The sequence below is a fragment of the Zeugodacus cucurbitae genome, chromosome 6, assembly GCF_028554725.1.
Source record: "Zeugodacus cucurbitae isolate PBARC_wt_2022May chromosome 6, idZeuCucr1.2, whole genome shotgun sequence".
Classification (NCBI taxonomy): domain Eukaryota; kingdom Metazoa; phylum Arthropoda; class Insecta; order Diptera; family Tephritidae; genus Zeugodacus; species Zeugodacus cucurbitae.
Genome location: NC_071671.1, coordinates 10423437 through 11576869, shown reverse-complemented (window position 1 = coordinate 11576869; position 1153433 = coordinate 10423437). Strand labels below are relative to the sequence as shown.

General features: G+C 35.6%; 29 protein-coding genes, 2 long non-coding RNA genes and 31 other non-coding genes across 84 annotated transcripts in view; 35 read left to right on the top strand and 27 right to left on the bottom strand.

Moving 5' to 3' along the window:
* Nucleotides 1-49073, bottom strand: part of LOC105210996 (basic-leucine zipper transcription factor A) — a 118958-nt gene extending 69885 nt beyond the window's left edge. The window contains exon 1 of the mRNA XM_029039461.2: nucleotides 43434-49073. Within this exon, the coding sequence (XP_028895294.1) occupies nucleotides 43434-45300 (1867 nt within the window). The 5' untranslated portion in view covers nucleotides 45301-49073. The remainder of the gene's footprint in view (nucleotides 1-43433) is intronic.
* Nucleotides 49074-125576: 76503 nt separating this feature from the next.
* LOC128922803 (uncharacterized) lies at nucleotides 125577-126557 on the bottom strand. Its single transcript, XR_008471988.1, has 3 exons — nucleotides 126216-126557; nucleotides 125962-126147; nucleotides 125577-125890 (listed from the first exon to the last, which is right to left on the bottom strand). It is a non-coding gene; the product is annotated as an uncharacterized LOC128922803 (long non-coding RNA).
* Nucleotides 126558-153592: 27035 nt separating this feature from the next.
* On the top strand, nucleotides 153593-157735 carry LOC105210906 (SET and MYND domain-containing protein 4). The gene is made up of 3 exons (XM_011182104.3): nucleotides 153593-154450; nucleotides 154504-155627; nucleotides 155696-157735. The coding sequence occupies exons 1-3, from the start codon at nucleotides 154187-154189 to the stop codon at nucleotides 156030-156032; spliced, it is 1725 nt and encodes a 574-aa protein (XP_011180406.1). The 5' UTR covers nucleotides 153593-154186; the 3' UTR covers nucleotides 156033-157735.
* Nucleotides 157736-157770: 35 nt separating this feature from the next.
* On the bottom strand, nucleotides 157771-175478 carry LOC105210905 (uncharacterized). Of its 2 annotated transcripts, none has more exons than XM_011182103.3 (2): nucleotides 175392-175478; nucleotides 157771-158843 (listed from the first exon to the last, which is right to left on the bottom strand). In XM_011182103.3, the coding sequence occupies exons 1-2, from the start codon at nucleotides 175474-175476 to the stop codon at nucleotides 157852-157854; spliced, it is 1077 nt and encodes a 358-aa protein (XP_011180405.2). In that variant the 5' UTR covers nucleotides 175477-175478; the 3' UTR covers nucleotides 157771-157851. The 2 variants fall into 2 exon arrangements, with proteins under 2 accessions (XP_011180405.2, XP_011180404.2); XM_011182102.3 differs by lacking the exon at nucleotides 175392-175478 and adding an exon at nucleotides 174474-175107.
* Nucleotides 175479-178087: 2609 nt separating this feature from the next.
* Nucleotides 178088-178959, top strand: LOC105210907 (proteasome subunit beta type-6). Its single transcript, XM_011182105.3, has one exon. The coding sequence runs from the start codon at nucleotides 178196-178198 to the stop codon at nucleotides 178853-178855; it is 660 nt and encodes a 219-aa protein (XP_011180407.1). The 5' UTR covers nucleotides 178088-178195; the 3' UTR covers nucleotides 178856-178959.
* Nucleotides 178955-180419, bottom strand: LOC105210908 (enoyl-[acyl-carrier-protein] reductase, mitochondrial). The gene is made up of 2 exons (XM_011182106.3): nucleotides 180079-180419; nucleotides 178955-180012 (listed from the first exon to the last, which is right to left on the bottom strand). The coding sequence occupies exons 1-2, from the start codon at nucleotides 180314-180316 to the stop codon at nucleotides 179153-179155; spliced, it is 1098 nt and encodes a 365-aa protein (XP_011180408.1). The 5' UTR covers nucleotides 180317-180419; the 3' UTR covers nucleotides 178955-179152.
* Nucleotides 180420-180530: 111 nt separating this feature from the next.
* On the top strand, nucleotides 180531-183583 carry LOC105210909 (rac GTPase-activating protein 1). The gene is made up of 5 exons (XM_011182109.3): nucleotides 180531-180784; nucleotides 180897-180999; nucleotides 181067-182024; nucleotides 182096-182907; nucleotides 182975-183583. Exons 2-5 carry the CDS (start codon nucleotides 180912-180914, stop codon nucleotides 183043-183045), a joined length of 1929 nt encoding a protein of 642 aa, XP_011180411.1. The 5' UTR covers nucleotides 180531-180784; nucleotides 180897-180911; the 3' UTR covers nucleotides 183046-183583.
* Nucleotides 183584-183924: 341 nt separating this feature from the next.
* Nucleotides 183925-186121, top strand: LOC105210910 (probable enoyl-CoA hydratase, mitochondrial). Its single transcript, XM_011182110.3, has 4 exons — nucleotides 183925-184082; nucleotides 184166-184301; nucleotides 185007-185725; nucleotides 185813-186121. Exons 1-4 carry the CDS (start codon nucleotides 184011-184013, stop codon nucleotides 185876-185878), a joined length of 993 nt encoding a protein of 330 aa, XP_011180412.1. The 5' UTR covers nucleotides 183925-184010; the 3' UTR covers nucleotides 185879-186121.
* A 4161-nt stretch (nucleotides 186122-190282) lies between these two features.
* Nucleotides 190283-223052, top strand: LOC105210911 (synaptogyrin). 5 transcript variants are annotated; one of them, XM_011182113.3, is made up of 6 exons: nucleotides 190283-190441; nucleotides 191350-191590; nucleotides 208747-208981; nucleotides 209093-209232; nucleotides 214362-214542; nucleotides 214625-223052. In XM_011182113.3, exons 2-6 carry the CDS (start codon nucleotides 191462-191464, stop codon nucleotides 214666-214668), a joined length of 729 nt encoding a protein of 242 aa, XP_011180415.1. In that variant the 5' UTR covers nucleotides 190283-190441; nucleotides 191350-191461; the 3' UTR covers nucleotides 214669-223052. The 5 variants fall into 5 exon arrangements, with proteins under 5 accessions (XP_011180415.1, XP_011180414.1, XP_011180413.1 ...); XM_011182112.3 differs by having other exon boundaries at nucleotides 190304-190524; XM_011182111.3 differs by having other exon boundaries at nucleotides 190304-190559.
* A 4097-nt stretch (nucleotides 223053-227149) lies between these two features.
* On the top strand, nucleotides 227150-229217 carry LOC105210912 (phenoloxidase-activating factor 3). 2 transcript variants are annotated; one of them, XM_054233720.1, is made up of 7 exons: nucleotides 227150-227309; nucleotides 227372-227502; nucleotides 227565-227887; nucleotides 228336-228520; nucleotides 228615-228725; nucleotides 228791-228873; nucleotides 228932-229217. In XM_054233720.1, the coding sequence occupies exons 1-7, from the start codon at nucleotides 227237-227239 to the stop codon at nucleotides 228974-228976; spliced, it is 951 nt and encodes a 316-aa protein (XP_054089695.1). In that variant the 5' UTR covers nucleotides 227150-227236; the 3' UTR covers nucleotides 228977-229217. The 2 variants fall into 2 exon arrangements, with proteins under 2 accessions (XP_054089695.1, XP_011180416.1); XM_011182114.3 differs by having other exon boundaries at nucleotides 228791-229217.
* A 1432-nt stretch (nucleotides 229218-230649) lies between these two features.
* Nucleotides 230650-231234, bottom strand: LOC105210913 (protein CTLA-2-alpha). The gene is made up of 2 exons (XM_011182116.3): nucleotides 231050-231234; nucleotides 230650-230983 (listed from the first exon to the last, which is right to left on the bottom strand). Exons 1-2 carry the CDS (start codon nucleotides 231176-231178, stop codon nucleotides 230759-230761), a joined length of 354 nt encoding a protein of 117 aa, XP_011180418.1. The 5' UTR covers nucleotides 231179-231234; the 3' UTR covers nucleotides 230650-230758.
* A 3560-nt stretch (nucleotides 231235-234794) lies between these two features.
* Nucleotides 234795-242808, bottom strand: Cp1 (procathepsin L). The gene is made up of 3 exons (XM_011182117.3): nucleotides 242547-242808; nucleotides 237337-237696; nucleotides 234795-235702 (listed from the first exon to the last, which is right to left on the bottom strand). Exons 2-3 carry the CDS (start codon nucleotides 237672-237674, stop codon nucleotides 234991-234993), a joined length of 1050 nt encoding a protein of 349 aa, XP_011180419.1. The 5' UTR covers nucleotides 237675-237696; nucleotides 242547-242808; the 3' UTR covers nucleotides 234795-234990.
* A 9312-nt stretch (nucleotides 242809-252120) lies between these two features.
* LOC105210915 (uncharacterized) lies at nucleotides 252121-255244 on the top strand. The gene is made up of 2 exons (XM_011182118.2): nucleotides 252121-252332; nucleotides 254250-255244. Exons 1-2 carry the CDS (start codon nucleotides 252216-252218, stop codon nucleotides 255156-255158), a joined length of 1026 nt encoding a protein of 341 aa, XP_011180420.1. The 5' UTR covers nucleotides 252121-252215; the 3' UTR covers nucleotides 255159-255244.
* A 12818-nt stretch (nucleotides 255245-268062) lies between these two features.
* On the bottom strand, nucleotides 268063-285439 carry Qvr_3 (Protein quiver). 4 transcript variants are annotated; one of them, XM_054234315.1, is made up of 6 exons: nucleotides 285180-285439; nucleotides 275565-276131; nucleotides 269219-269389; nucleotides 268836-269154; nucleotides 268231-268703; nucleotides 268063-268164 (listed from the first exon to the last, which is right to left on the bottom strand). In XM_054234315.1, exons 2-4 carry the CDS (start codon nucleotides 275620-275622, stop codon nucleotides 268877-268879), a joined length of 507 nt encoding a protein of 168 aa, XP_054090290.1. In that variant the 5' UTR covers nucleotides 275623-276131; nucleotides 285180-285439; the 3' UTR covers nucleotides 268063-268164; nucleotides 268231-268703; nucleotides 268836-268876. The 4 variants fall into 4 exon arrangements, with proteins under 4 accessions (XP_054090290.1, XP_011180421.2, XP_054090293.1 ...); XM_011182119.3 differs by having other exon boundaries at nucleotides 268231-268721; nucleotides 285180-285438; XM_054234318.1 differs by lacking the exon at nucleotides 285180-285439 and adding an exon at nucleotides 284369-284430 and having other exon boundaries at nucleotides 268231-268721.
* A 1955-nt stretch (nucleotides 285440-287394) lies between these two features.
* On the top strand, nucleotides 287395-304712 carry LOC105210917 (cathepsin L). Of its 2 annotated transcripts, none has more exons than XM_011182124.3 (5): nucleotides 287395-287695; nucleotides 290068-290173; nucleotides 303251-303465; nucleotides 303534-303643; nucleotides 303708-304712. In XM_011182124.3, the coding sequence occupies exons 2-5, from the start codon at nucleotides 290081-290083 to the stop codon at nucleotides 304304-304306; spliced, it is 1017 nt and encodes a 338-aa protein (XP_011180426.1). In that variant the 5' UTR covers nucleotides 287395-287695; nucleotides 290068-290080; the 3' UTR covers nucleotides 304307-304712. The 2 variants fall into 2 exon arrangements, with proteins under 2 accessions (XP_011180426.1, XP_054091076.1); XM_054235101.1 differs by having other exon boundaries at nucleotides 303531-303643.
* LOC105210918 (GPI mannosyltransferase 2) lies at nucleotides 304493-308621 on the bottom strand. 4 transcript variants are annotated; one of them, XM_011182126.3, is made up of 4 exons: nucleotides 308330-308621; nucleotides 308120-308196; nucleotides 306574-308062; nucleotides 304493-306505 (listed from the first exon to the last, which is right to left on the bottom strand). In XM_011182126.3, exon 3 carries the CDS (start codon nucleotides 308047-308049, stop codon nucleotides 306667-306669), a length of 1383 nt encoding a protein of 460 aa, XP_011180428.2. In that variant the 5' UTR covers nucleotides 308050-308062; nucleotides 308120-308196; nucleotides 308330-308621; the 3' UTR covers nucleotides 304493-306505; nucleotides 306574-306666. The 4 variants fall into 4 exon arrangements, with proteins under 4 accessions (XP_011180428.2, XP_028895274.2, XP_028895275.2 ...); XM_029039441.2 differs by having other exon boundaries at nucleotides 308120-308193; XM_029039442.2 differs by having other exon boundaries at nucleotides 308365-308621.
* Nucleotides 308622-308764: 143 nt separating this feature from the next.
* LOC105210919 (probable phenylalanine--tRNA ligase, mitochondrial) lies at nucleotides 308765-310572 on the bottom strand. Its single transcript, XM_011182127.3, has 2 exons — nucleotides 309045-310572; nucleotides 308765-308982 (listed from the first exon to the last, which is right to left on the bottom strand). The coding sequence occupies exons 1-2, from the start codon at nucleotides 310293-310295 to the stop codon at nucleotides 308815-308817; spliced, it is 1419 nt and encodes a 472-aa protein (XP_011180429.2). The 5' UTR covers nucleotides 310296-310572; the 3' UTR covers nucleotides 308765-308814.
* A 3515-nt stretch (nucleotides 310573-314087) lies between these two features.
* On the top strand, nucleotides 314088-315706 carry LOC128922855 (serine protease grass-like). Its single transcript, XM_054235102.1, has 4 exons — nucleotides 314088-314448; nucleotides 314819-315006; nucleotides 315099-315209; nucleotides 315275-315706. The coding sequence occupies exons 1-4, from the start codon at nucleotides 314132-314134 to the stop codon at nucleotides 315604-315606; spliced, it is 948 nt and encodes a 315-aa protein (XP_054091077.1). The 5' UTR covers nucleotides 314088-314131; the 3' UTR covers nucleotides 315607-315706.
* Nucleotides 315707-319268: 3562 nt separating this feature from the next.
* Nucleotides 319269-321351, top strand: LOC105210921 (serine protease grass). The gene is made up of 6 exons (XM_011182128.3): nucleotides 319269-319424; nucleotides 319512-319642; nucleotides 319705-320099; nucleotides 320482-320669; nucleotides 320771-320875; nucleotides 320940-321351. The coding sequence occupies exons 1-6, from the start codon at nucleotides 319352-319354 to the stop codon at nucleotides 321269-321271; spliced, it is 1224 nt and encodes a 407-aa protein (XP_011180430.2). The 5' UTR covers nucleotides 319269-319351; the 3' UTR covers nucleotides 321272-321351.
* Nucleotides 319796-325242, bottom strand: LOC105210922 (zinc finger protein 3). Its single transcript, XM_011182129.3, has 2 exons — nucleotides 324644-325242; nucleotides 319796-324568 (listed from the first exon to the last, which is right to left on the bottom strand). The coding sequence occupies exons 1-2, from the start codon at nucleotides 325053-325055 to the stop codon at nucleotides 323685-323687; spliced, it is 1296 nt and encodes a 431-aa protein (XP_011180431.2). The 5' UTR covers nucleotides 325056-325242; the 3' UTR covers nucleotides 319796-323684.
* Nucleotides 325243-351210: 25968 nt separating this feature from the next.
* On the top strand, nucleotides 351211-415375 carry LOC105210924 (patched domain-containing protein 3). 2 transcript variants are annotated; one of them, XM_054233602.1, is made up of 10 exons: nucleotides 351211-352014; nucleotides 397857-397990; nucleotides 398064-398209; nucleotides 407513-407727; nucleotides 407813-407994; nucleotides 408064-408243; nucleotides 408547-408710; nucleotides 408824-409162; nucleotides 412565-412878; nucleotides 412948-415375. In XM_054233602.1, exons 2-10 carry the CDS (start codon nucleotides 397857-397859, stop codon nucleotides 414862-414864), a joined length of 3591 nt encoding a protein of 1196 aa, XP_054089577.1. In that variant the 5' UTR covers nucleotides 351211-352014; the 3' UTR covers nucleotides 414865-415375. The 2 variants fall into 2 exon arrangements, with proteins under 2 accessions (XP_054089577.1, XP_011180432.2); XM_011182130.3 differs by lacking the exon at nucleotides 351211-352014 and adding an exon at nucleotides 358667-360151.
* Nucleotides 377503-377576, bottom strand: Trnan-guu (transfer RNA asparagine (anticodon GUU)). The gene has a single exon. It is a non-coding gene; the product is annotated as a tRNA-Asn (tRNA).
* Trnae-uuc (transfer RNA glutamic acid (anticodon UUC)) lies at nucleotides 399006-399077 on the bottom strand. Its single transcript has one exon. It is a non-coding gene; the product is annotated as a tRNA-Glu (tRNA).
* A 5386-nt stretch (nucleotides 415376-420761) lies between the features above and the next one.
* On the bottom strand, nucleotides 420762-421584 carry LOC105210925 (perlucin). The gene is made up of 3 exons (XM_011182131.3): nucleotides 421337-421584; nucleotides 421149-421257; nucleotides 420762-421082 (listed from the first exon to the last, which is right to left on the bottom strand). Exons 1-3 carry the CDS (start codon nucleotides 421529-421531, stop codon nucleotides 420814-420816), a joined length of 573 nt encoding a protein of 190 aa, XP_011180433.2. The 5' UTR covers nucleotides 421532-421584; the 3' UTR covers nucleotides 420762-420813.
* Nucleotides 421585-431101: 9517 nt separating this feature from the next.
* Nucleotides 431102-431174, top strand: Trnak-cuu (transfer RNA lysine (anticodon CUU)). Its single transcript has one exon. It is a non-coding gene; the product is annotated as a tRNA-Lys (tRNA).
* A 9439-nt stretch (nucleotides 431175-440613) lies between these two features.
* Trnar-acg (transfer RNA arginine (anticodon ACG)) lies at nucleotides 440614-440686 on the bottom strand. Its single transcript has one exon. It is a non-coding gene; the product is annotated as a tRNA-Arg (tRNA).
* A 3365-nt stretch (nucleotides 440687-444051) lies between these two features.
* Trnan-guu (transfer RNA asparagine (anticodon GUU)) lies at nucleotides 444052-444125 on the top strand. Its single transcript has one exon. It is a non-coding gene; the product is annotated as a tRNA-Asn (tRNA).
* A 189-nt stretch (nucleotides 444126-444314) lies between these two features.
* On the bottom strand, nucleotides 444315-444387 carry Trnar-acg (transfer RNA arginine (anticodon ACG)). The gene has a single exon. It is a non-coding gene; the product is annotated as a tRNA-Arg (tRNA).
* A 1748-nt stretch (nucleotides 444388-446135) lies between these two features.
* Trnad-guc (transfer RNA aspartic acid (anticodon GUC)) lies at nucleotides 446136-446207 on the top strand. The gene has a single exon. It is a non-coding gene; the product is annotated as a tRNA-Asp (tRNA).
* Nucleotides 446208-447497: 1290 nt separating this feature from the next.
* Trnad-guc (transfer RNA aspartic acid (anticodon GUC)) lies at nucleotides 447498-447569 on the top strand. The gene has a single exon. It is a non-coding gene; the product is annotated as a tRNA-Asp (tRNA).
* Nucleotides 447570-448309: 740 nt separating this feature from the next.
* Trnan-guu (transfer RNA asparagine (anticodon GUU)) lies at nucleotides 448310-448383 on the top strand. Its single transcript has one exon. It is a non-coding gene; the product is annotated as a tRNA-Asn (tRNA).
* Nucleotides 448384-448647: 264 nt separating this feature from the next.
* Nucleotides 448648-448721, bottom strand: Trnan-guu (transfer RNA asparagine (anticodon GUU)). Its single transcript has one exon. It is a non-coding gene; the product is annotated as a tRNA-Asn (tRNA).
* Nucleotides 448722-451555: 2834 nt separating this feature from the next.
* Nucleotides 451556-777692, top strand: LOC105210926 (ecdysone receptor). Of its 5 annotated transcripts, XM_054234169.1 has the most exons (10): nucleotides 451556-452372; nucleotides 456639-456791; nucleotides 484607-485277; nucleotides 496414-496450; nucleotides 536808-538274; nucleotides 538404-538585; nucleotides 774903-775393; nucleotides 775463-775606; nucleotides 775766-775918; nucleotides 775993-777692. In XM_054234169.1, the coding sequence occupies exons 5-10, from the start codon at nucleotides 537169-537171 to the stop codon at nucleotides 776887-776889; spliced, it is 2973 nt and encodes a 990-aa protein (XP_054090144.1). In that variant the 5' UTR covers nucleotides 451556-452372; nucleotides 456639-456791; nucleotides 484607-485277; nucleotides 496414-496450; nucleotides 536808-537168; the 3' UTR covers nucleotides 776890-777692. The 5 variants fall into 5 exon arrangements, with proteins under 5 accessions (XP_054090144.1, XP_054090146.1, XP_054090143.1 ...); XM_054234171.1 differs by lacking the exon at nucleotides 456639-456791; XM_054234168.1 differs by lacking the exon at nucleotides 451556-452372 and having other exon boundaries at nucleotides 455878-456791.
* On the bottom strand, nucleotides 485931-486004 carry Trnai-aau (transfer RNA isoleucine (anticodon AAU)). Its single transcript has one exon. It is a non-coding gene; the product is annotated as a tRNA-Ile (tRNA).
* Nucleotides 486215-486287, top strand: Trnak-cuu (transfer RNA lysine (anticodon CUU)). Its single transcript has one exon. It is a non-coding gene; the product is annotated as a tRNA-Lys (tRNA).
* Trnak-cuu (transfer RNA lysine (anticodon CUU)) lies at nucleotides 487928-488000 on the top strand. The gene has a single exon. It is a non-coding gene; the product is annotated as a tRNA-Lys (tRNA).
* On the top strand, nucleotides 488853-488925 carry Trnak-cuu (transfer RNA lysine (anticodon CUU)). Its single transcript has one exon. It is a non-coding gene; the product is annotated as a tRNA-Lys (tRNA).
* Trnai-aau (transfer RNA isoleucine (anticodon AAU)) lies at nucleotides 489400-489473 on the top strand. Its single transcript has one exon. It is a non-coding gene; the product is annotated as a tRNA-Ile (tRNA).
* Trnar-acg (transfer RNA arginine (anticodon ACG)) lies at nucleotides 493257-493329 on the top strand. The gene has a single exon. It is a non-coding gene; the product is annotated as a tRNA-Arg (tRNA).
* Nucleotides 495295-495368, top strand: Trnan-guu (transfer RNA asparagine (anticodon GUU)). Its single transcript has one exon. It is a non-coding gene; the product is annotated as a tRNA-Asn (tRNA).
* Nucleotides 519452-522379, bottom strand: LOC128922705 (uncharacterized). Its single transcript, XR_008471882.1, has 3 exons — nucleotides 520819-522379; nucleotides 520244-520624; nucleotides 519452-520137 (listed from the first exon to the last, which is right to left on the bottom strand). It is a non-coding gene; the product is annotated as an uncharacterized LOC128922705 (long non-coding RNA).
* On the top strand, nucleotides 527138-527210 carry Trnaa-agc (transfer RNA alanine (anticodon AGC)). Its single transcript has one exon. It is a non-coding gene; the product is annotated as a tRNA-Ala (tRNA).
* Trnan-guu (transfer RNA asparagine (anticodon GUU)) lies at nucleotides 527402-527475 on the bottom strand. The gene has a single exon. It is a non-coding gene; the product is annotated as a tRNA-Asn (tRNA).
* Nucleotides 540925-540996, bottom strand: Trnad-guc (transfer RNA aspartic acid (anticodon GUC)). The gene has a single exon. It is a non-coding gene; the product is annotated as a tRNA-Asp (tRNA).
* On the bottom strand, nucleotides 541315-541386 carry Trnad-guc (transfer RNA aspartic acid (anticodon GUC)). Its single transcript has one exon. It is a non-coding gene; the product is annotated as a tRNA-Asp (tRNA).
* Nucleotides 543337-543408, bottom strand: Trnad-guc (transfer RNA aspartic acid (anticodon GUC)). The gene has a single exon. It is a non-coding gene; the product is annotated as a tRNA-Asp (tRNA).
* Nucleotides 554042-554115, bottom strand: Trnan-guu (transfer RNA asparagine (anticodon GUU)). Its single transcript has one exon. It is a non-coding gene; the product is annotated as a tRNA-Asn (tRNA).
* Nucleotides 568833-568906, top strand: Trnai-aau (transfer RNA isoleucine (anticodon AAU)). Its single transcript has one exon. It is a non-coding gene; the product is annotated as a tRNA-Ile (tRNA).
* On the top strand, nucleotides 569664-569737 carry Trnai-aau (transfer RNA isoleucine (anticodon AAU)). The gene has a single exon. It is a non-coding gene; the product is annotated as a tRNA-Ile (tRNA).
* Nucleotides 569945-570018, top strand: Trnai-aau (transfer RNA isoleucine (anticodon AAU)). Its single transcript has one exon. It is a non-coding gene; the product is annotated as a tRNA-Ile (tRNA).
* On the top strand, nucleotides 570621-570694 carry Trnai-aau (transfer RNA isoleucine (anticodon AAU)). Its single transcript has one exon. It is a non-coding gene; the product is annotated as a tRNA-Ile (tRNA).
* On the top strand, nucleotides 572847-572919 carry Trnak-cuu (transfer RNA lysine (anticodon CUU)). Its single transcript has one exon. It is a non-coding gene; the product is annotated as a tRNA-Lys (tRNA).
* On the top strand, nucleotides 573130-573203 carry Trnai-aau (transfer RNA isoleucine (anticodon AAU)). The gene has a single exon. It is a non-coding gene; the product is annotated as a tRNA-Ile (tRNA).
* On the bottom strand, nucleotides 574120-574192 carry Trnak-cuu (transfer RNA lysine (anticodon CUU)). Its single transcript has one exon. It is a non-coding gene; the product is annotated as a tRNA-Lys (tRNA).
* On the top strand, nucleotides 635988-724277 carry LOC128922704 (ecdysone receptor-like). Of its 3 annotated transcripts, none has more exons than XM_054234172.1 (3): nucleotides 635988-640628; nucleotides 679547-680467; nucleotides 723324-724277. In XM_054234172.1, the coding sequence occupies exons 2-3, from the start codon at nucleotides 679864-679866 to the stop codon at nucleotides 723443-723445; spliced, it is 726 nt and encodes a 241-aa protein (XP_054090147.1). In that variant the 5' UTR covers nucleotides 635988-640628; nucleotides 679547-679863; the 3' UTR covers nucleotides 723446-724277. The 3 variants fall into 3 exon arrangements, with proteins under 3 accessions (XP_054090147.1, XP_054090148.1, XP_054090149.1); XM_054234173.1 differs by lacking the exon at nucleotides 723324-724277 and adding an exon at nucleotides 682462-689309 and having other exon boundaries at nucleotides 635992-640628; XM_054234174.1 differs by lacking the exon at nucleotides 723324-724277 and adding an exon at nucleotides 696212-700471 and having other exon boundaries at nucleotides 635994-640628.
* Nucleotides 641329-679511, top strand: LOC114803800 (putative uncharacterized protein DDB_G0286901). The gene is made up of 2 exons (XM_029039421.2): nucleotides 641329-643227; nucleotides 679367-679511. Exons 1-2 carry the CDS (start codon nucleotides 642906-642908, stop codon nucleotides 679384-679386), a joined length of 342 nt encoding a protein of 113 aa, XP_028895254.1. The 5' UTR covers nucleotides 641329-642905; the 3' UTR covers nucleotides 679387-679511.
* Nucleotides 777693-797188: 19496 nt separating the features above from the next.
* On the top strand, nucleotides 797189-800682 carry LOC105210930 (uncharacterized). The gene is made up of 8 exons (XM_011182137.3): nucleotides 797189-797601; nucleotides 797687-797874; nucleotides 797939-798250; nucleotides 798319-799032; nucleotides 799094-799269; nucleotides 799346-799514; nucleotides 799575-799928; nucleotides 800011-800682. The coding sequence occupies exons 1-8, from the start codon at nucleotides 797472-797474 to the stop codon at nucleotides 800200-800202; spliced, it is 2235 nt and encodes a 744-aa protein (XP_011180439.1). The 5' UTR covers nucleotides 797189-797471; the 3' UTR covers nucleotides 800203-800682.
* On the bottom strand, nucleotides 800583-803742 carry LOC105210929 (D-aspartate oxidase-like). The gene is made up of 5 exons (XM_011182136.3): nucleotides 803475-803742; nucleotides 802203-802412; nucleotides 801311-801607; nucleotides 800916-801109; nucleotides 800583-800843 (listed from the first exon to the last, which is right to left on the bottom strand). The coding sequence occupies exons 1-5, from the start codon at nucleotides 803669-803671 to the stop codon at nucleotides 800710-800712; spliced, it is 1032 nt and encodes a 343-aa protein (XP_011180438.2). The 5' UTR covers nucleotides 803672-803742; the 3' UTR covers nucleotides 800583-800709.
* A 1942-nt stretch (nucleotides 803743-805684) lies between these two features.
* LOC105210928 (D-aspartate oxidase) lies at nucleotides 805685-809835 on the bottom strand. Its single transcript, XM_029039445.2, has 5 exons — nucleotides 809552-809835; nucleotides 807206-807418; nucleotides 806293-806589; nucleotides 806000-806193; nucleotides 805685-805924 (listed from the first exon to the last, which is right to left on the bottom strand). The coding sequence occupies exons 1-5, from the start codon at nucleotides 809746-809748 to the stop codon at nucleotides 805791-805793; spliced, it is 1035 nt and encodes a 344-aa protein (XP_028895278.2). The 5' UTR covers nucleotides 809749-809835; the 3' UTR covers nucleotides 805685-805790.
* Nucleotides 809836-818472: 8637 nt separating this feature from the next.
* LOC105210927 (protein jim lovell) lies at nucleotides 818473-847649 on the bottom strand. 2 transcript variants are annotated; one of them, XM_054234364.1, is made up of 5 exons: nucleotides 847495-847649; nucleotides 842975-843239; nucleotides 834967-837684; nucleotides 827603-827740; nucleotides 818473-819311 (listed from the first exon to the last, which is right to left on the bottom strand). In XM_054234364.1, the coding sequence occupies exons 3-5, from the start codon at nucleotides 837353-837355 to the stop codon at nucleotides 818473-818475; spliced, it is 3366 nt and encodes a 1121-aa protein (XP_054090339.1). In that variant the 5' UTR covers nucleotides 837356-837684; nucleotides 842975-843239; nucleotides 847495-847649. The 2 variants fall into 2 exon arrangements, with proteins under 2 accessions (XP_054090339.1, XP_011180436.1); XM_011182134.3 differs by lacking the exon at nucleotides 847495-847649 and having other exon boundaries at nucleotides 842975-843329.
* Nucleotides 847650-968372: 120723 nt separating this feature from the next.
* LOC114803804 (U2 spliceosomal RNA) lies at nucleotides 968373-968539 on the top strand. Its single transcript, XR_003752210.1, has one exon. It is a non-coding gene; the product is annotated as a U2 spliceosomal RNA (small nuclear RNA).
* Nucleotides 968540-1095988: 127449 nt separating this feature from the next.
* Nucleotides 1095989-1104232, top strand: LOC105210931 (uncharacterized). Of its 2 annotated transcripts, none has more exons than XM_029039464.2 (4): nucleotides 1095989-1096884; nucleotides 1101176-1101367; nucleotides 1101424-1101694; nucleotides 1101758-1104232. In XM_029039464.2, the coding sequence occupies exons 1-4, from the start codon at nucleotides 1096698-1096700 to the stop codon at nucleotides 1101948-1101950; spliced, it is 843 nt and encodes a 280-aa protein (XP_028895297.1). In that variant the 5' UTR covers nucleotides 1095989-1096697; the 3' UTR covers nucleotides 1101951-1104232. The 2 variants fall into 2 exon arrangements, with proteins under 2 accessions (XP_028895297.1, XP_011180440.1); XM_011182138.2 differs by having other exon boundaries at nucleotides 1095995-1096785; nucleotides 1101164-1101367; nucleotides 1101758-1104231.
* Nucleotides 1104233-1153433: the final 49201 nt, after the last annotated feature.

The following is a 1153433-nucleotide window of genomic DNA, read 5'->3' as shown; positions in this document are numbered from 1 at the left end:
ATTACTATTTTGTCAAGTAGTTATTTTAAACCCTGGCCGGATTTTTCTCTAATTTCATTATAGCCTTTTCACAGAGCCAAATTTATTGATCAATTAAAATTTTGATTGAGAAATAACTTTTTGCCCTTCACACTGGCAGCTACTTGATAATCGATCTGTTATAGGTGCTATACATTTCTTTTTGCTTTTCATAAGAAGTTGGAAAGTTTCGTCAACTGATTGCTATTTTATTATTTATTCAGCAGCGACATCTACCGTTGTGTAGCCTGAACAACAATTCGCAGACAAAAATCGTATAAATAATTACAAATATGGTCTTTGTCGCAGAGTTGCATTTCATTTTCCAATCGATTAAAATTCAATTAAAAATGAATGCAGATTTTTATTTTGTTTGGTAAATCGTTCTTAAACAGCGTTTCAATCGAGCAGAGGCCGTTTAATTGATCAATTAGCTCCTGTGTGAAAAGGCTATAAATCAGCGTTTTAATCGAGCAGCGGTCGGTTAAGTGATCAATTACCTCCTGTGCGAAAAAGCTATTAGTAAAATTCTGAAGGCCTCAATCTACTCCACTCTACCTATTTTATTTTTGGGTACAAGAAAATCAGCTAAAATTCGATGTCTTGTGTTTTTGATGCCTTGAGAAGATTTATTTTAGTGTACCGGATATGTTGCTACGAACAATGCAATTAGTACCCTAGACATCATTAAGAGTAATCTAACCAAGGAAATAAATTTACTTTATACTTCCCAACACGGTGGATTAACAAGTATTACAGGGTTTATCTTAAGCATGAGGGTTCTCTTTAAAATTGTCACAAACCGGTGTTGAAATGCTACAGAGAATTTGATTAATCTGAACCATGTTATAACTCTGCCAGATCCTTTGAATTTGATTTAAGTACTCGCAACTCAAGGATCTCCTATTGCAGACGGAATAGTTTCTTACAAAATCTTCAAATGTTTAAATTTACAATCGTTTTACAAGCGTTTCACAAGTTCATTGAGCGCAATTAACTGTATAAACAAAGTGTTTCACAAGTTCAATTATACGAAATGCTGCAATATTTCTACATTAATATATTTCTTCATTTGTCAGTGGAAAATTATTATAAAATCTGCTTTCAATTTTACATTATTAAAATAAGAATTTTGCAATGAAGAAAAGGTAAGCAAATGAAAAAATCTTGTAAGTAAAAATAGCAAGGCGGTAAATCGGTTTATGGCAGCGGAATAAACGTAATTTTATTATTTGTAAGACTGTGACGTTGTATCTGATAGGCAGACAGACGACGGGTTTATATATAAAAGTTGCAGCAACATATAGTGCACATTTAAATATGTGAATGTAAGTATGTCGCACGAAGCAGCACAGCGCAACAAAATCACGAATAATCACCAAAGCTGATAGAATAATCTCACTTGAAGCCATTTCCTGCTTTCAATGCACAACGCACACAACTGAGCCAAGCCAAGAGGCGGTGAGTCAATGACGTTGCAGTTGAAAAATCAGAGAACACAATATATGCTGCAAGTGCAAATGCGAAAGCGTAAACCGTAAGGTAATTGAAAATCATAAATTCGTACAAATTTAAGTGATGGCACCACGCTTAAGTGGCAAAACCGAGTAAGGTAAGGACTTCATAGCGACTGCATCAAAGTGCACAGCTTTCACTATTCACTATTCACTTTTGCATTTTTGCATTTTTTTGTTAAATTCAATATTATTCGTATGATTCTTTGTCACTTAAAATATACTCACTCAGTTAATATTGCCACGCTGAGTTCTTATTTTTTATTTACGCTATTAAGCTTTGCACTTACCTGCAAATAGAAGAAAAATAGAGAGAGAGAGAGAACGATTATTTTTAGTATGACTTTTAAAGTTATCAATTTGCTAGTTTGTGTATATAAATAAAATTCAAATTAAAATACTCTATTTAGACAAGCATCTGTGCTTGAGTGAATTGAATTGAAGAGTTGCTGGCATTTTGCAAACGTTTCACAAGTTCAGTGGGCATAAATGACAGCTGAAGCAAGTAGTGTTCCACAAGTTCAATTAAATGAAAAGCCTAGACATTGCTAATGTTAATATATTTTAGAAATTGAATTTAAATGAAATAAATTAAATCAGCAATAATACATATATAATTTAAGCTTATTTAAAATTAATTTGTAAATTATTATCTAACATTTTAGTATCAAATATCTCCCTTCCGCCTACAGAGCTCGTATCTGGCAATATTATACATCTTTGAAATGTCTGGACATAACCTACAAAACGACGCCATGCATGATTAGTTTGGATATTGCGTTCAACGGTTATAGACGTGTAAACATGGAGTTCACTAGCGCCGAAAATCGCGCTATTTTAAAGTTTTCCTTCGTTAAAGGCAAATCCGCTAGAGAAAAGTTCCGTGAGATTAATGGTGTTTTGGGGGATGGTACTCTATCACTTCGAACTGCGAAGGAATGGTTTCGACGACTCAGAGCGGGTGAAACCGACACCATGGATAAGGCAGCTGGCGGAAGACCTGTGACGACGAATACGAGGGCTGCTATATATATTTCTGGCCTAGGCAACGCTAAGTGTTGCCAGGTGAAATCTGACATTTCCATTGGAAAGTTTGACATTTTTTAGCATAAAATCACTCAGAACGTTTTGTCATTTAATCGTGAATTGTTTTATTTACAGAGAATTTCACAACTTTCGTCGTGGATTGTCGCGACAAGAGTACATCGATGAACTAAAATCTTTGTATGGCTATGAAGCACCATCCTATAGCACTGTGAAAAACTGGTACAACGAATTCAATCGTGACCGACGCTCGCTCAAAGACGAATTCCGCGAAGGTCGTCCAAAAACAGCCGTTGTGCCAGAAAACATCTTCAGATAGAGGCATGCCTATGCATTTCTCCCACCAGCATACATTCGATATTGCATGAACACCTGGCCGTAAAAAAAGTTTGTTCTCGTTGGATCCCGCACAATTTGACAATCGCTCAAAAAAAATCTCAAAATAAGTGCTTCGAAAATTGGTTTGAGCGCATGCAAAAGTGTATAAAACTTGATGGAGAATATTTTGCAAAACAATAAAACCATTTTTGTTGATAAATATTCCTATTTTCATTATTAGGCCAGAAATATATATAGCAGCCCTCGTACCAATCAAATCATGGAAATCATCGAATTAGATCGGCATTTGGCATCTCGTGACATAGCCCTGGAGATGGGAGTTAGTCACCAAACCATTTTAAACCATCTGCAGAAGGCTGGGTACACAAAAAAGCTTGATGTTTGGCCGTTTTTGAAGCAGATGGTGACTGGCGATGAAAAATTGATCACATACGACAATATCAAGCTAAGCGGTCCTGGTCGAAGGCCGGTGAATGGTCCCAAAAAGTGCCTAAACCGGGATTGACGGCCAGGAAGGATTTGCTGTGTGTTTGGTGGGATTGGAAGGGAATCATCCACTATGAGTTGCTCCCATATGGATAGACCCTTAATTCTACCATCTACTACTAACAACTGGACCACTTGAATGAGGCGATCGACCAGAAGCGTCCAGCATTGGCCAACAGGAAGTGTGTAGTGTTCCACCAAGACAACGCCAGACCACACACTTCGTTGATGACTTGTCAGAAGCTGCGGAAGCTCGAATGCGAGGTTTTATCGCATCCACCATATAGCCCGGACATAGCGCCAAGTGATTACCACTTGTTCGTGTCCATGGCGAACGCGCTTGGTGGTGTAAATTTGAACTCAAAAGAGACATGTGAAAAGTGGCTGGCCGAGTTATTCGCAAATAAGGGCTTCTACGAAGAGGGTATTATGAGGTTGTCGTCTAGATGGAAACAGATTAGTGAACGAAACGACGCATATTTTAACTAAATCCGATTACTGTAACACTTTTTATAAAGTATTGAATGAAGAGCAAAAAAGCTGAAGGATCAATATATTTATTTTATTTATTAAAAATTTTTTGGGGAAAATCCTTAACCATTTTAGATAATATGAACTTATTTCGCCTTTTTTTAAGTTTAATATTCCTCAATAAAATAGCGCCGACTGAGAATTAGACATACTTGTAAGGCGAGCATAGGTTGTATTCTATAATATTTGGTTGTCTAGAGGCCAGGTACAAAGATACGATATTTTGCAATATACGATATTATTTCAAAAACATCAAGCGGACAGTGAAAACCTTTTAATAATAACTTACTGTAAAACTTTGACTTGTCAAGTGTTCAAATCTGTATAATTTCCAAGTTGGCATGTTAAAAGTAGCCAAATACTAAAGTTTTGCATATGTTCCACAAGTTCAGTAACATACAAATAAATATGTTCCACAAGTTCAGTAACTTACAAATCATAACTTAAACTCATACGACATTTAACCATATATACTGATTATATCACTAGTGTTTCATAAGTTCAATTGGTTTATTTGTTTTAAAAGTAGACAAACTTTAACATTTAAGAAGTGTTTCACAAGTTCAATAACTTACAGAACAAAATAATGAACATATTTTTCACAAACATTTCCGTATTTTAAGTTTTACAACATTTCCTCACATATTCAGCAGTGTTTCACAAGTTCAGCTAATTTGTTTACATGCCTATTTCATCAAATTTCGCAAACAGAATACAATTTTTGGGAAACAATTATATTGGCAAAACAAGAACTTGAAAAGATGAAAGCACACCCGTAAGCGCCATAAAATATACACTAGCAAGAAATAAACAACAAAGCATTTACACTCGAGCAGCAATTATAATTCAATTTCTGACAATTTCCTTAAGTCAACACATAAAAGAAAATAGTTGCAAGTAAAATGTCATATTAATTATATTATTTCTGACAAACTCTGGCGGGAAATGCAATAAATCAAGCTACACAAAAAGTTTCGACCGAGGCAAGCAGACAATAATCAAATAAAATTAACTGGTATTTACATACAAGTGAATAATTGCAGAGGCCATAAAACGAATGAGAGAGAGAGAACGAGTGAGTGAGTGAGTAAACGCGGGGAGAGTGAAGCAACAACGTCACCGAATATTTCACATGCAAGCGAGTGACATTTGACATTTACAAAAATTACGAAAATTACGCAGTAAAGCTGGAAGCCGCCAGAGTTGCCAACACCAGCGGCGAAGAGTGACAACAAGGACATGACACACACACGCACAACGGTGCTTAAATTATATGGAAGTGAAAATAATTAAAATAAATAAGTAAATGGCAGACAACAAAAATTGTAGAGAAAGAGAGTGAGCGCTGTTATTGTTGTTGTTGGTTAGTGCGAATTGAAGTTGTTGCTTGCGAGTGTGTGCGTCGAGCATTTCAGTTGTATGAAGGCAAATATATGCAAATATGCGCTTGTATTAGTCAAAGTTAACCATATATATATGCATGTAAACGAGCAAAGGTACGCACAAAAGTAATTAAGAATGTCAACCAAATGACCTTACAACAACAGCAAGAAACACATGCAACTACTGCATATGCGTATGTGTAATATAGATAAGCACACGAGCAAATGAGCGCTCAAATAAATGAATATATGAATGAAATTAACACTGAATAGCAAACAGAGAGCAATTGGAGTTGTTTTTTTTTTTTGTTTGTTTTTTTTTTGTTTGTTTTTTTTTGTTTTTGGTCAAAAGCACACAAGGGATAGTTGTAGCCTTATCTGATTGTACGCTTGATTGCTTGGCTTTGTATTCATGCATATGTCTGCTTGTTATACTTATTTTTATTGCTTGCTTTCTTGCTACACTTTTTTTCGCACTACGTATGACGTGCTCGGTTACGTGGAATGTGAAATTCCTAGAAATTTTATGTTGCATTTAACTCGCTTGTAATCGCACCCAAAAGACTGAAGGCCACATGCATGCATGTATTATATATATATATATGTATATATATATATATATATGTATATGTAAATAATATGAGTAAACTTGTATGCGTTGTGTGGGCAAATTCGCAATTAACAATTAACGCCACACCCATTTAAATAGTAGTGCACGTCAGCGTAGGCATACAGCCGGTGCTGGTGTGACATGTCGTATACGTAACCCGCTGGAAATACTCTAGGTTGCACAATTCCATTGAAAAACAGCAGGCAGTATTGCAGTAAAATAATGGAAGAAAATTTAAATTTTTTAAATATATGCGAAAAAATATAGAAATGCAAAATTAAGGCAAAGCATAACAAAGCGCTCAAGGTGTGGGGTATGCTTATGGAACATGTCACTTGCTGTTTAAATATTTTCTTCTAATTTAATTTGAGCATTCTATACAGCTCACATCTTCGCACTTTTCTTAAATATTATTTAATTTTTTGTGTGCGCGTATGTGTTTAAGCGGTTAGGGGTAGTCAGGATTTTCAAAAAATCATTTTTTTTTGCATATTCGTTAAGTGTAATATTTTTAAAATATACTCTGAAAATTTGAAAATTTATCCGATAATTGCTTTTCGAGTTATTTGACAAATAACAACGAGCGCTCGGGCACTCCAACATGCTAGTGTGAAACTTTAAATGCTTTTTTGTCAAAACTATGTTTTTTGAACTGGTGACAACTGTAACTCGAAAACCGCTCGATAGATTTTAATGAAATTTCTACAGCTTTTAGAATGCATAATAAACTCAGGCCTAAACCAAAAATGGTTTTTTCAAAAATTTCAAATTTTTAGGACCAACTAACTGTTGATTTTTTCCCGAAAATCTAGAAAACCGCCATTTGGTTATTTTTTAAAAATGTTTGGTTCAGGCCCAGTATTTTCTTTTTATAAAATAAGAATAATAATAATTTTTTTTATCCGATTGATTTTAGATGAATCTCCAAGGACTTATGATTGTCACCGCAAGGACCTTTTTTTGCAACTGGGTCAACACAGACAGCTATAAGTTTAAAAATTATATTTTTTTCCAATTTTCGTGACTTTAAATCAAAACATTGTATAATAATGCAATATTATTACTTTTGTAAAATAACATCATTTAATAGCAAAAAAAAAAAATTACTGAAAATTCTCATTTTTTTGTGTCTCTGACTACCCCTAACCGCTTAAGTTCGCTTTTCATGCTTCTTCACCTGTTGAGCGTTTGACAATTATCGATTTATGTATATATGTGAGTATACATATCCACCATCGAGATATGAATTTCACTTGCTTTTTTCACTATAAAATTTATTTATTTTATATATTGCTGTGTAAATATGTTTTAGCAATCAACTAGGTTTTCACTTTTCAGTAATTTTTTTTTTTTTCACAATTTTATCACTCACTGTCACACGCGCTAGCGAGTCACCGAAGCATACATTTACGCGCATACAGATATTGTGCAGACATATATTCGTCTCTATATATTTAGCGGCCGATGGCTGCTTGATTGCACGCTGTTGATGTAGCAGACCGTATGTAACGGGTGATTTTTTTGAGGTTAGGATTTTCATGCATTAGTATTTGACAGATCACGTGGGATTTCAGACATGGTGTCAAAGAGAAAGATGCTCAGTATGCTTTGACATTTCATCATGAATAGACTTACTAACGAGCAACGCTTGCAAATCATTGAATTTTATTACCAAAATCAGTGTTCGGTTCGAAATGTGTTTATCGACAAATTTTGTTCAGCGATGAGGCTCATTTCTGGTTGAATGGCTACGTAAATAAGCAAAATTGCCGCATTTGGGGTGAAGAGCAACCAGAAGCCGTTCAAGAACTGCCCATGCATCCCGAAAAATGCACTGTTTGGTGTGGTTTGTACGCTGGTGGAATCATTGGACCGTATTTTTTCAAAGATGCTGTTGGACGCAACGTTACGGTGAATGGCGATCGCTATCGTTCGATGCTAACAAACTTTTTGTTGCCAAAAATGGAAGAACTGAACTTGGTTGACATGTGGTTTCAACAAGATGGCGCTACATGCCACACAGCTCGCGATTCTATGGCCATTTTGAGGGAAAACTTCGGAGAACAATTCATCTCAAGAAATGGACCCGTAAGTTGGCCACCAAGATCATGCGATTTAACGCCTTTAGACTATTTTTTGTGGGGCTACGTCAAGTCTAAAGTCTACAGAAATAAGCCAGCAACTATTCCAGCTTTGGAAGACAACATTTCCGAAGAAATTCGGGCTATTCCGGCCGAAATGCTCGAAAAAGTTGCCCAAAATTGGACTTTCCGAATGGACCACCTAAGACGCAGCCGCGGTCAACATTTAAATGAAATTATCTTCAAAAAGTAAATGTCATGAACCAATCTAACGTTTCAAATAAAGAACCGATGAGATTTTGCAAATTTTTTTTTTTTAAAAAGTTATCAAGCTCTTAAAAAATCACCCTTTAGTTAGGTAAATTTCCACATTTTCAGTCAAACCGAAAGCGTGAGGATATATGTACGGCTAGCAACCTGTTGCCAACAGCTAAAAGGTGAAATACATAAACCGACAGACGTCAATACAAAAACTCATGGTCGTACATATTTATGTAGCGCGTGATATGTTTGTATATTGTTTGTGTATGCTCTTCATATGCCTTGCACGTTCAGTTTGATTTATTGCTATATGTATATGTATAAAATTGTACTGTTAAAATGAGCTGCTGTCAGTTCAACATACCATCAAATTAGCCGACAAATAATATTAATAATTTATTAAATAAATTTAAGTGCATACAGTTCATTGGACTGGCTTAAAGTCACATCGCTGGCGAGAACTGAGTTGTATTCACTTGCTCAAGTGCAAAATATAAACGAAGATATTTCGAATGTACAAATTTTCTAGCGATAAATAATTGCGAAACCGAAATTTTTGAGCGAAAAAATATTATTATTCTAAACAAACAATTGTCTGTACAGCAAACCACAGAATCTACAGCTAACTTCAAGTGCTTCACAAGTACAGAATCTACAGCTTACTTCAAGTGATTCACAAGTACATAAATATGCTGCATAGTATACCTTTTGGCGCATATGTATATTCGCTACATTTGTCTTTTCAAATCACTGTTTAGAACTATTTTTCCAGATATTCTAGCGGCGTGAAAGCAATCTATATCCATTGATCATATATCTATATACATATTTATGCTCAGGTAAGTATACATTTACCTCTAATAGCGTGACATATTTGTATAAGCGATTACTTGTAGAAGCAGTATAAAGGTTGCTTGTTTGACAACTTTCCACAAATTCATTTCTACATAATTTTATCAATTATTTAGTATACTCGCAAGTAAACATAGCTACTACGCTAACTGTCTACATATACACCGTGCATATATGAGGTGATTGTCAATATTAATGCGAGAATTTATTATTTCTCTATTTAGTATACTATAAATGTCAGCATAAATTTTGTAAGTCACAAGCGAGCTAGGAAATGTGTAAACAGCCATAGCTATATAGACATTTCTCTGTACATACATATTTATGGATATGACTTCACTTGTATATAGTAAATATTTGTAAATGTCATAGATAAAACACAAAAAGTATTTGTTATTGGTACAAAAGAAAATACAATGTGACAGTTTGTTTGCTATTAAATTGGATTTATGCCTAGAAGGTGTACAAAACGTCAAATATTTATTACCATTTTTTGTGAACTCATTTGTTGCGCAGTAAAACTATGTACGCATACAAATAATTTTAACGCTAAAGTGAATCATGGAAATATACATATGCGGCGTTACTTATTTTTTGGATATTTATTATGAATATTACAGCCTAACCTTCATATATTTAGAAATAGTTAGGAATTTATGAGTGTACTTCTTTTTTTGGTATTGGATATATTCTTAGTAATATTTGCTTGAGTTTGAAATTCTTGGTTTTCAATTTAAAGCAATAATTTTTCTATAAGATTTTTTTTATTGATTCAGTATCTGCTTCAGTAAGGACTCTTAACTGTCTAACAAGCATTATTATTTTACAAGAAATTAGGTAAAGAAAATTATACTGAACTTGTGGAACACCTTGAATAACTACTCAATATATGATATATTACTGTAAACTGAATAATATTATATATGCACTGAACTTGTGGAACGTTTTCGGTATATTTTCCTATATATTAGGTTGTCAAATACCGATTTTTGCTATTTATTCAATGCTTTATAAAAGATGTCACAGTAATCGGATTTAGTTGAAATAGTCGCCGTTTCGTTCGATAAACTGTTTCTATCTAGACGGCAATTTTATAATACCCCCCTCGTAGAAGTCCCCCTCCTTATTTGCGAAGAACTCGGACAGGCACTTTTCACAAGCCTCTTTTGAGTTCAACTTTACACCACCAAAGGCGTTCGCCATGAGCAGGAACAGGTGGTAATTACTTGGTGATATATCCGGGCTATATGGTGGATGCGATAAAACCTCCCATCCGAGCTCCCGTAGATTCTGACGAGTCATCACCGAAGTGTGTGGTCTGGCGTTGTCCGGGTGGAACACTACACCATTTCTGTTGGCCAATTCTGGACGTTTCTGGTCGATCGCCTGCTTCAAACCAAGTTCAGTTGTTTGCAGTAGATGGTAGAATCAAGCTTTTGGCCATATGGGAGCAGCTCATAATGGATGATTCCCTTTCAATCCCACCAAACACACAGCAAATCCTTCCTGGCCGTCAATCCCGGTTTAGGCACTTTTTGGGACGATTCACTGGCCTTCGATCACGACCGTTTTCGCTTGATATTGTCGTATGTGATCCAGTTTTCGTCGCCAGTCCCCATCCGCTTCAAAAATGGGTCGAGTTCATTCGGTTTCAGCAGAAGGTTTTATTGCGTCAAATCATGCGGCACCCAAACATCAAGCTTTATTGTGTATCCAGCCTTCTGCAGATGGTTTAAAATGGTTTGGTGACTAACTCCCATCTCCTCGGCGATGTCACGAGATACCACATGCCGGTATAACTCGATGTTTTCCATGATTTGATCGGTATTCGTCGTCACATTTTCAACCGTTCTGAATCGTCGAAACCATTCCTCCGCAGTTCGAAGTGATAGAGTACCATCCCCAAAACACCATTAATCTCGTGGAACGTTTCTCTAGCGTATTTGCCTTTAACGAAGGAAATCTTTAAAATAAAGCTAATATCGGAGTTAGTGAACTCCATGATTACAGGTTTATAACTGTTGAACGTCTATAACTGTATACTAATCATGCATAGCGTCGTTTTGTCAAGATCTTTCAAAGATGTATAGCATTGTCAGATACAAGCTCAGTTGCGCTTTATGCATAGCCTCGAAATTCAAAAGACAAAAAGGCGGAAGGGAGACATTTTACAACCCTATAAATATACCTAAGTAAAACACTCCAAAATCCTTTACCATATACCAAGTAATAACAAGTTAATTATTGCTTTGCAGTTATAATAATATATCAAATGACTAACGCTGGCCTTGACTGATATATTTATATAATTTAAGGCAGTAACAGTGACTGCAATAACCACAAAACAACTCCAACTCTAAACATATTTACATACATATATTTCGTAATTACAATATTTGCCGTTGGTAAAGCGCGTAAAATTAATGACCTTGAACCTCACAATGTCAAGCGGCAAGTATCATTATGATTCTACGCATTGTTGTGTGACTAGAAATGTGAGTTCGCTTTGAATTAGCAGCTTTAATGTAGAGCTTTAAAAGCATTTGGGGCTGAGAGAAATCAGCGAAAAAAGGAAATAATGCGTGAAATATTTTTGCTGTAACAAGTAAACACATTCATACTCAACGCATATGCGCACTTCTACAAATATGTATAGTGCCAAGCAACATATATTTATTACAAAGTAGATATGTATGCCAGCAACGTTGCGCTTGGCATATTGCTATGCATAAGTGCGTAAAATCAAAGCAAAAATCACAATGATTTGCGCACAAGCACCGATTTGTTGTGCTTATTTGAAGTGATTCGCCATATGAGGCGATTTTCTGGCGGAAATACAAATACCCCACACATATGCCTATTCAATAATTAAGCCGAAAATAAACGAAAATGGCGCACACTCAGCACAATTAATTCATATTATTAATTAGTATTCATAATTACATTGATTTAGTGCAAAACGTTTCAAGTATTAGGCGAGTGTATTTGTGCTTGCACTGAAGCTTATTGCCGATTACCGATTACTGGCAATGATTCTGACACTGGCGCTCTAACCAATGCTGCAATACATGTTATCACAAAATTTCAGTTAATTATTTCTGTAATTTATTATTGATAATCATTACTGCAATTATGCTGATACTGAAGTGGTTGCTGGTAGAGATATGCTTGTTATGATTAATAGTATTAATTGCTTAATACCAATGCTGAAATGAGTGCTGATGTTGGTTGGTTGAAAAGGGAGGCGAAGAGAGCTTGACCACAAGCGTCCGTACTTAGGCCATTTATTAGGTCCATTGTGCTCCCGGAAGGTACCCTGATAAGCATGACCTGAACAACTCGGTCGATTTAACGAAGCTTCTGAGATTTTTCCATCCCAGCTGCTCAATTTCTCTTAAATAGATTAGAGTAATGGGAGCCATGGAAGGTATCTATTCTTAACCGACAAAAGGCTGGGCATTCGCAGAGATAATGCTCTAGTGTCTCGTCATCTTCCGCGCACGCCCTGCATTCTGCCGATTCTACTATACCAAGCCTCTGCAGATGGCCTCTTGAGGTAGGTGCCCCGTGATAACCCCTATGATACAGCTTAGTTCTCTTTTACTCAAAATTAGAAGTGTTTTGGTCTGTCCAGTGTCAACACTACCCCATAGTGGTTTTGTGGTACGACCCTTGTTGCACATGTTCCAGGACCTGAGATGTTCCCCTAGCATCCATTGCTTTAAGCAGCGCTTGAGGGAACTGAAAGGTCTGGGCAGTTTAAGGGAACTGCATTCCCAGCGCAGCGGATAGCCTTAATTGCGGTTTGACTATCCACAAAAAAGTTGATGGACCTGTTTGTTTGGTCGCAAGAACACCTAGCGCCTTCCCTTAGTCCGACAATCTCAGCTTGAAATACCGAGTTGTAGTCGTTTAGTTTTAAGCTACTTTATGTATATGGGTTTTTACAGAATAAGCCTGCTCCCGTTCTTGTTTCACCTTTGAATATATAGATTTCATAATTGATACTATCTATGATTATATCGTTGGTCCATTATTATCTGCTGGGGAAGGAGAACGTTGTCTTAATTTCCACAGCAGTATCGGTTTCCCGGTCACAGGGCCAATCCAAGCCGAGTTCAGTGCCAAGATTTAGTGTGATCCCATGTCCTCATTGGTGCAATGTTTGGTATGTGCTGGTGTTAATGATGATATTTTCTGATTATTATACTGATTATGTAATGTAGAATTGCTGTAATTACTACCAATGTAAGCAGGCGTACATATACTTATATTTGTATTGTTTCACAGCACTAATTTGTGCCCTTCTTTAAAAATTGGGGTAAAACTAAAACTAAAGAATCATAGTTGGTAATTCTAGTAATGATTACAAGTAATTGATGTTGGTAATGAATACAAGTAATGATTATTTAAAATTATTACTTATATTAGTACTGCAACTGGCTGCGTTAATATTAATTCACTGTCTTTACCAATATCATTAAATGTAATGAATACTGGTAATCGCTACTATCATTCTGTTAGACTCACAAAGTTTTATTTTTTTATCGTAATTTAAACACAATTTCTGCAAAATTTAAACAAACCTCGAAACATGGTTGCTGAATGTCATTACCGTTGGTCATAATGAATACAAGTAATGATTACTTCAAAAAATTATACAAAATTCAGAATAAAATTGGTTTTAAAAATTATGCTTAAATTATGACATTACCGATAATAATAATGATTACATGTTATGATTACATGTAATGATTATTGGTAATGATTACTCATGCAGATTTTGCATATTTGTGCCTCAACTAGTATTTCTAATTATATTAAAATATATGTGGAAAAATATCAGCATTGGTAACGATAATGATAACTGATGGGTAATCATTACTCATATACTCATACAAATATTTTTTTTTATTGTTTATCTTTTTATAAAACAGTTTTTATCACAAATTATTTAAATAAAATCAAAAATAGTTTACAAATTAAAGTAATACAAATATCTCAAATAATCCAGTGTATGGTACAATTCATTACGCTACATAAAACTTGAATGCAAAAAAATCTGAGTTTCTATGCACTTTCTGCTGAATGAACGGTATATGGTATACACTCTTCCATGTCTTCGCATCCTACCATTTACTAGGTTCCTGTGTTGAATACAATTTTTGTTTACCATAACATTAGGCGCATATTAATACTCAACTATGCAAACCACATGAACTGCGTAACACTTGCCTCCACACAAAGCACAAATTGCACCAGCACCAAAGCACAAAATGTTGCCAAAATATAGAGCCACTAAAGTGATTATTGCTACACTTACACTCCACGTTGCATGCATAAAATATCAGCTCAACTCCATGCGAAGATATAGAAATGTAAGCATTTATGCATGCGAAGTAAGAAATATATGTAAATATAACGGCACTTGTGCTATTTTATATATATAGAGCTTATGCGCCTGTAAGTATGCAACTTTTGGCATGTGCGAAAGCAAGCTACCGCAACGCACTTTGTATGTGCTGCTGTGCAGAGTTGAGTCGTTGCTGCAACTATGCAGAATTATGCAATTTTCACATGTGCAACGTATATCTATATTTATGTTGTTGTAAGCAAGTAGAGCGCAACCTAAATTATGCAATGCAAATGCAGGTGTGCAATTATGAATAAAATATTAACATAATAATGCACACAAAATTTGCTCTGTAGCGCTTTTTATGGCAATTATGGGTTATTATTAATATATGCGCGCTGAAAAGTATGCAAAACGTATTTGTGTGCTAATTTTAGAAGTGAGTTTTAAAGGTTGTGTTATGCAGTGCATTGAAAATTTGTTTGCACTGTTTTCAAGTACAAAATATTAGTTAATAATATCGAGAAATATTGCAGAGTTGCCAGCTTTATATAATTTAAAAAAATTTACAAAAATTAGTGAGATGTTGCATTACCAATTTTTATTAAAACATTTTTGGCAGCTACTGAGTTATTAATTACTAAAAAAAAATTAATATTATTATAACTACTTAAATTTTCGCTTCAAATGATTTTAGCGAAACAATTTTAATTAACTTATGAGAAAGCACATACTCTAACCACGCATAGCCTCCCCAATTTACAGCTCAATCAATAACGCTCCTAATCCCATAGCGACAGATTTAACCTTCCACACCAGAACTTTTCTAATAATAATGCGAACACGCATATATAATACGAAACATCTTTGCATATATTTAGGCGCACGCATAAGGTCGAAATCCCATGGCGTATCTTCGACTATACAAAATTCGTAGTGATACGCGTGGGTCGAGACGTTGTTGTCTACACTGCCTTCTCAGCGTGTTAACGCAATTTCGCGTTATTTTCGTTAAAGCGCCTAAAAATATGCCTGACATGACAACCAAATGCGTTTCATTAATCATCGTCAAGTAAAAAAAAAAACAAAAAAAAACAAAAAGATAAAAGAAAGTAAAACATTTGTTTTGCCGAAGTTTTTACTTAACACGCCGCAACGAAAATGCCAAATAAAGAAAATGAAGAACGCATTAAATGACACTGTTAGTGTGTTTCTTTAGTTGGGGAAAAACTTTGCAAACAAACTATGCATGCCTGCGGTGCGGTGCACACCGGAAGAACTAACAAATTTCAGCTGACAATCTGCTATCAATCATAATTTCGTGCTTTATTGATTGGTCACTTAAGACCTTGAGATGCAAAGCAGATAAAGTGACAACGCAGTTACAATGACAAAGTCGTTTTAGGGGATTTTCGGCTGCGCACACAGTGCGCTTACGTAAAACTTGTAAAGCCATGCACACGTTGAGCGACTCACCTTTCGAATCAAAATTAATGATTACCGATGTGTCAAACCACATATCCATCACAGCGTTTCGGCAACTTCACATGTTGTACGATGCTAAATTTAAAACGCTTGTGGCTAAATTTAAACGGACACAATATATAGTTTATATATATAGCAAACACATCAATAGTTTCGTCATTAAAGCGCTATTAAGTGGAGTGCTCATTAATGCGTGCTTGCGCCTAAAATCATGCCAACTAATCTCATATGCAGCTAAATATAATGTAGAAGAGTTAGAAATTGTATTTTTTTTCGAAATTAACCTTGTTGACTGACCTTCGATTAGTCATTAAATGGATTAAACGTAATTTATTTGAAATAAATTGTTAAAAAATTTGGCGCACAAAAGTATGCTTATGTAAAATTTTAGATCTAACTTTATTTGATTAATTGCCATGATAAATTGGAACAAATTTTTAATGAAATACATTAAATTTATTAAAAATTTAGTGTTTAAAAATCCCGAAGAGGTTATCTATACTAATATTATAAAGAGAAAAGATTTGTATGTATGTTTGTAATAAATAAAATCAAAAACTATTGTACCGATTTCAAAAATCTTTCGCCATTGGAAAGCTACATAACATAGGCTATGTTATTTGCAAGACTCTCAACTTTCTGAAAATAGTTTCCGGGTGAGGGTATCATAAAAACACCGTAATGGAGAATTTTAATCTGAAACTGAAAATCGTCTTGCAAGTCATTCTCTTCGCATTGCAATCGCGTGCCAGAGAGTCGAGTAAGGAGCGCTCGCAGCTGCTTGCTGAATAAATTTTCAAAAGCTCCCAAGTACGCGCTTGATAGTCAAGTACGGAGCGTGTGCAGCGGCTTGAAGAACAAAATATTAGAAATATACAAGCTCGCACTAGTGCGTCGAACTCTGTGCGTTCCCAACGCCTTCACAATCAAAGAGAAAGACATCGGACACCAAAGACAAGACGTCGTAATCAAGTTTTAGCTCATTGCAAATAGGATATAATTTTATGTTCAAATTTTCCTCATTTTTCTTTTTTAAAATGAAACCACGCAAGAAACGGGAAAAAACATACATCTCTATGGGATAGTGTGTAGAAACTTATAACTTTTGAAATGTTTGTTTAGACCCGTGCGAAGCCGGAGCGGTCTGCTAGTGCAAAGTAATATCGAAAAAATAACAAATTTGCGCGCCTAAAAGTATGCTATAACAAATGTTAAATACCATTTTTATACTCTCGCAACAAAGTTGCTAAGAGAGTATTATAGTTTTGTTCACATAACGGTTGTTTGTAACACCCAAAACTAAATGAGTTAGATATAGGGTTATATATACCAAAGTGATCAGGGTGAAGGTGGAGTTCAAATCCGAATGTCTGTCTGTCCGTCCGTCCGTCCGTCCGCCTGTGCAAGCTGTAACTTGAGTAAAAATTAAGATATCTTAATGGAACTTGGAACACTTATTTCTTGGCACCATAGGAAGGTTGCTTTCGAAAATGAGCAAAATCGGACCACTGCCACGCCCACAAAATGGCGAAAACCGAAAACACATAAAGTGCCATAACTAAGCCATAAATAAAGCTATGGAAATAAAATTTGGTATGAAGGATCACACTATGATGGGGCATATTTGGATGCAATTTTTTTGGGGAGGTGGGCGTGGCCCTGACCCCAAATAGGTTTTTTGTACATATCTCGGAAACCAATAGAGCTATATAAACCAGTCTTTTTTTTAGTCAATTCTTAATACAGTCCAAAAATGAAAGAAATCGGATCATAACCACGCCCACCTCCCATACAAAGGTTCGGTTGAAAAGTACTAAAAGTGGGTTAACTCACCAACGAATAACGTCAGAAACACTAAATTTCACATAAGAATTGGCAGATGGAAGCTTCACTCAGATTTTTTTACAAAATGGAAAATGGGCGTGGCGTCGCCCACTTATGAGTCAAAAATCATACCTCAGGATCTACTCGACCGATTTCAATGAAACTTGGTTTGTGATAGTTTCCTTACATCCCAATGATATGTTGTGAAAATAGCCCAAATCGCTTCACAACCACGCCTACTTCCTATATACCAGAACTTTGCAGACGATCTGAATCGTTTACTTTACAATATATAAAGTAAGCACTAGTGAAGATATCGGCGCACAACTTTGCACAAATACTATGTTTATAGTGTGGCAGCCCCATTATAAAAATCGCCGAAATCGGACCATAGGGTTTTAAGGCCCATATATCGAACACGAGGACCAGAGAACTGCAAAACTCACTTTTTCCTTGAATCAGCTCATACGCAAAAAATTCTATTCAATTCCAATCACTGAGCGAAGCACAGCGTTGAGTAAAAATCAGCTCATGTTGCCGAACCGCTCATTCGCGTACAATGTGAGCCTTCGGTCCGAAATGCTTTGCTCACGTTTGCTCACTTCACGAAATTTTTAGCTCACTTTCGCTTAGTGATTGGAAGTGAATAGAAACTTTTGCGTATGAGCTGATTCAAGGAAAAAGTGAGTTTTGCAGTTCTTTGGTATACATATCCAATTATATATGTACGTATATATATGTATATATGCATGTGTGTGTGCCAACGGATTTTACAAAACCAGTAGCGCTGCTGGTTGCGCATTTATTCAAGCACAGTGAGTTTATTCATATGTGTTGAGTTTGCTCATACCCGTTGAGTTTGCTCATAGACGTTAAGTTTGCTCTTTTGTGTGCTTGTTTTCATTCAACACGATCATTGTTGAGCCGAATGAGCGAATGCCTGGGTAGAGCTGTTTCTACACGAGCGTGAATAAACTCAGCAAGCAAACGAATTTACCGCAAATGAGCTGAATTTAGCTCAGTAGCGAATATATTCACGAATGCCATTTTGAGCGCTTGAGCCGAATGGGCTGATAGTTCGGGTATTGTTTGTGTATGAACATTTTTGCGCTCAACGGAAGCCGTTCTCTGACGAGGACCTCGGTGCTTCTAACCTAATATTATGGTTTCCAACTTTCAATGGACTTTATACAATATATATGACGAATATTAATTATATACTCATAATATAAATAAAGTTAAATAAATAGATTTCGAGAGTATAAAATGTTCGGTTACACCCGAACTTAGCCCTTCCTTACTTGTTATTTTCTAAAATATTTTTTTTTTCCAAAAATAAAACTGATTTTCCTTATTCATATTGAGTTCCTCAAACAAAAGCCACATAAAGCTTTTACAAATATGTTTCTAAAAATATGAAATGAAATCTATTTTTAAAAACTGCTTTCAGAAAAATTAAAAAAGTTAGCGCTTATAAATGCCACAAACTGACAGTAACATATTCGGATATTTGATCATGAACTCTGTAGTTGCTATAATTTGCTTCAATTAGTCACTGACAGCGCTTTATTTGCGTTCAAAAATTGTGACAAGCAACAAAAAGTATACCACATCCTATATACAGCAGCTAAAAATATGCTACAAAATCGAAAGTAGACTTTTCAATACAATTTACACAAAGCGCAGCGAATTGAAACTTTTACAAATGTATAAATTTAGACATTTAACTGTCAATTAATAAGAGTATACATATAAGCATTTTTTTTGCGTACTCTCTCTCACTTTGTCAGCGCTCATATAGATTTCAGCAAACTGGGTCACATTTCATGTGCACTGCAACGCTTGAGCAATACCATTGCAGTCTTCTAGGCGCAAACACAACCATATATGAAACTTATAGCATTTTGCAGCACTTGCGTAACCTTTACGCATCAAATGTAAGTTATATAAATTTCTGTAGAAATGTAGAGATAGAATGAGATTTGTTGTGGAGAAAAAGTGCGTGGCGGCAGCTGAGAGTAGGTTACATGACTACATTATACAAGTATGTCTGTATATGTGTGCCTGAAAACTAAAGCCAACAACACTTTGCTATTGAAAAAAAAAACAGTAAGTTTGGTGATAATTATAAACCGCATTCCGTAAATAGCACAAGCAATTTTTTTAATTTTAAAACTCATTGAAAAGTTGAGGCCTATGTTTAGGCGCACGCCCACGGAATATGACTTTTTGTCGCTTATAAAGTTCTCATTAACTATTATAGGCTTTCGTGTGGTTTGCACTCAATTTTAACACATAAATCTATATTTTTATACATATATATGTATATCATACATGTATATATATATATGTATGTATGTTTATATTCTCATATTGTAACGCGAGAATACTGAGAAAATTATTATGGCTGGCTCTCCTTATTATTTTACTAGACAGTAATAAATAAAATATTAAAAATCGCACACATACGCACACTCGTATGTAAATACATATATGTATATACCTGTTCTGCCATTCACTCTTGCCCTCGCAATTTCGTCACAGTTTTATTATATTTTGTTATTTTCATTTTTCATATACTTCCGCTTGGGGAATCAATAAACAATGACATCATCGCGCGCGCCAACGCCATGAAAGTACAATAACAATAACAACAATAGCATGCACTTGGCAGCATCACAAAAACAACGCTGCACCAGCCAACCAACCAGCCATTGTGGCCACCGTTGAGCAAAGCAGACGCCTGCGAAAAGCTAAATAAAAATCTTGCCACCATTCATTCGCTATATGCATTAGATCATCATCAGCAGCCCTAAAAGTTACGCTAACAACAAGAATTATAACAATAGCGCGTTGGCAAAGTGTTAATGCAATAACAACAATGAGTGTAAAGCCGCCTTTACCGCACTAAAAATAAGCTACTAAGTTAGTAACAGCAGATTTTAACCCACACAAATACATAAATATACATACAAGTAGGATGTGTGTGGCATGAGCGGCTGTGTGCGGTTTTTCGTTGCCTTATTTAAGTGTGCTACAGTTTCGTCAGCGACGAGACAGCGCGTCTGCCAGTCAATCTACTATATATAGCATTGTTACAAGTGAGATGGAGGTTGGCGGGCGGCAGGAGCGTGAGAAAAAATCCATTCATGGCAGGAAAACCGCGCCAGTGGTATCAGACATTGTTCAAATTGTATAGTAGAAAACTGATTTCGAAGTGATTATGAACTAGTTAGATACTAGTGTATTTTGGGACAGTATGAGATTTCTTCTTTTTAAATTACCGCCGATAAAAATGCATTTTTTAAATATATTTATGGCAGGAACCCGCATACATATAAAAGGAAGTGTTTCCGAACTGGTTAGCTACTAGTACATTTGGGGCCAGTATAACATTTTTTTCTATGCTAAATGAGCATCTCGAAAAATATATTATTTCTCATATTTATTTAAACTGTGAAAAATTATATAAAATAGATCAATTATAAGGATATACAATATATTCAAATTTTACTAAATTTCACTAATCTCTCATAGTTCACACAAATCCAACTTGCTCACCAAATCGAATATATTCTTCAGCATATATGCAAACCGAATTCCTCATAATACTCACATACACCTTCACATATGCCTCCAAAACCTCACACATACTTGCCTTTGCGCTTAGCCTACACAGCACTCAATGACGACAGCACATCCACGAAAGCCGCCGTTTTTCCCATTCAAAACTTTTCTGTTGCTTCCACTGCCACACACACACACACATATTAACTACATACATACATAGATGTAAATCCATGAATTTTGCTATGAATCTAGCTCATTGTATGTGCGCGTTCCTTGTGGCAAAGCCAACAATACTACCGACGTCACCAGCAGCACTAACACAGCGCTGCTAGCCACTTAAGTCGGACGCAGCGCCATATTTCACAGTCTGCCTGCCACATACAGCATGCTGAAGCTGCCTGGATCACATCTAGTTAAACTCATGCTCTAATATCAGCAAACATACAACGCTGGTTGATAAGACATTAGTGGTGGCTAAGCGGAAGTCTTTTTGTAGTCTTGGTAAGTCAGTCATTCAGCCTCTAGCTTACACTAAGCTGATTGCTAGCTCATTGTTGCTGGGATTGTGAATGGAATGGATTTCTTGGATTTATTATTTTAGTTTTATATAACAGCTAAATATAGTTTTCAATTACAATATTTTTCATAATTTTTTCTGTGTCTGAAGTATATATTTTCTAGAACCTTCAACTTTCATAGAAATTTCGAATTCAACTTATTGAATTAATACTTTCAGCTTTGATTAATTTTAGAACATCTTTTTAGTTATTCTTTTCCATGCTTTAAAGATTTCGTCGTTCATCATTTTCTATTCTAGCATCCCTTCATACCATTTTCTTCAACTTTTTCAAATTTACTTATACTTAAACTATGTTTGCTTAGGAAAATCTGGGTCATTGTCTTCCTCTTCCATTATTTCTTACTGTTTAAGAATAAAGAATTAAGAATTAAAATGTCACTAATCTCAGGCAGCTTTCTTAGTAATAACTTGTTGTTTATCGATATATTTGCTTTTGCTTTTCAGCCCGGTTCTACTTCGACTTGGTCAGTGGAAAAATATTCAGTTATTTATTATGAAAAAAAATAATTTAATTTTTTATTTTGTACGAAAAATAGTGCTATGAGGATATCAAGGCAAAATCGTACAAAAAAAATAGTTCTTCATTAATTTTTTATCAGAAAAAACCCTCCACTTGATAGTTTATAAGAATGCTCTATTTCAACACTACGTCATGAACGAAATGCTGAGAATAATCAAGATGGAAAATCTCAAATTTTCATTCATATTTATTGTCAACATTTCCATTGCTATATTTATGACGGCACAGCACAAATATTTAACTGTCATACGCACGCCAAATAAGTAAAGAGCGAAACTGAGAAAGTCTCTTTTGCTATTAATACTGACTATTAATATTTTTGGCGCTCACTTTGACTCTCTCTTTCTATCTCTCGTTCTATCTCTATCTTTATCTCTATCTCTATTTCTATCTCTATCTCTATCTCTATCTCTATCTCTATCTCTATATCTATCTTTATCTCTATCTCCATCTCTATCTCTATCTCTATCTCTATCTCCATCTCTATCTCTATCTCTATCTCTCTCTCACTCTCTCTCTCTCTCTCTCTCTCTCTCTCTCTCTCTCTCTCTCTCTCTCTCTCTCTCTCTCTCTCTCTCTCTCTAATACCGAACATTTTCCTAACCTACTATTATATACTTCAACCTGCATATTTTTTATCTAGAACTGTTAAAGGAATTTCATAGATGATTCCAATCATTCCGAAAATGTCTAAGATTCTCAAGTTCTTTAAAATATCATCGAAATATTTCACTACCCTGAGCACCCTCACTATCTTGAATATTCGCTTAGTCACAGCTCTTCAATATAGATACAACTAGGCCTATCGTAGACAGACTTTTGTAATTATTGATATGACCACTTTATACTTAAGAGTATCTTATATGTAGTTCTATATGAACTTATATAGATATCTACATATGTATGTATATATTCATATATCTTCTATACATTACACCTACAAAGTCGCGCTGAATGAAATGTCCACCCTTTGGTGCACCCGCTTTGATCTGCCATGGAGCTTGGAAAAGTTCATTCATTGATTATGAAATCACGGCAAATATGAAACCAGCTTTACATATATACACAAATACACACACTATAACACAATATTGCCGATATAAAAAATTATTTTTTTCCTTCTCTCCCTGTTTTTTTGCATCTCATATTTGCGTTTATGAATTCGAGCGCCACATTGACTAATATAATGAATAAAGTATGACAAGTTGTGGTTGTTGTTTATTCTACACACACATATGCAAACAATATAATATATATTATAGACATATATGAGATATACTAATGTGTATTGGTGCGCTCAGTCGCAGAGGCCACTGTATGTAAGCTTAGTCAATGAAGCGACTCATTGAAGGCCACTCGAGGCGACGCCACAGCGCAGAGTTAAAACAACAAAAAAATATATATTTTACATACATACTTATAAAAGTTTGTGATGCTTGTGTGACTAATACAAGCCTGTTGTACTAACACACATGCATCTATAAACTGGCGCTGCTGTCATAGCTGATTCAATTAAAAATTACGAAGAGTTCTTTTCTAGGAAGTACGCCTTCACGACAGGCATAATACCCAGGCGGCGTGTATGCTGAGTAGAAGTGTGACTCAATGGCTAATATGAAAGACAACAACAAAATACTGTTGTAGATTCTTAGAAAGAAAATTATTTTTATGAATGAAACGATTTGTGTAGTATACATTTAGGCGACATTTGTGAATTTTGCTTATCGAAGACTTGCAATGATTTTATGAATGAAAATATTTGGATTAAATGTGAAAAATGCAAAAAACAACAACTCATTTGAATAGTGAAGTGTGCATTAAGGATATTAAATACTAAATATTAATAATATATTATATGTATAAATAATAATATTACTAAATCTACCATTATAAGCGCTCATCATGCATATTTACTATTTAATAAACCATATTTTATTATGTTCTTTTTTATTATTTGAAGCAATATAAAATTTCAATTTCGATTTTTTTTTTTTCATTTTAGACTTTTCCACAATTTTCTGCCATCACCAAATTAAGCTAATCGCGTAAATGCGCCTAAAAGCTCGCTTGACGCACATGTGTCAAATAACCGCTGACGTCAACAGCAAACATTTCGCCAGGAGAATTATTATTTCTTCTATTATTTTTCCACATTTTCTTAGTTCAGACTGTCTTCTATTTATTTTATTTTATGTTTGCCATATTCGACGTGTTACACGACTTCAGTTCTTCTGGCTATACGATGTTATAGTACTAAACTTAACATACCACCTCACATCACTACGATCGCTGGTGAATAAATTTTGGTTGAGGCTGCTTTCATATTTAATACACATATCTCTACTTAGACGAAAGACATTAAGGCTTAGGTTTATTATCTTTGGTATAATTGAGAAATTTGTTTGTTCTCTTTTCACTTAAATGATCTGTTAGGCTATGTTATTGTTAAATAATTCAATGAATCCATTAAAAATTAATTTTAGTAAAGAAATTTAAAAATGTTGGTACAAGAGTTTGCAGTGAAATGTTTATTAAAGCAAATTTGTACATAGAATATATTGTGTTATATAAAAATAGTCGAAATTCGATTGTACAGTTCAGGCGCCTGAGTATATGCTTTGATAGTATATATATTTTCCCGTAGTGCCTGGGTGGAACATAGGGCCACAAGTTAGATAGTAATAATAGATTTTTTTCGCTTGAAAAAGTATCATGAAAGTTTTATTGCCGTTTCAATACCAATAATACATCTAATTTTAGTATTTCGTGGAAATTAAATCATGCAAATTTGGGACTCTATTACATATGTATGTATAATAATGAGTATCATAGCGTTTTTACAAAGCCAAATTAATTGATCAATTAAAATTTTGATTGAGAAACCAATTTTTGCCCTTTATACTGCCGGCTACTCGATAAACGATCAGCTGTTAGACATTTTTGTTTTTGCTTTTCATACGAAGTTGGTAAGTTTAATCAGCTGATTAATATTTTTAGCAGCGACATTTACCGTAGATTTTTTATAAAAAAATACAGCCAATCGCAGACAAAGAACGTGTATATAATTACAAATATGGTATTTGTCACTCTGTGGCATTTCATTTTCAAGTCGATTAAAAATCAATTAGAAATGAATGTATGGTAAATCGATCTTAATCAGCGTTTTAATCGAGCACAGGCCGGTTAATTGATCAATTAGCTGCTGTGTAAAAAGGCTATAAGATGGAAAAGAAAAGTCTGATCAATCTTTTTTTTTTCCAAATTATACAAAATATATAAATTCTCCTCGTATTGAATGAGAGAAATTGATATTCATGAGCAATATGAAGGCTTTATGAAAAACAAAGGCATACTCTTGAAGATTAGAAACATTCAGGAGTTTGTCCAAACTATTGAAACTATTTCTGTGTGCTTCAAATATCTATTTCTATGCTTCTCTCTTTTGGTTATTGTATCAAATCGTTGCTGATATTTTTTTTCATTTTAAACTTGTAGCAACGCTTAAAAAAACTATATCTTATTGTTTATAGTACTTTTATATCAAGATTTGTTATTTTATTTTTGAAAGAGTGGCAACGCTTTTCAGTGTTTCTTTTATATACAAGCCCTTTTAAAAATTACAGTTTGATATTTTTATTTCATTAATTTGATTAACATATCAATACATGAAATAAAAAATATAACCAGATGGCAACTCTTCTTTCTATTGTAACAATTCTTTCATGATATTTTTTTCATTTTAAACTTATGACATGCTTTTCATAAAATACAATAAAATATAGAATTTCTTAAAACCCTAGAGTTTATAGTTTTTTTAATTTTTTTTCGAAAGTGTGGCAACAATTTTCAGTTTTTTTTTTATTTACAAGTCTTCTAAAAACTATTTAGTTTGATACTTTTTTTTCAAAAATACGTTTATCATAACAATTATATGAAATTAAAAATTATAAACAGGTGGCAACCCTTGTCAAGCAATATTTGCAATTGAAAAAAAAATCAAAAACATTTATTGCAATCATGGATTCGTTACTTAAAATTCAGAAATTTAAATTCTAAAGTGCGGCAACAGTTTAATTTATAAAATGTGTTAAATTATAACAAATATAATATAACATTTTACATAATTGAACTAACCTTATAATAATCTATTAAATTACTTTTCTATTTAGCATTATTTAAACCCAGCCATAATTCACATGATAAATTTGCCCAAACACTAAATAGCATATTTACGAAATTAAAGTGTAGCACCAACAAATTAAATATAACCTCGAATGACTCTATATCATGCCAAAATGGCATTAATGAATGCCCAACTAAACGCCTAATTAAATTGAAGAATGATTTTCAACTTTTTCATGCATATTAATTAAACAATAAAAAGCCCACCAAAAAATGAAAAAGTGCGGTTATGTTCAAAGAGAATGCGCGGCGCGTTTAATGGAAATTCGCGGAACTCATTAGAGTTATTATGGAAATCAGTCGGAGCGCATATGACTGAGTGCTAAATGCAAAGCGATGACAGGCAGGAATTGCGTAACATTTGTTCAAAGCAATTATTACAAAACGAGAAAAAACAAAAACAAAAATACTTATGTGTATATGTATGTTGGTGGTCAGTGGTCAGTGAATGGCAAGCAGGACAACACACAAATGTAAATTTAACCGCAGAATATATTCTCGTATGAGAGAGTTGATATATACATATATGTCATGGGTTTGTATGTATGGCTGCCAGCATGTCGCACTGATGGTACATGTGTTATCCATCACTCAACGCCTTCGACACGCCTGCCGCTCAGTGGCGAAAGGACACTGCGGTGGCACAATGAAAAGAATGCGAGTAAAAAAAGGTTGGCTGGAAAATGAGTTTGTACGGACATGTGTAAACTGGGGTATATATATATATGTAAAACTATATCAACATATATGCCACACACAACAGTTGTTGCCACACTGCGGCCGCTTCTTCACCGTGTGCACTCATTTTTCACTGTTGCTCCTTATTTATTTTTACGTTTTCCGAATTTTAATTTTTGCTTGTATTTCTTTAGCATTTTTTTAAGGTTTTCAAATTTGAATGTCCTTTCGTTGTTACACACACACCGCCCACACAGCAAGTGTTGCACAAAAATGTGAGTGAAACACATTGTTTTTCGTAGTACGGCTCCCTCGCATTTATTGTACGCTCGAGGTCGCTAATTGACATGGGTTCACTTTCAGCCATTTAAGGTGTCAAATGTGCGCTGAAAAATGCACAATTACAATGCTGTGGATGAGTGGAAGGATTATGTGGAATACATGAAAAAACAATAAATATTCTCAATTTGACAGCGGCAACGAGGGGATGAGAAAGAGAGAGAGAGAGAAGCGGACGTGTGTGCATATATAGTATACGAAGACAATGGATAAAACGGTTAGTGCGTCGTCATGGGTTTCAGGTTTGTTGTAAAGCAACAGTTTGTGGCGAACTCATACAAGAAATATATTTTTATTGTATTTATTATCGCAAATTTAAATATAAGTATTGCTTCTATTTTAACATGTATCTTACAAGAAAACTTTTTTAATATAATATAATTTGATTAAAAAGTTGATTTCAAAAAAAATCAAATTGCGAAATCACTAACCCACATATGTAAATGTGTGTCTCTGAAATCACACAAACAAATATAAATACCTGGCTTTTCCAATTGTGGAACTGAACTGGATCTAACAGATTATTATGAGTATAAATCTGAAACTCACTCTTATAAGTTGTATTAAATGAAAACTGATTATTTCAAAATAATGTCCTTACTATTTCAGTACCTTAAGCAATTTTGTAGTGAATTTTCTCGAATAAGTTAATGTCAGAAAATATGTATGCTATAAGAAATTGAGTGAATAAGATCTTCATGAGACACGAGATAAGACAAACATGTTCAAATAGCTCAATTAGTGAAAAAAAGAGAGGAGAGAGAGAGAAAGTGAGTGTGAGGGGAGAGAGGAAGATAGAGCGAGAAAGGGGAGAGAGGGAGAGATAGACAAATCGTTGAGCGGGAATAAATTAACTCAATTTATTTGTTTTCCAAGAGCACTCAATTTAACTTGAATAATTAGCAACTGACAGCTGCCAAAAAAGAGGTAACTGACAGCTGTCAAAAATGTGCTTTACATTGAAAACATCCGTATGAATAATAAAATAGCTAATAATACATTGAATACATTTTCAAAATATCGAATCACTCAAATTGACTAAAACAGTACAATTTTTATTACTGTATAATAATACATCAGAATTTAGAAACCCAAAACATTTACTTCTTACATGAAATAATTTATGTTTTCTGTAATTTAATTTCATGTAATTTCTTCAAATATACAACTCAATTTAATACCAATTGGTCAAATAATTAATTGCTCCATTGCATGACAAATTGAGTACAATTGAGTTGAGTACTGAAATTAATTATTCAATAAAAGAGCATATTTTTGCAAAATAACAGATTACGAAATAAGATTTTCCATGATGATTTTTCGGTAAAAATTTTTGTCTGAGTTCGATGCTACGTTTTACATCAGCTCAATTGACTGGTCTAAATGTTTCGATGATTGCGACCCATGAACCAATTCAAAAGTATGTTTAATAGCCTGTTCCCACACGAGCTAATTGATCAATTAAACGGTCTCTGCTCGATTAAAACGATGATTTAGATCGATTTACACACAAAATAAAAATCTACATTAATTTGTAATTGAATTTAAATCAACTTAGAAATGAAAAGCCACACTGCGACAAATACCATATTTGTAAATATAAAAACGTTACTTGTCTGTGAGTTGTTGTTCACGCTACACGACGATAGATGTCACTGCAAAAATAGCAATCTCCTGATGAAACTTACCAACTTCTTATGAAAAGCAAAAACAAAAATGTATAACAGCTGAACGATTATCGAATAGCCGGCAGTGTGAAGAGCAAACACTAGTTTGTCAATCAAAATTTTAATTTATCAATTAATTTGACTGTGTGAAAAGGCTATAACAGACTTACTTAATACTTGTGTTTAAAGCAGCATAACAGCAGTTAATATTTCTATTCAGTATTTCATGAAATATCCGGACAATAAAGAATTACTAAGGTCACCCTTTGCTTGAACTTACTTTAAAACAACTAAGTAACCATGTATGAGATAAGAAAACTAATGATGTTGGCAACTCAGTAAAAAAATAAATAATTGCTTCAATTTATGATTAATTAACTAATAGAATGATGCGGTAACTTTTATGTTTCACTAAACACACTCTTCAATTACCCAATAAGTCGCTTAATTAGAGTGATTAGCAGAATATATAGCTGTATATATGTATGTATATATGCAAAATCGCGCAAGTCATTTATATATCAATTATAAAATCTAATTTTCACAAACAAAAAAATAAAAGAAAATAAAAATAAAAACAAATTGCAATCAATTTCATAGCGCACATGAAAATCCCGAAGCACACAACTCAGTGAACTCACTCGCATGCGAGACCTTTTAACACGAATTTAATCAGACCAATTAAGGATTTCATTTTGTTGATTTCTACCGAAAAAAGGCATCATATCGCTTGCTTTTCTTCGTTTTGTTAACTTTAATATCATCATTTATTTTGTTACAACTCAACTCACATTCGGTGTGGAACGCAACAAATTGAGGCAATTACTTACGGGCGCTGAGCACCTTTCAATGTCCATAAACATACAAATTCATTAGAATATAAATATATATGTATGTATGAGTATCTCAGCGTACATTTGAAAAAACACATGCAGGCAAGTTACCGTTAACTAAATGCGATTTCATTTGCTGACTGGTGCCTTTCAAACTGTCACCACGCGCCTGCCAGTGAGCAGATGGCAGTGTGGGCAGCTTTTAATAAATATAATGCGTTTTCCTTTCGTTAAACTCAAATTAAAATCGGTGACATGTATGAGCGTTTCATCAATGTTGTGTATTAGGGTGGTAGTGATTTTTATATTTCAATTTCTATACATTTTTTTGTAATTTTTTGACAGAAATTGGAAGGAAGAGAAGATTCCATAAAATATCTGGAATTATCACGAAATAATGTAATTTTTTTCATATCTGTTCTTTCATACTATTTTTGGGTTCAGGTATGTATGGTATTATCCAGAGCTATATTTTTATGTCAAGCTGTTGGGCGATATACTCTGAGATTAAATTGTCACGAAATGATTACTAAAGAAACACTTCAGTTACAGTGATATCTTGCAAATTTTAGAAAACAATATTTTTTAACTCAAAAATATATATTTTATGTCATGCTACTTTTGAGTTACTGTCAGTGAGCATGACATAAAAAATATATTTTGAGTTAAAGCATATTGTTTTCTAAATTTTGAGTTACTGTTAGTGAGAACTCCGGTCCGTAATTCAAAAGTAGCATGACATAAAATATATATTTTGAGTTAAAACATATTGTTTTCTAAAATTTTGAGTTACTGTTAGTGAGAACTCCGGTCCGTTCATGACATAAAATATATATTTTGAGTTAAAAAATATTGTTTTCTAAAATTTTCAAGACATGAAATTAACATTTTTTTTAATATTTTTCACTTTCAAATCGCAAATATATGTGTTGTAAAGAGTTATAAATATTATATTATAAACCTATTCAAAAGTATGAAATATGAAGTTATAACAAGCTAAAGAAAGAACCACAGCCAACTTCACTTTTTCTGAGAATCTAATCAAATAAATGTTAACTAATTGTACAGTTGCAAGACAAGTTAATTTAATAAAATTTTAGTTAAAGAAATTTAAAATAAAAAACTACCAAATCAAAAATAGTGATTTTAGTATATTTTTATGGAAAAAAAGAACATCCCTAATGCATATTTCCCATACAAAAAAAAAACATATAAATCACAAACGCTGCTTTCAGCCAAAATTTATAAATGGATCTCTATATGAATACATATATATAACCGAATAAATATATGAACATATACATTTGTATATAGGTAACCTCGTGTATCACCGTATCCACGTATGTATGTATATTTCTATGGTATGTCATTTCATGTGTGTTCATTTCCACTTAAATATGCAGATACACATTTAGATAGCTCAATTTCGTCTTAATCGCACTCACAGTCAAATAAAATTGCCCAATTTATGCCATTGGCATTAATGTTAAAATGTAATTGCATTTTAATGCTAATCAAATTACACCGTAATTGAAAATGAAACACAAGAATTAGATAAAAATAAAGTGTTTTCAAATATACTCGCACATTTTTTCTGAAGAAGATGTTCGAGAGTACGAAGCAAAAATATCTCTTTGGCGAAAGCGAAAATTATTTTTGGTAAATGTGCTTATAAATAATGCGAGTGCTTAGTAGATGAAAAGGAAAGATGTTATACTATATACGAGAGTATATATGAGGTCTGTTCAAAAATCAAGGTGAATTTTCATTTTATTAGTTCTCCTGAGCTCTACCATTGGGACGATTGGACTTTGCTTTCGATGTCATAAGTATATATCCATGATTTGTCATCACTTATGACAATTTTAAACAAATCTGGAGAACAGTTGACGTCGTTCAACAATACCTGAGCGATGCTCATGCAATAGTTTTTTCTTAACTTAACGAGTGGCGGACAGTTGAGACATTTATTTCAGAAGTCAGAGTATATTCAAAGTTTTGGAAAACACGAGTTTTTAAATGCTGTTATAATTTCAAATATGATCTCTTTCAATGAAAATAATATATTATAAACATCATTTTGAACTCCGTTGAGTACTATAGTGTTAGAGAACACGATTCTGTTTGGTCTGGAACATAAAATATGGGCTTCGACAATGTGTAGCTTCATCAGCATATCCCTAATGATACAGTGTATATGTTATAGTCCAACTATTGAGCGCCAACTCAAGCGGTCTCAGCAATCTGTATTACCGAACTTGTAGTCGCAAAATTTAACCCACCAAACTTTTGTGTGGATTATGGTCTGTTAATATGCGAACAATCCACGAAATATTTAGCGAGTTTGTGAGATAAATAAAGTTTTATCGAGATCTTGGTCAGCTGAAGTAGTCAACTGAATCGAATTCCATAGTATTTCGATGAGACCAATATTATACCGATTTTTTTATTTATTTTTACTACTTTTGATTATTTTAAACAAACAGATGCTTAGCACGAATATCCAAACCATTAAATTTTAGCTAGAAGGTCTTGGATTTTGACAACTGAAATAACCACAATAATACAAAAAGTGGTCCGGAAAAATATATTTGAAGGTATGGATATTTTTGTATTTTTCAAAAATTTCTTACGAATATTACTCAATCATAAAGATATGGTTTTTCAGAAATAATATATACCAAGCAACTAGTTATTAAAGAAAAACAACTTGAAAGAGAACTCAATAATGATCGCTGCATAATGTGTGTTAAATGAGCGCATTAGGTGTTTACGGTACATGCCCCACTTATGTGATTGCATGACTATTGGAGCTACATATATACATATGTATATAGGTATGTGTATGTGCTCCGGCACTGTATCTACACTTTCACATGATCACGCCCGCACCTTAGCTCGTCAGCACATTCGCCTTTCTAATGACGGCACTTGACTCGTATTACAAGCAAAAAATACGCACACAGCCACACACATATATACATGTACGTGTGTACAAGACACTTTCAAGCATACAAACACATATATATGTATATATCCTCGGACACATTCACCAGCATTAGAACTAAAGTAGCAATAACAACAGTGTCAAGTGCGTATTAGTTAAAATGTATAACCAAAGAGCAATAGCCATTAAATGAATTACAAGAACAACTACAATAAAAAAATTATTAATAATACCGAAAGTGTTGAGTGAAGTGTGTAAATTGAAACCATCAAACAAATGTTGAATGCGTCAGTTATCTCCAGCGTCAGCAAGGAAAAGTTTGAGAATGCCACACGAACACACACACATACAAACAAACAAACACATATATACATTTATATTAATCATGGCGCTGTATGCGGGTGGAGCTGCCGTGACTATGTGGCATGTTTGTAATCAAATATCTTTAAGGTGTTACTTCGTCAGTGTGTATATCAGTTGAGGTTGTCATTCATTTATTTTACGCTGAACTATGAGAAAAAAAAATCAAAACATAAATTTTTTTCAAAAAAAGTATTTTCAAATTTGTTTTTCTTCATATAATAATTTATTTATCATTATTATTTAATTAATTTAATATGTTAAGAAACCTGTGTACAACAACAACAACAGTCTACAAACTACTAAGTAGTCCTCAAATGAGTAGCATGCAACACTTTCACAAAGCAACCGCCGTTTTCTGAGGCATACAACCAAGCAAGCTGACGCGCGTGAAAGGACATTTCTATTTCGCGCTACTAATTTGTTCAAACTTCAAAGGAAATCCGCATTCATGGGTAATAGTGAACAGTACTTTATGCAAAATCGCCTGGCTGCCGAAAAATTCCGATACAAAACGGCAAGGCTTCAAAGGAAAATTCCCACAATTCGACACATTGACATTTGCCTTTAACTCACAGTCATACACTCACACAGGCAGACACAGAGTTACAAATAAACTTATCTCACTGTCTGTCTGTTTGTTTGCTTGCCAATAACGACTTGAACCCGCTTACGCTTGTCTATTGCGTATCCTGTCGTAAGTGCTAAAAATATCTAACACTGCCAAAGTCAACTACCGAGCCCAGCGCGGCGCATTAATAGGCAACTCTGCGTGTGGGCGTGTTAAACGGATTCCCGGAAGGACGCCGCTGTCCGCACTTTATCGGCGGCACACAAACGTAATGAGTGGTCTCGAGTAGATATATATATGTATATGAGTATATATATGTGGCATATGTTTGCAATTAAAGTGACACGATTCCAGCAAGTGAAGGTGGACATAGCGCAGCAGCAGTATCTGCTCGTAATGCAGCGTTGAAAACAAATTATGAGGGTCAGTAAACCTTGCAAATTAATTAATAAAATATGATAGTTTGCCAATGGCATTTATGATTGGTTTCCATGGAAAAATAACTGTTGACATTCAATATCGGGCATGTTGACGCGTAATGTAATCGGACCATATTACCACAGAGTTTGTTGAAGGTCGAAGGAATTTAAGAAGTGTTTCATAATGATTAAATAAAGAAACACTATTGCATATTTATCACTAAATCAATAAAGAAATATTTTGTAAATTTTATTTGAACTGTCAATCGGTCTTTTAAGAGCTCTCTGACTATTAAATAAAATCTAAAATTGGGAATAATGAATAAATACTTTAATGTTTTTTTTTCATTTTTTTAATACTAATTAATGATTATACTTAAATTTGTTTCAATAATTCAAAAATAAAAGTTCCACTGTTTTAGTTTAGAGCTAGAAATGAGCCTCTCTAATTAACCCATTAGGCCACATTTTCTAACATAAACCTAATTTTAATGGTTTCTGGTTACATTATAGCCTTTTCGCACAGCCAAGTTAATGTAATACAATAAGATTATAAATGAAAATCCAGTTTTTACCGTTCGCACAGCCGGCTACTCGATTAAGGATCAGCTGTTACACTCTTTATTTTTGCTGTTCATAAAAAGTTGGAAAGTTTCATCAGCTAATTGCTATTTTATCAATAATCAGAATCAACTACAGCGAGAATAACTAGTATAGTTTCATTTCAGTTTCAACTCGATGTGTATTCGATTAAGAATTAATGTAGTATAAGATATTTATTTTGTATTGTAAATCCAACTCCAACCAGCACTTTAATCGAGCAAAGCCTGGTTAATTGATCAATTAACTCCTGTACGAAAAGGCTTTTAGGAGACGGTTACATAATTAAAATTCACTAAATATATGTTTATATTTTATTACTTCAATTCAAATAATCGATTTTCATTGAATTGAGGATTTTAAATATTTATTTCAGTTATCTACTCCATTAAGTTAACTAAATTTGTGATTCAATTTATGTAAATTTTTGCATTATATACAATTAATCTCATAATTAAATACTAATGCATCTAGAGAAACGCTTTTAGCCTCTCGTTGGCTAAAATCCTCGACTTCCAAAACATCCAGAGATTGCAAACCTATGAACTAATTAAATCCGAATAAAAGTCATAAATGATAACCGGATTATCTCTTAATGAAGCAAAGACACACATTATGTTGCTTCATTCAAATAATGAATTTGAGACTCGAATAGGTTATAATTAAGGAAATGTTACATATGATTGTTTCTTGGTTACATTAATTAAAAAAAGCGCTGGAAAGTTTGAAAAAAGTATAAATTTAATGAAATGAAAAATGAAATTATTTAAACCGATTAATTTAACGATTTTTGGTTTCAACTTTTCGGGATTTTTGCTACATTTCGATGTCAATATCTCGTTTGTATCTTCTTCCTTATTTTGTAAGTGGATCTTTACGATATTTTAATAGTTATTCTGCTATTCCGAACGGATACGAATTTCACATATCAGAAAAAATTGTTCGAAGCTAATCTACTTCAGAGATTATAAAGCGAAGTGTTGTCGCAGTTTATTATCTCTTCTAAGAGAACATATTCATTTGCACATTGATCTATAAATTATTGTTCTTACAGGAAATCACTTAAAGCTAATACAAAATTTGAACTTACTGATTTGCTGTATATTATAAGCTCTTTCTCGTTTGTCGACAGACGCCTCCTCGCCTACTATATAATGCTCTTCGAAGAGGTCATGGTTCGCCTGCTGAGGATGTGATTCAGACTGCGGCGGTTTTTGCGTGGTTTGTTGTTCTACCAAGTGTTGTTGTTGTTCGACTAAGTGTTGTTGTTGTTCTACCAAGTGTTGTTTTTGTTGTCTCTGTGGCGGTTGATGTAACTGTTGTTTCTGTTGCTTGCTTGGCATTTGTTTTTGTCCACTACTCAACTGTTGTTGTTGCTTCGTTGGCATTTGTTGTTGCACACTACCTAACTGTTGCTGTTGCTTCTTCAAATATTGCTCCAACATTTTCTGCAACCACAACTGTTGGCGTTGCTGTTGTTGTTGCTTCGTTTGACGCCACTTTTGCAAACGCAACAAATCTGCTTCCAATTGAAATGTCTCACTGAGCCCACCACCATAAGGTGTGTGCACATCTTGCAGATAATTCCAATCGTCCGCTTCAACTGCGTCGCCATCAGCGGTTAAATAGTCGTCGGACGCGGGCAGTAGGTCAACAAGCGTTGACAAATCGGCTACACGATGCCGGGTTTGCGCATGCGTTTGGGAATTATGTCCGCCCATCACACGAAAAGCGTGTAGATTGCCAGTGTGCAGGAGTAGCCACAGCAAGGTGATGCGAAGTTTAGCGGGTGTGTAGGGGAACATTTTTTTCTTTGTGGTTGTTGGGGGTGAACGTAAATTGATAGTGCGTAGTTTCTGTGACTCAGTGGTAGGTAATTTTGTAGACACTTGTTTTTTTAATTTAAAATTGTTTATTTTTTAAGATTTTTTATAACTCAAGATTGCTGAGCTTTAAATTATTTTGTACGGAGAGCGCTTGTCATATGTTATTTTTTTTTTTTATATATTTATTTTTGATTTTTTTTTTATTATAGTTATATATTTTTATTTTAGATGTATATTCTTTATATTTATATTTTTTAATTTTTAATATTTTTTCTCAATTTTATAAATTAATAATGTTTTGATTCGAATATTATTTTTTTAATATTTTTTGGTTATAAATTTAATTATTATTATTTTTTTGGAATTTTAATTAATAAACTTAATTTGAAATAAAAATTTTCACAAAAGAAAATATTTTAGCGTCCATTTTTATAATTAAAACAAAATAATTTATAATTTAAAATACTGCTTTGTTCATATATTCTTAGAACATTTCTGGTCAATGCATTTTTTTTTTTTAATTTATTAATTATTAAGCGCACAATAAATATAAACAAATCACAATTTGAAGCAACTTTGGAAGCAAAATATTCACATTTTTTGATTTTCAAAATATTTATTCACAAATATGTTATTTATTTTTGCAACAAAAAAGATTTTTTTTAATTTTTTTCTTTTAATATTTTTAACATTGTTTTTTAATTATTTTTGTTGTTTTATCTTCATTTTTATGTTTTTCCTTTTGTTTTGTGAATTTGAATAATTTTAATAAATTGATTGTTTTTATCCATTCACTATTTTTACATATTTCAAAAAAATGTTTTTTAACACTAAATATATTTTTATAAAAATTAAAAAATATTTTAATATTTTCTCAACAAAAAATTTTTGGCTTATTTTTTTTAATTTTAAAATTTTCTTTTGATATTTTTAATGTTTTTTTTTTGTTGTTTTAATTTAATTTAATTTTTTGTAAGTAATTTTTTTAACAAAAAATATGTATATTTTTATGAAAATGAAATTAATATTTTAATATTTTTTCAAAATTTCTTTTTAATTTTTTTATTTCTTTTCATTAACTTTTTTTCTTGTTTTAAATTAACTTTTGTTCGCTTCGTAAAATTTGTTAAATTTTATAAATTTTTTCAACACAAAATGTACATATATTTTCACGAAAACTTCACGAAATTTCCATACAATCTGACTAGCAACCGATAAAACACACGTACGTACAAGTCTCACATCTTTCCACGGCGCGCTGAAGACCCAGACTAATTGTCGCCAATGTTAACAAAGATGATGCAATTAGTGGCAGCGCTCATTATGCCAATAGCACAGACACTCGCTACAAACTAGCCAACTACTAAAGCAAATAAATACTCAAATGTATCTATATAGGGACGCATGCTTGCGACTAGTGCTGCAGTCGCACGAAAATAAATTATGTAAGAAAAAACAACCAGAAAAATTAAACAAACAATATGAAGTGTCTCACAGCCTCACTTCAAAGGCGCGCTTCCGTATGGCCGCCCACCGTGCGATTCCCGGAATCACAAGCCACACCACACCAACGACAGCGTGCAACGCAAGTAACGACAGCAAGTAGCTAATATACATGCGCGTATGTGTGCAAGTGTTGAATAAAGGATGAATGGATTAGTGCTAAGGCACAGCTAAGCATGTTAGCAAACATACACAGCGACAAACAACGTTGACACTTTAGCGAATGACATACTTTCACAAGGAGTCGCTCTCATTGTCATATCCTTAGACGTCTTCGCGCTCAACCAACGCTCAACGCCAGTGGCAACTCAATCGAAGTGTGTGACTGCAAGTAAAATGCTAATCGCCTGCTGTGGCATTAGATTAGTTGCTAGTACTTAGCAAGTGTGCAAGATACATGCGCTCAAACACTTACACACACACACAATCTCATACTCGCATACTCGCATGCATATCCTGCGGCGCACATACTAATTGTGCGCTTGTTAAAATCAAGTGTTTGCTGGCGAGAAAAGGAGTCAGCGCGCCGTTAGACAGCAGTATAAGCAGGCTGTGACTACAGGAGCGACTGAGAGTGAGATAGAATGCAAGGCGTCGTAAAGATATGCCGTTACAATGGTTAAGTAAGTGGTATGTTTGGAGTGTTGAAAGAGAATTAGCACTCAAATTTCTCCTGGGATTAAGTTGAGTTACGAAATGGAAATATGAAATCTGCTTTTAACATTTAAAATTTATTGTATTAAAGCGGAAAATTATAATTGGAACTCATTTATGTCGTTATAATTAAATGAAGGATGGAGGAGGCATTGTCAGTAAAAATATAAAATATTATTAGGCCTACAACTTTGCTTCCACCGTTTTTTTTTTGTAAATTAAAAATATTGGCCGTCGCTAGCTACTACTTTTGACCATCTTTCTGGAAGCATGCGTATTTTGTGCAAATGTCGAGAATTCGGCTCAAAAAGTGACATTTTTGACAGTTGAGAATAAGTTTGGGATGCAAACAGATCTTCACAAATATTTTGTTGGCTTAATGTTGACACAAATGTTCAAGACCCATATAAAACGATTTAATCGACCAGTGCTTGACCCTAGAGACATCTATTGGAAAACGGCGGATGCAAAGTTGTAGACCTAATACAAATGAAAAATCTATCTATCCTTGAATCTAACTTCGTAAAATTTGTGTTTAAGCGTTTAGACTAGTCTATGTTTTGCTGTAAAGAATAAAGTAAACTTTAGAGTCCTAGAAAGATTATTTCGTTGAAAGGATAGCAAAGAAATATATTCCTGTCTAATCCGTGGTCTTCTCGAATCATTTGGGCCAGTCAGCTTTGGCGCGTCATACTTAAAACGCTCGCAACAGCAGTATCGTATCGAACAAAATATACCAGATCTTAAAACAAACTTTTGAGGCATGCACACGTACATTTTTTCATATATATAATTATAATTTATTTAAAATATTAAGTTTTTCAACTTTTTCGATTTAATTTTTGGCAATGATTTGTCATTTGAACCATTCACAATGGTTGTAGTGGTATAAAATGTATAAAACAAAACTTGGTAGCTTTAAAGATAGAGTTTGTACCACTTTATTGAAGTATCCGAATGCTATCTTGTACGAATTCAGCTCGATTACTCTCATATTACTTTTACGTGTATATTTGTAGACAAGAGACTTACGCGCAAAGAGAGCGAGATAGCTAGCTATTATCCAGGAAACGATTTACAATTTTCTGCAAATTTTTCGTTCAATTAAACTTTTCTTATAATATAGTTTTCAGACAGGCGCTAATTGATCAATTAACCGGCCTTTGCTCCATAAAACGCTTAATAAGACGTACGATATACGTTCTTTGGCTGCGATTGGCGGAATTTTTTGATAAAAAATGCTACGGTAGATGTCGCTGCTAAAAAATGTTACTCAGCTGGGGAAACTTACCAACTTCTTATGAAAAGCAAAAACAAAAATGTATAACAGCTGATCGGTTATCGAGTGCCCGGCAGTGTGAAAGGCAAAAAAGCGTTTCTCAATCAAAATTTTGATTGATCAATTAATTTGTCTGTCCAAAAACTCTATAAGCCTCAACCCATACCGGATTAGTCAAGACACGTTTTTTCTTGTCTGATACAACAACATCCCATAACTTTATATGTCACAACCCACAACGAACAAGACGAGACAAAACGCATGTTCGCTTGGTTTGGGCTAGAGCAAAATACGTTTTTGTGTCTTATTAGTCAAAGACGTTTTAGGCTAATCCGATGTGGGTTGAGTCCGCCATTTAAATAATTACACGCCTCTTTTATTTCAGGGACACACTTGAAAGCTGTCATTTTGTATCAATATGTCAATTGAAATTTTTTTTATGTATTCAAATACCACAAAAATAATAAAAGAGAGAAATTCGATTTCTTTATGCTGATATAAAAAAAATTGTCAAAGTAAGGGATGTTTCGACTGACCTAACCTCTTAATTGCTCTCTGACTACTATAAATACTCGTAAACGGTAACTCTTCCGTATGACAATGACGAACCTCTGACAATGTTTCCTGTTCTATTTATCATTATTCTGAGTGTTGAGGAGAGTCCGCCGTCAATATTTTAAAAATATAAATGGTGAGTACTATCTCGAATGGCAAGCGTCACTATTTAGTCACCATGTATAGGTTATCGAAAATGACAGATAATCCTTCAATACGTTAAGCCAAAATAGAAACGGACTGTAAATTTTTTGACAAATCTCTCATTCTTGAAGTCTTGAACCTGTATTTGTATTTTTTATCGAACGCACTCCAATGAAAGTAACGGGTGATATTTATTCCGATCTGTATTTATATATAATTTTTTATATTCATCATTATAGTTTAGAAAACATTAAAAGCGCATAACTCAAATTTTATAAAAGAACTCAGAGTGTGTGCACTTAATTTGAAATGGAAATCAGGTGCATTCGTGGAACTTAAAAAAGACAACAATCGTCTAAACACATTCTGATACGAGTATATTAATATGAAATCAATAAATCACAGCAAATTCTGATTGAAATCGACTTACACACAGACAATCCACAATACATTCAAGTATACTTAAGTTCCTACCAAAGGCTTGGCTATTTAAGGACCTCAACTGCTGTTGCTTTTAAGTTCATAAGTTTAAAATTAATTAGAGAATTCATAAGTATGGGAATGTATGATTATATTATTGAATATATCATAAATAAGTATATTTGTAGTTATGTCATTGTCCTTTCAATTATTGCGTTGTTGCTTTTGAGTTAATTTTAGTTTCCGTTCAAGACTGATTGAGTATCAATAATGTAGTGTAGTGGTATATAATATATATAAAATTATGCCAAAAGCAATTTGATACATTCCCATTGTTATATATTAGGTGTATATATTATATATATAACATAAATGTGTATCTTTGTGAAAGTGGCAAAATGTCAAACGCAATCAACCCTAAAATTGGTGCTGAATGAAAATTAGCAATGCTCGGACAGCAAGTAGGGGAAAAGGAAAGCATATAAAGTAATAACTTTATATTGAATGCTATGCTTCCACATATTACTTTCTTTCTTTTTTCATATCTGCACTGCTATATTAATATACTTTTACTCTTGTTTTATTGTTCCGCAATATATTGCAGGTCTGATAGCACAACGCAATTGCTGTTGTCCCAATCAATAGCAACGGAAACGAAGCACGCACGACAACGCACCCCGCAAACTACAAAAGCAATCTGATTCAGTGCTGTGTAAAAAGGGTCAGATTTTGGTTGACGGTGGGTAAAATTGGAATTTAGAAATAAAAAGGACAAGTTCTATGAACTCTATGAATATTAAGTAAAAAAAAATTTGTTTAAAAAAGTGCGAGAGTTTTAAATGTTTATTTAATGACATGTGTAAGCTGGTGATTTATATTGTATATGTTTACTGATTACTCGGATAAAGCTGGGGGAAATATCAGACATTATCAATTAAAATATTTTCACTACGAATGATGTAAATAAATTCAAAAAATTAATTATTTTAATATATGACAGTTTCTTAAAGAAATGCTTTTCGGGAAATTAAAAACAAATGGTCGAAAAGACGTACCGAAATTATCAATGAAATTATTTTATAAAAAATCTATCTTATAAAAATTTAAAATCTATTTGGCCAAATAATTGAATCCGCAATTCGATTTCAATACGATAAAGATTTTCGATCGAAAATGTTCATGCTATCATTGATTCCGTCGATAAACTGCTTTACCACAAAGTGAGAACGTAAAACTGTTTTATCGACCACCATCGACAAATGCGACAAATTTGATAAAGTGTCTGTGCTTTTTGCTTTGTTCAAAAAAAATTAAAACTGACCTTTAACTATTGTGAAATTTCTTCAAAAAAATTGAATTCGCCTGAGGCTCTTTGGGAAAATTATTTCGCTATTTCGTCTGTTTTTGTCTCTTGATTTTCGATTTTGCGGATTCAATGATATCGAGTCGGTAAGTGAGTTCAATGTGACCGTAAATTTTATTTTCGATACGGTTTCAATGATTTCGACGTAAAATTTTTAAATCGAATTGAACCATTTTCGATCGAAACAGATTCAATGATGAGGCCCATTATCTAAAGAGATATCGGGAAGAGAAAAAGTGTGTTTCGATTTTCCTGCTGATAAGAAGCACTATCAATGAAATTGGTTCGGTTAAAACAATGTTCAGCTGAAAGGTTTATCATGAAGAGCCTAATAACAATCTGAAGAAGAAAACAACAACAATAGTTCGGAAAAAAAGAAAGCGATCGGAGGAAACATGCTATAAGAATGGTAGGGGTTCACGACTGACCAGCCTCTTGGCAATTCAAGAACTCAAAGCTAGATTTGTGGACCCATAAAGATCTGAGAATTTTAGAAAGTTATAAACCTTTTTCTGTCATTTCTTTTTCGTTCTTGGGTTCAGAGTCCTTCAATATGTTTGAAAATTCAAAATTATTGAATTTTCTAAAATTTCCTTCAACTCAATTTTCACTATAATATATATAAATAACAAATATCACTCACCTATTTGTGGCACGTCATACTGCCGCTGCCCTCGCGCCGTGCGCAACATCAGCTGGCTTGCGATGGATGAGTAGCCGTTGGTCGCCGCCGCAGCAGCCGCTGCAGACATACCATTGGTGGCACCGACACCACCACCAATGCTGCCCGAACGCTTATGGTTGGGATGCAAGAAGGACTCTTGCTTTTGTGACGGCGTCTGTTGTTTTTTGTGTTGTTGTTGCTGCTGCTGTGCTTTCAATTTGGCAGCAGCCTTTGATAAGCCCGATGGTGGACTAGCAACATCAGCAGTGTTGTCCTTGCCAACCTGCTGTTGTGTAGGCTCTTCTTGTTGCTGTTGTTGTTGCTGCATCAGCTCACTTTTCATAGCCGCATCGCCGCTAGACATTGCTGGCGCGGAGGAACTTTGTTGTTGCGTTGCCAATGCGTTCAAGGTGCTTGACAATTTGTTGTTGCTGTTGTTGTTGTTATTTAGGTTGTTAACACTACCATTTAATGGAATATGTTTAGTGGCGGTGGCTTCTGAATTGGCCAGCGAAAGTTTGCTATGACGCTGTGGCTGTGCGCCGAAATGATGCAACTGCTGTTGTTTCAGTTGCTGACCGAATATGTTGCGTTGCCATTGTTGTAATTGACGTTGCTGCTGTTGTTGTTGTGAACGCTTACGCTGCCACTTCTGCTGCATATTGTTGTTGTAGTCAACGGGATAGCCACCATTGCGATGCTTAACGCCGCCACTGAAGGAATATTGCTGCTGTGGCTGCGTTGGTTGACGATATTGTTGCTCGTACGGCTGCTGCTGTTGCTGTTGCTGCTTTTGTTGCTCGTGTGTCGGATGTGATGTATGCACACGGTGTGGTTTCACATCAGCTTTGTCGTGTGACTCCTTTTCGAATATTTCCTGCAAGGTGTGTGACGGACTGTTCTCGAGCTCTTCAAGCGTGCGATACGGATTCAACAGCAACGGGAAACCGTCGTTCAGATGATGAGGCCGACTGTTGCCACCGGCGATGGCATAACCTGCACCGTCATCACCCCATAAACTGCGATGCTCAGGTGGCAGCAGCTCATCCAAATATTGATAGCTCTCTAAATCGGAGATCACATCGTCCAACTCCGGTTCGGCTTCAATCAGCTCATCCAACTCATCCATGTGCTGCGGCTCGGCATACTCTTCATGCTCTGCCGGTTCCACTATGCGGCCATACTCATACTTTCTATGACCGCCACTATTCAAACGAGCTCTATCGTATTCACGCTCTTCGTCGACATACTCATCGTCCTCCACGACTGCGGGCTCCTTTACAACGCTGCCATACAAGGGACCACGTGATTGCGGCAACAACAGCGACGAGTAGTCATTGTCCACCTCATCAACGGGGCTCATCTGAATGCGTCCGGTGATAATAGGACGTCCATGATGACCGGTACCGCTGTTAGCCAGCGTTGTCTGCTTAGCCAGTCCGAGTAACATCAAACGCTCGCGTTCGAGTTGTGCTCTATCGGCTACCTCCTGTGACAAACGCTCGGCGTTACTCAATGGACTGACGGCGGATTTGCTCAAAGCACGCGAGAGACCGCCGCCACCGCCACCACCACTGCCGCTACCGCTGCCGCCGGCATGCAGATGTTGCGCATGCTGATTGGCCGAGAGTATGTTGAGCATTTGATTTGTATTCACGGCGGTATTGAGCTGTGCGGCGCCGCTACCGCCTAGGCTCGATGGCGCGTTCATCACACCGCCACCACCGCCGCCGCTACCCAAACTCGCGCCATTGCTGTTGCCGCCGGGCCCATTCAAATGCAGCCCATAAATGCCGGCCTGAATGAGCAGCACACAAACGATGGTCTGCACGAGCGAGTAGAACATTTTCTTCTTGTTGATGCGACGCAAACGCTCAAGTAGACGTGCTATTTTTGGGATTTTCGCGTAACTACTTGCCTGGGATTATGTAACTATTTAGGTGCCTTGCAATTGTCGACGAATTGGATTCGTGCTGGCAAAGGTTTTTTGCTTTTGATTTTTGTTTGGATTTTAGGTAGTTTAAATGCCTGTTTGCTTGTGTGTGTGTGTGTGGGAATCTCTAGCTCTAGTCGTCTAACTAACGCGTAAGACTGTTTGGCTTCGTTATACGTGGGTATTATTATGGAACCTGGGGCGCGTACGTTTAAGTCTAAGCGGCAATACGCTTGCACACAAAAGTCTTCATTCTCTAACAGTCTCTCGGTAAATTGGTTATGCTATACGTGTAGTGTTGCTGATGTCTTCGCAACTGTCGCACTCGTTAATTTCACTCTTCTCCTTTTTATTCTATGCTTTATGTTGCTTTGTGGTTGTCAACTGTGCCCAAGCGCTGCTGGTGCTCTGGTCGTTATGCCGCCAAAGAAGGTCGCTATATGCTTTACTTCGTTCCAACAAAGTAAAGCTTTCTTATCGCGCCGTGTATTTCTTGGCACTGTCGGCGCCTATTCACCAACTTTTTCCGTTGATTTCCGAAATTGTTGATTGCTGCCTTATGTTGCTCGTCTGGCTCGTTCTCGCGAAATCCCTGCTTTACAACAGGACGTGTTTTTGAACTCTTGCCAAAAGTACGTTTCCGCTACGGCTGTACTTTTTTCGCCGCTACTTCCTCTGACACGTTGCACGCTGCTCGTTGCGCCCGTTGACTTTCGTGATTTTTGTGCTTGTAACGGCTTTTATGTTCAACTGTTTCCGTTCGCTGATGTGCGATATGCCTGATTTCAGCCAGTTGCCACTTGTTTTCTTTGCCACCAGTTTTAACCAGTTTTGCTGTGCGCTTTGTTTTCGTCGCTCACTGGCTATTATTTGTTGGTTTCGCCTTTCAGCAGTGGCACAACTGCCAACGTTAAATATGCCGTTGAAATGGCAATTTCACAGACTTCAATTGTCGTACGCTTGCTGGCAGGCTGGCTCGCTAGACGCGCATGCAGCCGTTGTTACTGTAATCCAAACGATTACAATAATATTTGTGTTGTTTGTTCGGCTGTTTGTTTATGCCTCGGACCGTTGCGGCTTGTTTTTCGTTCGTCGTTCGTTCGTTCGCCCTTAGTTTGCTGCAGGTTTCATTACCAACACCCCGTATCGTTTGGGTTTTTGGCTCACTAGCATACGCCTGCTCACTTGGCTCGCGCAACTAGACTTCAGTTAGTGTCTTCCGTCTGTCTGTTGCGCTGTCTGTCTGCCAGTATTTTCGTGTTTCTTTTTGTTTGTTATTTTCTGTTATTTTCTTGCTCGTTTAGTCTATTTTATGTTCTTTTATTTTTTGTTTTTATTTGCAGGCTAGTTCGTCTTTTTCTAGCACGCAGCAATCTTGTTATGTGTCAGCGGAGACAAAATCGATAATCGACTTGTTGGCCGGTTCGCCGATACCGTTAGCAACTCCAATTTGTCTACGACGCAGCGAACGTTTTGTTTCGGCTCGTGCTGCGGAGTTTTTAGTTTACGAGGAACTATATACAGCAATTTGCCTGTAAAGACGCTTGCTTCACTTGTATTTTTTCTGCAGTAAGATTTTCCACGGCTTGTTAGGTAATCTTTACCTTTCGTGGTGTACTGTTATAATGTTTTGCTCTTGCTTTTGAGGAACTAATCAGCCTTATCAGCGCTTGTGAGCTTTTGTGTTACGTCTTGTTGTGCCCGATCGCTTAGCTTTGCTTTTGTTTTTGTAGCTATCGTTTTCAGTCGTGCCTAAATGTTTATTTTCTGCCTTTAAGCACTTTACCGTTCGTCGTTGTCTGCGTCTAACTTTAGCTTCTGCCTAATTGCCTTTTCGTGTTATATGCCAGTCGCGCTTGAGTTTCGTTGTCTTCGTGCCGTTGCTTCGTCGTCGTCGTCGTATTCGTGTGCGTGTTTGTGTCTACCGTTTTCGTTGTTGCACGACACGCACTTCTCACACGACCGACGTACAGATTTATTTTTAATCCGCTTACTTACTTTCACCACGTTTGCTGTTGTTGTTGTGTGGTACGAAAATCGAATTGCTGCTTCGCAAACTGTTGCTTTAACGGGCGCTGTAGGTTCGGCGCGTTGTGCGAAACTTCGTTAGCGATCCTTTGCACCAGTTGTTGGGTACTGTGTTATGTGCCCGGTTCGGAGCGTCAACTCGCTTAGCTGCTTATTGACGGCTTTTGACCTCAGTACCGTTGAGTTTGGTTCAACTGTCTTGCAGAAACTTTGCACTCAATCACACTGCTCCGCGGGGATAGCTTACGTTTTATTAGTTTTGACACAGCGTTCGCTTGCTATTTGCGGATTTTCTGTGTGCTTCGAACGCACAGTGTTCACTTTCGGTATTTCGTAATTTCTGCTCGTTTATTTGCAGTCACTTCACTTTACCGTTTCTTTTTGTTTTCTCTGCACACTATCTCACACTCACTTTTTAGCTATTTTCAGCTTTCTTTTTCGTTGGTTTTATTGTTCTTTCTTTATTTATTAATACACCAAAGCTACGCAGTAAAGTCTCGCGGCTTATATTGCTTTTCCGCCAATTTAGTTTCGGCTTTGTGTTTGGTTGCCACTAAAATTGCCGAACCACCGTCGCCGCGCCCACTTCTCGCACGCTTCGTGTGTGTTTGCGCTGGCTTACAGCGCTTTTGGGTCGACTGCCTGGCTGGCTGGTAGGCTATTTTTAGCTTTCTATATTTCATATGCTTTCACGTTTTCTTTTATTCTCTGTTTTGTTGGCGTTACGTGCCTTCGGTTCCTGGGCAGCCTGTGTGGTGGTGTATGCGCACGCGTTCTACGTGTGTGTGTGTGTGTCTGTGCGGCTAGTTAGGATCTTCTTTCACCTGTCGCTTGCTGCTTTCAGACAATTTTTTTTCTACACTCCCTTTAACGGTATTTGCTGCCTTACTTGCCTTGGCTTTCGTCCTTTCTTTGTGTGTTTGTGTGTGTTTATCTTGGTGTGCCGTTAGGCGTTGGAATGTCGTCGCTGTGGCACTGTGGACTGAGTTTGCAGTGGTAATTTGCCTGCTTTCGGCCGCACAATCACGTTCACTGTCTGTCAGTTCGTCTATACAGTGCTGTTCCTTGCCTTGCCTTGCCTTGCTGTCTGTCTGTCTGTTGGCTTGTCAAGTTGGTTGTGCGCTGCTTGAGACTTGACTGCCTAGTACCTGTGCTGGTTATCCTTACAATTCTCACTTCTGCTAGTTGTTGTTGTTGTAGTGAAGTGTCGAACTCACTTTTTCACTTAGCTTTCTTGTTTTGTTGCAATTTCTTTTTCTTCGTTTGCCTTCACTTTGTTTTAATCTTCTATTTTTGGTTCTTTGCACTTTGTTTTTGTTGCGCACTTATCAGCTGCAAAATGAGTTGTTCGCTAGCACTTCCTGCTTAGGATGACAACGCAGTATTGCAATTCTTTCGGTTTGTTTCTACGCTTTGTCGCAGTTTCATTGGAAAACTTTTGTGCCTGGAACTCCTTCGTTTTGATTTGAAAGTTAAAAGTGGAACTTGCTTGGAGCTTCAGTCACTTGTGTTTCTCATTTATTTATAGCACTTATCACTTTTATTTATAAACGCTATGTCCGTCGCACTTTCATAAGGACTTGCTGTTATCTGGAATTTCAGACTATTTTGAAAAAATTTACATTTCTGAAAGCACTTAAATGTGAAGATTTATATTATTTCATATTATAATATTCAGTTTTGGCAAGTAACAGTAAATTGAAATTTTCACGTAGTTTTACCGATGGCACAGTGACATTAGATAAATGTTTTATACACTTAATCGCTCGCAGCAGTTCACAGCAAAAAACTAACAAATTCGGACTAGTCTAAGGAACTAAATTAACTTAGGGTTTCCGAAGCAGATTCTATACAAACTGAAAATACTTAGAAGGTTTTACAGTATGATAATGTTAATACTATAAGATTGTTTTACTTTTCGTCTTAAATTTTCATGCTCTTTTCCCAAAATAGTATATTCTTTACTTATATGTTTCTGTATTTCAAGTTGGGTTAGGTTAGTTTGGTTTATTTAGGTTAAGTATTATGGCTAATCCTCGACACAGCTATGTTTACTAAATTCATTAAGTAAAAATTTAGCGAAAAATTTTAATTTTCACGAATCACACTTGGACAACTAAAGACAATTCATTTATGATGTCAAAAAAATTCTGAAATTTGTTATCTTATATCTACAAAGCTTCTTGATAAGCCTCACCATAAATCTGCTTCTTATCACAATAAAGATCGATACAGCTTGGAAAATGCAGCTCAAAATATTGTAAAGCAGTCTAAGTGGTACTAATTACCAGAAGCAAATTTTAAAAAACTCTTTGGAAGGTGATTTAAAGCGTTTCAAATAATTACAAATTTATTATGAGAAGAAAGTAATATGTTAATAAGTGATTTCATACTGCTTAGTAACTTCATTGATTCATATTTGAAGACCATATAGATTTTCACACCAACTAGTGAAGTCTCTATCAGTTTACCAAGTTGTAAACTTTGAGAGTGGCGAATCGGACAAAGTTGGCAGTATTCAACAAATAGTGAATTGAAATAGTACAATAGCAAGCAAAGCTGACTAGATTCACCCAATGCTTACAAATATTCTATATACGCAGATAAGTATAGTTTATAATTTTCACTCCCAAAGGGTTTAAAGTGTAAGGTAGGTCTATAACCAATCAGAGCAGTAATGAATCGAAGTCGACGACTAAAGACGTTTCAATTTACAATGACAAAACTATATAGGCTTATCTATGTATGTATTCAATATGTTTCACAAGTTTCATTTAAAAATTTGAAGATGAAGTGTTTTTCAAAGTGAAAATGTATTAAAACATGCATATACGAATCAAAGGGATATTATGAATAAAAAAATGATTCGAATGATCACCTATTAACCTTCAAGCGGTAACTTGTAACAAAAGCGGTCGCGCGTAACCGAAAAGACGTTTGAGATGAATAAATGAAATAAAGCACAAATTATTCAGTAATTATTTATTTATTTGTACTTAGATATATTATCATTATCCTTAAAGTCTATTTTGTCAAAAAAGTAATTAAAATTATTAAAAAAAAAAACAATTATTAAACTAATTAACATAACTCAAATATTCGATCGTAGTCGATTCGACTACGCGCGATCGCTTGAAGGTTAAGGGTTCAATCACTTAAGGGGTTACATGGCTTTTGTCGGGTAAAAAGGCCTATTTTCATTATTTTTTTTTTCTATGTAAAAAAATATGTATTTATTCAAAAATTTTATTTTCAGTCTTATAAATACATATTTAGAGAATAATTTCTGAATATTAAAAAAAAAAATTATAGCTCCGCCATTTTGACGTCATTTCCGGTGACCCCTCAGAAAAAATATGCGTTCATATTCATTCATCATGAAAAAAAAACAAAAATAAGTGTTTTAGGTAAGACCATAAACTATTGCTTGAACGAAGGAAAGACAAAAAAGTAAAAATTGGAATTTTGGCAGATATTTCTCCAAAAACATAAAAATGATGGTCAAATTCGCTTGGCATTTTGTTTTTTTTTTTTTTTTAATAGTTGTAATTAAAAAAAAATACTTCATTCAAGCACGAGTAAATTATATCTCGAACACCTGTGCAAAATTTCATCAAGATCCGTTGAGTAGTTTTCGAGAACATTTGACAACCGACTTTGAAAACACGGTTCCGAGAAACAGGCGTTTAAGGTTTTGCGTAACAATAAAATCTGACTTGGAGCGTACACCTTCCAAAGGCTGTATCTCCGAAACTATTATTCGGATCGACATGAAAATTTATGATCATATTCTTGAGACGTTAAAGCAACAAAAAAACGATTTTTTGAAACCACGAAAAGCTCTTAATGAACATTTTCAGAACATTACGATCTCTCAAAATAAAGAAATTCAAAGAATATTTAAAATTATTTTACTAAAAAAACTACACTTAATGACTCCGAAATCCACCAATAGAGTTATAGGATGTCCGTTAGGAAATATCGTATATCACTATAAAAAGTATTTAATTTTTTATATTTAATAAAAGTTTACATTCGGAAAGCATTTTCAAAAATATGCTTTTAAAGTCGAAACTTATTTTTAAACTAGAAAACCTAATCTATAGTAACGATTTAGAGAGATATTAATAAACGGTATTGTAATTAACATAGTTACATATATGTATATGATTGCTGAGTTTTGAATTGCCTAACATTTTTTAACCGCACTTTAAATCACTAAATTCCAATTGTTATATTTTTCGAAAACAGTTTATGTAAAATCTTCTAAGAAATTAATGCTCGTATATCGAATCAAAATTTCGACAATTTTGAATTTTTTAGTGAAAGTAACATTGACTGTTTTCGAAATTCATTGTTACTAATTTTGTATATTCCCTTATTGGTTTTGAGAATATAAGTACTAATTTATAATCAAATAGTTGACCCAAAATATCCAGTGTGTCCCCAGCTTTAATATATCCAACAACACGAATATTTTCAAACCACTAAATATTTGAAAATAATATTTTATTTTGTTTTTGCTGAGAACTGCTTTGTGGCGAAATATGCTTTTATTTCGAAAATTTTTAAATGCACAACATTTTTTTATGTTTCTTAGACACTTTTGCTTTATTTGTATTTTGTGTTTTACATATATACACTTATTTGAAACATTTTGCACTTAAATATTAAATATTCCATAATTCTTGTAGAAACTATACTCAATGCTTTAAAATTGTTTTCAAAACTTTCACAATTATTTCCAAATTTACACTTGGCTCACTAGACGCTTAATACGTGCTTGGAAAATTTCCAGTAAATGTATATTTTTCTTTTAATTTTAAATTTTCATTTTCACTAAAAAAATATTAATATTATTTCTTTTTTTATTTAAACTTCATGTGCATTACTTTGTGCATTTTTATTTAATTTAATTTAGCGCTCATTATTGTTTGTGGCATTTATTTTGCCGATTCCTTGCGCTTGCACTTTCAATCGCGTACTGACTGAATTCACTGCAGCACAAACACTTTTATATATCACACGACAGCAATGTAACTGTTATGCGTAACGCTGCATATTTTTGTTGTTATTGTATTGCCAACAATGATTTTTTTCGCGAAAATTTTTGAATTTTCAAAACATAACGTACACTTTTCACACGCTAATGATTTTGCACAAGCACAAAAACATTTTTTTTTTTTGTATTTTTAAATTTTATTCACACTATTTTGGCCAATTACCCTGCAACGGCTTGCAAACGCACTTGCAGCGTCACTTGTTTTCGTCACTGTGCGCTACGCAATGACTGCTCCGCCAAGTTTGCCAAATTCATTGAGGAAAAATTTATGCGAAAAATTTACAATTTTAACACTCACACACTAGATCTTAAATTCAGCACGTCGCAATGTTTTTGTACCGTATACTTTAAGTTTTTAACGTGCAACGGATGAAGAGTTTTCATTTACTTTTTCACTTAGAATTTCAGAAGTGAAAATTTCACTGCACTTTTGTAAAGGGCTCAGTAGTGAAATTTTGTCCTTCTTCACGTTAGCAGCGACAAGCGAGGACTTGTAGTGTGTTCTTAGCAGGAATCGCCTGTTTGTCTACTAAACGTTTAGCTGAACCGTTGGCTGCGCTAAGGTTGGCCCGTTGGCTGGCTGTTTGTGTATTAGCGGCGTCCGACATCCGCTTTGCCTTCTTGCCTTCTTTGCGCTGCGCTGCGCCGCTATAGCATTCGTTTCTTCGTCGTCGTTATTTTTCTCGTGCCATATACACTCTGTGCACCGTTAGTTGTGTTCCGTTCCGCACAACAATTGCTCTTGCTGCCGCGCGTCGCAATTGTTGGTTTTGTCAACGGTGTTGCGCGCTTCAAGCGCCTACTGTCCGTTCAGAGACTTACTGCTATTGTTCGTTGTGCAGTTGTTGTTGCCAACACTGGTGATTTGGCTCTTGTTTTCGTGTTTCGTTATCGTCGTGTTCCAGACTTTGGCGTCCCTAAACTTGCCACACTGCACTTCGCACTCTCGCCTTTCTGCAGCCACTGTTGCTGCTGGTGCTCGCCAGTGTCGTCAATAAGGCTCTTGTTGTTGGCTCTATTTAATGGTAACAACTCTCTTTTGCACTATGGCACCGCTGCGTACTTTATTCGTTTCGCCGTCCGCGCTACAACTCGCGTATGCCACACTCGAACGGTTCGTACACGTTTGTTCGCTGAACGCTCCGAACTCGCTCACCGAGCCCTACGTCAACCACTTGTTTTGCAAGCATTTGGCTTTCGCCCTCCCGGTTGTCCGGCTTTCGCATTTCTGTGGCGTCTACCTATCCTCTCCACATGTTTTCAATCTCCCGTTCAGTTTGGATAAGGCTTGTGTAGAGTTTCCTTTTTCCACCTTCCGCCCACCTGCCGCAGTCGCAGTTGTTTTTGCAGCGCCGCAAAACTTTGACTTCGGTACTAAACTTCGTCGGCATCAGTCAGTCATTCAGCTGGTTCATTCGTGCGCTCGTTTTGTGTTGCTTCGTATGCCGGTTGAAAGGCATAACAAGTGCGTGTGGAAGGCAATAACCACAGTAGCACACAACAACAACAACAACAACAACTCAAAGTGACAACAACATCAACATTTATTCCTGAACGCGCTCGTTACCCCATCACCTCAGTTGACCTGACCTCCTACAGCCGCGCGCATACTTTCAAGCGCCAACCGTGTGGGTGTATAGCGCGAGCGCTCAGTAAACAGTGACTCACAGAGAGTAAGCTCATTTGAAGAACTTAGATGTTCTCCAATTCGATTTCGCAGTGACATGTTGAGATTTTTTCATAGATGCTGTGCGCCAAAAAGAGTTTGTAACTCACAACAGCAGCGTCTGTTTGTCTGCGTTGGACACAAAGGCGTTTACAATTTTTCAGAGAGCAAACGAAGATATTTCATTCGAGAAACGTATGTCAATGAGCGTAAGGGAAGCTGGCTGAATTCATGAGAAAAACGTATGAAAGGATAGTCGAGATCATGGCAGCTGGGATGATGAAGAATACTTGGAAGTGCACTAGTATACCTCTCACTACATATACTGTAGAACATGTAACTCGTGTGTCAAACGAACACTCCTCTTATGTGAGTGATAATAGCCGATCGTACAAAATTTAAGTCAACTTCGACCATCTCATTTGTTAAAGAAATTTCTTCATATCGATTGCTGTGATCTTTACAATATTTGGCCGGCGCCACTTCATACATCGCATCAATCAATGAATTTATAGAGAGAACACTTCTGTGAGCAGATAATTTCACGTTTAGGGCCGGTCGATTGGACACCAAGATCGTGTGATATCACATCGTTAGACTTTTTCCTATGAAGATATGCAACTCTACAAGTAGCTCTCATTCAACAACTCATAAAATGGGCGTTGGATTTTTCAAGAGAAGGATTTTGCGGAAGGTTTCGAACATTGGCAACGGTGAATACCGTAGACGATGGAATAATGAGCTGTACGAGTGATTCGCCGAAATTAACATACTTCAGCGAACAAGAAGACAGCAGCTACGCTGGCTAGATCTTGTTGTTCAAATGGACGAAAGCACTCCAGCTTTGAAAGTGTTCTACGCAGTACCCGCTGGTGGAAGCAGAGGAAGAGGGAGACCTTCACTCCGTTGGAAAGATCTGTTGGAGAGCGACCTAGTTTCACTTAGTATTTTCAATTCGCGCCGAAATGCCAGAGAGCCCAATGGCGTCAGTTGAAAGACTACCGAAGGACTATAATATATTTGTATTCTATTCAAAGCCGACTTGATCGTATGTGGTTAGTGAAATGGTCAAAGTTAGTGATTTCGGCAGAATGTTTAATAACTGCCGTTCTTTAAAAAAAATATAATTAACATGAAAATAATTATTTAAATTCAACATACAGCAAATATATTTTTCAATTGAAATTTGGTTTTTCTAATTACAATTTTCTAGTTTCGAGCATCTTCAACTCAACCGACTTACAACCCTGTCACAAGCTTTCCAACAAATACCGGCTTGACGCAAATATTTGTTGCTCCACCGATTGCCACAAGTGTATGAAAGTCTCCAAAGCAAAAAGGCAACAGCTGATGCAAAAAAAGGACGACACTTGCTGTCGCAAAAAACCACACAAACAACAACGCGCAGAAATCGATGAAAAAATGCAACAACACTACGGAGTACGGAGGAGTGCGCTACGGTCGCTACATACGTTTTTAGGGCTGAATAAGCGCTGTCGCATGAATGGTGAAAGCGTCTGGCAATGGGTGGGAAGCAACGTTTGGTTGTTGGTAAACAAAAATTGCATAGTAAAATTACCTTCATTGACTCGCCGTCAGCAGACACCCTACCGCAAGCGAAATTTCGTTTTGGACCGCTGATAACAACAAGTACACAAGAGCCTGCGAGAGCGCATGCTGGGAGAGCGCAAAACCGTGATTTACATATTGTCAATTGACGACAGGAAGCGGATGAGTAACGGAATATATTATATAGCAGCGTTTAGTATAGAAAAGAGCGCCTGGCGAGCGGTTGTTTATGGAGCGCCTGCGCCAACTCTAAGGGCCCGCAACTCATACGCGGCTACAAACTGACTTCATATGTAGACTTTGCTCCCGGCCAAGCTAACTAGCATGAGCTGTCGTTCATTGAGCATTTGCGCTTTGTAGGGGAAGTTACTTGCAGCGCAACAACAACATGTTGCGCTACTCAGCTTAAATCTCCCGACTGAGTGCGCCTAATGGACTGCTGTGTTTAGCAGAACTCGGCTTTCGTTGGCTTATTTGCTCGTCGTACTCGATGTTTTGTTGTTTTTGTCAGTGCAGTGGGTGCGCCACTAGTATGACGCCTACGCGTATCTGTGACGTAAGCACTGAGGCAAATGGCGAGTATGAGCGATGGCAAGCCGTGAGATTGGTACACTGTTAGACTGTGGCAAGCAGTTATTGGGAGGCGAGCGCCAACAACGAAAAGCGCACTAACTTGTGACAGTGGCGTAGAACGTGCGAAACAACGGAAGTCAGCGCATATACGATAGGGAATGCTGCGAAAGGCAGAACAAAATAAACACAAATGCTGTATGTGAACAAATTGGCAAACGAGTCGAAATGGAATGTTTTGCACACTACTGCCCTGCTCGCCGCGCTGCCGCTCAGCTGCTCAAAGGCTCACGTAGCTCAGCTGCTATGTCTTGTTTAACGCTGCTGTTGTTTTCGCCATAAGCGCTGGTCGCTTTCTAGTCAGCCTATCGACGAGCTGACCCTGTGTCATGTTGCTGGAATCACAAACAGGATATTTGACGACAGTGTCGCCTTGGTAGGGCGCACAGGTATGACTCTCAATCGGTTTGACCAGCAAGTAAGATGTTGCAGCAGCTTACAAGGGAATGAAGTTTATGTAACTCTCCTAGCAGGCTCATATATTTTTATTGCAGAAGCTGACATTTTTTATTTTTTTTTTTGGATTTTTGGCTTACAACGAATGCTGCTTACATGTTCTTCTATCATTTGCATATCAACTGCTTTGCTACTCAGCTTTTAGAGTTTCCTTTTAAAGTATAGACATGTGCGCATCACTGTCGCCTCAATTTTGGATGTTGGCAAGCGCTTCACTGTGCTCTAAGCACCAATACAAGTGTATATAGAGCAACACATACAAAGAAAGCTTAATTTTTTCATTATCCATCTACAGACATCCCCACATATATATACACACACACATCCTTTTGCAACATTCACTTATGCATTCACTTCCGCCTTTAGCGCTGAAATGTGTCAAGTGCACGCACACATACTTACAAACCGCACACATACAACCTTGCATATGTACTCAAAACTTGATCGCCAGGCATACACTGCGGCTACACAGCAACCCATTCACTGAAATATTCCTACATGTATGTACATATGTGTGTATGTATGCGAGCGAGTGTATGGCACATGTAGGTCTCACCACAAAAGCTAATCCAATGAAGCATATGACAAAATTTTACACAACAAGTCAGACAAGTGTGTGTATTTTTGGCCTGATTGCAGCTGCACTGGCATAATATCGCATAACATAGCGTTACATTTATTATATATTCATATCAACTTAGACACGCATGTATACCGTTATGCGCTTTGTGCTAAGTTATGCGATTGTGATTTGCTGAGATTACACACTTTTATTATGGAGATCGGTGCGATGATTGAGTTGAGCGCACGCGAGATTTTAAGTAAGCCATCGGCAATAGCGGAGTCGGAGGCAGAGTTTTGTAATAAGTGAAAATTAGCAGTGTGGTGAAGTAACTGACTGAATATTACAGAGAACTTTAATCATAAAGAAAATATATTGAGACGAAAATCGAAAATCAATAGAAATAATTGCAAAATCGCCGGGATTGAGATTGGAAACGCTTACGAATTCACTATGTTCTCCACTCAGGACGGTTCTTAGGCCTCAAGAGCATACTCGCAGCAAAGAAATTTTTTCCGGCAATGAAGAAGTAATCGTCGAGACTGAACTTTGAAGCAAAAGGCGAATCGTACTACAAAATTTTATTAGATTCAGAAAGACCACTCCACTCACCCTAAGGGGTTATACATGTTGAGGTGCGGGAAAATGGGGAAAATGCCGTGGGTTGCCGTGACTACGATTCCAGTCTATCCGTTCAACTGAAAGCATAAAACCAGACAAATTTCGTCAGAATTCTTTATAGTAGGAGGAAGCATCGAAACCCGGAATGCGGATCTTTAATCCACTAAACCTAACCAACTCCCAACACAAGACTCTTCCACGGAACCACCGGATTAAATATTACTTCACATCGGACAATGCGGAGTAGTGTCATGACGGAAATAATACCGGTAGTTTCTAAAGCATCCGTGACAACTTAAGGGGTTATATACAGTTAGACGGCCGAAAAAAAAGTGAATTTTCCAGAATTTTTTCTGAGAAAACTTTCTAATTTATTGATCCAAAAATTTATACACATATTATGGTATCTTTTAACTGTATTTTAAGACTTAGTTTTAGTAAAAATATTTATTTGAAAAAGAGCTACAGCTGATCTCCAGGAGCTCCTCTCAAAAAAGACGTTTTGCGGTGACCACTATATCTTGGAACTGGATTATCCGAAATTAAAAAACCAAACAGATTTTGTTAAAATAATGTTAAATCTAGTAATTAATCGAAGGAATAAGCAAAATAAAATTTTTTGACAAAATTCTAACTGTATATAACCCCTTAATATTAGGGTCCGATGGAATTCCAGGTACCCATGCAGTCTATTTATCCACGAATGGATGTCGGGTATAACTCTGTGTGTCCACCATATTTTCGTTGAGGTTTCCCACCTTTGCTGCCACATTGTGATGCTCCTTTTTCTCTCTTCTAACTTTTTGGTGTTTAAGTGGAGCGCTGGTAATTCACTCATTCGCGCGAATTGATTCCCCTGGATGTCTATGGGTGGCATACTAGCTAGTACTTCAGCTGCTTCGCTGGATATTGTACGGAATGCACTTCTTACTTTTAATGGCTGAGAGTCTGTGCACTGCGTTTATCGACTTGACATATGCTATTACGTCTAGCGCCTGGATCCATATTGGAACCGCATAAAGGATTAGAGAGCTCGTCGCCACTCCGTCAATCTCACACTCCTTTCCTTCTTCAATTTTTCTGGTGCTTATGAGCAATACGTTAAAATATCTGAGAGATAAACCTATACTTTGGTAAAAAAATTATACTTAGGCACTGAGTTCTTCACGCTCGATATCCGAGGTGAAAGTTATAGTCCGATTTTGGCATTTTTTCCACAAGTGATGCCACAGCTCAAACACAGCCACTTTTTAAGAATGTTTCGAGATAAACTTAACACCAAGGAGGGAGTTCACCATTGACAGGAATAGATGGTAATCACTTGGCGCTATGTACGGGCTACATGGTGTATGCGATAAAACCTCCCATCCGAGCTCCCGTAGCTTCTGACGAGTCATCAACGAAGTGTGTGGTCTGGCGTTGTCCTGATGGAACACTACATCCTACCTGTTGGCCAATTCTGAACGCTTCTGGTCGATCGCCTCCTTCAAGTGGTCCAGTTGTTCACAGTAGATAGTACAATTAAGCGTCTGGCCATATGGGAGCAGCTCATAGTGGATGATTCCCTTACAATCCCACCAAACACACAGCAGAAACCTTCCTGGCCGTCAATCCCGGCTTGTCCACTGTTTGGGACGATTCACCGGCCTGATATTACTACTACTATACTACTACTTGATATTGTCGTATTTGATCAATTTTTCGTCGCCAGTCAGATGGTTTAAAATGGTTTGGTGACTAATTCCCATATCCTGGGCGATGCCACGAGATGCCACATGCCGGTATAACTCGATGTTTTCCATGATTTGATCGTTTTTCGTCGTCACAGGTCTTCCGCCGGCTGGCTTATCCATTAATCTTACGGAATGTTTCTCTAGCGGATTTGCCTTTAACGAAGGAAAACTTTAAAATAGCTCCAATTTCGTGAACTCTATAACTGTCTATAACTGTTGAAGGCAATATCCAAACTAACCATAGATAGCGTCGTTTTGTAGGTTATGTCAAGACCTTTGAAAGATGTTTAGTATTGCCAGTTACGAGCTCTGTAGCACTTTATACATAGCCGCGAAATTCAAAAGACAAAAAGTCGGAAGGGAGATATTTGTCAACCTAATATTATAAAGTCTACGAATCAGCTGGAGTTAAAAATTGCCATATTTGGGAAGTAGGCGTGGTTTTGATTTCGATTCCGATTTCGTCCATATTCCATACATTTCATCAGGGCGTCAAGATATTATATAAGTGGGCGAGAGCCACGCCCATTTTCCTTTTTTTAATCTGAGTGAAGCTACCTCCTGGCTTCGCTTGGAATAACCAATTGGCGCCAAACTGCCAGAAGGAGGGATACGTGGCGCGCTGTTTTGGACTCGGCTATAACCGCGTAAGCGGTGTCTACGCCAGTCAAGAAGAAGAAGCTACCTTCTGCCATTTCTTCCGTACAATTTTGTGTTTCTGGTGTTTTTCGTTAGTGAGTTAATGCACTGTTAGTAACTTTCAGTATAACCTTTGTATGGGAGGTGGGCGTGATTATTATCCGATTTCACCAATTTTTATGGTATGTGGTGGGGTACGTAAGGGAACCGACTGCAGAAAGTTTAGTTTATATAGCATTATTGGTTTGCGAGATATATACAAAAAACCGATTATTGGCGGGCCACCCCCTACTATTCAAAAAAATACATCCAAATATTCTCCTCCTTGGTGTGATGCTCTGTACCAAATACTACTTTCATAACTTTATTTATGGCTTAGTTATGATACTTTATCTTTTTTCGTTTATCGCCATTTTCTGGGCGTGGCAATGGTCCGATTTCGCTTATTTTCAATATCAACCCTCCCACAGTCTCAAGGAGCATGTGCGCCAAATTTCGTCAAGATACCTTAATTTTATAGTCAAGTTATCTGTTACACGGACGGACGGATGAACAGACAAACATCCAGATTTTAACTCGCCTCGTCTCATCCTGATAATTTTGATATACATAACCCTACATCTAACTTATTTAGTTTTATGACTTACAAATAACCGTTACGTTACTCTCTTGCGAGAGTAAAAAAAAACACTGTTAGAGATTACTCTACTTTAAGCTGCTGCAGAAACATTAAATTAGATGATTATCTGAATCAAATATTAACAGGATTATCAAAAAATATACTCGAATTTGAAAAGCAGGAATTGAACTGTAATCACATGGAAATTCTGCTGATGTTTTCCATATTCTCTCAATTAAGAAACCACAATCAAGTATTTTAAATATCTCAATTAAGAGACTCAAATATTTATACAAAATATTGTTTACTAAAACTCACGATTAAAATACAATTTTAAATCCAAAAGAAGCAAAAGTTTTTTAAAATGCTTAAGCTCTGCAATTTGGCAAATATTTTTGCTTTATTTTATTTCAAATTATTTTATTTTATTTTATTTCTACTGCTACATATTTAATTTTTTCGCATACTCTTCCCAGGCAAGCATTTACTATTTACCATTCATTTCGTATTCATAATATTTCATATTTTATATTTACCTGACTTTTAATATGTTCGGCTGCTTTGCATGCCATCATCACTATGGATATTGATACATTACTGTTGTTGTTGTTGCTAGCCTGTGGAAATTTATATTTTATATGTATTTGCATGCGTAGGTTGGCATCCGTAGGAAAAGCTCTGATTTAACCAGCATTTTTGTGCTGTGGAATTAAGTAAATATTTATGTTGATATGAAAGATGAGAGCACAGCTTCATATATACATATATATAGATGAGTGTATATGTGTGTATATATTTCTAGCTAAAAATTGTTGCTTTTATGCAAATTCAATTTATTTTTGTATCAGCTTAGTTGATGTGGATTTTGTGGGCCAACAACTTGCGCTCCACACACACACACTGACTCCTGCCTACTCGTTGTACTTTTCTAGCTACTGCCTCTTGCCATCACTTGCCGTTGCGCCCTAACTTTATTTCATTCATTATATGCGCGTACGTCCCACCATCCCCTACATCCTATATCGTCCTTGATGACGTATGCGTATGTATATATATATTTATATATGTATGTACCGTAGTCAGTCTGCCGTCATACGCTTAGACAGGCAGGCGCGAAAAATGTCCTCATGGAGTGCTGCTTGATGACGCGATTTGTTGAGATTTCATCCTTCAACAAATAGGATTCCCACTGTGTACTTAGTGGCTTTTAGCCGTTGCCGCACTCTACCGTGGAGCTCTTCACACACACACCAATATATATATACATATATATATATAATATATACCTTTCACTTCATCAATGTTATTTAATCCCCCTCAAGCCGCTCGTAACACTCAAGCTGGGCATTAACTGTCGTTTCATCTGGTTACAATGTTGCTCAAGTGTGCTTTCACTTCTGCTTTAGCGCTTCTTACCAAGTCTACTTAGCTGTTTTAGCATTCTTCCTTTAAACCCCTACCCCCGCCCACTTATTGCCAAACTTTCCGCTTTATTGCTGCTTTTTTCGTCCTTCGTCCTTGAGTCGTCATCACTGTCATCATCATCATCATCAACAGCGTGCTTATACTCCGCATCATCTGACCACAATTTCGTAGCAGCTTCAAAGACTCAACGTCTACTTTCAACCGCATCTTCAGTTTCCATATCGCGTTTTGTCATTGCCTGCGGTACTCTGCTTTAGCAGTCATTTTTTACCAGTCCAAATTTATACGCGCGCAAATTTGTGTATGTGTGTATGTGTGTATGTGTGCGTGGTCCATTCATTGCTGCTGTCGTAATTGTTTTCACTGCCAGCATTTATTGCCATATTTTCCTAGTTTTACACACATATTCTCCTTTACTCTAGCAAAATATTTTTATCCACTTAATGCGTCACAATTGTGTTCGCCATGCTCTCAACGCTGCTGGCGGTGTCAAAGGAATTTTGTCCTTTTTCACTTTTCACTAATTTCGCAATTTGCCATTGTACTATTTTCACTTTGCTCCATTTTCTGCGTGTTCTGCGTACTTTCTCCAGCTTTCTTCATCTTTTTCATTTTTTTTCACTTCTGTGCCTTTCCTCGCCATTTGTCTGCGCCTCCATCGATTTACATTTGCTTTTAATAGCGTTTATTTTGTTGGTTGTGTTTTGTGGGTTTTATATTATTTTTGTGTATTTTTACCCTAAATAATTTTGGTCTACCATCTTTATTGCTCTACAAATTATTTGGTCAGTTTTGGCCTTTATTATTTGTTTATTTTAATATTTTGTTGTTCGCTTGTTACAAGGCGATATTGAGTTTCAGAACTCATATTCTGTTGCTGAAGTGTCGGTTGCTGTTTATGTCATATAAAATCATTCAACAAAGTTTGCTGTTCGCGCTCCGGCCCATCTCTAGATTGAAGTTAGGCAAGTTAATTAGATAGATAGCATCATCTACAAAAAACGCAAATACCGGGTTTAAAGAGGTTTTAAGTATAAGTAAACAGTTATTATTAATATATCAATTCTTTATCGGATAGTAACTAGCATTTTGTTGTTGAAGATAACATTGGCAGAAATAAATAAAAAGGATAGCTAAAGCTCTACGATAGTAACTGCAAATAAATACTTTTCATCTGAAAATATAAATGACTAGCAGACGGGATTGCGATGCGAAGAGAATGACTTACAAGCGATTTTCAGTTTAAGATTAAGATTTTCCATCACGCAGTCTTTTTGATACCATCACCTGGGAACTATATCCAAATCTTTAAGATTCGAGCCTATGTTACTCAGGGTAAATACAGTAGTTTTTGAGTTTATTCAATACAAACATAAGTACAAATCTTTCCTCTTTATAGTAGTTTATAGTAGTAATATTAGTATAGATACGTGTCATCAGCAGTTTCCTCTCATTTTTTATTTAAATAATCGGTTAATTATAGTCATGAGTGTGCAACATTTTAAATACTTATTGCACCTTGATAGACTTCTATTTTTTCTTTTTTATACCCTGAATAGACAGGGTATATTAAGTTTGTCATGATGTTTTTAACACCCAAAAGGATGCGTTGGAGATCCTATAAAGTATATATATAAATGATCAGTATGTTGAGCAGAGTCGATTTAGCCATGTCCGTCTGTCTGTCAGTCTGTATATATACGAACTAGTCCTTCAGTTTTTAAGATATCGTTGAAATTTTGCAGATGTTATTTTCTCTTCAAGAAGCTGCTCATTTGTCGGAACTGCCGATTTCGGACCACTATATCATATAGCTGCCATACAAACTGAACGATCGGAATCAAGGGCTTGTATGGAAAACTTCCGCATTTTACAACATATCTTCACGAAATTTGGTGTGAGTTATTGTTCATAGAAATAATTTAATCTCCGAAAAAATTGTTCAGATCGGTTCACTATAGCATATAGCTGCTATACAAACCGAACGATCGGAATCAATGGCTTGTATGGAAAATTGTCGCATTTGACGTGACGTAATAATATAATCTCCGAAGAAATTGTTCAGATCGGTTAACTATATAACCTTAATGTTTCTAGCAAACAACCCTGTTAAAAAGATTTAGTAATATGTTTTCTTTTTTTACTTACTTTTTCTTACGTCTTTAGATTTGCTTAAACACATAGTTACTAAAAGAAATGCCCTTGTGAAGGGTATATAAGCTTTTTTTTAAGCGTTTTTTCTTGTTTTTGTATAATTTTATATGTAAATTCTTCGAAAAGCTCCAATTTTCGATCATATTAGACATCAATAGCTGGATATGAAAATTTCAAATAGCTTTAGGCTAATCACAACTGAGTCTCCGCAGATTATTCAAGTTGCTCCCTGGTATACGAGTATATTTTTATAAACATCAATTTGCAATTAATCTTGAAGAGTTAGATTTTACAACAAACACTTTTCTCTTATCAATCGTAACTTAAACTTCCATTCTTCGATAATACAATCACACAATCAAAAGATTGGTTCTGTCCTGGCGATCATACTACACGTATCTTATGTTTTTGAGGTCACTGCATCCGATCCCGAGATTCATTTAGCCCCATCCGATCAGGGTTTTGATATAACCCCTAAAAACACAACAGCGTTTTTATAAATTCATCGTATTCGCTTGAAACTTTTCACTACTCGGGGGGTTTTCGGGGCCATGGATTACGAATCCGGCGTTGAGTTTTCCATATTCAAAATGGCGGATCCAATATGGCGAGACCTTTTTGAGAGACCTTAATTCAGTATCAGCTTGATATTATTCACTAGTCCTTCTCTATACCATACTAACAAGTTCACTTGGCTGCATCTCTTTTATACTAATATCAAGCAAGACTTATTTTATGTATAACGCTTAGCCATTCAAGTCCCTCATAAAGTTCATCTACAGTAAAAATTCCTCATTCTAAAAGCGAGTATTGAAGATAAGTTCAATAATTGGAAGGAATATTATAAGCATGCATCAGTTCTTTGCAGAATATGGTAGACTGTGTTGAATTCAATAAAAGGGGAAATCCCACAATATGCGCCAATTACCGTGTGATAAATCACATATAAGTCCGGTCGAACGTATTGCATCAACGAACTAATTGGACCTTATTGTGGATTTAGACCTGGAAAATCTACCATGTATCAGATATTCACTTTATCAGTGTGGCTGTAGACATTGAAAATCCACCATGGATCAGGTATTCAACATGCACCAAATATTGAGAAAAAACACGAGATTGAAGAATCGATTCACACCACCCTTTAATCGATTTTAAATCAGCCTTCGACAGCACGAAAAGGATTTATCTCTATGCCGCTATGTCTCAATTTGGTATCCCCACAAAACTAATACGGCTGTATAAACGGACGTTGAGCAACACCAAACGCTCACGACAGGATCGGGAAGAACCTCTTCGAGCCGTTTGATACCAAACGATTTTTCAGACAGGGTAACTCACTAACGTGTGACTTCTTTAACCTGATGCTGAAGAAAATAATACGAGCCACATAGCTAAATATAGAAGGTACAATCTTCTATAAGAGTATACAGCTGCTGACGTACACCGATGATATTGATATCATTGGAAATAACAACCGTTAGTTCGGCTTTCTCCAGACTGGATAGGGAAGCGAAGCGTATGGGTCTTGTGGTGAATGAGGACAAGACGAAATATATCGTGTCATCAAACAAACAGTCAACGCATTCGCGTCTTGGCACCCACGTCACTGTTGACAGTCAACTTTGAAGTTGTGGATAATTTCGTCTATCTGGGAACCAGCATAAACAGCAATAACAATGTCAGCCTCGAAATCCAACGCAGAATCACTCTTGCCAACAGGTGCTGCTTTGGACTGAGGCAATTGAAAAGTAAAATCCTCTCTTGACGAACCAAAATCATACTCTACAAGACCCCCATCATTCCCTTCCTACTTTTTGGTGCAGAAGCGTGGACGGAGTTTTCGAGAGAAAGGTTTTGCGAAAGATTTATAGTCCCTTAAACATTGGCAATGGCGAATACCGACGTTATACGACGACATTGACATAGTTCAGCGAATAAAAAGACAGCGGCTACGCTGGCTAGGTCATGTTGTTCGAATGGACGAAAGTGCTCCAGCTCTGAAAGTGTTCGATGCAGTACCCGCTGGTGGAAGCCGAGGAAGAGGGAGGCCATCAGGTGGAGAAGGACCTATCTTCACTTGGTATTGCCAATTGGCGCCAAACTGCCAAAAGGAGAGATGCGTGGTGCGCTGTTGTGGACTCGGCTATAACCGCGTAAGCGGTATATATGACAGTCAAGAAGAAGGATCCGATAAGTGCTTCTATATCTGAAGAATTCCTCCTTTTGGTCAATTCAACCACACTTTTACTAAACAGTTGGGAGTAAAATTTAAAAATCGTATAGAAAGTATCTCTGCAATTATTTTCTTAAAATTAAGATTTTGCTACGCACAGGGGAGTAGTCATACTATGATTCGATATATTTGTATTAAACTAAAATTGTATCAATATGTGCAACTCCTGATCGAGCAGGCTAGCCTACACTTTTTCAAACCCAAACACAGTTGAAACAACATATCCAAGAGCAACCAGACACACATTTCAATTCGGCCATCAATTTCGATAGATATTTTCTTAGTGCGGCTGAAACAAAGGCACTTGTACCCATTCAATCGACAGCGTCGCGTCGCGTCTTTATGCAATTTTCTAAAATAGCTTCGTTTATTTAGGGTTTATTTGGGTAGCGCTTGATAAGTATCTTTGGGTAGCGAAATTAAGGCGAAAGCGAGAGCGATGTGTTGATTATCAATTTTCTAGGAAGCAGGCAAACACAGAAAGGGTAAAATAAAACTTACCAAGATGACCTTGAAATCGAACTAGCTATAAATAACAAACAAATTGGCAACGTTGCACATACTTATGTAAGTATGTATGTATATATGGAGAGTTATATATTTCACATGAGCACTCAAACACAGTGCAAGCATGAGACGGCAGTAAAGCTACGCACCAAGTGACACAGCAGCTGCCCAGCAGGAAAGTATGTGGTTGAAACGCCTAGAAGTATGCTTTTATTTGAGTTCATTTTGCTTTTTAAAAGTATTTTCTCTACAGTGCGCTCATTACAGTTCAGCTATTTATCGAGTATGTCACATATACAAACACATATGCACTTGTGTGTGCCTGTGTGCTGACACGCTCTATTTACATTTTGCTTACGATTTTTCAAATGACACACTATTTGTAATTGTATTTGCTTTTTTGTTGTTTTTTTTGTAATTTTCATCCTTTTACATGTGTCCCTACTTGATGTCGCACACACTTGCATACAAACATACACATATATAAACAGTTTATGCGTGTGATGCGCTAGCATTTTGTATCATTTTCATAGCCTCTGCTCGACTTTTGTTGCCATTGGCACGCACAAAATTACACGTACGCACATCTATATAATGCGCATTACACACGGCCGCACATATATGCATATACAGAGGCATTAAAACTCAGCTATTCGAGTTTCATGCTCTTTCATGCCGTATGTCACTGCTTGTTGTTGATATTTTCAGCTTGTTTATATACATATACATATAAAAATATATACAAATAACGGTATATATATGTATTTTTACATTTGTCTATATTTAGCTTGCGTTGTCAAAAATATTTAGAAGCTAATAAAATATATATTTTTCTGTGCTATTTTTAGCGCAGTTCACATGAAATCTCAGAAATTAAATATGCGTTACTTATACGCCATGGCAATGATGGAATTAGATTAGAAGCGCGCACACATGCAGTTCTAGAACTGATTTTTACATATGCGAGATAGTCAATATATATATATAAATACATACTTATAAGTCTATATACATATGTATATATTGTTGTTGATATACTTAAGGCTTCTTCTAGAAGGTGTAAAAGCAAAGCCGCTTTTGGTCTCTGGCATATGCTCACATACTCACGAGTATATACAAATTGTAAATATGTAATTACATCGGTTATACCGTCTCTTTTCATGGTTTTCACATGCTACTTAGTTGCCAAGGAAGCGCGTACATGTTGACGGTCAGTTGGGAGAGTTAGGTTAAGGCGTATGTAGATTTAATTTCATTAAATTTCAAGAGACAAATTAAAACATCAATAAAGAAATATATATGTATCTAAAATTTAAATACTATTGGTGTTGATCACAATCATTTCATGAGTTACGTCAGTGAAAGGGAGGTCCAAGAAATGGGATTGGGAACGAGAAAGGGGTGTCAGATGAGTTGGTTTAAAAATTTCACCAAAAATCAAAAAATATATTTCAAATATTCCTATAGCTCCCTTAGGAACCATCTGAGGCCTTGAAAAGTTATAGTCCGATTTTTACACCGGCGATGCCACACTCTAAATGTATTATTTCTCTCGGATGGACTTCAAAATAGTGGTGTAATTGTTGTATGCCGATTTCGCGAATTTTCAAAGTGTAGTATTAGGAAGCAAAAAAAAAAATATATGAACCGAATTTCGTTGGAATTGGTCGAGTAGTTCCTGACTTATAGTTTCTAACCCATAAGTGTGCGTCGCCATGTCCATTGTGCTTTTTTATGCCAAGTTTAATGCAGCTTTTCCATACCATATAATCTGATTTTCTCCATTTTCATGCTGTACAATCAAGTGCTTAAGAAGACCCCCATCCCATTCTCAATTTCAAATTTTTGACAATTTTCGATGGTCTGGTAAATGAACATAAACTATTTTTTAGGGTTATAACTATGCATACATTTATTTGAAGAGTTAAAAAAGAAGAAACAAATTTTACAACATTTTTTTGTTGTTGTTGTTTTTTGTGATCAAACAAAAGCCCTTCTTTTCGGCGTGTGAATGTGAAACAAAAATTCCAACGGGATTAGAAAGAGTACATGTTTGGCTCTGGTATGAAGTAGGATTAATAATTTCCCACAAAAATTAACAAAATGGCGGACCTTTGAACATTTTTTTTAAATCGCCTTTTTTCAGCTTCAAATCAAGTTGAAACGCAAAGAAGACCTCATGTCCCAGTTGTAAAAAAACTGTTTCGAGAAAAATGCGCTTAAAGTTTTGAGGCGCACCCGCCGTCGCCTGGCTATATCTTCAAGAGTTTTTGAAATTTACACTTGAAATTTTAAAGGAACATTCTTGTATAGTTATAGGTTCAAATTAAATTTGAAAAAAAAAATCATTTTTTTTAAACCAGAATGAGGGGGTCCCCTCAAAGGAGATGACTCAAGAAAATTTGGTTGCTTTAGCTTTTCCACTTTCCCAAAAAATTATCTGTTATTGTTATTGGAACATAAAATGTAAACCTTCCACTTAAAAATACATTTAAATCATTCAAATTCAAGAACGTTAATATTCGATAGACCAATTTGAATTTCCCCCTTAGTTGGGAAGTATTTGCTGCACTGCGAAAATGAATATGTCACGTCTTCGATTCTATTTTTAGAAAGTCCCGTTAGATTTCCACATAAAACTGTTTTACCATATAAAATTTTGGTCATTTTAGAGACAATTCGTTTACATTTTGTCAAAATATTTTACTGTGTATTTTTTGGGAGAAACCACTCTTTAGCGGTTCGATTTATCTGCGAACTCATTGCATCCAGGAGATAAGTTGTGAACGAGTCGTGTCAACTAGAACATTACCTGGGGTTAGAACGTCATTTACTGAAGGATAATCTAGGATGTTGTTGATTGTATCTCTATTAATAGCATGTAGTAGATAAATCTAATAGATCGGTAAGTTTGAAGAAATCTTTCTTTGTAAAAATGTGTTCTTTTAGACTCACAAAAATCTATCGGGTGTAACCGCACCTTTTATACTCTCGAAATTTGCAAAGACGTGATAACATTGTTTCCATAATAGAAGAAGATATATATAAAACTTCCGTCGATACTATTTTAAATATCCATATACCCAGTAAAACCAACAAGAGAATTTATATCTATATCAACAAACAAATTTGACGAAATGAGTAAGGTAAGAGATAAATATAACTGTCATAATTTTCACCATTTCATACATAAGAGTGTAAATGTGTCTTATGAGTTTTCATGTCAACTCACATAAGCTTCATACATTCATATACGAGTATATACATTTATACATACCTTTACGTATGTAAATCCTCAAATAATAATATTTATTTCCAAACTCTACACACGCAAGGTTGCTTCATTAATCATAATTTATTCGCGGTTCACAGCGCTTTTTTAGCTAATCCAGTTAGAGGCTTGAGCAAAGTAGCAGCCCTTAGGTAATAATACTAAATTATCTATTAGTTAATTATGCATGTGTGAATTTATTTCATAACTAATTAATTGTAATTATAAGTGACGCGATTGGAGCGGTAAAGTAATGCAAATGAATTAAGGTATTACAATTTAAAAATATGCATGCATGACGACAAATATACTCAAGATGTGCGATATATTCAAATTAGTTGATTTGCATTTATTTGTTCATACAGATTATTATTAATTCAAGTGAAATGTAATTCGCTTTAAAAGCGTCGATTACCATTAAAAGTCTCATTATTCGCTAATGTTATTTTATTGTTTGGAATCATCGTCTCCTATGTGTGAGCTGTGGTGCAGTGGCGTTGAAATGTACGTTTCTAACATTATTTTCTTCATATGACGTCATCTGGGTGTTACCGTTATTTGAATTTTGAAAAATTCAATTTTTTTCGCTCTAAAGTACATAATAATATAAAATACGATAATGAGAATTTAATAGACAGCTATATCCGTCGACTAATTTTTGGAATGTCTTTAAACGATTTTTGTGCCCCCACTAGGAGAATTCCGTTCAACCAAACCATAGAGAATTTGTTTATCCAAAATCATACTTTAACGGAGATAAGATAATTTCATTACAATTGTTCGTGCCGCTTCTTGAGAAAAACTATTAGCACTTACAACACCAATTGCGATCATTGGCTAATCTGTGAGCCTATACTCAGATAGTAGAGCGGCAATCCAGGTCATGTGCTCGCTGACTGTTCGCTCCAAACTAGTCAGGGAGTGCTTAGCCTCTCCATCAATGTCTTCTAGCTACTTTGATATAAGACTGGTTTGGGTCACAGGCCATAGCGGTACGCGGAACTGCAAGGCCGACAAGCTTGCGCGTAAGGACAGCCAAGCTGCAGATTGGGAACAAGCTGGTGCTCCACTATCCTCCTACCTCTCGGCGTTAGATCAGTGGTCATCGAATGAACCAGGTAGGCGTTAAACAACGACCAGTACCTGCAATATCATTCTGGCCTAAGGTGGATCGCAGAAGATCCATTGAACTATTTGCTCTTAGTAAGGTTCATCTCGTCGTAATAATAGCAGTCCTTACTGGATACTTCCTGATGAAGCTACATGTCGTGAAGCCAAATATCCTAAAGCATGCGAATAGCCAAAGTTTCATGAAAAAACGGGAGATTTTGAGACCGAGACACTTTCTCCTTCCTTGTGCAGCTTTCGCGAGACTGCGGCTGAAACACCTTGACAGTTTCGGATAAACTGAAGAAATTCGTAAAAGGTTCAAAGTGCATTGTTACCACTTGAGTGTCTCGAGCATCCATGTTGTGGAGTTTGCGGCATCACAAAGAACTGGCTTTAGCTATTCAAGTGGGATCTCCTGTGACACAGGATCAACTCTTTAACCTCACCTAACCTAACCTCACCAGTTAGAGAAAAAATTCAGCAAAATATTGTTTCAATTTATATAACTCGATCTATAAGCTCATTAGATCTATATGCTTTCGGTATATTCGTAGCTCCCAAAGTAAAATAGTTTATGCTTAACATTTGTCTCACGATCACAACAACAACATTTAATTGAGTATGGAATATACGGTCCATCACATAAGGTATGTCCTTTAACAGCAATTTACCGCAATGACCATGTATGTATGTGATTGGCGTTCAACCGTTTAGCCGGTTATAGTTGAATCGATGAGAGCGCGCCACTCCTCTCTTTCCTTCGCAGTTCGGCGCCAGTTGGAGATTCCAAGTGTAACCAGGTCGCTCTCCACCTAGTCCCTCCAACGGAGTGGAGGTCTTCCCCTTCCTCGGCTTCCTCCGGCGGGTACTGCATCGAACACTTTCAGAGCTGGACTACATGACCTAGCCAGCGTAGCCGCTGTCTTTTTATTCGCTGAACTATGTCAATGTCGTCGTATAACTCGTACAGCTCATCGTTCCATCGTCTGCGGTATTCGCCGTTGCCAATGTTCTGAGGTCCGTAAATCTTGCGCAAAATTTTCCTCTCGAAAACTCCTAGTGTCGTCTCTGATGTTGACATCGTCCAAGCTTCTGCACCAAAAAACAGGACGGGAATGATAAGCGACTTGTAGAGTTTGATTTTGGTTCGTCGAGAGAGGACTTTACTGTTCAATTGCCTACTCAGTCCAAAGTAGCACCTGTTGGCAAGAGTTATTCTGCGTTGGATTTCGAGGCTGACATTGTTGGTGTTGTTGATACTGGTTCCCAGGTATACGAAATTATCTACAACTTCGAAGTTATGACTGTCAACAGTGACGTGGGAGCCAAGACGCGAGTGCGCCGACTGTTTGCTTGATGACAGGAGATATTTCGTCTTGTCCTCATTCACCTCCAGACCCATTCGCTTCGTCTCCTTACCCATGCGGGAAAAAGCAGAACAAACTGCGTGGTTGTTGCTTCCGATGTTATCAATATTATCGGCGTACGCCAGCAGCTGTACACTCTTGTAGAAGATTGTACCTTCTCTATTTAGCTCTGCAGCTCGTATTATTTTATCCAACGTCAAGTTAAAGAAGTCGCACGATAGTGAGTCACCTTGTCTGAAACCTCGTTTGGTTTCGAACGGCTCGGAGAGGTCCTTCCCAACCATGACGGAACTTTTGGTGTTGCTCAACGTCAACTTACACAGCCGTATTAGTTTTGCGGGGATACCAAATTCAGACATCGCGGCATAAAGGCAGCTCCTTTTCGTGCTGTCGAAAGCAGCTTTGAAATCGACAAAAAGGTGGTTTGTGTCGATCCTCTTTTCACGGGTCTTCTCAAATATTTGGCGCATTGTGAATATCTGGTCCATGGTGGCGACAGGGACCGATAGATTACCGGCTGAGCTATTCAAATACGGCGGCGAAGAACTGATAAGGTGCATGCATCAGCTTCTTTGCAAAATATGGTCGGAAGAAAGCATGCCTAACGATTGGAATCTCAGTGTGCTCTGTCCAATCCATAAAAAGGGAGATCCCACAAACTGTGCCAATTACCGTGGGTTAAGCCTCCTAAATATCGCCTATAAGGTTCTATCGAGCGTACTGTGCAATGACCATACATTCATATATTAGCAATTAACGACTTAGCGTAAGCTTATATTGCAATTTGCTAGCTGTCATCGCTTAAATTTGTCAAAATTTGTTCGCACAAAATTCAATAGCGAGCGTTCCGGATACCTGTACCGCAATGAATGCGACCAAAGTGCAGGCAGGTATATAATTCCGAAACGGAATTAAGCAGTTGAGCTGTCATAAGTGTTGTCGTCACCACATCCATGGAAATTTATCTAATGGAATTGAACAGAAAGCGCGTGTTAGAGCAGCTGGAGGCTGCGGGGCAACAACTGCAATGACGTCATAAATACATTTGTAAATACTAGCGTTGGCTGCTTAACCATATTACGGTTGCTTGCGCGCAACTAAACTGAGTGGCTTAAACTGTGTGCTGCGCTAATGAGGCACCCCGCTTCCTGTGTGTACAGTGTTAAAATATGCAAATGAATATACACTTTAGCTATAGACAGTCACGCATACACAAGCGCTATGCTCAGAACACATACTCTACACGCTACACCGCCGCGGCTTGTTAATACGAATTTAATGAATGAGCATATATTATTGTCTGATTGTTTCGAATGGTTGCTGTGTCACGTAAAATATAGATGTCAACGCAAACACGCCCACACGGTGGTGCAACGGCAGAGCGCATGACAATGCTCGCATACCGAATGCAGTGAATTGGAAATACACGGTAATTAAGGATTAAACTTGACTTTTAGGTGATGAATTGTGGACTAAGTATCGTACTATATATTGTATTTGTGTATTTGTTGTTGTTAACAACCGTCGTAGCATAAGTTAATTATTGTTGCTTCGATGCTGCGCACACACGTCATCGCTGGGATTAATGACGTTTATTTAACTGTCAAGCGGAATTTTCGAAGATCTTCAGTTTCTAAATGTATATTCATAGCTATATAGATATGAATTACTGTTTTAGTTATGTCGTCATTGGTGTCGAACCGTTTTTTAGCCTAAAATATCCTCATCAGAACTCATAATTCCTCTCTATCTCTATCTCTGTAAAGAGCTATAGGTATATGAGGGCTAAGGTAATTTCTGAACAGATTCCACTAATTTTCACCACCAACGTACACTATATCCAAGAATATACGCTCACTTAATTTGACTAAGATATTTCACATTTTAACCGATTTATAGGGTATTAAGCCCATCGTATTTTTGAAGAACCTATAATTAGGTATATGAGAGCTTATTCAGAAAAAACGATTCCCTCTTAAATGAAAATATCTGAGAGATTTCCCAATATTTTTGGTGAAAAATTACCCTTAGTCACTCAGTTCTTCATGTTCGATATACGGTACCTTGAAACGTTATAACCCGATTTCGACAGTTTTTCCACAAGTGATGCAGGACATTGAGCAAACAACACTTTCTCCGGGGCTGAAGAGATGGATCATGAACTACCTGAGCGGTCGGCAATCCTCCGTATTATTTCGAGGTAAAACATCTAAAATCAGGAAAATTAAACAATGTGGTGTCCTCTCCCCGTTACTGTTTAATTCCTATATCTCTAAACTCCCTCAACCACCAGAGGGATTTTGAGTTACCTCTTACGCAGATGACTGCACGACAATGACGTCGAGCCCTGATATCGATGACATGTGTTCGAAAGTTAACGACTACCTCCTCGAACTTTCTTGCTTCTTCTCTGCGACGAGCCTGGCAATCGCACCCGCTAAATACACGGCGACCCTTTTTATCAACTGGACGAAGGAGTACAGACTAAATCTTAATATTCACGTTGATGGCACACCAATACCGACTGTGAATAATCCCAAGATTTTGGGTGTCACATTTGACAGTCTGCACTCCACACACAACCGTCATAATCACTAAAGTACAGAGTCGCAACAAAATCTGTCCACTTACGAGGCTATCGGCCGATCGGTCATAAATTACGCAATACCGGTATGATCATCTGGATGCAGCGGCATGCAGCAGAGGAAGATACAGACGTGTCAGGACAACGTACTCCGGACAGCTACAGGATTCCTCTAGATATCACCAGAAGCACATTTGCACAATGAGGCCACTATGCTGCCTATTAGGGAGTATAATGAACTGCTTACCAAGCAGTTTCTACTAGGGTGCTTTCGTAGAAATCACCTATGTGGCCACTTGCTGGAAGCAGAACCGCTCCCAAGTGCATCAAGAAGTCACTCCTACAATACGTCGACGATCTAGAACGCTCTAAACGCTATTCACAGTGGAGCTATTAACACCTTCCTTGACTCCCTTCTAGTGAATGGCGTCCTTGGAACCTTTAGCAGACGTAGAGCTCGAGTTGTCACGTGAAACCAGAGTGACCCTTGTGCAACTTCGTTCTGGATATTGTAGCAGGTTAAACTAGTGTTGCCTTATAATGGCAACAAGGGCTATTCCTCTTGCGCATGCAATTGACATGAAAGAAGCATACGAAAGTATATCACATATTCTAAATTCAATAAACTATAAACAAGTTTAAAGTTGCAAATTTGTGGTGACCTAAAAATCATAGGATTGTTACTAGGGCTTCAGGGAGGATTTCTAAATATTGCTTTTTTTTTGTGTCTTTGGGACAGTAGATCAATTTATTCCAGACCAGGCTAACGTGAAGAACATATCTACCTCTCATTAATCCCAAAATCCTCCTATTACCTCCATTACATATTAAGCTTAGATTGTTGAAAAATTTGGTTAAAGCATTAGATAAAGACTAGAAAGAGGAGCAAATGGTGCGGCAGTTCCTTAAAATCCACATTCTCGAAAACATAAGTATGGTTAGACAGAGCAAGGAGAAAGGTTCCTTCAGAACATCCTAACAATGGAGCAATTATACTAAGCTGATGGGATTCAGCAATAATGGGAGATTATTGTGGGTTCCTTATGAGAGAAAGCTATCATTAGCGAAAGTCAAAATTTGCGAAAAAATCCGTTGTAGTTATTTTTTAATACCTTTTTTATTTCTAACTAACAATATAACTTATACGGAAATTTAAGAAAAAAATATAAGTAGAAAATATTAAGTTTTTAGCCTGAGAGAATCCAATAGAAACTCAGTATGAATTTACAAGGGCATACAAAGAACTTCGCGCTGTCAAATAAAATAAAATATAACTAAAATACTTGAATACTCACTTCAATCAATATGTAAAATGACGCCGTCAGCTTGCTGAGGCTCTTGTCAATTTTCATATATCAAGCAAGTTATTAGCCGTACAAAAGTACTCAGCGAAATTCGCTATTAAATAATGTAACTCGAAGAAGCCAAGTGTCTAGGCGGCAGCATACAATTTTTTTTCGCCAAAGTGATGGTTACCCTACGCGATTGCTTTCAAGTGCCTGCGTTATTTTTGAGAAAAACAGCTCTTTCCACCTAAGTAGCAGCGATGCGAGGTACATACATACGCCTATGTAACATATGAGTATGGATGATGCTTCAGCTGGGATTGACACTTGAAAGTGGGTGTGTAACATTAGCCCTGTTCTGCTGACAGCTCTCTATGCCTGTCTAGACATTCAACTATTTGACTTATATTTATGCCAATTTTAATGCTTTTTCGGAATGCTTACATACATGTACATATATATATTTAATTCGCATAAGAGTTATAGAAACAGAAAAGTTGGCAAGGTAACAATATGTAAAGTATGGAACTTCAAGCAATTTTATATAGACTCACTTGGTTGACGAACATTTTGCATATTCAAGAGCTTCTTATTATTGAGACACGTGTAAGGCGGTACGAGGGCGATCTGATAAGTATTTAGACTTCTAAAGAAAATTGAACGTTTTAGATAAACAGGTAATTTCGTTAACAACATAGACACTTTTCAGCTCAAAGCTGAAAAGTTGGGATTATACCTTATTAATCTCCACAAAAAACCTTTCCAGCTTATGGAACAGTCTGGGTCTTCTTTGAAGCAGTTTCGGATTAAGTCCACTTTTTTTACTGTCTCTGACTTGGTCTTCGATGTACACCACTCGATCCATGTTTCGCCGACGTTCAGGAAAATAAATAAAACCTCTTCATTTTGCGCTTAAACAGCTTATCGGACCGCCCTCGTATTAATAAAAATTATAAAAATAAATGCGTTTGTACTTATGAGACCTCACACTAGACACAATTTGGATAGAAATATTTTTTATATAACGCTTTAAATTTTAACTTTTTTGCCGCACTGAGAGGAGAGAGAAAATTGGAGAGCATTGTATACCTTTACGCAAAAGTTTTAAGGCCAGTTAAGTTAAACAACAAATTTGATTTGTTTTACAAACAACCCTTTGTGTTATTGGAAACAAACTTTTCAACAACTTGCCGTAGGTTCTATTAAAAAATGTTACTGCGTAACAAAAGCAATTTTACTTTCTATGTATTCACTGCTTTCTCACACACCAATTTTGTCGCTTTAAAAGTAATGTGAATTTTATTTTGCAGATCGAAAGCCACACTGATGAGGTCCAATCCGTTTGTTGACGGTGTACTTTAGTCTTTCACACAGTACGCTCGATAGAACCTAATAGGCGGTATTTAGGAGGCTTATACCACGGTAATTGGCACAGATTGTGGGATCTCCCTTTTTATGGATTGGGCAGAGCACACTGAGATTCCAATCGTCAGGTATGCTTTCTTCCGACCAAATTCTGTAAAGAAGCTGATGCATGCATCTTATCAGTTCTTCGCCGCTGTATTTGAATGGCTCGGCCGGTAATCCATTGGCCTCGGGCAATTGCTATTCGAATTTCTTCATGGTATTGTATTTTCACTGCCGCTCAGCAGGTCGGAGAAGTGTTCCCTCCATAATCCCCGTATGCCCTGGACATCGGTTACCAGATTACCACCTTGGTCTCTACATGACGATGCTCCAGTCTTGAAACCTTCATTAAATCGCTTCATTTTTTCATAAAAATGTCGACTATTACCTCTGTCGGCCAGCTTCTCAAGCTCTTCATACTCACGCATTTCGGCCTCTTTCTTTTTTTGTCTGCAAATGCGTCTCGCTTCCCTCTTCACCTCTCGATATCTATCCCATCCCGCACGTTTTGTGGTCGTTTGCAATGATGCGACTTAGGCAGTCTGTTTTCTCTCCGCTGTGAGATGGGAATCCTCATCGTAACAGCTTTTTGTCGTTGCCGAAATCCAATTGTTTCGGCCGCAGCGGTACGCAGTGAGTTTGAGTTCCCTTATATCAAGATGCTGATGAGTGCTCTCAAAGATCAGGAGTGCAAGTCGAGCAGAAAATCGTTCGGTTGTATGTTGCAATTGCAGCTTTTCGAAGGAAGGTTCGACCTTGTGTTCGTTGGCGGACATTCTTTGCTGCACAGAGGCAAGTGCGTATCTTCGCTGCTACCAGATAGTGGACCGAGTCAATGTTTTGCCCTCAATGTTTCGATCAGGAGACAGCCACGTAGCTTGATGCATTTTCTTGTGCTGGAATATGGTACAACAGACAAACATAGCCATAACCCAGCGAAGTCGAGCAGCTACAGTCCATTTGGCGATGTTTCGTCATTGAAGCTGAATTGTTCGACTGTTTTTTCAACCAAATGACCACCACGGCTCCGTTTGCATTTCTCCACCCGTTTAAGCCAATTTTGGATGACCCGGTGTACAAGGAGAGTAGTAACTTCACGCCAAACATATAAGGATCACTGGTTTTGATCACTTTTATTCTTCAAAGTACAGGTTAAGTCCTTGAGATTTAGGAGGGTTTTTAGACCATCGACGTATTGTCAAAAGTTGTGGCCTCTAATGAGGCCAGAAAATATTTCTCAAATGATTTTTATCAAGCAAGAGCGAGCAAGTGACTAAATAATCTCGGTATTGATATATGGTTGATATAATTTTGAAACCTCAATTCAAAAAAAAAGAAATAATAACGGAAGTTCTAAATACCCACACAAGCTTATAGCTTATAAATCTTTTATACTCCTGAGTATATTTTCCTTTCTGCCTACATATCCACGCATTTGCCACGCACTCATATTTTAAAACAACTTCATGATTCATAGATACTCAATACATAAATTCTAATACACAAAGAGAGAAAAAAAATTTCATGCAGTATCCGTCCGTCCACGCATGTAAGCAAAAATTACTGGCATGGATATTTAAAGTGCGTTACTCATTTTCATGAATGTTACGTATACGCTCAGGCGGCTCAGCAGCAGCAGCAGCAAAGGAAATATTATCTTACAACAACCACACATATAAATATAGATTTGGTAAGAATTGATGAGCATTTAATGGTGCTAGTCTTTGAATTCGCCTACGTGCGTAGCAATAATTGGAGCTAAACGCACATTAACACACACAAACATTCACCCATGAATGTCATGAGTACCGAAATATGCGCTGTGTTGTTTTTTTTATGTGTGTGTGCGTGTAGCTTAGCTACAAGGAAGTCAGGCCACACTAATTCAAGTATATTTATCTGTTTGAGTTCGAACTTCGAACCTCTTTGTTACTTGACATTTGACCATTCGTCAATGAACGCCTGACATTTGACGCCCACATAAGCAGAAAATATTGTTAATGGGAATTATTAAGGGGACGAAATAAATAAAACAAGTCACAAATTCTTATAAATATATATATAAATAGTGAGTGTGTTATATGTATAGGCCGCCTTCAAAATACGCACTTTTCGCCATTGAGTTATAGTTGGAGAATGATGCGCAAACTATAGCGCGACAGCGTTGAGTGAAAGTGATTTAAGCGAGTTAAGTTCATGAATAAAAAACTTTTCTATTAACAACACAAATAGAAAAAAATAGAGTATTGAAGTTTAAGTTCGGTAGTCTCTGCTGACGTCATTACTTTCACTTCTCTATTATTTCGTCATACGCACTGTGTTTACATGGCCTAATACATTCTAGTTCCAAATTCATTTTTATAACCTTCATTTAGTTTGAGTGCACTGTATCATCATTTGTTTATATCAAAGTGAAACATCAAATGATTTTTATTGACATTTTCAGATATTGGTTGGCACGCATCATTAAATAAATGCAAATGACGACGTAATACAGTAATTTTTCTAATGTCTACATTTACAAAACAACACTCGCCAAACCAAAAATCATTGCCCTTTGGCGGTAATTACAAGGAAGTTAATGAGTTTTTGGAAGCAGAGTGAGCAATATCATTACTCAATATAGCTGCACAAAAGACTATCTTAATTGTATTTTGGTTAAAATTAACAGGCAGAAATACTTTTAAAACTACATTTCAAGTCTTATAACATAAGAACACTCACTGGTACTTAAGTTAGGTTAGGTTGAAAGGCTGTTTCCCAAAGGGAAACACACGTAAACTTCCTTTGTGAAGCCTGGATCCCCCTAGATCGGCAAGGCGCTCTGAACCTACACTGAATCTGCAGAGATTTTTTTCTTCTATATTCAGTATTTCGCCAACCTGCTCGAAAATGTGAGATCAAAAAATCTCTTTCTTGATCTCGCAAAGGCGGAACATTCCAGAAGAAAGTGATGAAATGATTCCAACTCATCCTCCTCCATGCAGCTTTTACAGCTAGCGTCCGGTAAGAGTTTTAACCTTACAGTATGGATTCCGATGGGACAATGGCCAATAAGAACTCCTACGACTAAGGAGAGGTAAGGTTTACTTTTCGGTAGACCTTCCGCGGTTTACCTTAGGCCAGAAGCAGCTTGCGACTGCGCATGTGTTAGTAACTGACCAGTTCAGCCGAGGCCCATCTATCCAATCAAATATAGGATAAGGATGCTTCTACGTGCTTCCATGCTTCTAATAGTGATTCCATCGTTCCTGACCTGACCAGCCTTACAATTCCCCGCGATTCACTGGTACTTACTAAACTCTTTTTAAGAGATAGAAAGATTTCCAGTGTATTACATCCACCTGACAAGTTCCACCTAGACTTAAACTGGATTCCCGACCACAGGAACATTTTCGGTAAAGAAAAAGCGTACGTTGACAAAGGCAGGAGTTTTTCTAGACGAATCCAAGGCTGAGTTGATACCGTGCCCGCAAGGATCAATAAAAAGAAAGCTCAATATACTATTTCAACAATTAGCCAATAAGAGATGGAAACGCACAACAAAATGCAAAATAACTAAACAGTTACGGCCAGAATAAGACAAGAAAAGAACTAGAATTATTATATAGGTCGAGGAAAATAATATTCAGACTCACTGCTACTACGAGTATAACAGGACATTGGCCATTTGGAGAGCATGCGATGACTTGTTTTATTCTGTAGTTCAAGTACCTTCAAAGACATCATTTTGGTGGCAATATATCACTGTCAGATATATCTTCTCTTGTTTCTCGTTATATAATACATCAGGACCGTCGAAAACTTAAAAAGCATTTTAAGCAATTAAACAGGGTCACTACTGCCTTGTAGCCTTGCCTACTGCCTTGTAGCAATTGATCAGTTCATTAGTTGACAAGATTTTTTTTCCCAATCTCAGAGAGATTCTTACTTGGGAATATAAAGGGTCAAGTTCGCTCAACCAACACTTGACTTGTCTTTCAAAAGCCATTCATACAATTTCATCTAAATGTTTGCAATATTAATAATGGTCTGCCTCTTCTAAACGTCACCGGAAGCTAACTCAGTACGCCATCCATCCCACACTACAGACAAAGTACTATTACAACACCCACTTTCAGCAGAATAATTTAAAGTTAAAGTCATTAACATTTTGTGCTTTTCCGCGAAAACTTTTTTCATGATTTAATCTACCCACGGCTAACACTATTACTACAAGCAACCTTCTAAAAAACAGGAAATGTAAAATATATGGCACACTGACCAAACGTTGATTAATATGACGCAAAACTATCGAACAAGCGCGGAACTGACCTAGTAAATGCTCCGAAAATGACCGACACAATTTCCAATGGTAAATTAATTATGTCGTTGAAGCCATGCCTCCAGCTGTTAATGGCCGCTAAAGAAATTGAAGTGTGTTACCCGGCGAATTTATGCTCGACTGGCATGAGCGTCTACGTCTACAGCTAACTCGTCAGACCTTTCCCCGTTAAGGTTAACAGGCGCCAGACACGCAGCAAAGCGGTCAGCACTAGTTTTCAAGTTATTCAACGCGGTGCGAGAATCCATGAAATGTTGGGGTTGAGCCATGGCACGCACAGCAGGTGGCAATTACTTGAGAAGAATGTTGTTGTTTTTTAAGCGGGTTGGTTTATTGCTGGTATAGACTCGTTTTACAGCAATTTGCCGCTTGATTTGTCACTGCGCGTGTCGCGCATAAATTTTATTAACTCGTTTATGTTTATGTATACGAAGGTAATAGATATTAATGGCGGTGAGAAGAAACTTGTAAAAAATGTATATAAATTATTTATTATATTTATGACGGATAACCGCGCTTAGTACTAGATTTAATGAGAGAATTTATATATAATATTTAGCACATCAAAAATCAATCTGCATGATGCTCATAAATAAAGTCCAAAGACCGAAAGTCTAAGACCGAATGTTCCCAATAATTGAAGGCGTTGGACAAATCCGCCAAAATCTCGGTGAAATTAAAGCACTACCTCTTCCATACACCTGCTATGACGATTAGAAAGAATGTAATCGCCAAGAAGCGGCCTTCTAAAGGAAGGACAACGTCAGGCACATCGATAGTGACACACCAGAAATTTCGGAAGCTTAGTTGTGAGGTTCTTAGAATTTACCAACCTAAATAATCTTGTAAACTCGTTTCTCTTGAAAACGCTGGAGATGCTCACGTATCTGTACATGGGATGCAAAATCCTTAAGAACAAGCTGATATAGACATTTCTCAACATAGAGTGGGCCTTCAACAATGTAAAATCGGAAGCGGTCATTAGTGCGCTCGAAGCGAACCTTAAGCATCTCATCTACCGTCCGCCCTGTCATAGAACTATTGTTGCGGAGGAAGTAGTACACGAGCACTTCGGATGGTAAATAGGGGAACTCCGCATGGTGGTATTCTCTTTTCTTTGCCCTGCACCCTGATGATAAACGACCCACTGAAAGAATTGAAAATCAAGGTTGTCCAGGGAAAGCATACGCTGACGATGTAGCACTTCTGGCAAAAGTGAAATTCCTAAATAACGTCTATGAAATGTCCCAAGGGTGCTTAAGCCAATTCTGTGCGCCCAGAATTCTTATTATTCGCAAGGAGATATAAAATTGCAAACACCAAAATCTCTCCCCTCACTGGAAAGCTCCACTCTGCAAAGCATGGACAGGTGAGCTACCTAAGAAGATCTCGTGGAAGCCAAACATTGAGAAGAGAGTAAGAAAGCTTTCGGTAGCCTTATACTACTGTAGAGGTTCTATTGACAAAAAGTGTGGTCTCTTACCAAGAGTAGTTTTATGGCTCTATGATACCATAATTAACCCCATTATGTTATATGGCGTTGTCGTCTAGTGAGGGGGCTCGGAAAAGTCGCAGTAGACAAGTAGCCAAGCGACCAAAGAGTGCTCTAATTGGCATCAGCGGCATGCTAAGGACTACATGAGCAATGGCACCAAATGACAAAGGTCGTTATCAAACTCAGAGACGATGGTTACATGATTCCCAAACGGGGGCACTATGAAATCGTCCGTCAGTTCGCTTGGATCCCTAATTACTTGGAACCGTCCCCAGCGGAACATACCTACGAGGGCTATGTGGGACGAGAGTAGCCCATGGAGAGTAGACGCACTGAGCTTTTTCACGTATGGATCGAAGCTCAGGGAGGATATTTATAATAATTTCCGAGAAATATAAGCGTCAATGATAGTTCGAATATCATTAAAGAGTCTTTGGAGTTTTTATATAGAAAATATCATTTGTGTGTCATAAATTTACACTTTCCTTTTCCATATTTTTATAGTACCTTCATAATTACCACTGACGCACATAAGACTCACCGCACTCATGCGATTTATAGTGAAAACGTGTTGCAAGTGTTGACAAGTGGCCACAGCCGATCCCACATATTCACACATAATATTCACACACAACGGCTGGACACACAGCGACACATATAACAAAAACAAACACACCCATACAAAGGGGCCTACAAATAAAATTACCAAGCAAACCCAGCCAAAGGCAAAAGCAAAGGATTGCCACTTGCGGCACTGTTGCGGTACAACTAGCGGTATTTTGTTTCGCATACAAATTTTACAGCATTTCCACTGTTTGCTGGCAACTTTAAGGCGCTGGGCTTAGCATATGTAAAACACAAGAAAAAGGCACGCGCCGAAGCTTACAAGCAAACATATATGTAACTATATATATAGATGTATATAACAGTTATTCGCATAAGCACATTTTGTTTGTGAAATATGATGACCGAACAACCAACCGACCGACCGAGCGAGTGGCCGAGCGATTAGGCGCGCAAGCCACCAACCACATGACATACCCCCCGCCTCCATTCGGAAGGCGTTTTGCGGCAAACACACCCACTGCTACGTAGGCACGTTGCCGAAAGGCGTGCACGCGGCCACACAGTCAGTTAGCTAACCTCGTCTGTCATTCAACTTAGAATTTATTATACGCTGCGCCGAAATGTATGCTTTATTAATATACCTTTCATCAACTTGACTCCACTCAATTCGCAGCGAATACATACATACTCATATATTGTATATATATGTTAAGGACGAGTGCGAGACATACGAAAGGTCCATAACCGTGTACGGTATTTGTGTGTGTGTACACATTGCTATACAAAATAGTTTGCATGCTTTTAGGCGCAAGTTTTGTGCTAAATATAGTCAACAGCGTGCGAATGCAACCCAAAGTGGCAAGTTTTCTTCGTGCTTCATTCTTGTTGTTGTATGTATTGTATTAAAAGGACGCAAATAAAATACATTTCTTAAAATAAACATGACCTGCTGCCGTTTGTGCGTGCCGCAAAGTATGCACACAAATATAAAGAGGCATACATATTGGCGCACATTTGTATATGTACATTTGCTTTCATTATATCGACACTTCTGCGGCTACGTACCTTTTAAATATTTGCAACTTTTGTGTTTTTGTTGTTTTGCGGTTCGCCATAAATGAACTAAGCAACAAGCTTGTGGGAGCGTTTAAGTTTGAAACATTTTTGTTTTTTTTGTTTGTGGTTTTCAAGATGGCTTCACATTGCCTAATTACTTACTTTATGGGTCTTTGTGAAAACTTAAAATTTCCAAAAGATTTTATTAATATTTCGGGTAATATCAGGTTGGCTTTTGGCTGCATCGAACTAACTTTAGCTTTATAGGTAATTTAGTGAGTTGGCCTTTGTACAATGAGATATAACGGTGTTGTTGTAAAGGTTGGTTTGTATATTTGCAAAATATGTACGCTTGTAAGCCCCAGCTATAATGAATACACCTTATATATTAGTAAGTGCCAACAGTCTAGCGGTGCTCAAATTAGGATACTAGTGTACAAGGACCGAATAGTGGAGGACTACCTTTGGGTGGGTAGGAGTCGTTGGAGGATAGGCATTTTTACATTTTTTAGTCTATCGGACCGACGGAAATTTTTATATAATGGCTTGGTAATAGTATAGGTCGATATCTTCTCCTCTCCTCTTGACAGCAATCACAGTAGTGTCAATAAAACAGTATCAATCAGTTTCCCTATGTTCATTATGTTCGGTATCTTAGGGAAAAAATTCTGTTTCTGCTATCTGTTGTATTCTGTATTCTGTTATCTTACTTATATACACCTTATATATTAGTTAGTGCCAACAGTATAACGGTGCTCAAATTAGGATACTAGTGTACAAGGACCGAATAGTGGAGGACTACCTTTGGGTGGGTAGGAGTCGTTGGAGGATAGGCGTGATGAGATTCTTTACGGATAGATCGAAGTTAGAATGTCGGGGAAGGAGTTTATTTAAAGGTTGCAGCGGATTTACTGCTGCATCCTTGTCGATCGACGCTTACAGTAGAGCGGCGATACTAGCCTTGAGCTCGCTGACTGTACGTTCCAGGCTGAAGAAGTAATGCCAGACCACACTATCAGTTGCATCGGAACACTTCACAATCATACTAGTTTGGATGCCTGACTACAGAGGAATCGCCAGAAATTGCAAGACGGATGAGCTTTCTAGCCTAGACACATTAGTCTCACCTACAGGGGATCTACAGATTTGTGATAGGTTCTAGGCGTTTTGTCGATTCTTAAAATAAAATCAGGATGTAAATTTTTTGACGTCACAAAGACTGTCCTCAATAATCTGTATGTAATCCGGTGGGAAACAGCCATTGAATTTAACATAACCAAGGTCGTTCGCCATGGATAGGAGCAGGTGGTAATCACTTGGCGCTATGTCCGGGCTATATGGTGAATGCTATAAAACCTCCTATCCAAGCTCCCGTATCTTCTGATGAGTCATCAACTAAGTGTGTGGTCTGGCGTTGTTCTGGTGGAACACTGCACCCTTCCTGTAGGCCAATTCTGGACGCTTCTGGTCGACCGCCTGCTTCAAGTGGTCCAGTTGTTCGCAGTAATCCCACGAAACACACATCAAATCCTTCCTGGACGTCAATCCCGGCTAGGCCACTGTTTGGGACGATTCACCGGTCTTCGACTACGACCGTTTTCGCTTGATATTGTCGTATGTCATCCATTTTTCGTCGCCAGTCACCATGCGCTTCAAAAATGCATCGAGTACGTTCTGTTTCAGCAGCATATCGCAGGCGTGGATTCGGTCCAGAAGGTATTTTTGCGTTTTGTGTTTTTTCACCCGCTCTGAATCGTTGAATCCATTCCTCCGCTGTTCGAAATGATGGAGTACCATCCCCCAAAATACCATTAATCTCACGGAACGTTTCTCTAGCGGATTTGCCTTTAACGAAGGAAAATTTTAAAATATCTCCAATTTCGGCGTTAGTGAACTCCATGTTTCCACGTCCATAACCGCGAAAGCCACGAAATTCTAAAGACAAAATGGAGATATTAGACAACTCAAATAACACTTATATATACAATATATTTAATTAATTTGCCATAGTAATTGAACACAGACCAAATATAAGTTTGTGAGTAAGTGGTAAGTGCTTAGGGCGCTCAAATATTTATTCAAAGACATGCGCTAAATACACTCATTCATCTTATGAATTCCATTTGTAATGAATGGTTTGTTGTTACTAGATCTTATTTAATTATTGTCATTTGAATTTTACATTTATTGTACTCGCACATCCGTTTCTCATACCATTTGGAACTCTCATCACGCCCTCACTCTTTCGCGTCACATACTTAATTCATTTTATTTCATTTCGATTCAATTTCGCTCCGCAATTCAATGGTTGGCTTTTCGAATATTCTGAATTCAATTGAGTGCAATTCAAAGCGACGCCCGCACAATGCGCCAACGAAGAGGTCAAAGTTTTCTTTTATCTATGGATATTTAGCTAACGTTCATTGTCTGCTTGTCGCCGAAGTCGTCTTTGAAATATTCGGTTGCTCGTGGGCGTCGATGGCAGCAATTGGTTCTTGTACTCCCGCGCAAATACGTTCGGGTCAATGATGTTTGTCGTTGTTGCATAGTAAGTAATTTACGAGTGCGTATGTTCAATAGCGGCCGTTTTTCACAAAGCAATGCGCTGCATTGCAAAAAAATTAAGAAGCTATAAAATACAATTAACTTGATAAATGGTATGCCAATATGCTTAGGGCTTAAAATGGCGACATAGGATTTAGTTTAAACAATTTATTTATTACAATTCAAAGAGCTTTTAAAAGCATTTATAAATGCAGTGGGATTTCAATAAAATGACTTATTGGATTTGAGTGGAGGAGCAAATATTATTTTTATTTGACTGATATACATAAATATATTTCCTTTAAAATTCTGAATTATATTAAATAATCGATATATCCATTCTCTCCTCACTTCTCATTACCAACACTACAAAAAGTTGATAAGTTGAAACTTCTATAGAACCCACTATATAACGAGCCCGAGCCCCTTCCAATTTTGCGTGTTATTCCTGAGAAAAAAACGGAGGACATAACTGATTTAAAATATTAGATTAGGTTAGGTTACGTTGAAAGACTCATCCTTCCATTTAAGTATGGAGCGGATACCATTGGAAATGTTGGTCGTTTGGGATGCCAACGCAAACACTCCTAGCTGTGAATGAAGACGTATCGGAAAAGCTCTTAGAGTCCTTCACAAATTTATTAAGTCGGCTATTATCAATGTCAGCCGCTACGCCGGGTTCGCCGAAGTTATGCTTACCGAGATGCATCGACCTCAGTCTAGCGAAAGCTAAACATTGGAGGAGAAAGTGTCTAGGTGATTCCTCCACGTCTTCTGCTTGTATTTACAAAATCTCAAGCTCGCCTATAATTGCTTGCTGAGATAGAGGAATTCGAAAGAACCTCTAGCGTTCCACTCCGGGACAGAAGGATTGTGCAGCGTTGACCGAACTCGAGGTTTGCATGTCCAACACATTTAACGATTTAAAACTATCTTTTAAACGTCTCTGGTTATAGATGTATCCAGGTGTCTACAATAAATAAATAATAAATAAGAATTATTAACATTCTTACACAATTCTACTGAGCTATATCACATAGTATATAATGCAAAGTCGATTGACTTGGAAGGAAGTACTTGGCGCGTTTTCGAGATAATTTCAAGCGACATCGCTTCGCTTTATGGGCTCTTGAAAAGTTCCAAGAAGGACCGACGTTTTCTTTCCAAATTCTGTTCAGCGTGGAGGTTCATTTCTGGCTCAATGATATGTAAACAAGCAAAATTGCCGCATTTACGATGAAGAACAACCTGAAGAGATTCAGAAAAAAACAACCCTTTGGTGTGGTTTGTGGGCCGGTGGTCCTCGGTCCTTATTTCTTCAAAAATGATGCCGTTGACAATCAATGGATTTATTGAGGGAACCCTTCAGTGAGCAGATAATTTCACGTTTTGAGCCGGTCGATTGGCCACCAAGATTGTATAATATCACACCGTTTGATTTTTTCCTTTGGGGATATGTAAAGTCAAGAGTCTATGCGGACAATCCCGCTTCGATTCAGGCTATGAAGCAAAACATCATGCGTGTCATTCGCCAGTTACCAGTCGAAATGCTCGAACGAATCATTGAAAACTGGACTCAACGGATGGAGCATCGGAGACGTAGCCGCGGCCAACATTTGATTGAGGTATTTTTTAAAAAATAAATGACAAAGAATGTTCATTCGAATGATAATAAATATTCCCCATTAATTTAGTTGCGACTTGTAGAGTTTGATTTTGGTTCGCGGAGAGAAGACTTTACTTTTCAATTGCCTACTCAGTCCAAAGTAGCACCTGTTGGCAAGAAAAGCACTAGTTAATACAATATTTAACTTAAGCTTTTTAGCTTAACTTTTGCTTCTTACTTTCACCATCAATTCTCTCTAACTCCATTCATTTATATAAATTTCATAAAGTTCTCTTCTTCTCATGCACCTGTGGAACAGTTCAAAGGATATCTAATCTAGATGCTAAATAATGTTTGGTTATTCTGGTAACCTATTAATTTAGCGTCTCATTATAATAAGATATATTGTATTATTTGTGAGAAAAGTGTATTTGTATGTGCATAAACTTCATTAATTAAAGACTTAAATAAAAATTTTAGAAATACCGTTATTATACTGTAAACATGCCTACCTTCTAAATTTGTAATAGAAATTCTGCAGAGGAAAACTTAAAGCCTCAGCGACGAGCTCAAATTTCACGGTAAATATTTCCATTCATTAAAATTGCTACGCAGTTCTCTTGCTACACAGAGCCTCGCCACAGGTGCTAGCCTTACACAGGCAGAGTACGAAGTGACGAAGAGGCGCTAGGTCCTTTAAGCGTACAATGGACGGCGTAGTGTAACCTAAGCCTTTCGCCACTTTTTTCTTGCCATCACAAGAGCACACTTGCTTGTCGCTTGTGCTATCAGCGCACAGCACATCCTTAGTATTCATGGCGGCGTCCAAGAAAATGGGACAGAGCGGAAGTTTGCTCATTATTTGCCGCTGAAATGTAGCAAATTTTATTTATGCCAATAAATATTCTTATAAAAGCGGATATTATTGGCGATCAAATGGCAGCAGGGTGGGCAGAGTGCGGGCGCTCAGTTTGTGTAGGTGCGCCAAAATGAGGACACAATGAAGCGGCCGAAGGCGTTTTGTTGGCTGGCTGACTGGTCGGTTGGTTGGTTGGTTGGTGGGCAGCCCACCGGAGTGGGTGAGTAAAGGATTGCGGAAGCGGTCAACCAAAATACATTCGCCATAATAAATTTGTACACTCGCACCAACGACAACGCCACCAAATACAGTGAGTCAAGTTAGTTTGTGTGCTGTGTGTGTTCAAGCCAACTGAAATAGTTTTGGTGTTGCACCAAGTTACACTAAGTTAACAATGAATGGGCAAATGACTGCGGCGTTGGTAGTGTAGTGGGGAAGATGTTATAGTAGCGACAGAGTTTAGCACAACAACGGTCCCACGCCAAGTAAGCAGTTACTGTAGTGCTGAGTAGTAGAATAAAGTAAGACTCGTAGAGGCATACGACCCACGCAGACGACAAGCAATGACTATCATGCAGCAACAGTGTTTTTAGTGCACTCAGAATATGTATAAAAAAGAAGAAAATGCTACCAAAATTTTTAGCATAGTTATTGAATAAAAGAGTTCTTGATTTGATACCTTGAACTTAAAATTTCAAAGGAATTGAGGTGACTGTAATTTCTCAAGTCTAAATTCCACCATATATGGTTTGTACACTAGTTTGTACTTCTTCAGATTCATCGATTCTCTCTTTCCATAGATTCGGATCCTGACAACTCTTTGACTGAATACCTAAGCCAACGTGGAAATATTGAAACTTATGAAAAGAATATATGTATATCTATCATATCTATCAGAATTATTTAAATTATAATGAACCATCTCTCAAAAACTTCAATGCGGCGGACTCAACTATCCCTTCTGGAACTCTTCAATAAGCTTGAAAACCAAAGTTGACTTAATTTTAATAACAGTGACGTTCTTCGGTTACCAAAAACCCATTCGATAGACCTAATTTCGAATCGACCACATCTTAATCCACACACAAACCGAAAGCTTCCCTTTATGGAACTGATCAAGCGAGATAAATGTCACTGGGTGCCTTAGGTTAGCTTAGGTTGTGTTAAAGGGACCACTTGGAAATTGAAAGTCCATTATGATGCCGCAAACTTCTAAATATGTATACAGATTTTCTAGAGTCGGCAAAGGATTTTAAGAATATTACTAAATTTTTGTCGGTAGCGGTTAATTTCTTCTTATGCAGACCAATTCATCTGGTTCGCCGCAACTAGTACCACCGATATGTTTCAGCTTTAGTTGAACAACTTTCATGCAACTTTGGCAGTTTTCATTCTGCAGGATGTTTAGCCTCATAGCTGGTAAGTTCATTGCATAGTGTTCAGTAAGAACTCCGACCATTACGACGATCTAAAGAGAGACTATTTCGGTGGAACCCCTACAATCCCCAATAGGCCAAAAGTATTCCGTAGTTACACTGGTGCTGGTCGTTTACCACCACTACTGAGCTCATGCGAAGTCCACAGATCCAGCGTCAGAACAGTGCGAGGAATACAGTGCGGCACCAGCTCGTTCCCAGTCTGATGAGAGTGCGGCTGGAGCGACCTTACGTGGAAGAAGAGCTCTCAGTAATTCCACCATTGACCTGGCACCCAAACAAGTATAATACTAAACTAGACTGATGCTCGTGCACTATAACGGGTAATATTTATCACATGAGTTCCTATTGGACATGAGTTCCTCTTGGCCATATGCTCAAGATCCTGTCGAGTTGGACCAAATCTTTTGAGTAGTGGAGACCAAACTAACTAAGCAAACTTTAAGCTCTCTGAAAAGCCTCGTCATCAGTTCTTCAGATATAGCCATTGGACTAGTAACAGAGGATTACATGCAACTAAGTTAGTATATAGTATCATTTGGTAATACCGAAATTAATAGTTCTTTGTTCAAAATACCCCAAATCAGCTGCCCATAGGTTAGAAAAAGGAGTATACCTACTCCTCTATTAGAACTATTGAATGGACAAGGGATTTTTATTTGGTACGACATAATGTTCTTCAAGCGTCTTCTGTGAACTCTGAACACTGCGAGAAATTAAAAAATCTCGCCATTTTTATTCAAACCGACACACTGTCGCCGAAACTATTTCCCACAGCTATGCGCTCATAAAACATTTTTATGATCGCCAGCACAGCATCGAAGAAGCGGCAAACGCCAACCCAAGCAGTTTCTATATTCGTATGTGAATCCCTTGTGTTCGTACGCCCTCGTTCCGTATCACGAGGCACGCATATATTAGAGGTATATGACAATATTTAGATGCGATTTTTCTATTATACAGCAGATATATTGTAATAAGAATCTCTGCATGTGTGTGTATGGTGGCTAGTGTTTATCGCTTATAATATTTGTGATATTTGTGGTGTCAGACGAACGGACAACGTTGCGACGGCACCCACGCGCGTTCGCATTACAAGTACTGATGAATCAGACAAGTGCCGCCGCAGCAGCGGCGAAGTCATGAATGGGAGTTTTCCGCGCCACTACGACTGCTTGACTCGCATGACGCGCTGACTCTTGGAAGTGAAGCGTGCTAACTACTAGCGCGCATAACACCCACACAAACGACATTTGTGGGTTTATGGCCGTTGTGTCTTGACTGTGTATGTGGCGACAATGTAGCGTCTTATACGATTGAGTGTAACGCAGATACTGAAGACACTACGTGATCTGTGATATGGAACAAAACTATTTAGAGCGGGTGGCGTAGCACACCAAAGTTGTTGTTGCTTATTATTGTTTTATTTTTTGTTTTGTTGTTGTTGGTTTTATAATGTGATTCCCACCGATTGCGTTGGTGTTGGAATTTCTTGGCATTGCAGATGGCTCTAAAGTTGTGTGACAATCCGAACTGTCTGATCTGGTTTCTTTTGATTTTGGTGGCAGTTCTTGCGAGCATTTCAAATTGTGTGCGTAGGCGTTTTATAGTTTCTTTAAAATTGCGTGGACAATGTGCTGAGCTACACATCCTTTCACAGTATCACAAGCGCTTGCCTGTTTACTACAATGCCACATTCAGTGCGCTTATTAAAAAATTTATTTGCTTATTTTTACAGCGCTTATGACGTTTTCGTTGCCGCTTTGCCGCTGCTGGGCCATTCGCTGCCAGCGCCGCGACCACTATTGCCAATACAATATATCTTTATTTCTTTCTAGCCACCTCCATCACTTTTATTGTTGTTTTATTGCGCGAAATACGTTTTCATTGACGGTATTGTGCGGCGCCTTTGCGATACTATGCTAGCGATAGCGCCTAGCAGTATGCTTGTGTGTTGCTTTAGAATAACAAAACACCGTTACAATTGTGTATATTGCTGTTCGCGTGCATTTGTGTGTGTATGTGTGTGTGCTTAGCTATTTGTTATTTGTCTGTTTATTGTTAGGTTGCTTGTCTGTTGACAATTGACGCTTATGGCTATTTTCATAGCTGCTCAATGCCTTACTTTTATTGTTGCGCCTCGCCACGTTCCCACACTGTTGCTTTGTTGCTTGTGGCGTTTATTTTCCTTTTCTCTTCGCTGCTTCGTTCTCATGAGGTCATCAATTAAATATATTGATGGCTGTACGTCGTTTTGCATTAGGGAAAATTTATGACAAGTCGAAGGCGTTGGTACTTGTTTTGCGGTTCAAAAGGATAATGCGTGAATTGTGGATTGGACGCTGGTTCACTTCTTGTTGGTCTTGATGGCAAAACAAAATATTTTTTATAAATAATTAAATCGTAAAAATGAAAATACAGTCAAACTTCCCTAACTCGAACAACCACAATCCATAAAAAAACTTCGAGTTACAGTTTCCAGACTTCCAAGTTACGGAAGATCATTTACATGAAATTTAACATTTATTGCCAATTCAAGTCTTCGAGTTATGGAGAACTTCGAGTTATAGAGGTTCGAGTTATGGAAGTTCACCTGTATCTCAACTGCTGTAGCAAATATATTTTTGAAGAAAATGTTCCGAATTAAATTTCTGGAACCGATTCAGCGCGCCTGCTTACTAGATTTTTTATGAAGGCAATATTAACAAAGGTTCGAGACGTCATCAGTCATCCTTGATATCCGTCCAATACACATACAAGTGAAATATGATGCAGCGGTCACAGGTTTAAATATCTAGGCGGTTTAGATTCACCGTTATAGTACTGGGTCTTGTCACAGAACTCGAGCCATATTGGATTTGGAACCGGGGCCGCTAAGGAGGCAAAGCAGTATGGATCAATGATACTATCATCGATAGCATCAATATGTCGGATTAAATTGTGAATCAGAAACAAGACAAGGCTTATTTTGTAACAACATACACACAGAAATTTGCTTCAAACTAAAAGATTAAAATTCGGTCTTTCAAGCCAAGTTTTTTTGGTGAACGGAAGTTACCAACCAAGCGGCAATCAAAGCAATGCTATGCGCTAACGCGAAGTCATACTACGTATGATTATGCAAAGAGACAACAATTAATAGACTAACAAAGAAAACACGTGACAAACTCGATTTCTCGACATCATCTGGTCCGACGAGTTAGCCACCTCGGGTTCCTCAAACGTTGTTTGAGTAGAGTGCGCATACCAAAAAAAGACTTAGTAAAGATGGAATTTTACAGTTTCGTAGGAGTTATGACTTGGCACCTACCTCCACGGCTCCCAATATTTAATTTTTCCTTCATTCGCCTAAAAAATTTCCAGCCCTCAGAAGAGTATGTTGAAAACTATTTAAAGTGTGAAAACTTGCCAAAGAAAATCAGAAGCCTTCCTGTAAATACGATACGAAAAGGCAGCATGTCAATCTTTATACAATTAGGCAATATGTGTAGCACCGCACAGCTTTAGGTCATCTCACGACACAGCATCTACCTGACCAATTTTAATTCCAACACCCAACACAAATTGTACTACAACCACCCCTACATTCCATGTAAATTTCCATTTTTGAATCTCATTAAACCTTCCACTTTACAATAATAAATGAAGCACCAATTGAGATATCGGAGTGTCTATAACCATTACTTTTCAGATGTGGTAACTCTCATCTTAAACTGGTCGAAATCTAACTTTTCAAGACCTCACTGCTCATTGCTGACTTTTTACCACATATATATAGTGAGTTTTGTTATTTTACTGGGCTTTATGGGGAATATATCGATGGATTTGTGAATTATCCTTATGAAATCGCAAGGAAACATATTCAAGAGCGAAGAGTGAATCCCGTCGCCCTAACATAGCACATATTCGAATATAATCGGTCTTATCCCTTGATACCTAATATAAAAATTTTCCATCTTTCGAATTTTGCAAGTTGAAAGAGTTTGGAAACCCCATCGTTATTTGTAAGGGACATCCTATGTGATGGGATCAAAACATCGATAATTTTTTTTTACATAAGTTGCTTTCTTAACATGTCTAGAATACATAGTTAAGTGATTTTTTAAACTTCTGAACACAGCGGTTAGGTTCGATACTATCTTTTTGAAGCTTTCCTCCATCGTATTTCAAAAACGATACTCAATATTATTTTAAAGATGAAAAACAACAAAGATATTGTTGTTTATTTTTATTCGGCATCATTTTGAGAAAATTTATTCCAACAAAATTATTATTATCGCATTATTATAAGTTATTTCTTTGCACTTGGCATTGACATTATCTTCCGCCCAGTGGGTTGCAGACATTTTTAATCAATTTGCTGCTTCCAATAGATTGCGATTTCCTTTGTCTGATAAATGAAATATTCATAAGTCGCGCTGCCGTTTGATCTGGACAGCCAGAACATACAATTATGTACATTGTATGTGTAGGTTTGTTTGCTTGTAATTACACTTGCCATGGGCTTCCTGTCTGTTCATGACCACAGTTACATGGAAAGTTCTTGTGGTCAGCTCATTGCCAATTCTATCCCTTTTGGTTTCATTGTAATAAAACATATTTCCGTTTCCTCTACAAAAGTGCCGATTTCAGATTTATTTATGTATATCTCTGTAGTGGAAAAAAAATTATATAAAGCATAAAAAACTGCATTAGTTACAGGGAGAAAAATGTGAGTCAAAATTTAGTAAGTTTTTCAGTAAACTCATCCCTAATTGAAGTTTCTATGATAATGAATCTTTTGAGATTTTAAAATGTGTCTTACACTACAAGGCCTTTTGTCTAAAATCTTAACCTAAACTTCATCCAATCATTATAATAATATAATTTATTGATCAATATTCGATGAAAATATTTTCAAGCGAATGCCAAAAAATACGGACTAAAAGCTTTCCGGCTGAATTTTATGTTTTCGGGAGCTTTGAACGACTTTCACCAGACAACAACCATTTGAAGATATTTCAGGCTTACTTCAAAACATTTTCTGGTCTTCTTATCAATCACTCAGATTGTTGTTGGGATGTGTAGCTCAAATAGCAGATTAAAATCAAAGTAAACATAAATGGAATCGGTCATCGGAATCGTTAATCGGGAACAGATAATCTCTGGGAGATCCATTCACGCTGTTGCATTATCTAAAAGTGCCTTGTGCTACCAACCAATGGGACAGGTCTCAAGTTTTGACTTCTCTTGACTTCACTTTGTGGAGTAATTTTAAGTAATTTCAAGTGATTTAAAGAATCGGTATCCCGCCCGAGATGTTCGAAGTAATGGAGATCGTACCAAACGAGATAAATGGGAAATGGGTCAAGATCTTAAGCTCATCAAAAATTTGCTAATTTGATTTCAAATAGTTTACCTAAGTCACATAAGGAAGGAGGACAAAGAAGCTAAATCTTTCAAAAACGAAACTGCCGAGAGTATAAGATAATTCAACGCTACCATCTTACAGATACCTACCGACGACATTATGGAAGAAGTACACTAGTTATACTAGAGATGTTGAAACTATTCTAAATATTAGGATAAAGGGAGAACCCTTCCGCGTTTTTGCTCTTTATTCAATGCTTTATAAAAAGGGTTACAGTGATCGGATTTAGTTCAATAATATGCGCCGTTTCGTTCGATAATCTGTTTCCATCTAGACGGAAACTTCATTATACCCCCTTCGTAGAAGTCCCCCTCCTTATTTGCGAAGAACTCGAACAGCCACTTTTCACAAGCCTCTTTTGAGTTCAACTTTACATAACCAAGGGCGTTCGCCATGAACAGGAACAGGATACGATAAAACCTCCCATCCAAGCTCCCATAGCTTCTGACGAATCATCAACGAAATGTGTGGTCTGGCGTTGTCCTGGTGGAACACTACACTCTTCCTGTTGGCCAATTCTGAACGCTTCTGGTCGATCGCCTACTTTAAGCGGTCCAGTTGTTCGCTGTAGATGGTAGAATTAAGCGTCTGGCCATATGGGAGCTGCTCATAGTGGATGATTCTCTTCCAATCTCACCAAACACACAGCAAACCTTTCCTGGCCATCAATCCCGGTTTGACCACTGTTTGGACGATTCACCGGTTCACGACCACGCCCTTGATATTGTCGTATGTGATTCATTTTTCGTCGCCAGTCACCAGGATTTGTAGGTTATGTATAGTATTGCCAGATATGAGTTCTGTAGCGCTTTATACATACCCGCGAAATTCAAATGACAAAAAGGCGGAAGGGAGATATTTACCAACCTAATATATACATATATTCTCGAGACAACATAGTCTGATTTGTAGTTAGACATTAAGTATTCCGAAGTTAGAGAATAAGTTAGAAATCGAAGAGATCCTAAGCTAGAGAGAGAGGCTTACTCGATAGTTTTGTTCGTCGGTTTCATTTGCTGTGACCAAGAGCAAATCGAGGTCATATAAAGTAAATCGCTGAAGGAACTAAAAGTCTCACCAAAGCAACTAAATATTCAATTAAGAACGCTCCCCACTAACAAACCATAATATTATACGCAAGAAATGATTTATAATTTATCATTTTTCACAGTGTAAGCATACGTCTTCGGAAAAAATTACCAATTTCGCATTGAACTTCAAATCGACAGCACTTCCTTCTAGCCGTAGCTTGATGAGTCTGTCGCCGCATAAAACTGACCGCTGACCGCTGACCACTGGCTACTGCTACAACTTTCGAGTCAACTGTGATTTTTGTGGCTTGCGTAATGTCATGCTGTTTATGCTTGGCTGGCAACAAGAAACGTCACTCGCCTGGGCATGTCTGCCCGCTTGTCTAAGGGACGCATCGTTCTATCTGTGAGTGCGCCGAGCACCCACCAGCTACGGCTGCCTGGCCATGCAGGCCGCTGTAATGCCACTTATGGACAAACGAAAACGTAGAAATGACAATTTTACAGCACAGCACAATTCGGTTGCCTACTTGCACAAAATTGCTTTGGCTCAACGCCAATTTACGACATCAATTACAACAAATTACAACAACGGCAAACAGTGGTTGAGTCATTGATCAGTAGGGCATGAATTGATGACAACGGTGGACAACGAGCAACTATTGTAGCGCAATTTTATTTTTGTTGTCACATACAGAGAGTCTCACACATGCAGCGTTTGGACAACTCGCCTGCGCACAGGAAGTGCTAAAGTACCGTTAAAGCAAAGTGCCGAGAAAGGGAATTAAAGCTGTGTGCAGGCAAGGCGGGAGACTGTGTATGTTTGTGTGTGTGTAAAGTAGATGCTGCGCATGCTAATATTTGTTGAAAAATTGCCAAAAAAATGTGTAAGCAATCGACCCACGTTTGAAAACTTTCTGGCTAAGTTTGCACTGTTGGTTGGCTTTTGCGTAATACCCAATTGTTGTTGCTTATTTATTTTTTAACCGTATTAAAGCAGAAAAACCAACAACTCAATTTAAGTTTAGATTTTATTGGAAATTGTGAAAGAAAAACAAAATCAACGCCGTTGACACCAAGTTGTACTCAAGCAAATAAGAAAATTCTCCACTTGCCTGTGGTTACTCATACGTCATGGACAACCCACTCTCTACATAAATACATAGTGTGTGTGTGTGTGTGTGTGTCAAAAGTATGAGTACAACTTTGTTAGCGTAAATTCGCTTCATAACAACTAACAAAAAGTAACAACAACCAATGTGATGGTAGGGTGCATGGCATGCGTGGCGTCATGCAGAACGCCCGCTGCAAATATACTTTTTGGAAATTTTCTGAATGAACGAGTCAGCAATCGAGCGATGAGTCGCCTAGCGTTTCTTTTTCCCATACTCACACATACAACAACAACACAACTAAAATAACACAAACAATTACATGGAAATACGGTAGTAATTGACTACAAGTCATGTCATATGAGGGTACTACTACGCCTCATATGAGCGCGCACTTGTGTGTGGTTGCGTCGTCGCCGCAAGGTGATGTCATGCGGCCGCATATTTTAATGAATGAATGCATGTGCTGTTGGTTAAAATCTTAATGAACAATAAATGTGGTTGGTGGGCAACACGGTAGTTAGTGGAAATTGTGAAATGCGCGCCAACTAGTGAACGTTTTCATCGGAAAGGTGTGTGTCGGCATGATTATGCACTTTGGCGCTCAGTCACTGGGCGTACTGCAGCGGTTGGCTGGCGTAATGAAGTGCCCACACTTAAACGTAAATAAATTGTGCCGGACAGCACTGTGCCGCACTGTGTGTGGGATTTACCTTGATGTGTTTGTTTACGGTGTTAAAATTAAATGCGTATTTGTGTGTAGCTGCAGCTGTGGGAAGCGCAAAAGATTTGAAAAGAAATTAACATGGTAAGCAATTAAAATCGTGTATTAATAAACTCGTGTTTAGTGTTTATGTTTGGTTAGGGTGAAACGAAATAATTATTCTTCAAATTCTTTAAATGAAATACAACAAGTAAGGCCTGGCTAAGTTTGGGTGGAACCGAACATTATATACTCTCGCAATTTATTGATGAAATTTTATGAAGATAACACAATTTGACCCATATATTCGTCATAAAGTCCACTAGAATAACGAAAATCATCATATATAGTATATGAGGGCTGAGTTAATTCCTGAACCGATTTCACTCAGTTTCACCATCTGAACTACATTAAAATATCTGAGAGATTTACAGATATCTTCGGTGAAATATTACACTTAGGCACTGAGTTCTTCATGTTCGATATCAGGGACCTTGAATATAGTCCTATCTCGGCAATTTCCCTACAAGTGGTGTCTCAGCTCAAATTCAGTATTTGTGTAACATTTTATTCCGCCATCTTCATTGTTTCCTAATGTATATATACATCCCCTTCCTCGTCTTCCTCCAGCGGGTACTGCATCGAACACTTTCAGAGCTGGATGACATGACCTAGCCAGCGTAGCCGCTGCCTTATCATTCGCTGAACTATGTCAATGTCGTCGTATAACTCGTACAGCTCATCGTTCCATCGTCTGTGGTATTCGGCGTTGCCAATGTTCTGAGGACCGTAAATCTTGCGCAAAATTTTCCTCTCGAAAACTCCCAGTGTCGTCTCATCTGATGTTGACATCGTCCAAGCTACTGCACCATAAAGCAGGACGGGAATGATAAGCGACTTGTAAAGTTTGATTTTGGTTCGCGAGAGAGGACTTTACTTCTCAATTGCCAACTCAGTCCAAAGTAGCACCTGTTGGCAAGAGTGATTCTGCGCTGGATTTCGAGGCTGACATTTTTGTTGTTGTTGATACTGGTTCCCAGGTATACGAAATTATCTACGACTTCGAAGTTATGACTGTCAACAGTGACGTAGGAGCCAAGATGCGAATGCGCCGACTGTTTGCTTGATGACAGGAGATATTTCGTCTTGTCCTCATTCACCTCCAGACCCATTCGTTTCGCCTCCTTATCCATGCGGGAAAAAGCAGAACTAACAGCGCTATTGTTGCTTCCGATGATATCAATATCATCGGCATACGCCAGCAGCTGTACACTATTATAAAAGATTGTACCTTCTCTATTAAGTTCTGCAGCTCGTACTATTTTTTTCAGCATCAAGTTAAAGAAGTCGCACGATAGTGAGTCACCTTGTCTGAAACCTCGTTTGGTATCGAACGGCTCGGAGAGGTCCTTCCCAATCATGACGGAGCTTTTGGTGATGCTCAGCGTCAACTTGCACAGCCGCGGGGATACCAAATTCAGACATCGCGGCGTAAAGGCAGCTCCTTTTCGTGATGTCGAAAGCAACTTTAAATTCTACAAAAAGGTGGTGTGTGTCGATCCTATTTTCACGGGTCTTTTCCAAGATTTAGCGCATGGTGAATATCTGGTCGGTTGTTGATTTTCCAGCTCTAAAGCCACACTGATAAGGTCCCATCAATTTGTTGACGGTAGGCTTAAGTCTTTCACACAGTACGCTCGATAGAACCTTATAGGCGATATTTAGGAGGCTTATCCCACGGTGATTGGCGCAGATTGTGGGATCTCCCTTTTTATGGATTGGGCAGAGCACACTGATATTCCAATCGTCAGGCATGCTTTCTTCCGACCATATTCTGCAAAGTAGCTGATGCATGCACCCTCTCAGTTCTTCGCCGCCTTATTTGAATAGCCATCTCCTGGTGTTGTACACTCACTGCCATTCAGCAGGTCGGAGAAGTGTTCCCTTTATAATCCCAGTATGCCCTGGACATCGGTTACCAGATTACCACCTTGGTCTCTACATGAGGATGCTCCGGACTTGAAACCTACATTAAGTCGCTTCATTTTTTCATAAAATGTTCGAGCATTTTCTTGGTACTCACGCATTTCGGCCTCTTTATTTTTTTGTCTGCAGATGCGTCTCGCTTCCCTCTTTAGCTCTCGGTATCTATCCCATTCAGCACGTGTTATGGTCGTTTGCAACGTTGCGAGGTAGGCAGTCTGTTTTCTCTCCGCTGCGATACGGCATTCCTCATCGTACCAGCTTGTTTTTTGTCGTTGCCGAAATCCAATTGTATGGGCTGCAGCGGTACGCCAAGTAGCTTGATGTATTTTCTTATGCTGGAATTTGGTACTACAGACTACCAGATTTCGGGCCCCAGCGAAGTCGATCAGCCTCAGGCCGTTTGGCGATGTTTCGTCATAGATGCTGAATTTTCCGACTGTTGTGCCAAAGACACCTTCTTTACCCACCCTAGCGTTGAAATCTCCAAGCACGATTTTGACATTGTGGCGGGGGCAGCGCTCATAGGTGCGTTCTAGGCGCTCATAGAAAGTATCTTTGGCCACATCGTCCTTCTCTTCCGTTGGGGTGTGGGCGCAAATAAGCGATATGTTGAAGAACCTCGGTTTTATGCGGATTGTAGCTAGACGTTCATCCACCGGGGTGAATGCCAGGACTCTGCGACGGAGTCTCTCTCCCACCACAAATCCAACACCAAATTTGCGCTCCTTTATATGGCCGCTGTAGTAGATGTCACAAGGACCCACCTTCTTCCGTCCTTGTCCCGTCCATCGCACTTCTTGGACGGCGGTGATATCAGCCTTTAGTCGTATGAGGACATCAACCAGCTGGGCAGAGGCACCTTCCCAATTAAGGGTCCGGACATTCCAGATGCTTGCCTTTAAATCATTATCCTTAAAACGTCTGCAAAAGGGGGGGTATCTCATCCGAGGCTTTTTTCTTCGATTGTTCATTGGTACTTCGTTTTACTTCGTTGGTCTAAAACCGGAAGTCGTGAACTGCTTGAATCATGTGGAGAAGAATCATTTCTGGCCACTCCAAAGTGAATGACAATCAAAAACTTTCCTCACTTAGTCTAGTCCGGATAAGTTGAAGTTTAACCTGCTACAGTATTCAAAATGAAGTTGCGCGAAGGTCACATTGGTTTCGCGAGGTAGTTGGTTGTTACAGTCCAAGGACATCATTCACTGGCAGAGAGTCTAGAAAGGGGTTAATAGTTCCGCTGCGAATGGCGTTTAACGCACGTCTAAAGCTGTCCGCGTCCGTAGTCTGGTCGGTGTATTGTACGATGTCGGCGACGTCCTATAGGAATGACTTTTTGATACATCTGGGAGGCGGTTCGGTTTCAAGCAGATGACCATGGAGGTGATTTCAACGAAAACAACCCAATAGAAACTGTTATGCTCCTTGACTGGGAATATAGTGCCCTCTTTGTGTGGATGTTCCTCAAAAGCTATCAGGAGACATTCAGTGATCCGACCATACCGGTGGGGAGTATTTGACCTAAGAATATATAACATCCATCTGTTTAATTGACATCATTCTATATTGTATAATATTCCAAGATGTATTCATAAATTTCGGCATTTATAGACATATTCCAGCGCTGTAAGTGTTCAATCCGACGTTTTCAGTAGTAATCCATAAAGAGGGAATCTCCCATGTGTTTGAATTTACTTTTATCTTTTGATATCACTCTCCTATAAGAATAAAATAATAAAGCTCCGTTATGTTTGATGTAACAAAGCTTAACTGAGGTGACCCACAGTCTACAATGAGTACCTACTAAATCCTTATCAAGACTTGACTGAAGACCTGAAAATAGAAATAATTTAGTGTTATACAAGTCGTCGTCTCGGACTGATACTACTCGGTCCACTTTGGCTGAATAAACCATCGTTTCATGTATACCCGACTAAAATATTTCCTCATTTCTTCCTTCAAGTCAATTAACATATGTATATATGTATTATGTTTCTTCTGATTACATTACAATATTACAGAGCCATTTTCTTCAGTTTCCATCTTATTGCAATAATGCAATAAGTGATGCATGCACACTTATTACTTACGAGCGTTCAATCATGCAATGCCGCTGCTGTGATTCACACAGCTGCAAGCGAACCGCACAGCCGCACAGTCAGTCATGTCAAGTTTTTCCTGGAACTGGCGCCTGCATCCTACATGCAGTTGTCAAAAGTAAGAGCATGCAATAAAATCTAAAAACAATAAATAATAATATATAACGGCAGTCACGAGTATCGAAATCGTCGGGAACAGATGAGTGACAACATGATCAGTCAGCCATTCAATCAGTCAATCAGGCGCGGCTACCATTATTGCCGCTGTGTTGCGACACATTTGTATTTTATCTGAGACACTATGTACATATGTGAATGTGAGTGTGGAAATGCAAAGGATGTGCATGCAGCTACTTGCTGGATGAGCAATAAAATCGGAAGACACAAAGCTAAAAATAAGCCAAACTCTTATTTGCTAGACCGCCTGTTGTTGGCCTCCTGTGCCATTGTCTGCAACCGCATAATGCCTCAAAGATTACATACCTACTCGCATACTATTTAGATGAATGTTAAATGCACAGATAATCGTATTTTGTTGCACATGCTATGCTATGTCATGTCATGCCATGCATAAATGTAATATGGGTTATAAATATAAATATATTATGGCGTCGTATACGAAACTTCTTATTTAATAGTGAATAAATAGTCATTGATAGTTGCATAAATCTAAGCAAAGTATCGCTATAAAATAGTGATCCAAAGAAATAAAGAGAGAGAAAAGTAAGTAGAAGAAGAAATTTATTAAATACCTTCAGATAAATTTTAGCAGCTTTGATTTGATTATAAAATAAGTAAGGAAAGGCTAACTTCGGGTGCAACCGTACATTTTATACTCTCGCAATTTATTGCTATATTTTTATAAAGATAACATATATTCGGCATAAAGTTTAATAGAATAACGAAAATCGTCACATATAGTATATGAGAGCTGACGTAATTCCTGAACCGATTTCACTTACTTTCACCGCCAAGGTATACTATATCCAAGATTATATGCTCATTTAATTTGGCTTAGATATATCACATATTAACACCATCGTATTTTTGAACACCCTATAATTAGGTATATGAGAGCTAGGGAATTTATGACCCGATTTTAACCATTTCTGGTACAGAGACACACTATTAGAAAAAAAAGATTTCCTCTGAATTAAATTAAGATATCTGAGAGATTTACTGATATTTTCGTTGAAAAAATACAATAAGGCACTGAGTTCTTCATATTCGATATCCGGGGCCTTGGAAAGTTATAGTCCGATTTCGAACATTTTTCCATAAGTGAAGCCACAGATTATATATATAGTATTTGTGTGAAGTTTTATTCCACTATCTTCAATGGTTCCTAATGTATATATTATAAACTGAACAAATCAGATGAAATTGAACTACATGGCAAGTAGGCGTGGTTTTGATCCGATTTCATGTTATGAGGGCGTTAAGAAAATATTATATATCGAATTTCATTGAAATCGGTCGAGTAGTTCCTGAGATATGGTTTCTGACCCATAAGTGGGCGACGCCATGCCCATTTCCCATTTTATAAAAAAATCTGAGTGCAGCTTTCATCTGCCATTTTTTATGTAAAACTTAGTGTTTCTGACGTTTTTCATTAGTGATTTGGATGGTTTATTTGTATATATCTTGCAAACCAAACTTTCTGCAGTCGTTTTTTTTTTTAGCCATTTCCTTATACAGTCGAAAAATTAAAGAAATCGGATTGTAACCACGCCTACCTCCCATACAAAGGTTATGTTGAAAACTACTAAAAATACTTCAATTCAGTAATGAAAAACACCAGAAACCCTAAACCCCTCATGTCAAAGATGGTATAGAAGGGCTGCACTTAAATTTCTATACCAAATTTATAATGGGTGTGGCTCCGCCAACTTATGAGTCATAAACCTTATATCTAGAACTACTCGACCACTTTCAACATAATTCGGTTCATGACATTTTCTGGGCAGTAGTATAGTTGGAAAATGGGGAATGTTAACATCCATGCATATTCTCCTTATAATACAGTTTAAAAGTCAATCTTTCTTCTTCTTCTAATATTGTATAACCCGTATAACAATCGCCGGAATCGGACTATAACTTTTCAAGGCCCCATGAGGACTTCAGAGCTAATCGCTAGTATTTAAGAAAACATATCGGGCATTCTCTGAGATATTCTAAAGAAATTCAGAGGATATGATTTTTTATAATAGTGTGTCTCTGTGCCTGAAATGGGTAAAATCGGGTCAGTACTTGGTCTAGCTCTCATATACCTCATAAAATGATTTTCAAATTTTCAGTGAACTACGTACAGTATATAGCGGTTAATATGTGGGATACTATAGCAAAATTAAGTGAACGTATAATATTGGATACGAGCTGCCGAGCTAAACAGAGAAGGTACAATCTTCTATAAGAGTGTACAGCTGCTGACGTACGCCGATGATATCGATATCATCGGAAGCAACAATAGCGCTGTTAGTTCTGTTTTTTCCCGCCTGGATAAGGAAGTGAAGCGAATGGGTCTGGAGGTGAACGAGGACAAGACGAAATATCTCCTGTCATCAAACAAACAGTCAGCGCATTCGCGTCTTGGCTCCCACGTCACTGTTGATAGTCATAACTTTGAAGTTGTAGATAATTTAATATACCTAGGCACCAGCATCAACACCGATAATATTGTCAGCCTTGAAATCCAACGCAGAATCACTCTTGCCAACAGGTGCTTCTTTGGACCAAGTAGGCAATTGAAAAGAAAAGTCCTCACTCGACGACCCAAAATCAAACTCTACAAGTCGCTTATCATTCGCGTCCTGATTTATCGTGTAGAAGCTTGGACGATGTCAACATCAGATGAGTCGACACTAGTAGTTTTCGAGAGGAAAATTTTGCGAAAGATTTATGGTCCTCAAAACAACGGCAAATACCGCAGACGATGGAACGGTGAGCTGTACGAGTTATACGACGACATTGACTTAGCTCAGCGAATAAAAAGATGCAGTACCCGCCGGAGGAAGCCGAGGAAGGGGAAGACCTCCACTCCGTTGGAGGGACCAGGTGGAAAGTGACCGGGTTACTGGCGCCGCGAGGGAAAGAGGGGAGTGGCGCGCTACCATCAATTCGGCTATAACTGGCTAAACACACACAATCACATACATACATACATCATCTTGGATATGAGGAAGTTTAGTGACGAAAATTAATGAAAACGGTCCAGGTTTTAGATCAAATTCTGTTTAGTCATACTAGAATTATGTACATAAATAAATTGCGAAAGTATAAAACGTTCGGTTACACCCGAATATAACCCTTCCTTTCTTGTCCTTTGTGAGTTTGTGGTCGAGCTATTTGCTCTTATTTGCTTTCGAGTAAATAAATTAGATAACTAGAAAAACGTCCGAAAATAGTCGTCTTACTGAGAGTTCCAGAGGGATGTACTTGTATACTTCCATGATATACGTATGTACATACTATTTATTAAGGAAATGCTAGAACTTATTATCTAAGAAATTATGAACTCATATTAAAAATTATTAAATATAGGACAAATTCTACTTCACTAGATCCTCTGGTTGAAGCCATATGTTCCGACTGTTCCTTGATCTCTGATTTGTAACACTGGATCTATATTTCTTCAGTGGTCACAATTAATATCCACACTCACGGAAAACATCCCGTCTTTAGCTTTCTGTTTCGTGTGTCGGATGTATCATTCAGGATATAATCTATGAAATATATCTCTAACAGTCAAACAATACAAGATCATGCACTTTTGTTATCTTTATCGAGACACCTGAATATAGCTGATCAATAGCCGACATGTGACCACGATACAAATCATCAAACCAATTTTTGACGGTCGCCACTGTATATAGCACCCAAGTGGCATTTGATTTTGGCGGTCCTTTTCAATGAGAAAGTCACAAAGATGCATACAAATCGATGTGGTGTGCAATGAGAGTTTCGAAGATAAGCAGAACCGATCAACTGTATACTGAAGTGTACTTAATACTATATCATGGCGCTTGCAATTATTGGTCGTGACAAAAATCTAGCAAAGTTAATATAAGAATGTGTTATATAATCTGAGTTTCTTGATGAGATGACTGAAATTGAATGCTACAAATCCCCACCATTGGCAAAGTCGTTCCCACTTACTCCACTATCGGTGGCGCCCCGAAGATGGTTCGCTTGTTCAATAGTGAAACCAGAGATAAGTGTCGAGACCTTGATACGAGATGTAGCAACTGTGAATACCGCATCGAGTACATATATATATATATATATATATACATTTGGGGCGGAACCGCTTTAAGCGATTAGGGCCGAATCCACCAGAGCGCGCCACTCGATTCTCCTTTTTGCTTTTTGGCGCCAACTGGAAAGACCAAGTGAAGACAGGTCACTTTCCACTTGATCCTTCCTTCGGAGTGGAGGTCGTCCTCTTCCGCGGCTTCCTCCAGCGGGTACTGCATCGAACACTTTCAGAGGTGGAGTGTTTTCATCCATCCGTACAACATGACCTAGCCAGCGTAGCCGCTGTCTTTTTATTCGCTGAACTATGTCAATGTCGTCGTATAAATCGTACAGCTCATCGTTCCATCGTCTGCGGTATTCGCCGTTGCCAATGTTAGGGACCATAAATCTTGCGCAAAACCTTTCTCTCGAAAACCCCAAGAGTCGTCTCATCGGATGTTGTCATCGTCCACGCTTCAGCGCCATACATCAGGACGCAAATAATGAGCGACTTGTAGAGTTTGATTTTGGTTCGTCGAGAGAGGACTTTACTTTTCAATTGCCTACTCAGTCCAAAGCAGCACCTGTTGGCAAATCTGATTCTGCGTTGGATTTCGAGGCTGACATTGTTGGTGTTGTTAATGCTGGTTCCCAGATAAACGAAATTATCTACAACAGAGGTATAAATCGGGCACTCTCTTACAGTGGCTTTCGTGTAATATTTATTTATAGAACTTATGATATACAGAATATATAATAATATTTCGCTCACGATTATTATCCATCCAATGGCTAACCTGCTACACCGTACATAACATTGAACCGCCAACGCACACAGCGCTTAATCCGATTGCGTTGCTCGTGTTGTTGCATTGCAAAATGGTGTAAACCTATTACATTGCCATTGCTTAAGCATAAATCGTAATGGCGACGCTGGTTATCGATGCATTCATTTGCCAGCACATATCGCAAGTACTCGTAGTCGCAGATATTCAGCATATGCGATGATGGAAATGGAGGAGGAGCAACAACACAAACAACAATTGTACAATTGCGAACGCGGCAAGCGACAAGCGAGCGAGAACAGCTGCTGTTGGCTTTTATTTATAGCACATGCCACAGCAAGCAATTGTTGCGACTACATGTAAGTGTTGTTGTATTTTACAGTTAGTTTGAAGGCAGTCGCTATGCCCTCACTGTATATACATACATATGTATGTGCAGATTATATGTGCGTGTGCGCCGTTTGGCTCCTTGGGAGCTGGTCATGTACGAGTATGAGCGATGCCATCTTGTTGCTACATAATTGCATATCAACACAATGCCACAAGAAACAGTTATATTCTGTTTATTATATGCATATATGTATGTATAAGTATATATGTGTGTGTGCATGTTGTAAGCGGCGGCAATGTTGCACGCTTCGATAATAAAAGCGAATCGCTTTATAGCAGCGCTATTATGAGTGCACATTTGAATTATGAAAGCAAATATTGGTAAAGCATTGCCATTGCTGAACACACACACACACACATTCAAATATATGTACATACTTCGTGCTTGCATCATGCAACACAGCATTAACTGACTTGCCTGCAATTTAATCGATTGTAAGTGCGCCTTTATGCTTTTTCTCGCAATTGAACTAGGCAAACTGCATAAGTGTAATTGCTTTATGCTTACAATGCTTCATTGCTTCCGTTATAGTATAGCTGTATAAATTGCAATTTATTGGGTCTCTGCGTCGCTGAACGTGCTCACTTGGCTGCCGCAGACCCACATATTGACTTTGTAGAGTAGCTAAGTTCATTTCATAAAAATTCCTTACTCGTATGAAACTCACGAATTTCCCTCAAAATGTTTTCTAAACATAGAACATGTTGAGTAATACAAATTTTTGAAATTTTGTTCAGAAAGCAGCTGCGAGCACTCGTTACTCGACTCTCTGCATGCGATTGCGATGCGAAGAGTATGACTTGCAAGTCGATTTTCAGTTTCAGATTAAGATTCTCCATCACGGAGTCTTTTTGATACCCTCACCTGGGAACTATTTCCAGAAATTTGAGGTTCTAGCAATAAATATAGTCTTTGTTACTCGGGGTGAATGTAGCTTTCCAACGGTGAAAGAATTTTTGGAATCGGCACAGTAGTTTTCGAGTGTATTCAATACAAACATATGTACATACAAATCTTTCCTTTTTATAATAGTAGTATAGATTAAGAAAGAAAGTACTTCGGGAGTAAGCCAACATTTTATAATCCCGATTTTAACCATTTTTGATACAGGGGCAAATTATTAAAAGAAAAAAAATTATCTCTGAAAATCTCCGAGGTATTCATGCTTGATATCTGGAGATGAAAGATATGACCCAAAAGTGGGCGACTGCATGCCTATTTTCCATTTTTATACCAATCTGGGTGCAGTCCTCCATTCATCCATTCAAATGAGGCGCTGTCTCTGCTGCTCTGTACATAATTTCACTTTTATAGCTTTATTTACGCTTTAGTTATAGCTTTTCGATTAACGCAGTTTTTTGGGCGTGAGAATGATCCGATTTCGCCCATCTGTAATAACAACTCTTTTATGAAATATTCATTAAAATATCCCTATTTTTATTCAAGTTAGATTCAAATTGGGCAAATTTCCGAGTATTTTTCTTTAGTCAAAGAGAGCGAAATTGACATTGTACCTTTAGGTTTTAGAAGTTATCGAAGAGCTCTTACCTTAAAGATCTAACATACTCAAGACTCAATAGCATGTGAACTTAAAATCAGTTCCACCTAAATACGTTAGACATATCAGGAAGTTGTCCGTCAGGCGAACTAAATTATCCATCAGTACCTGATAAGAACATATCCTTTCTTGACGGTGACCGCCAATAGCATAAAGTAGAAATTCGGTAGAGAGAGAGAGAGAGAGAGAGAGAGAGAGAAGCCCTCGTCAATAAACACTTAAATAGTATTTGAAGATTATAACCTCAAATCATGAGAACCATTCGATCAGCAACAGAGAGAGAAAACTCTAATTGCATAGCGCTCATTAGAAGAACAAGTTAACTACGCAGATCCACAAATGCGAGTAGGGAGTACATGGCCGCTTTGGTCTCAAACACAATTCTACAATTAATTAGAGTAACTGGACTATATGAGGCAATATAAAAAAGGAACAATACGAGAAGGCACAGTACACCAAATCTCTAGATCAATTGCCTACTACCGATATGAGAAAAGACTTATAATCTGTTTAGCTCATCGGAGGGTCTTTATTTGTAAAAATCCCGCTTAGTCCGAAATAAGTTTCGGTCCTAAGCATGAAAAAGAAAATGCTGTGATGATGCCTAGTGCTTTGAAAAAGCTGACAGTTAACCGTACCTTTTACTTCACTTATATACTGAATAACCGTACATCCAGAATGACTTCAATTCTACACTAATCTAGCTTCTGTGCGCAATTATAGTCTCCCACTGCTATTATATGATACATACTCTCAATTTATGCATACTAACCAGCTTAGTTAACCCCCATGTCATTCCAGCTCTCACTTACTTACTAATTCTCCCAACCTTCATGCATTCATCAGTAGGTCTCCAGCACCATTTAGTTAGTCACTTATAATTTGCTTTCGGTTTCTAAGAAAGCCAATTATTTACACTACTTGTATCTGGCTAATCCTTAAACACCCTTTTAATGTCGCTAAATGGATAATGGCATATAGACACCGCCTCCACTAGAGTCCTTTGATAATAATTAATGACTTGATGACTGTGTGCGGGTGCGAGTACACGGTACACGGAGCGGTAATGTGCCCACGAAGTGTAGACGATTAGGTATGAAATCAAGTGGAAGAAATAAATTATTTCAGATAAGCTGGGTACGTAGGAGTAATAAAAGCCAACAGATTTTCAAAATTGCCAATTATGGCAATTAACGCGAATTAAGACTGGGGTACAAATGTAAATGCAGGCAGTGAGTGTATAGTCACCCGTAGAATCTCTTGGTGGTATATCCCTGACTGGCTAAAAAATCTATTTTTATAGAGAAATGCCAGTAGCTCAAAGTTTGAACTGCTTCAAAATCTCTTATAAATTATTTATTCATATTTCTTATTTGTAAACACACAGCCAGATTTGGCAATTACAAAAACTCTGTAGCCTGTTACTCTGTGAGTTTAATCGGCTGCATTCAATTTTTTATCAATTTACTTTTCATTTGATATTTTCGGCTTTTTGCGCTTCTTGATTGGCGCTGCAATTGCTGAAAATATTCATTCTGTGTATCGCATTTCATTACTGTCTGGACGAGTACGAATATTATACGTATAGGTCGACATAAAGAATTCACAAATTATTGATCAAAATTTTTTTTTTTTATTTTAATATATTTAATCAAACTTTCCAGAATTGAAATGAGAGTTTCGTCACTGTACATAGCTTTTCGACAACCTCTTGAATTTGCAGTTCGATCTACTTCCCATAATGCGTTTCGAATGTTCCCTCATTATAACTGTAAACCCGCGTTTATCCGTCTGACTCATGTCCAATGTTCAACTGACTATTATTAAATTGAAATAAAGCTCTTCGGGAAAAAATTTCGAGGAGTTGAGAAAGTGAATAAAAACCAAATGGAATTTGAGCTCAATTCATTCCCGAGTTAATATCTAAATTTTAAATTTGTACTTTACAACCGTGTACTTATTTTATTAGAAATATTTATAGAACTACCCTATTATGGTATTACAATCCGCTGGAGTACCGGTCGAGGGCCGGTTACTTTTCATTAGACCCCCATACATAATGTCTGCGTACGAGTTTTCATATGTCACCTGCCGCTATGTGGACGCCCACATATGGATAAAAACGCAGACAGCTGTCAATGTCACTTCAATAACAATGACAGCGTTTCAACGCCTCTTCAAATATCAAATAAAATAAAATTATAAGGAACAATAGCAAAAGAAATACGAATATGATAAAGTAAATACGAAAAGGTGAGAACAAGGGAGACGAGTGAATATGCAACGTGCTGCCCTTTGCAGGACAAGAAATATGCGCAGAGAAACATGAAAATGAAAATAAAGTAGGACACATATATGTATATGCTCCTATATACTATTATACAGTTACACACCTTGAACATATACATATATTGCGGCAGCCATTTGCCAACCGATGCAGTGCGTAATATCTCAGGATTGATATATAATAGTGTCAAATAGTTTATAAGTCTAGAAATCTATATAAGCTATAGGTTATTGTAGAAAATAACTTTAACCTCAAGTCCAAAATGAAGATCCAACTATTCCTTATACTGATGCAAACGCCTTTTTAAATGATTCAACGTGGAGAACCCTGATCCAACTTCAGTAGTTTTTCAGGTATCACGAAGAAATTGTCTGTTCAACTGAGAAAATCAGTTGTAGAACCTAACCAATCTAACCTCAATTGTCCGACAATGAAAAAATATTTATTCTGGCTTAACAACATTCAAAGTTTTGCATTGACCATCAGTGAACTCTTGCTGGTTCTGTGTGGTGAATTGTCAATTGTAGTCAAGTCATTCCGGTTAGGTCAAGAGGTAGACCTACGCAACTGGTTCACTTAGACAGCTTCGATTGCCCTATGTGGCATCTAAATACTCCTAATGGATCACCAAGACCCTTATGATTCGATAAAGCGCTTGGACTCTATTACAAAGTTCTTAAGTCGGCTAATGTCGATTCCAGTCTCATCGCTGGTCTCGCTGAAAGTGTGTCTACCGAAGTGTTTTACCATAGTGTAGCGAATGCTGGACATTTAAGAAGGAAGTACTTGGATGATTCCTCTTCGCTTTCCTCCAAGCAGCTTTGAAGCACAACTAAGCGACAGCAGTTGGAAGGACCGTTTTCGGTCCAGGGCGGGCTAGAAAAATCTCGTTATTGCACAGGTGCTGGTTGTCCAGCGTGTGGCGAGCTCATTCGAAGTCAGTATGTTCAGCGCTCTTACCCACCCTCTTCCACTCCGACATCAATAATGCTAGAGTAACCTCTCTTGCTAGCTGTTCCTCGCTGCAGTATCCAGCGATACCGCGGACGGATTGAAAATGTGTTCGAAGCTACTGATAAGGATGCTAGATATTCCTTAAATAGCTTAGAGCGTACTGTCATCGAATCCAAAGCCAGTATGGCCGTTCTGCTGTCGAAGTGAATACACATCTCTCTGAAGGAGTCCGAGCTTCGGAGCAGTACATCTACTGCTACCATGATTGCAGCCACTACCAACTCTTTGAGCACTACCAACCTTCGACCAGTTGTATGGGATTGAAGGAAGTATGGTTTTTATGGTTTACTGGAATTAGAATACCATTATTATTCCTAAGAAGTGGATGTGTGAACCTCTAGGCACTACAAGATTGTGGTACTTACTATTACGTTAACACATTTACGAAGTAAAGTTTAACATTTTAAAGTCTATAAAGTTTGATAATAAGACTTATTTACTTTTACCAAGAAGAGTAGAGTATTGAGACCTCTCCGGGTATAGCATTTTAGAGTGTTCTCCACTCAAACTTACTCTCTCCTACTCTCTCTCTCTCTCAACGGTGTATATTTATAAATATGCTAATATGAATATCATCCAAAGCTTTGTAATTCTCAATTACACTTTCTCCCAGCTCCCCCAGCTCGCTACAAATATTGAAGAAATCACAAACTGCAAGTACAAAGTACTGTAGGAGACCGCATGCTGCTATTAACAAAGATGGTCCGCACCGGTTCACAAGCTCCGCCACTGCATCGACTGTTGGGACTGTCGTGATTCCTTTGTTCCTTTTGTTTTTTTTTTTTTGTCTGTTTTTTTTTACAGCGAGAAATCTCATTGCAATTGCTTCGTAAACGACATAATTGAAACGCAGCGGGAAGCGCTATTATCAGCGGCGTGTTGTGTTGCATATAGCACGACATGTGTGGCATGCAGCCGCGCAGCTGTGTGCCAATGCAAGTAGTGTGTGGTATTCACTTGCTTAACGTTTACGCAACACAGCCATTCCAACCGAAAATAAATAGATATGTGTGTTTATATGTATGTGCTATATGCATATTTATCGATGGCTCCCAATTACCGCACACTGACAGGCGCTGGTTAAATCGCACTAATCCTGCGTATCTAAATTTCGCATTTATTTATTTTTAGTTTTCCCCCGCTTTCCCCACTCATTCACTACTTTCTGTTGCTGTTGCTTAATATTTACATATTATTTGTTATTTTCCATTTGTACCCTCACACACACACACCCATGACTTTGCATTCGCTCATTCATTTTCCAGTCAAATGGTGATTACTTTCAATTAGTCTCATTCTAATTGTTTACATTCAATTACAACTCACCAACTTCACTATTGACTATTTATAAATGTATTGGCATTTTAATTTGTTTGTTCGCATTTTGTGATTTCGTTGTTGGCGCTCTTGACAATCGCTTGTTGTTGCTGCTGCTGTTGTTATCTGTTATTTGTTATTTTGGGATTTGTAATCCCATGAAGTCGATCGGGTTTAGAACAACCGTATAGTATGCATATGTATATGTGTGAGAGCTTTTAATAACCGACATTTGTGTGCAGTGAGTTGTGGTGGAATGGTGGATTTTGAATGACCACTTTGCATGGCTTAATTACACTGTGATTAATCAAATTGTATCAGTTATTGGTTGGCAAATAAATTTTTGAAAAGCCACTTAAAATGATTAAAAATTTTGAACTGCCAAAAACTCGTGATAAACAAGTAGGGAACATTATTTTTGAATGTGAGATAGTATGAATTACATAACTAAAATTTTGGTAATTAAAAAAAAAAACAAGAAAAAACGTTAACGAAGCTAATATACCCTTCACAGGTATATTTCTTTTAGCAACTATGTGTTTAAGCAAATCTAAAGACGTAAGAAAAAGTAAGTAGAAAAAAAAGACGGGTTGTTTGCTAGAAACATTAAGGTTATATCTATAGTTAACCGATCTGAACAATTTCTTCAGAGATTATATTATTACCTTAGGCAGTAATCCATGTCAAATTTCGTGAAGATACCACGTCAAATGCGAAAATTTTCCATACAAGCCATTGAATCCGATCGTTCGGTTTGTATGGCAGCTATATGCTATAGTGAACCGACATGAACAATTTTTTCGGAGATTAAATCATTTCTATGAGCAATAACTCACACCAAATTTCGTGAAGATATGTAGTAAAATGCGAAAATTTTCCATACAACCCATTGATTGCGATCGTTCAGTTTGTATGACAGCTATATGCTATAGTAAACCGATCTGAACAATTTTTTCGGAGATTAAATTATTTCTATGAACAATAACTCACACCAAATTTCGTGAAGATATGTAGTAAAATGCGGAAGTTTTCCATACAAGCCCTTGATTCCGATCGTTCAGTTTGTATGGCAGCTATATGATATAGTGGTCCGAAATCGGCAGTTCCGACAAATGAGCAGCTTTTTGAAGAGAAAATAACATCTGCAAAATTTCAACGATATCTTAAAAACTGAAGGACTTGTTCGTATATATACAGACAGACGGACGGACAGACAGACAGACAGAATGACATGGCTAAATCGACTCAATTCAACATACTGATCATTTATATATATACTTTATAGGGCCTCCGACGCTTCCTTCTGGGTGTTACAAACTTCGTGACTCTCAATTAAAGCGGAAGATGACTTCACGTTTTTTTTTTGGCCTGAGAGAGAGGGTTGTGGTAGTTGAGCTTAAAAGTACTTCAGTTGACTCATCGGTGAACATATAGATTGCTGTACCTTAACCTTTTTGGTCTTACGCAACGGAGAGTTTCATAACTCCTCGACCAGCGTTCTTTATCCTTCCAGTATTACTAGTTAACAATCCTTTACTTCGCCTGTGAACGAGTTGGAGTCTTCAAAGTTCATGCTTCTTCAGGCGGCGAAGCCACACCCACTTTCCCAAGAGATTTTCATATAAATATGGAGATCCCTAGGTGAACCTCTGTACCAAATTTTGCTTTCATAACTTTATTTATGGCTTTGTTATGGCACTTTATGGGTTTTCGGTTTTCTATAATACCAACCGTCTTATGCCATGTGTACCACAGAAACACGTGTACCAAGTTTCATTAAGATATCTCAATTTTTACTCAAGTTAAATACAACTCCCTGCTTAAAAACACTAGATTTTAATTATTATCTTCTTATATTATTCTTCAAACTTATCCCCATGCACAGCTGCAATCACTCACTTTAATTTTAAAGCCATGGCAGTATTTTCGCGCTCTCTGAAGCATGCAACAGTTGCTCTCAACACGCTTCGATAAAGATGTATAAAATCACAGATGGCATATTTCCTAACTAAATAAATAAGAGATGTACATAACTACGTATATACAAAGGTAATCCTCGAGTAGAAGCACAAGAGCAATTTAAACTTTAAGATGGATTTAAAAAACAAAAAACTCAGCACTTCGGCATATATATGGTTACTACTACAGCAAAAAAGGAGTTGCACAGAATTTTGTTTCGACTTGTTCTATTTCCTCATAATTCATGACCTTCTTAGATCTAATTGGTCATATGTCTCAAAGAAAACGAGCAGAGAAACGGCGAATCGAATACTAATATTATATCTAATATCAAACAAAAAAATAATAATAATATTGCAAAACAAACAAAAATAACTAACCGTAAGTAAATTTCCACCGGTTGACTCTCCTAAAAAGAACTTAGGCATCCTCATGATATCCATATGTATTTGACTCAGCTGGCAGTGTTTCTGTTGATATACTTACTAGCTATATAAAAATGTAAGAATGTACTTCCCTACCTTTTCAAGTATTTTTCCCAAAACTAAGTACAGTCTATAAACTTACGAACATTATTTTGGCACGAATATCCACCGAAATAAAGGAGTATTGTGTGGCTGGCAATTTGAGATTAAAGAAAAGTCCACAAACACATGTTTACTATATGTACCTCTCCAATTGGTTCGTTGACTTTTTCCAAGAAAACGTGGTTACAAAATGATAATATATAAGGTTGGCAAATATCTCCATTCCGCTTTTTTGACCTTTATTCAATGCTTTATAAAAAGTGTTGCACTGATCGGATTAGGTTCAAATATGCGCCGTTTCGTTCGATAATCTGTTTTCATCCAGACCGCAACTTCATAATACCACTCTCGTAGAAGCCCCCTTCCTTATTTGCGAAGAACTCGGACAGCCACTTTTCACAAGCCTCTTTTGAGTTCAACTGTCGGCGTTCGCCATGGACAGAAACAGGTGGTAATCACTTGTCGCTATGCCCGGACTATATGGTGGATGCGATAAAACCTGCCATCCGAGCTTCCGTAGCTTCTGACGAGTCATCAACGCAGTGTGTGGTCTGGCGTTGTTCTGGTGTAACACTACACCCTTCCTGTTGTCCAATTCTGGATGCTTTGGTCGATCGTCTACTTCAAGCGGTCCAGTTTTTCGCAGTAGATGGTAGAATCAAGCGTCTGGCCATATGGGAGCAGCTCATAGTGCATGATTCCCTTTCAATCCCACCAAACACACAGCAAAACCTTTTCATACATCAAGATTTTTTGTGTATCCAGCCTTCTACAGACGGTTTAAAATGGTTTGGTGACTAACTCCCATCTCCTGGGCGATGTCACGAGATGCCACATGTCGGTCTAACTCGAAGCTTTCCATGATAAGCCGGCTGGCTTATCCATGGTGTCAGTTTCACCCGCTCTGAATCGTCGAAACCATTCCTCCTCAGTTCAAAGTGGTCCCCAAAATACCATTAATCTCACGGAACGTTTCTCTAACGGATTTGCCTTTTACCAAAGGAAAACTTTAATATAGCGCGAATTTCGGCGTTAGTGAACTCCATGTTTACACGTCTATAACAGTCAATATCCAGACTAATCATGCATAGCGTCGTTTTGTAGGTTATGTCAAGACCTTTCAAAGATGTATATTATCGGCAGGCGACAGTTTCTCTTCCTTGTTCTGCTTGCATCGTGACGTCATAAACGTTGTGGTAGGTGTGCTTTGCATCCCATCTCATACGCCAAATTGAGAGAGAAGAAACCTCAGCTCCACGCTCCATTCGCTTTTTTATAATATTTTAATAAATTGAAAATGAAAAAATGAAAGATGCAGAGCTCCATGCATGATTTTCGCAAATATTATATTATAAAAAATCAGTAAGTATATATGCAAATATATCAAACAGTGTTAAGAACGAAAAATTATCGTATACTACACTATTAATACATAATACGAGAGCAGTTCAGAAATCAATCGAATTCAGTTACTGGTTTCCACCAAGGTTTGTCTCAGGATAATTTGTAGTGCAGATTATTTAAAATGGTTCTAAAAGAGAGCGCGTTAGTCACAGTATACCTTCATCTTTGTTAAAAAAAAAACACTTCCAATGAGCCTTTTGTCTGAGAACAGATATAAGTTCATGGATGCTGGATTCGGAAAATGTAATGGATGAGCATTATCTCCTTTGAAATTGTCTCATAATTGTAGCCCTAGTCTCTTCGTATGTGTAACCCTTCATCTTCGTTGAATTCCTTTCCAATGAACATTTTTACGGGTCTGAGAACAGATACGAGTACCTGACTGCTAGATCCGGAAAATACAATGGAAGTGGAAGCAATTTCAGAGACAATATATTATCTTCATAGAGGGCTATCGAAACTTTCACTTGGACAGTAAAGTCCAAAGGATAAGTACTTATCAAACTACCCTCTTACGTACGAATTTCGGAAGAACACCCTATACCAGCAATCACACAAAGACAACACGCAGACATAAATGCATAACAATCGGTTATGCCTAAGAACGAAGAACCCTCCTCAAATTTTCATTTCGTCACAACACAGGTGTCAATGGTTTCATTTAGGACCCTTCACACGTACTTTTAGTGCTAACGCATGTGTTTTTGCGACCTATATAGTGCATACACACACGCCAATATATTTAGAATTTCGTATTTATTAGAATTTATTTTTGTTGTTGACAATGTGTTTTCCACTTTCTGTTGCCTTTCCAACTGCCATACACACTTTGACATTTTCATAAATAATCTTCACTTGTCGAAAATTTGACTTTTCACACATACACATGCATGTAAGGATTTATACAAGCACCTGTGAATGTGTGTGCCTAAATGCGCATGCGAGTACACTAAAGAGCTACGCAAATCAGCATAATAAGAAAACAAGTGAATTGAAAACAAGTTGGAAAATATTTATGAATATTTTGCAGCAGGAAACGAGCACTCGTGGTATGACAGGAGTGGATAGCTGCAGTGAGATTTTGCATAGTTGATTTGCTGCTTGGCGTGTGGACGATTTGCATAAACAGGCGCAATTTGAAGTTATTACGTAATAACCGGTGACTATTTGGAGACGTCAATATGAAGAAAGGGAAAAATGCTCATTTTGGCCTTAATAACTCCAAGGCGTAACCAATAAACGCATATTTATGCTAAAGTGATCTTTAATTCTATCAAAGGTAGAACATTTGAATCCAGAACTCATAAAGTTTCATTAATTGTCCACAACCCCATCTAAAGTCAAGAGTCTGCCGCCCCTTTTCTTTATGGGAAGAATATTTTACATTTCAACTACCCACCAAGCCCAGGGTGGTAGATAATCAAAAAACATGTCCCCTCTCACCAAGCAAGTGGATGTAAGTTTTCTGGTTCTCTTGTAACTTGCCATCGGGAGACTTTTATTCTCTCCTCCGACATATAAAAGACAAGAAAAAGCTCCAGTTTGATATCAAATAAACTGTCTGGGTCTGACTAGAGTTCTTTCCCACCCTTGAATACCACCACAACAATATGGTTGTCATGCTTGGAATCCAACGAAGTCGTCAATAAGGACTAAGTTGGGTTATAAAGATAGTTCAGAAATAAAAATAGTACTTGACTAAAACAATAAACACGTTCTGTGATTCCAACTTTATTAGTCCAGAAACTTTGGAGAAGTAGCCATGCAGTTTCTATGGGAAATTTATGGACCTTTACAAATTTGAATGGATCAGAAATAGTTTAATATTTAATCATTTCATGTTAACCGCGAAATAGAAACTTTTTCTATATGGAAATGATCAAGTTCTTGGCGACTTGGCTCATTCTGGTTGTGTTTCCATTTGGTACCATGACTTGCCCTAATTTTTTCAAAAAACCAAACAGTCGATTAAAATTTAAAACGATTGACTGTCCATAAATGCAAGATACATAATCTTTCCGAATCAAAATATTATGTTTCTGTCGAAAAGTGGTGACATTAACCATCCTCCGATCATTGTCGAGCTCAGTGCAAAAAGGCAGAATGTAATAGGTAGGTAGGCAGGTAAAGTGGATGTTGTACGGCGCACTTAGTCCTTTAGCAGGCCCATTATGACTCCAACGGGACTACAATCGCCTCACACTAGGATGTTCTCCTTGAACCATAATGTGGTCTTGATAAAGTTGTTCAATTCAACCTGATTTATAAATACAACTTCGGAGACATCGTCAAGAAAGTGGTGACCGATCGTTGTCTTTCTTTAACTGTGCCTCGCCTTGCATCCACAAAGAAGATGTTCTATTGTCTCCTCCTCTTCTACTTTTTGGCAGCTTCTGCAATAATCAATGTATGGTGTCCCCAGTCTATTGGCATGCTTACTAATCATAACACTTCTGCTAGAGTGCTAAAGTCGTTTCTCTTAAATTTCAGTACATGTTTGTCTGCTTTTAGAGCAAGTCAGATATTGTTTCAACAGGGACTCAGTTATGTTATGTGGCCAGTGGCATTTATATTCCCTCTTTATTGGAATTTATTTATAAAGTACCACCGAGTCTGGCCAATTCATCCGCATCAAAGTTTTCTGGAATGTCACTGTGTCCTGGAACCCATTACAGGTTTATCATGAAATAGTCCCATTAATAGCTCAGAGCTCGATGAGTGTAATAAAATATCAATAAAAATAATTTAAATATTTTCAAATCTATCAAAACATGTTTATAACCAGTATTTTATAACGCAATCGACCATTATTCATATCTGATAAAACAATTTGAACATCAGCACTGAGAGGCAATGACAAAAAAAATTATATACATATCTACGGTAATGTCTCTTTTATTGAATCACTCACTGATTAAATTTACAGTCATTTGTGCTTCTTTTCAATTCTACTTTAAATTTTTTTTTCGCATTTCTCTGAGTGCACTGGCGCCTACACTTACCCATTCAACATTCGCAGAACTTCGTGTCAATATTTCCAACTTTTAATTCGCATTTACAAGTTATACTTTCAACTATTTCTTCTGTAGAAAATTTCCGAAATGTGAATGTGTCGCAGCATGTTGACAGCTCGCAAATATAGTTATTACAACTAATACAATATATTACACTACGTGAGTGTATGTACTCTGATACGCCGATGCGGATAAGTATGCGAGTAGAGTAAGCATGACACCTAAAAATAGGCGACGCAGGTGAAAAGTCAATTCAATAACAAAATAAAACATGTGTCTTGAATGTCGCACTCAAAGAGGCAAGCACAAATTTATATAAAACATAGTGCGAAATACGAGTTGACAAGTGTGGAGAAGCTGATTTCATCAGTAGTACTCCATTATATATTGCAACCCTTACAGTACTCTCTCTAGTAGTTTGATTTACTTACGAGTAAAAGAAGAAGTATTTTCACTTCAAACTTGCAATGGCTGAAACTATAGCTAACATATCACGAACAGGTCTTAGCCAGAACGTAGCGGCAAAGATCTGGCCCCATCCGTTTTTTATAATGATTCGACTCTCTCTCGATAACTGGACTCTCTTTGACACTCAGTAGTCAAAGGATTAATTTGTATTTGGATTATAACAATTTTCGGTATCCTTTGGACGTCAGTAACTAGAATTTCGATTTGAAATTAAAAATTATATTAAATGTTTTCCTAATTTTTATACATTCTCTTAACTATAAGTCTTGCTCCTCTCTACAACACAACTCTCTTAACCTCTAGGCCTAAAACCCATTTTTAAACATTCTATTGCTTACTCTTCTCTAATTGTCTCTTTAAAGAGAGCTATATGAAGTTTCTCATCTGCTTTGTGCCGATTGAGTAACTGAGTTAAACGAGCTCTGTTCCCAACGGATATGTCAAAATCTTCCATTCTAACCTCAACTTCTAGCTATTCAATTAAGAAAATAATTATCTATCCTCTTAAAAACCATTTTCTTACGATAGTTTCTCTTGTTGGCATAATCCTCTCTCCGAGAGATCTATTTGCCGTCATACTGGGAAATAAATTGAATGTGAAAAACTTGGCATTGGAAATGCTGTCAATGCTACCTTAATGCCAATAGCAAACAACAATCAATGGAAACAGGGACAATATAGAAATACAGATGCAGATAAGAAATATACACACACAGTACATATATACGCAGAAGAAAAACAACAAATAATAGCGGTAAATAGTCAAAGTGGAACAGTGTCATAAATAATATTCTAGAATGTAATATTGGGAGTGAGGGGTGTGAAGAGTATGGCTTAGAATAGTGTGTGTAAGAAAAAAACAAAGGTGGCAGAGAAATACGCATAAATATATATACTGGGCGGAGTGCTAGGCAGGTGCGAATGTGAATTAGATGGATATTTTCGCATTTTTAACCGTATTTTTTTGCGTGCGCACTTGACATATGTCGCTAAGTTGTAATACAACTATGAGTACATGCCAATGTGGGGGAATCTGTAGATGCTCATTTATATATTTTGGTCATTTTTTTACGCACAGACAATTTCAGCGTTATTTACATGTGCTACTTATCAATACCTTTAACAAAACGGCCGTTGGTAAATATTTACAAGTTATTGTTACATACCTACATATATGAACTCGTATATTTATATGAAGCTTCAACTATATCAAGTTGGAAGCTGAAAGATATTTAATAGCATTCATCACCTTTCCAAAGGTGACAAGAAGAATTCAAAGTCGAATTTCTTAATCGACACTATTTCTTTAATAGTTTATATAGTTCAACTTCTCGGTGTGCAATTATCAAGATCCCCATATTAGACCTCAAATACTTTAATCTTCCTAAAATTGAGAAATATATCCCAGAAACACAAATAATATTCCGGGCACTTCTATAATGTTGAGTCAATATTCTTAAATTGATTTCATTTCTTTGATCCAATCTCACTCTCTGCCATCCGTCCGTATATATTCGTCATGGATTTTAATACAATTTATATTCTCTCAGACAGAATATATTGATAATTAAGAACTCGATTTGTATTGCATGGCCACGCTTGCAGAAGTCCAGACGCTGCACCCAATTTTCGACGGTTTTCAAGCGTAAATCGGGCGATACTTCGATATTCGTACGATGTTCATCAAACGTCGCTGACTTAGACTATAAACTTGACGTAGCCCCACAGGAAATAGTCTAACTGTTAGACTCTAACAGTGTCAGTGTGACATTCTCTGTGTGGCTTGTGGCGCCGTCCTGTTCGAACCATATATTGGCCAAGTCCATATCAATAACGCATATTTTGCTTATTTACGAAGCCATAATTACAACTCGTGTTAGATCGTATATCTTTCCACGATAAAATGGTAAACCTTACTGAAGAAAAATGCCAAAAGAGCAGGAAAAAATATGGCGTCGTTTGCTGTCCCTATCGGTCTACTTTTGTAGTGTCCCTATTCAAAAACCCTTTCTATTCGGTTCGGATGAATATCAGAATAAAACTTTTGCTATGATCAAAAACTGGCTATTTTTATGAAAATGTATTTAACTTACTGGCCGATAATATCGTATAAGGTCCATTAAGGAAACCAAATGGTAAGTGAATCATTCTCAATCAATTCATTTTCCGCCTTTAAGTCGTCATATTTACTGTTTACCTTTTCCAATTGAAATGTGTACCAAAATTGGCCCTTGCGGACTATTACAACTACGCTTGCGGTTACTTTGCGAATGATTTACTGTTCTGACATTTGGGCAATACTTTAATATTTATGACCAGAACGTTTGCGTGGAAACCTTGTGGCGTGGGTGTGAAACATTTAGGTGGTCACAAATTTTGATTTTCGCTTGTGAAAGGTAAATAAGATACGGTTAATGGGCAGGATGACACACTAAATATGTATATGTATGTATGTACTTGGACTTCCACCCTCTCCACTCTGACCCTCTCTCCGACAAGTATATTGTACCTCCTTACCACTGTAATATTAGAAATTTTCGGAAGAAATTTTCTTATTTGTCTCAAAGCGACCACGTTACAGAGCGTTGTAGTTGAGATTCGGCCTTTATGACATTCACAATTTGGTCTCTATCAGATATTTCTCTAATTTAGAAATGGTTTACGCTAAAATAATTGACATACACCATCACTTTCCCTATTCAATTAATTACCTCAATTAATTAACTTCTCTTACACACTTTATTTACAGTTATAAATTTTGGAAAAAATTATTTATATTCTCTCGTGTCTTCAAACAAATTTTGTGCTCGTTGTCAAATTTCCAAATAAATTCACAAATGTTAGATGATTCCCAGAACTCTTTGTGTCTTTTGAAGTGTCTGCAACAGAAATGTAGCACCGGTCTGCCATATTTATTTGCGAAGAATACAATTTATTTACAGCGAAATAAAATTTATTTACCGCCAGCTGTTGTCGTGACGGAGACAGAATTTTCAGTTTGAATATCAAACGAATTATTTCTCAATATTGCAACAGAATATTTCAAATATAATTAAACTCTCGCAACATGTTTCACAAAGAGTAGTTTGTAGTTTTGTTCACCTAACGGTTTGTTCTAATATTCCCTTGACAAACGTATATAGCATCTTGAAAATTGATGAAGTCGGGCTATAACCACGCCCTTTTGACATTTGAATTTTAGTTTAGTAAGACCACTTTCAAGAGGTATCCGCGTAATCCCTTACATCGGGTTCAACTCTTTACCTCTGCAACTGTTTAAAAAACTATTTGGAAAACAGCGCGTGGGAAATCTCATCTCACCCACCTTATAGCCCAGACCTTGACTCTTCTGATTACCATTTGTTCCAGTCGATGCAGAACGTCCTCACTGGAATGCGGTTCACATCAGAACAGGGTATCGAAAATTAGTTTGGTGCGCAGTTCTTTTGTGATGGGATTGGGATTATTTAATATTATTAAGATAACACACAATTCGTCCCGTATATTAGGCATAAAGCCCTCTGGAATTGCGAAAATAATTATTTATAGTATCCGAAAGTTGGAGTAATTCCTGGAGCGATTTCAACAATTTTTGCCAATAACTGACATTAGATATATGAAAGATTTTTAAATTTTGGTAAGATATCTCTCATTTTAGTACAGCTCCTGGCGTACGCCGATGATATTGATATCATCGGAAACAACACCCGCGCCGTTAGTTCTGCTTTTTCCCGCCTGGATAAGGAAGCGAAGCGAATGGGTCTGGTGGTGAACGAGGACAAGACGAAATATCTCCTGTCATCAAACAAACAGTCAGCGCATTCGCGTCTTGGCTCCCACGTCACTGTTGACAGTCATAACTTTGAAGTTGTAGATAATTTCGTATACCTAGGAACCAACATTAACACCGATAATAATGTCAGCCTTGAAATCCAACGCAGAATCACTCTTGCCAACAGGTGCTACTATGGACTGAGTAGGCAATTGAAAAGTAAAGTCCTCTCTCGACGAACAAAAACTAAACTCTACAAGTCCCTCATCATTCCCGTCCTACTTTATGGTGCAGAAGCGTGGACGGTGTCAACATCCGATGAGACGGCACTAGGAGTTTTCGAGAGAAAGGTTTTGCGGAAGATTTACGGTCCCTTAAACATTGGCAACGGCGAATACCGCAGAAGATGGAATGATGAGCTGTATGTGTTGTTCGACGACATAGACATAGTCCAGCGAATAAAAAGACAGCGGCTACGCTGGCTGGGTCATGTTGTTCGAATGGATGAAAGTGCCCCAGCTCTGAAAGTTTTCGATGCAGTACCCGCTGGTGGAAGCCGAGGAAGAGGGAGACCTCCACTCCGTTGGAAGGACCAGGTGGAGAAGGACCTGTCTTCACTTGGTATTACCAATTGGCGCCAAACCGCCAAAAGGAGAGATGCGTGGCGCACTGTTGTGGACTCGGCTATAACCGCGTAAGCGGTTTCTACGCCAGTTAAGAAGAAGATCTCTCATTTTAACCGATATATAAAGTCCAAGATATATACCGTATAAAGTTTTTTTTAAACCTGTAATTAGCTATATGGAAGCTAGGCGAGGTTATGATCCGATTGTAACCATTTTTGGTACAGTGTCACACTATTAGAAAAAGTTCATCTGAATTACATTAAAATACCTGAGAGATTTACCGATATTTTCGGTACAAAAAATACCCTAATGCACTGAGTTCTTCATGTTCGATAACGGGGGTCTTGAAAAGTTATGGTCCGATTTTGGCAAGTAAGTAAGTTTTCCATCGGTAATATCAGGATATCGAGAAAATATGATGTATCGAATTTCATTGAAATCGGTCGAATAGTTCCTGAGATATGACTTTTGATCCATAAGTGGGAGACGCCGCGTTCATTTTCCTTTTTTTTAAATCTGAGTGTAGCTTTTTTGGGCCATTTCTTCTGTAAAATTTTGTGTTTCTGATGTTTTTCGTGAGTGAGTTAAGATTGTAGTAATTGTCAACATTACCTTTGTATGGTAGATGGGCGTGGTTATTATCCGATTTCGCCTATTTACATAGTGTGTGATGGGGTACTAAAAAGAAATGCGTGTAGTAAGTTTGGCTTGCACGAACAGATGGACAGACGGACAGACATCCGGAACTCAACTCTACTCGTGACCGAAGCTATCAGTGTATATAACCCTATATCTAACTCTTTTATTTCTGGGTGACACAAACAACCATTAGATGAACAAAACTATTATACTCTGTGCAAGAGTTGTTGCGAGAGTATAAAAAGTGTATTCCATATTCGGCCGGGTCCGAACTAAGCTCTCCCTTACTTGCTAATATTATTATTTTGATTATCGAGGAACTTATAAAGGATTTCCAATTGATAATTATATAAATAGAAGATTGAGGAAATTTCATATGCAGGCAACATTATTTACCATTAATGCACTTCGAAGTATACTTTTAATAGTTTTGTAGCTTATTTGGAGTTCGAAATTATTACGCTTTCAATTTAATATCTCATTTATTTGCACACTAACCAGAATACACAAAGTCAATACAATTATTTTTCCAAATTATTATGTCAATCCAACACGGAAGCACTGTTTGACCTTTCATCGTAACCTCTGTCACAGCAACAAAGGATTTCTTGATGACTTTTGGTTAATAAAAGCTAGCTTGCTTTTCTTCGGGGATTTTATGGAATTTCGTCTTGACTTTCTATTTCAATGCAAACGCATTCCAACTGTGAAAATAAATGTGCAGGCGAACTGAATAAATGCATTTCATTTCACAACAAATACAAATAATGCTAGACGCCTGCAGTTGACAAATATATGTGGGAGTGCGGCGCAGGTGTAGAAGGAAAGGAAAAGCAGAAAAACCAGCTAAGATTGGATGTTGAAACCTAATTTCTACGCTTCAAATGGCAAACTACATTAAAGTAAATAAATTTGTGAACTTTTAGCATTCCAAGAAATGCAACAGAAATATTAGTACTACAAAAAAAAAAAATTATACTTATGGAAAAAGCTCTTTATAAGTAAAATAAGTCTCCCATTTAAATATAGAGACAATTTGTGAAATTGTGTGACAAGAATAACCTAAAAATGTGGCGGTAAATTATCAGAATCAGGCTGAGTTGGCGACAAATTGGAAAGTATTTGAGGAGATTGAGTTACCTTACAGATTATTGTGGTTACATGTAATACGAGGGCGATGCGTTATGTACTTAGCTTAAAATGAAAAGGAAAATTCTAGTTCTAGCCCGATACACATAACCCAGCGATGCTCAAGTTCCTTTAAACCGTCCGAAAAATACGTTCTCTAGGTAAACTTCTCATTCGATTCAAATTTCTGACCAATACGGTGAATAGTGGAGCAGTTTGTAACATAATTCAATGAAAGGAGAGCGGAACTGTGATACGGTGTATTGTCACGATGGAAAAGTAAGTTTTTTTATTCCCAAATTGGTTGTGCTTCTTCTGCATGTTCATGTCGAATTAACAGTTTTTTTCAATGTACCTTCTCGATCCATATAGATTACAACTTTTGAATCCCAGCCGATTCGGGTTCGCCCGAGTAGTGGGCGATGTCAACTGTTTTGACTGATCTTTGATCTCTGGTGTGGACATGTGGCTCCATATTTCGTCAACGGTCATGACACGGCACGGAAACTTATTTGGATTGACACCAATCCAATCCTACTTTGAAATGGTCTTACAGTAAAAATTTCTGTCCGGAGTAAGCAAACGCGGCTGTCAGGATATGACACATGCGATCTTTTGAGGGATTCGGTCCCAATGGGATGCGTTTTTGACCTCCAGTGCGCACCAGTGGATCCATATTTTGCGGATTGCGTCAAACCCTACTGTGAAGCTGTCCGGGATAAGCAAAAGCGGTTGTGTGTATATGCTCTGACGGCCTCAGCATACTCCTTCAATCGGCGGTATGTGAATACGATGACGATTGTCATCGAAAAAAAAAAGTATCGCCGTATAGGGACCATTTTTCTTGGTTTTGTTACACGATTCAGAAATCGACCAATATTGTTGCTTTTCCATTTGACTTAAATCCACATACAAAGTAATTGTAAAATAATAAATATTCGGATCGGTTTAACTTATTTGTGACAAAGGATTATTCAAATTATTTAAATATTATTTATTATTTAATTTAAATGTTTCAAAACGACATCTAACGGCTAATGGATTCATTTATGGCAGAATTTATCTTCACAAAAATTTATTAATTTAAAATAAATGGAGTGAAGGTCCAACAGAGTTGTTGAGATCGCCAACTATCTAATTTTTTTTAACGAACGGAGCTGATTCCGCAAGCACACAATAGAGACCGCCCTTAAATCGAAGACAGAGTTAGTTTGAACACCTCTACTCCGGATCTGGGTCCACTTTACTTTATCCTAACCTCAGATCTCAAGAGTTTGGTCGCCGGATAGAGATTTGGAAACAGTAAAATGGCAATCGCAGAGACTTCGAAAAAAATATATGCATGATTAAGCGGCATCCTCTTTTCGTGGACTCTTTAGTAGAGCCTCAATGATTACTTTAAGCAAAAATTTATAAGCAAGAGACCAACGCTATCCCCGTTTAGTAATTTAAAACATCCCTACCTTGAATTAACTTTCGTAATATAACTCACTCAATAAATTGAGGAAATATGGCAACCATAAACTAAATAACAAATCTAACTCGAAATTAAATAGAAAATTTTAAAAATAATGGCATCTAATTATTTCTCTTCCCACTTGAAAAAGCGCTATGGCAAACAGCATGTCACTGTTGAGGCGGATGGGACTCTGACGTAATCAGCAGATAACAGAAAAAGGCTGAATATACAAAAATAGCACAAATGAAAAAATGAGATTTGATGAATTTAAATGCAGTTGAAGTCTAAGAACTAAGCGGAAACGGATGTGAATACGTGTTTTTGCATACATACATATTCATAATGAAAGCATAGCAAAGCCATGGCAACTCAAGCCTGTCAGCAAACAAGCAACGGTGTTTACAAGTGGCCACAGGAAACGCACACTTACGCACTGCACAGCGCAATTGCAAAGGCTTATGTGTGTGTGTGTGTGTGTGTGAGTACGTAGGTAACATGTAAACAAGCTTAAAATAACAATAAACATTAAAAATAAAGTAACACACACACACATACATGCAGACATTATCATATGGAAATAAAAGCTACGCCGCTTCCTCTACACTTGCCCTTGAGGTCAAATGTCAGCCAATGCACACACAATGCCATAGAAATCAGTAGCTGCCATGGCGCAATATGATTGTACACAAACAAAACTAATCAAATGAAACGCTCTGAGCACTTCCAGCGTCAATAGAGATAAAAAGTTAAGAGAAGCGCATGCAGAAGGACACAATAAGATTTTTTAAGTGACTAAATACGAGTTTGTGGGCGAGTGGCTGGCATGAAAGTCAAGCTTTGGACAGCTGGTTTGTTTATGAGAGACAGCTACCACGGACAGCAGCAGCCCAACAGCAACAAACATTTGTGTTTGCTCTAATTTCTTTTAATATACTATATTTAGTGTTCTCTTTATTGTTCTTCCTGTGATGCAAAACAGTCGCAGTCAAATGTCACAGTGGCCACTCAAGATGGTAATGGCGATAAGTTGTGCTGCAGAGCTTTTGTGCTTTTGATCTTGGTCATTTAATGAAAATGCTCGAATCTTTTAAAATATGCACTCACACGCCCACACTCCTACTCCTACTTACTGAAATGTTCAAGGTCAAGCCACAAATGCAAAGTGACTGGCAGTAAAAAGATAATAAAACCAAAATTAAAATTCAAGTAAGGGAGAGTTAAATTCGGGAGCTGCCGAAATTCATAGAAATTAAATGCGTGCAGATATTTATGAAATATAGACTAGGGTAGTTCAAGAACCGATTTCATTTACTTTCGCCGACAAACTTTTGTATGCAAAAATTTTTAAATATTGCTTTCATACAGACCGTCATATATTGTATAAAGTCAACCGGAAGTTCGAATATCGTTATATTAAGTAACTGGAGGATAAGGGAAACACGGAACCACTTTTATTCGTTTTTAACAACAGACCATCTATATATTACTTCTTCTTCTTCTTGACTGGCGTAGACACCGCGTACGCGGTTATAGCCGAGTCCACGCGCCACGCATCTCTCCTTTTGGCAGTTTGGCGCCAATTGGTAATACCAAGTGAAGACAGGTCCTTCTCCACCTGGTCCTTCCATCGGAGTGGAGGTCTCCCTCTTCCTCAGCTTCCACCAGCGGGTACTGCATCGAAAACTTTCAGAGCTGGGGCACTTTCGTCCATTCGATCAACTGGACTGAGTCTATGTCGTCGAACAACACATACGGCTCATCAATCCATCTTCTGCGGTATTCGCCTTTGCCAATGTTTAAGGGACCATAAATCTTCCGCAAAACCTTTCTCTCTAAACTCCTAGTGCCGTCTCATCGGATGTTGACACCGTCCACGCAGAAAGTAGGACGGGATGATGTGGGACTTGTAGAGTTTAGTATCTATATACTATCTGAATAATATATTCACCCCATTTCATTGACATGTCTCGGGAGTTGAACGATATTTTCGGTATAAAATCAGCCATAGGCAGGAAGGTTATCATATTTGATATCAGGGTGCTTGAACAATTATAGTCCAATTTCATTCATATTTATATTAGGGTAAATGGAATATCTCCTGTCATCAAACAAACAGTCGACACATTCGCGACTTGGCTCTTACATCACTGTTGACAGTCATAACATTGAAGTTGTAGATGATCGCATCTACCTTGGAACCAGATTTTACACCAATAACAATGTCACTCTTGAAATCCAACGCAGAATCACTCTTGTCAACAAGTGCTACTTTGGATGGAGTAGGCAATTGAAAAGTAAAGTCCTCTCTCGACGAACCAAAACCGAACTCTACAAGTCCCTCATCATTCCCTCCCTGTTTTATGGTTCTGAAACGTGGACTAGGTCAACATCCGTTGGAACGGACTAGGAGTTTTCGAGATAAGGGTTTTCCGCGAGATTTACGATCCTTTGAAGATTGGCAGCGATGAATACTCTAGACGATGGAACGATGAGCTTGAGTTATACGGTGGCTGGGTCATGTTGTCCGAATGGAAGGACTTCAGTTATGAAAGTGTTCGATGCAGTACCCGCCGGAAGCAGAGGAAGAGTCAGACCCCCACTGCGTTAGAAAGACCAGCTGAAGAAGGAACTGGCTGCACTTGGTATCACCAATTGGCGCCAAACAGCGATAAGGAAAAATTATTAGCGCTCTGTTGTTAACTCGGCTATAATCGCATAAACGGTGTCTATGCTGTTGTTTCCTTTTCATTGTGGAGTTTCTTTTGTGGTGGATCCCAAACCCTACGCACAATCGGCTTCGCCTTCTCACTTTAGTCCACCTCCAAACGAATGTCTGTTAGCTACCCAGAGGATACTTAGTCTAAAACCGGAAGACGTGAGTTGCTTAAGCCACATCCAAAAGAATCGTTCCTGGTCACTTAAAGTGAACGTCAGTCAAGAACTTTCCTCACTTACGTGAACTTCTTTCTACACATGATCCCATCCTCCACACCCACTGTGACTTATTTTGAGTATTTTATACTTTTTCGATCAACACCTTTTTGCGGGAGTGGAAACAAAATAATTATACTGTAATGATAACATGTTGCGAGAGCATTAAATTTCAAATCATATAAGTAAAATTCTGTTTTTACCACAGCCATTTAATACACGTGTAGAAGTTGTGTTTACCCGAGCTGACAGCTGAAAGCACATCATATGCATAAAGTATTGTGCTTTTAACATTTGAGGTTAGCTCCATATTTATTTAGTAAAGCATTTAATATTTATTTTTCGCAAAAGGTAATATTAAAATACTTAGAATTTTTAGAAGATTTCATTTTAAGAAAATTTGAGAGATTTCTAATTAATAGAGAGAATAGGATATGTATCAAGAGGGTTGAAAATCAACGAGAGATTTTTTAAACCAATTTTAATATATTGTTTGCTATGTTACGGGCCATGGCTAAACATTGGTATGAGAATTAAATATTAAACAAAAGCTTCACACAAATTCTAAATAAACTGGAAATTCATAATGAATTTTATTTTAAATCAAAAGTGTATGTATATTGGCTTTCTTACACTAGCTCTGTTGATTCAAGGCTACCATGCAAGAAAGCATTGATTTTGGCTCGAAGCCTATTATCAAATCACTTCTTATCATTCGTATCCTGACTCTTTCGGCGTTTTTAGATTGATCCTATATCTAATGATAACCTATTGGACTCTTGAACCAATACAAAAAATGACGGCTCTCCTTTAAATGGGAACGACGCAATAAATTTTCCATAGCAGCTAAACTAAGGAATCACTAATTAACACAGAATAGAATAATTTTAACGCACGTCATTAAAGTTTAAACAGTTGCCTATCCCGCCATTCCCAGATGTTGAATGTGCAAATAAAAAAAAACAACAATTTCCAATCAATCAACAAATACAAATGCAACACTGCACTAATTATCGAGAATTTCCGTTATTTCTAAGAATTTCACATATTTTCCTTCCATCACTTTAGAGAAACTATCGCACTTTGCTGCTGCAGTTTATTTAATTAAAATGGATATCTAATCCACTGACTGATTCGTGACCGCTAACTCGGCTAAATGGCAATGGTTCGCATGTCAGTCGGTTTAAGTTGCAACATGTGTCAGGTGACAATGTCAACTTTTGTTAGTCTCATTTCAATTGCATTACGTTATTCCGCATTTTTTGCTTTTATTTTCATTTTTCCATTACCCCCACACACTACATATGGACATATGGAGCCGCCTGACATACCGGCAAGTCCCTAATGTTGTGCTTTGCGTGTTATTCCCAACTCGAGTCGCCTTAATAGCTCAGCTCCACTGGCAGTTGGTTGAGTCGCTTTCGCTCGTCCATCTTTTTTCGCTTAGCGTGGGAAGACTTAAACACGGCAATAAATTGGACCATTAAATAAAGTGCAAAGATGCCAATTAAAATGGTTGAAACAGTTAGTGGCTGATGAAATTCCATGGAAGAAAAACTCAATTTTTTTCCACTGTGTGTATAGGTGGGTTATGGGTGCATTAAGTAAATAAGAATTCTATGTAGAAGATGTATGTTATGTATGTATGTGTTAACCGGGAGTTTTAAAATAGCAATAAAAGAATAAATATTAACGTTTTCAATACACTTACTTCCCCCTTCATTTGTAGGGATACGTATTTCTGCGTAAATTCTTCAAGACTAACATCTAGTATCTGACAGCTGGTAAAGATTAAGCGAGAACAAACGATTTATGTATAATTAAATTAAATTTAAATTTAAAATTAGAACAAAATAAATAAGTTCAGACAAGAATAAACACAGAATACAGAGACCCTGATTTGGACTAACCAAACAATATATCAGAATATTGAAATATTGGAAGTTAGTTGATGACGACCCGTCATAATTCCTATATATCGTAGAACAAAAACTATGAGTGCTATGAATAGTAGATTTGATGAAAAAACGGGAAAAATTCCTCCAATTGTCAACAAGGAATAACCGAAAATCGATGTTGATTTCTTCAAGCATTTGTTTCTTGGATCACAGATATCACTAATAACGGTCATAACACCAAAGATGTAAAAAACATAAAATTAAAGTGACAAAACTGTCTACAACTCGTTTCCGAAGAGATGCCATGAAATAGAGAGGCCTCCACTGCATTAGATTGAATTGTTGGAACTGAGGATCCTGATATTGAAGATCGCGACGTTGAAGATCTGCGAAAAACAGAATATGAATGTTCTGGTAACAATCTCGTTTCGGAATCATAGCTCTATAACAAAATTTTCCTTTTTGACAGATCTTTAGCGCTTCACTTTGAATAACATCACCATTCTTCAGTTACTGATTTTTTATCACATTTTCAATGGTGATATAACTTTGTATAACTTTGAATTGGACGAAAATCGGATTTTAATCACTCTTAAATAATGCCAATAACCTTAAGGGGCTATACCAGTGTGATATTTTCAAAAAATCGATTTTATTATTTTTTGCCTATAGATAGTTTATACTTTCAAAAAAATCCTGTGAAAGCAGAAGTAGGACAATGACCTACTTCTTTTTGATCGGTTCAAAATTGTCAATTTGGCATAAAAAAATACCTTTTTTACTTAAAAAACGATTTTTCAGAAGTACGCCAACTCAATTTTCGATATTTTAATAGCCTTTTTTGAATTCTTCAACTCATTCGGCCGGAATCATGTCAGCAGTTAAGGAACTTTTTTTTTGGCACCTCCGAAGACAGCATATAACTCCGTTATTTTTCAATATTTTTGTAAACAAAAAAAATTTTAATGTAGCTGAAAATATATCAATACTAGCAGACCGCTCCGGCTTCGCACGGGATTGCAATGCGAAGAGAATGACTTGAAAGCTATTTTCAGTTTCAGATTAAGATTCTCCATCACCCACACCTGGGAACTATTTCCAAAAAGTTAAGATTCGAACAATTAATATAGCCTATGTTACTCAGGGTGAACGTAGCTTTCCAATGGTGAAAGAATTTTTGAAATCGGCATAGTAAATACAATACAAACATATGTAAATACAAATCTTTCATCTTTATAATAGTAGTATAGATGTGTAAAAAATGTCACAAAAATCGCCTAATTTTTCATGGGTTATACTAGTATAGCCTCTTAACCCCACGAAGGAACAGTACAATAATTGGAAAATGCGTTACCCAAACCATTGCCTATTTTTGGGAGGAGTTTCATATTTTACAAATCACTACTACCCATTGTATCAGTTCCATTGTATCAGCTTTACTTTAAAGCCTTTTCGCGCAACCAAATAAATTTAATACATTAATATTTTAATTGTGAAACCAGTTTTTGGCTTACGCACAGCGGCTACCCGATTAACGATCAGCTGTCATACATTTTTGTTTTTGCTGTTCGTAAGAAGTTGATAAATTTCATCAACTGATTGCTATTTTATCAATAACCGCAACCGCAACAAATTTACGGCGTAGACAACAAGCCGGATAGTTCCATTCCAGTTTCAACTCGATTTGTATTCGATTAAAGATTAATTTGGTAAAAAAAGATTTTTCGATCTAAATTAGCGGCTAAATCCCCAAAGTCCGATTGATTGATAAATTAATCCGGTAGAAAAATTCTATTCAATCGCATCATATTACTTCAATCTCCCTTTATAATAGACAACTCAATGTGTGGTTGCATTATCAAGAAATGATTACGCTCTTTTAACTCATACAAATTGAAATCGTATCTCTTACTCGAAAACAGCCTTTCTTACTTGTTATTATTACTTTTCTATTAATTCAAGGAGTATATGTATACATACATATACACATACATGTAAGTACACACTCCTCTTCATATATAAATATGCCCGACGGCTTGTTTTCAACTCTTGTTCGCTGCTCTACCCACTTTTATCTTTGCTATTATTCCGTCTCCCACTACGCAGTTAACTGTTAGCTTATGTAAACACTTGCCAATTTGTTTGGCCTTTGGCGTAGCGCCTACAGGATAAGATACCAGGATACACAACCCACAACAACAACAATAGCAAATGGCAAAGGCAATAAAGTCAGTAACTCTTAATTTGTTGCATGGCATTGCTTCCGCTTCCTTTAGTATTCTTTTAGAATTCTCATTATTTCTTGATTCCATTTTACTCGACTTTAAATTGCTAACAAACCATTTTTCCATTTGTTGTGTTAATTCTGAGCTTTTTTAGAATTTTTTCCCGTTTGCTTTCAGCATTAATTGTCTCCTGGTATTTCCATAACTCCTACGACCCATTAAAGTGTCGCAATTGCCTTTGCTTTTGTTGCACTTTTTATTCGCATTGTTTGTGTTTTTTTATCTAAAGGCCTCGACAACCATTATTTTCTACTTTATTTTGTTGTGTTGTGTATTTACATTTTAATTACCGCCATTTATTTCAACTTTTATCGTTTCCATTGGCAGTCAACAACTCGTTTTTGCAAGTTCACACGCGCACACACATTGCCACATGGGAGCGCTCCACTCAATGATATATGTATGTATGTGTGTGTGTAAATATGTTTTTAAAAGTGTAGCGTATTCGACGTCCAATGGTCGGTGAGCGGATGTCACTGATAAATACAAACATATGTTCTATTTAAATACTTATTTTAATTTGACAATATTCACTTTGAAATGACCTGGTAGCAAATGGACAATTCGCTTTAATCGGAAAAGCATTTGTGGCCATAAATACTTCACCAGGGAATGCAATTAATTCTGCGTTACCACAGTTGATGGAATTGATTCAACTTCTGAATGATTTACTAAAGAACTGAAAAAATTCCTCGCTTGATAAACTAAGAATCAACATGGAAATCAGTTAAGTGGCGATCCATTACGAGGGCGGTGCTTAAACAGAATAAAAACGGAAAATTTTGGAAAATTCGCTTTATTTCCAGTTCTCCAGGTAGTCGATGAAGATCATATCTTGTGAATTGCAGAAATCGGTGTCCTTCACCTTTCCAGCTGAGAGCATAGTCTAAGCCTTCTTCGGAGCATAGCATAAATTGCACTTAAACAGCGTCAAACCGTGCTGTATAGTGGCAGTACGAGCTCGAGGACTTTTGCCTCGTTATTCACAAGAGGGAAATGTGTGTTGTGATTCACCTGAATCGGTCAAATAGAAATTGTACCATTATAGATGTCAGAATTATGTAAAAATAATTATTCAAAGTATGAAAAAAATTAATATTTCTTTCTTCTATATAAAGGGTTTTTTCAATAAGAGAAATACAAAAGGCATGGCCACCACGGCCACGCTTTCAGAAGTCCAGACGCTGAACCCAATTTTCGGCGGTCTTCAAGCATAAATAGGCCGATACTGCTGCAATTCGTACGAAATTCATCAATCGTCGCTGGCTTGTTGGCATACACCATAGACTTGACGTAGCCCCACAGGAAATAGTCTAACGGCGTCAAATCGCACGAACGAGGCGGTCAATTGACTGGGCCATTTCATAACACGTTCACAAAATAATAAATCGATTGTGACATTCGTTGTGTGGCTGTCCTCGTGTAGTACGTGTGGGTTGCTTGATATCGTATATCAATATCCATGTTGACATGGCAAACCTTACTGAAGAGAAATGTCAAGAGACCGGGAAAAATATGGCGACGTTTGTTGTCACTATCGGTCTGCTTTTGTAGCGTCCCTTTATATGAGAGCTATAGGGAATTAGGACCCGATTTTACCTATTTTTGGCACAGACACAAATTCGCTGTGTGGCTTGTGGCGCCGTCCTGTTGGAACCACATATTGCCCAACTCCATACCATCCAATCGGGACAAAAATATTCGGCTATTATTGAGCGGTTGCGATTGCCATTCACAGTAACGTGCCACGGAAGAAGAACGGCCCAGTGACGCCACTTGCCCATAAACCGCACCAAATCAAATTTTTTTTCGGAATGCAATGGTGACTCATGGAGTATGTGTGATTTGCTGCATGACCAATAAGGTATATTTTGCTTATTGACGAAGCCATTCAGCCAGAAAGGAGCCTCATCATAAATTGGACGTTGTGGTCTCAAAGTTGAGACCATTGATTTCGAATTTCGATAGTAAATTTTAATAATTTCGAAAGAGCGGAAAAAAATATGGCGTCGTTTGCTGTCCCTATCGGTCTCCCTTTGTAGCGACACCAATGGAATAACCCTTTATATGGGAGCTATTGAGATTTATGACCCGGTTTTACCCATTTTTGACACAGAGACAAAAAATTAGGCGAAAAAGATTCCCGCTGAAATACATTAAAACATTCGATAGTTTTACCGATATTTTCGGTTAGAAATTGGCAATGCGGTCAAGAAGTTCGATAACTGGGCCTTGTAAAATTATAGTCCGATTTCGACAATTTTAAAAGAGTGTTCCGGTATCTTCATTGGTTCTTGATTTATAAATTGCAAAGTGAACGAAACAGATTGAATTATATAGGAAGTAGGCGGGGTTGTTAACCGAATTCACCCATTTTCCATCGGTAATATCACGATGACAAGAAAATATTATATACCAAATTTTTATTGAAATCTGTCGAGTGGTTCTTGAGATATGGTTTTTGACCAAAAATTGGACGACGCCACGACCATTTCAAAATTTTTGTTAAAAATCGTTTTTCAATTAAATTTGATGAAAAATTGGTCACGGAGTCTCTAAATCCTCAAGGCCAACCACAAAAATTATAAAAAAAAAAATTGTTTTAAAAACTTTACAACTAATTTCACAACATAAAATGAAAATTAAAAGGACCTCCATTGTTTACTCTAAATAATAACATTTACCCTAAGGGCATTTAAAAAGAAAGAAAGTCACATCACCTGTTGCTTCATGTTTCGCTGAATTTCTCTTTTGTTGACATTTGCCTACACATGACCTAGTCTTCAACCAGTATAGTACTTAACAGTTATTAAGTTTTGCATTAAGCAGTAATTGCATTGTTTCCTGGCTGATTTGTTAGTATTCAACAATTTCCTTATTCCCGCGCACATTCTAAATGCACCATTTAGCTCATTTCCCTGTTGTGTTCACTCTTCTTAATGGACGGAATATTTATTTATTCTTTGTGCTTTTCACTTTCAGTTCGGTTTTTTTTTTTTCAAATTCTACTCTTTATTTATTTTCTCCGCAACGTGAAAAACGCGCTGTTAGCCTTATTTACATGCCACACATATCAAGTTGTATCAACGCTGTTCCTTAAGCTTGCGACGCCCACGCACGAGTATATACGAGTGCATATTCGTACATGCATATACTTTATATACTGTCTTACTCATGTATGTATGTGTATCCTTCACTGCATCTGCTACTGACATTTAACCTTTATAGCCCGTGCAGGTTCTAAACGTTTAAATCCCCTCAAGGAGATTCAGCTTCTCCCAAGCAGGATCGATGCATTGCGCTCTTAATAATGGATATTTACTACCTAACTTGCTGACTTACCAATACATATTCTACGCATGTTTTACAGCAATGTGTGCAGATGAATGTGCCACCAGTGCGGTTGCAAAAATTATTGTGAAGAGGGGACAGACTTAGGCAGTGGTAAACATAAGTCATTCAAAGTACGATTTGGAGTAGATAAGTAGAAATGGTGAGTATTACCACTATGTTAAACTAAAAAAATATTACTTAGTGGTTAAATACTTGGTTAGCTTGTCAGACTATAGAGACTTCTATATACATAAACAAAACATATTAAAATCTCAATTTGAAAATTGTAAACTGGTCTCGAATCTTGTCCAGTGCGTTCCAATTAAGCGATATTTAGCTGCTCATTTAATTTGAAAATCTCATCCAGTAGATATATGAGCACTCGCAATTCTGTGGACATTGTTTTGCCAAGCTTCCGAAGGTAAGATCTCAGTGATAAGTCCCCAATTATATTCGTTACCATATTACTCAATTTCCTCCTTCCTAAAAGTAGTTTATTTTGGGCTGTCCACTAGCCACACGACCTTATTAATATTATGATGCGCTCTATACTGGTGATCTCTGAGACCTGAGGGATTCCTCTAACATCCATTACTTCAAACAGCATTTATAACACGTTTCCAGTGCAGACTAACGGGCCTACTCGTCATATTTTCTTGTTCCCGTATATACCTATTTGTCTGGATACCCAAATGATTTATTTAGATGACCTTACGCAGTGATACTTCCTACGAAAGCAGAGTTAATAGAGTTTGATTTTGGTTCGTCGAGAGAGGACTTTACTTTTCAATTGTCTACTCAGTCCATAGTAGCATCTGTTAGCAAGAGGAATTCTGTGTTGTATTTTAAGGCTGACATTGTTCTTGTTGTTGGCTGGCTCAAATCAGTTTCTTAGCGATTGGCTTTAGTCTTTCAGACAGTACACTCGATAGAATCTTATATACGATATTGAGGAGTGGAAATTGGCGCAGATTGTGGATTGTCCAATCGTCGGGCATGATTTCGTCCTGCAGAAGCTGATGCTTGGACGTTATCAGTTCTTCGCCGTCGTATTTGAATAGCTCAGCCGGCAATCGGCCTCCAGCGCTCCGTTGTTCCTCAAGCGGGTAATTACTATTCGGACTTCTTTATGGTCGACCAATGGAACATCTGTTCCATCGTCATCGATTGTGGTACCGGGTTCGCCATCTCCTGGTGTTATGTTATCATTGCCATTCAGCAGGCTGGAGTAGTGTTCCCTCCACAAATTCAGTCTAATCTGGGCATCGACCGATAGATAACCTCTGGGGGTCCTACAAGCGTGTGCTCCGGTCTTCAAACCTTATGTTAGTCGTCGAATATTTTCGTAGATTTTTCTGTTTTATATCCAAAGCGGCACGACAATCCTCGTCGTACCAGCTGTTCTATCGACTAAGGTATCGTATTTGAAAATATCATAAAAAGAGAGATGATAGGGGGAAGTGAACGAAACTGCTGCTCTAGAACTGTCAGATTAAATTTCAAATTTAAGATCCGCATTTAATAGCTTCATGTAAGGAAGTTACTTGCCGATATTGCATTTTTTCTTAATTTTATAAATTCTATATAACTTTGCAGGAAACCCTCCTCTAATGCACACCCCTTTTTCTGGAACAACCACAACCATAGACTTTCGTTGTAGCTACACTATCTGCTAACTAACGAAGCATTTGATGAGTACGCGCAATGCGTTTAATATGCATGGCCCACCCTAAGCTACTTTTGAAGCTTTTGCATCGTTTAATATACGAGAAGCTGAGCAACGGAGCAGTGTGCGTTCAAATCCCTGCTTAGCCCCGGCAACCTTGCATAGGCACTCTGTGCCGGAACGAATATTTCGGTGCTGTCGGGTAGAATATGGCACATGGCATACTAGTACGAAAAACACTTGTACGAAAATTAAATGCGTATTCCAGTGTAATGTTTGTTCGAGTATCTACTATGTAGTTGTGGCAAATGAGTGCGAAATGTGCGAGTGTATTTGGTTGTGTCGTTATGTAACATTTGCGCCGAACAGCTGCTGTTTTGAAATTTGTAAATACATTATGCAACAGCTCTTTCGGTTGCTTACTAAAATATCAAATTGGTTGCAGTTAGAATTTTCATAGAGCCTTCTTCAAATGCCAGGCAAATCCGCGCATTAAAAGCTGACTTTGAAATTGCCAATATGAAACGCTGAAATTAATATTTATGTGGCTAAGTGCACTACAGCAATTTCACTTGTAATTCGTATAGAATAATTATAAACGAAAGTAGTACATTTATTTCGAATTTTGAATTTTACCATTTACCACTCAGGCGGAATAATTTGGATGGCTGGTATTTTCATTCGGATAAGCTTTTTACTCAGAGAGCTTTTTAGCAGAGAGTTAGGTTAGGTTAGGTTTGTAGGCAGATCTCTGCAAAAACAGAAGATCTCACTTAGACAGCCTTTCGCTGTCCTTTGTGGTACCATTAAAACTCCCTGTGGATCAAAGACCTTTAAGATTCAGCAAAACGCTTGGAATCCGTTGAAAATTTCTTAAGACGGCTGATATCGATTCTAGCCAATTCGCTAGGATCGCCGAAAAAATGCCTTCCGAGGTGTTTCCCATTCCAACGTCAATGTAGCTAGGGTGCCCTGCCTTGCAAGCTTGCCCGTTATACAACGATTCTGCGGTGAAGCTATTGATAAGGATCTAAGACACTCCTTAACTAGCCCAGAGCGTACTGCAATCGATTCCAATGCCAGTATTGCCGCCCTCCAATTAGCTTCGATCCATCCGTGAAAAAGCTGACTGCACTTCTCCTCCATTGACTCCTTCCTTTCCACATAAACCTCGTAGGTACGTGTGTAAATAAAAAGCCTCTAGGGGACGGTTCCGCGGATGCCCCTGCTTGGGACCGATCATGTACCCAGCGTCTCAGAGTCTGACAGCGACCTTTGCCGCAGTGCACCTACCGGCGATATCAACAAGTGCTACATGTAAGATGGCATTTAGAGCCATTGTTCTTAGCGCTTACCAGAAAGTGCTCAAAGCTAATATTTATAAGTGTTTGCGTGTGGATCCTGAATTTCGTACTCCTTACAGAAATCATAACCGAATATATTAATATAAATAATGTCCAACATATTTACTGAGACCCTCATGTCCAGTATCTGGAACAATTTTTTGATGAGTGATGTCACATCACCTTCTTCTCCTTGACTGGCATAGACATCGCTTACGCGGTAATAGCCGAGTCCACAACAGCGCGCCAATCATCCCTCCTTTTGTCAGTTGGGCGCCAATTGGTGGTACCAAGTGAACCCAGGTCCTTCTCCACCTCCCTCTTTCTCGGCTTCCACCAACGGGTACTGCAACGAACACTGTCAGAACTGGAGCAATTTCGTCCATTCGAACAACATGACCTAGCCAGCGTAGCCGCTGCCTTTTTATTCGCCGAACTATGTCAATGTCGTCGAATAACACATACAGCTCATCATTCCATCGTCTGCGGTATTCGCCGTTGCCAATGTTTAAGGGACCGTAAATCTAAAGCAAAACCTTTCTCTCAAAAACTCATAGTGCCGTCTCTTCGATCACAATAAGGGTCTTGTAGAGTTTGGTTTTGTCTTTGTTTGTTGTTTTGTTCCAATGTAGTATTATTGCAAAGTTTTATTCCGATATCTTCATTCTTGTTTCTTGTATTTAAATTCATGATTCAAACGAATCAGGTAAAATATCCCCATGTCAGCCAGTTTCAACATCTAGCATCAGGATATCAATAGAACATAATGGAGCCCTTCTGTATCATCTCGTACATTTTTGGACGTATTTATAACCCGATTTCGCCAATTTTTGCATGACGAGCTGATGAAGGGAAAAATCCTAATATGAGTGGGACCTCGCCTACTTTTCGTAATATTTTTAACCACAGATATCATTCCTTATAATGTTTCTACGTTCTAAAGTAAGTTTTTAAAGTTTTATTATGGGCGTTGTTGTGGCAATTTTCTTGGAACATCTCGGCAGCCATACTTTAGTGGTACCATGCAAATTTGCCAGATTAGGCATTAGCCGCATCATGAAATTTGTGATAGGCTTAAAGCGCTTCGGCGATACGTAAGAGTCGTCTTTACGATCCATACCTAGGAGTCTTCTAGGTCTTAGTCCTCAATGGTTTGGCACTTTTAGCTGTCCATGCGGAATCCATCGCGAAGCCTGTCGCGAAGGCCAGCTTTTTTAACGCAACCTAACTTAACCCATGGCAATTTATAGCTTTTCGGTTAACGGCTGTTTGTGGTGGTAGCAATGGTCCGATTGCGCCCATCTGTAATATGAACCCTCTCATGGGTACCAAGGAACATTTGTACCAAGTTTCATTAAGATATCCAACGGGTGTATTTTATTCATTCCGAAAATCATCATTCATAATGTAAACGAAATTTTCTAAAAATACATACATATGTATGTATATGCAGCATAAAGGCAATTTGCACTGATTTTGATTTACGCCTTGCATATTTCCGGTTAAATTAGCGTAAAAACTAAATGCGCATGCTGAAAGGCCTCGTTTCCACCATTGAGTGAAGAGGTGGGGAAATTATAAAAAAGTGCTAACCTATTTCCGTTTATGTTATGCATACGTCACACACACTACTTACCCACTCACATATGTAAGTACAGCAAAGCTTAGCTCATTTATTTGCCCCCTTTCTCCACTTCTCCGGAAAAAAAATCAAATCACTTGTTGAAACTTGTCGCCTATGCTAGCTTTTTTCATAATTTAGCACAGCACACGAGACATCAACTGAAGATTTGTCTTACCTTCAACCTGCTCCCGCTCACCTCCCGCTATACTTATGTACCGTACCTTTATGTGGAAATTTGAGTATTGTAAATTATTTGAAAATGGTTGTCATTAATTTCATGCCTACCAAGTAAAAAGAGCGAATATATGCTTGAATATAAATAAAAATATATAAATATGCGTGTGAATGTGTGTTTGGAATTTAATGCGTGCAAAGGCATTAAGCATCCCTGCGTCAAAATCACTTAAGTATACGCAAATTCCGCTTTACGCATCGCAATCATCGTTAGTGTATATATACATGAGTGGACTGTAGGAAAATTAGTGACAATCTAACGTACCCAAATTTTCATCAATAAATAACAAATATGTAGCATCACTTTCTTATCTCTTCTCATCTCCCTCATCTCATCTCATCTCATCTCATCTCAACTCATCTCGTCTCATCTCATCTCATCTCATCTCATCTCATCTTATCTCATCTTATCTCATCTCATCTCGTCTCGTCTTGTCTCATCTCATCTCATCTCATCTCATCTCATCTCATCTCATCTCATCTCATCTCGTCTCGTCTCATCTCATCTGATCTCATCTCATCTTATCTCATCTTATCTCATCTCATCTCATCTCATCTTATCTCATCTCATCTCATCTCATCTCGTCTCATCTCATCTGATCTCATCTCATCTCGTCTCATCTCATCTGATCTCATCTGATCTCATCTCATCTTATCTCATCTCATCTCGTCTTGTCTCATCTCATCTCATCTCATGTCATCTCATCTCTCTCATCTCATCTCATCTCATCTCATCTCATCTCATCTCATCTTTCGAATTCAAAAGATATGACAAATGTCTTCTTATAAGTTCTATGGATCAAGTCTTCACTTGTGGACTATAATTTAGAATATGTTTTAATAAGTCTATATCATATCGGAACTAACAAATAAATCACCTTGGCCTATATACGAGTATTTAAATTTGAAAAAAGCTATCGTTTTATTGTCCGTGTAAGGAACATTGTGACCTCCAGAGCCCTCAAACAGTATTTATTTGGAAAACACTCTAAATAATCCTTACTTCTCAATCAAATCTCAACTTTCCTACAGGCCATGTGTATCCTTTAATACACGACCGCACACGCTGCGCTTTTTATGTGGCTTTAGCGTAGCTTTCAATTTTTATATATTTTTAATGTTAGCTTTTTGACCTTAACACATCGTGTGCAGCCGTAAGGATGTACTATATGTTATAAAATGGCATTAGCAGAGTGTGACAAATGCAATGTAACACATTCGTTTAAAATCTTGATTTATGTTACGAATTTGGACATTTAAATTAAAAAAGATAGGAGGTATTACGTTTTGGCCTAATTTTTAGTGTTGTCTGTAAAAGAACGCCATATTTTCTTGAAAAAATAGTTACCATATTTCTAAATCAAATTCTCAAACAGCATAATGTTTATAATTATGATTCTTGATTGTGAAATCTGATTGTCTCATTACGAAATTGAGTAATTACCTTTTCGCACAGGAGTTAATTGATCAATTAACCGGCCTTTGCTAGATTAAAGCGCGGATTTAGATCGATTTACCATACAAAATACAATTCTAATTGTTCTACATTAATTTTTAATCGAATTTTTTTGAAAATTGTATGCAACTTATGGTAGCTGTCCAAGCAGGACAGCTGTTGTTATACATAAAATAGCAATAAGCTGATGAAACTGAAAAACTTTTTATGAACAGCAAAAAGAAAAATGTATAAAAACACATCGTTATTCGAGTAGCCTACTGCGCGAAGTACAAAAATTGGTTTCTCAATTATAATCTTGAAAGTATTTGGACGCAACATCCTATAACCTGTGCCCTGCTGACCTAACAATAATCGTTACTTAAAAGATCTTTTGACATTTATTACCCTACTTACATGTGTCAATAAATAATTACACATTTCCACATAAAAATCTAGAATTATGGCATATAAGAAGCTTCACTATTAATCACGTTCCATTACTTATACCCACATCAACATTTTGTTATATTTATAATAATTTTTCACAATAATTGCCCGAGCTTCCCCTCGTCTTGAATTAGTCAAATCCAACATCATAGAGGCGACTACTTTCGAAAATTGTACTTGATACCAAGGAATGCCGTGTGATTGTACGTTTCCTTAACCAATATACCACTTCTAAGGTCTAGGGCAGCTGGGAATTCAATTCCAACTCATCCGCCTTTTAGTTTCCTTCTATGCCTTTATGACCGGGTACCCAGATGATATTAATCGAGTTTAATCCTGTCTATTTATTGCGGTTTTGCATAATCTAACGCAGTGAGACTTCGTTTTAGAAGAGCAGATATCATCAATTATCGTTTGGTTATTGGATTTCGCCATTGGTACTATCGATATATTTAGTTCGAGTTCTGTGACAAACTGTAGTATGATACCATGTTCCAATACTTTTATCAGACTAGCTGTGGAAGCTGCATCATATTTCAATGGAATGTGTAATGACCGGATATCGATAACCTCTAGAGCCTTTGTTAAAGTAGTTTTCATAGCAAATCCTCACTTGGAGGTCCTTCTGCAGGAGTTGCATATTTGACCAAATCTATTAAAGAGATATACAATTAATCTGATGGAATTTAATATTGCCCTATATGAGAAATATGCCGCTTTTGTCAAACATGGTTTAAGAATTGAACGTGTAGTTGCTGATATAGGGGACTTCATCTAAATTTTTGAACCACAGATAACCACATCCTACCACTTCTAATGGCTTGAGCTTTCAAAGTTTTTGACTATTTTACCCAAATCCCTATCATACAGTTTTTTTATTTAAATTTAAGCTCGTCTTTAAACGAAAATAAAGTGTGAATGATACTGACTATACGAAATATATAAAACTTTTTTTGACTGAGCATTGCCTTTCCTAACTGAAGCTCTCTTAACATTTAAAATCATCAAGTTTCCTAAGAGGTTTTTATAAGAGAAGATATAAATATTTTATATATACATATACATACGTATATGTATAACTGGTTGAACCTAATACATGTACTTAATCGAAACTCCCAAACAGCAGACACTTTTTAAAGCTTTATAATATTTTATTGCTATTTTTATGGGAGTTTTATGAGCTTCACATGCGCGATATGTGGATGTTGCTCACAACGAATGTGAGGTTAAAAGCTGAAGTTGATGGCTTACTTAAAGACGAAATCAAACTCACACAAGTGAGGACTGGGCTGAGGTCGAGGGATAACTTTATGATTTTCCATCAAATTTAGAGCCACTTGCGCTACAATTTAAAGGTTTCCATAATTATTATGCCTTATCGAAGGTGATTGTTTCAAATTAGTGTACGATTTTGGTAAACATCCGATACATCAACTAATAGCCTTTTCACACAGCCAAATTAATTTAATACATAAAGATTTTAATTGTGACAGTTTTTGCTTTCTCACAGCCGGCTTCTCGATTAACGATGTTCATCAGCTGATTGCTATTTTATCAATAACCACAGCGAAATTTACAGCGTGGACAACAAGCCGCAGAGTTGAATTTCATTTTCAACTCGATTTGTTTGCGATTAAAAATTAATGTAGAAAATTTAAATTTTTATTTTGTATGGTAAATCGATATCAATCAGCGCTTTAATCGAGCCAGGGCCGGTTAATTGTTTAATTAACTCCCGTGCGACAAGGCTATAAGAACCGATATCATAAACCGTTTCATTCAAAAATGCATTTTTCCTGTTGTCGGAAGAAAATAAAAATGATTACATAAATATCCTCAGTTTCTTGACTGAACCAACTAACAGCTACAGAACTTTAATTTTACCTAACTCAATCCATATAATTTTCTATTCATATTAAAGCTAATTACAAAGAACAAACTTAAAACAACTTTTATCTCTCGTAAAACATGAGGTTACAATTCAAATGAAAAGAAATATTTTCGCGCAATTTACAGCAGGTAAGTAAAAAGTTTACTTCCATAAAGTCCAATGTGTTTAATAACATTAGCTGTAAAAGTTAAATTGTTAATTTTCTCAGGTTGCGTCCGGGAAAACAACCGGTGTATTCTTTTATGAATATTTTCTTAACTGTCATACTGTTACCTTCCATACTTTATACGCTGAACATATTTTAATAAAACTGTAACAACCCGGTTGTCTTCCCTTAATACTCTCTGAGTTGGAAGACTAAAATCAGAAAAAGAAAAGGAGGAAAAAGGAGGAAGTTATCAACAAAGATAAGCTACAGTATCCTGCTTTTTATGTACCTACACTGAAACTATGGAAAATATTAACCGGTTACGGGACCCAGGTTCTTATATTAGTATTTAGGTCCTTCAAATGTTGAAGGAGCCTGACCGTAAGCGACCGCACTTATGTCATCATTAAGCCTATCGTGCTCCCCAGAAGTACCCTAAAAAGCGTCACCTAAACACGGTCGATTTGACGATAATTCTATATTTTTTCGATCCCAGCTGCCCAATTTCTCTCCGCGATTCTACTATATCAAATCTCTGCAGATGGCCTCTTAGAGGTAGGTGCCCCGTGATTATCCTTGAAATCCTCTTTTACTCAAAATTAAAAGTTTTTTGGTCTGTCCACAGTCTTTCATGACCTGAGCTGTTCCTCTAGCAATCATTTCCTTAGGCAGAATTTGAGCGTAATGAAAGGTCTAGGGCAGCTTAAGGAGCTGCGTTCCCAACGAGGCCAACTCATAACTTAGTACTTACCAATCCTAACAGGGTTAGATAGTCGAAAGGGCAGCCCTTGAGCGGGTCAACGCCGGTAACGTAGAACCGGCTGTTGTGGCCAACTCATGTGCCTTTTCCTTCCTTCTATACCTATATGACCGGATAAACAAATAATATTAACCGAGTTTACCCCTGTCTATTGATCGACTCTTTACATAATCTAACGCAGAGAGGCTTCGTGTTGGAGAAGTGGATAGCGCCAATTACAGTTTGGCTATTGGTGGAAGCCTTCTTGGTGCATACTGTTCGTCCAACGGCATGAAATACCGAATGCATGAAATACGAAGCCTGCTCCAGTACATATTTCACCTTTCGATCCATCGGTGCATACACGCCATTGGTACTATCGATATAGTCCGTGTTCTGGGACAAAATGTAGACCATTTTAGCTGACTAGCTGTGAAAGCTACATCATATTTCACTTGAATGTGTAATGACTGCATATCTAGTATAACCTCTAGAGCCTTTGTTAAAGTATTATAGTTTTCATAGCGCTGGTTTTCCTAGGAAACAGACCCTTTCCTTTGGACTGAGCAGGCAATTAAAAAGTAAAGTCCTCTCTCGACGAACCAAAATCTAACTCTACAAGTTGCTTATCATTCCCGTCCTACTTTATGGTTCAGAAGCTTGAACGATGTCAATATCCAATGAGACGACACTAGGAGTTTTCGAGAGGAAAATCAGACGCAAGATTTATGGTCCTCAGAACATTGGCAACGGCGAATATCGCAGACGATGGAACGATGAGCTGTACGAGTGAGTTATACGACAACATTGATATATTATAGTCCAGCGAATGGACGAAAACACTCCAGCTTTGAAAGTGTTCGATGCGTTACCTGAAATCTGTAGTGTTTTTCAAGCACAGGTGCAGACACCAAAATAGCGGGTGATGAATTACTCCGAAGTGTAGCCTCCTTCATGAAGGTGAGTATCCACTCAAAGCTAATTAAGTAGTGTTTTGCGAGATCATTTTGGCCTAAAGTAGAACGTAAGAGATCGGCAGAACTACGTGCACTCTAAAGGGTTCACCTTGCCGCAATAGTGGGAGTACTCACTGGCTACTGCGGAATGCGCATTCTTGCGATGAAGCTTGGAATACTGCCGGAAGCAAACTGCCATAGCTATATTGAAGAAGCCGACGTAGGAACCCCAAGTCATTTCCTCTTACATTGTCCAGCGTTCGCAAGACTGAGGTTGGAACATCTCGGCAGCTATACTTTTGGCTACTAAGCGAACTTGCCGGAAGGGTCTTCTTTGTAATCCAGATTTAGGAGTCTTCTGGCATAACATGGACCGATACCTTCGGCAGTCAAAGTGGGATCCATCGTGACACCTGTCGCGTGGATCTGCCTTTGAGCCTAACCTAAGAACTTTTGAACCGTGATGTTTATTAATAATTTTACCAAAGAACTCAACAGTGCCCGTCCAAGAATACCAAATAATATATTCCAATCTAAGTTTTTAAAAATTATCCCTTTTATTTTTTGATAACTGTAAATTCACCTACTTTCCACTGAGATCCTCTGATCCAAAATTGAGTTTTTAAACTCAAGCTTAGGAGTTTAAAAATTTTCGGTTAACGGAATTTTTTAGGGCAACCTCCTCAGAGTACCAAAGAAAATGTGTACCGAGTTTCATCAGGATATCTCCGTTCTTACTCAAACTATAGCTTAAACAGACAGAAGGATTGACAGACTCGTTTCTGTAATTTAAATGATATCGTCATGCTGGTAATATTAATATATATATACATATTTAGAATTTACAAATAACCGTGAGGTGATAAATATTAGTCACTCCCTTAATATACCACTTCTTATATAATATTATATTCCGTCTGAATGCGCGGGCTTAATATTCTATTTCTTTCAGTTATAACTGCAGTTCGATTAGTTAAGACTGCTGGTTTTTCGCCATCTAGCGGTAAAAGTGTAAGCTGAAACAGGGTGAAAGGAAACTAAAATCTGAAGGCTGTCAGAACTTGACTAAATTAATTTTTTTTATTTCAATATTTTATTACAATTTAGGTTATAAATTTATTGGTTTTATAACTTGGTTCGCTATTTATAATTATCTTTCAAAATAGAGATTTTCTATAAGTTTTAGTGAAATTATATGTTCACCCAAGAAACCATTGTCAATTTGCCGGCAAACTAACCTAAAAACACAACACCGTTTCGAGACTCGTAAAATAACCGCACTGTTGCTTTTGTTGATGGAGCCAGCTGAAACTATTAATAATATATTTTTAAATTTTCTTTTAATGCACATGCCACTATTAACATTAACTTATTAGAAAAACAAAATGCAAATTAAAATATAATGAAAATTCTAACTCTTATGCGCTTTAAATATCAATAAAGATTTTAATTTAGCAAAAAATATATTCTTTATACGCTCATAAATATGGTAGCACTACGGCACATACCACGAGCAAACCACGAGAGCCGCACGCACACATTCTCGTTACGTATTGACATTTGTGACAGCTCGAGGAAAAGAAGATGAAATCTTCGAATATATTTTTGTGATACATTTAATAAAGTTTTTTTGGTTAAACTATTCATATTGTTTTTATGAAATTGATAAGTGCCGGCTTAAATTTCATACACAAGTGAAAACTAGTTGACCAACTTCAAGATTTCGCCAATAAAACGATATTGAAAAACAGGCGGTGCACGACGGCCCCTGAGTGCTGTGAGCTAAAAGAGAGTAGTGTATTGCATGCAGTGTGCCGACTTTGCATGCGGCTGCTGTGCCATAAGAGCCCCAACCACGAGCAGCTGTCAAACGGGAGCAGAAAATTCTCGCACAAATTGCTGGTGAAAGAACGGCATGCACTTGCGGCTACCTGCAGTACGGACGTATATAAGTATTGAAAGTTACATTTGGATTACGCGATTTAACGTTATACGGCTGCCGTACAATATTACTTTATAAAATATCGCTAATATATCAATAGTTTTATTGTTTGTTGCAAACGCTAACTAACCGTAACTACACCACCAACTGCCAGTCCAAGCTGACACCACAATTGTTGCAAACATGGATGTCTATGATGTTAGTGACGATCTTGTCAAGAAGCTGAATGATTGGAAGCTCATTAGCATTATATCGGGGAAATTTAATGAGCTGAAAGAAAACTATTCTAAAGTTAACTTTGTTGAACATGTACTGATCGATTTTAAATATATTGACAAAATAGTGTTAAATAACAAACTGCGCGAGGAGAAATGCGACAAAAAGAGTTCCGAATTTCGTATGCTGGGCAACGAGCAGTTTTCGCTGAAAAATCGCAAATATTTTCAAGTAAGAAATCATTATTTATATTTAGCTTAAATATTAATAAACCCATTTTTTAGGCGTTGGAGCTATACAATAAAAGTATTTGCTATTCTGAGCCGGGTTCAGAGAATCTCTCTATCGGATACGCTAATCGTTCTGCGGTGCTTTTTGAATGGAAACGTTTTCGTGAGTGTCTAGTTAATATTGAACTAGCACGTAAAGCTAATTATCCAGAACGTTTAATGCATAAACTCGATAAACGCGAAAATGACTGTCGCCAATTACTGGCAAAGCAAGCACCCGATGTTCAGCCCTACGAATTTCAGATGTCTTTTGAACCACACCGTAAAGTACCCATCATTGCGGATTGTCTCGAAATGCAATATACCGAAGATGAGGGACGTTTTATCACCACGAAACGTGATCTGGTCGTAGGTGACCTTGTCGCCACAGAAGAACCATTTTGTTCAACACTCTTGCCACCGATGCGGTACATACGTTGTGCCACCTGCAAAGTGGAAAACTACTTATCACTTATACCCTGTGAGAGCTGTTGCTCGGTCATGTTCTGTTCGGAGAAATGTCGCGATCGTGCTGTTGCAACTTTTCATAAATACGAATGCCCCATCATCGATCTACTACATAATATGTTCAACAAAATTCATTGCATCGCGTTGCGCGTGTGCTTGTCTGCAATTGAAATCTTTCCCACCATTGAAGAGTTGATGGCGTTCTGTGAGGATCCGGATAATCAAAATAAGTCTGCATTCGATTTGGACTTTACGAATTTCACACCACGTGAACACTATCGCGCCATACATGGACTAGTGACGAATCAACATTTACGTTCCGTATCGGATCTATTTCAGCGCTCAGTGGTGTGCGCTGTACTGAAGCATTTTGTTATCGACTATACGCCTTTAAAAGAATACCTAGGTGGTGAAGAGGGCGAAAACTTTTTCACTGAACTGCTATTCAGACATCTACAGACATCACCATCCAACATGCACGGTATCGACTTGGTAGAGCAAGTGAATGAGACAAAGGATGATACAACACATTCATCGGGTGCTTTTGCCTTCCTGTCTCTGCTTAATCATTCGTGTGCACCGAATACACTACGCGTGTACCAGGGCACAAAGGCATATCTATTTGTCTTCCGTCCAATACCTGCCGGCGGAGTGCTGTATGACACTTATGGGTGAGTATGCATTTAATTTTATTAAAACTATTTGTATTAAATATATTTTTTTGAACGCTTTTGTGTAGTGCACATTTTGCCGTTTCACCAAGAACGCAGCGTATACAAAGACTCTCCATGCAATATCGTTTCACCTGCAAATGCGAAGCCTGCGTAAACGACTACCCCAGCTATGGGAATCTGCAACCGAAAATGTTCGTGCCCTATGTGAATGACGAGACGGACAATGACAGTCTGATACGTTATGACTACGACTTCGCATTGGATAAATACCGTAAATATTGTGAATTCCTGACGAAACATGCGAACGATTATCCCTGCGCCCAAATCAGCTCTGCAGAGGAATGCTTAAAAATGGCATTGCATATACTCGTCGATGCAGTGCCGTTAAAGGCTAAAATGTAAACGGTCTCAAGCCACCAGTATCACACAAACACACATCTAGCCACAAGCACGCAACATGTGTACGCTTGCGAAAAAGTCAAATTTTGTTTTGTTTTTATTTTAATTTTAATTTTTTTTTTATTTTTCAATTGCATTATACATCTTCGAACATAACATCAACAATCACACATGCACACACACATAAGGATGCGTTTGCATATATTTAATATAAATCGACGTTTAAATGTTGCCATAAATGATGAAATCGTTGTGGTGATTATGATTTTCGGCTAAACAATCGGTTTTTGTAGTGTTATAGTTTTTTCGTACTAGTACGTGACGAGTATTAATGGAAAAACAAAGCAATTTATTTGGAGCTCAAAGTGTTGCACATTCAATGGCATTATTGCATAACAACAACCGACACTCTGGGAAGCATTAGTGTGGCAGCGGCGATTTTAACACCTTTTTGGTGTGGCCACACGGAAGTGCGCGCATAAAAACCATATCCAATTGCAAAGAAATAATTGTTACAACTTTTCACTTTCATACATTTGTGTATAAACAAAAACAAAAATATTTGTGTGCAGTGGTATGTAGGTATATGAAATTAAAAAAAAAAACTAAAACAAAACAAAAAGGAAAGTGTATTCGTTTTTGCGGCATTTTGCAATTTAACGCCAACAAACACAACAAATGTTTTATAATATTAACATACATATACATAAAACAAATTCATTTAGGCTTAATTACAAACGTGCATCTGCTGCTGAACTACAACTAACGAAAAAGCTTTTTGTGTATATTTTCCGTGCAGTGAAACAAGTGAAAGTGTAAGAAAAAAAATAATTTGCAATTATTAAAATAGAGACGTGTTTATTTGATTTAGTAACATTATTTTTTGCAATACGCGAGTGATTGTTGACCTACATATAAAGTATGTATACAAAAATTAAAAAAAAAATTGTTTATTTGATATAAAAAAAGAGATTTGAATGACTTTCGTAAACTATGTAAAAAGTATTTAATTGCAATATACGCGTTTTGCACGTAATATTTATACTTTTTGAATTGTAGAAAATGTGGAAATTTAACGGTTTTTCTTCTATGAACAATTTTATTAGCATAGTATTTAAGCCGAAAACTGATATTAACCTAGCTTACAAACTCAACAAGAATATTTTTGAATTATTTACGCGCGTTTGTAGGCAATAGACAATACAGGCAATTTTCTATACCGTATAAGTGTTACATATTTCTCACAACTCGAAACAAATTGTAATATTAATTTCATGCAAGTAATGGTAAAATGACTGAAAATACACACAAAAGGTTTCTTAACGATTTCTAAACAATTCGTGTATAAATGAAAACACTTTATTTTTAAATCTATATAATTTCTAGTTTTTATTATGCTTAAATATTTTCAATACATTTAGTGCACAACACATTGTGCTTTCTTCAATTTTGTTTTCATTTTTTTTAATTTTCTTTGTTTTTAACAAACCATGTAATTTCTAATTTATTCTAAAGCATTTTATTGTATGTTAAAGCAGTTAAAGAGTTATAAAAACAAAACAAAACAAACAAAAAAGAAAACAAAAACAAAACGAATATTAAGTAAAGAAAAGAGCAACAACACTAACTTCACAAAGCAAACCCAAAATGAAAACGAAAAATAAAATAAAATTTATTTTAATAGATGAAACTAACAGCGCATAATAGACGCTTGTTTTTGTTTTTACTCACACACAAACACACATACATGCATATGTATGTATGTATGTTTTTTTGTAAGTATTTGCTGAAACCATTGTTGCACTTGCCACACTTTGTTCACCTACAGTATTTGACTATATAAATCGAGCAAATCACGATTGAGTCCCAAAGCGCCGGCACGTCCACCGTCCGCATTGCGATTATACACCGCCGGCAATTGCACGAATTCGCCTTGCGCGCGTCGCTTTGGCGCCAACATCGATGAGGAATCGGGCAATATCTCACTGCTGCCAATAGCACCAACAAAATCACTATCACTTGCAAAGTCTTTCTCAACTGTATCCGGCGCGTGTTTGCGCTCAACGCCGCCGCTATTTGTGGTCGTCGCTTCATTCACGTCCAAATCGAAAAATAAAATATTGCATTGTTGCAAATTCTGTTCGAATTGTTTCTGAAAACTATGCGCATCAATAGGTTGCAGGTCTTCATTATCGTTTTGTGGCAAATTCAGCAGCTCCGCCAGCGGATCGACATTTTGTCTCGTCGTCTCTTTTCGCAGCGTTTCCGCATTCTCCACACTCTTCACATACACATTCTCACCGACGCTTTCGACGAACTCCTTGTAATAGCTTGCCTCTACGGCACGCACGAAAGTGCCATCTAAACTCTGGAAACCGAGGCGTATGAGTAATGATATTTTCGTATTGAAACACTGTAGCCATGCTTTGTTCGTTTGATAGACGCCCCATTGACCGTCATCACTTAGTACATTCCAGAAATCGAGCAGCACATTCTTGGTGAAGTCAACAAGCATAGTGCGTTGTGCATCGGGTCGCAGCCGACTGATCGCGTCCAAGTGTCTGAAAGTTATATCGAGTAGATCTTGTGGATTTTTCGAGATGTAAAGTTGCCATTTGTAGATCATTGTCATAAGATTCCATAATTTATCCATGGAGCTTTTGTCCAGACGCATGATTGATGAGGTCGCAATGTCATTCAGCATGTATTTACAATGATCTACGGTAAGTAACTGTGAATTGTTGTGCGTCGAACCAACTATGAGGGAATCGATGAACTTCGGCTCGAGTAAGACAACGGTAACATCGTGAATAACTGCAAAGAGGGTAGTGGAAATTAAATTTTGTAATTAATTATGATTACAATGATAGTTGATTCTATATATTCGAAAATATATCAATGTTTATTATATTTGAGAAGACCAATTGTAAAAGATTTTTCATTAAACCATAAAACCTTCATGTTGTTGTTGTAGTGGTTACTCAGACCTACCTGAAACGACAAGCCTAGCCTAATTGTCTTCGAAGTCATCTAACGGGAGGTCCAGGAAACGAGCTGTTTCGATAGGGTCGGACCAAAGGGAAAGTGGTGTTAGATGAGTAGGATGCAAAGAGGTGGTTAGTGTCATTTGGGGACTCTTTGCATGTAGGACATATGTTGAGTATGCCAGGGTCTAGCCTGGATAGGTAGGAGTTTAGTCTGCTACAGTATCCAGAACGAAGTTGCGCAAGGGTCTCACTTGTTTCGCGAGGCGAAGTGTTGTTTCTCCAAGTACGCCATTCACGGGGAGAGAGTCAATGAAGGTGTTATTAGCTCCTCTGTGAATGGTGTTCAGTGCTTGTCTATTGTTAATCGCATCCGAAGTCCTGTCGGTATAGTCTTTTAGGTCGTCGACGCATTTCAAGAAGGTACTCATGATAGCTCTGGGAGGCAGTTCGGCTTCCAGTAGGTAACTGCAGGGACGATTTCTGCGTTATCTTCCCCATCTGCGTCCTACTGCATCCAGGCGACCATATTGGGGCTGCGTAGTTTAGGACCAGCCGATTGCCTGGTAAGTTGCCAACAACCTTTCTTTGTATTTACCCCAGGTGATACCGGCTAGCGACGTGAGGATTTTGTTGCGGCTCTGTACCTTGGTTATAATCGCGGTCGTGTGGAGAGTAAAGGAGTACAGGCTATCCAATGTAACACCCAAAATTTTGGGGTTATTAACCGTCGGAATTCTAATACCATCGACTGAAATGTTTAGGTCTAGACTGTACTCCTTCGTCCAATTAATGAATAGGGTCGCTGTAGATTTGGTAGGGGGAGTCTTAGGCTCCTAGGAGTGAAGAACCGAGCTGATATAGAAACGAAGAGATATTGTTCGTTCTTTCTCAAATTGAGACTATAAGACCTTTTTATGATTTCTTCAGCAAATATTTTCGGATCCTATGAGATCGTCATCGTGTGAAATCATCGCCTTCATTTTGGTTCTCTGATGACCTCAAACCTATTTTATTTAGCCACGGAGTTCGGCTTCAGCTAAAATTCTCAAAAAAGTAGTTAAGGACTTCAGAACTCGGTACTAATAGCTCTATAACGTATAATTCCAGGTATTTTTGATACAATTGGAGCAATTAACAATGAGTATAAGAACATCTGTTAAAATATACAAACGTGGTTGTAAATACATATAAAATGCAGAGCAAAAACTAACGGTATATAATAATATAGCAATGAAATGCAATTATCCTTGCGGCAAATGCATTAAGCCGCTTGACCGCTCACTGCAAGGAGCTAAAATTGTTACAATACTACAAACTTGAATAAATACATAAGTATGCTATAAGGAAGTCCTGGCAGCGACACAAAGCCTTAGTGGTGAACAAATTGGCACGTTCGCGTGTTTGCCGTTATCGTAAAGAGTGTGGGCCGATGGAAATAAAAATCAGAGCAAATTAATTCGAAAATGAAAAAATAGACAAAATGCTAGTGGTACCGCAAGTAATACTTTCGCATAGTAAAGAAACTGAAACAGATTTAAAATATCCGAAATGGGTGGTACCAATGTTTTAGACACAATATTTTGAGGCGAAAATAGGTATTGTCGCCAAAACATCACAACTAATCAACTAAGGGAATTCCAACGACCTTAACAGCGATCTAGGACTGCCAAGGAAGATTTAAGAATAAAATTCCTACTAAAATCCAACACAAAATACTGAAATATATTAAATAAGTACCTGGCTATTGACTATACTATACTATAGTCATTGACTATGCTATACTATAGTATACTATAAATACTGGAGTATCTGCTCAGGAAGGTTCGGGTCGATTTCACTGTTGTTTTTCTTTTGTCAACGTTTTTGTACTCTCGCAACAAAAGTTGCTAAAGAGAGTATTATAGTTTTGTTCACATAACGGTTGTTTGTAACACCCAAAACTAAACGAGTTAGATATAGGGTTATATATACCAAAGTAATCAGGGTGAAGAGTGGTTTTCAAATCCGAATGTCTGTCTGTCCGTCCGTCTGTGCAAGCTGTAACTTGCAAACCAATAGAGCTATATAAACCAGTCGTTTTTTTTAGCCATTTCCTTATACAGTCCAAAAATGACATAAATCGGATAATAACCACGCCCTCTTCCCATACAAAGGTTAGGTTGAAAATTACTAAACTCACTAACCAAAAACGTCAGAAACACTAAATTTCACATAAGAAATGGCAGATGGAAGCTACACTCAGATTTTTTTACAAAATGGAAAATGGGCGTGGCGTCGCCCACTTATGGGTCAAAAACCATAACTCAGGAACTACTCGACCGATTTCAATGAAACTTGGTATGTGATAGTTTCCTTACATCCCAATGATATGTTGTCGCTTCACAACCACGCCTACTTCCTATATACCAAAACTTTGAAGACGATCTGAATCGTTTACTTTACAATATATAAAGTAAGTACTAGTGAAGATATCGGTGAGGAGCTTTGCAAAAATACTATGTTTATAGTGTGGCAGCCCCATTCTAAAAATCGCCGAAATCGGACCATAGGTTTTTAAGGCCCCATATATTGAACACGAGGGCCTCGGTGCTTCTAACCTAATATTATGGTTTCCAACTTTCAATGGACTTTATACAATATATATGACGAATATGTGGGTTAAATTGTATATTGTATAATATTAATAAAGTTAAATAAATAAATTGCGAGAGTATAAAATGTTCGGTTACACCCGAACTTAGCTCTTCCTTACTTGTTCATTCTTGTTTTCTTACGACCATCTTCGGACACTTAAGAGGCGCTAGCAGCACTTTCTCAGTATTTGCAATGAGAATGACGCATATGGTCAAAAGGACAAGCAGCTTGTGGACGACTGCATTTATAATCTGGTCATTAAATGCATACATATTTATATGTATGTGTGTGTGTGTGTGTGTGAGTAACTGCGCGTGTGTTTTACCATGGATAATAATATGGGTTAATATTTTGTGTCATATGCCCACAGTACAAACACACATAAATGGTTGTACTTGTTGTTTAATGTTGGCATAAATGACACCGCACAACCACAACAACAACCACAAACTAATAAAATTTGTTGCTATTGCAAATATTATTGCTTTTAATACATTTAGTATATATGTATGTTGTTATGCTTTGTTGTTGCTGTTGTTATGCGTGTTGTACTACAAATGTGAACATATGTAACGAAATTATATCGGCAAATATTTGTGCGACACTAACACTACTAGATACCGAACGAAAGGGAATCAGTGCCACTGCTAAATGGGCTGGTAAACAAAAGCCCTCCAAGTGAACTTGAAGTGCTGAATTATCGTTGGTCGGTTTAATTCGAAAACTAAACAAACCGAAAATGCCATTGCAATAAAATCAAAATCTAAAGTCACAACAACAACAACCGACCGACAGCGAATTGTGCGCAGCAGCGTGCAATTGAATTTCGAAATTGTAGCAACAAATAGTGAAACTTCACAGGTAGTCACAGGTAAATGCGTGCCTAAGTATATGCAAGCGCTGTTCTTATTTTATTAATGTACATATGTACATACACTGTTGAATGAAAGTATGAATACATAGAGTATGTTTGCAATGAACGCTTTTATTTTACAATATATCGCTTATAGACACTATATATCCTCACAAAGAGTGGTCTAACAAAGTCAATTCAAATGACCTATAAATGATTGTATAATAACCCTAATTCTCGCTATAATTCGGTCATTAACCCAATAAAGGTTGACTGTGATTTTACTTGGAAAAACTAAAGCTACAAATCACTCCTCTTTGTACCTTATAAAATAGAAAAGCCTCTTCGAAACACTGTAGAAAACTTATTATCTTCGAATCACCCAACAAAAAAAAAATAAAACAAGTAAGGAAGGGCTAAGTTCGGGCGTAACCGAACATTTTATACTCTCGCAATTTATTTATTTAACTTTATTTATATTATATAATACACAATTTGACCCACATATTCGTCATATATATTGTATAAAGTCCATTGAAAGTTGGAAACCATAATATTAGGTTAGAAGCACCGAGGCCCTCGTGTTCAATATATGGGGCCTTAAAAACCGATGGTCCGATTTCGGCGATTTTTAGAATGGTGCTGCCACACTATTAACATAGTATTTGAGCAAAGTTCTGCACCGATATCTTCACTAGTACTTACTTTATATATTGTAAAGTAAACGATTCAGATCGTCTTCAAAGTTCTGGTATATAGGAAGTAGGCGTGGTTGTGAAGCGACAACATATCATTGGGATGTAAGGAAACTATCACAAACCAAGTTTCATTGAAATCGGTCGAGTAGTTCCTGAGATATGGTTTTTGACCCATAAGTGGGCGACGCTACGCCCATTTTCCGTTTTGTAAACAAATCTGAGTATTTAGTGTTTCTAACGTTTTTCGTTAGTGAGTTAACCCACTTTTAGTAATTTTCAACCTAACTTTTGTATGGGAGGTGGGCGTAGTTATGATCCGATTTCTTTCATTTTTGGACTGTATTAAGAAGTGGCTAAAAAAACGACTGCAGAAAGTTTAGTTTATATAGCTCTATTGGTTTGCGAGATATATACAAAAAACTTAGTAGGGGGCGGAGCCACGCCCACTTCCCCAAAAAAATTACATCCAAATATGCCCCTTTCTAGTGCGATCCTTCATACCAAATTTTATTTCCATAGCTTTATTTATGGCTTTGTTATGACACTTTATGTGTTTTCGGTTTTCGCCATTTTGTGGGCGAGGCAGTGGTCCGATTTTGCTCGAAAGCAACCTTCTTATGGTGCCAAGAAATAAGTGTGCCAAGTTTCATCAAGATATCTTAATTTTTACTCAAGTTACAGCTTGCACAGACGGACGGACGGACGGACAGACAGACATTCGGATTTGAACTCCACTCTTCACCCTGATCACTTTGGTATATATAACCCTATATCTAACTCGTTTAGTTTTGGGTGTTACAAACAACCGTTATGTGAACAAAACTATAATACTCTCTTTAGCAACATTTGTTGCGAGAGTATAAAAAGATAATCTTTTAAGTGAGCTTAATGCAATACTTCTAAAATGCAAAAAATTCGAGACTTACAAAGTAAGAAATTCAACAAGGAAATAATTCAGAATATATAAATTTATTAAATGTGATAATGATAATAGGCTGGCAAATATCTCCCTTCCGCCTTTTTGTCTTTTGAATTTCGCGGCTGTATAGCTATAGAGCTCGTATCTGGCAAAACTATACATCTTTGAAAGATCTTGGCATAACCTACAAAACGACACTATGAATGATTAGTTCGGATATTGCGTTCAACAGTTATAGACGTGTGGACATGGAGTTCAGTAACGCCGAAATTCGCGTTGTTTTAAAGTTTTCCTTCGTTAAAGGCAAATCCACTAGAGAAGCGTTCTGTGAGATTAATGGTGTTTTGGGGGATGGTACTCTATCACTTCGAACTGCGGAGTAATGGTTTCGACGATTCAGAGCGGGTGAAAACGACACCATGGATAAGCCAGCCGGCGGAAGACCTGTGACGACGAATACTGATCAAATCATGGAAAATATCGAGTTAGACCGGAATGGGGCATCTCGTGACATCGCCCTGGAGATGAGAATTAGTCACCAAACCATTTTAAACCATCTGCAGAAGGTTAGATACACAAAAAAGCTTGATGTTTGGGGTGCCGCATGATTTGACGCAAAAAAATCTTCTGGACCGAATCAACGCCTGCGATATACTGTTGAAACGGAACGAACTCGACCCATTTTTTGAAGCGGATGATGACTGGCGTCGAAAAATGGATCACATACGACAATAACAAATGAAAACGGTCGTAGTCGAAGGCCCGTAAATTGTCCCAAACAATTGCCAAGCCGGTATTGAGGAACAGGCTGGTGGGATTAGAAGGGAATCATCCACTATGAGCTGCTTACATATGGCCAGACGCTTAATTCTACCATCTACTGCGAACAACTGGACCGCTTGAAGCAGACGATCGACCAGAAGCGTCCAGAATTGGCCAACAGGAAGGGTGTAATGTTCCACCAGTACAATGACAGACCACACACTTCGTTGATGACTCGTCAGAAGCACCAAGTGATTACCACCTGTTCCTGTCAATGGCGAACGCCCTTGGTGGTGTAAAGTTGAACTCAAAAGAGGTTTGTGAAAAGTGTCTGTCCGAGTTCTTCGCTTCTACCAGTGGAGTATTATGAAGTTGTCGTCTAGATGGAAACAGATTATCGAAACGGCGATTTGAACTAATTCCGATCACTGTAACACTTTTTATAAAGCATTGATTTAACAACAAAAAAGCGGAATTTAGACAATAAAATAAAGTATTGAAGAAATGCAAATTTGTTTTAAAAAAGCTAACGGCAAGCCTGTGGATAACATAAAATCAAAGTTGTTTCACTATTATTTATATATTTTTGTTTGATTATCTACCTGTATTACATTATTTAATTTTTCAATGAACAATTCTCGAGTTAAGAGAAATAGCCTAACAAAACCTAGAACTGGTAATACTCTTCCTATTCGAGTGCTTTACAGGGTCTTCGGTATAAGATAAAAATCGTTTTCCTTCAGAAATTTTGGGGTCTTAAAATACTTTTATTTATTTCTTATCTTGTTATAAGTTTTTTACATATGGGGTCTTCGGATCAAATTTGATTCAATGTGAACTGAATTTTAATTTTTTGATTTTCTCACCACCTGTAATTTCAATCTGTGTATCCCTAGGAGAAACAAGTCATTGGACAAAATTTTGGATTCTTTGTGTTGCGGTTACTAGTTATACCTGAAATACTTAACGGTATACGGGCAAAGATATAGGAACTATGGCCGAAAAACACCAAGGCATGTGTGTAATTCTTGATTCGACTGGATGGACTAAAGGTAACCATGTGATTACAGACAATTTTTCAAATTTTATCAAATTGGACAAAAACTACTGGAAAAGCACACGACTTTAGTTGGGAAAATTTGCAAAAATAAAGCCTTGAAGAGAGAAGTGCCAACTTGTTTTTTTTCTTCCAGATGAAATAGGTCTTTTAGGACTCCATACTGGTAATCTCTACGTCACTGATAATCGTTACTTCGATCTATCTTATAAATTTCTATATATATAATGTAACTATAGTTTTACAACACAGTATACCGCCATATGCATACGGTTTGGACTTAGTCAAGAAGCATCAGAAACAAAAACTTATAAAGCAAAGAAGAGAGAACCCACAATAATAATAAGAGATAATAATAAAAATCAGATACATGAAAGTGAATTGAACCAGCAACAATAAAGGCAATTAAAGGTAGGTGTATTTATACGGATGTACTACAGCCACACATTCATACTAGCATAAGTACCCAAGCATAAATGCAGATGCTTTGGGTGCCCACAGATCATACACTTAAGCATGTATGTATGGTATGTTGATGATATGGTTATTCTACCTGCAATATTTATCACATTTCTCAATACATAATACAAGTGACAACCAGTTTTCATTAACATAACCGAAATCACAATTCTACACAGTTGCACAACAAAAAGTACACGCAATCGTGCATATGAAGAAACACTTGGTATATATGTACCGCTCGCGCGCACTTACCACCATAACATAACACATACAACAACAAAAAAACATGGAAAAGGCAAAGCCTAAAAAACACCCTCACCCTAGAGAGTCCACGAACTATGGTAGTAAGCAGCGCACAAAAAGTCATAAACAGTCATTAAATCTTAATACGTCTTAAAGCCTTGCGTCAAAAAGGGCATAAAACGTTTGGGTCAGCTGGCGCATGTTTTGTTATTGTTGTGTGCCGTGCGGTGCGATGCAGGTTAATACAAACGGAAATTTCGTTTTTTATACGCCAATGTTTAATTTTGTGTTTAGTACTTGTGCGAGTACGTACAAATCTACCTAGCCGACTAAGTGCGAGTATGTGCGAGCCAATAAATGTGTATGGAAGTCAATGTGTACGTCATAATCACAACTGTACCACCGGAGGAGTGGGGATTTAATTGGCCGCCAAAGACATTTGAAGGTAAATACTGACCGTGTGCTTAGTGTAAGATTCGATGGCAAGAACATATATGTAAGTATGTACGAAGCGTGGACAATTGGTTTAATGCATGTAATAAATGACTTGAGTAATTTATGATTGTCAAATACTTGCATACTCATTATACTAAGTTCAAGGAAAATGTACAGATTGGACCAAAAGTCCATTGAAACTTCGGCTATACCATTTCTCCAGAGGCTTAATTAATCTTATGTCGGCAACTTCATCTTTTATGGAACCATAATACTAGATGTAGAATGTGAAAGCTTTATATTCCAAAATATTTATTTTTTTTGTCATTCCCAGATTTATTGGTTAGTTGGATACTATACTTGTCAGAAGGACCTACAATTTTTTATGAGAACCGTCAGCTATACTCTCGTCGGATTGTCAAAAACTGTCTTGAAGTGCTCCATTTGATATTGTCAGTTAAGGAACATCAAAAAGTTGAAATATTTGGTTCTGGAAACTCAAAACTATGTCTATTCAAATTGTACTATCAAATATCACATTATTAAAAGTCTAAAGAAACCCACAAAGCGTTTAAAAAAAGGCCATTTTATGAACCTTCAAAATCATATTGATGAGATATATATACTTGGCGTAGAAACCGCTTTAAACGATTATAGCCGAATCCACCAGAGCGCGCCACTCGTTCCTCCTTTTTGCTTTTTGCCACCAACTGGAAACACCAAGTGAAGCCAGTTCACTTTGCACTTGGTCTTTCCATCGGAGTGGAGGTCGTTCTCTTCCGCGGCTTCCTCCAGCGGGTACTGCATCGAACACTTTCAGAGCTGGAGTGTTTTCATCCATTCGTACAACGTGACACAGCCAGCGTAGCCGCTGTCTTTTTATTCGCTGAACTATGTCTATGTCGTCCAATAAGACATACAGCTCATCGTTCCATCGTCTGCGGTATTCGCCGTTGCCAATGTTTGAGGGACCATAAATCTTACGCAAAACCTTTCTCTCGAAAACCCCAAGAGTAGTCTCATCGGATGTTGTCATCGTCCATGCTTCGGCGCCATACAACAGGACGGGAATAATGAGCGACTTGTAGAGTTTGATTTTTGTTCGTCGAGAGAGGACTTTACTTTGCACACTCAGTCCAAAGTAGCACCTGTTGGCAAGAGTTATTCTGCGTTGGATTTCAAGGCTGACATTGTTGGTGTTGTTAACGCTGGTTCCCAAATAGACGAAACTATCTACTACTTCAAAGGTATGACTGTCAACAGTGACGTGGGAGCCAAGACGCGAGTGCGCTGACTATTTGTTGGAGATATTTCGTCTTATCCTCATTCACCACCAGACCCATACGCTTGTTGCTTCCGATGATATCAATATCAACGGCATACGCCAGGAGCTGAACACTCTTGTAGAAGATTGTACCTTCTTATTTCGTCTATATCATTCTCTTTTGGAAGTCCTAATGGGCTCTCTTGTTCCAGCAATTTGTTCATCAAAATGCCACTGACTAGGTTAGACTAACCAACATATTGAAATATAAATTCATTGGTAGCCCTTCATAGAACTGACTTTTGAACCTTTCCGTCTAATACTATTTACTTTCTACGAGAGTAATCACCGTCATTTTACTCAAAGGAATATAATTTGTTGACATAAAATTTCGATCTAACTATGTAGAAATTTGGTGAATGATCAAATAAATTATCGAGTAGTTTAGTCTCATCAACTAGACTGGAGTTTAAATAGCTATCGCAGTGATTAGGCTATATCCTTTACAGATAGTGTTTTTTACCCTCCACATTCAGTTTGTGTTTCTAGCTACTATCGTGACTCTCCTTGATAAACATAAATCATACATATTCGTAGACCACATACTTCCACTTCTTTATTTAATATTTGTTTCCCAAGTGATGTATGTATGACTAACTCACAAACATTAGAAATCGGACATTTGTATTAATGAAAACAAATCGCTTGTTGTTACATTTAAATGTGAACTCGAAAAAAGGGAAGCAAAAGAAAACTTTTAATGTAGATTAAAACACTAAACAAGCCATCGAGCCATGACCGCTGCACTTATGACCACACCCAGCACAAAACTCTACTCAAAGGATGGGTTGAAGGAACAGCTGCCCATCCTTAAATTCTTTCTTTTCTTATTAATTTCTGTTTTATGCCTAATTTGTACACGTAGGGGATGTTTGAAGTCGAAGATACATTGATTTATTATGGTAATATTCGAATGACTTATTTTGTATTTCTTAAGGAGGCGCGTAGAAGGTACGCGTAATAATTTTCCATTTTTATTGAGTGAAATGTAAGAGATAATATCACTAGTTTAATAAAATATAAAATAAAGGTGTGTGATTGAAATCTACAGTATGTCAAATATTAGTTCGAACGAATGATATTAAGACTATATCTAATGTACATGGATTATTAAAGTTATCGAAGATGAAATGTCTAGCTAATGAACCGGCCTCTCAGGAGATTCTAAGATAGCAGATTCTAAGAGTGATCTGTTTCTTAACAATCTTATAATTTTAACTTTATTTGTATATGTCTTAATCCTCTTTCACGTCATAACTTTCTAGTATACATCATCTGTTGTTTAGTAGATTTGTTTTAGGTGATTTTTTCCCATATTCGAAAATAATGTTTTTTGAAAAGCAATACTATTTTCTGCACATTTTTTACATTGTATAATTATTATGTATAGTCATGTTGTCAAATAATTTTCGTGGTTGTTATTCGTTCCCATTTTCTAACCTTAACTTGGAGATCGTTTGATTGGTTTCGAAAAAATATTTTGTCTTTGTCAAACACTCCCTAAAAGGGTTTTCTCGAAGAAATTTCTTCAATTTGGAAACAAATATTTATCACTGGGAGTAAGATCTAGAGCTATACGATAGATAAAATAGAATCTTGAATCCCACTGTATACAAAACAGCTTAACACTTACAAAAATGTATAACAATAATATTTTTTCTCTCCGTTGGCCGATCCTTATCACAAAACTATGTTTCCAAGATATACCAGGTTTTAAAGACGTTTTCCTAATTTATAAGGATCTTTTTGGATTCAATTGTTTGATACTTGATATGAAGCTTTTAAAACTCCTGTTTGTTTTGTACTTTTCAATATCCTTATAATGTCGGGAGACAATCATTAAAACAATTTAAATCTTACTACGAATACACCCGTATATTTTTAGCCAATGTGCTTAGTGAACTTTTGTTTAGAACCTAACTAAGATGCCCAGTTTTTCTAAACTGGTTGATACCATAAAAAAAAACAGAAGACTTAATAATCAAATATGTTCTGAAACTCGAACCGATCCTCAGAAGTGACGGCTTCATTTGGATAAAGAAAATACCTTACTATCCTATTTGAAAGCTGAAAGTACAAGACTTCGTATATTTTCACCTTTCGAAAGCCTTACTATCCTATTTGAAAGCTGAAAGTACAAGACCTCGTATATTTTCACCTTTCTAACCGAATTGGAATAAATAAAGATCTGAATTGAAAATGTGAATACGTAAAATTCGATGGAGTTCAACTGTACGAGGTAACTTAATTTTATATATTTAGATATAATAGCCTTATATATACCATATGTATTCGCTCACATTCATGCAATTTCTGTTAATTGATCTTGTTTATTAGCTCTACTTCACAATAATTTGCTTTCAATATTCTCCATAGGCGATCAATAAAAATCAATCAATTGATAAACAAATTAATTCATCCGCTCTGGTCATGAATTTTCATACATATGTATTCTTAGCATACCTATGTACTGCGTCTGGGCGAAGAGTGAATCCAACAACACTGCAGCATTTCGCTTAATTATTTGTTTACGAATGATGATTACCCTAATCAACAAGTGTACTGTTTTTTGCAGTATACTAAGTAGAGTGGTTTGTTGGAAGAGATCTATATAAATTTAGTCTTAATATCTATACAAAGTTTAGGTAGTTCTTCATTCTTGTTTCTGGAAGAATACGGGTTATTTAAAGTAAAATATACTGTCTGTGTTCCAAAAATTCAAGTATCCTACTAGTTTTAGATTACTTTGAAAGGTCGGTCGATCTATAAATATCCATTTAACTATCCATTTATAGAGAATTAAAACCAATAGTTTCAGATCTTCTGTAGTTCGGAACCACTTCAACAATTTCATTAAAAAACCGATCAAAACAGCGTTCAAATATAATTGACTATTTGTATTTGTTAACCAGTGTAGACAAGCAATTGCTTATTGCTTTCACCTCCCTACTCATGAGCACCAGCGAAGCACTAAATAGTTGGTTTCAAGTAACAATTCTTTGTCTGCTTAAACTCGACGAGTATTTGCAGCACATTCTTGAATGAATGCAATATTGCGATTTCAATGAATGAGCAATAAAAAAGTGCTCCAAATGGCAAGAGTGCCAATTGCTGTGGATTAACAAAAAAGGCGAGAGAAAAAGTAATCACAACGAGAAAATTGCACGGTTCTTGAAGAAACACTCGCATTCACCAAGCACCAGCGCAATAAATTCGGCAATCAGTAACGGCATTATGGGGGGAGCATAGCTTTCGAAGCGGCAATAAAGCGACCGAAGTTCATTGCTGATCATGAATTGGTTTGAATTAATATAAATTAAGGATTAATTTAGTCGGTGCCGTTGTGACAAAGCTGTTCACTATATATGGAAATACATAATGCAGGTTATGAATATGTCATGTGGTATGTAAAGTAGTAAAGAGTTGCTTTCAAGAAGTTTTGAGATCGTTTTATACTATATACATTTAATAACTCATTCATTATGACATGACTCATGTAAAAATCTGTTTTGTTATAGTTAAGTGTTACTTCAGATCTATTTTGTATAGGATTTTCAGAAATTATTTGTAACCTTTTGGTTTCCAACTAATAATTTAGCAAGACGTTACAATAAGCCCGTTCATGAAACCATTACAGCCAACATTTATTGGTATGGAGTTTTCATAACCGAATAACATGAAATGGTTCTATCATATAGTGATTGGATAATTTGAACTGACTGCTTTTTAAGAAGATATGTCAAGTTATTATCACTAGTGGGTCAATACTTGTCAACTAGCTACAACTGACCATTTGGAAGACAGCTATACCAGAATAATTGTAGGAGAGATCTTTCTAAGAAGCAGTTGGTGTGTCATTATGCTCCAAATTATATTCAAACACTAAATACCATACACATTTCTTAACTATTGTTGTATGATGTGAAAATTTTGGTAATATCATGGCTCATCTATGGGTCAAACCACATATCTCAGGCATATCTCGAAATTTGGTTCATAACATTTTGTTGGCATCCCAATGATATAGTTTAAAAATGGACGAAATTGATTGACAACCACGCCTACTTTTCTTATACCACAATTTTGAACTCCACTTAGCAATCTATAAATTGAACCATTGATGTTATCCGAACAGAACTTTGCACAAAAACTGAATTTATACTGTGACATCCCCTCGTCTTAAAATCACCGAAATCGGACTATTACATTTCAAAGCCCCATATATCGAACATTAGGACCTCAGTGCTTGTGGCTACTTTTTTAACGAAAATTAGTAAATTTCTCAGATATTCTATAGAAATTGAAAGGAGATGTGTTTGTTCTAATAATGTACCTCAGTGCCAATGATGGGAAAAAGCAAGTCAATACTTCCTCTATCTCCCATATACCTCATATAGGGATTTTCAATATGTGAAATATCTTAGCAAAAAAAATGGACGTAAGATCTTGAAGCTGCAGAGCTAAAAGATAAGGTACAATCTTCTATAAGAATGTACAGCTATTAGCGTACGCCGATGATATCGATATCATTGGAAACAACACCCGCGCCGTTAGTTCTGCTTTTTCCAGACTGGATAAGGAAGCGAAGCGTATGGGTCTGGTGGTGAATGAGGGCAAGACGAAATATCTCCTGTCGTCAAAAAAAACAGTCAGCGCATTCGCGTCTTGACACCCACGTCACTGTTGACAGTCATAACTTTGAGGTTGTAGATAGTTTCGTCTACCTGGGAACCAGCATTTACAGCAATAACAATGTCTGCCTCGATATCCAGAATCACTCTTGCCAACAGGTGCTACTTTGGACTGAATAGGAAATTGAAAAGTAAAGACCTCTCTCGACGAACAAAAACCAAACTCTACAAGTCTCTCATCATTCCCGTCCTACTTTACGGTGCAGAAGCGTGGACGATGTCAACATCCGATGAGACGACTCTTGGGGTTTTCGAGAGAAAGGTTTTGCGCAAGATTTATGGCCCCTTAAACATTGGCAACGGCGAATACCGCAGACGATGGAACGATAAGCTGTACGATTTATACGACGACATTGACATAGTTCAGCGAATAAAAAGACAGCGGCTACGCTGGATAGATCATGTTGTTCGAATGGACAAAAGTGCTCCAGCTCTGAAAGCCCGCTGGTGGAAGCAGAGGGAGAGGGAGACCTCCACTCCGATGGAAGGACCAGGTGGAGAAGAACCTGGTTTCGCTTGGTATAACCAATTGGCGCCAAACTGCCAGAAGGAGGGAGACGTGGCGCGCTGTTGTAGACTCGACTATAACCGCGTAAGCGGTGTCTACGCCAGTCAAGAAGAAGAAGAAGATCTTGGATATAATGTAGGTTGATGGCGAAAATAGTTGAAATCGATCCAGCTTCCAAATACTATATATAATGATTTTCCTTATTCTAGTGGACTTTATGTCGAATGTACGGTTCGAATTGTGTTATCTTAATAAAATTACATCAATATATTGCGAGAGTTTAAAATTTTAGGTTACTTCTTTCTTTATCTTTACATATATTTTATTGGTTGTTTTTTTTTACTTAATTTATTATTTTTATTTTTAATTATTTATTTTTTCAATTTGAATTTGTTTTTTTTTTTTTTAATTTCAATTTATATATATTTTTAATTATATCTATTATTCTTTACAAATATTTTAGTTGTTATAGCTTTGATTTATTTTTTATTATAAATTAGTTTTTCTTTAATTTATCCAATAATAATAATTGATTAATTTTTTTCTAATTTTGCATACCGCTACTTCGCACATATTCACGCATATTTGTCTTAAAATGTCCGCAAATTTATTGATTATTTTTAGTATAATAAATTTGATTGACCACCAACTGGCAAGTGGTCTCAAACGACTATGAATACAACACACCATATGAAAGCTCCCATAATTAAATGCTTAATAGTCGCGAATTTTAAATTGCTAATTTCACTACATACATTCACACACATACATTAGAAGCAGCTCGTCCGCATACTAATCAAACACCCACAACCCTTTCTTACTGCCTTTCGAAAGCAGTTGTTGTTGTTGCTTTCTTTGTTTTTGTTTATACCTTGAGTTGACTTTTCCTCACAAATTTGTTGCGCCTTCAGACGTTGATCAATCACATAGAGCATTTCGCAGCCCAAATTGACCATTAGAAAGACGTTGGCGCGCGGATTGCACTGTTGGCTCAAGGACGTCATGGTGTTGTTGTTATTGTTATTATTGTTAGTGTAAGTAAATGAAACACCCGCCGCGCGGGTAACACTAGCGAGTATCAGCTGTTTAACTCACGAATTATTTCCCAACAAAATACTGTTATTTGTTGTGTCTACAACAACGCGCGCGCTTCAGCAAATACAATTACAAACGCAAATTGCGGCAATAATAAACGCTCGCGACAATTTATTTATTTAGTTTCGCTTCAGTCGCTGTACTTATACAATTTTAACGGAGCGCCACGTCTAGCATGCTAGCGATCCAAATGAACACTAACTCAATCGGCACGAAGGCGCACACAGGAGTCAAACTGTTACACAAGCGCCCCCACACGCCGCCACCGCCACCGCACATGCACACTCACAGAACCCAGTCGCTCGAACGATAAGCGTGTGTCCGGCGGTTCGCTTTCTGGCGGTTGTCACTGCACACATTGTCGGTTGGCGCGCGCGTACCGCACCGCCTTCGGTGTGCCAGCAACGAAACGCTGTAAGCAACGAACCGCAGTTGTGAGGCGACCGCGACATCAGCGTTCGGTTCGCCTTCGCGTTGTCGCCACATTCCACATTGGAGCTTGCAGGACAATTAGTCAGCGCAGCATTGCTGGCGCGCAAACAAGTGAACAAGTCGTCGCCAGTCAGGCGATCGGCCCGTCAGTCACTCAGGTAGTAAGGCACTCACTGTTAAGCCAAAAAACACTACCTGCCACCTAGCCACTTTGGTATGTGGGAAAATATGAATTTCTTATTTATATGTACATCGTACTTACATTTAATACTATAGATTAACGGGGAATTTTTTATATTTTCGCTTTTCACCAAATTGTTGAGCCGCACGGCACGCGAGCGCTGCATTATAGTAGGTTAACACTAACACTCAGCGCTATTCACCGTGGCGTGCTTCGGTTTCTTCGGCCACTATATGGTTCGTAAATTCGTTATATTTGGTTACATGTACGCGGCGGTGCGGTGGAAAAGGGGTAAGCGCCAAGATGTAGACTAAACAATATAAATATGTGCTTACACTCATTCGTATGCATATATGTCGGAGTACATTTGTATAATTTGTTACGTATTTAAATGTGTTGTAAGTTGTGTGTTACGTGGCGCCAAAGTCAAAGTGCGGGAAAGCTTTCGAAATGATAGATGGAGCCAGTATAGGAACACCTAGGCTGGTGGGTAAGTTACTACTAATGCAGCCGTAGAGAACACAAGCCTCTATTTTAGTAGTGAAAGTTATTGATTCAGACATTTTTGTAACGGAATTTATGCAGCACGTCATCTATAACGGTCGTACATTTGTAATAACAGTGCCGTTAAGTTGTCATTAAATAATTATACATATGTATATACTTTTGTATAAATGTAAGAGTGTCGTAAAACCGAAATTAAAAACTTGAAAAGCTTAAATTTTCAAGACAAACAATTCACCAAATATGAAATATTAAGAAACACTTTAGATATACAGTTGAACTTCCCTAACTCGAATCACCATAATCCACTAAAAAACTTCGATTTAGACAGTCTTCCGAGTTACTGAATTTGTATGACTATTATTGTTAATTCAAGAGTTCGAGTTATGGAGTATTTCGAGTTATGGAAGTTCAACATTATTTTAGATATTTCAAGCCGGTGAAAACGAAAAATATATCTCTGCACTGAGACAAATAAAAAAAAAATGGAAAAACGGCTACTCAGAATATTTGTTCTGATATTTGTCGAAAATTTGGACTCATAATTTCCTAATCAATTTATTATGTATGTATGTCAATGTCGTAGGAACCGTTTATCCGACTATAGCCGAATCGATAATAGCGCACCATTCTTCTCTTTCCTTCACAATTTGGTGCCAGTTGGAAATCCCATGTGTAACCAGGTCGCTCTCCACCAGGTCTATCCAACGGAGTGAAGGCCTTCCTTTCTATTCGTTGTTTCCAATGTTCAGAGGACCATAAATCTTGCGCAAAACTTCTCTCTCGAAAACTCCTTGTGTCGTCTCATCGGATGTTGACATCGGCCACGCTTCTGCACCATAAAGCAGGACGGGAAAAATGAGCGACTTGTAGAGTTTAATTTTTGTTCGTCGAAAGAGGACTTTACTTTTCAATTGCCTACTCCATCCAAAGTAGCTCCTGTTGGCAAGAGTGATTCTGCGCTGGAAGTCGAGGCTGACATTATTGGTGTTGTTGATGCTGGTGCCTAGGTATATGAAATTATCTACAACTTCAAAGTTATGACTGTCAGCAGTGACGTGGGAGCCAAGGCGCGAATGCGCTGACTATTTCTTTGATGACAGGAGATATTTCGTCTTATCCTCGTTCACCACCCATACGCTTCGCTTCCTTATCCAGTCTGGAAAAAGCAGAACTAACGGCGCGGGTGTTGGTTCCAATGATATCAATCAATTTATTACCAGAAGACACCAAACTCATTCTGTCACTCGATAGAAGGGACTGCAAGAGTTTGGTGGGAATACTCACGGGTCACTGTCTGGTGGCGGCACATGCCTACAAAATGGGACTTACAGATCGAGATAACTGCAGGAAATGTCAAGAGCAAGGTGCAATAGAAACAATGAAGCATCTTCTGTGTACCTGCCCTGCATTGTCAAGGCAGAGACTTCGCTACTTGGGGGCCTCACAATATGAGAATCTGGAAGAGGTATCGAAAGTGAAGCCACAAATGCTTTTAAAATTCGCGTCAAGCGCAGGCATCCTAAGAGATGACTACTCCTCGTGGACAACGTGACGGCACTCCATCTGGTATCGCAAAGGACCTAAATAGGTCTATGTGTGGCGTAGTGGCCTACCAGTTTAACCTAACCTAACCTATATTTGATATGGAATATTTCTTTGTCTCAAAGATCAATTGGAGAGTTTGTAAAGGTCCCTTCTAACACCTTACCTAAGAATTGCAGAATGTCCTAATTAGTTTGTAAAATTTAGTATTTATGTTATGTTAAGAACGAGTTTATTGCTTGAGGGTCACTAGCTCAAATCTTTTAAACTCCACCAGACGTCTGGAGATGACGTCCTAAGTCAAGCGTTTATATAAGAATATCACAAGTTGAATTAAAAAATGTATACTCGGCTAAGGATGTGATGATCCTTTCAAATTCTGATGTTTTTAAAAAATTTTAAGGTCTTTTGTTTAAAATATACATTGGATTATGACATCATGAACGGCATTTTCATAATGCGCGGACTGTACATTAATTCTAATTACAACGTAAGCTGGACCACTTTTTTCATAACTTCGATATACAATATAAATCATATTTTCCTATTTTTTTATATATATATATAAGATATATTCACATTAAAAATTTGAAATAGATTATATAAAAATAAATAAATAACTTTGGAATTAACTCTCACTATCAATATGTGATTTCTACTTTAACTTTGTATAATTTTTAAGAGTAAACAGTAAATATGGCAACGTTTTAACTGTCACAAAGATGACTTAACAATTTGGCAGCTGCTGTCAATTTGAAATACAGACAGTCACCGGAGGAAAATCGCATTTTTGTTTGTGTCCAACATTTCACAGAATTTTAATAAAATAAATTAGCATGGACTTCTCTCAGGATTATGGTATCCACGACAATGCTGTCAGCACAGGCACCACCATTATGGCGGTCGAATTCGATGGCGGTGTAGTGATTGGAGCAGATTCACGTACCAGCACTGGCCTCTTTGTGGCCAATCGTGTCACAGATAAATTGACTCGCATTACCGATAAAATATATTGCTGCCGCAGTGGATCCGCCGCAGACACACAAGCAATTGCTGATATTGTTGCGTACTCCTTAAATTATCATGAAAATCAGACTGGTCATGAGCCATTAGTAGCTGAGGCGGCATCAGAATTCCGTAATTATTGTTACAACTATCGTGATAGTTTGCTGGCGGGCATTATCGTGGCTGGATGGGATAAACGTAATGGCGGACAAGTGTATTCTATACCTTTGGGAGGCATGTTGAAGCGCGAATCGGTAACAATCGGTGGTTCAGGTTCGAGCTATATCTACGGTTATGTGCGTGAGGCTTACCGCCCGCAAATGAATAAGGAAGATTGTGTTGCTTTTGTGGTCAAAGCTGTAAAACATGCAATTTACCATGATGGTAGTTCAGGTGGTGTGGTACGAGTTGGAATTATCACAGAAGATGGTATCGAAAGAAGAGTATTCTTTAACACAGAATCTGGAAACCCAGTTGAAATTGGCAACTGAATACCTTACATAAAAAAGGCTTATGAATTATAAGAAATGTTTATGGTTTTTTTTAATTAATATCGATAATTACAAATAAAATTTCTTAAAGGAAAAATGTGTAATTGAATTTTGTATTTATTATGTTTGATTTTAATATTTATGCTTTATAAGCATACATTTAATTTTGAAAACTATATATGGCATGCAATTTTACATTTTAAATGCTGGTATTTGGTTGTCTGATTACAATTTATAACAAAAATTAGCAAGCTTTGGAAGCTTTTTATAACAAATCTATAAATAAGTAAGGGTCTATTAGTTTTGCATATCTAATATAAATTTCTTTCCAGCGAATCCTTTGAAATCTAGAGCAGCAGCCATGGCATCCCGATACTTTTGCAGCGGTACCATCTCATGAACCGGTGCCACGAACTTGCCTTGCTCAATCAATTCACACAATTCTGTAAACATTTCTGTACGCTGGGGTGTATCAAAGTTTTCTTTTGTCCAGCGTGTCATCCAAAAGCCGCGAAATGAAATGTCCTTGAAAATTAGTGCAGCTGTACCGGCAATTACCGGTTCTCGTGACATTCCACCGTAAGTTACCATGACGCCTTTGTCGGCCAAATGACGTGACACTTCCGTAGCACTTTTGCCACCAACACAGTTCAGTGCTAAAAGTGGCTTTGGCAATTGCTTTTCTTTAAAGAGCTTGCTAGCACGTATTTCTTCTTCTGTTAACACTTCGGTAGCACCAAGTGATTTTAAATATTCTTTTAAAGAGGCTATATCTGGCCGATCACGCACAATACCAACGGATTTTATATTCCATGCCTTACATAATTGATGCACAGCTTGTCCTACAGCACTATTCGCACCGTTTTGTATAACGCAGTCTCCCGGTTTTAATGAAACAAAATCCTTTAACATACGATAGGCTGTGCAGGGATTAACAGTGAGAGTGGCCGCTTCAGCAAGTCCAATTTTTGACGAGACAGGCATTAGTTGTTCTTCGGCAAAAATTGCATGTGTTGTCCAAGTACCCAAACCGGTGGCAAAAGGTATAACATGTTGGCCAGTAGTTAGTTTCGAAACATTCTTACCAATGGCTATAATTTCTGCTACGCACTCATTGCCGCCAACCGCAGGAAATGTTGGTTTAACTGGATATTTACCTAAAATAGTGAATGTCTTCAAATTAATTACTAATAAATGTTAGTGACTTAGGGCCAATGAATTACCCTGTATCGTATTTATATCAGCCGGATTAATAGGTGCTGCTAGTACTTTAACCAATACTTCATTATCTTTTGGTTGCTGTAATTGACCTTCCACAATTTCCATTACCTCAGCCGGTTCGCCATGCTTGGAATATTTCAGTGACTTCACAAGTACACTCATATTACGTGTTAATTGTATTGTTTTTGGTACATTTGGAAATGCATAACGGGTGGATTGTATTAAACTTTTAATAAACATTTCGGTTATTATCACAATTTATTTGGAAAATAATTTTGCAATTTTTTTTTAATTTGTAATCACAAATCAGCTGTTTGTGCCTACAGGGTTGCATGTGTTTATAGATAACAGAAAATAATAAAAAAATCTTTGTTATTGCCTACTGACATCTACAGAATTTACATTTTTGTTAGTTTTTTGAAACTCTCTAAATTACACTTCATTTTTCATCATAATTTATCAGTTACCTTTGCATTGTAAAATCTAAATGTCAAGGAATTTTGAAATAACAAAATTTTTAGTTGAGAAATATTAAAAAAAAAAATTGCAAAACTATTTGGCAAAGCCGATATTCACTTTATTCAGATACATCTGGCAGCCTTTCCACTGAAGTGTAACATACGCCATTATATTTGACAGCAGCTGCGTTTTTGTTGTTTCAATTCAACGGTCAACTGTGTCAAAAAATTGTTCGAAAAATTAGTGAAGGTGCGCTGTTTTCAATTTTTCACGTTTTATTTATGTAATTAAGTCAGAAAAGTGTTATTTTATTGTATTTAAAAGTGATAAAGGTGTACTTAAAGTAATAATTGTTTTGTAGAAACAGAAGTTAAATATGTCGGCTGCCGCGTTGTCCACTTTGGCAACATTCGACGATATTCGTCGTTGTATACAGGTATTGACTGATGGCACCGCAGAAGAAGGTAAGCATCTTTAATACAGTTTAAGCTACAATAGAAGAATATTCAATTTACATTTTATCTACAATAGAATTTCTCAGAGTCTTGCGCTTACAAGAACAATTCCGGCAAGAATGTCAGGATACCGCGAAAGAAGCGCAACGTATACAGAAAGAACTTGACGCTTCACTTGAATCAATGGCAGATTTGGAAACCAAGTTGTACCACGCACGTCGACTTCTCGAAGTAGAAAGCAAATTACGACGTGAAGCCGAACATGAGCGCGATCAAATGGAGAAGAAAATAATTGCAGTAGCTGACCTAGTACAGAAAGATGCCAATTTAAATAACGAGACACGCGATAAGTTAGCTTTTCTAAACACATTGCCGCGCAAACGAAAATCAATGAATCGTGTGGTTGAAGAAAAATACGGCAATGATATCAATTCAACTGGCTCATTTCTATCTGATTTATCCATTACACAGTCTGAAGATGATTTTCTAGATGTGCGTCCATCTACTGGTTGGCAGAAGCATCGTCCTTCTTTGCCGAAAAACTCAATACCTTGCGTGGGCGGTAAACGTTCGCGTGTTAGTGGTGCAGGCATGCAAACAACACCTGTCGCCAACACACGGCGCTCAACCACACGACGCAGCGGTGTTGGTACACAACAGCAAAATATGATGGATGTAGCACCTGGTTCTGAACGCATATGTGCCACCACAAAGGTGACCATCCCACAGGATGGAAATGGTGCTATACGCGCGGAATCTACCATTGAGTCAATGCCGGCCATGCCAATTGTTGCTACAGTGGCTTTGGATAATGAGGGGAGCACAGAAGAAGCAGCGAGCACCACACCAACTGCTTCGCCCTACAAAGGCGCAACTGCACCACCAATAACCCCCATGACAGCAATTAAATGTGCACCAGCTGTGAATTTATGTTCACCACAAGTATCCAGTCTCCGTACACAAATGATGCGTCCACATAATTTCGCTTCGCGCACTTTCATACGCACTGATACTTGCACACATTGCCAGAAAAAGTAAATATTTATTTACACATTACTTTCAACAATAATTACATGTAAATAAATTAATAAATTTCAAATTACAGAATACGCTTTGGTACTGTAGGAGTTCGTTGTAGAGACTGTCCAGTACGTTGTCACGCCGATTGTCGAGTTGCGCTGACAGTAAGTTGCGTACCACAATCGGGTACACCCACAATCAAAGGAATGATGGGATTCATCAGTGATTACGCACCGAGCGTGTCACCGATGGTACCAGCACTTATTGTACATTGCGTTAACGAAATTGAATCACGCGGTCTCAATGAGGTTGGTATTTATCGTGTATCCGGCTCGGAACGTGAAGTGAAAGCGCTCAAGGAACGCTTTTTACGCGGTAAAAACACACCACATCTGGGCAATATCGATGTACATGTATTGTGTGGTTGCGTGAAAGACTTTTTGCGTTCGCTACGTGAACCAATCATACCTACCAATTTGTGGAAAGATTTCTGCAATGCAGTGCAACAGCCCTCAGAAGTTGAGATACAAAAGGACCTCTTCAAAGCGATTGATGCCTTGCCGCCAGCAAATCGCGATACTTTAGCTTACTTAATTCTGCATTTCCAACGTGTTGCTGAATGTCGCGAAGTGCTAATGCCGATTGATAATATTGCGCGTGTATTTGGCCCAACTATTGTTGGTTATTCATCGGCAGATCCGGATCGACACGCCATCTTCACAGAAGTATACATGCAGTTCACCACAATGAAGAATTTATTGAATATTCCTGGCGATTACTGGTCGCAATATGTTGCATTGGATGCCGATAAGGAGAATAATCAAACCAATGGCTCGACTAATACGCTCACACGCACGCCCAGTCACAATACTAAAGAATCGCTCTATTCCTTGTATGGTGAGTTATTTGTGTTTTGAATAACTCACTATTTTACTAATATATGTATTTTGTACACTCCATATAGCAACGCCACTCAAAGGTACACTAAAAAAGCGCAAGTTCCATGCTACACCGCCATATCCGTATAAAAAATAGTGTCGAATGTGTGAGAAGTGATTACAAAGCAAACGTGAAAGCATCCGTCTTAAACGCGCCCTCAAAAAGAAGTTGCGCACTTTATTTTCTACTTTAATACACATTTTGCTAAATAGCATTTATAATATTTTTGTTAGTCTGCCACAAATGGGCGCATATTTACATTTATTTATCAATTAAACTAATTTTGGTTAACATTTTCAATGTACCTCATTTGAACTTTAAGTACACATATGCGCTATTTTGAATTAACAAATTTTTTTGTTGTTATAATTTTGAATTATCTATGAGAATCTCAATAAGCAGCGATGCTTCATTTTTACATATGGTTTCAGAAAATAATCGGTTGTGGGCCCTTAACAAATGTACATATATGTATTTACTATGCGCATACTTAATATTAAATGAATTAAGATATTTTTACATTGTGCACATTTTTTACAATACCGCCTAGAATAAGGTATTTCTTTTATGAACACAAAAAACAAACACGCATTTTTTTAATAAAATTTCCAATGTTGAATATTTCTGAATTTAATTTCGTTTTTGTTTTTATTAAATTTTAACGGAAGAAGTGAACGGGAGTTTTAAAGTGATTTTTATACATACTTTCCACTGCAACACTGTGGAGCATACAAATAAATGTTCAGTAGGAAAATTTACTGCAGATGCTAATTTACTTATTTCTATTTTTATAAAATCACGAATTGTCGCTGAATTTCTCACAGATGAGTACAAATTATGTAGAACCAAGAATCGTGGGTAAAGCACGTGCCTAGAAGCACTTTTATCAGCGATTAGTTACTGCATTGTGCTATAATCTTTACTTCACCAACTCAAATTTTTCCTACAAGGCATGCATGTCAACCTTAATAACAACCGGCATATAAATAGAAAACTTGTTATCTCGTTTGCACGCGCGGTGCTTTATACGAAAACAAGATCGGCGCTGTCAGAATTTATATATGTATGTAAGTTCAGCTAGTTTCCGCGGCACAATCCCATTAATATTTTATTCCGTTTCCAGACCTTGCAGCGTAAGTAACGTGTTGTTGATAACGACACATCTAATAAGAAACCAATTTATTCAATATACTGTGTTGTTGTGTTTCCTTTGCAGGTGTGTGGTATACAGCAATTTCAATTAACTAGCGTAAAGATGGCGAACATTGCAAAACTTTTGGCTGGACGTGCCCAATATGTACTGCAAGTGGCAGCAAAGCAGCCACAGCTGACACCGCGTTTTTTTGCTTCGGGTAAGTGGAATATAAGGAATTGTAATTTCTGTGGAAGATTCCAACCCGGTTAGGTCTTGTGTCACCAACACATTTGGAGACTTGCAAACAAATAAGCGTACCCGCAAGAAAGTAAAAGATTGGACTTTGCACAGATTTCGACTTGTTTTTGTTTCTTTTTTTTTTGCCAAAATCAAGTATTTTGATTATAAAGATTTTACAAATGTGAACGTTTGCTGATTTCAAGTGCAAGGTGTATAATTAAAAAATGGAGGTGTGACCAAAACTAGCTGGCGTTTGTTTGTTTTTGTATAATTTCACGGTTATGTAATAGTGACAGTGGCGTGTTATTGTTCAGTTTCTTATTTGTTATTGTTTTCATAATTTTTTTTTTCAATAAGCATATTAAATGAGTTACATATATGCATGTATGTGTGTAAGTGGAAAATTTAGTATTGAGCATAAAGATGTGTGTTCGAATATGAATATGTATGTATGTGAACATAAATATATTTTCATGATTTGCTAAAATGTTATAGAGCTGAAAACAGATAATCAATACATTTTGTGATTAGATAACACGCAAATATATAGACAACGGGTATCGTTTGGTTTCAAACATCAATAACACTTTCACTTTAAATAGTGTATTGTGTGTCGAAAAGGATAATAGTTTAGTTATTTACCTTTTTCTTAATAATTAATGCAACGTATACTTCTTTATAGCCGCCAACTTGGAGTTCATCAAACACGAAGTGACTGGCGAAAAGAAGAATGTTGCTGTGATCACATTGAATCGTCCCAAAGCGCTTAATGCGCTGTGCAATGGTCTCATGAAGGAACTGAGTCAAACGCTCGATGCGTATGAGCGTGATGCTAATGTGGCCGCCATTGTTATCACCGGTAGTGAGAAAGCATTTGCCGCTGGCGCTGATATCAAAGAAATGCAACCGAACACCTATTCGCAGTGTATTATGGGCAATTTCTTGAATGACTGGACACGTGTCGCACGCTGTCAGAAGCCCATTATTGCCGCCGTGAATGGTTATGCTTTGGGTGGTGGCTGTGAACTGGCCATGATGTGCGACATCATTTATGCTGGTGAGAAGGCGAAATTCGGTCAACCAGAAATTGCTTTGGGCACTATTCCCGGTGCTGGTGGCACTCAACGTTTGACACGCGCTGTTGGCAAATCCAAGGCTATGGAAATTTGTCTGACTGGCAACATGATCTCGGCTGTGGAGGCGGAGAAAATGGGTTTGGTGAGCAAGGTATTGCCCGCCGATCAGCTGGTTAACGAAGCTGTCAAATTGGGTGAGAAGATCGGCACACACTCTGGCTTGATTGTGCAACTGTGCAAAGAGGCCGTGAATACAGCATACGAAACCACACTACAAGAAGGTCTGAAGTTCGAACGCAGAACCTTCCATGCCACATTCTCAACTGTGAGTACACGCTAAAATACTTATCTTATTTTTACACATAATTTGACTTTTTTCACCGCACTAACTCGCATATTATTAATTTTGCAGGAGGATCGTAAAGAAGGCATGACTGCTTTTGTTGAAAAGCGCCCAGCTAACTTCAGCAATAACTAGACTTTCAAGTTAAAAGTAAAGCATACGGATTAAATAAGTATCCTTATGTCTGGAACTCCATACCAGATTTGCATTTATATATATATTATTTTTTTATTCAAAAGTTAAAATATATATTTTGTTAAAGAACATACACGTATATATAGATAGAAGAATGTATGTATATGTATGTATATAGAAGAAATATAGAAGAATGTATGTATATGTATGTATGCATATATAGCAATGTCTATGTAAAGTAAATGACGTAGTACATAGTTACCTAATGAAAAAACTTTCGTTGTTGTCGCTGCAGAAAACATTTCTGAAATAATTTTGAGAATGCTTAAACAGTCCTCAGATATAAGTCCGGGTGCATTCCGGTTATACAGACCCTAGTGTTTTTGATATAATTTTATAAAGGGTGATTTTTTAAGAGCTTGATAACTTTTTAAAAAAAAAAAACGCATAAAATAAACAAAATCTCATCGGTTCTTTATTTGAAACGTTAGATTGGTTCATGACATTTACTTTTTGAAGATAATTTCATTTAAATGTTGACCGCGGCTGCGTCTTAGGTGGTCCATTCGGAAAGTCCAATTTTGGGCAACTTTTTCGAGCATTTCGGCCGGAATAGCCCGAATTTCTTCGGAAATGTTGTCTTCCAAAGCTGGAATAGTTGCTGGCTTATTTCTGTAGACTTTAGACTTGACGTAGCCCCACAAAAAATAGTCTAAAGGCGTTAAATCGCATGATCTTGGTGGCCAACTTACGGGTCCATTTCTTGAGATGAATTGTTCTCCGAAGTTTTCCCTCAAAATGGCCATAGAATCGCGAGCTGTGTGGCATGTAGCGCCATCTTGTTGAAACCACATGTCAACCAAGTTCAGTTCTTCCATTTTTGGCAACAAAAAGTTTGTTAGCATCGAACGATAGCGATCGCCATTCACCGTAACGTTGCGTCCAACAGCATCTTTGAAAAAATACGGTCCAATGATTCCACCAGCGTACAAACCACACCAAACAGTGCATTTTTCGGGATGCATGGGCAGTTCTTGAACGGCTTCTGGTTGCTCTTCACCCCAAATGCGGCAATTTTGCTTATTTACGTAGCCATTCAACCAGAAATGAGCCTCATCGCTGAACAAAATTTGTCGATAAAAAAGCGGATTTTCACATTTCGAACCGAACACTGATTTTGGTAATAAAATTCAATGATTTGCAAGCGTTGCTCGTTAGTAAGTCTATTCATGATGAAATGTCAAAGCATACTGAGCATCTTTCTCTTTGACACCATGTCTGAAATCCCACGTGATCTGTCAAATACTAATGCATGAAAATCCTAACCTCCAAAAAAATCACCCGTTACATTGGTGGTGTATTGACTCTTTCTGAACTTTAAAGACGTAATTTAGAATAAATTCTCCTCTTTACTCCTTAAGGGGCTATGCCAGTTTAACCCATGTAAAATTAGGTGATTTTCGTGAATTTTTTTTAAAGACAGTACTCGATCGAATGTTTCGAAGTTTTTTTGAACATAATAAGGTATATTTTCAGCTATATTTTAAGATTTTTTTTTTACAAAAATATTGAAAAATAACGGAGTTATGAGCTGTCTTGGGACGTGCCAAAAAAAAAAAAACAAGAAAAAACTTCGGCTGTACCGAAGCTAATATACCCTTCACAGGAGCATTTCTTTTAGCAACTATGTGTTTAAGCAAATCTAAAGACGTAAGAAACAGTAAGTAAAAAAAGAAAACATTTTACTAATTCTTTTTAGCCGGGTTGTTTGCTAGAAACATTAAGGTTATATAGTTAACCGAGCTGAACAATTTCTTCGGAGATTATATTATTACCTTAAGCAGTAATCCATGTTAAATTTCGTGAAGATACCACGTCAAATGCGGAAGTTTTCCATACAAGCCATTGATTCCGAACGTTCGGTTTGTATGGCAGCTATATGCTATAGTAAACCGATCTGAAAATTTTTTTCGGAGATTAAATTATTTCTATGAACAATAACTCACACCAAATTTCGTAAAGATATGTAGTAAAATGCGGAAGTTTTCCATACAAGCCCTTGATTCCGATCGTTCAGTTTGTATGGCAGCTATATGCTATAGTGAACCGATCTGAACAATTTTTTTGGAGATTAAATTATTTCTATGAGCAATAACTCACACCAAATTTCGTGAAGATATGTAGTAAAATGCGGAAGTTTTCCATACAAGCCCTTGATTCCGAACGTTCAGTTTGTATGGCAGCTATATGATATAGTGGTCCGATATCAGCAGTTCCAACAAATGAGCAGCTTCTTGAAGAGGAAATAACATCTGCAAAATTTCAAAACGATATCTTAAAAACTGAAGGACTAGTTCGTATATATACAGACAGACGGACGGACAGACAGACAGACGGACATGGCTAAATCGACTCAGTTCAAAACATACTGATGATTTATATATATACTTTATAGGGCCTCCGACGCTTCCTTCTGGGTGTTACAAACTTCGTGACCTTGTTACCCTGTTCAGGGTATAAAAAGTTCCCCAACTGCTGTCGTGATTCCAGCCGAATGAGTAGCTGCAATTAAAAAATTCAAAAAGGGTATACAAGTTAATGGTATTACCCATTGACATACGATTTTCGAAAAATATCAAAAATTAACAAAATGTTCTGAAAAAAGTGTCGTTTTTTTTGGTAAAAAATGGAAGTTTTTGACCTTGCCGATTTCACATAATAGTTTTGAAAGTATAAATAATCGAATAAGCAAAAAATAAAAAAGTCAATTTTTTGAAAATGACACACACTACTTAAGGTATGCAACAACTATTATGATATTCCTAGCCTTTACGAAGATCGTGCCTAGATAATGTGTAAGCTTTGCCGCCTGGAAACCACCCTCACTTCTTATATAAAAGAAGATTCGTATGAATAAAGTCTACATTTAAAATATATACGAATCTTCTTTTACAATTTTTTTATTGAAATTACTTTTTAATTTTTTTATTGTTTTTGATAGAAATATATTCTTATTTTATCATTTAATATTTGTATTTGGGAAGAAAATATAATTATTTAAAAAATTTTCAAGTGTTTCAAGCAAAACTATCGATAAACATAAACAAGTTTGTAACAATCGCATTATTCGTTGCATACTTCTAGGCCATTAGACGCAGTAATTTTTTATACTGATCAATAATTAAATTTATAATATATAGTATTCAAACTGTATTGTTTTTGTACAAAAATTAATATTTTTATTTTGTTTAAGGGGTTATATACAGTTAGACGGCCGAAAAAAAGTGAATTTTCCAGAATTTTTTCTGAGAAAACTTTTTAATTTATTGATCCAAAAATTTATGTGTGTCTTTTAACTGTGTTTTAAGACTTAGTACTAGTAAAAATATTTATTTGAAAAAGAGCTACAGCTGATCTCCAGGAGCTCCTCTCAAAAAAGACGTTTTGCGGTGACCACTATATCTCGGAACTGGATCATCCGAAATTAAAAAACCAAACAGATTTCGTTAAAATAATGTGAAATCTAGTAATTAATCGAAGGAATAAGCAAAATAAAAATTTTTGGCGGTTTCTCAAAAAAAAAAAAAAATCGATTCTTCACCGAAATTTCGCCCTTAAATTGTTTATAAACAAAAAAATATTTATCGGAGAGAAAAAATCTTTGATTAATTACTAAAAAATATATTTAAGAAGGTCGTGTTAAAATTTGAGACTAATCGGTCTAGCCGTTTTCGAGTAATGTTGGTCACCGACTTTGAAAACACCATTTTGAGAAAAAGGCGCTGCCGCTCGGACCTTGTACTTCCAAGCACTCTGAAACGCCTTTTCAAATTTGCTTGTAACTTTGAAAATATTCACCGGAACGTTATGAAATTTTCTGTGTGTATTCTTAAATATATGTACATTAAGAAAATGAAATAAAAAAAATCGATTTTTTGAAAATTCTAACTGTATATAACCCCTTAAAAAGTCTATAAACTAAAATTTCGCTCTCAACATATCAATTTATTTATCGATTAATAAATTTGCAATCATATGTAATAGAATTATCGATATACGTAAACGCTTAATTTACAGCGCATTTTTTCATTGCATACTTCTAGGCGAGTAAACTTACATAATTGTATGCTGTTGTTAAATAACAGTAATCTGAAAATATAGTGGACTTTTTTGGAAAAATTAATGAAATGCTGTCTAAAGCACATTCAATTTGAGCTGAATTTCTCATTTTTTAAGCTTATAATTGATTTTTGTTGCAAATATTTACATTTCTTATGTGTTTACACATTTTATCAGCGCCATGCAGTGATACCAACCACACTGCTAAATTGACACTTGGCTGTGCGCGGGGCACACTGCTGCACCGCAATGCAGACCCACCCTCACATGGCGGGCATACCTGTACCGTTCGCTTGCTCATGACAGCTTGTAGGAATAGGAAAACAGTTAGAAAAGCTCGCGCAACGATTTCAGTACGTTTTGTGTTTCCGTTATTTGTGGCACAATACTACATAGCACGGCTAGAGTAGCTGTGCTGCAACAAACATAGTATACACACAAAGTGTAAGGAATACTAGTGCGAGCGACGCTATTAACATACTATAAATACTACATACAGCGATTCGAAAGCTAAAGGGCGCATAAAAGTATACGAAATATAAATAAAATAATTAAAAAAGAAGTGAGCGATTACTTTTTAGTAGTAATTCGTTGTAAAAATATAAAAAAAAATACAAAAAAAAAATATTCGCAAAACCAACTCAATGCACATAGTACATACATAATTGTGATTATATTATAAATACATACACGAGTGAAAACGAAATATTTCAAGCGCAATTTTCAATTTGTAGCATTTGCGAATATTTTATGCACACATTGCTTGCTAAGTATTTATGCATATAAATATTCTAAGCAAATGGGCGCAAGTCTGCTAGTGTGTGTGTGTGTGTGAATATTTAAATGCTGTTGAAAGGTTAATTTCATTAACACTGTCATGAGAAAGCGTCAGTTAACGCTATAACGGTTGTGCGCGTTGGAATGCCGCCCTCCACCTGCTGTCCTCTCTAATTGTGTTTGTCTGTGTGCGTTCGTCCTCTAAACGGGTTTGAAAAACGCGTACGCGTAACTGTTTTGTAATCAAAAAACTGGAAAAAATTACAAATTGTGAATTTGTTGTCAAAGAAAATTAAAAAAAATATTTTCTAATAAAATAAAAAATAAAAATAAAAAAAAATAAAAAAAAATATTTTCAAAAAAAAAAATAAAAATATTTTCAAATAAAATAAAAAATAAAAATATTTTCAAAAAAAAAATATTATAAAAAAAATATTTTCAAATAAAAAAAAAATAAAACAATAAATAAAAATTTAAAATAAATTGCGATTTTGTTGCAATAATAATTTCCAATAATTTTATTTAATTTTTTTTTAATTTAAAAGTGTATGTATATTTATGTGATTTTTTTTCAGATTTGTGCAAATAAATTAATTTAAAAAATAATCGCATTAATTGTTGCGTACTAAAATCAACGTCCCATTCCACCCATAAAAACACACACACACACACAGCCATACTAATAGCATGGATATCTTAACTCAAATTCTGAATATGAACGCTGGTGGCGCGTATGGCGGTGGTAAGGCGGGTGGCGCCTTTGATCCCCTCACATTCGCCATGAAACCTCAAGTGGTGATACGCGCACTTTGTTGGGTAAGTTGACAGTTCTGCGCTCACACTCATGTATTTGCACATATACATATTTACACACTGTCAGTATTTTCATGTATTCCTGCCTAAAACATATTTGGATATACCATACATAAGTGGTCCTTCCTTCTATAGAGAAAGTTGTCTAATACATACAAGTATTTGAAAATTGAATGTATTATCTGAGTACGGTAAATTAAAACTAATCCTTTAATTGTCCTCGTCAATGAATTTAGAATTGTCTTCTATGCATGTATCTCAAAATTGATTTTAAATGAGTGACAATCGAAGGTATTCTCAAGGTATTCAACACTACTGTCAATATCTCAACTATCAAATGCTATGCTCCAATTATTTTCTTATGCAAGTTGTGATTTTGAAACTTTCTAGTATTCGTTCCTTCTGCTTTGAAATCGCATGTCAAGGGGCTATGCCAGTGTGACACTTTCAAAAAATCGATTTTTGCTTATTCGATAGCTTATACTTTCAAAACTATCCTGTGAAAGCGGTAAGGTCGTATCTTGAATAGTATTTGGATGGTAGCGTTCTGTTTCAATTGTCAATTTGGCATTAAAAAACTGAAATTTTGACCTAAAAAACGCCACTTTTTTTCAGAACAATCCATTTTGTTATTTTTTGATATTTTTCAAAAATCGTGTGTCATTGTATAGGAAATAACTTCAACTTTAATATCGTTTTGAATTTTTTGTTTCAACTATTCATTCGACCGGAATCATGTCAGCAGTTGGGGAACTTTTTTTTTGGCACCTCCGAAGACAGCACATATATAACTCCGTTATTTTTCAATATTTTTGTAAACAAAAATTTTAAATATACATAGCTTCAAATATATCCGATTATGTTCAAAAAACTTGGAAACATTCGATAGAGCACTTTCTTTTAAAAAATCATGAAAATCGCCTAGTATTTCATGGGTTACACTGGATAGTCCCTTAAGGGGTTATATACAGTTAGAATTTTCAAAAAATCGATTTTTTTTTATTTCATTTTCTTAATGTACATATATTTAAGAATACACACAGAATATATCGTTCCGGTGAATATTTTCAAAGTTACAAGCAAATGAAAAATTTGAAAAGGCGTTTCAGAGTGCTTGGATGTACAAGGTCCGCGTTTTTCTCAAAATGGTGTTTTCAAAGTCGGTGACTAACATTACTCGAAAACGACTAGACCGATTAGTCTCAAATTTTAACACGACCTTCTTAAATATATTTTTTAGTAATTAATCGAAGATTTTTTCTCTCCGATAAATATTTTTTTTTTATAAACAATTTAAGGCCGAAATTTCGGTGAAGAATCGATTTTTTTTTTTGAGAAACCGCCAAAAATTTTTATTTTGCTTATTCCTTCGATTAATTACTAGATTTCACATTATTTTAACGAAATCTGTTTGGTTTTTTAATTTCGGATGATCCAGTTCCGAGATATAGTGGTCACCGCAAAACGTCTTTTTTGAGAGGAGCTCCTGGAGATCAGCTGTAGCTCTTTTTCAAATAAATATTTTTACTAGTACTAAGTCTTAAAACACAGTTAAAAGACACACATATTAATGTGTATAAATTTTTGGATCAATAAATTAAAAAGTTTTCTCAGTAAAAATTCTGGAAAATTCACATTTTTTCGGCTGTCTAACTGTATATAACCCCTTAAAGAAACCCGCTGAATTCGGAATTAATTTACCGAATTACTTTATTTTTTTTTTTCATTTATGCTGTTTTAGAGATTATTCTTTCGTTGCTAGCTTACAAGATCACAGGATCGAACTATATGATTTTCTGCAATAACTTACGTAAATAAAATATTTTAAATATCGAAGCCAAAGAAAAAATAAAAGTGGCATGGCTCCGCCAACCACGCCTTCTTGCCATATAATGCAATTTTGAATTCCATCTGATTCGTTCACTTTATAATATATACCTCAAGAACCAATGAAGATATCGAAACAAAACTTTACACAAACACTGCGTTTGAGATGCGCCATTATTATTTTAAAACTGATCTAAAACGGACCATAAATTTTCAATGCTCCAGATATCGAACATGAAGGCCTCAGTGCCAATGAATAATTTTTTCTACCGGCTAAGAATATATATATATATATGTATTCGATTCTTTCTACTTCTTTTGAATCATTTATTTTTTAATTTATAGATTTCTTAAAAGACTATAATATGAATTCACCTTATAAAACACAGTTTATTTCATAGTTGTCTGAACCAATCATTCTTTACGATGATAATATTAAGTCTAGTATAAAGAACTTCATTATGTTTTTATTAAATTTTTTATTACTAGAATGATCCGATTTATTTCAAATATGTACAGTTGTGTTCAACAACTTGTTGAGATTTTGAAGATAAATTCCTAATGTGACTCTTATCGAAACTAGAGCTCTTGGTATTCGACTAATCTACTAATATTATATTAGGACATTATTCGAATAATAATATACGGTTTGCACTATTCGGATAGTCGTCAGTTATGCACTATTCGATTAACCGTTCACTTTCGACTAGTCGGTTAACCGTTCGTTGTCGACAGACCAGATATTCACCATGCGCCAAATCTTGGAGTAGACCCGTGAAAAGAGGATGGACACACACCAACTATTTGTCGACTTTAAAGCTGCTTTCGACAGCACGAAAAGGAGCTGCCTTTATGCCGCGATGTCTGAATTTGGTATCCCCGCAAAACGAATACGGCTGTGTAAGCTGACGTTGAGCAACACCAAAAGCTCCGTCAGGATCGGGAAGGACCTCTCCGAGCCGTTCGATACCAAACGAGGTTTCAGACAATGTGACAAGGCTATTATGTGACTTCTTTAACCTGATGCTGGAAAAAATAGTTCGAGCCGCAGAGCTAAACAGAGAAGCCTGGATAAGGAAGCAAAGCGAATGGGTCTGGAGGTGAATGAGGACAAGACGAAATATCTCCTGTCATCAAACAAACAGTCAGCGCATTTGCGTCTTGGCTCCCACGTCACTGTTGACAGTCATAACTTTGAAGTTGTAGATAATTTCGTCTACCTGGGAACCAGCATTAACAGCAATAACAATGTCAGCCTAGAAATCCAACGCAGAATCACTCTTGCCAACAGGTGCTACTATGGACTAAGTAGGCAATTGAAAAGTAAAGTGCTCTCTACACGAACAAAAACCAAACCCTAGTCTCTCATCATTCCCGTCCTACTTTATGGTGCAGAAGCGTGGACGATGTCAACATCCGATGAGACGGCACTAAGGTTTTGCGGAAGATTTATGGTCCCTTAAACATTGGCAACGGCGAATACCGCAGAAGATGGAATGATGAGCTGTATGTGTTGTTCGACGACATAGACATAGTCCAGCGAATAAAAAGACAGCGCCTACGCTGGCTAGGTCATGTTGTTCGAATGGACGAAAGTGCCCCAGCTCTGAAAGTTTTCAATGCAGTACCCGCTGGTGGAAGCCGAGGAAGAGAGAGACCTCCACTCCGATGGAAGGACCAGGTGTCTTCACTTGGTATTACCAATTGGCGCTAAACTGCCAAAAGAAGAGATGCCTGGCGCGCTGTTGTGGACTCGGCTATAACCGCGTAAGCGGTGTCTACACCAGTCAAGAAAAAGAAGTTCGTTGTCGACTATTCGAATAGTGCAAGTATGAATTTTCTTTCATTTTCATTCGAATATTCGTAACATTGCGACTAACCGGTTAATATTCGTACGAACGGTTACAAACCGGTTATTCAAATAATCGGTTTTCAGGTTAATCGAATAGTTTTAAGAGCCCTAATAGAAACCCTTGTTGCTATTTGCAAAAAACTGGAAGAGTATATTTTTATAATAATAAAATATTTAATTATTTTTTGTCTAAATTTTACTTAGCTCTGCTGTATTTTAATTGTATATCTTTTTCATATTTATATATTTTATATTTATTTACTTTCATTTTAATACATTTCATTAAAAATTCCTGTTATGTTCCAGTTGCATAGCAAAGTTTGTAGCCATATTTCCGTTTCCTTGCGTTCCATTTCAGTGTTTCCACTTTTATATTCATCACATTCAAAGAAATCGCACCTAAATGAACACCCGCAACGTAGGGGCTGGACGTATGTGACATTTCTGTGCTAACAACTTATCACACAAATCAGGCGCAAGTGCGTGTACTTCAGATTTTTTCGCTTTTGTGGTAATTAACACAAATCACAATAAAGTCACGCACACTCATTTACCGTTACGAGAGTTAGTGCGTTGATAATTACAGCTGCCTTCAACTCAACCATTCGCTACACGCTATATATGAGCTATACTCTCTTGTCAAAAGAGATTTTGTGACTTTGTTGTACTTGTGAAAGCAACAACAATGTTTTGTAGTTAAAATTAAATAATTAATTTTGATAAATTATTTTAAACACTTAATTGTAATATAACTTTTTCGAAATACCTACAGAATTAGCGGCAATTTCGTGTAAAATCCCAACAAATATAAATTTCACTTTTCACAAATTGTCACTTTTTCATGTACTCATATAAATATACTATATTCGTTACCTGATTGTTGACAGTGTGATGATTTGAGTTGAGTGGGACCTTTGACATTCACATTGCCAACGAGACCGCACTATTTATTTATTTGTACGCTCCCACGTACTAAATTCATATGTTTATATTATTTAATATATTTCATATTTATGTAAGCAAGTATAGTTGAAGTCCTCAGTGTATTGCTTGTCACTCAATTCTTGTGCTGACGTCTAAAGAGAGCGTATCCTTTCACAATATTTCTATATACGGACAACAGATTGCCAACAGATTCATAATACATACATACATGCATACTAATTTTACAGTGAGTCCTACATATGTTCCAAATTAGTTGCTTTTCATAAATAAATAAGTTAAATTTCCTAATAAAATAAATTCGAATAAAAGTACGATTTGGATTAATTACACAGCACACAAAAAATCATTTTGTTATGACCTGGTGCTCTTACTATGTGTGAAATATGTTTTAGGGGTCGCTGATCCATTTATTCACCTCAGATCAGTGTTTTGAGATAACGCCATAAAACCAGTACGGTGGACAGCAATTTTTAAAATTCATCGGATTCGCTTGAAACTCCCTACTCGGTGGTTTTCGTGGTTACATATTACGAATCCCGTGTCGGTTTTTCAAAATTCCAAATGAGGGGTCCTATATGGCCGACGCTTTTTTGAAAAACTCATCGGAATCGCTTGAATGTCGATACTCGAGGGTTCTCGGGGTCGCTGATTACGTTGAGGTTACTTTTTTTGAAACTCAAAATGGCGAACCAATACGGGGAACAATTGTAAAGATTCGACATATTAGATCCGCCATTTTAGATAATTGAAAAACCGACACCGGATTCGTGTTTAGGGACCCCGAAAACCCCAGAGTAGTGACTTTCAAGCGAATCCAATGAATTTTAAAAATCGCTGTCCGCCATATTGATTTTCTGTGGTTATTTCAAAACCCTGGGCTTCGAATTCGAATTCAACGACCCCATAAACTAGTACACAAAACACAGGCCCTAACAATTATTTTTTGTATGGCTGTGTAATTAATCCAAAATCTTTGTCTCCGTATTCAGCTGAAGTATCGTTCTTTCATTCGGTAAGGATTGGACCCAAATGCACTTGCTAGACAACGTACCTGGGGCTACAAAAAAATATTATTTGCGTCTTAGGAACTACGTCACTGTTGGTAGCTATCCATTTAAAGTTAAGGACTTTGTATATCTCGGAACCAGTGTAAATGCCATCAACAATCTAGGCCTGGAGATCAAGCGCAAAATAACACTTGCCCCCAAGTGCTACTTTGGGATAGAAGCGGATCTCTCTCTCTCAACGAACAAATTAGGCTTTATAGGTCTCTCATCATTCCTGTTATTATACGGTACAGAATTCTGGACGATGACAACCAGAGATGAGAAGGTACTTGGAACATTCCAAGTGAGCGAGTAGTAATGAAGAAGATGGTATCAAGAACAGTATGAGATCTACGACGGTACAGATTTCTGGACGATGACAACCAGAGATGAGAAGGTACTTGGAACATTCCAAGTGAGCGAGGAGTAATGAAGAAGATGGTATCAAGAACAGTATGAGATCTACGACGACATGGATACTGTTAAGCGTATAAAAATCCAATGTATACGCTCGTTATTTCATGTCGTACATATGGAAGACGTTACTCCAGTGAAACGTTCTTTCGATTCGGTACCCATGGGTGGACAACGGAAGCAATTCCGCCCATGCATCCAACTAAGAGCATAGGGACCTGTCTGCACTTGTACTGTACAACTGGCGTGACTTCACAAAGGATAGAAGCAACTGGTTAAATTTTGTGTTCTCGGACCACACCGATCCAAGACAAAGAAGAAGAAGAACGGTTCGGTACTTACATTCGGTCGTAGCATGGAATGACATGTACAATATTCTTCAAAACTATTTAAAAGTACTTTTAGAACAAAACACACTATTCATCAAACGACTTTTTTCGGAATTTTAATATTTTGTATATTAAGTCCATTAGAAAGTAGACTGTACGCCTGAAGGTTTGTTTGTATTCAATTTTTTTTTTAATTTTTTTTTTGGTTTATTTTTTTGACTCTGATAATTTTAAGTCTGTAAAAAATGGCGACTGTCTCCAAAAATTTCACTTTTTAATTTAATTTTTATAGCATCGCATTGGCGAAATATATGATTTGTGTAATGAACCTTTTATTGAAATCAAAATTGCATACCAATTATATAAAAGAGAGTTTTTGTGGTCTCTAATATGTACCTACACACATATATTCATGCATATACATATGTATTATATTTAGTATTATACATATACAGATATGAGGCCACATAAAAATCATTTGATGTCCTTCTGCAGCACGATGCTTCGTTGATTCGCCCGCGCAAGGCCATTCAAGGTCCATTTGCCTTTGTCATTAGTTTCGCAACATTCATGAATCATGATATATTTGAAAAAAATAAAAACTATATATGCATGGTATGTATATATGTATATGAAATTGTATCTATACTCTTCTCAAGCAAAGATTTCCCCGTATACTACCAAGAATGACACCCACTACAGTGTATGACAATGACTCGTAGGCGTCAGTTGTGCATTGCCTTGTAACCATTACTTTACAACTTTTCTCTTTTATTATAGTTGTTAGTGTTGTTGTTATTACATAAGTTTTATGTTGTCTAGTTTACTTATATCGATTTCATTGTTGTTGGCAAAATATTCTGTACGAATATGCGTTTGTATGTATTGTTGTTCTTTTTCATTCATTACATTTGCTTTTTGTATCTGTTAGCTGGAATTTTGTTGTTATTTGTGTGTTTTAGCTTGCTTTTATAATACTGCCACTGACTTTTATTACTTTAGTTTCTAATATTTATTAACAAAAATCCTCGCTTGCCTTAGCAATTTGCGCATTAACTTTTAATTGCACTCAAATACCGTCGGTCCGGCAGCCTTGACTCCGTTGCCACATAGCCTGTTGCCATCGGAAACCCCCGCTGCACGCTGTCAACTTCACTAACTGTTTAACTAGCTAACATGTCTTCGCAAACTTGGCCTTGACACCAGAAGGTGGCAGCAGGGAAAGTGCAAATGTTCATTCTTTGTTTTTCACTTCAAACTAGGTCAGAGACGTCACTTTCCTCATATTTGCTATTAAGTGTTGATTCATTGCGTTGGTTTATGGTGTTTGCTATACATACATTGGCGCCACAGTTGAAATTACTTACTTTTCTACAATATGCTGTGGGGGTGGTCATGCGCTTTTTTTCCCGCATTTGAACTCTGATCAAAGAAGTATTCACGAATCATTATTTCATATACTCATATGTTCACTGCACTGTAATTATAATTATTTTTCACTTCTCACTCATTTCATTGAGTGCCTGTAGAACTTGGGGATTTTTAATTATGAATATTCAACTACAAAACTAAATTCGCCCGACTCATGACGGGTAGCAAATCAGATTAATCAAAAGTGTTGGAATGGGAGTTCAAATTCTGTTAGTTAGGTTTGCAACTTCGTTGGATTAGGGGACGAAAGAGCTTTGATTAGAATATTGAACTTAGAATAAGAAAATGGAATATTCATTATCAAGACATAGATTGGAATTGACTTGGCTCTCAAAAGTAGAAGGTTTCAGGTGCGAAACTTTTGAACAGTCTATATTTTATCGATATCCATTTGATATTATAAACCTCAATAGATATTATAAGGTTAGTCGATATCTTTCCACTATCTGTCCACAGAATATTTTTAGCTTTTGAAGACAAATTTATGTATTCGGATTTTTGAGCGACAAAATTTGATATCTAACACGAAATCACGTCCTGAGAGATATGTTACTTACTTTTTCTAAGTTTCAAAAGCTTAAGCTTAATTACTTTAGGCCCATTTATAATGGGTATTAGTTCAATATTATTTTAGAGATATTTTGTCTTCATCTATTGATGACGTACATATATACATTGCATATATATTTACTTCTTGGTTTATATTTTTATACGTCTGCGTTGTTAAGGGGTTACATGGGTTTTGTTGTTGTTGTTGTTAAATAGTTGTAATTGAAACAAAATAAAACCCTTCATTCAAGCACGAGTAAACGCCTGTTCAAAATTTCATCAAGATCGGTTGAGTCGAGAAAATTTCACAACCGACATTAAAAACACGGTTCCGAGAAAAACGCGTTTAAAGTTTTGAGTAACAATAGTACTTGACTTGGAGCGCACACCTTCCAAAGGCTGTATATCCGAAACTATTATTCGGATCGACTTGAAATTTTAAGACAATATTCTTGACATGTTGTAGAAATTATAAGCCAAAAACCAAACAATCGATTTTTTGAATCCACGAAACCCATGTTTACCTTAACCCTTAATGTTTACGTAAGTGTAATCGATTAGACAATTCATTGTAGTGGCGACTGGTCTGGGAACAACAGCGCGTATCGGCAACATGAACAATGATAATGTAATTTTAATTGAAGTGATAAATGAAACAGAGCAAGGATATACATATGTATGTATGTGCCGGAGGGCTAAGTTGGGCATTTTTGTTCTCGATTACATAAGCATGTAGCATATGTGACGTGTGTACTCTCGTATCTTTCTATTCATCTAAATAACAATTTGTTATTTTTTATGATATAAACTGACTATTAGAATAAGTCTATTTTTGCCTTTTGTGACTTATTTTATTAATAACAAGTAAGGAAGTGCTAAGTTCGGGTGTAACCGAACATTTTATACTCTCGCAATTTATTTATTTAACTTAATTATTATTATATAATACACAATTTGACCCACATATTCGTCATATATATTGCATAAAGCCCATTTTCAATTTTTAGAAAAATCTGAGTGCAGCTTCCATCTGCCATTTCTTATGTGAAATTTAGTGTTTCGGACGTTTTTCGTTAGTGAGTTAACCCACTTTTAGTAATTTTCAACCTAACCTTTGTATGGGAAGTGGGCGTGGTTATTATCCGATTTCTTTCATTTTTGGACTGTATTAAGAGAAACGACTGCAGAAAGTTTGGTTTATATAGCTCTATTGGTTTGCGAGATATGTACAAAAAAACCTATTAGGGGGCGAGGCCACGCCCACTTCCCCAAAAAACTTACATCCAAATATGCCCCTTCATAGTGCGATCCTTCATACCAAATTTTATTTCCATAGCTTTATTTATGGCTTAGTTATAGCATTTTATGTGTTTTCGCCATTTTGTGGGCGTGGCAGTGGTCCGATTTTGTTCATTCCTATGGTGCCAAGAAATAAGTTTGTCAAGTTTCATCAAGATATCTTAATTTTTACTCAAGTTACAGCTTGCACAGACGGACGGACGGACAGACAGACATTCGGATTTGAACTCCACTCTTCACCCTGATCACTTTGGTATGTATAACCCTATATCTAACTCGTTTAGTTTCGGGTGTTAAAAACAACCGTTATGTGAACAAAACTATAGTAATCTCTTTAGCAACTTTGTTGCGAGAGTATAAAAACTGCTTATAAGTTAGGTTTACATATTTATCTAAAAAAATAGTATTTGTACATAAAAGCTAGGAACATCGAACAACATAATTTCTTCCGGAAACTGTCTTCTTCAGCCTGCGTTAAACTGAGTCTAAAGTATTTTGGATTACGTACCCTCAGTCAACTGAGGAATTGGCATTATTTGTATATAATTTTGATAGATTCAAATCGCTTCCTTAATACATTAGGGTCTCTTGTTCTATACCAAAGTGTTTCAAGTATCCAACGACGTCCAACATGGGAAATCCGCACCGAAATCCCTCCTAAATTAACTTAACCTAACCTATATTATTTTGATCACATCTATTAATGTCTTTAGCAAAATACTTAAGAAACAGGAAATTAGGTATTTGTAATGTATCGAGATCTTACAATCTAAGTGATTGAATTTACTCGAGGACTTGTTCGCCGCTGATTTCTTTTTTAATAGCTATCAGAGATATAAATACAGTTGAACTTCCATAACTGGAACTTCTATAACTGCAAATAATCCATAATTCGAAATCATGAATTGGTTCGATAGAAGCTAAATTTCATACGAATTTCCTTCTGTAACTCGGAAGTCTCCTATACTCGAAATTTTTTTCGTGGATTATAGTGATTCGATTTAGGGAAGTTCAACTGTAAATATAAACACAAGTCTTTAGATGAGTATAATTCGGGATCGCTACGATTACGTATGTAGAACGATGCCCAAATATTTTAATATAGATATTAGGTTTAGTGGTTGCCTGGCGACGCATCTAGGCCTTTGGGAGACTCATAGTGGATAAGATAGATATTACTTACTTATAATACTTGACTAAAAACTCGCTTGGTGTAAAAATTAATGTTTAAAATGAAAAATCGAAATCATTTTACAAATTTATGACAGATTAGGGGAAGCACTCATATACTACTATACTTTTATATACATTTACAAAGTTTAATATACTGATAACTGTTATGAATTTACTTGATTGAATAGGGAATAGGTTACATAAAATAACTAAAATATAGAAAAGTGGAAAAGTCCAATAAACAAACAGATAAGTGCATGCCTAACAAGTAAATAATATAGATAAAACGTATATATATATGTATGTATAACTGAAAGCAAGTACAGTTCTATTGCTACACTCTTATGTTGGCCTCTATTTCGGACATGTTTCCTGGTAGTACGAGTATTTCTCATTGTTCGCATTCACTTTTTATGCTAATGCATTTGTGTTTTTTATGGTTTTTTTCGCTTTTTTTCTTGCCAAACGCTTTCAAATATCCAATAATGGCATACCATGACTCGCCTTATAGCAATAATCGCCGCACGAGCACTTTCTGTATTCATTCTCCAGAATATGTATACATATATACTTGTAGATATAGTGGATTGTAAATGAATTTGCGAAAAATGAATGTGAATATGTCAAACTGTCGTTGTTGCAAGTATTCCGCTGTTTCTCAAACATATATCTGACTAGTTTCCTTTCCTTTGCCATGCTTTACTTTACTTCCTACTACTTAGTACACAGAACATGTCTAAATAGCAGCAACAATAAGTAGAGCAGAAGATGTTTTTGCGACATTCCTTCACATTATTGTTGTTGTCGCATTATTGTTGGCGCTAACAATGGGGGCGACATCGGCGGTTTTGCCGACAACAACAAACGGAAGAAAGAATAGCCATTGTGTGGGCATTGGATAAATGCGTAAAGCAAGACGAGTGGCGGTGAAAGGAAAAAGTGACTTAAGGCAGAAGGCTCTTAGTGGATCTTAAGGGATAGTATGGGTACACCACCTGACAGTTGGGTTAGTGGGCGTCGTTGTAGATATAGCAGTGCAGGGTAATAAATATAGTTATAAGTATATACATGTGTTTTGTTGCTAATAAAGGGTGCAATCTCAGAGATATATGATTATTACAAATACAAAAATACAGAAAAAATAATGCACTACGTAATTCTGCAACCCTTTTTCCGAATGAATGGCAGTGAAAGTACAACACCAGGAGATGGCGAACCCGATTCCCCAGTCGATGACGATGAAACAGATGTTCCATTACCCCACCATGAAAAAATTCGAATAGCAATTACTCGCCTGAAGAACACAAAGCGGCGGGGGCCGATAGATTACCGGCTGAGATATTCAAATACGGCGGCGAAGAACTGATAAGGTGATTGCATAAGTTTCTTTGCAAAATATGGTCGGAAGAAAGCATGCCCGACGATTGGAATCTCAGTTTGCTCTGCCCAATCCATAAAAATGGAGAACTCACAATCTATGTCAATTACATTGGGATAAGCCTCCTAAATTATGGAGGGAACACTTCTCCGACCTGCTGAATGGCAGTGAGAGTACAACACCAGGAGATGGCGAACCCGATCCCCCAATCGATGACGATGGAACAGATGTTCCATTACCCGACCATGAAGAAATTCGAATAGCAATTACCCGCTTGAAGAACAACAAAGCGGCGGGGGCCGATAGATTGCCGGCAGAACTATTCAAATACGGCGGCGAAGAACTGATAAGGTGCATGCATCAGCTTCTTTGCAGAATATGGTCGGAAGAAAGCATGCCTGACGATTGGAATCTCAGTGTGCTCTGCCCAATCCATAAAAAGGGAGATCCCACAATCTGCGCCAATTACCGTGGGATCAGCCTCCTAAATATCGCATACAAGGTTCTATCGAGCGTACTGTGTGAAAGACTAAAGCCCACCGTCAACGAACTGATTGGACCTTATCAGTGTGGCTTTAGACCTGGGAAATCGACAACTGACCAGATATTCACCATGCGCCAAATCTTGGAGAAGACCCGTGAAAAGAGGATCGACACACACCACCTTTTTGTCGATTTTAAAGCTGCTTTCGACAGCACGAAAAGGAGTTGCCTTTACGCCGCGATGTCTGAATTTGGTATCCCCGCAAAACTAATACGGCTGTGTAAATTGACGTTGAGCAACACCAAAAGCTCCGTCATGATTGGGAAGGACCTCTCCGAGCCGTTCGATACCAAACGAGGTTTCAGACAAGGTGACTCACTATCGTGCGACTTCTTTAACCTGATGCTGGAAAAAATTATAAGCGCTGCAGAGCTAAACCGAGAAGGTACAATCTTCTACAAGAGTGTACAGCTCCTGGCGTACGCCGATGATATTGATATCATCGGAAGCAACAACCGCGCCGTTTGTTCTGCTTTTTCCCGCATGGATAAGGAGGCGAAGAGAATGGGTCTGGAGGTGAATGAGGACAAGACGAAATATCTCCTGTCATCAAACAAACAGTCGGCGCATTCGCGTCTTGGCTCCCACGTCACTGTTGACAGTCATAACTTCGAGGTCGTAGATAATTTCGTATACCTGGGAACCAGCATCAACAACACGAACAATGTCAGCCTCGAAATCCAGCGCAGAATAACTCTTGCCAACAGGTGCTACTTTGGACTGAGTAGGCAATTGAACAGTAAAGTCCTCTCTCGACGAACCAAAATCAAGCTCTACAAGTCGCTTATCATTCCCGTCCTGCTTTACGGTGCAGAAGCTTGGACGATGTCAACATCAGATGAGACGACACTAGGAGTTTTCGAGAGGAAGATTTTGCGCAAGATTTATGGTCCTCAGAACATTGGCAACGGCGAATACCGCAGACGATGGAACGATGAGCTGTACGAGTTATACGACGACATTGACATAGTTCAGCGAATAAAAAGACAGCGGCTACGCTGGCTAGGTCATGTTGGCCGAATGGACGAAAACACTCCAGCCCTGAAAGTGTTCGATGCAGTACCCGCCGGAGGAAGCCGAGGAAGGGGAAGGCCTCCACTCCGTTGGAGGGACCAGGTGGAGAGCGACCTGGTTACACTTGGGATCTCCAACTGGCACCGAACTGCGAAGGAGAGAGAGAGGTGGCGCACTATCGTCGATTCGGCTATAACCGGCTAAACGGTTAAACGCCAATTACATACATACATACTGACCATAATTGTCAAACACTTGTTTACTTTGACAGTTGCTTTGACATTTATTTCTCTAAAAGGCTGAATGCAACTAATAAAACACACTATACATATATATTGTGAATGTAATTGTGTGAAAAGCGCAGAGCTGTTTGTATTTAGCGCTTATGCGCGCTTCGTGACTGTGCAAAGAAAACTCGCCAAAATGTTTGGTGTGCGTGAATTCATTATTCCGGATATTGATGTTTTGGTTGAAGTGGCACTCGTTAATGGTGGATAACATTGAGTATTCGTACAAGCCGTGTGCAAACATTCTCTTCCATCAACTTGCGACGGTGCAACATTCATTATTGCTTAGTTGTCTGCTGTTTAATTAAAAGTGGCGCCTTAAGGATACCACTATTTCCCGTTCTATTATTATTTCGATTACTATGTGCCGTATGGTGGTTGCACTGTTATATGGATGGAAAACGGACATGATTCCGAGCTCTAAATAATGTATTTTCGATTTTTAAAGGGTGATACATTTCGAGGTTAATTACTTTTTTAAAGAAAAAACAGAAAATTCAAATTTGATGGGGAATGTTTATTATCATTCGAAAGAACATTCTTTGGCATTTATTTTTTAAACATTATCTCTTTCAAATGTTGGTCGCGGTTACGTCTCAGATGATCTATCCGTTGAATCTAATTTTCGATTACTCGTTCGTGCATTTCGACTGGTAAATGGCGAATGACAGGCGTGATGATTTGCTCCAAAGCCTGAATTGAAGCGGTGTTGTTCGCATAGATTTTAGACTACACATATACCCACAGGAAAAGGTTTTACGGTGTGATATCATACGATCTTGGTGGCCAACTGACGGGCCGAAAACGTTAAATTATCTGCTCACCGAAGTTTACTCTCAATATATCCATTGTTTGATGCGATGTGTGGCAAGTGGCGCCGACTTGTTGAAACCAAATGTCGCCGAGATCTCGAGTTTAAATTTCAGGCCTCAAATAGTCGTATTTAATGGCGCGATAACGGTTGCCATTTACATAGGTTCTTGCCGGCATCATTTTTGAAGAAATAAGGGCCGATATCTTGAATCTCTTCAGGTTGCTCTTCGTCCCAAATGGGATAATTTTGCTCGTTTACATATCCATTGAGCCAGAAATGAGCCTAATCGCTCAACAGAATTTGGCTCGAAGCCGTCGGATCTTCTTGGAACTTTTTAAAAGTCCATAGAACGAAGCGATGTCACTTGAGAAAGTCGAGCGGCTTCAGTTCTTGCACAATCTGTATTTTTTACGCTTTCGATTTAAGAACTCGACGTAAAGCGCTCCAAGTCGTTCCATACGTCAGTTCGAGTCCCTGCGGACTGCACCGAATCGACTCTCCACGGTCTTCGTGTATACTCGCAGCTACGGCTGCTATATCTTCTTCACTGCTTGATGGACGTGGTCTATTCGGTCGAATATTATCCAATAACGAAAGTTGGGTATCAATATGGGTGATGGCGTTGCGAATAGTACGCCCAGTAGGCCAATTATGTTGGCCATATGTAAGTTGAGCGAAGCGCGCGAATTGTCGGAATAAAGTTGATGTTTTTTTCTCAATCACAGTTATGAGGACTTATATATCTCCAATAAGTTATTCGTAAAAATTCTTAAAAATTTAAATTCTTATTTTTTTATACTCTCGCAACAAATGTTGCTAAAGAGAGTATTATAGTTTTGTTCACATAACGGTTGTTTGTAACACCCAAAACTAAACGAGTTGGATATAGGGTTATATATACCAAAGTGATCAGGGTGAAGAGTGGAGTTCAAATCCGAATGTCTGTTTGTCCGTCCGTCCGTCCGTCCGTCTGTGCAAGCTGTAACTTGAGTAAAAATTAAGATATCTTGATGAAACTTGGCACACTTATTTCTTGGCACCATAGGAAGGTTGCTTTCGAAAATGAGCCAAATCGGACCACTGCCACGCCAACACAAAATGGCACGCCTACTTCCTATATACCAGAACTTTGAAGACGATTTGAATCGTTTACTTTACAATATATAAAGTAAGTACTAGTGAAGATATCGGTGCAGAACTTTGCACAAATACTATGTTAATACTGTGGCAGCCCCATTCTAAAAATCGCCGAAATCGGACCATAGGTTTTTAAGGCCCCATATATCGAACACGAGGGCCTCGGTGCTTCTAACCTAATATTATGGTTTCCAACTTTCAATGGACCTTATACAATATATATGACGAATATGTGGGTCAAATTGTGTATTATATAATATAAATAAAGTTAAATAAATAAATTGAGAGAGTATAAAATGTTCGGTTACACCCGAACTTAGCCCTTCCTTACTTGTTTTTAATTCTTTTGATATATAACATTTCACTCAATCAACCTTTCACTTTTGTAAAGTCACTAGTTCACTAACTCTATGCCATCAGCATTTTCGGAATCTTTGCGATTTTTTTTTTTTTTTTTTTCAATATTTGCGATTTGAACTGCGCACGTACAACTACTGTCATGAAATCTTATATTGCATTTGAGTATAATAACCATAAATTTCCATAGCTTAAATCGGATTCCATGAAATGCCAGTTGTCTGCATGATATTTGAAAGTGTTCGTGTTGTGTGCGGTTGCTTTGGAAATGGGTCAAAGTGCTACATGCCAGGAATAGTCAATATTCACTACTTATGTACACTAAGGACAACTGAACGAATGACATTGCCATGCCATTTTCGAAGGTTAAGTTGTCCGATGTTGTGCGGGAGGCTTTATGATATCGTTTACTAAAGATACATATATAAATTGGTGGACTTAATTTCTAACAAAACTGCTAATTAAGTATTTTCTTTTATAGAATATCGTTGTAATCATTTAAATTGCATACGTAAACCATAACCAGTGTCTCTCGAAAGTAATGAACTTAATTTTCAGGGTTAATTAATTTCGCAAAGTCACATTTCTTTTTCAATCTATTAACATTATGCTCACTTAATGAGAATTTTTAATTGAAAATCCATGCAGCCGCTTACATAATAATTATCACGTACCATCAAACGCTTTTCCATACACATACCCACAACTACTACACCCACAAGCCGCACAATTTCTCGATTCTCACTTTTCATTTTGCTTTCAGCTCTTTTCCATCGTTGTCTTTGGCTGCATTTCATCGGAGGGTTGGCGCACCGACGAGAATGGCAAGGAAGTGTGTCTGTACAATGGCGATGCCATGGCGTGTAAATATGGCAATACAATTGGTGTATTCGGTTTTCTGGCGTCGATGGCCTTCATCGCCGGTGAGTACCTGTTCGAGCGTATGTCGTCGGTGAAGAGCAGGAAACGTTATGTGATGGCAGACATGGGATTCTCAGGTGAGTTATAAATTGAGTTGACTGTTTTGTTTTGATAAGGACGTAAGCAGTGAGGATTGCCCTGGTATAAAGTAAACTCGAATTTAAATGTTCCACTACATTTTTTTTTAGCTTTCTGGGCCTTCATGTACTTCATTGCGTTCGTGTACTTGTGGTCGCAATGGTCATCCGCGCCTATGCCACCAGGCGGTGTGGGCTCTAGTAATATGGAAGCGGCAATCTTTTTCTCATTTTTCTCAATTTTTGTGTGGGTGAGTAAAATGGGAATTTTCTTTACAGCAAATAATTTTTAGTTTTTATATCTCAAGATTTAATATATATATATATATTTGGCGTAGGAACCGCTTTAAGCGATTATAGCCGAATCCACCAGAGCGCGCCACTCATTCCTCCTTTTTGCTTTTTGGCGCCAATTGGAAACACCAAGTGAAGCCAGGTCACTTTGCACTTGGTCTTTCCACCGGAGTGGAGGTCGTCCTCTTCCGCGGCTTCCTCCAGCGGGTACTGCATCGAATACTTTCAGAGCTGGAGTGTTTTCTTCCATCCGTACAACATGACCTAGCCAGCGTAGCCGCTGTCTTTTTATTCGCTGAACTATGTCAATGTCGTCGTATAAATCGTACAGCTCATCGTTCCATCGCCTGCGGTATTCGCCGTTGCCAATGTTTAGAGGACCAAAAATCTTGCGCAAAACCTTTCTCTCGAAAACCCCAAGAGTCGTCTCATCGGATGTTGTCATCGTCCACGCTTCAGCGCCATACATCAGGACGGGAATAATGAGCGACTTATAGAGTTTGATTTTGGTTCGTCGAGAGAGGACTTTACTTTTCAATTGCCTACTCAGTCCAAAGTAGCACCTGTTGGCAAGAGTGATTCTGCGTTGGATTTCAAGGCTGACATTGTTGGTGTTGTTAATGCTGGTTCCCAGATAAACGAAATTATCTACAACTTCAAAGTTATGACTGTCAACAGTGACGTGGGGGCCAAGACGCGAGTGCGCCGACTGTTTGTTTGATGACAGGAGATATTTCGTCTTGTCCTCATTCACCACCAGACCCATACGCTTCGCTTCTTTATCTAGTCTGGAAAACGCAGAACAAACGGCGCGGTTGTTGCTTCCGATGATATCAATATCATCGGCATACGCCAGGAGCTGTACACTCTTGTAGAAGATTGTACCCTCTCTATTTAGTTCTGCAGCTCGTATTATTTTTTCCAGCAATAGATTGAAGAAGTCGCACGATAGTGAGTCACCCTGTCTGAAGCCTCGTTTGGTATCGAACGGCTCGGAGAGGTCCTTCCCGATCCTGACGGAGCTTTTGGTGTTGCTCAACGTCAGCTTACATAGCCGTATTAGTTTTGCAGGGATACCAAATTCAGACATCGCGGCATAAAGGCAGCTCCTTTTCGTGCTATCGAAGGCAGCTTTAAAATCGATAAAAAGATGGTGAGTATCGATTCTTCTCTCTCGGGTCTTTTCCAAGATTTGGCGCATGGTGAATATCTGGTCCATTGTGGATTTTCCAGGTCTAAAGCCACACTGATAAGGTCCAATCAGTTCGTTGACGGTGGGCTTTAGTCTTTCACACAATACGCTCGACAAAACCTTATATGCGATATTGAGGAGACTTATACCACGGTAGTTGGCGCAGATTGTGGGGTCTCCCTTCTTATGGATTGGGCAGAGCACACTAAGATTCCAATCGTCAGGCATGCTTTCTTCCGACCATATTCTACAAAGAAGCTGATGCATGCACCTTATCAGTTCTTCGCCGCCGTATTTGAATAGCTCGGCCGGTAATCCATCGGCCCCCGCCGCTTTGTTGTTCTTCAAGCGGGTAATTGCTATTCGAATTTCTTCATGGTCGGGTAATGGAACATCTATTCCATCGTCATCGATTGGGGAATCGGGTTCGCCATCTCCTGGTGTTGTACTTTCACTGCCATTGAGCAGGTCGGAGAAGTGTTCCCTCCATAATCCCAGTGTGCTCTGGACATCCGCTACCAGATTACCTTCTCGGTCCCTACATGATAATGCTCCGGTCTTGAAACCTTCTGTTAATCGCCTCATCTTTTCATAAAATTTTCGAGCATTACCCATGTCGGCCAGCTTTTCAAGCTTTTCATACTCACGCATTTCGGCCTCTTTCTTTTTACGTCTGCAAATGCGTCTCGCTTCCCTCTTCAGTTCTCGATATCTATCCCACCCCGAACGTGTTGTGGTCGATCGCAACGTTGCGAGGTAGGCAGTCTGTTTTCTCTCCACTGCGGAACGACAATTCTCATCGTACCAACTGGTTTTTTGGCGTTGCCGTAGACCAATTGTTTCGGCTGCAGCGGTATGCAATGAGTTTGAGATGCCGTTCCACAGCTCCCTTATATCGAGATGCTGATGAGTGCTCTCAGAGAGCAGGAGTGCAAGTCGAGTAGAGTATTTCGTGGCTGTCTGTTGTGATTGCAGCTTTTCGACGGCGAACCTTCCTTGTGTTTGTTGACGGGCGTTCTTTGCTGCACAGAGGCGAGTGCGTATCTTTGCTGCTACTAGATAATGGTCCGAGTCAATGTTTGGTCCTCGGAGCGTACGCACGTCTAAAACACTGGAGACATGTCTTCCGTCTATCACAACGTGATCGATTTGGTTGCGCGTGTTTCGATCAGGGGACAGCCACGTTGCTTGATGAATTTTTTTATGCTGGAATCTGGTACTACAGACAACCATATTTCGGGCCCCAGCGAAGTCGATCAGCCTCAGGCCGTTTGGCGATGTTTCGTCATGGAGGCTGAATTTTCCGACTGTTGTGCCAAAGACACCTTCTTTACCCACCCTGGCGTTAAAATCGCCAAGCACGATTTTGACATCGTGGCGGGGGCAGCGCTCATAGGTGCGTTCTAGGCGCTCATAGAAAGCGTCTTTGGTCACATCGTCCTTCTCTTCCGTTGGGGCGTGGGCGCAAATCAGCGATATGTTGAAGAACCTCGCTTTTATGCGGATTGTGGCTAGACGTTCATCCACCGGGGTGAATGCCAGGACTCGGCGACGTAGTCTCTCTCCCACCACAAATCCAACACCAAATTTGCGCTCCTTTATATGGCCGCTGTAGTAGATGTCACAAGGACCCACCTTCTTCCGTCCTTGTCCCGTCCATCGCACTTCTTGGACGGCGGTGATGTCAGCCTTTAGTTGTATGAGGACATCAACCAGCTGGGCAGAGGCACCTTCCCAATTAAGAGTCCGGACATTCCAGGTGCATGCCCTCAAATCATGATCCTTAGTACGTTTGCAGGGGTCGTCATCAAAAGGGGGGTTTCTCATCCGAGGCTCGGTGTTTGTTTTCATTGGGGAGATTTTTTTATGTGGTGGGTCCCAAGCCCTACGCACAACCGCACAAGCGGGCTTCGCCTTCTCACTTTAGCTCGCCTCCAAACGGATGTCTGTTAGCTACCCAGGGGATACTTGGTCTAAAACCGGAAGTCGTGAGCTGCTTGAGTCATATGCAAAAGAATCGTTCCTGGCCACTCCCAAGTGAATGGCAATCAGAAACTTTCCTCACTTGCGTGAACTTCTACATATGACCCCATCCCCCAGAAACTTTCCTCACTTGCGTGAACTTCTACATATGACCCCATCCCCCAAGATTTAATAACTTATAGATTAATAATACCAGTAAATATGACATTTTCTGGTGGCTAAGCTTTTGAGGTTGCTTAATTACATACATATTCTTAGTCTCATCGGTAAATGTGTGATTGAAAGATAAAGAGTGCAGAACTAATACATGGAGGTCCTATTAAAGTAACCAATTATCTGGCTTCTGCTCTGATTTTATAGATCAGCTTGTAAGAGCGGGTACCCTTGCATCATTGACGTCGGTGTGGAAGCGGGTGGGTAGTCCATGGTCCACTTGCGTTAGAGCGCTGGACACACTGAGTTCAAGTGAGCTCGCCCCCGCAATAACCAGCACCTGTGCAGTACCAAGGTCTTTCTTGCCTGCGGTGGATCGAAAACGGTCCTTCCAGCTGCTGTTGCTTAGAAAGATTTATCTTGCCGCAATCACTGGTGTGCGGAGTACATCTAAAGCCAATATTTACGTGAGTACCTGAGTACCAAAAACACAGCGGATCAAATCAATGCGATGATCAGCGCCCCGAATATGCAAAGCATTACTCGGTACCAATTGGCGTGTGGAATGGACACACTAACCACCTTGGTGAAGTTCGAGGCCTATCTAAAACCTCTGCCGTACTTTGGGTCCGGCACCCGGTTGCCATGCAACTCCACATTGAGTGACAAGGATCACTCTCACCGCATTCGGGTGGTGTGCGGCGTGCAATAGGCTCTGATGCAGTGAGATTAGGGTTTGAAGAAAAGTGAAGAGAAATCATCCAAGCACTTCCTCCTTCAATGTTCAGCATTCGCAAGACTAAGGTTGAATCACCTCGGTACGTACAACTTCGGTGAACCCAGCAAAGTGGCTGGCATCGATGTTAGCCGACTTAAGAACATTATTATATAGTCCAAGTGCTTTGTCGAATCATAAAGGTCTTGGCAATCCGTCAGAAGTATTTGGGAGTCACAAAGGACAATCGAAGTGAAACTCTGCAGTTGCGGAGATCTACCCTTTGACCTGATCTAATATGTCTTAAACTCAAACATTCCCAACAGCTTCTTAGATTAGGACTTTGACGAGGTCTATGGAGGACAATACATATACATATATTCTATATGTAAATGTCTAAGGAACTCTTCAATAAGAATTGGGCTCGTCAAAAGTAGAAAGATGGATTAAGAAATTATGATCCTCAAATAAGTTTTTTGAGGAATTCTTTGCTTGCTTGGGTTAGTCGTAATGTTTCTGAGAGTGGGCCGAAATCCTCAAAAGAAAATGCTCGGACATGTTCTGAGACGAGATCCAAATACAATCATCTGGAACGTTATCGACTGGAAGCCCAAGGTAGCCGAAGACCCGCTCTAACCTGTACAAGAAATTTAGACAACGAAATATCTGAGATTCAAAAAAGTTGGAGTCAAATCAATAAGCTAGCACAAAATCGCAATAAATGGAGGAGGACGCTAAATATTTATTCTAAGTTTCTAAGGAGGATACTATTTACTCTATAAGTCTATTGTATGTGGACTTTTGAGTATTTCTATAATTACTTTATTGATTCATTTTAAATAATGGAATTTTGTTTGTTGTGATTAGAAATGAGATTAGAATGAAACTGTTTCATCAAATTTTTCTAAAAAGCTTTGGTACACCAACAAAAAACAAGGGTGTATGTAGACTTCGCTATCTAACCTTGTGAATTTGAATTTGAGTTCTTATTATTTATCTCGATATCTCATGATGATTATGTATTCGATATATTCTTTATTCAGGCACTTTGCGCTTTCCTCGCCTACAAACGTTTTCTGATCGGCGCCGGTGATGAATTCACATCCGCCTTTGAGACAGATCCAGCGAACGTAGTGCATCAGCAGGCATACACAAGCTACTCCATGGACAACGACAATGATCAATACAGCACGTCACCGTTTAGTGGCCAACAACAGCAGCAAGGTGAGACCGAAATATCTATATATAATACATATAGAAATATAGAAAATATTTTAATATATTTTGGCAAATTTCTGTCGAATAGGTATGGAACAGCAAGGCATGGAATACCAACAGCCCACCTATTAAAGACAGCAAGCTAATAACACGTGTATAACATTAGCATTATAATAGGCTAAGGGAATATGAGCCGCCGTGGCGTATGTAACGTTAGCGCCATTATGGCTCATGCAATTGGATATTTGTGTGTTAAGTATGCTTTATGCTGTACAGATTTAGCCGAACAAATAACAGTTAATTTTTAAACAAAAGAATATGAACCGTAAACACCGATAGCAGACATATACATACTTGAATACATACACATATGGAAATAGTAAAATTAAATTAAATAAAAAATAAAAAAATATATATATACATACAAAAATTTATAAAAACCTATACTAAACGAAAGACAAAAGTCGAACACTCACAAAAGCCACGAATAACAAATAAAACTGTAAAACTATGCTCATAACCAGAACTACGCACATTCAGAGTTGATTTTGGGCCGCAAGCGCCATTGGTACTTCAATAAAATGCAATCCTTGGAAAATGAGACGTGCTTTTTTGAGGTGAGGTTTTGGATTAACTCACTCAAAATTTTATTCAGTGTTGAAGTTCTAACGGATTTTTCGGTCATATAAACAAACTGAAATCGTTTGTGTATAATAAAAGAACGCTACAGTAACTACTCCGTTGTTTGAACGCAACTAATTTCAATATTTTTTTCTTTCCCTGGACTTTTAGTTTGTAATAAAGTTGAAAATATATAGAAAAATATAAAAATGAAATTTAAAATAGTTATGAGTTCAATGTAAAAAAGTTAATAATAAAATTATTTAAACTTTATTATGTACTTAATTTTGGTAACATTCGCTTAGGGGTTACATCTAGTTAGGAGCTCTAAAAATGAGGGTTTTCACAATATTTTCCTGAGAAAACTTCTAAATTTATTATTGTAGTATTTGTATGGTATTCTATGGCTTGTTTTAGCTGTCATACTGCTTCGTTCAGCTAGAAAATGTTGCGGAACTAGACTTAATGACGGACACCGAAGTTAGGGAATATTACGCTACCCAAAAAAGTCTTTAGTATACCCAGCAACGTGGATATGCGCGTTATGCTGCTGGAACCATGATATGTCTTAGCAAACGTGATAAGTTCACTGCCCCATCAATTCCATATATATTTTGCTTTCATACGTCTTGGAACAAGGCAAATGGGAGACTTCTCTTTGGCGTTAAGAGCGGCCCACATCATTAAAGATCCACCGCCATGTTTGCGCTTATAGTAAGTAGGGTGAGGGTGCTGTAGAACCCAACAATATTTCTGATCCATCTAAATTTAATATTTTCTCATCACTAAATATCAAATTTTGAAACTCTTCTTCTTAGAATTTTTTCTAACGAAAAAAGGATGTGTGTGTTTTTATGGTGATCTTATAAGATCGGGGTTTCTAAAAGATTTCGTTTGGTTTTTCGATGCCACATTACTTCAGCAGTATTTATATAATTTAAAAAAACATCTTTGTTCATATCTCAATCTTGATCTGTTCCTCAGATATAATTCGGTTTCAAGCGGCATTTTTAGCTCAAATGAAAGTTAGTTGTTGCTATTATATACATATAATTATTTTTCAATTATTGCTTACATCCTTGTTAGTTGTTTTTATAATTCCAATAGTCGAGATGTTGACACCGCGACAGCCAAAAAACAAATAAATCGTTTTGCACATATACCTATTTGCTATGAAGCGACCCGATTTGTATAGTGGACTTATACTAACGGTACTATGAGCAAAGTGTTGTCGTCGATTTTTTGTGCGGTAAACAGAAATAAAGCATTAATAAACATAACTACATACTCAGAGTTAAGCGATTGTCTTTTTCTTTTGAGAATTTCAAAAAAAATTTTACACAAATATCAATTTTTTGAGGTAGTTAGGAGCCCTAAAAGATAAGGTATTTCAAAACATTTTCCTAAATTTATTATTCTAAGTATTTGTACACATATTATGCTAACTTTGCAGAGTATTAAATAATTTTTGATTTGTAAAAATAACATTTTTCGAAGCTGTTCCTGCAGATTTCCAGAAATCCCTCGCAAAAAAGGCGTTTTGCGTTGACCACTATATCTCTGAAGTGAATCATTTAAAATGATAAAACCAAACGGATTTCGTAAAAGTAATGTAGGAGTATTTGAAGGAGTATCCAAACCAATTTTTTTACAAAATGGCGGTTTCTAAAAATAAACGATTTTTGCCATAATTTTGGCCATAAATTGTGTATAAAAACAAATTGTTATCGGTAATAAAACAGATTCGATGAAGAACTAGAAAATATAATTCCGAAACCTGTGTTTTTGAGATTAATCGATTCAGCCATTTCCGAGAAATTTTCATCATCGACTTTCGAAACACAGTTTTGTGAAAAACAATGTGTCCAAAGCATTCCGAGAAGTTTCGAACTGCAAAACTAACCATCGGATTGACTTTTGAGGGATTGACATTTTAAGAGTGTTTACTTGAATACATGTACATTACAAAATTTGAATAAAAAAATCGATTTTATGAAAATTCTGACTAGATGTAACCTCTTAAGAGCGCGCAGAAATCACCTAAAGTAGTTCGCATCAACGAGTGGCTACTGTATTTTGTACTAAACAAACCGTTTTGACCACGAATGTACGTAACATAAACAATACAAATAAACTAAAAAAATATAAAATAACGAAATACTTGTTAGTAATTATATAACTGTAATTACGTAAATTTTATAAGTGAATTTTGTGTCGCATTTAAATAATAAATAAATTTGCTGTGCATCGTTGTATGTTTGTAAATGTAGAACGCGGCTAAGAGAGTTCATGAGTTCATTGTATAAATATTTACTATATTTGCAAAAACAAAACAAAACAAAAACGTTGTAAAACGCTTGGCTTCAACTTTAGAAATGTGCGCGTAAGTGTATGCTTTGACTGGCACTACACTAAAACAAAAAAAAAAAATAAAAAATAAAAAAAATAAATTAAACAAAAAATCGTTTTAAAGAAAGTGAAAAAGAAAATATTTGTTAATAAAAAGTTATAAAAAATGTAGCATTAAAGTACACTTATTAAAACCAATCACAAACTCATACATACAAACACATATGTATTTTTGCAGCGACAAATTGTTAGCTAATCCCTAGCTGATTTTGAACGCTTTGCGTGTAAACAAAGTATTTATACTGATAAATTAACTACATACCTTTATGTATACAAAATCTAAGAACTAGTAGATAACGTGAGAAGAGGCGTAAACTCAAAATTGACATATTTACATACATACAAACCTTATTGCTGGTTAACAAGAAGAGTGGCATAACTCAAATATACAAAAAAAAAATCTTTTAAACAAGCTATTATGCTGGTTAACTGTACTAAGAAGATAACATAGCGGTTTATTTTATATAACTAACTTAAATTATATATTTTACAACAACACACTGCGTTGTAGAAAACCGTTACAATTTTGCATGTTGCCTCCATACGCTCACTTGTCTCACATTGAACTCGCTAACTTCGTTATTAGGTTAGGTTGTGTTAATCTGGTAGGCTAAAAAGTCGCACATAGACCAGTTTTGGTCCTTTGCGATACCCGATGGAATGCCGTTGCGCTTGTTGCGAATTTCAAAAGGCTTTGTGGCTTCACCAACGAAATCTTTTCCAGATTAATGTAATATGTAGCCCCCAAATGCTGAAGCCGTTGTCTTGATAATGCAGTACATTCACAGAAGAGGTGCTACATTGTTTCTCTGGTGCCTTGTACTTGACATTTCCTGCAGTCTTCGTGATCTATCAGCCCCATCTTGTAGGCGTGCGCCGCCACAAGACAGTGAACAGTAAGTATACCGACCATATTCCTACATTTTCTTCTATCGTGCGCTAATAGAAATCTCGTGTACTTCTTATCTACCGCCTTACACATAACTTTTGCGGTTTTGCATCCCGGTATATTTTTCCAGCGCGCTTTGAACTTTTTTACCAAGTTTCTGTCTAGATCTTCATATAGACATTGTATAGAATTGAAGTAGCCTATTTCTGCCGACATCATCCACTGCTGACCTACGACTCAAGACACTTTTGGCCGATATGCTGAAGGAGGATATTGCCTTGATTGCCGCCTGACTGCCTACGTATATATTTCCTTTAGAGTATCCTGTTGGTGCGCTTAAGGATAGCTCGGCGGCTTTTCCAATTGCAAAGACCTTGCCTTACACCTAACTCCGGACAGTATATCCACGCGCCTACTCCATTCTCCATTTTCAAGCCGTCCGTAAATATGTTTAAATTGCTGCGTGCAGGTGCTATGCCCTTACGCCAGCCATCACTTTCTAAGTTTACTTTGAACCTTCTTTCTCATTTGAAAAATGGGGTCAGGTAATCGATGTCCGCCAAACTGCCATTACTCACTGAGCTATGCCCGAAGGTTCTATACATAAATTCTCATGCTGCCATAAGGCGCCCCGCCGATTTTTCCGCGCTGTTTTCAGCAAAGAAATCTATAGGCGGCAGGTTTAGTATTATTTCAAGAGCCGCCGATGGGGTGGTTCTTAGTGCTCCCGTTATGCAAAAAGCCGCAAGCCGCTGATCTCTTTTTATTGGCTTTTGATACGTTGATTTCCGTGCGCCTGTCCACCACACTAGAGTACCGTAAAGCAGAATCGGTTTTACCACTGCTGTGTAGCACCAATGCATAAGAGAGAGAGAAAGCCCCCCCAGATAGTACCAAGCATCTTACTCTCTTCTCTACATTGTACTTCCACAGCAGTTTGCTGTCCAAGACTACCCCCAGGTACTTGGTGCCGTTCTTGAGAGGGAGTTCTGTCCCATTTAGCGAGGGGTGTCTCCATGTGGGAATTTTGTACTTTCTCGTAAAAACAAGCAAGTCAGTTTTCTCCGCATTCAACCCGCAGTCTCAACGCCTATTGACTCGATACTGTTCAGAATGGCTTCCGTTGACACGTTGTTAAAAGCTCCGGAGATGTTCAGGAAGGCTTTTTCGACGCTGAATACTAGTTGTTATTGCTTTCATATGTAATTTTTTTTAGAGTTGGCGATGAGAATAGTGGCGAATCGAGGATGCCCAGCATTTAAATTGTAAATGAATAAATAAATGTTTTAATATGTTTCTTAATTTTGAGTTATGACACTCTTCTGGTGCGCTAGCGTTATATAAATACATTTACAAAATAAGAATTGAAAATTCACAGCTAATATCATGAATACATACATATGTCGTATAGCTATACAAAAAAAACTTTAACTCATTATACACACATCCATATATATATATATACATAATATATATATATATATATATAATACATACATACATATATATTTATGTATATAAAAAATACAATAACTTGAAATGTAAATGAACTTGAAACTACCATATTTCATAAAAATAATATATCAATTCATTATACATATATGTATTAAATTATCTGATTTTGCATAAATTTGTTTTTAATAAAGAATTTTGTTGTTAAGCATGATTTATGTCGAGTATCAATACTTATTTGAACAAATTATATTTAAGCATTAAATTACATGTTATTGTCGTACATTATAGCAATACGGAGACTTACGAATGACGTAAACGTAGTGTAACTTACGTTGAATTCAAAAATTCCATTTCAATTTTAATTCAGGAAGTGAATGTAGGCTGTCAGTCCTATTTGATTGATATTCCAATATCGTAACCATTTCGATACAGTTTTGTTCTTAAGACATGCTATTCGCAATTTCATAAAGTAGCAGACCTTTAAAAGTATCGATTCGATTTTGTTTAATACTATATTATTTCTACATTATGTAATGTGATCTATTATTAAATAAAATATTTTAATTGTTTTTTTTTTTTTTAATTTTAACTTAATTATTTATGAAAACTTTGTTATTTAATTTTAAATAAAAAGTAAAAAATTTGAATTTTAAAATATATAAATAATTAAGCAATTATTAAAATTTTAGTTAATTTAAAAAAATATTATGAAAAATATTATTCTTGAAAGTATTTTTCAGTGCCATGACATAAATTGAAATTTATCAATTTCTTACATATTTTTATTTTATAACAGCTTAGGGACCTTATGGCGGTTAGAATAGAATGGAAATGATTCTCATTAATATCAAAACAAGTATTTTTCTTAAAGCAGTCGCACTTCGACAGGCTATCGTAACCCATCAGACGCAATTCTGCATTGAAAAACTGGCTATAAACAATTTCGTAAGCACTTTCGTTTGATTGATTCGGATAACTATAAATGGAAGGAGAAGCTCAGCTAACAAATTGGCAATATATTATTCCAAGAGCATTACTATTGATCTTTTGAAAGATCCCAAACTTTTTTCAAATGTTTACAACATACTTCTGTTTTTATACTCTCGCAACAAAGTTGATACAGAGAGTATTATAGTTTTGTTCACATAACGGTTGTTTGTGTCACCCAGAAATAAAAGAGTTAGATATGGAGTTATGTATATATAAATGATCAGGATGACGAGTGGAGTTGAAATCCGGATGTCTGCTCGTCCGTCCGTCTGTCCGTGCAAGCGATAACTTGAATAAAAGTTGAGATATCTTAATGAAACTTGGAATACATATTCCTTAGCACTCTGAGGAGGTATGGGCGAAATCGAACCATTGCCACGCCCACAAAATGGCGTAAACCGAAAACATATAAAGAGCTATTACTAAGCCATAAATTACTGAAGTAAAATTTATATATATCGAATATGAGGACTTCTAACAAATTCTTTTAACGAAATTATAGGTAAGTCTTTCAGATATATTGAAGAAATTCAGAGGAAATATTTTTCTTCTAATAATATGTCTCCGTGCCAAAATTAGTGAAATCGGGTCATAACTTCCCCTATCTCCCATATACTTAATATTAGGGTTTTCAAACTTTCAATAGACTTTATATCATATTGTTTGTTATAATAATAAAATTAAATAAATAAATTGCGGAAGTATAAAATGTTCGGTGACATCCGGGAGGGCTATGTTACTTGTTAGTATTTAATTTTTAGCAGTCCTGGTATTAAACTATACTCTTAAAATTCTTAAACTATCTTCTTGCTTGTTGTCGGAGAAAGTCGAAACAATTCGGAGAGTTCTCATTCACCGTTGAAATTTTCTTCTAATAATATATCTCTCTCTTCTAATAATATATATCGCTATGAACTTCTTATTAATAAATATTGCATAGCCAATGTTTCAAAACGTCTTCGCTCTCCATTGTTATAAACATTGTACCTATTCATACATACTATTATATATACCCATGTACATTTCTGTTACTTCATAAAGCTAAATAATGACAATTAGGCTAACTTTTAGTCCGAGAAATATTTTTTCCCCTACAGTTTATTACGTTATTGACAGCGCCGTATATTCTGGGAAATGCTTTGACAACTAGAGTTGATATACAGAGATAAATATGTACGATTTAAAGAACTTAAAGTAGGTGTTGTTGTTATAATACCTAAAAAAATTTACACAAACGCAAATATTATTAAAAACAAATTATTTAGCAACTCACGGAAGGTGTTCTTTTATCACTGAGTATTCGTATAATAAAACTTTTATCTTAATTTTTTTTTAAAGCATTTTAGACAAATGAGTTTGTATTGTCTTAATCATTTCCTAGAATATTGATAAGTACTTCGTTCAACATCTGTTTCTCATATAAGTTGTTTTCGGGATACATTTCCATATTCAGGTGTGTAAAATAAAAAGAATCAACATACCTACACAATATGCCTGCTTTTTTGAAGAGCAAGACACATTGAAAGCCTAAATTTGCAAGTGTCGGACTTTAACACGAATATTACTCGTTCGTTTTAAAAATTTTTGCGTGAAAGCTAAAAAGCTTTCAAAAAGCCGTGAAAGCTTAACGTTTTATACTTACAATCGCACGCACTATATTTGAGACATTTAGATATTTTTTAGAAAGTATTTGAAGGTTTGCGAGTGAAAGCTTTTACTAAAGGTTTTCAAAAAGCCGTGAAAGCTTAACGTTTTATGCTTACAATGGCACGCACTAAGAGCATATTTGAGACATTTAGATATTTTTTAGAAAGTATTTGAAGGTTTGCGCGTGAAAGCTTTCACTAAAGCTTGTCAAAAAGCCGTGAAAGCTTAACGTTTTTTTCTGCTAATGGCACACAAATAGAGCATAAATATAAAGATTCTCTAAACCAAAGAAATTTGCAGCGCTTAGTTTTCTTATTATTATTTCTTTCAAAACACATTTCAAACAATGTTTTCACACTAAACGTAGCTTAAATTATATATATACATACATATGTACATACTTACATAGCTAAGTGTGTATAATTACGAATGTAGTTTCATGTATTTACATACTTGTAGTAGATGTGCGTTCCAACATTAGATCAAATATACATATATACATACATACATATATTTATAAAAGAAAACTTAATGCGAGACCAGTACAGCCAAACCTAGAACAAGAACTAATACCAACTACGAAATTCCAAAAATGTGTAACTATTTAGAAACAATACTGATGAACATAATAGACAAATTACAAACAATAAAAAATACATATGTACATACATACTTATGTATTCTACAAAAACAAAAAAAATAATAAAAATAATAAATACAAAATAACTGGGAGTAAATACTATAGTAAATTATATGAAATTGTAAATTTTTCGCTGAATGACAAGTACTCACGCATACATTTATAAATACTTTAGTATTGTAAAATTATATTTGTTCGGTTGATATTATTATTGCATATATGAGAATAAAGAATATATAAAAAAATAAATAAATTGATGAAATTGAAAAGAAATAACAGTATTGTATGTTTATTTCCATTGCAAAAAATTAAGAAAAATATTTTTGTTTCGATGATAAAAATGAGGACGTGCGATTAATCCGAAAGGTGGGTCTTCCCTATATTTTGGATTTCTCATAGATTTCGTAATGATGAATATTTACTAAATATTTACTAGATGGATTTGTTTATTTAAGAATGCGATTGCGAGGGTAATGAGACTTGGGGTCAGTATCAGCAAAGTTTAAACCAAATGTAAAAAAAAATAATATTGAATTTTGAGAAATATAAATATAAGCTGCCGAAACAAATAATATCGAAATCGAAAAAATTCTAAAAACAGCAGTTGAGATTTTACTTAACATTTTTAGATTATATGGTAATTTCATGTATAGTAGAATTACGATTAACTGAACATGCGATTATCCGAACTCATTCGTTTCGGCTCTGTTTCCCATTTAATTCTTCAAATGAACCGAAGGACGATTTTAAACAAATAATAGAAGCTATGAAAATTCTTAGCATTGGTGTAGGATGCGGTGAAGAGAATATTAAGGGGTGGCTGAATTGCGTTAATGAAGTCCTTGAATTCCTAATATTAACTGATGATGAAATCATTGACGATTTGAACAGTAAAGAGAGAGAAATTGAGGATTTATGTCAAGTACCATCTCACGCAGAAGCTTTTGAAGATCTTTGACATATAGTACAAGTTGGATTTCATAGAGTTACGAGGGCTGCTCTATATATTTCTGGCCTAATAATGAAAATAGGAATATTTATCAACGAAAATGGTTTTATTGTTTTTCAAAATATTCTCCATCAAGATTTATACGCTTTTCGAAGCACTTTTTTTGAGCGATTGTCAAATTGTGCGGGATCCAACGAGAACAAACCTTTTTTACAGCCAGATGTTCATGCAATATCGAATGTATGCTGGTGGGAGAAATTCATAGGCATGCCTCTATCTGAAGGTATGTTACATGACGGTCTTGCATTATCAGTTCACGTACGGCATCGATGTTTTCTGGCACAACGGCTGTTTTTGGACGACCCTCACGGAATTCGTCTTTGAGCGAGCGTCGGCCACGATTGAATTCGTTGTACCAGTTTTTCACAGTGTTATTGGATGGTGCTTCATAGCCATACAAAGATTTTAGTTCATCGATGCACTCTTGTCGCGATAATCCACGTCGAAAGTTGTGAAAAATCAACGCACGAAAATGTTCACGAGTTAATTCCATTTTTTGGCCGAGATGAATTTTTTAATTCCCTGTAAATAAAACAATTCACGATTAAATGACAAAACGTTCTGAGTGATGTTATGCTAAAAAATGTCAAACTTTCCAATGGAAATGTCAGATTGCATCTGGCAACACTTAGTGTTTCCTAGGCCAGAAATATATATAGCAGCCCTCGTATTACAAAAAATATGAAACGCATCATGACCTTGGCCGCAATGCAAAGATGTGACTCATTACTTCAAAGATCATCACAAGTTATTTTCAATCTAAATTTATAGGTATTTATCAACGACGTCAAACCGAGTACACAATAAAAATGTATTAAAATGAAAATATTGTTTGATTTGCTTTGAAATCGATTATTCGAATTTTCGAATATCCGGAATATCCCTGTTTTTTTTTTTGATCCGGATAATCGGTATTCTACTGTAATTACAATTAATAATTGTCGGACATTCTATGTGTCTCATACGCTCAAACTCTTAACTCGGTTATGTAATCTCAACAATTGGATCGTCTGAAAGTAGCAATACCAAAGAAACGGTCAGCTTTGTTAAATACAACACATAATACTTTACGAGACGACTAAAAGAAAGCAGGAGACTTCTTCAGCGAAATGAACTATCGAATTTTCATAGAATTGCAAGCTATTATCTTTCTACATTACAAGTGAAATTTAAATATAGACATAATTTGTTGATTTGCATTAAATTTGCAAAAGTGTTCGGCCACAATCTCAGTGTTGGAGTGCTAATGGAGAGTGAAACAGTCGAAGACTCAAGTTACAATTGTTCGATGTTTTCTACTGAGAGAGTTTTCTATGCACTTAAGTCCACCGGATTGATAAGATCGCACAGAACAGGCTTGGTTAAGCCGCATACTTTTAATAGGAAAAAACGAATCAAAGACTTTGCGGTATTAAATGCAATTTGATTATGGCTCAATTTATGAGGAAATTTTTTTCGAACCGCATTCCTCATAATTTTTATACTCTCGCAACAAAAGTTGCTAAGAGAGTATTGTAGTTTTGTACACATAAAGCTTGTTTGTAAGTCAAAAGAGTTAGATATATCGTTATATATATCAAAATGACCAGGATGACGAAACGAGTTGAAATCCGGATGTCTGTCTGTCCGTGCAACGGATAACTTGAATAAAAATCGAGATATCTTAACGAAACTTGGAACACGTATTCCTTGGCACCCTGAGGAGGTTGGTACTGAAAATGGGCAAAATCGGACCATTGCCACGCCGACAAAATGAACACAAATAAAGTTATAAAAGTAAAATATGGAACAAAGGATCACACTAGCAAGGGGCATATTTGGATGTAACTTTTTTTGGGAATTGGGCGTGGCCCCGCCCCCAAATCGGTTATTTGTATATATCTCGCAAACCAATGAAGCTATATAAACCAAACTTTCTGCAGTCGGTTCCCTTACGTAATCCACCACACACCATAAAAATAGTTGCAATCGGATAATAACCACGCCCACCTCCCATACAAAGGTTAGGTTGAAAATTACTAAATGTGGTTTAACTCATTAAAGAAAAACGTCAGAAACACCAAATTTTACAGAGGAAATAGCAGAAGGAAGCTGCATTCAGACTTTTTTACAAAAAGGAAAATGGGCGTAGCATCGCCCACTTATGGGTCAAAAACCATATCTCAGGAACTACTCGACCGATTTCAATGAAATTCGATATATAATATTTTCTTGACACCCTGATAACACGGATAAAAATGTGCGAAATCGGTTCACAACCACGACTACTTTCCTTATAACTCAATTTTGAAATCCATCTTATTCCTTCACTTTATAATGTAAACATAAGGAACCAATGAAAATAACGGAATAAAAATTTACACAAATAGTGCATATAATCCCTGGCTTCACTTGTAAAAAAAAAATTCAAAATCGGACTACAACTTTTCAAGGCCCCAGATATCGAAAATATGGGTAAACCTCTCAGATAATTTAATGTAATTCAGAGGAAATTGTTTGTTCTAATAGTGTGTCTATGTTCCAAAAATTATTAAAATTGGATCATAACATCTCCTTGCTCCCCTATATCTAATTATAGGTTTTTCGAATACATATATGATGTACTTTATTCCGCATATATGTATTGGTTAATTCTGGGATATAGTGTACCTTGCCGGTGAAAATAAATGAAATCGGTTCAGGAATTACGTCAGCTCTCATATACTATATGTGACTATTTTCGTTATTCTATTAAACTTTATGCTGAATTTATGGGTAAATTTGTGTGTTATGTAAATAAAATTTCTTCAATAAATTGCGAGACTATAAAATGTTCGGTTGCACCCGAACTTAGCCTTTCCTTACTTATTTCAAAATGAATTCGACAAATTCCCGGAAATTACGGTTTCTTATCTCATTTACATATGCAACGAGCGCTTTAAATAGTTTACAATTATGGCTTATCTGCGCTGAGAAAAACTTGAGCATATTATAAAACTCAGGATTTGCAAAACCGGGGGCAGTTTTCCAAGAGTACTCAGCGTGTGCGGTTGTTGTTATAATGGCGGGTCTTAAACCGAGTTTATTTGCCTGCTTTCTACTTTGCTGTTGTTGTTGTAATGTATTCACAGTAGGTGAGTTGCAACTATTAGATTTATTACATTTCAATCTTAATCTTAATTGAAATATGTTCAAGCTTATCAACGTTATTGTCGAGAAAATGGTATTCATGGACAATGTGGATTGTATGAAAACTGTGAAACGCTGCGGGGAATTCCATTAACCGATGAAATGAGAAATAACACAGATTGCGCAAATTCCGGACTTGTAAGGATTTCCGTCATATTTTATTTTAACAATTTACACATATCCTATTTGATTTTGTATAGAGTGGTGACGTTGTCTGCTGTTTACGAAGAAGTAGTAGAAGAACAACCCGAACAACAACTAGAAGAATAGTCTATACAACAGCCACGACACCTGCATCATTACTGGAAAAGGAATACATAAATCCGCGTGGACTCGCTTTACTCAATCAAAACAAATGTGGGAGTTTAAATAATGATCGCGTAGCTAATGGCATTGATGCTAAACTGGGCGAATTCCCGTGGTCTGCTCTACTACTCTATGCGGAGAAGAAACCACTGTGTGGTGGTTCCGTTATTACCGATCGATTTGTTTTGACAGCTGCCCACTGCATTCGAGACGATTTGTAAGTACCCAATATTGTGCATGAAACCATATTTTAAACTCTTAATAGGAGTGTGAAAAACTTCTTGATAAAATTAATATACGAAAAGCTTCGAGTCCATGGCTGGCTTTATACTGAAAATATCAATCAATTTAAGGCGAGATATTATAATGACAACAAGTTAGCATCATTTCTTGATAATAATGTGGTCTGATGCTGAAAATTGATAAAATCGAAACAATATAATGACTTTCTCTAATTTGACTGACTTTGTACCAAATATATCTCTCAAAAAGTGAGCTATTTTTAAGACACTAAGTACTCATGACATATTCAACATAATGTGGTTTGCTGCTAAAAATCAGTATATACCAATGTTCGACTAATGCCAATATATCCTACATAAAGGTTTCACATGCAAAAATTTTACATCGGCAGTAATTTACTGTCTTTCCTTCTTTTTTTGCAGACAATTAGTGCGCTTGGGCGAACATGATCTGTCAACCGCAGTAGATTGCGCAAAAATTTGTCAAACATATGAAGAATTCGGTATAGATCCACAACAGAAACCATTTATACATCCCGACTACGATGACTCGACCAAATACAAAGATATTGCTTTGATAAAACTTGATAGAACTATAGATTTTCAAAGTAAGTAAACTGTTTAATTTCTTATTAATTAATAGAATATTAGATCTAAATCGTGATTGTCTTAATAATAATAATTTACTATTTTTTTCTTAAGCTTATAATCACATAAAACCAATTTGTTTACCAATAACACCAAGTGATTATAATTTGGTGCCAAGGGCTATCCTAGTGTTAGCTGGATGGGGACTAACAGAGAAAAATGAAAGTAAGTTATGCAATTGAGCGCATAAAATAATGAAATAAATAAAAAAATGTATTTTTCACATGTAGGACGCCAGGCTGAAATTCTTCAGAAAGGTCTTCTCAGATTCGAACCATTGGATGTTTGCAAAGAGTTATACCCATTATATACGGTAGATAATTCGAAGCTTTGTATTAAGTCTGGTAGTAACCATACGGTTTCTTGTCAAGGCGATTCTGGTAGCCCTATATTTTGGAAAACCAGATACTCTGTAGGCAGATTCTGGCGATGGCATTATACACAAATTGGTTTGGTATCTCTAGGTTTTGGTGGTAGATGTGGCGGTTTAACTGAAAGGCCATTTATGTACGAAAATGTCACAGATTCCTTGGCATGGTTAACGAATACCATTCTAAAATGAAGGCATCCGTAATAAAGTATTTAAAGCATAAAGGCCATTTTATGAAATTTCATGGCGAATTTCGATGTTTTAAGTAAATAAATGTGTGAATTGAACATATTGTGATTTATTTTTTCCTAGTGAATAGTAATTTTTTTTTTAGTGATTAGCAATTTACTCTCATAGACCGAATTTCCATCTGCGAATCGTTGCGGCATCGCTACAAGATCGAACTACGCCTTAAGTGGATTTTGACGGCGGTTTAGCTATATGTTTTGTGGGATTGGAAATATCTGCTATGACCTGCCGAACTGTCTCTCCGAACTTTTAATTCGATTTATGCTGTCAATAATTGTATCGTCTGAAGGAGACAATCGCCTAGTTTTGGCCACCTTTTACTAATAGCAGAGGAATTATGCTTCCTCAGGACAACGTCACTATCACACAAATGGATTGAAACTGAGCATAAGCTCCAGTAGATTGATTGGGATCCACCAGCCACAAAGGGACTAAGGTTTCTATGAGAGTGGTTCTATGAAATTATCTTCAAAATGGAAACAAGTTATGGAACAAAACGGTGCATTACATAAACCGATTGATACTAACTAAATATAACTAAAGCTAAATAAAAACTTCAGTTTATTGCAAAATAAAAATTATTTCTTTTTACTAAACCTTCTACTATGTTCCAGTTTCTGATTTGTCAGGTGGAACCCATGATCTAATGGTCGTTTTGGTGTACTCTGAGTTGTATATTTAATATCTTACTCATTTTTTTATAACCTTTTAGGTAATAAGTAACCTAATGTTATTCACGGAAACTTGCCGATAGGCTTTGGAGAGCAGGGTCTTAGAATGACTCTAGATTTATGGGATGAGAAAGTTTCGCTAGAAGTTTTTTCTTCTCTACTATCTTTATTGTAGACTATTTGGGGATCAGCTGAAGTTAATAGAGGAAAGTTCACAAAAGTTTCATATCTGAACGGAGAAGCGGGAATGTATAGTATACGTACGGTTGTGATGTAGCCTGGACAGTAAGCTCTATTAATGGGCTATAATCGCGTAAGCAGTTCCTACGCCAAATATATATATAAGCACTATTAACGACATTGGTGGTGTGCTCAAAACCATCTAAGCTTCGCTTCCCATTGAATCAAACTATATCTTAATAAGTCTCATATAGAATGTGAGCCATATTGTAAACACTGGAAATTATCAATCTTGCGTTGAAGGACAATCTTGTTACTAGATCAGAGCAGACATTTTTTCGGAACCACGTTGAAACAAAGGCAATTTTGAAATTTTTTTATGCTGACTGAGTTTCAAAAATTTGTCTGACCTCTATGTTAAATTTGACTGGAAAACGCCGAAGTAAGATAAGCTTGAAACTTATTTTGCTTGGTGCTCAATATTTTTATTGACTGCAAATTTGCGTGTTCTCCGTGATATGTTCCGACAAAAGCGGGAGTCATACGCTTTCCAAGCTTAGACAATACGATTGAAATTCAATTTAACCAAACAATAAATACTCACACGCACACGTACATATGTAATTATAAATAGTAAAAAGTTTATTCGTATGAACTCAATGCACTCTAGTATAAAAATAGATTAATTAGTATGTTTCTAGCTGGCACACAAACGCTGCAATACTGCTCTATAAACTTGATAATATACTGCCGTTATCTCTGCTGCCAGTATGCAGCCAGCGGAGAAATTCTTCATGACTCATGTCGGCAAACTGATTAATGCCCATCTCGAAAGTCACCTCACCCCGCTTATAACGCTCATTGTGCGCATCGATCATGCGTAAATTTTTGCAAAATATAATGCGGCGATGAGCTTCCTCGAGCTGCGAATTGTATTGCTTTTTGTATTCAACCTGTGGAGCGGGTAAAATAAAAATGTGATATATAAAAAAAAATTATTTCTCCATATCACAGCGTACCTTGTATAGATGCCATCTTTGACTGCTGCAATCGTCCTCTACACAGAATTTGCTGCAAGCCGCAACTATCATCAAAAGCAGAATCAGGAGTACGCTCTGGCGGTGTAGCGAGTTGAAGAAAGTGCTCATTTTGTTCTTGGACGCGAGTCTTGTACGGCAGTTTACGAAATGCTCGTTGTCTATCAACGGCGCTTTGATTTATACTACACCTCAAGCTGTGTTTAGTAGGTCCAAGGCGTGATTATGATGGCTCCGCATATAGACAATTCTTGGCATGGATGTGGGTGTGTGTACTGTGTGCCTGTGGGGTCCATGCACGCGTTTCCGATAACCGTTCAAACCTGGCAATTTTTTTACTAAATTTCTTTTAAATATGTAGAAAAATTGATAATGACTTTCAATAAATATATGTATTGCTGTTGATACAATGTACTCCTCATTAGCATCTTGCTATTGTTCTGGCGTTTGCGCTTAATCAGACTCTAATAAATTTGTAAAATATTTAAACGGCGATTAAACACAAATTCGCAAACTCGCATGGGATTCATATACATATATTCTATACAAAGATACTAAATATAACATGCTCCAGATATAATAGTTTGGATAATAATATCAATAAATGAGTGCTGAGCATATCTATCAACAGTTTCAAGCTACTTTAATATAAGACTCGTTTGGGTCCCAGGCCATAGCGGAATCGCTGATAACTGCCAAGCATGATAACTACAATCTCATCAGATTGCGAACAAGCTGGTGTCGCACTATCCGCTTGCCTGTCATCGTTGGATCAGTGGTCATCGAATGAACACAGTCGGCATTAGATAACGACTAGTACCTGTGTGACTGTGAGATAATTCTGACCTAAGGTGGATCGCAGGAGATCCTCTGAGCCGCGAGGCTAAATATACTGTCTTATGCAAATTGACACAGTTAAATGGAAGAACGGGAGATTCAAACATCGAGATACTTTCGATTTCATTGTCCAGCTTTCGCTAAACTGCGGCTGAAACATCTTGGGAGGTCGAACTTCGTAGAACCATATGACCTGTCTCTATTACAAATTAATAGCCTGTGCAAATTCGTAAAAGACTCATAGCGCTTTGTCGGCACTTGATTGACAAATGATTGGCTTTAGCTGTCCAAGTGGGATCTCTAACCTAATATCAACAAAAGAAAATATTGTATCCAAGACAAGCAGACTAGCGAATCAATCGGACAACTGTCATGAATAACTGAGACTGTAATCAAATAGAGAAAGAATAGAAAGAGATTCTACAACTTTATTGAGGAATTATTTGACAAGAGGTCAAAGCTTAAGCAAAGTAAAGGTAGAAATAAAAGTAAAGGTGGCGAATAGAACAAACAAATCGTTTAAATAAAGTTGGCTGACATAATCAAGTAAATATTAAACTCAACAGATTGAAAAAAAACGAACTAAGACCTCAACCTCTATGCTTGAAATTATAATATCATTTTCTCCATTCAGATGTTTTAATCAACTATTTAGATTATCGTCTAAAAATGCTTTAATTGAGTAAGAAAAACACTAGAAACCTTAAATTTCATGGTAAAGATGGTTTGTAAGAGTCACTTAAATTTCTATACAAAATTTTAAATGGCAGTGGCTCCGCCCACTCATGGGTCAAAAGCCATGGCTCAGAAACTACTCGAAAAATTCGGTTCGTATTATAACATTCCCTTGTCATCCCAGTAGCATAGTTCGAAAATGGTAGAAATTCGTTCAAAACCACGCCTACTTATTATCACAATTTTGAAGACCATCTGATTCGTTCACTTAGCAACATATGAATGAATCACCGAAATCGGACTATAACATTACACAGCCCTAGCCCAAATACCACATTTGAGGACCTCAGTGTTCGTGACGTTTTTTTTTACCGAAAATATACTTAAATCTATCAGTTATTATAAAAACTTCAAATGAGATCTGTTTTTTTTTACTGGTGTGTCTCTGTGCGTAAATCAGACAAAATAGTATCAATACTTCCTGTAGCCCCCTAATATACGGATTTTGAAAATTACGGTGGACTTTTACCGTATATATCGGTTTATATGTGTCATATCTTAGTAAAATTATGTGAATATATAATATTTGATATGATGTAGGTGGGTGATGATGAGTAAAAATGGTCTAGGAATTACCTTAGCCTACATAGTGGACTTTATGCTGAATATATAACTTAGTCCCTCCTTAATGGTTTATGATATAGATTTATTGATTATAAAGGTATATATTAAACAAGTAAGGAAGGGCTAAGTTCAGTTGTGACCGAACATTTTATACGCTCGCAATTTATTTGTTTAATTTTATTAATATTATATAATACACAATTTGAATTACATATTCGTCATATATATGGAATAAAGTCCGTTGGAAACCCTAATATTAAAAAAAAAACCTATGGTCCGATTTCGGCGATTTTTAGAAAAGTTCTGTTCCGATATCTACACTAGTACTAACTTTATATATTGTAAAGTAAACTATTCAGACCGACTTCAGAGTTCTGGTATATGGGAAGTAGGCGTGGTTGTGAACCGATTTCGACTTTTTCACAACATTTCATTGGGAAGCTAGGAAGATATTATGAACTGAATTTCATTGAAATTGGTCGAGTAGTTTCGGTGATATGGTTTTTAGCCCATAAGTGGGCGGAACCACGCCCATTTAAAATTTTGTATACCATTTTGAGTGCATCTCTTCTGCACCTTCTTTATAATAAAATTTAAGGTTTCTGTTGGTTTTCCTTACTGAATTAAAGTATTTTTAGTAGTTTTCAAGATAACCTTTGTATGGGAGGTGGGCCTGGTTATAATCAGATTTCCTCCATTTTTGGACTGTATAAGGTAGTATCTAAAAGAAACGATTCTAGAAAGTCTTCCTTGATATAGCTTTAGTAGTTTGCGAGATATGTACAAAAAACTTTGTAGGGGTGGGGCCACGCCCACTTCCCCAAAAAAATTACATCCACATATGCTCCTTCATAGTGCGATCTTCATACCAAATTTTACTTCCATAGCTTTATTTATAGCTTAGTTATGTCACTTTATGTGTTTTCGGTTTTCGACATTTTGTGGGCGTGGCAGTGGTCCGGATTTGAACTTTCCTCGTCACCCTGATCAGTTTGATATATATATAATATTTAGTTTTAGGACTTACAACCAACCGTTAAGTGGACAAAACTATAATACTCTCGTAGCAACTTTGTTGCGAGAGTATACAAATCTTGTTAAACAGAGGCTTTTACATCTATTGGACCTTACAAGTGTAAACTCATGTTAGGCTCAACAAAACAATAGTATACTCAAATCTGCAATGCAATTAATATAGCCCAATTTAATAATAATAAAGTTGATAAGCATAAAACAAATGGGAGATCAATAGCATGTGTCATGTGTGGGCCAAGAACCTTTTTATTGCTTTCGAAATGAATTTATTATCACTGAAAATTTGTTGTTGTCTCTTTGTATATTTCTTCTATTAGATGGAAAGGTTGCTAAGAAACAGAAGGAAGTCTACAAAATTCATAAATCTTGCATATGTATGCATGTATGGCAAACTCAAGAAACAGAGAAAGCAAGAATAATTTGCGAATAGCAATATATAGGTTAAAGAAATTAAAATTAATTATTAAATTATAGTATAGAGATTAGACACATGTCTTGAATTCCTTGGCCTTTGACTTCGTAGTACAATATCTCTTGTATAAAAATAAGGCAGCTGTTTAAAAATAATATAATAGTAATCTCATTTAATTTAGAATTAGAATAAATATCAATATAAACATAACAGTGTTTTGTTTTCACTAAACTTATATAAAAAATTTTGCTAGTAAACATTTGAATGCATTTAACAATATAATAATACTATCTTTAGTATAAATACATACTAACACCAATATTCGTTACTTTAACTACTTCTACAATATCGGATAACTACACTCGCTGGCAATGCCACAGAAGCTATTCGCATTCCGCAGTAAACGCATAAAACCAGCTTCACCCCAATTCTCCGAATACGAATTCTTAATAATCCAATAGTCGCGCCCGTTCTCGGTGCCATAACCGACCACCACAACCGAATGATTCACCTCCTCCTGATTGCATTCATTATCATCATATATGCCGCCCATGTATTGCTCAAACGATATGGGCGAACCGTTGATGGAGCATGCTAGCGGTCCCAGTGTTGCAATGACTTCTTTCATTTTCTCCTCGTCGCCGGGTTTAATGCGCGCATAGTCACGTATCTGTACACCCTTGCCCGTATCGTTGCGATGACACTGCGCATTCTCCATTTGTGTGTATGGATAATTATTCGCTATCGAGATGCCATGATCGCGTATATACTCGAAGCCATACTCCTGGAAGCCACCATCACAGCCCATATTACCATACTCCTCAGCACAATCGACGAGATTCTGTTGTGAGAGTGGCACCAGTATGCCGGTGCGTCGAAACAAATGTCCCTCAAGCGCCGCAGCCGTGGCGAAAGACCAACACGAACCACAGTCGAAGCCCTGAAAGCCGGGCGGTGTGACACCACCCTTTTCGCGCCAATCAAATGAGTCGGGGAGATTTTGTAGATTCGCCTTGGCAGTGACGAAATTTGTATGCTTAGAGGTGATTTCCCTGCAATTAAGTGTTGACACATTTCAAAGTTGATCTTATTTTTGGTACATAGTTTATATATAATTAATGCTAATTTATGTTAATCTAAATTGTGAAAACTTAAATGTTCAGCCTTGATTCAATAGCCAGTGAGTATTGAGTAGAGGTATGCGCGTAGAAAAGCAACCGCAAAACAAAAACTATTTATATACAGATGTATTATATATAAATACATAATCAGCGCTCGAATTCCGTAATCAGCGTATTACTCATCATACCGTTCTCTAAATGTCGTTAAACTCAAATACTAAATGGTATTTAATATGCGCAAGCATTAATTATAGCAATGAAATCTATTTCGATTTTGGACAATTTAATTGCATTATGGAAGGCTAATTTTAGACAAAGGCGAAAAGTATAATTATCACATTGTAGGAATGTAAACAATATGACGGATGTGAAGAGATCTACTCATACTTCCTTTCAACAATCATAGAAGTCCAAAGTTCGTCCAAAACCGAACATTGTAACCTTTTGAACTTTGAAAATCTTTCGGACTGCCTGAATCAACAATGAGTTGCTCTCATGATGAAGTGGTGAATAGGTCCAACTTGAATAGACGAGTTTATATTCCTAATAAGATCTTATTATTTTTCACTATTCGTAATTAAGGTTAATTATGACCTGGAAAAGTCTTTAGAAACTGGTGTGTCGATCGATTGTCTACTCCAAAGGCCTAAACCTCATTTTGAAGTGAAAATTCCTGATTAGAGTTCTAAGAGCTAATCGAAAGACAAATCAGCTTTGTAACTAACTGAAGGGTAAAACTGAAGTAGTTCCATTAACTAGGATATTTCCATATTTCCATAAAAGTCGCGCATTTTTAAACAAGATGGAGAAACTAGGTCTTACTCTAGACCAAGTCCCTAAATACTAAATGTCGAGGGGTTAAAGAAGGCATCTATTTACTTATGTTACTACAGAAAAGCAAATATGGACTTTCTGTCTGAAGGTATGCCTTCGTCTCTATTATATTTTAGCATATAATGTTGAGTGGGGTGTTTGTAAAAGTGATTACTATGAGACCCGGAGAAGCCAGATATGTAGCCGATAATATGTCTGTCTTTTTGCGATTTACTACTGAATGGGTGGGCTTCTCGTGATCTTGGCGATCTCTTGCTATGGTTAAAACTATCATCGGAGTTGTAACAAAAAAAGTGGAAGAGGTAGAAATTCCTAAACAGATCCTTTTGCATGTAACCTTGTGAGATCAAGGCTGAAGCACCTCGAAGCTTTAACTATAGAAATATACTGGAAGATATCTAATAAATTGCCTGCTTTGTTTTGTATATTTTGGTGCAAGGCGCCATTTCTATATATGAGTTTAGCATAAAGCATTTTCTGACTACGGAAAGGACTTTTCTACAGCTGTCCAAGTGTGATCACCACTACGGGATCAGTAATAGCAGCAATCTCAATATACAATTCCCTTTAGCTTTCGCTATATAATTTCCATTATCATTAAATATTTAATCTTTTTTAGCTTGGAGTATTTCTGTGGTTGGTTCACTAAAATGTCGTAATGCTATACCTCTTCACTTTTGAATTAAACCTTATATCTTCTTATATAATCTTCTTAAAATCATTTTACTTACTCTCCAATAAATGTAATCCTTGATGCCGTCAATCTCCCTACTTCACGACGCGTCAAATCCGCCAAAGGATTTATGTTCAAACGGAATGAACTCAACCCGGAAGCCGCATATTTATTCGTCAAATCGACGAGTGATTTTTTAGCAATAAATATTGATTCACGATATTGACGCTCTCGCTCGTCGTGATACACTTTTCCCGTCTGCGCCAGATAATCATCAAAATTTTGTACATCACAGAGTTTGATGAATGCTTGTTGAGCCGCTGTGGGCGCTAGCCGTATGACGAGGCAATAAAGTATTGCCGGTAATAGGTGAGGTAATAAACGTGTGGTGAACATTTTTTTCTATACTCAGGTATTTCTGTGAAAAGTTGAAGTATGTAAATTACAAATAAAAAAGAACAATATTTAAAGCTCGTAAAAATAGTGTGTCATAAAAGTAGACTTAAGTTAATATATTAACGCTGCTAATTTATTGCAAGCACACAGATTGAGTACTGGTTCATAAAGAGTCTGCGCAAATAAAGAATGATACTTGAAGCGCGGAATTGCTAAGCTTGCTAATACACAATATTCTAGATGAATGTACTAATAGTACTATAAGTTAGTAGTAAAATGTCTGGTAATAAGTAAAATAAACAAAGGTGAAGCAACAAGCAAAGAATTAATATTAACATTGTTGCGTATCTTTATGTCAGTAAAGAAATTCTATACAGTGGTGATCACATAATTAGAATCAATTTTTTTATTGTTGTAGATTTTAATATTTTTTTTTTAAATATGCTTCAAGTTTTTTTTTTAAATTTTTTATTCGAAATTTTCAGAAAAAATCAGGTTTGTAGTTTTTAACGAACTTTCCAAAAAAACGTTTCTAATTATCGCACCACAAGTGTATATATCTTGTTTACTAATATTCTACTTTTTTACATTTCTTCCGAAGTTTAGTCAGCATTACAAATCTTTGTATAATTAATCATTCTTTAAATTCTTCTGTTTTCTTTGCCCTTGGCATAGACTTTTCAATATAGTTTTTTTTAATAAGTTATTTTGACAAGGGCAAAGAAATTTTTACAGAAAGGCCATAATTATAAAAACAGGAAAGTGGACAAAAATTTCTTATATCCAGTCAGTGATAGTTTCGTAATACTATAGATGTTCTATCATGTAACGTAACTATCTAGAAAGCTTTATTATTCTTATATGAAATGAATAATTGGTGAATGAATTTGATTTCAGATTAAAATATGGTTAGATTAAAAATAATACGAGCTGCAGAGCTAAATAGAGAAGGTACAATATTCTAGAGTGTACAGCTACTGGCGTACGCCGATGATATTAATATCATCGGAAGCAACAACCTGTGAGTTCTGCTTTTTTTCCGGTTAAGAAAGCGAATGGGTCTGGAGGTGATTGAGGACAAGACGAAATATCTCCTGTCATCAAACAAACAGTCGGCGCATTCGCGTCAAAAGTCAAAACTTCGAAGTCGTAGATAATTTCGTATACCTGGGAACCAGCATCAACAACACCAACAATGTCAGCCTTGAAATGCAGCGCAGAATCACTCTAGCCAACAGGTGCTACTTTGGACTGAGTAGTCAATTGAGAAGTAATGTCCGCTCTTGACGAACCAAAATCAAACTCTACAAGTCAGTTATCATTCCCGTTCTACTTTATGGTGCAGAAGCTTGGACGATGTCAACATCAGATAAGACGACACTAGGAGTTTTCGAGACGAAAATTTTGCACAAGATTTATGGTCCTCAGAACATTGGCAACGGCGAATACCGCAGACGATGGAAAGATGAGCTGTACGAGTTATACGACGACATTGACATAGTTCAGCGAATAAAACGACAGCGGCTACGCTGGCTAGGTCTTGTTGTTCGAATGGATGAAAGTGCTCCAGCTCTGAAAGTGTTCGATGCAGTACCCGCTGGTGAAAGTCGAGGAAAGGGAAGGCCTCTACTCCGTTGGAGGGACCAGGTGGACCAGGTGGAGAGCGACCTGGTAACACTTGGTATTACCAACTGGCGCCAAACTGCCAAAAGGAGAGATGCGTTACCGCCGATTACAGCCGTTACCTTGAGGTGGCATTTTAACATTTTCAGAAAACGAAGTTCCCCGCTGATCGCTGCCTTGAGGCGTTACTCAGCTGATATAATTATTACACAACTTTCTTAATCAAGATGAAATATTGCTTACTTGTCAAGATTTTCTGTGAAACAGAGCTCGCACTGTCAAAACAAACCAAAATTAAAATCTACTACTTGGACCACCCGACATACGAAATCATTAAGTAATTGACACCTTTTTAACATATTTCAAATTGTTTTAATGACCGGCGTATAAATAAAAAAAAAAATCCACTTGAAGAACAAAAGCGAAGAAAAAGTACACGCGCAACTTCATTCCATTTTAAAGCACCCGAACGCCTTCAGTAGCAATTAAGCGTCACGCAAATTACGTTAAGAGTACTTTGAAAAGTGAAAGGAAATCACTAATACATACAGACTATATTATGTATATATGTATATACATATATTAAAACAAAACCAATCGTGTGATAATGCGAGAAAAAGGTAACATATTCAATCAACCACACTGCCTCCTACATACAAACAAACATCAGTTATTATTTGTGCCACTTGTGTCATTTCCTGAGTTGCAGCAGTCAAATTGCTACTCCTACGTTGTATTTTTTTCTACGATCACTAATTATAAAATCGTAGAAAGGTGAAATTTTCATGCATAATCATCTTGAGTGAACAAATAAAAGCAACAATAAAACTCATCATCTAAGCCATCAATAACAGAAGAGTAATGAACAAAACATAAATCAACGGGCCGGTTATGTGTTTTATACAGTTGTCGGTCAACTTCATAACTCCCCACAGCTAATACTTGTGTGATGGCGCGTATTGATGAGGAGTGCCGGGTGAAATGAAACAACTGGTTGGGGTTTTATGTAATTTTGGCTTGTAAAGTGATTTGTTAACGGTCAAAATAGCCGGCTGAACTTGTGCATAGCCTCAACAGTGGTTGCTAATGTTTTCGGGCCGAAAGAATAAAAAAAACAGCTTAACTCGATTTTAAGATATTCCCAATGGATTTAGAGTTTTGGTTTTAAAAAAATCATGTTGTTGGCTTTAAAAGTCTTACATAACACAAAACACTTGAAATGAAATCGACAAAAAATGCTTTTAGGGTACATTTTGTGGAAAGCTTGAGTCGGTAGAGACAGCCCGATTATGTCTTAAGGCGACTTTGACTATAACTTCTATGACCTTTGACAACTAATGTGTACACAATTCTCAGAATACCAAAAATAAATGAGTTTTTCCATACATCAAGAATTGAAAACTCCAAAGAGAACTAATCAAAGAATCATTCATATACTGTGGAACTTCTCTAACTCGAATCACCATAATCCACAAGAAAACTTCGAGTTAGAGAGACTTCCGAGTTACAGAAGGTAATTTGTATGAATTTCGACTTCTATTGCCAATTCAATAGTTCGAATTATGGAGAACTTCGAGTTATGGAAGTTCAACTGCATTTGGTTTCTTCATCAAACAGCTAAGATATTTTTATAGAACATCATTCGTAATTCAATAATCGATTTTTAATGAATTATTCTAGGAAAATCAAACTAATATAAAAAGTAAATTGCCAAACTTAAGGTTCAAAAACAATTAAATAGAATATTTCTCAACAATACCAAAGGTTTCTCAATACTCAAAGGAATTTTACATTTATTGAAAAAAATTTTGTAAAGATACCTACAGCTGGGTGATTCCTGAAATGCAATTTCATGTTAGATTTTAACTCATTGTTGAGAGTTCGTCTAAAAGGCCGAAAAGTGGTGAGATTCATCACTAATTTATTATAACTTTCTTTAATATTATAAAAAACTTAGTAAAGGATGAAACGAACTCTGTGAAATTGTTTAAAAATTTATTTTCTCAACAAATTAATAGGGTTTTCAATAGGGATGCTAAACAAGAAGACCAATAGGGACAGCAAACGAAGGCATATTTTTTCCCGCTCGTTTGATATTTCTCTTCAGTAAGGTTTGCCATTTCATCATGATCCAACAACGAGTCGAAATTATTAAAATTTACTACCGGAACTCGTAGTCAGTGGCCTCAACTTAAAGAGCATTATGTCCAATTTATGGATTGCTCATTACTGGCTAAATGGCTTCGTCAATGAGCGAAATATGCGTTATTGGTCAGGCAGCAATCCACACGTACTCCATGAGTCACCATTGCATCCCGAAAAAATATTGGTTTGGTGCGGCTTATGGGCCGGTGGCTTCATTGGGCCGTACATCTACCGTGATTATCAAGACCGGCACGTTACTGTGAATGGGAATCGTAATCGCTCAATGATAAAAGAATATTTATGGTCTGAATTGGATGCTATGGACTTGGACAATATATGGTTCCAACAGGACGGCGCCACAAGCCACACAGCGAATGTCACAATCGATTTATTGAAAACCAAGTTTAGTGAACGTTTTATCTCACGAAATTGTCCAGTCAATTGGCCGCCTCGGTCGTGCGATTTGACGCCATTAGACTATTTGCTGTGGGGCTACGTCAATTCTATGGCCTATGCCAACGAGCCAGCGACGATTGAAGAACATCGTACGAATATCGAATATTGCAGCAGTATCGGCCAATTTACGCTTGAAAACCGTAGAAAATTGGGTTCAGCGTTTGGAATTCTGCAAGCGAGGCCGTGGTGCCCGTTCAAAAGAAATCGCGTTCCAAACATATAATGGCATCGAATGTACTTTCACGGGAATAAATAATTTCATTGTAGCGCTCTTATTGAAAAACCCTATATTTTTGTTCTCTCACAGCAAGAAAAAAAGCTTGATGAAAAAGATTTTGGAGAAGGTGCTTTGAGAATTGTATGCTATGTATGAAAACTGTAGTGGTTTAAGAAAAATTTTGATTTGATTATTTTTGGAGATACTCAAATCACTTTTCAGTGATCAATATCAATATACTTGCTCAACTTTGAGGACGTTAGCATCCATAACATTTTCAATTATTTTTCAAACTATACTTTTCAACTTAAAATATTAATACTCTCAAAATTTCCACGAAGCAAATAAATATATTAATTTTTTTTTGAACTATTCACAAATGACACCAACACTTTTTTTATGAATAATTGATAGTTTTATAAATTTCGCACCTGCACAAACACCGCCAAAATTATTTAATTGATTTCACCTCACTTCCGGTAATGCAGTTAAAAAATGCGAACAGTAAGTGATATCCGGTTTCACGTTATAATAACCGAAAAGTCCCTCAACAGCGATTACTTAATTTCACAGTTATTCAACTTCGCGAATGCACCGATTTTTACTTGTTTTCAATAACTTCGCAGCGTTGCGCGCCAAACCGTTTTAGCGTCCGTCAGCATCTAGCGCTGAAGTCGAAATAAACCGATTTTAAAGTTTGAAAATATTTTTATAACGCCAAGCAGCAATGTTTGATTGAATCTTAGATTTGGTTGGTAAACCGCCGCGTGTTGGAATGCCCCGCACGAAAATGTGCACATTCATAGGCAGGTATTTGAGTATGAGTATCTCTGTAAATATACTCATGTTTATTGTATGTGCTTACGCATGTATGCAAGTAAAGGGTTTCCCAACGGATACGCCGCATCTCATGACTCAATCAAATACTAGTATGTTTCCTATGAAATTCAGTTATATAAGCACAAATATTGGTCCAAATATTCATAAGCTGTAGCATGGTGTAGGTGCTTTCAGTAATTCAAAGAATTAATAATAAAATTTCAAGTTATTCGATACGGTGAGAAAAATCACAAACTTGAGCTTCTTAATCATTCTTATACACCTAGTTTGTTGCGTTGTATAGATTTAATAACCGTCATAGACTCATATTTTTTGGTAAATTCATAGCAATTGATTCCTTGGATTTTTGATGACAATAAGTATACTAAGTGGCATTAACTAGCCACCTAAATCCCCAGATTTTACTGCCCTTGTATTATTTTTGTAGAGTTATTTGAAAAGCAAAATTTACGAACCATCATTGTATCCTTGAGGAGTTTGAAGCTAACACTTGTGTCAAAATACTATCAATATCAATAGATATTTTCGAAAGACACTCAATGGCGGTTATTTGATTAATATACTGTCTAAATGAATTTATAAGATTTCGAAGTTCTTATGAAATCTGTGAAAAATCCGATTATTTCTGTCACCTATACATTAGATCATAATTCAAATATTTTAATATATTTGTTATTATAAAATATTAATAACATAATCTACACTACTTCACTTGTTTGTCAAGTTTGAGCTCTTCTCTCATGCAAAAAAAAAAAATTAGTTAGAAGACAACAGGAAAGTTCTGTGGATGATTTTGGAAATTATGTGGCCACTCTATTTGATTATGACAGTATATTTGAAATATACTATTTATTTGATCGATACTCTGCACTCAACATTTGCCCAAGATCTGTTATGAAGAATTTGATTTATTATTTATTAAATATGAAATATACCCGTATTATATTTTTCAGATATCGTTACATAACCCATTCTAAGATATGCATATGCATAGTATGTATCCATTTTCAAATTGAAAACTTTTGCTGACTTTTGCTGCTCTAAATAATGATATTGGAACACCCTATTTATAAAAATCCGCATACAACAATGTATTTGAACCGCCCAGCATCATTAATGATCCACTTAAAAAACGCAACACGTGCAAATAATAATTATAATATTACAACGAAAGTAAATATTTAAGTATGTTCATTTGTGAACAAATAAATAACAAAATAACAAGTAAGGAAGGGCTAAGTTCGGGTGCCACCGAACATTTTATACTCTCGCAATTTATAGATGAAATTTTATTAAGAAAACACATTTTGATTCACATATTCGTCATATATATGGTATAAAGTCCATTGAAAGTTTGAAACCCCTAATATTAAGTATTAATTAAGCTAGGGGAAGTTATGACCCGATTGCACTCATTTTTGGCACGGAGACATATTAGAAGAAACATATTCCCTATGGATGTTTTCAAAATAACTGAGAGACTTATCTATATTTTCGGTAAAAAAAAATTTCAGCACTGAGGTCCTCATGTTCAATATATGGGGCCTTGAAAACTTTTGGTCCGATTTCGACGGTTTTTAGAATAGCGATGCCACACTATAAATGCAGTATTTATGCAAAGTTCTGTTCCGATATCTTCACTAGCGCTTAACTTATATATTGTAAAATAAATGATTCAGATTGACTTCACAGTTCTGGTATATAAAAAGTAGGCGTGGTTGTGAACCACGATTTGCCCTATTTTCACAACATATCATTTGAATTCCAGGAAAATATTGTGTACCGAATTTTATTGAAATTGCTCGAGTAGTTTCGGAGATATGGTTTTTGACCCATATGTAGGCGGAGCCACGTCCATTTCAATTTGTGTATAAAAATTTGAGTGCAGCTCTTCTGTAACATCTTTGCAATGAAATTTAAGGCTTCTGTTCGTTTTCCTTACTGAATTAAAACATTTTTAGTAGTTTTCAACGTGACCTTTGTATGGGAGGTGGGCGTGGTTATAATTCGATTTTCTCCATTTTTGGACTATATATGTATAAGGAAATGCCTGAAAGAAACGACTACTGAAAGTTTCGTTTATATAGATTTATCTATACCCTATATCTAACTCGTTTAGTTTTAGGACTTACAAACAACCGTTATGTGGACAAAACTATTATACTCTACTTTGTTGCGAGAGTATAAAAAATGTCACAGTACGAATGATTCAGTATTATTGGTTTTGCTTTTGATTTATTAGTTGTTCGAAACTTGTCTTTGTTAGTTTGTTAATAGATAGATGATACATTAGCGTTTAATTCATAGTTTTCCTTATGAGATCAGTACAATCGCGAGCTGAGAGCCCTAGTTATAGTGACATTTGACCTATATTGTTTGACAATCAAAAATTTGTTTACTTTTTTCACTTGAATGCCAATTTGGTACTAAAAGTGTTGATATACTTTGATAAAACATATAATTCATGAATTTGATAATGACTCTATGGTAAAAGTTGGCGTTTAAATTTGATATTTTTCTGCACTGCCTTAAAGTGACCAAATCCGTTGACAATATAATGACACTTATACTACAGTTATTTATAGCACAATTTGGAAATGTAATATTAAACAGATTATTCTAAGCGACAAATAGTTCAACTATTATTATAATTACTTAGTACTAATAATCATATTTTCATTGATTTATTAAAACTTGTTTATTATGGGTGTTGGCTAGAAACTCTGATGGAACCACTGGACTTAAATGATCTTCTATATTATATATACAATATACTTATATACTCTTCAGCCAATAATTGACAATATATAATTTTGGTTCTATAATTATATGCACATATATATACTTACATTAGCAAACTTAGTTTTGAAGATTCCAATTTTAGTTTTAATTGACATTTTCGACCTACGCTACTTTAATAAAGAATTTTCTGAAACATAAACTAGTTCAATATATTTGCCGCTGCAAGTTCTTTTGAAATTCATAAGTTTGAATCTATAAACTTCTTATAATTATTTTACATTCTTATTCTATGTAAACGAGTATAGTAAACTTAGACGGCTATTACATGAATCTCTGACTGATTATTATGCATAAACGCGACTACTCAGCGTTTCCAGCAAGGTTCATTGTATGATATAACAGTTATAAAACTTTCCGACATACTTACTGATCTTTTTAGAGTTACCCGACAATATGTATGCACACACATTTGTACATATATTTCTTATGCTAATTCATTGAATGGTCAAATTATTGAATGACCGGCGGCTAATGGTCAACAGCACCATCGGCTGCAGATATTTTACCATTGAATTAATCATATCAAAAAGGTTTCATTGAATTAAAAGTTGTTTATGTTTCTTTTAATGCGTGTTTCTTAATATTTGTGTCGTTGTATTTGCCTTCATTTTTAGTAGATATTTACATAAATTTGTTTTGGTCTCTTTTAGTGAGTAAAACGATGGAAGTGATAACTATTTGACAAAAAAAAAAAAAAAAAAAAAAAAAAAAACACGATTAGTAAATTTTATTGGATCGGAGAGCAATTAAAAAACTGTTTTGATATTGAAAGTGATGGTTTTCAATTTATGGTGTTAACTTCAACACCGCGAGTGGGAGTTCGTTTGCTTTACTATGTTGTATGCCGAAATCGGAAATGAGTTAATAAAATGTATTTAAATACGACTTAATTATAAGTCGAAACAAATTTTAATAAACATCTCTGGAACTGTTAGAATACTCAGAACACTATTTAAATTTATGATCTAAAGATGTAATAGAACGTTGTTTCGAAAATATGTAAATATTTATCACCATTGTGTTAGTTGGATGTTATGCTTAGGAATTTCAGCTATTTGCTATGTAAAAATTTTGTATTAGGCCAATATGTGACCTCAGATTAGTATATATGTACATACGTACAGTTCAACTTCAATAATTCGAACTCGAAGATCTCCATAACTCGAACTCTTGAATTGGCAATAGCATTTAGAAGAAAAATTTCATACAAATTTCCTTCCACAAATCGAACTTTTCAACTAGGGCTTAATACAAAATTTAGAATTTTACTCTCAATGCAAAGAGTCCCTCTATGTATATCGTATGGAGGCGTACAAAAAATATGATATTACACTTATAGATTTCATATGGATACAGATGTCAAGAGCTATACAATAGCATAATGCAACAAAAAAAAATTACAGAATACAGTGTGACATAAAAAAAAAATTGATTTTTTATATTTTTTGCTTATTCGATAGTTAAAATTTTCAAAAATATTCTCTGAACGCGGTAAGGACGTATCTTGAATAGTACTATAAGCTGCTATAGTCGAAACTTTAAACGCTTTTTTCCCGAAACAACATTTCTTAAATTTGCTGACATCATAACTCAACAAGAAATTTACCAATCGACTGCAAATTTAAACTGAGTATACTTGAATATATTTACTACGATCTTTCTGATTTGTTGAAAACTACTGAAGGAGAGGGAACATTTATATCCATAAAATAACATAGGGGTGATTGATTACATAACTTTTTATCGGAGAATTACAAAAAACACTGTGAGATCTACAGTTCAGGATATATTCCCAATTACCTTGTGGGATATAAGCAAAAGAAAAAAATGATATGTACCATGAAAACTATTTATTTAAAATCAGTTTTACACGGTTCTTATGCAACACAAATTTAAGACAACTGGAGTTCATTTAACTCCATTCCAAGGCAAGTTCTTGCAATAAAATTGTCTGCACATTCTTTCTTGAAACTGGCTGACATATCCATCTTCTTCTCGTATAACTTAACTTCTCTACTTGCAGACTTCTGTTATAAACTTTGACTTTTTGAGACAAAATCTCTGACCACAATCCTGTAAACTTCGGTATAGTCCTTCTTCTTGATAGTCTTGATACAGCGCTATTTTAACCATCGACTGTTTTAGATTTGTTTTAAATTGCACAAGACTGATATCCACGTAATAAAGCGAATAAATCATCGAACGAAACGGTTATCACGGTTTTTACAATGAAAATAAACCCAATCCAACAATTTACTTCAATTTATCCAATATAAAATTAAAATGTCAACAGGAAATTTTCGAAAAAACAAATCAAAATTAAAACGTATTGTCTACCCCTTGTATTGGTAAATAAATGCTACTATTTACAAATTTTTGAACAATTTTCTGGACAGATTTACAAAAAAACCTTATTGTTTTGCTTACGCAAAAAAGAGCGAGAAAGCTGTTTACTTATGGGAAATACCTTCAACTTTAACCTTTTTGAATTATTTTTATTTCAGCTACTCATTCGCCCGAAATCATATCAAGTGTTGGGGAACTTTTTTTTTTTTTTGGACACCTCCGAAGACAGCACATAACTACGTTATTTTTCAATATTTTTGTAAAAATAAAATCTTAAAATATAGCTAAAAATATACCTATATGTCCAAAAAACTTCGAAACATTCGATCGAGTACTTTCTTAAAAAAATGCACGAAAATCCCTTAATTTTTCATGGGTTACATTGGTATAGCCCATTAACGTATGCACTAGAGATTCGTTCATTAAACTTCCTAGAAGAGACATCTTTGAAAGCGTGAGCCAGCTGAGCATGTCGAACTCCATTGTATATGTTGAATCGGAAAAATAATTTTGATTAGCATTAAATTTTTATTTGAACGAACACATAAGACATCGTTTATTTATTTATTAAAATGAATGGGAAATACAAGAGTAGTTGTCCGTGCTTCGCGGAATGTACGCACAAAGAAACAAATAAATTCTCTAAAATTTCAAAATATTTCAGGCTTAACAATTAGGTTAGTAGGACTTGGTGAGAAATTGTGCCATAAATATGGTAGATATAGAATATTCCATATCATTTGTATTGTGTTATTATTGAATTTATTAACAAATCACGGTATAAACAGTTTATGTACAAGTACATATGTGCATATGTGTGTATGTATGTATCTAGATTCGTTGATGGATAAAAGCTGAACCAGAGTACATTTAAAGACCACTCAAATACATAAACAAATACAAAAGAAGAACGTCTGTGGGTGTGTCACGTTAATAACTGAATGTCAGTCTGCAGTGGCTTTCTTTGCACAGATCAAACGCATTAATTGACACTTCTGGAAATATTTAAATAGCATTTACACCTTTATGCTAGTATAATTGTAGAAATGTGTGCTTATGTATATGTTACGTGCTGTACTTACACATATCGTCGACTAGTGCGACGGACTATTGCACTTTCTAACATTTACCGTTAGTTTTATTGTAAACCAACGTCTATGTATATAGAATTATAACAGTGACGCGGTTTAATTGTCGTAAATGGGGGGGTGTTGAGTATATTTTCAATCCCTTTGACTCTACAAATGATTGTTTATGATTAACGTATTTCACACACGTTAAAATCTTCTTAATTCTCATTTAAAACTCCCAAAATAATAATTTTTTTTTATCAAATATTGAGTATTAATCCACTTTGTTAAGAAATTGTGTAGAGACTTACTCCGAAAGAATTTTTGAAAATCGTTAAAACGTATTTCGAAACTCATTTACAGCCGAATTTGTTTTAAATAAAATCATCTTCAGTGATAAAATACATTTTTAGACAGGTAAATTATAAGAAAGAAAGGTTTACCTTGTGACTGTCGATCGAAGCAAACCATGTAGCGGATGAAATTATAACTGTAGTCAATGTTTTATTCAGACGATCCCACTTCGGTTAATCTACAAAAAATCACCATTCAGACAGAGTGGTCTTCATAAGGCGAAATCACGTTACCCTGTCCTGATGAAAGGCAGAGTCAGTACCCCGGCAGCGGAATTTTATAGATATAAATGTCCATTTCGTAAAAAAAATAAATTGTTGATTAGAATGAAAAAGCATTGCAACTTTGCTTCCGCCGCTTTCCAATAGATGTCTCTAGGGTCAATCACTTGTCTATTAAATCGATTTTTTTTATCGATCTTGGACATTTGTGTCAACATTAACCCAACAAAATATTTGTAGAGATCTGTTTGCATCCCAAACTTATTCTCAACTGAAAATTAACTTTTTGAACCGAATTCTCGACATTTGTGGGTAATTTTGCTTTTCTTTTTTAATTCCAAGAAAAGTGCGGTTGAGGCTCATCGACATTTGTAACACTGACCTTTGTAAACGTTTTTATACAAAAAAAAACTTAAATTTACAAAAAAACGGTGGAAGCAAAGTTGTAGACCTAATATAATCTTCATAGATATTTTGGATGATCTCATTCAAAAAAATAAAATTAATCAAGTAAGGAAAGGTTAAGTTCGGGTGCAACAAAATATTTTATACTCTCGCAATTTATCGCTATATTTAATTTCTGAACCGATTTGACTAATTTTCACCACCAACATACATGATATCTAAGATTATATGCTCATTTAATTTGGCTAAGATATTTCATATATTACCCGATTTATGAGCTATTAAGCCCATCGTATTTTTGAAAATCGTATAATTAGCTATATGAGAGCTAGGGGAAGTTATGACCTGATTTTAACCATTTCTGATACAGAGACACACTATTAGAAGAAAAATATTTCCTTTGAATTTAATCGAGATATTTGAGAGATTTACCGAAATTTTCGGTGAAAAATTATCATGGGACACAGAATTCGTTATATTCGATATTTGGGGCTTTGAAAAGTTATAGTCCGATTTCGACAATTGATGTGATGCTACAGATCATATACAGTATTTGTGTAAAGTTTTATTTCGCTATCTTCATTGGTTCCTTATGTATATATTATAAAGTGAAGGAATCAGGTAGAATTCAAAAGTGAGTTATAAGGAAAGTAGTCGTGATTGTGAACCGATTTTGCTCATTTTCCATCCCAGTTAACAGGATGTCAAGAACGTATTATGTACAGATTTTCATTGAAATTGGTCGAGTAGATTCTGAGATATAATTTTTTACCCATAAGTGGGAGACGCCCCGCGCATTTTCCTTTTTGTAAAAAAATCTAAGTGCAGCTTCTTTCTGCTATCTGTTCTGTAAAGTTTAGTGTTTCTAACGCTTTTCGTTAGTGAGTTAACCCACATTTAGTAATTTTCAACCTAACCTTTGTATGGGAGGTGGGCGTGGTTTATATCAGATTTCAACTATTCTCATGGTGTATGGTGGGGTACGTAATGGAACCGACTGCAGGCAGTTTGGTTTATATCGTTTTATTGGTTTGCGAGATATATATAAAAAATTTATTTTGGGGCGGGGCCACGCTCACTTACCTAAAAAAAAAATTTCATTTCAATATGACCCTTACTAGGAAGATTCTTTGTACCAAATGTTACTTTCATAACTTTTTATAGCATAGTTTATGTATTTTCGGTTTTCGCCATTTTGTGGGCGTGGCAGTGGCCCGATTTTTCGAAAGCAACCCTCTCACGGTCCCAAGGAACATGTCTACTCAGACTAACTCTTCTCTCCACCCTGATCATTTTGAAATATATAACCCTATATCTAACTCGTTTCGTTTTAGGACTTACTACCAACCGTTAAGTGAACAAAACTATAATACTCTCTTAGCAACTTTTGTTGCGAGAGTATAAAAAATAATAATATTTTAAAACGAGCAAAGAATACAAACCAATTTTTGTGGCAGCACATACATATATATTTATCATCATCATCACATACCCTCTTTTAGGCACACGTGCATACGCCTTCATACATACATACACACACGCATATGGGCGGTTTTGTTGACATAAAAAGTTGTGTCAATGTCATAATTAACAATGCAAACTAACGCGAACTCCAATAAAATTTTACAACAGAAATGTTGTGATTTCAATGGCAAAATAGATTAGAACCACAGCGCCGAAAGTTCAATGTTTACCTTTGAAGAAGACACAAAATGCTACAAAACACAAACATACATACAGACGCGTATCCATACATACATGTATGTGTATGTGTGTTTATGCATTTATGCGCTCAGATTAGCACCGTTATCTACTTATTTTCACTTAGTAGTTCGCAAGTGTTTGTATGCACATACATACATACCGACAGACATTTCTTTCGTATGTATGTTAATCAAATATTGAGGTGTGTTAGAAATTTCACTCAGAATTCTTTTCTTCGCTATAAAAATGGTAGTTGAGGAGATTTTCTCCATTAGTCGTGTGCAGACATCTCCTATATTGGATGTCTGGTTTATTGCTTAATATTTAAATTTCGTTTCAAGTGAACTGTCCTTTAAGGATGTACGGTGCAAAGGAGCTATGTGCAGTGCTGCTGCTTACAACGATTTTAAGCTTCGAATCTGGTGATTCGATTAATGTGCCAACGACACATTCGAATGACTGGCTAAGTTATATTGTGAGTGAAGAAGTGTAATACGAAGCAATAAGAATCTTTAAGCGTTTAGAAAGTGCATAAAAAATAAAAATAAATATAGGACTAAATACGCAAGAGTTTGGTTGAAACGCATTCGATGAATCGAATACATCCGTCTTCATAAAATACTTACCAATACGTGTACTAACGAATATGAAGTGATCACGTTCAATAGAAAGAGATCAGCATATGAGAAACCCGGATTTTGCTATAAACCTTTTTCATCCCTTATATAACTTCAAATATATTGGTCTTTCTCACTTTATTAAAATACGAGTTAATCTTGCTCCATTTGAACAACTAAAATTGTGTAGAAAGCAAAAATCAAGATATTTTAATGAGACTCGGTCTCGGTCGGTCGATTCTTGGCACCCTGAGGAATTTGGTATGGATACAGATGGAAATTTTGTTACGGCTTGGAAATGGACGAAATCGCTTCACAATCATACCTACTTCTCTTATAACATATTTCAGTTATTTCTAAATCGTTTACATTACAATATAAAAATCAAGCATCAGTGAATATATTGGTATACAACTTCTTCAGCATTGGAGTTCTCATCTAATTGTACAAATCGGACAGTAAATTTTCAAGGTCCCAGACATCAAACATGAGGACCTTAGTGGCTATGGTTAATTGTTTCCCGAAATTATCTGGAAACCTCTCTGCTATTCTATAGAACTTCACAAGGTATATTTCCCTTATACTAATGTGATTCTGTATAAAATATGGATTAACTTGAGTCTGTACTTACCTTAGCTCCCTTGTACCTAATATTAGATTTTCAAGTTCCGGTAGGTTTTAAAACATGCATATGTATATATTAGTTTTTATGTAAGAAAAGTTAAGTGGGTATAGTCTTGGATATAATGTGGATTGGTGACGAAATTATATAAAGAGTTTTTCAGTATGTGCGCTTATAAAACGGCTTGGGATATCAATGAAATTCTTCTTTCGATACCATTATTTATGAAACTCGACGCTGAAACCAATTTTTGAAGCATAAATGGGCCGATACTGCTGCAATATCACGTTCGATATTCGTACGAAGTTCATCAATCGTCGCTGGCTCGTTGGCATAGACCATAGACTTGACGTAGCCACACAGGAAAAAGTCTAACAGTGTCAAATCACACCACCGAGGCGACCAATTGAATAGGCCAAGATTTGTGGGATAACACCTTCACGAAACTTGGTTTTCAATAAATCGATTGTGACATTCGCAGTGTGGCTTGCGGCGCCGTCCTGTTAGAACCACATATTGTCCAAGTCCATACCATCCAATTCGGGTGAAAAATATTCGATTATTATTGAGCGGTAGCGATTACCATTCACAGTAATGTGCCGGTATTGTTCTTCACGGAAGAAGTACGGTCCAATGACGCCACCGGCCCATAAACCGCACCAAACCGTAGTTTTTTCGGGATACAATGGTGACTCATGGAAATTGTGTGGATTGCTGCCAGACCAATAAGGCATATTTCGCTTATTAGCGAAGCTCTTCAACTAGAAATGAGCCGACCATAAATTAGACGTAGTGCTCCGAATTTCGCTAGTAAATTTTAATAATTTCGACTCGTTGTTAGATCGTATATCTTTTCACGATGAAATGGCAAACCTTACTGAAGCGAAATGTCAAAAGAGCGGGCAAAAATATGACGTCGTTTTCTTGTCCCTATCGGTCTACTTTAGAAGCGTCCTTATTGAAAACCCTTTAAAATGATTTTCGTTATTCCGACTGGACTTAATGTCGAATATACGGCACGAATTGTATGCTATCTTAATAAAATTAAATAAAACAAATTGCGAGAGTATAAACTATTTGGTTTCAACCAAACTTAGCACATCCTTACTTGATTATTATTATATTTTTTATTTTGTTATATTTATTATTCCAGTCGACTTTTCCTGGAAAAAAGGATGCTCCATATCCAAAATACTATTACAACTATAATACAAAATTGATAAATTCGCACAACTCGAAAGCGAATAGGGATCCACAACGATTCACTTACACATTAGGTGAAAATCAGTTCACCGACATGCGTTTGATACATTTCAGCGCTTTATTTCCGAAAACTACGCCACCACCAACGACGACCACAGCCACCGATCCGCCAGCAGTACAAACTGCCTCACCCACATTCGATTTTATAACAGATCTACAGTTGGACATACAAGTAGAAGATCAGGGTACTGTTTGTAATAGCGGCTGGGCTTATGCTACAGCCAAGGCCGTTGAAGTGTATGCCGCAAGTGAAACAATGTCGACTGCGCGTCTGTCAGCGCAGAATTTAATCGATTGCGCTGGTGCTGGCATCGGTTGTACGAGGCAAGTAGCGCAAACCGCTTTCGAATATCTTGTCAAATATCAACAACCATTGTATACAGAAACTGATTATGAAAATAAAAATTGGCTAACAACACAAGAGATGTGTATACCGCCAACAAATCCGGCAAGCACACCCGTCACTGTGGCCTCGTATTCGCAGATCAATAATCCAGATGATGATACTATAATGCAGTATGTGTCGGCACAATTCCCCGTAGTCATCGAATACGATCCGACTTCCTTTGATTTTATGCACTACAAGTCGGGCATTTTCCAACAACCACATACGAAAGGCGGTTCCCACTACATGACAGTTATGGGCTACGGTGCGGATGCAAAAACAGGTTTAAATTACTGGTTGGTACTTAACTCATTTGGCACTACTTGGGGTGAAGATGGCTATATTCGTATATTACGTGATTCGTCCAAGCCATTAACCAGGGTAGCTTTGTTCCCAACTGGATTTGCACCATAAGCGAGACGTTTCATATTAAACAACTGTAAAACTTTTATTAAATGTATTTATAATATTAATTCAATTAAATTATTTAACAAACTCTATATGAACTATATGTTTTTTTAAATTCATATTGAATGTTCCAAACTTGTTAAGATTTTAATCGGTCGTTAAATGGTATGTATGTATCTAATAAGACTATTTCTTAAGCCTAATCAAGGTCTTTATAGGTTTAATAAACAAATTTCACTAGCTCCAACTTAGTTGAAACCTCTTTTGTTACTAAAATGATCGGATTCCGACTAAAGCTTATCAAGACCGTAGTTACCTCATATGAGAAGTGAGAGTGTTCATATTATAATTGATAATAAAGTTTAATTTTTAGAATAAATATAATTTTAATCAAGTATCTGAATATTTTCTGATAATAAAAAGTAACAGGTTAGCCCTAAGTAAAAGGTTAGCCCTTCCCCCAGCCCCGATATGCCTAACAAAGGAAGATCCATTTCGAGGTTCCCTACTTTTTAAAGAAAAAAACCCATACAATTCAAATTTAATGGGGAATGTTTATTATCCCTCGAAAGAACATTCTTTGGCATTTATTTTTTTTATATTATCTCTTTCAAATGTTGGACGCGACTACGTCTCAGGTGGTCCATCAGTTGAGTCCAATTTTCGATGATTCGTTCGAGCATTGAGATCGGTAACTGGCAAATGAGACGCGTGTTGTTTTGCTCCAAGGCCTGAATCGAAGCGGGATTGTCTGCATAGACTTTAGACTTTACATATCCCCTCAGGAAAAATTCTAACGGTGTGGTATCACCGTTGGTGACCAGTCGACCGGACCGAAAAGAGAAATTATCTGCTGACCGTAGTGTTCTCCCAATAAATCCATTGATTGAGACGATGCGTCGGAAGTGGCGCCGTTTGAAAACAAATGTCGCCGAGATCTCGAGTTTCAATTTCATGCATCATATAGTTGGATATCATGGAGTGATAATGGTCGGCATTACGTTCTCACCGGCATCAGTTTTTCAGAAATGTGGACCGTTGATTCCACGGGCCCACAAACTACATCAAACCTTTTTTTCTGGTTGAAATGGCAGCTCTTGAATCTCTTTATTATGTTATTTATCCCAAATGCTGCAACTTTGATTGTTTACATATTCATTGAGCCAGAAATAGGCCTCAGCGCTAAACAGAATTTGGCTCGAAAACATTGGACCTTCTTGGAATTTCTCAAGCGTCCAAAGAGCGAATCGATGTCCTTTGGGAAGGTCGAGCGGCTTCAGTTCTTACGCAAGTTGTATTTTGTACGCTTTCAATTTAAGATCTCGTCGTAAAATGCCAAGTCGACTCTCCACGGTCTTCGTGTACGCATTCAGCTAGGGCTGATATACTTTCTTCACTTAATGATGGACGTGCTATATTCGGTCGAATATAATCTAATATAATGGGTCTCAAGATGGATGATGGTATTGCGCATAGTATTCTCAATGGACCGATTACGTTAACCATAAATTGACTCACGTCGTGTGATCTGTGATCTGTCAAAAAGTGCTATTGAAAAAAGTACCCCTACTTGGATCACCCTATACATAGTTATTCCGCAACGCCGAAAGTAATAATTCTTGAGTTGTATTATTTTTGGTTTTTTGTATTTAATTTATTTATTGATTTCTTCTACAAGCGGAGCTTTACAGACTTATTTACTAGAAAATAACAATTTCTTCAGAATTCAATAACAAAATATTGTTAAACTTATCAACAACATGATTTTCTCCATTATTTTCATTGAGTTCATTTCAACTACTATTTTCCAAATGACAATAATAGTTTTTTCAAAAGTTTTTTTTTTGGGTGTTCTGCATTATTTGTTATTATTTCATGGAGATAAACAATTATGCGCTCGTCACTTGTTCAACTTTCTATATTTTAGCAACATAAGTAATACTGTTGGAATTCAAAACAATTAGAAAAGAGTAAAATTGAATTCATAAATATAATGTAAGCTGGTTTTTAGTTTGTGGGAAAGTCGTTGTATGCATACATAAATATTGATTACTGAAAATTAGCAATATATGTAATTGGAAATGTTTGCGAAAACCAACGAAGTACATTAGAATAACAGTGGTAATTAATTTCATGTTAGCTTTTAAAAACACATACGTTCATTTAGAATTTTTGCATATTATTATTATTATTATTATTTAATTATTTAATTTTATTATAACTGTTTGTTTTTGGCAGCCTCTGTTGCTTGCTTTAATTAGACACATGCGCTGTTATGCTGTTCGCTGCTACGCGTTACATTTCGTTTAATGTTACGTCAGTTATTAACGTTATCATTAACGTAGCAAAATTTGTAAAAAAAAATAAAATTTTTGCTGAACTAAAAGGTGTCGAAGTTGATGAAGGAATGTCTTGAGCTGTTAGCAGAACTAGCTTCCTATTTTACGATCAATCTGCGATGGGTTCCAGAACACAGCGATATTCCAGGTAATTGTGAAGCAGATAAACTTGCCAGATTTGACACCACGTTACAATTAGAACCCGATAAGGAGGGAATATACATGCTTTTGGCGACATGTAAACACCTAATCGACAAATATGACCTATAATTGGCTGATACTTCGATTGTCGATTGTTGAAATTTAAAAGAAACGATATAAGAACTCTGATAGGAGTTCTAGTGGGACAAACATGGCATAGAGTTGGCTGAGACTTGCTCAACAAGCAGACAAACGAGACCTGAATGGAATATGAGCCGCAACTGCAGATTGTTGAAATTAAAAAGGAACAATATAAGAACTCTGGTAGGGACACTGTTTGATTGGTAGACATGTCTGCAGATTAGGGACCCCATGCAATGATTACTGCAGAAGCTGTCTAGAAATTGCAGAAGAAGAAACTGTAGAACATCTTCTTTGCGGATGCAAAGCTTTATATGTATAGAAAAAGAATGTCAACTATCGATCGCGGTGCCTTCGACGATATCTCGAAAGTTGCAAAGTTAAAACTTTTTTAATTAATTAATTTTATCAAGGTCACTTAGTCGTTCAAGGAGGACATTGTATTGTGAGAGGATTTCAGTACCTGTGGTTTCACAGTGGGACTCCTAAGGCCTAGGTGCGGCGATCGATATCCACAATACCTACATGCCTACTGAAATTGAGAATGCAACGCGCTTGACGAATGCTTTTAATTCGGCTATAAACCTGAGCTTATATGAAAGCGTTACTTAAGTCGAATTAAGAGCGAAATTAACTAATTATTATGAATTATTGAAAAATTGCTTAAAATTTCATATAAACCTGAACAGATCTCAAGGGGTTAGGTTTGTTTAGAGAGCGAAAACGATCCAACTTCGGCAATTTATTCTCGGGGTAATTTACAGCAATAATTTACAACAATTTTCTTTTTCAAGCTATAAAAAAAGGTATTTGAGCATAAAAAGAAATTTTAATATTGAAATATTGATACAAAATGGCGACCAATATTTGGAATCTCCAGTTTCAAGAAGTCCCAAATGGACCACAATTGTAATTTCTGGTGAATACATGTAATAGTTTCTGGGTATCATCGTCGTCTGATTTCAATAATTTTTTCGACAAAAACACGTTTAATGTTTTACTGTGTCCAGAGTTGGCTAACCCGAGATTGCTTCAAAACTATATTGTATTAAACGAGACCGTTTTTTTCACCATTTTACCAATCGTATAATACATTGCGGATTCTCAACGTACTTTACGTAAAAAAAAGTATTTTTTTTTATCCGAGATTGGCCTCTATCTAACCCCCTTAACACTACGCAATTTTTTTCCTCAAATGTTATATTTTTGATATATTCATTTGGTAATAGTCCAATCCATGCATTTAAGCTTACAAATTAAAACAACGCAACTTATTTTTGTTTCCGAAAAAACCAATCAGCCGGTTAGGTTAGGTTAGGTTAGGTTGCAAGGCTGTTTCCCTAATGGAAAAACACACGTAGACTTTAAAATATAGTCCTTTGTAAAGCCTGGATCAACCTTAGATTAACAAAATTAAGAGTCGACAAAGAGCCTGCTCCAAAAAGTGAGAGCCAAGAGATCTCTTTCTTGATCTCGCAAAGGCGGGACATTCCAGAATAAAGTGATGAGACGATTCCATCTCATCCTCCTCCATGCAGCTTCTACAGCTAGCATCCGGTAAGATCCGGAATCAGTCGGAATTGTGGAGGAAGTGCGAGACCATTTTTTTGAGGCGGGGATGTTCAGAACAATATTTTTAGGTTAAAATTTATATTTATATGGTCGAAATATATGTTAATAAATGATAATAAACTCAAGGCTCTGCCTATTTACTGGTCGTAGAAAAAAAATTCTAAAAACTCACTAAAAAACAGGCCGCCATATAGGAAGACCCTCTTAAGGAATTAAAATGTACTCACTTCTTGGATCTAGATACAATAATCGAATTACATCGAAATAAAACGAAAGTCTCTTAACGTTCCCTGAAACAAACACGAATGAAAAATGAGCCACACACGAATAAAGCGTACCGCGAACAGAGCACGACAGTCATCTATTCACGCACTTTTTGTTGAAATTTTGCATTGCATTACAGCATGCATGCGAATGACAGCGAATTTTAAGCTGCTAAGAGATCACAGAAAATGCGCAACTGTTAATTAACAGCGCATCAACAGGCGCTGCTGCAGTTATGTTACATATTAACATTGCGTCTTCGCGCTTTTTGAAGTCATTGCTGTCGCTGTCAACACAGGTGCAAGGCCGTTGCGCTGTTTCATGTAAAAGTTTACTGTTTTCAGGTCATTCATTTATTTTGTTTTTAATTTTTTATTAATTTATTTTATTTTTTATAATTTATTTAATTTTTTTATTTTATATTTTTTATAATTTATTTTTTTATTTAATTTTATTTTTTTATACTTTATATTATCTTTTTAATTTTATTTTTTTTATAATTTATTTTTTTTATTTAATTTTATATTTTTATTATTTTTTTACTTTTTTAATGTTTTATATTTTATAATTTATTTTATTATTTAATTTTTTATTTATAATATTTTATTTATAATTTTATATTATTAATGCATACTCGTTGTTGCTATGTGGGTGCTGTATTTTTTTGTTTTTGTGTTTTTTTTTTTAAATATTTTAATTCATATGGCAGAATACATTATATGATTGCCTAGTTAATGCCTAGAAATGGGTGTTAACTTAAAGAACGTGACGTTATGGTGTTTTTTTTTTTGTATTTAGATCATCATCATTGTGTTGTTGGCATTACGCACAACAACTGTGTGTGTGTGTGTGTGAAGTTTTTGCAATAGTTATTAATACGGTATATAATTCGCTTTCATTTACTAACGCAAACAGCACACTTTTGTAATTAAATAAATTTTCAATAATTTTTTTTATCTAAATGTAGTGAAGAATTTTAATATATGTATGTATTTTACCGTTTACACCATTAACGGTTTATCATAGTACTGCTTTCGCGCTAAACATTTTTGTTTTACATTTGTTTGCTTTTGCATTTGTTTTGTTTTCTTTTTTTATTGCTTAGCATCACTGCTGAGCTACGCTTTCCGGCTGCCTTCATGTCTACATACATAATTAGTTAATGATTTGTTTTTGTTTTTTACTATTTCATATTGAAATAATTATACTTTAGGCTTAATAACTTCTTGCTTTTATACTCATTACTTAATTAGATAATTCTTTTACAATTTTTGCTTAGTTTTCGTTTGTTTATTGTATTTTTTGGTTTTTTTTTTTTGTTTTTTGTTTTTGTCGGCTAGTGTTTGTTGTTTCTTGAAGTTTTTGGTTTTTAATTTTTTATTTTTATTTATTTATTTTTTCCTTTTGCTCTTTTGTTTTTTTATTATCATTTCGTTTATAGATTTATTTAAATTTATTTCAATTTTTTAAAATTAGTTAATATATCTACATAAATTTCAAGTTTATTAAATATATGTATTTTATTAATCTCTTCGTATTGTGTGTACTCAAATTCAATGTGTTTATTATATGTTTATGTGGCTGTGAGTGTGTGTGTGTGCTTACATTAATTTCAATTTCCTCTTTGGTATATTAAGTACTTTTAGTAAATAACTAATTATTAAATTAAAAATATTTATTTTTCATATATTTTTTATTTATTTTTTATTTTTGCTTTTGCTTTTGCTTTGTGTACACCCACAAATGTATGTATGTATATACATAATTAGCTTGCACGCATATATGTATGTCTATGTATAAAGTGTGTTAAACACATGTACTTAGCGTTATTGAATTCAACACATTGTTCTCTAATATGCTCAGTAATCGGCTGTAACATTGTTGTTGTTGTTGTTGTTTTGCAAAAATTCTTGCACTTTCAAATTCGACGACTTCAAAGCCGCGCCTTTTAATTAAACTTTTTGTTTTTGCATTTATTTATCATTTATTTAAGTAGATTTTATTAATTACTTGTTAATAATAGTTTTTTTTTTTGTTTTTTGCTTTTATGTATGACTGGCGTTGTTCTAAACGTTTTCAATGCAATGCAATTTGGTTGGGTGTGTTTAATATGCGCGTGGTGAGTGGTGTGTTTATGTGTAAAGGCGTGTTTAGTAGCTTACGAATTCGATAAAAATACTTCCGTTAGTAAGTTTGTATGTGTGTATACAAATGTGTGAGTATTTTCATTACAATAATTAACTATAAATTTAAATTATTTTCAACATACTACACACATTTTATTTTGGAGTATACCAAGTACATAGAGCTTAAACTATTACTCATTATAAAGACCTCATTATAAATTAGAATGCACGCATATATGTACCACTTTTGATGGCAAAATGAAGTTCTAATTAAATTTATTGAATATAATTGAAGTGAAATATATATATATATTAAGGCTAAAGATATGGGTCCTACATAGTCACACAAAAATTATTTTTATTCCTGATCTGGGATCTTAGTATGTGTCCATTATGTTTTAGGGATCGCTGAATCCGAATTCGAAATCCATTTAACCATATCAGCTCAGAATCCGAGGTCCATTTAACCCGATCAGTTCATGGTTTTGACATAACCACAAAAAACACAATATGGCGGACACATTTTAAAAATAAATAGATTATTGGTCCGCCATTTTGAATTTCCGAAAGGTAATGTCAAAATTGTAATCAGCGATCCCGAAAACCCACGAGTAGCGTGTTTCAAGCGCGCCCGAGGTATTTTTCAGAACGCTGTCCGCCATATAGTTTTTTTGTTGAATGGATCTCGGATTCGGATTTAGCGATCCCAAAAATATAAGATACACATTGTGAGGCACCTAGGTTAGAACTACCGCAGACTGTTTCGAATTAGTTTCTCGTATATGAAATTATAACGCTGAAATTTTCGTATTTTGTATATGTAACCACACAATTTACTGTGGCTGCCATAAGCGGATTCGTATAGTAGAACAGCGTTACTAGGCTTGAGCTCACTGACTATGCGCTATCAGTTGCATTGGAGCACTTCGCAAGCAGACTAGTTTGGGTGCCTGCCACAGCGGAATCAAAGGAAATTGCAAAGCTGATGAGCTTGCTTGGCTAGGCACATCGGTCTCACCTGCAGTGGTATGAGAAAAAGTAGGCTCACCACCACTATACTTTTGCAATTAACTTCTGGTTGAAGGGGTCTCAGCTGAACTGAGCAACTGCTGGACAGTCACTAGCACCTGTTCTGTCGCTAGATGCTTCTGACACAAAGTAAATCGCAAGTGGCAAATGGAACTCTTCGCACTCAGTATGACCAATCTTTCCTTAGTCATAGGGCTTCTAACTGGCCATTGTCTCATCGGATTCACGCGATCAAACTACAATTTTACCGGATGCTAGCTGCAGAAGCTGCTTGGAGGAGGATGTGGTAGAATATTACCGACATTTCTTTTTGGAATGCACCGCCTTTTTGAGACCTAAGCAAAAATACCTTGAATCTCACTTTTTTTGGGCATCCTCGCGATAGAGAAGTATAAAAAACTCCGCAGATTTGTGGTAGGTTCTAGGCGCTTTGTCGATTCTTAAACTTAAGTGAGGGCCTACATTTTTTGGCATTACAAAGAACGGTCCTCAATAGTCTAATAATGTTTTCTTTTGGTTTAACAGCCATCGAACTCAATACAGCTTGGTGAAATATTTTAGCACCAAAATTAATTGTAATTAGATAACTTTGCATCCGAGCGGTAGTTTACGTAACCATTAGTTAGGTTAAGTCTACTTGTCTCGAATTTTCGAATAACAAGTGAAACTCCTAATTGAACCCTTCTTCTTTTTTATAAGTAAACTAATTTTCCGACTACTGAGAATGAAATTCATTAAAAATTAATAAATACGAGACCTTCTGGTAACCTCACTTTCTTAAAAAAAAGTAACAGGCAGTTTCTGCAATCCGAGTGAAAGTAAGAATTAAAAAAAATGTGGCATTTGATAAGTAAAATCGAAATTCAGTACACTAAATATACCAAATAACGGATTGAAAGTGAATTTGCTTGAATTTCTCACGGAAGTGAATTACAGAACCTGCCTCTATATTATAATTTCACTAAGTCGAAGATATGGTCAGTGTAGTACCGTTATATTGCTTATTGAATTCAGTATATTATTGTTATTACAATTTAAAAAAGAAACTTTTAATTATAGAAGTTTAATATAAAAACTTAAAAATTTGGAAATAATTATATCACACAACAGTTTAGAAATCACTGAATAGCTTAAAGCACGTTAAAAAAGTATGCATTAATAAAAAGCATATTAAATATTAAATATTAAATTTGCAATTAATGGCGGAATACAAACATTTGCATAACACAGTGTGCATGAGTGGAAATTAAATTGAATATTATTTTAATTGTATATAATTTAGTTTATAAAAAAATACTGCAGTGAACTGATGATATGTAAATATATATATTTTTTTTTGGAATTTTTTTATGAATTTGTTTGAAATAAAAATACATTATACAAAAAACTTAAAAAAATTCATAAGCAACAGTATATTAAAATATCAACAACAATACAGTGTCCGACAAAAATTTGTATACCCTAGGAATGTAAACACCAAATTGATCTATTTTGCCTATGGGCAATTGCATTAAAAATTTATATTTATATATTGCACATTTGAACTATTTTTTTGCAAAACACGCGATCATCTGAAAAAGACAAATATTTAACAACGACAAAAGTGTGGATACCGCTATATAATAAAAGGTTAGCTTCTAAATAGAGCTTCAGTTTTTAGTGTTGCCACACTTTAGCGTTAATTACAGTCAAAAGACTTTGAGACATGATGTCTAACTTTTTCAGAAAAAGTCATTGTGGTATGTTTTCCCAGGAGTCCTTCAAACTATTTAAAATGTCTCATTTATTGGGACGACAAGAATATCGGATGAGCTTATTATTCAAATATTGTTATAAATACTTAATAGGATTTATGTCAGGCCACAGTAGGAGCTCTATCGATTTTTGATCGAAATATTCTTTCATAACTTTCTTTCCAACTCTCTAATTTTGTACTCAGTATCACTCCGTAGGACTCTCCAGTCATTTGCTTTCGATTAATACCAGATTTGATAGATCACTGTAGCTACAGCAACCCCAAACTAAAACATTTCCTCCTCCGAATTTAATGGTGCCTTGGATGTGCTTACTGTGGAGCCTCTCATGACTCTTTCGTCAAAACTTTTTGACTGCCTTTCGTATTTTTTAATTAAAGCTTGCTCCCATTACTCCAAATTAGTATCTTACCAAAAATTGGCGGGATTCGATAACACTTTTTGGCAAATTCAAATCAAGAAATATTCAAAAAATAGTAAAAAATGTGTTGAGGTATCCATAATTTTGTCGGATACTGTATATGTTTTCGGTTATGCAATCACGTAAATGAAATAATGAAATTGTTAATAAAATATTTGTTTTAACTTTAAAGTGTTCACATACATACAGCAGTTAGCCTCACTGTACATAAATTTATGAAATGATTTTGGCGAAAATTTGAAATTTTTTTAATGTTTGCAAATTAAATTTTTTTATAAACAAAATTTGAAATTTTTTTTTAAATTTGCAAAAATTTTTTTAACATTAATTTTAATTTTAATTTATTTTATTGCTCATGTATGTAGTTATTTCTCTAGTGTTTACAAGTGTGTTCGTGTTGTTTTTGTTGTTCGATGAGTATTATTATAAATACTAGTATTATGCACATTTCTCCGCTGCTCATTTTTTGTATTAAGCTTAATCTCATTACATACATACATATATTATATATATATAGTACATATATTTGTTCCTGCTACTCCTGCAAGGAGCTTAGGGTCACAATATGTATACATATATATACTGTTTATGAAAATTATTAAAGAATTGTGGGTACTTGCATTAAATTATATATGTTTTTAATTGCTTTATGACTGTTCATTTTTTATTATTTTTATTTTTATTTTTTATGGACAAAAATTGCGGTTTCCTGCATATATAATATATGTATATTGAGTATGTGTATGTATGTATGTATGTTCGTATCTTTTGTGTTTATATGTAAATAATTTTTTAGTTTTCTATATAACTTGGTTTGTGATTTTTTTTAAATTTGTTCACAACTGTATGTAAGTATGTATGTATGTATGCATGTGTGTGTGTTCATTTCCTTTGTATGTATGTATTTTCATAATTTGTTTTGTATGCGTTGTATTTGCGTTGAATACTAGTTTTGTTTAGTTTATATCCAGTTTAGCTGCTTTAATGCTTTACATTAATTCATTACATTTTTTAAATAATTTATTTATTTTATTTGCTAATTTTATTTTTTTACTTTACTATACTCTCTCCTGACCATAAGTACTGCCTTTAGCTGCGTCATACATACATACATACATATGTATGCATTAAGCGCCTAATTTTTTGTGAAATTCTCCAACAAAATATAACAGTATTTAAGCCGTTATGCCGTGTACCATAAATATTGGAAGTTATAGCTAAAAACTAAGGCGGTTGCGACACACATTCAACTATATGTTTATTATTGTTGTAACAATCAACTTTATAAGCAAACTTGTTTTTTTGTACAAAACAAAAATAAGGTTATGTAGCATATTAGAGAGACTAGCATTGCATTAAGAGAGTTACCTATTTAACATTTAAAATGCATATTTTGTAAATTTCCATTTCGTATGTAGTTATTTCTTAAGTATTTCTGCTACTTGCAACTGTTAAAGTAATATTTCAAAGGTAAGACTATACAACAGTGGTTGGCAGCTTAGTGTTTCCAACGTGGTGGCGTTGTATAGAAAATACTGTATTTTGTAACACACGCTATTTGTAGAGTATTTAAGAAATTTTTATACAGCTTGCTTTCAATTTACAACCACAGCGTGTTATTCAGCGCAAACACAATTTCAATAATTTTACAAATTGAAAAAAAAATTTTATAATTTAAATAAAAAAAACTTTAAATGTTTCTAAAAAAATATTTAAATTTTTTTAATTTAAAAATTTGAAATTTTTCTTATTTAAATTAAAAAAAAACTGTAAATGTTTCTAAAAAAATTTTAAATTTTTTTAATTTAAATAAAAATAAATTATTAATTTTTATAATTTAAATTAAAAAAAGTTTAAAATTTTTCTAATTTAAATAAAAATAAATTATTAATTTTTATAATTTCAATTAAAAAAAATAAAAATTTTCACGAATTGAAGAAACAAATTTGAAATTTTTATAATATAAATTTAAAAAAAATTTGGAATTTTTCAATTTTTATTTTAATTTAAATAAAATTTGAAAATTTTCTAATTTAAATTAAAAAAAGTTTAAATTTTTTCAAATTTAAATAAAAATAAATTATTAACTTTTATAAAAAAAAAATATAAAAATTTTCACGAATTGAAAAAACAAATTTGAAATTTTTATAATTTAAATTAAAAAAAATTCAATTTTCAATTCAATTTTTTTTTAATTTTTCTAATTTCAATTAAAAAAAAACTTCAAATTTTTATAATTTAAATTAAAAAAAATCAATTTTCAATTCAATTCAATTTTTTTTTAATTTTTCTAATTTAAATTAAAAAAAAACTTCAAATTTTTATAATTTAAATTTAAAAAAATAAATAAAAATTTTCACGAATTGAAAAAAAAATTCGAACATTTTGTAATTTAAATTAAAAAAAAATTTGAATTTTTCTAATTTAAATTTTAAAAAAAAATTTTGAAATTTTTATAATTTGAATAAAATAATTTAAATTTTTCTAATTTAAATAAAAAAAAAAAATTGAAATTTTTCTAATTTAAAAAAAAAAAAAATTGAATTTTTTCTAATTGATTTAATTTAAATTAAAAAAAACTTAAAATTTTTCTAATCTAAACTAAAAAAAAAATTAATTTTAAAAATTTAATTGAAATAAAACTTTAAACGTTTCTAATTTAATTTATTAAAATTAATTTTTTTTTAATTTAAATTAAAAAAATTTGAAATTTTTCTAATTTGAATAAAAAAATTAAAATTTTCACGAATTGAAAAAAAAATTTTCTATTTTCTAATGTAAATTTAAAAAATTTAACATTTTACAATTTAAATAAAAGAAATTCTATTTAAAGTTTTTTACAAAGCAACTACTACATAACACTTGCATACGGCGTTACATATGTGTGTCAGCGTGTGTTAGTTATGTTTAGCACTATAGTATACATACATACATATATACACTGTGAAACTATTATTAAAAATTTCGAATATTTACTTCTTCGCAAGACATGTGACGGCAGTTGTTTTTGTTTTCCTTGTATTTGATTTTTTTTCAATTTTTTTTGTTATTACTTTTTGTTTTTGTTTTTTATTATATCTTTCTAATGGCATATTGAATAAGTAAGTTAATTATGTATATACATATATATGTATGCGTATTGTTTAATTAAACAGCCACATACATACGCAGCAGTGCTGGCACGCACATTACAAGTTGAATGGTTTGCCTTAATTGTAACATAACCTAGAAAAAAATATTAAAAATATTTATTTAGAATTTCTTATTAGTTATTAATGGTTGCACTCATACCTGCTTTGCACAGCAACTTCCCCTGGCTTTGACAATTGCGTTGTGTTTCATTGAAAAATATTTACTAGCATACTTTTAGGGGCAACATATACAGTAAAGCAGCTTGCTTTCGGTTTTAGTTGAACAAATCGCTGCTTTTTCGTAGTAATTTCTATTAATTTAGTTTATTACTTGATTCTAGCTTGAATGGAGTTATGTAAATATGATTTCACTGGTCGCTCATGCAACATACGCCTAACCAGCTGGACTACGCCTTCATGCTTTAAACTGCTTAAACCACCAACAAACTTATAATTTCAAACGTTAATTGTTGCTTTTGCTGCTCCTTCTCTCCTCTTCTCTCCTCTCCTTTACTTTACTTTATTCCTTATTTAAAGTTTCTTTTAGCGGCAATTTGCTTACTCTCTTTCGCTTTAATGCAATGCATATTTGTGGGTGTGTGCATGTGTTTGTGGTTGTGTGTGTGTATGACACTGTAATGGCACGCCAAACTCAAAGTGTTTAAAACATTTCTTTCTTAATTTCTTTAATTTCCTTAAATACACATATACACAACTACCATATGTATGTATGTATGTATGCATGTATGTTTGTGGTATGCTTACTGTCTACTATATATGCGTGTAGGCTTTTGTATATCTCGCGTTTATGAATTTTGCACAGCACCAAACTCATTGATATTGAAATGACTCGAAAATGTGGCAAACCAAACAAAGAACGCTGCTAATGTATAGGGTAATGCCGTTAGGATGGGATGATTGTTGCTCTGATACAATGTGGAGGCAGCATGATTGCACAGCTCCGATGTGCACGCACAATAGATGGCCTGCACGTCGTGTGTACCGGAACGTTTCATGCATAGGCCATCATCGCTCTTGTCGGGTATGTAGCCACAGCCGCGCACCACACGCACTTTGCCATAAACTGAAAGGATATATGTGAGTAAGTTATTGACTAAGCCCTAACTCACAGCTCACTATACACTCACCCTTTTGTGTTGTCTTGCGGCAGAGCAATGGTTTGGTGTATTTATCCTTGAGATGCTCCTTAACCTCCTGCTGGGTGCAGTTCACCTTGCCCAAGGTGTAGGGCTCGAATGGATCACCGCAATTGGGATCGTAGGCGCTATTACAGTCGTAACACATCAGCGCAGTGGTTGCTGCAATGTGAAAATAAGGATAGATGTTATGAGATTGTTGAGGAGTAGTGTTATGCTTGTACTAAAATTAGTTGACTTGTTCTTAAATAATATAAAGAATACACTTCGTTGTCAATGAAATCACTTCCGGCACTGATTCAGAAAAACCATGAATAATTATGTAGTTAACATACCTAATATATTAATATTAGTACGGAATATTCCCACACCTAGAAGTGTAAAATAATTACCCAACAATATTTCTTCTGAGTAAAGACCAATAATACCAATCATTATCAATTAAATACCAAATCGAGCTTATGTATCATATTCTTCTAAATGGAGAGTGTAAAGATGTAAATAACACGATGTTACTCTAGAACTTCTATCATTAGCCTTTTCGCACAACCACATTAATTGAATACATTAAGTTTATAATTGAGAATCCTGTTTTGCCTTTCGCACAGCTAACTACTCGATTAACGATCAGCTGCTAAAAGTTTTTGTTGTCCATAAGAAGTTGGTAAGTTTCATCAGCTGGTTGCTATTTTATCAATAACCACAACCAATTTTACTACCCTTAGAATTGCATTCCTGTTCGACTCGTTTTGTATTTGATTAAAAATTAATGTAGAAATTTTGATTTTTCTTTTTATGGTAAAACGATCCAAATCAGTGTTTTCATCGAGCAAAGATCAGTTAATTGATCAATTAACTACTGTGCGAAAATGCTATAAAATTCTTATGGTTTTTACGAAGAATAAAGAATGATGAAAGAAATCGGAGGTAGTAACCAGTTGGGGTCTCTAGATATTCTTAATTGTTCCCTTAAGAAATAAAAGCAAGCGATTATGTCTCGTCTAGAGTTATAAACGAGCTTGAGTCTAGATACTAATCTGACTTTGGTATACGCTCTAGGCTTTAAGTTGCTTCCAAACAACTTATGTATTTTATTGAGATATTTAGCTCGACTCGATGAAATCGTTTCTTAGTGAAACAACTATAAACTATTTTGTATCCGGAGTATAAATATTATATTACAACTGTAATAAGTCATTTCGTCAGGTAAAGTTAGCCAAGTAATTGTGATTGGCATTTCTACTCTGTGAAAGTAATTTTTAATTATTTCTACTTTATAAAGAATGCGGTTCCGTTCCGGTTATGAAGACCCATTTGTCGGGAAGCAATATTAAATAAGATATAAAAATGTAATGAAATTTTTAATTTTATAATTTTTTTATAAATTTTTCCTTTTAATTTTGTCAATTAAGTCACATATTAAATTTGCCTATTAAATAATTAAATAAAATTATCTTGCGGTTAAATAATCTTACTCCATGAATGACACAAATATACGAGCATAAATACAGCAAGAAGAGTGCGAGTAAACCTAATAAAAGGCTCATTTTACACTAATTGATTGTGCAACAGAAGATTATTTCGTAGCAGCTATAGTATATTTAGTTAATTAGCACGCATCCAGTATTACTAATTGAAGATTTCATAAGAGCATATCACTTATCCATTCTATTCACAATAGCAGACGTACATATAATATAGATATTACGAGGGTTACTATATATATTTCTGGCCTAGGCAACACTAAGTGTTGCTAGGTGCAATCTGACATTTCCATTGGAAAGTTTGACATTTTTTAGCATAACATCACTCAGAACGTTTTGTCATTTAATCGTGAATTGTTTTATTTACAGGGTATTAAAAAATTCATCTCGCCCAAAAAATGGAATTAAGTCGTGAACATTTTCGTGCGATCATTTTTCACAACTTTCGACGTGGATTATCGCGACAAGAGTGCATCGATGAACTAAAATCTTTGTATGGCTATGAAGCACCATCCTATAGCACTGTGAAAAACTGGTACAACGAATTCAATCGTGGCCGACGCTCGCTCAAAGACGAATTACGTGAAGGTCGTCCAAAAACAGCCGTTGTGCCAGAAAACATCGATGCCGTACGTGAACTGATAATGCAAGACCGTCATGTAACATACCTTCAGATAGAGGCATGTCTATGCATTTCTCCCACCAGCATACATTCGATATTGCATGAACACCTGGCCGTAAAAAAAGTTTGTTCTCGTTGGATCCCGCAGAATTTGACAATCGCTCAAAAAAAGGCTCAAAAAAAGTGCTTCGAAAATTGGTTTGAGCGCATGCAAAAGTGTATAAATCTTGATGGAGAATATTTTTAAAAACAATAAAACCATTTTCGTTGAAAAATATTCCTATTTCCAGCATTAGGCCAGAAATATATATAGCAGCCCTCGTAATATTTGTACACTTGAAGAATAATTTATTATACATTGGGTTAAGTTAAGATAGGTTTGGACAGTTAAAGTCAGTCCTATGTGATGCCGTAAACTCCTCAAATTGGATGCCCAAGACACTCAAGTAAGGACAAAGCGCTTTGAGCTTTTCATGAAATTGTGCAGGGATACTTCAGTTGGTTGAAGATTGTCATGCCAAGAAACTTCCGCCGCAGTCTAGCGAAAGCTGGACAATGAAGGAGAAAGTGGTTCGTTGCCTCAATCCCTCCTTCTTCCATGCAACTTTGGTAATTTAGGATATTTAGCATCCGTTAGGATATTTAGCCTCAAGGCATGTAATCCCATCGGGGAGTGGCCAGTGATTACTCCTATCATCACGGCCAGCTGAACCTTACTGCAATCCACCTTAGTCCAGAATGATCCCGCAGTCGCACAAGTACGGATGTATGTCAAACGCCTACCGTGTTCATTCAACAATCATTGACCAATGCGGAGAGGCATGTGGATAGAGGACCATCATCATCACCATAACCCAAACGAGTATTATATTAAAGTAGCTGGAAGCTACTGATAGAGAGGCTAAGCAATCCTTGACTAATTCTCAATACCTATTAGATAATCGCTGTAAACTCGAAAGAATTTACTAAATTTATCTCTTGTTCAAGGATCACCCTGCGACAGGCAGTATGCCTTTACAAAACGTAAGTTAGTGTATAAATGTTATAAACATTTCCATACCAACTTTTTTGGTTATCTTCATTAAGTAACATAAATAATTATCGTTAGTCGAATTACAATATAAAATCTGTTATATTCCTGATTTTGAAAGTATTATATTACGCAAAGGTAACCATAAAATTTATACAAATGGCAAATCTTTCTTTTGGATATTTTTTAAAACTTTCCATTGGCGCTATTTGAAAAAAATACATTCGAAGAAAAATAGTTTAACCTCACTTTCAAATACATACAAATATTTTGAGCTTCATTATATACAAACATGCATATTTTAGATCAAATACGTATATCGAAATCGAATTTCACCAAGCTCTTTTAGCTGATATTAAAAAATAATAGTGCAAAAAATTATTTTGGTTTTTAATGCAAAATTTCTTAAACTACCACAGCTTTTTATTAAATATAATGCCTTTTCACTTTTACAGTCTGGCAGCACTGTCAAATCGTTAACATGTTTTGCAAGAATTCCCAACGCTATTTTCATTCTCGATAATTACACAACTTTGCGTTTTATTCGCAATTAAATGCATTTGTTAATTTGTTACACAGAAACGCATATATACGTATGTAAAAGGAAACATGATAATTTTTAAAATTGTACATGGAACTTGTATATTTGTATGATTGTATGAAAATGTGTATAAATATATCAAGCTAAGGTAGTTATTTTTATTTCTAATGAAAATATGATTTTCTACAAAGCTCTTAATATAGCCGATACGAGTATATAGAAGAAATATGACTGATGAATCGAATTGTTAAAATATTTGTGTGGTGAGGCAAAATAAAACGTTTCTCAATAATAACTTAATTAAAACAAGTAAGGAAGGGCTAAGTTCGGGTGTAGCCGAACATTTTATACTCTCGCAATTTATTTATTTAACTTTATTTATATTATAAAATACACGATTAGACCCACATATTCGACATATATATTGTATAAAGTCCATTGAAAGTTGGAAACCATAATATTAGGTTAAAAGCACCGATGTCCTCGTGTTCGATATATGGGACCTTAAAAACCTATGGTCCCATTTCGGCGATTTTTAGAATGGGGCTGCCACACTATAAACATAGTATTTGTGCAAAGTTCTGCATCGATAGCTTCAATAGTGCTTACTTTATATATTGTAAAGTAAACGATTCAGATAGTCTTCAAAGTTCTGGTATATAGGAAGTAGGCGTGGTTGTGAAGCGATTTGGCCTATTTTCATAACATATCATTGGGATGTAAGGAAACTATTACAAACCAAGTTTCATTGAAATCGGTCGAGTAGTTCCTGAGATATGTTTTTTGACCCATAGGTGGGCGACGCCACGCCCACTTATCATTTTGTAAAAAAGTCTGAGTGCAGCTTTCATCTGCCATTTCTTATGTGAAATTTAGTGTTTCTGACGTTTTTCGTTAGTGAGTTAACCCACTTTTAGTAATTTTCAACCTAACTTTTGTATGGGAGGTGGACGTGGTTATGATCTGATTTCATTCATTTTTGGACTGTATTAGGAAGTGGCTAAAAAAACGACTGCAGAAAGTTTGGTTTATATAGCTCTATTGGTTTGCGAGATATGTACAAAAAACTTAGTAGGGGGCGGGGCAACGCCCACTTCCCCAAAAAAAAATTACATCCAAATATGTCCCTTCATAGTGCGATCCTTCATACCAAATTTTATTTCCATAGCTTTATTTATGGCTTAGTTATGGCACTTTATGTGTTTTCGGTTTTCGCCATTTTATGGGCGTGGCAATGGTCCGATTTAGCTCATTTTCGAAAGCAACCTTCCTATTGTGCCGAGAAATAAGTGTGCCAAGTTTCATCAAGATATCTTAATTTTTACTCAAGTTACAGCTTGCACAGACGGACGGACGGACGGACAGACAGACATTCGGATTTGAACTCCACTCTTCACCCTGATCACTTTGGTATATATAATCCTATATCTAACTCGATTAGTTTTGGGTGTTACAAACAACCGTTGTTTTTACGACTGGCGCATGAGATTTCTCAAAACCTATTAATCCAATCTGTTCCAAATTTTCCAAATACGTTATTCTATACATATATAGCTATGGTATGAACAAGGATAAATCAAATCGGTGAAGATCTTCTTTACTTTTCAACTTGATTTGTGGCTGAAAAAAATGCGATTTTCAAAAAACAGTTTTCAAAGGTCCGCCATTTTGTTAATTTTTGTGCGAAATTAATAAACCAAACATGTACTCTTTCTAATCCCGTTGGAATTTTTTATTTCAATTTTCGACCAAAGATTCGAGTGAGCGGAAATCACATGCGACGCCGAAAAGAAGGGCTTTCGTTTGATCACAAAAAAAACAACAAAAAATATATTTTAAATTTTTTCATCTTTTTTAAGTCAAAAAAATTGAAAATCGTCAAAATTTGAAATCGAAAATGGGGGTCCCCTTAATGTACCATTCAGTCATTCCAACGAATGGTTCAAGTGCAACGAAAAAGATATATACTCGCACTCGATTGTAGATTAGTCAGTTAAATAAGACATTCAAAAGGAAAAAGTTTATGGTGAAGAGAACATATTAATATTTACTTCAACCAAAGAGCATATACAAATTTAGATTATAATCTTATTAGATAGCTGCTCGATAGTAGATAGATTAGGTTCAGTTTTGTTTAAGAACGATATATTTCCTTCTTATTCTCTGAATCGATCTCTAGCGCTAGAGCTTTAGCATGATACTATCAAGACAAGTATCAGCTGCTAAGTGATTTTTCTGTCTGACAATCTCTGTATAGCTCCATTATTACCACCACTAACAAAGACGTTCCTAATATATTACAACACTTTAGAACGAATAAAAATTGAACGGGAATATTTTTCGACCAGATACTTATAATAATCGCAGACCTATAATATATCCTCCCTTATAGACGACGTTTAGTTTCAATACTCTGGAAAAGAAATGAAGAATAGAAACAAATATAATTTTTCTCTTAATTCGTTGTTTCCCGGTAAATCTTGAAATCAAGTGAATATTCTAAACCTCTTAAGCAATTAAATGTAATATATTTTGCTTTTACGCCTCTAAATTTACTTCACTAAAATCTCCTTAATATCTAGTAAATATTTAATAAGTATTCTTCAACTGTAATATATGAAACAAATGAAATGCAGTTACAAATAGTATGACTGACTTACCCTGTAAACAGCATAGGATGCCCAAGAGCAGCAGTGTTCGTTCCATTAGTGGTGACATTTTTTGGTTTAATTCTTTTGATATTATACAATTATCGATTTATTCACAACAACAACGAGATTAACTGTTGAAAACTGTTGATGAGGATTAAAAAGACAGAACTATTGTTGTTGTTTCACGCGGTTTTAGTTTCGAATTTAGTACGCACTGAAATTTTTAGCCCGATTTGCAGGCTTCTATTTGACGATTTCGTTTTGGTTTTATCTTTGAATTTGATTCCTCCTTATTGCTCTTTACTAATTAGTTTTGCTTGGTGATTGCTATTATTTGTTTTTAACTGTTCGCTTAATTTGTGACACTTCAAAGTGAATTCACAAATCGGGGCACGTCTCATACACAGGTACAATTTTGGACTCTGCCACGCAGGCTTAACGGGCTTTTCTGCTGCAACTGACACACCGACTCACTGTCACACGCACTTTTCGCACTGTCTTACTGGCTGACTAACTCGCTGGCTGGCTGACTGATTGATTATTTGACGTTCTGTTATGCCGACATCTCGCACTGAACTGCAATGAATCGGAAGAAATGCAAGAGAATAATCGGTTAAATCATTTGGGTGAAATGCAATAAAACGAGAGAAAATGTGTATTTCAAAGAAACAGTGGCAAGCGGCAGAAATTCAAACGTCCGTAGCAGCGACTCTCGAAAGCGTATTTGCGTAGGCGAAAACGCAGACATACGGACGGGGGATGGCGGCGGCGGAGGGCGTCGAATATGCAGACTCGAGTACATATGAAAAATTCTCTACATATTATGACATCAAAAGTTCGTTTTGTAGTTGTTCGTTTTGTTGTTGTTGTTGTTGCCACAACACATTTAGCTTTAGAACTGCTTGCTTACGTCCGACCGAAAATTTTGTGGCACAAAGTAATTGGCCTAATCCACTTTATTGGTTGCTGCGGCTGCGGTTGCATCCAACTGCCAAGATTTACACGCTTGCACATGTTTAGCGTTTCCATTTTTCCTTGTTCACAATTTTTTTCTTTTTCATTTTTTTCACATTTAATTTTCAATTCGTGCATGATTTATATCGAACGAGTGGTGCTCTTGTTATTTTTAGTTGATTGCACTTTCCGACGACAGAAAGTTTGCGCACACACTCCTACTTATATATGTGTGTTTGTATGTACAGTTGTGTTTATAAAAATAGCAGTGCTCATTTAAGAATGAGAACAAACAAACCGATATCATAAATAAGTGCTTTGAGACTTAGACAACTCTTCAAATTGAAAAGTTCCACTTTACTTTCATCTATCCATAAATAATATAGGCGCCGGGATAACGGGGTCACGCCTGAAGCTGTCTTTATCCATGGGCTATTTCCCCAGCATCTTCCAAGCTAATGTCTATGCCATTACCAAGTGTGCAGAGGTAATATTGGACAGGGACTATCATAAGGAACGCATAGCCATTATCAGCGATAGCCAAGCAGCTTTTCAGGCACTATCATCCTTCGAGGTGGACTCGGGGCTGGTCATGGACTGCATAGATACTTTGAACAGGATTTGCAGAAATAACAGCATAACCCTAGCTTGGGTTCCAGGCCATAAAGGAATACAGGGAAACGAATTCGCGGACCAACTAGCAAGGAAGGGCCAGAGCTCTTTATTGCGGTTGGTCGGCATGTTCGTACAACCCGCCTGAAAGAGGAGGAGGCTGCAAGCAGGAATCGCTGTTGGTTGCACATGCAGGGACTTCGTCACTCCAAACTGTTCCTGGGAGGATACAATCTGAAAAGATTCAAGCAGTTAATGGCGCTGCCCAGGAACAAACTGAGACAATTAGTGGCACTATATACCGGCCACTGCACAAAGTAGGAATCCACTCGTCGGATCTTTGCCGATTTTGTGATTCTGAGGCGGAGACACCAGAGCACCTACTCCTTGACTGCCCGGCGATCGCGAAGGAAAGGGGACAGACAATTGGGGCTCTTTATCCCCAAAGAGGAAGTATCGCATGCATCAGCCCTGCAACACTGTTAAGATTTCTTAACGTGACCGGGTTGGAGGGGGTGCTGTGATAACTGGAGAGGGCACAATAGACCTTAGGTCGCGGTGCAATCCTCACAATATAATCTAATCTATTGCAAGATTACACGCAAAAATAGATCTGTATATAATCGGCGTAATCGGTTTACAATCACGCCTATTTCCCATATACCACAATTTTGAAGCCCATCTGATACGTTCACTTAGCAATCTATAAATAAAACATACGTGAAGATATCGGAACAAAACTTTGCACAAATCAAAAATTTCGGTAAATCTCACAGATATTCGAAAGCAATCTAGAGGATATGTTTTCTTTATAATAGTGACCTCCTGTGCCAAAATTTGACAAAATCGATATTCTAGTGGACTCTAAGCTGAATATATGGGTCGAATTGTGTGTTATTTTAATAAATAAATAACCTGCGAGAGTGTAAAATATTCAATTACGGGAACTTAGTCCTCCCTTACGAGTTTTTGTTCAGTATAGTTTGACAATTTATCGTGAAAGAACTGAAGGCGCTCAAGCTTACCAAGCGACATTGCTTCGCTTTATGGGCTCTTGAAAAGTTCCAAAAGGATCCGACTTTTTCAAGACAAATTGAAGCCCATTTCTAGCTCAATCGGTATGTAAACAAGCAAAATTTCAGCATTTGGGACGAAGAGCAACTTGATGAAGAGCTGCCATTGCATCCAGAAAAAAACAGCGGTTTGGTATGTGGGCCGGTGGAATCATCGGTTCATATTTCTTCAAAAATGATGCCGGTGATGACGTAACCGTCAATGGCGACCGTTATCGCGCCATGATATCCGATTATTTGATGCCTGAAATTGAAGCTGTGATCTAGGCGACAATTGGTTTCAAGGACTGCGCCAAAGTCCTTCTACTCCCCACTCATCGCATCAATCAATGGATTTATTGAGAGAACAATTCGGTGAGCAGATAATTTTACGTTTTGGGCCGGTCGATTGGCCTCCAAGATCGTGTGATATCACACCTTTAGACTTTTTCTGTGGGATATGTAAAGTCTAAAGTCTATGCGGACAATCACGCTTCGAATCAGGGCTTGGAGCAAAAAATCACGCGTGTCATTCGCTAGTTACCAATCGAAATGCTCGAACGAGTCATCGTATATTGGACTCAACGGATGGACCATTTGTGACGTAGTCGCGGCCAACATTTGGTAGAGATAATCTTAAATAAATGCTAAAGAATGTTAATAAATATTCATTTGAATTTTTTGAGATTTTTCTTTAGAAAAGTAGGAAAGGGAATGGATCACCTTTAACTATATTTTTTTGTCTTAAAAAATCTTATACTAATGTCTTAACAGTAATGATACACTTTAAGACCGATGTATATATTAATTCTCAGAAGAGGAGCAACACTGCTACGAATTGACACTCATATTTAATATTCTATACCGTTATATTAACCTCAAAACAAAATTTTAGAAATAGCTGTTGTAAATGGATGAGTGTTTTGCTTGAAATCACAGCACATCCTTACACTGCTATTTTATATGAATACCACTGTACGTATGCATGCACTCATTCTCACTTTTCCACAATCGCATATATGGGACACATTGCAATTTTCTTTTCATTATGTTTTTCGCAAATTTTTGAATGACACACATTCGCACACACACACACCCGAATACAATCAATTTTGACACACCACTCACACTCAATTGTGCATTCTCAATACGCTCTCATATCGCTGACTGCACTGACAGCACTTGCTCACGACTACTCGTCCACTCTTTGCAGAGCACTATGCAAGAATGGATGAAAACGAATACAATAATGACGTTGACGATGCGATGATGTGCTGTTGATAGCGCTCACGTTGCGCAGAAGGAACATTTTCCTGCAACTGCTGTGCTGGCAGTTTACATAATCGTCGGTGGCTAACACGGCGGCAAAGACAATGTACAGCTATGGATACATAAGTTCCAATAGCTTTATGTAAGTAGTGGTCGCGTGTTCGGCGTTAAGGGCTTTCGTATAGGAAATGGATTTGGCACTATTATTTGATGACTTAGTGGGCGTTTCGCGTACTCACGTTTTCGAATGGTATATACGGTAAAGCCTTGATTGTACAGAGTATATATCACTAACAAAGGTATATGCCGAAAATTTGCTAATGCCGAGAAATGGCTTTTTCAAAACCTTTTTCTATCTATGAAACCCCAAAATGCAATCTATTTGATTTAAATTTTTTTTTTTTTTTCAATCCGCCAGATGTTCTAAGATCAGTCAAATAAGATATAGCTTTTTTGGTTCTATATTTCCAAGAGAAAACAGTAGAAGATACCAATTTTTTTATTCATTATCTAAAAAAATATGGGCTCTGCTTTAGAAGCCGAAAAAAGTGTTTTTTTTAGCAATTTTTTTTGAAAGGGAAGGAAATGATTGCGGTAAACGGAATTTTAAGATGATAATGTACTATATTTAAGGCTTAAAAAACAATATTTATTATTAAAAAATATTGAAATTTTTTCAAAGTTTTAAGTATTTTTCTGGAGCGCCTGGAGTCTGCACCTGTAAATCGGTGCCGGTGATGGAGGTCGTGCGATGCATCTGAAACAGTCGAACAAATTTTTTTTTTTTAATTTTTATAAGCTTCTTTTCTTTATGAACTCAAAAAATACCGAAGAAGTTATAAAATTCCAAATTTTTTCTAAGTTTGAAAAAAAATAACTTTTTTACGAAAAAAAATTGACTTTAAGTTGCAAAACAAGTAGTTTAAATAATACTTTTGACCAACTTTTTTAGTTCAAATCGAAGGTAATTTAATACTGAAGCTAGATCACTTTTTTTTCGATCGGACATATATTCTTTTTGCTATCGCCGGCACCGTTTTCTAACACTTGTGAAAATGAAAACTCGAGAAAACGCGCTTTAAAGGTCTGCCTGAGCATTCGCACCTGCTCGACGCTCGGCCACTAAAACTGCTCTAGCTTCGAAAATATGTCGAATTGGCCTCTGGAATTTTAAAGACATATTCTTTTCGATTGAATTCTATATTCTATTCGATTGAAAAAATCGATCGAAGCAGACTAGTGCCTTAAAGCACTTTATATAGATTTTTGAATCGACATTACTCAAATTAATATTTTTTGTTCCTGTGTTTTATGTTACAAGCTCATTATATTGACGTTTCACTGTACTCTATATACCATTGTATCCGAATGCTCGTGTATACATAAGTATATACTTATAACAAGTAATATATTTACACTGCATTTTATGGAAGAAGAATGTTATACAACAAATAATGTTTGTAAGAACGATCCAATTAAAGTGGGATTGCAGGTAGAAAACACTACAAAATAATTGATTGATGAAATGATAACTTGTATTGTCAATGTATTGATTGTATGTATCAATATCGTGTAAAGTCAACAGCAGTAAACAATTTAAAGAATATTTTACTTTGGGGTTGGCATTTAAATACTTTGAAACATCTCTGGCATAGAGTTCCAAATATTTGACAAAACTCTCAAATCCTCAAAAGCGACTTGGAGTCATTTATTGGAGAAGTTGGAGATAATTACAACCAGTAGTTGAACATCGAAAAAAGGTAATATTTGCTATCTTCGATTCATTACTTATCTGCTCGCTTAGCTATCTTGTAACAAAGATAAAAACATGAAATATTCTAGATGAATTCAACAGAATATAGCTAGAAACACTATCGCAATTTGTACGATTAGAAGATTGCAATTAAAAAATATATTAAATACATAACTCTCTAGTACCACCGACCCATAGAACCAACTGTTTTCGGAACGGTAGTACGTTTGTAAAGATGCTTAAAAACACTCGGTCTCTAATGTGTTATATTTATGCTTGAACCACTTCGATCTAGTTTGCCAGTTCTGCTAATATCCGACTTTAGCCGACGTTTCTATTTTTGGAGTGGGTGAGGTTATGAATATCGACAAGTTATATATCGGGATGAAGTGTTAAAGTTCTTGTAACTGCTTATGCCACAAGTGTCTAGTAAGTGGAGATCTATTTAACTTTTTTAACGACCAAGGAATGCCAAATTTAAAGGTACTTAATAATAACCTACATGTAACTAAGACTATTCCACTCGATGGATCTCACTAAAATATGACACTGCACTTCCAACTAGCAACAATCTATTTGATAGGTCAATTAAATTATTATATAATAAATACTATATATAAATAGTATAATGAATGTCTTTTGCTGAAGGTATGATATGTCCAACTTATGAATATATTGTAATAAATTGTGATTTAAAAGAACTCCAGAACGATTAAAGGACGCGCAACAAAATATATAGGTCAAGTGGTTTAAAAGTGTACCTTATTAAGTGCTACAGTGTAATAACCTTTTCGCACAGCCAAATAAATTTAATACATTAAGATTATAATTGAGAAACCAGTTTTTGCCTTTCGCACAGCCGGATACTCGATTTACAATCAAATGTAGGAAAGTACCATCAGCTGTTTGCTATTTTATCAATAACCACAGCTAGTTTTACAGCGTGGTCAACAACCCGCAGAGTTGCATTCCAGTTTCAACTCAATTTGTATTCGATTAAAAGTTAAGGTAGTAAAATTTTTTTTGTATGGTAAATCGACTTAAATCAGTACGTTAATAGAGCAAAGATCGATTAATTCAGCAAATAACTCAAGTGCGAAAAGGCTATAATGTATAAGGCAATGAAGTTGTTCCGAACTAGTATTCGAACTATTACAATTACTTCATGGAGTAATGATTTAAGTAGTAATTAGAAGAGTGATTTTGTGGTAATACACTGTGGAGTACTCGCTTTTTTTTGCGGGGAACGAACGGAAGGAGGTGTATTTTTCATGAACTATGAATGTCAAATACACGCTTTTTATTGATATTCGTCGCGAGATTTGAAAAAAAAGTATTCTCATAGTAGTTGGAGAACAAATATTTGGAAGTAGTATTTCATACAGTTTTTTTCAGGTAATAAGGTGAGTTGAGTAATACTTTGTAAAGGTAGTTTTTTCATTTCCTTAATGCTCTTAAAATATCGAAAATAATTATTTGCGTGTATAAGTATAACGGCACAATTTTAGGTTAACGTCAAATGGGCTATAAATTGTGCCTAAGAAAGTGGTTGCTATGCTCGAAGTGGTTATGTAAGAAGATAGCGCCTGTAATAAGGGTTCAATGATATTTTGTTACAAATTGCTATTCAATGTCCAATTTCCATGAAAAATTCCATAACGCTTGTATAATATAATGAAGGAATAAATGTCTGATAGACAGCGACGCTTATGTAAGCTAGCAAAAGCGGCTTTGGCATAGTTAATTACGTACACAACGAATACTTTGCTATTTATAAATATGAATCAAGTAGTGAAATCAAACAGCAAAAGCTACTTAAGCAGTAGCAGCAATTACTTGCATACATATGTATATGAAAAAGGATATGTTACACATACATGCTTACAAAGGTAGTTTTATATACTAAAGATATAAAGGTATATGTATATATGAAAGTTACATATCTACCTGAGCGCGCTCGAACAAATGTTATGGTGTTTGAATTGTGAATCATTGAGTTAATAATAATAAAGTATATATGTATGTTTATATGTATATATTTACATAATATAAGTATGTATATGATTACATAGCCGCACATGCAACCAAACTGTTGAGTTGGGTTTTGAAGGCGAGCAAATTCATTTTGAGCTATATTTGACATGTCAGTGATTCGTACTTGTGTCATGCCTTTATGGGTGGAGAATTGATTTTATTAACAGCTATTAGTGGGTTGCCTAGCGCGTGTATGAGTGCACACCTTAGTATACACACACACACACACACACAAATACAAATACAAATACAAATATGAATACAACAACAAAGTATGCTTTAGCGGAATGAAAAAAGTAAAAAGGCATGAAAGTGTCAGATAATGACAAGCAGGAGTCGTGATCAATAGCCACAAATACAAGAGGATTGGCAACAAAAAATTTGATGATTGCATGGAATAGAATTTGCACTAGAATCTTTAGTTATGAATGATGGAGTGCCAATGGATTTAAAAAAATTAATATTTTTTTATTTTTTCAGTTAAAACACACACACACATACATACAATTTTTAGTATATTTTGCTGCGCTCATTTTTTTTTGATGCTTGGAAACCTTTGAATTGCAGTCACTTCCGCTTTGCTTTTACTGTTACCATCTCGCACATATTTTCCACATTTTTTTTTCGTTCATGCTGCACTCATTGCTTCGGCAAGCACTTCATGCAATCGTTACTATCTCTTTTTGTCGCTTAAAACGCGCTTGCTTTTATGGCGCTGTCTTATTGTTATGCATAGTGTTGGTCATACATGTGGTTGTTGTTGTTGTTGTTGTTGCCTGCGCATTGCAATTCGTTTGAAAATTCAATAACTGACCTAGTTAAGCCTCAAATACATAGATTTGTGTTGCGCCGAAAACCGAAAAACCGACAAACGACGCTCCGACACTCACACTGGACACGCTGACTAACGGATTCGCATACACACGAGCAGTCACACAGCAGCTAACACAATAATGTAGCAGGCGGAGACGAAGGAGTAGACCGAATAACGAAGAGACCCCAACTACAGAGACAACCGCATTTCAATTGCAATTGGAAAGATTTTTTTTTCGATAAACAAAATCTTAAAAAAAAATATTTAAAAATTCTGCTCAAATATTTTTTTAAATATTCTCTTTTCTTTTCAAAAGTTAGTTTACTTGCACTTGCAACAACTGCACTTTCCTATTCACAGCACGAAACTTATGTAACAGCGACCAATTAGTGTGGCATGGTGCTTAGTGGCAGTGCGTGCGTGTGTGGCCTGTTTGTGTTGTTGCAGTTGTTTATGTGTGTGTGTGTGTGTGTGTGTGGGATGGCATGGGGGCCCGCCAACCATAGCGATATCGATTGAATCGTTGGCTTATGACAACGAAAATGTCAAACAGAAAAGCCAAATTTGCGCAAGATTTTCGAAAAGTTTGCGAAAAATTCTCCAAATTGTATCAAACGCGTACTTTCAGTACTTTCAAACACTTTTTGCTTATGTTTTTGCTATTTTCAAAATGTACTACCGTTATGCTACAGTTCTTCCATTTTCGAATTATTCGAATTACGTATGCGCTGCAGCTGTACATTCATATACACAGTGTATAACTGTATTCATATAAATATCTTCGCGTTTTCAAATACATTTTTTTTTCAACGCACAGATTGCACAATTTTTCCATGCCCTCATTGTAACATTTCAATATACATATGTATGTATGTACTATATGCATTTGAAAACCGCCGCACCGCCGCCATCGCCTGCTTCCTTCAAGCTGCATTTGCCGAAAAACGAAAATTTGTCTAAAAATTGTGCAAAATTTTGTCATCGATTTTCTGCAAGTTTTTCAACTTTTCCAAAAGTCCTTTTCGCCGCTGTGCAACGATTACAACAAATATAACTACGCTTTCGTCAGCACAAACACTATTTTTTAATATTTTTTATTCATTTTTTTTTTGTTCAATAATTTTATGGATATTTACGTAAGAGACAATCTCCTATTTAGCTCGCACCCGGACAACGATGTGAAAACGTTTATTCGATATGACAACAGCACGGCTAAATCATCCAGCAAGGACGTTACGTGATTGGATACGAAAACACTGGCGGGCATACAGAAAGTGTACAAGCCAGCCGTACAGCAGGCAGTTGGGCCAAGCAGCGGCAGCAGCAATCGATATTTGTGCGCAGTGTTGCATTCGAATGGCATGTGTCATTGAGAATATATGCGACAGTTATTTGAAGTCTTCCGGGTCAGCAATGGTGTATGGCGGTGAATGCATGCTGGTAAATGCCTGAAAGTATGCTATGGTTTGGAACAATTCAATTAAAATATGATTAATTCGTTTATACAAAATTAAAAAAAATATAATAATAAATATAATTAAAACAATGAGTAATATTAAATTTGATATAACATCGCTTTTAGGAATATTATATATAAAAGTATTTTTCAAATCGAATTCTGATTGGTTAAAAATATAAAAATAGAAAATTTAACGAAATTAACAAGTTATCATGTAATGAAGCAATGAAACGAATCAAAAATAAATAAATAAGAGAAATAAGTTTTAAGAAAGTAAAGAGAGATTATTAAAAGGTTAGTAATCATATAATTAAACAGTATTCGTCTGCCAGAGTTGCCTTTGCGCTGGAATATATAAGGTTAGATTTTTAAAGCTTACCAAAGAGAGAAAACTGGACGATTTGCGACCAAACAAGTGCTTCTTTTTGACTAGCGATCCGTGATATTGTCGGATATCTCCACAAAAAGAAAAAAACATAACACAAGTCCTTATCCTTCAAATCCTTCAAAGAAACATAGTGTCTTCTGGGCCATTTTCTATAATTTTTTTTTTATAAAAAAATAATATAAATATTTCCAATTTGTTATTGTTTTAAAGACACACATTTAATAAGGAATTTCTGAAAATTTGAAAAAAATATTTTAAAATCAACCATTGTGACGTCTTTCCGATGAAGATGAAGGCGTGTCCTTATTGACAACATGACTCCAAGGTTCATTTTATGTACTCTGGTTTAACATCAGCGTGCCCGAAAATAGCAGATTTGAGCGATTTCAATATTAAGGGGTTACATTTTACAGAGTTTTCAAAAAATCGATCTTTATATGAAATTTTCGTAAATTTCGTGTATTCATGTGAAGTTGGTCTCGTCGCGGACCTGCCGCTTCTGTGACATGGAGGATGAAACTCTCCTACATATACTATTGGAATGTGTAGCGCTTCACAGGAGCAGGTGCAAAATTTTAGGATATACCATCCCAACAGAGGGGCGCATCGTCTCCCTTAATCCTAGTACCATCCTGGAATTTGTTAGGGTACTGTGACTAATGGAGTCGCTGTAGACTTGAGAGGGCACAATAGACTACTGGTCGTGGTGCTTTCCTCATCTCATTTATCTATCTATCTACAAGCGTCAGAACATTTGAAAGTAGTAGGCAGGTGTGGCGCCTTGATTTTCTCAAAACTATGAAATTCTTGAAAGTCGGTGGCCAAGATTTCTCGAAAATGGCTAAGCTGATTAGTCTCAAAATTTTACACAGGCTACTGAATTATATTTCTAGTACTTAATCGAAGCATTTTTATTATCGATAAAAATGATTATTGTTTTTATAAACAATTTAAGGCCAAAATTATAGCAAAACTTCGATTTTTTGAATTTTTTGAAGCCGCCAAACAAATAATTGATTTGCATATTCGTTCGATTAATTACAACATTATACATTATTTTAACGAACTCCGTTTGATTTTTTCATTTCAAATGATTCACTTCAGAGATATGGAGATCTGCTGTAGCAGCTTCAAAAACTGTTATATTTACAAATAAAAAAATAATCAATACTCTTTAAAGTTACCTCAATATGTGTACAAATTCTTAGAATATCGGTTGGTTAAAGAAAAACTTTTTATATTATAAAATTATTAATAAAACCGCGTTTTCAACATTTATCTTTAGCTGTGATATGGTAGTTATCAAATTCACCACGAAACTGTGGTGAACTGTAAGTTTGAACACTGTCACGCAGTGACATCTCTGTTCTTCCACAACAACAGATGACTTGACAAACAACAAAACAAAGAACGTACAGCAATAAAGTTAATTTAAGGTAGTGCAACAACAAATCGACGAAACTGTAAACAAAATGGATGTAGAAAACAGAAAAACGAACTGTGGACGAATGTAATAGCATATAATCCGCTGCAAACGGATCCGAGAAAATTATTTGCAATTTGCAAGCGATACAGACCAGTTGCTTTTTATAAAACTTTTAAAGTATTGAAACATTCTTTTATAATTTCGAGAAAGTGTTAAATATTGTAGTGGGATTGAATTGAACAAAGTAAATTTAATTGTAAAGTTGCGTAGTCGGCTTGACGAGGCATACGAAAGGCAGCAAACAATTGCCATAAATCCAGTAGTACTGTGCTCGCAACAATTGGCCAATTGGGAAAAAACAATCAGCAAGCGAAAAAAGGTAATTATTTAAATATATGATTTTTTATGTATACATATATAAATGCGGTTAATTATTTATGTAAATATACCACATAAAGTTAGAGTGTGGAGATGTAGTTGGTGTTAGTTAAAATTGCGTCATGTGACGAAGAGTACAGTATTTCAATATATCAATATTGCGTAGCTGAAACTGTCTTTGGACTAGTATGCTTAAAATGCAACAGATCTTGGCTGTCTCGACATAGGTACATTTGTATTATTTGTATTCAATTGCTTTGATGTCTTGTATGTTTAGTGCGACGCATAAAGTCACAATCAAACTGGTTTCTAGATAAATATTTGATAGAAATTTATTGCAGTGAAAACTGAAGAAGTAAATAACTGACAATAAATAAACAAATAACGGAAATAAACTTTCATATTTATGCATATAATGCTGATCTTAGCATCCAAAGCGAATTAAGAAAATATGAATTCGCCTTAACACAACTGAGCGCAGGCCATCATAATTTTTATTGTCAACAGTTCTTTAACGATCTCACTAAATTGAGATATTTGAATTTCATAACAATAATGGTAACATTTTTATTTACTAAGTACATACATTACTATACATATACATACATATTTATGTGTATATTTAAAAAATAAAAAATGTCACTATAAAGTTCTTGCTAAAATAAGGTCAAGAAACAGCGCATTATTTGTTTTAATCTCTACATTGTAGAAGTTTCAAATTCTCTTTTCCTTATCTGTGTTTAGATCGTATAGAAATCGAGTCTTTTGCCCTGCTGAGGCATATGTTTATATGTAATTTAACTCGGCAAGTGTTTATATTCATAAACGTATGTAGATAATGTTTTGCTTTAATAAACACAAAGAAAAATAACGCATCGGTAAGAGCAAAATAAATAAATAATCAAGTTGCTCTATATTTAATGACTAATTGGTTTTTTGTATAACTTTGTGCTTATCTTTTAACTTATTTTCTTTCTATATGCCGCAGCATAAATTTTATTGATTTTTTAGCACTATATTTGCGGCTTTTAATATTTGATGCTTTTTTTAGTTTGTATGAAAACTGGTTCCTTCTCTTACTCTCTTCTTTAAATATATATTTTTCTCTTCCACCTTTGTTATGGCACTTTTGCCATTGACGTGACAAAATTACCTGATAATCAGCTGTTGTGGCCGTAAAAAAAATATATATTTATGTATACAGGTAGAAAGATATGCACAGAATACAAATACATATATTAATTCATTCGATGACATTGACTTTGCGACATTTTGCGCTGTTTACCTTTTCTAAATACTAGTTATTTGTATTAAAATTGTACCAATAAATAAGCAAAACTATTGTGTGAGTATTATTATTATATTTCAAAAAAGTTTTTGAAGCGATATGTTTTTTAAAATTGATTTTTTTTATTAAATGTTGCAAAAAGTTAAAAATTCAAAGGCATATTTGCTTAGTAATATCATACGATTTTATAGTAATTAAATTGCAATTTTATTATTTGAGTTTCTACTGTTGCTAATTATACATTAGTACGTGCAATATAATATTCCAAGAATTAGTTGAAGTCATAGTTTACATGAATATCACTGTTTATTTGTAAATATGAGTTGCATGCTGCAAAGTGTGATCTGCAGATACTTTTGTTGCATTTTATAGAAAACTGATTAAAAATGTTAATGTAAAATTCCAACTATTATACATCAAACAAAGATAAGCTAATAATTAATGTAATACAGTGGAACTTCTCTAACACGAATCAACATAATCCACAAAAAAACTTCGACTTAGAGAGACTTCGATTTATAGAAATTTTCATTAAAACATAAAAGTTTTAAAAAAGCTAAAAATATAGATTTATCCACAGTTTTAGTTATTTACTTCGCAAAATTTTTTATTCAAATACATTACAACATGTATTCTGTAATTTTGTTTGTTGCACTTTGCTATTGTTTGGCTCTAGTGGTCAGTATCTCATGCCTTTGTTACACGATTTATGAAATCTAAATGTGTAATATCATATTTCTATTTGCCTCTATACTTATATTAGGGACTCCTTTAAAATTGTTCCTAGATAGTAAAATTTTAAATTATGAATTATGCCCTGGCCGAAAAGTTCGATTTATGGAAGGACATTTGTATGAAATTTGACTTCTATTGCCAGTACAAGAGTTCGAGTTATGGAGAACTTCGAGTTATGGAAGCAAATTTGTATGAAATTTGATTTCTAAACGCCGTTGCCAATTCAAAAGTTCGAGTTAGGGAGATCTTCAACTTTTAGAAGTTCGAGTTATGGAAGTTCCACTGTATTTATAAAGTCAAAATAGTTATTAACTTCTATATAACTTATTAATGAAATATTTGCTTTACAGATTTACCGCCAAAATGCGCGCAGTATTGATTTTTGTGGCGTTGTTCGCCTATGCTAGTGCGGTTTCGTTCAGCGATCTTGTGAAAGAAGAATGGTTTGCCTACAAAGTAAGTTTTTGTTTTTACAAAATAATTTTACTAACCCCTACATTAAAATTAATTCAAGTAATTTGTTTTTTTTTATTATTTTAAATTAAATACTTTAAGTAATGATTAAAAGTATACACTTATACTCTTTATATGCATTTTGTTCGTTGCAAAATATAAACTTTTATATGGTGGCATTTATTTTTTTACTCAATATATTTATTGTTATTGACTTTATATATGTATTGACACCTCATTTCCAATTACCAGTAATACGTTTTTATTACTTTACACTTAAAATTCTTTCACATACACTTTTTATGAATATGGTATTTTCAACACTTTTTTTGCAACAACTTTCTTTTGTTATTCATAAAGTGCGTTACCATATGGACGAATATTTCAGTAGTGGTAATAATTATTTCAAACTCAGCACAGCGTAACAGTGGCAGAAGTAATTGCGTGGAATGACTCATTTTTGGATACTATGTACTTGTTGCTGCTATTAATCACAATAATTGCACATTTTTTATGGCATGCATTGTCGCAAAGGTTTCAAAACTATATGCAATGCAACTGAATGCAATGCTGACATGTTGATATTTTAAATATTGTTAACTTATGGACAAATTGCATGCAATAGCATAAAAGGAAATGTCTATAATTGTTGTACTTTCTATATTTTTTTATTTCAAAATGTTGTATTCCAATGCAGAGCTACAGAGCCTCCAAAGAATTTATCCACTTTTAATATATAACTACATATGTACATGTTTGAATGTATGTACATTTCATCAAATCTTTACGAAAATGTTGACCACAACGCAGAAAGAATTAATGCGTTTTAAATGTGCTTCAAGAGATAATACAATTGTTTTAAGCACGTCTACGATTTTATGATTTATGACTATAACTTTTATACATACATATTTTCAACACTCTAACCATTGCTTTTGAATTCAACGTAGTTCTGTTAAAACAAACTGCAATAATCATCTTGCTGCGTAATTTCCAATGCAACAACACACGCGCCAAAAGCGTCACATGCTCCCACCAGACTGATAATGACAGCTTCGTCAATCTCAAATGCATTCATCCATGCAGCCCATTTTGTTTATTCTTTTTCACTCGGCAGATTAGCATTTTTCTTTGTAAATGCAACTGTGCCTTATCAATCAAAATGGCTGGGTTAAGTTTTAAAGACGTTAGTTTGACTTTTTATGTAAATAAATAAATAATAAATAATTTTAATTAAACGGACGTTGATTAACGTAATTGGAATTTATTATATATATGTACAATTTAGAAAATTATTTATTTATTTATACATATACGTGTATATTCGCACTTAATCTTTATATTTATGTATGTGCACATAATTTCATTTTGTTTTTATCAAAATATTGAAAAATGTACAGTGTTGTGTAGTATAATAAGAGCAGAAACATTGATTTCAAAACAATTTTATTCTTTAAGTTTATGTACATGCTTAAATACATACATACATATGTAACATCCAGCATTAAGTTCTACAGAGATAGAATTTGAATAATTGTGGCATTATACACAAGTCTCTGCCATTTTTGCAGTCCATTGAACGACGTGAACATAAATTGCTGTCACTTCTGCGACTGCAGAAAAGATACTTTTCAAATGCTTAGTACTAAATAATTAGTAAAATGTCACGGAGTCACAAATTTAAACAGTTTCAATCATAATCTTTTAATTCATTAGCGTACTAGGATTTGTAAAGAGATGAGGCCACAATAGACCACAAATGGCAATGCTTGTCTCTAGTCTAAACTAATTTTAATTCATATCAAATTTTCCTGTCCTGCATTTTTCGCTCTCTTCATCATATCAGATTTCGCCGCAGCATGTTTGGGAATTCCAAACGAATACAAGTATAAATGTGATTCCCCCTATTGTTTGAATGTACCACACACACACAAGTTCACAGTACAGTACTGTACTGATGTGAGCCCAAGTTTTGTTGAGCATTGTGCAGCGTCTACATGTTTGTGGTCTTCGTCACTTCAAAAGTTTATCTAACAAAAATCGCGCGTTTATTTGCTTGATTTTCTCTTTGTTTGCTCAGCCTGCAATTGCGTTATAACCGCAAGTTTTTCAAATGGGTCAGCTCCTAAGCAGCTAAGTGTAATATATAATATTTGTATAGCTTTAATCAATATGTATGTATGTATGTATATTAAAAGTCGTTACCATTTGATGTGTCAGCATTAAGCTTTGTTATCAGCAATTAATGCATAGCTTTGCAAATACGAATGATTAGAATTCTAAGTAAAACAAAAATATTATTTATAAACACTTTTAAATACAAACAAATGTATATAAATATGTTGTTGTATGTGAGTCTATGTATGTATGTAAGAAGCCTTTGTATATTTGATAAGAAAGTTTCTTTTCATCTTTTATGCAGCCTGAATGCTAGATAAAATAATAGTCGAGTAGCTTTGCGTCCGGCATATCTGCAGTATTCTCGTTTCTCATATGGTATTTAGGCTGACAAAATTATATTATCTACAATATTTGATTATATTCAAGCTGTACGAGTATTTTACATTCCAGAAAATAGTTGAAGAAGTCTGCATATCTCACTATTTTTCGCTTTACTCACCACACCACTTCCACACAACTCTTTTACAATTTTATAATGAGTATTTTCATGAAAGCATTGCATACTTTTAGGCTCTGTGAAAAAGCAGTTAAAAAGCGCTCAAAGCTACATATAAGTAACTTGTATTGCTTTTTTTTTACTGCTGAGTTAACTTCATACTCATACAGAGTGATCGCTGCTAATACTACTATAGTTTCCGGTATGAGTCGCAAAGTGCATTGAACCAAAATCTATGACGAAGTTGGTATATCGAATTTTGCTGGTAATGCTGCTTTGAATGCTCGCCGTGTACTTTCTGTCTTTTAGTATAGACAACAGTAGAGTATTATTAAAATTGTCAATACTTGCACTCAATTACTACTCCTATGATTACTAGTTCTATAGTTGCAATTATTTATTGACTGCATACAGTTGTGTGCCTCACATCGTGGTTTTCGGTATCTCCAAGAATGGTTTTACAATTTTTTTTTTTTTAATATTTACTCGCCTCTGTATCTGAATATATGCTTGTGTCTGTAGTAGTTAGAGCAATTACGGCTGCTGCAGCATGCAAGCAAGCAGCATTGTTAAACTACAAAAAAAAAATTAAATGAAAAACAACAACAACAACTTGATTTGTAACCTACAGATCACAATGTCCGAAAAGGAAGGAAAGTTAAATGTATGTGTACAAATAAAGCAAATGCCATTAAGCTGAGTTATTTCAAGTGTTTTCGTGCAATGAAAATGGGGCGTTCCACTTATCATTGGTAACCAAGGAATAATTCACGCTTCAAATGCAAGCATGTATGTATGTATGTACATATGTAGATATGTTTTGTAGCGTTGTGTACAAAGCTGATCTGTGAACTGGAAATACAATTGAAAATATTCAATGTGTGTTGTAGTTTTATTCTATACGATTGTTATTTTTTTTACTGTAATTTACTCAAAAAATAATTTGAAGGGATGCTGCCGAGTTGACTGTCTATAAAACAGTGTTCATCTCTGTAACCGAAATAGACGCGACTGTCGTGAGAACCGTGACGATTTCATTGTTTGGAATAAAAACTAGCATTGCTTTTGTTGAAGTGCCATTTCCAGTGTGCTCTCACTAAAGCAACAAAAGGCACATATCAAGTTTTGTTCCAGAGAGTGACTATGTGTCAGCTTTCATGTAGCTTTCATGCGAAAGAAGAATGCAGCGCTCATTTCAGTATTTAAAATAATATTTTTTCTTGGACCTTTTCCGTTCGTATAAATCCGAAACATATTAAGTTTGGTTGCAGAGAGTGACTATATGTCAGCTTTTATGAAGCTTTCATGTAGCTTTCATGTGAAAGATGAATGCAGCGCTCATTTCAGCATTTAAAATAATAATTTTTTTGGACCTTTTCCGTTCGAATAAATCCGAAACATATTAAGTTTTGTTCCAGAGAGTGACTATGTGCCAGCTTTCACGAAGTTTTCATACGCAAATTTTTAAAGTTGAATACAGCACTCATTTCAGTATTTAAAATAATCATTGTTTCGCAGCTTATCCGTTCGGATAAATGCATAAGCGCAAGGTTTATATTAAAATATTATTTATCGCATTCATATCAGTTTTATTAGGAATAAAAAAAAATGTTTTTGCGGTAAATAAAAAAATTATAAAATTTTATTCTCCGAAATCACGCGACAATTAAAAAAAACATACGTCCGCTTTGCTTGCCTGTCAACTTCAATATACATAAATATTTTATTTGAAATGTTATGCATGTTGGACGCGATTAGTTTGGTATACCCGGCTGCTTTCAGTAGCTGCTGTGCTAAACTTGTTCAACCGATATTATACAGCACACTGGAAATGCTTTTTTTTTTTTAAATTATGCTTAATACGTCAGAGGGTCAATATTGTGCCAAAATTCAGCTTACTAAAACAGCATGTTATTTAAATGAAAGTAAAAAGAACGAAGAGAGCACAGCAGTAAAATACAAATATGTGTATATATGTAAAGAATCTGATAATTTCGACTGTGCCCTCGTCAGCATTAAATTCAAGAGTCAAGGTGGAAGTACAACAAAAAGCATAATTTTATTAATAAAAGAGCCAAATAACCGTACACAACTATATAGCAATATTTATGGACACGCATACATACATACATATATGTATAATATATATGTAAATTAGTACGCACATACATGCATAGCCTAATACCACTGCTCATACGTAAATGTCATGCCGTGCAGCAACAACGCAGCTTGGACAAAGTGCCAGAACCAGAATCAGCACAAGTAGGAGGAAGTGAAGCAGCAGTCATACAAGTGGACAAACGCTACAGAGGCCATTCAACGGCATATATCAGCCGCCAAATGATTACACATATCGAGTACAACAAAAACAACAACGAATGATTGTTGCTGCCTCTATGCGATTAGTTTATCAGCTACTGTCGAACTAATTTCACTCACTACACTCACATACGATTAGAGCAGCGTATGCAGAGTGGCGTTCAGCGGCGGCAGACGGCAGCTTTATCGACTGCGTCGTTAAGAGCAACACTGGCGCAGTTCACCCAAGCGACATGCAGCCCAAGTTCGGTGTGTACGTCGCGAACAACAGTTGCAAGCGAATAGTGAATGTGTAATGTCCGACGCATGGAAGGCTCTACAAAATACAGAAATAAAATAAATTCTTAACGTTTTCGTTAATTCAACTAAGTATGAACGCGTTGATTTGACAGCAACGACGCCGACAAAAGACTGATTGTCAAGAGTACAAAAATAACAATAACACAAAAGAAAACAAGCAATAGAAAATACAAAAACACAAAGCAGCATCCGCCGTTTGGAGCGCACAAAAGTACAAAATATAATAAAATACATAAAATAAAATAAATAATTATATAAGGAAAAAGAAAACATAAAGCAGACAGGATGTCTGAAAGCGTTGCAGCCAATGACAACCAAACGATGCGGGACATTGTCATACCCTGCATATTCCTGCTGTTCATGCTGGTCGGTAATGCGCTACTATTCGCCTTTATTATGCACAAACGAAAACGTGTCGTATGGGAAGATCCTAGCACATATGAAGCGTGTTTGGATACGCAGCCAGCGGCGCCAGCGTCGAACCCGCAAGAAGGTGCTGTCATGCTGGAAATGGAACAACTCAAGCAGTAAAAATAGCATAAGCAAATAGCATCATTTTAAAATTAGTGTTCCAACATATGATTTAGAGAAATTAAATCACGCAGCTCAAGCAATAAATAGTTACTACACCGATAATACAAAGTTACTGCAATAAATGTAAAAAGAAAATCAATGGAAAAAAATATGAATTTTGCAGCGTTTTTAAGCGTAACTAACATGCATACAAGTCAAGTGTATGTAATTAAAAAATTTAATCAAATTTCAAACACTGCAATAGTCCTTAAAATTGAAGTCAAAAAATAAAAATATAAAAATAATATAAAAAAATACAAATATTAAATGAAGGCTGAAAACACTCAGATGGGCACCAAATGGCATTTATAACCTACATATGTGTGTTTTATTTTTTCTTTGTATGTGCGTAAAAAAATATAATACTTTTTTAAAGTGAATTTATATAATTTTTATGTACAGCAACTAAATTGTAATATTTATAAGCGTTAGTTTAATATACTATATAAATAAATAAACGAAATTATTTAGGCTAATTGTTATTAAAATTTAATAATATTTGTGTTTTTTTTTTTTGGTGTCTTCGTTGGTTTGGCGGAAAATCGATAATATAAATCACGCATTTGTGCGTATGTATGTTTCTGTGTGCATTTGTTGTTGTTTTTAGCTTAAACTGAGGGTTGCAGCTCGTCAGCACATGGTCGCGCTCATATTTCAGTTGTTTTCTTTAGCCGTGCAGATTTGTTGGAAATATGTGTCATTGGCAGCCATCAGCTGTGTGCTATACAACTACAATGCGCCTGCAAAGAAATGTCAAGCTACACGTGTAGCTGACTTGTGGCAGGGAAAGAGATTTCAAAATTTTTGGTTAGCAAAATTAATGCAATGATTTTATTAAATTTTTTTTTTAATTTTCTTATATTTTTATTTAAATTTTTTTTTTAATTGTTTTATATTTTTCTTTTTAATTTATTTTTATCTGTTTTTAATATTCTTTTATATTTTTATTTTTTTTCATATTTTTATTTTTTTATAATTTTATTTTTTTATAATTTTATTTTTTATATTTTTATTATTAATTAATTTTTTTTATATTTTTTAATATTTTTTTTTATATTTTAATTTATATTTTTATTTCTTTTTATTATCTTATATTTTTATTTTTTTTATATTTTTATTATTAATTAATTTTTATTTTATTTTACATAAATTTTTTTTATTATATTTTTTTAATTATTTTTTTTTTTATTATTTTTCTAATTCATTTTTTTATTATATTATTTTTAATAATTCTTTTTATTAAATTTTTTTAAATTAATTTTTTTATTATATTTTTTTAATTTTATTTTTATTTTTTTTAATTCATTTTTTGTTATATCATATTCATCGAGCACACAGTTTTTTACTTCACGCACCTCAAATGTTCGACAACTATTTTGGGAACTTCATAATACATGGCTTTCTGTATTTATGCTTGTTATTTTTAGTTAATAGCTATGCAGGAAATTCTATACAATTATTAAGTATACCCTGTCGGTAAAAGTTTCACGCAGTTTTAGTTGAAGACTGTCTCTTAAACAAATCTCTCTTTGAATTGTTATGATTTTTTGTGTGTAAATATTGCATATTAATTGGCACGGTGCTATAAACATAACGGTATTTAATTTCGATTGCCGATCTACAATATTTGTTATTTCATATTAAAATTTGTTTCCTGACAATCATAAGGGTACTCTGGAAGCATGTAGTAAACATTCCATCTTCATTTAGTAATCGAAGTGTGTACTTTTGTTTTTTCCCTAACCTCCATTTGTGAACTTTACCCATTACATATAAACTGTCATGTGAATTTTTATAGAAGACCCACTTCTTTTTCGTACATATATTTCCTTTTCATTAATCGGCACAATGTTATCATATCAGCAACTATTTAATGGCTAATAAATCTTGGTAATGAAATACAAGTCAAACAACTTACTTCATTGAAACCCATGCGAACTTATAGATTACATACATACATACATACGGATACCCAAGTCAATCTAATCTATTCACCACTCATATAAAGTCGTAGCATTTCATTATTTGATTTAAAATTTTAGACATTTTAATATAGCGGTAAATCCACATAAGCAATTCGCCTACTCAATCTAGATAATGGTGTGTGCACTCATCAATAATCACTGATAACAAGCGTTACGACATGCTGCACACTTCTGTGTGAATTTTTTTTTTTTTTTTGGCACCGAAGACAATCTTGGAATTGATTTTTAATACGATTTTAAAATAGATAACTTCATGATTTTTATTAAAGTGTACTCTAAAACGATAGCTGCCCTGTCTTCGAAATAAGCTTTTCTAAGTCAACCGATTCAATTTTAATAATGAAATCCCGAAAATCCACGGTATCGTAATAGTTGACATCACTCATTCAATAAATCCAAACTCAACAGGCGTCCGCTAAAAATATTGAATTAAATGTAATCAAATAATCAGTTAACTTTGTTCGTAATTGACTCGAGTGTAGAGCACTTTAATGAATTGCTGCTCTCAGCATTTCGGTTACTCATTGTTATTCGGTGGCGCCGATAAGCTCCCATAAATGAGCACTCGTGTTATCACTCAGCCGGTCTGCTTACGACAATGCTAGCGGTATTAGCAATCCTAATCACTGAAATATACTGGTTGATAAAACTTATAGGCTAATCGCCTATCAGGAGACACAACTACCCGAACATGCATATAACTTAGACAAAAGTGGACACTCATATGCACATACAATGACGCGTTATTATGACTTCGTCGCTGCGCATAATCAAGTTCTTCTTAATTGAATTAAGCGTGACAGGCTAATAAAGGCTAAACATTGTTTTTGTCTACAACTTACATGTGTGGGAGAGAGCAGTGAGGGGTATGATTTGTTTTATACTAATGTGATTTGTCACTTGAAACTTTGCCGTTCACAAGATCACTTGAAATAGTGCATTCACAGTATAAACATTATGATTGTTTTAGGGTTACGCAAGTCAGCAGACTGTTACTAATTAAAATGCGCTCGAACCATACGCTTTAGATAGACTTTTATACTTTTACACACCTTCATGATGATGCATGTGAATTCCCTTTAGGGAATGATATATTAATTCTAAATTATTAAGTTCAAATAAATTTGTTTAAATGTTAAGAGAGTCCTTAGACGTATAAAAGTCGGGTTCATTCCGTGTTACGAAGCTTCCACTGTTGTGCGTTAGTGTATTTTTTTATGGGAAATTATTTAAATGCTTCGGAATCGGCCCAAAATAATCATAAAATATCATATTTGCAAACTTTTCTTTTATAATTTAGACCAGACTACTCCCAACCTTAACCCACCATCTGAGCACCATCACAGCACGTAGCGTCATAACCACCCAGATAACTGATGACCTAAATCAAAAACCTCCCTGCAAGGCAACAATCCTAGTAGCGTTGGACTTGTCAAAAGCTTTTGACACAGTCAATCACACAACGCTACTGGAAGACATTGAACAATCTTCGTTCTCTGCAGAGTCGAAGAGGTGGACCATGAATGATCTGAGTCGTCAATCATGCGTAATGTTTCGAAGCCAAACATCTAAATAGAGAAGAAGCAAACAAGGGGTTCCTTAGGGTGGTGTCTTATCCCCCTCTACTATTCAAATTCTTTATTTTGAAACTCCCTCTGTCACCTCTTACGCAAATAATTGTACGATAATGACTTCGGTCAATGGAATAGATGACATGTGTTCGAAAGTGAACGGTTACCTCCTCGATCTTTCTCGCTTCTTCACTTCCAGGAGCTTAACACACTCCCCTACCAAATCCACACCCACCTTTTAGACGAAGGAGTACAGTCTAGACCTGAACATTTCTGTCGATGGCATCAAAAAATTGACTGTCAATAACACCAAAATTTTGGGTGTTACAGTGTATACCAAGGTACAGAGCCGCAACAAGATCCTCAAGTCGCTAGCGGACAGCACATGAGGTAAAGACAAAAAAATACTGTTGGCTACTTACCAGGCTATCGGTCGGCCAGTCATAAACTACGCAGCCCCTATTTGGTCCCTTGGATGCAGTTGGACACAGCTGGGGAAGCTTCAAACTTGTCAGAATCCTGTCTCCGGACAGTCACAGGTTTCCCCTTGATATCTCCGGTCGAGCACCTACATAATGTGGCCTGTATGCTATCTGTAAAGGAGCACATAACGTAATGCTCTCCAAACAGTTTCTGTTAGGATGCTTTCGTAGAAATCAACCTACTGGAAGCCAAGCCGCCTCCTAGAGCCATTAAGAGTAACTTCCTGAAATATGTCGACGACATACAGAACTATACCGACCGGACTTCAAATACAACAGACTTTCGACAAGCCATTAACACCTTCATCGACTCCCTCGTGAATGGCGCACTTGAAGATGAAACATCACCTATCGCAGGCACAGAGCTCGAGTTGCCTCGCGAAAATAGAGTGAGCTTTGCACAACTTCGTTCTGGATACTGTAGCAAGTTAAACTCTTACTTATCCAGACTGAACCCCGACATACTATACATATGTCCCGCATGCAAAGAGTCCCCTTAACCAGAGTCCCACCTTAACTCCACTTATCTAACACCCATTTGTCTTTAGTCCGACCCTGTCGAAAGAGCTTGTCAAACCTGCCTAGATGACTTCGATGACAATTAATTTAGGCTTACCGGCTTCCGCTATGTTTTATGAAATAACAACATTTTGTATGTGCTTTTTCAAAAATAACACTATAAAAACGTGCTTTTGAGTACAATAATTTTGCTACACAATTGCTATAGCATGACTTGATATGATACTTCACACTAAATACACATTTGCGCATAATTTTATATTTATTTACTCTTGTTCTATTCTGCAAAACATAAAACTTTTTCTCGTTCGAATTAATATAAAGTGGCAACAACGGCACAACGGTTTTTATTATTTTCATTATTTTGGAAGTTCAAATGTCAAACAGTTTGTTTATGTGTTGTGCCATTCTTATTTTTGTTGAGCGAATTAATTGCTTTGATAATTTTGTTTTTGAGCTGCGATCTATCACCTTTTACATAAAAAATACAATTTACAGATTGTGATAGTGGCAGGTTCTTTATAGCAAACAAGCAGAGTCCGTTCCGGCTACGCACATGTTTAAGCAAACATTTCAAAAGTTATATGTTTCTACACACACTACACACTCTCCCGTATATATATGTATGTTCTTAACGTTTCTTTCGTGGGGTCATTTAAAAAAAGTAAAAAGAGGAAAATTCGAACATTACATTTTTTTGCAATGAGCTAAAACTTGATTACGTCTTTGATGTCCGTTGTCTTTCTCACTGATTATGTAGGCGTTGGGAACGCTTCCGAGTTCGACTCTCTAGTGCGAGCTTGTATATTTGTAATATTTTGTTTTCAAGCCGTACTCGAATCTCTAGAGCGTACTTGGGCGGTTCTGAAAGTTTGTTAAGCAATTAGCTGCGATCGGTCGATAATCGATTCTCGTGCATGTGCTTGTAAATTATTTGCTTAATAGCTATAAAAATGTAATTGAAAAATTATAAGAAGTACTCGAGTCGCTACGCTGTTCGGATAGTTTAAAGTTACCATATATTATTTACCAAAAAAAAATTAAAATAAGATGGATTTAGTTCTGTAGTGACAGATCATTTTTCGCGACAGATCATTTCCATAAAATATTCAGAGTGGCAACATGTGCGAAAATCCCTTCGGATAATCCATGGGTTCGATGCGTTCGATGTTTTCATGTATTTTGGGTTAATTGTAATTTAGCGTTGTGAGATTCAAATCAAAAACTCTATAATAATATGTAGGTAGGCGAGTGTGAGCGGCGACCACGTAAATATCTTTCGAATGGATTAATTTGATATCCAGTTAAACTCATTGCTTTAGTCAACATAGTGTCAGACTCAATTTCAGAAGTTAAGAATATCTACTCTCATTGTGCTTCCATCATCCATGCAGTGTATTTAGTACACTTATATTCGCTAGGGGCCTCTATTCAACGTCCAAATGAGCAAACATCTTATTCATCAATTCTCTAGCATTGCTACGATTTGCTGCCTAAACGACGAAAACAAAAGAAATTGTACATTTATTGCACCTCATCGTTGTTGTGAAGTCCCCATGCCTTAATTGAAACATCTACAATAAATTACGCTACCGAATTGGTTGATTTACGACACTTTTTGGCAGCGTAAGATTGTGATAAACAGTCCAATGTGTTACTGATGTTGTTATACGTTAGATTGCAAATCTGCAGGTGGTCTTTAACTTAACTGTACTAGAAGATTGTATTGTTCGTCAGCATGTGTATATGTTTGTATGCGTGATCCAGTCGTAAATCACCACAACCTTGATTAGTTCATTGTTGTTGCCAGCGCGCATTGTAGCTAAGTAGCAACAAAGACTCTGTACAAATAAGAGAACTTTACTTGAAGCGAGCAGTTTGCTGACTATCCCTTTTATAATTTTTTCACTTAAATTTCTAAGTCTTTGGAGCAGACAATAATATCGCATGAGTCCAGGTTAACCTGGTAAAATATTTGCTAAACTCCAATGGTTATATTATGCATATTCGTATTTTTATATTCACGAGGGTGGTCCGATAAGTACATTACTGTACAGTCAGATATTCCCGCTAATGCAAGAGACCTTTGCAGATCGTCCTCCAAAAAAAGTTCCTATAAAGAGTATTCTCTTGAAATTGTAACCACTGAAAGATGTTCAGAATTTCAAGTAACAACAACAACAAAAAACTGACGAACAAAATCCCGAACAAGGCATATGAAATGTGCCGAAGAAGAAATGAGAAATTTTTGTTGTTGATTTCTTATGTGTTCTTATATGATTCATTGAAGCATTCCGCTGGTTAGGTTTCTGTTCTAATTTTCTTGAATACCTCTAAAAGTATGCTATTTTTTATTCGATTTAAAATAGTTTAATGTTTCCAAAGCTGAACGGAAACGTTTCAAATTCGGCTTTTAATTAATTTAATTTTTAATATTTTTTTTTTAATTAATTTATTTTTTTAACTAATTTTTTTTTAATAAATTAATTTTAATTATTTTTTTTTATTTCTTTATTTTTTCAATTAATTTTTTTTTTATTTCTTTATTTTTTTTCAAAGATTTTTTAAAAGTTGAAAAAACGGCAACATACTTATGTATTATATTTTATCTTTTTTTTAACTAATTTATTAATTTAATTATTTGATTATTATTTTTTAATACATAATATTTACAAATTTTATTAAATATTTTATTCTATTTATGTTATTTTCAGATGGAACACAAGAAGCGTTACTCCAATGAAGTAGAAGAACGTTTCCGTTTGAAAATTTTCAATGAGAACAAATTGAAGATTGCCAAACATAATCAGCTATTCGCTGCGGGCAAAGTTTCATTTAAAATGGGCCTTAACAAGTATACTGATATGTTACATACTGAATTCCGTGAAACAATGAATGGCTTCAACAACACACTAAGAAAGCAACTACGGTGAGTTTAGTTAAGCATTGTTGTCCCCAAGTTACATTTTAACAATTGAACCTCTTATTTTCAAGTAGCACCAACAGAAAGTTGACCGGCGCCACTTTCATTGCACCAGCACACGTTACTGTGCCAACCTCAGTGGACTGGCGTTCGCACGGTGCAGTTACCGATGTAAAGGATCAAGGTAATTTTATTATTATTTTTTTTTATAATTTGAAATATTATATCATTTACGAACTCTTTATTAGGTCACTGTGGTTCGTGCTGGGCTTTCTCCACTACGGGCGCACTTGAGGGACAGCATTTCCGCAAAACCAATGCACTAGTCTCGCTGTCCGAGCAAAATTTGGTCGATTGTTCGAGTAAATATGGCAACAATGGTTGCAACGGTGGTCTCATGGATAACGCATTCCGTTATATTAAGGATAACGGCGGTATTGATACAGAGAAATCGTATCCATATGAGGGTATTGATGATTCCTGCCATTACAATCCATCTACCATCGGTGCCACTGATCGCGGTTTTGTCGACATACCAGCCGGCGATGAGGAGAAAATGATGCAAGCTGTTGCCACAATCGGTCCAGTCGCCGTCGCTATCGATGCATCACACGAATCATTCCAATTTTATTCCGATGGTGTCTATGTTGAGCCACTTTGTGATGCAGAGCAATTGGATCATGGCGTGTTGGTTGTTGGTTATGGCACTGATCCCAGCGGACAAGACTACTGGCTGGTAAAGAACTCTTGGGGCACCACTTGGGGTGATAAGGGTTATATTAAGATGGCGCGCAACAAGCAAAATCAATGTGGTATTGCCTCGGCCTCCAGCTACCCACTTGTTTAGAGAGTGTAAGCTGCTTACCAAACACAACAGTCGTAAATATTGCAAGCAAATACATAGGATTTAAAATACGCAAATTAATATTTTTTATAAACTACAGTGAATTTCTTAACTTCGAAAAGAAGCGTATATGATTTTTGATTTTGTTTGTATTATTTGTATTTTATTCGTTATAAGTTCTATGTAGTATTGTTTATTTTAAAAATTTTCAGTTTATTATTATCGATGTGTGTGTAGAAAAACAGTTGTGAACAGTTGCAAAGAGTAATACCAAAGGTTACATTAACGTGTAACTTTTATGTAATAAAACATATACCACCTACTCATCGCCATCACTTTATCAAAGCATAATTAGCATACAAAAATGTAAAATTATTATATAAATAAATATAAAACTTAAAAAATTAAACTTTTTATTTAATTTCTTGCAAATTGGAGGAATTGTTTATTTCTTTTTAGAAAAAAAATCATAACAGCGCTGTTTTATGATTGAATTAGATTTTCGGCCACGCAATGAGCGGCTAAGCGGATGAGCGGCATGTGCCACTTCAACAGCATTTCATATGTTTTAATTATGGGACAGGCCTTACCCTTGTCTTGTTTAAGGAGGTCATCCCATGTGGCGGCCTGTTTTTAGTGATTTTTTAGAATTTTTTCTACGACCAGTATAAATAGATAGAGCCTTGAGTTTATTTTCATTTATTAACATCTTAGGGTGTAGTGCAGGTCGCCTCCGAGTGGTGCACCCTGTGTTACGACAATTGACCTGCGGCCTTCACGCCTTTATCAACCCCTCTTGATTGACGAACTTAGGCACAAATTCGGACAACAAGTAGGAACACCTAGTTTGAATTGGTTGAACCCTGGGCTGGTAGGTGCGGCATTCTGTCACCTGAGTATGATGTGGTAACACACTTATGAAATGGCTGACATCAGAAAACCAAAACCGTCACCATTCAGTTGGTGTGGTAGGTGTTGGTTGAGAAGACTCCCTCTTTACGCTGGTCGGCTCTGAATGCATAGCTTCATAAGGGAATGCATCAACCCTCGCCTTGTCCTCGTTTACGAGATAACCGTGGGCCAAATAAAGGCGACTACCTCTTGGGGGGTGGATAGCGGCTCTGAGTGGGGACCCATTTAACATGAATACTGAAATTAACAACAAAAACAATACAACAAACGAAAACAAAAACGACAGAAGTACAGTGGAAGGTGAAAGGAAGTCGGTACTGACACCTGGATCCATCCTGGTCTCGGGTGGGAACTTGACACCTGGGGTGACGAAATCGTCCCCTCCCAGGTCGTCCAACAGGAATAGTTTTTGGAATTTTTGATTAATAATATAGCGTTCCATGGGTTTACATATGCTGAGTATAACTAACAAAATTGAAATCATTCGGTCAAGTCGTTTTTGAGATACGATGGAGGAAAGTTTGAAAAACACAGTTTTGAGAAAAACGCGTTTAAGTTTTCAGCTGCCAACCGTCTTCTCTAACTGTTGTATCTTTAAAACGTCTTTGAATTTCTAAAAATCACTTTACTACCGTATTCTAAACATGTTATGAAAACAATTTATGTTTAAATTTTGAGTCCATCATATGGTTAAAAGAAACAACTTAATGTTCCTAGTATTTTTAGTACACTTTATTCATTTTAAAAATTTACAATATTAAAATGTTTTTAATTTGTATTAGTAGCTCATAATATCAGCTCATGTTAGGGGAGAGATATGTTGTAGAAATATTAAAAATTGTAAATCATTGCAAGCAAATTCAATAAGAAAATATGTTTATTAATAAATAACTGTACAAATTTTTGGTAAGCAAATGTTTTGTTATACGCTTTACACTACTCAAATAAATACTACTACTCATTCATATAAATGTTTAAAAGTTTTTGCTTTGAAAAAACAATTTATTCGGCATTTATATACACTTGTATGTAGTCTCTTACACTTATACTTTTTATTTATGCACAATTTCACTTCCTTACAATAAGGCCGCACATGAACTATGACTTTCGTAATATAATAAATTAATAAAAACAAACACTAAATAAATTAGTCAATTTTATTGGTAGGTAAATTTAGTTTAATTTGTTTTTTTTTTGGTTAATGAGCGCAGCGTTGTACGTGCAGACTTTTGAATTGATGCTGATGATGGCATGAGAATGTTGTGAGCATAAGCTTTGCATTAATTTCAGCTGAAATAAACATATAACAAACAATAAGCAAGCTTAACTAGCATTTATAAAATATATTCTCTACTTACAGCGTTCCCATTGTCAGCCAGCACACTTAAACGCCACGAATTTTTGCATTTCATGTATGTATGTATTTCGAAAGGTCATAATATGCCGTTAACTTACGTCCAAGGTAGGTTGTTGCAAAAGAGCGCTGTGCCAATTAAATAGTAACTTGTAAACCATACTAGTATCGAACCAGCTTTCGAGCGCAATTTGATTAGATCAAATGTCTTGGGCAGCTGATCGGCCGCAAACCAATAAAGACAGGGCGTCGCTGAGCACAATAAACGCGTTGATACTTGTATGTGCACGAAAAAAGTACAAAATAGTGTGAGCACAAATGCATGCAGTACAAATGGCAAGGATTTATACTCTTTCAATAGTTGCATGGTGGGATAATGCGGCAGCAGGATGCGCATGAAATGTCTGAAGTACGTGAAGCAGTGATAGAACAAAAACGCAAGCACTGGTAGCGCTAACATAAAGTTCGGCAACTGTTTCAGCTCGTAGTAACGCAGGAAACCGACATTCCAGTAATGTGATTGTATATATGAATAAGGAAATGGAAACGTATTGTCACACCATGGTGAATTTTGCGGCATACGATGACCAGCTAATATGTAATTTTTTTCGCGTGCATAGTTCAGCACAGCTGCTGTATGCGCTACTGTATGATTTGGTACACAATACTGCTTGAAAGCATAAAAGTAGAAGAATGTGAGCGGTGTTAGTGCGCCTAAAAGGCATAGTGTTAACTTCACAGCAGCAAAACAACGATGATATGACTTGAGTATGGTGTGCCTCAGCATAAAATATATGGGATAGCCGGCGTTGAGCAGACCATTTGAACGGCTCACAATTGAAAGCGCCAGTGTGACTGTTGTGCGCGCAAAACGAAACTCAGAAACACACTCCAACATCAGGTGCAGTGAGAGCCAACAGAATAGTGCTTCCGAGTAGGCTGCAGTGAAGAATATTGAAGCGGGGTTAAAGCAAAAAAGTAAAGCAGCATTCCAACTTTTATTGGGGTCCTTAAAAATGCGCTGTGTAAGCGCATAAAGTGCGTTGGCTGCTTTGCAGAAGCAAAATACATTGACCAACACTGCTATCACCAAGCACCAGCTGCGCAATGAAACTCCGATATTAAGCGCATATAGTGCATTCGCGCCCGCACGTACTACTAACGGAAAAAGTGGATAGAAGGCAAGCGTATTCTCGTAAGAATAAGAATATTCTGCAATGTGTAGGAAATATTCGCCATCCCAATGACGCAGTCCACCGAGACAAAATTGTATGGTGTGATCAAGCCATGTATTTTCGGTGGTATTACTGGTGTTAAATTCGTTGCTTTCGAATGTTTCTACATGCTGTTGAGTTTGTTGTGCAATTGGTGTACGGAATACATCTGGTTTGTGATCAGGCATCAGATGGTTTGCAAGTAGTTGCAATACCAATATAATCACTCGACTAGCTAGCGCTAATTTCGTTATTTTCTCAGTCATTTTTATGAGGTAACTAATGGAAAGATTATACGATTAATATGCGATAAGTTAATATTGATGACGTTAATACTTTGTGGTGGCACTACGTTGCTGTTCATTTAGGTTATGGTTGTTTCGTTGCACTGCGGCCCAAATTATTTGTATCTGCTGAATATGTAAACAATTTGTAAAAATTAAATAACATTGGAAGTACAAATGCCGGTTAGATTGTCAGGTGATTGTTCTTGGACACCAACGTGTTGGCTCTTTGCCATAATAACTGATATAGTTTCGTGCTTACCTTTATAAAGGCGAGGATGTTGTGAAACTTCGTACCTTTATAAGCAGTGGTTTACTTGGACGTCCTTCAGTATAATATTAATTATTTAGTATAGCAATTATTTTATTTAAAGTGCCACAACAAAAACTCAGCCGGTTCTACACAAATGACGTTTGCACCCATTTATTTTATTTAAATTTAGCGTTGCCACCTTACGAACAATTAAAATTATTCACATAACATTCAAAATATAAACTAGCATCAGGATTAGTTAACAGTAATATTTATAAATTAATAATATATTAACAGCCGAAGACCTTGTAGCTAGTGCTGTTATATCTTATAGGTAGTATAATTATTTATAATTGTATTTCCTTTAAATAAATAAATAAAATAATATATTTACTAGCATCAGGATTAATTAAGGGTAATAGATTTAAATTAACAAACAAGACGTTTAATTTTTTCAAAAAATATTTAATGTTTTGTTAACAAAATAATTTTTTTCATCGAATTTCAGCTTTAAAAGTTTCAGCACAAGCATCGGCTATGCTTTTGTGTATCTTATTGACCTCCGCTTGCGTCAAGGTGCGCTCCATATGCCTGTAGACTATTCGAAAGCATACACTGGATTTGTTTGTTTTACGATTCTTAAACTGATCCACTAAGCTAATCTATAGTGAGAAGAATTTGATCATTATATAATAGTTAAAAAAAATGTTTTTGTAAAACTTACCTGCTCTACAACATCGCCGGCCACCGAACGCACAAGATCATAAAAATCATTACAAGCAAAACCTGCATCTACATCTACGCCCAATGGCAACCAGAACGAAAGATCGTTGCTACACTGTGGGTAAACGGATATTGGTTTGTACTTGGGAAGTTTAAGCAAATTTTCTTCACTGAATTGTTTAAGAAAACCACTATCGTTCGACCAAAACAGTCTTATATCGGGAATATCAAAGAGCACCATTGCCAAACGCTCTAATCCCAAACCGAAAGCATAACCAATATTATTGTGAGCGCCAGATCTTTGTAGAATTTCGTGACGCATAATACCACAACCAAGCACCTCTAGCCATTTACCATTGTAAAGTACTTCCAACTCCCAGGAAGGTTGTGTGAAAGGAAAATATGTGTCCACCCAGCGATATTCTAATTCCGCACCAAATAGATCGCGCGCTAAGCCAACCAGTACCTCCTTCATTTCGTGCTCCATCAATTTGACTGCTTCAAGCGTATGACACATTTGTTTCGTTTGATCTAAGCACTTTGAAGATGTTTCGGGTTGCGAAGAATTCTTAACATTCAATTGCCAATCATTTTCAAAAATTTGCAAATCTTGATTACGCCCAAAAAGTGTGTCCTTGGTAACCAATCGCACTGCATCTAATTGGTGGAAGACAGGATAATGTGTGCAATCAATTTCATCACGGCGATACACTTCACCGGTTACCAGAAAATTATCTAAGCCGCAAGCGATTAGGTCTGCTTGATGTGCGGTGGTATGGGCACGCAATAATTGATTTTGATTAATGTAATAGCAATCTGCTTTAGCACGACTTACATGATCAGGCGGAAATAGTAAATTATCAAAATTCTGTTCCACAGTCACAATAGGACTTAGCTGGTCATATACCGAAAATAAGGGATTGCCGCGCGAGTTTCTAAAGCAGGCGTAAAAGTAATTAATAATGCGTTGTCGTATAATTGAAAGTGGATGATTTCGTTGCAAATGTTTATTCACACCCAAGTAGGAGAGTATTTTGGGCGTCACATTTGTCCAATCGTCCGTTGGATAAATTTGTCCATTAATCTCCAAACTGGCTTTAGTATCCGCGGCACCGACACTGGTAGCCATTTGCCGGTGTTGTCTGTATGGCTTCACTTTTGTGTATTGTTGTCCTGTTTGCACACATATCCGTTTCCCAAACGATAATGGAACACTGCCATTTAATTGACGCCATTGGCGTAAAACTAACATGTTGAACCCGTTGATATACGCGCTTTTAGTTTATGTTAATGATATAAATATGAAAATAAGAAATTGTTTGTTGTTTTTTTAATAGTTACATCACCTGTCAAACAGGTTTTGACATATCTGAACAGCTGATATGTTTCGCATGCATATTGTTCAAATGGAGGAATTCGTGAGATAATTGTTTTACATCTGGTATTATACGCGGTTTTGGTTCCGGTCTTTCGAATTTCAAATGATAAATGCATTTAAGTCAGGAAGCGCATTCTGTTTTAATAAATTTAAATGTAATATTGTTATTAGGACCGATTTGAATGCAATTTTGGGTGTGTCTTCATTTGTATTCGATCCAATTTAAATGGTGCCTTTGCTTAATTTAATATATATATTTTTTTTTTTGATGTTTTATATTATCCAAATATAGATGGCGCCTTTGTTACTGTATAGAAACCGCCTAAACGTATATACAATTGTTTTTGATTAGAAAATGTTTTTTAATTGAATGTCGCTACTGTCTCTGTACCAAATTTTCAATCCTATTCTATAAGAATGCCAGTTTGCCCCAACAGATGGTGCTGAGGTCAAATTTATTTTGTGTATTTCATTCAATATATTGCATATTCTCGTACGCTGTGTGTTTGATAAAAAATGTATCGCGATTTCGTAAATATTGTACGAATTATATTCAGATATAAGTTATGTTCGAGTTACAAAAATAATGCCACATATTCATTGACGAGGAGGAAATATTGGTCGACGACTCTGAAATCAAAATTAGTCCAGAACCGTCGGTTAAATAAATCGCCAGAAGATCGATTAAAGGACAATGAGAATTTTAACCAGTAAGGAAAGGCTAAGTTCGGGTGCTCGCAATTTATTGATGTAATTTTATTAAGATAACACACAATTTGACTCATATATTCGGCATAAAGTGCAATAGAATAACGAAAATCATCATATATGGTATATGAGGGCTGATGTAATTCCTAAACCTATTTCACTCAGTTTCCCCACCAAGTTACACTATATCCAAGACTATATGCTTTCTTAATTTCGCTTACATATCTCACATATTAACCGATATATGCGGAATAAAGCCCGTACATAGCATGGGAGCTGGGGGAAGTTCTGATCCGATTTTAATAATTTTTGGAATACAAACACACAATTAGAAGAAAAAAAACTCCTCCGAATTAAATTAAAATATCTGAAAGTTTTGCCAATATTTTCGGTGAAAAATTGCCATTAGGCACTGAGTTCTTCATGTAGATATCCGGGGCCTTGAAAAGTTATAGTCCGATTTCGAAAATTTTTCCATATATGAAGCCACAGATGATAAAAGAAAAAAATTTCCTCCGAATTAAATTAAAATATCTGAAAGTTTTGCCAATATTTTCGGTGAAAAATTACCATTTGGCACTAAGTTCTTCATGTAGATATCCGGGGCCTTGAAAAGTTATAGTCCGATTTCGAAAATTTTTCCATATATGAAGCCACTGATGATATACAGAATTTGTGTAAAGTTTTATTCCGCTATCTTCATCGGTTCCTTATGTACATATATCTTATAAAGTGAAGGAATAAGATGAAATTCAAAATTAAGTTATATGGGAAGTTGGCGTGCTTGTGAACCGATTTAGCCCATTTTCCAGGGTCAAGAAAATTTGATATACCGAATTTCATTGAACTCGGTCGAGTAGTTCCTGAGATATGGTTTTTGACCCATAAGTAGGCGACGACCCTTTTCCATTTTATAAAAAAATCTGAGTGCAGCATCCATCTGCCATTTCTTATGTAAAATTTAGTGTTTCTGACGTTTTTCGTTAGTTAGTTAACTCACTTTTAGTAATTTTCAACCTAACCTTTGTATGGGAGATGGGCGTGGTTATGATCCGATTTCTTTCATTTTTGGACTGTATTAAGAAGTGGCTAAAAGAAACGACTGCAGAAAGTTTGGTTTACACAGTTTTTTTAGTTTCCAAGGTATATACAAAAACCCTATTTGGGGGCGGGGCCATGCCCACTAAAAATAATTACATCCAAATGTGCCCCTCCCTAATGCGATCCTTTGTACCAATTTTACTTTCATAACTTTATTTATGGCTTAGTTATGACACTTTAACCATCTTCGAAAGTAACCTCCTCAGTGTGCCAAGGAATATGTGTTCCAAGTTTCATTAAGATATCTCAATCAGACGGACATACAGACGGACGGACAGACATTCGGGTTTCAACTTCACTCGTCATCCTGATCATTTATATATATAACCCCATATCTAACTCTTTTATTTCTGGGTGATACAAACAACCGTTATGTGAACAAAACTATAATACTCTCTTTAGCAAGAGTTTTGTTTCGAGAGTATAAAAAACAAGCTGTAATCATACGTGCTAACGAAAGTCAAGAGCAAAGCAACGAACGCCTTCGTGCTAACGCATTGAGATAAAGACTGTTCCGTCAACGAGTCACCAATACACATTCAGCACACGTGCACAACAGCGTTTGCAAGTGTATCGGGCATTGACGCGCGATGCATTTGAATATGAGTTGGAAATCGACTATGCGTCACATTCACAACTTTTAATCGGTGCTATGAACAAATAATGTCATGCACTAAAATAAAAATGTAATACAAAGCATATTTCCAGATTTATAAGCCAAGTATATTAAGCATGCGTAGCCTCGTGAACGAGCTATTTTACCTGCAAAAAAATATCGATATTGAAGCAATTAGCTTTACAATATAATATCGATTTCTCCCATTTTCAAACTATAAATTTGGATGCCAAGGAAATTGGAACCGAATTTCATCCGGCCGAAATTGGACGAGTAGTTTCTGAGATGCATAAGTGGCTGGAACCACGCCCATTTGCAGTCCTTCTGTGCCATTTTTACAACGAATTTAAGGTTTCTGGTTTTCGTTCCTCCTTTTTACTTTCTGGCGCCAACTGGAAACACCAAGTGAAGCTAGGCCACTTTCCACTTGATCCTTCCATCGGTGTGGAGGTCGTCCTTTTCCGCGGCTTCCTCCAGCGGGTACTGCATCGAACACTTTCAGAGCTGGAGCACTTTCATCCATTCGAATAACATGACCTATCCAGCGTATCCGCTGTCTTTTTATTCGCTGGACTATGTCTATGTCGTAATGTATATGTATAAATCATACAGCTCATCGTTCCATCGTCTGCGGTATTCACCGTTGCCAATGTTTAAAGGACCATAAATCTTCCACAAACCCCAAGAGTCGTCTCATCGGATGTTGTTATCGTCCACGCTTCCTGTTTTTTCCTTACTGAATTAAAGCATTTTTAGTAGTTTTCAACATAACCTTTGAATGGGAGATTGGTTGTGTGAACATCTTTCGGGTCGTTTCTCAACTTCCGGCCACAATCGTACTGTTACCTTTCAAATAGAGGCTGAAACGGTCAAAGACTTATCTAACGATTGTTGTATATATTCTTAGAACGTTTGCACGCTTATACCTTGCTCATGCTCTTATCGTTTATAAGATAGCAAAGAACTTAAATGTAAAAAAAACTCAAAAATTTGGCGGTATTCCATTCTTTTTAATATACAATTTAACATTACCTCCAGTTTCTTAATTTAAATTTTGAAATTAACTCCAGTTTATGCAGAACATATAGCAAACAGTTACAGATTTTTTTACAAAATTCCTGTGAATCATGATTATACATGTGATGCATGCAATGAGAGTAAAGCTCTCATTTACAAATATGTATGGCTTATCTTCTGAAAAACTTGCAAATTCTTACATAAAACTCAGGCTTGGCAGAACTGTGGGTAGTTTTTCCAAAGGTACTCAGCGCGTGCGGTTGTCAGAATGGCGGGTCTTAAACCGAGTGTATTTGCCTTATTTTTAATTTGCTGTTGTTGTTGTAATGTTTTCACAGTGGGTGCATTGAATACAACAACAATAGTGGAAAAGGAATACAGAAATCCGCGTGGACTCGCTTTACTCAATCAGCACGGATGTGGGTATATTGATGGTGATCGCGTGGCTAATGGCATTGATGCTAAACTGGGCGAATACCCGTGGACTGCTTTGCTACTCTATGCGGAAAAGAAACCACTGTGTGGTGGTTCCGTTATAACCGATCGATTTGTTTTGACAGCTGGCCACTGCATTCGAGACGATTTGTAAGTACCCAAAATTGTGCATGAAACTTCTTGATAAAATTAATATACGAAAAGCTTTGAGTCCATGGCTGGCTTTATACTGAAAATATCAATCAATTTAATGCGAGATATTATAAAGTCAACAAGTTAGCATCATTTCCTGATAATAATGTGGTCTGATGCTGAAAATTGATAACAACGAAACAATATAATGATTTTCTCTAATTTGATGGGCTTTGTGCCAAATATATCTCTCGAGGTGTGAGCTATTTTTAAGACAATAAGTGCTCATGACATATTCAACATAATTTCGTTTTCTGCTAAAAATCAGTGTATACCAACGTTCGAGTAATACCGAAATAATTTACTCTTTCCTTCTTTTTTTTTGCAGACAATTAGTGCGTTTGGGCGAACATGATCTGTCAACCGAAGTAGATTGCTCATCAGTGATTTGTCAAACATATGATGAATTTGGTATAGATCCACAACAGAAACCATTTAGACATCCCGACTACGATGTCTCGACCAAATACAAAGATATTGCTTTGATAAAACTTGATAGAACTATAGATTTTCAAGGTAAGTAAACAGTTTCATTTCTTATTAACTAATAGAACATGAGAACTAAATGGTGATTGTGCGGATAATAATTTAATATCTTTTTCTTGAAGCTTACAATAATATAAAACCAATTTGTTTGCCAATAACACCAAGTGATTATAATTTGGTGCCAATGGATATCCTAGTGTTAGCTGGTTGGGGACTTACAGAGAAAAATGAAAGTAAGTTATGCAATTGAGCGCATAAAATAATGAAATAAATAAAAAAATGCATTTTACACATCTAGATCGCCAGACTGAAATTCTTCAGAAGGGTCTTCTCAGATTCGAACCATTGGATGTTTGCCAAGACTTATACTCATTTCATAGGATTGACATTTCGAAGCTTTGTATTAAGTCTGGTAGAAACCATACTGCATCTTGTGAAGGCGATTCTGGTAGCCCTATATTTTGGAAAACCAAATACCCTGTACGCGGATTCTGGCGATGGCATTATACACAAATTGGTTTGGTATCTCTTGGTTTTGGTGGTAAATGTGGCGGTTTAACATCAGTGCCATTTATATACGAAAATGTCACAGATTCCCTGGCATGGATAACCAATACTATTCTAAAATGAAATTTTCCTTAATTAAGTATTTAAAGCATACAGGTCATATTTAAATAAATAATTTGTCTAAGCCACAAATAAAGCTATGAAAATAAAATTTGGAATAAAAATTAAATATATACAAAAAAGGATCGCACTATAAAGGGGCATTTGGATATAATATTTTTGCTGAAGTGGGCGTGTTCCCGCCTCCCTAATTTTGTTAAGGGTGCTAGAGTTAGAGAACGCTATATACATTTCCAGAGGCGGTATGTATTAAAAATAAAGGTATTTGTTATTACAATGATACTTACGGTCTTTTTTATTCATACTTTGAAGGAAGTAATATGTACAGACAGATGTATATGTAAAAAAATTCATTGTTTTAGTATTTATTATTATTAATTAATCAACCTCCTTCCACTTGGCTGCTGTGCGCGTTGGGCCTCTTAACACATTGACTGCCACTGTATTGTGATACATGAAAAGTCGTGGGGTGCCTTATCGCACGGAAACGTGAGACGCGGGTTGTCCGACATTAAAATTTGTCTGGCATTTTAATAAAATTATATAATTTTATAAAATAAAAAACAAATATGAAATAAAACAGAAGCCACATCGCACAAAAACACTAAAAGTATGAAAACCAAAATAAACCGCAAAAACTTTCAGGAACAGTATAAAATTAAATATATTCCCGATTTTAAGATTTTCGTCAAAACCGCTTGGCAGCCAATGTGTTCAGGCATTCAAGGTGTCTTCTAACTCTGACCATAATATTCAATATTTCAATATTTTATCAGTATGGATAATTGCTTTTAACTGCTTGAGAATGTCATTCATCAAATCTTAAAATAATCAATCAAATAATCTTAAAATAAAAGTATAAGGGAAAGGTAAAAATATAAAGGAAACTTTTTCGATTGACAGTAGTGACATCGAATTATAAAACATTCAAATCGTCTCAGCCGTTAAGAAAGAATTCAGTGACATACACACGTACAGAAGAATTTTATATATAGAGATATATTTATAGTATTCTTACATAATTATCCAGGTGCAAAATGCATGTTCGATATCTGAGGCCTTGAAGTGTTTTAATCCGATTTTGGGAATTTTTAGACGTAAATAGCACACACAATGCTATATTTGTGCAAACTCTTGTTCCGATATCTTCACTGGTTTTTATTATTTATGATTGAAAGGTGAACGAATCAGGTGGACTTCATAATTGTGTTATAGGGAAAGTAGGCGTGGTTGTGACCCAATTTCATTTTCAAACTATACCATTGGGATCCGACGACATTGACATAGTTCAGCGAATAAAAAGACAGCGGCTACGCTGGCTAGCTCATGTTGTACGAATGGACGAAAACATTCCAGCTCTGAAAGTGTTCGATACAGTATCCGCCGGAGGTAGCCGAGGGAGGGGAAGGCCTCCACTCCGTTGGAGGGACCAGGTGGAGAGCGACCTGGTTACACTTGGGATCTCCAACTGACGCCGAACTGCGAAGGAAAGAGAGAAGTGGCGCACTATCATCGATTCGGGTATAACCGGCTAAACGGTTGCAACGCAAATCACATACATACTTACCATTGGGATCCCAAGGAAATGTAACAGAACGAATTTCGTTGAAATTGGTCGAGTATTCTTTTTTGCCCATAAGTAGGCGGGGTCACACCTATTTCAAATTTTGTATACCTAGTTGAGTGCAGCCCTGCCCGTACTATCTTTACCTTGGACTTTACTGAATTAAAGCACATTTAGTAGTTTTCAAACAACCTTTGTATAGAAGATGGGCGTGGTTATAATTCGATTTCATCCATTTTCATTCTGCATAATGAAGAGCCTAAAGTAAATGCTTCCAGGAAGTTGGGTTTATGTAGCTTTAGTAGTTTATAAAATACTAGCAGACCGCTCCGGCTTCGCACGAGTTTTAACAAACATTACAAAAGTTATAAGTTTTTACACCCTTATACACACTCTCTGATACATATGTATGTAAATACTTTCCCGTTTCTTACGTGCGTTCATATAAAAAAAGTAAAATGAGGAAAATTCGAACATGAAATTACATATATTTTATTTGCAATGATCTAAAACTTATTACGACCTTTAGTCTTTGATGTAAGTTATCTTTCTCTCTGATTATGAAAGCGTTGGGAACACTCAGAGTTCGACTCCCTAGTACGAGCTGTATATTTCTTACATTTTGTTCTTCAAGCCGCTGCGCACGACCCTCAAGCGTGTACTTGGGCACACGATTTCGATGCGAAGAGAATGACTTGCAAGACGATTTTCAGTTTCAGATTAAGATTCTCAATCACTGAGTCTTTTTTATACCCTCACCTGGGAACAATTTACAGAAAGTTGAGATCCTAGCAATAAATATAGCCTATGTTACTCGGGATGAATGTAGCTGTCCAATGGTGAAAGAATTCCGAAATCGGCACAGTAGTTTTTGAATTTATTCATTACAAACATACATACAATATATATATATATATATATATATTTGGCGTAGAAACCGTTTAAGCGATTATAGCCGAATCCACCAGAGCGCGCCACTCGTTCCTCCTTTTTACTTTCTGGCACCAACTGGAAACACCAAGTGAACTTTGCACTTGGTCTTTCCACCGGTGTGGAGGTCGTCCTCTTCCGCGGCTTCCTCCATCGGGTACTGCATCGAACACCTTCAGAGCTGGAGTGTTGTCATCCATTCGTACAACATGACCTAGCCAGCGTAGCCGCTGTCTTTTTATTCGCTGAACTATGTCAATGTCGTCGTATAACTCGTATAGCTCATCGTTCCATCGTCTGCGGTATTCGCCGTTGCCAATGTTCAGAGAACCATAAATCTTCCACAAACTCCAAGAGTCGTCTCATCGGATGTTGTCATCATTCACGCTTCGGCGCCATATATCAGGACGGGAATGATAAGCGACTTATAGAGTTTGATTTTTGTTCGTCGGGAGAGGACTTTACTGTTCAATTGCCTACTCAGTCCAAAGTAACACCTGTTGGCAAGAGTGATTCTGCGTTGGATTTCAAGACTGACATTGTTGGTGTTGTTAACGCTGGTTCCCAAGTAGACGAAACTATTAACTACTTCAAAGGTATGACTGTCAACAGTGACGTGGGAGCCAAGACGCGAGTGCGCTGACTGTTTGTTTGATGACAGGAGATATTTCGTCTTATCCTCATTCACCACCAGCCCCATACGCTTCTTTATCTAGTCTGGAAAAAGCAGTACAAATGGCGCGGTTGTTGCTTCCGATGATATCAATATCATCGGCATACGCCAGCAGCTGTACACTCTTGTAGACATACAGTATAGATATACCAATAATCAATTTCACTTTCAATTCAAAAGTGCCAAATGCAGCAAATAAAAGCAAAACAAAAACCCACAAACAGTTGTTTAAGGTTACAGGGGAAAGTTAAAATTCAATTGGTAGTTATGGTTATGGTTATAGCAACTTTAACCTTAAGCAAAAGGTCTGAAATGAAAAAAATGAAGTATTTTGAAGAATTTAATGCTTTTGACATTTTTTTCGAACAACACTTCCCAGAATTTTCCCCAAAATAAATGTGGTCAAATTCCGGGAAATAATGATTTCTTATCGCTTTGGCTTGTGTACACAATGAGAGCTTTAAGCAATAATTTGCAAATATTGCTTATCTTCACTGAGAAAAACTTGATATACAATTCCGGATTTGCAAAACTGAGGGCAGTCTTTCTAGAGTACTTAGCGTGTGCGGTCGTTTATAATAATGGCGGACCTTAAATCGAGTTTATTTGCTTTCTTTCTAATTTGCTTTTGTTGTTGTAATGTATTCACAGTAGGTAAGTTGAATAAGCGCAACTATAAGAAAATTTGAAAAAAAAAATATGTTTTAATCTTAATATTAATCTTAATCGAACTCTTTCAAGCTTATCGTCATTATTGTAAAGAAAATCGCAGTTATGGACAATGTGAATTGTATGAAAACTGTGCAACGCTGCGGGGAATTCCATTAACCGATGAAATGAGAAATAACACAGATTGCGCAAAATCCGGACTTGTAAGGATTTCCACCATATTTTATTTTAACAATTTACACATAACCTATTTGATTTTGTATAGAGTGGTGACGTTGTCTGCTGTTTACGAAGAAATAGTATAAGAATTAGAACCACGACACCTGCAACAATCCGAACAACAACTAGAAGAATAGTTTACACAACACCCACGACACCAGCAACAACACGAACAACAACTAGAAGAGTCTATACAGCACCCACGACACCTGCATCAATACTGGAAAAGGAATACATAAATCCGCGTGGACTCGCTTTACTCAATCAAAACAAATGTGGGAGTTTAAATAATGATCGCGTGGCTAATGGCATTGATGCTAAACTGGGCGAATACCCGTGGACTGCTTTGCTACTCTATGCGGAAAAGAAACCACTGTGTGGTGGTTCCGTTATAACCGATCGATTTGTTTTGACAGCTGGCCACTGCATTCGAGACGATTTGTAAGTACCCAATATTGTGCATGAAACCATATTTTAAACTCTTAATAGGAGTGTGAAAAACTTCTTGATAAAATTAATATACGAAACGCGAGATATTATAAAGTCAACAAGTTAGCATCATTTCTTGATAATAATGTGGTCTGATGCTGAAAATTGATAACAACGAAACAATATAATGATTTTCTCTAATTTGACAGACTTTGTACCAAATATATCTCTCAAAAAGTGAGATATTTTTAATAACTAAGTGCTCATGACATTTTCAATATAATGTGGTTTGCTGTAAAAATCAGTATATACCAACGTTCGACTAATACCGGTATATTCAATATAATAATATTGTAATTTACTGTTTCCTTCTAATTTTTTTTTTTTTTTGCAGACAATTAGTGCGTTTAGGCGAACATGATTTGTCAACCGAATTAGATTGCTCAGCAGCGATTTGTCAAAGATGTGATGAATTTGGTATAGATCCACAACAGAAACCATTTATACATCCCGACTACGATGACTCGACCAAATACAAAGATCTTGCTTTGATAAAACTTGGTAGGGCTATAGATTTTCAAGGTAAGTAAACTGTTTCATTTCTTATTAATTAAGTAATAGAATATGAGAACTAAATCGTGATTGTTTTCAATAATAATAATTAACTTCTTTTACTTCTTAAGCTTACAATAATATAAAACCAATTTGTTTGTCAATAACACCAAGTGATTGTAATGTGTCACCAAGAGATATCCTAGTGTTAGCTGGATGGGGACTAACAAATGACGGTAAGTTATAAAATTGAACGCACCAAATAATGAAATAAATACTAAAATAATTTTACACATGTAGGAAGCCAGGCTCAAATTCTTCAGAAGGGTATTCTCAGACCTGAAACATTAGATGTTTGCCAAGGCTTTTACCCATATCATACGATTGACAGTTCAAAGCTTTGTATTAAGTCTGGTAGAAACCATACCGCATCTTGTCAAGGCGATTCTGGTAGTCCAATATTTTGGAAAACCAAATACCCTATAGGCAGATTCTGGGGATGGCATTATACACAAATTGGTTTGGTATCTCTTGGTTTTGGTGGTAGATGTGGCGGTTTAACATCAGTGCCATTTATATTCGAAAATGTCACAGATTCCTTGGCATGGATAACCAATACTATTCTAAAATGAAGGCATCCGTAATAAAGTATTTAAAGTATATAGGTCATACTAAAATAAATAATTTGTCTAATCTTGACGTAAATTATAAATTTTTATTGTATTATTGTTATTGAAAAGTGGAATTACAAAGGAATGTAACGTTGGCGCTAGTCTAATATGATTATTTGGTATTAAAGCTTGTGATGTTGTTCGTATGGACGAAAGCTCTGAAAGTTTTCGATGCAGTCCCCGCTGGTGGAAGCCGAGGAAGAGGGTGGCCTCCACTCCGATGGAAGGACCAAGTGGAGAAGGACCTGTCTTCACTTGGTATTACCAATGGGCGTTAAACTGCCAAAATGAGAGATGCGTGGCGCGCTGTTGTGGACTCGGCTATAACCGCGTAAGCGTTGTCTACACCAGTCAAGAAGAAGAATGTCTCTCTTTTCATTATTATTTGACCCCTCTGCAGTATCGACATCGCCGTAAATTTTGGCTTTTACAGTGTGTACAATTTAAAAGCGGAGCGGAGTACTCTTTTAAACTTTTTGTACGTTTTTAAAATTCTATCTACACTCATACTTCAGGAGTTAAACTCACCTGATATTCATGAGAACTCCCTAAGATATTTCCTCATATCAGGTACCTTACCTAATGATAACACCCATTCAGCTCAATATGTGAGTAGTAGTGTTTAGTGAGTTAACGTAAAAAATCTCAAGGACTGAATCGCAGGTCTAAACACTGTTAAATCGCTGAAAAGTGGTTCACTAACGACAATGTCAACCGACCCTGGCGACGCTGCACAAGCCAGGATTAGCGGTCAATAAGGGTTTGCTATTGATTTGATAGAATTGGGAAGGAATCATCTATTAACAGATGCTAACCTACGACCTAAAAACTTAATTTAGGTTGTACTGTCAATAATTCGGCCGTCTGAAGGAAACAGTTACCCAGATGCTGGCTTTCCATCAGACCTCACACCTCGATTGTGATTCACCATGAGCTCCGGTAGCTTTCAAGCGGGTTCCTATGTTTACACCTTTATAACAAGTAATAGTGAAATTAAATTTAAACAAGAAAGTAATGACTACGCTCGGTTGTAAAGTCCACTAGAATATCGAAAGTCTTTAAATACAGTATGTGAGGAGTAACTCCTGGACCCATCATATTAAATTCAAAATTGAGTTATATGGGAAGTAGGCGTGGTTATAAACCGATTTTCAATCCGTAACACAAGTTGTCAAGAAAATGTGCTAATGTGTAAATTTGTTCGAAATTGGTCGAGTAGTTTCTGAAATATGTTTAATAGGTTTTTGACCCAAAAGTGGACGACGCCACGCCCATAATCTGTACAACATGTGGCGAGAGTATAAAAAAAGTTTCATTAATATTTATTATAGTTACATGCTTGAGATATTTATACCAAAATCAGTCTTATAATCTATATACAATTCCCGTGACAAACTCCTCCGAAATGGCTGGACCGATTTTTATGAAATTTTATATACATATCCGATAGGTCTGAGGATCGAATCCCAATTACGAGTTTCAAGCTAGTCTGATAAATTTGTAACAAAAGATGTCCGCTATATTGGTTTTCGGATTCGGATTAATTGAACCCAAAAGCATAAGGTAGACATAGTAAAACCCCCATCTCAGAACCAAAATTTTATTTTAGTTAATTCTACCTACAATACAACATACGTAATTTTGTAATTAAAATCAATTCATTTAATACTTGAAAATAAACAATTCTCAAATGGTATAAAAATATGGTAAGTACAAAAACCGATTAGTAAGAAGAATAATAAGAATTGTATGATAACAATAATAATAGTAATAAAAATAATAACAAGTAAGAAAGTGCTAGGTTCGGATGTAACCGAACATTTTATACTCTCGCAGTTTACAAGTCCCAATCAAATGTTGGACAATATTATCAGTTTTTGGCTAACATTTCTATTTAAAAATGTGAACGGTTTACAATCATTCTACCGAGATTTTTATATCAAAATAAATCTAGCACCAAACTAGGGGAAATATTGACACCATTTTCACCCCTAATGCCAAGATCATATTAGAATTGCCACCTATAAGGCACTTTTTGTGAAAATGTGTATACTTGATGCTTGATTTGTATATTGAAAAGTGAAATCATCCAATGAAAATACAAATTATGTTAAATAGGACGCGTGGTAGGCTTCATTCCCAAATCGTAATATAAGATTATCGAGCTCATGTTATGCATCAAATTTAGTTGACGGACAACAGCCAGACACACATCCGTAATTCAACTCTCGACGTCAGGTCGGTCTATTCTTTTTGTTAAATCCCTATAACTATCTCGATTAGTTCTAGCTGTTTCCAAAAATCGTTAGTTCGAACAAAGCTAGTATACTTTGAGCTTTGAACTGCGAGAGTATAAAACTAATGGATTGTGAAACTATACTTCAGAATTCTCAGCAGTCACACTTCGACTGCGTGCCAAACTGCGTTCGAAGTCATGCTGTCGTGCCATGTGATTGTTCAGATTCCCCACACACTGATAGGATTTGCCGCAGGTGGGGCACGAGAATGGCTTCTCACCGCTATGCACCAGCAGATGCGAGCTGAGATGGCCGCGTGTAAAGAACGCCTTCTCGCATTGATCACATTTAAAGGGACGCTCTTGGGTCACGACGTGCGAGCGCATGTGGGTGCGCAAGACCGATTTGGTGGGCCAACGTTTGTCACACACCGGACACTGGAAGATGCGCGGTTTGGCTTCACCGGTGTGTATGCGCAGATGTGAGGAGAGTTGTGTGCGCAAAACGAAGCGGCGATCGCAGTGCGTGCATGCAAATGGACGCTCATCCGAGTGTACCGAACGTTGATGGTAGCTAAGACTGTGCCGCGAAGCGAACGTTTTGTAGCAATCTTTGCATTCGTATTGCAGGCCATCGCCCAACTTGTGCACGGAGATCATGTGTAATTTGAGTTGGAATTTGCGTGTGAATTTCTTCTCACATTCGGGGCAGGGATGTAACGATTTCGGCGTGCTCTCCTGAGAGCTGTCAGTGTTCGAGGCTGAACTATCGGTGTGTTGTGGACTAACTGGCGCTTGTGCATTTATATGCGGTTCAAAGTTTCCTACAGGTATTTGCATCTGCAATTCCCTTGTAGCCGCATTATTTAATAAACGCATATCCTTTACGGCTCTATGCATGAATCCCGTTAATGGTGGTGATTTCTCCGCCACTGACGTACACTGCTCACTCACCGTCAGCGTTCCGATGTTGTGCTCTTCCAATTGCAGGAGATCATCCAACATGGCAAGTTCATTGGGACCTAAGAAACGCGTGGTATTTCACTTTTTATCAGGTTTACGTTTTTTCAAGTAAAATACTTTCATATTTCGCTTACCCAAGTCGTCTGTTAATTGCAGACCAAGCGTATAACCCACACCTTCGGCGTCTTGTTGAGCCTTAGTATCCATTATATTGATGTGATGCAGTGCCTCTTCTATGGCACGTTCCGTATCCGCATAACGCCGTTGCAATTCACGTTCGCTTTCCTCACAAAGCCGTCGGAATGCCATGGCGTCGCGCAAGCGTACCAAACAATGATCACAAATCACATCGGGCAGTCCGTCGTCGTGCTCGATATGCAGATTCGGTGCACAGGTGAGTAAGGCGGCACGCAAACTATCACTACCGTCGAGGTCGAGGCAATTAGCATTGCTATTGCCATCATTCAACGTAATTTTGTCGAAAATACAATAGGAATACGCGGGATTCTCACGCAGACAACAACGGCAAATTTGAAAATTCATCATCGTTAGTACTATGAAAAAATTTAAGGGATACTGAAACGAGACGAGCTCCACACTTTTTCACTTTATTATTATAATTTCACAAGGTTTTCGAAACCATACATCCAGTTCGTCAAGGCATTCTAGCCTTAGTAACTCTCACCGCCGTTGTCGCCACTGCAATGCCAAATGAAAGCGACTGGCCAGCAGCCGGTACTCGAACAACGAAAGTCCCAGTATAATCTAAGGTCACGTAGCAGTGATAACACATACGGGGATGACGACGCTGCCAACTTGCTATTGTTGTTGTTATTTGTGCTGTTATTATTTTCGCTACAGCTCATTTGCATTAACAATGTTTAGCAAATGTTTGCGGGCGATAGCCCTTGACCTCTATTCCAGCCGCTGATGCTGCGAAAAATCAGCAATACCGTGAGATAAGCAACGAATCCATGGTTCGCCGTCAAAGATTCGTATACGACTGATAAGCAGCCGAGATACACAGTATAGACAGTGTTTTGATTATTGATAAACTCGTGTCGTTTTTATATGCCTATCTGGTCGAATTTATTTTCATTTAAAGTGTTAAGGGATTTTTCAAATTTTTCGAATTTTTTCGATTTATTATAAGAAGTATTTTCCTTGTTCCTTGGAAGCTAATCAAGCCCATCGCTCTGCTATCGTAGAAAATTTTCCTCTCGTTCTGCTTTACGTCGTTAATTAGCTGTCTTAAAGTTGATAACTCGTGTTTATATGTTGATGAAACTAGATTGTTTCTTGTTTACATTGGTGTTTACGCTAATTGATTATTTGTTTATGATTAATCACTAAGCGCTTAATAGTACGCGCTTGAAAAAAATAGATGATTATATTCATATGATGTGCTGTTTCGCATTGTGCTATACCCTATGAAACTTGATTAACCGTCGGCTCCTACTGCAATCGGATCGACGTCACCAAAACTATTTTTGAAATTGTTTCTGCTATCGTAAAATCAAGTGCAATATGGCATCGGTTGTTACTTATTCAACGGTGTGCTGTGTGAGATTCATGCTTTCCCTCCGATGTCAAAATATTTACCCAATATTGGTAGAATAAAAAGAGATAAGCTTAATATGCCTATCCACAAAAAAATTGATCTTAAAAACAGAAGTAGTATGAAATTTGAAATCAAAACTTCAGACGTAACATATGTATATGGGGTTCTATGTGAATGATCGTAGAACAAAATTAAAGCATTATAAGTTTCATAGTAATCATAATAGTACGAAAAGGTACTCTGGTGGGGCTCAAGATGCTAAAAGTACACATTTTATGGACTGTTTCAAATCGTTAATAATTTTTTCATCAGCGGCCGCACTTAGGCCATTATTAGGCCCATTGTGCTATACGAAGGTACCATGATAAGCGTCACCTGAACAACTCGGTCGATTTAACGAAGCTTCTGAGTTTTTTTCCAGCTCAACTGGCCAATTTCTCTCAGATTAGAATAATGGCAGCCATGGAAGGTATCCCTTCGTAACCGACAGAAGGTTTGAGACAGCTTAGTTCTCTTTTGCTTAAAGTAAGAAGTTTATTGGTCTGTCTAGTATAAACACTACCCCATAGTAGTTTTGTGGTACGACGCGTGTTACACATGTTCCAGGACCTGAGATGTTCCTCTAGCACCCATTGCTTTAGGCAGCGCTTGAGAAAACTGAATGATCTGGGGCAGCTGGGAACGCAGTTCCCTTAAGTTTTAGAGAGCTTAAGACCGGGCCAACTCCACCGACTTTTCGTTTCCTTCTATATCTATGTTTATGACCGGGTATTCAGATAATTTGAACAGAGTTTTTTTCCGCTAGTGTATTAATTGCCTCTTTGCAGCGGATAGCCTTAATTGCGGCTTGGCTATCCACAAAAAAATTTTTCATCAGTTAATATTAGGAATCTAGGGTGTTCATTAACGCAGCTTAGCCACTACTTAATATTTTCTTCATCGTACCCTTCACCAATGCTAAGCATTTTCATTGCTTCTGTTATTTCTTTAAAATCGTCTGTCGATTCAATTGAAGAATTAGATAGAGTTAATTTTAATAATTTACATAGGACATGGGTCCTGTGTGATGTTTGCGATTCCACAAAACTTATCGGAACATTTTTCGTTGCACCGTCAAAACATCTTTAAATTGGTAAATAGATCCGAGACGAATGAGTTAGGATAATGGGTTATTCGAATAATCGATGTTGGGATAATCGGGATTCTACTACATGTATGCTAATATTTTCCAATTGACAAGTCTCTTAATTGAAAACAAAAATATGCCGAACACCGCATGCAATGAGGGCAGTAGATCACTGAGTTTACATTTCCATTGAAATAAAATATCAAATTACTGGCTTTTTTCACATTAAACTCGTGTTTCATAACAACTTATAATTATAAATAGTTACACAACATGTTGCATAAGAGAGTAATAGCTTTGTTGACATAAAATATTTCAAATAGGCTCGATTGAAGCGCTGATTTAGATCGTTTTACCACACAAAATAAAATCTAGATATATTTCTTATTGAATTTTAAAGACTACGTTCTTTGTCTGCGATTTGCTGAATTTTTTAATAAAAAATGCTACCGTAAATGTCGCTGCTAAAAAATAGTAATCAGCTGATGAAACTTAGCAACTTCTTATGAAAAACAAAAATGTATAAGAGCTGATCGGTTATCGAGTAGCCGGCGGTATAAAAGGCAAAAAAGGGTTTCTTAATAAAAAGTTTAATTGATAAATTAATTGACTGTCTAAAAACGCAATTCTAGCCTTTTCGCACAGAAGTTAATTGATAAATTAACCAGCCTTTGCTCGATTAAAGCGCTGATTTAGACCGATTTACCATACAAAATAAAAATCTAATTGATCATTAACTTTATTTCTAAATCGAAATTTTTTTAATCAAATACAAATCGAATTGAAAATTCAATGCAACTCTGCGGATTGTTGCCCACGTCTTAAATTTTGCTTGGTGTTATTAATAAAATAGCTGTAATCCAATGTAATGCAAAATAGCAATCAGCTGATGAAGCTTACCAACTTTTTATGAACAATAAAAACAAAAATGTGTAACAGCTGATCGTTAATTGAGTAGCCGGTTGTGCGAAAGGCATAAACTGATTTCTCAATTATAATCTTAATGTATTAAATTAATTTGGCTGTGCGAAATGGCGACATTATTGATGCGAACTTCGCTTGATCGACTTTTCACTTTTCCCCCGCATATTCCTATCAACTTCTTTAAGGCTCCATTTCCTCGTATAATCGTTGCGTTGATTATTTTAATTCATCGTCCAAATATAAACGCATTACTATATTAACACTTAATTATGAGAGATTCCGATAATACTTAGAAACTGCGAAAAATTGTATGTAATGTGAGATTATTATTGAATAAATAAGAGACTAAACATACTAAAAATAAAAAATAAAAAAAAACAAGTAAGGAAGGGCTAAGTTCGGGTGTCACCGAACATTTTATACTCTCGCAATTTATTTATTTAATTTTATTAATATAACAAACAATTTGACTTACATATTCGGCATATACAAATAAAGTCAATTGAAAGTTTGAAAACCCTAATATTAAGTATATGGGAGATTGGGGAAGTTATGACCCGATTTCACTCATTTTTGGCACGGAGACATATTATTAGAATAAACATATTCCCCCTGAATTTCTTCAAAGAGACTTACCTATATTTTCGGTTAAAAAATTTTTAGAAGCACTGAGGTCCTCATATTCGATTAATAGGGTCTTGAAAACTTATGGACCGATTTCGACAATTTTTAGAAGCGCGATGCCACTTTTTAAATGCAGTATTTTTGAAAAGTTCTGTTCCGATATCTTCATTGGTGTTTACTTTATATATTGTAAAGTAAACGATTCAGATCGAATTCAAAGTTCTGGTATATGGGAAGTATGTAGGTGTGCTTGTGAACCGATTTGGACTATTTTCACAACATATCATTGGGAAGTTAGGAAGATATTATGAACTGAATTTCATTGATCGAGTAATTTCGGAGATATGGTTTTTGACTCTTAAGTGGGCGGAACCACGCCCATTTAAAATTTTGTATACCATTTTGAGTGCAGCTCTTCTTTATAATGAAATTTAAGGTATCTGGTGGTTTTCCTTAATGAATTAAAGTATTTTTAGTAGTTTTCAACAAAACCTTTGTAGGGTGAGCGTGGCTATAATTCGATTTCCTCCATTATTGGACTGTACAAGTTAGTACCTAAAAGAAACGACTCTAGAAAGTTTCCTTAATATAGCTTTAGTAGTTTACGAGATATGTACAAAAAACTTAGTAGGGGCGGGACCACTCCCACTTCCCCAAAAAATTACATTTACTTATGCCCCTTCATAGTGCGATTCTACATTCCAAATTTTACTTCAGTAGCTCAATTTATGGCTTAGTTATTGCTCTTTATATGCTTTCGGTTATTGACATTTTGTGGGCGTGGCAGTGGTCCGATTACGCACATCTTCGAACATAACCTTTTTATGGTGTCAAGAAATACGTTTTCGAAGTTTCATTAAAATATCTAAATTTTTACTCAAGTTGCAGCTTGCTCGGACGGACGGACAGACAGATATCCGGATTTGAACTTTGCTCGTCACCCTGATAATTTTGATATATATAACCCTAGGTTTAGGACTTACAACCAACCGTGAACCAAACTATTATACTCTCTTTAGCAACTTTGTTGCGAAGTATAAAAATATTTTCGATCATTAAAAGTGGAATGTATTTTTTTTGTAATTCAATCAACGAAGCTGGAATTGTATATTAATCTGTTTTTAATTGATAAGTACTCTTCATTCACTAATCACTCATTTACATAAGGCACGCGCATGTATACATATACTATATAATTTTAAATGAAATTCAGTTCAGATTAATAAAATTTATACACTATGCAGTTCAATGAACTCTTAATGAATTTCTGTAGAAAAATATTTGGAATCTGTAAAGCCTACAGACTAAGTCAGTTTGGCGAGTTTCATTTCCGAGATTATTGAGCAATTATTAAGTACGCAATGAAAATATTTTGCGAGAATTTTAAAAGTAATTTCTTTTAAGTGATTAGCGAAACAACTTTCAATATAAAAATATAAAATTATTTTTGTACAGGCAAAATATTAGAAATAATCTTTCACACGATCACACAACAAATAAGTCATTAGCTGTTTTATTAATCACACTTTTGCCACCCAAGTGTGGGGTGATAACAGCGGTCAAGGACATGACTATAATTTTGAAAATTAAAATATTAAATACATATGAATTATGAAAGCTAAACAATCAACTAATAGAAGCATGTATAAACCATGCAGACATATTAATCAAAATCAAATATTATTGTTTTTGGATTAGAACTTTGAACGATAGTTTTGACTGGCGTAGAACTGGTGGTGCTCACGTTGCGTCAAAACGCATTAATTATAAACGCAGACTGATAAGCGTCATAGAAATTAGTTAACGTGCCTATAAATTAATAAATATGAATGCATACAAACTAAAATTTGTATATTATACTGCTAATACTATGAAATAAAATCAGCGATTTATTTTATTAAATCAACTTTAGTTAAATTTAAAATTTCTCTTCTTTGTGACAAATATTTACTTGAAAAGCAAATTTTATAATCACGAAGTAGGTTATTGTAACAGATTAACAGGGTTATGGAGAAATATTTCATTCCAAAAACCAAGCAAGCATTAACTCCAGTAAGAATTACGATATTCTTAAATATGTGCCAAAACCGTATATATCCGTTAATAAACGAGAAATCTTAGTAAAATTAGGAATTATAATTTGTTCAAGGCTTTTCGATTTATTTACTATATATCCACCATATACCTAATGTAATAATTTCTAACACTATTGATAAAATTCTGGTATACTACATCGCTCATTTACTTGAATAGTGTCATAACTCAAAATACACAATTTTTTAGTTGAGTATGCAGAAATGTGCGCAATTTCATCGTCCATATTGTATAAAAATTTCATTCCGATGCGTAAAAAAATAAACCGTGAAATTAGCATGTGTCGTTATTAAACTCGTTATGTTGCATTAGTTTTTAACCACAATAACGACACTTCTCAGTTGTGCCAGAATTAGTTACAATTTTTTTTTACGAAATAACGACATATTTTATGTTCCAACACTTATTGTGAAAAGGTGAATTTGATTTTCTTTTCAGAGAGAACGACACATTTTGTATTACAACGATATTGCCGAAAAATTAATTAAATTTTTCACACATTTGACTTATGACGACGAAATTGATTTATATTTTTCACAAATAACGACATAATTCAAAGTGGGACTTGGGTTATGCCCAAGAAAATTATACACTTTATTTGGTCCATTTATGCTCAACATTGTATTTAATATATTACAGGCCACTAGATTTGTCAAAACTGACAAATAAGAGACAATTGAAAACTTTAAATCGCTCTCCTAAATAATCGACTTTTTTGAGTTGTGACACCATTCAAGTAAATGAGTTATAGATTGTAAAGTGAGCGAATGAGATGGACTTCAAAATTGTTATATAAGGGAAGTAGGCGTGGTTGTTAACCGATTTCGCCATTTTTAAACAATACTATTGGAATGCCAATAAAATGTCATGCACCCAAGTACGTTAAAATTGATCGAGTAGTTCCAAAGATATGGTTTTTGACCCATAATTAGCGACGCCCATTTTTTTTAACAATATGAGTGTAGCCCTTCTGTAGCATCTATACAATGAAATTTAAAGTTTCTGGTGTTTTTCTTTACTGAATTAAATAATTTTTAGTAGTAATTTAGTATGGGAGGTAAACGTGGTTATAACCAAATTTCCTCCATTTTTAGACTATATAAGAAAGTGGCTAAAGGAAATGACCCTAGAGTGTTTGGTTCATATAGCTTTAGTATTTTACGAGATATACACTAAAAACTTACTAAGGGCGAGGTCAGGCCAACTTTTCCAAAAAAAAAAAAAAAACAAAAATACATCAAAATATGCCTCTATTTATTAGTGATGAGCGATATTTCACTACCGGTGATTTTTTCACTGTGATTGAAAAATCACATATAGCAACTGTGATCAATTTTTGTAAATATCAGTGATTTACAATCGCAGTTCAGTAATTTGAGTTCGATCACAGTAGCTATAGAGAAGTTCAGTGTTTTTGTTCGATCACAGTACATATACGAGTTCAGTAATTCTAATTCGACCACTATAACAGTAGCAGTTCAGTGATTCTAATTCGATCACTGTACCAATAGCAGTTCGAAAAGTAACAATCACAGTTCAGTAGCAATATCAGTTCGAAAGCAGCAATCACTGTCCAGTGATCACATTAGAAATTTTAGTTGTGATTTTGATAATTTTGGGTACGGTTATTACAAAAGCAGTTAAATGTACCTAAAATTTATTAACTAATTAATTGTGATTACAAAAACAGGTAAATTTTGGATATTGTTAAAATTAATAAAACTGTAAATGTAAAAAATTAAAAAGAAATGTGGAATATAAATTCTCATAAATTCGTTTTTTTTGTTGTGATCGCAATAGCAATATAAAATCACAGTGATTAAAAAATAGCAATATCGCTCATCACTATTATTTATGACATATTTATAACACTTTATAGATTTTCGGTTATCTATATTTTGTGGGCGTGGCAATGGTTTCGCCCATCTACGAAAGCAACATTCTCATTGTGCCAAGGAATGCGTGTACAAAACTTAATTAAGGTATATCCATTTTTACTCAAGTTATCGCTTGATTGGACGGACGGATCGACAGACAACCGAATTTCAACACGTCTCGTCACCCTGATCACATTGGGATATATATTCTTTTATTTCTGGGTGACACAAACAACCGTTATGGTTATACTCTGTGCAATATGTTGCGAGTGTATAAAATAATATAATAATTGTACATGTATTTATACATATATATGTGTATTGACAAACACCAATGAGACTATAGTATATATTATAAATTGATAAGATTATGATGAGTATTTAAATTTAGCAATTTGTTCTTATTTCATGTCAAATTGTTAGTAGCGATAGTGGCAGCATAATCATTGATTGATTGAATTGAATTCAAAGGAGCGAGTTAGTTATGATATTTTTAGAGTGTTTTATTTATAATTATTATTATTTTACTATTGCACGCGTTTTTATATTAAAAAGGCTGTTGGTAATTTCGTAACGAGACAAGCATTTGATAACGAATCAAAATGACAAAATATGTCAGAATTCATATGAAAATTATTTTTAATCACTTCCGTAAAGCATGTGATACCGATCATACTCAGTGAGTGAGTAGAGAAACTCTTCGTATACTTTTTAATATTGCATCACTTATTAAACATTTATTGCATCCCAGTTATTCACCCTTCATTGAAGTACATTTGGGATATTTTTTAAATTGTACTTTAATTAGGTACATAAAAATAATTAAATAATATTGTTGATAACATAAAAAATATTCACAAAAAACGCTTCACATGTTTCCACATGGGACTCAAACCTCAATTTCCAAATCAATCCATTCACCCCACAGAGTTTATAAATATTTTATTTAAAGTATATATAAATGTTTGTATGTATTTATATGTATATTATTACCACAATCAGTATACTATATTTATATTGCAAGCGAAAAGTTAAGAAATTAAGGCATTTAAACTTCAGAGCTTTTGTGTGGTGATAAGCCTAGCAACTGCTGCCAATATGTCGTTTGAAATAACATAAGTCATAAAGCTAGCATATTATCAGCTATTTTCGTAAGAACATATGTATTTATCAAAACGACGTGAAACCGCAGAACATATGAGCCAGTTCGATCAAACTTATAAGTATGCCTTCCAAATGCAACCGTAACAATTCTCCATGAACTGGCTAGTGATTGCAACTTTATAAGCAATTTTGAAAATTTTTATCATTGAAAATTAAATTATAAGTCCAACTTGTCTAATTCAAATGCCTTCCTTTGTATTATCATTGTGTACTTACGATAGTTTCATATGAAAAATTTGCAAATTTAATCAAATCCACGCTAATTATGTTTTACTGCGCACACTTCATTGTTGCCGCCCACTTAAGAAATTCCAAATTTTACGATCCCACTTGTCGATGTACAAGTTCACCGTCAACTAAATTATCAGACATACTCTCGTATTTCACGCTCTTTCACAAAATACAAAAATTGTTGTACTTCCTGAAATTCCATGCTCATTGCTAATCATATTTCGTACTCGTACATATGTACATACATATGTATTTACCAAGTATATATGTACAATATATATGTATCTATGTATATTCGGGAATTTATATATTTATTTTAATGTGATTTGGATGGTCGACGGGAATTAGAGGAGAGTAAACTAAATGTTATTATCGATATTTTTAGTAGTAATATCGTAATAATATAGAACTCATATTTAAATGTATGAAACTGATCACACTTAGACAGCAGATCTAACCTTTGTGATACCAGAAACCTTCTCAAGATTAAACAAAATTATAATTCATCGATAAAGCGTTTTGATGCCGATACTAACCGGTTAAAGAGACTAATTTCGATTCCAGCTGATTCTACATAGACTTCATCCAGATAACATTCAATAGGCATGCAGTTAAAATTTAGTCCAGAATCCTACATTTGAAACATGTAACTTGCTGAGAACCGGCGATCACCTTTATATGGAATAAATTACATAATTTTAATGAATTTAAGACTGATTTGATAGAAGAATCGATCATGAAAACATCGACAGTTACGTGAAGCCAGTTCACTTGGTCTCTCCAACAGAGGGGAGGTCGTCATCTTCCGCGGCTTCCTCGATCGAACGCTTTCAGAGGCGGAGTGTTTTCATACATTCGAACAACATGACCTAGCCAGCGTCGCCGCTGTTTTTTATCCGCTCAACTATGTCAATGTCGTCGTATAACTCGTACAGCTCATCATTACATCGTCTGCGGTATTCGCCGTTGCCAATGTTCAGAGGACCATAAATCTTCCACAAACCCCAAGAGTCGTCTCATCGGATATTGTCATAGTCCACGCTTCGGCGCCATACATCAGGACGGGAATAATGAGCGACTTGTAGAGTTTGATTTTTGTTCGTCGAGAGACGACTTTACTTTTCAATTGCCTACTCAGTCCAAAGTAGCACCTGTTGGCAAGAGTGATTCTGCGTTGTATTTCGAGGCTGACATTGTTGGTGTTGTTAACGCTGGTTCCCAAGTAGTCGAAATTATCTACGACTTCAAAGTTATGACAGTCAACAGTGACGTGGGAGCCAAGAGCAATGGCTATATTTGTGATCTAAATGAATTGATGACGAAAACGTAGATAATTATGAGGTAAAATCATCGATAACAAAAAAAAATAATTATCAAGTGAAAAAATCGATATTAATGCCGATAATTACTAATTAAAACAATCGATTATTAAAATATGATAATTATTAAGTAAAAAATAGATTTTAAAATTAATAATTATTAAGTAAGATAATCGATTTTAAAATTATCGATAATTATGAGCTACCTAATAAAAAAAAATTTACTTAAAAATATACAACTTAAACACCCTAATCAGCAAGAGAAAGCACAAAATATGTACATATATAAAAAAGCAGCCGTAATTCGTGTTGCTGGGCAGATAGTTACAATGCTAGAAAAAAGAGCAAACATTTGAATTAATGTTGATAAGCTCATTGAGTTAATCGACCGGTTCAGTTTTGTTATACTCTCGCAACAAAAGTTGCTAAAGAGAGTATTATAGTTTTGTCCACATAACGGTTGTTTGTAAGTCCTAAAACTAAACGAGTTAGATATAGGGTTATATATACCAAAGTAATCAGGGTGACGAGTAAAGTTCAAATCCGTATGTCTGTCTGTCCGTCCGTCCGTCTGTCCGTCTGTCCGTCCGTGCAAGCTGTAACTTGAGTAAAAATTTAGATCTCTTAATGAAACTTGGAACACGTGTTCCTTGGCACCATAAGAAGGTTAAGTCCGAAGATGGGCGGAATCGGACAACTGCCACGCCCACAAAATGGCGATAACCAAAAAGACATAAAGAGCTATAACTAAGCCATAAATTAAGTTATGAAAAAAAATTTGGAACATAGGATCGCATTTGGGAGGGGCACATTTGAATGTAATTTTTTTGGAAAAGTGGGCGTGACCCCGCCCCCAAATAAGTTTTTTGTATATATCTTGCAAACCAATAAAGCTATATTACCCAAACTTTCTGCAGTCGTTTCTTTTAGTCTTTTCCTTATACAGTCCAAAAATGAAAGAAATCGGATATTAAACACGCCCACCTCCCATACAAAGGTTAGGTTGAAAATGACTAAAAGTGCGTTAACTCACTAACGAGAAACGTCAGAAGCGCAAAATTTCACAGAAATGATAGCAGAAGGAAGCTGCACTCAGATCTTTTTACAAAACGGAAAATTGTCGTGGCATCGCCCACTTATGGGTCAAAAACCATATCTCAGGACTACTCGACAGATTTCAATGAAATTCGGTATATAATATTTTATTGACACCCTGATGACATGTGTGGAAAATGGATGAAATCGGTTCACAACCACGACTACTTTCTTTATAACTCAATTTTGAATTCCATCTGAATCCTTCACTTTATAATATATACATTAGGAACCAATGATGATAGCGAAATAAAACTTTACACAAATACAGTATATGATCTGTGGCATCACTTGTGAAAATACGGACTATAACTTTTCAAGGCCCCAGATATCGAACATGTTGAACTCAGCGCCTAAGGTTAAATTTTAACCGAAAATATGGGTAAATCTCTCAGCTAATTTAATGTAATTCAGAGGAAATTGTTTTCTTCCAATAGTGTGTCTCTGTTCCAAAAATTATTAAAATCGGGTCACAACATCTCCTAGCTCCCATATACATAATTATAGGTTATGTATTGGTTAATATGTGATATATCTTAGCAAAATTGAGTGAATGAAATCGGTTCAGGAATTTCCTCAGCCCTCATACACTATATAGGACGATTTTCGTTATTCTATTAAACTTTGTGCCGAATTTATAGGTAAATTTGTGTATTATCTTAATAAAATTTCTTCAATAAATTGCGAGAGTATAAAATGTTCAGTTGCACCCGAACTTAGCCTTTCCTTACTTGTTTTATTTAAGTAACGTGGAAAATTCGCGGCCTGACCAGCCGGTTTCAATTACAAAAGTAAATATTAAATAAACAATAACAACAGCAAAAGCTATGGGAGCAACGATTTAGTAATGCATGTATCATTGTGAATAAATATTGAAAATAATCTAATGTAAAATATGAAGCAATTTGGAATATAAAAGGTGAAGCAATACAAATCAAAATGGAAAAGAGCAAGCGAAGATTTATTGGTATTTTCATAGACACATGACTTTTGTTGGAAAATAGTTTTCAAAATCAATCTACAAACGTCTATAATATCAAACTGTTTAACTGTTAAAAGTATTGAACTAATAAAGTTTTCTATCATTAGATTACTTGACGGATTATAGAATATATAATAAATATTGTAGTCGTATTCGAAGGACTATCGAAATTTATAAAGTGGGCACAGTTTTCGACTCGAACACTAAATATAAGACATAAGTTCTAACTAACGTCTGTCGATATACTGAGCTGATGTATCTGTAATCGATAAGACAATAAAAGTATTTCCTTTAGGCTTCTTATAATTCACGAATCGTATATTATTAATGAGTTTCCAAAAGGAACAAAATTCGTTTAGTAGAGCATAATTTTCAAAATTTCTCTAATTTTTTTTAGAATATATCTTGAAGTACAGGAATGGTTCTCACGTGAAAAAAATACTCGGAAAAGTTATTTATTAATCTATATAATACACATTTACTACTACTTATTTGATTTCGTAATTCTAGTGGACTTCATAGTAGTAGAAATGGTATTTTCTCATCAAACAAAATATATTTTAGTCCTCATTGATGATGTACCACAATGGACAGCGCCAAGGCTGTCTAAGTGAGATCTTCTGTTTTTACAGAGATCTGCCTACTAACCTAACCTCATTGATGATTGAGAAATGTTTAACGCAGTCACAAGAATCACTCATAGTAACAAATGGGTGCAATCGGTTCACAACTGCTTCTAATATACATTTAATAACTGTGATAGACTGATTTCCCTCGCACCATTCCTAATTACAAATTTCAATGTAACTGTTTATATTTCCCAAAATTAAGCGAGTTCCCACGGTTTTATTATAAATTGGAGGCTTTAAGGTTGTTTATGATCAACTTGAAGAAAACTACAGACAATAGCGAAATAAGTGCTAAAATTCACATCTGTTTGTCCGAGGTTGATGTAAATATTTGTTTGAGGTTATATGGTTTTGAGAACATATGTGACATCTAGGAACTATGGGGAAAAAATATATGTGCTTTAAATCTTTTTATGCTTCATAGAATATTTGAGAATTTCTAGTTTTCCATTTTAAACGCTTTGCAGCTTAACCCATTCCCTCCCATTGTACTCTATTGGGTACAGAAAAAAAACATGATTTTTAACCAAGTTAACCAATGGGTTTTCTGTAAGCAAGCGAGTATAATGGAAGGGAATGGGTTAAGCATGTGAAAAATGTAATAAATATCTTGCAAAAACGCCAAACACTTCATTTATAATCACATATAAATGTTTTCCGCTGCACTCTCCAACAACTGTTATATACTCAGTAAGAGTACGCGTAAGTGAAGTTTCAGTTTTTGCTGCACTGCTTAGTAGAAGGGCCACCAGCCCACTTGCGAGGTGTTAATTTAATAAAGTCTCTTTAGTAGGCGTTGGAATGGACAGTTGCAGTGACAACTAGACGACAACAAGCCAATAGAGATTGACACAGAACATAGTACTTACATATATCCATACATACTCCAATACTACGCTTGCACAGGGTAAAAGTAAACAAGCTTAGATTGTCTTCAACACAACTCCATTGAAGTTCAGCACAATGACTTTATGTAATTAAGCTTAATAGTTATGTTAAGTAAGCAGCTGTCTTAGCTGTTGCCTTATTTTAAGCTTAACTACATTTGATTTTGTTTGTATTCTCATAGCTAGTACTTTGTCGGTCATTTAACTGGGAGTTTTTTATATACGACTATACGTCGCTATACTTCTGTTCTTTAGTTAAGATTATCATCTTTATTACTTAACATTCACTTACTAATGACCTTTTTAAGCACTAACTTTCACGCAACGCTCAACTACTCACACTTACATACACACATAATTATGTATTCACACTACTGGAGGCAAGCAGAACACTTCTGTATGTCAAAGAGCATTAAACTTGAAGTCAAAAGCTGGATGTGGGTTTTAAAATGATTTAAAGTGTTAGTGGAGAATCATAATCTGATAAAAATTTGCCTTCTGTACCACGACATTTTTCAATATTTAAGATAGTTCTTATGCAGATTTAATAAACAAACTTCTAATAAAGGCTTTTGGAAATCGAGAAGAAGAAGAAGATTCCTCCATATTCATCAGATATGACTTCGTGTGACTCTTTCCTTTTTTCAGAAATAAAGAGAATCTTAAATGGTCGTCGTTTTACAAGCATACGAGAAATCGCTGAAAGAACCAAAGGCTATCCTAAAAATCGAGTTTGAGTAGTGTGTTGAAGATTGAATGAACCACTGGCTTAAGTTCATAATAGGCTTCTCGCACAGCCAAATTAATTTAATACATCAGATTATAATTGAGAAAGCAGTTTTTGCTTTTCGCACAGCCAGCTAGTCGATTAACGATCAACTGTTATACATTTTTGTTTTTGCTGTTCATAAGAAGTTGCTAAGTTACATCAGCTGATTGCTACTCTATCAATAACCACAACCAAATTTTCACTGTCGACAACTACTGCCGAGTTGTATTGCAATTTCAACTCGATTTGTATTCGATTAAAAATTATTAGAGCATAGACCGGTTAATTGCTGGAAACCCTAACCTTAAATATATTCATTATTAATAATTTTGTCTTTTAGAAAATAATAGAAATTTTAAATTAAAATTAAATTTAAAAATTCTGTAAAAAAAGTAATCTTTCAATATTTTTTTCCTACGTTCATTAACTAGATTTATCTTTGTTATATCGAAATATTTAAGGCGCTAGTTCGATAGTTTATACTTTCAAAAATATCCTGTGAAAGCGGTTAGATGGTATCTTGAATAGTTTTTGAATGGTAGCGTTCTAAAAAGCGACCGCTCGCTGGTATAAGCAGATATAGTCGAAACTTTAAACGCGTTTTTCTCGAAAAGGCATTTCTCAAAATTGCTCAGATCATAACTCAGCAAGAAATTGACCGATCGACTTCAAAACACTTTAAACTGAGTATTTTTGAATATATTTACCATACGATGACCTAGGAACTTTTTGATTTGTTGAAAATTGTCAATTTGGCATTAAAAAAACGAAACTTTTTTACCTAAAAAAACAAAATTTTTTCAGAACTACGCCATTTTGTTATTTTTCAAAAACCGTATGTCATTGCATAGGAAAAAATACCTTCAACTTTAATGCCCGTTTTGAATTTTTTTGTTTCAGCTACTCATTCGACTGGAATCATGTCAGCAGTTGAAGAAATTTTTTTTGGCACTTCCGAAGACAGCTTATAACTCCGTTACTTTTCAAAATTTTAGTAAAAACAAAAATTCTAAAATATAGCTAAAAATATGCCTTATTATGTGCGAAAAACTTCGAAACAATCAATCGAGTACATTCTTTTTAAAAAAAATCATGAAAATCGCCCCTGGTATAGCCCCTTAAGGTTTATTGATTTTGGATGAGTTACTAATGAGTTATGCTGTCCATGACAAGAGCTTTATTTTGGACGCGTCATGAAGGAATATGTACCGAGGGTTGAGTTTTCGGAATTTCTAAAAAAAATTTACAAAATACTATTTAATATCGTTTATCAGGATTTCTCGAGAATAACTGAACCAATTTGTAAGTTACAATTCACAAGAGCTTGGACGATTTGTTTTAATTACAACTATTTAAAAAAAATTGTTCGTAAATACTCTGCAAAAAAATCCTTTTTCATTGGTTTTCTTCATCCAAGCTCTGGTTTGAAGTATTATCCAAACACATACTTTTTTTTCTTTAACTTTAGATGATCCTGCTGGAGTTCTGTTATCAACGCTGACTTTTCTGAGTGCGCGCCGGAAATGACGGAGTTTCTAATATTTTTCTTCGAAAGTTTTGGAAATCCCTCATTAAATGTGTATCTTTAAGATAATAAAAAAGTTGAACTATATATTTAATTTTTAATATAAAAAAATATTGAAAATAATTCGGACGGACTCCATGTAACCCCTTAAAGAGAGTAAGACCTTATGACGATATCTACCAAGTTTATCAAATGAAACAACTATGTAGGCTGATAGAGCGTACTAACAATGTTAGCGCTAAGGTTGTGAATTGTTAAATACAAAGGGAACGGAGAAAAAGAGGGTTTTATAACTCCGATATTGTCATAATTATAGGCACCAAAATTTCGGTAGAAAAAAGTAATTGATCAATTAACTTCTGTGCGAAAAGGCTATACTATAGAATGGAGACTATTTTAAAAGCGACGACATTAATTTGTCAAAATGTGTTAAAATTTCTGATATTTTTATATTCATTATAGTAACACTTGCTTAAATGATAAATTTTAATGGTTATTGCAATAGATACCAAGAAGAAGAAGAGGAAGAAACGATTACACACCTTCTATGTAGATGTAAGGCTCTGTATAGGAAAAGAATCGCAACTATTGGACACGGTTTTCTCGATGATGTGGGCGAAGTTGCTCATATTGTGTGAACTATTTTACTTTATCAAGACCACAGGGTGGTTCAAAGATGACTCAATAGTGTGAGGGATCACAGTTCCAGTGGTGTCACAGTTCCAGTGGGGTCACAGTGGGCCTCCCAAAGACCTAGGTGCGTCGTTTGACAACCACTTAACCTACCTACACTTGCTTAAAGAGTGATATACATATAGTATATTTCTAACTTTATCGTAAAGAAGGCAGGTGTCAAAGATATTGAACCGCAAATGGAGGTCAACGAATTTGAATTTTTCTTATACGCAAATTGTTTAAAAAATATTTAAAAACTGAATGTTGAAGTTTCAAATTCAAATTTTTTTTATAGTAGGGTTAGACGAATTTCGATCACTAACTTTGACAGGAATACATAAAGATTGCCATAATAAAGAAATGCTAGTGAAAAGTTTCTATAGCTGGAAGATGTTGCGCAGTTTCCGTACATTTCAGAAATTTTTTCATGAAAACGTGTACCAAGCATGTGTCCGCGATTTTTAATGAGCTGAATTTATCAATGCACGAGCGCACGGTCCTCATACGTGCAGGAGCATTTATGTTCGTACATTTATTTTACGAAATTATCAGATAATTCAATTTAAAACAGTAAACAGCTATATTTATATGTACAAATGTATGTATTTGCAGGGTTTAATATGCATATGAATGAGCTACTAGTCCATGCTTATACATATGTACATACGAGTATATAGTCATGCCTCTGGCTTCATTCAGTAGATTGACGATCTCGGTCTCATTCAATTATATTTCGTTTATTTTTGTCGCTGTGAACGATGCTAATTTTGATTTGTGTATTATCTTTGCCGCGCAGCTGTCGCTTTTGTTGATTCTTTATCTACTTTGTTATTTTGTCAAGTGCGCATCAAAGTTCAAGACAGTACGAATTGGACGTTTTTACTCAAGATTTGCACAAATTTTGAGCCGATTAAAAAATTACAACTGTACCATACATAAAAATTTGCTTCTTAAAGCGCCAACACGTGTATGTGCATGTGTGTACGAGTACATTGTAATAATGGCGAAGCTTTTCGAATTTTGTTTTAAATTAGCTAATTTCTGTAAAGCAGAAGAATTGTACTTAGTCTCCAAATATATGAATTTCTATTTTTTTATGTGTGATTTTTATCGTTTCTTTGAAGAGTTTTTTTCTTATTTTCATAATCTAAAGTAACCTTTAAGCAACTAGTACTTTGATATTTCGATATTTTGATATACATATATAATTATGACAATATCGGAGCTATAAAAGCCTCTTTTCTTCCATTTCCTTTGTATTTAACACTTTAAAATCAGCCTCACGACTAGCTTTGCCAGTCCATTTTATCAACATAGATGTTAAATTTTTGCTGCAGTACCCGCTGGTGGAAGCCGAGGAAGAGGAAGGCCTTCACTCCGATGGAAGGACCAGGTGGAGAAGGACCTGTCTTCACTTAGTATTACCAATTGGCGCCAAACTGCCAAAAGGAGAGATGCGTGGCGAGCTGTTATGGACTCGGCTATAACCGCGAAAGCGGTGTCTGCGCTAGTCAAGATGAAGAAGTTGTTAAATTTTCTAAACTTTACTATCATAATCTATTCAAGGAGTTACATGGATTTCGTCCGTGTAAAAACGAAATTTTTATATTATATATGTATACTAGCTGATTCCGCAGTCGTTGCCCTGCGTGAAATTATTTGTTTTTAAAGTAATATTAAGTTGAATAGATATTGTATTGAAAAGCATTTATTTGCGATTTTTCTACATTTTTTCAATGTAACGCAGCTTGATAAACAACTTTTTAGTATTTTTTTCTACCGGTGCGTAAATGTGAAATGGTTTTGTAAACTCGTGAACACTACACGTAAAGCAGGCCGTGTGCAAAACATTACATTTCCAGATTTATACCACACACTTCCAGCGACTGTCTTTGTGACCAGTTGATTGTCATCGCAAATGCAAGTCTCACTGGAAACTGAATATGTTTGAACAGAAATGGCAAATCGTTGGAATTCAAAGGAATTCGTGGAATTAAGCATTCTGTCCCTTTCAATATTCTTGCAACAATTACATTATTCGATAGCTGCGTCACAATCAGTCGGATTCAATTACACTGTTTCGACGCATTATAATGACAGATCCAACTTTGAGACGCAAAGGATGCGGTGATTTGTCAGGCAAATTCAGAGAATTTAGAAATTCCACTGAATAATTCACGGCTTCGTCTTCATTTTAAACACTTCATTTTCGATCGATTTGTACGAACACAAATCTCCCGGAATTTGACTTGTATAATTTAAGTCATCCTTGAAGATCTTCTGCGGTGCTATCTTGTTGCAGGAACACTCGCATATTCATGGTCAATCGTATGGTTTTCACGAGTCGCCACAAATACGATGACTTGAGAGATGCGTTCAATTCGTCCGCGACTATTGATTTCGAAATAACAGGAAGTGTTTGTTAAAATTCACCTGATAACAGGAGCACTACGCCATCAAAGCGACAGTTATTATGCCACAGATCTTTCATAACTGATTGCTTCGAAATGACAAACAGGTTTTTCATTGATTTGCATGTTTAACGGAAGCTTCAGTACCGAATATTCCTTTTTTCCAACTTCTAGTAGCGTTGCAGCAATTCCAGTAGATGCGAGAGCCAACACAATTCCATTTTGAGATTTTATTTTTGCCAGTGCCGTCGAGCGCATCAAATAGTCCACTGTTTCCATCATTGACAGTCTTCATCAATTCATCATAGGCACTTTTTTGCTGCTCATTCAATAATGGAACATTTCTTGAAGTTGTTGTTCCAAAGTAATTCTGTCGTATGCACGCTCACATTCCAATGTACGATTCAGTACATTTCTGATTTGACGATTTGGTGCTAGAATATGAATTTCAGTCAAAAGTTTGCCACTCATAAGCAAACACAAATCTTCAATTAACACCAAAGTTTCATTGTAGATGTCATCGTTCATTTGCAATTCTGAATTCTCTGTTACCACTTTCCCGAGTTTTCCAATTTTTTTGGTTAGATAGATTAGAAAAAAAAAATAAAAAAAAAAAAATTATTGAAATTTTAGAAATTATTAGTTATCACAAAAACGGTACTCATGGACTTTTTTTTAGACCATTAAAAGAGAAATACTTCTTTCATACATAACTTTTGTGTATCTTGAACCGCTTTCGCAGCGCAAGGAACGGAAACCCTCAAAGATAAATAATTTCCCCCGTTTTTTACACATTTACCACTGTTTCTTCGCAGCGTGATGCTATATAGCCTATAGCCTTCCTCGATAAATGGACTATCCAACACAAAAAGAATTATTCAATTCGAACCAGTAGTTTCGGAGATTAGCGCGTTCAAACAAACAAACAAACTCTTCAGCTTTATAATATTAGTATAGATAAAGTAAGTATAAAGTCCATGTTTGTGCTGAGGGCTCTAAATTTGTACTCACCATGACTCCGTAGCACTCTCCCGTTATTTATCTTCGATTAATTGCAGATTTGATAGACCATTGTAGCTATAACAACCCCAAACTAAACTTTGTTCCTATTCAAATTGCACATATTTCCACGGTATACATACTTTTGTTATGTGTAAATCTTCAAAAAGTCTTCAATCTGCAAGTGAAACAAAAACAAACGGTAAATAGAATATCATACCATTATTATTTAGTAGCTTATAGTATCTACCAATAGTATATGCAATTTTTTTTTTTTTTTGTTGAACTCTTGGAAGAAATATTCAAATAATAGTAAAAATGTGGTGGGGTATCCATGATTTTGTACGAAATTTTCGAAGAAAAATATTAGAAACTCTGCCAAAATGACGACAGTTCCAGCGAGCACTCAGAAAAGTAAAATCTCCAGCAAGATCGTCTAAAGTTAAAGTAAGAAAGTATGTGTTTGGATAAGACTTTAAACCAGGAAACCAATGAAAACGGATCTTTTTGCAGTTTTTTAATTTTTTTTTTAAATAGTTATATAGAAAATAAAAATCGTTCAAGCGCTAGTGAGTTGTAACTCACAAATTTTATCAAGATTGGTTCATTTATTCTCGAGAAATCCTGACAAACGATTTTAAATAGTATTTTGTGATTTTTTTTTAGAAATTCCGAAAACTCAGCCGTCAGTACATCATCATCCAAAACAAAGCTCTTGCCGTGGACAGCATAACTCATTAGTGGCTCATCCACAATCAATAAACCTTAAGGGGCTATACCAGTGTAACCCATGAAAAAATAGGCGATTTTCGTGATTTTTTTTTTTCAAAATATTGAAAAAAAAATAACGAAGTTTCTTCGGAGGTGCCAGGCATGATTCCAGGCGAATAAGTAGCTGAAACAACAAAATTCAAAAAGGTATTCAACTTTACAATGACCTACGGTTTTTGAAAAATATCAAAACTATTCGAGATACGACCTTACCGCTTTCACAGGATATTTTTGAAAGTATATATCATACTATCGAATAAGTAAAAAATAAAAAAGTCGATTTTTTGAAAATGTCACAGTGGTATAGCCCGTTAAATATTTCGATAGTACATGGATAAATCTAGTTAATGAACGTCGAAAAAAATATTGAAATTTGACTTTTTTACTGAATTTTTAAATTTAATTCTAATTTCCAACTTCTACCATTTTCTAAAAGACAAAATTACTAATATTGAATATATTTAAGGTTAGGGTTTCCAGCTCTATTTCTGCCATGAAAATAAGTCGCATCAAATCCATTAGTTCGGACTTCGGCTTAAAACGTTTAGCGCTCTTGCTAAAATGGTAAAATTTTTTTTGGCTTTTCTCCAATAACAATTTGTTTGAATTTATTGAAACATTTGAAAATTAGCGCTAATAGCTTGTGTGAATCATCACTTAAATCTATGTATGTACTCAGATGAATTGCAACCGCAAACAGAACAGTGAAATGAAAGTAAATACTTTTCTTACGCTCCACTTGTCGACTTGGAAATCAATGCGAATTCCAAGAATAAAATCGTTTTCATGCACCCATTGTTTTGCATTGTTTACGTAGATGAGTATTTTTTTATTTACACAATACAAAAGCAGTACATCTTCACATATGCGAGCATTCATTAGCATACGCGGCGGTGATTAATCAAATCTTTATGCGTGAACACCAACAACGAGTCAATAGCACAAGCAATAAAACGTGCCCCCCAAGAAAGTCAAAGCCCAATGCACCCAATGTGTCCATTAGATGATCGGCAACGCAACCGCAACCGCTGATGATTAACCATCAGCCGCAAAAGGCGAAAGGGATCGGCGCTCGATAATGAGCTGTCTTACCATATGCCGTGTCGTCCGTCGCATTTCTCGATACTCAGCAAAGTCAATTGCGTTGATATTGTTTACGATCTTATTATGTGAATAATGTGCGAAAAACAATGCGAATGTCTCTAGCTTTATTGCCAGCTGAGTTCTTTATTATAATATTTGTTTTTGTCATTCTTAGGTATTTATCGAACTGTTTCTTTGTTCTCCGCTTTAGACGGGAAATGCGTGCTTAGTGAGTGTTAAACAATTTAACATCTCGTCAAGGAGCTCTTTAGCTGAGTAATATCATCGTGACACGTGACCACATTTTACGTGGGATAGCGGTATTTTGAGTATTCTCAAACTTATGGGGAATTGCTTATGCGGAAACGGAGAAAAAGGCAATCTGTAAACAAAACGTTGAATGAGAATCAGCTCTAAAGGTTTTGGAGGTGAGTTTTAGTGCATTTTTATATCTATCTATATATAGAGGTTTTTTATTAGTTGAGTTGAGAGAAAACAGTTTCTTAAGGCAGTACTTTGCTTTACAGGCTTCAAAAAATCTATTTTTTTGTTTTGTTTTAAATCTCTAGTGGCCGAGCGTCGAGCCGGTGCGAATACTTAGGCAGACTTTTAAGCGCGTTTTCTCGAGTTTTCATTTTCACAAGTGTTAGAAAACGGTGCAGGCGATAGCAAAAAGAATATATGTCCGATCGAAAAGTGATCTAGCTTCAGTATTAAATTATCTTCTATTTGAACTAAAAAAGTTGGACAAAAGTATTATTTAAACTACTTGTTTTGCAACTTAAAGTCAATTTCTCTTATACCTGAGACAAACATGTAGTATACATTGTAGTATGCTTCAGAAACCATATGTTTATCACCGGTTTTCCGAATTTTGTTTGAAAGCAAATGGTGTTCCGTACTACAATGGAGTTCTAGAAACCATTGAAATTTTGTGGTGTTGTGAAATGTACTACAATGGATTGAATTGAACACACCGAAAGCTTTAAGCTCTTCTGCCACAATCATATGTTTTCTGACATTTTGACACACAGAAAATAAATTAAATTCAAAATTAATAGAAATCAAAAAACAAAATTTAAAAAATGATGTGAAAAATATGTAATATGTATGTAATAATATGTAATATGTAATAATTCTATTGGACAATAATATTTTAAGATTGCTTGAAGTTATAACTACGTCAGGATCAATTTTCCTGCCTGTTATTCATAATTACATTTTGCTTGAATTTATTTGTATCAGCTGATGAATAGTTCATGGTTTCTAGAGCTTTTAATGTAGTACATATAATAATATGGAAACCATATGTCTGTCTTAGGTAATACGCTCCACTACAGTGAATTTTTATTCAAACTTCAAAAAAATTTGGAATTTTATAACTTCTTCGGTATTTTTTTAGTTCATAAAGAAAAGAAACTTATGAAAATAAAAAAAAAAAAATTGGTTCGACTGTTTCAGAAGCATCGCACGACCTCCATCACCGGCACCGGTTTACAAGTGCAGATTCCAGGCGCTCCAGAAAAATACTTACAACTTTGAAAAAATTTCAATATTTTTAATAATAAATATTCTTTTTAAGCCTTAAATATAATACACTATCGTCTTAAAATTCCGTTTACCGCAATCATTTCCTTCCCTTTAAAAAAAAATTGCTAAAAAACGCTTTTTTCGGCTTCTAAAGCAGACTACTGCCTTAAATCAAAGGCCAAAGTCAATAAAAGAAAAGATATATATTTACTATTTTATATAACTCAAATACGGAGCCATTTTAATGGTCAAGGACAGTCTTACAATAATTCTTTATTTCACTCTATTTCATTACTAGAAATTTCCAGTAAATATTTAAAATTACAATTCCATAAAATAAAAAACATTTAACTTTTTTTGTTTTTAATATAACAGACCGACACGAGAATTATATTAATAAAAAATGTTGCGAAACGAATTCGGGTCTAACGAAACGAATCCATCAATATTCTATTATGTTACACTTGAAGAAATTATAGCCATGTATAAGTCTTAACAGCATCACTAATGCAGAATCTACAATTAATTGATTTTGGCTATCGTCCACCTACTTGAAGGCAAGAAGAGTGGAGTATCGAAGGGATAGACGTTTGTATAAATACATATCTATATATCTCTACAAACATATATACATTACTTCGGGGATGTAAAGCGGATCGCCTCCTAGTGTTGCTTTCTGTAATACTAAATAATCTGCGGCCTTCCCGTCCTTTGAAGCTCCTCATGGACGTTTAATACTGGATTGACACGAAAAATGAATTGGTTTGTTTTGGATTTGGTGGAAACTTGGGCTGGTCTTCATGATATTCCGCCACCTCTATTCAGAAATGCCTGGTGAATTAATGTCAAGGCTTAAAACCCTGGCAGACCTCATAGTACGTTCGTCCCTGTTCATCATTAAGTTAGTCTCTGAACGCATTACTGATAAGGCGGGCGTCAACTCTGGCCTTGATTTCTTAACTGTGATAACCTTGGGACTATTAAAGGCGACTATCTTCCGAGATCGGTTAAGAATATAATGAGGTGATCTGTTGGAGAAGAGCAGTGATTTTGAAAGCATGGTGTGGTGTCAAAGTATATTTTCAAAAAATGATCAGCCTAAATTTACATTTTATATACACTTTTTATATTATTTGCTGTTAAGTTTCGAGGTCTCTACACTAATTAATATAACTATACTTATTGAAATCATCTGTCAATATGGTCCTACATATTTTGAGATATCACCGAATTACTGTCGAGGACGAATTTATACGAGGAAACTATTTTTAAATGGTTCCTCTACTGGAATTCGATTCATTCACCCTACGTGGCTTCAACAGTGGCTGACTAAATAAGTTGATATAAAGGGTTTTCAAGCATAAATCGGCCGATACTGCTGTAATTTTACCTTCGATATTTGTATGAAGTTCATCAATCGTCGCTGGCTTGTTGGCATAGACCATAAACTTGACGTAGCGCCACAGGAAATAGTCTAACGGCGTCAAATCGCACGACCTAGGCGGCCAATTGGCTAGGCCACTTGGTGAGTTAACACGTGCACCAAACTTGGTTTCAATAAATCGATTCCCTGTGTGGCTTGTGGCGCCGTCCTATTGGAACCACATATTGTCCAAGTCCATATCATCCAATTCGGTCCAAAAATATTCGGTTATCATTGAGCGGTAGTGATTCCCATTCACAGTAACGTGCCGTTCTTGATCATCACGGAAGAAGTACCAAAATGGCAAATATTGCTGAAGATAAATATCAAAAGGGCGTCGTTTACTGTCCCTATCGGTTTACTTTTATAGTGTTCCTATTGAAAAACCCTTTACTATACATATATCAAATAATACTATATATAAGAGATGTACATGTAGACACCACATAAAAGACCACGATTAATATAGTGCCACTGATAAAAATTACGATCATATCAAGCTTACTACGCACAAGCTCTCACGCAATTTACCAGCCAAAAATTCAACTCACTCTCACTGAACGTTGCGGACAAAGCGTGATTCAAAGCGCACGCTTACCATTAGACGATCTTTGAGTTTTTTTCACGTGCTCACGCGCTCACGTGCAGCGACCGACAGATTAACACAGCTGGTGCGTTAGAGCGCGTGCAATGCACATAGAATTTGATTGATTGTTTTCACGTTTCTGCAGGGTTTTCGGAAGTTTTCGACAGGTTTTTGAGCGCACCGACATTACGGCAAAAGTGAACTTGAGCGCGCACACTTACGCTCTTGCGCTCATTGCAGCGACACGGGCGCTCTTTGCTGGCGCGAGTAAATGGCAAAAATGTTTGTGATTAAAATATTTCTAACTACAGACAATAAGTGCAAAGCATTGTCCGAAATTTTAGGTAGTTTTTTTTTTAATTTTTCTTTGAGCGCTACTACTCTTATTACTGCTATTTGTGTAAACCAGCGTTTTTGAGCATGTCATGCGCTCATCACTCATTCCATGCACAGCGACCGACTGACCCAAAGCGCGCATACAACCAACCATTGCCATACGGTTTTAGTTTAGTTCAGTTCAGTTAGGCGGTCATTTAGTGCGAGTACGTATCACCGGCGCAGGTTTAGTTTAGTTCGTTGCGGTGCCGTTTGCATTTTCGACATTGGATTGTTCAGTACTATGCGATACTTACGTTGTGGTGGTGTGCTGCGCGTTTGAACGGTTTTTTGGATTTTTATTGTGTTTTTTCGTATTGAAAATTTTCATTAATTTTTCATTACGCGCATTTTCAAGTTTCGTACGCAACGCAACGTGCAAATGCCTACCTAGCTGGGTCCGACTGCACGACACTCGCGCCTACGGCTGCCGCAACATTCGTACCTGTTGTGACCTGCATGCAGCAAGTAAAAGTAGCGCTTTATTGAAATTTCCGCTGCGTCAAGTTGTCTGTCGCTGGTGTGTCAGCAGTTGCGCGCGATTCGTCGCTAATTTCGTTAGGCAGTGATTTAGTTCGTCGTTTGATCGGTCAGTCAGTCAGTGCTGGCGGCAGTGCGGTACGGTTTTGTAATATTTTATTAAAAAACGTGCGCGTTAAATCCGATTTGCAACAGCGGCATCGAATATATATCTTATATATATATATTTTATATATATCTACTGAAGTGTTTCTTTTATTGTGCCAAAGTGCTAAATATAATATCAAAGCAAGCGCTGCACTGCATGAAGGCATACATCCCGGCGACATTATAAATTGCTACAACTAAAAAAGTGTTATCATTGTGTGAGTATCCAGCAAGCTCAGTTTGAAAATTAAAAAAAAAAAAATTAAACGCTTATTTATCTACCGTTATATCTCTGTATACTACATATTAAATAAAGATATGTGAGTTTAAATATATAGATATAGTATATATATACTATAAATATATATAATATATGCTGTGATTCTTAAACTTATCATTTGTGTTGTTGCTTTCGCTTTTAATGCTACACGTATTGTACATATGTATGTATTGTTGGTGTTGTTGTTATTATTGTGCGCATTGCTGCTGCTGATGACGGTGATTATTCAATTGTACCGAAACCAGAAGAGTTTTCTGCACTAATTGAACAACAAGGTATAGATTATATACAAGCACACACACCCACACATACCTATGCATATCCATATATATGTTTGAATGTACATATATATTATTTATATGTATGTGTGTTTATATGTATGTCCACATGAAAGCATGTATGACTTGGGGTTGCTGAAATTGTCCCATCCAACCACCGGTCCGGCGCACGATCACTTGGCTGGCAGTTAGTTAATCTGCATATATTAGATATCATAGAGTCGCCGCGCGGCAGCTAATGCGTGTATAAATGCAACATTTAGTAAACATACATACATACATACATATATGTATATCACAGTATGCGATAAGTACAATAATCATCGCTACTTGTTCGTCGCATCAATTGATATGTTTTTGTGTTCTGAAAGTGCGAAGTTTCTAAGCACATATGGGGAGTAAAGTAGCTATAATAATACACGAAAAAGCACAATGGAAATAAATACATACATATACACATACTTATATGAAAGGAATGTGGTATCATTCACTCGTTAGTTGCAGGAAAGTGAAACTGTTTTTGTTGCTAGTAATAAATATATATTGAAATGATTGATAAGCTGTCGTGTAGGGTGTTATTTTGGAGGTATGAAATTAAAAAAAAAAAATTAAACAAATTTTAAATTTTGAATTTTGGGAATATCATTCTCGCAACTGAGTCTTATTAAAACTATTATATCGGATTAATTTCTCATTATTTATACTACAATTTTTATTTCATAAAAATAATATTTAAGTGTTTCTTAAGCAATTAGGTGGTCTTATTAAATAGTAGAATATGTTTAAAATATTTTCCAAAATTTTTAAATCGATGAAATAAAAAAAAAATAAAAATTGAAAATTTTGATTATAAAAATTGAAAATTTTGATTTTTTTAGAGTATCATTATCGCAACTGAGTCTTATTAAAACCATTCTATCGGATTATTTTCTCATTATTTATTTTACAATTTTTATTTTACAAAAAATAATACTTAAAGTGTCATAAGCGGTTAGTTGGTCTTATTAAATAGTATAATATGTTTAAAATATTATCCAATATTTTCAAATCAATGAAATTAAAAAAAATATAAAAAGGGAATATTTTGATTAAAAAATAAAATTGATAAAAAAATAAAAAAAAAAATTGAAAATTTTGATTATATGTTGATATTGAAAATTTGAAATTATTGATTTGAAAAAAAAAAAACAAGTAAGGAAAGTCTAAGTTCGGGTGTAACCGAACATTTTATAATCTCGCAATTTATTGATGTAATTTTATAAAGATAACACAAGTCGACCCATATATTTGGTATAAAGTTCAATAGAATAACGAAAATCATCATAAATAGTATATGGGGACTGAGGTAATTCCTAAACCGATTTCACTCGTTTTCACCACCAAGATACAATATATCGAAGACTATACGCTCACTTAATTTAATATTACTTATAATTAGGTATATGGGATCTGGGGGAAGTTATGACCCGATTTTTACCATTTCAGGTACAGAGAGAAACTGTGATAAGAAAAAAATTCAGAGGGAATGAATTACATTAAAATATCTGAGGGATTTATCTATATTTTCGGTGAAAAATTAACCTTAGGCACTGAGTTCTTCATGTTCGATATCAGGGGCCTTGAAAAGTCATGGTCCGATTTTGACAATTTTTCCACAAGTGATGTAACAGCTCAAATACAGTATTTGTGTAAAGTTTTATTCCACTATCTTCATATGTGAATAATGTATATATGTATTATAAAGTGATCGAATCAGATGGAATTCAAAATTGAGTTGTATGGGAAGTAGACGTAGTTGTGCCGATTTCGCCCATATTCCACCCGTGTCATTAGGGTGTCAAGAAAGTGTTATGTACCGAATTTCATTGAAATCGGTCGAATAGTTCTTGAGATATGGTTTTTGACCCATAAGTGATTTGGTGTTTCTGACGTTTTTCGTTAGGGAGTTAACCCACTTTTAGTAATTTTCAACAACACCTTTGTATGGGAGGTGGTCGTGGTTATTATCCGATTTCTTTCATTTTTGGACTGTATAAAGAAATGGCTAAAAGAAACGACAGCAGAAAGTTTGGTGTACACAGTTTTTTTGGTTTCCAAGATATATACAAAAACCCTATTTGGGGGCGAGGCCATGCCCACTAAAAAAAATTACATCCAAATGTGCCCCTCCCTAATGAGATCCTTTGTACCAATTTTACTTTCATAACTTTATTTGTGGCTTAGTTATGACACTTTATGTGTTTTCGGTTTTCGGCATTTTGTGGGCGTGGCAGTGGACCGATTTTGCCCATCTTCGAAAGTAAGCTCCTCAGTGTACCAAGGAATATGTGTTCCAAGTTTCATTAAGATATCTTATCTTTTACTCAAGTTATCGCTTGCACGGACAGACGGACAGACGGACGGACAGACATCCGGATTTCAAATCTACTCGTCATCCTGATCATTTATGTATATATAACCCCATATCTAACTCTTATATTTCTTGGTGACACAAACAACCGTTATGTGAACAAAACTATTATACTCTGTGCAACAGGTTGCGAGAGTATAAAAATTTGAATTGAAAATTTTGATTTTTGAAAAAAAAAATTTGAATTGAAAATTTTGATTTTTTTTTTTTGGAGTATCATTCTCGCAACCGAGTCTTATATAAAATATTCTATCGGTGTAATTTCTCATTATTTATTCTAAAATTATTATTTCACAAAAAATAATATTTAAAGTTTCTGAAACGATTAGGAAGTCTTGTTGAATAGTATAATATGACCCTCTGGAAGTTCAGCTAACAAGGCCACGTCAGTTTCAATTTAAAACTTTAAACGCACTTATCTCAAAGCTGAAAACGAAAATTTTACAAAAAAAATAGTTTTTTTTTACATAGTCTGTCTAAAATTATAATTTTAATATTTTACTTTTTCCTCAATGAACCTTATTATTGATATCGTTCAATAACGAGATTTATCCATGTACTATCGAAATATTTTGGTTTATTTATTATGCTATCTAATCTAATCTCCAATCTAATCCGGCAAGAGCTTTTTTAGATAATTCTTATTTAGACAAAACAATGCACGCCACTGTAATTTAATAATACTAAAAATTCCTCATAAATGACATCTGAAACCATGTTTTGCTTTTAGTCAATTATGTTTTATGAGTTATAGCGTTTTTAGACAGCCAAATTAATTGAGCAATTAAATTTTTTATTGAGCAAGCAGTATTTGCCTTTCGCACAGCCGGTTCAGCCAATCGTCTTTGTCGCAGAGCTGCGTTTGATTTTCAAGTCGATTAAAATTCAATTAAAAATAAATTTAGATTTTATTTTGTATGGTAAATCGATCTTATTAAGGGTTTAGTGGGAGTCAGAGACACGAAAAAATTAGAATTTTGAGTAATTTTTTTTTGATATTAAATTATGTTATTTTACAAAAGTAATAATATGGCATTATTATACAATGTTTTGACTTAAAGTCACGAAAAAAAAAATTATAATTTCCAAAGTTAAGCTGTGTTGACCCAGTTTCAAAAAAAGGTCCTTGCGGTGACAATCATAAGTCCTTGGAGATTCATCTAAAATCAATCGGATAAAAAAAATTAGTTTTATAAATAGATAATCTTGGGCCTGAACCAAACTTTTTTTTCAAAAATTAACAAAATGGCGGCCTCAGGAAATTTTGTCAAGATTTTCGGGAAAAAGTCAACAGTTAATTTGTCTTAAAAAATCGAAATTAAAAAAAATATCTTTGGTTCAGTCCTGAGTTTATTATGTATTCTAAAAGCTGTAGAAATTTCATTAAAATCTGCCGAGCGGTTTTCGAGTTACAGTTCTCACTAGTTCAAAAAACATAGTTTTGAGAAAAAAGCATTTAAAGTTTCGCACTAGTGCCCGAGCGCTCGTTGTTATTTGTCGAATAACTCTAAAAGCAATTATCGGTTAAACTTCAAATTTTCAGAGTATATTTTTAAGATATTACACTTAACGAAAATGCTAAAAAAACGGATTTTTTGAGAATCCAGACTACCCCTAATCCCTTAAGCGTTCCAATCGAGCAGAGGCCGGTTAATTATTCAATTAGCCCCTGTGTAAAAACGTTATAAGCTCTATTAGTAACTCATTCAATAAAATAATTAACAGGAAAGCTTTCGATTACAATTGGTATATTTAAAGTTATAATTCGATGAAAAATAAAAGAATATTTAAATATTTTATTTTTAATAATTATTACAAAAATGCTTCTTTTTTGCAATTTTTATTTAACAGTCCGACACGTGGTTCACAATAAAAAAAATTGCGAAACGAATTCCGCTCTACCAAAGCGAATCCATTAATATTCTCTTCGGTTACACTTGAAGAAATCATTGCCAAGCATAAGTATGAACTGCAACACTAACGGTGCAATTTAGAATGCTAATTATTGAAATATATATTTATATAATTAACAATGAAAATATTAAATTGTATTAATAATAATTTCTATGAAGAAAGGAAATCAAATTGAGGAAATCAAATTTTCAATGCTTTTAAATATACATATGTACGTATAACTATAAAATACTGCCGTAACCGGAACGGTTCTAGAAATATTTCTAAATGAAAATGTGATACGCAACAACTACAAAAAACAGCACTACAAAATCACGAGTTCCGCTAATCGAAATCGGTATTTTTCCTAATATTTACAAATATACTATTTAAATAATATATGTACATATATAGCATTAACCTACAATAGAATTCAAAAAATCACCTTTTTATTTGGTTAAAAATCATGCACTTACACAATTCTTTAAATATATCACTAAATTAAGTACATTCATATAGACCTATTTAATTAGTTATAAATTGAAGAATTGCCAAAATGGCAAAAATAGTACATACACTCAATTAGGTTAAATGCCAAGCGCCTATTTTCATACTAAAAAATCTTAAAAAATTTACAAAAAAAAAGTACCAACGTGACGCGCATGTGACCATGAAATGTCGAAAATGCCACATTTCCTAATCAAAATCAAAAGAAAAGCCGGTACACACATACCAATATACATACAAATAAGTGGGCGCTGAAAAAACTTGTAGCGAAGTCAAAAAAAACACAAATAAAAATCTGAAAGTAGTTTTCCGAAACAAAATAAATGCCGCAGAGAGGCTGTGGCAGAGCGCCAACGAGTTTCTGAGATGAGCTGAGCATGAATTTATAACTTGTCTGTAGCATAATTAAGCAACCGAGAGCGACAGGTGAGTGCGGCTGCGCATGAGAGTTGGTGAGATACGCTGCGTCACTGCATCAAATATGTATGTATGTCTTCGTTTGTGAATAGATATGTGCTGCTCGTTTAGGTTGAAGGTGGGTAAAACAATGCTGTGCTATGTTGGCAGTGAAACGGCGATGTGTTGTAATAAAAAAAAATTAACAGAAACTTAATTTAATTTAATTTAAATGTAAATTGAAAAACGTGGCGATATTATAAAAACTGAAGTCGAACTGATTTTTAGCTGAAGCGACCAAAATATTTTGATTTTAGACAATTGTATTCCAATAAATTGCAAAATAATTTAATAAAGGTAAGAAATATTTGTAATAGCCTTTTCGCACAACCAAATTAACTGAATACATTAATACTATAATTGAGAAACCATTTGGTACCTTTCGCACAACCAGCTACTCGATTAACGACCAGCTGTTATATAATACATTTTTGTTTTTACTATTCAGAAGAGTTGCAAAGTTTCATCAGCTGTTGGCTATTTTATCAATAACCACAGTCAAATTTATAGCTTAGACAACAACCCGCAGAGTTGCATTCCAGTTTCAACTCGATTTGTATTCGATTAAAAAATAATGTAGTAAAATAAGATTTTTCTTTTGGTAAATCCAACTAAATCGAGTAAAGACCGGTTAATTGATCAATTAACTACTGTGTGAAAAAGCTATTCGCTATTTGTTTATTGTCATAGTAGTTGGGAAACAAATTTTTATTTTCAGTTTTTATATTTTTTATTTAATTAAATTATTTTAATAAATTATTCAAATTCTATTAATGAAGTAAAAGGTAGATTGGCCAAGAAATTTTATTATGTGCTCAAAATATATATTTTTAATAATATTTCGATAAGTACGAATATTCGAAATTTACTTTCGAAACCTAGTAATTTTGAACTTGTAAATATTCAAAAGAATTCTACTGATTTTCCATATCGTTCCAAAAAAAAAAATGTTTTTGAATTTTTTTTTTTTGAAAATATTTAGTTTTTGAACAAGTTTTTAATTTCAACTAATAATTAAAATAATTTAAATTTTATTAACCTTTTCACACAATTCTAATCATTTCTGAATATAAATTACAAAATTCGTTATATTATTATTTATACATATTTCATTACACTGAGTTTGATTGCTATGTGTACCATCGTAGTGGTTGTTTAAATTATCAAGCAAAATAACTGTTTTTTTACTCATCAATCACACACTCATCAAAATCATTTGCGATCTTAAATATTTTGTTATTTGTTTCTTTACAATCATTTATTCCTGTCTTTCATGCCAAATGTGTCACGCTAAATTTGGTCGCTATTTGATAAAAAATTTGCATAAAATATGCCGCGCTTCTGTAAATTTAAATTGCCTAACAAAACAGCAACATCAATTGGCTGCAGCATGTGAAAAGCGCTTCAATTGTAACGCCATCAGCCCCACTCAAATTCAATTAAAGCTGCGCGCCCACCCAATCGGTAGGCGAAGAAACGCCTAGAAATCGCTCAACTCAACGTCGGCGTGGACCGACAATTTTCGCAAATCCAAATGAATGCCACTCAAATGGCAAATTCGCTAATTTCGCCAACAGGGACGCGTACGTCGACTGTGCTGCCGACTGCAGTTGGAGGCAAACAACGGCAGCGCTGCTGTAGTGATCCCCATTTGGTATGGCAGTTCGGTTTTGAGCCAACGCCAGATTCGTCGGTTGCGCGGTTGCTGCGCTGCGCTGCGATCGTCTGCCTGGCACGGCTCTGCACAGCCACACGTTCATGTGCATGTGTGTGTTGTGTTTTCTTGTGTGTCTGTTCGTCTGCTTCTCTTTTTGGCTGTGCGGCGCGTTGCCGCTGTTGGCCCGGCTTCAACGCTCTATGCTGAAGCCCCAATATGTGTGTGCACCAATTGGTGGTTGCTGGTTTGGTTGGTTTGTATTTTCTCGGCCGCAACGTCAACTCCAAATTCAGTGCAATTTTGTACGCTTTGACGATCAGTCGGTTAAGTCGGGAAAATAGCGAGTTAAATTGCTAGGCAAAATAGATTTTGCTTTTAGTTTTCAAAGTGAACGGGTGAACGAAACGAGCCAACAAGTGTGCCAAATCAACAACGGTCCGATCGAAGTGGCGCAAGCAAAGCAATAAAGAAATTTTTGGCATATATAATTTGCGTAATTAAAAAGATTTCCTTCACAATACGAACCAATACGAAAGTTAGCGCAAAGGTGAATAATTCAACGAAGTGTTTTTGTGCCGCTATTGACATGGAACAATGTTCTTGATACTGTTAACCTGACGCAAGTCCATAACTGCACTGTTCGGGAGTGTCAGTTGCAGTCGTAAGAGCATTTCGAAATAGAATTCTTATTTGGTGCGCTCAGTTTAACGGTGCATTCGCATTTGACGGAAGCGGGCAATTGTGCAAACGAAAATTCAATACTCGATCGAATTGTGTATTTATTCGGGAGTTTCAAATTATTTCAATTATTTATAAAATAACAGCGAGTTTAAAGGCTTCTTTTCACAACCAAATAACAACTAAAACTATCAAGGTGAGTTCGAAGGAAATCGTGGTTTAAAGTTGTAGTGGCAATGTAAAGATTATTTCATATCGGAAACAAAAAAAATATGAAAAATCAAAATGACTGTTACGCATTTTATTAAAGAATATATAAAAATATAATAATTATGAAACAATTAAGAAATCATAACAAAATAAAATAAAATAAAATAAATTAAATTAAATTAAATTAAATAAAAATAAAATAAAAATAAAATAAAATAAAATAAAATAAAATAAAATAAAATAAAATAAAATAAAATAAAATAAAATAAAATAAAATAAAATAAAATAAAAATAAAATAAAATAAAAATAAAATAAAAATAAAATAAAATAAAATAAAATAAAATAAAATAAAAATAAAAATAAAATAAAAATAAAATAAAATAAAAATAAAATAAAATAAAAATAAAATAAAAATAAAATAAAATAAAATAAAATAAAATAAAATAAAATAAATTAAATTAAATTAAATTAAATTAAATTAAATTAAATAAAATACAGATCAGATTTGAAAATTTATTTAATTTTCTTTAATGAAATTTGAAGACATTTTTTTTAATTGAAAAAAAAAAAATTATAAACAGTGTATTTAATAGTAAAGTAGTTTATTGAAATGTTTTTTTTTCATAGGCATATTTTGTTTTTGGTTATGTATATTGTGTAACTCTTTTTTTAATATTAATATTTTATTTAAAACATAACAAAAATGGCAAATCCGAGTACTACTTTTTTATTGATTTAATTTAATAAAACAAATACTTATTTCCTTAAAAAATCATTTAATTTCTATATGACAATAAACATATAAAATATAATAATATTTTTAATCAATTTTCTATCTACACTGGTTAATTTATACCATTTAAATAAAAAAATTAATTCGATATTTCCAAAAAATAACAAAAATATTTTTTTTTTTACATGAAAAATGACAGGAAAGCTTAAGATAAAACCTACAGGGAATCAAATAAAAAACAATAAATAATTTCTAAAACGCCTGTATGTTAAACCAATACCATTAAAATGCAATAAAAAAACAAAATCGATAAAAACTGGTTGAATACAAAGGCAAAAAGTACGCAGTCGTTTTACTAGATCTTCTTAGAAGAAATTCGAACTAAAGAAAAACTCACAAATGCATCCATAAAAAATCTAAAATCTTCGGCGCTTACCTGCAGTGCTCATGTCTTTGTGCTGTGATTTTCCGCTGGCCACCTGTTTACTGCGCACCTACGCAAGCGCAGTTGACTACTTGTTGGTCTGACAGCAATACAATTTCGCTTACAAAAACATCACATTCACAGCCACATTCGTCACAGCTTCCCTTCGGCTGCAGTAGAGTAAACAATGCTGCGCATTTATCGGACTCTGCACAGCAAGTGGTCTTCGTGTTGCTTTGTGTTGTTCCCTTGTTTGTGAAGATTTCCCTTAATGACATTATTTGCTTTATGGTTTTACTTGTCTGCTTAACGGCAGTGTGAAGTTGCCCGATTTGTGCATCTGCGCGCATTCCGAATTTGGTTGAACGCGCATTCTTAGTGGCTGGCTAACTACCTGCGCAGATAGTGAGAAGATTATATGTACCTGTATGAATGTATATACAATGTGTGTATTGCATGTAGTTTGAGTCCTTCACAAACGGCTGTGACTAATTGCGTGTTGCATCCATTGATTTTACTCGTAAATCCTACTTTACTTATTTGGTTTTCGAAGAAAAGCTGCTTTCGTTTGTGCCGTGAATTTTTATTCTTAAAGTATCAAATACCAAGTATCAAAACTCAGGAGTTCCTGTTGTTTTTTCTTCGCATATTATAAAAAATATATGAAAGTAGTGAATCACTCTATATTCACTCATCTATAATAATGTGTAATGATTCACATCTCTTAACTACTATTATTTAAATTCAAAATAACTGTAGCTAATTCATCTGACAATCAATACTAAGGGAAGTCTTCATAGTAGAGGAGTTTGTTGGGATGTTTACTCCAAAAAATTTTTCAAATATTTTTGCAGAATGTTCTATGTCGAAAAATAAATAGAAAAACAACAAAGAAAATAATAATATAAAATTAAATATTAATAATAATGATAAAAATAATAACAATAACAATAATCGCTGTGAGCTGCAAAGAGATTGTTATTTTTGTTATTTTTGCACTATTCGTTTCATTACACTAAAAATTGGGTTTTTCTGGGTATTGGTCCAAATTAATTTTTTCGTGAGCTTGAGACATAAGTGAAAAAAGTGCATTCTCCGATTTTCGAAATTAATCTCTAATTTGAAATATTTGGGTTCAAAGATCGAAAAAAATATTTTTTAAATAATTATTATTAATTCTTCGGCTGTACCGAATCTAATATACCCTTCACAGGTGCATTTCTTCGTTCGGTTTGTATGGCAGCTATATGCTATAGTGAACCGATCTGAACAATTTTCTCGGAGATTAAATTACTTCTATGAACAATAACTCACACCAAATTTCGTGAAGATATGTAGTAAAATGCGGAAGTTTTCCATACAAGCCCTTGATTCCGATCGTTCGGTTTGTATGGCAGCTATATGATATAGTGGCCCGATATCGGCAGTTCCGACAAATGTACAGCTTCTTGAAGAGAAAATAACATCTGCAAAATTTCAAAACGATATCTTAAAAACTGAAGGACTAGTTCGTATATATACAGACAGACGGACGGACAGACAGACAGACGGATATGGTTAAATCGACTCAGTTCAACATACTGATCATTTATATATATACTTTATAGGCCCTCCGACGCTTCCTCCTAGGTGTTACAGGGTATAAATATGGAAATACTCTACATTTTCGTCTTAATTAAAATATTTGACTAATGCTTGGCGGAAAAAATAGTTTGGTCCAATACCCAGCCGAGTGTTGTATAGTGTTATTAATCCCTTATAGCGTTTTAGACAGCAAAATTAATTAATCAATGGATTTTTATTGAGAAAGCCATTTTTGCCTTTCGCACACAAAAAATTCAGCCAAACGCAGACGAAGAACGTATATCGAACGTCTTTGTCGCAGAGTTGCATTTGATTTCAAGCTCGATTAAAAACCAATTAAAAATAAATGTAGATTTTATTTTGTATGGTAAATCGGTCTTAATAAGCGTTTTAATCGAGCAGATGCCGGTTAATTGATCAATTAGCTCCTGTCTAAAAACGCTATTATATTAGTTAGCAATTTAACAGCATTTCGCTGTCATTTTTCTAACTGTTATCTAAAGTGCTTATGCAAAAATCCTTTTAATGAAGTCAATTAATGAATGTCAATTAATTTATTTATTTGTGACATATTAGGCGACTATATTTTGAATTCAATAAATTCTGAATTCTGCCATTTGACCTTTAAATTGTTTACATTTAAACGATTTTAAAATGTTCGACACTTAAAAATCCATTTTGTTTTTGTTTTAACTATTTGTAGTTTATTTATTATTTTTATTTTGAAATTCAATATTTTGTGTTATTCGGCACATATTTGCGTGTATGTATGTATATGTAAAACCTTATTAATTCGAAATTCATTTATATATGCATATAAAACGGGGTTTTCCAATTGTATAGAAAATGACAACAACTACCGCAGTTGATAATATCACTAATATCGACAACAACAATGCCAAAAAGCAAAAAACAAAACTCAAATTTACTGACCCCGACATTGTCACACACGTAATATTCATGTAACTGAACACGTATTTATGTGGCTCGGTGTATATATTTAGCGCTCATTGCAGCTAACAGTAGGCGTTCTCGTATCCGTATGCAAGCAGGATTTAAATCATATTTACAATTGTACTTAAATATATATGTATATATAGTGTTGTAAATTTATTTTATGAAATATTATAATTTATCGCAAAAACTTTACATGCAACTAATTATCATGTACAGCACATGTACATTCTTAAATAGCACGAGATTCTATAAAGGCTTCATTTTACTTTTACATATATGTGTATATTTGATTTCGCAATAATTTTTCTTAACCAAAAAATAATAATTTTTATCTCGATTATCATGTTCTATGTAAGATGTGATTAGTTCGTTAGAAGAGAAATATTGAATTTTCGTTAGGTGGCAACCAGTCTTAAAAATATTATGATTTCTTTAATATGAGTTTTCTTAAAATTATTTTCGATACCCATTCTTTATGTTTCATTTTATTTTTTTAAATTAATTTATTTATTTTTTTTTAATTTTATGAAATCATTGGCAACCCTAATTAAAATTTTTTAATTCGTAAACATTATAAAACTACATTTGTTTAATAACAATTTCAAAATAATTATTTTAATATGTATTTTATAATTTTCTGTTTCACTTAGTTTAAAATTTTCAAAAAAATTCGTCTGACAACCCTATTTTCAAAAATGTTTACCGTTCTGGTTTTGATAATACTATTTATGATTTTTTATACTTTTTTGTATCCATATAAATTTTGAAACCCTTTTAAAACCGAAAAATCTTCATCTTTTCAATTTCATCCTAAACATCTCAAATATATGTACCTAAAGGTACGAACATATGATGTAATATAGTTTTTGTATGGCCTTGAGTAGAAATGTCGATGTTTACATAATTTCAAGTTTGAAGTCGAATTTAAAATGCATTTCGATTAACTCCACCCAATTCCACGAAACGAAAATGAGTCGTAAATATAAGCAATTTTACAAAATTACACAGTAAAAATTGGAGGACGATGGAAATATATAATTGAAATCTGCTAAATATGGGTGCAAACAAAACTTATATAGTGTAGATATAAAAAATAAAAATAAACGCAATTTTATGCAAGGGATTCCCCAGTGAAAGTAAATCGCAGTCAATACAATAAGGATGACGTAATTTTTCTTCTGCACTGTCAGCGGTATAAAAAGTGTATTGTAAGGAAAAACTTGTTCATTATGCCTTCATGAAATGCTTTTGTGAATTTAATTGGAAACATAACGGCAGCATACTTTTCAAGCAACAACAAACAACTTGCAACTGCAATGAACTCCTGCGCTGTTATCATGCGCCTGCGCACCTTCCCAACCTCCTACATATGTACATACATGCAGACATATATGCTGTAAGCTTATATTCGCTCGCACTAGCTTATGCCAAACTACTCTTAACTTTGTATACGTAATCAAAATTGCGTAGACGCTTATGCTGCTGCCATGCGGACTGCCATGAACCGCTTTCGACAAGTCAACACTGATTACATAAAATTAAAATTGAGCAAAGAAAAAATATAAAAATTTTAAATGCTCAAACGTTATTAGCAGCAGCAAACAAACAATCAAATATGCAGATCCAAAAAAAAAAATTAAAAAAAAAATAAAAAAATAAAAATAAAAAATAAAATGAAATTAATACAAATCAAAATGAAACCGAATTTTCGTGGCTGCACAGCGAAGTTGCCAAAGCGATTAGCGCTAAGCACCACACACACACGTACACGCATACAAAAAAATCAAAACAACAACACAGACGATCCGGTTAAACATAGAAATCGTAAAGTAAATGACACAAACCAAACTCAAACACAAACTCAGACTTAAATACAGTTGTGCACTTTTATACGAACAAATTACGTTATCTTTATGAAAATATGACAATACAGAAGTAGAGGAGTAGATGAGAAGACACGCGAAAACCCAATAGCAATCATTAACAGCAGCATTAACAGTGTGGGTAAATGCGCGCAATTTGCACGACGCAAGTTCGCTGCTTAAGTCTTTTGTTTGCCATTACATTGCTGCGCATCATCAGCTTTATGATGATTAATTTTTGCAGATTTTACTAGTTATTATGTATGACAAAACATTTCATATTTAATATATCATAAACAAATGACTTTTGAACGCTGTTGCAGCGCAAATTGATGAGCGTCAAGTGTGGTTGTCAATTTGGTATTACAAATATTTTAAAATTAAATTCAATAATATTGAAGTTAGAGCAAGGAAAATATAACAAAATACAATACATAAATTTTATAATTTCAAACTCAAAAAATGATTTTTGACTAATAAATGGTTAAATTTATATAATTTCTGCCAACATATTGAAGACAAAAATTTTCACAAACGATTTTATTTTGAAAGTAGCACGGAATATTATTGTTTGCTGTAATTCGTGTGAAAAGAAAAAAATATTTTTTAATTTTAAACCATAATTTTTTTTATATTTGCATATAAGTATTATTTGAGTGCTGAGGTGGATTTTAGAGGTTGGAAACTAGAATATTTTTACATTTTTTTTAAATATACACAAACATATTAGAGCTCTTGGTATTCGACTAATCGACTAACCGAATTAACCGAATAGGGCATTATTCGAATAATAATATTCGGTTTGCACTATTCGGATAGTCGTCAGTCATCGACTATTCGATTAACCGCTCATTTTCGACTATTCGGTTAACCGTTCGTTGTCGACTATTCGAATAGTGCAAGTTCATTAATTTTCTTATTTTTATTGAAAAAAGTGAAACATTAAAACTGACAAAAAACTCGCTATTTTTTTATGACTGTCATACCAATACAGTTGTTGTTTCACATGCAAAATTAAAATATGACTGATACAACACTGCGTGATATGTTTCTTGAATTCGCTATTCTATACCCCTACCCACTTGGTGCCGAATTTTTTCGGTTTTTTGCGGCATAAGCCTAGTACTGCAATAACCGATTACTTTTTGGAACCGGGTTTTTTGGGCAGTGTGGGCGGTCGGTAGGTGGGGCTTTGGGGCGTTTTGGGGCAAAACTTCGACGAGTGGGTAGTCGGTTTTCTGTGAAGAACCGGTTTTTTTGGGTCGGTCAGTGGTCGGTTTTGCTCGTGCCCTTCTGCCTCAACCGATTTATACCGCACATTGTATATATCTGGAAAATACGGACATATGTATATCTGGTTTTGGCCTTAGCAAAAATCGCTGTTTTTTTTCATTTATTCGAATAGTGACAGTATAACTATTCGAATAACCGCAGTGGAACGCCTATTCGAATAGTCGGAACATTGCGACTAACCGAATAGTGCTAACCGGTTAATATTCGTACGAATGGTTACAAACCGGATATTCGAATAATCGGTTTTCAGGTTAATCGAATAATTTTAAGAGCCCTAAAACATATATTCCATTTAAACAATTCACCATATCAAAGACACATATTTAAATAGTATATTGTGAAATTTTTATTTAAAAATTCCGAAAGTTCAACCGTTGTTACCGCATTTCCTTTGAAGTTCAAAAAAAATGCTCTTACCGTGGTTAGCATAACTCTTGATTGGTTCATCCAAAATCAATAAACCAAAAATGTTTCGATAGTAAATAGCTAAATCTAGCTAATGAACGAAGGGAAAAGAAAATATTGAAATTTGAATTTTTGACAGAACTCAATTTTCAAAATGTTCGCCATATATTGGATCAAAAAGAATAATTATAATAAAAATAAAAAAAACATCCTTCATTCATTAACTAGATAATGTTAAAATCGTGTCCACCGGCTTCAACAAATAGTTCTGTTTAAAGTTTTATATTCAAACTGACATAGCCTGATGGGCGGAACTTCCCAATTGTATAACCTCTTTTTACTCCGATCGATTTGATATATTTAGATAATATTTTAAACATAGTGTATTATTTAATATAACAAATAAATTGTTTTCAAATTTTGAAATTTTGAAAATTGTTGTCTTTCAAACTATATCGATAGCTTCTGTATACATATTTTTGTATTTTTTTTATAAAAGAAGCATTAAAGCAGGCTTCATATGTCCTAAAGAATTATTTTTATTATTTATTCTTAATTTTATTCACAAAAAGAGTAAAAAAGTCTCTGTACTTTGGCTTCTTCGCTATACTGTACTTCCTTGACGTAGATCATTAAAGGAGAAAATCAGTATTTCTTTTACCGAAAAGAAGTCTAGATACTTATAAAAACATATCACACTTATTACCAGTGTCGATTGACAGTAGATAATCTACTACTGAGCGATTATCGACTACCGATACTATTGTAAGTGTGGATCAGTCGCTGAACCATCGACGATGACAGCTATTTTTCCGTCGGTTAAAATTTTTGAATTATGTCGATCAAGTTTAACAATAGCAAATTGAAATATAATCGACTCAATCGACTGGAGTCTATTCTACTGCCAGTCGACACACGCAATAGGGGGTATATGAATACTCGTAACTTGAAGAAATAGCGTTAAAAATCGACTTAAAATACAAACGACCTAAAACTAAAACGCCAACAAATATTTGAACAATTTTTGAAATAAATCAAATTTAAGAACTAAACCAACACGTTAAGCTCTTATTGCTTGACGGATATACTATAAATATCTAAAATTGTGCAGTCTGAAAAAAAAATCATGATATTCTCATTATATAATATGAAAGCATAATATAAATGCTTTGAATTATATGAATTTTCCAATTATCAGGGCTTCACTTACGAGCCGAACAATACACCATAATTAGAAAAAATATAATTATTACTTAAAAGTGTAAAATTTTTAATTTTTCAGCCATTACAATTTATCTCATATGTTTTATGCGCGTGCCTTTCTAAGCGATTAATGAGGCGCTGCAAAAGAAATTCAACGCATTTCACCGCAAGTCGAGCCAATAGACGAAACAGGTGAAAATCTGCTGCATATATTTTCGGCAGATAAATGAGTTGGAAACATAGACGAATATAAAGAGATGAAATACAGACATAGAAACATAATTATACTTGAATACTCGCATGGATATATGTATAATGAATATGTAAAATGCAATTATTATATACATACATATAAATATGTATATACTTCTATGCATATATGTTTCTCCGTTGACTTACGGGCTAGTGGTGTACATATGTCTTCCGCCTGCGCGAGATCTAACAGCGAGTGAGTCTGCTAACTCTAAATTATATCTGCCACACTGCATACGAGTATATCACTTAATTGCTCTAATTTCAGCTTCACCATAAGTTCGCCATAAGTGTGTGTTATGTAAAACGAAAGTTTGCCCGTCAGCTGTTGAGTTGAATATTTATTTTATACATACATACGCTTAATGTGTGTTTTACATAATTTTCCCGCACTCAATTATAAACACTTTAGTGCGAGACAGACTCAATTAAAAGTCGACGCTTTTCATCATTTGGCGTTTGGTAGCAGAATAAATGGTAGCATAAACGTTTGCTGACCGTTGATGCTGCTGCGCGTGTGTGTGTATATTTGCGATTCGAGGCAATGAACTATAACACCTCATAAGTGCTTATGTGAATTGCATAAGAGCGTAAAAATATTAAAAAGAAAACTTGGACTTTTGCTGTGGAGCGCTGAACAACAAATGTTTGACGTAAATTAAAATTGAATTCGATGCTCAGATTAACAAGAAAGTGTGATAAATAAATATAAAATTAACAGAGAAATTAAAAATATTTTTTTTATTTTTATTTTCTTAATTTGCATTTACTGTTGTTTTACAACAAATGAAAGATTTTTTCTTTAAAAAAATTATTTCACTATTTAGAACTTTAGAAAATTATATAAAGAAATAATTTTTCAAAAAAATAAATTAAATCTAAGCACTTAAAAGTCAAAGTAATTGCTCTAGCACTACAATTTTCTATAGACAACAGCTACTATGTAATCATCGAGTTGATTTATTTATTACCCTGTTATTTGTATTATATCCAAGAAATATGGGTTATAAATTATATTTGCCTTAATTTTAGGTTGTAATAGTATAACTGGTATATATTTCTATATACTATTGCATATTACGTTTCCTATAGAAAATTCATATTTGACTGTATTATTCACTTATATTTATTTAATACAAAAAACTCTTGAAAATACCTAAATACTTGCTCTTCATACTTAAGGGAATCATTAATCGAATCTTCTACATTTTTTGATTGTCAAAATTGTGTTGAAAGTAAATTTCTAGAAGAAATAGCAAAATCTACTAAATGCAACGAAATTGTGTTACGCAACAAAATTCCGTCACACGAGATATATAAAGCGGTCATTATGATTTCTTGAATTGTTCAGTCTAATAGCCTTTTCGCACAAGCGAATTAATTTAATACATTAAAATTATAATTGAGAAACCAGTATTGGCCCTTCACACTGCCAGCTTCTCGATGAACCATCAGCTGCTATACATTTTTTTTCGCTTTGCATAAGAAGTTGGTAAGTTTCAACAGCTGATTGCTACTCTATCAATAACCACAATCACATTTCTGGCGTAGATAACAACCAGAACAAAGTTTCATTCAATTATCAACTCGATTTGTATTCGATTAAAAATTAATGTAGTAAAATAAGATTCTTTTGTATGGTAAATCGTTCTAAATCAACGCCTTAATCGAGCAAAAACCGTTTAATTGATCAATTAACGCATGTGCGAAAAGGATATAATACTAGATTTAAACAAAAAAGATAAATCCGTTATATCTGCACATTTCATTATTTTGACACAATTTCATTATTTTGACTACGCATATTTTCCCAACAACTCCTGTCACCTCAATCCATGGCGTCAATGTCACTTCAATAATTGCACACATTCGATTGCAAAGCCATCGTAGCAACAGTGATGACGAACCTGAACCAACAGCCGCACAGCATTGCACGGGCAACTTCATTAACCGCTAATATGTGATTACTCACATGAATAAACAGGCCGAGAGTAAAAGTGTAATGATTTCAGCTGTTTAATAAGAGAAGCTAAAAATAACCGATTAACTGGCAATGCGGCGCACACACAAACCAACAAACACATATTTGTGTAGACAACAAGTGTTTGCTGTTGTTGTTGCTGTGCTGCGGTTGCAATTGCGGCCTGCACGCGGCCATGCACTTGAATTCCCATTGCGGAGCCATGAAAAATGCCACAAAGTTTCACAGTCACTTTCATTATGTTTTCTCCAATTTTCTTTCCGCTTTTCGGCGTTCAATTGGAATTCGTGTTCGTTCATTCGTACGTTTCGAAACTGGTTCTAAACCGCATTTTTTTCAAATAAATCCAATAGTAGATTAATCTTTTTAAGCTCTTCTTTAATTTAGCCAGCCACACCTGCGAAGAGCTAACGTTTTTGGTTTTTGTTTTTGTTGTGCGTAGCGTAAAAAGCATGGATTTCTCATTGGCTATCAAACTGTTAGTAGTTAATAGAATTTGAATTATTAGCATTATCAATTTAAAATGTTTGTGTGGTTGTTGGTTGCATCTTTTATGCATTTCTCTTGTTAATTGTCGATTTAGCTCAATTTATTTATTTGTTTTCCATTTGAAGTCAATTTGTTTTCATTACTTTTGATTGCAAGCGTTGAGTTCGAAAATTTGTTGCCTCGCTGCACTTCAAATGAAAGTTAGTGCCCAATTTGAATTAGTTTAGCTGTAATTGTTGATTGATCTTTATGCAGTTGGATATCGAAAAGGGAAAATGTGATTTTTAATCAATATGCTGATAAACCAAATTTTATAAATTTTAATTTTAATTTTCATTTTCATTTTAATTTTTAATTTTAATTGTAATTTTAATTTTAATTTTAATTTTAATTTTAATTTTAATTTTAATTTTAATTTTAATTTTAATTTTAATATTAATTTTAATTTTAATTTTAATTTTAATTTTAATTTTATTTTATTTTATTTTATTTTATTATTTATTATTATTTTTTATTACTATCGCTTGAATTTATTGTTTGCTTTATTATCAATTGTGTTATCTAAACTACAGATATTATTAATATGAAATAAAATCCAAAAATTTGGGTCAACATTAACATATATACTATCTATTACAACCCATTATAGTATTTTTTCAAAGTCTATTTAGTTAATGAAAAGTCATTATCCGTTTATTATTCCCAATTCAAACAAAAGTTTCCTCAAAAAGTTTGCCGCAAAATGTGTCAAGCAACAGTAAACAATGTAAATAATGTAGGCACAAGCACAAAAGCCCCAAGCAAGGCCAATCATTCTGCGCATTGAAAGAAATGTAAAATATGTAAAAAATGCAGAAAGATAGAAAGTAAGTTTTCTGCCAATGTCACTCAACTCCACACTCAATGGAGCACAAATTTCAAGCGTTGCGCATGCGCACTCACATACATAGTTGAGTGGTGTGAACCACACGAGTTAACATTTGTTTGTATACCTGTGATATACATAATATTTACGATATATACACGCTGACACATAGACATTTTTGAAAGTGATTGCGCTGAGCTGTATAATATGTCAGGCACACACGTTGCTTAAATGTCGTAAAAACACTGCGTGTACGAATGAGTGGAAAACTAGTTGATTGCAATCAAATTATATTTGATGTTTGCAGTTTCAAGTTATGGTCTCAAGCGTTTATGGCGTAAATAATTAAATATCATTTATGTAATTTATAGTTCTCTTTCTGTTTATGATTGCTAAATATACCTTCTCAGATTTATTGTTAATTGTTCTTACATGCAATATGGAAGTAATTTCAATATCAAATACATGCTGCTTTTGTATTTCATTCATTTTATAAATAAAATATAAAATAAAATAAAATAAAATAAAATAAAATAAGATAAAATAAAATAAAATAAAACAAAATAACATTAAATAAAATAAAACAAAATAACATTAAATAAAATAAAATTAAATTAAATTAAATTAAAATAAAATAAAATAAAATAAAATAAAATAAAATAAAACAAAATAACATTAAATAAAATAAAATTAAATTAAATTAAAATAAAATAAAATAAAATAAAATAAAATTAAATTAAATTAAATTAAATTAAATTAAATTAAATTAAATTAAATTAAATTAAATTAAATTAAAATAAAATAAAATAAAATAAAATAAAATAAAATAAAATAAAATAAAATAAAATAAAATAAAATAAAATAAAATAAAATAAAATAAAATAAAATAAAATAAAATAAAATAAAATAAAATAAAACAAAATAACATTAAATAAAATAAAATAAAATTAAATTAAATTAAATTAAATTAAAATAAAATAAAATAAAATAAAAAAATGAAATAAAATAAAATAAAATAAAAAATTTTGCTTTTGTTTCATATTTCATCAGGTAAAATCTGTTAATAAAACTTGCTGTTTAGCAATAATTTGAGAATTTTTTTACATTTCATTTTCATCTCTCAAATTTAAAGAAATTTCATTTTGGTATCGTTTTCTTTTACCCTTAAAACACAGTTCACAACCTCACTTAGCACCTCAAGTTGAGTCGCTTCACTTGTGAAGCTGACCGTTATTGGCTTGTTCGTATAATGTTTTTATAAGCCATTAATTTGATGAATATTGTTGTTGATTTTTTTTAATTAATAATTTCAGTAGGCCTTCTCCACATTTTTTTTGATTTTCTCCCATTAACCTCGCTAAAACTTAAGGAGCAATTTAATTAAAATTGTATAACACTTTCTATAAAGATTTATTGAAAAATAATATGAGTATTTTTTTCACCTCATAAATTTAAATAAGACCTTTTGTCTTTGTGTTTTTGTTAAAGAAAGTACGGTTAACTTATGTAGTGTATGCGGAATATGTATGATTTATTATGAGATACCACAGCTTTACTGACAGCACCATTAAAATCTTTTTCAATAGATTTATGTGGAATGCAATTTTTAAATGGCTATGAGCATTGAATTTCAAACTATTTAGTAATTACAAAGTTTATAGTTTTTTTTCTTTATTGAGTAGGCTGTGATGAACGAAATAAACGTATTAGGTGCTTGCTTAAGCCTATTGCAAGTATACACCATACTTGGACCATATATGTATATTGAATCATACCTGCAGATTTATATACACATATATATATATTCACATATATTATTAAAAATTAAATAAAATAACTTACAACGCTAAACAACTCAAGCATTAACTGCACTAACAGTAACAACAACACTACTAAAGACAGCAATCTCAGTTGTTGAACTTTATTTTATTTTTTATTTTATCATTTTTTTCCCTCAAATTCCGCTTTGAAAAAAATATGATTACCAAATTCGATTGCGCATTTAATGTGATTAAGAGCAGCGCTTTGCTTTTCTCAATAGCAATGTAATACAACTTACAACACATACTATAAGTATTTTTACAATTTACAACAACAGCAACAACAATGCGAGCATCATTTTTATATCATTTTGTTGAGAGTTATGCTGCACTTTAGTTATGATACGGCGCTTTGTAACTAAGTACCACATAAGTAGTTTCGATTACGACGCTGTTTATTTTATCATTAGTGAAGTCTGTGGATATTTTACAACTCAACTGAAGTGTATATGAGTATGAGGTAATACTTACACCATTATGTCTAAAATTTACGATAAAAGTTCGGAAAAGGGCACACACGTGCGCGAAAGAGACAAAAAAAAATATTTTTAATATTTAAAACAATAAAAAAAAAAATTAATAAAAAAATTTAAATAATTTTACTAATCACTTTACTTAGTCAGTTTTAAAAAATGAATCATAAAACTAAAACTTGACCAATAATTGCACAACGCTAATGATGATGTTGTTGATTAACAACCGCAAAAGCAATAAGCCAGTTGCAAAATCAATGAAATAAGTATATCCAAATAAATAAAATTCATAAATAGTTTACGTTGAGCAAAAGAAATGTCAATCAGCTGTATGAACACTGGCGTTTGCACTCGTTTTCTTCGATTCCGTTACCCCCTTTATTTTGTAAATACATTTTTGTTATTTTTTTGCTGGCTTCATACCCATAAGTATTCCCTACATTAATGTCTCTTCCCCCACCATCACTTGCCTGCCTTTACTATCATCTTCACCACACCAACACCAGCACACAGCACTGCCATATCAGTTAGTGCTGACTGTGCGCGCTGCGCATGCGCATACAACTTTCACTTCTGCAAAAGTAAACACACGAACGTCAGGCAAGCTATTTTATAGAAATAAAAAATCAAATAAAAATAATTTTATTGTTGTTGTTGCTGCTGAAAAGTACTTGGTAAGCACAACGTCACAAATGAGCGCAAATATTTGCACGAATGATCAAGCTTTAGCGTTGACTGGCCTGGGACGAGACAGCGTTAAAGTAATAGCAATTCATTTATTATAAAATATATTTACAATTTATATGTATTTATGTTTACTCATGACAGTTGCAAAATGTGTTTGTTGTGCGTTGAAATACTGGCATAAAAAGTTGTGAGCATATAATTTGCTGGAAAATTAAGGAAGATGGCTAATGAGTTGTAAATGTGACGGGCGATTTGTTAAATAGAGACGCATTTACAGTGTGAACCTTTCGCACAACATTACTGGAGTTATTAGAAGCATTACAAAGGGAAAAATAAAAATTTTCACTCACTTCATTAAATGACAAATCATGATAGGGGTATATAAAAAGCTGACTCAAATGAATTTGTTATATAATTTTTTTGTGTAGAAAATAAATGAGGTCAAATAAAAAAAAACTTTATCGCTTAATTGTTTTTTCTTAAAAAAATTAAGTACTGATTAGTAATGGTGTTTATTCTCAACTTAAAACGAACTGGTGAATAGAAAAAGCAACATAAAGAGATGTAAACGCGATCTCTTTTATCGAATTGAACTCGTTAATAGCATTTTCGCACAGCCAACTTAATTTAATGCATTAAGAGTATAATTGATAAATAAATTTTTTCTCTTCGCACTGCCGGCTACTCGATTAACGATCAACTGTTCTACATTTTTGTTTTTGCTCTTCATACGAAATTGCTTAAGGCAGTAGTCTGCTTTAGAAGTCGAAAAAATCCGTTTTTTAGCAATTTTTTTTTTAAAGGGAAGGTAATGATTGCGGTAAACGGAATTTTAAGACGATAGTGTACTATATTTAAGGCTTAAAAAACAATATTTATTATTAAACAATATTGAAATTTTTTCAAAGTTGTAAGTATTTTTCTGGAGCGCCTGGAGTCTGCACTCGTTGCCGGTGATGGAGGTCGTGCGATGCATCTGAAACAGTCGAACCAATTTTTGTTTTTAATTTTCATACGTTTCTTTTCTTTATGAACTAATAAAATACCGAAGAAGTTATTAAATTCCAAATTTTTTCTAAGTTTGAAAAAAAAAACTTTTTTAAGAAAAAAAATTGACTTTAAGTTGCAAAACAAGTAGTTTAAATAATACTTTTCAACTTTTTTAGTTCAAATCGAAGATAATTTAATACTGAAGCTAGATCACTTTGGTTTTTTCGATCGGACATATATTCTTTTTGCTATCGCCGGCACCGTTTTCTAACACTTGTGAAAATGAAAACTCGGGAAAACGCGGCCACTAAAACTGCTCTGGAATTTTAAAGACATATTCTTGGATAGTTTTGGAAGAGATTTAAAACAAAAAAAAATAGATTTTTTGAAGCCTGTAAAGCAGACTACTGCCTTAATTTCATCAGTTGATTGCTATTTTATCAAGAAACACAACCAATTTTACAGCGTGGCCAAAAACCACACCAAAGTTGCATTCCATTTTCAACTCGATTTGTATTCGATTAAATATTAATGTAGTAAAATTAGATTTTTATTTTTTGTGGTTAATCGTTCTAAATTAGCGCTTTAATCGAGCAAATGTCGTTTAATCGAACAATTAACTCCTGCGCGAAAAGGCTAAAAGCTTGGTGTTGCTTTCAAAAATAATTTTGATAAGCAAGCAGAGTAGTAGCGAATCGAAGAGAATTTTTATACTCGCTATGATACCATCTATCCAATTAATATTTCATTAAATTCGAATTTCCAATAAAATGACTACTCTAGGGTTAATCACCTACTAACACAATTTCTTATTACAAAATCATCAAATACATAATCATTTCACTTTTCATGATTTTCACACCTAATTGCAACTCAATTATAGGTTTCCATTAAATTAGTGATTAGTAAAATGTTTGCTTTAACAGTTAAAAGTATTAATTATGCTGCAAATATAACAATGACATGTGAATTGAGCAAATGACAAATAAACAAATAATAATATTCGTCTTACACTAAAGAGTTACAAAAACAACTGCACGCTTTGGTTAGATCTAACACAACTAACAGCAAATTTATGTTGTTGTTATTTTGTGTACTCATACGGTAAAAATGAAAGTGGTGAAATATATATATTCTGGCTTATCAAGTGGGCGTAGCAAGTGTTTGCAACAACAATTCTTAACCTTCTACGGTTTCTGTTGTCATCTTTCAGTCTGTTTTGCTTTCTTTTTGCATTTTTTTCCGCTTTACCTTTACTTTTGCACTATTATTCTGTTTATAAAATTTGTTTTAATTTATTTGCAAAAAAATTTACGAGCGCCCCCGGGTGGACTCGAACCACCAACCTTTCGGTTAACAGCCGAACGCGCTAACCGATTGCGCCACGGAGGCTACATAAAAAGTTCGCAATGTAACAGTTCTGTAATTTGGAGGAATATTGTGAAATTGGGCGAATTCAAAATGTGAGATAAGGAAACATAACAGTTGGTATAACATTTTGTAGCCTTATCTCGAAGCACTTTATTAATAAAATTGTAATAAAGCCGGTGTAATCGCCTAATTCTTTCAATACTGCTGTTATAGCAGAGTATTTTAAAACATAGTATTTTATGAAATTTTATACTTATTTTATTTTATTTTTTTTTTTAATATATGTGGAAGAGAGTTGCCACCTATTTTTAAAATGTATATTTAAAAGAATCAATTTTTTTTATAGAAATATTGCGCTATTTTATGGGATTATTTAAAAGAAGGCTATTGAAAAAAAATTTGGTAAAGGGGTTGCCACTTGTTAAATTTTTTTTTAATAAATTGAAACTTAGAAACTGTCTCAATAAAGAGTTTGAAGAAATCGCACCAAAAATATTCTTTAAGAAGGTTGCCATTTATTTTAAGTGTTAAATACAACTAAATCCCGTTAAGTTATATAATGTTATAGTTGTTTATGGAATTAAAGTTATTAAAAATATATAATTTTTTAATCCAATTGGACTAAAAATTATAAGCAAAAGTACCGTTATATTATAAAACACACTATCATATACCTTGAAGGTTTAGTAGCGGTATTTCTTAACCTTTTATTTAGTTTTATAAAACCATACTGGCAATCCTATGCAAGAAATCTAAAACTGAAGCATTTATAATAAAACTATTTAAATAGTAAATTCATCAAACTGAAAATGTAATTTCCATTCGAAATGAATCAACAGCAATTAAAGTGTAGTATGCAATCGCTCACCTTGACGTTTGTGTCAACCGTGCAACGCATCATGGCACTGAACTCACTGCGCCGGCTCGGCTGGTGGTGACCGAAGAGCAAGTGTTTCAACTAAATATAAATACGCACAATTGTACTATGTACTCATACCATAAAACCATCCAATCAAGAAAACTCAGACGTGCAGCATTAAAAACCCCCCAAACAAATTGCTTTGCTAATTGAAGTAATCGTATAGACATACATACAAACAAATATGAATTGCAGCAGCTGCTCGCCAGTCATACAGCTGTTATGACTAGCTGCGTGCAAGGTAAATGCAAAAAAAGAATGCAAAAAAATCATCGCAGCGCATCATCTTCACCGCCGAACGTGCCAATTTGCCAAATTAAGTGAAATAAAAATTCAAACAACACTATTAAATCCAGTCAATTTCGGTCTAACAGTTTTTGTTGTCTGCTCTTCGCTCATTTTTTATTGGCTCTTATTTGCATTGCTTAATTTGCTTGAAAAAAATCGCTGCCAAAATAGCCACAAGCCGAAAAGTGGGTCAAATATTTGCATTTGCGGACATAAGTAAATAAATTCGATAAAAATTCTCGAAATAACTTAATCCAGCCGGTTCGCTTTGTTTGTTGCTTCTCTGCAATTCGCTAATGTATTGCGTTGAGGCGAAAAAGCGAAAGCGCCGCCATAATTTGTTGGTTAACACGGTTTTAATTAATAGTGAATTCGTAAATTTGTAACTTTTTCAAATTAAATTGATCAAACCTTTGAAAATGAGAAAAAGTATTTTTGAGAATTTGCAGGCAAATAAAAAAATATGAAATTTTAAAAAAAATTCTTAAATATAAAAATTGGAAAATTCTAATTAAAAAAAAAAAACAATTTTATATAAAATTTTTTTTATATAAAAATTATTTTTTAATTTATTTTTATAAAATATAATTGTTTCATTTTTTAACATGAATAAATATTTACAAATTTAATCATTTTTAAATTTTTTTTATAAAAATATTTTACTCTTTTTATATATAAATAATTTTTTAATTTATTTTTATAAAAAAGAATGTTTCATTTTCTAACAAGAATTAATATTTACAAATTTAATCTATTTCAATTTTTGTATTATAAAAATATTTTTTTTTTTTTAATTATTTGTTTCATTTTTTTAACAAGAATTAATAATTACAAATTTAATAATTTTTAACATTTTTTTATAAAAATATTTCTTTTATATAAAAATAATTTTTTAAATTTATTTTTATAAAAAATAATTGTTTCATTTTTTTAACAAGAATTAATAATTACAAATTTAATCATTTTTAAAATTTTTTTATAAAATTTTTTTTTTATATAAAAATAATTTTTGAATTTATTTTTTATAAACATTAATTGTTTAATTTTTTTTAACAAAAATTAATATTTACAAATTTAATCATTTTTAATATTTTTTTTATAGTCATATTTTGTATGCAAATAATTTTATTTCATTTCTTTAACAAAAATTAATATTAAAAATTTAATCATTTTTAACATTTTTTATAGAAATATTTTTTTAAGCAAATTATTTTTTTTTCATTTCTTTAACAAGAATCATTAAATACAAATTTAATCATTTTTAAATTTTTTTTATAAAAATATTAAAAAAACATTTATAAAAATTATTTGATACATTTTTTTAGCAAGAATTAATATTTACAAATTTAATACTTTTTTAATTTTTTTTATAAAAATATTTAAAAAAAATTTTTTTTTATAAAAATATTTTTTTATAAAAATTATTTGTCTAATTTTATAATAAGAATTAAAATTTACAAATTTTGAATATAAAATAATTCTATAAATATCGATGAGAATAATATGTGATATGATGTTCTGGGTTTCAAAATTTTTAATTAAAATAATAAATATATTTTAAATTATTTGTCCATTGAAATAAAAAATAAAAATATTTAAATTCATTATATGCATATTTTCTACAATCAGAAAAACCAAAAAAAAAAATATTTCACTTTCAGTATGAGACATATACATAATATTAATCTCTGCCGGCAGCTAAGAAAGCCATAAAAATAAATTTAAAAAAAAACCACAAATTTTTATAGTCTACCACTCACTTTTTCATGCTGATTTGCGACTTTTGCACACTAATAAACTGTATTATTAATGCATCCGCTAAATTTGCACTACATTTCCCAAAAACTGAAGTTCGTCGCTTAAGTCTTTCATTGCATACTTCATTTGGTTGCTGAGCGACTGTTTTGGTTTTGGCTTGTTTGTCGCACGCATGACCTTTGTGCCGCGCACTGGGCCATGACATTGTTGTTTATGAGTATATATGCGGTGAGCTGCGCCAGTTGTTATTAGTATTGAGAGTGCAAAAATTTAGACGTAGCTGCTGCAAGCTAAATTATCATAATAGCCAGTAATGACAGGTGCTATTTTAATTTATCTATATTTTTAACGACATAAAGACAATTATTTGCTTGCTACAATTTTTCTGTATAAATTTAGATTATTTTTTTTAATTTATTGTTAAAATCTAAATAATATTTTTTTATAAATTACGCTTATTGATTAAGGTCAATAAACTCTGAAATAGATCTGAAAAAATAAAGCTTTCAATTCTTCACTGTAAAATTTTAAATCAAAATGATCTTATTCAACTGTCTCACATCTCTGCATCATAATTTTATTTAATTTAAATAATGCTTTCTTTTCTTCTACTTATTTTACTCGCCTTCCCTTCATTTTTATTTTATTTACTTTAATGTTTCTCATTTCTCCCCTCTTTAGCATTTTTTCGTGTTAATTTGCATAACATTTTTTAAATATATTAAGTTGGTCATCTATTATTTAGTAACTATTTTGGTCTGTGACATATTTATGCTTGAGGAAAGTCCAGATATGCTAATGATGAAAGCTTTCTTTGAAGGGGAGAGTAAAATATTTATACATTGTAGAGTCCATTGACCGAATATTCAAGTGGCTTAAGCTTTGTTGTGGAATTTTTAGTGACTAAACTACAGAGAAATTGATATTTACTTGAACAATTTAATAAAATTCAAATTCAATTTAGTATTTATTTATTTTACTAATATCTAGACTACATAAATATTAAGTTTTTTTTTTAATTTTTGCTGTAACTTGAATATACGACGTATATATGTATACAAATGTATCTAAATACGTATATATATATATATATTCGCATCTACATTGTCTCCATTAAAATTGAAATTCTAGTCTTCATTCATATTTAAAACGTATTCTGAATTGGTTACAATGTTACGCGCGGGTTTTTTACGCAATTTGACCCTCAAGTACAGCAAAAAAACGAAATGCAAAACAGTTGACTGAATAATGCATCAAACAAAAATAAGTATAACGAATCAATAACAGTAAAAACTGTAAAATATAAAATGCGCGAATCGTTATCGATCAAAAGTCATTGACAAAATTTTTTTTTGGATTTACAAGAAGCCAAGTCAACAGTAGAGCGTGCAAAAACCGCAATAAACAATATATGGCCAAGTGACATAAATCTTGATGTATGAATAGTGGAAAATACATAGGTATACGAGTGTACATACCTACATATGTATATGAATGCATACAATATTTGATTCGCTAATTATGTATGTAGGCATATACATATATAGTACACGTGTGGGCGGGAGTTGTTGATTCATATGATCTGAGGAACGCTAATTTCAAGAAACAAATATAAATACAAAATTAAAATTAAAATTAAAATTAAAATTAAAATTAAAATTAAAATTAAAATTAAAATTAAAATTAAAATTAAAATTAAAATTAAAATTAAAATTAAAATTAAAATTAAAATTAAAATTAAAATTAAAATTAAAATTAAAATTAAAATTAAAATTAAAATTAAAATTAAAATTAAAATTAAAATTAAAATTAAAATTAAAATTAAAATTAAAATTAAAATTAAAATTAAAATTAAAATTAAAATTAAAATTAAAATTAAAATTAAAATTAAAATTAAAATTAAAATTAAAATTAAAATTAAAATTAAAATTAAAATTAAAATTAAAATTAAAATTAAAATTAAAATTAAAATTAAAATTAAAATTAAAATTAAAATTAAAACTGAAACTTAATTTTTAACTTGAACATAAAACTTAAACTTAAACTTAAACTTAAATTTAAATCTAAACTTAAACTTAAACTTAACCTTAAACTTAAACTTAAACCTAAACTTAAACTTAAATTTAAACTTAAACTTAAACTTAAACTTAAACTTAAACTTAAACTAAAACTAAAACTAAAACTAAAACTTAAACTTAAACTTAAACTTAAACTTAAACCTAAACTTAAACTTAAACTTAAACTTAAACTTAAACTTAAACCTAAACTTAAACTTAAACTAAAACTTAAACTTAAACTTAAACTTGAAATTAAACTTAAAACTTGACTTGAAGTTTAAGTCAAATATTACTTCGAAGTACTGTTTGATGTTTTTTAAAATATATTTTAATACTTTTGTTTTCAAATCAGAGTCCTTAACAGTTTCTTATAACTTTTTAACTACAATGTATTGTAGTATGAGTTTGATAGCTGACTCATAATGTTCAATAACTTAATTTTTTTCTAGGCAATTTTTTCATTTCAATTACATATTTTCCGAATATACGTACAGATACATTTCGTCATTTTACACAATCTTGCATATTAATTTACTCCATTAACAACAGATACGCACACGCATTGCCAATAATAAATAAGTTTTCAAAGAAATCTAAGAAATAAACTTATTACTAAAACAATAGCAAAGCCAGTTTCGAGGCTACTGCTGAGGCGAGCAAATAAAAAAAACTCAATTCAAATATAAAATAGAAATAGAAATTGAAAATGTGCAAAGTGTGACGGTTAAGACCGAACGCTGTACTGACAGTTAAGGTGCACTTATGTACAGTGCCTGCATGTAAATAGTTGAATATTTTTCAAATGAGCTAAACGCGCATAAACACATACTTATTTGGCATACTATGCGCTCATTTGCATATATACAAATGTGAATATAGACAGTGTGTGTGGCTGTGCGGCACGCATGCGTCAAACTACAAGTCAATAAATTAGCCGGCATTTGCTGTGAATGACCATCAGCAGCAGAAACGCAAATGATTTTTAATGCAAAAGCAATTTGTTGGCAGTTAACTGTTAACATACAAAAAATACAAAAAAAATATTTAATTAAAGAAATATATCAGTTGTCTGCATGTATGCATTCTATATGTATTAAAGTGAATTACACGCAAGAAAAAATCAATTTCTTGGCCATCGATTTAACTATTTTCCTTGTATTTGATTTTAATTTTTTTTTCCTTCAACATTTCTACTATTTTTTCAAACTGACACAGTTATCCACTTTCTACTGGCACACATGTGTACCTACAACTGATTGCATATCAACGCATGTAATTCTCCATATATGTATGTATGTGTATGTACATGTATGCGTCCGATTGCTCAGCACCTCAAGCATTTGCCTGCATACGCGTACTTGGCCAAACCAGCCGCCATGTCCGCCTAGCCACAACTAACAGCCGCTTGTGCTACCTGCTTGACCACTCGCCGTTGTGTATTTCTTGTTACCGCAAACATATAAAATGCGTATAAAAGCGTACAACAACAACAACAACAACAACAGCAAAATGTATATTTAAAATCGAACACTTCGATAAGTGTTGCGTTAAACGCATTAGACGCGTCAGCGTTCGTTACATGAAATTAGGTCAAAGTTTAAGAAATTAATACATATTTATTCATAAATTCATATATCTCTGTATGTGCGTGCTTGAGCTTGTTGTGATTACGCTGCTGTTGTATAGCATTCATGTTGTGGTTCTGTTGTTGTTATCATAACCTGCTAACACGCTTGCGCGTTGCCTGCATACGCGTACTTGGCCAAACCAGCCGCCATGTCCGCCTAGCCACAACTAACAGCCGCTTGTGCTACCTGCTTGACCACTCGCCGTTGTGTATTTCTTGTTACCGCAAACATATAAAATGCGTATAAAAGCGTACAACAACAACAACAACAACAACAGCAAAATGTATATTTAAAATCGAACACTTCGGTAAGTGTTGCGTTAAACGCATTAGACGCGTCAGCGTTCGTTACATGAAATTAGGTCAAAGTTTAAGAAATTAATACATATTTATTCATAAATTCATATATCTCTGTGTGTGTGCGTGCCTGAGCTTGTTGTGATTACGCTGCTGTTGTATAGCATTCATGTTGTGGTTCTGTTGTTGTTATCATAACCTGCTAACAAGCTTGCGCGTTGACGCCTTAAGTGCCGCTATTAACTGTTTATCGGAATCCATTCGCTACATATTAATATATGCAAACAGCTTTACTGTACAATAACTGATGTTGTTGGCAAATTCCGTTTACCGGTTGTTGTTGCTTCTTCTTCTTCTTTGCATTTTATGAATAATGAATGAAAATTGAAACTCCTGTAAAAAAGCAAAAAAACAAATAAAAAAAGTCTGATGAAAATCTGTCTGGTTGACCTACATTTGAAATTAGTCACTCACTAGCAAGCGTTGTGATTGTGTTTGGCAGCTGTCATGAGGTTATGCTTCCAAAGAGCGGCAGCAAAGCAAAGTCCGAAATCATAAAATTATATATATTTATTTAAATACTACGCTATCATAAGTTGTGTCAGCTCCAATATTTATTTTATTAGCATATAATGATGCAGGTGAATTAAATAAATAAAAAAAAATTTAAAAATTTTCAAAAAAAAAATATTAAAAAATTAAAAATAAAAAAAATTGTAATGAATAAAATATAAGTGTTGTATAAACTGTATATAAAGTGGAACTTCCATAACTCGAACATCTGTAACTCGAAATTCTTCATAACGAACTCTTCAATTGGTAATAGAAGACAAATGTCATACAAATTACCTTTCGTACCTCTGAAGTCTCTCTAACTCGAAGTTTTTCTGTGGATTATGGTGATACGAGTTAGGGAACCTTTAAGTGTTATTCATTTCTTCATTTCGAAGCTGAATATATGCATTTTTAAAAGTATTTAAGTGGTTAGTCAGAGACACGAACAAATGAGAATTTTCAGTAATTTTTATTTACTATTAAAACAAATTATTTTACAAAAGTAATAATATGGCATTATTATACAATATTTTGACTTAAAGTCACGAAAATAAAAAAAAAATTATAATTTCCAAAGTTATAGCTGTCCGTGTTGACCCAGTTTCAAAAAAAGGTCCTTGCGGTGACAATCATAAGTCCTTGGAGATTCATCTAAAATCAATAGGATAAAAAATTAGTTTTATAAATAGATAATCCTTGGCCTAATCCGAAGTTTTTTTTTTGCAAAAATTAACAAAATGGTGGCTTCAGGAAATTGTTTTTTAGATTTTCGGGAAAAAATCAACAGTTAATTGGTCTTAAATTGAAATTTTTGAAAAAAAATCCTTCGGAACAGGCCTGGGTTTATTATGTATTCTAACGCATTTAAAGTATGACGCTAGTATGTTGGAGTGCCTGAGCGTTCTTTGTTATTTGTCGAATAACTCGAAAAGTAATTATCGGATCAACTTCAAATTTTCAGAGAATATTTTTAAGATATTACACTTAACGACAATGCAAAAAAAAAAATGATTTTTTGAAAATCCAGACTACCTCTAACACCTTAATACTTTCTCCGCAGTAAAGACTTCATAAAATTTACTTATCAATTTCGGAATATATCCACTAGCCACTAATAACCTTTTCGCACAGCCAAATTAATTGTTTTTACCTTTCGCACAGCCAGTTACTCGATTAACGATCAACTGTTATACATATTTGATTTTTCTATTCATAAAAAGGTGATCAGTTCCATCAGCTGATTGCTATTTCATCAATAACCATAGCTAAATTTACAGCGTGGACAACAATCCGCACAGTTACATTCCAGTTTCAACCCGATTTGTATTCGATTAAAAACTAATGTAGTAAAATAAGATTTTTCTTTTGCATGGTAAATCCAACTAAATTTACTTTAATCGAGCAAATGCCCGTTAATTGCTCAATTAACTCCTGTGCGAAAAGGCTATAACAGTAATACGTTAAAGCAGTGGCGCTATATATTTCAAAACAGCTTCAAACAAGTTTCAAAACAATTTAAAACTATTTTGAAACACAAGTGTTAGGTTTATTTAATTTTGTTTTTTTTATGAATTATACTTAATTAAATTGAATTTTATTAAATGAAAAATATGCATTAAATTTATTTTAAAATTTTTTTCATTGCCATTTCGTGCAGGTTACAAATAAACTTTATATATTCGCTTATTTCATCAAAAGTCTTCTCGAAAACCATTTATTTTCTCAGCTATATTGGCTTTGATATAAAAAAACTGCTTATTCATCTTTCCTTTCAGTCTCTAAAGTGAATGATTTTATAAGCCACTTTCATTCCATATTTAAGTAGCATTTAACATTAAATGGTATGGATTTCTGATTATTTGAGACCTTGCATAATCAAGAAATTTAAATTCACTTAGTTTTCAAATCATCTCAAGTTAAAAAGTATAGAACTTTTTATTAATATATTTTATGGAAACTGGTTTTCGATGTAACTTATTAATTATTTTTTTTTTAATTTTGTAATATATGTAAATGTATAACAATTTTTAAAATTCTCAAAGAATTTAAAAAATATTATATTTCCAAAATTTTAGTTTCAACAACTATTTTTTTATTTTTTTTTTACTGAAGCACCATAATTACTCATACACTTGGTACTACAACTTAACCCCATTGCACCATATCATATCATTATTTTTGTTTTTATTTCACGGTTTTTGCTCGCATTTGTTAATTTGTCGCATTGTTTACAAAATATTTCGTTTACCGAAATTACACAACGGTTCATCGGTTCATGAGCGCTGAAAGTGCGTTAGTCAGTAGTGCATTACTTGAATATGTTTGTACATATGTGTATGTTCGCTTTGCCGCATTGTTTATTTTTGTTTGAAGTACTTAATGAAAACTTTAACGCACGATTAGCGTTTAGGATCAAGGTTATAGCAAGTGAAGGTTTATTTTTTAAATTAATTTATAGGGCGTCATTCATACATGAATTATTAGAGGCTGTGTAAAGCGGTGTAAAATATGTTTTTTTATTCGTTAGCTGCGTTGTTAAAGCGCTTAATTAGCATTTCTATTTATAGTATTTGATTATTTTCATTGCAATAAAAAATTAGCTTTCAAAAATTTTTTAAAGTTGGTTTTCGAAAAATTGCCTAAATAAGTATAATAAAAATGTGTGTTAGTTTAATTAAGGGTGGATCAAATACTCCTATTATTACAATTAGAGAGCTGATAAAAATATGAGAAAAAATATTATAATAAATTATTATATTTATTTTGATTTTTTTTCTTTATTAATTATTAAAATTATTTAATCAAAAGTTTTTTTTTTTCAAATGCTTTCTGCTATTTCGATATTTTGCTTAAAATTTTCAATTCAAAATCAGTTTCTATCTCTATAATGAATACACAGTCGTATGTAATATGCTTGCATAATTAACTAGACTTTAATTTACACTAACTTAATTTAATGAACGATTTTAAAATTTTCATCATGCAATAATTAGTTTGTAATTTTTTTTTTTTTTCAAAAAATTATCTTTATTATTATTAAAATTAAAAAAAAAAAAAATCAATTATCTCCATACAGACACTTCAAATGCAATGAAATGGATACCATTTAAAGCTAGCAAACAAAAGACTTAAGGCACGAACTCGCCAACATCACTGCCATGCAGTTGCACTCAAACTTTCGCAACTAATTTGTAAGCTTAAATCATGTTTTTTTCACATTTTCCTAACAGCCACGCTTCATTTGTGGACACTTAACACGTACAAAATATTACAGCAGAATGCCAAAACAACAACAACAAATACCATAAACGCATATACTCGTATTAGCAACAAGTAGCGATGGCAAGTGTCAGCTGCTAGGCAAGTAAATAAGCAACCGGTGAACAACCGATGTCGCGCGAGTTCATTAACTAATGTAAATTTTGAGAGAAAAAAATTATGAAAAAAAATGCAAAATTCAAAAGAAACCAGTAGTAGATGTTGAAAAAATGTACAATTAACAATTTGTAAAGAAAGCAATTATAAGCAGACATACAGACATACATATGTAATTTGTAAATATATACCAAAATCCATCCAAAATGACCTAAAAATAAACGTGTGATTTAAAGAGGTCAAACGCACGTGCATAATGCACGCAGATGTGCATACAAACAAACACAGAAACAAACATCCAATCATTCACAGATAAACGCTTATGAATGACAGCAGCGCATGCGTGAAATTCACGCACATGACTATGCATTTCGGTGGTGGCGTTGCAATGCTGTGAGGGCTCCGTATTCAATTTTTAATTTTTAGGTCAGAGTGTCAAAATTGTTAATAGGCAGTTTATTCACAGTTATTCATGGTGATAGAAACTGCCTGGCTACTGGACAAATGATAGCGTCAACTAATTGATCTAAGCTTACCTGGCAAATTCGCTCGATTTTCGCTTTGTTTGCCATGTTTATTTGCATTGCTTTTGCTGTTGTTACACATAGTTTTTGTCACTTTTTGCCGCATTTAACACACTGAAACGCCTAATATTAGGCTCAAATAATTGCCAACACTTATCCACGCCGTTGGAAATGTGCGCCAATATTTGTTTAGCTGGAGTTTTTGCTATTTATAAATTGCTGTTTTATTTAATTTTATTTTTTCCCTGTGGCTTATGTTGCGTTATTTTCGGCTGAAATTGTTTTTCGTAGAATTAAAATCAATTAAAATGTTTGCGTTTGCTCGCCATAAATATGTTGACTTTACTCAAAAAAAATTAAAAAAAAAAGAGTTGGAATATTGCGCAATGCAAATGAATCCATAGCAAATAGTAGGGTTCAAAGCGACAAATAAGAGGAAAAAATGCGAAAGCATAAATAAAAACCACATTTTGCTCAAAAAAAAAAAGAATTAAAAAAACGAAGTTGAAACAAGTTTTCGTTGTTAAAACGCATACTCAAAACTCATAAAAGTTATATGCAACTGCGCACATATTACCATTTGGTTGAGGCTTTGCATTTTACATGCCACTTTGCTCGTAAGTAAGTTGAAATTGTTGACACTTTTCACTTTCATTGACGATTTTTTAATGTGCTATTTGAAAGCTTTTAGACTAAAACTAAAAATTAGAGTAGTAAGTGCAAAGTAAAATACTTATCGAACCGGCCTCGTAATGAAATTACAGTTTAAAGGGCTATACCAAAGTGACATTTAAAAAAAATCGATTTTTTTTTTATTTTTTGCTTATTCGATAGTTTATACTTTCAAAAATATCTTATGAAAGCGGTAAGATCTTGTATCTTGAATAGTTTTTGAATGGCAGCGTTCTAAAGAGCGACCGCTCGCTGGTATATACATATATGTATATTAAAAAAAAAAAAAACATTTTTTTACCTAAAAAAAAACGAATTTTTTTTCAGAACTACGCCATTTTGTCAATTTTTGATATTTTTCATAAATCGTAGGTCACTGTATAGGAAATATATTTAACTTTAATACCCTTTTTGAATTTTTTTGTTTCAGCAACTCATTCGGCCGGATTCATGTCAGCAGTTAGGGAACTTTTTTTTGGCACCTCCGAAGGCAGCATATAACTTGGTTCTTTTTCAATATTTTTGTAAAAAAAAAAATTGAAATGTAGCTGAAAATTTACCTTATTATGTGCAAACAACTTCAAAACAATTGCTAGAGTACTTTCTTTCGCCTAATTTCTCATGGGCTACACTGGTATAGCCCCTTAAACTGTAATACTTCACCACAAGCTCAGCTTCTACTTTACTTGAATTTAAACTACTTAAACTGAATTTAAATACATGATTTGCTCTATAATTTTTTATAATAATAATTTTTATACAATTTTTATGAATATAATATACAAAAAATGTTTAAGAGTTATCGTTTATCGATTCCACTATCCTTTGATTTAAACACTTCCGACTAGAAATTAATAATATCAGACCTAAAACACAATTTTTTAGAATACTTATTTATTTTATAATATTATTATTTCTTACACTTAGGACTTATATACATATTTGGATTTAATGCTTCTTCTTCTTCTTAACTGGCGAAAACACTGTAATACTTATAGCCAAGTTTACAACAGCGCGGCACTCGTTCTTCTTTCTCGCTGTTTGTATAATAGCAAATTGGAAATCTCGGTACTTCAGTAATAGCTTTTCACGTTTTTTGAGATCTGCGCCATCTAGCGGAAGAATTAATTCAACCCCATACGTTTTTTTTTTAAATTTTTTTTCAACATCGAACGCTATCGGCAGTTAATTTTTATTTCTGTTATGAAAAGTGAACATAAAAAATAATATATCCCTACTATCTGGGAATAAGCAAAGTCGAGACATAAAAAATTTATTTCTGAATGTTACAATCATAGCGACAACTAGCGAGTTGTTTTGAAGCCTATAATATGTCTAATTGTATGTAAAATTATAGCAAATGTAATTGAAATCCATTTAAAGGTTTTTGCACCGATTTCAAGAAAGAGTTTTCTGTATATGAGTTACTTATTAAGTTTGCGATCCAAAGAGGAGAGTTATATTTCAATAGATGGGTCCTCATATTTAAAAAACAGATTTTTAAATTTGATTTGATGACAGATGCGCTACTGATGAGTTTACTGAATCCTTGTATATTTCGATATATAGAATTTTGAATTTTTTTCGAAGATCTTATTTTGTCGCTTCTTAGCATCTTGCTTATAAGTTTGACCGAAGAGTTGTATATACCATTAAATTATGAGGAAAGTGTAGATTATATGCATGTTTTGTAGTTTTTAGTAACTACATATATGTGACCTGGTCTACGAAAAGGGAGCTAACGTGCGAAAACTAGTTTTCTGGGAAACAGCTGTTAAAAATAAACAACTCTCATCTTCCATCCGAATCAACTAAAAAGTGAAAATTGATTTTTTGACACCTAAGACCAGGTCACATATGCTGAAATTAATAATAATTTTTTTCAAAAACATTTTTTTTCGAACTTCGAAGCCAAATATTCCAATGTTGAGGCTAACTTCGAAGGTCGGTGAATGCATGCTTTTTATTTATGACTCAATCTCCCGGAAAAATTAGTTTGGTCTTATACCCAGAAAAAAATAGATTTTATCGTGAAGTGTTAAAAAAGCTTAAAGCAAGAATCCATAGTTTATCCACAAACAAATTTCCTCAAATTATTGAAATATACTCAACAGTTCTGCAAAATGTCTATATAAAGTCTTAAAGCTAAGCTTTTTTTAATTTTATTTACAAAAGTTTAAAAAATATTATTTTTTAATCTTATGCAACAAACCTCTTTGCTAAGCCATTGTATACACACATCACGTACGCATTTAATATTTGTATACATCTCTAAAGGCCTATATGTAATATTGCTAAATGGCGAATATTTTGCAATCTCAATTTATCATCAAACCAAGTAGGATGTACCCAAAAAATTTCAAAAATTATGAGTTATGATAAATGAGTATGTGTATATGGAAGGGTGTAACTGAATTTTTAAAATTAAATGGTATAGGCCAATAAATAGAAATAGATATGAAATCATGAAAGAAAGCATGTAGATTATTTGTTGTAAATGAGTTGAAACCATAGTAATTGCAAACTTTAAAGGGGCCTACAATAACATTAAAAAATTTAAACGTTTAACTGCTAGTTATGTAATATTAGATTATTTTGATTTTATTTTAACGAACTGGTTTTCATGCGCCGACGAAAAATACATATAACAGACGGACACATTTAGGCTGAAACTTACTGCTCCCTGATTGACGCAATGTCTTTGCAAGCGCTCTTTGGTAACCTCATTAAAACCTTTTCGCACAGTAGTTAATTAAGCAATTAGCCGGCCTTTGCTCAATTAAAGCACTGATTTAGATCGATTTACCATAAAAAATAAAAATAAATAATAATAAATTAAAATAAAATAAAATAAAATAAATCTTTTTTTACTATAGTCATTTTTAATCGAATACAAATCGAGTTGAAAGTGGAATACAACTCTGGTTGGTTGTGGTTATTGATAAAATAGCAATCAGCTGATGAAACTTACCAACTTGTTATGAACACCAAAAGCAAAAATGTATAACAGTTGATAGTTAATCGAGTAGCCAGCTATGCGAAAGATTTCTCGATTATAATTTTAATGTATTAAATTAAATTGGCTGTGCGAAAAGGCTATGTGTTTCGAAGCTCAATCAAGCAAAATTTACACAAAAAAGCATGTTTATATATTCAGATTTTACTGATATGAAAAATACGCGTGCAATAAAAAATCAGCACACGCCGCCAAGGTCGTGCGAAATATTTGCTATTATATGAACATAAATAACCCAAAATAACTTGTAGATTCACATATGAATGTAGACTGATGATTTGATGCGCCAACTTAAATTAAATTATCAAATAATTGTACATAGAAAAATAAATACATATATAATAGTTATTCTCAATATATAAGAGCTTTTTCGCTCTGTTCCATAGCGCTTAGCCGACATTAAAGCAATTTGACAAAAGCAATTTTTTCATAAGTCACTTTTAGTTTTAGCTTAATTTCGGCTTCAATGCGCCGTCTCTTAGGAAGTAATAAATGTTTTGAAATTTTGATTTCTTGATAAATGCGGCTGAATTAATTTGCGCTGCAGTAATTTGGTCAGATTCAAGGTGATTGCTATAACACTTAGTTAATTTTGCTCGTACATATGTGTGTTTATAGATCGAGTATTAACTAGCAAGTTTAGTTGTAGTTTATATTACAAAAACAATGTACAACTATTTTTATAATTTTTTTTTGAGATTTTTGGTACAATTTCGGTTTAAATTAAGGTAAACAAAATAAAAAAAATTTAAAAAATAAAAAATATAAGTCTCGAAATGGTTGTCTTGAAACGTTGATAAAAAAGAATTAAATAAAATAAAAGAGTTGCATTTCTTGAACTTTGAACTAGCTGTATATACACAATAAAAAAACGATAATTTTGTAGAACTTCCGTTACCAGGCACCCCAAAACCCACGTGATCTCTGCTGAAATGTCAAAGAGCGTGCAAATACCTCTATTTAAGTATTTACATATATTCATAAATATCCATATAAACCAAAATTATCATTGTTACTAACCAAATATAAATTAGCAAAAAATTTACCGGGAATCGCCTTGCGTAGCTCATCAAGAATGGCTATTAAAAATTTGACGCCACTTTTTTCCACAAAATTAATGACGCAAAAACAGCAAAGTACAAACTACTGATGTGGAAATTCCTCAAGCATATGTGAAGATAAATGTAACTACATCGTCTAATTAAATTGACTGACATTTATTTCTTGCATACTGCTACAACGAGAGTAGGAAACTAACAACTCACTGAGCATTCATTTGCAGTAATTTGCTTGGCCGCGAAAAAAATTCAAAAAACATGGAAATGTGTGAACAACATTGTCGATTTATTAGTGCGATTAAAAATATTATTACGTTCACAAATGAAACATTTAAAATAAAGTGTTATATGTGTATTTAAGTGTGATTCTGTCTAAATGTTGGAGACGCTCATTTCCGTTTTGTGCATTTTGTAATTATTGTCACTCATATCAGCCAAAGGCGTTGAGACGGTTTATCTACCTTGAAATCAAATATTTTTTGCAAAAAATGCCAGCAATTAAAGCGACATGAAAATGTTGTAGTCTGTGCCATTTTATTTAATAAAGTACTTAGTGGGTAATTTTGATACGGATAAGTGTTTTTTTAGCATACTCTGTGTTCTAGGCGTTTAAATTAGATGTAAAGCATTAAAATGTTTCAAATTCATTTAAAATTTATTTCATTAAATTATTGTGGCTTCCGTAGTTAGATTATAGTCATATTTCTTCCGCTGAAAGGCTGAATGCAGATTCAACCTGCCTTGAAACATAATAAACAATTCATTCTACTTGGAGGTATTAGGCCTGTTAATGGTGACCAAGATACAAATTATCTTCTGATAAAGTACATGAATCCAGAAAAGCTATTTACAAAATTTATTCGAACTAGAAATTAGAAGCATTCCCAAAAAAAGAGTTGTGAAAGCTGAGCGCTTAAATCACCTTACCTGTCTGGTGACTGGTGACAGATGACAACCGCTATTTGACGTTTCACAACTGCATCACTAAAGCTCCAAAGAGCAAAGCTTGAGTTATTAGACCAGACAATGATAATAACACATCAGCTGACTGATTACTTCATTACTTCTTACCAAGAGAATAAATATTTTATGATAAAGAACATGAATCCTGAAAAACTATTTTAAACAGTTATTCGAATCGATGATTAAAAACATTCCCGTAACTTGTAGTGATAGCTGAGCGAGCGCTTAAATCACCTTATCTGACTGGTGACAGGTGAATCTTAAATCACCTTACTTGACTGGTGACTAGTGACAGGTGACAACCGCTGTTTGACGTTTCACAACTGCATGACTGAAACTCCAAATAGCAAAACTTCCACTACTGTTGGAATACTTTATATTTTCAACAAAACTTATGCTTAAAGCTTTAAGAAAAATAAAAATTCCTTACTGATTGACAATCTTTATGACAGCATGAATTTCAACATTAAATATTTTTAATACACTTAATAGTCCATAAAACTTTAAATGGCTTTCAATAATTGTACATGCGATATGCAATATTTGTTGTGACAAAGTGCTTCCTAGTGTACAATTTGAAATCATTGACAGATAGAGAAATCATGAACATTTGAAGATGTCAAATTTGGGGAAATAATTGAAATTATAATTGATATTATTAATTTACTGATATTTTGTTTTTATTATTTAACATACCACAACTGACGTATTTTCGAGCTTTCGTATACAATGCAATTTGTTAACCTTGATATGCCCATGCCATACAATCACTTGGCAATAAAATGCCAGTAGTTAACTGTAACATACTTAGCGTAATTTTAGTTTGATTTGAAAGTTTATGATTATACTTGAGTGTCGTTTTCATTGACTTTGAGTACGAACTATGCTGAGTGCGAACTTACCAGCGGGACACAAAAATAGAGTTTTTTAAACTCGTTAAACCGGAAGTTGGCAACCCTAACGGCAATTTTGTCGAATGAGAGAGTGAATATCGAATGAAAAAATTCGAAGAAACCTTTTTCACAGTCAACTGAAGAAGTTAGTGTTTAGAGTCTAAATCCCGACTTCGCTATAGTCCAAATGGCACCAAAGAGTGCACACAAGACTCCAAAAAAAATATTTGGCAATAAGAGTTGCCTCATTCGTGGAAAATAATTTTTTTTTAATATTTGGTAATAATAATAACATTTTTAATATAAAATCGTCTTTAAAAATCATATTTTAAAGTCTATTAATGTAGTACAAGTAAACAAAACGGTTAAAGTAGTCAGTCAACTTGTTACAAAATGACTTTGAAGCGCCCATTAGTTAGCAATTGCTTAAAAATCATAATTATGTCGTGTTGATAACCTCTGTATGTATACATGGCATCGCTATATATTAAAAAACATATGTGCAATACACACATTACATGCATACTTGCCTACAAATATATGTGCAATACACACATGACATGCATACTTGCCTAAAAAAATGTATTAAATAAAAAATGCAAAGTGCTCACACACACTTTTTGTAAGATAAATGCAAAGAAAATTGTTTGGCATGCTTGGCTGACCGATAAAATGAGCACCTTCATAACTTAAAAGGGTGTTCAAGTACGTAGGCATGTACTACAAAGTTAAAAGCACAATCGAAGCAGAGAAGTAAAGCTACCCAGTAGGGAAAACGACGCAGTAGGGGAACTGAAAGTTTATGATTCAAATAACGTAAGAAAGAGTTCGAGATTGAAGTACCTAAAGAGCAAATATCAGCTCATCGTTCATTGAAAGTTTTATGAGGTTATGTTAATGTTTATTACAAGTAGTATTAAACAAACATCCAATAAATTCATAGAAAGATCTTTTGGTATACTCCTCTTTTCATCTTAGTGAATTCTTATATAATATTTCACTTTCGGCATCAGCAACCAACTTCAAGCCATAATCAATTCACAAAGGCGCTGGATTTTAAGGAAGATTTAATACAGAAATATATTTACAAACGTTTTTAGCTATTATTTAAAGATTATCGTAATAATCTAGAGCTAGATTTTAGGCGAGTAAATATTAAAAAACGAAAAATGTCCTACAGGGTTTTCAAATATATATTTTATATGTATATAGACTGAGCTACATTGAAATATGGAGATGCATATAACTCTACTCCGTACATAAACACCACACTTAACTTCTATTATTTAATGACAATTAGTAGTTGAGTGAACTATTTTCTCCTCCATTCAATATAGTTACTATTAAGCTTCCATGTAAATTTATATATATGTATGAATTTACTTTTCAACGTCCTTGCGTTCATAAAAAAATCACAAATATAGCAATATCACGCACTTGAGTCACTAGATGATGCCGCTGATGACACATCTAACGTGAAGCTAGCCGATTCGTGCGCACGACTCTCTAAAGGGCGCGGTGCTCGAACTTGAAGTGCGTGCACTTAGCGCTAATAATTGACGACCTTTTCTATGAGCCGAAAGGCTGTTAATAGCACGCAATGTAATTAAACAGCTGAGTTCAATGCGGAATCAAGTCATTTCATGCGTATTATTCTTTTAATAAGATTTAGTTGAAAACGTGCTTCAAAATCAAATTATCAAAGTTACTCAATTTAATTAAAAATTACTGAGGTAAAAAAATTAAGTAATCTAAAATATAAGAATTTCTAATTTTAAATAAATATCCTTGTATATTATTAAGTCTACAACTTTGCCAAATATCTTATAATAAAGAACATGAATCCAGACAAACTATTTGAAAAAATTATTCAAATCGGGAATTAAAAGCATTCCCGTAAAGGGTGGTGATAGCTCAACGAGCGCTTAAATCGCCTTACCTGACTGGTGACAGCTGACAGGTGACAACCTCTATTAGACGTTTCACAACTGCATGAGTGAAGGTCCTAAGAGTAAAGCTTCCACTACTATAATAATACTTTATATTTTCTGCAAAACTGAAGCTTAAAGCTTTGAGAACAATCAAAATACTTTACTAATTGACAATCTTTATCATTAAATATTTTTTAATACACTTAAGAGTCCATTAATTGCCTTCAATCATTGTACATAATTATTTTTAATTAAATTATTAAAATATAATATTTTAATATTTATTTATATTTTATATTAATTTTATACATATTTATTATCAACTTTAACTTATAACCAATATCTCTTTCCTCTTTCTCTTCAAACAGATGCATTGTGCCTGTATATATTGGGTAGATAAAATGTTAAATAAATCCTTTTATCATTTGGGCGTTTTAATTGCGAAACATCCTGGGTATTTTATTATAATACCGGTGCTGTTGACTATGCTCTGCATGACGGGGTAAGTTCAATAAAAAATATAATGGCAAAGAAATAAAAATATAAAATATAATACTTCTTCTCTTTCCTTGCAGCTACCAACAGTTAAAATATCAAATCGATCCCGAATATTTATTTTCCCCTATCAATGGAGAGGGTAAGGCTGAACGCGCTGTCGTCGAGAACTATTTTAAAGTCAATTATACGCATAGATTTAATGTGGGACGCATAACTAGACCGGGTAAGTGAATTTATAAGATGAATGAATATATAGCTGGGTTGCAAGGCAATTGCCAAGAGTGGAACACATATTGACTATGAAATACAGCACTTTGTGTATATAGGAAAAAAATAAAAGAATTATAGTAATAATATATATGAGCGAAAAAATAAAGAAATCTGCTTTAATTACACCCACTTCATATTTAAAAGCGCTTCATATGTTTAATCGACTTGAAAATCAAATGCAACTCTGCGACAAAGACGTATAACATACGTTCTTTGTCTGCGATTGGTTTTTATGATAAAAAAGCTACGGTAGATGTCGCTGCTAAAAATATTAATCAACTGATGAAACTTGCTAACTTCTTATGAAAAACCAAAACAAAACATTTATCGGGAGTATAAAATGCAAAAAAGGGGTTTTTAATAAAAAATTTATTTGATCAATTAATTTGGCTGCCTAAAAACGGTATTAAATGTATGAAATCACGAACGTGTCGTACTCGGAGCAATAATCATAGTTAACTTCAATGCAGTAATCATAATGGGATTTACCAGTACGTCATAAAAAATAAATTCTATCAAAGTATGGTAAAAATAATTAAATTAATAGAATTTATTTTAATTAATATAAATTATTTTTATTAAAATATTAATATATTATAATTACATTTTTAAAGTAATTTGAATCGAAAATTAATTTATATATAAATAAATGTTTTTAAATTAAAAAATTTAATTATAATGTTATAATAGAAAATTAGAAATACTTAAAAAATTCATAGATGCTTATTTTCATATCATTAAAAAAAGTCTTCCCATACCGGGAATCGAACCCGGGCCTTCTGGGTGAAAGCCAGATATCCTAGCCACTAGACCATATGGGATAGGTGAATATATTCGTCCAAATTACAGTTTTGTTAACTAGCGCGAACACTATTTTTGAATATTTATAAATAAATAGTAAAACAAATACAATAGTTGCTAAATTTTAGGCGGCTAAATATAAATTATTCATTTAAATTCAATGAAGACTCTTAAGCAAAATTCAATTCTACATACATGTACATATATATGTGTATATATGTATGTGTTATTTTAACTTTACTTCTAGTTAATTATTTTTAATTTCATTTTATTATTAATTATTTGGAAATGCAATAATAATTTTAAATTTTTGTATAATTCTTGCTTCAAATAGCTTTCTTCTTCTTATTGAAAGAATATCTAAAAATAGTTCAGTGCACAGCACTAAGCAATCTAAGCCGGGCGACTAGTTCCTTTTCCCTAAATGTATCTCGCTGGAATAATGTTTAATTTAAATGAAGAAGTCAAGATGGGAATAAAAGTTCTTTTGAAGAACTGGAAGTTTCATACTCTCGAACAGCTATCGATATACTGAAGCACGGTACAACAAATGCTTTACTCTAGATGGAGATTATGTAGATTTACAGCCCTATTCTGTGCACTTTACAAATTCAACAAATTTCTAATTTGTAAAAATTTGAAATTTATCAAACATTTCGTATTCTGTGTCTGAAATAAAAAGCTTTTTTCTTGATAAATTGTTAAGAAGTAAAATGCTCTTGACAAATAAAATACATATCTCGTTGTAGATAGTTGTGAAAGTGAATTTGTTGTAAAGGACATATTTCACTTTTGTCGAAATTTTTATTCAAAGAGGAAAAATATGTTAATGGCTCTCGTTATTGAGCCGTTTTTATATTAAGAAGTTTATTTTTCCCTTTTTTGTATAAAAAAAATTAAGATAATGAGGGTAACTTTGACGAAATTATTTTCTATATATTGCATGCGATTACAGCTTAGCTTAGCAAATAATGAACAAAGTTTAGATTTCGTAGTCCCCATGGAACTTTTCTGAAGCTAAACATAACAACCAACTATCTAGGCTCTGGCGACCGTGTAAAGGCGGTAAAACCTTATCATCTATATAGAGTAAATGGGGTTGTAAAACCAAACCAAATAATTTTCAACAGGTCTGTGAGGCTTAAATCGATATCTCGACACCAGAATTGGATAGATAGGCTGATAACCGGTCAATCGTAAACTAAACTTATCAACGAAGTCGCAATGAAGAAGGCTCGGTTAAAACAAACACTCATCCAAATAACGACCATTTGCATGAAAAATAAGGCCAGATCCGGAGCATGGAATATTTACGCACTGTCAGAAGCTTCACATCTAGCCAAAGAGCAAAGGATTTATTCAGAAATTGAAGTTAAATTATTAACTATTTTGCAACAAATATTGAAATGAATGTGAAAATGTACGTTATAGAATAATTCAAATAAAATTTTCAATTCAATTCAATATAATTTGACAGAAATCAGCTATTTCGGTTTACATTATTTTATCAAAATTGTCACAGAATACCAAAAAATTTCTTACTTGATAAAAATATGAAAAAATTTAAAATTTTTTTTTTTATTTTGTGAAGTGCACAGAATAGGGCTGTTAGTCTACAAAATTTCCATAATTTCAATCAATTCATTGTTATGAATATATATGTATGTATATTCTAAAGTATTCTCTTAAACATATTTTCCAAATTAGACATTTATCAGGCTTAATTAGGTTTATACATTCCACAGTTTGGAGTCATGCGTCAACATTTTCAGTAAGATCAAGCTCTAGAAAGGACTTGACTTGTATGACCGAACTTTGTATTAAAAATCTCTAACTCGACAAAATAGTAGTTCAATCCTAGCAAACAATTTGGGTACTCTTAATGATTGTGTATGTGATTGGCGTTGCAACCGTTTAGCCGGTTATAACCGAATCGACGATAGTGCGCCACCTCTCTCTCTCCTTCGCAGTTCGGCGCCAGTTGGAGATCCCAAGTGTAACCAGGTCGCTCTCCACCTGGTCCCTCCAACGGAGTGGAGGCCTTCCCCTTCCTCGGCTTCCTCCGGCGGGTACTGCATCGAACACTTTCAGGGCTGGAGTGTTTTCGTCCATTCGGACAACATGACCTAGCCAGCGTAGCCGCTGTCTTTTTATTCGCTGAACTATGTCAATGTCGTCGTATAACTCGTACAGCTCATCGTTCCATCGTCTGCGGTATTCGCCGTTGCCAATGTTCTGAGGACCATAAATCTTGCGCAAAATTTTCCTCTCGAAAACTCCTGGTGTCGTCTCATCTGATGTTGACATCGTCCAAGCTTCTGCACCGTAAAGCAGGACGGGAATGATAAGCGACTTGTAGAGCTTGATTTTGGTTCGTCGAGAGAGGACTTTACTGTTCAATTGCCTACTCAGTCCAAAGTAGCACCTGTTGGCAAGAGTTATTCTGCGCTGGATTTCGAGGCTGACTCTTAATGATTACACTCGCATAATATATCAACATCAGATTCTATAATATATTAATTCTATTCGAATCACAAGTTAATCGCAGTATTCTACACCAACTAAATATTCGAGCTAAACAAAAAAAATATTTAAACTACTGAAACTTAATAAGCTGACTAGTTTCAAATGAAATATTTGATTAGAGACACGCTCACTTTTCATATAAATGTTTTTTTCTTGCCACATTATTAAATATTAAGCGCTTAAGTTGACATGTCGCACTTGTACGCCTGCTGCTGAGCAACAACCTTGCCAAAAAAAAAATAGAAGCTTACCTTGCTCTTTGTAAATCGCAGCTTTTTTTTTCTAGTTCGCAGCCAAAAATACTAAAAAATAAATATAAATATTTTTTTAAAGAGGTTAAGTGTCATCGATGAGTTGCAAAATTTTTTTTTTCAAGAATTCATAATTTCTACAACAAATGCTACGGAAAGCTCAAATCGTACCAAGTCTTTATGGATTTATACATATATTTATAGTATATATTCGTATATTATCCACATATCCACATATGTATGTAGTATTTATATAAGTAAATTTGTTGATTGCGAAAATGCGCTACTTGCAAAGCGCAATTTGTCTATCAAAACAATTCGCTTTATTTGGCAGACAAGCAGGTGCATATATATATAATATACATATGTATATATATAAGCAAATGTCATGCAATGCAATACATACATTTTCTATGTTATAAACGCGATAATAACAAGTGTAATCAGCAAAAACACAACAGCCAGCTATCTTAACAGCAATCTATCTGTCTAATAATTATTCAAAACCCAACAAACACACACAGAAAAGAGACCGAAATTTTAATAGCAAGCCTTGCTTGCGTGCAACAACTTCCTGCCCACATCGAGCGGTAACAACAACGCGTTGACCAACAATAACCAACCACCAATTGGAATGCCAAATAGTTTTTCTGTTTGTAAACATATGCAAATTAAAGAAAAGATCTGTTTTGGTTTTCTTTTTGTGTTTTTCTTTTGTGTTTTTTTTTTTCGTTTTGTGTGTGGTGTTGCAATTTTTGTGCAACTTGTTGCAATTATAATAAATATGCCATGTCATTTTTTATTTGCGCTTGAGACGGCCACAGCCGGTGACTAATGCCACAACGGCGACTTGAAAGATTTGCTGCACTACATAAGCTAAGTGCAGTGTTGTGATGTCAGCGCAGCGTTGCAATAGCGCATTCTGTGAATAGATTACAGGCAATTGAGCGTAAATCAACTAAATTTGCCTTAACCATTGCTTAAATGATGCAAGTTAAGGCAAACAATAGTAGAGAGTGCAAGCATTGTAGACACCAAAAAAAAAAGTTAAAGCAACATTCGCACGTCATGCAAGTGTGCAAAACACAAATGTCACTGTGATTGTCAGAACTGCGGCATGAAAATAATATTTAATTTTCTATTTACTAAATGACCGGCTATTGCCCCAAGCTAAAGTACGTGGTGATCTTTGAATTAGCATAGCTAAAGGTATGGCTTAATTCGGAACGAAATGAAGTCTATTACAAGGACCCCACAACGCAATTTTCACAAAAGAATACTCGCTTAAATAACAGAGGGATTTCGATTAAAAACTTGACAACTTGAAACGAAGCGTTCAAAAGCAAAAAAAAAATGTATCGATTGGGAATGATCTCTCAAAAAACACTGGATACATTTCGTGGCTAAACAAGCAAGCGCAGCCAACTTCACTGAAAATTCTTTGGAAGGCTTTTCACTTACAAAAATTACACCAATTGGTTCTCAGATTCGTTCCGCATATAGAGGAACAATTATATTCGAGCATCTAAGATCATAAATATACATAATAAAGCAACAGTTTTAACGGATCCTTTGAAAGGTTCACCTTCTCTCGTCTTCCAACCATTTCGTCGGATACGTTCTTTCAATTCATGCCACTGAAGTTCACTGAATGAGTTCGTTTTCAATCACTATCAACAAATCTCAGGACCCTTTGGAACTAAACATATGAACATATTTTGTGGCAAAAATAATCATATATTCTGTTCCATCTCAAACCCTTCAAAGAATATGTGACCCAGAAATATGGGTCAGAGCACATTTAGTATGGTCTGTAAGTATGTGATTGGCGTTCAACCGTTTAGCCGGTTATAGCCGAATCGATGAGAGCGCGCCACTCCTCTCTTTCCTTCGCAGTACGGCGCCAGTTGGAGATTCCAAGTGTAACCAGGTCGCTCTCCACCTGGTCCCTCCAACGGAGTGGAGGCCTTTCCCTTCCTCGGCTTCCTCCGGCGGGTACCGCATCGAACACTTTAAGAGCTGGAGTGTTTTCGTCCATTCAGACAACATGACCTAGCCAGCGTAGCCGCTGTCTTTTCATTCGCTGAACTATGTGAATATCGTCGTATAACTCGTACAGCTCATAGTCTGCGGTATTCGCCGTTGCCAATGTTCTGAGGTCCGTAAATCTTGCGCAAAATTTTCCTCACGAAAACTCCTAGTGTCGTCTCATCTGATGTTGACATCGTCCAAGCTTCTGCACCATAAAGCAGGACGAGAATGATAAGAGACTTGTAGAGTTTGATTTTGGTTCGTCGAGAGAGGACTTTACTGACTTATTGTCTATTGCAATAAAATATCAAAAAAGATCGATCGATAAAGATAAAATAAGTTCATCTAAAGATGAAAAAATTCTGAGGATTAAAGAATAAAATAAGTTCATCTAAAGTTGAAGAATTCTGAGGTTTAAAAAATTCTTGATCAGTTATTATAGACCAATATTTTATTTTAAGTATTAAAATTCCATACATATATCCTCGATATTAAGCGATCCAATCACCTTGAAGAAGCAAAAGTTCTGACATAAAATTAAAAAATAAAAACATTTTGGCAGAACCGTTGTGCCTGGGTATAAAAACTAATAATAAGTTCTCAGTTTCTGCGCGTTTCAAAGTCTTCTTCAATTCATATTTGATTTACGACATGGAAATGATTCATGCATCGCACTTTGAGTTTACTCAAAATCATCACAAATATACTTATCACTCAATATCCGTTAGGTTTTGCAACAACTCAACTCAACTCATCACATTTAAACACATTTTATTAGAACGCGCTTTGCTTGCAATCTGCTGCAACTGACATGTGAGTAATTATTATTATTAGTATTATAATGTAATCATTTCCCACTAAATTTCTTGATTCATCGCACATTGGTGTTATCGTGCCACTTTGCAACTTTCATTGGTGTAATGAATGTACTGTGTGGAGTAGAGTGCTGATTGAAAGCGCATTTTCTCCGCATACAAAGCTTGTATATCAATATGTGCGAATATTCTGTCATAAAGCCGGCTTTCTTCAGTAATAAAGTTATCATAAATGTAGAATTAATGGTGCTCTTCAGTGAATGGTCTTTTGTGTTTTGGCGTGGGAACGGTTTGGAGCCAGAGTTCACAGCACTGCTTTTATAATAAAAGTGGAATCAGATTGCTGTTGACTTGTTAATATTGCAAAAATATATATATATGAGTAAACAGTTATATGTTTTAGAAAAAGTTTGTGGGAGGACAAAGAGCACACCAAAATTATTTATGTGACAAATACATAAGCTTAAAGATTTTTCAAAGTTCAGCAATACTGTACAATTAAGAAAATCTATAATAACAAGCTTGGGTAATCTGTCCTTTGAGTAGACTCAAAGACTATGTCTACTAATCATAGCAAAGTGGCGCCATCTTGTTGAAACCGAATGTCGCCGAAGTCTCGAGCTTCAATTTCATCAAATAGTCGATTATCATGGCGTGATAACAGTTCGTTGTTGCTGCGAACGGCGCCGAATCAACTCTTCACGGTCTTCGTGTATACTCTCAGCTATGCCTGTTATATTTTCCTCACTGCGTGCTGGACGTGTTCTGTACGGTCGAATATTATCCAATAATGAATGCTGGGTCTCAAGATGGGTGATGGTGTACGCTGAGTAGTACGCTGATTATATTGACCATACCTTAAGCGAAAACATTCTTCACAGAATGTGAATTTTCGGAACAATTTTAAACGTTGTTCAGGCGTAAGTCTTTCCATGATGAAATTAATATGAAATAACAGGACAGCTTGACACGACTCAATAGTGATCCGTCGAAAAAGAGGCTATTGAAAAAAGATCTTTACTTGAATCACCCGATATATAAATGGTAATAATTTCTACAGTAAGAATGGCCACAAAGCCTGAATCAACTACACTATGGTACATAAACAAGCAATAATCTAGTAAAATAATACTAGGAAACCAAAGAATCTCTAGATGGTTTCTTATGATAATAGAATCTCAACATCGGTTTTCGGCATATATGCCTTGACAGTATAATCCTTTAAACATGTTTAACGCATATCATAGAGCTTAATCATGATCTGTTTTTCTTTTGTGCTCGATCGATATTTCTGCGAAGCCATTACCGAGATTCAAAACATTAAAGTTTATTTTCTAAATGGACCTAATTTTCGTACTTCGTCGTAATATATTGTGATATTTTGGACTTGTTTTATTATAAAAAAATCCTAAATATTATTCCCCGCCAGATGGTGCTGTAGTCGAACTATTTAAAAATATCTTATTTATGGTCCAAGTTTCTTCATTATCAGTATACGAATATCTTGCCAATACACAGATAGTAAAATAACCTTGCTTGATTTATGATTAAAATCTGACTGTGACTTCAGTATTGATTTAAAAAGAATGGCTGAGCGATTTTTAAGGAATTACTGGCATTTTTATAATTTTATTTATTTTTTCTTATTGCCTAATTTTAATAACCCTATAAACCGTAATTCCAATAGATATTAAATGAAGTATATATGAGTCACCATAACAGCTAATTTCATTGACAAATAAAGAGTCGCTGGGAGACTCATTCACCAAATCAAAAGTAAATTAATACTTATTTTTTTAATACATGTGTCTAAATGTCTTGAGACACGTAAGCCGCAAGGCAACTAAAAAAGGAAAAGTGGACTTTGTGACGTTACAAATTCTTTATATTATTTATAATATATATGAATTACTTTAGAGACAATATTAAATAAAAAATGAGAACAGTTTTTTTTTTAATTTAATTACACTTGAATAATTCGTAATCAGATGTTAGTGCGTTCATTAATCAAAGTAATCTACAGCCAAAGTGTAATGAGAACATATTTTTACAACAGTTCCCTTAGCTTCCATTCGCTCCTCGAACTTACTGACACACGCACTCGCAAATTTTAACGAGCTCCCTCTACTAACTATTCTTTCTCTTTCTCTAAAAAAAGAATTTGTGCGAGTATGTAATTGCTTTTGGCGTTCTGAGCGAGCGCAGCACCGTGTTAATGCAATTTGAAATTATTGTCACGTCGCAATTGCTGTTCGTGCTATTGTGTAGAGTTCAATTTGGTCGTTCAACGCAGCATAGAATTGTTTTCAATTTAAATTTATTTGTAGTCGTTATATTTGAAGCGCACAATTGTTAAATTTTTGGTTTGTTTTCAAAACGGTGCTAATAAAAATAAAAACAGCTGCGAATGTGTGTGCGATTTGATTTGGTTGTGGGTTGAAGGCGTTGTGTAGTGACCTTTCGCAAATAAGTTGGATTTCAAAATAATGGCTAAACTGATATATTAAGAGAAAGATAATACTTTATTAGAAAATTACTGTATTCAAATAATAAAATAAAGAAAAAAATCTATTCTATTATCATGAAAAATTGATGTTAACATGAAAAATTTTACATTGGGAACACTTTTATTTAAACTGTTCCCACTAAAAATTCCAAATTTTCGCTTGAATAGTGTAATGAAGTTGTCAAAACACATTTTACTCTCTCATTTATTTATGAGAACAGTTTCAAAAAACTGTTCCCAAAATTAGCAATTTAGCACTTAATTTATCTCAAAAATTATATTTGACATTACATTTTATATTAATTTTCATTTTTTTATTCTACCAGGTCGTTTTGGGCGTGTCATTGTCATACCCAAGGATGGCAACGACAACATGTTGCGTCGTGAGACCTTCAAAGAACTACGCCATCTGGATGAACTCATACAAAATGCAACCGTCGAATATGAGGGTGAATTATTCACTTACAAGGATGCATGTGCACGCTGGGAGAATGAATGTTTTCTGAATGATATATTGAATTTAGATTTCATAATGGATGATGTAAGTGACTTTGCAACTACAACAAAATAGTTCTCACATCTGAAAATAAACTTAATTTAAATCAAATACTATTTACGTATTTTAGATTGAATCCGGCGAACTGAATTTGACTTTTCCAATTATGTTCAATCCGGTTACTTGGGATGCGCACGCTTTTCCCGTCTTCTTTGGCGGCACAAAACTGACGGAGGATAATATTATTATTAGTGTGCCAGCGATACAATTGGTTTACTTTGTGACTGCGGACACTAAGCGGCAAGATGCAAAGTAGGTTATTCTTCTTGTTTTATTTAAGTTTATATGAAAAATTTAACATTTTTCATTTTAACTCTACAGAGGTGCCGAATGGGAGGAGACTTTCCTGAAGGTTGTGGGTAAAGCTGAAGATTCAGGTCTCTTCAAACACATTTCAGTCTCATATTTCGCCTCACGCACATTGGATCATGAATTGGAGAAGAATACGCGTACTGTTGTGCCATATTTTAGTTCAACATTTGCATTGATGGCGTTGTTTAGGTAATTAGATGTATAATAACTGAACATTTTTCAAAATAACAGTAATAATAATTTTTTTTAATTTTTGAACTTAAGATGAATGTAAAAAAAAAAGACAGAAGCATTTTATTAAGTGGTAACAGTTTCTTATTAACTGTTCCCAGTTTATAGAAACTGTTCCCGGTGCACATTTTCACTCATCTTCACTTATATATCATAGTCAGTTTTTTTCATCAAGGAAAAGGCATGAATTTAACTGTTCCCACTTACTTAAAATTTATATTTCATATTCATTCCCATACTATTTATTTATATTTATTACAGCGTTATCACGTGCATGATGGGCGACGCCGTCCGCTCCAAACCATGGCTTGGTTTGATGGGCAACATATCGGCAATCATGGCCACTTGCGCGGCCTTCGGTCTGGCCATGTACTGTGGCATTGAATTCATCGGTATCAATTTGGCAGCGCCCTTCTTGATGATAGGTGAGTACACGTAATTACGTATAATTTTTATGCCATACACATGTGGCTAACATACATACATATATACTTACATATACTCAAACATGACTTCTCTTCCCCCCGCTTTTCACAAGGTATTGGCATTGACGACACATTCGTGATGTTGGCCGGCTGGCGGCGCACACCCGCCAAAATGCCCGTAGCCGAACGTATGGGCCATATGATGTCTGAGGCCGCCGTCTCCATAACAATTACATCGCTCACCGATCTGTTCTCATTTTGGATCGGCATCATTAGTCCGTTCCGTTCGGTACAGATTTTCTGCACCTATTCCGTATTCGCTGTTGTCTTCACTTTCGTTTGGCATATCACTTTCTTCGCCGCCTGCATGGCGATATCGGGTTACAGGGAGCGACTTAACTTGCACGCGATCTTCGGCTGTAAAGTGCAGGCAATGTCTGTGGCCATAAAAGGTAAGTGGATTTTATGCTGTGAATTATTAAAACTTTGCATGCTTTGTTAGTCACTATTGTTCCGACTGCTACAAATTGTTGTTGTTGCCTCCTACAAGCGTGCATAAGCCACCAATTCGGCGGCGGTGGCACAAAACTTTCACAAATCACAAAATTTATTTCTTTTTGTTTATTTGTAATTGCGAGTAGGCATAGGTAATGCATGAAAATGGTTGTTGTTGTTTAAAATTGTAGTATGTACATATAGCACATTTTACAAGTACAACAAATATTTGTTTCCGTTCATTACCGCAGCACCAGCAAGAATTAAGTTGCCACATGTTTTCGCCATTTTCATGGCTCATTAAATTGTCGCTTCGGCCGGCAGTCATTTCGTCTGCAGACATCACTTTTATTTTTCTTTATGTCTCGCACTCTTTATTGCCTCATTTTGCTTTTTCTATTTTATTTATTTAAACAACTATTTTTGCTTTAATTTCTTTTATTTTGTTAACCTGCATTCGCTTGCTGGTACTTTTGACTTTGCGAGGCTTTGTCGGTTAACTGCATTCAAAGTCTATGGCTTGCCGTTTAAGTCTTTTGTTTTGTGGACTTTGCCTTTGTGTTTTTTTTTTTGCGTCTTTATGTTTTTTTATGCATTTGGTTTAACAATTTTATGCTGTCTTTTATAATTGTGTTGTCTGTCTTTACCTCACAGCCACTAATTGCCAAACATAATAGCAACTATACAAGTAGCAATCGGTTGACATTTGATGGAATGACTACTGTTGACTTTTGAGTGAAAAGAAATTGTGCTGGAAATAATAAATTATATTTTAGTAAAATTTAAATAAAACACAATAGTTGTCTTCGATTCTCCAACACTTCGAGAGTGTTGAATAGAACAAACAACTAGCGTAAATCAAATAAACTGAAATTTTAAAACAGAGATAATATTATAGATCTTTAGGAGGAACATTGTGACACTACCGGGACTAGTAACCCCTCCCACTACCATGTGCTCTCTGAACTATCTTGTGGTCTTGATACAGCAACATCGGAGAGATCGTCGAGAAAATCGTGTCCGATAGTTTTCTTTCTTTTACGGTGCAAAGCCTTTTTCTTCTTCTTGACTGGCGTAGACACAGCTTACGCGGTTATAGCCGAGTCCACAACAGCACGGCACGCATCTCTCCTTTTGGCAGTTTGGTGCCAATTGGTTATACCAAGTGAAGACAAATCCTTCTCCACCTGGTCCTTTCATCGAAGTGGAGGACTCCCTCTTCCTCGGCTTCCACCAGCGGGTACTGCATCAAACACTTTCAGAGCTGGAGCACTTTCGTCCATTCGAACAACATGATCTAGCCAGCGTAGCCGCTGTCTTTTTATTCACTGTACTATGTCATACAGCTCATAATTTCATCGTCTGCGGTATTCGCTGTTGACAATGTTTAAGGGACCATAAATCTACCGCAAAACCTTTCTCTCGAAAACTCCTAGCGCTGTCTCATCGGATGTTGACATCGTCCACGCTTCTGCACCATAAGGTAGCACGGGAATGATGAGGGACTTGTAGAGTTTAGTTTTTGTTCGTCTAAAGAGGACTTAATTTTTCAATTGCCTACTCAGTCCATAGTATCACCTGTTGTTTGATGACAGGAGATATTTCGTCAAAGCCTTGTATCCACATATAAAACGTTCTACGGTCTCCACCTCTTCTCTGAAATAGTCATTGTATGATGTCCCCAGTCCATCGGCATGCCTACCAATCACTGATACTAGAGTTTTAAACTGCATGTGCGGCTCTTATTCCATTCAGACTTCCGTTTGTCTGCTTGTTGAGCAAGTCAGAGATTCTTTCCACCAGGACTCGGCTATGTCTATGACATATTTGTCGATTAAATATCTACAAGTCGCCAGAGGCATACATATTTCCTCTTTATTGGTATTTATTTGTAAGCAAGTGCCTAGTCTGGCTAGTTCATTCGCTTCACTGTTGCCTGTCTCATTAATAGCGCAAGGCATTATTTCACTATCTTCGATGAGACCTTAAGAGACTTAAGTTATTTCAAGGCCACCTGGCTGTCTTTCTTGTTGTTAGCACTTTCTTTGTTAGAGAGTATAGGCCTTCTTCGATTGCAGTAATCTCTGCTTGGAAAACACTAAAGTGATGTCGAAAGACGGAAGGCGATTTTGATGTCTAATTTTTCTGAAAAGACACCACCTCCCACTCCAGTTACATAGGATACTTACGATAATAATTCTTTAGAGACTTTTTGGTTATAAAAAAGTCTCTAAGTTATTACCGATCTGTGTACAATTTCTGAATATTTTCTTGGTGGGGAATATGACCATCACTCTACATCTTCATTAGATCACATTTCACTTTTTTCTGCCAAACAACTCAATCACTTGGTTGAGCTTGTCTAGTTTTAATTAGAATTAAGATTTTATAACTTATTGTTAGGCTTCAAAGAGCATATTCAGTAAATAAAGAAATATTGAAAAAAAATTATATTTGAGCTAAGCAATTTCCATTAAATATTGTACAATCTCGAGTCTAGTACGTGCGAGTGCATATCTTCACCTCTAAATCACTTTCTCAGTAAGCTACTTTGTAGTAGGTGAGCTCAACTGATTATCCGATCAAATTTGTAATGGTGTACACCAATAAAACAACCCACTTCTTATTGCATACATTTCACTCCGACCTAGTAAATAGCTTCCAACTCTATTAAGCTCAACACAATGAACTAATTTACTATTTTATAAACACCAAAGCCTAGTAAACTTGAGAGTCGAAGATGTCGGCTAATAAAAGCAGCACGATCGAACTAAAATACCCGAGAGAAAAAGTAGGAGTAGTGCGAAATGCACCTGTGCACTTGAAAATACAACAAAAGCAAAAGCAATCAACCAATAACATTATTAGAGCAGCAATAATCGAACGTTGTCGAAGTAGATATTGCCGTGGAATACTAAATTCAACGCACTCAATGCAGCATAGACGCTTTTTCTGGGTCAATGTTAGCAATGCATTGCAATGGTAGGAAAGACAGCAGAAATATAACAGAAGTAAATACGTTTAGGAGAATTGCGGTAATTTACTATAAAGCATACAGTGGACACGAAGCTGAGCAACTTTTTATTCAACATTTTATAGTATAATATTAATTAATTTTTAGTTCAATATTACAAATGCTTTAGGAACTTTTTCACTTATAATTCAATCGAGATTCAAAACAAATTTTGAGTTCAATGCAACAACACCCTAAATGTAGGCAACGTTTTAGCAAACCTAGCTATGTAATAAAGCTTATTTGTTTATTTTTTATTTTACTTTTTATTTTCAATTAAAATTAAAAAATATATTTCACTAATATTGTATTTCAAACGATCTTTAATTTAATGTTTTTTTCACAGAAAAACGCAACTTCTTGTACAAAGCCATCATGGCTGGCGGCATCAATCGCGACGATCCCGACAATCCAATCGATAACAAAGATCACATGTTTATGGCCTTCTTCAAAGATCATCTGGCTGCTGTGATTAACAATAAATGGTGTAAATTACTGATCATAATGATATTCGCAACATATTTGGCTGGTGCTTGTTATGGACTCACACAAATCAAAGAGGGTTTGGAACGTCGTAAACTTTCAAAGGCCGACTCATACTCGGTGGAGTTCTTCGATCGTGAGGACGAATACTATCGCGAGTTTCCATATCGCATGCAGGTATGTTCACTAAACTCAATCACATAAATTCTTCTCTTCACTTAATACTGAAATCTTGTCCATCCACAGGTGATCATCACTGGAGATCTGAACTATTCTGATCCCATTGTGCAGGATCAAATCGAGGAGCTGACGCGCACACTTGAAAACACATCGTATGTCACCTCTTCGCTATATACCGAATCGTGGATACGTTCTTTCCGTTCGTTTGTCGATCGCAACAATGATTATCTCAATTTGACCATCGATGATGAGCAATCGTTTATTGACGCCGTGAAGGAGCATTGGCTTTTCCCCGGCAATCCATTTTCACTCGATGTCAAATTCAATGAAGATGAGACACGCATTATCGCTTCACGCTTTCTCATACAAGCTGTGAATATTACCGACACAAATCACGAGAAGGAAATGGTACGCGATTTGCGTAAGATCTGTAAGGACTCGCCGCTGAATGCGTCTATATTCCATCCGTATTTCGTGTTCTTCGATCAATTTGAACTTGTGCGTCCGACCTCTATACAGTCAATGATCGTTGGTGCGCTCATTATGATGATCATTTCATTCATATTTATACCGAATATACTGTGCTCACTGTGGGTCGCCTTCTCGATCATTTCGATTGAAATGGGCGTTGCTGGCTATATGGCTTTGTGGGATGTGAATCTCGATTCGATTTCTATGATCAATTTGATTATGTGCATTGGTTTCTCAGTAGACTTTACCGCGCACATTTGCTACACCTACATGTCATCGAAGAAACGCAGTCCAAAGGCCCGCGTACGCGAAGCGCTCCACTCACTTGGCTTACCGATCGTGCAAGGTTCCACCTCCACCATACTTGGCATTATCGCGCTACTGCTGGCGCAGAGCTACATCTTCCTTGTATTCTTCAAAATGGTATTCCTTGTGATATTCTTCGGCGCAATGCATGGACTCTTCTTGCTACCCGTACTGTTGTCACTTTTCGGACCTGGCTCTTGGCAAACGTGGTCTGGCACTGATGTGGGTGATGATAATGACGAAATTACCGACGTAGAGAGTCCCATGAAGATGTCTAGTATGGACAAATTGAGCTCGTACTACTTGCAACAGCACACACCTTTAGGTCTGCCTGTACCGTATAGTACCGGTAAAGGTTTCCTCGGTGCGCCATACAAAGCTTACGGTGACGAAAAGGATTTGGGTATTGGCACATCTGGTGAGGACTCTTCTGAGTCCAGTTCCAGTCGTTCGCAACGTCGGCAAGCACTCGAGGATGAACACACACGCCGTCGCTATGAAGAGGGTTGGCGCCGCTCATCCTACCACAATCTCTACACCAACTCACAATCACAATTCCAGCCAAACAACGACCTCTATGGCCAACAAGTAACCGCACAAGAGTGGCGCGCAAGGCTTGAAGAAGAACAGGAACGCAAGCGTAGCGTCGTCGGCTTGCGCGCATACGACAACTTTGCTGCAGACTTTATGCACATGCAACGGCGTCATCCCACACAAGGTGGTGAAGATATGCTCGATTCGCCCGTGTCTCGCCTAGAAGCTGGACACTACACGCCCACATCATCGCTAGACGAACGTTCGCGCCGCAAGTACCGCCCCGCCATAGCAGCTGCGGCAGCCGCACCACATAGCGCTGGCAGCGGCGATGACAGCAGTTATCATCAGCAAATGAGCGCCCCCACCGCCGCCACGACTACAACTGCGAAACGTTATCACCGTCGACGCTCCTCGGAGGACTCCACACGTCACTATCAACGTTGGCCGCCATCCAATATTGAAGAGCGTTGCGCACGTCGTTATGCCTCCAATGCACGCGAAGACAGCGCGGCCTATGTGCCGACGCATGCCAACTCCTCATCAGTCGCCGCCGCCAATGCTTACCGCCCACACCCGCCAATGCGCTCCTCATCGCATCACAACTTATACTATCCCAACAATGTACAACACCCACCAACATATCAATATGGCGGCTGCTACTACAAATGATCGTAGAGAGAGAGAGAGAGCGCGCGAGAGCATAATCGTGAAAATGAGAGTATATGTAGCTGTTAAAAGCGAAGGCGTGAACGTAATTAACGAAGCGAGGACTCAGCACCTCGAGAGCACGTTATTGAACTATGCACTAAGCCAGTATCGAAACTGGACATTTATTGTATGAAGAAAAGCTCATTGTGGTTTTTTATAAATCTAGTGTTGTGTTGGTTTTATTTTAAATTTTTAATTTGTATTATTTTTTTTTTGATATTTTATTCGTTTTTTTGTTTTGAAAAATAGCTATTCTAGTTTTATGCAAGTAAAACCAAGTAATGTTATAGTTAATTTTATACACAAACAAATCTAGTAAATATTTAAATACTAGACATATATATATTGTATACAAATAGTGTAAATTAATATGGAATTTAAATACTATTAGGTGCAAAGTTGTATTTATAAATACTAATTATTTAAAATATAATGAAGTGCAAAAGAAAATATCCCAAAAAATATGCACTTTTTTCTTTGTAAAAACATAATTTTTTTTAATTTTTTTTTAATTTTTTTTTAATTTTTTTTAATTTTTTTTTTAATTTGTTTTTCAACATTCTCAAAATTTTGTTTTAATTTTTTTTTTTAATTTTTTTTTTAATTTTTTTTAATTTGTTTTTCAACATTCTCAAATTCACTTTCAAAATTTAGATATCACTCTAAGCATTTTCGGCAAATTTCTAGTTGACTATTGTTTTCTGTATGTCCTTCTTTTTCACTTTTCCTACTTCGTTCTGAATATGAAATTGAAAAAATTGTACAAAATAATCTTAAAAATTTCATTTTTATTTAAATTCTATTTATTTTTTATTTTTTTTTTTAATTTACTATTTAACCTTTAACCCCTTCTACGCACTTCCGTTTTAATTTCAAAATAATTTAATTAAAATTAACAGTTTGTTAAGCAGAAATAAAAATAATATTTTATACATAAATTTTCTGACACTAAATGAAACTGTAAGTGCCTTCCGATAGTTGAAAACTTTGTGTTTTTGCTATTTCTGAGAAATACTCATTATCTGCATATATAAATATTTAAGCATCGCTCGCAATTATTTATAAAAGCGCTTTTAACATTCATTTGACAAATTTATTCGCACAACACTATAGTTTATAATTTTTTAATTGTACAATAACTTCTGATTTATGCTTATTATAATTTTCTTATTAGTATTTAGTTTAGAATATACAATTATTGTTCATATCTAGCCTAAGATGGATTTTTGAATAAATATTATTTTTATTTCAACAAATTTCTGGCATTTTTTTCTCTCTAAAGTTATATTATTGAATTGCTAATTACAGACAAATATTATTTGAAAAATTTCACCATTTTGTAGTATTTTTAATTTCATGCGTAGAACCCAATTTTCACTAGCTCCCATTCTAGCTGATACCATGTACCAGTCTCACCATGTTAAAAACTATACTTTCACATTGAACTATATGACTATGAAACGTTGAATTTCAAGCGCTTCGAAGACACCACATCTAACTACACAATATTTAATGTAAATACATATCTACATATTACATAACAAACATATAATACATAGATAAGTATAAAGCCGAATGCAACGCTATTGGCTGAAGCGTGAAATGCATTGAGACGCATTAGGGAGCGCACCCTAACTAATGGCTAACACAAAGGGATGAAGATTTATTCAAGGATAAAGTATAAGCAAGTAAAAAAATTTAATGCACACCAAATGACGACAAAGTTTCCATAAATTAATTAAAACGAGAAAGGATATTAGCTTGGACTGAAGGGAGATAAATTAATAGAATTGGTAGTGCTGGGGAGTTAGTTTTTAAAGGAGAAGCTAAAGGAAGGAAGGTATTATAATGATTGAATTATATATGAATGTTGACAAAATGCATTTCAAGCGAGAAAACGCTTCGAAAATACATACATATATATAGTATTTATTAGATTAGATCGGATAGTGTAAAACAAAATGAAATTTACTATCATTTCTATGTAACGGTAAAAATGTATGTAACTATTAAATGTTTTGAAATTCTGACTCATATAAATAAATGGTAAACAGCCGTAGCTGAGAGTGTACTCGAAGACCGTTCGGATCAACTCGGACTGACGTATGGAACGACTTGGTACATTTTAAGTCGAGATCTTAAATTGAAAGCGTATAAAATACAGCGTGTGCAAGAACTGAAGTCGCTCGACCGTACCAAGCGACGTCGGTTCGCACTATAGGCTCTCGAAAAGTTTCGAAAAATCCGACATTTTCAAACCAAATTCTGTTCAGCGATGATCCATATCTGGATCAAAGGATATGTAAACAAAATTGCCACATTTGGGACGAAGAGCAACCTGAAGAGATTCAAGAGCTGCCATTTCATCCAGAAAAAACAACGGTTTGGTTTGGTTAGCGGGCCGGTGGAATCATCGGTCCATATTTCTTTAAAAAAGTATGTGGTGGAAGCTAACCGTCAATGGCGATCGTTATCGCGTCATGATATCCGACTATTTGATGCCTGAAATTGAAGCTCGTGATCTCGACGACATTTGGTTTCAACAAGACAGCGACACTTCACACACATTGCATCAACCAATGGATTCATTGAGAGAACACTTCGATGTGCAGATAATTTCACGTTTTGGGCCGGTCGATTGGCCACCATGATTGTGAGATATCGCACCGTTAGACTTTTTCCTATCCAGACAATCCCTTCGATTCAGGCGAACATCACGCGTGTCATTCGCCAGTTACCAATCGAAATGCTTGAACAAGTCATCGAAAATTGGACTCAACGGGTGGACCATCTGAGACGTAGCTGCGATCAACATTTGAAAATAATCTTTAAAAATTAAATGCTAAATAATTTTCTTTGCAATTAATTAGCATTTTTGAATTTAGCATTAAATTTGAATTTTCTGTGTTTTTTTTTCTTAACGAAAATAGGGAAGCTCGTAATGGCTCACCCTTCACGTCACTATACGTTGGTAAAAAAGTAATGTAACTATTAATTGTTTTGAAATTCTGATTCTACTCAGTTCCATCATAAAATAATATATGTTTTTTTTTGTAAGCGTCGAGCAAAAGAACTATTAACTAAAAAAACTTATTAAAAACAAGTAAGGAAAGGCTAAGTTAGGGGGCAACCGAACATTTTATACTCTCGCAATTTATTTATTTAACTTTATTAATATCATGTAATACACAATTTGACCCACATATTCGTCATATATATTGTATAAAGTCCATTGAATGTTGGAAACCCTAATATTAGGTTAGAATCACCGAGGTCCTCAAGTTCGATATATGGGGCCTTGAAAACCTATGGTTATTGAAATCGGTCGAGTAGTTCCTGAAGTATGGTTTTTGACCCATAAGTGGGCGACGCCACGCCCATTTTCCATTTTGTAAAAAGATCTGAGTGCATCTTTCATCTGCCATTTCTTATGTGAAATTTAGTGTTTCTGACGTTTTTCGTTAGTGAGTGAACTCACTTTTAGTAATTTTCAACCTAACCTTTGTATGGGAGGTGGGCGTAGTTATTATCCGATTTCTTTCATTTTTGGACTGTATTAAGAAGTGGCTAAAAAACGACTGCAGAAAGTTTGGTTTATATAGCTCTATTGGTTTGCGAGATATGTACAAAAAAATGAAATTTATTTTTGATGACATATATTTTGAACCAACTAAGCGGGAAAACCAATTAACCGAGTCCAATTATCCGAGAAAATTTACGTGTGCTTTCATATGTTATATTTTTTGTCCGTTAACACCGTTCAATTATACGGGGAAACCAATTAACCATAGGGTCAAGTAAACGAAATGTACTGTATTTGGTGTGTTTTTAGGCTACAGTTTTGGCAACTTTTGTTTAAAATAAATGAATAGAATATTTCTTTTTCTCATTAAAATTATACGAAAGTTTCACTCTATCTTCATTCACACATCAAGCAAATCTTTCGAATAAGCCTAACTGTTCTTATTCTAAAATATTACAATATAAGATCCCTTATAAGATTCCTATGATTTGATAACGAAAACAATCCAAGAAGAATATTATAATACTTACTAAATTAAAAATTAACTTTACAGTTAGTTTCAATAAATATTTGAAGTATTTTAATTAAAATTATTCGCTCTAATTAACATTGTTTTCCTACTTATGAGAATCATGAAATGATTCAGTTGCTGTTCACGAAATTATTAAATAAGACAATGATAGAACAGGAAATATTGGAAATGAACTAATCATGTTAAGGGACAAATTTCGGTAGGTTACACCTTTAAAAATAGCATATTAAAATTTCAATCAATATCCCAAATAGTTGAAACAAATGATCCGATCACTATCGATTTTTTTTACATGTTCTATATATAGTTCTCCGTACAATGACCTATCGATTTTTGATCTGATCAAAAAATCAAATTTTGGAAGGCCAAAAACGACCAAAATTTTGGGTACAATTCGACTATTTTTTTTAAAACGCCGCCATATTGTCAATTTTTGATTTTTTTTTATCGTAGTTCACTGTACAGACAATATTATATAGTTTAACGGGATTTTTTTTTAGACTTCATCCACGGAGAAGGCCGGAATCACTGCAGCAGTGAAGGATATTCCATGACACTAGGTGTGCCCCTTAATAGTGTAGCAGATCACTTACTGGTTACCTCCAGTTCCAAAAATTCTTTTCAATTTAGATATTTTAAAGAGATATCCCATATTACAGTAGAACTCCAATTATCCGAACTCCGACTATCCGCATCGCCGATTATCCGAATCACAAAAAATTGTCCAAAAAAGTCTAAGTGCGCTATTATTCTTCCCCCCGCGAAGCCAGTGTTTGCGCGTCAAGTCTTGACTTGACTTGTCTTAACTTGCCGTTGTGCCTACACTGACTTCCCCCCGCGAAGTGGAAGAAGAACTTTCTGCTGATGTTGAAGTAGACGCTGGACCATCAGCTAGTGAAGCATTTGCCGGCCTCGAGACTGCTTTGAAGTGGATGGAGCGTCAGCCCGAGTGGGACCACTTGCAACTGCTCAAGCGAATGCGTGACCTGGCTGCCCGAAAACGGTTGAAGACCGCAAAACAGCTTACATTGACGGAGATGTTTAAAAACAATGATTTTTATTTCTAAACTTGTACATAAGTACATTTTATTTATATTTAAAACATGTGAAAATTTCATGTTTCTTTCATTTAATTCAATAAAAAAAAATAGTGTAATATCAAAACGTAGCTTTTATTCTCTCCAATGGCAATTTTTTTTTTTAAATCCGATTATCCCAATATTTGATTATCCGAATGGGTCCCCATTAATTCGGATAATTGGAGTTCTACTGTATCTAACGAAATCCACAAGAACAACATTTTTGGATACTTTTTTCTTTTTTAGTCCACTTGCAGATGATACCACATAATGACTATGACATTTGTTCAAGTTAACTGCGTACACTTATGAAATTGTTGTACACTTACGCTGAACATTTTCACTTAGTCTTGCTTAATTCTATTCGCTGTCCTTTGCTATACATTACTTAAGAGCATTGTGTACACAAAACAACGATTGTCACTTGACGGCCACTTAAAAGTAAGTGAAAACTTAACGCATACTTAACACTGCATTCAAAGGATTTTGGCAATGGGTATCTTAAAAATGGTATTCTTAAAGTTTTTGATGTAATGTCATGCTTACTGTATGAAGCATCTCAATTATGATTTAAGCTGTTTGAGGAAAACCGATAACATTAAACAATTTAAATAAGACCACAAAGACATTCCATATAACGGAGTTCTTTATAAGACCACAAAGACATTCCATATAACGGAGTTCTTTAAGTTTATTCAAAACAATATAAATTTATTCTGTATCAAACGACTTTACTACTTACTATATAGATAATTAAACAATTATTATATTATATATTACTTTTGTAAGAAAATCGGTGTGTCATAACTAGTCAAAGGACAGCGGGTCTCACAAATTACATATTTTTCAGCCTCGCAACGATCATTACTCCACTGACCATTCGCCAACAGAGCGAGACAATTTCTGTTACGGAGAACTTCGATCGGTTTACCGGCTGCCCATCTGTTATAGCTGATAGGGCGACCCAGATTAAACCAAACCCAACGACTGTTGTCTGCAAGTTTTGAACCGGAGAGCCAGAATTCCTCATTGTTTGAGGCGAGTCCTAAATGCAATAAAATAGAGATTTAGACACGAACTATTAACAGCTGAGGACTGCGAAGGTACTTACCACTATTTAACAAATATTTCTCCAGCAAATCGTTTTCTGATTTCGAATTTATGCTGCCCAACGACAGTCCTTGATAACCGCAAATCTCTTGAGCTTTAAACCAATTTGCCTGCAAATGTCGAAAATAAAATTGAGAAGTGAAGCACTACATCTCACGTCAGTACAAACGGGTATACGAAGCAACTCACCTTAATGTAAGCCACAACTACAAAGGTTTTGTCACGTAGAAGGCCTGGAAACGCGCGATAGTTGGACTTATCCAAAGCTTCAGTGGATAAATTTGGAAATACGAAACCACTATACGGATCTGCGGTGCTATTTTCTGCGACCAAATTTTGTGCAACAAAACAAAGGAAAAATAAAGCTAAAATGTATTTGAACATTTTGTAAATAAAAATTAAGTTTTTATCAACAATAATCTGAAGTAAACTGTCGATACTGGTGTTAAATGTGGAACTGTTGACTTTTATAGCTTTTTAATAACTTTAAAGGCGTTGAAAGACTGTTGAGTGGAGAATAACTGGAGGTAGCATTAGTCATTGTCATTACTGGCTTATCACCGATATTCTAAGAAAGCTGTCACAAGGCTCATTAGAGCACAATAGTAATTAGTGAAAATGTTTTAGCTTCATTTGATTTCAGGAACGAAAGTGTTTATGTTAAGTAAATATAATTTAGTCACGTGTGAAATAATCAGAAAAACGTGTCGAAAAAAATTTAAAAACTATTCGTTAATGTTGTTTCTTTCTGTTAATTGTTCTTATATTAATGTAGTACTTGGTAAATTTATAAAGGGTGAACCATTTCGAGGTTCCATACTTTGTTAAAGAAGAAAATACAGAAAATTCAAATTTATTGGGGAATATTTATTATCATTCGAAAGAACATTCTTTGAAATATATTTTTTTTAAGATTATCTCTTTCAAATGTGGGACGCGCTTACGTCTCAGATGGTCCATCCGTTGAGTCCAATTTTTGATGACTCGTTCGAGTATTTGGTAACTAGCGAATGACACGCGTGATGCTTTGCTTCAAGCTCTGAATCGAAGCGGGATTGTCCGCATAGACTTTAGACTTTACATATCCCTACAGGAAAATGTCTAAAGGTGTGACCGTCCCAAAATGTGAAATTATCTACTCACCGAAGTGTTCTCTCAATAAATCCACTAATTGGTGTGATGTGTGGGATGTAGCACCGTCTTGTTGAAACTAAATGTCACCGAGATAACGAGCTTCAATTTCAGACAGCAAAAAGTCGGTTATCATGGAGCGAAAGCGGTCGCCATTGACGGTTACGTTCTCATCGGCATAATTTTTGAAGAAATATGACCGCTGATTCCACCGAGCCGGCACAACCCAAACCGTTATTTTTTCTGAATGAAATGGCAGTTCTTGAAACTCTTCAGATTGCTGTTCGTCCCCAATGCGGCAATTTTGCTTGTTTACATATTCATTGAGCCAGAAATGGGCCTCATCGGGGAACAGAATTTGGCTCGAAAACGTCGGATCTTCTTTGAAATTTTCAATAGCCTATAAAACGAAGCGATGTCGCTTGGGATGGTCGAGCGGCTTCAGCCTTTCAATTCAACGCTTTCAATTTAAGATCTCGACGTAAAATGCACCAAGTCGTTCCATACGTCAGTCCGAGTTGCTGCGATCTAGAGCAGTTAGTTGCAGATAAGACTACTTGATCTTCTTCACTTTCTGTAAAATGTCCAAGTAATAGCAATTTCGACCTTCACACATTTCACAACACTTCCACCCATCAGCATTTAGTTGTCATACTCATTAAGCAAATAACGTCGATTAACGGTTAAACAAAGAACTAAAAAGAGACAACTAATAAAAGTAGCAGTTAATTACACTGAGCGAGAGTGTTCACGAGTGAGTAACAAAGTTCGCAAATGAGCTACAACTACACAGCATCACGAATGAGGGAGTGGATTTAAGCGAAGGTTGTATAAATTACGAACAAATTCCTGCTCGCTCTTAAATTTTATCACCAATTCCACGCTTGTGGCTGCAACTAATTCTGCTGCTGCCGCTGTTGCAGCTTTGACAGTTTTACTTTATGCTAAATGCAATTGCACGCGGTTTAATGAAACACATTTGCCGCAATGTGTTGCAGCATTTGCACTGGGATTTTTGCTATGATTTTCATTTCCATTGTCATTATGCAATGATTAACTTGGAATGTGCATTTAAGTCGTTCATCGTTTTTGCAATTAGTAGGAGTAACGGTATTTAAGTTTTATTGCTAAACCGTTTTAGCGTAGTGACAACTAAGGTTTCATTGGGGTTTCAAGTTGATTAAGAAAAGATTAAAATTAAGAATAGAGGAACTACTTTCGGTTTCTTGGGAAGTGAAAGCACGGAAATAAAGACGGAGAATATGAAGAGAGTAGGCTTAGATAGAAATGTGAATCATTTAGGCATTGAATTGCATTTTATATTATATTGTATTTATATAAGCTCTACATCAAAGTAATCTAATTTACATTTACAGAACAAAAAAAATCTGTAGCAGAAATGTGAATAACTATACTCATGACACTGATTTCTTATAGGAGATTTTTTGAATATCCTTCAAGAACTCATTCAGGAACAGATTCTTAAATTTTAGAGTTAGATCTTCCAAAAAAATACTCGACCCTTTATTTGTCATATACGCTTTACCGAAAAATTTCTTTTTCAATTCTGCCTCGAAAATAGAATTATAAATTTTTTATTATGCCCTGTTCGAAAAGTTCTATTTATGGAAGGAAGTTTCTATGAAATTTGCTTCTATTACCAATTCAAGAGTTCGAGTTAAGGATGTTTGAGTTATGGAACTTAAAATGTATATCCTTAAATTAATAATTATTAATTTAAAAAGCCTTTTTTCGAACTTCAAAACCAAATATATAGATTGTGGAGGCGATTTTACTTATGAGTCAATCTATCGGAAAAAATAGTTTGGTCCAATATCCACAAAAAAAAATCGATTCGTATTGGCCTGATTTTAACCATTTCTGATACAGAGACACACTATTAGGAAAAATATTTCCTCTGAATTAAATTAAGATATCTGAGAGATTTACCGATATTTTCGGTGAAAAATTACCCTAAGTAACTGAAGGACCTCTAAGACCCGTTCGATACCAAACGAGGTTTCAGACAAGGTGACTCGCTATCGTGTGACTTCTTTAAGCTGATGCTGGAAAAAATAGTTCGAGCCGCAGAGTTAAACAGAGAAGGTACAATTTTTTTATAAGAGTGTACAGCTACTGGCGTACGCCGATGATATCGATATCATTGGAAACAACACCCGCGCCGTTAGTTCTGTTTTTTCCCGCCATGATAAGGAAGCGAAGCGAATGGGTCTGGTGGTGAACGAGAACAAGACGAAATATCTCCTGTCATCAAACAAACAGTTAGCGCATTCGCGTCTTGGCTCCCATGTCAATGTTGACAGTCATAACTTTGAAGTTGTAGATAATTTCGTATACCTGGGAACCAGCATTAACAACACCAACAATGTCAGCCTTGAAATCCAACGCGGAATCACTCTTGCCAACAGGTGCTACTATGGACTGAGAAGGCAATTGAAAAGTAAAGTCCTCTCTCGACGATCAAAAACTAAACTCTATAAGTCCCTCATCATTCCCGTCCTACTTTATGGTGAACGGTGTTAACATCCGATGAGACGGCACTAGGGGTTTTCGAGAGAAAGATTTTGCGGAAGATATATGGTCCCTTAAACATAGACAACGGCGAATACCGCAGAAAATGGAATGATGAGCTGTATGTGTTGTTCGACGACATTGACATAGTCCACCGAATAAAAAGACAGCGGCTACGCTGGCTGGGTCATGTTGTTCGAATGGACGAAAGTTCCCCATCTCTGAAAGTTTTCGATGCAGTACCCGCTGGTGGAAGCCGAGGAAGAGGGAGACCTCCACAACGATGGAAGGACCAGGTGGAGAAGGACCTGTCTTCACTTGGTATTAACAATTGGCGCCAAACTGCCAAAAGCGTAAGCGGTGTCTACGCCAGTCAAGAAGAACAAGAACTGAGTTCTTCATATTCGATATCCGGAGCCTTGAAAAGTTATAGTCCGATTTCGACAATTTTTCCACAAGTGATGCCACAGATAATATACAGTATTTGCATAAAGTTTTACTCCGATATCTTCATCGGTTCCTTATACATTATAAAGTGAAGGAATAAGAAGGAATTCAATTGAGTTATATGGGAAGTTGTCGTGGTTGTGAACCGATTTCATTCACGTGTCATCAGGGTGTCAAGAAAGTGTTATATACCGAATTTCATTGAAATCGGTCGAGTAGTTCCTGAGGTATGGTTTTTGACCCATAAGTGGGCGATGCCACGCCCATTTTCCATTTTGTAAAAAAATCTGAGTGCAGCTTCTATCTGCCATTTCTTATGTGAAATTTAGTGTTTCTGACGTTTTTCGTTAACACACTTTTAGTAATTTTCAACGTAACCTTTGTATGGGAGATGGGCGTGGTTATTATGCAACTTCAACTATTTTCATTGTGTATGGTGGGGTACGCAAGGGAACCGACTGCAGAAATTTTGGTTTATAGAGCTTTATTGGTTTGCGAGGTATATACAAAAAAACCTATTTGGGAGCGGTACCATGCACACTTCCCCCAAAAAATTGCATCCAAATATGACCCTTACTAGGACGATTTATGGAATGAGTACAAAATGTCTTGTTGATAAAGGAAAGCTTAATTATTCTTATTTACCACTCCATAATTTTTTTCTGGACTAGGTATCACTTAGTAACTCAGCTAACCTATGCTAGCTTAAGTGCACAGCCAATAAGTTTGCTATTCCGAATAATAAATCAAGAAAAGTGATATACATATTTTACACGATCGCAGGGGTACAATTAACTCAATTTTGAATAAATTTTACGCTTTTGCAAAGTAATCTTCGAACTGAATATATACTTCATTGTCATTTACGCTAAAAACTTTAGTTGTAAAAATTAATTAGCGTAATTAATTTGGAGTTTCATTAAATTAAAACTGCAGCAAATGACAAAGGTAGCAATTTTGCGCAGTTCCTTTAGCTCTTTCGCTGCTATTCTCACGCTCTTTTTTCCACTAATCCACTGTTAGAGTAAGCAACGTTTCCCCTCCATTTCAGCAAATATAATACAAAAGACATTACCTTTTGTGCAAAGTTGAAATGCGCCATTCAAAGTAGTGTCATAACTTCCAACTGCTGCTGTCAATTTTCGCTTGCTCACACACACAAATCGCATATCGATGCCAAATTGAATGAAGCAGGGTGCATTCTCTCTTAAGCTCATTTTAGCATTCCTTAAAGTTGCGTATACGCCAAGTCACACTGTAACCAAACCAATTCTAATTTCGCATTTATGCACCGCCAGCGAATTGCACAGCAGCACAATGCTAATCTAGTGAAAGTTGATGAGCGTCAAGGTAATTCGCGTATTGAATGATGCTAAGATCTTGTATGCGTGCTTGTATTTTAGTGTGCCACAGCACGCATGTAATGCCATCGGAAATCCTTTAAGCACTGCAGTAGTTCACCTGTAACTTTATATATTTGCCAACTGAATGCCAATAAATGCTACCTGCCACATGCTACTTATCCAGTAAAGTTATTGGAAATCCCATTATATATGTATGTATGTAAAGACTTACACTCACTCTCTCTCAGTGACTACTAATACCCAGCAAACATTTGTATATGTATGTAATGAGAAAAATGTAAATCTTTCACAGAGGCTTGTCAAAAGCGCCATAACTAGAGAATTAGAGCTTTCAGTGCTTTATAAAAAGTGTTACAGTGATCGGATTTAGTTCAAATATGCGCCGTTTAGTTCAATAATCTATTTCCATCTAGACGGCAATTTCATAACCGCTCGTAGAAGCCCCGATCCTTATTTGCGAAGAACTCGGACAGCCACTTTTCACAAGCCTCTTTTGAATTCAACTTTACACCACCAAGGGCGTTCGCCATGGACAGGAACAGGTGGTAATCACTTTCGCTTGTCGTTGCGTTGTCCTGCGTTGTCCTGGTGGAACACTACACACTTTCTTTTAGCCAATTCTGGACGCTTCTGGTCGATCGCCTGCTTGAAACGTGTAGGTTGTTTACAGTAGATGGTAGAATTAAACGTCTGGCCATAATCCCTTCCAATCCCACCTTCCTGGCCATCTATCCCGGCTTGGCCACTGTTTGGGACGATTCACCGGCTTTCGACCACGAGCGATTTCGCTTGATATTGTCGTATGTGATCAATTTTTCTTCGCCAGTCACCAAATACTTTAAAAAATGGGTCGAGTTCGTTCCGTTTCAGCAGCATATCGCAGGCGTTGATTCGGTCCAGAAGGTCTTTATGCGTCAAATCATGGAGCACCCAAACATCAAGTTTTTTGTGTATCCAGCCTTCTGCAGATGGTTTAAGGGGTTATATACAGTTAAACGGCCGAAAAAAAGTGAATTTTCCAGAATTTTTTCTGAGAAAACTTTTTAATTTATTGATCCAAAAATTTATACACATATTATGGTATCTTTTAACTGTATTTTAAGACTTAGTACTAGTAAAAATATTTATTTGAAAAAGAGCTACAGCTGATCTCCAGCTCCTCTCAAAAAAGATGTTTTGCGGTGACCACTATATCTCGGAACTGGATCATCCGAAATTAAAAAACCAAACAGATTTCGTTAAAATAATGTTTAATCTAGTATATAACCGAAGGAATAAGCAAAATAAAATTTTTTGACAAAATGGCAGTTTCTCAAAAAAAAAATCGATTCTTCACCGAAATTTCGGCCTTAAATTGTTTATAAAAAAAAAAATATTTATCGGAGAGAAAAAATCTTCGATTAATTACTAAAAAATATATTTAAGAAGGTTGTGTTAAAATTTGAGACTAATCGGTCTAGCCGTTTTCGAGTAATGTTGGTCACCGACTTTGAAAACACCATTTTGAGAAAAACGCGTTAAAAGTTTGGACTTTGTACTTAAAAGCACTCTGAAACGCCTTTTCAAATTTTTTGCATTTGCGTGTAACTTTGAAAATATTCACCGGAACGATATGAAATTTTCTGTGTGTATTCTTAAATATATGTACATTAAGAAAATGAAATAAAAAATCGATTTTTTGAAAATTCTAACTGTATATAACCCCTTAAAATGGTTAACTGCCATCTCCTGGGCTATGTCACGAGATGCCACATGTTTTCCATGATTTGATCGGTATTCATCGTCACAGGTATTCCGCCTGCTGTCTTATCCATGGTGTCGTTTTCACCCGCTCAGAATCGTCGAAACTAATCAGGCATAGCGTAGTTTTTTTAGGCTATGTCAAGATCTTTCAATGATGTATAGAATCTGGCAATAATACGAGCTCTGTAGCGCTTTATACATAGCCGCTAAATTCAAAAGATAAAAGGGAGGAAGTAAGATATTTGCCAACCTAATATCTCATCGTTAATAAAAAACAAATATAGGAGGAAAATATTTGACTTATCTTTCCTTTTCTTTCGACAAGCTTGAACCAACGTAGCTCCGACTTCTTTAACTCATCTGAAAAAATACATTTTCTGGATTCTGTCATTTCATAATGAACAGACTTACTCCGGAACAACGTTTATAAATCGTTCAAATTTAAATTGAAATAATGGTTCGCGCGACAATTTTTTTTAGTAATGAAGCTCACTTCTGGTTGAATGGGTCGTACAAAATTGTCGCATTTGGAGTGATGTTAATCCACAACCCATTGTTGAGACGCCATTTCATCCTTAAAAAGTCACAGTTTGGCGGTCTCTATTGACCAACCAGTCAATGGCTTTAACACCATGATTATCCATCCTCGATTAGGTCTAATAATTCGGCATAGTAGAACCCCGAAATCAATGACAATTACCTTTCCGGCCAATAGTACGGTCTTCAGATTCTTTAAAACAGACTCGCCGAGTTTGAACTATTCCTTGAGCTATGTTGTGTTCCGGTGAATTCATTTCAGAAACTCCATGTCAAGCGGTTTCACAGTTACGCTTGTTGTCTTTAGTAAGTAATCGCAGCACTTTTCACCATTTATCTAACGATATTCACTGCGGGGATACACAAATTATAAAGATCTTTTTACAATTTAAAGTAGCCCTTATTAGCTAGCATCAGTGATTAGCTCTTTGCTAATGGTTTTGCAACAAACATTATATTTAAGCCTCAGAACAGTAAAAGATCGCCGAAGCCGAGATCTGCAGAACACAGTGAATGCGGACGCAATTCGAATCCAATTCATATAGTTTTTCCATCCGTTCGTTTTGTTTTTAACTTTAAAATTTTTTCGATATTTTGTCCGTCTGACTATAAAACATCTGGATTCACGTCCTCTCCTAGGAAGTCTACCGTGAATATTTTAGACAATAAGTAATGTTCACAGAGTTTGTGGGAGTATCTAATGACCTTTTCTGTCCGAACTTCTGAATTTTTTGTGAACTTACTTACTTACTTGGTAACTATACCTATTAAATTTCTTCTAAGAATCTTAGTATTCCAATTAGTAGTTGTTGGGTGCAAAACCATTTGTTGAACTTCTATTGTGAGTTCGACTGCAGTACACTGTCCTTCAGCGTGTTGGCTGTCACATTAGCAGACACACGTTGATTTTCTTCTTACTTTAGTATATTTTATTTTATCATTTCACCTTTTTTTCTGAACTGCATATGTTTCAGTGTAACTACTTTTGTTTGTATGTATTAATGTATAATGTTTGATATGTCATTGGTAAGTGGATTTGCCGCGCGAACAATGGACTGCATTTCAATCGAACACGCAGCATTTTAAAAAGCGAGGGCGTCAATAACGCAGCACTCAACCATAAAAAGGGAAGTTCTAATAATCATACATATATGTAGAGTAAGGAAAACTGCATTATACTCGCACGAAAAAAAAGTTCTAGCAAATTTGAAAATATTTACTCTCAAATGGCGGTAGGTGTGTCACGCATTGACGGAAAGCGCTGTATTTGCAGGTTCCGTTTGCATGCTTTGTGGTAGTTTTTCGTGCAACTGCGCCATATAACGGTTTTTGTTGATGTTTTATTTTGTTCGCGCTGGTAATAGCGCATATTCACTTTTCTGCATTTCAATTTAGAATGCCATGCATTTAGCACTCCTTCCTTTGCTGTTGTTGTTGTGGTCGTTGTTGCTCTTTTATACTTTTCAGTTTTATGATTGCTCGCTGCCATTTAACTTTTTCGCTTTTTGGTTTCATGCCACATCCCTTCGTGCAAACTGAAAAAGTTCTTGCTGAATGCAACAAGGTCAATTCAATGTCATTACCGTTGTTGCTACCAGAGGCGGGTGGAATGAAGACATGAACCAAAGACGAAATAAGTGAGAACTGTGTAAAGCAAAATAAGCTAAAGATACTATAGCCGGAAGTCAGAGCCAGAGTTAAAAGCTTCAAAACATAAAATACTCTCGGTGGATAATGATGTAAATATGAGTTCCTGATTTTCTTTCAAATATAAGAAATAATATTTTTGACAGAAGACTATCTTCTACGGTCAAACAATGAAACCAATCTTTTAAAATTTCGTTATATTAACGCTCAAAATTATTTAATTATGTTTATAATATTTAAGAGGCCACTTTTATTCATAGCCGAAAGCCTTGGATATGGGGCGAAGTTCGTAGATGATAAATCAAGGTAAATCTTAAGATATATTCTATTATCATTTTTATATATTTTTGTACTAAATATTAATATAGAATATGAAATATTGTGCTAAACAGTTTAATGCAAACAAAATGGGCTGTTGCTGAATACAGATTTAATACGATATTTTTATTATTAAACTAAATAAAAATATAAAGTCTAAAATATTATTAATTTGTATATAGTTTTACAAATAAAACAACTTCGTTCTCCGTTATGTGGCGCCATTTTCATAACAGCCCGGCTAGCTCAGTCGGTAGAGCATGAGACTCTTAATCTCAGGGTCGTGGGTTCGAGCCCCACGTTGGGCGACAGTATCTTTTTTGATACAGGTTTTTATAATAAAACTAATCTCGCAATATGTTCCACTGAGTGAATTGAATTATGCCGGATGAAGAGATGTTTCAGGTGAATCAAGGCATGTGTAATTATAGATACAACGCCCTTACGTTTGGTTGGCTGTAGTTGGGTTCTTCTGTCCAGCGTTCGTTCAGACGATATACGTATCACTTGAGTAAACACTTAAATCTCTTTATGAAACTTGGTGCTCTAGTGTATTTCACTAAGGTTTAACATAGAAAATTAGCGAAAACTGACAATTAGCAAGGTTATAAAAACGAACTAGTTAAAATACTTAAAATTTACCTAATTCAATTGTCAAATAATTTGTTACAAAATGGTTCAACACGAGGTCAACTGTTATAACTATTCACACGAAAGTTAATTATACGTAACTGAAATGGGCAGGGTTTCATTAACTCATGACAAGGTAGAATTTCAAACTTTTTGGAAAATGTTTTTGGTCCTTATCTGCATCCTTAATGCTAATTACAATTACACTTTGACTTGAGATACAAACAGTTTGTTAAGATTTTAGTACATAAAAGGACGATTTTTTCCGACCACAGAGTACAAAAAAGAACACAGACATAAAGTATACAAAGTATTTATTTTCTAGATAAATCTAGGGTCTTAAAAACATTATTAAATTTATAGAATAGTAAAACAAAAAATTCCCATATCTAATCAGTTGTAATTTTGAAGCGTTCGAGACAGCCTGACGTGTTTTTCTCGAAAATTCATTTTTCTCACTCATCTTAGCTGTCTAAGGCCTCGAAAAGTAATGGTCCGATTTCTTCCACTTTTATGTTACGAGTCCAGTACAATTTGACTAACTCCTCCGAAGTACGGCAACCTTCAGAGAGGTGTGTATTCACTCCGACAGCAGAGCGGCAATACGGGCTTTGGATTCGTTTACAGTACACTCTAAGCTAGTAAAGGGAGCATCTTACATCACGTAATCCACTTGCGCTAGAGCACTGGACACACTGACTCCGAGTGAACTCGCTATGCGCTGGACAACTACCAGCACCTGTGCAATGCGATGTCTTTCTGGCTCGCGATGGATCGAAAACGGTCCTTCCAGCTACTGGAATACTCATCTCGTCGCAATCATTGAGGTGCTTACTGGTAATTGTTCAATAGGCACACATTCGGTGAGATTAGGGATCAAGACGGACGCTAGTTGCCAAAACTGCTTGGAGGAAGGCGAAGGGGAATCATCCAAGCACTTCCTCCTTCAATGTCCAGCATTCGCCAGACTTAGGTTAAAAGAACTTGGTAGGCACCTCTTCTACGAACCCAGCCAAGGACCGGAATCGACATTAACCGACTTAAGAACTTTATAATAGAGTCCAAGCGCTTTGTCGAATCATAAAAAGGTTAGCGATCCGTCAGGAGCACAATGGATAGTCGACGCTGTCTCAGTGAGACTCTCTGCAGTTGCAGAGATCTACCCTTGACCTAACCTAACCTAACCAGTACCTTGAAGGCATTATTTGTGCAAAGTTTTATTCCGAAATCTTCATTGGTGATTGTTTTATATACTTAGAAGAGGATGTGGTATTTAAAAATTTGTAATATGGGAATTAGGATTGGTTGTAATCAGATTGTAACATCACGGGGCAACGCTTAGCTATATATATCCATCAAATCTTAAACCCCAACATGCATTACTCACTAGCAGTAAATCTCAATTTTCGCCCCAATGCATAAAAACCCAGATCTCCACACATTTCTCTCCCAAAGACCTCAACTACATGGAACATAATTCGCTTGTCCCTATTTTATGCTCAAATTATTTATGTGCGTCATTTTCTAATACCGTTATGCGTGATAGCGAAAAATCCATTTAAAAGCAAACGCTAAGAGTCGAAAATCGTTAGTGGCAATATCCAAACACTCTACTGTACTCCGCTTAAATAATAAAAAAAATATAAAGTTTCCTTTAAACGCTGGCGTGGCAATTTTCCGATTTGAAAAGTATAAAACTGAGGAATAATAAGAAAAAATCACGAAAAACTTTACCACACGCAATGTTGAATGATTTGAAGGGGAGATTTGTATTGGAAATTGGCTTTACCAAGACATCCAAGGCAGGGATATGCAATTGCTATTGAAATGTAAAGAAAGAGGGGAGTGTGTTGGCACATAAAATGGCTTACTTAAAACCGGACTGACAGCTCAATGTGCACTGAATTATGACAGGTCAAGGATTGCACCAAAAAATGAAGACATTCCACAATAGCCGCAGGAGGAGGGGTTGTGCGAGTCTTCAGTAAGCAGGCAAAGAGGATACACAAATGCAGGGATGTGCGTGAGTGCCAAAAGTGTTTGCGCGCTGATTTCAAAGACACTCTTTCACTCCAAGTGTTTATTAGAATGCTTTGCTTTGCATCTTTATGCCACTTGTGCGAGGATTTCTCAAACTGCCAAAGTGGACCCTAATCCAATGAACCGATGCGTTTGCTTAACATAAAAGTAAATGCATTCTTCACTGTGTGCGTGTGTGTGAGGGTGTGTGTGTGTGATCGAACCCCCGCTAAACTTCGTGCAAATAAACAAATATTACAAATGTTGCCAGTAACAAGTTGACTACACTTTCGTTAAGAATATGACAAGCTGATACTTTCGCATATCCTTGCGCCGCGTCACATTTACGCGTTTCGCCAAATGTGCAGCAGCTTTGCCACTTAACAGTTGAATACGCAAATAGTCGAAAAGATTTCCCCGAAGTGCACTTATTTTTGTGTTTTTTTTCAGTTTTTTCCTCTGTTTGTTGATAGTTTGATAGTTTGCGTTGGCAATTTTTCTCAGCAAAAGTTTCACATTTAGAAATGGAAATACTTTGGTCTTCATGTAAGTACATGATATGGCTCCCCTCATTTCTATTTCAAATGTTGAACATATATCATATCCGTGAGTGGAAAATATGAGAAATTGGAAAAAATTCAAGACAACATAAAAATCGTAGAAGATTTAATAAAATACTTCTAGACAAAGAAATTCCGAAGAAAGAAAATTTAATTATGTCCCTGCAATGGACGAGTATTAATGTTGAGTGCATTGTTTTTGTTATAACAGCAAAAAAAAAACATTTTCCACATAGTTTTAAGGAATATTGGAGGTTGACAATCCCTGGTCAAATATAAATCCGATGCAGTGTCAGATTTTTTAGGGGTTACATGGATGTGAAAGCCGCGAAGGCTTCCAATAATAGATATTTATTGTTTTCTTCAATTTTACAACATCTCAAGAATATCGTCATCAATCGAACCCCAATAATAGTTTTGGAGAAATAGTTCCGTCCAAGGTAACTTTTTTTCTGAAAACCAATTTTCATTTTTATGCTCTCCCAACAAAAGTTGCTAAGAGAGTATTATAGTTTTGTTCACATAACGGCTGTTTGTAAGTCATAAAACTAAACGAGTTAGATAAAGGGTTATACATACCAAAGTGTTCAGGGTGAAGAGACGAGTTGATGTTTGTCTGTCCGTGCAACGGATAACTTGAGTGAAAATTGAGATATCTTAACGTAACTTGGAACACGTATTCCTTGGCACCCTGAGGAGGTTGGTATTGTATGGGCGAAATCGGACCATTGCCACGCCCACAAAATGGCGAAAACCAAAAACACATAAACTGTCATAACTAAGCCATAAATGACGTTATAAAAGTAAAATTTGGAACAAAGGATCGTACTAGGAGGGGGCATATTAGGATGTAATTTTTTGTGGGAAGTGGGCGTGGCGCCACCCCTAAATCGCTTATTTGTATATAACTCGCAAACCACTGAATCTATATAAACCGAACTTTCTGCAGTCGGTTCTCTTACGTACCCCACCACACACCGTGAAAATAGTTGAAATTGGATAATAACCACGCTCACCTCCCATACAAAGATTAGGTTGAAAATTACTAAAAGTGGGTTAACTCACTAACGAAAAACATCAGAAACACTAAATTTTACAGAAGAAATGGCAGAAAGAAGTTGCACTCAGATTTTTTTACAAAATGGAAAATGGGCGTTTCGTCGCCAACGTTTCGTCAATGAAATTCTGTATATAATATTTTCTTGACACCCTGATAACAAATATCGAAAATGGACAAAATCGGCTCACAACCACGATTACTTCCCACATAAGTCAATTTTGAATTCCTTTTTATTCCTTCACTTTATAAAATAAACATAAGGAACCAATGAAGATAGCGGAAAAAAACTTTGCACAAATACTATATCTGAACTGTGGCACAACTTGTGAAAAAGTTGCCGAAATCAGACTATAACTTTTCAAGGCCCCGGATATCGAACATGAAGAACAGAGTGCAAAAGGGTAATTTTTCACCGAAAATATCGGTGATCAGATATTTTAATGTAATTCAGAGGACTTTTTTTCTTCTAAAACTAAATGTTGGTGGTAAAAATTAGTCAAATCGGTTCAGGAATTACCTAGGCCCTCATACTATATACTATATATAATGATTTTCGTTATTCTATTGGACTTTATTCCGAATATATGGGTCAAAGTGTGATATCTTAATACAACTATAGCAATTATTTGCGAGAGTATAAAATGTTCGGTTGCATCCGAACTTAGCCTTTCCTTACTTGTTTTTTTTTTACAATTCCTTCACCTAAGTTCTTGGTTAAAGTCTTAGCTTTTTGTCTTCAGATGATCCTTATTGAGTTTTCAAAATAGTCCGATTGTTTAATCGGCAGCACATTGAAGGCTTTATTTAGTACAGTTAAACTGATCCGATTTATCCGAAATTTTCATAATTTTGTTCAACAGTTTGTTGAGATTTTGAGATAATTTCATAAAGGCGCTCTTGTTGAACCCGTCGTTGCTAAACACTTTCTGCCTGGTCGACCAAAAGAACCTCCCAAAAAATCTTAAATGGAGTCAGTATCAATAAGTGTGGCCTGTCGTTGTTCTGATGGAACACAGCCCTACCCCTCATTGTCCCATTGTTGACAGTACAGGTTCTAATTAAGTTTGGCTGTAGGGGGTCGCTCAAACTAAAATATTCTCTGCTAAATCCACTAAACAAATCCTTGCTTCGACGTTTTTGTTGCTGAACTACTCTTCATTTAATTCGATCTTCATCATCAAAAACACTGATCACACTTATACAACGCCCTCCGATTGCAGGGCAACTATACTGACTTTGAGTTCATTGACCGTGCGCTCGAGATGAGTTTAGAAATGTTTAGCCACTGCATACCCCTAGTATGAGGTGACTAGCCACAGTGGAACTACAATGAATTATGAATCTGAGAAGCTTTCAAAGATTTAATATTTTCTCAATTATTTCTCAGCCGAGATGGAATAGTCGGAGTACGCAGTCTTTACTACAGAAGGGACTTTAGTTAATTTTGAAAGTCCAAACTTACCTACTCTTTTTGCAAAGTCTTTCGGTCCGAAAGTAAATCCTAAGAGGTCTAATTCATCGTCGTCATCAGTAAAGCCTGCCTTTCCCCAGTTGTAAGAGTTTCAAATGGCGAAAAATGTTACCAAATTCCAATCGTGAAGCCTATGGGAAGAAGGCGAGTTAAAATTATCTCAAAACATCCTCTCTTTCAATTGGCGAAATTATAATTTAAACTCCTCAATTATCACACTTTGGACTTTCAGATGGACTAGCTAGAATTGAAATACAGTAATCCCCGCTTAAGTGCTCCAACAACGATGCCGCAAAATATGGTCACTTAAGCGGGGGGCACTTAAGCGGGGATCACTGTAAATCGCTTATGCTGATTGGAGATGGGTTCTAGGCCGTTTGTATACTTGTGATCTCTAACTTCGGGGGTTCTGTCAATATGATAGAATGGAAGAGGGCATGTAGGGATCACAAAGTGGGATAACTAAATGAATGAAAACAGAAATTGATAAAAAAACGCTTCATATCTTCCTCCGGCTTCCATATACCCAGTATAATGATTAAAATCTGTGCATCTGACTTATCTCAGACATACTCAAACCTATTCTACCTTATTCTTTTTATTTTCTTACTTTTCAGAAAACAATTTTTCGCTTCAAAATCACTCAATTAACCTTCGACTAAAGGTTATAGAATAATGTTATAATTTAATTGCTTGTAATGCATTCACCGAAAAGGGGGAGCGAACGAAAACTGCATTATCGCAGGAAAATGAAAAAACAGGATAAATAAATTTAATAACTTCGAATGTAAAGTAGATATGCATTCCAAGATGGAAGGAAGGAAGCACTCATTCATAACTAATTCGACTGCGTTGCCATTAGAACGCAAAAGGGATGTTTACTCAATAACCTAACTTTCCCCTACGAACGCTATGCAGTCAAGCAAAAATCGCAAAGGAACAAGCGCAGCAATAGATAAAAACGAAAAGAGTATACTTAGTGAAGATAAATGAAAATATTCAAAAGGGAAAATTGCGCGTGAGATGTTTAATGACTTGTTTACTGCTGACATTACATTACCCAACGACCGCACGACCGTAAGACCGTAGCGCGTTACACACAGAAAAAAACACGTAATAAAGTTGTAAATAAGACCAGTTAGATATGCGCGGCGAGATAACGTGTCCCATTGTGGGCGTCATTGCACGCATCCATCACCTTAGACAAGCAATTTCGCCTTGATAGAGGTCCGCTGGTGGTAGAACTCACATTGCACTTTGGCGCCCCTCGCCAGAGTCCGTGGCAAAGCGTTGTTGCTTTCAGCAATTGTCATTCAAACTACAAATTACAACAATTTTATAACCAATACCCATATTTTATGCAGTCTCCTTCCTTGTTTCTTCCAATGAGCTTGCCACAACGTCAACGAGCTAACTGTATTTATTGGCCAAAGCGCTGGATATCTAGTCGGAATTAATTTGTTGACTTTAACTGCAACGACATGACGAATTGTCGTTGCGTTGTTGCAATTTAATTGTGATTTTTCAAACGTGCTGTATGTGAAGAGCGTGTGTGGTGCTGCTGCGATGTCCTTCAGTGCTGGAGACGTTAAGTTGGATGTGTCCTTTGATGTCAAGCTGATACTATATATCTACTATGAGCGGTAGAAAGCGGTAGAAAGCCAAGGCTGTGTGTCTCGCTGCTTTAAATGAGATGGTGTTGTCATTTCAGTTTAAGTTAAATAAGTTAAGCAACAGTTATTAAAATATTTAAAGGCGATAAATTTTTTTAGAAGCAATTCTATCTTATTATTCTTTTATTTGCTAAATGGTACTACATAAAAATAAAAGATTTTATTCTTAATATACCGTCACAACCTTATAAATATAAGCATGGATCTTATGGCTATAATACTGATACGAGTAAATGCCGGGATTCGAAAAAATGTATATCGTTCCACTATATTACGGATTCCAGATCCATGGAATCGAATCTAATGTACCAAATGATTAAAAGTAAATGGGATTTCTCAAAAAAAATCAATTTTTTAAAACTATACATGAAGGAATTTAGTCCAATGGTCAATATAAATATAATAATATCGATAATAAATAGTTTTTCAATAAGAACGCTACAGAAGTTACAAAACGGTTTGGGATATCAATGAAATTCTTTATTCCTGTGATAGTACATCCGATGCCATTATGTTTGGAACTCGATTTCTTTTGCAAACCTCCACGGGCACGCTTGCAGAAATTCAGACGCTGAAAGAAATTTTCGACGGTTTTCAAGAATAAATCGGCCGACACTGCTGCAATTTCACGTTCGATATTCGTACGAAGTTCATCAATCGTCGCTGGCTTGTTGGCATATACCAAAAACTCGACGTAGCCCCACAGGAACTAGTCTAACGGCGTCAAATAGCACCGCCAAGGCGGTCAATAAATAGCACGTAGCGCTCTTAAAGTTGGTGCTACTGACTTCGAATTTCGGTAGTATATTTTAATAATTTCGACTCGTTGTTGGATCGTTGATCGTTTCCATGAGGAAATGCCAAACCTTAACCCGTTTGCTCTCCCTATCATCCTACTTTTATAGCGTCTTTATTGAAAACCCCTTTAAATCAAGAGAGTCAGAAGAAGAAGACGGAACATGACTACCCGAATACCCGAAAATCGGAAAAACAATAATCACCTAAAAATGAAAAAAAAAACGAATAACTTATCTTTTAACGGAGGAAATGCTCAAATATACTTCCGTAAACTCTCTACATTGCTTCAATTGCATATTGTATGTAAGGCCCCTAATAAAACTCCCCCCCTAACGAACAAATAAATGATGACCCTGCGAATATAAAATACTTAAGTTTTTTTAATTTCGAAATATGTAGTACGCCATGATCCATGATTTCAATTACAAATGTATTCCTTGTTAATGTCCATATTTTGAGAGCATATGTAAGCAACTCAAAAATAATTGATTAAACTTCATTATCTGACATTTCCATTGAAAACTTGATTTGAGACTTCCTCACACCGTTGTTTTCTTTCTCTTTAAACAACGTGGTCAATAATGTTTGCCAAAAGACAAAAATAAATATAAAAGAATAAAATGTTTCAAAGATAGATGAGTATTCTTCACTTAAAATGACTATATCATCCATTTAGTATTGTAACTATTTAAGAATACACTAATATAGCTACTAGGGCTCTTAAATTATTCGATTAACCCGATTATTCGAATATCCGGTTTGTAACCGTTCGTACTAATATTAACCGGTTAGTACTATTCGATTAGTCGCAATGTTACGACTATTCGAATAATCGTTCTACTACGGTTGTTGTTCTGCTGCGACTATTCGAATAGTTGCTCCGCTGGGAGCATTTGATTTTTGTTTGTTTTTATTTGTGAAAATGTCAATTGTTCGCATTTTTCATGAGTTTCATATTTTTCAATACACATAGAAATTTAATGAACTGTCACTATTCGAATAGTCGACAACGAACGGTTAATCGAATAGTCGATGACTGATGATTATTCGAATAGTGCAAACCGAATATTATTATTCGAATAATGGCCTATTCGGTTAGTCGATTTTCGACCAAGAGCTCTAATAGCTACCCATATGACAACGTTTGTGGACATCTTAGAACACAGTGGATTATCTCACGTATCCGCTTGGAATGTTAATGAATACTTGCTGCGGTAAAGTGTCCACGCAAATGTTAGAACATAAAACGTGTGCTGTGGGCAATAAAAATGTTAACGGCTTCATTTGTATAACTCCCTATTTGTGGCAACAATAACAAAAAACTACCAGATTATATATGAATGTATGATAAATAGGAGAGTTAGAGAACATATCTTAATAATTAATATACACAACTTGAGTGCATTGAAGAATAAATTTTTAATTGGAAAATAATTATAAATATGAAGTATACTACAAATAAAATATAACAAAATTTATTAAGAAGTTCAAATATTAAAAAATTATAAAAATAAAAATTGAAAAAAAGAGAATTTGCGATCCTGCCAGGAGTCGAACCTGGAATCTTCTGATCCGTAGTCAGACGCGTTATCCATTGCGCCACAGGACCCACATCAATATTCTTGACAAAGTAGTTATTTATATTACTGTCAAATTCGATTGAAGTAAATGACAACAACAAGCAATGCATAACTAATTTTATTACAACCCCTAAAAGTATGCAAGGCAAGCATATTTTGAAATTGTTAACAGTATTGCCAAGTTGCTGAATATTCATTGACTTCATGCCGAATATTTAGGATAGAAAAATCTTAGAAGTGGCATATACATATATAACAAATAATATTAAATTATCTTATTAATATTAATTTATTTTAAAATAGTAGTTCTGCTAATAAAATTACTACCCGGCAAATACTGAAAAAAATGGGTACTATTTTTTTATAAAATAGTTATAATTCATACCAAATATAAGGGGCTCGTACATTTGATATATCTCTCAATTTGGAGAAGATTGACAAACCGTAAAGCTTATATAAGTCTGTATATGAGTAAACTACAAGTTTTTGTTATAGTGTGTTGATACAATTTTTTTTTTTATTAAGTGAAGAATGTTATATATTGGACAATTTGTAAGAGGATTATTTTCCGCCCATAGCACAGTGATTCGGTAGATCATAGTAGGGGGACAAAAGTCAATGTAAACAATCAAATAATTGACAGTACTCTCATTATAACAACCCTTGAAAAGTCACAATTTTAAGTAAGAATTGCGCAAACTATTCTAATACGGTTAACTACAACAAGTTTAATCGAAGTGATACGGTGTTATCATTTTTATATTTTTAATTTAAATAAAAAATACAATATAAATAGTGATTTAACAAGGTTTGGAGAGGAAAACACGACTTTTGATGAAATGGAATTGAATTTAGAAGATATGTATGTATATTTTATGCAATTTAATACTTGGTTTTCGTTTAGCTAATACTTTGTACGGGGTTTTGAAAACTCATATAAAAATGTTTGTGTTCTTTTTATTATCAAGTTTTTAACGTATGCAACTTTTTTTATCCACATATATCCATGCTAATGTTTGAATATTGTAACGGGTGATTTTTTTGAGGTTAGGATTTTCATGCATTAGTATTTGACAGATCACGTGGGATTTCAGACATGGTGTCAAAGAGAAAGATGCTCAGTATGCTTTGACATTTCATCATGAATAGACTTACTAACGAGCAACGCTTGCAAATCATTGAATTTTATTACCAAAATCAGTGTTCGGTTCGAAATGTGTTTATCGACAAATTTTGTTCAGCGATGAGGCTCATTTCTGGTTGAATGGCTACGTAAATAAGCAAAATTGCCGCATTTGGGGTGAAGAGCAACCAGAAGCCGTTCAAGAACTGCCCATGCATCCCGAAAAATGCACTGTTTGGTGTGGTTTGTACGCTGGTGGAATCATTGGACCGTATTTTTTCAAAGATGCTGTTGGACGCAACGTTACGGTGAATGGCGATCGCTATCGTTCGATGCTAACAAACTTTTTGTTGCCAAAAATGGAAGAACTGAACTTGGTTGACATGTGGTTTCAACAAGATGGCGCTACATGCCACACAGCTCGCGATTCTATGGCCATTTTGAGGGAAAACTTCGGAGAACAATTCATCTCAAGAAATGGACCCGTAAGTTGGCCACCAAGATCATGCGATTTAACGCCTTTAGACTATTTTTTGTGGGGCTACGTCAAGTCTAAAGTCTACAGAAATAAGCCAGCAACTATTCCAGCTTTGGAAGACAACATTTCCGAAGAAATTCGGGCTATTCCGGCCGAAATGCTCGAAAAAGTTGCCCAAAATTGGACTTTCCGAATGGACCACCTAAGACGCAGCCGCGGTCAACATTTAAATGAAATTATCTTCAAAAAGTAAATGTCATGAACCAATCTAACGTTTCAAATAAAGAACCGATGAGATTTTGCAAATTTTATGCGTTTTTTTTTTTTTAAAAGTTATCAAGCTCTTAAAAAATCACCCTTTATAACGGCAACCTTAAGCTATACAATGACGTTTGATCGAGTACCACATCTTTCCCCCATTATTTTTAATTATTTTTTTTTACAAATCGAGTTTGCTCTATTTCAAAAATGGAGTTTTTTGAAGAATGGCGAAAATGTAAAATAGAGCGAAATTCCCGGTTAGTTAATTATGTTTTGACAAAATTTAGTGCTACAGATGTAACTCCTGATACAAAGAAGGAGATAAAGTTAAAAATTTCGAGTGTTTCGTCAAAATTTTCCAAAAAATGGACTGAAGCAAATATGATGATTGAACGTTTTTTAAACAAAAATCGCAGTTGGTTAGAAGGAGCAGATTTACAATTTCACCTACAAATGGAACATCCCTGTCCTACCTCATCAACTGGAAGCAATCGACCTCAAGGTAGACCAAAAAAAAAAATTTGAAGAGTCGTCTTTTAAAACAAAAAAACGAAGGGTTGAAGACTTACTAGAATCGCGAAGTGCCATCGAGTTGACCCTAGCCCCTGAAGTAGCAAATCGCTTGGAGGGTAATATATATATAGCTACTTCGATTAAAGAAAGTTTGAAAAATCCCTTACTAATCATCGCGTTTTTTATTAGTTGAAATGTAATGGACTTATGTATTAGTACGTATTTTATACATTCAAGTAATTGTTATTATATGTTCTGAAATTTAAAAAAATAATTAAATATATTTTTCACACAATTTTTTGTTTTCTATTCGTAAATCCAAAATAAATATATTAATTTTTCAATGAAACTTAAAATTATTAATCAACACGACCAAAACAATTTAATTTCAATCTAAAATATTTTTGTCCCCCTAGCTTGTATTAAACGATACACTGTGCATAGTATTAATTCCGTTATTTTTTACAAAATAAACTATAGCAACGTTTACTGCAAGTTGTTCAAATCAAGATTAAACGTTGAATAAATTATTAAGCCATTATAAACCATATTACAGCAGAAAATTACTCTTCAGATGTAGTTATTATCTAACTAAAATAGTGAAGAATCCGTGAAAATAGCCCAAATGAATAAAGGGATAAACCAATACTCAACTATTATGATTTCTCTCGACTCTTTTATATTTAAAATTGGCAGTTTTTGGTTATATTCCTTTAGTAGCTAACTCTATATATTATAAGTCTTACAGTGAAATACCTCGTAGTTTAAAAAAAATGTCAAAATTCCAAAATGATCAAGTCAACTTAACTCCATGAACTCCGTGTCCGGTTAAATGAAATGTTTTTGTATGAAAATTTTAATGAAATTCTTGTGTTCTTGAAATTTGTCCGGTTATGAGAGCTGTCCGATTATGAGAACTTCCCGTATTGGTGAATTTCACTGTATAATACAGACTTCAACTTGAGCTGCTAAAATATGGCAACATATTAAATGCGTCAAGTGACAGAAATACGCCGCGAGCCTCCGTGGCGCAATTGGCTAGCGCGTTCGGCTGTTAACCGAAAGGTTGGTGGTTCGAGCCCACCCGGGGGCGCATTTATTTTTTGCATTTTCTTATTAGAATGACTTAAAACGAAAAAAAAGTTTTTCTACTTATTAAAATAATACTTTAAATTGATTGATCTAATTGAAATTAAAATATATGTCTAGTATATATGTATATTAATTATACCACAACATAAAAAATACTAACACCTTTTTACTATGAAAAAGGAATTTAAGACGATCCTGCCAGGAGTCGAACCTGGAATCTTCTGATCCGTAGTCAGACGCGTTATCCATTGCGCCACAGGACCCATATATTTGCTGACGCGGAGAATATTGCACAAAAGTTCTTTTAAAGATTTAAAAACATTGTAAGATATTATGTAAGTTGAAATTAAGTAAGAATACTATATAAAATAAGATTAGAATATTGACAAATGTAATTTATGCGTCAAAATTGAAAGCTGTCGTTCGTAATATTACAAAATGTTCAAATCTCTTCGATAAGTTGTAACATGCATGGAAGTAGATTAACCCAAATATATGGTTTATAATGAAGCTTGAACAATAATATAAATAAAATATATTTCTAGATACACCCATATACTATATATGTTGAGTCACGGAGCTCAGGCATAGTGCGTACTTCTCTTCTAATGACTAAGTCCACATATTCTTCTCGAACTAACTATTTTATATTTGCTGAAATGTGTGACCATATGTTCCTTTTAAGTGTTATAACAAGTCAAAAAACCGACAAAAAATTAATTTACTGGATTTTTCATAGAAAATTTTTTGAAGAAAGTAGAAAACTAAATTGTAGTTCAAATCCAAGTTGGGCTCAACAATGACAAATAAGGGTTTAATGGTCAGACAAGTCCGAATTTCTAGGCTTAAATCAAGTAATAAGCCTTACATATGAATGGTGATATGTAATTACAAATCAAGGTAAGTAACCGCTAACATTAAGCACGGAGTTGGCATATTCATAGTGTGAGATCTATTTCGGGTAATGTAATTGATATCATCGTAATAATGGAAATATATTAAAAATGTAATTTATGATTATTTATTATCATCATATTTTCATATGCTCATATATCTATGTCTTTTCTTGGATACATCAACACAGTAATTATTTTAAACATATTTTGTGAAATAGTGGTTAGAGAGAAATAAAGTCAAAATATTGTCATCTGGCCTCAATCCATTTGTTAGAATTCCAATAGCACTCAAACGTACAGTAATCTATTAAACTTTCCGAAAAGGTGATCAACTTATCGAATCCGTAGAAATACTTTAAAAATACTTTTTGAGTTTATGACCATTTGTGCAGCCAGCTAGACGTATTATTTGTAGTAATTCTTCGCATATGTCCTTGAACAAAATTTTTGTTTTAATGTTAACGTGGCAAGCTTAAAAAAATATTTTTGTCGACTTCTAACTTTTTTCCCCCCCTTGGGACTGAGGAGGTTATAATGTCAGTACTTGATGTAACAGTTTGATAATCACTACAGTGGCTCTAAAACTACAACTGTTTAACGAATAAATGAAATATGTTGGAATGAAGTTAAGGACTTAATAGGAAATATTATAGAAAAACATTAAAAATTATACTATTTTATGCAGAAAACTCAATTGGGTATTAATAAATTAAAAAAATAATTGGACATTTTTTTTTTTTTCACAATATATCCTTACCCATCATATAGGTTATTTTCCATTCTAATATAATGGTATTCAAAAATATCTGCAATATTTTTAAAACTACTAATTAAGTAAATCAAATTGTGCAATATGCATTGTACCACATAAAAATTTCGTTAATTAAATTTTGAAACACAAACAATTAACATTCTAACAAATGAATTAGAAAGCTTTGTAATTAATGTGGCAACTTTGTTTCAACACATTTTTCATATTACGTCAAAGGTGAAATAATATTGCTGTATGCTTTTCAAAGTGGTGAGTTAAAGCTATACGACAATATTTTAGAAGTCTAATTTTTAGTTCTACATCAATATGTTTAAATATTGATTTTGACAAATGAGCTTCAACATCCTCGATAGTATAGTGGTCAGTATCCCCGCCTGTCACGCGGGAGACCGGGGTTCAATTCCCCGTCGGGGAGACTTAAAGAGTCTTTTATTTCAACCGATTGAAATATTATTATTGTGTTATTTTTTTTGTAAACTGAATTATCGTTCTATTAAAAGGAATAGTCTACCTATTTTGCTACTTTCTTTAAATAGTTATTTAATTATTTTTTTAAGAATTTTGACTAAACAGCGTGTTTCTCTTCTTTCATCAGAGTTAGTTACTCATTTGACCAATGATATAATTTTAGGCCAATCTACGATGAACCAAAGTGTGAAATAATTGCAGGACCGGTTTCTTCTGTTGTAATCTGCACACGGAGCTGGCTTCCAATTTAACAACTGAATTTTAACCTTTCAGCCCGAGAATGTGGTAATACCAGACAGCACCAAATTTTCTTGTCGTTATCCTAGCGGTAATAAATACTATCTCTTGCAACACGAAGTCTCACTGTAACATCACTGTAGTCATCCCCACAGACAGAATATTATTATAATCTAACTGTCAAATTTATCTCTTTTGGGTAGTGTGGGTTTGACAGGAAAATTCTTAAGCCTCTTGGAAATGATCATCATCATTTGATCCTGATTGCGTCAAATCTTTATGTGTGTTGGTATCGTCGACTTTTGTTGGCTGTACGTACGCTACAACGACTTGTTTTTGGGGTCCTTAATAAATATCAAAATTTTTTAATATTTTTTTTGATAACCACTTATTTGATCGCCTCCACTTATGCTTAATAAAAATAGCTAATTTACCTTCTGACGTTCAATATGAAGTATGCAGTAATCGGAATTAGAAAAGTATGCAATACGAATTGCTTTTAGAAGTTTTTTTATGGATTGATCATTTTTTATACTCTCGCAACATGTTGCATAGACTATAATAGCTTTCTTCAAATAACTGTAACACCTAAACCTAAACCCTATATCTGTAACACATATATCTAAACTCTATGTCTAGGTTATATTGTATATATCTAATCAAGATGCGAGTTGAAATCCATCCGTCCGTATGCCTGTGCAATGGATAACTCACTAACACATTCACAATGCTTGATGACTTTATTTGGTCGTCTCCAAGAGCCTTTAGAAATTCGTTAAAATACACCGAATTCCTCCTATTATTACTTTTTAGTATGTTGCAATCGAGTAAATTAAATATTATTCTTTGTAATCACTGAATTAAGAAACTGAATTAAGAACATACGGTGATGAATTTATAAGAATATGTGGAATGCAAGCGGTAACAGAGAACATCATATATATTTTATAGTTTTGCGGAGAAATGCTTATATAATGCATTTGTCAGGTTTCCCTCGCAGTCCTCGATAGTATAGTGGTCAGTATCCCCGCCTGTCACGCGGGAGACCGGGGTTCAATTCCCCGTCGGGGAGTCTTATGTGGGTTGTTTTTTTTTTTATTTTTTACTCCTTGAAATTTATATTATATATACAGTTGAACTTCCATAACCCGAACTTCTACAAATCGAAGACCTCCATAACTCGAAGTTTTTTTGCGAATTATGGTGATTCGAGTTAGTGAGATTCAACTGTATTTTTATTGTGAATTTAACAGCTCATTTCGGCACTCGTTTAGCCATTCATTAGTGTAAGAATACAAGTTCACTTTATGGACGACAATTTGTTCGAAGTTTTGCAATATATGCTAGTAGATCTGCTGAGTTATCTAACCATAAAGCCTGTAAAGATTTGCATCGACAACTTTACTATTATAATTTATTCATGTAGGGCATCAACTTATTCGATCTGGTATTCTTCAGAGATCGTATATGTAGTATATCATTTCAAAATCATATTCTAGGCAATCTAGAAACTTATATGACCTTGATAGTTAACCAAAGGTCGAAAATTTAACACATCTTATATATTACTTCTACAAAATATTCGTTATATAAAATAAGTATATGGCTATTTTAGTATCAAAAAAAAATATTTGTTCCTTTAGGAAATTAGAATATGAAGTCCAGATAGTGGGTTTCTCCATAGAACGTAAAATAGGAGTGACATTTTCGCCATCGCTGTACATATTTACGCATTATACATACTTATGTTTTATGTTTCATATTTTATTTCCGCTGAGCTTTTAAAGAACACTGAGCAAAGTGGTGTTATGGGCCTCCGTGGCGCAATTGGCTAGCGCGTTCGGCTGTTAACCGAAAGGTTGGTGGTTCGAGCCCACCCGGGGGCGCATTTATTTTTTAAATTTAATTTCAGAGTAAAGAATTGTTCTGATAATATTAATGTTATATTTAAATATTTGTGCAAAAATAAAATAGAAAGCTTTGTAATAAACTTGTTGACCGAATTCTATTTCGAATAATTCTCATATACAAATCCACAAATTAATTTCGATGCTGTAATCTGCTCATTATTTAAATAATTTTCTGACATTGCTCCATTTTTATTACCTTTTTTTATTAGTTTACTATTTTTTTATTACAAAAAAGTTATGCGCCCCCGGGTGGGCTCGAACCACCAACCTTTCGGTTAACAGCCGAACGCGCTAGCCAATTGCGCCACGGAGGCTGTGCTTTGAAGCCAACACAAATAATAAGATCAGATTTTTTTCAAAATGTACTTAATTGTTTAATATTTATTAAATCTGAATTTTCTATTAAAAACTATTATATGTTAGATTTTAGAAAGTATATATAATAATCTGTCCGATATTAAAGTTATATTTAAAACTCAGTTCGTCCAGATATTTTCTACAATTTGGTTTTTTCGCACTTAGTTTTTTCCTGTGCTATAAACATTGTGACGACTTGTAAAATTTAATAAACATTTTGTGGAATCTTAGCCCTCATAGAAGCTGCATCATCGGATGTAGTCTTTAAGAGGATGAGACACTAAATTATTTTAGTTGAAGGAGAGTCTGAATTATTTATTATTATTGCCCACAGAATAGCACTTATTGATAGAAGTGATTCCATGCCTTGGTTTCTTTACTTTATTTTTACTGTAAACAGTGACGTATAAAAATCCTAACAGACACATTCTATTCGAAACTGTCATTCAAAATCATAAGCAGTTTGAGGTTCCTTCAAAACTTATTCCTCTTCAGTTCTCGAGTTCGATAATTTTCGCAATATGATATCAAAGAAATCACTCTAATATCGGAATTATAGTCTAAAAGTGTTTAGTATCATATGACCCGTTGAAGTTTAAACGATTCTGTTGTTGACACATTTAGACTGAAAGTGAAAACAGTTCTCGGTTGGAGGGTTCATGATATTTTGAGATACCAAATAGAACCATCAAACAAACAGTCAGCGCATTCGTGTCTTGGCTCCAATGTCACTGTTTATATTTATAACTTTGAAGTTGTAGATAATTTCGTTTAACCTAGGCACCAGCATCAACACCGATAATAATGTTGTAATCCAACGCAGAATCACTCTTACCAACAGGTGCTACTATGCACTGAGTAGGCAATTGAAAAGTAAAGTCCTCTCTCGACGAACAAAAACTATACTCAGCAAGTCCCTCATCATTCCCGTCCTACTTTATGGTGTAGAAGCGTGGACGATGTCAACATCCGATGAGACGGCACTAGGAGTTTGCGAGAGAAAGATTTTGCGGAAGATTTATGGTCCTTTAAACATTGGCAACGGCGAATACCGCAGACGATGGAATGATGAGCTGTATGTGTTATTCGACGACATATACATAGTCCAGCGAATAAAAAGACAGCGGCTACGCTGGCTAGGTCTTGTTGTTCGAATGGACGAAAGTGCTCCAGCTCTGATAGTGTTCGATGCAGTACCCGCTGGTGGAAGCCGACACTTAGAGGGAGGCCTCCACACCGATGGAAGGACCAGGTGGAGGAGGACCTGTCTTCACTGGGTATTACCGATTGGCGCCAAACTGCCAAAAGGGGAGACTCGGCTATAACCGCGTCTACGCCAGTCAAGAAGAAGAAGAAATAGAACCGGTTATGAAATATTAGCTGGATTGTAATTGAGGATGGTTCTTTCAAAAAACTATTTTTTACCCAGAAGTTAAATTGGGCAGTTTACCATCTTTCACCTCCGTATTCGTATAGCACCTGTGGTAATCCTTGGTCCAACAGAAAGTTTTATTGAGACATAGTATTTTATAAAGAAACTCGTGTGATCGGGTAATATAACAGCAATTTTATCATCTACAATGTGAGCTTCGGATTCATCATCTTCTTCGGTTGTCTCACTGCGGTCTTCTCTCAGCATTTTTGAAAGAACCAGCAATAGAGCCTCCATAACTGAAGTATGTTTTGAACTCTGGTCCACCGATGTTTGTTTGCTTTCTTACAACAATTTTTAATACTACTCTACAAATAATTTTTTGCATTTCCCACCGAGGCCAAATTTGTTTGTGTACCTCTTCATCGCTGCTTACTAAACCAATCGCTTGTAATGTTTTATTCTTTATTCTTGCATTTCGTATTTTTTTTTTTTTTTGTTTTCGCACTACTTCGTTTGATCAGCATCTTCGACATTCATCTTTTAGCGCATTGCCTATACTTTTGTTGAACAATCTAACAACAACAATAGCAATGTTTGTTTTCATTTGCTTTTGTTGTAGTTGCTGCTGTCGCCGGTTTTTTGTTTTGACTTCAACAGCACCGTCACCACTGTCGCAGCGTAATCGTTCTTATTGGTGTTGTTGTTGTTGTTGTCGCTGCATTTGTGTGCAGCTTCCGTTGCCGCCTATTCGTCGCCGTCGCCATTCGTAACAAGCCGGCCAGCATGCCGCCCACCACCCTCCACTCGCCATTCACTCAATTCGCTGCTCTTTACACCCGTTACACCATTGCTACATATTTACTTTTTACGCTTTACCAGCTCGTCTGCCGTTTCGTGCAAGATTTCTTCGCTTTTATTCATGCTTCCATTTTCGTTATACGTTGAATTTGTCGTCATTGAAAGAGTAAAACAAAACTACAAAAACAACAATAATATAGAATGATGTGTACGCTTGCAAGCACGCAAACAACAAAAATAACACTACAACAACAACAACACCAACAATCGACAGCCAACAAAGTGTCTGGTATTCATTCAACATTTGCAGCAACCAAGCACTGGACACGGCTCCCCTCCAACAGCAAGAACATGCTCTTATATGTAAGTGTGTGTGTGCACATATTACTCCATTGCATCCAACTTCGTTTCATTTCGCTACTTTGCTTTAATTCGCATTTTGTTGTAGCTGTTGTTATTGTTTTTGCTGTTGCTCTGCTGTTTAGCATGACATTCGTTTCGTTTTGTTTGTGGTTTTGCATGCATGCATGCAATTCAGTTTCATTTTTCAGTTTTCATTTTTGGCTTTCGGTTTGGTTTGCAGTTTGGCATTTTCAGTTTCGGTTTCAGTTGCGCCGATGCGTTCAGTCTCTTGCCGACTATGAGAGTGACAACAAGTTTACGGTGTTAATTCCACTTTGCAATACAGCGCTCCCACTGACGGTGTCTGCTAGTCAGTCTATAGTTGTTAGTTAGTGAATTGCTGAGTCAAACTTAAAAGCTGTGACTTCGCATGAAGAAGAAGAACAACAATTGTTGTGATTTGTGCGGTGCTTGCTCAAGCGTTGCGTGGCGCGTTGTGTAAAAGAATGAAGATAAACAAAAAATAAAATTACAAATAAAAAAGAAAATGAAAAAGTTGAAAGAAATAGTTAAATTAAAAGTGTGAAAATATAAAAATGATTATTCATAAAATAACAAAAAATAAATAAATATTAACTTCTCCTTCTAACAACAATAAGCTGAAGGCAGATGTTATTGAATTAAGTAAAAAATATATAAAATTGAGTACTGCTGAAAATATCTACATAATTACCGGTTAAATAATAATACTAAATATTAAAATCAAGACATTAAATACTAAAAACATGTGCAATTCTGATATTTTAAACAAAAAATAAGCAAAAAAAAAATATCAATTAAAATATTCTAAAAAGTAATGAAAATCATCAGTGCTTAAATTACAAAAAAAATAAACATTACTATGGCGCCAAAATAAAAATATCAATTAAAATATTCTAAAAAGTAATGAAAATCATCAGTCACATTCAGTAATTATGAATCACGTTCGGTGTCGAAAATAAAAAGTTGTAAACACGTGTAAAATTTAAAAAAAATTATTAAAAACTTTCTTAACACTTATTAGAATATATAAATCAATTTCCGTAAAAAAAAGGTATTTTAAATAATTTCTAGTATTGCATGCATTTATTTTATAAAAAACAATATAATAAAAATTAAAAAAAAAAACAAGTAAGGAAAGGCTAAGTTCGTGTGCAACCGAACATTTTATACTCACGCAATTTATTGATCTAGTTTTTTTCAGAAAACACATAATTTGACCCATATATCCGGTCCAATAGAATAACGAAAATCATCATATGTATATAGTATATGAGGGCTGAGGTAATTCCTCAACCGATTTCACTATTAATCCCATCGTATTTTTGAAAAACCTTAAATTAGGTATATACGAGCTAGGGGAAGTTATGAACCGATTTTAACCATTTTCGGTACAGAGACACGCTATTAGAAGAAATAGACTTTCTCTGAATTAAATTGAGATATCTGAGAGATTTACCGAATTTTTCATATTCGATATCCGAGCATCGAAAAGTTATAGTCCGATTTCGACAATTTTTTCTCAAATGATGCCACAGGTCATATACAGTATTTATGTAAAGTTTTATTTCGCTATCTTCATTGGTTCGATATGTATATATTATAAAGTGCAGGAATGAGATGGAATTCAAAATTGAGTTATATGGAAAGTAGTCGTGGTTGTGAACCGATTTCACCCATTTTCGAAAGCAACCCTCTCGCGGTCCCAAGGAATAATTGTGCCAAGTTTCACTTTTAGTTTTAGGTGTTACAAACAACCGTTATGTGAACAAAACTATAATACTCTCTTAGCAACTTTTGTTGCGAGAGTATAGAAATATTATAATATACTCTCCCCAATATTTTCGCACAAATCCTAGTAACTAAATTTTGGATTTAAATATGCGTTCTGTAATGAAATTTGATAAAATCATAATTAATAAATAAAATATTTATATTAATTATAAATATATTCTTAAATATAAATATAAATATTTTATTTATTAATTATGTATTAACAGTTATAACACTGTACAACACTTGGCTGGGTATTGGTCTAAACTGATTTTTTCCGGGAGATTGAGACATAATAAAAAACGTGTATTCACCGATTTTCGAAGTTGGATTCCAAAATTTTTAATATTTGGTTTCGAAGTTCGAAAAAAAGCTTTTAAAATAAAAATTATTAATATAAGGATATGGTTACTAAAAAATATTTAAAATTTCATAATACTCTTACCAACAGTTTAGCTATTGCCAAAATCTCAATACTCTGTATACCATTTAATTTGATTCGTAAATACAAATATTCAACTGCAATAATTTTTTGAATATCAGTATTAGAAAGAAGCCCTACTGTTATAAAACAAATTGCCATGGTTCTATAGATTTTAATGAGAAGAGGAAAAAGTATTATATTCCAGATATTTTAAAATTAAATGCATATTAAATATTAAATAAATTTATCGTTTATCATAAGCTAAGTAATAAAGGGAGGGCAACGAAAAATTGCGTCATCAGGATAGCGCCCCCTACGCTAACTTCATTTTTTCCGCTTATTTCATATGAAAAGTTAAACTTAACATTTTTCATTTATAATTCGAATATTTTTAACTGAAATTAGTAGTGGGCGGTGCCACCTTTGTTAACCCTATAGTTTTTTAATAAAATTTAGTGTAATGGTTGACTAAATGAGTTTTATGTCGTCGATTAGTTCGGTTTTGGTGGTATATTGCTTATCACTCTCATACATCTTCCAAACCAACCATCCCCAGACGTTATCTGTAATATTTAGGTCTGGGGAGTATGGCGGCAACTCCAGAACACCGACATTTTGGTTTATATTATTACGTATTTAATTTCGCAACTTATTAAAAAGTGAACTTTTCTTTGGTTTCTGTCTTTTTAAACGTTCAGCTTCCATAACCACCATTTTAGTAGTTGATTTGATCACTTTAACATTATTTTGTCTTCAGTTTTGACGGAGGAGTCGTGATAATTTGAAGCTTCTCAGAGTATACAACGCCCGTCTGCTACCGTAAATCGACGATTATTGCCACATTTGAAGCTCTTTTTATAAGTTTCTTTATTTCGAAAAAATTTAAAATTAGTTTTCGATGCCTTACAATTTTTTCTGCAATTTTATGCAAATCATTAGGTGCATATGGTTCCCAAATTATGCGAGATAATTAACATTGCATTTGGGGCGCTATCCTGATGACTCAATTTTCGTTTGCAAATTTTTGTACTGTTTTTGTTTTTAATTCATTAAAATTTGATAAAGAATCATATTGTGCCCTTCTATTAGGGCTCTTAAAATTATTCGATTAACCTGAAAACCGATTATTCGAATATCCGGTTTGTAACCGTTCGTACGAATATTAACCGGTTAGCACTATTCGGTTAGTCGCAATGTTCCGACTATTCGAATAGTCGTTCTATTGCGGTTATTCGAATAGTTATACTGTCACTATTCGAATAAATGAAAATTGTTTGAAGTCCAAAAAGTCTTTGATTTCTTTAAGTTTCCGCATTCCAGCCTCTTTATCAGAATCAGAGCGGACGTTCTCCATTGCTGGAAACATTGTGACACCACGTAGAAGCTGCTTGCAAGCAGCAAATGTTAACCTTTTAACATTATCATATCAAAATAGACATTTTATGTGAAATAGTGATTTAATAATTCGCCCAGTTGAAATGATTAAAAACAAGTTTGTCATTACTTAATGGTTGCCCTGAAATCATTGTTAGTTTTTGTATTTTAAAGCGAGTTATTTGTTAGTTTTAATGATTCTGTTTTTTCAATAATAATAAGATAATGAATGAACAGTTATATTCGAATAGTCGACGACGAACGGTTAACCGAATAGTCGATGACTGACGACTATCCGAATAGTGCAAACCGAATATTATTATTCGAATAATGCCCTATTCGGTTAATTCGATTAGTGGAATACCAAGAGCTCTACCTTCTGTAGCTTATTTTCAAGCAAATTATTTCAAGTATGTTAGAAAAAGTGTAGCTATAACCCAAATACTATGGAAAATATTTGGTATTAACCAAGCATGATTGGGGGGCGCTATCCTGATGACGCGCACTGTATCATATAAATGTATTTAAAATATTTTGCATATACTACCGATATTGAAATATTAAATTGAACCGTTTGAAAAAAAATTTAAAAAATATTAAAAATATCCACTTCGAAATTATTGACTATTTTTTTGGTACCCATATAACCTTATAATTTTTGAATTTATATACATTTTTTTAATATAATTTCAAATTTATTAAAGTGGTTTGAAACCTAAAAAAATATATTCCGTATTATTTCCGTTTTATTCCATAAATGACAAAATTTTAATGAATTTTATTGAATTGGAATTTTTGGAATAATGGCAACCCTTAAAAAAATATTTTCAACTAGAAACAATTTCAAAATTTTTCAGTTTGATGTCTATAATTGGGCAGTTTTTTAACAAATATACTTTTTCAATCAGGTAGAAATATTTTAACGGTGTTTAAAGCTTCCGTCTTTCAACTAGAGAACTTTACACCTTTAGTATAATAAGAGGTGTGGTTAATTTTCGTGTTTTGAAAATAATTTTTACATTGTCACCTTTAAAATAGTCCCCATTCTTCAAATCGTCAAAACACTTCTCAAATTTGATTTTTGGAATAGCCTTTGGTTCTTCCAGCGATTTCTCGTATGCTTGTAAAACAACGGTTCTCTAAGGTTCTTTTTATTTTTGGAAATGGGAAAAAGTCTCTCTCAACGAAGTATGAGTTTTTAAAAAACAAAAATCCCCAAGCTCAACAAAACACGTCTAACCTTAGCGGCTGCTACAGACAAATTAATCAATGGAAACAGTTGAAAATTTTGATCGTCCTTCGGTACATGTACATATATCAACGTAATACAAAGTTTTGACAACAACTATGGACTATACAAACCCATTCAACTGTATATTTGACAATTCGCATTATTTTTAAAACACCACATGTTGGCATCCATATAGTAGGCGTTCGTAAACTTTGAAATATAGTTGACTAAATTTTAAATTCCAAATAGATGGCAACCCTTCTATAAAAAATAAAAAAAAATATTTTTTTTTTTTTCGAAACTATGATCATTTCTCTTAAGCTTCTTAAGTTTTTAGGTTGGTTTAATGCCAACACAAGATACATTTTGATTAAGTTTTAAATATTTTGCTAAAATAATCTGGTATCTGGAACCTCCAGTACCCATCTTATTCTATTATTCTGCTTAAATAGACATGAATCTAACCAATAATTCTCCAAAGTAATTTATTCTGCTGAATAATAATAATATTTCTACAGTGTATAATTGATAAAGTTAAAAAATACTCTACAGTATGTGCAAAAATTAAGCATACCACAGAATAATTCACATAAAATCAAATTGAAAAAGTGAAGAAAAACAACAGATATACCGGAAGTACAACGTAGACGAAATAATTGGCAGAGTTAGAGGTATGTATGGCAGCAGCTGTCCACATTTCTATATACGTATATACATATTTTATAAATTTATATATACCCATGTGTGAGTTTATGCTACTAAATGACATACAAATTAAGAAAGAAGAGAGAAAATACATGAATGTGAAATTGAATTTTACAACATTGTAATGACGTTGTTGTTGTTGCATGTACATGTGTATGTATAGTTGTATATGCAGCCGAGGGCGCGTCTAGCAAAAAATACACGCTATGGCGTATAAGCAACCTAAAACCTTTCGTTTACTACATATACAAACTATTTATATTTATATACATACATATATGATCTGATACATACAACACATTACAACTAGTATGCGTGCGCCTATTTAGTGTTGCACACGGCTACATACTTTATTTATTTGACCTCATGAGCGCGCATAAATAACAAATATCGTCGTGTATCTACGATATGTGTGTATGTATATGGGTTGGCCTGAGGCTTTTACATACTTTTTGTCACTGCCTTGTGGCGCGTTCGTTGACAGCGGCAAGTGTTTGGCGATTTTTGTTATGAATAGCGCTGTGCAAAGGGAATGCCGAAAATTGTTACATTACAGCAGAATGAGAGCGGAGTGGAAATTATGGAAAATGCGCAATAATACTTACAGTTTTATACTTTTACTACTACGTGTAAGTGTGGAAGTAAACACGTGTGTGAGAAGGTACTTTTTATGAGGTGTGTAGTTTATAAAAAATACTGAAATAATTATAATTTTTTATACTCTCGCAACAAATGTTGCTAAAGAGAGTATTATAGTTTTGTTCACATAACGGTTGTTTGTAACACCCAAAACTAAACGAGTTAGATATAGGGTTATATATACCAAAGTAATCAGGGTGAAGAGTGGAGTTCAAATCCGAATGTCTGTCTGTCCGTCCGTCCGTCCGTCTGTGCAAGCTATAACTTGAGTAAAAATTAAGATATCTTAATGAAACTTGGCACCATAGGAAGGTTGCTTTCGAAAATGAGCAAAATCGGACCACTTCCACGCCCACAAAATGGCGAAAACCGAAAACACATAAAGTGCCATAAGTAAGCCATAAATAAAGCTATGGAAATAAAATTTGGTATGAAAGATCGCACTATGAAGGGGCATATTTGGATGTAATTTTTTTGGGGAAGTGGGCGTGGCCCGCCCCCTACTAAGATTTTGGTACATATCTCGCAAACCAATAGAGCTATATAAACCAAACTTTCTGCAGTCATTTTTTTTAGCCACTTCCTAATACAGTCCAAAAATGAAAGAAATCGGATCATAACCACGCCCACCTCCCATACAAAAGTTAGGTTGAAAATTACTAAAAGTGGGTTAACTCACTAACGAAAAACGTCAGAAACACTAAATTTCACATAAGAAATGGCAGATGAAAGCTGCACTCAGATTTTTTTACAAAATGGAAAATGGGCGTGGCGTCGCCCACTTATGGGTCAGAAAACATATCTCAGGAACTACTCGACCGATTTCAATGAAACTTGGCTTGTAATAGTTTCCTTACCTCCCAATAATATGTTGTGAAAATTGGCCAAATCGCTTCTCAACCACGCCTACTTCCTATATACCAGAACTTTGAAGACGATCTGAATCGTTTACTTTACAATATATAAAGTAAGTACTAGTGAAGATATCGGTGCAGAACTTTGCACAAATACTATGTTAATAGCGTGGCAGCCCCATTCTAAAAATCGCCGAAATAGGACCATAGGTTTTTAAGGCTCCATATATCGAACACGAGGACCTCGGTGCTTCTAACCTAATATTATGGTTTCCAACTTTCAATGGATTTTATACAATATATATGACGAATATGTGGGTCAAATTGTGTATTATATAATATAAATAAAGTTAAATAAATAAATTGCGAGAGTATAAAATGTTCGGTTACACCCGAACTTAGCCCTTCCTTACTTGTTTTAGATATTTTATATTTGATATCTAATTGAAGATTAGGATTTAATAGGATAAGAGAAATAATATTCGCGTAGAATGAAAAGGCTATAAGGTCGAATTTCAATAAATATTAAAAATTTAAACAAGACGAAATATAATAAGGTAATATAATATTAGGTTGGCAAATATCTCCCTTCCGCCTTTTGGGCTTTTGAGTTTCGCGGCTATGTATAAAGCTCTACAGAACTATCTGGTATCTGGTAATACTATACATCTTTGAACGGTCTTGACATAACCTACAATACGACGCTATGCATGATTAGTTTGGATATTGTGTTCAACAGTTATAGACGTGTAAACATGAAGTTCACTAACGCCGAAAATCGCGGTATTTTCAAGTTTTCCTTCATTAAAGGCAAATGTTCTGGACAAACGTTCCGTGAGATTAATGGTGTTTTGGGGGATGGTACTCTGTTACTGCGAACCGCGGAGAAGGAATGGTTTCGACGATTAAGAGCGGATGAAAACGAAACCATGGATAAGCCAGCCGGCGGAAGACCTGTGACGACGAATACCGATCAAATCATGAAAAACATTGAGTTAGACCGGCATGTGGCATCTCGTGATATCGGATATAGTCACCAAACCATTTTAAACCATCTGCAAAAGGCTGGATACACAAAAAAGTTTGATTTGACGTAAAAAAAACATTCTGGACCGAATCAACGTCTCCGATATGCTGCCGAAACGGAACGAACTCGATCCATTTTTGAAGCCGATGGTGACTAGCGACGAAAAATGGATCACATACGACAATATCAAGCGAAAACGGTCGTGGTCGAAGGCCGGTGAATCGTCCCAAACAGTGGCCTAGCCGGGATTGACGGCCAGGAAGGTTTTTCAGTGTCTTTGGTGGGATTGGAAGGGAATCATCCGCTATGAGCTGCTCCCAGACATTTTATTTTACCATCTACTATGAACAACTGGACCGCCTGAAGCAGGCGATCGATCAGAAGCGTCCAGGAAGGGTGTAGTGTTCCATCAGGACAACACCAGACCACAGACTTTGTTGATGACCTGTCAGGAGCTATGGGAGCTCGGATGGAAGGTTTTATCGAGTTTATCGCAAATAAGGATGGGGGCTTCTACGAGTGGGGTATTATCAAGTTGCCGTCTAGATGTAAAAAGATTATCAAACGAAACGGCGCATATTTGAACTAAATCCGATCACTGTAACATTTTTTTATTTGAATAAAGAGCAAAAAAGCAACCTAATATTATTGAGAAAATAAAAATACCTTACACTTTGATTCCATAAATCAGACTTTGAATATTATCAGAACTTAATTTATACACATTCAATGCATACACATATGGACATTTCTCGAAATTCGCTTTTGCGAAATGCAGAAAAAAAGAGCAAATTGAAGATCAAGGAATTTAACAAAATTACATAAATTAGAATTGAAAGCGCAGACCGGCAAATTGAAAATAAATTATCAGCAATAAATCAGCGATTCAAGAAGATTACAAACGTACAAGTACGAAGAAATTAAAGCAAAAGTGGAGAATGTAAGATAAAATACACGCAAATGCAAAAAATGAGATAACAAAAGCAAAAACAAAAAAACACAACAACAACAACAACAAAAATTCCACTGCATTAAAAAACAGCAATTGCAAGCGGCTCTAACATGAATGCTGTCGACGGAAAAGAGCGAAAGAAAGCAAGGCAGTCGGCAAAATGTTTGCTAAACACAAAATACGCCAAAGCAAAATTGCTTAGCCAGAGGCTACAAAAAACAACAACAAACACAACAAAAAAAGCCCAAAAAAAGGCAGAGCATTGATAAATACAGAGAAGCCAATACATTATAATAAAAATTCCAGCAAAAGTCGAAAATAAAACGGCAACAACAACAAAAAACACATAAGACTTAACTGAAATCTGCAACAGCGTCGAAGTTGCCGGCTTAATTGATAGCAGCTAAGCAAGGCAACAAGAAGGCATGCTTGTGTATGTACACCGAACGCAAAAAAATCTTAAGAGGGGTACACAAAATTTTATTATTAAGGTTAGGATCCGATCCGATCCAAAGAGGGCTACCGTTGACAATTTATTCTGGGAAAATGAATGAAATTTCAGGGATTTTCGTGTTTCGGGAAAGCCGTGCTTAATCTACAAAAGACTTAGAATAAGTAAAAAGTACTTTGTAACAGTATATCAATACCCTCAGAGTTATTAAGGCGTTACATGGATGTCGTCCGAGACATTACTGAAATTTTTGAAGAAAAATTAAAAAAAACTCTGCGATTGCGACGTCATTTCCGACGAGCACTCGGACTACATAGCTCCAGGCGGGACCATTTGAAGTGAAAACTTGGAAGAAGTAAAAAATGTGAAAAATATTTTTTTTTGGAAATTTTTGAGGAAACAAAATTTTTGTCTAAAATTTCGCTATTTTTTTTTCAAAAATTTATTGTGTAATCGTTTTAAGTTTTGAGTTACGAGAAGAGCACCCTGGAGCATTTCCATGGAGTATATGCAAAGCAATTATTCGGATCAGGCAATAAACACATTTTTTAAGCCGTGATTATTTAGTGTGAAACAAAGTCCCGCTTGGTCAGATTATGCATAGATAGACTCAACTATCTAACAACATTATATATATATATATATTTGGCGTAGGAACCGCTTTAAGCGATTATAGCCGAATCCACCAGAGCGCGCCACTAATTCCTCCTTTTTGCTTTTTGGCGCCAACTGGAAACACCAAGTGAAGCCAGGTCACTTTGCACTTGGTCTTTCCACCGGAGTGATGGTCGTCCTCTTCCGCGGCTTCCTCCAGCGGGTACTGCATCGAACACTTTCAGAGCTGGAGCGTTTCCATCCATTCGTACAACATGATCTAGCCATAGAAGCCGCTGTCTTTTTATACGCTGAACTATGTCAATGTCGTCGTATAAATCGTACAGCTCATCGTTCCATCGTCTGCGGTATTCGCCGTTGCCAATGTTCAGAGGACCATAAATCTAACGCAAAACCTTTCTCTCGAAAATCCCAAGAATCGTCTCACCTCAACAACATTATACGTACATCCAATCTGGGTGCCGAGACACAAAGGGATATCAGAGAACGAGCTTGCCGACGAATTAGCTCGAACGGCAGCTGTAAAAAAATTGCTAGACTTAGAACCTTTTTTGGCAATGGGTCCCCATACAGGGGAAATGTTCCGGACGGGATTACGCCAATTACAAAATTCAAGTGTATAATAAACCTCTTAAGAAGCAAACTAAGGGTACTGGTGGGACTATATACGGGCCATTATAAGCTCAGAAAACATCTACACAACCAGATCTTGGTCTTAACGCAAACCTACCTCTTCTGTGACATGGAGGTTGAAACTTCCCTACATCTAATATCAGAATATGTAGCACTTCACTGAATTAGGACTTCACTGGGACATACCATTCCAACTGCAGTGTGCATCGACTCTCTTAGTACCAACACCATTCTGGAATTCATCAGAGTGCTGGGACTAATGGTGCCGATATAGAAATTGACAGGGCACAAAAGACACAAGTCACAAGGTCGCATTCCATTCTAAACCGTGGAACCTGTTTAACCCCTTAAAAGAGTAATTGAAGTGATGTATTTCTTTACAGACATTTATAGTAAGATCTCTAATATTAACGTTAGTATCTTATATAGATATATAGCAAAAGAGAACTAGGCTGTATCACAGGGGTCATCACGGGGCACCTGCCTCTAAGAGGCCACCTACACGTGGAAGATAATGAGACACTAGAGCATTATCTCTGCGAATGCCCGGCCTTCTGTCGTTTAAGAAGAGATACCTTCCAAGGCTCCCATTACTCTAATCTAAGAGAAATTGGGCAGCAGGGATGGAATAAACTCAGAAACTTCGTTAAATTGACCGAGTTGTTCAGGTGACGCTTATCAGGGTACCTTCGGGGAGCACAATGGGCCTAATAATGACCTAAGTGCGGCCGCTTGTGGTCAGGCTCTCTTCGCCTCCCTTTTTAACCAACCAGCCATCTTATATAGTATTTCTCATAAAATATTACTTCTAAACTTGAATATAATTTTTAGATAGCCATCAAAAGGGGTTCTCAGCGCTCACCCCTCCTCGTTGATACGCTACTTTAAGCATAAATATGTACATGTAAGCGTAGTTATGCAAGTAGATATAGAACTAAGTCCGTGTATAAATTTATAAATACATACGTATAGTTAGATATGTACGCCTGTATTGACGTCTGTGCGAATAATTTAAGGCGGTGTGTTGCATTTGTCGCTGCATCAGCATTCCCGGGCTAGTCGGTCTGTAGGCCTTTCGGAAACTTGTTTGACTTGTTGTTGTGCTATCATTCGTCGCTCGTTTTTTATTGCTTTCCTGAGATTGCCTTAGCCGTACATGTTCACTTAGTTCTTTTCCTCACATTCGCGCATGTTGCCGCAGACTTTTGCAAAAATTATTTATTTTTCATTTTTATTTTTTAATCTATGCACCTCTGTGTATGTGTATGCTTGTGGCTTTGTATCTTAAGTATGTGCATGTATAATTTTTTTCTAAATTGTTAACTTGCTTTTTAGTGTTGTACACATGTTTTCTTTTCTCTACAGGGTGCACCGTCTTTAATGTGGATATAGAGTTATTTAATACCCTAATACTCAGAATGATAGAGATGGTTAAACATGTTTTGAAAGCCTAGTAATTATTCCAAATTTTTTCCCGACACTTTAGTGATGCTCTATGTTGAAAATGAGGTCCTGTGCTCCAGTGGGAGTTACAGACTATTCTAATAGTTTCTGCCACAAAATTTCCCTAAAATTGTAATGTCAAAAAGTGATGACTCTTAGTCGGTCACCCATACCTTCCGATTTAACCCCTCTGACTTATTTTTATAGATACTTATATAGTTGTGGATGATTTAGGCAAAAACCTGAAAATATATTCTAAATTAATTGTTAGTTGACAAATAATAATAGATCAAATATAACCGATTTTTTAATTATTTCTTTCCTAGCGGTTTTATTCCGTTTTGTTAAAGATAAATAAATATAAATTTTTCAAGTAAAATCTAAGTGTGCTCTGCCTAATCCATAAATAGGGAGTCCCCTCAATCTGCGCCAAGTATTTTGCGAAAGACTAAAGTCCACCGTCAACGAACTGATTGGATCTTATCAATGTGGCTTTAGACCTAGAAAATCCACTATGGATCAGGTATTCATCATGCGCCAAATCTTGGCAAAATAAACCCGAGAGCGAAAAATCGATACACTCCACCTTTTGATCGATTTTAAAGTCGCTTTTGACATCGCAAAAAGGAGCTGAGGAAGCGAAGCGTATGAGTCTGGTGGTGAATGAGGACAAGACGAAATATCTCCTGTCATCAAACAAACAGTCAGGGCACTCGCGTCTTGGCTCCAACTGCACTGTTGACAGTTATAACTTTGAATTTGTAGATAATTTCGTCTACCTGGGAACCAGGGTTCAAAATTCAACGTAGAATCACTCTTGTCAACACGTACTACTTTGGACTGAGTGGGCAATTGAAAGTAAAGTCCTCTCTCGACGAACCAAAATAAAACTCTACAAATCGCTTATTATACCCGTGCTGATGTATGGCGCTGAAGCGTGGACGATGTCAACATCCCATGAGACGACACTTGGAGTTTTCGAAAGTAAGGTTTTGTGGAAGATTTATGGATTTATATGGATGGAATGATGAGCTGTACAATTTATACGACGACATTGACATAGTTCAGCGAATAAAAAGACAGCGGCTACGCTGGGTAGGTCATGTTGTTCGAATGGACGAAAGTGCTCCAGCTCTGAAAGTGTTCGATGCAGTACCCGCTGGTGGAAGCCGAGGAAGAGGGAGACCGCCACTCCGTTTGAAGGACCAGGTGGAGAGGGACCTGGCTTCACTTGATAGACCCAATTGACGCCAAACTGCCAAAGCGAGGAATAAATGGTGCGCTGTTGTGGACTTGGCTATAACAGCGTAAGCGGTGTCTACGCCAACAAGAAGAAGAAGAACTATGGTACAAAGGCTGATCAGCTCTCGCTACATCTTGCCCCAAATTTTCATACCAGTTTCTAGACTTCTTTAAAGACCGCAGAAACCCATGCTCTTAAGAAACTGAGTAAAACAAAGTCTTTCAGTTCTCCTTTAATGACTGCCTTGCGAATTGCCCAACGGTAGTGAAAAGTAGAAAGGCAAACACCTCAAAAATGTTGATAGTAAACGTAATAGATGTTAGAATAAACTAATTTTGTTATGATAAAATAACAGTATTTTAAATTAATTTTAATTTTTTTTAGCATTCAGTGATTTATTTAATAACATTTTATTTAATTTTTCTTTAACACCTCATGATTTTTCTGCTCAGTTTCACTAATCAAATCGACTGAAAATATACTATTGACTCAGGTTTGTCCGCTTAAACGGCAGCTAACAAATTAAAAATGTACATACGAGAGTGAGCGAGTACGTGTATGTGTGCCAACTTGTAATATAAGCGCGCTCCAAGTTGCAGCAGGCAGTCAGCAATCGTCAACAGGCAACGGATAACTATGCAGTAACTACCATATAATGGGGCAAACATAACTACCCCAACCGCGCCAAAATTTAACCGCCTTACGCGCGCTCTCGCCAACTCTCCTTCACCTTCATTTCACTCGTTAGTTTTTGCATTTCCTATTTTCCACCACAATTGGTGACTCTAACGCCAACATACACATATACTATACATACATACATAGTAGATACTCAGTTGTACATATTTCCTCAAGTTCTCCTCGGAAGCACTCACAAAAATGAAAAGAAGACAAAATTATAACAACAAAAAACATTAAAACAAGTAAGGAAGGGCTAAATTCGGGTGTAACCGAACATTTTATACTCTCGCAATATATTTATTTAATTTTATTAATATAACAAGCAATTTGACCCACATATTCGGCATACATATATATGGTATAATTGATCCATTGAAAGTTGGAAACCCTAATATTAAGTATATTGGAGATTGGGGAAGTTATGACCCGATTTCATTCTTTTTGGGCACGGAGACATATTATTAAAAGAAAGATATTCCCTCCGAATTTCTTCAAAATATCTGAGAGACTTACACATATGTCGGTAAAAAATTTGTTAAAGCACTGAGGTCCTCATGTTCGATATATGGGGCCTTGAAAACTTATGAACCGTTTCGATGATTTTTAGAAGGGCCACACTATACATGTGGTATTTGTGCAAAATTTTGTTTCGATTTATTCACTAGTGCGTACTTTATATAGTGTAAAGTAAAACGTCTTCAAAGTTGTGGTATGTGGGAAGTAGACGTGATTGTGATCCGATTTGGACTATTTTCACAACATATTATTTTGAAGAAAGGAAAATATTACAAACCGTATTTCATTGAAATTGGTCGAGTAGTTTCGGAGATATGGTTTTTGACCCATACGTGGGCGGAACCACGCCCTTTTAAAATTTTGTATATCATTTTGAGTGCAGCTCTTCTGTACCATCTTTACCATGAAATTTAACGTTTCTAGTGTTTTCCTTAGTGAATAAAAGCATTTTTAATAGTTTTCAACATAACCTTTCTATGAAAGGTTATTATAATCCGATTTCCTCCATTTTTAGACCGTATAAGGTAGTACGTAAAAGAAACGACTCTAGAGAGTTTCGTTGATATGGCTTCAGTAGTTTACGAGATATGTACAAAAAACTTAGTAGGAGGCGGGGCCACGCCCACTTTCTCAAAATAAATACATCCAAATATGCCCCTTCCTACAACAATCCTTTTTACCAAATTTTACTTTTATAACTTTATTTATGGCTTAGTTATGACACTTTATGTGTTTTCGGTTATCGCCATTTTGTGGGCGTGGCAGTGGTCCGATACGAACTTAACCTTCTTATGGTGCCAAGGAACATGTATTCCAAGTTTCATTAAGATATCTCAATTTTTACTCAAGTTATCGCTTGCACGGACGGACAGACAGACATCCGGATTTCAACTCCACTCGCCATCCTGATCATTTATATACATACGTATAACCCCATATCTAACTCTTTTATTTCTGGGTGACACAAGCAACCGTTATGTGGATAAAACTATTATACTCTCTTTAGCAACTTTGTTGCGAGAGTATAAAAAAGTGTGTGGCATCATGAAGGCAAATAACGAATTTGTATTAATGAACTTTAGATGCGTCGCCGTCTCGCCACTTCGTCAGCAACAAAGCTCAAGCAAACGCCTATTTTTGTATGTATCTCTGTGTGAGTGTTCCCCTGCCTTCTCTGCGCTTGTGTATGTGAGTTTATGAGTCTATTTTTATGTGCGCCTGAACTTGTTGGTGCAACAGACGCCGCCATTGTGTGAGATGTCAGTGCGAAATTTTTTATTATTTTTTCTTCTTTTTTTTGATTTACTTGAATTTTCTTGTATTTTCTTCTTTGTTTTTGCTATGTACATATGTATATGCCGCGCTTCGTTGGAGTCGTTGCATAGACGCACTTTTGAGCTTCACGCAGCTTGCCTATTGCCTTATTGGCGTTTCTGTTTATTTTTCTACGGCACTCTCAACATTATTTTCATGTTCAAGAGTTATACAATAAAAGCCGCAGCATTGTCCAAAGTCAATTGCTTGTGTGTTGTTGTTGTTTTATTTATGCCTTATGTTTTACTTCTTTTTTACATATTGCTTATCGTTGCAGCGTCAACATACGTACATATGCGTGTGTGTGTGTGAGCTTGTTTGTTTATCGGTCTGCGATAAAGGTCCAAGTTCAATGGTGTTAATGCACAGCATATGCTTGTAGTTTATTTGAAGGAGAAGAGGAAAAAAAGTGTGTGCATGTTTTGTGTTGTTGTAAAAATTATTGCTTAGCTATAGCTAATTGCATGTGTCTGCCAGAGACTACAAATCTCTACTTGTATATTGAATTAATTATAATTTTTTTTGTAGTTTGGTATTTGGGTTGGCACGCGAGAACTTTAATCTAATGTGGTATAGCAGCACTGCATTTCTTACATAATAGAAATCTAATTTCAGACATACATACATACAAACATACATACATATGTACATATGTATACTATATAAGAGGTCTAATGGCTATATACATATGAAATAAATAAATAAATAAATGGCGTATATTATATCATTACGGAGAATCAAAATATAAGAAAAGAAATTATTGACAACACTTTCATTTCTCTAGCTAGGTCTTGAATAATATCTTCCTTCCTTTGCATATTCTTAAAGGTTTATCTATGTACATATACATTCATATGTATATGTATGTATGTATATACTATATTCTTTTAATTTAACTTGCTCTACAAACCCTGTTTTCCTTTTTCTGTGGTCAATTCGATTATGCCCGTTCACCCCTGAATTCCTATTGGTACACTTACTAGGAAAGTGTTCTACATTTAGGGTGTTATAAGCTCCTCTTTTCACATTGCAGCATAGAATTCATTCAACGTCATTGCGCGCCTAAAATCGACAATGAATTGATGGCAATGCTTGTACATAACTATAAACGCTTGAAAGAGAAGGCCGCATGGAGGGGTAAGAGGTTTATTATAGGGCGATGAAATCTGAGATTACTGAGATCACTCGTTTTTTAAGTGTATTAAGGGGTTACTGAGATCACACTTTTTTTAAGTGTATTAAGGGGTAAGGTGAGTTTCAGAAACTAAATAGAAGAGTGTATCAAAGATACATATTTAAACAATATTTATTTATTTTATTTACAAATTTCTAAAACTCAGCCGTTGGCACCATATCTCCCAAGATGTGTCCATAAAAAAACGTCTTGCAGTGGACATCATAACTCACTCCATTGGTTTATGTAAAATCAAATAAACTAAAAATATTTCGATAGTACATGGATAAATCTAGTTAATGAACTAAGGAAAATATGAAATATTGAAATTTGAGCAAAATCGCTTTATAACTTTTTGAGATATCGTATCAACCGACTTGAAAAATTTAGTTTTAAATTGAGAAAAACGCGTTGAAAGTTTTACATTTGTACTGACGTGGCCTGATGGACGAAAATTGCAAAGGGTATATGTCATAGAATATGACTCGGATTGATCTGATATTTTTTAATTCTATAAATAAGACAATATTTTTTTTTTCAAATTTTGAAATTTTGAAACCCACCTAACACCTTGAAACTGGATAATTTGTGGGACAAGTAAAAACAACCGGTTCATGACTTCGCGTAAAATAAAGGTTGGTAGTTGGACAACAAATTAATGAATAAATCTCATCTCAGACGAGAGTAATTCGCTTACAAGAGTCGGAACTACGTGAAAACAGTAAAACTATTATGGTTTGGGGAGCATTTTCCTGTCGTGGTGTTGGCCCAATTGAGCGTTTTCCAGGGATAATGGATCAACATCAATATAGAAGCATTCTGTATTGGAACAATATTCTTTTGAGAAAATGCCAGTGAACAATGCACCATTTCAAGATTAGTGAAGAGCTGGCTTTCGTGTAAAATATTGTTGTTTTAGACTGGCCTCCGAAAAGGCCTGGTTTGAATTGAATTGAGATCGAATTGAAAACTTATGAGCAATTGTGAAGCGAGATCTTAAGCATGAAACACGCGAGTTGTTTTTCGCTTTCTCTATTAATCCTATGCGTAAAAGTTAATTTTTAGCACAAATGTAGTAATGTTTTTTCATTTTCTAATTACTAGATCATTATCTAACAAAATTGTACATACAGCATATGCATATGTATAATGATTATCCCATTCTTACTTGGGACATCATAACACTATACGGCAAAATCGACTTTTTTTCTGGGTATTGCACCAAAAAGGTGTCCAGTATATTTTGATACTTAAAATTTTTTTTTCGAATGTCAAACTTTGACCCTTCATATTGTTGTGCAGTGTAGTGAGTGGTGTATAACTAGAATATCATGAAATGATTCTAGTTATATTTAATACTATTTTCTTTTGTACATATTTTACTTCTTCTCAATTACTGAGACATCAATCTTCACCATCATCACCTTATAGGAAAAAAATTATGCTAATATTAAATTCTAATAATAGCCTTTTTACACAGCCAAATTAATTGATCCATTAAAATTTTGATTGAGAAACCAGTTTTTGCCCTTCATAGTGCCGGCTACTCGATAACCGATCAGTTTCTATAGTCGATTAGTCTATTAAAAATAATTTAGGTTTTTATTTTATATGGTAAATCGATCTTAATTAGCGATTTTAATCGAGTATAGGCTGGATAATTGATCAATTAGCTCCAGTGTGAAAAGACTATTATTTCATACTTTGTGGTAATAAAAAAGGAAAATAGAGTAGAAAACGAATCTTAGAACAATACCAGCGAACCTTATAGGAACCATGAAAGATATGAGGAGTAAAGTGGAAGTACTACCATACGAAGTACAGGATGTTTCGGAGATCTCGAATTGTCTGTTATAATGTAGTTTTTTATTGCTTACTATAATTTAAAACTAAATTGCTAGTATTTCAGGCAGAAGAGACAATGATATAAAACAAATTAGTTTTTACTCAATTTTTTAAACAAAATAACATTTTTTTCCTTTGGAAAACGAACTTCTCGTTGTATGTTTTTATAAAAATAAATAAGAAAAAATTATAATACAGACTTAAATGAAAGTATGTTAAAAACATTAATATTAATACTCACAGTTATGTATGTATTAAATTGCTCCCAGACATTTTAAAAGTTCAATAACCGCCCTACAAATTAATCTCCAACTCCTCGCTACAAATACCCATTAAGCGAGTGACATTGTTTCACAAAAACGCACACATACCCTCGTAGTATAAGCATTTCTGATAATAATGACTTGTGCCATAATTGAATAAATAGACCTTCACAACTGCTAACCTACCGCAATACGGAATGATGTGTCCGCGTCGGTAACCATAGATTATTGTATGATTGGAGCGCGTATGAAATTTCAGGCATGTAAATATTTACATAACAATACGTGTATAGTAAATTATGTACACGAGTACACAATCTACGGAAATAAGAGAGGAAACAGTAGTTCCGGACCACAGATACCTTAGAACTGGTGTGAAACGGATGCAGTTTGGGACAGTTGAGGTTGATTACTGACTTGAGACCATATTTTTGTTTAATATTCAGGAATAATTTTAAAATTAATAATAAACAAGGGAATTAACAAGGAACAAGAATAGATAAAGTGGTAGATGCAAAGTATTTCGTTGAAGAATATAGATGCATTAGAAGGTAGTATATACTGCTTACTAGCTCCTAATGCATCAGTTCAGCGTTAATTTTGCACTTGTGCGATTTACTGCTGGGAAAATCGAATTGTCATAATTTTTGAAACAAAAGCAGGAAATAAATATTTGTTTCAATTAGCTAACCATCAATATTTTTGTGAATTAATAAGATAATTGGTACCAGATTAAAGTGTTGTCTTACAATCCATCAATGTCTACTCATTTGTGTGCGATATTTAGCCATAAATAACAATATAATAAATAATAATCAAATAAATAAGTTTAACAAAATGAAAATGCATCTTTGTCTATGGGAACTTCGCTTAAGTAAATAACTTCCAAAATCTGTTGCACACTTGACACATTTTGAAATCACTGCAGATAAGTCACCAAGTAAATAATAAGTCTAAATATTTGCTTCAAAATAGTCACTGAGAAATCGGTTTATTAAATGTGTGATGTATTTGGTGTGCTATGGTTAAATATTAGGTTGGCAAATATCTCCCTTCCGCCTTTTTGTCTTTTGAATTTCGCGGCTATGTATAAAGCGCTACAGAGCTCGTATCTGGCAATACTATACATCTTTGAAAGTTCTTGACATAACCTACAATACGACGCTATGCACGATTAGTTTGGATATTGCGTTAAACAGTTATAGACGTGTAGACATGGAGTTCACTTATACTTATACCGATCAAATCATGGAAAACATCGAGTTAGACCGGCCCAGGAGATGGGAGTTAGTCAACAAACCATTTTAAACCATCTGCAGAAGGCTAGATACACAAAAAGCTTGATGTGTGGGTGTGCATGACTTGCCGCAAAAAAACCTCCTGGACCGAATCAACTGCTGCTGAAATGGAAAGAACTCGACCCATTTTTGAAGCGGATGGGGACTGGTGACGAAAAATGGATGACATACGACAATATCAAGCGAAAACGGTCGAGGTCGAAGGTCGGTGAATCGTCCCAAACAGTGTACAAGCCGGGATTGACGGCCAGGAAGGTTTTGCAGTGTGTTTGGTGGGATTGGAAGGGAATCATCCACTATGAGCTGCTCCCATATGATCAGACGCTTAATTCTACCATCTACTGCGAACAACTGGACCGCTTGAAGCAGGCGATATACCAGATCGTCCAGAATTGGCTTACCGGAAGGGTGTAGTGTTCCACCAGGACAACGCCAGACCACATACTTCGTGGATGACTCGTCAGAAGCTATGGGAGCTCGAATGGGAGGTTTTATCGTATCCACCATATATTCCGGACATACTGCCAAGTGATTACCACCTCTTCCTGTCCATGTCGAACGCCCTTGGTGGTGTAAAGTTGAACTCAAAAGAGGCTTGTGAAAAGTGGCTGTTCGAGTTCCTCGCAAATAAGGAGTGGGGCTTCTACGTGTGGGTATTATGAAGTTACCGTCTACATGGAAATAGATCATCGAACGAAACGGCGCCTATTGGAACTAAATCCGATCCGGAAGGGATATTTGCCAACCTAATATTAGAAATTTATAAGAAAATCCGGTAGCACTGTCTCGGAGGCCAACCATTATCGAGGTATAAAGAGAGCCTCTGTATACATATGTAGATTTATTTTACCATTCCTTGTTACACATACTGATGGTAAGTCTTCTACCGCAGAATTCTTGATTCCAAGATTTGTGAAAGATTGCTGTGATCATTCTGCTGAGTGTCAGGGTATTGAGTAAACGAAAAAATTTGATAATTCAAGTATCTCTAAAGCATCACAACTTAAAACCCACTTCGAAAAAAACGATGACGGTAAGAGCGGCATAAGAAGATGTAAAACAGGGTATTTCATTATAAAGAAAGAACATATGCAAATCATTCAAATCTGCTACCGATCTGATTCGATCTGATATGAATCAATTTGACAGGTTTTCGAGATTTTATACAATTAACTCAAAATATAATATAAGTATTTTACCTGTACTATTAGGTCTCGTTTTTAGGTAGGCATGTGTTTACAGCTTTCGTTTGTGGTTTTTACAGTTATATCATTGCTAAGAACTTTCCTCAATTGATTATTTGGAATAGTACAAATGATTATTTTGATCGAAGTTTTCCTAGTCCATTTAATAATGGTAATGCTAGAGTTTGCTTTTAACAGAATAAAATGTACATGAAGTCTAAATATCATCATTTTACTTTTTTAATATTAAATCTTAATTTTCAAACTATGAAATGAGCTTTCACAACTTCCAATACAATCTCCGGCTGGAAAGAAGAATGTTGGAATTTATCTGTTCTTAATAAATCAGAACAATTTACGTGGTTTCATTTGCGTATAAATATTTCGAAAGTCAAAATCTTCAAGTTTATGAAGTCTACTTAGGTTAAAGGTGAGCTTTCACTAACTTCTTCTTTACAACTTAAAGTTCAAAACAATGATAGCTCGGAAGTTAGGTTAATTGTGAAAGTAATGCTACAACACATTTCTGCTGAAATCACACTGCTAATTCCATATTTGCACGAATATTATTCTAGAAAGCTTTCACGTAGTACCAGCTAAAGATTAGCGGAAATTTCACTGCATAACAGCAAACGGTGGAAAGCAAGCATATATGTATGAGTGTGAGTTTGTATGTGTGTGAGTATGAGATTATGCACATACTTACATATATTCACAGTTTTATTTTGTTTATGCTTGCGTGGTTGCCTATAAAAAGCTTCACTTCACTTTCCGTAACAAGTGAAAGAGCACAAGAATTAAAACCAAACAGAAATATCACTAGAATCGAGTACAGCAGAAATGAAAAGTTTGCAACATGCAATTAACATGCAACGTGTGGCAATTAAAACGAAGCGCAATGCGAAGGGAAGCAACAATAAATGTGTGTTTGTGCTACAATTAAATGCATGTGCGTATGTATGTGTGTATGTGTGTTTTTCTAGTGCGAAATGGGTATGCCGTAACTTTTGATATTCAACTGCACTTAAGCTAAAAATGCCGGGAAAGTGATTAATAAACTGTGTGGCAGCAATTGCATGCAGTTTGAGGCACATAAGTGTAAGTATACTGGCAATAATTACAACAACGGTCGCTAAACGCTGTATGCTATACACTGTGCGGGGTTCTGAAATACCTACCGGGACATTTTAAACGAGTTGTGCGTTCTATTGCAACTCGCTAACAGAAAAAAAAAAATAGTTTTATTAGACATTTATTAGACGTGAAATATTCCAAAACCAGTAACTGACACAACCATCATCCTATTTTGTGTTTCATGTTGCATGCCACATGCAACAATTAAGTGCATATGTTAACACGTAGTTCTTTTATCATATGATAAACTTAAAAAAAATTCAACTCATTGTTAGTTTTGTATATATTTTCCTATTCAACACATAGTTGGGAATTTTCAACGTTTTTACCTTTACAAATAATGAATTTATTGTTTAAGTGAATTGTTACAACCTCAATGAATGTAAGAGTAGCCAACAACAATAAAAGTTACCAACAAATAATCAAACAAATGAAAATACAAGAACCAGGCAACATGTTGCTATGTACTCAATTTTGAGCTTATATGAATGTACATACATATATGTCTGTAGATATACAAAAATACATACACCTGTTTGTAGAGAATCATAATCTTGACTTGACCGCCTTTACTTTTCACTTGTAACAATACTGCCATTTTACCCATCTCTACTGACAATTTACTCATCTCTGCTGACATAAAAGAGCCAAATAGGAAAAGCTTTCTATAACTTTTAAAATAAGCAACAATAATATAATAGATATTAAGAATTCAATGCTATCTTTATATAGAAATAGTTAAATTATCAGTCCTCTCTGTTATATCACATTACTATAGCTTTGAGGTGATCTTGCTCTATGATCTATATTTCTGCTTCGTATCTAAAACTTAATAGCGACAGTTTTAAAGTTCAATTAGCTATTTCCAAAACGTCCAAATATTTTAGGTAGATTCTCATTCACTTTTCTGTTTTTTCCATAATTTTTTGATTTTCTACAAATGTTGTATTAAGGGTTTAGGGGTAGACAAGATTTTCAAAAAATCAACTTTTTTTCGCATTTTCGTTAAGTGTAATATCTTAAAAATGTTCTCTGAAATTTTGAAGTTACTCGACAAATAACAAAGAGCGTTCGGGCACTCCAAACCGCTAGTGTGCATCTTTGCGGTTTTCTCAAAACTCAGTTTGATTTTCGCGATTTGGTTGAAAATGTGTACACATCTTTGAAATAACATTAATTAGTTAAAGGGTTAGGATAGTCAGGATTAAAAAAATCATATTTTTTTGATTTTTGTATTTTCGTCAAGTGTTATATTTTAAAAATATCCCCTGAAAATTTTAAGTTGATCCAATAATTACTTTTTGAGTTATTCGACAAATATATATTTTGAACTGGTGACAACTGTAACTCGATACCGCTCAGTAGATTTTAATGAAATTTACAGCTTTTAGAATACTCATGTGATCAATGGATTTTTTTCAAAACTTTAGTTTTTTTGAGACCAATTAACTGTTGATTTTTTGCCCGAAAATCTAGAAAAAAAAATTCTTGAGACCGCGATTTTGTTAATTTTTGAAAAAAAAACTAATTTTTCTTATCCGATTGATTTTAGATGAATTTTCAAGGACTTATGATAGTCACCTCAAGGCTCTTTTTTTGGAACTGGATCAACACAAATAGCTATAACCTTGAAAACACCCCCTAAACTCAGAGAAAAATATATGTTTGTTGATATGGGTTTGGAATGAGGTTATTGATCAAAAAAATCACATCAAATTATAAGCAATTACAAGATTTTTGTTGTTGTCGTATTCATATAATTCGAACTTTCTCTACATTTGTACAAGCAGTATCGCTGAAGCTCAGTGATTAATTGAGGATTACAGGGGACCTCACATTTCATGTTATATTTTCCTTGGTTTTTGAAAGAATTCTTCTAGTATTTTATCAACTGACAGATCAATATACCTATGAATATTGATTGATGCTAAACCAATAAGCCTATCTTGACCTGCCGTATTTCGTAAATAGGTTTTAATTCTCTTTAAACTTGAAAAACTTCTTTCCGGTGATGCTATTGAAACAGGCAATAACGCCAATATGCGTAAAATCTTGAAAACATTCCCAAAAAACGTTTTGTTCACTGCTTCTAAAGCTTCGAGAGCATTCCGTAAATGCTAGCCTGAAGTTCGCTGTTTCCACATTTTCACCTCCGCAAGAAAGTTTTGTTCTAATCAGTTGATCACCCTTTCATAAAAAGAAAATAGAGCTTTTTTAGCGTCAAATTCGTACTTTGGGAAAAATACAAAAAAAAAACGTGTCCTATAATAACTGAATTTTCGCGAGGAAACTGCTATATTAAAAATACGTTGAGTAATAAAACTTTTCGTAAAACCCCCCCAAACATTTTTTCTGGATCCGCCACTGATTAATACATACATATGGGTACAACTTAACTGCATTTATACCGCTTTTCTCTAACATTAATAGAATGCTCGCTGGAAAGTAATTCAGCCACAAATAAGAAATAATATCCGAAGATTAGGCTTATTTTGTAGTAAAAGGCCAATCGTGCTAAAAATATATAGAGCACCTAGATGATTGCAGATTACAACATATCATAATCGGAAGTTTAAGCCCCTTCAAACAAGCGTTTGTCTATTAGACCGCGTTGGTTGTTTGAAAAGGTAGGCAAAGTCTGACCGTAAGTAGTCGTACCTAAGCCATCATTAGGCCCATTATGCTTTCAAAAGATACCCAAATTAGCGTCATTACCCTAATTAAATGGTAAATCTGATGAAATTTCTTAGGTTTTTTCATCTCAGCTGCTAAAGTTCCCAGAAAGCCACATATAGACCAATTTTGGTCATTTGCGATACCTATTAGAGTGCTGTCACGTAGGCAATGAGAAGTAGGCATCCTAAAGAATGACGTTAATTTCAAAAGGTGATGTGGTTTCACTAGAGATATCTCTTCTAGATTATCTTACTGTGAAGCCCCAAGCGCTGAAGCCGTTGTCTTGACACTGCATGACGAGCACACAAGAGATGTTCCATTGTTTCTCTGATACCTTGCTCAGTAGGAACTCCGTGTATTTCTGATCTACCGCTTTGCACATAACTTCGGCGTAAGTGCCAGATGATTACCCCTACGATATTGCTAGTTTTTGGTTTTTTGGTCTGTCCACTGTCAACAGTACCAACAAGTAATTTCGTGATGCGACCTCTGGTGCAGGTGTTCTTCCATGAGCTGAGTTATTCATCTAACTACCATTTCGTTTTACAGAGTTGAGAGGTCTAATGCAGCTTAGCGGACCGGTCTGCCTGTTCATTTCCTTCTATACCTATATAACCGGGGACCTAGATAACCGGGGACCTAGATAACCGGGTAACAATTAGACCACATAGTAACTCGAATAATAGTTGAATTACAGTGCATCAAATATTTTGTAAAGAGAGAGAGACCGAGTTCGAAAAAGCTACCAATTAAATAATTTGTATACCAAAAATACTATTACTTCCCGTGATTATACCGAATATATGTATAATAGTTCACTTGCTTCAGTCTAACTACTCTTCACTGAAATCTACTGTTAAAGAGCGGCCTTCTCAACAAATCGGCTGCAATAGCACAACCACTTTTCAGTGTGCAGTTTTCAGTCTCAAGTGCTGTTGCAGCCGTCGCCGCCAAACTTGCCACAAACACACAATTGACTAAATATATTTATATATTTCTATATAGTAGCTATATATGTACATATATATATTGCTGTCAGCTAGCACAACTCCTCACCTTCGCCGCCTGTCTGCGCCGACAACTTCATGTTATTTCGAGCTATGTATTGTAGCTATTTTGCGATTTCTGCTTTCTCTTGGTATTCGCGAAAGATCTCACAACTTCCATTTGTTATCACCTAGTTGTTGCATACTACAGTACATACAACTTTCGCATCCATACATATATATGTATATATGTATGTGTAAATGCGTTTGGAACTATTTATTGCATTAGCACACATGTACTAAGTCTATAAGCATTTACTACGCAAGTGCATCATGTATACTCGTATACTAGGTATTTGATTGTTTCCTATCTGCCGCGCTTGCTTGTCGCTGCAGGCCTTTTTCCCATCCATTGTGGGCACTACAGCGCCGCTGCCTCCAACACTTCATTCGCCGTCATCCATGTTAATCTCGTTTATGCTCCATACTCGCTCCGCATTGTGAGAACGACAACAGCAACAATAACAAGAGTAACAACAATAGCAATCGCAACGATGCGCTTCGGCTGCGCTAACCTTCCACCAACTCTGGTCCCCCACCGCTGGCCGCATTTCTGTGTGCGCTTGCCACATTCGCAATTTCCTCTCGCTTTTACTCGCTATGGTACATACTCGTATGTGGCATGAGCATTCCGTGCACACAAACCAAGCAAGCACAAATGGGTTAAGGTTGCACGCGGCCTGGCTGTTTTGACTGACTTTGCTAGCTGTCGGACTGGCTGCTTGATTGCCGGTTTGGTGGCTCATTCGGTTTGCTGCTCTCGTTGTTCACTTGCTAGCTGCTTGTTGGTTGCTGCTTGTTAGTTGTTGGCTGCCCAGCTTGGCCGAGTGCCTCACTGACTGTGCCTGGCTAACACGAATCTACGCACACACACACAGTTGCATTCGTGCAATCGCTATGTATTCGCCTATGCGTTGCAATATTTCAGCCGACATTTGCCGTTTCCCTTGCCGCGCCTTTGCTATTTCTAGCGTGTCGGCTTCCACATCGGCTACGTTTGTTTACTTTAAGCTTTGACTTGCTTCGCCGACAAGTCGATCCAATGTTACATCGTCAATGCATTGTTGGCGTCTCGTTTCCTAGGACCAGTGACCTGCTCAGTTTTTTTGGCGCTGCATCAATTTATTATTTCAATGCGAATGCACACATATTCTTAGTTCTATTATAGTTTGCCTCCCCTTTTTGTTGGCGGAAATCTTGTTGGTCATTTGCGTAGCGTCGAAGCTGGAGCATTTGGGCGTTGTTGTAGGTGGTACACAGACAATTTTTGGGTCATCCTAGTGGCAATGAATAAACATTTATATGAATCATTGGAATTTCTATCGCATTAGAAGAGTTTTAGTTTAGAACTTTGTTGGCGAGAAGTTGTTTAAACTTTGGTACACCTACAGTGGGGCTCATCTTCAAATGCACTAGCTGGAAATATGTCTTGTTGAATTCTGACTGAATTTAATAATACATTTTAGAACATTTAATAGCTTCATCTGAATATATACACATATATGTAGTCCAAAAATATATAATATCTGCCTACTCTTAAAAATCTATATTATTATGTTTTCATCTCAAAACCGACCTAAGCAGAAACAACCACCAGATAATCTGTAACCACCTACGCGATTTTAACTAACTCAGCTATATCTTTCTCAATTTATTCATTGTGTGAACGGAGTCTAAGAAGTCTAGGATGAGAGGTTTTTAATTTTGTTAGGCTAGGTAGGTATGATCCACTCTACGATCATACAACGCACTTAGACGTTTGGGAGACTAATTGTGACTCCACCAGAGCTAGAATACCCTCATACTACTATTTGAACCATTCTGTGGTCTTGATAAAGTTGTTCAATTCAACAAGTTTTATAAATGCAACATCTGTGACTTCGTCCAGAAAATCGTCACCGATCTTTGTCTTTCATTTCCCTTCTCCCTAGATCTAACAAGAACTTGTTCATTGCCAGAATCCAGAGAAGTGGGGAGTGTCTCCTTGCACTGTTCCAGACAGATTTACTCATCGCTGAAGCTCCCAGTTTTGAAATTATGACCCTGCTCTTTCATTTTCAGATTCTGTGTATTGAGTAATAGGCGAGTTGGACATAACCCCAGTATCTAGTGGTTCGAGACAGACGTCAAGACATCAAATGAAGGAAGAAAGAATTAAATTTAAAAAAAATAACTGACTGAACTGAGAACCGTCTTTAGGAATAAATACATAAATTTAGTTTCTCCAGAAGATGTGGCCATAACACTCGTCCGAAAGCAGACTCTTAAGGCTTTCAAATACTATGTAGGATCAAAATGTAATAATGATAATATTCTTGCCTAATAAGTTGAGAACTTAACGGGTATTTGATGGTACTTGTGAAGCCCTAGTAGATTCCATGTCAAAAGGGTATTGGTGGTTCATATAGTCCAAGTGGAGAGCCAAGAACTTCATGCCTTAAAATCTATGCTCCGGTCGATATTCATCATCTCGAAATTCATCATATCAGCCCACTCGGCGAAGTCAGTCAGAGCCTGAGAGTTATGCACATAGTGTCCAATCTTACATATAATTCCATTTTTTGATCAGATTGCATTATTCGAAATTACTTATTCTTCTTCTTTGACACTACAACCTTGAATCGGTCTGGGCCGAGAATACAAAACTTCGAAAGTTGCCTCTATCCTTTGCGAAGTGAAGTCAGTTGTACATCCCAAGTGTAGACAGCTACCTATGCATTGGATGCGTGTGTAGCCTTACTCCCGGATCTTTTGACTGTAGCTTCGTCTTCCATACATACGGCAGGGTCTAACCAGTGCATTAGTTGGATTTTTATACGCTTCACAAAACTCATGTCGTCGTAGACCTACAGTACAGCTCCTGGTTCCATCTTCTTCGGTACTCCTGACTCATACGGACGGCTCCAAAATCCTGCGAAGAACAGTTCTCTCAAATGCTCCGAGTACCTTCTCATCTCGGGTTGTCATCGTCCATGTTTCTGTGCCATATAATAGGACGTGAGTGAGGAGAGATTTATAGACCGTAATTTTTGTTCGTCGAGAGAAGGATCTCCTACTGAATTGCCTACCATTCCCAAAGTAGCATCTGCTGGATAAACAAAGTCGTCCAAAGGTGTATGGAGTTCTCGAAACTACTAAGGGCGCCTATTTTTTACGGTGTTAACTTTTGGAATTATTGTTTTCGCTTGATTCCATTTTAAATTTATGTACGATATATATACATTTTCAGCATATATACATATCATATGTATATTTGTATACTAATAGGCAGTTCTCTCAATAAGTAAACAATATTCTATTTTCAGCAGTAATGCAACGATAACATGTTTAATATGAATATCTGTTTGTAAATACATTCCATATACCATGCAACTAGGTACATATTTTCAAAACACCAAGCTTTCCGCCTATCGTCTACACACTCTTCCTACAACAGCACTCAGCAATCTACGCTTCGATCTCTTTTATTGCCATTTTCACTTCCAACACAGCCTGCGGCAATAATTGCCCGTCTGTCTGCTTGTCTGTCTGTCTGTGTGGCAGTGTTGTCGCAGCATCTCCTTTCATTTTCATTTTCATTGCGTCTTTGCTCTTGACATCACATCGTCAGCACACTTATACATATTTACATATAGACATCATCACTGGTGCATCACTGACCCTCTCAAATGCTTCCCGCTTCCGCAAATTGCAATTGCAGCCAACTTCCCCCTGTCGTCGTACCGCCGCCACCATTGCACGCACACAAACAACAGTTGTCGTTGTCTCTGCTTTGGCCAACTCTCAGCAACCGTCCGTGCTCTCAATGCACTTAACAGCACGCTGCATATGTGCGCAAGCTCTCTCTGTCACGCGCTCCAACTCAGCGCTGTCATTTTTTATCGTTTTATTTAGGCGTTTTATGGCTTTTCTTGCATTGTTTTCTTCCGTGCGAATGCAATTCCGAAGCCCGCCAGCCAACTACCCTCCTCTGAGCGCAGCGCTCTTGCAAATGGCTTGCTTGCTCTCCGCGTCACTCAAACTTACAACGGCTGAGTGCATTCTCATGTTTCACATTTACACAGAGCTCACAGCTATTTGGCCGCTCAGTTGTTGCATTCACATGCTCACCGTCGTCGCCATGGTGGCATTGCACCTCGCTGGCTACATGCCCTACCCCACCGAAATTGCAAGTATGTCCGTCACTATCTGTGACGGTGGTCGTGCCTGACGGTGGCTGCGTGGTTGTTCAGCGCTGGGTCTGTGACGCAAAAGCCTCCCCATTGCAAGATCCCTAACCTACGCTACACGACTGCTGTTGCGACGGTCGTCGGCTGTGCAGCGCAACCGAGCGAGTGGCGTGCGAATGCAGTTGTATACGCCAGTACCAGTAGCCAGAGGCACAAAAAACACGAGAAAAAAGTGAAAAAGCAAAAGTGCATAAAAACTCGTAGGGTTGCAGGCAGTGAAATCAAGAGCATGCTAAGGCGTAGAGGAGAAGGCAACAAATCGCCTTGGAGTTATTGTGGTCTGGTTGTGTGCAATAAATGTGCAATTGCATTTATGTGTCTGCAATTTCGCAGTTGCCCTGTTCTTTTTCGTTTTTATTTTCTACGTTTTATTGCATCGTTGTTCCTCTCTGTTGTTTCTTTTATGTTTTATAATGTCTGCAGCCCTTTTGCATACTCGATGTGTATAAATATGTATAAATTTGAATTTTATTCCTTTTTTCATTCAATTTGGTTAACTTGAAATTAGCTTTTTGGTTCGCTGCTTCTAGCCATGAGTGGTTAATACATAGGCCGAAAACGTTTAATGGACTTGAGTTAAACTACGCTCCGAATTTTTTATTCTAATTGATTTTAGTGATATACTGCATGGTTCCAATAAAAATTTGATTTCTAATTAAAAAATGTTCTGTGCTCGACATACCGTTAAAAAATTCTCAATTAAATGCTAGCATTGGTAGATAAAGCTTCTTTATGGTTTCTGCTATAGAACTCGTTACACGAATTTTCCTCACCCAAATCAGGAGCTGAGCGATTTGTCGATATGTGATTAACCTTGAATACTTCCCAATCATGACCTTTTGAGACATATTGGTTTTAACTAATATTCCAGGTGGTTGAACATATCCCAAAACCGTAACCGGAAAGATGGATAGGTCACATATTATGAAAAGATGATGCAGGGATTCTGCGACAAACTCGGGATTGCAACCCCCAAGGAAGTCGAAAGAGGGACCTTTCTAATAAGATGAAATAATATGTTTTTGTAAACTTGCCTTTCAGCTGCATTCGAAAAGTTAGTCTTCATGACGACCTATTACGATCTCATCGATTAATAATTTTCCGACAAATGTTACTTATATAAAGTTCTGACTAGATATTTCAAAACATATTTTTATGACTTTAAGGGAACCATCTTTCTAATTTGTTTATCTAAATAAAGATCTGAATGTATGTATGTGATTGGCGTTGGAACCGTTTAGGCGGTTATAGCCAAATTGATGATAGCGCGCCACTCCTCTCTTTCCCTCGCAGATCGGCGCCAGTTGAGATCCCAAGTGTAACCAGGTCCACTTCCTCGGCTTCCTCCGGAGGGTACAGCATTAGTTCTGCAGCTCGATATGAATACTATTTAAAATCACCGATATTTGATATACATTCTTTAGTCACTTAAATAAATATGTTACTCGAGGTATCACCTTCTTAAAACATATTGAGCTAGGTTTCGGGTTATTAAGGGACGCGCTGCATCAATCATAGACACCATGAATGTTGAAACAACTTTAACTTTGATATCGCAAAATGTTCTATAATAGTGCTGACAGTTTCTTGAGTGCATCATCCAACAAGTTAACTGGTCTTGTTGTTGTCATGCACTTGAGAGGACTAAACGATCCTTTAATAATTTCCATCTCAACTTGACTTAAAACTTAATGTCAGACACTTTATCTTCGTTTTCACGTGTCTTTCCTAAAGTGGATGGGTAAATTATGAGATAGGAACCATGAAAAAGTACTTTCAGAGCCACACAAAAAAATTGGTTCTGACCTGGGAGTCCTACTGTATGTGCCATATGTTTTTAAGGCCGCCGAATCCGAATCCGATTTCCATTTATGCCTATCAGATCATTACTACAAAAAACCAATATGACGGATAGCTTTTATAAAAATTCATCGGACTCGCTACTCGGAGGTTTTCGGGGATCGCTGATTACGAATTTTAATTATTTGTCCGTCATTTTGGATTCTTGTTACGTCAATAATGAAAAACGACTGTATTATGATATAAGAAGTCATACTTGTATTGTATGATGATCTAACTATAAGAATGATCATCTTGAAGTCTTGGATTATGAATCCCTAGACACCAGCGATTGCGGGTAATATGTAGTATGAATATTCTGAAGTTCTCTGGGAAATTAAGCGATGCTATGACTATTTATTTCTTATATCTCTTTCTAGATCAGATCAGAGATTAGACTGGATAGTCTTTTAGATAGTCTCTACCTTTGCTTCGCTCCTATATTTCACTTTTCACAATATGTTTAATAGACTCAAGACGGAACCAACAATGCATATAGTGAGTGTTGCTTAATTTTTTTCTTTCTTTGCGACTCTCCACCACGCCTTTTACTTAGAGAAGGTGCCCACAAAAACGAATAAAGAGCGTTTGAAGATAGATAGATAAAATATTATAAATATTGAGCATGATATGGTAATCCATGAATGAAAATCACTTCCTTAAACAATTAATTACTTCTCTTTCCGTCTACAATTTATTGAGTTTATTCTTCTCTTCTCTTACAGCTCTAGTAGAGACAGCATTACAGCTACAGTTATACCGTAATACAAAGGGAATAGCTGCTGGCTCTTACACTCTCACAGTGAATTCTTGTTGCCGCTGGTTGTTTTGAAAATCTATGATAATTGCAATTTGCAAGTGCGAAATGTGTGAATTTGCAACCGCAGAGTCAAAAAGTTCGCAATAAAATTCCTTTGCAAAGGCAAGAAAGTGCTTATTTTGTGGCGGATGCAACTACATTTGCACCAAAGCCGACATGCAAGAGTGATCATTTTTTGGAGAACCCTGCCTGGCAATACAGGTTTTGTGTGTGAAAAATGTAAATAAGTTTGTGCAAAAATATACACAAAGCGCAAGAAAAAATAGTATTTAATCACAGTGTGCATGTGTTGAGCTCATATAAAAGTGCAAAATGAATATAATTAAAAAAGCAAAATGGCATACTTGACGTGAGAAGTTTGTAAAATAAAGAAACAAGCAAATAAACGCCAGCAACAAAAGTGTAATAAAGCAAAGCATTAAGCAAAGAACATCAATTTCCAAATCATAAATTTCTGAAATTGTGCAATAAAAATATATACGGATTTTCGCAGTGAAACATTAACGACCACAACAACTGCGTGTTTCAACCTATTTGTGGAGTAATTCGAAGATTCAAAGTTGGTCGCATAAGTAGGTAAGTGAAATATACATATACAATTTCAGAACTAGTTTCATGGCAACTAATGTCAATCTCGGCGTGCTAAGCATCAATCCCACCAAGAATCAATTTATATAATAAGTTTATCTATCATTACAACAATCAAATCTCAATTCATTAAAACAAGAATTAACATGATTTTTGGAGATATTTCGATACAATCACCATCGATCAGGTAGGTCATTCATCTGTTTCTTAGCTTATAATGTAAGGTCGAGCACTACGCGCCATCACAAGAAGAGCTGTTTTATAATTAACTCAATTAACACTACCCATCTTTCCCTTTGATCTGATCCTGCGAAACAGCTCGCTTGACAATTAATTTGTGCTTGCCGTTTCAGCACCTGCTTATCCATTCAAAGTTTGCTTGCCTTATAAGAAGGTCCTGTATTATTTTATGTGTTCTATCTCTCTGGTACTTTGGGCATTGTCATTACGCTATCTCCTCCAAAATTGATGTGAGTTTCTACTCATATTTCGCCGTCGGAACGGGGTCATAATTGTCATTATGTTATCGATAGTACTTGCCAAAGTTCTACTATATTTTTAAATTATATCTATAAATCTGAATTAAATTAAGCATATAAAATTATAAAAATAATATTTATAAAAAAAATCAAAATATTAATTGGCCCATGAGGGGATCGAACCCGCGACCTTCGCGTTATTAGCACGACGCTCTAACCAACTGAGCTAATGGGCCACATAATGAAAGTGTGACAAATGTCATATTTGAATTTATAGCCAATACTGTGCTGAACAATTTTTAGCTGTTGATTGTGTATATATAATTCTTAAGGCACTCAATAAGCTTTCAGTTTTTCGATAAGAATGAATACATTGAAGCAGAACAACTCATAAGCAATCACTGCTGCTGTAGAGAAATATGTTTTCTGACAATTTGTCGTCAACTGCCCGGCTAGCTCAGTCGGTAGAGCATGAGACTCTTAATCTCAGGGTCGTGGGTTCGAGCCCCACGTTGGGCGCATTTAGTTTTTTTTATTTTGTTTCATATTTATTATATTAAGGATCGACATCAAATATTTCCTTTTCGTTGCTCTTCCAATATTACACGTATAAAAGGATTCCATTTGACATTTGAAGTCAAGAGCACGTCGGAATGTCGTAAGTTACTGCGGAAACCAAAAGTGTTGCAGTAGGGAATGTACTTAAGAACTTTTCGTACTCATAATTCGTAAAGAGAAATTGGATGGATAAGCATGAAATTCTTTCCTTTGTGAATAGTCTGCTTGACATGCCTCCTTGCGGCATTGGAGATTACAGTGCCATACGATAATAGAGACAAACCGGGTGACCAGGTTTTTATTGTCAGATCGTCAAATAGACAATTATACTCTAAAACATAATAAAGTAATTTTCTTAGACAGTAATGTCATTTCAGAAACCGCTCATATTTCGTCCAAATTTGCTCTCAAGTCACTCGATCTTTGACGGACGCTTGCGAAATAGTATGCCACTAGATATACTCGTATTATACCGATCTCAATAGTTTATATAGCCACCTCAAGTAATTGTCAATTAATGCTCACTTTAAATATGTAATTTAAAATATTTACTGTAGTAATATAGATATAATTTTATAAATGTCAATGTCAATCGACGAATTCTGTCAACAATTGTTACGTCAAAAATGTGTGGCGCCACATTGCATAACCGAGAACAAGTGATTTGGAAACATGTAAACATGTATTGAAATACTACGAGACATTGACAATTTTCATTTTCTAATCAAACAAAGCGTTTGTACGCAAAGTCAAAGTGTCAGACAGTGCAGAAAACATTACATGGATATATCAATATGAATATGTGCTATTCGTGTTTAATCATTTACAACAATAAATATTCATGAAATTAGCAACCTTGAAAGAAATATACTTACAGTCAATATTTGATAAAAAATATATGTGTATGCATCTGCATCGTAATGATCTTGAAATAGTGAATACATAAGTATTTATAATAATAATAAATTGTTCGATGGAAGTTTAACTCTGTTGAATACACATACAACAGCAATACATGTTGGTTGTGACTAAAATAAAAAACAAATTCGTCTATACAAAGCTAAACTGACCATTTGACCCAAGTTATTTTCATTGGAATTCCAAATAAAACTTCAGAATGGATCAATTTAAAACTTCTGGAAACAAATTTTTAGTTAAACGAACCATTCTGCTCTGCCCTACACACTTGATTTGTCAGACATACTATTTAGCATTACAAATTCCACTCCGTATACTGCTACTTTAAATCTCTGTTATACTCAGCCCAATTTAGGCAATTTTTAGAAATTTGCTTAACTGCTCTTTGTCAGCATTGCAGTGGCCCGATTTAACCCATCTGCAATACTAACATTATTCATAATCTGATAGTGCCAATATATGTAATAAGTTTTATTAAGATGTCCAGATGTTTAATCAAATTATCGCTTGATCGAATAACCGACGGACAGTCGTACTCGTTAAAATAATAAAATTCATGTGAAGCAACAAAAAAATTCAAATTTACGAGATATTTTGGACAAACATATTTAAGAGAAATTATTTCAGGGCTCGTATTTGTTTAAAGAATTATTATTAGCAAATGTAAGAAAGTTATTTTATTAGCCCGGCTAGCTCAGTCGGTAGAGCATGAGACTCTTAATCTCAGGGTCGTGGGTTCGAGCCCCACGTTGGGCGCAATTCACTATTTTAAATCAGATATATACAATAAAAAAAGGACCAAACCAAACCGTAATAGTAATAAAATTAGAAATAATTATAGTATAGATAGATATATGTTAGATAAATCCATCGATTTCAAAATATCATCTGAGTATTGCATTAATGGGAAGTAAAATCTATTCAGGAATGTTAGATTAGATAGAGATACAAGATACATGGCAGAAACTTTAAGGCGTGAAGTTTGTATATCTATGTACATATATCTATCAATCTATATCTATGTATATATTTATATATTTCATTGATGACGTCGTAAACTAACGTTAAATTCTGTCATTCACGTTCTAATACAGGTAATGATATGACATTGTCGTCGTAATGGTTTAGTCCGCATTTTATTGGAGTAATGCGAATTTAGAAATTCTTAATACAATAATATAAATTTGACTTTCTTCGATTCTTTCTTTTGCCACTTTACAAATTGATTTTAATGGAAAACTTATACTGTCCTTCTCTACTAAGCCATGCCATAAAGTGCAGAACTATCTTTTCTTCTGCAACTTTTGGGTGAATTGTGTGGCCAAAAATTTCTCTGAACACATTTTTTCACTACTAATACAATCGCTATAATCGCTTGAAGCGGTTCCTACGCCAAATATATATATGTATATATATATAATACAAATATTCATATCTAATAGTACAAAGAATTAAAGAATTGAACCTGTTGTTATACTATTTTTCACTCATATTCTGTCGTGTAATGAGTTCTATTTTCGTTAAAATGACTCATATTGTCTAGATGATTACATACGGTTAATCATGTCTACCGTAACAACCGCTATCTTGGACGCCACTCCCACAACAGCCCGGCTAGCTCAGTCGGTAGAGCATGAGACTCTTAATCTCAGGGTCGTGGGTTCGAGCCCCACGTTGGGCGCAATTAAATATTTTGCAACTTTTCGAAGATATTGAGGTATAGTTCTAAGTCAGACTATGTATACAAAATTTTGCTATACTTTTACAGAGGAATAAGTAGTACAATCATACATGTCATCGTGACATAATATAAATACTGCTGAACTTCTAACTTGAATCACTAGAATCCACAACAAAACTTCGAATTAGAGAGACTTCGAGTTATGGAAGCTAATTTGTATGAAATTTGACTTCCATTGCCAATACAAGAGTTGGAGTTATGGTGAACTTCGAGTTCTAGAAGTTCGAGTTTTGGAAATTCAACTGTATGTTCTAGATGTAATTCATTATTAATTTAGACCTGAGATTACATCTATGATTACTGTAAGTATTTTACATAGTTCTTATAAACAAAATGTTATTTTTGTTTTATAAACTTTGCTAAAAACCTTGTTGCTCTCTTTCAAGTGACACAATTGTCTGCCATATTCACACTGGCCCATTAGCTCAGTTGGTTAGAGCGTCGTGCTAATAACGCGAAGGTCGCGGGTTCGATCCCCTCATGGTCCAACTAATATTTTGATTTTTTTTTTTTAGTACACAATTTAAATAGTTTTGTCATTTTCAAAAAAAAAAATCCTTTCGAAAATTATATCATATCAAAAATTAACATGTCCGATGCGATTTATATTCGATGATCTTCTTAGAGTAGTACCTAGTTTCATCATCCTGCTGTTAATGTCATTTTAATGGTTTACCTTCCATTATGCATTCTATAATATACACATAACTTTTTTCTTACTTCCTTTTTTGGAAATTTCCAAGTTTATTACGTATAAATAAAAATAAACAATTACAGTTATATAGACAGACTGTATTGAATTATTAATTTTGATGAATTGAATTCGTAATTGGTCCGGTGTGGTACAACAACCAAATGAATCAAATCTAAATATACATATTTCCATTGTATAGGAATCGAAAACGAATTATTCATTTATTTTATATTTTTCTGTTTTTATTGTCCAACATTTTCATTGTCAAGGGGAAACAATAAAATTTTGCAAAATTTGAATTGCTTATATATTTTACGCTGAATGCTTATAATGAGTGATTACATTTGTATTTGCATATGTATTTAGTTTAATTATTGCACCGCTTAGCGCATTTTCATACGAACAATCAATTCAAAAGCAAACTAAAGTGATTAAAAAATTATTTCATTTAGTTTGGCGCATTTTCTATTTGCTCTTTGTTTTTGAATATTTATTTGATTTGACTCAATTTGCATTAATAAGTTTTGCCTCGTCGTGTTTGTTGTTTTTATTGTTGATTATGCGAGGGGAATGACTGAACTTAACCTAGTGATATAATATACATATATATTGTATATACATATGTATGTATGTATGTATATAAATAAATTTCCATAATTTTAATACCAGCATATAGTATATACAAACATTCACACAGTCAGTTTGTATTTAATAATAGGTTGTTGGGTATAATAAATGAACCAACTGACCCTTTGTGCATTCTTCTCTAAACATATTTACATAACATACATACATACATATGTACATAATAATTAATTATATATTGCCTGGCAAACAATCATATTTTTTTATTAAAATTCAAATAATCAACTTCAATTCATTATTTTGCTTTGAAAATCACCAACTCATTATGACATTTTTTATTGAACTCGAACTTATTAAACTTGTTGCGCGACGGACGTCAAATTGATTTGGCGCGTCTGTCTGTCAGTTTAATCAACCGCGGTTCGCTGGGCGCATATACTCGTACATTTGTGCAAAAAATATATTTAGAATTGATTCACGTATGACACACTGAATTTCAAATAAATATTGAATAATTATATAGTACATATATTTTTGTATATTTCATATTGTGATTTTAATATTCGCTGGAACCTTATATTGGTTTGAATTCGAACTTTGGGTAGGCAAAAACAAACATAAAAGTCTATTCACATTACAGCATATATTACTTAATTTAGTATATAATATCTTAATTAATAAAGGGTTCTTAATCTTGTTTTGATGGAATTCCAATGATGTGATTTCAAGTCGTTAAACGAAGCGAACTGTCAAACGTAAAAAAAAATATGTACATATAATATTATTATTGTTATCAAAGCACATCCAACAAAAACATTTTAAAGCATACAAAATCTATGAAAATATTTCGTTGGCAAATATCTCCCTTCCGATTTTTTTGGTCTTTATTCGATGCTTTATAAATATAATAATATATAATACCCCCCTCGTAGAAGCCCCCTCCTTATTTGCGAAGAACTCGGACAGCCACTTTACACAACCCTCTTTTGAGTTCAACTTTACACCACCAAGGGCGTTCGCCATGGACAGGAACAGGTCGTAATTACTTGGCGCTATGTCCGGGCTATATGGTGGATGTGATAAAACCGCCCATCCGAGCTCCCTTCATCAACGAACTGTGTGGTCTGGCGTTGTTCTGGTGGAACACTACACCCTTCCTGTTGACCAATTCTGGATGCTTCTAGTCGATCGCCTGCTTCAAGCGGTCCAGTTGTTCGCAGTAGATGGTAGAATTAAGCGTCTGGCCATATGGGAGCAGCTCATAGTTGATGATTCCCTTCCAATGCCACCAAACACACTGCAAAATTTTCCTGACCTGTCTAACCCGGCTTGGCCACTGTTTTGGACGATTCACCGGTCTTCGACCACGACCGTTTTCGCTTGATATTCTTGTATGTGATCCATTTTTCGTCGCCAGTCACCATTCGCTTCAAAAATGGGTCGAGTGCGTTCCGTTTCAGCAACATATCGCATGCGTTGATTCGGTCCAGAAGGTTTTTTTGCGTCAAATCATGCGGCACCCAAACATCCCGCTTTTTTGTGTATCCAGCCTTCTGTAGATGGCTTAAAATGGTTTGGTGACTAACTCCCATCTCCTGCCGGTCTAACTCGATGTTTTCCATGATTTGATCGGTATTCGTCGTCACAGGTCTTCCACCGGCTGGCTTATCCATGGTGTCGTTTTCACCCGTTCTGAATCGTCGAAACCATTCCTCCGCAGTTCGAAATGACTCTATCATTTCCCAAAACACCATTAATCTCACGGAACGTTTATCTAACGGATTTGCCTTTAACGAAGGAAAACTTTAAAATAGCACGAATTGCGGCGTTAGTGAACTCCATGTGGTTAAGATGAGGTCAATGTGGAAGACGTTGATGAAATAGTTCAAGAAGCAGCAGCTAATCTTTCTAATAATGTGTTCAAGGAATTAACTGACCAAGAAGAAAATTAAAATATTGTTATAATATTTTCGAAGAAGAGCAAAGAACTTTTCGTTAAAAGGAGTTTGACAACTATAGCTTAAATTTTGAACCAATTTGTTGAAAATTATCCAAATTTGATAGGAGTTCAAAAGCAAGAAAAAGAATGTTATAGATCACCTCATCCACTTATCAAAAATATCTAGTAGAACACAAATGGAAGACGCAAACTTCAACTACTCTTGACAAAAAGTCCAAGAATTGGAAACACGAAATAGACTGAATGATCTGACTGACTTACAATTTCATTTGTTTTTTCATCTATTAAGAGAGATCTCATAGCCAATACGTACGTACGTACGAATTATTATTGCCGAATCACTTTTAAATTGATGTTAGTTAATACTTTAGGAATATATAGAGTGAATGTGAATTTATTTTTTTATTTTTTTACGCTTATCGGCAAATTCCAATTTAATCGTCGGAGTCTTATAAATGTATAAAAAATATATAAATGCTTTCAATTGTGCTTTTAAATATGTAATGACATACTGACTTGGAATTTTCTAGAGAATTTCTAAGCACATTCGGTTGGTATATTATATATACACATGTCTAGAGAGTAGATTGCATGCAATGTCATTAAAGCCAAATGATGAGTGATTAGCTTTCACTGATCTTTCGATTATTTCATTAAACACAATACACAAAAGCGCTTTAGAAGTCAGTGACTTTGATGGGCTGTTCATAAGATGATAAAAAAATAGTATTTGCTTACATTGCGAAATATTTACAAAGCTAAGCTAATTTTCGCAAATAATTCATTTGATTTCAAACAATTACTATAATTTATTGTAATTAACGGGTTTTGATAGCAACGAAGCGCGATACACAAGTATTTAGGTAAACTCTTTGTAAATTATTGAGTTTAATCGTTTGATTATTCTAGCACGAAGCACGTTATAATAATTGACTCCCTAATGTCTCACATTTTTCTGTGCTATATTTTAGATGTAAAGTTTCGTTCTTTTGTCCACTGTCAAGTGAGCACTTGGACAACCTTTAAATATCTGGCCCTGTGGCGCAATGGATAACGCGTCTGACTACGGATCAGAAGATTCCAGGTTCGACTCCTGGCAGGGTCGCGAACTACTTTTTTTCTTAATTATTTTTGATGATATTTTAATTGGAAAGTACTGCATAAAGCTCTTAGTCATTAGAAGCTTAATTTTAACTTACAATAAAAAGAAGAAAATTAACAAGCTCGTAATATTCGAATAGTCGACAACGGACGGTTAACCGGATAATCGATTAGTCGACGAGTTACCACTATCTTTATATACTGCAAATCGAAAATGGATGAAGTTTTACCTAATATAATGGAGCGGGCCAGAGTGCGTATTGCAAAGGCTGCGTAAATTTAAACGCAATTATCTCGAAAATATATTTTAAAAAATTTGTGGTCAGTTCATAAAATAGTTTTTTGGGGTCAAAAATAGCCCTCATGTTTCTCCTTTCAAAGGCTTATTTTATATGAGATTTTATATGTATGTATTTTTTTAGTATATAGGTTTATCGTTTCCATTATTATGTCATTAAAAACACACTTTTATTTTCTTGTTTCTTCTTGTCTCGAGTCGAAGCCAGCAACTTTTATATGGAAAAAAATTAAACAATACTTCTATTCCATAATCAGATAAGAAAACGATCTCTATAAATATGTTAAAGATTTCTATCACACCATTGAAAAGATATTAATTATGACTCTTTATTCATGAGGACCATGAAGATTTTGTATTAATTTTAAGAGTACTTAGTCATTAACTTCTTAAATGACATATTTTTTCTCAGATGCTACGGTAGGATAGGAAGTAACTTTCCAAGAGTTGTTCAATTTATATTCTGTTGACGGCATGACTTGTAAGCCTCATTGTGTTTCTTCAATGTACTCAATGATTTTTTCTAGTTGACTAGACGTATTCTTTTAGGCTCAACCCACTCCGGATTAGTCAAAAACGTCTTTGACTAATAAGACACAAAAACGAGTTTTGCTCTAACCCACATACACAATGCTACAAAGAAAACCATTTTGTTTTTTGTCTCTCTTGGTGTATATTCAAATAAAACAAAATTTAAAACATTAAATATTTAAGCAATATACAAATTAACAAGAAAAAATAATTCCTGTAGAAGATTAATTAAAACACTATGTATTTAATTAATTTATTTACAATTTATTTAAATTATGATTATTTTTATATCCTCCATCCAATATCCATTCTAAACTATACACGATAAAGCAAAAATAAAATGCAAGATTTTGTCTTAGTAAAATATCGGTGCAGCTATAGGTAACGACACGTGTTTTCTGTCTTGTCTTGTTTCATTCGGTGTGGGCTCAGCAAAAACGGTTTTAGACAAATTTGTCGCAATTGGTGTGCGTTTGCTGTATGAAAACACATGAATAGTTCGACAACACATCTTCAGACCAGAAAAGACAAAGACATGCATTTTATTTCGTCTCGTTCAGTGTGGGTTATTACATATGAACCTATGAGCTGTGGTCGTGTAAGACAAGAAAATACGGCTTGGCTTGTGCGGTATGGGTTCACGCTTAGTTTCAATCGAATTTTATGCAGGAATATGGTACCTGAAAACTTAGATCTGTAGTCAACTAACTTTAGAGTTCATTTCTTGGGCTAATACACTCCATAGGTTTCAAAAATAAATACCTTTGGGGTATAATTGGCGATGGGTTAGTTTGAAAACGATTAGTTTCTTTTAGTGACCTTTCGATACCGATAAAAAATATGATTTCCTAACAAAAAGCAGAACAAAATTTTAATAGCACAATCAAATATAAGAAGTTATTGTGAATGTTTTCAATAATTCGCTTCCATTTATAATAAATAATATTTACTTACTCTGATTAAGAATTGGTTTCAATTGTTGCAAATACATTTTTTCTTTACCATGTGCTGATTACGTCATTTATCCAGACCGTGGTTAAGGTGCTTTAGGTGGATGTATGTACATTTGTATATTCTAAAATTCTTTTCGTTCTATTCTACTCAGAGATAAAACACGCATTTGCCAAATGTTGGATATGAGCCTCCGTGGCGCAATTGGCTAGCGCGTTCGGCTGTTAACCGAAAGGTTGGTGGTTCGAGCCCACCCGGGGGCGCATATATTTTTTTGTTTCTTTTTTTGTTCAATATCATTTTTTTTTTTACTCTAATTGCATTCTTTTCTTGTTCTGTCGACGTAATATATCCACTTTTAAGACAAAATTCGTTCTACCAAAAGCATATTTTTATTCAAATTTTTTATTTTATTTTTATTTGTTTTCCGTTACGCTTATAGGTAGGTTATAAAGATTAAATCGCAAATAAATGCGTTTTCTGTGTTAATTTCGGAAAGTGCATTGAACTTGCTGCGTGCCGAGTGAGTGAGCGCGCAAATAATTTGTACATAATTAATCTATACGAAAATTATTACTTGCGACGCAATTCATCAAATGACAGCGACAAGCCGCCGTGCAGTCGCTTCAACAGATAGCCAACGAGTGAAAACGCGTCATTTTCGTGCATTTCGCGCCACAGTATACGACTATTCACATTGTTGTTGTTGTTGCTGTGAAATTCCAATGCACGCAAACATGAATAATTTAATTACCCACCGAAAAAAGTACATTTTTTCTTATTTTCGTTCTCGTGTCGCTGCGTCAGTCGCAACGCAACGCGACACTCCCACATGCGTCAGGCGTCAAGTCGCGCCTTCACCGTCTTCACTGCTGTTGGTTGGCTTTTTTGATTTTGTTGCTTATTGTATGTAGCGTGTGTTGTTGTTGTTTTTTGTACAACTCATTGTTCATTCGTTTAATTGAGAGACTAATTAAGTGTCAAGTCGTGTGATTGCGACGCGGGGTGTAAGCGCTAAGACGCAGTAGGTAACGTTTGGTCAATATGTTGTCGGTGCTTTTATTCATTGGTGGTTGCACTCATTCAATAAATCTTCAGCAGTCATAACTATAAGTGGTAAATACTCGTAAAGCATTTTAATGGACATTTAAGTGTCGCCATACATAGCTCATGTTAGCTCATCCGCACAGCACATTTAGTAATACAAATTTTATATATTATATATGGTATATATTTATACTTAATTAAACCACTAATTGAACTCTTTATAATAATATATAATTTAATAAATATTTTTATTTATTTCAGCGCATGGTGTTTTTCATCAGTGATTTTTAAGTATTAAGTAAGTATTCTTCAATATAATATTTTTTTTAAATATTGTTCAACATTTTTCAAAATCTTCTTTTCTTCTACATTTTTGTATTAATCTTTTAATGATGTATGTCTTCAAATAATGTATTAATATTAATACAGTGGAACTTCTCTAACTCGAATCACCATAATCCACAAAAAAACTTTGAGTTAGAGAGACTTCGAGTTATAGAAATGTTCATTAAAACATACATTTTTTAAAAAGCTGCAAAATATAGATTTACCCACAATTTTAGTTATTTACTTCGGAACAAGTTTGTTGCAGTTTGCTTTGTTTGGCTCTTGACGTCTATATCTCATGCCTTTGTTACACGATTTAGGAAATCTATAAGTATAAAACCATATTTTTTGTTTGCCCCCATACTATATAGAAAGGCTATTTTAAAATTGTTTTCTGATAGTAAAATTTTTAATTTTGTATAATGTCCTGGTCGAAAAGTTCGATTTATGGAAGGAAATTTGTATGAAATTTTACTTCTATTGCCACTTCAACAGTTCGAGTTATGGAGATCTTCGACTTATAGAAGTTCGAGTTATGGAAGTTCCACTGTATTTCGTTGTATGACCTGATTTTTGAAAACAGCTTCAAATCTGTGAGGTAAGCTGCCCACTATTTTCTGGAATCTACTCTCTGGAAAGGCATGCTATGCTTCCTTAATTTTAGTCCAAAATCATCAGAATTTTTTAAATTTGGTTGCCCGATCTTCACTTCTAAATCATTCCAGAGAATTTATATCAGTTTATAATGGTGATTTTGCGCTGGCCAGTCCAATACATCAATATTTTTGGGAGATAATCAATTCTTTACTGCACTAGCTGCATGTTTCGAATATTACGATCAACCAACGGGATCGCTTCATACTCCGACAGTGCAGCTCACACCATGACTTTCTGGGGTTTAAGCAATGGCTTTCAGGTTATACACAATCATTTTACTATTCGATATAATACGATTATTGTTCTTTCATATTGTTCCATAATTCTTTCTTCGAACATTTTAAATCCCTCCTTACATGAGTCTTAGTAAAATTAATCCGCGATTTCATTTTTTTGTTTGTGAGCATCATTCAGATGTCTTCTAATAACACCACTGGATACGTTTAATCCAAATTCTTAATAAATTTCTTAAGACTTAAATGGATCAGCCGAAAAAGTGTGAAAACGATGAAACTCTTTTTGTGACCTTTCGGATCAAAAAAGGAACAATGAATATCTCGAATAAAAGAGAACCTTCTTCTTCTGGACTGGCGTAGACACCGCTTAAGCGGTTATATACGCGTCCACAACAGCCCGCCTTTTATTCCTCGCTTTGGCAGTTTGGCGTCAATAGGTTATACCAAGTGAAGCCAGGTCCTTCTCCACCTGGTCCCTCCAACGGAGTGGAGGACTCCTTCTTCCTCGGTTTCCTCCAGCGGGTACTGAATCGAACACTTTGAGAGCGAACAATATAAGGTAGCCAGCGTAGTCGCTGTCTTTTTATTTGCTGAACTGCATATGTCTATGTCTTCGAATAACACATACAGATCATCATTCCATCGTCTGCGATATTCGCCGTTGCCAATGTGAATAGAGCCATAAATCTTCCGCATCGGTTCCATCGTCGTCGATTTTGGAATCGTGTTCACCATATCCTGGTGTTGTACTTTCACTGCCATTCAGCAGGCTGGAGAAGTGTCCCCTCCACAAACTCAGTATACTCAATCATCAACTACTAGATCACCTCTGGGGGCCCTACAGGAGTGTGGTCTTGAAACCTTCAGTTAGTCGCCGGATCTTTTCGTAGAATTTTCGAGCATTACCCCTGTCGGCATCATTAAGATGTCTTCTAATAACACCACTGGAAAGCCAAAAGTCTTAATTAATTTCTTAAGAATGAATCTGCCTTGCACTTTCCCTTAATTGCTCGATGAACATGGGAAGTGGTTTCCCGTGGAGGAGTCTTAAGCGATTTATTTTCTATTATTGTCTATGGACCATAAATGACTAAATTAATGACAATATCTACCATTTTCGGGGTATACTTCACCGTTTATACGATTTTATAAGATTTTTTTCCGTTTTCAAAAAGTCCGATTATAACGCATAATTTTTCTGGAAAACAATGCATTCCACACTTTTTTATTATTTATGCCAATTAAATTAGCCAACTAAAATCAATTACTTTCTTGTACAATTTTCGATTTTAAAATTAGAGTAAAGGACGCTGCATGAATTTAGCCTAATTTTGTCAATAATAATTTAAAGAAAATATACTAAATGACATGACTTACGATTACTTTGAGATGCCAATGATGTTAACTTACTCATTCAATTTCATTTTACTCACCCTAAACAATTTCACAATAATTTCTTAGAGCCTTTTGTAGACTTCTTGAACAGGATTGGTGCCGGTATAGGCCAATGAAATTCATTTGCGGTAATACTTAAAACGTTTTGCTTTGCATCAATAAAAATTTATTGGATGATTTTATTAGGATTTATATGTATATCGATAAAAAAATTCTGGACTTTAGACGCTAGATAGGAGATTTGATTTCATCAGCTTTTTTATATAATATAATAACAATTAATATCATTAAAAAAATAAAAATTTAATCAAGAGATCGGAATAATGAAATTTATATTAACAACTCTTTTTAAAATATTTAATTTTATCCATTTGATTTGGACCTACATACGGTCCTACTCCTTCTCATGAATTGTTCATCATACGCCCCAGTGGGCACAACTCTATGTGCTATACATACTTTCTCTATGCTTAGGCACATGTGCATTACCAATACTCCATACAAGTGCATATGCAAACGTAAGAATTAGTCATCGACTCCCAGGTAAACGCTGACACAGTTCGGCAGCTTTTGTGCCAATTTCGCTTAACTTTAGGCAAGGATATAGTCACGATTTTAGCGCCACTTCGTAAGGTAAAATCAATTGTCCTGCACAACCCACCGAATTTGATGGTTCAGCTCACATACAAAGTTCACATACATACATACATATATATTCCTTTGTATTTGTTTGTGCACAAAAGTAAACATAAATATTGTCTGCAAGGACAATGACATGTGAACACACACACACATACTTGCATTCAAACTCAAATAACGATTTTCAAGCGTGTCGTTTCGTGACAGGCGAGACGCGTCCTTGCCACTGTTAAATGAAAAGCCAAATAGGAGCAACACATACAACAACAAGAACAAAATCAGCTGTTGTTGTTATTATTAGTGTAGTAATTTATTCATAAACTCGAGTCATGGCGTCTGGCGTGGCTTTTTCGGGCCACAGCGATAGACACACACACTTTCGCACACAAATATTTACCACCAAATACCAGTTCATAACAAACATATATAGTTTAGGGTATAAGTACATACAGACATACTCGTACATATTTGTTTAGGTTCACATTCGTCTGGTTGTCAGTTAAACTGCGTTTATTTGTTCATATTTGTGTGCTTTTTTGCCCGTCTGCTAAGCCACCACCCTCGTGCCCTTGTCCTTACTGCCTTCGGTTTTGCTTTTATTTTTTGGCTGTCTGTAGTAATTTTGTAAAAGCACAAAACACAAAAAAACTATAAATATTCCTCGCACAGGTGGGCGACCTTTCATCGATCCAAGAGACGCATGAATACCAGCACAAAGGCGTAACAAATAACAGCTGAAAAGAAAGAAAAAAATAAGTAAAAACACCGCCAGACATTTTTGGCATTTTATTGTGTACTACATAATTTATACATCTTTATAACTTGTGGGCAATTCGCGCTGCTTTCTGGGTTAATAACATGTGCTTAATTTAGTATATTAGATATTCCGCTGTATTAGGTTTGGCTTTTGTTGTTGTGCCACTTTTATATACTCTTTCTTTGGTGCTGTTGAGAAATAAAGAAATAATTTAAGATTTTTGTATTACGTTCTCATTCTTTAAGAGACTCCTATGCCATGGTCTTAAAAGTAGTACAAACCCATAACAATTAAAACCATTTTTGTATACTGATCGAATCCGAATACTAACCTGGTATAGTTTCACTGGTTATTAGAGATCAAAATGCATATTGGTCACGATTGGTCAAAGAGGTTGGAACCTCTCGTTATTCCCGTCCTGATGTATGACACAGAAGCGTGGACGAAGACAACATCCGCTGAGACGACACTTCGGGTTTCCGAGAGAAAGGTTTTGCGTAAGATTTATGGTCCTTTGAACATTGGCAACGGCGAATACCGCAGACGATGGAACGATGAGCTGTACGATTTATACAACGACATTGACATAGTTCAGCGAATAAAAAGACAGCGGCTACGCTGGCTAGGTCATGTTGTTCAAATGGATGAAAACACTCCAGCTTTGTTAGTGTTCGATGCAGTACCCGCTGGAGAAAACCTCGGTAGACGATGACGAAAAGACCAAGTGGAAAGTGAACTGGCTTCACTTGGTGTTTCCAGTTGGCGCCAGAACGCAAGAAGGAGAAATAAATGGCGTGCTCTGGTGGTTTCGGCTATAATCGCGTAAGCGGTTCCTACGCCAAATATATATATATATATATATATATATATATATATATAGCTGAGAATGTACTCGAAGACCGTGGAGAGTCGATGCGTTATCCGTTATCGCGACCATTTGATGCTTGAAATGGAAGCTCGTGATCTCGGCGACATTTGGTTTTAACAAGACGGCACCACTTCCCACACATCGCATCAATCAGAGGATTTCTTGAGAGAACACTTTGGTGAGCAGATAATTTCACGTTTTGGGTCGGTCGATTGGGAACCAAGATCGTGTGATATCACACCGTTAGGGTAATTAAAGTCTTCGATTCAGGCCTTGAAGCAAAACAGCACGCGTGTCATTCGCCACTTACCAGTCGAAATGATCGAACATCAAAAATTGGACTCAACGGATGAACCAACTGAGACCAACATTTGAAAGAGATAATCTTTAAACAATAAATGCCAAAGAATGTTCTTTCAAATGATAATAAATATGCCCCATTCAATTTGAAATTTCTGTGTTTTTTTTCTTTAAAAAAGTAGGAAACTTCGGATAATCCTTTATATGCTATATACAAAGAAGGTCCGATAAATAATACCATCGCATTTGAACGAGCTTGCACTTCCGAAAACATGAATTGAATCATCGATGTTTTATCAATTATCTAAAATCGCAGAGACGCCTGCTTCTACTTACGATGAGCTATAATTCTGATTCTACAGCCTTCTAAGCTTTAGGTTCTAAGATAATGTACCAACTTTCATTTAAGGTTGGGGCGCTTCAATCGCTGAGATTAGTAACTTATCAGACCGCCCAGGTATAACTAATATTCACCATTCCACACCAGTTGTGGAACTTTGTACTTGAGATATCCATTTTTTAGGCTTCGACAAAGTCACTCAGCCTCAGGCCAGATATTGTTGTGGTGTTTTTATAACTTTAAAATGTGATAGCTTAGATAAGTCATTGACACCTCGGCTTGTGAACGAAGTTCTTTTTGTTGTTGTAGCGGAATAAACCATTTCCCAAATAATTTTGAGGAATGCTGCCATTTAAAAAACCGAGCCCATTCCAGATACGTGCTTCCGAATGTTGTCGGAACGGTATAGGTGTATTCGGTATGCGTGGTCTAAGTTGATGCTAATTTCGATTGTGTTAAAACGTTCTTGCAACGGGGGAATTCAGGCACCCAAGGACCCACTCCGTTATACTTTTAAAAGAGAGCTTTAGTTCATTCCCTAAATTAGGTCATTTGAGGATCTGGGGTATGCTTAGTTGCGGTTCCTGACTCAACGATACATTTATATCGACATTTTAACCGCTATTGAGGGACCTTACTGCATGACAATCGGATTGAAGCGGACTTTTTTGTATACGGACTCCACTGATTTCAATAGACCAATCATTCGAATCTCTTCTTTATCAAATGTGACCAAAGGCTTTACAGAATAGCGTTGGCGCCTATAGGCTTTCTATTTTAATAAATCAGGGAGTGCTTTTAAGTACCGTCCGTGCACTAAGGCTTAAGTAGTCCTAAACAACAAACAAAAAAAGACTTTGCTTCAAAGCAAGCTACATGAACATATGTGCTTATGAAAAAACAACGTCTCGCCTCGAACTACAAACTCGTATCGCACAACGCCGGTAAGTCAATTTCACATTGCAAAGAGATGATGAGCCATCCGCAGACACTCAAGTGCACATGTGTGAAAATCAACTGCTGCTGCTGTGTAGACAACCAAAAGCGAAACGCCAAAAGACGTTGAACAAATCAAAATTCACAACTAAACGCGAAGTAAATGTAAATGCAAAAGCAACGTGCGAATGGGAAAATAAACAGCAGAAACATAAAAATTGCATGCACGGCATAAACGCGAACATAGCAAAGCGAGAAATAACATTAATAAAATAACAACAACAACATACAAGTATAGTGCACAGTGGAAACGCTCGACAACAAACGTGGGACGTGTGAAGACAACGGACGACTTGACTGCAATGACGGTTGCGGCGGCAACCAACGACGGACAAGTTGAATGACATAAAACAACGATTGACCTTCAACTCTGCGACTGAACCCTTAGTGGGGGAAGACAACAGCAACAGCAACGGCAAGAGCAGCAAAAATGAAAAATTAAAAAAATAAAATAAAATTTGTTCGACTCAGCGCTTGCAGCTACACATTAACAGCAACAACAACAGCAGCGCGCACGAGAAGACAGCCAATTGCATACAAATGTGTGAGTATGTATGTGTGTATGTGTGCTAAGCAAAGCTGCAGTGATACAGCTCGAGAGGCAGGCGGTTGGTTGGAGGAGAGGGCGACAACGACATAAGAGGAAGACGAGCTGACGACGGCGCACAAAAGTGAAAAATGAATAAAATGAAAAGTGTATAATTTTGTTTTCTTAACGCTGCCGCGCAACATGCAATACGTTTATGCCCACTTAACAACAGCGACAACAACAACAACACAGGTGTATGTTCACCACAGCGCAGGCAGGGAGGAGTCGCTGTGACTTGAGGCAGACGAGCGAGCGCGCATAGGCAAACAGGTCGGCCGAGTGGCTGGCTGACTGGCTTGCCGGCTGACAAGATGTTTGGGGAGGAAGCTAAGCGCAACAAACATGCATACAGCTGCTTACTCTATACATATGTACTCTATGTGAATGTAGGTTTATTTATATACCCCTATGTGGTTATGCATGTTTGCTTGTCGCCTGCTTTTGCTTGCTGGCATACAAACATTATTTCAGCGAATTTGCATAGTCGCGTGAACGTTTTTTAGTGCAGCGTCTGCTTTTTTTAGTATTTAGATTTTCTATCTTATTTTTATTTCTTTATTTATTTAAGTTTCTTCTAGTACATATTCGTGCACTATGCATAGACGAAAAGCGTAGATTGAATTGCAGGGTTGCATTCGCATGCGAAATAATTGCATCAGCTTACGTACGAGGAGTCTACAAGTACATTTGTACCATAAATGTGCGAATATATTTATTTTCAATTATTAAAAAGCAGTTAATTCCCTTTTTGATGCACTTTTTACCTTAGTGACCATGTCCGGGAAGCTTCTTTGGCGTTAGTTCTGATCACATTGGGCTCGTGATCCGCATTCTTTAGTAAAGACTGAACTGCAGTTGGATTCCATGCGTAGATTTTTCTTATCGAGTGCGATCCGATAAGTACCTACTTACCTTTACTTCAATTTCTTTAACCCTCCTGAAAAATATGAGATCCGTAAAATATGCCTCCGATGGGCGATAACATCTTCATGCTCTTTTGCCCGACGGGTAGCTTTATCACGCTTGGAAACCAAAAATTTAGTACCAATCCAAAACTGAAGAAAACGATGGACTCCCAATTATACTAACTTGGCTGTGATGACGGCGTTGCTAGTTGTCGACTATCCAACAAAGCTGTCGGTCTTATGCAGAATATGATACAAGCGGTCTCTGGAGATGTCAACTGTCTCGGCCAACAGACGGTATACCAATATGAAATCGAGGACTTCATGTTTGTCGTGATTCGTCGAAAACCGACGTGGTATCATGTTGAAACCTTTTAATTAAACTTTTGACGGTCACCATGGAAGGAACATTCTTCATATGGGTATGTAAAAGAACATACTTCTTTATACAGAATCTGCTTTCCAAATCCACAGCTCAGTTTCCATTCCATATACAGAGTAACAGAACTACGAGTTCGATTCGGTTGAAATTGACAGTAGCCGTTTATTTAAGATTTTATCTTGATGTGGTTAGTTATGGACTTAAAAAATAAGCTTACTTATAACGTTATGAAAATGCTCTTCATAAAAATTTACGAGGAGCTTTCATGTATGAACATGCCTTAAGTTGCATATTCTACCAGAAGATTGTGCTTCGAATTTAATACAGTAATGTAGGTAATGAAAGTGTAAGGTAAGGAAAGTAGCCAATGTAAGAATCGTGGCAATTCTACAAATCAGAATATAAAATATTTTATAACAAGTAGGAAAACTTCCTTGATAGAATTTTCAACTTTAGGAGGTTGTCGTGAGAGACTTGCGTAGACACCGCTTACGCGGTTATAGATGAGTCCACAACAGCGCGCCACGCATTTCTCCTTTTGGCAGTTTGGCGCCAATTGGTACTACCAAGTGAGGGCAGGTCCTTCTCCTCCTGGTACTTCCATCGGAGTTGAGGCTTCCACCATCGGGTACTGAATCGAACAACAAGACCTAGGCAGCGTAGCCGCTGTCTTTTTATTCGCTGAACTATGTCAATGTCGTCGTATAAATCGTACTGCTCATCATCCCATCTTCTGCGGTATTCACCGTTGCCAACGTTTAAGGGACCATAAATCTTCCGCAAAACCTTTCTCTCAAAAACTCCTAGTGCCGTCTCATCGGATGTTGACATCGTCCACGCTTCTGCACCATAAAGTAGGACGGGAATGATGAGGGACTAGTAGGGTTTGGTTTTTGTTCGAGGACTTTACTTTTCAATTGCCTACTCAGTGCATAGTAGCACCTGTTGGCAAGAGTGATTCTGCGTTAGATATCAAGGCTGAAATTATTATCGCATTCGTTCTCAATATACCAGGCTCAAATATCTAATTACAAGTAGATACTCGGCGTTGTGAGCAAGGATTTGGTCAAATTTAATGCAACCAGTGCTGCAGCACTTCTTCTTTTGTCTGACCTATCCAACATTTCCAAGAAGCACTGTATTATCCCGCAAACGCTCAGTCTGAACCCAGCCCAATGAGAGCCGCTAATTGGCTCTTGTGTGTACGGTAATTATTTATGTATGTTTATTACGTACTTGAAAAAAAATATTGCGAAACTTTCCTTAGTATCAGACATTAACGTGGAAACCCGTATAGAGTATGCGCATGCAGTAAAATACTCACACATAAGTATGCTAAATGAATTTGCATGCATCACTCAAAGTGCAACCCTCAAATGCATTTGCACAGGGAAGTTGATAGGCACTTGATGGGACCTACCTCAATGCACCATAAATTAGGGTTTGTAAAATGCACGCATGTACTATACATATGTACATATGTATGTGTGTGTAAGTGTTTATGCATTATATATATGTTATGCATATACTTTACAACTTCATTAATGCATACACATTGCATTCTGCACATTCTTCGAAGAGATGCTAATCGGTTTCTTAAGGTTGAAGAGTTAAATTTAAAGATGAAGAGTTGCCATATTTTCTTTTTTTTCTTTTTTTTTTTAATTTTGTAATCACAGAAAAAATTATTTGATTCTATTGCCAATTTGGGAGTTAAATTTGACGATTACTTTAGGCTTTAGTCATCTAATGATTTGAGGTGTTAACTTAGGTTAAAGAAATATCTTATTAAAAAAACAAGTAAGGAAAGGCTAAGTTCGGGTACAACTGAACATTTTATACTCTCGCAATGTATTGATATAGTTTTATTAAGATAATATACAATTTGGCCCATATATTAGGTATAAAGTCCAATAGAATAACGAAAATCATCATATATAGTATATGAGGGCTGAGGTAATTCCTGAACCGATTTCAATTATTTTCACTACCAAGGTACACTATATCCAAGACTACACGCTCACTTAATTTTGCTAAGATATCTCACATATTATATCGGTATATATGCGGTATAAAGATCACCGGAAGGTTAATAATCCGAATAAAAGGTATATGGAAGCTAGGGGAAGTTATGACCCGATTTTAACTATTTTTTGGTACAGAGACACACTATTAGAAGAAAAAAATCCCTCTGAATTATATTGAAATGTCTGAGGTTTAACGATATTTTCGGTGGAAAATTATTCTTTGGCATTGAGTTTGATAATCCGAATAAAAAGTCTACTATTTTACTAGATTAAGTCCATATCCTCGAGAACCAACGTCGCCCAATTTGAAGAAATACCGTTTCAAGAAAAACTATTGAGTTCAACTTTATACCACCAAGGGCGTTCACCATGGACAGGAACAGGTGGTAATCACTTGGCAGTATATCCGGGATATATGGTGGATGCGATAAAACCTCCCATCCAAGCTCCCGTAGTTTTTGACGAGTCATCAACGAAGTGTGTGCTCTGGCGTTGTCCTGGTGGAACACTACACCCTTCCTGTTGGCCAATTATGGACGCTTCTGGTCCAATTGTTCGCCGTAGATGGTAGATTTAAGAGTCTGACCATATGGAAGCAGCTCATAGTGGACGATTCCTTTCCAATCCCACCAAACACTCAGCAAAACCTTCCTGGCCGTCAATCCCGGCTTGGCCACTGTTTGGGACGATTCACCGACCTTCGACCACGACCGTTTTCGCTTGATATTGTCATACATATGTGATACGTTTTTCGTCGCCAGTCACCATCCGCTTCAAAAAATAGGTGGAGTTTGTTCCGTTTCAGCAGCATATCGCAGGCGTTGATTCGGTTCAGAAGCTTTTCAAATCATGCGGCACCCAAACATCAAGCTTTTTTGCGTATCCAGCCTTCTGTAGATGGTTTAAAATGGTTTGAAGACTAACTCCCATCCCCTGAGCGATGTCACGAGATGCCACACGCCGGTCTAACTCGATGTTTTCCATGATTTGATCGGTATTCGTCGTCACAGGTCTTCCACCGGCTGGCTTCTCCATGGTGTCGTCTTCACCAGCTCTGAATCGTCGAAACCATTCCACCGCGGTTCGAAGTGATAGAGTACCATCCCCCAAAACACCATTAAACTCACGGAACGTTTCTCGAGCGAATTTGTCTTTAACGAAGGAAATCTTTAAAACAGCGCGAATTTCGGCGTTAGTGAACTCCATGTTTACACGTCTATAACTGTTGAACGCTATATCCAAACTAATGATGCATAGCGTCGTTTTGTAGGTTATGTCAAGACCTTTCAAAGACGTATAGTATTGTCAGATACGAGCTCTGTAGCGCTTTATACATAGTCACGAAATTCAAAAGACAAAAAGGCGGACAACCTAATATGTAGATTATCTTATCTTAGGTTAGGTTATAAGGCTATTTACCAGTGGGAACCAGACTATGAGAGACAGTCCGTCGTGAAGCCACGATCACGCCCCCTTTGGTTAGATATTAAGACTCGACAAAGCGTCCTGAACTTACTACAAATCTGCGGAGAATTTTTAATGCTATATATGCCAAGAGAGATCCAAGAAATCTTTAACTTGAACTCGCAATGGTGGGACATTCCAGAAGAAAGTAATGACGATAATTCCACCTCAGCGCCTTCGAGGCAACTTCTACTTAACCTTTCCAACCCTTTTCCAACTAAAATAAAATTGAAGATTCCCCAGTTTTAGTTACTATTATATATGCTTTCCAAATCGGATTGTTGTTATTGCGTAGTAGCGCTTCTCAGCATTCAAATCTTTCACATAATTACACAAAATACAAATACAACAAAAACTTCACTCACTTATACACCGGCTTCTTCTACACAACGCTGCTAATTCTCAAGATTTTATTCTTTTCTTTACAAACTTATTTTAATTTTTTCACTCGTTCAATGTAGTGTGCGTTTGTGTATGTGTGTCAGCATTCTTCCAGCACTGCTTTTTATCACATATTCCTCTATCGTTTATTTGTTTGTTTCGGCGCGTATTTCGCTCGCTGGCTGCGATCATAAAAATAGCCGGCACAAAAGCTCGGCTCCACACCAAAACTGGTTTTACTTCCCTTCTGTGTGTGCTTTGGCAGCTCTTTCACGGCCTTCTATTGTATTTATAATAACTCGTTCGATCTCTTCCTTGCACGCTGTAGTCGTATGTAGCTGCTGCGACTATGTACTTCGTACTCACATCTCTCGTGTGTGTGTCTGTATGTATGAGCTATGTCTTGTGTTTGTTTTGCGGTTTTAAGCTCTGTTTAATTTTCGTGTTGGCAACATATTGCCGTATATGCAGGCAAACATTGCAATTTGCTGTTGTTGTAGTTGGTAATATTGTGGTTTTGTTGTTTTTGTATTTGCTGTTGACTTTGTAACATAGTTTTTGTGCGCACCACTTGTTTAGCTGTTTAGCTGCCATTTCAACATTTTCAGCTACAACTTTTCATTTTGTTTGCTCCGCTTTGTTGCTGCAACTCGACTCAACTGCAACTGGTTTTAATGGATTTGGCTATTGCTATGCTTCTATGGGTCTAACTTACTTTCCGCATTGTGTCTTGGCAAATCAAATAAGATTCTAAACAAGATTTTGCTGCGAGTTGCTGATTCTGTGATAAGCTGACATAATTCGTTTGTGAGATAGGGGGTAAGGATAAGGGTAAGGTTGCAACGAAGTATGGATTGCAAAGATCGGTTTGGAAGGAGAACACCTGTCAATTATTTACCTGTTTTGTCAAGTAAACGCATATCCTTCTTCGAGAGAATAACTACAAGTCACATATCCAAATCCGACAATCCAAGACAATTCCCGGATTGGTCCAGACTTTAACGAAATACGGACTGCAGAGATCAGCTTGAAGGGAGGACACCTGTCAATTATTTACCAGTTTTGTCAAGTAAACGCACCTCTTTCTGCGAGAGAATAACTACAAGTCACATATCCAAATCCGACAATCCAAGACAATTCCCGGATTGGTCCAGACTTTAACGAAATACGGACTGCAGAGATCAGCTTGAATGGGGGACACCTGTCAATTATTTACCAGTTTTGTCAAGTAAACGCACCTCTTTCTGCGAGAGTGCAACGATAAGTCACATACCTCCAATCAGAACATCTGCTGTACAATTCCCGGATTGGTCCAGACTTTAACGAATGACGTACTGCCTAGATCGGCTTGCACGGAGAACACCTGTCAATTATTTACCAGTTTTGTCAAGTAAACGCACCTCTTTCTGCGAGAGTGCAACGATAAGTCACATACCTCCAATCAGAACATCTGCTGTACAATTCCCGGATTGGTCCAGACTTTAACGAATGACGGACTGCCTAGATCGGCTTGCACGGAGAACACCTGTCAATTATTTACCAGTTTTGTCAAGTAAACGCACCTCTTTCTGCGAGAGTGCAACGATAAGTCACATACCTCAAATCCGAACTTCTGGTTTTGAATTCCCGGATTGGTCCAGACTTAAATGAAAGACGGAATGCGAAGATCGGCTTGAATGAAAAACACATGTCAATCTTTTTCCTTTTTTGTAGTAAACTCATTCATTTCCTCGAGAGAATAACGATAAGTCACATACCTCCAATCATAACATCTGCTGTACAATTCCCGGATGGGTCCAGACTTTAACGAAGGACGGACTGTAAAGATGGGCGTGGATGGAGAACACCTGTTAACTATTTATCAGTTTTTTTAAGTAACCGCGTCACTTTATTCGAGAGAATAACGATAAATCTTATACCTCAAATCCGAACTTTAGGAGTCAAATCTCCCAAACATTCGAAATATTATTTTTCAGCGATATTAGGACAGTAGTGGTGAAATAGAACTTGACGAAATGCTTCGAGAATATCCGAGAGAACTGTCAAAGTTTCATAAAAATTGGGAACGATATATCTATTTTATGGGGTTCCTAACTGCTCTATCAATCGAACTAAAAAATATACTCCTGTTACTAAACTGTCGTATTATATATTTCAATATTTCTCATTTTACAGTCCAAATACATTCGGAAACAGATCGATTATTGTATCGATATAAAGTTCTTTTCTCATGTAACACAGACTAAGTTACCGCATGAGAGTTCAGAAAGTTAACCCATTTATTTTACAGTCAACTAAAGGTGTCAAAGGTCTTGTTATAGTACCTGAAAGCATTCCTCTTAAAATTAAACGGAGTGCTGTTGAGTTGACAGTCTTTATCCGAATAAAAGTCGGGGTCATTTTCGGTTATGGAGACCCAACTGTCGTGGGGAAGACTGACTGAAGTCTAAAATGACAAATTTCAAGAATTACGCCTGAACTGGACTATTGACTAATGGAAGTTTCAATATTTAACCGACTTTTCAGATTACTGAGTGAATAAATATCAGCGATTTGAATTCCCCAGTAACTGCTATAAATTGATCACTCACTCAAACCCGAACTCTTTAAAAAACAATTATTTTACACTGACTTCTCGTTGATTCCGCTTTGATCTAAGCAACTCAATGATTCGATAGAAGTTTGTTTTGAATACTTATAGAGCTTCTCTTAAAGCCATTGGCCATTTTGGTCACGATAATAACACCGTTATACTTCGCTAGTATAGTCAAATATTTCTTCGAGCGGAATTTTCATAGAAACAATTTTGTTCTCTAATAACTCTCTAGGAAGTATCAGTTCAGAAACTATATATCGATAATTCTTATTTTGTTTTGGATTCTTATAGAGCTTCCCTTAAAGCACTTCAGTAGTAGAGTCGAATATTTCTTCGATGGTAATTTTTATAAAAACAATTTTTTCTCTAATAACTCTCTAGAAAGTATCAGTTCAAATATATCTATATAACGATAATTCTTATTTTGTTTTGGATACTTATAGAACTTCTCTTAAAGCCATTGGAGACTTGGTCACGATAATAACTCCGTTATACTTCGGTAGTATGATCGAATATTTTTTCGAGCGGAATATTCATAGAAACAATTTTGTTCTCTAATAACTCTCTAGAAAGTATCACTTCAGAAACTATATATCGATAATTCTTATCAACCAAACAGTTTATGTTTCACTCCCTATTAAGTTCTCGCCTAAACTAAAACCCACAATTCACTGCTGGCAACGCTGTGCGAGACATATTGAATAGCGCTTGCGCTTTCAAGCACGTAAACAAAATAAATACAATAACAACCACATTGAATGACATACTTTCGAGAGAGCCACATAGCGAAAGAGAGAGCGCGCTCATATTGACAATGCAGCACTGTGTTGCAACAGTAGCGACAGCGACAACAACAGTGTGGGCAGTGAGCGAATGCGGCGAACAAAACGAAATGTCAGAAATAGACAAACGAGGCGAGCAAAGAAAAGCAGAGAATATACATTTGAAATAGCCAGCAATAGGCAGTTTGTAGTTATTGTTGGTTATTGTGCTGCGGCGAGCGATAGAAATGTGAGCGAATTTCGTGTCGTGTGTGTTTTGTTGTGCGACAAAGTGAAAAATTGTTAATAAACAAATAGAATTTGTGAAACAAACGAAAAACATAAATAAATGCAAAATCTGTACGAAAACGCGAAGTGTGTGGTGTGAAGAACGAAGGTAAATAAAGCAAGTGTGACGTGTGAAAAGCCAGTGAAAATTTGTGCCGTGGAAAAAGTGGAAATCGCTTTGCTTTTAGTGTACTGCTGTGCATACGTACATACATATATATATATATACATATGGGTATGTGTGTGTGTGTGTGTGTGTGTGTGTAGGTTTGTGTAATAATGTGTGGGAATAAACACACAGTGAGTTGTGCTCATTCGCGTCTGTGTGCAGGCTAATTGCTGAGCAGAAAATTCTTTTTGGGGTGTAGGAAAAATCTTTGTCTGCTGCCAATAGTAAGCGATGCAACCATGCGATGCATTCACCGTCATACATACATACATACATATATACAAGCGCATCCGTAGGGAAAAGTACATAATACGGCGAGAACGACGGTGGTGCGGAAGCTCGCGTCTACGGCGGCACAATAGCAACAACAACAGCTGTAAAAGCAAAGCAAAAGTCAGAGCAGCGACGCTGGCAGCGCCCGTCCATAATAATAGCAACAATGAAAGAAGTTACGAAAGACACGTTAAAAGGCAGAGCGAATTGGCTTTTGAAATGGAATGAGAGCATGAGAGCGATGTTGCGCTCTTGCGCTCTCCACAACTGTCAAATTGCCGCCGCGTGTGGAGGCGAATATAAACAAAACAAATTGATAACTGCAATTGCAGGAGAGCGTATGATGAAGAGAGCGCAAAACTACTGCCGAGAGCGGCTGCATACAATGCATTTTCCAACTCACACTCACACATACACAAGTGCACTGCCTAAACGGCCGAGTCGGCAAGTCTTGGCCCTAATAGCAATGTACGAGTATGAGCCCAATTGGTAGTGAACAACGGTCGGTCGTTTGAACGGACAGCGGAATATAAACGTGTACGCGTTGAGAAACGCTGAAGCAAAACAATAAAATCGATGGACGGACACAGTTGAATATTATAAGCGTGTGTGTGTGTATGCGGACTTAACTCTGCGCTGAGCTGCTGTTGCGGATTTTTTCCATCTCTAAACTAGCAATGCGAATTCGTACATATGCAACTACTAAAACACAAACACACACATACATGTGCATGAGTATGCATTTAGCTGTAGTTGGCCGTCTGTCTGCTGCTGCTGCTGACTGTCCGATAAACTAACTCGCTGGCTTCAACGTTTTAGTTAGTTAGTTATTTTCGTTGGTCTCCGTGTGAGAGTCGCGCAGCAAACGTTCTTGCTCGTATTAGTTGGCAATAACCATTTGGTGGCATGCAGGCTTCTTCTAATAGTTAAAAGTGTCTGCAAAATGCAATATTTTTACGGTCCGAACCTGGTGAGCAGGCCAGCTGAAGTGCATGCTAAAGTTTAAGTGTAAGAAAAGAGAAATTCTAGTAGAATTCGGTAGTGAATTCATTGAGAAAAGTTAGGAAAAACGCGTTGTACGCAAAGTGAAGTGCATTGAATAACAATTGTTGACGGCGAAAACAAATGGAAAGTAGTATTAAAATAAATTTGAAGGTGTATAGTGTTTCTATGAAAAAAGTGTGTGGTTTTTTTGGATTTGTAGAGAGCAATTATTGCATAAAAATACATATTTTTGTGGTATATTTTTTATAAATACGTGTTGCTGCAACATTATTGCACTAAAAATATTAATCTGTATGCATTTCCATGTAATTTGCTGCGTTTTTTAATAAAAGTGTCAATATAAATTCATAATTATAAATCAACGCTGAAATAAAACATACATAATAGCAGTTATAAAGTAAAAAAGAATTGTATTAGCCACATAACATAATAACCCATATTACAAATTAAACTACGAAACAGAATCCAACCTCTCCGAGAGTTAGAACATGTGGTATTTATATGGTACCTTCAAGTTTTTCATATACAAAGTTATTTGGAGTGTGTAGCCCGCATTTGTGGAATTTTCACGACCGTTGAGGGCATTCAAGACTCTCAAAGTTTTGGGGCATAAAACTAGTGAATCGATGGAAGTACGTCCACAGACAAGCAGGCAAGCCGTGGTTACCACAAGAGCAGCAAACCCACACTACATGTTTCCGAAACTCAAGAAGAAGTCTAGAAACACAATAAGAATTCACTCGTATAATCATATCCTTTATGAAAAAGAAAATTTTCGTTCACAAAGCGTTTTTATCAAAGCTGCATGAGTTCCCTCAATGCATCCTGCTATTCCTGGTATTCCAATTTTTGCACAAAGTAAAGTTTTGCTCCTCTGGAATCCACTTCTGACGTTTGAAGCTTAATCTACTTATGACACGAAATTTTAATCATTGGGGATAAAAATGTTGTCTACCAAGAGCAATATAGGTATCTTTTCCGTTTAAACGTCATACGAAATTTCAGTAAAAAACAAAAAGAGATCTTCGGCCAATATCATCAAATTGTGGACGTTTCTCTGACTAAAGATATGATTTTGTTGGGTATTTCCAAAAATCAATGCTTACTTAACCGATAGCTGCAAACAAACCTGATGCAAAAAGAAACCATATCAAGTCCACAAGTAGAAAGGTTTTAGCAAAACTCACTTGTAATCGAATGCAGACAGGAGATTAGAATGGATTAGATTGAAATCGCGGCGATTTTGAGAAACGCTGACAATTTAAATATATAAGTCTCCAAATTCAAAGAAATATATGAGACTTTCCATAGTAGTCCTTTTGATTCAAGTATAAATATGAGAAAATTTTACAAGAAACTTTGTTCAGTTCATTGTCTATCAAAAGGTGTAACAAAGTGTTCGAAATCGTATATTTATGTCCAGCTCTTGAATGGGTCTCTAGGATAATCAAGCTTCAAGATAATATAACGATATATTTGTATACAGTGGAACTTCTCTAACTCGAATCACCACAATCCACAAAAAAACTAGAGTTAGAGAGACTTCGAGTTATAGAATTTTCATTAAAACTTTCAATTTTTTAAAACGTGTAAAATATAGATTTATACACAGTTTTATATATTTACTTCGCAGAAAGTTTTAAGTATATAATCTTAAAGCATAAATTCTGTAATTTTGATTGTTGCACTTTACTATTGTTTGGCTCTTGACGTCTGTATCCCATGCCCTTGTTATATAATTTATACAATCCATAAGTTAAATATCATATTTTTTGTTCGCCTCCTTAGGATATAGAGAGGCTCATTTAAAATTCTGCCTCGCTAATAAAATTTTAAATTTTGTATTATGCTTTGGTCGAAATGTTCGATTTATAGAGAGAAAATTGTATGAAATTTGACTTACATATATTGCCCATTCAATAGTTCGAGTTATGGAAAGAATTTTGTATTAAATAGAAGTTATAGAAGTTCGAGTTATGAAAGTTCCACTGTATAATCTTCATTTATTTACACTCCTCAGTTCTTTCAGTTTCGTTTTCTCATCTTCCTAAAGCATTTCTAATAAGAAACATTTAACAAACCATCGACCTTTGTTAAATTTCGATAAACCCGACTAGTCGAGATAATCAATCTCTATGGCCTTTATGAAATTGAACAAGTTTGCTGTGTGCAACCTTCGAAATGTCGTCGAAAAACCGTGTCCGATTGTTGTGATTATTTTCCTGTACAATGCTTTGCAGTCACATGGAAAATATACAACAGTCTCTCCTTCTTCTACTTCTTTTCAACTCCTACAGTAGGCATAGTTTAGTATCCACAGTCTGTCGGCGAGTCTTTCTTCTTCTTCTTTTCAGACTATGATCTACTAGAGTTCTTATGTCATTATTTTTAAATTTCAATAGCCGGCAGGTACATACGTCCTTTATTCCAATCAGTCCACGTTTGACAGCTTGTTGAGCAAGTCATCTATTTTTTCCACCGGGACTTATCACAATCTATGGCCTGTTTATCAATTAAAAGTCTACAAGTGGACAATGGCATGCATATGTATGCATATCCCATATACTGGGAGCCAATTGCAAGATTGTGGCTAATCTGGCTAGTTCATTGGTTTCGCAGTCACCTGGAATATCACTGTGTCCTTGACCCCAGTGCAGGTTTATCATGTAGTAATAGCTCATGACATTTTTTTACTATCTTAGAGGAAATCCTTAGGGTCTTAAGGGATTTCAAAGCCGTTTGGCTGTCTGTAAAAATATACATATATGTTTCTCGTCGTAAACACCCTTTTCGAGGATGCTTTCTTTTATTGCAGTAATCTCTGTTGGAAAGACGCTTTATCTGGTTATGGAAATTATGGATATGAATATGGATTCTGGTTTCCTTCTGTATTTATGCTTATTTCTGTTTCCTTTACAATTATTAAAAATGGTTAAATAATAATAAGGATGTTTCTACATATCGAAGTGCTCAAAAAATAAATCATTGAAAAACCGGCAATATAAAAATTTGTAATAAAAAAATAAAAAAATAATTTAAAAATAATTAAAAAAAAACTAAAAATTTGTGACAACAAAAAATTGCAAAAACAAGTACTTGCAAGTCTCAGCAAAAAAAAAAAAAAATACAGTGAATTAAAATGTGAAATAAAATAAAAAAAGTTACTACAACAAACAGCTGAAAAATTAAGCAACAACGCGTTTGACCGATCAGCGCTGCAATTATTTTTGTTTTTGCATTTAATTTTCGGTATTTCTAGCGTACGCATGTTGAATTTCGTGTGCTAAGTGATTGTGAATTCACGGCGCGTTTTTTAATGCTTTCAGTACCCTCGTGCGTATGTGTGTGTGCGTAAGCATACAGGCGCAATTCAGAAAGTAACAACGAGCATACTTGTGTTCAAACATACAGAGCTATATACACTTAAATGTAATCGACTGCACCTACGCCCGTCACTCCCGTCTGCAGACGGCTTTCACAACATTGCAGTACTGTCTCGCACGCGCATCCCAACAACAAACAAACAGACAAGGCAACATCAATAAAATGCAGCTCAACATAAATGAACAGACGTTCTAGCCAACAACAACAAATAAAACACCTTTCAGCATACGCGACAAAAACAATAACATCGAATGTAAACTTGTATTAACATTTTAGTCGTCACAGGAGTCGGAGCCGGAGTCACTACTACCACCGCCGCCCTTCGCCCTCGCCGACAACGTCAAACCCCAAGCATACTTACGTGCATACATACATCTGCATGTGGTTGTGTATGCACTCCCTCACAAGCACTACTTTCATTTATCGCTTTACGTCGTCTTTCGCATGCTACATTCATATCTACTCTCAAACATACATACATCCATCCATACTTGACATTTGTATGCAAGCAATGCTATTGTGTTCTCATTCATTTTTTTCTCTGTGCATCCGTACATCCATTGCACATATCTACTACACTGTTCGTACATTTGTATTCATGTATGTATGTACGCTTGCATGGTGCTTAGTATGCAGTGGTTTTCGTTCATCGTTAAGTGTATCGTTTTCATATGTGCAGATCATTCCGAAATGTTCTACAATGCCGTCTCTCGTCCTAATACGACGACGACGACGCTACGAAATCAAATGTGTGTTCGGCATTACAACAACTATGTTGTTGTTGTTATTGTGTCGTCTCGTTTTTTATTAGTGCAATCATTATTATGTTTCTATTCCTTATTCTTCTCTGTGTAGGCAAAAAAAAAAAATACTAAAAAAACAAAAAGACAAAAGGAAAGTGACAAATGCAACGAAGCTGAAGAAGCTAATGTACAGTAAGAATGGAGAAGATATGAAAAAAATATATAAAAAGTGTGAATTGAAGATTCAGAAAAAGCATAAATAAATTTTATTGATTCCACATATTTCATTAAACAAATAAAAAAGAATCGCGTGAAAAATGTGGAGCGTGTTAAAAGTTGAGTGCTTGTGTTCAAAAATAAAATTCTAAAATAAATTGCAAACAACTAAAGTTATATGTATAAAGTTAAATATACATAAATATATGTATATCGTTATAAAATCGACAAATAAAACACATTAACTGGATTAACTGTAACTCTATTGAAACTATCTCAAATTCGGGATTAATGCAGTGCTCGGAAATCTATATCGAAAGTCAATAACAACGGCTGCTAGAAGATTGGAAGGTCTGTATAAAAGTTAATCAAAAGTACTCTAATATCTATACTTCTTACACAAATTAAAAAATAATAATGGGCCTAATCATTGATCCCGCAGCGAAGGCGATTTCGATACGATAAAGATTTTCGATCGAAAATATTAATGCAATCATTGATTTCGTCGATAAACTGCTTTACCACAAAGTGAGAATGTAAACTGCTTCATCGACCTTTATCGACAAATGCGAGACATTTTTTGGTTCAAAAAATTAAAACTGACCTTTAACTATTGTGAAATTTCTTCCAAAAAATATTTAATTCGCCTGAAATTCTTTGAGAAAATTCTTTCGCTATTTCGAGGGAGAACTTTGTATCGCTTTTAAACATCTTCAATTTATTTTTGTTAGTCTGTTTTTGTCTCTTGGCTCTAAAATAATCATTTAAAACATAATTTAGTCCGTCATTAGTAATTATTTACATAAAAACTTATAATTGATTTATTTCTTTTACATTTCTGCTACTCATTCACCAACGGTTAGATTTCGTCCAAAATTTTGGAATTTGCGGATTCAATGATTTCGTAATTAGCGACATCTATTAGCCACGTTCAAATTGATCGTAAATTTTATTTTCGATACAGTTTCAATGATTCCGAAGTAAAATTTTTGGATCGAAACAGATACAATGATTAGGCCCAATGTAAAGAGAAACCTTAGCTGACATTTTTTAGTTGTTAAAATCGCAGTATTTTAGAACAATAACCATTGTTTGAGTGGTGATCAAGTTCTAAGGAATTAAAGTCAGGATCAGGAATTTTTTAGGTAATTGGAACGATTCTATGTGTTGTCAATTAGGAGATATAATAAAAGATCACTTTAATGACAGTTTAATGTGACATTAAATATCAACAAAATAAAGTTTTCATACAATTCTCGGTTGACATTGATTTTACATGAATGCATTTTACTGAAATTGAAATGAGGTATATTCAGAGAGTTCTTGTTGCACTGTTCTATTGGTCGCTTTTAGTATTTTAGGAGATTGATATAGACGTATACAGTATTGGGCATAAAAAACCTATCGGTAGGAAAATGTAAATTATGAACTAAATTATTCTTTCAAGAAAAATAGTGAAAATGAAAGTTTGGATTTGTAATCTATATACTACTATTATAAAGAGAAAAGATTTGTATGTATGTTTGTAATGAATAAACTCAAAAACTACTGGGCCGATTTCAACAATTCTTTCACCATTGGAAAGCTACATTCACCCCGAGTGTCAACTTTCTGGAAATAGTTCCCAGGTGAGGGTATCAAAAAAAACTCCGAGAAGGAGAATCTTAATCTAAAACTGAAAATCGTCTTGCAAATCATTCTCTTCGTATCGTAATCGCGTGCCAGAGAGTCGAGTAAAGAGCTCTCGCAGCTGCTTGCTGAACAAAATTTCAAAACCTCCCAAGTACGCGCTTGAGAGTCGAGTACGGAGCATGTGCAGCGGCTTGATGAACAAAATATTAAAAATATCCAAGCTCGCACTAGGGCGTCGAACTCAGAGCGTTCCCAACGCCTTCATAATCAGATAGAAAGACATCGGACACAAAAGACTAGAGGTCTTAATCAAGTTTTAGCTCATTGCAAATAAAATATAATTTCATGTTCGAATTTTCCTCACTTTACTTTTTTAAAATGAATCCACGCAAGAAACGGGAAAGTACATACATATGACACTATCTACTGGGGAAATATTCAATCGATATTTTGTTCCGACTCCGCTTGCATTAATGACCACCATAATCCTTGTTAGCACTGACAACATAAGCGTTTGGGATAATCCCACCTCTATGTCATAATGCCACCTCTTCAAAAGTTCCAGTTCCTTTTGGTTCTGTTTTTCATAATTGCCCACAGTGTTTCGATCGGGTTTAATTCTGGCTGTTCCCAGACCATGCCAACTGTTTTGTTCCTATTTAAGTCATAAAATCGCGAAGTTGAAAAAAAACAAGGAAGAGGACCAAAATTGGTTATTAATAATATTGATAAAAGGTAGTATAATTAAAAAAAATACTTACGATGTTACCATCCATTATGAGATAAAAAACAGCCCCAGACCATCCTGCTTACTAGCTGACATACTATTATTTTTAGCCATTCTCCGCTGAACCGTTCGTCAAATTTGCTCCATACATGGCGGATACCATCTGATCCAAAGATATGAAACTTGTATTCATCCGAGAAAATTACGGCCTGCCACTAATCTATCAACCAATTCCCATGCTTTTCGCCCATACATACCGCAATTTCCTCATTCGTTGGCTCGAAAAATGTTTTTTGAACGATGTCGACCGTTAAATACATACCCTCTGTGTCTCCAGAGAATCGTTGATGCATCCACTATCACTCCTATCGTATCACTAAGGTCCTTTTAAATATCTGATGAGGACTTAAAGCGACTGAAACATAAAAAATTACTAAAATTGCATTCCGTAAATATTTTGAGTATATATTTTCGATGAAACCCATAATACACTGAAAGTATCGGTTTTCGCTAAGCTTTGAACTTTTTAAAGATATTGACATCCCCACATTAAGATTTGATAAACAAACTCTTATTGAAGAATTAGGAAACAATCCTTTTTAAACTTACATTCACATTTTCAGAGCTGAGTGCGCGCCCTTCTTTTGCTGCTAAAAATAATTTTTTTATTCTCATGTTCCGATTTGTAGTTGGTTTTGTTTGGCCACCAACAACAACAATAAACAAGCAATCAACTCGCCCACGCAATTACGTATTACGTTATATCCATTACATATCACCACAGTTGTAAGTACATATACTATATTACATATCGGCGAGTGCACGAGAGCGCTGTAGAGCGAGTGTGTGGCGCTCTCCACTGCATTGCGAATGCAATCGGCATTGCAGTGAGCAAATAGTAAACTGTGTTATTATAATCGATGTAATGGCGCTGTGTACTTTTGCGTTTGTATGTACTCGCTATGTAAACTATTTGATTACCATGCTAGCTGAGCCTAGCAAAGAGGGTGTGGCACATCGTTTTTGGTATATTTTTAATTTTTAATTTAAAGAGCAAATCTTGAATTTCTATTTTAACAGTTCAATACACTTAAATTTTTTTTAATGTCTAACTGAAATGGCTTATGAAAAAGCTAGTTTCAGATTATATTACCGTTAACTTGTTAGCGTCATTTATACGGACAATATTTGGCAATAAACACAGGTGAATTTCGTCTTACGAAATCAAGCCAACACGCTGAACAAAGCAGCAGCTCTTTGAAACAGCTTCCAAATTTAGTGTCGAGAGCAGGTTTACAGTATCTTTTTTTTTCATATAACTGCCATACACACACTTCCTTATTTAACACATATGTGTCTGTATGTACTCATATTTTTTTCGTTTCACTGGCGCGTTTTACATGCATATTCAGCTTATTTATTTTTTATTTATTATTTTTTTCACTCCTTTTTGCCACATATTCTTACTGGCGCAGCGCTTTTTGCGGTTTGACGTAGTGACACACAAAATGTTGTTTTTGCTGTTATTTTTGTTGTAGATTTTTTTGTGTCACTTTTTGTTGTTGTTGCTTGCGCGCTCATTTTGGCACCTATATTAACCAGCCAAAAGCCGAAATCGAAAATGTGTAATAAAAATAAGGTAAAAAGTCAACAACACATTTCGCTCGTCCACTCGACTGACCAGCGTCGGCTCCAACGCTGTCACCGCCATGCCCGAGCAGTCAGTGTGGCGGCTGCGAGAATTCAATCAAATATTCTTCGGCTACTTATGTGGCGTATGACCGCCACTCAGTCAGTGGGCCAAATAATATGTTGTCTACATGTGTGTGTCTCTTGTTGTCTGCATGTGTGTATGTGTAAAAGAGTGGTTTCGTGTGTGGCGGAATTCTTCTGTGTTAACTGTATGCACGTGATTCAGTTTTAGCGCTTCCGTGTCGCTATTCAAAACGGTTTTTTTGTCTCTTTCAATTTTAATTTTATTTTGCTCGCTTCTGCCTTTTCCATTTGAGCTTTATTTGTTTTGTTGTAGTTAGTAAATAGTTTCATATTGCTCTCGCGCACTGCGCTCGCCCTCTGCCGCTCGCGCTCACTCAACACCTTCACACTTGGTTTTCACGTTTTAGCTTCTATTTTTTCTGACCTATGTCAGCACCGGCTGCGCTGATAAAAGTTTAATGATCTGTCCGTTGTTATTGTTATTAAACAAATTTGCTATTGCTATTATTATTGTTATTATTGTTATTGTTATTTACAAATGTTTGTATGTGTGTGTGTTTAGCTATTCGTATTCACTTCTCATGAATTTAATATGCAAATTAGTGCAGCCGTCAGCGGAAAAGTGCTTTTTGCGCTGCGAAAGCGGATTTTTGATAACATAGCGCTGATTTCGCTAGAGGCGCTTATTTTGAAATATTTCAAAATCTGTCTACTCTAATAATTGCGAATTCATCAACCTAAAAAACTACGTTGTTGAACTCGTTGAACCTTTTTTTTTTTGCTTTATTAAGTGATTTCATCGTGTGTGTGAGTACAGTGGCACAGTATGACAAATTTACCGTTAGAATAGTTAGCATATCTTTCATATTGTCTAAAATTAACATTTATAACACATTATAATTAAGACACAGTTATGAAATACTTATAAAATCTAAAGACTGATTTTACTAAGAAACAACACGGAAAAGCTTGCTCCACTTAAATGCGTGAAAACGTATTCCAAACCCTGAAACACAAAACCTCAGCACACCCAGAGTAGTCATCACTCACTGAAATGCTACATTGAACTTCATAAAAGACCTTTCAAATAAAAAAAAATCTTAATAAAGGGTGATCCATTTCGAGGTTGCCCACCTTTTTAAAGAAAAAACAAAAAAAACAGACGTTTCCAATTTAACGGGGAATGTTTATTATCATTAGAAAAAACAAACTTTTGCATTTATTTTTTGAAGATTATCACTTTCAAATGTTTGGCCGCGGCTACGTCTCAGAGGGTCCATCCGTTGAGTCCAATTTTCGAAGACTCGAATCCGTTGAGTCCAATTTTCGATGACTCGATCGACCATTTTGACTGGTAACTAGCGAATGACACGCGTGAGGTTTTGCTCGACGGCCTGGGTAAAAACGGGATTGTGCGCATATACTTTCAACTTTACTATCCCCACCGACAAAAGTCAAACGGTATGATATCACGTGATCTTGGTGGCCAATCGACTGAGCCAAAATGTGAAATTATCTGCTCCCAGAAGTGTTCTCTCAATAAATCCACTAATTGATGCGATGGAAGTGGCGCCATCTTGTTGAAACCATATGTCGCCGAGATCACGAGCTTCAATTTCAGACATCAAATAGTCCGCGCGATAAAGGTGGCAACATTGACTGTTACTTTCTCACCGGCATGATTTTTAAAGATATATGGATCGATTATTCCACCTGTCCACAAACCACACCAAACTGTATTTTTTTTCGAGATGAATCTCTTCAGGTTGTTCTTTTTCCCAAATGCGACAATTTTGTTTGTTTACATACCTATTGAGACAGAAATGGGCTCTCCTAGCTCAACAGAATTTGGCTCGAAAACGTTGGATCTTCTTGGAACTTTTCAAGAGCGCATAGAGCGAAGCGATGTCGCTTGGGAAGTTTGGCAATTTAAGATCTCGACGTAAAATGCGCCAAGTCGTTCCATACGTCAGTCCGAGTTGCTGCGAACGACTCTCCACGGTCTTCGTGTACACGCTCAGCTACGGCTGCTATATTTTCTTTACTGCGTGCTGGACTTGGTTTATTCGGTCGAATATTATCCAATAATGAATGCTGAGTCTCAAGATGGTTGATAGTTTTGCGAATAGTACGTTCGGTAGGCCGATTATAGTTCAACAATTTGTAAACGTTGTTCAAGCGTAAGTCCTTCCATGATGAAACACCAAACAATGCAGAATAAAAATAACATGACGGCTTGCTACGACTCACGGGTGATCTGTCAAAAAAAGGCTATTGGAAAAAGTACCTCTACTTGGATCACCCTTTAAAAATGGTTTTTATTAAACTAAAATATTGCTGAAAGTATAATTCAAAGGACCAACCGACAAATTTTAGACCAAGCGAACCCAACAAAGCACATACATAAATTTCCCGCAAAGTCTGCCGCATTGGAAATTTCGCGCTCATCTGGTTGATACTTGTTTGCTCAAGGCGTTTGGGGATAGATGATGTGCTGGCGTTGGCGCATCGCTACTGCTGGCAAGTGGTGGCGGCTGGATGCCGTGTGATGAGGACGGTTAGAATAGAATGTTACATGCGAAGTGATGCGCAAAATGCGACGAGACGTGACGAAACGACAACCGAACACGAATGCGGCGACTACAGCATGGATGAAAATGAAATTAAATGCACACAAAAAAAGGTGAAATAAAACGAAATGCTGCAGTGCAACAAAGAGAATTGAACGGAACGGAAAATTGGGCTGACGTACTCGTACGTACGAATGAAAGCGACAATGCAGCTAGGCCGTTAGCGACGCTTGGAAAGGGCGGGCGTTCGAGTTCGAGAGTCATTCTGTGGCGGCTAACTAGCCTGGCGTATTCACACGCTCGTAGTGTTAACGCTGGGTGCTTTCAAATTAATTTAGTTTAATTTTTACTTTTCGTTTTTTTGTTCGTGCATTCGCTGACTGAGCGACTGCCTGTCTGGCTGACAGTTGGTAGCCAATTTTGTTGTGTATTTGCTGTTGCGGCATGTGCATTGCGCTGGCTGTCGCTGGTGGCGTTGTAATTGCTGCTGTAATTTCTGTTGCTTTTGTGTTTTCGTACCCCACTTCCGTTTGCAATTTCAATTTCAATTTACGTGTTTTTATTCGCTCTATTCTTAGCGTTTGATTTCCTTTTTTTACATTTTAATTCAATTGTCTGATACCGAAAACAAGCAACCGCGAACTGCACGAACCGCAAAAATTAAGTAACGAACATTATCAAAAAGAGAGTGGATAATTTTGTAATGGGAAAATAATAAAAAAGAAAACATTAGCCCGAACACGAAAATTGCACAATTGCACGAGATAAATATCTAAATGGACGTACAATACTCGTGTATGCAATAAAAGTAAGTGGCGATTAGCTGAACTGCGGGAAATTGAAAAAGTTTGTAAAAAACATTTAGTACAAGTGAACTTTTGAAACACTTTCGGCTCAATTATAAAAAGTTCATACTTACATACGTGTTAACGTTCAGGGTTCGTTGGGGTCTTCACCGAGTTTAATGAAAAAGCCGATGTACGGCAGTTAATCTGGTTATTACAAAAGTATATCGAGACTAAAATAAAAATTGCGACTTAAATTATATCCTTACCCGTTTTGCCATATACAACTATATTGATGTCTCAAATCTTTTTAACTTAAAGTTTGAGGTTTTTAACATCCAGTAAAAATTTGTCGAAATAAAGAGAACGCATTGTAAGACTTGTATAGTAATTGTAAAGAAAGACTTCTGCCGCAATCTCTATTTAAATCATTATTTGTCGGATCCACTCGGTTTAAAGTAGGCGACACCATTTTCGCATTCTGGTTAAAAAAAAAAACGTCCCGTTTCAAAATATTAGTTCTATTAACAGTAAATCCAGTATTTTGCACCAAATTGTTGGTTTTATTTAGCATACTAAGAATGACCCGATTTCGGTAAAACGATAACGTGTTGAGATTCGATAAAGCTATTCTCCATATTGGCAAAAAAGGGGACAGAATCGTTTTACAAGCTTCTCTTCAAGCGAATTTTTCACCAGCAAAATCATTCGCTATATACAGCAGGAGCAGCTAGTAATCACTGGTTGTCAGTTCCGAACTACGTAAGTCATTATCGACGTGTGTGACCCGGCGTTGTCCTGATGGAATACCACTCCTCTTCTATTGGCCCAAGTTGGCAGCTTCTACGCAATAGCTTTCTTCCGATGGTCTAATTGTTAACTCTTAGTTAAGAGTTTAACCGTAGGATAGCAGCTCATAATAAATGATTTCATCACAATCCTTCCAAACACATGGAAAACTTTCCTGTCAGTCAATCCTGGTTTAGTCATGGTTTGCCTCGGCTAACCGTATTTGTATTTGAATCGCTGATGGTACTTATGGATTTTTGCATTAACTCGTGTGACCCCTTAAGTCCAGCTTTCTTTCTACGCTGGCTAGGTCATGTTGTTTGAATGGACGAAAGTGCTCCAGCTCTAAAAGTGTTCGATGCAGTACCCGCAGGTGGAAACCGAGGAAGAGGGAGGCCTCCACTCCGATGGAAGGACCAGGTGAAGAAGGACCTGGAATCACTTGGTATCACCAATTGTCGCCAAACTGCCAAAAGGAGAGAAGCATTGCGCGCTGTTGTGGACTCGACTATAACCGCGTAAGCGGTCAAGAAGTAGAGAAGAAAGAATAGTGAAGATTTGATTAAAACGTTGAAATCATTCAAAACATTGATTTATTAGATCGATCTGAGTGATCCTCATTTGATCGAGTATCTATTTTCCTTAATATTCTAGATTTCTACACCTAATATTAGGACGAGTTAATCTTTCATTGTAGGTAAGAGTTGATATTATTACGAGTATTGGAAGTTTATTTTATGTCAAGTTTTCTTGGTTTTATTCACTAACTTGCCAATACGTTTCGTTTCTTGAACTTATTGTTGTCACTTTATTGTTGTTTCGTTATGCGAAATATTTAAAACAGGTTAATTTTTGGTAAGCCATCTCTCCTTGTATTATCAATTGTATACATGAATTTCAGGGTTTGCGCTTGTCTAATACTCTGAATATCGTTTTGCATAATAATGAGTGTTCAATTTTCGACATTAAACCCCTTAGATCACGTTCAAAGTGGTCAATATACTTACGTTTCACAATAACACATACTGCGCTAATCAAAATTCTATATTGGGCGATCGAATTATATATGGGGATGTAGCTCAGATGGTAGAGCGCTCGCTTAGCATGTGAGAGGTACGGGGATCGATGCCCCGCATCTCCAATGGTCGAATATATATACTTTTTTTTTGCTGTGGAATGACATTAATTTTAAAAATTCTCGTTTTCTAGTAAATATTAGCAAATTATAAAATCATAACATTTTTCGTATTCTCTTCAACTCCTAACCAAAATTATCTATATACATTTACAATTAAAACATATTTTGTTTAAAATTGTAAAAAATTTAAATTGCGCCCCCGGGTGGGCTCGAACCACCAACCTTTCGGTTAACAGCCGAACGCGCTAGCCAATTGCGCCACGGAGGCTGCATGTTAACTGTTCGCCAAAGGCACGCCAAAAAAGTAGCGATTAAAAACAACAATAACAATCGAGTCGTTAATAATGTGAGAATGCAATGGAATCATTCTAAAGTGGTGAGCAGCAGCATATTTGCGGCGAATTGGAGAAATAAGAGATGGAAAGTGAGCGTGAGAATTTGCGATTGTTGTTATGCGAGCGCGCAGATATTTGCGTGAGTATTAAGTGAATGAAATAATTACATTGTCGTAAAATATTGACAAAAACAAAGCAGACAAAAATAAGAATGAGCATGCTAAAAATAACTTTATTCATTCGTTCTTGTTTATTTTGATTTTTCTGTTTTGGCATCACACTTGAAACCTGAATATTTGTTGATGTGTACAGAGCATGTACATATTCAAATTTAAAATACTTATTTTCACCTGGAGATCGTGATATTATAACGATCAGTTCTCTTTAATTTGGTTTAATATGTTTACAAATTTCTGGGTTATACTAATATTTTAACTTTGGTTAGTTCAATTCGTCGTTAAGTAGCGAGTTATTAGAGACTGAGCTTAATCGGCATCGCCCAACATCAGAAAAAAAATCAATAACGGTTCAACAATCGGTCGGAGCCTATGAGCTATGTCCATATGTACTTACTGGTAAAACAACGAGTTCTAGGTCTGGTTTTAGGGATTCGAAGTAAATATTTTTAGTTCTACGGAATATACACCAGAGTTTTTTTCTTAACCTCTGCTCGATTTTATTCATTAATAAGAGAAAACTATTACGACTATCGATTTATACCTCGAGCTTTTCGCTTTAAAAAAGGGACATTGAAGCATGTTCAAAAAAGGGACATTAAAACCAGTCGGTCTTGTAAGCCAACCAAAATTAGAAGTTCTGCAGATGATACTACCCTGAAATGCTGTTCATACATTGTCGGTTATCGATTATGAGACACTCGTTAGGTCACAATTCGATAATCAATAATTATCAGAGACCGTTTGTTAAACTCTATGTCCATACATACAACACGAGGCTTTTTGTAACATCAGAAGCCATAATTCGATTGTCTCACGTAAATAGATAAAGATATATTAGGTCTACAACTTTGCTTACGCCGTTTTCTCTATAGTCAAGCACTGGTCGATTAATAAAATAATTAATTCAAAATATTTGTCGAGATCTGTTTGCATTCCAAACTTATTCTGAACTGAAAATGTCACTTTTTGAGACGAATTCTCGACATTTGCGGGAAATTTTGCTTTTCTTTTTTAATTCCAAGAAAAGTGCGACTGAGGCTCATCGAATGCTTTCGGAATGCCTCGGCGAGGCTGTCCTAAGTGAAAGAACATGTCGCGAATGGTTTCAACGTTTTAAGAATGGTAATTATGAAGTCGAAGACCGGCATGCTGGTTGAAGGGAGAAGATTTTCGAAGATGCTGAATTGAAAGCATTACTCGACCAAGATTCGTTTCAAGTCCAAGAGGAATTGGCCGAATCGTTGCAAGTGACACAGCAAGCAGCCTCAAAGACATGGGGATGATTCAGAAACAAGGAAACTGGGTTCCTTACGACTTGAAACCAAGAGATCTCGAACGGTGCTTCTTTGTATGTGAGCAGCTGCTTCAAAGGCATAACCGAAAGGGATTTTTACATCGCATTGTAACTGGCGACGAAAAATGGATCCACTACGATAATCCTAAGCGAAGAAAGTCATGGGGAAAGCCTGGACACGCCTCCTCGTCGACGGCAAAACCGAACATTCACGGCGCCAAAGTCATGCTCTGCATTTGGTGGGACCAGCTGGGGGTGATATATTATGAGCTGCTACAGCCAAGTGAAACCATCACAGGAGATCGATACAGAACGCAATTGATGCGTTTGAGCCGAGCTCTAAAAGAAAAACGCCCACAGTACGAGGAAAGACACGATAAAGTCATTCTCCAGCATGACAATGCTCGACCTCACGTCGCCAAGGTGGTCAAAAAATATTTCGAGACGCTGAAATGGGAGATCCACTTATTCCGATCGATGGCACACGGTCTAGCTAACGAGCACTTCAGTTCTTATGCAGAAGTTAAAAATTGGATTGATTCTTGAATCGACTCGAAAGATGAGGAGTTCCTTCGTCACGGAATATGCATGCCAGAAAGATGGTTAAAAGTAGTAGCTAGCGACGGCCAATATTTTGAATAACATTTTTGTAACCGTTTTTATACAATAAAGACTTAAATTTACAAAAAAACGGCGGTAGCAAAATTGTAGACCTAATATAAAGGGAGATCTTAGTGGTACTCGTTGTTCATAATATTTTATTTTTATTAAGAATATATTTTCTCAAGGTCGAAATTGCGAATAGTATGAGTCCATTTTACAAGCGCTTGACCGCTAAAGATCAACGGCTTTTGGTGTTTCATCAAAATTCCTTGTCCAAGCCACCGTTTACTGCTAAATTGCATAGTCCTTCATCTTCTCGATACTCTAAAACAGAAGTCGTTAGTCCGTTCGGGTTTATATGCAATACAACTCTACTTGGGTCCGATAATATTTCTCGAACTCTTTCCAATATTTCTCTGTCCCTTATGTACATATCCAATACTTTGAATTGTCCAAATGGTATTTAATATAAATTTTAAAAGCTTTAGCCGAGTTAGGATTCGATTTGAATTCGAAAGCAACCCTCGAAAATTGGGTCAATGCAGTGGCTTAAAGCATCACAACATAAGTGCAGACACAGGCAAACAATGTACAACAACACACAAAGTGTTGTATTTTGCGTAGGCGTGGGTGCCGTCACAGCGTGTGGCACGTACCACTAATGCAACAAAATAAAGCAATGCAAAACAAAATAAATACAAAACGAAATGCAGCAAAATTCAATATAAAACTAATGAAAAAATATAAATTTTGTATTTTTGTATAGAACAACAAACTGCAATAGACATTCTCTATTGACTTTTATTTGTGTACCGACCACAATATTTATGTGGTTATTTTTATTATTTTTATTACTATCGTATTTGTATGCGCTCACTGCGCTCGGCAGCGTTTCACGCCAAAAATTTACGACTCTCATTTATAGCGTGTTATTGTTATTGCTATCCTCATCGGTTTTTATTGCAGATATTGTATTTGCTCTTTGACTGTTCGCTATGTTGCCGTTGCAGGATAGTAGACACAAAATAATGAAGTGTTTATAGATATTGACTACATATCGCATCCTTTCATGGGTTCTGAGAATTATATCATTAAGGTTATAATTTCAGCAGTTCAAAATAATATAACAATAATTTAGCAGAGTTTCTGGTTTCTAAATAATGTCAGACAAATAAGATTTACGTGTTTAAGAATGTCTCTAAGATACCAAAGTCAAGATGCATGGATGCATGGATGCATTACACGAATATGTATAGGAACTCCAACTGGAAAACTGGAGGGAGACAGCAAAAGACAGAGTTACATGGAAGTGTAATGTTCAGCAGGACAAAGGTCACAAAGAGCTGTAGAGCTAAATGATGAAGATAAAGATGCTGTTTTTTTTTTTTGTAAGAGGTCTTATTGTAAAATCTCAGTTCTGTAGAAATTTTTTTTTAAATATTTTTTATTCGTCTTCGGCACTGGGGAAAGCCACTGAGCTATCCTTAAGCGCACCAACAGGATACTCTAAAGTCCACATAAACGTAGACAGTCAGGCGGCAATCAATGTAATATCCTCCTTCTGCATATCGGCCAAAAGTGTTCTATGGAAACAGGCGACTTTAATTCTACTGGGTGCCTGGCCACAAGGGTATATAGGGTAACGAGGTAGTGGACGAGATTGTCAAAAGAGGCGTAAAACTGTCAACTGAAAGCATGATCAACGTAGGTAAATTTATACACTGCCTCTTTGATAGAAACTTGGGGAAAAAAGTTCAAAGCGCGCTGTTAGAATCTACTGGGACTCAAAACCACAAAAGTTATGTGTAAAGCGGTATATCAGAAGTACACCAGATTTCTACTGACGTTCGATAAAAGGAAATTTTCTTTCTTTTTAATCGTTCTCAATGATTATTGTACAGGGTGGCTGATGAATTTTGCTACATTAAGAAACTCAAATAATTTTTTTTTTCAGTGTATGGAATTCAATTTTATTAAATATAGCTTAATTAGTTTTAAAAATAATGGAATGCTCAAGTAATGGTCTTCAGTAACTGTAACGGTGTGACCGTTTTCTTCGAAGAAGAAGGGCCCGACAATGCAGCGTGATGAAACTGCACACCACACTGTGACACGAAGTGGATGCAATTCCGTCTCATGGAGTATCTGAGGGTTGGAAGCACTCCATATTCGACAATTTTGTTTGTTTATGTTGCCGTTTAAATCGAAATGGGTCTCGTCAGACATGAAAAGACAGTTCAACATGTTCCCATCTTCTTCCACCATTTGAAGCATCTTCTGGCATAATTCCAAGCAAATCGGCAAGTCTGCAGCGTTCAGTTTGTTGGCCATTTGAATTTTATATGGGAATAAGTCCAAATCATTGTGCATAATTGACTGTAATGACTGTCTGCTTACACCCACACGTGGATTGTTTTGTATGGCAGCAGCTACAGCAGCGATTGTTTCCTCCGTTCGAACTGAAGGGTTTCGATGGTAAGGTCTTCTGTTGACTCTCCCATGCTCGGCAAAATTGTTTACAAGTCTCATTATGGTCCATCTGCTCGGAGGATTGCCGCCAAACGTGCTCTCTTTGAACCGAAACTACGGACTCCAGTGCGTGATAGCGTGGAAAAATTTAATTTCCTTATTACATATCTTTTTTGGGACGTGAAACGACTAAATGGAAATGTTAGAAACCAATACTCCCTTTCGAATGCTTACTCGAATAATTTTATTAATTTTTTCCCATAGATACACATGGACGTCGATAAATTTTCCAAGAGCTCTTTCTTTGTTGTTAGTCAAGTACTTGTGTTCTCCATAAACAGTACTCCCGAAATCACTTCTGCAACATTTCCAATAGGTCTATAACAGTAATTCCAATGCGAATTTTCGAGAAAATTACTTTTGAAAATAGCTCGAAACAAGTTTTATAAATTGACGTTAGGTGAACCATTATACTCTATCAGCTATTCGGAGTATAAAAAAATAGTGTTCCAGTGAGCTGACCAATTACAATAAACTCCTGTGCGAAAAGGCTACAATAATGGTCCTCCCTGGTAAATTATTGTTCGGCGTGTAACTTGTCCTTTACTCAATTAAAGCGCTGATTTAAATCGATTTACCATACAAAAGAAAAACTGGAATGCGAATTATGCTCATCGTTAATCGAGTAGCCGACTGTGCGAAAAACTATTATGTACCAAGTTTATAATTATATACATAGTCACATACTAGACTGCACAAGTGCGCGTGTATACGCCAAGGTTCTCATACCGCATCAGCTGTTTCATGCGGCACTACATACGATATGTTTGCATTGTAACTTATTTTCTTGCATTTTTCCACACACTTTTTCCTACTAATCCAATAAAACTTTTCGCGCACCAATTACGGTCTTTTCACCTTTCTCGAGGCTGTTGAACTTTCTGCACTAAAGCGGTTATTTTTATATACTGACGTATGTTATGCCCAGCGTTGTGTTTGGCCTTACATAGGCGAGGTACACTCTCACGGTTTCGGTGAGGCTTGTTAATTTGCTTGAGCATAGAATTCGAAGCATTTGTTGGGCTTAGGCATTAAATTCGCTTGCGTTGGCATTGAAACATAATATGCTTAAGTGCATAGTTTGAAAAAGTGGGCGTGCTTGTCACTTTGTGGTTTAGGTTAAAAGCTTACTAAAGGTCTTTGCGAGAATAAAAGGGTGTATGAGTATATATGTTAGTCTATGCTTTGCAGTGCTGATGTCGCTGGTATTAAGTACTTAGATATTCTATTTTATACTTAAAATTCCATATCAGCCGACGGGATCGGAAAGCTTGAAAATTCGAATTATCATAAACATTTTTAAGAGCCCCTGAACATAACCTCGTAAAATCTCATCGAATTATGGAATTTAGTGTCAAAGAGCTCGGACAGTTTGTTCCCATACTGGACTAAATTTATTATTTAGCGGAAATATTATCATAGGACAATTCTTGAACTCTCGTTGAAACCGGCTTCATGGGCAACAAATATATCCATTTTTTCTCGGGCTTACTGCACGGAATGTATATTCCTTACTAAAACGCTGACATACCAACTCTTTTATTATTTTTTAAGAAATCCTACTAAAGCTATAATCATTACTAGGCTTCAATCCTGACCATGGTAAGGCCCAAAATTATAAACGTTTCTCTGACAGCAAGCAACGACATTTCTAACCTGTTTCTGAGGTTAAACTGCTATAAAATCTCTCAAAGCTTTCTCATGGTGTTCATTCAATGTCCTTTATTGGTCGTTTAGGTTAGGTCAAGGTGTAGTAGATCTCCGCGACTGCAGAGAGTCTCACTTCGACTGTCCTTTGTGACATCCAAATACTCCTGACGGATTGCCAAGATCCATATGATTCGACAAAGCGATTGGACTCTATTATAAAGTTCTTAAGTCCTCCTCACTTTTCCCTCCTCCTATTTCACTTTTTCTCAAATACTCAAATACAACTCTGCAATATTTACACACTGCAGCTCCGCTGTCAAGGCACGTACGCACTATGTAGAATTAGTAATTTCACTTACTTAAGTGGTGCTTTGGTCACTTTCATGTTGGCAAACTCACGTTCGGGTCACTGGTATCATTGCGGAAAAGTTAAGTGAAATTTCAATGCCATTTCCGGGTGTCGAACTTCTGCCGCTCCCATATGTGCATACCCGAAGAGAGCAAGGCAATGCAGAATTATGTGAATACACATAAAGGGGGGAAAGGGGCATGGAAACTGCTTATTTGCAAGGCGTTGCCGAATTTCAATTGTAGGACTTCTAAAACTAGTCGAGTGATGACGAAAATAACGGCGACGCGATTGTATAAACGAGTAAAGGATAAACGAGTGCAATGTGGTAAGAGCAAGCTAAAAACTGTGGGAGGGAGGGAGCAATGAAATTGCAGTGTGAGAGCACACATGTGAGAGAAATGAGCTGAAGCAGGCGATAAAATAGAAATAGTGATGACATGACACGAACTAACTGTATACATGCATATGGTGGATATATGGCTGCAATGGCGAAAACAATCGAAAGCGAAGGCTAGACAAGCTGAGTGTGGCTTTAGGTGGCAATGCGAAATTATTGAATAAAAAAGCGATGAACTACTGAACGAGTGCATAATGCGCCGACTATAAAACGAAGGTTCACGAACACTACGAATGCCTATTCGGCGACTTGCCTTGCTCTAGTGCAGCAACGCCCCGACTACTGCTAATACACACTTGTGCTGCACATTTTCCGGCCTATGTAAACGACGAAAATTTGTTGACCTGGAATCCTTGAGGCTGCAGCAATGGCTACGTAAGCCGTTGACTTTTTTTTCTTCTTAATGTGGGTTGTTGACACAGGGAGACGGCCGAGTGTCGATGGTATGCAGTGAAAGGAATTAGAGAAGGCATGTGCAAAAGTGCATGCAAGAATAGGTGAAATGAAAACGGATAACAGTAAAATATATGACGCTGTAATATTTGGTCTGTGTGAGAGAGAGAGAAAGGAAGTGTGTGTGTGGTCGTGTGTTTTGTAAGGAGGTGCTGTATGGTCAAAAAAGGGCGAAATAAAAGTGTGTTCAGGAGTGAGTGGCGCTTTTGCATGGCGTGAAGGAGCTTTGTGAGGTAAATGGCTTATATATATATACAGTTGAATGTATATAGAAGCTGCGTATCTAACCGGATATTGCAACCCTGTGTCTGCTGGCTTTTGATAGATGAACGCAATGACCTAATTATTGTATATAACGGTTACAATTGTATTTACAAATAAATAGGGTAAATACTTGAGTTATTTTAATTAAGTGACCTTCCGACACGCTCATATACATTGTATATAATCAAATTATATATAAGTGGACGAAGAAATGTTCATAAATTTGTCATTGGTAGTGATTTATACGCGCGAATGTGGTAAATATCAGATTTCCTTGACATTAAATATGTTTTGATGAACACGAAAACTAAGAACACATAGCCTAGTATGAATTAAATTATTCTTCGAATATTATTAAGGTATTTCAAGTGTTTTCCCTGGTAAAGAGGCGTAAATATGTGATGATTTTGACATGAAAAAGCTTGAAAAACTCCAAAAACTGCTTATACCTATCTAAAAAGAGAATATAATGATACGGTGATTCGCAAGGATGTATGAGATTTCAAAGTTCAAAGGTCGAATACATATCCTACTGTTAACTATTCCCATCCAATTTTCGATGACTTGTTTGACCATTTCGACTAGTAACTGACGAATAAAACGCGTGATGTTTTGCTCCGGATTGTCCGCATAGACTTTGGACTTTACATATCCCCACAGAAAAGAGTCTAAGGGTGTGATATCACACGATCTTGTTGGCCAATCGACCGGCTCAAAACGTGAAATTATCTGCTCCCCGAAGTGTTCTATAAATATATTGATTGATGCGATGTTCGGGAAGTCTTGTTGAAACCAAATATCGCCGAGATCACGAGCTTCAATTTCAGACATCAAATTGTCGGTTATCGTGGCTCGATTATGGTCTCATCGGCATGCTTTTTAAAGAAATATGAACCGATCATTCCACCGGCCCATAAACCATACCAACCATTGGTTTTTCTGGGTGAATTGACAGCTTTTGAATCTCTTCAGGTTGCTCTTCGTCCCAAACGTGGCAATTTTGCATGTTTGCATACCCATTGACCCAGAAATGTGCTCAATCGTTGAACAGAATTTGGCTTGAAAACTTCGGATCTTCTTGGAACTTTTCAAAAGCCGAGTCGCTTGAGAATATAGAGTAGCTTCAGTTCTTGTACTAGCTATATTTTGTATGCTTTAATTTTAAGATCTCGAACGACTCCGAAACGACTCTCCACGGTCTCCGTGTACACGCTCAGCTACGGCTATTATGTTTTTTCACTGAGTTCTGGACGTGGTCTATTCCGTCGAATATTATCCAATAATGAATGCTGGGTTTCAAGATGGGTGAAGGTGTGGCGAATAGTACACTCAGTAAGCCGATTACGTTGACCATAAATGAAAATGTTCATGCGTAAGTCTTTCCATGATGAAAAGCCTAAAGAAAGGCTATTGAAAAACGTACCTGTACTTGGATCACTTGGGGTCTATTAACATTAATTAGTTTATAGACTTTATCTTATTTAATTTTTTTTAGTAAATAAAAATTATTCTCTACTAAAGAACACTTAAATTTCTCGTTTCAGCATACCGAATAAACACTTTAACGGTAAATCAGGTGCACTATGCATGTCAATTGCATACTGTAACCGGTGTCGCCACAAATTAACTGACGCTTTGCTTGCAATGAAAATGTAAATGAAGCAAGAATAGCAGGAAAATGTTGCGCGAAGTTCGTCTTTTGCCAACAAACTTGATTGCAATAACCGCAAAATGTGCAACAATCAAAAGGCAATTTGAAACCGAACGCCAGTGAATACCGCTTGCTGCCAGGCCGCAAGCAAATTAGGCGTCCTACAACAACAACAGCAACCGCAACAAATTTTTATCACGCGTCATCGAATATTTTCTTAGTCAAACACCAGTTGCTTGAGCCAGCAACCCAACATGTATCGTTTAAATGTGCAACAACAACAACAATCTCAGCAACAACCAACGTCGTCAGCGTCGACGTCCTCCACGTCGAATGCCAAAACATCGACGCAAACGTCGACTGCCGGCGCTGCCACCGCCGCCACCATCATACCCAGTCACATTTTATTGCAGCAACAATTGGCAGCAGCAGCCGCTGCCGCCGCGGCTGGCGTCAATCAGCCACCGGCTACAATTGCTGCAACGCATCTACTCAGCGTTGCTGCCATAGCCAGCGGTGATGTGGGTAATGCGCTTGACTTGAACGGTGGCCAGCACCAGCAGCAACGCGCAGCACTCATCCACCAGCCGCGTCAAGCACATGTGACACATCATCAGCGACTGCATGTCAACAACAACCACAATGCCACCGGCATCAGCCTTGGTGAGAAGCCCACAATCATAACGAACGTCTTGGCCGCTTCGGTGGAAGAGAAAATTAAAATCATTTCGACTGCCATTAAAAAAGAGCCGCTGCACGAAGTCATTGCGCTGACGAAGAACTCCGCAGCGACAGCAACGGCCGTTGCGGCACCGTCGTCAGCGTCTCTGACGACTGCCGTTAACAATAGTGCGCACAGCAACTATAGCAATACTAGCATTAATCGCAACAGCAATAATACTCTAAGCAACAGCAACAATAGCAATAACAATCACGGCAATACGGGCCACAATACGACACACAACAGCAACAATATAATAGCACTCACTGTCAACACACTGCCGTCAACGGCATCCTCAACCAGCGGTACTTCCATTTCCGTTGCTGCCAATAAGTCTTCTTCCACAGTGAGCGCTGGCGTGAGTCATGCCAATGCAACAACAATAGCTGTGAGTCCACTGAACAATGTGAACACCATAAATCTTGTGGTTGGTGGTGGTGGTGCTGCTGCTGCTGGTGGTGTTTCCGGCGCCGCTTCGACGAGCAGTGGCGTTGCGGGCGGCGGCACCTTGGTCATCACAACTGGTGGCAATCACAGCGCTACAGCGTCATCCTCTTCCGCGGCAGCTGCAGGTGGTAATGCCAGCGGTACTGCCAATGGACATCTTGTCTTTGTGCCCAAGCGCGCCCGTTTGGAATGGTGAGTGTAGTACTTTCTTGTTTTCCAGTGTTGACCTTGACACGCTTGTGCTCTATTGTCACGCTCTTAATCTTAGCACGCATCTATTGTTATTATTGCATATTGACACATATTGTTTTATTTTTGCAGTCCTCCAAGTAATGAGGAATGGATTTCAACCTCTAGTCCGGGTAGTGTGCCCAGTTCAGCGCCACCATTGAGCCCATCACCGGGTTCACAGAACCACAGCTACAGCGCGAATATGTCGAATGGCTACGCTTCACCGATGTCCGCCGGCAGCTACGATCCATACAGTCCCAATGGTAAACCAGGTGAGTTTGAGATATTCCACCAATTGTATGCCACTTATTACTTACGTCTAAGTAAGCTAATAGACTTGGACACCTTAACCAAGTTCTTGTTGGATCTTCTACTAGATATATTTTGTGATGGCACTTCCTCCTTCAATGTCCAGCATACGCCAGACTTAGGTTAAAGCACCTCGAACCCTGCGAAATGAATGAATGGAATCGTCATTAGCCGACTCAAGAACTTTATTATTGAGTCCAAGCGCTTCGTCGCAACATTCTTAGCGATGCGTTAGGAGTTTTTTCGGGTGTCACAATGGACAGTCGAGTCTGTCTCAGTGAGATTCCCTGCATTTACGGAGATCTACCCCTTAACCTAACCTAACCTATGTTTAATGATGAAGAGCTCGGTGTATTAGAAAAAACACTTGATCAATATATATTTTTACATTTTGTCCGGGTTATCGCGGTGTCTTGCTGAACCAGTCTCTTTATGGTTCCACTGTTCAGTTCAAATATGTCTAGTGACCTTAAGATAAACAGTGGTTAAGAGTTAAATTTCAATAACAAGGTACTCTGAGTAGGTTGAATCAAAATGAAACAGGTTAAATCAGTGGAACATCAAGAATTTGATTTTTGATTTGAAGTCTTAATATACTATTTGTAGCTCCGTTGTCGAACCGTTGAAAGAAATACTCAGTCTCTGTCCATATGCCCGCATTGCTTAGGCGACTAAAAGAATGGATTTTTTTCAGTGAGCTTAGGAATGAAATGAAAGTTAAAAGGAAAGACACCACTCACATCTTACAATTCGACAAAGGGTTGTTTAATACTAGACATTAAAGATCGGGTGTGGGTAAAAATAATGGTACCCGCATCGAAAATTTTCATACAGTTAAGCCTTACTGAAATAAGTTCCTCTCAAAGTGGTTTTTATTTCAAGCTCTGAGTGTCAGAGATATCGCTAAATCTTAATGTGGGTTTAACATTCGTATACTAGGAAGTTCTAGGTCTAGATCTAAGATGACTACAGAAAATCCATATTAAAAATAAAGCACCAAGTATTTTACAAGACAGAAGACGCCCCTAGCTACAATTAATGAATGAAGTAGGAAACAAGCTTTTGTTGCTAATATTTATTTTCGGCTCAGTACTCAGTTTCATTCTTTTAATTAAGTTAGGCGTCAAGTTGTTATGCTGACAATAATATGCTGCTTATGTGCGTAAATATGTACCTCAATAATTACATATCGTATGTGCTGCATTAAAAGGCACTTGTAACTGAGTCCATGTAGTAATAAAGTCAGTTTCCCAGGCATCAGGCTGTCAAGCCAACTTCTCTTTCCCACTTGTAACACACGGTAACGCCTTAATGCTGTCGATTTTATTAACGTACCAGTACATTATATACCTATTTAAATGTATATATGTATGTAAATAGGTATGTGCTCGTAACCATATTAGTTTACCGGCATGCGCGACGTGATATAGCGTCTCATGGTCTCACAATATGTTGGACAGACCGCATTCATCTCCCCGACTACTTTCAAGCTTATGCCATATATGCACTTACATATGCATGTAAGTAGATATGTATGCATTTAAGTGATAAAACGAGCGCATAACAACAGCTCCATGCATGCTGTTATCGTTTTTCTGCTTCTTTAATTTCTATGCTGCCTGCTCGACTTATCCTTGAGTGTTGGCATTACATTACACACGCATTGAAATTCATTAGCCGGTTATGTACGTACTAAGTACATACTTAGGTATATGTTCGCATATGTTATGCGGTTGTATGGTGGAAAGCACTTGTTTGTTGTAACGTTATTTGTCGGCTTAAGTGTATTTAATAGTACATATGTGCATCTCATATCAACTTGCAACACGTCGGCATCAAGTATTGTAATATACATTACAATCGGCGACATACTTAGTACATACGGAATTACGACTATGTACATTTGTAATTGTGCTTTCACACACTTTACTCCCAGACTAGGTCGCGTGCAACCATTTGTTTTGATAAGACTTCTATTCCGATTTGGACATTAAGTTCGCTTTCGATTGTTCGACTAATTAATTTCTAGTACTGAACATAATTTTGTTTACAAATTTCACTAACATTCAGAAAAACTACTCGAGAGAAATAGAAAAATGATGTACACATTTCATAAGAATTTATTGTTGATTCACTGTCTCTTAAGTCACTTATTTTTATACCTTATATTCATCAATTAAGAATTCTCTAAACCGGAATAAAATATATTACCCAAAAGCTCTAATTATTTGGTGAATATGGGGTGCTATAAAGATTATGTAATATATTTGTATCTATTTGTTGGAAAAAAGAATTTACACATCTCCCCGACGGGGAATTGAACCCCGGTCTCCCGCGTGACAGGCGGGGATACTGACCACTATACTATCGAGGATGTTGCTAGAATTTTGATTCATACCACTTAAGACCTAGACGAGTTAAAAATAGTTTACGCAGATCATTCTGATTTGCTTAACAGATGTACTCGAGATCTTCTAAAAGTAATTTATTTCCTTGACGAAATAATAAATGAATTTATCTTTGGTATGATTACTCGTACAAAATACAAATATTTAGACGGTAAATTAATTTAAGAAACCTGCTAAAATAGGATCACTTGCTCTTTGTAAAGTGTTCAGTGTATTACTATAATTCTAACATTTTCCATTTTTTCATTTACCTGGTAAGATATTAAAAAAAAATATCTACTCATCTCCCCGACGGGGAATTGAACCCCGGTCTCCCGCGTGACAGGCGGGGATACTGACCACTATACTATCGAGGACGTTGAAATCATGCCGGCAAAATGTAAACAAATGTTAGAAAGCTTCTAATGCATTAGACAGTCGCTGTTAGTACTAAGACGCTTGAGAATACAGTTAAATTTAGAACTTTAACATTGCCTTTTACTAGCGACATCTGTTGCGCACTCATCGCAGTACTCGTTGTAGCGTAGCTTCGGACTGTTAACAACAGATGGCGCACAGAGCAAATACCGGCGATTGCTTAGTCATAGTTGAACTTTCTCACAAAAGCTCAGTTGCGTACGTCTATGACAGAATTAACATTGCTATCGTCATTGCCTTCGGTACGCTCAACGCTATTTGTTTTGTTTATATAAAAAGTTATTGCACCCGAACAAAACACGCGAATGAATAAAGTAAAGCGCAGTCTGGAATAGCGCATGTGAACGGCAATGACACCATACTCTCCACAACTACACGCTATGCTAAGGTTTTTCTAAATTTAGCTAGACGAATCTAATACAACAATAATATTAGAAAGAGAGTGAGTAAAGCAACAAGAGATGGAGAGCAAAAAAGCGACCGAAGAACTGAGTTGGTTTGCGAGAGCGCGAAATAGCTCATGCGCATTTTCACTCTCCCTAAGCACACAAATACAGCACTGTTGCATGCGATTGTGTGCAATGTGAATGGGGCGAAAAGAAGATGTAGACAGAAATGCAGAAAAAACAACAAGACAAATGGCAAACAAGAAATGCCGGTCAGAGTCAAGAGACACATTGAAATACAAACACACTTTTCAATATGGCCGACATGTTAAATAAAAGCAATAAAAGAGCTAAAATAAAAACAACAAGAAGGAGAAAAAATACGAAAGCAATACCAAGCGCATGGCCGTTCGTAGGCATGCTTTCGTTCTCTGTCGCATACACTTACCAAGACGTCGTGTTATTCAGCGTTGCAACTGACGGTCCGGTTTTGCCCTGCAAATTTTATTGTCGTATATTTTTTATAGTCTCTGTTTTGACACATAATTTCATTGTGTCGCCGTCGTAATCATCATTAACATTGTTGTCGTTATTCGTCGTTGATTGTATTTTGTTTGTTAATGTTCGGGTAGGTTTTGATTTTTTGCTTTCGCTGGCCTCATACTTGTTCGACTAACGAATCTCATACGCTCTTCGTTATCGCAGGCGCCGAATGCGACACCGTCAGTCCGAGAGTCATATAGTCAGACCGTCAGTCATTCAATCATTCACTCGGTTGCTTGCATTCTGAGTATGAGCTTCGCTGCCTGAACGATATTATTCTCCTGTTTTCGGTTGCTTTATTTAGTTGATGCATATTGCAAGCTTCTCTTTTTCCCCCGAGTTGTTTATGTGCTTTCGTTTTAACGGAAGGCGGCTGCCGTTATAGCAATCGTATTGTATTGACGGTCGGTTGTCGTTGGACATGGGAATGTGGCATCGAATAACAAAGAAAATATTGTAATTTGCTTTGCTTTTTTCTCAGTTATGTGTAAGCGATGCAGAGATGATATACATTCACGCATGCAATGTAGATTTGAATGACGTAATGATTTTCCTTTACTGTTCTACTGTGTGTTCAGCATGCCGCCTGTAAGAGTTTGGAAGAAATTATTTACAACGGAAGATTTTAAATTATTGTGTATTTCTTTTAAATCAAGGAGTTGTCAGGAATTTGAATTGACACGACTTAGACTTAAATCTACTATACTGGTCACTATACTATCGAGGATTCGGATCTATAAAAAATGCGGTTAACAGTCGCTATACTGAGCACTAAACTATCGAGAAAATCTATTTTATGGATAATGTAGCAAATGTTACTCAAATTATATTTGTTTCGAGCATAATCAGACAATTTTTCTTATTTATATAAACCCTATTAAAAATGATTAATGTAAAATTTTGGTGGAATTACTTCAATTAATTTCCATGGATAAAAAAAAATTATGACAATTTATACATCTCCCCGACGGGGAATTGAACCCCGGTCTCCCGCGTGACAGGCGGGGATACTGACCACTATACTATCGAGGATGTTGAAATTCGAAACTCAACAGAAACACATAAGCAAATTCACCACTAATCCATAAATCAACAATTATATAACCAAAATCTATCTTAAAGAGACTCTATCTTCGATGTAGTTTTCAAAATAAAAAGAAATCATATTTTAATATTTTGTAATAGTATATTGTTATAAGATTCATAAAATAAATAATACAGTTGCTGTGCGAAATAGCAATAACGGTTTGCTGTTGGACCATAACCCCCCTCAAAGAGGATTCCGCTGACGATTGAGCTTTTGAAAAACTATAACGCGAAAAATTTGATTTGGAAGTACTTGGAAGAATGACAACTAGTCGTGAACATGATTAACACTTTATAGGAAGTCACATATATTCATAGGTTGTAAAAATGATTTCGTAGCTTAAGGACTATGTTATATATACGAAGATAGCAGTAAATGTACTGTTTAGGAGACCGCCAGAGAAGGGAGCATTCCTCTCGATCGGTTGACAACTGACCAGAAAAAGGCCCACTTTCCGAAGTGGGATACTAGTAGATGGATGGGCTTCAGAACTGGGCGTGAACTAATCGGCATAGTCTTTCCAGTCCGAGGTAATTCGAGAGATCTAGTGAGCTCCGCGCCCTCAAATGTTTCGCATTTCTATAGTCATAGGCGTTTTAATCAGTTATTATCCCATCCCAAAATAATAATTATTTGCTTGTGAGTAGATTTGCCATAATCATGGCAACGCTTCCCTCTCAACTGTTCTCCATTTGCGATTAGATATATTTGGATTAAATTGGGATTTACCACAGGACATATGTACATTTGTACTTAAAAAGATGTACCAAATAAAATAAAAGAAACAAATTCTTCACAACCCCCATGTAGTCTATATCTGGTCAGGCACCTGTTTTAAAATCTTTTTTTGACAAAACAGGTCAACGCATGCCAAGCATACAAAGCAAATAAAATTTAAACCGAAAGGATGGAACAGGAGTATATAAACGCCTCTGTTGTCTACAAATTGAAATGCAAATAAGAAATTTCTTACGTATATATGTATGTATGTATACGTTAATACAACCGACCCTGCAACACATAGAATTCCGCATTAAAGTATGGATGACTGACTTGCACACATTGATGTCTGTCTGCTCAGTCTGCTGTCTAGTTCCAATACTCATCCTTATACATATATAGTACATACATAGACAGTTGGGTAGTCTCATGCACCCTGCCACAATGTTGCTGCTCACTCAATTCTATTTTGATTTGAATCTGTTTTTTGTCTGCCTTACTGTCATTTCCGCCCGTCCAACCCACCGACCACTAAGCCGTTATATACTTGTTGGCGAACAGCTGAAAGGCAGACACTGACGTCGCCAACGACAGCGACGACGCTTGTCTTTATGACTTTAAATGCGCCGGAATAACGGTACAACTGCTGAAATATCGAAATGAAGCCGCCTGGTGTGTCACACCCAGCCAGTTGGAAAGTTTTACGCAGACAAGCTATAAATTTAAAGTGGCGAGCGGGCGGGTGAGAACTTTGAAACATTACGATACATAGCGTAATTGTAATTGAGAAGGAACGAGACGACGACGACTTCCGAGACTCATCTCGGGCACTTGTGGGTGCACAGGGTAAACAGTTTTCGGCACACGATCCGTATAGACGCCGAGCTAACACCAACTGCACATGCATAGCTATACATAAACGCACGCAATACCCACCTCTTTAGCCGCATTAGTATTTATAAGTCCCAGACATGGAGTTTCCCACGCATAAAATTGCGACTAGCTTGCTGGTGGCGCCAGCAGACAACATCACCTCTCTTTCGGAAGGTCGTACAGTAAACGAGCGTCGTTGTTGTGTTTTTTTGTTTTCGCCTCGTCCGCGTCGGTTGTGTAGGCATCAACATCCTTGAGTCACGAGTAGGTGGCTGGCACATCGTGCGGCGACGCTTACTGACACCGTTAAAGCAGGCGAAAGTCGACTGCAGCCGAAGGGAAAGTTGAACAATCGCGTGTTTGCTGTCGTATACGAAGTTAAGTGCCCAAAATATTGGTAATACTTAGGGTACACGCTACGTATATCTGGAGAATACTTATAGATACATGAATGTAGCTGCCATTGTGGCGTTTTGTTGTGTCTATATACCTTAGCACCACTTTGGTATTAGACGTTAACTTCATACTCACGTTGTTGTCGTGTGCGGCATGTAATCAAGTGCTTCATCATGACGCCGATGATGATGATGATGTCGGCGTTGTCCTCAAGGTTGTGTAGGTGTGAGGAGTTCACCATGGTAACGACCGCGTCTTGTTGCTGCTGCGCGCTGGCTGGCTGGTTTTCGGCTTGTTTGGCTGTAAAATGCCAATGTACGCTCGTAAAATAGCAGGAAAAATGAAAAGGAATAAAATGAAAAGTCGTAATAAAACGTGACGACAAAGACGTCTGGTGGCCTTCAACCTTCAGTTTGTAACCTTCAACCTTTTTTCGGTATCCAGGACACAGCTGTTCGCATCCAAGTGTGTCTGTGTATCTCTTACTCACATGTCTTAGTTGATTATTTTCCTCTTCTCAACTCTGAAGCTGTGCATTTACTGCGTCGTTGACCGTTGTGCACAATGAAAAACCGCCCACCACACACTCGACTCCGCTGCATTGGAGGTTCGGTCATTGGGTCGTTTAGTGCTTTTGTGCGTCTTCTTTGATAGACACTAACAGGCGCTGGTGGAGTGTGAAGCTCGAGGCTCCACTGACCCACTCCACTACTCACGGCAGTTCGTTTGGCTGCCGTCAATAGTTTGTCCCATTAAGTTTTACTGTGCTTCTTCGGCTTCTGTTTATGGTAAATAAATTTGGGACATGCGCGCCTACTCGCCAGTTTATTGCCCTGCACAGGCCGTGCATTTTTATGTCTGTCTGGCTGTCACCTTCGCCCTTAACCGTTCGAATTTAGATTTTTATTAAATTTTTGCCTTTATAGTTGTGCGCCTGCATGCAATCGAAGGTGCGTTGACCGCCTTTGCGCTCGTTGGCATTTTAATTAAATACAGTTCATATGACTCGAAAAAGTATGGCTCAAATTTGCACATGTTTTCATTTGTATTTATTGTTTCTTGAACCTTTCTTTGGCAATTAGTTTCCTATGGTAGGGCAGTCGTTGATTTGAGCAAGCTGCAAGCATATTTTTGCGTTTTGAGGTTATTTAGATTGTAGCATTGACCTTCTTAGGAAAGAAAAGTTTTTTTGTACGAAAAGTTTGTTGCTCCATGAAGGAGTTAAGGAAGACTCTTGGTTATGTTAGAGAGTAGAATGAAATGAACTGAGGTAATATGTGGTCATTAATAAGGACTGAATCATTCAAACTCCTCTCGCTAATAAAATGGGTAACTTCTTTTGATATTAATGGGGAGTTTAAGCGAGTAACTATTTTTATACTCTCGTAGCAACTTTGTATTATAGTTTTGTCCACTTAACGGTTGGTTGTAAGTCCTAAAACTAAACGAGTTAGATATGGGGTTATATATATAAAAATGAACAGGGTGACGAGAAAAGTTCAAATCCGGATGTCTGTCTGTCCGTGCAAGCTGTAACTTGAGTAAAAATTGAGATATCTTGATGAAACTTGGAAGACGTATTTCTTGGCACCATAAGAAGGCTAAGTTCGAAAATGGGCGTAATCGGACCACTGCCACGCCCACAAAATGGCGAAAACCGAAAACACATAAAGTGCCATAACTAAGCCATAAATAAAGCTATGGAAATAAAATTTGGTATGAAGGATCGCACTATGAAGGGGCATATGTGGATGTAATTTTTTTGGGGAAGTGGGCGTGGCCCCGCCCCCTACTAAGTTTTTTGTACATATCTCGCAAACTACTAAAGCTATATCAAGGAAACTTTCTGGAGTCGTTTTTTAGGTACTACCTTATACAGTTCAAAAATCGGATTATAGCCACGCCTACCTCCCATATAAAGGTTATGTTGAAAACTACTAAAAGTGGGTTAACTCACTAACGAAAAAAGCCAGAAATACTAAATTTCACATAAAAAATGGCAGATGGAAGCCGCACTCAGATTTTTTTACAAAATGGAAAATGGGCGTGGCATTGCCCACTTATGGGTGAAAAACCATTTCTCAAGAACTACTCCACCGATATCAATGAAACTTGGTTTGTAATAGTTTCCTTACACCCCAATGATATGTTGTGAAAATAGGCCAAATCGCTTCACAACCACGCCTACTTCCTATATATTTTGAAGACGATCTGAATCGTTTACTTTACAATATATAAAGTAAGCACTAATAAAGATATTGATGCAGAACTTTTCACAAATACTACGTTTATAGTGTGGCAGCCCCATTCTAAAAATCACCGAAATCGGACCATAGGTTGTCAAGGCCCCATATATATAGAACATAAGGACCTCGGTACTTCTAACCTAATATTAGAGTTTCCAACTTTCAATGGACTTTATACAATATGCATATATGACGAATATGTGGGTCAAATTGTGTATTATATAATATTAATAAAGTTAAATAAATAAATTTCGAGAGTATAAAATGTTCGGTTACACCCGAACTTAGCTCTTCCTTACTTGTTATTTTTGTATCCCCAATAAAGTTACTACTTCTATAAAACAGTTTAGGAGAATTCCATTATATCGAGTACGCAAGCTTTTGAGAGGCATAAAGTATTCATTGAAGGTGGTGTGATCTCCGAAAACTTTCCTCATGCGAAGTGGTCATTTGCCTAATAGCGTTTTTAGACAGCCAAATAAATTAATCAATTTAAATTTAAATCGAGAAACCCTTTTTTGCCGTTTATACTGCCGGCTAATCGATTTGCGATTAGCTGTTGCACATTTTTGTTTTTGCTTTTCATAAGAAGTTGGTAATTTCTGATTAGTCAGATTTCTGATTAATCAGCTGATTATTATTTATCAGCAGCGCCATCTACCGTCTAGTAGTATTAATGCTATTTTATCAAAAAATTCAGCCAATCACAGACAAAGAACATATATCGTACGTCTTTGTCGCAGAGTTGCATTTGATTTTCACGTCGATTTAAATTCAATTTAAAATAAATGGAGATTTTATTTTGTATGATAAATCGATATTAATAAGCGTTTAAATCGAGCAGAGGCCGGTACGAGAATAACATCGAAAAAGAAGAGAAAGATATCAACTTTTCTTACGGATACCCTCAAGAGATTTTCATTCATATTTTTATGTGAAGATCGTAGGCCAAATTCGTTCCAAAAGACTTGATCTTTAGACTATAATATCGCCTACTATATGTATGTCTAAAAATTAGAACTTTGTTGCGAACTTTTGAAGCAGCGTTTAATATTAACCTAGGATTGGAAATTATTTTTCAACGGCGTCGCTTTGGGTAAACTTTTTGTTTGAGTTCTCATGCACATAATAATATGTTTGGTAAATCGTTTTTTGGGAATCCTCCGACCGTCGTCAATGTGAAGGTTTACAAAAAATAAGAACAGAAGACCAAATGGGTTATTTGAGGTATGGTCAATTTATGAAAGTATGGATAGGAAAATTTTTTTACTTCTGGACACATATTACCACAAGAAATTGATTTCTAAAGGGCTAGGCCAGGCAAACCTACAAGCCTAAACGATAATTTCAACAGAATTGTATTTTTAGGAGATCCATTGAAGTCAGAAGGGAAGAGGTAGGAGTTAAAACTTGTGTTCGGGCGGTTTTGAGATTTGTAGTTTTAAATAAACTTTATGGAAGAACAACTCGTAAAATTATGATGTTAATACAGTGATTTAAAAAATTTTAAGATAACACAGCCACACAAAAAAATTTGGTCCTGACCCAGGGTCTTACTATTTTTACCTTATGTTTTTGATGTCGCTGAATCTCAATCTGAGGTACGTTTAACCCCATCAGATCAGGGTTTTTACTTAATCCCCACAGACCAATATGGCAGGTAGCGAATTTATAAATTCATCGGATTTGTTTGAAATTCGCTACCCGGGTGTTATCGGCATCGCTGATTACGAATTTGGCGTTGCTTTACAAATGGCGGACCAGTATGAATTTATTTGTAAAATGTGTTCGTAATATTGGTCTGCCATTTTAGATTTTGTAAAAGCGACTTCGGTTCTGTATTTGTATTCCGTGATCTCATCCCAGAGTAACGAGTTTCAAGTCAATGCGATGAATTTTTCAAAAAATCGTCCGCCATATTGGATCCGCCAAAACAATGGCTTCACTTAGTAGGACCACCAGGTCAGAACCAATATTTCCATTTTGATTTTATCAACTACGGATTCCTGCACCACAATAACCATAAGTATTCACTTCTTGCGAACACTGTCTTTTTTTGTATTAAAAATGTGGAAATTCAAATCAAACATTCCCAGTGAAATCTGATTATTAATCTATAACCCATCTACAAAATGTAAAATAAATATTTTATTTTTTTTTTTTGCTTTCAGGTGAGTACCCATCTCCACACTTGATATTTGATTCTTTTCGTGTCCCGGCTACAGCTGCTGCCATAAATAGGCTTCAATTGCCGTTGACTGCAATTTCCTTGGAAGTCAAACTAACGGTAAATTTGTTGCAATAATCAAACTTGCCCAGCAAAGTAAGTAAGCGTATCTAAGCGTTTGTGGCAAACGCTCAAATTACAAAGAAATACTGTCTGTGCTCGATTAAAAATCAATCGAGCGATAAGGCTAATGAAAAGATCTCCAATCAAATTCTTCCTAAGAAAAATTCATGGCCCGAAAAAGTTAAACGAAAAAAGTAGCAAAATGCGCACAAGAAGGCGTTAAAATATAAGAAAGTGAAGCAAAAAAAATTGAAAAAAAAAATAAAAACTTTAAAGCTCGCATAAATTAGTCATTTCGCTCGGTACAACAATTAGGCGCGTCTGCATGCCAACATGCCACACCGAATTGCCACGCAATACGGCTGCAACATGCAACACCACGGCGCATGCATAAATTACCCTTGAAATATTTGCGAAACCCGAAAAGATCACAAAGCAAAATGCGAAAAAGTGAGTCGAGGCAGAATCTACAGTCTTAGATGGCGTTAAGTGTGTGTGGCTCAATTTGTGTAGGTACACAATTTCAAGGTCCCTGAAATTAGTGTTTGTTGCTGCGTCTGATTGCAGTCGAACAACTTATTTTACCGCTTTTGTCCGCTTTTTTGTGCGTTTTTTGTTGTATGTCTTTTCATTATTTTTTGGCTTTTTGTTTTTTATGCATTGGATCGCCCATCTTGCCTCAGTATGCGCTTGAAATTTGAGATAAAATTTCAAAATAAAATTGAAGAAGTATAGAAGTGTTCCATGCGAACATGTTTCCATACAGACAAACGTCTAAAATTATATAGTGGAGTTGCTAATAAGCAGGAAGTAATATGACTTTCATGGAAAGAATCGCCCAATGATGAAATGAAATTAATATTATTATGTAAAGGGAGTGCCATAATTTATGTCGTTATGGCTATTTTATTTTCAAGGAAATAATGGGAGAAATATGACTCTAGTCAGAAGCAATTAGTGAATCTAACAGAGTTCACAATGTTTTCAATATTGAGAGATCTCAGACAGAACTCTTCACCACAAACTCCTTACAATCGAAAGTATTCGAAATCCGCTTCAATTAGCATAAAACATAAGGACAAATGAATTGATTTATGGGAAGAAGTCTTCTTGATCGTTGAAATCAAGTATGAAGCCTGAAATTTAAACCCTTATTTGGCTACTGTTCTAACAAAAATTGGTTGGATTCAAATGCATTTATTTTTCAGTTTTGCCTTAAGGGGTTAGGGTTAGTCAGAGGCACGAAAAAATGAGAATTTTCAGTAAAAGAATTTATAATTTCCAAAGAGTTGGTTGTTTGTGTTGACCCAGTTCAAAAAAACAAGTCCTTACAGACAATCATAAGCCCTTGGAGATTCATCTCAAATCAAACGGATAAGAAAAATTAGTTTTATAAATGGATAATTCTGGGCCAAAAATTTTTTTTTTTTTAAATTAACAAAGTGTCGACCTCATAAAACTTTTTTCTAGATTTTCGGGAAAAAATCAAAAAATCTAAATTTGAAAAAAAAAAATCCTTCGGATCAAGCCTGAGTTCTAAAAGCTGTATAAATTTCATTAAAATCTACTGAGCGGTTTTCGAGTTAAAGTTCTTACTTGTTCCAAAAGCATAGTTTTGAGAGAAATGCATTTAAAGTTTCACACTAGCGTTTTAGAGATTATCAAAATTGATTTTTTTCTAAATCCTTACTATCCCTAACCAATTAAAACATAAAAGCAATTTAATTGATTCTTCATTAATGAAGTCAAATATGAGAGCTTAGCGAAACTTTGTTGGAATCAAACACAGGACCTTTTCAGTTTTGTAGCTTGGGATGCTTGGTGATATTGTCAGCCATCTGTAATCTTGGTACTATAAATGTTTGAAGTTGGACCACTTGCAGAGTTATCAATTTTAAATTTTAAATTTAAGAGCACGTGTTTATAAATTGAATCTCAGTGGTCAAGAGGTTGACGATCTCAAACACATCAACTACATTATCTAGAAAATATCACTGATTTAAGTACTATTGATCGCATTTGTGGTGTTTTCGAATGTCGGGTCAGAATGAGCTACAAGTTTGAGGGGTTTTAATGTCTCGGGCATGTGTTATAAAACAAATGAAATCATAAGAAAATTATAAAATTCAACCTAAGTATATGGGCATACTACTGTCGTTAACGGTTTTATTTTTTATTAGAAGTACAGTCATATAAAACCTCTATAGTCTCATTCTTTTTAGTATTTTCTGAAAACTCCAGAACTGTAGGAGCTAGCTGTATGTACAGATTAAGTACTATTATATGACCTAGAGATCCTGATTGAGTACCAATTTTATTTTGTTGATGCTGTTCGATTATATTGAGGTAACATTAATATCAATTTTTTCGAAGTTGTAAAATGAACATGAACTGACATAACCAAATTCTTTAATGAAAATATATACGAATAACTGCTACTATATCTAATAGAAACACCAAAATGGATTTACTAGATTTTTGAAAAATCGATCCAATGCATAACTGCCAATGTGTTCCTATGCTCTACTCATGTTGTTGTACTCTTCGCACTAATTCATATTAAAATTTCGTCAAATTTCATCGTTTGTTTGTAAACCGGTTTCCGCCAGTTTTAGGTAGATTAGTGCTGTTTAAAAGCATGCATTCCATAGTTAGCAGCAGATTCTATTGTTGTTCATGTCAAAAACTTTTGTTCCCGCGCTGCATTTCCTGATTAATGGCGGGAACAATAGCCGCGCAGCAGCAAGTGCCGTTAGTGATGTGAAGTTTGAAAGCTTTGTGATGATGAAATTTGCTGACGTTATTCAACGAGCTTGGCATTAGAGATACCGTTTAGAGAAATGCTGTTGTTCCCCCCATGTGATAGTTCATTTAAATATTAAAAAATCTTTATTAATTGGATCGGACCTAATAATAGGTATTAACATCTTAAATATATTTAGAACTAGACAAGCTGGAAACATGGATATGGTTGAGCTATTTTGGTAGAACGTTGTTCTCTAGCTGGATGGTAGATCTCTTCCTTTTAACCGTGTTCTATTGTAAGAATGTTCCAAGGCATTAGCCAATGATTTTGGATGTTCATGAAGTTTAGTTATTTCTTTCTGCTGTCCCCTATCTACCCTTCTTTACCAGAGGCATACCAAGATCTGTGTCTGTTTGTTCAATTTCACTCAATTTGCTTGCTAAATAATAAATTTACATCAGCACTTGACTGAACTCACCGAATTAAATCCGTTAATTTGTGAATTATTGCTTCAATTTGTATGATTTATGAACAGTAATGGCTTGGAAGCATTGCTAGTCAAGTGAAGTGGTTTTGTAAACGAATCAAGCCATATAATGAATGACTAAATTATGAAAATTTGTTTAGAATGACAAAAAGGACATAAAATACGAAGAAATAAAATATGAAATGAGGAGTGATTAAAGAAAATTATAGCGAATAAAAGAATTGTAAATGATGCTATTAAATGTAGGAAAATGGAAGACAATTTGAACAATTTGAATGAAGTGACTTATACGTTATTAATTAAGAAATAGTTTTGAATTTGAAGAAACCTTGAACCACAGGGTGTTGAAAAATACCAAACTAAAATTGTTTCAATTCCATAACTCATCATTTGGGTAGAGCCAATAGGCGTAGAAGAGAATAGTTGCTTAGGACGAGGCAAGACAAAGCGAATTTTAATTGTAAATAATTTATAAAAAATATATTTTTTTGTATCTCGACCCTGAACTTTTGTTTTTTTTTTTGTTATTCAACACATTGGTCCAAAACAAAGTGTGCTTTTTCGAGCAATTTATTCTTCGTTAAATAAAGGCTAATTTATGTCTAATAAATATACATATCCACTACTTTTTCATACATTTTAACCGTCCGACCTTTTTTCACTTAAATACTCTCACTACAACTAATTTGCATATTTTAGGGCGCTTATGTAGTAATTGCAATATAAATTAGTCTAGTGCAAAATAATTTATACACTTTTTGCTCAGCGAATAATTTTGAATAATTATTTCAATTATGTAGTGACACAAAAAAGAATTCGCCGCCCCCGGGTGGGCTCGAACCACCAACCTTTCGGTTAACAGCCGAACGCGCTAGCCAATTGCGCCACGGAGGCGTTATAAATAAAATCAGTTGAGTACGCAACGGCTGATGGACTAGTAGCCAAAAAAAAAAACAACAATAAAAGCTAGAACAACAGTAATAATAAAAGCTATAAGAAACTTAAGTTAGTACAGCGAAAATATAAGCACAAAAGGCAAGCAGAAGAACTAATCGTAGTGTAGGAAAGCTCTGACCTTAACTGCTGTCTGCTCGCTTTTTTCTGCCTACACACTTACTGTTTTTTCATAATTCATCATTTTGCTTCATTTGTGTTTTTGTTATTTTTTAATATTACCAATTTTGATTTTACTGAGTGGTTTGTGAGTGACGTAGTAATATTTAGCTTACATTTATGGATGAGACTAAAACTGATGCAGCTAAGCGCTACTTAACTTCTATCAAAACTTGAAAATGAAGACGTCATAATTTATACATAATGACAAAAGTTTTCAAAGTAAATATCTTTAGACTATTATTTTTGTAGATATATGAATTTGTTACGAAAGGTCTCCTCCAAGAGCTTAAAGTGATCGCAAAATATTAGTCACTTCAGCCGGGTATGTGATGTAGCTGATACACTATCAAACGTTTTTCAGAACCATAGTACTATTTTAAGGTTATGGAATCATCAGCATAGCTAAAATCATAAAAACATTTTTCAGAATAATTTCCACAATTACTACCAATTTCAAATATTAGGTTGGTAAATATCTCCCTTCCGTTTGTTTGCTCTTTATTCAATGCTTTATAAAAAGTGTTAAAACCGATATTCAGTTCAAATATGCGCCGTTTCGTTCGATAATCTGTTTCCATCTAGACGGCAACTTCATAATACTCCCCTCGTAGAAGCCTCTCTCCTTATTTGCGAAGAACTCGGACACGCCTCTTTTGAGTTTAACTTTACACCACCAAGGGCGTTCGCCATGGACAGGAAGAGATGGTAATCACTTGGCGCTATTCTCCGGGCTATATGGTGGATGCGATAAAACCATCCGAGCTCCCGTAGCTTCTGACGCGTCATCAACGAAGTATGTGATCTGGCATTGTCCTGGTGGAACCCTACACCCTTCCTGTGGGCCGATTCTGGACGCTTCTGGTCGATCGTCTGCTTCGGTCCAGTTGTTCGCAGTAGATGGTAGAATTAGGTGTCTTGCCATATGGGAGCAGCTCACCAAACAAATAGCAAAACCTTCCTGGCCGTCAATGCCGGCTTGGCCACTGTTTGGGAACGATTCACCGGCCTTCGACCACTACCGTTTTCGCTTTATATTGTCGTATGTGATCCATTTTTCGTCGCCAGTCACCATCCGCTTCAAAAATGGTTCGAGTTCGTTCCGTTTCAGCAGCATATTACAGGCGTTGATTCATTCCAGAAGGTTTTTTTTGCCAAACATCAAGCTTTTTTGTGTATCCAGCCTTCTGCAGATGTTTTAAAATGGTTTGGTGACTAACTCCCATCTCCTGGCCGATGGCACGAGTTGCCACGTGCCGGTCTAACTCGATGTTTTCCAGGATTTGATCGGTATTCGTCGTCACAGGTTTTCCGCCGGCTGGCTTATCCATGGTGTCGTTTTCACCCGCTCTGAATCGTCGAATCCATTCCTCTTCTATTAGACCATTTCTGAGAACATGTCGACCAATTGCAATGAAGGGCTTTGGCTCTACCTTTGTGTTCTGGTACCCAGATCAAGGTTATACTGTTGTTGCTGCAAATCTAGTTAAGTTTACAGTCCAGAACCAGCATCGAATCTATTTCAAAGGATGATATTGCATGAATCACCGTGGTAGTTTCTGTCCTCAATCTGTAATCTCAGCAGGTTTGCTAATGGCAAAGACCTCAGCTTGACAGATGCTGGGGAATTGTCCCATTGGACTTGGGACAGCTTGAGGTGTGGTCCCGTTAGCCCGGACCCTATACCAGCGCCTGTTTTATATCCGTCCGTTTACCATTGCAGGGTACTTCTGCTTAAGAATTCCTGGGAGAGGAATCCTCCCATTCCCTCTTGTTGCTCGGAGCTATTCTGAATCGTCTCTCAAAGTGTACCCGTTTGATAAAATCGTCCTTTGGAAGTTTTCCCCGATGGTCCGCAATTGTCGGGCGCTTATTGCTCGACTGTTTCTCTTTCATACTAGAGGGTATCGATAGATATTTTCTAATATTTTGAATATTTAGAACTTCTCCAACATAGAGTTTGAAGCCACCGATTCTTATATGTATGTATATAGTATATTTCCAAAGTAACGGTATTTCGCTTCATAATTAAGTCGCTTCTGTGTGAAAATAATTTTAAACGAATTTCGAAAGAAGGATTAAAAGTGCAAAGGATAAAAGCTGCTTCCACCATTATACTATTATATAAGTGCACACATATGCAACGCTTGAAGTTTTTTTCCTTTCTGCTCGTCACACTTTTTCAAAGTAAACAACTGCGTTTACCCTCAAAAAATGCACATGCATTTACCCCTTTTCGATTTTGGCTCTTGTTTTGTATTACGAAATTTGTGAATGCTCGTGTTGTTCTTGTTTATTTGTATGCACGCGCATGGACATTATGCACATGTTCCCACTTCCTTGTCACACAAAACCGTATCCATTGTTGCACATTACATAAGTTTTGACCTTGATCTTGAAAAACGAGAATTCGGGCACAAAGCGAAGGCTGCAAATTGCAAAAATAAATACACAAACACACACATGTAAGCATATGTCGTACGCAGTACACATGTGTATGTAGATTAAAAACAAGCTCACCCAAAAAAAACAAAAACTCCAAACGAAGGGCAGTGAATATTTCGAAAATGAAGCATGGCAAAGAGGAAGCAAGCGAAAGCTGCAAATAAGGGAATATGCACCACCAGCGCACTTAACTGCATACAATTGTATGTGTGTGTGGTATGCATTAATGCACTGACACGTGTGTGTGTGTTTGTATATGTATTTGGCGCTTTAAATAGCACAGCAGGCGCAGCAGAAAGCAATTTACAAAAACAATAATTGTAAAATGGCAAATGAATAAATTTAACCGTTGAGTGTGTATGGATATATTTTGTATGTGTCATATGTGTGTGAACTGGTAAAAAAACTATAGAAGAGCCAGTGGACTCAACCACATATTCTTGTTGTCGTAGTCTTATTGGAAGGGTCGTGTCAAAAGAGTGTACAAATACATGCAAATGTATTGTATAATAAATTTTTTTATTTACGTTATGATACCTAAATAGTTCTCTGAAATCTCGTTTATTTTCAATTTGCCATCCATATGTAATCGTTTGCTTAAAATTTCAACTTACTTACTTACTTTCCGAACACAAAATATTTGCCTTTTAAATTAACTTCCAATCGATATCAGAGAGTTTACCTTCTCAGGTCCATCGATTTAGTATTTCGTTAGAAGATAGTCGGGAACTCTTTGTTACATCCAATGGTCATTAGTTTTAGTCATTTTATTTGTCGAACCATCCGTTCATTTTCTGCGTGGCTATTCTTCTAGTTTCACAACTCACTAGATTGTTATAGTGATACACTAGCGCAACGATTATTTCTTTGTGTTTTTAACATGTTTCCGAACAGTTCTTCAAGACGATCTATGTAAAAAGAGGTAAACATTTCTACTTTGCAAACCGTTAAGAACTGTTCAGTAATCTGAATAATGGGCCCAATCATTGAATCCACAGAATTCGAATTCGATTTCGATACGATTAAGATTTTCGAAAATGTTCATGCAATCATTGATTCCGTCGATAAACTGCTTTACCACAAAGTGAGAACATAAAATTTCATCGACCTTTATCGACAAATGCGATAAATTTGATAAAGTGTCTGTGCTTTTTGCTTTGTTGAAAAAAATTGAAACTGACCTTTAATTATTGTGAAATTTATTCCAAAATATATTTAATTCGCCTGAGGTTCTTTCACAAAATTTTTTCGCTATTTCGAGGTGGCAACTTTATATCGCTTTTTAAACATCCTTAATTTATTTTTATTAGCCTGTTTCTGTCTCTTGTCTCTAAAATACCAATTTAAAACATAATTTAGTCCGTCATTAGTAATTATTTACATAAAAACTTCTAAATGGTTTATTTCTTATGCATTTCCGCAACTCATTCACCAACGGATAGATTTCGACCAAAATTTTCGATTTTGCGGATTCAATAATTTCGTAATTAGCGGCATCTATTAGCCGCGGAATGTATTTTTTCGAGTCGGTAAGTGAGTGCAATGTGTTCAATTCAATTTTATTTTCGATACGGTTTCAATGATACCGAAGTAAAATTTTTCGATCGAAACTGACTCAATGATTAGGCCCAATGTGTCTTTGACAGTAAAGGGCCACATTCCATCTAATTTGCTTAGTGCCACGAGCAAAATCAGCTTAAATAATACGGACTGTCGGAAAAGGAATATGTATTTTGTAAAGACAGCTTAAGGTCCAGGCCCACCGTGGAATGGATTTACTTACTTAATCGCATTATATAGGACCAAAGCTTCATTGGTTCATTCACACTAAGCTCTCTGAAAATGTCGCATGTGATAATCAACTTTATATGGTTTGGGTGCTGTCTAAAGAACTATAACTCTTTACTCAGACTTTTCACACAGGGGCTAATTGATCAATTAACTGGTCTTTGCTCGATTAAAACGCTGATTAAGATTGAATTACCATACCAAATAAAAATCTACATTTATTTTTAATTGAATTTTAATCGACTTGAAAATGAAATGCAACTCTACGACAAAGACCGTATTTGTAATTATGTATATATACGTGCTTTGTCTGTGAGTTGTTGTTCACGCTACATGACGGTAGATGTCACTACTAAAAATACCAATCAGCTGATGAAACCTAGCAACTTCTTATGAACAACAAAAACAAAAATGTATAACAACTGATCGGTTAACGAATAGCCGGCAGTGCGAAGGGCAAAAACTGGTTTCTCAATTAAAATTTTAATTGATCAATTAATTTGGCTGTGTGAAAAGGTTAACAAGAATAGTTCTATTCACAGCTTGAGGGTATAAAATTGCTAAGTCTTGATAAGCTTTTACTATTTTTTTTAGCCGCGTTGTTTGTTAGAAACATTAAGGTTATATAGTTAACCGATCTGAACAATTTCTTCGGAGATTATATTATTACCTTCAGCAGTAATCCATGTCAAATTTCGTGAAGATACCACGTCAAATGCGAAAATTTTCCATACAAGCTATTGATTCCGATCGTTCGGTTTGTTCGGCAGCTATATGCTATAGTGAACCGATCTGAACAATTTTTTCGTAGATTCAATTATTTCTATGAACATACGAGCACTTGATTCGGATCGTTCAGTTTGTATGGCAGCTATATGATATAGTGGTCCGATATCGGCAGTTCCGACAAATGAGCAGCTTCTTGAAGAGAAAATAACATCTGCAAAATTTCAAAACGATATCTTAAAAACTGAAGGACTAGTTCGTATATATACAGACAGACGGACGGACGGACAGACAGACAGACGGACATGGTTAAATCGACTCAGTTCAACATACTGATCATTTATATATATACTTTATAGGCCCTCCGACGCTTCCTCCTGGGTGTCACAAACTTCGTGACAAACTTAATATACCCCGTTCAGGCTATAAAAATTAAAAAGCTATAATATTCATTAAAAGTAAATTAAAATTAAATAAATATATTAAACAAATGATTTAAGTACTTTCGTAAAATCTCTTACTTGGCCCGAAGGCACGTTTATTGATTCACCATGCTGTTTGTATTTGTGCATTGATATTAACTTGATTTTCGGGTTGGTCGCTTGCTATTGTTTTTGTTGTATATATACATTTTTTATTTCTTAGCCACGCTCTGCACTTTTTTTCATTTGTCTGCTTGCAATGCACTAACATTGGCTCAATAACGTGATTTTCCAACGCACGCAGGGATTTGTGTAATAAATTGTGTAAATAGGTATGTCGCTGCACTGACACTCCTATACTTATTTATATTTATATTTGCGTGTGTATATGTGTGTTTGTATTGCATTGTAAAATGTCGATTTCGTTAAAACAAGTGCTTTCTCGTAAAATTTCAAGTTCAAGGTTATACCGCAGATTGGGGGTAAGTAAAAACAGGTTGATTGAGGATTTGGAATGGCGTGGAATTCTGTTACGAAGTGAACAGTAAATGAGCGAAATAAAAAAATAAAATTTTGTTTTAATTTAATTAAATTAATATTTTATATTGTTTAAGATTAATTTTTTATGTCCTAAATGCGTAAATTTTATCACATCAATCATTTTGATATTCTGCCAAATTTTGCAATTTTAAATTTAATTTTTAATTTGCCTAGAATGCTAGTGAAAATATACAAGATCACATCATGATCCATCACATGACATCACATCACATCACATGGTAGATATTATGAATCATATGATATGAGTGGTCATGGAAATAAATTTCACTTTCGTTTTCATATTAGTTATTAATATTAATTACTTTGCATTATATACTATATATGATCCGATACATGCCATCACATCATCACTAGAAGTAGTTGAGATTAAAAACTTCAATTCAAATCGATGATAAATCAAATAAGGAAGGGCTAAGTTCGGGAGTCACCGAACATTTTATACTCTCGAAATTTATTTATTTAATTTTACACTACTGGAACAAATTAAGGGATAAAAAAAAATTCCAATTTCAACAGGCCGTAACTTTGAAAGAAATGGTCTTACAAGAAATCGATAAAGATGGAAATTATAGCTGCAAGTGTCTAGTTTTTGGATTAGAACTTTCGTAAAAAGTAAAATAAAAAACAATCTGCGAAAAGCGTGTGAAAAAAATCGAAATTCGATTGGGGGTATTAACTTTTTTTTAAATTTAATTAAAAGGAGATCAGTAGAATCAAGGAATACAGCTGCGGAAACTCGTTAAAAATGATTGTACGATGATTTCTGGTATTTCCTTAATTAGTTTTTTTTTTATTTAAGCTTTTCTGGAGCAAAATTGTGGAAAAAACTAGGAAAAACGATTTTTTCTAATTTTTTTAAATTGTGAGCTTTTCAGAGCAAAAAACGTGATCCTTTAATTTTTTCAAAAATTCGATCGAGTGAAACAAGAAAACGGCTGGCTGGATTAATTTGATTTTTTGTAGATTTTTTGTGGACATATTGAACTGTAAAAGGCACACTTAACATTAGTGGTTTCCTCAATATTTTCGATCTAGCGCTCGATTTTCCAAAAAAACACCAAAAGCTCTTTTTTGTTGTATTTTCAAATTCATGTGACAATAAGAATTTTTTTTCGGAAAAGCAATGGCTAGTCGCTAATGAGAATTCATTCAAGTTCTTGAAACCCACCTTTAACTTTCTGTGCGATCATTGGTTGCTGAGATATCGATAATCCAACACCATTTGAAGACCGATATCTCGACGAGTAGTGGACGTATCGAGGTGTTCAAAAAACCAAATTAAAGTTAAATGTACAAAATATCCGATCCCTATAGTGGTTAAACTAAAAAAAAAATTTCCACGCCCGTAGACCAAAAAAAAAACTAAAAAAATTTTGAAAATTTTTTTGTTGCTGGTTTTTCTACGATTACTGAAAACCGCAGATGCTAAAAAATTTTAAAGTTCTAATCCAAAAACTAGACACTTGGAGCTATAATTTTCTTCTTTATCGATTTCTTGAACAGCGACCATTTCTTTCGAAGTTACGGCCAGTTGAAATTTGCCCAAAAATTTTTAATTTTTTTTGGATCCCTTAATTTTTTCCAGTAATGTATTTTTTATAACATACAATTTGACCCACATATTCGGCGTATATACGGTAATAAGTCCATTGAAAGTTTGAAAACCCTCGGGGGAAATTATGACTCGATTTCACTAATTTTTGGCACGGAGACATATTATTGGAAGAAACATACTGCCTCTGAATTTCTTCAAAATATCTTAGAGACTTACTTATATTTTCGTTAAAAAATTAATTCTAAGCTCTGAGTTCCTCATATTCAAGGCCCCATATGAATACTTATGGTCCGATTTCGACGATTTTTAGAAGTGCGATGCCACACTATAAATGCAGTATTTGTGCAAAGCTCCGATATCTTCACTAGCGCTTAGCTTATATATTGTAAAGTAAACGATTCAGATCGATTTCAAAGTTCTGGTATATAGAAAGTAGGCGTGGCTGTGAACCGATTTGGACTTTTTTCATCACATATCATTGGAAAGCTAGGAAGATATTATGAACCGAATTTCACTGAAATTGGTCGAGAAGTTTCGAAGATATGGTTTTTGACCCCTAAGTGAGCGGAACCACGCCCATTCAAATTTTTTTATACCATTTTGAGTGCAGCTTTGTAATGAAATTTAAGAATCTGGTGGTTTTCCTTACTGAATTAAAGCATTTTTAATAGTTTTCAACATAAACTTTGTATGGGAGATTTCCTCCATTTTTGGACTGTATAAAGTAGTACCTAAAAGAAACGACTCTAGAAAGTTTCCGTAATATAACTTTAGTAGTTTAGGATTTCGCCCATCTTCGAACTTAACCTTCTGATGGTACCAAGTTTCATCAAATATAATACTCTCTTTAGCGATTTTGTTGCGAGAGTATAATAATGCTACACATGACATCATGTGCTATGATTTGTTATCTGATATCAGATCATGCATATCAAAATTATCAGATGTCGAGGCAAGATGTCTAGCAAAAAATTATGGGAATTTCACAACATCAAATCTTCAAATTCTGTGCATTGGAAAAAACCTCATGGGGTTTCACCATCGTCTAAAGATAAAATGTAATTTAATATACTTCATAAAAAAACAATTTCAAGCAAATCAACTAAGCGACTTATCTTTGATTTAAGCGCTACTTTCTTATAAAAAATAGATATTTAATGTAAGAGAGTAAGGGGATATATCTTTAAAGTCATATAGTCGTTGATTATTCTGTCTCTAATTGATTATACCAGTATATGTGAGTTATACCAGTTGTTTGTTCGATTCACCACCTGTCTGCGTTTGTCAAAAAGAAGATATTACACCAAACAACTCGTTAGCTGGCACTGGGTCGAGAAAATTTCGCATAAATACGGTTCAATTCAATACTCAATTACTCACATTGTTATAAAAAATAATAATAATTAATATTTATATATCTTATCATAATTCACTGTTTATGCCATATCACACCCAGTTAATTTCAAATAAAAGATATCAATTATAAGCGAGCGTATTACGAAGCTACTTTCCAGCTAGAATATTATATTTATATTCATTTCGATTTTGTTGACTTTCCTTCCACCCCCAGCGAGTCTACCACCTACCTAGTACTTGTATGCTGCCATCAATGTTGTTGTTTTAGAAAAGTAACTGTGTGCTGTGCAACTGTGCTGCAAGCTGATAATAAAAGCACATCTACTTGCATATAACTGTAACTGTATGTAATGCTGTTTATACATCAATTTGTGTACTGTATTTTTGCACTTTTGCTCGCATTTCGCAGCGCTGCAAAGTTAAAGGTCGCTGTATCAATTCAAGGCCAAGTGCAAAATGAAAGTAAACAAACAGTAAAATACGCGAACAAAAAACACGCGAATGCACACACACACTCACATATAGCCAATGATACAGACGCAATTTATTTGATATAAAATAAAGTGAAATTGTGATTGCAATGAAAGCAAGCAGCGCGCAGCCAATGATAATCATAAGCTGCAGCAAAAACCAAGGCAAAAATACATACAAACACACATATTTCCACCACACACTCTGCCAACAGCAGTAAACACAAGAACAACTCAATTCACCACGAATAAACAATTAACAGATAATGATTCTCAGTTTATGTTTAAATAAATAAAAATTCAGATTTTTTTTGCACTTTTTTTCGCAAATTTTTTTTTGGTAAATATTGTTTCACATTTGTGTTTTGTGTATGCATTTTGCATATTTTTATTCCATATTTATATATATATATATATATATATATATATATATATGGAGTGTTGATTGATTTTATATGCACCTTTTGGAAAGCAAACCACTTTTTGGTAGACATTTTATCGGTCAACGGTTTAATCGGATTTCAATATTTTTCCTCCTGCAAATTCGCCCATAAAATTGTGGGCACGTGAAGAGATTTTTTTGAGTGGTAAGATACAATTATTTGATTAAACAACGAAAAAAAAAAAATAAAAAAAAAAAATAAAAAAAATTATAAAACGAATTAAAAATAATATTTGAAAATAATAAAAATAAATAAAATTGTAATTGTCCTTATCAGCTATTAATGCTTTTTTAGACTGATTATAACCTAAGCCATCAAAAGGTAAGACAAATATGTGATTTTAGACCCAAAAATAAATATTCGGTATGATCTTCGAAAACTTTACAAAATCGTGTTTAGCTATTATTCCCTGAGCTCAAAGATTTATGTGCATATGTATTATAATATGCTAGAATATCATAAGTTTGATTTTTGGTAAAAATCTGGTACTACGATACGATACGATATGATAAAAGTATTTTGAAACATTCGTTAACACTGTTATTTAAGAAGAATGTAGAATAATTTTGCCAGAATAACTCAAACTTAACTTAAGTCGACGTAAGCTACTTCAGCATTTTGACATTGAAACATATTCCTATTCACTCCTCTATTAAGGGGTTTCATGGGTTTTTTCCAGGAAAGAAGGTCCATTTTTAATATTTTTTATATAAAAAAGAAATATGTATTTAGTTCACACTTTTTATTACACTATTAAATACATATATTTAATGAATACGGAAATTTTTGAAGAAACATACCAAAAACTTGTCGTCATTTTCAGCGAGCCCTCGGAAAAAAAATTGTGTTAGGTAAAGACTTTAAACTAGAACTAGTACAATGGAAAAAAATGAAAGAGAGATGTTTTCCAGAGGTTTTTACAAAAAATTTGATTATTTGTAAATTGTACCTCGAAGACCTGAGTAAAATTGCATCAAGATCGACTGAGTAGTTCCCCAATTATTAATTATTAAATCATTACAACCGACTTTGAAAATAAAGTTTTAAATAATACGGAAAGGGAGGGTGTAAGAGAGAGAGAAGAGCGACTGAAGTGTGTTCAAAAACTAACGGGAATTTTGTTTTTAATTTTTATTCATTCGTCTACATTAATGTTGTAGCCTTCAAAATAGTCGCTTATAGCGTTTTTACGCAGCCAAATTAATTAAGAAGTTGGTAAGTTTCATCCGCTGATTCAAATTTTTTAGCAGCGACATCTACCGTAGCTTTTATTCGTTAAAATTCGATCAAAAATTAATATTGTTCTACAATTTTGCTTCCGGCGTTTTTTCGTAAATTTAAGGCATTTTTCACTTAGGACAGCCTCACCGTACGACCCAAAAGCTTTCGATGAGCCTTAGCCGCACTTTTCTTGGAATTAAAAAAGAAAAGCAAAATTTCCCGCAAGTGTCGAGAATTCGGCTCAAAAAGTGACATTTTCAGTTGAGAATAAGTTTGGGATGCGAACAGATCTCTACAAATATTTTGTTGACACAAATGTCCAAGATCGATATAAAATGATTTAATCGACCAGTGCTTGACCCTAGAGACATTTTTAGATTTTTATTCTGTATGGTTAATCGATCTTAATAAGCGTTTTAATCGAGCAGAGGCCGGTTAATTGAGCAATTAGCTCCTGTGTGAAAAGGATATTATACCAGTGCTACTTCCAATCATCGAAATATAAATACAAATTCGATTTCTGAAATAGCCTTTAGCTCAGCGATTATTCGTATGCTTGTGAAACGACGGCCCTTTACGGAGTTACTTCTCGTTAGGATCCCTAAAAAATGAGATTTGTCAAGCATTATTCCTGATACAAAAGTACTAGAAAATATAGTTCAGAAGCCTGTGTAATACTTTGAGACTAATCGGTTCAGCCATTTCCAAGAAATCTTGGTTACCGACTTTCAAAATTTAGTTTTAAAAAAACAAGGCGCCACACCGGCCTACTATTTTCAAATGCTCTGAGGCGTCGTTATTTATTATGCGTGTAATTTCAAAAATAACCGTTGGATTGACTTGAAATTTTCAGAGTGTTTACTTGAATAGACATACATATGTATGTACATTAAGAAATTGAAATTAAAAAAATCGATTTTTTAAAATTGATTACCATCGATCGTATTTAATAGAGATCGCATGTGCCTCTCTTTTGTGTGTAAGAACAAATCCGTTTTCTAGCTACAAATCGTTATTTTATCAGCTGTTTTTGGTGTCAACTCTCTCTCTTTCTTTCAACTGCTTAACTGTCAACTTATCATCAAAAGCAACTGTCATTTTACGCCCTCGAGTTCCTATACTCATCAAAAGCAACTGTCATTTTACGCTCTCGATTGCCTCTCTTTAAATGAATATCTTGAACAGCAACTACTTTCACTATTTATTTTATTTTTTAGAATCTTAATACAAATAAACAGAATATAAAATATATAACATACCAAAAATGCTAACGAAATAATCTAAATCTATATATGTATGTATGTATAAAAACGGAAGATTAGAAACATCAGCAAAAAAGCGGCACGGTGAAGACATACCAAACAATTTAGAAGAAGTCATCAAACTTCAGGTTATTAGCTTTGCGAACGTGGTGAATTATTTGAATTATTCATCCATGACGGCATACGGTTATTTATTTCGAAGACAAACCCCACTCATCGAACGTTCCGAAAACTAAACGCGGCCGTTTTCCTGCTGCGTCGCGTTGCGTTGACTCAATTTTCGGCTGGCTTGCATTTCGTTTTTTAATATCTACCAAAACATGTGTGTACACATAGCAGTCAGTATACATTTATTTTCGTTGTTTTCGCATTTGTTTTTAGCAAAAATGTTTCTCATTTTTTATGACTCGTATGTCTGGTCGCAGCTAAATGGCTTTCACACCCCACTCCCCAGCCCGCTATTAAATCTGCTGGTATTCGTGTTTGCTTGCACTCCAACGCAGTCAGAGCGACTCGCATGCATACATAGAAATGTAGATACATGGACGGCCCACCGCCGATCTCGCCTGCAATATTTACTTAAAAAGCGCCCAAAAATCACATGAACGCAGCGCAGTGGCGGCAGCACAGAATTGGGTGGCGAACGCAGGCCGCGGAGACGCTTAGTCCCGGTTCAGTGAGCCGAGTGTAACAGGCGCGTTTGCGAATCTCTCATTGGTTGGCCACTTGGCTGCCGCTGCGCTCCCCCAACTCAGTACCACTACCACCCGTCACCCATTCCATTGCCACTTTTTGTGCATTTTTTGTTTGCTTTCGGCTTTTTTGTTGTGCAACAAAAGGTCGGTGCGCTCGCAGTAACACGGCGGCGACTGCGTTTCGGTTGCTCGGCTCGACCGTGTTGTGCTGTGATGGGGCTGGGTTGGCGCATGTGGAATGTGTTGTGCGGCGACGGAGGGTCGGTTTGTTTCTCGGTCGTCGGCCATCATCGTCATCGCTGCTGTCGTAGCCGAAAATGAAGCAGCAACCGCATTCAAGGTCATTGCGCATAGACACAGACGGCCCGCGACCACTGCGCCCTCAATCGGTGTTCACACATACCTACTTAGAAGCTTGTATGTGTATCCGGCTGCCTACCGCGCCCACTCCCCCAAGCGATTGCACTCAATTTGCGCTGTTTTTGTGGGCGATACATTTTTTCGGTTATTTTTTAGTGGATTTTTATTTTGTTCTTTTGCAGACAAATTTTATTTGGCACTGTTGTTGTTTGTTTTGCCTTTATTTATTTACCTTCCGCTGGTGGATTGTCGAAAAAAAAGCGAAAAAATTTTGCATTGCTTTCGCTTCTGTGCAATTCCATGCGTTTATTATATAAATTCGTGTGTTTTGTCTCGTTCGCTGTCGTTTTTTGCCTTGGTTTTCTACTTTTTTGTTGTTTCGTTTTTGTTTTGGATTTTTTGTTTTTGATTTTTTTGCATTATTTCTTGTTTTGATAAGCTTTTGCGTGTAAGCGTTGCAGCAGAAATGTCGAAATATACTGTAATCAATTCGTTCGAGTGTCTACAACGCAATAAATGAAAACTGGACTGGAATTTGAAGAAAGAGACTTAGAAGCCTTATATTTGAATACAACTTTTTCTGAAAATTAAATGCTGGAGAGCCACTGGAACTCCTTCTCTCAGAGTTTCCTTACTAGAAAAAAAGAAAATGGATCTCATAAGGTGCAAATAGTTCTACGAAGAGCTTCAAGTCTATTCCATTATATTCTCTTCTTCTTTTTGACCGGCGTAGACACCACTTACGCGGTTATAGCCGAGTCCACAACAGCGCGCCACGCATCTCTCCTTTTGGCAGTTTGGCGCCAATTGGTAATACCAATTGGGAACAGTTCCTTCTCTTGGTCTTTCGATCGGAGTGTAGGTCTCCTTCTTCTAGGCTTCCATCAGAGTGGAGGCCTCCAGTTTCCTCGGCTTCCACCAGAGGGAGCACTTTCGTCCATTCGAACAACATGTACTAGCCAGCGTATCATATAGCTCAACTTTTCATCTTCTGCGGTATTCGCCGTTGCCAATCTTTAAGGGACCATAAATCTTCCGCAAAACCTTGTTCTCGCAAACTCCTTAGTGCCGTCTCATCGGATGTTGATTCCATTATATTATCAAATTGATTTAGATTTTTATGGTAACAATTTTAAATTTAGCTCCATAATCCATTCCATTATAAAATCCTGTCTTCCGCCATGGTTGCCAACTGGCCCATTAGCTCAGTTGGTTAGAGCGTCGTGCTAATAACGCGAAGGTCGCGGGTTCGATCCCCTCATGGGCCATGTAAAACATATATTTTTGACGCACAAAGCGGTAACTGCATTTTGTACCGACAGAGCTCTTCATCCATGTGGCATCTCTAATGAGACTAGTGCCCTAGACTGACTCGCACTGCTCTCACTTTATCCAAATATGGATCTCCCGTTTCTTGAGTACCATGTTCATATTTCACCAACTTTTAATTTTGAGAGATATTAGTAAGTTGGCCGAAAAAAACTGAGTGAGTTCCGCTTACGTGGATCCGACTATCATGGAAACGGGTTTACCAACTCATCTTAGTGGTTGGTTTTTTCTAAGTCAGGTTATTAGGTTACTGAAAGTTGGTACTCTTCGTGTTTCTCATTGTTGTCACATTTTTGCTCCATTGATTCCATAATTTTACTGAGACTATGATTATATCGATTTTACCATTATTTATACATAAGAACATAGACGAAGAATGTTGAACTAGTCCGGCTAATATCTAAAAGAACTGCGCTTCGAATTTCGATAGTATTTCATACGATTTCATAAACGATCTAATCTGTACACGTTTCTTAAACCTCTGATAGAATGACTCTTTAAAATATTGTAATATAAAGTTCAAGGATTGAATCCTCGACTACGAAATAATCTTCAGAACCTGGCACTGTGCGGGGTTCTCTTTTGACTTCATTGACTTGTTCGTTTCAATTATTCATTGAGGATCCATATAATATTATGGGTTTTCATGAATTTAGTTATAAAACAAAAAACGCTATTTTCGCAGGGTTGCCAACTGGCCCATTAGCTCAGTTGGTTAGAGCGTCGTGCTAATAACGCGAAGGTCGCGGGTTCGATCCCCTCATGGGCCACAAAACAAATATTTTTTTTGCCTTCAAGTCTGGTATGGAATACAATTGTTATGTTTATCAAAATATTAATTATAAAAACATATATTTAAAACGATTTGAGAGCTATTTATCCTTAAATTTAATATGTAAAATGTTTATTATTATATATATTGTAGATAGATCCAGTTTAGAGTATAAAAGTTATTAATTCCATTTAATATCTTGTGCGGCCCATTAGCTCAGTTGGTTAGAGCGTCGTGCTAATAACGCGAAGGTCGCGGGTTCGATCCCCTCATGGGCCACAATAGATCAATATTTTATTTCCAAAAGGAGTTTCTTTCAATAAAAAATTAGTATATCTTAATCGCAATAGCTTTAGTGAACTAATTTCATATGCTCCAGATAATAATTATATGTAGAATAAAGTCTCAAACTTTGAGTAGAATATCAAGATCAATCAGCATAATATGAAGAAGAATATAAGTTATATACAAAATTCAATCATAGACTGACTATTCTGACACGAATATAATTAATAGAGATTCGTTTGGAGACCGCACATTTTAATCATTGTGTTGATAAGAATTTTAGAGATATTAACAAATATTTCCAAGCAACAACTATAACGTTCCTGTAGTACTATAAATAGTTGACATGTGGATGATATAATCTGCGAAAGTTATACCAATCCGTGAAGTTACCATTTCTTTTCGGGTTTAGATTTTTCTCTGAAGTTCTAAAAGTATCTTAAGTCTTTCTTTTTTTATCAAGTTAAGTTTTACGAATATACTGTAGAATACCGACTCCTGTGTTTGAGCACCGACAGTCCGTATTTTTGAGCGCTACAGTTGATCTCAGTTTAGTCTTCAACTAATCTTAACTAGTGAGTGTTGTAACGGTATCTGGCCCATTAGCTCAGTTGGTTAGAGCGTCGTGCTAATAACGCGAAGGTCGCGGGTTCGATCCCCTCATGGGCCACGAAATTATCCTTTTTATAGAAAAACAGTGATTGAAATAGAAAGAATAGATTGGTTCTTTTGATGTGATGGAAGACGAACAATAGTAAATGCAACCTTGTAGAACTTACAACTTTGGTACTTACTCGCTTGAAGAATTACTCAATTCGCTTTGCTTTGCTATCGTTTTTGTTTTGCCCCTACTTAATTCAACTAGAGAACTCACAATGATACCTTTTCTTTCAAAAAACATTTATTAACGCTTTGAAATACTCAAGTCTTGTCATTATCTATTACTTATTTTAGGTTAAGCTCGGGGAGTCAACAGCTGATGTTACTGACTTGGATATTGATTGATTTGATTTCAGACTAACGAATTAGTTTATTATTTTTCAAAAAAAAAATTACTGAAGCATCTAAAATAATCCAAAAAACTGAATTTAATTTGCTGTCATAATCTCTTATCAATCATATCCACATAAATCATGCACTCCACCCACATTTACTCCAACTCGGTCTGTATGTCTCCTGCTTTTACTCGAATTGCAACCCTCCAACTAAGCTTTTCCATTTACCACATTTCAACAAAACGAGAATATACTTATATTTGATTATGGTGAATGAATACAACCACCTATTCTAACGGCTGACAGCCCATCAATGCGCCTGTCAGCAGACACATCACCGAGCGAGTTGTCATCGTCAAAACGCTAAGCATCATGTCAAACATTTACTGAAATTTACTGTTATTGCTTGGTTACACTGCTGTTTCGTCTTTTACCATTTGATTTTCTGTGTCTTCGCGTACGCAATTTTGCTTTTCTTTATTTGTTCTTGCTTCTCTCTGCACTCTCCAAGTTTTTCCGATGTTTTCATTTTCCTTTTCGTTCTTTAAGATTTCGTACTTCTTGTTTCTTGCACTTTCCGCTTTGCTTTCAGTCACCCACCCTTCTGTGTACACTTCGTTTTCTGTATCGATTTTCCTTTGTTTGGGTGCAAAATACGTCGCACGTGCTACTGCGCCTAAATGTCTGCTACATTTTTTTTGCTCGTTGATTTTTCTGTTGTTGTATGGTTCATTGTTTTTAGACAGCTGCCTACTGTCTTCCATTCCACTCCCAATTCGGTCGAATGTCCTCTTGCGTCTTCTTTGCCGCTATATTCCGCCTCTCTACAGTCGTCATACGCAGTTCTTTTATGGTTTGAAGTGCGTGTATGACCTTTTTAAGTTGGTTTGCGCTTAGGTTAGGCTCCATTCTTCCACATGTAGTTCAAACACTCTGCAAATTTATATAAATATATATACCATGTGTGTGTTTGCGTAGTCGCATTGGGATTTAACCGGCTTTTAAGGGCTTCCAAAAAGTTTGTATTTACTTTTGTAACTGTAATTTAGGGTGTGTTATATGCCAATGAATTTGTTTTCGTACTTTATACTGATTTCTGTGGCTTTTCTGGGCCAGACACTACGTCGACGACCTTTTAATTTAAAACAAAAGCAAGCATATGCTGAGCCATTTAGCTTTATATATTTACTGTTGGTCGCTTTTGCACAATAACTGAAATTGTATTTTGTTGAGTTCGTACCTGCTTTGAGCCGACTGACCTCCTTTACCTTTGACAATCAGAATGAGCTGTAAATGGTGGTACATTTGGTTGAAATACGAATTCGACAAATGTTTAATGCTGATATATTTCTGAACTTGTGGTTAATAGATTTCAGTGATTATGATGTTAAAGGAGGTTTTTGTGAGCCTTTGATGTGGCGACTGTTTAGACGGTTGCTTACAGGTTATGTGGTTACTATGACCATTTTTATTTTTTAATTTAATTAATTATTTTTTAAGTTAAAGTCATATCAATTAGGGTATAGTCTTGTATTTGACAAAAAAAATATTCCCTTATATCTTAGAAGTACCACTCTTTCTATAACATTTTGACTCTCAAAACATCGAAACTTCATTTCATATATGTTGCCAAAAATTCCCCTCGATTTCGATTCGATATTATACAGTGTCTTTTTCAATATTTTCATTTTCTATTTTCGAACTATCAATTATAATATTTTTAGTTATAGATATAGATATATTTGAATCTATTAATTATACTAAATAGATATATTTAGATATATTTGTTACATATTTCACTTCCGATAACAACGCAGAGTTGTATTCGCCCGGCTAGCTCAGTCGGTAGAGCATGAGACTCTTAATCTCAGGGTCGTGGGTTCGAGCCCCACGTTGGGCGCAGCATATATTTTTTTACACTGATTCCGAATCAAAAGAGAGGGTAATAAATACTTAATTATTTATATATAGTTATGATTTTACCATTTTTGTAATATTATTTAATATAATAATTACAATATTACATTTATCAGCAGAATTTTGGGTCAATTTTTCAAATACCAATCAACTGAGAGCGATGACATTTCCGTTATTTGTTGATACGCCAACGGGCCCATTAGCTCAGTTGGTTAGAGCGTCGTGCTAATAACGCGAAGGTCGCGGGTTCGATCCCCTCATGGGCCACTACAAAACACTTTTTTACAAAAGAAAGGTACATATTTCTCAATCAGAACAGGGGACAATGCGAAAAGGATATATTTCAGCAGCAATGATATATATATGATGTAAATGATATATATAATACATATATGTTTCGCTTATTCAAACTGCTGGCTGGTATGTGGATTTTTATATAGTATATTCAAATCACTGAGACTGTATCTTGTCTTTATCTTCGCTTATTTTACGGCATCTTCAATTTCGTTGATTTGAAAACTTATTGCGAAATTTGTTATTTGCAATCGGTATAAATAAGATAAGGCCAAACAAGCAAAGGCGGTAGACTACAAAAGCGCAGGTTGAGCGGCCTATCAGACAGTTGAATGCACTGCAAAGATAATATTTTTGCATTTGATTATGTTTGGTACACGAGTCATTGCTCAAATCTGCGAATAAACATTTGATTTCATGTATATAGTACATATGTACATATGCAGTTGAACTTCCATAACTCAAACTCTTGAATTGGCAATAGAACTCAAATTTCATACAAATTACTTTCCCTAACTCGGAAGTCTCTCTAACTCAAAGTTCTTTTGTGGATTATGGTGAGTCGAGTTAGGGAAGTTCTACTGTATAATGATAATGATCTTTGAGATGGAATAATGATTTTTTTATATTTCTAAGAAAAATATTAAATACGAGCCACCTAGGAACGAAAATTGATCGAACAATATTTATAATCTCAAATTAATAATGATTTCTGCAGAAGATTATATTTAAAGCACTCTGTTTGGATTTTGAAGTAAAAATAAAACTTTATTGCTTACATACCTTATTTATTTTTATGCCAATTCTACCTTACTTTCATTTATCTCTACTTCAATACATTATTCTAAGGAAAAATAAAAAAGAGAATCTTAAAACAAAAAATATTTTCCGCCCAACGTGGGGCTCGAACCCACGACCCTGAGATTAAGAGTCTCATGCTCTACCGACTGAGCTAGCCGGGCAAGTATCAACCGTTACACGGAGTAGCGGATATGAAGCGACCAATAGGCGCCCACACTTACGCACTAACAACAAGCGTAGGTGTACTGTTAGAACAAATGTAAAAGCGTGTAAAGAGAGAGAGAGGCAATTTTTAGATAGTAGAAAATTACAGGAGAAAGAGAGGAGCAGAGAGAGCGGGAAGGAAATGTAGGCTCACCACTTTGTAAGCGTAATATTATCTGTTGTCGCAAGCAATATAAACGAAAATCACAGAAAATCGCCTATGTAGGTGAGTTAAATATAGCAGGAGGCTTGTTTTTATATTTTTCAGAGATTATTTTTTTTTACATTTTGTCACTGCTTACATGTAGACTATTGTTGTTTATCATAGTGCGTACGGCATTGCACAATTTTCGACTCATAAATTCACAGGTTTTATGTGAATTTCATAATTTTTGTGAGCGGTTTGCATTTTTATGTGCGGTCAGAATGTTGTCAACAAAGAGCATATACATACATACATGTATATTTAATCTTCATGTATTTACATATATTTGTATATGTAGATATTTAAATATAATATATGTAAGTAGATAATCGCATAGAGTATACCGTGTTGGCTGTCGCGTATACGCAACATTTTTACGCACTGGTAGGGTAGGGGTGCTGAAAGTATTTCAGTGGCATAAATTGCTGAATTCTTGTTCATATTTAGTGAGGTAGGCCCGCCAGCTATGTTGTTGCTTTTGTATATAAATAAATACATACAAATATTTTAATGTGTACATTAGGGGTGTACATAATGAGGCAAATTGAAGAACGGGATATATGTGCCTTTAGAATACCTTATTGAGTAGAGGCAGATTCCTGCTACAAGAACGTAGAAACTAATTCCAGGCAGATTTCCATAGTTTACTTTTTCATTCTGGTTTCAGTGAATACTATTATTATTAATATTGCTTAGAAATATTTATCATGATACTTAAATTGCTCATTGATAACACCAAATTTATATAATCAATACAAATGGAGCAATAATCTTGGTGAGATTTTTTCTGAATTCTTAACCATAAAATTAAATATTATAAGCAAATACTCTCCGTACCCGATAGTCGTGAAAATGGTATTTATGGGAACTCATCGATGGTAGGACTTTTAAAAATCTGATACTCACTGTAGAAACGTTAGAAGGAGTATTGTAGTAGGCCTCCTCGAGTGAAAAGTTTTTGTTTGCAATGGATATTTTCCCTGAGATGTCAACTAGCTCCTCTAAGGGTCTGGAAGTCATTCTGACTTGACTCATTCACACTTGATGAAAGACACAAGCTTCTATTTGACATACATAATTGTTCCAGATCAAGCCCTCAAGGAGGGGTACGTGGTGTACTACAGGAGTGCCAACGGTTACGCCGGCATGGCTTTCAGCATTTATAAGTCTTGTTGTATGAAACAATAAATCTGTGTATTTAGTCCACCAATGATACTGATGATGATGAATGTTAAGGAAGGTTACCTTCCATGTTCAATGCTAACGACTTTAGGCTAAAATAGTAGAAAAAATAATATAAAATGAAATTTAAAATGAAAAAATGGGCATCCCTAGCCCCTAATAATACATATATAATTTACTATACATATTTATATTATATACATATGTATGTACCCAACTATCTCACTTGTTCGACCGTATTTACACTTAATTTTATATACTATATACTATAAACTTTTGTCTGTTATTGTCTGGCCACTGAATGAGGAAGTTCGCGTCTGTTGCTAGGCACACAAATGTCTTCACACAAACAACTCTGCATATACACACACAATAATAGAATACGCTCCAAAGTGCTTTGCGTATGAAAATGAGGTCAACTGATAATATAAACTGCAGCGGTGGAAGGAATTAATTATGCTAGCGTCGTTCAACAAGCGGCAGAAAAAATAACAAAAAAAGAACAATCAGCAATCTGAAGAGGTTCGTTGTTGGCCACAGTGCCTATGCTCAAGCTCGGTGGCGTCAAAGCAATTATCATTTATTTTTGATAACACCGGCAGGGTATATATAATACTTTTGTATGTAAACATATGTATGTATTTATGTGTTATATGTAATATATACCGCAAATCCGTCAAATGCTAGTCAGCTGTTGTTCATTGAAAGCCGGTATTGTTGCAAAATAGGATGTTAGAAGGGTTTTACAATAAAGAGAGGGGTAAGGTATTTCCGTATGACAGCAAATTAATATTGAAGGACGTTGAAAATAATAATTTTGGGTAGGCGAAGCCGCCAGATTTTAAAATAAAATACTCAGGAGCTCAAAATTCCAAATAAATATGACTGCATATTGAAAATAATTTTAATTAAAATTCAAAATAATTTAAATCGTATATCATTTTAGTCGTAATTGTAATCCAATAGTCTCTTCCATAAATTTTCACCGCACCAATATATTTTCCATTCATAAATTAGCAATACACGCATTCATATTTATTTTGTGCGGATTGTTTACAATATTTCTGCTACTTTTAGAAGAATTCGTTTAATTTTAGTTAATTATTTCTCAGATGTGCAAATTCAATGTTGTGTGAACGTGACTAATGTCTTGTTCGGTGAAGTTTTCAAGCGAAAATTGGCTAAATATAAGGTATATGAAAGGCCGACTCATTGAAATTTGTATTGATTTAATGTATACAATTTATATTGTTTGATTAGTAAGGCCAATCTAGAGCCCTCAAATATGGTCCAACATTGATAATACATTCTGTGAGTAATGAAAACAGGGTAGGTTGGCACCAGGCACCATCGGAAGGTTGTTTTTGGCGAAATCGGACCACTGCCACGGCCACAAAATTACGAAAACCGAAAACATATAAAGTGCCATAACTAAGTCAGAAAATTTCGTACAAAGGATCGCACTAGAAAGGGGTATATCCGGTTCTAATTTTTTTGGGAAAGTGGGCGTGGCCCCGCCCACTACTAAGTTTTTTGTATATATCTTGTAAACTACTAAAGCTATATCAACCAAACTCTCTTCAGTCGTTTCTTTTAAGCACTAGCTTAAACAGTCCGAAAATGGAAGAAATCAGATTATAACCACGCCCACTTTCCATACAAAATTATGTTGAAAGCTACTAAAATTGCTTTAATTCAGTAAGGAAAACTACCAGAAACCTTAAATTTCATTATAAAGATGGTAGAGGAGAGCTGTACTCAAATGGGCAAATTTTAAATGAACATGGTTCCGCCCATGTATCCGAAACTACTAGACAAATTTCAATAAAAATCGGTTCATAATATCATCCTAGTTTCCCAATGATATGTTAAGAAAATAGTACAAATCGGTTCACAACCACGCCTACTTCATATGTACCAGAACTTTTAAGTCGATCTGAATCGTTTACTTTACAATATATAAAGTAAGCACTAGTGAAGATATCGGTGCAGAACTTTGTAAAAATACTGTATTTAAAGAGTGGCATCGGCCTTCTAAAAATCGTCGAAATCGGTCAATAACTTTTCAAGACCCTATATATTCAATATGAGGACCTTAGTGCTTCTATCAAATTTTTTACCGATAATATAGGTAAGTCAATCAGCTATTTTGAAGAAGTTCAGAGGAATTATGTTTCTTCTAATAATATGTCTCCGTGCCAAAAATGAGAGAAATCGGGCAATAACTATCCCTAACTCCCATATAATGAGTGAAATCGGGTCCCCTATACCTAATATTAGGGTTTTCAAACTTTCAATGAACTTTTACCATATATATGCTGAGTATGTGAGTCAAATTGTTTGTTATATTAATAAAATTAAATAAATAAATTGCGAGAGTATATAATGTGCGGCTACACCCTTATTTAGCTCTTCCTTACTTGTTTTGTTTCAAAACAATTGCGTTTATTATGACTCAATTTTTACTTAGTAAACTTTTATTTATTTACGCAAATTTTTAAGTCCACTTAGTCCTCCAACAGTCCGCTTTTTAATTTATTTGTTTCAATTCCTTTGATCGTTCTTTTAAAGCATATACGCTTATGTTATATGTACTCAGTATATAGCCTGTTGTTTGCCTTCTGTCGGCAAAGTTCTAAAATTAATTCACTAAGTAGATGCGAGTCTGTAAAAATAATGACTTAATGCTTTATGTTTTGTTTTCATTTGAAAATTTTCAAAGTTTTTAAATTCCTTTTCGTGTATAATTGAAACAGCATTTTGTTTACTTTTTAACATAAATACTTATTGAAGAATTGTTCGTTATATAAAGTACTTAACTAAATAGTTATACAAATGTTGACTTAAAGTAAATCGTCGCAAATTTCAATTGTTAAAAAATATAATTAGTGAGCTATCATATCATTATATACCTTGAAAAAAAAAAAACATTAAAAATCCATTTGAAAAATACTATATTGATGTCAACACTCCCATGAGCTGAGCTCAAAATTTTTAATTTAATTTTTTGTAATCATAAATTGCTTTATTAACATGTCTAGAATACGGTAGTAAAGTGATTTTTGGAAATACGAAGCCATTTGAAAGATACAGCAGTCCGATGCGCTAAGTTGGCAGCTGGAAATTTAGAATGCGTTTATCTCAAAACCATGTTATTCAAACTTTCCTTTATCGTATTTCAAAAACGGCTTGACCAAATGACTTGAAATTTATCAAAAAATTCTATATAGTATAGTTGCACCTATAGCATTCATTTGAAATAATTTGTATATTATTCTAACATTAGCATATTTCAGCGAATCAATATTTTCAAAAAAAAATAATATTTGCTTTCTTTCTGTTTTGTTCATTGCTCAGTGAGTATCCTCTACCTCTTCTACAAACCAAAAAATGCTTGTGGGCTAATTATTGTGTAGGCAAAGTCAAAGTATAACAATCTCGGTACTTTGTTCGACATTATCCAGCTTTTGGAAGTCTTTCACACAGCCAAATTAATTGATCAATTACAATTTTGAATGAACTGCCGGCACTATAACCGATTAGCTGTTAAACATTTTTGTTTTTGATTTTTATAAGGAGTTGGTGAGGTTCAACAGCTGATTGGTATTTTTAGCAGCGCCATCTACAGACGTATAGCATGAACAACAACTCACAGACAAAGCACGTATATATACATAATTACAAATACGGTCTTTGTCGCAGAGTTGCATTTAATTTTCACGGCCATTAAAATTCGATTAAACATTAATGTAGATTTTTATTTTGTATGTTAAATCGAGCGTTTTAATCGAGCAGAGGCCGCATAATTGATCAATTAGCTCCTGTCTAAAAACGCTATAAGTCATGGACGTGCTCGGAACCAAGGGTTTACTAAAATGTTTTTAGCGTGGAACAAAATATTTCTTTACCAAAAAGAGAATCGCAAACTTATTATTAGTCTGTTTGAGCGATTGGTATAGTTTATTCGATTCGTTACTCTTTAATGCTTTACGTGATGATTTTTTTTTTAACTTTCTTAGTAAGGTTTTGTACCCATATTACAAGTCAAAGGTGACGAGAAATATTTTAAACTTCAAGCGTTAGAATTTGAAACATATTCTAATTAAAAGACACTAGCAAACCCGGCCACACGTTTTTGTGGCTAAGGTATACATTAAATTAAGTTGGTCCAATCTTGGCTTCGGCGACGATATTAATTACTCGAGGTTGATTTATGTTACGCAGCATGATTACAACTCACACTACTTTTAATTTCAAAGTACAGGCAATTTTAAATAGTTTGGGATAATTGACTACGTCATCCTGGTTAGTAGCTGTGTCAACTCTCTTGGACCGAAATTCTAAATTGTCGCATTAAGATCATCGATATTTTTGTTTACCACCAATATAGGGCATTCAATCAGTCATTTATGGTTATCATATTGAGGTTTCATGTCAGGAAAACTTCTCTTTCGAGTCAATGAAGTGAAAGAAATCTGTTGGAAATGCTATTAATCCATCGAGGTGTCAACTGCCAACTATTTCTACAATCGCAATTTGTTATTGTTGCAAAAACACTCATATGTTAGTTGTTAATTGGCGATTCTTTATGTGTCGCCACAAATTAAATGATTTTAGGCATGCGATTAGTCCGTCAGTAACAGTTGATCCAGGAATAATTGGAAGAGTCTGGCGTAAATCACCTACTAACAGAATCCTGGCTCCACCAAAAACGTTCATCGACAATCAAGATCTTTTAAAGTCCTGTGCAGTACCTCCAACGACTTCTTGAATATTTGGAAAATTTTCGTTAAAGCGCTATTTTTGACGATTTTGCTGACTGGTGTTTCGTTCATTTGCAATTTAGGAGTAATTTCAAGGCCGAATGTGCCGTATGTTTGCCTACTAACAGGTGCCAAGTCGCCCCTATTCCCTTTAACCTTGGTGGTGAAAATGAGTGAAATTGGTTCCGGAATTACATCAGCCCTCATATACTATATATGATGATTTTCTATTGGACTTTATGTCGAATATATAGGTAAAATTGTGTGTTATCTTAATAAAATTACATCAATAAATTGTGAGAGTATAAAATGTTCGGTTGGACCCGAACTTATCCTTTCCTTATCTGTTACAAATTGTTTTGGGCTATCGACACAATCTTATACAATTGAACAATAACAAAAATATTTTAACAAAGGAACAATGACAACCTTCAAATTATAATTTTTTGTTTTCTCTTTTATAATTTTCTGTCAACTCGAATACAATTCTCTTATTATTATCTTCCTCGAAATTTTTTCATATTTACTCACTTTCTAACCTTTTTCTGGCCTTCCACGAATATTTCAAGACTAAAATTAGCCAGATCGGTTTGGCCGTTCTCGTTTTTTTGCGGCACAAACGAACAGCAATTCATTTTTATATCATATTATTATCAAGCGACAATTATTTTTAATTCCGCACAGGACCATTCAAAAATTTCAAAATTTTTAACTCGTGATATCTTTTGAATGGTATGTCAGAATCTAATAATTCAAAAAGTTATATAAAGGTTTTGAAGCGATCTTAAATAATAAATCATTTATTTCGATAAGGATTAATACTAAGGTATAAATAAAGAGCCTTTTCAAGTAGTGGTAATTTAATTAATTTTTTTTATATAAAATCGCTTATTGTGACAAAACTATAATAGTTAGAGGTATGATGTCGCGACGTTTTTTGTAGATAATGATAAGTTCTACAAAATTGTAGTACATCACTTTGTTATATCTTCAATCGTTTTCGCAGCATTCGCTATTAAAGAAAGTTTTTTGGCATTTTTTTTACATTATCGGAGTTTTGGAAAGGAATCCTATTTTTTTTTAAACTAAATATAGCCTATGTCACTCAGGGATAGTGTAGCTTTCCAACGGTGAAAGAATTTTTCAAATCGGTTCAGTAGTTTCGGAGCCTATTCGACACAAACAAACAAAAAAACAAACATTTCCTCTTTATAATATTAGTATAGATAAGACAAGAAGTTCCACTTCGAAATAAATGTATGGGGAAGATATCCTGTTAAGCTACTATTAGTTATTTTCTCAGGAGCCTTTCCTTTAGGAAAACACTTACCACTTGGCGACCGTTTAAACAAGTATGAAATGGAGGGTATTTTTGATTTCACAACACTTGGTTTGAATCCTTTATTAAGGGATATATAAAAGATGTGGCTTGACAATATTTTAAAATGTTTTGGTATAAAACCGTAAAGAAGGAAAACGCGCGGAAAACTGCCTTATGTTCTCGACGATGTGTGACGAACTGATGAAAAAAAAATGACTGTCTTCTTCCTTCGCTTTCTGTGTCCTCATGTGTACAGTTATGGGTTTGTTGTGTAGATGTGTATCGGTGTGTAGTGTTGATGAGTAGTGTGCTCTTGAGTGGTGTGGATGATAATCGGTGGTGTGGTGAGTATGGTGGATGTAGCGTGTTAGTGATGCGAGTTTGAATATGGTGAGTGTTGTGTCCGGGATGATTAGAGTTTTTTCGGGTTTAAGTGCTGCTGTGATGTTTGTGTGTGATATGTATGTTAGTTGTTTGTAAGAGGACAAGGCTCATTTAGCCATCCCGGCCCCCCTAGGCGAATATTCAGCCTAGCAATCGCTGGAGTTGTTGCAACGTGGCTACCACATTGCTGAGGCCGGTTGGGCGGCGGAATGGTGACCTAGTCCTGTGACGCCGAGTGTTTGTCGAGTTGTGACGGTGCCTCGAATAGGGTTCCTCTATATGGGTAACTTGCCTTCGTGGTTGCTGTCGGTGAGGTCGTACGTTACCCCCGTGGTTGCGTGGAGTAGGGTGTCGCCTGGCTTCGTGGCTGGTGGTGCGGTGCAGCATCGTGTGATGCGGTAGCATACATATCTGGCACAGACAGCCGGACGTACACTCCTGCGTGGTGTGTGTAGGTGCGAGGCAACTCAGGCAATGGCCATGGGCCTGGGCGACTCGCTGACGTTGCGGGGGTGGCATACCCTTAAAGATGCTACAGTGTGACAAGCGGTGTGGTCGACAACAGAGGGGACATCGTGTGCGTTGTGTTGGTGTTTCATTCGGTTGGGATGCCGTAGTTGGTCGTGTTGCATTTCGTGCAACGATTGGCTGCGGTGTCGCTGTGATGTTTCGGGGAGCTGGAGTAGGACCAGTGCGTGGCACGGTGATGGCCGAACGAATAGTTGGCACTGGTGCTGCAGGCATATCCGCGTCCATATCAATCTGTATTGGAGAGAGTTATTAATATAATAAATTTCTGGCATGTATATGAATGCCTCGGAATGTGGCAAGAGTGGATCGTCATATGATCGATCAATTATGACACTTTGTTGGTGTTCGCAGATATTCATTATTTATTTATTTTCGTTATTTATTTATTATTTTGTTATTTATTGATTTTCGTTCGGTTTTTCTTCGGTTTTTTTTGAGTTTTGTGCGGTTTATTTGTTGCGATTTTACGTTTCGATGTTATCGGCGGTCGGCAAAAAGCATAGTTTAACGAGCGGTCTCGTTAGTATTCCGGTTTGTGTACGCAGATCGACTACGCGAATATGACCGTCGGAGCCGTAGTGAAGCTTCTCTATGCGACCAAGCCGCCATTCTGTGGGGGGAAGACAATCGTCATTTATCAAGACACAATCCCCAAGCTGTGGCGCCTTTTCTGGGGTTTTCCACCGGTACCTTCTGTGGAGGTCCTTTAAATAATCTTCTTTCCATCGGCGACTGAATTCATGATGGAGAATTTTAATTCTTTCCCATCTGTTTAATAAGGAGAGCGTCTCCACGTCTGGCTCAGGTGTGGCCAGAATGGGCGCTCCTTTAAGAAAATGCCCTGGAGTGAGGGCAGTGAAGTCTGAGGGATCTTGCGAGAGTGCTGCGAGAGGCCGTGAGTTGAGGACGCCTTCGATTCTAGTTAATAATGTGGTGAATTCTTCATAATTAAATTTGTAGTTTCCAGCTAGCTTCTTGAAATGAGATTTGAAGCTTTTAACGGCTGATTCCCATAAACCACCCATATGAGGAGCGCTTGGGGGGATAAATTGCCAATTAATACCTTGAGGAGCGTATTTTTGGACAATGTCCGGTGAGACTTGTTTTATAAAATCCACAAATTGTTTTTCTGTAGCTCTTTGAGCTCCGATGAAGGTTTTGCCATTATCGCTCATGATCTTTGATGGGAAGCCCCGTCGTCCGACGAAGCGTGCAAATGCCGCGAGAAAAGCCTCCGTTGTCAGATTAGTACATAACTCTAGGTGTACCGCTTTTGTCGTGAAACAGACAAAGACAGCCACGTAGCCTTTCATAAGGGTAGGAGATCTTAGCATGGACGCCTTTATCTGAAAAGGCCCAGCAAAATCAACACCTGTTGTGGTGAAAGGCAGAGCGAAATTGCAGCGTTCAGGTGGAAGTGCTGCCATAATCTGCTTTCGCATTTTCTGCTTATGCATGGTGCAGATCTTGCACATGAAAATACACTTCTTTATTTGGGGCTTAAGTCGGGGTATGTACAACTCTTGGCGGACCATATGTTGCACGAGGCGATTTTCGGCATGGAGCATTAGAATGTGGATGTAAGTGATAAATAGGGTGGCAAATGCAGACCTCTCGGGTATTATTATAGGGTGGCGCTCATTATAAGTTAGGCTTGAATTAGCAAGCCGACCATTTGCACGAAGGAGACCTTTCGAGTCTAGAAATGGGTTTAATACTAAGAGTGAGCTCTTTTTATCAATCGGTTTCGAGTCTTTTAATAATGATATGTCGCGGCTGAAGTAGCGCGTTTGGGTTGATGCGATAAGAGCGACCTTTGCCTTTTGTAAGTCTTGGTGCCCCAATGTATCGCATTGGAGATATGATGCTCCTTTAACCTTGAGTTTAAGTCGCTCTATAAATTTGAGCATATAGGCGACTACCCTGAGTGCTCGGGGGTACGAAGAAAATCGTTCAAGGATGTCAGTATCATCCAATGTTGTATGATAAGTGTCGATTTTTCGACTTTCTGGTGCAATTATGTTGCGCATAGGCGATTGTGGCCAAGAATCAGGCGATTCTGTTAACCATCGGGGACCATTCCACCAGAGTGTGGTGGTGGCGAGATGTAGGGGTTTGCATCCTCTTGTACCTAGATCAGCAGGATTATCAGCACTGGCTACGTGTCGCCAAGTAGCTGATCCCACTAGGTCAAGTATTTGAGACGTTCTGTTTGAGATATACGTTTTCCACGCATGTGGTGGTTTTTCTAACCAGGCTAAAACTATTTCGGAATCGGACCAGAGATATAGTTTATATTTCGTCATGTTTAAATTAGACTGCACCATGGATACTAGTTTGGCTAGTAGCAATGCGCCACAGAGTTCAAGTCGTGGTAGACTTAGCGTTTTTAGAGGAGCAACTTTTGCTTTTGCTACTAGTAAGTAACTTGTAGTTGCTGTATCGCTTTGTGTGCGCAGATATACAGTGGCACAGTATGCCTTTTCAGAGGCGTCGCAGAAGCCGTGTAGTTCGACTTTGTATTCGGGGGAATAGTTTACCCACCGTGGAATTTGTATCTGCGAAATATCGTTCAGATTATTAGCGAACTGGGACCATTTTTCTAAGCGAAGAGGTTTCACTTGTTCGTCCCAGTCGGTTCCGTCTAGCCATAATTCTTGGATCAGGATTTTCGCTTGTATCATAATTGGCGAAAGCCATCCTGCGGGGTCGAAAAGTTTTGCCACAGAGGATAAAATTTGTCTTTTTGTTGTAGCTGATAATGCGGATATTGACTCTGTAGTGTATGAAAACTGGTCAGTTATCGCATTCCATTGTATGCCTAGTGTTTTTGTTGTACTTTCCTTTTCGAATACAAGGAAATTGGTATCCAACAAATTGGCTTTTGGTATATTTTTTAGAATATTTGGGTGATTAGCAGTGATCTTTTTTAAAGGAAACCCTGCGGTGTTGAGGGCCTTTATTACCTGTGATAAAGATTCGTATGCTAGTGGAAGACTGTGGCTTCCAGACAAGATATCGTCTACATACGTTTGTGTTTTTAATACTTGTGTTGCCAGAGGAAATTCTGACTTTGTGTCTTCTGCCAGTTCGTGGAGTGTACGAATGGCTAAGTATGGAGCACAGTTTACGCCAAAGGTAACTGTTTTTAATTTGAAGTCGTGTAGTGGACTATTAGGAAATTTTCGGAAAATAATTCGCTGAAAATCTTGATCATCTTTATGTATAACTATTTGTCGATACATTTTTTCTACGTCCCCATTGAATACGTATTTGTATATACGCCAATTTAATATGAGGAGCATTAGATCTGGTTGGAGTGTGGGTCCCGTAAATAGAATATCATTTAGGGAATTCCCCGAACTAGTTGATTTTGAGGCATTGAAAACCACTCTAACTTTTGTTGTTTTTTTATCAGGTTTTACCACTGCATGATGGGGCAAGTAGAATGAGTGATATTTGCCTTTAATTATTTTTTCGCAGGGGCATACCTCCTCCATGTGATCTAAATGGAGGTATTCTTCTAAGACACCATCATAATCTTTTTTAAGCTCACCTTTTCTAAGTAGGTTTTTTTCCATGCTTAGAAACTGCTGTATTGCAGAGGTGCGGGAGTGACCTAAGGCGAGTGTGTCAGGAAATTGTTGTTTTCGTGGTAATCGTACGACGTACCGACCATTTTCTGATCGAGTAGTTGTGGCTTTGTAAAAGTCTTCACAATACTGATCTTCTGGTGTTGTAATCGATATGGGGGGGAGTTCTTCTAACTCCCAAAATTTCTTTAATTGTGTATTAAGGTATTCATTCGATATTTCTGCAACTTCAGTTGTCATGGTGGAAACTGTTTCAGTAAATAGTCCACTTAGTATCCAACCGAATATTGTGTTTTGAGCTAAAAGGGTGTTTGAAATTTTTTCAACACCTTCTAGTATAATTTGCGGTATAAGGTCGCTGCCTAATAGAATGTCTATTTGAGCTGGGGTGTGGCAGTTGGGATCTGCTAGGTTGAGGTGTGAAACCTTATCCCAATGCTTGCTCTTTATTTGATAGCTGGGAAGCATGTTTGTGAGTTGCGGTAAGACTATAGCTTCTGCTTGGATACGCTTATCCGCTTGGGGGGAAATTAGGGTAATGTGGCAGATTTTGTTGGAGTTTTGGATTACTCTTCCGCCCATTCCCGTAATTTCAAATTTAGCTTGCTTTGTGGGCAGTTTTAGTTTATTTTGTGCCTTAGACGCTATGAATGATCGTTGTGATCCTTGGTCTATTAAGGCTCTAAGTTTGAACAGTTCTCCTCGATGTTCGATGGAAATGACTGCTGTGGGTAGTAAAACCCTACTTTGAATTTCGCTGTGTAGCGTTTGTGTCTTTTGTGCCTTTGAGCAACATGGTGTCTCTTGGCTAATTTCGGGATTTTGTATTTCGGGAGTTGCTGTTGCAACTAAACCCGTGGCTCTATTTGTATAAGAGCTACTCTGGGGTGAGTTGGGAGATATGTTATAATGTAACATAGAATGATGTCTTTTATGACAATATACGCAATTGAATTTGCTTTCACAATTATTAAGATTGTGTGCGTGGGACAAGCAGTTTGTGCAGAGCCTTTTTGACCTGACAAAGTTGTTCCTTTCATTAATATTTAATTTTTTAAACTTCTCGCAAGTTTTAAGTTTATGCCCTCCTGTACATAGTTCGCATGACGTATGCTTGTTCTGTTCAGATGTGAACGATTGTGTTTTGACAAAACTCTTATTTAAATTGTTGTTGCTATTGGCTTGGGGTCTAATGAAGCTTCTATTCAGGTCGTGTTGAACGTTTTTTGTTCTGACTACTTTTTTATCTACCCTTTCCGCAATTTCATATTGGGTAGTTAAGAAGTCTTTCATTTGCTGCCATGTTGGGCAGTTTCTTCTTGATGAGAGCGATTGCTCCCAGAAAATTACTGAGTTTTCTGGTAATGCTGTGGTGCATATATTTACCAGAATAGGGTCCCAATTGTCTGTGGGAATATTTTGCGTCGATAGAACCGACAAACAATTTGAAACAGTGGATTCTAGTTTTATGAACTCTTCACTCGTTTCTTTGTGAATTTTCGGTAAATTCATAAGTATTGATACTTGCTTGTCGACCAGTATTCTTTTGTTTTCATATCTTGCTTTCAGAGCTTCCCAAGCCAAATTGAAATTGTCGTCATTTAAAGCGAACTGCTTGACTATTACGCCTGCTTGACCTTGAGTTTTGTATCTGAGGTGATACAATTTTTGCGCTTGCGATAATTTTGGATGGTTTATGTACACGGCTGTAAACATATCCCGAAAGGACGGCCATTGTTCATAACCTCCATAAAATATTTCTGTATCGCATGCTGGCACATTGAGATGAATGCCTGAACTTGCTTCTTGAGTTTGTATTTGTAGCAGCTCTACTGGCGACTTAGGAGTCGGTGCTCTCATAAGTTTTAATTGGTCTGAGATCATAATTTTTATGTCTTCATACTGGTCTAAGCAGTTTATAAATTTGGCGTAAGCCGAAGATTTAAAATTGTCTGGTAGATCTGAATCGTCAGTTTCTACTATTGTGTCATATACACCTTGGAGACGTGTCCAAAAATGTTCCATTGTCTGACTTTTTACTTCTAGTGCCGATTCAGAATTGTCTTGCATTGGCGAAGCAGCAAATCGAGTGAAGTATCTAATTAGATTGTCACTCTCTGAAATAAATTTGGTATATAATATGTCTTTCCCCCTCTTTTGTTTGGTAGCACCTTGCTTAGAGCGTGTAGCTTCTGCAGGTGCACATGGACTCTTATCGTCAGAAAGCATTTTGGGAATTTTTAAAAATTGAGTAGCTTCAGAATATTTTGAGTCTATGTTCATTTAGAAATGTTATTTAATAGAAAAAGTGTATATTTACTTTCCGAATAAACTGAGAATTATCGTAACCGCAAACTCTTTTTAAATAAATAAGAGTGTTTTTTATTTTTTTTCGAAAAATTATAAAATACCGCGATATTACGTATTTATTTATCACGTTTTTATTTACTTGCGTTTTTTTTTTTTTTTTTATTACGGAATTATCCGTATGACCTTGTATATGAGCGCGCTCGTAAGTAAAGGGGTCAATGCCTTTTGTACATATGTGTGCACGATATGTGCTTATTTATCTGCATATAGTTATGCTCTTAATTTTGTATGCAGTCCTGCTTGTTTTTGTAAGACAAAGAACAAGGGGAACAACGTGAAAATCGCCAATAAGGACTTTGAATATATATATAAATATATGTACGTAGAGGTTATTACGCCAAATATGAATATTGTGTTAAACCGATTTTTATTTTATTAATTTAAAAATTTGTAACCGTGTTTTAATTATCCCGTAACGTTTGTTGATCTTCGATGGTAGAAGTATGATTCTTCGAAATTAAAAATATTTTAGGATTTATAAATATTAAAATGTCTCCTATGACTAATTGTAGGGTACTTAAGCATAGGCAGAGAGAAAGGCAGAGCGCGGCCAATGTATGTATAAATGTTCTTTTGTTTGCGCTATAAGAAGAGCACGAAAACGAAAAACAATTAAGTGCAGGTGATTCGTCGACCACACTTGTGTATATGTATGTATATCGTTCTTTTGTACCGTATGAGATATTGTGGAAAAGAATAAAATATGGAAACGAAATTGACAGAGTGCAGGTATTTCACCACTGCACTTGTATATCGGAAGATATGTGAGTGTGAAAACTTTTTTATGTTATGGTGATTGTGATGTAGTATGTAACTAGCAATATTAAGAAAATATGTATGTTTAGAAATAAAATAAGCATGAAAATTATATTAAGCAATATGTATGTTAATAAATGAAAATGCAAAAAATTAGGTAAGTATGTATATGCATTTATATTTATTTCTCTTCCTGATAATTCCTTTATTTTTGTTTTTATGTTTTTTTATTTTATTTTATTTTTAGCTGAATTTTAAGCACACATAGGCGAATGATGCTTTATTTATCGATATATATATAAGTAGATATATATAATAGGTGTATATGTATATAATGGGTGTAAATTATAAATATATATAATTTTTTTTTTTTTTTTTTATATTGCAAAACTGTTTTCCATTACCGGTATCTTTAAATTTACCGTAGTTTCAGATTTTGATGTATCCGTTTTAATAAAATCCTTTTTTTTTTTTTTTTTTGTTTTTTGTTTTACCGCTTATATTGGGCCACCTCGTATTTACATAAGTATGTACATATACGTAATAATAATAAGGAATGGATACACTCACTTTATTCCTCTCAAGGGTTTAAAGGGGGGAGATATTTGTGTGGCTTTCTTTTACTGTCTGCTCCTACTCCTGTTCGAATGCTACTTCTTGGTTGTTGTACGATTGTTGTTGTGTTGATTAGTCCTTTTGGCAATTTGTTTCGCACTTTTTGTTGTGTTGTAATTAGTTTCGCGCCCGTTGGTTTTTTATGTATTTTTTGTTTTTGGGTCTCGCGCACGTTTTGTTATTTTTGTTAGTAGAATTTTGTATGTATTTTTAGTTTAGCCTGTTGTGTTTTATGTTTCACCATATATCCATAACTGCACTTTGCCACTTATTTAGGTCACCAATTTTAATAATTTTTTTTTTTTTTTTTTGATATGTACTTTTTCTTGAGTTATTTGGTGGTTATGTATGTTTTATTTGTTCACTGCACTATTTGTTTTTTATGCATCTTTTATAGCATTATTTGCTATGTATTGTTTCCAGTGGTGCCTGTCTCTTAGGCTCGAAGGACCATAGTTATTTTCTCAGGAGCCTTTCCTTTAGGAAAACACTTACCACTTGGCGACCGTTTAAACAAGTATGAAATGGAGGGTATTTTTGATTTCACAACACTTGGTTTGAATCCTTTATTAAGGGATATATAAAAGATGTGGCTTGACAATATTTTAAAATGTTTTGGTATAAAACCGTAAAGAAGGAAAACGCGCGGAAAACTGCCTTATGTTCTCGACGATGTGTGACGAACTGATGAAAAAAAAATGACTGTCTTCTTCCTTCGCTTTCTGTGTCCTCATGTGTACAGTTATGGGTTTGTTGTGTAGATGTGTATCGGTGTGTAGTGTTGATGAGTAGTGTGCTCTTGAGTGGTGTGGATGATAATCGGTGGTGTGGTGAGTATGGTGGATGTAGCGTGTTAGTGATGCGAGTTTGAATATGGTGAGTGTTGTGTCCGGGATGATTAGAGTTTTTTCGGGTTTAAGTGCTGCTGTGATGTTTGTGTGTGATATGTATGTTAGTTGTTTGTAAGAGGACAAGGCTCATTTAGCCAACTATGATCCAAAAAGGGTCTAATATGTATAAACATATGATCGATTAGGCAGGTCTATACTCAAGATTTTTCGATCACTCTGTGTTGGTAACCCAGTATCTCCGATAACCATTTCAAAATTAGGAGAAGTCAAATATTCTTCCTAATATACTAATTCCGTTCGGGATTTCTCATAGCTTAGTGGTGCTCAAAAAGTGTTCATCACACATCTATTTAGCATGACGAAGAGTTGATAACCATGTGATTAATTTAGAAATTTATGTATGTTATCATTGAAACCTATCACTGTCATCATCACCACATCATTACTTAATAAAAGCCACAACACCGAAACACCTATTATGCAAAAACTGGGAGCGGGAAAGCACCATCTTTACGCTCACGCACTAATTTATGTTTATGCACGCAGTACCCATATATACATATATACATACATACATACATATGTATATTTGTATATACACACTCATATGCAAATACATATGATTCATAAAGGTCGTTTGCGTTTGCGCCAGCAATTGGGCCCCACAGACAAACTGTCTGCGACTATTTATGTCAATATTAAGCTAAATATATAAAAATATATGAGCGACGTAGAAGCAAAAAATATAATATTATTACAAAAACAACCACAACCAAGTGTGCGAAATTTCATTAATGAAGCGTACTTTTGCAGACATTGCCCGATTCGCACTACTACGGCACGCTTAATTTGTTTATATTTGTTTTTGTAGGCGAAACCAAAAAAATCATACGCACAAGCATAAAGTTTGGCTGTCTGGTGGACGCCAATAAACGGGGAAGGCAATCATTTTTTTCTTTACGTGCCTATCGCAAATAAACCATTCATATTTGCACATATACACAGCCATACATATGTATATGTATATACAAACATACATGTATTCTCAGAACTTTGAGCAAAGTGCGTATGCCGAGTGCGTTATCAGCGCCAAAACAAAATTATGTGTGTATATATGTACGCACAGACGCCACCATAATAACAAACTTGATATTGTACAACAACAACAACAACCAGTAGCTGTGCGTAATAATAACGCATATGAAGCGCCACCGCCCCCAAAGCCAAACCAAATCACAATAGCAATAAAAACAAACTTTTTTCAACGAAAACTCAATGAACCAGCAAATACAAGCGCCAAACGGAAAGGAAATCACAAAAACAACAACAAAAACTTATAATAATAATAAATTAAAGCGCCGGCGCTCGGGAAAAATGTGAAACTACTAAGAGACAAAGCAAAATTAAATAACGCTAAGCACTAGGGAGTGACATTGAAAGTCTATCGAGAACAACAACAAAAGCAAATAAGCAAAAAAAATTGCAAAAAAAAGTGAGAAAGAAATGTAGGCAGTACAACAAAAATAGCGTACAGTTGCACGAACTATTTCGCTAGTGAATCGCGAGCTTGCAATGAGTCAGTGCCTCGATAGGGTCGTGAGTGTGTGTGTATGTTGGTGTGCGGTGTGCAGCACAAAAAGGGTAAATAGCAATTGGGTTGAGGTGGGTCAGGCGCGGCGTTCTCATTACAACGCGGCGCATAAAAATAGTTGAAAAGCGATTTGCTAGCGAAAGCGTACGCTTCGAATTTATTTTCTAAAGCTCGTTGAGATAAGAGCGACTAGAAGGCAGCGTTATTTGTATGATGTTACATGGCTTTTGTTATTAGTTTTTACGCGGAGTGCAAAAATTTAATTTATATTTTTTCTAGAATTCCTGGCTGAGCGCGGGAATAGCAAGCGCTTGCATTGGCGAGTTTGTTGTTTGAAATGTTTGATTTGTATTGATTATCTAATATATTCAAAGCGCTAATGAGCACTAAATGAAAACCTTGAGTGTTCAATGAAAAATGATGCATTATTATTATTTTCGGACTTGTAGACAATATTACTAAATCTAGCGTATATTTCAACCAAATATTAAGTGAAATCGATTGCTATAGGCTTAGGTTTAAACGCATTGACATATCCAGTGTACTTCCCAAAGAACCTTTAGGTTATTTTTCTGCGACTTCTTATTATTAGTTATTCTCACCAACTCCTTATGGAAAGCAAAAACAAAAACGTATAACAGCTGATCGATTATAGAGTAGCCGGTAGTGTGAAGGGCAAAAACTGGTTTCTCATTTAAATTTTAATTGATCAATTAATTTGGCTGTGCGAAAAGGCTTTTACGCTTTCTATAAAAATATTCATGATATTTAAATTCATAAAAAAATATGAATTTTCATGTGAGATAGAATTTTACCATTTGAGCCATTCACAAGAACAAAAATGTAAAACAAAATTTGATAGCGCAAAGAGTGAGGTGGTATACCCTTTTGTCGAACTCTTTAACTTTGCTGTTGGAATTGCCAACGTTCGTGAGTTTCTTAGTGCCGCTCCTTACGAAATTATCCTTTGCTGCCTTATAACCTTTTCGTACAGGAAATAATTGATCAATTACCAGGGGTTTGCTCGATTAAAGCGCTGATTTAGATCGATTTACCATTCAAAGTAAAAATTTCATGTTTCTACATTAATATTTAATTGAATTATAATCGAGTTGAAATTGCTTGTTGGACAGTTGTTGTCCAGCAGCAGTAATACTTCAGCGTCGGTAGATATCGCTGCTGGAAGTAAGTAATAAAATAGCAATCAACCTTACCAACTTCTTACGAAAAGCAAAAAACAAAAATCTATAACAGCTGATCGATTATCGAGTAGCCGGCAGTGCGAAGGGCAAGGTGTGGTGGTTTCTCAATTAAAATTTGAATTGATAAATTAATTTGGCTGTGCGAAAAGGCCAGTTAGCATTATTAATATGTTTTCGCCTCTAACTCTACTTTCTTTGTTAGCTATAAGGATCACTTTAGCCGAGGTATGAATGGCCCAACGTCATCTATTAAGGGTTAAACTATATTTTAATAGATGTTGGGTTTATGTTAATGCATTTCAGATTTTGAAAATTTAGTAATGGGTTTGGACAGCTTTTCGAAATTTCCTTCCCAGGAGTGTTTGTCTAGACTAGATCGTTCAGAATCAAAAATATCAGTACAGAGTCTGAGTATGAATCCTATGCAATCTGAGAGAGTGTCAGAGTGTTTCTTTTAAATTATTTTTCTGTGCCTCAACTAGAAAAAAATTTCTGTCTGTAATATTTCATCTTCCACTTGAATAGATATGACACAGACTATTTAAATTGAGCAATTTCTGCTTTGATTCTCTAAACTATAATAAATATTTTGCCAGACAGATAAATTAAATAAAAATCATTTTTGTATGATAATAAATTGCTATATCAATTTATATAACAACTTTAACAATTACATAAATTAAGTGAACAATAATCCCTTGTGGCATTATAATAAATAAGTCTGCGCGAATAGCTCCGCACTGCCTTTGAAATATTTATTCAAAGCGCAAGTAGGTGGCTTACGAAATATTTCTTTTTTTTTTAAATTTATGCTAGGTGTGAGAGCTGCTGTGTAGCAATAGTTGTTCCTTTTTTTGAACTAGTAGTTAGACGCGAATGTCTAACTTTCAGTTGTGCCTAACCCTGACCTCAATTATCGCTTGGCTCATCGCCTCTATCAGCTTTGTCGATCGCTCAGCTTTCGTTCTTTCTCTTTTTCGAGCATTCAAGTGTATTTTTGGCTCGCGAGTGCTTGTCATACGTTTTTTGATCTTCCGGTGAGCAACTGCATGTTGTTCTGTGTTTATATTAGTGGTTTTGTTGTTTTTCTTCGTTTTTGAGCGTTTTGTTTGACTGCGGTTTCGTGCGTCAGTTGTCAAATTTTGTATTATTTCTTTTTAATTTTTCTTCACATTTTACTTGTTATTTTGCAAGTATTCATGCGGTTCTCTGTACATTAGTTGAGTGCTTTGAGAGTTTGACAATTATCACTTTGTTAGTTTGTATGCCTATATGAATTTAACTTATTGTAGACTGTTTGACTATTTGAAAGACAAATATTAGAGAAGAAGGTTTAGTACAGATGGAAATCCGGATATGTAAATTTAATAGAAATACTATACATCTTTGAAAGGTCTTGACATAACCTACAAAACGATGCTATGCATGATTAGTTTGGATATTGCGTTCAACAGTTATATACGTGTAAACATGGAGTTCACTAACGCCGAAATTTGCGCTATTTTAAAGATTTTCTTCGGTAGAGGCAAATCCGTTAGAGAAACGTTCCGTGAGATTAATGGCGTATTGGGGGATGGTACTCTATCAAAACGAACTCATGGATAAGTCACCCGGGGGAAGACCTGTGACGACGAATACCGATCAAATCATGGAAAAGATCGAGTTCGACCGGCATATGGCATCTCGTGATATCGCACAGGAGACGGGAGTTAGTCAACAAACCATTTAAAACCATCTGCAGAAGGTTGGGTGCCGCATGATTTAATGCACAAAAATCTTCTGGACCGGATCAACGCCTGCGATATGCTGTTGAAACGGAACGAACTCGACCCATTTTTGAATAGGCTGGTGACTGGCGACGAAAAAGGGATCACATGCGATAATATCAAGCGAAAACGGTCGTGGTCGAAGGCCGCTGAATCGTCCCAAACAGTGGCCCAGCTGGTATTGACGGCCAGGAAGGTTTTGCTGTGGGTTTGGTAGGATTGGATGGGAAACATTCACTATGAGCTGCTCCCATATGGCCAGGCGCTTATTTTTACCATGTACTGCGAACAACTGCACCGCTTGAAGCAGTCGATCGACCAGAAGGTGCCAGAATTGGCCAACAGAAAGAGTGTTGTGTTCCACCTGGACAACGCCAGACCACAAACTTCGTTGATGATTCGTCAGAAGCTGCGGGAGCTCGGATGGGAGGTTTTATCGCATCCACCATATAGCCCGGGCATAGTTCCAAGTGATTACCACCTGTTCCTGTCCATGGCGAACGCCCGTGATGGTGTAAAGTTGAACTCAAAAGAGGCTTGTGAAAAATGGCTGTCCGAGTTCTACGCATATAAGGAGGGAGCTTCTACGAGGGGATATTATGAAGTTGCTGTCTAAATGGAAACAGATTATCGAGCGAAATGGCGCATAAAGAGCGAAAAAGCGGAAGGGATATATTTGCCAACCTAATATATAAATATATGGTTGAAAATGGAACTCTAATTTCATATATGCATTTCAAAATCGTTTAAAATTAAAAAAAAAAAAACTTAAAAATCGCTTTAAAAATATTTTCCCAAACCATTCTATCCTCGTTCCATACTATTCCGAATATTCAGAACATAAAAACAAAAAAAATATTCTAAATTATAGATCTATTTTAAAATTAAAAAAAAAAAAAAAAAATAAAAATCGCTTTAAAAATATTTGCCCAAACCATTCTCTCCTCGTTCCATACTATTTCGAATATTCAGAAAATAAAAACAAAAAAAAATATTCTAAATTATAGCTCTATTGAGGAAGATATAGTACGTGATGTATGTAGATATAACTGCAAAAATAGATTTCAATATAAATGTGCAGTTATATGTTTGGATTTGTATAACATAGTATTAAACTATTAGTTTTGGCGCCACCAACAGGTGTTTTTCTACGGTTATATATATATATATATATATATATATATATATATATATATACATGGGTTGATATTTAAACAATAATCAAATTAAATATTGTTTTTATATATTTTATAATATGTTTTTTATGCATTAGGGTAGTACTTAAAAATTAATCTGATTAAATATTTTACTACATCCCTTCATCCGTTGGTAGTTCGCACTTCCGATGATCTATTTAAATATATCTTCGAATATAGTAATTCCAATGATTCGTTGATGATAAAGCAGAACTTTTAAGTACCACCCTAATATACATACATACATACATAATAGTTTTCAGCAAGAGCGGTTCATATTTGATTAGAATAAAAAAACGGGTAGAAATAGTGAGAACAAAAAAGTTTAAATACAAAGGCGAACGTGTTTGCTGGCCAAGCTGTTTGGTGATAAATTCATATTTAGCTCTTTTGTTAGCTTTTAATTTTGCAGTTTTATCATATTTTTTCGATTAAATTGTCTTTTTTTTAAATAATTTTTTTATTTATTTTTGTATGAATATTATAAGAAGCCGATCATAAAAAATATATGTACATACTTATGCATAAATTGTTATTTTAGTGGTATAGAACTGTTGTTCCAACAGTCACAATTTTGGCTGTGATAGTGTTTGAAAAAATGTTCAGACATATGCACCCACGCGACAGCATCTTATGAAGATCATGCTTTTGGTTCAGTTTGCACCATTTGTTCGCCATTCTGACTTTAAGCTAGTTTAGTGGGCATGAATTAGGCTGCAACATCTTAATTAGAACGACGCCATGACAGCCAAACGAAATTCATCACATATAGAATAACGGCAACACACGTCACCATCGGACTAAAGACATTGTGTGAATTTAGCGCCGACGCTCCGCTTTTTGTAGTTTCAACGACTTCTCGTACGTTCATGTTCGGCGAGTTAAATATTCCTTCTCCCGTGTCCATATTGTCTCGTGCGTTCAAGTTCGGCAAGATTAATATTCCTTCTTCCGAGCCCATATTGAACTAATTACGAAACGGTCAGTAAAAAATATTGTGTACGTTCCTTCTGTCCTTCTTGTTCTTTTTAAATGCAGTTCACACGCGCATGCACTGTTTACATAATAATTTGTTTTTTGTCTGTATACGACGGTTTATGCAATTCCAATTATTAAAAAATTTAAAAATTTTGCTTTCCGTGAAAAAAACACGTAACAAATGTAAAACGTTTACAAAAATATTGTCAGCGTGTTCGACAGTTCAAGTGAAATTTTGATTACAGAAATTCGTTTACACAGAGGTGTAATATTCTGGCAAAGTAGTTTTCTTACCTCAATTGAATTTTCTGAATTACGAATTTCAGTTTTAAAAGCTTTCAAAACAATTTTAGAGACGAATTATAGGTGAAAGCTGCCTTTAAACTACTTGATAAGAAATAATTGATTTATGCTCAAATTTGTTTTAATAACTTCTGCGATGAAATATTACTTTCGGCATAGGTTTTTATATTGCCAAAACTGCACTTTCATAAGAAAGTATTTTCGCTAAAATTGATTAGAGTTACGGCATTTTGCGCCACTTGGAGCCAGTTCGAACTACATATCGTAAGCTTCTTGGAAAATTGTTTATATTATCAATTAAAATTTTTACGCTCCTTTGAATTTTACGTGTTATATACATACATATACTTGTACACCGAAATAACTTTTGTTAAAAACGGTGTTAGCTAAAAGCATATTGAGCCACACGTCTTCATTATTGCGCAAAATGTTTAATAGTTTCGTCGGTAATTTCATATTTTCGCATCAATTTTAAATATTAGTAAGTACATAAAATTACTTTAGTCATACTTGGTATTAGTTAACACCATATTGAGGTACTTTGAGCCATTTTGAACTGTCTGTATCTGTTATAAGTATACTAATTTTAATTTCAATTCGAATTGATTCGAACATTTTAAACTCTCTCCCTCTCTATCCCTCTTTATTTAATGTTATTAAGATAACATACAATTTGATCCACATATTCGGCACATCGGTACGAGAATAAAGAAAATCGTTATATATAGAATAATGGGGCTGAGGTAATTCCAGAACCGATTTTAACTATTTCTTTAGACACCAAGCTACATTATATCCAAGATTTTACGTTCACTAAAGATAAGATATCCCACATATTAATCGATCTATGTATACTGTATAAATCTCACTGGGGGCTAGAGGAAGTATTTAACGGATTTTTCTCATTTTCGTCACAGAGAGACACTACTAAAAGGAAAATATCTCTTCTAAATCTCTATAGAATATCTAAGATATATACTTGCATATAATTTTCCACAAGCACTGAGGTCCTCATGTTCGGTATCAGTGGCCCTGAAAACAAATAAATTTCGATTTCGACAACTTTTGAATGAGTGACACTATAAATGCAATATTTGTGCGATATATTATCTGGTGCTTAATGTATAGATTGGAAAGTGAACTATTCTGATCAACTTAAAAATTGGAAAAATTTCGACTGAGAATAAACATACCCCATTGAATTTGAATTTTCTTTTTTTTTTCCTAAAAAAAGTGGCGAACCTCGAATGTGGAACATTCAAAAGGAAATAGTTTTTTTTCTTATTTAGTTTTTTTTTCTTATTTTTTTTTTTAAAGCTGTATACCATATTTCCTATTTGCTGTTTATTTTATGTTTTTTGTGTGAAATTCATTTTGAGTAAAATAGTAAAATACTCTTATTTTTTTTTACCTGTTGACCGCATTAGAATTAGTTTCGAAATCAATAATCAGTTCAAATTATCTGGGTTAATGGCATGAGCACCTAACTCAGTACACCTAGTTCAATATATATTTTTTGTTTATGCCGCTACGTCAACACATTCATATCTCGTACGTTCGTTTAACCGATAAGTATGCATATATCTATGTATGTACATATATAATCTATATAAATAGAAAATTATTTACGTAGAGAATAGAGTGTTGCTTATTCATGCCATATACATGTACGATACATCATATGATTTTGTTGCCTTTGATTTGTGTGTTTCATTTCTTTGTCTAAATTAGTATTTTATAATATTGGAAATATTATTTGGTTTTTTGCTTTTGAAAGTGATTTGATAAGAAGTCATAAATATGTTCGATTATATTGTAAAACCATTTACTGGAATTAAGTGTAAACTGTGTTGTTGTCACAGCTGTGGTAACTACGGTAAATCATTTTCAAATAAGGCGGACGTTCTGAAAATGAATTGATGTGGCCTTGTGCTCCCCGCGGACCCGTAGGATACTATTTAAATAAATAAAAATAATAAAAAAATTCGGGGTCTAACTTGGAGGTTATGATCTAAATATTGTTCGATCTATGTACCAAATAATTCTTTCCACAACGTTTCAATATCACTGTACGTCAAAGTCGACTTTTTTTTCTCTGTATTGGATCAAACTTAGCTTTTTCGAAATATTGGGTCTTAAGTAATTTTTGAAGTTAGCCTACAATATCGAAAAATTTGCCATTGAAGTATGGTTAAATAAATTGAAAATGAGGAAAATAGTCTAAAATCAGGCATATTTCACAACTTAAACGATTTCAATAAAATTTGCTAAATACTCCCCATAAAACATCGTTTTGTATCCAGACAGTTTACTTAACAATAGCACACCTCATCGAATACTTTCGACCTATTAATGTTTCTCTTAAGAAAGTCATCACATGTGACGGTCTGTTTTCTACTCGTCCGATTTCAATGAAATGAATTCGGGAGAAATCGGTTCCCAACCACGACGACTTTTCATATAACCCAGTTTTGAATTCAATCTGATTCGTTCAGCCGAGTCCTTTTGGCTGTTTGGCGCCAATTGGTAAGACCAAGCGAAGTCAGGTTCTTCTCCATCTGATCCTTCCACCGGAGTGGAGGTCTCCCTCTTCCTCGGCTTACACCAGCGGGTACTGTATCGAACACTTAGAGTTAGATCACTTTCTTCCATTCGAACAACATGACCTAGCCAGCGTAGCCGCTGTCTTTTTATTCGCTGAACTATGTCTATGTCGTTGCATAACGCATACTGCTCATCATTCCATCTTCTGCGGTATTCGCCGTTGCCAATGTTTAAGGGACCATAAATTTTCCGCAAAATCTTTCGATTGAAAACTCCTAGTGCGGTCTCATTGGATGTTGACATCGTCCACACTTCTGCACCATAAAGTGGGACGGGAATGATGAGGGACTTGTAGAGTTTAGGACTTTACTTTTCAATTGCTTCCTCAATCCAAAGTAGCACGTGTTGACAAGAGTGATTCTGCGTTGGATTTCAAGGCTGATATTATTATCGGTATTGATGCTGGTGCCTCGGTGTACGAAATTATCCTCAACTTCAAAATTAAGGCTGTCAACAGTGAGGTGGGAGCCAAGACGCGAATGCGCTGACTGTTTGTTTGATGGCAGCAGATATTTCGTCTTGTCCTCATTCACCTCCAGATCCATACGCTTCGCTTCCTTATCCAGTCTGGAAAAAGAAGAACTAACGGCGTGGATGTTATTACAACGATATCGATATCAGTACCGTACGCCTGCAGCTGTACACTCTTATAGATGATTGTACCTTCTCTATTTATCTATGCACCTAGTATTATTTTCTCCAGCATCAGTTTAAAGATATCACACGATAGTGAGTCACCTTGTCTGAAACCTCGTTTGGTATCGAACGGCTAGGAGAGGTCCTTCCTGATCCTGGTGGAGCTTTTGGTGTTGCTCGACCGTATTAGTTTTGCAGGGATACCAAATTCGGACATCGAGGCATAGAGCCAGCTCCTTTTCGTGCTGTCGAAAGCTGCTTTAAAATCGACAAAGAGATGGTGTGTGTCGTTCCTCTTTTCATGGATCTTCTCTAAGATTTGGCGAATGGTGAAGATCTGGTCAGATGCAGATTTTCCAGATCTAAAGCTACACTGATAAGGTCCAATCAGTTTGTTGATGGTGGGCTTTAGTCTTTCACACAGTACGCTCGATAGAACCTTATAAGCGATGTTGAGGAGGCTTATCCCACGGTAATTGGCGCAGATTGTGGGGTCTCCCTTTTTGTGGATTGGGCAGAGTACACTGAGATTCCAATATTCCGTAAAGAAACTGATTCATGCCCCCGCCGCCTTGTTGTACTTCAAGCGGATAATTGCTATTCGAATTTCTTCGCGGTCGAGCAATGGAACATCTGCTCCATCGTCGTCGATTGGGGAACAGGGTTCGCCATCTCCTGGTGTTGTACTTTCACTGCCATTCAGCAGGCTGGAGAAGTGTACCCCCCACAAACTCAGTACACGCTGGTCATCGATAACTAGATCACCTCTGAGCGTCCTACAGGTGTCAGTAAATTGCGAGATTATAAAATTTTCAGTTTCACCCGAACTTAGTCTTCATTACTTGTTTTTTCTCGTATTTTTTATGTCACTTGGTGTTAGAAATATCAGATTTTTTTTTTGTTATTAGAAACCTATTGCACCATTGCATTTCGCAAACCACTTCTAGACTCCCCAATTTACACATCGAATCAATTTAAAATTTATCTACCTTTCCCTCGGCGCTGGCATAGCAAGCTGTTAGACTTTATCTATATATTTATATGTATGCACAATACGTGTGCAATTGTTGTCTGCTCAATCGGTCATTTACTTCCAATTGCAAATAAGCAAAACAAAAAAAAGAAAACAAAAAAATATAGAACAACAAAAATAAACATGAGCAAAGCACAGTAAAGCAGTAAAAAACACAAAAATAAAAAATAATGAAAAAAATAAAAATTAATTCACATTACTTCTACGCTCAGTTTTATTTGCAGAATTTGTATTATTTTCATCTGTATGCGTTGGTATTTTATTGCAAGGCTTGTTGTTGTTGCGATGCTAAGAGGTTCTTTGTTGTTGTTGCTGCGCTTGTTTACTCTGATTGCTATTGTATTTTAGGTTTTCTTTACGTTTATTTTCCACACCACTTTTAGTTGTTGTTGTTGTTGGTTGTTGCTGCCCGTTGTTGATTTAGATTTATCGCCCATATGTGCAGCGACGTTACTGTCGTCGCTGCTGTTTGTACGCCGTTGCGTCGCTACGATTAATTTTTGCTCATTTTGCTGTGCTTTTGTGTGTTCATATCAGTTGTATTTGCATTTGATCTCACTTTCATGTGTTTTGGTGTGTGTGTATGTGTGTGCTGAGGTACCTATTTCCACAAATAATAATGCCTTGTTGTTATTGTTACTGTTGTTACTGCTGCTGCGGCTGCAATCAATTTCGCTGTCATGGCTTCGTCTCGTATATTATATGGTTGATTATATTATTATTGTTGTTGTTGTTTTCGCTGCGTCGCATGCAATTGACTTCAATTGAAAGCGAAATTTGTGCGGCTTTGCATGCTCCTCGCGCTACATTTACACAAACCAAACACCGCTAGCCATACCTACACCCGCCGCTTGCCTGTTCTGTATAAATCCATAAATGCGCTAAACAAATAAATATTGCAATAAAAATGCTGGCAAAAACATCGAGCGAGCGAGCGAGCGGTAAAATGCGCCTACCTCCAAACTGGTTTAATAAAATTGAATTTTGCGGTCATATACAACAATTTGCACTAAGTGAGTGCAACAAATATTTTATTTTATTTGCTTGCCGAAAAAAATTAAATAAATTTCGGTGAATTAGCTGAATTTACACCCGTCTGCGATTTTGATTTCGTGCAAATTTATAAATTATTAAAATATTTTTTTTGTATTCTTACTTTTTTTGCCTTGCCACTTAAACAAGTCTGAATGAAAGAAGAAGCAGAAATTATTGTTAATACTTATATTATGCAGTTTATTATTTGTGCGACATGACGTATACTTAACTTTTTTGCTTATTGTTAGGCTGATAAAATTCATGAAATACAGTACGTTCCTAACTAATCGGAAACAAAAAGGTATTATTTAGAGAGCCAAAGTGTAAAGAAAAAAATATAAAAATTAATTTATCAAGTCAAGTTGTTCGGCGAGAGTTCTGATAGGGTTTCCCATATGTATAAGGCTGTTGAATGTTTTAATGTTTTGAATATGATTCCTAAACAATTGGCAATTCACTGATGTAATACTTTACCAATCGTCGATCGAGCAAGAAAGTAAATTTTCGTAAAAAAATCTCTTATATGTATTTACCGGCCCTGTTTTTACACTATTTTTGAACGTAGTTCTCAGTATACATACCTGGGCTATATTCCACAAATGTCTCAGATACTTTCTAGATGGTATCTCTCTTTATTAAGGAAACCAACATTGTAAGCTTGGAGATCAAGCGCAGCATAACGCTCTGGAAGGTGCTTCGTTGGAATCAGTAGGCAATTGCGAAGCAGATCTTCTCTCTCGACGAACATAAATTACGCTCTAAAAGTCTCTCATCATTCCCGTTCTATTATACGGCGCAGAAACATGGGCGATGACAAACCGAGATGAGAAGGTACGTGGAGCATTCGAGAGAACTGTTCTCCGCAAGATCTTTGGAGAAAGATCTTTTGCTCCATGAGTGAACAACAGAAATAATGGCGCACACGAATTAAACACAAGGGCCTTGTACATAGGTACCTGTCTGTACTTGGAATGTACAACGGGCGTGACTTCGGAAAGGATAGAGGTAACTGGCGAAGTTTTCTGTTCTCAGCCTAGACTAATCCACGGTTGTAGTGCCAAAGAAGAAGAAGAAGAAAAAGAAGAATAAAAATAAGCAGAAGAAGAATAATAATAATAAGAAGAAATAGAACAAGAATAAGAAGAAGAAGGAGAACAAGGAAACCTATGTTGCCAGGAACTTTGTACATTTTATAAGTTTCTGTGTGAAATTATAATATTTGTTTTTTCATTTGTTTCTTCAGTTTTGGTTTCTTTGCTAGCGTCGATTTGTTAAGATTTTCGAGAGAGTTGGGTATGATTGTTGCGACACTTAAATGAGCGTAGTTTAATTCTTTGTTTTTACTCAATCCACGAAACACTTCTCAATCTACGACGAATACGGTCACACGATTGTCTTTTCTTCTATCTGGTTCAGAGTAGATCTAGTATATACATATGCATTTATGACCCAATATACTATGTCACCTTGAGTTTCGTTTATAGGGATCCTAGTTCAATATGTAATGGACCATTAAGTTTGGGTATATCGAAAAATTGGTACTAACGAAAATATGGAATTTAAGTAATTTAAAATCTTAAGGATGAATGTTGACGTCGAATTATTAGGTCTACAACTTTGCTTCCGCCGTTTTCCAATAGATGTCTCTAGGGTCAAGCACTGGTCTAAAAATAAAAGTTACTCACTAGCACGCATATTTTGGAGATTTCACGTCTCTTCTGTAAGTTGTAAGCTTCCAATATTATGGATTCAGGTTTATAGCAAAATCGGTACTAACTGTATGGGTGATGAGAATGAAGGGTTCTTTATTATTTCACTGGGAGTGTGAACAAGTGCTATTTTCAGCTTGCGTTCTACTCTAGATCAGCTGGACTTCGCGTGAGCATATCTAATTCTGCGCGAATATCGGAATACTTTTAGTTGTAGGAAATGTGGTAGATCTAGGATTTTTATTGTTCTCGGTAAGACTCGATGTCGAATAATGCGAAACATATTGCGATCTCTTTCAAGTCCTATCCTTTTGTTAAAGACCACACAATTTGCACTGACTTGCAATTACTAGTAAATTTCCATACTGGAAGATCACACAAATCCAGTCCAATCCACCATATTAATATGTGGTAATACTCGTTTCGTCAACGCTGAACGGTTTTAAGCTGATTTCAGTATGCTTGAGCGCATTTCTTTTGCTGAATTAATTTTACAGCCATTAAGTGAAATATTTGCTATGCGAAGCAAGCCATAAGCTAATAAGAGCAACAAATAATAAATAAGAAGGAGCTGTAAATAATTACAACAACAACAGCAGTTGACAAATGGCTATCAGCAGCCAACAATCAACAATCAACAGCAAATAAATCCGAGTGTACAACAAAAGCAAAGCAAAGCAGAAAAAAAACAGAACAACAATAAATACAATTGCAAAAAAAAGGTCAGTGGCAGTTATCATACGCCTGCGGATGCCGGTTTATAGCTGTGCACCACAATACCCTACAAGCACCCATAAATATCATAGTGGCTGCCTACAATGGGGCCACAGTTGCAGACTTGATTTTTCTGGGACTTGCGTTCTAATCAATGTATCTGTGTGTGTGTGTGTGTGTTGGTGGATACAACCACTGTGCAGGCGCGCGCTGAGTGTCTGGTGTGGGGCAGACGCCAGCAGCTCTCAAGGTTATCGCACGCCACACAAGTGAACTCATGTAAACGCAGCGGCGCACTGGAGAACAACAACAGTTGTTGCTGCTGCTGCTCAGCAAAGAAAAAAAAAACAAAAAGCAACAAGAAATGAATTACAATAAAAAAGCAGTCTGGCTGACTGCAGCCGAAAGTAGGCGCGATTGGTACTTGTGCGGGTTGGAGGGGATGCTTTCGGCTCGCAGCTGCGAAGTGTGAACCATATACCGCTGGTGTTCGTAATGCAAACAACGCAATAAAGGTGCGAACCAGTGCTGTCTTCGCTTCTGAGTGTTGATCCAATGCTGGAGTAAGGGCTGCCTAGTCAGTGATAGCTGACTGCTAAGTAAATATGTATTGCATATAAGTACATAAAAAATAGCGAGATATTTAATTATCGCCATTGTAGGAATCTTACAGTTGCACAAAGTAGCCTGTGTTTACAGTTATTATTTTTTACTTTTCTTCTCAAATAGTTTGTAGAGAGAATATGTGCTTAAGTGGCGTATATTGGGAGGTTGTTGTACATTTTTTTTCAATTTGAAATCATCTGCGCATCTTACGTGAAAATAACTACGCGTTCAATTACGTCGAGTGCTCTAAGCATTGCTTCTATACCCTAAATGTAGGCAACATTGTTAGTCGGGTCCATATTTTTAGGCGCATTGGCGAGGGGTTAATATATTTGGTTTACTACTCTTTACAGCCGATCAAAAGAATATTTAGTGGGACCAATATGACATGACTATGTAAGCTGACGTTGAGCAACACCAAAAGCTCCGTCAGGATCGGGAAGGACCTCTCCGAGCCGTTCGATACCAAACGAGGCTTCAGACAGGGTGACTCACTATCGTGCGACTTCTTCAATCTATTGCTGGAAAAAATAATACGAGCTGCAGAACTAAATAGAGAGGGTACAATCTTCTACAAGAGTGTACAGCTCCTGGCGTATGCCGATGATATTGATATCATCGGAAGCAACAACCGCGCCGTTTGTTCTGCGTTTTCCAGACTAGATAAAGAAGCGAAGCGTATGGGTCTGGTGGTGAATGAGGACAAGACGAAATATCTCCTGTCATCAAACAAACAGTCGGCGCACTCGCGTCTTGGCTCCCACGTCACTGTTGACAGTCATAACTTTGAAGTTGTAGATAATTTCGTTTATCTGGGAACCAGCATTAACAACACCAACAATGTCAGCCTTGAAATCCAACGCAGAATCACTCTTGCCAACAGGTGCTACTTTGGACTGAGTAGGCAATTGAAAATTAAAGTCCTCTCTCGACGAACCAAAATCAAACTCTATAAGTCGCTCATTATTCCCGTCCTGATGTATGGCGCTGAAGCGTGGACGATGACAACATCCGATGAGACGACTCTTGGGGTTTTCGAGAGAAAGGTTTTGCGCAAGATTTTTGGTCCTCTAAACATTGGCAACGGCGAATACCGCAGGCGATGGAACGATGAGCTGTACGATTTATACGACGACATTGACATAGTTCAGCGAATAAAAAGACAGCGGCTACGCTGGCTAGGTCATGTTGTACGGATGGAAGAAAACACTCCAGCTCTGAAAGTATTCGATGCAGTACCCGCTGGAGGAAGCCGCGGAAGAGGACGACCTCCACTCCGGTGGAAAGACCAAGTGCAAAGTGACCTGGCTTCACTTGGTGTTTCCAATTGGCGCCAAAAAGCAAAAAGGAGGAATGAGTGGCGCGCTCTGGTGGATTCGGCTATAATCGCTTAAAGCGGTTCCTACGCCAAATATATATATATATATAATATGACATTCTAATAGTTTAAATATCACCAAAATTATACAAAAACATGAAAAAACGTTAACTTCGACTGTACCGAAGCGAATATACTCTTCACAGGTGCATTTCTTTTAGTAACTATGTATTTAAGCAAATCTAAAGACGTGAGAAAAAGTAAGTAAAAAAAAGAAACATTAAGGTTATATAGTTAACCGATCTGAACAATTTCTTCGGAGATTAAATTATTTCTATGAACAATAACTCACACCAAATTTCGTGAAGATATGTAGTAAAATGCGGAAGTTTTCCATACAATCCATTGATTCCGATCGTTCAGTTTGTATGACAGCTATATGCTATAGTGAACCGATCTGAACAATTTTTTCGTAGATTAAATTATTTCTATGAACAATAACTCACACCAAATTTCGTGAAGATATGTAGTAAAATGCGGAAGTTTTCCATACAAGCCCTTGATTCCTATCGTTCAGTTTGTATGACAGCTATATGCTATAGTGAACCGATCTGAACAATTTTTTCGTAGATTAAATTATTTCTATGAACAATTACTCACACCAAATTTCGTGAAGATATGTAGTAAAATGCGGAAGTTTTCCATACAAGCCCTTGATTCCGATCGTTCAGTTTGTATGGCAGCTATATGATATAGTGGTCCGATATCGGCAGTTCCGACAAATGAGCAGCTTCTTGAAGGGAAAATAACATCTGCAAAATTTAAAACGAAAATTCTTAAAAACTGAAGGACTAGTTCATATATATACAGGCAGACGGACATGGCTAAATCGACTCAGTTCAACATACTGATCATTTATATATATACTTTATAGGGCCTCCGACGCTTGCTTCTGGGTGTTACAAACTTCGTGACAAACTTAATATACCCAGTTCAGGGTATAAATATATATCGTTGCCTACATTTAGTGATTTTTTAGCAAATTTTCACACACAGGGATTTAATTAGTCGCAAACTTTAGAAAACGAGATGTATTGTTACTATTTCTATTTAAATTTTTCATATACCAGTTTAACAAGCTTATATACACAGCTTAACTACCAACAGCTCATATTTTCCTAATAACTACGTCAGCGGTATAATAAAATAGCAATTAGCTGCTATTAGCGTTGTAACGATTAGTCGACTTCATTTATTACCTTCACTTCTAAGCGCTTAATTATTACACTAATGAAAGCAATTTATTTACATTTTTAGCGCACTTGATTTTTATTCATGGCTTTTCGGTGTATTCGTATGTATTCATGACCAATCATATGCAGTCAAGTTCAATGCCCAATGTGTCTAACCGCTGGCGGTGCGACTAAATGCAATTAGACAAACGAACTTAACTTGCAAATAATTTTAATTTAATTGTGTTTAAACAAGCACTTGATTGTATGTTACATAAAAGGGCTTCGAAGTGCATTTCGTGGGATTGTTGTCTTTGAGCTGGTTAGACTGATTAGAATTGGGACAGAGTAAAAAATATAAATTAAACAAAAATATTAATAATTTTATTAAAAAGGCTAATTGGGTTTAATTAAAAAGTAAACAATTTTAAGATATGCTTGAAGGGCATTTAATTTGTTGTAAGTGTATTTTTATGGTTTAATCTAAATTTATATTAATATATTATAATTAAATTAATATATATAATACTTTAATATAATAATAATATATAACATTTCATTGTAATTGTAAATTAAAGCTCTAGTAATCAGCTTACCACAGAATGTGTGAATAAGTTTGTTATTTTGTAATGTATAATTTATTAGATATGAGTATAACGGGAAATTTTTCTTAGTCATCTTCCAAGAAATTTTTCAATATGTGAGGCCATAGTGTAAGTAAGTGTCAAGTAATTTGTAATGTAAAGTAATATAACACACATTTTGACCCACATATTCGCATATCTATGGTATAAAGTCCAGTGAAAGTTTGAAAACCCTAATATTAGGTATAGGGGAACTAGGGGACCCGATTTCACTCATTTTTGACATGGAGATATATTATTAGAAGGAAAATATTTCCTTTGAATTTCTTAAAAATATCTGAGAGACTTACCTATATTTTTGGTAAAAATTTATTCGAAGCTCTGAGGTCCTCATATTCGATATATGGGGCTTTGAAAACTTATGGTCCGATTTCGACGATTTTTATAAGGACGATCGATCAACCTACCATGGGAAGGGATATGTGTACCAAGTTTCATTAAGATATCTCAATTTTTACTCAAGTTATCACTTGCACGGACAAACGGACGGACAGAGATTCGAATTTCAACATCACTCGTCATGTCTCCCTTCCGCTATGTTGCTCTTTATCCAATGCTTTATAAAAAGTGTTACAGTAATCGGATTTAGTTCAAATATGCGCCGTTTCATTCGATACTCTGTTTCCATCTAGACGGCAACTTCATAATTCCCCCTCGTAGAAGCCCCCCTCCTTATTTGCGAAGAACTCGGACAGCCACTTTTCACAAGCCTCTTTTGAGTTCAACTTTACACCACCAAGTTCGTTCGCCATGGACAGGAACAAGTGTAATCACTTGGCGCTTTGTCTGAGCTATATGGTGGTTGCGATAAAACCTCCCATCCGAGCTCCAGTAGCTTCTGACGAGTCATCAACGAAGTGTGTGTGGTCTGGCGTTGTCCTGGTGGAACACAACACTCTTTCTGTTGGCCCATTCTGGCACCTTCTGGTCGATCGACTGCTTCAAGCGGTGCAGTTGTTCGCAGTAGATGGTGGAATTAAGCGTCTGGGCATATGGGAGCAGCTCATAGTGGATGATTCTCTTGCAATCCCACCAAACACACAGCAATACCTTCCTTGCCGTCAATCCCGGCTTGGCGACTGTTTGGGACGATTCACCGGCCTTCGACCACGACCGTTTTCGCTTGATATTGTCGCATGTGATCCATTTTTCGTCGCCAGTCACCATCCTCTTCAAAAATGGGTCGAGTTCGTTCCGTTTCAGCAGCATATCGCAGGCGTTGATCCTGTCCAGAAGGTTTTTTAGCGTTAAATCATGCGGCGCCCAAACATCAACCTTTTTTGTGTATCCAGCCTTCTTCAGATGGTTTGAAATGGTAACTATCATCTCCTGGGCGATGTCATGAAATGCCACATGCCGGTCTAACTCGATGTTTTCCATGATTTGATCGGTATTCGTCGTCACAGGTCTTTCGCCGGCAGGCTTATCCATGTTGTCGTTTTCACCCGATCTGAATCGTCGAAATCATTGCTCCGCAGTTCGTAGTAATAAAGTACCATCCCCCAAAACACCATTAAACTCACAGAACGTTTCTCGAGCGGAGTTGCCTTTAACGTAGGAAATCTTTAAAATAACGCGAATTGCAGCGAATTGTTAGCGAACTCCATGTTTACACGTCTATAACTGTTGAACACAATATCCAAACTAATCATGCATAGCGTCGTATTGTAGGTTATGTCAAGACCTTTCAAAGATGTATAGGGCTGCCAGATACGAGCTCTGTAGAGCTTTATACATAGCCGCAAAATTCAAAAGACAAGAAGGCGAAAAGGAACTATTTGCCAACCTAATATATAACCCCATATCTAACTCTGTTATTTCTGGGTGACACAAACAACCGTTATGTGAACAAAACTATAACACTCTTTTAGCAACTTCACAAAAAACATTTCCTACCAAATATCTTCCGACTTCATGTAACTTTTTCCTTTATTTTCCCCCAATCAAATGCATTTTTATGAGCTTGCGAAATGATTCACGCACTATATACTTGATATTCATATGACAAATATGCGTAAATTGCAAACACCCCTTGCGTTGGGCGCTGTGGATATACGTGGCGTATGAGTGACCTCTGCACTCCATATTGGCTGCATTTGTCATGTACATATGTGCGTGTGGTCTCGAGTTTATATAAAACTGTAAGCTGAGCGCCACCTCCTCACATATGCTCCCAACTACTGGCTTGTCTTAATTTTTCAGCGAATTTCAGCATTGTCAGCTTGTAATTGCCACTTAGATAATTTATTGTAGTTACATGAAAATGAAATTTATTATTACTTTGGCTTGCGCTTTTGCTCCTGCTACACTCCTTTTGCGCATTTGTCTTGTGCTTTAGCGCTTTTGTGCTTTTATTCTCTTTTGCTTTTAATCTTTTTTTGTGTGTACTCCACAATTTGCAATGTTTTCATTTTCACATGCTATCGTCTGCGTCTGCGTTTCATTTACGCTGCTTATTTTAAGCTTTTCCTATTTTGCGTGCGCTTATTTATGTTTTTCTCGTGTTGTTGTGCATGCACTTGAAAAATGACGCCATAAAATGTCAATACATTTAGTGTTGTCTGTGTCTGGCCACTGCAGCGACTTCAGTGCGCTCATAAAAGTTGTAGTTGCTCCACTCAATGCCCGTGCAGTTCTTTGTGACCGCGCCGTTGTAGACAATTGACGCAGTTGCGTTTGGGTGTATGTATTTATTTATCTATTTTTCACAGTTCCAGTGCTGTACTAGCATTTGGCTGCAGTCATACTGGCGCACTTGTTTTGTTTTTCTCTTCTTTTTCTGTACACTTCAATGGCTGCTTCGGCTGCGAGTCGAGCATTAAGTTATTGTGGGTCTAATTATGGGTCGAGTTGTGTTGTTTTTGTAGTTTGTTGTATGTATTTTTTCATTGGAAGAGAATTTCCACTTTTGAATTTTTATAATTGTTTGGAAAACTAAGTTTTCTTTATGTTTCTAATATATTTTTCTAAATATGGAGGGAGTTGAGGGTGGTGTATGTTTTAAGAACGCATAGTTTGAAAAAAAATTTGAGTGTCTTTCAAAAAATTTAGTTCTTAACGTATACATCCAAGTATATCTTAATTTTAAATTTTTTAATTCTTTATTGTATTGGCTTTCTTCGAAAACTAACAAAACTGTCAAGTTTTTGAATACAAATTTTGTCTTAAATTATTTATTTCTAACTTTACCTCAAAAGTAGGTTATTTTTTAACATATTAGGTTGGCAAATATCTCCCTTTCGCCTTTTTGTTTTTTGAATTTCGCGGCTATGTATAAAGCGCTATAGACCATACATCTTTGAAAGGTCTTAACATAACCTACAAAATGACCCTATGCATGATTAGATTGGAAATTGCGTTCAACAGTTATAGATGGAGTTCACTAACGCCGAAATTCGCACTATTTTAAAGTTTTCCTTCGTTAAAGGCAAATCCGCTAGAGAAACGTTTGGTGAGATTAATGGTGTTTTCGAGGATGGTACTCTATCACTTCAAACTGCGGAGGAACGGTTTCGACGATTCAGAGCGGATGAAAACGACAGCATGGATAAGCCTGCCGGCGGAAAGCCTGTGACGACGAATACCTATCAAATCATGGAAAACATCGAGTTAGACCGGCATATGGCATCTCGTGACATCGCTCAGGAGATGGGAGTTAGCCACCAAACCATTTTAAACCATCAGCAGAAGGCTGGATACACAAAAAAGCTTGATGTTTGGGTGCCGCATGATTTGAAGCAAAAAAAAAAACCTTCTGAAGTGGATTTTGACTGGCGACGAAAAATGATTCACATACGACAATATCAAGTGAAAACGGTCGCGGTCGAAGGCCGGTGAATCGTCCCAAACAGTCGCCAATCCGGGATTGACGGCAAGGAAGGTATTGCTGTGTGTTTGGTGGGATTGGAAGAGAATCATCCACTGCTCCCATACGCCCAGACGCTTAATTCCACCATCTACTGCGAACAACTGAACCGCTTGAAGCAGGCGATCGACCAGAAACGTGCAGAATTGGCCAGCAGAAAGGGTGTAGTGTTCCAGCAGGAGAACGCCAGAGCACACACTTCGTTGATGACTCGTCAGAAAATACGGGAGGTCGCGTGGGAGGTTTTATCGCATCCACCATATAGCCCGGACATAGCGCCACTGTGTATAAAGCATTGAGCTGAAGGGAGATATTTGCAAACCTAATATTTTGCTTTAATATTTTCAAGATTTACTATTTGCTTTAATAATTATAATCTATCTAATAATAATAATCGATGTATTTACGTAGCAAGGGTGTGCGTCGTAAGGCTGTTATACGTAAAATATTCGTTTCCATGAATTGTTTTTCTCATTCAGCAGCACTTCAATCAAAAGGCAGACGATTTCCATAGAAATCCAATAAAAGGCAGCAGGATAAAAGGTCTGGCCGACAACCCACGCAATGTTGGCGGTAGTGAAAGAAATTGGTGGGGAAAAGAAAAATTATAAATATGGTTATTAATAGTACGTCAAGAACAGCAACAGCTGTGGTAAAAACAAAACACAGTCAACTGAGAGTGCTGAAAGAGAAAATACGTAGTAAATAATATCAAGGCAAGTGAGAAGCAACTAACACAATGATGATACTAATATATTGAGGATAAAGATTTTTTCAAAAGGCTTAAAGTATTCTTATAAATATTTTGGATACTAAATCTAAATGCATTATAAAACAAGCATTAAAACTTAAGTAAAAATGAAGGTTTCAACCCGATTAGCACTCATATAACAGCTACCGACTAGCACCCATAAACAGTCACGCTTTAAAAATGAAAAAATTGTCTACGAAGAGACTAAGAAATGATGGTATAGCATGACTGAATGTTCTTTCGGCATAATTTGGCCCAGACGAATATGGTAGTGTTCGATTCGCCACTTCTCCCTTCGCCATATTTGACCCAGGCTGTTCTAGTGAGAGAGCAACTAGTTGAATTCAATATAAAGGTGGTATAATCTCTTTATTTTTTGTTTTTTTTTCTTTTTATACCATACCAGTTGTTTGTTCGTTTCAGGGCTCTACAAGTTCTGCTGAATAGAATGTAGCTTATATTTGTAAGAGTAAACTAAAAGAGTACACTTATGATACTACTTTTTTCCTCGCATTATTCTTTATTTTTCCGCTCTCTTCTTCACTATTTTGCACTTCATTGAAAAACAGAAAAATTAATTATCTGTCAACAATGTTACTCTGCGGCGAGAGTGAAAACCTTTTAAAAAGTGTGGTTTACCAGCTTTGTTGTTTTAGTAACTTGTGTTGGCGCTCTCAGTGCTATTTCTGTAGTTGCATTATTTTTATGGGATTTGAAATTGAATTTCATATCTAATGAGAGGTTTTGCTGCTTTTGAAACGATTTTAAAAGGTAAGGTATACGTAGGTATAATAATGCAATATATCAGATACAGTTGAACTTCCATAACTCGAAGATCACCATAACTCGAACTCTTGAATTGCCAATAGAAGTAAAATTTACAAAATACAAATACTAATAACCTTCCGTACCGCGGAAGCCTCTATAACTCAAAGTTTTTTTTTTTTGTGGTGATTCGAGTTAGGAAAGTTCAACTATATACATATATGGAACATACCTAAGTGCTTTTTCGTGAATCCTAATAATCCTACTAAATCTTCGGTAAATTGGTGTTCTTGGGTTCATTATAAGATTGAAACTGGAACTATAAATGCAGGCATAAATGCAAAAAGTGATGTTATGGCTGAATCAGTGTCATAGATATTCAATTTTTGGAATTCAAAGTTATTTTCAAGTAGAATATATAAATTTTTATTAATAACTGAGTCTTCAAGCTTAGTCTTCGTATCGGAGTTCATATATATGTTATTGTTTATTCTTATTTTTGGAGTTAATTGGAGAACCAAACAAATCTGAAGTGAAAATAAATTTATTTCGGAAACGAATCTAAAGGTTTCTGCGAGGTTCTAGTTTAGGGTCTGAATCATGACAAAAAATGACATCGGATGTCCTTGTTTTGCAGATCTTATTAATATAATATATATCTATTAATACCTTGTTTCGGAAAATATCTGTGTAGCCTTGGCTATGTTTTAAGACCCGGTTCTTACTAAGGCCAAGGAAGTTCAATTCTCTTAAATTACTAGTGACAACAGTACCTTTCGAAACCCATATTCAAATGTTCTTTATACTGTCCATTTGAGATTGGTCTCTGTCTTTATCTTGAGCATCTCAAGAAAAACTTGTACTTCAAAAAATGACTATGGGTCTAGATGATGATAATTTTTCTTAAATGTAGTGATTATTGAAGATTTTTTGAATCAGTGCGTAGTTCGTAAGAAAAGAGAACCCATATATGTCTATGTCTTTTAGTCTTACTATAAAAAAATTGAAGAAATCTGATTTTCCATCGTCTGATATCGCTCCCTTCAATCACATTTGCATTATAACCAAAGTGAATTGTATCGGCAAAGTATGATTGCACTTCACTTTTGCATTACAACAAAGTTGACACTGACAGCGGCTGTGACTATAATGATAATGACAGTTTGTCATAAGCGACAATTCGCACATTTGCACAATGCCATAGCGAGCGAGTGCATAGGCACTCAAGCAGACGCAGGCAATGAGGTGAATATTCAGCTGAACAATTCAGCAATTCATGTCAAAATCGAAGAAACTGATTTATGCACTTTGACAGCTTCATTGCGTCGTGCAAACGTTGGAAAGCCGAGAAGAAAAAGAGGTGAAAAGTGCAAAGCAGCAGCCGCTTGATGACGCAGGAGTTGAGTGCGCTGACGAACGAGGCACGGAGCAGTCACAGAGGTGTCGCATTAACATCGAAGTAGCGAGTTGTGTGAGGAATATGAAAGTGAGCCACACAATTGAAGAGGTGTGGGGATGTGTCTGAGCTTGTGTGTGATATGGAAAAATTGGCATGAAATTAATTCGTTGCACTGATACATCTTCTTCATATATAAGCGTAGCATGCATAATATGAAGAGGTTAGTAGATCGCTGTTGGCAGATAAGAAAAACCAACGATTCATGTCCAATAAATGTAGCGTGAGTGCGTGTGTGTGTGTGTTTAGCAATTTTGGCAGTAAGATAATAATCGCGAGAGCGTGCTCTGCATATATGACTGACCGTCACGCTTATAAACACTACAATTAACAGTATATAAAAAGAAACTAGGCAAAATGTGCGAAATTTAGTTTCAGCTTCAGACGCGAACTTTTAAAGCGTTGCAACAACAAAACATTTTATATAAAAATAATATAAAAAAATATTTTATAAAAAAATTATAAAAATATAATTTATAAAAAAAGAAATTTAATAAAAAAAGTCTTTTTTTATATGCGTTTCATCGCCCATGTCTACAAGTTCATTAATAACTGCAACGCACAAGCGTTTGAGGAATTTAAATTCTGTGTACAAGCTAGTACTCGAAACGGGCGTGGCAGTGCCCGCAGTCAATAGACGCATACGAAAAAATATATATGGCGCAGGCGGCGGCGCATACTTACATACATATGTATATTTATATCGTATATTGATTGAGGCGTCTGCAACTTTTTCTATTGCATTGTGTTACAACAACAAAAACACACTGTTCATATGAGATTTTCAGCGACTAACTGCGAAATAAAGTCGGCAAAAAGTTAACGAAAGCTTTGGCGTGGCTATCTTTGATTGATGACTGAACTGGTGCATTGATTGATTGACAAGCGCATGCCAAACGTACATTGTCAAGCACGTATTGCAATAAAAATGTGAGTCCCATATTTGATAATGTTTAAATTAGAGAAATGATTTCAACTTTAGTGATGCGGCTTAAATTTTTTGATAATTTTGCTACGTACATATCTAGAAGAAGGCACGGTGGGTTATTCAGAATAAATGCTGAGGATTACACAATAGGCTGATCCACTTCGAGGTTCCCTACTTTTTTAAATAAAAAAAAAAACACAAAAAAGAAGAGCTGCACTCAAAATGGTATACAAAATTTTAAATAGGCGCACTATATATTCGAAACTATTCGACCAATTTCAATGAAGTTCGGTTAATAATATCTTCCTGGCTTCCCAATGATATGTTATGAAAATAGTCCAAATCGGTTCACAACCACGACTCTTCCCGCATACCAGAACTTTGAAGCCGATCTGAATCGTTTACTTTACAATATATAAAGTAAGCACTAGTGAATATATCGGAACAGAACTTTGCACAAATACTACATTTATAGTGTAGCATCGCCCTTCTAAAAATCGAACCATAAGTATTGAAGGCCCCATATATCGAATATGAGGACCTCAGAGCTTCGAATAAATTTGTTTACCGAAAATTTTTAGATATTTTGAAGAAATTTAGAGGGAATATGTTTATTTTAATAATATATCTCCGTGGGTGAAATTGGGTTATAACATCACCTAGCTGCCAGATATATGACACCAACTTTCAATGGACTTTATATATATCATATACAAATATGACGAATATGTCAAGTCAAATTGTGTTATATTAATAAAATTAAATAAATAAATTGCGAGAGTATAAAATGTTAGGTTACACCCGAACATACCCCTACCTTACTTGTTTAAAGATTATCTCTTTCAAATCGTTGAGTGTGGGAAGTGGTGCCGTCTTGTTGAAACCAAATGTCGCCGAGATCACGAGCTTCAATTTCAGGTATCAAAAAGTCGGTTATCATGTCGCGATAACGGTCACCATTGACGGTTAAGTTCTCACTAGCATCATTTTTGTAGAAATATTGACTGATGATTCTACCGGCTTACAAAAACCAGCAAATCGGTGGTTTTTTTCTGGACGAAAGTTGAACAATTTGTAAACGTTGTTGTGGCGTCAGTCTTTCCAAGATAAAATGCAAAACAATACTGAACAAAGATAACACGACACGAAAAAGGCTATTGAAAAAAGTCTGTTACTGGGATCACCCGATAGAAAAAAGTGGTATTTGGTGCTGAAAGTATCAGCCTTCTTCTAGCTTCTTAACAGGCGTAGACACCTCTTTTACTATTATAACCGAGTTAACAACAGTGCGCCATTCATTCTTACTTTTCGCTGTTTGTCAATTGGTGATACCTAGTGCAGTCAGGTCCTTCTCCACCTGGTCTTTTCAACGCAGTGGAGGAAGAAAATGGTGGCTGTGGTTTAAACCTAAATGCAGGCAGAGGGCCTTTGGTTACTCGGTGTGGAGTAGCCAAAGTACGGCAGAGGGTTTAGATGGGCCCTACCAAGGTGGCTAAGTGTATCCATACCCTCGCCAATTGGTACTGAAGCTGCATAGAAAAATTAGTGCGCTGATCAATGCATTGTATTGATCCGATGTGTTTTTGAACACCCTGAGGTTAGGCCGTCAGCGGCAGGAACTCACTGTAATCAAAACCACTAGTTGTTGCCAGTCCATTGTATTTATACCAGTTGTTTGTACGATTCACCATTCTTCAAGGTTTGAATTTAATTTAAATACTAAATATCATAATAATAATAAAAGTGCGACGTTGATAGCCAGAAATCTGTTATACATTCTTGATACGTTTTTTTCTTCCAGACTAATGATGCTTCTTCTTCTTTGTAGAAATTGTTAAACCATTTCTAAGCTCCCCAAGTTCCAAAGTTTTTTTCTGTGTGTTTTTAATGTACTGCAGGTGCTTATTGGAGCCTTCCACCCATACCCTATACCACCCCTATCACTTACACGCCCATCGTCTTATGCAAGTTGTAATTGAAATATGTGTGTGTGCGTGTGTGTCTGTCTGCATTCATGCACTTTCTTATGCGCTTATCACGCGCTCAATGAAATATAATAATAAAATAGAAAAATACCATTATTGGAACGCACAATAAATCGTAAGCAGCCAGATACAATTTCAATTATGCCAGAGTGCGAGCACGAAAACATGCTAGTTAGCATTTACTGACATACACGCATACATATAAACACAAGTAGCCATATATCTTACAGTCGACAGGCGCGTAGAAAATAAATAAGTGGGCATAACCATTGAATTTAGCCACAATGCTGTTATATTGTAAATACGTATGTGCAACTGTATGTATGCAACTGTAAGTATGTATGTATGTATGTAAGTCCACATGTACCTGTCAATAATGCTATTCTATGCAACAACATTTTTTTGTTGTTGTTGCTATTTCATATTGACTGCGCTTTTAGCGCTATTCCATTCAATTCTATTCAAGCGCGTATTTCATTGCCTTTTTGTCGCTTACAATTTTCATTCTTATCTGCAAAGCGTCTGTCTGCCAATCAACCGACTTAAATGTAACTGTATGTATGTAAGTGTGGTGGCATGTTTTACTTACATACATACATAGATATAAATATAATTAACCGTGTTTATAGATACATTAAGGTGCTTGTGGTTACCAAGTTTATTTTTGAAATCAATTTGCCTTTCAGTCTCCAAAGAATTTCTTGGTATTATTGAATACGCAGGAGTAATTGTTTGTATCTTCGAATAAGACAGGGGTCTATTATCTGAGGTCAAGCTCTAACATTTTCTAGAGGCTTTGGAATATGAGGCAAGAACCGATTTCACAGATTGAGCGAAAATTATTTCTTTATGTCGGAGTATATTGGTGTCTACTAGTTGGATTATTTGACACAAACGCTTCATAATCCTGTCAAATTTAATATAGATTTCTCAAACTATACAAAATTCTTTTGTTTTGTGTTTTTTTGTTGGGTCGCGTTCTTGATAATTTCGGATTTATCGAACAGATTTTAGCGAATAATTTTCTGAACTTGTCAGTAATGTAAGTACTTATATATGTTGCTTATACTTCTGTAAAAAGATTTACATAATTTAGATTATAGATTTGAGGAATAGCATATGATATGATCATATCTAGAATACATATAGTTCCAGATTAATATATGTACTATACTATACTGTATTTTTTGTGGCTTTGTTGATAATGGATAACAAGTATTAGGTAAATAACCTGCACCCTAATATATGGTACATGTATACACCCTCATGACACTAAACCCTATTAATTCGTACCCCGCTAGAAATTTGTAGGCTTGCTTTTAAAATCGTGAAAATTTTAATATAACGGCATAATTACTATCAGAGGAATATTGAGTCAAGACTACTAGGAAAGACTACATATATGACCTTTATATATAAAATTCCTCTGTACTTGTGTACGTCACTGAACTACTCCTAAAGGCTGGACCGATTTGATGGAAACCCTTTGTGTGCCTTCAGATGGATTCGAGAATGGTTTGTAGGCACCAATCGGTCTAATTTAGGTTAGGTTAGATTAGTAGTTAGATAGACCAGTTTCGGTTCTTTGCGATACCATATCGAGCGCCGTAAGATAGTCAATGTGAGGTGGACATCATTTATGATTAGAAGTGTAAGTGCACAAGAGATGCTCCAATATTTCTCTCATGCTCTTGATATTTTCTGCCATCTGTCAGCCTCATATCATAAACATGTGCCGCCACCAAACAGTGGCCAGCCACATGACCTTAGCAGTTTTGCACCCCGGTAATTTTTTTCAATGCGTTATAGATCATCGTATAGATAGTAGATGGGTTTGCCTATATTGGTCCGGACGTTTTCGAATGATAGTTGTGCACCACTTTGGCCAATCCCGTCTACAATCTCGATGCCCTCAATGACTTTGTGGCCTGGTAACCAGTAGAAGCGTAGCCGCTTGTTCCTGGCAGCTCCGTCTACTGCCACCGTGGTACTCAAAACACTTTCGCCTGAGATGCCAAACGATGTTATTGACTTGATTGCTGCTTGACTCTCCACGTAGACACTTTTGAGTAGCCGGCTGTTGCGTTGTAGGCTAGCTTATCGGCTTTCCCGATAGCAAACACAGTTTGAAATATACTGCAGTACTTCAGGTTTGGCTTGCCTTCGTGTCGGTTGCATATTTCAACCACCGCCTTGTATCCCCGCCTCAGTCTCTCATCTCTCCTTGTTTTGCTTCATCCGCGGGCCTCTCTTGTTGTCAGAGTTGATACCCACTGTCGACTGCTCAGGTGTGCGAAGAATATCTTCTTCCTTTTCTGCGCTTATGATTATCGCGCTTTCTTGGTCCGGGTCTTCGAGGACTACGGCACCAGTGCGCTGTAACACTGACTTTAGCATTAGCACTACAACCACCACAACCTGCTCCCGTTGCAGTATGGGTGGGGCCGCTGGCGACACAGCTTATGGAATCGCTTCCACCAACGTTTGGACTTCTGGGATTTGTACTTCTAACGTTTTCCTACAGGGCGTATTCACATACATGTGTGGTTTTAAGAATTTATTGCCGCATATCTCGTCGTTGCTGTTGTTGGCATAAAACATACATATAATATTTGCATTCGATATATATACATACCCACACATATGAGTATGTATTTTGTGTACTCGCTGCGCACTCATGAATATTCCAACGCTTGTTACATTTACAAATGTTAATGTTAATTTACTTTGCTTGACATGAAAATGATTTTTTCTCACTTTTTGCGTTTTTCTCTTTTTTTCTTTGCAGGTAAGTTTCCGGTTTTCAAATTCGCTATACAAGTCGTCGTGGAATTTAATGAAGTGTGGAATAATGCTTTAAATGCATAAATGATTTGTAAGTAATATTGAAATGTACCGTAATTTACAATTGAAATGCGTGTTTGGATCTACATATGTGTGTGTGTTGTTCATTCAAAGAACAAGTTTTTGTAGTTTTATGTCTTTTCTGATTTATTATATTTACCACTTGTTAGGCACTATTTAAGTATAAATATGTAATCGCGTGCAATTATTGAGACATTTAATGCAAATTAATTATTTTCTGCATTTCGATTATTTCATTCATAACAAGCGTTTCATTAAAGCGACTTGAACACAGCGCACACCAGAGTTGTGGAAGCTGTCGATAATGATTTTCTGTGATAAATTATAAATTCTTTTAATAGAAAACTGTTATTTTGCTATCGGCTACAAGCTACTGTGATCTCAATTATTATTATCACGAAGTGGTCTATTAAAGGTAAACTGTCTTAATTAGATTAATTTCTTAAATGGCTTTATAAATATCAGTAATTAATGTAAACAGTTGAAAATATTTTATTAAAGCTTTATAAGGTCTCGATGTAATGTTAACGCAACTCAATTATTTGCTTTGAGTCCAACTTCAGAAGGGAATTTCTTTACGGCTTCAAACACTTGGCAACTTCACATAACATATATATGTATATCAAACTGATCAGGGTGACGAGACTAGTCAAAATCCGAAAGTCTGTCTGTCCGTCCGTCCGTGCAACGGATAACTTGAGTAAAAATTGAGATATCTTGACGAAACTTGGTTAACACGTTCCTTGACCGTGGGAGGGTTGCCAAGTCGGACCACTGCCACGCCCACAAAATGGCGAAAACCGAAAACACATAAACTGTCATAACTAAGTCATAAATAAAGTTATAAAAGTAAAATTTGGAATCGTCCAAGTAAAGACCACATTTGGATACAATTTTTTTGGAGAAGTGGGTGGTTTTTGAGAATAGGTTTTTTGTATATATCTCGCAAACCAATAAACCTATATAAACCAAACTTTCTGCAGTCGGTTCTCTTACGTACCCCACCACACACCAAGAAAGTAGTTGAAATCGGATAATAACCACGCCCACATCCCATACAAAGGTTAGGTTGAAAATTAATAAAAATCAGAAACACTAAATTTTACAGATATAATAGCAGAAGGAAGCTGCACTCAGATTTGTTATAAAATTAAAAATAGGCGTGGCATCGCTCACTTATGCGTCAAAAACCACTTATGGGTCTCAGGAACTGCTCGACAGATTTCAATGAAATTCGGTATATAATATTTTCTTGACATCCTGATGACACGTGCGGATAATGGATGAAATCGGTTCAAAACCACGACTACTTCCCATATAGCTCAATTTTGAATTCCATCTGATTCCTTCACTTTATAATGAAAATAATGAAAATAGCGGAATAAAACTTTACATAAATAGTGCATATAATCTCTGGCTTCACTTGTGAAAAAAATCGTCGAAAACGGACTATAACTTTTCAAGGCTCCAGATATCGAACATGTTGAACTCAGCGCCTAAGGGTAAATTTTAACCGAAAATATGGATAAATCTCTTTGATAATTTAATATAATTCAGAGGAAATTGTTTTCTTCTAATAGTGTGTGTGTATATTCCAAAAATAGTCTTGGATATAGTGTACCTTGCTGGTGAAAATGAATGTAATCGGTTCAGGAATTACCTCAGCCCTCATATACTATATGTGACGATTTTTGTTTTTCTATTGGACTTTATGCCGAATTTATGGGTAAATTTGTATGTTATCTTAAAAGATTTCTTCAATAAATTGCAAGATTATAAAATGTTCGGTTGCACCCGAACTTAGCCTTTCCTTACTTGTTTTTTTTTTTTTAATTTTTGTTAGACTTTTATTTGTAAAAAATGTGGCAACCTTTCAGAAAAATATTTTCAAAACAAATATTTTTTTACCCTATTTGGTTATTTCGACTTAAAAAATATTTTCAGCTGTAAACACTTTTAAACCTTCGATGTTGTAATACTTCAATTATTATTATGTTTTAAATTTAATTAAATAATTAAAAAACTAACAGGTGGCTCTCCGTGAAAATTTCAACTGTAAGCCTTCTAAAATGGTTATAGTTTCAATAGTGTTTCGTTTATCGAACCAATTTTAGTCAAATAAATTTTTAACTGGTGGCAACCCTCTTCGAAAAATAAGCCAAATCGTAATTTTGTTTAAATTTGTTTGGTATGATACTATTTAGGGTATTTTATTTTATAAATTACACAAATTTGCTCAACATATTTGAACAGGTGGCAACCTTTTGCATTTTTTATTTTTATTCAATTTATTTAAATAATTAAAAAACGAAACTATAAGCCTTCTAAAATGGTTACAGTTTCAATAGTGTTTCGTTTATCGAACCAATTTTAGTTAAATCAATTTTTAACAGGTGGCAACCCACTTAAAGAAATAATTCAAATCGTAAGTTTGCTTAAAGTAGTTTGGTATGATACTATTTAGGTTATTTTATTTTATAAATTACAAAAATTTGCTCAACAGATTTTAACAGGTGGCAATCTTTTGTATTTTTGCATTTAAAATAAACCAAATATCACAACGAAATTAAAAAAAAAGTATATTAAAATCGTTTTATGACGCTCTGCACTACTTATGTATATATTAAGAACGTGAGTAAATTTCATTATAGTCTATAGTCTTTACTACGCTGCCTACAGGAGTTTCACTTCAAAATAAAACAACCAGTTGAAGTTTGAATTGAAACCATAACGCAACAACAACAACATCATCAAACATTTTCGCTCCATTATCAAAATGCCACACATATTTTATACGATTTTTATAACGCCATAAATCAAATATTTCCTAAGCGTCTGCATGGCGTCTATGCACCAGTCTCATGAAACCAACAGAAATTTTATGCTCGACTGCAATATGTGAATTCTTTGACATATTGAAATTTTATTGAAGTCTTGTCAACATACTATTGCAACGCGATAATTGCGGTGGCGCCAAGCAGCACAAAAAAAAAAACGAAAAACTTCAACTCCATATCGGCATGCAGAAATGCAATAAAAAATAATAATTAAAATCACAACGCACATTCTTCGCTGGAAGTCTTCGTATGACACATACTGCGGTTTATACATACATATGTACATATATACAAATATATGTATGTAAATACTTATGAGAATACATAAGAAAAGGCGTGCAACGTGAAAGAAGTAAAAGCGAATATCATTTGTGTTCCTAAAGTGCCACACCACGTTTAAAATAAATCAACGAGTGTGACATGCGAAGAATTTAATGAAATAAAAGTAAAAAGTGTTCAATAGTACTCCGCAGGATTTGAGTTCGCACCCAGTTTTGGTCCGATGTTAAAATTTGGCATTAACATTTTAGGTTAGTTAAAGGGTCTCCATCCATAAGCTAAGAGTTCGGTATGGAAAAATGTAGAAAATATTCCTGTTCAATCATCTAACTCCGTCTACAGTTTTAACGTCCGAAGACTGAGATTTAGACATGGTCAGCCGAAGGAAGTAGAATTTCAGATTCAGAAAAAATATTGGAAAAACTCCGGATGATCTCGTCTATGTTTCCCTCTATACCGTAATAGCAGTATCAGCTAGTTATGACTTGAACTAACTTCTGCATTGTTATTGTCATACAAGAATTGTTTTCCAGTACTTAGTTTAATTCTGAGATCTCCCAGTGTAGCTTAAGCGATTATAGCCAAAGCCACCAGAGCGCGCCATTCATCATTCCGTTATGCAATTTGGCGCCATTTGGAAATTTCAATCGCTGACAGGTCACTTTCCACTTTGTCTTTCCATTGGAGTGGAGGCCGTTCTCCTCCGCGGCATCAAACACTTTCAAAGCTGGAGTGTTTTCGTCCATTCGAACAACATGACTTAGCAAGCGGAGCCGCTGTCTCTTTATTCGCTGAACTACATATGTCTATGTCGTCAAATAACTCATACAGCTCGTCGTTCTATCGTGTGCGGTATTCGCCGTCGCCAATGTTCTGAGGACCATACATTTTTCGCAAAACCTTTCTCTCGAAAACTCCAGGAGTCGTCTCATCGGATGTTGTCATTATCCAAGCTTCAGCGCCATAAATCAGGACGGGAATAATAAGCGACTTATAGAGTTTGATTTTAGTTCGTCGAGAGAGGTCTTTACTTTTCAATTGCCTACTCAGTCCAAAGTAGCACCTGTTGGTAAGAATGATTATCCGTCCTGCTACCGATCACATATATTGTATTAAGCGAGATCTAAATTTGCTTCATATGAATTTCTTGTGAATGTTGACATGATTGACTTATCGACTTTCTATTCATGGGTGTAGATATGGACCTAATCTAAAGAGCTAAGTTAATCATATATTTTCTTTAAATAGTTCTCTGTTTATGTAGGTGAAGGTCATTGGCGTCCTCTAGAATCATATATTCAATCCATGTCAAGATTTATAAAATTATATAGAATGATGCTATGCCCAACATAATTTCAATTTCACTAAGATTTTGAGACCGGTTACTTTGTTCTACTGGAATTATTCTTATCAAGGTCATATATATAATCCAGGTTGAGTTCTGAGATTAGATCTAGAATAATTCTGTTTCCCGACATAATTTCAGTTTCACTAAGATTTTAAGGTCAGTTACTTTGTTCTAATGGAATTATTTTTATCAAGGTCATATATATAATCCAGGTTGAGTTCTGAAGTTAAACCTAGAATGAGGCTGTTTCTAAAATTATTGTTGTTTCTTAAGTTTTTAAGATGGATCACTGCTTTTGTCCAACAGGAGAGTTCTGGTTTTCATGGATGTCTAATCTAGGACGTGTTCCAGTTCTAATCTAAGATTTTAACATGGGTCACCGTTAATGAAGTCTTTTATGTACTTCGATTGATTAGTAATTAAGCGGATACTCTTTCTTTTGTATTCTACAATCGGAACTAACTCGTGAAGAACTAGTGCCGTTTTGAGATCAATAATATGAGAACTTGTGGATGAGATGTCGAGCAATTTTAAGAGAATCCCAGACAATGTTAATACTCTAAGGCAAGAATATAGATTTTTCGTCAGGTACAAGACTTTTAAGTCCTGTTTCTTTGGCTCATCTAGTCATAAAACAAGCGGACAGCTTTATCGAGGAACTCTTTATATATGCAGCGTTGGTCTATCTGAGACCAAAATTTAAATTTCTAATGCACTCACATACTATATACATGTTTATGTGCATATAGACCTCCAGAAGTCATATATATAAAGCAGTCTGCCATCCATCCTCAGCCTATGTATACCATGTACTCGTAATATTAATCTTAATTTATTTGTTTATAATTTGCTTTCCACAGCACATCGACGAAGTATTTTCAATTTCATTACAATGTGGCCGCACGCATTTCAAGCGGCACTAATAACAACAAAAACAAGAAAGTCGTCGTGCATGGAAAGTCATGCCACAATAACACAGTAGCCATTGCAAAGATAAAGCTAAAATGAGGCGTCGACAGCAACAACAATAACACAAGTCAAGATATCAAAAGCAATGAAAGCTACACGCTAATGTCGGCAACAAACGCAACAACAACAACAACAACTAAAAGCAATTGTGGCAAGCAATTTGCTGCTGCTTTAACGCTTGCCTATGCCTACTGTTGTTGTTTTTGTTGTTGCTTCAGCAACATGTTTTTCCTCGGCTGCAGATTTTTCTTTTTGCCACTTTTTTTTTTTTTTTTGCTTTTTTCCATGCCACTGACATTAAACCTGACTTTGCCACACATTTTCCACACTGACACACAGAGTGAAAAATGCAAAATCGCACAGACATATATATGCCTGAGTACATGAATAAATATATCATGTATTTCTGCACATTTCCATATAATTTTAGGTATCTCCGTTGTTGCATGCCACCGCCTTATATGCTTGTTGTACACTGTTTGTCAGTGCTATTATTATAGTTGTTGTTGCTGTTGCTGTTGTTTATGCCATTCTTCTTTGTTATGTTACTGCTGCCCCTTTAACCTGATGTGATATTATGTACTATGTCTGCAACGGCTCCACCGTTGTTGGTGTCGGCATTGTCGGCGGTGGTGGCGTTGCTGACGGCGTCTAATGGCTGTTTGGCATTTCGCAGCCTTGTTGTTCACTCATTTTACTTGTGTTGTTGCCATGTTTTTTCGTATTCTCTATTTTGTTTATTTTTGAGTGCTCATAGCATTGTTGGATGCCTTCTTGATTGTGTTTTTTCTGTTTTCTTTTATGGCTCACATGTGTGCTTTGCACTCAACCATGTGCATTGTTGTTATTGTAATGTTGCCTACAACAAGCATCATTCATGTGAGGGAACACTGTTAGTACATATTTTTATCGGTTGTGCGATTTGCTGCTTTTGCTTTGTTTGCACTTTGTTGTTGTTGGTGTTGGTGTTCCTACTGGTGATGTTACAATGTCAAGGTATATGACGTGATATTTTATTATATTCTCATTTATACCATGTTACGATAGGATAATGGTCAAAATCGAACTATAACCACGTCTATTTTCTAGAGAGCATCCTTTTGCATCCAAACTACTTTTTCGACTTTACAAAATTGTATGTCAAGGTCAAGCATCATCGAATTTTTCGAAACAAAACTTAAGAATCCGATATGTGGAAACTGTTTTTCAAAATTGGACCACATCGTTCTATATATCCGACTATCTTTCCTCAATTTTAATTTTTAATACTCTCGCAACAAAGTTGCGAAAGAGAGTATACTAGTTTTGTTCACCTAACGGTTGGTTGTAAGTCCTAAAACTGAAATAGTCAGATATATACCAAAGCAGTCGTTTTCTTCAGGCAACTCCTTATACAGTCCAACAATGAAGAAAATCGGATTCTATCCAGGTTTATGAACTAAATATACACCAGGACACTTTATATTACAACTATGCTCAATCGGATCTTAGATTTAATTGAATGGACGAATGTGTATGAAAAGTGGTATAAAGGTAAGAAAATTTATATATATATTGAGATTGAGGGATGATATTATAATATTCATGTTTCAATGAAATTATAATTTTTAAACTTAGCTAAAGCGATTAGCGGTCTTTAATTCGCTATTTAACGAGTGATATAATTTTGGCATAAACTAGTATAATCAAAAATATATAGAATATAGACTGGTATAATGCTGGTATAAACTGGTATAATCGAAAATACATATAATATCGACTGGTATAATACTGGTATAAACTGGTATAATCAAAAATATATGGAATATATACCGATTAAACCATTTCGATGATGCATCTTCATATTATATTCGTTAAATTTGAATTGAAGAGAATATATATTTTTTACATTTATATATTTTGTGAAGAGAACACAATGTATACTTAGAGAGTAGGGAAGTGGCTAATAATGTTTGATCGTTAAGAGAAAAATGTTTAAAAAATCTATAGCTGGAATAAGATTTTGCTAGTTGAAATTTAGCATGATTGAGTTTATACTAGTTCAAATTGTGATTAAATTTTTATAAAAAAAAAAATTTTTTTAAATATGTTTACTTGAAACTATTTGCCATTTTACAACTGGTATAAACTGGTATATTTTTGGTATAAACTGGTGTAATCAAAAATTTATGGAATATGCAACAATTAAACCATTTCGATGATACATCCTCATACTATATGTATTCATTAAGATTGAATTAAAGACAATATATAGTTTATAATTGTGATTAAATTTTTATAAAAAAATTTTGTAAAAATAATGTTTACTTGGAAGTATTCGCTATTTTATAACTGGTATAATTTTGGTATAAACTGGTATAATCAAAAATATATGGAAAATATAACGATTAAACTATTTCGATAATACATCCTTATACTATAATTTCCAAAATTGGATTAATTAAAAAATATAACTACTTTACTATGTTTACTTGGAACGTCCCTTGCATATGGGCACACAAGTAATATCTGTGAGTATGTAATGCATAAAAAGAATATACGCACATGTTATTTGTTTATTATTGTCATTTATGATGTGCATATGTTCGTTAGATTATTCCAGTTTTCGCCAAATGTCTGCACTCTGCGACATTCTCCAACACCTCATTCGCCGCGCTACTCCTGCCTAGGCAATGCTGATAGTTGTCAGACTGTGCCTCTGCGCAAACACACTCACATAAAAGGAGACAGACATACATGAATGCGACCGGCTGTTGTTGATTGTTTTTTTGGCTGCATTCATATTGCTACAAGTTTTTTGTTGATTACCATAAGCATCACTATTATTGCTGTTGTTGTTGCTACTGACGCAGAGGGCACACAAATTGCTATTGTGCCATGCTGCAAGCGCACACACACACACACACACAAAAGTCGCACATACGCAAATCTTCATTCTCTATTGTATGTAAGCAAGTATGTATGCATGTGTGTGTTTGCACTTTTGTTATTTTTTGTCTGTTGTTTTTATTCTACTTTTTTATTGCAAGCACTCTTTATTGCTGTTGTTGTTATTTCAACTCTTGTTATTTTATACTATTGTTGCTACAATACATGTACTTGGAATTCGCTTTGGTTATTTGTCGTTGGTTCATTGGTTCATTTCTATGTCTTCGCATAAATTTTCAAGCTCAACGACATTGCCACACAGCCTCTTCAATTTGCTTTCTTGTTGTTGTTGTTGTTGTCGTCTGTTTTATAAGGGTTTGTTGTGTTTACAATTTCTTTTCGGCTTTTATTGATTTCGATTATTGCTGTTTGCATTGCTGGGTGTCCTTCAGACCCAGTACTCACCTGCTGCTTTGTTGCTAATGACACCCCTTTATACACCCTTTTGTTCTTGTAATTGGTCAATGCTTCTTATATACTGATGTTTAATTCTAGCGCGGAGAAGTATGCTTTAGGTTAACCAGTCTATACGGCCTACTCGAGAAACTTGTTTTAGTTGTTGTAATGTAATTGTAAAACATTTTCCAGGCAGGTTTGGAGAATGCTCCCGTGTAACAGTCCTGGGTCGCATAATAATCCGAGTTCGTTCCATTCAGAAAGCGGCGACCGACTTGGAAACGGTTACATCGTTCTCTATATTTACCAGTTCATTTTAATATTATACTTTTGAAACAAAAGGTATTCGGCTACTCCATGGCCTGGCTCATATAATTATATATAGTTTGTAAATGCTTGGCCTTTTGGTCTGTTGGCAAGTACAAATCTGTTACTGGGTTTGGCATCAGAAGGTTGATATGTAATCTAAGTTCTGGTGTTCTCATTATAAGAAGCTCCAGAGATACGCTCGCATAGAACACATGAACTGTAAGCAACTATAGTTAAGTATAAATTACATATATTCTTGAGAGACCTAATTTTCTGTGTGTTTTCACTTGAAACAGTTAAAGTGATTTTCTATGATTTTTTTTTTTGGGAAAGCTATGTATTCCTTCCTATGATTTACAGAACAATATTCGTCAAAAGAACCAAAAAAATACAAAATCACCCCTCCGAACTATTTGTGAGCTGAATGTACTCAGTTCAAACTGGAGCTAAGTTGGTAACCCATATAAACTCATACATAAACAATACATTACAAATAAAAACCAATTTGCACTTATAACATATAAAAATAGTAACATACGTATATATACCTCAGAGAATGCTGGTTTATTCATCAAAAATGGAAAAAGCACCCTTTTTCAGCGCTGATGCCAACCTAGTGCCCTTACGCATACCCTCATGAATACCTGTTTACATTTAAATACAATATCATCTACTACACAACCCCCAACAAATATGACCAGCATCACACCCCCTCCGTTACAAACCGGTCAGCAAGTGCATCCTTTAAAGTAGCTTTGCGCATAGGTTTCATCCTTCAATTTGTATCTCGCATATATGTATATATGTTATTGTAGTCTCTCTGCTCCTGCATCAGCGCTATTGAAATGTTTAACTTTGTTTGTAGTTTCTCGATTACTATTGTTCTCTCAAAACTTATGTTAGCCTGATAAAAGACAGTACGTTTAAAATTCTCTCTTTTCATATGTAGTACGTGTATATGTATTTTATGAGTGCTTCTCCCACGAGGCTACATTTTGTAAAATTGTTCATTCATTCATATATTTTCAAAAGTATGTGAAATCTCTCCAGGAGACTTGTTAATATCTCACCCTCTCATTGTATATTCTTCTCTGTGTTCCCTCATTTCATCTTTGTTTTGAATATTGCCAAAATAATATTTAGTAATTGCAATTCTCAACCGGTTCTAACATTATCTAACTTACCAAATCCTAAGAATTTTAAGTAACGATATTAAGAGTCTCAAAAAAATTTGTGATAAGCTCAAAGTGCTTCGTCTATACAAGAGAGATTCCAGAACTTTTTACCAAAAACCGAGTTTTTAACTGTTTAACCTAACCTAACTGTTTCAACAGTTTTTTGTAATTTAATCAATATGTTTTTGAAACGCTCCTTCGATTAAAATGAGATTACTTTAAAACATATTTTCCATTTCCAACTCAATTTAAAAACAGAAAATAATTATTTATATTTTTCCGCTTATTACTCACAATCATTTTACTTTGGGCCGCTATGATAGAAAATTTCTGAATGAATTTGCCTAAGACGTAGTACGACGCAATTTTTTCGCTCCAACGCCAACAAGAATAGCCACTGCGTGTGCGAAATAAGTGTTCCACAACATTGCAAAAATGTGCGAAAATTGTAGAAATGAGCATGTATGTAGAAAAATCAACAACAATAAAATTAATTGCACTTTTCAGCAAACATTGTAGACACTTTGTTGGGTGTACGCTAGCAAAAATGTGCCCATGTAGCCGTCCATGTGAATTCTTACTTATCTCGCACAAATGCCAGTAGGAAAAGTTTTAGAGATATGGTATATGGATAGCGAATTCTTTTGGGATGATTCGAGTATTACTTAAAGTAAAGCCTTTGAAAGGTGTGCGCTCCAAGTCAGGTATCATTGTTACTCAAAACTTTAAACGCGTTTTTCTCGGAACTGTGTTTTCAAAGTCGGTTGTCAAATTTTCTCGAAAACTACTCAACCGATCTTGATGAAATTTTGCACAGGTGTTTGACATACAATTTACTTGTGCTTGAACGAATGATTTTTTTTTTTTTTCAATTACAACTATTAAAAAAAAATCAGCAAATTTGACCGAAATTTTTATTTATTTTTGGAAAAATTCCTGCCAAAATTCCAATTTTTTACTTTTTTTGTCTTTCCTTCGTTTAAGCACGAGTTTATAGTCTTACCTAAAACCCTTATTTTAGTTTTTTCCTTTTGGGTGATCCTGTCAGGTTTATGCCGACAACGCGGACGCACTTATTTTCCGAGGGGTCACCGGAAATGACGTCAAAATGGCGGAGTTTCAACATTTTTTTTTTTTTGAAAATTTCAGAAATTATTCTTTAAATATGTATCTATAAGGCAGAAAAAAGTTTGAATTAAATAAATATTTTTTAGATATTAAAAAAAATATTGAAAATAGGCCTATGTAACCCCTTAATGACGTCAAAGTCACTCACAACAATACTTTCGGTTAATTTTGAAACTTTTTGGACTGCATTTTTCACATTACCTTGATCTGAGATCTGAGGACCAGAAATAGTCGCTGAGAGTAATCCAAATAATATAGTTAATGTGAAAGCAATTCAAAGCCCAACTTGCACAGAGCTTCCACAGATCAAAATATTCAAGAACGATACGTACAATTTAGAATATATTGATTGATTCGATATTTTTGGATTATCAGCTATTTTATTTAGCTTCTTTTTACAATAATAAAAAATACATTTATTAAATTTTTTTTCGGGGATTTTACTTCACAGCTTCTTTTGGATGCTCACTGAGATCATAGTTTCTGGTGTTCATATTAACGTTAGAGAATTTAACAAACCACTAACAAATGGTTGATTCGCCTGATTCAGAGCACAAAAACGTCCATCACCAGTAGTATTTTGTTTTTCAAAATCAAAATTCTACATCTCGTCAATCAATAACTGTAACACACGGGTCTTTTGAAGACCGGGTCTGACTTAAATACATATGCATTAAAATCTATGGACTTTCTGTCAAAACAGGATGTACATATGTTTCAGCCTGCTTATTATTATTTATTTCCTACAGGGTCTTCAACTATGGTATATAATGGTTCGTTCATATACATGTGTACATACCATTGCTGCACATATGTACAAGGCATGCTGAACTTCGGCTGCACCAGTTTGTTGTACCGACATGGGCATTAAAAGTAGTTCGATGAACAGATTAGGCAGCAACAAAGTGGCGAAAATGTGAGCTCAGACGTATGTATTTACATATGACATCACTGAAGAGCAAGCGTCTTGTGAATAAGCATGGGTAAATAGTCCACAAAAAACACATAATATGTGAGTGTAAGCGACACACCTGAGCGGAGAACAACAAAATTAACCCAAAATGGTGGCATGCAGCCATAAAGCGCACTAAACTTTTTAACTATTGCTGCCGCTATTTGGACAAGTTCAAGTGTATGCAATGAAGGATTAATAATGCAAGTGTGAAACAGTTACACGCAGATATAAAATTGCAGCAGAAACACATACACTTATACAGACATATGTGTGTCAAAGATTTGTATTGCATATACATATGTATGTAAATATATGGCGGCACCCAAAATGATTGCTCTTTTTGATAGAATGGGTTGCATAAAACGCATAGAAAAGCCGATAGTCAACAAGAGTACTCGTGTATCTACTTTGAGAGCGTGGAGAGTTTGGGAGAGCATAGTCAAATATATTTTTCTACAATTTAAGTGAATGGAGAGGTGAGAGTGACAGAGCCTGTAAACATGGCAAATTTCAAAGGGTGTTTCTTTCGTATATTACAAATATGAAATGTTCAAAAAATTGATGTGATAATTACTTTAGATAAAGTGCTTACTATTATAATAATGAATTTAGAAGAGCTCATAGATATTTTTTTTAAGAAGACTGTGAGTGTTATTATTATAATTTTTTATCAAATGGAAGCATTTTTTTTAATATATCGTATGTAGATATATTGTATATAAAATTATATATGATACAATATTAAAAAAAAATTGATTATTTCATTAATTACACAGTACAATATTCGGCTGGGTATTGGACCTAACTAATTTTTTCAAAATTTAGCGTCCAAAATCTAAATATTTTGATTCGAAATTCGAAATTACTTAAAAAATGATTATTAATTGCCGGGTATTGCTTCTAAAAATCCAAAATATAATCTAAATTTTCTTCTTATTTCTATGGTACATATATACAACTTTTTCGGGAAGCTTATATGACAGATTTTATAATGGGTCTAGAATTTTTCGATATGCCATTACACCATTGAATTGCGTGGAAAATATAGATTATATCCACATTTTGGAATTTTTAGTAGCTACATTCTGTAATTAATAATAATTCTTTTTGAATCCATTTTTTGAACTTTGAATCCAAATATTTCGAATTTGGAGACTAACTTCATAGATTGGACAATACTTGTTTTACTTTTGACTCAATCTCCTGGTAAAATTGCTTTGGTCCAATACCCAGAAAAAAAGTCGATTTTGCCGCATGATGTTATATATATTTTTTGGAATTTTATGTTTACATGGTGAGACTAAAATAATTTTTCAATTCACATACTTCATAAAAAAATTGCCTTATATCAAAATATAAAAATTATTAATAACAAATTCTTAAAACTTATCATTGCATTGGATCTTAATGATATTTATTATTATTTCTTGTATGGATTATCCTCTCTTTGAATACGAATTTTTATTCTGAGCCAAATATTTTGTTTTCTTATTTACTTGTAGATACCCTTTATTTGTAAATTTTTTATACAAAATATCTTCGAGAAATGTTAAATATCTATAATTTTTTCTTATAAATTCTTTAGTAAAATAGAATTTAAATTTTTATATACATATTTGAAAAAAAAAAAATTCTCAAAGTTTTAAAAATAATATTAATTGAACTTTTGTTGGTTTAAGGAGCATAAAACGCATGAAAATCGAATGGTTTCTTATTAAGATTTTTTTTACAAAACTATTTGAAGTAGGAGATCTTTACATTTATTGCTAATGTAACACATATTTTAAACTTTCTAAATATTTAAAAAAAATTGTTTTTAATTAAAAATGACAGACATAAAAGCATTGGCGTGGATAAAAAAATACCGTATGCAAAATTAGATAAAACATTTTCAAAATGTTTAATCGAAAAAATCCCACGTCACTCTGTGGAAAACATATTTAGGAAGATGTATTTTAATTTTCAAGTCAATCGGTTGAATAGTTTTTGAATTATCGCATACACCGTCTCGAAAAATGTTGTTTTGAGAAAAACGCAAAAGAAAAAAAACTTACGCTCCCACCGCGCTGACTACTAATAATCATAACTTTCGTAACTATTGAGACATTGTTTTTGGAGACATCTCAAAATACTAGTTAGAATATAGACTTTGAAATTCAGCAAAAACAATACAATTTTTTTTTGAAAATTTCAATAATCGAATTGTTTCTTAGAAAAAATCGTTATTTATTATTATTTTGAAAACTACAAGACTCGAAAATTATTTGAAATACACGATTTTTTCATACTTTGCATCATTTGACTTGGAAATGGTTTCTTGAGTTATAAACCGTTGCCACTAATGAAAATTATATAAGTAGTAGCATACCATTAGGAGGAATATAAAATTATTTGCTGAAGCATACATTTGGGGAACTTAAAAAAATATATATGTTCGAATATTTTTCGTTTGAGTGAATTTTCGAACTTTTCAAAGATATTTGCTATAACTTTTTGAAGATTATACTATTTTTTTTAATTCGGATAAAAATTTGATACCCGAAATTGAACCGTATATTTATATAATATAAATGGGAAAAAGTTAAAAAATCATATAATTTATATATACGGATTATATATACCTTAGTATTGAGTACTAAACTTGCTTAGAATGAAAAGTAGCTCGTCATAGATCAACAGCGCACAGTAAATGTGTCTCATGGCAACAGCATTTTGCTTAATAGTCATAATCAGCTACTGTATATGCATTATTATTTCATAATAAGTTGAAAATTTCGCTAATTACTGGTGCTACACTCATATTCAAAAATATGTATTTAAAAACATTTATCTCTACATAGCAGTGTTGTTTAGCGTTCATTGCAGTGCATTTGCGCTAGAAAAAAGTAAAAGTTTAATTGTTTGTTTTGTTTTTGCTGTTGTTGTTTGTTTTTTCTTCTAATCACTCGTATCTGCGTCAGGTGAACGAGTTCAATGCATCGCACAAATATTCCAATAAATTGCCACACTGTACGCGGCCAACAAAATCACATTGGCAGTTAGGCATACAAACATAGAAACACAGATATCTTTCGGTCATATGCGAGCTTGCTTACTTACTTATATGTATATATAAATAGTTGTATGTGCATATGAAATTCTTAATTCTACATAGTTCACTAACATCTTTGTATATATGTATGTATTTGCGTCTAATTGTGTTCCTCTTTTGATTTCCAACTTGGTTGCCTTTCTTTATATTATTATTATTGCAATGCCGCCTTTGCACTTGTGCACACACACATACATACGCGCATGCTAGTCCAAAAAAAAAAAGCAACAGCAGAAACCGCCGCGAGTCAGTTTGACGGCGCATCAACAGCAAAGAAATTCTATAGGTACACTGCTTTATATGCATGTTTGTATGTATGTATGTATGTATGCATGTGTACTGGTACAAAATCGAAAGATATACATATAAACATAGTCGAAAACGGGGTGAGGTGAGCTGAGTGTAGCGCCTTTTTTTGTGCAAAGGGTGAGTCGTTGGTGGAGTGAGGGTGTAGTAAAAGTAGAAGTAAATAGCATCAACCACTCACCACTCTCACTGCACACCTATAAATTGAAGGTAGACACACACACACTCACACTCATTTATCATTTATTGCAGTATGCGTGTATGTGTGGCGTAGCTGACTGCATCGGCATTTTTCATTCATCGCCCGGCGGCATCAGCAAGTTGCGGTCGAGTTCAAGTTTGAGATATGTAAACCTGCGAAATGAGAAAATATGAATGCGAGTGAGTGTGTGTGTGTGTGAATGTGAGAGCGCATGTTAAATAGAAAACAATGGAGAGCGCGTTGCTGAGGTGAGCGAGAGAGAGAGAGAGAGAGTGCAGTTGTATATTACAAGCGAGGGTGAGAGGGCAGAATTATATATTGATGATGTGATGTTTAGGTGATGTTTTAAGGGCATAATGTCATGTGATTTGTTCATGATGATGTGATCTATGATTGATGTACAATAGAGTGTGCGTTTCTTGTGATCTATGAGTTGGTGTTGCTTTTGAGTATCAATTTCATCTTAAATTGTAGTTGATAGTGTTAATGTGACTTTTACATATATATATGATATCATATTGAATATGAGTTTGTAGTGAGGTTAAGAAATTGTATTGCAATTTTTCATATAGAATAATGTGTTATTGTATAGAATTGAAAATAGCTGCTCATTGAACAAAAAAGTTTATATTTGTCTTTACTTAACATTATATCAATGCATATATGACATCACATGTTAGTTTGATTTGCTGACGTGATGTTATAGTAGTGCGATCTAAGCTGATGTAAAATTTCTAAAAAAAAAATAAAATTTAAAACTAATATTTAGAGTTTGGAATTTTGTTAACAAAATTTACTTACGATGATGCGATGTGTAGGTGATGTGTTATTATGCTTACGTGTAATGAAAACCCATGAATATTAAATGGATAATATTTGAAATAAGGCAGTGAAGAATTGTGACTCTAAATGCGGAGCGATGTAGAATAGTAAGCCGAATACATTTGTTAATTAGCGGAATTCCCTAGCGAATAACTTGCAGTGAGGTGATGTGATAATGATGATGTGATGTTATCAGCAGGTGATGTGATATTAAAATTGGCTTACATAAAACACTATTTAACAGAGGTATTATTAAGAGGCTTAACTGTTGGAAATTGCTGTAGAAAATAGTATATAAAGCGCGCTTATCGACTACCTGTTGATGTGATGTGAGCTGAGGTCTGCAAGATCACCTCTTGTTGTTTTCTTTGCAAATACAATAGTTAAATACTTGATTTGTTGAAGACAATTGCTGACTTTGACGTTGTGACTTCTAAATACCCACATGAGATCAATCAGCGAGAGTGATGAGCGTAAAAACAGCACCCTTTGCTTGGCCTATCGCAGTGATACCATCAACGACATCATATCGCAACTATTCCCTCCACTACGCTCAGCTATACAACTCACACACTAAACATGCACTAAAACTAAAGTGTGGTGAAATCGCATAACACTAATTTGAGTGACTGTCTTGTCACTTGCCAAAAATAAGGTGTAAGGTAAATAAAACATGTAGTACGAAATGAGAGAATAAACGCTAAATGAGAGAGGCGAAAGCGAGTGTGGAGAAGAAAAACGCTGTAAAAGGTGCAATCAACAAAGAGCAACTCCACACTATAGCGGCTAATGGCAGTGGGCAAATAAGTAAAGTAACCGAATAGCAAGTGGTGAAGCGCATGGAAAATGCAATGTGTACTCGTATATGACAAGAAAGTGCTGTGTGGTGGTGGTGAAAACTGACGCACTGACGCTGCAAAGAAAATAAACAAATGTTGACTACGCGATTGCGACCGAGTGACAGCAAGAGCAGCAAGAGGCGACTCAACAACTGAGCGCATAAAAAGTCAAGGGTGTCAGTGTATGCACACACATACACATATCTCTTTATATTTGTGTGTTCGCCTGAGCGCCAGTCAGTGTGGTGAATAACATGCACTACTAGCACAGCATTTGCTTCGCTGTTTTTCGCTGCTATTTCGTCTGCCGTTGTCTGCTCGGAATCGCTTTCATTGATTTCAGTATTTGTTTGGACTTCAACGCTAACGGTGTACAATTCGGTTGATATACGAACATATACATACTACACAAACACGGCAGCGTAGAGGCAGAGGCGAGACCGCTTTTTCAACAATAGCGCAAAACATAGAAAACTCTTCTTCTACACGACAACTCAGTGCTATGACACTACAAAAACACAATGTATATGTGTGTAACATACATACATATAGACAACTTAGAAACAAGTGAAAAAAAACATCAAATAGTTGCTTGAAGTGTTCTTACTCGTGTGCTATTTCTTGTTTGTTTGAAAACGAAATAGCTGAAAATAAAAAAATAAAATATTCAAATATTTTTGAAAACGCAAACCTGTGAAGTAGCTGAAAATAAAATAAAAAAATATTTTATTGAAATTACAAAGTACCTACAACTTAAAAAATACATACATACATACATATATAAATATATGCTAACTAGCTGAGAAAAATAGTGTGCTGCTGTAGAATTCAAAGTGCAACTAGTAATTGTAAAGACGCGTGTTCGTTCGCTAGCGGCGTCGTGTTAATTGTAAATATTTTTGGCGATTTTCGTTAGTTTCTCTCTGTGGCGTTGACGCTAGTTGCTGCCGGGACGCGCGCTATTGGACGTGATCTTGTGAGCGAGTGAATGCGCTTAAAGTGCATGCGGTAATAATAATAACAACAACAAAGCGTTTGCTAGTGTATGCGAAAATCGTAAGGCAACAAAACAAGTGCAATTTTAACAACAACAACAACAACAACAGCTTAGTGTTGTTGTTAGTTTAATTTAAATGTTTTATTTTATTTTTTGAAATTTTACCACTTCGACGCGAAAATTTTAGTGGTTTGTGTGTGTGTGTGTGACGCCTTTGCAAGGAAATGTGTGTGTCTAACAAGCAAATGCATGTAGCTGGAGCGCTTCAAAGCGTTGTGAGAAAAATGCGTTAAGAAAGAGTGAGTTTAAATAAAAAAAATAGGAAAAGGGTTTCACAACAACAAAAAAAAATTAATATAAATAATTGTGCAGAATTTTTAAGCAAAAATGTACTGCACGACATAAAATAATATTTAAAAAAATAATTTAAAAAAATTAATTCAAACAAAATTTTGGTGAAAATTAAAAAAAATTACATTTAAAAAAATTAAAAAAAAAATTACATTTAAAAGAATTAAAAAAAAAATTATATTTAAAAGAATTAAAAAAAAAAATTAAGGTGAAAAAAATATTTTGTTGCAAATTAAAAAATAATAAAATTTTACACTTCAAAAAATTAAAACAGAAAATTTGTATGGCAAAAAAAAAATATTTTGGTGAAAATTATAAGAATAAAATTTTACACTTAAACAAATTAAAAAAAATATTGTAAGGCAAAAAAAATTTTGTTGCAAATTAAAAAATAATAAAATTTTACACTTAAAAATGTAAAAAAAATTTTATGCTTAAAAAAATTAAATAAAATATCGCTTCAAAGAACTTTGAAATTTTAAATATTTTTCGCAAAAATTCAAAATTTGCTCACCAAAAAGCAGTGTGCTCATGTGTTTAAAAATATGCCAACAACATGAATACGTAACTGAAAACAAAGAGCACATACAAAGCGTCAAAGCGTGGAAAATACAAAAAAAAAAAAAATAAAAAAATCTAACTTTGAGTAAAAGTTTTGGCAAAAATTGCAAATTAACAACAACAATTTGAATGAAAATAATTATAACAAAACAAGCCGAGAACAAATGTGTGGAGAAAGCACGAAAAATCAGCAGCGTTATAGTGAATAAAAACAACTACAACAACAATATACGCTTATAAGCAGTCGCAACACGTATTCGCGCTGACTTTTCGCCTGCTGGAGCAGTAAAGGATCGGCGGTTGGCACGTAGAAACAACTGTCAGGCCAACGCTATTCCCAATCACCCACTTCTCATTACATAGAAAATCTAAAAAATCTTACTCACCATCTTCTGCGACTCAACTGTAGCGCCAGCGGCGTCTGTAACTTATATAAAAGTCATCTGATAGCAGCATGCGCTAGATACAGCAGCAAACGCCCACCCACACACGCAGGCACTTCTGTCGCTAACCCGAAGGTGCGTCTGGCATGCTATCAATTTTTTCGCGCATTTCTGTTCGTTGTTACATACAGAACGAACATAACTGCGGCGTGTAACTGTCTGCTCAAGGTCTGTTCAACAACAATAAAAAAAGTTAATAAAAACGAAGCGTCATAAGAAAATAACAAACAACAACAAAAAAGTCAGTCAGAATTGAGCTGTGCTTAGCTGAGACGCGGATTGGCGGCTGTCTGGCACAGCGTAATGCCGCAAGTGAGTTAGGTGGAAAGTCACTGGTTTTGTTACACGACAACAGCAACAAAAACAAGAAAATCCCACACAGTCAGTGCGAGGAATAAAAGCTGCTGGAAAAGCAAAAAGGGAGCAAAAAGCATAGTTCTTGTGCTCGATTGCGTCTGCTGATACGCGTTTAACTGCGTTTCCCAAAGGACTCATTGGTATGCGTATACGCAAGTGACAGCAGACATACAACAACAATAAATAAAAAATACTTAAGAAATAGTTGTATTTGCGGCATTAAGGCGTAGCTTTAAAAGGGAAGAAGGCAGAAAGCTTTAAAAGAATACAGAGAGTGCTGACAAAAATTGAAAAATCGATTTTTAAATACAGAATTGAAATAAATAAAAAAAATTTAAAAAAATAAAAAAAATATTTAAAATAAATTTATAACCAAGCGCGCAACCAAATTTCTCTTATTAGTCTACCTGCACACAACAAAAAACAACAACAACATTACAAAAAAATGGCCTTAAAATAAAATTTGGAAACGCATTTATTTTCAAAATAAAAAATTGAAATTATTATTTTATGCAAATATAAACCAACGCGCCACCTCACCTAAGCAGTGTACTTGAAGTTGAGAAGCAACAACCAACCAACCAACCAACTACCTACGCCCAATAAGGCAATACACAACAACAAATGGATTTATATTGTTATCAGCCAACGCCACCTGCCTCACTCATGGATTATCCCGTTGGACCGCATCAACTGCAGAATGGCAGCAGCGGTGTCGGTGTCGGTGTTGGCGGCGTCGGTGGCATCGTCAATAATACTAATGCATATTTCAATAATATCTACACCAATGGCAACAATAATAATAGCAACAACAATAATAGTAGTAATCATTATAATCATCATAGTAATAGTGATAGCTCATCGGTGACGACAACAACAACAACAGCGACAAATTTCGGTGATTGCATTGGTCTGGAGCGCGGTTTTGATTTCTACAGTGATCGAGGTGAATATGCACACACATACTTATATACTTACATATTGTAGATTTGTGAAAGTTTTTGTTTATTGTTAGACGAAAATTTTTTACTGCATTTTTAATGCAATGAAAGTAAATTTTATGGAAAATTAATGAAAATTCAGTGATAAAAGATTAAAAAAAATGTAGAAAATACAAATGAAATGCACTTAAAATTTGTGGCAAATAGTAATTGAAAGCTTGCAATTAATGGCATTGTTATGATTGAAAATCTGTTTGCAACGAAAATTTATTGCAAATTAATGCACAAGCAGTGCGTTGACATTATTATTGTGCTTTTTGCATAAAAATTAGTATTATTTTTTTTAATATATTTTTTAAAAATTTATTGTTTAATATTTTTAAATTGAGAATATCAGTAACCAACATTTTTTTCGAGTGCTTGTTTAATCCATAATAGTCAAAAGTAATAACATAATTTAAAAAGAATTCAACTTCAAAAGCATATAAGCATATTTTTAAAATAAAAATAAAAATTAAAAAATTGAAAAAATTAAATAAAAATTCGAAAAAAATGAAAAAAAATTAAAAAAAAAAAATAAAAAAAAGGTAAAAAAGTAATTCCAAATTTGACAATATTTATGCAACCACAAGTGCATTTCATTTGTTTTTTCACTATTTGGTTATGAAGTAATATTTTAGATATACATATATATATTGTCTTGAACTTTCTAAAATGTGTATTTTTAATTTATATTCCGCATTTTATTATTATAATTTTCTGCATTTAATTTGTATTGTTTTGTCATACGATTTCTTTACTCATATTAGTTCTTTAATTGGTTGACATTTCTACATATTTTTTTTTCACAATTTTGAAGTTTTTCTGGAGTATTGAGCGCATTATTAGTTTTTAATTAAGAACAAATTGTTTTATTTTTTAATATTTTTGGAATTTTTTTAATTTTAATTATCGAAATTTTCGTAATTTGTGTTATTGGTCACTTTCACACATAAAAAAATATTTTATTCTTTCACAGACCTGAATTTGAAATCGTTTTTCAGCATATTCTTGAAATTTCTCAATTCTTAATTTGAAATCGCTTTTCCAACATATTTTTCAAATAAGCAAATCATTGCTTTAAAAAAAAAAAAATCGGCAATTTGCAATTCAAAGCTTTATACTTAAGCGCAGATTTTGTACTGAATGAGTTGCGAATTTGTGTTGTATTCTACTTGTATTAAGTTTCGTTGTTATTTGGCGTTTCTAAAAAGTTCTGTTAAGATTATCGGCAAAGAAAAAAGTGAACCAACAACAAAATCAATAATTATATGGGAACTTTACTATACAAAAAAGTGCGTATGGAATTTCGTTTATTGTATGCACTGTCTGTTTTATGATTTTGAAACAAATTTGTTAAGAAAAATATTTCAACTTTTGTTTTCGGCGAATTTCGTACTTTGGATGTATACATTATTTGAATGAAATTACAAACTTATGGATGAAAATAAGAAGTATAAAGTTGTAATTAGCGTTTTGTAATATAAAATGTCAAATTTTTGTTTTCGTCGAATTTCGTCCTTTGGATGTATTCATTATTTGAATGAATTTACAAACATATTGATGAAAATAAGAAATTTAAAATTATAATTAGCGTTTTGCCGCACTAAATGGTGAAATTTTGTTTGCGGTGAATTTCGTCCTTTGGATGTATGCCTTATATGAATGAATATCCAAATTTATTGATGAAAATAAGAAATATAAAGTTGTAATTATCGTTTTGTCATACTAAATGTTGAAGTTGCGTTTTCTACAAATTTCTTCCATTGGATGTATTCATTATTTTAATGAAATTATCTATAAACTGATGAAAATGAGAAGTATGAAGTTCTAATTTGCATTTGCAATACCAAATTTAAACCTTTTATATTTATTTCTTTTTTATTTTATTCTTCCTTTGGATGAAAAAATAAAATGTTTGAATCTTTCAGACCAACCTTATAAAAATAATAAAAAATGAGTGATAAAAAATTAAATAAAACAAATTGATGGGTTTCTGAACACATTTTTATTTATTTAATGTGTGAAAATGGTAAAAAATTTTCGTCCTTTAGACGAAGAAAAAACAAAAATTACTCGTAATTACTCGAAAATATGCTGATATTTCTACCAAAAACACCAAACTGTTATTTTGTGCACAGCAAAATATTTGACAAAAGTAGAGAATATAGAAATATAGCCTTTTAATTTTTTTCTACCAAACTGAATATATGTGTGTCCAAGTATGAGTACACATTCCCCACCCGCAACATTATTGGCCAACTTACTTGCGCATACTTTCGTCCAAGTAAACTACACACAGGCTCATATACTATGCTGGAAACGGAAAAAAGGAAAATACCAAACTCCAACTCTCATTTCTTGCATTTAATATTATACAAATATTACTTCGGCTTGGTTTATTTAATGGTTTTTGTTGTATATATTATATTTTACTCTAGTAAATTGCTAGAGTTTTTTAACCACACTTAGCTACATTTACTGTTACCAACGTACAACATTTTTTTTGTCCTATGTTGCTTGCATTTCTTCGTGCCTGCTATTTCTCAAACTCCCTTTACCCAAATAATTTCACGATGTATTTGTTGCTACACATTCTTTGGAGCATTTAATATACTATTTTTGTTGTTGTTGTATTTACCGTTGGTTGCTTTTATGTCACTAAACTGTGTGGGGTTTTCTTTATATCAACCATTTGCTGGTCGATTTTCCGCCTGTGAAATACGAGCGCCACTCGCAAGTGGTCATTACTCTGCTTTTAGGCAGCAAACAAAAAGAAAAAGAAAATTTAATATTGTAGAAAACTGCTGCCGAATTTTGTACTATATAATTATTAGTTGAGAAAGAGAGTGAGTGCAGGTTCTTTATGTGTTAGATTTGTGATATTTTTTAAGGTACTTGCCTTAACTTTCTTTTCTTTTTGCATTCTTTTACTTAATCCTACCTCTTTTTTTATTTCATAAAGGCATTTCCAGCCACCAGCTGCCACCCTTACCTCAGTAGCTTTGTTACATATTACAAAATGCCGACATCAATTACCGCCGCCACGCAGACACATTTTAATTACTTGCCATATTTTATCAACTCCTCGGCGCTTTTGCCAATTTCTTGCGGTTTAAATGTGTAATCCTGGCTCTTATGCATCTAATTTGCCTCAACACCACATTCTTCAAGCTATATCTCGGCTCAGTGTCGCAAGTGTCTTCGCCTTGCTCCTTTAAGTGTTACTCATACGCCGTGTCAGCCCATTTTTACCGACAAAACTTCTTGAAATACAATTTTTCCTTTATTCTGCTTTAGCCTGCTTTAATGATTTGGGGAATATGCCACGAGACACGCGGGAGTTGTCTATTAACCAACAACGCTGTCGAGTCGCAGTTGACGTCGCAGCAGGCGCAAGCGCTGTGCTTAAATATCGCCGTTCTTTATTGCGTCTAATTTATTTATTTTTCTTTTATTTACTTTAATCATTATTTTTATTGCGCGTACGCTGTAAGCAATGCTTCACTTGCTGCTGCTGCTTGACTTTCGTTCTTTGGCTTTGGCTTTGGCTTTGGCGTTAGCTTTGTCGTCGCTACATTTTAATTATAATTAATGAATTTGTTGCGACGCCGAAAGGGTAGCGTTGTGTGAGTTATTTGGGGGTGTCGGTGTTGCCTTTTGGGTGCGACACGTTTCAGTGTAGTAAACTTGTTGTTGTTGTTGTAGTAGTCCTTCTAATCGCCTAACCACTAACGACCATTTGGCGTTTGCTTTTCATGTTTCGGCTTTTGCGGCATATTCGCCTTGATTTACAAGCCAACAACACGACGAGGCGCGCGCGCTATCGTGAAAACTGTTCGTGTACGTTGTAAGTGCATACATATGTATAAGTGAGTGTGTTGCTGTGTATAAAAAATGGTTGATTATACGCCGTGTGGCAGCATTGGCATCTACCAAGTCACAGCTCCTTGCTCACTCACTCACTCACAACTTGCCTTCGCCTTCATCATTGCTGCTTGTTTGCATGTTGTTTATTTGTTGTTGCCGCTTGTACTCTCTAGTGACTGCTCATTTGCTTGCCGCCTCTCCTACTGCTCAGCAGCTTATCACTTCATTCCCATCCTCCATCCTGACCGGCGCTGTTAATGACACTTTTTTCCGCGCGCAAGCAGCCATTTTTATTACTTTGCCAGCACCGTGAGGAGAGAGAGGGTGTGAGTTAGAAAGTTGTAGTTTTATTGAGATCTGACTTTCTTTGTTTTTTGTTTTTGTTATTTTTATATTTTACTTTTCCTAACATTCACTCTTTGCTCCGTCATCAATAACGTTGTAATATGATTAAAGCAGTTTTAACTGAAAAAAGCAACAACATTTATCGCTGTAAAATTAATGAACTGCTGCCATTGATATGTGTCTAAAAAGTTTTTGTAATAATTTTTTATGAGCGCAAAAGTTTGTGTTGAACTACGCTATTGATTGTGGCATGTTAGCATGATTTGCTAGAGTTAAATGAGTGGTAGTAGGGGGTGAAGGCGAGTAGATAAACTATTTGATATGATAATGTGAATTTATTTTCTGGTTTGAAAACAAATTGCGAAAAAAAATCTAAATTTTTATTTCCGGCTAAATTCGTCCTTTAGATGTATTCATCATTTCAATGAAATTCCAATTTTATTGATGAAAATAAGAAGTAGGAAGTTGTAATTAGCGTTTTGTTATACTAAATGTTGAATTTTTGTTTTCGGATAAATTCGTCTTTTGGATGTATTCATTATTTGAATGAAATTCCAAATTTATTGATGAAAATAAGAAGAAAGAAGTGGAACTTAGCGTTTTGTCACACTAAATGTTACATTTTTGTATTTGAAAAAATTTCGTCTTTTGGATTTATTCATTATTTCAATTAAATTACAAATTTATTGATGAAAATATGAAGTATAAAGTCGTAATTAGCGTTTTGTCATACTAAATGTTGAATTTTTGTTTTCGGATAAATACGTCCTTCGGATGTATTCATTATTTGAATGAAAATCCAAATTTATTGATGAAAATAAGAAGAAAGAAGTGGAACTTAGCGTTTTGTCATACTAAATGTTACATTTTTGTATTTGAAAAATTTCGTCTTTTGGATGTATTCATTATTTCAATGAAATTACAAATTTATTGATGAAAATAAGAAGAAAGAAGTTGTAATTATTGAGTTCTTCCAATGGATGAAATGATTAAAATATTAAAAAAAACACAATTTTTTTGTACAAAAAGTTCGTTATTTCTTTATAATCCACAAAAATAATACTTTGTATTAGAGCCCTCTATAAACACGCTTTATAGCGCAATCTCTACATAAATCACTGCCAAAAATGCCATAAACTATGCCGCAACTAAGTAACACCCAAAACTCATATAATTTTTGTGGAGTTTATCTGCCAGCCAAAAAACGCATAAATTTAAGTCCAGTGTGCCTTAAACTTTTTATTTGTTTTTCTCAATTCCATATGCGCATATATATAAATATAAATATATATATTCTTCACTTTTCCGTTGTTTTTTCTACATTTTCTAAACTTTCTGTCACTGGCTTCTTGTTTTTTGTGCGTTCATTAATTGTCAGTGAAAATTTGCATATTTGCCACTGTCGCTATGACAGCTGTGTAAAATGCTTTATTTACATACGTTTTCGCATTAAATTCATAGAATTATAAAATGTACATATCGTGGTCTATTCTAAAAGAACACACATTGATTTGCGAGAAATAGTTGAAAAAAGTTGTCATGGCACATAGTATGTAAATTGAAAGAATTTTTATTTTAGATTTTTTTATAGTTAAATATGTATATTGTTGTATCATATATAAAGCTTAAAAGTGCCGAAAATATATGAGCTGCCTTCAATTTGCTAAAACTTAAAGTGTGGCGAATCGAATAAGCAACTGGTATAAGTCTCATAAACTGGTATAATCAACAACTGGTTATACCATAGTTGATTTGCTAAAACTTAAAGAGTGGCGAATCGAAAAGCAACTGGTGTAAGTCTCATAAACTGGTATAACCAACTGGTATAACTCTCTTAAACTGGTATAATCAGCAACTGGTTATACCATAGTCGATTTTCTAAAACTTAAAGAGTGGCAAATCGAATAAGCAACTGGCATAACTCTCTTAAACTGGTGTAATCAGCATATATACATATGTATTATATAAGATATTTTAGTAGGATAAACTAGCTTAAAATATTTGAATGAAATGCTTAAATTTCCTAAGAAATATATATCAAATACCACCTAAGTCTAAACTTCAATTAATGATTTATTCCCAGAAATATGTATCTATGCTATTGTGGTTTTAATTGAAAAAAAAATAATTCTTCAAACTCAAAAGACTTTTGGGCTTCTAGAAAAATTTTAAATTTAAATTTTTTATTTATTTTTTTTTTATTTTTTAATTTTTTTTTTTAATATTTTTTTTTAATTTTGTAATTTTTTTTTAATATTTTTTTTTAATTTTTTAATTTTGTAATTTTTTTTTTTATTTTTATTGAAATACGAATTTCAATTACTGTACCAAGGTCTCATGGTACGTCCCCATTTAGTAGTCTGCCACACTGTGCATAAATTTCTTATTTTCTTTTTGTATTTTTTCCGGCAATTCTGCTGAGCTCCAACAAATACTTCCAGTCGCTGTTCAGGCGCATATGTCACCACCCGCTATTCGTGGCAACCAAAAAGCATTAAGTAAGAAAATAAATAAATAATCATATACAAATATGCTATTAAAATTGGAAAACCATTCAACTTCGCCGCCAAATGGACTATTAATTTTGTGCACATGAATGTTTTTCTCCACACCATTTCGACGACGCCATTGTCATTGAAAGGAAAATGCTGATTTCTTCTGTTGCTTTTCTCCGAGCTAAATATACATATAGACACATGTAGTGTTTGCGCAAATTTATTTTCAATTTAACAGCTTCAAAGACTACTTGGTTGGCGCTGCACTGCCGTAAGCCATAAAAAATATGTTTTGAATTTTTTAAATTGGAAATTATTTATTTTATACGTAGAAAAAGTGCAAAATTACGAGTGGGTTAACATTGAATCCTCACATGCGACTTGCTACTGCTTTTGTATGGAATTGTTTGCTGTTACCTCTAGGCAAGTTGAGGTATTTTTCTGTTGCTTGGAATGGAAATAAAAATATAAAAACACTGAGAAAAAAATATTTAAATTTTTTATGATTTTTTCGCTTGAGAATATTTCTTAACTAGCTGTGTCGAAAAATAGCTTTAGTATATTTATTTTTTATTTATTTATATTTATATCTACAACTCATCTCTCCAATTTTCCAAATTCTAGTTAATAATAACGCATTTCATGCTAAAGTGTCAACTTACCTTGCTATGTCTTCTTGATTGCCTATTATTTGGCGTTTCTATCATTGCCATATCACTTTTCCATTTATATTTGCTGCGCCACCACGCACAATTTTCCTCATTATTTGCTCTAAGCCTTGTCAACTGTGCAAAATCACGTAGCTACCTTAGCGGCAGGCACAACCATAATGCATTTAACAGGTAGCCCTGGTGACGTCACGATGAAACCCTTGTGTGCGTAGTGGGATTGGAAATATCAAACAACTATTTCTAAAAAAAAAATATATATTTTTAAGCAAACACTCTACTGGCAAAATCTGCCTTTGCTCTACTCGTTCAAATATTTTATCTTCCTTTTTGCTTTATCTTCGCTACCTGCCAGCCATTCGTCATACATATGTTTCCAATCTGTTGTCGCTACGGCGTGCATGCCATGTTGCACAAATGCAGCCTGTTATACTCGTCCTCTGCTGACTACCTGCTGAAGTCGCTTGTGTACCGGTGTCTCTCCTTGCAATCTTCCAATCCACATGAAGATTACTTAGAAACTATTTTGTTGTTGTTGTGCTTTGCTCTTGTGTATTTTGAGATATTTTTCTGCTGTTAACACAGATTTACGACTGCAAATACACACCACCACCATCAGAGATATGCACAAAGACCCTCACTTTTTTGTTGTTGTTGGTCTAACTCGCTCACAAGCAAATAGCCGACCGTCTTCTCCCTCTATTGTGTCATTTGTGACTGCTTTAGTTCGAAATGTACGAATTTGTATAAATTTGTAGCTGATTTGTTCGTCTATTTGACTGCATTTTATTATCAATTATCATACAATATGTAATTGTAGATTTATATACACTTTTGTATACTTATTTACAACAACTTCTATACAGAAGTAACGAAGCGTGCTGCACAAAAATATTCGCTTGCTTTATAATCTGCCGACTTTGACAGTAGCTGTCAATTTTGCTTTTCTATTTCGCCTCATATTTCACTGTCAATTTTCCCGCTAAGTAGCTTAACTTGCAACTAAATATATGTGCTCCACACAAATGAAGGCGTTAGCGTCTTTTGTGTCTATGCATTTATTATATATAGTTACAAACCGAATTAAGTACTTACTTCACTGAATCCTGACTTACCCAGTAGTGAAATGTAGTAGTTGAAATCCAACCCACCACCGATTAACTTCAATATATTCATATTTTCTCTTATATGAAGTTTTTGGTCAGATTTCGGTCAAAATTTTGACAATTAACTGTGAAATGATTTTTGGACTTTTTCGAAATAATATTTTTTTTTTTCGAAAATTCAAATAATGACACAATATTTTCTTAATGTGTTGACTAAATTCTTTTTTTAATTGTTAATACAGTTTTCAATCTTATATCTACCGCCAACTAGTATCAGACTAGTTATTTTCGGACTAGTTTGATATTTTACTCCTAACTATACAGTATATTGTTCTTTTTGTGTGTGCGAATGGTTGACTAAAATCCCTGCCAGACAGTCGCAGCTAATGAAATATTAAAAGCATAGCGTGATAGTCTCATATAGACATCCATATTTACATTCGTACAAATCTTCGGATGTCGGGCAAGTACTTTAGAGGTATTTAAGCGCGGAATTGTGTGTCCGCGCAGGATTTCACCGTTATTTGTGTGTGTTTGTATAAAGAAAAATCCCTACAGTGTCAGTCTCTGGAGTCACGGTGTACAAATGCAATGACCTTTTTGAGATATGCAGGTGCGAGGAGAGTTGTTATCACAGATTTTTTGTATTTTTTATGTAATTTATATTGATTCGATTCTATTATATTCGAAAATATGAAATGTGATTTAAAAATATTTTTTATATATTTATTTTATATTTTCTATTTTTGAACTGTGCTCTCTTGTCAAATAATTTACTTGTTGAAGCAGTAACAAAGTTAAACTCGCTGTGCTTGCTGCTTGTTACTCATTCTTTATTTGATTATGCCAATCTTGGCATTTGATTTGTGTCTGTCTATTTGATTTATATGATTTACGTACGTTCGATTCGCTATTCTTCACGTGCTAGTGAAACGAAGGCAGTTAATAATTATACAGTACCAGCTCCATATCTACATGTATAATATATAATTTTTCTATTTTTTATGTATACCTAATAATTTTAAACTTTTTTGATTATACATTATGTATGCTTTTTGTGTAAAAATTTTTACACTTCATTTTATTTATTTTTATCAACACAAAAATTAAAAAAAAATCATCTCCACAAATTAAAAAATAAATAAATAATTCCATATAAAATTTTTAAAATCAAAAATTTTTGAAAAAAATGGTCTCCAAAAATAAAAAAAATTATTTCATATAAAATTTTAAAAATTAAAAAATTTTGAAAAATGACAAAAATGGTTTCAAATTAAAAAAATTGTAAATCAATTCATTCAAAATGTTTAAAAAATTAAAAACAATTTTTATGTCATATTAAATAATTAAAAAAATTAATTAATTTTTATTAAATACAATTATTTTTTTATTTATTATTATTATTTTTTTTTGATACCATCTTTGTTTCTATTATTTTTTTATTATTTTTTATTAAATTCTAAATATTTTTATTGATTTTTTTTATTTTTAATAATTTTATAGTATAAAATACATACATATCTTCAAGGCTATAAATATAAATATTTATTATTGTTTTTTACTATTCTTATTCAAAGAATTCTCGCCTTACCACGACTCCTTTCAAGTTTTCGGCATCACGTGATTCTTAGACATCACAATCAGCAATCACTTTGACTATATGTCCGTTCACCACAATCGCCTGTCAGTTTTTATTTATTTTCTTCACACACTCTTGTTGCATTTCGTTTTGATTAACGTGCAATTAACGACGTAAGCGCAACATACCCACATACAAATACAAAAGCACATAAATATGTATGCACCTTGGTATGTACCATCCACAATCAGCTACTTGTAGCGAGACAAACCGTCAGCAAATACGCAAGGGCTCAACACGCTTACATTTTCTGCAGCATTATCTTCACACACACACACAGTCATATATGCGCATATTTGCTAAGCAGAAGTCACTTCCAACCACCGGAGTCAGAGAGCGTTCGATTTCGTTGCTGCCCTTCAAATGCTTAGCACCGCTGACATTCATATTGCACTTCGTTATAAATTTTCTTACTTCAATATAAGTAATTTGCCTCAATTCGACTGACATTGCGTTGCATTGTCTGGCTGGTTTCGCTGGCGACTGCTTGTGGTGTTAACCTCGAAGTGTTTTTTGTTGTTGTCTGTTTTATTGCTTTCTGGAAAATTGAAAATTCGTACCTCCACAATGGCTAATAAATTGTTAGTGTTTCGTTATTAGCAGTGGCAGCCGAAATTGTTGTAATGAAAATTTATTGACTGCTCACAAATTGAATTAAGCGTTTCATAATTTTTGCCGCCGATAAATAATTGAAATATATGAGTAATTAGTTTGATTTGTATATAGTAAAGGGAAGTATTTAAGTACTTAAGCAACTAAATAAGCGGTTTTCGAAAATCATAAATTCGTATCATAAATTTTTAAATATATAATTAATTCAATTGAGTAATTCGCTTGAAGCTCTAGAGAATTTCGAAAATTGCATTTCAGTAATATACTTTCAATTCGTATTAAATAATCTATTGAGTAATTTAAAAGCTTTGAAATGAGCTTGTGCTGAAGCATTTGAGTATAGAAACCGCTAATATATAGTTTTGAAATGATTTATAAAAACATAATTATTAAAAAAAAAATAAAAAATAATTTTTTTTTATAAAAAAAATTAAAAAAAAAGTATTGAAATAAAAATAATTAATTAAAAAATAAAAATATAAAAAATATATTTTCAATAAAAATAATAATTTTTTTATTCAGAAAAAAATTAAATTGGGTTGGAAAAAAAATAATATTTTTTTATTAAATCTTTTTTTATAAAATTATTTTTTTTTTTATAAAATTTAAAAAAATAATATTTTTTTTATAAAATATTAAAAAAAAAAATTATACAAATAAATAATTTTTTTATTCAGAAAAAAAATTGAATTGGATTAAAAAAATAATTAATTAAAAAATATATATATTTTTCTAATAAAAAATAAATAAATAAAAATAAATATGTTTTTTTATTCTGAAATTGAATTCTAAAATAATTATTGAAATCACATAATCATCGAAATCAACAACTCTGCGCAGTCTTCAACTTTTTGCAGCTCAATTAGCTATTTTGTTGTTGATCACACACACATACATATCTACCTTAAATACATACACACATACAAACATTTATAAAAAACACATTTCTACAAATATATTTATGTATATATGTCTCCACAGAATTGCTTCCTGCATTCTTTTATATTTGAAATTATTATTTGTATGTAGTTGTTGTTGTTGTTGCTACATGTCTTCCGCTGCTTTTTTGAAAACGGCAGCTACTTGTTATTCAATTCGTTGTGTCAGACGAATGAGAATTTGAAATATAAAAAAATTGTCATTCCACACTTGCATGGTGTGGCTATTTGGGTGAGCGTTGCGGCACACAAACATACTCGCACGCAGAACCTGCAGATATGCTGTCTTCAAGCATTTATAATATTCAAGCATATGTGTAGTAGTGGTAGTGCTAGTTGTTGTTGCTGTTGCGCATAGATTTGGAAATGGAAATTTTATTTTTAGTTTGACACCATTTAGCATGAATGCGCTTGGCTGCCTGCCTGCCGGTCGCTCGCTAGTGCTATTAGTTTTTTTTTTCATTTCCCTCCGTGTGTCACCAATCACTAGCATAAATGTGTGTTTGTTGCTGTTGTCTGCGTTGAATTTCGTTGACTCTAATTTGCTACAAAGTTACACACATAAGAATATATGTAAATACTTTCCATTTGTTGCTGCCAGCTTGCATTTGGTCTGACTCGAGTGTTTTTTCCCCGAAAATTTCTTGCTATTTTTAGTTAATTATTTTTTGTGTGTCAATTTTTGAGTTACAAAAACAAAAAATAAAATAAAAATATGTTCTACATTAGCTCTGCTCTACCGCAACACATTTCGAATTATGCTTGCTCGCCTCGAGACGCTTAAGGAGTTGGTTTGGTGTGAAGTATTGCTGACATTTATAAATAGCAGTACTGAGGTACAGGGTGGTTTGTAGTATAAAAATGCATACCGGGAATAATTCTTACAGTATTTTCTTAAATAGTTTGATGCAGAGAGATGAAGATGTGCTGTTTTGGTATTCCAAAACATGTATTCTAAGGAATTATATTAATTTAGATGAAGTTAACTTAAGCTTTAACGGATATTTTGACTTCTAATAAACATTTATGCATATTTTTTGACTCAATTTAATTGGAATTCGTTGTTCCTAATGCTAAAATATTGTGTTTGAAAAAATACTATATTCTCTTTCAAAAAAGTTGATCTGTATGTTTGAAAATTATCGCATTAACTTAAGTCGACTTATGCACATTTTGCTTTTTGCACTTAGTTTAACTTCCGAAACACTTGTTTTTTAATTAGTACCATTGCTAAAACTATATATAACTCTGTTTTTCAAAGCCTTTTAATATTGCGAAGAGCTTTCATTCAAAAAAAGCTTTTGAGAATATGAAAGCACAGATTTCGATTTTCGATTTTCTTAAATGTTTGACTTATTTTTCCAATTTTCAACATTTTATTCAATAAATCATGTTTTCTTTTACCGTTATTTAAATCTGTAGTGATACCAAAATTATCTACTAAAGCTTTATAAGCGCTTAAAATTTGCTAATTACAAAGAAAGCTGATTCTCCATTTTTCAGAGCTTTTCAGTGTAGCAAAGAGCTTTCATTAAAAAAAATTAAGGCTCAGTTTTTCATTTTCGATTTTCTTAAACGTTTAACTTCACTTATTTATCACTATCACTTATTTTTTAAATGGCTACCAATTTTATTCAATAAATCAATTTTTCTTTTACCGTTATTTAAATCTGTAGCCATACCGAAATTATTTACTAAAGCTTTTTAAGCGCAGAACTTTGGTATTTACAAAGAAAGCTTATTACATTTTCCAGAGCTTTTCTACGCTGCGAAGAGCTTTCATCAAAAAAAGCTTTTGAGACTATGAAAGCTCAGTATTTGATTTTAGATTTTCATAAACGTTTGACTTCGCTATCACTTATTTTTTCAATGGCCAACATTTTATACCATAAATCATGTTTTCTTTTAGCGTTATTTAAATTTTTTATCTTACAAAATTATCTACTAAAGCTTTTTGAAGCGCTGAACTTTACTACTTACACAGAAAGCTCTCCAAAAAATTTTCCAGGCAACTATTTACTGCCAACAATATTATTTTTATATATTTATTATACTTATAATTATTTATATAAAATTGAAACCAGTTTGGACAACTCTTCTTCATGTATCTATTTTATACAACAACTCAACAACAACAACATTAAAGAGGCTTTATCTGAGCGCGCTCGGTCAGTGCATTCCGCGGCGCGTCTAATCTAAATTAAACCTTTTAAGAATCAAGGCCGGTCAGTGGTTTACATTAAAAAAACATAAGCACTGAATTAGTAAGCGCTGTTCTACAAATAAAAGCAAGACATCGTATTGAAACAAAAAACTGACAATAGCCAAGCTTTTGCTTAAAGGCTTTAACACATCTATTTATGTGTGATACATTGGTAAATTCACGTAAATTAATATATTAAAACAACACGCAATAAAATAAAAAGCGTTAGCGAGAGCAAAAACAAAATGCGCACAAGTCTTATGCAAATGTGTTAAAAAATATAAAAAATACACAAAAAAAAATTTTGAAACAAAAGCATATCACAAACAGTTTTATTAAATTTCATTTATAATTCACTTTTTTTTTTGTTTTTATTTTGTGTGAGTTTTGATCAAATGTCATTCAACCGGGCCGCGCTGTGTTTCGCGGAATCGGGCGCTTAGATTTTTTTCCTACAAACTTTTCGTATTTCATTTGCATTTAAGCTGAGCTTAGCAAAAAAGCGCTTTGCTGTTGTTTTCATTTTTTGTTTTTGCTAATTTCAAATTTCAATCTCATGTATTTTCAAATACGCTGCACAAGATTCCTTCAATGGCGGGCGCGCACATTTTGTTGCATTTTTTTATAGTCTTTGAATTTTTCGAGAATTCTTTTAGAATCTTTGTTATACCGTGATTTCGACCGCAAACCCTATTACTTATTCTTCAAATTTCATTGAGCGTCAATCATATTTTATGCGCATAGTAAATATGTATAAGTGCATATTTTTAACCGTTTTTTCAACGCTTTGCGGCGTTTTTTATGTGTTTTTATTTTCTAAATTTTTTTCAATTTATTTTATTTGTATTTATTGTCGCTGTTGTCTTGAACTTCTTTGACGGCGCGACATCCTCATTTGAATTGATGTTTGAATTACCTCCTCCTTCGTTTATTGACATTTATGTATTTCCGAAATTTTTGTTTATTTTTATTATTTATTTTACTGCGAACAACACTCATTTCTTAACTGGTCATTCGTACCGGAAAAGGAAATGAGGTAAATGCTTGAATTGGTTTTATCGCATAATTCTTGCGTACACATTGATTGAGTATGCAGTTGAGACAACAAAATTGGTTAAATTTTAGGTCAGTCATTGAGGGGATTTTGAGTTTTTCAGTAGTAATTAGTAATGACTAATCATAATATAAGTTACAAGTAGCGCTAAGATTTGAGTTTACCTATTAAAGCTAGTGTAAGCGCAAGTGAAAGCTCTGAAAGATTTGGAATTTTCTACTTCAAAGCTTTTTTGGGTATATTTTATATATTATATATTAAATAATTAAATTATATATTAAATAATTCTTTACTTCGGGTTATTATGGAAAAAAAAAATCAGTGAAAGCTCAATTGAAAGCTCTAAACGGTTCTTAATAGCTATTCCCCGCGCTATAAGATTTAATGACAGCTTTTATTGTCGAAATAATATTAGTTATACTGCTATGAAAGCTCACCGAAAGTTTTTGCAAGCCTTAAAAGTAGTGCTTTTATAATTTGCTAGAAATATCACAAGTTTAAATAAGCCTTTATAAGCAAGTGAAAGCTCTGAAAGATGTGAAATTTTCTAACCCAAAGCCTTTTCGGGTATTTTTCAAATAAATAATTATATATTTCGAGTTATATGAAAAAAAAATCAATGAAAGCTCAATTGAAAGCTCTAAACGGTTCTTAATAACTATTCCCAGCGCTTTAAAGTTATAATAAAGTTCTTCACGTTGAAGTGAAATTAACGAAGCAGCTATGAAAGCACATAGAAAGTTGGTGATTTCGTTATTTGTAAAACATAAGCTTACACGAAGCTTTCATAATATAATATCATAATTTATTAAATATACGACAAATTTCTCGTTTTTCTTTCGCGCTCCTGTCAACTGCAAGCTTAAAATGAGCTTTCATTATTTGCTCTAACACCTCCTGAAATTCTCAAGTTTGAAAGAAGTTTTCATACAATTTTTTACAATTTACTGTTTTTTGCAAATTACAAAGATATTCCCTCTTCCCTTCTCCTGACATCCGTTCAATGCTGATAAAATACCAAAAATTATGATAAAATATGTTTGCTCACAGCGGGTCGCATGAGTGCATATGTCGCAAAACAACAACCAGCAAATTTATCAAGTTTTTTTTTATTTTTCGCTTGCAAACGCTCACATATTGCCAAAACGCCAAATTAATCACTTGATCAAATAAAGCAAAAAAGTTGTGTTGTTACGCTGATGGCATGCCAAAAACTGGTATCTTAAAGGCAAAATCATGCCTTCAATGGCAGCGCGCAGCAAAGCCTTCAGTTTCTATAAAAAAAGGCAAAATAAAAGATATGAATAAAGAAATGAAAACAACAGCAAATGTATATTCTGCAAGCTGTTGGCCGCCAAAAAAGCGCGCGCGCAGTTACTGTGGAGTGCGGGGTGCGGAAGCGCAATGTTGCATTTTGGGTTTGTGCTTTGTCGCACTGTGTAATGTCTCACTTTGCCAGTTTCCTGTCCAAAAAAGGCGACGCGTCATAAGCGTTGCGAGTGGGAAACACATTTGAAATTTTATTTTTATTGCAATTTCATATTTTATTTCGTTTTTATACGAATATATTTATGCTTTTTTAACACAAATTTCCATTGCATGGTAATTTTATACTTCTTATATAAATTTTATATATTTTTATATATTTTTTATATTTGCGGTTTATTGCAGTGTTTTGGCACACAAATTGTATGTTTTGAATATTTTATTGCATTGTGCATACTTAACCACATATTTGATATATAGTATATATGCATAATAATGTATATATATATACTGATATATATACATATGTATGTCTATATATTACTGTTGTTTATTTTTATTGAGTTTTTTGGTATTATTATTACTCGTTTCTCATTGGCTCAAGCTGTTGTTTTCGTTAAGACAACTTGTAGTGGTAATGACCTTTGGGATTTTGTTTTCCACACTTCTGTTTTGGTTATTTGATATGCGCGTAAGCCGTTGTTTAACCTTACTAAGCAGTTAGTCAACGGTTTTTTTTCGGTTTTAATTAATAAATGTTGTTGATTTAGCTGCGCATTGGAAGACTTCAAGGCCTTCAAAAAGCAAATAAGTTGCAATGGAGTTGTAATTTTAACAACTGAAAAAAGTAAGTCTCAAGAAGACCTAACTTTATAGTTGAATCGAAAGCAAGATAGTGTGAACTGTTGTTGCTGCTGTGACATGTAAACTTTTGGTGTTTAATAAAACGCAGATTAAAAGAAAAAAGAAGATTAAACTTAAAGAAGATTAAACTTAAATTAAAAATTTAATTTTTTTGAATAACTAAGTACTGTTTAGGGTACACTTAAGTATATAATACACTTAGTATATAATAAAATACACATTTATATACCTCCAACGCTTCATATTCCCTCTCCATTACATTTTCCGCCTATTTGGTTACAACTTCAATCATTTATTAATTGTCGAAATCACCCTCAATGCCGCAGTTGTACAAATAGCCGTAGTTTAGAAACACCCGAGTACTTCGCGCGCCAGCTTGAAGCCGCTAAACAAATCGCAAACAACAAGAGTAGACAAAGCGAGAGCAAAGATGCCTATCAGTGTTCTCGTCTTTCAAAATCAATTAAATTTACGACAACAACAAATCGTCGTTGCTATTAACAATACAAGCGCAATATTATTGGGAGCAATAAATCTATTAAATGAGGCAGCGATACAAGCGCGCTAAATGTGGCACATACCTTCGAAGAAGCTATGCGTCAGATGAGAACTGTATAATGGTCCATTAAAATGAAAATTTTGTAAAGCGTACGGAAAAGTGTTAAGCTGTTTATTGGCGAATGCCTTTGAAATTTCTATTTGATGGATTGTTAATTAAAGGCCATGAAATTTGTTTGCAAAAAAATTAGCTTTCACAGTAATTAGTTCATGGTGTGATTTTTTGGAATATAAAAATATATTTTGGAATTATCTTAGCAAGCAGCAAGCTGAAAACTGTTTTTATTAAAAATTCGTATGATTTTTGGCAGTTTTGGGTCAGTATTTTAATGAAATATGTGAATTAGGTTGGCGTTTTCGATACTCAAGAAAGCAGAAATAGATTTTTTTTTTAATTTCTAGGGGGTTGCCTGAAATCATTTTTAATGGATTCAGAACATGACTTAAAAAAATTATAATTTTTTTTTTTTTTGAAAAATTTCGAAATTATTTTTTGTAAATATTCAAAATTTATTTTTAAATTACCTTAATTAATTTTTAATGGTTTTAGAACATAATTCACTTTAAAAAAAATTATTTTTTTTTTTTGAAAAATTTCGAAATTGTTTTTTTGAAAACTTTTAATTTTATAAAATTTTTTTTTTTAAGTTAGGAGGTTGCCTTAAATCATTTTTAATGGAATTAGAACATAATTGACTTTTAAATAATTTTTAAAAAATTTTGAAATTATTTTTTGAAAATTTTTGAAAAATTTCGAATTTATTTATTTTTTTTTTCAAAAATAATTTTTTGAAAACAACTTTTTTTAAACATTTTTTATATAAAAAATAGATGCTTTTAGAGTTTCAAATTAGTATGGATAGTTCGATTTGAATAATATTTGCATTAAAATGATAATAATTTAATATTTTTTTTGAAATTTAGGATAAAAAATAATTCCATAAAATATCTTGCAACAATGCATACAAAATATGCATATATATCAATAGCATAACTTCGCTTAAAATGTTACAAAAACTAGTATTTATTTTTACTTGTGCCTCCTTTATATGCAAATCCATGCAATGCGGCTGCCAGCCGCCGCGCACTGTGCGCTTATTGTGTTGCAAAGGCGCCGGATAAACTCATTTGGCGTAGTCAATGTCAGTTGTGACGTAGCCATGGAATGCATTTGATACATAAATATATGCTTTTGTTGTTATTGTAATGCGTTATTGTTTATTTTCCAACTTGGTTGTATTGTTGTTTTGTTGCTGCCAAAGGCAGTTGTTGGCAGCTTAAGGCGGTTCGCAAAGAAAGGAAATTTGGCACGAAAAAAATTTGATACAAACACACACTCATCATACATATATTTGAATACAATGTGTGCACATATTGTGCTGTGTAGCAGCCACACAATAAATACTTGGACAGCCAACAAATTATGTGGCAAGCCAGCAGTAAAGTGCTTGAAGGGGATGTTGGAGCCTGGCAAAGCTCACACATCAAAATAAGTTTACAAAAAAGTAGAAATACTTTGTGCTTCACTACGATTTGATAGTCGCATAGCAAAGAAAAAAGCTGGCACTAGTGGCAAAGCTTTGTGAGCCCAATAATCCAGTTTCCCGTTTTTGATTGTCTGGCAAATTGCAGAACAGCGGCAATAAATCTTGAGAAGTTGTAGGGAAGAGAAGCAAATTTTTGGTTTCTTGCAAAAGACCAATCAGATAACAGCTTATATTCATATAAGTATATGTGCCACATAGCTTACAGAATTTAATGAAATAAAAAAATATATTTTGGCATAAAATACTTGAAGTGAGCTGTATAGCAGAAGAATATCGAAAAAGGGTAGCAAAGAGAGTAAAAATAATAGAAAAACGTAAATAATGGTATACAAGTGTATACAAATATATATATATACTTTGGAAATATTTTTTTATTATTTTTTTTTGTATTTTTTTTTGTATTTTTTATTTATTATTATTTGTATTTTATTTTTTGTTTTTTTTTTTATTTTTTGTTAATATTGTTTTAAAATTTTCTTAATGTTTTTTTTTTTTAATATTTTTTTTTGTAATTTTGTAATTTTTTTTTTTTCATTTTTTATCTTTTATTTATTTATTTTTTATTATTATTATTTTTTAATTATTTTTACTAGTTTTATTTTCTTATTATTTATTTATTTTTCTTATTATTTTATATTTCTTTATTATTTGAATTTTCATTCCTGCACCACCACATAAACACCACTCGACATACTAAACTTAACCTAGAAAGTCAATAAGCGCTTGAGGTTCGAAAAACCGGCAAAACAACTTGATGAAAAAACGCTCATAGAAATCGAAATGCGCGCGCAACTTGCTTGACTGCTTGTCGGAAAATATGTATTTCACGAGTGGGGTGATGCAAATTTTCATTTTTTCCAGCCAGTTATGTGGAAGAAAGCGAAAGAGGAATCAACAAAATCGAATGGCGTCCAAGTTCAGTGGCGCAGCGTAATGTGAGATAAAGTTGCGTTGTGCTGTGTTGTTGCAAGCGATTTATGGGAAAGTTGTTGCGGTAAAAGCACAAATACAACTAGAGTTAGAGGCCTACTTACATACATATATAGTTTGTAATTTAGTGTGGTTATGTGTGTAATGCAACTGGTTTTGGTGGTTGTTGTTGTTGTGTGCATTTTTGTGCATTCATCTGTGGCTTGTGGTGGCTGCGGTTGCATATTAGTGCGACTTGTTGCGACTTTCTTAAAAAGAAATGAAATAAAATAAAATAAAAAAAAATAAAATAAAATAAAATAAAATAAAATAAAATAAGATAAAATAAAATAAAATAAAATAAAATAAAATAAAATAAAATAAAATAAAATAAAATAAAATAAAATATAATAAAATAAAATAAAATAAAATAAAATAAAATAAAATAAAATAAAATAAAATAAAATAAAATAAAATAAAATAAAATAAAATAAAAAAATAAAATAATATAATATAATATAATATAATATAATATAATATAATATAATATAATATAATATAAAATAAAATAAAATAAAATAAAATAAAATAAAATAAAATAAAATTAAATTAAATTAAATTAAATTAAATTAAATATTTAAAAAAAATCCGAAGACTACCATTGTAAAGACACTGTAATGTTTTCCATATAAATTGGCACATTTTTATATAATTTTTTATTCATATTTACCATGAGCTTTCTTTCTTTTTATTTATTAATTCGAAAAATTTTTATATCTATTTTTCAACACCTCTACCTCGTTGATTTATTCTTTCCCTTGTGGTTGGTTTTCCCCACAATTGTTGTTGTGCAGCTGCATTTCACACAACTTCATGAATTATTAATATCAAAGTCAGCGTGTTTCGCTTTCGCACACTCTAGTCGTCGGCTTGCAATTGCAACACTATCTGCAGCTTCTATCTGCACTCTGTTGCTGTTGTTGTTTTATCGCATGGTTGGCCTAATAGCTGCTATTGGAAATTTACGTTTTCTTCGTCAATTATTTTCGCTAATTTTCCGCTCACATTATTATGCCCACACAGCATTTGCTATTGCTATTGTAATTGCACTGCATTTTTTTTGTAATGTTGTAAGTGAAATTTCTCTTTTTGCAATGCAATAACTTGTAAATCAAAGTATTTACATGCATGTGTGAAAATAATTTATTTTTTCTTTGAGTATAAAAGTGCAGTTTTTAAGATCATTTTGCACACACTGTACGTGAGTACTACGCTTTTCGCTCAAGAAGTCAGCTTGTTTATTCTTTCTTTCGTAAATGAGTCTTGAAATTATTTGTTTGCCCTAGAAACCAGCATATTGCCTTTAATAATATTTGTTTTTAAGAAATATCTTCATTCCTTCTTCTTCATATAGTATATATCTATACTTATGTACTCTTCCAATAAGCGCTCGTTTAGCTCTCAATTTTCTTGCCGGCGATTTCACTTTCTCTCAGCCAACGTTTGCCTCACATGCGCTGCCGAGTTTGTGCAGCTCATTACCGGCTTTCTCACGAAACCACTTTCTTTTTTCAGCGTCAGCTTTTGTTGGTTAGATCGTTTTTGCCAAATCTTCTTTCACCACGTTTTTTTTTGCTTTTCGCTTTTCAATCTAATTTCTTTCTAAGCAACGCTTCAACGTGACAGACTGTTTTCAAAGCCCTGCTTCACTGCAAGTCTCACACAATTTTTCTATTGTTGTTGTTGTTTTTTTTTATTTCTAAGCAAGCCGTCTTGGGTCCAACACATCTGTTGTTTGTTGCTTGTTTACTTCCAGCATTTGATTCTTCACTTCACACATTTTACCTTAGTGAGTTGTTGTTCTTGTAATCACTCTGTGACTTCTTTCGAGCGTCTTCCTTAATAGCGTTGGTAATAACAAAATGACATGAGTTTGAGATGCGATTCAGTTCTTTTCCTCTTCTTTTTGTAAGCTGTTTGTTTACCAAGTTGCCGAAGTGAAAGAGTTGGATTTCGTTACTTTGTACCATGTATAGGTGTGTGTTTGTAAGAATTCCACTGAATCCACAAGCTGCAGATCGTCTTTACTCAGCTGTTGTTGCTGCTGCTGTAGCTGAGTTTTCGTGTTCTTTGCCTTCCATGAATCACAGTTTGGAGTTTGTTGTTTTCATTGTTTTGCTGGTCAGAGGGTCAAAATTGGAAAGGTACACACATAACCCGACTGACCTACAAAAAATTGTTGTTCAGCGAGATATATGTACAAATATACATACATATTGACAACATCTGATGGTGGTTGTTCGCCTTTATGCTTTACTGACTTGTAGCTTCATCTGCTACTTGGGAGTTGAAGTTTAATTTGTACGCGTTTTCATTTCTTTTTTGTCACTTTTGATTCAAGTTTTTTTTTTATCTCGCGCCGGCTTTGTATGCATTCCTTTGGCATGCAGTTTCCGAAATATTTCAATACAACTCTGCAATATTCATTCTTACGCATTCACACATTTACAAAAAAAAATAAAAAAAAATAAATTTAGCGCCCTCTGTGCCCCTGTGTTCTTGACTGCTTCCATAATTTGTGCTTGCTCCATTTCGATTTCTCTTTATTCAAGTTTTTACTTGATTTTTATTTGAAATCCATCGTCATTCTTTGTTAAATTTACATACTCACATGCCTGCGTGCATTTCTAAAAATAACCTCAAATAACGGTGTCATATGCTAATCGAATGCAGATGTTTGTATAATTTTAGATTTGCTATAAAAATATAGGGGGGAAACTTTTTTGAAATAGAGAACTAAAAATATATTTATTATGGAAGAGTATTTATAATAAAAAAATAAAAATATTATTCTAAAACAAATGAGTATCGAAATTGAATTTCCTCTCAGTGAAGAATAAAAAAATCGTAGGCACGGAGCTTTCCCAAGTTCCTTACTTACTTTTTACCTATTTTTAATCAACAGTTGTCAACAGAATCGCAAAATAGACAGGTTCGGTCAAAATAATAGATGAAGTATTATTATTAAGAGGATGTTTCCAGGTTAGATCTACATATAAGCTTTATCTTCGTACTCTAAAGAAATAGTGTAAAACCATACGTAGAAATAATTGTTCTCAGAGTATCTTAAAAATAAAGAAAATTGAGATAGAATCTTCATTTGGAGTCACTTATCCAAAAAACCATTGTCTACGGTCTCTTAGAAACTTTCGAAACTATGCTTAACTTATATTCATAAAATTGTTTATCATCTTAAGAGCAGTTGTTCGTCTTATTCGTCAAATTGGAGTGTGGCGAATGGCACAAATATAAAAGGCTTAAACTGGTATAAAATACTTCAACTGGTATAAATGACTTCAACTGGTATAAATGACTTAAACTGGTATAAAAGACTTAGACTGGTATAATAGACTTAATCTGGTATAAAAGACTTCAACTGGTATAATAGACTTAAATTGATATAAAAGACTTAAACTGGTAAAATCTAGGTATGAACGGTTATATGTCTATACCAAAGTCCAAACATAGGCTCTGGTATTGAATTCAAAGTAATGAATTTACCGTGAAAATGGTTCTAAATGCTCTCATAGATACTACATATAGAGAGACAACACTCATATCTCGCCTTGTGAAATCACCATTTCAGTAACTGAGTGACTTTACTCTCTTGTTTCGTTAGTTCATCGTGGTTGCTTGTAATTCTCAGTGAGTTTATTAAATTTAGACAGATTTTTTTCATCATAAATCTTAATACTAAAATTTAATTATAAAATTTTTAATTTTTTTTAACACAACGCTCTTTTTATATATATTTAACGCTTTGTAAGAACTGCTATAATTCCATATACTATTTTTAACAACTTAATTATTATACTGCAAAAAACATTAGAATTGTGTGTGGTCATTCAACCATTGTAAAGAGACACACACTTTTATATAAATGTACCTTAACAAATTAGTAAACGCCTAATTATAATTAAATATCTGTGTATAAAAAAGCTATAATAATATTGTTGCTGAAGCTTTTTTTATTGTTAGTTTCTACCTTTCATATTTCGTTGTTGTCAAGTAATTTGTGGCGCATTTTTTCTACACACTTACAAAGAATAGAAAGGAGCTCATACAAATGTATATATTTTCATATATATGTATATGTATATAGACTTAGTTGTATGAATATGTAGACGCATTAAACTTGTAGTTAAAAATGCCATAAAAATTTCTGCTCTGACGCACCTTTACTATTAACTAGTTTACGTGCTTTTTTATATGATACCAAAAAATTATAAAATGTTCTGTAAAGTATACCGAAATACTCAACGACCAACTTATTTGAGTTTGGTGAGTGCATGGCTATCGCTTGGTTTGTCATCGCTTCGCATCTCGAGACTTTGTCAAAGCTCTGGAAGAAGTTCTTCAGTTTTTCTGTAGCAGATTTTCGAACATAACAACACTGACGGTATGGCGTAGAAACCAAGCTAATCATCTACCATGATTATTATTATACATATATTTAGCAGCTGATGACATTAGTTAGAAGCTGTCTTGTATAAGAACTCATATATATATATAAGTATATAAAAAAGTATATACAAAAAAAAAAATATTTATATATATTATTACATACACAAAACATTAAAGTCGTTGATATGAGCCGCACCATGATTGTTGGACCCTCTGATGGTTGTACATGGTATATACTATATGGTGTGTACTAGATTAGCTTAATTTGTTTTCTTTTTGCTATATTTTTTTTTTTGAACCGCACATTAACGTTTTTCTTAATATTTTTTTGCACCTGAGTGTCACACGGTCATTAAGTAAAGTCTAAAAGGTGGTGAAGACACACAAAGTATATATGTATGTACGTAGTTATAACTTACAAATTGGACCTAGTGTTTACTGTGGATAATAAGTGGAACTTATATTCATAAAATTGCTTATAGTATAAGAGCTGTTGTCTACGATTCGTGAAATTGAAGAATGGCGAATCGAATAAACAACTGGTATAAATAATTTCAACAGCAAGTCGGTTAAACTACCCTACAAAGGTCCAAACATAACCGTTTGTATTGAATTGAAGTGGATAACTCTCTCTATCCTCATATGCATATTCTTAAGGAAGCAAAGTAATAAATTTAAAGTTAAAATGTCTACAAATCGGCTGAGGTTAGCATCTTAAGAAATCTTCTGATATACAATTTAAGTAAGCGATCCTTCATTCATTTTAATAATTTATATTTATAAATCTTCTAACCCTGTCGTCAGCATAAACCTGTCTCTTGAACACACTTTATTCCCTTGGAATAGTCTAAGCAATAATATTTAGTATGACTCCACAAGAAATTTAACGCTGACTCACCTGTCAATTAGACCTAAACTAAGTCTATATCCTGTACACTCTCATTTAATATAACAACTTTATATTCTTTGGGCCAATACAGCACGTTAATTATCAATCACTTTGGCAAACAAAATCAAAAGTAAAGCGGCTTTACTTAGTTGGTAAGAACGCGTGCGAAAGCCATAAACCAAAATATAAACGCCATACCATGCCATGAAAAGGCGAAAAAGTAGAGACTTCTACGACGACTACCTGTCGCAATCTTTTTACCGTGTACTTGATGTACGCTGCTGATGTATATATACTTACAAAACCAACCTGTTCCGAAACACTCAGCAAGACTTAGTGACGGAAAAAAGTCACGAAAAAAAGAACTGAAAGCCAAGACTGGTTTGTTCCTTATGGCCGGACATTCAAGGTGGCTAGCGGAGAAACCCACAAAGCGCAAATCGCACAAAAGAAATCATATATCTACAATGCACGTAGGTATGGTGTATAAAAATAAAAGTAAAAGAATGCTATTTGTACGTCGTCGCTGATCTTCAGAAGTTCGGCGATGTTGTGTGGTTTACTAAAATGCGCTGGTTTTTTATTATTATTTCTAGGTTTTATACTTCTACTTTTCTTTTTTTTACGTTGAGTGATCGTGATGATCATCATTAACGTCGGCTTAAAATGAAAGCTTGACTTTGTATATATATTTTGTATGATTTTCTGTATAATTGTAGTATACGCGATATGTTCTGTGAGGAAACTGGTAGTTTTTGGACTGATCGCGCTAGTGCTGATATTATTAATCGTGCTTTTGGTGATCCTCACCTCAAGTTCATCATTACATCATTATGAAGAATGCTTTCGGTGCTTTTTGTTTTCATTTATGATGCTTTATACATGCTTAAAAGCCCAATTTTTTGCTTAAATCGTTTGTTTATCTTAAAAAAAATTATAAAGAAGTGCGGCATACATACTAGCTAGTTTTTGGCGTTACAATCGTGTAAAAGTATCGGCGACTTTTGATTTTATTAAGTGGCGCAAGTTCAAGCATTTCGACAATACAATTTTTTATGCCGTCTTTATTATTATTATTCTTTTATTTTCACATTTACAAAAGTCTTTATCAACTGTGTTTACCTTACTTCGCCTTATTGCCAACCATTTTATCATAATTTTTACGAGTTTTTTATTATGCGCACTTTGTGTCTCCAGATTTTTACTTCGAATTATTGCGATGTTTTTGTTTCGTTAACGCAACAGCGACTCAACTTTTGCCTTAGTAAAAATTATCGGCTGTATTCTGCGGCTCAGCGCTGCCCCAGCTTAATTAGCCTTCATCATCACTTTGAGTTCTACACCGTAGCCACTTAAAGAAAAAAAGTACTTCGGGTCTCAGCAGCAGTTCGCTTAATTGAAAGCTTTTACCACTTCCATTGTGCTGTGTGGCTTTGACATATTTTCCACATTTTCCTTTTATGCGAGGTATTATGTCACCTCGCGGAACTTTCCAACTGCTCCACTTTGACCAACAAAGTCAATTAAGCAGGCGGCCAGTTGTTTGTCCAAAGCAATCAAAATTATTCTCAATTCTTTCACCATTTCCCTTTATCGCGCGCTGTTTCACGACATGCCTTCATGCGTGGAGTGGGTGTGCCATATCCCAAAGTTTGCCTTAGCGCTTAACAGCTTCACAGCCATTTTTACCACCCACTGTTACTGCATTGTTTTGGATTTTTTTCATTTGTTTTAATTTATTTTTTTTCTCATGTGTACTTCCCTTTCTAGATTTTAGCTTCCTTCATGGGATTACTGCCGACTTGACGACATGTGTACACCCTTCCTTATAATTATTCATGTGTCATTATAAAAGTCTTACTGTCATACATGTATATATAGTCCTTCCCTTCAATCCACTTGAGTTTTCCTTCAAATTATTTTTTTTTTTTTTGCAGTCTCAAGCTGTGTCTACCACTTTCCATTAGCAGTTTCGCTAGTCCACTTTAACATTTTTTCACTTTATATCCTTCAAGTTATCCCTACGCAGTTTCCGTCGCTTGAAGGTTAAATCAAGCTGTTTCTTACTGAAGTGTTTATGCCGACCGCTTACTAATTCGTCGATGGTCAGCATTTCTTCTTACGCTCCTCTGATCTCCCACTGTTAGTACTTCTCTTGGCTTTTACTTTCATAAGTGTTTCTCGTGCTGTTCATAAATATGGTTTTGGTTTACTATTGTTTTATGAGTTGGAATCTGTCATGCCATACTTCCGGTATATGTAGTTGTCTATTTTTATTTTTTTATTTTTTTTGCTTATTTTGTGTTCTTTATTTTTAGGCTTTTAGTAGTTTTTTCTTAATTTATTTAGTTCCCGAATTCCTGAAAGCCATCCGTATCCGATATCGTAAAATCAAAACTTTTTTCCTTAAGGGGGTCATCATCTATGTGACGGCCTGCTTTTTAGGATTTTAGATTTTTTTTCTGTGACCAGTAAATATATAGAGCTTTAAGTTTATTATTTATTAACATACATTTTGACAATATAAATATAAATTTTTAGCTGAAAATATTGTGTAGAACGTAAGTTACAGCGTTCTGAATACCCTCGCTGAAAAATGGGCTCGCACTTCCTCACCGATTCCAACTCATTGGCATATCGGACACATGGGATTTGAGAAACGATGGAGGAAAGTTTGAAAAACACATTTCGGAAAAACGAGTTCAGCTCAGCGCTTCGAACAGAACCTTATAACTGCTGTATCTTTAAAACGACTTCGAATTTTTAAAAATCACTTTACTACCGTATTCTAACATGTTAAGAAAACAATTTATGATAAAAAAATCGATTTTTTTGAGTTCATCACATTTAGTGTCCCTTTTAAGTTCAAATGGCAGATATAGAATCGGATATGTCGAATGAGAACGTCATTGCTTTTGAGTGTTCTTTTGAATTACTGTTTCTTTGGCGAGTTTTAGATACAATATGTTCAAGGAACTAAGGAGCTAAAAAACTCTCGATAGTTTCTTCTTTATTAATTATATTTGTTCCAGAATGAGGTTGAAAATTCTTAGATCTAGAACATTTTGTGAACTGAGTCACTCTCTCGAATTTATATTATTCACCTTATTCAGATTCCAGAAGGTCGAGGTTTTTTAGAGGTCTCTTGATCCATAACAATGTATATCTATATCTAGTTGAAAATTGTGTATACTGCTAGTGGGAAATGGGTGTTCTCTGAACGTATGGTTCTGTCTATAAGTCAGTGAAGAATCAAATATCATGAAAATTAAAAAAAATATTCGATAGTAGCTACAAAACTAAAATTTAATACAATTAATAAATTTCGAATTTTGTAAATATTGAATTTTATTGTTAAATTAAACTTTTCATCACTTTCTTCTACTGATATTAATAAATAATTTTGTAAATTTATTTATTTTTTAATTTTTTTTTATTTTTTATTTTTTTAATATTTTCGTGCACCGCTTCACCTAATTCCAGACACTTAATGTATGTTCTATTGTAATTACACTCATAAACTCGCATTTACTTTGCACTTTGCAATGGCAAAACAGTTGCCAAAAGGTTAATGCACACACAGTGGCGATGCGCGTGCGAGTGAGTTGCTGTTGCGCTGTTGCCGTAATAAAATATTATGCAAATTGCACACTTAATAGCTAGAGAAAATATTTCATTAGCCACTTACGATTAATTAAAGTATTTAATAATATGTACATACAATACAAATAAACAAACGAGACACATTGTCAGTTTGTGAGAAATGCGCACATTAACCTTAACCTCATTTTTCAAACCGACAATTGGGCGCATCTAGACGCTATACGGGTATATATATATTTAGATCTATATACATATATGTAGGGGCATACACGCTGTGAACTACAGCGCTGCAATTACAGTGACGCGACGCGCCACAACAAATGCAACTGTGATGAATAGAATATATTTTTATATACAAATATATATATGTATATACATATAGTATATAAATGCAGTTTGCAGCCGAACAGCTGTTCACTGTCATACAAACAACCAAATCATATACAGCAGCCCGTCGCAGTGACTTTATCTATAAGTTTAGTGCTCCCCAAATGACTAGTGCTCGCTGTGCGTTGCTTACGTAGCGCTCGCTTAGTTGGAATTTATTATGCGATTGGGTTGGCTGTGTGGGCCGGCGTGTCAGCAATCAGCAGTCAGCAATCAACGCTATCAACATTAAACAACTGAGCGAGTGAGCGCGCATTGTCATTGCACTAGTCATTGGCAGGCACAACAACAACAAACAATTCTATGTGTAATTAATTTATTAAATATTGTAAAAAAAATAATGCAAATAAATATAGTATAATGCCTACCTACTCATGTTTGCGTAGTAATAACAGCATTACATGCACAACTATAATATAATATCAGCGTCCAAACGATTGCAGCGCGACGCCACTGATAATGACCACTGTAGCGGCAACAGCTGTGCCCGGCTCTGATGGGTGTAAAAATCTCATTAGCTGCACTTGTATTGTACTATTAGTGAGATTCTTGTATGAACTATTTATGTTTGCAAGATTTTGCACGCGAATTGCAAATAAGCAGTGCAATTAAAATATTTACAATGCTTTGTTCTTGTTGTTCTTTTTATATTACATGGGTGGTCGCGTAATTACACTGCAGCTATTGTTGTGATACTGTAACGCTGGCGATTAGCCGCCGCTGACAATTAGTTGGGTGGAGTAGCAGGCCAAAAAGGCGCTCATTATTATTGAGAAGACACCTACCTATTCTTAATATCTCAAGTGACGATAGTTCAATTTTGTTTAAAATATGAGCAGAAAAGTGAATAGTTGTTACAGATAAGTCAAAGATGTAGCAAAACCATATCTGAGACCCAGTTCGAGATCCAGTTTTAATCATATATGATCCCGAACGTGTCACTTTTTACTCGTATATTCAAGATTTGACCAGAACGTGTTTCAATATTCCCAAAATCTATTAAAAGACAGCATCTTTGAAAGAGTAGACGAGCTCATCTCTCGCTTATTATCAGAAGTCAACAGTTTTAGTTCGAAGAAGAGCTACTGGTGAATCATGGGAACCATCCGCTGAAGAAAGCGTTCAGATACAGCAATTTTTATTGCGATCATTCGAAGTTTGTAGAATAGTCAACGTTGCAAAAAGAGAAAATGCTTGTTCTCTCTTAGTAGGTGGGATGTCAGACGACAGACGTTTCCACCGAGACTCAACCAAATCCACAGGAAAACCTCTGCTGGACCAACATACACCATCGAGCGAATTTTCTCCGCCCATGAGAGTTGTCCGTCTAAGAGAGGGTCTTTTGTTCTAAAACTTTAACTTGGTAAAAGAAAAAATATTCGCTCAAAAGAGGTTTCCGTCTAATCTAGGTGTCTGTTAAGAGAGGTTTTCCTCTATAATATATCGATTAAATGTCTACAAGTGGCCAAGGGGATGTATATTACCAACTTTTCGTGATCTAATTGTAAGGTAGTGCCAAATCTGGCTATTTTATCTGCTTCACAGTTACCTGGAATATCATTGTGTTCTGGAATCTCTCGTAAGAATTGTAAATTTTCTACAATTCATTGTTCAAAGCATTGCTGTTGCAACTTTCAAAGTTCCTGGGGAGATTTTTACGATACTTCAAAGGAATCTTCAAACTTCTATTATGGCTCTCCCGCTCTGAGCGACTTTTTTGTATATATTTTTACGAATACAAAAAATATAGAAAAAACTTTTAAACTTTTTCAATTTACTAATTGCTTCCACATATAGTGTAGAGGTATGTACAACAATAAATATTTCTGTTTTTACGCTACAGTCATAAAAATATTTGTATTGTATCGTCTAAGTCAATAAACCTTATCGTAAAAATGCTATTTACATATACATATATGTACTATATGTATATCAAAAAAATAAACAAAGTACCTTTTACTGTCATATCTTGAGGCATAAAAAACTAAACACTGTAACAAAGCACAAGGAAGGTCAACACTAGGCAGTACATAGTCAGTGTGACGTTGAGGAAGACTTGAAAAATACGATAAATGAGTAAATATGCGGAAAAGCGCTACGGTGCGGTGAGTCAGGCCTGCGTCAAGCAAAAATAACATGTGAGGGCAGTTTTGAAATGCTAAATAGAATTGTAAATAATATGTGGGTAAAAAAATATAAAAAAAAAAAATAAATTAAAAAAAATATAAATTTCAAAAATAAAAGTTAAAAAATAAAAAAAAATATATATAAATTAATAAAAAAAAAAATAAAAAAAATATAAAAATCAAAAATAAAAATTAAAAAACAATATAAAAAAATAAAAATTAATGAAAAAATATAAAAAATAAAATAAAAAATAAAATAAAAAAAATATAAAAATCAAAAATAAAAATTAAAAAAAAAATATATAAAAAAATAAAAATAAAATTAAAAAATATAAAAATCAAAAATAAAAATAAAAATAAATTTTGTTTTTTAATATTAAAAAAAAAAACTCAAAGCTTCAGTTACGCTTAAAAAGTATAAATTAGTAAATGTCGCATTAGCTTCATGCACTCAACCTAGACTTTGTAAGCTTTGTAGTGTTTGCATATCTATACAAACTCTCTTACTCCTCGTGCGTTCTTTGTTTTGATAAGTCTGTTGACTTTTTCCTGTCATATACACCCTGTAATATATAAGTACTCATGACTTATTTACTTGTGATTTTTTCACTACTTCATATTTGTTTTTACAATTTGCTTGTTTACACTTGGAGTACGCGCCGTGCATACATTGTTACAGAAAAAAACTGTAAACAGCAACATAATATATACATAAGCGTTTATGTATGTATGTATGTCAGCAAATGACATTAACCGCGTAAATTCTTTAAAATGTATATAGTAGAGTGTACGTATGTATGTGTGTATGTATATGTTATGGGCACACTTGCGCCTACACCGCCAGCCGTGTTCCATAAACATATCCGCTTCCAGCGCACATATCACAGATTACATAAGCTTATATGTATTTAATGGCGCCTTGGCAGTGATAAGTCACAAGTTGGGTAAATTGTTTGTTACTTCGACGCCTTTGTAGCACTCATAGGCGCGCCTTTTGAAATGCACCAGCTTCATGAATGATTGATCTATGCGTTGATAGGCTTGATCAGTTTGCTTTTAGTTGGATTTCTTTACGCCTGCTCTTGGGAGCTGGAAGTGTTGGCTTTTCTTTTGAAAAGGTTGAACATCATTGACCATTATTAAGAAAGACAAATTTGTTGAGACTTTTTTTCGAGATTTTAAAACATTTTTTTGAGAAATATCTTACATTAGACTTGCTTGGTTTTGTAAGCTGGTACTAAAGGATACTTCGTCAGTGAGCTCTAAAAGTGTAAGAAACCGTATTATCATCTCAGCTTAGAATAGCTTAGAACAAAAGTTACATTTGTTGTTGTTGTTTTGAAAGATTTTGACTGAGTTTATTTGAAAATTTCCTAGTATTTATAATTTCACGTTCAAGTCTTGTAGTTTAACGAGTATTATTTTGACGTTTGGTTACAAATGTGCTAGATTAATGATATTGAAGGATAGAAGACAAATTTGTATTTTGAAAGATCCGAAAATGATGTAAAATCATTATTGTTGCCTTCTTAATTTATTAACATTTTTCTAAAAATATTTAATTCATTCCAAAATTGTCCTGGAAATAGAATACAAATATTATTTTAAGAGAGAAACTATATATAATTTCCTTAAACTCTTGTTGGAGTGTAGTACCAGGAATTCCACATATTATAAGTGTGGAGCCCAACTTAATTTTTTTTGGGTAATCTAGTTGGTAATGATTTTAATATTTATGTTTTTTTGTGTTGTTGTTGTTGCTTTTTATTATATCTAAAACTATATGCTAGTTCGACACGATTTTAGACAGCTTAAATTAACCGAAGTTTCAGCTTTGCTGCAATTTTTCATCGAAATACATATAAAATGTGCTTTAGTACCGTACAAAAATTGTATGAAGTCAGATTTTGAGATTTTTTTGCATTCGAAAAATCAAAATAAAATTATATGATAATTTATTGTAGATTTAAACACACCTACATTAATAGAGAAGTTTCACAAAATGTCGAAATACGCAAGCACGAACAGGGTGAATGACTATGTGCTAGATCGTTAGATCAACAAGACATTTCTAGCATAACAACACCTGAGTTCAACACAACAACGTGATTAAAAAATCTAGCAAATTAAATGTATAAAAAATTTAAGCTATGTGTCATCCATCAATGGAAAAAAATTTAGTCAGCTAACTTAGACAGTAATTAAATTTAATTTGCCATAAAAAAGCACATAATCACTCACAGCAATTGACAATCTTGGTAGCAACAATTAAATACACTTGGAAAAAAAAAAACAAAAAAAGTAAATGATATATGCCGTATAATGAAATGCTAAAATGCACAAGTTGAAGTAAAAAAAAATTATTTATTTTGTTTTGTATTTTATTTTTGCTTTTTTATTTTTATTTTTTTAATTATTTTTATTTTTTTTTAATTATTTTTATTTATTTTTTTATTTTTTTTTTTTTTTTGCTTTTCGTCAGCGAAAAAGTTCAACGTCTTCGCAAACAGGCGATTGCAATTTCATTCTAATTAACGCGTCAGCGTCACTTTAACCTTGAACGCGTTTAACAACGCACAAATAAAACACACACACACACACATGCATATTGCACACTACCATATATGCTACATATGCACATATAGCACATTACTGCAAGCAGCGAACGCATTAGCGCTGCTGCTGCTCTGTATCAAATAGTCGAATTAAAATGTATATGGCTTGACGAATAAAAAAATCTATATATATATACATACTAGGTGTGTGTGCTATGTACTTAGATTTTCGTGTATTTTCGTTTACGAGCGCGCGAATGACACTTGCAGTGCAACAACAAAATGGCAGCGTGCGCAGCTCTTAGCAGTTCCTTAATTATATTTCGGTTATTTAGCGGAGTTTTTTCGCTTTTAGAATTCTCGCGGCATTTTTAGAAATCTCTTTTAATTTTCGTTTGTTCGCTAGTCTTTGTATTTTTAAATGCGCGAAAAATTTGTATTTTTTTGTGCAAATTTCTGCGGTGTGTCAGCTAGTTGCTTTTGTTGAGTGAGAGACTAATTTTAATTTAGTGATTTTTATTTTAATTTCTTATTTTCAAAATTGAAAATCAACAAGTTGGTTGAACTTTCAGGGGCGTATTTTAGTTTACGAAAGTAAATTTTTTGTTTCGAAAAAAAAAAAATGTATTGGTGAAGTACTGATTGAAGTTGATTAGAGGAGGTTTACTGTAAGATTCTTCTAGTTTAATATCAAAAAAGAAGAACAATTGATTTTTTAATATATAAATTGAAATTTTAATTAAAAAAAAAAAAAAAATTTTGGTGAAGTACTGCTTGAAGTTGCTTATAGGTTTTCGGTAAGATTCTTCTATTTTAACATCTAAAGAGAAGAACTATTGATTTTTTTTAATTTCAATTGAATTATTAATTAAAAAAAAATGCTTAAACTCTACTTCAATCCTATAGTATTTTCTAAAAATCCATCTTACTTATAATCTTTGACCTCGCCTTAGCTGTTTCTAGCCTCGTATTCGAAAATTGTATGTTTCCTAACCCTAAAGTGCTCTTCAAAAAGAGCTTGGGTAAACTTTTTGTACTCGAAAAGATGATAACTTCGTAATTTCTGAACTTGTGAAACGTTTCATTCGTACATTGCATGCTTCAAAGCCTGACTCTTGCATTTTTTCAAGTTTCTCAACAGCCACTACTATTCTAAAGCGCACACAACGGCCTCGTACTTGGCCTACTCTTCGAATTGTTTTTCGTGATTGGTTTTAAACTTAATTTATGCGCATATGACAAATGCCTGCATATTTATTAGAACCAAACCGGTTGCCTACACACAACAGCTGTTGGGCGCTTGTTGTGCTGTCAACCAAATTTTAGGCTTGTTGCCATTTTCCGTTAGCAAAGTGAAGGTTTTCAGTCGAATTAAAGGTGAACGAATTAAGATGTGGTTAATTTAAATTGCTGCAGCTGTAAAAACATAATAATTTAGATCATTTGAATATATTAAAAAATAATAGCTTAATATTCAAAATCTGCCTACAGTGTTGCCTGCAGTTGCTAGGTGAATAAGCTTTAATGAAAAATGAAGCGGCTATATAATATATATACATATATGTAAATATTTATGTAGATTAATAATATTAAAAAAAAATAAATATTTAAAAATCGAAAAATCAATAATGAAATGCATTTGGCTTAAAAAAATTAAAATTAAAAAAAATTAAAATTGAAACAATTATTATTTGATTGGCTGTCCCGTATTTATTTGAATGCAATATTTCCAGTATTTTTGAAAAATACAAAAAATACCCAGAAGTACCAATAACATGCGCTAAATACTAAGTAAACTCGTATAATTATATAAGGCGATTTAATAAGAAGAAAATCTAGAAAGAATTTTAATACAATGAATGCTCAACCAGTTCAAGTGACTCGAAACAAGAAAAAGTATGTACAAAAAAATGCAAAGAAAGCAGTTTAAAACTTGATTGGAACACACTCTAACTTATGCCTTCATCTCTGCCATCTCTCTTTCTCTTTTTTTGTGTCTCATTTCAGTGACAAAGCGCGCATTTTAAGTTCGCAGAAACAGCTATACAAATAAAATAATTTTTTTTGAGGCCGTATTAAACACACTCAGCCACACACACACACACACACAAGCCACAGAATTTTTGTCGTCGAATTTCTGGCATTTATTTAAATTTTTGAAATTTTATTTTTCATTATTGATTTTAGATTTGAAACAAGTGCATGCAATTTAGCAATAAAATCAAATATTCCAGTGCAAAAATATAAATCGCAAGCATGTATTTCGTGCACAAATTAGTACGCAAAAAGTAAAGAAATACAAAAAAAACAAAAACAAGAAAAAGTGAAATATTATTGAAAGCAAAATTTACACACAATAATTTTTTCCAAAGAAAAGTGTTAAAAAGTAGTTGAAGAAATCAAACTACGCTTTCAACATAAACACCCAAAAACACACACACACCCAAAACCAACCAACCAATCAACCAACTACAACCACCGTGACCGGCCACGCGCAAACAACAATGATGAAGCGACGTTGGTCGAATAACGGCGGTTTCGCCTTTCGCATGCTGGAAGAATCCTCCACCGAGGTGAGCTCATCCTCCACTGGACTCGTGCTTAGCACAGCACTGTCGCCCTCACCGCTCGACTCACCGGTCTATGGCGAGCAGGATCTGTGGTATGATGCCGCTTTCAATGGACCTGGCGGCCACAGCGTGATCACATCGGCGCATGGTTGTGCCGCTTTGCTGCCGCCACAAACCACAATAATACCGTTACCACCGTTAGGCGGCTTGAACAATATGAATGCTGGCAATGCAACAAATGGCGGCAATTTTGGTAACGGTAATGTTGGTGGTGGTGGCAATGGCGGCGTAATGGGCCATGGCAATCAGCTGAGCAATGGTCAACTTGCTAATCAACAAAATGCACACAATAATAATAACAATTTGAATATGCACAACAATAACAATACGAATATGTTGCATGCAACACTTAATCAGGGCTTAATGAATGGTTTGATGGGTAGTGTGTTGGGTGGCAATGCTGCTGGCATGCAGCACAACGTACTCAACATGCAACAGCATACGCCGCGCAGCGATTCGGCGAATTCGATATCGTCAGGTAAGTGACGGAAAGGGGTTGTGGGGGAAATGGTTCATGAATTTTTGAGCAGAAAAAAAATTTATTTGTTATAATTTGATTTTTTTAAAAAATTATAAAATACGCAATTTTCAAAACGCAAAGATTTTTAAAATTTCGAAAATCATTACACAATTTTTTTAAATTCGAAAATCATTACAATTTTTTTTTTTAATAAAAATTTTTTGCTAAAAAGTACACAAATTTCAAACATTAAAATTTTTAAAATTTCAAATTTACAAAAAAATTTTTTTTTGTATAATTTTTTTTCCTTACAAACAAAAAAAAAAAAAAATTTTTCTTCTAAATAAATATAAATTTTTATTTCGAACCTAAAAGTTCTCGAAATTAATTTTTCATAATTTTGATTTAAAAAGTACTCAATACAATTTCAAAACGCAAAGATTTTTAAAATTTCGAAAATCATTATTTTGTTTTTCTCCATAAAAAATCGTATTTCGAAACTAAAATTTACAAAAATTATTTTTAATATATTTATGTGGCACATTGACTATATCACTCTCCCAGCATGTGCTGCTGCGTTTGTCACTCACCAATGCAACTCTGCTGTGCAGCACACCCGCAGCGTTGCAGGATTAACGCTTAATTTTGAGGTCGAGGCTACCAGTTGCTGCATAGCATATTTAGATTTGACAGCGTCTTCACTGCTTCAATGACCCTGCTCTATAATGCAACAGCTGCACTTAGTTCTATATACATATATACTATATATATTAAGTACATACAGGATAATCAGAGCGATTTGTATGTAGTAAATGCTTTTAGCATGACGCTTTGAGTTCACGACACGAGCGCATTTTCGTTGCACCGCATCCAGGCTACCCTCAGTAAATTATATATACATATATATGTGTATATATGCAGCCCTGCTATCATTTGCCCTTGACCGCTTGTGCTCTAGTGCACTACTTTAGTTAAAGGACGAGGTGAAAAGACTCTAAGTGCACATATCGTATGTAAAGTTTTTACAGTTACTATTTATAGCTTATGTTCTTATATACATACATACATATGTAGATATTGATGTATATGTAGGTATGTAAATAATAAGTGTGCCACTTTTAGTGTTTGTGGCTGATATTAGTTTTTGTTTGACGTTCACAAACTGGGGCAAGGGCAGCAGCAGCAGCAACCACGTATTACGCGCGTTGCCATTTTGTTGTTGTACAACATTTCAGGGTCACTTGCAAATTTTGCTGCATTTTTTTTGCACTTTCCGCTTTAGGCTTTAGGCTTTTGTGGCATGACTTTTTTCGGCATTTCACCCTCATTGCTTGCTTGCTATATATACATACATATGTACTTGTAAGTTCTCCTTCACTTTACTGCCGTTGTTTTTGTTTTAACACTAGTAATTACTCTGTGTTGTTTTGGTTCTTTTGGCCATTTTGGGCGAATTTTGTGAATTGGAGCGTGACAATTGTCGTTCCTCTAAAACCAACAAAATTAAATTACCCACATTTCTCATAATTTCACACACAGCTTAATGGCGTACATGCAAATCGTGAAATTATGTAAATTTGCGGCAAAACTTTTTTTTGGTGTGCTGCTATCTGCTTTCGCATAGCTCTAATGCGCTTACAGTATGCAAAAACTGAACAAGTGCAAAAGCGAGTTTGGCATTTTGTGGGCTTAATTCTTTCTATTTTCATGCTTTTTTATATTTTGTGAAAGCTATATTGATTTCGAGCTAGTTTTGGTTAGATCGGTGCTGAAAGTAAATGCTCCGGTCAAGCAATTTTGCTTTTTGAGGTTTACAGGCGTTAAGGTGAGTCTCAAAATTTCAAAAAAAAAAAAAAAATTCGGTCCAATTTATGGCGGAATTTTGAACAAAAAAGTGAGTTTTTTCGTTAAAAATCTTCCGAAAATTCCAATTTCAATATTTTCTTTTTTTCTTCGTTCATTAATTTCTTTATACATTTACTATCGAAATATTTTTGTTTTATTGTTGACAGATGAACCAATAATGAGTTATGCTGTCCATGGCAAGAGCTTTTTTTGTACACGTCATGAGAGATGAGCTACCAGCAGCTGAGTTTTCGGAGTTTTTAAATAAAAATATCAAAAAATACTGTTTAAATACGTGTCTTTGATATACTCAATTTTTAAATGCAATTAAAAAAAACATTGTAAAAATACCTTTGATTTCAGCCTCCGACCTAACCACTTAATATGAACTTCGAATGAATTGACTTTTCGAGCCTATAAATGAATATTTCGCAGTTAAGCCAACATTTCGTTAACTTCGAGCGAAAAAATCCAATTCCAATTGGAATAATTAATTAATTTTGTCACCATATGGACGAAAACTAAAAATAATCGGATAATCTATACTTACCTCTTTGATCTTTATGATATTTAACTAATTTACTATTAATTTATATTCCATATTTTTTGAAAATATTTAATTAGCTCCGTAGTATTTACTATAAATTGCTACATACACACCACCCCTCATCCCAATAGCACTATCCACACTCGAATTCACTTTAGCAGTATAATATGAATCTTATATGTACTCATACAAAATCCATACTCTCCTCTGCCACAAAAGCAATGTTCAATAGTCGCAATCAACACCCCTACAATACAATATAGTTCACCTTCAAAAGGTCAAGATCACATGCAGATGCTTGTCCTCACTTCAATTCAGGTCACCAGTAACATCAGCGGCACTCAAAATTTAGGCCACTCACACAGTATATAGTGTTCGGATGAAAAATCAAAAACCAAAACACACACGAGTACAGGGGTGTTGGAGAAAAGGAGCGTACAAAATTTTCGTACATTGCGCCAGTAACCCAATTCCAGTTCAATGTTAATGCAACGAACCCGCACATGCACGAGTGCAGCACGACGAATTCGGCTAACGAACGATTGTCATGTATGAATGAAGTTTTTTGTAGCGACGAAGGACGGACACAGCGTGTAATAGCAATAAACGAACGCATTCGCTCGGTTGCCTGCCTGCAATAAAGCGCAACGAAGCGCAAGCGAACTTGCAATTTGGGCGAGTACACACGAGTATATCTGCTGGCATTTCCTTTTGCAAGTTTTCTCCGTTTCTTCGCGCATATGCATATACTTATAAGTGAGTAATCGTCGTATGATCGTTCCAGCAGCGTACGCTTGTCTGCGTGACCACTCGCTTGCAACCCTGTCCACATAACGGTGCTTGCAGTGATGCAATTTGTGCCAATGAAGCGCAAATGTCATTGTCACCTTATGGCCGTGTGTCGCCAGCCGCAAAAAGCAGTCGGCAGTCGGTCAGCTGCGGCGGCTGGGTCTCCAGTCACGTTGTATGCGTTTGCGCAAGCACGAAGGACACGAAGCCTTGGCACAAGTGCGCAAAATGGAATTTCTTTCTCTTTTTTATATTTTTGCATTGCATTTTAGTATCGGTTTCTATGTATTTTTTATTGAAAGCTTCTTCGTATTGCATCGCCTTACGGTCCTTTGTTGTTGTTGCACACATTTCTTCGGTGTCAACAAAGGCAACGCATGTTTGCTTGCTTGTTGCATATATTGCTGGTGTTGTTGCTTATGTTGATGTTGCTGTTTCTTGTCACTGAAAGGGGTGACCGACCGACCGACGACCACCGTCCAAATGTTTGCCGCACGCAACTGCATTTTTCTTGCGCTTCTTCGCATTGTTGGCAGTGCTTTTTTTGCATTTTGTTTTTGTTTCTACACTTTTCTGCCGTTTTATATTTAATTTCGTGTTTGCCATGCACGAGCAATGACATTCCCTACGACGTGTGACGTTCGCAAAGCTCCACTGTGTGTGTACGAGTACGTGCGACAGGGTTGCATGCGGCTAATTGCACTACGGCATGGCTACGGCTTCGCTTGAGTGCATTTTGCAATGCATGTTGCACAAACAAACACACACAAATACATGATTATAACGGCTCATATGAGTTAAAATTGCATGTGTATTTGTATACTATTTGGTTTATCGCTTGTTTGCCATTGTTTATGCGACTGCCTGTCAATTTAACGCTACGTTGAGTTTTTTGTATTTGTTTTTGTTTTTGCTTTTTTCCCGCACTTGCTTTCTCACTTTTGTTGTTTGTTGCTGCTGCATTCACTATGCATTTGTGTGCATTCATTTTGATAGCTTGGTTGGTCCTACCTCAAGAAGTTTTGCATTTAATCGACACGATGCATTCGCTCGCCACAATGCAGGCGAGTAAATGCAAACATACATATCAACACACATACATACATACATTTATATAAACATACATATTTAAGCTGTTGTTGTTGTTGTCGCAGCAGCTTTTCGCTTGCAGTTGATAGCATTGTTCGAACGCATTAAAAAATTGTTTTTTTTTCCATTCATTTTATACGAAACTGCATCTCACTTATTTTTTTATTTTATTTTCTTATTTTATTTTCTTATTTTATTACCCATTCTCCTTTACTTATGCTCCGCGCCTTGAACAGCTTTTTTTATTTCTTGCCTTTTTTCTGCAATTGAATTTCGCGCCTGCCTCTCGCAGTCATCCATCTTTGCCATTTATGCCTGTCATATGGGCGTCACTCGCTGGCATTTCGTCAAGGCTTTGTACATAACGGTGTTACCCGCCTCTTTACCAATTTTTTTTGTGCCGTTTATGCTTTTCATTATATATTATGACTTCGATTTATTTTGTATTCTCCTGCATATTGGTGCCACCGCTCGTGGTGTTGTTGTCAAATCAATCATCTGCTTAAATAGTCGTTGCGAAATATGATTTAAGATGTGGTATTTTATGGTCGTCGCTCGCTTTTTGCCCAAAATTTTTTTGGTTGCAATACATCTTAAAAAGGCGTGCACCTTACGGTTATGTCTCATGTACAACTGCCATATGTTGAGCTGTAAAAATATTATTAATGCGTGTTGAGGCACTAACCTTAGATTTAGCATGTGGTGTGCTTGAAGCGGAAAAAATTAAGTGCGCAAATTTTTGTTGCAAGAAGCCGTTAATTTTAGCGTATTTTTTCAAGAATATTTTTTTTAGAAATTTCAAAATCAGAGCGTTCATTGTTTTTACAAGGGTTCAATGTGGAATAATCGGAACTCTTCGGAGTTGCCTGATTTTTGAAGGGGTTAGGTTGGTTTTAAAATTTCTAAATTAGAAAAATAAAATTTTCTTATCTCAAAATCAATTTTTTAAGTCGGTGGACCCGATTTCCCGAAAAGTTATGAGTCGATTAATATTTTTTAAATTTGCTATGTTCATGTCAATGTCAAGTTTTGCATTGTTCTCATTGCTTAAATAGTTGAAGTTTTTTTATTAAAAAAAAAAATTATTTAAAGCAAATGTAATACAACTGGATATAATATTGGCAGAAAAAACTATAAAAAAAATATTTTGGTTGAAAAAAACTTCAAAATTTCTTTAAATAATGTTAGCATTTTTTTTTGAGGCATTAACCAACTTCAAATGTTTTGAATTTTCTTCTTAAAATAATGTTAAAATTTTTTGTTCACACCGACCTTAATATTTTGTGTCTTCGATTTTGTGTCAAAGTTCAATTTTTGGAGTTGGCTAACCAGTGAACTTGTATCAAATCACAAATTTGTTTCTCTGAGCTACAAAAATCAACGCAAATACAAACCACATACTCAATCAGTGCACAGCAGCTCGAAAGAAAGCCTCTGCTTAAACACTTGCAATTTGTATGCAATGCCGCCTGCAACCTAAGCTTTTTACAAGAAATACACTAATCGCATGCGAGAATTACCTTTTCACTGCAAAGCAATAAATATTTCATATGTTTGTGCATGAAATTTGCATATCCCAAGCATGAGTACGCTACAAAAATCGCCAATCGATTACAAAGTGCCACACAAAGACGCACGGCGTCCGTCCGCATAGCGAAATGCCCGCATGGCAATGCAATGCTGCAACTAATGCCAAAAACGCCGTTACAACTGCACTACTGCATGCCTAGTTAGAGTTGTGAGTGAGCACATAACTGCTTACATACATACTCACCTATCCAATAGCCGAGTAATAGCAACTAGCGAATCAGCGGCGACGGCGACCCACGATGACTACTCGTTCACATAGCGGCGTACATGTTGTCAATGATAAAAGCCAATAAAAAAGCGAAAGAAAAACAACAACAGCAACAACGCTGGTAGTAGTAATATTATTCAGTAAACGTGCATCAGAAATATCAAGCGACAAAATTGAGGTCAATGGTTTGATTACTTGGAAATTGTAGAAATTAAAATGTGTTGGCTTGCGAGAGTAGTTTGGGGGGCGCAACGCGTAAAAGCGTACGTGAGTATGCAATGCAATGTGCATAAGTCAGTAACTGTGCAGTTATTTTATTGAATATGTGTGTATGTATGTATGTATGTATGTATTTATATGAATATATTGGTTTTGCAGTGCGTTGGGCAAGACTTCTCAACGCCGTCATTTACATACAATATTTCTTATTCTTTTATTTTCTTATTTGCATTTATTTGCTTATGTAGTTAGTTGACAGTTTTATGCGTTTCACAATGAATCCGGTTTTCGGTAAACAATTTTCGAGCGTAATATATGAGGTTTAGAAGAAAAAATAAAATTTAAATAAAAATATTTTTTTTATTAATTTTTAAAAATTATTTACTGTATTTAATTTTTTATATTTATTTTAAAATTTGTTTATATATTTTTTTAATATAATATATTAACTACTCATAAGTATATATTTACATGTACATATATATGTACATATTCCTATCAATTATGTTGTCACATGATCCAAAGTAGCTGTTTTGAAAACTTTGACATTGACTTGTTGCGCTGCGACTTTGACTTTTGTTTTCAAATTCAATGTAGTCACAAGCGTATGTATGTAATTATAGATGTCTGCACATAAAATGCAGCTTGCAGCTGTATTTCTATGCTGCTTTACGCAAAATAACGTGCTTTTTCGGCATTTCGCTGGATTTGACTTTGTTGTGTATATGACAAGACATAACTACATTTACTGTGTTTTTGATTTCAAATTCGCATTTGTATGACAAGAAACGTGCCGAAAGTCCGTAAAATATAAAAATCGAAAAAAAAATTATTTTGTATTACAATTATTTGGCTTGTAAGCGTGTTTATAAATTTAATCATCATTGTTGTGGGTGTGTTTCAGCACTAACAAGTCAAAAACAACAAAAAAAATATTTAAAAAAAATGTTAAAAAATATTATTCCATATATTTTTGTCTATATGCATGTATGTAAGAAAAGCTTTTCACGCCGCAACCTTGACACAATTGCGCATATTTACTGGCTAAAAGTACCTATACACGCTAAACAAAAGGCTATTTTTCGCTATATTTTGCGGTGACTTTTGCAAAGCTGCACAGGGTTGCATAGCATAAACCTTGAATTGTCATTTTTATTGATGGCAGCAATTTAGTTGATTCATACACAGACAAAGCATGAATTTTTTCTAGAAAAAATATTAATAAAATTACAAAAATAACAGCAACAAAGTGGAAAAAATTACAAAAAAAACAACAACAAAATTGTAAAAAAAAAATTCAAAAATAACAACACAAATCAGCAAAAATTACAACAAAATGGTAAAAGAAATCTCAAAAATGACAATAATAAAATAGTAAAAATATTCAAAAATAACAAGAACAAAGTGGTAAAAAAATTAAAAAATACAAAAACAAAATAGTAAAAAGTTTCTAAAAATGACAACAAAATAGCAAAAATTTTAAAGCTTATTCATTTGAATATAAATATCTTAAATTGCATTAGTGACGCAGCAAAATTAGATTTTTTGAATTTTTTATACAAGTTTATGACTAAATAGATTTTAATTTTATATCTCAAACTAGCGTGCGTTTGCCAATTGTCGAAAAATTTGTATTATTGGTAATTCATTGTCATTTTTTGTTTGTGTTCTAATTTTCACGATTCAGTTTTATATTCCACACTTTCTTCAATTTTGCTTAAAATTGCGATTTTATTACGCCAATTCTAGCATTTCTCATTAGACTTTAGCTTGCGACATGCGATTCGCTTTTGATGTTATGGCGTGATGAGCTCATTATGTGCCCGAAAAAAGCATGTAGTGTTGCTGCGCAGCTGTCAAATGTCAGTTAGCGCATGTTAAATGCATAAATGCCATACGAATGTATATTTATCCACTTTACTGCTTCCCTTCCACACACAAAATGCTATGGCAAAGGTTGCCTTTGTACTATTTGCTGTTTTAATTGCATTTTTATGCTGCATCTTTTGTTAATTATTTTTTGTTAACTTACGTGATACTAAGATTTTTTTAATTTTAATGCTTTTTTATTATAATTACACATTAGAGTATAACAAGCAGCGCTTACCTACCTGTTGCTTCCATTATATAAGCTGATTTTTTGCTACTGACAGTTTTGGGTAAATTCCAGCTAATTATTATACATACATACATATAAAATTTGCGTAATCTTGCAGTTTTCATATTCTTCTTTAATTCATTTATGTTGTTCTGTAATTATTTACAATGTCTGTTGGCGCAGAAGTCAAATGTAGCTACTAAAAACAAGTATATATACTAGAAGGAGGTATGGATATACAAATGTACATATATACTTATTTTAACTTATATACATACTTATGTATATATATATAATATGTATTCCCAGCAGGGTGACGTGATATTTTCGCTTTTGAAGTCACTTCTGTCAGTATTAAAGAAAGTAATTATTCTAGAACAGATTTTAGGATAGCAAATATAATTTATTTTAACATTTCTTGAGAGCTATGGAGCTATTCAGGCCTATTTAAAGTATTCTTTCGATTTTATTAAATTATTTATAGAAATATTTTCATTATTAAATAAAATAAATATAAATAAAATAAAATAAAATTAAATTAAAATTAAATTAAAAAAAAATGAAATAAAATAAAATAGAATAAAATAGAATAAAATAGAATAGAATAGAATAGAATAGAATAGAATAGAATAGAATAGAAGAGAATAGAATAGAATAGAATAGAATAGAATAGAATAGAATAGAATAGAATAGAATAGAATAGAATAGAATAGAATAGAATAGAATAGAATAGAATAGAATAGAATAGAATAAAATAAAATAAAATAAAAAATAAAATAAAATAAAATAAAATAAAATAAAATAAAATAAAATAAAATAAATTAAATAAAATAAAATAAAATAAAACAAAATAAATGAAATGAAATGAAATGAAATGAAACTAAATTATATAAAATAAAAGAAAATAAAATAAAATAAAATAAAAAAAAAAATAAAAAATAAAAAAAAAATAAAATAAAATTAATAAAAAATAATAATAGTAAAATAAAGTTATTAAATTAAACAAATATTACTAATAAATAAATAATCACACAAAAAGTTAGTAGACTCAACTAAATGCAACACTTTTGCAAGCAAGCAAAAAATTACACGCCGCAAAGAAATCAAAGAGAAACGTGTGCAAAATGCAGTGCGCTGTGTAGCTAAAACAACGTTGCAGTTGTGTTGTGTGATGCTGGAGAAAAGAGCAAAAAAAAATCAAGACTTTCACCGTTTAACTTGCTTTCCACAGCATTACAATAAACAACAACAAAACACATGCACATTGTACTATTAAACTTGAACTGTATATTGAAGAAAACTGGCTGTGAAAATATATGTATGCGTGTATATAGATAAATGGATACCGTTGTTGCATGAGCACAAGACAAGCGCACATACCTACATTTGTATGTCTGTATTGAGTTGCTCAAGAAACAGCCACACAGCATGCAGCGTTCACGTTCTGCTGTTGAAAATGAAAACTTGTTTTCTTCAAGCATTTGTATGAGCTATGGACTTGAACCTGGCTTGACTTGACTTGACTTGATTTGCTTACCAAAAGCAGCGTTTGTAAGACACATTAAAAATTGGCGTAAGCAGTTTCTATAATTTGAGGACGACTGGTCTCGACTAGATTTTGTGTCAGAAGAAAGTGAATTGCTTATGCTTGTAAACAAAATAAAACTAAGCCCGGCTTGATTGATGATAAAGAGTCTAAAAGTCGCAAATGAAAAAAGTAGTGGAATGAAAATAAAGTTAAAAAAATATATATCTAAAAAAAAAATATATGTATATAAAAGGAAATATTAAAAAAGTAAATAACAAAAAGTAATGTTTATCATAAAATTCCACCAAAAAAGCAAAAATCATGTGAAATTTGTTTAAAAACTATTTTTTAAATTTATTTGTGGTTTATAAAAAAATCTTGGTCCGAAAAAATGCATTTCTACAAATTCTCCGTTGATTAATTTGGCATAGATCCTTAAAGATGTACATAGGTATAAAAATACATGTGTATATACCCACCATACCCAACAGCCACTCAAATCTTTGTCAACACAAAATCTTCTTGCGTTCATTGCACGAAAAACAATTGTGTGTGGGTGTTGCCATTTAAATGGAACAATTAAAATTTTACAAAGCAGCAAATTCATAAAGCATTAAAATTTGTGTTGTTGTGGCGAAATGGTGGTGCATAAATCACGCTAAATAGTAATGTCACACATACCGACAAATGCGTAGCATGTTTAATTGTTGTTTTTGTATAATGCTGTGTTATAGTAAATTTCTTATTTACGCACACAATTCTTTAAATTAATCAATTGTCTACTTATTGCACATACACCAATGAAATTTAATCAAACCACCACCACCCTTGCTACCGCCTCATTCATCATTCATGCTCAGCTGTGTGCGTACAATCAAGCCATACATAAATTGTATTTGTTGTATATAAAAATAAATATGTATACGCATACATATTTAACAACAACAACAACAATATTAACAATTCATATCTTTAACCTATATACCCACAAACAAGAAGAAGCAGAGAACAAAAAAAAAAAACAAAAAAAAAAGCGGCGAAATATCGCACAACCGCAAAAATCATCGGAAATAATATGTGTCAGTAGTACAAAAATCCAAAAATTGCCTACAGACTGCATGTACACACATATGTATATTTGTTGCTTTACTAGCATTTTTGCAAACATTCTGCGACCACAACAACAACACGCTATATAACTATAAATATCATATCATAAATTGCTTTTGTTTCTTTATATTTATTTTCACTACAACTATGCGATAGCGCAGTCGCGTTGTTTGTTGTTGTTTTTTTGTTATTTTCTCCAAAGCAATTTGTTGTTGTTTTGTTTTTTTACGCTACCGGCTTATTTATTTAGCGTCTATTTAGCACTGTTTGTTCGCTTAAGTGTAGGGAATTGCTCTAGAATTTCTTCATAGTTCTTCATAGTGAGTGGGAGAGCGTTGTATACTAAACTAATTTTAATCTTTTTGTTGTGCTTTTGTTATTGGTAGTTGTAAGTATTTGCTTATCAACGAGTGCTATATTTGCTAGTAGCATCAAACTTGCGTGCTCGCAGCACTTACGTAATTTTCCGGGCTCGCTATTGATATCGTCTCTTTTTGTATTATTTATTGTATTATTTTCTAATAGAACACTCACTGTTTAGTTACGCTCTTCACTATTTCTAGTATAAACTATTTCTTCTATTTCTATAGCAAGACTTTAAGCTTACTTCCTCTAACTGTCAAAATTCTGTTTACATTTGATTTTACTTTTAGCGCATTTGGAATTTGTATTCAATTGGCATCAGCCACATTTATGTAATTCAAGATGGCTCGCGCTCTTTTCGATTACATCAGTGGTATTGTAATGTAGATTACGGGTACTTACACTCTAAGTAATGTACGTGATAAGGCCATTGTATACTTTGTAATGAAATTTATTGTTTCAATAGCAATTTTGTTACATTTTGTTGCCTATCTGTAAGCGCTTATGCCTAGGCGCATTTTATCAGTTATTCTTCGCAATCAAAATGTTATAGCTCAAGTACTGTGGGTTTGTGCGTAATATATAGGGCTAACTGTAGTGCAAAAACAACAACAACAGATTCTTTTATATGCTCTTTTATACAAATATATTTTTATTCAAAAGCTTTATGTGTTATGCTGTTCAATTTAAGTGGTTGAGAGCCCTAAAATTTGAGGGGTTTCAAACATTTTTTCCGAAAAAATATTATTCTAAGAATTCGTACACATATTATGGTAACTTTGAAGAGTATTGAATAATTTTTTATTTGTAAAAAATAAAAATTTTTTAAGCTGATACAGCAGATCTTCAAGAACCTTTCCCAAAATGTGGTTTAGGGTGACCACTATAACTCTGAAGTGGTTCATCTGAAATGAAAAAAATCAAACGGATTTCGTTAACGTTATGTATTTTCTAGTAATTAATGGAAGGTATACTCAAAACATTTTAATTTTTGTTTTTTTGACAAAATGGCGGCTTCTAAAAAATCATTTTTTTCGATAATTTTGCCCTTAACTTGTGTAAAAAACAATTTTTATCAGTAATAAAAAAGCTTCAATTATTACAAGAAAATAGAGTTCAGAAGCCTGTGCAAAACTTTGACACTAAACGGTTCAGCCATTTTCGAGAAATCTTGGTCACCTTGAAAGTCAGTTTTGAGAAAAACTTTAAAGCTAATGTTTTTTTTTTATTTTTTTTTATTAATTTTTAGTTTTTTACTACTTTCAAATTCTCTGACGCGTCGTAGCAATCATGCGTGTAACTTCAAAAATAACCGTGGGATTAACTTAAAATTTTAGATTTTTTAAATCCTAAAATCCCTAAAATTTCTCTCATTGTTTTAACGTTTTTAATTGAGAAATCCAAAATCCTTCGATCAAGTTCTTGTAAATTGTGTCTCGAAGATTTTATCAATAATTGAATTGAGTTCTTGATAAATCTTGACAACCGACTTTGAAAACACAGATTTTAATAAAATAATAAATATCGATTTTATTTCTACGTGAAACCCAAGTAACCCCTTAATTTTTTTGTAGCATTTTTAGACAGCCAAATTAATTGTTCAATTAAAATTTTAATTGAGAAACCCTTTTTTTGCCTTATTACTCGATAACCGATCAGCTGCTATAAATTTTTGTTTGTAAATCGATCTTAAGCATTTTAATCGAGCAGAGGCCGGTTAATTGCTAAATTAGCTCCTGTCTAAAACGCTGTTAGATCATAGATATTAGAAATGAAAGTTTACAAAAATCTGCTTAGCAAATCATTTATAATACATATGATTCAGGTTGAAAATATATCATCATATAACAGCTAGAAAGCTTCTCAAAGCGTTTGCTAATTGATGCATTATACATAGTCATTTACATATCTTCATACATATGCACATGCATATTGCCCAGTGACTGCACTTTATTCGCTATTTACATAAAAACACTGTGTATAATTATTATTATTATTGTTTTTGCTTTTACTATTTAGAAAAAATAATTTTCTTTCACTTTTATTATTATTACGACAACCAAGCAACTATTTATTATTAGCATATATTATTGCAGCGGCCGGCAGCAGACGACGTCGTCACTGCACTGTCGATGCCGCCGCTACCGCCGTAAAGTGGTTGTAGTAGTTGTTGTTGTTGTAGTAGTTTTGCCATTTTCTATTTTTATTTTATTTTAATTTCATTTTGTGTCATTAACCTATAAAAACGTGTTCGCGGTAATCGCACATGAACGATTGAACGTCGGTGGTTCGGTCAGCACACCGAGCGCTGCTCTTATATGCATATAGAGAGGTGTATGTATGTATGTGAGTAGTGTACCGAAATGAGCTGATTTTTCGCTGTTATGTTTGTAATGGTTTTTGTAGTGCGCTCAATGCTGTTGTTGGCAATGACACAAGCAGCGCTGCTGGCGTTGACGTCACTGCACTTTTGCCAAAGGCAGCGCATAGCAGTGCACTTGACTTGAGTTGACTGCTGTGAAATGCGAGCACACGTGCAAATGCATAGAAGAATGCTCGCTCTCTTTCGTTCTCATTCTCTTTCCCTCGTTATAAAGTGCATATTATGCATTTGAGACAGTGCAAGTGCAAAGTGCAAGGCAATTTTCGTTGACAGTGGCCCTTTGGTGTGCGCTGCCACTGCGCTGTTTGGTTGTATGCATTTGTTGTTTGTGTGTTTTTCTGTTTTCTTTTCTTTCATTTGCAAACTGTGAAAAGTCAACAATGTTGGACAAGCAAAAAAAAAAAAAATAACAAAAATGTGAAATTGCTATAAATAGTTTTCAGACAGCCGCGGTGTTGATGAATGACGTCATTTGACATTTTTTCCTTTTCAAATGCAATGAATAAAATATTTTCTTGGTATTTCTTTACTTTATATTAGTTAATTATTGACTTTCGCCTAGTTGGGGTAATGAACTAAGCTGCACATGCAATTATATATATAGTAGAAGTATGTATGAATATATATATTTACTTATATTTATATACTATATTATGTGTTGCAGTCATTATATTGTATTAATTAGTAATTTATTTTATCTAAAATTAAACTTTTTCTTTAGCTGAGTAGCTACTTACTGTGACACTATGCAATTAGCGCAATTATAAATCCTTATACGATCTATATAGCAATATACATATGTATGCCTGTTTGCAAATACTTTTGATCGGGGATGCGCGCTGCCATGCCGCCGAACGCCTGTGCCGGCATCCATTTTATTTCAAATATTTAAGTGGTCAGTGCGACTGCAAGAGAATTCAGTGCATATGGCGACTGCGTTCATTATAGGCGAGCGTACATACATACATACGTCACATATCGCATGAGAGTTACTGCGAGTATATGTTGAACTGCACGACGCCTGTGGTGGGTTAGTGTGGTAAAGTCACTGCAACCACTTATCAGCTACGCACACAACTGCGCGCTTCACTTGGACGCTTCCACAAACGTGGAATTGTGGATTCATTCAATTTGTTATTATTCTAAAAAAAATGAATACTATGTGCTGTCTGAGTGTAAGGAGAATGAAATAATTTTTATTTCTATGTTAGCGGCAAGTGTTTTCACTTTTTTTTCGAATTTTTCTTCGTCTGTAATAATTTTCATTTGTATGCTATTTTTGAAAAATTCTAAAATTCTTCATTACTGTATGCGCGTGTTTTTCCACTCTGAAAATTTATCACTCTCAATTTCTATAATTGTAAATTTTGTTTTAGTGGTTTACGCAAAAATTTTTCGTAATATTTTGTGTTGAGTGACAACTTCATGACAGCTGGACGTAATGGGCACGTCACATACAAGTAGTGCGTATTCACTGCAATTATGAAAATATTTTTTTTTTTTTTAATTTTTATGCAGTTTGTGGTATAAGAATATTATTTTCTAATAATAAAAAGCAATTTGTGGGAATTAATATGTTCTATATGTATATACTGATTTTTTGATTTAATTAAATGGCTGAAATACGTAAAATAGTTAAAATAATTATACAAATTATATAAAAACAATTATTTAATATTTTTAAAAAAATACGAGTATAAAATTTTTTAAAAATAATTTTAATATTATTAATGCTGATTTTATTCGAAATTCGGAGTTAACATGCTCTATATGTATATAATGATTTTTATTTATTTAATTAAAGGATGAAATAATTAAAATACTATACAAATTTTAGAAAACAATAATATAATATTTTTAAAAAATTACGAGTACATATATAAATGTTTTTTTAAATAATTTAAATATTTTTAATGTTGATTTTATTCGAAATTTTTTAAAAATATTTTATACAAATTTAAGTAATTTTTTTTTTTATTTCTTATCGTTACAGGTATGTTTCCAAAACTATTTTCTGAATTTGAATAAATTTTCCATATAAAAATTGGTGAGTTAATGGTATTTTTTATGACAAAAATGATCTAAAATCTTGTTTTATATTAATTGCAAATTCTATGTTTTTTAAATAAAAAAAATATATTTATTGCTGTTCTATAAGACCATACATTATATATTCTTCTTTTATATATCCGCATAAACTGCATGCCTCCCTGCCAAATAAAAAAAAGACATTCATATCGAACCAAAACTGTGTCACTGACACGTTGATCTTCAATTCCTGTTAAGTCTTACAATTAAGCTGCTTTGCTGCTAAGTAAAAAACAAAACAAAACAAAAGCTTCAACCTCATTCTCCGCATATCGAGAAGACTGCTTCATATGCATTTATGCACATACATATGTATGTGTGTATGTATATTTGTACCTTCTGCTTTCTTTCTCCACTGTCTGCAATTAAATCAACCGTACGCACTTTATGTGTTTCCAACTCGTTCACTTGTTATTTACGATCACACCGCTTTTACACCCGAAAATGCAACGTAAACAATCGAAGCCATAAAAAACACGTAAATATTCTGTAAATAACCCGTTCGAAAGGGTCTTCAGCGCCACACACGAAACGGCATTTTCACGCCATAAATGTTTCAGCGCCCACAACATGCTACGGTCCATGGGCATTGTTTATTTACCATAGCAGCTCCACAACTCAACTTTGCTTACTTCGAGAAGATGCACCGAATTTTTCGGCTTTTTGCCGCACATACATTCATAATATGCATATGTACATATTGAACGAGTAAAATCGGAGTCGTCTCACCTTTAATGACAGATCGCCACTTTCTGTATCCCGCTTTAACTTTTCTTCAAAAATAAAGTATACGTGAAATTCAAAACGCCGCTTGTGGCACGTGACCCATACTCCATACTCCTTACATGCAAATTCTTTATATACATTTTTTTTTGCTTTTTTTGGCTTGTTGGCATACTTTTGAAAGGTCTTACAATTCACTCTTTTTTAGCTTAATTTACTTAAGCACAGATCTTCGACATTTATTTGGCATCTTTTGTTGTTTGATTTTTTGGCTCCTTCCTTCTTTTGAAATCGTAAACGCGCCTGCGATTTACAATGTCAGCATGAAAAGTCGCTGCCTACACTTGCATTGTTGTTGTTTATTTTTTTCGACGCGCTGAAAAGGGTCTCTCGCTTTTTTATTTTCTTGTTTACTTGTTAATCTTTTGACAGTTTGTTTCATTCTTTCGTTTCTTATCAGCTTTCATAAAAAAAATTGCGAAACATTGCGCTATCTGTGCGGATTTTGCTTTGTTAATGTATGTACGTGTGTCTTTAGCAGTCTTTTTTTTTTGAAGAATTCATGTTTACGTTTCAGTAACGTTTGTTCTCCAATTAGAGTTTTGTTTTGTAGTTTCTTCTTATAGTTACTGCTTACCTTTGTTAATCTTAACTAGAGAGCCATTTCTCTCTTATATTACCTAAATATTATTTTCACTTTTTGTACTTCATCTTACTTTCAACTATAGTTAATTGTAAATCTTAATTAATCATCTCATTTACACATGTCAGTTCTTTTTTATTTCATGTTCCCTTATATCCCAATTATTCAGCACACTCTTTATTGCTCTCTTTTGCACTATCTTTGTATTCAATATCGCTTATCGCAATTAAATGAACGACTCACTGCTAGCGGGTGAGACCCTGACCTAAATAGAATTTTTTTCGCACACAAAGCACCGCAAGTAACTTCTATAGACAAAAATTTCGAATTTCACCTATGAAAACGTTGTTCACGATAATTTGGGTTCATACATATGTACATGTATGTATTAGCAAAGTATGCGGAAATTTTATAAACAAACTATTGATGCACTCAATCGTATGAAAATAAATGTTTACCTGTTGAATCGGTACCTGTACATACTATATATACATATATACATAATATATATGTTTGTCTATTAGTTTTGCGTTGCGAATGTGGAGATAGCATAGTTTGCGGATATAAATAGTATTGTTTGCCGCAGATAGTGTTTCTTAATCAATGGTGGATAACGCGATTTTCGATAGCAAATATCGATACAAATTTCTAGATTATTGTTCTTTAATGTTTTCACAGCAAAATCATTAATGTTTGATTTGATTTTTGTAATGTTTCGTGCCCCGAGAAACCATTCTCTAGTTTGAATGAATATTGTACAAGGTTTCAATTCCTAGTGAACCTTACTATTTATTGCTTATACACATGAAACATTATTTAAGATTCTGGTTCAATATTTATGAGGAAAATAAGTATACCCAAACCCCGTTTAATCAACTGATAGTAAAATACTTCGACTTTCGATTAAAAAACGTACAAAAATCCACAAGCCCCGATTTTAAAATCACTAATCTAACCAGAATTAAAAATAAAACTGGAAAAAATTCAAAAGAAATGTGCAAATTGAAAAAATGTTGAATTTTATAAAAAAACGTAAAATTAATGATCAGCACCAAATAAAAGTATGAGTGTCAGAATTGGTCCATTTTGGAAGAATTTATTGGATTTGAATTGTTTTGTTATGGTTTTTAATTTTTTAACAAATAATTAATATAACATTTATTAAACTGCAATTTACGGATATTTAACTCATTTTTATTGATAAAAATACCTCTAAGTGAGTACTCGAATTAACCAAAATTTCGATGTAACGAATAGGCCTGACAATTAATGTGTTCGTTATTTCGGAAAAGTAGTGTATATATTTTCCCAAAGTTCCTAGGTGATACACAGGGCCTCAATAGCGATATTATTAGCATGAAATTCCTAATGAATGAAGGATTTTTTTTTGTTATTTTTATTACAATATTTGGCGAAAATTTGACTAAAAGTCTGAGTTTTTTCGTTAAAAATCTGTCAAGAATTTAAATTTCACTATTTTCTTTTTTTAACTAGATTTATCCATATATTATCGAAATATTTTTTTATTTTTTATTTTATTTTTATTTTTTTGGATGAACTAATAATAAGTTGTGTTGTCCACGGCAAGACCTTTTCTTTTTGACAGATGAGAGATGAGATACCAACGTTTGAGTTTTCGGAATTTTGAAATAAAAATTTCAAAAAAAAAAACTGTTGAACTATGTATCTTTGAATTTATGAATTGATTAAACTACATTTTACTATCTGAAACCCACCTAACCCCTTAAGAATATTTAAAAGCTTATGATTACTAATCATGTTATAGTAATTTATTAGGAGATTTTTTTTAGCTTAGAATTTCACCACTTACCTGTCACTCAGTATGAAATTATCAAGATTTTTTTGGAAATCTACTATTTTCAGTTGATTTATTTCTTTATTTTGCTTACCTGTCTGCCTATCATATGCGCTTCTGCCGCCTATTATACTACATAATAATAATAAATAAGGAAAGCGTCACAACACTGCCTGAAATTCCACGCATTACCCACAACACTTGCGTTAATTCAGCGCTCCACAAACATTAGGATTAATTTTGACGCGAGCGCACGCACCTACAGAGAGGTCCATACATATACTAATATACCTATACATATAAATATAAATACAATAGAGCGTGCGAGATAGTGCGTACGCACGCATTATGTGGGCGCATTGCCCAAAAAACTAGGGCACACACGATTTCGTGCCAATTATTTGTTGCGCGAAAAAAAGCAAAAAAAAAAGAAATAAAAATACAAAAAAGAAAGAAAGAATAAAATAGTACAGCAGCGATAAGGTTTTGAGCTTTTTGTGGCCAAATGTACAGACAGATAGCTGCAATAATATGGCGCACAAATAGTGAATTCGGCGTTTTGGAAATTGAAATAAAAGTGAAAATAATCAAATACTGTGCGTGTGCCTGCCTGCTGTCCAAAGAAATTGTTTATTTTCATGCTAAATTTAAAAGCTAGAAGTCTTATTGTGTAGGTTAGTATGTTGCGCTTTGACGTAGTTAAATATTTAGTGCTTGCCTGCTGCCTTTGCTAAAATGAAAATTTATGTAGAATTTTTTTCGTTTGCCTTTGTGCTTTTTGTTATGGTGTGGGCATGTTGCCAATATCTGTTTTTAATTTTTGATATTTTTTTTTTTTGGAAAATTAAAAATGAACTTTGAAATTTTTTTCTGCTGGTTTTTCTTTCAAACTTATGAATTTTTTTGTTTTCAATTGCACCACGGAGCTTAAGTGTTTGCTTTTGATTTTATTTTCAGTGTTCTATTTATGTATATTTGCCTCAGAGTTGTAATTAAATATATTTTTTATAAAAAATAATTATTCAAAATTATAATAATTCTGCAATAAATAATGCTTATCAAATTTTAACATATTCAAGCCCACCAGTGTCTATGATTTGAATTGAATATCAAAAAATTAAAAATTTTTTTTTTTTAATTTTTTAGTTAAATTAGATGTTAAAAATTTTTTTTTTTTTAATTTTTTGACATTAAATAAATTTAATATAATTTAAAAATAAATCATATTTCTTTAGTAGTTATTTGATGAAATTATCATTTTATTTGCCTAAACAGTTTTATAATTTTTTTTTAATAAAATGTCTTTAGATTAATTACATTTAATATAATTTAAAAAATATTTAATATTTCTCTATATATACTTGTAGAAATAATTATTTTATATGCCTGAATAATTTTATTTTTAATTTATTTTTTATTATTTATTTTTAATTTTTTTATTTATTTTTATTTTAATTTTTTAATTTTTATTTTTTTTTTTTAATTATGAAATTTCCAATTGCAACTCTTGTAGGTTAAAGAATAATTAACTTTATATTATAAATATAAAACATTAAAATATTTTTTTTCTTTATGATTTATACGAAATCAAAAAAAAATCTCAAATACTGTTCTCCTTACTCATTCATACCTGCAATTATCTGTTACCCATCATTAATCTAATTGCGACAATAAATAATATATATTTACCTGAATCCTCAAAAAATAACATGAGAGAAAATAAAATAAAAAAAATTTTCACCGATTCATGTTTATCGATTTTATTGTGCGCCCACTAAACACGCCAAACACCAACACCATTCAAACAACTTGTGCATGCGTCATCAGCGGCAGCGACGTCGGCGGCGTCGGCTTGAGCAGCGCAAATTTAGGTCATAGACCTAAAAAACTAGCAGCACAAACATGCGGTGCGAGAAAAGTACATAAAACAAATGAATGAAAATAAATGAAGCGCACACCTCTACGCCAACAACACAAACACAAACAATAACAACGCGTTATTAACGTGCTTAATAATAATTCTATTTAAATGAAATTTACATATGACAGTTAGTTGATTGGGTCGAACGTCTGTTCTGCTTGATTGAGTTCACACTGCAACAACAAATTTGCTGTCTTCTTTGTTGTTGTTGTTGCTGGTCAATTAGATGTTTGGCAGCGCGCAAGTTAGTATTGTGTTTGGGTTAGTCAGCTGACTAGTGAGTGAGAGTAATTTAATGGTAGTGGCGTTAGTGAGTTATCTCGCGCTCATATTTTTATAGCTTTTTATCTACACCTGTAGGCTTATATTGACCTACATAAAATTGTGATTTGGAAGCACGTAGAAGTATATATGTACATATAAAATAATTGTTTTGCCTCTGGTGTGCACAATAAATTACAGGACCACCCAATCAGCTGTCAAACTAATATAGAACAGTCACTATGTAATAAAGTGTCTACAGCAATATTAAATATGCTTCTATTTGCCTTTATTTTATTTTAATTTTCTTTTTTTTTTGTTAAAACATTTTGTCAGTTGTTGTTAGCTACTTTTCTGTTGGTTTATTGCTGCCACCGCTAATCGATTGTCCCAATTTCATATCGCTCGCCACTTGCGCTAAATTAACGCCACTCACCATTCTCATTTACTTACTATATTTTTTATAGTTTCGACAGTTTTTGTTGTTGTATATCTGTATGTTGTTGTTTGTGCTTAATTTACTTTTATTTTTGTTTTTGTTTTTTGATTTTCCTTTTGCTGCATTACCAAACAGTTTTGTGGTTCGCGTGGTCAACTAGAAAATTTCGCTGATCGTGCAGTCAATCAATGGGCTTTCAAGTATTTGACCCAAATTTCTCAATTTTTAATGGCAAGCACTTTTTTGCAATTATTATTTATTTTTGTATATTTTATGCATAATTAATTTGCAAAAAAATTATTTATGTGTGTTTTGTAGGCGGCGACCTTGCGATTTGCTATTATTTTATTGTTGTAAAAATTTTAATATCAATGTAGTTCATATCTAGTTATAATTAAAAATAATATAAGAAAATAATTTTTTGTGAAAATGTACCAACTTTATTTGACATTTAAAATTTTTTTTTGAGGTTATGTCCTATGAAAATTTTTAAATATAGTATATATAATATATATAGAAATTTTAAGTCTTACAATTAATTTTTTTATCAATTAATTTTTATCAACTCTCTTCAATTTTCGCTAACCGCATTTCCACGAATTACAATTATCCTTTATCGAATAATTCTTCGAAGCAATTCGCTATTTAATGATATTAATTTTATTTTTGCTCACTAAGCTCCATCTACCTTCCTCTTTAACTAAAAATATTTTTAAAACAAATGTAGAGCTCTTCTCAACAACAACAAAGCCAAAGGTATTAGCTTGAATTTCTTGTCATCGAAACGTTGACAAATTGAAACTCAATCCATTTGTATAGATTTTCAGCCTATAATAACAAGAAAGAAAATATCAATGTGACACTTTGCCCAAAACGATTGCGTTTAACGAGAAGAAGCAGCAAGATATAAATGTTTTAGAATGAATTGAGTACAAATAGGATAAGAGCACTTAAAGCTTACCTAAAATGGAAGGTGTTGATGGGATTTAAATAAAATAAATAAAGGTATATATCAAAGAAGCTGATCACATATAATATATATATAATATATTATATATAAATGTATAAAAAAAGAATTGAGTATCATCCATTTCCGTTCCGTTTCTTAAAGGTATGACACAAGAATTCCGAAGCGCTAAACTTTAACATTTTCATTCTACATATTTCCACACCAAAAAGATTGTACTTGAATTAATCGTCTGTAATTTGTCGTTGTCTCATCCACATGAAAAATGTAAAACAAATTACGAAACAGCTAAACTTTGTCATGACAACTTACTAAGCCGCATACATATGTGGGTTCAACTGCTAGCGGCATGTGAACGCATGTGCCGACACTTTAAGCCAACACTTTTGGCTTTAAAGTGCTACAAATTTTCAAAAGAATCTCAAAAAGCGCACTTTAGTTAAATATTTTTAATTTATAATAATTTCACTGCCAACTTTATAACAATTTAATGATTCTGAGTGTGTTTATACATATATGATATAGGCCCAGACACAAGTTTATGAAATTCATAACGATTTAATTGAGCTCAAATGCCAGTTGAATGAACTGTGGTGTAAATAGAGACGCTGCCTTGTTAAATTGGCTAATTAAAAAGCTTAGACTTTATACACTCTAATATACATACATATGTACGTCAGAGAAGTTCACTTTAAAGGTGAAAACATTTTAAATAAGTGCTTTAAGTGTTATATATATTTTCATTACAACTTTTTTGCAATAAAGCTTAATTATAGAAATCAAATGTAATCTCAATTTATGTTGTAATTATTTGTGATGATGTTGTGTTAAACGCTATACTGAGAACTAGTTAGTCAGAGCTATTATTATATAGTAGTTAGTTCTATTGTTGTAAACAGTTAGTTAGATAGAAAAAGCGCATTGGTTTGTGACGTCTTGAGCGAAAAGATGACAAAATTTCGTCTACAATTACTATGACAAAAATAATGACAAATACATGACAAATATAATGACAGCTAAATTCGAAAGTTTGACAGCTGTCATACTTATATTTTCGGAAAGAATGTAAAAATATGCAGTTGAACTTCTCTAACTCAAAAATAATGACAATGAAATGACACCTAAATTCGAAATTTGGACAACTGTCATACTTATGTTTTCGAAAAAATAAATAATATACAGCTGAACTTCCCTAACTCAAAAATAAACTTCGAGTTAGAGAGACTTCCGAGTTACGGAAGGTAATTTGTATGAAATTTAACTTCTATAGCCAATTCAAGAATTCGAGTTATGGAAAACCTCGAGTTATACAAGTTATGTCAGTTCAACTGTATACGGGAAAGATATTCCTTGAGATCATTCTTAATCCAGCAAGCTTTCAATAAACAACAGCAAAGCACTAACGACCTATATTATGCGCCATTTTTATTTATTCATACAATTCTAGTCCACATTTTCAACAAATAATATGCAAAATTTAACCTTCAAATGCGCCAGGGGTCCCAAAAAAAATGTCACAAAATACATTTAAAGAAAATGCAATAAATACATACGTACAACAGCAAATAATCTTACGCTGTTGCTTATCAGTGAGCTCAACTAAAAGCGAAAGGAAGAATAAATAAATGCGGAAAAGGCAAACAAATAATAAAAAAATTAGTTAGAATCAAGCAGCTTATCAGCAAGTGTATAATATAAAAATAAAACAACAACACTGGGCAATCACTTTTAAACACATTCGCTGCATTTATGAACGAACGAGTGAGCGAACGCTAGTTGGTGTGCCTGTCAGAGAAATACCGAACATTTTTTAGCAGACTTTTACTTTCTTTTAGACACGACTTGTATGTGTGTGTATGCTTATCGCAAAAAGGCCGAAAAGTTGTTCTAATTATTTTATATTTGGTTTACGCATGCAATTTCGTGTATATAGAGCACGCTATAAATACATATATAGGTATATATATATATATATATATATATATATGTATATATATATATACTTAAGAGCGTTTGCTTATCATTTGTCTTTGTGCAGTTCTCGTTGTTTTATTGTATTGTTGTTGTTGTAGCGATAACCGATTGGCATAGAAAAGTCAAATGTAGTATTGAGGTTATTGCCATTCACTTTCGACGCGACGACAGCATTGCAGTCGCTGCTGCAGTAGCGAGAGAGAGAGCGACTTATCGTCGTTATCGCGCGATCGGTTGTCACGCTGACATTGTACCCTATTTACACACATTCCTAATTCATATAAATTTACTTTTTTTTGACAAAAAAAAAGCAACAAAAAAACCAAAAATAGAATAATAGCTGTTTAGTACTGCAGCGAGTACAGATCTCCCCCTCATGTCTTGCACAGTGTGTCACAGTAGTTCATATATGATAAGATAAAGCTTTGTCAAATATGCGTCGCATGAAAGTGAAATGGCATATTTAGCTGCAGTTTTGCTGGGTTTGGGTTAGGTGTGATTTCAAAGGTTTTAATTTCAACAAAAAAGTTCTTTGTTTGCGCAATACTTTCGATTTTACTGATGATTACTGATTGTTTTTCGATGATTACTCATATACATACATCCCAAAATATATTGTTTTGGAAGTAACCGTTGTTGTTGTTTTTTTTGTTTCAAAATATTTTTTTTTGCTGTAGTGTTTCATGCTTTGTATTAGGACTCACTAAAATACTTTGTTTCGTATCGGATTTCAAACTAGATTTTCGTTCAACAGCACACTTTGCGAAATGAAGGATTATCAGATGAAGTCAGCTAAAATGGTCCGCTAAAAATTAGTTAATATTTTAGTAATTTTTGCAAAAAAAATCAAAATTTGTGTAGTAAAGTCAAGTGTATGCCTTTAACACTCTAAAAGTAATGTAATCTGAGCACTTCTAGTCAGACATTCCTCCGACTCCACTTCCTCAAACATAAATAAATGTATTCAAATTGTTAAAACTAATAGACAAAAGCTTTTTGGCAGCTAATAAAAAAACTTTTAAACGTTTGCCTTAATCACCCCTCGCACCACTTTGCCACTATGCCGCCGTCGTATACATGACATCACACGTAATGAAAGCTAAAGTTAATGAGGCCCTGAACTTGACTGCCAAGCGCGTTGGTAAAACAAAAGTTTCAGCTAAAATAGTGCAAAAAATAAAAAAAAACAACAACAACTAACTAACTAACTAACTATTAACTGACGGCATCTCCCGCTGCCAGGCAAATGACCAGCGTTCGGCAGTGTATTCCCATTATTATAATTTCGGCCATATTTTTGCATAAAGTAATTCGCAAATGGCTAAAAGACACACTAAAGCAAAAGTGTTTGGCGTAAAGTAGTGAAAATAAAATACCAAAAAATAATAGTTAATTAATACATACAAAAAGCTATGCAAATTTAAATGTTTTGTTTATAATTTTTTTTTTTTAATTTTCTTGTGTTTAAAAATAACAAAAAGAGTTCATGAACTCTACAAATGGCGGAAGAGTACGAAGGTTACGCAAATTATGATATTTAATAAAAGTAATTTAATATGCAGTGTTTAATTTCAAATTTAGTTGGTTCCTCTCATATTGCTATCAAAACTTGATTTGGCCACAATTATTAGTATTTATGCATCAATATCAATATCTATTGCTAATTAGTGCTGTTCAAGTCATAATTAATGATTAATCAATATTATTTTTATAAAAAAATTTATACATCTACATATGATAAATAAAATTAAGTATTTTGGTAATCATATTAATCAGTTTTTATAATTTTTTTTTTATCTTAGACGCATTAGGTCATACATGTTGATCTTGTAGCTAAGGTATTTCAGTAGTTCCAATATAAATCATTTTTAATCTATCTCTATAGTTTGGAAAAAATTCGAGAGCTTTCTCGAGCAGTTTGTCGACTGGTTTGGCACTCAATCAGCAATAAATTATGGTTCATGCTCCTTTCCAGTATTAATTCTCGATTGTTGTGGTTTGTTATACTGGAAATTTGATTATAAATACAGTTGAACTTCCATTACTCGAACTTTTTAACTCGAAGTTCTCCATAACTCGAACTCTTTGACAATATATGTATGCCAAATTTCATACAAATTACCTTTCGTATCTCGGAAGTCTCTCTGATTCGAAGTTTTTTTTGTGGATTATGGTGTTTCGAGTTAGGGAAGTTCAACTGTATTTCCTATGAGTTTCTTCTTTTAAGTTTCCTACTAAATATTCTTCCTAAAACGTTTTCAAAACTCCCACATCCACCTTTCCTACAAATTTCACTTCACCATCTAAACTTCGTTCCCACGCAAATTATTTACTACAGTTGACTTTCGGCGTCAACTTTTTTTTCGCCAGTTTGCGCAAGTCTATGCTGCCATATTTGCTTGCGCTGTTTTTTTCTATTTATTTATTATTTTGCTTAGTAGTTTAGTTGTATACTTATTGTTCACAATTTTTTTTTTCACGAATACATATTTGCACAAGCCATGACACAATTACCTTGGGCCACTTATTTTCGGCACAAATGCGCAATTAACCAGCAAAAAACCAATAAAAAAAAAAGGAATTTAAAAATGAAGGTATATGCTATTGAATAAATATACACAATTTAATTGTGAAAAAGCTGATAAAACTTACAACGCACAGTTGAAATTATATACATACTTATATGCATAATTGTTAAGTGTAAATCAAAAATAAAATAATTTGTAATTGTTTAAGAAGGAAATGGCGTAAAGTAAAACGACGCAATACCGCGCCTAAATGTAGTGAAAATAAGAAAAAATCGTTGGTTTTGAACAAGTGGAAAGTTTTATGCCCTTCATGAATGAAAGCGTACTGATACTTATATACATACAAAAAAATTACAGATATTAATTAGCGATTTCTTATTTACCAAACCTGGGAGAATGGCGAAGCGAACAAGAAAATGGTATAAATGGCACAGACTGGTATAATATATTAATTAGCAATTTCTTATTTGACAACCCTAGGAAATTGGTGAGTCGAACAAGCAACTGGTATAAATGGCACAGACTGGTATAATATATTAATTAGCTATTTCTTATTTGACAAACCTAGAAAAATGGTGAATTGAACTATAAACTGGAATAAATGATTATACTGGTATAATATATTAATTAGCTTTTTATTATTTGCCAAACCTAGAAGAAACAAGCAACTGGTATAAATGAATTGGAGTGGTATAATATATTAGTTAGCTATTTCTTATTTGCCAAACCTGGATGAATGGTGAATCGAACACGTAACTGGTATAAATGAACTAAACTGGTATAATATAATTGAGAAATTGAGAATTGATTTAGATTTAGATAGATTAAGCTAGAAATTATTGAGTCAATTCAGCTTGCTATATTATGAACTCCTCGTACTTGAATACATCAAATCACCTTCATAGTACCCTTTCATATTCGTGAAGGGTATACAAATATTGCACGTGTCGCATGTAGTCGTGAAGTAATAATGCGTGAACACCCACAAATTATAAAAAAATATTTCTAAAATGAAATATGTTCAATTAAAAATGATTTTTGAGTGTAGATAGTAATGAATGGTGTTTTATTTTATAAACCCTTTCAAAAAGGTTCAAAAAGCTGCAAAGCATATATGAGTAGGAATATATGAAATATGTATCTGCGTGAATTAGGGTTAATCTGCCGCTTTGAGTAATCAAATTACAATTTATTTTTACTATTTTTTATTAAATTTGTTTTTTCGCAACAATAGTGCCAACAATTCGCGCAATTTAAAATACTCCTACAATAGGCTATAGAAAAATTATCAAGTTCCATTATATTTTCGTTTCTGCGGTCAAGCGTTTCTTGAGTAAACATTGCCTACAGTTATTAGTGACAAAAGCGCTATAAATTGCATTAAAAATATATATGAAACTCATGTTTACTTGAAATCGCGCGGTTAACCTTGATGCAATTGTAACACCCCAAGTCCAATGCGGCGAGTTTTAAACCATTTTTTATGGTGACCGCGCTCATTTAAAGGCATACAAAGTAGTGTGTAGCTAGGAAACCACATACAGTTGTGTGCAAAATTATAGTACTGGGCGGGGAAAACGAAATAGAAATTAAAAATAAAATATTCAAAATATAAATAAATAATAAAAAAAATTAAAAATAAAAATAATTAATAAAAAATATTAAAAAAAAAAAATTAAAATAAAAAACAATAGTAAAAAAAAAATATTTTTTGAATTTCTAAATTATTTATTTTAAATTTTATTAAAAAAAATTTTGAAAACAAAAATGAATATAAAAAAATTAAAAAAAAATATAAATATAAAAAATATTTCAAATAAAAATTAAATATTTTTTTAATTTTTTTCATTATTTATTTTTAATTAATAAAAAATATTGAAAATAAAAATATATAGAAAAAAAAATTACAAATAAAAAGATTAATTAAATTGAAAATAAATATTAAAAAAAAAAATTTAAAATAGCCTTTTTTCTTTTTTTCGCACCTTTTAGTAAAATTTTTAATTGTTATTATTGAAAATAAAAATAAATATAAAAAATTAAAAATAAAAAGATATTTAAATTAAAAATAAAAATTAAAAAATATTTTAAAAATAAATTTTAATTTTTATAAAAAAAATTATTAATAGGCGCGAAAAAAATCAATTTATAAGAACAACAATAAATGTATAAAGACATAAACAGCTGATTGTGTGGTTTGATAACTATAGTCTCCAGAGTTGCTTTGTAGTTAATCCATGCTATTATTTTGACCTAAACAGTACATTTTACTTTACCTTTACTTAATCCAGCTTATGATTACTCTTTACTTGCGAAAAATTTAAAATCAACAATAACTGTACAATTAAAAAATGCATAAATTTTTTTTTTTTTATATCATCATAGCTTATTCAGAAATTCGAAAATAATCAAAATTAATTGTTGCCGCAATTTGCAATAAAACCGCAAGAAGTGAAAGACACTCTAACGAACAGGCTTAAATAGAAGAAAACAATTCAAAATCGTTTTTTTTTAACGTCCAAGTAAAATCAAGGCCGTCTGTCTGGCCACAATATAAGCGGTGTTTAGTGTTTGCAATACCTGTGGCAACACTCACAACATAATTGTCTGTACATTACAGTTAATTTGATTTCTTTCATTGTCACTGTGGCATTAACATATTTGATTGCTGTCTGCAATGGATAAAACGCTTAAAAATAATTGCAAAAAATTTAAAGTAGCATAAATTTTACATAAGCGACAACAACAACATGCAAATTATTGCTTATTGTTTGACAGCAAGTTGGCAGGCCTATTGTTATTTTTTTAATTTTTTTTATATTTTTTACATATTTTTTATAATTTTTTTAATTTTTTTTACATATTTTTTTATTTTTATTTTTATTTTTTACTTTTTTTTTATTAACGCACTTTCTTTTTGTATATTATTGATTGACTAAATATACAAACATTCTCTCAGTAATATATAAGTGACCGCATGAAGTAGCAGCACTCAATAATGTCAAGTGTAGCTCTCCGTTTGGTCCACTTACAGTTACAGTTGCAAAATTTGGCCGCCGGCAACACCTTTCCATTTCGCTGTCACTCGACTACTTGCACAATTATTCCCAAAAAATAAAAAAACCGAGTGCTTCACTACAGTCGTGTTGCTGCCACTTGGCTAACCAGTTTAATGAAATTTATTTCAAAAAATTCAACTGCGCCTGCGCACACGGTATATTTGGCGAAATATGTCGCCATCGTACCCACCAGCCTGCCAAGCCACTCCATCAACGCGTTGACTCGCTGCTTGGCTACCGCTTTTGGCCAACTAGTGTGGCACTTGCAGGCGCTATGGGAGGACGCCTCCTTTCTTTTCTTTCGCTGGCAATTTTATTTTTATTTTTGCGCACACTTATACAATCGAATTTCAACTGCCTTTTATGGATAATATCTTGTGCCAATTTTAAATTTTTTTTCTTTTCATTTCATTTTATTTTGTGAAGCTTGCAAATGCTTCGATTGTCAATGCTACTGCACCTTCGAATTTCTCTCTACACTTCAGCTACAGACTGACTGACTGACAGTCACTTGTAGCCCATAAAGCGTGCTGTCATACTTTCGCTAGCGCGCATCCCACAAGAGTTGCCTGATTTTAAAAAGGTGTCACCACTTGACGCTTTTGTGCGCTAAAAATGAAAAATAAAGAAATTTTGCAATGACAATGCAAAGAGCGCGTAGGCAAGTGGGAGAGTGTGGCTTGAGCTCTTGTTGTCATATTTTCGAAAATTATTTGTACAGCTTCGCCTACAATTTTTAACTCTTTTACTTATTAATTGCTGTGTGATTGCGAAATTAGGCAAAAATCAATTGCTTAACTTTCAGCTTCATGCGCAATGACTGTTGAAGTACTCTAACGGTAGCAGCGTGTTTGAGATCAACAATTATTTGTAAAGCACTTCAGTTCGCAAACTCACGCGTTCGTTTCCTACTCGAGTGGTCGTTTCGAAAGTTTTCGTTTGAATTTCTTGCGAAATTTATATATATTTTTTTGAATCTTATTTTGACGTATGTAACTTGCATTGACAGTCATCGCTACTGACATTTGAACGCTGTCACACATTTGTGACACCTGTGAGTCATAACTGCAGCTGTAAATTTCGCACCCTTTTCCACAAATTCAAATATTATTTGCGCTTTCAAATATAATTTGTTTCATTTCTCGCATTTATAATTTGAAAACGCTCTGCTTACTATATAAAACACCACACTTCCAATCCCCTCCTTCTCCACTCTCCTCCCCAAATTCTTTATTCACTTTTTAGTTTTTCCTTTCTTTTTTTGTTTGTAATCGAAATCGTCTCGGCAAGTGTAAAAAAATATTAAAAAATCACTTTGCCGCAATAATTAATGAGATCACATTGAAACCGAAAACGTATGGCATTTTTGTATTCAGCGAATTTCCAGCGCACACTCGTGTGTTGTTTTCGCTACTCGTATTCCTATGTGACATGACTGTTAATGTGCGCTTATTGTGGTCATCCATTATTGACATACGCTATTTTATAATTATTTATTTTTATTTTTGTCCGCTCGTGCAAGCGCTCGTGTGATGTGTGTTGCATGACAAATAATTTTGGATTTTTTTTTCATGAAAATTAAATAAATACCAATCGTACTTTATGCAAGTTCACAGTGTGAAACAGATCGCTACTGATTTTTTTCAGCAATAGTGTGTATAATTCGCAAAAAAAATAAATAAAATCTATGAATATTAGAGCTGACAGCCATATATGACTCATTAGCGGTTGTCAGCTCTTGAACTTTTGCGACTTTTTAAATGTCATATGCTTTCCTCTGTCTATAACTATAATTTGTATGGAGTAGTAATGCAATGCAGTAATGTTGCTCATGCCATCAACGAGAAGAAATATGTATTGAATGTTAAATAATGTGAAGATATATTGTTAAAATATATTCTATATAAATTCAAAACGCCATTTAGCCTTCACTGAGCCGTAAAATGCAGTTGAAGATGAAATGAAAATTTTCAAAAAATGATGAAACAACACGACACAAAATTATAAAGGTTCTAAATCTAGAAAACTCTATGTTACAAGTCTTTCATGCATATTTTATGCTGGGTATTCTTTACCTCAAATTTTAATATTAAATACGGTTGTACTTCTATAACTCGAAGTTCTGTAACTCGAAGTTCTCCATAACTCGAATTCTTAAATTGGCAATAGAAGTCAAACTTCATACAAATTACCTTCCATACCACGATGTCTCTCTAACTGCAAGTCTTTTTTGTGGATTGTAGTGATTCGAGTTAGAGTAGTTCAACTGTACTTATAATATTGCTTTAAAAATCAATTTACTACAATTAATCCTATCTTATAATTTTTTCTATTAAGCTTGATAAGATTGTTTTGAAACATTATAATTCCACTCAATTAAATCTATCGATACTTTTTTCGATTGCCTCAAACACATTTTATCAATTTTGAGTTTCGATTTCCATAATTTTTCTGAATCATAATTTTTGAAGCTCCGGGTACAATTTTGTTTAATTATGCTGAATCACGAATTTTGCGAATTTTTGTTTTCGACTATTTTCGAAAGCCTGCACTTCACGGTCAAGCACACCAACAAAGTGGCAAACGAAAACATATCAGCACTTATGTGCTATGTGCACTACGTTGATTTACGCACATTAACTTTGATTACAGTTATGGATAACATTGAGTTACCAGCCGTTATTGCTGTAATTATTCGGCACTACGCGTAATTTTTGCACAAACCAACAAAATAAATAAACAAATGACGTAGTGGCCTTTGACACGTCTGTCCTTTATTGTGCTGGCTACAAAGCTTTACTTTGCAAGGCGTCAAACTCATTATAGCTGAATTAGAAGTGTGGACATCCTTGCGCAAAGGGACTGGTGTTTTTCTATATATAGAAAAGTATACATATGTATATATCAAATTACATAATCTTTGTTTGCGTTGAGGCACGAAGAAAATGTGTGGTAGAGAACAAAAGTTGATAGGAATGATGATGAGAAATGATTTAGGTTATTAATGTGAGATGAAATTTATTTTATTTTATTTTATTTTATTTTATTTTACTTTATTTTATTTTATTTTATTTTACTTTATTTTATTTTATTTTATTTTATTTTACTTTATTTTATTTTATTTTATTTTATTTTATTTTATTTTATTTTATTTTATTTTATTTTATTTTATTTTATTTTATTTTATTTTATTTTATTTTATTTTATTTTATTTTATTTTATTGTATTTTATTTAATTTAATTTTTTATTATTTTATTATTAAATTAAAATTAAATAATTAGTGTGGCTCCTCAATTACGATTGTGTCACTTCAGTCTTCCTCCTGTCAGCGTCAAGTTATGTCAGCATTATTAATTTTAGCACTTTCATCGCGCTATAATATGCTTATTTTGTACTACAATGTAAACATTAATGTATCATCTCACTTCCTCTACACATTTTCTCATATCCAAATAGCAGATTTTTGCCAAAGCTACACACATGCTCAGCTTCAATACGTTTTTTTACGCAAACTACAATTTTCATAATTTCATTTATTTTTCGCATGTTGTTTTGTTTCCTCCTTCATTATTATGATTATTACTACTTTTGTCTTCCCAGCCTGTTTATTTAAGTTTTTTGTTTTGGCCATTTAATTAATGCCAACAACAATATTTTTGCTGTTTTGGCCCGGTGCGCATGGCTCGTTTTTCGCTATTTTCCTACTACCTTTACAACTTCGGCTATAATTCTCACTCTAAGCCGCCCGTTTCCTCATCCGCCCGCTGTTCTTATTTGCTGTTTTTAAACATGTGAGTAGTTATACATATGTATGCTGGTTGACTGCTTGGCTGCCCGCAGTCTGCGACCCGCAGCTCTAAGCCGGCTCGGTTGCTTAGTACGTATTACTATTATTTTGACCAAAACGTTCATTGCTCCCAAATGCGTATGGAAAAACGTGTTCAACACAAATTCAAGGTTAAAATTTTGATGCGTAATAATCGAGTTAGTAAGCATAGATCGGCATTCGTTTGTACAAAGCCATACGCTCGAGTGTGTATGATATTCAAATTGTGCGAATTCCTTCAGCTGGTTTCAGTGTGTCACATTCAAGTTTATTGATTTTAGGCTTAGAACCGGCTAAATATTTTGGTGGATGGAATATTCAATGAGGCTTAGGAGGGGATTATAATTTTGAAGATTTTAAGAAATTTTTTGGAACTTCTGAAAGATAGGCTCTTGTAGATATGCTCATACAGTCAAGCAAAGCATACCAAATTTTCGAAATTCTTTATGAAGTAATATACTAAAACGGGAAATGAAATTAGGATCCAATATTTTTTCATTGCTCTAGTTAACGACACTTTTGTGAGGGTTTCCCATACCATATTTTCAAATTGTAATTTCAAAGACCTTGACTGTAGGGATAGAACAGTAATAGTGTCAAATAACTATATGCATTATTAGATTTAGATAACTTTAGATGTAAGTTTTAAATTTTTAAATCTTAATTCAGATTTTTTTAACAAACTCTGTATAGGATATAAGTCTCTGATAGCTGATAGAATATCAGTCTTTACTGTATTAAGCTTTAGAACTTTGTTTAATTTTTCTATTCGAATTCAAATTCGAACCACAAACGGTTTAAAGATAACCTCACTACCAACAGTTTTCTGAGACACCACCTAACAGCCCTACCATTTCCTTTCAACCTCAATAAACCAGCCAACCTCATTTCAAGTGCTTTTTTTTTGTTTTTTTTTTTTGTTTGTAATGACAAGTTTGTCTTGACATGTTGTTTTTTCTCATTCCATAATTAGGCTTCTCTGCTCCCGCTAAGCACTTTTAATCAAATTTCCCTACAAAGCCTTGTCACTCTTTACCGAATCACAGTGACATTGTTGATTTCCTGCGTGTGGCGACAACACGTGTCCACTTTCATATAATGGTTCTTAGCTTATATTTTGTTGCATTTGTTGTTGTTCTGCTCCTACTCTATTATTGTTGCATGTTTATTTTATTTAAGCTTATTGACTACATTTTTTTTCTATGGCGGCTTTTCCACGAAATTCAAATAGATTTCTCACACCGTTTTCTGGCGCTACCGCTGATTAATCTTCGGCTGGGTCCCTAAAGAATGCTAACTCATATAGATACATATATACTTAGAAGGCTTTTCTTGTGTTAATCAATAGCGGTGCCGTGTTACAGTTATATATATATATGACATGAAGAAGGAATCATGTTAAAAGGTGACTTTCTCGTAAGCAAATATCTGCGCAAGTATGGTTTGTGTACTCATCAGAGTTGTATTTTGTTGGTATATCAAACATCAATTTAACTTAATAGACGTAACTGAGAGCTTTTCATGTAATTATTTCTATATTTTCACACCCAAAATCCTGCTTAAACGGAATTTTTTGATGTTTTAAGGGAAGAGCAGTAATTCTAGTAGTCACTTAAGGCTCACTACATTTTATCTATATTCCAAGCCTTTTCAATTTGGTAATAAATTTATGGAAATATATTCATTTGCTCAATCCTCATGCGAGTCTTGGTTGTATATGTCTCTAATGTAGCTTCCGATTTAGTTGGAACAAATTTACCGAAAGAACCACCATTGCACTAACCTCATGTAACTAAAGAACGACTCGACCGATTTTGATAATCTTTCTTTTGTTGAATTCGTTTCCGCCACGAATAACGAAATTATTATTGAAATATCTAATTCAATTAAATATATACTTGAAAACTTAAACTAAAAGTATATCCATATACCTATATAATCCTTGAGTCAAAATAAAATAATGAATTTTAAAAATTTTCAAATCAGTACAATAAGTATAAGAAACATTAGAAAATGACTCCACAAATTCTTTTAAATATTTGTGTGCTGATATTGTTCGCTGTGCAATTTTAAAGTCATTATAATTAAGTTCGTATGATAGATATTTATATACCTCAATATATAAATAAATAAGTCAACATTATAATCCTAAAGTGTTCGTATTATTCATTGCTTTGCCCGAAATAATAGTTTTTGATTTCAAAAAGCGTCGCAGCTCCCTCTTTTTAACTGCAGCCCTCATGCTTTTCCATTCCCTCATTCACATTTTACTTCTACACCGACTTTGCTTTACCTGTTCTGTTCATTATAAGCCCACTTTACTAGCGTCACTATCGGCATCCAGCCGGTCCAAAGCGTCGAGTTTTTTTCTGTGCGCGGCATTTACACGTGTTTTCGAGCTTCTCTTTCGTGAATGTGAATTTTGTTCGCTCGTTTATTTCGTGCAACTTGCTCGCCAAGTTTCTATGTTTTGTACTGGTTTTTTGTTGTTTTGGGGCTATATTTTTTGGTAATTGTATAACTACTATAATTAGATGGCTATCATCAACGCTACATCCATACATACAGTGAGCATATAATAATTTGTCTTATTGCCATGTCTTGGCTGTTGTTCTACTTAAGCTGCCGGTTATTTTTTGATTCTACTGCCTCTCGGATCGTAGTGACTTTTGGCGCGTACTAGGTACTTATATTTAATTGTTTATACATACAAATATTTATGTATTGAAGATCGTTTTCACTCCTCAAACTCTCCGCGCTAGAACACTAATTGTTCAGCACGCAAGTCATATGTTATATCAAAATTTAGTTTTCAGTTTTTTGGAATCACAAGTATATTTTTCGATTTCTTCACGTAATTACAACAAATTTTGAACCGTTAGCCCACAACTTGTTCTAGATTTCTTTCGGAACTTTCGCACTTTGCCGCCCACTTCTAACTGTCACTTTTCAAGCATTTCATTTTCAACACGTTTATTTTCCACTTCCAACTTTCAGTTTGGCGACAAAATATTTTTGGTATGCCAAAGCATTGAAATTCCAAATTCCGAAACAATGCGTCGTTTTTTTTTTGCACATTCATTAAGACACAAATGGCGTCTATTGTTCCTCGCTACTTTTTTCGTCTACCGTTTTTTTCACTTTTCTATAACTTATTGTTTTCTTATTTATTTATGCATATATATCTATTATATATGTATGTGTAGTGGCGATTCTTTTATTTTCTTTAAATTTATTTTCTTATTTTGTAAAATAAGTTTTGTTTTCATTATTCGACTTCATTTGGTATGCAAAGCACGCGTATCGAAACTGTGCGATTGAGGGAGCTTATAGTAGAACTGTATAGATGTATTTTGTTTCATGTAATATTGGTATGCCAGGGGTCTTACTAAATTCGTCGAATCGAAAAGTGTGGCGTTGCACAAACACACATGCATATAAATATATAATTTTTGAATAAGTGTGTACTAATTACTGCTTGACTGCCACCGGAAACTGCGTTCTGGAAAAACAAATGCCTGGCATATTGAGAAATAGTACTAAAATAAAGCACTTTCTAGTTTCAGGTACAAAGAGTTGAAGATTTTGTTGCTTGCATTACATTATTTATTGAATATTTGCTATTTTGGCGATTTTAGTACAATTAAAAAATTTAGTACTAAACAATTTTAATAATTAAAAGCACGCTGATACTTTGTAAATACAAAGAGCGCTTCATAAAAGTTCTATACCAAGTAGTTTGGTCTATTCAAAATAGTTTTTATGCTTTTAAATTCCTTAAAAGTTGTAAACTTCAGTTTGGTCCAGGTTTAGTACTCCGTAGTTTAGCTAGATAGTGATATAAATCACAATATTGGTCGTAAAAAGCAATTTCGTTATTTTCGAAATCATTAACATGCTTTTTGAAATTTTAGTACATACTATTTTTAGTACTACAGTTTTTAGAACACATCTTTGGGTACTAAAATTATTTTTACTACAAATTAATTGTCCGGTATAGAATTGATAATATAATTTTCACTACTTACATTGTAAATTTAATGGTAGCACTTTCATAATAATACTAAATATTAGGCATCTAGTACTACACCTAAAAACCAAGTAAAAAGTAAATTCGAAAATAAAATACGGTCCTTTCATACCCAACAAAACAATTAAAGCATATAATAAATTCTACACCAAAGCTCAAAGCTTTCTTGCCTGAAGCTTTCAATTTTAGTTTGGGTAATTAAATTTTTAGTTGGAAAAAATATGTGTTCTAACTAAAATTAGCATTTCAAACTGAAAAATAAAGCAACACAACATAAAGTTTACATTCCGTGCGCACGCACAGCCGCGCATTTCCACTTGTGTATGCTTGAGTGCGTGCACGCATGCGCGTTGGAGCTACATATCCCCAACGGATGGCGTAACGAAAAAGTTTTGTTTTGAAGATATGCTCGTAAGCGCCGAGATTAGTTATAGTGAATTGTGTTCGGTATGGACAAGGGAATTACCGCATTGGCAATTTTGTATTCAAGTAATTTAAGCATTCTAATGAGACGGGTTTTTGTACGCGCGGTGGTAAATGCTGTCAAGTGGCAAGTGTCACGGCGATATTTATATTTACATGACACTCAACCGAACTGCTGCCACGATATTCTTTGTGTGGCCCCAACAGGAAGATGTAGGTAATTTAAAATGAATTAATTCCTTGACTTTCAATTAGAAAAAAATATGTTGATTTTTTGTGGTACGCTGTTGGAAAATTAATAACAGTAAGCGATAGGCGTTCATAAGCGTGAAATATTTACATGTTTTTCTGATAGTAGTTTTTAATAATATAATTCAAGTTTATAAAAAGTAATAATCACTGTAAAAGTAAGTGAATTAGAAACCTACTAAGTGAAGGACCCTAACTTTGTCATTTCCCATCTTAATTTAGTTGATTAATAGTTTAATGATTCAACTAAAATCCCAATTGAATCAATTAAATCTTGAATTGGGTAAATTAAATTTTTAATTGAGTCATTAAAATCTTAATTGAGTTAATTAAATTCTTAATTGAGTCAATTAAAATCATAATTCAGTCAATTAAAATCATAATTAAGTCAATTAAATTTTTAATCAAGTCAATTAAAATTCTAATTGAGTCAATTAAGTCCTCAATTAACTTAATTAATTCACCTATTTGAAGAAAAATTGGCCCCTAAAGTGGCATAACAATCTTCAAGTTTTCTTATATAAAATTAAAGGCTTAAAAAGTCGTTTAAAAAAATTAAAAATATATAATCTAAAATATAATAAAGTTTAATTTTAAGCACTGCTGTCTTTTAAAGTAACATGATTATAATAAAAGAAGAGCACTATTAAAATCTAATAAAAACCCCAAAAACGCTTACACTGACGTTAATCATTAAAAACGCAAATTTCTTATGCCACACATATTAGTGAATTTGAACTATACATACAAACATATAATAGAAGTAATCTTACGCTATAATCAGCTGAACACAGCTTAAAGCACATATGCTTAAACGTGCCTGCCAGTGAGCCAAAACAGTCAAAAAGCCAAGCCAAAGCCAGCAGTTGAACACATAAAATTGCCAACATACTGCCGGTCATTAAAAAAATAATGAATATACAAATGTATCTACTAGCGAGCTGGCTAACCGCCTGTCTGCCGCTTGTTAATCTAATCTTGAACTCATTTAATTCTACGCGAAACTACTAAATAAAGGAAAGGAAACATGGCGTTTTTTGTGTGCGCAAATTTTCCGCACCGCTGCTAAAACAATTTCTACACACACATATGCATGTAGTTAGTTAAATAAATTTAAGTAATTTTGTGTAGAAAACGCGTGCATTTGCGATGCTATCTGCGTGTAGACGCTTAAGCCACCTGCTGCTACTGCGGCTTTGCGCTCCTCACTTTTCGCTTTTTACTTTTATTTGCTTAAAATTCATTTTGTTATTTCGGTTTCGCCAATTTCATGAACTTGCCTGCCTTATGCTTGCTTAGCCGGCTCTCTGCCGCTGCTGCTTGACTGTCCCGCCGTCTTTGGCGGTTATTTGGCATTTGTTGCGCGCTCGTAAAATACAGAAATTTATTTCAATCCTTTTTCGTTGACGTCGCCGGCTGCTGGCTACCACTCACTACATATTTAATTCAATACTGTTTTTTTCACTTATCGAATTATTTCGCTAAATTAGATTCCGATTGCTACAAAGGCGGCATGTCAACAACTGCTGCCGAGCCGGCAGCTGTTTTTTCGCTGCAGCGATGTAGACTAAAAATGCAGCTTCTAAAATAGCGCCTTAAAGCGGTTTAAAGGCTGTAGACTGACATACTGAAAGGTCTCAAGTCGGTTTTTGAGTTTATGCGTAACAAGAAATCGCCAATCTTTGTTGTTGTTCGGCATATGATAACTGTGTGTTGCGCCATCTGCTATTTGACGGCTACACCTTCGCGCTAACAACACTTCTACACTCCTTTTTGCGAAATAAGTAGCTGTCTGCCTTTGAATTTTTTATTTTTTTTTTTTTAATTTTTTATTTTTGTCTACTTCAGTCCTCACTCAGATCTATAACAAACATCTTGAAATTTAATTGCAACACTTTGCGCCTATTAAATGCCCGACATGTGCTGGCGTTGCAGCGCATAATTCTCGAAAGTGTTTAGCTTTTTTGCCGGCTACAATTATTTCAGCTTTAGCTAAAATTAAATATTTACTATTGTTCGTTTGACCACGTGATGACGGTCGGACTGTCAATGGGTGTGAAGTTACAGTTTGGTCGAGAGCGGCAAAGCACAAAGCACAAAAGTGCCCAAAAGTGTGGCCAGCATGCAACTGTTGCGGTTTTTTTGCTTTCATCGTCGGCCGCACTTTTCGGTAGCACATTTTGCGGTTTTCACCTGGGTGTCTGCTGTGCTCCGTTGGGCTAATTGTGGTTTCGGCTATTATTTATTTGGCTATCCATTTAATTAAGCATATGGCTGTAGCTTACAATGGAGGAACAGCTGTTAGTTTTGGGTGTCGTTTTTTCAGTGTTGCCAGCTGTTTGAATGCAAGTGTCTCAAGTTCAAATGAATATAAATATCTACAAGAAAAACTGTTGTATGTGACTTAGGAGTTCCTTGTGGCACCTAAGCAACTTCCAAGATATGATTATCTCTAACTTTCCAGATTCTTACAAATAGTGAAATTGTTTTCCAACAATTATCACTTTACTTTAAGAATTTGTGTTGCTACAACATAATAATTCTTATAAAAATTATCGTCTATGTTTAATTTTGTGGATTTAGTTTTGTGGTGAATCGAATAGACAACTGGTATAAATGCAATAAACTGGTATAATCAAATGAGTTAAATTAGCGAGCATTTATACCACTTTAAGACGTTGTCTCCTACTCTCTAATATTGAATTCCACTAGATACACTGTGTTGTTGTACTCACATAAACGTTTTACGACAAACGAGTAGAGCTCTGATATGTCGCAAGTGGCGAATCGAAGACAACTTATATTTTCATTAAAAATAGTATTCTGCATGAAACCAAGTAGTTTGTGAAGATTTAAAGTATTCAAATTAGTAAATTAATGGCGCCACATATGTAGTTCATATGATAATTTTTATTTTATATATAAGTCTGTATGTATGTAAATATTCTCGGTTTTATTTGCCTTATTTATGAGTTTCTTGCATTTTTTTCAAATTATTTCTCGTTTTTTTTAATTATTTTCTATTCATAATTTTTTTTTGTTTCTTACTTTCCACCATTCTACAACAATCCGCCAACACTTTCATTAACAGTTAAGCTGTGAAACTTGTATTTACCGTTAGGTTTAGATATGCATATGTGGGTATATATAAATACATATATGGGGTGATGCCTGTTTTGACAAACAATTATAACTTCTGTTGCTGAGTGCGAAATTATAATTTGTTTGACAGCGGAGGAGTTAAAGACGGCGTAAGAAATAAAAAGCAAACATAAGACTGGCAAAAAACATATAATGAAAGGAGTGAATTGAAATGAAGTTTAAGCTGAGATAAAAATAAAAAGCAAATAATTTTTTTTTTTTTACAAAAATAGAAAATAAAAAAAAAATTTTACAAAAAAATAACAGATGAGGTATTACAAAAAAAATATTTTTTTTTATTATTATGTTACATACAAACGGTTATTGAGTAACAAATGAGTTGTTTTTTTGTATTACTTTGAGTGAAGAAATCATCTGCAGTAGTTAGCAATAAAAGTAATCAAAATTAAATGAATTTCATTTAATTTTTGTTTCGCACTCAGTTGGTAATTGCATTTAATTGTCGACTGATTGCTGATTTGATTACTTTTTTTTGCTGTTTTGTATAATTTGCTTTCATTTCCTCAAACTCTCCACTCAGCGCTGTGTGGGCTTGCCTTGTCACATTTCGGTGGCTTAAAAAACAATCTATGCAAAATGCAAAAAAAAAAAGAATTAGGCAAAAAATTGTAAAGCAACACTTTTCGAAAGCCGATAAGCCGAACAGCAATTGTAGGCTTTCGAGCTATTTGACCCAAATTAGAAAGTAACCAGTCAGTTTACTTAGGGTATATATATATTTATCGAATACCAGATATACATATGTACATTTTCAATATATCTTTCCATATAAGCATAAAAATATTGAATTTTTAAGTAGGTTTGCATATATAAGTTTTATACATGGTTTAATAAATATTTAGAATAATATATGCAAAATGCCAATAATAAAAAATCCAACTTAATGTCAAAAACTATTTTTATTATTGTATATATATTATTTTCATAATAATCATATCATTTATATAATAACTTATTAAATTTTTCCAAATTTTTTTCAATTTTTCTCGTTTCAGGTATGTTTCTTCAAGTTAATTTGATGCCAAAAAGAGCCAAAATCGTATGTACTGAAATACATTTTATTATTTTTATTATTCTTGTTTTTTGGGTGCCAAACAAAAGATCCCTTCACAGTTGATTTGCCGCCCCTAGTTTTAAATGTCCACGAAGTAGTTGTTTTCAGGGACGTATCCGAAAAACCAACAATAGTATTTGAGAATACCTTGACCTCATATGACCCTCTTTAATATTTCATTCATATGTGGATATTATCCACAACACATACTGACATATCTACTATACATAGACCTAGATCTAGACATAGACATAGATCTAATAGCGTTTCTAGACAGCCAAATTAATTGATCAATTAAAATTTTTATGAGAAACCCTTTTTTTCCTTCTATACTGCCGGCTATTCGATAACCGATCAGCTGTTACACATTTTTGTTTTTGCTTTTCATAAGGAGTTGGTAAGTTTTATCAGCTGATTAATATTTTTAGGAGCGACATCTACTGTAGCTTTTTTTTAACAAAAAATTCAGCCAATCGCAATCAAAGAACGTATATCGTACGTCAAATAAATGTAGATTTTATTTTGTATGGTAAATCGATCTTAATAAGCGTTTTAATCGAGCAGAGGCTAACAGAGGTTAATTGATCAATTAACTCCAGTCTATAAAAGCTATAACCGAGAATTTACCATTATGAATATGTTCTATACTAATTTTTGAGGTTAATAGATAACTTAACCTTTATACATAAAGGAAATCCATATTCCAATCTATCATTGTAAGCATCCCTATTAAATTTTGTGTAGGTTTACTCTTGTTGCATTCCCCCTCTTTTTCAAGCAATTAGTAACCAAATTCCCCCACAATTCTTTTCGATTATACAAATTTAACATGCAAAACAAATAATCTGCTTAATTAAGTGTCTTGGAATGAACTTAATAAATAAACGGAAGGAGACTCTAAAAAGACAAACAAAAATTTACAAAAGCAAAATAGAATTGTAACACTAGAAGGAAGCAAGTCAATAAAGCGCCGTAGTGTATGCAAAGGACCCTAAAAATAGCGTAAAGAAGTTAAGCAAATAAAATGTAGAATCAAAATGAGAACGAAAAACCGGCATTGAGCTTTGCCAGAAACCTAAATCAAGGTGGTTGTTAGATGGGTGGGGGATTATCAAAAAAGGAGTGACGAGTTGGAGATTGATGAGAAAAGTAATTTTACATATAGATATATATTTTATACGTAAATACAGGGGTGAATCATGGCTTGATTTGTATGAACGCACTAGCATTCAACTTTAAAGGATCTGAAGTGAGTTAGTTAAAAGTAGACTACCTAGTGTAAAGTTTCATCTATAGTTGGTTATGATCTAAAGCTACTTTAGATTTTTTAATAAAAAATATTAATTTTTATGATAAATCTATAGTGTCATACAACAAAAAAATCTTCTGCTATTCATTTCACTATCTACAATCTTTTGTCAATCTGTGTTGAACTGCACATAACTGATTGTGCCCCCAGTAAACATTTATGCTCATTAAATGCTTGCAACCCTTGTCAACTTAAAACCTTCTTCTTCTAACAAACTCTTTATAATTCGTTTGCTGGACATTGAAAATTTGCGTGTGAACTTCTAAATGCTGACCAAAAGCTGGACCACATACGATTGCAAATATGTGCTGCCCTGCCCAACAATAGGGGTAGCTAAACAAGACCTAAAAAGAAAACAAAAGGCAACAACATTGTCTAACAGAGCGTCTTTACTGACATCCTTTACGCGGCTTCCGCTTTGTAGACGCCACAGTGGCGGCTCGCACAGGACGCCAGAGTGATCAACTCCCAGCATTATTTGTGGTTTCTTAATGTCTTTGCTGGCTTTTGTTAGCTAAGCTTACATGCTTGTTGTTTTCTTCGGTGTACTACACAACAACATTGTTGCGCTCATTGTCACTTGTCCCCTTATAGTTTTTGTTTTTTATTTTTTTTTTCAGTGTATGTTCTAGTTGTCAGCTTTTGATGGCGTGCAGTTCATATTTTTTGCCTCGATTTCGGTTACTGGTCTCTTTTGTCTCGTTGCTGATTTTGTTTTATCTGCTCACTTTGGTTGCTGCTGCTGCTTTTCGTGTCTTATTGTTCATTCTGCCGGCATCATTGTCACACATTAATCATTTATTGTCATCCCAACGCGTCACACTTGACTTCATTATTCATAATTTTTGCTTGACCATGAAGGTAAACTGTTTTTCAACTCATTTGCTTTTTCACATTCGCTAAAATTATCATCATACTATGAGTGGAGTGCCGTGAAATTATTAAATAAATGGTAGCAAATGTGTCATTTACAGTAGTTGAACTGAAAAGTATTGAAAAAATAAATATAGCGCATTTTATATTATTTTTAGTAAGACTGAGACTCACAGATGCCAAGTTGGGTTGGTTGCTTATAAGTTTAGTTTGGTTGTATTAACAAATAGGGCATACTATTGTTGGGCGACCTAAACCCACCAGGAAACATTCTTATAGGTGGGGTATTTAAAAAAATAAATTTTGAACGTTGTGCAAATAAGTGAAGTCTAATTATCAAATCTGTGAAATCAATATTTTTGCAGAAATATATATACACAAGCAAAATTTTTTCTCGCCAGAAACATATTTCAAACTTTCTTTGTAATTAATCTTACCTCCATTTAATATCCATTAGCAAACTTTATTGATTTATTATTTGCATTTCGAGCGCAGTTAAATTTCATTAATTTTTCAGTATTTGAATTTTATAAAATATTATTTTTTTATTATTTAAAAGTATTTACAAATGCATTACCCATGATTTATAATACAAACAATTCCATTTTTTGTTCTGGTATTTATAAATATGAAAAAAGAAATTAATTTTATGAAAAGTGATTTATAATATTTGCTTGTCGATACTTATTATTTCATGGAGAAGAATTTTGTTTATTTAATTTGTCACACACGTATACGATGTATACACCTATCAAGAAGCCCTGTGAGAAATTTTTCATTATATACAAGAGTCAATACTATTAAATATTTACGAATCCTATTCGCATTCGTATTAAATGCGCCGTTGTAGAAGACTAAAAGAGTTATGGCTCCCATAAGAGTTCGTTTCACTACCCAGAACCGACCGCTTTCTTGATTGTCCAGTATTCCTCAAAACCTGTTAGGAAATATATTATGACACTAAACCAACTAAATTGTTAAAATAATTGTATATTCCTTAGTCTACATATTTTTCTTCCATATATGTACTTTAAGAGATCTAAATGAGTTCCCATTGTATAATTTTATCATATTTTTCTGTCTTGAACACTTTTTCTTTAAATACAAGAATTAATACTATTAAATATTTACGAAGCCAAAAGGCTAAAAAAGTTTTCACTCCCATAACGGTTCGGTTGACGTACCCAGAACCGACCGCTTTCTTGAATATACAGTATTTCTCAAAATTATTTAGTGAATACATTCTGCCACTAAACCAACAAGATTGGTAAAATATTTATATACATTTTAGTCTACATGATTTTCTTCTTTTTCTTCTTCTACTTCAAGAGATCTATTGAGGTCCCCTTGTATATTTTTCTGTATAATACTTGGGTGTTATTCTAAACCACCTTTCAATGAAAGCAACTACTAGAAAAAGTACTGAAGAGGACAGCTCAGCTCGAATTTCAGATCTTAAAAACAAACAAAAAGCTTGAGCTTGACTTAATTAAAGTCCTGAAACACCTTTAATAAGTTCAAAGATTCGTTTTCTAGCGATAATAATTTTATGGATGTTTCAACAAAGGTATAATAAGATATTTACTTCCAACTATACTGCAACTTTGGAAAATTGATATATTAAGAAGATTATTCTTACGTGGTTATTTTTCTACAAAATTCCCCACAAGACAATACTCGTATTGATTCAACTCGTGAATATGTTGCATAAAGTTCAAAAAAGTTCTGGTCAAACAACAAATAAATTCTTGTAAAGTAAAATTATACATTTTATTAATTTAATATTAATATGTTACGTTCTTGAGTAGATTTTGTAAGTATTTTTGACATTTCTCTTAAATTTTAACGTGGCATACTTTTTATTTGACTAACAAGAAAAAAGTGCGAGAGTAGTAGTAAAACGGAAAAGGGTTGAGAGAAAGGAAGGAAACTTCAATAAATTTAAAGTAAAAATACAGAATAAAAATTAATTGAGCAAACTAAGGCTAATTTAGTTCCCAAACACTTGTTCTTAAACACCAAAACTTAAACTCGGGTTTGTGTTCCAATTCTTTAATTATTTTTTATATAAATTATAACGTCTTTTTATCAAATTGCATGAAGCTTACATAAGCATGAAATTTTAAACTCCTGTTTTAACACAAAACTTGATAAAAATGCAATAAAATTAAATTGAATTAAATTGAAAATTCACGCTGAAATTGAGTTTAAGACACAGTTCTAAAAGTTTGGCAAATTTACTCAATTTTTTTGTACAATTTTATCAAATTGAGAACTCACGAAAGTGTACACATAAATAAAAGAAGAAAGAATAGCTTTTAGTCAGAAATCGCTAATGCATTTTGCCAGCGAAGCGCATGAGAATTTTTTTGAAAGTCAAACAAGGGGCAAACAGCAGCGTAATGGCGGTAATGGAGGGCGCCAAAAGGCAATCAAGTTATTAGGCAAACATAAACATATGCAATATGCGAATATGTAAAAAAAAAAACATGCAAAAATGAAAAATAAATTCGAAAAAATTTCGAAAAATTCGAAGAAACACAAAATTATGCATGTCGCACCAGAAACCAAATGGCGCAAGGAAATGAAAAGCGACAAAGTCATTGGTACAACACAACAAGGGCTAGCCTTGAAGTTTGTACAGACGACGATGGTGAGAACGGAAAATAAATTTTGCAAAAATAAATACAAGTATTTGCATAAAATGAGGCATGTTTGCATGAGTGTGTGTATAAATCGCATGATATATGCATTAAAGGAATTCGGCGAAGGAAGAAGCTACAAGAAATATAACTTTTGCTGCAGTCAAAATAAATGCGACAAATTAATGCATAAAAAATGCGCTTACAAATTGATAAAAAACAAAATATTTCCACAATTCTTCGCGGGATCAACTGACAGGCAGATAAATCAAATTGTTGCAAGAATGTGTGCAGTAGGCGCAGCTTCCAAAAAATTTTGTACTTCGGCAGGCAGCTTTTATGTGCAGCCTTTGTTTTAATTTTTGCTTTTGTTTTGCGGCATATGGCGGAAACCGGTCAATGACAAATTATGGCGAAATGCGTACTTTTGTATTTTTTTTTGAACTTTTATTTTTGAAATAAAATGCATTAAAATTTATATTTTTCACGAAAATAATGATTAAATACAATTATTTTTTTTTAAATATAATTAAAAAATAGCTATAATTAAAATTAAAAAAAATCATTAAATATTTTTTATTTAGTTAAAAAAAACTTTTAAATATTTAAAAAAATTATTTAAAAAATTATTAATAAAAATAATTTTAAATTATTTAATTTTTTTTAATAAGAAAAAATTTAAATTAAAAAAATAATTTAAAATTTATTTTGTTTTAAAATTTTTTTTAATATTTAAATAATTAATCAAAAATAGTTATTTAAAAAATATTTTTTTAAATATTAAAAAAAATCAAAACTAAATTAAACTGTTTAAAGTATTGAAATAGTATTATTTAATATTATAGTTAAATAAAAATATTTCAAATTAAATAATTAAAAATAGTAAAAAAAATGTTAAAACATATATAAAAATTTATTTTAAATGTAAAAAAATAATTACAAAATTTTTGAATTTTTTTTAATAAAACAAAATTAATTGAAAAAAGATTTTAAATTTATTTAGTCTTAAAAAATTTTAAAATATTTAAAAAATTAATTATAATTAATTATTAAAAAAATATTTTTTTAAATATTACAAAAAAATTAAAACTAAATTAAACTGTTTAAAGTATTGAAATATTATTATTTAATATTATAGTTAAATAAAAATATTTCAAATTAAATAATTAAAATAGTAAAACATATATAAAAATTCATTTTAAATGTAACAAAATAATTATAATTTTTTTTTTAGTTTAAATTAAAAAAAGAATTTAAAATACATTTTTTTTTATTAAAAAAAAAAATTATATTTATATATTTTTAAATTCTTTTATTTAAAAATACTAAAAAAAAAATAAATAAAAAAATTAGTCTTGCAACTAATTAAAAATATAAACTATCATTCATATATATATTTTTAATATGGTGATATTTTTTAATTTTATCAAATTTCATACGCCATTCTAAGTTGCGTTTTTCCTATCTTAATTATTGCTTTTTGCAAAATCACAGTAAATACTCCAATTTTGCTGACGTATATGAGTGAGTAATGAAAAAAATATTTTTCTCGTTTTTTTATAATATTAAAGTAAAATGTTTTTTGTACGTTTCACTTTTAATTTGCCAAACTCTTGCCTGAGCCTACTCATCGGATGATGTCATATCTCAAAAGCGATATATTACAAATACATAAATATATATATGTATCTGTGTATGTGCTCTTAACTTAACGAAAAAATCAGCCAAGAATAAAACCAAAAAAAAAAAATCAAAAACAAAATAATTGCATGTGATTTCAACGATTTCGAAGATAATTTTCCACTTCGCACACGCAAAACCAGTCGAAATTTTAATTAAGAAATGTAGGAAAAAAAGGCAGAACGACGCAAGTAAATAACCGAATTTTTTGCCGCATTTTTTCTTAACTTAATTTGCTATTGTTAACAGCATTTTGCTGAAATCTAAAACCTAAGCAAGCCGCCGCTTTGTTTACGTTTCACTTTTTTTCTTTACTTTATTAATGAAGCGCGACTTAGCAGCACAAGACGGCGAAAGCTTAGAATAACAAAATTTTAAGCGCTGAAAATGGCTTGAAAAAATATACTTAATGATCTTGCACTAAAATAATATAATAGCAAAAATATGAAAACGAAAATGGCGTTGCCAAAAATTATAGAAAAAACATGCAATAAAATGTGTGAGTCTAAATAGCAGCGGTGACCCGTGGGATACGCCAGCAAGTTTGCTGAAATTCTACAGCAAATCGACAGAGTAGACACACATCTGTATGTGTGTAGTTATATGCATAAAAACCAGCCGACACGTATAATATCATTAATCAAATTTAAAAATATATAATTTCTGAGCAAAAAAATAAATAAAAAATATACAACAACAACAAAAAATACATAGCAAATTCATATTGTTGTAGCAACCAGCAATAACGTACACCTTTTGTGGCGGCCGAGGTGTGTTTTGGTACACCTATTATATTTTTTGAGAAAAAAAATAACAACAACTAAATAAAGCAAGTAACATAAAGCTGTAACTTGCCTGACTTTTGCGCATAAACTAGCTGAAGCACCAGCAGACAATTCAATAAAAGTAGCAAAAAAAAAAATTAAATAACAACATAAAATTAAAAGCGCTTAATTATTTTTTTCATTTTCTTTAATTTATTTAAAATTATGCGCCTTCATGTTGGGTGGCTATTTTAAATTTTTATGCATCAAAATTAGCAAGAAATTGCTGTAATAAAACGTTTTTACGATTTTGGTAATCAAATCATGTAAATTCCAAGCGTTTAGTCTGACACCTGCCAATCGCTTAGCGTTTTAAGCGTATCATGTGGCATGTGTGTGGGCATAACTTTTACATAATCAATCAGAAAGTTGTAAACTTTTTTGGTTAAAAATATTAAAAAAAAATATTTTATTGATTTTTTAGTATATTGAAATGTTGGCTTATGGGTACTAAGTATAAGTGATAGCTCAGGCAAAATAAATTTTAAATCTTATGTAAGTAAAAGCAATATTTGTTTATGCATTTTTAATTAATTTAATTTTTTTTAATTTTTGATCACATATATTAGGAAAAAAAAATTACTAAAAAACTAACTTTTTTATAATTTTTGAACGCATATTTTATAAAAAAAAAAAATTTTGATAAAAACCTAATTTTTTTATAATACAATTTTTTTTTAATTTTTGATCACATATTTTAAGACAAAAAGTTTTAATAAAAAATTTTAATTTTTTTATATAATTTAATTATATATAAAATTATTATTTTTATAATTATTAATAAAATTAATTTTTTTTTTATAATAAATTTTTTCATAATTTTAGAACGCATATTTTATGAAAAAAAGAATTTTGATAAAAAATTTAAATTTTTTTGTGATAAAGTTCTTATATTATTTTATAATACAAAATTTATTTATTTATTAAAAAATATTTAGATTAAAAAAATTTTTTAAAAAATTCTAAAATATCTTAAATCAACTTAAAAAAATATCATACAAATGCATAAGTAGTACTTTTAAACATAAATCCTGTGCATTAAAATAACAAAATCGCATGCGATTTATTTTTAAGATTTTACAGCAATGTTCGTTTTTTCATAAATGATTTAGCTGACTTACTGTCTGTAGTAGCTTTCAAAAAACATTTATATATATGTATTATATATGTTTGTCTGTATGTATATGTATAAAAAATTCCTAGAATTGAAAAGAAAATTGATAAATACAAACGATTTTGCTTCATATGCATTTTTCATATCCATTGCTAGTTAGCCTCCACTACTCCCAAGCACTACTAAAACTAAAGACTTAAGCGCAGAACTTCGGCCGCCACTTCAACTTCATCAAACAATAATCTGCAACAAAACCAACAAAGCAGCCATCAATCAGCAACATAAAACAAAAGCCAATATAATTTTGACATTGCAAGTGCTTTTTTGCAACAACAACAACAACAAATGCATAATAATGCAGACAAACTAGTGGCGAGACCAAAATACAAGCTGGCAAGATTAAAAACACAGCACTGGCTTGTACAAATCCAGCTACTTATTATATGTGCTGCGCAGTGATGGACAAGTAAGTTAGCCAGTTAGTAAGCCAGTGAGTGAGTGAGGCAGGGCAAACAGGTAGTTCGGCTGGCCGGTTATTAGCTTGCAAGTACCATAACAGAAAGTTAACACAAGCCAGGGAGGTAGGTAGGCAGATAGTTGGTTAGACGAGTCAGTTGGCCCCACGGCTGCTGAGTTGCATGTCTGCAGCATAGCCAAGGCGAGACGACGTAGCGTGGCTGCAGTGAGCGCGCGCTTGCTTGTCTGCCATTTGCGTGAAATTATTCAGTTAAACTTGGCTTTGAATTTTACGCTATATGCCTTTGCCAATTTACGGCGGTTGTTCGTTTGTTTGCTGCTTCTTTCTGCTTTGTCTTAAAGCTGTTAGCTGTCTGCGCTTTGTTTGTGGACTCGACTGACTGGTTGTTGTCGGTAGCCGGTTGCTAGCGCTAGCGGCATAATCTAGTAGTTGCATGGCAAACTGCAACCACAGTGGAACGAATTGAAAGTGGTGCTACCAGTGCCGCGACCAAAGCAACCAAAACGGCGAAGACAACAAGTCCATAAGCTCCAAGGCATTGCATGCAACTTTGCCAAGACGCTATGACAAACGTGTGCTGGTAAGACGGCGCGCTGCAATGGCTTCGTGTTTATGCTTTTGTGGCTTGGAAAATGCAATAAATGTGGAAAATAGTAAAAGCAACTGTTGCGGTTAAGCGTGATTTCGCTGCTTTTTTTTCTCGGTTTTCTGCCGAAGAGTTAATAAAATGAGTGTGGTTTCATGGAAAAATGAAAACACAGCAACTTGAAATGCCAAGCGGGGAGCTTAAAAAAATTTACAGAAAATCGCGCTTCACCGTTGCGAATGTGGTAGAAGCAACGCTTTTTCTGCCTTCATTTGAAAGTGTTTCGCTGCGAGTTTTCGTTGCGCTTTTGTGTGTTATTTTCATTTTACTTTTAGTTAGCATCGTAATTACACTTTTTTCACGGCATATTTCTACGATGGCTGCGCAGTGATTTTTTTGTTGTATTTGAAAGCGAGCGTTTTTTACTCGAAAAGCTATAACACTAAAGCAACAAAGCATCAGTTATGTTTTTGTACATTATATACAATGTATATATACATAGCTATGTCCATATATATATTTCTATATTCCTCTGTAGTTTCAACCAGTTCGTACACGTTTTAAATTAAAACTAATTATTAAGACACTACCTGACCCCAGCTAATGCGTGCCAAAAGCGTTTAAAAATAATTTGGTTTACTATTTGACCGAAAATAGCCTTGAACTCAAGCTAGAAAGCTTTAGTGCGCTCACTAGCTTGGAGTAAAAACGATTAGACGGTTAGTAATAGCATTATTCAAGTATTTAATTTCGATTGCGGAATTGGTTAGTTTGGATAAGTTCAAATATGAAATGTATATAATATAAGTGAAAGCTCTCTAGAACTTTAAGAGCTTTCGAAAGTGCTTTGTTGAATAAAAAAGCAGAAAATATAAGTATGACTATGTTTGGTAGAGCATACCTCCTTTTTCTTCTTCTTTGGGAGTCCATATGGTTCAGTTTATCCTCAGTTTTTCCAGCTTAGTGAGACTTCGCTTGCTGGTAGCTGAGTTGACAGCTAGAATCTGTGAAATTCTATACCTCAAGTAGAATAAAGGGTTGGAAATGTTCTTTATAGAACCCTAATATTATTAGTCTCTATATAGAATCAAACTATGCACTCTAATGTAGAACCAAAGTGGACTCTTGAAATTTCTGGCTTTGTTGAATAAAAAAAAAAAAACAGGAAATATCATTCCTTCATTTTTAGGCTTTAGTAATTTGAAGTTCTTTGGTATTTATAGTAGTTCCGAAGCGAATTTTGAGTATATGACCAACTCGTCTGCATCTTAAGGAGACTATAAGGTTCGGTTTTACCCCAGTTCTTAGTTGGACTTAATATTGCTGCTAGCTGAGTTGACAGTTAGAATCTAGAAATTCTATACCTTTAAGAGAATAGTGATTTCTAAATGTTCTTTATAGAACTCTAAATTGCTGGTAATCTGACGTAGAACCTAAGTACACTTTTGAAATTTCTCTGGCATCATTTTCATTATATTTTCCTAGATAAAATATGTAATTTTGCATAAAGTTCCATTAATCGAAAAAAAAATATTTCGAAAATATTTTAAAATCAATTCTACTATTAATTCTTGAACAAAATATATTTGCAATTTGCATGCAATTTTTTTTCCTGATTGTCAAAGCGTTGTATTGTATTATCATCTAAATGTATTAATGAAGTAAATCCGAAACACTTTTTCGATTTACGCTCTCGAGCAAAAAATGATACGATATCAACATATCAGGAAGCTTCATGCTACGCCACACATCAGGAAGGCAACTCTATAAATAGTTCACAAGAACAAAAAAGCACAAAGTAAACAAACCGCCTTTAAAATATTTCCTGGGCGCTGTAAGTAAAAATGTTGACTAACTGCCTTGAGAGAATGCAATAAAAAAAGAACAAGGAAGAGTAGACTTACAAATAGTTAAAACTTGAAGTTCTACTTCGGTTGCAAACTCTTGTGGCATGCACTTAATGCGATATTACATAAATGTATATAAATAAGAGTATGTGAGTAGTTAAGAACTAGAAAATATACGCTAGAATGCTACATCTTAAACATTTTTATTTTTCTACATTTTTTTGTAGTTGTTTTTTGCTTTGGTTTTGAATTACATACATAACAGGCAGCATAACAAAGTTGGGCGACCAGTTTGAGCTGGCGTTTTAACTAACTCAAGTACTATAGTAACTATCTAGACCTTTTGAGAGTAGCTTAGTATATTCTTACAAACTGTGCGCTAGCTTAATTGTTTTTGTGTGCAGTGTAGAGGAAGACGATTTTACAGTTGTTCAGGAAGTGCGAATATCGGATGACACAAAGTGTACCGAAGCAGACTGTCAGAGCAGTCAGTGCTTAAATAGCGGTAATATGTTGGTGGTCGCAACGAAGGTACTACTCAGTTTTATATAGCAGGTAACTGTTGTTTGCGAGAATTTCAGTATTTTAATAGAAAATAATTTGTAGTAAAATGAAAGGGAAGCGAAATTTGATTACCGGAATGTAAGTGAAAAAAGTCAGTTTAGATATTTTCACTAATTTTAGCTTACATGAGGTAGTGTAGTTATAAGAATTGAGGATAATTTGTAGTATGGAATCGATGATATTTTATAAATATATAGTTTTTACGCTTGATTTTATGCTTAATAATGATATTTCTTGAAATTTTGGCGCATATTATTTCTATCTATATGATTCGTACATATATAGCAATCATATTCATTTACCAAAGATATAACTACTCTTATATCTAGACACCAGAATGAGCTTCCAGAATTAAAAAATTATATCTCCACATTAATTTAATAGAATTTTATAATTTGAATGTATATTTTCTACGCCTTTCGACTTCCGCCTTTGGAGTCTCAAAAATTCTCTTCCATGAAATTGATAATGACATGCCACAATGACTTGCGTATTAGTCAAAGCAAATGTTACCATATTGTACTCCATAGCGTCGCGACGCAGCAATTGAATTAGCCATAAGTATTTCACTCGATTTAATGTAGGCGCACATGTGTAGAAATCTCTGGCACGACAAAGCACACGATCGGCGGTTCGACAACTTAAAAATGTTTCGCTACTCTATTTCACGACTTCTGCTGCGTAATGCACGAAAAGAACGTTAAAAAATAACTAAGAATTTATAAACAGGCTTGGTCAAGTGTTTGCCGAACACTCGCTAAAAGGAAGTACTGAACGTTTGAGTGGCTTAAAGTTCTGAATTCTCACTGAGAGGTGGTAAGAAGGCACATTTTTGGGCTAAAAATAAATGATTTTCGGATAAATAGGGATTTATATACCGAAGAGCTCGCATTTTTTAGAAATCAACATGTAACTCCTCTAACTATCTCTTAACAGTCTATAGAACACAGCTTTCGGGTTCTAAAGTACTGTAACTCTAAAACAAAAATCAACCATATACAATTAAAATTTTGTTTTTTAAATCGATCGGACAATTTTGAATAAATTGGAGATTAAATTCGGTTGATAAACTATTTTTCGAGTTTTGAATCAATTTGATCTGAAATTTTATTCTCAACGTCGTTTTTAATAAAAAAAAAATGAAAAAATATCGAAATAAACCTTTTGACAACCGCGCCATCTGCCGTGCCTTAAAGATCTCATAATTTACGATAAAATGATTACCAAAAAATTCCAAGAAATTCAAAATCCCGATAGCAGCATCCTCTATCGGTTGGTGGGGAAAACTAGATCTCACCCAAAATATTTCTTTCAATCAAACAAAGAGTTATGGATTTTTCCACGATAAAATAAGACACTTATGATATTAATACTTGTATTAAATAAAAAAAAAAAAGTTTATTACAAATTTTTATATATGAAAACATAAGAATCAAGCCATAAAAGAAACTAATCTCAAGGGTATATTTGGTGACGTTAAGGAAACATTGAAACAAATCGCAGCACCAACAGCACAACAACCACACAGAATCACTGAAGACCGCAAATTAAACTAAAAGAACGCAATAAAGGTTAGTGAAAGCATTGCAAAAAAGCACCAGCTCACATTAGTTATGCAAGCTGGGCCACATAAAACCGTATAGTAAGCGAACCAAGCTCGAAGAAATCTGCTAAAAATCGACAACAAATACTATAAATAAAAAGCGAAAACACGTACAAGCACAGAAAATTGCAAGCTCATCTAAGCATGACGAGCAAAAAAAAAAAAAAACAAAAAAAAATAAAGAAATAAGCGAGAAGAAATAGACACAACCGCAGCTGAAACCAAGACAAGCCAAGCGAACGGACCAATATGTGCTGCAGATGCTTGGCCAAGATCAAGAGCATGACAAGGCAGCCAGGCAGGCAAGCGCAAGCAGCTAAACAAAAGCCGACAGACCGACCGACCGTATAATAGTTACCACTAAAGAAAACAATATTACAATAACAAAAGCGCACAAAAAAAGAAAAGAAACCAGTAATAAAGCACAGTCTTAGGGTGTACCATAAAAGTTAAGTTTAGCTGCAAAGTCAACAGAGACACTAACAAGCGTCAGAGCAAAAACAATAATAGTGACTGTCGAGGCAGAATAGTGCTGCAGAGCAAGGTGGTGGTAAGACCCAGTGTTGTACGCAAAAAAAAAGTGGACGCCACAACCATTGAGCCATTGAAGTTAGCAGATTGTAAAGTAATAAGACGCAAGCAAGCAAACACTGAGCTCTGTGTGCAAAAAACAAAAAAACAAGCGGCTTCTAAGCTTTGAGCCACCATCTTTGCGTTTGTGCTACAATTATAGTGGGTAAAGCGTAGCAGGAGGCCGAAAAGTAGTGCAGCTCGCAGATTGTATATTAAGGAAGTAAGCAGCAAATCGTGAAACACGGCTGGTAGTAATAGAATCACTGGCGGTGTCTTCTACTGCTACTTCGTTTTCTTTTTCTTTTTGTTTCATTTAATTTTTGCTTTTGTTGTGTTGCTAGCAACGAAACTCGATTAAAAATTCAAGGCCATTTTGTTTCTTGTTGTCGGCTTAAAAACTCCAGCGCCTCAACAATGCGGTAGTAAATGGCTTGGCTGCTCTAATGGTTGCTTAGTTAACTATCATTGTTTAAATGCATGGATGGTGCTTTTTGAGATTTTGGTTGTAGCAGTTTGTGGGTATAGACATATATTTTATATATGTATATATACAGAAACAGAGTATCTCAGCATGTATGCAAGTCTACAAAATATAATATTTGGAAGAAGTTTGGTTCAAATGGTTGTAGTATAGACAGAAGGGATGGTATGCGGGACATATTTCAAAACTGAGTAAAACCGTTGATAAATACTAACCAATAACAAAAGATCTAGAAGTCAGGAGCTTGGCTTTAATATTATTCTCAATTTGGTATTCTTTCGTATTATTACGTCATAAGAGTAATTTATTGTCTCTTCTTTTCTAAGTGCGAATGATAGTGTCTTTAAAAAATTGTAAAATTAAAATTTTTTTAATGATTGTCATTTTTTTCTCGAGCTTTTTGTTTATACAAATGGAAAAAAAATAAAAGTCATTAATATCTATTTTCTGTCAGTTCAGAGTACACACTCACTGTCCTAGACTTCCAATTTTTTTGTGTAAATATTCTTTGAATTTTGCAATTTATATAACATAACCTCAATTTGCGCAAAACTTTCGATATTCGTGTTTCTCGGGATTACACTTTGAACATTTTTTATCCCAACTTCTTTTTAATTAGATTATATTTTGATCGAACTGCGAAGGAGAGAGAGAGGTGGCGCACTATCGTCGATTCGGCTATAACCGGCTAAACGGTTGCAACGGCAATCACATACATATTTTGATAGTAAAATAAATCTGAAAATATTAGACTGCCTATAGTGACTATATTTCTAGATTAGATATCTGACCCATTGGCACCCATTTTTCGAATACTTCAAGTGTCTATCCCCAGGGAACAATGGAGGATATTTCTTCTACTCTATATTTTATTTAGATGTGGCTCAGACTGTAGGTAGGTAGGTAGGTAGGAGTGCAGCCATATAATTTAATGGGCTCAATTAGAACTACTAGATGTGCCATTTTGATACACTAACCGCAGACTTTATAATTTACTGTTATCCCGTTTCATCCTTCCGTTCAAACCACTTTGTCGGATCTGCGATATGGGTGAACATTCACAGAGAAATCCCCTCTAGTTCACAGCCTCGGCAAATGTTATTGTAGAGCATGCCCATTTTCATTGCTTGTTCTCCAAATGGCCAATGACCCGTAATAGTAGCTATAAGTCTGAAAATACTTTTCCTGGACCTATTTAATAATATCCCAGATCTAGTCTTATCATATTTTGGCCATATCTGTTTAGTTATTTTATATTTTGTTGAATTTCCATCTGTTATCAGCTAATTGTTCGAATTGTATGTTGAGCTCTCTTCCGATCGTTCCTAGCGGACATGGTATTAGCTCAGCATCGGATTCGTCTAGAACGACTCACGCCTTTGTCAACTCGTCTGCCCTTTCGTTGGCTCAGACTGTATTGTAGCCACTATTTGTCGTATAATAATAATATGAACTTATGGCCTCAGTTGAATTCTTATTGAAATTGTATAGATTTAAGTTGTATTGTATACATAACATGCAACTGAATTATATTTAGTGAAATTGTAATTATAAAAATTATTGTAAAATATTAACTCATTCTTATTTCCTTTTCTTTCATTACAGGTATGTAATAAACTATCAGCTGTGGTCTGGATTCTACAATAGTTTTAATATTTTAACTGGTTTGAGAGCATATTTGTATGAGGTACTGTATATATAATACAACTGTCATGCATATAATATAAACTATATACAAACTGTTTTTGGGAGAACCAATTTTTTCATGAAATGACTCAACTTTTTTTAAAGCATATTTTTTTTTTGTAACAAATCAATATAATTTTTTCCAACCATAGAAAGTTTGAAGTCTAAGCCAAAAAATTGTGCATAATTGCTGGCAAATGTGTTCAATGAACAAAAAAAATGCAAAAAACCGAAAGACAAGTGTACGCCTACATGCAAATCATGTATGCTTTTCAAACGGTACTTTCTAAAAGTACGCATTTGTCTATAAACAACGTTAACAATAGGCCTGAGTAAACATGACAAAACACAGAATAGCGAACGACATGCTCCTTGACACACTTAAAAAAAAAACACGCACTTATCTATTATTTTGCAATTAACATAAGAGGGCGAAAATACATATACGAGTATATGAACAGAAAATGAAAATAAAATGAAATGAAATAAAATAAATATGGAAAAAAATAGAAATATATAGAAAACAAATGTGGGTAAATATACATATATTCAGGTTTTTATGTTAACATGTTAGTAATACAGTCGCTGCGATAAAGCTAATGACTAAGTTTTTGAAAAAAAAAACAGAACTTTCAGTAGTGTTTCAGCAAAAGGGTGTAAATTTTGTTTTTGCAAATTCAAATTAGTTGCTGGAAATAGTAGAAATTATTAAAAAATGAAAACTGAAAACTGACAGTTCCAATATACATACATATGTACCATTCAAAATGTTTCGATGTGCCTATGCAATTTAAAAAAAAATTTTAATTTTCTTAAAAAAATTTTAATTTTCTTAAAAAAATATTCTTCAAAAAAAATCATTTATGATTTTTATGAATGAATTTTTTTTTATTTTTATTAAAAAATTTTACAATTTTTACTCTAACTTGCCGCTGATGATATATTTAAGTTTTGTTTTCACTGAATTTCGCTGTAGCTTTGTTTCAGACTGACAGCTGTCAATCAAGAGCCTCTGCTAATGTGTAGTGTTGGTTAAAAGTGACATTTCCTTTATGACAAATTTACATACATATATATATGAAGATACTAGTATAATGTGCGGTTTTGATTTTTTAATTACATCTCAGTATTTTTTTAATGAATTTGTGTTGTAAATTAAATTTTTATATATTTTTAAATTTCTTTTTTATATATCTTTTTTATTTATTTTTTATATATATTTTTTTAAATTTATTTGTCTTGTAAATTAAATTTTTTACAATTTTTTAAATTTATTTTTTATATATATTTTTTATTTATTTTTCTTTATATTTTTAAAAATTTTTTATATATATTTTTAATTTTTTTATTATTTTTAATTTTTATATACTTTTAATTTTTTTTTTGTTTTTTTTAATGTAAAATTGGCAGCGATTTATAAAACCACACATTTCATGCCCACTTGGGTCATACTTTCTTCTTTCATGTTGTTCTCATATTCATTTTATTTTTCAATCGTTAAAAATCGTTTTGAAAGCTTGAAATCGACTGCGAATCTTTGAAGTAGCAAACAGAACATTCTCTTTTTAATTGAATTGCTGCATGTACTGCCACTTCACAATTTATTTACAAATTTTTCGTACAATTCACGCGCTGTAATTCATCAAGTATTTTTTGTTTAAAAAGATTTACAATTTCACTTAATTTATTGTTGACCGCCCACAACAACTGCAAATGACACTTTAAACCGCCCACGCAGTTTCGGTATCCAAAATACAAAAAAATAATTTCTTTAAATAAAATTTAAATGCGTAATTTGCTTTGTTTAAACATTTATTGATGAAAAGACAATTAAAGGGTTCTTATAAGCAAAACACGAGTGCAAGATTCACCTTTGATTTTGTCATTTCGACATTCTGGCATTTTGAGTGCTCACTTGGTAATGAATCACATACTTTTTTAGCAGACAAGTATGCAAATTTTTGGCATTTCTGCTTAAGAATCTTGATTATAAGCGAATCTTTTTTGTGTATAGAAATCTGTGGGTTTGTTTTATTTAAAAATTAAAAATTCGCTAGTGATTTCATTTATGATGTGTTGAAAGTGATTTATTCATATTTTTGCGAGAATTTGCGAAATTTAAGTATTGGTTTTTAATAACTGATCATTTATTATATAAATAAACATTCGCATATGTTTAATTATCAATTTACATATATATTTTGTAAATTTGTTGTTTTGCTTATTAAAGTGTTAAACCTTTTAGAAGCTTAAAAATTGCTATAAAATGTGCTTTCACCTTTGAATATTTTCCTTGAAATATTTGAAAAGATTGGTAGCTGGAAAAAATTGAATTAAAAAATTTAATTTAGCTGCACTGTGATTCTGGAATATCTTCAAAAATAACAGCGAATTCATATTAAAACAACCGCAGCCAACTTCACTCATAACCAGTTGAACACAGTTGACTGTCATCATTATTAAATGTCATCTGAAAAATTTTAATACAGTTCATCTGTAATCGTATGAGTCTCTAACCACTTTCCTGCTGCAAAGTTTTCGAAGTAATTCCACATATTATCTTAATGAAAGCACTAAAGTCGCCTAAAGCTCATCGAAGCACATTACTATGATTGTGTGTTGGTATATCGCATGTAATTTAACCGTATAACTTTAATTCACTGTCAATGCAACGGGTCAATGATTTCGTTTTAAAAAACAAGCTTACATAATAATGAAAATATAATAAAATTTAATTGAAATAAGAAAGAAAAGAAAAACAGAAATAAATCAAGCATAAAATTCGAGATTCGTATATTCAAATTTTGTATCTGCTTAAGCTCCATACACCATCGTGCACACGCCATGCAGCGCAATGAAAAATATAAAAAGTATTATATATACTTCTTTTAATAAGTTGTAAACAATTTCGCATAGTTAAACTTGAGTCGCGAAAATTAAAAATACAAAACAAGTCACTTACATAAAATCTGGGAATACAGACACCTGTATATAAAAATGAAAAAAAAAAAATAAATATAATTTTCAAGCTTCGCTCAGCAAAACATTTGGTCTGTAATAAAATCCAGCAAAAAGTTAAGTGAAAAAGAAAGAACACAACGAAAGCTATGACAACGTGCGCAGCGCAGAGGACAGCGTTGAGAATTTGAGCGCGCGCAAAATTTCGATTTCATGGGCCAACGAAATGGATAGCCAATAAATGGCAGTTAATATGATTTTTACAAGTTACGTATGTATGTGTGTGTTTGTGTGTGCTTGTAATGACTAAATTCTCGGAAATCTCATTTTTTGGATAATCAATTATTTTTGTGGCATTAGATTTCATTTCATGTGGCAAATTGCGAAGCAAATAGTATATTAAGGCTCAAATGTATTTATACAGAAGACAACAACTAAGTATGTATATATATATATATATATATATATATATACATATGTATATAAATAGTTATAACGTTAGAAGAAGACAGCAAATATTATGCACTGTAATTTGATTAATACAAAATTATTTGTGCAAAAATCGAATTTTTAATAAAGTACAATATAATATTCCACAAATTTTGCCAAACTCAAGACGCATTTCGAAGCGTATTTTTCTCTCGAAACGCACTGCCTCACAAAAGTATGACTACTGCTCATTTGTAATGGATATTTGACGCGCTGCTTACACACTTTCTGAAATATATTTTGGTTTATTAATCTTTTCTTTTCCATCTACATTTTTTTCGAGACATTTTCTGAGTCGTTAGCACGCTGTGCGGCGCCGTTCATTTCCGTTAAAAGCAAATTGTACTAATGGCCTTAAACTTGTTTGTATAAATAGGTACTGACTGTGAAAACAAAAAAAAAATGCAAATTTATTTCGAGATGTTGTTGGAGCTAATATTTAAATAATATCATTTTATACTGCTTATGTGCTAATTTTCGTGGTATATGTTTAGAATTTTAGGTTTTTCTTTTATAATAAAAATATTTTTTTGTGATATATTTTAAACAAAAAAATTTGCATTTTGAGCCACTTTTGCTTCAATATTTTTGGTAAAGAAAAATATTTTAGAGTATATGGCCAAAAATACTCAGTAACGTTGCCTACTTTTTGGCGCAATGCATTATTCATATAACATATGCTGCCTATATCGATGAAATTATAATTTTTATCATAAAAAATATAATTTTATACTGCCTATGAGCTAATTTTCGTGGCAACAGTGTAGGATTTTAGGTGTTTCTTTAAGATAAATTTCTTTTAAACAAAAAAATATTTGTATTATAATATTTTATTTAAAATATTTGCAATTTTGGGCCTCTTTTGCACCAATTACTTTTGTAAAGAAACAGGTTTTATATCATAATCTGAAAAATTTTCAGTATTGTTGCCTACTTTTTGGCGCAAACCATTATTCATATATCGATGATATTATAATTTTTATCAAAAATAATTTCATTTTTTAAAATATATTTCAATTATGTTAAATTTTTTAAACATCCTCATTAATTTTATTGAAATATGAATATGAAGCTCTCAAGCTTGAAGGACGGAAAGCACAAAAATTTTTGTAATAAAAAAAATCTGAAAAAAACTGCGCTACTTATAAACATATTCATACATACATATATACAAATCTACTCATATGTGCCACAATCCGCCGATCGACACCACCAATGCAACGACAGATAATGTCAACATAATGAACAGAAATACAAGCACAACAAAAACAAAAGGGGTAAACAAACAAGAGTACGCGAGTGGCTGCAATAATAATGAAATGGCGGTGTAGTAAAACAAAATAAGTCATTTGATGTAAAATGTACATAATTAAAAACTACCGAGAAGAGCAGCAACAAACGGAGCGCTATAAGTGGATCTTAAGTACTTAAAAAAAAACTGCATAACTGTTGGAAAATGTTATGAGTGCTGGGAGATTAAAAATACAAAAAAGTAAAAAATAAAGATTACAGAAAATAAGAGAAATGCATAACAACAGTACTTTTGAAAAGTTAAGAAACGAAAAATTAAATGAGGCGGGAACTCAGTAGGTATGAAATTTTAGTAGAACAAAGTAGTATTATGATTGACAAATTTTAAGAAAAACACAGTAATCTGACGGTTAAAAATAAGTAATCTAGATATATTCTAAAACGAAGATCGATATAAAACGATATAATCGACCAGTGCTTGTCCCTGAGACATCTATTGGAAAACGGCGGAAGCAAAGTTGTAGACCTAATACTTACATCAAGTCAATCTGAAAATGGCATTATTATCATACAAGTCTCAAATAATGATGAATCTCTGGTTTAAGGAACCAACTTTCAAAAATAAATTAGAAAATTTTGAATAGTCCTGGAAATAGTCCCTTGAAATATTGAATTGGATCTACTCAGTGAAAAAACCGATTAAGAGAAATAAGTTTTTCTGTCAAAAATCCACAAATACTTTACTGCAGCAGTCATAAAAGACTGGCAAAGAATTCGGCCGCTGCTTACGCTTGCAGCATCTCCATACACATATTTCCAACAACATTAAATACACACAATTGTCTGCGCGCTTGTGCAAATTTACTTTATGCGGCGCATCATGAAAATGTTGATGCGTCGCGTCGTGCGACAACTTAATGAAATTGTTGACTGTAATCAACAGCGACAACAGTTGTCGACAGCTGCCTGTCATGGCAAGACAGACATAAAGCACATAGAACAAAAATATATATGCAAACCCGAGTGGTAAGCCGCACTTTTAGCGAGAGATAAGAAACAGACAAGTACTAGGCATCACAGGTTTACTTTCTTTTGCTATTACTTACAACAACTATAGTTTGCCACACACAACACTGGTCACCAAAATTTTGGCCAAGCATCATCGAAGAAGCACATTTCTGGCACTTGCAGGGCACTTCGCTCGTCTCAAATGTCGATAACTTAGTTGAAGTTGTTGTTGTTGGTGTTGATTTTATACAATGTGAAATTATTTATTATTGTTGTTCTTGTCGTCAATAATATTGCCTCAAGTGTGTTGCTGCATTTTAGCGTATTGTTCTGTCAATATTATTACTTTTACACTTGCCACTTTCGATGCACGAGACGGAAAATGTGTGCAAATATTTTGAGGGTTATTGGAGAAGCTCATGATAATAAATGGAATTGGAAATCTTAGATTGTTTTTGATAAGATAAAAAGTTTTTTTTTTTTGGTAATAATGTAATTTATGATGTAAATGTATGAAATCCTTAACAATTCTTAGTTATTACTGAGAGATTTTGTGTAAAAAGTACTCAAGAAATATACAAAAAATGTATATATTTAGTATATATGTATGTATGTAGTACCTAAAGCGGATAAAGGTTTGAATTTTTCTCCAAGATTTTTATCTGTTTTAATAAAATAGACTTAAAGGGTTTAAGAAGTCTAAAATATATATTTTTTAATAAATGTACATATTTATATACTTTAGTAACTGTAGTATAGTTAAAGGTTTAAACCTATGTATAGAAGTATTCATATATATATTTAGACTTTAGCGCCTGAATGTATGCTTTTGCATGCGCTGTAGATTTTTTAAGGAGGGTTGAAATATCATCTTACATATACAGTTGTATATATACATATCTGAGGTGCATAAAGCAAAAAGTAACAATGCACTTCACTGCATTGCTGACGGGCATTAAATGCGCTAAAAACTAGGTAAAATGACAAAGAAGAAAAATTGGAAAGAATTACAAATTTATATATATTTAAAAAAAAATAAAAAAATTAATTTATTGATAAAGATGAAAATAGAGATAGAGAAAAGATAAAAGTAAGAGAAAAAAGAGATAAAGATAAAAAATATATGAATAAGATAAACTGTTTTTGTATATTCCTCATATAAAAATATTACTTTCTGCAAGTAAGTTGTAATTTTACATTTGCACAACATTTTATACCGTAAAGGCGCCTAGAGAATGCAACACTGTTTGCTATGAAAGCCAACAAACAGCGCTAACTACAGCCAACCATTGCCAAGTTGAATATTTTTTCACAGCTTTTGTTAAAAAACAAAAAAAAATTGCAAATTCTGGGAGAGTAAGTATGCGCCTGAGCTAGTGGGCCTGTCAGTTTGAGTGCACTACTGTAGAAAAATATATGTGTATATGTTTTTATATAGAGCTTACTGCTATATGGTAGTATATTTAATGAGATGTAAGCAGCATTAAAGCAAACAATGGCATGAACTCTATTTTTATTTATGTTTGCTTAAAAAGAATACACTTAGTGAGTGCTGCTGTCATTTAATACCCTAAAGGAAAAACGAGTCGTACTCCAAATATAAGTCTTACTAAAATTATAACGAAAGATTGATTTTTAAAGCATAAAATAAAAGACTCAAAACTTTACTTAAGATAAAAAAAGTATTCTTAAAGGTACTCTCTTTAAAGTAACTGATACGCAAGCTCTACTTTTCTCATTCATATAACCAACTCACAAAGTGTTTTCACTATTAGATAACCCACTTTCCAAAATGTTAAATTTTATAAGCTGATGTTTCATACCTCCTTAAAATGTTTTCTCTTTAAAAAATCGTTAAAAAAAACCCTATATTTCTTAAAATTTTTCCTACAGCCCACATAAGCTTCCTGGCACATGAGTGTTTTGCGCTCATACTTATGTATATGTAAATGACTTCGGGAAGTTTGCTAGCATCAATGTGGCAGGGGTGGTGCATACCGCTGTATAACATGCTGAATAGTATTTATGGGGTAGGGAAGGGTTGCATTCGTTGGCCTACCTCACTATAAATGTTTGTGGCGTCGGTACGATTCATTGTAGGAGCTGCTACAAGCTACATGGAAATATTTTAATTACGTGAAATCAGGGTTGCATGGGCATGCATAAGAATACACTAGTGTATATGTGAGCATTTATTCAACAGCATACATATGTGCCACAGCACAAAGCTCGTGCACACAAAGGCAAGTTTCACATACGCTGCAATATGCATATAGATTTACATATATAGTATATGCATATGTATGTAGTTGCATTGTGTGTGTGTGTTTAAAAAAGTTTACATAAAAGTAATAATAAAACGTTGAATGCAAAGTTGTATGCGCTTATCGTAACTTTAAAGTTTTATTTCTCTTTGCACACTGGCAAATAACAGCAGCACACCATCGGGAATACTCCGCACTCATACTCGAGCAGGCATTGAATTATGCCTTCCGGTCGAGTGCGAGAATTTAATTTCATTTCATTTAGCGTGTTTTGCGCTTTCTGAATTCCTTTTTTTATTAATTTTTTATTTTATTTTTTTAATTTTTTTTTTTACTTTTTTTCTTGTTTTCTTGTTTCTGGAGGTGCGGCAACTCGCATGTTCGCATGTAAGAGAAATTTATAGATTTGCGGTTACACAGATTTTAATGGAAGAAAAATGTTTGCATTGACCTTAGAAATGGCAAATGTGCGGCATAAATTATGGTTGGAAAACGTGGAAGGGTCTGAAATAATACTTTAAGGATATTTGTAAAGAATTTTGGAAATGTGCGGAGTGAAATATATTAATTATATATAGGGATGAACGAATTTTCGAAATTAATAACATGCTTTGAGTATTGCTCTACAAGAAATGATTTGAATTGTAATTAATATACACAGATTATATAATTTTCTAGTTACATGAGCTTTCGCATGATGCACTGATTAATAGTTTCATATTGAATAATACCGCCATCACTTCCTAAACCCTTTTTCTTAATGCTTAAGTACTAATTTAGAGTCTTTACTTCAACCAAATATCAATTTCTCATATGGCATGGTCTCGAAAATTGTATACCAGTACCCAACTGCAAAGCTCAGCTATAACTCATCAGTAGTTTAGCTTAACAAGCATTCGTTGATATACATAACTGATGCATCTACCTTTCAAAACTGACTGTTTATGTCATAATTAACCTTTGACCTTACGTTTTCTGCACGCCATGTTATTACCAGCAGCATTAAAGTACGTTTTTGCTATAAAATGCTCGCTTTGCTACAACAAAAAAGTAATAAAAGCTTACACTTTGAATAAACACGGACGAAATATATTCCGCGAGCTCCTAGGCGGCGCAATAAAACCAATAAAAAATTTTACTATAAAATTTACAGTTATTTTTAACAAAAGAAGCCCACATTGAAAGCGTGCAATAACTGTACCTCAACGTAAAATTCTACCGGTTACGCTAGTTTGCCGGCTGCATAACGCCAATGCATTGGGTGTGCAACCCCTTTCACTTGGGGCACTCTTTGCAGCAACTGCGCTTCGCATGCTTTGTATCTACTCGTTTGCCTTGTCAAAGCGCCAAAATGTATGCAATGCTGCATTTTCTAAGTTTTCCTTTTTGCGCTAGTCTATTTTCACTACACATAAACACTCGTACGTACGAACAACTTCGTGTGTGTGTGTGTGTATGTGTGGCAGTGACAAATGGCGTCGCAAAACGAATTCGTGCGCACTTTAGAACAGAGCATATCAACCACCAGCAAAGCGCGCCATTAAAATGGTAGTGAAAAGAAAAACTCTGTAAAAGAGAGAAAAAATTGCTGTGAAATGCATTTCATGTACGCAACAACAACAACAGCAAAAACAAGAATAAAAGTGGGCGCGTAACAGCTAAAACCACTTTTAATCACTGACAGTGCGCTCAAAGTTAGAGAAAACGTGTGAGAAATGCAGCAAAGTCGGAAAGAAAACGGTAAACAGCCCGAGGTAAGCAAATGAAAGCGGAAACAATGTGAAAGGTGGCAACAAAGAGCATACTGCAGGTGGTAAGCGCTGTGGAAGAGCGCAGAGCGAGCAAGCATGTGGTAGACAAGCGCAAGGGTTAAGGCAAGTCAAGGCACAAGTTGGTTTATTTTTTTCTTTTTCTTCTATTTTTTCTTTTTTTTTTCATTTTACAACTTTTTCCTCCGCTGTCACATAGTGGCATTGCAAACTTGCCACATGAATCAAATAGAACAAGCGCTCGTGAAATTCTACATATCGAAATGCAGTTAAAATGCGCAAGGAAAGTGCATTGATATGCACGGAAAGGAGCGTAAAAATAACAGGAAACTAAAAAGTACAGTTAGAATGTATGCGCGCGAAAAGTTCTTGCATAGCAATTCATATAAAGTTTTGGGCCGATTATTTGCAAAACTTTTGCTGTGTGAGTGTTTGTGTATGTGCAAGTTGCATGAAAAGAAAGTGGCGCCAAATTCCTTTAGACTTGTTAAAGGCAAGCAGAAGTGAGAGGATTTTAGTAAGGTTGGTACTGTTTGAAATTTTGCAGTTGAGATTAATGGAAAGGATGAAAATTAAAATGATATATTTTTAAGCATTTTAATTATCTGGTGGTATAAAATCGAAATAAAATATATATATATCTGAAATTTATATGATATATGAAGCTTATTTATTAGAAAAAAAATAGGAAATGTAAAATCGAGAAAAATTTATACTTCTAATTTTTACTAAAAATGAATGGTTTCTAAATTTGAGAAAAGAAATTTAATTTTAAATTAAATCAATTAAATTCTCATTTTATAATAATAAATATATTTTAAATAAATAAAATATTTTTATTAAATTATTATTTTTTTATTGAAAATTAATTTAAATTAAATCTCATTTTATAATAATAAATACAATTTTTTTATGAAATATTTTTTTATTGAAAATTTTTATAATTTAAATTAATTTCTCATTTTATAAAAATAATTAAAAAAATATATCCAAAATTTATATTCTACATATGAAAGCTTTTTAATAGACAAAAAATATAGGAAGTGTAAAATCGGGAAAAAATTATAATTCTAATTTTTACTAAAAATTAATGGTTTCTAAATTTGAGAAACAATTTTTAATCCTAAATTAAATTAAAATTCTCATATTTTAATAATAAATACATTTTAAATAAATAAAATATTTTTATTAAATTATTATTTTTTTATTGAAAATTAATTTAAATTAAATTCTCATTTTGTAATAATTATTATTATTAAATAAAAATACATTTTAAATAAATAAAATATTTTTATTAAATAAATATTTTTTATTGAAAATTAATTGTATCTAAAATTGTTATTTTCGGTAAAATTTCGACTTTATTTTATTTATATATTGGATAAATATTTCTTTTTTTAAAGAATTTTTTCATATTAATTTGGTATTCAAATATGTTTCACCACAAAGTAATTGATAAAGTTATTCTATTTTTATTTTAATTGTTAATAATTTAATAATTAACATATTTTTTTAACTATGATAAAAACATGTACCATAAAACCTCATAAAATTTCTCTCAAAGAATTCTACAAAATATTGATTTTAATTTCCCACATATTACCACATTTTTGACTTTATCCTTACTCTTACTGAAAACCTCCCTACCATAGAAAATAATTAACACAAATTCATCCTAAACGGTAACGTCATCATTTGTATTGTGGCACAACATTTGCACGCGATTTGCCGCCCCTTTTCATTAATATACCTTGGCCTTAACATGCGCCAAACACAGCTGACACTCCTTTGCCGTTAGTGTTTCCGTTGCCGTCATTGCAGTCATTTTGCAATCGATTCGCGTGCCATTGCCATTTTTCCTAAACGACAGCGCAACGAAGAAGAAATAGAAAATAAAGCGAAATAAAAGGCAAAAGAACGCGCAACAACGAATGTTGGAAAGAAAGTGCAACAAAACGCTATACCGCGCTGCATGTCCAGCTAATTACGTAAAAAACTTGCTCGCAGAGTTCGTTGGCTGACGACCCCAAAAAATGTGCCCATGAACGGGCCCATGATCGTTGATACGACCGCATACGACTTGCATGACGACATGGCGACCAACCAAGCAATGCAGTCAGTGGGACGAATTTTTTTTTGTTTTTGTAACCGACTTTATTACGTCGCGATTACACAGAATTGTTCTGTGCTGTTGTTGTTGTTGTTTGAGAATGTTGCACATAAGTTGTATGTGTGTTTCTGGCACCTCTTTCCACCCAACAAACCCACTAGACTTGCTAAAAGACATACTTAATTTACATATATACATAGATAAGTATATAATGATATGGATAGGTATATAAATATATACTTACATAAATATTTACTTACATATAGACACATGCAATTGCTTGCAACTGCGTTTATTGCTTTAACTAGGCTGTGTTTTGTATTTGGCGTGCTGCGTTTGGCGCCGTATTCACTTCCCATGCGACCCCCTTTATATCAACATACATACATACATCATACATACATCTGCATTCTGAGTTAGTGCATGTTTGCACTTGCCACTGTCACTGTCAGTAAAAGAAAGCAAGAATCCATCAACTTTTCATTAAATATTTTATCTCCTGCCTGTTAGTTTCTTTTCACTATTCTCTCTGGCTTTCTGTAAATATTCAGCGCTTTTGTTGCACCAAGCCTATATACTATATCTATTAAGCTCTTGCTATGTGCGCGACTTTCAAATAGCCTATACAAAGTGGAAGTCAGTGCGACAGGCATATAATATATCTTATATTATATACAGTTACATTATATAGCATGTGCTGGCTGTTTACTATTCTCAAGAATTGACAGTTGAAGCAAGAGTCCCATGCAATATGGAGTTAGTTGAACGGTATAAATTCGTTCTTGGTGGCAATCGATGACGAAGTAACACTCATGGCATGTCTAAAAACGCAGCATTGTTGTTATTTTTAATGGCATTTCATTGCAAATATTTCGCCAATATTTTTGTTTTTTATTGGAAAATTATTGCGTGAAATTTTTTTTATCGCATGATATATATTTTTGATTATTTTTATTTTTTGTTTCAGTTCTTGTTATTATAGAGGCAGAAAACCTTCCCCAAATAACTTTGAGTGTTACAATACTCCGTCTGATATAAATCCTGATCCGTTCGTATTATGTCAACTCCACAATCGAGGCATTCGTTTATGTATGAGATTGCCCTTAGCCCTTAATGTTATAGTTTTTTGGATAATTTTTTGTTTATGTAGATTTTAAAAATTTTCAGCACACTTGTAATTGAAAAAATATTTTTTAATTTTTTCGTTTCGATTTCGTTTGATTTCTATTATTTCTGTAGGGTTCATTTTTGTAGGGTATATGCTTTCATAACACTTTGTGGTGAGAGAGCTATATTTTTGTAGGTTGTTGTGTGTATCTTAGGACCTCCTTTCATTTACAAACCATCTAATTAAGGCTCAGTTTTATATTTCTTTACATATTCATTACTGTCGCTGACTTATGGTCTGAACTCCACGATTCAACTTCCAAATAACATTAAAATTGCAGCGAAACTTAACTGAAATCTTTAGATGACTTCCAGACCAGGCTTTAATGTAGTTAATTAGTAAATTATCTACACTCATAGTCGCTTTTCAGTTCAATATTGTTACAGAGAGACTCAGATTCATAGAAATTAATAATTTTAATATTCCACTGTCGACAAAATTTTAAATTTTTTATGTTAGAATTAAATTATAGGTCGTTATAAAAACAAATTTAAAATTTGTTCACCTTCAATATACGAAATAGTATAACTTTAACTGTGAATTATTAACCTGTTATTAAAATTTCTCTCATGAAATTAATTTCATTATGATATTTACTTAATTTAAGTATTTTAATTCAGTCAAAATTTTCATATTTATTCAAAAATTCACGGGTAATCTCACTAAAACAACAACGCTGTTCAACTTCAAAGCAAAAACATTCTCCTTCAATGCCTGCAAATTGTCAGCTATTTACCAAACCGTAAAACTTTTCCAAACTTCTTTGCGCCAACTTCAGTTTTGCCGCCAATTAGTCTGCCAACCGGTGACATCATTCATTGATTTTTCGCTACACAAACACACACGACTAGCACTTTACAGTCACGACCTGCCGTAACACCCACTTTTCTGTTTTTGGTGCGCGCTTTGAGCCACACACCCAATTTCTTCCGATTTTCCTTTCTCTTGTGCAAGTTTTTTGTTGTTTGCTGTTGTTTTTTTAGTAGGTTGAAGTTATGGCCCACCTTGACTGCAATTTCTGGTACTGCAAGTGGTCTAAAGTTTGAGTCCTTTCGCTAAGCTACAACATTCTGCCATGCACCTGCTGTGCTGTGCGCCGCGCCTTAACGTCTATGCGCATAGTAAGTAACATAGTTAATGCATACATACATATGTTAGCTGCGGCAAGAAGTGCAAGCGAAGCGCAAGAAACTGTACCAAAAAATTTAGTTAACCGTTTACTTGCTCCACATGCAGGCAAGTGCCTCTCCCATATATCTATATATATATATCTATATATGTGTGTGTGTCTCTGTCCGCAGACAGTTGATATGCTATGTGGGTGCAATGTGAGAACAAATTATAGATTTGCTTTTATTTTTTACTAGCTTATACTTACAACTAAGGCAGTGTTGTCTGGTTCTATGAGGTTTTTTCATTTTATATATGTATATGTATGTGTGCGAATTTTCCTATTTTTTTCAATATCTTCAGTCGCCCTTTAAATATGCTTTTATACCTTACTTGAGTTGATTTCATTTTGTATGCAAATGTGTTGTTGTTATTGTTGCAGGCTTTTCTATTTTATTTGTGTTAGCTCTTTGTAGCAAGCAACGGCTTTGCTCAATAGCGGCAACAGCAAGTGTCGGCCATATTGGCATTGGCGTCGGCATGACTTTGACTTTTCAGCCAAAGCGCCACAGTCACGTTAATCGTTTTTGTTGGCGCACTTGCGAATTCTATACAACGCTGCTTTCCTTGTATGTATGTGTGTGCCACAAAGCGCTAGCTGCCAGCCTGCTTGCCTACCCCAAGTGAAGTAGCAAGGCAAAAACCACATACAATTTAATGCATACATATTTAGTAATTTCTACAAAGAGCACTAGGGCAGTGGCGATATTGCAGTTAACCGCACCTCTCCCCTTTTACTGCTGTAGCATGCCTCAAAGAGTGCTTGTGCCTCATATTTTATGGCAGTACTTCGGTCGCCTTATTTATTACTTATATGTATATGTATATGTATGTATATATGTATTCGTGTGTGGATGCAAATTTGTTGTGCCGCTGCCTCCAACTTGTTTACTTACTTATCGCTTACACTGTCGCTGTCAATATGCAATTTTATCTTTTGAATTTTCACTCTTCATCTGCACGTCTTCGCTCTGTGTTTATTCCGGTGTTTACTTGGTTGTATCGTATAAATAATTTGTGTTATTTTGATATGTGCAATATGTAAACAAATGTCTAACTGTCATTAGCTACCTTCGCTAAAGTTGCTGATACTTAACCGTTACACACACACGGTTGCATTAGAGGCATATATATACACCTATTTTTGTTTAGATATATTATATAGAGTTGATTAAGCATCTAGCTAATTTTTCCAAAATATTTTCTTATTAAATAGCTTCAGCTACCCTTATAAAAAATGAAGAACCAAAGATAAGAAGGGTATACCAAGCTAAATTAAAATATCTGCAGTCTATTGAACTCTCAAGACTTAGAAAAATTTCAACATTTAGCCTATAGATCTCTCTTAAGGTCAATAATTGCTTAAAAACTGTATACATTGTCCGAAGAACACATCCGAGCTTTCAAGTTTCATGCCAACTCGAAATTATTTTTCTCTTCATAAACTTCAGACAAGCTCTACAGCATTTATAGCGTTTTTAGACAACCAAATTAATTGATCAATTAAAATTTTTATTGAGAAACCTTTTTTTTTTGCCTTTTATACTGCCGGCTACTCGATAACCGATCAGCTGTTATAAATTTTTGTTATTGCTTTTCATAAGAAGTTGGTAAGTTTCATCAGTTGAGTAATATTTTTTAGCAGCGACATCTACCGTAGTTTATAACAAAAAATTCAGCCAATCGCAGACAAAGAACGTATACATATCGTACGTCTTTGACGCAGAGTTACATTTGATTTTCAAGTCGATTAAAATTCAATTAAAATTGAATGTAGAATTTATTTTGTATGGTAAATCGGTCTTAATAAGCGTTTTAATCGAGCAGAGGCTGGTTAAGTGATTAATTTGCTATACTCTCTTTATATAGCTCCTACTCTATTGAGTACGGTTTCTGAGTTCAATTAAAATACAGTTTCAATACTCGAATTATTCCAAGCTGCAAGCCATTTATGGTATGTACACCCGTTTTAGAAACTATTTTACTACAGTCCCTCCATACTTATTATTATACAGCACATCTTTCACATCGTACCCTAGGTAAGTGCTGTGCAGCCTCTACCCACCATTCACACTTTTTCCCCACCATGCACTGTCATCTGTTATCTGTCAACAACACTTAATCATACATCGACGATCTAACTACTATTTGCACTGGCAGCACCTCCCGCATCGCCACTGCATTACCGCGTAGTAGTAGAGTAGAGCCGAGTCAATTATCTATATTTGTCGTCATCATGGCTGCTTTCAGCTTATACACTAGGATTTTGTGATTTTTATACGCTCGTTCTGTTATTTGTTTACCGACAAAGTCGTTTGCTTTTGTTTTTGCGCTCAACGCTTTCTTCTCGTTTTGTTGTAATTTTTGTTGCATTTTTTGCACTTTTTTGCACTTTTTTGCATCACATAAAAGAGTTGAAAAGACGCCGCCCTTTGCAGTGTCACTCTTCCCTTTTCCCTTTGTTTTCGTGCAATTCGTGCGCCCACTACAAGGCAGCGCAGCATTAAATCTGTGTCTATGTGGCTTGCAAAAGCTACCCACCTACCTACCTATATGCCACATCATTTTTCATTATTTTATGTTTACTGTTTGAGTTGGTTGCAGTTTTTGACGTCAACTGCATTTGAGTTTTTCTATTCATCACCGATTTTTCTGTTCTTTATTTATTTTTGTTGTAGCCACTTTTTCTTGTTGATTTGCAGTGCCTTTGTGGCGCCTGTTTTCAATGCATTTTCTATAGGTTAGCATTTTTTTCCTTTTATTTTTCTGTTTCTGTTTCTGTTTCTGTTTCCATTTTTATTCAGAATTGTATGTAATATGCAAATGCTTGTCGCTCTACTTGTACCCTTTTGGCATTTGTGGCATTTTTACTTAGTGCCTTTCTATTATATAAATAGGCATGTTGCAATTGTACATGGAGATCGGCGTTTTGGGTTTTATTTTTGTGCTCTTAAGATGCTTTTAAGTTGTGGCGCTCAAAGAATGATGTAGGAAATGGAAAATATTTTTATTTTTTTTAACTGAAATTAAGTATAATGATTAAATGGGAAACTGTGAAGAAGAAAATATGTTTTGGAGGTCAAAAAGCTTGAGTTCAGCTGATCAGTTGATGGCATAAAATGTCAAAATTGAATTACTTTTGACTTATTTTTATATTTTCTTTCTAAAAAGAAAACAAAAAAATATTCTTTCTAAAAATAAAATAAAAAAAAAAAATAAAAAATATTATTTCTAAAAATAAAACAAAAAAGTAAAATAAAAAAATATTATTTCTAAAAATAAAACAAAAATAAGTGAAAAAGGATTTTTGTAGAATTTTTAATGAATTTAAATTTGACTTATCGCCTTTTTACTTTAACCCAGCATCTTATAGATATAGAAAAAAGAAGCTTCAACATTCAAAAAAATTTAGAAAATATTTTTCATTTAAATCAAATTGAAATAGTTTACATGATTTGTCAACTCTTCTCCAAAATGTTAAAGATATTGCTAAATTCAGTTATTCAAATATTGCAAAAAGGCCTAAGTTGAAATCACTTTTTGGAGCCATCAAGATTTTTGATTCAATTTTGCATTTTAGTAGATAAAAGATGTAATGCAAAATCGTTTTGTATCATATTTGAGGTAATATTGATTTGGCTTAAGACCTTTTAACTCTAAACCAAACTTCTATAGATATAGTAAAGGCTTTGTAGAACATATATCATATCGATTTTTTAATCAAACGTAAACAATTCATCATCTATAGTTATACTTCCTCTAAGTATATAACCCTTTCTGTATAGATTACAAGTGAAAATAAACAATTTTTAAAAACTTTAAAAACAAATTAAAATAATAATTTTGTATTTATAACTGTATTCGAAAATGGATTTTTCAAATATTCTTTCACATTTACCTAAGAACATATTAATTTGAAACTGCTAAAACTAAGTCTTAATCCAAGATGAATTCAATTTACTAATAAAATTTTCAACAAAGTGTTTTTAGGAACTGTAAGCCATTTTTTATGATATTCGAAAAATTATGATTTTCGAAAATTCATGTTTTGAAATTTAAAAAAATTTCGAAAATTCTGTTTTAGTGTGCAAGATTTCTAAAACCCCAATATTATCTAACTCTTGTTGCTTATGAACTCATTAGACTTTGTTTATAATGTTTTTTAAAAATCTGAATAGTTTAAAATTGATTGTAGAGCAAATTTACAGCATATAAGTGTACAGTTCAGTTTTGGCGACTTTTATGCTATTCATATCACCTTTTCATGTGGCTTGAAAATGTGCACTAAAAATAGTTCCTTCCACGATTTTGTTCACTGCTCAATTTAAATAAAATTATCTATGCAAAAGCTACATACATATGTACACTTGAACAAAGAGAATTAAAGCCGATTGATATGTCGTTCAGTAAATATATGCTATATGTGTGTATATAAATGCCATTTGTGTGTAGCCGAGTGTGCATGAGTCATTGAAAATCAAACGTGGAAAGTCAATTTAAACAAGATTGCAATTACCAACAAACGCTTGTCAAACATTCGATAGGCAGGCGAAACGCAAAGTCAACAAGAAGCACGAAAAAATCGCAAAAAAGGCACAACACACAGAGAGATACATAGAAGATATTGGCATAAAGCGCGCGTACACTAAATGGGCGGCACTGCAGCTGTATACGGCCAAATGACGCAAAAATTAAGTCGCCTGCAACAAATTAAACAGCCATCGATGAGCCGGGCCGTTAGCAGTCGGCTTTCGACAGTAGTTGGGCAAAAAGCAATTTAAAGTTGGCAAATTAGCGTATAAAGCGCACAAAAAGCGTTTACGGCAAATGGCAAACAGTCCAAACCGGACGTGGGTGAAAGTAAACAGCGAGAAAATTGGCTTGTTGGCGGCCAAAGTACACAGTGCAGGATTGACAAGAGGACACACAAGAGGTCATGTGTGCAAATATGTGACGTTTTTTTTGTTTTTTAATAAACTATTTGGTTTCGAACATGTCGAGTATTATATGCGCTGTATATTTATAAAATATGTGCTTGTGTTGCGATATTTGTGCGTGTGTGTAAGCATGGTTGTAACTGAAATATACTTTAAGCATTCAATTTAATCTGAAAACAAAGCTTTAAACATTTTTTGTAATTAATTTAAAAATATAATAAATAAATGTGGAAATAATACATTAATATGCACACAAATAGTAAAAGTTCCGTAATAAGATTTTCATGCTGCAGGCGAAACTTAATTGAAAATCCACCAAAAAATAAAATAAAAATTAAATCCTTACGGCAAAAATGTGTGTGAAAATAATTTTAAATCTGTACAGGCAACATTGTCAGGTTTGCGGATTTGTAGCTTACGAACAGCTTACATACTAACAACAACAAAAACAGTGACATGTGCTATGTATGTATATCAACAACCATATATACGAGTAACAACAACTTGCATATTACAATATTTGCGCCCCATTCTCGCTTTTTTAAGCATACATATTTTTATTTTTTACTCTTTTTTTATTTATTTTTTATTTTTTTTTTTATTATTTTATTTTTTTACATCACTGTAGAAATATTAAAAAAATCTCATAATGAAAATGCAACATTGCGTTGTGCGCTTAACTGCAGCTTCACTGCTTTCATTGATGGGGGCTCAGAAGAAAGGCTGCTAGTGGGCGTATCGTGCCCATGCCTGAATGCCTGTAGTTGTGTGTGCAATAGCTTGTTAAATGAGTGTAATGTGACAGAAGATAGCCAACATTTTTTCGAGATATATGAATTTGTACGATGCTTGTTCTAGCACTTGTAAAAAAAAATGGAATGAGAAACGGGAAAAGAGCTAATTATGAGTTTCATATTTAATTATTTGATTTGTTGAGAGACAATATAGTTGCTCAGTCTCTCTGAGAGATATCAACGAGCGAGTCAGCTTATTCTTCTGCACCTCGAGAAGTAAAGCAAATTGAAATATTATGTCTACAACTTTGCTTCCGCCGTTTTCCTATAGATGTCTCTAAGGTCAAGCACTGGTCGATTAAATCGATTAAATCGTTTTATATCGACCTTAGACATTTGTGTCAACATTAACCCAACAAAATATTTTTGTAGAGATCTGTTTGCATCCCAAACTTAATTTCAACTGAAAATTTAACTTTTTGAGCCGAATTCTCGACATTTGCGGGAAATTTTGCTTTTCTTTTTTAATTCCAAGAAAAGTGCGGCTGAGACTCATCGACATTTGTAACCGTTTTTATACAAAAATAAAATTAAATTTACAAAAAAAAAAGGCGGAAGCAAAGTTGTAGACATAATTTTTTTAATTTTAATTAATTTTTTTAAATATATACTAAAATCTCAACAAATAACTCAGTTTTCACAATACTTAATTTAATAAAAAATTATTAAAATAATTATAAAATCTCCCAACTCATATATAGATATCTATGTATATATGTATATATAAATTTTCGTACACATAAAATACACACCGTTATATTAGTAAATGAAGCATGTGTCCGTCGCTGCAGCAGGCTTTGTGACACTGCACCACTGTGCCAAGTTCTACATTCCCCAGACTCTGCCACAGCCACACAGCTGTGCTTCCAACAGACAACCCAACAAAGTGACGGTGTTTCCCAACACTCTACATGCTCTCTAGAGCACATTGCAGTGCTACCCCACTTTTCGGCCTACACATTGCCTTGCAACATTCATGATGATGCACCCCATGTGGCACGTTGCGCCTGCCTATTTGAGTTGCCAACAAATGCTTATACATATGTATGTATGAGATAAAATGCTGTGGAAGAGGGGGAGTAAAGCAAATAAGTGCAGTTGTAGTGGCAGCAGATAGCTAGCTGCAAATATGTATATATATTCCACAATGTAAATATATATGTATGTGTGTGTGTGTGCTAGTTGTTGAGTGCACATGTTGAAAAGCCGTTCGTTCCAGTCATTGTTTGTGGCAACAACGAACGTAGCCTGTCTGTTGTTGTTATGTGCATATAGTATTTGTTATAGAAAAAATGGCAGGTCTTTTCAAAAGCCTAGGCAACAAAGTGAACGAAGGCATACACACATACTTACTTATACTTATACTACAACAACAACAATTGATGCACCACTATTATGCATATATATCTATGTATATGTATATATGTAACGGGTGATTTTTTTGAGGTTAGGATTTTCATGCATTAGTATTTGACAGATCACGTGGGATTTCAGACATGGTGTCAAAGAGAAAGATGCTCAGTATGCTTTGACATTTCATCATGAATAGACTTACTAACGAGCTAACGTCGAATTTTCAGTGAATGGGCCCTAGAAAAGTTGGCAGAAAATCCGCTTTTTTATCGACAAATTTTGTTCAGCGATGAGGCTCATTTCTGGTTGAATGGCTACGTAAATAAGCAAAATTGCCGCATTTGGGGTGAAGAGCAACCAGAAGCCGTTCAAGAACTGCCCATGCATCCCGAAAAATGCACTGTTTGGTGTGGTTTGTACGCTGGTGGAATCATTGGACCGTATTTTTTCAAAGATGCTGTTGGACGCAACGTTACGGTGAATGGCGATCGCTATCGTTCGATGCTAACAAACTTTTTGTTGCCAAAAATGGAAGAACTGAACTTGGTTGACATGTGGTTTCAACAAGATGGCGCTACATGCCACACAGCTCGCGATTCTATGGCCATTTTGAGGGAAAACTTCGGAGAACAATTCATCTCAAGAAATGGACCCGTAAGTTGGCCACCAAGATCATGCGATTTAACGCCTTTAGACTATTTTTTGTGGGGCTACGTCAAGTCTAAAGTCTACAGAAATAAGCCAGCAACTATTCCAGCTTTGGAAGACAACATTTCCGAAGAAATTCGGGCTATTCCGGCCGAAATGCTCGAAAAAGTTGCCCAAAATTGGACTTTCCGAATGGACCACCTAAGACGCAGCCGCGGTCAACATTTAAATGAAATTATCTTCAAAAAGTAAATGTCATGAACCAATCTAACGTTTCAAATAAAGAACCGATGAGATTTTGCAAATTTTATGCGTTTTTTTTTTTTAAAAAGTTATCAAGCTCTTAAAAAATCACCCTTTATATAAATAAATAAGTATGCATGTGTGTTGCATGTATTTATTTATGTGTGTCTGTATGTTAGCTGCCTTCATTGTATGTCGTTGGCATACTGACTGCCACTGCCAGTGCCAAAGCCAAAGCCAAACCCAGTGCCACTGCCATTGCTACAATAAAATGTTGATATTTCTTGGTGTTGTTGTTGTTGCAACTATTATGGTTGTTGTATTTTTCTTGTTGTTGTGATTGTTATTCTTGTTGTTGTTATTGTGACTGTTGTTGGCATTGCCGTCACTCTGACTGCTACCGATTCAGCACTTGCAACATAGCATGCCACAATAAGCTTGTCGCATTACACCGCGCCACAAGCCGCACGCCGCCTTCACCTTCACCTCCGTCACCAACATCAGCACCAGCTAGGCTTGTTCACTGCCACTTGCGCTGGTTTTGCTTTACACTCTTCTTTACACTATTTATTTTAATTTCTGTAACGCTCACGGATTATGTGGGTATGTAGTGTTAAACATGCCACAAATATACAACAAAATGTGTATATATAGATTTCAATATATATATGTATACATATGCAAGTATATTTGAATAGCATTCCAACAGCGCAGCCAGTGCAAGGCTCCGGCGCAAAGGCACAATAACACAATGAACTCTATGTTGCACGAACTGGTCGTGTGGCGGGCGAGTTGGTGCAAGTGGCTGTGTGTGGAGGTGTTGGCGGTTGATCGATGGCAGGCTGGTTTGTGGGCAAACTAGATTGTGGTAGGCCGGTGCTGTTAACTATTACTTACCTATATAAATATATATGTGTGTATTGTGCATCTACATTGCTACGTAGCTGTTGTCATGCGTCGTAATGTGGCATGCAACGGATAGGCTGCTTGCTGGTTGTTGGCAGCAGCTGCCACTGGATTTTCCAACTTGCTTTTATTTTTGTAATGTTTTCGCTTTTTTGTTTTTTTTTCTTTGTTTTTTTTTTATTCTTTGTGTACTGCTTTACTTTTTTATTATATGGAAATTTCTTTTTATTTTTATTTTGTTGTTGTTTTCTGTTTCTCTATATTTTGTTTTGTTCTCGTTAGCTTTTTATTTCGTATGCATTTCACATTCATTTTCATCGTTTCGCTTTGCTTTGCTTCACTTTACTTTGCAGTTGTCGTCATCAACGTCATTTGCAATTTGTTGTTGTTGTTTTAAAATACATATAAATATATATATATATAAATTTGTAAGCTCATATTTGTAATGGCACTTGTTAATAGTTATGTTGGAGGCGCCGCTGCACTGTATAGGCAACCTTACTTCAAAAAACTGTGTGGCGTTGTTTGGAGTACAAGAAAGGGTGGGGAGGGGGTGTGTGGGTGGCTAATGCACATGAAAAGTAGTTGGTGTATCGTAGGTTTTGGCTTGTTAGCAACGAATGAAGCTTCTTTTGAGATTGTGTGTGTAAACTGTTTATGTTGTTGTTGCGTCTTTACACTGTGTATATCATTTGGGGTTTTTTATTATTTGTTTTCCTTTTAGTTCTCTTTTTTATTTACATATTCTGTAGCTACTTAGAAGCGCTTCTTTCTGTTATATAATAGGTTGTTAGGGTCTGAGGTATTATTTGTAAGTCATAAATGTGATAATAGATGCGATGAGGTCTGTAGACAGTTAAATAATATGTTGCGTTTGGTGTTCCGATATTTTTTTTAATTTTTATTGATATTTTTCAATATCAGTAGTATAATTAATTAGATTCTCCTAAGCTTATAAACCCTTTCTATTTAATTTTAGGCATAGTCTCAAATAGATCAGGAAGAAATGTAGAACATCCTTTAGATTGGACTATCATTTCTTTATATTCATTATGAATTTGCATAGTCAAAGGTAAAAATGGGCTCACGTGACTTTTTATTTTTCTTATTACCAATAAATTGTATAATTCTTGAAACTAGAAAACCTATCAAAAACCGATATTTGATAATTCATATCCATATTTAATAGACAAATGAAATTTATTTTTACGAATATTGTTTCCTAATCGTTTGATTTCAGTAGTTCATTGGTTGAAATTTCTGCCAAAATGTTTACATCAAAAGTTTTAGAGGATAAAAATAATAATAAGTTGTTGTTGTTGTAGCGTCTTAAAACATTCCACATTCCATTCCAAAAATTTAAATGCATATTGCCGAGTTGACAAGCTTTGGCAGTACAAAAATCCAGCAAGCGTTCTGATTACATAGACCCGATCTTTCGTGGGAACGTTAGGTTCAATAACTTGATATCTCAAACCGTTGGAAAGTTTCACACTATTTTTCAAGAAAATTAGCTGAATTCGGTTACCAAAACAAACTTAACCCTTAAATGCATGAGTTCAGCCGCAGAATAGAGATTTCCGATCACTTCATTAGGTCACTGTCAACTGAGTATAAACTTCTGAAAGTGTCGGTAATTTTTAAATAACCGTTATGACACCTACTGTAGTAAACCAAACAAGCGATAAAGATTAATTTGATCCAATGACGAAGTCTTAATTGCCTTAAGAGGTTACTATTTTCAATATTTTTTTTTCATGTAAAAAATTATTTATTTAATTCAAACTATTTTCATAGATACATATTTAAAGAATAATTTCTGAATTTAAATAAAAAAGTAAAACTCCTCTATTGCGACGTAATTTCTGGTGACCCCTCAGAAAAAAGGTGCGTCCGCGTTGTCAGCATAACTCCTGACGGGTTCATCCAAAATGAAAAACAAAAATAAGTATTTTAGGTTAGACCATGATCTCGTGAATGAAGGAAAGAAGAAGCCATTATTCGGATCGACTTAGGATTATATTCTTGAGATGTAGTAGAAATTAATAAATCAAGAAAAAAAAAATCGATTTTTTTGAATCCACGAAATCCATGTAACCCCTTAAGTCGCATGTACCATATATGATAAGCCATGCATTTAAGGGTTAAAGTATTCTCTCAATTTTATAACGAGTAAAATAATGCTCAGAGGCCGCTTTGAAAATTATCATGTGAGTCTTCTTAGACTAACTAGCCGATAACTTTTTATAATTTTGATAACGAAGGTATTAAAAAATAGTATACAACTGCTGGGAAACAGTTACATACGAGTTGTTTACTCAAATGAGTATCACTCAAAAAAATTTCAGTTAGTTTCTGAACTAAAACGTCATATATAGTAAAATAGTTTATTGTCTATCGACCTGCCTGTTGTTGCAACAAAACACACCAATACTCTAATCAAGTAATGCATAACTATTTCGCGCTTTTTGCATGGTTCATTGTTATGCAGTCACTGTCACCAGCTTGTTACTAATATGTCTACTCTTATTTATGTGCGCCATTACTTCGTATTGTTCTGCAGCGACTTTTTGTTGGCTAATTCTTCGAAACTTTTTACCACACTTTGCAACTTCACATGCATACATATATATATATATATATGTGCATAAGTGTGTGTATTTGAGTGCTTAGTGCATAACTTTTGTTTTGCTTTTGTTCTAGCGTTAGTTGCCACTTCTATTTAATGTATTCTTCCACATACCTTGGCGCGTCTTTACCAACTAGATTGCTATTGTTGCAAAGTGTATTGTTGTTGTTTTTGTGTTTTTGTTGTTAAAAGGGTATTATACGGGGTTTGTGTTTTTGTTTTAGTGTAGAACGCTCGGTACTTGTCGGAAATTGCACTCATAGGCGACGAAACGTGACTATTTAAACTAACTTTTGTTGAAGTGCATATGTGTGGGTGTGTGTGTGTGTGTATGTGAACATATGCATCTAGTGTTTGCTTGCATGCTTAGTAGCAGAACTCACACTTCTTTTGCATTTCTAGTATGCCATTCTTAAGTCTTCCAGCATGTCTGTGGTTACTTAGACGTACTAAGTAGCCAAGTGTCTAGGATTTATTGCATTTTTTTTTTTTTGGTTTGACAGCAAGGTTTGCTTTCTTACTTTGGAGTGTGTGATGTATATGTGTATGTAGTTTACTTGATAGTTGTACTAGGAAATCTCATAATAGAAGCATAGTGCTTAAAGCGACTATATGGAAATGGTATGGCTTCAATGGTATACAGAGAAAACTAAAGAAAAAATTTTTTAAATTTTTGAAATTTAAATAAAATCAGCAACAGTCCAGAGGCGGCTTACAATATTATATGAATTTTTATTTATTTTTTTTAATATTTTTTTATTTTTCTTATTTCAACAATTTTTCATTGTATTTATACACCTACATCTGTATTAAGCATTAATACAATTTGCTTTGTTTCTGTTGCTGCTTGCTATATATATTAATTTCACTGCCAATTGCAATAACGAGCGCTGAAAGTTGCCTGGTTGTTTGCAGTTTCTGCAGCGAAAAGTTTCGCATGGCAAACCTGTAAACCGGCTCGTTTTATACAACAGCATACCTTTTACTTACTATTGTTGTTGTTGTTTTAAGGCAGTTGCTGTCAGCCAGCTAGCTTGTTGCAGTGATTTGCTGTCTTTGCTGCGTTGGCTTTCAAGTTTTACTTTTTTTAGCTTGCGTTGTTGGAAGGAAATGCAACACTTCCCTCTCGTTTGCTAGCGGGTTACTTGACTGACGGTCTGTCGGCAAGTCGTTTACATAGATATTTTTATGACATTTGTCATTTTGACTTTTCAAATACTTGAGTATGCATTATTTGAATAAGTGGAATTCTACCTTTTGTTAACTAATTTTTGATTTTTACTCATGCAGCAGTTTTCGAGCTTTTCCTGCACCTTGTCTTGATATATTATAATCGGGTTTTGCCACCAAAATTTCCATGAAAAAATAGAAAAATTATAAAGAGTTTTTGGTTTAAATGTGAATTATACTTAGAAGAAATGCTTAAAAAGTTCTCTAATAAAAGATTTTTTTGCTTTCATTTCACCTTAGAAATTTTATAAATTCCACAGAATCAGAAAATAGTTGAACTTCCCTAACTCGAAACACCATAATCCACTAAAAAACTTCGAAGTAGAGAGACTTCGAGTTATGTAAGGAAATCTGTATGAAATTTTACTTATATTGCCAATTCAAGAGTTCGAGTTATGGAGAAGTTCGCGTTATAGAAGTTCGAGTTAGAGAAGTTATGGAAGGAAATTTGTGAAATTTTAGTTATAGTGTCAATTCAGGAGTTCGAGTTATGGAAGTTCAACTGTATTTTCAAAAAATAATTTAAAATATCTTTGAAATACAATATTTGCCCTCATTTAGCGTATTCATAGTCTCTTACTGTTCCTCATTCCGCCATTTTGTTTTTAACAGCCTTGCCTGTAAATGCACTACTTCAGATCACTCATACGCCGTGGAGCATGTAATGTTATGCTACATTGAATATTCACATGTTTTGTTGTCGCTATTGTAAATGATGAAAGAAACTGAAATACTTTCAAGCAACAGGCAAATCAATGGATTTTTTTTTGAATTAAATAGTAGTATATACAAATATTATATTTCTCCGTATTAAATAAATATTTGAACCTAAAATAGTTTTTATTTAACATTTAATATATTCATTTACTTCTTATAAAGCTTATTAACCATTTAGTATATTTTTAAAAAAATATTTTGAGCTTTAGAAAAAAATAATAATTTTTGGTATATAAATCCATATTAATGATCACTTTATAGTGAAAATAAACAAGAAAAACATCTCATAAATGAATTGAAATTAATTTCAGTAATATTTAATCATAGTAATAGCAATTTACATTTAAATTTTAATCTAAATTTTTTTTTCTAATGAAACCCAACCTGCCTTTTTAGGACGTTATTTTCCCTTTCTTTCGCTGCAAAGTATTTTTTTTTATTCAATTTTCATTTCCAGTGAATGAACACCATGCAGTGCTCATAAATATGAATCGCTAATCACTAATTATTCAGACGTTGTAAGTGTTAATACAATTATTCAATAGTTAATCAATCAAATGCTTGCAGTGGCACAAAAAGGTCAGCGCATTAGAATAAATATTAAAAAAAAAAATAGAAAAAAAGTAAATTTCACTTAAACGTGTGCGAATGATTAATTCCGAATTGCAAGCGAAATTGAATATTTATATTAGTTCTTGTGCTATTGTTAGAGATTGAATGAACTCTTACGCAATTTCAGTATTATTAAAAGCGAAATATATGCGAAATTGTCAGTGAAATGGAAAAATATATTTCCATAACTGCATTATGCAGTGCATTTTAAATATAGGGTGATTTTTTAAGAGCTTGATAACTTTTTAAAAAAAAAAACGCATAAAATTTGCAAAATCTCATCGGTTCTTTATTTGAAACGTTAGATTGGTTCATGACATTTACTTTTTGAAGATAATTTCATTTAAATGTTGACCGCGGCTGCGTCTTAGGTGGTCCATTCGGAAAGTCCAATTTTGGGCAACTTTTTCGAGCATTTCGGCCGGAATAGCCCGAATTTCTTCGGAAATGTTGTCTTCCAAAGCTGGAATAGTTGCTGGCTTATTTCTGTAGACTTTAGACTTGACGTAGCCCCACAAAAAATAGTCTAAAGGCGTTAAATCGCATGATCTTGGTGGCCAACTTACGGGTCCATTTCTTGAGATGAATTGTTCTCCGAAGTTTTCCCTCAAAATGGCCATAGAATCGCGAGCTGTGTGGCATGTAGCGCCATCTTGTTGAAACCACATGTCAACCAAGTTCAGTTCTTCCATTTTTGGCAACAAAAAGTTTGTTAGCATCGAACGATAGCGATCGCCATTCACCGTAACGTTGCGTCCAACAGCATCTTTGAAAAAATACGGTCCAATGATTCCACCAGCGTACAAACCACACCAAACAGTGCATTTTTCGGGATGCATGGGCAGTTCTTGAACGGCTTCTGGTTGCTCTTCACCCCAAATGCGGCAATTTTGCTTATTTACGTAGCCATTCAACCAGAAATGAGCCTCATCGCTGAACAAAATTTGTCGATAAAAAAGCGGATTTCACATTTCAAACCGAACACTGATTTTGGTAATAAAATTCAATGATTTGCAAGCGTTGCTCGTTAGTAAGTCTATTCATGATGAAATGTCAAAGCATACTGAGCATCTTTCTCTTTGACACCATGTCTGAAATCCCACGTGATCTGTCAAATACTAATGCATGAAAATCCTAACCTCAAAAAAATCACCCGTTAGTTTTATGGATTACCAATTTAAATTTTACAAAGGTAAATGAACAGCGTTGCTCATGTTTAAGGCATTACAGCCACGATGAATACATATGAACTAATAATACTAAAATGTATTATAATTGCATTGATATGTTGAAAATAAATATTGAAAATTACAAAATGTTAAAATCATTGCGTTAAAGTGGAAAACTCAGTTTTTCGAAGCATTAAAATTTGCTTAAAAATACTGCGAAGTTAATCTAGGTATATAAGATAAAGCTTAACTGCATATATTTTTAGGCTACGAGTATCTCAAATACTTATACTCTTGCCTCTTATACCTTCAAATAAATACCCAAATAAATTAATTCATAGAAAAGAATCTGTTTCATATTTGTAGTTATTATCCTTGAGTATTACATAAAATCAAGTTTAATTGAAATCGTAATCCAACACTGTCAGTTTTATGTAACTTTGCATGTCTACGTTGAAAATGGAAATTAACATGCGATTCTATTTATTGTCCTAAATCTGAATTAGATTTTGTGCGAATGTGGCATGCCACACATGTGATACGCCAGTGGCTCGCTTTGGCATATAAATAAATACAGTTAACCTTATACATATCCACATGTTTACATAAGCTTTGTTTGGGTATTTGATTTCTTCACGGGAAAATATAAGATTTATTGGGCTTCTAACCCAATTACCCATCCAGTCGAACACATAGGCATGCTGGTATATTCAGTGCAATATATTACTTGCATGGGGAGTAATCAAAGTTCGCTTGATTGAAAATATATTACATTGTTTGGTAGTTAAAAATATAGTTCATAGTTTATTTGACCTACATAGAAAATAGTGGACAAGTTTCTGAAATCAAGCATAATCACAAATTTTATAAGAAAAAAATTATTATATATAATTATAAGAATTATAAAAGTAAATTATTAATTAAATTAAAATATAAAAATATAAAATATATTTTTTTTTAATTAAGTTAAATTTTTTAAAATCATTCTCAGTTTTTTTTGTTCCTTCTTACTAGTAAGTTAAAAATCCAAAGGCCAACTAATACAACGGAAAACATCCTACACAAAAATTCTGTGTTGGTTTCATTGTGTCATTTCTCACTCTAGCACACACACATCCAATATCAGTAACGAGGCTTTATGACCATCCCGAAGCGTGAGTGTGAATAAAATTAATTAGCGACAACAAGAGCTTATAATAACTGTCTGCTGGCGTGAATTAGGCGAACTGGTCTATAGCAATTTGCGTGGTAACTAAGCAAAAACAAAGAGAAAATTAATGAAAATGCTATGAAAAAGAAGTTATTTCGGCCTTACTTAATATGCAATATCAATATCGCATTACTTATGAGGCGTTAAGAATAATAGCGTGCATTTATTTTGGGCAGACTGTCTGCGACTAGCGTGAGAGAGGTAGTGACATATTTTAGGTCTGTTATATTTTTGCACAAGGATGCATATTATATATATATACTAACGTAAATTTCTATATCTTTTGAACTGAGTCTTCAGAGACAACACAGTTTCAGTAATTCAGTTGACATCTTTCATTATTACTAACAAAAAAATATTAAAATCACTCCAAATCCGTCAATATGTGCAAAAATAAATAATAAATAAAATCAACTTATTGACTTTCATGCATTTTTAAGAAAAAACAAAAACAATTTTATTAAACAATTTGTAATAAAATAGCTACTAATTTTATTTGTCATTTAATTTGCTTTATTTTTATCATGGCAGAAACAGATTTTTGGTCTATAAACCTTATTTATGAGCATAAAAATGTAATAGCGAACTGTTTTATTGCTGCTTACTACTTATAATATCCATGTTTCCTTTTTAAAATGTACCCTTGTGGAATATGCAAGCATGTGTACACGGTGCGTATGATTAACTTTTTTCCTGATTTTACATGGCAATTCAAATACATCATGGGAAATAGATAATTAGTTTGCACTTTTTGACTATTTATCATCCTAAAATGTAAAGAATAATGTAATAAATATATGGAATTATATTTTTGAAATTATATTGGTACTTTAATATAAATATTTAAAATTCTAAAAATTATATAAATTATAAACACTTCTTTATATTCGATATTTTTATAATTGAAAACTCCTCGTTTTGTTAACATACGAGTACTTCTATTACTTTTGAAGATTTCTCAATCACTGTAGTATGGCATGAACGACAGTGAACAGCTGTAGCCAGCGTTGTGCAGCAGACACGCCGCTACGCGAGTAGCATACTAATTTGAAAATGTGCGCATATCAAAAATCCAAATGTTAGCAATTCACTCATACTCTCTTTAGAGGCATACATATTGAATATCACCTTTAGCTCTAGTTATGTGTATAGGCGCTGAGAATTATCTAGCAAGCGAATGCGTATGCGCATGCGTTTGTGGCTTGGATAGTTTGCTCTGTTATATTTATAGATCTTATATATTTTATGATGGTTATATCAAAGAAGTGCATTAAATCGTTTATTTACATAATTTGATTGCATACATTTTTAGTTGCCATGAAATATATGCATTGTTATGTAATACAGCTGTGTGCTTTCATTAGGCAAATTTTTTATTCAAATTTATTGAACAACAATATATTTTACAATGGATCAAGTTGATAAATTTTGTTAAAAAAAATAAAAAATAATAATTAATATCAATTAATATACTGGACATATTTGTGCAACGTATGATTATAGAATAAGATAATACTCACAACTGTTATATAAATCCATACATATATTAACTCCAAAAAAAAAACTAGAGAAATTTATTATCGGCGCTACTAAGTGGTTTATACATTTATATATCAGAAAACCATTAAAAATGTGAATTCTTAAAAATATTAATATATAATTAGTAAAAACATATTTATATTATATTTTAGTAACATTAATAATAAAAATAAATAATGCAAAAATGAGGTAAATAAATTTAAAAAAATTGAATAAAATCACAATTTCGATAGAAAAAATTTAAATTATTAAACATAAATAATAAATATAAAACAAAATTATTTTAATTATATTGTTTGTAAGTAAAATTTTTTAATATTGAAAAATTCAAAATTCTAAAATTATTTTAATATTTTTTAAGACAAATTTTTAATTTTCAAAAATTTTGAATTCTAAAATTCGATATATATAAAATTTAATACAAAAACATTATTTCAATTATTTTTAAGTCAAATTTTTAATTTTCAAAAATTCAAAATTCTAAAATTTAATTTAAAAAAAATATTTTAATTTAATTATTATTAAATTATTTTATTTTTTTAAGTAAAATTTTTAATTTTCAAAAATTTTGAATTCTAAAATTCAATATAAAAAAAAAATATTTTTATTCTATTTTCAAAATCAAAATTTAAATTTTCAAAAATTTCTGCTAGCTCAAATTAAAAAAAATCACTATCTAATTGCGCTCACACTCTGCCTTCTCTAACATATGTATATGCACAATCACTGTTAGTTTGCAGCGCTACATTCAGCTGTTATTAACATACATATGTTATTTTGTAGCTCGCTTCGCTACATTTGATAACAAAATTAAAATTTGGTACGATCGTTTTCTAAGGTTTACCGGTCTTGTGCGCAACCGCTCATGCATAATTTATTGTTGTACACCAGCATTTGCATATGTACGTAAAACCATGTTTATATGTATATATGTATGTTTGTATGTTTGTATATATGTGCGTTTGTGCTTTATTAAATGCATTGAAAGCCACTTAATAGGCAACCCAGCAATATATTAACATTCTAAACCAGTCGAAAAATATATTTTGACAGCGACAATACAATTTTTTCGTTGCCTTAATGTTTCTATTAAACGGACGAGAACGTCAGCGCGACACACAGACACACACACATAAATAAATATGTATGTAATATGTATATATGCACATATGTTAGTGTTATAAACAATATATTTTTTAAAAGCCAACGAACGACTCGTCGGCAATCATACGGTCATTTAGTCATTCTGTCTGTCTGACTGTGTGTTTTGTGTTCGCACCGTACGTCGATTACTCATACGCCTTGGCTGTCGATGATTTTTTTTTGTTTTTGGCTTAAATTATGGCCAACAGTCAGGTCGCGCTCAATTCGTGAGACCTTCATTTAGTCATTGCTAACCATACACACACACTCAAGCGTGTTTGTATTGAAGAGAGCGAAATCTCGCACATTTCGTGTATTTTGACATACGTACATACATATATGTATGTATATGAGTATACTCATGTATTTTGTGTCTTATTATTTCTTCATATTTTACTTGCATATATATATTTCATTTGATGTCGCTCTGCTCTGCTCTGCTTTGTCATTCATCTTCACCGGCTCAGTTCAGTGCCGCTGGTTCGCTGATCCGTTGATCCGCTGACCGCGTCGTGTCGTTTTTGCATTTTTGTTTTGAAATAAACGCCAGCCATTTTTATTCGGCGGTATTCCATTGTTGGTGCGCATACGCCAAGGTGTTAAAAGTTTTGCGTCGCTAATAAAGAAATTTTCGTCGTATGTTTTGACTACACCGAAATATTAGAAAGTCCGTACTTCTTTTCTCGAAACCAAGTGCATACATGCAAACGCACAGTAGTCTCGGAATTGTTCGTCATTGCGCGTGTTTAAATGAATTCTCGTATTAATGTGTAATTGTTGTACCAAATATGCTCGAAGGTAAATTTGCTGCGCTGTGTTGTTGCTATTGTTGTTGTGTCAAATAGTGTCTGCTGTTTGTTAGTAACCTGTTTATGAAATTCATATTTTTTTTTATTTTTTTTTTGTTGTATGTGTGTTGTGTTTTTGTATATGAATTCATATTTTAGTTGGCCTGTGTTGTGTGTTCGTCGCTTTTATGGACACGTGCGTCAGTTTAATGTATTGACACATTCACCTGTTGAGTGAAGCTCAAAAATAGTTGCTCGCTGTTAGAAAACCAAAAGTTGTGTGTTGTCAAAAGTAATTCGGATTGAAAGTATAATATTTACATTAAGTGGATTTGACTTGCAAAAAATAGAATTTAATTGTGTTGTGCTGTGTTTTGATGCTAATTTTAAGTACGTATGACATCACTTGTAGTCGAAATTGAAAGAACTGAAACGCTATAATGTAATTTGTTGTGAAATGATATAGCAAAATTCTATAAATGTATATTTACCTACGACATACATATGGAAATCAGTGGAATTTGACAGTGGTTTGTTATTTAATGATATCACGTGATGCCATGTTTGTTTGTAAACTCAAATTAAATAAAGTTTAAGGTGTAGCGTTAATTAAAACGCCATTAAAGAGTTTTCAAGTAAAGTAATTTGTGAAATTTTAATATAAAAATTTTCAAATGATTATTAATAGTGATGTGATGTCATCATGTGATATTTTAGATATCGCATGCAAAATGCAGCGTTGTTTTCTTACATGATTTATATTATATCAAGTGTAAAAAATAATTCTTTTACCGCTGAAAGTCTTCGCATTTCATTTTCAAAGTATAAAACATGCATTTCGATTTACATCATATGATGAAATCAAAGCATATGATTTATCATCGTTAGTAACTGAAACCTTACATTTGTGTTGATAGCGCCAAAACCGGGTTTAGACAACAAATTGAATTTATTTTTAGCACTTTAAAAATGAAAATGGATCACAAAAACCCGCCCGGATCCAATACCATCGATGATGTGATTTTGATATTTTATAAATTTGAATCCTCGTACCCTCAACTGCTCTCAAACCTTGCACCAACACAGAATTTCACACACCCAAAACTCTTCAACAATTCCATACTAACTAATCATTTTCTTCTCCACTTTTTCTAGGCCGCGATGATCTCTCACCGTCGAGCAGTCTCAACGGCTATTCGGCCAATGAAAGTTGTGATGTCAAAAAGATCAAAAAGGGTCCAGCGCCGCGTCTGCAGGAGGAACTGTGTCTGGTGTGCGGCGATCGTGCATCCGGCTATCATTACAATGCGCTCACCTGTGAAGGTTGTAAGGGTTTCTTTCGGCGCAGCGTCACGAAGAACGCTGTGTATTGTTGTAAATTCGGGCGCTCCTGTGAAATGGACATGTATATGCGACGGAAATGTCAAGAGTGTCGCATGAAGAAATGCCTGGCGGTCGGTATGCGACCGGAGTGCGTGGTGCCGGAGAATCAATGCGCTATGAAGCGACGCGAGAAGAAGGCGCAAAAGGAGAAAGAGAAACAAACTACTACTGGCAATTCACCGATCATATGTAAAAGTGAATCCATTAAGAATGAAATACTCGAACTGATGAACTGTGAACCGCCGTCGCATCCAACATGTCCGGTAAGTGGAAATTGCAATTGCAATAGCGAGGCTAAAAGTTAATGGAACACTATTGTATTTTATTTACAGTTGCTACCTGATGATATTGTGGCCAAGTGCAAGGCGAGCAACATTCCGCCGCTCACGCGTAACCAGTTGGCGGTCATATACAAATTGATCTGGTATCAGGATGGTTATGAACAGCCATCGGAGGAAGATCTCAAGCGTATTATGGTAAGTCAACAATAGTAGAGACCAATAAACATCCGATTAGGAATAAAACATGAAAGCAATCGTTACATAACCTCTAACTGATCTTCGTATTAGCACTAAACATTTTTACTCAAAAATATTTCTTTAACTAATTTATTTATTAATTACTCCCTATCACAGAGCACCCCCGACGAAAACGAAAGCCCGAATGATATCAGCTTTCGGCATATAACCGAAATCACCATTTTGACAGTACAACTTATTGTGGAGTTTGCAAAAGGTTTACCGGCATTTACGAAAATTCCACAAGAGGATCAAATCACGTTGCTGAAGGTAAGCACACACATAGACAATATAAATTCTAGTAGGTCTGCTAATCTAAACTCATTCTCTATCGCAAATTGCAGGCCTGCTCATCTGAGGTGATGATGTTGCGTATGGCCCGCCGCTACGATCACAATTCGGATTCCATATTCTTCGCCAACAATCGTTCATATACGCGTGATGCGTACAAAATGGCCGGTGTGGCCGATAATATTGAGGATCTATTGCATTTCTGTCGGCAGATGTACTCGATGAAGGTCGACAATGTCGAATACGCGCTCCTCACTGCCATTGTGATCTTCTCCGATCGGCCGGGACTCGAAAAAGCCGAACTAGTCGAAGCGATACAAAGTTACTACATCAATACGCTGCGCGTTTATATAATAAATCGACATTGCGGCGATACGAAGAGTCTGGTGTTCTTCGCAAAATTACTCTCCATATTGACTGAGCTGCGCACGTTAGGCAATCAGAATGCCGAAATGTGTTTCTCATTGAAATTGAAGAATCGTAAACTGCCGAAATTCCTCGAAGAAATCTGGGATGTGCATGCGGTGCCACCATCCGTGCAATCCCATATACAGGCGACGCAAGCCGAACGCGACAGTCTGGAGGCCAATTCGACAGTTGTCGCCACCACATCCACATCAGCAGCAGCAAGTTCGTCCTCCGGCTCACCCACGGACATGGTCGGCGGTGGTTTTGCGAATCACTCGCCCAGCTCCACATCGGTCTCATCGAGCGCCATCGGCATGAACGGTGGTCTGTCTGCGGCGACGACGGCGGGTACGTCCAGCATATACGGCATGCCACTCAAACAGGAGTACATAATGGGACCGGGCAGTGGCATCGGCATCGGCGGCAATCTGACGCTGAAGTCAGAGCATTTAATCGGCATGCAGTTATCCGGTGATCACCACATGATGGGCATACAACTGAAGCAGGAGCACATGATGGGTGGCGTCGATCACACGGCATAGCACCACGCGCACGTGCAGCAACAGTCGCTGCTGCTCAGCGGTGGTAGCGGCGGTGGTGGTGTTGATGGCCGCGTGTTGCACGACAACGATGTCCAGATGGATGACAGCATGGATGGCGGCGATGTCGTTGTGGTGGATGCGAGCAGTGGAGTTGGTGTTAGTGCTATGCAAGGGCTCGAATGAGCTGTGTGGCAGCGCAGCTAGTGAGGCAGCGCAGTTGCTTGTGGTGCGCCTGTAGTGCACATGTAGCGCCCGTTTTTATTTGGTTTAATATTAAGCTTTCGTTTGTTGTTAAGCGGTGGGGTGCGGGCGCTACCCAGCTGCTGGCGTTACGCAATGCAATGCATTGCGATTGATGTGTGTATGGCAGCTAGACATGCAAACGGGAAAATTAGTGAAATAGAATGTGCGCGCGGGGTTAACGGCACACTTGTATGTATGTATATGGGGGGCGTGTACTCTAAATTTTGTTGATTTACTGTGCGCGCCAAAAACAAAAACTGCAGTTATTTAGTGATTAAGTGAGCGCGCGCAAGCGTTGCGGCATGCACCATACGGTGGTGGCAAAAACACAAAAAACAAAAAAGAAAAATTATAAAAAACACACACACACAGATAGTTACATGAGAGTAACGAGGCATACTTGTAAATTATTATCAATGCTACTGTACTGTCGTCCGTTTGTATTTATATATATATTTAAACAATGGAAAAGTTGTTGCACGCAGTTGACGTGTTTCGCGCTTGTTTGTTGCGAAGCAAAGTTGTGAAAGCAAAGTCGAGAGTATGAAAACATATAAATAGAATTATTGTAAAAAAACGGAGCAAAATTACTATTCGCTTAGTATGTAATTATTAAATAATTAAACAAAAATTTAAATTTTAATTAAATTATAACGTAGCATACATTTAGGTGTAGCAGCGTCTTTACAACTAAGCGGACATTTCAAATGCATGAACATATATTAGGTCTGTTGATAAGACAGTCTTTTTTGTAGTTAAGCTAAACACACACACAACAATAAACAATATATATACACACACAGATAGTATATATACCGACACCTAGACAGGCTAAACTGAAAACAACACGCAAAAGGTGAACTGAAAACAAAGCAAGCAACAGCTAACCTCTTCAAGTGCGTTGTTTGCAGTTTATAGCTTGGAATTTGTAAAAAAATATTTAAATTTTTTCAATTATTTAACTATTATACAATTAATTATTAGCGCTTACACTTACGTTTATTGACTTTACATATATACAAACAAACATGAAAATAAAATGCTTTTAAATATTATTTTTTAAATATTTTTGGATTTTTTGTTAAAAATAATGTGTTACTAAAAATAAAATAAAATTGTTAAAAACTATAGACGACAACTTAGAGCACACAAACTGAACAAAATTTGAAATAGAAAAGAAATTTCGAAACTTTCGAAACAAATTTTGCGCAAATTATGTGAAATTTTGAAATGATATTTAAATATATGCAGCATGAAACGTACTTTGCTATTCACTATATTATGGAAAAAATTTTGAAATTGTTTGCAGAAAAATAATTTATAAAATATTTTGAAAAATAAATATATAAAATAAAATAAAAAAATAAAATAAAATAAAAAAATAAAATAAAATGAAACAAAATAAAATAAAATAAAATAAAATAAAATAAAATAAAATAAAATAAAATAAAATAAAATAAAACAAAATAAAATAAAATAAAATAAAATAAAATAAAATAAAATAAAATAAAATAAAATAAAATAAAATAAAATAAAATAAAATAAAATAAAATAAAATAAAATAAAATAAAATAAAATAAAATAAAATAAAATAAAATAAAATAAAATAAAATAAAATAAAATAAAATAAAATAAAATAAAATAAAATAAAATAAAATAAAATAAAATAAAATAAAATAAAATAAAATAAAATAAAATAAAATAAAATAAAATAAAATAAAATAAAATAAAATAAAATAAATAACTAGTTTGCAGAAAAAAATGTTGTATAACTAATAAAATAATAGTTTTTACTAAATTTTAACTAATTTGGACCATATGTTAACTGAAGTTCGTAATAATAATAATAATAATATAATAACTTTTATAAATGATTTGTTATATTTATATAACCTTATTTTTTCCAAAAATAATTTTAATATTACTGCATCAACTCAACAACAAACAACAAAAATTATGCTTTCATTAAGTTATAAATAAAGAGCATTTGCAAATTTATAAAATATTTAATAGCAAAGTCATTTTATGTGACATTTAATAATACATTTCTGTACACAGAATGTTTGTTTAGAAAAATAGGCATTTCCGCTGTTTTTAATTATTAAATGAAGAAATAAATACACAAAACACACATACACATAAAACGACAAGTTGGACTGATTTTTATATTAAAAATATAATATTTAAAATAACTTTAAATGCATATGTGAAGTAAAAACTTATATTAGAAAAACAAAAACGAAAGTGAATATCACACTAATATTAGCGCAGCAAATACTAAACTTTAATAAAAATAAAAATAATGAAAATTAAAAATTAAGTTAATTAAAATAATACGTATACAAAACAAAAAAACGTTAAAAAATAAATTCAAACCACGAAATAGTGAAAGTAGTAGTGTAAACACGTCATAATTCCCTCCTAATTTTTAATTTTCAAAAACTTTTTGCATAAATCACATAAACGCAACATACATACATTTTCATAGCTAAGCGCATTTTAGCAGCGACATATAAAACCATTGAAAACTCACTTTTGGCGGCATTTTTATTTAGTACTCTATTCTCATATGTATGTATTTGTATAAAGCATAATTTTTTTCCCTTTTGAAAAAAATTAAAAAAATGTGTGCATTATAAAATTTTTTTATTTCATGTTTTGCTTTTTATATTGAAATTTAAAATACATATTTGAAACGTGAAAAAAACACATTTAGGCATTTAAACAAAAATGGAATTGAAGAAACCATTGCGAAAAATAGTTGAAAATTATTTCAAATGCATGCTTTGAATATTTTTTTTTACAAAATAAATAGATTTAATAACGAAAAAGTGGTTGTAGTTGCTTATACTCAACATGATTTTGTTTGTTTGCTATTACAAAAAAAAAAATAATATTTGTTGCTTTGAAAAAAAATATTTGAAATTTGAACTGAAAAATAATAAAAAATATTTTTATATTTTTTTTTTGGTTTTTATAAAAAATATTTTTTTTATATTTTTTTATTATTTTTTTTATAAAAAATATTTTTTTATTATTTTTTTTTATTATTTTTTTTTTTTATAAAAAGTGTTTTTATTATTTTTTTTATAAAAAGTATTCTTTTATTAATTTTTTTAATAAACTTTTTTTTTAATATATTTTTTCAATTTTGGTTTTTATAAAAAATATTTTTTTATTATTTTTTTTTTTTATAAAAATTAATTATAATAAACTTTTTTTTTAATATATTTTTTCAATTTTGGTTTTTATAAAAAATATTTTTTTATTATTTTTTTTATTAAAAATATTTTTTTAAAAACCTTTTTTTTTAAATATATTTTTTCAATTTCAATAAATTTTTATTTCCAATTGTACCATATTTATACATATATGCAATTTATAAAATCTTTAAAAACTGTGAAAACTAACAGTAAACTGTTTCTTTCAAACAAAAACTAAATTCTAAACAATCCATTCCTGCAATCACTTTTTCGCTAAAAAAAAGACTTTGATTATTCTCTTAGTTTAATATTTTTTGGACAAGTATAATACTAAAAAAACAGCAAATTTTGTACAAACTTTTTTTGTACACATCAAATTTACTCGTTTTGCTAACAACTGCACACTGCAAAAATATACAGATATACATACATACATACAAATATACATATTTTATATATATATATACTCCATTTAGCTTTGGGCTGACAAAATTTATTTCTCATTTCGAATCGGAAGCAAAATATCAAAATTTTTATACGAAATTATATGTAGAATGTATGTACGTAACTAAATTAAACTTTTTATAGTTTTATTTATTATTCTCTTTTATATACTTGTATTTATGCACACTTTGCTTTAACTTAACCAAAAAGAGGAATTTTTGACAAAATTTTGGCAATATTGCAATGTTTTATTTTTTTTTTTTAATTAATAAAATTTAGTTCAAAGAAAGATGGCCTTATTTTTTATAGCTTAAAAAGCGTGCAAACGTTAACTAAATTTAAATTTTTTAAATAAATTTTTTAACTTCATACTGAAAAGTTGTTTGGATTTTTTTTTTGTGCTTTAGTTAAAAGCAAAATTTTCTTAAATAAGTTTTAAATATTATTTTAGGTTAACTTAACTGGGAAGCAAATGTATGATTTTATGAATAAATTAATGAAAAATTGTGCAATTTTGTATAAATAAATTTAAATATTTAGTTTTTATTAACAACAACAAAAGAAATTAGCATAAAATTGTGGTAAAAGTGAATATATTAACTTTAATTTTAATTTTATTTAATTAAACAAACAACATTTGTACATTACAAGTCAGTGCATGTAAGCGTATATGAATATTTTATTAAGCTAAATTACTTTACTAATTGTAAATTAATATCTTTTTTTCGCTAGTTTAATTGCAATGTATTATTTTATATATGTAAATTAAAATTTTCCGGCTTAAATTATAAAAAATCATTTGAATTAGTTGCTTTTAAACAGCAAATGCAAATTGTGTTGCAAGAATGTGGAGTAGCAATAAACACATTTACACATATTTTACACATTTTAATTGACAATTTATTTTATTATAAACATTAGATTTATGCTTACGCCTAATTTTAGTATTTACCAATTAAGTTTTAACTAAAAAAGAAAGAAACGAAAGTGAAGTGTAAAAATGAACAGACAAGAACACAGTGAATTGTAATACATTATTCCTCAAACATTTTATGCAAATTTAAACTTATTGAATATTAGTGAAATCAAGCGTTACAAGTTATACACACACATACACGCATATATATATATAAATATATATGTATGATATAAAAACAAAAACAAAAAAACGTAATGCCCAATGCGACAGTCGTTTTGCCTTCGCTGTTTTAAGCTTTTAATATTATTTGTAATACTTAGCGATAATTGTAAAACACACACACTGTACTTTTGTTTCATTATTATCATTACGATTATGTTTATATTATTATTATTATTATTATTTTTCCTTTTGTAATGCAATTTACACATTTGCAACGTTGGACGTGGCAAGTAGTAAGCAGCTGCAACACTGCTACACTAATATTAAATGTTAAGTGCGAAAAAAATTCATATATACAGAAAACAGTTGATGATGATGGACTTCAGTGGAGTACAGTAAAGAAAATAAAATGTTGAAAAATTATTGAAAAAATTAAATAAATTAGAAATTTTGTTTTATTTACACATTATGCTTTAGCGGCTGCGTTTGGTTTTTTAAACAATTATTTGCTTATTAATTTAATTGATTTTATTTTAGTATTGGTTATTTGCTTTCAGTTTTATAGAAAAATTAAATTGGATCGAAAATTTAATATTCTGTTAGTAAAACTGGAGTATAGCCGTGAGTGGAAAAAATTTTCAAAATTAAAAAAAAACATTCCACTGAAAAGCTGTGCAACATTTAGAACAACAGTGGAGTTAGTATTAGTCTGACATAGGATTTAAATAGCAGAGTAGCAAGCCACATACTTAAAGGGCCTAATCATTGAATCCGTTTCAAACGAAAAATGGTTCGAACCAATCGAAAATTTTTACTATGAAACCGTATCGAATATAAAATTTTCAATCGAAGTGAAGTCACTTACGGAATTAATAAAATACATTCCGCGGCTAACAGATGTGGCTAATTTCGAAATCATTGAATCTGTAAAATCGAAAATTTTGTTGGAAATCAATGCGTTGGTGAATGAATTGCGAAAATTTAAAAGAAATAAACCATTTGGAAGTTTATATATAAACAATTACTGATGATGGACTAATTTTTGTTTTATATAAGTATTTTCGAGACAGAAGACAAAAATAATCAAAAAAAAAATTGAATTTGTGGCATTTAAATACGTTATAAGGTTGAGCTCTCGAAATTATTAAGGAATTTTTTCAAAGATGCTCAATTGCATTAAATACTTTTTGGGACGAAATTTCACAATAGTTTAACGTTGTGTGTAATCCAATCCAGTACAAAACTGGTTGAAAGGAATTGTGCAAAAGCAACAAATCATATTCAGTCATCTAAGTATCCGGAAATTCTCATTTAAAATTTTCCCGCTGAGAATATTTCAAAAAATTGTTTTTCCCAGGTTGACACAACTATCAGCCACTATTGAGTCAATTTTTATTGCTATGTGTCATTTAGGCGTCATTTGTTAACGGCGTCATTAGGAACAAGTCAACCTTTTGTGTGCGTTGCGATTTTTATATGCCCCTCTTTGAACGATTTATACCAATCGTAAAATTGAGTTTTCGACATAGTTGAATCACCAAATGTTTTTTTTTTTCAATATTTCCAACGTTTTGGCACAAGAAATTTCGTTCGAAACACAAATGCCCGGTTTCACAGTTCGTACTTAAGTTGTGCCCAAATAAAATCTTAGCTAAGCATTGTTGTTGACTGAGTAGTCATTTGCGTTTCACAGTCGATGCTTATTTTCTATAAAATTCTATTATGATATATGGCAGCACAATGAAAAACATTTGTTTACAAATACCATCTGACAAATTATAATTATTGTTGATGAAAAATAACTGCGACGAATAAATTTAGAATCTGGGAAATGGATGGAAACAATAAAAGGACACCGAATTTCACCGCAAGCGAGTGGGGGCACCTATTGCAACTCGCAGGAAAGCATATAACCGTCTTTGAATGCAAGAAATTCCAAAAATTGTTTCAGCAAATAATTTTTATTTTATTTTTTTGACAAATAAGTCAATATTCAAAACAAAAATCAGATGTTACTTAAGCACTGCTTAAGTCTCCCATTTTCAGTTCTTAAGCAGAACTTAAGTATGAACTGTAAAACGCAATATTTCTGTTTTATCTTAAGCACTGACTGTGAAACCGGGCAAAAAAATTTCACACAAACTCTTTGTTTAATATTTTTATGCATTTCTTTTGAGAATCCGGGTACTTATTTGACCGTATATGTATATATTTTTGGTCATTAACGTATTTTATTTAAAGTTTTAAAATGTTTTTATGTTTTTATGTTATTTTTTAAAAATGTCTAAAATGCATAACACATATTTAGATCCCTATAACAAGTACTACCAACAATAGACCAGTTGTTGCATTTTTTCCCCAGCTCCAAAATGAAACTTGATGTTTTTCAATTCACAGCCAATCTCGTTTAACAAATCTGTAGTATCTGTCGTTAAAGCTCGATAACGCAGTTTTACGTTTTCACTTTGTGTTAAAGCAGTTTTTTGGAATGGATTACATGGAATTTTCAGTCGAAAATCCTTAACGTATCGAAATCGAATTCGCTGCGGAATCAATGATTAGGCCCAATAAATAGTGTTTGGAATAGGTAGTCGAAAATAGTCAGAGGAAGCAACTTTTAGAAAATTCAAAAAAAAATTCACTGAAGAGCTGTGCTACACAGAGAACAATGGTGGAGTCTGGTCTGATCTGGAACAAGAGTTAAATAGCAAAATAGCAAATCAACTTACATAAATATTTTTTTAATAATTTCTATTCTAACTTTCGATAGCTGAACAATTTATGGCGGTTATATTTTATAATTTAATTTTTGACGTCTATATTTTGTTTCCTTTCTTCTTTATATCGAAATTATAACACACATGACACAGAGTTGCATTTCACTGTAGTAGATTATCTAATACAATTATTGTTTAAAAAAGAGAGTTGCAGCCCTATTCTGTAAAAAATATGTAGGTAATATTTTTGTTCTTTTAACGTTTAGCACTTTTTTGTTGTATACGTAATTTCTGTCAGTGCGTATAATCTCACTGAAACCCCTTTATATTAAAATTGTAACTACTTGTTGTCGTTTAATGTATTAGTAACTTTTCCTTTCACATTTTTTGTAAAATTCACTTAATAAAATTATATAGGTTTAAATAAATTTTTATTAAAAAATTTAATTATTATTAATATTAAATTAAATTATTTAATTTATTATTTGTAAATTTAGAAAGATTTTCATTACTTAATTTCAATACCTTGGTAGAATATTGCATGTTGTGTTTTTATTTCTAAAAATAATTAAATTTTTAGGTGTTTCAGTTTATATAAATTAAAAAAATATATTAATATTGCTATTTTTATTATTACTTAATTATAATAAAAAATAATTTAGTTTTAATTGAAAAATTTGCTTAGTAGTACTAAAATTAAATTAATTAAGCGTAAAGAACTGCCGTTCATTTTCATATTTACACGTCATAAGTTTAGTTAAAAGTTTCGTTAAAAAAAAGTTTAGTTAAAAAAACAGTTTAGTTAAAAAACAAAGTTTTTTTTATAAAAAAAATCAATTGCGGTGTGCTAATAATTGAGTGAAAAGTGCAATTTCATAAATTTATTTAGGTATATACTACATACAATTTTATAGGTTTTTCAATTAAAATTAATTTTTTTGCGACACAGCAATTTGTGTATGCATTTAAGAGGCTAAAAAAACTTTTCAAAAGCAAAACGAAATTAACGAAAAACATATACAAACATATATGTAATTAAGGAGGTTTAATAAAAACATTATATAATATATAAAAAATAAGAAATTAAAATTAAATTAAAAAAACAATAATTTTAACAAAAGAAAAGAAAAGAAAATTATAAGTAATACACGCAAAAAAAAATTTAATATTAAAAAAACGACATTGACATTAAGTAACTCTAACACAAGTATTTGGCCATTTCAAGTTAATTATTTTCGTAAATTTTAGACTTCAAAATTTTTTTAGAGTTTTCCATTAATAAAAAATTAAATAAAATAAAACTTTTGTAAAAAAAAATAAAAAATGTAAATAGACATGTAGTTATAATTACATAGATTATATATAAAATAATTAAAAATATAAAAATGAATGTTGCAGCCTATAGCGCGTAGGGAAATACTGAGAGAGAATAGAAAGAGAGACTTTTTTGCAAAATAATTAAAACTTGAAAAATAACTTAATTTCTTTATGCAAAATTGATTTAAGTGGATATTTCAATAAAGTTGGCTAAGTTAGTTGGGGGGCAATAATGCAATAAGGCTGTGAATTGCTTTGTAATGTGCGCCAGCGTAATTTAAGAGACTGGGACAATGTTTGGAGCAACAACAATTTCAATTAAAGTGAGCATATTAGAGAGAAAAGTGTGAACTCACAACGGGTTTGCGCGAGTTTCCAGCACGCAAAGCAATGAAATGTTAAGTATTGTTTGTATTAAGTGACGGATGTGGGCTGGTAACGCGGCGGTAAATTGTGGGCGGGGCAGTAAAGCACTGAAAGAAATACTGCGTTGATTAGAATAGTTGTAAGCGCTATAAAGTAGCACAGTTATAGGGAAGAAATGTAAATTTATGTAAAAGTTAAGAAGCGAATGTATAAAAAATTAAGAAAAAATTAAAATTAGATACAAAATAAGGCAAGCATGATTAAAAAGACTACAATATGTATATAAATTGTATATACGAAGAGTTAGCATTAGTAATGCGCAGGCGTGCAGTGCTGCTGCATTTGGCATAAATATGCTCTCATAACCATTATAAATTATGCCTTTTCAAGCGCAATTAGCAAGCAGTAAATACATACATATGTACATGTAAAACTGAGTGAAGAAGTGCTCTAATTGTTTAAATACAAAGCTGAAACACAAACAAAAAAATGCAAAATAATATTATTAAAAATTCTATACTGTATAAGCTGACATACTGTTTTGCGGCAATTCAAGTAAAGTTTGAGTAAAGGCTTTTCGAGTGTGTAAATTGTATGTAGCAAATAATTAATTTAACAATCGTACAACGTAACCTAAACAGAAAAACTAAAAAAAAATTAAAACAATTTAAGCCACATAAATTATTGTACGCCTCTATCCTAAACTTGTAAACACTTAGGTTAAATGTTCATTTTTATATAACTAATCCTTAAAAATCCACAAAACACAAAATTATTAATATATACATACATATATATAACTGATAAAGCAACCACTTTTAAATCTCGATATGTAAAAAGTATGCCGTTAGCGTGTCATGAACCAAATGAAATGCAAACAAAGTTGACAAAGCAAATAAATGTGAAAAAATCTACCTTAAGCAACCTTTTAAACCATAAGCACCTGAAAAAATTTCTTGTTAAAAAAAAAAAAAACAAACAAAAAACACACAAAAATGGTTGAATCTACTAGTGAAATAGCGCTAAAAAAAACAGAAAATAAAATTTTTAAAACAAACCAAAAAATGTATTGTATACTAAACGAGTATTAAGTGTAAACCAAAAAAAAAATGTTATTTCAAATGCGCAAAAATTGTTTTTGTTGTTTTCTTAAACCGTAGCCTAACACGATAAAGCGAAATGCATATACTAAAAATTTATAACAATTTATGTATTGTGCCCGTTCTGTTTGTTAAATCTCTAATTCTGTTGAATTACATACATAAATACATACATATATGTATGTGTATGTGTATGTATATGAATTTTGTTGAAACCCCTTTTCTAAGGTCATTACAAAGATTCATTACTATGAAATATATTTTCTCCTTATAACTAAATATACTATAAATTAACGCTTGTGTTTCCAAGTTCCGAAACCCAAAAATCATATACACACATTAAAGAAATTGAAAAAGAATATGCTACCTCATCTCGACGAACAAAAAGCACATGCAAAAAAAATTTAAAAAAATATACATACATACATATATACACAAGTAATAATGCAATACAGGCAGTACATATGTACATATGCGATAAACAGTAGTGCTACAGAAGTATTAACGCTATTTGTAACGGTTATTATATGAGATAAATATTTATTGGCATTAAGCACATATGTACATATGTATGTATGTCTATGTATTGAAATTACTTGCATTAATTATCCCGTGTATTTACTAATTGAAAGATTAATTGCGTGCTTAAGTAATTGCATACAAGAAACAAGTTCATCCCAATTCAACTTTACGACGCTACCTTGACCAAAAACCAAATAAAATAATAAATAAAATTGAATAAATAAATATTTGCAGTAATTAAATGAGCGCCAATAATGATTACAAATGGTGTACTGAAGTAATTAAATAAGTAATTATATAAAACAAACGCGTTTCATTGCATAATATGAGCACAAAACTCCCTTCCCTTCTATATTTCAATATTAAATTGGTGGTTTAAACTCAGTTTGACATTAATCTTCTTCTTCTTCTTTCTTTTAAATTTCCATAGTACTTTTTTCAACACGATTGTTATATTTTTAATGTATGGATTTTTTTATTTTACCGATTTATTTATATATTTTTGAGTTAATGATTTTGGTCTTCTACTTCACTACTTTTTTGACCCATAAACATTTTTAATTACAGCGTATCTTTCCAAAAAAACATAAAATCTCATACGGAATATAACGTTTTCCTTTATAAGCCCTCAAAACAACATTACTCTTGCTCACAAACCTGTTTGCTATCCGAAATGATTTATTAAAAATTTTTCTGGGTGTTTCGTGGTCTATAGGCTTAACTTTTTGTATCTTGAAAGAACATGAAACAATACGGAAAGAAGGTAGCGATTCCTTATTTGATTATACTGTGAAAATTTGAAGATCTCATGTATCTTTTTACAGAATAATATTTCAAAATCAGTGCATGATTTTTAAAGTCGACTTCTTCAACTAGACCTAATTTAGTTTAATCAGGTTAAGTTAGGTTAAGTTCAAAGGCTGACCCTCGCGATAGGTGTCATTATAGATCTCATTTGGATAGCTGAAGGTGACGTCCATTGTGATACCCAAAGACTCCTAAGCATGGATCGCAAAGAAAACGCTTAGGTATCGCCGATCAGCCTATCACAAATTGTATGAGGCGGTTAATGTCTATTCATGTAAGTTTGCATGGTTCACCAAAACTATAGCTACAGAGCTATTTCAAACTCAGTCTTGCGCTTGCTGGACAGTGTAGGAGAAAATTACTCCACCTAGCATTACATGTATGCCCATATACGGTAAGGTGAAACTTTTTGAGTGTACGTAGTTCCGCCGACCTCTGGGCCAAAAGTTCCAGTATTAGTGCACAAGAGGGCAGCGGAGCCCTGACTCGTTCCCAGCTTGGCGAAATAGTACGACTGATACACTTTCTTGCCGCTGATGATAGTGAAATAGCTTGACGCTATCTGTAATGACCTAAGACACTCCTTAACTAGCTTTGAACACATATTCAGCGAGCTCAGCTCATATTCAGCGAGCTCAGCTCCGCTCTGTTATCGGAGTGGTTACTCATCTCCATGAAGGTGGCTACACTTCGGAGTAGTTCATATACCGCTACCTTAATTGCAGACACCTCTGCTTGAAAGACACTGCATTAGTCTGGTAACCTGAAGCTAAATTTTAAGAAAAGCTCTTAACAAAAAACTCTCGCCCCAACCATACCCCTACTTTTCGAGCAATCCGTTAAAATGCCACTTCTGCAGTGGTTTCGTCGCCCCAGATGTCCATCGGAGCCGCAGAGATTTGGCGCCGCGACAGAATGGTCGATATTTTCAGGGCAGTTGCAGAAAATTTCGGAATGTACCAGCTTGGAATCTTGTAGTTTAGTAATTTTCGACTATTTTTTTTCATAATTATTTAAATTAATTTGTTTTTAAATATCTTATTATTATTTATTTTTTACTCGTTTTCTAAATGATTCTCCCCGAAAATCCCAACCTAGATTCCTTGATTCCTTCACGCCTTAAAGGTACCTGTTTTGCAGCAATATTAAAATTAAACTTAAACTTATAAACAAATAAGTCAATCATAATGAATCACAATGATTGCAGCTACAACAAAAATATGTATGTGGGAATAAAGCTTACAAATACATAAATGAGTAAAAATAAAGTAGAAAATATTATTAAAGTTGAATGAATAACAAACAGTTGGCTGGAAACAAACGAATGTCAAGCAATTTGAAGACGCCACTCGGCATGCAGGCACAGACGTACCTAAAGAAACGTGTAGCAAACAACAACCACTAACAAACAATGGGTTTTCAAAAACGAATTATTGAAAAAAAAATATATATAATTACTATATATTGCAACTAAAAACCTAAAATTTGCAATGCAAACCATTTTTGCTTCAATCAATCGCACACATCACTACCACGCCACGATTTTCAAGCACAAGCTCACATTCTGACTCAACTGTTTTCCATAACCTGAAAAAAGTAATGATATTAGAAACTTTTTTTGCGCATATTTTCACTGCCAGCAAGAAAACAAAAATGCATATTAAAGCGAATTATTACGATAAATCAGCAGGAAAATTCACTCTTACACTCAGCTTCAATAAATACAAAAAAGTATATGGAAAAAATACTCAATATATCTACTACTATACTGCTATATATTATATTTTGTAGTTGATTTGCAATCAAGTGCAATAACAAATTAAACATTTATGCAAAAATTCATGAAAAAGAATTGTTGAAATTTGGCGAAATTTCTCAAGTTCACTTACTTATACACAGGCATATATATATAAATATATAAAAGCATATATTACTTAGAGGAATAAATTCAGAAATTAAATTACGTTACCAAAACCATACAATAAACTCAAACGCCAAGCTCTTACATATTAATGATAATTAAAATTATATGTTCAGACAGCAAACGCAGTACATACTTAGCTGCATAAACAGTGAAACCTTAAAATCTACGCACATTTGTGAAAACAGTATAAAACTGAAATATGCATTTCAATTGAAAACAGAAACAGAAACTGAAAATAAAATGCAAAAACAGAAACAGAAACAGAAAACAAAAAGCAAAAACAGAAACAGAAAACAAAAACAAAAAATTTAAACCAAAATCAGAAACAGAAACCAGAACAGAAAACAAAAACAGAAACAAGAACAGAAATATAAAAAAAGTTAATAGCAACAATTAAGCATATAAATTTGTCGTAAAATGCAATAAATACGTAATTTTAAATTTTTCAGATTTATAAAACGATAGCAAAAACAATATGTACACATATTAAGGTATAAGTTTGAAAATACTACAAAAATACATAAAATTGCATAAATTGCGTGAAGAGCAAAGTAACACACAAAACAATCGATATGGAACTACGACCATAAAAAATTTAATATTTAAAATAAATCACAAAACAAAAAACGCCGTAAAAGTGTTGTACTATTAAATGCATTTTACAATTTAGCATTGAGTATGTGAAGTGAATTATTTCGATGCAAAAACAAACAAAAATCAACAAACAACAAATTAAGTAATTACGAAAAATGCTACACTGCCACAAACCAATTTTTATGTACGTTGCGTTTTAAAGTAGACTGTTTCTTTCGATTAAACATTTGTAGTGTAAAGTGGCGGTTCATAAGCGCGCTTAAGCGCTTACAAATATTGTTTTTAATGAAACAACAATTCGATATCGTTCATATATGTAATTATGCCAAACGGTTGTAGACATCTTCACAGTACATACGATTAGTCAACAAGTTATTTGCATTAAATAGCTATTAAAGAATTTAAGTCAAAACTGTTTTGCGATTTCTTAGCCAACGTAGAAATCTGAAATTAACTGCTGACAATTGTAAAAAACGTTATCACGTTTGATTCAAACATCCAATGCTATCGTAACGAATTCTTCCATTTCAGACATTTTCATAATTCGCAAATAAAACTCGAAGAAACCCATTTCAATGTTCACATACAAAAAAAGAACACCTGTGAAACACAAAATTTTGAAATGCAAAAATATCAGCTGATTATAAAACTGTAAAAGAAACGTATAAAATTATTGGAAAATATGAAAAAAGATTTGATTTGTGAATTGTTGAATGAACTTGATGAAATTTAAATAGAAGCTCATAAAGCGTTGAGTCTCATTTTAAACCTTTTTTAAATTTTTATTTAGAACAGAAATAATTATAAATAATTACTCCACTTATATATACAGAGCACTGGCTGCCAGAGCCTCCGTCTTACTATATTATTTATTATTCAAAATAATTATGAAATTCAAAAGTCATGTTATCTGTTAATATTTCTTTAAATCAATTGGTTTCGGATTTTTCACAAATTAAATTTTTCGCAATAAAACATTCAGTAAAATTAAATTGAGTTTAGAACCATGCAATGTAAGCTAACTTGGGTATTTCGTAAATATTATTTAAAAAAATATTTAATATATATGGCGGCATATTTCAGCTGATATTTACAGTGTGACCCACAATACGTGTCACCAACGCAAAATAAAAATTAAAGAAACTAATAGAATTTCATGATTTTTTTTTTATTTGATAAAGAATTCTTTAAAGATTCTGAAATTAGTGCGTTAGTTCAAATATTTCCCTTATATCATTCGTCGTTAACGGCACCCAAAATATATCTTGGTCATCCCACTTTTCCCTCAGCCGATTTTTAAATTACTAAATGTTTAAGGGGCTATACCAGTGTGACATTTTCAAAAAATCGATTTTTTTATTTTTTGTTTTTCGATAGTTTATACATTCAAAAATATGCTGTGAAAGCGGCAAGGTCGTATCTTGAATAGTTTTTGAATGGCAGCATTCTAAAGAGCGAACGCTCGCAGGTATAAGCCGCTATAGTCGAAATTTTAAACGCGTTTTTCTCGAAACGGCATTTCTCAAAATTACTGTCATCATAATTCAACGAGATTTTGACCGAACAAAATTCAACGAAGTATGCTTGAATATATTTACTGTACAATGACCTACGATCTTTTTGATTTGAAATTGTCGATTTGGTATTAAAAAATCGACAATTTTTTACCTAAAAAAACGAAATTTTTTTCCTAACTACGCCATTTTGTTAATTTTTGATATTCTTTCAAAAACCGTAGGTCATTGCATTACATTTAGATTTAATAAACTTTTTGAATTTTTGAGTTTCAGCTACTCATTCGGCTGGAATCATGTCAGTAGTTGGGGAACTTTCTTTTGGCACCTCCCAAGACAGCACATAACACCGCTATTTTTCAATATCTTTGTAAAAAAAATCTTAAAATATAATTAAAAGTATAGCTTATTATTTCAATCGAGTACTTTCTTAAAAAAAAAATCACAAAAATCGCCTAATTTTTCATGGGTTACACTGGTATAGCCCCTTAAGCCTTTCGTAACACCGATTTTACTAAGTTACAGCTACACAGTTAGGCCATGTGCTCGCTGTTTTTTGTAAACTGTGAGTCCCAGATCATTTTACAGTATCCGCTGCATTGCTGATTTCGATGCCTGGATTATGGGAGTAACTTAGCCGTAAAACGAGCCGATTGAGCTACATTTCGTCTATTCCTTTCACTCACACATTTTGCAACAGCTTTGGTCGCTTTTATCCAGTTTTATTTTTTATTTCAAAATTTCCCAAAAGTTTCTATAGATTTTTTTATAGTTCTTTAAACGAAAATTTTCCAAATATCGAGCGGTTTAACTTTTTTAATAATTTCCAACATTTTTAAATTTTTTAATTACAAATTTAGCGCCAGCTCTCGTTTAGACACCATCGCGATGTCGATCTTAAAAGCAGTAAATGGAAGAAAAATTTGATATTTGAATTTTTGGAATTCTATTTGTAAAATCAAAGCAAAATTAAAAAAATGTTTAAATTTAATTTTGTAAGGCAGGAAACAATGCAAAAAAGTGACAGTTATTTTGGATCTCACTGTGCATGACAGAAAACGACTAAATTCATAAAAAACAATAACAATTTGTTTGTAAATTTTTCCAAAGCAAAAAGAATATACATTATACATATTTAAAAAAAAAAAAAATAGTAAAATTATTAAACTTAAAAGCAACAAAAAAGAAAAATCTGCAATAAATTAAACACGCAAATGCACATATATTCAGACCACGAACACACAAGAAAAATATTTAAAAAATAATATTTATTTAATTTAATTATTAATTAATTATTTAATTTCAAAATTCAACAAATGAAAATTTCAATATGGCTATAACGGCAATAGACAGTCCGCATTGAGTTATATTGAGTGGTAAAACTAATGAATATAGAAATCAAACAGTTTGTGTGCACGTTTACAATTGGCAGGTACTGTACGTAGCCAACGGGAGCTGCTCGTACAAAAGAAAGCAATGTACAAATGAAATGCAGAACATAAGAGACGATATACCTGCATACTTGAAATATGGTAAATAAAATAATGAAAGGTGCATAGAAAGTGAATATTAGTAATCTACAAGACATACATACATATAAACAAAACGATGGAAAATATAGGAAAAGTTGAAATTGGTGGCGAAACTTGTTGTTTGTAAACGAAAGGTGCGCAATAGTAATGAGTATAAGTACTATTTGAGATATGTAAGAGAGAGGTTGGGATTTTGTAACGGTGACAAATAGTATGTATATGACAATTGATGTTTGTATGAAGACTTTTATTATTGACTGTTAAAGCATAAGAAAAGCTGGGGAAATAAGAAGAGCAAAGTTGGAAAACATTTCGTTTTAACTGACAACATGGCAATTATTAAATACAATAATTAACATTGTAAAAGAAATGAAAAAATAAAATATAAATAACAAAATAATGAAGTCAGATCAAATTTTCCTTAATCATTAAGTTTTGTAAAATTAAAAGTATTGACTGTACGTTATATGTATGTATGTGAAAAGGTCTTAAAGCATTTTATACTTCAACGCATAAAACAAAAGTTTATTTGCAAAAAACTGTAAAACTGTAAAATAGCCGTTTAATTTCGAACAATAAAAGAAAACACAAAACATACACACACACACACACACACACGCGTAGCATAAGTTTAATGCATAGTAAAATAAAAGATTGATTAATCATAACAACAACAACAACAACAAAACATATTTAAAACAAAATAAGAAGTGTTATAGACAGTAGTAGAAACACTAATTACCATATATTATAGTAAAAAAAAATGATGGCGTAAACTCTTACTTGATCTTTGATCTATACACACATACATATATAAATATATTCAGACTTTCGTATAAACCGATCTATAGTATACATAAATGCATACGTATATATACACACACATGAAAATACATATATATATATATATTACAGCAAAGTATATATACATATAGATATATATATATATATATATATTCTGACTATTATTGTAATGACGACGACGACGATGTGGATGATGATGATTTTTAAAGATCGCTCTTTATGATTATTATTAATATAAATATTTGAAAAGTAAAATGTAATAAATTTAGTTTTAATTGTAAGTTGTATATACTGATAATAAACAAAATAATTATAATGGAGAAATGCAATGGGGAAAACTGAAATAAAAATTAATAAGACAAAACCATATACATACAATATATGAGATATATTAAAGGTGAATTATGAAATAAAAAATATATATATATTTAAAATATGTTCAAACAAATTAAAAAATTTGTTTCTTTTTTTTGGTAAATTTTTAACGTTAGTGACAGCTGTAGGAAATGGTCTAAAAGAAAGAACTGCCATAACGCCGTGAATCACTATATTTTGCTTTCGAACGCAGCTCAGGGACAGCTTTACTGTCGCTTTTACATGTGTTTTTTTTTTTACAAGAGAGAGAGCTGAGAACTGGCGAATCGAAGACGACTTGTGAATAGTCAAGTAATTGTAGATTGATCAATCTTTGTTTGTTCGTAAAGTCGGCTAAAGGCAGTCCTGGTATTACGTATAACCTGGGTCCGGAAGAATTGTTCCTCTGCGTATGCTCTCACCAGTTATGTACAAAACATGCTTTGGATGGAGGCTTCTTAAGCCCTGTCAGTCCTTAAGGCACATTGATGGTGGATGACAATAACCGCCTATATACGGCTGTACAATGAATTCGCGCACTGTGCTACAAAACTACTTGAGTGGTCAACTAAGGTCGTCGTATTACCAGCATGACAGTCTGCTATCCGGCAAGGCTAAGTCGAGTTCGAAATATTTATTTATAAAAAAGTTAAGTAGAGTATCCGAAGTCTTGCAAGTCTTTGGACCGTCAAATCCCTATCCAACTCGTGGAGACATGTTAGCTAGGTTGAAATTCAATTCCATTTGTCATGCCTGCCCGGACTCGAACGCCACTTACTTTCACCAATGTAGAAGTTACAGATGTCATCAAAATAGCCAAATCATCTAAATCCATCCCCCCAATGTGTCGCTGATTATTTTTTAAAATATCTGATTCGTGGAAAGCCGGAAGATTGAACCCATTACTGAAACCTGGAATACCAGCAGTCCACCCGTGGAAGTTTAACACCCGATTACAATTCTCTTTCTAGTAATGAAACATTTGAGGCCTTCGTAATTTCGATGTTTACATATCATCTACATCCCACAGCATCTATCACCACAGCACTCATAGCCTCATAAACGCCCAAATAACGGATGGCATGAATCAAAAACTTCCCTCTCAGAGGACGATTCTTGTAGCGTTGGTCGTCGATTCTCCAAGGATAAAGTGATGGACCATTATTTATATCAGCGGTTGTCAATTCTCCATAATGTTTCGAGGTAAAATCCCAAAACTACGAAGAATTAAAAATGAGTTCCGCAGAATGATGTGTTCTCAGCATTTCTGTTTGTATTCTACATTTCGAAACTCCCACAACCACCAACCTAACTAGACTAAACCTCGATGTATCAAACACATAGCACTAACCACTTCGTTGAATGGTCGTCGAAACAGCAAATTCTGCGACCTGTGCATCTCGCTGTTCAATATCCGCTTTAAACATGTAAGACCCTACATTTCACTGATAACATTCAGAATTAAAGACTTATTATAGAAATGTATCAACTCTGAATTTATAACTTTAAGGCACAATTATTGATATTTTGTAGGTTATATATATATCTTTAAAGTATATTAAAAAATATTTAAAATATGTTAGAACGATTAATAAAGTAATATAATACGTGTCTTAAACAATTTTGTTAAACATCGAAAAATCGTTATAAATAAATATTTTGAAATTTAAATACTTTTTAAAAGTAAATTTTTTTAAATACTATAACAAATAATGCAACCATGGATATAAATTGAACAGCTGATCTACTTTGTGCTGTTTATCGATAAATTCGATAAACAAAACATTTGCATTCGAGTGGTGCAGTGATATGACAATTCATACAATTTTCAAAACAATACAAAAGAAAAATAAACATTTTCGATAATTAAAGCAGAATATACAAAACGAAACTTTACATTTGCGTGTTTATCAGTTATGTATTAAAATAAATCATGTTGGTTGGAGTCATATCTGGAAGAAATGAGCAGTAGCAGGACGACTTTCCGAAAGTGCGCATTTGAGCTAGTGTTTCATGAAAATTATTTGACCTAGAAATATAACGTAATAAGCAGTAACACAATGAGTTCTTTATTCAACAGTTTTAGCAAATTTTGTAGTAAACGTGAGAATGCTATCAAAGAAGCGCTTATAAATACGCTCATAGAAAATTCACGTGAAATACAATATGAAGTGAAGCAGCGGGGGTGTGGTGAGTGTATATACATACATATTCACATATTGCTATATGCATATATAATATACATATATTCTTTATTCTTACTTAACAACTGCAGAAAGTTTGGAGCTTTGCGAAGCTACCAGCACGCTATGCACCACTTTGGAAGCAGTTTTTCTGCATGGTCTTAAGGATTCATTACTTTGGAACACTATTAGTGTAATCGCTGGCGATGAAGAACGCCGACCAGAGCCCAGCTTTTGGGCACCTTTACTGATATTTATGCACAAGCAAGTTATCGAACAGGTAATAATGTGTAGAACATTATAGATATTTTTTTATATCTTATATAATATACAAATTATTCCAGGTTCAAACGCTTTCGCAAATCACCACGGAAATCGGGCAATGTCGCGCTTGGATACGCCTCTCACTGAATGAATCTCTATTTTCTGCTTATCTAAATAACATGCGTAAAGGCAATTCGTTGCTAAGTCCATATTATAAAAAATTTGCATTGCTCAAAGATAGTGATGGTCTGGAAATGGCTGCAAAGACTATGGAGGGTATCGAGGCATTTGTGCAGTTTAATTTGCCAGTGAATTCGAGTTTGCTCAACTACTGGCCTGACTATGCTTTGCAATTGTCAGGGCTATGGACGCCACCGTTGAAATCATGTCCGGTAAAATGAATCACCGCCTTAATAATAAGAAATATATTTATTTTATTTATTTTATATTTATATTGCAGATAAGTAGTGGTGTTGATATTGCCGACACACTTGGCGTGGAAGATGCTGAGGTAGCTGAAGCTGTTGTAATGCTGCCAACGCCACGTCCGATAAGCACGAGCGAAGCTTTCTCACAAAAGATTGAGAATTTACCCAATTTACAGTCGCCAAGCGCTGCAGAAATAGCCGCACAACGCGAAAATGTCGACATACTGTTAAAAGCAGTCGATGAAATGCAAATGATAAGCGAAGAGAGTACAGAAGAAGCTACAAACCAAAGCCAAGTGGACGATAAAAATGCGCAAGCAGATAACGAGTTTGCATTTAAAGGCAACAAATCAAAGAAGAAACGCAAAAAATCAAGAGAAATGGCTGAAGCGCGTATACGTGACTATATAACCGGTGAAGCTGGCTATAAGACAGAGCCATCATCGCCTGTAACGCCTGGGAACTCACTAATGAATTTAATGCACACCTCGTGGTCTGGAGACGAATCATCCGTGTCCGAATTGAACACACCCACTTTGGAACGGCCCTTATATAGACGTGCCTCAAGTAATGCCAGCACGCTAAGCTACAACACTTTGCTGGGCAAACATGAACGTGAGAAGCTGCAGATACAAATAAAGAATAATGCCTTGACCGTAGAGCGCACATGTGTGAACCATGCAGATGCTGATGATGCAGCAGAGCATGAGGGTGACAATAATGGTAGCGATTCAAATGATAGTCGTGTAAGTGGAGCGTAATGTCCTGTTGGCATTGACACTTATTAATTGTTGTTTTGAATTTCAGTTGACCTTGGATTTTGAAGTGGTGCCCAACTCTAATTTAGATCGCATGAATGTCAGCGAAATACAAGAAATGCTGGAGCAGATGCACAAGTTGGCGCGCCAACCCGGCTTGGATGCACAGGGATTCCTCTGCAAATCATGCCAACATCCCTTGGGTATTGGTTACACGAACTTTCAGTGCGTTTCTGCAACTAAGACTGGCTTAAATTACTTCAAATTTTTTTTTTTAATTTATTGCCTTTTGTTTTTGCAGAGTTTGTGGATTCAGTGGCAATTACTTTTGTGATAACTGCATGGACATTGAACAGTTGATGATACCAGCTAAAATTATATACAATTGGGACTTTCGAAAGTATGCGGTATCGAAGCGCGCTGCCGTTTTCCTAACCGAGTTTCGCAATCAACCGGTTATTGATTTGGAAGTGAGACACTTACATACACTCTAATAGGTTTTCTTTATAAAATATTTATAATTTTTACAGCTCTTGAATCCCGCAATTTATAACGCCTCCGACGCCATGGCCGATCTGCAATCGTTGCGCATACGTTTGAATTTTCTACGCGCCTACCTATACACCTGTGAGCCGAAAAGTATACAACTACTGCAATTGCAATTCTATGGGCGCGAATATCTCTACGAGCACATACATTTATATTCTATAAGTGATTTGCATTTAATATTGCGTGGCACACTCTATCAACAATTGCAGAAGGCATACAAAATAGGCGAAGCGCATGTATTGAAGTGTCCACTGTGCAGCGTCAAAGGTTTCATTTGTGAAATATGCAAGAGTTCACGCGTGTTGTATCCATTTCACATTGAAACCACATATAGGGTGAGGCGTTGTGATATTTAAAACTATTTATATTTCTTAGAAAAAAAATATTATAAACTACTTTTCTAATTTTCCTGCTTAGTGCGAGATATGTGGCGCCGTCTTTCATGCACAATGCCTCAACGACCAGCAGCCATGCCCGAAATGCGAACGCAGGCGTAAAAGAGAGGAGTTGGATTTGGAAGAGGTAAATTTTGCAGAAAATGCACAGAATTTGTCTACATCAACCACTCAAATTGCTGAAGACGTGGAAGAAGTGCCCGCAGCGCACTAAATTTACCAATAAATATTATTCTGTGTACTATGTTTTGTAATATTTGCAGTGATAAGTAGTTAAGTATCTGTATCTATTAATTGCTATTAGTGTATGGAGATCTCTCTCCAACTGTCTAGTGAAGTAACTCTTCACTGAGCTCATATCAAAGTATTTATATTTAAACTACATAAATGCAATAACACTAATTAGCTTAATTATATATTATTTTAAGCTATATAATATTCTTAACTCAAGAATTTAACAAACGCTCGGAAATTTTCCCAATATCTTTAAGCGTATAGATGTATACATGTATGTATAAAATTAAAAAAACAATAATAATTGTTCTTATATAGTGTAAAATATATCGATTAAATGTTTTGGCTACAAACGCACGCTTTATGTTGCCACACAAGCAATTACTTTATATTAATATTGAATAACTTGAAAATTAATTAAACAATAAAAAGGCTATAAATGTCGATATTTACACACATATTTCAAATTACTTTCAACAAAAATATTTTATAATTTCGATTTTACAAAATTACGCGCTTCCAATTCATGTTTCAGCAGTTCCAGCACTTCTTTGGCACAACCCCAAGCCAAGGTAACACCGGCGCCGCCGTGTCCGTAGTTGTGTATAATGATTTTTTTGCCTTTTTTAAAAGGTTAAAATAAAATTAAATCATAATCAATAACAAAATTCGTAGTCTATAATAATAATATACCTCCTTTCTCCGCCTCCAAACGCAGCGCGTCACGTCCTGGTCGTAGTCCCACCCAATCGGATAGATGTTGCGCATTCTCCAGACTAGGCAACATATCTCGACAGCCATTTACAATAAATGCCTTGTCATTCGGACATACTTTTGTGTTGTAGTCGTTTTTCTGATGAGTGCCTCCCAGAACGACCGATTCGTAACTGTAATTTAAGTTTGAGGTTAGGTTTATTATTTTTAAGGTCAATACTTTAAATTTAGTTTTATTATGTTCATCTCATTTATTTAAAATATGTATGATCTAGGTTAACTTTTAATTTTAATATTTTTATTTTTTTTGAATGTACTTTTGAGGTTAGTTTTAATATTTTAAATTTCAATATATCGACTTATGTCCTACTCACTTTGGTATAATATAATTGCCATCATCGCTCTCATCCATAAACGCATAGTACAGCCAATTCGCCTTAACGCGTGAAACTTGTCCACGGATCGGAAACATGCCGTTATCTTTAACACATTCACGTGAACCCAGCCCAGTGCAGTTAATAATGACCTCGTATTCGGAATTCGTTATGAACTCCTCCAAATTGGTGATTTTTTGTTGAACTATTTTGCCGCCATTCGCTTGGAAACGCTTCATCAAGTAAGGTAACAGCTTGGCCGGCTCAGAGGTGTAGGTAATGTAGTGTATGCCTTCACTGGAAAAGATTAAGGAATCAGTGGACACTTATTATTTAGCATATATTATAGATACATATATGGAATTATTATTCCCCCGTACTTGTCGAACTAACATCGAAAAATAAGGAACTATTCCTTATTTCTAATATACTAGGCCTGCATGTTCCCTTTTCCGAACTTTTCTTTTAGTATACCTTCTTTAGTGTTTTCTTCTAAATATCCCCTGGAGCGCGGAACCTTCTACATACATATCGTTATCTGTGAAGGTGTACTCGAGGATTGCGCAGAAATACAATCAATATTTTCATCAATTTTCTTCCAGAGCATTATTCCTTAGAGTTAATACACTCAGTGTAACACACAAAGATCTTCAATTTCCTAGCGATCTCTCTTTTCATGAGCTCTTATATCGACGATTTTCGTATCATCGAAAATACCGTACACTGGTCGGTATAACACAAAAAATACCAACGCTTACTTAGTTTAGTGCAGATTTATCCATAAAAGCCTTTGAAGTCAACCGGATGTATGAGGGAAGGTACCTTATTTATACTTCCCCAATTAATTTTATAGTTTTCGCCGTTTCCTCATTATATTGATTATTTAACTTACGTATATTTCTTTGCTCTTCCTACATTCAGCTGGTCCAATTGCTTTTGTGTCAGTCGGCGACAACCGTAAACTATATCCTTCCAGAAAACATCAGTATCCATGTTCGTTGTTGTCAAACCTAGGCAGGGTAAAAGGCAGACACCTGCCTCACCAGCGTCCTCAGACAACCAGATTTGGGCGAGAAAGTCGTGCATGTGTTTTGACCAGCGACTGAAAATAAAAAAAAAAACATAAATATATAAAAAAAAAATTATAATACTAGCGGACCCGACAGACGTTGTCCTACATGATGTTTCAAGCTATTAGGATAGTAAACAAAGTATGAAACAACACAATTGAAGATTTGGCACACCGACAGTAGCGACTTCAAACAGTTTTATATACCTATAGGCGGTTTCTACAAAGGAATAATGGCGTCATCTATCTTTACCCAATATAAAACATCAAAAAAATTATAAATGTGCTATATAAACTGGACCGAATGGTGACCACAAACATTCTGGAATTCACCTGAAGACGCACACAAAATTTCAAATAGGTCCAACCATTTAGGACAAGGAAGATTGAATGCTTTGTAAATCTGTGTACACTAAATAACAAAAATGCAAAAGCAGGATTAAGATATTGAGGAACACACTGCGACCTATGGTCTATTGTGGATTCAGATTGTAATCCGTAAGAAAATAATAGTTTCTAATTAAGAAAAAACGTTTAAACTAGCCGAAGAAAAACGAATTAACTGCAAGGATTCCGAGTATCTTCTTTAAGGAATTATTATATTCAAAAGAGAAATCCTATAAAGGTGAACCAGAAAGTCTGTCAGTAACACAGATTGAAAAAATACGTTCTTTTCGTTCTTTTAGGGTTTACATCGTCCAGGAAAAACAACTAACTTTCAATAATTTTGTTTATTATTTCTTATTAATAGTAAATAAAGCAATTATATCAAGAAATTGAAATGATCCATCGATAGCATTATACATAAGTAAATATATGCAGCTATAATGAATAACAAAATCGAATTACTTCTGTTTGTAGTATCTTAATTTTCTCCTTATCAAATCGTTCAGATTGAACAAGCCCTCATAATACAACAAGTCGAATAGCAACAAGATAAATTCGTGCGCGATCTCTGAGTTTTTTTTTTTTTAGTAACTACAAAGTGTTGTTTCAACAGTATACACACGCTATTTGTATGTGAGTTTATAAATTATATTATATACAGACATCCATATGTTTTTTTAGTGTTTCTAGCATTATTTCTCAACTCACTGTACTCGCGCTGTGGGTGTGCCGCTCAACAAAAAAGGACCCCAGAGGCCAGCTGAGCCATCGCCGGTGGTATTCGGTGAGAAAGCTTCGGAGAGCACAGTTACATCCGCTGGTGAACCAGTTGATTTCAAATACTCCAAGATCTGCACGGCCGAGGAGATGCCGTTTACGCCGCCACCAATAACTGCAATACGCATTTCGTACAATTGCTTAGCGTGTCTCACTGCTCTACGGTTTAAGAAGTACTAAATTAGCAAGCTTTTGTTATTTAGTGACAAACACTAGAATTATTTACGGTTTATAATTAAAGATTATAATTTATAGGTGTGTATTATCAGTAGCGTAGTCTAGGTGACTGGTTAATCAAAGAGAGCGCAAATGAAATGAGTACCAAATTTTAGTTTTCAAAGGAGAGAATGTGCTGAGTGCTGCGTGAGATATTGTTCTCAATATAGCATATGATCAGAATAAAAGAGTAACTAATACGCCCCCGTTCCCACTTTCGACGTGGTATAAGCGGTAAACGTGAGGGAACTACATAACTTCAAAGCGATCATGAGCATTTATGTTCGATCCCCACAATGTATGAAACTTAAATTTCACTTTTTATTATATTTTATTAGTGGACATATTATTACAAAGTGGGCATAGGGACTTACGGAAGCCAATGTGATGGCGGAGTTTTAAAAGATAGTGGTCCCGGAAACAGAATTTTAAAATTTCAAGAAATGTACGCTCTCGCAATTTATTTACCTGATTTTTTTAAGATTTGATTATATAGAAAATATACCCTTTCTATAAAACATCCTATAACTTACCTAAATTTTCTTCAAAGATTTATCCATATGCACTGTGGTCCTCAAGCTCGGTATCTTAGGCCTTGAAAAGTTATTTTCCAATTTCAACAATTTTTAGATAAGCAAAGTCACGCCTCCAATAAATAACAATGAAAATATATCGAAATCATTTATTGTGAAATTATTTCAGAGAACACCCTGAGTTAATTACACCAAAAATTTCCAGCATCGTTGAAAAAAGGACCTGTTAAAGCTTTGGTCGAGGGAAGGTGAATTACACGAATTCAGGTAAGAAATAATTGCCCTTACTTAAGAAAGCGAAGGCCCAGTCACAAAGTCCAGCGCGTTTAGCAAAGGTCTTCAGAAGGATTCACTAAAACATTTTAAATAAACAACACCCCAACCGAACAAATTTATTCCAGAGAACTGGTTCTGTAACTACATCATTATCATCTGGCTCAAGTGAGAGTGATAGTGGAGCTCCTAATTCCCGCCAACGGAATCCACATGCTCAGCCACGAACATACTTTGCGCCCAAACTTAGCTCTGATTCGAGTAGCGATGGTGGTTTCCAATTTTGGCATAATAATAAAACCCAGACCTAACAGTATTAACGATAGACAACGCAATGTGCAGATAATGCCCAAAATTTGTTGATGGGACTTACCACAATTTGGTAGCGGTAGCAATAGTAGCACCCAAAGTGGCCTTTTCTCTGATGACAACAACGGTGACGATATAAACCCAGTGAATAGTAGCAATAGTAGAAACGATCACAACAAATGCCTAAAATTCTCTGCAAATTATCGTACTTGTAGTGATTTCAAAAGATACCCGCCCGGAATATCGATTCCAACTCCGGCTACTCACTTCGCCAGCAGCAAATACTTTAATGCGTCAGCGGCTCCGAGCTTACCACAACCGCGATAGATTTGACTGTTTGGCAGGGCGTAAGCTCTGGTTAAAGAAGAGAAACTTAAGGAGGAGCGAGAGTTAAAAGAGCAGTCAAATTCCTTCGATTGTTACAATTTGAAGATATTGCTTACCGTGGAAGCATAACTGTAATTTTGTAGAATTAGTTTAATATTTAGTTTAGTATATAACACATATTTAGCCTCATAAGCCCCCTTATCTACAAATTAAGTAAGTTTTCTGGAATATTTTAAAATTTGCTCAAGTGTAGAACCATCCTTGTACTTCAAGAATCTGCAGTACTTTACAGAACAGAAACAGTATCTTTGAGAATTTGACAAATCCAAGTGCGTAGCGTATCGACTCTCTTAACTCTAATACTATACTGGAATTCGTAAGAGTGCTGGGACACAAGAGACCACAGGTCGCGGTGCATAGTCTCAATTTATTATCCATCTATCTATCTACTGTACAAAATACCAATTGTCTCAACTCAAGCAATTATTTTATATTAAAATTGAATATCTTGCAAATTTATTAAACAGTAAAAAAGGATAACGTGTCAATATTTGCAAACACATTTCACATTACTTTTAATAAGGATCTTTTATAATTTCGATTTTAAAAAATTGCGCGCTTGCAATTCATGTTTCAGCAGTTCCAGCACTTCATCGGCACAACCCCAAGCCAAGGTAACACCACTGCCGCCGTGTCCGTAGTTATGTATAACGATTTTTTTGCCTTTTAAAAAAGGTTGAAAGAAAATTTAATTATAATCCCAATCATGTTCGTAACCTATAATATTAATATACATACCTCCTTTCTCCGCTTCCAAACGCAATGAGTCACGGCCTGGTCGTAGGCCCACCCAATCGTATAGATGTTGCGCATTCTCCAGACCAGGCACAATTTTTTGACAACCATTTATAATGAATGCTTTGTCATTCGGACATACTTTTGTGTTGTAGTCGTTTTCTTGATGAGTGCCTCCCAAAATGACCGATTCACAACTGTAATTTAGATTTGAGGTTAGGTTCGTTATTTCTAATGTCAATATTTCAAATTACTTTTTTTTTTAATTTCAATACTTCGACTTATGTCCTACTCACTTTGGTATAATGTAATTGCCATCATCACTCTCATCTATCAGCCCATGGTACAGCCAATTTGCCTTAACGCGTGAAACTTGTCCACGGATCGAAAACATGCCGTTATCTTTAACACATTCACGTGAACCCAAACCAGTGCAGTTAATAATAACATCGTATTCGGAACTCGTTATGAAATCCTCCAAATTGGCGATTTTTTGTTGTACAATTTTGCCACCGTTCGCTTGGAAACGCTTCATCAAATAAGGTAAAAGCTTGGTCGGCTCAGAGGTGTAGGTAATGAACTCTATGCCATCACTAGAAAAAAGTTAAGGAAACACATCACAAATATGGAACTTTATACTTAAAAAGGATGCAACTATTAAGTTTGAACACAGTCAGGCAGTTGATACTCTTTCCAAACATAACATATAAGAATGGTCTTTGTACTGTGTCAGGATACCTGCTGTGGTGTTTCGAAATATCCCTGTAGATGAGGAACCGTCTCATAGAAACATTACGGAGGAGTTCCTAGATTTCATTGACGTACCTTATGAAGGTGTAGTTGAGGGTTTTTGTAGACATAAACGTAATGCATTCATCAATATTCTCCTAGTGAATGATATCTTTTAAGACAACGCGTTTAGCGTTGAACATCGTGATTGTCAGAACGATCATCGTACAACTCCGTTCTTGATATTGTAGTGGCTTAAACTCCTACATATCCAGATTGAATGAGACTTACCAGCAACTAACGTTTTTTTGCAAGATCTCTCATATCGACTATTTTCGGATCTACGAAAAACATGCCGTTACCTTTAATTTTATCCACTTAATGGTCGGTAAATCTAGCCTCAGCGATACCGCTTTATTTCTTACTTTGGTTTTTTAACTATATATCAAGTTTCAACACTGGATTGATTATTCTACTTACGTATATTTCCTTTCTTTTCCTTTATTTAGCCCATCCAGTTCTTTTTGTGTAAGCCTCCGACAACTGTAAGCAATATCCTTCCACAAAACATCATGCATTGTTGTCGTTGTTGTTGTCAACCATAGGAAAGGTAATAGGCAGACACCTGCCTCACCAGCGTCTTCAGACAACCAGATTTGCTTGAGAAAATCATACATTTGTTTTGACCAGCGGCTGAAAATTATAGATGGAAATAAATAAAGTGTATATAGTGTACGAATATATCGAAAATTTCGCAATTATACATTTATCTAACATGGACGCCCTCGTTGGGGATCGATTTTAACTCTAGAACACTAACTAATGTACGTCAATTTTACGTTCTAGGGTTAAGGAAAGCAAAGGTGATCCGAACAATTGTTAAGATTTCAACAAGAAAGTCAGTGAGTACCAAAGGTAGAACTTTTGATTGAACCGAGAACAAGGAGAAGACGATGAGCCGATTTGATGTGCAAAATAAACTATTATGGACGACAACATCAAAGAAATCCACAAAATAATTTTGAAAACCCCTAATTTGAAGCTGACCTTCTATACATAGTAAATGGGCATGCTGGACATATCAGTAGGGTATTCGAAATTTCTTCTCGAATTGGGCGCTCCTCGAGCTTACAATATTTTTATTGATGTTACGCTGCTGAGGTGACAATCCGTGGTCGGATAAAAAAGTGGTACCATTTCGTAAAACCGGCTGCCGTGTGAATGAGCGATAAACGAAGTTTTAATCATCCTCTCACATAACCTTTTCACAACATCTACGTCGAAGATGAGAGTTTTGCGATTTAAGAGAGACAGAAACTGTAGTGGAAAATAGTTTTAGAAACAGCTTCCTTTTCTTTCACGATGTTTGTAACACCCAGAAGGAAGCGTCGGAGGCTCTACAAAGTATATATATAAATGATCAGTATGTTGAACTGAGTCGATTTAGCCATGTCCGTCTGTCTGTATATGTACGAACTAGTCTTTCAGTTTTTAAGACATCGTTTTGAAATTTTGCAGGTTATTTTCTCTTCAAGAAGCTGCTCATTTGTCGGAACTGCCGATATCGGACCACTATATCATATAGCTGCCATACAAACTGAACGATCGGAATCAAGGGCTTGTATGGAAAACTTTTTTACATTTTACTACATATGTTCACAAAATTTGTTGTGAGTTATTGTTCATAGAAATAATTTAATCTCCGAAAAAATTGTTCAGATCGGTTCACTATAGCATATAGCTGTCATACAAACTGAACGATCGGAATCAATGGCTTGTATGGAAAATTTTCGCATTTGACGTGGTATCTTCACGAAATTTGACATGGATTACTGCTTAAGGTATTTTACTTATTTTTTCTTACATCTTTAGATTTGCTTAAACACATAGTTACTAAAAGAAATGCACCTGTGAAGGGTATATTAGCTTCGGTACAGCCGAAGTTAACGTTTTTTCTTGTTTTTGTCTGTGTATTTATTACGATTATGACTATAACTGAACGAGCCCTCGTAATTTCGAATTTCGAAACGAAAACAAGCTAATTTGTGCGCGATCAGCACGATTTCTACAAAGTGTCTTATCTACAATATACACACGCCATAGGTACAGTTGATCTCCTTTTTACACGGTTTTTTTTGCACGATTTTTTTTACACGGTGTTTTTGAACACTTCCCAGTTACCATTTTTACACGGTTTTACTTTCTTTACACGGATTTTTTATTTTAATTGTATACTTTTTTGCAATAAAATCAAAATTCCATTCGTCAATACGTCACAAATCCATTGCTGTTAATAGAATTTAATAAATTCTAAATTAGGTTTAAACTAAAAAATACAAATCTTAGATTCGAAAGCCAACAATTTCAATACGTAAACAAATAAATGAAGCTGTATGAAGAATTAGAAAAAAGAAGACACAGCGATTAATGACGGAACTTTTAAATGTATTATTTTTTTACCATTCCTTGAATAGTTGTTGTTTGTTCCTTCTAATAGTAATATGTACATACATATAATACCAGAAAAGTCTATAACAACAACAACAGTGTAAATTCTCACTGTACGAATAGATAGAATTTCATGTAAAATTATATCTTTTTTACACGTTTTCTATTTTTTGCACGATTTTTTTCTTAAATTGGTCCCAATAGTGAGTTTTATATAAAAATTTGATTTTTTTTGCACGTTTTTTTTTACACGAGTAATTTAATGTCCCAGTTAACCGTGCAAAAAGGAGATCAACTGTATGTAAGTGAGTTCATGAATTATATTATAAACAGACATATGTTTTATTTTGGTGTTTCTATAAATATTCCTTAACTCACTGTACTCGCGCCTTGGGCGTGCCGCTCAGTAAATAAGGAGCCCAGAGACCAGCTGAGCCATCTCCGGTGGTATTTGGCGTCAAAGCCTCAGAGAGCACAGTTACATCCGCTGGTGAGCCGGTTGATTTCAAATACTCCAAAATCTGCACGGCCGAGGAGATGCCACTTACGCCGCCACCAATAACTGCAATACGCATTTCGAACAACTGCTTTGGCGTGTCTCACTGCTCTACGGTTTAAGAAGAACTAAATTAGCAAGCTTATGTTATGAGGCGACAGACGCTATAATCTAAATGATTTTGTATAGAATTATGTATAGAATTATTGAGATAATTATTGTTTGATTGTTTTATTCCATCAAACTGTTTCCCCGGCTTATCAGCTGTTTATTGAATGAAAAGTTATTAGTTCGATTGCCACTTTTTATAATGCAAGATAACAGTGCTTAATAAGTGTGCATAATCAGTGACGTAGTGGCCGATTCTTCGGTGGAGGGATTTTCCGTTTCTTAATGGAAAAAATTGAAATGATATGTATTCATAAATTGCCTTGAGTGTAGTATTTATCTTATATACTTAGTACATTTAGCATTAACTCAAACCTTACTATTGTAAAATTTACACCACAGATGGCGCTTTCCATATATAATTTGTATTAATAAAAAATTTAGTACATTTGTAGCGCTGAACAGGGTGCATCAATCTGCTAGCAGGGTGTCAGACAATTTGCTCAATTGTTTATTTTATTTCAAAGCAGTGTGCACACTCTGTAATTACATACTTTTGTCAATAATATTATTATTGCCATGCTGCCAATTTGATATTAAATTATTATCTAAACTTTCAAAAATGCTTAAATTAATTAAAATAAAATAAATTTGAATTTAACTCGAAAAACCATTAATTCATTTTGCCTCAATATTAGCTAATTGTAAGTATAATATTATTCTTCAATTTGTTTGAAATTTATATTTTTTCGCCTCGTGGTTCATGGTCGTCAACATTTAATAACTTGCAGTTCTCCTCGCTACGTCTATTCGGATTTTGGGTCGGATATCGGAACTAACTTGGTATCCCCGCAAAACTAATACGGCTGTGTAAGTTGACGTTGAGCTTCACCAAAAGTTCCGTCATGATTGGGAAGGACCTCTCCGAGCCGTTCGATAGCAAACGAGGTTTCAGACAAGGTGACTCACTATCGTATGACTTCTTTAACTTGATGCTGGAAAAAATAATTCGAGCTGCGGAGCTAAATAGAGAAGGTACAATCTTCTATAAGAGTATACAGCTCCTGGCGTACGCGGATGATATTGATACCATCGGAAGCAACAACCGCGTCGAAGCTAATGGGCCTGACGAAATATCTTCTGTCATCAAACAAACCGTCAGCGTATTCGCGTCTTGCCTCCCACGTCACTGTTGACATTCATAACTTCGAAGTTGTAGATAATTTCGTATACCTAGGCATCAGCGTTAATAACACCAACAATGTCAGCCTCGAAATCTAGCGCAGAATCACTCTTGCCAACAGGTGGTACTTTGGACTGAGTAGGCAATTGAAAAGTCCTCTCTCGACGAACAAAAACTCTACAAGTCGCTTATCATTCCCGTCCTGCTTTATGGTGCAGAAGCTTGGACGATGTCAACATCAGATGAGACTACATAGGAGTTTTCGAGAGGAAAATTTTGCGCAAGATTTATGGTCCTCAGAACATTGGCAACGGCGAATAGCGCAGACGATGGAACGATGAGCTGTACGAGTTATACGACGACATTGACATAGTTCAGCGAATAAAAAGACAGCGGCTACGCTGGCTAGGTCATGTTGTCCGAATGGACGAAAACCCTCCAGCTCTGAAGGTGTTCCCGCCGGAGGAAGTTGAGGAAGGGCCTCCACTCCATGGGAGGACCAGGTGGAGAGCGATCTGGTTACACTTGGGATCTCCAACCGGCGCCGAACTGCGAAGGAAAGAGAGTAGTGACGCGCTATCATCGATTCGGCTATAACCGGCTAAACGGTTTCAACGCCAATCATATACATACATACATATCGGAACTATGGACTTTGTTGTACCATTAGCTTACCTTACCTTAGGACTCAACTAAAATTAATTTTTACAATACAACAATACAAAGGTAGAGGATAAAAAGACTTCGGAAGGTCGCAACCGAACCCCAGAACTGTCTCTTTCTTAGACGGTAGTTCAATCCTCAGTGTCGATTTCAATTAATCACTTCTAAGCTTACTATGTCTCAGTGTTGTCAAATATTTTACATGCAAAAGCGACAATAAAGATCTACACTTTCCGTTCCCATAACAGTCGGTTCTACGTAACCGGAACGGACACGGATTTATATCTGGCCAAGGATTGTCAAATCGGCAGCATTCTTCAAAATTATTTGGGGAATGTTTTATGCCGCTACAACAACAACAACAACAACAACAACATCTACACTTAATTTCAGTCTCTTTCTTCTATACCAGTTGTTTGTTCGTTTCGCTACTCTACAATTTTTGTCGAATCAAATATTGCTTGCATTGCTCAACGGATGTGTAAATTATATCATTAAGATTGCTCGCCTACAAATAAAATCGTTATTCGTCCGCTACTCGGTTTCCAGCAATAAAATCACTTAATATCACCGCTGTTTATTACGATTTAAAGTTTTGTTTATTTATTTCAATTTATTTAAATCACTTACACAATAATTTTCCGTTTCAACTTACTATCAAATAAATACATTTTAATTAATTATATTTTATCATTATTTATATGTTTTTATGCACTTATATATAGACGATTTTTTCAGTATATAATTTATTAAATATTACTATACAACATTTAATTTTTTCGTACAACTGAAATGTTTGTTGTTATTCATCTAATTAACAGTAATTACAATTAAAAATATAGCATACATACAGACATGCAGATATACATTTGGTTGTTATTTTTTTTTCAATCTTCTTTAAGGTTTTTTATTGAAAAAAATTTTGAAATTAAAAAAAAACAGGTTGGAATTTTTGAAAATAATTTTGTGTAAGAAATTATGCACTTTAAATCCATTTATTTGTTTATACTTATTTTAATTTATTTTTTTATATATTTCTTGTTTCATTTTACAGTTAATTTACATACATATCGGTATAAAATTCTATAGTAATCACTGTATTTCTATAAGTTTTTTTTGTTCTTGTTTACATATTGTGTTGTTGTTGTTTTACCCTGTTTGCATTACTAAATATTATTATTATTAATTATATAATTTCCTCAATTGTTTGTTTGTTTCTTGTATTTGTTGTTTTTAAATTCCCATACATTCATACACACATTTCAATGTAGTTTATAGTTTTGATAATTCTAATATTTCTATATACTATCTTCTAATTATTTATAATTTTTGTGTGTTTTCACTTTCTACTTTTTCTACTCTAATGAACCTGTTTCAAATTTGAAGTCATAAATTCTGTTGTCCTTTGTATGCATGTTTATTTGTTTTCTGTTGTTTTTTTTTTTACATTTTTTTGTTGTAATTCTAAAAACGTTGAAGTTTTTCTTTTTGTACATTTGGGATTTTATTTTGAGCGTATACAAAAATGTTACTTAGTCCATATTTATTTACTTCAATAGATCGTTTAGGGTTATGGAAATTTTGAAAGAAATATTGAGAGATCAGAGTAATATTGGAAACTAAAAAAGAATGGAAACAACTAAGTAAATATATATTTTTGATCTGTGAATTGATATTTTTTTGCTATTTTTTTCTTATTTTTTTTTTAATGAACTAAGTCAACTAATTTAATGCATTATAAACTAATCATTGTAGTCAAAATCGTAAAAAGTGAAATAGTCACCGAAAAATGGTATTTTTTTCTTCTACATATTCACTGCAAACGAGCAATAAGATATACAGATGTAGTAAAAATAAAAATCAAAGAATGTGTTATATATATCTTTATATCAGTAGATTTTGAGTGATTTGAGCGATAAATTCCAATTTTTATATTTCGTTTATGATGATCGTTAAATTTTAATTTTTGATCGTCATCCTGAAGCTCAAATGTTTTTACCAATATATTTTACTATGTTACCGATTTTGAAAAATCAAAAATATGCACAAATATTATAGAATTTAAGTAAGTACAGAATAATTCCTGGCTGTAACGTTCAGTATGTAGACAAGAAAACATATTACTTAAGAATAATGCTAAAGAAAATATAAATCTCCGCTTGTTCTTTTGTGTAAAATTACATTTCATCATATCATATGAATAAACAAGTTATCTTCGAAAATATATTTCGTGAAATAGATAGTGAGAAACTAAATTCAAATACACTTTCTAGGGCTTTACTTTGATTCCGACATCAGAGCCAGGCCGTATCATTTCTAAGATAATGGTATTAGAATTAAAACCATATGTTTTGTAGTTAGACTAAATCTTTAAAAGACACGAAAAACGGTTTTCAATGCTGCTGAGGTACACAAATAGTGTTTTCTACAGAGAATATTTGATTATATTTCATAATTTAGTTTATTTAGGCATAGTGTTATTAGGCATTCAGGGGTCGGGTACTTTTCTGAGGATGAAAAATATGGTATTTTTACATTTTTAATAAATACAATCACATATTTTATTTAAACAATTCAGCATACAAGATACAAAATTAAATTAAATAGTATTTTGTGAAATTTTGATTTAAAAAATCCGAAAACTCAGCCTCATTTCTCTTGACGTCTGAAAAAAAGGTTCTTGCGGTGGACAGCATAACTCATGATTGGTTCGTCTAAAATCTATAAACCGAAAATAGTACATGGATAAATCTTATTATTGAACGAAGGAAAAATATTAAAATATAAATTTTTATAGACTTTGAACAAAAAATTGTATTTATCAAATTCTCATCATATATTGCCACCAAACAATTAATTGTAATAAAACCAAAAAAAATCCTTAATTCAATAACTAAATAATTATATTTCAAAGAAGTGTGTAAAATTCGAAAAAATCGCTTCAAAACCTTTCGAGAAATCCAAAAAAATCCACCGACTTAAAAAATTGAGTTTAAAAATTTTGAATTTAAACTGACGATGTTTAATGGGCTGAACTTACAAAGCTTCCATCTCTTAGAATTTTAGTCGGATCAATTTGAAAAAAAAATTTGTAATTTTGAAATCTTCAAACCCACCAAACCACTTAAGATGTTTAGAAGAGAATATATAGCCTTTGAATGACGAATATTTTACAGATTCTGAAACTTTGACAAGCAAAGAAATAGAGCCATTTTGAAATATATAAAAATTCAGTTGGTTTGAAATTTGGGATTGGAATTGGAGAATTTTTGTCCATTTCACACTTGTCATGCAGAAGTTGAGATCGCTTGTGTTTGATAAAAATGATTTGAATTGTTATGTGTGGTAAGTAGTTATTACTCTTATTGGAATTTTCAAACATATATAAGTTGTCTTAAGGGTTAAATATTATCAAATGCTGTTTTTAAAAATTAAATTAAATTTTAGTGTTATTGAATTAGTTATGTCAAAAATATTGTATTATTTTATATGAAAAGACTTTTGTGAAGTTTTCGTGTCCTTCGAAATTCAAAAGTAGACCTCATTGCCTCGGAAACTAGTTTTAAAAATGCAAAATGATTTTTCGCGGTATACAATGGACTATTGTAAAAAGTAATAACTCATTTGCTTTGTCATTTTAGAAGTGTATTTTACTAAAAAATATATATTTTTTTTTAATTTTCTCATTCATTACTTTGTTTTTGCCCATATTTTTTGCCATCCGCAAACAACTGCTCAATTTTATAAACAAAACTTATTAGAATTTGTGTGCATTTTGAATATTTATTATGAGCTAATACACTCCAATTTTTATTATGTTTCATGAGCTTATACAATAATATATCTTAATGTTTTTGTTTTTTGTTTAAAAATTTTGGTACAATCATAATAAAGGGTGATTTTTTAAGAGCTTGATAACTTTTTTTAAAAAAAACGCATAAAATTTGCAAAATCTCATCGGTTCTTTATTTGAAACGTTAGATTGGTTCATGACATTTACTTTTTGAAGATAATTTCATTTAAATGTTGACCGCGGCTGCGTCTTAGGTGGTCCATTCGGAAAGTCCAATTTTGGGCAACTTTTTCGAGCATTTCGGCCGGAATAGCCCGAATTTCTTCGGAAATGTTGTCTTCCAAAGCTGGAATAGTTGCTGGCTTATTTCTGTAGACTTTAGACTTGACGTAGCCCCACAAAAAATAGTCTAAAGGCGTTAAATCGCATGATCTTGGTGGCCAACTTACGGGTCCATTTCTTGAGATGAATTGTTCTCCGAAGTTTTCCCTCAAAATGGCCATAGAATCGCGAGCTGTGTGGCATGTAGCGCCATCTTGTTGAAACCACATGTCAACCAAGTTCAGTTCTTCCATTTTTGGCAACAAAAAGTTTGTTAGCATCGAACGATAGCGATCGCCATTCACCGTAACGTTGCGTCCAACAGCATCTTTGAAAAAATACGGTCCAATGATTCCACCAGCGTACAAACCACACCAAACAGTGCATTTTTCGGGATGCATGGGCAGTTCTTGAACGGCTTCTGGTTGCTCTTCACCCCAAATGCGGCAATTTTGCTTATTTACGTAGCCATTCAACCAGAAATGAGCCTCATCGCTGAACAAAATTTGTCGATAAAAAAGCGGATTTCACATTTCGAACCGAACACTGATTTTGGTAATAAAATTCAATGATTTGCAAGCGTTGCTCGTTAGTAAGTCTATTCATGATGAAATGTCAAAGCATACTGAGCATCTTTCTCTTTGACACCATGTCTGAAATCCCACGTGATCTGTCAAATACTAATGCATGAAAATCCTAACCTCAAAAAAATCACCCGTTACTATAGCTTTTACAATAATCTCCAACGGCAACTTAATTACATTTGTTTAATGGTTTTCCTCTGCAGAAAAACTGTTGATGATCAGCTGCAATTTTTTCAATATTGGTATGTTTAATATCAATATTTTTTGCTTACTCTTATATTAATACTACTGCTGGTATATGTATATTATATAATATTTACAAATATTGCCATAAAAAATGTTTAAAAATATTTTGATTATTTACCATGAAGTGAGTAAAAGTGTGGAATTATAATATAAATTATTGTTAATAATAATTATTGCAGTAATATTTAATATTAAATAGAAAATAAGCTAATAATAGTAGGAAATATTATATTAAAATAATATAACTAATAAGTTAACATAATAGTTTTGCTTTAAAAGCTTGTAAAAATTAATAGTATTTATTTTTAAGCATAAAATATATATTTATATATTAAAGAAAGTATACTTTTGGGAATAACCTTTACTACGCCTCAGTAAAAATAGGAACTAAAAGCACCAAAAACTAAAATTGTTTATGTGTAAACGCTGACAGTGCCGCAAAACAGCACACAAAGCATTATTTTGTGTAAAAATTGTTTAAAATTGGTGGAATTAATAAAAAAAAAAAATAATTTGATTTTGATTAAAACAGTGTAAAGAGTTCATTATGGAATTCAAAATTTGAAAAATTTACGAAAACTAACTTTACAGTTATTTACTTAAGAGCTCATTTCTCTGTTAAACAATTTAATTTTAATTTTTTTAAGAATAGTAAAAAAAATAATTAAAAAAAAAAAAAAATTCATTTATAATAAAAAAATTTCCAAATTATTTATAAACTTTTTGTTTTTATAAATCAAATTAAAAAATAATAATTTATGAAAAAAAAAATTTCCAATTTTTTTATAAATTAAAAAAAAAAATGTTTTTTTTTAATTAATTTTTCTAAATTTTTATAATTTTTGTTTTTAAATCAAATTAAAAAAATTAATTTATGAAAAAAATGTCAAAATTTTTTATAATTTTTTTTCTTTAAAAAATAATTTTTACACTTTTATGCCTCGCATACTTTTTGCAAGCACTGTTTGTCTTGAATTTTAGTTTAAAGAAAATATGTTTTAACACATTTCAAATTAAATGGAAGTTTCTGTTGTACATATAATATAATTAATATGTATAAAAACAATGTTGTTTTCATTGTTGTTGTTTAAAGCAAAAATTTATATTTTTTTAATTTTTATTTATGTGTGTACTACATACAAATATAATAAAAAATAATTATTTTTTTATAAATATAACATATAATTAAACGAAATGTCAAAATATTGCATGCGCCTTACATATTCACATCGATTCACAGTTATTATATTTTAATTAATACGAGTCTGCTTAACTTTCCTTTCGGCTATCCACAAATTTTCACTAATTTATTTACTTAATGTACATACAGATAATTTTATTATTTACTACTTTACTGCCACGGCGACAGCCTTCCTCCCACTTCGCTTAATATTGTACAATAATTGAACTTAATTTATATTACAACAACATTTCGTTAGAATTAAACTAAGTGCGTATGACCGCCGGCGGCAGTGGCAACGTTAGCGCCGATTGCGCTGCTGATGTTGGCGGCGGTCCCATTTGGAGCGGCATAAACGCATTGCCGGCCGCGCTGCCACTGTCCGTCGCATTGTTGGCGCTGCGCCCATTGGCATCGTAGCGTCGATACTGTCGTTGTCGCAGACGTTTCAGCTTGCGTCGCGCCATGTAAAGATTCTGATTGAATTCACGAAACTGATGCGCCGCACGCACGACGTTGCCGATGGCGCTGTCGTTGCCGTCAACAGCGCTGTCGCAGTTAGCGTTGCGCTCCGTTGACATCGCTTCGTTGTGCTGGTGTTGCTGCTGCTGCTGATAATGGTGATGGCCACCTAAACCAATACCGCCATTCATAGCCTCTTCCACATCGTATGTGTCGTTCGGCGGGAAAAACATCGGGTTGGCGGCCCAATCCCGCCAGAAATTTCAATCCTGCATACCACCATTTTGCTGGCCGCCACCGCCGACGGCAGTGCTCATGGGCGGTGGTGGCGGTGGCGGCGCACCCGCATTTCCGTGCATATCACCGCCGCTGCGTCGTTCGTTTTCGTTGCGATTGAGCGCGAGCGGTTGTACGCCGGCGGCTAATGCTGCTGCGCTGGCAGCGAAGTCGTCATCACCAAGTGAAGAGGATTGCTTCGAACGATCCGATTTGCAGTCCTCATCCATGCCGAGATGATGCAGCGCCGTCATGCCAGCGCCATGTGGCTGATGACGATCCGTGGGTGGGAGTAGATTGAGCATGCTTAGCGGCAGACCAGGAAAGCCGCCGGGGAAGTCGGGATAGAAAGCGCCGGGAAATGGTCCAAATAGCGAGTTGGGTCCGCCAATTAAATCGGGTTCGGAACTGGCGCTACGTGGCCCACTTGGTCCATTACCGCCGGGCACCATACCCGGCAACGGTATGCCCAAGTCGAGTTCGTTATTATTTTTCGTTGAATTCTCCGAGTTGCGATGTGCTGATTTGTCTTTGCCATCTTTATTTTTACCGCCACCAGTGCCGCCGCCAAGCCCCAGTTGTAGCAATTCAAGTGGTGGACCGCTGATACAGTCCTTGCGCAGCTGTTCCAGTTTCAGGCTCTTGCCATATTTGCCGCGCACATACATCAGCAGTGAGTTGTAGGGTATGCCGAAGATGCGGGACGCCTGTGAGGTGGTCATTTTCTTATTCCAGACATGCTGCAATGCCTCGGTGAGCTCGGAGTTCGTCCACGAACGTGGCGGACCGCCGCGTGGCGCCGAGTGTTGTCCCTTTGGGCGTGGTACTGCAATGAGAAAGAGATAAAGTTAGAAATATATTTAAATTTTTGGAATAGTAGAGAGAAATGTACTATATTCATGGCAATTTCCCAGCTCAATCGAATACAAGCTACGGATTTCTTTATATTTTCTTCAAAAGTTTTTCAACCAACACGTGCTCCACCTGCCCACCAGTGTGCCGCACACAAAGAGGTTATCACCTGCCACAATCGGATAATGTTTTAATTTTGTCCTCTCCTCGACAACAAAAACACTAGAGACACATCTCAAGCGATTTCGAAATGCAAAGTTATGCCCATACATATTTATAGCCGCTTTCCACTGATGTGTGTCACTCCAAGCGCCAATGGCATTGTGTTGTCATTGTCTTTCACATACTCCCAGCACTCATACACGCCCTGCTGCGCTTAAACCCGCACTGAGGTGTGCGCATTGTTTCCACAACTCAGCGCCTCTAGACTCATCTTGGTGCTTTGGTGCGAGTATCAAGCTGCGCGCGGGTTGGCTTCCTACATATGCAAATTATAACATTTGCATGGTGCCTGTATATTAGCGAATGCAGCTCAAAGGCTCCAGCATATCAGAGGCAACAATCTCCATCGCAGGTTGAGGGAGTGTGTGCGAGTGTTGTGTGCCGATATAAAGAGATCTCGAGATACTTATATGCCATTGTGATTTGGTGAAACTTTAGAGAGATAAAAAGTACATATTGATTTTAAGCGCCGTACGCTGACGTGGGTGTGAAGCATGGTGAGGCGATGAGGATGAATATTTATTTATATATGTATAAGTACTCATATATGTTGAAGCCAACACTGAGATTGTTACAATTCTTCAATATTTAGTCATCTGATTGTTTCGTTAGAATTTTAGAAATTGAACTTCAAACAACGGAGGGCTCTTGGAATCGAAAATGTGTCGAGTGTAGTGGGGCAATCATACTACCAAGTACCTATCCTAAATAAACATTCATAATTTGCTTAAAGAGAGGTTCCTCCTGGGATAAAATTGAGATATAAAACAGGCAATCTCTGTCCATTTTTAGAGATCTATTGGAGAACAGCGAGGTGGAAAGGTAATTATTCTACTATGGCTGAAATATGGATAGAATTTTCTTAAATTATAAAAGTAATTATTCTACTATGGCTGAAATATTGATAGAATTTTCTTAAATTATAAAAGTATGACGAACTTCCCATAAACAAAATGAGAATGACAAGAGAAAGAGAGTGGGAATGTTATGATAAATTGATGTCAAATCGATGTCAAATATTTGACAATGTTTACAGTTCGGCAGAAGCAATGTCATAAAGCTTGTCATTAAGGTGGAATAAAATATATATTGCCTATAAGACGCAGCATTTTTGTGTAATTTTGGGGATTAACATTAGCTAAGCGCCATCTGAACATGACATTTGATGCATTTGCTGCACTTCTGGAAAACTTTGACAGCGACAAGCACGCGTTGGAAATGCGATTATGACATTTCAAATGAGCAAAGGCGCCAAGCTAATGGACGTAGTCATCAGCGATAAGATCAATTGTCATAACAGAAGACACATAATGTTTAATAAAATTAAGCTGGCGTTTTGATAATGAAAAGCTCTTAGGAAAACGTTAAAAAATAAAATAAAAAAAAAATATTTATTAGAAGGTATAAGCGTATCAAAAAATAGATTTGTTGTTGCACTTCTGTCACATATTTGTCAATTTTTACTATTTTCCAATCAACAGTTAGTGTGTGTGACACAGTGTCACTGTCTCATTTGCGCATGCGCCATCAACGCAGCATATTTAATTTCTTCATTTCGATTCCCTTATGTACATAATGTCATAATGTGTAAATTATCAAAGCATAAGTAATTGTTGTGTTGTGTAAGCAAAAAAAATTGCAAGTCAAGGTATGAAAAATAAAAATTAATATTTTTTTATACATTTTTTTTTAATTTTTTTTTAATTTTTGTATTTTTTTATATTTCTTATTAATTTTTTTCGCTTTTATTTACAATTTTTTTGCCACATATTTGCAACAATTGCGCTGACTTTTATCGCATGTGCAGGATCTATGGTTTCATTTTCGTAAGCAACGCCGTACTCCAACAATACCCGTGTATATATAGCGCACAAATATGCTAAATATTACAAAAAAAATATATTAAAAATAAATAAAAGGCGAAAAATTTGCCACAATGAAAAAAAAAAATCAAGAAAAAATTTGCAAGAGAAAATCTAAAAGCTAAAAGCCTTGCCGACGCCGCCATAAGCCACGATATTTGCAGAGTGATAAGAATCTCTGACGATTTCGACGAGTCGAGTAACCGCCAACCAACCATCATCAGCCGCATCAACAGTTGAGTCATGACTCGCTACATACATACATACAAACAAATACAAACATACATACAAACACATACTAACTTTCATTGCTAGATAAAGAGACTTATGACTTATGTGGCTGCGGTAGTTACTCATAACAACAGCTGTTGCAGAATATAGTTAGATATATATTTCTATATATATGTAAGTACATATATGACTGCCTCAAAGGCGTTCCACAGCGCTTAGTTCTGTGTCTCAATTGTATTTTGCTTATTGATTAGCCATAGGAAAGTACATACAAATATATTAACACACATATCTATTTGTATTGTTGCAAGTATGTCTGGCCGATTTGTTCACAGTTTAAACGTGATTCGCGATTTGTAATGTAAGTCACAGCGCATAATTTCACAAATCGCAAAATTCTGCAATCGATTTCGGCAAAAAACAATTCGATTCGGTCGAATGACCAGCTACAAAGTAGAAATATAGTATATCGTCCATATCTATAGACATGTAGGCGTGTATGTTCGCAAAATCTTTAAACTCTAAAAAAACAACAACAATAAATATGTATGTGTATGAATTGTGCTGCCAGACTCGCACACGTCGTGTTTTACTCTATTCAAAAAATAGATCAACATAAGTTTGTATATCGATATCAACTATCGATTCTACTTTCTTTTGTTAACTGTTGCCCTTACTCTCGCAGTATTACTACTGATATAAATAAATAAATATTTGCATTAGTATGTACTAGACTTATTATTTGTTATCTTAAATCAGTGGCCTATTCCTGCTCAATGCTCTCTTCCTTTGTTAAGCCTAATATGTAAGTCTGTGTGCATGTAGCCAACAACAGTTTTGTTTTGTTTGGAGTTTGGAATTGTGAAATTTGGAGGTCCACAATGGTGTTGACCTTAATATCAATATTGGCTCAATTATACTAGTGAATTATACAAAATGTATGTGCGTATGTATATTTGATCCATATTGTCGGCTTAACTGTGATGTTAGGGGTTTACAATTTAGACAGAATATTTTTGGAATCCAAAATATGTCTTTAGACAGAGAAGGAACAATTAAATGAGAGAGGTGGAGTATGTATGTATGTGATTGGCGTTGCAACCGTTTAGCCGGTTATAGCCGAATCGACGATAGTGCGCCACCTCTCTCTCTCCTTCGCAGTTCGGCGCCAGTTGGAGATCCCAAGTGTAACCAGGTCGCTCTCCAACTGGTCCCTCCAACGGAGTGGAGGCCTTCCCCTTCCTCGGCTTCCTCCGGCGGGTACTGCATCGAACACTTTCAGGGCTGGAGTGTTTTCGTCCATTCGGACAACATGACCTAGCCAGCGTAGCCGCTGTCTTTTTATTCGCTGAAATATGTCAATGTCGTCGTATAACTCGTACAGCTCATCGTTCTTGCGCAAATCTTGCGCAAAATTTTCCTCTCGAAAACTCCTAGTGTCGTCTCATCTGATGTTGACATCACCAAGCTTCTGCACTGGAATGATAAGTGACTTGTAGAGCTTGATTTTGGTTCGTCGAGAGAGGACTTTACTGTTCAATTGCCTACTCAATCCAAAGTAGCACCTGTTGGCAAGAGTTATTCTGCGCTGGATTTCGAGGCTGACATTGTTCGTGTTGTTGATGCTGGTTCCCAGGTAGACGAAATTATCTACGACCTCGAAGTTATGACTGTCAACAGTGACGTGGGAGCCAAGACGCGAATGCGCCGACTGTTTGCTTGATGACAGGAGATATTTCGTCTTATCCTCATTCACCTTCAGACCCATTCGCTTCGCCTCCTTATCATGCGGGAAAAAGCAGAACAAACGGCGCGGTTGTTGCTTCCGATGATATCAATATCATCGGCGTACGCCAGGAGCTGTACACTCTTGTAGAAGATTGTACCTTCTCGGTTTAGCTCTGCAGCTCTTATAATTTTTTCCAGCATCAGGTTAAAGAAGTCGCACGATAGTGAGTCACCTTGTCTGAAACCTCGTTTGGTATCGAACGGTTCGGAGAGGTCCTTCCCAATCATGACGGAGCTTTTGGTGTTGCTCAACGTCAATTTACACAGCCGTATTAGTTTTGCGGGGATACCAAACTTGCTTGTAAAATGGTGTAAAAAATGAGAAACCAAAAGAAAAGTACATAAAATTTTATCGAAAATCCAGGTGAGGATCATGATTTTCTACCACTAACGCAGAGATAGATGTTTAAATTTGATTGAGATTAAATTTGTACCCAGACAGGAATAAAAAGACAAGGTTGAGTCATCTCATTTAATACTTTCGGCTCTCTGTAAATGTTTTCTGTTTCCGCAACATAAATAATCGCAACGAGGAAAGTGCTCTAACTAAAGATCATCCCAACCGAGGACTTTAATAAGCAAATATACGGAAAATGGATGGTACTCGCATATTAGTAATAACATTGCCGCTAAATCATAACATATTTCAAGTTCATCAGAGAAACTAGAACATTGCTATCGTTGTTCCAGGATTAATGGTTCTGAAACACGAATATTTCTCTTTACAGCTCTTTTAATGACGATCACTGAGCACTAAAGTTCAGAGGTCGAAAATTAATGTCTTATATTAAATTTCTTAATGAAAACGAATGTGATAACCTTTTCGCACAGGAGTTAATTGAATAATTAACCGGCCTTTGCTCGATTAAAGCGCTGATTTATAACAAAATAAACATTTTATTTATCTTATAAGTTTTAATTGTAGTCATTCTTAATCGAATACAAATCGAGTTGAAACTGCAGTGTAACTCTGCGGTTTGTTTTCCACGCTGTAAAATTGGTTGTGGTTATTGATAAAGTAGCAATCAGCTAATGGAATTTAACATCTTTTATGAATAAAAAACATTTTTTTAACATATTATGATCATTAATCGAGTAGCCGGCTGTACGAAAGACAAAAACTTGGTTCTCAATTATAATCTTAATGTACTAAATTTATTTGTCTGTGCGAAAAGTCTCTAACTTTTCAATATAATTCAAGCTTCATACTGAAAACATTGCTTCACTTAATACCCTCTACTACTCAATCGTCTCATCAAAGTGAGTGAGTGTCATGTAAGTTGTCACATTAACGTCTCAGCGCTGAGTAGCCCGGGTTGTCGAACTCAAAATGAGCTTGTCAAAAATCAAATAATGCTGATTTGACTTATCAACTGACTTATCAACATAAATACATATGTATATATAACAAGGTATATAAATGGTAAATCCGAAGCGCCAAGTAAGAGCACACATAATTGTGCTTGAGAAGCGTGTAAGTGTTTAATTCATGAAAAAACGATGCGTTACTCGTCACGGCTCTTTGAGAGCTGTCAATCATGTGACTAAGCAAGTTTTTCTAACTCAATAAAGTATATTTCCTTTTGTTGTTGTTGAACTGCGTTAGGTTTTATGTGTTTCAATTGTTTTAATTGGTTTTCAGGCATAATGTAAGCGTTTTTATAACTGTATGTTTGTATGTGTGTTGGTGCAACAAAGTCGTTACTCTATTTTTCGATTGATAGGGAGGTGTTGTTTTTGTTGCTGATAGTTTGTTATTGATCTTGTTTATGGATAAATGTTAAAGGTGAACAATTGAAGACAAAAAAATACAACAATCAGCTAAGTGTCTATTTGAAGGCAGCGCTGGAAAAAAAAGAAATTGACTTGTAATGCGGTTGATATGCAGAAAAAACTCATTAACTATTTGAGGTTTTCCGAATGTTGCACATACACAACGTGCAACACAATATAATGCCATACAAACATACATGCATACACACATGCACACTTGACAGTGAATAGCAGTGAATTGTGCAGTGAATGTGAAGCATCGATTTGAATAATTGAAAAATTGCACAGTTTTTATGGCAAATGATGCGTTGACTTGGCGGCAATAAAATCAGTGCACACTCACACACATGCAGGTGAATGTGTATGCACTGCGTTTTTGTGTCTCTTTTCCACGTTGGCTGACATGCCTAGGCGCGCATGCGCAGTCAGTTGAGCGATGCAGGAAAACCACAAAATTGAATTTACCGCCTCATGTGATATCGAATGGCGTCAACGACAGTGGCAACAACAATGAAGCTAATAATGACACATCGTTTGGACGATTGAGCGCATGACACTTGCGATATGTGCGGCTGAGTGCAGGCGTCTGTATGTTTGTGGCGTTGTGAGAAGTCGATATAAAACATCAGTAAATCTTCTGTTGCTGCAAATGTAATATTTGTCAAATGGAGGAAATGGTTAGAGAGCGATTAAATGAAAGCTTTAGTGAAATGAGTTTGGTGAAAGCTTTTTGTAATAAATGAAAGCTTTAGTGAAATGAGTTTGGTGAAAGCTTTTTGTAATAAAGCTTTAAAATTTTAATCGAAGATATAGTATAAATCAATACATTTGTATATTAGAGTGCACAATGAAAGCTTCAATTAGTTTCTCATTTTAAAAATTCATTTCACATTTCAAGATGTATATGAAAGTATGTCTTTATATAAAATCTTATGACTTGTGAGATATTAGATGAAAGCTTAAATGAAATGAGTTTGATGAAAGCTTTCTAAAACACAGCTTTGAAATGTTCATTAACAAAAAATTATAATTGTAAAAAAAATAATAAAAATGAAGCTTGTCAAAGATTAGATATGAAAGAATGAAAAAATTAGTTTGGTGAAAGCTTTCTAAAACACAGCTTTAAAAAGTTCAATAAAAAAAAAAATAATTGTAAAAATATATAAAATATAATAAAAATATTAATATTGAGGCACGCCTTCTCAAAGAGTGCCAAGTGAAAGCTTCAGTAATATAAGCTTTCGCATTAGCTTTTCGGCTTAAAAGTTATTTTAAAATATTAGACTAAACAATAACCAAAGCTGCGTAAGCTTTTATTTTGCAAAAAATATCAAGTGAAAGCTTCAGCCAAAGTTTTGCAAGCTTTTATATTGCGAAAAATATTCAGTAAAAGCTTCAGCTTTTAAGCTTTCACTATCGTATTTTAATTTAGAAATTTCCTTTTGTAGTTTTAATTAAAATGCTTGAAATTGTAGCACATTTTCTTTGATGTAATATATTAATTACTATCTAGTGAAAGCTTCATAATTTATAACTATTTTAATTTGTGCAATAATTTATAGAAATATTGAATTTATTTTAAACTGTTTTCCAAAGTAACAATTGTAAGTTTTAGCTATAAATTATATTAATTCGCTGTCCTTCAGCAACAACATTTAAAATGAGCTTTCACTGCAAACTTTTACCCATTATTCATTACCACTTTTTGCAATAGAAAGTGTTTTACTTTCAAGCTCGCTGTTGTCCCTTAAGTAGCGCTAATTAAAATACTTTCAATTACACTTCCCACTCATACTTTATAAAATAACTAAAATTAACTAACACCCGTACTAAAACTGAAACTAAAATATCCAAATCGTACAAAAACGAACGACTGCCATCGATCAGTCTGATCGCCGTGTAAAAAAGGCCAAAAACAATGATATTGAAAGATAGAAAGTCAAATAAAACGGAAATGCGCATGCCCATGCACTCAAGTGCAGCGATCGTTGATCAACAGTAGCGCAGCGGATCAAGTACGTGAGCAAAAGTACAAGATCAATGCAGTTCAAGTGGGTGCGCATGCGCAAAGTGTGTAAACATGCAGTGGCAAAAGGGCAATTTCATTGTAGACGCTACTCAGGTGTGAAAATGCACTTTTTTCTATGAATTTTGCTTATTTAGCCAACAGTCGTACGATAGATAGGCTACTGAAGTATTAAAGTGTAGTATTTGAAAGATACCGTTTGGCGCTCGGTTGAAGTATTCGATTTGTTTAGTTTGAAGAATAATTGGAGCGTCGTATTTCAGGTTCAATTGCGAGGTTAATTACCTGTTTCGATTATTGAAATTCGAACGGTGATTGTAAATATACGCTATAGTACAAGTAAAATTAATACCGTTTACTTACTTTTCTTGCCTTTGAGAAAGGGCGGTGGATGATCGCTGGGCATGCCACGTGGATCGGACATTTCCATTAGTGGGTTATAGAGTTTGCCAGGGTCAATGCCTGGCGGGAAGAGACCAAGTGGTGAGTCCAAACCGAACACTGAAAATAGAGAAAAAGAACAATATATGAAAATTTGCTTTTTTATTAGATAAACATTGATAATGTAAATATTAAATATATTTTTTTTGTATTTCGTATGCATATATTTTCCAAAAATATTGTTTTCAATTAATGTTTTCCATTACAATAAATTAGTTTTCGGTAAAACATAAAGGATTTTGATGAAAAGTTTAAATAAAAGTTTCTGTATTTAAGCTTTCACCTAAAGCTTTCGGCTAAAAGCTTCATTTCTTAAGCTATTAGTTAGACTCTTTCCATATTTTATGGTTTTGAATAAACTGTTTATCCATCAATTCCTTCTAAATATCAAAAATTAAATGTTAATGGTTTGCCAAAGCCATTTTTGGGACGATTTTTTATCAACTTTTTTCAACTTTAATTGTTTCAACGATTTGAGGGTCAATTAAATCCAATGCCAAATTCTAGTAAATTCTTCTTTACTTCTTTAAACTTTTCGGCTTTCTTAAACCTTTTGGTTGTTAGCCTATCACATTGCAACCCATTTCAAAGCCTTTTTTATATACTATACGAGTATGTCCCCATTTGCAATGGTGATCTGTCTGTCTGTTTTGCGTAAAAGAGTCATTAGGCTAAAAGTTTTTCAACCAGCCAACTGTCATAATACCACTAACGACAGCTGACAGCACATTTGCAGTTAATTTGACAAACGAACTGTTTTTTGTAGCACTACTTTCGTTTCTCACCCAATATAGTAAATATATTCCATACCACGCACTCAAGCTTTGCCTCTGTAGGCATCATTGCATGTTTTCATACGGAATTCTCACACTCCCAACGAAATACAGACGCTTTAAAAAACTCACAGTTGAAAAATAAATTCAATTGTGGTTCCATTTATTTATTTATTGCACCGGCGAAGGTGCAAACAGCTGTGCTGGCTGTCTGACTGCTGCGGGGCTGATTATGGGTTACAGAACACCACCTATAGTCGAAGTGCAACAGCTCCAAACCAATACAACAAAACTCCCCTGTTTTCGTAGCGTAGCCTGTGAGCCGATACAGGCTTTCATGAAAGCTCACATACCGCAGATATGTACAACAACAAAGCAGCAATTCGCGAAGCTGAAATAGTTTTTCTGCAGCCTGCACCTCAATTTATGTTGTCTCTACTGCGGCGTTTTGTAAAAGTCAGAGTTGAAGTTGGTAGCCGTTGCGGCGGAAAAGGCAAATTTGCATGTGTGCTCTACCCGATGCATATGATTGTCGGCGGGCGTGCGGTTGGGTGTGGGAGTGCATTTGGAAAATATAAATTGTGATAGAATGAGTATATTTACGTACTCAGCGATACAGTCACTCAACGGTAGCATTCCAGGGAGTGACATAAATCGTAGAAGTTCACAAGTGCTGCGAATAAAATGGTAATGTGATTTGTGTGTGATTGGAGACCACTCACATTTGTCAACTCATACTCGTCAACATACAATAAAAAGATACACAGCCGATCAAAAGATGGCAGTGATTTCTGTGGAAAGTTTAAAAAAGTTCGAAGTTCAGTATTTCATATGTGTATGAAAGCTTTTGGGAGATCAATTAATTAGAGCTTTTGTGTGATTTCGATGAGAGCTTTCGGATCGTCGTAAATAGTCGCGAAAATTTCGGATTTCAATATATTATATGGGGTGAAAGCTGTCGTGAGATCATTAAATTAGAGCTTTTGGTGAGAGCTTTCGGATATTTTTTTGGTTCGATCCGCACTTGGAAATGTGATTTCATGAAATAAGAGTTTTCTGCAATTTTGAACAGAGCTTTCGGTTAATTTCCTGGATAAATTATTACTCCTTAGGCACCGATCGGTGATCTTTCTCTGCATTTTAGAATTTACATCACTACCTTAATCTCCATTTTGACTGTTCGCACTTCCCTTGACCAGTAATCAGGAAAAGCTTATACATAGATATATTTGATCCATTATTTTGAAGTAAACTTTCATTACTTTTCTTTTTTCTTATAATTGACATTTACTGAACTTTATTCTTGTTGCACGAGCACTCACTCATATGTCAAGAACTCTGAGGTAGTCATAACAGTTCCACAGACACATAGCACGTATGAGCACCTCTTTGAATAATTCGGCAAACTTCAACAAATATTATGCTTTAACTTTAGGTAAGCAAGTAGACATATTTTTGTTAAGAAACGTCAACACAACCTATACACACATGTCAAATAAGTGCAATAAAACTACAAAACAACAGTTAGTAAATGCGACGTAATGTACGCCCCAATAAACTTTTGAGGTTTTATAAATTGTCGTCAGTTTTCGTTAACATTTTATATTTATATTTGTTATTATTGTTGTTTTTGCAATCGCGATTCATTTTAATAATATCCGCTTGGGGAGCTTAAGAGATATTTACAGACATACGAAAGTAGTATATGGCAATGCAATGCGAGTATGACATGCATGGTATGCATATGAACTGTGGTGACCCTGTAGAAAATTGTATTAGTTAATGTCAGTTATGACAGCAGTCAGATCTACTAAGATAGATAAAGAGGGATATGAGAGAGATAGAGAGAGAGAGAGAGAAGGAACTATAAATGGTCTCTAAATCAATGTATGATAAGATTGAGTTGAAAGAATAATGTACAACCAAGACAAGAAATCGAATTGTAAAATGAAGCACATTTTTGTTGTCCCCAGACGTACTAACTAGTCTAGAGAAGGGTTAAAAATTCAGTATTTATTTAGGAGAGAGCAGAGAGAGTGCGATTTAACTATAAAATATACAGGTCTAATAAGTATCTTCTAATAACTGTCTTCTTTTCTTTTAACCAATAATTTTGCAGATTTGCCTCTGAAGCTTTCTAAGTCTAATTAATATTTCTCCTAATATCTTTTCACAAGCTTTTTCCTGCAGGGCTGTTATGAATGCGCCTTCATATACGACAATCCACTGCAGTAGGACTACAGCAAAACTTAATATGGCAGAATTGTAGAAAAATAAATGTTAAAATGTGAAAAAGTAAGAATTTTTAAGGAAATATGGAAAGGGGAGCGGGAGCGACGCACGTAAGTTTGCCACAACAGATACGTTATGATGTATGAAAAATCACTAACTACCGCATAAATAAGACGAGGCATATGAAGACATACATGAAGGCGCTGACTTACAAGTTGACTTTGAGTGCGGTAAGCAGTCAGTGAACAGACAGGCAAACACATGGATGGAGTAAAACGCTTATTTGCTTGCGTTCAAATTTGTTTGCCTGAATATATTATGTTCGAGTGTATGTGTGTGTTTGCTTGTGGCGCGAAAAGGAGTTATTGGTGGCACTCTGTGCCTACACTTTGCCGGTTTACTCTCTCTTAACTCGAATATATACACTTTTTCAGAGACAACCGGCAACGTGAAATCATTGAACTAATAGATCTTGGAGACACATGCAGCGGGGGTGTGGAGTTAGTCACAGGCGTAACATGAATTTTGGCGGGCGTACAGGTGAGCGTCATAATTTTTCCAGCTACTGTGCTGTGTTTTCTTTTTTTGAAATCAGCATTGCATGCAAACACACATATCCTGCTGCTTGGTTGATTTTATTTGCGACGCATTAAGTGTGACGTAAGAAAATCAAATCGCTTTCCTGCGCACAAGAGGCACACCGACGTATATGTGGCTTAATCTACAAGAGCATGTGTGGGTGTGTGTGTATGTGACTGCCTTTGTGTCATCCGCTTTGCGGCGTTTTTTTTTTTCTTTTTTCGCGGCTTTCATTCATTTGAAAGAAATGTGGCCTGCACCCGTCACTGCTAAAAAATCCTGGTAAAAAAATGATTACCGTTATTGCATGAGTGCTTATCCTTGGCGCTTAAGCGCTCATCATTCGATTTTCTAAGGAATTCTCTTGCATTGTTGTAACAAAAGTCTTCAGCTGTTTAATGCGCGCGGCTACAGTGTATACGCGCTCTCCCTTCCCACTCTTCTCGACAATGCGTCAATGTGAACGATTATCATTATTACATATATCCTGTCATACTCGAGCACTCATACATGTATTTCCAACTCACATCTACTCATATATTCATATGCTTCAGCATCAATGAATGCACCACTTCAGCGGAAAGCGTCTGCAATGATTTGTTCCCCCAGCCAGCACCGCCGCCTGTGTCACGCCTATTTATACGCGATTTTCATAAGCTTTTGTTTCGCATTTGAATGACTGTGTTTCTACGCTCGTTCGCTCCTCAAACTCCAAACTTACGCACCGACTCCTCAAGTGTTCCTCTGCTACACGCACATAAAGATCCATACATTTATATGTATGGATGAGTTCATATAGAGAATAAATGCGCGTATTTGCACAAGTCAGTCTTATGAAATCATTCAGTGGAATGTCAATATTATGCGCCCTTGCTGCTGCACACTACACATATCCGCACAGCCGCGATGTCCTAACACTTGCGTCGCTTGCCAACAATGTTGCACAGATTTGCTCAGCAATGCATCCTGCGCTAGGCACTCGTGGTTTTACTGTTTTTTTTTTCATTTTTCCACTTTTTACTTCCGTCATCATCAGCGCTTCATTTGTTTCGAGCGCATGTGTAGAAGAATTCTTCGAGCGTAAAATCTTAATAGAATTATAATTTCCATTGTTTACAAGTCGGCTGCTCAAGACGGTTCCTTAAGAGTGGCTGCAGACGCTAAAGGCGTAAGCTGGTTGCTGGCGCCTAAAGCTATGCTAATTGTTCGCGGAGGCTTTGTTCTTGGCAGACGGGCGAACAGGTTCATATATTGTATAACGATTGTCAGGTTTTATGGCGGCATATGTGTGTGCATGACAGTTGGGTCACGTGATTGAGACAAATGTATGATAATCAATTAAATCGATTAACTTTATTAGCTGTCGTAATGTTGAGCTTAATGCTGAGTTTGTTGCATAGGTCAGGTTGTACAACATTTAAGGGTAGCCATAGAAATTGTGAGAGTAGAAAAGTGTCTCTCTTGTCACAATAGAGACAACACTATTCTAATACCATTATCAGTTATAGAATACTAACTCATTAAGACATCATTTGTACACCGAAACCATATCCTAACTGAGTGCTTGAAATATGTTCAAGAGATTTTTGGATTATTCCGTCTTGAACTCTTATTCTATATGGAATCAACACACTTGAGAGTAAGCTCGAGACTAAAACTAAAAGGGTTTTATTTGATTCCGCAACTAATCAAAGAAAAATTTCCAATCTTAGTGGTTCTTTACTGATAAATATATTAAGGCCTTGTTCAAGACTTGATTTTGATTTTTGATACTCTTTTTTATTATTATTTTTAATGATGGGATCCATCCAACCGTGGCCGAAGTGTAGTCGGACGATTGTTACGAAGTGTTCTCATAGCAGTCAGACGTTCGAAACTGACGTCTATTCGGCTAATAAAGGTGAATTCCGTTGGATTCCTAAAAATTTTTTGGGGAGCCCTTTCTCCCTCCACCATGACAACAAAACGGTCCGTTATATCCATTATATCTATTTCAAAAGATTGAACTTTATACTAGCCAAATTTAATTGCACCCGATTTTTTCGAGAAAAAAACCGGAGATTTTCTCTAAAAGAGATTTTTTTGTGATTTTGAAACTACTTGAAGGAAGTCGTCAACTATTATTATTATTATTTTAGAAGTATTTCAAAGGTGGATTACAATCTACAAAGGACGATTACAGACCTCCTCCAATGGAAGGGTTATTTCCTCGACGGGATGAGGTATATATTTCAGATTGTTAAGGGAGGCAATTGAGAAATGTTCAAGAAGAATTATTGTTTCATACCACAATAAAGTATGTATTCCTTATAATTTTTTTTATAAATTATTTCTTTTTAAGTCATTTAAAGCCAATATATGTAATGTAAACTTGATCCATGTAATACCTAAAAACACTTTCCTTACAATTTGTACTTTCACCAGCAGTCACCACATACACCTCCACCACTTTGTCTCTACTGAAGTGTACATAATTGCCAATAATTCGATTTCAATGCATTTATCCTTACATACATACAGACAACCCGCACACATAAGTCCTGCCACAAAGCTTGTTATGAACGCTGCACCTACTTAAGCTTATTGACACATTAGAAGTTAAGTTAAAAGAAACGCAACATTAATGTGCTTTCACTCCCTAAGGCGTCCATACACAACACGGATGATGCATGCAACATGTGGCAGTCATCAAAGTAAACATTATGGCAAAGAGCTAAAGCATAATTCCCGTCTGAAGCATGCAACAAACAGCAAGGCTATTAAAAGTCACTTCAATGCTGCAACGCTCCACCGTTAGGGGCACCACACCCGCTACATGTTGTCCTGTATGTGGCATGAGTCCTTGTCAAAGCGCGTACTGTTGACAGAAAGTGTGTTAAGCACTCAAATGCAAACGCAAATGTCAAGCGTACTGTCAAAGTACAAATATGTCATGAAAAAAACACTGAAACAACAACGAAGTTGAAGAAGATTTGCTGTGGTGCCTATGAGGCACGAGCTTGGCGCCTAGCGGGGAGGTGGTGGGTGTTTGGTATGTTTAATATACGTTCGGAGGAGCATTAGCAGTCGTCCATACAACAGGATGTTGCATAATTTTTTATGACATCCTTCTTGCGGCAGTGCATAACGGGCGTTTGATTGTGGATATATGGGCGTATGAGTTCAGGTTGCGGAAAGGCAATGTGCATATGGTAGAAAGCAGCCAACGATGTTGAGCTCAACGGCATAGAAACGAGGCGGCAACTCAACACCACATTAGGCGCTCGTCGGCGTATTTGATTATCAAGGATTTCCGCTTGTTTTCATGCAGTTGATGTGTACTTTAAGTACTTGGTCCTGCAGAAGGATCAACATTCATGCAACTTGTTGCATAAGAAGTACTTTATGTTTGTCAATTGACTTCGGCGGCTCCTCACAGTAGGAAGAAGCGAAGTCAAGTGTTTGGTAGAAGTATTAACATGAAGGATGAGATTGAAATCATATGAAGAGAATCGCCGAGGGAAATTTAAAGACCGTTACAATATTAATTTATTATTAAATTGGTCACTCAGGGTCTACTCTCGCACCAAATGTGTTAATTGGAGTATATCTGATCGAACTCTCTTTATCAGATTTTGTGGCATATTTGTTGTTAAATTTAAGTTTGGAATATATAAAATATTCAATTATTTATAGAATATTCATATTATATCAGGTACTCACTGTGCGGTGGCGTCAGCGTCAGCGCTGAAGACATACCCGGAAATGGTAGTGGAGAGGGTGGATGTGGTGGTCCATCAGGTGGATTGAAGTGTGTGGGCAGACTCATAGGTGAACTCGGCGCAAATTCTTTGCTCAATCGATTCATACTCTCCTCCAGACGTTCATGCGGTGCTGGTCCACCGGGACCACCGAAAGGCGGCATGCCGGACATACCCATTTGCCCGAGTATGCTATTCGCATAGGCATTATGCTGTTCTTGCAATTCCCGTTGCTCCCGCTGTAATGCCTGATCACGTTCGCGTGACTGTTGATGTGACACAGCGGCGGCTGCTGCGGCGGCAGCTAGCGACAGATCCATCTGATGTTCCATATGTTGAAAGGGATTCTCGCCGTTTGCTGCTGCTACCGCGGCTGCTGCGGCCGCATGCATTTGTGCTTCCAGTGCGTCCATTTTGCATTGATTTTCCGCTGCGGAGCTGACGGCACGATCCAGTCGCAGATCGCGTAGGCTGGCCGTCGCAAAAGGGTGCATGCTATTCGTTGAATTGGGTGTGGAGGAGGATGAGGGTTTATTTAGTTGTCTTATATCTTTGAGTGACAATACAATGCGATTGTTGTTGTTGAGTTTATTATTGTTGTTATTATTATTCGTCGGACTGCTATCGGCGTCGTTAGTCGACTGACTGCCGTTTGTATCATTTTGGTCTTTCTTCGTTGTGCAGAGATCTTCTGGGCCGTCCGAGAGATTTGATAACGATTTGCGACGCAACTCATTGGTGGCGTTGATGAGTTCTTCGATATCTTCGGCATCTGGTATTACTTCATTATCATTGTCATGTTCGTTATCATTTTCATCTTCTTGCTCCTCCTCTTCGATGTCCATGGAGAGCGACGCATTCAATGGTGCTGGTGAAAGTGTTTCATCCGTGCGCGAAATATGCTGTTGATCTTCACTCGACTGATACGCATTTATGGATTTCTCGTCTGTTTCGTTGTTCATCTGACTGTCATTGCCATTGCCACTGTCATCGCGACGAGCACCCTCATCTTCATCCATCGGTTCAGCCAGCTCAGTTTTGATCACAGTTTTCAAAGCCTCTAAGTGCTCTGCATGAGCCTGCTCCAACTTCTCATCCAGTGTTAAAGGCAGGGGTTGTGCTTGTGGCGGCTTCTCCACCGCTGCGGGCGTAGCTGGTTCATTCAACATTTCGAGTGACAAATCGCCGGAGCGGCGACGTGGACGTGCCTGCTTACGTCTTGGCATAGGCGACGTACAAACATCTGAATTGATACTCGTATCGAGTGGCAGGTCCTGATCGCTTTCGGCGTCTCGTTCCAATTCGCGCTCAAGTGCACGTTCACGTTTGCGCTCACGTTCACGCTCCCGACGCGCTGACGAGCCAAACAGCCGCGATGGCAATATAACTTTTGAGCCAGCTGTTACCATTGAAGGCGATTCCTCATCGAAGCTCGAGCAGCGTTCCAGTTCGGGCGACATCAACGACGTATCGATCATGCCAAAATCATCCGGCGAAGCAGCTGGTGTGGGTGTGTGCTCTGGCACCGAGCTTTCGACCAAACCGCGCACCTGCAGTGACTCGCCTGCTTGTATCAAGGTTTGCAGTCGCTCCTGTGGCACACTGATCTCACCGCGATACATGAAGTCAACGATCGCTTGCACCACCCAGCCCTGGAAGTCCTTCAGCACAATGACGGGATGCTTGCACGGCGTTTCGGCGAAGACGCGTTGAAAGAAGGGCGAACACGCGGACAACACCATTTTGTGCGCATGTATGCTCGTCTCGGCGCACACCAGCGTCACATCCACCAGTGTCTTGGTCTGCAAGAGCGCATCGAAAGCGCGCAGTATATGATTTTGATGGTTATTCCAACGCAGGCTGTAGTGATCGGGCACAGCACCGCTACTGTTTGCGGCGCTAGCGCTGGCGTTTGCTGGTGTAGCATTGACGCCTGCAGCGGTCACAGCCGCCACCGCAGCAACAGCGGCGGCCGCAACAGCAGCTGCTGTGGCGCTATTCGTTGAGGCTGTGTGCTGGCTGGTGCTCAGCAAGGAGCCGGTCATTGCGGTGGTGGTGAGCGTGGGTGCTGAGCTGGCGGTAATCAAAGTACACGTTGTGTTGTCCATGTTGCAGTCTTTGCTGGTGTCAACATTGCTGTTGCCGCTGCTAACGCTGGTGTTGTTGCTGCTGTGATTACGTGCTGTGGTCATCATCATGTTGAGCGGCGGTGGTGTGGGCGGTGTATTCGGCGGCGTTGTGGTCGCAACGGTCGCGCTGTCCATGGACGCTGCTGTTGTTGCTGTTGCTGTTTGCGATTGTGACAAAGACAGTTTACGACGTTTAACCATGTGCAGCGGCTCCGTTAACATTCAGTCACAGGAAAAATCAATGCTTTCTGAGGCGTTGATGAAATCCACCGCAGTTATTGTTGTGTGTTTGGCTGACGTGTTACACCAACACGCTGCTGCCACACAACGCGAAAAAAAATCTAATGAGCCTCTTTTCAGCTTTCGTTTGCTGTTGTTGCTTTTGTTGTTGTTGTTGTTTGTCAATGTTTTTGTTTGAATTTCGTTTGCGCTGTGTCTCTGTTTACTTTACAGATTACTTTTGCTGTCTCCCAGCACTTCCATGCCTGCTGTCTGGTCTAGTCAGCTGCTGTCGCGTGATTTTGAATCGGAATTCCAATCACTCGCTGTGTCTGCAATGAGATAAGAAGCCGACATAAGTACGCATTTTATTTACGTTTTTTAATAAAGCATGCGAAATGTAGCTTATATGTATGTGTTTTTTTACTTTATTTAAATATAAGACAATGCGTCTAATGCCTAAGGATATGCGCCGGGGTACATAGATGGATATGGAACGCATAGAAATACAGCGAGTCTACGTATATTTGTTTAAGACTCTTTGTGCATGATTTTTTAACAGTTCACGTACATGCGTGAGTGCGTTCTACACGTCTTAAAGTATTCATGACATATGCTATGTGTGATAATATGTTAATGAGTTTCGGCATATATCATTTTAATGTCTTCGTTTTGCTGTCACTGCCGCATATTTCACAGACAAAAATGCCGAGCAACTAAACAGGTGAGAATTTCGATGCGGCATTGACGACTGCGTGAGACGCTACAACGGTGATGCGGTGATGGTTTTGATTTAATGTTTCTAATATGAAATTATTATTTTCGATATATTACAATAAAATGGATTCTTACATGTCTTATAGCGTTTTTAGACTGGAGCTAATTGATCAATTAACCGGCGTCTGCATGATTAAAACGCTTATTAAGATCGATTTACTATACAAAATGAAAATCTATATTATTTTTTAATTGAATTTTAATCGACTTGAAAATCAAATGCAACTCTGCGACAAAAACGTACGATATATGTGCTTTGTCTGCGATTGGCTGAATTTTTTGATTGAAAAAAGCTACGGTAGATGTCGCTGCTATAAAAATATTAATCAGCTGATCAGCCAACTTCGTATGAAAGGCAAAAACAAAAATGTATAACAGCTGATCGGTTATCGAGTAGCCGGCAGTATAAAAGGCAAAAAAGGGTTTCTCAATAAAAATTCTAATTGATCAATTAATTTGGCTGTCTAAAAATGCTGTTAATATCATATTTCCAAAGTGGTTTTCGTAGGAATCTATTTAATATAGTTTATTGTTGAGCCGATGTGAATGACGAACTGGCGAAAATTAAGACACTTCTGTTTTTATGATCCCTTAAGAAAATGCTTAAAGTTTAAACTATCAATTTTGGTTCGAGCATATCTAGATCTCTAGGTTCTAGGCGCTTTGTGGATTCTTAAATTTAAGCGAGGTGTTAAATTTTGGCATCACAAAGGACTGTCCTCAATAGTCTAAGTGTGTTTCGGTTGGGAACAGTCATCAAACCTAACCTAAACCATCTAGATCTCTGTCTTTAAGCATGTTTTTCTAGAATATAGAGATCTAGCATAATGTGAATCAGAGTTAAACTGAAAAGCAGTTAAGTAAATTTACTATTCATATATGGTTGAGAGGACAATGATATAATTTTCAAGATGACTATCACCACCGTAATAAGTTTAATTATAGGAATGAGCGCCAGCTTCATCTTGTTGACCTCATATGACCTTTATCATCTAAAATTGTTCAACAAAAACTATAAAAACTATTTAGAATATCAAAAGATTTTGGATAAACTAAACAACTAAGCAGCTTCTCGGTTTGTTTTTAGGTTATTTGAGGAGAGATTTATAATTCTAAGAAGAAGTGAAAAACCTTTATGCGCATAGAAATTGATTCAGACTTTTAGGTAAATTTTTTCTTATAACCTTAATCATTCCATGCTACAATGGGTTCCTCAAACATAAACTAACCTAACTAAACTTGGATAAATTAATTTAGAATAGAGTTTATGGTACGATAAGAGAGATTCGCATCAGCCCTCAAATCTTAGCCATTTTTCTTGGATATTTTTCATTTTGGAAAAATTCATACTCCTCAAGAAAGTCGACTCGCGCCGCATGTAGCGCAAATCAAAAACACAAGTACAACAACATGCTTGTTATGTGTATTCAAAAGTTGCAATCTCAGCTACGTGCCGCTGTGGATATCCTTTAGGATACGGCTAAGCATACAGTGTCTTAATGGCGTAAGATTTCTTTTTTCTACGTACATATGTAAATAAAAACATATATGTATGCAAGCATGTACGCACACATTTATTGTGTGATAATAGCTGATGTATGCGTTTTATTTGTCTTTTCTGACGCTGGCTTTGGCGCACTACACGACTGACGGTGGCGGCGTTCTTTTTCTCTTTTCTTTTTTTTACTTTCAATTTCAGTGATTTTTTTCGGTTTTTTTGGTGCAAACATATACTTGTTAAAGCAAAGCGGGATGCGGAAGGTGAAAATACCTGTTTCCACATACAACTCACATACAGCTGCGTGTATATTTATATGTTCATATGTATGTATGTTTATATGCTTTTGTGTGATGAAGTGTGTGTGCAGAAGAACGTATGTATGAATTAATTAGAATCAACGTGTCTATGCATGCGTGTATGACTTCTTTCAAGACAATGTTGATGCTTAAGCAAGGTGAATCGACGTCAGCAGTGGCAAGCTCGTCCAACTGATGTAGCATGAACGGCAGTGCGTGCAGCATACGCGAGGATATGTTTGAAATAAAAATAAAGAAAAAATTGCATACACTTGATGAGCAACAAACTGAATGCTGCTTTAAAATCAAGTTCCACTTCCAAAGACACACACACACACACATGCCTCAAATGCGTGAAGAAAGCTAAAATAAAGTATTATTGCCGCGTCGCGGTAAACATTTCACTTTTGCACCCACGCCTTAAACGCCCAAGTGTATGCAACTAAAAAATAAATTGCGTAAAATAACTGTTTTTATTTCTTGGCTGCTCAGTTAGTTTGTGCTAAGTTGAAAACTGCTTCGCTTTCGCAGCAGCCGCAACCGTAGGAAATGAAGGAAATGCAAAAAAAGTGAAAAAAAAACTTAAAAAGTCGGAAAATTGCTTGTAAAAACAAACAAGCAAATGAAAGCGTGCAAACAGCAACAACAACTAAGGCAAAGGAGTTAACTTAAGTAGCGCAGCGCCTGCACCTTTTCAGTAGTTGCAACGTGATGTGTGAGTATGCATGTGTGTACTTTTTTCTATTTTTTTTTTTTGCTTTTTTTTTGCAAAAAGCAGTTTGAAGTGGCATTACCACATCTTTACGCTTCGCTGCCACAATGTGCAATTAGTTGGCGTTTTACTTTAAATACAGAAATAATTACATATGCAGCTACTCACACACGCTTATGTATAATATGATAGTAGCTTGGTTCCTTGATTCATTCTATTTAGTTCATTTTTTTACATTTTCATTAAAATTTGTCTCGACTATCATTCAACTTCAATTAAATGTACTTGGGTGTCGAAGTGTAGTATTTAAATTTTCAGTTTAAATTAATCGTTAAAATGTGACTTCATTGAACCTACAGTTATATAACAAAAACTTATTTTTCCAAAATGATATGTGTTTCTGTAATCCATTGCAACCCACTTATTGTATCCAAAGAGAAAAACGTTGCCTCTTCTTAATTATTAAGCTCTGAATTTTCTCTATTTGGAATATTTGATCTAATTTTCTAAACAATTATTTATGTATCATCTTGACACCAACCATTATGTACAGAGAGTTCTCATTAATTTAAGTCCTCTCTAAATTACTGTTTAAAAAGATTTTCAAATCACGCTCACTCATTATATTCAAATATGATAAAGATCCGACGATCCAACTCACATTCCATCTATTGCTAGTAACTCAATTAAGTTACTCAATTATAGTGGACGTCTCGACAATTGAGTGAAACGACAAGAATTGCCTCAAATAAAAATATATTCAAATATGATAAGGAGCCGATGATCCAACTCACATTCCATCTATTGCTAGTAACTCAATTAAGTTACTCAATTACAGTGGACGTCTCGATAATTGAGTGAAACGACAAAAATTGCCTCAAAAATAGATAATTTATTATATAAATAGTGTTAAAAAGTTGTGTTGGAGAAAAAATGCTGGTAATTGAGACAATTAATTGAGTCCATTAAAATGTAATATTTAAAAAAGGATTTCTTAAAGTTTTTCTGCTGTTTCATACTCCTGGTGTTCCATACTCTAACTAAATAACTGGTTTATGAACTGAAATTTATATATATGTTTTTGAGCTTCAAACTACCGGATCCCAGTATATACCACCACGGTACTCTAGAATCAACATATACGTAGACAGTCAGGTTGCAATCAACGCAATATCCTCTTTCTGCGTATCGGCTAAAAATGTCTTGGTTAGCAGGGCAGCAGTGGAGGATGTCGCCAGAAATAAGGCCACAGTGGCCGAAATTGCCAAAATAGGCGTAAAACTGTCATCTGAAAGCGTGGTCGACGTAGGTAAATCCATGCACTGCCTATATGATGATCAAGAAAGGAACTTGTTAAGAAAGTTCAAAGCCGCTGGAAGGATCTACCGGGCTGCAACACCGCAAAAGTTATGTGCAATAGAGGTAGATCAGAAATACATGAAGTTCTTACTGTCGCTCGATAGAAGGAAATGTAGGAACATGGTTGGCATACTCGCGGGTCACAGTCTTGTGCAGAAAATGTCAATAGCAAGGTACTAGAGAAACAATGGAACAACTCTTGTGTCCGACAGTGTCAAGGCAACGGCTTCAGCACTTGGGGGCTTCACAGTACGATAATCTGGAAGAGTATTCGTTAGTGAAGCCACACGAACTTCGCTTCAAGCGCAAACATCCTAAAGGATGACTACTTCACATTGACTACGTGACGGCACTCCATCTGGTACCGCAAAGGACCAAAATCGTTCTATGTGTGGCTCACTGCCTGCCAGTTTAACCTAACCTAACCTTACGTTTTGAGCTGATGCTGAATTCTTTTCACTGCAGAGACTCTATATATTGTGTAGTAAATTTAATACAAATTGGTTGGCTCTTAAGTATTAATTACTTGGTTATTTTTTTGGGTAATTAAGTTACAATTAGTAGTTAAATTGCTGATAACTATTCATTAACAGTTTGATTTGAGTTTAGTATATTGGTTTAGCTACTGACTGCTAGATAGTTAGATAGATTGTTCTATTGGAGACGAGTTCAAACTGATGTTCGAATGAAATGAGGTTAGTTTGAATAATATACTTTCTTCTTAAGTTCTACATAAACTTTTACTTACATAGTAACAAATAGTAACTAGACAAGTATGACTTCCATGAAATGACAGAAATTTCTTCTTCATTTTCTTACTTAGCAGACGTTTTACAGAAGCTGTCAAGCTGATATAAAGTCTTTTTAAACAAAAAGGTGTTAGAAAATGTTTTTTTCTTCTTCACATACTGGTCTCTCACAATTCTTATTAAATTATAAGCAGTTTTAGATTATTTCATAAGCTTTCGTACACTTACTTTTAATAATATTCCACAAATGTAAACGTCAAAAATTTGCACTGCCGAATTCTCGCTGATTTCTTGAAATGTTTTCTAGTTTAAATGCTGCACTTTGTATTTCAATATCTCTTGGTAATCACTTGTTTGTTACTTGCAGCGCTTGCTGCTGTGTTTTAGCCTCTGCTACCACTAATTATTGCACAATTTATTGTATTTTCATATTAGAATATCACATTTTGTTATTGTTTTTTTTTATCCAAATTCACTTCAAATTCATTTGGCACTGCAACAAAGAGCATTTTTTTAAAGAAATAAAAAAATATTCAAACTCAAGGTTCACATATGGGAGTTGCATGCGTGCACACATGTGACGTCGGTTTAGCACTGAGCAACTCGCAGACGCGCAACCACAATGGCACAGACGACAGCGCAATTATGACAAGTGTCCGACGAAAACAAACACAAACAAGTAATTTCAATGTAAGAGAGCGCACACACACACACATGAGGTATCCTTGAGGCCTCATAGGGGCATAGCAGTAAATAAACATGATGAATGGCAACAATCACATGTGTGTGGCATGAAAGGCAAACACACAGCTGCAATGCCAACATACAGTAGGAGTAAACTCAGCGAGAGTATATGCATTTCGGCAGGTAAGAATTGAGGTGCTCATATTTGTGTGCGTGTGTGTTGCGTGCATTCACTTAGGCATTGTAGGCGGTGCCATGCATAAATCTATATTCCATGCGTTTCATTCTGTTTTTATTATTATTTATCGTCTGCTGACACACACACACAGCGTAAGGACAATGCGTGTGTAATTTGCTTTCAGTCGCAATAGCCAAACAGTGCACAAACGGCGGCAAACCAACTGCAAGCGTTCATGCGTGTGTGTGTGTTTGAGTGTTGACAGGTCAATCGTCAAGTGACGTTATGTGTTTGCGGATGACCAGCGTGAGCGCTAGAGTGTGCTACTCAGCTTTAGTTTGGTTTGGTAAATGTTTTCTTGTCAATATTTTAATTGTGCGCCTCACGGCAATTAAGCGTTGGCCGTCACGCATGCACTTGTTGTGTGCCTATGGCAAGGTGTTTCATGTATGTTTGCGCTTCCTAGAATTGCGGTTATAATAACTTAAATAAATCAAACATATGTACACATGCCGTTGTCATAATGTTTTTTTTTTCACGGAATTTCGCAGTCAAGTATTTTGTGTTTGCGCTTCCTCAGGTGAAATATTGTTGTCACTTGCCACTTGTTGCGGTGTTTGTGCGTACTTTTCATTAACAGTTTTTGACCTTGAGATCGTTAGAACTGTTTGAAAATCAACGGAATTTCGTGATTATGTATGTCAAGTTGCAGGTGGATTTAATACTTTCTTTGGAGGTATTCAAGTTTTTGGCCGCAAGATCAGTTCAAAAAAGCGGTTAAACTATTTTATTTAATGTTTAAGGTTAAACGAAATCACAAGTTTAGGAGGCATCCATTTAAGAGAACTTGGAAATTGTGAAACATTTCGACATAGCTGTAGTTTTTGTTATTATTAATAATTTATTTAATTTTTTTTAAATTTCCTAAATAATTACATTAAAAATACTTGACCACAAAACAATTAAACCACTAATTATTCTAAAATGTCTAAAGTAGTCAACAAATGTGGCAATTACAGCGTTTTCAAAGTAGCTATGAACGTATTTCGGGAATCGATTGCAATCACACTTTCAAAAACTCAAAAACTAAAATTTAAATTTTCTTATTCTACTGATAAACACATTCTTTACAACTTTATTATATTCTGCGAGTTAATAAATTCGTAAGTGATTTCAGCATGAAATGAAAACTGGTATTTGATCGTAATTTATTCAATTAATAGCGTTTTTAGACAGCCAAACTAATTGATCAATTATAATTTTCATTGAGAAACCCTTTTTTGCCTTTTATACTGCCGTTTACTCGATTACCAATCAGCTGTTATATATTTTTGTTTTTGCTTTTCATAAGAAGTTGGTAAGTTTCATCAGATTATTAATACTTTCAGCAGCGACATCTACCATAGCTTTTTTTTTATCAAAAATTCAACCAATCGCAGATAAAGCATCCTACGTCTTTGTCGCAGATTTGCATTTGATTTTAAAGGCGATTAAAATTAAATTAAAAATAAATTTAGATTTTTTTTGTATGGTAAATCGTTCTTAATAAGCGTTATAATCGAGCAGTTGCCAGTTAATTGATCAATTAGCACCTGGATAAAAACGCTATAAGAGAGAAAAAATCTTTTGAATTTGATAAGAAGTAAAATTATAATGCGAACTATTGTGTATTATTAACAATATTATGACGTCAATTGACTTATCGTCTGAGTTGTTTAAACGTACTCAACTCAACTTGAGAAATTAGCATTTAATAGAGTGCTTTCATTTCACTGCTGTGAGAATAAATTTTTTTGTAATCTCAATTTTGAATCAAATTGTATAATTTCAAAAGATAAACATTCGACTTTTTCAGTTGTAAATTGGGTTTTATATGTAAAAGTGAAGACTAATTAATGAATATTTGAATGAATTATTGTCACACGTGCAATAAAAAAAATATATTTAGGGTTTTTGTAATTTCTCTAAATTTATTTTCTCACTAAACAAAACCTTCACAGTGTTGCATGACAATTTTAAACTTTAATTTAATACCAATTAAGTACTAATTGGGCAATTAATTTATTACTCCGTTTTATGATTAATTGAGCACACTTGAATAACAGATGTGTTTGAACAAGTTTTAGGGCTACTACTGATTTTCGAATTCGACATGACATCTTGTTTGTGTAGGTATAGGAAATTTTGTTATAGTTTCTACAATAGTTGTCCAAAAATAGGACACTGGCAAAGTAAAATCACTTTCAAGTAGTCACTTATGAAAATGAAATGTTTTATAACTAATTTTGACTGCAAAATCAACATACTAATAGCTTTAGGTGTCATTTCTAAAGCGTTCACACAATTTTAAAGTGTAAAGACAATTTTTTTTTTTTTAATTTATTCCTTAAAAATCACCATTTTTTAAGAATTTATGTATCAAATCATTAATTCGGCGAAAATGCTTTTTAATGAAGTACTTATCGGAAAGAAATCGAAATTATTTAGAAATAAATATTTTAAATTCGAAAAATCAGTTGTCACGGTAAATTTGTTAATGTAAGTTGTCTTCAAGAGTGTTCCCAATTTGTGATTAATTCTTTACTTTGTGACATTTTTCCATATTATAAATGAATTGACAGCATTCTTATAGCTTTATATGTTCAACAGGATGCAAAATGTTTGGATTTTCTAAGCATGCGAATTAATTAGAAGAAAATTTACTAGTCGAAACTAAACGCTCTGAAACAGTCTTCTGAAGTAAAAAAAACATATTTAGTAGATGGAATAAATTGGTTTTAAGTTTGATTAAAAACGAGAAAGAAATTCAAATTTAATCATTCTAATTAAACTGAAAAAATTTTTTTTAAGTTTTCAAGTACGCTTTTTCGTTCAAAACAACTAAGAAATGCAACCTCAAATTTTATTTGATAAAGCACCTGCAGATCGAAAACAGAATAGCATAAAACTAACGATGCTTTTAATTATTATATTCCTTGTTTATAAACAGCTGTTGAAAAACTCTTTATGAAAACATTTAAGCGTAAGTTCACTAATTCGCATCGAATTATACAACACCAATTGGATTCAGATTTGCGCAAAATATTTATTTCTCGACAGAAATTGTTTTTATAAGCACTTCATCTAATTACTGTTTCCAAATGCAGTTCTACCCTAGATTTTCTTGAAATTTTTGTGTATTTTTTGTGCGTAGCTTTGGATTTTTAACGTGAAATCGGTTGTTTAAAGTTTTCAAAAATTCAAAATTGAAACTTAAAATTTTATTATGATATTTTTTAAAATGTATTAGATATCACGATTAATTTTTATCTCATTTAAATATATTATTATTATTATTTTAAATATTTATTTTATTATTATTTTTTATTATCTAGTTTTTTTATATTTTTAATTCACTTTTGGCAAAACAGAATATTATTTAGCCATAATTCGACACTTGTTCATTGTTAAAATACTGATTCTTATCAGTTATTATTTCTTATAAGTTATAACACACTTTGGAAAAAATTAACAAATTTTTGATTTTATCGAGGTTTGCACTTATTCTTTATTTACCAATATTTTATTTATAGTTTTTTTTTTAATTTTTTTCCACCACAATTTTTTCTTTAAATCACACTTTTCGCTTGCTTACGCGTCGTCGAATACTGTTCGCAAAAAATATGTGCACTTCAAGTCGAACAACAATTGCCAACTGTTAACGGACAATTACCGTGCGAGCTGATCGGCGAAGAAGCTACCAAACTAACGGAGTGACAAAAGGCGAATGTGGCAAATGCAGAAACTCCGACATATGCGTGCCACCGTTAGTGGGTGTAAGCGAACATCACACAAATACATATGTGGGTGTGCGTATGCGTGTGTGTGGCCTATAGGGCGGCCTTACCAATATGATGTGATGCTATCGTATAACGACATCTAACGTTGTGGACATTTGCTGAAAAAGCGAAATGTAGCTAAGCGAAAGAGTTATTTGCGTGGACGTGTGTTCAAACCGTTCAACTGTTTCGAAACGACTAATTCGAGTGATTTACCAAAAAATATGCACAAATGTAACACACGACAACAGCAAAACACCAGCACGAGCGACTGCGGCGGCGGCGGCAGCGTTGGCAGCGCAAAAAACGCCAACACCAACAGCAGCTCGTGCAGCGGAAGCAACACCGGGTTGAGCAGCGCTGCCGACACGGGAGCTAGCGATGTCACAGGAGCCGAGCGTAGGCAGCGCTGCGACTGCGAATGTCACACACGACAGGCATTAACATACGTGATATATATGTAGATGTGCTGCCAAGGGGGTGGCTGCGGGCCAGGCCAACTCAGTGAGCATCTCATACGAGCGCGCACTTACTCCTTCAGCGCTTTGTTGTTGTTGTGCATATGCTTATGCGAGTATGTTTGTTGTGTGTGCGTTGCGGTGGCAGGCACAGCATGTGTTGCGCGCTTATGGGCGCACAAACGCGCATGTGTCGTTCACACACACAAACACACATACAAACATGCATGGCAGCAAGCATATGTATATGCGGACGTGGTACACATGTTGTCTCATATAGCTTTCGCTTATCTATACGACTCATAAACAACAACAGCAACAACAATGCTTGCTAAGCTACACTTGCGGGCTAAAAAGGATATGCGCAGCAATAACAACAACAACAACAACACTGAGTTGTATTGGAAATATAAAAAATATATAAAAACACACCACAATGCCCATTAATACACCACACAGAGCGACACGTACGACCGCGCAACTACCGACTACCGACTGAATATGTCAACGTACGAACGCGTTAAGCGCACAGCAACACACAATACGTCAAGCCGAAGGTATACACCAAATGACGATTGCACTAGCTTACTGGTTAGATTTGTAGGAGCAGCGAGCGCGTGCTCACGACACAACACAACATATGTACGAGTACGCGATTCGTATGCGAATGTCCTTGCATGTCTAATGGAAATGGAAACATATAACATACACAAATAGGATGATAACAATAACAACAAAAACAAAAACAAACAAACAACAACGTACGTAGCGCACATCAGTTATGTGTATTCCAATAGCGTTGGCAGCGGCGTTGATGTCGGCAGCAAAGTGACTTATAAGCGCGCTCTGTGTGATGGTTATTCGTACACATTCGCATGTGTGTCCTGTGAGTTGGATGAACATAAATGAGCACCTATGGCATACATACATACAAACAATAATTTAAGCAATCGTATGTATGTCTGTATATAAATTATTCCAGTAAAGCGACAAAACAACAACATCCATATGCGCTCATATAATAAATAAATGAATGTATCTATTTAAATGTATTCATATTCATCTAAATACATACATACAAACACATGCTGGGCCAAAAAGGATAGACAACATTCGTTAAAAAATCAACCCCAAATGTCTGCAGCAGCGTAAAGTTAAGCGCTCGCTGATAAGCAATGTGATAGCAGCGCGCTGCTGTCGGCGTCAGCGCCAACGCTAACTGCGTTGCTATCATCCCTTCCACTAACTCTGCTGTTGTTGTTGTATGTTATGGCGGCGCTTACACACGTTTGTCACACGCTTCACGCTACACCTTCTACTCATATTGCTGCTCATTTAAATAAGTAAACCTCTGAACTCGTGTATGTTAGACGGCTTTTCGGAGAGTGTATGATTTCTCTGTGTGTGCGTGTGCATATATGCTTTATTGGTACATCACTTTTGTGTAGATATGTATATGCATTAATGTGGGTACTATTTGTATATACGCACGCATGTTGTCCTCTTATTATCCTCTCAATTATGAGCGTACAGTTTTTTGATAAGGGTTTTTAGGGAGCTATGGGATTTATCTTAGTTTTTTAGATCACGTGGTAAGATGCTACTATCGAAGGAAAAAATATATCCCACATTCTTGAAAAAAATTTACTTCCGTCGGAAATGAAAAAAGGGTTTCTTTGCAAACAATATTTGTTAGGGTGGATTTTTTATTTTCAGAATGTTTTTTCTCTTTAACATACATATTTACGTATGCATATTCCTTATCTGAAAAAATATAAAAAAAGAAATCTAAAGTTTATTACGCTTTCACTACTGGCAAAAAAACCGGATTTACCAATGACTTGTATGTGATTGGCGTTGCAACCGTTTAGCCGGTTATAGCCGAATCGACGATAGTGCGCCACCTCTCTCTCTCCTTCGCAGTTCGGCGCCAGTTGGAGATCCCAAGTGTAACCAGGTCGCTCTCCACCTGGTCCCTCCAACGGAGTGGAGGCCTTCCTCTTCCTCGGCTTCCTCCGGCGGGTACTGCATCGAACACTTTCAGGGCTGGAGTGTTTTCGTCCATCCGGACAACATGACCTAGCCAGCGTAGCCGCTGTCTTTTTATTCGCTGAACTATGTCAATGTCGTCGTATAACTCGTACAGCTCATCGTTCCATCGTCTGCGGTATTCGCCGTTGCCAATGTTCTGAGGACCATAAATCTTACGCAAAATTTTCCTCTCGAAAACTCCTAGTGTCGTCTCATCTGACGTTGACATCGTCCAAGATTCTGCACCGTAAAGCAGGACGGGAATAATAAGCGACTTGTAGAGCTTGATTTTGGTTCGTCGAGAGAGGACTTTACTGTTCAATTGCCTACTCAGTCCAAAGTAGCACCTGTTGGCAAGAGTTATTCTGCGCTGGATTTCGAGGCTGACATTGTTCGTGTTGTTGATGCTGGTTCCCAGGTATACGAAATTATCTACGACCTCGAAGTTATGACTGTCAACAGTGACGTGGGAGCCAAGACGCGAATGCGCCGACTGTTTGTTTGATGACAGGAGATATTTCGTCTTGTCCTCATTCACCTCCAGACCCATTCGCTTCGCCTCCTTATCCATGCGGGAAAAAGCAGAACAAAAGGCGCGGTTGTTGCTTCCGATGATATCAATATCATCGGCGTACGCCAGGAGCTGTACACTCTTGTAGAAGATTGTACCTTCTCGGTTTAGCTCTGCAGCTCTTATAATTTTTTCCAGCATCAGGTTAAAGAAGTCGCACGATAGTGAGTCACCTTGTCTGAAACCTCGTTTGGTATCGAACGGCTCGGAGAGGTCCTTCCCAATCATGACGGAGCTTTTGGTGTTGCTCAACGTCAATTTACACAGCCGTATTAGTTTTGCGGGGATACCAAATTCAGACATCGCGGCGTAAAGGCAACTCCTTTTCGTGCTGTCGAAAGCAGCTTTAAAATCGACAAAAAGGTGGTGTGTGTCGATCCTTACCAATGACTTAGCTATCTAAATATAATCTTAACGAAGCTTACGACTTCGAATAGTTAAGATAATTGTCAATTGAAGCTTCCCCACACTTTTCAAGCGTTACAGCTTTTGGCTGAAGATTATAATTAGAAGACCAGATCTTATTTGATCCAGCAAGACTTTGTTGCTGTTACTTTTCCTGGTATGAGCCGCTTAAGTGGTTAGGTGGGTTTCAATATTTCAATATTTGGAAAATATATAGTTCAACATGTTGAAAATATTAACCAAAAATATCAAGTCAAACGGAGTAAATTTCGAGGAAATATTCTCTTTGCAAGTTCCTCCCATCAGGCTTTGAATGTAAAACCCTTGTTTTCAGCCCTGAAACGCATCTAACCCCTTAATTAAGAAGTGCAGTTATTTAGTTGAGCATCATTCCAAATTTTTTGCTCTGAGACCCAAGAATAGATCATATCCATTAACGCTGTGTTCCAGAAAATTATTTCCAAACCGTGATATTTTCTCGAATTCGAGGAGTTGGACAAAAGTAAGGCCTTTATATTTTATAATATCCGAATTTTCTATTAGGTCTACAATTGCTTCCGCCGTTTTCCAATAGATGTCTCTAGGGTCAAGCGCTGGTCGATTAAATCGATTAAATCGTTTTATATCGATAAAAAATAACTTAAAACTAATCGATCCAAACAGGGTTAGATCGCCGAAAGGGCAGCCCTTGACCGGATAAAATCCGGGTCAACTCCGGTGCGTAGAACCGGCTGCTGTGGGAGTTGGTTTTATGGTTTGGTTTGGTTTTATATCGATCTTAGACATTTGTGTCAGCATTAACCCAACAAAATTTTGTAGAAATCTGTTTGCATCCCAAACTTATTCTCAACCGAAAACGTCACTTTTTGAGCCGAATTCTCGACATTTGCGGGAAATTTCGCGTTTATTTTTTAATTCTAAGAATATTCGGATGCGTACGGTGAGGCTTACCTAAGTGAAAAAAAAACCTTAAATTTACAAAAAAAAACGGTTGTAGACCTAATACATAACTTTGAAAGATTCCTTCCGCTTGATTCATAATCTATTTTAATTTATAATCTCCTTCTATTCGCCATTTTTCTATACTTAACAAAAAATCCACACATAGAGCAATATCAAAGTAAAATTGATTTCAATTCAAGAGTGAGAGTGAATACCATATTGAAGTGCTACAACCTCTTTCTATTCCATATTCATTCATTATACTCATAATCTTTATAATTACAGGTGCTTGTTCGATTCGCCAAACTCTCGAAGTTATCTAATTCCTTCCGACATGGGAACAATGGTCTTCCATTCATGTGAGACATAAAATCGCGTACAATTTGAGCCCCAAACGATCTAAGATCTCAAACTTTGAACGCTTGATGAACCTTAAGTCAAATTCACCAGCAATACCACCCACAAATATGTAAGTCAACAACCCACCCTAATGCAAACACACAACCCATTTGCATGCTAGAACAGTGAATGAGAGCGCTGCGTTGACAACCTCAACACCCCCAACCCAACCACCAATCCCTTCGTAACGAAAAATGAGACTTTTATGAGTGAATGAACGGTGTAAACAACGTCAACAACAACGTCGACGTCAACAGTGACTGCGCTGTTCACTAGGAATTCGGAAGCAGCAGTTAAACAACGTCGCTGCTGATGTCTTCTATGCGCTCCACACGAATATTACAACAAATATATGTACTCGTATATCTTCTACTCGTATACTATCGTATAGCGAGTAGTAGTACACGTATGTAATGCGCTCTACCCGCTATTTGCATGTGTTTGGGGATGGCTACAACATATTTATGTACCAACAAGCAACGTCGCACATTTGACTTGACACGATGCGAGCGACGAACGGAAGCACGAAGTAGCGAGTAAGTGCGAATAGGGATATGCATACGGGTGCCATCTCTTTTTCACATGCGCAGCACACGAGTGCCACTAACGGTAAAACACGAATGTGAAGGCGAATGCCAATATATGCGCATCATATATATGTAAGTGTATATGTAACGGGTATGCACGAGCATTGCTCGTATGCGAGCATAGAGGACCTGTGCTGCATGAACAAATACAGTTATGTGTATGTATGTATGTATGTATGTATGTGAATGGTGGGTTGAAGTGACATATGCGTTTGGTTGTGTGTGAGCGCACGGATGTAGCGAGTTATTATCTATTTCGTTCATACGTTGTATTGCGAGTACATTATCGCATTGTTGTTGTTGTTGCAAATTTGTATATAACCTGCGCTGGAAAATACACAACATATCGCATACGCGCATTCACACATGCGAAAGAGTGCGAATGAAAGAGAGCACGCGACCGCAAACGAGCGAGTGAGCTGGAGACACAGCGCTCGCTGCCAAGCGATAAGCTGAAAAAAAGTGTGGAAAAATCGGAAAATGTGAAAAATTGTATGTGTGCCGAAAACGCGTATGCGAAAAACAACCCCCAACGTCACTCACACAAACACACATACACGTATGAGCACTCTATATGAGACATATAGGACATGCAGGATTTGCAGTTACTCGTAGATTCGCACATGCAGTGGTGGTAGTAGGGGGATTATGCGCGCCTTCTAAATATAGTAGGTGTGTTGGTGTGTGTGATTGCTAAAGTGTGCGTGTGTTGTTTTGTTTGGTATTTGGCAATTTTGCCATTGGAAAATTTAGGAAAATCATACGTATAAGTATAGCTCTCACACACAAGTACACATATGCCAACTTGTATATTTGAAACTACCAAGCTGAGCAGCCCTCATTTCCCCCGCATGCGTTACAGTTCTCATAGGCTGTCGCTTGCTCATATATGAAGCTAGCATACATATGTTTGTACACATAAGTATGCAGAAATCATAGCTTTTCCCTTGCTACCTTGCCTTTATATTGTATATAAACATAAATAAGTATATACTTACATCTGATTATATATGTACGAGTATATTTTTGTGCACTTCCTCGTTTAACACATCCGTATCCATATGTTACAACACGCCCCACAAATCCCCAACCGTTCGCTGATTGAAGCCATACTTTAAACCTGCAGAAGCCCACCAGTAGCATTCGCCCATTTGCATATACTCTTCAACATATGAATGTATGTATCTGTATACATATTTACACACATATATCTACCATATATGTACATATGTACATATGTTTACTTTTTTCACATTGGTCAACGCCAACGTTGTGTGCAGTACATTAACCCTCGCTGGCAACTCGTTGAAATGCAGCAATTGCATGCACACATACATACACATAGATAGATAAAGTTTTATTGCACTCTATATATATGCATTTATGATGTGTGCACACACATACACACACATTATTTATTTCGCACTCACACTAATGGCACCTCATCTCCCTACTGCGCGTTGCCCACTCCGAAAAGTTGCTCTCATTTCCAGCTCACGCTCATATTTTGTACTTCTAATATGTTTTGTTGTTGTGCGCATCAACAAATATGCATATATACACATGTACATATATTTGCAAAGCTTTTGCCCAGCACTGCTCCTCATAAATTTTACCAGCAAATCCTTTCCAATTACAACTACAAACAACATAAATGTAAATGCATGCAAATGTGTAGTTGGGCTTACAGGAAGCTTCATATTCGCATATCTGTATTAACACACTGGCAAAAGTGTTTATGGATCCTTTGGAGTCCTTTTCCTTTTGCTTTTTTATTCTTATTTCAAATGCCATTTTTTAGTATTTTTTCTACTTATATACATACATACATATGTATGTATGTATAATAAATATTTTCCAACAGCTTGTCTTTACGTTCGTTCGCTTTGAATTTATTTCGTTATAGCCAACGGTAACATGTTGCTAACGGTATTATACTTTTGTCCACCTAACGTTAATTGCACGAAGTAAACATTGCTGATCTTATTTTCTAGCCCTAGAACCCTTTCAATGGTTTGTTGGTTGGTTGAACGAGGGTACCCTAATAAGCATAACTTGAACAACCCGATCGATTTGACGAAGCTTCTGAGATTTTCCAGCCCAGCTGCCCAATTTCTCTAAGATTTGAGTATTGGGAGCCATTGAAGGTATCTCTTCATAACCGACAGAAGACTGGGCATTCGCAAAGATAATGTTCTAGTGTCTCGTCATCTTCCGCGCAAGCTCCTGCTTTCTGCCGATTCTACTATACCAAGTCTCTGCAGGTGGCCTCTTAGAAATAGGTGTCCCGTGATAACGCCCGTGATGGAGCTTAGTTCTCTTTTGCACAACATAATAGGTTTTTGGTCCGTCCAGTGTCAACATTACCTCATAGTAGTTTTGTGGTACGACTCGTTTTGCAAATGTTCCAGGACCTGAGATGTTCCCCTAGCATCCATTGCTTTAGGCAGCGTTTGAGAGAACTGAAAGGTCTGGCTCAGTTTAAGGGAACTGCGTTCTCAGCTGCCCCTGAGCGGACCAACTCCCGTACCTGTTTCACCTTTTGATACGTCGCTGAATATATAGATTTCACCATTGGTACTATCTATTATTGTATCTTTGGTTCATTCTTCTCTGCTTGGGAATGAGAATGTTGTCCAACAATCTCAGTTTCCCGGTCACAAGACCAATCTAAACCGAGTTCAGTGACAAGATTTAGTATGATACCATGTCCCCATTGGTGCAATGTTTGGGTCCAGTCGCCCAAGACGTCATCATACTTCACTTGGATATGTATTGACCGGATATCTAGGATAACCTCCAAAGCCTTTGTTGAAGTTGTTTTCCTAGCACCGGTTATCCCTATCTGGAAATTATACTATACAAAAAAGGATTAAGATATCACAGAGTCTCTAGCAAGATTTTCAATATTTTTGTGAAAAGAATCAAAAATAATACAGATCCCAAAATTAGACGGAGTTCATCTTTTTGACACCTATTACTTGGTTTGCATTTCATAATAAATAGGTTAACTCCGGAACAAGGTTTAATGCAGACATGGCATATGATTGAGAATTGGGTCACTTGACTGGAATATATTCGAGCTAGCCGCGGCGATCACTTGTCCGAAATAATCCCGAAATATTATATCTCGAAATATCGAAATATCTTTATAGTAAAACTTCTTGCTTTTATTTGTTCTTGAAAATCTTGAAAATCTGAGATACTCTAGTAATGCCTTTTTGTACCTCATGGGGATCTTAAGATGTTTTTTTTTGCAATTTCGTTCTAAAAAACAAACTGTAATTTATTATTATCGAAGCTCTCAAAGTAATTAAAGTTTGTTTTTAAGAAAATATTGTATATGTTAACCTCTACGAAGATGGATGGGTATTTGATAGTAAGTTCATTTAAGTTCGTACCATACCTAAGATGTGCTACTATTACTCGGTCCCACCCGAACTTGAACCATCTATAATTCCTTTACTTAGTTTTAATTATCACTGTTTTCGTTTGTTTCTTGACTTTGTATTTTCTTTGCCTTGAACGAATGAAAATGTATAAATGATAACCCAGTTGGAAAATTTTAACTGTCATCTGCTTTTATCTTATATATTGATAATTAAATAGAAATAATTGTCCATAATAGGTTAGACTATAAGGTTCGGACTATATTAAATCTAATAAATCTGAGATATATTAGTTTCATGAGTAAAACAATCTGACCAAACAGCGAACAGATATAACGAAGAAAAACTGACAAAACAGCCCTTTTAAATCGATACTATATGTACTACCCACCTATGAATTTGAATTTTATTTTTCAAAAGCTCTAATGATACGAGGGCTGCTATATATATTTCTGGCCTAGGCAACACTAAGTGTTGCCAGGTGCAATCTGACATTTCCATTGGAAAGTTTGACATTTTTAGCATAACATCACTCAGAACGTTTTGTCATTTACTCGTGAATTGTTTTATCTACAGGGAATTAAAAAAATCATCTCGGCCAAAAAATGGAATTAACTCGTGAACATTTTCGTGCGATCATTTTTCACAACTTTCGACGTGGCAAGAGTGCATCGATGAACTAAAATCTTTGTATGGCTATGAAGCACCATCCTATAGCACTGTGAAAAATTGGTACAACGAATTCAAACTCGCTCAAAGACGAATTCCGTGAAGGTCGTCCAAAAACAGCCGTTGTGTCAGAAAACATCGATGCCGTACGTGAACTGATAATGCAAGACCGTCACATACCTTCAGATAGAGGCATGCCTATGCAATTCTCTCACCAACATACATTCGATATTGCATGAACATCTGGCCGTAAAAAAGGTTTGTTCTCGTTGGATCCCGCACAATTTGACAATCGCTCAAAAACTGGCTCAAAAAAAGTGCTTCGAAAATTGGTTTGAGCGCATGCACAAGTGTATAAATCTTGATGGAGAATATTTTGAAAAACAATAAAACCATTTTCGTTGATAAATATTCCTATTTTCATTATTAGGCCAGAAATATATATAGCAGGCCTCGTATATACATATGTACATAAATATTTATTAATCGCAAGTAGAGGTCACGGTCTAGTTTGTTTTGTTGGACACTACTAGAGGTTTTGTTGTACCTTCTTCTGGGGAAGTCCAATTAATTAGTAGTTAATGGAACTATTTACTATATTTAGATTATATTCTTGGAATACTTTTCATCAAAGAACTTCATTCAAGTTTTGATATCGATATCGTTGGATTGTAATTGTCATTTCATTGATCTGTTGTTTTTCTTTTAGCTTATTAAATCTAAAATTGCGATTAAAGTTCCTTGACAGCCCTTTCGAAAAGCCTTAGTCTTTATTTAAAAATTTATCTAAAAATTTTAATTGTCATTTCATTCAACTGTCGCTTTCGTTTCGGTTTATTGAATCCAGAAATGTATTTAAAATTCCCAGCCGGGCCTTTTCGAAAGGCCTTAGTCTTTATATCATAAGTGTTTAGTAATCCTTTACTCGTCCTGCTGGTTCGCTTACCTTTTGTACACTCATTACTTTTTCAATATGACAGCCCTTGGTTCCACACCTTTCCCGGCGCAACAGCCGTTGAGCAGTGTAGGTGTTGCATTTGCATTTTATGATTTGTTTATTCATTGTACACATACAAACACACGCTCAAATATACATATATGTATGTATATATATATGGTATATATGTATATTTGTATTTGCCAGTTTCACTTTGTTTGCCGGTGTTCAGTTAAGTTTTTCCATCTCCTCCGGCTCTTTATTTTATTGCAACTCTTTTTTGGTGCGCAGTTTTTCCACTCCTCCATCTCCCTCTTCCCCGTTTGTCTAATTGTTTTTCTTTTTCTTTGCGATTTTCTTCTCGTTTTTGGCAAAAATAGTTTTTCTTATGTTTATATACCACACCTTTTTGCAGCAACAACAACAATAACAATAAGAAAAACGGACAGTTATACTACAAAGCAACAACAACAACACATCATCCACTCAACATGGGCGTTTCTACATATGCAAATAACCGTCGTATTTGTATATGAGCACTGACTTCAGTCGCTCCGGCAGGTAGGTGCTGCCGGAGTAGGTGAATTGTACTACGAGCAGTGTACTGAGTTGTAAGCGAGTATTTACCGACATTTGCGTATACATATGTACTCAAATAGTTGCTGCGAGTGTTCGCCATAAGAGCCAGTGTTGGCACTCGCATTCATAATGGGTGGCATTGCCGTTGCAATCGTAACTGTCGGCGGCAATTGAAGCAATACACCGCTATTGTATGTAGATATATATATGTATTTACATACGTACTTCCTATGGCGTCTACAATATAACAATTCATTGGCATCGATAAGAAAGCGAAAAGGAGGCTAATGGTATTTACTATGGGAAAAATTTACAATGCTGAATTGAATGGCGCATGCAAGTTGCGACTCCCACCTGGAAGTATTATACGATGTGAGGAACATTTTAAAGTTTAACCCCACACTAAAGAGAACTTTTGAGATTTTTAGGAAGAATTGAGAAATAACTTTAGGTTTTCAAGCTAAAAGCTTTCAAATAATCGATAACCCGTGAAACTCCAGATAGTGCCCGCTTTAGATGCAATGACGGGCGGGTCGGTTCGTCCTTTGATAATAATTTTTGTTGTCTTTCTTTCTTTTGCGATGATTTAAGTAATGCAAAAGTGGTAAAAATGTCTGAAATTTCCTATTTTTATTGCAATCCAATTTTTTTTTAATTAATCACAAGGAACTTACTTTGCGTGCTTTAGCTTGAGCGAATCTTTCAATGGTTTTCGATATGTCCAGCTGATTAGCAATCTCGTTTTCAATTGATAAGATAGACAAAGAGTTTAAGAGTCTTGAAACATAGTAGATCTGAGGTACGTCTTGATAAGCTTCACTTTCGCTTCACTAGCAACCGTCACTGACAAAGTCAACAAAGTTGAGAGAAGTGAAGCTCCATTTTGACAATTCAGTGGACTTGGCCATGCTCAAAATGTCATGCGAAACTATAATCTATTTGCCTATAGTGGACACATATCCACGATATATAGTGTTCTCTACTGAGACTCAAGAAAACTACAGGTAACACGTAGAAGGAGCTCGGACAAAAGGATTTGAGATCTTTAAAAGAAATAACCCTTCCAACAAACAACATCCCTAAATTGACGCCTTCACCGCACCGCATGCACTGCCTTAAGGCCGATTCTGACGCCAGAAATATAGTGCTAAAGAAACGCCCGACCAAACCAAATCATGATATTTACAATTGTTTACTACTGAGACCAAACATAAATCAAGTTAATATTCATATTTCCAGTCAAAAAGTAGCGTTTCTTCAAATGAAAATTCGTTTCTATCGGTATCTAAAAAGACAAGACTACTTGTGTTCTAATATTTCATGCTATACTTTAAGCTATTAGAATACTGCAATTGGAGAGCGCCTAGATTTGAGCGCAGAAAAATGACTTGAAAAATGACTTGAAAAAACTGTAGTTCTCATCATCTACTCATCGATATCGACAGGTTTTTTTACCGTAAAAACAAATGACCATTACAAACACAACTAGCGAGAAATTAATATATTCGTTATATGTGATCTAGGGCAACGCAGGGAACGAATTGATAAAATTATAGTAAGTACATAATGATAAAGTAAAATTTTTATACAATACACTCAGATATCTCTGAGATAAGAAATGGAAGTCTATATATTCAGTAGATAGAGAAATTCTAACGATTGTTGCAGGGAGTTGCCGCATATAGAAAGTAAAAATTTTTGTGTTATAACTTGTTTGATTTTAGAGTTAACTGATCCAAGGCCAAGTTCACTGAAAAGCTTCAAAACGGTATCATATAGGAACATGGCTCAGTTATGGTTCGGATCCCGATTTTGGGCTACACTAAGAAGCATCACGAGAATGCTTTGCACCAACCAAACATTTCATTCAGCCAAACAGTTTGAAAAATATGCAATTTTTAAATGAGAGAATGGAATAGGTAGGTAGGTGGGTAGGAGTGCTGCCCTGTTATAGTTCGGGCTTATTTAGCACTATCTGTGCCATTTTGATTCACTAGTCGTTGACCTTTTTATTTGCTATCACGTTTAAGCTTCTCGTTCAAACCATTTTGTGGTTCCGATGATGCTACTAATATCCGTTATGCTTTTTGTAGACATCCATTCACGGTTTGATACTTGATAGATTCCCAGTGTTCTATGTCGGATCTGCGATAGGGCTGGGAATTGGAAGAAATTGGAAAATTGTTTCCTTATTCCCTGTTAGTTCACAGGTTCGGCAAATGTTATTGTAGGACATACTCATTTTCGACGCTTGTCCTCCGAATGGCCAATGCCCTGTTATAGTAGCAGTTAGTCTGAAGATACTGTTTCTTGACTTATTTAATAAGTCGTTAGTTCTTATCATATCATATTTTGGCCATATCTGTTTGGTTATTTTGCATTTTGTTGAATTTTTCCATCTGTTATTTGCTAATTGTTGAAATTGTAAGCTCTCTCCTAATCGATGGTATAACTTTTTCTTCAGATTCGTTTAGATAAGCTGCTGTCTTTGCCAGCTCGTCTGCTTTTTTGTTGGCGAAAATGTTCCTGTGGCCGGGAACCCAGATCAAGTCTAGGGGGAGCTTGTCTTCTAGCGAATTCAGTGCCTTCTTGCAATTTAGGACAATGCTTGGCTATCCGTGTATATTTATGTATCCTCTCATAGTTATTCAATAGAGCTTCGCAGGCCTTCTCTATGCCCAGTACTTCCGCTTGGAAGATGCTAGCCGAGTTTGGTAAACGGATAGAGAGAGAAATGTCCAGATCATCGGAAAATACTCCCGTGCCTACTCCTCAGTCCATTTTGGACCCGTCGGTATATATTGAGATGGTATCTTCCTCCCCTATTCTTCCACATACATGTGTGGTACTTATGCGATCAATTAAATCTATATGTGTTTCTATGTATCCTGCAAACCGATTCTGATTTTATGTCGAAGAATGCATAAATAATCCCGATGATCATTCAACTGTTTCGCCATATGTTATTGCAACACATAAATAAAATTCACTATAGTAGTTTCAAATGCCAAATAAAAAAACAACAACACAACCCAGAGCATAAGCGCATAAATTAACGCTAAAAGCAAACAGAAACATTTCACAATTTTAATGAAGCGCACACACAAAGCGAAGCGCGACACAGAACACTTCCGATTTCAACTGGAAAGGTGTATCCTGATTATGCAAATGAGGCGAGTGGGGTCGATAAATGCATTTCATATGCAAATCTAAGCGAAAGCAAACAGCGCGAGACAAAAACGCCGAATAGAATGCAAATAAAGGATGCGCTTACACATTTTACACCTTTATTTGGCAGAACAATTCGGCAGCGGCAATATTTGTACAGGATCAATAGTGGCAAGCGATGAATGTGTTTGGTGAAAAAAATGTGTGTGCCTGAAATTTTACGCATGCAACGCGATCGCTGGTAACCGGAGCCCCGCCATATAGCAAGCCACATTGAAGAAATCATAATGCGTGAATTTATGCAAAATAGACAGAGAGGAGCGGTGCGTAAAAAAAAAAAATCGAAAAAAAACTTACTGAGTGCCACGCTGTGGGTAATGCTGCAAAGTGAGGCGCATCCTGTCCAAGTGTCAGCATGTGTGTGACTGTGGCTGGCGTGGCAACTGGCAAAATATGCAAATTAGTTTGAAAAACTAAATAGACGGGGTTAACGTTTTTTCTGCACTATTATTGCTACATGTAAGCAACTACGAGGGGTGTAGTTACACACCTAACAAAGAGTAAGCAATCAACGAAATTTTCATTTGGCAAGATTTGCAACGTGCGGCACTTGCATTCATGCGTGCCTTATGCGCAGAGTTGTGCTCAACCATATGCACATAGCACTACATATGTATGCACATATGTATATGACGTCGTGTGAGCAAAAGGATGCGAGTATTGCATCCCTTTCGCCATTTGCCGATTGCATTTCACTTTGAACCGACTGCAGAGGTCACAGTAATGACAAGCACAAACACATGCACACTCATTAGCGGCACACACATACACCCGTTATCCTTTAGCGTTGCGTGTTTAAAAAAATCAAAACCTTATCTTTCTTTGAGACCGCTTCGTTGGCTGACCGCCTAATTATTGTAATTTCTTAGTTTGTGCTCGTCTTTGCTACTGGAAAAGCAAACCCGCTGGAAATTCAATTTTTCTCAGCACACAGATTGCTGATTTTGTTGCGTTGCGTTGCGCATGTCCTGCGAGTAGCCGATTTTCTCTTTTAATTCATTAATTTTTACACGATTTTTACTTAAGCTCGATTTTGCGGCTGTGCCCAGTTTGATTTTCTCTATTTTTTTGGTGTGCACTGCAAGACAAGTGAAGTGTGGTGAGGTTGGCCAGGTTAGATAGGTGGTGTTTTTACATTTTTATATAAATGTGGATAATTTCGTAAAGAGAATTGTAGTGATTTATGAAAAAACCTGAAATGTGTTTTCAAAATATTTTTTTTTGGAAATGTTACCTGATTCTTTCCTAATTTGGTTCATGTTACTGGAATATTTTCCCATACATCTGTATATATATACATATAGCGATTGAAATGGTAGTCTAATATAGTCAATGATGAGTTCATAGAACTAGTTTAGAGCATTTAAATAAAAAATATAGTATTTGATTTAGATATATTGGATCTAATGCAGCTTCCTACCTACGACTCAGGCTTCTTTAACCCCAAAAAATAGCTCTTGCTGAAATCTTACAAATGTAACATTCTTAAAATCGGACCTGATAACGAAAGTGGCGAAAACCACTTTGTAACCCAGGAGTTTCAGAGCTATGTAGCATTACTTAGTGAATCCATTTCTAAGATTGTGGTTCAATGGATCTCTCTTCCTATTTTGTCTGGACTGTTGAGATGTTTCGTTGGAGATAATATAATAAAAGGTTTATATATTGCTTGAAAGTTCCTTTGTCTAATTTTTAATAAACTATAGACGTGTGAGCGGCAATGTATCACAAAAAATCAATTCAACCACAGTAGTTCCTCACTACCCACTGCTTTCATATTCTTGACATTATTCTTGGGAACATCACCGTAGAGCTCACATTTTACATTTTTCCTTCGACATTTATTATCTTCCGCTTTTAACTATATTAGGATAGGTTAGGTTAGGTTTGTAGGCAGATCTCTGCAAAAACAGAAGATCTCACTTAGACAGCTGTCCATTGTGATACCAGTAAAACTCCCTGTGGATAAAAGACCCTTAAGATTCAGCAAAACGCTTGGAATCTGTTACAAATTTATTAAGACGGCTAATGTCGATTCTAGCTAATTCGCTAGGAGCGCCGAAAAATGGCTTTCAGAGGTGTTTCAATCTCAGTCTGGCAAAAGCTGGACAATGGAGAAGGAAATGCTTAAATGATTCCATATATAAGGATATTTAGGTTAGATATTTTTTCGTTCGAAGAATTACTATATTCTATGCTTATGCTCAAGAACCCAATCATGTTGACATAAATTTTTTAAGTACTTGACTTATTGAACTTACGAAGCATTCTAAATCTAAATAAAGGTACATATTTATTCTTTAATATCCCTATATAAACGATAAGGTTTGAATGAAAAGTAAAAACAAGAGATTATTAGGGTGATTAGATCCTATTTTATGGATTCGAAATGAACAGAATAAGATTGAAGGAGTATAGCCGAGATGTTACTCGACAATCGGTAGTTAGTGATTTCTAATATTTATTCTGAGATTCTAGAGATTTCCCTTGGAAAATGTTATTTTTTTTCTAAGGTCTTCGTGAACAAAAATGTATTAATCCTCCCGATAAGGTGGTTCTTGAGGAAAAATTTTCAACTGTGTTAAAATCTTCGAGGTCACTTATTTAAAAAAAAGATCGAGTTGGAAATTTAGCACCAAGAGCAAAAAGAGGTTCCTCTTCGCAATGAAAATATGTTGATTAAGGTGTATTCGATTCTTATGAATATAAAAATATATATATAGTAGTCAACAACATTTATAGTGACTTCTGTTACTAAGGTAGAGAGTACACTGGAACACCTGGAATAATAAGGCCTATATTTTCACTGTCACCGTTGCAAAAATCTACAAAATCTCGAACAAAGTTGAAGTGGAAATATTATTACTTTAAGGCAGCTTCTGCAGCATCACCTAGATACCATTGCCGAGTAACAAGTGGCCAAATTTGCACTTATACCAACTACGGCGTCGATATTTTGACGGCTTACCGGCCAACGAACCGACCGAACACTGCGCTATAATGAAACAGATTGTTGACTAAGGAAAAAAAAGAACGCCGGACGGCTAGTCAAGAAGAAAGAAATCGACAAGAATAACAACAGACGCAGCAATGCCAACAAAAATTGCAGTCAAAGAAGTACTAATAAATGCTTGAAGAAATAATAGTGTGGTGCGGTGTGGTGTGACGGTGTTGGTGTTGATGATGGAGCAAGTAACAAAGCGAGGCGCGGAAGTCGGCACGTCGGCATGCTGGTGGACGCGCAGTAACGCAAAACGTTGTAGTGCGCGGCTAAAAACAAAAAAGCAAAAATAAAAACAACAACAAAAAATCGCAGGACACTAGTCAAATTAAGCGGGCAGCAACACAGTGTAACAGCAAGCAGGCGGGCAGCGAGTGGACAAATCAGTTGCCGGACGACGGTCAGTAGGTGACGCGTCATGAGTCGCTGGCCACTGCACTGCGCTAAGAAAAGTGAAAATTCAAAAATCCAACAATGGCGGCAGTCACTTGTAGCCGACGCTGGTGCTTTGGCGTATTATTGTGGTTGATAGCGGACGGCAGGCAGCTAGTGTGTGTGCGTTTAAAGTGTGTTTAGCGTGATGTAATAGTAAATGAATTGCTTGCAACTCAAGTGGAATATCGGTGAAAAGGACCTCAGTGATGATTTTTGGTCCGAAAAAGAAAATTATTTTATTCTCCAAAGAAAGTTGTTGCTCATGTGGCACTCAAATTTGACAGACATTGTGTGTGATGACATACTTATGTACAAAGTTGCATATATATATGCATTCGCTACTGTCACTATCAAATAGTTAGCTGAAGAGTGATGCCACACGCTCGTTTATTACACAATGCAGCATAATATTCAACTCACATTCAAGCATACATACATACACACATCAATCTCAAAATGAGGCACCTTCTAACTGCAATTCACACACACACACTCATCATACCCTCCACCTATCACACACATGCAAGCTCCGTCCACACCGAAGTGCAAAGTACGCTTTTCCTTATCCTTCCAGTGCGTCGACTGCCGACTCTCTGCTACAGTTTGTGTGTGTGTGTTTCTGCTTTTTTCCTAGTTTCGTTTTTCGCTGCCACTGCTGCTGCTGCTGTGCTTAATGTGTGAAAAGTGTTTAGCTTAGAATGTTTAGAACAAGCTACTGACGTGCGCTCCGCTCCGCATATGACGTGCAGGATATTTATGTGCCAGTGATTTGTGTACCGTAAAGTGGGTGGAGTAATGTGTGCAGTGAAAATTTTGTGTACTCCTTCGTTTTTGTGCATATATACATATGTATACAGTTATATAAAATAGCATCATATTTATAAGCATGTGCGTGTGTGTGTGCTGTATGGAAAACGCTCATAAATGTGCGGTATAATAATTAAACACTTTTCTCTGACTTTTATGTTTTGCCGTCGCTTGTACAAATGCTGAGTGCCGACGGTGAATGCAAATGAAGCTATTGAAGCAAATTCTCAGAGCGAATAAATTTCAATCTACTTTTGGCACTAAAATAATTCCATAATTATTATATATATATAATTCAATTATTTATTAACACGAGAGAGTCTTAAAACTGGGTTTTTGAAATTTGGAAAATTTTGGAAAAATGGAAAATATTGTGTCTCTAAGCATTAATTTTCATATAAAATTATTTTTTTTGAAAATTTGTTTGTAAATCATAGTCAAGCGATCTCTTTTAAAGTCAATCTAAGGTGGAATACTAAAATGATGTGAAAAGACGATGTGATATAGAAAAATAATAGATTAATTTTTAATATTGAAGCCATAACTGTTTTGCCGAAAACATCAAGTGAAATATAGAAACTAAGTGTATTCGTGCTTCTCTGAATTTTAAGCCATTTAATGAGGGAAAGGTCCTATATCATATCCTCCTGCATATGCAGAGATCTTCCTACTAACCTAACCTAACCTAACCATATACCATATCATATAAGTAAAATTGCTCGAAAATTTTATGAAAAAATGAAGCGACTTAACGAAGGTTTCAAGACCGGAGCATCCTCATGTAGAGACCAAGGTGGTAATCTGGTAACCGATGTCCAGGGCATACTGGGATTATGGAGGGAACACTTCTCCGACCTGCTGAATGGCAGTGAGAGTACAACACCAGGAGATGGCGAACCCGATCCCCCAATCGATGACGATGGAACAGATGTTCCATTACCCGACCATGAAGAAATTCGAATAGCAATTACCCGCTTGAAGAACAACAAAGCAGCGGGGGCCGATAGATTACCGGCAGAACTATTCAAATACGGCGGCGAAGAACTGATAAGGTGCATGCATCAGCTTCTTTGCAGAATATGGTCGGAAGAAAGCATGCCTGACGATTGGAATCTCAGTGTGCTCTGCCCAATCCATAAAAAGGGAGATCCCACAATCTGCGCCAATTACCGTGGGATCAGCCTTCTAAATATCGCATACAAGGTTCTATCGAGCGTACTGTGTGAAAGACTAAAGCCAACCGTCAACAAACTGATTGGACCTTATCAGTGTGGCTTTAGACCTGGAAAATCGACAACTGACCAGATATTCACCATGCGCCAAATCTTGGAGAAGACCCGTGAAAAGAGGATCGACACACACCACCTTTTTGTCGATTTTAAAGCTGCTTTCGACAGCACGAAAAGGAGCTGCCTTTATGCCGCGATGTCTGAATTTGGTATCCCCGCAAAGCTAATACGGCTGTGTAAGTTGACGTTGAGCAACACCAAAAGCTCCGTCATGGTTGGGAAGGACCTCTCCGAGCCGTTCGATACCAAACGAGGTTTCAGACAAGGTGACTCACTATCGTGCGACTTCTTTAACCTGATGCTGGAAAAAATTATAAGAGCTGCAGAGCTAAACCGAGAAGGTACAATCTTCTACAAGAGTGTACAGCTCCTGGCGTACGCCGATGATATTGATATCATCGGAAGCAACAACCGCGCCGTTTGTTCTGCTTTTTCCCGCATGGATAAGGAGGCGAAGCGAATGGGTCTGGAGGTGAATGAGGACAAGACGAAATATCTCCTGTCATCAAACAAACAGTCGGCGCATTCGCGTCTTGGCTCCCACGTCACTGTTGACAGTCATAACTTCGAGGTCGTAGATAATTTCGTATACCTGGGAACCAGCATCAACAACACGAACAATGTCAGCCTCGAAATCCAGCGCAGAATAACTCTTGCCAACAGGTGCTACTTTGGACTGAGTAGGCAATTGAACAGTAAAGTCCTCTCTCGACGAACCAAAATCAAGCTCTACAAGTCACTTATCATTCCCGTCCTGCTTTACGGTGCAGAAGCTTGGACGATGTCAACATCAGATGAGACGACACTAGGAGTTTTCGAGAGGAAAATTTTGCGCAAGATTTATGGTCCTCAGAACATTGGCAACGGCGAATACCGCAGACGATGGAACGATGAGCTGTACGAGTTATACGACGACATTGACATAGTTCAGCGAATAAAAAGACAGCGGCTACGCTGGCTAGGTCATGTTGTCCGAATGGACGAAAACACTCCAGCCCTGAAAGTGTTCGATGCAGTACCCGCCGGAGGAAGCCGAGGAAGGGGAAGGCCTCCACTCCGTTGGAGGGACCAGGTGGAGAGCGACCTGGTTACACTTGGGATCTCCAACTGGCGCCGAACTGCAAAGGAGAGAGAGAGGTGGCGCACTATCGTCGATTCGGCTATAACCGGCTAAACGGTTGCAACGCCAATCACATATATACATACATAAGTAAAATTATAGCGACCTCCCAACTTTTTGATAACGTTTTGTAATACGATTTGAAAAATATAATATCTGGACAATACAAAGAATTAACAAGCACAGAGGATTAATCTTCGTAAATAGGCATCAGAGAATGAATTGATTAATTCTCGAACTGAAGTAGGTATTGATTTGGTAAAAGGGGTTCACATCTCAAGTGCTTAGAAAGATATTCACAGTCAATGGTTAATCCATTAATCGACACCTTCAATATCAACGGTAGCCGATAATCGGTCAATAGTCGATTCTTTACTGTCAGTCGACACTCTGAATAGCGTTAAGTGGAAAATGGGCGTGGCGTCGCCCACTTTTGGTAAAAAATTTATCTTGGAACCGTATTCAACTAAATTCCTTATAATATTTCCTTGACATGCTGATGTTGCAGGTTGAAAATGGCCGAACCGCGCCTACTAGCCATATAAAACAATTTGGTATTCAATTTGATCCGATCACTTTGGAATAAATAAATCAAAACCCAATAAAGATATCGGAATAAAAAAAATTAAAAACAAGTAAGGAAGGGCTAAGTTCGGGTGTAACCGAACATTTTATACTCTTGCAATTTATTGAAGAAATTTTTCTTTACATAACACACAAATTTATCCATAAATTCGGCAACAAGTTTAATAGAATAACGAAAATCGTCATATATAGTATATGAGGGGTAAGGTAATTCCTGAACCGATTTCATTCATTTTCACCAGCATGGTGCACTATATCCAAGACTATACGCTCACTTAATTTTGCTAAGATATCTCACATATTAACCAATACATACGAGTATATGCGGAATAAAGCCCACCGTATTTTTGAAAAACCTATAATTAGGTATATGGGAGCTAGGAGATGTTATGATCCGATTTTAATATTTTTTGGAACAGAACACTATTAGAAGAAAACTATTTCCTCTGAATTACATTAAATTATCTAAGGGATTTACCCATATTTTCGGTTAATATTTCCTTAGGCGCTGAGTTCAACATGTTCGATATCTGGGGCCTTGAAAATTTATAGTCCGTTTTCGACAATTTTTTCACAAATGAAGCCAGAGACGATATTTGTGTAAACTTTTATTCCGCTATCTTCATTGGTTCCTTATGTATATATTATAAAGTGAAGAAATAAGATGGAATTCAAAATTGAGTTATGAGGACCGATTTCGCACATTTTTTGTCCGTGTTATAAGGGTGTCATGAAACTATTATATACCGAATTTCATTGAAATCTGTCGAGTAGTTCTTGAGAAATAGGGTTTGACCCATAAGTGGGCGATGCCAAGCCCATTTCACATTTTGTAAAAAAATCTGAGTGCAGCTTCCTTCTGCTATTTCTTCTGTAAAATTTAGTGCTTCTGAAGTTTTTCGTTAGTGAGTTAACTCACTTTTAGTCATTTTCAACCTAACCTTTGTATAGGAGGTGGGCGTGGTTATTATCCGATTTCAACTATTTTCATGGTGTGTGGTGGGGTACGTAAGAGAATCGACAGCAGAAAGTTTGGTTTATATAGCTTCATTGGTTTGCGAGATATATACAAATAACCGATTTGGGGGCGGGGCCACGCACACTTCCCCAAAAAAATTACATCCAAATATGCCGCTTCCTAGTGCGATCCTTTGTTCCAAATTTTACTCTTATTTATGGCTTAGTTATGACACTTTATGTGTTTTTGATTTTCGCCATTTTGTAGGCGTGGCTATGGTCCGATTTTGCCCTTTTTCGAAAGCAACCCTCTCACGGTTCCAAGGAACATGTGTTCCAAGTTTCATTAAGATATCTAAATTTTTACTCAAGTTATCGCTTGCACGGACAGACGAACGGACATACATCCGGATTTCAACTCCACTCGTCATTCTGATCATTTATACATATATATAACCCAATATCTAACTATTTTATTTCTTGGTGACACAAACAACCGTTATATGAACAAAACTATAATACTCTGTGCAACAGGTTGCGAGAGTATAAAAATGCATCGTTGTGGCATCGCGCATCTAAAAAGTGTCAAAAATGGATTTATAACTATTCAAGGCCGCAGTTATCAAACATGAGCGCTTTAAAGTTTCTGGCTAATTTTTTAACGAAATTATTCGTAAATCTCTCATATATTCCTGAGAAATTCAGACCTATTATTCTATTTCTTTTTGTAATAATTGACATTTATTTAGAAAAATATGTCAAGAAATTATCATCCTTCGAAAATGGAAGACATTTACTCCCTTTCTTATCAGAAATATTAAATGAAAACAATGAATAAAAAATAACTGTCAAAAATATGAAGCAGATGCAGGCTGTTTTCTTTATTAATATCTATTATTTTATTTTTTTAATTTTCTAAAGTAATCTCAGAAGATAACGAAGTCGCAGACTAGATAAGAAATGGCAATAAACTTAAAATATGAAAAACAAATGTTAATTGCTATCCTTCAGCCGAAATTTGCTTTGCCAACAGCAAGAGACTGTCACTGAATTGGATATGAAATTGAAAAAAATGAGCGCGCACAGGCACACACACGAAGGTTGTGACAGACAACTGCGAAATCTGGCTTCATTAGATGAACGGCACGACAAAAAAAAAAAAGAATGTGTTTTGTCTACTTTCATTGTGCTTTTACACATGCGAAACAATGTAATTGCAGAAGTCTGTTTTTTCTCAAAGAAAAGCTAAGAATGTGACAATAAAGATAATTTTTTTGACATTTCTTTAAGCAAAACATAGAGAATAAACACAATTGGCACCAAAGAGTGGGAAAACTGTCTGAGACGAAATTTGGGGAAAAAAATTTTGCGAAGACGTTCGGAAGGAAGCGACGCAATGTTGGCTTGTCTTAGCAAATTAATTGAAATTTCACATAAACGAAAAAGAAAGATAACCGAGGGAAATGAGCGAGAAATGCTAAATAAAAAAAGAACAAAGCTAAGGATGTCCGCTGAAAGCTAACCCACAGCGCAATGTTAGCCCAGCTGTATCTGAAAAAAAACTTGTATTTGTTTTCGAGCTATTTATTTTTTATCGCGTTTTCTATTGTCTTTTCAGCTCAAATTTCAACTTAAGACAAATGTCTGCAATCACACACGCACATAGACAGGCAGCCGATGGCCAGCCGAGTATGTATGTGGGTGGGTGGAGCAGCGTCTCGACCAGTAACGGCAACATAGTAGCAGCGGCCATGGTTACGCCGGGCAACCAAGTGAATGAAGATGAAGACGCTGCCGGCGAAAGGAAGTCCGTCGAAATTATTGTAGCAACGCTGACGTATGGCGTGCAGGCGGTGCGCTGAAATGTGAGCGTACATCATAGTACAGAAGAAAGTCAAATTCCGGTAAGTCAGCTAGCGCAGGAAATGAGCATGCCGTTGGTGAGCGGCGCAAGCGGTTCTAGCGTTTGCTGGAGAAAATTAACGAAAAATACTTTGGCAACAATATAAATGAATATACCCAGCAGCAACAGCAACAACAACAACAGTGGTGCGACAGATGAGAGCAATAACAACAATTGCAAACAGCATGTTGCTAGCAACAACAACTAACCGCCCGTCAACCAAATGAATGGGAGACAAAGAATAATTGCAATCGCCATGAACTTCTCACCGAAAGCAGCAGATCGGTGTAGCGATGCGCTAGGATGCCTCATATCCTTGGCGCGATTGCGAATATTTGAATTAACAAGCAAGCATGTGTGTTGTTGCTATAGCTGTTGCGTACGCAGCTATCCAATTAGATTTCAAATTCATTTCAACTTTCAATTCGCTGCAATTCGCCGAAGAAATGCTGCATCCGCAAAAGTTTACTTTTCATTTGGAGTTTGGTATTATTTTATTTTTATTTTTTGTTATTTGAATGAAAATCTAACTTTTGTTTTAGTTTATTTAACTGTTGTTGTTTTGTTAAAGCGAGCATAGTCCTTTTTTGACTTTGAGAAGTAACAACTCCATAAGATGGATGTTGCTTCCTGGAGCAGTTGTCGAGAAATGCTATGTGAGTGTAAATGCAAAGTATAGGGTAGTTCACACAAATGTTTTTTACCAAAATTATATTTTATAGCACCGCCGAACGAAAAGTATATCTTTTCTATGACTAACGAAGAGTAGAAAAACCCATTTTAATGCCAAAAGTTTTACCTGGCAACACTACTCAGCACATCTGAATAAAAAACTTGCGACTAATGTGCTAAGAAGTCTGTAGGAATATTTGAGGTGTTCTGATTATGAATTTGAATTCAAAACTTTTCCATCACTACAGTAAATTCCACTTTTGTAGTCTTGAACCCAATAGCTTAACAGGGTCCGTGGACAAGTAAAAGTTTCTTCAGCTTCTTCGATTAAATGTGGTCCTTTGGCGATGTGGAAGAGGCCAAGCGTAAAACACCTCCATGACGGGCAAGCATAACCTACTAGAACAAGCAGTAGACTAGAAATTCGATTTAAATGTGAGGTAGGATTTACAAACTAAGAAGCAGTAGGTAGTTCGATTTGTTTGGAATTAGCCAAAGTTTTTTTGGACTACTGGTGGTGGTTTGACCCCTAAATCCCTTCACCGCAATATTTCTAAAAAGTGAACTATTTCGAGGTTCGGTGTTAACTAATTTAAAAATCCAACATGTTAAACAATTTTTACTATCATTTTCTGTTAAAAAACACAAAATTAGCAAGAAACAGTTAGACGCCTAGTAGCAAAGTGACTGTAAACTAGTTTTATTAGAAGGCTAATAATTTTAAAATTAAATGCATTCTTAGGGAGTGCCGCAGACAATTGATTGGTTGCTCGAAGACTTGATCTGAAGGAATCATAAATTTGAGTCAAAAGCATCTCGAAGATGCCATATCTTCTTCCGAATATCTTTATTAACACTAAACCTACCAGAACAGTCAAATGATAGCTTTTGACTTGAAAATAAATGTTTTTTAATTATTATTTGATAATTATTTTGTGTTTATTTTTTATCTTAAACTCTGTATTAATTACAATGAACTGGAAAAGCGTATAATGTTTATTTCACAAGCGGTCATTTGATTGCCATCGGTGGAAATATGTATATCAAATATCCATACCCTCAAATGGGATATTTAGAAAACAAATATATGTAATGAAATTTTAAGATTTCAGAAAATGTCATGGGCAAGAGAGAAGCCACTAACACAGGTGAAAAAAAAATATTTATTTTATTATTTCCAGAAAGAAGCCGCCATATGCGACACTCGGGGTGTCGGTTTATCATATCATTATGACTGGAAATCTCTCAACTAGTTTGTATTTTTCTTACCGTTTGCCATTCGAAAATCTAAAAAATCAATATCTAATATGATGCAATAAGGTTTAGGTAGTAAATGAGCGTGAGAAATATTATATGTGACCTGGTCTACGGAAAGGGGGCTTAGGTGCTTAGGGCTGTTTCCCAGAAAACTAGTTTTCGTACGTTAGCTCCCTTTTCCCTTTTCGTAGACCAAGTCACTTATAATGATCTTAGTCATTATTTATTAATTAAGATTTTATTTAGAACTGAAGAGAGATATGTATATATTTAGATAGCGAGAAAAATAGTTAAGAAACGTTAGAAGTCTCCTGAGAAATACACTCTGCGTCATTGAAATATTTACCAGTGAGCATATCCCGACTTCTGCATGATATTTTATATCAAATAAATCCACTGATATATTGGATTAAAATTTAGTATATACTTTTCAAAACGGGCGAAATAGGACTAAGGCATTTATTTCATTCCATGTAATAAATATTTAATAACAGATTGAGATAGATCTCCATCAAATTTAGTATGCGGCGTTTGTTTTGTTACTATATAAAGAGAAAAAATATTCTACAATTTATTAATTGATCTATGTCAAAATTCACTATCAGACTAATCTGATATGATCTGATCTGAATCTGAGAATATTCAATTTATGAGAGAAAGAGAGAGATATAGCCTAATTGTGTGATACAATTTAAAATTTTCAGATTTAAAAAAATTCAGATATAACTTATTTGTAAAATTTTCGGCTATTTTTTTATTAATAAAAAAATTTAAATATTAGTAAATCTCTATTATTCTATTTTAATTAAAATAAGTGGCATTTTCCTAATAAAATGGTTGATTTAAACCTACTTTATTGATTAAAAAATTCAACAAATATTGTTTTGTTTTAAAATTTTTCAGAAATTTTTAACTACAAAAATGATTACAAGCAGCTACCAGCATAATTCTATATTTGACTATAGAAGAAATGACATAAACTAATTGAAAATTTCAAATACAATGTGTTATGTCTCTTTATGATTTCATATTGAAAATGGATATTTGCAGCAAAAATTAAGCAAATTAATAAAATTAATTAAAGAAAATTAAAAAACCATTATTTGGATTTAACTAGCTAGGAAAAAATGCTACTCATAATTTAAGTTATATGTATTAGATTCCTTCTATACATATATTAAAATTCAGAACTCAAATCATACCATTTAGACTGCTTCAGCTAGGAAAGTGAAAGTTTCTAAGCTCCCCACCCACACCAAGAGTTTGGCACCCCAACATCTCTTACAACTTCTTAACAACATACCAATTTTACTTATGCGCTATTTTTCTATTTTTTTCAAAGTGTCTTTTTGGCCGCTGGGCAAATTACTTAACCCGTTCGTGTTACAATTTTTAAAAGAAAGAGTTATTTCGACGCCGATATCGAAGCACAAAGCAACTGATAAATATATGCACACGCAACTAGATACATAAGAAACACAAAAAATAATAATAAAAGAGTGCTGCGCTGTTGTGCACATAAAGAGAGTGAAGACACGTATACGCCGTGTTGTCCCCCCAGCCCACAGCATGAAACGCTGAAATATACGTTGTCATTCGCGTTTGTGCACTCGCTTTCTCTCGCGTTGGCTGCGTTACTCTCAGACTACAGTGTGTATTTGTATTTAACGCGAAAAAGTGGAATTGGCTGAGCTGCTTAGGCCGTGGAAAAGCGCCCTTTCTACCCCTTTTTTGGTAGCGGCATATACACTTTTTTGTTTTCATTGCTGTTTATGTACATATATGGGGGAAATATGCTAAGGTGAAAAGGATGAGCTGTGTTGCGAAGAAGAAGCAGAAGAGCAAAGAGAAAAATAGGAATATGCGCGTTTTTCACACTCATACATATCTGTCTGTAAGCATAAGAGCCCCCGCGTATGTATGTACAGTTATGCTATGACGTATGATACGAGTGTTGTGGATGTTGTGGATTTTCTGTCTCTTTTTGCTCGTATCAGCACATACATATATGCCGAAGCATATACATATCTCTATGACTATATATGGGGGCTTTGGGTGGCTCGTCGTAAGTATATGCCTGCAAAGTTGCGTTGCGGCGGCGAAAAATTCACGATTTTCCACGAGTTTTCCTCAAACTTGCTGCGTTCGTCAACAGCAGCGCTGCCACGCTAGCGATTTTGGGGCGTCACGAACTTTTCTGAAATTCGTTTGACTGTTATGAAGTGCGACACACACACACACACATATAACTGAATATATGTTCATGTGTATAAATAAATATGTAGGCGCACATGAGCTACTATATGACTTCAGTTACCAAATTATATATACAGTATATAAGCACTTAGCGGTGAAAATATATATTTATCTATATATAAGCAGCTCACATCCTTTACTGTTGATTCGAACATTTTCAAGAAGAGTGTAGAAAATAAAATAAATATGCCTAGCAAGTAAGAGTGGTTGGGGGGAAGGTGTGCAATGCGTGTGTGTCCTCTGATAAGAATAAATTAACTTTTTTGTTTGCTGGGATTGGTTTAGGTATGTATATCCAATGGGTGTAAACGAACGGTTTATTTGCTCAAAGCTTTGCCTAGTTGCTTATATAATTGTAAGCTTTTACATATGGTACACTCTTTCACGAAACGCAGTTAGTTATTTCGCAGCAACTGTCGTATGAGTACTAAGAACTCCATTTTGTTTAAGCTTTTAAAAGACAGCGCTACACAATCAACTTAACTTTCTTTCTGAATGGCAAAGTCAAGCAAGGACCACAGCTGGCGTGTTTATCAAGTTTTCTTTTGCGCTCGCAACTTATTACACTGAGTATAATAGCTTTTTTCGCTTAACGATTGTTTTGTTACAAACTCTTATACTAAACGAGTTTTGATACGTATATATCAAAATGGACAGGGAAATCCACCTGTCTGTCCGGCCATGCAATGACTCAAGTAAAAATTTAAATATTGATAGAACTTGGTACACATGTTCTTTGACACTCTGAGTGAGTTGGAATTGCAAATCGGCAAAATAGAACCAACACAACATCCATAAAACGCCGTCAATCGAAAAATATAAAATGTCGTAGATTAATGACGAAAATGAGTGAATTAGACAAATGACCTTCACCAGTCCACATACACCTAATATAGTGATTTCCAGTAAACTTGATATCGCACCACTATATATTGGTACATAGTCGTCTTTAAAGCAGTCTGGCATGGTGCTACAATTAAGCTGGGGTCACGTTTTAAGAAAATAAATAAATATCGTATATTTGATCGAGAAATATTTATCTTTAACTATAACAAATATCTCCATTACGCCTTTTTGTCTTTTGAATTTCCCGACTATGTATAAAGCGCTGCAGAACTCGTATCTTGCTCGTACCATCTTTGAATGGTCTTGACATAACCTACAAAACGACTATGCATGATTAGTTTGGATATCACGTTCCATTGGATCACATACGACAATATCAAGCGAAAATGGTCCTGGGCGAAAACCGGTCAGTCGTCCCAAACACTGGCCAAGCCGGGATTGTCGGCCATTGCTGTGTGTTTGGTGGGATTGGAAGGGAATCATCCACTATAAGTTGCTCCCATATGGCCAGATGCTTAATTCTACCATCTACTGCGAACAACTGGATCGCTTCAAACAGGCGATCGAACAGAATTGGCCAAGAGGAAGCGTGTAGTGTACCACTAGGACAACGCCAGACCCCACACTTCGTTGGTGACTCTTCAGAAGCTACGGGAGCTCGGATGGGAGGTTTTATCGCATCCACCATATAGCCCGGACATAGCGCCAAGGGACTACCACATGTTCCTGTGCTTGGCAAACGCCCTTGGTGGTGTAAAGTTGAACTCCAAACAGTTTTCTTTTTCAGAACTACACTCATTCTAATTTTCCAAAAAAAAACTCTTAAGGTAAATTAAAATGCTTCGTCGGATCGTGAGTATCGAGAAGTGCAGTAATAGTAAGTATATTATTTATATTTCATTAGTATTCTAAGTGGCGAAACGAATGATTGCACATCGTCTGGAACAACGTAGCTAGAGTCCGGCTCCTGAATATGCACGACTGTCAGCTATGCGAGAAGAAGACATCTGCAGAATATAAATATTTATTTACAAACTTAAATAAATATTTATATCCTCAATATCCAGTGCTATGCTATATTCAGTAAAGATTCTGAAGACGAGTAGGTCATGAAACTCGAATTGATGCCTTGATTCCATATATTTTAAAAGAGTTAATATGCGTATAATGTTCTCGATACTCATCAAATTTATCTATCGAAATCTCAAAAATACTAATATATAGTTTTTTCCTTCAAATATATCACTACCAATGGAACATATCACTATCGCTTTAATACTTTTAGGAAAAGGTAATATCATAGAGCTCATCATAGCGCACTTATCTCTAAAACTTTACCTTTAAACTGGGTATTTATAAAGAAAACCTTACCTTAGTTTTATAATATTTTAGTATTAATCTTTTTTAGTTACTCCACATCTTCTCATTCTTGGTCTTTATTATTTATCTAACTTTTTGGACTATAAAAATTAAAATTTAACTTTCAATAGTTCTGTAATAAACTACAAATCCCATAAGATTATTTGAAATGAATCAAAAGATTTACTTTGCTTTACGAGAGATGAATGATAGATTTAGGTAAATTTCTATGAAAGAAATCTGAAAGGCTTTTGTATATCTGAAATCTGAAAGGCTTTTGTATATATAAATATATCACTCGCCACAACTCTTTTTATTTCAAACTCTCTTTTATTGTTTCTGGAATGGAATAATCCGTCAACGTGTAGTTAATGCAATATAACTGTTTATATAGCATTTTATCTAAATCTCAATTGATACTCTTATAGCGCTGTTTACAGTTATGCCTATCAAACTAATTGTCAAAATCGAAAATTAGTAAAAATAGCAAAGCGAGACAATATTTAAAGCTGATTCTAGCTTCTACCTGACATTAAGAACAAACTGTAAAATCTTAATTACACATGCGGCACAATTGGCATAAATACAGACAGATACAGAGGGCGATGTTATTTGTGTTAAACGTCGAAATGCGTACAAAGCAAACAAAAAATGTGAAAATGTAAACAAAAGAAAACCATGAGCGCAAATAAACGGTAGCTAAGGTAATTAAAACAATGACAGTTGTCTGCTGACCATTAGCCAATGGATAAGAAAATGTGAAAAGAGAGAAAATAAAAAAAAATGTTTTCAAACGTAAATATATGAAATAATATTTAAACAAAAATACCATGGAGAGATAAGTAAATAAATGTGTGTTTTCTTATCAAAATATAATGACCGAATTGAAGCTGAAGACGTGTACATAGTGTGCATAGAACATAGCAACCCCCTAAACATGGCCTCTGCAAAGCATAAATGTAAGCATATAGAATTGTATTAAATTAATTTTTTTCACCTGTTAGCATTAAAATAGTGGTATTTAAATTTGTGAGCTCTCTCTTCAATAAGCGAGAACAGATTATATCTTCATTGTGCTTCCTTTGTATTTCTTATGAGCTGATTATAATCTTGTAGTCAAAATTTTGAAGTAATAAAGGTTTAGAAAAATAATATTGGAATCTGAGAGATATTGAGGTAAATAAAAATTAAAAATGTCATTAACTTAAAATTGATAAAAATTTTTTAGTTTTCATATGCTCAACAACTAAAGTTACAATAATTATACTAAAGACCATAACAAAGATATCTTTGAAGGCAAGTTTCTTCAAAAATCGACTTTTGAACTCAAAGTTAGAGAAGAAGTACTCTAAAATTGAATCTTCCATAACACTTGATACAAATGTGAATAAAAATCGTACCTATGATTTTTGAAAATGAATTCAAGATAGACGTAATTTTTTCAACAGCCTTTTTTTTTGACAGATCACGCGTGTGTTCTGTCAAGCTGTCATGTCATAGCTATATCTACAGAATGTTTATCGACGAAATATCTACACATTGTCAGAGGCATTTTTGTTCAGTATAATTTGGTATTTCATCATGGAAAGACTCACGTCAGAACAATGTTTAAAAATTGCTCAATTTTATTACGAAAATTCACGCGCTTCGCTCAACTTGTGATCAACATAATCGACTTACTGAGCGTACTATTCCCAACACCATCACCCATCTTGAGATACGGCGTACATTATTTGATAATATTCGATCGAATAGATCACGTCCAGCACGGATTGTGAGCCGATGGAATCATCGGTCCATATTTCTTCAAAACTGATGCCAATGAGAAGGTAAACGTCAATGGCTACCGTTATCGCGCCTGAAATTTAAGCTCGTGATTTCGGCGACATTTGGTTTCAACAAAACGGCATCACTTCCCACACATCACATCAATCAATGGATTTATTGAGAGAACACTTCCGTGAGCAGATAATTGGCCACATGGATCGTGTGATATCACACCATTAGACTTTTTCCTATGTGGATGTGTAAAGTCTAAAGTCTATGCGGACAATCCCGCTTCGATTCAGGTCTTGGCGCAAAAGATCACGCGTGTCTTTCGCCAGTTACCAGTCGAATTGTCCTAACGAGACATCGAAATTGGGACTCAACGGATGGACCATCTGAGCCGTAGCCGCGCCCAACATTTAAAGGAGATAATCTTTAAAAAATAAATGCCAAAGAAAGTTTGTTTTTCGAATGATAATAAACATTCCGCAATTAATTTGAATTTTCTGCGTTTTTTTCTCTGAAAAAGTAAGGATCCTCCAAATGGATCATTCTTTATTTCCAATACCAGAACCTTATTAGGAACTTTTGGTGACTGAATCAAGTCAAGTCAGGAAGTCTGCCTTTCATAGTGTTTTAGAAAACTTAGACGAATTTTTCGAGCGTAAAATCAATTGAATTAAGGTATGTTCTTATAAGTCAGCTATTATATTATATTTTCTCGACAGTATGATCTTCACAAAACGAACTCCTGATTATGTAGTCATACCATAGCACCTTACCATTGCTGATTATGAAGTCATTAGTTCTGAGAACATATCTGTACATATTTGATAGTGGTTTTTAGATGTTTTAAGTTTGTTTTTCTCAGCTTCTGTTGTTCTCGAGAACTTTTTATAGTGGAGTGCATAGAAAATCATGATCAAGAGAGTATGTAGTTTACGCTTTCGTCGTTATAGGGTCACTTATAGGCGTATCAGACGATGCCTTTAGCTTCCTTATATTTATATGTTTTCTAGTGTTAGAATTTCAGGAGAACTGACTTGCAAATATATTCATGAAGTCCTTTATTAATATATATTATAGTGTCTCAGCAGATATGATGCCCGTTGAAAGCGCCCTAAATGAAAGCAATTTTTGATACAATCGCTTAACCATCTTGAAGTAGTCTAATGTCTTTACTTCGGCCATTGAATAAGGTCGTTGGTGGTTGGCAACGGAATGACCAGCGCGACGCAACGCGAGCTTAAGCCAACACACGATCTTTACACATCAGTACCCATAGCTTATTCAAACGCACATTCGTACATATGTATGTATGCATGTAATATATATATGTATGAGCACTCATAAATAGTTATAAACCATGAAGAGATATTAGTCTATAAAAAATATCAAAAAAAAAAAAACAAACGCTGCGCTCTGCTTCCCTACTTGCATGAAGAAATTATACTTTAAGCGTGAGAAAAATCATTGAATGGTGTGAAATAGTTAGAAACAGCTACATTTTACTATTATTTGAGCGTGTAAATATGTACATGTGTATGTACATATGTATGTCGTATGCACATTTTCTTACATATTTAATACGAATACATTTTTTATATAATTTTGACTGCGTTTGCAGCGCTCATTAACATTATGTATCAACGTAGTTTTACGTAGCGCAAAAGCAACAACAACAATGCGTACTATAATTCCATGTGTCGCCGTTTTAAACTCTTCGCTGGTCTTTCTTTTGGACATTAGCATTATTTTGGGGCGTCTTCACCTTTTCTCAAAGACACTTTGGCACACATACACACATTTTTTATGTGAATATGAGGCAAGCATGATGAATGTGTGTATAGCCTTAGACATTTTACATACATACATAAATTTACATACATATGTATATGTATATGTATATATGCATATTTTGTTGTATATTTTTTATGGTTTATTACAATTTTTTGGTGATTTCTTCAGTTTCACTGTATGCCCTTTTGTTTCAGCAAATGTGGGTGGGAAAATTTTCTATTTTTGTGCATTCATTTCATTGTTCTTTTGTGGTTTTTTTTCTATATGTGTTAGATGTGAAATCTGCGATAAATCTAACTTCTTTTTTGCTATACAGTGGAAAATTGACCTCAATTAAAATGATTTTTTTTCTCTCAAAACTGACCGAATACTTTTGATGCATAAATATTCATGTTAATACATACATATATGTATGTATATGTTAGGCGCTGATGTGAGCATCTTTGTAAGAAAATAAAACTGTTTTTTAATGAACTGCATGCCCAGTATATCATTTATGACTTATTTAGTAACGGAAATATATGTATATGTATATGTGTGTAGATATGAACAGAGATATTGTTTCAACCCCTTTGTTTACAATGACTAGTATATTGAAAGTTCATTTCGTTTTTGTTAGGTTAGATTGTTTTTACGAACTTGTCGAGAAAATTCTCAATTGCTATATTATATGGACTTGATGCACGTATGTATGCATATTCCATTTTTATATTTTTGGGCTTTCCTTTATTTGTATAGATAATGAAGTTAAATATCTTATATATGATGTTAAGGAGGCTTATCCCACGCTAATTGCCGCAGATTGTGGGGTCTCCCTTTTTATGATTTGGGCAGAGCAAACTTAGATTCCAATCGTAGGGCATGCATTCGTCCCACCATATTCTGCAAAGAAGCTGAAGCCTTATCAGTTCTTCGCCACCGTATTTGAATAGCTCGAGCGGCAATCGATCTGTCCCCGCCGCTTTGTTGTTCTTCAAGCGGGTAATTACTATTTGAATTTCTCATAGTCGGGCAGTGGAACATCTGTTCCATCATCATCGATTAGGGAATCGGGTTCGCATTCTGCTGTTATTGCACTTTCACTGCCATTCAGTAGTAGTGTTCGCTCCAAAAACCCAGTATGCTGTGGACATCATTTACCATTTTTCTATGAATCATTTTCTCTGAATCGCCTCAACATTTAATAAAATTGTCGAGTATTACCTGTCGGCCGATTTCTAAAGCTGTTTCTACTCTCACTTTTCCGTATTTTCCTTTTTGTGCCTGCAAATGCGTATCGCTACCCTCTTCAGCTCTCGATATCTATCCCACTCCGCGCGTGTTGTGTTCGATCGAAACGTTGCGGGGTAGGTAGTCCGCTTTTTCTCCAATGCGGAGCAACAGTCCTCATCGTATTGTTTTTTGGCGTTGCCGAAATCAGCGGTACGAAGTGAGTTTGAGTTGCTGATCCACAGTTTCCTTATCAGTTTCCTCAGATAGCAAAAATGCAAGTCGAGTAGAAAACTACCGACTGTCTGTTGCAATTGCAGCTTTTTGATAACGAATCTTCCATTTGTCTGTTGGCGGGCGTTCCTTGCACAGAGGTGAGTGCGTATCTTCGCTGCTACCAGATAGTGGTCCGAGTCAATATTTTATCTTTGGAGACATGTCTTCCATCTATCACAAAATGTTCGATCTGGTTGTGAGTTTTTCGATCAGGAGATCGACAGGTAGCATGGGGGATTTTCTTATGCTGGAATCTAGTACTACGGACAACTATGTTTCAAGTCGATGTCATGCCGTTTGGCGATGTTTCGTCAATGAGGCTGAATTTTCTGACTATTGTGCCAAAGACATCTTCTTTACCCACCTTAGATTTGAAATCGCCAATCACGAGTTTGACTTCGTGGCGGTGCCAGCGCTCATAGGTTCGTTATAGGCGCTCATAGAAGGTGTTCTTCTCACATCGTCCTTCATATTTTGTATTCTTAAGCTTTTGAACTGATATTCCTGATGTGGTATTTTTTATAATGACTCTGTTTTAATCTATTTAATATTTGCATTGAAAATTTCGCTCGGGTATGAACCACGAAAACGCTCTTCGAAAGCTTCGAATATATTCGACATGCATATATTGGTAATTTCTTAATTATTTTGTGGAAGTTAGTTCTGAACTTGGTCAGGTTCTTGAGGTTGTTGAGCTAACTACTTAAATCGCTGAGAGACCATTGGCAGGGTATGAAAATGATCCAATGAAAGAAGTTTTGGTGTAGTGGTGTAGTAGCAATCGGATCGGATCGGATCTAAGGAACATATCATAAGGATCTTAGGTCTCATCTCATATAAGATAGTTATTTTAATCTTAGAACTCAACGGCCACTAACTTTATATATTTATACACCAAATGTTGTGTTTACAATAACATGAAGACTAATGCAATACAATAAATAGTTATGCATGTAAATGTAATAAAATAAAAAATAATAAAAAATAAATATTGTAAATAAAAGCTTTGTACTTAAGGTTAAGTGCACGTGCATATCCACACAAAAGATTCGATGCATATCCAGAATTCGCAAAACGCAATCTAAAGCAACCCTGAACTGTCTGCACTGAGGATAGCACAGCTTACAAGCTTGTGCATTGACATGTTGCAACAAATACAATGCAAGAAGCCACACCACACAATGCAACATAAAAATATGCAACCATTCAAATCGCAGCTACGCAATTACATTTTGCACATAAAAAACTCAGAGATTTCAATAGAGAACGAACAATGAGGCGAAAATCAAATGTATATGCAACAACAACAACAACAACAGAAACAACAAATAGTTGCAAATAAAAATTTGCTAGCAGAGGTGGCACTACAAAAAGGTGTGTGTGTGTGCCGCTGGCTCAATTCGACCACCAACAATGTTGCAGATGCGCTGCTTGCCACATGAGGCAGACAAGCGGGTCAGGGAGGCGCATTGCGGGTTAGCTGACAATTTTTTGTATGTGTAGTAGCAACTGTGGCGCTGTAGTGCTTGCTACCAAAAACACGTAAAATAAAAATAAAATTAGTACCAAAAATATAAAATCCGTATCTATATATGGCTTTGTTAAAGTTACGATGGCGCCTGAAGGTGTTTGCATTGCGGTTAGCCGCTTGCTGTGCCAACAAGTAATTACCATACATATATAATGCATTTTATTGTATTTGGTTTATGCAACAGCTGTCATTATACGCCTGTTGTGGCATATGAAGTTGTGGGTATTCATACAAAAATAGCCATACTTCAACTGTCGTGTTGCTTCTATTAGTAAGACATCCCTATCGTATAGTTTCAGCAGTCACTACACACAGCTGACATGTTTTATTAGATTTTTATTAGCATTCAATTCTTTTGTATTCAATGATAAATATATACATTTGCTTATTGAACCATTGTTTCAGTTGAGCTCTGTGCAAGATCTTGAACTCAGCACGTCCGCCTGAGCTAAGTGATTGGTTAATTTCTATATTTTAGCAGAAATATTTTTTTTTTATCAATTATCAATATTTATTCAATGTGATTGTTTGAAAAACTACGTAATTTATTTGAAATTGCAGAAGACAGTGGAGAACGCTGGAAAAAAATTTGGGGGGGTTTTAGGTAAAAAGACAATGTTTCATTATTTTATTTACAAATTGAAGTCTAATCTTCTTTTATTTTGGGCCATAACATTTAAAATCTCTTCCTCCGTCACGTCTATATCTCTATGGATATTCAAGAGAGCCATTCCGTTCAGGCGTGTTTCTCCAGTTTTATTTCTTAAATATGTTTTAAGCCTGCGAAGTGAGGAAAACGAGCGTTCACTTGAAGCGACAGATATAGGGATTGTTGCTCCAATCTTTAAAAAACGATGCACTGTTTTGAAAATTTTCATTTGAAAAACAAATAATAAGTAAAGTTGTGTATCTAATTCAGACCAGTTTTTTCTGGTTGTTTTTATTAAAAATATAGACATTTTAGTTAAGGCTCTCAAGTATTTTTTTGCAAATAGCATAATTTTTTTAAATTTAAATTTATTTCACAACGGTTTGTTCATGGAACGAAAACTGAAAGTCATAATAAATGAGTTTTTAGTTTTCCTATATTATGATTAACAATAAACTCTAAACCTTATTGATGACTTTTCAGTTCAGAACTAATTTTCAAAAGAAGTCCATTTTCGACTCACAATTCCCCTTAAATCTAAAAAAATCCAGTTCAGCAGCCACAGAGTTATAAGGCAAACTCATTACTTTGAAGCAAGTTAAAAAAATGTCTCTGTCCAGTTTATATTTTTCTGGGTTTTTTAATTGGCCTACATTCCCACAACTTTTTAATACTATCCAGATACAATAGGTTTGTTTTAACACCCCAAAACCCCTTCATAAAGTCACCTCTTCTGCCAGAGGCGAAGGCAGGGGGTGGGGGTTTGGGGTGTTAAACCCCCCCAAACGCCACCCCCCCCCCCACTGGGTTCGCCTCTGGCAGAAGAGGTGACTTTATGAGGCGAAGTTGTTGAATAAGTTCTTTAACATTTTAGTTTAACCAATTGTTTGTTTTTTTGTCGAGATTCAGAAAGATTATTTTATGTACTGATGTGATCATGTGTATTACTCAGCCACCATTCGGACAATTCTTCTGTGGTTTTGTGAAACTTCGAGTCGTTTTCAAGCCGTCTTGACCAACACTTGGGGGATATTTGTTATCCACGATGTGAGTAGAAACGATTCGTTTATTACGCGGAAAATAGAGTTCGAGATCAAAAACGATAAGTACGCACCAGGCGGTTTAAAAAGTTCGCATTTCTTTCATGAGTATTTATAACTAGAGTTTAAAGTTATGTGTAGAAATGTCACCGATCGGAAATTCAGTTTGAGGGATTTAACATTTGGTAATTCGTAAGAGGTCTGCTAAATTTCCTAGATTTAAAAATAAACTCCAGGAAAAAATTTTTAGACCGTAAAATGATAAGATATCACTGGAACTTGTTAGACATGTTGTTTATCCATATTTCGGTCTTGTGAAAGATCTGTTCAAAGTACAAGGTGTGTTAAAAAAATAACGGGAATTTTTGTTTTCGGAAAAAATCATTATCAATTATTCATTCGTCTTTGACAACGTTAATTATCGTCTTTAAAATAGTGCCTATTGGATATTATGCACTTATGCCAGCGTTTCTTCCAATCGTCGAAACTCGCGACGCGCTGTTTGATATTAAAAGTTTAAGAATTCAATGAAAATTATGACCAAATTGTTGAAGTCGTATGTATCTACTGTATTCTCGGAATTTCGTCCCGAATGACTTTTCCTATTCTAAGACTTCAAGAACATGCTCGCGGAGAAGAAATCGATGAAATTGAGTTTATTTTGAAGAAAAATATATTTATAACAAAATTTTATAAATTTTATAAATTTTATAATAAAATTGAAATTTTCTAAAAATATGTATCTTTAAAGTGACAAGGACTTTTCGATCTACTTTTAAAAACAATGAATCAATTAATACTAATATTCTTCTTACTGAGTGTTTCGCATGACATTCAGAAGCAAGTATAGAAGATTATTTGTTCTGGGAAGAGAAGGTTTATTCGGTTTTTTTTTTAGTTTTCTTTTACGAAGAACATCCACAATGAAGAGATTTATTAGAAAGATGCCATACATGTATAGTTGTTGTAACGATAGATCTGTTCTGAAAACAATCTGATTATAATTGGGGAGTATGACTAAAATGGAAAGTACGAAGTGATTTGTAAGATTCGATACAAGCCAAGATCGGCTAGGTTCTAGGCCTGGGTTTCTCAATGTTACTTAATTTTAAGTTTTCAAGTTAATTTAACAAAACTGGTAAATAGAAGCTTTAGATCTAGTAAAATACTATCTCTCAAACAAAGGATAGGCAATGTAAATACTAAGAGCGAATGGTGTTACAAGCATATTTCAATATCTGTACCGAGAGAGTTCTGTATGACATTGATTGCATAGTTTTATTAAAACTATACTGACTAGGTGACATAACTACGTTATCTTCCTGAACCAACTTTCAACAAAGAATGATATATGTCAGATTAGTATACTCTCGCAATATGTTACAAAGAGAGTATTATAGTCAGGAGAGACGAGTTGAAACCCGAATGTCTGTCTATCCCTTCGAGCAACGGATAATATGAGTATAATAATAGCGATAACCGAAAACCTATAAAGACCTATAACTAAACTATAAATAAAGTTGTTAAAATTGTATTTGGTACAGAAGATCAAACTAGGGAGAGGTATATTCATGGGGAGAGAGGATTAATTGTTTTTATGTTTTTAGAGTTTTTGTATATACAAAACTAAATAAGCTATCAAGGCCCCAGATATCGGACAAGAAGAAGTCAGTGTCTAAGTATAATTCTGATACAATATCGGTAAATCTCTCTGATAACTTAATATTATACAGAACAATTCTTTTTATACTCTCGCAACAAAGTTGCTAGCAACAAAGTTGCTAAGAGAGTATTATAGTTTTGTTCACATAACGGTTGTTTGTAACACCCAAAACTAAACGAGTTAGATATAGGGTTATATATACCAAAGTGATCAGGGTGAAGAGTGGAGTTCAAATCCGAATGTCTGTCTGTCCGTCCGTCCGTCCGTCTGTGCAAGCTGTAACTTGAGTAAAAATTAAGATATCTTGATTAAACTTGGAACACTTATTTCTTGGCACCATGGGAAGGTTGCTTTCGAAAATGACCACCGCCACGCCCACAAAATGGCGAAAACCGAAAACACATAAAGTGCCATAACTAAGCCATAAATAAAGCTATGGAAATAAAATTTGGTATGAAGGATCACACTAATTTTGTAATTTTTTTGGGGAGGTGGGCGTGGCCCTGCCCCCAAATAGGTTTTATGTACATATCTCGGAAACCAATAGAGCTATATAAACCAAACTTTCTGCAGTATTTTTTTTTAGTCACTTTTTAATACAGTCCATAAATGAAAGAAATCGGATAATAACCACGCCCACCTCCCATACAAAGGTTCGGTTGAAAAGTACTAAAAGTGGGTTAACTCACCAACGAATAACGTCAGAAACACTAAATTTCACATAAGAAATGGCAGATGGAAGCTGCACTCAGATTTTTTTACAAAATGGAAAATGGGCGTGGCGTCGCCCACTTATGGGTCAAAAACCATATCTCAGGAACTACTCGACCGATTTCAATGAAACTCGGTTTGTAATAGTTTCCTTACATCCCAATGATATGTTGTGAAAATAGGCCAAATCGCTTCACAACCACGCCTACTTCCCATATACCAGACCTTTGAAGACGATCTGAATCGGTTACTTTACAATATATAAAGTAAGCACTAGTGAAGATATCGGTGCAGAACTTTGCACAAATACTACGTTTATAGTGTGGCAGCCCCATTCTAAAAATCGCCGAAATCGGACCATAGGTTTTTAAGGCCCATATATCGAACACGAGGACCTCGGTGCTTCTAACCTAATATTATGGTTTCCAACTTTCAATGGACTTTATACGATATATATGACGAATATTAATTATATACTCATAATATAAATAAAGTTAAATAAATAAATTGCGAGAGTATAAAATGTTCGGTTACACCCGAACTTAGCCCTTCCTTACTTGTTTCTTTTAAAAGTGTGTCGCTATACCTAAAATGGGTTAAATCGTATCATAACTTCGCCTAACTCCCATATACCTAATATTCGGGTTTTCGGGCTTTATAACGCAGATAACGGTTAATATGTGAGATATTTTAGCAAAATTAAGTGAGCGAATTGTCTTGAATATAATGTAGCTTGTTGGTGAAAATTAGTGAAATTGGTTCAAGAATTATACCTGCCCCCATATACTATATATAGTGATTCTCGTTATTCTAGTAGACTTTATGCCGTACGAATTGTTTGTTATTTTAATAACATTATATAGTAAATATAAAAGAATAAGATAATATAAATTGTACGGTTACACCCAAACTTGGCTCTTCCTCTCTTACTTTCAGTCAAGTTCGATTTTAGTAAGAAAGTCTTGTAGACCACCGGTATTTTTTCTTATCAGTTGGAAATTTATTCGTTGTAGTCTATCTTCATCAAATGCCTGGGGCTCAACCCATCGCTCTTAAAATTGATCTCAATTGATTACAACCATCACCTTGTGGTGACCAAAAGCAACATACAACAACAAAAACAACTCAAGCTAGCCCCAAGCTAGTAGTGTAGTAGTTGGTTACGATAATTGAATTTTGTCGCCAAGTGGCAGCGCTGAGTTGCAATGGTGTCATAGAGGGGTGACAGCACAAGCTGGGGAAATAAATGTGGGAACTTATGATGGAGTATAGGTGCATGTGTTCATGAATATACACAAAAATAGCAGTGATACACTCGTATAATCTCCTTTTTTGCATTTTTGTTTTATATTAGTTGTACTTATTACCATCTTTTTTTTAATCTACCATGTCGCCATGGCAACTGGCAGCCACCAAAAAAATGATGTAATGCTTACCTACAATCATAGATATATATACATACAATTTTCTAGTTGATCAGCTAGTGTTTCAAATTATCGGCATACCTAACTGCTTATCTAAAATTCAGCTGAAAATTATGAGCTAAATATATTTACTAAACTCAAGTAGTGCACATTTCGTTCTATTTATGGTATAATAACTGATGACTGATACACTTGACTGAGTGCATAACCGCAATATATCGAGTGATGCCTCATCACAACAACAGCAACAAGCAAATGTACGCCAAACTTTCATAAATCAAACGTAGGAACTGTGCGGTGTCTGCTTGCATTCCACGATTCATGGCGTTGTTGGTGCTACTGGCGATAAGGATTAAGATATCCTCAGTGTTGTTAAGAAACTATGTCAGACAAGTAATAAGGATTTAAGTTTGCACCACACGGTCAAATGTGTGTGTGTGTAGGTGTAAGAGTATCCTGTAGCAACTGACAGCAGTCACTCATTCATAGTCTTGGCTACTGGCTACTGGCTACTTGAGCTGCAAGTTGCTTAGATTTATGTATACATATATGTATGGGTGTGTGTGTGTGTGTGGCATATTGCAATATATATGTATATATATATCCAGCGAGTGACTGTTGTGTGTCTGGCCGCCTATCGTGTTACCTTCACTATCTTTTCATTATAAATTCGCTTCGATTTATTTTGATGCCGTTGCATTGATAACCTTTCATTCAATGGACGGTTGTGTATTTGTTGCATGTTGTTGTTGTTGCATACATTTTCGGTTACTATCCCCTTCAATGGCATGTGTATTTACAAGTTTCCTTTGTCCTTGTGTGTGTGTCTGTGTGCTTCGTTCCCCGAGGATATGTTCTTGGCATCCAGCAGTCAACCAATATCGGTTACCGGTTGCATGTGCCACACCACAAACAATCGCCGTTTTCGATTTTCCAAAATTTTTCGGTGTGGCGTTAACCTTATTTCGTTGTCTGTGGCGCGTTTGTGGCCAAATGTACCGGTATCCAGCGCAAATACTCAATTTAAGAATTTACTTGTGTTCTCTATATTTACTTTGGGCATATACACAACTCATGGGCCGTCGAATTTGTGCCAAATTTTGAAACAAGAACAACAACAGCGGCGGTGGCAACTTTGTTGCGCTTAATATTGTGTTATATTATATTATTGTATTATTTTATTATTATCATGTTTAAATTTTATTGACGTTGCGGTGCGATTAGGTCAGACTTGATGTCTTTACTATGTTTGCATCTCAATGACTTTTGCCGCCGAAAGGTGAGTCGGGCCGGTTGTTATTCGTGTGGGGCTTTTATTCGAATGCACATACATACATATATAAGAGAGAACGTATTTGTGTATACCAGCTGCTTGGTATATCCCCTCTGTGGCATCAAAATGTGTTGGAGTCTGTGCTCGTTTTGTTCGTTATATTGTTTCGATATATTTTGATCTCTATTTAAAATTAGTTATGAATTGAGCGCTTGTCTGTTGCCGTGTTTGTTTATAGTGTGTTAAAATTTATGGCGCTATAACATCAATACTTCAGAAATATTGCGCTTCATAAGTTTTAAGTTCTTAAATTTTAATGGCACTAGTTTTATTTACTAAGTTGCTTTTGTTGTATGAAATTAAAATTTTATTAAAACAAGTATAGGACTAAGTTCGGGTCTAACCGAACATTTTATGCTCTCGCAAATTCTTTATTTAATTTTATTATGATAACACACAATTCGACCCATATATTCGGCACAAAGACCACTAGAAAAAAAATTCATCACATATAGTATACAAGGACTGAGATAATTCCTGAACTGATTTCACTCATTTGCACCATCAAACTACATTAAATCCAAAACAATTCGCTCACTTAATTTTGCTAACATATCTCACATATTAACCGTAATATATGGTACAAAGTCCACGGGATGTTTGAAAACTCAAATATTAGGTATATGATATAGAGGGGATTTTATGACCAATTTTTGGCACATATTATTTAAAAGAAAGATTTTCCTAAAATATCTAAGAGATTTAGCGGTATTCTCGATAAAAAATTACCGTTAGGCACTGAGTTCTTCATGTTCGATATCTGGGGCTTTGAAAAGTTATAGTCCTACTTCGAAATTTTTTTTTATAAGTGATGCCTCATTTCAAATATAGTATTTGAGTAAAGTTTTTTTCGATATCATTATCATTGGTATCTGATGTATATATTATAAAGTGAAGGTATCAGAAGGAATCATTTAAATCGGTCGAGTAGTTCCTGTGATATGGTTTTTGACCTTAAAGTAGGTGACGCCACGCCTATTTAACATTTTTTTTTGCGATTTTCATTCCAATTTTCCCATCTTTAGTATGATACTCTGTACCAAAAATTAAAATAGTAATGAGTTATTTTGAAAATAGAAGGCTGATATTCGACACGGCCGAAGGCACAAGGGTTAATCGAGGCTTTTGAGTGGAGTACCACAAGGATCGGTTTTAGGCCACCGCTTTTGAAACCTGAGGTATGACGGGGTGCTAAAAATACATCAACCAAAACCTGTAAAATTAATCGCATAGGCACCTAGATGACCTCCAGAGCAAGTGCAATGAATGCACAAATGATTTGCGACAATGGTTCTATTCCATGAGTTTGAAATTGACCAAGCAGAAAACAGAGGTTAAGTGCTTTGTTATATTTGTTATTAAGCAGAACAGATCAATCCACATATTAGATATATGAGGTCAAACTGTCGAGTGGAACTGAGGTTTTTCGAATCAAAAGACTTAAAAAACATATATGCTAATCATATGTACCATAACTGAGACTAACTATGCAAATAATGAATATTTCACAAACCATCGAGAAATTCCATAAATTTACTAGATTCGAAGGGCTTTTCTTCTTTTCACGATTTTTATCGATTTAGACAGGGTGGTAGTACATCATATAAAACGAGATGGGTCCGATAAGTATCACCCGAAATGCCTTTATCGAAAAAGAAATGCAAATCTTCAAGTTTCAGCACATAGTTTCGCTGATTCCATACATGGTTTTGGCGGGAGAATCGTGTAATAAAATCAAAGAGCTCTTCGATGCTATAAACGGTGACTCCTCCACTTCGTTGGCGATCGTCAAAAATTGCATTTGCACGAGTTTCAACGTGCCCACAAAATATCTACCATTCCGGATAATGCGACAAAAATCCACTATATCGTATTCGCAGAGCGGCGATTTACGATGAGCAAGGTAGCTGAAATTTCTATCTCAAAAGACACCTACTAACGAAGACGTTTTAAAAGACTGCATTGAATAAAGAGTATAAGCCGCCAAAGTACGCAATTTTCATCAACTCAGCTCAGTTTTTTTGTGAGAAACCGCTATCGAAGGCGATTGATTGTTTGTCAAACTCGAAGATGAATGGTCCTTAAATTGAGCTCGACGATTAATCGTTACAATAACAAAAAGTAATATTTTTTATCGATATTTTTCAACAACAAGAAGTTCTCGTTTTTTCACTGTAACAAATATAGAGGAGGTAGGTTTGAGGCCAATAACTTCAGAACGATCGGTGGAAATATCATAAAACTTTGAAGATATTCTGCAAAGGTTCAGACTCAAAGAAGGAAATATATTATCTGTTTGTTGTTTTGGAGATATCCAATAAAATATTAAAAAAGGTTTATTTAACTCTTGTTTGCGTGTTTATCGTATTGATATTGTTGCATATTTATTGCACAATCTGAATATAAATAATTTTTCCTTTTTATATTCAAGTATAAACAGTCAACAGTCGGTGTCTTCACCTGCCTTTGTTGAGAGCTCATTAAAAGTCCATTAAACAAACACATGACCAGACAAAGCGGTTCATTGTCTAGACTTGTGACTAGTACGTCTAAATATAAGATTATCCTGGCGCAATACTACAGCGCCAACTACAGAAAACCTGGCGCTACGTCTAACAATGGACTAAGAGGCTGAAGTGAGAAGTAAAAGTAAAAATCCCAAATAGGAAAGCAAACATTTACTTGCACCGAATTAATGGAGAGAAACCGCAGCAACACCCTTTTGCAGGTACACTGCAAGCAACAACAACAACAACAGCACAGGGAATTATGCAGATCGATAATCACAGTTAGGCTGCGCAAAGCACCTATTAGACGGCAGAAGTTAAGATAGACATCGTCTAGGCACATTAAGCATGGTACACACCCACTTGGACAACAAGCTGCCAACAGGAATGGACAAACAACAACAATTAATGCAAATTTGTTTGTTTGTCCATTGGCATTATCGGTCAATGCATTGTGGTTGGTCGATAATGATGACCGCACAACCGACCGCAACGGTAGTCGCTGCTGCAAGGATACCCGAACGCAGCGAGGATATGAGGCTTAGGCTAGTTGTAGTTGTTGTGCAAATACATAATCCATTGTGTGCAGCGAATTAGGCCAAATGATGAGCGCAGTCGAAATGGAAATGTGACCGCAAAGAAAGAAAGAACGAAGGTAAGCATCTCATAGAGATTAGCCGGGAAATTAGATGAGATCAATGCGGGAAAAAATATTTCGTAAAATTCATTTATAATGTGGAATTTTGACATTTGCTGGCTAATGCCGATGACGCGGCTGTTGATGGCAGGCATTGTTGTGGCGTCGTCAAATTCTCAAAACATTAAGGTTGCCTATTTAGAAGTGAGTATTGCAGATTATGGTTATGGCAGTGGAAATTTGATTTTGTATTTGCTGCATGGAGATAATAGTGGCTCTAATGATAGGAAAATGCAAAATTCGCAATTAAAGTGAATTTCCGAAATTGCAATACCAGATATTTCGAAGTGCTCGAAAGCAGATGTATTTTAAAGTAAATTGTGAATTGTTTGCTGAAATTGCAGTGTTTTTTATGTATGATCTCCAAAATCTAATACATTGATTGCTTATCTCTTAATTAGGAGTTTATTTTCTACAATTACTGAACAAAGTATAATTCAGCATAATTATTATTAGCCACCCTCGGTGTCGCTATTACTCTGCTCGCTATCATTCAGTAAGTCTCTGTTGTGGAGTTTTATTTTATAGATTTGAGACAAGTTTTACTATTATGTCAAATGGCAGTTATCAAAACAGCTTTTACAGAATACTTTGCGCACATTTCGGAACTTATTGTATGAGACTCATTTCCAGTTTAACAAGAATATAACAAACCAAATCTCAAAATCGTATTCCAGGAATAAGTTCAAAGGCCATATATTTCTGGAAACCATCCATTGCGCCGTAAACCCTAATGTTATTCCAACTATTAATACAAAACTTCCAACTCTAAATATAAAATATTGCTACTATTGGCTGATCCAAGTATAGCTACTTTTTTCTATAGCCACCTGAACAACGTTTACAAATTGTGGAAATCGAAATCTTAAATTGAAAGCTTACTAAATAATGCTTGTGCAAGAACTGAAGCCGCTCGATCTTCTCGACAACGCTTCGCTCTATGGGCTCTTGAAATGTTCGAAGAAGATCCGACGTTTTGGAGCCAAATTCTGTACAGCGATGAAGCCCATTTCTGGCTCAATGGGTATGTAACTTAGAAAAATTGACGCATTTAGGACGAAGAGCAACCTGAAAAGATTGAAGAGCTCTCATTTCATCCAGAAAAAACAACGGTTTGGTGTGGTTTGTTAGCCGGAGGAATCAACGGTCCATATTTCTTCAAAAAAGATGCCGGTGAGATCGTAACCGTCAATGACGACCGTTATCGCGATATATATGGTTATATGATAACCGATTATTTGATGTCTAAAATTGAAGCTTCTGATCTCGGCGACATTTGGTTTCAACAGGATGGCGCCTCTTCCCACACCTCGCATCAATCAATGGATTTATTGAGAGAACACTTCAGTGAGCAGATAATTTCACGTTTTGGGACGGTCGATTGGCCTCCAAGATCGATCACACCGTTAGACTTTATTCTGGGGATAAGTAAAGTTTAAAGTCTACGTGGACAATTCCGCTTCGCTTCAGGCAAAACATCACCCATGTCATTCGCCAGTTACCAGTCGAAATGCTCGAACGAGTCATCGAAAATTGGACTGAACGGATGGACCCTAGCCACGACCAACATTTGAAAGAGATAATTTTAAAAAAATAAATGAGAATGTTCTTGCGAATGATAATTGTTTTCGTATATGTAAAATGAAGTTGTCTGAGAGACCTGATATCCAAAATGTATATAAGCAAAGTGCTGGACTTATCGCTCTTAAATATTAGAATCGTTCCTATATAAGGCACAGTTCAGACCAATCTAGGTATCAACTAAGATCGCAATCTGCGAAATGCAGCACTGAATCAATGATCCCGAACAGTCTTGGAATATGTTCAACCGTCGACACTCATCCGAGTGAACTGATCGTGATGAATCGTATGGGGTATATACTCTGCGATCGCTATGGAATAATTTCCCATTTCATCGGATGTCTTGAAATCTTGGTTGGTGTTATGGGAACGATTTGTTAAGGGATCGCGGGAAATAGTCTCAATTTGAAGAAGACAAAAATGTTGTTTCATCGAGACAATGCCACATGTCAGAAATCAATAAAAACGACATTAACAACAATGACGATATAATGCATGAAACTGAGGCCTATTTTGAAGCAAAAGTAAAATCGTAGTACAAAAATGGTATCGAAAAGTTAAAATTATTTTTAATTCACGTTTTCCACAAAAGTATTCTTCATTCATATGGACTTTTCAACCTGTATGTTACACATATGAAGCTAATATGTACTCGTAAACTCATGTGTTTAGTCATTACTAATGCAAAGAATACATTAAATACCATTGCAGTTCACCTTGAATGTCAGGCCGTCAATTTCTAATTCTTCACCTCGAACTTTAATGCATTTAAGCAGAATTCAATGAACTTGCACGTCCATCCAAGTGGCCGATGTGAAGGGCAACACTGGCAGGCTGGCCGTCAGCACAGTGAAAAGGTTAAATTTGCAAACAGTATGAGTGAATATGAATATGAATATGCATATGAACATCGAAATTCGTTTAAATCATGAGAAAAATGCAAAGAGCGCTCAGCATACGGCACGACAGGCGATGACGAGCTACAATTGATGTTTATTATAATTTTTAATTTGCCATGCAAGCGCGCACACACACACAAACACATGCAGCCTGCTACAAAGCCTACCTTATGTATTATAATATAATTTATTCAATTGAATGTTTACATTTTATTCAAACACAATTGGATTGCATGTGGCAAAGACAAATTTCCAAATGTTAATATCCGATAAAACTAGCAATTTATTTGAATTCGCGAATGTTGGCGAACATGCGATTTTCAAGCGGCTCAGCGCGCTCAGCTTTTCACATAACATATTCGAAAACAACAACAACAAAATGCATACATATGTTGACAACAACAATAGCAAAAATACCGAACATGTTAAGCGGCTGACGCCTTTCGTTGGGAAATTTTGATTTTTCAATTCGTAAACTCGTGTAAAAATGTTATTTTCCAATCACATCGTTTTATTGTTTTTATTGCTTATTTTATTTTCAATTTTCTATAGTTTTTTAGTTAATTAATTTAGTTTGCATGCATTGCGCCAGATTTGCATTGCAAATGCCGCTTAATTGCAATTAATTTCGACTCGAAATTGCAGGTTGTGTTGTGAGTCGAGCACTAATTAAGTATTTGCTCCAGCATTTTATGAGGTGTTAACGTAAGTTTAATGCTTTTATTTAACTCATACATATAATTTAAGGCATTCTTGCTAAATTTTATTTTTTGATAGAAGGGAAATACACCGCACTTTTCATCTCCAATATATTAGCAATATATACTTTTTTCGACTCTTGTTATAAGTTTGGACCGTGAAAATGGTCTAAAAGGCTTGAAAGTTTGAAACAATTCAGTACTCTAATATGTTCTTTGTTTCTATCCACATGAGATCCGAAGTTATCAATCTGTCTCTCAATCTATTTTGGAGATATAGCGAGTGTTTTCATTATACGAGTAGAACAGAAAAGTAGAGACGAAAACGTCGATTTTTTTTTTAAATTCAGTTACTGATTAAATCCAACGAAAAATAATCGGTATATATGTCCTACTGTCAACTTAGTGGTTAGGATACCGTCTATAGTCTACAAGCCCAATATTTAATTAATGAAGAAAAGGTTCTTATACTCATTTAATGTTTACATGTTATTAACGATAAATACTGGTGGATGATAGTATTCGTGATGACTTCGTTGGTTCCAAAAAAAAAAAACGAAGACCAAAGATTTTAATCTGAGGTATAGACGTTTGAATTAAGTTCTCTTTTACGTTTCAGGTTATAATCTTGTTTATGCTACAAATGGAGAATCAACTGGTTTTAATATTACTTAGCTTGTCCGAAATTCAACAGTTATTGTCGGATGCTAGTAGAAGTAGAACCAACCAAGCAAGTTATGATTGTACCGCCTCACCAAATTTGATGCGACTTTAAACAGAATCAGCTGAGTTTTTTCTAGGGCGGTAGAACCAAAGACATTCGTTTGAATCTTCCGGAAGATATATGAAAAGTTTAGCTGCATAAGCAATTTGATTTCACGCATAAAAGTAGTTTAACGAGAAAGGAATAACAAAGTTTGGTATCAGCTGAACATTAGATACTCCCACATTTTGTAGGAACTAAAAACGTGAGACATTTTTTGAGGATACCAACTGAACTTCGTCGGACTCATACTAATAAACGTACATACTTTTACGGCAAAAAGATCAATGATTAGGGATTTTAGAAGAGATGTTTACCAAACAAAACAAAAATAAAACTCGTCTCTTAATCATCTTAATATCAAAATCTCTATTGAGATCTTAGTAAGAATTTTACTAAAGAAACTGAATTTCACTAACCAAAACAGTAATTTGGAAAAGTTTCTTTCTTAAAAATATATAATAACCCAAATTGTTCTTTTCTGATAATCATAAAATAACTTATCTTAGATTAGGTTAGACTGTTTCCCACTGGAAGAAACACGCTTAGACAATTGAGGGCAGTCCCTTTAATTAAAGGTTTTTTACTTCTATATCCGCTTAGTCGTGAGGATGCACACAAAAGTGAGTTCCAAGAAACTTTTGCTTAGATCTTGCAAAGGCGGGTTATTCAAAATGGAATTATTGGGAAGATTCTACCTAATCATCTTCCAAGCAGCTACTGTAGCTAACGTTCGGTAAAATTTTTAGTTAGGCCAGTTAGAACCCCTATGACTAAGGAAAGATTGACCTTACTGAGGTCGAAGAGTTCCCTATAAGGATCTTGCCACAGAACAAGTGCTAGTGACAAGTGACCAGCGCTTGCTCAGTTCAGCTGAGACCCATCTATCCTGAAGACAATTACAAGAGGACTATCCTCTTTCTCTCTGCGATTCAACTGTAGGTGAGACAGACGTGCCCAGCTTATCAGCCTTACATTATCTTGCGATTTCGCTGTGGCCAGGAATTCTAACTATTCTGATTGCGAAGTGAGTACTCGCATTCCTTCACCAGTCTGGAGAGCATGGTCAGCGAGTTCAAGGCTAGTATCGCGGCTCTACTATCAGATTGGATCGACACTACTCTGTAGGATGCAGACTTCGCAGCAATTAATCTACTTTCGTTTTGAAACTGTTTTATTGTTGGTCGTTTAAGCTGATTTGTTGAAATATAAAGCTAGATATTTTCAAGTAACACGGTTAAGATCAAATAATCAATATAGCGCTCTGAAGGAAAGAATGTGACCTACCTTCAAAATATTGTATTAAACAAGTAAGCCTCCATATCCAGTATCCAGAGCATCAGCGCACAATAAATATTTTCAATACACGATTTACACACAAATTGCACACAGGTTTGATAGATTATATTTCATTTCCATATAATTCCGATGGAAATAAGAAATCGAAAAGTGGTTAGATAATCCTTCATGTGAAGATTGTTCAATATTTAGTCAGAACAATCGATAAATTATTTAGTTTTTCTGATTTTCTTTTATAAAAACATACTTTATGGAATTAGCACGACACGAATATACAAGTGAGATGATGAGTTGAATCGATTCTGTTATAGAAAATACAATTATTAAGTTTTGGAATTTATGTTGATGAAACACTTTAGTATCCGATGTGTATCGATTAAACGTTATTTATTAAATTTATTAATTTATGTTTAGATTATTAATAACTTCATATATGTATATATTTATATTTTTAGCACTTATTTTTGAGATATTTGTTTTTTTTTTTTAATTAAAATTATTTAACATTTTTCTAGTTTTTACTATATAAGTATATCTGTTCCTTTTCTATTAACAATTTCAATATTTTGTTTTAGTTTTATTTTTGTCAATTCTGATTTTTAATATTAATTAAGATTTATTGCATGAGTTTCTACTGAAACATACACAACTGCTGCATTAATATTTCTAAATTGTTTTGATTTCAGCACTGTGTCCTTGCGACGCTAGAAAGCGCGTGGCTCATGCGCACCTTCTTTTCAACACATTTACAGTTTCTAAACGCGGAAACTAAGGCTAAACCGTTGCCAATCACTATAAGCATATCCAAAAAATAACAAAAAATCCGATGAACATTTTTATTTGTTGTTTTATTTTCAAATTTCGTGTTTCACTACACACTCGCGCGATTTTTTCCGCTTTACTTTACTGCGACTGCGTTGACGCGCTTCTTGTTGTTGTCCGCTGCGCCGCTTTCCAGCAACTGATTCTGGCCACAAATTCTGAGCTGGCCAAAAGTCTCACTCCAAACTCGCCGTCTAGCTTGCAGCTTGTGCAAGCTTAAACGCCTCGGATTGGAGCTCGAGTTGCGGTGCGTTTCGAGCGCATTCGCTGGCAGTTGGTTGGCTAAAAGCCGCTTCGGTTGGACGTCGTCGAGCCGGTCCAGTGGGTTTTACCACTTATTTTATTTTCGGCCACGCTCACGCGAGCATGTGTGCTTGAGTGGCTGTATGTGTGTGTGTGTGGAGAATCATTTATAAGCGCCGCTTATGACTTGAGCCCATTTTGCAGAGCCACACATACACACACACACAATCAACGTAGTGAGTATGTGGAATTTTGTACTTATAATTGGTGTTTCTCACCTCTCATACACGCTTACTGCATACATGATAGAGTAATATGATTTTTCCTTGTTTTTGGAGTTAAATGACGGCATAAATGCTGACTAATTGGTTGCCGCCTTTGCTTTTGAGCAATTAAGTGTTGATTTTAATTGGTTAAATTTTCGAAATCGATAACTATTTATTGGCTATATATTACAGTTATGTGAAGAGGGAAATCAGTTTCGTGGTATGTAAGATAAAATTATTTTTTTTAAATGGAAGTACATATGTCAGTATTATTTACATTGATGGAACTACAAGAATTTGTTCGATTATGAAGTAGTCTAAATACTCGTAAAGGATAAGAGCTTTGAAGGACTGAAAGCTTTTGAAATTGAATGCTTAGGAAAAACTGGTCAGAAATGTTTTGTAAACGTCGTCCAAAATTTTCTAAGAAATCATAAATCGGAAATCGCCGTTTCGTTCGATAATATGTTTCCATCTAGACGGCAACTTCATAATACCCCCCACCTTATTTGCGAAGAACTCGGACAGCCACTTTTCACAATCCTCTTGGGTGTTCAACTTTGCACCACCAAGGGCGTTCGCCATGGTCAGGCACAGGTGGTAATCACTTGGCGCTATGTCCGGGCTATATGGTGGATGCGATAAAACCTCCCATCCGAGCTCCAGTAGCTTTTGACGAGTCATCAACGAAATGTGTGGTCTGGCGTTGTCCTGATGGAACACTACACCCTTCCTGATGACCAATTCTGGACGCTTTTGGTCGATCGCATGCTTCAAGCGGTCTAGTTGTTCGCAGTAGATGGTAGAATTAAGCGTCTCGCCACATGGGAGCAGCTCATAGTGGATGATTCCTTTCCAATCCCACCAAACACACAGCAAATCTTTCCTGACTATCAATCCCGGCTAAGCTACTGTTTGGGACGATTCATCGGCCTCCGACCACGACCGTTTTCACTTGATATTGTCGTATGTGATCAATTTTTCGTCGCCAGTCACCATCCACTTCAAAAATGAGTCGAGTTCATTCCGTTTCAACAGCATATCGCAGGCGTTGATTCGGACGAGAAGGTTTTTTTGCGTAAAATCATGCGGCACCCAAACATCAAGCTTTTTTGTGTATCCAGCCTTCTGCAGTTGGTTTAAAATGGTTTGGTGACAAATTCCCATCTCCCGGGCGATGTCAAGAGATGCCACATACCGATGTTTTCTATGATTTGATCGGTATTCGTCGTCACAGGTCTTCCGCCGCCTGGCTTATCCATGGTGTCGCTTTCACCCGCTCTGAATCGACGAAATCTCGTTTCATCACCAGTGGGGCGGATCAGGTTCTTCTGTTGTCGCATTCGATTTAATATGGTTGGCTGAGCCTCTCGTGAGCTCGGTCAGCTATGGTCTACCACCAGTATTGGCGCAGTTGAAAAATATTTTTTAAGTAATTCACAGTAATTGGAGGGGGTATATAGAATGCCATGCTTTTGGAGAGGTTTATCTTATCCTAGTTGTAATGATTCTAAGAGGTCAATTGTGGAAGGAGACAAGACGATGCCGAGGTGGATTATTTCAAAACTTTTTTCAGCTGTTAAGCTTTCGCCAGATTCATTTTAAATGACTTCAATCTTCATGCATCCATAGCTTGAATTGCATATCGCTTGTTGAATAGATTATTAATAGATTCAACGCTTTTTGTCTATATAGGAAAGGTTTGAAATATTGTAGAATCCCAAAGCACTTTAACCTTGAAACAATTTCCTGATTTATTGGTTAATGATAGTAAACCAAAATATGGTTAATAAGACCTAGATTTGATATATCAGTAGCGGAGGTAACGCAGTTTTCAAGGAGAAGGTACTGTCATAGATGGAATGCAACCTTTGAAGTGAACAACCAGGCAGATTTAACAAATTCAAAATTGCAATTGGCCAACCAATCTGATTTAGAAAAATTCAAAGTGAATCCCAAGAAACTTAATTTTTTCTCAACAAGTAGGAGAAAATACTGGTATTGTAGCAATAATCAGCTTAAAAATATGTTAAATCGTTGATTTGGCTGATGTAGAAGTTATTTATTTATACAACTCGCAAAAACCACGAGAACTAAGTTTTGTTAGCATTTGATCCTCTTTCCGAAAATAATGTTAAGAATTGCTAATGATCGTGAGCATGTTATAAGCTAAGCGTCAAGACCTAAGAAATCTTCTTGTAGAGCTTAAATTCAGTTTACTTTTACTAACTCTTCTTGTGCTCAGGCTTGGGTCATTCGCTTTAGATGCTTCTTGGGCTACAAACCGCTGTTCGGGCCACACGGCCACCTCGACGTTATCTGTAGAGAAGTAAATATAATATAAATAAATTGGAGAAGTCAATATCTTTTGCAAATATTCTATAAAAATTATTTTCCCACGCTTTCCAAAGCATCTATGCACTGCGCATGTGTATTGTGCGCTCCCTAACTCTCTAAGTTTATGGAGTAACAAATTTCTTTTGATTTGGTAAATGATCCCGTATTGTTTATGTGCCACAATTTATACAAAAGTATGTGCGTTATTTATAAAATTTCGATTGTTGATGTATTTGAAGCGCTTAATATGCCATGAAATTGATCTGCACACTCGAATAAAAGCACATTTTGTGCGAACGTAACTTAAACATAATGGAATGAGCGCGCATGATGGCTTCATTTGATGCGGTGAAGAATGGATGGAACAACAAAACACAACATACACGCCAGCATGAGCAGCAAACAAAAGCGGAGCGAAGCTCCAAAACAACAAACAAACACTTACATATGGCTGTTAGAGCGCAAATCGATCAAAGGCTGGTGGGTGCAGGCGATCGCTATTACATAAGGGACGCATGCAGAGCGCTCCACTAAGCACGCGTGAAACAAGCTGCAACAAAGACAATTCAAAGCACCAGTTCGCCCAGTCGAAAACAAATAAAACAGCCATACAAACATATAATCGTAAAAGTAGATCGAGTGGCGGCTGATGATCGCGCCGATCATGCCGGTGATGATGCCGACCACGATGATAGTCATTATTGTCATGAAGTAGTCGAAATTGAAGATGTCGAATTGCCAAACATCATGCTACAGTTGCTGTAGACGCGCAGCTCCCACACTTCTTCAACAATGCGCCGGACAGTGCACGTTTTCTCCAACAACATACTTCGTTGGCTCTTCGCTACGCGATCGCATCACATCATCTGCTTGCTATCTTCGCATCTGGATGCTATTGTGTCTACACACACAAACACACAGACCAGATTAAGCGGACAGATCAGTGTGGCAAGATCACATCAACGCGTTTATCCCGATTTGCGGTGTGTGATATGAGTTGGAGTAGAAGCAGAAGAAGAAGAAGCGCTGAAAGAAGTTCTACAAAGCAGCATAGAAACCTACATAACAGCAGGGAAGTTCACGGCGTGATGAGCATCGTTACTACCGCTGTTGTTGCTGTCGCCGCCGCCGCTGCTGCTGCTGCTGCAATTAGAATCAAATTGGTGCACAATGATCAGCGGTACAACACACGACAAACAAGCTCGGTCGGACGGACGGTTGGTTGGCCGAACAGTTCTAGTAGTCTAGTTAACTGGAACTTATCTGCGGACATACGTATGCGAGGCGCACAAAAAGCATCTCGTTGGGCGGGAGGTTACAACGACGTGCAACATATGCGATTTGATGGGATTTTGTCTTGATTTTGATCGCCATGCAACAAACTCACATGCACGCCGCGCTTGAATTTGATTCTTTTTGTAAATTTTAGTGCATCATGCTCAGCATCTCTACAACGACGAGTATGATTCTCTATTCGCTCATGGGCGGGCTGCTTGCCGCATAGTGGAGCACTGCGTTCGTGTGGCTGTGCTTAAGCATTCGTACATGTTCGCCCAAGTGGCAGATTGTGCCTCCAAGTGTGCTTTGAGTTCAACTCTGAACTCGTAACAAGCATCGACAAAAACGTTGAATTTGAATACCACCTTCGGGCCTATGAGCCACCGTTTAGGCTTGTTGAAACTGGCGAAATGTACATACAAACATATGTGTATGTGTAATGAGCAGAGCAGACAGTGTGACGAACGAAACGAACTTATCAATAAATTAAAAATTTGTTTTGTTTCTATGAGGAGCGCTACTAACCCCTAGCATTCAAAAGTCACGTGTATACATTCCATATAAGCAATGCAATATGTTGGCCATATTGGAATACAAAAGATCAGAGCAAAGTGAGTACCACGTGAGATCACAATCGATCTGGGTTGAGAACACAAAACATCGCCAGTTGCCTATATTCTTTGCGATGACACGCCACTTATACATCCCCAGTACAGACAGGTCTCCTATACACTTGGTCCTTCCATTGGATGCGTGGGCGCTCTTGCTTTCATGGGTCATCGAAGGAACTTTTCACTGGAGCATCGTTTTTCATACGTACGAGCATTCGTTGGATTTTTATACGCTTAACTATATCCATGTCGTCGTAGATCTCATACAGTTAATGATTTCATTTTGTTCGGTACTCCTGCTCACGCGGATGTCTTCGAAGATTTTGCGGGACTCAGTTCTCTCGAATGCTCTCATTACCTTCTTATCTCGGGGTTTCATCGTCTATGTTTTTGCGCCGTATAATAGAACGGGAATGATGAGAGACTTATAGAGCGTAATTTTAATTCGTCGGGAGAGGGATCAATTTCTCACTTGCCTACTGATCTCACAGCAGCACCTGCTGGTGCTGATAGCTGCCGTAGGTACTGGTAGTGGCGTAGTTTCCAAGACGCATTTTTTTGTGTGGCAGACCTCGTTCACCACAAGACTAACCTCGCTTCTCTTTCAAGGTTGGCTTTGACGGAGCTAATATTTTGGCTCAACGTCATTACACATACCGGTATGAATTTTGCAGGGATACCGAATACAGACATGGCTTCGAATAGGCAGCTTCTGTCAGTGCTATCGAAAGCGACTTAGAAGGCGACAAAAAGCTGATGGATGTCGATCTATTTGTCAATGGTCTTTTCCAGGATTTGACTTTGATCTTAAGCCGCCTTAGCGCTATTTTCACTCTTCTTCAGTTCATCTTCATTCGTCGTAGCCGTAGACTCGGCTAAGATCAACTCATGATGAACGATGGATCCCTTGTGTCTTGGACCAGAAGGATCATCCAAGCTTTATGAAATTTGGATGCATCTATATTTTCTTTATATTAATGATCCGGAAACTGTTGTTCACAAGTATAGAATTAATTACCTATATTCACTACCTTCAATTGACCACACGTATTGAGACATAATAGACTACATGAAAATTTATAAAATTCTAAGGAATTCTATGAGAACGTTTTGAATACCATACTTAACGGAAAGTTCTCTAAAAGGCATCGGGACGACCGATGTTGCCTTTCTGAGCTGCGGTTTCAGGTTTTTTTTACTTTTTATCATAAATCGGTCCACAGTGCGTCGTGTGACACGACAAACATGCATTTCGATCTACTGCCAAAGTTCTTGTTTTATTGTCAAAGTGGCTGTTGCCGGTGCTGCAGTTAGTTGCAACTGCTGTTGGAACACTCATATTGTGTGGCACAATTGTGCTACAAATACACCGAACGCACACAGGCACATATGTAGGTAAGTACGTAGTCACATATTGGTTTGCTGGAGTTGCGACTTTTTTTCGTGGCTTTCGATCTGCACATTTGTTTGTTGTTGCTGCATTCGTTCTTTGTTGACCACATGATCACGATTTATTTGCTGCGCTTGTTGTTTATTGTGCTGCCGCTGCCTGCTGCCTGCCAGTTGCTCACCGCTTGAATTCCTTCCTTTGCTTCCGTTGTTGCGCTCGATATGCATGGCGCATTTGGTTGCACTCAATTTTCATTGTTGTGCGATCACATTTTATGATTTGGCAGAAGCGACTTCAACTGCGATACGAATAACAATTTGCTCTTGTGAACTGTGGCAAGTTGCCGAGACCCTTGCAGATAGCGGTCGCAATGAGTGCGGTTGCCTAGTACTACCTCAAATATAATCTGCAGCGGCAGCGTAGCTATTCCCGCGTGCCGCAATGAAGATCGCCAATTGTTGTTTGCTCAGCGAATGCAAAACAATGATTTTATCACTTATATCGCTGGGAATATATTAGGCACATACTTAGTGGCCTTAGTATCTGGCTGATTAAATAACTGCTAACAAACAGTTATGTTACAAATTTCTCTAAACGTGCTTTTGAGTATTATATTTTTCGGTGTATTGTAAAGCAGAGGAATAATAATACAAGAACGGAACTTCTTTAAATTTCATAACGTTACTCATAATTATTAAAGAATCCGACATCAAAAGCGCTGAATAGTTACAATTAACAAATTTCGTTAAATAATTCAATAACTTCGTGTCGAGGACCTGCTAGAGAACTTACTCAACAATACAAATTCTAATAAGTTGGTATATTGATCTATAGGAACATTATTATGATAATAAACTAGGTCAGAGTATTAAAAATCTGGGGCTAAGTTGGTTGGAAGATTGCATACCTATAGATACAGAGTCTCGAGCTCGGAAACTATTCCAATTCAATGTCATCTCTACATCAAGTGAAGAAGCACAGTTAATTAAGTCTGAAATACTGTGTTGAGAATTTCGACCCGAGGTATCCATTCCATATTAACAATACAATATGTTGGCCATATTGGAATACAGAAGCCCTATGTAAAGTGAGTACCGCATGAGATCGCAACCGATCTGGGTCGGTCTGGGTCGAGAACACAAAACTTCGCCAGTTGACAGGTTCCCCATGCACTTGATATCCACCCATGGGTCCCGATCTCAGGCCATTTTGACTGAAGGTTCGTGTTATACGTAATTATCTCCATAGATCTCATACAGTTCATGATTTCATATAACGAGCTATAGGAACTTCATTATGATACTAACCTAGGTCAGAGAATTAAACATCTGTGGCTAAGTTGGTTGGAAGACTGCATACCTATACAGACAGAGCCTCGACCTCGGAAACTATTCCAATTCAATGTCATCTCTACATAAATGTGGAGAAGCACAGTTAATTAAGTCTGAAATCTAAGTCGGTCTGAGGTATCCACAAGTATTTTTCTAGTATTTTGACAGATGGTGAGCTCAACAGCGAGTAACCAAAAATTTACTCCTGGGAAAAATACATTCATAATTGTCAAGCACGGAGACTTTAATCATATTGACAACCTATATCATCGGGGCGTATTTTGTAAATCAGCTAGAATTTGAAGAACCTCTATTGTTATGAATTGCTGTCTTTTGATTTATCGGATCTCAAGTGTCAAGTATCCACAAATTTCAATCTGCCTTCCAGTAGCTGATGCGTCTTATAAGATGTTTTTACTTGCCGAAAATTCACTCGAAGGTTTGATACTGTTTGACTTCTTGTGCAGTAGAGACCACTTTCGCAATTATAGCCGAGTCGTTTCCACTTTTTAGCTGTTTAGTCTCAAGTATAGTCAGGTCCTTCCCTGCCTGATCTTTCAAACGGTGTAGAACCCTTCTTTTTCCTCTGTTTGAGTCGTTGGGTACTACATCGTTTACTTTCAAAGTTGGAGTGTTCTCATCACTCAGGCCATTTTAGACGAAGTCTCTTGCTCCCCTGAACTATTCCAATGTAAGTGGTATTCGCCGAGATTCATGCTCAAAGGAAAATAAATCTTCCGGCAAACCTTTATTACGAAACCTCCTAACTCCGACTTAGAAGATGTTGTCATTGTCAATAGACTGTGTATTAGACAATATAGTATAGTGGACGGAAATGATGAGGATTTATAGAGTTTGGTATTTGTTCGTCGAAAAAGGACTTTTTTTCTCAATTTTTTACAGAGCCCATAAGGACATACTTCGAGTTTGTCTACTAGCGCAACCATAGAGTGGCGAGTTTCTAGTTTCACAAGACAAGGAATGGTTCCACAAATATTTTCTCTGACTAATATTGTCAAATAGCTTGAATTATGCTACTATTAATTATCTAAACCTTATTGCTATCACAAAGGGCTAATGTGCACATACATATATTATGAATAAAATGATTCATACAATACTAAAATGCTCGCGGTTTAAAAACATAAACATTTCTTCGCCTAGCTGTATGTATGAGAGTGTGTATGTGTGCTATATACCCACTGTCAATTGCTAATCTGTAAGATAATTTATAGTCCTCGCGAAAAATTTCGACACTCGCTTGATTTTGCCACCAAACCGAAATTAGACTTGAACTGTCTTGCCAAATCGGCGACCAATGAACACAAAAAAAAACAAGAAATTGCTACAAAAAACCTAAAAATAAGTCACCACAACTACCAACAACAACAATAAATGAGGCACAGCGGATGGGTGATTATTATTGGTTTGTTAACTTGTCGGCACGAAATGACATTTTACAACTAAATTCGCCAGTAAACAAGCAATCAGCACAACAAGAACACAATGAGAACTAGAAACCGAAAGCAATAACAACATTGACATACATACTTAGGAAATAATAAAAAAAAAAAAAATTTGAGCCGAAAATAACAAGCGAAGAAGCGAAGCGAAGCCAAATATTAGCTGAATCCGAAAGAGTAATTGAAGCAGACAGTTGGATTGGCATAATTGGGCAGCCAAACAAAACAAAAAAAAAACAATAACAACAAAAATAATAAAAAAATGTAATGCACTAATAACAATTCTTACATACTTGTGAACTTATGACAAACGAACTCATACTTAACGGCCATAAAATGTGGCAGTCACTTACATAGATCGGTTGGCCGCTACATGCGCAAATATAATATTAACGTGACCCACATTTTCCCGAAGGTACGCAAACGGCGATCGTCAAAATAAATTCGCTATAAATTTGTGGGTTATCTTTAATAAATTAAAAATTCACAAACACCAAGCTACGCTGTGAATCAAAACCACTAAAGAAACTAGTAAGGGGGCGCTAAGTCAGGGTGCGTCCAAATATAATGAATTCATTCGCTTTTCGACGAAATTGTGAATCGAATATTATCAGCCGAACAGACGGATGTCACTATATTAGGGGTTATTTATTTCATTGACATATCTTCAATATTGACCTTTTTTTATTTAGACTCAGAACTAGGCCCTGAGGTCCGCATTTGTCGATAGGGAAAGTTATTGTTCGTGATCATTTTTAGAGAAGAACTCATTAGTGCCACGATACGACGATATACCGATATATTTATTCCTATTTGAGTTATCTATTATAAAGGGACGGAATCTTATCGAATTTAAAATCATGTTATATAGGAAGTAGGTATGGTAAGTGAATTACTAACTACCATTCACTTGGGAGTGGCCAGGAACGATTCTTTTGCATGTGGCTCTAGTAGCTCACGACTTCCGATCTTAGACCAAGTATCCTCTGGATAGACAACCGTTTGGAGGCAAGCTAAAGTGAGAAGGCGAATCATCCTACAAATTCAGCGCAAAATCACTGTTGCCAAAAGGTGCTACTTTGGACTGATTAGGAAATTGACAAGTAAAGTCCTCTCTCGACGGATAAACACCAAACTCTAAAAGTCCATCATCACTCCCGTTCTGCTTTATGGTGCCGAAGCGTGTATGATGTCAACATCCGATGAGACAGCACTAGGAGTTTTCGAGAGAAAGGTTTTGCGGAAGATTTAAGGTTCCTTAAACATTGTCAACGACGAATACCGCAGACGACGGAACGATGAGCTGTATGAGTTATTCGGCAACATTGACATAGTTTGCGAATAAGAAGACAGGCGCAGCACTGGCTAGGTCATGTTGTCCGAATGGACGAAAGCGCACCAGCTTTGAAAGTGTTCGATGCCGAAGCCGAGGAAGAAGAAGACCTCGAATCCGTTGGAAATACCGGGTGGGGAAGGGTCTGGCTGCATCTGAGATTTACAATTGTTGCCAAACAGCGAGAAGGAGGAACAAATGGTGCGCTGTTGTAAAATCAGCTGGTGTCTGCCAGTCAAGAAGAAGAATAAGCACTGAGGTCTTCATAGTGGGTATCATATATCCATATTCTTTCGGTTGGGGAAATTATTGTTCAATTTCAACCATTTTAGGATAAGAGATAACAAATCAGTGGCACTATTTGTGACGATACTCTGATAATTGGGAATCGGAATTAGAGTATGACTGTTTCAACAGACAGACAACTGGATTCCAACTCGTCTCGTCTTCATGATCATTTTGATAAATACATACATATAACTCCATATCTATATTGACTATTTTTAGGTTTTACAAACAACCGTTACGGGCACAACACCATTCTACGTTGTGCAACATGTTGTACGAACATCAAATTTAAAAGAGTAAAAAAAAAAATACTCGACTGAGTCTTCGATTGCAGTTGGCAAACGCCACGAGAAGCAAAGAAGTAGGCAAATCAGACACTCATTAGCAAATGAGTTTAACCACCGTGTTTGCCGTGAATTGATAGCAGCTTGTGCGCCCTATGCAGGCTCCAGCTGTCGTGGCATGCCTTGCGCTTACCTTATGCCACTACTTACTGTCCAGCATTCGCAACAACAAAGTTGGAATACTAATCCCATATCCGTTGCACGGCAAAACGCAAAGAGAGCAAGTTGAATGCAGCTGGCAGCACAAAATATCGACAAAGTCATAAATTAAATATTTGTGCAGAAAACTGAAAAGAGGCGCGATGAAAAAGACACAAAACATCAATTGGTGAAAAAATGAAATGAAATAAGATCGTTGGAGTCGACAACGCGCCAAAGCCGACAAATATGAACACCTCCCCATAATAATAAGCCTTTGGGGCCTATCGCTCTTTTATTTTGTAAATTTTCTTGTTTTGCTTTTGATTTGGCTGGCGAGTTGTGATCGGAAACATGTACATATATAAATATAAAATAGTGCGAGTGTAGTCATATAGTTGGTGTAGCTGCGCTCACATAGCGGGAATTACTTGAGCAAATGTTTAATCTCGTTGATTTTATTTTTCATGATTTCATTTTTTGAGTATTTAGATATTATAAAATAAAATTAATGCAACAACAATCGAGCATGACGTTACCTTTTGCCTTTTACGTGAAAAACTACATTTGATGACCGCACTGAGTTGCTTATTTTTACAGCGATTCATTTAAAAAAAAACTTAAAAAAAATCGAAAATTTTAAAATTTTGCTTGACCGTTCATACAAATAACAGTGAAATACTAAATTTTTTTCTGAAATCTGAACTACCACCACTTGTAATATATATAAACCAGAACTCACATGACCTTCTAAAGTGTAAATAAACCTGACCTCACGAAACCCCCTAACTTGTAAACAAAACTGACTTCAAGTGATCCTTCAAGCCTGGCCTCCCCACAAATGTAAACAAACCCCTGACCAAAGGTTACTGACCTCACACCAAAATGTAAACAAACCTCTGTCAAATGTCATTGACCTCGACCAAAATGTAAACAAACCCCAGCCAAAGGTCAATGACCTCATACCAAAATGTAAACAAACTCCCGTCAAAGGTTATTGACCTCGACCAAAATGTAAATAAACCCCTGTCAAAGGTCATTGACTTCGACCAATGGGGTCACGTGAAATAAGGTTTGTTTACATTTTGGTCGAGCTCATTGACCTTTGGGTGGGGTTTGTTTACATTTTAGCCGAGGTCATTGACCTTTGGGTCAATTACCTTTGACAAGGGGTTTTTTAACATTTGTGGGTAGGACAGGTTTGTTTACTGTCGAAGAATCACTTGAGGTCAGTTTTGCTTACATGTTATGGTGTCTCCTGAGATTAGGTTTATTTACATTTTGAGAGGATACATAAGTTCCGATTTATTTATTTTTTAAGTGGAAGATAGTTCGATTTATATTTTTATCTGGAGATCTTGGTATTTATACTAGTAAAACATAAAAATTTTAGAATTTTCCTGAAATGTATAAAAATTTAGTAAATTTCCAAAAAAATTCATCAAAAATTAACTTAGCTTATTTCTAAAGTCGAATTTCGCACCTACCATTTGCTAGCATTTCAAGTCCCGTAGCTTTAATATCTACAGAGATATGGGCAATGAAGCATTGAGATTAAAATTCTTAAAATTCGATACCACTGGACTTTTGAATAATTTTGTGAAAGGGGACCAATATTTAAATTTTACGTTTTAAAAACTACAAGAGATACACTTCATAACGCCGAAAATTTCATAAAGATATTCGGGAAATTGAGTTTAATACTGTAGTTTGTATGAACAGTGTTGGTTAAGGTTAATTAACACGGTCGTATGTTCGTGAATTGGGCTGAGCAACAACTCGAAAATGATCCGGACTTTCATCGAAAAATCATCTTCAGCGATGAGGCTCACTTCTGGCTGAATGGCTTCGTCAATAAGCAAAATATGCGTTATTGGTCAGGAAGCAATAAACACATACTTTGCATCCCGAAAAAATTACGATTTGGTGCGGTTTATGGACCGGCGGCGTCATTAAGCCGTACTTCTCCCCTGAATTTGCAGTTTCATATATAATGACATCAAGTGTACTACCACAGGAATAAATAATCGTAGCGCTCTTATTAAAAAACCCTTTCGGTATAGGATGACACGAAAGCAGTTCGTTTTTTAAGGGAATACCTCAGGACTTAGAACATCACCAAAGCACGGAGTATGACAGTATTACTTTGGATTAGTCTTAATTGTGGACCGACCAAAAGGTTTCGAGTAATGGAAACGGAGGAGGTTCAAAGTAAATTTGGAATTGGAATTGGCTAGATGGAAAGGTTGGCTCAAAAAGCGGGGACGGAGTTGGTGCGGGGTTATACTGCCTGGAGCTAGGCCGATGACAGCCTTTTAAACAGCAAGATCACAGCAGAGATGTGTGTAATTGGTAAAGCCGTTGAGCTATCCTCCAGTCCACCAGGTTAACATCTATGTAGACAGTCATGCAGCAATCAATATAATAACCACTTTCTGTATATCGGACAAAAGTACCTTGAAGTTGACGAAGCATAATCAAGTCTTTTGGACACAATAAATTAAAAAAATATTCTATGCTGGAAGAGCATTATTATAATTTCTGTGAAGATACAGTGTCTTAATAAGAGCATGGCAGAGCTAAAATTCCATTACACAAATCAAATTTGCAAATAAACTTTTAAATTTCCTTTATAGAAAGTAAATAATTGTATAAATGCCTTGCTATTTATTTATTCAAGTAAATAAGTGAAAGCACCTGTTTTGGGTGCCCATCTCTCATCTCCTTAAGTAGCTTTCGTTTTCTTTGATCTATGTGCAAAAATAAATTATTTTCTAATCATAATTAACCGATTAACTTTAACTCGTTTACAAAGAGACAAATGCAGACATGAATTACCAGGAACAGTGTGTCAGGACGCAGGTGTTGGCAAGAGCTGCCCCTCCCCCATAGCGGCACTGCGAGGCACGCTAATCACTTAATTAGCGATGGCATCGCTGAGCTAATGTCCGTGCTCATTTGCTATTGAAACTGTGATTGATGCCCGGCGCATTTGTCCTGCCACAAATAAATGAGTGACTGAATTGAATGGCGGCGAAGTCGAAGCAGTGAATGTACAAAGCTTACACATTTGCCGAAGTGAAAATTCAATTTCCCAACTGCCAGTTTGATTGAGGGTGTGCGATTTGGTCGCCGCTGTTAGTATTGCTGAGAAGTTTTAAGGGAGTTGATGTGGGTGGCGGTGTCGTTATCTCTCTTCAGCGATCGCAATTGAAATAAAAACTGCTTCAAATCCATCAAATTTTGCAGTTACGGAAATAAATAGTATAAGTATATGTATGTATGTATTCAAATTACCAATAATGGCTGGTATATGCTTTTATAAATATACAGGATCCTTACAGGTGAGCCTCTACTTTGCCGTTAATGGGAAATCTAAAATTTAATTAGCCGCGCAGAAAGTAAGCGTTTCTGGCGGAAGCGTGTTAGGCTCGTTAAATGACAGCCCGCAGCTCTGACTGTTAGTAAACGGTTTAAGTTTATTAGTCCAGCTGCCAGTAGCTGTCACACACAGCTATAAAATGTTAAAATGGCAGCCATTTTGGTTTTCGAACTCCAGCTCACTACTTTTTATCGACATTAAAGAGATCAAGTTTTTCGGCGCTTTAAGCCTTTAATTAAACTTACAAAGTTATGCGAGTATGCGTGTGTGCATGTGTGTGTGCGCCATTCATTACACTCCACCCACCGCTACGAAGCATCCACCAGACGCCGTCTTCGCTGCATTCTTGACTACTCAGCGTCGTCTCCGGTTCTCCATTTGCTTTTATGTTTAATGTTCTTCATGTTTTCTAATTAAACTGCTAAGATAAATCCCTTTTACTTCGCGTTGCTTGCGAGAATTTCGGCTACAATGATGGCGGTCATGCCACATGCCTACATATGTATGTACCGTTATACACAAATGGGATATATTCTTGGAAACACGTTAATGTAATAGCAAACCACCGGTGGAAAGTAATACATTTCTAAAGACTTACGCATTTATGTAACCATACCTTTTGGCATATAATATATATATAAGCATACGAGTATATATGTACAGCTTGCTATACATATATATGTTGAATCATCATTCCAACTTACTAAAGACATCGCCATGTTCTTGTCCAGATCATCATAAAGGTTTTTAAATAAGAGCGCTACAAAAGATAAAACAAGACGGATTGGGATTTCAATCAAATTCTTTATTTCTGTGAAAGTACATTCGATGCCATTATGTATGGAACTCAACTTCTTTTGAATGGCCACCACGGGCACTATTGCAGAAATTCAGACGCTGAACCCAATTCTCGACGGTTTCCAAGCATAACTCGGCCGATAGTGTTGCAATTTGACGTTCGATACTCGTACGAAGTTCATCACTCGGCTTGTTTGTTGGCATAGACCATAGGCTTGACCCCACAGGAAATAGTCTAAAGACGTCAAATCTCATGACCGAGGCGGCCAATTGGCTGGACCATTTCATAAGATAACACGTCACCAAACTTGGTTTTCAATAAATCGATTGTGACATCCGCTGTGTGGCTTGTGGCGCCGTCCAAGTCCATATCATACAATTCGGGGCAAAAATATTCGGTTATCATTGAGCGGTAGCAATTCCCATTCACAGTAACGTGCCGGTCTTTATCATAACGGAAGAAGTACGACCCAATGACGTCGCCGGCCTTTAAACCGCACTAAACCGTAATTTCATTCGGGATGCAAAGGTGACTCATGGAGTACGTGTGGATTGCTGCCTGACCAATAACACATATTTTGCTTATTGATGAAGCCATTCAGCCAGAAATTAGCCTCATCGCCGAAGATGATTTGCGATGAAAATCCGGATCACCATGTACGGATGTAGGCCAAGATCTTTTCGCCACAACGACGTCCTAGAGATGCCCAAAGCCTGAGAACGACGTGGGAGAGACTGATTTTGGTCTTCCTCAATTGATGCGCTCGACACTACGGGCACTTCATTATCTCACTGGCTCGGGAACATTTTGTACTGTGCCTGTGGATTTAAATTTTTCCACTAGACGATCAATTGTTGATCTGACAGGACGATTATAAAGACCATAAATTCAACGTAGCGCTCTTAAAGTTGAGACCACTGACTTTGACTTTCGTATATCTTTCCATGATGAAATGGAAAACCTTATTGATGAGAAATGTGAGTGCGGGGAAGATATGACGTCGTTTGCTGTCTCTAACGTCCATATTGAAAAACCCTTTATAATCAGTGCATAGGTTGACACAGATCGGTTACATTTTTTGATAACAGTTTTAAGCCCCTCTCGTTTACTATCTCGTTACCCTTGATGCCATTGTGCCCTGGCACCCAGTATAATTGAAGTCACTTGTTTCTGGCGACAGCATTTAACTAACTAAAAGAGCTAATATTCAATAAATAATGTAGATAACAAGAAATGCCTATGTTGGAGAGCTATTGGAGAAAAGCTTCATGTAGAAAAAATAGATAAAATAATCGAAATCGTCGGTACGACCGTCTGCAAGCACTGTTCGATTGCCTAGGAGCACTAAAAAAAGTTTGCATATTTTGGATAGGAATTTGTGTTCCATCACATCAAGGAGGCTGCGAGAGATTCGTTGGTAGGTTCTTATTCTTCCTATAAAGTGCCGGACCAAATGATTACTACCTATTCTATATATGGAAAGTAAAAAAATATACCGATCATCAGGAATAGTTCGGGTCTATGTTCTCTGCTTGCGGTATATTACTGAATGACTGGGTCTTACATGGGATGAACGGACCCAACCAACGAGGTATGAGTGTGTTGCTATTATAAAATGTTCTCTCAGTCAAAATCACTAAATGTAGAGCTCAATTACGATGCCAGGACCCCATTTCATTTTATAAATACTTTTGCTATGAGATATTTTAATATTGGAAAGATGCTCTATTGAGTCGATTTATTATTTATTTTTATAAGGATGAATTATTCCCGGACCGAGTATTTAATTGGCTGTTTAACTTTTTGAGAACAATAAAAATATAATCAAATATACACTGTCCGAGGTTCGATATAAATCACTGCATGAAACTGCACAAATTTGAATTATAGCTCTACCTTTAAATTCCATTCCAAGTTAACAAGATAAATACTAAGTTACAATGAATACAATAACAATAGCGTAAATATTTCAATAAAAACCCGTTAAAATCACAATTAACCAAAAATGTGTCTGTTGCAAAGAATAAATTTTATGCCAACGCGACGACGGCAACAATTAATCAATATTTTGCACTACCCAACTGGGTGAGATACGAAATATTATGGTATATATCGTTGCCGGTTTTTAACCCTTTCTATGAGTTATACTTTACATATTCCATAAACAAACACACATACATATGTACATACAAAAAGTTGCGAATAGTAATGAAATAAATAAAACAATAAAAAAACCAAATTCATACTCGTGTTGCAGTTTAAGACTGACATTAGTATATAAAACGTAAGAGACATATATGTACATACATATATGTATGTAAGTACATAAAAAACTTCACAGCTTTAGCATACGAAATGGATATGAGTGTGAAAGCATAAATGCCAGCACACGGGAAAAAGACAACCAACAACAGCGAAGCTTCAAAGAAACTCACTCAAAGCCACAGAGCGCATGCTCGCTTTTGCACGAGCGTACGCTCTCAGCTCTTGGTTACTAACCGAGTTCATATGTGCCAGAGTTTGAGCAGCGCTGCTGTGCCCCCAGGTGGGGAATACACCGCCGCACGCCGCTGCTCATTCCAGTTGGACCGCGTGCTGTTAGCTTGGCTCATGGCAGACACGGCGACGACGTCATTGGAACGCCTGCTGTCGCGTGCTCAGCAGTCATTTTGAGGGAGCGCCATTGGAAATGTGAGTAGCGCAAAATGCAGCAGTGTCCATGTAGGCGCATTTGTTTTTCGGGAATTCTACTGCTAGGAGTGTTGTGTGGGAGAGACCGTGTGAAGCTCGGGTGGCCCAATTAGTCTTTGGCACTCATATAAGGTGTCATTGTCTCACATGCAGGCATTTATCTGCATATAATTTATGGTTATCCAAACAATTGTAGATATTTATTTGTATATGGTGTTCAGCTCTTTAAAATTAGTTAGTGAGACTAATTTAAAAAACTCCTTAGAAGTTATAATAAGCTTGATCATTCTATAAATATTTGGTTCCGATAACACTTTAAATCAAGTATTTTGCTATAAAACAGAAGCCTTGCTTTCGAGAGCTTTAATAGAGTGGGGTTTCGAAAAATCGGTAAAATTGAAATTCAAACTGATTTGATCTACAAAAAAAGTTACAACTTTTCCAAGGAAATCTTATCTTGACACATTATTAAGTCTTGCTTTGAAGAGAGACGACGATTGTACCACTTGAATTGACGGTCAAGCTTATACATAAGTCCTAAATAATAGGCCTTGAATGTATTATTAGAAGTTGGAGTTTCCAATAAACTCAGAAATTCACCTCACATATATGGTATTTATGAACTACTTAGAAGAAATTTTTCTTATTACATGGGATGTTCGACTTCTTATTATAGTAGCGATAACTCGCTAGAGATCCGACAAACTGACGAACAACAAGGACCAGGGAAGCTATATATGATGAGAAGGGCATACCAAGGATCTTTCAAACCTTAAGTAAAGAACATTGCATTAAAATGATTTTTGTTTAAAACTTAAAGTTTGCTATTCCCAAGGGATTTCGAATTCATAGCACTCATAATTCTTGAATTTTGAAGAAAATATCAAGATCATATTTGAAAGGTTAGGAACGACGGATAAAAAAGAAAATCAGAAGTATAGTAAGGAGTGCGATTAGCTTGAATATAGATAAACTCTAAAGCTTATATATTGTAGTGAAAATATATTTCATTTTGTCCCTTGCTTAAATAGTGTCTGTGGGAAGGATTTCACTTCCATTTATCTCTCCATTACATAGAGATAACTGTGTCCATTAGACTTCTACTGCGTCATAGAGATAATAGGCTCTCAATAGTCGATTTTCAAAGGGTCAGAAGCTTATGTTGGGTCCGGTAACCGGTATCAAATAATAATTAGATTAGATCCGACCTATGGTCTATTGTGCCCTCTCCTAAGAAAACTTAGTAACGCTGTAGGGCTGGTGGTCGCGATACTTTCTCTTTGGGATATAGCCTCCTTAACACCGCAATCGCGTGACATACCAGGAGTAGGTGCTCAGGTGTTTCCGCTTCCAAATCACAGAATCTACACAGATCAAGAGTTTGTTCAGATGACGCCGTAGTCTGCAGTGGCCAGTGTAAAGTGCCACTAGTTCTCATTTTGTTTCTTGGGAGCGCAATAAGTTGCTTGAATCTCTTCCGGTTGTACCCCCCTAGAATCAATTTTGAGTGGAGTATTTCTGAGAACTTACGGACTAACAGCAATGAAGGGCTCTGGCCCCATCGGCCTAGCAGCCGCGGCCTTTCTAGCTAGCTGGTCTGCAAGTTCGTTGCTTTGTATGCCTCTGTGTCTCGGTACCCAGAACAATATTAATCTGTTGTTGCTGCACACTCTAATAAGTTTTCCGATGCATTCCAGGACCAACCCCGAGTTTATTTCGAAGGATGACAGTGCCTGGAGAGCCGCCTGGCTATCACTGATGTTGGCAATTCGTTCACCGTGATAGTTCCTGACGAAAATTACTTCAGTAGATTTACCAATAGCAGAGACCTCAGCTTGAAAGATACTGGGAATAATACTTATTCTCTAGTAAATACTTATTCGAGTATAACCAGGGTTTGTTAGAAGTTTCACAATTTCATAAAAATGGTTCATACTTGCTGCGTGTTTCATGAAAACATAACAGTTATGGGTCTTTAAAAACAGTTGATGCCTTTAACACTTAAGAAATTTAAGCATGCTATACTCGCATCGCATCATTTCAGCTCCTAAGCGTTCCTACCGCAACTGTTAACTCCCACCACACCACTCAATACCCACCCACAAAGCTCTCATTCGCATATGAACAGTTATATACGTAGAGTCGTGTGTACAATCATCGGAGGCGCAAGCATGAGTTCCAGCGAGTCGGTGTGTCGTGAGTGCCATATTGGTGTTGTTGCATGTTTTACACTCGTTTTCGGTGTTGCTCAGTGCTGTTGTGCAGTTTGTTGTTTCTGTTTTTTTATTGTTGTTGACTGTTTTTACTGCCGGCACTTTGAGCACCTCGAATGGCTCGTATGTAGACAAGCGTTGTGTTGTGATGTGTGTTGCACGATTGCATACATATACAATATAACTGTGGGTGTGTGTTTGTGTTGCACACGAGTTGGAAGAGTTTATGTGTGCTTTGTTGTTGTTCTCAACGTACTCGTACATAACATAGAGTCATATACAGCGCATATGAGCGCATGTTGTGCTCTTATGTACATGAGAATATGTGTATTTATTTATTTTTTTCTTCGTCCCCCACTCTCCACCTGAAATGGCGCTGCCTTTCCTAATCGGTTGCTTTTCAGCCAGTCAGCCAGCCAGTGAGCCAGCCGGCTCCAATCGTAAGCTGTTAGACTCCGCCTTTTTTCGCTTCATGCCACATTTCGCCTGTGTGCCTCATGCTGTGCCACAGCACACTCGCACTCTTTGGTTTGGCTTGGTTTGGTTTGGCTGTCGTTTAGCCACGCTCGCATATGGATGGATCTATGGAGGTACATGCAATATATTGTGTGTTTGAATGTACATATGTGCGTCTTCTCTGCAAGTTGGCGCTACTAGCCATATAGCCAACAACTAACAGCCGCATCTGGTGATTTACTCCAACTCATGCATTCATTCGCTTCTTCCTTCTTATTTCGTATTCATATGTATCGTATAGTACTTACTCATACATAACTGTTTGTACTCTCTTATTGTGTTTTTGTTTCTTCTTTTTTAATCAGTTTTGCAAATTTAATGTTTAATGTTCGCCAACGAATGATTGTGCGGCATTAGGATTTTTTATACAACACTTTTTCACAATTCTATCTCATGCTTGAGTATTCTACTTGCTTTATAATATAAAAATCGTTATATGAATTATATTTAAATGTGTACTTATCATTATATTTTCTTCGATATTTCGACAATTTCATTATTTCATAAGAACTTTATATATGAAGTGGGCGTGGCTAGGTTCAACTTTGCCGATTATCAACAATTTATACTAAATTCTGGCAACTTTCTTAAGTATACCACATTTTTTAAATTTCTGGCGGCATTTTTTTAGAGATTTATTGCTCATAAAATATCACGTCTTTTATGTAAAACCACCAACTACTAACTCAATGCTGAACACTAATTCTGATCAATATCAGAATAATCCGATTTTTTTTTCAAAAATCTAGGTTAAGTTAGGTTGGGTTGCAAGGCTGTTTCCCAAAGGGAAACACACGTAGACTTTAAAATATAGTCTTTTGTGAAGCCTTGATCCCCCTTAGATTAACAATTAGGAGCTGGAAAAAGTGAGATCCAAGAAATCTCTTTCTTGATCTCGCAAAGGCGGGACATTCCAGAAGAAATTGATGAGATAATTCTACCTCATCCTCCACCATGCGGCTTCTACAGATAGTGTCTTTAAGATTTTTAGCCTTACAGCGTGGATCCCGATGGGACTATGGCCAGTAAGAACCCTACGACTAAGGAGAGGTAAGGTTTACTGAGGGCGAAAAGTTCGGTATACCTACCGCGGCTTACCTTAGGCCAGAAGGATCTTGTGGCTACGCCTATCCAGCTCAGCCGAGGCCCATCTGCCCATTAGCAAACCGCTATAGGACCACGGTGCTCCTACATGCTTCCAGGCTTCTAATATTGAGTCCGTCGTTCCTGACCATGCAAGCTCATCAGCCTTACAATTCTCCGCCATTCCGCAGTGGCCAAGAACCCAGCCTAATCTAATTGAAATGTATAACGATGCCACCGACAGTGAGGATAGGCATTCCTTAACCAACCCTGAGCGCATGGTCAGTGAACTCAGGGCTAGTATCGCCGCTCTACTATCCGAGTGGATCGTCACCTCCCTAAAGGTTTTTGCGCCTTTAAACAATATATCCGTCGCTGCCTTAATAACAGCCACTTCCGCTTGAAAAACGCTGCAATAATCGTGAAGCCTGAACTAAGGTGGATGCGAAGCTCCTGACAGTAAACTCCCCCGTCAACTTCGAGCCATCTATGAAGAAGCTCACCGCGCCTCTCCTCCACGACTCCTTCCCACCCAAACGTCTCTTGAGGGAATAAGAACAGAGAAGTTGTTGCCAGGGCTATGCTCGGCGGCATGGAGATGATCCAATAACCTCGGGATGAAGTCGAAATGTGCGAGGACACTTGAGTGCCCATGCACGCAATCATCTATAGACCCTGATTCCCTAAGTCTAACAGCAGCTTTCGCGGCTAAACACCTTCCAGCTATATCCACGGGTGCTATATGCAGTAGCCTTTTGTCTAGTGAAGCCTTTTCAAGAGACTTCCACCACACGAGTATCGCATAGAACATAATCGGCTTGACAATAGTTTCATATAGCCAGAGAACCACCTTAGGTGAGAGACCCCATCTTTTTCCGATGGCTCTTCTGCAGCAATATGAGGCAACCGAGGCCTTCTTAGCTCTCTCCTCTATATTGGATTAACATGAGAGCTTTTTATCCAGGATGAGCCCTAAGTCCTTGACTCTATCCGCTGGACGGAGACAAGTTCCGCCCATCAATGGCAAGGACGCCTCCGGTATTTTGTACCGTCTTGTGAACAGAACCATTTCAGTTTTGCTTGAATTTACGGAAAGGCCATATTCCGCAGTCCATTTCGTTACAACGTCGAGGTAACTGTGTGTAAGTTTATCGAAAACTATAGATCTGCAAGGGAAGGAAAGCAATAATTCCCTTCGTTTTGAATATTGATAATTACATTATAGGTAGAAGGTATTTGGATCATTTAAGAATTTCTCGAACAAGTCGGAGAAGACCTCAACTTGAACGTTACAGAAATATGAATGCAGAGTGAAATTACCATAAGGGAAGTTTATGATGATATATATTTATTAATAGAGGTGCAAAATGTTTTTTAAGTTTCTTCGAACTATAGACTTATATCAGTGGAGTTTGTATGACATAAGGGATAGTTCACTGATCTCAACGATTTCAACAAGAACAACACAACCCCGGTTTAACCACTATCGACACAGGTTTTCGCTAATATATATATTTGGCGTAGGAACCGCTTTAAGCGATTATAGCCGAATCCACCAGAGCGCGCCACTCATTCCTCCTTTTTGCTTTTTGGCGCCAACTGGAAACACCAAGTGAAGCCAGGTCACTTTGCACTTGGTCTTTCCACCGGAGTGGAGGTCGTCCTCTTCCGCGGCTTCCTCCAGCGGGTACTGCATCGAATACTTTCAGAGCTGGAGTGTTTTCTTCCATCCGTACAACATGACCTAGCCAGCGTAGCCGCTGTCTTTTTATTCGCTGAACTATGTCAATGTCGTCGTATAAATCGTACAGCTCATCGTTCCATCGTCTGCGGTATTCGCCGTTGCCAATGTTTAGAGGACCATAAATCTTGCGCAAAACCTTTCTCTCGAAAACCCCAAGAGTCGTCTCATCGGATGTTGTCATCGTCCACGCTTCAGTGCCATACATCAGGACGGGAAAAATGAGCGACTTATACAGTTTGATTTTGGTTCGTCGAGAGAGGACTTTACTTTTCAATTGCCTACTCAGTCCAAAGTAGCACCTGTTGGCAAGAGTGATTCTGCGTTGGATTTCAAGGCTGACATTGTTGGTGTTGTTGTTGTTCGCTAAGGATATCCAAAAAGAGGGTTGCAGAAGTCCTTAATAGAGTGGAAGATGAGCAAATATATAATTAATCTGAACGACCAATGGAATCAATAGTGCAAATTTGGGTAATCGATGTAATTATTTGTCATTATTTGCTAGCAGTAATCGCGTAGAGAATACATTGTAGAGTTTTGGTATTTATGCTTACAAAAGAGCACTGAAGTTCTAATGCCTTCAAACTCTTGTAACGTTTAGGCAATCGTCTGAAATTTCTACCCGGCGAGTGAATGGGGAATTAGTTCGACCAATTTGCCTAAAGCCACGACGGAGGTGTGATCCTAGGCGTTGTTATGGTGGCACTTTTTCATCGCCAGTCATCTTTTCTAAAAATTAGCGTCTAATCGATCGAAAAATTTTACATAGTAGGCCCTGAGACCATTTCACCCGTCCCCAGGTAGTCCATATAAATAATACTTTGAGAATCCCAGAAAACGGATTCCGGTCGATAGGACAGTATTCGCGCTCTTCGGCCTTCGGTGCGCATCATTAGGTCCATGTTTTGTCGACGGTCACGAAACGATGCAGAAACATCTAAGAAATTAAAAAGCATTAAATATTGTTGTGAACTAGTTTCGCGGTTGTCCAACGGCTTTGAACTTGTTATCCAAGCGCAGCACGTTGAAACTCGTTAATTTTTGACAGTCGCCATCGAACGAGAAGAGTTCCAAGGCAAAAGAGGAATCAACGACCGCTATTCGTCTTTTTCTATATTTCTTAACTCCGCTCGGCAATTTTCGGATAAAGTATTTAAGACTATGAGTACGATTCGGTTGACAGTAGTCGCTTTTGAAAAAGTCGGTAAACAGGCGGTGATTATAAGTACTTATCGGATCTCACTCACTTTGAAGCAGATTTAGTTAATCTGGATAAAATTCATTATCTGTGATCTGGTCTACGAAAAGGGAGCTAACGTGCGAAAAGCTATGACTTTTTGGATTTCTATCACGTGAAAAACCATTATTTCTAAAATCTTCTAGAACGAATTTTGAGTTAAATGAACCATTCCGCCGAATATGTCATGATTTTAATTCGCATTCCAGCACATTTGATCCATCTTACTCAATATTTAGCATCAAAAAAACTATTTTGTCTTCTCTTAATAAGTAATATTCAGAAATTTTTAACTTTTTGTTTTTATAAATTTTTAAATCTCAGCTGTTGAAATGTTTCTTTCTGTAGCTGAGCAGTTTGAGAACCGGACGCTTAAAAATCTCTTGCCTTTCTAGACTCGGCAAATTCCGCTCGTATGCGGACTGCTCGCCACGCGTCGGTTGGGCGGGAGGAGGGTAATCGTTTGGGTTAATAATAAAAAAGCATCTCATCTTCCATCCGAATCAACTAAAAAGTGAAAATTGATTTTTTGACACCTAAGCCCCCTTTCCGTAGACCAGGTCACATTTATTAAAAGGTACACCGAAGAATATAACCGAAGTTGGATGGGTCTCAAATTAAAAATTCCCCTACTCAGTCTTCCGGAGAGTAGACGAAACATCAGAAGGTGTTTCTGAAATTTATGAGCTTCTGCCAAATTTTATCCGATAAAACGATACGAGTTGAAATAGTTGGAGTATCGAGTAAAAGCTGAATAATTCATAAGCAGAATTAAGAAACATTTTTGAAAAATACCGTTATAAGTCTAAAGAATAAGTATAAAATTTGCAAAAATATTCACTAGATCGTTAGCATAACAATATCCATATATGTGCTATGTGGCTCACCGCAACTCCAAACAAATCGTCTGCTTATGAATTCATCAAATTCTAACCACTTATTGCACCGTATTGCATAAGCATAACAACTTAACTAGCTTGTATGTACGAGAGTATTGAGGCGGCGATTTTATTCAAATTTGGTCAATTACACGCTTTAGTGCCTACTACGCCATTACAGTGGCGCCTACGAACAAATATTGGATTAGCTGTTCTAGCGGCGCGTAGTAGTAACCCAAATGAAACACGATCTAACTACCGGCAGACAGCAGAAACACGACTCTCTCACAGCCATGTGAATGGGAATGCGATGCACCGGACAATTTGCGAGAAATGCATAGCATAGAATCGGGTAGGCACGAAGTGCATACATGGCGGAGGGGAAAAAAGCTGTATTGAGCTTGTGAAACTTGTGGACCCGTTGGATCATTTGCTGTGCGCTCATAAATCCTTCAGATTTTCTGTTGGCGCTGCGTGGCTAATTTTTGATTGTTTTGCAATTTACATATCCCAAATACAAATTACTTCCTCACACGAGCAACAACAACAACAACAAATGCAGTTGCTTCACATGATCGAATGTGGTATTATGAGAGCTACACAATTGGGAACTCAATAACTGGAGAAGACTTACATATAATGGCATAGCAGTGCAGAGTCGAGGGAGCGCCCTTCGAGTTCCGCTGATCGACATTATAAAGTGGCGCTACACGATGTGGCACATAATCAACAACAACAAAGCAAATGGCAATCGCGACTTGGGTCACAGAGCAATCAAACAAAAAAAGATACACAAACACACATACAAGCAAAGATACATATCAGTTCTGGTCAGAATAGTGCCGAGTACGTTGGTGGTGCAACAATAGGTCGTGCAACAATTCATATGCAGTTGCATATTCACTCGAAGTTTGAATTGCAACTATGTATGTAGCGCCACAATAAACGATTATCAGCCATTATGAGCATTTTCCACATCGTTCCATCGGTCCAGCATGGTGCGCAGCGCAGTCACGTATCACCAACTACTGGGACTTTGCATACCTTGTGACCCTTTGTAGTATTTGCTTGCTACTTGACCGTTAATTTCAGCTTTATATGTGGCACATATTGCAAACAGATTATTTGTATTTGTTCTTCATCAATTTGTAAGGGCTCAACATTGCATTGTGGGTTATCATGTGTCCAGCTTCAGTTCCAGTAGGCCAATTGGATTCACCTTCAAATGAGTTTGGGTCGAACTCATGCAGCTGGCTGCACGTGTGTGTTTGCAGTTCTTGACTGCATTATAGTAATTTGCAACAAAATCAATTGACGCAAAATGAACGCACCTCAAGTGGGTTTTTGTCTGATTGATTTGTTGGTGTTCGATTAGGTTTAGATCTGTTACGTGATCCGTTGGTTTGAAAGGAGATGATATGTTTTGTATAAGACGATATATGTAGTCATTTAGAAATCTTCCTTGTTGGTATTTTACATAGTATTGGTATGGAAATCAGGTATTGATTGTCAAAGTTATACTCTTTTAAGCTTAATATTAGAAGGTTAGGTAACTTACAATAGCGGAGCAAACTGTGAAGTTATTAAAGTGGTATCCATCTGTTCGAAATTTGTTATAACACTAAAGTGCTGTATCTATGGATATACTGATTTCAAATTTTTTCGTCGTAGGAACCATTTTAGTTCAGCAGATTTTTTTCCGGAATTTACTTCTGGTTCTAGTAACACTTTTTATTACTACTATAATATAGTTTTATATTTATTAATATAAATACTTTATTTCATGGATTGCGATATTGAGCATTCCTCCTCATATCAGTAAAATATACTACAATTTGTACGGCAAACCCCTCATAAGTCATGGGTGTTCCTGAAGTACTTGAAAAAATCAAGCTGTATTTCTTAAAACATTCTGTTGTTCTATTTTATCCAAGTCCTCTAACAAATACCATTGAATTTGTATGACTTCTTTATATAAAACCTCCAGATGCAGGCACACAGAAAACTTCTGCACTACTTAAAGCCAACCACTAAACATATTTCGAGCTTAGAAAGAATTGAACTCATATATTCATATTCGGCTTCCGCTATTTATTAATCTAAATTTATAAGATCTTAGGTAGGTATAGTGGATATCGACGACCCACCTAGGCCCAATCGGGTACCACTCGGAATGGAATCCACTCAAACTACCATGTCCTCATTGAAGCACTCAGTGGTCTTAATGAAATTAATTAATTCGAAAAGTTTATCTGTGCAACTTTTGAGACATCGTCGAGGAAACCGCGATCGATAGTTGACATTCGTTCCAAACAATGTCCCGTTAGAACTCCTACCAGAGTTCCTATATCGTTTTTATTGAATTTCAATAATCGGCAAGTGCGATCCTTATTCCATTCAGGCCATCTTTGTCTGCTGTTGAGCAAATCAGGGATTATTTCCACTGAGACTCTGCCAATTCTATTACATATTTGGCGGTTATGTGTTCACAAGTGGCAAAAGGCATGTCTTTTCCATCTTTATCGGGTTCTAAGTGTAACGTGGTGCCAAATCTGCAGCTTTATCGTAAAATAACTGGTCTATTAATAGATCGAGGTATTCTTTCATCAACTTCGAAGAAACCCTTTGAGATTTTAGTGTCGCTTGGCTGTCCGTGAATATAAATATCTTTCTTGTTGTAAGAGCCTTCTTTGTCAAAACAAGAAGACCTACTGAAATTGCAGTAACCTCCGCTTCAAAGACACTACAGTGATCTGGTAGTCGGAAGGCGATTCTGGCATATAGCTTTGCTGAAAAGATAATTTTAATTATCTAATAGATAAATCCTACTGCTATTGGTTGCTCGACAGAAAACAATCCCACATTCTGTTAACTAAGACTTCTGTACTTCTTGTCCGTTTTCGTAAATAATTTACACAATAGTCCCCGTAAAACATCAAACGTTAAATGGTTAATTTTTTCTACATCGTACATCGTAGGCCTTATCAGCGGCCTACTGAGATTGACGAGCCAGCTTTAACGAAATACCGACCATGGTGCACCAAAGAACGATTGTAATAAACTAAGTACATATACCAAGGCGCGATCATCCGATTAATCAATTGTCCATGTCTCAGTTTAACAGAAAAAATGTCGATGCCAAAGCTGATTAATCGGTCGGACTCAGAAAGAAACGAACCCCAAGAAGCCTGAAATAAGGAGTCGATTTTTTCGGAAAATATGTTAAAAGTAAATTATTAATTTACCATTAAATACCTGCGGATATGCTTGTATAATGAAACGTCGATGAGAATTGGCACCTAAGTACAAAAGCCTTCTCTTATCTCTACCTCACAGCATTTTGATGAACTAAGTTTCAATTGTCGCGATTACTTTCGATACGAACTGTTCACCAAGTCAGAGTGTGTCCGAATCACTGTAGGGTTGCCATACAGCAAATGCAAATAAACCTCATCATTGGGTGCATTTGTCACGTTCAAAATGTATCTTCATACTCCAAACAATAATGCCATAATACTTTCGTAACAATAATAACAATAGCGACTAATATGCGGAAAATTTGTGCTTTACACGAAAACAAAAAATCCTGCACATTTACACACGTATGATCATAATACGCATATAAATAAAGAATTCTTTTGTTTTCTTTTTTTTTTTTTGTGAATACTGAAACGAATTTCGACTGCACTGAATTATCCAAACAATTGTAATCGGAGACTAATGTATTCTTCATGCGACTCATGCTTACTCATATTCACACAACAACAACAACAACAATAAGATATTCTAAAGACCAACAATAAGTATAGGAACAGTAAGACGATACAACAACAACAACAGCATTGTCTCACTGGCCACGAACTGTTAGTTGGCCGTTCAGCGTCCGCCAGTTGGTCACTGGCAGCAATATGGAGCGCGCTTCGAGTGAATCCGCGAGCAGCCAAGAAAAAAGCTTTCAAATGTAGAGTATGTGGCACGTTGTTTCGCCGCTGAGGTATGTTTGCTATTATGTGGCATGGCATATGCATGATGGGGATGTGCATATTTAGATCATGCAACAACGGCAGATGTTGCTGTTGCTCATGCCATTGTTGCGCTTGGTGCCAACACCAACGCTGCCCGGGTGCTGTGGAGTTCAACTGCAACACGTTTTAGCAAATTGCCGCTGTCGAGTGGCGTCGTCTCTGGCGTCCGCTTGCTCCAGAATGTGTGCTCTCCTTCTGTTCGCTCTACATACTTGTATGTGTGTGTCTATGCATGCATATGGTAAGCGGAGCTTAGGTGCGCTTGAGTGTAAGCTGCTCTTGGATTATGCCACACCGAGCATAGTGCAGTACAAATTGACCTTGTCAGATTGTAAATTATGCAGAGTAACTGCAATGAACTCACAACAGCAGCCGCTGCAATTCAAATGCAGCTATCTTAAGTGTTTCTTGCTTTTGTTGTGATGGAATGTGGCAAATGTAGCTTATACATATGACGTTGCAGCTATCTCTAAATATATTTATGTATGAAAATTCTCAAGCTTTTTTGAGAAACGAAAAATTGCGAAAAGTTAAGGGGGTGCGCGATTAAAATTAAAAATAACCAAATTGCCTGTACTAAACGAAAAATTAATTAGCCGACAAATAAAAACGCGTGCTTGCGGTTTCACGGTTCAATTCAAAGAGGTAGATTTATTTCATATAATAGGCTCACGTAGCCTAAACTAAAAATAACGGCTTAAACTAGTGGTAATGTAAGTATGTGTTACAAAAGGGGTAAGTATAATTATCTTTCGTTAAACATTGTACTAGATTATTCTAAAGTTAGTATTAAGGTAAGTAAAAGATTAGTGTTATAAATTCATTATTAGGGTAAGTATGTAAATTTTATAATTTAAGGTATATAAATTCAATTGTTTAATATTTCTTTTACAATTCATTTTCTTATTTTAAGTTTTAGGTTTTTACAATTGTATATTTATATCGCTTGACGCAACACCGGCCACCTTGACAGGATCAGGTTCCTTCAACATCCATTGGAAGCAAGGCCAGTTTGTGGATGGGGCGCTTAATTGTGCCCGTCTTCGTTGCCACGTCTGCGACTCGCACCTTGCCGTCTTGCCCTTCGACGGTTGCGACGACGCGTCCGAGGACCCACTGCTGTGGTGGCACGTTGTCCTCGTGGACGAGTACGAGGTCGTTGAGCTGCATGTTGCGTGTGGGGTGCAGCCACTTGTTCCGCTCCTGAAGGCCCGTCAGATATACTTTGGACCACTGTCGCCAAAACTGTTGCTTGAGACAGCAAACAAGTTGCCATCTCTCGCAACAACGAACTGGGTCCACTGGCACCTTCTCTGGGGGTAGTGCTCGCAGGGAGCACCCAATCAGTAGATGCGCTGGGGTGAACGCTTCGCCGTCGTTGGGGTCCTGGCTCAACGGTGTTAGGGGCCGAGAGTTGAGTATGGCCTCCACTTCGGCCAACAGTGTTGCTAGCTCCTCTGCGGTGAGTAGCGCGTTGCCTGTTACGCGAACGATGTGGTGCTTGGCGGACTTCACCGCGGCTTCCCATAATCCTCCGAAGTGCGGCGCCCTCGGTGGTATAAAGATGAACTTGAACCCTTCGTCTGCGGCGAATCTCTTCAATTCTGGAGCCTGGGCCAAAAATGCTTCTGTCAGCTCGCGCAGCTTGCGGTCGGCGCCGACGAAATTGGTGGCGTTGTCGCTGAATATCTTCGTCGGCATTCCTCGGCGTCCAATGAACCTTTTTAGGGCGAAAATGAAAGAATTAGAAGAAAGGTCCGAAACTACTTCTAAATGTACTGCTTTTGAAGTGAAGCAAACGAAAACTGCAATATATGTTTTGACGGGGGGTCGACCGCGTATTTTTAAAGTTGTATATATCGGACCACAAAAATCTACGCCACATATGAGAAAGGGTCGTAGTGCTCGAAGTCTTTCGGCTGGCAAATTTCCCATAATTTGGTTTTGCAACTTCGGCTTGTAATGAAAACAATGTATACAGTTTCTTACGGTTCTACTGCAAGCTTCTCGGGCATTAATTAGCCATATGCGTTCTCGAAGAAGCGCAACCAACGCTTTAGCCCCAGCGTGGTGATTTCGAATGTGCAGGTACCGTAAATATGTTATAACGAAGTGCGAATTTTTATTTAGTAATAGCGGAAATTTGGCTTCGTATGGGAGAGGTGCATTTAATAGGCGACCTCCTACTCGGATTAATTTAAACGAAAGCGATAAATCCGAGTATTCATGCAAAAATGGATTGAGTTTTTGCAAGTTTGCGGGTAGGGTGGTACCTTTATGCAATTTTTGAATAACATCCGAAAACTCTGAATGTTGGACCACCTGTGCAATTTTTAAAAAACTCAAGTTCAATTCATCTGAAGTCAGATCCTTGCCCATGGAGGATTTTGATGGTCGTCTGATCCATCGTAATATATATGCGACCACACGAAGCAATTTTTTATGAGAAGAGACTTTTTCAATAAGATTCAATATTGAATTTTTCTCAGTGGTCGAAATTAGTGTGAATGTATTTTTCTTCTTCTCTAATGCTTCGTCTTCTGGTGAGAGCTGGAAGTGGGTATTGATTGGCCATAATGCAGGGTCTTCTAGGAGGAACTGTGGACCGCCAAACCATATCGAATTATTCAATTCATCCACGTTACAACCCCGAGACACTTGATCCGCAGGATTTTGTTTTGTTGGCACATGCCGCCAATGTGCTTTGTCAGTCAACTCTTGGATTTCGGACACTCTATTTGCGACGAAGGTTTGTAATGAGGATGGATGCGTTTTGATCCAATGTAAAACAATTTCAGAGTCTGTCCAAAATGTAATATTTTCGAAATGTCGACTCAACATAGGCGCTACTCTTGACCATAATTTCGAAAGAAGATGTGCTGCCGAGAGCTCGAGACGCGGAAGAGACTTGGTCTTCAGCGGAGCCACTCTAGACTTTGCAGTAAGCAGCATACATTTAATACCACTAGCAGATTGGCTTCGTATATATATGCAGCATCCATATGCCCTTATTGAGGCATCGGCGAAGCCATGTATTTGGCAGATGGCACTCGACTCTACGTTTACATAACGAGGAATGCTGATTGATGAGAGCTGCAGTAGGTTGGCTTTGAAGTTCTGCCAGCTAGTGTCAAGGCGCAATGGAATCGACTCATCCCAATCCAGTTTTTGAATCCAAAGCTCTTGTAATAAGATTTTTGCTTTGGTAACTAGAGGGGCTAGTAATCCAAGAGGATCAAAAAGACGAGCAGAAACTGATAATATGTTTCGTTTAGTGGCTCGAAGATCATTAAAATTGTCATCTAAGACAAATCGAAACAAATCCTCTTTCGGCAACCAATGGATTCCTAACGTTTTAGTGGAATTGTTGTCATTGAAGCTTAATGACTTTTCAGTGTAATCACTGTCGAAAAATTTAGGGTGGTTCGAAAACCATTTCGTTAGGGTGAATCCAGCCGAGTCTAATATTTTAATTACCTCACTTCTTAAAAGATCTAGAGACTCAAAATTTTCGGATCCTGTTAATAAATCATCAACATAAAAGTCTCTTTTAATGGCCAATGAACCGAGTGGATATTTGATTGTATTGGCATCACTGAGCATTTGCAAACACCGTGTTGCGAGAAATGGAGCAGGCGCAGTGCCGTAAGTTACGGTGTTAAGTCGAAAAATTTGAATTTGCTCTGAAGGATGCTCTCTCCACACTATGAGTTGACAATTTCTGTCTTCTTCATGCATAATAATTTGACGGTACATTTTAGTAATGTCCGCTGTTAGTGCATACTTATGTAAGCGAAAACGTAGAAGAGTTGAGTATAACTCTTCTTGGATGGTTGGACCTACCATCAAAAGTTCATTCAATGCTACTTGAGATGAAGATCGGCTCGAAGCGTCAAAGACAACACGTAATTTGGTTGTAGTGCTTTCGGGCCTTAAAACGCATTGATGCGGAATGAAGTAGTGTGGCTCACTCGGGATCTTATTGTTTGTTGGGCTCATGTGTCCCAGTGCTCTGTATTCATTCATAAAGTCCAGATACATTTTACGAAGTTCTGGATCTTTTAATGTCCTTCTCTCCAGGGCCTGAAACCGCCGAACTGCGGTTTCATATGAGTGACCGAGTAACTTACGGTCAGCTTTAAAGGGCATTCTGACTTGAAGCCGTCCTGATGGTAATACTTGAGTTGTATTAACGAAAAAATTTTCACACTCTTGTTGCTCTGGTGTGAATCTATTGCCATTTGATTCTGAAGGTAATTCTTCTAAAGCCCAAAATTTTTGGACTACTGAATCTAGTGACGTTAAGTCTTCTTCAGCTTGGCATAATGTGCTTTGTATTTTGGGAGGAGAACTTAAATTGCTGGCGTATTTGCCAGATACAATCCACCCTAATAGCGTCTTTTGAAAAGTTGGTTGATTAGGACCATTTTTAATTTGGCCAACAGCTAAAAGCTCGAAAAATATTTCTGCACCCAATAGGATGTCAACTTTTTTTGATTTATGGAATTCTGGATCCGCCAATTCAATATTGTGCGGAATTTTCCAGCCATTAACATTAATGTTATGGTCTGGATGATTAGCCGAAATGCTACGCATTATCCAGAATTCCGCCGAAAATTCATAGTTATTTACCCGCGACTTAACAAACGCGCTTAATTTCGCCCCCACTTTCGTATTGGAATTGCCGATTCCAATTACGCTCAATATTTTATGTTGGCGTCGAATCCGCAACTTCTGCGCCAAGTCCTCCGTCATAAAGTTGACCTGGGATCCTGAATCCAGCAACGCTCTGGCAGGCAGGTACTCTCCACAACTGGTCCTCACTTGGATGACTGCTGTTGCCAACATGACCCGATCCGGCATACTCGCTGTATGCATGGCATGAGTGGTTGATGGTTGCGGATGAGGTGCAGCGGGGAAGGAAACCGGATACTGGTGCAACAATGTGTGATGCGATCGATTGCATACACGACATCGATCCGCTCTGCACTTGGATACAGTATGCCCCTTACGCAAACAGTTTATGCATAAGGGCACCGATTTCACAAACTCGAACCTCTGCTGCACCGGAAGCGCCTTGAAAGTGGGGCAGGCAGTCAAATAATGGTCCTTAGATTTGCACTGCTGACAAAGGGGCTGCCTCGTATTTGCTGCCACTAGCGCCGATTTGGTCCTGTCCGTTTGTTGCTGCTTCCCATGACTGGCACTTCCTGTTGGTATGGGCTTCGTCCTTGAGTGTGAAGCTCCTTCCGCTGATAGCTGCTGGTATCTTCTATTGAGGGTGGCTTCGCATTCCGTCCACAGTGGCAGCTTGTCGTAGTCCAGCTGTTCCTCCCATTTGGATCGGGTGGCAGGATCGACCTTTGTCATTACTATGTGTATAATTATCGCGTTTGTTATCTGCTTCTCATCGCCCAGCGATAGCAATGAGTCGTAAACCGCAGACACTTCGTCAATCATTGATCGCAATGACGGCGCGGATGGCTTTGGGATGGTTGGCAGCTCAAAAAGTTTAGATATTGTATTGAAAAATATCAAACATTTATTATCATAAACTTTTTTGAGACTTGCCAACGCTTTCGGATAATTTTCATCCGACATTTGGAACGCTTTAACTGTTCCCAAGGCCTCACCAGATAAACAATTTACCAAATGGTTAAATTTTTCAATATCTGGGATATTTGGATCATTGTGAACCAAACTCTCAAACAAGCTCATAAAATTTTTGAATTCTGAATACTCTCCCCTGAATTTCAGCAAATTCATTTTTGGGAGCCGTGAGCTGTGAGAAGCTACGAAAGATGTTTCGGCTATTGGCGTTCTATTTTGAGCTAATATTGATTTTATTATGGACTTCGTTCCAACAATAATGTCCTCTAACTCCCCTCGGGCCATGTCGTCTTCATCAATCTCTTCAATTTTGGATTGGCATGTCATTAGTTTGTCAATATGTGAATTTAAAATGTCGAGCCGACATTCTAATTCAATTGGATCTAGCGATATGGTTTTTTCGAGAAGGCCCGTTTTTATGCGCAAAATACTACTTTTCGCTACCGTTCTTTGACGTCTTAACGATTTTAAGTCCGTCAACTCCTTACTTGGAGACAGGCTTGCGATAGTTGGCTTTGGCTTGCTCATTGTGTTTTAGTTTGAATTCAAAATTCACGAAAAAATTATTTGGCACAGAAGAATTTAATAGAGGGAATCAATGGCGAAACCGAAAACGAAAATTATCGATTCCCAAATAACGACGGCCAAATCGAAAAATACACAAATGAGCAAATTACAAAATAGCACAACCAGAGAAATTTGATTCTAAAAAATGTGTTCGAAAATCGAAAAAAATTGCGAAAAACCGACCGATCAGTTGCAAAAAAAATTGCGAAAACGAAAAAATATTGTTTAAATATATATATTTTTATTTAAAAAATTTAAAGGCTACCGCAAATCCCAAAATCCCTTGTTTCACAGTGTACGCACAGTGTGCGTATGTTAATTATATTTAACCGTATTGTTATGTGCATATATGCATGTATATATGTATGTAAATATATGTATGTCAATATAATTAAATGTCAAAGAAGGGAGAGCCAAAAACTGAAAGTGTGCACTTTTTTTATTTTAATTTTATTTGTATGTGTTTTCTTGTTATTCTTCGTTTGCACCACTTTCAATAATTCGCACTCGTTACCTGGTGCGTAGGCGTTTTGCCTGCGCTTACTTCCCTTTGACAGAGGACGCAGCGGCAGCTCATTCCCTCGAAGTGAATTCGTCGACGTCCCACGAAGCAGAGATGTAGCAGCGTTGACGTAGCAGCAGATGATGACGTTGGCGCAGCGGGAGCGAAGTTTGCCGGCAGCAGCAGTGTTGTCCGGCAGTGTTGAAGCGATGAAGCAGCAGTGAATCTATGCTGACTAACAGGAACAAATTTCACTATGTCACTTTGTTTTTTATTTTGTCTTGAACGGCACAAGCTTATTTACGGTTCCTTCTACTGTAATGAACCTCTATTCCGGCACTTTAATATATCGGCACTAGAAACTGTAATTTCCGCGGTGCACTATACCGGCACTAAATCAGTAAATGCCACCGTAAACTTTATAAAACTTTTTGTCGTACAGATCTTTTTAGCACACTAGTTTCGTTTATTGTAGGACTCACTGTACTTACCGAATTGCGTTTCACTGTTTGTGTGTATGTTTTCTACGTTTTTTTTTTTTTTTTTTTTTTATCTCATCTTGTTTCTCTTGCACTTAGTGTTGTCACAATGATTTGCACACTTCAAAATACATATGTATCACTTCTTTTTCCTTTTCTTTTTTATATATTATCGGGTACGTAGGTAAGTAAAGGTAAGTATATAAGTGATTTAGATTATAGTGATGCACATATGTTTCGAAAATTCGCACTTCAGCACTCACACTCCACAATACTTCTTTCTTTTTATTATTTTAGGTAGAGCTAATTATTGGTAAGTATTGGTAAGTATTCTGCACTGGCACTCAACTTCACTATTATGTATATATGTTTTTATGTTTTTATGTATTTAATTTTTAATTATTCTTTTTTCCCTTTTTTACTCGTTTAGGTGGCGCTACACTGCACTATCGACACTTGCACTTTATATACCGATTATATGTATATGTATATATTTGTACTTTTTTGTTTTATGCACTGTATATTCGTTATTGCACTCTTGTCGTTTTAGGTTTTATTATGTTCACCACACTTCTCACACTTCACTAAATAGCAATTTTTTTGCTAATTCCTTTGTGCATATGTATGTATATACGTGCACTGTATATATGTATTTTTTGTAATTTTTATGTCTTCCTATTTAGGGATCACTGCACTTTGTACACGGTCACTTAAATTTTTTTTTTTTTTTACACATATGTATATGTATTTATTTATTTCTTTTTTAGCACCTTTTGTATATAATGTAAAATTGTATAATATATTTTAGTTAAGTTAATGTTCACTCTCACTCACTGAGTCGAAAATCGAAAACCGAAAATATGCATACAGGCAATTGGTTACGAAAAGTTAATTAATGTACTATTAATTCGCGAAAAGTTTTAAAGTTTATTTTAATTGTTTTATCACGCACTTAGTCCCTGCTCGGGCGCCATGAAAATTCTCAAGCTTTTTTGAGAAACGAAAAATTGCGAAAAGTTAAGGGGGTGCGCGATTAAAATTAAAAATAACCAAATTGCCTGTACTAAACGAAAAATTAATTAGCCGACAAATAAAAACGCGTGCTTGCGGTTTCACGGTTCAATTCAAAGAGGTAGATTTATTTCATATAATAGGCTCACGTAGCCTAAACTAAAAATAACGGCTTAAACTAGTGGTAATGTAAGTATGTGTTACAAAAGGGGTAAGTATAATTATCTTTCGTTAAACATTGTACTAGATTATTCTAAAGTTAGTATTAAGGTAAGTAAAAGATTAGTGTTATAAATTCATTATTAGGGTAAGTATGTAAATTTTATAATTTAAGGTATATAAATTCAATTGTTTAATATTTCTTTTACAATTCATTTTCTTATTTTAAGTTTTAGGTTTTTACAATTGTATATTTATATCGCTTGACGCAACAATGTATATATAAAATAATATAGTTAATTTTTTAATGAAATTGTTATTCTACAAATAACAATTTGTCGGTTTTGGCCGGGCCCTTCGCCAGTCGTCTCTGCATTGCGCACGATGGCGCCAGTTGGAAAGCTTCGTCAGGTCCACATCCACTTGATCCTTCCACCTGAGTTGCGGTCGTCCTTTTCTTCGTCGGCCGCCAGGGGTACCATGTCGAACATTTTTCGTGCTGGAGTGTTTTCTTCTATGCGCCGCACTATGTCTACATCACCGAAGAGCTCATACAGCTCATCATTCTTTTTTCTCGTGTAAGGTGTCTACATCTCATTCTACGAATCTGGTACTCACCTACGCCTACGCGTAACGGGCCATAAATGCTTCGGAGAACTTTTCTCTCGAACGCTTCTAAGGAGTGCTCATCTTCCGCGCCATACATCAGCACGGGTATGATGAGTGACTTATAGAACGTTACTTTGGTTTTCTGAGAGGGGGCTCTGGTTTTCAATTGCCTACTGAGCCCGTGATAACACCTGTTGGCAAGAGTGATCCCCCGATTGATTTTGTGGCTGACGTGAAGCCATGAACTCAGAACTTTATTTTCATCAAAATGGTTTTTGACTAAAAATTATATAAATTCCTTAAGGTAGTTAGAAAAAACCCCTGTTTTAAGGTTTATTCTCAAAGCCAAATCGTATATACAACAAATTTCGCAAGAAACATCGGTTAGAGATATTTCAAAATCAAAATGAAAATTTCAATCAATTCCGACGGTTTTGAAGTTATACGCATAGTTGTAACGATGCTTCAGAGTATTTAAAAGCAGTAGGCCGGATTGGCGCCTTAATCGAGGATTTTTTAATACCGATAACATTTTTTTTATACACAATTTATGACCAAAATTATGACAAAAATCGATATTTATTTTAGAACCCGTCATTATTTAAGACAAAATTATTTTTCGTATTCTTTCGATTAATTGCAACATTATACATTACTTAAACGAAATCTGTTAGATTTTTTCATTTCAGATGACCCACTTCCGAGATATAGTGGTCAACGCAAAACGCCTTTTTCCGGAAGGGTTCCTGGAGATCTGATGTATCAGCTTCAAAAACTGTTATTTATACTAATAAAAATTATTCAAAACTCTTCAAAGTTATCAAAATATGTGTAAAAATTTTTAGAATAATAAATTAAGAAGTTTTCTCAGGAAAAAAGTTTAAACTACTTAATTTTTTATGGCTTCTAGGTTACCCCTTAAATTAGAACTTGAACGAAGGGAAAAAATGTTTTGAGGAATAATAAATTTTGACTAAAACATCACGGATTTGTTTTCTAAGGTATTGTAATTAAAAAGTCCTTCATTCAAGCCTCTGCGAATTATATATCCAAGACCTGTCTAGAATTTTATCCATATTGTTCTCGAGAAATTTTTCAACTGACTTTGGAAACAAAATTTTGAGAAAAACGTGTTTAAAGTTTTGTGTGGCAATTAAGCTAACTTGGAAATCGCAACTTGCAACTCTAGGGCAATATTCTAGAGATATTGTCGAAATTATAAATACAAATAAACCCATGTTAGCCCTTAAGCTGACTTAAAACTCATTCTGTTCATTAATTGGGAGTTGCTAAAGAAGCTGTTTTCTGTAGCTCTGGTTGATGATTGGTTTGACCAATGATAATTTAAGACGACTTATATTTTCGTAATCTTTATGGGTATAAACTTCATCTGCTTCTTTCTTTTGTTGTCTAAAACTATTGACCACGTAACTTATGCTTGCGAACTAAATAAGAGGGTCCAAAGGGAGTTAAATTATTTTCAGAAGTACTGAAGAATTGAAAAAAGGGTGTATTTAGAGAAGAAGAAGTACTTATCTTAGCCGAGTCAATATTTTGTGGACTGATATTTTTTTTATAAGGTCTTTGGTCAATTTCTTATTATTGAAATATAATCATTTCATTAAAGTGTATATAAAGAATTGCTACTACTACAATTTCTTAAGAATACATGAAGACATGAAGGTATATTTGTCAAAAAAGCTCTTTAGAAAGAATTAGCCAACAATTTCTTTCATTTTTATTTTGATTTGATTAAATTTTTCATAGAATAACCAACACGTGTCGAATATTAAACTTTCAAAACACGGCACGTCAAAACCTTTACGCTTCGTAATATAATAGAAAAGCATTGAACTACAATTGCCGCCACTTCATTGGCTGCTGAGTGCCAGGAAGTCTTCGATGGAACATCAATTATTATTTTGAAAGAATATGCATTGACACAAAGCGCGTCCAAAGCGGGTTGGTAAATACGTTTTGTTTTGTCGGCAGTCGCTGGCATTACTGAGGGCCGGACTAGCGCCAGTATGAAAGGGCGTTTGGCGCCTGTAAATATGCAAATACAATGCAGTTTATTTTCGAACGCATACGAACTTTTGACACGTGGCTCGTGCGCCGTATTGAAATTTATGAATTCGATGTCAAACAAAGTGTCTGGCGTAATTTTCGGTGATTGAAGTACAAGGTGGGGGGTGTGTTAAAGCTTTCGGTTCGAGTTTTCGTTGTCCTTAAAGTGAAGTAGGATTTTTTAAATTTCAAAATTCAAAAAATTTAAAATTCTAAAAAATATCTACAGCTTAAAGCACGTAGCACTTAGCTGACCTTAAAACAACGCAAAGAAAGTTCGAAAGTTGAAAAGTTGCTGCAAAAGCAACGCATGCGAAACTGAGCAAACTCCGAAGTCGTCAAAAGTGTTTAAAGAAAATGCGAAAAGTAGCAGTTTTGTAGTTTTAACTTTACTGCATTTTGTTGTTGTGGCGTAAAAGCATAATGGCGGCTGGCCATTAACCTCTAGGGAAACGGAAATTGGTCATTATGACGCGGCGCTGGAGGCCACTGCAGCTGGTTAGGCGACAAAATGCACTGTCTGGCCAGCCAGTGAAGAAGAACAAGAGGAGCTTTTGGAACTTAAATACGAAGGAAAAGGCGAGAAATGTGCAAAAAATGCAAGAACGTCTTTGGTAGGTGTAGCGAGCGCCGGACATAGCACTAACCTTCCCTACTCAACGGTGTTGCTGGACAGTAAACGTTCTTTACATTCCACTGCTTTGGCAAATTTTTAATGAAACGCCCTTTCAGCCCCCACACCTGCACATTTCTGAAATATTAAAGTTACTACGCTGCGAGCGCGAAAAACGTCTCAAGAGGGCGCGTAGCAATAACAAAAAAAATTTTGTAGAATTATGGCCAAAGTCAAGGCGAAATCTTAAAGTAATAAACTTGTATAAAAAAGGCAAAGAAAAACACGAAAGTATTTATGTAGGAAGAACAAAGTTAGTTGGATAAAAAAAAACCAACAAAAGACAAAGAAAAGTAGGAAATATTACAGGAAATTCCCGCGCGCAGCCAATATTAATGGGCGCCAACCGGCAAGCGCGTTATAGGAGCGCGACGTGGTTGCAGGCCAGAATAGCGAAGCTGGCATGTCAATGACCAGCGTTGACCCACTTCCAGACACCACGCCGGTGTAATAATGAGAAATAAAAATGCAATAATGGCGGCGACGCGCCGCGGCCAAATTAAATTAGCGAACGGCGCGCTAAAGCGCTTGACCAGACGGCTACCCCACACAACTCCGCCGCCGAGCACACCAATGACCCTGTGAGCTGCAAAGAATGTAGGAAGAAATGTGTACCAACAAGAAAAAAACGCAACAAAAATGTGCGTAAAAAGTAGAAAATTATACAAGCTCAACAACCATGCGGCGCTGGCGAATCGATAGCTGGCTGTGAGGTCAGTGTTTGCCTACTTCAAGGCGCTTTAAGTGAAACTTCGCGCTTTTTGTACACTTGAAAGTTGAAAATAAGTAAAATGCTAATAATTATTGATTCAACGCTCTTAAATATGGTAACAATCGCAGACGCAAAGCTTACAGTGCGCTTATAATTAAATATTTAAAGCATACTTTTCAGCGCTTTGGCAAGTGGTGCGCGAGCACAATCGTTTGTTGGCTACTATGAAAACTGGACGATGAGTGCTTACGGTACTTAAACATTCACTTTGTAGGCGCGCTTAGTTTTTTGTTTATCGCATTGCCTCAAAGTAACTAGCTATTTGTTCTTAGACTCTTGAGGACTTACCATGTAGAAAGCGCTTTGAAAACTTAATCAAAAACTATTGTGTCGCCTTTGTGGTATGCACGCTAAGTCCACTTGCAGTTTGCTTTGACAAAATTTGCAACGAATATTGAGAAATCAACAAAGTAGCTTAGGCTTAAGTACCTTAGCAGAAAGTATCAAACAGACATACTAGAGTGTTTATGGTTCGGTAAAATAGTTTTAATTCTATCACAAGCGAATGCAAATCTCTTTCCTTCAAAGGAATTAAGTGCAATGGTGAAAACCACAATCCACAATTTTCGTCGAGATACTAAGCTTCTCATATAAAGTTCAAGTGAGTGTATTGTAAACTATGTATCTAATAATCAAAGAATTAACTGGATCTTGTTAATACCCGCACGGCTGGATGTTGACATTGCGATAAACTTAAGTTAAAACAAAAATAAATTAATAATTAGACACTTTTTTCAGAGAGTTTTTCTGATACCAGGAAAGTCCCTAATACCGAATATAATAGTCCAAGCTGAACTACACCAACCCGATGTTTTGTGAGATGGAATCTGAAAATCTGTTGTCATTTCGAATTCATTACTCTTAAATACTTAACTAACTCAAGATATTAAATACTTCAATATACATATAAATCAACCCTGATCTGAAGATTTACTAACATTTACCCCTAAAAATTCAATATAATTAATATTTTCATAAAAAAGAATACAAGAAAACATTTACCTCGTACTCTGTAGGCTAGCCAAGAAGTGACAACTGTATTCTATTTATTCTATTTTTAGACTTAGTCCACAATTCTAAAGTATGATTTTTTTTCTGGCGAACTAAAAAAAGTATTTTGAAAATATCTCATTATACTCGTCCTCATATATGTTCCAGAAGTCTGAATAATCAACTAAAATATGTTTATAGATCTCAGTAGTTCAATGGAACAACTTTGTTAACAATACTCTACTATGTACCTCATAAATAACAGAACAGTTCCATGTATAAACATACAGTGACTATCACGACAAGAATTACGGCTCTTCAGGAAGCACCGGCTTGTGAAACAAGCAAATACGCCTCGGACAAATGGTTTCGCACTTACTTCACGATTACGGCTGATTGGACTATGAATGACCAAATGAATATACCAAAAAATTTACTTTTCGTACATTTCAAAAAATTTCGATTTTTTTTTTTTTGATTTTTGCTGTAAGAAAATCTTTATTTTGGGTATTTTTGATATATAGTAGAGCGTTCTATGCGTTTACATGTCCTACAAATTTCATTCTGTCAAGCCGTTTTTGAGTTTCTAGACTCAGCACTTAGAAAGCTCCTTCTTTTAACTGCTGTATCTTTGAAACTACTTGGAATTTTTAAAAATCACTTTACTATAGGTCTACAACTTTGCTTCCGACGTTTTTTTTGTAAATTTAAGGCTTTATTGAAAAAAAAAACGGTTACAAAAATGTTATTCAAAATATTGGCCGTCGCTTACTTTTGACCATCTTTCTGGCAGCATGCGTATACCGTGACGAAAGAACTCCTCATCTTTCGAGCCGATCCAAGTATCAATCCAATTTTTGACTTCTTCATAAGATCTGCAGTGCTCGTTAGCTAGACCGTGTGCATTGATCGAAACAAGTGGTAGTCAGATGGAGCAACGTCTGGAGAATACGGCGGGTGGGGTGAGATCTCCCATTTCAGCGTCTCCCAATATTTTTTGACCACCTTTGCGACGTGAGGCCGAACATTGTCATGCTGGAGAATGACTTTATCGTGTCTTTACCCGTACTGTGGCCGTTTTTCTTTTAGTGCTCGGCTGAAACGCATGAATTGGGTTCGGTATCGATCTCCTGTGATGGTTTCACTTTAGCAGCTCATAATATATCACCCTCAGCTGGTCCCACCAAATGCAGAGCATGACCTTGGCTTCATAATCACCATTCTTAAAACGTTGAAACCATTCGCGACATGTTCTTTCACTTGGGTATCCGAAAGAACATCATCATCGTACGTATCTGAAAGCATTCGATGGGCCTCAGCCGCACTTTTCTTGGAATTATAAAAGAAAAGCAAAATTTCCCGCAAATGTCGAGAATTCGGCTCAAAAAGTGACATTTACAGTTGAGAATAAGTTTGGAATGCAAACAGATCTCTACAAATATTTTGTTGGGTTAATGTTGACATAAATGTCCAAGATCGATATAAAACGATTTAATCGATTTAATCGACCAGTGCTTTACCCTAGAGACATCTATTGGGAAACGGCGGAAAGTTGTAGACCAATACTATATTCTTTAAGAAAGCAAATAATGAAAAAAAAATAGAAAATCGATTTTTTGAGCACACAACCTTCTTAATAGTCTTTGAAAATATTCAATTTGAATACTCCCTAATTTTTGTGTCGAAATGTCATAACTAATGACAGATATTTCCATCATTTCCCGCTTGGAATGTTTTTCTTCGAATACATTGAAACTGAGGCCCATTTCGAAGGGTATTGTTCTGCAAAAATGGTATCGTAAAGTTGGAAGATCGCTATAAAAATTGGATCCACCTCGTTAGAAACTATAATTAATAAATGGTATAATGGAATGTCAGTTAAAATAGAAAAAATAAAATTGGTTTGGAAGAAAGAAAAAATATTTAAAAGAACTTCAAGAGTTATTGAGATGAAAGATTGAAAGCAGTTTATATAAATACTTTCTGAAAGCTATAGATACAAAAAAATGGTTTGCAGGTTGAGGATAAAAAAAATCTTTGAATGTAGGTGTTCGAAACTGAAGGAAATACCAGCGCCCATTAATTGTTTGAGTAATCCGGTTGGCTTTAATTTAATAAACTGCAATTTTAATTAAAATATGCCATATTTCTTATTATCATAAATTAGAGCTTATCGAGTTGGAGCCTCACTTTCCTTTTTTAAGTTCGACAATAACACAAAGTCCATCAGGAAAACCAGCTTGATTGTCCCCACAATATTTATGTTAATTTATAATACCGTTACCCTTTTTCTACACTCTTTTATATGCATTGTATTAAGGAAAGGTCGAAATTAATTAGAAGTATTTGAATAGTTTGCGAGCTTTTCAGCAATACAAAGCCTAAACAGCCTTTATTTGTAAGCTGATTGTTATCGTAACAGCTGACAATATTAAAGATGCGACAAAGTTTACCTTAACCAAATACAATACTTTTAATTAAAATGCGTAAACTGAAATTGTATCTTTTCGAAAGCGAACGATTTGGCGGGCAACAATGCGGACGAAGCTGGCAAAATTGCAAATGAAAGTCTGTTGCCACACCCAGCTGCCGATGAAAAATGTGCGAAAACTTTTCAAATTGGAAATAAAACAATTGGCATGGAAAATGCGCGCACAGGCAATAAACAAACACACATACGAACAAGTATCAAAAGGACGATGCAAATAAAAAAAAAGAAAAACACACAGAAAGGAACTCAAATTGAATTCATCAATGAAAAATGTGAAACGAAAAAAGTTGCGACGAACCCAAAGCGATTGGACACTAAGCGAAGTGCAAGCGGGCGAACGACGGCGAATCGGACGAGTTGGACAAGTTGGGTCGAGCGCACGTAAGCTGCCGAACCTTCTTGTTGACAGCAGAGTGAGGAGCAAAAGGAAATTGGAAAAAAATATATGAAATTCAATTGATTTTAACCGTTTTCCATGCTACTTCCCACACACCACTAGGAGCTGCTGCTGCTGCTTTTTATTGCTCACTCGAGAAGACTAGCGAACACACACATACATATATACATGTAGATATGCTTGCTGCCGAAGTATACAAAGCATTTTTGTGGGGTAATGCGTTGGGCGCCAAGAAGGGTGCGTGAAAAAGTTTTTCCTATCGAAGCGCCACACACACACACACATACACACAAACATGTGCATAAACATATGTAAATACTTATGTATATAGCGGTATGCATATGTTTATATATATGACTATGTGCATGTGCTCGCAATCGGCTTTAGATCCAAGCCGTGGAGCTTCCCCTGCTGTAACAGTTCCAGCGCTTCTCATTGGTTGCTCGCCTGGCGTTGAGGCTTACATACAAACTTATATGCACATAGATAACGGTGTATGCTTGAGCACCTATACAAAAATACATGTTGTGTTGCCAATGTGACAGGATGAGAGAGCGAATAACGTAAATGCTGTGAATGTGAAATAAAAAATGACATTTGGATACTTGATGGAAAAAACTGGATGGTACAATAAAAGCAATGCGACATGGAAAAAAGTATCGCATTGAGATTGAAGGAAATTGAATTGAATTGATAAAGCGCTACACTCACACACACACACATACACACACATATACATACAAACATACATACATACAGGCATACGCATGTATTTGTGTATGAACGTGGCTGAGAGTGGGCGTTTGGACAGTACGCCGTTGAATTGGTTGAATTTACTGTATTGTTTGCACCGTTTGAATTCGTGAAGTGGGTGACAGCTTGGCTTGATGGCCTGCCTGCTTGGGGTTGTTGCAACCACACGGGCTGTGGCCAAAGCGGTGTGCGTGGGTGTGGGTTAATACGCTTATTCGCTGTTTCATAAAGCATTGCTAACGAAACGAAAGTATTTTCTTTAATAATAAGCTTATTTTTACGGTTCGGTAAAAGTAATATTCTGCAAATTCGTTCCATATGGATGTTATTAAAAATTTGTTTATCTGAGTAGATAAACTTGCTGGATATTTATGTAATTGGCTAGAGATTCCATTTAATTTTGTAATATTTTTTTGGGTTTTTAAAACTAAACTCTTGCACTTGATAATTGTAAATATTTTTGCCTTAAGGGTGCAATATCTTTAAAATATTATCCAAATGTATCAAAACAAGTGTAATATTCTAAGAGATATGCCCTTCAAAAGTTCCTCCCATCATGCCCCTTGCTTGCTGCTAGATTTAAAATTTGCTAAGTTTTACCAACTAGTCGGTAGGAGATCCACGCTTTCAATCGAAAACAAGCTGTTTATATATAATCAACTACTAAAGCCAATTTGGGCCTATGGAGCTCAACTATGGGGTTGCTCTAGTCAAAACTGTATTGCCTGCATTCAACGCTTCCAAGATAAGGTACTAAGAAGTATAGTTAATGCTCCTTGGTATGTTAGATTTGCTGACCTTCACCGTAATCTTAGTGTGAATTCAGTAGTAAACGAAATAACCAAACTTGCAAAGACTCACGAAATGAGGCTTAGACGGCATGTAAATGAAGAGGCATCCAGACTCGTCGGTACTGCTGATCGAGAAACCCGACTGAAACGTAAGAGGTCTACAGACTTAGCAAGGCAACTGTAGCAGCAAATGAATTTCTCTAACATTTAAAAAATCAGACCCCTAAAGTTTTCAAGTCGGTGGACACGATTTCTCAAATTTTGCACATATCTTTATTTTAAAGATTATTATCTAGTACGAAGGATGAATTTTTTACGCAAGATTTTTTTATGTTTATTACAACAATTTTTTCGAGCTAATATATGGCCAAAATTTTACCAAAAAAGTGGGATTTTTGTTTAAAATTTTGTTTAAAATTCTGTCAAAAATTAAAATTTCAAAATTTTCTTGGTTTCTTCGTTCATTAACTTATCCTTTTACTATCGAAATATTTTTGGTTTATTGATTTTGGATGAACCAATCATGAGTTATGATGTCTAACGGAAGACCTTTTTTTTGGGCACGTCATCGGAGATGAGGCTTACGGCTGAGTTTTCGGAATTTGTAAATACAATTTTCAGAAAATACTGTTTGAATATGTACATATCTTTCATATGCTAATTTGTTTTAGTGAAATATATGATTGTAAATATACATATATTATAAAATTGTAAAAATATCCTTGTTTTAGCCTCTATAAGCCACCTAATCTCTTAATAAATATAAAATATAAAATAATAAATATTTTCGTAATTCGAAAGAGAAAGTTAGATTATTCTTAATTTATTGAAGAAGTATTTTGACAAAATATATCACTCTAGTTTCTATGTTTACATTGTATCCACACGAAAAAATTTAACTCCTTTATCTGAAAATGTATTTAGTGAATACTTAGGCTATAAGAACAAAGCTCTTGAGAGAGTTTGCAGATCATAAAAGTATTGCAGAAAAATTAAATTTCTTTCGTTTTAATAATAGATATTTTATACTCCAAATAATTGGTTTAAAATTTGTTTTCGAAATCAGAAGATTCAAAAACACTATTTAGATGAATCTAAAATATATTATATTGTGACTGTAGACAATACTCTACACAACTCTTTTCAACTTCTATATAACTATAATTATTAGCTTTGTTTTGGCAAATAAGTTAAGAACTAACTATGCGAAAGTAAGTTACACATTTCTCGACTCTAATATATCTCCGAGATTACTATTCATACTTTCACAGAAGTTTCTTCTTCTTTTTCATAGTTCTTCTGGCTCCTCGAGGAGCATTGGGCCGTACTAGGATAGTGAAGCGCCCACATCTCTCTCCTACCCAACTGCTAACCGCACCCCCTCTCCAAAATGGACTTTGGTGCCCCCAGTCTTCTTAGCTAACAAGGCTCTGTTGGCCGCGGCCAGTGGTTATAACTTTCCACAGTGAAAAGGAACTACAGTGGTATAATGAGCCTGACATTTACTTGTAGAGCCGCTCAGTTCCAACCCTTGACTTGTATCCTTTCGACGGGGCTCCACCTATTTTACTATTTCAAAAAAGAAAAAAAAAAATTACAACAACAAGAGTTCAAACTAGGGCTCTTAAAATTATTCGAATAACCCGAAAACCGATTATTCGAATATCCAGCTTGTAACTATTCGTATGAATATTAACCGAACTAATTGAATAGTCGTAACATTGCCACTATTAGTCGTTCTACTACGATTATTCGAATAGTCTGCTGCGGGTATTTGAATAAATGAAAATTGTTTGAAAGCCAAGCAGCCTTTGATATTTGTTTGTTGTTATTTGTCAATTTTTGTGAGTTTCACTTTTTTCAATAAAAAATATACATATGTACATAAATTTAATGAACTTGCACTATTTGAATAGTCGAAAACGAACTGTTAGCCGGATAGTCGGAAATGAGTGGTCAATCGAACAGTCGACAACTTACGATTATCCGGATACTGCAAACCGAATATTATTATTCGAATAATGCCTTATCCGAATTTGAAAAAATCTGTTGAAATCTGGAAAAAATCAAAGGCTGCTTAGATTTCGCTTAGTCGATTAGTCGAGCTCTCGTTCAAACCCAATGAAAAATATGTGTCCAAGTGCATGCTTACGAGACCTTTGCAGAAGCAACTTATCTCAGCAGCATGCAAATGCAAATGAAATCGTACAGTTTAGTAGCTCTTTAATGCCATTGCCCCTATGAAGAGCAGCCAACTTGGTCTCCTATGTACTATCCAATTCCATTGCCTTCTGATGAACCATTAGGTTAACTTTTCGATTACTACAGAAGGAGCCTCTAAATATATGTTTCTGTGTACTTAATTTAAAATTCAATCTGACACCACATTAAGATATTTTCTGAGAAAACTGCATTCTTTGAATTTTGTAATTCTGAATATCAACGGATTTAGCGGATTCTGAACATGTAGGATATTTTATGATTTTGATTTGTTTAATACAGGTTGTATCACATTTTATCTCCGTAAATAAAGAGTTACTCTATATTTTTGAATCGCCTATGTTGTACATGTTTCAGAATTTTAGTTCAGAACAATTCTAAATCTGTATTGCTTGACATCGAAACAGGGCTTCGAAACAATATACTCAATATCATAGGATTTACTCTACATCGTGGCTCTTTTGACAGACAAAATATTTTACCTCTTTATACGAACCTTCGAGTAGTTTGGTCCATTTATGCGGTATGTCCTATATCCGTGAAGATTATTTAGTATTTCCTAAATCACCGAGAGCATCTGTTTGGAACTTGTCATATTGTGAGATCCATAAAATATTAGTTTTAATTGTGTAGAAGTTGCCTCATATCAGAATTGCCAAGCTCATTCGGTGTGGTCCTTTCGAATTCTAGAATCCAAAAGACTTACGGAACCGATTTAAAACTGTTTTTGTAGAATATCAAGACAAATGGCATACATGCGTGGAAAAACTATTGGTTGGACCAAATATATCTATTTAAACCTGTTTATAATTTAATTACTTAGAAAATCGTAATGCAATAATGTTTGAATGTCTGCATAAAATAAATTATAATAAAAAATTATTCAAAAAATCTCATGTCTCAAAATTCAATTTTTCACCACAAATATTCGTCTATGTCTGTCCACCATCAAAGCAAAAAAAAATACACATCAAAGTGTTTATGCAAAATTGCACATTCTGAGAGCAACAAGTAACCACAACATTTTGCACTTCAGCACAATTTGAGCGCAAAAAGTAAATAAAAGTAGTCAAAAATGATGAAAAACAACAACAATTGCAAATCATAGACAAATATCTTTGATATCTACGCGCCACTTAGCGGAGAGCTTATTTTAAATGCGTGGCTGTTGCAAGTAAACGCCAGCAATTTGGCAACAACAGCGCGCCATGTCCGAAATAAGGCAATAAAAATGCCAAGCGCAAAATTCGAAAAAAAACGAGAGCTAAAGATATACACACACACACAGACTAAGCGCAAAAACAAAAGAATTTTATTACCGCCATTTTTTCCGCTTGAATTTCACATCACTTTGACTGCGGGCAAGACAGACAAAGGCGAATACTGCGAAGGGACACATAGACGTGGCTCGAAAGAGTGAGCTTGAGAAAGCTTCCGCAAATCTACCAGCAGCAGCACTTCCTACAGCAGTCGAGCAGTCGGCCGCGCTACGCTTCGTTTCCGCCACTTGGCAAGTATTTACGGTTTTATTAGCTGCATTTAAAGCACAGCGCCAAACCAAAATGTTTGCATATTTCAAGGCGTGCGCGCTGGCACAAAAATCACGAGTTTATAGTAGTGAAATGTTGAAGTTGCGACGCGCTTTAAAGACAATAACGCGCGCTTTGGCTTTGGCGCCACAGGAGCCTCATAATGCACGCTGACCTGCCCCAATGCTGTTGGCCACTGGAAGACAATTACCGTTGGCCATTAGCACGCTTCCAGTACGGTTTGTGGCTGCTGTTGGAAATTTTCAAGTGGTCTTAATTGATTTGCGATGCCAGCGACCCACAATTCGCCCCACCAACTTTCCGAGACTAGACGTTGCGTTACGTTCTGTGCAATCGCACGCTTATTCATTATAATTCAGCGAATTCTCACAGTGCGACGTCATCGGTTCAACGCTCGTCCATGCTGCCACTGGCCTGCTTGCCGCTTGGACGTACGCTTAATTGTTATGTAACTGTGAGTCAGCTGTTCGAGCGGCCGGTCTGCCACTACTTACTGTTTTATATATACAATATGTATGTATTGCCGTTACCTGGCATTCCTTTTGTTTTCTTGCTTTTGTTGTACGTTGTCCATCTAGTCCATGCAGACCGGCAGCAAGCAAGTCTTGGTCGCGTGCCATATTCCACTCGTTCGAGTCGCCATGTCACAATCATTTGCTGCCCATTATTGTTATTGCTATTATAATAAGTAGCATTTGTTGTTGTTGTTGTAATTACTATTGTTGCACACAATTGTAATGACCCGTCACTTTTGGCTGTCGTTTTGTTGTACTCGCTCACACAAATTCACATCGATTTCTCTCCGCGCTGCCCTCACTGCCCCTGAGTGTACACACTGCCTCCTCACCTTGTTGTGCCCTCTGTGCTCGGCGCTGCTTCCTCATGGTTATTTTCGTATTTCACACCCCTGTTCGCCATGGCGCTTTGTAAATTACCGAGTGACCTCAAATCAGCAGACACACATACACTCAAACGGACATACCAATAATGTAAATTTATATGCAGAGTGGTTGCTGTTGACACTCACACTAATCACAAAACACAGTACACGGACATTAAGTGACCTTTGAACGCCTTTGGCATAATTTCTGCCGCCTTTACCGTTGTTCGACCACATTTCCGGGTTGTCCTTGATCACTCCCTTGCAACGCTGTTTTCATTTAGCGCTGACTGCCAGTAGCAGTGCGATTAAAGTCACAATTTGTAGCGACAATTAAGCGCAAACAGCAATAACGGCACACACATACACATACATTGAATCGGTCGCTTTCTTGAGAAAGGGTCAGTTGCGTAAACCGGTTCTATCTTTCATTATTATTCGTTTCGTTTTTTTATTTATTTGGTTATTTGCTCGATTAGCTCGAATTTATCGAAGGCCCTCACATGTGTGTACAACTTCATTATACAAATTGTTCAATTACATGCATGTGGATCTAGATATATACATAAATATATGAGTGTGTTTAGACACTGGTCCTTGTGCCTCAACCAGTTTTCGTGCTAATTTATTTAATAAAATATTTTCAATGAACGAAAGGGTATCACCACTTGACACACTTCTCTAACGGCGACCAACTTTATTAGTGATCCCTCATTGACCGTTACTCATATGCCGACGCTCTTTGTGTGGTCACCCTTTCAGTTGGCTTTTTTGGTCAGCGCCTTTCATTTATTAGGCGAACAATTTAATTACGGGTTTCATGTGGCATTAAAATACTAATGACATTGTTATTTACCCATATTGAATTCTCGTACAATCCTTTTTTGTGGATTACTTCATGTATTTATGCTTCACACACACACATATGCTTCAAAGAAGCATGTATTTGGTTGAGGAAATATAGTAGCGTGCATCGGTTTGAAGATGTCACTTTTAAGAATATTTGTTATGAGAAAAATCATAAAATTCATAATCATAATCATAAAAAGTGGCATTTAAATAATATGCTTAGCTGACCTGATTCTAATAAAGCATCGAATTGATTTTGTGTCCTTTAAGACTGAAAATCCTAAAGCTGGGCCTTGATAAATCGCCCTAAGCCTATCACAAAGCAAGCACTGCTATCTTTACTGTTGGTATATGGGAGCCTGAAACTAGAGTTGGTTGAGAACCTCCAACAAAAGACTCACACTTCAACCTTTGACTGTGAACATTTCGTGAGGAAACGGTGGTGCTTCTTGAGTCTGATACTCGCTTTTGAAACACGTTTTTTATAAGAGCCCCAACATTTTTCAATAGTTCGTCTACTGCTGTAAAAAAAAACTATTTCACTCTGCCAACAGTCTGAAAGTTACTTTCTCAGGGCTTTATATTTCCTTATTGGATGAATCTGAGTTTGAGTTAGGCCGCTTGCATAGGCAATCTCTGAATTACCTCAACTTTGCCACAATGCTTTGCAGAGCAGGGTTGACCCACCGACCTTTGCTATAGACATGCTGAACTCTGATAGGTATCGTACATACATCTAATTGAGTATAGACAAGTAAGGAAGGGCTAAGTTCGGGTGTAACCGAACATTTTATACTCTCGCAATTTATTTATTTAACTTTATTTATATTATATAATACACAATTTGACCCACATATTCGTCATATATATTGCATAAAGTCCATTGAAAGTTGGAAAACATAATATTAGGTTAGAAGCACCGAGGTCCTCGTGTTCGATATATGGCCAAATACCAATTGAATATACGATAATATAAGGATGCCAAAAATCCAGTAACGGTCTAATTAAGTTAGAAGGATCGATTAACTAATAGTTATATAACATATATATAACCAATTAATCAGGATTTTTGTCTGTCCGAGCGCCGTGATGATAGCCAAGTGAAATATTTTCTGTCATCAAATAAATAATAACTGCTTTCTGGGCTAGGCTCACCCTGACACTAAATAAGGAATTCCATATTAAAATTATCTCTCGGTAAATCAAAGATAATTTTAAAATCTGATCATGTTTGGTCGGAAGGAGAGGATTTTTCATAAGCCTCACCGTTGACTTTTCCTTAAATTATATGAATGTCATGGACTAAAAGGGATTAATTTAATTGAAGGAAGAGTCCTGTAAGCTAATTTGATACCATGCATGGAAGGACGATTCTGCGCCATGTCACAGAACTAATCTAACTTCCTTGTTTTTTTTGTAGGTAGGCGATTTTATGCCTAAAATGCGAATAAATCAGTTAAAGTGGCCTGGGAACAGCCCCGATTTAAACCCAATTGAAAAACTTTGGCCGATTATAAAGAAACAGGTAACAGCAAAGAAGCCAAGGAACCAAAAAAATGCACTCCGTCCTTTTGAATATGTGGTATGATGACATGGAGGTCGGATTACTCGAAAAGGTCATATCTTCCATACCAGCAAGAATTAGAGCGGTAATTAAGGCAAAGGGAAGCGCAACCAAGTATTGATTGAGATATTTCCTATTAGATAGACTAAAATTAAAAAAATAAAAACAAACAATCACTTTGATATTACCTTTTTTATAAATTTTGTGATCAATTTTGTTGAATATCCCTAATTTTTAAGAATTCGGACAAATTTGAAATATATCGCTCCTGAAAAATCTAACATTACTATTTTTTCCTAATAATTTATTTTATATCTTATTACAAATACAAACAATCCCTCATTTAAAATTTTTTTCTTCGATGAATATTTTAGCTCATAATTCAAATTTTCCTACTGACCGGATTTTGATGCCCAGAACTGTATGTATTGATGTCACAAGAAAACGTGACGTGTCAATTTTTTTCATTCATATATTATTGTTTAGCGGTCCCTATACATTTAAAACGGATGTGAATTTCCATGTGACAAACAAAGTTAAAAGGTTATTAACCAGTGCCATCAATGAAACCATCACCATAACTTTTTCGGTTGACTATTGCGGTAGTATTGATTTCTGTGCATTGAATGCAATCTACTCTCGTTTGGACTACGGAGTAAAGAGATGAAACCATCGATGCAAAAAATAATTTATTTAGGTCTAATACAAAACATATGAATTCACTTCAAAAAACGTCCTCTCAGAAAGTCCAAACATATTTTTTATATTATAATTCCTGGTACTAAAATAAGCTTTTAATTTTATTCATAATACTTTCTGCAGCATACCAGAAATATGAATCTATTCCTCCGATAATGATTCACTAATAAAGCCGACAACACCTGTTTATTGCTAATTAAGAGCATTGACTCGTGTCAAACCGCAGATCAATTTCAAATAGCAAACAAACATAGTAACGGTACAAAGCATTAACAGTTCTAGCTACATCGCCAACACCACCACCACCGTTGCAAGCAACTACCACACCACAACAAATATCGATGTGTCAATGCGCAGACCAATTGCCATCGAACACACCCCTCAATAAAAATCGGCTGCTATTTTAATGTAAATTCGATTTAATGATTATCCAAATATGACGGAGGTGGTTTGTTTTGCACATTTGCGCTGTTAGGCAATAACAACAAAGCGCTGGGTGCGCGTACAACCCACAAATCCGAGTACTAAATCAGCACAGACAACAAAACACCCCACTCATCGCGGCGCCCTCGATACCCTTGTTCAATCCAATAAAAACATATTTGCCAAAAAATTTGAGCCAACTATTATTGTACGGCAGACATAATAACGTAGAAAATGAGGCTGGCAACCCCATGTGCAAAAATCAACAACAACACACACACACATACAAGTGGTGCGTGTGGCATGAGCGATGGAGGGGAGAAGGTTAACCGAGTGAAATTTTTTCGCCAGGAAAATTGGCAAGCCGAAAATCGCATTGTGAAAAGCTGTGCTAAGTATCCGGCTAAAGGGCATTGAATGAGCACGCCGTGGCACACACACAACTAACGGTAAAAAAATGGAATTTGCAAGTTTATAGCGGTATCGATGGTATCGCAACGTGGCGGGGGTTGCTCCCGTGGGTGGCTGATCTCTCTCATGCCTTTATTCGACTCGACTGCCGCTGCCTTTTTGGTTGAATGGATTTCTGTCGAGGCTACAAAAGATTTTCGCAACATGTTTACATACGCAATTTCACCACTTGTTCAACGGTGGCGGTGTTGGTGTTGGTGCTGTTGTTGTACTCCTGTTTGGCATGAAATGGCCGTGCGTTTGCTTGTGTGCGCGTGTTGAGCGGCACTTTATGATTGTTCTGCGGCATGAAATCGATGTTTTGCCAATTTTCGATTCAATTGCAATGAACTGTAATTTGATGCCTACGATGCGTACAACAACAACAACAACACAATCGCTATAATGGTGTGCGGTGTGGCTAACATTGACGCCATCGCCGGCACCATCGCTTTGCGATTTGAGGCGAACGCCGGGCTGTCAACGGCTGTGGAAGAGATAATCAATTGCACTGTACAGTGGTTCGGAATAGTAAGGGGATGAGGAAGTTGTCAATGTAAGCTTGAGATCGAAGCAGGAAAATTTTTGAAAACTTTTTAGATTCGATTAGATTATGATTTGAGGATCGCAATGCGACAATGCGAAAGGTTTATTGTGTACTCGCCTATTATCACAATATACCTTCTAATCTCGTCGCGTTAAGAAATCTGAATAGGGTCCCAGGTATGATACGATACGATCTCTTTGGAGATACAGAGCCTCCATTAGCTGACTCCTTTTCCTCGCTATCGCCGGGCAGTTAAGAAGTAAGTGCTCAGGTGTCTCCGCTACTAGATGACAGAATCGGCACTGATCCGACAAGTAGATTCCTAGTTTGTGCAGATGGCACCTTAGTCTGCAGTGGCCAGTATAAAGTGTCACTAGTTGCCTCAGTTTGTTTCTAGGGAGCCCTATTAACTGTTTAAATAGTTTCAAGTTATCCCCCCACCAGTTTGGAGTGGCAAAGACCCTGCAAATACATCCAGCAGTGGTTCCAACTTGCCCGTTCCTCTTCTTGAAATGATTTCTGATAACATGTCGACCAACTCAAATGAAAAGCTCCGGCCCTACCGGCCTGATAGCCGCGGCCGTATTTGCCAATTGGTCCGCAAGTTCGTTTTCTTGAATACTGTTTTTCCCTGGTACCCAGATCAATGGTTTTCCAACGCAGTCCACAACCAGCTCTGAGTCTTTTTCAAAGGAAGTTATTGCCTAGAGATCCGCTTGGCTATCACTGATGATGGCTATGAGTTCACCGTGGTAATTCATGTCCAATTTATGCTATTTAAACCTAATATCGATATGAAAAGTCCAAAAATATTTGTAGATGCTTTGACGGATGACGGAGTTTTTAACAGTGTTTTTGACAGAGCCCCAGGATTTTTTAAAAGCTCGAGTTCCAAAGCGACACACTGTACTTTCACAACAATATTTTCCACCGTGATTGCTCATTTGGGGGTGGGTGCAACAACGATGCCTTCACCACCACCACCACCGCTCGCAAATTAGGATAGTGATTGCGAAAATTGTTGCAAAATAAGCCACAAAGGAGCAACGACGCACACACCCGGCACCCGCACAATCTCTATGACAGTATGCCCGACTGTATGTCTGTCTGTTTGTTTGTGGCCGTTAAAATGGTGCGTGTGCGAATTTCCCAAGTAAGCGCTGCCATTTTTCCTTTCTTCATTCCACCGACTTCATTGCAAACTCTTTAATCAGGGGTGCGGGTGCCAGGCTTTTGGCACATTGGTTTTCCGCCTAAATTTGCACGATTTGCTGCATGGCATGACAGCGGTAAGCGATCGCCGTGCCGCCGTGGGAGGAGTGGGGGTGTGTATATTTGGGTATGTTTTAATATTAAGCAGCGTTTAGTTTATTGGCTTCCACTCAGGACGCCGCCAACACCCTCAGCCGTTGGAGTGAGTCAACAACTTAGGCACTTCAGCAAACATGTCGGAGTGGTGGGAGTATTTTTATGCGGGTGTTAAGATGTGTGTGTGTGTGTGGGTGTATTGCATAAATATAAAAATAAATTTGCACGCTGACAGGCGATATCTGTCATCGCATGCGTTGCCACTTTGCAGCCCAAACCAAATGCGTACCGTTATTATTGGTGTAATGCAACACTGGGAGACATTGTTGTGCCTTTTAGCAACTTGACTGGTGCCTGTTGACGGTCATAAAGAGAATTACAAAGCCCTGACGCTGACGTTGACAGTTATGCATGTTTTTCTTGTTCTATTGTGGGTATTGTAACGGTATAGGTACATGTGCATAGGCATAAATGTCTTCTTTTATCGCTGATTGGCAAAAGAAATCTCGGCGGCAAGTGTTTTGCGCACGGTGCAGGGAACGGATGTTGTGGGTGTGTAAACGTTTTGTTTTCATTGTTATTTAATACTTTACATAATTGTGAAATTTTATAGCCGATTACATTTCGGTAGTTAAAAAAAGCATTTTCTTTTCGCGAAATAAGATATCTAGTGATGGCTTCTGAAACTGGTAATAAAACAACAACACGTACTGTTTTATTGAGATATACCAACGTTTTCAGGAAGTCTGCTGAGAGCTTACGATTAATAAAGATTCAAATAAAATAACAGCGAAGTTGTTTAAAAAAAAGTAATCACTATTTTTAGTTCGAAATTGTAGAATAAAAACAAAGATCATGCTAGTTGCTCTCTTTGACCTCAGGATCTCTGGTAGTTCGAGGTTCTTATAATTTTCTTGTTATAAAGGGTGAAGTAGAAGTACTTTTTTAAATATCCTTTGTTGACAGTTCTCGTCTGAGTCGTGTCAAGCTGTCCTCTTATTTTTGTTCAGTATTATTTGGCATTTCATCATGGAAAGACTTACGCCTGAACAGCGTTTACAAATTCTTCAACTTTATTACGAAAATCAACGTTCTGTAAAGAATGTGTTTCGTGCACTTCACCGAGCTTATGGTCAACATAATCGGCCTATTGAGCGTACTATTCGCAACACCATCACCCATCTTGAGACCCAGCATTCATTATTGGATAATATTCGACCGAGTAGCCCACGTCCAGCACGCAGTGCAGAAAATATAGTATCCTTAACTGAGAGTGTATCCGAAAGTCGTGGAGAGTCGATTCGGTGCTATTCGCAGCAACTCGGACTAACGTATGGACCGACTAGGCGCATTCTACGTCGAGATTTTAAATGGAAAGCATACAAAATACAGCTTGCGCAAGAACTGAAGCTGCTCGACCTTTCCAAGCGACATCACTTCGTCCAATGGGCTCTTGAAAAATTCCAAGAAGATTCAAAGTCTGTTCAGCGATGTGTATCCGGCTCAATGAGTATGTAAACAAGCAAAATTGCCTCGTCTAAGACGAAGAACAACCTGAAGAGATTCAGACCTGTCATTTCATTCAGAAAAAACAACGGTTTGATGTGTTTGTGGGCCGATGGAATCATCGGTACATATTTCTTCAAAAATGATGACGGGGAGAACGTAACCATCAATGGTGAGCGACAATTTGATGCCTGAAACTGAAGTTCTTGATGATGACATTTGGCTTCCACAATATGACGCTACTTCCTACACATACGCATCAATGAATGGTGTTCTTTCACTTTGTTGAGTAGATAATTTCACGTTTGGGGCCGGTCGATTGCTCACCAAAGTCGTATGATTTCGCACCGTCAGACTTTTTCCTGTGGGGATATGTAAAGTCTGAGATCTACTCGGATAATCCCGCTTCGATTCAGGCCTTGGAGCAAAACATCACGCGTGTCATTCGCCAGTTACCAGTCGAAATGCTCCAACGAGTCATCAAATTGGAGTCAACGGTTCATCCATCTGAGACATTACTGCGGCTAACATTTGAAAGAGATAATCTTTAAAAAATAAATGCCAAAGAATCTTCTTCTTTTTTCTGTGTATTTTTTTCATTAAAAAAGTAGGGAACCTCGAAATGGATTACCCTTAACTAACATATAATACAGGCTTCTGCAAGATTGCAAATTATTCCATTAAATCCATCACTGGATCGATCTAAATAAGATCCAAGCTCATCATGTACCAAACACAAAGTTCTTGGTTCGCCATGGACTGTCTCCATATATGATTTTCCAGAAAATTCAAATTTTTCCGACAATCATCTAGCATAAATAATGTTATGGCATCGGAATACAACAGATCTTCAATATGTCATCCTAATAAAAATGTTCAAGTGTTTCCCTCACAAAAATATCCTGAACACTGTTTGACATTTTTACGAAACCATAAAATTAATAACCAAACAACCAGTTCAAAAAAAAAACAACCAGCAAATCTGCAGAGTACACATTCGTGAGAACATGATGACAGTGCTGCCAGTTGACAACTGACATTACTAACAAAACACCATCACAACCACAACAAAACAAACAACCAGCAGAGCAAACAGACTGTGTTAGCTAGCCCTTACGCCTTGGTGAAAGCTTGGTGGTTCGCAAAACGGTCGCAATCAAAGGACCAATCGAGGGGTGTTTGCGAATTTTTCGCAAAGTCAACTGACTGTCACACGCACTTGCACACTGTCACCGCATATCGGCACGCGCTTGCGAACCCCCACCACCGGTGTTCAGAAAGAAAGTTCCGCCGCGTAAAAGGGAGTTGCCGATTTGTCAAATCTGTATGCGGAAGCGCCGAGGAAACCGCGTTTGGCAAAATGTTTTTATTGGAATTTTATTTTATTTCATTGGCTTTTGATGGTTTTATTTTGAGCGTTCGTGTGTGCGTTCGTCGCTGCATAGCTGTAGCTGATTTGTCGCATGCCGTAGGCGGGTTAATGTTGCTGTGGATGGGGCACCTGTGTCCATAGTCGCCTGCTAGAAAGACAGCCAAGCGTTGCACGCAAAATGCGTATGCAAATTTTGGCTGCTCTCTCAAGTGTTGACTCTATTATGGGTTTCACTTTGTTTTGCTTTTAACGCGTCGTGACTTCTTTTTGATTTGTGATGATGCCCCAGCCGTTGTGGTTGTTATTATTGCCGGGAGGAGTTGTTTTTGATATTTTGCGACATTTTTTTTTAAATGCTGTTTTTGTTGTATTTGTACTCGCTAGGCATCCGTGTGAGGAGAAATTTAAAAAAAAAACGCAGGAGAAGGTGAATCCGGTGGTAAGCTTGTAAAATGAATCGCAAATGCCTGAAATCTGAATCCGTTTACACAGCTGTTGCTGATGAAGTCAATTGCGTTGATTTACTTACTCAGTCACTTATTTAATTAAACACATTTGATAATGACAGCCATCAGTCTGCTGAGTGGATCCCCGCCTAAGTGCCACTGCTAAAGATGTAAATCCTTTTGAAAGGATTGCCACATAAATGATAAATAGCGCCACGAGGTACTTACCAAACAAAGATGCCGCAAAATATAGGAACTTAAGTGGGGAGGCATTTAAGCGGGGATCACTGTATATCGAATTGACCCCTATAAATACTTGTACTCTTACGCAGAGAGTAATTTTCTGTTTGGATGAAATTATCAATGATATATATCAACAAATTAGTCAATCTGAAAAGGGTACTGCGAACTGTAACAATTAGAACCTACTACAAATCTGCAGAGACTGTTCACTTATGTATACATTCGTTATTTCGTGAGATTGTTCGAAAAAGTGAGATCCCAGCAATATTTTTCTTGATCTCGCTAAGACGGCACATTCCAGAAGAAAATTATGAGATAATTCTACCTCGTTCTTCTCCATGCTTCTACAGCTAGCATCCGGTAAGATTAAGAACCCCTACGACTAAGGAGATGTAAACTTTACTGAGGGCGAAGACCTAGGTAGACCTCTTGCGATTCACCTTAGGCCAAAAGTAATGGCTAGTGACCGTTTGCCTAAGCGCTTGCCCAGCTCACCAAGTAAAGCGCAATAGTGCCTCTACATGTTCCCAAGCTACTAATAGTGAGACTGACGTTCCTGACCTTGCTAGCTCATCAGCCTTACAATTTCCCGCGATTCCGCTGTGGCTAGGAACTCTAACCAATCTGATCGAAAAGTATAACGATGCCACTGATCACTCTTCATTAAGCATTCCTTAACCAATATTGAGCGCATAGTCAGCGATCTCAAGGCTAGTATCGCCGCTCTACCATCGGAGTGGATCATCACCTCCCTAAAGATTGTTACGTTTTGAAGTATTTAAAGTAATCCGCCTTAATAGCAGCCACCTCCACTTGAAAAACGCTGCAATAGTCGAGGACCTGAAACTAAGGTTCGACCCATCCATGAAGAGCTCACCGTACCTCTCCTGCACCGACTCCTTCCCACCCAAAGAGGAGGAACGAGAACAGACAAGTTGTTGCCAGGGCTAGACTCTTGGGCCTTGGACATTTATGGTTTGGTATCTAGACTTTTTGCAAACTTTTTTCTCCAAAGGTTCTATACATAAAAAAGTGAATGAATCACACAAATTTTAAAATTTGTTGTATCGGAAGCAGGCGAGGTTTTGAACTCTTTTTTAACAATTACATCGGATTGTCAAGAAAATTGTATGTACCAAATTTGATTCAAATTGGTCGAGTAGTTCCTGAGATTGAGGTTTGACTCAAGGCAAAATTATAAAGCCCTTAAGAAAAGTGTTTTGAGTCGAAGAATCATTCAAGATCTTGAAAAGAATGTAAAATCTTGGAGAACTTCACAAACAATGTCCAAGGTTAGTCCTTAAGAAATAATAATTGTCTAATTCTCAAACAAGGGTATGAGTCTTCAAGCGATTATTATTCAGTTTTACAAGGTAAATGGATGTATTTACTAATGCTTCCAAAAGTCTACTTCTTTCAAAGTGGAATCTGACTAGATCACTAATAATCTCTCTCAAAAAAGAACTAAAGAGCACACCACATTCAGCCCGGTAAGAGTATTTATCATTATGAGGTGTGTTCCGGTATTACTGATTTTAATTGCTTACTTCCATAGCAAAAAATTACTATATGACCGGTTAAAGAAGTCTTCTGCAGTTTGGAAAATCTTTGAGATATAAAAATATTAAATTCTAAAAGAAACTGTTCATATACAAAATCTTGAGAATGCACATTGAAAACATAAAAGTAAACCCGCAAACCCCCTTAGACCCGCCCCTCTGCATGGTGGCATACCAAAACTATTAGTGGTCACTCGTCATGTTGTCCAACGCTTATCGCCAAGATTAATTAGACTGTGATAAATACTAGCCCCAAATGCCAACAAAAGCCGCGCTGAATGTGAAATGAAATAAATAAATACAAAAACAACTACACGGCATAACCGTAACTACAATATAACAACAACATTTGCACCTCAGCGCATGAAGTGCGCGTGAGCAAATAAATCATTTCCTTGCCGAAAAATGCCTCATTGCTGTCTTGCGGCCGTGTCCATTGGAATGGTGTGTTCAAGTGCAACACCGAAGAAACAATTCCGTGCCACATGCCGTGGCATGCGAAAAAAACGTGCAAAGCACACTCGATACAATGCGAACCGACAGCGCCGCAGCACATTGCCACACTTGGCGTTTATTTTATTGTGGGTGTAACAGACGTCTCATGTAACTCTCCTGCGGTGCTGGTGCTGGAGGAAGAGGTAAATTTGCCAAACGCCGTGCCACACTTTGAAAAGTTTCGCGCAAATCTCAATCGAAATGTCTGCCAAGTTAATACGCCTTCCAGTGTCTGGTCTGGGCTGGCCGGTGCCGTACTATCACCAAATGCCGCATGCGTCTCAGTCGGTCGGCTCTTTACCTACTGCACTCTCCTAGCTCACCGATAACTTACCACCTTGCCACTGCATATGCTGCGCGAATTAGTGAGCAATGTGTTGCTGCTGCAATTTACAGTAACAGATGTTGTAACATGCAACACGATCCATATATGCCACAAAAACGCGCGCGAAGATAGATTTCCAATACAGCAACAAAAACAACAAGCACAGAAGGCTTGCTGGCTGACTGGCATTTGCACTCACATTTCACATAGTTAAGTGGTTTGAGATCTCTTTTATGCTTAAAGTGCTTATTGGTGGAAAACACTATAATTTAGACACCGGAAAACAATGAAATTGACAGCGTCCTCGGGGCAGCGTAGCGTAGAGGTGATAGGCGCGAGAGCGTTTTGTTGCGTTTCAGCATTCGATTATATGCGGCTGAGTGTTGCTAGCTAGCGGAGAGAGCGCACGACACGAACTGTATTGAATTGCATGCTGCCCAACCGCACTAACTATGGGGTAGGTGTAGACCCCAAAATGAAATCATGCAAGGTGTGCTGATTCGCAAAATACACGCGTTCTTTTTATCAGCGCATTGAAATATTGAAAGAAGCGAGAATATGAGTACATACTAGATGACAAGAAAGAAAGGTGGCAGCTGAACAAGGCAATGGACCTTAAAGGTTGCCAGATGGGCTCAATAACAGTCTAACTTATGTTAGGTTTTTGAGCTGCGGTGCTGATTTCCCGGCGGAGATTACCAGGAACGCTGTATCACAGTTGAAAGATCGGCTAAGATAATCCTAGCTATGGATCAAGGGAGCCTCATAAACAGATGAGACGAAGAAGAAACTTGCATAAATCTATTGAAGCGGCTGATTTCGATTCCAACCTATTTGCATGGCTTACAAAGTTTTTCAATCCTAGATGTTCCAACCTCAATCCAGCGTAAACAGGACGGACGGAAAAAATTGTCGGGATGTTTCCATCTCACCTTCCCTCAGTTAACTTTGACAATTGTTACTCGACCGCTCTTACAACTAGGACAATATATGTAAGCCCTGCTGGGAACAAATATTCAATATGATGAACTTGGTGGTCTGTTTGCTGTAATCTTATCGGCTTATTCCCTTTGAAACTGTGGCGACAAAGCTCAGAGAGACCTAATTTCAAATAAGGTTATTCCACCCCACAAAGATCTTCAATCGGATCGAGCTAACTTCTAACCCTGACTATATATTTAGAATAAAAGTTAAAAATTCACTCTGTATGGCAACTCCATGCGTTTAGACTATACGAGTACCTATTCATTGTAAGTTTCGCTCAAATGTGCAATGGTTGCACTTGCGTCGGCGCTGTTGCATTAAAGAAGCAAAGAAGCCAGTTGACCCCGAGGCCAGCAACGAATAAACGTTCACGTTGTTGCTGCTGCTGCTGTTAATTCTACAGCAACGGCTGCTGTTGATGAGTACCACAACTGCAACAATAATAAGACCAACAAAAGCGACACGTTTAACACCACAAACAATGGCCGAAGCCGCAAACAGTGTCTGGTGTAACGTGCAACAGCTTCACGGCCACGCAAAGTGTTGGTCAGTTATCAATTTTACTAACCAGCTTGCCATGTGGCGATGTGCTGGTACCACTTGACGCCCGCCGTAGCCACCGACTACTAGCTGCTAAATGCCTACACAGCGCGTGCGCGCACACAATTGCCGCTGCCGAGATCACTGTCGTCCGTCGTCGTTCGGACGTTCGGCGCGCAGCTAGCTTGTTAAGGCGCCTTTTGGCTTCGCGCACTCGCGCAGAATTCACATAAACGAATTGAACGTAAATAGACAAGATATCGCAACCGTCATACTCCTGATAGGAATGTCCGACTAACTATTGGCATTTCCTCTCGTTGCGAGCGGCAAGAGAAAGGACGTTGGCAGTTTGCAGCATTCTTCGGTGCAATGCAATTGATTGCCGCTAAGCATGTGGCAGTGCTTTCGAACACAACAAGCGGGCTACGTTTAATAAGGGATTTCGTGTACGTCAAAGATTTGGAGATTTCTTTTCTTTTGGCGTTCGTGTTTTATTCTCACTCTATTCAAACATTTGTCGGAAGGTGGTTATGTGCTCATATCTTGAAAATAGATTTTGTAAAGTTTGCTTGCCATTGAGTCTTTTTTATGCTCTCATGTAGTGGGCTTTCAAATTTCAGTTTCTTCAAATTTCTACTAGCTGTTTTAGCAGAAGTCTTCCCATACTTTCACGTACCAGAACTGTTTAGACATATCAAATTTACTGCGTTCGCAAATTATAAGCTTCTATGCGAGTTGAGAAAGTTCACGAAATCTTAGACATCCATACAGTTTTGTTGCGATTTGAAGGCGTTCTTTTATAACATCATTTTGCAGAACTAGTCGAAGTTTATAAGTATTATATATTACCACTCTCTTAAAGATAGCTTCTCCGAGAATTCGCCTTATAACGAAGGTGTGTGTCGTCAGTAGAGCAAGTGTCGTTTTATCCTTTCTTTGTGGTGAATCTTTGTTTCTTTTTTTAATTGAGAGGATATGAGTCTTCGAACGGTGAATACTCAGTACACTTCGCGTACAACAAAATGGTGGTAGCTTATTAAACTCTACACCTACTCTGGAATATTGCCCTAAATTTCAAGTCGATCTCGATTTTCTCAAAATTTTGTTTTCAAAGTTGGTTATCCAAATTTGTTGAGAACTACTCAACCGATCTTGATGAAATTTAAGACAGATCTTCGAGATAGTTTTTTAATTTCAAGTTCAACTTTTTAAATCCGGTATTCATCTGGATGAAAACGATGTAACAACTTAAAAGACGAGGTGACCGAATCATCCTAAGGATAGTCCAAGGAAGTTTAACTTCAGGACTTAAGGGAGCAGTCAATAACGGCTTGTTGAATGATAGTTTGACTTTTTAGAATGATTCCAAAGAATGTGTGTTCTTTGTAATCTCAAATTATACGGAAACAAAAGCGAATCTGCGTTCAAAATGCTATTAACCTTGGCACACACATAATAACTAAATTGCAATTTATTATTTTGCTACCCCTTCTATAAGTCTATTTCAACCATATTTATATTATTTTATGATAAAGAGTTTTTTTGTGATCAGGTAATGCTGAAAAAAAGAGTCGCAAATGTAAAAGAGGACCTATTTACAAAAATAGGGTAACAGAGAAACCGCGAAGCAACACAAAGACAAAGCATTCCCGTATACATAGTTCAGTTATATTATGTCTATCCAGTGATATTCAGGTCTTCATAACATAAGCGACTTATAATGACTCATACTGTATTGTCACTAATCCTCTAACAGAGTTATAATTTAATGACTTATTAGTAAGTTACTTATCACATTTACCTTAAAGTTATTATAAAAACATTTTCTTCATACCCTGAAGTCCATTAGGTTAGGATAGGTTAGCCTGGTAGTCCAATAAGCCACACCTAAACTAGTTTTGGGTTTTGCAATACCAAACGTAGTGCCTTTACGTTTTCCACGAGGAGTAGTCATCTATCGATACCTCTTCCTGATACTCACATTGTGAGGCCCCCAAAATGCTAAAGATGTTGTCTTGACAATGCAGAACAAGTGCACAAGAGTTGCTCCATTGTTTCTCTTGTACCTTGCGTCTGCGATTTCCTGCAGTCATAGCGATCCGTCAGCCCTATCTTATAGGCGTGTGGGACACTGGCCAGTGGGTATTCCAGCCATACTCCTGCAGTTCCTTTTATCGAGCGCTTCTCGGCCTTATGGTTAAGATCAAAGTGTAGTATCTGTTCTTAACAGCTTAACATCTGAAGTCAATTAATTCATATAAAATATAGATAGGAAATTCGTATTCATATGAGAATACGTACGAGTACCTATATACCAGAATCCATATGCAAATTTGTATACTACACAAGCTCAGAAATATATCAAGCAGACTCTTTTGAATACACATTTTATTCCACATTATGCGTGCCACACTACAGTTTCTTGCCTTTTCTAACGAACCTTTCGACTTCTTGCAACATCTTGCCTTATCAAAGAATACACACCCCACTGGTTGTCTGCCTCCTTTGAACCAACACTCGTTGAACCTTCACGATGACGCGTACCGTTTGTCCGTCCGGCATTTTTTCTTAATTCAACCGTTAATATTTTTTTCGTTCAACCCCCAAGGCGTTTCGTCGCTCATTAGATTTTTCTTTGCTTATAAATGAGTTGTTATTATTTTGTTTTTGCATATTCTTACTCTACGAAGTTTTCCTCATTATTCGCTGTGCTCAGTTCATTCTACTCATTAGCGGTGCTGCTTTGCATTTTTTCTTGTGTTTCACGGGATTTTGTTTTTTATTTCTTTCAAGTTTTATTGATTTTTTAGTTGCACGTTGTTTCGTTTTTCTTTATTCTTTCTTCTTGTACACATATACCATATTTTTTTCTCTTTTTTGGTCTCTTGTGTGCATGTCATCTCTTACCGCGCCACATCCCTTCGGCTGGACGCTGCTATGAGTTTCCTGGCGCTGCTTTAGTTGCTAATGAGCTGCTGTTTGGCCGCTACCACGGTTTCCGTTAACCGTTGGTAACTCAATTTCTATCTCAATCTTTGTGTATAGTACTAACTCTCGCGCGCTTTGGTTACTTTGGCTTCGGCGTCAGCAGCGGCAACTTGAACGTCAGCAACTTTATTATGGTTTTCTTGTTGTCTTCACTTGATTATAATCATAATTTGTACTTTCTTTCACTTTGATAACTCACGCATCACTGCCCTTAGCCAATGCTTCCTCCACTTCCACGCGATGATTGCCAGCGCCTACGGTACCGAAGTAGCGCGCGTGTGGACCAAAGCTCTCGCACCGTCGCGGCGCTTGGCTGTTGCTGGTGCGCTTGTGTCCAGGCGCCTTAGAAACTCTAATTACTATTATCACGTCGTTGCACAGTTACTCGCGTTAAGACATTGTGCAACAAAACGAAGAGCAGAGAGAATAATATATTGGCGCTTTGCCGTGGATGTGTGAATAATGCTGTGGCGCACATGCGGCAAACAATGAGACGCTTATCCATTAGCTCCTGCTGCCTGCCGCAACAACAACCTTCAATCACTTTGGCGCACATTATCGCGAAAGCGTTTTGCACTATCAGCTTGTTTCTGCGTTCGCCACCATCATTCAGTTCGATTAGATTTTAATCAAGTTTGACTCGATTCGATTAAAAGTCGTTCAAATCCATTCAAGCACATCCTTCAATCATGTTGGTGCTTTACCGACCGACCACACTGTCCGGCTACAATAATTTGATGTACGCGTATCTGGAGCATGAAGAGTGCCAATGCGCAGTAAGGTAGCGCATTTGATACAGTTAATAGATAATCGAAGAGTTGGAAGCATTTTTCACGAACAGAAAAGTGTAAAAGAAACTCAGTAATATAATATAATGCCACCGAAGGTATTGCGAAGCGTTGTAGTGTCCAGAACTAGGACCAGCGCGTTAAAAGTAATAGGTCTACAATTATTCTCAATATTATTTTCAGTTAGATGAGCTGCCTAGATAAAATTAAATAAGCATAGTAATCAAATAACGGTGCCAAACGACTTATTTTGAAAGCCTGAGCTGAATCATAATATGATACAAAGATGCAAATCTTGCACCTTTCATGAGCCAGTTTTGATGTAAGTTTCCTTCAAGTGATTTAATTTCACTAAATCGATTATACCGGCTCTTAGAGAAAGCCCTTGAAATCTCCGTTAGCTGGGCGGGGTAACACGAGTCCTCAGTTAATCTAGAAAATCAGAAATCTGTCTTTTAACGAGAAAGACGGAAATTCCACAATTCAAATCCCCATACTTAATGGGTAAACTATTAAACTTTCTAGCTCCGTCAAATATCATGGATTTATCCGGAATAAAAAACTAAGTTGGAGAGAACACTCTGAGTTCAGGGATTCCAAAGCTCTCTGAACATGGAATTACTGCAGAAGAGCCATTGCCTCAATATGGGGACTTCGGCCCTAAATTGTATATTGGCTGTACACGACTGTTATCCGACCTACACTTTGCACTATTTTGGTGGAAAACACTAATGAAAAATTGCCGGACGAAACCACTGGAACAAGTCCGTCGGACCTGTTTGCTATGAAGACTACTTCAGCAAAGACTCTAGAGGTTATCCTAGATATCCGGCCAATACACATTCAAGAGAAGTATGATACAACGCTCACACTTGGGCGGCTAAAAGTCTTGAACCACTGGACCCAAACTCTGTACCAATGGGGACATGGTAACATACTAAATCTTTTCACAAAACTCGAATTAGATTGGTACTGCGACCGTGAAACTGAGACCGTTGTGGAGATAAACTCAACTAATCGAAAGGAAATCTATCTATACACCGAGGGATCGAAAGGTTACAATCCAAACTTCTGTCTATAGAGAACAAACCAGTATCAGAGGGATCATTACGAGGCACTTACTCTAAGAGGTTACCTGCAGAGACTTGGTGTAGTAGAAACGGCAGAATGCAGGGCCGTCCGATGATGATACGCAAGAACATTATTTTTGTGAATGCACAACCTTCAGTCAGTTAGGAAGGGATACTTTTCTCGGCTCCCAAAACTCCAACCTATGAGAAATTATACAGCTGGGAGGGAAAAAACTTAGAAGTTTCGTTAAATCAACCGAGTTGTTTAGGTGACGCTTATTAGGGTACCTCTGGGCCGTTTGCGGTCAGGCTCACCATCAATTTTCAACCAACAAATCTATGTAATTTTTCTTTAAGTTGCGAGATCCTTTTGGCACAGAGTAGAATACATTGGAATATTCAGTCGACACGGACACGGAATAGGTCTACATGCAATGAGGTTAAGAATCTTTTGGGCGCAAACTACTCTAGCTGTGTGGAGGAAGGCGGTGTGGAAACATCAAGTCTTTTCCTCCTCCTTTGTCCAGCGCTCGCAATTCTTAGGTTGAAACATCTGGATATTAGCCGCCACAAACAATTTGTGTTAGCCTCAAAGCGTTCGGTCCATATTAAGGAGACTTACGGCAACACAATTAGAGCTATCCAAGTGGGATCTTTCGCAAGGGTCATAATCTGAACCTAAACTTACTTACCGTTTCATGATAAATAGATTTTTTTTAATAATTTAATTATCGAAGAAGATAGCCGATAGCCTTTGCTTATACAATATATTCCCCGATAAAATAATTTCTCGCCCATTTTTTTCTCATAGTGGACCATCATCAAATAAATATAAGTTTTGCAAATATTTCCCTATGCCTCAGAAGTCACTGCCGTCTGCTTGTTAAATCACCCGTTCAACCCTCCGTCGTTTAGTTAGTCGAATGGTGATTGCAACAAATTAATAAACATTCAATTTGAAAGTAATATGGCGCCTAGCGGTCAAATGGGCAAAAATCTTTTCACCAACCGACGCCAAAGCGCCTTGCACGCGGCTATAGTCAGATCAAGGCACACGGTCATAGGCGATATTGGCGAATCGAACAGACATAGATTGCATTGACTGTGCTTCGGTCACGACTGCGAACAAATCAAGGTTTGCATGTCGAAGGGCGGCAGCGGAAAGGCGACGCATTGTAGACAATAGTTCACAGCGGCTGGCAAATGGCAATAAAGGAGTTATATAAATCGTATGCGATAGAAATGAGCATCGAATTCTATTAAAATGCGGCGGTGAAGCGCTTTGAAGCATGCCGCCAACTAGTTGACCAACGCGCAAGTACAAGCCATCAGTGACACTGCGTCCAGGCGCACAAGTGCAAGTTCTATGTCGAAGGAAGGAGCGATCAGTCCGTTGTATGCCGGGAGTGCGGGCAGAGAGCCTGCGAATGAATGTGGAAATATTTCAATTAACATAAAAACAACCGCCGTATGCGCGCCGATCGTGGCAGTGGCAAAGACTGTGGCGGCGACGGCTGCAGAACATACCACAGGCGGTCGGACAGCCAGTCGGCGCTGCATTGAGTCGGCCAGTGTCGGTTGCCACCTCGAAAGCAATCACATGGTGCGCTCATCCACCCGCCGCCACACTTGAAGTGAGTGAATTTGCGCATGCGCGGCGTGTGATATGAGCAGCCGCGCATATGTACTAGCTAGACCAAGCAGGATGCATAAGACAATAAACAATATTTTGACAAATCGCTGAAAATTGAGTGCGCAAAATATTATTTTCAATTTCACTACGCGACGAAGGCTAGAACGCTTGCGCCGCGCAACTTGAGCGAGCGCGGCAACATAAGCGGACGACTGCAACGTGCACTCGTTGTTGCGCCATGTTTGTAGCCGCAGGATGCTAATGATTGCAAATTAATAATTTAATATTGCAACATGAGTTCAACGTGTTCGCTGCAATTGCGCAACAACTTTCGCGTTGGCAGACGCGTCTGCGCGCTCACACAAGCGTATTTTCTTAAATCATATGAAGATAAATTTCAATGTAATCCTATTAAAGTGTCGAAATGAGGCGCATGCGGCGATTCGTGGCGCGGAGTTTATGCGTTTTTCATTAGTCATTTTATTACCATTTTGACTGTTTTATGTGTAAACATGTGGCATATTTCGCGATGATAATCGTTCGATCGTTTTTACCAATGGTTGGTAGGGTTTTAATGCACCTTTCAATTGTGCATTCTTTGTAGGTTAAGTGAGCTAGGTCGATAACAGTTCTGAGAGCAGCTTTAAAGATCACATACATACTATAAAATTGAAATCGTTTCAGTTATTATTTTTTTTTATCCATTTTATGGTTAGTCCCCAGCATTCTAATTATGATAAAATTTGCCTAAAGTAGTTTTCTATACGTGTATTACGAGTATTTTTTACAAAATACTTAACTCACTGGAATCACTTGCTTAATATTTAATTGACTGTTCAATTAAACCAATAGTTTACCTAATAAGTTAAAAAACTGAGTACTAGAATTCGATCGGTTATCGGATAGTGTATAGTGATATAGAATAGTTCTTTGAAATCGATTAATTATACCCTTCGGGATCTATTTCCCTGTGCTGTACACTATAACATTTTTTTAATGCTTATACAATGACTTAAAAAATCTTTTGGAATCGACCTCTAAATTATAATACAACTACTTCATTGTAATTTAATTAACTCAATTTATACTAGTCTCGTACAAACTAACAAACTATATGCAAAGTAATTTATTCAGTCAATACTCTCATAAGCACAGCATTTTACTCACCACAATTTGGCTTGGGGTCATCGGGACTGCCATTCCCTCCTAACATCTTTAGAAAGTTCTTATAGAGAAGTTCTCGATAAAAATCATGCGAATTTCGCATTCTAAAACATGCTATATCGACCTAATTTTTTCTACAACACTTGTATTTGACATTTTATCTCAGAAACCAATAAAGCTATATAAACCAAACTTCCTGCAGTCGTTTCCCTTACAGACCCCATTACACACGACTAAAATTGATATAATCGCATAATATCCACGCCTACTTTTCATACAAAGCTTAGGTTAAGGATTACTTCAAGTGCGTTAACTCACTAACGGAAAACGTCAGAAACACTAAATTATACAAAAGAAATGGCAGGGGAGAGCTGGACTCAGATTTTTTTCACTTATCGGTCAAAACCATATCTTAAAAACTACTCGACCGATTTCAATGAAATTCGGAAAATGAACGAAATCTGTTCACAATCACGACTACTTTCCATATAACTCAATTTTGAATTCCATCTGATTCCTTTACTTTATAATATATATGTAAGGAACTGATGAAAATAGCGGAATAAAACTTGAAACAAATATCGATATTGATTACTGGAAACGGAAGTTTCGTAACGGTTCCATCGGTAATCCAATATCTGATTCCATTTGACTCATTCCGGTTCCGGTAACAACATTACCCTATATCCGGTTCCGGTGGCATATATCCTTTTTCGATAACATCATTTCCAGTTCTAGTTACATCAGTCCCTGTCACCCCATATCCGATTCCGGTAACATATATGACTTCGGATGTTCATTTCCGGTTATCTCATATCCGGTATACATATTTCCGGTTCCGGTTTTCTCAATTTTCAAACATCATTTCCAGTTGTTCCATATACCGGATGATCATATACGGTCACTCATTTGCGGTTCCGCTTACCCAATATCCGGATCCGGTCGTATCGGTTTCAGATGATACGGATGGAAAATGAGCAAAATCAGTTCACAATCACGACTACTTTCCATACAACTCAATTTTGTATTCCATCTGATTCCTTCATTTTATAATTATACATAAGGAACCGATGAAGACAGCGGAATTAAAGAACTCTGTGTGTAAGGGTAATTTTTCACCGAAAATATGTGTAAATCTTTGAGATATTTTAATGTAATTCAGTGGAAATTATTTTCTTCTTATTTTCAAAAAATTTTAAAATCGGCTTTTCCTTATTCTATTGGACGAATATATGATCAAATTGTGTCTTTCTTAAGTAAACTATATCAATAAATTGCGAGAGTATAAAATGTTCGGTTGCAGTCGAACTTAGCCTTTCCTTACTTGTTTTCTTTAAAACTTTAAGAAGGTAGGGAGTTTCGAAATGTATCACCCTTAGTTCATAATGATCTTTAGTTATACGGAACAATTATACAAGGACCTTAGCTCGCTTAGTTTGTACACCAAATTTGTAATGGTACTGCGCCAAATTCTTGATTCCGCACGAAACTTCTCTATTGTTATAATAATCCAGATCATACTGAAATAAAACATACTCAGTTAGGAATGCTGGGACTTACAATAGCAAAGTGGAACTCGGAGTGTTTGCACCGATTGTCCACAGTTTAAAATCGAACAACTTTGATAGCTTTTCTCGAATTCTTTCGGAAGCGGTAGCTCCGAAAGTCGTTCGGGGGTATCATTTATCTTGTTGGTTCATTTGAATACACATATTTTAAGTGAACAAATAAGTCAGAAAAATATAGAATTATTTCAAATTACAGACGCAATATACACTCGTAGGTATTATTAGTTCTAGATTGTTTGAGTTTGCAGCAGAGTATCTATTATATACTTTTATATCTCTATATATTTACTTTGTCATGGAAAACCATACTATTTAATAATTCATTTCAGCTCAGGCTTCAGGTTGCGATAATATTTGCATAAATTAAAACTTTGCGCATCCCAATCGACCAGCCATAACCAAAACACAGGACTCTCTGTCCATCGAGCGACCACGTCAGTCGCCTAACGGTTGTGACAATAACAGCGGCAGTGACAGTTTTGTGACAACTTACATTAAAAACAGCCTGCCCAACGTGAAGGCTGGAAAAGTGAAAGAAAACACGATATTTTATATTAACTGACGCCATTATTCCGCACCGCGCACTGGGTGTGCACCTACCCAGAACTCTTCACCATGAATGATAATAAACCAAAAAAGAACTACAACAAACAACATAAAACCAAGCTAACCGCAACTTCATTTTAATCGCGACAACTACCCACCCACCGCGGCTAGAAGGAGGAAGCCGAAGCGCGAAGATGAGGCAGGAGCGCTCAGAACATCTACTGTAGACGACAGCTGCTTATAGCCCACAGCTCACTCTGACATACTTGTAGGCTAAACTTGCGTGAATATTCAAGCTGACAGCTATAAGTACAGTTAGAGCCGAAGGCTGCTGGATCTCGATGTAGCAAATGTCAAAGTCTATAAATTGTTCAGTGCTCAGGCAAAATTAAGCAAGAAGTACGACGAAAACAACGCCGAATTCGCGTGCGTTTTGTCTCATTTCTTATGCCAAATGGTGACATGTCCGAGGAGCCCAAATATGATGGAGCATACAGCAAAATCCTTCAAATTAAATACTACAACACAAAAATAAGTTTGCGTGGAGCATGGCTGCAGCAGGGAAGAGTGTACGCGCATAAAATAGTAGGGTGCCAGTTGTCTGAACGCCTACCCGACACGCGCAACACCACTCTCTTCGGAGTCGCTAACTCAATGGACGCGCCGAAAGCCGCGAATGTTGTGGACGTTGAGGATGTCAAGTTAAAACTTTTTAATGTGGCTACACTCTACACCAACACCCGCGACGCCATCGATGGACGTTCTTTATCCATTTTAGTCCACATTTTCCTCCAACCATCGCGCGGCTCGTAAACATAACAGTGTTTTGCATAATTCAGTGCGCTGCATGACGCGCCTCATGGGGCACTCTTCTTTTACTTCACAAATCCGTCCGTCGTTGCGTTGTTTGGTCCAGTGCGACAGTCAAAAGTTGCGTCCCTACATGCTTAATGGCTGCTGACGACCCAATCCACCAAGTTGCGTCGCATTCGGCGCACCATCACGTGCAACTGTCTTTAGTAACTCAACGTAACGGCAACTTTCTTTCGCATGTCACACCAATGAGGTGCCCATTCATCCCAGGAGCTTATACGCTTAGCCGTGGCACGGCAGTCCAACAGCTCATCAGCCTATCCATTTGCTTGCGTTTGGCCGCCCAGCTACTACAATGGACCTCACACCGCACACACCCCACTTTTATGGACTCTATCCGCTGACGGTGTTCACATCCGCTTTCGCATTCTGCTATTGCGGCTCATCCACACCCACTCCGCTTATCACTCAGCCTGGCTTACATAGTGGAAACATACCACCCATTTAATAATCAACCCCCACTCGAGTAGTCAGTCGGCATCCTCATGCAAATGATTTTTTTCCACGTCCACTTGAGGCGCTTACTCCATACAAACTTAATAACATATATACATACATCCATACACTCACTTGTAAATTAGTGCATATTCAGTTGTTCTTTCTTTTTTGTTTCTTTACCTTCGTGTCTTCCTTCTTCCTATATAAATACATAAACTTTGCATTTAAATTTTCTCTACTTTGTCGCTGTTGTTGTTGTGTATTTGTAGTTATATAATTTTTTTATGCTCTCACATTTTGTTGTTGTCGCTTTATATATGACTATTGGATTGCTCGGTCGCTCGGGGAGTCATTTGTATAAACGAAGGTGAAGGATTTTCAATTTCTCGTATTCCATTGTTTTCAATTCGAAAGTTTTGCATACCACTGCAGTCTTGAGGTCCATACCACGATGAATACATACAACAGCTACTGACAGCTGAATTTTGAGTGATGGCACAGTGGGTGAAATAGTAGATCTAAATTAATTTCGTTTTTTTCTTAATTTCGATTCTCATTTGTTGCATTTACTATAACCCTTATCCCCTGTTGGCTTCAGCGGAATTTTAATAATTTTATCTGTAGTACTTTCTACTTACTTTCATGGGCCTGAGGTTCTGAACTCGGAGAGATTAATTTTAGAGTCCTTAGAAAAATGCGTTTCCCCGGGCATATATATTCTTGTTAATTGGATTTACTGTGCCGCTCTGGTTTTATTTCATTGTCATACACAGTCTGCTCATAATTCAGTACAAGCATCGTGAGGTTGAAACCTCTCAAAGACTGCATAAATCTCGTGGTATTGTGCCTATGGTGATTTATAAGTTTATATAAGTTATAAGTTTATTTCGAAATCTATATTCTATATCTTTACTACATGAACTAGTTTTCCCTATCATTTTTTATGGAGAACAATTATTATAGCTAGAAAATTTTGATTCGTTGCGGTCGATGGTATAACTAGTGCACATCGTGGAATCCAGTTCCCATTCTCGGTTTCAAAACATCGATTTTTTTTTTTTAATTTTATTCGAACCTATAACTATATAATAAGATATAATCGATTTATGGTGGAAGCGTCAGGCGGCGGCAAGCGCTTCTCAAAACTTTAAACGCGTTTTTCTTGAAACAGTGTTTTTTTACGACTGGCGCATGAGGTTACTCAAAACCTATTAATCCAATCGGTTCCAACTTTTAATACGTTATTCTATATATATATAGCTATGTTATGAACTAGGATAAGTCAAATCAGTGAAAATCTGCTTTACTTTTCAACTTGATTTGTGCCTGAAACAAAGGCGATTTTGAAAAAAAATATTCAAAGGTCCGCCACTTTGTTAATTTTTGTACGAAAGTAATAATACCAATTCATACCAGAGTCAAACATGTACTCTTTCTAATCCCGTTGGAATTTTAAATGTACGAAAAGTTACACCCCTAAAAATAATTTATGTTCATTTACCAGCCCATTGAAAATCGTCAAAATTTGAAATCGAGAATGGGAGGGGGCCCTTTAATTCTTATGATGTATTATAAATCCTCTAGAGTAATAGTTAAGTTGTACAAAATTACAATAATACCGATCCTACCATTACAAATTCTCTTTTCTGATCTTTTAAAGCCTTTTTTCTAGATTTTTTTCCTCCCTTTTTTCAAGATTCCTGACATCATAACTCAACGATAAATTCACCAATCAACTTCAAATTGAAACTGAGGATTCTTGAATATATTTACTATACAATAACAGACGATCTTTTTGATTGCTTGAAAATTGTCAATTTAACCGTTTTTTTTACCTAAAAAACGACCTTTTTTTCAGAACTCCGCCATTTTGTTAATTTTTGATATTTTTTTTAAATCGTAGATCGTTGTAGATTTTTGTGAAAATATAATTTTAGTATATAGCTGATAAAATACCTTATTATGTCCAAAAAACTTCGAGATATTCGAGCGAGTACTTTCTTTCAAAAAAAATTGACGAAAATCTCTTATTTTCTATGGGTTATGTACACTGGTATAGCCCCCTAAGGACTCAAATATTTGTTTTCGTTTATAGAGACATTAGATAAGTTAAGTCTATTATCCTATATAACTAACAACACAATCCACCGAAAAGCATTACACAAATCCAAAATTCTCCAGTTTTTCAACATTCCCGGCCCACTGTATTCAACATTAAAATATATACCACTAGAGATTCAAATTCATCTTCTCAGCTGCCACATTTGGAGCCGTTTTTAATGTTAATTTTTATTGCATGTAAATATCGTATCGGCGAAGGAACAGATCTACGCCATAGAACACAGAGCAAAGCAAAGGGGGAAGGAGTCAAAATAATACAAATCCATGGAAAGCAAAAACGTTGGTACGCATATATTTGTAAGACAGTATGAAGGCGCACGAAAGTAACACGAACCGATTGTAGGACTACAATGCTAAGAAAGTAGAAAACTGCCAAAAAAAAAGAAGAAAATGAAAATGGGAAGGGGGCTGAGCCGAAAAAGTCATAGAAAACACACACAAAGAATAAAAGTGGAATGGTGGTGCGCAGGTTGAATTGGACAGACGGTCGGGTGGTCGGTTGGGTAGTAGGTTGGTTGGTCGGTTGCTTGTTTGGTCCGCTGTGCTGGCTAGACTACACGGCTGTGCTGGCTGGGTGTGTAGGTGTGGGTGGTAGACGATGGTTGAAAAATACAACAACAGCAACAACACAAATATATTTACAATAAATATGCAGCATTAACGCCACTGAGCCAAAAGCATTGCTGTTTACCAATTTTAATGCGAAGGACATAGCGCAGTGACACAGCAGTGTGGCAGCGCTCGGTTGATGGGGATAAGAATAGTACATGCATATATATGCATATGTATATGTGTGTTTAAGAATACTGATGTGACTGTATGTTGTAGCGCTTAGGACCACAGAAACGGCACGAACGCGAAGTTGCTACAATTGGTTTGGGGGATTTTAAGGATTAGTCGACTGTATTTGTATAGGAAAGGAGCAATATGTATTTATTATGTACAAATAGCTATATGCCACAGTTCACACACACACACATACAGTCATATATGGGAAATGTATAAACTACTTATGCAATACACATTTATGTACTTAATCTCATATATATTTACGCCACAAATTTTGTTATACTCACGAAAAACTGTAAAATATTTAACAAGATGAGGCACATACATTGAGAAAAATTAAGGAAAAAAGCTTTTGGAAGGTATGGTGACTATGCCCTCCGAATGCATAGAAATGGAAATCAAATGAATTGGAATGGCGAAATTTTTAATTTATACAAAAAGCTATGTGCTAAGTAATCGGCGCGGCAGCAGTTAAATGTGTGATATTTTTGTGTATTGGAAAGGCTTTTGTGTGGAAACCAACTCACGAACAGGCAAACACACACACACACATACATGCATTTCCATAGAGTTTTCTGATTGGATTGGTGTGCTTTGTTCACATGCACTCTATATCTAGACAGCTGTAATAATATGTAGATATGTATTTGTAATTGTACACAGATTTACACTTACCAATTTGGTCGCACAAAAGTCTGCAATGAGTATTCTTTTAACAGACTGCATGCTTTTCAAAATTTCTCAAGCGTTTTAGTGTTGAAAAATACAAAAGAATTCACAAAAAAAAAAAACGAAAATAAAAATGCGATTTTTTAATCATAGAAAGTAACTGAAATTTTGGTGATTTCTTTTGTGCGCTGACAAATATTTCTTCGCACTTGTCATCAAGCTTGTCATTGAGATTACAAATGTGTACGCTTTGGCGCTTCTAAGTGGTATGTCAATCTTTTAATTTTGAGAAGAGATGGGGTATTGTAGAGTTATTCAGAAATTCTTGAATTTATTTTGATCAATTATGATTAATTGTTGTTACTTAGGACGCAGCTCATGCAGATACTAAAGGGTATAGATATTGAATTTTTAAGAAAAAAATGTGTGTAACAATATATCGAAGTTGTGGAGGAGCTAAAATAGAATCACAGTTCTACATGAAAAATAATCAAGGATGCATTAGGTTGGAATACAATTTGTTAGTAGCATATAAGGTCAGAAGTGTCAGATCTCTTGGAGGGGATTTCAATGTTATGACGGTCGCTTCATCCTTCCGTTAATTGTCTAGAGCTTCTAAATTCAGACGACAGAAACACATTACATTTTATTGGATTGAATGATTTTCTTTTTCAATAATATATATTTTTATTATCCAAACAAATCTATCATTTACTACAGAATTTTCTGTACTAAAAAGAAAAAAAACACACAAAATTGAAATTTAATGGGGAATGTTAATTATCATTCGAAAGAACATTTTGACATTTATTTTTGAAATATTATTTTTGAATTATTATTTAGTACAATTTTCGATGACTCGTTCGAGCATTTTGACTGGTAACTTGCGAATAACATGCGTGACGTTTTGTTCCAAGACTGAATCGAAGCGGGATTGTCCGCATAGACTTTAGACTTAACACTTTTACATATCCTCACAGGAAAAAGTCTTACCGGCCCAAAACGTGAAATTATCTGTTCACCGAAGTGTTGTCTCAACAAATCCATTGACTGATGCGATGTGCGAGGAGTGGCGCCGTCTTGTTGAAACCAAAGGTCGCCGAGATCACGAGCTTTAATTTCAAGCATCAAATAGTCAATTATCATGGCGTGCGTTCACATCGGCATCATTTTTGAAGAAATGTGGACCGATGATTCCACCGCCACACCGTTTTTTTATGGATGAAATGGCAGCTCTTGAAAGTCTTCAGTTTGCTTTTCGTTCCAAATGCGGCAATTTTGCTTGTTTACACACCCATTGAGCCAGAAATTGGTCTCATCGCTGAATAGAATTTGGCTCAAAAAAGTCGGTTCTTCTTGGAACTTTCCAAGAGCCCATAGAGCGAAGCGTTGTCGCTTAAGGGGGTCGAGCGGCTTTAATTTTTCCACAAGTTGTATTTTGTACACTTTCAATTTAAGAGCTCAACGTAAAATGCCGAGTCCGAGTTTATGCGAATGGCGCCGAATCAACTCTGCATAGTCTTCGTATACACTTTCCGTATACACTCTCAGCTATGGCTGCTTTTTTTCCTTCACTGCGTGCTGACGTGGTCTATTTGGTTCTTTACAGAACTTGAATTTTCGTAATAAAGTTTAATAATTTGTAAACGTTGTTCAGGCGTAAGTCTTTCCATGATGAAATGCCAAACAATACTAAACAAAATTAACATGACATACTTGACACGACTCACGCGTGATCTTTCAAAAAAAGGCTATTGAAAAAGGTACCTCTTCTTAGATCAACCTATATTTGAAATCTAGTATTTGTAGAATGTATACCAAAGCACAACTTTTGGAAGTCCTTCAAATTTATCAACTCGAACATTAGAGTCTAAAGACATTTAAAATGAAAAGAGAGGTGAGCCGAATACAACGTTGAGGTGGCTTATTTCAGTTCCAATCGATCCCCCCGTTGACAAAATTTTTGAGATTTAAGATTTATTAATATTAGTCTTGGTCTGTTGATTTCCTGATCACATAACAGAAGATTCCTCACCAATGTTCCACCTGATATTAGATTAATTAGTATGTATGTATGTGATTGGCGTTGCAACCGTTTAGCCGGTTATAGCCGAATCGATGATAGTGCGATTCTCGCTCTCCTTCGCAGTTTGGCGCCAGTTGGAGATCCCAAGTGTAACCAGGTCGCTCTCCACCTGGTCACTCCAACGGAGTGGAGGCCTTCCTCTTCCGGCTTCCTCCCGCAGGTACTGCATCGAACATTTTCAGAGCCGGAGTGTTTTCGAGTAGTCGGACAACATGACAGCGTAGCCGCTGTCTTTTTATTCGCTGAACTATGTCAATGTCGTCGTATAACTCGTACAGCTCATCGTTCCATCATCTGCGGTATTCGTCGTTGCCAATGTTCTGAGGACCATAAATCTTGCTCAAATTGCAGGAATCAATGGAAAAATCATTATTAGTGATGGGCTGAGCCGTTAAAAATTTTTGAACTACAATAGTCGATTTCTTCGCATTTCTGTTGATACATTGATAAGAATGTGAGTTTGTTGAAGAAGTAATAGACCAAGGTGTTACGAAGGGGACATATGATCAATAAGTTACCTCGGAAAATTTTGACTTAAGCAAATTTTCTTCAGCCAAAAATTCCCACACTGTTCAAGAATTCCTGAAGCTCATATATTGCCAAGTAATTTCCATATCAAATGCAACGGAATTTTCCTAACCCTCACCAACGTAACAATTTAGCTCGAAGCCAAACAGCAGCGACGTTGCATAAATTCCCACACTTTTATCGGTGCCGGGCGCCACTTATGCGAATGGGTCGTGCGAAAAATCACCCTTCAGCATAAAAGCCAATTTGCGAATTTGCAACCCTCCACGAAAGCAAAACAAGCGAATGAAAAAAGACAGCGCCAAGAAAAGAGGAAATCAGAAAGTGAAAAGCGCAAAAAATCGAGTGCACTTGGCTCGCCAACAGCCAGGCAAACAGGATATCCTTACGCAATTTTTGCACAATTGTGTCAGACCGACCGTCTTGACGATGAGGGGTTTCCGCACACAAACACGCACACCGGCAATTCAAAGGAGCGATGCGAGAGTACGAGTCTCGGGGGCAAGTCCAACAAGTGTGTTAGCGGCGCATGCATCCCTGCAATTGCATTGTCTTTCGCCTGCAGCGGTGAATTGCAACAGCCGGAGTGCCGAGGTGCTGGGGTCGGTGAGCTCGGCGCGTGTTATGCCGGCAACCTTCCCAGCTCAAACGTTGTTCCTTGCACACTTTTGTTCGTCTAGTGTTTGTTATTGTTGTTCTGATGTTATCCTTTACTGTATGCAATCCAAAGTGCAACGCCTCGTACACAAACGAAATTGACAGCGCTTTTTGTTGTTGTTGCCGCGTTGCAGCGTTGCAATGTGATGCGTGTTGCAAGAAATTCATTTTTATTGCCTCGACGAACCCTTTTCATGACACGTCAAGCGTGATCAGCATCAAAGCGGCGGAACGGCGAAATGCAAATTTGCGCATTTTGCATTGAAACGCATTTGCATAATACAAATATTTGCTCACAATGCTGCATAATTGCGTGTTGAATGCGAAAATTGCAACAACAAACTCAAACACAGAGGCAGACAGAGACAGAGAGCGCAGATTGCAACTGCTGTTATAGCGGCGGCATGAAAAAGGCGCCAAAGCAAAAATGTCAGGATTCGATTTAATAGATCGGAATGTTTGTTGGAATAAGAGAGTCGATGCTAAGAATAAAATGTGGTGAGAGAATAGATTTAGAGAAAGAGAGAACGTAATTTACGGGCGGATAATTAGTTCCTTACACTCAACCATACAAGGTCATCAGGTGACAACTCTGATTTTGAGATATTTACAATGTTAAAGTGACTAATATAGGTCGGCTTTAAAAAAAAACACCATATAATGGAGATTATTGGATATACGAGTATAGTCTACTGCAGTTGAATCTGAACTGAGGCCTGAACCTGAACTTGCTAATTTCTCTTGTTTGAGTTTCATGAAGCAAACTCGTCCCAAGATCTTACTATCAACAGAATTCAGGTCATTTCTGGGGTACTGCTGGATCTTTGAGGCAAAATCATGCAAAATCTTATATCTTTGATTTGCGAATGGTTATTAAGGTACTGAAATGGCAGAAGACTTGTAGCAAGTTTGTGGCATTGTTTAGTTTCGCTTATGCTTATCGAAACGAGAGTGTAAATATGCTCTAAAATCAACCAATTGGAGAAGTATTAGAACTTTTCAAGTTTCCTTAAAGGTTACCTCGGCTGATAATTACGAAATAATCCAATTCCACTCATTTTCTACACCAAGATAGACTTTATCCTATAGTATTGGTTTTTTTTTTGGTTAATTTTGAGAAAATATCTCACATATTATATTAACCGATATTTACGGTATAAAACTCTAATATTGAGTTTATAAGAGCAAGGGAAGTTATGAGCCGATTTTCACCATTTTTGCCACAGCAACACTTTATTAGAAGAAAAAGATTCCCACTGAATTTCTCTAAAATCACTGAGAGATTTAACGATATTTTCGTAAAAAAAATTATCCATTGGCACTGGGGTCTTCATATATATCTGGGGCCTTGAACATTTATCATACGATTTCGAAAAATTTTAAATGAGAGATGTACATTCCAAATGCAGTGCTTTTGTAAAGTTTTATTTCGGTATTGTTCTAAAGTAAAGCATTCAGATGGAATTTATGTTATGTGGGAAGTAGATGCGGTCGTTAACCGATTTCACCCATTTTCAATCGGTAACTTTAGGGTATAAAGAAGATATTATGCAACAAATTTTATTGAAATCGATCGAGTAGTTCCTGAGTTTGTTCAGTATCATTTCACTAGCTTTATGAAACATTTTCTGTATTAAACCCTAAATATTTTCTCTAATAATGGTTTTGTTTCAGAGTTCATTGAAATCAATCGAGTAGTTCTTGACATTGTCCAGTATAATTTCACTGGCTTTACGAAAAATTTTCTGTATTAAACCCTAAATATTTTCTCTAATAATGGTTTTGTTTCAGAGTTCATTGAAATCAATCGAGTAGTTCTTGACATTGTCCAGTATAATTTCACTGGCTTTACGAAACATTTTCTGTATTAAACCCTAAATATTTTCTCTAATAATGGTTTTGTTTCAGAGTTCATTGAAATCAATCGAGTAGTTCTTGACATTGTCCAGTATAATTTCACTGGCTTTACGAAACATTTTCTGTATTAAACCCTAAATATTTTCTCTAATAATAGTTTTGTCTCTGGGTTTCACTATATTCCTCTCTTCCTTAGAAATGTATTTGGCCTCATACGAGTTAGTAAGTAAATTTAAATCCATTTCCCTACTATATACTCGCATGTACACTTATCTAAATCCAAATCGCGCTATCGCCGCCTAATCGCAAAAGTGAATTTACACAAACGCCCAGGGGATTTCAAGTGGCAGGCAAATTAGTAAGTTTTGGTCATTAGCGCAAAACTTAATATGTCGCACAATCATGGCATGTGAGTGGAATACTTGTGGTTAATCGCTTCGTGACCGGAGGTGGAGTGTTGCATAAATTAAGGCGCACAAGCCACATATAGTAGTCAAAATTAACAATTGAATAAGTCAACTGATATGAATCACGCAGAACAGTTACGTACACAAGTGCCTACACATGTGCCACGTCAAGTCATGTATAATATGTTCCTTAATGACTTTTGCCCAAATCACTTTTGTTATTTTCGTCCAAAGAAAGTGAAACGTCGCAGAAAGTGTGGCTCGCCACTCATTCAACATTAACTACACTAATATGACTTTTTCTGGCATATATTTACATGCGTTTACACATGTATTTGCGATACTTAGGAAAGTACTTAGACCGTATTTATACCCAGGGCATAATTCGTTTCAATTGACCAGCAAAAAGGATGAGTTCGGGTGTAACCGAACATTTTATACTCTCTCAATTCATTAATTAAATTTTATTGAGAGAACACACAATATGACTCATATATTCGGAGCACTAAAGAGAATAACAAAAGTCATTATATATGGTATGGGGTAATTTCGTGGGAGCTGGAATAATTCCTAGACCGATTTCAACCGATTTTGCCACCAAGCTACATTATATCTAAATTATCCATTCACTTCATTTTGCTAAGATATATTCTGTCAAATGAGTACCCGGAAATTTGAAATAAACCACAAACAACTTAACAATCATCTAAATTTAGTATATCCCATTCAAAATGGGCCCATCCTGAGACAATACACTTCTTCCAACGAACAATCCAACCATCGAAACACTTTTTAAAGCTATATTCCGGGATGGCCTTCAGTTCTCGTTGCGAATTAGTTTTGATGTTTTCATTGCTCTCAAAACGGGTTCCACAAAGTGGTAATTTGAGTTTTGGAAACAGGAAAAAGTCACACTGGCGATATCTGGAGAGTATGATGGTTGTTCGATGATATTTTCTGAATTTTTGTTCAAAAACTCGATCACAATAATCGCTTCGTGCGCTGGTGCATATCCAAAACATCAACCAAAATATGACGAGCGGTCTTATGAGACATGTCCATTATTTGGGCTATCTCTCGCAAATTATAATGACGATTTTCGAGCACCATTTCCTTTGTTTTGTCGACGTTTTCTTCAGTTGAAGAGGTCAAAAGCCGTCCTAAACGTCGCAAATCGTTCACTTCTCCTCGCCCCTCTTTGAACGATTTATACCAATCGTAAACTTGAGTTTTCGACATGGTTGAATCACTAAATGTTTTTTCCAACATTTAAATTGTTTTGACACAAGAAATTTCGTTTGAAACACAAAATTTCACACACACTCTTGTTTCAATATTTTTATCCATAGTAAAATCGCAACGCACACAAAAGGTTGACTTATACTAGTATTAAAAATTGACAGAATAGTGGCTGACAGTTGTGCCAACCTGGGAAAATTTTTCTTTTTTAATATTCTCAGCTGGAAAATTTAAAATGAAAATTTCCGGGTATTTATTTAACAGAAGTATCTCACACACCGGAAGTTTGAAAATCCGTAGACCAGGTATATGGGTCTAGAAGAAGTATTAACCTGATTTTGCCAGTTTTGACACTGAGGCATACTAGTATAAGAAACACATCCCCTTTGAATTTCTTTAGAAAATCTGAGAGATTTACTGATATTTTCGATAAAAAAAATTAGTCACGAAAGCTGAAGTCTTCATTTTCGGAATCTAGGACCTTGAAAACTTACATATAGTCCGATTTCGAATTTTTAGATGGGCATTGCCATACTAGAAATAAAGTATTTGTGCAAAGTTCAGATGTACTTCAAAATTGTGGTTTATGGGATGGTTGCACTCCGATTTCTCCCATTTTCAAACATTGGGATGTCAAAAAAATGTTATGTAAAATTATAGCAAATTGATCTAAAAGTGAAACAGGGTAACATGATACATCTACAGCCATAAAATAAGTAATGAACGAACTCGACACATGGATCACTCGAAACTGTTGGCAGTGACTACTTTGAAGTTTTGTAAAGTTTTGTTTGACACTTTATAGGTTTCTGATCGTGTTTATCTATATATATATATGTATGTATATAAGGAGGATGGAGTCATATGTAGAAGTTCACGTAAGTGAGGAAAGTTTCTGACTGCCATTCACTTGGGAGTGGCCAGGAACGATTCTTTTATATGTGGCTCAAGCAGCTCACAACTTCCGGTCTTAGACCAAGTATCCTCTGGGTAGCCAACAGACACCCGTCTGGAAGCGAGCTAAAGTGAGAAGGCGAATCCCGCTTATGCGGTTGTGCGTAGGGCTTGGGACCCACCACATAAAAACGAATAACCAGTGAATAAGAAACACAGGCCTCGGATGAGAAACCCCCCCTTTTGATGACGACCACGGCAAACGTATAAAGGACTATGATTTAAGGGCATGCACCTGGAATGTCCGGACCCTTAATTGGGAAGGTGCCTCTGCCCAGCTGGTTGATGTCCTCGTAAGAGTAAAGGCTGACATCACCGCAATCCAAGAAATGCGATGGACGGGACAAGGACGGAAGAAGGTGGGTCCTTGTGACATCTACTACAGCGGCCATATAAAGGAGCGCAAATTCGGTGTGGGATTCGTGGTGGGAGAGAGACTCCGTCGTCGAGTCCTGGCATTCACTCCGGTGGATGAACGTCTAGCCACAATCCGCATCAAAGCGAGGTTCTTCAACATTTCGCTGATTTGCGCCCACGCCCCGACGGAAGAGAAGGACGATGTGACCAAAGATACCTTCTATGAGCGCCTAGAACGTACCTATGAGCGCTGCCCCCGCCACGATGTCAAAATCGTGCTTGGCGATTTCAACGCTAGGGTGGGTAAAGAAGGTGTCTTTGGCACAACAGTCGGAAAATTCAGCCTCCATGACGAAACATCACCAAACGGTCTGAGGCTGATCGACTTCGCCGGGGCCCGAAATATGGTCATCTGTAGCACTAGATTCCAGCATAAGAAAATCCATCAAGCTACTTGGCTGTCCCCGGATCGAATCACTCGCAACCAGATCGATCATGTTGTGATAGATGGACGACATGTCTCCAGTGTTTTTGATGTGCGTACGCTTCGTGGTCCCAACATCGACTCGGACCACTATCTTGTAGCAGCTAAGATACGCACCCGCCTCTGTGTAGAAAAGCGCACACGTCAACAAACACAAGGAAGGTTCGACATCGAGAAGCTGCAATCACAACCGACAGCCGAACGATTTTCTACTCGACTTGCACTCCTGCTCTCTGAGAGCACTCATCAGCATCTCGGTATAAGGGAGCTGTGGGACGGCATATCAAACTCCTTACGTACAGCTGCAACCGAAACCATTGGCTTTCGGAAAAGCCAAAAAAACAGCTGGTATGATGAGGATTGTCGTCTCGCAGTGGAGAGAAAACAGACTGCCTACCTCGCAATGTTGCGATCGACCGCAACACGAGCGGGATGGGAAAGATACCGAGAGCTGAAGAGGGAAGCGAGACGCATTTGCAGAAAAAGAAAGAAAGAGGCAGAAATGCGTGAGTATGACGAGCTTGACAAGCTGGCCGACAGGGGTAATGCTCGAAAATTTTACGAAAAGATCCGGCGACTAACTGAAGGTTTCAAGACCGGAGCACACTCCTGTAGGACCCCCAGCGGTGATCTAGTGGTTGATGACCAGAGTATACTGTGTTTGTGGAGGGAACACTTCTCCAGCCTGCTGAATGGCAGTGAAAGTACAACACCAGGAGATGGCGAACCCGATGTTCCATTGCCCGACCGTGAAGAAATTAGAATAGCAATTACCCGCTTGAAGAACAACAAGGCGGCGGGGGCCGATGGATTGCCGGCCGAGCTATTCAAATACGGCGGCGAAGAGCTGATAAGGTGCATGCATCAGCTTCTTTGCGAAATATGGTCGGAAGAAAGCATGCCCGACGATTGGAATCTCAGTGTACTCTGCCCAATCCACAAAAAGGGAGACCCCACAATCTGCGCCAACTATCGTGGGATAAGCCTCCTTAACATCGCTTATAAGGTTCTATCGAGCGTACTGTGTGAAAGACTAAAGCCCACCGTCAACAAACTGATTGGACCTTATCAGTGTGGCTTTAGACCTGGAAAATCAACAACTGACCAAATATTCACCATGCGCCAAATCTTGGAGAAGACCCGTGAAAAAAGGATCGACACACACCATCTATTTGTCGACTTTAAAGCTGCTTTCGACAGCACGAAAAGGAGCTGCCTTTATGCCGCGATGTCTGAATTTGGTATCCCCGCAAAACTAATACGGCTGTGTAAGTTGACGTTGAGCAACACCAAAAGCTCCGTCAGGATCGGGAAGGACCTCTCCGAGCCGTTCGATACCAAACGAGGTTTCAGACAAGGTGACTCGCTATCGTGCGACTTCTTTAACTTGATGCTGGAAAAAATTATAAGAGCTGCAGAGCTAAATAGAGAAGGTACAATCTGCTACAAGAGTGTACAGCTCCTGGCGTACGCCGATGATATTGATATCATCGGAAACAACACCCGCGCCGTTAGTTCTGCTTTTTCCCGCTTGGATAAGGAAGCGAAGCGAATGGGTCTGGTGGTGAACGAGGACAAGACGAAATATCTCCTGTCATCAAACAAACAGTCAGCGCATTCGCGTCTTGGCTCCCACGTCACTGTTGACAGTCATAACTTTGAAGTTGTAGATAATTTCGTATACCTAGGAACCAACATTAACACCGATAATAATGTCAGCCTTGAAATCCAACGCAGAATCACTCTTGCCAACAGGTGCTACTATGGACTGAGTAGGCAATTGAAAAGTAAAGTCCTCTCTCGACGAACAAAAACTAAACTCTACAAGTCCCTCATCATTCCCGTCCTACTTTATGGTGCAGAAGCGTGGACGGTGTCAACATCCGATGAGACGGCACTAGGAGTTTTCGAGAGAAAGGTTTTGCGGAAGATTTACGGTCCCTTAAACATTGGCAACGGCGAATACCGCAGAAGATGGAATGATGAGCTGTATGTGTTGTTCGACGACATAGACATAGTCCAGCGAATAAAAAGACAGCGGCTACGCTGGCTGGGTCATGTTGTTCGAATGGATGAAAGTGCCCCAGCTCTGAAAGTTTTCGATGCAGTACCCGCTGGTGGAAGCCGAGGAAGAGGGAGACCTCCACTCCGGTGGAAGGACCAGGTGGAGAAGGACCTGTCTTCACTTGGTATTACCAATTGGCGCCAAACCGCCAAAAGGAGAGATGCGTGGCGCACTGTTGTGGACTCGGCTATAACCGCGTAAGCGGTTTCTACGCCAGTTAAGAAGAAGAAGAACCTAAAACCATAGTCAAAAATATCTAGAAATGGAAGATCGTTTCAATTGGTTGACAGGCGACATGTCAAAATATCACTTAGATGTTTAACAGACAATATCTCCGAAGAAAAATAGATTGCGATTTGTATTCCTTAGAGACAGTAGAGCTTTTTGTCATCCAGGATGACGCTATTGCAAACTCCTCGGCCAATATATCCCACCTATCCTCTTTATTAGACATAAAATCAGTGAAGAAGCAAGCACTTCAATAAAAAATATATAAAATTAATTTGACTTTGGATGGATCAAGAAGAAAAGATATGGTTTCAACCTCAAACTAGGGTAAGAAGAAGTGTTCCAGAATTCCCAGGAAAAATTGTGCTTTGGGTACAATTCCGCAACCATATAAACCAAGAAGTACATATTTAATTACTATATGTGGCTATTTTAGGGTTCCTTCTTTGCTTTTCTTTACGTTTCCTTATCAAAGCTCGGTGCGTAATATTTGCCTTCAATATTGTTGTGGTTTTTTATGTGAGTGTGTGTCGCATATTAAAAAGCAATTTTGCCAAATTCATTTGCATATTCCTATAAGCATTGTGGGGTTTTTCGACCTCCCCTTGGTAGTGGCCACCGGAAGTTGCCCACATACAGGAAATGCGTGAGTTTTGTAACGTAGTCAATGTTCATTAAGAACATTTTTGACATAACGCATACTAATATGCATATGCATGTAATTACACGTACGCACAATAATGGTTGTACACATATTTGTTACAGTTACCACTATATGTATGTGAATGAGTGGTACTTCATAAGTTCTACAAGCCTAATCGACATCATTAGTTATTTAGGTTAATAATATGTGTGAGTACTGATGTCATGAATGTGAATATGAATTTTATTTTAAGGTTATATATATTCATTTAGAGACTTTCTTTTATATATTTCTAAGCTCACACAAGGAGTATAACAACCTTCGCAGGTCACTCATTTCCTTTCATTTGCAAAATTTCCCGCTTGAACACCTTTTATTTGATTTTCTGCTCCACAACCCCACCTTTGGCAGCAGCTACTTAGTTATGGCTTGGAAATTGCGAAAATCAAATAAATTGCTTCGGTTTTATGATTTTATATCCATTTAATATGCAACACGCATTAGCTTGCAAATTATGTGCAAATCTTGAATTTTATTTGTTTTACGTGATTGTTAAGCAGTTTGCATACACTTTTCACTTAGTTACACGTTGCTTCGTGAATAATTCGGATGCACGAAACAAGCAGTGGGATGAAATGGCCAAACAGCTTATATCTTCGTTCATAAAAATTAGTGTGGCAATGATTTTGTACTTTTTATTGTTTTTTTAATGTGCAACGAATAAAATTGTAACGTATCAGCATATACGAGGGCTGCTATATATATTTCTGGCCTAATAATAAAAATAGGAATATTTATCAACGAAAGTGGTTTTATTGTTTTTCAAAATATTCTCCATCAAGATTTATACACATTTGCATGCGCTCAAACCAATTTTCAAAGAACTTTTTTTGAGCGATTGTCAAATTGTGCGGGATCCAACAAGAACAGACCTTTTTTACGGCCAGGTGTTCATGCAATATCGAATGTATGCTGGTGGGAGAAATGCATAGACATGCCTCTATCTGAAGGTATGTTACATGACGGTCTTGCATTATCAGTTCACGTACGGCATCGATGTTTTCTGGCACAACGGCTGTTTTTGGACGACCTTCACGGAATTCGCCTTTGAGCGAGCGTCGGCCACGATTGAATTCGTTGTACCAGTTTTTCACAGTGCTATATGATGGTGCTGCATAGCCATACAAAGATTTTAGTTCATCGATGCACTCTTGCCACGTCGAAAGTTGTGAAAAATGATCGCACGAAAATGTTCACGAGTTAATTCCATTTTTTGGCCGAGATGCATTTTTTAATTCCCTGTAAATAAAACAATTCACGAGTAAATGACAAAACGTTCTGAGTGATGTTATGCTAAAAAATGTCAAACTTTCCAATGGAAATGTCAGATTGCACCTGACAACACTTAGTGTTGCCTAGGCCAGAAATATATATAGCAGCCCTCGTATCTGAAGATTTGATTTCATAGTACAACGCATTAAGATAAGAATACGATTTGTTTCTCAAGAGATATTGTTCATTCTCCTTTAAGTTCTTGCAACATGTTTTTTCATCCAAGCTTAAAAATATTCATTCTGAAAGAAAATATAGCAAAAATCAAGAATATACATAGATAACCTTTGTAATAGTGAATGCCAGCAATTTCGAGCCTTGATTTTGAAATATGATTGAAATATTTAATATTATTCTCAAAAGGTGTACATATTGGAAAAACATACTTACATAGATAATCGAGAAAGAATATTCCAATCTCGAACATGAATCTAGAAGAATAGTCATAGATCTATTATCTCGACTAAAGGTTTCGGTTGAATTATGTGGATACCGCAACGAAGATAGAAAATCATCATCGATACATTCTGATCATATTTTTTTATGAAGAATTTTTCGTAAAATGATCTAACCTAATTGCATTTGGAAGAGAATGTATTGGAACTCCACCAACTTGAATTCCACCTATACCATATAGTTCATGCGACTAATTTCTAGGATTAAAGAACCTTTTATATTAATTTCGGTGTTTATTTGAGACGATTGTCCTTTCTACTAGATTTAAGTCGCATTAAGGCAGGATGACATATTGATTTCTTGCAAATATTACGGACTTTCGTAATCCTAAACTCGGCCCTAAACATAGCCTTTCCCTCCAGAGAGGAGTTGGATAAGAGTACGGTGGACAAAGGTTCAGAGATAAGTGCCTATACAGACCCATGAAAACTAGACAAACGAGTGAGAGGTGGTATCACTTCAGAAAAATTAGATATCAGAATTGCCTTCCGGCTACCGGATTATTACAGTGTCTTCCAAGCGGGGATTACTGTAATTAATGGAAGCCTTCTCATTCTGTCAAAAAGAGTGTTAACGACCAGAATTTATTTTACGGAAATGACTAAAGTATCATAGAATATCATCGAAGATAGTGAAAGAATGCTTGGAGCTATTAGTGACGGTTTCCTCGAAGCAAATGAACTAGCCAGACTGGGCACCTTCTTACAGTTAGATGCTAATAAAAAGGGAATTTACATACCTCTGATATTTCGTCGATAAACATGCTGTAGATATAGCTGAATCTCGATAGGAACAATCAAATGACTTGCTCAACAAACAGAAGAACGTGGATTAAATGGAGGTAGAGCCGCACATGCCGACTATTGAAATTTAAGAGGAATGACATAAGAACCCTATAAGGGATGTTAACAGGTCACTGTCTGATTAGGAGATACGACAGCAGACTGGGGATACCTTTCAATGATTAATGCAGAAGCTGTCAAGAAGTAGAAGAATTCTAATATACGTTCTATGCGGATGTAAGTTTTTATGTATGAAAAGAATCTCAACTATCGCACGCGATTTCTGCGATGATGTGGTCGAAGTGGCGAATTATTTAACATTTTCAGGGTGGTTCAAAGAGAACTTAAAGTGTGAGGGGATTCCTGTCCCAGTGGTGCCACAATGGGGCTCCCAACAGCCTAGATGCGTCGACAGACAACCACTTAACCTAACCTGACCAATAATGCCCCGAAAAATTATGTGGTTCTTGCAAATCAAAAATTTTAGTTTTTCGGAAGGAATATACTCGTTTAACAAAAGATGTAACCACATAATTATACCGCTGGTCCACTTTTAGTGAATGATTGAGTAACGAAACATCTCCTTCCTTCGTGAACAACTCTAAACGAAATGTCGTTAAAATGGAAGTATAGATGTATCCTACATAGGGTTGCTTGCACTGTACGAATCTTTAGATTAATACACAATTAGAATTAATACAAAATGGTGTATTCACACCAATAAAAAATAAAATATTTATTAATTGAGTTTGATTTCACAGATTTAATTCATCAAGAAATCAATTTATAATGCCTTTAAACCAAACATTTAGATTTACTACAAAATTTAATTGGATTTTTTTGAACTGTTTTTAATAGCGAATACTGAAATTGTATTTTTAATCATCGAACAACATTATGAGAAGAATTGATAAAATGTGCCAATGATGTCCAGACGAATGAGGGTTCTACCAAATCTATGGATCTGGGTGGACATTAAATATTGATCTACCCTCACCACACTTCATTTTGATGGATTGTTTTTCGATACTGTTGGCCTTTTTCTTTTAGTCACATTTGAACATTCCAATGGAAAAGTAATGTTGTATATTTCTTGGTTTCTGCTCTCATTTTCCACACCCTAAAGAAACTGAGCTTTTCTTGTGGGCTTGAGCTCATGGAACTCGTTTGCATTATTTAGTTGATGCTACTGCTTATATAGAAGTCGTTTTCTTTTCTGTTCCTCGTTATCTTATGTGTTCCAAATGTCATTAGCCAATTTACTTCTCTGAACGAATCGTGGAGGAAGTCTTTTCAATACAGAGAAAATCTTTTTCTTGTTTTTTACAATTAAAGATAACTTGGACGCAATGTTTTGTTTACGACATAAATAGGATAGAGAGGAATTTTTATATTTACTGCCAAGTCGTTTTGAAGTTCTGAAACCTGAATATGAATATGCCAGACAGAAAGTGGCTTACCCTCAAGCGAGTTGTCTATAATCTACCTTAGCAGCATCCTCATGACTTTATAAAGATTTTTCTCTTCTGTTATTATTGGGTCATTTGAAGTAGATATAGTTCTGCCTAAGAAGTGTATAATATTATTAGGTCCTTTGAACTCGGTAAAGTTCTGATTATGAAGTGTAGATTATGCTTGACGATTTCACCACCTGGTTGACACTGTAAAGTAAGAAAAATCATTAGAGAAAATTCCTAGTACTTAAACCTCTACGAGTGAAGCTTCACTTCATTCGATCCACCACTCCAAAATTGTGTTTAACATATTGAATAATATAGTTTATTTAACTAATATATTGAGCTTCAAAATATGCATTATTTTTCATTATCTAAAACAGTTCTGGTGTCTACTCCGCCAACAGAAGGCGGAACTGGCATACTATCTACATAGGGATTTGACAATTATGCTGATGAATATTAATGATATTCATTTGATCTTTGCTATTTTACCCATCAACTTTCGGTAGCTGCAGTTTAATGCCATTTGAGTTGCTTGGTGCGGGATTCGGTAGGCACTTGGCGTTGATTGCAAAATGTTTAAAAAATGAACTGTAAATCAGTTTATGTAGGCAAAGAATGTGAAAAAGTAGCTAAGTAAAAATTTAAAAATTATTCATTCATTTATTGTTCGAAAAGTGAGTGAGGATATGATAGCAAGCTGCAAAAAAGGACGAGCAAAACTATGAAACTGTCGACTTAAGAAACCAAGCGCACACTCTCCTCCTCCTCCTTCGCATTCCTCTCCTGTGTGTTGTTCTGACTTATACTATTTTTGTGTATGTCTTTTTCACAACTTTATTTTGTTGTAATTCATTTTTTTCCATTTACTTCACTTTTCTTCATTTTTGATGCTCCAAAATGACTTTGATGCCGCTGTTTAACACCGCTGCTTGGCTAACATGACAAGCTCTAGAGGTATCCAAAATGTCAGGAAACCTTTGCTTTTGTTTTTATTGTCGGTTTTCAATTTTTCTGCGCTGCTGTTTGCTCTTGAGTTATGTTTTTGCCTTTGATGATGGTCGCCAGCTGAAATGTTTCTTCAGTTGCTGATTTCGCTTGTCTTGAGATGTTCACCGATGTCGGTTGTAACAAAAACAGAAAATGCGACCCCTAACGAAATATGCCTCGTACGAAGCATGAGGAAGCAGTGACTTCCAGCGCACCCCTATCGCCTTTGCGGCTTCCTCAGCTACAACTTTCTTTCCGCTGGCTTGGCAAATGTTGTTGTTTCAGTTTTTTACTCCAGAGCTGCCGTAGTTTTTATTGGAATTACCAATGAAGCGGTTTTTATTTGATTTTTAATGCATGTTGTTGTTGCTTTTTTATTTTGCGTGTATTGCTTTGCATGTCATCTGCTTAAGCTCTAAAAATTAATGATTCTTGAAGAATCAACGATCCTGCACAAGCACACACACGCACCCAGGCAGAGGCTTTGACTGACACATCACTGTTCATCAGCCATATATACATATGTACTCATGTCTCATTGTAATTCCGTTTTACAACAACTAGCAGCGGGGCAGCAACAACAGCTTAAGCGTCATAACATCGAAAATATCGAAACAGAGTATATATCATGGCATTTTGGCGATTATGCAAAATTCATTTTTCTTCTTCAGCACATTGCGTGTTTTTTCCGTTTATGTTACTCTTGTTGTTGTGTCAGTTTACTGTTACTTTTAATTCTACACGCCCCCCAAAAACGAAGTGTGGCTGTTTGGTTTTCCTGCTGCCGCAAATCAAATTTGTATTTTATAGGCCTGAACTGACAATCTCTCGCTCCGCTATTACTTCCAATCAAATATGCGCATACATACATACATATATATGTACATACATATGTATGCATATATTTTTTTACATATATACATATTTATATGCAATCGTCAATTGCAAATTATGGTAAGGAGATAAAGCATCCTGCGCATTTTTATAAATTCAAACTACCAATGGATTACCGCGTCGTATTCCTGATGGAAATTAATGAATGCCGAACATTTTCATTACCGTTGAGCTGTAGTTGTTGTAAATATATGTGTATGGTAATGTCGTACAGCGAAAGTAAAAATCAAATTTCCTTGAAATTATTTTAGCTGCCATCACTTTCTTCTCTTTCTTTTTGTTCTCGAGTATCGCTCCAAAACAGACACCCTAAATGTAGGCAACGTTTATTTTGATATCATTTTTAACATGCAAAATAGTCATAGAATTTTTAAAATTAAGAGGATTTTATGAGCTTAATGCAATATTCGATAATAATAACTATATTATTTTAGGAGTATTCCTGCACAGAACCTCTTATAAGCTACCTTTCCATAGATTTGGCATTTGCGGACATGCATGCAATTATTTGAAAATCAGAGTACATGGCAGCAACTCTCGAAGGAAAATATTCATGCCGAAACCATTGCGATACCGACGCAGGAAAATAATAAAAAAAATTCAAAATATATGTCTTGTTAGAAGGAGAACAAAAGAGGCCTCATAGTAATTTGAAAAAAAAAGAGTTGATAAAACTCGAAATCTTTGGATCCCAAACGACACGATTAAACATTATAAAGGGTCGCATATTGAATAAATAAATACCAAACCTGTTCCTAATTCCGCTGCTTTTAGCTCTTTCTTGTTTTCCTATCAAGAGTGTAATGAGTTTCACCCTTATCGACTTGTGAGCTTATTAAAAAATCAAGTAACTTTATTGTCAATTACAAAACAATAAAAAACTGACCACTTAACGGTTAATTGCACAATTACCCATTTGACCGAAACAAGCGATTTTTCTACCCATGTGGTAAACACATTATTATCACACTTATTCCTTTGTCCACATGCTTTTACTCGCGACTGTTTCGAAGAGGTGTGATTTTAATGTCATCATTCAAGTTACTCTCAAACCGGTTCTCGAACTGACCACCGCGCGCAATCACTTGTAATTACTGTCAGTCCCTATTATTTGCGGCCAGGGTGTCTTTCACAAAGCCAATGGAACACCTTCCTACCACATATGGACACCAGTCATGCATGTATGAATATGTTTGTTTGTGTTGTTGCAATATGTAAATATTTGCGTGCAAGCAAAGGTAGCTGAAGTGGACATTACGTAGCCCTTGTAGTAGTGATTAGTATGCGCGCTTTTGGTCAGCTTACGCTTGTTATCCTTTGCGGTGGTTGCATGTTGCATAAACACATGGGGAAAGTGGCTGGACATGCGTGTGGACAGTGGTCAGTAAATATGACTTTTTAAATGGTTTATGGTCATTTGTGTTGCGGCTAATTGCACGTATAAATTTGCATAATTCATGTGAGTAGATAACGCCAGCAAGGATAACTGTTTGTTTATTGTTTGTAGCTGTAGAGAAAAAAGTGAAACATGAGCTTGCGTGTAGTGGTCAGCGTACAAGCTGTTAATTATTGGTGTGTGAATTTGTTAACAAACCAGTGTGAAATGTCAGAACTTAATGAACATAATGAGGGAGTGAATTATTTTGGAACTGGTTTTTGGTGTTGTGGCATAATCATTTGTATTAACAGGGATATAACACTAGCCCCTTTCTTTATTGTCACGAAATTTATTTCCAGAAAGTGTTAAAGGAGGAAGAGTGACTACGGGTTAGGTGCAGAACATGATAAATGCAGGAGCTGTTCGAAGTTCGAATTCATGCAATTGTTCCAATGAATTATTTAAAGTCACATGGTGAATGATCTTGGGAATATATCACTTATCTTTCTTTTCTTTTTTTCGCAATTTCGCACTTATAGTATTTCAAAACTCGGCAAAATAGTTACTATTTATGGTTTTACCTCTTCAAATTAATTGATAGTTTTTCTACACCTTGGATTCAGTCATCTCGTGGAGTCTACATGGAGGACTATTTTTTGGATGAAATATTTCCATTCTACTTTTCATCCATTCTCATAAAAATCGGGTTTAGAGCTACGGATCCGTACACAAATCGCTATTCGTTCTTGTGTTTCTGTCCACATATGTATCTATGGACATTTTGGATTGAAGTATTTATGAGCAATATGTCGAAATCCAACGCAGAATCACTCTTGCCAACAAGTGCTAATTTGGACTGAGTAGGCAATTGAAATATAAAGTCCCTCATAATATTTGTCCTGCTTTATGGTGCAGAAGCGTGGACGATGACAACATCCGATGAGACGACACTAGGAGTTTTCGAGAGGTATATTTTGCGCAAGATTTATAGTCCTCAGAACATTGGTAACGGCGAATACCGCAGACCGATGGAACGATGAGCTGTACGAGTTATACGACGCTACACTGGCTAGGTCATGTTGTCCGCATGGAGGAAAGCACTCCAGCTTTGAAAGTGTTCGATACAGTACCCACTGGTGGAAGTCGTTGGAGAGAAAGGGCTCCACTCCGTTGGAAAGACCAGGTCGATAACCGGCTAAACGGTTTCTACGTGTCGAACACTTCATATATGTACATACATATATACACACATATTTTATCCAATAGGTGTAGTGGTGTGAAGGCTGGCGTCAGACTCTAGGAAGCTATATGTGTATTCTTCGAATCACTAATGGTCCATCATCTAACTCAATATTATCGTACTGGTTTCGGCTCGACTGTCCTCATACTAGTCAACACTGAACCCCATGGTTTAGTGCGGGAACTCGAAGAAAGCTGGAAAAATACCAACTCGTGCGGTATATTAAACTTAAACGGAATATATCGTAATTATATCTATATTTATATATTTAAGAATTATCACCTTTGAACCACAATCCGGCTTGCTGTGCTCATTAACTCTTTTGCCCTTACAACTATACTATTAGCTGGTCCAACCATTTGGAAGAAGTCTCCACTCCTTCGGGATATTGTTATATAGTTTTTCTATCGTACCAGCTCATCAAAATTTGTTGTTAGCAGTAGTTAAAAGATATGAAATCTCATTCATAATGTCTCACGAAGAGCGATTTGATCGCCGAATTCACTGCAGCTTGATACTTTCTTATTGACTAATTTTTTACGGTACTCTCTGGCGGCCTCAGCTGGAAGGATCAGGTGAATGTAGACCTGGCGAAGCTTGAAATCCCTAACTGGCGCTAATGCAGAGACGACTGGCGAAGGCTTATGGACCAACACCCCGTAGTAGTGCCAATTGATGATGCTGATAATTGACACCAAATAGCAACGGAATTAGGAGCACTAGACCCAAAATTCGAATGTACATATACGAGTATAAAAACAGTAAAAAACAAGAAAAAACGTTAACTTCGGCTGTACCGAAGCTAATATACCCTTCACAGGTGCATTTCTTTTAGTAACTATGTGTTTAAGCAAATCTAAAGACGTAAGAAAAAGTAAGTAAAAACAAGTAAGAAAGGGCTAAGTACGCGTGTAACCGAACATTTTATACTCTCGCAATTTATTTAACTTTATTAATATTATATAATACACAATTTGACCCACATATTCGTCATATATATTGTATAAAGTCCATTGAAAGTTGGAAACCCTAATATTAGGTTAGATGCACCGAGGTCCTCATGTTCGATATTTGAAAATCTATGGTCCGATTTCGGCGATTTTTAGAATGGGGCTGCCACACTATAAACGTAGTATTTGTGCAAAGTTCTGCACCGATAGTGCTTACTTTATATATTGTAAAGTAAACGATTCAGATCGTCTTCAAAGTTCTGGTATATAGGAAGTAGGCGTGGTTGTGAAGCGATTTGGCCTATTTTCACAACATATCATTGGGATGTATGGAAACTATTACAAACCAAGTTTCATTGAAATCGGTCGAGTAGTTCCTGAGATATGGTTTTTGACCCATAAGTGGGCGATGCCACTCCCATTTTCCATTTTGTAAAAAAATCGGAGTGCAGCTTCCATCTGCCATTTCTTATGTGGAATTTAGTGTTTCTGAAGATTTTCGTTAATGAGTTAACCCACTTTTAGTAATTTTCAACCTAACCTTTGTATGGGAGGTGGGCGTGGTTATTATCCGATTTTTTTAAATGTATTAAGATGTGGCTAAAAAAACGACTGCAGAAAGTTTGGTTTATATAGCTCTATTGGTTTCCGAGATATGTACAAAAAACCTATTTGGGGGCGGGGCCACGCCCAATTACATCCACATATGCCCCTTCATAGTGCGATCCTTCATACCAAATTTTATTTCCATAGCTTTATTTATGGCTTAGTTATGGCACTTTATGTGTTTTCGGTTTTCGCCATTTTGTGGGAGTGGCAGTGGTCCGATTTTGCTCATTTTCGAAAGCAACCTTCCTATGGTGCCAAGAAATAAGTGTGCCATGTTTCATCAAGATATCTTAATTTTTACTCAAGTGACAGCTTGCACAGACGGACGGACGGACAGACAGACATTCGGATTTGAACTCCACTCTTCACCCTGATCACTTTGGTATATATAACACTATATCTAACTCGTTTAGTTTTGGGTGTTACAAACAACCGTTATGTGAACAAAACTATAATACTCTCTTTAGCAACTTTTGTTGCGAGAGTATAAAAAAGAAAACATTTTACTAATTCTTTTTAGCCGGGTTTGTTAGAAATATTAAGTTTATATAGTTAACCGATCTGAACAATTTCTTCGGAGATTATATTATTACCTTAAGCAGTCATCCATTTCAAATTTCGTGAAGATACCACGTCAAATGCGGAAGTTTTCCATACAAGCCATTGATTCCGATCGTTCAGTTTGTATGGAAGCTATATGATATAGTGGTCCGATATCGGCAGTTCCGACAAATGAGCAGCTTCTTGAAGAGAAAATAACATCTGCAAAATTTCAAAACGATATCTTAAAAACTGAAGGACTAGTTCGTATATATGCAGACAGACAGATAGACGGACATGGCTAAATCGACTCAGTTCAACATACTGATCTGTGATCCTGTTCAGGGTATAATGAGTGTGATTTTGCTCAAACTTGAAAACCAGTTTTTCAACAGCAAAAAGTAACTTTTTCACACATTAAAACTGCTACTTTTTCTAGTAAAAAAACTGGATTTTTCACACACCAAAAAATTCGTAACATTTCGTGCGTATTAAATTTTAATAATTTCCATGCCGCATTTAATGAACAGCGAAAATAAAAATAAAAAATCGTTTATGAAACTCACTCTGCGTCGCTAATTTCAACATTAACGCCGTCAAATTAAACATTGCGCTTATCGACAGCGGCGCAGCATTAGTGTGTGTGTGTCGCTTTGTATTTGTGTATATGTGAGCGTGTGAGTGTGCATGCGTTAATGTTGAATTATCGCTGCGCTCTGCATGCTCGCGCCATAAACGCTAACTCACTGACCAAGCCATGTGCACGAAATTCCAGCTCGACAAAGATTATCCAGCAGGACCTGTTCCAGGCGCCCGGTGCTACACCTGCCCCCTGAGCGCGCTGCCCCTTCCATCGTCTGCTGGCAACTTTTTAATGTACATAATCTTGCTTAGCGCAGCTGTCTGGCGACGACAGGGGACACATTATTCTTATTTTTTTCGCTGCTTTTCTTGATTTTCGGCTATTTTTTCATCGAATTTTTGGATTTTTTTGTCGGCGTTTTTCTGGTTTTTATTTTCCTGTAAATTTTTAAATATCCACAATGTGTTGTTTTGGGGTGGTTATTCGTAATTTATGCTGCCCGAAAAAGTGATTATAGCCCAAAATGAGTTTCTGTTTCGAATGTGTGTGCGTGCAAGTGCGTCTGGTCTGGTATATGTGTGAGTGGAATTTAAAAGTATGTGTTAACGCATAAGAGTAGCTTTCATAAGATTCAAGTTAATCAATGTGACCCAAGTGGAATGATAGGAATCCATAGTTAATTTTTTCATCGACTGAAGTTTGAATTCATAACTCACAGATCCACTAGTATAATAACTCGTTTTGTAGCCTGCGAATTTTATCTCTTTTGAGGAGCTGTCTTGAGCGCTTTCTTATATCCGTAGACTCTTGTCAGAGATGCGGTGGGTTCTTCGAAAATGAATTTGTACTACATTTGCTTTTTCCTCCATTGTGTGTTTGGAGGACCTTCTTCTCCTGTTTATTTGGCATATTTAGATTTTATCCGAAAAAAATATAATCTTCGAATGATTTCTGATTTTTCTGAGAAGCTCTAACTAAACTAAATTACCCTCGGAGGTTCCAAATTGTCTGCTGAGAGAAGACTGTTATTGTATTTTCTTTAATTTTTTCTGGGACTAGGATTCGAACCCACAACTCTCGTAGTAGTAATAGTCACACACAAAGATTTTTTTAATATTTTTAAGAATTTTAATTTCAAAAATTATATTTTTACATTATTTCCACTCGGGTGTCCTTTCGCATGGCAGTATCGATTTGATGTATGCCAACACTTACATATCTACAAGCAAACATATATACTTTAGTGCGTATGTGATGGCTACACATTTTTGTGCTGTTCAATTTTTTATGCGATTTCTCCCTCAAAAACAAAAACTTTTTTTGGAAATACACACACTAATGTAAGAAACATACACCCATACATACAAACCAAAGAACAAAGCTTAAGCATTAGCATTTCAAGAAAGCACCACACCCACTGCCGCACGCACAGCAAACGCAGAAGCGTCACAATCACATCCAGCTTTCAGCTTTCAAAACTACAAAAACAAGAAGTGAAACACGAAGCAGCAGCATTTAAAAGGGATGCCTCGTAGCTGGACGCACGGGCGGACGCGCGTGTAATTTTTTCGATTTTTTAATGTAAATTCCACCATCCCCTCACCTTGCAGTCACAAATGAAAATCATACCAACAAACAGGTCTGCTCTCATTGTTGTGCGTCCTATTTTCCCGATTTCTACCCACATCTGTGCATACGATTAATTTTTGTTTATTAAACACACGCATTTACTGCGTATGTGTAGATGAGTGTGTGTGTGTGTGAGTGAGTGATTTTACCGTTCTTTGTCCTTTTTGTAATTTTTCCAATTTTTTTAATGTTGTTCTTCATGCGCTTTTCTGACAGATATAGTCAGACATTAAAAACATACACAAATACAGAAAATTGTATATATTTATATATATACTCGTATATATTCATATGTATAGACCCGTCTTAGGTCTACTTATTTGTGCGTAAGCTGCGGTACGTGCTCACTGGTGTTTTTGTTTTATGCTGATGGTATTTGCTCATGAGTGAGGGTAAAAATTATTAAAAAGGTGAGGTAAGAAAAAAATGTGAATTTTTATGGTTTCTGTGGTAAAAATGTATTCCTGTTCCAGTACGTATGGTTCTATTATTTCATTATAGTTATAGTTTTTGTAACATTGCACTGCTTATGTATCTCACATACTAACCGACTTATACGGTATAAAGTCCAATGGAAGTTTGAAAATCCGTTTATGAGGTATATGGGTTTTGGTCCAGACGCACACTGTTAGAAGGAACACATCTCCTTTGAACCTCTTTAGAATATCTGAGAGATTTACCAATACTTTCAATTAACAAGTAAGGAAAGGCTAAGTTCGGGTGCAACCGAACATTTTATACTCTCGCAATTTATTGCTATATTTTTATCAAGACACAAGAGACACACAATTTGACCCATATATTCGGTATAAAGTCCAATAGAAAAACGAAAATAATCATATATGGTATATAGGCTGAGGTAATTAAGAAATTTCATATATTAGCCGATTTATAAGCTATTAAGCCCATCGTATTTTTGAAAATCCTATAATTAGCTATATAAGAGCTAAGGGAAGTTATGACCTGATTTTAACCATTTCTGATACAGAGACACACTATTAGAAGACAAGATTTACTCTGAATTAAATTAGGATATCTGAGGGATTTACCGATATTTTCGGTGAAAAATTACCATAAGGCACTAAGTTCTTCAAATTCGTTATCCGGGGACTTAAAAAGTTATAGTCCGGTGGGCGTGGTTATTATCCGATTTCTTTCATTTTTGGACTGTACACTACTGTTTGCCAGGCAAAACTCCGTATCACTGTTTCCTATTTCCGAAACTAAAGAGAACCTTAAGAAGCAGTGATTTTACAAGCATACGAGCAATCGCTATAACAACGAAAGCCTATCTCAAAAATCGAGTTTGAGAAGTGTTTCGACGATTAGGGACTATTTTAAAGGCGACAACATTAATGAAGACGAATTAATAAATATTTAAAAAATCAAGAATTACCGTTATTTTTTAACTCGTTCAATAGTAATCATTATGTATGAGTCCCTAAATTATGAGTAGTAAATAATAAGTAGGAGAATGAGCAAAGCGGTCACTGATTAGTTTCTCCGTAGCTACAGACTTTACACTTTGAAACTAGTACTGTATAAACCAGAGCTCTGTTGCGAATTAAATTTGCAAGTAATTTTGAAGAGCTGAGCATTTAGGCTCGTACCCTTTCATTTTTGGTTCGCTGTTGAGTTTTTAAAACAATCGTTGGAGAATAATGTATATGGTATCAACCGATTGCTTAGTTACATATATCTGTTAATAAATAAAGTTTCATTATGACATACTCCATTGCAATATATTTTCGATGCTATTGACGGGGGGTCATCTCAGAATATATTCTACACTCTCTTTGTTCCAACACTATTGAATTGTAAATAAAGAACTTGAAGTAACTATAGCTTTAGAAGAGATCTATTTTCATTTGTTATAGAGCATGGATAGTACTCTTCATATACATAGTGCAAGGTAGATATGTATATCTTGAATTCTGAAAATCATTATATACTAGTTTTTTCTGTTTAGAGTAAAATATGAAGTGTTCGACAATAAGTCTAACAGCTTAACTGATTTATTCAATTTAATGAAAGAGATGCAACATGAATGTAGTAGATATATACACAAAAGTTATGTTACAAAATAGAAAAGAGCCAATAAATAATCATAAAACAAGGCTCAAGGTTGTCATTAAATCATCTTTGAATTGAGGTGTGTCTTTTCTTTCTTGAATATCTGACACCCAAGTATTGTGACCAAGATTTTCACCAATAGCAATTGTCAACAGTGCAAACTATGGCCTAAGATGAACAATTTTCTACATGGACGAAAAAATCAGCAGCGAACAAAAGTTTGTTTCACATTTTCATGTTGTATTCAAGTTCTATCCGAATATTTCAGAAATATAAAATTTTTTTCTCCGACCAAACTCACTTTTCTCACTCCTGTCCCTAAAAAACATTTTTTGTCTTTCTAAAAAACATTTTATCGATAGAACTTGGAAGCTTGCTGAGAGTGAGTGTTCTATGAGATGGTTTTGTGAATATTGAGGACCCGTAGTTTCTTAATTGAATCGAATTCATGTTATGCGAATTTGTTTCTTATAAATTTTATAAAAAATTTTATTATTTCATAATTCATAATTGAAAATTCATCTTTATATATGTTCATACAATAGTTAATAAACAAAGAAGTAAGTTTTAAAATGTATTTCTTTATATTTTAATTAGATATATGTATATATGTTCAATAGTAAAAAATCTATAAACAATTTTAACCTATGAGTTTCCTAACCACCCTGTTTCCAGCATCTTAAACAGCACAAGAATATGTAAGTGTGTATACATATATACATTACGCTTGTGCTCCCGCAGTCAGTTTTCTTTACTTCACATTTAAACAATGGCCAAGGATAACCAAAACGGCAATCACACTAACAACAAAAGAACATTTAAATGTATGTACATTGGTCTACATATCTACATGCTTAGATTCTCATTAACTTTCGCCCCTTAAGATGCTGGAAAGCTCGCTGCTCAATCTTAACGATTTTTTACTTCGAAGCAGCGAGAAAAAAATGAATTTTATTCTGTTTGTTTCTACGCATTTTCTTCATTTCGTTTATGCATCGCACCATTTACATATGAATTAACGATTTTTCCACTCAAGTACGTGCGTGTGCGTGTGTCTGCATTGCGAGATTGTGCGCGTATTTGTATTTGATTTGCATATGTACTTTACATTGGTGTATGTGTGGACACGCACTCTCATTAATTTTCTCCAGAAAATCAAGGAAATGAACTTTCCTCATTGTACCGTTTTCTTCAGCAGCTTAAACTCAACTGTACTTCAGCGAGTGGCTGTCTAATAAGTATATGTGTCTGTGTGTTTGTATGTGTGTAAGTATGTCCTGCTTGTCCTTTATCCAGCACACACCGCGAGACTGTCATTTCCACCAAATCTCAGTTGTGAGTTGTTGGTTATTGGCGTAAATGAATGATTTAAGGAGAATTTGAACATGAGTGAAAAATGGCTTAAAGTAGTTTTTTAATAACTTACAAAAAAGGCACAAATCATGCTGTCTTTGAAATCTCAGAAAATAGGTAATTTGTTGCAACAGAGAACAAAAACTTTTCTTATTTCTAATTATAAAAGCGCTTAGTGCACAAAATTTTCAATTATTTTTGGGAGAACTCTAATTTTAGTAAACCTTTTTAACCAGTGTTATCTAGAACTCTCAGGTGCTAACATTCATAAAACGGTATTCGCAAAAAGCAAGTTAATTTGAAAATTTTCCATTTTTCTGTGTGTGAAAAAGGCGATATTGATTTGTAATCGGCTCTTCAACCTGACTAAACTTTTCACGAAAATATGTCAAAACCCTCACGAACCAACCCAAATTATGTTATTTTGATAGTTATGCCGAGAATCTCGTGGTTTTCGATGTTACACAGTACCATAATCTTAAGCATTTGTAATACCTTCCTTTTCGGAGCCTTTAACTGGGTTATTGTTGCCTCACGACAGCTTTTAAATCACTCAAAACCATTAAGAAAGCATAAGAGTTTCTATAAACATTAAGTTCGAAAATTTTCAGATGGCTAGATTCGCAAGGTTTTTTGAGCTGAATGGGTAGTAACAAATTGTGCAAATCGAAACTTTTTTCCCCCACTCCCATCGATTTATATATATTATTCAGCTCGTTAAGTTTCATCGAAATATGTTCGTCTTACATTGTATCAATAGAACTTGGTAGCTCACTTCAACTAGTTAATCTCATCTCATCTATTATAGGTAGATTGTGCTAAATTAAGGGGCTCATCCCATGTGATGGGCTTAAAAAGTAGACTTTTTTATCATAAATTGCATTCTTTAGGGGTTAGGGGTAGTCAGAAACATGAAAAAATTAGAATTTTCAGTAATTTTATTTGCTATTAAATCAGGTTATTTTACAAACGTAATAATATGACATCATTATACAATGTTTTGACTTAAAGTCACGAAAATTTGAAAAAAAAATTTATAATTTCCAAAGTTATAGCTGTTTGTGTTGACCCAGTTTCAAAAAAAGGTCCTTGCGGTGACAATCATAAGTCCTTGGAGATTCATCTATAATCAATCGGATAAATAAAAATAGTTTTATAAATAGATAATCCCGGACCTGAACCAAACTTTTTTTTTTCAAAAATTAACCAAATGGAGGCCTCAGGAAAATTTTTCTAGATTTTCGGAAAAAAATCAATCATTTGAAAAATCGTTCGATCAGGCCTGAGTTTATTATGCATTCTAAAAGCTGTAGAAATTTCATTAAAATCTACCGAGCGGTTTTCGAGTTACAGTTGTCACCAATTCAAAAAACATAGTTTTGAGAAAAAAAACATTTAAAGATGTGCCCGAGCGTTCGTTGTTATTTGCCGAATAACTCTAAAAGCAATTATCGGATAAACTTCAAATTTTCAGGGTATATTTTTAAGATATTACACTTAACGAAAATGCAAAAAACAATATTTTTTAAAAATCCTGACTACCCCTAACCTCTTAACATGCCTAGTATAAGTAATAAAATGATTTTTAAACATTCAAAATCGTTTTAAAGATACAATAGTTTAAAGAAGGAGCTGTTCGAAGCGCTGAGTTGGAAATTTCAAACCCGTTTTTCTCAAAACTGTGTTTTTCAAACTTTACTCCATCGTATCTCAAAAACGGCTTGACCGAAGGGCTTGAAATTTGCACGGTGCACTTAGCACCCACACAAATGGAACGCTCTATTACCAATTAAAAATTCCTAAAATTTCAATATTACATAAAAAAACACTAAACAAGAAAAAACGTTAACTTCGGCTGTACCGAAGCTAATATACCCTTCAAAGGTGCATTTCTTTTAGTAACTATGTGTTTAAGCAAATCTAAAGACGTTAGAAAAAGTAAAAAGAAAACATTTTACTAATTATTTTTAGCCGGGTTGTTTGCTAGAAACATTAAGGTTATATAGTTAACCGATCTGAACAATTTCTTCGGAGATTATATTATTACCCTAAGCAGTAATCCATGTTAAATTTCGTGAAGATACCACGTCAAATGCGAAAATTTTCCATTCAAGCCATTGATTCCAATCGTTCGGTTTGTATGGCAGCTATATGATATAGTGGCCCGATATCGGCAGTTCCGACAAATGAGCAGCTTCTTGAAGAGAAAATAACATCTGCAAATTTTCGAAACGATATCTTAAAAACTGAAGGACTAGTTCGTATATATACAGACGGACAGACAGACATACGGACATGGCTAAATCGACTCAGTTCAACATACTGATCATATATATATATATTTTATAGGACCTCCTTCTGGGTGTTACAAACTTCGTGACAAACTTAATATACCCTGTTCAGAGTATAAAAACTCAAAAATAGCATTTGTTCAAATTTCTGCGAAAAGTCGAAATATTTTTAGCTTAAAATGTCGAAATATATGTTAAGAAATGATAAAAAAACGCTTTATCTATTTACTGGTCCCAGAAATAAATTCTAAAAAATTCCTAAAAACAAGCCGCCACATGGGAAGACCCCATTAAGTATTGATATGTAATTATCAAATAAAAATAACAAAATAATATATGTGTATATAGATTGATAATAAATCATTGATAAATAAGTCAGAATATTTCACGAAGAGTCACTATATTTCAGCTACATTTCTTCGAACAATTACGCTCAGAAAATATAGAGATTCCGAACCTTTTTGCTAACGAATGAATACTACTTAATGATTTTGTATCCATCAGCATACGTTTCTATGTATTTATATGAGATATCAACAGAATAAAGTTTAGAACTTTTAAAGATTCTTCAAAACGTATAAGCGTATAAACGTAAAAGTAGTATTAGAGGACCACAGCTCTGATTTTAAAATATGAAGGTTAATAATGAAATAGCTTAGGTATTACTTTCGCTCGCTTAAGCTTCTACGGTAATGCATAATTCTCAACTGACAGCAATTAAATTAACGCAAAGCAGCCATCTGGAATAATCAGACAGAGTTAGAGATTCAACTACAATATAGGACTATACATTGTGAGTGAGCTTTTATACATTAAAATTATTACATATATAGTTGTGGATGATGTCTTTCTTATATCTATAAGCATGTATAAATATTTGAAGCTATAGATATACATGTGACACATACATTAATAAGATATTTACATAAAATTACGCGCTGAAGCCAGAATGGCGGCTGTGGCAACTCTGTAAACCAAAGCCAAGGCAACAAGCAACCAAAAACCACGAAAAAAGAACGAAAATTGCAAAGTCTTGGAAAAATTGAGAGTCTTAATTTTCATGATGAGATTAATGCGAAGAACCGCAACCGCAACCGCAAAACGCAGCCGACAGCAGCGCACCGAAGCCGACTACAAAGAGCAAGCGGAGAAAAAAGAAGCTGGCAATGCCACAACTTTGCGCCGAACATTTTATTTCGCCGTTGAACAGCGAATTTTCGTGAAAATCCGTTGAATTATCAAAATAATAATAATAATCGTAATAATAACGCTGATAGGAAGTCTGATGATGGCGTCGGTGGCTTTCGTTGCAACGCTGCGTAAGTAGCAAATATTTGAAAATTTGAAATTTGCTCTTTCATTTGGTGGTAGAGTTAAGCAGATAAGAATTAAGCCTTAGAAGGCTGCAGATAAGGCGGCGGGTGGAGCCGGTGTACAACAGCTGCTGGCCACTGGTGCGTAGCCACGTCCGTCACGTCACTGTTGTGTGCGAAGTGTAGGCAACAAAAGCGCTGGCAGAAGCTTTTAATTTTAACTCTTTACTGTAAGCTTCATACATAACAACAACCAAAATTGCGCCCACCTGCGCGCTACCGACGCACTTTTGTCGCTGTGGTGTTGATGGATATTCGCGCTGGAGATATGTATACCTATAAACATTCATAGAAATATGCATAGAGATAAAATATATAAAATACGCATTACGTGTGACTTCTAGCAATTTCTAGCAATCTGGCAACATCACGCACTCACAAATGGGCTGGTCCAGCTACGTTTCCTCACAAAGCTCGATTGTTGTAGTTGTTATTGTTATTTTTGTTGCTGATGTTGCCATTGCCTTTCTTTAAGCACACGCACTTTTCGACGCTGATTTTCAACCCTTTCACAACGCCACGCGCACCACCATCACCTCCTCGCCCACCCCGTTCAGCGCGAGCGAGGTACAACGCGATGTCGCATGTCGCCCAAAAAGCGGGGAAAATAGTGCGTATGCATAAATAACCGAGTACATTATGTACAACGCTTACTTTGCTACATTCAACTTCGGTGCGTATGTACTTGCCACTTGCTGCTTGAGTGTTAGTGGCACATACACATATGTACATACGAAACAGCGACCGAAAAATTTATCTGCGATATGTTACACCCATGTGTATGTGTGTGTGTGTATTATGTATGGTGGCAGTTAACGCTCCTTCTCGTGTGTGCTTATGTAAATATGTACATATATAGGATCTCATTCATATATAGATACACTCATGTATAAATGCGCTCATATATACCATATAATGTGTTTAGGTTTGCATGTAGTCACATATACACATCCTCCTCAACCCATCGCAGTAACATTTGTTGCCAGTCGTGCGTCGCGAAAGGGTTGCTACGGTCATCCTTACGGCGCGTTGCCGCGTTATACTTTTACGCGTACGCCGGCTCTTTGATTTGATTACAAAATGAATTCCGTTTCATGGCAACCAAATGAAGACAAAAATGTGTAGAGATATACAAACATACATGCATACGTATTCTAATTTTATTCTGACATTAAATTTCTAAGAGAGAATTTCTAAAATTTAATATATAAAAAATAATTTTCGATATAATAACGATTATAATATAAAGAATCTATATAGATCATTATCCTGTTGTAAGAAGTTTCAAAATTTAAATCTCAGTTGAAAAAATCAATCTAATATTGCTTGTTCTAAGCTCTCTGTTAATTAGTTGAACGTAACTGTATACATCAATAGTTAAATCTTAAGCATGCATTTAGCAGGAAGAATTATTCGAACATTTAGTAGATTCACCTAACCTTTTGGTTTTTACATATTCTGACTAAATTTGGAACCCTAATTCTTTTTCTAACTGGGAAATGCTATTTATTTAAGATAAATATATATTTTTAAGATTTATTGTTGCTGCTAGAGGCGGACTTTTTCCATAATTCAGCGAAGTACTTCCTAACACTTCAGCAAGATTACTCATTGCCTCCTATCGTGATTTGAAACGACAATGAAATCGACTGGGAACATGAAGATATCCATCATCTTTTTCTTGATTCCAAAAATAGGTTAACAAACCCATTGATAATTCGTGAATTTGAATATTCCTGCTTACAAAATATTACAAATAAAGAATTCATAACTAACCTCTTATCTCTCTCCATTTTTGTTATATAAAGAATCTAATCATATATTGAATATTGTGTATAGTCTCTTGTTTCTGACTCTTGTCAGCTTTATTTCTTTCAACGCTTTAGATATCGAAGACTTCGCGATCTATGTATGTAATTCTTACCCTGTCTAAGTAGTATCCTCCCTCCGGCTTCTAGATATATATATATATATATATATATAGCACAGGGGAGAGCAGAAGGCCACAATGAGATTCCTCCATTTATTACGATCTGGTGCTAGCCTTCTAGGAATGATGTTGCACCATATTAATATTGTACCAAAAATTAACTTTAGTGAAAGGGCAGCGATGCTTTACTATTGTATAATGTCTTCAAGCAAATGGCTATGAATAAAGCGCTACAGAGCTCGCATCTGGCAATACTGTACATATTTGAAAGTCCTTGACATAACCTACAAGATGACGCAATGCATGATTAGTTTGGATATTACGTTCAACAGTTATAGACGTGTAAACATGGAGTTCAATAACGCCGAAATTCGCGCTATTTTAAAGTTTTCCTTCGTTAAATCCGCTAGAGACACGTTCCGTGAGATTAATGGTGTTTTTGGTGATTTTAATCTATCACTTCGAACTGCGGAGAAATGGATCCGACGATTCAGATTCATTTTAAACCATCTGCAGAAGGCTGGATGATATTTGGGTGTCGCATGATTTGACGCAAAAAACCTTCTGGACCGAATCAACGCCTGCGATACCCTACTGAAACGGAACGAACTGCGGATGGTGACTGGCGACGAAAAATTGATCACATATGATAATATCATCAAGCGAAAATGATCGTGGTCGAAGGCCGTTGAATCGTCCCAAACAGTGGCCAAGCCGTAATTGACGGCCAGGAAGGTTTTGCTATGTTTTTTTGTGGGATTGGAAGGCAATCATCCACTATGAGCAGCTCCCATATGGCCAGACGCTTAATTCTACCATCTACTGCGAACAACTGGACCGCTTAAAGCAGGCTATCGACCAGAAGCGTCCAGAATTGGCCAACAGGAGGGGTGTAGTGTTCTACCACGACAACGAAAGATCACACACTTCATTGATGACTCGTCAGAAGCTACGGGAGCTCGGATCGGAGGTCTTATCGCATCCACCATGTAGCCCGAACATAACGCCAAGTGATTACCACCTGTTCCTGTCCATGGCGAACGCCCTTGGTGGTGTAAAGTTGAGAACTGTTTTTTATATCTAAAGATAAAGGGTTTACTTTGAACTAAAAAATATCGGAAGACCTTGTGATTGTTTTGAAAACAAAAAATTAAAGGGTTGATTCCATATAATATATAACTGTAGTAACTGTAATTGAAAAATGTTGCCTACATTTTGGCGCAAAACGCTTGAAAAATTATTCGATTTAAGGGCGGGGTAAGGGTTTTCACTTTCGAAAAATCGAATTTTTTTTGTTTTATTTTATTGTTTAACATTTCAAGAATATGTCCTCAAAAAAGAAATAAAGAGAGGTAAAATTCTAAAAATAAGCAATAATTAGTTATTTGAATACTTTTTTTTGAATAACCATGCAACCAAATCTTTCTTACCAATTTCAATTACAGTGCGAGATTCTAGCTTAATCTACTTATTGGAAAATCAACTATTTTCCAATCGTAACGAAGCAAGTGACACAAAAAAGACTAGAAATATAATGCATCAAAAGAGTACAGCATCCGCGCAGCATCTATCGAAAATGATCACTCATGTGGCAGCTGCGTGCGCTTGCGCATTTAACCCATACGCATGTGTATACACAGATCCATATTAATGAGGCAGCAACGAATTTGCATAATTGAATTTTGAAACTGCTGCCAAATCTATGTGACAGCGAGACAATGTAGACAAATGTGTGCCGGAAGCAAAGAATGCCTCGCACTTCATACGACACAATCAGGCACACAAAGCGGACGCAATTAAATGCAGCCAGCAATCGAACAATAATGACATGTGAAAAGCTTGCGTGAAAGGATCAAATCGGAAGGAGGTAGAAATGCGCTTTTCATATGCAAATTACAAGCAATCGGCATAATGTACCGATACATACAAATACACATATACTAGTGTCCTTGTGTTGGAAAACCGGTGAATTGAAAATTTATTGGTGTCCTTTATAAGCGTGTATCTCATATGAGGATACTGGGAACTCTAACCGTCATTTTTGAAAGGATGCAAAGTGGGGAAGTAGGTAAATTTGATAAACCGTTATTTTTCTTTGTGTTTTTATTTGTTGGTATCTATAATATTCATAGAAATAGGGAGAGGTGTATTTTGAATAGAAATATATTATAATCCAAGTTAAATAGTAGGAATTACTGGCAATAATATTATTACTCTAAGACAAGTATAGTGTAAGGAAGGTAAAATGGTGACTATACTACGAGGCTTCTACGTCATACTTAAAATTTATTAAAAGTAACTTTTTCCAATTTTTATACTAAGAAAAATCAATATGCAAGCGGATGCCTGCGCATTTTTCCATCCCACAAGCATTTTTTCATTGCTCTTCCAGGCAAACGGCTGCATCATCCAAAATGGCGTCAACTTGAACTAATCCAATTTATTACAGCTCCATAATTTCATACTCACACTCTGCGCACAACCCTGTTAGTGCGTAATAACAAGCCATACTATTTGTTTAAAATATTCGTTCGTCTTCACCCACTCAACCCCACGCTGCCGCCGACAGCAATACACACACTCTACATACGCACATTGAGCACGGGCTTTGCGCTCGTATGTTGCATGTTTATCCACCATGGGTGACTTCCTTAGACACAATACGGGCGTATGGCGGTCGCATCCTCCCCTCGAACGCAGAAGAGCAAAAGATAAACGATTCAAATGCGTATTTTATGATAAATGGTGCGCGGGCCGCCACCACTGCAGACAATAACTGACTTTAGTAGCGGCTGTGCCATCACCTCCGTCGCTCTTATCAAACAGCATCACCACCAATCTCGTCACTTGCAGAGCTTTTTTTCCGTATTTGAGACGCCATCGACAAGGAATGGCCTGCATCTGACTACACACCCCCAACAACCGCAGTGAAAGGCTTTAATAATTTTATAAGAAATACTTAAGACCTAATATGTGTGTATGAGGAATGGAATTTAGATTAGTTGATATTAATTTAATTCTTAATATTGACTGCCTAAAGGTTTCTCTTTTATAGAATTCTCTTTCTCTTTATAATTTTGAGGTTATTTGTAAATTCTTCTGGCATTTACACATCTGATAGATTGATGTATTTTTGTATCCCTATAAGCGATTTCCTAAAATTATATTATAATTCTAGTTATATTCTAAAATTCTTCCCGATTCACTGTATATCTACTGAAGCATTTTCGACGTGCAAATTTTCATCTTTCATATAAGTATGTATCTAACTTACTATATTAGCGTATTAGGCGTATTTTGTTGTTGATAACATATTCAGATACATGAATCTTTCCTTAAGAAAGTATTCTTAAGATTAAGAATACTTCTTTTGAAACACCTATGAGCCGCCATCGGATCTCCTCATCCCTCATGCTACATGAACTGGATGAATTCAATAAGAGACTTACAAGGTGTTGGTAGAGAGAGGACTTTACTTTTCACTTCTTATGCAGTATACCACGAGATAATGCTGAAATTTCTTTGGAAAGAATGATACTTTGATATAAGTATAGATAGAATCCATCGTGCAGAAGTTCACGCAAGTGAGGAAAGAAAGAACGTTTCTTTTACATATGGCTCAAGCAGCTCACGACTTCCGGTTTTAAATGAAGATTTCGCTGCGTATCCAACAGACATCCGTTTGGAGGCGAGCTAAAGTAAGAAGGCGAAGGTCGCTCTGCTGTTATGTGTAAGGTTTGGAACACACCACATAAAAAAAACTTCCCCAATGAAAAATCAAACAGAGCCTAAATGAGTAACCCCCTTTTGATACTTTTAAAGGCCACGATTTGAGGGCATGCACCTGAAATGTCCGGACCCTTAAGGAAGGTACCTCTGCCCAGCTAGTTTATGTCCTCATACGACTAAAGGCTGACTACACTGCCATCCAAAATGTGCGATAGACAGGACAAGGACCGAAGAAGGTGACATCTACATGTGGGAGGGAGGCTTCGTCGCCTAGTCCTGTCATTCACTCTGGCGGATGAACATCTAGCCACAATCCGAATCAAAGCGAAATTCTTCAACATATCGATAATTTGCGCCTACGCTCCAACGGTGGAGGTCGATGAGAGCAAAGACCCTTCCTATGAGCGCTTAGAATGAACCTGTGAGTCCCCGCCGCAATATCACAATCGTACTTGGCGGTTTTAACACTAAATTGGGTGACCACTATATATATTGATGACTTTTCGAAAAATTCCTCTAATACTCTTGCAAAAGGCATCCTTAACTATCCATAAGATGTGAGCAAAGACCCTTTCTATGAGCGCCTAGAACGAACCTATGAGCGCTGTCCCCACCACGATGTCAAAATCGATTTTAACATCGATTGTTGGTGATTACTATACATATATATTGATGACTTTTCGAAAAAAAAAAATATTCCTCTAATACTCTTGCAAAAGGTATCCTTAACTATCCATAAGAAAATAAATTTAAAAACTATCTTCTGCAAAATATTTATATTCGACCAGATAAATTCCATATGTTTAATTATAATAAAAAATATTATTTAATATCATCGACTTCTGTATTATATTATACTCCTTCTTCGGCAACTCTCGGTTTCAGTATTTATTAATTTAATTTTGTATAGATTTCTGCAAAAATTGTTTTTCTCATGACACTCATTTTCTAGAAACGCTGCTTTAGAGCAACATTCCCCATACCAAATTTTTCCAATACATATTTTGTAACTTCCTCTGCGCTTATCTGGCATTTTTTTATTGGCTTCCCATTCTTGGATATCCATTCTTGGATATCCATTCTTTTTCGTCTCCTTTACTTACTTAAGATATTTACATAAGAGGAGTACATTCAGATTCCATTACTTATTATTTCCCTTCGGTGCTTACATGTGCAGTGTCCGCTATTCTTTAAGTTCTCTTCTGTTGTCTATTTTGCATATTTTATTTACTTGTCAAGTGTATTTTTAGAAAAATTTCTTTTATTTCTCTGTACTTATGTATGGCTATTGAATATTCCCTCGATTTCTTTATTTTTTTGCTTTCCTGAAGCGCCTAGTCTAAAGCGTGAATTGAACGCACTTCATTTACTGTTGCGGTCATTTAATTTTATTTTATGTGTTCTTTTAGGAATGGGCGCTGGTCGAGCCACACAACTGTGTCCCTTTGAAGCCGTAGCTTGAAGCTTTTTGTTATTGACATTTTTTTGAATTGCTGAGCATATCTGTGGAAATTGAATTTAATGGAGATATTTCCATTTTGATAAGTAAATTAATGAATATAAAAATTTACGACTAAACATCGAAATATATTTGGGGAAAAAAGATTTTGTTTGGCAAATGTTTAAAGTTGTCTAATTTCAGTGCAATTTATGTATGTAGGATTTAATTTATTTAAACGATCTTAAGACAACGCTTAATAATTTTTTATATCCTAGTTTTGTGTAAATGTTGTACTGTTTTTTAAAGGAAACATTTCAGATTGCCTGATCCCAAGATTTGTTTAACCTTCAAATGTTTCTTGGTAGAAGAACACTACGGTAGATATAGCTAATACTCAGTATTTTAGTTACGCGCTGAGCAATTCCTTTAGTTTAGACCCTATATTTGGTATTCTTAATTATATCAGAGAAGAATCGATTAACGTTTTCCGAGGTGATTGGGAAAAACGCTAGAGCCACATTATTTAATCACTATTCTAATGGGTGATGGGATTTATTGGGCGAACAACGTGACGAAAACTAACTGGAGTTGAAAAGGATATCAATTCTTTTCACTTATTTTTTTCGGGATTTCCACATGCAACAATTCGTGGTTAGTAGCTATATTTATGAACGAAAAGTTAATTAATTTTTCACCACGACAATACATCATATATTCCAGCTTAACTTTGACAGATTTTTACGAAACACAAATCAAATGTGATCTATTCCCCAGTTTAGGCTTTCTGTGACCACTATTCGCACAACACAAATACACATTCTGAAGACCGCGCTATGAATCAATTTAGCATATAAAAAGAACGAGCTGAGAAAACTAAATTTCGAAGTCTAAAATTGTATCAATCTTTGATTGAATCAAATGGATCTTATTTTTGAAGGTAAAAAAAAAAAACTTAATAAGATTGTTGTTACTGAAGGGAAATGTTCTACAAGCTTTATCTACCAACTTTTTCGCCTTTTTACTAGACGACACTTCACTAACCGGACGCAGAAAAACATATAAATATTGGATATTAACATCACTACCGACGGCGTCAACCCGAGAATACTGTAAGAAGCATTTGTCAGTACGCATTTATTAATTCAATATACCTTCACAATTGTGATTAACGAACAAAGCTGCAACAAAATCCTCAAAGCGCTAGCCGGCGACACTTGGAGAAAAGACGAAGAAACTTTGCTTGGAACATACCATATACGCCAATCGGTCATGCTGGCATTAATTACGATAGACCTTCCAAAACATCACATTTCTATTACTTCGAACATATAATGTCTCTTGACAGTCCCCCATTACTAAATACATAACGCTGATTTCACAATTCCAATTAGGGAGTATAGCACACTCCTCTGTAAGTAAGGCCAATTGTCTTATTTTAGTGGAAATCACACTCACCAATGAGGAATCAACGCACCTATCAGGTCACTGCATTTTCAAAGGATGAATTTTGTTATCTCACGGACACCAACCACATATTCAGCATTTCAGATTCCCTGGTAAGAAGTATTACTCCTTTGCAAGCTCTGTCTACTGAAAACAAATCTTGTATTGAATAAAGCCCTATCCTAAGAACATCAACAGCACTTTCCTAAAGTTTTTGATCGCTTTATACATCTTACGGAACACATAGAGATCTCCAACTGAAAATCAGTCAACACCTCCGTAAATTCTCTTCTTGTGAATTTCTTTGTGAGAGCCAAAGCACAATTGGCACCTGAACGATACCTTAGAAGAAGAGCTCAAGTTGAGAAGAGGTGGCCTACAGTCTTCTTCATCATATTATGAACTTGCGTTCCACATCGACGATGATTTCTAAAATTCAAACTCCTATTTCCATAAAAAAGTCCGACGGCCTCTTGTAGACCCTTCTAAAACCATTGGACATCTAAAATTATATATGTAGTTCCAATGAGTAATAGAAAAAAATAAAAATGTAATGTAATGCTGATACGAACTGATTGCTTCTACTTCAAGATGTGTTGATTCTACAATAACTAAATGCAAACTGAGAAACTCAAGAAGAGATTCAAGGTTAAGATTATTTGTAGAAAGGCAAATACAGAATATGCAAGAAAAGTGATCTTCGCGTTGCTGCCGAATAAAATTAACAAGGATATCTCACAAATACGAACAAACTGAGCGAACTAATAGAGTTCAGAGTTCAATGTACTGAGTCAAACAGCTGCTGCAACAGCTGTGCGCTCGAAAGTTATAAAAAAGGATATGCGATGTGGGGAAAAAAAATATTTCGAATGCACGGAGACTAATTTGCATAATAAAGGATATGAGCATGTAAATATGTAAATATAAATATGTATACATGAAGGTCCCTACCTGAGATTGATAGGCTCATAAATAAACGGAAGTTAACAGATAAATATCCCATACGAAAATGAAAAGGGGTGAAAGTGTTTTTGAGCATGTCAAAGAGGATCGTGCAACAGGATCAGCGCTGACGATCGGATGTTTTTTTTTTCGGTGTTTGTACGCGTAAATTGGCAGCGAGTGAAGGCAGGCGAGCGTAAGTATTGCTGAGAGGAAGCCAATATTTATACATAAATTACGCTTCGTTCCAGAAGACACACAGGTAATTTACTAGAAAATTTTTAAAATTTTCAATTTCTTAAATTCAAGCGAAAACAACAAGGAGGAAGCGGAAGCGCAGCGCAGCGTTCAACACAAACTTTGCATAATTTATTTCAATTTCTACCACGAAATTTGCGGCGCATTACCCAAAAACGGGCTTTATGCACTACAGCGCCAACAAGCAGATAACCAAAGAGGATAACAACGGAGCAGATCCTTTATAATGCGGTCACCGTTGTTTGCACTCCTCGTGAATGTGTGTGGGTGAGTGTAGCGCTTGCAGTGAACTTTCGCCAGCTGAATACACGAGCGCTCCTTTGTATTGTGCATTTATTTCTCATTTGCATTTGTATTTTTCATTGTTTTTGCAGCACGAGAGGAGCACCAGAATTTGCCGGAACGATTGTGGGTGTGGGTGTGCAGTCGGTGACTGGTTGAATGCTTGCCGCATAAACATGCGATATTTTTCGCGAATATTTGTCAGTGCGCAATCATGCTTGCCAAAAATGCTACACAGTCTTGTTGCATGCTACCGACACGAGTAAAGAACATTTGCACTCAACCGGGCGCGCTAATAAGGTGCCAAGCGATTTTACAGTCAGTTCTCAAATAATGCATATGACAGTGGATTGAAATGTATGGAATGTGAAAGAAAATTATACTTTTTTCTTTGGTATATTAATTTTAGTGTTATTGAGAGTCTCTGCTCTCCGATCCAAGCCGAAACACATGCAAAAATAGGAGTAGTTACATTAGGTTGGCAAATGTCTCCCTTCCGCCTTTTTGAGCTCGTATCTGGAAATACTACACAACTTTGAAATATCTTGCTATAACCTACAAAACGACGCCAGGCATGATTAGTTTAGATATTGCGTTCATCAGTTATAGCGTGTAAACATGGAGTTCACTAAAGCCGTAATTCTCGCTATTTTAAAGTTTTCCTTCGTTATTGGCAGATTCGCTAACGTTCCGTGAGATTAATGTTGTTTTTGGTGATTTTAATCTATCACTTCGAACTGCGGAGAAATGGATCCGACGATTCAGAGCGGGTGATAACAACACCATGGATAAGCGGAAGACCTGTGACGACGAATACCGATCAAATCATGGAAAACATCGAGTTAGACCGGCATGTGGCATCTCGTGACATCGCTCAGGGGATGGGAGTTAGTCTTCAAACCATTTTAAACCATCTACAGAAGGCTGTATACGCAAAAAAGCTTGATGTGCCGCATGATTTGACGCGAAAAACATTCTCGATCGAATCAACGCCTGCGATATGCTGCTGAAACGGAACGAACTCGACCCTTTTTTGAAGTGGATGGTGACTGGCGACGACAATATCAAGCGAAAGCAGTCGTGGTCGATTGACGGCCAGGAAGGTTTGTGGGATTGAAAGGGAATCATCCACTATGAGCTGTGCCCATATGAACAGTCGGTTAATTCGACCATTTACTGCGAACAACTGGACCGCTTGAAGCAGGCGATTGACCAGAAGCGTCCAGAATTGGTACGGGAGCTCGGATGGGAGGTTTTATCGCATCCACCATATAGCCCGGACATAGCGTCAAGTGATTACCACCTGTTCCTGTCCATGGCGAACGCCCTTGGTGGTGTAAAGTTGAACTCAAAAGAGGCTTGTGAAAAGTGGTTGTCCGAGTTCTTCGCAAATGAGGAGACAGGCTCTACAAGGGAGGTATTAGGAAGTTGCCGTCTAGATGGAAACATATTATCGAACGAAACGGTGCTTATTTGAACTAAATCCGATCCCTGTAACATTTTTTATAAAGCATTGAAAAAAAGGGGCAAAAAAGCGGAAGGGGAACCTTCATAACCACATAAAACTTATCGTATCTAATTTTTTTTTTTAATATATGTATGTACGGAACAACCCACTGTGCAATCGCGTAAACATGCAGTTTAAGCTGCAACAGTCAACAAGGCAGCAGGCCATCAACACCCACATACATACACTTATATCCACTCTTAAGTGGTAGTGGTGTGAGTTCGTCCAAACACTTTGCACGCTGATGTGGACTGCACTGATGACGCCAAACAGTCAGTTGGCGCTGCCAGTTTGGCAGTCACATTTCGTGCATTTTCGCCACATCAGCTGAAATTTGGATTTTTTGCACTTTTTGGTATTTTCATATTTTATTTTCATTTGCTCTTGCCCACTCACAAATGAGATATTTTCGCTTGTGGTCGGTTAATGTCATGTCAGCTTCATATTTATTTAATATCCTTGTCATATCCTTTAAAGCGTAAAAAATGAGTGAGCAAATAGTGAGTGGAGTGAAATGCTTTTGAAATTCTTAAATGCAAATGCAAAACAAATTGACACAACATTTTCAGATTCTCACCTACAACAAACGTGTGCGGATAATGGCCCTCTTGTATCAGTACAAACTTATTCATATATATATATATATATATATATATATGTAGATACAAACATACAGTCATATTAAAGGAGCTAAACAGCAACCCAACATCCTCAAAATACCTGACTGGCATACCATCTCTTCACTTTAGACCCAACTCAACACTTATGTCCTCATACATGCCGCATTCATGCTCACGTGCTTGCTGCGCGTGTGTGTGGTCAAAGCGTTATACTTTACAAATTATGCAAATAAATCTCTTGTGTGGCTTCCCTTTTCTCCGTCATTCGATTGTGAATCCTTTCTTCAAGATTATTAATTACAAAACACATTGCTACCACTTTCTGCTGGCCCAACTTGTTCTTGGCTATTGTACCTTTGACAAATTCCCAATGACCTTTTCTCGACACTCTCACTTTGTTCGTAGCAATTTACACATCTGTTGGACAAACATACGAGTATGTATATTTATATTTGTGGTTATATGCTGACATACCTATATCATTTGTACTGCCTACCATATGATTATTACAAGGACATTCATAAATTATCTTGAATTTATGCTGAATATTCGAATGAGTTAGTTGTAGGACAAAGTATTGATTTATTTAGACGGTTAAGTGGGGATATGTTAAGCTATGATGGTTGTAGATACAATTTTTGAAGCAAATGCGTCTTCCATTGAGAAAAATACGCCAGGAAAAGTTAGATAATGTAAATTCTTATCCAGAGAAGTACTATTGTAAGTCAACTAAGAAATTTGTTGTACAATGCGTTTAAGATCTTGAAACTCTGTTAAGTATATTTGACAATTCTTCGTTTACATTTTCTATAGGTACGTAGGATCCTTTTGATCTTATAGGATTCAACTTGAAAGAAAAGTGGGTCTCAAATGTATGATTATGGTACTTTTCGATCAGACCATTTATTAATTTCTAACAAGAGGTCGCATAGGTGAAATGATTTTTTTTTTATTTTATACTTAACTCAATAATAAATTGCCATGATTTTACGAGTTAAGATCTTCTTAATTTTAAACATAAATGTAAAATCACTGAAACATCATTTCAAATATTGTAACTCCGAAATACTGTTTGATTTTAATATTTTGTTTTTGCTTTAAACAGATTTTACTTCGTCATAAAGCTCATAACCTCACATTTCTGATTATAAAGTGTCTCCTCTACTATTAGCCATTGATTTGCTCATTTCTCTTGGCGTTTTGTGAATACGTGACTTGGAGAAAATCGCGTGCTTTAAACAATTTCTGGCGAATAAATTGCTGGGGTGTTCCTCAAAATTGCTTAACAAAAGTGTACACCTGCAGTGGATGAAGAATAAAATATATATTAATGGATAAATATCATATATATTAGGTCTATTAGGCTTCCGCCGTTTTTTTGTAAATTTAAGTTTTTTTTGTATAAAAACGGTTACAAATGTTGATGAGACTCAGCCGCGCTTTTCTTGGAATTAAAAAAGAAAAGCAAAATTTCTCGCAAATGTCGAGAATTCGGCTCAAAAGTGACATTTTCTATTCTCAACTGAAAGTTTGGGATGCAAACAGATCTCTACAAATATTTTATTGGGTTGATGTTGACATATATATTGTTGATATAAATATAAATCGATTTAATCGACCAGTGCTTGACCCTAGAGACATCTATTGGAAAACGGCGGAAGCAAAGTTGTAGACCTAAATAATATATAAATATACAGCCATATGCCCAATATAAATATGTATGTAAATTTCTGAATTTATATTAACCAAAACCTTTAAAGTACATGTTATCGGGTATTATGGAAATATTCTTTGGGACGGTCCTGAAACTCGTAAATGAAAAATTTTGAGTCTCACCTCGTGAATCGCAAACTTCTTGGTAAAAGATATCGCGTGGAACGGGGATCGAGATTCACACTATTCTATTGAGACTCATCAATGCATTTTTTTTATCAAATATCAATAGCACAATACAACACTAGGTCTGATATTGGACTAAACTAATTTTCCGGGAAAAAAAGAAAAGTACATTCTCTGTTTGTCGAAGTTAGTAAAATTTCTAGTAACTTAAATTTTGAAATTCGAAGTCGAATATTTCGATTTTGGAGGCTAACTTCGAAAAACGCAGAAAACAATTTGTTTACCTATGATTCAATCTCTCGGATCTTTGATCTTATATATAGATAGAAAAGAGGTCGATTTCCCGGTATAGAATAAACATACCAATTTAGTTTTTGATAAAATATATTAATTTCGAGTCCAATTGGAACCTTCATAGATTAGTCTTATCAATCGCATCTGTGCGAATTTGTTATTATTGACAATTGTAAAGAATTGTAAATTGTAATTGTGACAAAGTAAACTTCAATTATAATAATATTAAGTAAGGCTGCCTAGATGGTGTTTGGCCGGGTTTAAGACCGGGTCTTTTATCTATGTCCAACAGTATTGAACCCGAGAACAAGTCTAAATACTTTGTGATCATCACCGAAATATATACAGTGGAACTTCTCTAACTCGAATCACCATAATCCACAAAAAAAACTTCGAGTTAGAGAGACTTCGAGTTATAGAATTTTCATTAAAACATATGAATTTTCAAAAAGCTGTAAAATATAGATTTATACACTGTTCTATTTATTAACTTCGCATAAAGTATTATGTACATACGTTAAAACATGTATTCTGTAATTTTGTTTATTGCAGTTTGCTATTATTGGCTCTTGACGTCTATGTGCCATGCCAGTCCATATGTGTAATATTATATTTATACCCTGAACAGGTGTAACACCCAGAAAGAAGCGTCGGAGACCCTATAAATATACGAACTAGTCCTTTAGTTTTTAAGATATCGTTTTGAAATTTAGCATATTTTTCTTCAAGAAGGTGCTCATTTGTAGGAACTGCCGATATCGGACCATTATATCATATACCTGCCATACAAACTGAACGATCGGAATCAAGGGCTTGTATGGAAAACTTCCGCATTTTACCAAATATCTTCGAAATTTGGTGTGATTTATTGCTCATAGAAATAATTTAATCTCCGAAAAAATTGTTCAGATCGGTTCACTATAGCATATAGCTGCCATACAAACCGAAAGATCGGAATCAATGGCTTGTATGGAAAATTTTCGCATTTGACGTGGTATCTTCACGAACATTTGACATGGATTACTGCTTAAGGTAATAATATAATCTCCGAAGAAATTTTTCAGATCGGTTAACTATATAACCTTAATGTTTCTAGCAAACAACCCGGCTAAAAGGAATTAGTAAAATGTTTTCTTTTGTTTTTACTTACTTTTTCTTACGTCTTTCGATTTGCTTATACACATAGTTACTAAAAGAAATGCACCTGTGAAGGGTATATTAGCTTCGGTACAGTCGAAGTTAACGTTTTTCTTGTTTTTGTTTGCATCCGTAAAATATAGAGGGATTCTGCCTCGATAGTAAAATTTTAAATTTTATATTATGCCCTGGTCGAAAAGTTCGATTTATCGAAAGAAATTTGTATGAAAGTTGCACTCTATTGCCTCTTCAAGTGTTCGAGTTATGGAGATCTTCGAGTTATAGAAGTTCGAGTTATGGAAGTTCCACTGTATGTAGTAACTTCGATTATTCTTAATATAGGCATTGAGTTTTAGAAATCTATTATTATAGAAGCTATCTTCATGCTTTTAAGGGCCATCCTAATGGATTTCATATATGGTATATGAACTGAAACGCAGTTGTTAAAATGATTTTTTATAAACGTAGATGTAACTATAAACATATGTAAATGCTTATAAATCTCTTTTGAGTACATACTTACATACATACTTAGAAATAAATACTTACGTGCTGCAAATATGTGCTTACATAGTACTCATGTATTTATGTCGCTTCATCAAATTATATTTGCGTTTTTTATTATGTCTAATGGTAATCTAAAATTAAAATCATTTGGCAGTTGTCGAAATTTATTTCGTCGCACCGCATGGAAAGGGTGTAAACTTGGACGAAGGTGAAAGCACCCTCTAACAGCGCTTTTACTCGGCGCTTTCACCAAGCTAATGAGTATGACAAACATCGCGTGGAAAAAATGTATTATCAAACTAAGGTAGCAGCTAACGGTGCATGCGGAATGTGTGAATATATGTTGCACATATACGTTTTGAGTTTGGATATATGTATGTACGAGAGTGTGTCTTATAGCGGATATCATAGGTAGTGAACTCAATTAAACAAACGCACGATATGTAGATGGCATTTTAGCGATATGAGCTAGTGCCTTAGGCCATTGCTAAACACATGTATTTGTTATTATTTGTAGTTTGCCAGACACATAAATTTTTATGTTAGCCTCATTTAATTTCCGTATTTATTGCAAATGCTTTCCAATTATATTCTCATTGAATACTGTTTTTTTTTATTTTTTTGCTTTTTTTTAACTTTCACCGCAAACAATGAGCCATTTTGACAGCATAAATATATCTAACCGGAATTTGTGGGTGTAGTCAACCCTCATAAGACAATTTTCACGTGTCTCACAACATTTTTTTTAATTGTTTGCTCGCGTTTTTTCTTTTGGTTACCGCTCCAAATATGAGTAACATCATCGATATTAATCAATGGCAGTCGGGGAGTTAAATACTTCGACTGACATATTCATTAATACTTAAATACAAGTATAAGTGAATTGCTAAGGGTGCAAGACTGATATGTTTACATACATACATACATATTTACACACCAAAGTGGTATATTACAGCATATCCCTTGCATGCTTGACTTTATACCATGTTTTATAAAGGGTGATTTTTTAAGAGCTTGATAACTTTTTAAAAAAAAAAAATGCATAAAATTTGCAAAATCTCATCGGTTCTTTATTTGAAACGTTAGATTGGTTCATGACATTTACTTTTTGAAGATAATTTCATTTAAATGTTGACCGCGGCTGCGTCTTAGGTGGTCCATTCGGAAAGTCCAATTTTGGGCAACTTTTTCGAGCATTTCGGCCGGAATAGCCCGAATTTCTTCGGAAATGTTGTCTTCCAAAGCTGGAATAGTTGCTGGCTTATTTCTGTAGACTTTAGACTTGACGTAGCCCCACAAAAAATAGTCTAAAGGCGTTAAATCGCATGATCTTGGTGGCCAACTTACGGGTCCATTTCTTGAGATGAATTGTTCTCCGAAGTTTTCCCTCAAAATGGCCATAGAATCGCGAGCTGTGTGGCATGTAGCGCCATCTTGTTGAAACCACATGTCAACCAAGTTCAGTTCTTCCATTTTTGGCAACAAAAAGTTTGTTAGCATCGAACGATAGCGATCGCCATTCACCGTAACGTTGCGTCCAACAGCATCTTTGAAAAAATACGGTCCAATGATTCCACCAGCGTACAAACCACACCAAACAGTGCATTTTTCGGGATGCATGGGCAGTTCTTGAACGGCTTCTGGTTGCTCTTCACCCCAAATGCGGCAATTTTGCTTATTTACGTAGCCATTCAACCAGAAATGAGCCTCATCGCTGAACAAAATTTGTCGATAAAAAAGCGGTCGAACCGAACACTGATTTTGGTAATAAAATTCAATGATTTGCAAGCGTTGCTCGTTAGTAAGTCTATTCATGATGAAATGTCAAAGCATACTGAGCATCTTTCTCTTTGACACCATGTCTGAAATCCCACGTGATCTGTCAAATACTAATGCATGAAAATCCTAACCTCAAAAAAATCACCCGTTACAACAATTTATTACTAAATATTCGTCATATTGCCGTCAAGCATTTAATAAAAGAAATCAACAGCAAAACAAAAAAACGAATTGCACTTATGCATATTTATGACTTTCATTCATTGATTTCATTTGTAGATTTATTTTTATACGCCAAAAAGTATGGCGTCTATCCCCCGCTCCTTTCATTTGCTTTACGATATTTCTTGTTGTATCATTTAAGTATTTGTTTTAATTTAAGCATTGCCCCAACTCTTTTTCTCCTTCTTTTCCTCCTCCTCCTCCTCCGGCTCGTCCGCATTCTCTACAGTGACATGTGATTCGTTATGTGGTGAAAAGCTTGTGGTATGCATATTTCCAAAAATATTTCGAAAGTCAGACAACAACAAGCGAATATATTGCACGACAGTCTATGCATATTTATGAGTATGGATTTAATAAGACAACGCCAACAGCAAATGAGTGCCTGTTAGACTAACTACCCTTTGATATATTTAATGAATAATAATTTGGGCACTTTCATAGAATATATGTATGTGTACCGGCCTTGCTCCTCATATACATATGATATATGTATAGCTGTAAGCGAATAGCGCTAATCAATATGGAATACATAAGTATATATTTAAGTTTGCGAATGAAACAGTTTCAGATATGCTAGAACAGAAACCATTTGTTGAAACTCAATCTCACTCATACTGCGAAAAGCAAAGTAACTATCCCATTTCTCTTATCGCTAAACAATTTAAGGGGTCAGGTGGGTTTCAGAGGCTATAAACAAGAGTATTTTTAAATTTTATATATATACATATATATATATTGTGAAATTTTAATTTAAAAATTCCGAAAAATCAGCCGTTGCCACCTCATCTCCCAGGACATATCCAAAAAAGGTCTTGCGGGACTTCATAGCTCATTAATGGTTCATCCAAAATCAATAAACCAAAAAATGATAAATCTAAGTAATGAACAAAGGAAAAAAGAAAAATTGAAATTTGAATTTTTGACATAGTTTTAACCAAAAAATTGATTGTCCCTTAAAGAAGTTAAAATCAGACTTATTTAGAGCTACGAATTTAATTTCTCTCTAAGAATACCCGTTTTTCTGTGCTTTTGCTTCGACTTCCCATCTCCAGGTGGTCTCCCGCATCCTCGACTGCCTTGAGGATTCCAATCAAGCTAATGTCGTCGTGAGGCTTTCGAAGACATCGATTAAGAAAGGATTGCAGCGTTTGTAAAACATTCGCTGAAATATTACACGTCTGGCAGCCTTTTAAGACAACAGATTTCGCGCTTGAATAGAATATGTTTAGGATTGTACGTATGGATATATGTATGTGTCGTTCTCCAGACTATATCCAACATGCCGAAGACAGCGAAAAATTCGATTACGATAATGGTACCTCAAAATCTCAACGTCTTCTCCGAACCACATCTTGGCATCCGTAGGATTGGCAGTTCGGTTGTGTTGATGCACATGAGTTGCGCCTTCTCATCTAGTATCTTTTCATTGAGTAAAAGAAGCAGTATCCGCGCGGTCGTCCGAGGTTGGAAGGATGTTGTTGTCCGGTCTGGGAGATTGATTGTTTTTATACCCTGAACAGGGTATATTAAGTTTGTCACGAAGTTTGTAACGCCCAGAAGGAAGCGTCGGAGACCCTATAAAGTATATATATAAATGATCAGTATGTTGAACTGAGTCGATTTAGCCATGTCCGTTTGTCTGTCCGTCTGTCTGTATATATACGAACTAGTCCTTCAGTTTTTAAGACATCGTTTTGAAATTTTGCAGATGTTATTAACTCTTCAAGAAGCTGCTCATTTGTCGGAACTGCCGACCACTATATCATATAGCTGCCATACAAACTGAACGATCGGAATCAAGGGCTTGTATGGAAAACTTCCGCATTTTACTACATATCTTCAAGAAATTTGGTTTGAGTTATTATTCATAGAAATAATTTAATCCCCGAAAAATTGTTGAGATCGGTTCACTATAGCATATAGCTGCTATGCAAACCGAACGATCGGAATCAATGGCTTGTATGGAAAATTTTCGCATTTGACGTGGTATCTTCAAGAAATTTGACATGGATAACTGCTTAAAATAATATTATCTCCCAAAAAATTGTTCAGATCGGTTAACTATATAACCTTAATGTTTCTAGCAAACAACCCGGGGAAAAAGAATTAGTAAAATGTTTTCTTTTTTTTACTTACGTCTTTAGATTTGCTTAAACACATAGTTACTAAAAGAAATGCACCTGTGAAAGGTATATTAGCTTCGGTACAGCCGAAGTTAACCTTTTTTCTTGTTTAATATTCTGATAGCAACCATTAGCCGTCTCATTCGGGTACGAGATGTACCGCTTGGGCGAATAATCTCCGAATAAGTTGGTGAAAGCAGTTTTTCATAATAACGTTCTCAGATGGTAGTCTAGTCTACGTATCTTAAGCTGTTGTCAATTTGCCATTTCCGTCTTTGAACGGTATTGAATGGTATTGAATGTTGCTTCTGTCAAATGTCGTATCGTTTAATACAGATCACTATTCCAGTATTTTACCGCCTGCGCTTTTCTTGCTAAATTGTCACTCACGATGATTTTATCCATTTCAAGGACTTTTCTTTACCAGCTTATCTATCGGTTTTACTATAGCTGTGTTGTAGTGCTTTGGCGGATCTGGTCTTGATGAAGTTTAGCTAATTTTTTGTTTCTTTGCGTTCGTTTATTAACCACCATGTCGAATCTGAAGTCCAGGATTTTTGTAATACAAAATTCAATTTCCTCCGACAAACGAGTCATCGTAATTGAAACGATCCAGCATTGTCATTCATATGACAACGATAGTTTCGAAACACAAACAATCAGCTTAGTCTATATGATTCTGACAACTATCTATTTATGAAGGGTTTCTAATTTTGATTTTAGTGATAATCTCAATCCACCATTTTATAAAATATGTGTTTTAAAAATCACTTCAGTACACCAAGGGTTAAATATAAATAAAACATTACAAAATCTAGATCCATCTTCATTTCTTATAAACAAATTTTGATTCCAATTCGTTGCGAGACCGCTTGGAATAATAAATTCGCGGCACATTCAGAATTTCACCAGCTTGACCGCAGCCGCCAAAAGTGTGAACATTTCCTTAATGTATGACTTTGAGTAGCCAAGCAGAAGCGAAGGCGGTAACTCGTGCCCCCGAAGCGAATGTGCAGTTATGGGTGCAACAATTTTCAATTTTTCATCGTTGCCAACGATCTTGATATTCGCGAATGGCGATAAATACGATTGACCAAACAACAGATGCGGCACACAACTGCCAGCAACAACAACAGTAACAATATCAGCTAACTGCAAGGTCGAGATCATCGGCTTGAAATCAAAGTGCGGCGGCTGCGCGGCAAGTGATCGCACACTCGCGGTAAAACATTCTAAAACAAATGATTATATTTATGTTATTAAAGTAATTTAGCGAAAATGACGTAAACCGTAAAATGCGGCACAAACACACAAACCGAAGGTGGCAGCGCATGTGGCGCAAGTACGAATTTCGTAGAGGCACATACATGTGGCATGGCTGGTATTGTGTTGCAATTTGGCTGCAGGTGAAGTAGCGTTCTGTCTACTTTAGAATAATCGAAAATTTTATCATGTCGCTTAGGTTGATGGATTCGCGCTAACAAGTGGCCAAAATGAGCTGCAACACGGCACGGCGTACGCTCAGCCGGGTACAAAGTGTTTGAACCCTAGAAATATTTGTGTGTGTGCAAGTGTGCGCTATTTGGCGAAGCATTCCAGAAGTGGCTAGCAAATGATGGACCTTGCGAGGCGCAACTATTTGCAGCCACCGCTACTTGCAACGCCTTGTTGGCGCGCTGCAGCTCATGTGTCGGTGCAATATTATTTCGCAGCCGTATTTTGCTCTTCCGTGTATCGCGTGGCGCGTGCAAGTGTATAATCTTCACCTTTCTGAAATCGCGTTGCTGCCGAACTGTGCCCTGCATGCCGAGCGCTCGGTGTCGCCGCGCCGCGCTACAGCTCTATTAACCTCTGATTTAGTGATAACGATCAAACGTAGCACTAACACCAACTACTACCTGCTACTTTTCAACTGCTTCCTGCTTATCTGCAGCGCCGAAATTATTGTGTTCTCTGGTTTAGGAAAGGTCTATCGGTCGTCATATTCCTAGGTATGTAGGAGTATATGCTCTCTGGGTTAGTTTCATGTGGCATGTGTGGCGGTGTGTGCTCAATAGCCTTGCAATATGTGATTTGCTCCTTGTTGCCATTAAAGTGTTCAGCTCCTTTCGAGTTGTTACCCCTGCTGCGGTTAGTGCGGTTAACAAGTGCGATGTACCTCGAATGGTTCATCAATTTTTATAGTAACAAATTTGTGTGTTCATAGTTTTTTCCGGTGATCATTTCTAATTGGTATGAAGTACCGTTATACACGTATTTTGTAATAGTTTTTGATGCAACAATGGAGGAAGCGGTCTAGTGATAAGCGACTCGAAAACGTTTTAGCTTATCGAGTTAATAAACATGATAAAAAGACACAGCTGAGACTAATAACGACTTCTTTTCTAACTGTACTCTTGTCTCTTATGATCAAGATTTTGCCATATTTTAAAAATGATTTTGAACATGTGAAAAGTGAAATTGTGTTTCGAATAAATTCGAACACTTATTGCAGCAATTAAGACCCTATGACAATAATAACGCGCCGTGTATTTTCATCCGCCAATATCTCGGGCTTATCTACGTTCACAAGCAACTTCACATAACCCCACCAAAATTAGTCAAGCGGTGTTAAATCTAACGATCTTCGAGTCACCGCCACACATCCACGACGCGAGATAATTGAACAATGATTCCCTCTGTCCATAGAGCACACCAAACAGTGACTTTCTGGGGATGTAATAGCGTTTCAAAAATGGCTTCATCATTTCATAGGCGACAATTTTGTTTATTAATAAATGTTAATATTTTTTATTATTAATGTACCCATTCTTCAGCTTTATCGCTGAACCAAAAGCTTTTGAAAATCGGGATCGGTGGCCATCTCGTTTTGGGCCCAATCAACGAACGTGAGACGCGCTTGGTGGTCATTCGGCTTCAATTCTTTCACGAGTTGGATTTTGTAAGCTTGCAAACCAAAATCCTTCCGCAAAGTCTCCATAAAGTGGACACATAAGGACGCTTCCGCGTTACCAGATGGACTCATTCTACATAGTCTTATTCGATACTCTGCTCCTCACCAGCAATAACGTCTTCGGTTCGCAATGTACGGCGTCTCTGAGGACGTATTATTATAGACCAATTTCAGGGTACCTACTAGAACTCTTTGTATTCGACTAATAGAATTAACCAAATTATTCGAATAATAATATTCGGATTGCAGTATCCGGGTAGTCGTAAATTGTCGACTCATTTCCGACTATACCTACTAGAGCTCCTAGTATTTGACTAACCGAATTAACCCGATTACTCGAAAAATAATATTCGCTTGCAGTATCCGGATGGTCGTAAATTCTCGACTCATTTTCGACTATCCGGTTAATCGTTCGTTGTCGGCTATTCGAATAGTAGAAGAGTTACGACTATTCGGTTAATATTTTTTCGAACGGTTACAAACCGAATATTCAACTATTCGGTTTTCATGTTATTCGAATAATTTTAAGTGCCCTAGTATCTACGATAATTTGAGTGTAATACGAATCTCGTATTTCATCCTCATTGAAGTATCTTAGAATTCTTCCACGTAAGGAACAGAGATAATTGAAATCATTTTTCGACTTAGCCTTTACGTAGTAAATATTTAAAAACAGTATTTCTAGCTTTTGGTAAAATAAAATGTACTTTAATGTCTACTAAACTGTTGCGAATTTCCTATCATATGCCATTCAAAATGAAAAGGGCTCCAAGCAAAGTATGTGAGCCACTGTTAAACCGCGATAAAACTCCAACAAATTAATCATAAAAGCAAATTAATTAATTTCCGTGCATTTAAATATGTGGAAGGAGTAGAAGAATAAGCGAACTCATATGAAATTTGCATAGCCCGAGGCATAAATAAAAACTGCACGAAGGAAGAAATGTTCGATAACAAGCATATGACAAATATATGCGCCCACCCTCCAGCACTCTACCGTGTTGGAACATTAAATAATCACAGCGGTACGTGACATTTACGTAAAATAAACTTAAGTTGCTGCGAAAAAGAGACTCAAATTGGTTTATTTGCATAAACAAATACAGTTGGATTAAAAATAAAAAACTAAGATAAATAACGAAATCACACTGAAAGCGAAGAGAGAACATTTCAAAATACAAATGATTGACTGCTGACAAGAGTTGACGAGGAGAAGAAGCCATAAACTTGTGGAAGCACAAATGACAAATATGTAGTAGATAGGAAGGGAAGGGTAGCAAGGGAGTTAGGAAACTTTATAAGAAACGTGTTAAATGTGCATTTATCGAAAAAGTTCGACACCGCAACTTAAAACAATGTAACAAAAAAATATAAAAATCAATAACAGTAAAGTAAATGAAAGTGTTGTATAAAGTAAGTGAGAAATAAAGATTACAGCATTGAATGGCTCACTTTTGGGCAATTAAAGAGTTCAGGAATTATGTATGATTAAAGGTTATTCATCTGAAATGTTGAATCTTCTTATGGAAATCTATTTTTATACTCTCGCAACCTGTTGCACAGAGTATAATAGTTTTGTTCACCTAACGGTTGTTTGTGTCACCAAGAAATATAAGAGTTAGATATGGGGTTATATATATATAAATAATCAGGATGACGAGTGGATTTGAAATCCGGATGTCTGTCCGTCTGTCCGTGCAAGCGATAACTTGAGTAAAAATTAAGATATCTTAATGAAACATGGAACATATGTTCCTTGGCACCCTGAGGAGGTTGCTTTCGAAAATGGGCAAAATCGGTCCACTGCCACGCCCACAAAATGGCGGAAACCGAAAACCTATACAGTGTCATAACTAAGCCATAAATAAATTTATGAAAATGAAATTTGGAACATAGGATCCCATTAGGGAGGGGCACATTTGGATGTAATTTTTTTGGAAAAGTGGGCGTGACCCCACCCCCAAATAGGTTTTTTGTATATAACTTGCAAACCAATAAAGCTATATAAACCAAACTTTCTGCAGTCGTTTATTTTAGCCATTTCCTTATACAGTCCAAAAATTAAAGAAATCGGATAATAACCACGCCCACCTCCCATAAAAAGGTTAGGTTGAAAATTACTAAAAGTGCGTTAACTCACTAACGAAAAACGTCAGAAACACCAAATTTTACATAAGAAATGGCAGAAGGAAGCTGCACTGAAATTTTTTTTACAAAATGGAAAATAGGCGTGGCGTCGCCCACTTATGGGTCAAAAACCATATCTCAGAAACTACAAGACAGATTTCAATGAAATTCGGTATATAATATTTTCTTGACACCCTGATGACACGTGTGAAATATGGACGAAATTGGTACACAACCACGACAACTTCCCATAAAACTCATTTTTGAATTTCATCTTATTCCTTCACTTTATAATATATACATTAGGAACCAATGAAGATAGCGAAATAAAACTTTGCACAAACACTGTGTATGATCTGTTGCATCACTTGTGAAAAAATTGTCAAAATCGAACCATGACTTTTCAAGGCCCCTGATATCGAACATGAAGAACTCAGTGCCTAAGGGTAATTTTTCTCCGAAAATATACTTCGGTAAATCCCTCAGATATTTTAATGTAATTCATTCCCTCTGAATTTTTTCTTATAACAGTTTCTCTCTGTACCGGAAATGGTAAAAATCGGGTCATAACTTCCCCCAGATCCCATATACCTAATTATAAGTAATATTAAATTAAGTGAGCGTATAGTCTTCGATACATTGTATCTTGGTGGTGAAAACGAGTGAAATCGGTTTAGGAATTACCTCAGTCCCCATATACTATTTATGATGATTTTCGTTATTCTATTGAACTTTATACCCAATATATGGGTCGAATTGTGTTATCTTTATAAAATTACATCAATAAATTGCGAGAGTATAAAATGTTCGGTTACACCCGAACTTAGCCCTTCCTTACTTGTTTTTTTAGTTCCTTCATGACCTCATAATTCGATCTATCTTAGAATGACAATTCATGTCAAATACATCAGCTATGTAATTAAGTATTAGGTGAGAAAGCGACACCCTCTGCGCCTACCTTCCTATAGTTGGATCTATATAGAATATTTAAATATAACGTCCATTGTTCCGGAAATTGTTGGGTAAAATCAATTCTTTGCCGGATAAAATCAAATCAGATACTTTAAAATCAACTATATTCGAGCATCCTATCTCCAACATTTCAAGAAAAAGTGTATTGTACCGATAATCAAAGATGATCGGTAAAAATTGTTTACAAGATATGTCTTCTCTTAAAAGTGTTTTTCATTCAAAGTGAAGTTATTGAGTCTGTTTTTTTTCAAAACTATAAAACTTTCTTATCGCGGAAAAAATCAGTACAGAGCATACCCCATAATAAATAAATATCGTGAGTCCTTATAACAGTGAAGGGTGAAGACCGATTTTCGGCGCATTGTTTACCAACAAATTAATTCCAAAACTTTTTTTAAATCGCGCTTCTACTTGTCTACCTGTCACTTTTATTTCGCTTAAAATCACAGTCAAACACAACCATAGAGATTTTCAAGTCAGCTCTTTAGAGACACTCACACAAAATATAAATGCATCCGCGTTATTATCCTTGCTGCTAAACACTCGCCAGCTTTGTATGCCGCATCTCTTAAACGTTGGTGTTTCTATTACTCTTTCTCCAAATGCTCGTATTTGCGTGAACACGTTCCGACAATTCATCATCACTCGCCGCCAATTGTAAATGCCACCACAAAGTGACTTACGTATGCACACCCTCCAACTCTCGAGCCACTGCAAAAAGTTTGTTTTGGCAAATGCTGCGATTCTTTACAACGAGCATGATCTATCTGCATGTTAACATAGATATTTAAAAGAAACCCTCCAGGAACCCTCGAAATAGGCTTCAAAAAATATAACTCGTCAAAGAATTGATAGAAAATCGAGTTAGATTGATGGAGAAAAATTGGGTCCGGGTGATATAGACAAATTACTGGATCCAAATTTAAAGCTATCTTCTTAAACTAACTAAGAATTTGGGCATCTTTTTTACTACTAATCCCTAAGATCTAGGGATACAGAATAGGGTAAAGTCTTTCATAATGAGTTAAACCCGTAAAAACATAGTTTAAAACAGTGTTTATGATAAATTTGAGAGCACAGTACTTTTTATACCTCAAAATAAGATCCACAAAGTTCTATTCGTAATATCGCCAAATACAAAATAGTCCATAAAATCTGAAAGCATTCCGATATACAAGTCCATTCTATTTGATATTATCGTCAAAATACTCCACATCTGAAATTAGAACTTAAGACCACCCTTCGAAGACCCCAACCAGATCAGAGTTATAGATGCGGTTAAGATCATCGAATGAGAAACAGATCGCTACTGCTCAACAACCATACTCAAGAACATTTATATCCACCAAAACCATTTATATAATATAAAAGAGCTTCCTTGCCGGGTAAGTATATTATGTCTTAGATACATAGTAATAACGAACCTCCATAAAACGTAGTCTTTCTGCGTGTATTAAGAGCTTTATTGCTTTTTAAATAGTTTCAAATTATGTGGCGACTTTTGTGGCTTCACACTTTATACTTTCTGCTTATAATCCACCCACACTCACCAAACGTTTTCTCTTCCATATTAATAAATATCATATGTGATCGTGATGCTGAGTCTGTCGCGCTTTATGTGAACTTTGCAGAGTTCTCTTACTGTCTTTGAACTTCCGCTTTATCTGATTTCACAATTATGATAGTATATGACAAATGATGCCCGTTTGTTGCCGAGCTCACAGTGTGTGGGAGGCAAAAAAAAAAAATCAGTTAAAACATATGGAAGAAAAATTGGGAACATACTCTGGGATTTATTCAACTTAAAACGGTTTATTGGTTAAAAATTGGTCCTAGATCAAAATTAAATTAAGTTAGATAGCTGTTCTTATAACTATAGGGATCCTTAGGTCTATCCCTACTTAGGATATGAATATATGATGTTATCCGATAAATGGAGCAATTAAAATATTTTAGGAATAAAAAATGCAATGTTGAGGCAGATCTTCCTCTTCTGTATAAGGGGGTTAGAAAAGTTAATCAGCTATATGTCACAACCCTAAGTTAGGTTAGGTTAAGGAGTAGATCTCCGCAGCTGTAGAGAATCTCACTTAGACAGCTTCGACTGTCCTTTGTGACACCCGGAAAACTTCTGATGGATATTTAAGACCGTACGATGCGACAAAGCGCTTGGACTCTATAATAAAGTTCTTAAGTTGGCTAATGTCGGGTCCACTCACTTCACTTTAACCTAATTCTGGCGAATGCTGGACACTGAAGGGTGGAGTGTTTGTATGATTCCTCTTCGCCTTCCTCAAACAGATTTGGCAACTAGCGTCTATCTTGATCGCTTGCCTCACCGCGTGTGTGCCTATTGGACAATGACCAGTAAACACACCAATTATTGCAGAGGGATGAGCCTTACAGCAACTGGAAGGACCGTTTTCGACAGTCTGAACCCTACTTAGACCAAATTTTTGATACCTTGATTAATGATTGAATTCTCTATTATGAATTAAAAGCTGCTAAATATGAAAACAACGTTCTATGGGAAGTAAGCCTGTTTTTTGTTTGATTTTGTTTTCTTCATTTATGAGATTCCAATTTTCTCCCAAAAGTCACATAGAGTCAAATTTTAAAAGTATTTCGTATGAAGAACTGAATTATAATGGTATCGTGAACTTTAATCATTTCTGGAATGTTGCTCAGATAGATTGGATTTTTAGTGGTCTTCTACAATGATATTATATGTGAAGCATCACATATTCGAGTCTGCCAAGCTTCCCGACTCTGAGGTAATGTTATACTTTCGAATGTGGTTTTTCACTTTTCTCTTTACTTTGAAGAAAGCTTCTCAAAAGCTTCACCAAACTCTTTAAAGCGAGCCAAAGCCTATTAGATGTCTGTTTATCGACATATGGTATACATACACGGTATATATACAGTATTTATATAATAATATAAATGATTTATGAAGCCTCACGTCACCTTACTCATGACAGCTGAGCAATAAGAAAGGGTTCAAGCTCATGCGGTCATCAATTAACGCTTTACACCTAATTAAATCCATATTTTCCCCACTGTGCGTAAACAAATGACGCTGGCAGATACTCATTCATGAAGGTAGAAATAAAAAAAATAAACCATTTGAAGCTTAATACAACAACAACAATGGGTAACTAACACCTTCAGTGTGTTAAATTAAACACACAGCAGCAGAACAATGCAAATAACAAGAACAAGAAACAGCAGCAACAGCAACAACACGAACTTAGAACATTTATTAATGACCAGCGTGAGCTTTATTCAAATAATACTCGCACAACAACAACAGCAGCAGCCGTATGGATACAACAATAGTATGGTATAATCGAAAAAACCGGTGAATGCACAGTAGTTGGTGGTGTTGTGATATCACAGCGAAATCATTTATCAGCTGCAAATTTGTTAAACTTGTTGCACAAAGAAGTTTTCCATGTCACGTGAGGGCAACGGGCGGCTACTGTTGCCCAGCCGTTGAGCCATTGTATGTGACTACGGTTGATTGTTTGTTGATACGTGCTCTCGTGGCGGCACATACATGCACAACAACAACAAAGGCAACAGCAAAATACTACTGCAGCGCAGACAACCACACAAGTTGACTGTTAGTTTGTGCGCTCGTGGCGGGCGACTGGTTGATTGATGCTCAAGCTCCAAAAGGATACAGACACCGCGCCTGGAATGGTAGCCATCGTTGTGGCAGACGAATACACACACACACATACTTGCATGTAAATAAATATGTGAATGCAACGCAATGATACTCGTATTTATCTTAACGGTGGTTTAAATGCTTCGCAAATAGAATAAATAATGCCAACACTCCGAGAAAGGTGAAGATAAAGGTAAATATTAGGAGTTCGATGGAGGCTCAGCTGGACGCTGCACCATTTCACCATGTGTATGCCGCAAATGGTGGTCTGCGGTGCAACTCCTTGGTGAACACAACATCTGAAATCACACAATGTGTCTTTGCTGCCTCGCAGAACTATATCCCTGTACATATGTATGTGAGTATGTGCTTGCTCTTAGTTTGTGGATATGAGATTAATGGATTTACTTTTAGTGGTGTTGATGTTATCGCCAATAGATATCACTAAACTGAATCATTTACAAGTGACTGAGTTGACCATAAACTATCTGTAATGGGATCAAGTCAACGAGATAGAAGGTGTTTCATATTTTATGTGGCAATTGATACAGTGGAAAAAAAATATTTTTTTGCACTATTTCAAGAAAAAGCTCCTTGCAAAATAACACATTCTGAAACCCGGAGACGCTGAGAGACCAAGAACTCTACTATGAACTTTGAAAAATTGAAATAATTTAATTTTTGATCAATGCTTCGCAAATAGAATTCAATTCTCTAAATTTTGTATATGTTTTGTAAACGTGTGGCAACATATTTCAAAACTCGGCACTAAACATAACTGGAAACACTAGATGATTATAGATACGTTAAATCTCCCTTCAAAACATGCCTTTGAGCTTTTATCTAAGGGTAACAAACTAGCACTGTTCATAGGTGATATTTCATTGTAGAAGGTGTCCCACAATTCACGTAAAATAATTTTGAATTTTGCGGCATTTGATGGTTTAGAGAAGATAACAATGTTTGAGGAAAGTAAAATTGGAGAGAGCAATATTTTAAAAAATACGTGAAGTCTGTCATCCACAGTTCACAATAATCGTACAAAACATGACCGACTCAGAGATTTAAAACCATCAATTAAGAAGAGCATTTTTGAAAAATTCTGAGAGGCTGGATCATATGGTGATCTTAGATACACTGGGCGTCCTGTGTATTGCTGAGAGTCCAGGAACAACAATTGGCATCGTAGTCAAGAAGGTGGGCATTTTGAGAAGCTCTCTACAGCGAATTCTCACGAAAGACTTGTTACCTCATGTTAACAAAGTTCAGTGGACTCAAGAACTGAAACCTATTGACCATGCACCAGAACTGACTATGAAACAACAGTTTACATAACGGTTGTTGTAACACCTAAAACTAAGCGAGATGGATAGAGGTTATATATGTACTTCAAATTGATCAGGATGACGAGACGACTTAAAATCCGAAGATATGTCCGTCCGTCTGTTTGAACATGCCACCCACCCCGCTATTAGGCTTTTTCAACACTCCCAAACTATTGAAGTTATATAAACCTAACTTACTGTATACATTCTCCCTTAGTACCCTATGAAAGTGGGAGAAATCGAATAATAACACACTAAGATAAACCGCCAGAGACACTAAACTTACAATAAAGATGGTAGTGAAAGATACATCCAGTTTGGTACCAAAACTGGAAAATGAGATTGGCGTCGCCAAATTTTGAATCAAAAACCATTTCTCAAGAATTGATCGACCAATTTCAACTAAATTTGGCACATAAGATTTTTTTGACACCCTGATGTTACCGATGCAAAATGGGCGAAACGGGTTTACAACCACGCCTACTTTCCAATAACACTATTTTGAATTCCATTTCATTTTTACACTTTTCATTACATAAATTGAGCACCAGTGAAGATATTGGAATGAAACTTTGCACAAATACTGCATTTATAATGTGGAATCGCTCGTTTAAGAATCTACGAAATCGGGCTATAACTTTTCAAGGCTCCATATACCGAACATGAGGATCTTATTTCTTGTGGTTAATTTTTTAACGAAAACATAGGTAAATCACTGAGATATTCTGAAAAAAATCTAAGAAAATATTTTCCTTAAAATAATGTGCCTATTTGTCAAAAATGGGTGATATCGAGTCATAACTGTCTCTAGCACCCATATACCTAATATTAGGGTTTTCGAACAACCGGTGGGGTTGATACCGTATATTTCGATTAATATGTGAGATATCTTAGCAAAATTAAGTGCTCTCTTTATAATCACTGTGTGATGAAATTTTGTTGCGTAACACATTTTCGTTGCATTCAATAGAATTTATTACCACGTGATTGTATTTAAAAAAATTCTATTACACAATAGTTTAGTAGTTTTTCGCACCATATAAATTTATTCGTTTCGTTTCAATCGCGGAAGTATGGATCTCTCAAAAGATAGCATTTACAACAACTGTCGTAAAATTTTTCGAATGTATTCAACATTTTGCAATAAAAAGCACCAACGCACAATGCAACCAAAGAATGTACTACATTTGCATGTGGCATGCATTCGAGAATACAGCGGGAAGACCAACTCGAGGAGAGCGCGAGGAGCTGACGCATGATGATTGCATGCTGTTCATGTATCCGAAGTCAAGTGTTGTTGCCAACACTTTGTGACATGACATTTTCACACTTTGCTGCCACTGTCACTTTACGACTTTGAAGTTGCACAGCGCCTCGTACTTGTCGCTGCAGCCGCTGTCTTCCGCAACAACGCCCCAGCGCTGAGTGCAAAGGATAACAAGGATGTGTCGTCCACGTCCACGTCGTTGGCGGCGAATGTGTTCTTCCTGTTGCCGTTAGAATGCACACAGTTGAGTATGTGTATGTATGTATGTGAGCCAGTATGTGTCGGTTTAGAATCCTTGCATTTGGTCAGCAGGCGGGGGCGGGCAGGCGCGTCCGCTATGCCCTGTGGATTGAAGTGAGAAATTGGTTTAAGTGTTTGCGAAATTGGCAGCAAAATGGCTTTTTCAATTTTATATTTAACGTTTATATTTGAGTGGCAGTGCACTTCAAAGCAGTACTCCGATACTGACAACAACACCAGCAACAACAACAACACCTACAACATTTTGGTTTAACAGCTAATATTATATGTACAACTCTCCGGCTGGCTGCCTACGTTTGGGTGGCAGAGGTCACAGCATTGGACTGATGTGTTGTTGTTGCATGGCTTGGCTTGCATTTGCCCCGCGTTCCACGGCAATCGCTACAATTTGGGCAGTCAACAGTCAACAAGTGGCAACAAGCTTCGGCCGCTTACTGTTTGCCAACTTAAATTGATTTCTTTTTTTTGATAAAAGAATTTATCTAGTCGGTTAGTGTTGTAACTATCAGTTGCCTCTCCCGAGACGGCACAAATTGGTGAAATTCTGTAGTGGAGAGAAAATAGATTTTTATTGACATTCTTGTTAGCGGCGTCAGTAAGTGGCATCGATAGTTTGCCCAGAGGCAACATTGTCAGTACTGCGAGCTGCAAAGTAAGAAATAAATTTAAATCGACTTGAGAATCTCCATTTGATGCACATTTTTTGTTTAGAAAAGTATGTCGCAGAAATATACATATTTCTTAAAGGTGCACAAGGAAATTTTCGATGAAACTCACCTATTTACATTATTACAGCAACGTACCTTTAGAAACAAATTTCGGGAGTTACTGAAATTTTAAGAGTCTAGGGGTTTTCAAAAACGCTACAAAACGGTTTGGAATGTCAATGAAATTTTTTATTTTTCTTCTTTCTTTTGCATGACCACCACGGGCACGCTTACAGAAGTCCTGACGCTGACCTCACTTTCCGACGGTTTTTAAGTCCAAACCGTCCGATACTGCTGTAATTTCACGTTCGATATTCGTACGAAGTTCATCAATCGTCGCTGGCTTGTTGTCATAGACCATAGACTTGACGTAGCCCCACGGTAAATAGGCTAACGGCGTCAAATCGCACGACCGAGGGCCATTCCGTGAGATGAAACGTTCCCCAAACTTGGCTTTCAATAAATCGATTGTGGCAATTGCTGTGTGGTTTGTGGCGCCGTCCTGCTGGAACCACATATTGACGAAGTCCACATCATCCAATTCGGGCCAAAAATATTCGGTTATCATAGAGCGGTAGCGATTCCCATTCACAGTAATGCTCCGGTCTTGATCATCACGGAAGAAGTACAGCCCAATGACGCCACCGGCCCATAAACTGCACAAAACCGTAACCATGGAGTTCACTAAAGTCGAAATTCGCGCCAGTTTAAAGATTTCCTTCATTAAAGGCAAATCAGCTAGAGAAACGTTCCGTGAGATTTATTGTGTTTTGGGGGATGGTACTCTATCACTTCGAACTGCGGAGGAATGGTTTCGACGACTCAGAGCGGGTGAAAATGACACCATATATAAGCGAACCGGCGGAAGATGACGCATAACGATCAAATCCTGAAAAACGTCGAGTTAGACTGACATGTGACATCGCCAGGAGATGGGAGTTAGTCACCAAACCATTTTAAACCATAAAGCTTGTTGTTTGGGTGCCGCATGATTTGACGCGAAAAACCTTCTGGACCGAATCAACACCTGCGATATGCTGCTGAAACGGAACGAACTCGACCCATTTTTGAAGCTGATGGTGACTGGCGACGAAAAATGGATCACATATGATCGAGGTCGAGGGACGGTGAATCGTCCCAAACAGTGGCCAAGCCGGGATTGACGGCCAGGTAGGTTTTGCTGTATGTTTGGTGGGGTTGAAAGGCAGTCATCCACTATGAGCTGCGCCCATATGGCCAGACGCTTAATTCTACCACCTACTGCGCACAACTGGACCGCTTGATCGACCACAAGCGTCCAGAATTCGCCAACAGGAAGGGTGTAGTGTTCCACCAGGACAAAGTCAGACCACACACTTCGTTGATGACCCGTCAGAAGCAACGGAAGCTCGGATGGGAGGTTTTATCGCATCCACCATATAGCCCGGACATAGCGCCAAGTGATTACCACCTGTTTCTCTCCATGGCGAACGCCCTTGGTGATGTAAAGTTGAACTCAAAAGAGGCTTGTGAAAAGTGGCTGTCCGAGTTCTTCGCAAATGAGGAGAGAGGCTCTACCAGAGGGGTATTAGGAAGTTGCCGTCTAGATGGAAACATATTATCGAACGAAACGGTGCATATTTGAACTAAATGTGATTATTGTAACACCTTTTATAAAGCATATAATAAAGAGCAAAAAAGCGGAAGGGAGATATTTGTCAATCAATATATCGCTGGCAAATGGCAACAGCTTATCGAAACTGAAGAGGAGAACTATTAAGATGACATCCCAACACATTAAAATTTAGACTGACATCACAAAAGGAGGAACATTTTTTAGTGACGGTGTGTAAGTTGTTTAATTTTCGAAATAATTAAACACGAGAAAAAGTATTCGGACACAGTGGACTAATTCATCAATCTAATTAACGTCATTGCAAATATGCTGCAGAGTATGGTCTATTGAACTGAAATTAACCGAACCACTAATTTAGAAAGACCGTAATGCCAACGAGCGCATGCGCGGCGGTTACGACATTTTCACACGCTAACAACAAATAAGCGCATAAATACGCCAGCAATTACCGAAAAAACCGTTGCCGTTGCATTGGCAGTAAATGCTAAGCGATCAAGAGCGTTGTGCAACATATGACTACATGTGTGCATATGTATGTGTGTGGGTTTGTGTGCGAAGCGCTATTACACAACTATTTGCGCGCTGCCAACTCCGGCTATTGATGAATGCATGAACGCCTTGGCCAGTTCACATCTCATTCATTCGCGGCGATAATCATGGCTTACACCCAATCAAAGCGCATGCATCTCTCAGCCGCGCTCAAGCGTACATCCCGGCCCACTTCACGCTCAAGCCGCTGGGCGCCCACATAACGCTTACTTAAATGCACTGCAACGATGCATGGATGGCCCAACATATGAGCAACGGCCTGGCAGTCGAAAAGTGGCGCATCCCCATTAAGGCAATTACAATTCGTGCGCGACTCCGATTCCGGCATGCAGCGGCCGGGTCAGCGGAGCGGCGTAGTAAAAGTAAACTGTTTGAACGGAGCCATGTGAAATTACATGTTAAGCGCGCTGAGCTAAACAATCCGTCGAGTGAAGGGCGAACGCATGTTAACAATAAATTTTGGCCTCAACTCAAGTGATCAATCGGGAATTCGATACAACAACAACAACAAGCTAAATCAAGCAGAATGAGTCAGGAAGTGCATGAAAATTGCGAGACTTTGCTAGAGCAACTTGTCTAGGCATTTGAAGTGGTTCATATGGTCTATAATGTGTGTGTGGGTACAAGCGGTGTTGCAATGCAAGCTCGCATTTAAAAAGCCATAACTCATATATGGCTGGAAAATTGATATGCTAACCATAGATTATTCGACTATAAAGTGAAGTGAACCAGGTTGCAAGGTGCTTTCGGTTGTCTTCTGTAAAGGGTGCGGAGTGAATTTGGATAGTTTTAGACCTTAGTTTGTTCTCATTCATTGTTCTTATTAAGAATTATTTAGTTTTCTAGAAATATTTTACCAAAATGCAAATATATACATGTGTGCAAAGATGCTTAAAAATATGATATATTAGGTTGGCAAATAAAAAGTGTTACATTATTCGGATCTAGTAGAAGCCCCCTCCTTATTTGCCACTTTTCACAAACTTCTTTTGAGTTCAACTTTACACCACCAAGGGCGTTCGCCAATGACCGGAACAGGTGGTAATCACTTGGCGCTATGTCCGGGCTATATGGTGGATGCGATAAAACCTCCCATCCGAGCTCCCATGGCTTCTGACGGGTCATCAACAAAGTGTGTGGTCTGGCGTTGTCCTGGTGGAACACTACACCCTTCCTGTTGTATATAGAAGCAGCTCATAGTGAATGATTGCCTTGCAATCCCACCAAACACACAGCAAAACCATCCTGGCCGTCAAACCTGGCTTGACCACTGTTTTGGACGATTCACCGGCCTTCGACCACAACCGTTTTCGCTTGATATTGTCGTATGATCCATTTCGTCGCCATTCACCATCCGCTTCAAATATGGGTCAAGTTCGTTCCGTTTCAGCAGCATATCGCAGGTGCTGATTGCGTCAAATCATGCGACACCCAAACATCAAGCTTTATTCTGTATCCAGCCTTCTGCAGATGGTTTAAAATGGTTTGGTGACTAACACCCATCTCCTGGACGATGTCACGAGATGCCACAAGCAGGTCTAACTCGATGTTTTCCATGATTTGATCGGTATTCGTCGTCACAGGTCTTCCGCCGGCTGGCTTATCCATGGTGCCTTTTTCACCCGCTCTGAATCGTCGAAACCATTCCTCCACACTTCGAAGTGATAGAGTATCATCCCCAAAACACTATAAATCTCACGGAACGTTTCTCTAGCGGATTTGCCTTTAACGAAGGAAAACGTTAAAATAGCGCGAATCCAATCGAGAAAAAGCTGAACTAACGGTGCAGTTGATGAAGATTGTACCTTCTCTATTTAGCTCCACAGCTCTTATTATTTTTTTCAGCATCAGTTTAAAGAAGTCACACGATAGTGTGTCACCTTTTCTGAAGTCTCGTTTGGTATCGAACGGGTCGGTGCGGTCCTTCCCGATCCTGTCGGTGCTTTTGGTGTGTTCAACATCATTTTATGTACGACTACACTGGGGATACCACGTACGACTTTTGCGGGGATACCAATAGACATCGCGGCAAGGAGGCTGTCCCTTTCGTGCCGTCAAAACAGCTTTAAAATCGTTCTTGTGTGTCGTTCCTCTTTGCACGGGTCTTCTCCAAGATTTGGCGCATGGTGTATATCTGGTCAATTGTAGATTTTCCCGGTCTAAATAACACTGATAAGATAAAATCAGTTCTTTGGCATTGGGCTATAGTCTTTCACACAGTACGCTCGATAGAACATAATATGCGACATTGAGGAGGCTTATCCCACGGTAGGTGGGCCAGATTTTAAAGTCTCCCTTTTTGTGGATTGGACAGAGTACACTTAGATAAAAAAGTCCTTAAAAAACTAAAATTTGTATTTGTTAAACCTGCGAATTTTCAAATACCTCTTTTAGGAAAAGAATAAAAATATTTGTTACGAAAATCCGAACGGAAGGGTTGTGCTCTCTCGGCCTGGTGTTAACGATTAGGATTGTGCTTAGAATACCAAATGACTACGCGAACATCTCTTTAGAAAGAAAAGAAAACGCTTATGTCCCCCTTAGTAATTGTAACCTGAAGAACCGGTAGTCTCCAATAGAGATCGAAACACCCTTTATTTCTCACATATGTTCAAAACCAAAGTGGTTTACTATGCTGAATAACCCCCTAAGTTGGTGTGTTTCTCACAACACACGTAATGTTTAGACAAATTATTGCGGAAATCAGCGTCAAACGTTTTTCCTTTCAATTCAAGCTCTCGCACATGTTTCTTCTCTCTTTTTTTTTTGTTTTGAGTAGAGTAGGATACTCGAAATATTTGTGGCTATTCACATACTTGAAAGACGTAAGACTCAAGTCTATTATTTGCTGGACACGAGTAAATTGATTGCATCTCCAATTCCAAAACATAAAAAAAAAATAAAAATCGTAAATACTCATTGTATAATATTATGTGTGCAACAATAACAAAAAACATTCACATGGAAATCTCGCAGAAAATTAAAAAAAAATAAAAGTAAAACAAATCAGAGAACCGCTTAACTGGCAATATATGACTGAAAGAAACCAATGCAAACTCGTTTAAATGTTGGCGAAGTCAGACTGTATACTTACATATTTAAGCGAAAAGCGCTAAAAACGCTCATAAAGCACTACGAACTACTGCAAATACTCAGGCACTTCGCGCAATGGAACTTTGCCAACATTTTGTTTGGCCTTTCCGAATAAGCATTTGGCTAACCGCAGTCGAGCTGCTTGTGGCCCTCCGCAGTAGTTGTTGATCTGCGCGTGGCTTGGCCATCGACTGGTCGGTTGGTATTACCTCCTTCGTATAGACCACCGTTTTTTACTTCGCCTTTTCCATTTTTTGCTTTGTTTTGTCTTCGTGTGGAGAAGCATTTAGTGTCTTGATCGGTTTATCACCGATTAATTGGAGTTTGATAAATACGCGCACGCCGTGAGTAAATAAATCATAGCAATTTTGTTTGCCTACCCCTCGTCCCACGCATTCGCCCGCATTACAGTTGCATTCGAGTCAGTTTACATTGAATCATGCGAGAGCGAGTTTAAAGAGTTTGGAAGTTACTTAGTAACTTACGATGCACAATTTGCCCTAATAAGAAGCATAAGCGGCGTATTTATTGGAGAAAAACTAACTTTTAATGAATAAAGAAATAAATTATACCTTTTACTATCAAATATAGGATATTTAATTTCTGAAAAAAAAAATTATATACTACTTTTGTTATTTAAAAAATATGAAACAAAATATGAGCTAGTCCAGTAGAAGGGCTGTACCAAGTAACATTAAAATTTTCACCTACCAAATTGTATGACATTATTTGGAGCTAACCCATATCGAAAATAACCGAAGTTCCTAATCAAGTGCGTTGATAGCATGTCAGTTGTAAGATTAGGTTAGGTTAAGTGGTTATCTATCGACGTACCTAGCTAGGCCTTTCGGAGGCCCGTTGTGACACCATCGGGACTAGAATCCTATCACACTATCAAATCCTTTTTGAACCATCCGGTGGTATTGATAACATTAAATAATTAAGATAGTTTGATATGTCACAGATATACAGAGCATTACTTCCGCTCCTCCTCTTCTTCTTTTCCCACTTGGTAGCTTCTGCAGTAATCATTGAAAAGTAACCCCAGTCTGCTGACGTGTCTCCCAATCAGACAGTGACCTGTTAACACCCCTACTAGGGTTCTTATGTCATTCCTTTTAAATGTGCGGCTCTCATTTGCACCAAAATATCGGTCAATTCGTAAGATATCTTAGTTGAAAGCAGAATACATCACATCCTTATATTTTTTAATTATTTCATCGTATTTTTAGAATCTGTCCAATTATAAAGGTTAGGTTACTCTGGCAGGCTACAACGCCACACATACACCAGTTTTGGTCCTTTGTGAAACCAGATGGAGTGCCGTCACTTGGTTAATGAGGAGTAGTCATCCTTTAGGATGCCAGCGCTTTTTGCGAATTTCAAAAGGCTTTGTGGCTTTACCAACGAAATCTCTTCCAGATTAACGTAATGTGCAGCCCCCAAATGCTGAACCCGTTGTCTTGATAATGCAGGACATTCACAGAAGAGGTGCTCCATTGTTTCTCTGGTGCCTTGCTCTTGACATTTCCTGCAGTCTTCACGATCTATCAGCCCCATCTTGTAGGCGTGTGCCGCCACAAGACAGTGACCAGTGAGTATGCCCAACATATTCCTACATTTGCTTCTATCGAGCGCCAATAGAAATTTCGTGCACTTTTTATCTACCGCCTTCCACATAACTTTTGCGGTTTTCCATCCCGGCATATTCTTCCGGCACGCTTTGAACTTTTTCTAATTATAAAACCAGTAACAAAATTTCTTGAAAATACAATGTGAATGTATGAAAGTATAATTTAAAAAAAAAAACATACATTAGTAGAATCGAATGAGGAGGTCTAGCAGGTGATATCGTTTCAATTTTCTACCTTGCAAACTATTTTCCAGTAGTTGGAGCGCTAATATATTTCAGGGTACTCCAATTGGAAAAGGTAACGTCTGCTAAATTCTTCGATTGTTGTCATTACAGTGAGCAACTTAATAAGATCTCGGCTCAGGACAGCGTTTCTGACATAGAAAGGGGCTCCAAGTATATTGCGACGAAATTTATTCTGAAAAGTTTGAATTAATTTTATATTTGAGTCAGCTAAGCCCAACCCTAGATTTGAATGTCACGCCTCCAGATCAGCCGATACCTTTTAAATTAACAACTTGTTCTTCACACTGAAGCGGGATCATAGCTTTCGGCGCCAGTATAGTTGCCCAACGTTTAATCTCAGCTGTGTACTTTTGCTTTTTACGTGATCTGTCTATTTAAGCCCCAGATATTTTTGCCATTTGGGAGTATATTTCCTGCCTGAGGGTATACACCACTTCTACGAACTTTCGGTTCTAGGTTTTCTATAGTAGGGTTACCACTTGACGCTAGCAATATAGTATCATCAGCGTAGGTTGTCTTCATTGTGCAGTCAGAGTGGATCACTGGAAGATCTGCTGTGTAAAGAATGTAGAGCACAGAGGCGACTATACTGACTGTCTACATATGCTTTAAGATTGTTCGAGTTGGTACCTTGGAGGCCGGAAATTCTTCACACTATATCTTAGATCGAACAATAAATGAAACTTGTCTAGTCCTTACTCTAGGCCTCTTATACCTAGAATATCGATCGGATCTATGTATGCTTCAAAACTGATTATATATTTTTTCGCTTCACCTGAATTTAGCCTCTTTTTTGGTCGTGCGGCACATCAGTTGCGACTGCGTCAGTCGAAGTCTAGTATTTGAAAGAGAAAAACCTTCTTTCTTTGTTCGAAGTTCAAAACTTAAACCGACCTCTAGTATCACTAGTATCGAACTTTTCACCACTTTTCGATCATTACACAATTAAATTATGTAATGCAAGCTTTTTTAGCATGTTTAAATATTAGCCAGTGCTTAATTTAACATATGCAATGCAAAAGAAAATATTTTTTAAAATACAAGTAGTAAGTTGCATTGCGCTTCCTTTCTTTCGCCGTCAATGCGACTGCATTTCACCAAAGCAATGAGAGCACGGCTTGAGAGCTGTCTGCAGCTGATACCCAACCGCAACAGCATGTTGAGCCACAAGTACTGCAGCGCTGCGGTCCCTCAAGAACAACGCGTTGTTGCCATTGCCAACAGTGGCGGCAACAACAAGTGTAGCAAATAAGGCAGCAAACTCATCAGCGCCTGCAACTGGCAGACATCTAAATAAACAAAAGACGCTGATTTTTCTGCTCTCCATGTTTTTTTTGCGATTTTCGTATGTAGCGTGGTATAATGGCAGAAAAAACAGATTCGCACAGAATAATGCTTAAAATGATTTTGAAGTGCAAAAGAAAAAGTGCAAAATGTTGCACAACAAACAGCCAGAAAATTACATTCAAAAGCAGGTGGTGGAGTATGGGGGACAACCTCCCAGCCGTGGAGAGGGTGTGCAAAAGTGCATTCAGCGTTGGTGGCAGGCGGGGTGGCAAGCGTGCACAAACAATAATGCTGTTGGAAAATAAAAGATAACATAATTTCGCATGTGAATGCCGTTGAAAACGAAAATAGAAATTAAAAATGCCATTTTATCAAAAATGAAAGGCAAAATGTATATTAATACAAATTAGCCAGGTTTTTTTCCTGGTTTCAAGCACTGCGTGTTGATTTTTATATGTTTTTGGCAAATACTCAAAGGATTTCATAATTAACGTGCAAAAAGGTAGCCGCCGATTTTTGCGATTTTTTTTCCTTCGTTTGGGCAACATGCCACTCAGCAATCATATGCCACCTTGCCAACTTGCCACAAACGGTTTCTGTTCGGTGTTACAACAGTACTTTATTTGTTTGCTATTTTTTGGCACATTTTTTATTCCGCCACAATGACGATGAAGAGGAAAAGAAAAGGGCATGCTCGCCTTCTAATGAATGTTAAGATTTTAAAGCATAGATCTTTAATCTTTAAAATTGTAAAATTTAGAATATCCATTCATTCGTATATTCCGAAAAGTTTTTGAGCATCTCAATACCTGCGAAGCAAATAAAAATATTTACGATGCCAACTTCAATAGAGAAGAATTTAAATAGTGTCTATATCGAAATAATTCCTAGAGAGTGAGCATCTATAAATATATATCAATAGTATGGAGTCCGGATAGCTTTCTGAAAGCTATCAGAGATAATAATAAGTCAAAAATTAAATTTTTCTAAAAAAATATAATATTACACTAATTTTGGGATTCTAGTTTCTAGCAGGAAACTAGCTTATCAGCACGTTCGACGTTCCAGGAGAATTCTCTCACGAGAACTTTAATAATTAATCATCTCAATTAACCAGACTAAAAACATATACAATAAATTAAGTATGGGCGGTCCTTGTGTTGGTTTTTCAGTGTTGAGGTAAATCTTGATTTATTATATATTTACATATAACTTCTGATGATTTTTCAAACGTTCATATGGAGAATCCTATCAAAAAATGGCTTTTTCAAATTCGGAAAAAAGAAGTGGCATCTGGACGATTTAGTAAATGGAATAGCAGTCCGACCAATTTGGCTGTGTCGTCTGAGGAAGTATGAGCCAATTTCGGCACGAATAGGACCAATAATATGTGATCGATAGTACAGTTCTGAGACCACTTTGCCTTTATCCAAGTGACAGATAGGTTTAAAACAGCTTTTCCGTGTGAAGTTCATTGTTTCCACTGTTTCTTGGTAAGTACCAAGAGATTCATGCTTCGTCGACATTATACAATTACGAAGGAACTTCATCACATGGTTGCTCTTGTTTCCTTGAATAAGCATTCGCTACCCTATCTCGCCAACAAATTTGTCATGCTCAATATTTTATGCAGGTCTTTTGAAAAGTCAATTTTCTACTGTGGCCTAGCTATGCGATATCATGGACTTTATCCTCCGTGGTAGTCGATTTCGATACACCTGGGCGTGGCAGATAAAAATGTTGATACCATGCTGAAACTCCTTAAACTAAATTTTGATTAACACCATCGAATGATAAGATTCAAGCTCTTTGATTTCCCTGTGCTATTCATTATTTCACGAACCATCCTTTCATTTCTTCTTTCAATGATGTATCCATCTGACTATCGACACTGTATCGCAACAAAATCGATCCATTTCTGAAGCGGGTAGTGAAAATTGGGCCAATCGCGACAAAGTCAAGTGAAAACAGACGATGTCGAATCGCGGTAAGTCGCCGCAAACGGTGACCAAATCAGGATTGATAGTTAGGAAGGTTTTGCTATGTATTTGAGGGGATTAGCTTTCCGCTATGAGTAGCGGAGTATCCCATGCAACCAACTTATAGCACCTGACACCAAGTAATTCTTCCCGTGCCTGTCTATGGTGAATAACGTTGTTGGTGAAAAGTTAGCCTTGTGTAAATCCAATGTCTCAATTTTAGATATTCTTATCCAATTTAAGCGAAGATCAAACCTCTTTAATTTTCTATTGACGCTTTTCTCGATTTGTCACATTAATTTTCTAATAAATCCAATATCAGAAACTTAATTTTTTTGTCATGCATTGAAATGAACGAAAATTTTCACTACACAACTCAATTGGGTTAAATCTAATAACTTTGGCGCCTACATTCTACTAATAATCCAGTGCTAATTCCATAATGAAATATTCCGCAATGTAAAGTTTAATACCCCTCTTACACCTGAACGCCCATAAACGTCAAGAACACGCTGATTATTTCGAGTGCGAAATGCCAACAATCACATGACAGCATTAATGTCACATTCATTGTAAGCCTTGTATGTGCTCCATGATTTGTGTAATGTTATGTAATGTAATCTCTCCACAAACCAGATTTCTAATAGAAGACATTAAACACCCTCGCTGGTACACCCTTGAGCTTTGGCAAAGATGATTTGCGAAAAACCGCGAAAACACTTCAAGGTGTTCAATGCGAAACATGCGTTGACATTTATAAACACACCACAAGTATTGTCAGCTGTCAAATGCCAAATGACACACACACACCCACACATACAAATACAATTAAAGAAATACATGTGAACCGCCTACTCAGCGCTGAATGTGTTAGAGAGTGGAAATTTTATTTAAATTTATTTAAAGCACGCGTTTGACTGCCGACGCCAACAACAATGGCAAATATGAACATTTATACTCGTACACACAACAAGAACCTCATTCAGTGAGAAAGCAATGACAAAAACAAACAACAACAAGCCACACACCCGCAAATTTACGGTTGCAATTTTTTTTTGCCTTTTTGCACGCACCAACTTCAGTTGCGTACGGTGAAACTTCGCAGCAACCTAACCTAATAACCTAAAACCCAAATACAATCAGCGACAGAACGACCGCGCGGGTGTGGCACAAGCAGAAGGACGAAAAGCGCGCAGCAAATAGACAATCAGACGAGCAAACGGAGAAAAAAAAATCGCAAACAACGCAACCCTCCCACTCTCCACCGGCAGACAGTCAGTTAGTCAATGCGACGCCAAGCCAATTCTAACCGAATTTGCGTTGCGTCTCGGCGCACGCACTTATACGCCACGCCGCTGGCTCTTGCGCTCGCAAGCAATTCCTGGCAACAATCAACGACATTGGCGGAAAGTGGCAAAATTAAATTTGCACAGGCAAAATTTCCTTTAACGCTTGCCACGACTTTCACTCACCGACCGGGAACGCGCAAATCGGCGTATGATTGCCGGTGTGTGATATGCAAAATTTCACCAATCTCCCGCACCCTCATCGATGACAATGCGTTCGGGTGGTGTGGGTACTTTCTCTCTGAATGCAAAGCGGCAGACACGTGACACTTAACAATTATGACTGTAATTTTCTACAACAAGTTTCATGAATTATTGGTTAAGAGCGCCTTTAAGTGCAGTCATATGGGTGATTTCTGGTATGAATTACATTTTAAATTATGCCATTAAAGGCATTTTCCATGTAAATGAGTGACAAGTGGTGTAATGAATGTATTTAGATTTATGGTTTCATTCTACAGCCTTTTAATAATCCCATTTTCATTCCATCATTTCAACAATCTTCGTAGCAAGAATGGTGTTTCCGTCCAAGCAAAGGTTTTATGTAAAACAACGTAACAAATCTGACTCAATCTACCGATCCTTCGGCGGCGCGAGCAATTATTTTAATCTGGCCCTGGTACCAGACAGCATCTGTATATGACGGCGGCGGACCTGGATTGTTTAAAATCAATTGGGCCATACTTGTTCAGTATCTCGCCCTTTGTCCTCGGTTTTTAGCTGACGGCTTAGCCTTTGTCATTTTAGGACTGCTTCTGACGGTTCAAGTTTAAATTTTGATAACACCGTCTTCGCACAGTCGATTGACTCCTGGAACTCCTTTGTGAGCTCGTCCTTAGTTGGCTGTGTCAAATGTAGGTACGCAGCACGACGTTTCTCCGCATACTTAGCATTTTTCGAGTCATCATAGAACATTCTTTGACGAAAGCACTGATACCAACTTCACCTCTTGCATCTCACTTCGCGTTCTGCTTAGTAGACTGATTCTGGCTAATATGTTTAGTTCCGGCTGCCGATGTTGTCGTTTTCTTCGAGGTAGATTTAGCTGCACCTCGAGTACTTGTACTAGCCTTTGCCTCTAGAGCAAACTTAACTTCTGTCCGTTCTAAAGCTCATTATAAACGATTCCGAACGAGTGCCGAACTCCTCAGGTGTTTTTATTTTTATATTATCCCAATTCATATATTGGACCCACGAGTGTGGGGGGACAGCAGGTCTGCTTGCGCATAGCCCCCGCTACGCAAGTAAGACTATCTTATTGCGGTGGGCGCCAGGTATCCGGCAGCCCCGTTCGAGACTGGCCTATGTAAGAGCCCCCCGCCAGGTTGATCATCAGCGCAGTTCGCGTGACACCTTGATCCAGCCCTTACCCCCTACCATGGTATGACTCTATCTTAGAATGCTGTGTTATTGAGCAACAACGAACACTGAACGATAGAGTCATACCATAGCTTGCCCCGCCCTGCTACTGTACAGTGGCATCTATTACCAATCGGCACGCTTGGTGAGAGTTCTGCGTGGGATTTTTGCCAACCTTTATATGTAAGGCCCGCGAGGATTTTGTTTTGAGTCCTTCGTTGTGAATCGAACAAATTATTAAAAAAAATTCTCAATCAAGTTCATCATAAAAATTTTGTGGCTGGAGCGCATTTGATTATCTATTAAAATTTAATACTTACTTTTACATAAACTTGTTGAAGCAGTCTTTTCTTCAAGTACATTAATATTTGCGTAGAAACAAAGAGAATAAATTTAATTATTTTTTTACATTTTCCTGCAATTAAATATTTGCTTAACACTTTATCAACTTCAGTGAAATCCATTAAAAACAATCCAGACCAATTCACTTTACATGTCTACGAAATGCTACAACAAACATTTCCACAACTTGGCTCGAACCGAACGAGTCAAGTAAACATGCATTCCACAAAATAACGGTATGGCAAATATTTCTCAATTTATCGCACAATTAATATATTTTTCATATCCTGTGAGCTCGTAAATTTTTCACCTTCAACTGCAACATGACTGCGAGATGCTACCACCTCAGCGCGAATAAATGTAGCTTCATGCAACACCACCTTGCAGACAACGCCTCGACGAGGGAGAAGAGTGAAACGACTGTAGACGAAACTAAAAAACAGTGGAAATTATGAAATAAACTCACAAAAAGTAATGAAATCGGCTCACCATGCATTAAAAACCTTTTAATTTGCTAAATCGCCTTCGCAGACAAACCGCTTCATCAGCGGCGCAAGCAAGATGCTGTTGCCACTGCGCAAGGATGTGACCGCTTACGATTGCAAGACAGCGCCAGCAACTCAAGTGTGTGCATACACACACCACACATCCAAGACACCACACTAACTACAGGACTGCCAGGCTGCTGCAGACGCCTACACGTCTCTACTCAGCATAGCAAATCTCGAGTCTTTAGCATATCCCGCCACACAGAGACACACACCAAACGGTGAAAGCTCAAAACAAATACTTGAGTCGGCAGTCGGCTGAGGCATTTACCTTAGACGGCAAAATTTTTGGATAACCCCAAACCGTTACTTATAAATGTAAGCTCCCTACAGCATCCTTGTGCCTGCATAGGCTTACTATTCCTTCGGCTATGTCTGGAAGGTAGGCTAATTTTCACTTTGTAAATCTCACTTGCCGCCAGCGCCGAGTCACTGAGCGCCTACATACATATATATTAATCTGTTGAAATATTTTTGCCACAGACGAAAATTGAAAATAACTGTGCAAATAGTCAAAAGAGACATATGTAGGAATGTACATATGTATATATCATATAGCTGGTGATTCTATTTTCTCCCGTCAGCAAAGCGGTCGGTTGGTCGATCCATTGCTCTGGCACTGACGTTCTGAAAGCTCTTGTAGTTGTTGTTGCCTGCTACTTAAAAAGGTGCACTCAAGCAAATGTAATGATTTTTTTATTTTAATTTCTTCAATTTTTTCGGTGTATCCTTATGCCGATTGTTGCAAGGCATAACCGCCTCACCTTTAGCGCATGTTGAGGAAGATAAGTTGGTGGCAACAACGTGGTGTATGCTTTGCTTTCTAACTGCATTTGATGAGTTGGTGTGTTCTGTTGAGTTAAAACAATGCGTACGAAATTAAAAAAAAAATATATTTCAAACTCTCTGCCGCCTTAAAGTTCAGCTCTGAGTAGTGTAACAGACTTTGTCTGTGGCAAGCATGAAGCTGAGAAATTTAAAGTGTAACAGAATAGAAAGACGTCGGAATAAAATACTAATTAATTAAGTATCTAGATTTAAAACATATCTTAACCAACTTAGTGGCCGATATAGCAATAGTTGATCATATCAAGCGGCCAGAGAACTATTTAAAGTTTTCTATATAAAAATGTCTTGTCAATCGAATAAACTATTACAGTTGTTGAGTGTGAAGCTAAAGATGACTAGTGACGATCCATAATTTATATCTCTTCTTGGTCTTAGACCATATCTGTAAGCCTTTATAATACATGATTTCAATCTGACTATAGAGTTTAAACATGATCACTTAAAACACACAGTATGTAGAGCTCACAGCATTTTGTAAAAGTTCCAAATGTGTTTTTAGGTTGGTTCCAAGACAAGCTTAAAAGATTCAACCGTTTATTTATAAGCCCGATATAAAACAAAAAACCACATCAATATGGTTTTAACGATATGGATAAAGTTATGAAAAGTAGCACTCTCTATCTATTTTTACGATGATCAAATCCCAATTGAATGGTCTATGGAAAATGGCCTAATGTTTCTAATTTTAGATATACCCGCATTAGAAACATCCGTATAGGTTCAGAACCTAGACAATTAAAGAGTTAGTCGGATTGCCAGTAAAAAGGATTTGACCAGCTTCTTTAAAACTGAACAAAAATTTTCAAAAAATATAGGCTTTCCACTTTTGAAATTATGTATGTTTAGGAAGTTAAATGAGATATATTTTCTCTTCGTGAAGTCTTCGAAGAGCTGTGTAATTTGTATTGCTTTTTTTTAATTCAGTGAGATGTTCTCAGTGTTCGCAAATTAAATATGAAATCTTAATGTTTCAAATTTTAACAATTTTCTACTCACTCCTTGGTTAATTTATACATGAAATGGAAAGTATTCTGAAGATATATTTATATTTTGGAATAGAAGTGAAAACCATCTAGATTATTTGGGTAATCATCAATGGTTTTGTGGCTGAGCTGCCACCTATTGAAAATCTGTAAAGGAGTAAAATATTGTCAGATATGCATTTGGCTTTAGGAAAGCCCTCCGGAGTATTCGAGAGCTTTACAATTTAGATATGTTTTGTAAAAGAGTTGCCAAATTGTAAACAATTTTAACACATAACAAGTAAGGAAGGGCTAAGTTCGGGTGTAACCGAACATTTTATACTCTCGCAATTTATTTATTTAACTTTATTTATATTATATAATACACAACTTGACCCACATATTCGTCATATATATTGTATAAAATCCATTGAAAGTTGGAAACCATAATATTAAGTTAGAAGCACCGAGGTCCTCGTGTTCGATATATGGCGCCTTAAAAACCTATGGTCCGATTTCAGTTTCGATTTTTAGAATGGGGCTGCTACACTATAAACATAGTATTTGTGCAAAGTTCTGCACCGATATCTTCACTAGCGCTTATTTTATACATTGTAATGTAAACGATTCATATCGTCTTCAAAGTTCTGGTATATAGGAAGTAGGCGTGGTTGTGAAGCGATTTGGCCTATTTTCACAACATATCATTGGGATGTAAGGAAACTATTACAAACCAAGTTTGATTGAACTCGGTCGAGTAGTTCCTGAGATATGGTTTTTGACCTATAAGTGGGCGATGCCACGCCCATTTTCCATTTTGTAAAAAAATCGGAGTGCATCTTCCATCTGCCATTTCTTATGTGAAATTTAGTGTTTCTCACGTTTTTCGTTAGTGAGTTAACCCACTTTTAGTAATTTTCAAACTAACCTTTGTATGGGAGGTGGGCGTGGTTATTATCCGATTTTTTTCATTTTTGGAATGTATTAAGAAGTGGCTAAAAAAACGACTGCATAAAGTTTGGTTTTGGATATGTACAAAAAACCTATTTGGGGGCGGGGCCACGCCACTTCCACAAAAAAATTACATCCACATATGCCCCTTCATAGTGCGATCCTTCATATCAAATTTTATTTCCACAGCTTTATTTATGGCTTAGTTATGGCACTTTATATGTTTTCGGTTTTCGTCATTTTGTGGGAGTGGTAGTGGTCCGATTTTGCTCATTTTCGAAAGCAACCTTCCTATGGTGCCAAGAAATAAGTGTGTCATGTTTCATTAAGATATCTTAATTTTTACTCAACTGACAGCTTGCACATACGGACGGACGGACAGACAGACATTCGGATTTGAACTCCACTCTTTACCCTGATCACTTTGGTATATATAACCCTATATCTAACTCGTTTAGTTTTGGGCGTTACAAACAACCATTATGTGAACAAAACTATAATACTCTCTTTAGCAACTTTTGTTGCGAGAGTATAAAAATATTATAAAAATTGTATCACCTTCAAAAACGTATTATAGAAATTATGATAGCTTCAATATAACGCTTTTTAGAATAGAGTACCCACATCTTAAAAATATTCAGTGTGCAGAAACCTTAAAAGTTAATATATCTCAGCCTTTCCGGAAATGAATGACCATTGTTTTAAGAGGTGAGTTCTAAATTAATATGCTGGGGAGCCGGGTCCACGGTGAACGCCATTGAATACCTTTCTATGCAATTTTGCATCGTTTTCATTGATCTATGACATGATGTTCAACTTAACCTTAACCTTCTAAATATTCTCTGTTCATGTTATAGTCATCCAGAGACAATGTGTGAATGTTTTTGGTATTTTCACAACAGTTTCCGTTGGGTTTGTTCTTTATAAGCTTTCAATTCTAGTGTCTCTTTTGTTAAAAAGATACGAAATTTTTAGAATTTCTGGCAAAATTCCGACTCAGTTGATCAGTTGAGGTCCACTTTCTTCACATGGCATCTGTATATTTAAGGTATATCGCTTTGACAGCACAATCACAGTTCTGAACCTAACCTAACCTAAACTCAATATCATGCGCATACCATTAACCAGCAAAGCCAAATGCACAATTCAATGCGAAAGATTTCCGCTCATTCCTTTCATTTCAACTTTTAATTTGCTTAGCATTTTCATAATAAATAAATTTTTGTTCCCTTTTGTTTTGCATTTATTTTAGATTCCTCGTTATTATGCCATCGTCAGGACATTACGATTTAAATGAATGCTTTGCCCCAGCTGTTTGCTTCCTAGCCGATTGTTGTATTGTTGGTCAATGGTTGTGCTCGTTGACCGCTTTATGCTTGGCCCGTTTCCTATGCGATTGAGCTCGGTAAGACCGCTCGCTCATTTACGTATAATATTTATTTGTGCACAAATGTACTTGCTCGGTCCCAACTCCTCCAAGTGACTGCACACTTCGTTGTTTGTTTCTTACTTGGCACGAGTGTCCTTTCGTTCCGTTATGTACTCATTTATTTCTGCATCGCAACTTGCGGTTTATGCACTCCACTCGAACCACTCGTTAATTTTGCACAATTATGCTCCTCTTTACTGCTTGTAAACAAAAATTCTGCAAATTTTCTTTCATATTATTAATATTATATTGCTCTATCAAGAATTCTCTTGCCGCCACTGCCAACTTGCTTGGCATTTCTTAACTCAGCCTCGCAGTGTCTTTTGGTTTATTTTTCACTACTGCTCGTATATCCTTTTATCCCTTCCGCCAGTCATTTCAAATCCATTCTTGGCCTTTGCATCTTAGCCGTTAGACTGTAAATCAAATATAGGAAATTATTTTCTTCGGAATTAGTTTTGTTTTAAAATAAAATCTTAACTTCTACGCTTTGTAGAGTGGTTCGTAGTTGCTTTGGTTGGTTGCTCGTTGGCTTGATGGCAGGCCAGTGGCTTGATTTTGTGCTCGATCCCGAGCAAAAGGAAATCTTGTGGTTTTGTGCTCATAGCAAGAATTTTTCCTTTTCAATGAAAAATAATTTAAACTAGATAAATTTATTATTTGTGTATGTTAAAGGAGGCAGGAAGGTGCAGGGTTATATGTTGGAATTTATGCTGGTAGTTTTGAAAAATATGTCACTTTGAGTTTACACTTTGTTTTCCGCAAAAAATTCGTTAGCATTTACAAATTTAAGGATTAAATGAAAGTTATTTCAATAATAAAAAAATAAATATTTGATTATGAACGGTGGCCAAACGCTTTTAGAAATGGATGAACATCGTATTTTTTCTAAGGTAGAGCGCCACAAGAATTCAAGTTTTATCTTACTATTTAACCCCAGCTTTCAAAATACGCTTTTTACATTTTAATTCGTTCCTGAAATATATCATTTCGATTGAAGCAAATCCTGATAGTTCTCATATCCAAAAATACCATTCTAAGTCATATGAAGCAATCATTCGTTAGTGGTCTGCTAAATTTCGTAAAAGACATATGAGTTCCGAAGACGTCCAGAAAAAAAAATCGACGAAAACGATGGTAATATCGTAGAATTTCTTCCAATTCTATCGAATTTTCCTGTTCTAACCTCTACGAAACCTCAAGAAAACGATCGCTGGCAAAAATTCACCCAAGCCTGCTACCTAAGTTGAAGCAAAAGACTAATCGTACCGCCAATATAATAATGGTTGGAAGAAAGCTGTCCAATCAGTGTATCGCCTTCCAAGGCTTTCAAACGGCATGAACTTTTCAGCTTAAGTCTAATATTTTATACCCGCCCTAATATTTTTTAAAATGTCATCCCAGCCGTGTTTCTTCCAAATGTCAAGGACTGTTCAAAACACTTATCAATCCAAGTCTTTCCTATAAATATAATCATCATTGTCTCTTATATTTGGTTTGATGTACTCCGTACTATAATTCATAGAACCTATCTCTCCATCTTAGGAGTTCTAACTGGCCATTGCCATTAGATTGATTTTACCGTATGCCAGCTGCAGAATCTGTGTGGAGTAGGAAGAATGCCTTTTGAAATGCCTTAAATTTGCGAGATCTAGGCAGAATATATATATATATATATATATATAGAGGAAGCCGCGGAAGAGGACGACATCCAGTCCGTTGGAGAGACCAAGTGGATAGTGACCTGGCTTCAATTAGTGTTTCCAGTTGGCGTCAGAAAGCAAGAAGAAGAAATGAATGGCGCGCTCTGGTGGATTCGGCTGTAATCGCAATATATATATATATATGATTATGTCGTCCTCTTCCGCGGCTTCCTCCAGCGGGTACTGCATCGAACACTTTCAGAGCTGGAGTGTTTTCATCCATTCGAACAACATGACCTAGCGGTTATAGAAGTAAAAAACCTCTGCAGATTTGTGGTAGGATCTAGACGCTTTGTCCTCAATAGTGTAAATGGTGGGGAACAGCCACTAAACCTAACCTAACCAATCATCCCATCTTGTATCTATGTATGACCGAGTTATCATTTGAATTGCCTTTCCGTATACTTAGAAACGATATAAAACGAAATAATTTAGTTCTACTATCCTAGTCGTGGCATGTCAGCAACAGCAGCTCTTTTCTCTCTTCCTAACGTTCCTATAGCTCCTCAAAGGTCGTTGAAACAAGTATGGAAAATTGGTTAACGATAAATAAAAGCTTTCCAAAACATGGATATGGGTCCATAAATACATCTACGTCCCAAATAATGAAATCTTTTGAACCATAGTTTATCAACTCTAGTCACTCCATAACTCCCACTATTATTTTCCCATAATCAATCTTCTACTTATGCTGAAAATTCTTCCTGCTATAAGGAACCTCGCCTACATGTACTGGAGCTACTAAAACTAAATATACTGGATACCACGACTTTTGTTTAAAGTTTGCAATAGTTATGAGTAGTAGCTGGCAGTATTAGGAGAATAAGTTCTGGTTTTATCACTGAGGGTTCATCTAAAATGTGACGCTGTCTCACATGGAGCTCAGTATCCTTTGCTACTATAGACCGTAGTCTGCGTGAAAAAATATAATTAAATCTGATTTTCACTGACAACGCAAATCAGCAATGAAATACAAAACCTAACCCACTTTCTTATCTGAAGGCCCCCATCACTCACACTCCCCATCATATGTAGTCTGCGTGGCAATCAAGTGTTGTCATTGCATGACTTAACGGAAAACAGAAAACGAATGCAATGTGTGGAAAATGAAAACGGCGCTGTGAAACGAATGTGTGCGGCCTGGCTCACCTGTGTGGAATGAGAGGCTGTTGAAGGCAGAAATTAAGAAAAACTTCTTCACGCCCGAACTGGCTGGATGCGTTGATGAGTAGATGCCTCGAAATTAAATTAAATTGAGGATTGTGTGCGAATTGCATGAATTGCGGAAGGAAGCTGTCGAACATGTCGATGGCGTACGGTTGAGTTGGGTGTTCATTACTTACGTAAGCCCAACGAGGACTCACGGCAGCCCACACCCGCTAAACTTTTTTTCCACAGTCGCCTAATGAATTGCCATTAAAAGCGAATTATCTGTTGAGTCAATGTGCGGGTGTGAGAGGATGGTAGAAAAAAATAAAAATTTGCAAATCAGTGACTGCGGCAGGACATGCGCTACCCTGCACCCTTACCGCCGCCAATATTATTGCTTCGTCGACGACACGCATCTCCAAGGAATTTGTAAATTCATTTCGATTTCATGTTAATATACTTTTACAGTTTTTCCTTCTCTTTCTGTGGCCTGCTTCCTGAAACAAAGTGGCAGCGTGGGCGGAGGAATAGGAAACTTGAATAGTAGCAAATTCATTTCCATCAATTCGCTGCACTGGAAATGAGAAATACTTAATTTAAATTCGATTTTCGCATATAATCGTCATCCTCTAGACAACAACAACAAGAGCAACAGCAAAAACACTAGCTAGAAAACCGAAACATTGCAATTGCGTCAGTTGTGCTCGCATGATGAGCGGCAGAATAAAACTTTTAATACTTAAGCGTCATCAATGAATCCCTACAAGTCGGGCGAACTTCATCAAGCTTACCGCGGCGCTCGGCGGTGAGTTGATGGTCGCTGGAGCATTGACGTTGACGAGTAGCACTTGCTGGGAGGCTAGTAGGCGGACCGCCAGTTCACAGCCAACTTCTCGCGCGTAGCTTTGTGGTGAGTGTGTGTAATGCGAAGGAAATTATCTCCTAGGAGATTTTAAATTATTTTACCAATGAGTGGAACTTCGCTGACTCACCAACCAACTGACTGACTGTCTCAATTGGTTTGGTAACTTTGTTCGTCGTACAATTCTGCAGCTGAGCTTTTGAGGCGTTGAATGCAAGCATTCGAATGCTCTGGTGAGTATCTGCAATCGCTAACACATTTAATAATGTAAAATATATAATTTAGTTATTTTTGGTATTCGCAGAGAGTTCATTTATTATGAATGAAGTTGAAGGAGTGAAAAAGACGTAGTAAGGCTTAATCCAGAATACGGTGGCGTATTAGATCTCAAAAATACCAGTGTCCACAAAAGTACCTATTAACGGTTTGCGTTCGAACTTTGCGCTCTTATGCATATTGTTATCCATTTTTGAGCTTCTCAGTTCTTTAAATCGAATCAAGCATAATTACGTCGTCCGATCATCTTTGTAGAAACAAGTACAAACATCTGATAATAGATCGCTTATAAGGTTTCGGTTTTTATATTATTGGGATTTGGATTTACAGATCTTTTGAGAAGCTCTCTAAGAAATAGCGAAGGGCGGAAAGGACCGAAACTAACTGAAACCTTCAAATTTGGTTCAGTTTAGAACTCATGTGGTATATAAACTTTCAAATTCATGTATTGTTATTGAACTTAACTAACAAATAATGAGGAGAGTCTTCAGCCGGAAGCTCTCATTCAACACGAGCTTTAAACTATCAGACCACTACAGTGCCCTTCAAGCAGAGTTGGCTGCGATCAAGGTAGCAGTAGTCACACTCCGTAGTATTGCCTCCTTAAGAGTGGCTCCGACAGCAGAGTGGCATTGAAATCGATTTCCTACTCGATTTGCGTGGTTACCTGGAATCGTTGCTAACAAGTAAACTTGCAAAGAAGGTTACCATAGCAATATTAACGTCGGCATGAGAGCGGGTTGGCAGTCCATAGTCCACTTGCGCAAGAGAACGTCAAGCGCTAGACACCATCCAGCACCTGTTCAGTTGCGAAGTCCGTTTGGCCCGCAGTAGAACGTGAAAGGACCTTCGAACTGGTTTCTCTCAGCAAGGTCCATCTCAACGCGATCATTGGTGTGCTTACTGAACATTTCCGATAGGTACGCATGCGTTACTAGGGATTCTTGCAGATGCAAGTTGCCAAAGCTGTTTGGAGTACGTCCAGATGGAATCATCTAAACATTGCCTTCTCCAATTTCCAGCTTTTGTCAAACTAAGCTTGAAACAATTTGGAAGGCTCAGCTTCGGCGAACGCAACGAATTGACATTAGCCGACTAGAATCAAACTTAGAAGTTTGTTTGAATTCTGAATATCTTCTGAAATAAACTTATCAGTGTGGCTTCCGACCTAGTAAATTAACCAACAAATAAATTCCGGGAAATACTCAAGTACAGATTGACGCATCATCTTCCTTGTCGAATTCAAAGCTGCTTTCGATAGCTCAAAAAGGGACCCTATCTATACCGCAATATCTGCATTTTGAATTCCTACAAAACTTATACGGCTATGTAAAATGACGTTGAGCGCTACCTTCAGCTCCGTCAGAAAAGAGAGGACCTCTGCGAGCCGAACGAGGTTTGAGACAAGGTTACCCCTTACAGATCGATTTATTCAATCTAATGCTTCAGAAGATAATTCGCTCCGCAGACCATAACCGTAATGCAACTATCTTCTTCAAGCCTAACCTGTTATTGGTCTATGTCGACTATATCGCAGTGTTCAGCATTTTCAAGCTTAGAAAAAGGAGCGAAGCGAATGGGTCTGGTGTTGAACGAGAAGAAGACGAAGTCGTGTCATGAAACAACGGTTCTCAACGCTTGGGATACCATTTAGCTGTTGACGGTTAAAAGTTGGAGATAGTGAGAGTCTTCGTCTGTCTGGGATCTAGCATACATTCTAATTACGACGTCATATAGTGCCTTAATCATCATCTTATTGAGACGTTATGCGGGCAATAAAAGTGGTTATGTTTGGAAAAAGACTAAACGCGAATGTTGAGCTCAAAGATACATAAGAAAGTATGGCAGGGCTTGAATAATATATGACTTGCGTTGGAAAAAATAGAGCAGCAGAAAAACAATACAATTACGCAGACGACACGCGACTAGCCAAAAAATATCAAGTGCGAGTGTCTTTATGGAGACAGCTTATTTTACATTGAAACCCGTACGAAAAAACCTAGGCACTTTCAAAAACACATGTAACTGCCAGCCCATTTATCATAAAGGCAAAATTGTGCATAATTCACAAGGATTGCTGAGAATAATTCGCACGAAGAGAGAGGGAGTAGCGCGTAGTGAGTAGATGAGGCCGCCCCCAGCCTTAACAGAAATCTACATAAATATATTCACACATGTTGCCACACATGCCACATTCAACACCCGTCTGTGCTGTGTTGCTAGCAGATGCCACACACCCGCAACAAGGATATCCTTTTTACGCGGCGCATTGCGTGCTCCTGCCGCCGTTGCAGCATAAATTTCATGTTAATTTTTTTATGATTTTTGCAATGCGGCTTGGCTGTTTTTTTAGCAACTCATTAAGCGCACACGCCACGCCGCACAATGCCACACACATGCACCGCTGTGGCGTGGCTGTGTGGCAACAGCGCGTAATAAGGATGCTTTAGCCGCCGCGAGTAGGTATCCTGGCATAATTTAGTATGTTTGCTGAAGTGTTAATTTTAAACGACGTCATCAGTGGCGTTGCCGGCGTGTTTTTCGCGGTTTTCACGATTTGGCAGGTGATTTCTGCATCGCCAAGTGCCCGCTTTTTTCCACCACATGCATATTTGATATGCTTTTCTTTCGGCAGCGGCAGCCGCTTAATTTGCGAAAAAGGATATGCGTGTTTTTGCTGCAGCTCGTTATGTGTGCTATGATGTGTGAAATGTACATTTCGATTTTTGTTGTTTTCATTCGACACATGTGTTTTACGCAGTTAATTTGATTGTGGCAGAAGTATTGGTGAAAGCGATAAGAATTTTTATTGTGAGATATGAGTATGACTTTTTAAATGCTTTAAAAGAGTAGAAAGATTTTGAACATGACAAGAACTTAATTTAATGAAGTCTTAAAGTTATAGTCTTAAGTCTGCGATCTACAGTGTTCTAGCAGAACTCATATCATCTTATCTGGGACCCAGTGCATTAAGAAATCCCCTTTTGCGAGTCCGTCATCTCAACGATTTTGCTACCTTCTCTGGGGAAGTTGACAAACTATTTGAACCTTTCATATTGGATTGATTCTAACTGATTGATTCTTGTCTTTTCGACTTAGTGACTACCTCCTTTCTCACCTGGTAATCTGTCATCTATGCCTCTATACCATTGTGTTCTAGGATATACCCGCTTCCTGATTGATATTCTGTCACGTTATACGGCACCCTGAACTACCATTGACGATATGAATTCTTCTACGAAATTACCTAAGCCCCTGCTTGTCAGTAATCAATACATTCCGATGATGACCTCGGTTTGAAAAGTTTACTTGACAATTTGGTTCTGAGTCCCACTATACCAGCAACAATGCCTTTCGCTAGTTACGAACCATAGTATACCACTTCAAAGTGCTTCTACTGAGGCGCTCGTTTCAACTAGAGCGATTCGCGTTCGAAATCTTCTCGCTTATGGCCCTCAACTTCCTTAAAGTCCTATTGATGTCTCACTTAGAACGGTGGGCTCTTTATCTAGAATAAACTTAACCTTAATATTAGGACGATCCCTTTTCTTAAATTGTACTAGTATTGCGAATATACACCAAATAATAAGTTTTCAACTTTCGATCCACTAGTCTCAGTTAGAGCTCTGTTTACTAATCCAAAGTTACAAAAAAAGTAACGATTTGGTTGCGAGCTTTACTACAAAGTTATCAAAAAATATTCTATGCAGCAGAAATTTTAATTTTCCAGTCACATCTCATGCTCTAGTTCCTTAATTTACCCATTTCTTTCAAATAATACCTATATATTACATAAATCTCGGAGAAACACCTGTCCAGAAGAAATCTCTCTGATCGACCACTGGTGATTCTGATCGCCAAACGATAGTGCTAATACATTTTTCTTCTTCTTGACTGACGTAGACATCGCTTACGCGGTTATAGCCGAGTCCACAACATCTCTCCTTTTGGCAGTTTGGCGCCAATTGGTCCTTCCATCGGAGTGGAGGTCTCCCTCTTCCTCGAGTACTGCATCGAACACTTTCAGGGCTGGAGTGTTTTAGTCCATTCGGACAACATGACCTAGCCAGCGTAGCCGCTGTCTTTTTATTCGCTGAACTATGTCAATGTCGTCGTATAACTCGTACAGCTCATCGTCCCATCTGCGGTATTCGCCGTTGCCAATGTTTAAGGGACCATAAATCTTCCTTTCTCTCGAAAACTCCTAGTTCCGTCTCATCGGATGTTGACACCGCCCACGCTTCTGCACCATAAAGTAGGACAGGAATGATGATAACGAGTCAACTTGTCTGAAACCTCGTTTGGTATCGAACGGCTCGGAGAGGTCCTTCCCGATCCTGACGGAGTACGTCAAAATTCTCGGTGAAATCTTGAGTAAATTAGGGAAAATTTAACTTCAAAATCAAAATTTAATTTCAATGGGTTTATTGAGAGAACCCTTCGGTGTACGGATAATTTTACGTTTTTCGTCGGCGGATTGGCCATCAAATTAGTCTGATATCACACCGTTAGACTTTTTCCAGTGGGGATATGGAAAGTCTAAAGTCTATGTGGACAATCCCTCTTCGATTCTGGCCTTGGAGAAAAACATCACACGTTGCATTCAATAGAATATCAATGGATAATGGAAATTTTATTTGACCCTATAGGAATATCATTGATCTCTAATTGCTCTTTTATGTCGATCGAGACGATTCCGAATTCGTCTGCTTTTTATTCTCTACTGCTTTGTTAGAATAAATAAGTATTTTTAAGCACTAAAGTGAGTGATTTGGGTCGGATATTTATATCAAAGTTTTCTAGATAATAAGAAGTATAAGTCTTTATATCACTGAATACAAAACATAAGCATACCAAACAAAACCACGTATATCACATCGCTACAAATGTGCACGATGTCACTCATTCATCAGTGGCGCGAAACACCAAATAGGTGAATTAAATACAACAGTGCCTTTAGGCGAGTTATTGATGCCACCTCATTAACGAAGGAGCCACACCAAATCAAGGCAATTGCGATGCATGTACGTAGGTTATAAGAACATGTTGCAATAATCTTACAACAACAACAAACGACCAAATAAGAGCCGCCTGGCGCCTTATAGAAGTGAATATGAATTGAACATGACCTGACATTTGCAACGATTACCGAAAGCTACAGGTGGTACGCATCGACATGCATGCCTACACACTTGCAACAAGTTCAACTCAACTAGAGCAACGCCTAAATAGCGTAGCGTCACAGAGATATCTTTCCATGATCGAGCGCTGGCGACAAGTTCATGAGTGGGATTGCAACTACAAGCACATGCTGCACCATACATTAGTTGTAAGTGCAACAAGCCGAACACATGTTGCAACATTAATTTGCCACATGCATGTAGGCTGCATTATCTGTGCGGAAAAAAAGTGGAGAAAATACAGATAATGAGAAATAAGAACATTTAAAGTACAAGAGAATTTGAAAATAATTACAGTTCCATTTGAGTACGCTTTAACCGCTTTGCGACTACCAAAAATCGGTAGAGATCAAACGGCGGCATTTGCTTGCAAACGAAAACACATAAAATTCTATTAAAATTTCCTTAATAGAAGTCACTCGTCACTGTCAAAGCGGGCGCAGATACCGAAGAGCTTCCTCAAAGGATCTGCTGACCGAAGCTGCAACAAACAAAAGAGCCATTGAATAGCAAAAGGAGAAATAGAACAGCCATATATTCGTATGTTTGTTTGCATTTTATTGGCACACTCTCCGCTACGTCAATAACCCTCCCGCATGCAGCAGCACACCCACCATTCACCGCCACACCGTTCCGCGCTCGCCACTCGGCTGCGGAGATGAGCAATTGTCAGTTAATAAAGTCGTGATCGGTCGGCACGCTCCGCTCACTTGCGCGCAGAATATTCTCGTACGCTCACTAAGTGCACTCGTTGTGGACGCACTCGTGGTGGCGGCTGCTTGTTGGGCAGTGCTGCATAGAACCCTACAATCAGGAAGCCCTGCATTTGTAGTCCTGCTTTTGACCACCTACAAGCTGCTTCACCTTTTTCACTTATAGCTGTAGTAGTAGTTGTTGTTTTTGTTCTATGCCAGACTAGTCAATTAAATTTCATGCCAATAAATTGTTTACAGTAAAACGCTTAATCTGAATTAGGCAACGATCGAATTTGCTCTTTTTCTCCTTCTCTATCCTTCTCTAATTTCCCGCAATGTGCGCTATAAACCAATACACGTACATACTCATACACATCAGGTAATATCGGCATCATTATAGTTTGGTGTTTTCCATTTGGTTTTATTTGATAGGCCTCATTGTATCATCGCCCTGGTCATGTGTCATAAACAAGTTGCGCGGCGCCGGTGAACACTGATTTCGTTGAGTGCAATCCAATATTGATTCTTAGCCCTTAATGCAATTCTCCTCAATTGTTGTTATATTTGTTGTGCTGCGTATTGTGTACAGTGTCTTTCGTAGACGGAAGTGATCTCTACAACAGAAGACAGTGGTATGCCATAAAAAAGGGGTTTCATATGAAAGAAATTCAGCGAATAGTGAAGTAGATATTCAATAACTATTGGAACATCTAGAAATCTGTATTTTATTCTTTAAACTATGTAGTGGTTTCCTCTTCCTTTGCTTCCACCAGCGGGTACTGCATCGAACACTTTCAGAGCTGGAGCACTTTCGTCCATTCCTATACACAGCTCATCATTCCATCGTCTGCGGTATTCGTCGTAGCCAGTGCTTAAGGGACTGTAAATCATCCGAAAAACATTTCTCTCAAAAAGTCCTCGTACCGTCTCATCGGATGTTGACATCGTCCACACTTCTGCACCATAAAGCAAGACGGGAGTAATGAGTGACTTGTAGAGTTTCGTTTTTGTTCGTCAAAAGAGTACTTCACTTTTCAATTGTCTACTCAGTCCATAGTATCACCTGTTGGCAAGAGTAATTCTTTTGATTTTTAGTTTGATGTCAAGACTGACGTTATTGATGTGGTTCCAAAGTATACAAAATTATCTTCAACTTCAAAGTAACATTATAGACATCATCAACTAAAAATATGTATTAAGTCTATGTATCTACCCAAAATAAAGATGCTTCAATAACCTGCTTCCAAACAATTCTTAGATGCAACTTGAGGTTTGAAATTCCTGATGCTTACCTTCATAATGGTATGTCCATTAAACTATTCTGTCAATTGATATGATTTTGTCCACGAAAACTTGCTATATTTTAATCACTGTCTATATAGAGACTGAAATTTTAACCGTTCCTAGAACAGTTGGGTAAACGTATCGGGAATGATCTTAATTGAACATTCAAATCACAAAAATGTTCCTCCAGCAATGTGAAATATTTCTAACATGCATAAGGTAGTTCCAGTATTGGAAACATGTTCTGAGAACCCACGAATATCATTAATACTTTGCGCTTCTAAAATAAAAAAAAAAATTACTTAAGAATTATTCGGAAAATAGACGATTTTAGATGCTTGTTTTAAGAACTGGAAAATGGTCGATTATTATTTAAGGGCTATACCAGTGTAATCCATGAAATATTAGGCGACTTTCGTGATTTTTTTTAAGAAAGTACTCGTTCGAATGTTTGAAAGGTTTTAGTACATAATAACGTATATTTCCCGCTATATTTAAAGATTTTTTTTAAATATCAAAAATTAACAAAATGACGTAGTTCTGAAAAAAATTTCGTTTTTTTAGGTAAAAATATAGTGTTTTTTAATTCCAAATTGACAATTTTTAACGAATCAAAAAGATCGTAGGTCATTGTATAGTAAATATATTCAAGAACATTCAGTTTACATTTGAAGTCAATCGGTCAATTTCTCCTTGAGTTATGATATCAGCAGTTTTGAGATATGCCGTTTCGAGAAAAACGCATTTAAGGTTTCCACTATGGCGGCTTATGCCTGCGAGCGGCCGCTCTTTAGAACGCTGCCATTCAAAAACTATTCCAGATACCACCTTACCGCTTTCTCAGGATATTTTTGAAAGTATTAACTATCGAATAAGCAAAAAATAAAAAAAAATCTATTATTTTAAAATGTCACACTGGTATAGCCCCTTAAATTCCTTTTCAAATTTTTGTTTAATAAATTTAGAATGAAAAACCATACCCCAACTTTTTTACTATTCTTAACGCCACTGCTTTCTTCTCACTCACACTCGGCTGCATATTGACGCTAAGCCATACTCCCGCCTTTGAAGATGTGTTGCTAGTTACAAACGTATGTACTCGTACTTTATGGCCATGTTGTCGGTAATCACAAATAGCCACAGGTGGTAAGTAAATAAGAGAAAAATCGCTTGCCATCTTAAACATAAGCAAATAACGAAAAAGTGGGCGCCAGTCACATTCACTCATTGCTTCTTGGACGGCGAAGAAAAGGCTTAAATGTAAAAGACACAATTTTTGTGATTTGAAAAGTATCGAAGGAAAATGCCTTTGGTTTTCTAATGAAATAAGGTACTAGCAAATGAGATTCTAGAATATACATATGTATGAAATGTATGAAATCCGAAATGGTTTATTGAAGAACCGAGGTATGGAGCCCTCTCCTTAACATTAAAACCGTTATTCTTGAAGCACCTAACGTTTTGATTATTCCCGTAAGGCTCCGCTTTTATTTCGGTTAATTAATAGCTGTGCAAATGTCGCCGCTTCTCTGCTGTTGACTGTTGACAGTTGCGCGTTGCAAGAACAATCCGCATGTCATTGACATTTGCGACATTGCCACCGAGTATACTCATATGTATGTATAATTCTACTTTGACTGCTTGTAACTGAATTTGTTGCCGAAAATGAGAAAACAATTGAAGTGTCCTTGGAGAATTTTGGAGCGATAAGTGCGCGAGGCACGGAAAGGAAAGGGACCTTCGCTTTTACGTGCTTTTGTTTTTCCGCTGACGTCTGCGTTTCTAGCAAATGTACCGTTGCAGAAATTGGAATAAAAAGCTCATGCAATGAAGCAATGTCGTGTGCATTCTTTATAACCTTTGGGGATGTTCGAGTGGGTGTGGTAATTTAATAATTGGCAACGAATTTGATTTTGAATGCAAAGGTTTAAAAAAGACTAGCGCACACACACGGATTGGATTTGGTGAATATGTAAGGCTAAGGTTTTTAATTATGCGAATATTATATTATAGTGATTTAAATATAAAATTAGACTATTTAATGGCATACGATCATTTGGAGCCTAAAATTCAATTTTGTTTCATCTTTCGGTATACCAAGAAAGTTGCGAGAGCTAGCGATGCATCAAGCAAAAATCACAGTTTGGTAACAATTTGGTTCAATATGAAATGTGTTTGCAACAAGACATTGCCACATGTCACATAGCACGCGAAACAATGGGCCTATTCATAAGCGATTCGGTGAACAGTTTATTTCACTTTTATGATCTGTCAATTGTCCTTCTAGAGCGTGCGATGTAACGCCTCTAGGCTATTATTTGTGGCGACAATCCTGTTTCGATGGTCACACAGGAAGCCAATATTAAAGCATTTATTCATGTAATACCAACCGAAATGATAAGCGAGGGGACTAACATCGCGGCCAACATTTGCATGAAATAATCGGCCTAATCATTGATTCCGTTTCGATCGAAAAAAATTACGTTAAAATCATGAACTTTAAAATAAAACTTTTGATCGAAGTGAACTCACTTATTGATTTGTTAAAATACTTTCCTCGGTTCGTAGATGTCGCTAATTTCGAAATCATTGAATTCGCAAAATCGAGAATGTTGAAATGAATGTGAAACCGAATATTTTATACTCTCGCAATTTATTTATTTAATTTTATTAATATAACACACAATTTGACTCACATATTCGACATACATATATTTATATGGTATAAAGTCCATTGAAAGATTGAAAACTTAAGTATTAGATATATGGGAGCCAGTGGAAGTTATGACCCAATTTCACTCGTTTTTGGCACGGAGACATATTATTAGAAGAAACATATGCCCACTGAATTTCTTCAAAGTATCTGAGAGACGTGCCTATATTTTCGCTAAAAATTTATTCGAAGCTTTGAGGTTCTCTTGTTCGGTACATCGGGCCTTGAATACTTATGGTCCGATTTCGCCGATTTTTAGAAGGGCGATGTCTCAATATGAATTCAGTATTTGTGCAAAGTTATATTCCAATATCTTCACAAGTGTTTAATGGGTCACTTCCTACTATCCCAAAAAATGCATCCAAACATTCCCCTTCCTAGTACGATCCTTTGTACCAAATTTCAGTTTCATAGCTTAATTAATGGCTTAGTTATAGCTGGTGAACAAAACTATAATACTCGCATTGCAACTTTGTTGTGAGAGCTTCGGTAGTCTGGAGATTGTTATAGAGCATGGGATGCTGGAACGCAATTCATTTTACTGAGATTTACTCCAATTCAGTCTTCAACGCATTAAATAATCCTCTGCCTCTCTAGTACCAACATACCAATAGATTTATAATAATGCCAATCCACCTTAATGGCGGATCATTTGGCATTTAGTGAGCTTTTTTGTGTTGTTGACGATATGTTTATTAGAAACAGTATCTCAATATTAATATGGAATTCTCTCACGTTAATGCTAAGGTAATGAAACTTACTATCATGTACGCTGTGTTTCTTGGAGTTTATCTGACAGTATTTAGAAAATTTCTTCTAAAATCGAAATTCTTAAATCAACAAGAAACTTCACTAATTCTATTAAAGCTCTTTGAGTTGAATTTAAAATTTCCGAATGAAACTGCACAGAGCGCATTTCTTTCTATTTTCCTTCAACTCTTTCGCATTTGAAGTAGTACAAATATCAACATTTTTGCTTAATTAACACAACAAAGCTGTGGAAAAAGAAACCAAGCGAAAGACTGTGAAGGAAAAAATGCGCTCACACACGCAAAGTGTGGCAAATAGAAATTATTGAAGTGTGCACACAAAAGTAACAAAGAAAATGCAATAAGGAAAACAAATGGAATGAAATCTAGCGCCAAATTTAAATAGAGCAAAGCAGCAAAGCTTCTTATGTTACACGCAGACTACGGCTGCTAAAAATTATGCTTTCGAAATGAATTCATACTAGCTCTACACCGACGAAGAGGCCCCAGTGCCTCCGCTATTACCTTACCATTTTTCTCCGGCTTTGCCTACCTTTCGGCTGAAAAAGCAAAAGCGTAGTAATCTTCCTGCTGCTTACTTTCCCTACTTCTTTTGCCTAATTTTTGGCGCTTCAACCCACTTCAGTAGCGGCTGCGCCCCCAACTACAAACCAAGGAATATTTTCTTTGCCACACTCCACCCTTTCACAGGCACACAAACACACCCACACTACCGAACTGATTTCGCATATTTTTTGGCAGTCACCAGCCAAAACAAATGAACAACAAAATTATATAAAATTTTTTTGAATAATACTAGAGTACAATAAGAATATGTGCGGCCACCTCTCTTATACTCATTACGCCACACCACACATCCACTTCATAGGGCACACACTTAGAGGGAGGGGTGTGGTGTGAAGCACCCGACTTTGGCGTGTTGATTGCAACTGATTTGAAAGTGAAATGATGCACCTTGAAAGACTCCACCAAAAATAAGTGCAAAAGAATCAAGACGACAGCAGTCGAGAAGGGGATGCTCATAAGAGGCTGCATAGAAATAGAATAAGAAAGTAGCAACAAACATAAGAGGCGCATAAATGAAGAAATACCCGAAAATGTGCAAAAATAGAAGAAGAAAAAACAATGGCTGTAATGAAAGCTTTTCATTAATTTTGAGTGCGGAAATACAAAGCTGAAATTCAGGTGGAACACAGCGCACACCGAGCACCGTGCACCGCTCAGCGCTAGTGTCGAGTGCAACACTGGGAGGGGCGCCTAAAAATAGGCACTTCATATTTTCCATGCACCGTTGATGCCAGCTGCTAAGTGGAGTACTACACACGAGCACATAGTGATTGTAATGAAATTGAAGTAATTCCAGAGAAAGCCTTTTTTGTTTGGAATGAGTTGCATAGACGGTACATTTTAATAGAAAGTAAATGGAAAGGACTTTAAGTTGTACAGAAGGAATAGTGAATTCGGGAATTCAATTAACCGAATCATATTGGAAATGCTTTTAGGAAACCTCTTTTGTTTAGAAAATAGAGTTCAAGCAAATATGACTTTCCCAAAATTAATATTATGACATCTGTCAATGCAGGGTGGTAATAAGCGTGATAGTCTCATATAAAGTCGATTTACGGTTTTCGAGCGAAAAAAGTGCTAGAGAAATCAAGGCTTTTTGATCGGCTATTATGAGTAGAAGTACTTCAAAGAAGCATGCTCTGTATTGCGATACACATAGTAATCTCTGAATTGCTTTCCCATGGCTAACAGTGTTTTTCACTATATATTTAGGGATGAATTTGTAGGCAATACTGATCAAAATCCCAAAAAATTAAAATAAAACAAGAGAAAACGTTAACTTCGGCTGTACCGAAGCTAATATACCCTTCACAGGTGCATTTCTTTTAGTAACTATGTGTTTAAGCAAATCTAAAGACGTAAGAAAAAGTAAGTAAGAAAGAGAAAACATTTTACTAATTATTTTTAGCCGGGTTGTTTGCTAGAAACATTAAGGTTATATAGTTAACCGATCTGAACAATTTCTTCGGAGATTATATTATTACCTTAAGCAGTAATCCATGTCAAATTTCTTGAAGATACCACGTCATATGCGAAAATTTTCCATACAAGCCATTGATTCTGATCGTTCGGTTTGCATGGCAGCTATATGCTACAGTGAATCGATCTGAACAATTTTTTCGCACCAAATTTCGAGAAGATATGTAGTAAAATGCGGAAGTTTTCCATACAAGCCCTTGATTCCGATCGTACGGTTTGTATGGCGGCTATATGCTATAGTGAACCCATCTGAACAATATTTTCGGAGATTAAATTATTTCTATGAACAATAACTCACAACAAATTTCGTGAACATATGTAGTAAAATGTAAAAAAGTTTTCCATACAAGCTCTTGATTCCGATCGTTCAGTTTGTATGGCAGCTATATGATATAGTGGTCCGATATCGGCAGTTCCGACAAATGAGCAGCTTCTTGAAGAGAAAATAACATCTGCATTTCAAAACGAAACGATATTCAAAACGATATTTTAAAAACTGAAGGACTAGTTCGTATATATACAGACAGACGGACGGACAGACAGACAGACAGACAGACAGACAGACGGACATGGCCAAATCGACTCAGTTCAACATACTGATCATTTATATATATACTTTAGAGGGCCTCCGACGCTTCCTCGTCACACTTCGTGACAAACTTAATACACCCTGTTCAGGGTATAACAAAGACAAAAATCAAAACAATTCGCTGAGCTTTGAGAACACTATTGTAACCTTTTTTGAAAAATGGATTTTGTGGCATTGTGGATGGATTCTCAGAGTCTCTGAGCTTTTCAATCTGCAGAATCCAAACAGAAAAGTTAATTTCCTTCTATTATACAAATTGCTTAAAAAAATTTACATTTTCCATACAGCACATTTAACGGACAAAGTAGCCTTTTCCATAAGTTGGAAGAGCGTTCGCAGTCTTCAGCAACTAATCGATATAGATATAGGGGTATATACCAAAGTGATCAGTATAACGTGACGTTTGGAATTCCAGATATCTTGGTGAAACTTGGTACTCGTAGAACACCAGTGGGTTGCTATGGGAACCAGAAATAAAGCTATAAAAATTAAATTTGGTAGATATACTTACTGTAGGAAAGGATCTGTGATTCGAAAGTTCGAAAAGTGGGAGTGGCTCCGGCCCTAACATGGTGAATATATCTCGCAAACTAGTAAAGCTGTATTTACAAACTTAGCTAGAAACATTTCCCTTCATCCACTTGTCGTATGATGCAAAAATGCCCGCCCTACATACAAAGTTATCTCACTAACGAAAAATACCAGATATACTAAACTTTATGTTGAAGACATACAGAGGAGCTGCACTCAGATTGGTTCAAAATATATCTAGTATTTCTTTAAAATCCTAATGTTATATCCCGAAACTAGACGACAACCATAAAAAAACAATTCTGAAATCAAATCTTACTCACAGATATTCAGAATCCAGATGGAATCCTCGTATATCTCTCTCTCTCCTCCGTACCTCTCCTGGTATGGGTAAATCGGGTGATTACTCCCTTTAGCTCCCATATATCTATTATTAGGGTTTTCAAAATTCTGGTGGGATTATCTTGAAAAGATAAGAAAATATAATTTTCAATTCGTTGGACAGCTAAATTAGAATAATAGAGTACCACAAATGCGAAAAAGAAAATTTGATTTTGATAGTAAAAAATGTCTAAGCATAATTCGCATTGCCTTTCTTGCGAATTGAAATCGCAGGAGTTATATCTGGGGATCTAGATGACCAGTCAATGACAAATTTTCAAACATCAAACGTTCATATAATTTTTGTTACTGCGGCACATTCTCGGCCAGATTTATGTTAGTTAGCCCTATCCATGAAGTACTTATATCCAGACTAAAACTGATGCTTTTTAGTCCTACAATAGTATTTTTAGATACCGAAAGGCTTTTCTATTCTGCAAATGTCTATCGAACTCCAACAGACAGTGAGAAATATATCTCTTCTCTCATCAAAATTTGTTTCCATGATGTTTCGAAATCAGACCATTCGAATGACTTCACCGTTGAAGAATGAACACCCTCTCCTCTCCACTCGTCAAAGCCCAACTTCATATTTAAATGGAGTTTATGGATCTAGTAAAGTCTCAACTGAAATGAAGGCGTACCTACTTGTACTTTTTTCTGATCCTGATTTCCGAGAAATGCTAGCTTACAGAATGGCATTCCGAAGGCTGATTGCCTTCAAAACTTTGAGCCAAATGCTTTTCAAATATTACTGTCTAACTGTTTTACTATAAGAATTATACTGATTCTATGCAATATCATATTAGTTGAAATGCTACGACAAGTACATAAATCTCAACTACTGCAAAAGAACATGTGATATAATTTCCTTTTTAATTTCCACTCAAGTCAATACTCAATGCTGCAACCACTGCTACCGTAAGGATGTACGTCTAATACGAAATCTAAGCAGTCACGTAACACACGTAACATATGAAAATTGCCAAGGCATACATATATCGTATTTATTCTGGATGGAGAGCCTATACTGCTCCGTCTCTCTACGCTGATGCCTTCAATTGGCAGCCACACAAATCAATAGCAATCAAAAGCATACAACGATCCGGCACGTATGTAATTCCCATGGAAACGATAGACTACCGAAAGTGTTGCATGCAACAAGTGCGGCACCTGAACTATGCCGACAGCCAAACTATTCAACAGCATTCGCACTAACTGAGGCACTGAAGACCTGCGGCAATGGCAGTGGCACAAACGGTGGCAGAAAGACTTTATTTGTGTCAGGCGCAGGCGAATTAAATGAAATCAGATTAATAGCACATATCGGCGGCCGTGTTGTTCCACAAAACGTAAATGAAGCGCAGCTAATCAATTCGATATGAATGTGATGGGCAAAAGATTCGCGTACGCATCCTGCCACAGCCACAGCCACGGCCGCACCGACTTAACCACCTTCGCACAGTAAGCCAGCTTCGCTATGACGAAAGTGGTGCGAGTGGCTTAGCCAGCAATAGACAAGTGGTGCAATGTAGTTTATGCAAAAACAAATATTTCTTACTGCCACTTAAACGTGCGGTTGCCACAGTAGCGCACTGCGTTGACTGGAAGCCGAAATTAAGAGCAAATAAAATCGGTAACGATTGCTGCAACGGATGAGCTCACAGGCTACAGTTGGCAATCACTTCGACAGTTCGTCTGATCATCTGCGCATCGGCTATCATCTCCATTCGGTCGCGAAAACACGCTGATCTTTGCGGAAAGGTCTCGCCATAGGTTCAAAACAATTTCGCAATGTAGCGTGAGATAAAATCATAAATCTGTGCAGAAAAGAAGTGCAACCGTTGACTTTTTTTGTGTGCAAAAGACGAGCAAAGTAGCACCAATGAAATACAGTTGCCCTCAAATGTCGTTATAAAAAGTAAACAGAGTCATCAAACAGACTCGTTGTAGAGCAGTAAAAGTCAAAGAAATACAAGAAAATCGCAGACGTGCTCACTGACCGCTCATCTCACAGGCCATTGAGGATTTGTCAATTTCTAAGTAGCACATTCACGTTTCGAAACACAAAAACAAATTGATTGGCCGACAACGCACGAAAGAATAATTTTAGAAATCAAGCATATGCTTACAACTTTTGAATGAAATCCACTTGTATGCCTTCAACAACAAACACATAAAGGGTTTTTCATAGGGGCGCTACAAAAGTAGACCGATAGGGACAGCAAACGACACTATTTTTGACATTTCTCTCCAGTAAAGTTTACCATTTACCATCATGGAAAGATATACGATCCAACAACGAGTCGAAATTATTAAAATTTACAACGGAAATTTGAAGTCGGCGGTCCAACTTTAAGAGCACCAAGTCCAATTTATGGTCGGCTCTTTTCTGGCTGAATGGCTTCGTCAATAAGCAAATTATACGTTATTGGTCAGGCCACAATCCACACGTACTCCATAAGTCACCATTGCATCCCAAAAAAAGTTGGTGGTTTGGTGTGGTTTATAGGCCGGTGGCGTCGTTGGGCTGTACTTCTTCCGTGGTGATCAAGCACGTTACTGTGAATGGGAATCGGTACCGCTCAATGATAACCGAATATTGTTGGCCTGAATTGGATGAAATGACTTGGACAATATGAGGTTCCAACAGGACGGCGCCACAAGCCACACAGCGAATGTCACAATCGATTTATTAAAACCTAAGTTTGGTGAATGTGTTATCTCACGAAATGGCCCAGTCAATTGGCCGCCTCGGTCGTGCGATTTGAAGCCGTTAGACTATTTCCAGTGGGGATATGTCAAGCCTATGGTCTATGCCAACAAGCCAGCGACGATTGATGAGCTTCGTATGAATATCGAACGATCGAACGTGAAATTGCTGCGGTGTCAGTCTATTTAGGCTTGAAATCCGTCGAAATTTTGGTTCAGCGTCTGAGTTCCCCAGTTTTATTAAAATTATTAAAAATATGTTTTAGCGCTCTTTACCCTTTGTTAGCATTTCATAAATATAGAGCACTACTCAAATCACTGGAGCAATCTACTCTATTTCATACTGAATATAACCCTAAATAAAATGCTTTTCTCTCATTATTGAGCTAATTTGGTATTCTAGGTAATTTAGGCTGTTCAAATATATTTCAGGCCTCGTCTTCATTCTCAAAGAGTTCAAGACAGCTCAATGGATAGGCACATAATGTCGTAGAACTGTTTCCAAATTTATCATAGGACAATTGATCTCTACGAATATATATATAAGATTTATAGAAATTACCTATAATAGGGATGCTTAGGAGAGGAGAACAATCGCTCCAGTCCAGTTAGACAGTAGCCTTCATAGTGTGATACCAAATACCAATAAGAACTTTAACTCCTTGTGACCCTAGGATGGTTATTACTACCGATAATAAAAACACGTATATTACATATAGTATATGTAGCTTCATAACAACCTCCATTGTATAGAGAAAACCAGCGATTACTCATTTCTACGTTACTTTGTTAGTGTCTACTGAATGAGCCTCCATAACAATTTGTTACAAAACGCTAAAGTAGAATTAAACTTGGCTATGTTAAGAGCTAAGGACTCAAGCATTCTGTTGAATGTTTCCAAACTTAAGCTTGAAACGCGGTCGGTGTTTTCTGTCCTTTTTCCACAATTCATATTTTAAATAAAATCCAACATTTTTACCAGTTCTTTTAAGAATCAATTAGGTTAAAGTCTGAAAGGTTAGAAAATTTTTAAACAAGTCCAAAAAAATAAAAATATCTCACCAACCAATATGTAGTAAGTCAACATAAGACAACACAAAACTATTATGCGAAAATTCTGTTGTAAGAAAAAAAACTAAAATTGTGAGCCAAATATAGCAGAAGAACCATAAGTTACTAGAAAATTTTAAGCCCATAATATCATCTTTGTTTGCATTAGACGTGATGGCCACACTATAATTATGTTGTCGTTGTCATATTTTTGTTTTTTGTTTTTTTGTGGCTCTGCATGAGAGTCAGTGGAGCAACAAATCCCTGGTTGTATTTTTTGGAATGTAATCTAGTGGTTGCTCTTGTTAATACGCTTACTCAATTGGGCATAACTCGCGCTGCCTTGTCAGCTGATTGACGAGACCGTTTTGGGCATTTTTTGCTTGATCGGCATTTTGATTGTTGAGACTGGTTGGCGCACACGAATTATGAGTGTAGGTCGCATGGAGTAGTCTTTACTTTTATATTTTTATTTTTTGTGTGATGTTAGAGTGAAGGTTTGCTTTATACTGATCAGTTTTGGTTCATATGTACTACATATATATGTGAATATGAAATCTACTACTCCAATTATAACGTAACAAACATAGAAAGACATACCAGAATTCTAGCAAGAGTGGACTCTTCTTTATGATTGCTGAACTAGTAATTGTAGAAACGAGTAACTAAGATGCTGGAGTGTGTTATAATGCCTCATGTGGTTATAGTCTACAGCAAATAAATCTAGAGATTTATACTACTTTTTTGATTGACACCCAAAGTATAGTGAACTATTCTCTTTAAACAAGTTTATCAGCAACTAAATGACCTATATGAATAGGTAAGAACCTTTTGATATTATGAAGAGTAACAAAATCTTAAGCTTTATATTAATACAAACTATCACTAACATGCTCAACATTTTTATTTTAAACTCGAAAACTGAATGCGCCAAGTGCAGTTCATTGCTTACATGGTAAGCAACAAATAATAATTATGTCTAGCATTTATCTCTACACATTTTGATTAACAACTTTATAATATCACAAATCTTAAATCAAGTTTAATCGCTCAATTACTAAGGAATAAGTACACAAACCGTTCTATATTGAAAACTGTGTAAAGCGATTTTCTATAATGATTTAGTATAACTTCATACAAGTTGAGTATATTGGAATTTGTAAGGATGTAAAGGGTGCGACATCTTTTATGTTAGTATATAGTATAAAAACTTTGAAAACTTAAAAAAAATAATTTGCTTAGAGAGTATTATAGTTCTGTCCACATAATGGTTGTTTGTAAGTCCTAAAATTAAACGAGTTAGATATAGGGTTTTATGTATATATCAAACTGATCAGGGTGACGAGTAAAGTTCAAATCCGGATGTCTGTCTGTCCGTCCGTCCGTGCAAGCTGTAACTTGAGTAAAAATTAAGATATCTTGATGAAACTTGGATGGCGTAAAATAAAATTTGGTACAAAGGATTATACTATGAAGGGGCATATTTGGATGTAATTTTTTTGGAGAAGTGGGCCTGGCCCCGCCCCTACTAAGTTTTTTGTACATATCTCATAAAGTACTAAATCTATATTAAAGAAACTTTCTAGAGTCCTTTATTTACGGTACTACCTTATACATTCCAAAAATGGAGGATATCGGATTATAACCATGCCCACCTCCCATACAAAGGTTATATTAAAAACTACTAAAAATGCTTTAATTCAGTAAGGAAAACCACCAGAAATGGGTCCAAAACTATATCTCCGAAACTACTCGACCAATTTCAATGAAATTCGGTTCATAATATCTTCCTAGCTTTCCAATGATATGTTGTGAAAATAGTCGAAATCGGATCACAACCACGTCTACTTCCCTCATACCAGAACTTTGAAGTCGAAGAGTGAAGTCGACTAGTGAAGATATCGGAACTGAAACAAACATACTGCATTTAAAGAGTGGCATCGCTCTTCTAAAAATCGTCCAAATCGGTCCATAAGTTTTCAAGACCCTATATATCGAATATGAGAACCTCAGTGCTTCAAACGAATTTTTTACCTATAAACTTACAATGGACTTTATACCATATATATAACGAATATGTGAGTCAAATTGTGTACTATATTAATAAAATTAAATAAATAAATTTCGAGAGTTTAAAATGTTCGGTTTCGCCCGAACTTAGCCCTTCCTTACTTTTTTAAGATACTTTTATATAATTTGGCTCTGCATATTACTTCTTCGGTTTTCCCGAGCGACATAGCGATGATCTCTCCTCGAATAATGTCGTCAGCGGTCGAGGGATTGTTGGCGAAAATGTTGCATATGAAATAGTAAAAAAAAATTACAACGTGGGCCCAATATGAGATCTATTCGATACCAGAAATCCAACGAATTAACGTTACAGAAATTGAATCTTATAACATTGCAAGCACCTTCTTTAAACCAGTTATCATCAATACGTCTTCCACACATTTGCGGGTTAGACAGGATTAGTCCACATTCAACGGCAGCTTCATCATTTTTCATAAAAATATAATGATTTCACCGCAAAAGCAGGTACAAACAGTAATTTTTAGGTTATCAGCGTCGTCGAAGTAGAGTACGAGATCTCAAACGATCGACGCTAACAATAACGTTACTATTGCAGAGTACTCATTGGGTACTGAGCGATGGTTTGAATTGCTTTATTTTATCTGGTCATGACTCCAGTATCAACTATACCGGTAAGTAAAGGTCAGTTCATACAATATTTACATGACGGTAAGGAAGATGGCGCACCCTGTATATAGTACCGAGTCTAATATAAAACACATAGTATACATGTAACCGATTACAGTTATTAGATAATGCAAAAAAAACGTTTGGCGATAAAAATAATTTGTAGTGTCACGGCGGTGGTCAGCAATACATATAATCACTTAAGCGCCAGGCAACAATAACAATGATAATGACAGCAAAGGTATTGAAAGCAAAATGCTTAACAAAATGTAAAAAAAAAACGAAAAAGTACGAGCAAATAAGCCGTCAAGTGGAGGAGCTGTTTGACTTGGAAATTGGCAAGCTCAGCTTTAGCAGCAACATAAAGGTTTGGAATTGTTAGCCAGCATTAGTTGGCTATGTTTTGTTGACTGCGCCGACGCATGCTTCGCGCACATATTCATAAGCGTTGCAGCCAATTTGTAGCTATGCCAGCGTGTAGTGCAAACGGTAGCAGCTGATCGATTCGCTGCAGTGCATTAGCATAATTTATTCGCATGCCGACCCCCTTGACCCAGCCGAACGACTGGCTGACTTATTGGCTTTTTTTTTGCAAAAATTATATATCTAAAATACATATGTATGTACTTACGTACCAATGTTTACCCATTGACTACTGCCAAGTTATTCCAAACTACAGATTCCAATTCGCTAACTATTTATTTTTGTGAGTCGAAATCTTTTCAGCGTTTTTTTGTACTTTTCTTTTAGTGGTCCGCACGTATTACGCTGGAAATCGTGGCGTTCGCAAGCTGTGATTAAAATTCTTGCCGAATTTCGTTAGACATTTCTGATGCGATGCTATAATTATTGTCTTGTACTTCAATACAATAAAAGAAACTGAAAAATTATAGGAAATAAAAACAAGAAATAATACAAAGAGATGCGAATTTAGTGAATTGTTCGGAGATACATATAAGAAAAAAAAAACAGAACTTGGCTATATGTATCTACATATATATACATAACATATCGGTAGTATCTACATACATATTAATAGTGCATATAGCTTTAAGAAAATCTAATAATCGGATATAATAAATCTAACTAACTATAAAAGACACTTCTTCCGCTTTTTGTGGTGTTAAGACCCAAACAAGACATAGCTGACAATAATCATAATTAATAATCTTGAATCTAAACTTGATTTGGCGTTTATAATTGTTAATCGCACCATTTGTTGCAATTTCCTTTGAAAATCTGCGCAATAAAAGCAGTGAAGTTATTATAAGAACACATATAAATTCATTTTTTAAATCAATATTTTAAATACCACAGAACTCAAAAATATTAAATATTTATAACACATCAAAATACTGGATAGATACGTGAATTAGATTCTAGGTAAATTTATGGTCCGATTTTCGAATTAGTGTCACCACATGTTGGGAGCCACGAACATGAAATGGTTACGTCCAACGTCCCCTTTCAATATTCTAGATGTCGTCTGAGCTATATAAACTAAGCATTCAAACTATAATAATACCGAAGTGGCCATGATCTTTGTTTAATTTCATCCATTTTCAAACAATTTGAAGACACTACAACAAGAATCGTATGAACCAAATTTTTTCCAAATCGTTGGAGTATATATATATTGTGAAATGTGGTATTTCAATTCATTGGCCAATTTTAGAACTATTTCACATACATACATATGTACATGTTCTGTTCAAAAAATAAACTGAATTTTCTTTTTTGACAAAAAAAAAATATTTATTCATTAGTCCACATTATTGTTGTCGCCTTTGAAATAGTTCGCATTCGATATTATGCACCCATGTCTGCTCTTCTTCAAGTTCTTTCAGCTAGCTTTTCTTCCCCTCAATCGAAACACTTCTCAAATTCGATTTTTGAGATATCATTTGGCTCTTTCAGCGATTTCTCGTTTGCTTGTATAAGGACGGCTACTTAAGGTTCTCTATATTTTTGGAAATACTCATACGGAGCGATGTCTAGCGAATATTGAGACTAGGGAAATGTTACAGTATTGTTTTTGGTCAAGGAAAAAGCAACGCCAAAGTAAGCAATGGACGCTTCAAACCAGTGATATTTTAAATTTCACAATTCCCTTTATTTTTTGAACACGCTTCTGTTGGCCGATTCTGGACGCTTCTGGTCGATCGTCTGCTTCAAGCGGTCCAGTTGTTCGCAGTAGATGGTAGAATTAAGCGTCTGGTCATATGGGAGCAGCTTATAGTGGATGACTCCCTTCCAATTCCACCAAACACACAGCAAAACCTTCCTGGCCATCAATCCCGCCTTGGCCAGTGTTTGGGACGTTTCACCGGCCTTCGACCACTTCCGTTTTCGCTTGATATTGTCGTATGTGATCCATTTTTCGTCGTCAGTCATCATTCGCTTCAAAAATGGGTCTAGTACGTTCACGTTTTCACCCGCTCTGAATCGTCAAAACCATTCCTCCGCACTTCGAAGTGATAGAGTACCATCCTCAAAACACCATAAATCTCACGGAACGTTTCTATGGCGGATTTGCCTTTAACGAAGAAAACGTTAAAATAGCGTAAATTTCTTATTATCAAATCCCAAATTAAGATGTAAGTAATTTAACCAATTGTTCTAAATTTTATATGTCATAAGAAAAGGAGAATGTTGGTTTATTAAGAAAAGGAAATGTTATCAGAAGAATTAGCAAAACATCAAAATTTTTATGGTATAATACTCAATATAAAATTACAAAAAATTAAAAATAATTTGAAATTAGTGCCACAAGAAACCAAAGTGTGAAGAACTGGTATTTTCTGACGTTGCATTTGACCTCTCTCAAAAAAAAAATATGCCGACTTTTTAATAAAAGATAATTTTAAAATAAATAAATAATATTTAAATATTTGCAGTTGAGTTGTTTTCAAAGTTGCCAAAAAATATTAACTATACACATATGTATGTATGTTTGCGCATATATTTATTCAAAGGCTGCCGATACATTAGTGAAGACGAAGTGTGCCAACTTCAAAGTCACAGCGGAACTATGCCAAACAACAATTCGCGCGCATCTGCACTCAGCCATACATTAATTTGTATGTATGTAAGTGTGTATGTATTTATAAATAATAATATAGATAAAATGCAAATAATAAAACGGCAATTTGAAAACACGTTTTCAGCGATCGTTAGTCATTTATATGTTGTTTACTAATGTGATATTTATATTACCATAACTGATAGTATTTAAATATAAATGAGAGGTAGACATATATGAGAATTGTAAAATGCACAATAAATAAAGGAATTAAATATTAAATATACATACGTTCACAAAAGCGATCAATTAATAATTTGGTGCGAAAGCCTTCATAGGCCTTTTAATTCAGCTATTGTAATTACTCTTATTATGATATTGACCCCAATATACATATCGATACTTTCATTGCGTGTACTCGTAGAACAATTGTTATGCTCTATTAAATACAAATAAAGTGGGCTATAAAAAATTTGAGATATGAATATGAGAATCTATAATCAATACTTTATTTTTTTTAATAGAGATTACTCGCTTTTTACACTGACCGATTTCATTTTCCAAATTTTTAGCAATTTTTTAATCGCATGTCACTAGGCAAATTAATTACTTCTGAGTTTGAAAAAATACTCGCACGAATATTGGTTAAATTATTGGGTTTCAATTAGGTCTAGCACTGCTGTCCTTATGAGTGAAAGTTCCTAGAAAAAATTATACCAGAGACAGAGATGAAGATATACCGGTTTGGGACGATTATAACTATCATAATTAATCCTGGTTTATTTTCACGCTCATATAAAAATATGTATATTATTTTTGAGTTTTGACCCAACGACCCTTGTTTTATGACAATTTACTGGTAGGACTTGAACCAGCGATTCATCAACCTCCGTGCGTTTTCTGAATACTAGCGACTCTGTTTTCAGAAGGTGTAATCTCAGGGGTAAGTTTCCCACCATATCAATTCCCTCTTTCTTTAACGTTTATACTTTTATATATATATTTATTATACATAAGTTTGTCATAAGAGACCCGTTTCTTCTTCTTCTTTACTGACGTAGAAAACCACTTGCGCGATTATAGCCGAGTCCACAACAGCGCGCCATTTATTCCTCGCTTTGGCATTTTGGCGCCAATTGGTTATACCAAGTGAAGTCAGGTCCTTCTCCACCTGGTCCTTCCAACTAAGTGGAGGTCTCCCTCTTCCTCGGCTTCCTCCAGCGGGTACTGCATCGAACACTTTCAGAGCTGGAGCACTTTCGGCCATTCAAACAACATGACCTAGCAAGCGTAGCCGCTGTCTTTTTACAGCTCCACTTACAGCTCATCATTCCATCTTTTGCGGTATTCGCAGTTGCCAATGTAAATAGGACTATGAATCTTCCGCAAAACCTTTCTCTCGAAAACTCCTAGTGCCGTCTCATCGGATGTTGACATCGTCCACGCTCCTGCACCATAAAGTAGGACGGGAATGGTGAGGGACTTGTAGAGTTTGATTTTGGTTCGTCAAGAGAGGACTTTACTTTTCAATTACCTACTCAGTCCATAGCACCTGTTGGCAAGAGTGATTCTGCGTTGGATTTAAAGGCTGAGATTATTATTGATGTTGATGCTAGTGCCTAGGTATAAGAAATTATCTACAACTTCAAAGTTATGACTGTCGACAGTGATTTGGGAGCCAAGAAGTGAATGCGCTGACTGTTTGCTTGATGACAGGAGATATTTCGTACTGTCCTCGTTCACCACCAGATCGGTTTCTTATGATCCCCTTTATTTCAGAACTTTAATCGATTCCTGAAAGTAAGCTTAAATCTTGCCACCACTGAAATATTTCAGTTATAATATAGAAATTATTATAGGAATTTACCACTTATCTAAAAAGAAAAGCTTGTAAAACATTGTAGATTCTTAATAAGACTTCTTTGAATGTTAACATATTTTTTTATAATTTATTGTTGAATTTTAAAATTTTAATAAGTAAGTTTTATTAAAATTTGAATATTATTCAATTTAAAATATAGTTATGGCAATAGCAATACTTATGATTATTTAAAAAAAAATCTTATTCTGTGATTAATTTAAAAATATTAGAAATTCTATCCAATTGTTTAAATTGTTAAGCGTTAAAATCAATAACTCAAAAAGATAAGTATGTCAAGTTTCCGGAAAAAATATGAACGTGTCAATGAAACCACTTCACCTACTTATTTATCAATAATATTCACTTTCTAAAAACATCACAATCACGATGACAAAAACTATTTATTTTTATTTACCAAAAAAATATGTGAGCACATGGAAAGTTCTTATTATATCTGAAACAAAGATAATGCACACCTCATGCAACCATTGTAAATGCAACTGAAGCCCACGCACTTTCTTCACTTCGAAATTACTGCAATTGAAGGCATTTGTTCTTGAAAGCTCCACTCTGAATGTGTCATTGAATTTATGTAGGAAACATGTGACAAATTCATTAATGAAATTATGAGGTTAAAAGCAAAGTAGAAAGCTTAAAAATTAATAATGGTGCATTTCGATCTATTGTAATTTATTCTCGGCTCTATGACTGTTGACACGAACGAAATACCACTCCTTTTTGGATTGGAAATATTCCAAGCAGTATCTCTTTGGTAAAAAATTATTCTCTATTATGATCTCTATAATTTAAAATTTTTTTCAACTAATTAAAAAAAGCGTAGCCTTTAATCCTAAGCAAACTCAGTTTCTTCTATAGCTCAAGATTTTATTGATATTTGTAGATACCATAACATGAGATTAAAGTACCCATCAATATCCTCTCTAACTCATTAAGGATATATTTAATTATACAGAATTCAACGTAGTAATTTTCCACGATGCCATCAAACAAGAGTTTATTAATATCCAATACTATTGTTTTGAAGATCAGACAGATCAGAAAGTAACCATCAATATTTTTCCAGAACATGCCACATATACATATGTATATAAATTCCTCAATTAATAACTCACAAAATGTAGTGTGAAGTGTACAGTGCTGTGTAAAATAATATATATTCGTTTCATCTTCATCTTTGGTCTCAGAAGAAAACTTCAGTCTTGGTAATTATATTTTCAATGTCCAATATTTTTTTACAGATCTCATCATGCATCAGCTTTCTTTGGTGATTTGTGTTTAAAGGAACCTTTTTAAACTGAATGAGGGTTGTGAGATGTTAGAGAGAATATTGGCGGATGAGATTAGTTATAAATTAATAAAAATCCATTGCAGTTATAGAAACGGTCTATGCTTCTTTTCTTAAAATTATATTGTCCTGAAAAGAAACTACAGTTGAACTTCCCTAACTTGCATCACCATAATCCACAAAAAACTTCGAGTTTGAGAGACTTCTGGGTTACGGAAGGTAATTTGTGTGACATTTGACTTCTATCGCGAATTGAAGAGTTCGATTTTTGAAGAACTTCGAGTTATAGAAGTTCGAGTTATGGAAGTTCAAGTGTATATAAATTTTATGACTAATAAAGCTAAGCAAATTCAAAAGCTCTGGGTATAAAAACTATATATTAATCCTGTATCTAAGTCCTCTCGATTTTTTGTCCCATCTCAAATTGAATATATATATATTTCATATTAAGAGATAATTTAGCAAAAATCTATCATATTCTTAATCGTGCTCTCGGAGTGTAGGTAAGAAAGTGAATGTATAGGTCAACTGTAGTTAATATTGAGGATCTCTTACAGCGAATAAAATATGAATGTTAAAATTCTCGAAATGTAAACTTAACGAAAGCGATCGTTGAACCCTCTTTTACTTTTAAACACACAGTAATTCAGTTAGCATGTCTCATTAACATTTCTAAAAGAGTTTGTTAGTTTATAAAACTCTTGTTTGGTGATATTTATTTGCTCAACACTGTGAACACACTCATCTACTTGACTTGATAAATAGATTACAACAACAAACCAAACAGATAGACTATTTAAACTAGCGCGACATAATGACCGATGGACTGTAGAGAGGTGCCGAATGATCGAGCAAAAATGTGATAGCCTCAGAGAAAACAAAAACAATGATTTAAGAGAAAATGAAATGCAAACACGCAACGTTGTAAGCGAGTTGTTGTAAGCCAGAGCTTTGTTGTTCCAAAAATACTGGTTTTCGACGCCAAAACTGCTGTTGTGATAAGCCATACCGATATCATGGACGCCGCAGTGGAGTGAGCACGGGGGGTGAGCGGAAAGACAGCGCGATGTAAACTGTCGCCAAACAACGGGCGAGCAACAGCCGCCGGCAGATACGCGTGTCCAGCGAGGTGGGCCGCTGGCCGGCGGTGCTGATCTACAAGTGTTGGCAGCGGCTGGAGATACCGCGCAGACAAGCGCAAGAGAAAGAGGTGTTGAAAAGAAATTAAAACTGAGTGATTTTGCCGTAATTGCTTTGCGCGACAGCGTAGCAGGTTTGCGCCGACGCTGTCGGCGGCTTGTTTCGGTTTTATTGACTTTTTTCTTTCGAGCCCGGGCGCTAAGAGGTGTGCTACCGTTTTGTGCGTGAGCTCACAACTCAGTTGGCTTTTGGCCATTAGCACGAACGGTAGTGATCGCGTACAAATCGAAAACTCACACACAGCTCCGATCAGCTCAGCTCAACACAGTGTTTAGTCAACAAGCGCCGCAAAGTAGCCAGAAGAGGCCAGTTAGACCATTGTGCGCTACTTAAACTAAGAAAAGGAAAGTGTAGTACGGAAACGCCTGCGGGGATATTATTGTGGCAGCAATCACCTGGACGCCCAACAGCAGCTGCTTTTAGCCGCCGTTCATTTGTGAGCCCACTTATCTGGGCACTTTTAATTAGCATAGACTCGCTGGCTGTTTTGCGCATGCGCAGCGCATAAAAGCAGTCAATCACTGGCCAAAACATCGATCGCTTATCGAAAGCGAAAGTTTGCTCGCGTTCAACAAGTGCACAAGTGGGCGCTGGTCACTCTTGTTTTTTGAACTCTCTGTTGTGTTTTGTTTTTCTTTTTTTTTGTGAAATTTATTTGCAATTAAATTGCGTTGAACTACGGTTAATGCCAAAATAACTACGTGTACGCGTGTAAAATATGTGTTAAGCGTGAAATTGATTCGCAAATTGTGCAGTAAAAAGCCAAAATAAAAACTAAAAATCGTAAAAGTGAAATTCAGAGTTAAAAAAGAAATTATTCAAAAACTAAAAATAAAATTGTGTCTGAAATACTTGACCGCCAAAATGCCTTCAACAGCGCATCCTCGCTTCATCTTCTATCTGCTCTGCGCCGCATCGCTGCTCGCCGTTGTACGCTCCGATCCCACCGGCAGTAAGACTCATACATATCTCATGTCGTATTTTTATTATTTACTAATGAATTTCGTCAATCCCTATGCGATGACGCTGTTTTATCGTTTTGTAAATATTTATCTAACTTAAGTCTCGAACTAACTTTCGTTTTTATTGGTTTTATTATTATTTTTTTTTATTCGTTTTTGTTTTATTTTTATTTTTCTTATTTTTTGTTGTTAATATGTTTTGGGTTCTTGTTTGTTAACAGTAATTTACTCACTCACTTTTTTCGTGTGATTTACTATCAGTGTTTAATGAATTATTTTATTATTATGTATATAATATAAATTTTTACTATTAAAGTGGGATATTTTTATGAAATGTTTAAATCTGTAAAAGCTAACTTTTTAATATTTTAGTTTTTTATGTACAATCTCCGGTCTTGATAACTCAATTTTAGTACTATTTTAATGTTTTTATATGTAAATATATATTTTAGATATTTAAAACTGTAAGCAAGGTTTTTGTGTGATACATTTTAATAAATATTTTTAAGCTTTATCTCTTAAGTTTATGTAAAATTGTGTATTTAAGTTTATGTTTTACAGTTCGTGTGCTTAAACCTTTTATGTAAAGTGTTATTGGTTAATCTTTTTAGTTGTTCATATTTTTTTATATCCGATTTTTTTATTATTTAATTTTTAATTTGAAATTTTTTTATTTTTTTTACACAATTTATATTCAGTGCAATATTTTATCTAACATATGTATAATGTATATTCAATTAGTTCTTGTGAATATTATTTTCTTTTCTTTATTTTTGATATTAAAAAAAATTATATGTATATATTTTTTTTCAAAAAACTCTATAATAAAACTTTTAATTTTTTATTTCATTAAAATTTTATTATACTTATTTATTTTGGTTGAGGGACCCTTTACCGCTATGCAAATAATTTCTGAGTAATTGTATTGCGATTTAAGTTCGTAGGCATAGTGCTACTATTTGGAAAGCTATCTTGAAAGATTTTTACACCAGAATAGAAAAAAATCATCGAACGTGCCAATTGAATTTATCTATATTTTATATTTTAGAGATGATTAAAAAGCCTAGTTTTCAAAATATAATAAAATAATAAAAAAATTTAAAACAATCTATAATAATTGACAAAATATTTTTTTTAAGTATTTTAAAAGTTTTTTTCTTCAATATTAAAAAATATAAGCGTATTAAAATTTTCCAAAAAGGCCAAAAAATAAATATATTTTTCTTCAATTATTTAAAAAAAATTATACCAGTTTTTTGCAATTATTGAAAAAAACATTCCTTTCTATTGCTTTTATGTTTATTTAAGTATTTCGAAAAGTATTTTTTTTTAAGTTTTTTTTTTGTTCTATTTTAAAAAACATTTATTTATATATTAAATTCACAACATTTCTTTCGTCAATAATCCTGAATCAAATATTATTTCCACGTCTCGAAAATCTTTGATTCCTATATTATTAATACTATATTCACCTTATTACAATATAAAACTGAACCTTAGGTTAGGTTAGGTTAGGTTATACTGGTAGGCCAATACGCCACACATAGACCTATTTTGGTCCTCTGCGATACCAGATGGAGTGCCGTCACATTGTCCACGAGGAGTAGTCAACCCGCGTTTGACGCGAATTTTAAAAGTTTTTGTGGCTTCACTTTCGATACCTCTTCCAGATTCTCATATTGTGGGGCCCCCAAGAAGCGAAGTCGTTGCCTTGACAATGCAGGGCAGGTGCACAGGAGATGCTTCATTGTTTCTGTTGCACCTTGCTCTTGACATTTCCTGCAGTCATATCGATCTGTAAGTCCCATTGTGTAGGCATGTGCCGCCACCAGACAGTGGCCTGTGAGTATTCCCACCAAACTCATATAGTCCCTTCTATCGAGTGACAGTATGAGTTTGGTGTACCTCTGCTCTACCATTTTACACATGGCTTTAGCGGTTTTACACCCCAGTATATTTGTCCAACGTGTTAGGATTATATTTGTCATGCCCCTGTCCAGATCATCGTAAAGACAGTGCATGGATTTGCCAATGTCGGTAGCGTTTCCGGAAGACAGTTTTACTTCAATGCCTCTATGTCCTGGCACCCAGTAGAAGTGAAGACACGTGTTCCTAGCAACTCTCTCCACTCTCCACTTTCCCTGGTATCCAAAACACTTTTGGTCGAAATGCAAACCGAGGTTGTTCCCTTGATTGCTGCTTGACTGTCTCGTAGATTTTGACTTTGGAGTAGCCGGCTGCTGTATTGAGGGCTAGCTCTGCGACTTTACCCAATAGCAAACACCTCCGCTTAAAAAATACTGCAGTGGTTCGGAAGTTTAAAAAGCTGCCTTACACCTAACTCCGGACAGTATATCCCCGCTCCTAAACTGAAGCTTAATTAGGCATACAAAAAAAGCATAAACTTCGTATCATCACCTATTGAAATGTGTCAGCGAATTGAGATAAAATTGGAAACAGTTAGTTTATCATAAATCAAAAACAAAAATTCAAATTAGTGTCTGCTTTAAGTTTTATCATTAAAAGTGGGATATTGCATTTCCACATAACTGAGAGGTCATTATTGATGTAAACAATAAATTTCTCTTAGGACACACCCAACAGCAAACATTTGCTCTACTGCAACATTAATGTAAGACTTTGTATGAACATAAAAGCTTCAAAGTCTGATGCAAAGAGTTTGAATTAATCCACCAAACGGCTACTTTCCAACTGCAAACATATTTTCTTGAGATAAAGAAGTTGACAGTCATTGGTCGCATATAAGTTCAGGTCCGCTCCGGTTATGAAGACCTAATTGTATACTACTTAAAACTTCTCAAAGCGTTCCATTGAAAACGTGAGCATAAAGAAATATTGTGTCGGCATTATTGGAAGGAATTCGGCCACTCGAGATCTCTGATAATATAATAATAGTGACATCAATAATAGCACGATTCGGCGCCAATTGGAAATACCAAGCTGAACCAGGTCGCTTTCCACCTTATCTTTCCAACGGAGTGGAGGTCTTTCTCTGCTTCCACCGGGTACTGTCCATAAATATTCCACAAAACCCTTCTCCCGAAAAATCTTAGTGCCGCCTTATCCAAGTTTCAGCACCATAAAGCAGGATGGGGATGATGAGGGACTTGTAGAGTTTGGTTTTGGTTCGTCGAGATAGGCCTTTACTTTTCAATTGCCTACTCAGTCTAAAGTAGCACCTGTTGGCAAGAGTGATCCTGTTAGATCAGATTTCGAAGCTGACATTGTTGGTGTTATTGATGTGAAATCAATAGTATCTTTATATTTGGGGCAGCTCGAGGCACAAATTGTCGATTATAAACGATTAAAAAAACGATGAAACGGCTGCTTTGTGAAAGAACATTACATAAGGGGATCTAGATCTTTTAAAATTTAGAATCTTCGATATTTATTGACGTGACATATTGTCTAAAATCTTACCACTCAAGTTCAAGTTTACTTTGATAGGGTAGAGTATAACTAGAACAACAATATATTAACTTCACATCAGATGCCTAACAAACCGATTATTATAAAAAATAATTTGCTATTGGTGTTTTGAACAACTTATACCAGAATTTGCGACAATCATTTTTAGAAAGCATGCAACACGCAAAAGTGCTTTCGCCATTTGAATACACCTTTGCATATTGACTTACATATGTGAGATTGTTTATATAAGCGTGTAAGAGTCTTATGAACCCGTTTCAAAGCGGTCGTTAGAATGTGCATTTATGAATTTGCAGATTTCAAACAATGTATGTAAATATGTAATTGAACACGTTTGTCAACTTAGATTGTGGCTTTGGTCTCCATATACTAGTCGTTACACCACATACGAGCACATTCGTACATACGGTACATGGCGATTAGCAATTCTAAGTATAATAGACAGTTAATGAGGATCATAAAACAAGTGACAAGTGTCTTTACGGTCACAAAGTTTTCCAAAGAAAGTGAGTTCAAGCCGTAAGATACATACAAACGCATGTACATATATATAAATCAGAATGCAAATGAGTATAGCTAGCTGAAGACCCGGCTGAACCATGTTCTAACGAAAGCAGATTCTAAAAAGTTTAAAACATTGACTATTTGAAAACAAACGCTAGACTTGAGTACTAGAGATGTTTCCTGAGGAAAAAATATTTTTCGTAGGATCAGGTTTTTTTGCCGAGATCTTAGTGGTTTGGTAGTGATTTTGTATATAATTAGTGGTAACCTGGAACTGGTGGTCGAAAGCACTATACATCAATCCTTCCTGGTCTTTATAACAACTAAAACTTATACCAAAGTAGAATAACTTCTAAATTTGAAGAAAAGAAAGCAAATCTTTTACAATACTTATGTACCAACACAAACATTTAGCTCGAAAACAACGTCGCTATGAAGACTCCAATGAAGATATTGCCTACGAAGCAGCCAAGCAATTGGGCCAATTAAACTATCGTCTCAACCAGCTGGCTTTCGAGGAGCAGTCCCGGCAGATATCCTTGCCAAATATTACGATTAATAATCTAGTAAGCCGCATTCCATGCACCTGTGACAAGGGTATATGCAAATGCTGTGCTGGTGAGTTGAAAATGTTCGAAATTTATTCTACAACACTTATTATAAATCACTCTTAGGATTCCTCTCTGTAATCGGCTTGAATAGCTGTACGGAGGTCGTATATCGACCAGAAGAATTCTCTTTCGAGTTGCGCATGCGTGTTAACAATAATGTGTGGTTCAAGCGCAAAGTCTCCGGTCAGAACCCACCGCCATTCTGCTTCCGTCCGCCACGTTTCAACTTTGCGCGAGCTTGCATACAGTTCCATGATATCTGGTTTGTGGGTCGCAATATGCATGTCTGCATGTATTTGTCGGGCTCATTTCAAGGTTACGAACTATTCGAGCGGTGAGTATGAAAGGTGATAAGCAACTTAGCAAACAATTGTATAATTATAATTATTATTTTTAGCAACTTCGATTGTCTGCTCTTCGGCGATAAGGGTGTGAAAATTGTTAAACCTGAAGATGGTTACCCGGTGCATCCCACAGACGTGGATATTGATGATGGCGATGATGATATCGAGGAATATGATGAGAATGTTGTGCGCAGAAGAAGACACGTGCGCCTGACTAAAGTTATACGCTCGAAAGTTCAGCCCTAATCCGCAGACATAATTATATGCCATTCTTTATGACTGATAAACTTATCTTAAATTATCTATTATTTTATATCTAATTAATTAGCTTTACGACTAAATTATTTTACACTACAACACCACAAGCACGAAACGCATGTTTTTTCCAAGCTTTCATATACTACAATACATATACATTACAACATATACAGTACAACAATCGACCGTTTTCAGCTGGTAAAAAAGTTCTGCGAACCCGAAGAGTGAAAACAATCTATATAGAAACAACTTTAATTTTATAAATTCGGATCTTTATATCATTAAATGCCTAGAGCAACCAATTCCATAAAGTATACATATCACAAACGCATTCATAACTATTACGTTAGAACTATAGTTCTCTGAGAAAGATCTTCATCAACAAAATTGTCAACCAACCTTATGATTTAAAACTTACCGATCCCAATAAGTTGAGATCACATAACAATGGAATTGACCACAAAAATTCCAGCTAAGGTAGAACAGGACTATCACATATATTGTATGCGATACTGTCAGCATTTGACAGGTCAGGTTTGGAATGTAAAATTTAAAAGCCATTTACAGAGAATCAATAAAAATTTGCTTACATCCTCCTACAGTGGATAGCGTTCTGACTACCAACACTGCCAACCACCATCTATTGTAAAAATTGAGCTCAAGTAGTTCATAGACAAACAGCAAAATGAAAATGAAGTAGGGATATATTCTGGATTGACTGATAAGAGCGGATTGGCTCAGTTCACTATAGATTTTACTCTTTCAAAAGATCACTTTTTTGGGTTCTTCTAAGTAAAAATTAAAGATATTTCATTAAAGTGAGACCTTCTATGTGAGTGAGTAGCTAGGTCTGTCAGTTGGTTTCCAGATTCTTGCAGAGATCTCCTTCAAGAACTCATTTTCGATTTATGATTTCTCTTCCTTAAATATTGATATAAAAATTTATTTGTGGTGCTAATTTTAAATGTTTCCAAGTTCTCATCCACTGAGACCGACTGAGATTGAAACAGCGCAGTATTATACCTTTAGTAACGGGTCGCATTCTCCACTGAACAAATTTATCGCTTCGTCGATATATGTATAAGGGTCTTATCTTCGATACTTAGGAGTTGTTGTATTATTGTCAAACAAGACTAACGGTCCAGCTGTCCAAACGGGATCCGTGACCTCAGATCTGAAACCTGCATGACTTTGGGAGGATAGTCATGCGATATCAAAGACATGGAAACTCATAAATTTAAATTTTATCATTCAAATTAGTCCTTTGTTAATTTGTCTAGAGTGAAAGGTTTCACAAAAAGTTAGGAAAAAAGATGAAAAAATCGCCTCGAAAGAATCGTAGGTTGGTTGGTTAGATCGATATAGTATGTGATGTATGTGATTGGCGTTGAACCGTTAAGCCGGTTATAGCGCGCCACTCCACTCTTTCCTTCGCAGTTCGACGCCAGTTGGAGATTTCAAGTGTAACCAGGTCGCTCTCCACCTGGTCCCTCCAACGGAGTAGAGGATTTCCCCTTCCTCGGCTTCCTCCGGCGGATACTGCATCGAACACTTTCAGAGCTGCAGTGTTTTCGTCCATTCGGACAACATGACCTAGCCAGCGTAGCCGATGTCTTTTTATTCGCTGAATTATGTCAATGTCGTCGTATAACTCGTACAACTCATCGTTCCATCGTCTGCGGTATTCGCCGTTGTCAATGTTCTAAGGACCATACTCAGTCCAAAGTAGCACCTGTTGGCAAGAGTGATTCTGTGCTGGATTTCGAGGCTGACATTTTTGGTGTTGTTGATACTGTATCCCAGGTATATCGAAGTTATGACTGTCAACAGTGACGTGAGAGGCAAGACGCGAATGCGCCGACTGTTTGCTTGATAACAGGACAGATTGATATAGTACAGACCCTAAATGTATGCTACGCTTATTTAAACACAAACATCATAAAGTGAAATTTTTAGGGATGGATAAATATATTTTTGATATGAGTAGAGTCAGAGTTGACTCCCTATGGATTTCTAATGCAAAGTAAAATTAAATTATATGCAGTTTTTGGTTAAATATGGTGTTGTGTCTAAACTTTGTTCGAATTGGAACACATTTTTATCAGCTTTAAACTTTATTAGTAACCTTAAACAATATTTAATTTATTTCATTGATATATTACTGTTACATATACATACTTATATGAATATACTTATATATAAACTATCTATATTTCCTTAAACTTAGTCTAGTAATAAGCTTACTACACAGACTCAACAAATACATTATTATACAAAATCATAAATAAATATTAAATAAAAATCCTGAGTATGACTTAATAAAAACCACCAAGAAGCCAATAAACATTCATCTCTCTCATGCATACAAAGGAACCCACACTGAAGAGGATATGGAATAAATGATAAAAATTTACAAAAGCGCAATGCAGCGCCGCCTGTTGCATGCGCTCAATGCAACAAGGTGATGGACTAAGAATGCGATTGCACCCTTTTTGTCTTGCCATTGAAGTGTGAACATTTTCCCAGTGCAAAAGTGGCAAAGCAAAGCAAAAATAATGGTGTAGAAAATTGTAAATCAAGAATCAGGCTCATAAGTGCTGCCACTCGAGCGTAAATAATGAATATGCACTTGCATACAATGCTCATGCTGCAGCAAGGATACGTGCAGCACACACGAGCCTATGCGGCAGACGCCCTTGCTGGCTGCCTGACCTAGCACACTCGGAAGGTCCTTGATGAAGTGGCATGCAATTTCCACTGCAATGCTTGCAACACACAACCCAGCCAAGTGCGAATGTGGGGCATATTCATGCAGCACACTGTATGCCTCTGTGACTCCTGCACTTCTTCGCACTCCATTTCTTCCAGCTGTGCCCCGTTGCAGGCGCATCCTGCCACGCCAACACATTCAAGTGCAAATTAGAGCACACAAAGCGGTGGAAAAGTGAATGTGTGCCGTGTGGCACGCTGCAATTGGTACGGTTGCATGCTGCTTATGCATATGCAAATATAAATAAAGCAACAACAAAACAATTTGTTGGCATTTGCAAAAGGATGCATGCAACATGAATGCACTCTTCTTTAGTCCTTGCTCACAAAGAGGCATGTTAGCAGGATGTGCAGTGCCAGAAACACTCGTGCAACATACATATAGCTGGAAAGGTGTGTATGAGTGCGTGTATGTGTGCCATTTTAAGGCTTCTTCTTCGCTCGTTTGTTGTCATTATTGTCGTGTAATAAAGGACTATTAGGGATAAAAGCTGTCGTCCTGCAGCTGCTCACTACATCCTTTAACTCTTCAACTGCACTTATGCGGTGAATATTTTCACACTTAAGCATCGTTTGGAGGTGTATGAGGTTTTATGCATTGGTTTATCATTATAGTATAATAAGCACTCCTTTCGAGGCAGCATATGTTTTTCGCGTCTCACCTGTAGAGATATACATATTTATAAGTGAATATATGTTTGGAGTACTTAGAACAAAGCTCATGTATTTCCCCTGACGATGTATGAATTTTAGAAAAAAAGAAGAGATAGACTTTTACCGGAGTGATTTGAAACTTAACGGCAGTAAAGGGTTTTTCCATAAGAACACTCAATGAAATTATTTATTCCTGTGAAAGTACATTCGATACCATTATGTATGGAAGTCGATTCCTTTTGCATGGCCCCCACGTGTACGCTTGCAGAAGTCCGGACGCTGAACCCAATTTTCGACGGGTTTCAAGCAAAAATCGGCAGATACGAGGCAATCGATATTAGTACGAAGTTCCACCATAGACTTGACGTAGCCCCACAGGAAAAAGTTTATCGTCGTCAAATCGCACTACCCAGGCGGCCACTTGACTGGGTCAACGTTCACCAACCTTAGTTTTCAATAACTCAATTGTGACATTCGCTGTGCGGCTTGTGGCGCCGTCCTGTTGGAACCACACATTTTCCAAGTCCATATCATCTAATTCAGGCCAAAAATATTCGGTTATCATTGACCGGTAAAGATTCCCATTCACAGTAACGTGCCGGTCTTGATCAACACGGAAGAAGTACGGTCCATCAACCGCACCAAACCGTATTTTTTTCGGAATGCAATTGTGACTCATGGAGTACGTGTGGATTGCTGCGTGACCAATACCGCATATTTTACTTATTGCCGAAGCCATTCAACCAGAAGTGAGCCTCATCGCTGAAGATGATTTTTCGATGAAAGGCCGGATCATTTTCGAGTTGTTGCTCAGCCCAATTCACGAACATACGACGATTCTGGTGGTCAAGCGGCTTCAGTTCTTGCGTCAATTTGATTTTGTAAGGATGTAGGTCAAGCTCTCTTTGCAAAATTCGCCACAACGATGTCTTAGAGATGCCCAACGCTTAAGAACGACGTGTGAGAGACTAATTTGGGTCTTCCTCAGTTGATGCGCCAGTGACAGCAATATTCTCAACACAACGGGCACTTCTTTGTCTCACTGGCACTGTAACATTTTTTACTGCGCCTGTGTATTCAAATTCACTACTAGACGCTCAATTGTTGATCTGACGGACGATTATGACGACCATAAATTGGACATAGCGCCCTTAAAGTTGAGGCCACTGACTCCGAGTTTGGGTAGTACATTTTAATAATTTCGACTCATTTTTGGATCGTATATCTTTCCATGATGAAGTGGCAAACTTTACTGAAGAGAAATGTCAAAAGAGCTGGAAAAAATATGGCGCCGTTTGCTATCCCTATCGGTCTACTTTTTAGCGTCCTATTGAAAAATCGTTTAGTAGTTGTGCTCTCTCACTCCCCAGAACTTTTCTACAACCGCATTTTTACCATTTTTTTATATACATATTATATTATAGCAGACGATGACACCCGCAGAATGTATTCATCCCATGCAAATCAGAGATTCTTTCAAAAGTAGTCAACACTGCTAAAATTGTCATCAGTCGGATAATTCCATATATAATAGAAAAAGAAATTGAACAAAATCTGAGTCGAAAATATCAGTTATTTTTGCAAAATTTTCGGGAAGGGCGCAAAATTTTTGCCGAGTTCTTTTATATACCGAATGAATAAAACATTTAATTTTCACAATAAGTTATATTCTGAAGCAGACAAGCTCTATTTAGTCCGAGGGGTAAGGATCCAAAGTTAGAGATCGTGCCTGAGAAAGAGTCGGCGAAAAAAGTCCAGTGTGTCAACCTTCAGGAATGTGCTTCGTGAAGCGAATTAAAATGGCAGAGAAGCTCGACAAAATCCAATAATTATTAGGCAAAGCATCAAAGTATCAAACTAAAATTTGCAAAAGAGCTCGAGAATATAGATTTTTCATTTGGAAAAAAGGATTTGTTAACTCACGAAAGTAAATTCAACCGTTTTCGGTCGGATGGCTAGAACTGAGGAGCCTAAACCAATTAACAAACATGGCGAAGCATGAGTTATGGGGATATTTTTCAACTGCTAGATGCGGGGAATTGCATTTTATCGTTATTTAATTTAAGAGAAAATTTTCCAGAAAGCGCGAGCGTATTCGCCTTTGCCAATGTTTAAGGGACCATAAATCTTCCACAAAACCTTTCTCTCGAAAACTCCTGGTGCCGTCTCATCGGATGTTGACATCGTCAACACTTCTGCACCGTAAAGTAAAGTTTGGTTTTTGTTCGTCGAGAGAGGACTTTACTTTTCAATTGCCTACTCAGTCCATAGTAGCACCTGTTGGCAAGAGTGATTCTGCGTTGGATTTCCAGGCTGACATTCTTATTGCTGTTAATACTGGTTCCCAGGTAGACGAAACTATCTACAACCTCAAAGTTATGACTGTCAACAGTGACGTGGGAGCCAAGACGCGAGTGCGCTGACTGTTTGTTTGGTGACAGGAGATATTTCGTCTTGTCCTCATTCACCACCAGACCCATACGCTTCGCTTCTTTATCTAGTCTGGAAAACGCAGAATAAACGGCGCGGTTGTTGCTTCCGATGATATCAATATCATCGGCATACGCCAGGAGCTGTACACTCTTGTAGAAGATTGTACCCTCTCTATTTAGTTCTGCAGCTCGTATTATTTTTTCCAGCAATAGATTGAAGAAGTCGCACGATAGTGAGTCACCTTGTCTGAAACCTCGTCTGGTATCGAACGGCTCGGAAAGGTCCTTCCCAATCCTGACGGAGCTTTTGGTGTTGCTCAACGTCAGCTTACACAGCCGTATTAGTTTTGCGGGGATACCAAATTCAGACATCGCGGCATAAAGGCAACTCCTTTTCGTGCTGTCGAAAGCAGCTTTAAAGTCGACAAAGTGATGGTGTGTGTCGATCCTATTTTCACGGGTCTTCTCCAAAATTTGGCGCATGGTGAATATCTGGTCTGTTGTTGTTTTTCCGGGTGTAAAGCCACACTCATAAGGTCTAATCAGTTTGTTGACGGTGGGCTTTAGTCTTTCACACTATACGCTCGACAGAACCTTATACGCGATGTTGAGGAGGCTTATCCCACGGTAATTGGCGCAAATTGTGGGGTCTCCCTTTTTGTGTATTGGGCAGAGTACACTGAGATTCCAATCGTCAGGCATGCTTTCTTCCGACCATATTCTGCAAAGAAGCTGATGTATGCACCTTATCAGCTCTTCGCCGCCGTATTTGAATAGCTCGGCCGGTAATCCAGTTTAATCCCTACTTTATTTAATTCAAATATTTTTTTTTTACGCTGAAAAATTACTTCACTGCTGACCGACTTTGGTCAACAGAGAAAACACCAGCAATTACTGAAAAAAATTCATCAAATGCCGATGGTGTGTTGACTTACAAATTCAAGTTGCTTCTCTTTCCAAAATTAAATATAGCAGGTCAAATCGAAATTTAGAAAGTAAGAATACAACACTCATTAAACTCCCTCAACTTATGGTCAACATAATCGGTCTATGTTGCGAATAGTACGCAACATCATCATCCTTCTTGAGGCCCAGTATTCATTATTGGATAATATTCGACCGAATAGAACATGTACTGAAGAAAAAACAAACCGTGGAGAGTCAAAAAATGCCAAAAAAATGTTCTTTTGAAAATTAAAAAGCATTTCCCATTAAATTAGAATTATCTGAGTTTTTTCATTAAAAAAGTAGGGAACCTCGAAATAAATCACCCTTCATAAGGGTTTAACAATAAGCCTTTCTCCATATGCGACCTGGAGGACACATTCAAAAGAAGATTATAAACTGATAAGAGTCTGATGGCTTTTAAAAGTGGAGGATTTTGATTAGCTTTCGTCGTAAAATAGAGGAAAAGTTCAAAGTTGCATTCGGAATTTTCATTTGTGGACTCTACTGAGTGGTTAATTTGTCAATCCAAAGAATACTTTTTTTAAGAAAATGAAGACACATATCTTAAAGATGCAAATTTTAATTACCGTTGGTTGATGTTACAAAGTATATATGTAATATAAATATATATATATATATATATATATCAATGTATATAATTAAAGCATATTTTCCTTTCACTTTCAGACCGTCTGGCGACTAGTTTTTTTTCTAATTTTTCGTGAATCTCTTTTGAAGATGAAATTATCCCCCAAGGAAGTTTGTATTGTATTTGTCTCTGTTTTGATAAGCATATTCTTCTAAACATTTGGGGGAATTTTTTTCTTATTCACAGACAACAACATTTTGCTTAATTACTTTTTCGGCGTATATCTTCCCTTGTCTGCAGACTGACGCACAAACATACACACGCATACAGAAATTTATATACAACGCTTATTTCAATTAAATCTTTAAGTTCCCCTGTATTAACACTGCTTTGATAGTATTTGATTTTATATTATATACCCAGTTATATATCCAATTTGCTACAAGAAGTACTTGCTGAGACTGAGACACTTTTTTCTTGCTCACATGAGAAAGAATTTTTTACTCAATATGAAGTCATGCACATATTCCTGAGAGTCAAACAAAACTCTCGAAATTCTACAAAACATCGTAAATAACTGTAATTTAATATTGATACAGTAAACATATGTAACCGTAAATCAAAATCCCAATCACCCTCAATCGGCTTATTGTCACGCTTGTCCGCCTCTAAATAGATACTACAAGCGTATCAACAAGGCAGCGAGCAAAAAAAATCCGTCAGCTTGACCCTCGAGCAATTACACGCCTATTTGGTGTACATTTCCCGTAAGAACACACTTATGTCTGTATGTATGTATGTATGGGTGTGTGTAATATAAATGCAAGGGTCAATTTGATTGCCCTAAATGGATTTTCGCACGGAAGTGACCACTTATCCAGGCACGGCGATTGTTGGGGTTGTCATGAAAACCGGAAATAATGAAATTGACCTCAGGGGAAAAGTACAAATGAGGTGGACGAAAGGACAACGCATACAACACGATTGAAGGGTCGCTCATAAAATAGCCATGCGAATGCGAATTGACTCATTCGATGACCAAATGACCACTAAGTGACTTTTATGTGTGTCTCTTTGTTGTAGCATGACAGGACCATGCTGCCACTCGTATATTGGCAACAATGAATGAGGTGCAACAAGTCGAGCCATTAATGCAATAATAACAATAATATGCGCTGCATTGCAGTTGTTGCACACAATCGCTGGTCAGCCAGGGCATGAGCTTATGAATGATAATATCCTTTGTCGTTTGTCACCCCTAATGCTTGGCGTGCGCGTCCTTGGACAATGGTCAGTTCGGCTTGTTTACCTATTTATAAGTGCTTATGCAAACCAGATAATTTGTTTGTGATTTGGAAACAAATTTAAAATTCAAATTAGCTGGGCAGTTTAAAAAAATATTGTTGATTGTCTGTTCGTAGTAGATATCATAATGCCTTTAAATGTGTCTGAATAATAATTTCAATCTGTAGACAGAACTATTGTTAGGGGTAAAGGAAAGAAGGAGGCGACTACCATTTAGATAATCCATAACAAGGATGATCAATCGGTGTGTTCACTTTGTTTAACTTGTTGAATACAAAGACCGTAACTCATTGGAGTACCGATTTTTTTTCTATTCAAGATACTCTCTGGCTTTCAACATTATAAACCTTTTTTGAACGAAAAAAGTTCCTACACCGCAGTCGGCATTACAGAGAAAAAATATAATTTTCCTTTAAACAAATTTAATGCTTTGAAGAGTGTACTAGAAAACGAGGTAAAGGTAAAAATATGGAGCATCTCACCAAAGTTGCAGGCTTGGCTTTACGAAACCGTAGTCAAGCTGAATTGTTTTATGGAAAATGTGTTTGATAGAGAGCGCTTGGAAATGCTAGATTAGCTAAGAAGTTAAAACGAGTGCACTAAGTGGCTCTCAGCAGCATCTGAGCTCGTCGTCAAGGACAGTTTTATGCTACTCGACCATGGATGCTGCCAGATCTTGCTGTAAAGAAGTGTCGGCCATTAAGTTAGCAGCTAAGTGTTGCTTCTGTCAGGGAGGTGAGTTCCCTCTCTGATATCAGAACGGTAATTGAAGCTACGAGGTCGCAGATTGAACGCTTAAAACTAGAGGGGAGTGCCTGATCTCACTATCAATAATATCAAGCTACTTTAGTATCAGGCACTTTGAGTTCCAGGCAACAGCTAAATTGCTGGCAACTGCAGGACCGATGAGTTAGCACATAAATGCACTGTAGCCACAATCTCAACTGATTGGGAACGGAGCTGACACCCCACTATTATCCTGCGTTTTGGCACTGGATTACTGCATGAACTCATTGGGCGCTGGCTAACGACCAACACCTGAGTGACTGCGAGATCCTTCTGGCCTAGTATGGATCGCGGGAGATTAATTAAACTACTTGCTCTTAGCAAGGTTCAACTTGTTCTTACTGCACTCTATCAAAGAGGCTTACAAGCCGTGAGGTTTATCATCTTGTCGGATACAAAGTGTCAAAGTTCCAGAAAAGGTTAGATTGAAACGCAAAGACACTTTCTCCTTCACTATCCAACATTTGCTTGACTGAAGCTGAGACAATCGGCAATACGAACTTCTGCGATCCAGATGAACTGACCCGAATTTACATTTATTAATCCCATCAACAAATTATTGAAAGACTCAAAGCGCTTTCTCAATCGACTGGCGATTTTAACTTTCCAAGTGAGATCACTTGTTAATCTCGTCGCCAATATCAGCCCTTTAACTTAACCTAACCTATCCTGGGTTTAGGGTACAGGCGCTATTTATGGATATTTAGCATTTTATAAATCCTTTAATCTTGCGCCAACCTAGTAGTAACAATATATTTTTTAGGAAGATGCATTTGAAGGATATTTTCTTCAATAGAAATTACCATACGTTCCCAATTTTTGATTCCATCCATTTGGACATCTTTGCTTTCTTACTTTTCTTGCAACTAGTGAACTAGAAGGGCATAGTTCCTTATAACTATTAAACAAAAATATATTTTAGAATCAATCCGGTAACTTCTCTGTTAGTAACATAATTTAAATGAATATGATTCATATCCAATATACACCTGGTAACGGTTTCATTAAGGTTAGGTTCTATAGTTGATTTCCACGACGGGGACAAATTCTTTAAGATGACAGTAAACTCCTGTAATTAGATTTCATATGTCAGCAAAGTGCATTGAATATATCGCAAATCCGACTATGAGATTTATTTCGATTTCACATGGATGACCGACCACGTTTCAAACTCCAAGTAGCAAATTTCATGAATAAGTGTCGAGATTACTCTACCTCATCTACTTCCAAAAAGCATCGGCAAACGCCAAGGCCAATGATTGCACAATGAACGGTTAAAATACCAAGAATTAGGAAGAGACGAAGGAGGGCAAAGAGTTTTTTCGATTTACATTGTTCTCAAAGAAACACAAACATAAATTCTTAAACTCAAAGAACTGTTCACTACGCGATTAACAACAAAGAAACAAGAAGAAACGTTAACTTCGGCTTTACCGAAGCTAATATACCCTTCACAGGTGCATTTCATTTAGTAACTATGTGTTTAAGCAAATCTAAAGACGTAAGAAAAAGTAAGTAAAAAAAAGAAAACATTTTACTAATTATTTTTAGCCGGGTTGTTTGCTAGAAACATTAAGGTTATATAGTTAACCGATCTGAACAATTTCTTTGGAGATTATATTATTACCTTAAGCAGTAATCCATGTCAAATTTCTTGAAGATACCACGTCAAATGCGAAAATTTTCCATACAAGCCATTGATTCTGATCGTTCGGTTTGTATGGCAGCTATATGCTATAGTGAACCGATCTGAACAATTTTTTCGGAGATTAAATTATTTCTATGAACAATAACTCACTCCAAATTTCGTGAAGATATGTAGTAAAATGCGGAAGTTTTCCATGCAAGCCCTTGATTCCGATCGTTCAGTTTGTATGGCAGCTATATGATATAGTGGTCCGATATCGGCAGTTCCGACAAATGAGCAGCTTTTTGAAGAAAAAATAACATTTGCCAAATTTCAAAACGATATCTTAAAAACTGAAGGACTAGTCCGTATTTATACAGACAGACAGACGGACATGACAAAATCGACTCAGTTCAACATACTGATCATTTATATATATACTTTATAGGGCCTCCGACGCTTCCTTCTGGGTGTTACAAACTTCGTGACAAACTTAATATACCTTGTTACCCAGGTAAACTGTTACCTCACAGTTTTCGTAGTATTTAGTATATAAACTCTAGAGTTAGGATTAGTCCAAATCAAACACCCTGTTTCCTATTACCTTCTAAGGATAATGATTTTGTAATTAACTCTTACGAAAAGTCGGTGTGATCAATTTTAATCAATTTCACGACCAAAAGTCATTTATATTACGTGGCTTAAAAGGATTTAATTCACTGTATATATGTATGTTCATATACATATGTATAAATAGAAATATATGTAAATATATAGTCTAAGTATATCCACCTGTATATAACAAGCAGACGAGAACATCTAAGAACGTCAAAAGCACGCAATGTCACTTTAATATGTTTTGGCTATATATTCCACTATATATTGATTATATATATTTACATAAACTCTATATGAATATATACGGCTACATATATGAATGTATATTAATGTGTATGTACCTAAATATTTATGTAATATGAGTACGTACACCTTCTTCTTATCCTGCCATACAAAATATAGTAACAAAGTTCAATTAGAACAAACAACAAGACTCAAATTAACACTGCAACCACACAAACATACATACATCCACATGTACACATGCTCATTAAAGGGATGTTACGAACACGCACATACTGCCGCGAGTGCTTAAGCACGCATGCAAGGACATACAGTATATACATATGTATAACCCTCACGAGTAAATATCGCGGCTTATATACAACGCATATTTCCCCGCTTCAGATAATTTTCAACGTGTTCTCAGTGCCGTAGATAAATTATAAACCTTTGTTTGTGTGTGTTTAGCTAAGCACACGCACATTAGGGGAAGCGCATTAAATAAACGCGTGTAAATATGTATATTATATACTTATTTGTTCGCTCATATATGTCTATTTCAGTGGGAAAGCGTAAAGGAAAAGGGTTAAAAATCCGCGCTGTGCCACTACCACCCCCAGCGTTGTTAGCGACCACAAGCAAAGCGTTGCCAGATGTTGCACAAATGCTATTTATTTGGAAACACTTTCAAACAACAACAACAACAACAAAGCAGGTTTGCTAAGTAAATTATAAGAAAAGGAAAATTCGGCTGCTCTTTGTCTGCGCGTCTTCAAAGTAAACGACTCTTCAGGATGTGCGACATAACGCAACGAGCTGTCAAACACACACACATACTTACATATATAATTACAAATATGTTTATGTGTGTGTCTTCGCTGAAAATGTTACTCTTGCGGCCATTATGAATTCATGTGGCTGCGGTGGGCATTAAGCCTTTTCCTTTGGACTGTCTTAGGCGTACTAAAGAATCCATGTAGTTGTTGTTTCTTTTGCTTGTCTCCAACACGACAATTATGACAACAAAATTTTGGAGATTATTGTTGTTGTTGCTTTTTTGCTTCTTCAGCGCACAGCGCCTTTAAATATTTCATTTCCTGCAGCATAAAAGTTATAAGCTCTCCGGCGTTAGTTGAAAATCGATTTTTTTGTCTTTGCTTTTCGCTTGAAATATCATCTTAAATAATTAAAATTAATGACATACGCAGTGAAAACGATACCGCAGTGCAAGCGAATTAATTTTTAGTTTACTGACGAGCGCGCTCTGTTCGCTGAGCGTCTGCGTGTGTGCTTTATGCGCCAGCAGGCGCCAGCATAAAGTCATTTTCATAATAAAAACTCGAGTGAAATCGCGCAAATACAGATTTTACGCACTTTTATATTTCCACTACTACAGGCGAGTAGTAAGTTTTACCCGTTACATAGAGTAGTATAAGCAATCGCAGCTGCCATGCCATGGCGCTACTGCTTTCCTCATAGCTATAGAAACCTCATATTGTATATAGCAGCTCGTTATTTCCCGCCTAGTTGCCGAGTGTCATTGAGAATTTGCATATTTTTACTATTTTTACTTTTTTTTTTTTTTTTTTTTTATTTTTTGCGTCGATCACATATCACCCTTCCGTGCTTGCAGTCTATTACCCAGCTACCCGGCATTTTTTCAAGCATATCTATCCCTTCTAATAAAGGAATTTTTATTCACAACACAGCATACATACACTATTTTCCTCATATTCTCATACGATATATACACATACAAACATACATTCACACACACACATGCATAGCATAAGCATCCTTGCGCTGAGATGTTGTGTAAAGGTGGTAAGCAGCGTTTTTCATATGCAAATTAGCGGTACTTTGAAATTCGAAAATTGGAAATTTGCCGAAATCGTAATCCATTTTTTTTTGTTCAGTATCGATGATTTATCACGCACGTCGATCGTTAAGCGGTTTAGTTGCACGCACGCAAAGTTCAGTTATAGATTTGTACAACAAAATGCACATTGAAAGCGCATCAGTACTCGGATATGTTCGAATTGCGGCAAGCAAGCTCTTTGCATTGACATATGTTTTTAGAATCAGTACGCGAATCAATAAACAGAATCCAAGAGGAGAAGAGAATATTAGCGTTTTGTTGCTGTAATCTTTTGGAAATCAAAAGTGAAGATATGTTTTCTCGAAGATAGCCGAAAAATCTACTGAGTATGTATTAAAAATTCCAGGTACCATAAAAGGCTATTCAATTTTAAAGTTATACACATTGAGAGCTCTAAAATCGTAAGGCTTCATTTAATAGTTCTTATTCTTCAATCAAATAAGTCATATAATGTTAGGTAATTATATTCTTGAAATGTACTGAAGTCTTAATAACTATACTAATCTTTAATTACAGCCCTGTTTATTAACTTCTTCACGTTACTGAGAATAAAGTGTGCACAAAACCATGGTAAAACGCCTGACTTAGACTGACAGATCTGTCCAATACGACGAAAACGTATGTAATCTGATAAGTTATAAGCTGGTCTGTCATAATATCCTTCCGATTTGTGGTGTTTACCAATCTGTTATTTAATAGATTACAACGATTTAAAAATATTTTTCTCAATATTAGATTACAGATGGGAGAATGAATTTTTAAAACTCGGCTATATATGGTTGGTTATATGATAGATCTAGAATAACTTTTTTGACAGAGTGTAATCTTTAACATTTATATAGTCTTATATTAAAATTCTAGCTTATTTATATTCTAACACAAGAGAGACTGGATTAGATCAGTTCATCTCCAGATCAATTCATGCGTAGAATGTTTTTGAAATCTCAAAAAAGTGTCGCTACCTTACTTGTATGGAAAGAACAATTTAGAAAACTAAAAAAATTTTTTAAGACTAGTGAACCACATAGTCTCCAAAAAGCGATACAAATCCTAATAGAACCTTTGGTTCATAGCTTGGTGGGTAAGGTAGTCGGTACATGGTGGGTCTGGTATGTACCGACTACTACTAAACCTAGAGGAAGATGGCTGTCGTAACATATTAAATATCCATACGGATGGCTCGAATATAGAGGACGCTCGTGTACTACGTGACGGCACTCCATCTGGTATCGTAAAAGACCCAAACTGGTCTATGTGTGGCTTATTGGCCTAACCTATATTAATACATATATATAAATAAATTATGTTCTTACTTCGATTTCGACTTTGCTAACAAATTTTATGTCCTGTAATAACGGATATTTCAGTAGCAACACATTTAAGAATTTAGGGTTAGTCAGGATATTAAAAAAATCAATTTTTTGTTGCATTTTCGTTAAGTGTAATATCTTAAAAATATTCTCTGAAAATTTGATGTTGATCCCATAATTACTTTTCGAGTTATTCAACAAATAACAAATAGCGCTCAGGCACTCCAACACACTAGTGTCAAACTTTAAAAGCGTTGTCTCAAAACTATGTTTTTGAACTGGTGACAACTGCAACTCGAAAGCCTCTCAGTAGATTTTAATGAAATTTATACAGCTTTTAGAATATATAATAATCTTGGGCCTCATCGCTTTTTTGTTTTTTCAAAATTTCGATTTTTTAAGACCAAATAACTGTTGATAATTTTCCAAAAATCTAGAAAAGTATTTCCTGAGGCCGCCATTTTTTTAATTTTTGAAAAAAAAAAAAATAAACAAAAAAGCTTCGATCAGGTCCAGCATTATCTAATTATAAAACAAATTTTTCTCATCCGATTAATTGTAGATGAATCTCCAAGGACTTATGATTGTCACCGGACGTTGGGTTTTTAACTGGGTCAACACAAAAGACTATAACTTTGGAAATTATAAATATTTTTTTTTTTTAATTTTCGTGACTTCAAGTCAAAACATTGTGTAATATTGCCATATTATTCTTCTTCCTCTTGACTGGCGTAGACAGCGCTTACGCGGTTATAGCCGATTCCACAACAGCGCGCCACGGTTCCACCTGGTCCTTCCATCGGAGTGGAGGTCTCGCTCTTTCTAGGCTTACTCCGGCGGGTACTGCATCGAACACTTTCAGAGCTGGAGTGTTTTCGTCCATTCAGACAACATGACCTAGCCAGCGTAGCCGCTGTCTTTTTATTCGCTGAACTATGTCAATTTCGTCGTATAAATCGTACAGCTCATCGTTCCATCGTCTGCGGTATTCGCCGTTGCCAATGTTTAAGGGACCATAAATCTTCCGCAAAATTTTCTCTCGAAAACGCCTACTGTCGTCTCATCTGATGTTGACATCGTCCAAGCTTGTGCACCATAAAGCAGGACAGGAATGATAAGCGACTTGTAGAGTTTGATTTTGGTTCGCCGAGAGAGGACTTTACTTTTCGGTTGCCTAGTCAGTCCAAAGTAGCACCAGTTGGCAAGAGTGATTTTGCTTTGGATTTCAAGGCTGACATTATTATTGCAGTTAACGCTAGTTCCCAGATAAACGAAATAATCTACAACTTCAAAGTAATAACTGTCAACAGTGACGTGGGAGCCAAGACGCGAATGTGTTGACTGCTTGTTTGATGACAGGAGATATTTCATCTTGTCCTCGTTCACCACCAGACCCATTCGCTTCGCTTCCTTAACAAAGCGGGGAAAAAGCAGAACTAACGGCGCGGGTGTAGTTTCCAATGATATCAATACCATCGGCGTTCACTCTTATAGAAGATTGTACCTTATCTGTTTAGCGGCTCGTACTATTTTTTCCAGCATCAGGTTAAAGAAGTCACACGATAGCGAGTCACCTTGTCTAAAACCTCGTCTTTCCCGATCCTGACGGAGCTTTTGGACCATATTATTACTTTTGTAAAATAACATGATTTAATAGCAACAAAAAATTAGTAAAAAAATTTCGTGTCTCTGACTACCCCTCATCCCTTAAGATAAATTTACTTATGAATTCATTTGCTTTAGTTAACTTATTTTACTGTTGCTGTTTAGTCTCTGAGATAGTAGTGAGTAAAGATATCCTATGAATAAAAAACTTAACATTTTTAGTTTCTCATTAACCACTGACCAGCAGAGGTGAAGAGCATTCCAAATAATAGAGCTTGGGTCTCGCAGCTTCTGTTTAAAGTCTGAGACTATTTCGATCTCATTATGGAACTGAGAAATTCAATTTTAGTGTCATCTTTAAAAAGTTCTTGTAGATTTTTATAACTAAAGCTTTTATTGTTTGAAGCTTCCGAAATTTATATTAGATTATATATAATATAATCTAGTATTTTAAGATTATATTCATTTCTTCTTTATTAAAATTTATTTTCCAAAAGACTGCCTTATGTGTAAGCGATATATGGTATCCGTAATTTTGAAGAGTTCTTATGAGATGCTTTTTTTCTTATTGAAACAGCTTTTATTCTTGAGTGATTCATAAATTAAATAACAGAAATAACTTTTTCAGTTAAAAAAGTAGTGGCTTTTAATCTTTATTAAAAAATGATTTGCTTTTCCAGGAAATCTTCAACTTATGTATATAGTATATAAAGGTATATACCAAGATATATATAATCTCCATTTGTTCTATGCTTAAGTTATTACTATGCAAATAGGAAGGTACGCATGTACTTACAAATCCCCAATGGACAACGAGCGGCAAAAAGCAGAATGAAGAATGGCAATAAATCTGCGCTTTGGAAACGTAAACAACTATTGTGCAATAAATTGGCAGTGAAAGCATATTAATTTTAATATGGCAACCAATGGCAGGAAAAATTGAATTCAGCAACTGGAGCGAGCATATTAAATGGAATGCATGGCAACCCGAAAAGGATACCCGGGGGGGATGAGCTGCAAAGACGATTTGCCAGCGGAATGCGGAATGCGAGTAAGAGAATAATAATTCTTCATATTTTTTTGTTGTTAAATGGCAGCAAAAATTAATGGAGAATACTTGTAAGCGATCAAACAGCGGAAACGGAAGTGCGCGAAAATATTATACTTTGCGTACTTGGAAATAAGTAACGGTTTATGTATTATATTTGACTTGAGTTATTTATATGCATAACAACTAGGTATATATGTATTTGTGGGAGTGAAAAAATCGACAATTGCACAATTTGCGTACGCAGTTGAGAGCTAAGACAACTGACAACTAGAATTTGATTTATAAATACTTGACACAAATTTATGCGCCGCAGAGTGAAGAGAGAAAACGAATGCTGCAACCGTAATGGATGATGGCAGAAATATGGCCGCTCCGCTGTTTTTATTGAGATATATATTTATTTTTCGCGTTTTTTTTTCGGTGTTTTTGAAGCGCTTTCCACTTACGAATGGCGCCATAAATTATGCACTCTCGAGTGAACACCCTCCCGCAGCAGCAGCCGTGTGATTACGCAAGTGGAAGAGTAGTCTAAAGCATCATATGCATGTGCAACTAAATGTGGAAATAAATATGGAAACAAATGTGTGGCATATGAGGGGGTGAAAAATGTTGCAACAGCAACAAATATGGCTGCGTCGCATAAGCATATAGAAAACGCGATCGAGCTTCAATGTTAGCAAAGCATGTGGCAAGTTGCGAGAAAGCGAGAAGGGTTGCGGTCCTGGGAAGCTGTGGCACGTGTGGCAGATACATTTATGCATGCAGCAGTTAGTAAATACGCGAATACATAACGGCGCTAAATGCGTATGTGGCATATATGTAAAAGCACCCACGGCAGCAAATTGCCCGAGGGTGCAGTACATGCCACATATGCACATACCTACATACATACGTATTTATAATACGCATGAGTAACCCCAAGCGCTGTGTCTTAGTAAACGCTAACTACGCCATTTTACAAAAATAACCTTAAATTTTTTCTGCAAATATACCGTTTTATTTTTGCCTTCAAAATAAACCTCTCTACTGCTGTTGTTTGCCGCCAATCATTCGAGCATTCTTAAAATTCTACCGTTTCTTTTAGCAGGCAACTTTACGAAAAATTAATTCCAACCCCACTACTCGAACGATTGATGTCTCCACTTCAGCCCAAATATGTGCCGCTTAACCCACACTCCTACAGCCAAGCAGCCGCCTTAGCACCCGTTGTATTTAACTGGCTTTTATTAGTGTTTGTATTGGAGCTCTCTCCCATACGACTGCGATGAGGAATTTGGCCACTCGAACGCTGCACTTACGCTGTTGGCAATTCGAAATTTATGCTAGACAGACGCACATATTTGAAAAATTAACGACCTTTGACGGATGGCAAACCTCAGCGTCGTATCAGCAGTCAAAGATTCTGACGAATTATTGCTGGCAATTTGTTTTCGGCATACTTAAAAATATATTCTCCACATTACAAACACTCAGTTTAGTGGCAATGCAGAGTTTTTCATTCCGTTTATGTGCCATAAATGTTAAGGGATTGCCGATTGCAGAGGTTATGTACTCTAGGTCTCAAACATTTTGGTTGGAGAAGTAAAAATCGCTTTGCTTCAGTACAAAAATTTAATTGATTTTAATTTGTGGCGGCATATTAAAAAATTTATAATATTTCTAGTCAATATTTATTGCTTGCTATGTAACGCTAATAAAAGTGCTAAACTGCTTGAGATAGAAGGTTATTCGGAAACCAAATCTCTACGCAAAAAGCGAGCAACTTTCTCCTTGGAAAGCAAATCTCCATGCAAAAAGCGAGCAACTTTCTCCTTAGAAAGCAAATCTCCTCGCAAAAAGCGAACGACATTTTCCAAGAAAAAAGTTATCTCCTCATATAATAAAGAAATTATTTTTAGAAATAACTTAGAGTGAAGCTCTATAACAGGCTTTTCAATATATTACGATTAATCAAGATGCAGCGCGCCTTCAGCCTAAGTATTTAAATTTTGTCTGAATGTATGAAAACCCCCTGAAAGCCGTTCTTTGACGGGAAGTATAATCTTATATTAAAATGTTCATATTTTCTAATAATTAAGATTTTTAATACTGAGATAACATACATATACATATATACATATATAAATAACATTAGTCAATAGCTCTGATATCCCTACTAATAACGGGTGATTTTTTTGAGGTTAGGATTTTCATGCATTAGTATTTGACAGATCACGTGGGATTTCAGACATGGTGTCAAAGAGAAAGATGCTCAGTATGCTTTGACATTTCATTATGAATAGACTTACTAACGAGCAACGCTTGCAAATCATTGAATTTTATTACCAAAATCAGTGTTCGGTTCGAAATGTGTTTCGCGCTTTACGTCCGATTTATGGTCTACATAATCGACCAAGTGAGCAAACAATTAATGCGATTGTGACCAAGTTTCGCACTCAGTTTACTTTATTGGACATTAAACCAACCACACGAATGCGTACAGTGCGTACAGAAGAGAATATTGCGTCTGTTTCTGAGAGTGTGGCTGAAGACCGTGAAATGTCGATTCGTCGCCGTTCGCAGCAATTGGGTTTGTGTTATTCGACCACATGGAAGATTTTACGCAAAGATCTTGGTGTAAAACCGTATAAAATACAGCTCGTGCAAGAACTGAAGCCGAACGATCTGCCACAACGTCGAATTTTCAGTGAATGGGCCCTAGAAAAGTTGGCAGAAAATCCGCTTTTTTATCGACAAATTTTGTTCAGCGATGAGGCTCATTTCTGGTTGAATGGCTACGTAAATAAGCAAAATTGCCGCATTTGGGGTGAAGAGCAGCCAGAAGCCGTTCAAGAACTGCCCATGCATCCCGAAAAATGCACTGTTTGGTGTGGTTTGTACGCTGGTGGAATCATTGGACCGTATTTTTTCAAAGATGCTGTTGGACGCAACGTTACGGTGAATGGCGATCGCTATCGTTCGATGCTAACAAACTTTTTGTTGCCAGAAATGGAAGAACTGAACTTGGTTGACATGTGGTTTCAACAAGATGGCGCTACATGCCACACAGCTCGCGATTCTATGGCCATTTTGAGGGAAAACTTCGGAGAACAATTCATCTCAAGAAATGGACCCGTAAGTTGGCCACCAAGATCATGCGATTTAACGCCTTTAGACTATTTTTTGTGGGGCTACGTCAAGTCTAAAGTCTACAGAAATAAGCCAGCAACTATTCCAGCTTTGGAAGACAACATTTCCGAAGAAATTCGGGCTATTCCGGCCGAAATGCTCGAAAAAGTTGCCCAAAATTGGACTTTCCGAATGGACCACCTAAGACGCAGCCGCGGTCAACATTTAAATGAAATTATCTTCAAAAAGTAAATGTCATGAACCAATCTAACGTTTCAAATAAAGAACCGATGAGATTTTGCAAATTTTATGCGTTTTTTTTTTTTAAAAAGTTATCAAGCTCTTACTCGTCTATATAATGGAACAAAGCTTCGGATAACAAAATTGGGACAAAATATACTTGGCTACTATTTTAACAGGTGTCGGTAAGGGAAATAGTGTTATAATACCTCGGATACCAATTATTCCCACTGACCTTCCATTCCAATTTAAAAGGATTCAGTTTCCCGTCAAGCTTAGCTTTGCTGTTACTATAAACAAGGCACAAGGACAAACAATACAGGTAGCAGGAGTGCATTTAGAAAACCCATGCTTCTCTCATGGTCATCTTTATGTAGCCTGTTCACGTGTATCCAATGCCAGGAATTTACACAAATTTGCACGCGACAGGAAAACTTATAACATTGTCTACAAAAATATCTTAAATTAATACTTTGTATTTTATTTTTTTAAATTGTTAGAATTCAGAATTATTTATTTGTGTTACGGTGAAATATATTTTAACATTTGTTGTTGCATTTCAATAAGCATATATTAAAGTGTTGAAACTTCTGTCTGTAGTAATTTTTTAAAATTGTTGATCTCAGCAAAACAATCAAATTTAGTTATCATATTGACTCATTTCTATTATTATACCCTTACCCTTTATCTCTCATACTTATTTAATGACTCCACTGCGGGCGAAGCCGCAGGTAAAAAGCTAGTATTAGAATAAAAGTCACAAATACTCCAAATTTGTGTACTCATAAAAAGGAGATAAATCTACGAAATACTTCTCAATAATATAATACTAATATTTGGCGTAAAGGCACTTAAACGATATTGAAAGGGCGCCAATATCCTGAAGATATGGTTTACTTAATTTGATTTCCACTTCAAAATTGTCCTTCAAGCAGTAACCTCTATCTCTTTTTCTTATTTTAATATTTTGAACAAATCAAAGTCCGGTTTATCTTAAATTGTCCCTTCCATATTGCAAAATGTATGTAATAAAATGAAAGATTAGTTCATCTAGATACGAATTCTCTCATTTTCAACTCTATCAATCAATCGCAATCCAAGGTAGGACTTGTTGGAAAAAAAATGTCACCTTCGATTGAAAAAACATTATTTTAGAATTGGAATTTTGGTACCATTCATATATCATCAAACTGTAAGAATATCAAATTCCAGCCAAACGGATTTGTACTGTCACATAATTTACATAAAAAAATCGTCGTTGACAGCTCTCACTTTCCAACACAAACCTTTGCCGAACGAGTTATAGGTATCTGATCTTATCCCGATTGTCAGCGAATAGAGCACTGACGACTATGTCTAGATACTATGCAAACTAACAAAAACACAGAATTGGTTGGACTTAGAATTAAATAAATAAGATACAAATATGTACATATGTGGAAACATTACAACTATCTGAGAGAATAAAATATTGTCGAAATTTGATTCGACGAGTGTTATTCCAAGTATTGTCATAAGTTATAGTGAACAAAATCCATGCAGAACCTAGCATTAATTGTATTAGATTGTTTTTCGTTACTAAGTTCATATTATTGTAGAGTCGCAGACAAAAGCCTCCCCGAAATGTGATTTTTATATATCTTTGAGATATAAGCTACAGTATTGTAGGGAACTAATTTAAATATCATCAAAACAAAAACGAATATGAAGTCGAATATTGTGGGACATATTGCAAAGCACATATCAAGATTGTGTAACTCGTTTAGTTTTATGACTTACAAACAACCGTTAGGTGAACAAAACTATAATACTCTCTTTAGCAACTTTTGTTGCGAGAGTATAAAAATGTCTTCACTACAATATGCCGAAAGGAACGGAAGAAAGTTTCTGGAGACTTGTACTGTTCACATATTAATCCAAATTTAATATATTTGGTACTGTTGACCGCTTAAGAAAAAAACATGTGGTTTGTATATTGTGAGGCATGATGGCCGAAAAACTATGGATTAGGGAGCTATTGCTGAAGCTGCAGTTGGTAAACTGGAATTTATTATAAAGGGTGATTTTTTAAGAGCTTGATAACTTTTTTAAAAAAAAAAACGCATAAAATTTGCAAAATTTCATCGGTTCTTTATTTGAAACGTTAGATTGGTTCATGACATTTACTTTTTGAAGATAATTAAATGTTGACCGCGGCTGCGTCTTAGGTGGTCCATTCGGAAAGTCCAATTTTGGGCAACTTTTTCGAGCATTTCGGCCGGAATAGCCCGAATTTCTTCGGAAATGTTGTCTTCCAAAGCTGGAATAGTTGCTGGCTTATTTCTGTAGACTTTAGACTTGACGTAGCCCCACAAAAAATAGTCTAAAGGCGTTAAATCGCATGATCTTGGTGGCCAACTTACGGGTCCATTTCTTGAGATGAATTGTTCTCCGAAGTTTTCCCTCAAAATGGCCATAGAATCGCGAGCTGTGTGGCATGTAGCGCCATCTTGTTGAAACCACATGTCAACCAAGTTCAGTTCTTCCATTTTTGGCAACAAAAAGTTTGTTAGCATCGAACGATAGCGATCGCCATTCACCGTAACGTTGCGTCCAACAGCATCTTTGAAAAAATACGGTCCAATGATTCCACCAGCGTACAAACCACACCAAACAGTGCATTTTTCGGGATGCATGGGCAGTTCTTGAACGGCTTCTGGTTGCTCTTCACCCCAAATGCGGCAATTTTGCTTATTTACGTAGCCATTCAACCAGAAATGAGCCTCATCGCTGAACAAAATTTGTCGATAAAAACATTTCGAACCGAACACTGATTTTGGTAATAAAATTCAATGATTTGCAAGCGTTGCTCGTTAGTAAGTCTATTCATGATGAAATGTCAAAGCATACTGAGCATCTTTCTCTTTGACACCATGTCTGAAATCCCACGTGATCTGTCAAATACTAATGCATGAAAATCCTAACCTCAAAAAAATCACCCGTTATTTATGTACATTGCACAAATGGGATGTTGGTATCCTGATATTTCGATTATCATCTTTCTTTCTTGCTCTGCTATTTAAATACAATTACAAACGTAACTAAATAGAAACTACGGTAGTTTTAAACAGGTACTGAATCATTGGATCCTTCATTTGTTAGAAAACATCAAAAAATGTGTAGGAGTAGTCATATATCAGTAAAGGCTTAGGCAAGTACCATAAGTACATATTAGTTGACACATTTCGAAAACTAAATAAATTATTTTCAGTACAAAATTCAAAACATGCCTTTTAAAGGTTTTAAAGCAAGTTAATATCTTCATTCAACAAACTCCAAGTGAACTCTCAGCACGACGATAGTGGGCATCATAAAAAGAACTCTCACTCTTCCATATGCCTTTCTAAGGATGCTGCAGAAAACTTTCGAAAAAAACGCGAAAATATCAACGGAAACGAAAGTAAATAAACCTTTCAAGTGAAGAGTCGAAGAAAAATCAACAACAAAACAACCAACTTTGTCGATTTGGCTGGATGGCCGCAGAAAGTCAGAGTCAAGGCGAGTGGTTGGGATGAGCGCAAACTTTATCAATGGTGTGAGCGCAGCGGTATTGCCGTTACAGTTAAAAATATTTAAAATCAGTTAAATTCGAACTCGAAGTCAGTTTGGGGTGTGCAACATGCCCCTTCTACTACTTTCTTTCTTTTTGATTATTTTGTTTATGCTTGTATTTATTTCCCAAACAGGACACTCTTAACGCACTCGAAGAGTGTTTTCTTTTGATGATGTGCCCGAACTTAAAGAACCTTTGCGCCCACAAAGTAACTACTGCCAAAGTTGCCAGCGAAATTCCGATTTTATTTTTATATTTGTCGAAAAAGGAAAACACGAAAGTGGGAGAGCGGCAGCAGCACTCAACTTAGATCAACATGAACACCTTCACAATGACAACTTTGGTGTTGTTTACTTTACTTTATCAGCGGGCAAACAAAGCGAATGGGAGAAGAAGAAGAGCAGCATGTATACAGGAAGCTGCAGAAGCAAACCATAAATAGCACATTGAAGGGTCACCCCCAGCAGTGCCGCTGACGGACATTCAAATGTGTTTTTATTGACCCGCCGCGACGCTCGCCTCCGCAGCGTTATCATCAACGCACTGGCCCAGAACGCTTACGTCTTTCGACATGACGTCCATTGGGGCGGATGCATGTAATGTCCTTTAGATTCGTTTATGTTCGTTTTTTTTTCTAATATCCGGCGGTGATAACTTGAATTATTGGTTTGGTTTGGCCGCGAGCCATGAACATGAGCGCACACATCAGCAGTTCTCTATCTGCGCAAATGAAGGCAATTGTATTTCCTCTGATTCTACTTTCTTTGAGCATCTTTGCATGTCCGGGTCACATCAGTCAGTAAGTCACCTGGTGTGTGTGCTTTTTGTTTGCCTTTCGCCTTCCAATCTATTTTTATGCTGTGGATGGCACCAATATCATGGCAGCGCCTGAAGTTAAATGAAGTTGCGCTTTAAGCTTTCATATGCACACGCAAGTAATCTCTCTGTGAGGGTTGGTCAGTCGATTGTAAATCGTTACTAGGCAGCTATTGCTAGTGATTTATAGGCATTAGATAAGCAGCAGCTCGTGTTTAGTTGCGTCCACTTTTCTATTGAAATGTAAATGTAGTTAAGTGAATCGGAAGAATAAGCGAAGCCACCGCTTTTTTTATTTTTTGGTATTCAATGCGAGTGTGAAATGATTTCCATGAGAACAATAATCTTTAAAATACATCTATTTAATGAGATCTTCTACTTTCATCCAATATATTTAGAGCTATATTATTGACTTTATTGTGGAAGCACAATTTATTCTCCAAATAATTTGGGAGTACACATCGATGTTGACATCGATAAGCTGTACGAGTTATACGACGGCATTGACATAGTTCAGCGAATAAAAAGACTAGGTCATGTTGCCCGAATGGACGAAAATACTCGATGCAGTATCCGCCGGGGGAAGCCGAGGAAGGGGAAGGCCTTTACTCCGTTGGAGGGACCAGGTGGAAAGCGACCTGGTTACACTTTGGACCTCCAACTGTCGCCGAACTGCGATGAAACAAGAGGAGTGGCGCGCTATCATCGATTCGTCTATAACCGGCTAAACGGTTTCTACGTCATTCACATACATACACATCAGGCGGAGTTTTGATTTCTATATACCAGATTGTCTTGACAATACTTCGAAGATTTCATGAACTTTTAGAAGATGAATATGAGTATTCGCTAAGCGTGGACTTATGTATATAAATATGTTCATACCTTAGCTAATTGCTTTGACCGAATCGCATAATATTTAGTCCACAAACTAGTCAAACCTTAATGTTCTCAGAAATATGTGGGACATCAGACTCGTTTGGTTCCAGTTCATCGTTTGGTTCCGATTCGGAGCCGTTCGCAGTAACCCGGACGGACGTATGGAACGACTTGGCGCATCTTACGTCCAGATCTTAAATTGAAAGCGTACAAAATACAGATTTTACAAGAACTGAAGCCGCTTGACCTTCCCAAGCGACATCGCTTCGCTCTATGGGCTCTTGAAAAGAGATTCGACGTTTTCGAGGCCAATTCTGTTCAGCGATGTCATCAACGCACTGGACCAGAACGCTTACGACTTACGGCATGGCGTCCACTGGGGCGGATGCGCCGATTCGGCGCCAAATCGGAGGGACGTATGGAACGACCTGCCGATTATTGCGTCGAAATCTAAAAATGAAAGCGTACAAAATACAGTTTGTGCAAGAACTGAAGCTTCTCGACCTTCCCAGGCGACATCGCTTCGCACTATGGGCTCTTGAAAAGTTCCAAGAAGATTCGACATTTTCGAGCCAAATTCTGTTCAGCGATGAGACCCACTTCTGACTCAATTTGTATGTAAACAAGCAAAAATTCCGCATTAGGGACGAAGAGCATCCTGAAGAGATTCATGAGCTGCTATTTCATCCAGAAAAAAACAACGATTTGTGTGATTTGTGGGCCGGTGAAATTATCGGTCCATCTTTCTTCAAAAATGATGCTGGTAAGAACGTAACCGTCCATTTCGACCGTTATCGTGTCATCATAACCAACTATTTGTTGGCTGAAATTGAAGGTCGAGATCTCGGCGACATTCGCCAGTTACCAGTCGAAATGCTCGCACGAATCATCGCAAATTGGACTCAATGGATGGACCATTTGAGACGTAGCCGCAGCCAACATTTGAAAGAAAATACTCGATAAAGATTCCCCATTAAATTTGAATTTTTTGTGTTTTTCTAAAAAAAAGTAGGGAACCTCGAAATGGATCACACTATGTTATTGCAATATGGATATCGTAAAGTATTTTTTCTCGAAAAATTTATTAATCAGAGTTGCCAACTATTGAAAAGAACTAATTTAAAATATTCCCTTCCTATTGAATTAATATTCATAATTAAATGTAGTACGAAGAGTTTTTAGTCATGAATTTTAAGTAGTTTTCGAGCAATATTTTAAGAAAAGGTACAGCATACTTCCAAATAATTAACCGAAGAATTTGCCTTATCCAATTCGATGATATTTACGCTTACGCTCAGACAGCTTGACACGCTTCTACACATTCAAATTGCAGTCAAAGGGTGATTGTGAACAACAGAAATTTGTTGCACGAACCAAACTAACAGCTGTGCCACATGTGTACGTAAGCACGCTTTAACCATAAAAATCGAAATCATCAAGAAAAAATACAAAAAAAAAATATTTAGGAACTCTGAGCACAAATTTAAATATTTAATAAGCGCATAGAAACAACAAGCTAAAGATAAAAGGAAAGTAAACTCAAACAACGCAACACCGAAGAATGGCAGGATCACAGCCGCGCATGCGTAACTAGCGAGCACACCACAACTGATCGGACTTTACGATCTGCATCAAGCACGTACTCACGTATGTATGTATGTACATCCTCTTCACTAGGTATAGAAGCGTAGAAAAAAATTGATATCGGAAATTTGAACTGAAAGGGTTAGGTCCGCACATCCTGACTAGCGCATATCCGTTTTCAATAGAGCAGCTAATAGCAAAAAATCGAAAGTTCGTTACGCGTGCGGAAGACTACCGTGCACCACTGTTCGTGTGTAGACAATGGGCAATTGGGATGCTGCAACAACGCCCTGATAAAGGCAGCAGTGATGGTGGCGGCTCCTTTCATATCAACAGTGCATGTAAATAGAATTTTAATTGGCGGGCGTTGTCCTAGCAGTCAATCAAATTTCAAATTCAATGTTAGACATGGTATGCGTCAGACTTTTATGTCTGTATGTAAATCTAATGTCTATTCATTAATGTTTATTTATGTATTTATATACTCGTATAGGAGGAGAGAGATATAGAGAAGCTAGGTTTGTATTTGAGAAGAGCTTGGCCGTGAACACAGAGTTGAGTTAGTTCCAGATAGAATTAGTTAGGTATTGGATGTCGGACGGTCCTTTGAGAGGATCATTGTTATACCACTGTGACTGGAATTCCCTTACCAAACATGTTCTCTCTGAACCGCCTTGGGTCGTTGATAAAGTTAAGAAATTCAAAAGGTTTTATGTGTGCAACTTCCGTGGCATTGTCAAGACAGTCGCGTCTGATAGTTGCGATTCATTTCCTATACAAAGTCTTGCATACGAATAGAAGATGTATTAGAGAATATTCTTTTTCTACTTCTTGCTACTTTCTACAATAATCTCTGTATGTTATCCCCATTCTGCTGACATGTCTTCCAATCAAAATTTTGTATCACTTCTACAAGAGTTCTTATGTCAGTCTTCCTTTTCTTATGAGGTCCTTTCCGATTCTAAAGGAGCTTTTGGCGTTCCCGTGACGGCACAGATTGTGGTGTCTCCATTTTAATAGATTGGACAGATCACACTTAGGTTCCAATCGTCGGGTATGTTGTTTCCGTCCATATTCTGCAAAGAAACTGAAGTATTCACCTTGTCAGTTCTTCGCCGCCGTATTTGAATAGGTAGCCCGCCAATCCATATTTGTTGTTCTTCAAGCGGGTAATTGCTATTCGAATTTCTTCATAGTCGGTCAATGGAACATCCGTTCCATCATCAACGATTGGCCATCTCTTGGTGCCGCGAATAGCAGTGAAGCCATTCAGCAGGGTATAGAAGTGTTTCCTCCGTAAACCCAGTATGTCCTGGACATCAACGACCAGATTATCTGCTTGCTTCCTTCATAAGAATGCTCAAGTCTTGAAACCTTTTGTAAGTTGCCGCATCGTTTCATAAAATTTTCGAGCATTTGTCCTTGTCGACCAGCCTCTCATAATCTTCACACTCACGCATTTCGGCCTCTTTCTTTTTATACCCTGAACAGGGTATATTAAGTTTGTCACGAAGTTTGTAACACCCAGAAGGAAGCGTCGGAGGCTCTATAAAGTATATATATAAATGATCAGTATGTTGAACTGAGTCGATTTAGCCATGTCCGTCTGTCTGTCCGTCCGTCCGTCCGTCTGTCTGTCTGTCTGTATATATACGAACAAGTCCTTCAGTTTTTAAGATATCGTTTTGAAATTTTACAGATGTTATTTTCTCTTCAAAAAGCTGCTCATTTGTCGGAACTGTCGATATCGAACCACTATATCATATAGCTGCCATACAAACTGAACGATCGGAATCAAGGGCTTGTATGGAAAACTTCCGCATTTTGCTACATATCTTCTCGAAATTTGGTGTGAGTTATTGTTTATAGAAATAATTTAATCTCCGAAAAAATTGTTCAGATCGGTTCACTATAGCATATAGCTGCAATACAAACCGAACGATCGGAATCAATCGGTCTTGTATGGAAAATTCTTCACGAAATTTGACATGGATTACTGCTTAAGGTAATAATATAATCTCCAAAAAAATTCAGATCGGTTCACTATAGCATATAGCTGCAATACAAACCGAACGATCGGAATCAATCGGTCTTGTATGGAAAATTCTTCACGAAATTTGACATGGATTACTGCTTAAGGTAATAATATAATCTCCAAAAAAATTGTTCAGATCGGTTAATTATATAACCTTAATGTTTCTAGCAAACAACCCTGCTAAAAAGAATTAGTAAAATTTTTTCTCTTTTTTACTTACTTTTTCTTAAGTCTTTAGATTTGCTTAAACACATAGTTAATAAAAGAAATGCACTTGTGAAAGGTATATTAGCTTCGGTATAGCCGAAGTTAACGTTTTTTCTTGTTGTTTTTCTTCTTGTCGGTATCTATTCCACCTCGCACGTGTCATGATCAATCGCAAGGTTGCGGATAGGCAGGCTGCTTTCTCTCCTCATCGTACCAGCTCGTTTTTCGGATTTGCCTAAATTCTGGATTTTTTTAGCGGTAAGAACATGTGGAAACTTTAGATATCTTCTTTATACTTCCTTTACAAAGCTCTTTCGTATAATTTCGGAAGCTTAAAAGCTTTCATCACCTTTTGTAAGCTTCATCTAAAAGCACCAGAGAAGTTTATATTTTTATTTTACGGAATATATATAATTAGGTCGCTGGAATCTTGGTACATTTATGTACCAGATTTTTACGATATTTTCAATTTATTTATAGCACGTAAGCTCACCATCCGTCTGTTCAAAGAATCTATGCACTTGGTACATATGCTCTGCGTTAATCATTATTATATATATGTTTAGATTCTTATGAGTTTTCTTAATTAAAAATGAAATAATCTCTCTTACTTGTTATATCGAAGAAGTATACTTAACAATTACTCATACATATGGTACTACAACACTTCTGAAATTTGAGAAATGTCTGTTGACAATACACATGAAACATATGCAAAGCACTCGTATGCCTTTACATTCACACAAGCGTATGTCACAACACATTATTACAACAATTTGGCACAAGTTTTAGTTTTCAATTCGATTTCTGAGACAGTTTGCAGAGGCGTGATTAATTAAGTGTTGACCAAGTCAAAATTAATGTCTGTAAATTTTGATAAAATTAAAACAACAAAAACAAGTACGCAGAAACCCTTTTCACACACAACAACAGCAGCATAAGTGACCCAACAATTTCTTCTAGTAATACAGACTTTCATACATACATATGCATGCGTCAGGTCACACACGCATAAAAAGGATTCTGATGTGCGCCAAAGAAACCCCATTTGACCAACATGTTCGCACTAATGCGTGTGGTTAACGGTGCTTGGAGGGTAGAAGTTCAACCGGAAGGGATTTCTACAGTGGGTGGACAATTGATATGGGCCCAGAGCCTGGACATTGTTGGTGTTGGCTGTTGGCTGTTGGTCAAAGACGCACGTACCGCATGTCAAGCAAATGTTAACAAGGTAAAAGTTATTTCCTTAACACACGATAACAGCAGCAACAACAACAAACACATGGCAAATTACAAATTGACATGTAGGTGTAAGTGTGTGTATATGCGGAGCTGGTGTCAATTTTCAACTGGCACATTACTTAAGTATCTGGAACTGGGACAAGAAAATTGAATTTACTATTTGTAGTCTAATGTAGAAATATATTAGCATATTGATAGCTGTAAAGCAACCCTTTTTGGAGGCAAGGCTTGCATACAACATTATAAAACTTACATACATCTATACAAGCTTACAAGCTTATCAGGGGGGTCAAGGTAAGTGTCCATTTCTGGAATAATTAATCACTGCCACACATGCGATTTATAATGTTAATTGGCGTGGTAAAAAGTTTGTTTTGTTGTTGTGAGCAGAGTGCTTGTGGTCAGCTGCTTTTAAGTCGCACACATATTCTGGACACTTTTAAGGAAAATTTTGAGAAAGGTTATTCAAAACGACATATGCATATGTATGTTTGTGAAAAAATGTATTTCTAATTTTATATATGTATATGAGCACACACACATATCCAATTACTGACAGCTTAACGCCTTTGCATATTGAGCTTTTTAGTACTTGACCGCGTTGCATTCATTATTCATGCTCACACATTTCACTACTCATAACCTCAAAGTGTGAATGTGGAAACATATCCTACACTTTTCTCAAAACAGAGAAAACGTTATAAGCACACATACATACATACACATATGGCTATACAGTCATACTTACATACTCTACTCTGCCTTAGGAGTGATAGACTGGTGAACTGTACGGCAGTGAAGCCATTGGAGGCGCTGTAGAGTAAGGCGATAGTGCTAACACTTGTCAATGCGGCACTTACAGAGCAAACACGAAATTTCTTTTACATACATACGTAAAAACATATGTATATGTATATGTTGAATGTCCTGAAGTCAGTCAGTGCAATTCAAGCATAGTACAAATTGCCGTTATTATCCTTAATGTTTGCTGTTCAAACATACAAGCGCAATCTCATTCATACACATGCACGAATTTCTTTCAAACACTGACACTTGAGCTGTCAAATTTTGAATACAGTATTGTGCAAAACAAATGCAACTGACAAATCCAAAAAAGATCAGAAAGAATTATATTAGTCCAAATTTTACACCACCAGCTATAAATGGCATTCGTTTATCGGTGGCAGAAACAGCTAGTTACCTGGGAGTAATATTAGACAGGAAGCTACATTCATACAAACCAAACCTTGACGCTAGGGTGAAGAAAGCTGCTATAGCTCTTTACAACTGTAAAAGGATGGTGGGACCCAAATGGGGACTAACGCCTCGTATAACTCACTGCCTCTATACAGCAGTGGTAAGGCCGATCATGACGTGTGGCATACTGGTCTGGTGGCCAATAATGGAAAAAAAATACGCAATAAAGCGTATGGAAAGTTTACAAAGAGCGGCAAGTATATGTATAAGCGGAGCTCTTAGAACAACGCCAAGTCAGGCACTAGTTTGTAAACAGATGGCAGTAAAGTCTGCAATTAGACTGAGGGAATCTTCCCTACTAGTCACTTATAACTAGGGACATTCTAAAATCCTTAGCAAATTCCCGTTCTACCCGGCTACCACGGATTTCCGAAATCCACTAGAATTAAATATAAATACGTCCCTCAATATCGCCTTCCCCACTAGAGAGATGTGGGACAAGGGCGAGGTAAACAAGGAAAAATAAATAAGTATTTATACAGACGGATCTAAACTAGATAAACGTGTCGGAAAAATTAGACACCAAAATCGCCTTCCGACTACCAGTCTACTGCAGCGTCTTTCAAGCAGAGATTGCTGCAATAAAAGAAAGCCTGCTCGTGCTGGCAAATAGGGTGGTTACGACTAGAAATATATATATTTTTACAGACAGTCAAGGGACTTTAAAATCACTTAAAACCCTAAGGATCTCCTCTAAAATAGTTAAATAGTATCATGAAATATTAATGGAACTGACTTCATACTACACGATAAACCTGCATTGGGTTCCTGGACACAGTGAAATTCCAGGTAACTGTGTGGCAGATGAACTAGCCAGATTAGGCACAACCTTACAATTGGATCCGAGTAGGGAGAATATATGCATACCGTTGGCCACTTGTAAGCACTTAATTGATAAACAGGTAATAGATTGGGCTGATTCCAGTTGAATAGAATCTATGCCAGCAGGCAGACGTGGCCTAATTGAAATAAAGGCCGTACGAGCCGACTACTGAAATTTAAAAGGAAGGACATAAGTTCTCTAGTGGGACATGCCGACCGACTGAGGTTACCGAGCAATGACTACTGCAGAAGCTGCCAGGAAATAAAAGAAGAAGAGACTAATGTGCATCTTCTATGTGAATGCAAAGCATTGTACAGGAAAAGACTCACAGCAATCGGACATGGTTTTCTAAACAGCATCTCGGAAGTTGCGCACGTTAAACTTGTTGATCCCGTTGGATTCACAATTGACAACCACTTTACCTACCTACCTACCTAATGCCACACAAAAAAAACCGGAGGAATTTTGTAATCACCATCGACGAAAAAGTTAAAAATTCACTTGGTCTCAGCTCCTATGTGCATATTCACAAACTTCACAAGCTGTTTCGACCAAACTAAATAGAAAAACCGGAGCCTTTCACATCACAAAGTCATAAATTAATGAAAACGGATTACAACCACACCTTTTTTCTATAAGAATCCATGATGAAATTCCATCAGCATTGGGATTGTCCGCATATTCTTTACATATCCCCACAGGATATTCTAACGGTGTGATATCACACGGTATTGGTGGCCAATCGACCAGTCCAAAACATGAAATTATCTGTTCACCGAAGTGTTCTTTCAATAAATCCATTGATTGATGCGATGTGCGGGAAGAGGCGCCGTCTTGTTGAAAACAAATGTCGCCGAGGTGACGAGCTTCAATTTCAGACATCAAATAGTCTGTTTTCATGGTCGCTGTCGGCATTGACGGTAACCGGCATCATTTTTGAAAAAATATGGACCGATGTTTCCACCGACCCACAAACCACACCAAACCATTGTTTTTTCTACATGAAATGGCAACTCTGGAACCTCATCGCTGAACAGAATTTGGCTCGAGAACCCCGGATCTTCTTGGAATTTTTCAAGAGCCCATATAACGAAGCGATGTCGCTTGGGAAGGTCGAGTGGCTTTAGTTCTTGCACAAACTGTATTTTTTACGCTTTCAATTTAAAATCTCGACGAAAAATGGACCAACTTGTTCCATACGGCCGACCGAGTTACTGCGAACGGCGCCGAATTGACTCTTCAATGAAGATGTTATGAAGTGTCTTCATTGGTCTTCAAAAATAACATGACAGCTTGACACAACTCACGTGTGATCTGTCAAAAGAAAAGGCTATTGAGAAAAGTACCGTTACTTGGATCACCCGATTTTAGCTTTCATGGTACAATCTCACTTTTTACTGTAAGTTCGATATGCACATATTTTTCACACAACTGTTCATATATGTACATTACTCTTCTAGCATTTGCCTGTAAGTAGCAAGTGTCATGTGGCATGTGGCAAGTGTATCCTTTGCTCCTTAGCACAATCACTGACAAGGAAAGGCAAATAGTTGCCGTTAGTGTCATGAAAAATTCATGTTGTTTTGGTTGTGTCAACGCCATTTGATCATCGCATGCTGGCGCATCCTTTGTAACATGCCACGAGGTTTGTGCGACTACAAGTCTACTTATGCAAACTTCTGCTTATTATGCCAAAATTGTTTACTCATCAACCAAAAAATAAAAATAATAAATGTATCTGAAGCGACTGACTGCATATGCGTCGCTGTGGTGCTCTTTGCCGTTGCAGTAGTTGTCTTGTCTTGTCTGCTGTCTTAATCTTAAACGACGTGTGATTGCAGTTTATTTAAACGAATCATTGGTGTAGCTTCAGTTTTGTCATTGGCACTTAATCTTACGGCTGATTAAAGTGTTTCCAAAATTCAAATGGTAAAGGAAAATAAATTTAGAGTTAAAAGTGGAACTGACCACCAAGTGGTTGCAATTTGATTGACTGGTTGAAAGGGAAGTTCGATAAAAGGACTAATTGATTGTATACAATTTTTGAGTATTTTCCAACCCAGCTTCTCAATTTAATCGTCTAAACCGGCTGAAAGCTGAACATACCCAGCCCTATTTGCTTTTGCTCCTTGGTCCTTCGTATATAGTTTCTATTCCTTTTCCACATATCGGTTTAAGCTATGTTCGACAGTTCATAATGATCTTGAGCGAACCAATTAGTCCGTCTATGGAACTAATGAGCTGACGATCTCTGAATCTCTTACTGAAATTCTATAGCTTGCCTCTTAATACAACCTTATATTATATATATATTTAGATTTTGTATTTATACGTGGTGTCACCTTGATTGCAACATCTTGTGGTTCTAAAAAAACGCAATTGTATTAATTGAGTTTAAAGCTACGTTCTAGAGTAGAGTTGGCCGTAGAGGATAGAGGTATCAGTACCTGCTTCAAATTACATCTCATTTGCCATCGGTGAACTTCCAGATTACAAGTGTCGATAATTGTACTTCTGTTCATTATTCTCTTCTCGATTAACTGATGAAATAGATTCATTTTTCATTCTCACCAAACTAGTCTGAGTTCTGTAGCAAGATGCAGTATGATGTCGTATCTGTAACCTACGACGAACTATACTATTTCTTCTTTTTCTTTACTGGCATAGACGCGGCTTACGCGATTATAAGCGACTCTATAAGAGCTCCGCCATTCGTTCTTCCTTCTCGCTGTTTGGCGCCAATTGGTGAAACGAAGTGGGTCCTTCTCCACCAGGCCTTTCCAACGGAGTGGTGGTCTTCCTCTCCCTCTGCTCCTACCAATGGTACTGCATCGAAAGCTGGAGTGGTTTTATCCATTCGAACAGCATGACTTAGCTGAATTATGTCATACAGATCATCGTTCAAAGGACCATAAATCTTCCAAAAAATCTCCTAGTGTCGTCCCATATCCTATGACATCGTCCACTCATCAGTACCATAAAGCAGGACAGGAATGATGAGGGACTTGTAAAGTTTGATTTTTGTTCAATTAACCGGCTTCTGCTCGATTAAAACGCTTATTACACTACATTTATTTTTAAATTTTAATCGACTTGAAAATCAAATGCAACTCTGCGACAAAAACGTACATAATACGTTCATTGTCTGCGATTGGCTGAATTTTTTTAATATAAAAATTTTAATTGATCAATTAATTTGCTGTCTTAAAACGTTATTAAAGCGCTGATCTTGATAGTCTTGTTGGACAAAGTATAGTCATAGTATTGATGGAACTTGGGATAGATACATTTGCTCTGCTGTAAGCAGAAACCTTTCGGATAATAACTAATAAACTTGGTTAGATAGAACATGTCATCGAAGAAGATACACTCCAGTATTCAATTCGATAACAGCTGATGGTGACAAAGGAAGAGGGATACTACAAAGGTGTTGGAAAGAATCAAACGAAGAAGAACTCCATTCACTTGGCATCAGTATTCCAAATATAGGAATGAGTGAGTTTGAAGAAGACATATATACTTACTTAATTATATGGTAACTTGTCTTCGACTTGTGTGTTTCTATACTTTAGTGGAAGACTTTAATAATGCTTTAATAAATCATGTACAAATCTGTACATATAAATGGACACAATACAACACTTTGCCACCAGTTCAATCGCCAAACAAGACTTTTTCACTAAAATTTCTGCTGCTTGCTCTAGGTAACTATTTTAGTAAATTATTCAGGCGATTGATAAATGTTTTTCGATGTTATTGAAAATAAATACAAATTTTCACATTTCACGTTGCAAAGCAAAAACAACAAAATACCTATAAAAGCATGTCCTCATAGTTACGTACTTTGGCATAGTTCGCTACTAACAAAATAGTTTTTCAGCTAAATAAAATATATGGCAATCATCTGGGAATCGTGGATTGCAAAAATTGCTGATTGTGTGCGGCATATTTGTTTTTGTTGTTTCATTAATTGTTTGTATGGGCAAAGTGAGTTTTGATTTAAGTGAAACAAGTTGAAAAGTCATTTATTGATTTCATTAAAACTTTTGAACAACAACAACAACTAAAACAGGCGCATGCTCTACAAAACAACACTTCTGCAAATCTAACTCTTATGGCTTAAATGTATGCATGAACATATGTATTTTTGGGTGACTTGGTCCTAAAATGTGAATGAATTGCTTAAAAGTTTGTTGCTTCTAAATCGAGTTCAAATGACATTTTAGAAGCATTTAACACCGTTCTTTTTGCACAATTTCATTTCCTCATGAAGAGTGCGGAGAATGGCAGTCATTTTAAGTGTCATGCAGATATGCGTTCCCTATTGTATTGAAAATGTAGTAAATAAAGTTGGTTTCAATGAAAAATACCTCGAAAAGGTTCAATGACTTGATGTTCTAATTTGCCTTAAGGCAGTAGTCTGCTTTAGATGCCGAAATAAAGCCTTTTTTTAGCAATTTTTTTTTGAAAGGGAAAGAAATGATTGCGGTAAACTGAATTTTAAGACGATAGTGTACTATATTTAAGGCTTAGAAACAATATTTATCATTAAAAAATATTGAAATTTTTTCAAAGTTGTAAGTATTTTTCTGGAGCGCCTGGAGTCTGCACTTGTAAACCGGTGCCGGTGATGGAGGTCGTGCGATGCATCTGAAACAGTCGAACCATTTTTTTTTTTAATTTTTATAAGTTTCTTTTCTTTATGAACTAAAAAATACGGAAAAAATAAAAATCAAAGTTTGAAAAAAAAATTCACTTTTTTAAGAAAAAAATTGACTTTATGTTGCAAAACAAGTAATTTAAATAATATTTTAGTACAACTTTTTTAGTTGAAATATAAGATAATTTAATACTGAAGCTAGATCACTTTGGATGATCGGACATATATTCTTTTTGCTATCACCGGCACCGTTTTCTAACATTTGTGAAAATGAAAACACGAGAAAACGCTCTTTAAAGTCTGCCTGAGCATTCGCACCTGCTCGACGCTCGGCCACTAAAACTGCTCTAGCTTCGAAAATATGTCGAATTGGCCTCTGGAAATCTAAAAACATATTCTTGGATAGTTTTGGAATAGATTTAAAACAAAACAAAAAAATCGATTTTTTGAAGCCTGTAAAGCAGACTACTACCATAAATGAGGCTGCTTTTCATCGATTTCCCCCTTCAAACGTTTCAATGACGCTATATAATATATACTGTAAATAACTTAGTTGAGGAAAAATAGTTTATATGCTATTCAGAATACAGATATAATTTTGACAATTTTGGTGCGTTTTTTTTCAACCCTCTGGGTTTGGTTCCTCAGATACAGTTCACTCGGATTATGAGTTATTGGAGTCCACAGTGAAATGTGATTCATCCTTTGTCAAATATCGATGTAATAAATTGTGTTCATTTTGATTGAACAGAACCGAACACTGTCAATTTGTTAATAATTTTAGTCAATTGTAATATAACCCTGTACCAACTTCGCGCAGGGATTTTGCATATCCAAAACTTTCATGGACGAAATGTCCAAACGGTTCCTTTGGTCCTTTGGAGTTATTTTCTTCAATTTCATTTTACCAAAATCAATTCGTGGAAATTTCTTTTGGACATTCACTGAGTTCATGGACTTCAGTACTCATATGATCCGTATGAAAATATTGAAATATTACCTTTGATAATAGGTCTTCTTCAAATTCTTGATCAGGAAGAGGGTACTTGACAGTTAACGATAATCTTCCGTTACCATAGATGTACTTCGGACTTTTTATAAATAATATTGCTCTACGAATACTACTCTACTGAGCTTCCCAAATGCGGCACCTTAAATTATATATAAATATATATTTGGCGTAGGAACCGCTTTAAGCGATTATAGCCGAATCCACCAGAGCGCGCCACTCGTTTCTCCTTTTTGCTTTTTGGTGCCAACTGGAAACACCAAGTGAAGCCAGGTCACTTTCCACTTGATCCTTCAATTTGAGTGGAGGACGTCTTCTTCCGCGGCTTCCTCCAGCGGGTACTGCATCGAACACTTTCAGAGCTGCAGGGTTTTTATCCATCCGTACGACATGACCTAGCCGTAGCCACTGTCTTTTTATTAACTGAATTATGTCAATGTCGTCGTATAAATCGTACAACTCATCGTTCCATCGTCTGCGGTATTAGACGTTGCCAATGTTTAGAGAATCATAAATCTTGAGCAAAACCTTTCTCTCGAAAACCCCAAGAGTCGTCTCATCGGATGTTGTCATCGTCCACGCTTCAATTTGAATTACAGGTTGTAAAATAAGTCTCACTGAAACTTCTCGAATAAAAACTCCAAATTACCAGTAAACAAGAGTCTTCATGGTATAAGACTATGTTTGGATCACATACTCTTCGCTATATGAAATAATGATTTGTTCATTTGAATTAGCCATTAAATTGCATGCCTGGAAAAGCTGTCGAAGAAAGTTGAGAGCACATTTTCATTTGGATTATTGAAGCAGCTTGGGACATTTTTGGGACGCTCAGACTACTACGTATAGGAACCCTAATCCTAGATAACTGTTTCCATTTATTTTTTAAAAGCAGTTTCCGACTAATTTTTGCTTTTAAAAACCCCTTGCTTGCCAATTCTACTGATTTTGTGGTTACTCTTGTGTTATTGCTCAAATTAATTGTCATTAATTGATTCTCAAAGAGATCTATAGCCAAAAGTACCAATTGATATAATCGAATTTATTAATTTCAGAGCGCTTATTTTGGAAGATTTTCTGAGAAAAATATATTAATTATAACCTGTGCTTATCTTTAACTGCGCTCAGTATATATAAGCAGTAGCTAATTAATTATACAATATCTAAATAGAATATCACTTTCTTCCAGCCCTTCCACTGTGTGTGTTGATTGACTAATTTGTAAACATTACAAAAATAATTATATATTTACATAACCACAAGAAAAAAAGTTGTCAATACCCCTAACCAAGCGAGTTGGAATATCAATAACCGTGGATACATTTAGATAGAGCCAATGCAAGCCGCACGAACTAAATTGCGCTGCGTGTCATATGTAAATTAATAACGGGTGATTTTTTTGAGGTTAGGATTTTCATGCATTAGTATTTGACAGATCACGTGGGATTTCAGACATCGTGTCAAAGAGAAAGATGCTCAGTATGCTTTGACATTTCATCATGAATAGACTTACTAACGAGCAACGCTTGCAAATCATTGAATTTTATTACCAAAATCAGTGTTCGGTTCGAAATGTGTTTATCGACAAATTTTGTTCAGCGATGAGGCTCATTTCTGGTTGAATGGCTACGTAAATAAGCAAAATTGCCGCATTTGGGGTGAAGAGCAACCAGAAGCCGTTCAAGAACTGCCCATGCATCCCGAAAAATGCACTGTTTGGTGTGGTTTGTACGCTGGTGGAATCATTGGACCGTATTTTTTCAAAGATGCTGTTGGACGCAACGTTACGGTGAATGGCGATCGCTATCGTTCGATGCTAACAAACTTTTTGTTGCCAAAAATGGAAGAACTGAACTTGGTTGACATGTGGTTTCAACAAGATGGCGCTACATGCCACACAGCTCGCGATTCTATGGCCATTTTGAGGGAAAACTTCGGAAAACAATTCATCTCAAGAAATGGACCCGTAAGTTGGCCACCAAGATCATGCGATTTAACGCCTTTAGACTATTTTTTGTGGGGCTACGTCAAGTCTAAAGTCTACAGAAATAAGCCAGCAACTATTCCAGCTTTGGAAGACAACATTTCCGAAGAAATTCGGGCTATTCCGGCCGAAATGCTCGAAAAAGTTGCCCAAAATTGGACTTTCCGAATGGACCACCTAAGACGCAGCCGCGGTCAACATTTAAATGAAATTATCTTCAAAAAGTAAATGTCATGAACCAATCTAACGTTTCAAATAAAGAACCGATGAGATTTTGCAAATTTTATGCGTTTTTTTTTTTTAAAAAGTTATCAAGCTCTTAAAAAATCACCCTTTATTAACGCTTCTTGGAACACACGACTACACGCAGATAAACAGATATGAGCGCTCGAGGGCAGATCAAGTTAACCCCAAACGAGGTGGACAGGAGACTCAACTGAAATGTAGATATGGGCACGCGGTGCGTGGAAGCGCACACTATCAATTAACAGACATGCAAAGGACACGAAAAGGACAGTATTACGACAGAGGTCATACACAGCAATAACTACACTACACCGCTCTTTCTCGTTTGGTTTTAGACCTGTGTGGACTGCCTTTAACACTTTCACTAAATAAATGCATGTGTTTGAGTCCTCATGTAAGCAAATATATTTGACATGGGAAAGCGTTGGCAGCGCACTCCTCCTTGTGACGCTTAAGTGCTAATGAACTGCATTTAAATTTCGTGTTTTATTAATTTATGGAATATGCCCTCATACATACTCACGTCGCGTCAGTAAAGCGTTGCTTCCCCACTGGTAGGCTGTCGAGGTAAGTTTTTTTTATAGTTTAGTTAGCCGAAGCTGTCATATCCCGGGGTCGTGTTGAAATATATATCCATGCATGTGGACATATGACAAACATCTACATGGCGACACACACAGTCACACATATTTATATTGGTTTTTGTGCACGAGCTAACTGCATATCCTTGCGTGGCGTTGACCGCATGTTCTTAACTGTTATTTACGATGACACCTTTTTGTTTGTACATCGTGTTTTTGTTGTTATTATAAATTGGCCTTCATGTTGCACAGCAAACCCTTTTCAAAAGTTCAATTCTTTCACATTTATTTGCGTGAATTTGTTGCTGGACTCATTTCTTTTTTATTTTTGGGAACTTAGTCGAATTCAACTGCATATTTTCTATAGCAGTTTGTTACCAAATTGAGCTGAAAGACAAATAAACGCTTAGATAAGTACACTGTTAGTTACAGTAAACCATTAACCGTTATTTAAGGGTCATAATGACCTCTCATGGAACTCTACTGAAAGAAATTGTACATATCAAGCGGTTGATATTGATATGTAGGCATGAATATCCATTTACCTTGCAGTAAAATCAAGTAGTAGTAGTAAAACCAATTACTTGGGAACTAGTCTGCAGTCTGTATTTTTTGTTTATACAAATAAATGAATACATGTTAAAAATGTTGAGGTTAATTCACAGGACCTCAACTGTCTAAATTTGAGCCGCTATACAATGGTTGCACAGTTCAAGACCAGTCTAGTTATATACTAGTTCATAAACTTTATCGAGAACTGGATGAAGTTTCATTCTAGTTCGAGTGAGGTGACTATGATATCATTCTGAAGCAACTTTGAGTCTACTAAGCAACTTAAATCTACTGCTTTTCATAAAAGTTAAGATTAGAACATTGTGCCTGGTGCCTACCCCTTTCAAGCGGAATCTCCTACCACTGGGCCAGTTTAATAAAATTTGGTACTTAACATTCTCTTGGCAACGCCCATTTATCGTATAAAGAAAATATCGGTATTAAACATAGCACAATAGAATAAGGCAGCTTCATATAAAGAGTCCGACGATATCGGACTCCATACCCTCAGATACCGATAGTGAGATCCTTGTTGACTATAGCTGACTTTATACCGAAACTAACTGTTAATCTTTAAAATATTTTCATAAATTTAACTAACCGTCTTGTCTGATAATAACATGTCTTAAAAAAATATAAATCTATTGTTCAGTATCCCATATATCATATCTATTAGGTCTACAGATCTCTACAAATATTTTGTTGGGTTAATGTTGACACAAATGTCCAACATCGATTTAAAACGATTTAATCGACCAGTGCTTTACCCTAGAGACATTCCCGCAAATGTCGAGAATTCGGCTCAAAAAGTGACATTTTCAGATCTCTACAAATATTTTGTTGGGTTAATGTTGACATAAATGTCCAAGATGGATATAAAAAAAATCGATTACGAATTACCCCAGCTCCCATACACTACATATAAAGATTATACTTATTCGGATTAAATTTATGTCGACCATAATTTAATGTGCGGGTTATCTTAATAAAATAGCGTAGAATAATGTCAAAAGTAAACGAAATAAGTTCAGTCCTTGCTCAAGGATGGAACTTTGAAATATTTCGAAGCGCTTAATTCTTAAAAAATATGACACTACACCCGACTTTAGTCCTTCCTTACTTATAATTGTAAAAATATTTTTATCGGAAATATAATTATGCTTTCTTTTTAAATCAATTTTCCCAGAAATTAATATAACACTAAGTGTTAAGTAGTCTTCTTCTTTTGGGACTAGTTCGATTTAGGTCAAAAGGATCTAGTTGTAGGCTGGTAGTTTTCATATATATTATATATACCCAATATACACACGATAAACAACCAACAACCGAATTTTTACTACGCACAGGGTTACCGGTAATTTTTGTTGTATTTTTTATGAAGAAACAATTATCATCGCACCAATCGAGTATTCTACATTTAATGTCTCTTCAAATGCCCACATTTAATATACTCAATACATAGAAATGTACATATTTACATGCTCGTATTTGACCCTTATCCTCGCGTGTAGTGTGACAGCACTCTTCCCATTTTGATTGATTTATGTTGATGTACCAAATTTCGTGTGAAAACTATATTATTTCAATAAAAGAAATACTTTATAGTTATTCCCATTGTCTAATATTGCGTGCACCTAATTTATTGCAAATAAATTAATATTGTCCAGCAATTAAATGTTGTAATTGCTATTAAAACTAAAGTAAGCATTTCACATAAATTCAAAAATTCACTTACAAGCACACCTCTACCTATCTATCTCTATCAAGGTGACCTCTTCCATTATGAAATTAAGTAAGGAGCTCGCTATGATCTCAAAGAAACGATATCAACGAAAAAGTCCCTGAATTCCAGTGTACGAAATAAAAGCAGTTCCTATTACTGTTGTAGCAGTTATTTCCATACCGTGCTCAAGTTAGTTGGGTTTCGAGAGGTAACTCGAGATCCTCATCTATACGGTGTGGACTTCTAGAGTATTACTTCTAGGTCATTATAAACCAAAAGTAACGCCTAGCGATTTGCGGATAAATTGCGACTTTTCCTAACCAAGTTTGTCTGTAAATTGGAGTACATTCAGGGCGGTTCTTCATTATTCATACTTATTTATATGAAACAAATAGAGTTTCCATTCAATCATCATACAATTTTGCATATCGGACTATCAGGAAATCTATTTTGAAGTCAAGAAACACTTCTATATGTTTCAATAATGAGAGACGGAGACCAGTACTGAAGTAGAAGACAAGTTTTAAAAGGGCTATGATAACGCGATACTCAAAGGTGAACTCCGCACGGTTTTTAGTCATCGTCTCATGAAACTGTTCTTGGTTCTATGTCTCTAAAATCGACACTTGAAATACGATATTTTGAAAATATGTTGATTGATTGGTCTTCAAGATCTCCCACTAAGTGCGTAAGAAAATATTCCAAGGATTATTAAGGCAAATACCTTTATCAGCGACATAACTTTATGTTAGTTTCGCCCCAAATATGACTTCTTCTTCATGACTGGCGTAGACACCGCTTACGCGGTTATAGCCGAGTCCACAACAGCGCGCCACTCATCTCACCTTTTGGCAGTTTGGCGCCAATTGATAATACCAAGTGAAGACAGGTCCTTCTCCACCTGGTCCTTCCATCGGAGTGGTCCCTTTTCCTAGGCTTCCACCAGCGAATACTGCATCGAAAACTTTCAGAGCTGGGGCGCTTTCGTCCATTCGAACAACATGGCCTAGCCAGCGTAGCCGCTGTTTTTTTATTCGCTGGACTATGTCTATGTTGTCGAATAACACATACAGCTCATCAATCCATCTTCTGCGGTATTCGCCATAAATCTTCAGCAAAACCTTTCTCTCGAATACTCCTAGTGCCGTCTCATCGGATGTTGACACCGTCCACGCTTCTGCACCATAAAGTAGGACGGGAATGATGAGGGACTTGTAGAGTTTAGTTTTTGTTCGTCGAGAGAGGACTTTACTTTTCAATTGCCTACTCAGTCCATAGTAGCACCTGTTGGCAAGAGTGATTCTGCGTTGGATTTCAGGACTGACATTATTATCGATGTTGATGCTGGTGCCTAGGAAATTGTAGAAATTATCTACAACTTCAAAGTTATGACTGTCAATAGTGACGTGGGAGCCAAGACGCGAATGCGCTGACAAATATGTCAGTCAAACAAAAAAGGAACGAGAGACGAAGCTTCTGGAAGTTTTATAGAGCCATTATCAGGAAATATTATGAAGATTGTTTTCCATGCTTAAGGTTTTTTTGGACATATACACGATTGCAATGTACGAATAAATCTCGTGTGATATCATAAGTAAAATAAAAAATAACTAATGAAAAATATTTCGAAGTCTCGATTTCAACAATGCAATAAAGTACAGTATTGGATTTAAAAACTTCGACATTACTCTTGAATTATTCAGAAGACCAACTTGAAAATAAATTAAAAGTAATCAAACCAAATATGTGTCGGTTATTTAATTTATAAATTTCATAAGAAACCACAATAATAATCAGATTTAAGATCATAAAATAAATATCAATGCAGACGACAACACACACTTGAACTCCCATTTGGACCATATACCCACATACACACGCAAGCCTAAAGGCCAAATGTACCAACTGTCCCATATCGGCATAGACACACTGGCCGCAACCGCAGCAAAAACAACAATAGAAACAATACAACTATAGCAACATACAAAGAAACTACTCTGCAAGTGCTCACAACTACAACTCATATCAACTTGAGCACAAGTATCCTTTTCAAGCCAGCATATGAATCCCATATCTGCACGCAAACACTCGAAGGCAATAACTTTTTGACAACAAAGCAAAGATGTAGATGCTGACCGCAAGCGTCTTGAGAGGAAATGCAAAACGAAATGTACAGTTATTTTGCAACGCAAATTCCTTAACACAACAAATTGGCAAAGTCGGCCGGGAAGTGTCGAGAAGCGGAGAGTGGAGAGAAGAGATAAATAGTGAAATGACGCACACAGTGTGTGAGGTATGGAGAACTTGGTCACCAGATTATTACAAGTGTCTAAGAAAATATTGCTGACTGCTGCCAGATTAGTTGAAGGACAACATATGATGATGATGATAATAGAAGAAAGAAAAGCAGAGTGAGTGTGTTAAGCAAACATATTAAACGCATATGAACCGCATATCAGTCGACTGACAAGCTGTCAGTAGGAACTCGCATGAGACATAGTACAAATACCCCACATGAGAGGGGATCAAACCACAAATCAGTGCTAAGGCGCTATGTCTTGGCCGCTCAACACGGAAGCAATGAGACAATGAAGTGCTTTCGTAGACAGGAGGCAGTGAGACAGTTGGAGCGGACGGGAGAGGACAAGCAGTCGTCAGTCAGTTAGGCTCTTGGGTAACTCATATCCGGTGGGCAACAATAAAATATCATATTTCTATTTAGTTTGTGTTTTGCGCTCGGCTTTTATGTGGCATATATTATATTATACGAGTCTCCTTGTATGTTTGAAGAAACTAGTAGTCTACACTAGTAAATTGTGTGCGAAACTTGCTGCAAATTAAGTTGTCTCGCCCACAATGACTAATTGCTTAATTAGCATATGGCCATGACAGTGCCGACTTACGCACAAACAAACAAACGACAGAGCATAAAGTTTAAGGAAACAGACAGCATGGGACGCACCTTGTCCTTGAAAGTAAAAAAGGTTGACAGCGTCTGAAGAAAAAGTTAGTGGCGGTAAATAAACAACAACTGCTTGGACTTGAGCGGCACAAGACCTTTCGGCAATTTTTTTCCTGGAGTTATGAGTTTGATATTTGTAAAATATATGTATGTCTACACATATCTGTTGACTCCCCACATTATGTTGACAACGGTGTTTACATGCGAGCACACATGGGCACGTGACATTTTCGAGAAAACAGTTATACGCCGTAAAGAAAAGTTGTTGCTAATGCGTTTGACATGTGTGTTTGCTGTTGCTTGTTGTAAAGGATATGCCAGGACACGCATACCTAATCTGTGGTACTCATTTGTATGCTTGCGTAATTAACATACGGTTAAGAAAGCAACTGATATTTTAAATTTTTAAGGGTTGATTGACATAAATACATATTTTTCCTCTTAAACTCATGCCTTTTGTTATAGTTGTTGTTGTTTGTTTGCTTCATAAGTAGGTTATCGATTTTTTTGGGAGCGGCTGTTGTCTTTAGAAAGTAAGTTAGGCATTTTGTTCCTTATACGCTTGTGAAGATGCTTAAAGTAGTGTTTGTGTAGGGATTGCAAGAATATTATAGCAAAAAAAGATTATTATGTAATTTATATAAATTAAAGCTTAAATGGCTTACTATAATGAAGAAATAAAATTATGTCAGGTTAGCTGAGTTCAACTTGGAGTGTGCCAAATCGAACAGCAACTAGCAGATAGAACCCGATGCACTTGTAAGAAAAGGCGCCCTTGACTCACTATGAGCAGACTGGATACAGGCCGGAATTCAGTGGTCTTCTTGGCTCGATTTGTTACTGGAGTGCTACTCTTTAAAAGAGGTTTTCATAATTCATAATTCAGTGTCCAAAAAATAACGGGAATTTTTCGAAAATAAGTTATCCATTCGTCCATATTAATGTTATCGCCTTTAAGATAGTCCCAATTGAATGTTATGCATTTATGCGAGCGCTTCTTCCAATCTTCAAAGCAGTTTCCAAACATGATTTTTGCGATAGGCTTGCGGTCTTTCAGCTATTTCTTGTTTGCTTATATTCTGTCAAATAAGTATCCGGAAATTTGAAATAAAACTCAAACATTTTATCAATCATCTTCCCTTCAAAATAGTCATCTTCTGAGGTAATACACTTCTTCCAACGAACAATCCAATCATCGAAACACTTTTTAAAGCTATATTCCGGAATGACCTTCAGTTCTCGTTACGAATTAGTTTTGATGTCTTCAATGCAAAACGGGTTCCACGAAGTGTCAATTTCAGTTTTGGAAATAGAAAAAGTCTCACGGTGCCATATCTGGAGAGTACGGTGGTTGTTCGATGATATTTGTTGAATTTTAGTTTAAAAACTCGTTCACAATGATCGCTTTGTGCGATTTATTTTTTTGAAGAAAATTCAGATCTTTTGGCACCAATCGCGCTGCGACTTTCCACATACCCAAAACAATAACCAAAATATGACGAGCGGTCTCATGAGACATGTCCATTATTTGGTCTATCTCTCGCAAACTATAATGGCGATTTTCGAGCACCATTTCCCTTCTTCTGTCGACGTTTTCTTCAATTGAAGAGGTCGAAGGTCGTCCTGAACGTGGGAAATCGTTCACTTCTTTTCGCCCCTCTTTGAACGATTTATACAACATTGCCAACGTTTTAGCAGAAGAAATTTCGTTTAAAACACAAAATTTCACACAAACTCTTGGTTCAATATTTTTATCCATAGTAAAAATCGGTATGGGGCTATACTGTTTATTATGGAAAGAGGAAAAAGTCGCACGGAGCCATGTGGGGCGAATATGGCGGCTGGGTCATCATTACAGTATTTTTTTTGCCCAAATATTCACGAACAGCCAACGAAGTGAGAGCTTTATAGTAAGGTATTTAAACGCCTCTAACCTTAGCGGCTCCTACAGACAAAGTCAGCAAAAAATTTAACTTTTGGACAACAGAGAATTTTAAAATTCCCGTTATTTTTTAAACACACCTCGTATATTCTTAGTAGTTGCGATATTAACTAATCAATTTTCCAATGGCCGTCCAGCAGCCTGCTATAAAAGCTATTTGGATGACTCGTACTTCTTGACTGCCTAACCTTATGTCGCTTTCTACTTAATTCAACTACACAGAAATCTTCTTTCTTGTCTCGTTGGAGCAAAGGCTCTTAAAAATCGAATAAACTCAAAATCATGCTCGCTCACAGATAAGTTTTTAATTACGAAACGCCAGAGAGTCTCACTAGCTGTACCACATTTGAATATAAATTACAAATAGTTAAAGAGCTCATCTCGGAATAACCTGAATCCCAAACCTGCGACCTCAAACACACCGAGGTGACGTCAATAACCTACCGTATAGTCAGTACTTATTCACAAAGAGCTATTTTCTTTGGATTTCTTTACATTTTATTAAAACTAAAAAAAGGAAGTATCCCATGATACCGCTTTGGACTATTTGAACTAAAGGATTCTGAGAAAATATATTTATAAATATATTGTGTTGAATATATTGTGTTGAATATCAAAAAGTTTCCCCAGCCTATCCTGCTAGATTATTTTAGTCGAAGAGGCGTAAGTGCTTCCTATGAAATACGAACGGACGGCGGCACGTTTGGGTGGATTTGGTTAGTTTAGGTTATTCTGACTGGCATAAACCACGCATAGAACAGTTTAGGTCCTTAACGATATCAGATGGAGTTCCGTCACATAGTCCACAAGGAGTAGTCATCCTTTAGGATGTCGATGCTTAATGCGAATTTTAAATGGTTATTTGTCAGTCTCTCCTTCTGTGGAGCATTGCCTTGCCACTGCAAGTTTCTATAGTTTCCCTGGTGCCTTGCTTTTGCCAATTCCTGCAATCCTCTCGATCTGTCAGCCGCATTTTATAGATGCGCACCAGACTGTCACGAGTGAGTATGTCTAACATGTTCCTACAGTTCCTGCTATCGAGCCACGAGTAAGGATTTCGTACTTCTGATCTACCGTTTCCATTAAATAAAGAGAGGGAGAGATGGGGAGCGAGAAAGAGTTGGTATAAAGATAGCCGTTAAAGCTTTTTGTGAATACGTCTATCAGCAAAGAGTTATCAAGAGCTCCAAGGCCAAAAAAAAAGTATTTCCAACTCACTAAATGTATCGCTATAATACATACATATGAATTATTCATCTATCTTAAGCGCATCAAATACAAGTACACACATACACACGCACATAATTAACAACTTGTATTCGCAAAGTATTTAAAAACATAAAAATTTCCAACCACTTGAGTACAAAAAAGTTACAAGAAATACCACAGTGTGGTTTCACTTAATGAAATCGTAAGCACACTTCACTCGCAGCCAACGGAGGATCCTTGAAAGAGCCAAGCATGCAGTTGAACGCAATGAACTCTCCAACCACTTAGCTTGATTAAGCGGTGCAGCGTTAAGGAAATCCTTTACGGAATTAAAAAACTTTACCGACCACATTAACAGCACCGGCCAGGCTGGAGCGGTGGCCGAGCGGAGCAGAGAGTAGGGACAGGCGGTTAGGCGCTTAATACGCGGAGAGAGATAGAATGAAATAACGGGGCTAGAAAAGTTGTATGCAAGGCATAAAAATAATAAATAATACGCCGACACAGCGAATATAAGTGGAAGTATGAGTATGAGTGTGTGTACACATATGGCCCGGAAATATGCCTTAAACTACAATTAATTACGGAAGACACAAGTTCCGCGTTAGTTTTCTCATCTGTACATGTGAGAGCGTATGTATGTATAAGATGGGGAGCACAAGTTAATCGTTGCAATAAGCATTTCGAGGCGCTGCTAGTTTCAAAGGCCGCACGCCTGCACATATGCAACAAATAATTCATGGATCCTTCTGCGCTGTCAGCACCAAATGCAAGACTTCGCGAATTTAACGAATTGCGAGTGGGGAGAGGGGTTGAAATGCAAAGTAAATATTATTGTTTCGTTGAATGCTGCAATTTTTCTTGTTATTGTTATTGTAATGGTACGTGAGAGTTTCGCATTTACAAAAGTTTTGCTTGCGATGAAGAAAAGTTCGCTTTTTTCGGTAAATGCGGTTATTGCTAACGGCAATACAATAACAACAACAACAACAATGAAACGCAGAAACTTTTTAAGCACTTGTGTT

Excerpts from the sequence above, each read along its gene's own strand:
- LOC105210906 (XM_011182104.3), top strand. The coding sequence starts at position 154,187 with ATGGATGTCTATGATGTTAGTGACGATCTTGTCAAGAAGCTGAATGAT. Across the intron at positions 154,451-154,503 it reads AAAATCGCAAATATTTTCAA|GCGTTGGAGCTATACAATAA; the intron begins GTAAGAAATCAT and ends CCCATTTTTTAG. Across the intron at positions 155,628-155,695 it reads GTGCTGTATGACACTTATGG|TGCACATTTTGCCGTTTCAC; the intron begins GTGAGTATGCAT and ends GCTTTTGTGTAG.
- LOC105210905 (XM_011182102.3), bottom strand. The coding sequence starts at position 174,606 with ATGACGTCCTTGAGCCAACAGTGCAATCCGCGCGCCAACGTCTTTCTA. Across the intron at positions 158,844-174,473 it reads TGAGGAAAAGTCAACTCAAG|TTATTCACGATGTTACCGTT; the intron begins GTATAAACAAAA and ends CCCTCTTTGCAG.
- LOC105210907 (XM_011182105.3), top strand. The coding sequence starts at position 178,196 with ATGGACTTCTCTCAGGATTATGGTATCCACGACAATGCTGTCAGCACA.
- LOC105210908 (XM_011182106.3), bottom strand. The coding sequence starts at position 180,316 with ATGTTTATTAAAAGTTTAATACAATCCACCCGTTATGCATTTCCAAAT. Across the intron at positions 180,013-180,078 it reads TGATATAAATACGATACAGG|GTAAATATCCAGTTAAACCA; the intron begins GTAATTCATTGG and ends TCACTATTTTAG.
- LOC105210909 (XM_011182109.3), top strand. The coding sequence starts at position 180,912 with ATGTCGGCTGCCGCGTTGTCCACTTTGGCAACATTCGACGATATTCGT. Across the intron at positions 181,000-181,066 it reads TGATGGCACCGCAGAAGAAG|AATTTCTCAGAGTCTTGCGC; the intron begins GTAAGCATCTTT and ends TATCTACAATAG. Across the intron at positions 182,025-182,095 it reads TGCACACATTGCCAGAAAAA|AATACGCTTTGGTACTGTAG; the intron begins GTAAATATTTAT and ends TTCAAATTACAG.
- LOC105210910 (XM_011182110.3), top strand. The coding sequence starts at position 184,011 with ATGTATGTAAGTTCAGCTAGTTTCCGCGGCACAATCCCATTAATATTT. Across the intron at positions 184,302-185,006 it reads ACCGCGTTTTTTTGCTTCGG|CCGCCAACTTGGAGTTCATC; the intron begins GTAAGTGGAATA and ends ACTTCTTTATAG. Across the intron at positions 185,726-185,812 it reads TCCATGCCACATTCTCAACT|GAGGATCGTAAAGAAGGCAT; the intron begins GTGAGTACACGC and ends TTAATTTTGCAG.
- LOC105210911 (XM_011182113.3), top strand. The coding sequence starts at position 191,462 with ATGGATATCTTAACTCAAATTCTGAATATGAACGCTGGTGGCGCGTAT. Across the intron at positions 191,591-208,746 it reads TGATACGCGCACTTTGTTGG|CTCTTTTCCATCGTTGTCTT; the intron begins GTAAGTTGACAG and ends TTTTGCTTTCAG. Across the intron at positions 208,982-209,092 it reads GGCAGACATGGGATTCTCAG|CTTTCTGGGCCTTCATGTAC; the intron begins GTGAGTTATAAA and ends ATTTTTTTTTAG.
- LOC105210912 (XM_011182114.3), top strand. The coding sequence starts at position 227,237 with ATGGCGGGTCTTAAACCGAGTTTATTTGCCTGCTTTCTACTTTGCTGT. Across the intron at positions 227,503-227,564 it reads ATTGCGCAAATTCCGGACTT|AGTGGTGACGTTGTCTGCTG; the intron begins GTAAGGATTTCC and ends GATTTTGTATAG. Across the intron at positions 228,521-228,614 it reads TAGAACTATAGATTTTCAAA|CTTATAATCACATAAAACCA; the intron begins GTAAGTAAACTG and ends TTTTTTCTTAAG.
- LOC105210913 (XM_011182116.3), bottom strand. The coding sequence starts at position 231,178 with ATGAGCACTTTCTTCAACTCGCTACACCGCCAGAGCGTACTCCTGATT. Across the intron at positions 230,984-231,049 it reads AAAGATGGCATCTATACAAG|GTTGAATACAAAAAGCAATA; the intron begins GTACGCTGTGAT and ends CCCGCTCCACAG.
- Cp1 (XM_011182117.3), bottom strand. The coding sequence starts at position 237,674 with ATGTTCACCACACGTTTATTACCTCACCTATTACCGGCAATACTTTAT. Across the intron at positions 235,703-237,336 it reads AGGATTACATTTATTGGAGA|GGAAATCACCTCTAAGCATA; the intron begins GTAAGTAAAATG and ends ACTTAATTGCAG.
- LOC105210915 (XM_011182118.2), top strand. The coding sequence starts at position 252,216 with ATGTACGGTGCAAAGGAGCTATGTGCAGTGCTGCTGCTTACAACGATT. Across the intron at positions 252,333-254,249 it reads ATGACTGGCTAAGTTATATT|TCGACTTTTCCTGGAAAAAA; the intron begins GTGAGTGAAGAA and ends TTATTATTCCAG.
- Qvr_3 (XM_054234315.1), bottom strand. The coding sequence starts at position 275,622 with ATGTCACCACTAATGGAACGAACACTGCTGCTCTTGGGCATCCTATGC. Across the intron at positions 269,390-275,564 it reads CATCCTATGCTGTTTACAGG|CAACCACTGCGCTGATGTGT; the intron begins GTAAGTCAGTCA and ends TTCACATTGCAG. Across the intron at positions 269,155-269,218 it reads CCGCAAGACAACACAAAAGG|TTTATGGCAAAGTGCGTGTG; the intron begins GTGAGTGTATAG and ends ATATCCTTTCAG.
- LOC105210917 (XM_054235101.1), top strand. The coding sequence starts at position 290,081 with ATGCGCGCAGTATTGATTTTTGTGGCGTTGTTCGCCTATGCTAGTGCG. Across the intron at positions 290,174-303,250 it reads AAGAATGGTTTGCCTACAAA|ATGGAACACAAGAAGCGTTA; the intron begins GTAAGTTTTTGT and ends TGTTATTTTCAG. Across the intron at positions 303,466-303,530 it reads ACACTAAGAAAGCAACTACG|TAGCACCAACAGAAAGTTGA; the intron begins GTGAGTTTAGTT and ends CTTATTTTCAAG.
- LOC105210918 (XM_011182126.3), bottom strand. The coding sequence starts at position 308,049 with ATGACTGAGAAAATAACGAAATTAGCGCTAGCTAGTCGAGTGATTATA.
- LOC105210919 (XM_011182127.3), bottom strand. The coding sequence starts at position 310,295 with ATGTTAGTTTTACGCCAATGGCGTCAATTAAATGGCAGTGTTCCATTA. Across the intron at positions 308,983-309,044 it reads CCGGCGATGTTGTAGAGCAG|ATTAGCTTAGTGGATCAGTT; the intron begins GTAAGTTTTACA and ends TTCTCACTATAG.
- LOC128922855 (XM_054235102.1), top strand. The coding sequence starts at position 314,132 with ATGGCGGGTCTTAAACCGAGTGTATTTGCCTTATTTTTAATTTGCTGT. Across the intron at positions 314,449-314,818 it reads CACTGCATTCGAGACGATTT|ACAATTAGTGCGTTTGGGCG; the intron begins GTAAGTACCCAA and ends TTTTTTTTGCAG. Across the intron at positions 315,210-315,274 it reads ACTTACAGAGAAAAATGAAA|ATCGCCAGACTGAAATTCTT; the intron begins GTAAGTTATGCA and ends TTACACATCTAG.
- LOC105210921 (XM_011182128.3), top strand. The coding sequence starts at position 319,352 with ATGGCGGACCTTAAATCGAGTTTATTTGCTTTCTTTCTAATTTGCTTT. Across the intron at positions 319,425-319,511 it reads TTGTAATGTATTCACAGTAG|CTTATCGTCATTATTGTAAA; the intron begins GTAAGTTGAATA and ends AACTCTTTCAAG. Across the intron at positions 320,876-320,939 it reads ATGGGGACTAACAAATGACG|GAAGCCAGGCTCAAATTCTT; the intron begins GTAAGTTATAAA and ends TTACACATGTAG.
- LOC105210922 (XM_011182129.3), bottom strand. The coding sequence starts at position 325,055 with ATGATGAATTTTCAAATTTGCCGTTGTTGTCTGCGTGAGAATCCCGCG. Across the intron at positions 324,569-324,643 it reads GCAATTAACAGACGACTTGG|GTCCCAATGAACTTGCCATG; the intron begins GTAAGCGAAATA and ends CGCGTTTCTTAG.
- LOC105210924 (XM_054233602.1), top strand. The coding sequence starts at position 397,857 with ATGCATTGTGCCTGTATATATTGGGTAGATAAAATGTTAAATAAATCC. Across the intron at positions 398,210-407,512 it reads GGGACGCATAACTAGACCGG|GTCGTTTTGGGCGTGTCATT; the intron begins GTAAGTGAATTT and ends TTATTCTACCAG. Across the intron at positions 412,879-412,947 it reads AGTTTCCATATCGCATGCAG|GTGATCATCACTGGAGATCT; the intron begins GTATGTTCACTA and ends GTCCATCCACAG.
- LOC105210925 (XM_011182131.3), bottom strand. The coding sequence starts at position 421,531 with ATGTTCAAATACATTTTAGCTTTATTTTTCCTTTGTTTTGTTGCACAA. Across the intron at positions 421,258-421,336 it reads TAGTTGTGGCTTACATTAAG|GCAAATTGGTTTAAAGCTCA; the intron begins GTGAGTTGCTTC and ends CGACATTTGCAG. Across the intron at positions 421,083-421,148 it reads GAAATATTTGTTAAATAGTG|GACTCGCCTCAAACAATGAG; the intron begins GTAAGTACCTTC and ends TATTGCATTTAG.
- LOC105210926 (XM_054234171.1), top strand. The coding sequence starts at position 537,169 with ATGTATCGTTTAAATGTGCAACAACAACAACAATCTCAGCAACAACCA. Across the intron at positions 538,586-774,902 it reads CAGTCCCAATGGTAAACCAG|GCCGCGATGATCTCTCACCG; the intron begins GTGAGTTTGAGA and ends CACTTTTTCTAG. Across the intron at positions 775,394-775,462 it reads CGTCGCATCCAACATGTCCG|TTGCTACCTGATGATATTGT; the intron begins GTAAGTGGAAAT and ends TTTTATTTACAG.
- LOC114803800 (XM_029039421.2), top strand. The coding sequence starts at position 642,906 with ATGGATTTATATTGTTATCAGCCAACGCCACCTGCCTCACTCATGGAT. Across the intron at positions 643,228-679,366 it reads TGATTTCTACAGTGATCGAG|TGACAAAGCGCGCATTTTAA; the intron begins GTGAATATGCAC and ends GTCTCATTTCAG.
- LOC128922704 (XM_054234172.1), top strand. The coding sequence starts at position 679,864 with ATGATGAAGCGACGTTGGTCGAATAACGGCGGTTTCGCCTTTCGCATG. Across the intron at positions 680,468-723,323 it reads GGCGAATTCGATATCGTCAG|GTATGTTTCTTCAAGTTAAT; the intron begins GTAAGTGACGGA and ends TTCTCGTTTCAG.
- LOC105210930 (XM_011182137.3), top strand. The coding sequence starts at position 797,472 with ATGAGTTCTTTATTCAACAGTTTTAGCAAATTTTGTAGTAAACGTGAG. Across the intron at positions 799,033-799,093 it reads GCGATTCAAATGATAGTCGT|TTGACCTTGGATTTTGAAGT; the intron begins GTAAGTGGAGCG and ends TTTGAATTTCAG. Across the intron at positions 799,929-800,010 it reads ACATTGAAACCACATATAGG|TGCGAGATATGTGGCGCCGT; the intron begins GTGAGGCGTTGT and ends TTTCCTGCTTAG.
- LOC105210929 (XM_011182136.3), bottom strand. The coding sequence starts at position 803,671 with ATGCGTATTGCAGTTATTGGTGGCGGCGTAAACGGCATCTCCTCGGCC. Across the intron at positions 802,413-803,474 it reads ACACCCACAGCGCGAGTACA|TCGCTGGTCAAAACACATGC; the intron begins GTGAGTTGAGAA and ends TTTTATTTTCAG. Across the intron at positions 801,608-802,202 it reads GGAAGAGCAAAGAAATATAC|TGAAGGCATACACTACATTA; the intron begins GTAAGTTAAATA and ends AATCTTTTCCAG.
- LOC105210928 (XM_029039445.2), bottom strand. The coding sequence starts at position 809,748 with ATGCGTATTGCAGTTATTGGTGGCGGCGTAAGTGGCATCTCCTCGGCC. Across the intron at positions 806,590-807,205 it reads GGAAAAGAAAGGAAATATAC|TGATGGCATAGAGTTCATTA; the intron begins GTAAGTAGAATA and ends ACTTTTTTCTAG. Across the intron at positions 806,194-806,292 it reads GGCAATTACATTATACCAAA|TTGTGAATCGGTCATTTTGG; the intron begins GTGAGTAGGACA and ends TCTAAATTACAG.
- LOC105210927 (XM_054234364.1), bottom strand. The coding sequence starts at position 837,355 with ATGTTAACGGAGCCGCTGCACATGGTTAAACGTCGTAAACTGTCTTTG. Across the intron at positions 827,741-834,966 it reads GACGCTGACGCCACCGCACA|TGTTCGGTTTGGACTCACCA; the intron begins GTGAGTACCTGA and ends CTCTATTTTCAG. Across the intron at positions 819,312-827,602 it reads CTTTCTCAAAGGCAAGAAAA|TACCACGCCCAAAGGGACAA; the intron begins GTAAGTAAACGG and ends TTCTCATTGCAG.
- LOC105210931 (XM_029039464.2), top strand. The coding sequence starts at position 1,096,698 with ATGCCTTCAACAGCGCATCCTCGCTTCATCTTCTATCTGCTCTGCGCC. Across the intron at positions 1,096,885-1,101,175 it reads TTATCGTTTTGTAAATATTT|GTCGCTATGAAGACTCCAAT; the intron begins ATCTAACTTAAG and ends CTCGAAAACAAC. Across the intron at positions 1,101,695-1,101,757 it reads GGTTACGAACTATTCGAGCG|CAACTTCGATTGTCTGCTCT; the intron begins GTGAGTATGAAA and ends TATTATTTTTAG.